We start from the raw sequence: 1,153,433 nt of genomic DNA, 5'->3' as shown, positions 1-1,153,433 counted from the left end.
GTCATAAAAAATGATATATGATGGGCAAATTTCAAGCTGTGGAAGCAGAGCTACTAGAACTACCACATCACTATTCTACAAAACTTTAGTCTCAGGCTGCCACAAGACTTTGAGACTTTTAGAACCTGTGGGCTTTATTAGCAGTAGTGGAGTATCTCTCCTTCCATTTTCCATGGATTCTTCCAAGATGCACCTAAGTGATTAGGCATCCTGGAGAAAAGCAAGAGGATCAGAGAAAGGAAATTTGCCCTCTAGAAGAAGGTGCAATGTAGCATCCATGACATTATGGATCTGTGGCATGAAACATGAAGGAACCTGGGGAACTGAGATGGTTCAAGGGAGATATAAAAGAACTAATGGGCTTGCAGGATATGAATTAGTTTTGAACTCCTGTAATACTTTACACCTAAAGAAATCACAGTGTTCAGAAACATCCATACATGTTCCCACATAGAAAACCTGTTAATATATGTTATCTGAGAAATAATTGGATCTGAGCAGGACATAACTAAAATCACACATTTATCTTAGAAACAAGTATCTGAATATCTTTTAATCCTTAAGGTATTTTTGGTCCCAAATCCTTTCCCCAAGGGATAGGCAATGTTTCATACTTGATTTTGTAAAGCAAATGAGAGAGGGGAAGATCACAGCCTTAAACAAGCTTGCTGAACTATACCTATTTGAAATTTAATTCGTAGTTTTAGAACTGACTTTCAGATTCATTAAGTCAGTGGAAAGTGACTGTTTTAAGAAGGTATGAATCATGCTTTACATTTACCTATCCATCTCTTAACTGTCGGCGGAGCCAAGATACTCCATCTGGTTTGGATGGGATGTCTGACTTTCAGACAAGCTAAAGTTAAGTGACATGACTCAAACCCATAGGTGATTTACTCTTGGCCATAAAGGAAGTCTGAAATTGAGCTCTGTCCCACAGGCATAAAAATGTTTCCTAAACATAAGATCATTTTTCTTCCTAACAGTGTAGGTGAGAAGACTCAATAAACTGTTATCTCTGGCACTACCTGAAGTTTGAGAGCTTAACCTGAAATTAACATCTATCTTACCATAAATGTTGCATAGGATTTTGCATGATTTTTTTTAAAAGACAAAAAAAAAGAAAGACCAATCATAGAAAGATGGAGCTGTACTCCCCAGAATCTGAGTCTTTTCTAGATTTTGCAGCTTCTTAAGAAGAAGGATCCTTAGGATGGATCCATTCTTTGAAGTTCCTAACAAAGTGTGATGGTAACTCTCCCAAAGCCTTTGTAGAGTACAGAATTCATGTTATATTTTGCACTACAAAGCTGAGAGAAACCACACACTGTATATTATATAACCTTCCCTGTGATTGCCTCATATATTTTTAGTCTCATGTAACCATACTGTTCATTATGCATTTGCTATACCTATGGAAAAAAAATTAAAAAAAGTTATCTTGGGCCAATTTTCTTCATGGGAATATACTTGAGACAAGTCACACACATGCAAGTCCCTTTCTTTTGTGGTGTAGTACATTGACTCCAAGGATTTGTACAAATCTACAGTGGAGAGAAACCTTCACCACATATTTAATAACTAGAACAAGGACGTGTATTCTAGATAATTAAACAGGGCATTGTGTACATTTTTGAGATATGTGATCTTTCTATGCAAAAACAAAAAACAAGAAAGCTTAGTTTGTTTTGCTGGCTTTTTAAAATATTTATTTTTCTACATATCAGCTACTTCTTTTTCTCTCCACTTCTACCTAAAAAATATGGAAAAATATTTTTCATTACCTTTCTGCAAGAAATTTCTTGCATATACTGTGTGCTTAAAAACAAACATTGTTTTTCCAGAATGGTCCATTTTTAAGCTTATATTAAATTAATCTTCAAAAGTAAATAAATCCTCTTCGTCAGATACAAGATCTTTAATGATGAAACTCGGAATGTGTTATAACTACTAAATTAATTCAAAGCAGAAAGAGTTATGCTATTTCAGCTATAACTATTGCAGTCTTTCCTGCTGTACAGCAATTAACAATTGACAAATCTTTCCTGAAGAAAGTTAAATGTCTTTATTTCTATCTTAGAGTCAAGGTGATAAGTCCAAAGATGCACAGCAATTTTTGCACAGTGAGGAAAAGTGCTAAAATATTATGGTCTCATGTCCTGGTTTTAATCACTAGACTATCCCTAAAAAGGAAACAGTTATAAGCAGTAATATTAATTCTTCCTTTTGACATACTTTGAAGATGGGAAAAAGGGGCCAGATCCAGAAGGCAGGGTCAATGGCAGCATTATGCAAAGGACAGTGGGTCACAGGCTCAAGACTCCTGTGGAGAGGGTGGTTCTATGCAGAGGTAGATGAGTGTCCAACTGGCTCTATCTGTGCCCCTGAGCTCAGATGTGCCAGAACTGATTGGTTTTACCAGCAACACAGCTCATATACTGTGGTAGCTGAAATTTTTAAGAAGCAAATGTGCTTTCAGCATCTTCATTTTTAATCCAAAGAGATTGTCATGAATTTTTCACTGTACTTTGCAAACTCCAGGAGGGAGGCGGGGAGGTGCTAGGAGTTCTTGGAACTCAGATATTATTGATCCTCAGATATTCAGCATATGTCTATAACTCTCACCTAGCATTTGTACATTCATTTTTGAACTGCATTTGCCTTAGAGGTGAACAAGAGAATTGTAACATACATCTGTCTGAAAGGTCAGTTTAACACTTTTGCCCTTGCTTAGACTTCAACTTTATGATGAATGAGCTTACCTGTAATCTAACAGTTCAGTGAAATTTATTGAAAAACAAGTCTGTATCAAAACCTGTCATGTGATCACCCCAGTGGATTTGAGCACTAATTGGATAAATCCCTTTGCAACTAAATCTGTTAGCATTACCTTATTGGTTTGATCCCTTTCATCACCAATATTGGCAGTGACTCTTCCTCACAGCTAAAGTAAACCAGAAACAATTGTGTTTACATCATCAAAGTATTTAAACATTAACCCATGCTTTAAAAAAAAACCCTTTTGCTTTGAAAATAATTTGTTTTACTCATTGATTAATATAATTTTCTTTACATCTTCGAAGTGATTCCAGCACCACTGCAGGTTACATTGTGAATGAGCAGTGGTGGATGTATTTGTCTGAAATGAGTCATCTGTCTTTGCCTTACACTGGCAGAAGGTCGTTCTGTCTTGACTTACTCTGTACTAGAGCTTACTCTTTCCCTTGATTCCTCAGTAGGAAAAGATGCATGATAAAAGTAAATCAGACCTACAAAGTAATGTCATCCTGTGGACAGAGAATCAGTTGTAGTGGGGTTTTGTGCTGCTTCTGCCCAGGTAGCTCTATCTATATGGTTTTCATTTAACATAGATATACTAGGAAAAAAAACCTGCTAGAACTCACTGGACCTTTCTCATTTCTCTCTTCTCAGAGAAAACCGGGATGTTTAAAAAAACCCATAATCTTTTAGTTCCAGGGAAAACCAAACCTCTGTCTTACACTGACAGCATTCATTAGGAGGAAACCATTAAATCTGTTGTGCTGCAAATGACTTTTCACTGTGTCCTTCTTAAGGATCCTGGTTGCGATCTTTTCTTTCCTCATTAAAACGATACCATCTCCTTTCCTAAGTGTGACATGTTTCAATCTTGCAAGTGTTGCTAATATTGATCTATTTCTGTCTTGGAGATAATAAGACTTTTGCATCCAATCCTGTGAGATTCTGAAAGCGTCCTGCAAAGTTTGATCTTCAGCTGGAGTTGAGTGAATTCTGTCTGTACTGCTGTTTCTCCCAAGTGGTTTTGTCAATTGCTGCTTTCAGACATTTTCAGTGCTTTTAAGAAGTGCCTTTAGTTTATTGGTACTTTTTTGCTAATTATATGACCAAGATGTACACCTTTGCTTTTAAAGCACATATATTGGCATCCTGTCAGGCAGCACATTGATATTTATACTTAAATTGTTTGGTTTAATGTATGACTTGGCCTTGCTTCCTGTTATCTAGAAGAAACATTGATTCTTTCTGAACCCCATTTTACTCTGCAGTCTTCAGATACAAGCTTGTTAACTGCCCCATATCTTAGATCAACAGCTTAGACAGAATTTGCCTAAGGGGAAAAAGGAGTGTATTACAATCCCCATGTCTTGAATTTTGTGCCTTTGTAGGTTACAGAAGCCTTGGTGGTAGTACTAGCTGTTTCTAATTGCTGTAAAGATAGCTTGGTTCACTGATTTATACTGAGTTGTATGAAGAAAAAAACAAAGCAAATCTCTGCATTACCTTGGGATCGATGTGAGTGAACTGCATGCCAGCAACTGGAGTCAGACCAGAGGTGTGAGCACCCCTGGCCTGTTGTGTCAGCTACTGGACAGAGTGGGGTCTTGCTGTCAGCTACGGAAGTGTGTGAGGGTCTTGGCCCCAGAAAATGAGACAGGACTGGTGTGAGTCCTGGAAACCACATTAGGAGAATGAGGCGAATGAGGGGCTCAGCACCGATGGCTGGAGCAGGATGATGTGTCACAGCCCATGTTCCTGGTGCCAGCTGTGGGGGAGGAAGTGTCTATATCTTCCCCAAAATGTGTGTGTGTGGGTGTGTGTGCGTGTCATTCACCAACAAAGTTCAGGCTGGACTAGCTGGCAAGTAGGTGACCCATGGTGCAGCTAAGAGGTCCTGGGATCCATGCAGGGGTGTCAGACCGATCAAGGGGACTTGCCGGTATTCAGGGGACCACAAATGTGCATGTGAACCTTCAGAGTGTCATGTGTGTGTGCCTTCACTAGTGAACTTCAGTCCTGATCAGCTGAAGAGGAGGAGGGAACGTGACTGTCTATATTTATGTTTTATGTGAGTCCTGTACGCAGGTGCTGTTGAAGGCAGCTCTGTAGCTGGTATCATTATTGTCCTCTGTGTGTGTATGTGTGTGTGTCTGGGATATACACTCAGCCTCACTACTGATTCAACCTGCAAATGGGAAAGCAGCAGCAATGTCCCTCAGCCTGGGCAGAGACGTTGAGTCCCTGGGTGCCCCATTGCTAATGCTGCTGTTAGCAATGAGCTGTGGAACTTTCTGAATTTGTGGACTTGTTTTGCATGTTTGAATTCCCCATTTTAGTGTCATTTTAATATTATATAAAAAATAGAGCCTGAAAGCTCAGATGATATACAAGGTCCTGTAAGTGTAGGTGCATATTTATATTATTCTGAACAGGTGCATGAATATCTATTATACTGTCATAAACTACAAGATATTAGCCAAAGATTGATTATTTTCCATGTTTCCACTCCTGTGATTTTTGGCAGATCCACCTTCTGACTGAATGGGATTGTTGAATGTCAAGGTTGTTAAATCAGTGGGACTATAAAATTGTCAGACTCTTAGCTGCACTTTAAAAATATACATATGATACATACTCACATTCAAGGGTGCATAGAGGTCTTGATTTTTAAGGGGTTTCTCTTGAATCATCATTATTTTAATGCTTTCTTGGGTATGGCAATTTATTTTTTAATACATTGATCCTAGCAAAGCATGCTAAGTTCTCTGTAGTTGTCAGATGATTGTCATTTCAAAGAAGGAGGGAATAGGCAAATTTTCTCTAAAAATGCCAGTTAATAAGAAGTTATTGTCTTTGTGTGAAAAGATATCTGTACAGAAAGGGATAAGCATGAAGGTGAAGGACAATAGGAAATCCCTGGCAGTTACTTCTCTGCTGTTCATTACCTGTTTCTACTCTGTCTTCTTCTACTCCTTGCAAGAATTAAATACCACTTATTATCTTCTAGTTTCTTTTCCTCAACTAGGATTTTCTACACATAAGCTTAATTAAAAGGTTATTAAAGTGAGATGAATGTATGAATATCAGATTCTGGCCATGTATGTCCAGTGGTATGTGTACTGTAAAGCACATTTCCAATACAGAAACAACGAACAAGGGTGAAACGTTTCATTGACAAGCATGAGACCATCATCAAACAAATATTTTAGTTATATTTATTATACTGTTTTGTTTTAGAAAAAAATAGATGGTTGCTACTAGAGGACAGGATAAAAAATTTACACTGACGCATCCATATTAAGAGTAATGTTAATTTAGGCAAAATGAATTTTACTTGTTAATTAAAAATAGACATTTTAAAGCTTAATCTTTATGCCTTTTTAAAGGTTAAATACTAAGGCTAGGGACTGGGACAGCCCAGTTTGTGCAAAATAACCACTGACGTTTCTATCTGTAGTTAATAGAAACAAACAATATATGTTACACATACAGTCCTGACCATGGATAATTTGGAGGGAATTCTCTGGGGACTTGGGAAAAGTCAGGATTTTCCTACACATAAATTGCAAGAGTCATGGGAAGAGGTCATCATCAGAAGGAAAACAGTCTCCCCCATTCTGAAAATATGTAGGAAATTTAAGTTCTGGCAGACCCAGAACTCTCTAGCTAGCAAAGTTAGGCACCTGCAGAGGCAGGCAATCCTGGAGAGCCAGCAGATTGTTCGATGGGGTTGCCAAAGTTCCAGGTTAAGTAGGATTTAGATTTCCTGGATCCTGTTCTACTTTACATCACCTTTTTTGCCTTTTTACTTTTTAGTTGAATTTCATAGATGGTCTTTAGAAGTCCTGTTCTGTGTCCAAACATGTAGATGCAACATCTACAGAATTTTGAACAGATTTAAATAGAGATATACAGTTGTTAAATGTCTTCAAGTTCCATGTCAATGTGATAATAATCTGATATAGTATTGAAAATTGGAAATATATATTAGAATTTAAAGCAGATAGATAGATAAAGAGTCAGAACATAGTAGCAAGGCAGCAAATATATTCTGAATGCTGGCTGGGAAGATTAAGCAGGAAGACTGGGGAAATTAATGGAAGTGAATAAAATAGTATGCTTCTAGATGTGAGAATCACAGAATCACAGAATCACTGAGGTTGGAAAAGATATGTAAGATCATCAAGTCCAACCATCAACCAACACCACCATGCCCATTAAGCCATGTCCCACAATGCCTCGTCCACACGTTCCATGAACACCTCCAGTGAGGGTAACTCCACCACCTCCCTGGGCAGCTTATTCCAGTATTTCACCACTCTCTCAGTAAAGAAATTCTTCCTAATATCCAGCCTGAACCTCCCCTGGCACAACTTGAGGCCATTTCCTCTTGTCCTGTCCCTAGTCACTTGGGAGAAGAGGCCAACACCCACCTCTCTACAACCCCCTTTCAGGTAATTGTAGAGAGCGATGAGGTCTCCCCTCAGCCTCCTCTTCTCCAGGCTGAACAACCCCAGTTCCCTCAGCCGCTCCTCATCAGACTTGTGCTCCAGACCCCTCACCAGCTTTGTTGCCCTTCCCTGGACACGCTCCAGCACCTCAATGCCCTTCTTGGAGTGAGGGGCCCAAAACCGAACACAGTATTTGAGGGGCAGCCTCACCAGCTCTGCATGGGGTTGTTGTGACACAAGTGCAGGACATGGCACTTGGCCTTGTTGAATATCATACAGTTGGCCTGGGCCCATTGATCCAGCCTGTCCAGATCCCTCTGTAGAGCCTCACTACCCTCCAGCAGATCAACACTCCCGCCCAACTTGGTGTCATCTGCAAGCTTACTGAGGGAACGTTCAATCCCCTCATCTAGAGCTCATCTAGAAAAATACTTATGGTGAGAGTACAAGAGAAACTATTTCTGAAATACCTCTGGGACTACAGACAAAGGGAGCATTAGCTGAGCAATATCCTAGCATTATGTTATGATGAAATACAATATTTAAGAGAGGTAAACTAAGTAATTAGCCTCATATAGCTAAGGTTAGAAAAGAGCTTCCAGTTTTCTTTTTGGCAAGAAAATCTCAAGAAAATGACTGCTGCTTCATTTCACACAGTCCTGTAATACATCTACCTTTAATTTTTATCTCAGTTTGCCAAAATTGTTATCGTTACAAGGAAACGTTCCAAAAGAGTTTGCATATACTTTATTTCAAAGCCTATCTTTGTATTATGGGATGACTTTATGCAAAATAGAATCAGTGAGCTTAAAGAACTAGAGCACAATGGCAGAACTCTCTACAAAATCTAAGTGCAGATTCCCTAGGTGAGCTGAGCATGATGGAGCCTTCCCCATTTCTACTTTCTGCACAACACACTTGGTTCTGGGACATGTGGCAAGACTGCAGTCATGTACTAAGAGAACTGAGTGTGTGATTCCATAAAATTACACTTATTTTCACAAGATTTGCATCAGTGAAAGCTAAGCTTAGTGGAAGGTTTTGTCATAAGGACTGGATTTCAAACATCAGGCTATGCAAGGACCTTGATTGCTTATTAGCTCTGTCAGTGGAAGGAGAAACCTTGTAGAGAGAACTGTCTTAAAAATAGCTGTGTCTGTCACTAGGCCTCCTAACTATGCTATAATATTGGGTCTGTAGTAACAAAGTTCTTTCTTTCTTTCTTTCTTTAAAACTTGATGGTGGTACAACGGAAACTGGAAGACTGGCATCATGGTTCTGAAAACCAGAATATCAAAACAATTCATGGTTCTACATGTCCAACAAGTAATGGGATCTTCCTCCAATGCATTGCTCAGGTGAGTTTGTGGAATGGTAACTAGGTATTGGCATAGAAGAGAAACATTCAACAACAGGCATTAGAAAGAAGCCAAAGCAGAGAAGGCAATGCCTTTCATAAGGATAAATGCATGAATTTATGACATTAGGATCACAAACTTTATGCAGTTGAGATACATGCCTGTTTCTAGGAGTTTAGGTTATTAATTTCTGCTAGCTAAAGGAAGAACATGCGCATTGACATTTAAAAAAAATGTCAGATCTTAGTGTTCTTATTATTCGTATTTATTGTTAAAAATATATTTTATGTTTTTTTGAAGGAGCCTGAAATATCCCTTATTGAGTAGCTAACTTGGTGAATTGGGCACAAAAAAAGATGCCTGTAAAAATGAGGAGGGTGGCAGTTCTCTTCTGAATAAATAGTTTCTTGTTTGTAAATGAGAAAATAAGCATTGCTTGCTGCCCAAAGGAAAGTTTGTAATACTAGGGAGATTAGAAATACCAGATGATGCATTTCTTGAAGTATCTGTGAAGAAGCACCTAAGCTGACTTTCTCTACCACAAAAACTTGATGAAAATTTGCTATGAGAGGTTGAGGCCTAAACTTCAAATTACAAATTTGGTTTATACTTTTTATAGCTCTCTCATATTTTGTAGCATAAACCTGTGGCTTGATCTTTGTTATTCCAGCAAACCTGATTTAAAATGACCTTGTTTGAAAAAGAGATTCAGGGCACTGATTTGATTTTGAGTACATGTTTTAATAAAACACAAAGTGAGCAGAGGTGAGACATAAGTTCTAAGGGAAAATTCTATTAAAGTAAAAGTAATAACCATATTCCTATTGACTTTAGTGATGTAGAATCAACTACAGTTGACTAAACTGATATTTGTTTTTATTTTTCAGCTATTTGTAGATTTAAAACAATCTTTTCAATCTGTAGCTGGAAATAAAAGAAGCATTAGTGACAAACTGCATACAGAATGAGGTGTTACTCTACAGAAGGAAGCTTGTCAACACTGTCTATGAAAGCAACGTAGGTCAAGTCATTCTCTCCCCTCGTTTCTTCCACAGGGAGGTACCTAACACTTTTACCCCGGGAAGTATTTCTGATTCACTGTTTACATTGCAGATAAAACAGGAAAATATTAAGAAAGAAGTTGAGGAATTAACTTTATTTATAAAATGTAACGAAAAAGGAGTTTGAGGGAAAAAGACATGATCTTGAGAAGACTCAAGAGATACAGTGTCCTCCATGTTGCACCAAAGATCTGTTGCTATAGATGCAGGGTAAGCAAAATGACCTTTGATGGAATGGAAGAGCAACAGTATCTGCAAGAATGAACCATCTTGCTAAGATGATTTGAGTTGGTAACTGCAGATGAATTTCTGGTCTAAGTAAAAAAACTACTGATTCAGTTGAGTCAGAATTTCAACCAATGTTATTCCACTCAAGTATTTGCAAATTTTCTTCTCAAACTGTCTCTCAGGCAGAGATACAATCTTAAACCTCTAGACTGAGCGATTTTTTTGGAATGAGGGACTGCTTTATTTTGAGGCTATGAAAATGGGGAAAGATATAACTGTCATTGGGTAATTATCAGTACAGTTACAGACTTTCTGTCACTGCAGACTCGGCTAGGTAGGACAGAAAGGTTTCAATTCCCTTTAAATTCCTTCTCAGCTGAGCAATTTTTCATGTACAGAGGTCTTGTAGGTGTGTTGTAACCTCATGTAATAAGGCATATTAGAGTTTTTTGTATGTTAACTAAAAAGAAAACCGCTAGATATTATTAATCTGTCAACACTTTTTGTCTGAGATTTAGAACTATCTTTTTGCCACTGCGCTACCAACTACTCAAATGAATAGATAAAATTGCTATGAGTTGTTCAAATACTCAAATTTGATTGACAAGACAGATTATCAGTGAGAGAAAATATTGTAAATACATAGAAATAGAATGGTTTATTACTTAACCATGTACAGTCATTTATTTGAGGCATAAAAATGTTAGTAGGACATGAAATGACAATAGCATTTTGAAGCAAGACATTTTCAAGAGGAGAGAAAACAAAAGGTGTCATCAAAAAAAGAGAAAGAAAACAATGACACATAGTATAAAATATGGAAAGAAAATTTTGAGAAACTGACAATAAGAAATAAATTGAGAAATATGATAAAGAGAGGAGATAAGGTGTAGGACTGCTCTGTATTTCACATTTACTGATTGCTTACATGTCAATAAAAGATAGGGTCTAAATTTCACATTTGGATTCCAAGTGATCCTATTTTTCCCCAACTCACAGCTGATCTATAACATCATATGGCTCATCTGATGTCTTTAAATGATATAAAAAAATAATTTTTGATAGTCTTCTTAATTTTTTCGCATAGTTTCAGCCCCTTGACCATTCTTTTCAGAGTTTCTTTAATTCAAGGCAACCATTAAAAAATGATAGTTACTGCCTTTAGCTGAGCATCTTTCATCCCAAATGACATTGAAGTGCTCTCCAAACTATGTTTACGGGGTTGAAATTACAGTACAGTTCAGCCTTCTGGAGTTGATTATGGGAATTCCCTCAAAGGTTTGGGTAAAGAGGAATACTGCATTTCCCTTCCAACCAACTATCCTCACCATTTGCTCACCTTTCCACTAATAGGCAATTTGGACCTGTGCCAGCCACAGTGCAATGGCATGTAGGAAGCCTTCCTGGAAATCATCTCTCAAGCCCTACACGATGAGCAGGGTAACTCTGCTAAGGCACTCTAGCTTCTGTGGGCAGAAGTCTTTATTGTGCCCAGACATGATGCTTAGTGCAGTTGATGTCCAGGCCAGCTGAAAGACTAGGTGCTTATTTGCACCTTGCTCAGTCATAAGGGCTTTGATTTTGAAGTTAAGATGGAGGGTTGAGTTTGTGCTTCTGATACCACAAAACAATTCACAAGAAAAGAAGTATAACTCCTGAAACGTGTTAGCTACTGTGTTACAACACAGCTGTACCATGAAGAAACTGCCCAAATAAATAGTAACTCCTCCCTCTTTTTTTCACCAGGACATTTATAGCTGATCTGCAAAACAATTAAAATGTGAGCTGACAATATCTGCTAATCACACTAAGACATTCAGTGTAGTATAAATGAGGGGTCACTGTAGAGAGTTGTGGAAAGGTAGCACAACCAATAAAATGACAGCTACAATTCAATATAAATAAATGTAATAAATGTGAAAAAATTACTAACTCTACTGCTATTATGTAAACAATGACGGCCAAGTCATATGCTAGGAATGATTAGAAAAGGAAAAGGAAACAAGACAAAATGATCACTATGTTGCTGTATAAATTCATTGAGGGATTGTACCTTCAACCCTCTGTCTAAATCAAAAAGGGCATAGAAGAAACAGAGAAGAGCAGGAAGAGCAACTGTAATTAAGGATGAACAGTCTTCAGTCTGCAGAAGAGAAAATGGAGAAGACCGTTGGTAGCAGTATTTAGAAACAGAAGGGGTTTGAGGCAATCAGCTTCAGCTTCTTGCAATCAGCTTCAGCTTCTTGCTGTCTTGTGCAGTACAGGATAAGGCACTCCAGTGAAACTAGCAGGTCACAGACAAAACACAAACTTCTTTCTACATAGTTAAATTGGAATTTCTTTGCCACAGGATGCAAAATAGAGTCTACATGTCAGTATGCCTTTAAAATCCTTTATCTCATGGATAGTCTCACGTATGATCAGCAATATAGAAAGAACTGAATACAATGAACTAAACATTAAGAAGGCAAAGGACAAATATTTTCTCAGACTAATACAGCAATTGGGTAGTGTCCATTTTATGGTGCTGCACCATAGTTCATCAAATTCCTCACAAACAAAACTTGTAGTTCCTGCCTAGTAAAAAATTGGTGGAACACACTAATCAACTAACAATAATTTCTTAAACTACAGTTTAGGGTTTTTCCCTCCAAAACTGGACAGACTATTGTAATAGTAATGTACATCTTTCAGATTTAAAAATTATCATCAAATACAAAACCATAAATTTCCTCCAAAATGTTAATAAAAATGCTGCAAATACCTACAAATCCTGTTAAAACTCATTTAAACTTTCATAAATGTTTTGGTGCTCCCTTGAAATGTATGACCCTGAGTTAGTTGTAGCAACAAATAACAAAGTACTGAACCAACTTCCAGCTTAAAACATCTTCAGAAGATACTTTCAGATTATATTTTTCATTAGGCTCATAAATATGCAGTGCATATGTGGCTAATTATGAATTAAAAAGGCGTATTTCTACATCAGCAATACTGAAACCATGTATAAGAGAAAAAGAAAAGAAAAATGTCTTCAACTGAGGAAACATAGGCAACTTCAATTATTAATTCAGTCCAGATTTTAGCCAGGGTATTGCATGAGTAGCAACTTTACGATTCTGTTACGACTTCTCATAACACCTAGCTACCTAAAAAAAATGGTGTTATTTAGATTTTGCTTAGATTTTAGACTAAACATATTTAGTCTAATGAATGTTAGCCATCATTGCCCCAGGGTTTTTACTTAATGGTCAATCTTCTGTAAAATTGACTTTGCAAAGACTAAAATGTTCAATTTTATTTGAATAATACTTGCTTTGAAGTCAAATAGGTGATTTTCCTGACTGCAATATTTGCTTATTTGTTTTAAAAAGTGGAATAAATGTGGATATTCATCCTAAACAACTATTTCATTAAGATTTTTAAAAAAAAAGAACAACAAAACCATTACTGAAAACATGCAAAGGTTTTCTTTCTTTTGACCACATTTCAGATAAAACTGGGGAAGATAAAAAAGTGGAAGAATATGTCTGGTATGTCTTTATATCATTACTTCATTTCACAGGGAGATACATGTTTTTATAAAGGTTTACTGGGTTTATATGGTGAGGTGCTGGCAGCAGGGGCTGCAGGGCGGCCTCTGTGAGGAGAGGCCGGGGCTGCCTCATGTTGGACACAACCGGTTCCAGCCGGCTCCAACCGACCCACTGCAGGGCACAGCTGCGCCCCTCAACCGTGATGGTGGCACCTTTGGGAAAACAGACTTAAGTAAGGGCAAAAATGCCTGACAGAGAGGAGGAGGGAACAAAAAGGAGTGAGAAACAGCCCCACAGACACCCAGGTCAGTGAAGAGGGGGAGAAGGTGCTCCAGGTGCCAGAGCAGAGATTCCGCTGCAGCCCGTGGTGAGGATCACAGTGAATCCATTTGTCCCTCTGTAGCCCACGGAGGACCATGCAGGAGCAGGCTCCTGGCAGGACCTGTGGCCTATGGGGGATCCATGCTGGAGCATTCTGTTCCTGAAGGACTGCACGCTGTGGGAGGGACCCGATGCTGGAGCAGGTGAACAGCGTGAGGAGGAAAGAGCAGCAGAGACAAAAGGTTATGGGCTGACTGCAATCCCCATTACCTGTGGTGCTCGGGGAAGGAGAAGGTGGAGGAGTTGGGAATGAAGGAATGAAGTTGAGCCTGGGAAGAAGCAGGTGGTGGGGGAAAGCTTTTTGTTTGGTTTTGTATTATTTTGTTTTCTTCTAGCTTTAGGTTGCTTATCATCTTACTCTATTTTTAATTGGCAATATATTAATTTTCCCCAGGTCAAGTCTGTTTTGTCCATGACAGTAATAGGTAAGTAATCTCCCTGTCTTCATCTTGACCCATGTGTTTTTCCATTTTATTTTCTCCCCCATCCTGTCGAGGAGGGAGAGTGATACAGTAGCTTGATGAGGGTCTGGCAGCCAGCCAAGGCCAACCCACCACAAAAGTGTAACCATAAATTGTAAACTTTAGCCTTTTTTCCCCAGGAAGATATGATTTGCAACAAATTTCTTTACTTCTAGAGAAAACGTACACAAACATGGGAGCAAATACAGTGTGATTTTCATTTCACTTTTCATAGGCTTATATTGAGTTTTCGCAAGAAACCTCTAGTAAAATATTTGGAGCATTGAGAATGTGTAAGAGTGAAATATCATTCTGGAAATAAGTGTGAGAATGCCAAGCTTTCCTGTATTCCCATTGTGTAAGCTGCCCGAGTGAGTTTTTCATTTAGTTCTTGCTATCTTGTGAAGATAGCTAAGAAGCATGCAAGTGTGTGGGTGCATACTGTATTGTAACAGGCCTGATTTATCTAAAACACTCGAGGGAGTATTAAGAGCTTTCGCTCTGCACCTTTTCAAAGAGATTTAATTAAAATGAAATATTGCATGGATGCTGAGGCAGGAGCCAGACTTGTCAACTACACAGTTCTGCATATTCAGCAATTAAATTTAGGCAAAGGGAACTTTTCTATTACTGATTACATATACTTGTATGATTTTTACCATGCCAGTAAAATAATAAAATAATTGTCTGAAGTAGCCTGAATGTCATTAACAATGCTACAACTATCAGCACAACAGAAAATGAAATACTGAAATTAAACATTTCTTTTTTATTACTATTGTTTTGCACATACAAATATTGGTATGAAAAGCAGCCAAGGCAATATATGTATTATAGCTATTCAAATATGGATTGCAAATAAATGTAGATATTATTAAGAAACTCTAAGATGGATTCTTTATTCATTGTGTTAGCCAGTATACAGTGGGCGTGAAGAATGTAGTGATTACAAAGCATGTACTTTTATTGCTATGAAATAAAATATAGCTGTTTTAAGCACAGTGAAATATTATAATGTTTCCCATTGTACATTATACATTACTTTTTCTATAGTAGTTATCTTGATTAAATAAGTGACTGGAAATAGAAAGGAAACGTATCCAACACTATCTTAAAATGTTCCTTACTGACAGCCATGCAAGATGACCTATGCTTTAACACCATGCCATTCAGCAGTCATTAAACGGTTGAGTGCAAAGTAGTAGTGTTTTAAATAGTAAAAAAATCTATAAATGTAAGGATGAGCTGAAAATTGGGCCAAGGAAAAGACTGCTCTGGGAGGTTAGAAAAGAATGATAGATTTTCCAGTACTAGTGTTTTAAAATGTGATATTTTATTGAATGGTGCCACTCACCCTAGTCAAAATGGTGCTTATTTTGGATCTAAGTAATACTAAGTCATCAGGCAGACCCTCCGCATATAGACAAAATTTACATAGCATTGTTAAACCTGTCAAATGAAATAATGTTTTTTCCTAGAGCTATGAAAAAATGTGTGTTGACAAAACTCATCTCTCAGAATTAGAATCATACCAGCCTTTCTTCATAATCCTAATAAAGGAATTTAGCCTGAACAGGAACAGGGCCATTATTTACCCAAAATGTGATATATTAATCTGGGAATGCTTTGGCTCTGTCACCCTCTCTGTATATTAAAAGGAAGGTATGGATATGGCACCTGGAAGTGCATACTCCAAGTTGCTTTAGCTAACAAGTACAGCAGCTCAGGACATGGTATCAAAGAATTCAGCAGATTAAAGAAACATAGTACTGTGAATACGTTCTCTGATTATTAGCGTAAAGTGAAGCCTATGACGCTGCACCTTCACTGCATTTATTATTTGTGACACTATGTTAAAGATGTGCGAAACTACAGGAGGCACCGCACAAGTACAAAAATATTTGTACAAAAAGAAATCAAATTTGTGAAATGTTTCCTTTATTTACAGGATGACCAAGAATTGTAGAGCATTGAATTTCAGAGGTAATTAAAAGAATACATTAGTGTAAAACATTCAGTACTAAGGTTTTTTCTACAAAGGTATAAATATGCAAAATTTCTCCTCTTGAAGCAAGTGACCGGTTTTGCATCATTACAAAGGCACTTAGAAATCCCTTTATAAATCAGTGAATCAAATCTCCAGTCTTTTTCCAGACAGTGTAAATATTTAATGTTCATAGAGATTTTGTTTGATTAAGTAACATAGGATTGGACCACATTTCATTGACTGTTTCATGCAAAGAGACGTTAAAGAGATGTTAAACACTAATACAAGCTGAAATCACTGAAGACTGAAGACATGACTCTGCAATTGACTGAAGAAATTAATCTATCTAATCTTAAGTGCAGATCAGCCATTTTATGGATTTAATAGTAATATTAAATTAACAACACACAAACCAAATTCAACACTAGTTTGCTGATAAACATGATTCATTTTCATGTATAGTGAGTAACATCTTCCATATTATTTATTGCAATTATTTTACATATTATTTTATAGCAGAAAGAAGTTTTAATAGAGACTTTTTCTGATCTACCATTAGCAGATTAATTTATTCACAGTACAGCACCCACTTTGTCAATCTTTGTTTTTGTTTCTAGTGATAAATTCTTTAGTTTAGGCAAATTATTGACACCATTCATGCTTGAAATCAGGGCATAAACTACATCTAGAGATCTTAAAGAACCATAATAAATCACTATATTATCTGTATAAATCTCCACTGATGATCTGATATGTAGCAATGGCAGGTCATTCATACAGATTAGAAATAAAAACTGAGTCCAGTCAAGGACTCATAAAATCCGTAATCATTATTTAGAGCATCAAAGTCATTATAGATTATAGCATTTCATCTACACATATTTAAATTACAGCATCAGTATCTAAAATGTAATAGTCAAAACAGAAGTAACTTCTTATACAAGGAGCTCATACCAACATTTTTGACTCTATGTTATTCAAATTTATTATTCATTATTTCTCTGATTAGAAAGAAAATGTGAAATGAATTGTTTGATGATGTACTTTTTTGGAAGTTCTTATACCTCTGGACAGGAGTGACTAAAATTGCTGCAGATGATATCTGTAAGAACCGATGAGAAAATGGAAAGCATTGCAAAGCACAAGGCATGGACAAGGAAGTGGGAGGAAAATCAGTGGATCAGTTTTTGCTCTGATTTATACCCTTTGCAAACACACAATGCTGGATTTCAATGCTTATAAATCATTAATAAATCATTATGTCTCTACCGGAACCAATGGAACGATCCATGTTTAGGCTATCAGAATCTCTGTCCAACATCTAGAAGTAGAGGGTGTCAAGAGCTAGCGGACAGAGATAAATTTGGCCCTGCCTGTTGTATTGAAGGCCTTGGATATTAATGAAAGTACCACCTGAAAAAAAAATACCTGTGTTTATTTTTATTCCTTTTCATTGATGACCATCAGTGAATGTAAATGAAAGGCCTGTCTTTTTTCTCCTAATCATTTAATATTACCTTATTTGTAAACTCTAGCTTAGTCACTTAAAGTAGAAATATAAAGTAATTGCTTAATACTATTTGCTCACAGACTATGCCAATTCTGCTCTGACAGCAGTCTTCTTCATTCAATATGTACCTGCCAATACATAATGTCACCCCCTTTCTTAAAAACTGGAAGGATTAAAAATAAAAGAGGAAAACAAGAAGTTATCACTACAGGGTGGTAGTTCATAGCTGTCCCCATCAATAAAAGACATTGTGTCTTAGGTTCATTGCCATTTTACATCTTTTCTGTTACTTTGCAACACAAACACCTCTCCCACCATAAAGATTAGAAATGTTTCTTTTCTTCTTTCTACATCTCTAGGGTGAAAATAAGGAAAATAGCATGTTTCCAGATTCTGACTGAGTAGCAATTTGTTCTGGAGAACTGTGATCAAGTTACAAACTAAAAATATGGCAGGGTTTTCTTTGCAGGATCTGGTAGTCCATGTAGAAAATGCTGGTGCTTTAGCACAGTGGCACTCTAAGGGAAGATGCCTGTACATGAAGTCTGAAGGACAACCTGTGATTTCTAAGGCAATTCAAATCCAGGGTTCAGAGGTGGCTCTAGGAGCAGTACACACTGAGAATTTTTAGTCTAGGTACAGTAACAAAGGAAGTTCATAGCCTCAGGGAAAGACACTGAGCCGATCAGGGGGGTAGTGCAAAAATCCTCATCTGCAGATTCCTGGCCTCATTTAGTTTTCTTTTTGTAAAACTTGATCAAAAGCCAGTCGGTAGCATTTTTTGTGACAATAATGTTGCATGTTCTGGTCCCCCCTCCTAGGGATCAGTATTTTATCCAGGGTGGATTAAAAGCCAAATAAACAAGCCGTGTTCATGGACTACTCCTTGTTTTGGAGTATTCAGACAAAAGGTCCACCCTGAATGGGAACAGCAAGAGAAAATACAGTTGGGTATTACAGATAGCAAAGGAGTAGTTATGTAAATGAAGCTGGCCAACCCTGACTAGTGGCTAAACTAAGATGACAGCAACATGACAAATGGCAGAATTGAAAAACTATGTGTAAAAAGAGGCATTACCTTACAGAACTGCTGACCAAGGTGGAATTTTCCAGGGCAACCACATTATGAATAACAAATAAGTGTAAAAAGTCAGAAAAAATGGGACCCCTGGGGAAACAGTAAATAGGACTAGCAGGCTTATTTTAGCGGGGATGACGGTGGTAAAGATGAAGAAACTGGACTGTGAAAAGAGCTGTAGAAGGGGTAGTAAATCATGTGATTGGGGCTGATCAAGAATACGTGTCACCCAGCCCAGTGCTTGATCACCACGGTTTGGAGCAGGACACTGGAACCACTCTTTCCACTCTACCTATGTCTGGCTTGCCTCCGTGACCAAGAGGGACACGGGGTGATTTTCCTTATCATCAGTGAGGGAATATCAGATCTCTTCCTGGGGATGCCTGGGGATGCCTGGAGGGTACCACTTACCAAGGCCTTTTCCTCTCCTTAGCACTCTTAACAGAGTGTTCCATTACAATGCTTTTTTACTTTTTTTTTTTTGTGACTCAATGGTTTAAATTGTAGAGGTGAAGAATGCCTCTCCCTCCAACATTCTCATGCTGCCTTTACTCTGGGGAGGGTGTTCATCCTCAATGCAAGAGCAGTACTTCAAACCTTTTAATATGGAGAAAACTAACTGCTAGGTTACAGGGTTTCTCTTCCAAAAGTCTCTGTATTTTGCCGTGAAAATGGCAGTGATCAATGAGCTGTGTATTCCATTTAAAGCCCTCCTTGATAGTTTCTAAATCATGATAGAGGTATTTGAAATAGGTTGTACTGTCTTGTCCTGTAATGTAGACTATGTTTACATTTGTTTTTAGTAAAGGTATTTTTCATTCTCAATCATATGAGAGGATCAAACCCACTCTTTTTGCTCTTGCAGATAAAACCCTACTGTTCAAGCAGAGGCGTTGAAGAGAAAATTCTGGGGGAAAGATAAAGCAAACTGTGTTTTTAAATGTGGTAATGATGTAGCAAAAGGAATTTAAGTGGTTGAATCCAACAGTTTAGCTTGGAATGTGTAAGGCCAATAGTTGAATGTTATCTTTTTCACCTGTCATTTTAAAATATGCTTGTTTGCACTCTGACATATTGTAGCACCTAAAAAAAACTGGGTATATTTTAGATTAACAGCATGCATCATTAATTTTGTTCTCTTTAGTTAATAGTTTTGAGAATTTTGCTGTATTAAAGAGCTTTAGCCCATCAAAAAGGTTTTCCTGAGCTTCTGTGACTCTACATCATAGCAAACACCAATGTCACACCAGTCCCCAGGGGATTCTCAGATGCATATACCCTAAACTTCCTCCCACAGAGATTTAAAGAATTACTGCTTAGTACTTACATTCAAGCTTTGTTCTCCATGTAAAATATTCAGCTCTGTACTACTCTGTGTGGCTGTACATCAGTTAATAGCCAGCGGGGCTAGGTTTTCAGATTAAATAGTATTAGCTCTGATTAAAAGAAGCAGTATCTAAAAGAAACAATTGCTATCAAAGTTGAGCTTCAAATAAACTTCTCTGTATAACTACCTGTTGTTCATACCATGATGATCATGTTTTATTTCTACAGTTCTCCATTATCAAGTGATAATAAACTCAAAAGCTATTAAAAAAAAAAAAAAAAGGGATTATTCCTTGTTGCACATCAGATAACAAAGACAGAGAGACTGTCATGGTTTAACCCCAGCCAGCAACTAAGCACCACACAGCTGCTCACTTATTCCCCCCAGGTGGGATGGGGGAGAGAATCAGAAGGGTAAAAAAGAGAAAACTCGTGGGTTGAGATAAAGACAGTTTAATAGGTAAAGCAAAAGCTGCACAAGCAAGCAAAGCAAAACAAGGAATTCATTCACCACTTCCCATCGGCAGGCAGGTGTTCAGCCATCTCCAGGAAAGCAGGGCTCCATCACGCATAAAGGTTACTTGGGAAGACAAATGCCATCATTCCAAACATCCCCCCTTCCTTCTTCTTCCCCCATATTTATATGCAGAGCATAACATCATATGGTATGGAATATCCCTTTGGTCAGTTGGGGTCAGCTGTCCCAGCTGTGTCCCCTCCCAACTTCTGGTGCACCCCCAGCCTACTCGCTGGTGGGGTGGTGTGAGAAGCAGAAAAGGCCTTGACCCTGTGTAAGCCCTGCTCAGTAGTAACTAAAACATCCCTGTGCTATCAACATTGTTTCCAGCACAAATCCAAAACATAGCCCAATACAGACTACTATGAAGAAAATTAACTCTATCCCAGCCAAACCCAGCACATTCTCCACCCCTTATTCCATACCACTTACATCATGCTCAAGTCCCACACTATCCAATATATCCTCATTAACCACCACCCTCCTTCCCATCCTTTGATACAACAAACAGATATCATTCCCTTATTCTATGGACCATGTCTGTAAAATGTCCACAAATGTCCACAAAATGTCCGCTGAGTTCATTTAGTCCATGACTTTGGGCTTCATCTGTTATGGTGGTCGCTCAGGACAGGAGCGGTTGTGTGCTTCATTGAGTTACTCAGCACCAAAGCCAGCTCTGGTTGGATTGCTGCTGCACTTGCACTGCTTCTTGTAAGGCTTGTTCTCCATTGGTTCAGGCAGTCCTGCTGTAGTAATTCCTATAACATGCAACTCCAGTCATGGGTTACAACAATTTAAAGGTGTTTCCATCACAGTCTCTAACCTGGTCCCTTCGGACCAGATCATAGGGTTTAACATGGCAATGAACTCCTCCCCTTGCTCCTAGCCTGTCTAGCGACAAGGGGTTTCTGCTATAGTAATTCCCATAACATGCAACTCAAATCCCGGGTTACAACAATTTAAAAGTATTTCCATTATAATCTCCACTCCCGGTCTCTTTGGACCAGACCATGGGGTTTAACATTGCAATGAACTCTTCCTGCTCCTGCTCTGGCTTGGACTTCTCCACAGACTGCAGTCCCTTAGGGGAGTACTTGCTCCAAGTGGAGCTTTATCTATAAGCCACAGTCTCTCCAGGGGTATACCTGCTTCAGTGTAGACTTATCCACAGCCACAGTCACTTTGAGGTGCACCTGTTCAGCATGGCCTTCTCCATGGGCCACAATGCCTTCAGAGATATACCTGCTCCAGCGTGGCCTTACCCACAGCCACAGTCTCTTCGGAAGTAAACCTGCTGCAACATGGCCTTACCCATAGCTGCATATCCCTTTGGTAAGTTGGGGTCAGCTGTCCCAGCTGTGTCCCCTCCCAACTTCTTGTGTACCCCCAGCTTGGGGTGGCAGTGCGGTGTGAGGAGCAGAAAAGGCCTTGACGCTGTGTAAGCTCTGCTCAGCCATAACAAAAACATTCCTGTATTAACAACACCGTTTTCAGCACCAATCTAAAACACAGCCCCACACTAGCTACTATGAAGAAAATCAACTCTATCCCAGCCAAAATCAGCACACTCTTTTATATTTTCCTAACAGTACTAATCACAGTAAAGGTCAGAATTTGCATGCAACGTGTTTATTCAGATCTGCTGTTCTCACCATTTCTTGACATACCCACATACATTCAGAGACTTTAAGAATAAGCTATTTGCTCACTAGGTTCACACATGGAGGCATGGCCAAATATCACAAGTAAAAGGTGGTAGACTTGAGTTTGCTAATTGTAGTTGGACTTTGGGATCTCGGTCTTCAAGAGTGACATTGCAAGCCAGAACAGATAGGGGATAGAGGATTAGGTTTGTTTTATGATTTAGGGTGGAAGGGATTTCTAAGGTCCTCCAATTCAAACACCTGCTGAAAGCAGGCCCAACTCTGAAGCTAGATCAGGCTGCTCCAGGCATGTCTTGCTGAGTTTTTAAAATCTCCAATGATGCGGATTCATAATCTTCATGGGAATATTTTTTCAATGCTTCTAGTGCTTATAACGATTAACACTTTCTTTTCTAATATCTTGCCAAAATTCTGTTGCAGCAGTTTGTGACTGTTCCTCTCAGCCTTTCAATGTGTGGCTGTGATCAAAGTCTAGCTCCATATTCTTTTCAGACCCTCTTAGGCCATTGAAGACAGCAATAAAACCCTCTCTTTTCCTTCTCTTCTCCAGGTGAACAGATACAGCTTCCTCAGCTTTTCCTTGTATGTTGGCTTTTGAGGGACACCACTTTTAACAGGCTTCCAAGTTACACTTATAACTGTGACTTCTATTCACAGGTCAAGCCAGATTTTCAATCACTTTTAAGACTGTCCATTCAGTCCATATCTTTCTAATTCAGCTACAAGGATGCCATGGGAGTTCAAGTATTCTACCCTGACCCAAAGATCCAGTCATCGTGAAAAGCACTCATGCTGATTAGGCACAATTCTACCCTCAGCACCTCAGTGATGGCTGTTCCCTGTCACCTTCTTGTTCTTTATGCATCTGGACATGTCTTCCAAGAGGATTCAATTCATAGACTTCCCTGTTACCAGGGTGAGGATGACCTACCTGCAGTTCCCCCAGCCTTCCTTCTTGCCCTTTGAAGATGGAAATGATATTTGCCTTTTCCCAGTCACCAGGAACCTCTTCATTAGGGACCTTCCCCAACTACTATCACTTTTCAAAAGTGATAGAGTGGCACTGCAATGACATTGGCTGTCCTGAATATTAACTAACTTTCCCCTTCCCCTCCCTTCCCTTCCCTTCCCTTCCCTTCCCTTCCCTTCCCTTCCCTTCCCTTCCCTTCCCTTCCCTTCCCTTCCCTTCCCTTCCCTTCCCTTCCCTTCCCTTCCCTTCCCTTCCCTTCCCTTCCCTTCCCTTCCCTTTCCCTCGTTTTCCTTCCCCTCGTTTTCCTTCCCCTCGTTTTCCTTCCCTTCCCCTCGTTTTCCTTCCCTTCCCTTCCCCTCGTTTCCCTTCCCCTTTTTTCCCTTCCCCTCGTTTCCCTTCCCTTCCCCTCATTTCCCCTCGTTTCCCTTCCCTTCCCCTCATTTCCCCTCATTTCCCTTCCCCTCATTTCCCTTCCCCTCGTTTCCTTCCTGCTTCTAGAGTCTTCTAAAACAGTGAAGAGGAGATTCAGTTTCATGCTTAAAAAGATGGAAAGAAACCACAGAATTTGCCAGCCTAGTTGCTGAAATATAGATTTTCTATTATCACCACAGATGTTAGATAAGTTTTCCACAACTGACCTCTTTTAACTCTGTACAATACAGATGGAAAACTCAAAGGTCAGCTACTTAGAAAATAAAAACATTTTTTCACTTGTACAAGGTACCTTTGCAGTCTATGTCATCATTAATTGTACCACGATTACCCTGAACAGATGTCTATTTTTATGTTCATATGTTTGAAGACCATAGAAACTATTCTTTCTAAAACATTGACCGCTGATATAATGATTCATTTCTGTCCAAAAATGTGTGCACTATAATGAGCTGCAGAACCAAGGCATGCAGTAGACCTGCATAATTGGATCTCTTCTTGATAATTTGGCATACAATACTAGTGACAAAAAATATGATCATAATTGTCTGGTTAACTGACATGCCGGACAACTGGTGAAATGGATGGATGCTTGTTCTAGAATAAATATTGTACATATCATAGTGTGAAAAAAATAGGTGATGAGATTTTTATTGTATTTTACACCAGCAGTTTCATACTGCAGTAATTCTACTGTACTGCATTGCATTTGTCTGAAAAAAACAACCTCAAATTGTTCCAGGACAATGGAAAGCAAGATTCAAAACCAGTGTGCAATGTGATGTATGCTGTCATCCACATATGAAAGCTTTCAATAGATTTCAGTTGACATAGTAAAACAATAACTTTTCTATTAATATTCTTCATATTCAACTCAAATGGTTATATTTTTTAACTGTCTTGTAAATTAATAAGCTAACATGAGAAAGACCAATCCTGTCTCTATTGATGTCAATGGAAAAAATTCACTTGGCTTCACTGTCAATGATCACACTTTACATGTATATGCTAATATGAAATAAATCAGCTGCACACTAGGTTGATAAACAAGAGAAGTATGACCAAGCACAGTGAACAGAGGCCACAAGCTCCATGTTCTGAAGCTTGTTCTTGACATTTTCCATGAGTTGGCAAACACAGGGTTACTTTTTTGGGGGGGAATATGTATTCATCAAAGAGATAATTCTCTCACTGAAAAACAGTACAACTTTTTTACAATACATTTTCTGAGAACAGAAGGCAAACATAAGTGAGTCCCAAGAGAAAAATCACAGTTCTTAATTAAACTCTTTTAAAAGTCCTCTGCATGTTGCAAATTCTAAGATTTTCTCAATAAGGTATGAATCAATTAGAAGGAAGACATAACTTGCCCAATTTTTTGTCTTTGAGAAATCAAATATGCAAGTATGAATGGTTTGGTAGATGGCTTTATGCAGAAAGTAGGCAGTTTATGGCTGGACCACAATCTGGAGACACTGCAGAAGTATGGGATTCCCAAGTGGACATGACTGGAGGATACATGCTCACAGCTTGCTTGCCTGTACTCTCTGAAGGATGACCAAGCCAGTGTAAGTGAAATCAGGTGCTTCGGACCAAATTTCTAGTTTACAGAGCAGAAAAGCCAGTACTTTACTCAGCAGCGAATTTTAAGACATGATGCTCCTTTCCTTTCCTGACTCACATGAGTATTCTAGATCAGGTAGCTGACAAAGAAGAATGTAGGGTTTATTGCATATGTGTTGTGCTTACTGGCAAGGTGTACTAAGCCCAGATTCAGTGCTTTGTTATCATGCTTCTGTTGAGAGCAACACATAATTTAGGCAATGTTTATTCGGATGAAATTTAACAAGTCCAAATGTCAGACTCTCCACCTAGGATGGGGTCATGCTGGGTACAAGTATAAATTGGGAGAGGGGTGTCTGGAGAGCCACTGGAGAGGGATCTGGGGGTTCTGGTCGACAGCAGGCTCAGTATGAGTCAGCAGTGTGCCCTGGCAGCCAAGAGGGCAAACCGCATCCTGGCGTGCATCAAACACAGCATAACCAGCCGGTCAAAAGAGGTGATTATCCCTCTATATTCAGCGTTGGTGCAGCCTCACCTTGAGTACTGTGTGCAGTTTCAGGCCCTACAATTCAAGAAGGATGTGAAGGTCCTTGAATGTGTCCAGAGGAGGGCAACAAAGCTGGTAAAAAGGCTGGAAGGAATGTCCTATGAGGAGTGGCTAGGGAATTTGGGTTTGTCTAGTTCGGAGAAAAGGAGGCTGAGGGGCAAACTCATTGCTCTCTACAGCTTCCTGTGGAGGGGAAGTGGAGAGGGAGGTGCTGATCTCTTCTCCCTGGTATCCAGTGATAGGACACGTGGGAATGGTTCAAAGCTACATCAGGGGAGGTTTAGACTGGACATTAGGAAGCATTTGTTTGTCAAGAGGGAGGTCAAACGCTGGAACAGGCTTCCTAGAAAGGTGGTAGATGCCCCAAGCCTGTCAGTTTTTAAGAGGCATTCAGACCATGCCCTTAATAACATACTTTAACTTTTGGTTGGCCCTGAATTGGTCAGGCAATTGGACTAGATGATCATTGTAGGTCCTTTGCAACTGAAAATATTCTATTCCATTCCATTCCATTCCATTCCATTCCATTCCATTCCATCCCATCCCATTCCATTCCATTCCATTCCATTCCATCCCATTCCATTCCATTCCATTCCATTCCATCCCATTCTCTAATTACATATGTGAAACCAAAAATGCAAGTGAGTTATGTCTGCTTCGGCAATGTCATTTGTCATCCTGTTGGATTTCAGGGAAGAAGTAACACTGTAGCTTCAGTAGTGTCTTCCATAACAGGAAAGCAATGACCAATTTCTCTGGACTCAGGCAAGTACTGCATATGCCATCAGGGGTGCTAAAACAAGCAAGTGTATACTCGGTCTTTCTGACTATTTTCTGTTAGTGAAGTGCCACACTATTAAGCAGGATATATATATCATTGCTTCTTCAAAACATTATTATAAGTCAGTATTTTTGGTGTACACTAAATAAAGCTGAATTGATGACATAAATACTTGTAGAACCTTGCTTTATTTGTATGAATAGACTATCACAGTTTGCAAAATACTGTCCAGATCATTCCATATATCTAACTGAAAAATATCTGTCTCTGTATAGAAGAGCCATAGCTAGTTTAAGACTTGGATATTACATTGCACTGAGAAGAAGAAGGAACTTTGTGGTGATGCTAATACTAATCCCAATTCTTAGTAGGTTTGTGCAGGGTAAGAAACTATGGTGAAATGATATGTGAAGCCAATGGAAGTTTGTTACAGAATTTGGTGCGGGCAGGGTTTCACCCTGATGTTTTAGATCTTTTAAGCACGTACACAAAATAAACTGCAGTAACTACACTAGCTGTTCAATGATGAGCAGCTAATCAATCAACTTTTAGATTTGAACAGATATTGCTAACTAACATATTTTTAAAAATCTAATATTTACATCACTAACCAAACTTACTCAGAAAAGCCAAAGAGTTCCAATGGCACTTTGTGCACCTTCTTTAAAAAAAAAAAAAAAAAAAAAAATCTGTCCCTAGAAAAAAGTCTTTAGCCAAATTCTGCTTCAATCCTTCATTTTCATTTTTAGCTTCTACTACATAAACTTCATCCCACTTGCTCCAGGCTCGGTGGGAATACCAGTGAGATAAACTGTGGGGTTTTTTGTTTATGTCTGTTTTACCACCTCTAAAATGTTGCTTTTGCTTCTGTAATATACAACAACAGGCTTCTCTCACCTAACATCTTCAAAGTGCTGTGATTACAGTAAGGAGTAGACTAGTGCCTCCTGTTCTGGTTGTGTAATGTTACTCAGAAGATGGAAATTCTTTCCTAAATGATATCTTCAGATGTGTAGAAGATGTGAACAGATCTACAGCTGATATAAAACCCAAGTGTAAACAATTTCTATCCCAAAAGGCATTTCTAAATAACCCCTAGTACAGAGGATTCTGACATGGGATACAGTCCCATACAGTGAGCTTATTTTGCAGAACAGAGCTTAACACATTTTGTAAGGTTGGTTAAGAGCTATTTTATTATCAGCACATTAGCCTGCTGATACTGCAGGTTGCTCAGCAAAGGGAGACTATCATGCTACAGTGAAGCCAAAGGCTGCTCCTTAGGACACATGTCTACCTCTATGGAAAAAACAGCAGAATGAAGGCTTTAGACCTTATTTCTGAATAAACTGGCAACTGCTCAGCAGAATTCTCTATACAGTGTAAATCTGTACCTTTGTTCTGCCTCATTCCTCACTGATCATAAAGGTGAATATATTCTTATACAGCAACAATGTGAGCTTTGCCTGCTCAAGAATGACCTCATAAAAAATGAAGAGGAATCCTTTATATTATGGACATTTTTAGGATGATACTACCTCTTTTAATAGACCACAGAGATATCTCTTAGGTCTACAATTTAATTTCCTTTAAATATAAAATTCTGATGTCATAAAATGTGGTGTGTATTGTTTAACAGGGTAATAATTTCTAACAAATTTCAGCAATTCTTTTAAAATAAATTATTAACATTTTAAAAAATAAAATTGGAATTAACTTTAATTTGAAGATTATGCTTGATATCAGTAAGTAGCAGGTTTTTCTGATCTGTCCAAATCTGTTTACACACAAAACATATTATTTTCTCTGCTGCTTCTAAGATGGGAACAAGCATTATAAATTCTACAACTTTTAAGAAATTTAGACAACTAGGATTTCAAGATATATTTTTAGACCTAATACAAGAATCCTGAAAACTGTGTGTACATTCTGTTAAATCTTTGAGTGTACAATGTTTCAGTTAAGAATCTATACTTCATCTGTTTTCATTTTCAGAAATGGTTGCCATTTCCCTTTTTTGGACAACCTAACTCAATAAGTTAATTTGCTTCAGTTAGCTGACGTTAAAATATAAAATCAGGCATTTGAAATCTAATGCATTTCACAGAATGAAGTTCCTTCTTGCTTATTCAGCTTACCATGATGCAATTTTATGAGCAAGAATTGAAGCAAAATCTTTCTTTTTATGTTAACATGCACTAAAGTACCATGTCACAAACATCAGCACATGCAAAATCAGATAGCTGTAAACTGAGGACTATGTAATGAAAAACTATTTACACTTTGTGAAAAAGTATTAGTATTTCATCATTATGAGGGTGACTCCAACATTCCTAACTTCATCATACTTATCACAAAAACAGCAATTATGCAATTCTTATTAATGTAACTAAAAGTAATTTCTATAGCTAAATATTTTGAGATCCTTGCAACTGGAGAATATTGAGGTAGCTATCTTATGGGGTCGTGCCTGATCATTTTCTTGTATCGACATCTGACAAATGAAATATCTCCTATAATACTAAAATGTTTTTGGCAAATGAATAATAATGATCAGTGACTTGTGTCTGCAAGATTAAATTATGGCTCACCTAAAGCTTACTTTTCAGTACTATGCAGTATATGAACTGGATAATCAATTGGAAATATATTTATTCTCATTTCCCATTAATTTGTGCATAGAATTATATCTCCTAAGTTTAGCAGTAGAGTTATCATCCATAAATAATAACACTTTGTCAATGTTTAAATAATTTGACTGTAGTATATTTTCTATATTTTCAGAGTTCCAGTGCTGCTTCATTACTGCCTTGAAAATCATCAAGCAAAGAATGGACTATTACACTTCCAAGTGGGTGGTAATTAAGAACCTTGGAAACATTTTGATATTTGCATGTATTTAAGGCATCAGTGACCACAGAGAAAATTGTGTCCTTTTCATCTAAGTCTCAGCCTAAAAAGATGATAATTTTAACTAAGAGCTTATATGTTGTTGGCAATACATGATACTCCAGTCCTGTCAAGGTGTATCATTTCAGCAATGGGCAAATCTTGGAACATAAGATCACCATTAAGTGATCCATGAGAATGTCAATGGGTGACATTGCAGTATGCGGTTCCTCCTTTTTCTGGCACCAGTTTGCCTGGTTTTGTATTTTGGTGATTTTTTAGAAATACAAAATGTTTTAGTAATTTTGTTCTCAGAAGCTACGCTAGAATTATTTTAATAGTCCTATCCGTTCACACGCTGTCTTACATCTGACAGTCCATTATAAGTACCTGAGAAACTTTTACTTCATAAACTATGGCTCATGACACTTACTTCTATCATTACTGAGCCATGCAAAATCATTTCTTTACTTATTCTCGGAAGTTCCTCTTTCTTTAGCAACATTGCCATCATAGTCACTGTCAGGGACACAGTCTATGGGGGATGCAATCAACCAACTAAAAGCATACAAATGATATTATATGCAACCTTTGATCGGGGTTCTTTCCCTGCTTCCCATCCTGTGTTTATTGTATTGAAAGGCTGTAGCCACTCTATCTTTTTTAGCATCTCATTAGTATACTGTAAAAATAGTCTCTGAATATTGAAGGAATGATCATAAAAACGAACTTAGCTTAAATTCTTTAAGACAAATTGGAGCTCTTCTGGAAATATATTTCAAAGTTGTATGTTTATTTCAATGATGGTTAAATTTTTTTCTGTGTGAAATTTTAGAGATATTTTATATATGTCAGTTATATATTTTTATTTTTAAAAGATTTTTCTTGAAATCGAGTGTACAGGACTCGATCAAGAAACTGGTAAGTAGGAAATAAGAACCTTCAGCAAAGAGACCACAGATTTACATGACAGGATTTGCAGTTTCTGTCTCAGTCATTCCCAGTTCTTTACTTGACTAACAAGTTTTCATGCAGAAGTTTCAGTGTATGATTCGATAAGTTTTGGGGGAATTTAAGGTTTTATTCATTTCAGGTCTCTTTTGAAATTCTCATCAAGTTACAGTACTAAAGTCAGTACTACAAACTCCAACTTCCACAATCTCATAGGATTACAAAAGGCACCTGTTGCACAGTATAATGGAATTCTGTGAGAAATGCAGCTCTCATCTATATATATGTTGTTGCATCTGGATGAATAGTTCTGGAGACCTGTGGTAAGTCCTTTCCACCCTGTGTCTGAAGAAGCTGATGAGATATTATTATTTAAAGCCAAACCTTACAGATGTATTTAACAAGTCTTTACGATAAAACGTATTAGTGTTCATAAAGGCCAAGCTTTTATTATTTACAAATATATAATTGGTCCCTAATAAGGGACCGCCGCTGTTCGGCATCTTTGTTGGCAACATGGACAGTGGGATTGAGTGCACCCTCAGCAAGTTTGTCGATGACACCAAGCTGTGTGGTACGGTCCACACACTGGAGGGAAGGGATGCCATCCAGAGGGACCTTTGCAGGCTTGAGAGGTGAGCCTGTGCAAACATCACGAAGTTCAACAAGGCCAAGTGCAAGGTCCTGCATGTGGGTCGGGGCAATCCCAAGCACAAATACAGGCTGGACAGAGAATGGATAGAGAGCAGCCCTGAAGAGAAGAACTTGGGGGTGTTGGTTGATGAGAAGTCCAGCGTGAGCCGGCAATGTGCACTTGCAGCCCAGAAAGCCAGCTGTATCCTGGGCTGCGTCAAAAGAAGCATGACCAGCAGGTCTCTACTCCACTCTCATGAGACCCCACCTGGAGTACTGTGTCCAGCTCTGAGGCCCCCAACATAAGAAGGACATGGACCTGTTGGAGCACATCCAGAGGAGGGCCACAGAGATGATTAGAGGGCTGGAACACCTCTTCTATGAAGACAGGCTGAGAGAGTTGAGGTTGTTCAGCCTGCAGAAAAGAAGGCTCTGGGGAGACCTTATTACAGCCTTCCAGTACCTGAAAGGAGCCTACAGGAAAGCTGGAGAGGGACTTTTTACAAGGACATGATTAGTGATAGGACAAGGGGTCATGGCTCTAAAGTGAAAGAGGGTAGATTTACATTAGAAATAAGGAAGAAATTCTTCACCATGAGGGTGGTGAGGCACTGGAACATGGTGCCCAGAGAAGTTGTGTATGCCCCAACCCTGGAAGTGTTCAAGGCCAGGTTGGATGGGTCTTTGAGCAACATGGTCTAGTGGAAGGTGTCCCTGCCCATGGCAGGGGGGTTGGAACTAGATGGTCTTTAAGGTCCCTTCCAACCCAAATGGTTCTATGATTCTATTGTTTCCAGATAACTGAGCAGCATGCTGGGATGTTCGGTATAAGCAGGTAGGATTATAGGTTGAAACAGAAACAAAAATAAAACAAAAGAAAACTTTTCCTGCAGGCCATGAAGTGTAAGTAGAGCTTCTGTATGGTCACCCCTTCAGTAGCAACTTTTTTTTCTCTGTGCAAAACAGATAATGCCTTTTATAGTGACATCTATTTCTCTGCCACCTTCTCCCTGAATATTTTTATCAATTTTTTTGCTCATCCTAAGAAGCCCCATGTCATCATGCTTTATTGTCGTTGTTATGCTTTTTAAAATGAATACACACTACAAAGCCAAAGAATAAACAGTTCTAGAAATTGCTGAAGAAAAAAATATACAAAGAAGGTCATTTTAGCACTATTGCTTTTTGTGAATAACGGGCAGCATGATGTTGCAAAGGTATCTGTTCAGTTAAAACCCTTGAGTCACATAAAATACCAACCATGACCATGATCAGGTCTCACCACCTGATGAAATATATATTCGGAAAACTTTATGAGTGAAGAAACTGTTCTGTTTCTAAAAAAATGAAATTTGTATTTGTATTTCTAATTTTCTAATGTTTTGTAAGTTTTAAAAGATAATCTTATAAATTTATACTATTTTAAACATAGTAGCTGTAATTCATATTTCATCTTGCCCTTGGAGTAATGTAGGCTTACTGATACTGATCCAGCAGTTAGATAAAACAAAAAAAAACTGTTATGGTGACTGTAATGTTATGGTGAAAGTGGCTTCTGTTGTAAATGTTAAGTGTTTTCTTTCAAAACCCCAATTTTCATGTCATTACAAAAAAACATGCAGATATTTTTCATCTCTCTTCAAAGGTAGGAATCATGGCAGCATCACCAGATGATGCATTTAGGCATCTTCTTTTTTAGGGCTGAGGAGATTTTTAGTTCAAGGGTTTCGTCTATTGATAAGAGAGCGTGGAAGGGAAATTGTGAGCAACAACAGGTCTTAGAATCTTGAAGCAAAACTGCTTCCTGGAAGCTCTACAACTGGTTCAGATTTCTGCTTATAACAAACTGTTCCACAGTCATATGTGGAACAAGCTGTGCTGATTTCTATTCCCAAGGGAGGCAGCTGTGACAGGTCATGGGCTCTGCTCTGAGAACAAGACTTTATAGAGCCATAGCACTCCCCCACCATTTTACTTTGTGCTGTACCTACCACCCACATATACTCAGAAGACATTATAAGATCAGTTTTTCTCATAAACTGATTTTGTCAGTGAATTTTGACCAGTGATCTCTGATATTTTCATGCACTGCTACCTCCAGCTCCTTTTCCTTGTACATCTACATTCATTGAAAAACGACCACAGTCAAATAGTTTTTACATTATTTGCATTTCTATTATTTTTCGATGCATTGTTTTGTCAGGAAAGAATAATACCATCTTAGGGCAACTGACACTGAAAAGATATACAATCATTCCTCAATTTACAAGGAGCCTATTTTATTAAAAGGTCATTATATCAATAAGCTGTGTATTCATGGTTTAACATATATTTTGTTTCTACTAAAATACCTGATTAGACAAATTAACTGCTGTTGGATAGAATGATCAGTTTTACACAGTAATAAAAAGAGATTAGTGAAATAGCCCTCTAGAAAGGAATGGGCTATAGAGGACCGTGAGTCCAAAACCCCATTCTACTGAAGTGAAAATACTGTTCGTGTTCTGATCAGTATAAAACAGCATGTTGTTTAACTGGTTTATTTTATTTTCATCCTAGACAGATTCTTGTACTTGAACCACATAACTTCCAATGAAATGATGGAATGATTGTTAATATCTGTATTAGTAGGGTGTGAACTTCATAAGAGTACAATCAAAGCAGTTTTAGCTTAAGAATAACCTTACTGTAATGCAGTAATTTGTCCTCCACTGCACCAGCCCAGAGAAAAATCTTCACTTCTTCTAACTGTGACAACTCCCAGTTGCAAACATCTGTTCTGAAAAGCTGCAGCACAAACAGAATGGTGACAGCAGATGAAGAAGTTGTAGTCTTCTTTGAAAGCCTTCAGAGACACTAAAAGAAATAGCAGAGAGAGACACAGAGCACATAAAATCAGCTATATTGGTTTAGGTCAAAGATACAAGTAGCCTTTCTGTATTAGCAGCTAAAAAATGACAAAGATAGGATACTAGATTCAGCATGTACAGTAGTTTTCATGCATAGTCATTCCACAACCATTTGTGTCTTGGAGGCTTTTTGAGCCATACATCACCTTTGTGTATCATTGGAGTTCTCTTCCTTAAACACATCTAGTCCATCCTTGAACTACTTTAAACTCTAGGCTTTCCAGAAAGTCAAAGCACTACAAATCATTACTGCATGTTGTAGAAGGAATCATTACTTTTTATTTTTTATTTTTAAATTATTTCTGATAATGTCATTTTATGCCCTTACTTTTTTGCACTTTGTTCACTCTTCTGCAACCCCCTTGACTTTGTAGACCTGTATCGTCTCTCCCTTGACTGCTTTTTTTCCAGACTGAATAGTCCTAGTTTATTTAGTTGTTTCTTGGATGCAAGAAGGTCCATCCTTGCGATTGATGTAGAGACCTTCTTGAACCTTACTTTTCAACCTGCCGTTACATCCTTGAAATAGGGAACCAATATTTAAGGAGCAGGTGAAACATAAATTTATTCAATGACATATTAATTTTCTATGTTTTGCATTTCATTTCTCTCCTAATAATCCCTGACATGCAATGTACATTTTCGTTTTACTCAATTTGTTTTCTCTAGGACCACTTGGAGAAAGGTTGACAAAGAATAAAGTTACTGAAAAGATACGGAAGAGAAGACAATGAGGTCTTTGTTGCCTAACAAAGGTATCTTTGGCTGGAAGACAGTGAGATGTAGAAATCTGGAATTTTTCGGTTTCCTGGCAGAAAAGGAACTGGTGGTTCTGAAGACATTAGATCATATTTGAACTTCCAGATTATGGGTTGCAACTGTGTTTCATATTGTTGTAGAAAGTACAAGTTGCTGCAGCATTTGAATGCAGAAAGAAAAAGACTGCTGTATCCGACCTGACCATGACAGTCCCATGGATCAGTTGTAGATAAGGACCCTTAATGTTTACACTATGCTGATATTGCTCCAGAAGCTGTCCTACACTAACAAATTATAAAGTAGTCTAGATACAATATTGAAAAGCTATTGTGTTCTAAGGAGTTCAAGCCTGTCAACAACCTGATATTATCCAGATGACATCAGACCTGAATCAGTAGTAATCCACTTTCTTAGAAAGGATGCTGCAGTATTGGTACCAGGTGTTTTGAAAAATGCCCCAACAACTCATTACAGTGACTAAGCTTCAACCGATATTTACAGGTGGTTTCCTCCGCTCTCCAGTAAAGAGAGTGCATGACTTAATAATCTTTTGATTAATAGATTATAAATGCTCTTTTCTTGCCCTAAAATTGTTCAGCTACTGTAAGCAAAATTTAAAATAGTGTCCCTGGAACGCATCGTCCCTGGAACACAGTGTTTTTAACTTTGTTGGTCTTGGAACAGTTGTCTGAAGCTTTCTGTATAGACGTATCTCCACTTGTATTATTCCTAAGGTAAGTTTCAGTAGATGTCCAAAAAGATATCTGAAAAATGCATGGATTGAGAAATGTGATGCATAAGACAATGCTAAAACAAGAGTTTAACTGGTTTACCATGCTGGTTCTGCTACCATAGCTTCTGCAGATTTGAAAACTCATCTTAAAATATGATCCGGCAGTGACTAATAACTTAGCCCTGACTGCTGGAGAATTCATATTATTTAAGGTCTTCTTGTCAGTGTATTACACATCAGTAGACCCAACAGAACTTGATTACAAGAAGTGTCTATACAAAGTTGACTGTGGAAGTACTTAGAAACTCATTCCCTGTGTTTCTGTAGGTACTTAACACCCAGTGACTGGGTCAAATGACACATGCACTGCTTTGGAACTCCTTTAATGCAGTCCCATATGGCCTGAGTGCAGCAATGTGCCTTTGTTCACTTGAAGTTATCTGCTACAATGGTCTGTTGGCAATAGGCAGTAAAAAGAAATGTCTAAAGGGATGTTTGCATACTTCAAAGAAGTACTAGAAGGTTTTAATCTTCTAAAGATTTGAAGTGTTATTGTTTCTTAAATTATTGCAAAAAATATGATTGCAGATATACTCATCAAAACATTTTGTTATGGCTTCTGCTTAAGTAAACTTTTTGGTATATATTACCTTCACGCTGCTTTTTTGAGGGGGATATTAGGGGAAACTCTTGGAAGGTCAGGCAGTGGGGATGTCTGACATGAGCCCGCCTGTGAAAGAAGGGACTGTCTTCCATGAGGGCACCATCTGTCAGGATTTGAGCTGTTGACAAATTCGTGTGAATGAGCTACAGTAAATTGAAATGCCACTGTCTCTCCCTATGAGCAATTTGACTTGATTAGCTGGAATACTGAACACAGGAGTCTCTGCTTCTTTCAGAGCCATGTGTGATAGGCTTCTCCCAGGTCAATCAGAAGGGCCCTGAGCCCTCTTTCTACATGGTAAATTGCTTTTTTGAGGGTAGTAATTAATAGTAATCACTTCAACAACAATGGAAAATGACTTTTTAAAGCTTGATTTGGTTAGAATGATGTTTTATTTAGCCTTATGAGGTTGGAAAACTGTCTATAATTTGATATGAAAATCAGGGTTCTTCTTTGGGGAAAGGGAGAAATAATTATTTTTTTTCAGACTACTACTTAGTATTTATCTCCTGCTGCTGTTTTGTATCTTGTTAAACTCCTGGGAAATTGATGTATGAGAAAATACTTTAGCATTTCACATTTAAACAAACATTACCTGACAGAACATTCAGGCATTATGCATTTGTAGGAAGTTTCCCCCTTCCTTATTTCTCAGTCTGCCCTGGGAGAAGATGTCAGTGTCTGTTAATAAAATAACCACACTAAGTAAAACACACAGTTGACACTGGCATCAGATTGGTTTTTTATTGGCACTACAGAGGTATCCTAGTATAACAGAAATATCTTATAATGATAAGGGTTATAGTACTGAAGTGCTCTAGTTTTCTTTTATCCTAGAGAGAATTTCTTCAGTGTTCCCTGTGAATGTAGAGACAATTGTTTATTCAAGGTCTCATAAACTACAAATTGCTGATCCAAACTAAGTAATTTGTGCTTTGGCTTTCCACAGGGAATTGTTCGGGAGCTTCACTGCCCCTGCCACCCCATTTCGAGGTATGAAAATCAGGGTTGTGTACAGAGTATCTAATACATACTTATCATCTGGATCCATACACGGATGATTTTGAGGAAATGTCTAGCTCTATAGATTGACCAGTGTTAGTAATCACAGCAACTTTTGGTGTAACCTTTTTACTAGTATTTTCACCATTATCTTCTAAACTAGCTCAAAAGATTCAGAACAAGGGGGATTCAGGCCCTTCAGCTAAGAAGTGAGGTCAACATGGAATTATGCGTGGTTAATACACCTTCCTAATTAGCTCAGCAGAGGATCTATTTTAAACTAGCACACTTCATCAAAAGGAAAGACAAGCTTGGTGGTTATGGTATTATAAACAGTGTACAGTCTTTAGCTGAGCCTGTTAGTGGCATGAAATAAAACTTCTGTTTTGCAAAAATATTAACCAACTAAGCCTCACAACCCTGTTATTTGACTTTGTTGGGAAATATATAAATTAACACAGTCAATAATCTAGAACAATTAAAATGATTTCTCTTACAAGCAACTGCCACAACTTAATACTATTTTGAAATAATCTATGAGACTGAAGTTGTGTGATGCTTTGCATAGTTTTGATTAAATTACACTAAGATACTGGAATCAACAGCTACTAGTATTTGCTGTAAAGTCCAACACTTTGTGAGAGACATTTATTCCCATAGTGGAAGAAGGTTCAATACTATGTAGCTGTGTAGTAATTGTGCTGTTCCCATTGCTATTAATGGACCACAACCTTGTACTTGCTCAGCTGTATAAGGCCTAAGGACTTGCCTAGCCTTGCCTAGACTTGTCTGGTCTTATTTTAGCTATTCTTAGCGGAAGCAGAAAATTGTGCAATAGTTAGGTGACTAGAGTTTAACTTGCTTTAACTAGCTTTATTTTAGCTTTATAAAACTAGATCGTTTTAGCCTGAAGAGATTATACCATACACCGCAAATGTCTAAAAAAGTCAAAGTTTTGAGCCTAACAACTGTTAGACACAGCCCTCAGAATATCCATCACAGTTCTTTTCTGAGCAGATGCCTTCAAGTCAACAAATATCTCTCTGTTCACAGGAATAACTGGTTTACAGGACAGTTTGCTAGGAAAGGTGCACAGCTGAAGCTGTTGTGATGGTGTAATTTTGCCAGAGCACATACGTTCACCAGACATGGTTGACAATGCTTAAAACCATAACTATTACTGAAATGAAATTGCAAAACTGTACAGCTTCTGTGTCCTTCCAAAAATACTGCAGAGTGGGAACAGTGGGTCTTTTGGGCAGATCTTCTGACTTTTTCTGATTCAATCCCTCCTCTTCCTCACCTGATCTTTGAGGAATTTTTTTTCCTGTCTTCTTGAGGCAGCTGCAAGTGGGTAAACATTGGAATTCTTTGGTACTGAAGAGAGAAATAGAAGAAGACAGGGTTCCTGGGGGAGAAGGGCAGGTGGCAATGGGCAAAGCTAGAGTTTACTTTAATAGATTTTCACATCCATGAAGTACTGAGCGGGAGAGAAGGAAATAATTGCATTTGCTCTGAGCAGATGGGTTAAATCACATTGCCTTGCTCCCACATTTCTCAGCTAGGAAAACAAAATCCTGGACAGCACTGATAGTCTTGTAGTGCCAATCCTAACCAAACCACACACTGAGGGATATTTGCTGCATGCACAGGAGTGTACTGCACCTAAAGCAAAATATGCAACCCCTCTACCCCAGGCACACACAACAATGAGTCTCTTCTGGTGAGATCTGAGAGGAAAGGCTGGTGATGTAGGACACCGGAGGCAGATTAAATGGCAGAGCAGGAAGGAGGCTATAAGTATATTCTGACCTCTTTTCTTACAGATTTTAAAAAATACTATTTTGAACAAGGTTATTTCAGATTTCATGAGATTTCTCTGCGCAGGTCTCCCCAAAGCACTGCATGAGAGCCAGTAATCCAGGGCTGACAGAGATGTGTTGGCAAGCAACCTGAGCTGGTAGACCAGAGGTTCTCATGCAGGCTCCTTCCTCTACCTTTGGATAGCTTTTACCCACATCAGGCAATCCTGTACCACTGCTGCAGCCTGAAAAATGAACACCTGCCTGCTCTCTGGCTGCAGAGGACTTGGGAGCAGCCAGCTGTCCCCTTTAGCTCTCATTAATTCTTGATTCTTAAGAAATTGATAAGGAGTATATATAAAACAGGTGTAGTATAGACTGTCCACCAAACGGTTGGGTTCTCAATGTCTGAGAACTTCACCTGCAGAGGAAGCTCCTCTATCTTTTAGTCTTCAGAGAGACAAATTAACTTTACATCCTTCATTCATTTTCTTCCTGCCTTTATTCCTTTAAGTGGCATACATCACAACCCTCATTTGGGACAGGTTACCTACAGCACAAGGGTACAGACTATTTGAACCCAGTCATAGTTATAGCAGGGCTTTAAGGATGTGCAGTAGCTCCAAAGTATATCCCAGGCCAGGTCATCAAATCTGCAGAAACCATCTCCTTTGGCAGGAGCAACTTACCAATTCTTTCAAATTATATTTCTGGCCCTAATAATGGAGAACCCTATATCCCATGATATGTTGATGGGGTCTTGTTTTGCAGAGAAGTGTTTTCTTAGACTTTTGTTCATTTTAAGAATTGATATTAATCAGTAATTGCTATTAATCACTACAATATGAACCTCTTCCTATTTCCTTCTATGTCTTGCCTTCTGAGAAAGAGGGGGAAAAAAAAAATAAAAATAAAAGCTTGCAGTAAAAATCTTTAGCATTTACCTTGATCCTTTCCTTCTGTCTTTGTAATGTAATGGACAGCACAGGAACTCTGGCACTAAAAGAGAGGTGATTTCTCCAGCTTTAGAAAGCTGAAATCAACTCTGGCCCAGTGTGATAACCAGGTAACTAAACCTTCCTCAACCTGAAGCTACAACATTGGGGGTTTTGCACAGTTCTCAACCTTACCTTTGGGAACTCTGTTTTACTCTTTGTACTTCTGTATGAGGCCCTTTGATCAAGGTATGCCATGATTCAAAGCTATCTATCCAGTGCACAGTAGGGCATCCTGGCAGCATTCCTGTATGCAACTGTATGGTGATACATCATTATGAGATACAGAACTACCCAAAACACCTCTTCTTGACACTGGTAAATTTATGGCTATGACTACATCTCCCTTTATGTTATTTAGTAAGGGAGCTGTGAAGGTAAAGCAGATTACAGGTAGAACAGGTATCATCACCTTTCTCATCAGACAAGTGACCCTGGGAGTACATGACTGGTGAACACTCTGTATAACTTCTGCATGCCAAGCATCTCAGAGGAGACCCTTATGTTAAGTGTATCTCAACTTGACTTTAAATTGTGACAGTAGGAGCTGTGAATTAAGCTTTTACTTGTTCCAGCTATTTCATTTCTGCACATAAGGAGAAGCTTTATAAACTGTCCTGAAAGAATTGACTAAACTGAAATGGGTAATGACAGTCAGGAACCTTGACACAGAATGTGAACCTAAGCTGGTAGTTTGGGTATGATCTTACCTAAGGATGTCCTCTTTACAGAATTCTTTAAAAAACAATGCTGTTTTCATGATCTTAAGCCCTGCTATTTTCATCTATAAAGTTTTTTGTGATGCAGAGAACCCAGCCCAGTAACTTTAGTTTCAACAAATCATTCTTGTCTTTTGTTTCCTGAGAACAGGGAGGAAAGGACTCCTATAGGGATCACAGCTTTAGGATGGTGAATATGACCGTCTATAAGTGGTCTCAACATATGGACCATGTGTATTGGGTTTGCATGGCAAGGTTTTGGTAGTGGTGGGGCTACAGGGGTGGCTTCTCTGAGAAGTTGCTAGAAGCTTCCCCTATGTCCGAAAGAGCCAATGCCAGCTGGCTCCAAGATGGACCTGCTGCTGGCCAAGGCCGAGCCCATCAGCGACAGAGGTAGTGCCTCTGGGATAACATATTTAAGAGGGGGAAAAACAACTGCGCAATGGCAGCCAGAGAAGGGAGGAGACACAATATGTGAGAGAAACAACTCTGCAGACACCAAGGGCAGTGAAGAAGGAGAGAGAGGAGGTGCTGCGGGCACTAGAGCAGAGATTCCCCTGCAGCCCGTGATGAAGACCATGGTGAGGCAGGCTGTCCCTCTGCAGCCCATGGAGGTCCACAGTGGAGCAGATATCCACCTGCAGTCCATGGAGGAGCCCATGACAGAGCAGGTGGATGCCTGAAGCAGGCTGTGACCCTGTGGGAAGCCTGCACTGGAGCGGGCTCCTGGCAGGACCTGTGGACCCATGGAGAGAGGACCCCACGCTGGAGCAGGTTTGCTTGCAGGACTTGTGTCCCCGTGGGGGTCCCACGCTGGAGCAGTCTGTTCCTGAAGGACTGCACCCCATGGAAAGGACCCATGCTGGAGCAGTTAGTGAAGAACTGCAGCCCGTGGGAAGGACTCACATTGGAGAAGTTCATGGAGGACTGTCTCCCATGGGAGGGACCCCACACTGGAGCAGGGGAAGACTGTGAGGAGTTCTCCCCCTGGGGAGGAAGGAGTGGCAGAGACAACGTGTAATGAACTGACTGCAACCACCATTGCTCCTCCCTCTGTGCCGCTCAGAGGGAGGAGGTAGAGAAAATCGGGAATGCAGTTGAACCTGGAAAGAAGGGAGGGGTGGGGGGAAGGTGTTCTGAAGATTTGGTTTTATTTCTCATTATCCTACTCTGATTTTGATTGGTAATAAATTAAACTAATTTCCCCAAGTCGAACCTGTTTTGCCTCTGGCGGTAATTGGTGAGTGATCTCCCTGTCCTTATCTCAACCCACGGGCCTTTCGTTATATTTTCTCTCCCCTGTCCAGCTGAGGAGGGGGAGTGACAGAGTGGCTTGGTGGGCACCTGGCATGCAACCAAGGTCAACCCACCACACCATGGTTTTGAACTTTGTTGTGGTATAGAAAGAAAACCTGTCAAAACCACTGAAACTACTTTTGAAAATGCAGCTTGGTTATGATAACAACTGGAAAACTCTTAAACTATCAAAGTTGGGGTTTTTATATGACAAGAAATGCATAGATGTACCCTGGATATGCTTTGAGTTTGATTTGAGTAAAGCCTAACAAAGGCTTTCCTTTCTCTTCTGGGAAGGAAACAAAGTATATCTATCAGCCACAGAAGTAACACAGCATTGACCTTTGATTTTGGCTGCTTCTTTCAGCAGCTGAGTCTCTTTCCCTGTTGCTAGAGTCCTTTCCCACATATCAATTACAAAAACTTCCTGCACTCCAACATGTTGTTAAATTGCCTAATGCTTTTCTGAGTAGCTGCCCAGTAGGGATACTTCTTTTGAACATCTTAGATCCTAAAGTTCTCTGAGTCATTCTCAAAATACAGCTGGAGGTGGTAGCCGTGCTATTGTCCTAAACAAAGTCATTGGAATAGAGTGCAACCCGAAATACATGTGCATGAACAAAAGAAGGTAAGGTGAAATTCTCCGGATGCTCATACAAGCTGTATTAGACTACAGGTATGCTGTGAATTATAATATTTACATAGGCATTGCATTAAATTTTAATGTTCAGCCTTCATAATTTTAAGTGTTTGCTTCTGCCATGCGGAAAACCAGTAAAGAGAAATATGAAAACACTTTAATTTTATTTAAAAGTGTCATCTTCCTCTTGCTGTGTATGTGGCAATAAACCAGAACTTACTCTCATGGCATTATCAGCCATAAGCATTACAAATTGACACATTTCCTAGTATGCTCGGCATTATAATGAACTTTAACATACTGCACATTGACATTCAACCACTATAAAAATACTTTCATTACAGGACATTTTGTTGTGCCTTCAGTCATGTAGAAATCTAACAAAGAACAATCTACACACTTAACTTTTATTTTTAAATGTCAGTTTCTATTCATAAACATCAATAAAAGTATTTGTCCTAATAGCATTTGGAGACAACAAAAAATAAGCCAATCTGTGCTTCAAGATGTTATCATCAAGAAATAATCACTTAAAGAACACACTGAACACACTATATACTGTAGGTTTGTTCTTTATTTTAAGAGATGCTTAGTGTAGTTTGAGCCCAAACTTTGTTGTTTCTCAAGACTCATAAAAATTGTTTATATATAAAAAATGTATTGCATTATTTAGGGTAATTGATCTTGCAAGGCTCCAAGCAGACCTCATGATCTTGGTCTTCTCTCCCCTCATCTAATAAAGAGTTCTGTTTCATCTTTCATGGTGGCATGGTAATTTCAGTTTTTATAAACTTTATGGTGGAAGAAGAGTTACGGAAAAAAACAGAGACTTCTTTGTTCTACCTAAATGTTGGATTTTATTCTACAGCCAGGTGTCTTCAACTGGTGTAGTGACAAGCTGAGCTGTGTAGGGAGTTTATGCCCTAACCACAAGAATTTTTTGAAACAATGGGTTGATGACTACATCTAAATTTGACACTTACTAATGTAATAGCTGTTGTTAAATTGAAAGGCATACTTTTTATTTATTTATTAGTTCATCCTCTAAAATAAACTTGAAGTTTATGCAAGGAAACGTAAAAGTAACCATTTTACATTGCCTTCTTGAGAACACTAACAACTGACAAGTACAATAAAATTCCCTGAAATAGAAGGGTTTTGCCTTTAAAAAAAAAGTTTTAATTACTACTTACAAACAAACACTGATTTCACAGGCATCTAGAGGGTTATTTCAAGAATATAGAACATGAAATTATTGTACTAGCATAATGTACAGTGAGAAACTGAACAAGATGTTAACCAGAAGACTGTCCTGTAATGAATCTGTGTAAAGAACCAGGTTCCTGTGGAGGGAATGGGCATGAAAGTAAGAACTGGGACAGTAGTTCAGTTGGGTAGGCCAGAAAGAACTGCTCTACCCATTGTGGGGGAAGTCCAGGTTTTGAACCCTGGGTCTAGATTCCTGTGTGAAGTCCTTGCTGGGTTCCTTAGACTGAGGTGTTGCAGTGCCTTACTTAGTTCTAAATGCCCAGCAAAGTACCTAAATCGATCACTTTTGAAAAATATTAAACAACTTTGCATGCTGAAAAGAGCTACAGAAATCTACCACAATAATGTATAACTTCAGAAAGAAAAAATACATCTATATTAATAAAATAGTTACAATGAAAGTCAGAAAGAAACTGGAGAGTTAATATGTCTAAGTTCTCTCAGGCAGGCAGTATAGAAAATTAAAAACCGTATGTGAGGCAAAGTCTCTATAGAATACCTATCTAAAAGGCTAAAAAGAGCTAGAAAACAGCTGAGTATAGGGGATTGTTATAAATTAAAAAAAAAAAAAAAAAAAGAAGTCATTCAAAAGACAAAAGTTAGGTCCAAATGAAGAAAGTAGGAGAAAAGAGGATATATGCTGGTGAGTTAAACATTGCAGATTTGAAAAAGTGCTTAGGAGTGACTTACTAACAACATTACAACTTCTAATAGAGTTTTTTTAAGCACAGTGAAGTTGGGAAGACTGCCAAAGAATTGACAGGGGTCCAAAGATGATGCAGGTGCTAAAGAAATACTTAAGGAATAAACAACCATAGTAGAACAGCTCAAAATGTATTGTATTTGTGTTCTCCTAATGCATATCCGTAATGGTTTTCCTTTTTTTTTTAATGAGGGAACAGTCTAAGGAACTGTCTCAAATTGAAGTGTCAGTAAATGGCTATTAAGATAAACCAATAAAGAAATTAATAAGAAATTGACATGAAGAGATGATATTCAGCCAGGAACTCTAAAGGTAATAAAATACGAAATTGCTAACTACCAGCTAAAATCAGAAGGATGGAAAGGATCAATTTTAAAATAGTCCAGGAGAGAACTAGAAAATAAACTGGTAAATCTGATTTAACTTCAAGCAAACTGTAAAGATTGGAACTGGCAGGGGGAAAAGAAAAAAGAGAGAAAGAGAGATGGAAAAGGAGGAAGAAGCAATGCAGATTCTATAGAGAACAGTATTTCCGTCCAAAATCAATACAGTACTGTAAAAAAGTCAATGGCTACTTTGGGAATTTTCCCAGACAGTGGAACTTGATTCTATTTACCAATAAACTGTTAGAATACTCTATGGCAGGCTTTTGACTCATGCCAACTATCACTGTCCTGCTTACAATTTAGGATCTAATGCAATCCACAGACCATTCTCGACATGCAGCCACCTGTTTTGGAGAATATGAAACATAGCCTGGGCCCTCCTGGTGAGTTCAAGTGCCAGAGAATAGTTGTAGGCATATTAAATGTGTTGGTATTAATGCATCTTTAGGGTTTGAGGGTAATAAAGATCCAATCGCTGGAATATACATGCATTTTCACGGTTTTAATAAGATCTGCCATCAAAGCTCCCTAAAGAAATGGAGCCATCTTAAGGGAATCCAAAAATGAAAATCTGTATATGAAGATAGTAGAAAAGATGGGAGAAGGGAACTACTTTTAGCTGTACATACATGATGACAGAATTTAATTTCACTGCAGCTGATGTAGGAAACATTTGATGTTGTTGGGGATAGTTTAATGGGAGAAAAAAAATTCCTAGGTCCTGAAAGCAGCAAAGAAGACAGGAAAACTGTTTGGTGTCACTGTAAAACATAGAAATCATAGAATCATTTAAACTGGAAAAGACCTTTAAGATCATCGAGTCAAACTTTGTGCTGAGCACAAAGGAACAATCACTTCCCTAGTCCTGCTGGCCACACTGTTTCTGATACAAGCCAGGATGCCATTGGCCTTCTTGGCCACCTGAGCACACTGCTGGCTCATCTTCAGCCACTTGTCGATCAACGCTCCCAGGTCCTTTTCCGACGGGCAACTTTCCAGCCACTCGACACCAAGCCTGTAGCGTTGCATGGGGTTGTTGTGACCCAAGTGCAGGACCCGTCACTTGGCCTTGTTGAACCTCATACAATTGGCCTCGGCCCATCGATCCAGCCTGTCCAGATCCCTCTGCAGAGCCTTCCTACCCTCCAGCAGATCAACACTCCTGCCCAACTTGGTGTCAGCTGCAAACGTACTGAGGGTGCACTCGATCCCCTCATCCAGATAATTGATAAAGGTATTAAACAAGACCAGCCCCAATACTGAGCCCTGGGGAACATCACTTGTGACTGACTGCCAACTGGATTTAACTCCATTCACCACAACCTTTTGGGCCTGGCCATCCAGCCAGTTTTTTACCCAGACAATATATAGAAGCATAGTTGTAAGTGTATAAATCTGTATAAATTTTATGGTTTTCCTGAATCCTGATAAAGATATGTGGTTTTCATCCGAGCACCTCAAAAAAGATAAAGTATAATTAGAAAAGGACAAGACGGATTGGTGTTTTCAGCCTGAAGAGGAGAAAATTGGCAAAGGGGTGCAACAGAGACATAATAAAATGAATGGAATACAGAAGGAATACCATTTCTTAGAACGCAACAACCTAATAATAGCAAAAGGTTTAATTTGCAGAAAAGGAATTGCTTTCTCACAACTCAGAATTAAACTGCAGAATTTCTTCACACAGAAAAATAACTAGAACAAATTTATAAATTTAAGAAGAGTTGAGACAAATTAGGATCATCAATGTGTATTAGAAGGGTTTTTGTCCAGGTGCAACCTCAAAGCAATCCCTAAAGTGGTAGCTACCAAAAACTAGGAAGTAAAATTGTCTTACATATGACCTTTTCCCTATGCTCTTACCCCTGGCATGCAACTATGGTTGGAAGAAAAATATCAGAGGAGACAGAGCTTTTTTCTGGGCCACCACGGTCTTTGCTAGTTGTGTAACAGTCTGGCTCCAAAGGAAAAATTCTAGGAATTTTATGCAAGCATTTTGTTATACTAGTAACACTAGTAACACTGGTATAGTTGCCAAGTCAGGTGTGGAGAAGTTAGGAAATAACAGATGTGAAACTAGAATAATTGTACATATGTTGAAAATCAGTGTCAAATTTCATATACATGAGGGACTGAATGAATTTTACACAGTCTTTTTAATTCTAGGAAATCTTAATGTTTTCGTGCTTGACTTCACATTATGAACTGTTTTCTATTATTTTCTACTATAGTTTTTTGGGTAAGAGATTAGATGCATTTTAACTTTGATTTTTGTTTCTAGAATGTTAAAATATTTGCTCATTATTTAATAGGAAATTTTACTTGTTTAATAAAAGATCTTTACTACTGCGTATAATCACAAGATTTAACAGTGAATGTGAAGTTTTCTTGTAGTATTTTGTGCATCACTGTTCCTCCTCAATTTTATTCAATTTCACGTCTCACAATTCAACCGTACTTCAAGTATTGATGCATAACACTCTTTTTCAGTTTCCATTATTCTGAGGCTTTAATAACAAGTATGTAACCATCTGTGCTTGAAGCTGAAGTGACAGTACCTCATTAATGTTTATTGAAGATGTCATATTGAAAACAGTAAATATAATTTTCTTCTTGATGATCTTTATAAGTGAAGTTAATGATAAAGGCCCATTGGCCTAATAACCTTGTTATGTGCATCAATGACGAGGTTTCTTTGGAGAAACACATTTCTCATCCAGAAATGTTGAACACTCTTCTACGTGTGATTATTAGTTTTTTCTCAGAGGATTAGCTCCTCTTACAGATTGCATTCAGTGTCATTGATATTTTTTTAGGTACAGCAGATAGATAAGGATTAGTAGTAGTTGGTACCATAGGTTTAATTTAACCAAGATATTATAACATGCTATGGTAGGATTCTGTCATGAAAGTGTCTTTAGAGGTTCCCTTCAGGACCTTTTCAAATCACTTTGCATTTCTGTGAGCAGATGGTAAGACAATAGTTTGGTCTCCACATGCACATACAGAGAAACAGCATATTAGTTAATTATATGTTTGTACGAAAAGTGATTATGAGTTCTCAGCATCGGTTCCAGGGACTGAAATATGTCATCAGATCTCCATGCCAGCTAAACAGAACAGACACTGAATCTTTTCAATGACCCTGGTCAAAAGCATTGAAAAAGAACTATTATTTCAGTATTCTATGATTAATTTGTAAAAAATGTATTGAAACACCAACAATCTTCAAACAAAAAACTTGCAAACTAAACATGGATTCAACATACTATTCATAGTGAAAACATCTTTGCACTGCTCTACAGTTTTGGTGGTTGTATTTTACAAGCTACCAGAAAATATTTTATAGATATGCCAGGATAATTCAGAATGAAATTAACTTAGTGATGCCCTGAATATTCTTTTACCCCATGATAGTAACAAGAGAAATGAGGCAAAATTAATAATTTTTCGTAATCACAGCCAGCAGGACTAAGGAAGTGATGGTTCTCCTGTACTCAGCACTGGTGAGGCCACACCTCGAATACTGTGTTCAGTTTTGGGCCCCTCACTACGAGAAGGACATTGAGGTCCTGGAGCGTGTCCAGAGAAGGGCGATGAAGCTGGTGAGGGGTCTGGAGCACAAGTCTTATGAGGAGCGGCTGAGGGAACTGGGGTTGTTTAGCCTGGAGAAGAGGAGGCTGAGGGGACACCTTATCACTCTACAACTACCTGAAAGGAGGTTGTAGCGAGGTGGGTGTGGGTCTCTTCTCCCAAGAAACAACAACAGGAAGAGAGGAAATGGCCACAAGTTGCACCAGGGGAGGTTTAGATTGGATATTAGGAAAAATTTCTTCACTGAAAGGGTTATGAATAATTGGAACAGGCTGCCCATGGAGGTGGTTGAGTCACCATCCCTGGATGTATTGAAAAGACGTGTGGGTGAGGTGCATAGGGACATGGTTTAGCGGTGGACTTGGCAGCATTAGGTTTACGGTTGGACTTGATAATCTTAAAGGCCTTTTTCAATCTAAATGATTCTACAATTCTATGATTCTGTAATTCTATGATTCTATAATTGGTTTTCTGTGACGTTAGCAACAGTCATACAAAATATGTCTAGCTTCTTTTCAAAAGTTACAAACATATCTTGTACTGACACAAAGCACAAGCACTAGATAATTGTTTATTTTAATGCTTTTTTAAATAAGAGATTTAATGTCTGACCCATGTAGCTAGTTAAATTCCCTTACTTTATTGATCTATCAGCCACTTTTTGTGTAGGTACACAGGAATATTTTAATCATTTTATCATTTCTGCCACCCTTCAGATGATTACTGAAAAGTTACAAACAGTCAGTGCTGGAGGTTAATAACCCCAGGATAGAAAAAAATTCATTTGCAACACTTACACAAGTTGTATTTTGTTTTCCTTTTTCCTTTTATCGATTTTCCAAACCCAAGGGCAATTTCTTTTACTTCCTTCCTTGTGCTTTCATCTTACTCCAACAATTACTTTCTTCCTTCACTACTACATCTTTAACTGTTCGGAGCATGGTGAATCTGTAATCCAATTCAATAGTGAGTCTTTATCTCAGAAATATTTTATTAGCGGTAGACCTTACATTATTTTGTCTAATTAGTTGGTGGTGGCACTCTTCCTCCAGCACGTAAGTTGCCTTCACTTCATCCTCCTGGAGGCAGCTTCTGACTTCTTTTATCCAGTATGCCACTGAAATAAAGGAAGAGTGGTTTCCAAAAATCACAGACAGAAGTGAGAAAAATGGAAACTAAATGGACTAAATGGTAATATCTCTCAGCCATGAAAGACAATGCAATATTTGTCAAAGGGCATATTTCACATCATTACCCTCATCTCACCATATCCATCTGTCACATGTTCCTCAAGAATTAGCTTTAAATCGTTCAGATATTAACAATTCAACTTAGTCTTTGATGATATGCAATGAAATTGTGTGAAACTATTTCACAGCTAAGAAACTTTGGCCCAATATCCTCTCTACTAATAACTTGTGGCTTCTGAAGTCATTGCATAAAGAGCATATTTGGCCCATTCTGGTTTTCTTCTCCTGGAGATGACACCTATAATTTTACTAGAATTCAATGAATCAAGCTAAGGAACCTACAAACTGCCTTGTTACAACAGCTCTCATAATGAGAATAGGAGCATATTTTGCAGTGATAAAAAAAGACAGACCAATTACAGTGAACCTTAACTGTTATAGGTAAATTACACACAACAGTTTTTATTAGTTCTAAAGTAATGATTGTTATCACCCTGTCCTTTTATTATCTCATGTCTGCTAAATGAGCATTCTTCAGTTGATTAACACCTCCCAACTTTCATAGACAACTATAATATTTAACATAACAGCAGTAACAGCAATTGTACTATAAATGCAAATCTAGTACTAATACAAGATGCTAAATTCTTTACTTATACAAAGTCTCAGCATTAAAAAGAGAGAATCAGAGGCTCACTCCATGGTATAACAAATTACTAGAGCAAATGTTATTTTATTGCTGATGTAATAATAAATTAAGCTTAGAAAGTATTTCATAGGTCACAACGTCCAACCTCTGCAAATGGAACAGTGTTCTCTACAAGAAATTGTCTTTTTTCCTGTCCAATTTAAATGACTTAAGTTCTTGAAAGATTTCCTTAGTTCCCACAGAAAGAGTTCCAAAGCATAGATGCCTGATCAAACAGCAAGGTAAACTGCATTCCCTACTCAAGTGTAGTTCAACCGGCAATAAGAAAATGTTCATTCTCCATTAAGGCTTCATTTGGCTCAGTTCAAAAAGTCCACTGTTAAGTACATAAATAGCAGGATCACAGAATCAAAGAATTGCTGAGGTTGGAAGGGGCCTCTGGACACCATGGAGTCCAGCTCCCTTGCTCAGAGCAGGACCAACTACAGCAGGTTGCCCAGGTCTGCGCCCTTTCAGGTTTTGACTATCTTGAGAGACGCAAACTCCACAACCTCTCTGGGCAATCTCTTCTAGAGTTTATTCTTACGTTCATATGAAATTTTCTGTTTTTTCAGTTTGTGTCCATTGCCTCTTGTCCTGTCAGTAAGCATCACTGAGAAGAATCTGGCTCCCGCATCTTCATTCCCTCCCATCAGATATTTATAAACATTGCTAAGATCTGCACCCCCCTGCCAGGCTCCTGAACCTTCTCTTCTCCAGACTGAACTGTCCCAGCTCTCTCTAACTCTCCTTCCATGAAAGGTGCTCCAGTCCCTTAATCATCTTTGTGGTCCTGCGCTGGAATCTCTCCAGTATGTCCATGACTCTCTTCTGCTGGAGAACCCAGAACTGGACACGCTCATTAGTGCTGAGCAGAGGCGAAGAATCATCTCCTTCAACCTGCTGGCAATGCTTTTCCTATTGCTGCCCAGGATGCTGTTGCCCTTCTTTGCTGTTGTGGTACCTTTCTGGTTCATGGTCAAATTGTTGTCCACCAGGACCACTAAATCCTTTTTGTAAAGCTGCTTTGCAGATGGTCAGCCTCCAGCATTCACTGGTGTGTGGTTTTATTCCTCTCCAGGTACAGGACTTGGCATTTCCCTTTATTCAATTTCATTAAGTTCCTCTTGGCCCATTTCTTCAGCCTGTTGAGGTCCTTCTGAACGGCAGCACAAGCCTTTGGTCTTTCAGCCACTCCTTGCCATTTTGTATCTTCTGCAAACTTGCTGAAGGTGAATAAAAAGGTAGATTTTCAAATATGAGGAACATTTAATGATTCAGCAAGGGCTTGCTGAAAGTTTACACTTGTTTTGATTTAAGTCTTAATGAGGTAGGCAAGATTTGAGCAAATCTGTTCCTGGGGGTCTTAGATCTTTGGATAGCTGTAATCCAAAAGATCCACTGCTTACCAAAGATCAGGATATTACTTTAGAAACCTGCTAATACAACTTCATGTGCACAAAGAAATTTCTCTCTTAAGTCCTAAAAGTAGGATTCAGTTTCCCAGACAAATATTCATCTCCCATTTTCAGATGTCCAGTTGTCCAACATGTTCTCATAGGGCTGGAAAATATGATACACAGTATCAGCTACAAGAGATCAGCACAATTCTAGAAAGGCAAAGAAAAATCAATTGGGACACTCTAGCATATCTAAATTGCCACTAAATACAAATACACAGGCAATTAAATCCCATTTCAGGCATCCAAAGTATCTCAGACTCTATGGTAGGTTACCTGGCATTTTCTCAAATCAGTCTTGAACTGGACTCCTAAGTTCTGCTTAACTGATTTGATGAATGCTGGTCTTGTGTTTTGGAATGGAATCTAAAGCCCCTAAGTTTCCTGTAGAAAAGATAAAATATATTTAGGAATCTCAACATGGAGTTTTATGAAACGCTTCAAGGAATATAGCCTCCATCTTGGAAAAAGAGCTCTGAGTTCTAATCTCCAAATGTCTTTAGGTAAGATGGAGTAGACAGAAACTTGTTGAGGTCTTCAGTTATTGAGTTATAGAGGCATGATCCCTTTTGTCGTTTGTCTCTTACTCAGTGAATCCCAAATTCTGTTCTGGGACCCTGGTGTAAGAGGAAAGTGATAAAATAGGTAAGCATTGAGTGCTCTGAATCAAATTTGTTTATATGGTTGTACATAAGACTTTCTTCTAGGAAGTTAAACATATAAACTGAACTTCCTTTATTGTAAGAAGGGCATTAAAGGCAAGTCTGCCTCATTCTCTGGATAAGTGTATGTAACTAGAAATGTAACGACTAGGGTTTTTGAAGGAGAGTGAGAGAGCTTTTCTTTGTATGGTAGGTTGTCCTTGGCTGGCCACCAGGTGCCCACCAAGCCATTCTATCACTCCTTCTCCATCAACAGGATGTGGGGAGAAAATAGAATGATAATAAGCTTGTGGGTTGAGATACCAATTACTGTCATGGGCAAAACAGATGGACAAAATAAACTTGACTTGGGAAAATGAATTTAATTTATTGCCAATTATTTGTAACCAGAGTAGGATAGTGATAAATAAGAACAAAACTAAAAACATCTTCCCCCCACCCCTCCCTTCTTCCCAGCTCAACTTCATTCCTAACTCTTCTACCTCCTCCCCCTGAGCAGCACAGATGGATGGGGAGCAGGGGTTGCGGTCAGTTCATAACACTTTGTTCCTTCTGCTCCTTCCTCCTCATGCTTTTCCCTTGCTCCCGCATGGGGTCTCTCCCACAGGATAGAGTCTTTCATGAAGTGCTCCAACATCGGTCCTTCTTCAAGAACTGCTCCAGCATGTGTCCTTTCCACAGGCTGCAGTCTTTCAGGAACAGACTGCTCTAGTGTGTGTCCCCCATGGGCCACAGGTCCTTCCAGCAAACCTGCTCCTGTGTAGGCTCCTCTCCATGGGCCACACTTCCTGCCAGGAGCCTGCTCTGGCACGGGTTCTCCACAGGGTCACAGCCTCCTCCACACGCACACACGTGCTCCAGCGTGGGGTCCTCCATGGGCTGCAGGTGGATATCTGCTCCACTGTGGAGCTCCACGGGCTGCAGGGGGACAACCTGCGTCACCATAGTTTTCACCACGGGCTGCAGGGGAATCTCTGCTCTGGCGCCTGGAGCACCTCCTCCCCCTCCTTCTTCACTGACCTTGGTGTCTGCAGAGTTGTTCCTCTCTCACATATTCTCACTCCTCTCTCCCAGCTGCTGTGCAGCGTATTTTACCCTTTCTTAAGTATGTTATCACAGAGACACTACCAATGTCAGTGATGGGCTCAGCTTTGTCCAGCAGTGAGTCCATCTTGGAGCCTGCTGGAACTGGCTTTGTCCAACACGGGGTCAGCTTCTGGTGTCTTCTCACAGAAGCTACCCCTGCAACCTGTACTGCTACCAAAACATTGTCATGTAAATCCAATACATTCTGTTTAATTAAGTGCCTATGTAGAAGTGAGTGCCTGCTTGTATATTAAAGATCTTAAAACACTCCAATTAAGAAAATAATAATAATTTTCATAGTATGGATCATATATTTAGCCTAACCTACACCCTCCTCTAATGCCCTTCTAGGAACAGAAATTCAGCTTTTGACATAATGTAGGCCACAAATGTATCTGATCTTACCAAAGTAATAGAATTTTGTTAGCACTGGCAAAGAAATGAATCAAGTGAGAAGAGTCCTATGATACAAGCGTGGACATTGTTCATAAATGAATACTTGCTCCTAGGGCAAATTATCTATTGATTCTCACAGGGAAACAAGCCATATTTGAAGACAAATGAGCCCCAGCATTCCTGTCTTATACAGGTTATCTCCTCTGTTCATACAGAGCCTGTTCTTCCTCCTACCTTCCTTGCAGGCTGCAGGACGTGGTCTGTCATATTTATTACACACCTCAACAATAAAGATGTTTGTTATTAAAGCAAACCATAAAGCAGATGTATGAAGCCTAGAGAGAGAGCAAGCACATTTTATGGCATTACTTTGAACACATTCTCTGCAAATGAATCAAGTTGGAAAGCCATTGGAATACTGTTCATACTAAGTCTCTAAACCAGCAACGTAAAAAAGCATCTTATTTTTATTTTAGTTGTAACAGCTTCAGCCTAATTCTGTTAACTTTGCTGTATTTCAGTATAACTAAATTAGAAGTTCATTTACATACATAATTAATTTATTTCTATTTGAATACTGGTCTTGTCGCATTATATATTAATGAAATAGTAATCTAAGGAGCAGCTTAAGGACTTTACCTACTATATACATTTCTTTCAGAGCAAAATAATCACCTTATTAATATTGTGTATGTATCAGGGCCACACATATACTTTGGTTTGAAATTTAGCCCTGGTAGTCTCCACACCTTGAGGGAAACCATGTTTGAGTGATAACTATAAGCAAAGTGTCAGGACAATTGCAAGCGCAAGTGCCACTGCAAATAAGTCTAGTTAAAATGTCTGAAGTTCTAATGTGGTTTTGCTTAGGTGATACATGTCTTCTATCTATACATCTTAAAAGAATATTTCTGAATTTTACTTGCATGAGGTCAACTGAAGAAATAAATTTCTGTCCCTGAGTTCAAAGTGATGGGATTTTAAATCTGAATATGGGAGTAGAGGGACCAGCAGTATAAAACATTGGGGGCAGAACACTTTTTGCCCCAGAAATGGACATGAAATCCTCAGGCCATTTACCAGTGTCTGGGATCAGAGATAAACAAAGCAGAAAGGTGAACAGAATGGATCCAGCTAACATCAGCTGTGCAGTTACTTTGTCAGTGATGTGGTGATGATAAAGAAATTACGCAGAAGTAAATTAAATAGAATTGGTCACCACTTGAACATAGCCACTGCTTGTGAAAGTAGTCAGGTGTGATTAGTGAGGCCATCAAAGAGGCAATTAAATGATCCAAATAGAGACTTGACTGGTCATTTACAATCAGGACAGCTTCAGTGATATTAAAACCCACCCAAATAAAAACCCTCATAAAATCAGAAGCCAAATTATGCAACCAGAGAAGATATAAAGCAAGAGATTTGATTAAAGCCATTTGCCTTATGTATGGTGATGGAAGTATTAAATGTACCTGGAGAGTTCACTCAGAATGGAAATTAACTGAGGCAGAGGAGGAAAAGGAAGAATTAATGCTCATATTTACAACCTTTTAGAGCTAAAAAGAGCAGTGGTTCTGCTTTTGTCATCTCTTATGTGCCGAAGAATGCCTCTCAAACCTGGGTCAGAGATCTCTTTAACAATATAGACAAGTTTTGCTTTAGAGATTCCAAGCAATATTGAAGCTACAATCTTCACTGATAAGCTGTATCAGCATTAATTATCATCACTACTAGGAATTTTTGTCTTACTTAAAGTTGAATTTTCTAAAATCCCTTTTCAACTACTGACTTTTTATTCCTTTCTCAGGAATGTCAAAAGCCTTCCTCTTTCCATCTCAACTTTTGCGCCATATTTAAGCACCCCCAGTCTTTGATCCAGTCAACTTCTTCAACCTTTTTTCTCATAAATTACTGTATTAGCTTATTAAGCTGTCGTGGTTTAAGCCCAGCTGGCAACTAAGCACCACACCGCCGCTCACTCACTCCCCCCAGGTGGGGTGGGGGAGAGAACCAGAAGAGTAAAAGTGAGAAAACTCGTGGGCTGAGATAAAAACAGTTTAATAGGTAGAGCAAAAAAAACACCGCGCGGAGAAGCAAAGCAAAAGAAGGAATTAATTCACCACTTCCCGTCGGCAGGCAGGTGTTCAGCTATCTGCAGGGAAGCAGGGCTCTATCACGCGTAGCAGTTGCTCGGGAAGACAAACGCCATTACTCCGAATGTCCCCACCTTCCTTCTTCCTCCCCCAGCTTTATATACTGAGCATGATGTCATATGGTCTGGAATACCCCTTTGGTCAGTTGGGGTCAGCTGTCCCGGCTGTGTCCCCTCCCAACTTCCCGTGCACCCCCAGCCCACTCACTGGTGGGGTGGGGTGAGGAGCAGAAAAGGCCTTGGTGCTGTGTGAGCCCTGCTCAGCAGTAACTAAAACATTCCTGCTTTATCAACATTGTTTCCAGCCCAAATCCAAAACACAGCCCCATACAATCCAAAACACAGCCCCATACTAGCTGCTATGAAGAAAGTTAACCCCATCCCAGCCAAAACCAGCACATAAGCTATACAGCCAAAGTCTTTCTCTCAGCTCTCTGGATCATTTTAGAATTATTTTGGATTTTTGCTAATGATTTGTTGAGGAGTAGATACCATAAAAGTACATGGTATTCCACCAAAAGACTTACTGACACTGTGGAGCAAGATAATTTCACTTTTGTAGGATTTTCTGTGCCAAATTTTACCGAGCATTGCACTAAGATTACATAGTGAGGCAGTAATCTAGCATAATCACTAAATCCTCCTTTGACTCACTCCTTTTGAAGGCTAAATATCCAGCTGTCTAAATAGACTCTTTCATTTGTTCCCAGCTAAAACTTAAGAGGGTACTTTTTAATCAAAAGGGAAGTAACCATTTCTTCAAGAGCTTTAAGCACTTTTGTAGCTCTGTGGCACCTCATTATTTATTGAACCTGCAATTTGTTATCTATGCATTTGACCATAATGATTTCAGTATCATTGTCTAGATTATTTATAAGAAAGATTTACTGAATATACTAGTGGGCATTTAACTGAAAGTACTTATCAATAGCTCCCTTGTAACACCTACAGCTTTAGATCCTTCAATAAGTCATTTTAAAGTTATATTATTTATACCCTCCTAATTTAAAATACTGTAAGTTTAAATCAAGTGCCGTTTTGTGCTAGGTCAGATACCCTAGAGATGCTGAAATATTCTACGTCACAATAGTAGCCTTTATTGACCAGATCTATAAGGCTTAGAAAATGGACAGCAAATATCTTGGATGATATTTAAACCTTTCAGAACTGGCACAGTAGATGGTAATTTTAATCTCTAAATATTTTTTGGCAGAGCCCAAAATTAATCATATCATGAAATTCCTTGGGCTTGACATCAGGCTAACCCCACTCTTTAATTAATGTTTACAATATCTTTTCAGTACTTGAAAAACTTGCTAGTGCCCTAATCCTTTGAAATTCTCCATTTTTCCAAGACTCATTAAAAGTAATAAAAATTATTTGAAAAATTTGCAGACTAAAGCTTTTAGGACTTTTGGGAGTACATTTTCTGGGATCACTAAGTTCTAAAATTATTGTAATGTGGTTGTGTTTGCTTACACTCTTTTTTTCAAGTTACAATACTTTGAGGCAGGCTTCCATGGTCCAGGAAGGAAAAGTTCAATATTTTCTAAAGCACCATGTCTTGATTATTTGATCCTCTATGATTTACACCTGGAAAAAATCTCAAAAAATCCAATGGTCTGGATAATCAAACATGAATTATTGTGGAACAGTATGGATTCCACATGTGATGAACTCAGAGAAAAAACAAACGAACCATCCTGTTCTTGTCTCATACTGCAAACTTACCACAGAACGCTCTCATTGTTGGAGACCTGTGATCTAAAATTACCTTTCATTAAAGAATATGTTTGCTTCTTATTCTGGAGCATTATGAATTACTGGTTTTGAGCTCTGGATTTTTTGGGTCCTTTTTCCAAAAGGCCCAACCTGAAGGCTATCTCTTGAAATTATGTCTTGTTTGAATTCAGAGCCCTCTTCTGCCATGATGCTTATCATAGGGAAAAGTAGGACAAGGGAGGGAAGAAGGGAACCAGTGTGGTGATCTACTTCATGGATTTGTCGTTTCGACTTATCTGTTGCCTTAAGCAGTATAACTACATAGACTGCACTTCCAGTTCCCTGTTTTTTTGTTTCAAGCTCATGTGCATTTCTGACGCCTGCCTGCATTCCAGAGGAAACAATGTACTGTAATCCAGTTGCTTTTTGCTTGTGAGAGAAGATACAGGGGAAGACAGGGAGAAAAGTGACTACAGGGGTATCACTTCAGGGTAGAGAGGCAAAAACAAAAGCAGAGTGTCCAGCTGCTGCAAGTATGTTCCTTGCTCTGATAACTTCACGTTTGAGCAAGCAATTCAAACAAGTTACTACACTTTAATGAATTGTATGAGCTGCAGTAGTCATCCATGCATGCTCCTATCTTTTCCTACTTGTGAAATAAAATGTATGAGCTTAGGCTACCCTCATTATATTTCAAAAGTTGTTAAAGGTTGAAATTAACTTATGCACTCTAGTTTATCAGGCCAGGAATATATGCATGATCAATGGATTGAGAACAATTCAGTCTTTGGAACACATGACCATGCTTTTCAAAAAAATAACATTTTTAAACAGTAGGGGAACATTTCACCACTTCAGAAGCATCTACTCTGTGGATACCACCATACTGTACCTAATGTGAAGACTTCAGATTTGCTATGAAGGAGAGGGTGTTGTACACATTTGGCATCCATTATATCTTTTGTCTACAACCTAAACTAAGGCTGCCAGACATCCCTTTTGCCCTTAAGACAGCAAACATTTTGAGTCCTCTTAGCAAGAACCTGAGGGCACCTTCAAGGAATAATCTCCAGACTATTTTCTCTTTTCCCTACTTGATGTCTCTGAAATGGCAAATAGAATAGCTGAAGGCTACATACAAATGTTGTTGCCTATAGACTGGGTACGTCGCAAATTCCCATTACCATCCAGGAATACCAGCAGATTTGCCCCAGAGCTAGCCTTTGGGGTGATTCAACAAGCAAACAAGGCAGCTGGGCAGCTCTGCTGGCCTTGAGGCTACCCTCAGGGCTGCTCTATAAAGTAACATAGACACAGCATCTGGGACTCTGCACGCGATCACTGAAGCAGCCTGCACTTTCAGAGCTGATGCTTCAGGCTCTTGGCACACCAGTTAATGTCTTGCTAAACAGTCAGGTCACACTTTCAAAGTCTTCCAAAACTGTATACTGATAAGCCTGTTCAGCTATGAGCTACAATGGAGATGTGAGTGGGTGCAAGTGGGATAGGATTGATGAGTATTTTGAAGAGGAAAAAAATAACTAATACAGTGACAGCATTTGGGAAACTTTGCCACAGAGTATAAGGCTGAATGAGAAATGGTCTGATCCCCTTGTCCTGTCCCAGTGCTATGTATGCCTGGCATTGTCTTTGATTCTAACTTGCACTTTTCTTGCATTCTTTTACTTCCTAACCAATTAGAAAATTATCTCCAGTTTATTCAAGTCTTAAATAGCACAACTAATGTCTCAATATTTTTCTTACATATATAACTTTAAGAAGATACAGAAGTGAAAAAAATAATTGTAGTTTTGCCCCAGTAGATACCGCTGTTTAACAGAATCTTCTCTAGTTGGTCTTATTTGCATGCAATATACGTAGAAGAAAAGTATGTAATGGATTTAATGGCTTTTTTCTTACTGGATATAATAGTTTATGGACTTATAAATAGAGCATCATTTGTTGGATAGTGCTGGAGAACAAGTTTATCAGCTCATTAAAATCTTGCCAATATAAACTGCAGTTAGTGAAAGAGAAGGCATTGTGTTATACACCTCGTCACTCAGCTAAAGTTTTCTATCTGTTTGCAATAATTTAAAATGCCGCATTGCAGAAATTTAATTAGTTTAATTGTAGTTCTTGGTGTTCTAGATGAGTTCAGGCTTGGATAGTATTCTGAATACTTAAAATTCTCCTGGAGTTTGTCTCATCACAAGTTGGATGGCATCAAGTTGCTGCTGAAAGCAAGAAGCAATAACAATCACAGAATCACAGAATCACAGAATCACTAAGGTTGGAAAAGATCTGTAAGATCATCAAGTCCAACCATAAACCAACAAACACCACCATGCCCACTAAACCGTGTCCCACAATTCTTCGTCCACAAGTTCCATGAACACCTCCAGTGATGGTGACTCCACCACTTCCCTGGGCAGTTTATTCCAGTGTCTCACTACTCCCTCAGTAAAGAAATTTTTTCCTAATATCCAGCCTGAACCTCCCCTGGCACAACCTGAAGCCATTTCCTCTTGTCCTGTGTGGAATAATTGCTGGAGGTAGTTTAGGAATTAAATTTATATTAAAAGTACAGCATTGAAGAAATCTTCAGGGTGGAGTGTGGCGAATATGCAAGGAATCCATCCCACAGAAGTTCCCTAGGCAACCTTAGATGTTGGCAACACCAGGGGAGCTTGGTGCGCTGACTCTAAGAGAAACTACACGGAGGGTGGAGCGGAGTGAAGACACCGCGGCCAGGCTCTGTAATAAGACGGGAACTGGAAGGTACTATGGAACTGACAAGCTGCATATTTACTACCCTGAGCTGCCTATTTACCACCCTGAGCCAACAGTCTGTTGTTTTTTGACAAAATACTATCCTTTGGGTGAACTTTGCTCATTATAATCTCATTATAATACCAAAAAACACACCTCCATCCCAAAGCTACCCACCTCCAAGGTGCGACCACCCCACAATGAGCTTGAGCTCTGGATTTTTCTTAGTCTATACCTTTAAAAGCAGAACGAGAAACTTTTACACCAATTACAATAGAGGTATGTATAACTAGAGTCACTCAAGCTCCACCTGTGAGGACAAATAATATAAAAATGGCTTAAGAGAGGAGGGATGCCGGGGAAGATACCATCACAGACCACCTTTGACACCTGGGATGAGTCGACGGGCTGAGCCTCTCTTCCCCTCCACAGGGACACCTTTGGGTAAGATTTGAACATTTGGTTATATCAAGTGCTTCCCCGGGAAACTTAGAAATCTCTATAGAGTTGCTTTATAACTTAACGCGTTTGTAGCCAGGCTATATTACTCATATTCTTGGTATTTGCACATGCTTTGCAAGGAGTAATTTCATCACCAGCAATCCAAAAGAACTTGTGTATCTGTTGCTTCAATAAACTGCACTATTCGTTAATCTAGCCGTGAGAGTTCTCATTTAATGCCACCAAATCCCTTAAGTGTGGCTGTGCTAGTTCATGGAACGCGACTAGACTGAAAGTGTACAGTGTTAGGAGTGTAACCGTAATCGTGAGAGTTCAATACATTGAATGTGACTGGACTTGTAACACAGAGAATTGGGCATCACTCAGAATCTAAGCCTAGCCGTCCCCAGCCCCTCTGATATCTGAGGACAAGCTGTATGCAAGGGGGTTTATTTTCTGCCAAATTGCCTTGCCCTTTAACGCGACATCCTGTCACTCGTCACTTGGGAGAAGAGGCCAACACCCACCTCTCCGCAACCTCCTTTCAGGTAATTGTAGAGAGCGATGAGGTCTCCCCTCAGCCTCCTCTTCTCCAGGCTGAACAACCCCAGCTCCCTCAGCCGCTCCTCATAAGACTTGTGTTCCAGACCCCTCACCAGCTTCGTCACCCTTCTCTGGACACACTCCAGCACCTCAATGTCCTTCTTGTAGTGAGGGGCCCAAAACTGAACACAGTATTCGAGGTGCGGCCTCACCAGCGATGAGTACAGGGGCACGATCACTTCCCTGGTCCTACTGGCCACACTATTTCTGATACAAGCCAGGATGCCATGGGCCTTCTTGGCCACCTGGGCACACTGCTGGCTCATCTTCAGCCGGCTGTCAATCAACACCCCCAGGTCCTTTTCTGCAGGGCAGCTTTCCAGCCACTCGTCCCCAAGCCTGTAGCGTTGCATGGGGTTGTTGTGACCAAAGTGCAGGACCCGGCACTTGGCCTTGTTGAACCTCATACAATTGGCCTCATCCCATTGATCCAGCCTGTCCAGATCCCTCTGCAGAGACTTCCTACCCTCCAGCAGATCAACACTCCCGCCCAACTTGGTGTTGTCCGCAAACTTGATGAGGGTGCACTCAATCCCCTCATCCAGATCATTGATAAAGATATTAAACAAGACCAGTCCCAAAACTGAGCCCTGGGGGACTCCACTTGTGACCGGCCGCCAACTGGATTTCACCCCATTTACCATGACTCTCTGGGCTCGGCCGTCCAGCCAGTTTTTAACCCAGCGAAGAGTGCACCTGTCTGAGCCACGAGTCACCAGCTTCTCCAGGAGAATACTGTGGGAGACAGTGATGTCTCCCACAGTGTGGGAGACAATGTTATGCAGTGGCATGTGATGGGGGATTTAAACAATCAAAGAAAAGTAACACCTACACACTTTAAACTAAAAATTCACATCGAGCAAATCTCAAAGCAGGCTTTCCTGAATAGCGTTTCCCATTAATCCATTATGAAGAGCCATAGAAGTGTATTAAGCTAAATCATTTCACAGATAATTATCCTGTTTAAACAAGACTATTGCTGAAAATCCATGGCAGGTATATAATATTAAAAATACAAACCCCCTTTGAATTCTGTGTTAGGGTTTATGAATTCATGAAACAAAGTAATTAAATTTTCAGGGCCTATTAGGCCATACAGAACCGTGAGACATCAAGGAAGGGACAACTTGGAAAACATCGGACCTCAACTTTTAAATATCTAACTTAATAGGAAAGAACATTACCTCCCCTTGCCTCACTTCACAACACCATATCTATACAAGATGTCACATAGCCTTATTCCAAATAGCTACTATTAATGGCTGGTTTCTTTCAATCTAAACACTGGATTCTGTTTGCTTGTGAATTCTAGTCTTTCTCACCTGTGAAGAAAAATGTATGTACATAGGAGCTTACTTCCATTTGTGAAGCCTGAAAGTCTTCTTTTCCTCTTGCAGATTCATTTACCACTGAATCTTGTTCCTAGTTATAGTAAAGAGCTAGACATAGTGATTGATTTTTTTTTCCATTTATATCCAATTAAAAACTTACTTTTGACTTATAGTTAACTACTCAGTTGCCATGCTTGTTACAATATGCACCCATGAGAATATGAGCAAATTTACAGGACACATATGACCTGTATTCAATACAAATTACACCATGGGTAAAGGACAGATTTTAACAAGCAACTTGCATGCATTATTCTCATGCAGGCTTGGCTGTGTTTTAGCATACATTTGTTTGGAGTTTCTGTTTTTAGCACTTGGAGATCACAATGTTCCTTCATTGTTTACCTAAAATGATGTGAATATATCAAGCACATTTGCAGCAATGCTTGTATACGTGAAGCTGTAACCCACAAAAATTTATGTCCTTTTGTTCCACTAACATTTTCTAAGAGTAAATGCATTTCCTTTCATCATCCGAAATGTTTCAATGAAGGTTTCACTCAAATCAAGTATTCAGAGAGGGAAGGTTTCAAGGTTTAAATGAATTTGTTTAAGCTGTGTTCTCACCTCTATTCCTTTTTTTATGGATATTCTGTCAGCTGAGTACACTACTAGAAGTGTTTGCTGAAGCAAAAAAAAAAAAAATTTTTGCAAATGTTAAAGAAAACACATAGAATGTGATTTCAAAATTAATAATGGCAAATACATGCACAGTAATTTGTTCATTGAATCAGAAAGAAAGATATCAAACACAAGCATCTTGTCCAACTAAAGAAGTTTGAACTTCAGCTAGAAAATACTTTCAGTAACTTAGTTATGTATAATGGATGTATAGAATTATGTTTAGGTCATTGAATTGTTTGTTAAAAGCTGTAGGCTTAATGCCCAGTTCACTATATGCTCTCATTTAATCTGATTTCACCATCTTTCCTCATTGTCATCAAGTCACTTGATTTCTCCTTCTCGTCTCACTGTACCACACCAAAAAACAGACTAATGTTTACTTTCTCATTTAACTAAAGCTGAGGTTTAAATGACCTCAGACAGAATCTTCTTTTGTTGTTGTTGCAGAAGAGTATTGTTTGACTGAGAGCTCTTTAAGACTTGAACTGACTTTCACTATTTGCTTATATAACTTCTCACAGACTGGTGCCCTAAATTTGATAACATATGGAAAATGGAAAAGTCAATATATTTTCTTGTTTAATTTTTTATGCTTATTGATAAGTTGAAAACCTATATATGTAATTTTTTTCTTGGGAAGTAGGAAAACTTGAGTCACCCTTGAGGAACTGAACTAAAATATCACTGTGATAACATGTGGGGCCAATTACTCCTGCTCCTCACACAGGTGGTCCTGGTCTCTAGTGAAAGTTTCATTTCAACCAAAGTGATATTTTTCCAGTGGAAAACTCACATTTTTTTCTTTTTTTTTTTTTTTTTTTTTTTTTTAAAGAAAGTTCCATGCAAATCTGTTTGCTCCTTTATGGGGCTACAAGTTACAACAATGAAGATATGAACTGGGATTTCTTATGGTGAGTAATTTCAAATATTAAATGCATTCAAACAGGGTTATGATCTGTGAGGAGTTAATAGAAAGCAATATATTGTCAGTTAGTTTGTTATATTTAGCTGTAATTAGTAAAATCTTTTCCTCCAGAACAAAAAAACAACTGGTATCCTACAGAAAACTAAGGACATAATTCCTTTTCCTAGGGGTATTTTATTCCATTTAAGAGCAAGCTAACTTTTTTAGTACTACAAAACCTAGAAAATTCTATTGCTATCAACTGTTAAGTTGATGTTGCCTACAGTGCAAGTAAGTCTAGCCTTTATTCAGAGAAAAATGCTTGGAGTTACATGTCAGGTTTTTAAGTTCATATGAAATAGACATTTGTTTTTTCTCACTGTCTCAAATAAAGCTAGTATAAATTAATATCATTCTAACCAATGAATGTGTTTCATTTTGACTCATGTGTCAAGATCTTTCTTCAAAAGGCTGATATCTGTCTTTTTGTAACAAAGTTAATATCAAAATGAGAAACAGAAGGAAATTGAAAAGAAGAGGTGAAAGGGACAGTAACATTTTTGAATAAGGAGCTAGATCTTTAAACGATTAGTGCTCTAAGTTCAGAAAGAAGTAGTGAGTGGATAGAAGAGATTATATGGACTTTTTAGTGCAGTTTGACAGGAAATTAAGCACCTTTATGTCTACTCATCTATCATGCATTCACCTTTATCTCATGACATGTCCTTAGTAAATGGTGACATTTGGAAACAGTTCAATTAAAGTCACTGTGTTCTGGGTAATGCTGCAATCTCTGTGTTTGAAATAAATAATGATTAAATTGCACTGCATGAATATCATTTCTCAAACAACAAGTAGTATTATAACAATGGGTATGTATAACAAAGTTGAATGAATACTGATTAGTCACTTATTTTACGATTGTTCTATGGGCAAAGGTTATTGTAATCTTACGATTCAAGACTCATAAAAATTATGTCTCTGTTAGAAAGAAGACTGGGAAGATTAAACTTTTCTGTTAGCTGAAATGTGTTGAGAGCTAAAAGAACAAAATGAACACATGCTGTTCTCGTAGCTTAATCTCATAGTTAAAGGCAGAATTTTCTTTTTTTTATTTTAGTGTTAATTTTTTAAAGGTCAAGTCTGTACTAGGGGAAAGTGTTCCACTCCCTTTTCCTCCTTTTTCCAAAACTGACCTGTGAAATATAATTAGAGCAATGCTGGGGGAGCAGGGAATTTTTAGATATTAGTATAAGTATGTACATTCTACTCCTCCACCAGATTTCCTTTCCTGTGATATAGGTAAGGTCTTGGCACCTGTTACACTCAATGAAGAGAAAACACAGAAAAGCATTATAGACAGTAGTTTGACTAAGGGAATGAAATGGAAATTAAAACATGAGACACATCAAAATAGAAGTCCAAGGAGACACAGCTATGGAATTTCTAGATAAAAGTATTTTAGTTTTCAGTTCTTTATAAAAGACTTGGAAAGCCTTCCCTAAGGGGGGGTGGGGGTGGGGGGTGGGGGAGAAAGAAAGTTTCTTTAAGATATTGAAAAGTGGGAAGTGACATTTTCTAAGTGGCTTACACTTTAAGAGTGTATGGAAATACATAAACAAGACTTTTTTTGCTTTTTAATGTTCTTCAGAGGACATATATCAAGATATTTTAGTAAAAGAGGAGTCCATACTATAGGATTCCTGGTGTGTTTATTACAGAATCTTTAGAACTTTCTCTGACGTGCTTGATTCTTGACAAAGCTTCTGGCCAGATCAGGAACACTGAATTAAGAGAGATTTTGAACCAAGCTATGTATTCAGTGAGGAAACAATACCGAAAAGATGGTTTCTTATTACAGTCTGTAAAACTACTTTTGCAAAGAAAGTTTTCAAAGAAGTTCCAGTTTTACAAGTATCACAGCTTTGTTATTTTCAGCTACAGTCAACTGTTCTCCATTTATGCAGAAGATAGATAGATAGAAATCTGGGTTGTTGGATATAAAGGTGATATTTCAGATTTGTGTATCATGTATTTATGGTCAGTGTTTTGGCTATCCAGTCTTCCCAGAACTCGATATAGATAGGCACAGTAACACTACAGGCATGCCAAGTGTCACATATTAAATATAAGACTCAGACCACCAGCTCATGACTCACACTGCCTTTCACAACAAAGGATATTCCTTACATGTTAATGCAGTTGTGCAGCACTCCTACACCTTCTTTCCTCATGGGAATTTGATTGAGCTGACAGCAATGGTCACCTGACTTGTCAGAGTGAACGGCAGGCACAGGAGTGTACACCCACCAGCACAGAGCATCTGCCAGGGCCCCAAGCTGGTCGTGTCCTTCTTATTGGCAGACATCCCAAGATCAGTTTTACATCTGCCTGTCCCTGCTCATGTGACACAGTGCCATATAAAGTAGAAATTTGTGTTATCTTCAGTTAGAGCTAGAACTGATCTCTGTGGGGCTCTACAGCAATAAGAAGTATCTTTACCAGATCTTTCGGTTTGGTTAGCAGAGGACGATCCTGCATAAGCAATCTGCCATTTTGCTCTGTTGTTGCACACTGTAAGGACCACTTATATTAAAATGTGTCTGCCAAACTGAATTCTTATTACCAGCCAAGAGTCAAAAGAGGAGTAAGAGCAGCTGATGAGGTATAAAGATCAACACAAATGTGATGTTAAAGCCTGTGCGCTCTAATGTGAGCACAATCAGTATTGAGTAGGTCCATGCTGACTGTGCGTATGTTGAGTGGAGATTTCAAGTTGAAGTGAGTACCAATCATTGTACAGTGGTATAACATTTTAACAGTAGAAAAAATACTCAGTAGAAAGTAGGTACTTCCATTGTTTCAATTACTTCAACACAGCACTCCATTGCTCCATATTGTTATTAACTGTTATTCATAACTTTATGTAAATATGCTACAAACTGTGTAAGTCCATCGTGCATTGGAAACAGTGATTATACCAATAATTAAAGCATAACTCTACATAAGACTTATATCTGATTGGTATGAACAAATGAAAACCACAGATCTCTGGAAAAGGTAAATAACCAGATATGTAGACCAAGACACAGTAAAGTAGACAAATCTCTGCCAATGAGAGATTGAAAGTGAGTGAGCTGACCATCACACCTCCTCCACTACAAAAAACAAGAGCTGTCCAGTGACATGTACTGACCACATCAATTCATCAACTGAGTGCATTGAATGCTGAGTGTAAGGGATTACACTCAAAAAATCTTGCTATGTTTTCTACATCTTTGTCATAGATATAGTAAAAAGTCCATACTTTGTGGCCAGCTTTTGCTCTGGTAGGATGATGATGCCCATTGTAACAGTTCTTATCAATACAGTAAATTATAAAAAATATTAACTAGTAAAAGGACAATCTGAAAATCTGAATCTTCCTGGTTTTGTGTATGTTTCCAATATGGGTTTCTTATTAAGCTGGTTTTGCCATTTGTTAAGGAATTAAATCTAAGAGAGACAGCAAGTATTTTTCCCTGTGTGGCGTGTTCATTCCTTTTTATGTCTCTATATACACACCTCAGATGATTATTTTTCAAGTGGACTGTTTTTGTGAAGATATATAAGTAGGAACTGATAGGATGTTGGTTTGGATAACTGCCCAAAAGGGAGAGAAATGAAAATTTAGTATGCCACAAAAATATGGATGAAGATAATATAGAGGGCACTTTTTAAACTTTCAGTCTAGAGGAAAGTATGTGGAAAATAAACTACAACAAAAATTGTGAGCAGATTTCTTACAGGAAAATTACAAACCATGGGTCTTCTTATTTTTTAGTATTAGTGTAACATTTTTCCTCCCTCACTCCTTCTCCCCTTATTCAGTTCTCATAACTTGCAGTGAGTTTAAATTTAGACTATCTTCTAAAGTCAGAGAAAGTGTCATTGCATTTGATCTACAAAGCATCCAGCATACTTCAGAATGCCGTATAAATAACATGGAGGTCTAATTCTGGGCTCAACCTCTTGAGAGGTGTCAGAAAGAGCAGAAAGATGACTTTAAAGTTATTTTTATGCTGCTGAGATTTTGCTTTGACTGAAAACAGATGAAGTGATTTAACTATTTTTTCTAATAAGCTGGATGTCTACAGGTTCGAAAGTTTATGGTAAATCTCCTTGCTATACTCTATATGAATGTGTGCTATAGAAAGAACTGTCCAAGTACAGTGTAGTTTCTGCCCTAGGTGAATCCTCTGCTGGGGTGTTAAAACATCTGTACTCCACTGGAAAGATTTACATGGGGAAGACTTTAAGAGGCCAGGTAGTCCTTTAAAGACCCAGAAGGGCAGCTGGCCCTGTTTGCCAAGACAAATAGGTGCCAGAGATGGAAAAGCTCATGGGAGCCTGTTTTCCAGCTGGCAGATTTAAAAGGCTCCCAGCTCAGAAAGAGGATTCATGCAGAGAGTAGCTTATTAGCTAGAGGACTGGAAAGACTAGCTGCCTGATTTGAAAGATTCTAGACATTGTTTTATTTTTCCTGTCTCTAGAATGGATGGGATTGCTCTCTTTGTTAGCTTGATGGCTAATGAAAGTCATGTGTGAATTCTGTAGCTGAATTGCTCTGGTACTCATATCGGGCTTTGACCAGTGAACAAACACTGCACCACAAAGTTTTGAATCAATATGTTTTAACTCAAAGAAGATTAGTCACAGAAGCTGGTTTTCTTGGTTTGCTACTCTCACAGAGTTTTCTTTACAGTCAACAGAGAACAAAGCCTCTTCCAGGCAGGTCTTAAAATATCAAAGTCAGGCTGGTGTAACCACCCCTGAAGGACTTTTCTTTCTAAAGGAGGTCATTAGATTACTTGTCACCTTCCGCAGAAGTATGTCCTTTTGGATACCTTTCTCTGTGTAAGCTGCTCTAGCATGTGATGCTAAATATTATGTCAATATTAAAATGGTCATTGAAGCAAAATTCTGTGTGCTAGACTTAAGCCTTCCAAACTGCTGTCTGTACCTTTGTGTTCAAATTCATAGAAAATCTTCAATTTTGTATAAAGAAAAATAGAATTTGGACAAATCAGCTGCATCCAGTGTAGGATAATGAATATGGAAAGGGGTCTCTACAGTCTATTTTAATACTCCATACAATCCACAAAAGAATTGTGTTGTCAGTTTTTTAGAGGCGGGGGAGTAGTACTCAAACTGTTGGTTTTATTTGAGTGTCGCAGTGATAATAGAAAACATCAAAACACTTATATTTTAAAAGAAACATATTTTGTTAAATGTCTTGTTTCTTTGTTGGTTCAATCATCCGGATGGATTCAACTGTATAAGGCTGTTAAATCTGAAAATGAAAGATGAGATGTGTTTCTTTCAGCTTACAAACATTTGTTATGACCCTTTTTGTAATAAACATTTCAAAGAAGAAAATACATTATCCCCTCTTTTGCTTTATGTGGCTACTTGAATAAATCTGTTACTTTCTTTAGTAAAAAGGTCTATACTAGGAATATGGCTATTTGCCATGCTGGATTGGACTACTAGCTGATTACTCTTATCATATTTACCTCCAACAGTAGACAATACTTAAAGGTTATGAGGAGTATGAAGACAGCGAAAGGGCCTGGAGAATCAGCAACATATTCTACATGACTTCATTCAATTTAACATAATTTCTTAGTTTCGAACTCTTCTCATCTATGAACAATCCACAGTCCCAAAGCCAGGTGCTATGACATTCATCTCTTTGTTTTTTGATAAATTCCCTTTCTGTGGATGCCTCACAATATTCCTATCATAAAGCCCTTCTCGTGAGACTAGTTCTTGTGTGCATGAATTGCTATTAATCCACTGTGATTTCAGCAGGCTTTTCCAGAGACCCATAAAAGTCAATGCATGATCATCTGAACTTCTACATATTTTTCGTACATTGGTATAATTGGTTTCAGTGGAATTCATTGCATCTGACCACTAAAAATCTATGGTGTAGGCCTCTATGCATACTTCACTCTACGCAAACTTCTCCATTAACAAACTGTGTTTGAATACATGAACTTCACTCTTTTCACCCAATTCAATAGGAATCTGCCAGAGACGTTAGTTCTGATGTGAAGTATGTCATCAGCATTGTCTTCTAGCATTTGAACCAAAGTTTTGTAAGAGGAAATACTGTCTAAGAGCCTTTTTGTTCTGATTGAACTATTCTCTTCTCAGATACCATCTGACAGACAGCAAACCCCTTCTGTTCCCTGAATTTGCTTTGGCAATATGCCTTTTGATTTTTTCCTTCATGGTCACACATATCTGGTACTTCCTATCTGTGTGGAGCTCAATTATCTCTCACCTGTTTCTCATTCTTTCTGCAAATGATTCTGTCTTTTGATCTTTCCTCCCTATGCTCTGATTCCTTATTGTCTCTGTTATCTCTTTTCTCCACTGGGCTTTTGTTGTTCTTTTCTTTTTCTTTTCTTTTTTCTTCCAGTCCTATCACTTCAGTCCAGCAAATTTGCTCTTGAACTGTTAGTCTTGTAACTATCTCTTAGTCTGCCATGCATTCATGGTCCATATCTAAGCCCAAAAGTCTGTGCTCTAGATATTTTTCTGCAGCCTCATATCCTGTATATTTTTAAATGTCAATGAGTTCCACAATCACTTTTAACTTCATCTTTACTTCCTGAATCTTTGCTTTGCTAAGCTCTGTCAGATGATACTAAAAATACAAGAAGCTTGTATGTTGTCTCTGAATAGAAACTCTCGTATCATGCTGATTTTTTTACATCAATTTATTTCTGTTGCTTTTTCTCCCTCCTTAGGTCACTGCCAGCATTGTCTGTGGACATCATCACCTTCCCTTTCTAGCAGTATCTTTGAAGAGGAAAGATAGCAATTTGAAAAACTATCCTCTAACTCCCTGTTTTAAGTACTTTTTTCACCACTTCACATACCTTTATAACTGCACTGTTGTACTAAAGCAGACATTTTCTTCTTAACTTGGCCGGTAGTCATTTGATGGTCCAAATTCTGAGCCAAATTATTTTTATGATGTGAAAAATTTTAATTGCTTGTATTCATATTACTCATTAAAATGACTGGTAACAGTAGCCAGACACTTAACCAAACTTCCTTAATGGAGCTGGTCAAGGAATCAACAAACATGTTTAGAATGAATTTGGAAATTAAAGGCACTCACCATTTTATCCAAACTTTTTGGATTGAAATATTTATGCAAATTCAAAGTAACTTTAAAAAAAAAAATCCTGAGGATTTCACTGTTCTTCACTTAAAGAGTTCTAATTGAATAATTTTGACATATAATTTGAGGTCAATGGGGCGCAATCACTGGAAGAGGTTTCACACACCAACTTTCAGGACTGCGCTCTTATTTTTCTATGTATCCAACTTAATTTAAACATCTTAGCAAAGCTTAATTTAACTTCAGAGCTTTAGCGATCATTTTTTTCATTTGATTTTCCTTCAAACATGGCAGATACCTATCAAAATAAATGAGTCCAGCAACCATCCATTTTTATCCACAATGCTAACTGATACATAGTCCGGTGGTGGAAAAGCTGGCATTCTCCACTGTGTTGTTTAAAATAGTTCTGTTAGTATTAGCAGTGCTGATTAAAGAGCAAACTTTCAACAATGGTCCCACAAAGCATCACAAAATGAAGTTCAATGCAAATGAAATCATTGTACATATATAAATATATGTATGTATACATGCCTATATATATTTTTACATATGCAAGAGGCAAATGTTTCTCTGTGGTGGGTTTTGATCAGCTGGATTTCATAGACTTTAAATAACACTTGGCATCCATTAAAATGTAAAATTAACGTAAGGCGTAAAAGAGGGGAAAAGTGAAATCACCTAAAATATTACACTTTCTGAGAATATTTATACATTGGGTTTTGAGATTTTATTGTATTTTTCCTCTCTTTCAAAAAAATCCATGTCTGGGATGTCATCCTTTTCAAAGAGAGGGAGTAGACTAATTGGGTGATAAAACCAGCTATGTACAAAGGGCCAGATCCCAAACCTGCCAAAATCAAAGTATATCTTTCCATTGATCTTCCACGTGCTGAAGCATTATCAGGTATCCACAGTACAGGAAGTGAGACAGCAGAATAAAAACAGAGAATGCTTTCTTTTTTTCTGTAACTTAAGTGCAACATGTGACATTTACAGGTGTAAAGCTTTTCTGGAGAGGGGAAGATAGTACTTAAGTTGTCAGAGCCACTTTAATCTCAGCTACTCTTCTCTCTTTTCCCTCACTATAGCTCTAAAGATATTAATAAAATCTGAGAAAAATGTCATGCATTTACGAAAAGAAAATAGTTCTGAGTGAAGACTATTTTCAGTAGGAATATAGTTATGAGGGATTATACTTTGCAATAACTCTCAGAAGCATTGGAATTCGAGCATGAGTTAGTTCAGGTAAGTTCTGCTTTTGAAAAGCTAATTTTGAAGCAAGTATCCTGTACATTACTAACACAATAAATTCTGGTACAATCAGTGGAGCAAGACTACTTCTTATCTTGTAATTAATTTGTTTTTACCTTTTCATTCCTTTTTATTCTGATGGAAAGTAAACCGAAACAGAAATCTGATTAACAGATGATTGTATATACAGAACTGTGTTTTACGTTTGATCTAATACTGTGAAGACCTATTAATTTCAGAAGCATTATACAAGGCTCTCACTCACCTCAGGATCTGATTTATACCTTCTCTACCCATCACTGTATGTCTTGCCTGCTGGTTAGAAACAAGGTAGAAATGTTTGGAACTGAAGACTTTTTGGCAATTAGAAGAACTTATTCTCAATAAACGGACTTAGCAGAATAGGTAAGCAGCTTTCTCTAAGGTGTTTATTTGGAAATGATTCCTTCACACCAGAAGAATATGTTAAGTGAGTAAGAAATCCTGTTTCAGACTGGTAAAAAATCCAGTGACACTGAATTCACACAAAGGGAGATTTCTTTTGGCATGAAAAACTGCAATAGTCTTACCTGTCCTCCCAAACACACGCTCTTATCTCCTGTGCAATTACAGTGAGCTTGGCCTGTTTGTTCAGTAGCAAGAGAGTCTCTTAGCTCATACTGAAGTGAAAGAGGACTGCCATCACAGTAAAGATAGACTCTGGTACTATAGAGAGATATAGTAGTCTCTGACAGTATGCCAAAGATCAGTGATATTCAAGTGCTAGTACTCATCTACTTGTTAAGTGGAGTTGTTAAAGTAAGTTGTTAAAACTTCAAAACTAGAAAAATTAAAAATCCCCAAATTAGTTAAAATTATGAGAAATAATAGCACTTCGTGCTGATATTCATCATGCTACTTTTCACAAACAGAATATTTAAGGTTTTTATTTGTCTGTGCAACTCCTCTGGCAGCATTTTTTTTCCAACACTTTCATGTCCATTGGTCTGTTCTGTTCTAAGAGCACATTTATACCAGCACAGAACAAAGTTGAGGACAAGAAGACACACCATAAGACCAATTCAAATGTCTTGACTACAACCAGGTGGTTTAGTACCTGTAATAAGAGTTTGACAACAGAGCTTTTGAGCATGGAAATAGAGCAAAAAAATTTATTACTATTTTACAGGCATGTTGTCAAGCAAAAAAAAAGATTTTTAAAATTGTTGCCTTTGTATCTAATTCAGCTGGACAGCCTCATCAGAATGTTATTAACTGTCCTAGACAAAGTCATCCCAAAATGCAAAGTTCCAACGTTCTGCCCGATTTGGAGCTAAAAAACCAGCCATATTCTCACATGATATTTGCTTAACATTTTTTCAAATGTTCTTTCTTCCACTGAGAGAGAAGGTCAGAGCTGAAACGTTGAGATGGATTTGTTAAAACATTTATGGAGGAAACCTTGGTCTTATGTAAGGTCAGACTCAGAACTTCATTTGCAGAATTCTAGTGAACTGAGGCAGGCAAAACTCTGGGTTTTGAAGGGAGGTCTATGAAAGGTCTTATTGTTGAGGTGCAACAGAACTTTAATCCTGCTTGATCTGGACAATGATTTTATTGTCCTGATATTAACTTTATAAACTATCAAATGAAAAAATTCCAGTGTTGTAATTAAGGAAATGGCACTGTAGCCCTACTAGCCTCACTATAGAAGAAAAGCAAGATTTGTAGACAAACTGACAGAAGATTAGTCTGAACAATGAAAACAGAATACTAAAATTTCAAACTACATAATAGGTCTTTAAATACTACTGCAGAAAATGTCACTTCTTTGTCATAGACTTCACTATAGGACAAATCACATCTACATCTAAAACTATGACATGCCTGGAAAAACGCTGTCTTTTCTGTGCTATAAGAAAACAATTCCACAGGATTAACTATGATTAAGAAGCGTATCAGTAAATCCGATTCAATCTTCAGTCTAATAGCGTATTTAAATTGTTTACTGGGAGAAGCCCAGGAGAGAAGATTAGGAAAAAAAAAAAGTTTAAACTTTTTAAACTTTGAAGTAGTAATTAAGTCAGTTTCCTACAGACCAGAGTATCATGAACCTGATTCTCACAGGATCTCTCAGTCAATTTAAAAATTTGTTTTCTGTATCATCTTACAGAAACGATGATCCTCCTGTCAGCATCTTGTTTTCATATCAGTGTCTGTGAAAAATAATTAATTAATATTTTCTTAGTGATGATTCCACACCACCTAACTGTAGGCTTTTACACTGTAGAGTAACTGTGGACTAATTTCCCTAAATTCCTATTGAAAAGGGAATCCTGCTACAAAGGAGTATTCTGAGGTCATAAATTAGGTTCCTCTGGGAGAGATTCTTTTATTCTGTTAGCTCTATAAGACAATAAACCTAGGCTAAGATGTGCTGTACCTAGTGGTAGGCAGTATAAATACCTCTCCTAACACTACGTGTACATAAAACCAGAACTGCCATAGGCCCTCCTGGACTGTCAAGTCCAGTTCTTTCCTGTCAGATGCAACCATACCATGCAATGCTTTTGATACAATGATCAGCTCTGTTTTGTAACTAATTTGCATTTTGACTGTTGCTTATAAAACCTCACTACTAAAATTGTTAAGAAACCTTTTTTCTTAGTGCCAGTACAAGTTTATGGTGGCAAAAATATGGAAAAAGTGAGTGGTAGACAATAAAAGAAAAATATACCTCATTTTAAAGATTCATTGAGAGAGTGTTGAGACATGTTGAAAGTAGAATACTAAAATTGTAGGGAAAGGTTCTCCTTCAGGTAATAAACTATTGACAGGAGGTAATATTTATTGAGCAATCTGAGAGAGCATTCTCCTTACCGGGATAGGACTTTTTTCAGCTAACTTTAGCCGTCTAAAAATTGGACATTTTGTCTAATCTAACCAGTATGTTCCTTGAGTGGCTACAAAAGTTAGGTACGCCAGAGTTAGGTTGCATTTTTGTCTTTCTTTTAAACATCTCCCTTAGAATAGGCTTATATGGAAAGTCGCTCTCTTTATAAAAGAGCATTGATGCCCCATGCCTGGAAACATTCAAGGTCAGGTTGGATGGGACTCTGAGCAACCTGATCTAGTTGAAGATGTCCCTGCTCATTGCAGGGGGGTTGGATTAGATGATCTTTAAAGGTCCCTTCCAACCCAAACTATTCTATGATTCTATGATATATCCCTCTATATAACAAATATACAGAGAGCCTAGTAGTCTCTCTAAGACTAGAAACCTACTTTCAAACAGTTGTATATAGACAAAATGAATCCCATCATCATATACAAGGTGGCTTGCGGTAGAGGGAGGAGAGGCAAATATAACACATCTATCAGTGGTAAAAAGATTTCTCGGCATGTACCACAACTTCTATCATCTGTTACATAGGTTCCCACAGAAAGCAGAAATTTGTTCCTAGATTCTGGAATTGAAATAATTACTCCATGAGACATATTTTAAATTAATTCCAATGTTTCCTTAGATGTCAAAACCACTAAAAGTTTATCAGCAAGTGTTCCTACATATAATTGAGTATTGCTCCAGCATACCAGAGCTGAAATTCCTCTCTTTAGATGTATATGCCGGTAACGTGTGAGAGAAATGCTTTATATACATGAAGATATGAGGTGTCAGGGCCCTGAGAGAATCAAGAGGCCCTGACCAGCCTCCCCCAGAGACCCCCACCCACATCCCTTCCCGGTGGGGTCTGCCAGCTCCCAGCTCACTTGCCCACAAGGGTCAGACCCTGTGCCCTACCCCCGGGGTCTTAAAATGCTTGTTTCTCTGAAATGCTCGGGTAAAACACTTTAAATGGATAAGTTCTGTGGCCAGACTGTGTTTATTTTTATAATGTTCATTTCCTTAGTCTACAGTAAAATGCAGCATTCCTGTAGTCACCAAGATGCTGTGAGATTTAAAACCCCCACGAGCGTCCCTCTACTCTGAACTCTGTTCTGCACCTGAATCCCTTGGACAGTAGCATAACATTTCACAGAAATGTTTTATTTATTTGCTTCTTAATATAGAAGTACTTAGTAACGTAAGGTAGATATAAATGCCTTTGTGATGAAAAGTCAGTAAAATGTCCCTGGCTGGTTAATAATGATTACAGTTGAAAAAAGAGGCTAAATTGGGGATAGTGTGGCAGGTGGTAAGGGCCTCAGGAGCTTCACCTTGCATCTGGCTACCATTTTGATTCTGCAATGGCATGTGAGTGAGAGTGTGTACTCCAGGGAACTCTCCGTAATGAAATAACCCTCTACAGAAATGAACGGAGTATAATGAGGCTAGCCCCTGGGAGCTAGCCTATTTGTGGCTGGCTGATAGTCTGGGAGTTCACTTGCCAAGATCATTTACCAGTTTTGGACCTCCATGATGCCCCCTAAATGGGGTTATGGAAGAATACCCTTCTGTATTGCATTTCCTTGCCTAAAGGCATTCCTGTCTCAGGGTACACAGATCTCTGCTTGCTTGTCAGTCAGTCCCTACTAGCTTCACTGAAGCCACAATATAAAAACAGTACATAGTGAAGCAGCATCAGACTCTGCATAAGCAGAAATGAGTGAATGCTTTAGCTGGTGTCAGACCATATGCACTTTGGTTTAAGATACATTAGTGATCGCAAAGAGTCCTGAAGTCTGCATCTATGTTAGTGAACAAAATATGATGATTCTTTGACACTAGAACACGGAGCAGCACATGGCCTATGCCTATATCATTAAAATCTCATTACCTACAGCACAGAAGAGTCATGTGCAAAATAACCTGATAAGTGGTAATTCCTGAACAGTGCTGAGGAACTGTTCAGAAACGTGCCAGTTGGCTTGAATCAAAGCTATGCTAGGGATCATCCTAAGAAAATCAAAATGGCCAATAAGCAGCCTGGTGGAAGAGGTTCTCCTAGTCAGGAACAAGATGCTAAGGTGGCTCCATTGGCTGCATCTTTCATTTACTATAGAGAGTGAGCTAGTGGTCAGGAGTCGATTAAAAGGAAGAGGGGCAAACTTGGCCCTCTGAAATGGCACATATCAACATACCCTAATTCATGGCCGTGGCCTGGAAAAGCAATTCTGCAGTGGTTCCTGTCCAATGATCCATGAGTATATGCTCATTTCTTAAGGTGGGCCATTGCACCAGTGCATGTGTGAAGTCTGTTTGCTGGCACGGGTACTGCCAGCATAACTGGGATGTTGTGACAGCTGCCAAGTATCAAGAAGTAACATCCACACCACTGCTGTGAGCTCAGGAGGTGCTATTATACCTATTGATGGGGCCAGTTAAATAGCAAAATGGTAAGTTTCCATGGGTTTTCCAGGTTATGAAGCAAACTGGGAATAAAGTTCCCTGCAGTTTTGTATAGTGGTCATCAAAATCCCATTTTTCATGAAGTGCAATATAAATATTTTCAAAACTGTTTATAAAGATATGTTTAAAATGCTTTATTTCTCATTTCTTCCATGTACAAGTAAGTTTTTGACTTCTAGTTTAAAAATTCAGAAATAGTCTTATTGATCTTTAAATATATTCCTTAAATTTTCTGACTTTTTAAACTTTTTTTTTTTTTTTTTTAATTAGCAGCATTAAACTGACCACTTTAAGTGGAACACTTTTCACCTTTCTCTCCAGTGAGGGTAAATAATACAGCAAGTAATTAAAACTGTGTTTCTACTGTATACTGTCCTTTGCAAACTCACTATGTGGGTTACTTCTACCAGTGACTGAGAAGGGATAAAGTTTTTTTGATTTTATGGAGGAAGTTAAAAATCCCATAGTTTATGTTGGGAAATTACAGTTACTTTGAAAGAAATAGAGATTAGCTTCCTTCTCTTTAAGAATGGGTAGTATGAACTGTTTATTAGAATCCAACCTTCATGTACATGGGTCTTCACTTATTACATTATTTCCAATAAAAATATGAATACTATACTATATATAGATTTCACATACTGAACAGTACTGAAATTTTAAGCAAGAATTAAAAATACACTATTTACACCCTTAGAAAAGAAAAATAAAACCAATTTGTCATCCTCTTAATTCACAGATTGTGTACCTGACTTCTAGCAAGACTGTTTAACAGCTTCTAATTTATTGTAAACATTACTTCTGAACTGATTTTATACTAGTTACTACACAAATATAAGTTAGGTTTAATTGAAAACAAAAGCAAATTCTATATGGAATTTGTTTTGTTTTTAACAAATGTCATTTTTTGCTGTCATTGAAGCAATAGTTCTCTTGCGCTAAAACTTCGCAGGTTGAATTTAGACTTAGTAAGATGTTAACATAAGGTTTAGTCCCCCACCCTTCTGAAATTAGTTACAAGGTTTCCAATGAATCCTGGGGTTTATGCTTCAGCCCTAAGTCTCACACAAGCATAAAATTATTTATCTTCTAGGATATGACCCCTGAATCTCTCAGTTTTCTTTCAACACAACAAGGAGGGGAACCTTATCACTTTGGTATCACTTCTTTAGTCCTGCTGGCCACACTGTTTCTGATACAAGCCAGGATGCCATTGGCCTTCTTGGCCACCTGGGCACACTGCTGGCTCATATTCAGCCACCTGTTGACCAACACTCCCAGGTCCTTTTCCGCCAGGCAGCTTTCCAGCCACTCGTCCCCAAGCCTGTAGTGTTGCATGGGGTTGTTGTGACCCAAGTGCAGGACCCGGCACTTGGCCTTGTTGAACCTCATACAATTGGCCTGGGCCCATCGATCCAGCTTCTCCAGATCCCTCTGCAGTGACTTCCTGCCCTCAAGTAGACCAACAAATCCGCCCAACTTGGTGTCATCTGCAAACTTACTGAGGGAGCACTCAATCCCCTCACCCAGATCATTGATAAAGATATTAAACAAGACCGGTCCCAGTACCAAGCCCTGGGGAACACCACTTGTCGCTGGCCGTCAACTGGATTTATCTCCATTTATCACAACCCTCTGGGCCCAGCCATCCTGCCAGTTTTTTACCCAGTGAAGTGTACGCCTGTCCAAGCCATGAGCAGTCAGTTTCTCCAGGAGAATGCTGTGGGAAATGGTGTCAAAGGCTTTGCTAAAGTTTGTGTAGACTATATCCACAGCCTTTCCCTTGTCCACTAGGCAGGTCACCTTGTCATAGAAGGGGATCAGGTTAGTCAGGCAGGAGTTGCCTTTCATAAACCCATGCTGACTGGGCCTGATTACCTGGCTGTCCTGCACATGCTGTATGATGGCACTCAGGATGATCTGCTCCATAATCAGACAGGCCTGTTGTTCCCCAGATCTTCCTTCTGGCCCTTCTTGAAGATGGGTGTCACATTTGCTAACCTCCAGTCCACTGGGACCTCCCCGGTTAGCCAGGACTGGTGGTAGATGATGGAAAGTGGCTTAGTGAGCACTTCTGCCAGGTCTCTCAGTACCCTTGGGTGGATGCCACCTGGTCCCATAGACTTGTGGGTGTCTAAGGGGTATAGCAGGTCGCTAACCATTTCCCCTTGGAGATCAACCATAATCAAACAAACCTTGAGCATAGAGCTAAGGCTGGGTTGAGTCACCTTTCCGCTATTCTGAAAACACTGACTATATTTAAAGCTGCTTCTTGTGTTTTTCATGAATGACTAGCTTGTCCTCCACCAGCTCCCTGTGTAATACTCAGAGGAATGCACAGCCTGAGAAATAGGAATGTAATTTGGATTGTGCTTGTGAACCAGACAACTGCAGTGCTGTGGTATAAATATCAATCATATTTTCTGCTTTGTGATCTCAGTATAAATTAATTTAATATTATTAAACAACAGAACATGGCTTATGTTCAAAATTCTTCCCTGTTCCACACTGTGTGAGGTGCTGCACAAGCACAGATGCAGACATTATTCCGGATCTGGACATCTTGTTTCACTGAGATAGACTTTTTAATTTATTTTTCTATAATGATGTAAATTCCATTATAGACAAAGCAAGTTATTCCATCAATTGGCAGTACATTTTTGTGAAATAGCAAATTGTCTTCTATTTGCTGCTGATTTTCCTGTATATTTTTAAGTGTTTTGGTCAGCATAAATTGAAAGGCATTTTCTCTGTACAAAACAGGTTCCTCAAAACTATGCCTATGCTCAGCTGTACCCTTTGGAACTTTTGAACACCTTCAGTGAATAAGTCCAGTATGTGCACAGAATTTTTGTAAGAAATTTTAAGAAATAATAAAGTGTAGTTTAAAGCTGACTAGAAACTTTCTGCCAAAACACAAATTTTCAAAAAATACTCATTAACCCTAAAATATATAAAGGTCACAAGAGAGAGCTTGGCAGAGACCTGAAAGAACTGGTCTAGACTTTGTTCTAGAGCCAAGGAACCTAAAATCTCCAGAGAAGCCTTGGGCCAAGAGTAAATCAGGCTGATAACATGAAAGCTGAGAAGTATCCAGTCCCAGGAGAGACTGGACCAGCTGCTCTTGCAGGACTTTGGGATCCTGGAAGTTGCGACTCCATGGGCTTGATAGCCAGCCTTTCTGCAGCCAACACTGACATTCAGAAATTCACAGGGAAATAAAAAAAAAATAAATATTGGTTTAGTTGATCAAGTTTGGTTTAAAGTCAATAACTGGAGGAGACAAATTTTTTTACTTTATTTTTCATGTTTCAATGTTATCTGCACATCATTTAACCTTACAACAAAAGGTCTACTTGATGGTAATATTTTATCTTGTGTGATGATACCTGCTAGAAATACTAACAAAAAATTAGTTCCTACTGTGCTGTTTTGCACAAACACAAGACACAGCTCATTTTCTTCACAACAGGCAGGTATAGTGGTCAGGAAGATAAAACACTCTAGGAAGTTATCTTACACTCACATTTTAGTAAGGAAGTGTGTGGAGTTAAGCTCAGTGAACGGAGTTACGCACAAGTCAGCAACTGACAGTTCACAGTCCTTTTTACATTATTATGTACAGCAACATGTGCGAAAGACTACTGGAAGTTTCTTATACTTCCTTGAGACTGCACTGAATCTCTAGCTGTCGATAGTAAGTACTAGCAAATGTGCTTGCAAAACTCTTGAGAATCAACATACAGGGTGTTGTGGTTTAGTCCCAGCCAGCAACTAAGCACCACAGCCGCTCGCTCACTCCCCCCAGGTGGGATGGGGGAGAGAATCGGAAGACTAAGAGTGAGAAAACTCATGGGCTGAGATAAAGACAGTTCAATAGGTAAAGCAAAAGCTGCGCAGGCAAGCAAAGCAAAACCAGGAATTCATTCACTACTTCCCATGGGCAGGCAGGTGTTCAGCCATCTCTAGGAAAGCAGGGCTCCATCATGCGTAACAGTTACTTGGGAAGACAAATGCCATTACTCCGAATGCCCCCCCCTTCCTTCTTCCTCCCGCAGCTTTATGTGCTGAGCATGATGTCATATGGTATGGAATATCCCTTTGGTCAGTTGGGGTCAGCTGTCCCGGCTGTGTCCCCTCCAAACTTCTTGTGCACGCCCAGCCTACTCGCTGGTGGGGTGGGGTGAGGAGCAGAAAAGGCCTTGACTCTCTGTAAGCACTGCTCAGCAGTAACTAAACCATCCCTGCTTTATCAACATTGTTTCCAGCACAAATCCAAAACTCAGCCCCATACTAGCTGCTATGAAGAAAGTTAACTCTATCCCAGCCAAACCCAGCCCATTCTCCACCCCTTATTCCATACTATTTACGTCATGCTCAGGTCTCACACTATCCAATACATTCTCATTACCTACCATCACCCTTCCCATTCTTTGGTATAGTACACAGGTATCATTCCCTTAGTCTATGGCTCACCCCTGTGAAATATCTGTAAAATGTCCATAAATATCCACAAATGTCCACAAAATGTCCACTGAGTTCATTTAGTCCATTACTTTGGGCTTCATCTGTTATGGTGGTCGCTCAGGACGGGAGAGGTGGTGTGCTTCATTGAGTTACTTGGCACCAAAGCCAGCTCTGGTTGGATTGCTGCTGCACTTGCACTGCTTCTTGTAAGGCTTGTCCTCCATTGGTTCAGGCAGTTCCTGCTATAGTAATTCCTGTAACATGCAACTCCAATCATGGGTTACAACAATTTAAAGGTGTTTCCATCACAGTCTCTAACCTGGTCCCTTCGGACCAGACCATAGGGTTTGACATTGCAATGAACTCCTCCCCTTGCTCCTAGCCTGGCTAGCAACAAGGGGTTTTTGTTACAGTAATTCCCATAACATGCGACTCAAATCCCAGATTTGTGACCAGACCACAGGGTTTAACATTGCAATGAACTCTTCCCCTTACCCCTGCTCTGGCTTGGACTTGTCCACAGACTGCAGTCCCTTAGGGTTGTACCTGCTCCAAGTGGAGCCTTATCTGTGCGCCACAGTCTCTTCAGGGGTATACCTGCTGCGGCAAAGAGTTATCCACAGCCACAGTCGCTTTTAGGTCCACCCTTTCCACCGTGGCCTTCTCCATGGGCCACAGTGCCTTCAGAGATATACCTGCTCCAGCGTGGCCTTACCCACAGCCACAGTCCCTTCAGAAGTAAACCTGCTCCAACATGGCCTTTCCCATGGCTGCAGTCTCTCCAGGGGTGTACCTGCTCTCTCGTGGGCTTATCCATGGCCTCACACTTTGAGGTACTCCAGCATGACCTCATGCACAGCCACAGATGCTTCCAGGTGTTCCTTCTCCTGCGTGGGCTTACCCTTGGGCCACAATCCCTTCAGAGGTACACCTGCTGCGGCATGGACATCACCACGGCCACAGATGCTTTGAGATGTACCTGCTCTGATGTGGACTTATTCACAGCCACAGATGCTTCGGGGTGTCCTGCTCCCATGTGGACTCATCCACAGATCACAGTCCCTTTGACTCGAATTCACACTGGAGTTCCAATCTGTCCAATACAGCAGCACAGAAACACCAGTGATGCCTTGGCCATCTGCCAGTCCAGGTACATGGCCATTGATTCTTATCAAAATGTTCCCAGGCACAGCAGAGTAAGATGATAAGCGATATGGCAGTACAGCAAGCAGTGAGAGCAGAAAGCAGCCACTAATGAGCACTACACTCTAATATACAGTAAGGCAAGCAAGTCCCATGGCAAGCACAGGAGCCTGCCGATTAATAGCTAAACAGCAATAACAGCTATAAATTCGATCTAGCACATTCCAATCAAACCTGTTGTTATCTTGAACCCTTCGAGCCCCACTTTGGGCCTTTGGGCGCCAAAAAGGACTGTCATGGTTTAAGCCCAGCTGGCAACTAAGCATCACACAGCTGTTCCCTCACTCCCCCCCTGCCCCAGTGGGATGGGGGAGAGAATCGGAAAAGTAAAAGTGAGAAAGCTCGTGGCTTGAGATAAGAACAGTTTAGTAAGTGAAAGGAAATAAAATAAAATAATAATAATAATAATAGTAATGAAAAGGAAAATAAGAACAGCAGCAACAAACAAGAAAGGCAAGTGATGCAAATGAAAACAATTGCTCACCACCCTCCGACCGATGCCCAGCCCAAGCAGCGGTCCCCCGGCCAGATTTCACCCTAGTTTATATACTGAGCACAATGTCATATGGTCTGGAATATCCCTTTGGTCAGTTGGGGTCAGCTGTCCCGGCTGTGTCCCCTCCAAACTTGTTGTGCACCCCCAGCCCACTCGCTGGTGGGGTGGTGTGAGAAGCAGAAAAGGCCTTGACTCTGTGTAAGCACTGCTCAGCAGTAACTAAAACATCCCTGCTTTATCAACACCGTTTTCAGCACAAATCCAAAACACAGCCCCATACTAGCTACTATGAAGAAAGTGAACTCTATCCCAGCCAAAACCAGCACACAGGGTTTTACAAGACTAGTGTACTTACTTCATAGTTTTTGAGTTTGTGAATAGCTTCACATTAACTTCTAGCAGGCATTTCTTGCTATGCATTAGTCACAAAAGCAGCTGCCAAACATTACATTAACTTGTAGTTAAAGAATACAAAATTATTGTAGAGGTATATCAGATAAAGCTGAATGGATAATTTGTATTGTGTCTATTTCCAGTTCTTAGTAGGCTAATATTTCTAGTAAAGTACAAAAGCATGTCAAAGCATAGATACTGTGTTCGTCCCATGAAAATTATTTTCAATGGTGGAATTTTGACACCTAATCTCTAACTACCAACTTTATTTCTAGATTTGTATACTTATTTTTGAACTGGATTGCTCTTTTTTTATGATCTGGTTCCTTACACTCTCTTATGCAGTCAGGAATTCAAAACAGGAAAATGCAAAATAAGATAAAAATGAACAAAAAGATTAAAAGGTAAGTGGGAACTCTTAGTAAAGTGTGTGTAATGGAGTCTGCCATGTAACCTTTCAATTCAATTTCAGTCTTGTGCTGTTTTATTCATATCATTGTTATTGATGTAAGACTATTAGGTTGCAATATGTGGTACGTGTACCAGTAAGAATATTTTGGAGTCCTCCACTTCCTCAAAACTGCTCACTGAACAGTATGTGTGGTTTATTGTGGAAACATCAGTAAAAGCACAGTTTCCCAGGTAGTAAAAACTGATGAAATCCAGTGAAGAGAAAGTAAACCATACCAACAAGTTGTCTGTTCAACGTCAGAGTTTTGCATTCACTGTCACAGATTTGCTCAGTAAAAAAGCAAGCACAGAGGTCAACTGAAACATCAGAGGGAAAACTGGGAATTCAAGAAGCTGCACAAAAAGAGGAACACTAAGAAAAATGTGAACATTCATTTTAGAAGTGTTTTCTGATTTTATGCTCAAGGGCAATTGCTTTTTATGTGTGTGCGTGTCTGTATGCACATGTGTGTATATGTGTGAGGATACTGCATCAGATCATCTGTCCCATTGTACTCGTGTTAGAACAAAGTGAGAAAGAAGCTATCACTTGAACATGTTCACAGCTGTTTTTCTTTGGCCTCTGTTCCAATCAACTCTGCAAGCTAAACAGTCAGGAGTTACGGTGTCTCTGAGTGGAAAACTGTGAAGGAAAGCACTGGGGTGTTCTCTTACTTGAAGATACTGGTTCCTGATCCAGGCAGACTCCTCCTTATCATGGTGTTCTGTTTCTTAGCTTTTCCTGCACACTGTATTGCGAACTTAGACATGTAATGCAGGGTATGCATTCCCATCCAGGTGATGGTCACCTAAAGTTACATGTTACAATGCTAAATTTTAACGAGCCCAAGTTCTGTACTGGAACAGGTCCCAAAGGATCTTGTGCTTGTTTGAAATTAAAAATGTTAAAAAAACTAATACATAGTAATTATTTTGTCTCCACATGCACTTATAGCAACCATTTTTGCATTATCTTTGTTAGTTATCAGAACTGTTTAACTGGTATAACTTCCAATCTGCAGATCAAAATATAGCTACATAAGTCATTCATTTAGTATTTATAGTGCTATATTTACGTAAATTCCAAATAACACTGAAATTAGAAAAATGTAAGGAGAGTCTTAATTTAAGTATACCCCCTTTTAAAGGGTGTTCTATATTTCCTCCAAGTTAAATATCTATTTTCCTTTTAAAAATTCCCCCAAATGACTTTCCTTGGTTCAGTATAGTTGGGAGATGCAGAATATGATTAAAAAAAATATAGATATAATTTATTTATCTTTTATGGTGTCAGTATGCTTTGGATAGATGGCTTGAGGAAAGTTGAGGGAGATGGAGGAAACAATTCTAACTCAATTAAGTTATTTATGCAGGCAATTATGATTTGGTCTTAAGTTTATACTTAACTTTCCTTAATCACTTTCTCAAATTTTGAGTTTTCTAAAAGGTGACACAAACTTCTACCCCTCCATCTCTGTTAAAAATTCATTTGATTGTTACACTACTTTTGTTCATAGCTAAACCCAATGATTGTCCTAAATTATATCCTGTTGTATGCTTCCTGCTTGCCTGCCTTTGTGTTGTACTGAAGGAAGTTTTGTCTGTGACTGTCAGTTTTGTTGATAAATTCTTCTTAAAGATTTTAGCTCCAAGGAGTAAAATGAACTAAAACAGCACAGGTATCACCATGGTCACTGTGATAAAGAAATATTCTGGAAATACCTTGAAACATCAAAGATGTGTAATCCAGACTTTTTTCCTAACATTATAAAGAAAATGCAGTACAAGAAGCTTTTTTCAAATTTTTTGTTGTATTTATAGCAATCTACATATGAATCTTCCCATTTGTTGATGAGTATTCTGAAAAATCAGCAGACTGAATTCTATACACTTTATTGCTCTATTAATGAAAAGCCTACAAATAAATTCATTGTTCCAATCACAATTATACTAGACCATTTAGAAGGAATGATTGCCTTTTTTTCCTGCAAAATAATGCAGCCACTTATGGAACTTAATAACTCATTGTGGGTTTTATTGTTCTTCTTGACATTTTACAGTAAAAATGGACGTTTAATTTAATGTAAATTTAAACGCTACTGACAAGTATGATTTCCAGGTTTCCCTTTCTCACTGAAAATATCTTTCTAATTAGTTTTTTTTCCTTGTGTCAGCTTTTGCTTTTCCTGAAGTCAGTCTTTCTTGTCTGATTTATGATCACGTTTTCAATATCTTTTTGCTCACTTTTTATGCTCACCTGTCATTGTTAGATCTCCCAGTGTAATGTTGTTTAAGCTTATGTGCTATAGGGTGTACACCCCTTACTTAAAATTAGAAAAAAAGAAAGAAGTTAAATTAGACTGGAAGGGTGTGGAAACATGGAACAGACCATACTTCCCAGCTGGCATCTCCTTCGATTCCAGTGCATGCATTAATTAACAAGGTGCAGACATACTCCCTGTATTGCAGCCTATACCATGTCATCCTGCGTTAGTACATAGTGGACCATCTTTTGTAATATTCTTTCCGTTGGTATAGAAAAATGTTCTGCCTCATTTGCAGGAGCAAATCTTATCCCTTAAACCACAGTTCATCCTGAAGTGAGAAGTAGCGCTTTTGCTTTAATGGATGTCACTGAAGTCCACAAAGAAGAAACTAATTTCTATCTTTGGAGACAGAACAGGAATACACATACAATGTTCGGCAACTCTAAGAGTTGGACATCTTAACCAGGACACTACAGAGCCCAAACTGCCACATAGATCTTCTAAGTTCATATTTCTTCAATGGCTGTTATGTAGACCCAGCTGTGAAGTAAACTTGCCTTATACTTGAAATGTGGACTCCTCTACTAATTAAAAAAAGATATATCTGAACCTGAAGATGTCCAACTTTACTGTTTTGCAACAAATCTGCTCCTTAATGTTAATTTGTGCTCAGAGGGAGTCTACTTGAAAGGTATGAAAGGTATGTGTATATGAACATATTTATTTTTGCATGCCCGGTTTCTGTGATCATGTGTGTTGGTAGGAGTATAAAGATGCAGTAATAAGCTTCTGAGCCACTGTGTGTTAGTGGAAAGGAAAATTACAAGTGAAACATCGCCCTGTTTGGCCTCCCACTCAAATTTGTATTTCTGTATCACTTATAATTTCATGTTAGTAACTATATCACTGTTTCTATCTTTGGGTTAAAAGGACTTTCCTAAATGGAGAGTACTAAATGGACTCTTAAAAGTCCTGAACAATTACAGTTAAAAAAAACCCCCCAACACCACTTTAACATCTGCCTTTTTTTTCTGCTGTGACAGATGGTAAACATTTCTGTTTGGACCAGAGAAATGTCGTGTTAAGGAGCATTTCCATTTAACTTTTATTTATGCTATTTGGAAACAAGCCCCAAGTGACCTAATCAGAAGATTTATACTGAAAAAGCATTACTCCCAACACTTACCAGTGCACAGGGCTGGGAAGAAAAGAATACGTTGGAATGATTATTTGTGAAGAGTAAGTGTTCGAAAAACACTCTGCAAGCTTTCCCACTCCTCCACCCCAAACCTTGCTAATTCAAAACCCTTACATTTTTTGCCAAACAGCAGTGTCAACAAAGAGCCTAATAACAGATAGAGTAAATTCCTTCCTTTTAAGGAATACTTTTAAGACAAATCAGTCTTTATCAGATACTGCATGCTGTCGGTCAGCTGTGAGCACGCTGAACTGCAGTCCATAAACACTCACAGCACTCCGCTGGTTTTGGTTGTGTGCTACACTGCAAACATCTGACAGGATGGCAAACTGAGTATGTTCAAACAAATCAGAAGGAATGTCTCAAAAACTGGCATGCACATTAAACCAAAACAGCTGGCTGTCCAAATTATTGCTAATTCACTTTTCACAATCACTCTCTTTTTTTGTCTAGTGAAACTTTCTTTACAATGTTTGTATAGAACCACAGGGGAGATACAGGAATTGTGTATTGGGGAAAATTCTATTACCATACCCAGTCCACCTCTATTATACTGTTCCCTATAAGAAAACTACAAAATATTTCCTGTTTTATAATTTTCTTCTCTTTTAGAGCAAGAATTAGATGCTTATGTGCAGAAAGAAGATTATAGTGTAAGTTTCATATTTTTTTTAAAAAAGATGTCTAAATCCTTCTGGTGACAAATGCTTTGCAATTCTGGAGGAAGAATTTTCAGTGCGAAAACATTATCATCCAGTTTTCTGATTACTTGAATTTCAGAGATGATGCTCTTGTAATCTATAAGCTTTATACTGAAAGCACCAGTAAGCGAGCTGGTTGCATAGGAACAGATAGAATGGCACCTGCCTGTCAGATAAGGATGAAAGGTAAGCTTGGCTACCACAGGGCACGAGGGATGCTTTGTAGCAGCCAGTTCAATGGCCTGTGTGTTAATGCAAAGACCAGTGACAAATGCCTGAGACTGAATAGCCTTTCCACAAAGCCATGCATGGAACTGTGTTTAGAGAAGATATCATCTCCAGTACGACTGGAGACTGTTCTTCCTGCAAATATTCTGCCCACGCGTCCCCCATTTTATTAACATAGCTGTTTAAGATTGCACACCTAGAAGACCTCTATTCTTTGGGACATCACTCTCAGAAGGGGAAGAAGGACACAACAAGGAAGCCTATTCCAAACTCATCCAGACTTCTTCCTTCCTTCCAGAAGGACAGCTAGGTAGGTGTACTCTGGAGTGCACCATTTTTAGAAAACAATCTTTCTCAGGAAAAAGAACAACAGAATAATGGAAGAAAAAAAATACATCACTGGTGATGCCGCTTCCAAATTAGTAAAATATATAAGCATGTGCTTGATATCATCTCTGTTCAGAAATTTGCCCTCACCTATATGCTTCCCCTGAAAGAAGTGTGGTTCTGTTTAATCATTCATCTGTGTTTTTTCCTAGTTAAGGGTGAATCACTGAACTGGCATTTCAGAGACAACACTATAAAGGAAGATGATTATCTGGAGAAAAAATGAGGACTCTAAAGAGCGAAACTATTCAAACATCTCTGCATAATGTCAGTGCAGAACATTACTGGGAAAATTCCTTACACTGGCCAAGACCCAATTCAGCATGACAAGCAATAAACCCTATACAATATTTGAGGTCTAACCTTCTGCTAAAGCCCCCCTCTAATTACCTAGATATGTCAGGTGGTAAGTCTTGCCACTCGGAATAAATCTGACATCAATAGATTTCTCCTCCTCATTTTTATTTTAATAAGTAAGCCATACAGCAGCTGTGAAGTTACTGATAATGAATGTTAGGAAATAGGATTACTCAACTGAGTTAAATCCTTCTGCCTTTTCATTATACGCTCTATAATACTTGAAACTCATGTCCTGAATAGATAGAGAACAAGTAACTGGAACTTACATATTTGGTCTTTATGTCTCTAGCTGAGTCACTAAACAATTCTCAGGCAGTATGTGCTTTCCAAGGACCATGTTCATGAGAAAACCTGGGATGACAACACTACCTAAATGTGCTTATCTGCGTTGCTGTGTTCAGAAACTCTCCAGCAGGTTGCGGGTGTTTGTGTGTGTGCATGTTTGTGTGTGCATGATTACTTTATTAAGAGTAGGCTGATCTTGTTTTGACGATGTAGGCTGTTTTTTAGAATCTAGTCACCAATAATTTGGCACCTAAAAATCCACGAGATATTTTCGGCTGGGTTCTGCTCAGTTAAGTTATCTTTTTATGAACAAAGAGATCAGAGAAACATGATACAAAGTTTGCAGTCCTATCGGCAACTAAAAATAGAGAAGACATACAACAAGTTATATTGGATTCAGTTTCATAACAATCCCTGTATTATTTATTTATTTATTATCAAGAATGCAGCTCAATCTGGTAAAAATTTCTGCCTTGATAAAGTGATCTTTGGTTTAGTATACCATGTTTTGATTAAAAGCTTGTAGAAAATTAACATCGCACATATTAAATGACTTAAAACCAGCTTATAGACTGATCATACAGGGTATTTTTAAGTGTATAGAGATAAGTAAGTGGGGCCGTTTCTACTGGGGTTCCACACACAGAACATTTTTATTGTCTATATTAGAGAATGTCACAAACCCTATGCCAGATATATTTGGAGTGGAATTGTAACTAATGAGGAGGGCAAGTGATTGGTTAGCTGAGTCACTCTGAAACAAATGGTCACAACCTACCAAAATGTATTTTAACACCCTTCAGTAAGGGTAATACCAAAGGGAACAAAGAACTAGATCTATACGTATAGGAGAAGAGACTACCTCAGAAAGCAGTGATTCAGAAAACGGCTTGAAATCATGACAGAACTTCCTTAAGATGACCTTTCAGTCTCATACTGGAGCAAAAGGGCTAATACTGTCCATGAATGCATAAAAGAAGACTGTCAACTTAAAATAGGGAATGGTTTTGACTTGTGAGAAATAGAAAGATCTCTGCAAGTATGTGTCTAGTTCCAGTGTCCGTATTCAGACACTGAAGATAGTTCAAAGAAGGGACATAAAAATGCTCTGGGAGTCAGAAAACCAGTCATTATTTGAGGCTTAAAGAGCTCAATCAACTCAGTTTATCTGCAAAGAAGGTTAAAAGGTGTTTTAATCAGAATACAGGTGCTCGTTCAAGTAAAAGAGATGTGATAGTGGGGTTGCTCAGTCTTGCAGACAAAGACATAAAAAGCTCAAACTCTTGGAAGCTGAACTTGGATGAATTCAAGCTTGGAAAACAAATGAATTTTAAAGCAGTAAGAGTAATTAGCATAAAAGCAGATGTGAGTGAGAGACACACCAGCACATGGACATTTTGAGTTACAGTCTAAAGGTTGTGCTTAAATCCATCCAGCTTCTAGAAAAACTGAGTAAGAGAACTGACTCATGACAGTGTTTTACCTTTCTGGGTTTCAAATCTAAGATACTTCAATACTACTTCAGGAAAGGGAAGGAAGTCTGTATTTTTTAAGAGACATAGGTCAAAAAATGCAGCATTTTGGAAACTGATTTCTTCAAAATATATCTAATTTTACCAAAAAAAAAAAAAAAGAAAAATTCTTTCCAATATTGATTCTGAGTCAAGGGAAAATATAGGTTGTTTGAAGTAAGAATATTCTCCTTGTACTTCAGTCACAGATCTCAGGGGAGAAGAAGAAGTGGCTATCCGCCTTCTCCAGTGCATTTTATCAACATCTAGAAATGTCAAGCTTACATTTAAGAATCTAGTTCACTATTTCTTTTCAATTCCACATTTCAGTCCTGGGAATTGGGAAGGCAACCTCCTAAACATGAAGTGAGTATGAACTGATGCTGTGTTCAGTCTGTTGAAAGTACCCAGGCAGCAGTAAGAGATGAAAGATCATTCTGTGGTGTTAACTTTTGCAATGTTTTCACTGGAAGACAACTTAAATATCACTGCTTTGCTTCAGAGGATGGTTTATATATCATTGTTACCAACAGAGTATTTTCCATGAAGAGTTTTACATAGGAGAAGCACACAGATAAATCTTCAGTCTGACACAGTGATTTGTAACTTTCCTTAAGCTTCATCTTTACTGGAATTTTTAGCACTGTTTTGCTTTATTTTATTTGCTATTTAACTCAAAAGGACTGATGTGAGAGTACCTACTTTGTTAGTAGACTTAGTTCACGCCAGATTTGAATGAATTCTCACAAGGAAGTAGTGATGCAATTGAGAGAAATATAGGTTAGTAGAATTCATGTAACTTGAGCATTGACCCATCTCCCATATATACAAAACAGATGTGTTTATCTGTTTTACTTTCTTTGCATTACAACCCAGTTTTTATGATATGGGACAAACGGTTTTGTTGTACAAACCAAATATGGGCAGAGGTCATTAGACTTTCCTTAGATATCTAGAAATTCTCTCAATATAAAGAAGTCATGTGTAGTAATGAATAATGGAAGGACAGAAGAAAGGGAAAAAGTAAACAACCTTTAGTAGCACATAGTTCCTATGTTCCTATCTGTCATTGTAAGAGAAAATGAACAGAAGACCAACTCTAGTCTCTCCAGTTTCTCAGGCAAAACTCAGCTTGAAAAAAGTAATTGTTCTACTTCTCTGACATCCCATCTCTGCAGAATCCTGAAGGCATTTAAATAGATGTGCTTTCTTGGAGAGTTTCTCACTGATGTGAAACACCATGTGTGAAATACCGTGTACTTAGCTGAACCCTGCTATGTATCTAATTCCCATGTGATTAATCACTACTACTGCCACAGTGATGCCACATAGACATTTCATTGTCAGACTGCTAAAAGAAGCTTCAAGACAACCTACCTAGCTATGCTGACTATCATCAGTCTCCAGAAAGACCTGTTTTGGTGAAGCATATTTGGAAACCTTGCTTGTTCTTCCTGTACAGAAGTTAAGCCACAATCTTTGTTCATGTACATCTTTTCTGCGGAAAAAACTAAGCAATTGTTGGGTTGGGTTTTTTTTTAGTTTAGGGTATAAAACAGCAAAGGCAAGGTAACATCAGTCAAAGATGACCACTACAGATGATGAAAATGCCCCACTAACTCAAAGAAAGAGTGAAAAACTTAAACACAACAGCACATGATAAAACTAAAATATACAGTAAAATAAATGATGTCCTGATTTCCAAGAAGTTTGATTTCCAATGCTGCTGTGGCTTTTGATTGACTGGCACAGGCTGGTGTCTAAGAAGATGGCAACTTTTCCCAGTGCTGAAGAATTTACCCTCTGTATGGATTCTGTTGTACTGAAGAGGGTACAAAATCTTCCTGTGATCTTTCTATCAGTCAGGGCTGCTGTTCTCTATCCCTCCATTCAGTTTGGTTGAAGTCTGAAAAAGTTTTTAATGGTTATTGTTGAAGCTTAGGACACATTAAAAGGGATGGTAAGAGAAAGAATTGGAACACAACAATATTTTCATTTTTTTTAGACACAATGTTGACAGGCAATCCAGGCAAAGTTTTTTGCTTCCCCCCCTCCTTCCCCAAACCAATAGTATTAGAAACTCTGTGAAGTATATATAACTTTGCTATTGATTTAATTTGTGAAATGTGAGAGTGACAGGAAGCTTTATAAAAAGCTAAGATAGATAATTGCTACCTTTCCTTTTGTTCTTAAAAGCTGACATATTCTCTGAGAAAACTTCCTTTACAGAGGATCGTTTTCCTTTTCCCCAACCACATTTAACAAACTCTTTACTGTATCATCAATTTATGGGTGCTTTACTCATGTAGCAAAATGACAGATTTGAAGCTTACAATAAAACTGTCCCCAGTTTTATTGCTGTACTGACTGTGTATTTCAGCTATGTCAGCTGCAGTAGGATGAATAATTATTTAAGAACTACTTACCTTATTTAGTTATGATAAACATCAGGTCTTTGTTGAATGTCTACAACAAAGATACTAGCAAGTAAAGTAAATTTACAGATACACCATTATTGAAACTAACTATTGCTCATCTGAAAATTAGTAACCTTTTCCAGCAACTGAGGATTATCTAAATAATCTTGCTGTTAATATTTATTGATTCAAATTAAACCCAGAACTAACAGTTAGATAGAAATTAAAGTTGGCTTCTCCACGCAACAGCAGACATCTCACCTATTGTAAGCTTAAAGTATTACAATTGTGATTTTGGAACTCTTCCAAAAGATAGTTAATTAACATTACGTCCATTTGCTTAATGTTGCTTTCTGTCTTATTGCTTGCTTATAGTGCTCTGCTCTAACTGCAAAAGTCTACTCTAACTGAACGTATTCAGCTTCTTTAGCATATGAATTCTTGCCAACTGTTTGCTTCAGCCATTTACTGCTCATTTTTTATATGGTGTGGCTAGTCACGTGAGTCACGTGATCATGTTTCTGCTTGGTAACTCAGTGAATTTTTCAGAACAGTGAATGATGAATTTTTGCTAAAGGAGTTTCATAAGGAAAAAATATTTTCCAAATGAAAGAATATTTTCAGAATCACCTGGGTACGTATCCAAGGAATTAAAGAACACGCCTAACAATCCCAGCAATATAATATATGCTAAGTTTTAATTCACAGTTACATATGCATACTATGATTAACTTATTCATACATCTTAAGCTTAGTAAATTCAACAATTTGTTTGTCAGTAAAAGATTAACCTGAAAAGCTTTTTAAATTCACACAGTGCTAGGTAAAATCCTTTATGCTTTGCCTAGAAACAGGATTTGGGAAATGCCTAGCTGAGATCCTCTTGTCTTTCTTTGCAGGTGCAAGAAGGTATTAAAGACTGAATGACATTCTTCTTTTTGTACTGCACTTGCCATTCTTTTATTTTCTCTTAACCATGAAAAGCAATTATGAGTTCCAAGTATTAAAACTGTGCAGATCTACAGTAATCACTGTCAGTGGGTCTAAGTTCTTTAGAAAGATCAGAGTGACAATATGCTATTTCCTGATTAAAAAAAATCATTCCTGCTTCCAGTGAAAATAAACACTGTGATAGTGCCAACTGTATATTGAAATATATATTCATAAAGGTAACATTTTAAAAGAGCTCAGACTGAGTGAAGAAAAACAGCATTTTTTTCCTGAAAATTCAAAGCCAATCACACACAAAGGAATGAGAAAGAATATAATACACTTTTAACTTCATGATTTTTTTTTACCTTGACATTGTGTATGCTAGAAATTATAATAGTGTGTTATGAAATATGTGCATACTTCTCCCCTTAAAAACATTCATTTTACTCCAATGTAGCTTCAAATGAATCCTTGGGAATTGAAATTGGCCTAATGGACCACTGAGCCTTTCAAAAATAATTGTAAAGTTAAAGGGTTTCAAAACACATTAACATGTTCTACTGCTGTTCTCAAATATTCAACAGGTTGATGCAAACTATTGTTGCAAGACAAATATTTATACATATGGATATCTTTTTTCAACAAATATGAGTCAAGATAAAAATTCATCTCTATCTGTGCAGCTATGTAATTGTGAAAAATAAGAGCAAAATTAGTGTCCAGTACCAAGATTCTGATTTGCTAGCATTTTACATCAGTTTTATATAGGTCCAAAAAATTGTGTCATAGTCAAAGAATTTTGGACCCGATGCCAAATTTAGTTGGTACATTTACCAACTAGAGAAGTGGAGGAAGGAAAAGAAGTTTCCTTAGAGATATGAGCTGGTCCAATATAGAACAAGATTTAAAAAGGTTATCTATGGTTACATTTCCCCCTTTTTTTTAAATGTGACTTTGTAAGGATTAGTTTTAGAATCTAAAGAAAATAAGGCTTATGCAGCCATAATTGTTATGTATTGGAACATAAAGACACATTCCTATCCATTTGCTCCCTTCCTTTTCTCTCCTTCAGATTTTGGAAGGATTTGTCAGAGGAGTACATCTAAAAAATATTAAATTTCCACAGAAAGCCTGTACAGGGACACAGTCATTGGTTTGACATACCAGCATCTAAGAGGTGAAGTGTTTTGTAGAGTTTACACAGAGGCCAAGAGCAGAGGTCAGACAGACAATCAGCACTTCTTATTAACTGACCAAATTAGTAGGTGCAAAACTGGCAGAATCCCAGAAAGGGGTGCAGAAGAAAGCTTGAAATGCTGTAATGGGAGAATATAGGAAACTTGATGCAGGAAAATGTAACATCACAGTTCAGATATGAAATGCACAGCCAAATGAAGCCATGCTTCATTATTGTTTCTATTAAAAAAATTTCTTCTTCAGTTTACAAGGCCTTTTCCCCCTGGAATACAGGAAAGTTATGTATGAGAAGCTTTTCTGTAAGCTATCAGTGTTTAGAAAAAGAGGTATCTTTCTGGATCTGTATAACATTGCTTATTCCTAAAACCACAATAACCTGTTTAACAGTTGGTTGTGACTTAATATTTGTAAAGAAATGTTTATATGAGGTTGGACTCGATGATCTTACAGGTCTTTTCCAACCGTACTGATTCTGTGATTCTGTGACTTGTTTAAAGTGGTGGTTTAGCCATACAGAGAGAAAGTATGAGGCAGCTAAATGTGAATGTGACTTGCATAGATTCTGTCCAAAGCTGAAATACTTTTCAGTAACAGCCAAAGAGCCCTCCTTGGAACTGCCCAGTAGCACAGTGAGTTAATAATTGGAAGGAATCAGGTTTGAGAGGAAAGATAATATGTTGATAAGAAAGTTCAGTGAGAATAGCTCTGCCTTAAGGAAGATTTCATGGCGATTTATCACCATAAATTTTTCTTTTCCACTTAGTGTCCTATCATTAGAAGAACATTCTGTTGAGGTGGAAGTGCAGCTCCCTGTTTGATGAATGTGTTTTTTGTAGAGTCATTTTTCTATTCAAGAGATTACTTGATCTCTCCTTTCCTGCTTGCCCATGCTCAAAAAAGCAGAAGAGCAATATGATTAATTAGGATTTAAATGTTGTCTGAAAAAAACACAGATTCTTTTTTTCACCATTTGGTATATGAAAAAGGCAAGACAATGCTGACCATATTGACTTCTTTATGTATGAAAGTAGAGTTCAGTTATTGTATTTAAGAGAAATATCTTTTTCAAAAACAACTTGTGTAGTCATTCTACTGACCTCGGTTTAGCCTGAAGGTTCAGGAGTTTGAGACTCCATATTCTATTGAGTAATATAATGAATAGCATGAGAGATATAGATGATCATTGAAAGGAGAACATTTCTTTCAGGCTTGATGAAAGAGGGCCTAGATTTAATCACTTAAGATGGCCACGCTGGATATGGGGCTTCTAAGCTTGAAGAAAAGATCACTTACAGATTAAAAAAATAATCTTTATTTCAAAAGGTCCTTATCTGTAGATATTAAGAGATCTGATGTGCTGAACAAGCTGTTAGAATGTCATACAATTGCATTCAGAATATTATTTTATGAAAGCAACCTGATTTATAATCCCTTTTCAGGTAAACCTGTAGTTAACTCTACAGATCTGGAAAAGAAGTTGACCTTTGGGCAGGGGCAATCTTTATCTGCTACTGTCTATTCCTTTGAATAGAAATTTTGTCCCCAAAATATTTCGTATGATTTTATAAGATTTGTTCTCAATTGATAAATCTGATGATAAAACACATCCTGCACTTTAAGAAAACAATCCTGAACTAACTGAAATCCAAGGCAAAACAAATTTGACCTCAAGAAGGGGGCATCAGTTCCTATGGCTGACATGTTATTGAGGTGTTTATGTAGGATGTTTGCACAGGTGCTCAGTGTTCAAACTCTCTTTACGTTAGGTAGAGACCTAGGAACTTAATTTGTCTAAACATTGTAATTCAAAGATATGTGAAATGCCCTAGGATATCTGAAATATTCACACAGGACTGGTGAAAGAAAGACAGGACCTACAGCAGGCCCACATCTTTATGGAAAGACATTTACAGGCCAGACCTATGTAGAGGCAACTGATTTGAGCCTACATATCCATTTACGGCAATGGGAACTTTGAGAGATTGCCCTGTAGGGTTAGCCAAATTTAGGTAATTAAATCTGGGGCTGAATCCTACTTTGCCTGTTCGCAGCAGCAGGAGATACATAAGTATTCAAATTTGGCTTCTCTTGAGCCAAGAAAAAATGAAGCACATACAAAACAGGTAAACACTAGCAAGATAAAGGTAAACTCAGTGCAGTTTAATTGATTGTTTTGATTTCAAAGAGACAAAGCCAGCACTGGATTTTCATTAAAATTTACAAATGAATGGCAAAGGTTACAAACAGTTCAGGGCAATAATACACCCTCATTACCAAATTCCTTTTATATGTTTAACCATATTCATTTAGCTTTCAGTTAAAAAGAACAGCAAGGTTCTCTTGAACCTGTCACTAGTAATTTATTAAGTTCATTTTATATTCATTTGTTTAGAGATCAAACATGAGGAAGAAAGGCTTAACAGTATTGAACACATTTAACAAAAAAAAAAGGAGGACTGAGTATTTAACTTTGCATCATGCTAAGTTACACGTTTTTAAGAGGAAGACAATAATTAAATTTAAGCAACTGGTCTGATCAAGGATAAATTCTCTCTGCCTCTTAAATGCCTCTGAAATCAATATGCCTATTTAGAGCAAGATAATAGTTCCTCAAAAAACATGGCATCGTCTTGGTGGTGGATTGAGTTTTCACCATGTGTGTGGTTTGAACAGTGAAAAGTTGAAATCAGTTCTGTTGAAAACTGATTTCCTACATGCAGGTAACACACATCAGTGAATCAGACATTGTGCATGCTGGAATCATCCCTTGGCTAAAGAAACACAAATCAGTGTCTAGAAATGTTGAGTCTCACAGCTGCTACCAAAGCACTTCTGTCTCTTACCAGAATTATTCTTCACTTCAGAGCAGCAGCTGGAAAAACTGCTAAACTACCATTTAAATACCAACAGCAAAATTTATGAAAATTCATGTAAAGATGTTCTTAATTTTACAAGGATTTGCGTGGTAATGAAAAATACATTTCTTGAAGAATTTAAAATTTTCATTACTATGAAAATATTTTCAGCTTAAAAAAAGTATAAACTTTTATTTGAAATGTTGCAAAATCTGGACATTGTATAAACTTTTTGTAAGAAAAAATATTTTTTTTTAATTTCCTCATATGCTCAGTTCCTCAGTGCTGCATCTGATAGTGACTCCTGGAGGGAAAATGAACTTGCAGCTACAAGGACCAATCCATCCAGCTGAAGCAGTTGATGATGCAAACACACCATTACAGGAACACGTCTGCAAACACTTCAATTTATCACTCGGATACTGCTGTTCATGGGTAGACTTTTATTTCTTTGGTTTGATCCTGGATATATGTTTCCTCGTTAAACTGGGACCATAGCAACAATGGGACATCAGAGCAGGTGTTGGCATTAAGAGATTATTTTGCCTGTTTGGGATATGTATACAGTTTTCACATGATGTTTCCTCTGAGACATTATGGAAATGCAATCCTCTCACCAATGACTGAACAACATTTTAAATCATATACTATTTATAAAATAAATAATTTAAATACATTACCTTTATTATTGTTCCGTCTTTACTACTGCATAGAATTAATTGTGCAATCAGTTAGAAAATAAGTAGGTATTCTGGTATAAATATATGGATATTATAAGACTAGCATAATAACAGGTCATTAAAAATACCCTTAATAATAGGCTGAAATAAAACTTGAGCATGTGGGAACCTTGTTAAAAAAAAACAAACTGGTTTTGGTTGGAGGCAAGATTTAGCATGGGGGCAAAACAGCCACTTCGTCACTAGCAAAAGTGGTCTTAGGCTATATGTAGGAAACTCAAAATATAGTTAAAAATTCATGCTATTAGGGAAAGAATATCTTTGAACTATCTGGAAAGAAAGCATTGCATTAATTTTTACAATAGATGCTTGTGTGTAGCTAGACTTTTCTCCTGCACAATGTAATATAACAGAGAAAGAGCAAAATTACCTTGGAGTCAGTCTCTAAAAGAAATTCCAGATCACTCGTACACGATTGCCTCGTGACACTTTGGATATGATTGTTAATCGACCAATACACATCTCACAGAATCACAGAATCACAGAACCACTAAGGTTGGAAAAGACCTGTAAGATCATCAAGTCCAACCATTGCCAAAAAAAGCAAAACAAAAAAGAAAACCCAAAAAACCCCACCCACGAAAACCACCACCAAAAAAAAAAAACCAAACCACAAAACCAAAAACCAACCAAACAAAAAAAACCAAACCAAAACAAAAAAAACCACAAAACCCACCCACACCACACAGCACCATGCCCATCAAGCCATGTCCCACAATGCCACATCCACACGCTCCTTGAATACCTCCAGGGAGGGTGACTCTACCACCTCCCTGGGCAGTCTATTCCACTGTGTTACCACTCTCTCAGTAAAGAACTTTTTCCTAATATCCAGCCTGAACCTCCCCTGGCACAACCTGAGGCCCTTTCCTCCTGTCCTGTCACTAGTCACTTGGGAGAAGAGACCAACACCCACCTCTCTGCAACCCCCTTTCAGGTAGTTGTAGAGAGCGATGAGGTCTCCCCTCAGCCTCCTCTTCTCCAGACTGAACAACCCCAGTTCCCTCAGCCGCTCATCAGAAGACTTGTGTTCCAGACCCCTCACCAGCTTCGTCGCCCTTCTCTGGACACGCTCCAGCACCTCAATGTCCTTCTTGTAGTGAGGGGCCCAAAACTGAACACAGTATTCGAGGTGTGGCCTCACCAGAGCCGAGTACAGAGGCATGATCACCTCCCTACTCCTGCTGGCCACACTGTTTCTGATACAGGCCAGGATGGCGTTGGCCTTCTTGGCCACCTGGGCACACTGCTGGCTCATCTTCAGCCGGCTGTCAATCAACACCCCCAGGTCCTTTTCTGCGGGGCAGCTTTCCAGCCACTCGTCCCCAAGCCTGTAGCGTTGCCTGGGGTTGTTGTGGCCAAAGTGTAGAACCCGGCACTTGGCCTTGTTGAACTTCATCCAATTGGCCTCATCCCATTGATCTAGCCTGTCCAGATCCCTCTGCAGAGCCTTCCTACCCTCCAGCAGATCAACACTCCCGCCCAACTTGGTGCCATCTGCAAACTTGCTGAGGGAACACTCTATCCCCTCATCCAGATCATCAATAAATATATTAAACAAGACCAGCCCCAAAACTGAGCCCTGGGGGACTCCACTTGTGACCGGCCGCCAACTGGATTTCACCCCATTCACCACAACTCTCTGGGCTCAGCCATCCAGCCAGTTTTTTACCCAGCGAAGAGTGTACCTGTCTAAACCACGGGCCGCCAGCTTCTCCAGAAGAATGCTGTGGGATACAGTGTCGAAGGCTTTACTGAAGTCCAGGTAGACAACATCAACAGCCTTTCCCTCATCCACTGGGTGGGTCACCTCTATCCCTTCTGAAACCTCCCCCTCCCATTATGTCAATACTGAGATTAACGTTAAATACCTAACCTTGCTATTTTTTTCTCTCTCCATCATCCCATGTATGAGAAAAGCAAAAAAGAAAACATCAGTTCTGGTTTCCACAATTCTGGGCAACAATTTTCAGGAGCACATCCTTGGGAGTGTGGCTTTATTTTAAAAAATAACGTGAGTCACCATGTTACTCTCTCAAATACGCTTTGTCTTTAGAATTATTCAGATATGTCCTTGTTCGAATGTATACCTGTGGCTTTTCTCTTTGTATTTCAGTGGGATTCATAGCTCACAGTACAGTCATATGTAGTGAAATGCTTTATTAGTGTCATAAATTTTACAAACAGGGAAAAACGCTTCAAAGAGCAACTGCTAACAGCACAGAAGTATAAAATCAATCTTATGTGCTCTTGCTGTTTATCTCGGTTTGAATTGCACTGTGACAGAAAAAAACACTCAGTGATTAATTTGAAAAGAATGAGACCTCCTGGGGAAATTATATTTTTACTCATCCAATGGAAAAATGTAGAAAAAAAAAAAAAAAGAATGTGGAAGTAAATACAAATGTAAAATTTATGGTCTTCAAAATATACAAAAATACAGTGTGCAATGTTGTGAAAGCATAGAACTATTTTTAAAAAGAGGTCATAAGTGCTTTCTTGCTTCATGAAAAATGAGCAAGGGATGCATCATTTCAAACAGCACATTCAAATAAAGGCTCAAGTTAAACACAGAGAGAGAGTGAAGAATATGCTGTTATTACAGATGTTATGAAATTCAGTGATTAGAAATAACATCAGCAACAACAGATTATAAACTCAAACCAACAGGAAGTAGTCACATAAGAACCTAGGTAAGATTAGGTAAAAATTTAAAATATAAAGAAATCTGAGATTCATATACGGTGTCTGAATGAAATGAGGAGCATGGTTACAGCTTCTCAGACTCTCATGTATAAAAGGAGTATAGAACTTGAAAGGTTAGAAAATCTTTTGTCAATTTTAAGGATGCTGCTGAAGTCAGTCAAATGATGTGTTCACCAGCATCTGATAAGGAAGATTAAAAGTTTCCGGGTAACAGCATTGGTATTTACAACTCTGGCTGATGTTGTAGCAGTGGTGGAATAGACACCTTCATATTCAGCAAGTTTTGTTTGACTTCTCACAGTACTTTTAGCAAAGTTCCTTCCACTTGAGGAGTTAATAGTTTTGGTTAATACTTCAGCACCTTCTGACCACACAGTAGTAAATAATTATCTTTGAAATATGACTTAACTCCCATAATAACATTTCCCATAGTGCACACTCACTCCCCTTCTGTATTTGCTGAATTGTCAATGGATAGTTAGTAAAATTTGGGGTTGCATTAATTTGTTTTCTTCATTTCAATAACTAAGCATTAATGATAGGGTAATGCTGAGAGATATTTTGGCTAAAATCTTCAAGACTATACTCGGTTTATAATAATTTGCTTCACCCAAGGAATTCTCTGTTTCTTTGACTGTGTTATTGTGTATTTTGGGAAGTTGTATTCATACAATTTAAGTTGTTCTCTCAGAAATAAATAAGACAGTTAAAAATGGGAATCCAGAACTCTGTTCAGTTTCAACCCTGCATTTTTCCAGTAGGATTTGGCCTGAACAGTTTAGCATCTGTTGATGATTTTTTGTTAATGATTTTATGTTATCTACGCTCAACTTCATTGCATAGGTAGTCTGGGTCATTGACACTTGACACTGGAATGCAGAATAGCTTAGCTCCTGATCAAGCATTCCTGCAACAAGCCGTGTTATTAGGTTGTCAGTAATTATGCACTCTCAATGTCGATTTTTCACTTGTGCTGAGGTGTTCTTCATTGCCATTGATGTGTGAAGTTTAGAAGTCTGTCAGTTCTTGAGTGAATTTGCTTTTGTCTTTACATTCAAAAAGTTAAGTTCTAGCCTAAATTAGACAGTGTACAGATGTCAAACTGTATACTCAGCATGTTAACCTTCTTTGAACATGAAATAAGGTGATTTCAAAAAAACAACCAACCAACTAACCAGCCAGCCAACAAACAGCAACAAAAAAAACCCCAGACCATTTGGATTCTGTCCTAGCGAAAATCTTGATTTAACTATACATTGAAAGGTAATTTCTGTTCAAAATATTGGCTAATTCATGCTGGCCTCAAAATCACTATCCCAATCTAGATAAGGTCTAAAGTCCTTCTGTCCTCACACCTCTGCACAAATAAAGGAATGAGATCCTCCCATTTTGTAGGGGAAGAAGAAAAATAGCTGGTTCTTCGCATTCCACCTCTTCCTTTTCTTTTTTTTTACCTCAAGAAAGAAAATTTCAGAAACCCAGCAAAGACAAACTCAAGCCTTTTGCCTTCTTAATTGGGGATAACTGAGGTAGGACAGCATATGGACTGCAGTACATAAAAAAATGAACAGTATTAAAATTATGTTGCCTGCTGCTAACCTGATGCCATTAGTGGCCAACCACTCTCTGCTTAATAAACGCATTTATTTGGAATTCATCCCTGTAGCATTAGGAAACCTTGACACCTTTTTCCAAAGCATTAACCAAGATAACAGGGACAGAAGTAGTACAGAATGTCATTAAAAAGAAGCATGGACATAGATGAATAAGTGATGACTTTACGTGGAACCTAATCTGCTGATTTTCCAAATGACATTTGGAAACTGTCATCCATTTCTTGTGTTACTTTTAGGTTGTGTACAAAACTGCTTTTAAATTATAAAATCACAGAGTCATTCTGGTTGGAAGGCAACACAGGAGGTCTCTAGTACAACCTCCTGATCAAAGCAGGATCAACATTCAATTCAGACCAGATTGCTTAGGACTTTCTCTAGTCAGGTTTTGAAAACCTCCAAGGACAGCTATCCCACAATCTCCCAGGGCACTCTGTCACAATGCTTAATTATCCCCATAGTGATTTTCTTTTTTTTTTTAATAGCTGGTTGCACCTTTGCTGTTGTAATTTATGACCAGTGTCTTGTTTCCCTGCTTCAGTAGGTCTGCGGTGTCTGGTCCTGTCTTCTTAATGACCTCCCCATACGTACTGGCAGACTGCTGTTACGTGTCCCTGAAGCTGCCTCTTTCCATGCTGAACGGGACCAGAATCTCAGCCTCTCCTCCCAGGGCAAGTGTTCCAGCTCCCAAACAGCTTAGAGCCCTCTACTGAAATTGCTCTAGTTTGTTGGTATCTTTCCTGAATTGTGGGGCCCAAAACTGGACACAGCATTCCAGATGCAAATGTCAAGTAAAGTGTCAAGTAATTAGTGCCAAGCCCATCCTGCTCCCACTGCCTCTATACTGACTCTTTGCATCAGACTTTGGTCACTTGTTTTCCTGAGCATCGGGGTGGACAGTATCTGTGCTTGGAGGAGGTTGCTCTTTAAGATCTGTCTGTTGTGTTGAGCTGCTTTGTCCCTCAGAGCTGCTGCCACATGACCACACCTGTCAGTTCCTTGAGGAAACTGAGGTCTGATGCCATCCTGGCAAGTAGAAGCTTCTCTCCAATTTTCCCAGTTTACCGTTTGGGAGATCTGTTAAATACTTATGTCAAAAAAGTGAGAGAATCTCTTTGTGAAAGTATTTAAAATATTTTTTGGCTTTAAAGAACTCTTCAGTCATGAGGCATTTAAATGGTGAGGTTTATTCTTCTGATCATCTAAGCTACTCATAGCTGGATATGCAGGAATGTGTATGCAACTGAGACCGATCTCCTCAGGCAATACAAGATAGTGTGGAGTTCATGACTGGCACAGCAAGATCCTCCTCTCAACTCCACTATGAAAATCAAACTCCATTCATGGGTCATTTAATATCTGTGTGCAGAGATAAATATATTTTAAGCATCACTGAGCCAAAATCTTAAGGAACAAAATTTCTTTTCCATTTCAGACAGTCTCAATCTCTTGAAACTTGCATTATGCACATTTTATTCTGGTTAATAATTGCAGCTGCAGGTCACAAACGATTAAAATAAGCCTCAGTAACTTCCAGTTCATTAAGGCAACCAAAGTACCAGAAAAATATTTGGCTTCTTCACAAGGCTTAGACAACCCTAAAATATTTTTTTGGCTTTGAACTCCAGTTAGTATTAAGAAACTGTAAAGCAACCCTGTGTTCATTACTGTGTTTTAAATAATAAAATATGCATATATGTATATACATATACACACACATTTACCTTGGTAACCCTCTTTTTAATGGAACAGCTGGTTAATTGGAAGACAAGTTTCCTTATAATCTTTCACTTGAATTTGGCTCAAAGCTTGAAGTAGGCTCTAAATTCTCTGATGTTATCTGGGCTATCACCAGGTACCTAAACTCACAAAATATTCTACTGCAAAGGAGAGGAAAAGGGAAGTAGAAATATAAAACTGAAAAACAAAGAAGTTTGCCTACAGAAAACTTATTATAGTTAGACCATATAGATATTGTAATGTTGGTTAAAAAAATCCTGTATCTGGCTAGAGTTAACATGGTAAGAGTTTGTAGAATCTTTTCATTCAAGAGAGTTAAACATTCTTTTTCAGAAGTATGAGCTGAGCTTTGAAATAAATGTAACATGCAGGTAAGCACAGAGCAATCCTCATGCTCCAAAGTCATTTTTGCAAGGAGAGGGAAACTTGCTAAGTTCTTTTCTAAATGCTAAAGCAATCTTTCTATGACATGATTAGAAAAATCCCCCTCTGTCACCCCTGGCTTCCTCATTTAAATAGCTTTTGCTTATAGGTGATATAGTCACCTATTAGAAAAAACTCTGATCCTGAAAAGTAGCTTTTTATCCACTGTTTGTCCATTCATGAACATTTCATTTGAAAGTAAATCATGTCATAAAGTTATATTTTCAACATACATGTTTAAATAAAATCAGGATTTTTATAACAGTGGTCTGTAATTCATTACCTCCATACCTGAGAAGAATTTAAGTAAAAGTGGCTATTCTATAGCAGGATGCTTCTGCTGGTCTATGTAAACCTATATAGTGGAATATGGTGGGTTTTTTGACAAAACACAGTGAAGTTTAACAAATGCCCAGGACAACTATAGAGTGCTGTGGTAATTTCAAACAAACATAACAGTATCTAAATGGCTAATGAAAATAACAAGACACATTTTAAATAAATATCTAATATAAAAGAATAAAAAATTAAGCTTATAAAGGGCCACTAAATCACAAGATGTTGAGAAATAACCCTTGAATTTGTTGTCATCTACTACATCATCTTTTCTTCTTTGTAGAAGAAGGGATCTCTTTTCAGCATTTAAGTAATCAAACTGCTGTAGGAAAAAAGGCAATAATATGATGTTGTATGCTATATTTTGCTCTATTGCTAGTTAATGCTGATCAGTATCCTTCATTAAGAAGTTTGCCACCTGTAATGGAAAGAACATAAACTGTTCTGAAATACTCATAGTAGTGTTAGAACTTGCAGTACTATGAAAATTAAGGTGATAGAACAAGCAACACTTTCTTTTTATGTCCCGTCAAAGATGAGTTTTCAAATTTAGAAATTATCTGATTACCATCAGAGGATCCCAGCACACACATACACAAGAAATCTGCTTTTTGGGTTTTGTACCATAGTGAAATACAGAACACTGATTTCAAGTTATGTTTTTCACTAGGCTTTTAAAATATTAGAAGAATGTTTCAATGCATTATTCTTTTCATTCTTATAATGAATATAAAAGTTGCTTCAGTTGCATGTTTTTCAGTAGTCTCTTCGTTGAACACATGGCTGTGTGAGTAGCTAGGTGCATCCACACTACAATAAAGCCTCTTTTAGGTGTAACTTTAGGCTTCCTAGGGTTTTCCTAGGATAGATGTCTGTGAAGAAAGCAGGGGGAACGATACTTTATCTCTCTGTTTATCTTCCTCTTTCATATTATAGATCTTATCACCTATTTTCTCACTTCTTTATCTTAAAAAATTTTCAGAAGTTTACAAGCCAAGTCTCTCTCTCTCCCTCTCTCTCTTTTTTTAAGAAATATTATGTAGCAATAGAAGCCTAAAAAAGCTATTTAACAGAGTGTTTCTGTACAACTGAATGACAAATTTCATCTCTTCCCACCAGCAGGGATGTTCAGCTTTGAGTGAATTTATTAAGTTAAATGCAATTTCCAGCTCTACTAACATTTCTCAAACTAGGCACGTTTATCAAATCTGGATCTCTGGACAGCTCACTAAGTACTTTGAATCAGACCTGGATCTGTTGGTTGAGGAAAGGACTAAGAGGTCTTTACCCTTCCCCATGCACCACCATCTGCTGCTTCCCTGCTGCAGCACTGTGAACTGACAGATTCTCCATATAGCGTGCGGCTGCTAGCCAACTCCTTAGCACTGTCTGCCATTGACAGAGTAACAGAAAAGATGTGGCACTGTGCAGCACACACTTCATCCCATTTGTAGCTCTGTCAGACAGTGGGATGGTTCAGATCTTTCATTCTGCTACATCCAGCCAGCATTGGTATTGAACACCTGGCAAGTGGAACACCTAACTACCTTTTTGTCCTCGATCTGTTTTGCTGTGCCTTTAAAGCACTCATTTTTAGTAATGACTTTGTGCATTTTTTGAATAGTTCTTTCTGCTTTCAGAACTATTTTCCTTTTTCCAAGACCCCCTTTTTCTCTCTAGATGAGAAATCAATTGTTCATCTTTTCTGGCTTTAATTTCTCCTTCAGGAAAATTAAGGAAGATGATTGCTAATAACATTTAATAATAAATAACAAAGAACTAATAATACTTGATTTTAAATAATAACACAGTATCTTCCAGTAACTTAAAACACACAGTTTAGCCAATGCGTATTTTCTTCAGTTGTGTTATGGAGTGAGGTTTCTGGTCTTCTCCTCTGTCTCCAATACAGTTCACTGTGAGCTACATGCATTGGTGCCTATATTCTTGTTTCCTAAATGATAAACAACCTTCTCATCCTGTAAGCTGCAGTTCTCATGCATATCTTCTCTGTGCCTCACCATCTCTGCCCTTACTACTCATGGCACTGGTAGTGGGGAAGGCAGTAGCAGCTGGCACTCACACATAGGCAGAATCCTACAGTTTGTGAGACCCTCTATTAGGGACCCTCTAATCTGATGGCAAGTGTATCATGGCTGATAGGCTAATTAAACTTGTTTTACTAGTCTGATCAGAGAAATTTTATTCTTTCATTTTTTCAAAAGTGGCTGATGCTAAACTATTTTTTTAACTGTTAGAGGAAATATGTGATCTCCTTTCTCTTCCCTTAAGTTTTATCACACATTTAAATAGGCTTCCAAACTCCTCCAATTTGAATTTTCAATCTGCCAATAAAAGTAGGATAAAAAATATAATATAGTTCTCAGTAGTGTTAATTTTTGTGGAATTAATTGTGCACCTCACAAAAATTCCAAAGCAGTGGGTTACATTTCCAAGAAGAGTCTAAATTTTCATGAAGGAAAAACATCTCTTCTTAAAGCAGGAAATAGGTTTTCAGTTATGGACGTTTCATTTTTGCAGCAATTTTAATATACAGTGAGGTTTGACAAAATAGTAAGATTAATAAAGCACCCTGCAATGTCTCTCAAGCTTTTTCTATTCTAAAGTAAAACAATTTCCTCAGAACTGTCATTGAACAACAAGAACGAGCTATGCTGCATGCAGCAGTAAGCGTGTATAGCAACCATCATTAACATTTCTTATGTGATTGTAAAATATTGTAAATTGTATATGTAAATATTAGTAAATTACATATGTAAATTGTATTTACTCTTAGAAGTAAACTTGTGGTATTTTACTTTACACTATATGGCATGTATTCTAGGTTTAATACTCACTTTATGCTACTCTATACCATGGCAACAACACTTTAGGAGAGATTTCTGACTTTATGTGACCTTGAGCTTAGATCAGAGGAAAATTAGAACCAGCATAAATATTATACAGCTGTTTTATCCATTTACTGGACAGAAGGAAAACAGATATTTACAAAGTGAGTACTGCTGAGGTCGAACAATGCCTTAATAAATCAATTCATCATTGCAGCTTGCTTACTTTTTTCTTACAAGTTTTCTTCCCAACCTTAGTCCAATATTCTTTCAGGTTTCCTAAAATGTTCCCATAACCATTAGCCTTTTTTTCCCTACCAATGCTTGACAGATTTCATGATTTACTACTGTTATTGTTTTTATCACAGATTGCTGTGCAATGACAAGCATCAGTCTAGAATGCAGCGTAAAGATTCATATTTTTACTTTTTTTAGAAACAAAGTGGAGAAAGAAAATTAAGGTTCCTTTTTGTCAGCAAGATCTGTTTATGGTTTGAACTTTGTACAGTCATCATGAACCTTAGCTTAAAAAATTATTCTGCCTGTTATCTCTTTCTCTAGATAAAATAAGATTATAAAATCTTAAATCTGGTGGGTTTGGTTTTCTTGTAGTAATTTAGCTAAGAACAAAAAAAACCCCTTAATTTTAATCTTCCCCCAAAATGATGAACAGGCCCAAGTTCAGTGTTCATTTCAGCTACACTGTAATTTCTTTTTATCTGTTGTAAAAGCTGAAAATATAAATATTGTCTGTCTCTTACAGGAAAGAATCTGGATAAACTAATTGCTTAACATATCCTAGAAATGTAACCCATACTTCATTTCCATGGTGACATTTATGATGCTAGCTTTGATCTCACTGCAGTACACCTCATGTTAAAAAGCAAAAATAAAATCATCCCAAACAAAAAAATCACCCATTAAAACAAAGGAGCAAAGCACTTACTGCATTAATTCAATTACATATAGAAGTAAGTTAAAAATACTTGAACACACTTCTTCAACAGGACCTGGATCACTGCACAAACAAGTCACAAGGAGGAGTAAATCTAACCTTATTTTAGAATTTACTGCATTTTTGAGAGATTTACTTACAGCCTCTCCCTCCACCCTTGCCCATGGCCCAGAACCCCATTTCAGCACAGCCTGGGGCCATCAGTCCCTGGTTGGGGGGGGATAGAGCAGGTCCTCCCTGTCCCACAACCCCCCTGGACCCCGCCAAGGAGGACCTGCCTTGCCCACCCCATGGGCAGCCCCAGCCCTGAGAATTCACTGATTATTTCAGGAGTATCTTTAAATATTGAAGACATTCAAATCTCATTATAGATTTAACTTCCACATACCAGAAGTCTTCAGCATGTGTATTTCTGCCTGACATATCAATACAATTAAACTGGGGACTTCTGACAGAAGCATGGTTGTAGGAGTTATATCAGGAGTCAGCAATGAGATGAAAAAGGGAGCGTAGAGCTCTTGTTAAAAGATGTGACCTTCTAATTGTGCAATCCTTTTGTCATAAGGACTAGATTTGGCAGTGCCCAAGGCTATCTAGGCAAGGAGGTCTTGTAAGATTTCCAGCATAAAATTTCCTAAGAGTAGAAAGATAATATACTTAATGTTATGTGGTGAAAAAAGCAATGTATTCCTTATGGCAAGCAGAAGAGCCAGGAGCGTTTCTATATGCTGCTTACTGCAACTGCATACAGACGATTTTCTGTGGTTTGTTCAGAGGTTGTGTAACCTGTAGCAGGGTACATTCTATCAAATTAAATACACAAAAGAAGAAAAGCAGGGTAAAGACAGTGTCACCCTCCTTTAGTCTTTCACCAAGCCAAATACAAGTCCAGAAATTATTTATATTCTTTCTTTTAATGTCTTTTCATTGCAAAGGTGTTCTTAGAAGCATGCATCAGGAATGACCATCAAGAATTATGCATCAGGATTAATGTGAGACTTGAGATGAACACGTGTGTACATGAAGCTTAACATCTGTATCCAGAGTATTCAGAAATTTCCTCATTAGGTAAATGAGACAGGTAGGCAAGAATGCTTCTTTCTCCAAATCTTTAATCTGATTTACAGGTGAAAGAATTAAAAAAAAAAAAGATCCAACTAGCTCTTTAAGTACTTCACCCCACTATAGATGAACCTATTAGTGACAAAAGGGTCTCCCTCCTGAATATGTCACACACACTTTCCTGCCTGAAAGTTTATTCTCTCTACATCCCTCCCCATAACCCTTGGTAAGAGGAAAACAAATTAAAAGACAACAAAGGCCAAGCTGCTGCTCCACACCCAATGGCTGTTTTCTGTGTTCACCTCATTACATGCTAGGAAGAGTGGTTTGGGCCCACCCCAGAAACACATGTTTGAAATAGGTGAAGACCAGAAGTATAGCACACAGTTTTCACACCGTATTCATAACTGAAAGGGAAGATAACTATAAATAAGAAAATTAATAAGCCCAAACCTTAAGAGGAAGCAAACAATTCAAAACTGAAACCCTGAACTACATTCAGAACTGGGAAGCAGTCTCCAGGTTTAATTAGGGATAAATCAAAGAAGAATCTGAACACTTGCACAGCTGTTCAAAATCCATATCCAAATGCTATGGTCAGTCCCAGTTGATTATTATATACAGTGGCTGGTCGGCCCAGCTTCCTGCAAACTTTATGAGGTAAAATTGGCCAGGACCATAGTCATTGCTGATCCCATCGCGTGAAAATGCCAAGAGCATAAATATCTTTATGGCCTTTTATTTGTAGTCTATAAAACCAAAAGAGCTTTATAACACATATGAAAATTAATTGCACAATTACCTTTCTCCTGGGTAGGTTCCAAAAAAACCCTCCAGTGAAAAAGATAAAACAACAACAACAAAACCCTAATGCCATTTAAATGCTTTTCTCTTATGTTTTGTATTGTCTTTCTGCTTGCCTCATAGCCAAGTAGGACGAAACCAAAAGATTTAGCAAAATCCTTCCTTTCAAATTCATGTTGCCAGTTGTCCCTTCTGAATCTCACCACTGAGATTACTCTGCCAACCTTATTTTTCTTGTGACAAAATTTACCTGAAGCCTTCAGCAAACAATACTAGGAATAAAGGCGTGGTCTAAATACTTTAGGTAATTCTTTTAAAAGTCATAAGTTTTAAAGGCTTATATTAGCTCTGGTTGTTTATTTCACCTTGAAAATGTCAGTATATCCTCAAAATTTAATTTTCTTTACCTATCAAATAAAAATAATAATAAAAAAACCCTTTTTCAGTGATACTGTGTCAGGGAGCAGCAAGGGAAAGCTGCTCCTTGCAGGCCTCCTACGAGAGCAAGGCTGGCAGGGGCAGTGCCTGCATCGACCAGGGTGCAGTTGCACAGCAAAGCACAGCGAAGCAGCAGAGCACAGCCAGCCTGGGGATCTCCTGGCAGGTCTGGGGTCACACTGGGAAGTCAAGTCCACAGGTCAAGCCCAGATCAGCAGGTACATGGCTAGGCACATGCATAGCTGTATCACAGCTGACACAAGGACTGGGATTCAAGGCAGCTCCTGAGCAAAGGTAGGGAGCCTGTGCCTCGTACAGCTCTTTCTCATAAGAGTGTGATCCAAGACCATGCAGCTGCATCATTTGTTTATCTATGACTTTGTTTCTCCAAGTCCGTCTTTTTTCAAAATCTCCACCTTCTGTAAATGTACTCAATAGAAGTTCATGTATATTGAATATTTTCAGTACCATAAATCATCACATGTCCACTTATTTTCAGTGGTTTCTCTAAATATGTTTGCTTTGGGGGAGATAGAGCTACTTTGGAACCATGTGTATCATTGGGTTCTCTATTATACTGGAAAAGTTGCTGAAAGATCTAGAAAGATTACATTGCATATCTGTTACTTGTTCTGACCTAACAGATTACATTTGAAATATAAACTGAATAATCTATTAATGTATTGACATTTGCAAGACAAATTTTATGGAAAGAAAGTCACACCCCACTGCAATAGTTTTACCTCATACTGAAGGAATTAAGTGCTTATTTTTCTTAGAAGTGTGCATGTTTACTTGTTCTCTATGGCTTTGTGTAACAGTTAAAAACAATGGCAAAATTATAAAACAAACCCAGCTGATTCTTATGGTTTAAAAACACTCAGTAATAAACTTATCAAAGATTAATGCCATCAATATAGTCACCAGAATTCCTGGAAACTTCATGAAACAGGTATGTACCAGAGCTAGTCTTAAGTTGGGGTCTTAAGGTTTACCTTTACTGCTAATATCAACAGCAACAGGACATTCATTAAACCTTTCACATAGTTATTCTTAGGTGCAGTGTAAACATCCTCCACCCAGTTGTGGCCAAAAGATGACCAAGAATTTAGAATGAGTAACAAATGGTATGGAAAATTATATGAACAATATTTTAATATGAATTAGTATGACATTTTTATATGTATGAAATATGTAAAATATTATGTGGTATATATAACATGAAACTCTCCATGAATACTGGAGAAACTGCTGGGGAGAGAAACTGAACTTTAAAAAAAATTTAGGAAGGGTCCTCTTAAAAGTATGCAAAATAATTATATGGAGAAGAAAAACTTGCTGTTCATCCCAGCTGCTTCAAACAGATATATGGATAGGAAAATTAGAAGTGTGTATTAATAAAGCACTTCTTCACATAGTAGATAACATTCATTTGTTTCATGGAGATATGCCATTTGAAATGGCTGAGCGCATCCTGCCTGACCTCTAGCTGTTTCTCCAGAAGAGTGCACCCCTTTTGTGGATCCCAGTCCCAAATGCTTGTCTTCAGTATACTAGGGTGTGTCACAGGTCACAGAAGGTGGTGACCAGGGGAAAGTCCAAAAAAAAAAGTATTGAAAGAACTGAAAATAATGAAGGAAAGCCAACTAAACTTCCTATTTCAGTCCTATTTCTTATTTTTAGACACAAGGTTATCGCTCAGAATTGTAGTAAATCTTTACTTATCAAAGTGCTGCTTATTTTTATACCTTCCCTTGAGGTGTTCAGTGCTTGTCTGCTTGTGTGTCAGAATACACAGCTAGATGGAGCTCATATCAGATCCAGTGCAAACATTTCCATATTCAGGTCCTGTTTTCTGTTTCCACTCCTTGAGATGCATTTTCTATTTCCTTAGGCTATGACTGCAAGCAAAAGATCTTATTTGCCATCAGGAAGGGAGTTAACAGAAACAGTTCTTCATCTTTCCGGATGACAGCAGAGAAGACTGGAGAAAAATTCTATGTGTGGGCTTGGAATCTGATACAGGCAGTATACCCCTACACTGAGTATCCAGCTGAAGAGTGACATTAATCATGTGCAGTCTTATCTAAACTCAGCAAAATCTCTGGGAAGTCTCTCGTGGATGTCAGTAGCTAAAACAAGATTTAGTCCAGTGGGAACAAAAAGTTGTATAGAATGACTTGGGGAAAATATTTTTTTTCAGCTTCTTTGTCTGTTACAATTGGCCACATGCTTTGAAATGATATACCAGCATAAACTTTGTTCTGTCTGGTGGGGAAAAACGGCGATAGATAAAGAATATAGTCAATCATTTTAAAATGCCATATTATGTTGCTCTAAGAATACCCTTTATGTTGAAATGTTGTCAATTCCAAGCCCAAAATACCCTGGAATTTGCATCAGAATTATGCTCTAAAATATTTTGTGGTTCATTGCCCTGTAATGTGGATAAACCGATGTCTCTAAAACCAAATCATGAGATGCCTTGTGGTGTTCTGCACCCTTATTTCCTCCAGCAAGGAGGAACGTGATAAGGATAAGTGAAAGGAAGTGATAATCCCATTGGACCTCAAGTAGACTTACATCCCATAGGTCTCATTAAATGATTTTTCTTTTATGCTATATTCAGATGCTGCTGAATTTGTTTTCCAAGGGAAGGGTCTCAGGTACCAACTGACTGGCTCTTTTCGTTTACAGAAATAATTTAATTAGCAGTATGGTGTCTCTGCATGATCTACTGTAATGGCCTGTAGATAATCAGAATGTAAGGGGTTATTTTGATATGTAACTTTTATTAGTTTCTTCCCATAAATATATTACATGAAGAGTGGAAAGGGACTAATGTGTGCACATTTAAAGATAACACATTTTCTATAATTCTCAAGTCTCCTTATTTTTTATTCTATACAATTCCATGAATGGTAATTGTAGTCGTAAGAAACTATATATATATATATATATATATATATATGCCACCTTTCAGGATCATCTAGGAGAACACCCTTTACTTTATTGAAGTACAAGAAATTAGCAAACCCTTGCTTTCAGAGTATGTCTTAATAGCAACATGAAGTATGAAAAAAGAATTTAGTTATGCAGTGCCCTATTTTTATATTGAGAGTTTAATAAAATCAGCTACTATGTATTTCAGTTCTGTTTTACTGTTTTGGAGTTTACAATCTGTAGTGACATTCTTATTCTGGATGTCTCACCATTTATAAACACTTTCTCTATTTGACTCTTCCAATCTGTGATCTGTAAAGTCTATCTGGATTCCACTAAAAGAAAGCAACGGGCTGTTTCTTGGCTTTCCTTGAACATAAGTTTGTACATTCAAACACTGGTATGAAAGAGCACACAGTGTCAAGGTAAATTACGTCAAAATAATTTAAAGTTTATTTATGTGAAACCACCATTTAGATGTGTAGATACTGGCATGAAATATTTTAGTTGTCATAGAGATATGAAATATTTTACCTATCAGTGATGTTGACTTTTACTTTAGGATACTATCAAACAGGAATGGTATTGTTGCATTATTTAACAAGTAACTATTCAATAACAGAAACTGAAGTTGTCCCTTTAGAGTTATTAAACAGCCTTTATTGAGTAGGACTGCATAGGTGGAATCCACTGGTAGACATGTGTACATGTGTATATACATGAGTAATACCAGTATCTTAGTCTGAACTACTCACTGAAGGTTTCCTTTAGAAGTAGCAGAGAGGTATGAACGTTTTACTGTGTACAATACATCTCATTATAAAACTGCAATTTAAAACTCTTCAGATGAATTACCAATACATTTTTATACTTCTTCAGAGACTATAAAGGATGAGTAGCTCAAATGTAGATAACTACTCCAGGTCAGAAATTGGTAAAAGGAATTGCATTCATGCTGGTTTACTGATTTGGGGCCCTTCTACAGCAGCTAAAGATATTGGCATGGAAAAATTAGGTTAAATGAACCCAAAAGCCACCCCTTATGCCTGATTTTCTATGTAAGTGCAGTCAGCTGGAGTTACTAAGATCACTTGTGCATAAAATTAGGGAGATGTTGAAGAAGTTAGTAGCCCAGTAGTGTACAATGTAGCATAAGATTCTTATATAAAGATGGAAAATACTAACTTTGTTGTATCAGGGTAAACAGTGTAAGTTTATTCCTAGCCAAATTCCTATTCACAAAAAGACAAAGATATGCTAGATGTTTTGTTTTGTTCTGGTTTTATGCACTGAATCACAAGGAACATGAGTTAGATACAGTTATGACAAAAGATTTAGTACCTTATTGCACCTCTCCCTGTACAGGTCATCCATTCTTAACTCAGTATTAATTCTGTCTTAAAACACGTCAGATGGAGTACATTTTCTGTCACATAGCATTAAATTCACAGGTGTTCAAATCCACAACAGATTCTGAAATCTAAAAATACTATGCATACTTTTTAAAAATCTGGTTTCCAGATTCTAAGAAAGTGATGTGTGGTGGGATTCAGTTTAAGATTCTGACGTCTAAACTTTCACATTTACATTTGAGTGTCTAGGGGTATGTTAGATGACATCACAGTCTAGAGTTTCCCACAATAGTCAGTGGAGATACACTCAGTAATGTCAGCGAAGCGTAGAGAAATGCTGAGTTGACTGGTCACTAGATGTTTTCTTTAGGATGAGGCAAATTTTCTTAGCTGTATTTATTGCATTGACTAAGAAGCAATTTGGTTGCCTGAGATAGATGTCTAGTGATATTTAAGATGACATGATGTATTCTTCCCAGTCTTCAGCTACTATATCAGAAAATCACAAGACTTGCTTTAGTCCTGTTTCCTACCTGCCAACTCCATGCAGATATCTCTGGAGGCCTATATTCATGAAATCAAGAAAAGTTCTAGATCTCCACTGACCACATTAGGAATTTAGACACTACCTTATATGTTGACACCTACAACACGATTAAGTTGCCTAGATAAAGGTAATTTACATTATCTAACACATCTTCAGATATCTGAGACATCTAACTATGGCTGGCAGATATGACAAAAGATCTACAGAAGACCTGTACTCTTCCGTAGTGGTTGATAGAGGTCAGATATGATGCCCTGAAAATTCTCAAGTGATATCTAGGCAACTTAGTCATGTTCTTCGGTTTAGATGTCTTAAATTTGTATCTCATTGTATCTGTATCTCATTGCATCTGTAGAGCAACTGTATTTCACCTGTAATGTCCAGTAAAGTTAGTCAGTCATTTCAAGATTGAGATGATATAAGATGGTACAAACTAAACCAGCATTGTTTCAGTTAAGAATCACACAAGTCTGGATAATATAGTAAGAGGAAGGAGGGAACACACTGCCCAAACAATTGTGACCAAGGATAAACTATAATTGAAAACACAACTTCAAATTTTGAAGGTTCACCAAACACAAATATGACCAATTAATATATAGGATCTGCAGTAATAGGATGAGGCCTTCTCCACTATTTTGTTATATCCTTAGCTTAACAGGTGTCAGTTGTCATTCCAGCCTGAGAGTCCTGTATGTCCACAATATGTAATACCACATATTAGAAAATGAGATATCATATAAAGAGTGATAAGATTGCCATGGTGATTGAATATGAAAAAATAGTTAATGAGGTATATAACTGGGCAAACTAAGGCATCTTAGGATGGGGACATGGAAGAAGAAGGAAAGGTAGATGGAAAAGAAGACCTACAATAATCTAACACTATCACCTACTCCATTCTGATACCATGGGCACCAGCTGAAACAGCAAAGGTACAAGTCTGGCTAGCTTTGTAGTAATTATCTGCACACATTATTCCACCCCATCACCTGTTTACAACAAAGCATGCTAAACCAGAATATCTGATATGCTATAATATTTTCCTCTCTCAAAAAACAGTGAATCAAGTTTTCTGAAAGTCAAGGCCATAACAGAGTCCGGGGGAGTACCAAGAAACATGCTACATCTTTGAGTATTTGCACCTACAACTTCACCTAGCCCATACCTCTCACAAAAAACAGGGCTGAAGTTTGTGTTTTTATTGATTTATGACTCAGAAATCTGAAGTTAAACAGAAAACACCATAGTATCCTAGAGGTGTGTATATTTACAAGTAAGCTAGTATGTAGGTGGTTACATAGCTTGCTTACTTTACTGCATAAGAGCTCAGCTGGTAAAATCCCACAAGCAATAGATTTCAGTAATATCAAAAACTTCTTCACAGGAAGAAGAACTGCAGCTTCTCAGGGAGTTACCTTCAAGTTACAGTACAAATTGACTGCTTGGTTACTCATACCCCTGGAAATTATAAAGTCAAACGAGAAATTGACACAGATGTGGAGCTAACAGTTAGTAGAGAAACAATGTATTAGAAGACTAAAGTTAATTCTCTTTAGAATTCAAGCAGGATAATTTGAAGCTTTTGCAGAATACATTAGAGGTAGATGAACTGTTCATAAATGCCTTTAAAGCAAAGGAGATTTTTAAAACAAAATAAGATGCATATGTTGTATAAAAACTATGCCAAACATTCTTGGTTATTCTGGCAATGAAGAGCTAGCCTTTCTCTCTAGGGTGGAAGTCATTCGTTCTGAGAAAAATCAAAGATTTTGTTCAAAAAATTTTCAAGAATTTATAGAGAAGAGATGAGGGAATACAAACAATAGCCAGATGCCAAGCCATATGCTAGACATACTCCCTGGAAGATCTCAATCCCATATACCCATCATATGTGAAAAGTATAACTGATCTGGAAGTTATAGAACTGATACTGTTAAAAAAAGAGGAAAAGACAGTTTTCAGTGTTGTTCTTAATATCAATTAACATTGAGGAAAAATTATATTCACGGAAAATCATACTATTCCTAATATATTGATATAATTTCTTTCCCATGTGTACTCCCTGCTGTATTGGCTAATTCATACATTTAACTTATGTTACCTCTTAATAAAATACAATATCTGTTATTTGATTCTGACAACCAGAAATCACTGACTCTGTTCAGGTTTATAACTGAAGAGCAGAATGCAGTCCATTGTTCTGATGCTGCTCACAATGAAGGTAACGAAAACTATTCCTAATTTTTTTATAATCTCAAAATATTAGGAAAAAATATTATATAGCAAGATAATACTATTTTTAAAGTTTTAGGAGTACATATTTGAAGAGTATCATGGCTATTATACATTTATAACTTTATACTAATCAATTCAAAACTACTTAGGCAAAATTCACACTCACTTATAATATTTAATTTGTATTTTTGTTGTTCCTGCCAGTGGAGCTCAGCTCCTCTCAGGTTTAAATGCATAAGCATTACAGTTCTAATCATGGGAAGCAGCAATTCTTGTTGAATAGTCTAGCTTATGGTTAGTAGTGCATTCACTGAAATTGTAGTTTTAGTCAATTCAAAATAATTTGCAAATGTGAATGAAATTCACAAAAAATTTTAGCTAAAAAAATAATTAAAATTCTGTTGCAAGTAGCTTATTTTTTCCCTTCCTTTTTCCCTTTTTTTTTTCTTTTTTTTTTTCTTTTTTTTTTTCTTCTTCCCCTCTGGAATCAAGGGAAACTGAGAAAATGAGAAGAGGTATTGCTTCTGTATCACACAGGTTACAGTATAAGCCACACTTAGGTAGCATGTAAGAGGCTAAAGGTCAAAACACTTATGTTGTTAGGAAATAACTAATTATCTCACTTCCCAAGAGAATTTCCTATGCTTCAGGATATGCAGAAGTTGTTTTCTTTCCTATCACAGCTGTTGGCTTCTATTTAAAATAATTAAATATTTTGTGGAGAAAGGATGAGAATCAAAATATGCCACTTATCAGCAGATTGCCATAACCACATGGTTATGGAAGAATTACCTTTCCTTCTTTCCAGTCTGGCAAAGATAAAGGTATTCTGAATTATTTAGTAGTATTTATTTAGCAAGGATTTTTTCCCCCTAGTATTTATTTAGTAAGCAACTAATAAAGTATTCCAACAGCTCTGACTGGTAATTCTCATCCCAGAACATTAGTCTTTGGCTTGTATACTTTTGTGACAAAAGACAATTCAATTCTATTTCCGCCCTAACTGATAGAAAATTGAGGCTCTTGACCCTGAATTTTTGTAAGAGCTTGTTTCAGTTCAGTTGTTCCCACTGCAGAGGAAACAGCTTTGTTTTTCATTTGAGGAAGCCAACAGGAAAAAATCAGTTCTCTGTGATAGTTCATTTCAAAGCAGAAGACAGAGAGGCGTTTACTACCTGCCCATCAATGTTAATTTCTATACAAGGTATCAGTGTCTTGCAAATTTTATAGAACTTTTTCCTAAATGCTGACTGACAGATGAATGTGGAACCCATTGAGAACTATTGGGATTCATGCTCCAAGCCTTAATGCAACCATGTTTGTATACCATCTTTAGACTGCAAGATTATATCCACATATTAGAGTTCCAAACAAGAGTTCAAGAATTTATAAATTATTTTGAGAAAGCTACATTCTCAAAGATACAATCTAAAATATTTTAAAAGGTCCCGATTTTCAATAAGTGATGAGAATTTTCTTCGACACTCCTCTGAGCATCCATCAGAAATCTCAGGCTGGCTCTTAGGTTTTTCACACACAGTACAGAAAACACAAGTAAATTGCTTATAAGAGATTAAGTTTTCAGCATTTTTTACAATTACAGATGACACTACAATTGCCAAAAAATGCTACAAGGAACACAGAACTGGACAGGATCTCCTGGGCCAGCCAGTCTCTTGCTCTTAGATGAAGTTATATCATTTTAATCCCCTGCATCAGTTTGTCACGATCCACTTAAAAATCAGCTAGTTTCCCCTCTTAAACTTTTTGGTTGAAAGGCTCTTCCAGTATTTCATGCTCTGACAGCTGTTAGTTTTCTTCTAAAAATACTTGCTTTGCCACAGATAAAGAGGGAACTATTAGTAAAAAGCACTGGGTATTGTGAATGACAAGAAAGCAACCCTCATTTGGCTGCTGATTTTCTTATCAGGTATGACAACTTCCAGCTTGTCTTACCTTAAAAGTTGCTTTTACTGTATCCCTTCAAAAGACCTAGAAATCTCATAGGTTTTTTTTCTGTGAATATTTGCAAGCAAAAGAAGATAAATTGGGTAACTAACTGAAGCATTTTCATAAAACTTACTGGGGGGAGGGGTTGTTGCTCTTTTTGATAATGTCTAATGTCATAATATTTGATAAAGAAAATGGATGACATTTGTATGTTAAGACATTGGAAAACATTTTAAATTAAAACTTCTATGTTTTCTGGATATAAGGTTGTGAAGGTTCTTTCCCTGTTACTACTCTTGTATTTAGATCTCCATCCTTGACAACAAAATAAGATTATTCCTTGGTGCTTAATAAAACAAACACAAAAAAAAGCTCTATAGATTCTGAGTCCAATAAAAATGCAAAGCAGGAACAACTTAGCGGATGGAGCAAGAAATGAATCCCTTAAAATAACTTACTTGGAGTTAAAGACTTAGAGCTATAGAAAGATTTTTCTTTAATAAATTATGTAAATTCAAGTTCAATTGTGTTAAGCCTGGACAAATGGAAAATTCATATGATATTAATCTTTTGAGAAAGTTATCTTTTACTCTGACATCAGTGAAAACTAGAAATTCACTAAGGCAAATGAGAGTATACACCTCTACTGTTGGTTTTACCAGGCAGAATGACCCTGTCACTGCTCTTCTTCAAGGTGAGGTGCTTTGGCAGATCGCAGCCCAGTGAGACAGGGAAGATTACACCAGGGTGGATCATGCCACAGGTTTTCAGGCCTGTTGTACTCAAATTTGGCTACTGAACCATAACAGCATGCAGAGACACCGCAAAAGGTAGTCTGTGACCAACAGTATTCCATCATTTACCAATTTTTAAAAGTTTTTAAATGTAAAAAACTGTTATATACTTTCATTTTTATGCCATTGAGAACTAGAGATTGAGTTTGCTGTATTATGTACTTGAGAAATTACAGAAATAAAAATGGAAAAATAAAAATAGTTTTAGCTTGGTTCTCACAACAGCTATGCCAGAGCTGGTGATGTAACAGAGGGGTGCCTACTTTAACATACACATAAGACATAATATGTACTTCTTTTCCTGTAGTGTTATTGTGATGTACTCATCCTATATGCATTAGGGCGAGAAAACATATATTACATTTTTATCGCACATGCTGCTTGAAAAGCTGCAAAAGGAAAATATGCCTTTTAATTTCCATAATAACAGTATAATATTGTCAGCATTGCTTTCTATTCATTTCCCTGTAAATCCTGGTATTGTCTTCTTTTTGACTGATGCTGTGTATTAAGCAGACATTTTCATTGCACTAACTAAATGACACTCATTTCTTTCTCCTCAGAGGTTACAATGCATTTATTTCAGCTTTTATTTTATTTATATATGGTCAGAATTTTTCTCATGAAACCACATATAATCAGAAAATTCCAATTCAGTCAGCCAAATTATAATCACAAACACTATCACTGACATCCATGGGAGTTAAGTAAATGCTTAATAAAAATAGTATTGTCTATATATTTAAGTTCCCTGCCAAAATAGGACTTCTGTAATGCGTCTTCTTTAAAATTAATATTCCTATATTTATTATTTGAAAAATGCAAAGGATCATCACATTAGAAGTTCCAATTTAATATTCAGTGAAAGAAGTAATATAATTTCCCTTAATTGTTTTTATCCTACATAGTTGTTGGGGTTTTTTCATACCTGAATCTTTCACATATATGTGTGTGTGTCTGTGTCTGTATATGTAATAGTTGTTCTCTTTTGACAACAGCTAAATTTATTAAATTCTATTAAGTCCAGTTGACCCACCTCCTACAGTTCTGAGTAGGAATATCACAGTTATGCCTTTGAAAGTAGATTTATTCCTATACTTCTGTGTTTTCTTTTTCCTCTTTTTGTATAGCACATAATTTCATAGAATCATAGAATAATAGAATCGTTTAGGTTAGAAAAGACTTTTAAGATCATCAAGTCCAACCGTTAACCTAACACTGCTAAGTCCACCACTAAACCATGTCCCTAAGCACCTCATCCACACGTCTTTTGAATATTTCCAGGGATGGTGACTCAACCACTTCCCTGGGCAGCCTGTTCAAATGTCTGCCAACTCTTTCAGTGAAGAAATTTTTCCTAATATCCAATTTAAACCTCCCCTGGCAAAACTTGAAGCCATTTCCTCTTGTCCTATGGTTTGAGTTGAAAGTAACCTTAAAGATCATCTAGTTCCAACCCCCCTGCCATGGGCAGGGACACCTTCCACTAGACCAGGTTGCTCAAAGACCCATCCAACCTGGCCTTGAACACTTCCAGGGTTGGGGCATACACAACTTCTCTGGGCACCATGTTCCAGTGCCTCACCACCCTCATGGTGAAGAATTTCTTCCTTATTTCTAATGTAAATCTACCCTCTTTCACTTTAGAGCCATGACCCCTTGTCCTATCACTAATCATGTCCTTGTAAAAAGTCCCTCTCCATCTTTCTTGTAGGCCCCTTTCAGGTACTGCAAGGCTGCTGTTGTAAGGTCTCCCCAGAGCCTTCTTTTCTACAGGCTGAACAACCTCAACTCTCTCAGCCTGTCTTCATAGGAGAGGTGCTCCAGCCCTCTGATCTTCTTTGTTGCCCTCCTCTGGATGTGCTCCAACAGGTCCATGTCCTTCTTATGTTGGGGGCCTCAGAGCTGGACACAGTACTCCAGGTGGGATCTCATGAGAGCAGAGTTGAGGGGGAGAATCACCCCCATCGACCTGCTGGCCACACTTTTGATGCAGCCCAGGATACAGTTGGCTTTCTCAGCTGCAGCCGCATATTGCTGGGTCATGTTGAACTTCTCATCAACCAACACCCCAAAGCCCTTCTCCTCAGGGCTGTTCTATCCATTCTCCACCCAGCCTGTATTTGTGCTTGGGATTGCAGAACCTTGCACTTGGCCTTGTTGAACTTCGTGAGTTCAGGCCCACCTGTCAAGCCTGTCAAGGTGCCTCTGGATGGCATCCCTTCCCTCCAGTGTGTCAACTACGCCACACAGCTTGGTGTTGTCAGCAAACTTGCTGAGGGTGCACTCAAGCCGCTATTTACATAAATATATCAACACCACGGTAACAGTAGGCATCACCCCACACCATTGGGCAAAGGTGATCTAAATCTAAACTAAATATCTAATGACCATCTGGTCATCCTCCAAGTGGATCAAGGAAGTGCAGAGAAAGCCTCTTAGGTCCTGAGGCTCTCACTGTTCGTACAAAGACTGTGGCCTGTTACTAGCAATTGCTAGGAGATATTTACTGGTTTATTAGGCTACAAATGCTTCTAGAGCTTTGTGATGTTATTATCAATTTCAAAGTTCCTTTTTCTTTGGAGCTGGGATGTCTTATGGGAATATGTTATGACATTTAGTTCTATTAGTAATCTCCTGATTATATCAATTTTGATTTTAGGATATCACAAAATAATTTTCTCATATTTTTCTTCCAGTTTCTATAACCTTCATACATAATTTGCCATAGTCCCTGAGCAGCTAATGCAGTTCCCTATAAAACTCACATTTAATTTTTGTTTCTACTTGGATTTAATAGTAAACCCATTACCAGTTCTAAGGTTCTTAAATATTATGCTGATTGCTTCCAATTGTAGTCCAAGGGACATATTTACATAGCAGGTGGAGAGATGCCTGTGCTTATTTCGTGTACTATGGCCAATAGCAAATTCAAGCTGACTCCTTAGGCTGTAAAAGCAATGCAAAGGTCTTACATCCTCCTTGGACATGATTACACTGTTGAAAGGTTCAAAGACCTCCCAGATAAAAGAGAAATTTGAAATAAGCCCAAGAGATGCAAGGAATCAGAATAAGCCTAGTACAATATGTAACTATAAAATGCACTGAGAAAAAAGATAGTATCACTGGAGTTTATGAAACCATTTTGAAATAAGTTCCTGAAGGAATATAAAAGTAAAAATATATTTCTAAGAAGTCTGTAAGACAGTACATTTCCGTTATACAAAAGATTAAAAAGCAAAAAATCAGAAAATTTTACTGGAAGCACATCCTTCTTTGAAAACATAAGTGATGCAGGTCTTTTTATTACCCAGTATAGTTTGTCACATCAGAAACACCAGGTTATGTTGTCAGGCATTTACTACTATGTCAACTTACACAATTTTTTTTTTGAATACATGAAAAATGTGATAGGAAGAGGAGAAAGGAGTTATTACAAGAGCTAAACATTGCTAAAAGCATCAGAAGCATGTTCATATAAACAATGATGATAAAATACTGTACTGCCCTTCTGCTGGTTTTGGCTGGGATGGGGTTAACTTTCTTCATAGCAGCTAGTATGGGGCTGTGTTTTGGATTGTATGGGGCTGTGTTTTGGATTTGGGCTGGAAACAATGTTGATAAAGCAGGAATGTTTTAGTTACTGCTGAGCAGGGCTCACACAGCACCAAGGCCTTTTCTGCTCCTCACCCCACCCCACCAGTGAGTGGGCTGGGGGTGCACGGGAAGTTGGGAGGGGACACAGCCGGGACAGCTGACCCCAACTGACCAAAGGGGTATTCCAGACCATATGACATCATGCTCAGTATATAAAGCCGGGGGAGGAAGAAGGAAGGTGGGGACATTCGGAGTAATGGCGTTTGTCTTCCCGAGCAACTGCTACGCGTGATAGAGCCCTGCTTCCCTGCAGATAGCTGAACACCTGCCTGCCGACGGGAAGTGGTGAATGAATTCCTTCTGTCGCTTTGCTTCTCCGCGCGGTGTTTGTTTGCTCTACCTATTAAACTGTTTTTATCTCAGCCCACGAGTTTTCTCACTTTTACTCTTCTGGTTCTCTCCCCCACCCCACCTGGGGGGAGTGAGTGAGCGGCTGTGTGGTGCTTAGTTGCCAGCTGGGCTTAAACCATGACACCCTTCAGACAAAAAATAGTACAGTGACATGCAACTTTTGACCACTGTGCCATCTTGAATACATTGGTTATAAATGCAATACTGTTCATGTTAAATGTGATTTCTGGTTAATTTTGTTGACGTTACCATTAGTGTGAAATGGATCAACAATCCATTAATAGGTATCATGGCAGGCATTGTACACCTTTGGCTGTACTAGACAATCAAAATTAATTAACATTGGAAAACATTTCCTTGGTGGATATGATGAAAAACAATAGGAAATTCAACACTGTCAAACTTCAAGGACAACACAAATTCCCCAGAAGAAAAAGGGAAAAGAAAAACATGGTAGAAACTGTTGTTAAAGATCTGCTGACTGTGCTCAAGAGAACCTCTTCAATGCCAGGTTTAAATAATCTAAATCAAGCTGGTTGCAGTTCTAAGGAGAGACAGCCAAATAGGTAAGCAGAAAAGAGGCTTTAGAGGCCATAAAAGATCTAATAAAATTCTGAATAGTTCTCAGATCAACAATTATGCTCCAGAGTTATATTAGGAATTTTTTTCTTTTTCTTTTTTATTTGGATCTGTAAGTCTTTATTTTTTTCTATGAATAGAGTTTTAATTTATAAATTTACTTTTCTGTATGTAGATCTTCCTTAACACACTTGCCGTGAGAAATAGAACTTGAACGTTTGATAGCCAAAAAGGTGGAATGATGGCAATACAACTTCTGCAGATCTCAGTGATGCTTTCGAAAACACAGTTGATGTTTTTTTGCTGTTGGGCCTCAGGATATTATTTCATGAAAGAGCTGGCATGCAAGTAGTAGGATTTAGGCTTAATTTCAGAGGTCCGAAACATAGGTATGAAAGCCTAAGCTAATTACTTCCACCTCCTACTCTAAACAATCGACAAAAGTAGACACCTATAGAGACTGATTCATCAAAATTAGACGAATATCAGAAGTTAAATGGATCACATTTGTAGGTGTTTCTTTCTCTCTCTTTAACAGGAAAAGGGAATCTGGGGATTTTTAGTTGCCTAAAATTAGACAAGTAAATTAATTCTATCAAAAGACTTCTTTCTGAAAGGCCAAAATCTAGATCTGATTTGTCTTGCATTTCAGGTTCAGTTGCACACCTTCAATGTTTATCTCCAAACACAAGACGCTTTCCTGAGTCACTGCTAATGACTAGTCTGTTTCCGGTTCCACATAGGAACACAAAAACATTTTTCTGCTAGCCTTTAGCTATACCAAAACTTAACGTTGCTGGAGTCCTTCGTATGGCCTGGAGGATTTGGGGACTCTGGCCACAGCCATACAGGTGAATTATCTTATCCTCTGAAAAAAGGTGGCCTACATCCAGGTTGCCTATTGAAATAAACCCAGTCATAGTTACTCCCAAGATACAACTGTGAATTTTCCGGATGGAGCATGTCCCCAGTCAACCATGCCAAGAAGCTTTTTTACAAGTCAGCAGGAGGCGTCTCTCTGGCCTTGTATCTTCCTTGGACTGCAGATATTGTAGCCTTGTCTCTGGTCCTCTCTCAGGTATCATCCCCTTTCTGCTTCTCTGTGGAGTCCCTGGATGGACCCTGGACATGGTTCATCTGTTGCTGTGGCTTTGGCTGTTAATGGACTCCATTACTGCCACAGGGTTCAGACCCTGTGGGACTGCACCTTTTGATGAGGGCACCACCTATGCTGGGGTCACCCTTTATTTGTGGCTTTTCACCGTGAGTGGAACAACCTTGTTCTTCCTGCTGCCTGACAATTGGTATCCGTATGAACCTAACTACTGTGAAAACGGATTAAATAGGTAAACTGGGAATGATTCTAAAATTATGAACTAGTGCTTTTAAGGAACAAGCCTTCTCCCTAGATAGTAATTCTCATGTGTGCCTACAGTGATTGTTTTCATTTTCTCTTTGCCCACACAACAAGAGTAGAAGACTCAAAGTGTATCAGTGATTTGATGAGTATGTAAACTGGTCAGGTTATGGGAATATAGAGCTGTTTTCCTTTTGCTTCAAGTGAATTCTTTCATAGATAACAAGGCTGCTTTGGTGCGAACATTAATGATTGAGAAACTTTTATATCCTTGAAGCTTGCTTATCTTTTCTGCTAAAATCAGTTCCAAAGTAAACATTAGTCTAGCTTTGCATTCCCATATATTTCTTACGATCACAGGAGGATGCACTGCTTTAAGTCAGAAGAGTGTTACTGCCAGCAGTGTCTCAAACATAAGGACCACCCGACATTCAAAGTTCCACAGATGATATTGATGCTTGCAGGGGAGGTAGTCTCAAGTGTTCAGTCTACATTCATCTTTTATGGTGAACAGCCTTCTTTTATTATGGCAAGTTCTCATCTTGTTTCAACAAGACATATATGTGAAAAGGGAACATGAATACGATAACATCATAATATCTTCAAAGAGGTGTTCCTTCAGCCCAAAAACTGGAAGCAAAACTGTTAGATGTAAATAAAAGAAACAAAAAAGAGAAGCCCTCCTATATTATACCATAATGAAACCTTAACCGTATGAGGTTTTCTTCCTTTGGCACTGTCACTCATAGACATTTCTAAAGATAGAACATTTCTAAAGATCAAGTTAATCAGAACAGAGAGAGTCTGTGGATGCTTTTAACCCTAATCCATCAGTTTGACAGCATTTAGCATGTCTGTCAATCACATTAATTCTGCGAAAGTCAGAATACAATGTTCTAGGGAAAAAAAAAAGTAGTGTAAAGAGTAACTTGACAATTAAAGTGTATAAGAAGCTTTGGCTCACCTGAACAATTAATATATATATTTATTTATATATGTTTATGTATTGATTAAGGGGGAAATTATTTGAATGTTATTTTTTTAAACTTTTGTGATAGATCCTTTTGTGTTATCTAAATCTTTTAAAGGTAAACTTTCTAAAGAACAATCTTACTTACCTACCTGAATTATAAGACTGGATTTCCAATACTGACCAGTGCTTTCATATGTAAATATCACCAAAAGACAAACTAACAACCTCTCTCTTGCAAAAGTCTACAAATACCAGAATTTGTGTTAAAACGTAAGTTAAAAACGTACATGTATAGTCACTGATAGCTCACCATGTGTAAGCATCTCAGTTTGAAAGAGGAAGACATGTAGAAAGTTTACTTTCCACAAGGCTTCTTTGGCTTCCAATGCACACACTTTAGTCTGTTGTTCTACTCAAACAATACTGTTTCATTTTTAGGGGATACACAAAACCCTTCTGTCCATAAGCTTTGAAACTGGGCTTGCTGTTCTGCAGTTGGGACAGTTGTACAATACTCCCAAATAATGAAGGATGCATTTAAATTAAGAGTTTATTTCTGATTGGTAAATTTGTGTTGCAGGACTTCTTTAACTAGTGTTTTAGTATTTTTAAAGTTGGTTTTGTATATAAGTCTGGTGCCATGGGTTATTTTCCTAATTTTGGCTATGCCATTATTCAAATCATAAGAAATAAAGGAAAAATCAGATAACAATTTTACATTATCTTAAAGGAGGGTTTTGTGAAAGCATCCTTATTGTGAGTGTAGGATAGAAAAATTTGCAAGATTCTAAAAGAGACAGCATACAAAATTTGAAAAACTCTTATCTAAAAAGTGCCTCTGTTTTAAGAAAGGTTCCTTACCTAAATAAAATAGTGTCACTACATGATTTGATTTAGCTATTGACTTGTGTTCTGGTCTCTGAGAAAAATGAGGGCTTTTTGTTTTCTGTTGTATTTGGATACAAAAAAGGAACATAATCTTGAAACTAATAGCAAATTATTTTTTCACTCAGACTTGAAAGACATGCTGATATTGTGAATATAATATTATTAAGATTCATTATGAAATTGCCATGACAATTAAAGTCAGCTGTGAAACACCAGTTAAGTAGTAAGTCTCTCATTTTAAAATAATATCATTAGTCCTTGTCATACAGAGAAATGTAATTAATGTAAATTGAATTTGCATATTTCCTGCTTCATTTCTTTTTTTCTTTAATCTTGTAATCACCACAAGTAATTTTTCAAAAAGGTGACCTTAATAAGTGATTAACATTTTTCTTAAACTCAGACTCACAATTGTTAGTTCATTATTAGTGTTACTGTAAACAAACAAAAACTCCATTTTAAAAAGGGATGCTTAAAAAGTAGAGAACATTAAAATAATGGTAAAAGGTGCATTATTTCATTTAGAAGGGTTGGGATAATAATAAACACATTAAAATATACATATGCAAATACAGCCACACAGTTCACACCTACTGTGAATCTCCTTAAATGGTTCTTATTGACCAACAATTACAATCATGTTGCCTTAGATATTTTTTCTAATCAGGCAGAAAACTCTGAGTCTGGGATTAATTATTTGTAATAGACATATCAGATAATTTATCTTCCTTCTTCTGTATGAATTATTCACAATCATATAATCATATTTCTCAAAAATAGTAATTATTCAAAGACTATTTTCTGCAGACACTGGTGAATAGCGTGTTCACAAAATATTTATTGAGAGTGTATTTTAAAGATAGAAACACAATTGTGTTCTAATTTCCATGGGTACAAATCCACAGAAATAAATCTTCTTACATCAGTGAGTAGAAGACCAAAGCAACTGAAGCAATTGGGACACACTTGGAATTCTCTGAAACACAAAGAATTTCCAGGGCCAGAGAAGCCCAGAACTGAAAATATAAATATTTAAGTTGCTGAATTCATTATTCATTTTATTTGAATGTTCTGTGATTGCTATAGAAAATTATTCTCATTGGCACATCTTCCTTCCAACAACTCATTTGCTAGAATATTCACAAAAAGGCTAACACAAAGCATTGAATACAAGTGAAAGGATTCATTTAAAAGTGAATATTCACAGGAAATTATTTGCCCAGCTGGCAGAAATAACTGTGGTAGCTAGAAGTAATTACTGGATATCTGAACTACTTAGTTTTAGCCATGACCCAAAAGCTTTTATGTGCAAAAGGGAATCATGGAGCTTGGGATATTTTGAATGAGCTTTTGATATTTCTTCAGTCATAGGTCCATGTGACATGTGGCTACATTGCTAAACTAAAAGAAAAATTCACTGTCTGGATCCAATTCTGGTCTGAGCTACATGAACATTGAATGTATCAGTGTAGTAGGTTATAATCACAAGTAGCTGCTAATGTTGATGTCACTACCAGGTATTGTATCTCTGTGAGAATTGAGCTCTTATTAATAAGCCTGAGAGTTTTGAAACCAAATACTGCAGTCAAAAATTTATACTTCAGTCATAGTTTTTTAAACTTGTGATGTGATGCATAATGGCAGTAATTTGCTAATCAGAAGTTAAGTTTAACAGCAAGCTTCATCATACTCATAGTCAGCATAGGTTACATGTTATTTTTGTCTTTCCAAAGTGTCATAAAAATTTTCTTGTTTTGTTGCTTTTTTTTCCCGAGACATCTAGGATGTTTCTTGTGATCATTCATGTTGTGGATTTGGAGTTTAACCTTCTAATGTTATATGATATTCTTATAACATTTCTCCCAAATTGCATGGTTATTCTAAGGTTGTTTTAATTTGTTCAGGCAGATTTCAATAATAAGCCTTATAATTATTCAGTATCAACATGAATTATGCAACAACATTATACTATTTATTAATGCAATTAGTTGGGAGTGTTAACAAGAAAGATAACTGAGAAAAAGTTTTTGAATAGACTGGCTTATGTTATTTTAATGGAAAAGTAATATGCAACTGCTTCCATGTTTTAGAATGAGACTTTAGAATCATGATAATACATTGAGCATATTAAATTAAGAAATGTAAGGTTTTCCTTTGTCTCATGTTCCTGTCTTTCAAAATGTCATTCTGTGATCATGTTAACATTATTTTACCATTTTACAGAACCTGTCTATCTACCTGAGAATGGGTTCTTGTCAGCCGGTATTACTGGTAGGTCATACTTAAAACAACAAAAAATTTAATTGGAGTAACATGACTTTTTTAAATTGATACTGAATTGCAGATGTCATACATAAAGGCTTCTACATATTTCTGGTAAGTGTATTATGAGAAAAAGAGAGACAAATTATGTTAACCAAGGTGAGTGCTAGAGAGATGTAAACTACTGCACTCTCACTACCTTAATGCTCTGGCTGACGCAAAGCTGCCTACTATGGAAATGAAGTTTCCCTTGGAATTGGAAATGCCATGACATGTTTCTCATGAGGTGGGGGAAAATAACCCAGACAATTTCTAACTACGAATGCTGTGAAATTTGCAGTTTCTTGGTGTGATTCCACACTGTGGAGCTGAGCTTTAAAGTTCTAATTCTATAGTATAATCTTATTTTTGTTCTCTGCCATGCCATAACTAAATGGCCCACTGGCCAGCTCATACCTTAAATACAGAACCTGTGACAGAGGTTCACTCACAGCTAAGGAAGAAGAGTCATAACACAAATTGTTATTAACACATCAGGTACTCTACTGTGACCATCCCACAGAATTCATAAAGGAATTATATCTCTCCAGTTTAACTAGCAGCAGGATCAGTCCTCAGTCTCTGTGAAATATGTCTGAGCATTTAGTAGACAACCTTACTGTTTATTCGAAGGCAGGCTTCTGCCTCAAAGCATTTGTTTTTAAGAATCGTAGTGGCAAACTATGAGAATTTACCGCATATATATTTTAGTGATATTCACAATTGAATGACTAATTTCTATACTTATTGAGCAAAATTTTTAGTTCTTTGAATAAGCACTGCCTCTACAGGGGACACTTTACTCTTTTAAAAGAATAGAAGTTCTTAACATTTTCATGTTACACTGTATAAGCTGTATTAAGAACTGTCATTGAAAAATGCTTCTTTTTGCAATGATCAGGTATCTCAGGTACAGATTCAGCTATATGTTCACTAATGAAACAGTTAACTAATGGCAATTTAGATTAATATGACAAGTCCTGGTCTGATAAAAAATGTTTTGGGAGAGGAAAGGGAAGGGAGAGGGAAGGGAGAGGGAAGGGAGAGGGAAGGGAGAGGGAAGGGAGAAGGAAGGGAGAAGGAAGGGAGAGGGAAGGGAGAGGGAAGGGAGAGGGAAGGGAGAGGGAAGGGAAGGGAAGGGAAGGGAAGGGAAGGGAAGGGAAGGGAAGGGAAGGGAAGGGAAGGGAAGGGAAGGGAAGGGAAGGGAAGGGAAGGGAAGGGAAGGGAAGGGAAGGGAAGGGAAGGGAAGGGAAGGGAAGGGAAGGGAAGGGAAGGGAAGGGAAGGGAAGGAGATCAGGTCATCCTGAATCCCCTTCTAGGATAGAAGAAATATTTAAATTGTGGTAGCACAGAACATGCTTATATTATTTTCATTTAAATTTGTGACAGAAAGAAGTGAGTAGCAAATATTCTCCAAAACTGTAGCATATTAAAAACAATACAGAACTGTAAAATCACAAGGTTTGCAGAACAACAACAATGCTTCAATATTCCAGACATTCAGTGAAGTATTTCATATACTTGGAATAAATTGATTCAGTTCATATTGTCTTGAACTCCTCATAGTTGAAGCCAAAGTGTCAAAAATCCAGTTCTTGCACAACTGATAATCTAGTTTTGCAGATTCATGTAAAAAGAATAAGGTTTTGCATACTTACCAGTCTTACTGCTTTTGACTGTGGGCTATGGCTTTTAGGACTGAAGTGCTGACCTATTAGTTTTTCAAATATTCATTTGATTTTCTGAAGATTAATCTGAAGATTATTTTGGCAGTTGGGGTACCAAAATCTCATGTTATTCACTCCCAGGCTTCCCCTCACCTTTACTTCTCTATGTCCCATCTTGTACATTTTGGTGCTTTTAAAGTGCCTTGCCCCTGCTGTGTGAAAAGCCAAACTGAAGTCAGAGAGACACCACCATCATGCTGTGCAAATACCATTTTACCTGGTAATCACTATCACTCCTTAGGCTCTGCCAGAACAGTTTTGTCTTCAATAGCCCCAGATAATAATTTACATTGCACTACAGCTATCAAATGTAGGTTGTCAGGGTCCTGTCACATTTTAGGATGGGTTGTCTGAGTTCCCAAACACATCAGAAGTCTTTCCTCAAGCAGATATTTACACCAGAAGTTACAAAAGGAACAGTAATAGCAATACAGTACATAAGACCCCAAACCATTCCACTCATAAGGATATATTGTTTTATTGCCAAACCAAAAAAAACCGCAGTAACAAAACTGTATCTGTTAGAGATGGAATCAGTAGGCTTTTATCCATCACTTCACTGGCCAGGTTTCCTGCTGCAAGGCCAGGGAGTTTCTCCAGCTTACAAAAGAGTCTAGTTCCCATTTTGTCTTCCCTCCACCTTTGTTTTATGTATCCATATTACGTTACCATTTAGATGAAATTGACTGTGATTAAATGTCCTGTCATACAATAACCTGAATAAACTGAGTATCTGTTTACTTCTTAACTTATTACCCAAGAAATTTTGCATCAGCCATGTCTTTGCCACATTTTTCATAGTATCAGTTATGCCTTTGCCTTACACTGTATCACACCAATTTGTGCACAGTATTGCATCCATGGTGATCAAACATCTGAGCATGATTTGAGCAATACATCTCTTTGCATTGCTACTGCAGAGTAAGAAGGAAAGAGAGAAAGTGCAATACATGTCCTAGTCATTTAAGCAAAATACATATATAAATAACATTATTTCAGCCACAGTCTGGCTGGAAGAAATTACTGTTTCCTTACAGCAGAAGAAGAAAGAAAGAGAAAGTAGGTTTATAGATACATGTCAAATCTCATACTCAATTTCAAATGTTAGCAGGTAGAAGTTTGAAGCTGAGGATTCTTGACTGAAAATTCAGGGATTCCTTCATCACTAGTTATAGGAGATTAATATTATTCTTTCTGCCCCTCCCTTGGAACAAGGTCTGTTGATGTAGGTACAGGTAAACTATTTTGTCTCCTACATACTATGTATGCAGTGATTTGTCATTCCTGATGGTTCATTTTATGGAAATTTTAGTGGATTCAATATAAAAAAAATATTTCCAAGAAACTCAGACATGATGTAGAAGAGCCACATATAAAAAGCTAGAGGGAGCTGAGTCTACAAAATGTACATTAAGATACCGTTTATCACTTCCCTTGTTCTTCATTTTGTATTATATCTGCTATGCTACAACTATATTACTATTCCAGGCTGTGGCCATGTTCCTGCATTCTTAATGATATATCAACATTTGTTTGCATTTTCAGGCAGTTATTTTTGGATGATTAATTTGGGTGTCAAAAACCAAACTGCTGTCTTCCAGATACTATTCTGATCAGATTAACTGTGCCATTATCCACAGGTATGAGGTATTTCAATTCTAGCCCATTGCTCAGTCTAGATAATTAATTTGTCACTACTTTAAGCAATTTATTACAATATAGTATGCAATTGTTTTATTATACATGAAAGCCTGTAACGGGCAGGTTCCCATCATTGGTTTGCAACTTGATTATGTGCATGACTGCCAAAAAAAAAAAAAAAAGCATGTCAGTAGGAAAAAGAAAAACAATGATTTATAGCATTTCTAGTTACTGGTTTTTATGTTTTCTCAGAATTACAATGTCCCCAGCTAATCCAACTTAGAGAGATTTGTTAATTCACCTCTGAGCAGGTAATTCTACATGATAATTGTGAACTTAATAAGTTAACATGTATTGATTAAATAAACAATTAATAATAGAATATTAAAAAACACATCTATTTGTATTGAGACCTCCTTCCTTCAGCTAATGGTTCATGAGACAAGAAAGAGACAAAAAGAAGGAAAAGGGTTTCATGACAGAAACTATTGTCTGAACATGCTGAATTCAAGAATTTAATATTGTCTTTTTCAGCAAGAATGTGGGCAAAGAAAGCTTTGGATCCTGTCACTGGCCCAAATGCACATTCAATTGCATTTGAATGTCATCTTCCTCAATTTCTTCGGCCTATGGTATTTTAGTATAATCAGGACATTTTTCTAGTTGACTTTCTGGAAGATCATTTTATAGCTGGCTATTTCAGAGGTGGTTTTCCTTCAGAGCAGATGCATGTTGTCATTGCTACAGTCAAAATGTTAGCCACTTCAATACTAATCTCTTTACTTTCTAAAGTTATGTTAAAGTGGTTTTTTTGGTTGGTTGGTTGGGTGAGTGGGTGGATGGGTTCTTTTGTGCAAGACTGCAAGTCATTTTTTATTCCAAGAAACATTAAAGAATGTTTTATTGTGCCTAGGAATTCAAAGAAAATCACTGTTTAATGGATTACATCAAATCCTATCACAAAGGCATATTTGTGTATGCTAGGCTGTTTCCTCTGTTTTCTGTCATTATCACCCACATAATGGGTGACATTCATTTATATCACTTCAGAGGTTGATCCCTGTCTTACATAATGGTCTCCAACACCTGCACAGCTTTTCAATAGGAGAAAACAACAAGGATAAAGTACTTGAAATGTGCACTACTTCAGTGACCTAAGTACTCCACTACATCTACTGGGAACAGATACATATGTTTTGAATGAATATTTGGTTAAAAAATATAATTCTGTGTACATATGCCACTGTGTATATATATGATATAGATAAACACACACAGTATTTGTCATAGCACCCACCTAGAACTGTGCACTTTTGATGACCTCCAGAGTCTTTTAAATCAGTAAGGAGTCATATAAAAGTGGAGAGAAGTAGCAAATCCATGAGAAAAGAGTGCAGTCTGAAAAGACAAAATCAAAAGAGTCCAGGAATGAAAGCAAGTTAAAACTACCATGAGACCAAACAAAGAAACAAAGTTAGTGCCACATCCACATTAGAACTAAGAGGAAGACTAAGACAGCTTAGTGTTATTATTTGTTCAAGGGAAAAATAAACGTAATGGATGGTGCAGGGACAGCTGAAGTGGTCAATGCTGTCTCACTTCACTCTTCCCAAAAAGAAAAAAAAAATATATTACTTGTGACCGGACTCCAAGGAAAATTAATTTTAACATGGAGGCAGGCTGTCACATTAAAGGGCTGAGCAGTTTGGCAGAAAATAAACCCCCTTGCGTTCCAGCTTGTCCTCAGATATCAGAGAAGCTGAGGGTGGCTAGGCTTAGATTCTGAGTGATGCCCAATTTTCTGTATTACAAGTCAGATTGTGTCGTATACATATATAGAATCCCCACAACTATGGATGCACTTGTAACCCCATACACTTTCAGTCTAGCTGCATTTCATGAACTAGCACAGCCACCCTTAAGGAGTTTGGTTGTGTTCAATGATAACTCTCACGGTTAGATTAATGAATAGTGTAGTTTATTAAAGCAACAGATGCATGAGTTCTTTTGGACTGCCGGTGATAGAACTACTGCCCACAAAGCATGTGCACATACCAAGAATATGAGTAATATAGCCTGGCTACAAACGTGCTAAATCACAAAACAACTCTATAGAGGTTTCTAAACCTCCCGGGGAAACCCTTGGTATAGCCAAGTGATTGAATCTTACCCTATTGGGCTGGGTTCAGCCTGTCGACTGATGCCAGATGTCAGAGCAGGTCTGCGATGGTATATTCCCTAACATCCCTCCTCTCTTAAGCCTTTTTATACTATTTTTACTTTACAGGTGGAGCTTGAGTGACTCTAGTCATATACTTCTTTGTTGTAATTGGTGTAGATCAGGCTCAGTAAGGGGTGGTTGCACCTTAGAGGTGGGTAGCTTTGGGATGGAGGTGTGTTTTTTAGTAATATAATAAGATTATAATGAGTTCTAAGTCACCTCCAGCAATAGTTCCACACAGGCATAGGCAGAACATGTAAAAAAATAGCTTTAAAAGTGTACATAGATCAGATGCATTCAAATCCACAGGCTCAGATAAAATTCTCCTGAAGTACTTAAGGAACTCGCTAATACAATCTTGTAATCATTAGTCATTCACTTTGACAAACTACTGAGCATGGGGAAAGTCCCAAGGTATTGAAGAAGGTCAAACAGTATTTATTCTGCAAAGGAGGGGGGGTGAAAGAAGAACTGGGAAGCAATAGATATCAGTCTGATTTCAGTACATGGAAAGAGTATGAATTTTTTTTAAACCAAACATTTTCTAAGCTCCCAGGAGATAATAAGATCTAAACCAAATACCCAGCATAGTTATGTGAATAACGATATAATTCCCTTCTTTATCAGAATGGCTGCTCTAGTGGACAATTGGAAATAGTACATGATTTATTGTCTTTTTTACATATAGGTCATATAGATACTCTCATAAGAAAATGAAGAAAATACAGTTCAAATGAAAATAACCTATTTCTGAAAAAAAGCAGGACTTTTTCTCAATTCTTTACTAAAAACAGGTTAATCCAAAAGGAATCTTATATGGGGCTGTTTCATTGTGGGTTTATTCCATACTTACACTGACTTAGGTAAGGGAATAAAGAGTATGTGCATGAAAATTTTGAGTCACCCCAAAATAGGAGAAATCGAAAATACCCTTGGGGTGAGGATCAGACTTCAGGATGATCTTTGCAAATTGGAGCTACAGCAAAAATCATCAGCAGGCAATTCAGTCAAGAAAAGTGTAAAGTACCATTCGCAGGAAGAAAAAAAATCAATCATCAATGAAACATAGAGACAAACTGGCTATAGGTAGTCATATGGCAGGCAATGGTTCTGTAGGACAAAGCTAATTGCAGTCAAGGCTATCATACAATTTCAGAATTATTATCTGAAAAGTATTCTCTATAAAACTCAAGAAATTATTCCCCTCAGTACAAGGAAAGCTTCATCTGCAGTAAAATATCCAGTTCTAGGAATGACACTGATGCAGAGAGACCAAAGACAGTATAAAGCTGAAAAAGATATTTAGAAGGTATGATCTAAGATTTGTTTTGTACAGATTTTTAAATTCTAAAATAGGAGACTGTGTAGAGAACTTGATAATCGCCTTTTGTTTTGTTATATGTTATGAACAAGATTATGATCAAGGGTTTTCCATGTCTCCTTGGGCAAGGACAAAAGGATAATCTCTTTGATTAAAAGTAAAAATATATTGCTGGATGTCACAAAAAACTTTCTAATACTGTGACAAGCACTGAAATTGTCAAACTAGGGGAAAATTTAGAAATTGACTTATTTGGAGAATTTTAGCAGATGTTTAAGGCATATAAGAACATAAGAATGGCTGAAACAGGTTACCTCACAGCTACAGCTATCCAGGACTTCAGGGGAGGCAGCATGACCAATTAGATTGGTTTTCATGGGGTGAATGGGGCAATGTTTTTATACTATCCTGGAGGGGTGGGGGGAAATGAGTGTATGGCAGTGGATATAAATGTTTCCCCTAGAATACACACTGACCCTCCAGTAATTTTTGACTCAGGGAATCATAAACCAGCACCATTTTGCTTGTGTTTAATAGTCTTGGATGGATTTTTCTTTGGATTTTTCTCGTGAACCCATTTAAAGTTTTTAGCTTGCACAACATCCAATGCAAACACTTTTCACAGCTTTATGTGAACTATCGCCTAATGATCATTTTAAGCCTCCCACCTGGCACCTCCATTTAATGCCTTTAGGTTCTTCTCCTGAAAAAGGCAGTGAACTATGTTTCCCTATTCACCTTCCCAATGCCACTCTCACTCCTCTCTAACATTTTCTCTCAGTCATCTCTTTAGCCTGAAAAGACCAGTCGTGTTGGATAAATGTTTGTTAGGGATAGCCTAAGTTACAGTGAAACCTCTCATGGGGCAGAGGGGTTAGAGTAGATGGATGAGCTGCTTGAAACCCTTTTAAACATCATGAAACAGATTGATGACCTGTATGATTTTCCTACTGTTGAACTTTCATGCATATTCTCCTTACCGCAATCCAAAAAATCTCTAACTGGGATGTAAATAATCTGTTTACTGGGATGTGATTAAGAAAACTAGAGTGTTACAGAGCAGCAAGATGGTGTAAATGGCACACAAATGCCTATATTTTAATCAAAAGCATAAAATATAACTGAAAATTAGATTTTTTTGGACAATCATCCAGTTTTCCATTCTGCAGAAAATAACCTTAGTTTGAGAAATGATTTTATAAGTTGGCAAAAAAATCCCATATCATTTAAAAAGTAATTTTTTGACAGATATTAAACATTCCCTTCTAATTTTTCCATCAATATTTTGTAAAAAAAAATTCTTTATCCTAAAAAACACTGAACTTCAAATAAAGCTTCTATTTCATCATGAAAAAAGAGTTATTACTAAATTTCAAGAAGTCCTTTATATTGCCACCTACAAGCGGAATGGAAGCAAAGGATCGGTTTCACGTATAAAAATAACTTATTCAGCCTGTATTTATTTCCTTCATGTGGGTTTGCAACAGCAATTATTATGCATCTGAGGCTGCATAGTCTTAACTGATTAACAAGATATATTACACTAGAACCCTCTTTTTGTCATTTTTCCATGTTCATTTAGTGCTAAACTGCAGGTTTTACACAAAATACATGCAATGAATTCTGACATATGTCATTATAATAACCTTTATTCAACTATATTAATGGATTTTGAACAGACTATTGCAATAGTAGAATGATCATACTATTTTTTTGTCTCAGGAAGTGCAGAAAAACCTAAAACATTAAAGTATGTGGCTAAGCAAGAAAAACCCTCTATTAATAATTTATCTAGGAAAGAGTTGGTCATAGCTGGCATAACATGGATTTGATAATAACATTTAGAGTGTCCAATTGGTCTTAAAAAATCCCATCACATTACATGTTTTTCTCTTGAAGAAAATAACGTCAATTATGGATCAGCCCCAGAGAGTCTTTCCCACACTCTGTGAACCTTTTCATTCCAGAAAACATAATGTCATCTCATTAGAGGCCTGATGTCGTCTTGTTAGAGGCCTTTGGTTGACAGACATGGAGAGATGTACAGAAGCAAAGCCTGTTAGTGCTACGTAATCAAGACTGGATTGTAGTGTTTTTCGTATGAGCTTTGAAGCCTTACGATTATCTATGGGCAAAGCTGCACTTAAAGAGAATGCTAAAGATAAACTGTTTTGATTATCATAGAGGACATTGTGGAGGTTATGGCAACATTGCAAATCAGGCTGTTGATGTTTCCACACAAAAACAGAAAAAATGAAAGAAATGTTCCCTTATAAAGAGATTTTTAAATAGTCATTCTCTTCTTAAAAAACAAAGATTAATTTCTGTAAAAACAAATACTCTTTAAACAGTCTTTAAAATTTTTACAGGTCCTTTACGTCCCTAGAGTTAAAATATCACAACTTCTCTCATTAACTCTTCAGCAGGTCTAGAGTATTGCTGTAATGACGCTGATGTGTCATTTATTTGTTAAATTTACTGCATTTTTTATTGCGCATATATGAGAGACATCGTAAGGCTTACACACAGGGCATAAACTTTGTTGCTGATAGCCTGAATTTGGTTTTACTAGGCCTATCCTTTTACTCTTTCCCTTTAGTAACATCTTGATAGTCTTCTAATGAAAAGACTTTTTAAAAAAACTACTTTAAAAGTATTCATGGCCACCTCATACTCATTAGATTTTTAGTAACACACCTATTTGCTAGTATATCAAATGATAATAAAAGTTAATTTACATGAATCTATAATAAGAATTATTTTTAAAATCCTGTTAGGAAAATGTGTGCAATAATTTTAATTCCTTTCATTGCTTTCATTATTTAAATTACACATATAAATGTTTGTTTTTATTGGAAAACTATATTCCTGCAAACTGAAAATCTAATTTTAAACACTTTTTTCTCTCACTCTTTCTGTTTTAAGAAATTCAGCTGGTTTGCCATTTATATTTTCATTTAAGAAATTTTGTTCTCATTTATTTTGTGTGAAATCTCAGCTTTGAAACAATGTAAATGAGATCAGAATGTGACCCACTGAAAATGGTTTGCCATCAAAGGATTCATACTTCAAGCCGTGTTATGTAGCTTTCCAAAAGTGACATCTGGCCTCTTGGCAGGTTCCTCAGGCAGCTGTGCTGGTGGCTCAGAAATTGCTGATGGGTCTGCCATATGCAGTACCTGCAGTTTGGCTGCTTCAGGCTTGCTCCAATTCATTGCCCTACTGAATAAAATTTGCTTTGAATTATCTTCTATCTGAAAGTATTGGCATACTATTCCTTTTTTTTTTTTTTTTATTTAGTCAGAGATGTGGTCAGAAAAGAGGGTTCCAACTTCTGCTACATTGGCTTAGCTAGAGACAACAACTCTGTGATCTAAGAATATCCCCATGCTGCCAGCTGCTATTACACAGATCTCCAGAACCTGACCAACACATCTGTACAACTTGCCTAGTGCTTTTGACTATCCAGATGAATCTGTTTCTCTGTACAGCCTGTATAGCTCTGGAGTGGCCTGGAATCAGCTAATTTTTTTTCCTATGATAGAACTTGGTGTACCTATTCATCATTTCATGAAATTTGAAAGTGATGAAAGTATGACAGTATTTATAAACATGGGTTGCATTCAGGTCTGTTTGGTATGTTAATAAGATGAAAAATGGGACAAAAGTTCCAAAGACTGACAGGCATGAGACCACAGAAAGAGCTTTGTGTTCCTTAACAGGATGCTTTAATCAAACAGTTTTTCTTCTTTGTTTGCACATCTTTAGACAGAAACATTATTTAACAGTTGTATTGCTTTAGCATCTAGATACCCATACTTATAATAAGGTATCAATTGTGCTAAACTCTGTACACTCATAGAAATTAGTAACAGCAGTGCCTGACAACAGTTTGCTGTATGTTAAGATCCTCTCCACTCCTGCTCCCCTTTAAGAACTAGATACTATGCCCAGATTAGCACAGCAGAGGTGCAGGAAGCAATATATAACTGCTTTGCAAGTGTTCTCAAAGTCAATAGTACAAATTCTGAAATAATCTTTCTAATCATTAAGTTCTTGAAAGATTTTAATCATTATTACATACCCAGCAGTAACTGTATTAAACTGTATTTGTGTATTAAACACAAAACCACAGAGAGATTGCTTTCAAAAATGATTTTAAAGTCAGCATGTACTCAGATACACACTTTTTATAAATATCCCTAGAGCAGAGTAGTTAAGCACACATTAGCTAGAAAATAGCAAAACTTAGATCATATATAATATATAAGCTCTGCCACTCTGAATGAGGATGACAGTACAGGCCAAGTAAGCCATGCAACATAATGCTTCCTGTGCATCCTGTGTGATGGATGGAGTGTGGTGGGTTGACCCTGGTTGGTAGCTAAGCCCCCACTCAGTCACTCACTCACTCTCCCCTAGTGAGATGGGGGGAGAATTGGAAAGACCAGAGCAAGAAAAACTCATCGGTTGAGATAAAGACAGTTTAATAAGTAAAGGGGAAAAAAAGAAAACAAGAGATAGAAAGACAATCACTCGATGCCTCCAACCAGCAGACTCATGTCCACCCAGTCTCTGAGCAATGGCTACTTTGGAAATGTTAGTACAAATTTACAATGGGCAAATCATGCCTGACCAGCCTGATTGCCTTGATTGGATTTAACAATTGGGAAAGGCAGAGGATATTTGACTCTCTTGATTTTAGAAAGGCTTTTCACATGATCTGCTTAAATTTTTGCATTCAGGTTGGAATGTTACAGTATAGATGGGTGGACAAGTAGATGGGTGAAAAACTGGTTAGGTGCTTGAACTCAGAAGTTATGGATTAATGAAGTCTAATCTACCCAAAGACAAGCAGTGTATTGCAAAGTCTGTCCTGGGACCTGTCCTGTTTAATGTCTTTGTCAATGATGTGGAGGAGGTAAGAGAGTGCACATTCGTCAGGTCTGCAGATGACAAAAAATTGTAGAGTGCAGTTCATATGCTTGAGGGCAGGGCTGATATTCAGAACTGGAGGAATTATCCAACAGAGACCCATTTTGAAAATCAGCAAAGACAAATTCAAAGTCCTACAGCCAATATGGACTAATCCCCCACAACAGTACAGGATGGGCACTTACTGACTGAGGAACAGCTCTTCTGAAAAGGACCTGGCGATCCTGGTGGGCAGCAAACTGAACGTGAGCCAGCAGTGTGCCCTGACAGCAGACTCCTGGGCTGTATGAAGGGGAGTAGAGCCAGTAGACTGGGGAAGATGGTTATCCCCTTTTATTCAGCACTTGTTAAACTGCTTCTAGAGTTCTACGCATAGTTTTGTGTTCCCCAGGACAAGAAACACATTGATAACCTGGAGTGAGTTCAGCAGAGGGCCTCCAAGCTAGTTGGGGCTGGAGCACCTGCCCTTTGAGGAGATGCTGAGGGAGCTGGGCTTGTTCAGCCTGGAAAAGAGGTGGCTTTGGGCTGTGACCTAGCAGCTGCCTCCCCAGTACCTATGGGGAGGTTAGCAAGAAGACTGGGGTTTGGTGCATGGAGGGATGATGAGAGGTAAGTGCCATATTTTGAAACAAGAGGTTCAGACTAGAGAAACAGTTTCCCCATGAGGACAGTCAGGCAGTGGAACAGGCTGCCTAGAGAAGTGTCCCTCAAGTCTCTGTCCTTGGAGATTGCCAAGACCTGACTAGATGAAACACTGAGCAACCTGGTAACTGACCCTGTTCTGAGCAGGAAGTTGGACTTGAGATCTCCTGAGGCCCTTTCCAGCCTGAATTATCTGATGAACTTCTTATTCTGTAGAGACTGTCACAACTCAAGGAGCCATTGAAAATTGCTGTGTAGAAAAGCAAAATGAGCAGCAAGAGCTCAGTGGATTGGAAGGGAGATACCTCTTCTTTTAACCTCTCTTACTTACCAAACCTGAATTTTCTCTTTAAAAACTTTTTTTTCCCCTAGTTTATGCAATAGTAAAATTTACCATTAGAGACTGAACACCCTTTTGATGGTTTTGGTGTGATCATTTCAAGAAATCACAGGCAGATCCACCTCAAGGAACTGAGTGCCACCAGATTCTACAACTTCTTAAGAGAGGTATAATGATTTATAATATTTTTCACTCCTGTATATTCATAAGGGTCAACTACAGGGGACTTGAGTCCTACTTTCTGCTCCTGCAATTGTGTGAGGGAATTATTACCAATAAAATGTTCCTTTAGAAAACTGTTATGACATTGCCTATGCCAGGAGTATAGTTAGAGGGGAGAACATGCTGTTTTCCTGAAACTGAGAGTGTAAGGTAGAAGTTTTCTTGTAGTTTCACTGCTTCAATACACACGCCCATTAGCTTACTAGTCTGGCCAGGAATGAAACTGTGCATCAGAGCTTGTTGTTTTCCTTCACATACCCAAGTACACCATTTGTCTTACCTTTCTCTTTTTGTGTAAGGTCCTCTGATTGTTTAAATTAACTTTGTCTATCTGCAGTGACGTATTATACATTTTCTTTTTACTGATAATGCAGCTTTCTTTTAGTACAATACAGGAGATGAAGAGAAGCTTAATACATGTATCAGTGGTACTATATAACCTGATTGCTTGAGATTACAGGGGAACTGGACCTAGCGAATCTGACAGACCCTGGCAGGATTATGCTCTGTGTTCTTGCTTCCTCACCTCAATGACATATACACTGCTTGCATGCCTAAAACATAGTCTTCCTTCCTTAAGCCAAAGGCAGCCTAAAGGACAAAGCTTTCTGCTGGTTATATAAGGCATATGTATTAAGTCTGTCTGAGATGGAGTTAATTTTCCCCATAGCAGCCCTCATAGTGCTGTGCTTTGTATTGGTAGCTAGAAAGGTGTTGATAACACACCAGTGTTTTGGCTACTGTTGAGCAGTGCTCATACAGCATCAAGGCTGTCTCCCCAACTTTCCCCCTTCAGCAGTAGGCTGGGAGTGGGCAAGATCTTGGGAGGGGACATAGCCAGGACAGCTGACACAAAGTGATCAAAGGGATATTCCATACAATATGACATCTGCTCAACAATAAAAGCTAAGAGAAAGGAGGAGGAGGAGGGGGAACATTCATTGTTTCGACGTTTGTCTTCTGGAGCAACGACTACGCATACTGAAGCCCTGCTTCCTGGGAAGTGGCTGGACATCACTTGCTGATGGGAAATAGGGAATAAATCTTTTGTTTTCTTTTGCTTCCGCACACAGCCTTTGTTTTTAACTTGACCCACGAATTTTTTCCATCTGATTTTCTTCCCCCACCCTGTCCTGCTAAGAAGGGGAGTGATAGAGTGGCTTGGCAGGCACCTGGCATCCAGCCAAGGTCAACCCACCACAAGGTAATAATATATATTATTTATCTACAAAACTCACTATTTTCTTTTATGTTACTCAGAGTTAGAATACAACTTATATGTTGTTGGCAAAATATATCCATTTTAAGTATGTATAGGTAAAATGCAAACTTTGGATAAACTTTCATATGACCACCTTTCCTATATGTTGTTTGCTCTGATATTGTGCAGCAGTATTCAGCATCTGAATATGTTATGCTTTTATCTAATAATCTGGAAAAATTATGAAAGAATACATTCTTTTGAATTATTTATTAATAATAATGGTTATGCAAAAAATTTGAATCTGAATTTGTATGCTCGTTAGTAATACATAGCACATGTAAGAGATTTTCCATCTGCATTTAACTGAACCTTGTCCTGTTCAAGATAACAGGTTTAGTTTTTGCTGGAGTTATCTTACATAATCTCAGTCATGTAATTAGGCATCTAGTCTAAGTAGTCAGAAAGGCTCAATCTGCAGTAACTGGAGAACAAGAGATAGGAATAAAATCAATTGTTAATTAATTTAATTATTTATCAGTTTGTGTAATGCATAAGATACATAACAAATAAAAATATACAACATGTTACATTTTATATAATGTGCATCTTGCATTGTACTTAATGTGTACATACAGTTGCATATGTACGTCTGGATATGCAGCAATATGGACAGGAAGAGACAGTGTGCCCTCTGGGACACCCTCACATTAACTCCGCATGGGACACCCTCACATTAACTCCCTCTCTGCAGTAAAGATGGCTTGGCCTCCTCAAGGGGACTGTCTCAGTGGCCATTGTCTCATTGACTATAGAGAAAGCCCATATGCCTAACTTGTGCAAGATGAACCTCAACATTAGTTTTCTGCTTATTCACATGCAGCATCTCTTTTCTAGGAGGCCTGCCTTAAAAGAGTGGATATTCACACTTCTGATACAAATGATCATTTGCTCTGCCCCTAACCTGATGCTAATCAAGGGGCACAACTGATTGTCTCAGTGTGAAGTGTAATATGTGACGGATATACAGAACTGTTCCTTCTTTAAATGATAAATTTCTGGTTTGCAAGCAACATCTCAGAAGCAAACATGACAGATGGTAATAAATGTAAGTAAACACTCTGAACCTGAAACCTCATTATTTTTAAACTAATCTAGCAATGGCATAGTGAAGAGCTGTTTTAAGGCACCTCTTAGAATATAGGAGAAATCCAAGTTTTTATTATAATTCTTTCTTAGCTAAGAACTTTTTGACTTTGTTACTGAGAATCTTTAGGTTTCATTCCTATCTGAAGAAACCACTGAGGAACCACTGTCTGTCAACAGAATTACGATGATGTGAACTGTCCAATGATCCTTCTGGATGCTAGTAAGCATCTATGTTTCAGGAAGAGTTTTCAATCACAGTAAACACCTAGCTCTTTGACCCAGAAGATTATTGCCAAAATTAAACAGTTTTCATGGAGAATTATCAATTGTTTTATTTGGTTCCATGGATCAGTTGCAGGCCTCTTACCATAACCCTGACTACTCAATAGCTTTTTCTTTCTGTCTATAACTTCTCAGAAGCAAATACTGATATCAGGTTAATATAACTGGTAAATACTGACAGCAAATAGCAAGCTGTTCTGGGGTCATATTTTATCAACCATGATCTAACCAACATATCCTAACCATAGCTATATACCCATCAGTAATATATGAAACTTTTCTATCAAACAGTGTTATCATTAACTAAGGACTCAGAGGATAAAATGGTAATGAATAATCCTTTATTGGCTTTTTACAGACTAGGCAAAAGAGACAGCTATATAAATACTGAAGACATAAAATAGTGGAATACCACTATAGGCCCACAACCCTGCCCATGAATACCACCCCTCATTAACTTTTACTTTCTTGTGAGGTTGGTTCAAGTCTCATAACAGACTTTAATTTCTCACTTGAAAAAAAATAGGATAAAGAAATCTTTAAAGAACTCACAAGGAAGCTACTCTGTCCTCCTGAGGCAACTCTGCAAGACAGCTTCCAATTCAAGAGATTAAATGAGAGGATGGGAATAGAGAAGGGCCTGAGCTTTAGCCAGTGCATTGTACCCACACTGCACCCTTAACATCGCATAGTGCCTCTCATTCAGCCTAGAGAGAAACATTTCACACCAGAGTCAGTGTCCTAGAAAAGATTATCAGATATCAGGCTTGTTATCTTAGATGGCTTTCTTTGACCAAGAGCTGCACTGTAATTCCCATATTAAGCAATCTTATGCATAATATATTCAGTCTTTACAAAATAGCTAAATGATGTTCCATCTCTTTGCAGATCTCCCATCTAGGATGTCTGAAACAGCGATGAGGCTAGCAATTTTCTCTAAGCTTACCGAGAAAGATCTGGGTTTTTTCCTTCAGTCTACTTGTACAGCTGTTGTCAATGCAATGGAGAAGTTATAGTCTGGCTACAGTGTTCTGTGATACTAAAATCCTATTTCAGGCCAGGTCCTAGTCATTGGCCTGGACATTTTCTTGCAGGCCTTCAGTTACTAGAAGAGCAGAAAGTATCTTTCAATACACGTTGAGGATGCTTAAATTCAGCTATGGCAATGCAATTAACTTCAATAAGTTATGGTGTTTCTTCCATACATAGCGTCATCTTGGAAGAAACTAACAGTGGGTAGATAACAGTCATCAAGCCTGGACATGGAAGAGAAGTAGTATGAATAGTACTCAGATACCCCAGAGCTGAAGAGGCATTGATTCTTCAGATAAGGCCTCGCCTTCCCTAGCACTACCTTAAATGAGAAAAGGAAACCATATTATCCAGAAACTATAAACTATGAATTCTTGGAGTGTATGCATGTGGCAAGCCCGTTTTTGTAAATATCTCCCATTCTTCTCACTAACACACCTGTTATCCAAAGTAAATCTTAGTCAGGATGTGCATGTGACTTTAATTTCTATAGTAGCTGAGTGCCCCTTTCCAGCCCAATTTCAGGAAAAGAAAAATACTGCAAAGTTTAGGCTCAGTGGAAAGGAGATAATAAAAAATAATGACTCATTAGATCAAAAAGCATGTTCCTAATGTCTATGAATGGATATAGAGAGAGGCCCAAGGAGACAGTGATACCATGAGATTCATTTCTGTAGCTTCCAATAACTTCCGAGAAATTAACATTCCTAAATATAGAAACATGAACATCAAAGAAGAATCTTTCATGCTTTCAACTGTGAGAAAAAAACCCCACAAGTATAAATAGACATCTGAGTGCCAGGAAAGAATGTACCAGCCTCCATGTTTGATACACAAGTGCTTTCAGATAGGTGCAAAATTCTATTTTTAATAAAGATGTTCATAATTACATTAATTCGGAGATTCACTTTCCAGGAGTTGTAAAGCTATTGCAACAACAATCTACTAGCTGAGCTCTGTTTGAAAACATTGTTGAGGTAGCCACTTTTAGCTTGATTTAAGGCTCTTTAATATAAGACTAGTTGTAGTATCCTCTACCGATCTGAACAAATACTCTCAGACAAATAGTCTAGTCATTGAAAAACTAGCAATTCAAATTGCTAATTCTAGCAAGAACTACAACACACAATTTACTATATATATGATGAAAAAATAATTATACACATGTGAACACCTGAAATCTTGGTTGGCAGCCAAAAAAGGCAGTAATTGAACTCCACTGAGCATTTACTCCAGACAGGGCACAGAAATATACAGCAGCAAAGCATCATAGTGCCAGATCACTTATTTTGCTTACCCAGTGGCTGCTCCAGTTGCTACAACCAGGAGACAGAGAGGATGCTCAATCTGTGCAGTAGGCATGTCTCCCTCAGGAACAATAAATCGGATCTACCCCTACAATTCTGCCCTCACAGCTGCATTGTCAGAAAGCCTTTGTCTCTGAAAGGATCTTCCAGTTCTTCCCCCACCTCACGTTTCTTCCCTTCTCCTTTCCTTCTCACTGCCCCAATAGGAGGAATATTTAGTCCCTGTGGGTAGCTCTGGGTCCCAGGATGGCAAATGTGGTTGCTGACCTGGAGAAGATGAGAGGCAAGAGGCACCCAAGAAAGTTGTCAGAAACCACTGTCTTTCCCCTGATCTCCAAATTTTCTGACCACAAGCCAGCAGAGAAAACCCTCCATGGATTTTAGTCTCTAGTCTGAAGAAGCATTTGAGTTCAAATCTCATCTTCTAGGCAGGTGCAACACTCATGACTTTTTACTCAGAAAGGAGTAGCAGCAAAACCAGTTCTTCTTCTTCTTCTAGATAATGGGATACTCTATACCAGTTATCACCTCTAAGGTGATTGATTCCTTGCTGTTCTTCTTCATAGACATGATTTCTAACGTGTAGTCCTGAATCAGGCATGTCAGTCCCAGAGAAGGATGTTACTGTTCTCTCTCTCATTCTCAAAGCACATCTCAGAAGATGTGTCTTTTCTGGATTGGTCTTCAGAGGCACCTTTCTCTCTTCATTTACTGCAGTCAGATGTATTTAAAATATTTTCATATTTTCAGTCTTTAGCATGTTTTTCTCCAAATCTTTTTTTTTTTTTTTTTTTTGCTGGTTTTATACTAGTTTGATGATTACCTATACTAGTTTGATGATTACCAAAGTACCTGCTCTATTGTGTTTTCTTCATTTTAGCACAACTTCGATTTGTTGAAGGACGTCTTTTTGCCTCTATTAACCTCTTTTACTGAGACATTTAATCATTCTTATTTGTCCCTTTTGGGGCCTTTTTCATTAGATGATTTTTGTTTGCTAATATTACTGTTATTTTAAACAGTCTCCAGTGGACGTATGTTGCCAAGTCAACTTACCCTTTACATTTCCTTTAAACTAGCATCCTCATTTTTGTGTAGTTCCCATTTTCTACAGTTCAAAGATATAACAAGTGTTGTTCCCTCCTATAAGGATTTTGAGATTTAAATACATCTGCATTAGGACCAACGGCATGGTTGATTCTCTTTTGGTTCTCTGAAATGTTCTGTGTGGAAATATTCTGTATTGGAGAAATGTATGTAAATTATTTGAAGCCTTTTAAAATGTAGGGTTTTAACAACAAGTCTTTTCTTATTATTTTAGACTTTATTGTTCCATTATTCCTGTTTAAACACAAGCATTTTACTGTGGTGCCTAGAGTACACTATGGTCTCCTCTGCAAGCCACAGTCTCCTCTGTGATCAATAGACACCAAGTGCCAACTTCTAAGGAAATTAACATCTTAAGCGGGCTGAATGCTCTTCTGAAGGTGGTAAGCCTTTTTTATTGACTGTGTAGGGACACTAGAAAGAGTATGTTCTTAATTTAGTCACTATGGTTAAGTATATGTAAGCTTATGTGGCATGAATCCAGGCCTAAGACCACAGATTTTAAATAGCAAATACAGATAGTGACTCCAGCTGCCAAAAGTATTTTATTCATTTTAGCCATTTTAAATGATTAGTTTGAACATATAACCTACCCAAATTACAAATAAGCTAGAATGTTATGTAAACTAGAATTCTGTACCATTAGTGTTAGTACTTCTACGGTCAGATGGTCAGTGTTTAGATGATACATATGAAATTTATCCAGTTACATTTAGCATCACTATCCTTTGTTGTAGTTATTTAAGATATACTATGACACAGTTCAAATAAGGTTCAAAATAAGGCAAGAATAACATCTCCTGAACCAACCCTGTATACAGCTTGAATGGATTTGTGGAACACTTTGCTCAGAAAAAAATAGTTTTACATTAAACAATATTGAACTAGTCAGGCATAAAATATTATAAAAAATGTAGCAGTTGTGATGGAATGGCAGAATGAACAATGAAGAATTTTCATACCCAAGGGAAGTTGCTGAAGGAAGTACATACTGTTGCACAAGCCCAACCTGCTGGTAATTATTGCATTTATTGCATTACTATTTGTAGTCCATTTGGAATTGATAACACAATGTTTCCAGTTATTGGGTTTTCTTTAGATTTATTTTCATACCTCTTTAGAGAAGCACAGGTAGAAAAAAAGATGCTAAAAATTTGCTATGGAAAGTCTAGCTCACAAAACATTTTGACACAAGACAAAATACTTCAGCAGGTTCAGATCCTATTTTGCAAAAAATAAAGAAGAAAGATTATATTCAGGTTGGCTTGATGTTGCAAAAGATAGATGGAGAGCAAGCTGGATGAATTTTCACTAAAAGGAAGGCCAAATAGAAGACTGCAATCTGTTTTAAACCATTTTGAACTTTCACAGGTCATTTATGGTTTGTCCTGATCAATCCAGAATGGAATAGCAGTGCACATACAGGGTCAGCACTGGTGCTTTCAAAATGTGTTCACTCCTGGCAGGTCCATGGTGGAAGTTACACACTGAGAAGCCACCAAGACAGCCCCAGACACAGCCCCGGTGTCAGGCTCTCAGCAGTTACCCCTCAATGCATGTGCAGTGCACGCTTAGTGCCAACAACAGATGTGGGCTTGCTTGCTAGCAAATACACAATGTACACCTGTGGTCCTGGGACCACACAGGAGCGCAGAAATTATACCCCAGTTCTTTCTTCTTCACAATCAGACTGACCACTAGCACAGATGTACGCACTGAGTCAACTGCAAGACTTTCTTCTTGCTGCACTGTGGTGAAGTATAAATACTAATGATCTATGAATTTATTGTTAATTTTTCAAATAGAGATATATGCATAATTTAACATTAAGGTCTTTGTCTAAATATTTAACATTGGTTTCTCTATCTTTTAACATTTTCTTTTGCTTTTGTTCTTGGAGCAAGTGGAGATCTCCAAAAAGAAAAAGAATTTTTTTATTTAGTCCTAAGTAGTTCATATTTCATTCTTCCAGAATAGTGACTTTATAATAGAGTAATCACAGTGTAAATGTCAACAGAGAGACTGTTTAAACATTTCAAGATGGAGGACGCATTTCAAGTTGGAGGACAAGGACAAAGTTGTACAATTACAAAAACATTTGCAAAGGTTCAACAAAAAATGCAGCACAGATAAAAAAACAGAGTAAAACATGCAAATACAAGTTAGAAGAAAAACTTAAAAACCCTTTTCCCATTCAAACAAGAAAAATAGGAATTGCTGTGCAAAGTAAGGCAAATGAAATACTAAAGCATGTCAAAAATTCTTTGAGAAGGAACCAAAAGCAAAAGGTAATGAAATACACTTTTAGAATGTAAAAAAAACTTTTACAAGTGTACATTTTTAAAATTAAATACACTTTTAGAATGAAACGGTCAAGGGTAAAAGGAGTTCCTAAGGAAAAGTCATCAATATGTCCTATATTTCTTCTTTTCTTGTCTGAAGCATTTGTAAATGGCCATTCTTCTATACAGAAAAATCAGACTAAATGGACCTTTAGCCAGGCCCATTGTGGCAGGTTTTGAATCTTAGAGCTAGATTATATCAATATGGGGCAAAGTTCTTAACACAGCCTGAAAAATCTGCACCAGAAGAAAAGCTACATCTCTATTTCTCATTTGACTCAATAAAAACAAAGCAAGCAGAGAGAAACCTCAGAATAGAGTATCTAAATGTTAATAAGCTTCATTTTAAAAAAAAAAAAAAAAGGCTAATCAGAGGGAGAAACAGTCAACTTGGAAGGCTGTGCATCCCACCACCCAGCAAACCAAAGCACCCTAAATCAAAGCAGTATCTCTGGCCTTGTAACATCTCAATAACTTTATTGAGAGAACAATAAATTGTGTTTATAGCACAGCAGAGCCAGCAAAACATTTTCTGGAATTCTTGAGTGAGGAACCAGCCTTTATCATCATACTGGTTTTATATCGATCTCCAAGACAAAAAGTGCATTTGCTTAAGAAATCAGTTTGCATGCATTATCATAAAAGCAATGCCTCTGCTCCCAGAATATGCTCATTTTGACTGAGTAGTTGAATGGCTCAGAGGGTTTTGAATACTTAATTAAATGAATATTTCATACAAATTCCCTGTGGTACAATAATTTTCCCTGTTAGCTACCAAATCTCCAAAGCGAATGCTCCGTTTTTACAGATGTGCAGAGCCGGTAAAATATGCTATGAACATGTTTTAAAAAATATTTAACTAATGCCTCTTTCAGGACTTCTCTTAATTATTTTTTCATACAAAATGCTTTTAAATAATCTAATTAAACATAATGTTTTGCAATTTGTGTATTTTTTCTGCTAAAACATACATTTTTGTGTAAGAATTCTGTTTTAAAATTTTACACCTATTGGAATTGTTCAGATATTCAATCCATTAAGTTCCCCACAGTTGGTATGGTAATCAATTTATTTTTTTAAGGAAGCAGTGAGTATAGTACAGTCTGGGCACTACGTGCCTTAAATTGGTGAAGAGTGCTGAGATTAATTCTATCTTATGTTGCAGAAAACATGATCTTCTATTCCTTTTGGTGCAGTTCTTATTGCAACAGTTAGCAGACTGTGTGTTAGACATTGCTCCTTTAAGCAAAAGTATATTTCTGAGTTTCTTTTTAGGGCCTTCATGCTCAGATACATGCATGTATACTTGTTTGTATGTTGACTGAAGCTATTGCTTAGCTCTTCTTCTGCCAAATAGGGGTAATATAGAACATCTTCGAAAAACAGCATCATCTTCCTGATATACTCTAACACCCACTGCTCTGTTTCAGGTTGTTCTTGTGAAAAGTTAAATGCCACATTTCAATTTTGTTCCTTAATTAGTTCTGGAAACAGCTAATGGCAGCACAATTCATTGCTACAAATAATGTATTCACATTTACACTAACAGAGACAAAATTGTTGAGGTTTACTGGATACCAGTATCCAGCTTACGTTCAGAATTGTTTTTCATGCGGATGTTGTGTTCCCTGGGAAAAGTGGGGAGACACATGAAGTTAATGTATGTATTTGCATGTTTGTATATCTGTATATATAAGTGTGTCTGATTGTGTAACTAATTTGCTTATACAAATCAAAGTTACCTTTTTTCTCACTTGAACATAAACTTTGTTTAAAGGGCATTCTATCTTTTAAACTTACAAATGTTCTTACATGCTATTAAGACACTTGAGTCGTAAAAACACAGAAATGAAAGTAATTGTCATTTTCATGCATCAGATAGCTTTAATCTGCTGGCTTAAGTTTTAAAATTTAAAGGAACTACAAAATAAAACTTCTGATCAGGTCAGAGTAATTGACAGGGAATGCAATACACTTAAACTAAAGATGTAAGTTGAAGCAAGATGCAAAACAACCACTTTCAATTAGGAACCTGAAGAAATGCAAGTGTATATAAAAAAAAAGGAAATTCCTGAAAAAGGAATTGAAATCTGCAGTCCAGCCAACAACTGAGTTCAAACTGTTGATGACATTATGTAGAGGCTGAAAATAATGACAACACTATAGAGCCTTCCCTGAATTCTTGTCACAAAAGGATTGCCTGATAAGGCTGGAGCAAGGAGATAAGTGCACAAAGCTGAATAAGACATGGTAGTGACTGAAAAGCAGAAACTAGAACTTAATAGTTAATGCCTGAGGGACAGTACAATGCTTATTTGGAATATTAATTATCTGAAAAGAAAGACTGAGTGAGTAAGCAGACACCCAAAATCAAGGAGCAACAAAGAAGAAAGCGAGAGAAGATAGTGATGCACTGGCCAGCTTTGTAGAAGAGGGTTCTCTGCGTAAGCAAGTTTCAAGACAGTAAACAAATATAATGTGTATGAAATACTGCTGTGCACTTTTTTCTCCCCTTCCTCTTGACTGTTTTACAGAATCACATTTAAGTGCCCAGCAAAGATTTTTTCATTGCATTCATTGTGTGTCACTAAGCCATTCCTTGTGTGGTACTAAGTGGCAGTAGGTATCAACACAAACCTCTACGTGGCAGAAGCAAGCAGCTGGGTCTTAATAGCAGCATATCAACAGCTGATCTGTAATGAGAAGTTCCCTAGAGTACCCACTTCCCAGCATTGTAAATGTAGCAATTTGCATGTTGCTCAATTAATATGTCATTCCTTATTTATGTTTGCAGTCTTTACATATTTTACATCCATGACTGATGATGTAGATACAACAGTACAATAAACACATTAGAAATACCAGATGGGTGGGTGGATGAGATTAGATTATCATTGCTGTCATCGCCATCACAGATCAACCAGATACAGTTTGATCAAACAAGAAGTCCACTTCCACTTAATTAGCATATCCTCACTGTACTGTGGTTTATTGGGATGTACTGTCCCCTGGCACAATTTATTAAGATGAAATGCTATGATGAAATGCCACGAGTGCAGGCTTCATCTGCTTTTCTTTTAGTATGCTTCCTGGGACAGTCAGCCAGACAACATTAGTATTTTTTGTTTGTCCCCAGACAGTCTGTGTCTCAATTGAAATCCATCAAACTCCTGATCTGTCCCAGTGATGGCTTCCATCAATACAAACCCCTTCCCAAAACAACCCAACCCCACCCCCCGCCCAGTCCAAACACTAATAGGCAACCAAACTCTAGCCTCACTTAAGACACTCAGAGATCTGACAGACCTCTCTTGGCCCATTAGAAGGAAGACTTCAACATTTAAGTTGTATAGTGTCTTTCTGGCAGGGATAATGACTCAAGCCTTGCACAATTATGCTAGGTAGCATGTTAAATCTTTTTTTGGGTCCTACAAAGAAGCCAGTAATTTCAGTACCTGTGCTTCTTGTTATACAGTAACTGTCTTCTGCTAGTTCCTACTGGATGACTAACCAGATCAAAGGAGAGCATGGTACTAACATGCAAAGCTGTGTATAAAAGACTCAATAAAATTATATCAGGTTCTAGCACTAGGGTATGCCATACTTGCTAGTGTTCTAAAAAATTGGCCATAATATACAACAGTTTCTCAGGATATGTCATATTTTTTTCCCCTGCAACCTGTTTTTTTTTTAACTCTGGGGCTAGTGGTATAAGCTAGGCATAAAGATTGCTTTAACAGAGATTTATGTGGTTTCTCTAATGCTGCAATCTTTGCTTCCATGGTTTCCTCTCTATCGCATCTTCCTGTTAGAAACCTGTCAACCCATCTCATTCATTTCATTCTCGCGTTCCCTGTGATGTGCTATGATCCTATGTATGTTTAATAAAATGGATGTATGGGAGTGAGATATCTCCTCAGAAGGGGTTGAAGAGAGCTTTTATATCAGGCAGAAGATTATTTCTGTCTGTCTCTGTGGTTACAAATGTATACCCTCAATTTTCTTCTAATGCATCTAGGTAATGTATCTGGTTCATACTAAATGATGCAGTAAATTTTTCTCAAATATTCTAGGAAACTTTCCTATTTTACCCCTTTCCCTTTCTATCATAAATATTGGTGTATCAACTGGTCTGAACCACAGACCTACCTTGAGCTAAAATTGTTAAGCCAAATAAGTCCATTTAATCGAGGATTTCTGCATTAAAAGGTATAAAAATTTTTGCTTTGTACTGGTTCTGTGTGTATTATAATGCATTTAATTCTATGTGTGCATTTGTGTAGATGTTGTTTAGCTGCATTTTAGAACTGTCTACCTCTTCACTAGACACCTATATATGACCCATTTTTCTGTTAGCAAATGCTGAGGTGAGGATTTGATTCTTTGAATATTGAGCATGTGCCAAGCCAGCAATTTAATGCTAGATGCAGCGGACTCAATCAGAGCATCAGCTGTATACTATTCAACTGATTAAGCAGGAGTTGTGCCGGTCTCACTAGAGAACAATGTGTGAAGAAAGGCAGCACTGTTATGTCCAGAGCAATGTGAAACACAGTGAAATGTACAGGGAACCATCATCAGAAAAAGGAATCATATTTTTAACATTCTGGGGAGAATACTTTCTTTTTTGATATAGTTCTAGAGTACTGAAGGTGTTGAGGCTCTAATAAAAAAGTAGATCTTTTAGGTTTTATAGGGAAGATGTAGTGCCAAAACATCTTCAATATTTACATCAGCAAAGCCAACAAGAGAGCTCTACTGAAAAAGTGATCCAGGTAACTTTTCCACTGTGCACAAAACTGTTCATAGGCTTAAAGAGATAGATGTATAACTACCATGTTAGTTATACATCAAGTGGGCTTTAATAAAATAAAAGTGGGCTATTATTTTATTAATGCCCACTGCTACAAGTGGGCATTAATAAAATAAATATCAACTCCTACAAAGAAAGGTAGGTTCCTGCTGCAGTTACAATACAAAAGGATATTTATACTTAATGAGCAAAGGTTCTTCTTCACCAACTCAGCATAATATGCCTTGGCTTTGCTAAGTACAGAAGTCTCCTAAAACTGCTGAGTTTGGTGATATGACACTCTGTTGTCGCTTAAGCCCAGCTGGCAACTAAGCACCACACAGCCGCTCGTTCACTCCCCCCAGGGTGGAATGGGGGAGAGAATCAGAAGAGTAAAAGTGAGAAAACTCATGGGTTGAGATAAAGACAGTTTAATAGGTAAAGCAAAAGCCATGCAGGCAAGCAAAGCAAAGCAAGGAATTAATTCACCACTTCCCATCGGCAGGCAGGTGTTCAGCCATCTCCAGGAAAGCAGGGCTCCATCACACGTAACGGTTACTTGGGAAGACAAACGCCATCACTCCGAATGTCCCCCCCTTCCTTCTTCTTCCCCCATATTTATATGCTGAGCATGACATCCTATGGTATGAATATCCCTTTGGTCAGTTGGGGTCAGCTGTCCCGGCTGTGTCCCCTCCAAACTTCTTGTGCACCCCCAGCCTACTCGCTGGTGGGGTGGTGTGAGGAGCAGAAAAGGCCTTGACTCTGTGTAATCCCTGCCTAGCAGTAACTAAAACATCCCTGTTTTATCAACACTGTTTCCAGCACAAATCCAAAACACAGCCCCATACTAGCTACTATGAAGAAAGTTAACTCTACCCCAGCCAAAACCAGCACACACTCCTTAGTACTGAAAGGGAATCCACGGAGCAGTTAGCAGTTCCACCTATACACTACATTGATGGCCATTGCCTAATCCAGGATACATGTTTATTCCCCTAACTGGATGCCCAAATACCAAAAACTAGAAGTAATGATATCTGATTTGTCTTCCTGTGAAATTCAAATACCCAATGGTTTGAGAAAAAGATGAGGATGAGAGCTAGAAAACTCAGTCTTCTATTTCTCCCTAATGCATTTTCATTCATAGTTGGGTATCCAGTCCTCTTTCTACTCACAGCAATTGGTAACTGTTGTGATACTGCTCATACTTTAATTAAGTTATTAGGAGAGCTTCAGGATTTTTCAATATAAATATTGATTAGAAGCTGAGATAACCGCATATTATAAGCTTTGGAGCCTTTCTATAACCTCTTCATTACTGAAAAACAAAAAATTATAGTACCAGCTACCACTCAAGACAATATATTATAGCTTTTCTATTCCTCTGCCTTTCCAAGTTAATGGTTCTGCTTTCATAGCATCTTTTGGTCAGTTGTGCAAATCCTTCTTTTTCTTAGATATTTCCATGGTGGTTTCTATGATAAATATGTGAAACTACCACAGTGAAGTCACTCTTTTCCTTGCTCTCTTTTCACAGATACCTTTTTTTTCTTCCCAAAAGCAGACAATAACCTGAGGAAAACTGATGCACTGACTTTATTGTGTCTCTTTTCTCATTCCAAAATTCAGAAAGTATGGAATAGCACTAGACTATGAATTGTCTTCCTTTTATGCTCTTTTTCAGTTACACATCTCCTTCAGATAAATCCTTTTCTTCGTGCCAAATACATACACGTGTATGAAATTTTTAACAGATTTGATAATGACCTTAATTTCAATTACATAAATAAATATATTAATGATAAGGCAGCAGATACTATCCTACCACTTGCTAACTCAGCATAGAAAAAATGCAATCATAGATAAGAAATCAAACTTTATCCTATCTGCAGCAGCACACTACACAAATGCTTATTAAATAAATAAATAACGCCTCTAACAAATAAGACTAGAAATAAGCTCTCTGAATTCCAAAAATGCTTTTCTGAAGTTATTAGAAGGTAATATATGGTGCATGCAGTCTATGCACGAATCTCCCCAAACTCCTGCTTTTTGAGTAAATCCTTCAACTAGATGATACAAGCTTGGCTTCAAACTGGAGACTCATAGGTTTTACTGGGAATAAAATCTACTAATTTTGAACATAAGATGATGAGAGCAATAACTCTAATTTAATTTACTTTGAACATTATAAATGGGCTGTTAGAACAGTACTGAAGTTTAAATCCAGCAATCTGTCACAAGGTTTACGGAGAATGATTATGGGGGTTATATTGCTTTTTTTTATACACACTGTGCTGAATTGTCGGATGTATCAAATTAATTTCTTTAGTTGTACCTCCCTTATTCTCATTTCATACTGGATTTATATGCTTTCACCTTACAAAAAGGTGAGCAGCTAAAAGCTCCTGCCCTTATTTGTTAGTTGCAGTCCAGAAAGATCCAAACCATTTTGAATTCTTACAGATTCTTTTGACATAAATGTCTTTAAACTGTCTTCAACATCACAACAAAAGAACAATGTAAGGAAATACATCAAAGCCCTTCTACTGCACTTTGTGCCCAGTTCATAGTGGTAGTGCACTAAGTCAGTAGATGGAGAACGGGGCTGTTCAACACAGGTAACGGCATTAGACTCAGATTATAGTTTTGCTATCCTGACCCCCAACATAAGTAAGTGATCACGCAACACAATTAGAAGTGGCAGGATGTTGTGGTTTAACCCCAGCTGGCAAATAAGCTCACTCACTCCCCCCTGCCCCAGCGGGACGGGGGAGAGAATTGGAAAAGCAAAAGTGAGAAACCTCATGGGCTGAGATAAGAACGGTTTAATAAATGAAATGAAATAAAATATAATAGTAATAATGATAATAATAATAAAAATTGTAATGAAAAGGAAAATAACAACAGCAACAACAACAAAATAAAACCCAAGAAAGACGAGTAATATAAATGAAAACAATTGCTCACCACCCTCCGACCGATGCCCAGCCTGTCCCCAAGCAGCGGTCCCCCGGCCAGCTTTCCCCCTAGTTTATATACTGAGCATGACATCATATAGTATGGAATATCCCTTTTGGTCGGTTGGGGTCAGCCCCTCCCAACTTCTTGTGCTCCCCCAGCCTACTCACTGGTGGGGTGGTGTGAGGAGCAGAAAAGGCCTTGACTCTGTGTAAGCACAGCTCAGCAACAACAAAAACATCCTGGTATTATCAGCACTGTTTTCACTACAAATTCAAAACTCAGCCCCATACTAGCTACTATGAAGAAAATTAACTATCCCAGCTGAAACCAGCCCATTCTCCACCCCTTATTCCATACCATTTATGTCATGCTCAGGTCTTACACTATCCAATACATTCTCATTACCTACCATCACCCTTCCCATTCTTTGGTATAGTACACAGGTATCATTCCCTTAGTCTATGGCTCACCCCTGTGAAATATCTGTAAAATGTCCATAAATATCCACAAATGTCCACAAAATGTCCACTGAGTTCATTTAGTCCATTACTTTGGGCTTCATCTGTTATGGTGGTCACTCAGAACAGGAGAGGTGTTGTATTGCATGGAGTTATTGGGCACCACAGCTAGCTCAGGTCAGGTCACTGCTGCACTTGCACTGCTTCTTGGAAGGCTTGTCGTCCATTGGTTCAGGTGGTTCCTGCTATAGTAAGTCCTATAACATGCAACTCAAATCATGGATTATTTTCACCCAGAATTAGATCATCTTGAGGTACGCACTGGACTCCCCCATCCTTCTGCATTACCCACCAAGTGCACCCAGGTCCTTGAGCAAAAACAACCCCGTGAACAGGTTTATCTTTTCCTGAGGAAGGAATAACCGAGACTGTTTTTCCCAACAAGTTCCTCATATGTACTACGGGGATCTTATCTCCTTCCACGGTGCGCAGGGGTTTTGATTGGGCAGGGCCAGATTGACTGGCAGAGCCTCCAGTGTTAACTAGCCAAGTGGCTTCTGCTAAATGTGTATCCCAATGCTTGAATGTCCCAGCACCCATTGCTTTCAGTGTAGTTTTTAACTGTCCATTGTATTGTTCAATTTTCCCAGAGTCTGGTGCATGGTAGGGGATGTGATACACCCAGTCAATGCCATGCTCCTTGGCCCAGGTGTTAATGAGATTGTTTCGGAAATGAGTCCCGTTGTCAGATTCAATCCTTTCAGGGGTGCCGTGTCACCATGAAACTTGCTTTTCAAGGCCCAAGATAGTGTTCCGGGCAGTGGCATGCGTCATGGGGTATGTTTCCAACCATCCAGTAGTTAATTCTACCATTGTAAGCACATGCTGCTTACTGTGGTGGGTTCGTGGTAATGTGATATAATCAACCTGCCAGGCTTCCCTGTATTGATATTTCAGCCATCTTCCTCCAGACCAAAAAGGCTTTAGCCACATAGCTTGTTTGATTATGGCACATGTTTGACATTCATGGATAACCTGTGCAATGGCATCAATAGTCAAGTCCACCCCTCGATCACGAGCCCATTTGTATGTTGCATCCCTTCCTAAATGTCCTGATGTGTCATGGGCCCATCGAGCTATAAATAGCTCACCCTCATGTTCCCAATCCAGATCCACCTGAGCCACTTCAATTCTAGCAGCCTGGTCCACCTGCTTGTTGTTTTGATGTTCTTCAGTGGCACAACTCTGGGTATGTGAGCATCTACATGACGTACTTTTACAACCAGGTTCTCTACCCGAGCAGCAATATCTTGCCGTAATTCAGCAGCCCAGATGGGCTTACCTCTGTACTGCCAGTTGGTCTGCTTTCGTTGCTGTAGCCACCCCCATAGAGCATTTGCCACCATCCATGCGTCAGTACAGAGATAAAGGACTGGCCATTTTTCTTGTTCAGCAATATCTAAAGCCAGCTGAATGGCCTTCACCTCTGCAGACTGACTCGATTCACCTTGTCCTTCAGCAGTTTCTGTGACTTGTCGCATAAGACTCCACACAGCAGCTTTCCACCTTCGATGTTTTCCCACAATACGACACGATCCATCTGTAAACAGGGCATATTGCTTCTCAGTCTCTGATAATTTATTATACAGAGGGGTCTCTTCAGCCTGAGTCACCTCCTCTTGTGACACTCCGAAGTTTCAGCCCTCTGGCCAGTCCATGATCACTTCCAAGATTCCTGGGTGGTCGGGGTTTCCCGTGCGAGCCCTTTTTGTTATCAGTGCAACCCACTTACTCCATGTATCATCAGCTGTGTGATGGGTAGTGGGGACATTCCCTTTGAACATTCAGCCGAGCACAGGCAATCGAGGTGCCAAAAGGAGCTGTTCTTCAGTACCAACTACTTCTGAAGCAGCTCGAATTCCTTCACATGCTTCTCATACTTCTTTTTCAGTTGGAGTTTAATAGGTTTCAGATCCCCTATATCCCCAGCTCCAAAACCATAGAGGTCAACCTCGAGATTCTCCAGGCACTTTCTGCCAGAGGGAATCGGAAAAGCAAAAGTGAGAAAGCTCATGGATTGAGATAAGAACAGTTTAATAAATGAAATAAAATAAAATAATAATAATAATGATGATAATAATAATAAAAATTGTAATGAAAAGAAAAATAACAGCAAAAAAAAATTAAATCCAAGAAAGACAAGTGATGCAAATGAAAACAATTGCTCACCACCCTCCAACCAATGCCCAGCCTGTCCCCAAGCAGCGGTTGGGGACAGGCTTTTTTAATGTCTGTAAGGCTCTTTGAAGGCAAGCGTCCACCACGGCTGTGTTATACTGATTGCAAGAGTCCTATTAAAGTACAGCCAGAGGTTGAAAATGGTTTGAGTGTTATTGGCTCTGGTCAAACAGTGCCATAATGCTGAGAAGAGAAATGTCTAATGTCTTTCAAATATTAGCCTGAAAGTAGTAACACTTCTGTTAACGTTATTAATTTTTACTAGTTAAGTGTGGGTTTTCCGCAACTCAGTACAGGTTTTTTGCATAGTGTTTAAAGTAAAGATCTGCCCGCAACTCCTCATGTAAAGAACTGATTTTTCAGGTTGGAATTATCTCCGATACTCTATAACCATATTCCTCTCATCCTCCCACTTTCCCAGCTTTTTCACCTGCAAGTAGAAGTCCATGATTCCCAGCAGCAGCACTTGGACAGCAAGCTGATTTAACAGTTTGCCACTACTGAAACCAGGAAATTTTATTCCTCATCCTCCTTTCCTCCTCCCTTTGCTTCTCTCTGTCCCACACTCTTCTCTTATTTTATGAGTCTGGCGCTTGTTAGACTCCTCTAAGAGGTAATCTAGTGAAAAAAGGGAAGAAGGGGAGTGGCCAGAGATGAATAAGTTCATGGAGGCTTCTAATTCTTTTCAAAGCTGATTTCAGGGAGCTGACAGGACAGTGTGAATGGGACCTGTTGGGGTGCAGGAAGGTAAGGCTTGTGAAGGGAGAAGATGCAAAATCTTCCCTTTGGTGGCAGAGTCATTAGGTTCTTTTGGCTGCTCATGGAAACACAGCTTTTGATTTCCATGACCTATTTCTGTGACCTACCACCACCCCCCTTCCTGTGAATGGGGAACTTTCTAAATATCTCTAAAACAGGCATGCATTTAGCCAGACTCTGAATGATAGTAAAAGTATGCTTATTCCAGCTTTCTAAATATGATAGAATAAACATATGGTCTTTCATAGAAATGTACAGGCACCTAAGTATACATTATTTTATGCTAGTATAAACACTCTGGCAAGCCACAGTTCTGGCTTTTAGGACCAAAAAAAGAACAATTATTCTTTTACCATATAGTTAGTTGTCTTTTGGAACCTACAAGTCACTGAAGTCAATGATAAGACTATATCAAACTCCTCTCCTCCATTTGGGAGTCTAGACATCAGATGTGTCATGACAGGTAGGTCAATCAACACAGAAGAATTCCACGTAGTATACTCAGGTAAGATGCCTAGTTTTTACAAAACTGATGTTATTATATATGGCTTCTCCAGCTTCTTCCTGTCTGTCTCAGATTCTCCATGTTCTTTCTGTTGACGTTGACACCTTCAGAAATTTCATAACATCAACTGGAATCCATAAGCAGAAAACTGACAGTTCCTCAAATTTCCAATCCTCACTCCAATTCTCCAAACTTTCACACTCTCACTAAGCACTACAGACTTTGGATCAGGCCAAGAAAATAATACACAATTGGAGTAAACATGAATGAGTGTCTAATGATGAAAGATAAAAATCTCTTAGTTGGAAAAGACCTTTACTAAAGGTTTATGCATGTGCCAATAACTTCAATAACTATTATTCTCTTTTATTTAAATTATTTTTCTTTCCTTGAATTTGTTTTGTTTCAGAGACTATATAAAAATAAATCTCTTGGCACCCAAGTGTCTTCATTGTGTGTGTATCCTTTCTTTCAGTTTAAGAACTATACAGCAAAGTGACTTTACATTAATTAGTATGTCTCATAAACCTCAAACGCTGCTGCATATAAATTAATACTAAACACACATGTTCAAAAAATAGTTTGAATAATATTGTCAAAGTTTTTAGCCGAAACATGGGCTAGAGGATATATTTAAAAAATACAAGATGCTGACAAATATAGTGGAAATCTGGAAGTTCCCAGTGATTACAGATTGAAGAAAAACTTTTTAGTGTGGACTTTAGGACAATAAACATTACGCAGCAGTAGAAACAAATATAACTGAAACATTAAAACAGAAGTGTTTTATGGTCTAAGAGGTATTTGAAAGTCATCTACACATGGTTTATTGACTCCTTCTGTATTTCTGAAAAGGTAAATAACTAGTTAAACATACTGGTAAATAAGACCAATAACTGGCAATTTATATAGTGGTTAGTAAGGTGATTAAAAATCTAGACTCCAAGCTTCAGTTCCTGGCTAGGTCACTGACTTTGTATGAGATGTTTTTTGCTTTAGTTCAGCTTATCTACCCCTAAAGCATTATAATAATAGTTCCTAGTGTATAGTGCTTCAGAGCATAGTTTGGGGAATTAACTAATTATGTGTGGTGTGTTACAATCCTTGAAAGTGTACAATATACTGTTAATGTGAAATATTATTATTTCACTGAATGATTGAATTAAGTGATGGCACAGCCATGGAAAGCTCTTCAAATCAATGTCTCCCCTGAGCAATTACATGGCAGCAGTGATCACAAATATCTTTTTTTCTATCTCCACTTGGCAAAATAATTATGCATTTTCCTTTCTCATGTCTATGCAAGCATTATGATTGAGAACTTTATTATTTCTGGAGTGGATGACTCCGATAGTCATTGGCTTAGGCTGACACACAACAGTCAAAGGCATGGTATAATAGGCAAAGTCATAAGTGCGGTGTTCAGCATGCAGGAGATGCAGGAGAACAGAGACTGGTTATGGGAACATTCAAATTTCCCACTGAACTACAGTCAAGAATATTAAGATAAAGTAAAAAAATGCAGATACCAGAATAGGTGAAAACTTTGGAAGTACTCTTGATTTCTCTTTGCTTGGAACACTGGTAATTTCCTAGTGCAGCTTTTTATACAGCAAATTCTGCCTACTTGACATTTTGTAAAAGATGGCTGTTGACGTAGACCTTTTTCAAAACCACAATACTTATCTTTTGGCCAATGAATGCTGTAACACTCCAAATAAATAAGAATACTCTAAATAAGCATCTTTAAAAAACCAGTATATTTGAAATGTATCTAAACTACACAGTGCAAGGGAGTGTTGAAATACCCCAGAGGTTAGCAGGTGCTTTGACTCTGGTATAGAATTAGCTCCGGACAGATTTGTTTGTGGAACAGAGACTTCGTTGAAGCTAAAACCCCACAAATAGCTCCTTATTACCCACAGAATTATTCTGATACTTCAGCTGTCTTTAACAAGGGAGTTTAGGTGACTCCATGAGGTAGCAATATGTGGTGTTGACAAGCACCTGGATGAAATCAATATTTGAGGTCTTATATTTTATATGTATATCAGGATGTATGATCTAGTAACATGTATGTAGATATTATGATATCCACATATTTAAATACTGTGATATGACGTTGACTACATTTTCACACGGTGTCCCTAATTGAAATTTTAGGCATGTAGACAGTCTGCTACTTCCAAATGTGCTTAATACTGTGGTATAATGCCTATTAATACAATCCTAATATTAACACTCTATAGCTGTTTGCTTATAATTTACAACGTTGTGATGTTATGCTAAATATAGCCCTTCATACTCTAATCAGGTAGATCACATCGTTTTTCAACACAGGTACCCTTTTATTAGTTCATCTCTTATTTTACTTAAAGAGGAGAAATAAAAAAGGGGCCAGAATCTCTGTTATTAATTTTCTGTGTAATCACAGCTTTGTACAGGCCAGTCTGAAGCCATATCGGCCAGATCCAAAAGAAGAAGTTTTGGGATAAACATGGGACTCCTACAAAACCCAAATAACTCCATTCACACTATGAGCCTGAGAACCTCACAGTCAGCTGCTGTGTGCCTCCAGATTCTGTTGTATTGCATCCCGAGGGGATTCAGTCATCCTCTTGTCTTTAGAGTTACTGCTCCGCCTTCTGAACTGTAGGCTATTCTTTCTGTCCTTCCAGTGCCATGTTGTTTGAAAGTGTTCAAGACTGCCAGTGGATAAAATGTTTTTCCAAAATAACAAGTAATGGAGTCAAGTTTGCTACTTTGCTCTTCTTTGCTGAATGGGATACAGGCTACTTTCAGCACACCAGCTAGAGCAGGAAGGACAAAGGGGGCTCCCAACCTTGCCCAGAAAAGCCTGGAAGAAAAGGCACAGCAGAACCAACGTGCAGATGCGCAGAAGTAGGGGTGCCGGAAGGGGTCAGTACCTGAGCATTCCTCAGCCGTCGACTGTTGCACCAATGGGTGCACAATTAGTCTAAGCATTTCAAGGAGAGTTATGGAGAGGGGGTTTGCTTCATTCCTTTACATTACAGCAGGAGTGCAGAGGCTGAGAAAAGGATGTTTGGTTCTTTCAAAAGGCAAGGATTGTGGAGCATTTTATGCATTCTTAATTATTGTAGCTCTAGGAGAAGCAATAGAAAAAACCAAAAATTTAAGTTCTCCCATTACACTTTAAATTCATCTCATTCAGGACACAAGCCAATGTCATACATTCTTGTTACTTCTTCTGTATCATTGTTGCAGTTACTTTACTTACAGGATTTTACTGAAATAAGAGTTAACGTGCACAGAATATATCAGTAGAGTGTGAGATGAGGTACGCAGACTATATTAAGATCTTTTTTCTAAAAGAAACCACTTCCCTGTCAACAAGGCTTTTATGTTTGCTTTATACTAGGGGGAGATAGGGAACAGAAAGTATTTGAAAATTAATTAAAAACAAGACATATTTCTATACAGGAAAAAAGTTCTGGCATTAAGTTTTATCCAAAAATCTATGAATTTGGCAGGGATTTTGTCATTGATTTCCCTGGTCATTGGTTCAGGCCCTGGATGAACAAACAACAGAATTAAAAAAATGGAGAGGAATCAATCTAAATGACAAGACTTAGAGTTCTAAATCTCTAAAAATCTCTAAATCTAAATGACAAGACTTACAGTTCTAACAATCTAATGTGGCTCCTGTTTCTTACAGTCATGTTTATCTGTAACACTGGTGTGAAACATAATTAAAAGAATGTTTTGATCTGTAAAGAAAAACAAAAGTTAGCTTACCACTTATTCAACTGCTTACTAAAAATATCAGAGAGAAGGGTTTTAGACAATTGATCATTAGAAAATTGGCTGTCAGTGCATACAATAATCTCTTTCAAGAAGAACAATGTACTTATTAAAAAGTGTAAATTGGTTCTACATCATACAATTTTATCCATGTTGGTTTTAAAATACTAATCATTCGTGGGCACTTTTCTAACAATTACAAAATTACCTTTACATCATATATCCAAGACTACAAAGACTCGTAAAAGAAACATTTAAAAATTTGTTTTTAAGTGAAAATATATATTGAACTTACAGAAGCAGTATTTCCTCCAAGATATAGAACTCATAACATGCATTAATCCTTTCTGTCTGTGGTTCCTGCCTTCTGAATTGCAAGATATTTATTTAATTATTCAAAATCTATATTAAAACAATTAACATGATCTGTATAAAATGGTAATCTCTTCCAGCGTAAACTGACTCCCTGGAGAAAAACAAGATTCCTCTTCAAAAGGCTGAAAGATGTAAAATAATAAAAATTCCCCATTCACATTTTCCCCCAGCCACATGGGTAGGAGAGGCAGAAGCCAGCACAGGTGAAGCCAGCACTTAGAAGTTGGAGACAGTCTCCAATAGCAGCTGAAACTAGCAGGAGCAGCAGGGATGAGCCAGGCTCATCTGGGATCCTACACTCCCTCCACAGCTGCCACCCACAAATGAAAACAGTAGCTTCCTGTTGACAACTGAATCTGCAAATGAGTTTTCTTCCCCTGCTTTCTTACCATTTACTACTTCCTCCCTCACCTCCTCGATTAGCCTCTCCCTTCCTTAGGATGGCCTTTGTGTTGCTCCCTACTGCATGCGTAATTAGTTGTGATTCATGAAGCATTCATAAGGTACTTCACTCTTACCCAAGAGATAAAACCACTTCTGAACTAGAGGTACAGTCTGGTCATGTATCTCTTTGTAAAGAAAAAAATAGCTTTTAATTGCAGCTGTAGTTAAGATCGACTGTGTTTATAGCCCTTTGACCCATTTGGGCCAATGCACAGATCTGAGATTGTGCTGAGCTGCCCACTCCATGGCACCTCCACTCTTTGGGGAAGTCTAGTCTTTCCAGTAGTAGTGCATCTGGTAAAACTGTACTGGTTATAGCTCTGCACAGTACCTATTCCAAGGGTAGATCTGCACTTCCCTGAGCAGACTAACTACTATGTGTCCTTGCAATTTCTGCTCTTCTCAGTGAAACTCCTTGTACCCACACACATCAGTTAAGGTCTGGTCACTATTCACCACATCATCTTGTCTTCCGTGTTTTGCCTTCTTTCTTTACATGCTAAATTTGAACTTCTTAGTATTATGTTTATGTGCATAATAACCAGCACAATAGGTGAGGTTTCTAAGCACTACCAGAATAAAAATGATAGTGAAAGGAATATTGTGCAATCCTGTACAGAAACCTTTAAGTTCTTTAAGATTAATGACCATTCGAAGACAGATGTCTGGTTCCCTTAGGCACATCTGGAAATCCTTGTCTTAAAGTATTTCTGGATCAAAGGACCTTGCCTGGCAAGCAGCTGAATGTACACCCTGAGCAGGCTATTGATAAGAAACTGGTAATTAAACAGTACAGGTGAAATAAAATGATTATGTAAAACATTTACTGGTTCATCAGACATTCAAACTAATGTGTACAATTTGCATTAAACCTCACACTTCTAATACTTTTAGCTTCAAATTCCAAGCTCATTTCACCTTAAAAGATTTGCTGGCAATAGTCCCACTTTGGTTTTAAGTTAATGTGCTTGTGTCAAAGGAATGAAAAAAAAAAGAAAGAGGAGGCAATCTGACAGGGCTTTACAGACTAGTTTTACACAGGAACTTAGCAAAGGACTGGATCGTGGTGCTTCTTCCTTAGAATTGCTAAGCAATCTCTCTTTTGGGGAATATTTTTGTGTGATGGCTGAGATAATGCAATAATTTTAACGGAAAAGATGCTCGAACCTCTCAGTCCTGTTGGCTGCTTCACAGCAGGGTTCAGACACTTGATTTTTTTCTTGATGATGTCTGAAGTTCTTTGTGACTTAAATCTTAAATTTTACATCTAAATTACGGAAGCATTTTAGACTGAGGAAGTCTCCTACTGTTCTTTGCTGAACGTACGTATGTGATGAAGAAGTTGATCTTTTAGAAAAAAAAAGGCTGGAACCCCTTCTTTTGTTAAGGTTATTGGTATCCAAACCCTGGTGAATAGTATAGCAACATTAAATGAAAGAAGCACATACAACTTGCTTCAGGAGGAAAGGACTGAACTGTGCCTAAAATCTATAATTAGATAAGAGAAAGTAAAGAAAAATATCGCTAATCTTTCTCAGGGTCCTGGCCAAAGCCATGGAAAAGCTGGAGTCATGGTTTGGCTTTATTTCAAAACCTATGAAGGTCAACATCACAATTCCATGACAAAGTGCAAAATTGACGCTCTTGCTTGTAGTACTATTTTTCTACAAGGTTGAACTTGAACCAGGTCCTGCTACTGCCAACACCATGACAGGGAGGAGTGTTCCAGAAGAATTTTTCTACATCAGCTCCTTGAGCTGCATGAAAGACATTGCACAGAGCTCATATTGCCATTTTGCTTCTTTGCACATCCAAATAGCCTAAAAGAAAGCGAGAAGAGAGACTGGACTAAGTAGTTTGATGCACAGAGACCAAATCCTGCAGGCAGTTGCCCATTTTTCCCCTCTAGCACTCCAAGAGGATTAAAAGGGGTGATGTTTGGAGGGAGTCTGGAGTTTCCCTCTTTTGGTATTCCTTTCTGATATTCTGCGATCCCACAGCTACGTCTATGCATCAGCTAAGGGATATCAGCTGCCTCAGTGAAAGCTATGTAAAATTATGGTCAACCAGAAAAAGAAATCCAAACTGGGACAGACATAAAGTATTAGGATGATCAGGGGACCAAAAAGTCCTCTGAGGTAAGACAAAATAATGGGTTTGTTTTGCTTAGCCATATATGGAGAGACATAAAGTATGTTATGCACACTACAGTACAATCACCATGTAAATTAAACAAGAGTGTGGAAAGCTGGGAACAGAATGACCATATGCAATTTAAAAGAAAGGTTCAAAACCTCAGAGGAAAGACGTTTTCTTCTGAAACAACCTGACAGTAGTAGCAATGGGAACAAAACAAAACCTGCTGGATTTTAAGGTGAAGTTAATGACTAGGCATTAAAATGCCTCTAATACTAGAAGACTGCTTTTGGCAATCCTAATCTAATCCTCTGCCTCATGTTCCATTGACCCAAAGGAAAAGGTCTTTTACAGAGACTGGAAGAGGCCATGGTACAAACAGCTGCTCTTACTGTAGTCAGAAGCCTACCTGGCACCATCACTGCCATGTAGAAGAGAAGTACTGGTGGCACTGGGGGACTGCTCAGACACCAGGTCAGGCGAGCTGAGCACATATGCTCAGATAATCAGTAATAATGGATACGGCTAAAGTGCCTCTCCCCCTCCCTCAATCAGAGTAATCTCTGTCTGGCAGCTTACAGGCTTCATGGTATTTTTAAGAAGCAACAAGCAATTCCAGTTACTTAACATTTCATCAAAGGAAGAGAGACATTTTTTAAGACATATACTTTTAAAGTACTGACTGTGTATAATTGTCCATACATCAGAGGTAGCAGCTTGTTAGCACAGCCAATGGCAGACTAATCATTTTCCCGTAGCAAGGAAAAACAAAAGCCCTTCAAACAGACTTTTCATGAGAAGACTTAATACAGCAGTCAATGAAGACGGAGGAAAATACAGTGGACAGACAATAACTTATAAGTGCATGCATGTGCAAACTGGAAGGCTTTTGCTTGCTCTAAAAATCTCTGAGCAAATGCACATTTCTACTGGATAGGAGGGATGAGCTTTAAGGGATAATCAGGCTTATATGAGATCCAGATTCCCAGTAAAATAGGTGATAGTGATTTCAGGCTACTGCAAAGCAGAAGGCTACAAGGGAAAGATTCCTTTTGTAGAAAACATGTATCTTAGTGTCTCTCCATAATCTTTCATTACTAGTCACTCTGAGCATTAGGTAATTAGGCAAGGTGGAACCAGTCTTACCCAATATGGATCAATCACATGAATTATTAAATAAAAGGGTATATAATTAATACATTTTTACCATGATGGACAATTTGCCCCTGTACTCGGCACTGGTGAGGTCACACTTCGGATACTGTGTTCCGTTTTGGGCCCCTCACTACAAGAAGGACATTGAGGTGCTGGAGCGTGTCCAGAGAAGGGCGACGAAGCTGGTGAGGGGTCTGGAGCACAAGTCTTATGAGGAGCGGCTGAGGGAACCGGGGTTGTTCAGTCTGGAGAAGAGGAGGCTGAGAGGAGACCTCATTGCTCTCTACAATTACCTGAAAAGGAGTTGCAGAGAGGTGGGTGTTGGTCTCTTCTCCCAAGTGACTAGCAACAGGACAAAAGGAAATGACCTCAAGTTGCACCAGGGGAGGTTCAGGCGGGATGTTAGGAAAAATTTCTTTACTGAGAGAGTGGTGAAGCACTGGAACAGGCTGCCCAGGGAGGTGGTGGAATCACCCTCCCTGGAGGTGTTCAAGGAACATGTGGACGTGGCACCGCGGGACATGTTTTAGTGGGCATGGTGGTGTTAGTTAATGGTTGGACTTGATGATCTTACAGGTCTTTTCCAACCGTGGTGATTCTGTGATTCTGTGAAAATGCATTTCCTGAAGCATCCTGGGCATTCAATAGTGTATTTTTCTATGCTGTTGTTCCTGTTGTGTTCTGAATACAGATGTTACAGGTTTTCAGTCCCAGGTGGAGGCAATTCCAGCTTCTAAATCAATATTTGCCTAGATTTCCCAGTCTTTACTCATTGTTCCCTTATTGTTCTCTGTTTTATACTGATAATTCCATTTTGAAACTTATCTTTGTCTGCATTTAATGTGCCTACACTGCAGGGAGTACTTATTTATCGTACAACTGGAATCAAAGTTTATAAGGATAAATGCCTGTAAGGGACATGCTAGGATGTAAATATTGACTGTCCTGTTACTTCGTGCCAAGCTTAGGAGCATTGTGTGCTGCCTCCCTTAGGTCCCTTAATGATCACTGTTCTAACAATGTGAAACTGCCTCCTAAATAGGCATAAAATGTTCCCACTTGGAGGCCTCTCTTTACGATCATTCAAATCAGTGCCAAAGTCTAATAGATTCAGTAGAATACAAACACACCTCTGAAATTTTTGTGAAGATTTAAACTGAAAATCAAAAATATCCAGTGTATGCAAACATGCATGAATTAAACCAGAAGAAAATATTTGCAGTTCTCAGAAAGATAACGAAGCCTAGACTCAGTCTTGTATTAGGGGCTAGGAAGGACTGTACAGCTTTAGACTTTGCCTTACAGCTGGGAGATATAAGCCATCCTTTGACTAAGTCTGTTGATTCTGACTGGTTCATGTGGAATAATTTTCAGTTAAGATTTTTCATCCTCATCCTAATGGGGCCACTTACCCTACTACGTGCTTTTACTGAAATACTAAACCAAACATTTGTTTTGAAAAATAATGTAACCTTTTGCAAAATTATTTTTTCTTAATAGAAAAAGAGATTAACTCAATGTTTCTAAAAACATATTCAGACATGATATAATCAAAGAAAGCCATTCAGAGTAAGAGTGGGAACCGGGATTGAAGGGTGGCCCATGACATACTGTACAAAAAAATGAAACACAAAACTTGATTTCAAGTTTCAATTTTCCTCACAATGCAAAATAATTAAGTCCTGCAAGACTTTCCAGGCTGTACTCTACTGGGTGTTGCCATCTGCCGCTTGCTGAAGTATTTTAATAGAAGTACTTCAGGAAAGATTTTTCAGTAAGTATTTTATTAAATTGTAACATGACGGCACCTGGACATATTCCCATCAGCAAAACTTTGTTTAGTTTATTAAAAAAAAATAGCGTGAAGCTTTGTTCTGCTAAAAGTCAAAAAATCGCTCTGAAGTTTACAGGAAGGACAGGAAGGACACGTAAAGGAACACATGAAAACAAAACATTTTGCTGCTGAAGAATGGCAGTCAGTAATTTCTTCTCCATGTGCAACAGGCTCTGCATGTTTGATTTGTTGTCCTGCCAGTGCATGCATTTGCACCTGCTCAAGGAGGATGTTAGACCATAGCCTTGCACAGGAAAGAATTTCTACAGGCAGAGTAGATGCTTGGCAATATCAGAAAAATGTCATCTTAGCCTTTCTCACATTGTGTACAACATTTCCATCTACTTCTGGGTCCCAAATCATGCCAATCCTTTGGGCACAATTGGTCTGTGTTTAGAGCAGTCCTTTTTTCAGTCTTCAGCATTTCCGTGTAAATACTTGCAAGTTTGCTTGGGGTTTTCTCAAGTCTCCACTGCTGAAGGTGGTTAATCCTACTGGTGCAAGTAGAGGAAACATGAGGGAGAGGAGAATAGAATATGGAGATCTGTATATATATCTAGGGGAGAAAGGATATTTTTTCAGGTGCAGGACAGCTTTTCTGCAACCTTGCTGCCAAGGCAAAATATCCATTGGAGCAAGACTATTTCCTGGTGGTTAGGACACTTATTTGGGGGTAAATAAACCTGTAGTCTAGTCTCAATTCAATGATTCATCCATGATGTCTGCATTTCATGTGAATTACATAAAATGCAAGATTAAACATCATGGACGTTAGAGCCAGAGGAGAATATATGCCACAAAATTATTATGTGTTGTGGGATAAAGGTGACATTTCTCTGCTTGGGTGGTTTTGGGCAAATCAAATACATATCCTCAGGTAAACAGCGAAAAATGGGTTTCTATGGAATTTAGATTCTTCAGGGAATATATGGCAGCTGTGCAGAATTTTTCACAATCACCTTTTCAAATTAGATACCTAATGCAGAAGTTAGGTAGAGCCTTATTTTGTCTCCATGCATGGATCACCCCTTTTCTCATCCTTTCTCTTTGGCACAGCTGTTTTTTTCCTTTCTCCAATGGCTGTTTTTCTACAGGACCTGGTTTAGAAGGAGAAAACAGATAGTAGCTCCACTCCTACCAGAAACTGCTGAGAATGGCTTCTGTGAGAACCACTGACTAGGGCTGTTCCATCCTTATGTTTGATGCTTATGAAAGATCCTTATTATCCATAGATATCCTGGTTTCCTGTCAAGAAACCATGAAACAAGGATTGTTCAGCATGACATGAGCAATTAGGCTTTCTCCCAGTGTATGACAGGAATCTCTGTTCTAAACCTAGATCTCTTAGAACGTGTATGAGAAAGCATAATTTTCTCACTAAGCCTATCTCCCTTTAAAAAAATACCCTAAACCATTCTATAATAATAAATTACATTCCTGGGGAAAAAAAAGGCTATCTGAAATGAAGCTGGACAAAAATAAATCTACTAATACGTAGTGTGTGCAGGGAGATGCAAGAAATAAATGTTATCTTGCTTCATTTGTGATAGGCAAACAAAACTAAGGTTAAATCAAACTGTCAAGAATTAAAATTAACCCTCCTAAAGGATGCTTGTATGCATCCTTTTTACTGTCAACATCTCAGCGGGATTTCACTTCTTCTGTGTAAGAAGAAAAAGAGAGGAACAAAACCAGCAAACCACCAATTTAACAATTGCTTTTATGTAAATATATCAGCATGTGCACTCATGCACAAGAACATACACACATTGAGTGATAACAGCATCTATGCCCATCACATAGACAAAGATGATGTCATTATTATCCATCTGCACTTAAAATGTGTTTTCCATTAATACATAGAAGCTCCCACAGGACTGATAGTTACTGTACAGCCCTTCCAACAACACTCTAATTGTTTCTAAAGTTTTATAAGAAGCCAGGCCTTGAAGGGAATTGTGTTCACAACTTCTGATTTCTGAAAATTCTTCCTATACTTAAGGCTATCTTGTGAACTTAAAAGAGGTAAAGATGTGTTTGGTTAAAGTAGTATTATTTACGCTCTTGTGTAAGCTTTATTTCTGAGTATCACCTTGTATACATCTGATAGGATTCTTTTTTTTAATCTTCAGTGGTGTTAAGGAGATTAATGAGGATTCAGGAAAAGATTGTTTAAATCCCAATGAATTTGACAGTAGCAAGCTGTAACATCCTACTGCTTCTTGATATTCAACACTTTTCCTTTCTATATTTCAAACCAACAATTATAGCTGGCAAAAAAAAAAGTAAACCAAAGTCAGGAGAGTTATTATACACATAAGTGTTGTACCATATTATGTCAGTTTGCATGGCAAAAATGAATACAGGAACTATCACAAAGTCAGGAGTAGGGCTCATTAAGTATTGCAAAATGTTATCTCTGAATGTTAATTGATAAACTAACCCACATAGTTTCATATCCTTTTCAAGTATGCTTCCTATTAATATTCCAGCAATGAAGTTTGCTGCAGGTTAGAAACTCTTTGTAGATCTGTGTATGTTTCCTATTCAAAGTCTGAATAAATAAATTGTCCTGGGCGAAATATTCATGGGAAGGCTTTCAGGATTCTGTTATAAAAATCAGAGTTTGTAATTCTGAACACTCACAGAGGAAATCTAGATCATGACTTCTATTGTTATGCCAATCACTCTATACCATTCAACGTATGTAAATATAATGAATAGACAGTGCTGAATTGCAAAAGCATAACATCCAGAAAAGTCACTAATGATGCATCCACCTACAGATTTTTTTTTTTTCCAGCTGAGGAACTGCAGCCATCACACAGGCTCTGAGTGAACCCCCATGACAGCACCCAAAAGCCTATCACCTGGACAAAGGAGACTTCGCTGCATGTCCCCAGCTGGAACTGACTACCTGAATCCATTAGGAGCTAGATAATAAGTTAATACCTAATTCAGAAGGCAGTAAATAGCCCCCCTTAGCAGGAACATGGTGCTTAGGCCTCCAACACCACGTAGAAGCTGCAGTCTGAGGAAAGGAATTGCCATATGCAGGAGCTGAGCTTGCAGCCGTGGTCACGGTGAGCCTCCCATTCCCAGGGGCCATCTGCATTGGCTGGTGTGAACTGCGTGAGCAGGGCTGAGCTGTGATTTGTGTGAGGTATGTGTTTGCAGGGCAGGCATCACTGTCCACCTGCTCTATTTGTCCTGCCAAGAAAATCAACTTTAGGTTGTGTGTCAGTGACTGCTGTGATTCTGCTTGAGCAGCCACCATGCCAATCTCTCCATGATATCCAGAAAACTATTTCATGGCTGAAGAGCAGGTAAAACAGAGACAAGATCTGCAACCTCTTTAGTCAGTGACTCAGTCCACAAAAGACTTAGGAGAGACTTTTTTGCCCCTGAGTCAACAGAGACCCGGAGCCAAGACGCTGGAAGAAAATCCCAGCCTATTGCTCGTAGGAGACTGAAACCAGAACTAAGGAGTCACAGGGAGCCTAATCCAACACTACAATAGATTACATGTTGCTTAACTGACAGTGTTTCCCTTAATTATTGTAGAAAATATGTAGCCTCAAACTTGCCATTTAGCACAAGGACTCAGGAAATCCAGTCTTAAAACCTTGCTCAACTACATGCTCTGCAAAGCTTTAGGAATTTCAGTTGAGGTAAATGCACAATCCAATGCAGGTGCCCAAACCCTGCCTGTCTTCCCCTGTAAGCCTATCAGTTCAAACCTTGATATCCTCCACAGCCCAGCTTAACTGGTGTGGACTTTGTCAGACTACACCTAGGTACTAACACAGTAGTTGTCCACATCTGAGCTGGTCATTCTCAGGCCCCTTTACAACCTCTGGAGAGAAGCAGAGTGAGTGTCTTTTGGTCCACTGAAACATCTTTTGGAAGTGTCTATTTCCCTCCAGTGACTACCATAGGATGTCTAACTAACTAGAGTCAATATGCCCTGGTAAGCAGCTAAGTTACAAGCACTAAAATCTCCTAATGTTTCTACTGGCCACTTTAAGTAGCTTTCTGTTCAACATGCATCTGTTGAAGGCATTATTCTCTAACTGCAAAGACAGGCAACAAAGATGCTGAACATAGGGCTGAGGATGACAAATTATCTCTGTGTCATAAAGGCAGGTGTTAAAACATTGCTGCTAAAATGCTTAGATCTGCCTCTGTCTCTATACTCCTCAGTTCCTGATCTGTAAAACAGTGACAATGCACTTCTCTACCCTTCAGGAAACTTGTGAGTATAAATATTGTAAAGAGAGCAAAAAAGCAAGAAAAACTCCACTGCTAAGTAGAGACAGAGATAGTAACAAGCCATTTTCTATTGATAACTCTGTCTGCTTTTCCTAAATTAAAAATAAAGCCCTTTCAATCTTCAGTAATTAGAATGGTCTTTAAAAGGATGACAAAACAAATAATTTTCTTTTTTGCTATATTTTCATTATAATAAGAGTTCAATCTGAAAAAGCAATTAAGTCCAGCTCCTCAGAGGTATTGAAATGGATAATTCATCCTGAAATCAGCCAGAGCTTCCTTTGTAGATCCAGGTCCAAAGTATTTTTAGACATGTTCAGGAGGAAAGCAACTTAATAATTAGTAATGCCTTACTTATCTAACTGAAATGCATTGAAAACAAGAAAAAATAAGCCATTTTGCAGTTTACCATTTTCCTGTGCATGATTAGATTCACTGATATGTTTGCAAACTATTCATATTTACCAAGTCCAAGTATAGCCATGCTTTCAAGGGTTGCTGCAACATCAGTTATGTAATGCTCCTAATACCTTCTCCAACACCTGTAATGGCAACGGAGAGACTGAGGGATTTGCCCAAGGTCACAGCACACACACACCATTCTACTTTGAGTTCTTACAGAACCAGATTTTTTCAAAAGGCAGAATGGTGCCATTTTCTTGAAATGCACATTATTTTCCCAATCTGGTAGCAATGTGTCAGAAATCATGATCAAATGGCCTCATTTTGCCTAATTTAAGAAACTGGCTAAAGGAAATGAAGGTGAAATGCTACCCAGGAACTGAGTAGCTACATGGCACTGTGGACACAGGAAGGGAGAAGACTCCCGGGGCCACAGAGATCAGGCCAGTAGCTACTGCCAGCAAGAGAGAAGGGAAAAACTTCGGAGAAGGGCAAGAGCATACCCCCACCAAAGAAGATCTCATCTCAGGCAACAGGAGGATAAGACCTACATCTGCATATGAGTCTATCTTAATGGAGAGAGTAACAGGATACACTCTGGTTTTTCCCCCTTGAATTTCCAGCACCCTTTCAGCAAAAGCATCTTAGATCTACAGGTTTTTGACACGTTATAGTCCTACCTACTCTCAATTGCTCTGTCTGTTTGTTAATTTCAAGTTCTAGGGGTGATTTCATCATCTGGCATTTATGTTTCCTTTTCAGAAGACTTCTGGAATATTTCCTCTCCTCTGGAGCTGCCAGCACAGCAGGCTTCAAGGAAAAAGGTGAGTGCCTCTGACCCTCTCCAGAGTAAGATCAAACACAGCTTGTCTAAGAAAAAAGCAAAGAGAAAACTTCAAGAGAGAAAGAAACAAGGCAAAATAAATTCTTAAAATTATTTGTATATTTTACAAACTTCACAGATCATTCAGAGGTTTCTACAGTCACAAGGAGCTCTGATTCTTCTGAAGCACTTTGGCAAGTTCTCTTAAATTTATGGTTTTTAATTTTGCAACAATTTTCTCCAGGATTTTCGTAAATTTACTGCCTTACAGATTTAAAAACCAAAAAGGGCTTTCTGTGCTTTTGAGGCCTTTCTCTCTTCTGTGTCTCAAAGAGAACCAGGAGTACCAATATTTTTCAAGTTTTTCTCAGAGGTTTCCTTTTCTTGACAGGGATAATAGATTGGCCTCACAGGTCAACTTCATTCCCACTCACAGTTTAGGAACCCTGAAGACTGAAGTTAATAAGAAAGAGAAAAACAGCGCTCTCTAATCCTGTGGTATCACACAGAAATCACAGTTTCATGTTCAGACATAACTAGGTCATTTTCTTCCAAAAGAAAGATAGGTTTAGCATACCATACTTTCCAAAATAAGTCCACTGCTTTATTCACTTGTAACTGCCTTTTTTGTTTTATTATTGGCAGTCACAAGGCCAAATGATTTCAAAAGCGACCAAGCACTGGTGTGTTAGGAGAAAACAGAGGATGGCCTCTTCATTTGGTCCAAATGCAAAAGGTCTGCTTTGAAATGACATTACTTTTACAACTTCTTCAATAAAGGAAATTGAAAGCAGCTTGTAATGTATCCATTACATTTACCAGCAATTCCTGTCCTAAATTACTTCCTTTCAATCTCAGTGAAGTCAGTTAAATTCTAACTCACAACATTAAGTCAGTTATAATGCTAACCTGAGACTTTTGCTTTCAATAGAGCAATTGATTCTGCAAAGCGCTGGAAAGCTCTCCAAAAACTCCTATGGTCTTTTCTGGCAGCTGTACCTACTGCAGTGAATGACTCTCGACTCTTGACATACTCTGTGTGTGTGTGTGTGTGTGTGTTAAATTCCCCTTTTCTTGAGGGGAAGCGAGTTGGGGGGGAGATACAGATCACAGTAATATTTACTGGAATATATTTTATTAGGCTGTCATTATTAAAGGAATCAAGCCAGTATTATTAAAAGCTGATAATTATTTGCACGGTACATTTGCTTATTCCCTTCCCCTGTTCTCACACACACAGGTACAGCTGTTTACTCACAGGGGAGAGCTGTAGTGGCGTGACAGTGGCTTCTAGGCAGGTGTGCAGAGAGTCCCACACAGGGTCCCTTGTTTCCTCCGCAGCACATGCAGTCCTGGTGCCTCTGACGGCACACAGCTGCCACTGCCACCTCGGATGTGGTCTGAGTTGCACAGCCCTTTGTTGGTGCCAGCATGTCCTGGTGGCCTTACACAAGCTCGGCAGACTCTGGGTCTTCTTTCATTTCTTGAAAATGCAACAGGATGAAAAACCTCCAGAGCTTGTCAGCATTTGGGAGACTTTCACACATTTCCTTTCAGTGCATACTTTTCCTCTCTTCAGCTTGTTCTATTCTCGCCCATGGGTGTAGGTAGGACCCATTCACACCTGCTTGTGCAGAAGGGGCCTTTATGAATGTGCGTTTGGGTCCTGACTTCAGTCTACTGTCCTCCCTTTAGCAGAACAATCCCATAAAAGAAGCTGTGTCTCTGGTGGACCCTGCTGACGTATTGAAACAGATAGCACACCTAACGGGGATTAAGTATACCTGGGGGCGGAGGCGGGGAGGTTGTGACTGCCAGACTCCTTACTTTATCCTTAATCACTTAGAATCATAGAATCATAGAATGGTTTGGGTTGGAAGGGACCTTAAAAGATCATCTAGTTTTAAAGATCATCTACATCATTTCAGATACTCACATCTGAAAGAAGAGTCAGTGAATAAACCACAAAATTTTGGTGGGAAGTATTGTATTGTAACAGACACAAAAATGTCTCATATTACATACAGAACCAATTCCACTGTTTGCGATTAAGAAAAACTGAGCCCAAGCCCCAGCTGGTGTTTGACACCGTTGCCAAAGTGGAGTATCTGGCCCATTGAAAAATAAATATCGCTGATAGGTCCCCATACAGTAATCTGAAATTATTGCCCTGAAAATTGTGAAGTTGATAATGTGAAATGAGCAAAAAATGCTTGGCTGAAACCAAAGCACAGAGTAGTTTCTTGGGAGAGGATGTGAAAAAGGGGGCCACAGCTCCGTTTATTAATCTGACTGTACCTAGCCACTTGGTACAGTCACAGCCAAGCTGCGTCCTCAGTCTTTTCCTTCTCTCTCCTCTTCCCATCCATGTAACTTGCAGTTTCATATCCAGAGAAGTGGATTGGAGAATGAGCAATGAAATGAGTAATGTAATTTGGTGCTTATTGTCACAGAAGAGACAGCATGGTGTTGGCTTCCTCCACGTCAACAGCAAACAAAATTCAATTACTGTTTGGATATGATCAATTATTGCTAGACTACCTGCCAAGTCTATTTGCTCTGTTGACATGAAAAAAGCAACTCCTCCGGAAAGGATGTCAAGTGTTCCTGTGGTAAAGAGCGAAGGCAGGGAGAGGAGAAACAGAACATTAAGAAGAGGTACTGAATGACAATAAGACCATTTTGGGCCATAGTTTTGCTGTGTAAAGCCCCTAAAGTGTGACAAGGGAAGTCGTGTCAGAGCAAATCCCAGATGGAGCTGAAAAGGGTATCAGCTGTGCTTTGCAGGCACTCCATGGCGCCCGGAGAAAAAAATACTTTGAAGCTGGTCAGTGGAAAAATCACTGTGATGCTCAGCGTAAAAATGTCACAGATATTCTATCACTACCACCACAACTTACACACACAACAAACTTTCTCTGACCCTTTTCAATTAAACCAGAGAAGAAAAGCCAACTGCCTGTGGGAAAAGGCATTCATGTGTACTGATGCTTTTTAGCATCTGACTATTTCTCTATTCAGTAGCACAGGGCTGCGAGCTTACTCTACTTACCTATGCAAATATCTTTAATCTTTGTTATTGACACAAAGTAGCAAATATCCAGTTATAGATGGTTATATTTTAGTAATCTTGCAAGTGGCGATTACCATGTAGCTTCTGAACTCTGGAAGTTTGAGGTAATGACTTTGTTATGGGAATGATGAATCAAGAAAATAGTGAGAGTCCAGACAAAGATGGGAAAATACAGGTGTCTGTCGCTTTCTTACTTTGAGAACAGGGAAGGGATTGGATTGTAGATTATTTTAAGGTGATAAAACCTGGAATACATGGCAAATCTATGTTTAGTCATGTCATTATATGCAAGCACCTCATACTAGAAGGTCTCAATTTTGAGAACTTTTTTTGAAAGCTACTGCAGTTGATACTGACCTGCGTTTTCTGTGTGCATACTGAGGATGGGCACATATGAAAATTGTAGGTATATAAGCATACTACTTTATCTGGCTTCAACCTATATGACATGTGAATTTTAGAAAGTGACAAGGGTTATAACTTAGAACCCAGGAAAAAAAAATTATTTACTGTAATGAAATCTGCAGAGAGAAATGCTAGAAAAATGAGCTGAAGGCATCATTAAGCACGTGGTAAATAAAAAGACAATTTAGCAAGCTCATTTATTTAACAAGTGGAAGTAGACCTACTGTTGCCTTCACTTTCTACTTCCCACTGGCCTCAAAGAGGATTTTCCTGAGTACTTAACCAATTACTTCTTTAAGGCAATTACTGGGAAGATACTGATGCAGCCAGACCTTGAACAGGCACTGATGCAGTGATATTAGGTCGCATGATCCATCAACTCCAGCTTTTCTCCTGCAAGCCAGGGACACCCTTCCCATCCTCCTGACTGCAGAAACAGGTTTGACACTCATGGGGTGGCCATAACAGCAGGTTGATTTATTTTCCTAATTTAGGCTGCAGTGGTCAAGTGCAGGGCTGCTCAGAAAGTGCCCTCAAACAGCACCAATTATGTGATGTGCAAACCTTATTCTCTCTTTTCCTGGTTTTTGGACCCTCCTTTTCACCATCTTTGTACTTCCCTTTTTCTTCTCCCAGTCCCAAAGAAACCACTCGCTGATGGTTAGTTTATCCCCATTGGTCCCAGTTTTGGTATGCCTGTTACCCAGGCAATCTCTGCCTTATGTGTTATCGCTGAGACCTTTACACTAGGTGCTGCTGGCCTTTGAGGATTTTAATCCCCAAAAGATCACTGGATCCCCATTATCTGTGAAGTTTGGCCATCTCTCCCATAACTCCCCCTTAAGCACCTGTGGACACAAACAGCCTCATGGCACTAACTGTAATTTTTTCAGCTCTTCACCATACTACTGCCACATCTAGCAGTTTCTCACGTTGTGTCAAGTGATTTTCTACACCCCATTCAGTTACCTCAGCCATTAGGCCCAGTCAGTGGCCTCATCATTTATATGCAGCCCTAATGTCTTCAAGCAGTAGGTAGAGAATTACCTGTGAACAATATATAGTCTATGTTGTGTTGTGTATATATACTACACAATGCATTTCTGTCTGCAGAGGATCTCAAACTCCTCCACTGTGTGGAGCAATTAACTCCAGTTTGTATCCCTGTTTTATGTTTTACTGCCATTAAACTTCTAGGTTGGGCTTTACATCAGCTAAAATAAAATACAGCATAAATCTGAATATAGGGGCTACTGAGAGTTTATTCAATTGTACTGAAGTATATCTTTGTCCACTGATGCTACTATTACTATGGTGCACAAGTTAATTGCATTCATGTAAGGTAATAAAGAAAACAAGCTAATGTTCTAACAAAGCAATTGCTTTTAAGGAAACATGTTTCAGAGAACCAGACTCCACTGCAAATCTTGTAAAAGTGAAATAATTCCATTTCTACTGCCTTGTCTTGCAAAAGAAAATGACAGTATACGACAATGTAATGCACTTACCAAAATCACAGAACAGCCATGCTGGGCCAGACTAAAAATCTGTTCAGCCCAGTTTTTTAATAGTAGACAAATGATGGCTGCTGTTGCAAAATAAGTAAGAAAACAGCACAAACAAATTACAATTCCAATGCACTGTCCTCATTTTCAGCAATTTAAAGCTTAGGGACTTCCTGGGTCCAAGTTTGTATCTTTGTTGCTGTGCATGTTTGTATCAACAGGCATTGATGGATTTTTTTTTCCCAATGAACTAGCTCTTTAGGGGGTGGAATCAAGTACTATCACCATTCCAGCCTATGCATAATATGATAATATGTTTCCAAACTTCTGCAGAGAATAAAGTGATCCTGAAATGATGATACTTAGTAAATAAATCAGGGAAAAAATGGTAAGAATCTTCTGCCTATAGTAAGTCATCTTAAAAGAAAAAGGCCTTAGAGCAATACCACCAGGAAAGGGGATTTTTTCAATTGCCTTTTTTTATTCCCAAATCTTTGTTTGCTGAATTTTTAGTTGTATAATTGATTACACATGATGTAATCTATCATTTTATGCTACTTACACAATATAACACAGGTCTCTTCATTATCTTTATTAATACAACATATTGTGACAGAAAGAAAAAAATTGATTCCTTTGAAGTTATATTAAAATTGTTACAGTGATGGTAGCAATTTCTCCCCCAAAACCCAAAGTATTGAGCATTATCACAAAATGAAAAATTCTTATCCCAGAGATTTTAGATTCTAAAATAAATACTCACATAAATAACAAAGGAGAAAACAGATCCTTGGATAGCATGGAAAAGAGCAATAGAAAATAAGAGAACAGTGGATAATGGGCCCCACCTTGATGACAGAGTTATAATGCCATGACTTACAGGTCAAAAGTCATTATATACACTCACCATCCCATCCCTCCACACACACAAGGATACAGAGAGAGAAGGATGATGAAATAATGTTATTAAGAATATAAGGGCAAACACTCAAATATGAAGATATTTAGAATGCTATGGTGAGTTTTAATTTACTTGAATGTCTTATTTTTCTAAAATAATAGACAAAAAAGTATCTGGAGATTAATCAGAGCTAAACAGGGAGATAAATGTGTATTTGTAGGATCCTTGCATGTTTATCACAAAATGATAGCTGTGCCGTTAGAGAGGCACAGTCCTGTAGCAATAGGAAGGATATCTCCACGATTAGGGCAGCTGAATAGTTCTTGCTAAACTTTTAACAGGTGGATAGTAATTATCAAGTCCTCTTTTCTGGAAGGTTGACTTGAAAATCGGATCCAAAGTGCTCAGCTCTCACAGCTATGACAAAATCAAAGGTAACCCTGCTTTACATGAAGAGCTCCAATGAGTCAGGTCCAATTTGACATCTGAGATGACTTCCTTAGAGAAGAGCTTCATGTTGCCCTGTGCACAATAGCAAAGCCGGTTAATTGAGGCCCCTGACCTACCCTCTCTCTGACTGTTTGAAACCTCCCCATAACACATTTTACTACACACTCAGTTAAGCTGATTCAACTGTGTATGTGGATTCATGCTGTGAGCCAGACCAATGAAATCATCACTATTAAAAAATAGTAATACATTTTTGGTGGATATTCAGCATTTTCTGTTTGTTCCTCAGCCTCCTAATTCCTGTCAGCTGGCTTACAGCACAGCTTCACAAGCAGCTGAGGGTGTGACAAATTCAAGTCAGGGCCTAGAACGACTGATCGCATCGGGAAGGGAGGAGAACTGGTGTCACAGTTTAGCCACGAGAGAAGCTGCGCAGCACGGCAACACCTCACAGCCCGCCTCTGGCAGGGCTGGTATCAACACTGAAGCCAGTTAGCCCTGCTGGGCTCCAAGCAGTCAAATGTGGAGCCAGGTCAGCCGCTTCTCCATTGCACCCACCAGTGCTCCCACTTCCAAGGAAACAGCGGAGGGGCACCTGCACGGAAAGCCCACATCGCTAGCACGTGTACTGTGGGGTTGGCTTTAATTGCTTTTGCTGTCTGCAAGAGCGGCTGTGCTGCTGAGCCTGAGCTAGCCTTGGAGGCAGCACCGGCTGCAGGGTGCTCTGCCAACCACAAAGTCCAGCTGGATGCATGCTGGCTCTGCATAGGGTCAGCTTACACATCTATACATCCATGCCATGCTTAATCTGCAACCCAGACAATCCATCTGTGGAGAACTGAGAGCTGACAGTTAACTCATTTTGGGTTTTTGAAGCATTTACTAAGACTGTACAGATGGATGCCATGAAAAACTCAAGAGGAAATTAATGGTTCTGTCTTCAGACCATAGTGTTTTACTGTCAATAAGATGTCCAAACATGGAGGTGAAAACACAGTGGTGGGTGCTTGCTTTTTTAGTTAGTACTCTATCCTGTACCTTGAATAAGGCAGGGGTCCTACAGAGAAAAAAAACAAAACCAAGAACAAATTATTAACTTTCCCATGGCATGGGAAGGAAACAAGGCAAATGAATATTTGCAGGCAACCTTAATTGCAGCATCCTCTAACTTTTAAGGTGTCACCATGGCAACCATGATGAAGTTCTTTACATATGCTGCTTCCTGGTTTTTATAGGTTTATATAGACAGCCGCAGATTCTGTCATAATCCTGTCATTGCGTGTGTAGCTACCAGGCTAAGAGTGCGTTATGGAAGAGAATTTTAAAGCATGGAAGATTGTAGAAGTAAATTAAAAGTTAAGAAAGAGTTTCAAAAACAATATGGAAAACAGAAATCTTTGTTTACAATGTGTGTGAAGAGGATGTTAGGGTATGTTGTGCTGGCTGAACATAGAACGAGCGAAACATTAAAAAAAAGTGTGTCTAAGCACACAAGGACAGAATTATATATGACCTTGAATAAACCATACAAGGGGGATTACGTAAGTTGTAATGACAGATAAAAAAAGATATTCACCCTGAAAGACATGTAGCCTACTAATAAGGAGATGGCAGAAAGGCAGGGTATGAGGACTTCATTAAAAATCTAAGGTTATAGGGAAAACATGAGAATGTTTTGAGGCAGAGACAGCAGGATTTGGCAATGGGTTACTTTTGAAGGAGACAAAAGTATACACCTGTGAGACAGTGACACCAGCGAAGGAGGACAGCAGAGTTGGAGAGGCTGGCACTTTCTAAACTAGCTTACTAGAAGTGAGCTACTATGCCTGTAAACAGCCTTTTAAATTAAAACAGCCTGATACTGGAAGGTAGTAAGCATTTGGCAATCCTACTGATTCTGAATGAATTAAGGGGTATCTGCAATTTCTGAATCTCAGTGTTAGGACAGGAACTCAGTAAAAAAATCAGTTGATATAGTCTTCAATGCAGTAGTCTGAAAGTCAAACAGTGAGCTAGAAAAGGAAACCAGAGTGTGGTTTGGAGACTTGCATTCAATAAAAACTAGAGGGAGAGGAATCAGTCTCCTGCATTGTGATTCCTGTGTCGGAATGAGTATATTACCCAAACAGTAAGAAGTACAAAAAATAGGGGTATGAGATACGAAAAGCCTAAGAAAAGGGGGAAGGAGGGCTTCCAATATGATGTAACAGCAAAGATCTGTCTGGGGTAAAGCTAAGCACTTTTTAGAAACTAAGATTTGAAGCTTTATGCTCTATTTATGGGAGGAAAAAAGAATTAAATCTTGCTTTCTCCATACCTTTAGTGAGTGTGCTAACTTCTAAAATAGTTCAAGTGTTAACACTACCATTTCTTTCAATCAATGTTTACAGAGGGAAGAAAATTTCCAACGTCTTCTGTTGGAAGGTTGTGCTGGTGGCTTGCTGCTGTGCTCTGCCCTGATCCCAGGTCAGCCCAGTTAAAAATCAAAGGATCATTAGCTCAGCATCAGAGGTCCAGAAAATGGCTAAGGCCCATGAATCCTGATCAAAGCAAATTTTTTTCCCGGTAGTTCAAAGTAGGACCCATACACCATCTGTAGCCTTCTCCTTTGTAGCTTATGTAGTTCCTTATTTTCACTACTGGCTTTTGCAAATGCTGCTCCTGGGTACCATAGTTTACCTGTGACTGACTGGTTCTTGTCAGGGCTTTTGAAGCCTTCCTCAGATTTACATATATTAATTCCTAATCCTCAGTCACATTTGCTTTGAGAAAATTATCTGTTTTACAACAGATTCTGTTATACAATAGGCAGCCAGCACTTCTCTTTCCAGTAACTATTTTCAGGACTGTATATGTATTTATATTTTCTATAGCTACAATAATAAGTTCATCAGCCGTTGTTCCAGATGTTAAAAGTGATGGGTTAGCATTACCAGGAGATACGTTATTCTTGCACTTAAGTATCCCTTCAACCAGCCAATGTAAAACACATATCCAGTGGCACCAAAGAATATCTTGCCAGTTATCAATAGGATTTTGCTTACAATCATGAGTGTTCATGGCCAACACCATGTGACTCCATTTGTTGATAATCTGGGATATTTTTTCTTTGATATCTGTTTTAAATCTGAAGTTAATTTAGTATTTTGCTTTGAAAAAAGATACAAGTTACCGAATGTGAAAATGAGATCAAATGGTACTGTTGCCTGAAATGATGAAGTATTGTACAAAGTACTTCAGAAAGGCCCCATGATATATTCTGGTCCCATGTACCTTCACCTTACCATCACCGGCACAAAAAGTCATCATATATGATGAGTCGTCATAGCTCTATGATCACAGAGAACATTTTCTACAGAGATTCAATAACCTCCCAAATTACATATTTCACAGAAGTAGGTCAAATTAAGCAGTGATTGAAGGCTAACATTTCTGCAAGTACTTAGCTATTCAGATTTTATCAAGGTAACACTGAAGAGAAGTGCTCTGCATATTAAGAACAGTTATCTTTTTGTAATAGAGATCTTAAACTGCTGTGGGTAATACAAAGGTCTTTTCTATTGTGACCTCTTTTTAAGTTTCCGCTCTTGCTCTCTTCAGTTGCTATTAACTCACGTTGTACAAGATCAGGGTAAGATCTAAGTCACTGAAGATGTTCATCAGTTCTGCATTAGGGTGAGAGGAAAATGGCAGGGGGACTGAACACAGAGATTCCTGTGCATGTGGAATCCTCTGCATGTCGCAGAAATGCACTGACATTACACAGCTAGGCCATATCAAAGGGTCTACTAGTGAGTGTCATTGGATAGCAGATTGGCATCTATTCTTTATTTCCTAGTTCTCTTAAGGGACTTAATTTTCAGACTTTTTTTCCTGGAGCACGACATCACGGGAACATATACTGTAGACTCATGTCTACCTTTAATATTGCCCTTTACATTATTCATTGGCCATTTCATTCCCGACTCACATTTTCTTCTAGAGCTAAACCAGTCAATAGTTACCACCTGGACCGCAGTGCTTATGCCAGTAGAAGCCTGTAGAGTAAATACAGTTAACAATAGACTTTGACTGGATACATCTGCCTTGGGAGGATGATGCTCCTGGCTCCAAACAGATGTCACTGACCAGCAGTGACAGCTCATGTCAGAAAAAGAATTTGGTGTCCCAAGAAGATACAGCTGCAGCCGCCATTACTTGACTCGGGCACGCGGGCACAGTAACTGCAGATGAAGTCTCCAGTGTGGAAGGCTATATACCAAAAAAACAAACAAAAATCCCTGTGAACTTCCCATAAGAATGCAGTACAAGGAGAAAGAGAGGGTTTATAATAGTACAGTAGAATGATCACACAGTAACAATATGGCACTGCTGCTCAACAGAAGAAGTAGAAATTACAGCACATTAGCCACTGAACCATTACCAGATTTTCTGTAGGCATGTTAGAGGTGGTCAAAAAGAGAATTCCCATTCTGTAGGAAATTTTGACATTTTGGAATCTGTTCTTATTTTGATTAAAATGAAAAATCCAAATGTCAACATTTTCTAAGATACAGTTCCAGGGAAACATTTCTTTGGAAATGTCAGAATTTCAGTACAAGTTTCTTGTTAACAATGTTGAATCATTAAACTACAAGAGATTATATGTATGTAGATGTATCTGTTATTACTTACGATACATGAAATAGTAAAAAATTATTCAGAACAGTCAAAATGAAACTCTGATTCATAGTATAAATGAAAGGTGATGAAATGGTAATGAAATAGTCTTATCATACTGATGTGAGAAGTCTTCCTGTGACACTACATCAACTAGTTTCAGTAATTATGTAGGAATAATTTGCCACATCCGTATGATGGTTAAAATTCGTAAGTCCATTTTATACAAACAAGGCCACAAGCACAGTGATTGCCTGATGTTATTTATTTATTGATAATTGTAAGGCATTCAGATAGTTTCATAGTCAATGTTTTATAAGGCACCCAGGTATGTTTTGCATTTAAAAAGACAGCAATTTGTCTATTGGCAGGTTCTCTCTTAGCAATGAAAATAAGTTTTGATTCCGGTACAATAACCTTAGAACTTAAGTGGAATTACTGTTAAATTAATTACAATTTTATTACAAAAGTGATTAAATTCTTGGTTTTATATGTTCTTGCATTTATATTTTCACAGTCGTGCTTACGGGAATTTAGCTATACAACTCCCATAACTGCACTGAAAATTTATTCCTTGGTGTATTATTTTGTAGTCTTCAATAAATAACAACCTTGAGGTTTATGGGCTAAGTATACTATTTTTTGTTTAACTATGTATCCAGGTTTTTTTGGCTGCTGGGAATTAATTTAAAAAAGAAACACTTCATAGACAATACTTCTCGTGCCCTGTAGCATGCTTAGATGTTGAAAGAGTCTTTTACTGTGGATTTCATTGCTTCAGTGGGTTTTAAAAAGCATTTATTAAATATAGTGTTTTGCTGAAGGAAAATCGCAAGATACAAGAGACAGAAATCTTGCTCTCCTAAAAGCTTATGCAGTGTAGTTTGTTAAGGTCCCCCAGTGCCCTCACCAGGGCTTACCCCTGATCTGATGAAGAGGTGAGGATCCCTTAGACTCCCAGAGGAACTGGTTTAGAGCAGAGCGTGTTTGTATGCGCGTGCACATGCAAGTGGGGGATATCATTTACTCTGTTGTTGGGTGCTGGGCAGTGCCCTCACTTGGTCTGTGCATGGCCAGCATCCCCCAGGCAAGCCTTCATGCAGTCTGTGAGACCTGGATGTAAGGTCTCAGGCACAATCCTTGGATATTACTGCCTCATGTGGACAGTCTGCAGTTTGTTCAAAAAAGATAAAATTATACTCGAGGACTCAGTTAAATTAGATACGGGAATTAATAAAATCATCAACACAGCAGCCTTCACAGTATTTGTTTTGTTAATAAATTCCATTTATTTTATTCTAGTCCTCTCATTTTGATCTACGGTATAGAACTGAATGCCATTTGTTAGGTCACACTTGTGGCCTCACCCATTTAATTTCCTGAATAAGCCACCAAATGAGATGCCTTGGGCCACTCACCCTGTCAGCTATTTTTACCAGCCTGTCTGGAGAGGCACACACACACACAGAGCACTTCCCAAATTAAGTTCCACTTGCAATTTCAGAAATTTTTTCTGAACCATAAAGGCTGTATGTGTAATTCAATTTTAAAAAGACTTCTGAACACTGATCTTGTTATGAGCATCCAAGATGCAGGCAATTGTCTGTTGTAACTACACCTTGAACCAGCTCTTCTTCCTTCGTACCTGTCTCACCTGCTTCTTGCTTGTAGTACCTCTTTGGATCTCTGAAGAGGGACACTGCTGTAAATATGTCACCAAATCCCCCTCCCCCTCTCCAGTGCGAAAGATGGGGAGATGCATCAAGCCATGCCTGCATCTGCTTGTGGCCTTTTCTCTCTCCCGTCTCTGCTCTGACCTCTCGGGGACCTCCATGTCCTTCAGCACTGGCAGTCTCATTTACATGCATGTTTCACAGCAGCTCTGTGTAACCCCTGTGTTTCCCTCAGTTCCAGGTCTCTAACGCGCACTTCCTTCAAGAGCAGAGCACAAACATTTACATCCAGGCTCTTGTCCTTCACGCAGGTTCAGGTATTCCTCATTAGAAACAGGCAGATAATAACACTCCCTCTGGTTCCCTGTCTTGCACAAAGACATGCGTACCTTCAGATTGTCATATGCCATTTGATGCAGTAAATTTTCTCCTCCGCTCTCTTGAAAACATATTTCCATTTATTATTTTAGTCAGTTATGTGACACATTTCCAGATTTTCTCAATCAAGACTTACCTTTGTGTGGAAATCCTGTCCTGACTGTTCCTACAACTAGTCCTGGATGGTTTATGATAAATTAACAACATAATATCAAACTAATCTTTCAGGTCAGTGTCTCCATTTTCCTTAAATCCTACTCAGTGCAGCCTGGATAATAAAATCAGTTTATGCTACTGCACAATTCAGAACTGCAACATTTAATAATCCCAAAAATTAATTTGACTATTATAATACTAGATATCAGCATCCTAAGTAATTACACGTGAATTTTTGAAGTATTATTTTTTCAGGCAACATAATTATTTGAAGCTTATTACATAGCACAGAAGATTTGCCTTTGTCAAATACATTTTTATTTGCTAGCTTTAACCAGTCTCAATAGATCTGATTGCTACCATGCAGAAAAGTAGAAAAAAGAAGATAAGTGAATGAATTTCCATTTCGTCCTAAGCTTGAAAATTCTTCAGGCAAAGCTGTTCAAAGTACAGATAAATTAAAATGTAATTTGCTCTTTTCTTCCACTTCAGAAATTAATGCCTGTGTTCTTTGTTTAGCCACTATTATTCATATAATGGCAAGTTCTAGGTCACTGCATACAGGCAGCTGATATTTAGCAACTGATCTTAGTGGGGCTTAATTGGTTGTCTTGTGAAAATTGCGTGTTTCCTAAATAAAGATCAAAATGCATTCCTACTAGCAAATCCTTATTTTCCAGAAAAACATCTATGAGGGAGCACTGCAACAAACAAATAAAATGAACACTGGTATTGTTTCTCAGTTTAATTTTTCTTCAGACATAATCCAATTTTTATTAAAATTTATGGAAATGGCTGCCATGGATTTCAGGGATAAGTGCATAAAAACTTGTTCCTTTATTTGGAATTTATGTGTCAGAATTCTTTTTACAGCATTTAGGTCCTCTATTGTAATGTGATTGCTTGAAGATTCCAGTCTAAAACTGGTATGACAAAACAAAACCAAAAAGTCTATACAAAGCATAGGGGTGGTTTAATTGCAAAAAGTCAGCATAAAAATCTTTAAACATTAATCTATCCTGACACCACCTTCTGGAATGCATCTGGAGAGTAGCTCCATAAGGTAGCCTTTTGGGGGGGGGCACAGGAGTATTATTCATTTCTCCACCTTCTCTTTTTTGTCCAAACCAAAATATTAGACATTTCTCCAACTTTATTTTAGAAATGTCTAATCATTATACCTAAACTGACTTCTTTTGTTTCTACTGAAAAGCTTTTCTTGCTAGCTCTTTTATTGAGAACTGCAGGTCAGGAACCTCACCCTGTATATCTTCTTCGGCTAAAACCATCTCTCATTCTATATAAAGGATTTTCTTAAGACCTGGAGCCTGAGTGACAGATCTAAGAGACAGCCTGGCCTGTCCATTCACAAAGATAAAACTCTCACTACCTTGCATCCCACCATCTGAAAGGATTTTATTCCAGGCTAGAAAAGACATTCCTCCCTACTAATAACCATAGAGATGATGGATTTTGTTTCTACTCCATCAAATTTTAATCATTATCCATCTTTTCCTCTATTTTACCTCTGTCTTCCCGTTCTGTACTGTGTTAAATGTATTTCCCTTCTCTGTATCCAGTCTGTATCCAGTCTTGCCAGTAATTTTTCCTTGACTGGACCAAAATTATATTCTCTGTCAGCCACCTGGGAAAATTTTCAAGCAAACACCTCTATGCTTGACACTCCCCTTTGCCGCTTAGGAGGAGCTACTTATACACAATTGTATTTGTCTTTATCCTCTTTTAGTAAACACCTTTTTTATTACATTGCCTGAGGAAAAAAAATCGGTAAAAGTCAGGCAACAGATATGGCGGCAGGACTGCCTGTCATATTGATGTACACGGTCTTTTTCTGGTGCTTGTACCTACCTGATGTTTCATCCCTTGCATTTAGAATACCGATTCTTTGCAGAAGAGACCTTTTGTTATTTTTGTTATTAGTTTCTAATACAGTGGCATGCTAGGCCGTGAGCAGGACTGATGCTAGTGTTGATAATTACAATAACAACATCAGCAGCTTATTCTGGGAAATGATCATGAACAGAATGCTCTTATGACTGAAGAACCGCAAAAATGAACTTTTTGCTCTTTTCCTTTACAGTGAACTCGGACCTGTCCCCAGTTTGCAACATATGCACCACAGAATTAGTTAAGATTCTGGTCCAGTGCAAGTATTACATGTTGCCTACAGTGACTTTATGAAAAATTTATCATTTAACTTTCTGTCATTTACATTAATGCAATGAAACCAGTATGAGTTACGTACAGTCTTCAGGCAGTCTCTTCTAAGTCACATTGAGTACAGTAACGAGACTTTGCAGCCAGTCACCTGTGCTGTGACTGAATGATGAGCTGGAGAGACTTTACACTACAAAGCAAACTAGAGCAAAGAATACATAGCTCCAGTGGATCAGTATGCCACAAGGAGCAGCCAATTAACTCTTTCAGTGTATGGCTGGAATTATTTCAGATGACTCTAAAGTAATGTGAACTGTGTCAATTGTCACATAACAAGGTGCAAGCATTACAGTGAAGTGCTTATTTACAATGTGTTACCACTTTTACTTATTTTTTTGGCATTGGTGCATCTGACTGTGAACAAAGTAAAAAGAATCAGGGAAATATGTAGTCTTAGGTTGCTTTCTGGGATTGTTACACCCAGGACAGGGAGAAGGCACTAGAGTCACAAGGCAGACTAAAACCATACAAACTTGAGGAAAATGTGGTTACTTAAGTACCAAGGTGCTTGAGGCAGGCAAAGATTTCGATATATAGGTGTGATCTAACTTCTAGAAATATAAAGGGCATTTTATCACCTAAAGCCCCCATTGAATATAGGCAAAATTCAAATTTTTAAAATGCTAATTTTAACCAGGAAGACCACCTTGTCACGGATGGAGTGATAGAGAGTGCACTTCACTTGCAAGGGACAAGCAACAATATATTTTACTGATAAGAAATATTGAGTTAACAAAATCTGATAGTAAATTCAACAGTGGTTTAACAGGATTCAATGGCAAGGTACACTTGAATTATTTACTGCATAGAGGACAGGGTCAGACAACATATTGTTGAGTCATGAGGTTCAGAAAGGACCCCCTTGCTTTCTAAACTCCTTCTCAGAGAGGGGTCTAGGTGCAGCTAGATCCAATCCTAGCCCCAGACTTGGTCAACAGTTTATGTTTGTAGGATTATATATGCACAATCAATTCTTTATATCATTTAGCTAAGATTTCAAAGTTTAGGATGCTATTAGTCACTTACCGAGAATCTGTTGCAGCAAGGAATTGCCTAACCTCGAGGAGTAACCTTGAGAGGCATCCCTACTCAAGGGGCAATCCTGGCATACAGCCCGCTGTCATTTCAGGAGAGGTCAGTGGGCCCTGGGCTGTCCACTATTTATAGAGTAAGATGATAGTCATACATGCATACCAGCAAAACATCTGGTCACTGCTCCAGACAGCCCTTGGCTACTGTTTTGCCGTCCATCTCCCCAAAGCCCAACTCATGCTGGATGCAGCCATCACAAGCCCCACTGGTGGGTATGGCTTAAGCGAGGTGGGCAGGGGGGAGCATGCTGCCACACACCTTTAACAAGCTACTCTTATTTCATGTTTAACCTTTGTTGAAGAATGCAAGCAGTGTGATAAACAGGCCATTTAAGGAGTAGGTTTTACTTTCAGTGAGATTTACAACATGTATTTTTCTCTATGTCCAATAGAATATACTTCAATTCCTTTTCTCAGTATAATGGGGAAAGTGAAACTTAAATCAATGTATGGGAGGACTTCCAAAACTCATTTTCTTACAGTGTCACAGGTGTCCATTGCTTAGTATAAGGTTTCTCAGCAGCAATTCCCCTATAGTCTTTAAAGGCAAGCTATAAAAAAGTATTCCAGTATCTACAGTATGTTTTAAGTAGAATTTAGAAAACTAAATCCAAAAGAAAGATCTGTAAGAACACTGATTAACCTAAGAACTGCTTAAATGTCCGGGAGCCCATACAGGATTCATGATCTAGATACCTAGACATCTGCAGTTTCCATAAGGGTTTGCTCTCACATAATTTGGACCCCCAGTGTCAGCATTTAAACCTCTTTATAATGAATGACCAAAAATACAGAAGGTACCATTCAGTTCTATTATTTTAGGCATTAACATTAAGATGAGCTCTATTATGCTATAGAAGTACCTAGGTCACTGACCATGAGAAGAGTCTACTTTGTATGCATATATATTTGCTCAGATGACTCAGACTCCGATGGGTCTACATTTTTATTAGGAAACTTAATTTGATGCCTATTGCATGTGCCCAGATTCACCTTCATGGAGTGGTTCAGCAGCTTTTGAGTGCCTTGCTTGTATATAAGGCTGTTTCTAATTCAGCACTAGACCTGGATCTCCTGAGGTGAGGAATCTAGTAGGCACAGTCTGAAACCATCTATACTACAGTGACAACAAAGAGCAGATTGCTGAGGATAGAAATCTGTGTTGGATCATGCAAATTCCAAGACATGAATGAGCTACATGAGAAAACTACTTTAGACTCTGAAGTTTTGTCAAATGTAAGAAAAGAATTTCCTGCTGGTTCAGTGGACTTCTTCAGCATGAGGACAGATGTAAACACCTTCTGGACCACTGCATTTGTTCTGAATAATCACATATTTCATGCTGACTTACGATTTCCATACCCAGAGCCTGGCATGAAGGAACAGTAACACGCAATACCTGTTGTGAAATTTACTGCTTAAGTCTCGGTGCTTAATGTTTGGTGAAGGGAGGGTTCATCTACTACAAACACACCCACTCATGTTCAGGATTACAGAACAGATGAAATTCTTTGAGAAAGACCCTCATGTGGAACTGACATAAGGCAGCACACTTTTTGGACCTATTAGAAAAAGAAAAATCTGTGGTGCCATGTGCCCATATGCCTATAAATATATGTTACATCTGTGTAGACTTATCTTTATTTTAAAAGTGTTTCTCTGACAGAATCATTCCTATTCTGATAAGCCCACCCTCTCTATTGAATCCCATAGTGGTAGTACTTGTCTGGCATAATGTTTTGAAACTGCAGATGCTCTAATAGCAAAAATACACTTCTGGGACACCAGAAAGCGGATACAAAGCCAAACATGAAGGGGTTTGTTTCCTTTCTAAAACTGAAATTGTCTCCTGTGAAAATTACAAGAATTTTAATATATTTGGAATGATTTTTTTCATATCTCAACAATCAAGAGATAATAGGACAGACACTACAACCGTAAAGCAAACAGTATGTATCTTATCTCTAGGAGTGCAAATATATGTAGTATTTACATTAACACTTTCTGAGGCAGCTTTTGCCTGAGGGAGGCTCTCAATTATTCTAGCTGTACCAGCTCCAAGGATCTAAACTAAAGCTAGAGATGGGGGAGCATGAAACAGAAATATGTACCACTTCTTCCTGTGCCCAACAATGGTAGTATGGTAATACTGGTAATATTGTTGAATCTAAACACTTGCCTGGCACCGCTATCTGTATACTATGAAATGACTATGTACAACAAAGATGCATTTCCCTTTATCATCACATTTCATCAGCACAAAGCAATATCAACAGATCATTCTGCCTAGGAAAATACTCCATCATTATCACTTACTGGCTTGAATTTTTTTTTGCATTTAGAGGCATGGGAAATAACCTGTTCATGCTCATTTTTCAAAAAACTGGGTCAAACATTTGGAGATGTATAGAGTATGTTTTTCACAGAAATAATTCACTGTATCTCATCTGTTGTTTTAAGATCTGATCATTCCCCTAGTGAATTAATGTTACTTTACGGGGGGAATCTCAAAGATAACATTCAGTATTTCCCTCAGAAACACCTACTCCTGTGCAGTTGAAATAAAAATTCCAGTGGGAAAAGGGATTCACAAATGAAGCCTCTTCATTACTCATCCAAAATATCAGATTGCTATTAAGCTATAGGGGAAAAGAATCCTGAAAAGGGAGACTTTGGAATCAAAAGTAAAGAATGGAGACTATGGACAAGGGCTGACCAAATCGTCTAAGATACTACTGCCTTCACTGTGCTTTGCAGACACAAAGTGGTCCATGGATCCATGTGTACTCATGAAGTTGCTCAGGAAGTGTTTAGGTTTGATAGTAGGCCACAGCCCAAAATTTCTGAGGAGGACAGTCCATGCTGTGGAGGCTTTGGATCATGTTATGAAAGTAAAATAGGAAAAAAAAACCCACAAAAAATGGAACAGACCAGGAGAAATACAAAATTGAGCTTAAGATTGACTGTGGAGGTGTAATGATTTGAGAAGAAGCGAAAATTAAAAAATTGCTCGATATTCTCCACTACAGCAAACTTGCAAGTGTCTTCCATCTACTACAAAATTCCTGAGAAAAACATATTGTTATAGCATATACTTATTGAGTTTCCCCTCCACACAGGTTTATGAGACTAAACCAGACCAACTTCTTAGTGGCACAGTGCACTGGCTAATGAAGGAATAATCTCATTAATCACTAGGGAAATACTCTTCAGCAAGATGATTTTCTAAATCATTCATTTAGGTGAAAGTACTGAAAACTTTAGATGGAAGAACTGTTAAGGCACTATCATGGTTTATCTGGGAATCTCACTAAAAAGTTGTCTACAAAAAGTATGGGGGGGTGAGGGGGAGTTAACTGTATTTGTGCCTTCTTTCATTTCTGTGGGATATTCAACAGATCTTAATGATTGTTAATTTTATCACCTCAGAATGGTCTGCATTAAGGGATTTGGTCTTGGTTTTGCCAGAGGAGCTGTTGACGCTCATGTCTCTGATACTTGCCTTTTGTTCTCACAGACAGAACAGCTATTTTCTGACTGGATTTTTTCACATTATGTTTAAATCACTTGGGCCTTGCGCATATATGGTCTCTGACATGGAGGTGGGCTGTGTGGTCCCTGTCATTAGTTTTCAACTGAAAGAAACAAATGAACTAGAGCAATGAATTCTGTAATAGGCTCTCTGACAGCTATAATCTAATTTCAGCATCTCACAGCCTTTGCATTTTACTCACAAGGTCCTGTTTGAATTCGCTAGTGAACAGTCATGCATTCAAGTCTAATTTGTTGTCTAAGGCATAGAATTTCTTTAAGGTCCTACTGAGATCATTTTCTATTACAGCAGACCTCAGAGGGTATATAAACTCTGGATGGGAAGCTTGCCTTAAGAACGACATTGTGCTTACGCCCACAGGAAACAAATATTGCAAGTTGTTCTCTGAACTGAATAACTAGGTTACAGTCCTAGTTTTCACTATAAAATCTTGACCTTTAGCGTTTAAAAATTTCTATTTTCTATGAATCTGTTCACTATATGCAAAGATTCGGCCTAGAGTCATCCTCTCCTTCAACAGTAATTTTCAAAAAAGCTCAGCAACAACAACCAGCAAGAAACATTCAAAAAACTGTATTATATTAAAAAGATTGAATTTAGTTCAGACTAGGAAGAGCTGGCTGATGCACAGTTTCAAATGTTTAACATTCTGAATCCTATAATAAATTTTGCTTTTTATATGTACCTGGAGTATATATGAATATGAACCTCTTGGATCATTCAGTCCAGCAATGTACTATTGCAGGCAATTAGGTCATGCCATATACTATAGTTATCTAAATGCAACATGACATTTCTGCATCCATTAGGGATGGAAAATCCAGGGGTTATTTTAGATTTGCCCATTAGGAAGTTTTCCTGGAATGGTAAATTGCAGCTCTGCTGTCCTCTGCTCGGAGGCCACTCGAAGCTGATCCGCTGATGCCCTGCAGTAAATGAGAGGCAGCTAATCCCTCGTCCACTAAATGAAAAGCTGCTTCACTTTGTCTTGATTCTGCTGAGAGAGTGAGCCTACATGTGGGCAGACACCATGACTGATTGAGTGACTGACCCCTTGTATATGTGGGGTGATGAAAGCCCAGTTACCTTCTGTGGAAGTAGAGCAAGTTAGCTTACATTTACCACTGGAAAGGAGAAGCTTCTTATCACAGTGAGAGTGTCCATGCTTTTACACCTCATTAACTTGGGACTATTCAAAGTAGCTTATTCTGAACTTATTTAAAATACTTTTACTAACCTGACCTTGTGAATGTTAGATTCGGGTCCTTTTCATTTGGGTTAAAAACAACGATTTGACATCTACCTTAAAATAATGATTTGTGTTCCTTTATAGGGAAGTCTTTTTAGAAACCAGCTCTCTGATGGTTAGATATTTGGTTTTGAATTTCCACTTAAATTTATTCATGATGAGTTATCCTTGTTTGTTCTTGGGCTAACATTTCCCTTCAGTTTACGTAACATTTATTCCCTAGTGCATTTACAGGTAGCGTTCTTGTCTCTTCACAGATTCTGTTTTGCTAGACAAGATGAAACTCATTTATCTCACCCCTGTGTGATAGATTCCCTTCTCTGATGCAGCTAGTAGCCTTTCTTCACATCTGCATTCCAAATTCATCTGCCTTGAACATGTGTATAATGTGTACATTATTACCAGTGAAGTTTCAATAGGGTCTTTTAAAAAGGAATTATTATGATCCTTGTGTGTAGGACTATCCCTCCTAAAGCACCTTCAGATAAATCAAATTTTTCAGTATCACAGTGTATTAGTTGTTCAGAAGTGTCTTGTGACTATCTAATGTACTTAGGTGATTGTCTGCTTGTGTTGCTTCTGCTTACTGATCTCACAGCTAAATGCAAAAAGTCATGGGTTTTAATTTTTCTTGTTGAATTTCTGCTAATTTCTATTAGCTCAAGAACATTTAACTTTTATCATACAACACCCCAGTCCTTCTATATTGACAACGTCCTTGAACTTGTGTTGTCATCAAATGTCAGTAATGCAAACCAGTTTTCATACCAACATCATGAGCTGAGGAATGCACTACTCACATCTCCCCACTTTAGATCCTCTTTTCATCACAACCAGCTACCTTCTTGTCTTTAACTACTTTCATACTTGTTCAGCATTTTTTCTGTCAACCACCACCATCTCTAATTTAACTGGTTTTCCACAAGACTGTACAAATTTTTATATATTTTTTTTATCCTGCAATACCAGCTGTTTTATCAAAGAAATATAGAAGACTAGCTTGGCACTCCTACCCTGGGAATCTAATTGCTCTTAACCCGCTTTCCATTGTGCAGTGGCTTTAGTAAATTCTTCCTTCAATACCTGTTCTGTAGCCTGGCACACTATGACATCAAACTAATGAAGCCATGCTCTTCATGGACATATCTGGTGAAAATAAGTTCGGGGTTTTTCCTGAAGACATAATTCCTGCCTTTTTTCCTATTTATGAATGATAAGAAAGTAGAATTTGGTCTTCCTTGGCTTTGCAAGAATATCATATTAAATGTCTCAAAAATGTTTAGGATCATTCTTTAGCTGAAAAGGCTCCTTTGTTGACATTTTGACAAAGATTTTATGTCAGACAAGGGTGTGTAGAGTACTAGAACTAAATAGATGTTAACTAAACTCCAAACAGTTTAGTCAATATGACTTTTCCTTTCTCAGTCATGCAGGACTCTTTTGTCTTGTGATTAGAAAGATAACTCAAAGACTTATGAGATCTGAATATATGACAAGAAAAGGTGCAATACAATTGACTACATCTGGGCTAAAGACCTATTTATAGTGTACCAAAAAAATCAACTTGTTTCTTTTTTATATCACCTGTAGTAATAAATCTGAACAGTACATAATGAGCTAATATTAGGTATCAACAAAAACATTCCCTCATAAATGCCCTATATGTTCAGGCAACACTGTGACAACATTCCATCCAAGTACTCTAAGATTCACTAGATCTTTTAAGCTTTGGAGATGCATTTGAGTTAACAGGTATATTTTAAATTAATAAGCTGTATTTTTAAAGTCAGGTAAATAAGTGCAAAGCGTTTGGATGGCCTGACTTCTTATCTAACAGAAACCAGATATTGTCAGTGGTCTAACTCCATTAGGTTATACTTGGTTTCTACACTTACACGCAGAATCAAAATCAGACTCATGCAAAGCTACTCCACCAGTGCTGAATGGCCCAGCTGGTTTTAAGGATAAAATGAAATCACAAGAGGTCAAGCAATCACTCAGTGTAAAGAAAAACGTAGAAGAGACTGGAAAAAAGCTAAAGATGAGGATCTGTGTTTTATCTTTCTACTGATTGGACATATTAAACATGAACTTAGTGTATGTGGTGAAGGCTATGGTAATATTACAGGTAAACACAGAAGAGGCAATTTTAAAGAGTGTTTTGAAAGAACAGGCTTAGTTTACAATATGCTATAATTCAAAGAAATCAAGTCACTTTGCAACTAATATAGAAAAACCTCTAATGGGGTCACTGCAACAAAACCATCATTTCTTTCGTCATATGAACCCCACAGAGTGTCACAAGAGATATTGGCCCCAGCCATCCTCTTCATTTAACTTGATTTACAGCAAGCACAGAATTCTAGTGCTGATCTGCTTGGCACAATCTATTCAGCCACAAGTGGAGGCTGCTTATTGCCTGCACACAGCTACTTTAGTATTACTGACATAGCAAATATAAAAAGGAAGAAAGATATGCCAGGAAAGCTGACGTATGCTTCAGTTGTCCCCAGAATATGGAGCAATGTTTCCGTATCAGTCAGAGATGCCCTATAAAGTGCAGAGCAGCCATGATCTTCCTCAGTCTACATTAGCAGGATGATGTTCTGTCTTGGCGCTGTCTTCCCATGTGGCATGTCCTGGTTTCACTCTGTGCCCCTTGGCTACACCATGTCAGAGACAATCTTTGGGGCAGATTCATACATCAAGAAAAAGGATCTTTATGAACTTCTCTTAGGTCTTTTCCCTTTATAAGTAAATGTCCACAAAATTTTGTAGGCCAAATAGCATACTTTATACGGTTGTCAACAGTATCCCAGAAAAAGCTATTGTCAGTCAAAGGAGTTTATTGTCCAAGTACCCAGTACAGATAAATACATGCTTCAATTTCTTCAAAATTATATATCAGAAAATACTTTCCAGAAGAATAAAAACATCATTCTCAAGGCAGATAGAAAAGAAATAAGATAATTTCCCTTCCATCAAATAATAAGAATGTAAAAATGCGTTAAAGTATTTATGTCTGGAAAGACATTTCAATATAAAAAATTTACCCATTTTGGAAAATCTATAGGCGTGGAATATATGAAACAGGAAAGAATTACACTGTCTTGAACATCGAATTTAACTTTCCATTAGCTTATGTTGATGATTAAATTATGCTGATGTGAGGGTTATTGTGCCCTTGAGCCAAAGTTTAACAGTCCACTTACAGTCTAGTAACAGAGATTTTAAGGAATGATGATTCTGTCATACTGCTGGTGTTATAATAGATATATTTGGATGGCTGTTCACATACAAATGTATTTAAATGAAATAAGCATCATATCAGTCATGATCTGCAACACATTTCTGATTTTTTCTGGTACTTATCTATTTAAACTACATCTAAATTACAAGTACTGTGAATATCAGCAGTTAAAGTAAAATTAGTTTAACAACAAAGGAGATAGATAGCAGAAATACTTTGTTACTTCACTGTGACCTACAACATCATTGCATTTTGTGGTATTATTGCCAGAACTTGCCTCCCCACTTTCACTTTATAGAGATTTCTGCATCATTCTTAAAATTCATTATACTGCAGAAGCACAGACCTTTGTTGAGAGGTGCACATACCATGTGCCTCAAAACATATACTTACTGACTGCATGGTCTATAAGGCCCTGAAATAAGGCGCCCAATGTTAATAATTGCCATAAAATAATAATTCCACTTTAATATTACAAGGCTTTTTAAAGTTTTTTTAACATCATAGATGTGAGGCACTTCATTCACTTCACTTAGTTTGACACTTTACCTGCTTGTATCCTTCCCTAGTGATGTTTCCTTAAGCAATTTTTTTCTGAAGTGAAGTAACAATGACTGAACTTCAAAACTATATCCAGTAGCAGGTATATGCCTTTTCTAAGGACATTTTCTGCTTTTTCCCATTTCCAAAATTGTGGGGGAAAAAAGTCTATCAAATCACAAAGACTTTATTACCAAAAGCTGTAGGTAAGTAAAAAAGATTCATTATCTAAGCTTCTGGAAAATCTGTCAGACTAAATGTAAGTGTTTCTGCTTAAGAAAAATCACAAAGTTTTTGGAGTAAGCCAAGCTGTTCTTCCTGTTAAGTGTAACATGATCTGCGCAACTCAGCAGGGAGAAAAGGGCCAAATACATATTCTAGGTGTGCTGAATGGCAAGGAATACACATGGAAAAACAGTATATGCAGGTGTCACTTGCAGTCCTCCCTGATCTGAGAATAAATAAATGTATGGAAGAGTAGCTGTGGGTCCCAAAACCCTGGAATTAGTTGAAACTACCACAGGAGCACAAGAACAAAATATCAGTCTGTCTCAATGTTCGCCCTCTGCCAGCGGCTAAAAGAGGATTCCTGGGGAAGAGTATAGGAAGCATGACCTGTACAAAGTGATCATTTCTAGAAAAGAGTAATTTAGTACCTTGAGCCAGAGGTTGTGGTTGAACCATAATGTTAAATGTTCTCCAATGGAGCTCAAGTTTATGAATTTCTTTTTGAACCCATTTATACTTTGACCTCCATGAGACCTGTGGCAATGAGATCCACAGTTTAATAATGGAGAAATAGTGACAAACTGTTCCCAGTTTACCTTCTCCACACAATATATGCTTTTATGAACTTCCATTGCCTTTCCCTTCAGCTGTCTCTTTCCAATTTGAAGACTCATACACTGCTTTGTCTTTCTTTACACTTCTGCTTTTACAGCACCCTGCGGCAATGAGTTCCACAGTTAAATAAATGAGGAAACAAAATAAAATAATTCCCATCTTTCTTCTCCACACTATTTACAATGGTACAAACCCTTATGTTATCTTTCTTTAAAATGTCTTTCCTAATCTGAAGAATTCTGGTCCATTTTATAGGTAAGCTTCACTTTTTAATAGGAGGTTGCTTCAAACCTTTAATAATCTTTGCTACACCTCTCTGTGACTTTGTTTCTTTTTGATAAAGGAAGACTAGAACTTGCAAAAGCTTTTAAGTTAAAAGCACGCCATGGATTCTTAGTGGCATAGTGATTGCTCTATTTGCTTTTCATTTCTGTTCAAATAATCCTAAACAGTCTACTTGCTTTTCTGAGCATTGTGGAGTATGTGATGAGCTTTTCAGAGAACTATTAATAAGATCTTTTTTCTGAGTGCTTTTAAGTAAGTTAAAGTCTGTCATTATGCATATATTTTCCCCATGTGCATTGCTTCTCACTTACCCACACTGAATTTCATTTGCCATTTTTTCACCTAATCATTCAGTATTGTGAGACTGTCCTGTCTCTCTAGGCAACCGCTTGTAGTTTCTTCTATAAGAATATTGTTTCAGAGGCAGATCAAATGGGTCAGTCATGCAGACCTGTTGTCATGTGAGAGAAGCTTGTTATTGTCTTTTCTGACCTGTATTCAAGAACCAATGATAAGGTACATACATTTATCCACTTTAGACCTTTATATGTGTCTTTATGGCCAGACTGATATAAAATACAGATTGATATAAAACATACATCTTTATTCGAATTACGCTTTATACTGAAATGTACACAATGACTTAACAAAGCCCGGGTGAGGACAGAGGATTTACTTCTCGCTAAGGCAAAAATTGTTTATTGGCTAGCAAAACAGACAAAATGACATCTGAGTTAACAAAGACACATTAGCATTTCCAAGGATGTGGATTAATCCACTTCTTTGGATTAAGAAACATGACAAGCTGTCTGTCTCTTGCGGAAGGAAGACATAAAAAAAGTTTTGGGGAAAGAGATTATACGTCTGGAACTTTGGAGGATTTCAAAGGAGAGATTTGCTATAAAAGCTAACATGCATCATCACCAAGACAGGGTGCTCTCTAATAATGCAAAATGAGGAGCATGATAAGCAAAAATAGAAAATCTCTGACAATCACCTTGTCTGGGCAACTTATCACAAAACACCTAAATATGAGAAAAAGGAAGAAAAAGATAGCTGTTTCTCACCTTAACATTAAAGCAAGTAGGTTAAGCATAGTTTTTCTTTCTTTCCCCCCTCTGTTTCTTTTGTAAACTTTTGTAGCTGTTTTGTCTCTTTTGCATGTTGTAAACAAAATCATTTATTCTGCATTTTACTTACAATGGTTTGAGTTAGATGTATGGTAGAGTGAAATACAACTGATAAGTAAGTAACAATAAGGCATTCCTCACACAAAAGTGAAATAAATCTATTAAACAAGCTTCCTAAGATGCCCATGACAGAACTCAGACTCACAGGATATTATTCTGAGTATCCAAAGCATAAAAGGGTGTGGCCATTTTCACCTACCTAAAGCAGATAGAGACGTGGCAACTGGGGTGAGGGGAGGGTGGTCAGCAGAGTGACTAGTATTTCCGTGGGAATCAGGATGGTTTTCTGTACTGGGGACTCTGACTGGACCCTGTAAATGCCTTGTAAGTTTTCTTCAGCTGCTTTTTATTATTGGGTATGAGAATTTTTCAATTCATCATTCTCCACCCTTGTGACTTTGTTTTAATAAGGTACTGAACAGCAGAGATCTAAGCACAAAATCTTGGGTATAACTTTTCTACCATTGAGAAAACTGTTCACCTATCCCCGCCTTATGTTTCTTATTCTTCAGTCATTTTCTAATCCTTGCAAGAGGACCTTCCTTCCCTTTTATGCTTTTTGGAGTTTGTTTAAACCCAAATTGAGTATCTCACATGCATCGATTGCCCACACACTCACTGGTTCCTTCACATACACCTGTGTAATGTACATCCAAGTCACCTGTCCCATAGTGTGGAACTTTTTTCCGTGTGTTTATTCATCCTGTTCTTTATTATAGTTTTTTAAAAAGCTGCCTGGTATGGAAATCTGGTCTATAATCCTAAATTAGTTCTCCAGACACTTTTCAAGTTTCAAATCCTATTTTTCTCCCTCCATTCCTTGAATCAGGTTAGCTATAGCAGTAGATTATACCCCAATTAGAAACTTATCAGTTTAATTTTTGAGTGTCTCATGAACTTTTGGGTAAATGTGATTAATTCCATCTTTCTCTATTTTTGTTTTCAGCAACTTTACAGAGTCTTAAATATCCAAGATAACAGTCACAATTCTGGTCAGAGTAGAGATCTAATGACCTTTCCTTTTGACTACATCTTTCAGGCTAGTTCCTGACTAGATACATTCAGTGACCGGAATATTTCTGTGCTGAACTTTAATATTTCATATTATACACCCCTTCATCGGAATAAAACAAAAATCTTTTCAAGTGAATTAAAATGTTGTCTTAATCTAAATTAAAGGAACTTCCTTTTCAAGCTAAGTTAAAGGACCCTCTTTTTCAAGCTAGGTGGGGAGTAAAAAGTAAAGCTAAATATCATGATCAATGAGCAGAGATTAATTAAATGCTTCACTAACTGTTTCTATATAGGAATCATTCAAAGTTGTTGAATCAAGCACTGGTGGCCACCTCAGCAACAAGCTTAGAGTGCCATTCTTTCATGTTCTAAAGCATCACCAAAAGATGATCAGTCAAAAATCTGAATTCACAAAAATATCAGCCTTCATTATGAAAGCCTAGCAAGCTCTATCTTTCACTATAGAAAGATATAGATGCTTCTGTATGGTGAGTCATTCTTTTTCTTGCTGTAGTAGGACTGTTTCCTGTGAGAGGACATTGTCCTCTAATTTCTGCATCTTTTAATTGACATCCTGAGGTGAGACAGTGGGGTTGTTTAGGAAACTCAGGGAAGGGGTCAAGTTTGCTCCAAGCCTGAACACTCAAGAACATTTTTGTTTCACCATGTCTCAATCTTCCTACACATCAGAGAAAACTTTGAAAATTTTTTATGACACAGTTACCAAAAAATAATGTGGTTTGGAGATGAGTATATAAGGGTGAGTCACCTTTCCTAAAATGGATGTCTCTGATGAATCAGGCTTTGGAGGACTGTATCTCTCCAGTGAGAGCTTCTTTCTCTTGAAGAAGTCCTCAACTGGCTTTGTCTAGTCACTGAACTTCTGACTAAAGCGGGATGAATGGAGTTCTACTCACATAGTGCTGATGGATAAAATGACCACTTTTTCACTTTAACTTATCTAAAGTATGCAGTGAGAGCATTCTCTTCTGGCCATACTTCTTCTCTTAACACCAAAAAAATCATTTAAACCTGGATGAGGTGAACTGTAGGTTGCATAGATGTCTCTCTATTGACTCAGAAAAAAACCCAACTTAACATATTCATGATGATTTGATGACACTTTTACAAAATTTATTCAAACAATAATCCTTTCACTGATTGCTAGCCATGGATAGTGGCATAAACTGGAACAGATTTTAGAATTAGTATAAAGAGAACATTTGTATATCAGCTTCTTGTCAGGTAAATGGGGAGAAGTAAAATGGCACGGCGAATTGGCAGAGAAACAGCCAGATTAACTGTGAAAATTAAAGCTTTGTAGAACAGTCCTTAGAAAAGAAATTATTTTCTCTTTTTGAATGAAAAATATTAATGGATCTCTAAGCATTTGAGTAAAATACAAATATAATGATTAACTATACAAAGCAACCCCCTAGATGAAAAGCATTTTAGCAGCCAGCCGAGACACTTATAAACAGAGGCATTATAACCACTGATGTACTGAAGAAAAAAATATTCAGTTTCCACTTTTAAGAAGGTTATATAATGGCATACAAAACTGGTTGATGTGGTGCACAGGAAGCAACATATCATCCTTCTAAGCAAAAGGATTTTTAAGCATGTTCATTTGTTATTTTACAACACAATACATCTGGAACCATTGCATTACTCAATAAAAATGAATTTTTACTGTAAGGCCTCATATAATTTTCTGGAAGTCCAAAATTATCTAAATAAATTATTTCTAGCTGATCTTTCTCTCATCTCAAAATTCAAAGTGTAATTTCTATACAAGTTACAAGTGGTATATTTTTTTCTTATGCGAAATAGCTAAAATAGAACAAATAGGTACCAATATAGATATGAGGTACGATTCATTGCTCTAATGTCAGTATGTAAAGATACAACTGGATCCAAACTAGTAACATGTGGTCAAGGAGACAAACAGGAATTATCAGGGAGCAATTCTCTTGGTTTAGGTGGGTATCTGACAAAGGGCAGCTCAATCTCACTTTCTGGTATCCATTTTTCTCCAACAATTATACTGGCAGTCTAAGGAAATTACCTGCATCTAGCTTTTAGATATCTGAATTTAGGTGAGATGAAGCATGTCTTTATTGACTGTTACACAAAGACATTGTAGTTAAATGAAGCGAACAGATGAAATTGGGTCAATGGGGACAGAGAAGATAACAAGAGTCTTTAATTCTTTGTAAGGTCATTTTACAAATAAAAGGAAACAAACAAAAAAAAAAGCCGCAATGACTATGCTCCTGTCATGGGGCCATGTTACCCTCTACACATTTTGCACCCACATGATGCCTGGTCTGCTTTGGTTTTACTGTTGTTGCACTACTACAAATGTGTGCTGCCCTTCCCTTTTCCCCATCAGCAGGTGAACAGTAACTATCTTCATGCAGAGATGGTGTATTGCGTGTATTGTACTGGGTACGTGTTGTTAGTATGGGCACACTGACTCCACTTCCAGGTCATGAGCAGGGAAGTAACAGTGCTTGCCTAAGGCAAAACATCTTCACTGCTTTGCTTCTTGGGGGAGAAAGCTATTTATCATTGCATCCACAGAACAGATTTCTGTAACATGGAGAATAGTACAAAGCAATTTCTTCAAGTCTCTTCTCATGTAATTGCATACTTCCCTTCTCTAAAGAAGAAATTGTGCATAAATAGATTCTACTGGTTTAGCAACTGATCTTCATTTTATCCAACACCATGCAAATCTCATCCTTCCAGCTGCAAAGCTATCCTTTTCTTTTGATCCTTGCACTTTGTCTTTGGTCACTTATCTCCAGATCCTTGCCCCCTCTGCCCTCCCAGGTTCCCTCAATCTCTTACCATTACAGCTACAAAGAGATAAAGACTGCAGCTGGAAAGGGGATAGGAACCCAGATTTATACTAAATGTTCAGTAGAACTGGTATTTAGGCAAAGAATTTGCCTGCAAGCCAGTAGGAAAATGAGGTGGATAAAATTGGTTTGATGTTATAAAGAAGTGAGTGACATTTTTATATTTCAATTAAGAGAGACTAGCAACTAGGAGAGGACAGGAATGCAAGAGCAGGGAGGAGAGAAAAAGAAACAAAATACAACAGTAGCTTGCAGGAAAATATGAATAAATAAGATTACTTTTTAGATTCTGTATTGTAAAGCAGGGGATTATAACAGGATGAATACAAGAATTTGAAGCTAACAGGAAACGTAAGCAGGACTTCAATTATAATATGTTTTAAATGACCCTTTTATCCTAGAGTCTGCAGCAGAGAATAATCTGTCAATCAACAAAGCTAATTTTAAAAGGACATTCTGGGTATTACTTTTATTTAATGTACCTTGTTTAATACCCTGGTTTTTCATCAGAAGTGATATCTCATGGGTCAGATTCCATTTCACTGCACATGCTGAGCAGTCATTCCTCACTCATTGAGTAGTCACACTGGTTTCAAGGAAACAACTTAGCAAGTAAGATGCTACTCAGTAAAGCTCAGACCTGACCAAATGTTTTGTGTCTGTCCATCCAGTGAAGGTCCTAAATGTAACACAGGAAAATATTTATGAATTATGCCCCAAAACCTGCCAGTACTCTATTTGGCTGTTTCATATGAAGAGGTGCTAGTGTGCTTTGAGGATAAACCATGGAGATCATGGACCAGATTATTTCTATCCGAATTTAGGCATGTACAGGAGATCATTGAGCAAAAAAACCTAACCAACCAGAGCTTCTACATTACTCATAGAGGGATGAAGGTTTCAAAAGGGGCTGATTCAGATCCAGTGTAGTTGGACCTCTCCATTTTTTCAGAGTGATAGTACAAGTTCCCAACTATGCTAAATAGTGTCTGTTAAATGTCCACAAAGGTACATTCTTTCTTTTTAGTATATTACGGTTCTGTGTTGTTTTTAATATAAACTTTTCTCAAGTATCTTTGACATTTTTAATATCATAAGCTAATGCTAAACTTTACCCATTAAGTATCCATAATATTAATGCCAAAATATTCCAGATGCCTAACTAGTTTGTTTTAAGAAGATCCAGTACATTTAATTGATGTTATCAGAATATTATTCACCCCGAAAGTATGAAGGAAAAAATTGCCTTCTAGAGGTGCCCATCACTCTCACTGCCTGAAGAATAAACTTAGAAGACCCATTTAAATTAAGCACCTAACCTGCTGAAGTTTATGTGTGCATTGAGTCTTGCAGTATGAGAGTTTTGAAGCATCCTACTTTGACAGCCATACAGAAGAAGCAACCGTATATAGCGTTTAATACTATCTGACAGATTTGTCAATGGACTTTCCTATGACACAGAAGCTTTGAAACTTGCATAATATGGAATGCACTTTTTGCAAGAATGGCCAACTTCTACTCTTCATTTCATCCTTTATTATCACTGTCGATGCAAAGGCAGATTCATTGATTAGTACTCTGACCAAAGAGTTACTGAAAGTGTTAACCTTGCACTTTAATTGATCTGGCTTTTGTCAGTCCTTCCTCTTTTCTGAAATGGATTTACATTCTGTAATTCTTATTGCAAGTCATATCTCCAAATGGTTTCTTGTGGTTGGAATCTTAAATTCAGGCATTCTGCTTTAGTCAGAAGATGTGTTAATTTTGACTCAAGTTAAAGTGAAATTATCAACATGTTTTCAATGTAAGTGCCACTAGCTAAACTGTAAACACCACAAACTTTTCTTTGTACCTTTATTGTACATATTAGGTGCAGAGACAGAAAGTAATCTTTATTTTGCAAGACTCAGAAATTTCACTGACATTTTATCTGAATACTTTCTGCAGCCATAATAGGCATTCTTATTAACAGTCTTTCTTTTTCAAATTATCTTTAATATTAGTGTCTGCAGGTGGAATGAATGGCAAATATGCAGATGCAGCTATTTATCATGCCCTACCACTATGTGTTTGAGAATTTCTCAGCTAGCAAACCAACATAGATGAAACTGTATAAAGCAAAGCGTATTTTTGAAGAAGATTTGACCTTGACACGTTGATTTCAGTCTCCTAAGGCAGTGAAACATAATACTGTTTTAATGGACTTAAATAAAAACATATGGTGGAGGTCAATATGTATAAAAGAATTTGTGATAACAGACTAATGGTGGCAATGTTTTTCAAGTTAACAACATTTCTTTCCCCAGCTGGTGTATTTTAATCCTTGTAATCTCCAGAGTCACGCATTGTGTCTGTGTGCCTGGCTTGTCCTCACAAGGTTTCTGTAGAAATCAGACAGTGTGAAGTACTAATGGCTTTCTGATTGGCTAGACTTCTTTGAAACTAACTTTTGAAGTAATATTGGAATCCAAAGTTCTTCCACCTCTGTAAGGTAGCATTAGTGCTTTTTGCTGGGTCACAAACATGTGATTATCTGAATATTTCTCAGTTCGTTTGTAAGCTCTTTGTGGCAGAATTGTCCTTCTTTGTGCATATCTGCACAAACAAGCAAATCATCACAGCCATTTGTTCATTTATTATGGAGGGTTTTTTTTCCCCACACTCTTTTCTGATTCCAAAGTGATGGCAATTGTTTTTGACACGGTGAAACATATTAGTTCAAGTAGCAGCAATAACAAAGGTGTTAAAAGTATTCTTCTGTATGCTCAAATGGGGGTAAGGCATAATGTTTTGCTACTCTGTAGGGAGTTATAACAAGCGTTTTAAATGTAAAGCTGCAGCGAGCAGTGTAGCAACTATCTGAAATCTGGAGAACAATAAAGTACTTGTAAACTCACTTGAATAAGTTCACAACCTAAAGGGAAATAGCAAAAGTGAGAAAAAATTTTGAAACATCACTCCAATTACTATAATTCCTAAATGTTCACAGATGTTACTTGTGTTTAGAAAGTCAGTTCACCTTACCCATGCCACCTAATACACTTTCTAGTCCTTTCCTTTTAGAATCAAATGAATGCAGACAAATGTTTGCAAACACTTGCGCAATTTGAAATGTAATTTGATACATCATGTTATAATCCTCTGGGAGAATTCAGTAATGGAAAAGTCCTACTACAGTGCATGATCTGACTGGTTTTCCCCTTTTAATCAATGTGTTTCCATCTGCATTCACATATAGGACAGGAAATAATTGTGTGGCACAAGCATGCAGAGAGTTTGTTAAAAGCGAATAAACTAATTGTTGTGGGTTAATTCCAGTAGGCAACTAAACACCACATTCTGCCCATGTCTTTCTTGAATTGTAGGGACCAGAACTGGACACAGTACTCCAGGCATGGCCTGATAAGTGCTGAGTAGAGTGGCATGATCACATCTATCTCTCTGCTATTAATGCCCCTGTGGATGCAGTCCAGGATCCAATTTGCCCTTGTTGTTGCAGCAGCGCACTGCTGACTCATAGAATCATAGAATCATTTAGGGTGGAAAAGACCTTTAAGATCGAGTCCAGCCATAAACCTAACACTGCGAAGTCCACCACTAAACCATGTCCCTAAACGCCTCATCCACACGTCTTTTGAATGAGGTGACTCAACCACCTCCCTGGGCAGCCTATTCCAATGTCTGACAACCCTTCCAGTGAAGATTTTCCCTAATATCCAATCTAAACCTCCCCTGGCGCAACTTGTGGCCATTTCCTCATGTTCAGCTTGTTCTCCACCAGGACGCCCAGGTCACTTTCAGCAAGGCTGCTCCCCAGCTACACAGATCTCAGCCTGTACTGGGCTCTTTGGTTATGTTGTCCCAGGTGCAGGACCTTGCACTTGTCTTTGATGAACTTCATGCAGTTCTTGCTTGCCCATTTCCAGCCTGTCTGGGTCTCTCTATAAGATGGCTCTCCCTTCTGACATGTCCACCTCACCATCCAGTTTAGTGTCATCAGCAAACTTGGTGAGGGTGCTTTCAATCCCATTGTGCAGATCATTTATAAAGATGTTGAACAACATAGGACCCAGTGTTGTTCCCTGGGGGAGCTCACTTGTGACAGGCTGACAACCTGAGTAAAAACCAGTGATCACCACCCTCTAAATGTGGCCTATTAGCCAATTTCCTACCCATCTCGCAGACCAACCACTCAATCTGTATCTTGCCAGGTTGTCTAGGAAGAGGCTGGGAAACAGTGTTGAATGCTTTGCTGAAGTCCAGGTGATCAATATCCACTGCTCTCCCCATGTTGACAGAAGATGTTATTTTGTTGTAGAAGGTGATCAGGTTAGTCAGACATGATTTGCCTTTTGTAAATCTGTGCTGGCTTTTCCCAATCACCTTCTTCATTTGGCTCCTAATAGTTTCTAAGAGGACTCATTCCATTACTTTCCCAGGGATCAAAGTAAGACTAATGGGCCTGTAGTTTACTCAGTCCTCTTTTGGGCCCTTCTTGTAGACGGGTATGACATTTGCCCTCTTCCAGTCATCAGGGATTATCCCCTGATGTCCACAAATTTTCAAAAATTAGAGACAGTGGAGAGTGGCCTTGCAACAATGTCAGCCACTTCTCTTAATACCCTGGGGTGGATTTCATCTGGGCTCGTAGATTTATGTGGGTTCAGCCCTTGCAAGAGGCCACAAACCAGTTATTCCTCCACTACTGCTAGGTCGACACATGAGTTATTGTTGCTACTTGATCCTGTGACCTGGGGTCCAGCTATGCCAGTAAAGGCAGAGGCAAAAAAGGTAATGAGAAACTCTGCCTTGTCAGCATTAGTAGTAACTAGTTTCCCTATGTCATGGGTCTATGTCTTTCCTGTGCTTCTGCTTACTGCTCATGTATCTCAAGAACCCTTTCTTGTTGTTCTTGACATCTTTGGGCAATTTCAGTTCTAGCTGAGCCTTAGCCTTCCTGACTGCATCTCTGCATGCCCTAGCAAGGTTTTTGTAGTTCTCAATGAGACTACAGAGGCACTACTGATTCTTAATACTTAACAATGAAGGCAAAGAATTACCTAGTCAGAAGTTGGTCCAGTGTCTCTAGCCAGCCTGTTATGTCATCTATGCAGATGACTGGTTGGAGAGTTCCTGAACCACTCATGGAATTAACAACTTAAAAGCATTTGATGTGTGTAGTTGATACCCAGCTATATCACAATCACAACTACAGAACAAACTTGATTTTCATACTTATCACTTAAATCCCACTGTGTCACACTTCTGTTATCCAAATTGTATACAAAATAATAGCTTTCATAGAAGCAGAGACTCATACAGGTTAGAAGGGACGTTTGAAGACTGTCCAGTCCAACCTCTTATTCAGAGCAGGTCCAGCTAGGGCAGAATGCTCAAGGCCTTATTCAATTCTGTTTTGACTGTCTCCAGGAATCAGAGAATCACAGAATCACAGAATCAGTAAGGTTGGAAAAGACCTGTAAGATCATCAAGTCATCAACCATCAACCCAACACCACCATGCCCATTAAACCATGTCCCACAATGCCACGTCCACACGTTCCTTGAACACCTCCAGAGATGGTGACTCCACCACTTCCCTGGGCAGCTTATTCCAGTGTTTCACCACTCTCTCAGTAAAGAATTTTTTTTCCGAATATCCAGCCTGAACTTCCCCTGGCACAACTTAAGGCCATTTCCTCTTGTCCTGTCGCTAGTCACTTGGGAGAAGAGACCAACACCCACCTCTCTGCAATCCCCTTTCAGGTAATTGTAGAGACCCTGCAACCATTTTGGCAAAACAATGTTTGACTTCCCTCATTATGAATATTTTTTTACTGATGTCTAATCAGAATTCCCTTTGCTGCAACATTTGACCATTACCTCTTTTCGTTATCACTTTGTACTTCTCAGAAGAGTCTGGCTTGTCTTCTCTGTATCTCCTACTATGTAGTCAAATGCAGCAATAAGATCATTCACTTAAGTTTTTCTTCTTAAAATGGAACAAACCCCCGAACCTTCTTGGTCGCCCTCCATGAGACTCATTGCAATGTCAAAGTCTTTCTTGTACTGAGAAACCCAAAACTGGACAAAGTATTCCAGATGCAATTGTGTAAGTGTTATAGTGATAGGAATAATCACTGCCCTTCTTCTGCTGGCTACTCTCTTGCCAATACAGACTAGTAGGCAGCTGGCCTTCTTCACCCCAGGGGCACGCTGCTGACTAATGTTGTTTGCTGTCTGCCAACACTTCACAGTGATTTCCTACACAGCTACCTTCTATCCCGTCAACTCCCAACTGCTAACAGGGTTATACCTCTCCAGGTGCAGGACTTGGCATTTGCCTTTGTTGAACTTTCTGAGATACCTGCCAGCCCATTTCTCCAGCCTATATAACTGTCTCAACACATAGTAGACCTGCTCTTCAGTGATATCATCTACAAACTTGTTAACATCCCATCCCATTGTCTAGGCCACTAACAAACATGTTAAATATCATCAAACACAATATCAATCCCTGAGGGATGCCACTCATCGTGACCAGACACCAGCTGGGCTTTGGATACCCTATCGCAATATTTTGATCCCAGAAGTCCAACCAGTTTTCCACCCAGTTATCCAGTCAATATTTCATCAATATGGCTCTAAGAATACTATGGGAGAACATGTTAAATGCCTTGCTAAAAACAAGGTAAACAGCACCCACTGCTCTTGCCCCTTGAAAAACCACAAATCCACAACGTCACAAAGAATTCTTCTGTTTATATCTTAGAACTCATTTTTCAGTGTTCTCCAAAATGATAGGCAAAATCTGATGAAAAGAAAACATTAATTTTCCTCCATTTCCAATCACTTTGTTTTAGTTAATTGCCTTTTTATGCATAGGCTCCTACTATGATATTGGCAATTATGTCATTAAAAAGATGTAAGTAAATTATAATATGTGAACTATTTATTTAAAGCTCTTAATAGAAAAATATTACCATTATTTTTACTAATTGTAAAACATGCAATTAGTCCTGTACAACTGATGAGTAATATGCCAAGAAAGATTAATGAATTTCAATATCTTGCAGTATTGAAACAGATGTGACATTACTATATTCAGCAAATTCAGTTAAATACTTGCTCCCATCTTGGAAATAGTTCACGCCAACCATTATTGTGTTATCACATTTTAATGAATAAAACAACTTTAGTTTCTCTGTCTCTGTGTGTGCAATAGCATATTCTCATCTTTTTGTTAAGTTTTTAATCAATAATATAAAGCTAGTTTTGAAAGTCTGGACTATTATTCACCCAACAGGGTTAAAATTCAAAAGCTTCCACTCTATCTCCATTGAGAGAAAAAGGTTTTTGTAAATAATCACCTTGGTAAAATTTTGTGTTATCTTGGACAGCCCAATGTCTTATAATTTCCATTGCCTAATGTAAGAAAAAACGCAGAGGTGTGTTTTGGAAAGCTAGCCAACCAGCCAGGCGACATTGGCAGTCAATAATGATGGCTGAGCTGATTTCATAGCTCTTTAAAATTTGGCTTTTGATAATTAGTCAAAGCAGCTGTAACCCTAAAGGTCTAAGTTTCAAGTGGAACCAGACACCCTTCGCTGGATAAGAGTAACTGGAAAAAAACCTGTTTGGGCTAGGGTAGAGAAGGCTCTTTCTAAAAAATGATAAGCTAGTGTTCTTCAGCTTAACCAACATGCTGCCGAAGGCGAAGATTAAGAAAATCTGAATGAGGAGGACGTGCTGCTGCTTTTGGTTATAATGAAAAATATTAACTACTATTACAATGAAAGGTATGAAATAACAGATTTCCTTATTCAAACTACTGTTTTGTAGGGACATTTTGCTACTAAACATTTCATGTGGAAATTTCCACATACCCAGATACTATTTTGACACGAACTGAAATAGATAGATGCTGACATACCCTTGATAATTACCTTGTATTTAAAATGTAATGGCTTGGTTTGCTTTGCAATAAAAAGCACCTTTTCTGTTACCCAGTCAGCTTCTAAATGGTACAAAATTTTAACAAATGGCCAATGGCCGCCTTTGTTAATTTCCCATAATTTGTTTTAATACCTGTAGCACTGTTGTCTGATAACTTCAGTAACATTACAGGCCACTGTAAAAGTTTTCCTTAAATATATTTTATATAGCATCCATTAAAAAATCTAGATAACAGTTATTTGAAACTCTGAAGATACATTCAACAACTGCTGCTTTTATTTTCCATTAACTTGTGTTGGCATGGGTATTTGTCCAGTTTTTCTGGTTCATAAATCACATCCAATGTACAAAATTTCTGTTTCATACAACGTCTCTAAAAACCTATAATATTTTTTTGATTGAAAATTTTGCCACTTTCTGAAAATTAGATTTTGGTAACAGCTCACTGCAGTGGGCAAATGTTTAGCACATTTACTATAGAGTTGCAAAATTTCTTTCACAGTAGATAAATTTGCTGTTACTGTTCTTTCCCTCCTTCACAGAATGAAAGCTATATTCCTTTGCAGCCATATAGAATTCCATATCTTTATATACAGGACACCTGTTGTTTGATTTAGAAGTTGATTTTCATCTCACAGCTACTTTGTATTTAATCTGCTGCACTTTACAGAGCTCTTTAAAAATGTGTTTCCAACCCATGTTATGTATTTTCAGGTGAAATTATTTTTCACGTACCAGCTATGTGAATTTGTAAAAGAGAGAGGGCTTTGTAATACCATCAATACATAAATACATAAATACATGTACATGATTTAGCTGTTCAGATTGCTTGAAAGGAACAGGCAAAAGCTATTGTTTGCTGGGCAAAGGTTGAGAGGTTAAAGTACATCATGTTTCATTGAGGAACCAAATGTGCTTGCAAACACATTTACACTGATGACAGAACCAGGTTTTGAGAATTTTTGTGTACACTTGAACTTTATGAGCTTGAAATTTCCTAGAGGAATTGAACTACAAAGGCCTGAAATATATTAACAGCAGTTTCCTTTTAGCTCTGCAGCGGTACTCAGTGAACACCAGAGGGGCAGGAGAGCAAGGGCAAAAAAGGGAAAAATTGTAAACAGAGTAAATTTCTGTTCTTACGTATTTGTTCACAATAATGTTATAGATTTGTATGGAGTAACTGTTTATGAGGTGGATACTGGTAAGCTCTTTTCAAAATTTCCTCCCCTTTCAGAATAGTTTTCCTAATATTTCTGCCTCCAAATTTTGTATATGTAGTTAAAAGAAAATATGCACACTCGCTCTTTATAAATGCACACACAGACACACACACTCACTCACAAACAGATAGAATACATGTATACGCACACGTGTGTGTGTGCAGAGAGGTAATCAGGGAGAGTCAGACAAAAATTATATTGAAATATAAGTGGAGTTAGTAAAACCACCTATTATCAGAATTGCTTAGCTTTCTGAAATATGATCAGAAACCAATGTACAGCTCTTAGCAGAGCCAAAATTTAACCTTCAAGGTGAATTTTTACAATGTGTCAGGGATCTTGCTTTTTTAAATTTTTTTTTTAAATTTTGATCATGAAACTGGACTTTTCAAAGAATCTAGGGAGAGTATGCATTTTTATACTGTAAAAAAATAATGAGAGTTTTACTCCAAACATGATTTTCTACCCAGTGTGAAGCAACAACTTGAAGGTGAAAGGATAGTTTTGTTATTAGGGATGTTTTGTCTTTTGTTTATTCCATGAAAATATTCTTCAAGCTGGTTAAACATTAGGACCTTACTACATACTACTTGACCATCCAGACTAGAAATCCAGTTTGGAAAAGTAGGGTAGCCTTCCTGATAGTTCTTTGTTTATTAGAAGGAAAAAAATGTAAAAATGTTTACAGAATATTCTGTCCACTATTTATTGTCTGCCATCCAACAGATCCAACTGTCTGTGACTTCAGAGTATCCATATTGTTAAAGAAAATGCACAAAATATGCATGCTTTTGTACCATCAGAAGGAATGATAACAGCACCGTCTGAGATACCAACTTAATTATCCTCCTAGATTTCTAACTATTTATGTTCCAAGAACTTGTATCTTTAGCTCCAAAACAGTTCCAATTTCTTCCCAGCTGGCAAGATTATCTGCTATGGGGAACTATAAAATTTACCCTTTATTCCTCCTTCCTGATGATTTTATTTCAGGAAAAAGAAGTAAAAAAGAAAAGAAGAGAAAAGAAAAACCTACAAAGAACAACTATTAATGAACATTGCACATCAAAGATTGAGAAGTTTGTATCAGTTTTGGACAGGACAGTATCTCAGACTGAGACATGTAAACCACTTAAAAAAGCGTTTTCCAGAAATACATGTAAATACACATCAATAATCTTTCTTTATTAATTATATTTGTTTAAAGATTATTATTTTTGTGGCTTTCCATTTCCACCAAAACAAGTGTTTGTAATGGATGGTTCCCAACAAAATACACCTATTTGGAGTCACCTGTACTTCTTACAAAAAAAATTACTAGATAAGGAAAAAATTATTCTCCCCAAGCAAATAAATTCAAAAGTCTACTGGTAAATGCTCATCATGCATCTCTTTTCCCAGATGGACTCTCCAGTTCCTTCTCTCTTTCCGGTGGCAGATTTCCATAAACTATGGCTTTAACTGTACTTGATTTTTATAGTCTTCTAGGAAATAGGATAACTTAATGACATTTAATTTGCCACTGTGGGGAACAGGAAGAAGGTGGATCCAGAAAATGAGATCTAAATTTAGATATCTCTGTTGGATGTCCTATAGAGACAACAGAGGTTTAAGATTCCATTATAATCAGTGATGAGCTAGTTAATACATTTAGTAGAACCTAGGGGTAGATTCAGTTCCTGGTGAAGTGTCTACAGGTGTGAAAAAATAAAGGCATTTAGTGCTTTCTGAGGTGCCCTAACATAACTGAGGCAACCACATAATTCTGCCAGTTACGGCAAAGGCTCTACAAGATACCTACATTCTTCTGGCACAGCAGCTGTCAGGCAGGCAGGGTGCCTTGAGGCATCATGAAGGAAGGCAGAGACCTGCATTTAGTCAGCTGAACCCAATCGCACTGACTGATGATCTATCCATTTTCTAGAGCCTCTGTTCAGGGGCCTAAACATAGGCTGTAGTGTCATTTGAGTGACTGCTGGCTATCTGCAGATGCTTCTGTACAGCAGAACAGGTTTCACAGAATCACAGAACATTTGAGGTTGGAAGGAACTTCTTGAGATTATCTGGTCCCGCTCCCTGTTCAAGCAGGGTCAGCTAAAGCAGGTTGCCCAGGACCACATCCAGTTGAGTTTTGAGTATCTCCACAGATGGAGACTCCACAGCCTCCTCAGGAGCTCTCTTCCAGTGTTTGACCAATCCCAAAAGAAAAATAATGTTTTCTTGTTTTCAGATGGAATTTCATGGTTTTCAGTTTGTGCCATTATCTCTTGTGCTGTTGGTGGGCTCTACTGAGACGAGTCTGGCTCCCTCTTCTTCATTCCCTCCCATCACATATCTATAGACGTTGACAAGATCCTTTCTCCCTCCCTGAGCCTTCTATTCCCAGGCTGAACAGTCCCAGCTCTCTCAGCATCTCCTTGTACTAAAGGTTCTCCAGTCCCTTGATCATCTTCTTGGCCCTGTGTTGCACTCACTTCAGCAAGTCCATACGTTTCTTTCACTGGGGAGCCCAGAACTGGAAACAGCAGTCCAGATGTAGCCAATGTAGAGACATTTCAGAGATGCACCCAAGCATGCTGATTCCCCAGAAGATGCTTGAAAGATTTCCCCATAAGTTTTGCCATAAGCCTTTGGGTCAATTCTGCCAACCCATCCAGATATCCTGCATGCCTTAGAGCATAGATTCATAGAATCATTTAGGTTGGAAAAGACCTTTAAGATCATCAAATCCAACTGTTAAGCTAACACTACCAAGTCCACCACTAAACCATGTCCCTAAGCACCATGTCTACATGTGTTTTAAATACCTCCAGGAATGGCGTCTCCACCACCTCCCTGGGCAGCCCGTTCCAGTGTCTGACAACCCTTTCGGTGAAGAAGTTTTTCCTAATATCCAATCTAAACCTCCCCTGGTGCAACTTGAGGCTGTTTCATCTTGTCCTATCACTTGTCGCTTGGCAGAAGAGACTGACACCCACCTTTCAGGTAGTTGTAGAGAGCAATAAGGTCTCCCCTGAGTCTCCTCTTCTCCAGGCTAAACAATCCCAGTTCCCTCAGCTGCTCCTCAGAAGGTTTGTGGTCTAGCCCCTTCACCAGCTTTGTCGCCCTTCTCTGGACATGCTACAGCACCTCAATGTCTTTCTTGGAGTGAGGGACCCAAAACTGAACACAGTATTCAAGGTACGGCCTCACCAGTGCCGAGTACAGGGGGACAATCACTTCCCTACTCCTGCTGGCCACACTATTTCTGATACAGGCCAGGATGCTGTTGGCCTTCTTGGCCACCTGGGCACACTGCTGGCTCATATTCAATGGGCTGTCAACAAACACCCCCAAGTTCTTTTCCACCAGGCAGCTTTTCAGCCACCCTTCCCCAAGCCTGTAATGGTGCATGGGGTTGTTGTGACCCAATTGCAGGACCGGCATTTGGCCTTGTTGAATGTCATACAATTGGCCTCAGCCCATCAATCCAACCTGTCTGTCCTCCCTCTGCAGAGCCTTGCTACCCTCAAGCAGATCAACTCTCCCACCCAACTTAGTGTCATCTGCAGACTTACTGAGGGTGCACTTGATCTTCTCATCCAGATCATTGATAAAGATGTTGAACAGAATGGGCCCCAATACTGTGCAATAATGGGCAAGCCACAGGTCTTCAGGTCAGATACTTCCCCAATGAGAAAACAATGTCAAATGCATACAGTTCGCGCCAGGAGTAAAGTAACTTGAAGTTTTTTCATGAAAGATGGTAAAAATGCAAAAAACAGATAGTCTAGCATCTCAGCGCTAAGCTCTTACACCTAAGTAACAACAATTTCAGATCTCTGATCACTAACACTGGAGTTGAGGCAGATGAGGTAGGATTCTGTTCTCTAAACACACGGCCATGTAAGATATCCTACCTGGCTTACGCTTGTGTCTCTAGAAGCACCGTCTGTCACCCATAAAACCATCTGCCAACCCAATGCGGTTCTTTCAGTTAACATGGGATCTTAAAAATGTCTCTGCTTAGCCAAATCAATTATGTCTCCCAGCTTGTATGTAGACCCCTTATTTCTTAATCTCCCTCTATGTTTAGTTTTGAAATCACCCTCACATAGGCATCTAAAGCCATTATATTCTTAAGAGATATCTACATGAAGCTTAAAGGAGATCTGTCCCACAATGGACAGTAGCTAAAGACAAGGTAAAATTTTCTGGAGTACCAAAAAAGGCACTAAATTCGTATCTGTGAGCAAATTAATTTTGCCCATGGGGATTATACCCCAGAAGATAATTCGTCTCACCTACATTAGTCTCCTGCTCTGAATATTCCCCTGGCAAAGCATGGAACTTCAATGATTATATATCTCCTCTGTTGACCACTGGGAGAGCTAAAGTTTTTCAGGTGGCTCTAACTAGATGCAGACGGTGTGAAGCCATCTTCAATAAATGGAATGCGTATTTTGGGCCAGCAACTATGTCATGCTAGGGCTCCACTGCATCACACTGGGGTTCAGAATAGTTCTCCAGTAGCAAATGCAGAGTTTCTCCTAGTTCTGTGTGTAGAAAACATGGTCACAGCAATGATATTGCAGGCTGATGTCGAAGTAACCATTACCAAACGTACAGGAGAAATACCCTGGAGGTACTAGTCCCATCCTCATTACTGTCTGTTTTGGTGATGTGGGAAGATATACAGCTAAGTTAAAACTCTTTTTATCTACTGTCATTTGTCTTCCTCAATAATCAACAGCATCAAATAAGCTCAGAGAACCTGAAATGATACATCATTTATATTAACTAACCAATGTTTTAGATCAGTCATACCAATTCCCACTGTTGCTACAACTGATATAATAGTCAGAGGTCTACTTTATATCAAGTCACATATTATTTGATAACTAGAGTTGTATAATAAACGATAGGAATATATCAGCCATTGCTACTGCAGTATTTTATCATCTGGATTTTTTGTTTTGATATTTTGTTTCTTCTTGCTATATTCCATCATTTACTCTATGGTAATATGTGGTTTATTGAGCTGATAGTGTTACTGATGCTTTGCTGCAAACCACAATTATCAATAAAAAGATATAAGGAGACAACTGAGACTTTGCCAAAGTCAGAAAATCTAGATGGCAAAATAAGCATTATATAGGAAGGATAAATTATTTGAAGTTGTTATACATATACACGTGCTGGAGTTTTCTACATGAAAGATAATACTGCAAAGAAAAGGTATATTATACTAACAACAGAGCTTTAAGGTAAGCTAAGAGTTATTCGGGAAAAAAAGAGGCCATAAAAATATTGATTGCTTTTCTAAACTTATTTTTATATGGATCCTCTTCAGTCTGCTTTATATTCAGTTATAGCACTTTGGAAAGATGGGAAGATACATGAAGAAATGCAATGCCATTGAAATTGAGCATCAGCAGTTAGAACACTGATTGGGGACTTAAGTTATCATCTATGGGATTGATTGAGTCACTAATTGTAGTATCATTAAGTGTAGGATGTGCTTCTAGAAGTACTGAAAATCCCCTCATGCCGGCTGTTGAAGAGACTTAGAAGTCTAGCAGTTACACTTGGCAATGCAATCTAAACATAAATTGAAGGACAAAAGGAAAGGTATCATTTTGAAAGGGTGAAAGGCAATATACTACTAGCTACAATGCCCTAGCAGGCACATTTGTGTGAGTTTTGTGGGGCTCTTGAGATGTGGACTAAAAATGCATCTAAGGAATATATTAAGTACATAGAAAAAATATTAAAGGAACTTTACTTAAATTCTTAATTAAATTCTGCTCAAGGTCATTCAAGGTGTATGCTGAGATATTCAACTGTCTCAGACTTCTTTGAACCCAGATCTTTGATTATTCTGTAAACACTTCTTTTACTATCAAAGTTATATTAGAAAGTAGAAAATCTAATGAAGAAATTTGTTTCTTTATATAGAATATTCTTCCCAGAGGGTCTGAGATTAAAGACAAATTGTGTGCCCTTTTTTTTGTCTGTAATACACTTTCCACAAAAACAATACATGCAATACATGCTTCAGTATCATTTGTAGGGTGTTTATGTGTAATATATTATATTGTTGCCAAATAATGCCTTAACATTTGAAAAGAGTAAGTGCTTTTCAAGTTCTTTGAGTTGCTGAATGTGTCTGAAGGACTGTTTGGGAAAATAGTCCCTCCTCATGCCATGCAGCAATAAAAGTCATTGAAGAAAAACAAACACATTGATGTTCTTATGAAATGAGAATGCTGTGTGATCCCCATGAGGAAGCAGTCTTGAAAATACATTCTGAATTATCCTACGTAGCATTCATACAGTTGCATAGTCCATCAACAGACTTTATCTAGGAAAGACAGGAGCTGTAGATATTAAAATTTAAAAGGCACATTTGCAGAGAATATGTAATGAGTTCAAGAAAGATGATTGCAGTCAACTATTGTAGAGAACATGTGTAATGAAAAAATCAGAACATATTTCAGGAAGAGATAGAAAGAGTAAAATCTTTATTAATACTCATAAAATCTAAGTGTCAGAAAGCAGCATAGAAATCAATGAGATTAAGCAAAAGTCAAAAGGCACATGTCAGGGATTTCAAATGCAGATACAAGAGCATAAATGGAAGAATGCACAGATTTTTAAAGCAAGCAGAGCAAGTGAAGCAAAAAGGTGTATAGTGTGAATAGTTGGCAGTTTTATGTTCACAAGAATAGGGAGAACAGAACTAGATACTGGTTTTCCCACACAGAAACCTTAGTAAGAACTTCTTATGTGGATTAACTTTTGGATAAGGGGTAGGAAGAACATGGAGGTAATTAGTAAAAAGACATATTTAAATAGAAAAAAATAGATCAATTAAATTTCTAAAATGAGAAGCAAATTTCTGCTGTAGACTGAATGTATTAAACTAGACCTTTAGTATGTCAATGTAGTTCCATTACCTACATTGTACCTAGGCCCTGATATGGAAATAATGTAGCTGGGGGAAAAAAGCGTCTCTTTCCCCACCAAGTGATGCACAACGCCTGCTATCCTGGCAGTAGAGGTATAGAATGACAGCTCCCTTTGCCTCTCTTGTATGTTCATATCTGTAAAGATATATTGCTTATATCTAAGGATCTACTCAAAAGAGCTGCATGTATCTTGAAAATAATGTGGTAGCATTAAAAGGAAGATAATTTCCTTTGCATGTGCAAAAAGATTTCGGGCAGAACATTAAAAAAAACCTCAAAAAATGATCAGGATGGTAATGTCAGGAAAACCAAATTCTTCCTTGTCCAGAATTGGCAAGAACAGACTAAATAACATCACCTTTAAGTTTCTTTACCTAACATAAAGCATAAAGAAACTCCGAATTTTCCCCCCCAAGAAAAAAGATTTGACAAATGGAAGAATTTCAGAGGGCCGAGGTTAATATAGGCAAATATAAATTTATTATAAAGAATCATATATTAAAAAAGAAAACAGCAAATTCATGAAAAGAATAAATAAGATGTTACAAAGCAATATCAGTGAATAATACTGCTTTTGACCAGGAAAATATGTCAAGGGCTCTGCCTAGTCATAAATACTTCAGCTACTTTCATCTTTGCATGAGGCTTGATATGGCAGAATGAGTGCATTGGCTGCATGCTGTTCGACAGTAACAACATAGGCAATCCATAACATTCACCCAGAGGACCTGGCAGACCATATATACAAGGGTAGATTTTAAATATGGACAGGCAAGCTGGGCCTTCCATTTTACTACGGATATTTGTGCAAGTGATAGACTGGGTCAGACCCTGTTCCAAATGAAATCAAAGGACAAAAGTCCCTAGTGTTTGATAGACATGAGATCAGGTTTGCTAATCAGAAGAGCCACAAAGATCAGCACATGAATCTTTTCTGTAGAAACTATTGATAAACAGGTGCAGTTTCCTGCACTGTTGGAAGATGGTGTCACACAAAATTCTCCAGTTCACAACTTCACCACCAAGACTGTTCTATGTCCGTATTATATTGGAGATATGATGCCAAGGAATGAAGGACATGATTCCTTCTTTCAAAACATATTTCCAAAAATATCAAGATAAATGCGTAAAGATGGCCTTCAGAGTTGCTTAGAAAGGGCACTGGAAAGTGATGATCAGCTTGAATTCAATCCAGTATCATATTGGCAGCATTATAGGGAATGCTACTCAGTAGATAGGCATAAATGATATCTACTGCAGGGATGCGCAAGCTGTAAATTCACACTTGTAAATCACTTCAGCATCTAGCATTGTTAAGACCAAGAGACAAAGTAAAACGTTGAGTTTCACTAAGTTCAGAGCTGCAGAAAAGGAAAGTTTAAAAAGGTGTGCTCTGACCCAAATAGTATTTTGATTTTAACATATTCTGAGTTTCTTGTTTCAGTGGGAGGTGAGATCCCTAATATCATAAGAAAGTAAGATCTTGGGAAACAAGTTGAACATGTGACTTGACTTGGTTTGAAGGAAATAGAATTCATATAGCCATTCTTAGAGATTAAAAGACTCATTGCCAAAATCTTGGTCCGTGGAGATAATCTTTAATAGAATGGAATTCTATTAGCTCTGAAACTTCTGCTCACTTTAGTAACAGCCTGTCATCAGCTTTCTCTTGGAGATTAAAAACAATGGAAAAAGCTCAGGCTTTGGTGCATGGCTTATAGGGGTAAAGGTTGCAGGCCTTCTCCACTTTTCTTTTTTTTTGGTGAATTTAATTCGTAATTGGAAGATAAATTCACTGATACGTTTTGGTTCTTTCATGCTTCTGCAGTGACACAAAGCAACTGTGAAACCATCTGCATTGACAAACAGCTGTAAACTTAGTTAAGTGGCGAGTTGTGGCAGGCTGGCCGCAGCTTTTGCACTGCTAAAGGACAGTGATAAACCTGACCTTGTGTTTCTAGTCATTGTGTCAGCCCCAGGAATTTTATAACAAAGGCTGAGGAGTATATATTGAACTATACCACAACCTCTGACATTATGGTAAATGTCAGAAATAAGAGAATCTGGAAAAAAAAAAATAATTTAATCAAGTGTTTCTGTAAAGCATAAAGAAATATTCTGTCTGGTTATTATGAAACATACACAGGCTTTCCTCCTTTCTTCTCCAGTTTTATCAGCACAGCTACCTGATGAGTTTCTGTTTCTTCAGAAGAATGTAAGTTAAGTGGTACAAAATACAGCCTATGAAACTGGTAATGGAGCCGATTCTTATCTCAATGTCTTTGACAGGAAAACTTACCAAGAATTTTAGAAAATTTTTCTATGAATCAATGGTACTTCATTAATAAATGGAGAACATGCTGTTCAATAGCAATTTGTAAAGTACCTTTTTCATTATGATTCTTTAAAATAAGATAACATTTATAAGCACTGCATTAATAATGATTCCTAGAAGTAGGCTTCTGAATAAATTATTTCTATTACAACATGTTGCAGAGAAAATGACTCTGAAATAATAAATCATTTAGGGGCAACCTTTAACAATGTGGTTGAAGTGATGACTTTTAAACAGCTTTCAATCAGGAAAATTTCCTTTGCAAGAGGAAATGCCATCTTTTGCAAAGATCCAACCTTTTTGTATAGGTTTCTGATGTATATTGTGGGTGTGCACAACTAACATTTGCATACACTCAAAGCTGGGAAAAAAGTGGTCTACACAGGATAACATGGCACCATGCCTGCACCAGCTGAGACCAGATGCAGTGCCACACTACTCCTGTATGAACAAATTTTTTCAACCTCAAATTCTATCAGGTCGAACTAATATGTGTCTGCTACATAGAGCAAAAATATGCTTTTTGTTAGACAGAAACCATTTCAGATATGCGACTACATATCCCTACTACATTTTTTTTTTATTTAAAAGCATACCCATTAATTAGTTTATGATTTAAAATCATTTAAAAACTTGGGGCCTTTTAAGAATTTTGGCATCTGTGTCAGTCTTTATTTTGTCCCAAATGATCATAGAAATGGAATAAAACAGATGTTTAGACTTTCTGTCATTAACATTCATTGAAATTTTGTGCATAAACTATATTTGAGGAAATTAGGATGTAATTTAGCTTCTCTCTAATTGCTGTGATTACACAAACTATAGACAGGTCAGGCTAACAGCACATGTAACTCATCAGTGTGACTACTGTGACAACAGAGATAGTAGCTAGTCACCCTTACCCTCTTTTAAAACTAATTTGCATGCAGTAATTCAATTTGCTTCAATGAACGACTGCTATTAATGTGCCAAGAATTCTGATTTGTAGGGTTTTTATTCAACTCTTGCTGCTTTTTAAAGGTTCTGTGGCCGATTGCTTTTTGGGCACTTGGGCATGAATAACACTTTATAGCACTACTGCCTTGTCAATACTGCTTAAATTACTCAACATCAGGGAAGGAACTGAAACAGGAGCACAGGGGAAATCCTTTGATGCAAGAGACAATAAACCTGCCTGCAGAGATACTAGAACTGTCTTTGCCCTCTTTTTAGACTATAGACTACTCTAAAAGCCAGGAGAAATAATATGAGGACAATAAAAATGAAAAATCAGATTAATCCTACTTGGGATTACAAACAGTAAAATAAATTGGTGGCCTTTTTTGCCAGTACCACAGGAATTAGTTAAGTGAGAACTTCCAGGTTATAACATGCTTGATTTCTTCTAAAGGTCATTAGGTTTGGGATAATCATAAGAGCTCCCCATTAAATTAGTGATGATTATTTCCATTCTAAACAAAAGTTTCATTAGGTTTTGTTTCTTGAATGATATAGAGTAACACAGTATATTAGATTCATCATGTTACATGATTTCCTATAATTTTGTGGTTTTTTCTCTAAATATTTATTTTATATAGAGACTTATTATGTATTATATATAGCCATTTATATTATGCATGGGTGAATCCATATACAATATTTATACACCAGGTGAATTCAAGCTGCAACCAAAGAAATAGTTTAAGATTTTTCTTCTATTCAATATATATATTTTCTTTGAGGAAATTTTTACATTTAATCACATTTTGAAAACTTAGAGTTAATGAAATAGCCATTTGGGAGACTCAGATGAAAAGGCTGATGATTATATAATTGTTACTGCTTGATAGTCCAGATGGTACTATTAATTATTATTAATCATATATATAGTACTATGAACATAAGTGCCATTGTATGAAAGATAAATTCTCTGTGCTGTGGAGATCATAATAACAAGGCATACAAAAGAAACAAAGACAAAGCATGGGACACATGGGAAACTGTAGAAAGAGAATAGTGATGAGATGTGTAGTATAGGGAAGATTGCCTAGAAAAAAGAGTTCTCCAAAAGGGTCTGAAGGAAGAGATGAAGGTATATGGTCTGTTCACAGGGCTGCCAGAGACCTCTTGGGTCAGCTTCCTGCAGACAAATCAAACATGAAATCACTTTCATAAACTCTCCAAGTTGTATCATTAAAGCATTTGGAGGTGAATTGCCCTCAGTACTTGTGCCTGGAAGACTGACCCAGAACTGTGCTCTGAGAGTTAGAACCCGTCTTCTCATTCCAGCTTCAACTTACTCATAGCCAGTTGGTAGCCACCCATTCCCATGCCAGCCTGATCTTTTATCTTAAAAAATAGTTCTCTCTCTGACATGCTTGCTCCCATGACATACTTACATACAGTAACAATATCTTCCCTCATGTTTCATTTTGCTGGATTAATCTCTTTTCCTGAGAGATATGCTCTTCATTCCCCTGAAAAACCTTTCATCCCTTCTCTGCAGCTGTTGTGATTTCAGTTTATCTTTCCTTAATATGTTGGCCAAAATGGAACATGATATTACGGTTGAGATCTCACCAGGGCCTTTAAAATGACAGAGAGGTCTCACCCTGTCAGTTCAGCTCCTGGGAGCACCTCTCTGGATACACTGTAGAATCACCACTGGATTTTCATGGTCATTTCTCTGTGATAGGAGATAGCCATTCTGTAATCTTGTAGTAGTACGAGGTAGTACAACTGGTCATTTCCCAGAGGAATTATCTCCTAGCAGAAATTCTTCTTGTTACTCCATACATTAGAATGCTTCAGCAAGTGGTCAAAATCAGCCAAAAAGAACACTGTCAGATGCCATTGATGCTATAGACCCCAAAAAAGCCCTAAGATCTGGCTGACTGCTCTATATACTGCACACAACTGCAAGAAGATGGATGATTCTGTTACCTCATCCAAAACCACCATCATGAAAGGGCAGTAGGAGCTCAGAACTAAATAGAAGAATCATCATATCCAAATTTCTGTTAGCATGATACTGTACTGATCTGGTTTTCCTGACTTTTTAGTGTTGAGATTTCATTGTTTGCTAGACTCCAAGCATTGCTTTCACCAACGTGAATCCTTCCTTTCCATTGAGGACTCATTATTTCCTCTCCTCTTTCTTAAGGAAATGTTTATTTCTTCCATTGGGTCTGCATGCATCCCTTCTTTACAAAGTTGTTGCTCCTGTTCCTTAAAGAACAGGCTTTCACGTCCCTTATCCAGTTCACTTCAATAACCAGTTTCCCTCAGTGTATCTAATAATCTCTGTTTAATATTGAATCTTAGTTACTGGCATTCTCCTCTGAGTCTTTCATTTGGTTTGCACTCAAATCCAAATCTCATTGCAGGTGCTTTATCACAGTGAAACTTCTATTAGATTTTTACACTGTTTCTTTCCACTGTTGGTTTCTCAGATTTCAAGCCTGTTACCTAAATCAGCTCTGCTGCCTCATCCGAGGGTGGCAATTAAAGTGCTTCCTGCACTCCCTCACACACTTAACTGCTTCTGTGCTACTCACAGCACAGGATCCCTAACAGTCTCTGTAAGCTGTGAACTACAGCCACGCTATTCTTACTAAACACAACCAAGTCCTTGGGTCTCACCCTTATAATGGAAGATACAGAAAAAGACTGGACACAGAAAGCAAAGGAGTTTACAAAGTTCACCACAGTTCCATGTCCACACATCAAGTTGTCAATGGCATCGCCACCTATAAGAAATAAAGAAATGAAACAAGATTGGGATGTGAAATTCTGTGTGGCTACAGAAGATATATCTAAGAGAACACCTAGAGAAATGAAATTGGAAACAATTTGAGGATCCCACACAGAATGTGGCTCTTTCACATAAAAGTAAAATTTAAATCGTCCTAAGAAGTAAAACGATATGGAATATGTCTGTTTATGACTATCAGTGACCTCTAGTTTACCACCTTGTTTAGGTTGTCATTACATACATATTTAAGAGTTGCTTACATGTGAAAATATGGAATCCTTCCATAAATAAATTGTTAACCCTTTAATGAGCTCTTGATTTAGGCAGAACATTGCAGGAATTCATTCCAACCAACCTCAGACTTGTAAGGCACATTTACACTTATTTATACAGCTGCATCTCTGGTTTATCAGAGCATTTCTCAAATATTAACAAACTAACCTTTTGCTACTTCACTGTAAAGACTCTCAGATCTCAGCCCAGTGTCCTAACCACAAAGCCTTCCATAAATCAGGTTGGATTATGAAGAGCTCTCTTAAGCCTTTGATTACAATTCAAACTAAATGGGTTATATAAAAAGCATAAAAAGTTTCAGCTAATTTAAATGTTTGATTCTTTGCTTTCTTGTTTCAGTTAAGGTCAAAACCAGAACCACCAAATTCCTGAAAGAAATATTGTGATTTTATTCACCATTTGATAAAATAAGTTCCTGACATGCTACTTACACAGTGTTCAGTGTTTCCTATTAGGAACAAGTTAGTGGTATATGCACATACTGTTACTGATTTTAAGGGTTAGCCCTTGCCATTAGATTTAGCTGTGACTTCCACTATGCCAGCCAAGGGTTATAGCTATACCTTTCAGAGACTTCTAACCGCTGTCTTTGAGACCTGTGTAGTAAGATGCGCTAAATTTCTGCTTTACAAACAGAAGAGTACTAAATATTGGCTACAAAAAACTGGTTTTGTTTTAAAAGTTTGAAATTTATATGGAAAAGTATTTCCTTTCCTTACCAAGCATAAATGCATGTGTGTATGTATATATCTATACACCTACTTTTGTATCTAGATCATACTGCCACCACTCTAGACAGTGGAGAAATTCAATTAAGCTTCCCTGTAAGGACCATTCAAAGGACACTACTAGGGAACCTGCTCCCTGAAGAATGCCTTAGTCTATCAGTTCTTGATTATCTTTAAGGGAAGAGATTTATTCTTCCAGGGAATTTGGGAAGAAGACAAGCTGATGGTTTAGGCCACTGCATACAGAAATTTGGTCTGCTTTTCATTTGTTTATTTTACCTTGTCATGTGTACTTCTTTCATAAGTAGCTTGTGTTTGATCCCTACTAAGACAAGCAGTAGCTAAAATACAAACACTTCTATGAATATTGTGCTTTCATTCATTTATGAAGATCAGGATTTGTTTGATTCTATATTCATGGTAGTAAGACAAATGTAGAGATTATGTTGTCTATGCTTCCTTCAAGGAGTAAAATGTCAGGTATTAGGATGGATCACTGGCAATAATCCTTCTGTAGCTAATACTAGCTTTTATGCAGAGTAGTCCCAGGAAGTAGCAAATACAACTGTTAAAGCAAATCAACATGCTTTTAGTTTTATGGCCCAGAAATCTACAACTTCTAAACTTTTTGTGTGTTTTAGCATTTGTGAAAATGTTAGTGCGATTTTCCTGGGCAGTTTGCCATGGAAGAGAAATATCATAGACATTACAGTTAAAATGTCGCCAATAATAAACTAAGAGCTTGGTACAGCTTAGCTCTTATGTTTAAGGGCCTTCCTGGTCTAGCAGCTAGTGACCTGTGTTTTCCATAGAAAGTAGAGGAAATGTTGCCGCTGTAAATAACATGGCTGTGAATCAATGCCAGCAAAATCTTTATCACATCAACTTGTATTTTCTTTCTCTGTTTTGAAATACATAATTACATTTGGGTGGATGCATACAGTCATGCAATTTTAAAACCTTATAAGAGATGTTTACACTCTCAATAAAGGCAAAAAGTGTGATATTAATTAAATATCTTGTTGCTATGTGACAAAAACATGACTGACTATTTTTACCATGGTGCTAATATATGTGTTGCAGCATTACAATGGCTTGCATATAGTTATCAGGTATTAATTGCAATCTGTGAAAAAGTAATTTTATTTTGTAGGAAAAAAGTCAGTGTATCATGTCACACTCTGTTTTAATTTCTGAAGTACATTGTTGCCACTAACTGGCAACAAGCTGAAGTAGAAGTTCAGTAGGAATTTTCTGTACCTCAAAAGAAGTGATGACCTTGCATTGTTCAACATCAAGTTATAAGGATTCAGCTATCCAGATGAACTGGAGATTTCAGCTTGGAGACATGTTCAGGAGTAGTCATACAAAATATATTGGTATTACAAGAAACTAGTATCAGTATGACTTTGTACTCAAAAATGAGTGCACAGTCCATGAACTTCACAGCCAGGCAAGGTACTATATGATCATAATAAAAAACTAATTACTTCTTCTAGAAATGGTGTGCTGCTATACATTTTTATAGTAGGATTTTAACAAAAAAAATACTGTACCTATTATACAGTACCATTCAGTATAAAAATTACTCTCAAAATTTGTAGCTATATTTTATCATCAATGGTTAAACATGAAACAAATGGATCTATTTTTTCCTCTGTAGAAATAGAACACAGTGTTTTCCACCACTTACTCTTTCCTCACCATCATTTTTCATGTAAGAGCTGCCATTTTTGAATCAAGCTTTGTAATAGAATGGGTTTACATTTGACATAAAAGTGTTTTTTGAGAAAAGGACAAAGCAGGTTAAAGCACAACTGTCATGAACTAACGTTGTTGTTGTAACGTAAACAAAAAAATATTCACATGCTAGCAAAATAGCACAGGTAAAATTTTGCATTTCAGTACTTTGTTCTTCATACATTCACAGACATAATAATTAAGCAAGGTTTTAGAGATATCTGGACTTTAACTTGAGGTCTGTGTTTGCCCAAACCACTGTATTACACAGGGATGCTACCCAATGTTTTCAGTAACTCCAGTCAAAGCAGCTGTGTATGAAATGTCACATTGCTTTGTGCATGCACAGATTAACAGCACATGTATCATCTGCATGTGGGCAGTAACCCTTTGTGGTGTGTTGATGCTGGCTTGATACCAGGTGCCCACCAAAAACACTCTATCACTCCCCCTCCTCAGCTGGACAGGGGAGAGAAAATATAATGAAAGGCTCGTGGGTCGAGATAAGGACAAGGACAGATCATTCACCAATTACCGTCACAGGCAAAATAGATTCTACTTGGGGAAGTAAATTAATTTGATTTATTACCAATCAAATCAGAGTAGGATAATGTGAAATAAAAACTAAATCTTAAACCTTCCCCCCATGCCTTCCTTCTTCCTGGGCTTAACTTCACTCCCAATTTGCTCCACCTCCTCCCCTGCAGCGGTGCAGAGGGATGGAGAAGGGGGATTGTGGTCAGTTCATCTCACGTTGTTTCTGCCGCTCCTTACTCCTCGGGGGGGGGAGGACTTCTCACACTCTTCCCCTGCTCCAGTGTGGGGTCCGTCCCATGGGACACAGTCTTCCACGAACTTCTCTGACATGGGTCCTTCCCAAGGGCTGCAGATCTTCACGAACTGTTCCAGCGTGGGTCCCTTCCATAGGGTGCAGTCCTTCAGGAACAGACTGCTCCAGCGTGGGTCTCCCACATGGTCACAAGTCCTGCCAGCAAACCTGCTCCAGCGTGGGCTCCTCTCTCCACAGGTCCACAGGTCCTGCCAGGAGCCTGCTCCAGCACGGGCTTCCCCCAGGGTCACAGCCTCCTTTGGGCGTCCACCTGCTCCAGCGTGGGGTCCTCCATGGGCTGCAGGGGCACAGCCTGCCTCACCATGGTCTTCACCACGGGCTGCAGGGGAATCTCTGCTCCTGTGCCTGTGTTACAGAGCTTCTTGAAACACAAGGTCAAAAATAAATGAAAAAGAATGGAAAGAATGTAAAGAAGATACTTTGTAACAAATGCACCTGATATTTAGACATATTAAAGATAAAACTGTTTCCACTAACTAAGAATAAGGATTAACACAAGGACTAATTCTAGGAAAATAGAGTGCCAAAATAGTGTCCTGAGGCTGACCTGCCTTATTATCATGTGAAAACCACACCGCCTAGCTAGAAAACGCCCCCAACTCAAATAAGCCCCCTACTCTCTGGACCTGTGTAGTGAATTAAAAGAGAACTGTATATTTAAGATGAAGTAAGAAAGGTACTAATCAATAGTTAGTTAAGGGGTGGGACCAGTAGGCATAACTAACTTTGTTAACTGTTTAAATACTTGTCATGATTTCAACCAGGTGTGCATGCTAGGAGGAGAAAACCCCCATGCACCCAGCGCTGTAATAAACCAATGTGGCTTTCTAACTATCATTTTGTTTGGAGAGTTTTCTTGGTTATGATTTTTGGTAACACCTGGAGCACCTCCTCCCTCTCCTTCTTCATTGACCTTGGTGTCTGCAGAGCTCTTTCTCTCACATAGTCTCACTTGTCTCTCCGGCTGCAGTTGCCGCTGTGCAGCAACTTTTTCCCTTTCTTAAATATGTTATCCCAGAGGTGCTACCACCATTGCTGCTGGGCTCGGCCTCGGCCAGTGGCGGGTCCCTCTTGGAGCCAGCTGGCGTTGGCTCTATCGGACATAGGAGAAGCTTCTCGCAGCTTCTCACAGAAGCCACCTCTGTAGCCCCCGGCTACCAAAACCTTGCCATGCAAACCCAATACACCCTTCTCTGTGTATTTCTCATGTTGGACAAAGGCCCCAGATTTAGCTATATAGGATGGGAAATACCATACCATTCAGGTTATTTAGCAATCATAGCACCAGCTGGGAATCTTAGGGATCTAGAACATCAAATTTGACCTATAGGTAGAACGTATTGTACTGAGTACCATAAAATGTCATGCTGAAATTCAGGCCTTTACGTTCAACTTAACCCATTTCCCTTTCTCAAATTTCTCCCTCCCTCAATGCATTTTTCAAATTTCGGTGTAAGAACCTTTACTGGAGGGAAAAAAAAGTGGCAAAGATGAAGCTGTGAGACAAATTAGCAGGTTCTATAATTTGCTGACCTAAAAGCAATTTTTATTTTTGATCATGCACTTGCACTTTGATGAGGTTCCTTGACATTATGCCTAAATATGGAAATCCAGCTTTTATGGTTTAAATTTTTGACTTTTTTTGCAGGCTTCCTGTGCAAATCATTGCATTTGAGTCATCTTCTGCCAAATCTTTAATATATATATTTGCAAGTTGGGACATTAAGGTTTGCACATTTTTACACAAGCAGATACTAAATATTGCAGATATGAATGTAGGAACCTAACATAAAACTTACATTTTATGCTTCTTGCTATTCTCTATTAGCTGTGATAGTTATTTTTCAGTGAAGAAATGTGTTGATTCAGAATTCCCATCTTTATCCAAATCATTTTCCTTCTAAATGAGATGCTTGTTTTAAATCACCTCTTTCCATCATCCGTCACCTCCCTGTTACTGTAAAACAAAAATAATACAAGTCTGGGGAAAAAACCAACCACGAATCCTTTGCACCACAGCCCTTCCAAGGAATACTAGAGAGAGACCAAAGAAATTTTGACAAGATTGTGTTCCAGGCTGCTTGATGCCCCATTTCAAACAGACAAAAATATGGGCCATTTCCAAACAAAACAGTAGCCCAAGTTTTTTACCTCCATTTAGGACTGCACTGTGGACCTATTTGTATGGAGGGGTGCAGCCTGATTCAAGATAACCCAGTAAACTGCCCATGAAACTGCTACACGGGAAGGTCCACGTTTGGCGGACATGAGCCAGCTCAGCCTCACGGTAGTGCAGCTACATGAGGTACACCACAGCCAATAAGCTCTCCTCAGAACAGTGTTTTCCTCATTCACTTAAGGGCCTTCTCAAGAAGAACAGCCCTTTCTCAATCTTTCCAATAACAATGTGTGTTCAAATTCATTTTTGGAGTAATATTTTTACTTTTGAAATTCCATTTTACAACAATGTCTTTACTGATGCAATTTCCAAGTTGGCAAGAAGAGAAAATGTTCCTTCCCTAGGAATTATTGTTCAGCTGATGTAATGGTATTACTTCACTGATTCAAAGAAACGGCATCAGTTTACAACAGTAATGCTCTACCTGGTATGGTCAGCCACTTCTGTCCATTTCATTTCTACTTTATTTTCATGCTTCTAATTGCAACTGATCAATGTGTCTTCATTATTTCTCCAGGTATTTCAAACTGTAAATTTCACTGGTCCCAAAACCTTTCTTTTAACTACAATTTGGCTGTATTCCTCTTTATTTTTAACCTATGCCTTTCAGTCTGATCATAATAATTCTTAAAATTAAATTTATTATTTTTATACCATGATGTTTTGTATAACTCTTTGGTCCAGTCTGATCTAGAGACAGCAAACATAGTTTCCAGCCAATTAAAACATATTTTTGTTGGCATCCCTTGTGTTTAATTATTTAATAAAAATGAAGGTTTTAGCATAACTTTGTGAGAATTATTCTCATTTTTTCTTGTGTCCCTGCAAGAGTTTGTACAAACCAGACCCTGCATAGTTTGTAACATTATTTGAAGTGGACAATGGCTAACATCTGCATTTTTACCTCATTTCCACTGAGAAATATCTTTTATCCCTCAAAAACAAATCGTAGATCATTAAACATAAAACTGACTCTTCAAAAAAGCCATGCACTTTCAAAATCAAGCTGCTAAAATGTTTCACCAGACAATATGACTCCTGTCCAACTTGCTTGAGTAATAATTATGCTAAGTACATTGCTACTCCTCCTCCACAAGGCTTCAAAGCCTCCTTCCATGAACCCCATGAGGGCAGTCTGGACCTTTTCCTTGTGGGTACCAAAGAACAAGGCCCTATTGTCTAATTCCTTGTGGGACAGAACTAGAACATTTTAATTCCTCAATTCTTTAGATATAAATTTATTACAAAGGGAACTGAACAAATCAAGGGACACCACGCTACCTAAAAATCCAGTTAATTTTAGTGTGGGCTTCTGTTTGGAGTAGTTTCCATCAAATCAATTCCATCTTCATTGTTAGTGATTTTCTTGTTGCATCTTCAGATCCAATTAAACCAATCATGCCTTTTCAATTAACTGCAATTACCTTAATTAGATGAGAATAACAACAAGGAAAAAAAGGAAAACAACTTCCAAAGTTAATCGAGTTAGTGTATCCTTATTTACAGACTGCAATCAAGCATGTTTCAGTCCGGTTTTCAACTTCAGCACAAACTGACCTCAAAGAGCTTTAAAAGAACAGTAGTAATAAACAGTCAGCTCAGCTTGGAGAGGGAAATCATGTTGGTATCATTAAACTTAGACATGGAACAGTGTTCCCTGACAGGTAGATGTAAAGCAGGTAACTTTCCTTACCCAGCCAGTGGCAAGAACCCAACCCCAGAGCTACTGTCTAGTCTCTGGAACCTGCTATTTATCCCTTTGGCAAAGATGAATGGTATATACAGGAGGATGCCTCATTCCATTTTAGGCTCAGGTTAAAGTTATGTAAATCCTTTGCAACTATGAGAATAAAACTTATTTTAAATGAAAACCAAGCCATCAGTCATACTCAAACCCTCCCAAATCTTGGTGGTTTACTCCAAGATTATAGCTTGCATCACACAACTCTGTCAAACCCACTCTGTGAACCTGCCACTTCCTTCCCACAGCATGCATGACTCTCTCATTCATATCCCAGTATTCTTTCATGTAAACTACTGTAATCTTCTCAGCTGTCTTTTCTTTCTGGTTTCTAAACACCTAAAGCACTGTTTTGGCTACTCTTGGCAGCAGCTTCCCATGGAATATATAATGTGTTTTCTATTGAGTTGCCTGCATCAAGTTCCCTGGAGAAAAAATTACCTCCTAAACCTCTTCCAGGAATGCTATTGATGACTCCTGTGTTTTGTCACAATAAAAAATTTTAACACAAAAAATATTTGCCACAGTAGAAGACAGAATTTTTCTTAGGGACCAATTTGAAAACTGTTGAACATGGTCCAAAATTAACCCATTATCCAAAACTGTGTTTTTCTTCCCATGGTAAGGTTTCCTTCTTCACATCAGTTCAAAATAAGAACAAGGCAATTTGAGGGAAAAAAACGCAACAAATGAAATTTTAATAAAACTTCTTTTCCCTGAAAAAAAAAAAAAAAATACCCATGTTAACCAATGGTAATTACCAAAGATAATTACAAAATATACTATGGTCATATAGACAGTACATAAACTCATACAAGACAAAAAAAATTCAGGCTTTCCAGCCCGTCTCTTAGTAGATCTATGTAGCATGTCTGAGATGTCAAGGTAAAATTCTGTATGTGAACTTTTACCACTAAGACAACACTTCTCTGCAGTTTGAGATAGCAGTAAGATGGGTGTAAATTTATATGAAAATTGAAAAGTTCTTTGATGGTGATGAAAATGATTCCGAAGAGAGAAACTGTAACAAAGATATCAGGGACAGACAAGTGCAGCTAATATAAAGGAAAACATTCACTGTTCTTCTTTAAAAGATAGGTAGTATATTTTAAGTGAGAAATATGGATTCTCTGAACAAGTCAAATATCGCTAACACTTAAGCTAGCATGTTAAAAATAATATTAAGTAAGCACAAACTGATGATTTTGTATAGAATTTGAGATTTCCACGTGTGGCTATAGATTTGTATTGTATGATTTTAATGTTTATTTTGAATATAGAATTGGAGTCTCTTCCCTTTACAGGTTTCACATTACTGTAAACTCACTGAGACAATGGAAAACAATGGGTACTCAGTAATTTTGGAAAACCTGATAGCTCTTTATTTAATAAATTTAGATAACTAGACAGGGAATTGGACATAATATTTACATTAACATATATTTTAGGAGTAATTTCCATAGAATGAAAATAATGTCATTTAAACTCAGTCTGAAAACGAATTTGTTTCTGCACCTAACATTATGTATGTTGTTTGCTGTTTGCTACTTGTATATAAGTTTACAGGAAAAGAAAGCACAGTTTATATTTTCTTAAATGGCCACCGATTTCTATGATATATTTTTAATGCAACACGAGTTAATAAAGCCTGAGACTTCATCACTGTCTTGGAGTGCTAGCGTTTCTTGTGAATAAACTCTGTATTCACTGACTGTGTGTTGATTCATTTTGAAGGGCAGTTCTGAAGTGCACAGCCTAGGTTACTTCTCAGTGGATACTAAACTGGAAGCTGTGCTCCTGAAATACATTAAATACTTTCAAACTCCCAATCGAAACATAAGCATCAGAAATAACAAATGTTTGCCTTCAGACAGCTTTGACTGAGAGGCAAGGTGTGCTGTTTTTGGCTGGGATAGTTAATTTCCTTCATAGTAGCTAGTATGGGGCTATGTTTTGGATTTGTGCTGAAAACAGTGCTGATAATACAGGGAGCAGTGCTTACACAGGGTCAAGGCCTTTTCTGCTTCTCACACCACCCCATCAGCGAGTAGGCTGGGGGTGCACAAGAAGTTGGGAGGGGACACAGCCGGGACAGCTGACCCCGACTGACCAAAGGGATATTCACAGAATCACAGAATCACTAAGGTTGGAAAAGATCTGTAAGATCATCAAGTCCAACCATAAACCAACAAACACCACCATGCCCATTAAACCATGTCCCACAATGCCTCGTCCACATGCTCCTTGAACACCCCCAGGGATGGTGACTCCACCACTTCCCTGGGCAGTATATTCCAGTGTCTCACCACTCTCTCAGTAAAGAACTTTTTCCTAATATCCAGCCTGAACCTCCCCTGGCGCAACTTGAGGCCATTTCCTCTAGTCCTGTCACTAGTCACTTGGGAGAAGAGACCAACATCCACCTCTCTGCAACCTCCTTTCAGGTAATTGTAGAGAGCGATGAGGTCTCCCCTCAGCCTCCTCTTCTCCAGACTGAACAACCCCAGTTCCCTCAGCCGCTGCTCATAAGACTTGTGCTCCAGACCCCTCACCAGCTTCGTCACCCTTCTCTGGACACACTCCAGCACCTCAGTGTCCTTCTTGTAGTGAGGGGCCCAAAACTGAACACAGTATTCGAGGTGCGGCCTCACCAGCGCCAAGTACAGGGGCACGGTCACACGATCCAGACCATATGACATCATGCTCAGAGATATAAAGCTGGGGGAAGAAGGCAGAAGGGGGGGAAGTTTGGAGTGATGGCATTTGTCTTCCCAAGTAACCTTTATGCGTGATGGAGCCCTGCTTTCCTGAAGATGGCTGAACACCTGCCTGCCGGTGGGAAGTAGTGAATGAATTCCTTGTTTTGCTTTGTGTGCATGGCTTTTGCTTTACTTGTTAAACTGTCTTTATCTCAACCCATGTGTTTTCTCACCCCTACCCTTCTGATTCTCTCCCCCATCCCACCAGGGGGGAGTGAGTGAGCAGCTGTGTGGGGCTGAGTTGACTGCTGAGGTTAAACCATGACACAAGGTGACAAAAAATATGACATACATGCAGTAGGGATGTTCATTTCCTGAGACCAATCTAAACCTAGGTTGGAGCACAACCCCCAAATCACATATGAAGCAGGTGTAAGAGGTGGGTCTCAACACCAATAAATTCAATATATGGATCCAGTGAACTGCACTGGATCACTAGCTAATGGAGATATAACCCAAGTTTTGGAGTATTTGGACTGATGAATTCGATATGGGATTGTCTCTTTCCCACATTAAGCTGAATAAAGAATGGCAAGTAGTGTGAAATGTAATCCAAAATAATACACAAAACCTGTAATGCATATTGGTGTGGCAATGATGAGGCATACTGACATCTGTGTGTATCACCTCCTTTTAGACTATCCATTTCTTTTTTTCCTGGAGAACATAAGCAATTTCCTTTGCCAGCACTGAAGCTGTCTGAAGTCAAACTGACAATGTTTCCCCACGTCTTTTCACCCAGGTTCATGTCCTTACAGCATGTTCTATTAGCCAGTATTGGGCAGATTTTATAGCACAGCTGGTAGGATAATAAAGCTGCAGAATTTTCAAAAGATTAATTTGTTACAGTTGAGATTAAAACAATTAGATTCATACTACTACCAGCCCAAGTAGTATGCTGCAAGCATGTAATTTCCCTCCATCAAACATAATTCTTTACAAAAGGTGGCTGCAGGATTGAAAATACATGGGTGCCTTTATGAACACTTATAAGTGAGGAGAAAGCCTATGAAAAATGCATTCTGTATTCCTGAAATACTTCCTTCATTTAAGTGTGTAGAGAAGTTTTGCCTGCCTTTCATTTTAAACATTTATAGCTCACTACCAATTTATAGCAATTTATATCCCAATACAAAGTACCAATTTTTTTAATAACTCAAATTAAATACAGTTACGTTCAGGAATTTCTTCCATATTAGCGTATGCTTTACTTGTACGCATTACTTGTAGAATGGGAAGAGAAGGACAAAAATCAGTCCCTAGCCTGATTTGAAGCAATCTGAAGCAATTTCAAGAAGCCTGTTCTTTGTAACTTTCTTAGAGCTAGGTTATTGGAATTGCTTTTATGCACTTATAATTCATTGAAGGAAGAAACTTTATTAACATTCCGCCGATTTTTACTTTTCTGTGTAGCTAGGACTCCTTACAAGAATGGCTAGGAACTGATTGAGCAACTCAGTGCTCCCACAACGTAAATATAGGTAAAAAGAAGATTTTGGGGAAAAAAATGGAAAAATTGATTTAGATACCTGTATTCTAGTGAAGGGAAGGAAAGGGTTTCTAGATACTTTCTGACCTACAAGGGTGGATGCTACAACCAATTTATTTTGCAAATGTTATTTTTTATTAGTTTTTCTTCATTTCAGGTTATTCTGTTAAACATAACAAAGAAGAATTAATAGCAGTAGCTAAAGTCACTGTAAAATTTATTCCCAAATCTCTGCCATGAGCATTCAACGCTGAATTGTTCTTAATTTTTATTTTAGTTCTTGGCTTCATCTGAGCGAAGATGAGTAAACTCTGCCAAATTTTATGTTAATATTGGATGGAAGGCAAACGTTCATGGGAAACTAAGTTGAGACTTCCAGATTTATTTCAATGAAGAATAAATTACATTTTCATTGTTTCCCCAGAGTAATGGTGCACTGCAAGAGTTCAGTCTATAATGTTTCTCTGTCTCTTTTATAAAATATAGCTCTTGATGGTGATACACTTTAATATAGAAGTGTAAAATATACCTTAGTGATGACTTGCACCATCAAAAACTGAGTAAAGAAATTTGGACTAAGATACATATCAAGTATGTATGCACGTTTATCTGACAGCATAGCTTATCACAAAGCTGTAGAAGGGAATTTGCTTTTCCAAGTTTCTTTACAGCCTCTGAGAAACGGGAATGTACCACGTTTGTTAGTTTGTTGATTGGTTGGCTGGTTTTGTCTAAATATGCTGCTTCCACAAATCTGTTTTGTGATGGTGCGTGCCTTGCACTGCATTAGTGGAACCTATTTTAAATCTACTAAAGGAGCTCAAAATCAAACTTTCACTTCTGTTATCCCATAAGCAACAGTATAACATCTCCTGACCTATGAATGCTACTTCCATAGCATCTATCTAAATTCTCAGATTAGCAGGCACCATAAAACAAATGCTCACTCCCCAAGTGCCCAACCAGCCCAAGCTGATTCCAAAAGTAGAGGTCAAAAAACCTTAGTAATTTTTTTCGTCTATCAAAGTAGAGGAACCCACATGGTGAGGCAAGTGTTTGAGCAAAACAAACAAGGAAAAATAGTTAAAGAAACCCAAGGCCATGCAAAAGACTTATCTACACTTTGTGTAGTACGGGTTTGTGTACTTTAGCTATTATTATTATATGAGCTATTATATCGCTATATTAGCTATTATATCGCTATATTAGCTATTACATAGCTATTATTATACTACACTTCACGTAGTTTTACATTTCCACATCCATTTAAGCTGACAGGAACAGACAGCTCAAAAAAGAGGGAGACACTATGACTTCAGATTAGAACATACATACATAAATGAAAACACACATCTCTCAAAGCTAATTAGCAGTGTGACTTCTCATTAGCATCACAGAAATCACAGGAGTGCCTCTCTCATGTGTATCTGCTTTAAAAGGCAACAAAGCCTCCCAGGTGCATAGGAGAATCTGGACAGAAAGAATCAGTAACTCAGAGATTTGGCAGAATTAGCTCCTTGAATCTGTAAAGCAATGAGTTATTGATCACTCAAAATTAATACCCTCCATTCTACTCCTCCTTAGTTACATCTGAAACAAAGAAGTCCAGTAGGTAACTTGGTGAAAGGAAAGGGCCAATGAGATCACTAATTCTAGTTTTTGGCTCAGTCAGACATGCTGTCTAAAAAATGTCCCTGCCTCTAGGTAGGTTTAATAATTCTAACATCTACATTTTTCTTTCTCTTTTCTTTCCCTGTGTAGATGAAATGCATGGACTCTTTTCCCTCAAGGACATGCATATCATAGTTTCCATGGCACTGTTTGTTTAAAGTATAAAATGCATTTGGCCACACTTCAAACAGTATGTCATGTATTTCACCTTTCAGCCATTCTGAAAAATGAAGTGCATGAGGTCTGGTAATGATGAGGATGGTTTTGTATATCCCTCATTCAGGTGAAAACTGAAAAGGTGAAATCAAGTGTGTAGAGATTAGGAAATGCTGCAGTGAGTAGATGTAATCAGGCTGACAAAATGTCACACCTCAGACCCGTTTTTGGGTCATTTAGAGATCAAAGAATGGCCCAGTGCAAGACATGAGAGATAATAAAATAAAATACTTTTACTAGTTTTGACTGAGTTGCAATAGCTAAAGATTAGAAATCAATTTTTCATTGTATTCTTTTTTCTTTTGATTCCAATATTTTCTTTCTCAGCGTCTGCCGTTTAATGCAGGCTGAGTGCCAAAACGGTCTTTGAAAGTCTGCTATGCCAGATGTCACCCTTTTGCCCTTTTGGTCTGTCTGCAGATTTTCTTTTAACAGCATTTGAAACTAAGTTAGTGAGCATATATTTTCCAGTAAAAGAGGCATTATGAATAACACCTTTTGTGTTTCTGAATAATATCCACAAAGTGCAGATTATACATAAACTGCATCAACTGTATCTTTAAAAAAAAGGCTATTCTTAACTCTCAGCTATGTGGAGTGTATCTTAATGATGTCATTTTTTAAAATATATATAAGAGCTCCAATGGAAGCTAATAAGAAGGGTTAATAAAACCCCACAGAGGTGCATGTGACAGCATTAATTTGACCTGTGCAGGGTAAAGATGAGCTATTTCATTTTACACATTTCTTGTAAGTTTCTGAACTTCTTGAACGCAAGAAGCATTCTATTATTTCCAAAGGAGAAAACTGTTCCTGTTTGAATTCCGTATGTAGGAATAGGACTGATGTTCTAAGGTTTTGTTCCTTAAACTGTGAATTTCTAGAAAGTAGAAGTGCTCATTGCTTCTCAAGTTATAGGCATGAATAAAAACATTTTTTTTCATTAAAAGAAAATGGGACACATATAAACTCTAATTTTCTCAGGCCTCTCCCATTCTTCAAGTACTAGATACTAATCAAACAGTTAAAGACTCTTTTAAAATAGGTGGGGTTCTCTTTGTAAAAGAGAGAACTTTAAAATTTTCTTTGAATTAAAAAAAAAAATCTCTAAATATTACTGTGTATCTGTTTACAGTGTAGACTCAGACTCACTTGGTCTGGCCACTGCAGATGACCATTATGTGTTGTCATGAGGAAATGTGTGGGGTGTTCTTGCTGTTTGGGCTTTTTTTTTCATTAAAGTTTGGGCAGAGGTTTACTGCTGTAGGTTACTCCTTCTTTAGGATTAACCATGCAACAAAATAAAAGAAATAATAAAAAAGCAAAAAAACCCTCGGTCAACATATTCATAGGCTGATTCACTAAGATGAAGGGACTGTAATTTGAATAAAAGATCCTGGTTATACATACAAATTGGTGGATGAGAGGCTGGGGAGCAGCCCTGTGGAAAGAGATCTGGGGGTTTGGGTTGACAGCGAGTTGAATGTGAGTCAACAGTGTGCCCTGGCAGACAAAAGGGCCAGCTGTGTCCTGGGGTGCATCAAGCACAGCATAGCTGGCCGGTTGAGGGAGGTGATTGTCCCACACCACACTGCACTAGTGCGGCCCTACCTCAAGTACTGCGTGCAGTTTTGGGCACCTCAATGTAAGAAGGGCATCAAATTATTAGAGCGTGTCCAGAGGAGGGCGACCAAGATGATGAAAGGTCTTGAGGGCAAGACTTATGAGGAGGGGCTGAGGTCACTTGGCTTGTTCAGCTTGGAGAAGAGAAGGCTGAGGGGTGACCTCATCACAGTCTACAACTGCCTCAAGGGGGGCAGCAGAAGGGGAGGTGCTGATCTCCTCTCTCTGGTGACCAGTGACAGGACATGAGGAAATGAAATGCAGCTGCTTCAGGAGAAGTTCAGATTGCACATTAGGAAAAGGTTCTTCCCTGAGAGGGTGGTCGGTGACTGGAACAGGCTGCCCAGGGAAGTGGTCACGGCACCAAGCCTGTCAGAGTTCAAGGAGCATCTGGACAAGGCTTTTAGTCATATGATTAGTTTTAGGTAGTCCTGTGAGGAGCAGGGAGTTGGACTCTATGATCCTTATGGGTCTCTTCCAACTCGAGATATTCTATGATTTTATGAAAATATTGAAATACTCAGTTAAGTTAAAGTTAAAGTATGGTGTTGTTCATACCAAGTCATGGAACCAGTGGTCTGAGCTAGCTGTCCAGACTCCCTTTACACTCAGTGGGGAGAAATAGGCACTCTAAGAGCATGCTTTATCTTACCTTAAAATCTCATTACAAAACAGAGCAGAAAAAATATTCACACACCTGTTCATGTCTATTGACTAAACCGAAACCTACACTGGCTAGTTCAGATGTAGTCATCTGCACAGTAAGGTCCAAAGCTGCATCTGAAGACATTCATTCCTACTGTGGGAATCCCACGAGCAAAGGAGCACAAATAAGCACCACCAAGTGACATATTCACCAATATCAGAATTGTGGTGCTGAGGAAATTCAACTGCCACACATGCATGTACCTGGGGAATTTAGGACACCACAGGGTTAACAGTAGTTTTGCACGTGTAAATTTCTGGGTAAGTGATGAAAAAAACAAATCACCATCTCTTCCTCTTTATGGAAACAATATCTATTACCCTTCATTGGCATAAAAAGGTGACTTTACACTGACTAATTTCAGATAGAAACATGTCTACAGGTGAAATGGATCCAAATCTTGATGTTCGAGATAAACACAATGAGCTACCTCAGGAAATCTTTCTGTATTGACAAAAGCAGGAACCTTATTCTACTGAAAATTAAGATGTGTGCTGTTCAACCTCTGTTAATGAAATAGGAACTGGTGCAGAATGATGTCCGACACAAGGCCATGCAGAGTGTACCTGTAAGGGTTCCATAAAGGCATGTGCAACTCTCATCTTATTGCTTCTGTTACTTTGATTTTTTTTTTTTTTATATTACATTTTGGTGGATTTAAGAGAGCAGTGACATATAGAATAGGTATGAAAAAATATATAATTTGCACAATGTTTGAAGACTGAGCCTACTTCAGGGAAATAAAGCCAAATTTAAGGTCTAAATAGATAGAATGCCAATATTTTTATGTAAAAGAAAAGGACACGTTATTAATGAAATTATCTGTAAAAGTCTCCTTTCTACAAACAACTATGATAAAAATTATCCTTAGACATGCAGTATCACTGACTTATGTAAATTTGTATTTATCTATACATCAGCACTCTTTTTTCATAGCCACATGCAATCTCCCTCATCTTGAAATTGTTCAAAAATGTTTGTGATAAGCTTTTGAAAATGTTCAGTGAACTCTGCTTTGAAAATAGATGTGATAATTAGCTCTTGGAATTCATGTTTTAAATCATGAAAAGCAGTTTAGTAGAGCAACAAGTAGTTGAAAATATTTTTTGAAAGGTCAGATCTTTTCTATGTCTGCTTTGTCTTTCTTTTTGTAAGGATACTCTAAAAAATGAAAGACATTAGAACACTATTTACCTTGCTAAGAATAAATGTCAAAGTCAAATCTAAAGGAAGACCACTAAACTTTTTACTGAAGGCCAGCTGCCAAAATGCAAATTAACACCTACAAAGAAATATTGCACAATTCCTTTTAATAGTAACAAGACAAATACGAACTTAAAGGTTGTTGCCATATGGAATGTTCATTACTATAAGCTGATATATGTTACATGGTGGGGCACCAAATTTTGATTTTGATCTTCACGACTGGAAAAGTTGTCCCTTTTCAACTTTTGGTGTTATTCATTTCTTTTAATACTTTGCTAGGTTTTAACACCAGTGCTTTGTTTTCTGTAAACCTGTCATATTCTAGACATTTTATGCTGGCCAGCTGCCAGAATGCAAATTAACACCTACAAAGAAATATTGAACAATTTCTCCTTCCCTTGTAATTTTGCATTATCACTATTGAACAATGTTGAATTTTCCTCTGCCCATTAAATTTCAGGTCATTATTCTAAAAGAGATTGGTTTTGACATAGTCCTTCCTACACCATCGTCTCCTTCAGGATCTTTTTCTGCATCAGCTGTAAGTGAAAACATATTCTTATGTCAGTTTAAGGATTAAGACTTTCACACATGTATAAAAATATTGTTCTGTTATAAACTCAGTAACAGATTTATAAACACTACCCTTTAATTACAACTAAAAAGAATTAAATCTGAACCCAATAATCTATGTTGGAAAATGTAGTCATTTCCAAAGTTTAGACTTTCTCCAGCAGGACAGTTTAATTAGTAGGTTTTTGTACGCAATAACAGCTAGTGAAGGAGGCTATCTTCAAAATGCTATCAAATTTCACGGTTCCAGTGTGTGCTTGTATGACATGCTCTACTACAGAATAGAAGATGGTTCCCTTGAATAATGACATCTCTTAATTCAGTATATTATTGCATTTCCAGAAAACTAGCAAAAAGAGAAAAGCATGAAGACTAACATTCTACTGCAGTTTAGCAGAAACATACTCATGTAAAGTTATGCAGCTAATCATTCCACACGTTACTGGGATGTGTCTGAAAATAAATTCAGTGATTATTTCATGGGATAATTTAATTGTTTTGACACTTTTTTCTTTTCAGTCACTAAAATTTAACTGCAAGTATTGAATTACCTTAACTTGCATTTTTGTCCTATAAGAAGAAAATCTAGCATAGTTTCTTTTGTTTTTTTTTTTCCTTTGTTGTTGTTTTAAAGCACCTGTGATATGAAATCCCTGGTAATAGGGAAGATCACACTAAACTTCCAAATACAGAGTAGCATCCTCATGAAGCCTACTTTATATCTTTTTAAAATTATTATTATTCTCAGTCAATAATATGGAATTTGTCAGTCAGTTAGAAGTTCTTTCTATCCAGTTCATACAAAAAAAGTCTGAGTATTTCCATCTTTTTTGGGGGGGGGGGGGGGGCAGTGGTGGTGGTGGATTGATGCTATATTTTTAAAATTCATTATTTTAATTACTAAAAAGCTTTAATTCCGAATTATTCTTTTAGACCCCTGAAGTCTAGATGCATTTCAAGGAAGCAGGTGTCAGAATTTGACTTACCTAAGACTCTATTTCAGGAACATACTCTTATTGTACCTACCAAAATAAAGGTGTATTGTCATACTGTTCTTCATTACTCATTATGCTATCATCTTTATTTAGAACATTAATAATTTTTAGCTGAAAATATTGTTTCAATTTTGGCAAACCGTAGCTGAAGTTTAATTAAGCTTTTGGCTCACCTATATTACAACACAAATAGAAAATAAAACACACATGCAAAAAAAACCCCTACAGCAGTTGTGTAGAAGAGAAGTGGGTTCCTTGGGAGATTTGGAGGAAAAGAAGCTTACTCCGCTTTTTGACTAGTTGATTACTTATTTAATATCCAGCTCCAGTACATTAAGTTTACAGTGTTAAGTTTCACAGTATAATGTCTTCAGTCACATACAATTTAAAAAAACAAAAACAAAACCAACTCTCTAAACTGACAAAAGTCAATAGGATTAATTAGAAGACCAGAAATGGCTAGTGTGTAATGTAATCAAGCTTTGGTTTACCAGGGAATTGTAAAGGGCTTACCTTAACACTATGCATATACACAAACCCATATTCAAACACACACAGTTGAAAGATACCAAAAATGCTCTTCTCCAAATAAAAATAACAGTTGAAAAAAAGGAAGTTTCATCATAACATGTGGGGGTTTTTTGCTACAGATGCAGCATTTAGGCTGAAGCTTGTCAGTGATCCACCTTCAGTATGAGAGTTTTCTAAGCTTAAGCCGTATGAGATGTCATACAGTGTTGCAGAAGCAATCTAAATTAGAACACAAGCCATCAGTACATTGACTGATTGGCAGTCTGCAAGTATGATAATCTCACCCCATAAGAAAGAGTTCCAAAGCTTCAACAATGTTAGTAAAAAATTAGCACTGTGAAACAGTGTTCAAAGCCAACTGCTTTTCTTTTGCATTCAGAGACACAACTTTTTTCTGTACAACCCTTTGTTTTCCTTATGGCTTTCTTTTTCTCTCTTTTTTCTCCTTTTTTCTTTTCTTTATAGCAAAAACTGGTAAAATGCCAGGCATCTAACTGGACAGTAAATACAAATAGTAAGAAGATAGCTCTTCTAGTATATCAACTAATATATTAAAACTTGGTTTAATAATATTTCCTAAAATTCTTTCAGATGCAATGACTAGCAGAATGCTAAAAATGAGATTAATTATTTAACAACTCAGTGGGAGTTCTTTGTTAATTAACTTCAGGACATCTACCAAAGTCTTAATTTTCAACCCGTACCCCCATAATCTCTATGTTTATTTGCATAAAATACTGCAAAGAAAAAAAGGTACCTCAAATAACAACCTTGCATTTGTTATTCAGGTTGTTATTGATGAAATCATGTTATGGAAAGTTATAATCACATCAGTGACTTTTGGCATCAGTGATATTCTCAAACTCCCTGCCTACTTTTGTAGATACCTACTCTTCCATTTGAAAATTCCCACAGAACTTACAGGTCTCACAAATGAACTCTACACCATCATCCCAACAGTACTCACCTGCTCAGCACTTGTCTTCTGCCTAATTTTGTATAGTATAACAAAGGGCTTCATTTACTCATACCACCTCCTGGCAGAAATCACTAGAAAAAATAGCTGGAAAAGGTGGTGTTGCCAGTGGTGCTTATGATGCTCCAGCCTCACTTAATCCATGAATTTAAAGGTTATAGCATTCATCAGGAATGTGGCCAAATCACCCCTGTTCAAAAGGAGTTTGAACCCCCACTTTAGGGAATGGCCTCATCAGCAACTGTGTGACGTGCACAAGCAGGACTCTGTCCTTCCTGTTGTGGGTGTTCCACTTTACAAGGAGGATACATCGAAATACAAGGAGACATCATAAAAGAATGATTTCATAGCCTGGTGGTAATAGCTTTGCTGGGAAGCGCAGACCTAAGTCAAAGTCACTGCTTTGGTGAATAAGGTGTATGTAATTCCAAATGGCCAGCTGGCTGCATTTCCCTATGCGCTAAAAGTATCTCGGCTTGAGTCACATCATTTTCCTTGTCACTTCCAACCAGTTAATTCCTCTCAACATAACAGTTGATGAGAATTTTCTACACTCACTGTAGACCTAAAGACCTGAATTTTTTATGCTCACTCTAAAGGAAACACAAATTCTTAACACTGATATTTTGGAAGGAGGCATAGCAACCATATTTAGCATTATGAATGTCAACATTGCCGACGTAATCTCCACTTAGTGAATCAGTCCTGAAGACATTACTGAGACAAAAATCGGGGCCAAGATGCATCATAGCAGACCCAGAGGGTGCTGCCTCTTTACATCTTTGATAATGACCCTGGAGATGACAGCAGTGGTGCAAAGCTGCACAGACTTCAGGGAGGGGAGTCTTGGAGGCTTTAAAGGACAAAAGAGCACAAACTATAGTAAATAAAATCATCAAATCTATCTCACTTAAGCTGAATGCCAGTTGTGGCTGTTGTTATTCTCCTACACTGAGCACCCATTCCATCTGAGAAAACACCTACTTCATATTTCTAATGCTCTTTCTTCTCCATGGCAGTTTTATGGGGAAACTGGGGTGATCCTGGAATCTGACTTATAAGCCTTTCAAAGTCTGATAGTCTTCATGGACAAACTTCCACACATGAGCGATGCCCCTCTCCTATGATTCTTTGCAAGTTTTATTTGTCCTCATGAAACTATTCAAGGCAAAATGTTCCATAGATCTAGAAACATTACATAGTTTGCAATGTGATTTTTCAGTATGTCTATTTAGAATACATTGAAAACTGGAAAATATTGTATACAATTCTTCAAATTTCATATCAGAATATAATGAACTTTTAAAAATCTTCACCAACAGCTTCCCTGAAACTCCAGAAATTGAAGAAAAACAGGAATTAAAGCCTTATCTCTTAATTTTAAATTGTGCACCAGCCAATTTTTTTTTCCAGAACAATCTTTTATTTTGAGCCAATTTTTTCTTCCAAAATGAATTTTAAAAAAAAATTTTAAAAAGCAATTTCCAAAAAATTACATTTTAATAAATCACTTCTTTGGTTTGGCACTTAGAACACTATAATATACAAAGGTAATGTTTTGATAGAGGATTTTCAAAATAATACTTGTATGGGATAAAAATGGTTAAATGAATTAAAAATATTTTCATTCATAAAATTTTGTATTGATTAAATATATGACACTAAAATATGAGTTTTACCTAGCAGAGATTTTAAAATACTGAGGTGTTCTCTTTATTGTACAAAGATAAATGTTTCTGATACATTTAGACTTTTAAAAATATTTTAGCTTCTACATTTTATGTTCAATATCACTAATATGATAGTGGTTTAATTGCTCATTACAAGCATTCATATATTCTTTTGGCAAATATTGACAATAGTTATACGAGAGATTAACAGAAATTTAAAGAGATACTACAATATTCATTGTACGCCTACCAGTCAATAAATCTGAGTGTCCCACTCTGAGCTTTATACCCTGCCATATATCCTGCCATAACACTGCCAAGGTCACCAAGCTTTGTGCTAGAGCTGACAGCTGGCTGGCAACTCCTTGCGAGGAGCGCAGGCTGTGAGTAAGAAGTTTCTTAGTAAACTTCAGAGACATGAAAGTTTCCGTGTTATAGACTAGCCAGGTTTTTGTGATAAATTACTGAAAAAAATACATTTAGTCATAGAAAAATATTTCCAACTAAGAAGGATTACTAAAGCATCCAGTGGCAAGAGCAAAGCCACCAGTGTAGTTCAGCTCATCCTAGATCAAACCAGGGAGCAGAAAAAATGACACACAATACAGAATGAAATCTTGGTGTAGGTACACTAGAAAACAACTTTGCCTATCTGTTCATAATAAATATGGATCTATACTTTCACGATGTTCTTGTCAGTAATCTGAACTCAGACTGCGTTCAGGCTGCCTGAAAGGCCTATATAGAAACTAATGTCAGGGCATGTTTTAGGAAGGAGCTAATAAAGTTGGGAATCCTCTGAAAGAGTTACAGCTGGGTTTTCTGCCTGACTTTGACTTTGCTGTTTGGTTAAATGAGCTTCACAGAAGCAGCTAAGCCAGGCTCAAAGTGATCGATGCAATCTTCAAGTGCAGATTACATGTCATGCCAGAAATTGTCTCTCCTCTCCTCTGGCATTACCAGTGAATTCAGCTCCAGACCAACACTGAAGTTTTGCCAACATGGTGTGCAGCTGGATTATTTTAGCAGTGAACAGGATCTGCAAGCAATTCTTGTGCTATGTTATAGCTAAAAGATGAAAAAGCAGCAGTATCTGTCGTCACTGAAGATGCAGAGGATTTCAGAGAGATGAATGTCAGGAATGAGTTAAGAAAATCCAAGATTTCCCTTGAGATATACTGCAGAAGACTGCAAGCTATTCAACTATAACTGTAATATGAGATCAAAGGTGAATTGGAGTCTAGCTGCGATGTATTTTCAACTACTTACTAACAATAACCAAGGAAATCAACCCAAATTTATTCAGAGCAAATGCCTTAATGACTTCATCAGAATTGGGTAGAAGAATGTGAAACTATAAACTTGTGGGTGTTAGACAATAAAAATAATTTGCAGTCTATTGGCAGCAGCTTGGAAATAACAATTTCTGCAATACCAAGTCATGTCAAATAATCTACCATCCATAAAAGACACAGCACTGAATGCAAATAAATGAGGAATGCTGAATCTGGGAACAATTAAACCTGTCAACTAAACCTCACACAGCAGACACGAAAGGTACAATGCTCTCCAATACAGAGCAAATGCTCTGTAGCTTTTAATGCGCTCCCTCCAGATGGATTTGGTCAATTAAGTAGAAGAAATGGTCAAAGGCTTTCACAAATTTGGTTGGTTCCTGGATTGCAGCCTCCCCAGTGAAAAGTTGAAATTGTCACTGTTTGCTACTTGTTCATCAGATAATCGAGCTCTGTAAAAGGGCCTCTGTCAATAAAACATGCTTAAAGCTGTCAGCAGTCCTGGGGTCTAGGACATGGAAGTGAAGAAAAAGCCAGTTCTGGGTGACCATTTCTAGAAGCCATGCCTCAGGATGTGGAGAGGATGACCACCAAAAGGACAGGAAAGGTTCACAAGGATTTAGCAAGCCTTGGTTAAAACCTTATTTAAGGTCCTGATGGATCTCCTATGGATGTCCATAACTGCACAGTAAAAAACCAGTTCTTTTTGAAGAAGGTGTTATTTTTGCTGTTACCAGCCTAAATGGACTGCTTATCAGCTCTAAGCTGTTTTTTGACGAGTAAAAATGTTTAGAAAGTTGTAAACTACAAAGAAAGTTTCTATTGGAAAAAGTGCTTCTGAAATGGTGTACCTGTAGCTTTTGAAAGTAATATGTTACCTGCTAGTTTATAATAGCAGGAGTCTAGAAATGACAACCCAGAGGAAACATCCCAAACCTAAAGTCTGATTTCGTGTTTTGCCTGACCCGACACAATGCTCCCCATGGGAACAAATGTGATTTGAAGACATGGAGGCTGGCTGAGAGCTGGGAAAGAAGTTATTCTCTCTGGCTTTGTATCTTTACATGAAGAATTCATTTCTAAAGAAGAATTGTATGAGGAAGTATCAAATCATGCCCTGCGTTTTCAGAATAAGCCACAGCACAGTTTAGAATGAAAAGTATAAAGTGGAAAAACACAGACAGTCTAACCTACCTTGGAGCTGTTTCCTTCCTAAAAAAATCCTACATGCATGAAAATGGGAGATTTTTTGGAAATTGTCATTTGCTCTTCCTTTGCCATGGCAAGAATAATGAGAAAATGAATAATCAAAGCCTGTCCTTGTCTAAGCCTATGATTGTCATTGTGAATGGGTACAACTCAAGCCTTTCTAACTACATTAGGCAGAAGAGCAACCTGAGGCAAGCAGATCTGGCTCTCCCAGCTTGTGCTGAGGGGAGGCTGCGACACTGAAGAAGCCAGATATACCAGCAGAAAGATGTGACCTTATTGGAATGGAGGTTAGTTGATTGTCTCTGTTAAGCCTGTTCAAAGCCATTTCCAATTACAATGTTTTAACCACTTTGTGTAATGAAAGAAATAACAAACACTTCTGCCTAGTCCCTGGATTGAATCAAGCCATTCTTCTGTGAGTCATTCAGATCTACAGAAGACCTTCATCTCATACACAAGAATATTATTAAAATTGCTTTCACATAGCCTTTTCATTTCTGGGAGTGGAGAATAGGGTAGGAAAACACTATGAGAAAGGCTGTCTTTTTGATCCTACCAGAGGAAGAAAGTATTCAAAAACAGGCAAACCCAGATCTCTGCTGAGTTTTCCTAGTTTTGTATATTACCATTGAACTCAGATTATCATATCCTGTGATGCAAAAGATACAGAATCCAATGAAATAAGCATGAAGGGGATTAACCAGATTGAATCTCACATGCATATGCTGTGATAATTTCTGCCTACTGAGCTTCCAAGTTAAGGAACAGTCAGCTGTCTGATGCCCTCAAGCAGGCTTGGCAATCATGGATCGTATATTAGGCTATGTTATGTAGATGAGAGTGGCAGGTTTCAAAGAAATGTCTGTGTGCTTAACTGCTACTAAAACTAGGATGAAATGCTTGCAATACAAATTAAATCACTAAAACTTTTGCGTTCCTTAAGGAAAGGTATGACCTGTAGAAAACTTATTTATTGTTTATAATTTTCAGTGAGCTTAGAACAATTCATTTTCCTCCATTGACAGCATTTGATATTTGTGGTTTCACATCATTCTGTTATGAAGTTGGATAGTACCTAAATGAGGTGATCTTTGAAATTTTCCTTCCATTTAAATAAAAGCACCTAAAGGATGTGAACTGATATGGGAGAATATTAATACCAGGAAATAGTAATATAAACCCTTGGGAGGCAAAACTGCTGACTGTCTTCCAGCTCAACACCTTGATCAGCCTGAATTGACGCTTTGAAGTTAACGCATCAGTCATGTTAAGTTTTAGTCAGATTTATGAATGCATGCTCTCTTTATTCCACAAGAATAAATTCCCTTTTCTCAACATTTTAGTTACAGAATTATTGTACAAGCTCTAAAACTTTGTTTCTATTTAGGAGAACCATGATAGCATTAAACATGGCATGAAAACATCATTTATAGTAGACTAAAAGGTATTAAATTACAGATGTGTTAGTGCCACTGAAACAACACAATAGAGCTTAGCAAAATGAACACAGTCATAACACACATCTTCCACAGTTTCCAGGTAGCAGAGAAAATAAATCTACTTTAGGACCCTTACTAAAGACTTATAATAAATAGGTAAATAAAATATGCAGCAGTAATTTTTTTTTCTGGAGGCAATCTCTCCTTGTATTCAAAGGGGACACTGCATAGGATGCTACAGTGAAGAAAGAGAAACATGACAGCTGGGGAAACAAGCCCTGAGAACCTCACATTATTAACACTTATGGCTAGGAAAAACATTTCTAAAAGACAGCTTTACTTAATCAGCTACCTGTGTATCTTTTCATGCTGTACATAACATTTCCATCAGAAAGATGTATCAATACAAGTCAGGAAAATGTCCTGAGAGTCCTCACAGATAACATTTCCTGACCAGCTCTAATCCTTTTCGTTCCATGCAGAATGAGTTCTCAGCGCCCTTAGGACCATTGCAAACGTTATACTGGGTACAATGGAAAGAGGTGATATGCAATTAGATATTTCAGTTAGATCATAATTTTTACAGTCTAAGTACTATCAGGAATAATTCTTTATTTAAATGATTCTCTTATTTACATCTATCTGATGAAATGCCCTCTGCTGATGATATTGTAACACATTCCCTTCCATATATTTACTTTATCCAAAGCATCCATGACTATCCTGTGAAAAGGGGAACCCTGCTGATCTTATTGATGCTGTATGTTTAATTTTATTATTTCTACTACTCAGACAAACTCTAACAGCCCTTCAGTTTCAACTGATACCTAAGTCAAGGCTCCACTCATGTTCACTAGCCCATACTCTAATAGCTGGGTTTTAATCCAAATTTTGCATTTATTAGCCATTTTTAATCCATAGGTATATTTTGCAATTTCTAAGCATAATAGAAGATCAAAGGCCTGGACAACCTGCCCTATGAAGAAAGACTGAAGGACTTAGGTCTCTTCTCCCTGGAGAAGAGAAGGCTTGGGGGGACCTCATCACAGTATTCCAGTACTTAAAGGGCAGCTAGAAAGAGGACATAGACTGTCTCTTCACAAGACCTACATGGAGAAGACAAGGGGTGATGGGTACAAGCTGTACCAGGAGAAGTTACATCTCAATATAAAAAAGATATTTTTTACAGTGAGAACAATCATTCCCTGGAACAGCCTCCCCAGGGACATGGTAGAGTCCCTGTCACTGGGGGTTTTCAAGATGAGATTGGACAGGGTACTAGATAATCTCATCTAGGCTCCCTTTCCCACAAAAGCTTGGACCAGATGATCTTTCAAGGTCCCTTCCAACCTGGGTTTTTCTATGATCCTGTGATTCTATGATCTTCAATAAAGGTTTAAAATGGAATGAGTTTTTGAAAACAAAGTAAGAGTAACAGACACATTATACTGAAATCACAGGCAAATATTATTGCTTTAATCTTCTTTGGTTAAAAAAAAACCAATGTATTTTGTTTGTGATATGGGAGGTCCCTTTCCTTTCATTAGTGTTTCACCACTAAATAACAGTATTAAGGGTGCCATTATATAGCACTGAATCACTTCAGAAAAAAACTCACAAGTATGGTAATTCCCAAATGTAACGGAGGTAACAGAATTTTTTCAAGCAATTCTATAAGGATAACAATTTAATTCATCATCTTCTTAGGTGACAATAAGTGGCAATTAATGCCATAATTTTTACCAACTGGTTTTAAACATATGCATAGACATTCTATTGCCAATTTCGAAAAAGCAACTTCATAGTTCACCCAAGATTTTCTGCCTGCTCCTCAAGAAAATGAATGTAATTTTCTTACATTTTGTGACTTGTAAAATCCATGTGATGGCCTTCCAAAAGCTTCCATCTGTTACTGATGGGAAGGTTTTTCGTATATATATATACACACACGAATATATATACATTAATCAGCAGATAATTTAATACAGAATTATATTAAATTTAAAGAGGAATAAGCTCAACAAGAACAAGAAAATAGATCTTGTCAGACACCTGTTATAAATGTCTGTAATTCTACGCTATAGGATAAACTGTAGAGGAGACCAGCTTCACCCAAAATAGGTGCACTACTGTAGGATTTATAAGTGACAGAGAGTGATGAAATATAGCACCTTTTCCCCAAACCAGCTGCAAAAGCACCTTATAAAAGATAAAAACATCTTCTGACTTTCGCAATTTAGGTTGCATTTTTTATAATTCTGATGAGTTATTTCGATGTGTTTGTATGACTCACCTTATAGTTTATGGAGTTCAGATACAATTTAAAAAAAAAAAAGTGCTTGTAAGACATTGGAGAAAATGAACTACAAAGGACATTTTGACAAGAACTTTGGGAGTTACTGCCTTTGGGACAGAACAAAAGAAGTTCCTGGGGATATTAACATTGGAATTAACAACATCATTTAGCAACATGGAAGTTATTAAGCAATCTTTCAGAAGCTTGGTTTCTTTCACTGGTGGCTGCATGAAAATCTGCAAACTAAGCTTAGCAAAGAGCAAAAAGAGAATAAAATTTAATTTGAGTGGATAGATCGCAATGAAAGCTGAAAGAAATCAGCATGGATTACATGGCTGTTAACACTGAATATTAACATCACCTTGTCTTTCAAAAGGAACATGACATAAACAACTTTGGGATAGATTAATATACTCACAAGGTATTTTCTTTATATCCTTGTGTTTCTAAACCTTCTATAATACTACATACTTTAGCAAAGGTGAAAAAGCAACCAAAATATAAGACAATCAGATTCTAGGGAGAGACTAGACTTTGTGTATGTCATTTCTATAAAATAGTATCCCATTGGATCATGAAAATGCTTCAAGAGATCTAATTTAGATGACACAGCTGGTTTCACATCAGCAAACAAGATATCAAGTAAAAAAAAAAGTTAACTCTATTGCTAACATAATTTGTTGAAACTATATAAACAGGATCTTGAACAATCATTTATCAGCATTTTTTCATTAGCCTAAACAGTAACAACAGCCTCAGACAATGTGTTTTAACAGACAGTCTTAGTACTCAGGTAATGTCACCAATTTCAAAGGTTAGCTATAATGAAGTAAAGATAAGAAGAGGGAAGCAGTTTAATAGATAAAAAGAGGGAAGCAATCTAATGCACACTGAATTTTAGAGATTACAAATCATAGCAAAAGGGGTTTTCTTTGTTCTTCGCTTAAGAGTTGTCAATCGACTACCAGGTCAGACTGCGTAAATGTGTACAGAATGGTAAGAATAAGGGAGCTATTGCAAGAGAGGGACAATGGACGTCTTAAGATATCATATTCAATAACACCTATGAACTCAGAAAGGACTGCAAAAACTGTACTTCCTTAAGAATCAGGTCCCATGGACCTGTGCATGTCCAGTTTCTTTAAATATTCCACAGCCTGAGCCTTTCTCTACCATGGGTAAGGCTTCTTTTCTCCAGACATTCCCTCTACTCTCAGGGGCCTGGTATTCCTGAAAACAAATCATGCTGGTAAAAACTGAGTAGAAGAAAGCACTGCGTACCTCATCCTTTTCCATGTCCTTTGTTCCCAGATCCTATTCAGCACTGCTCTCACATTTCCCCTAGTCTTCATTTTCTGCTTATACACCTGGAAAAACCTTTCTTATTTCTCTTCATGTCCCTCACCATATTCAACTCTAGATGAGCTTTGGCTTTCCTAACTCCATTCCTTCTCTCTTGGACAGTATCAATATACACCTGGGTTACCTGACCCTACTTCCACTTCTCGTGTGCTGCTACTTGATAGTAGGAGATATCAAGAAAAAAGTTTGGTCTAGGATTTCTAACTCCTAGGCAAAGACTAAAATATTCCCTCTAGTAAGGATTCACAACCTTGAGTCAGGAATCAAATAGGATGCTTATTCCATGAAATAAAATATGGTGTAAAGGCCCTTGAGCTAGTTCTAGTTAGGCTGGCATGAATATATGGTGGAGTGCAATGCCATGCAGAGATAACAGCTTGAGTCCCAAGAGCATCATAAACAATTAAAGCAGTAGCAAATGAAAGCTTGAAAACCCTGCTTCTAAATACAATTAAGTAGCTCAGGTGCCACATTGCCTTCATATGCATATATTGTTTCAACTTTAGGAGCTAGCTCCATTGGCACTAGCTTTGCACATATGCTATGTTTTGGTATAAATATAGTACAAGGCAATTACTTTTTTTTTTTTTTTTTTACAAAAAACAAAAGCAGAAGAAAAACACATCCATTTACCCAGTGCTTAGAGAACTATTTGGGAAAAACACAAGCTCAGAACTTCTGACTTAACTGATTTGGAATGAGAATTTGATCCCACATCCTTTTAGCATGCCCTAAATGGTAGATTAAAAAAGACAACAGGTTGGGGTTTTTTCTGAGTTTTTCAGGTATTGCTATGTCAGAAGAAAAGAATTAGCTCAAGCCTAGTTTTGAGGGTCTTCTGATAGCACATCAGATCACTTTAATCAGCTTGAAATCTGGCTGCTGAAACAGTGGTCCCATCCTAAAAATCCATGTTAAATTCCCTTTCCTGATGCCTCTGTTCTCCTGATATTTGTTGCCACAGCACTATGTGAGTGTCTGACCGAGAGAAAAATAGGATATTGCTTTTAGGGACAGCCCATTCCTTCATTAAGCTCAATGTCTAGGCATAGTTACAGTCACTGTAATCTGGCATTAAAACAATCCATCCTTCTGCCAAGTATAGACATACCCACGATGGTCTAATGTAGATGTTGCAGTCAAGATGAGGAGGAACTAATCAATGCTATCTAGGTGAGAAGTGCTGATGGTCTGAACATCTCCCAGGGAGACACCACAGTGTGTATATTCCTTTACCTTCCATGGGGTGTTCAGACTTTCAGCTGACTATCAGGAGTATCCAGAAAGAGGTCTACAGACTAGAATATATCCTGCCTCACAGTGAATGGAATAGAAAGCCACAGTTTCACCCATAGGAAAGGAATGGGAACTCAGGGAAACCACCATGGGCAGCTGCTCCTTAACTCACAGCAAGTCAGATTTACATAGAAAACTCACAAGCCTAAGCACTTCTTGTGCCTAGGACCAACATTCAAGGCCTTGGCAAAGCATCCTTTCCATATAATAATTTGATGGTTGCCCACACTCCTCTTTTGCATTGCTTCTATGTCATTTCTGCTGCTGCCCATTCACCTATGTATCATTAACCAGCTAGACATCTAGCTTAACTGAAATGCCCATCCATGGCCCAGGGTTTTTTTCTCCCTTCCTTTTTTAAGTTTGTAGGGTCTGATCTGATAATTCCACAAAATTTGTTATGGGGAGAAGGAAACTCATTCATATGCAAACTAAACACCATTGAGGGATTCAGCTGAAAGAGAAAGGCTTCCAACCTCCTCCAACAGGTATTTAGTACTCATATGTGAAGTAGAACTTCAACAGCCAAGATCCATATGAATATGCTTCAGCTACACAATACTCACTAGTTAGATGGAAAAGCCAGAGTCCAACCATTGCTACAAATCAAACAGAGCAGGGAGTTGCACTGGGTCTTCTGCATTTCATAGCACTCTAACTACAACGAAGAAAATATGGTTTGCAAATATATGCAGCTGCTAGTACTTTGTGTGAAAGATAAAATACAGCTTTTTAGAATAGTTTTGTAAGCACTTCTAATGCAAACACTCTCACTGGAATTTTTTACTGCTTTGCTCTCTGTGAACATTTGTTGGAGCACATATTTACCTCCCTAAATGATTGCAAATAAAAGTGGTGGTGAATACCACCTCCAGCAAAGCAAATTACCAGCTTGCATGTGGAAGAATCACTGTTGCTGTTGCATTTTCTAGCCCTCTTCCACGTCTGCTTTTAAAGACATCACTGTTCTCACTCTTCTAGTAATAAGAAATTATTATAGACGGTACACCATAGTGCAGGAGCACAGATAGAGTAGAACTGCTGGAGAGCAGAACTTATCAATAAGCAGCTGTGACTGTGCCGTTTACCTGTCTGCTTTTGAAGTCTGTTAATCTTTTCATGTAATGGGAAAAAATGTTAGCAAAGTACTGCTAGTGCATATACACAATTTCCTTCTCTTTCTCAGTCTCAATCAGTCACATACCCGTGCGCATGCACATGCATGCACACACACACACAGAGCATTTGTTTCTTTGTTCAACTTTGATTATGACAGTTCTCAGATTAAATTCTCCACAGTATTTTTCCAGTTAAGGGCTTTTCAGGAGGAATTTCATTTGTACAGGCTGAAAACTGTCAGAAACTGTGTCAGCTGACATCCACAGAATTTCCTGATCTTATATTATTCATTTTTAAACCATTATTGTGAAACCAGTTAAAGGGCTTTGAAATGGAAAATCCCAGTCTTTACAGTTCTTCACTGCTTTTTATCTAGTCATTTGTCTCATTGGCATTTTCTACTTAGAAATAAATGCTTTCATTAAGAGGGAATAGATTTTTTTAGCTGACTTGAATCTTTCAGATAGATATTTTAATGTACACCTTTATTCTAAGAAGTGAGTTTCTTAAATAACATCTATTTGCTCTCTGAAAGCATGCTAACAGTCTTATACAACACACTCCATTAGCATGGAAATGGATTTTTTGTGTGTAATTTACTTTTCTGCCACTGCATTACATTATAGTTGCAGTTATCAAAAAGAGACTGGAAAACTCTTGTTGTACTTTAAAGTGTGTAAGATTCCAGCTGCTTTTTATTGTACTTATAATGTGTGTTCTGATTAACAACATACTTTGTAATAAATGTAAGTGTATAAGTATAGCAATGCACAAATATATTGAAATTTTTCACATTTTAGAAACATTTTAAGAAATAAAAAGTCAAGATTTTGCAAGAAGCATGTGAATATATGAGCATATCTGACAAATTCATTAGCATAACATGTAAACATTAAGAATCAATATTCCACGAATGATGGTAGAGTAAAATAAGAGTAGGTAGGAATAAGAATATTATTGTGTTCACCTGGACCTATTTATTGCTAATATAAGTGTTTAAAAATATACATCATGGGAGACAATTGACAGTAAGGATATAGTTTCATGACCAAAGAAAGTTATTTCTCCTGTGACATTGCTGAAAATAATACCTAATGCAAATGTAACTTCATATAACACAATACTTGCTTCTAACCTTAGCAAAGAATCAAAGTAAACAAAAAAAATACAAATGTGCTGAGGAAAAAAGTACCGAGCAACTGGGCTCTTCTAGCACTGATTCTTGATACTATGATAAAATTCTGAATGCTAAAATTGACTCATAGCAGTTTTGGACATTCTAGAGCTTTCAGTACACAGCAGTATGCCAATTCAGTGTTTTTTGTGGCTATTTTTTGTGTCACAGAAATCAGATAAGTCTACCATGGCTTGATGACATCAAAGGAATTCCTACTTAACAAGTTATTCCAATTCAAGGCTAATACAATCAGCCTTGCTGGGATCTTATTGAGGCCCAGAAGTCATGGAGATAAACTGGACATATTCAGGAAGCCAGCCAGATCATGAATTTGTATGCAGAGCATTCATTATACCTCTAAACAAAAGAAAGCACATTGTTCTACTACCATAAAAAAAATAAAAAGGATAATTTTTTGTCCCCACAATGCTGGTTGAATCAGCTCAGCACCCTCTGCACATGAATTAGGCTGATTGCACCAGGCCCTCCATAGACAAAATGTGTGACTATACCAGGGTTCATGAGCAAAAAGAACCTGTTTTTCAGCTCTCGCATGATGGCAGCACTTCCTGGCACTGGAAGTTGCAAATGATGTTTGGTGACTTGCTTCCCAGTCTATACCGCCACATGGTGCAGGCTCTGCTCCAGGTGCTAAGTTTTGCATTTCTTCCTGCTGACTTGCCTGGTGCTGCTGTCAGCTGTCCTCAGGTTTATAGAGGCACCTCCAAACTGGAGTTATTCTCTATGTCAGTTTAGAACCACATACAAGCTTGCTGATGTTGCACTCGTCATCAGCCTGGTCATCAATGAAGTTGTTGAACAGTATGGGGCCCAGTACTGACCTCAAGGTACAATGCTCATTCACAGCTATCAGGTGGATGATTAGATCTTCTGAGACCTTTTGATCCTATGTACAATTTTCAAGCCACTTAATAGTTTATTCTTCTAGTCCAGTACATTGCTTCCAGCTTAGCCATTCCAACGCAGTTTCCATGCCACCCTCATATTGCTCTGTTAGATTTAGGCATCTCAATTGCATATCTACATGTGTAATCATTATTTTAAATTTTGCTACCTGAGTCAACTTGCTGTTTAGGACTTTCAAATTCCCATGTCACTTCTGTCTGACTCATAGTCATCTCCAATCCTTAAATTTGTGACAGTAAACTGAGGTTATGACATTTCCATGTGAAATACTGTTGAAATACCTGTAGAAAAAAGATTTCATCTGTATTCTGAGAGATTACCCTCACCAAAGAGCTATGGGTATAAACAGTTCACTGCTTTAACCTGCCTTGTACTGAGGGGGGCATACCTACCTCACTTCATGTAACAATTATGATAAATGATATTGCTTCTGAATTTTCCAGTAGCTAAGGCATTAGTTAGACATATGAGGATTAAAGTTTATGAGACACACCTACTACCTGCAGATGTGTGAAATAAATAAATACCTAAGGTAGACGAGACTTCCAAATACCTGGTCTGACTGAAAACAAACATTTCAGTGTTGGGGTTTCTTACAGTAAGCGAAGTCTCAAGAATTTCCCAACTCTTCACCTTTAAGGAGGACAAGGTACCGCATAATGTCTGCTGAGAGCTTTGCATAGGACTCTACATAAAAGCAGAGTCAGCCTCTGTCTGTATGAAATGTTCAGCAGCTGGTAGGAGGAAAGTGTTCCAGAATGGTCTGCTTTTGTTGACATTCCTGATATTTCTATTTCTGATACATATAAAGTTGCTGTGTATACATCATGTTCGTGCCACAAGCACTCTTAAGAGATGGAGCCAGAAGCACACTCTCAAGCTTCATATGCCAAGACGAGAAAAATCAACTCAATTCCCAACACCTTGTAAAGCTGCCAAGGTCAGGAAGACCTCAAGCTATATGCTGCTCTAAGTGACAGTTGCATACATTAAAGGTGTTTGTTATAGCAATGCATATTTTTCATTTTCTGCTCATAGAGAATAGATTGTTCATATAAACAGAAGGTGAAAAACATATTAAGTTAGCATTCCTATTGATCAATATTTTTCTTTGCTCCTTCTGCACCTTTAAAATTTAATTACCCTTGAGCTTGTTCACTTTCAACCATATGCAAACTAATGAGACAGAGGCTTTTCACCTGTGCTGATTTTTCTCATCACATAGCTCATTGGGAGCCTCTGCTCTAGGAGCCAGCAATTCACCCCCAGAGATACCTACTGCTGCCCCACCAGCACAGTCCCAGTCAGGATCCAGAGCAGACCCATGCCTGTGCCTCTCCACACAGGAGTGGGTTTGTGAGTGAGAAGCTCAGTAGGAGCTCTGGGAAGAGCCACCCCTTGTCCACCCCTTTTCTCTGAAGGCCAGACACTGGAGTGAAAAGCACATGCAAGAGGAATTAAAAACAATCTTTTGACTGCAGAATCAAAAGTCAGAATCTCTTTAGCCTTTTGGCATACTCTCCACACCATGTCCCAAAGATGGAGCGGCGCAGCCTGTTTAGAAAAGGGCTTCAAGCAGCCCCATAAAATTGAGGCACTTCACAACCCAACCTAAAGATAATGAGTCTTTTCTTTAATATAACCTTACAGGCTAACTAACACTGCCTTAGGCAGTCTGCAGTGATTAAAACACACCTTTATTGCTTCAGTGTAGGGCACTGTAGTAGTCTGCAAATTCTGATATGGCTTCAAAGACTTTTTTTGCTGTGTACTCCACTGACTGTAATTCCTGTGCTGTGCCTGACAAAGGCAAAAGGCCTCACCTTGCAGTTCGTGCCAGAGGTGGTTTTGTGTTTACAGCACAGTCTTGTGTATACAGCACAGTCTTGCCCAGGGACTGAGGAACCAGGCGGTGCTGACAGCAGCCCTCTGGCAATGGCAGGAAGTTTTACAGGAAGGAATGGAAGAAACCTCCAGCCTGGAAGTCGGTGACCTTAGCAGTGTTGTAGTGGTGATCGTCAGAGAGGATGGGGAGGCTCACACTTTGGAAGTGCTACTGTAGAAAGACATAGAGCAAGGAGAGAAAAACTAATTTGTAACATATGGACTTCATAAGTAGATGAAGACAATATCAGCAAAAAGAGTGCATTCTTTTGTGAAAGGCTTGAGGGCCAGGTCTCTCGCTTCTTTAAATCAGCACGTCTGCATAGATTTCAAGGGAACTACATTGATTTACCTCTGTTGGGTACCTAGTTATTTCTACAGTAGACGAAAGGCTTAATAAATATTACAGATTGTATTGTTACCCTGTATAAATTGTTACAGTTCCCTTGATATGAGTGGAACTACACTAGATTACAACAGACAAAGGTCAGGCTCAACTATACCAACTATACCAAAGAGCATTCGCTGAGTGCTTACTGAGCTTTTGTGGTTCAGCTTCCCTTCATAGGCACTCTCACTGCGTAAAGTGCTTTGATGGCTCCCTACATGAAAAGGGGCTAAGGTAGTCTGCAAAATGCATGTTAGGATCTTTATGGAAGTTTGCTGCAGAATAGATGTTGTTATTTACTCATGCAAATGTAAATGTATCTGTTCCATGTAGAACAACCTGATGAGTGAAGAAGATATTATTTGCATTTAGTTCATTGTGCCTGATGTAGAATTAAAAAAAAGAAAAAAGGTAACAGCCAGTTTGTCAAACTGAAATTTGGTTATGGATGTCAAAGTTTGTAAGCTACATCAGCTGCTCATTTTGAAAAAGCAGCAAAAGGCTATTTGCAGATGTGTCTGGGCCCAAATGTTCATCCCATGTGGCCTTATGTGAGCCTGAACTGTGCTGACACTATCACATTTCTCCATCTCACTTCACAGATACATCTGCAAGAGTTAGGAACATTTCTGTAAACTTATGAAAACTGTGTGTTCCGCCTTGAGATACTACTTGAGGAAGTCACTCATATATCGATTCCTGATGTTGCTGGTTTTAGCAAGATAAGACTTCTAATCCATCTGCTGAATGTTACTCTGCCAAAGATCAAACAGCTTTCATGCCCACCCCTCCCCAAATTAAAATAGCGAAAAAAAAGATTAGTGTGTTGATGGATTAAGGAAGCTCTATTTTCAGAAATAAGCAAGAAGCAATAGGATGTGCTGTTTTCTGGGTCATCGCCAACTTCTGAAGCTTTAAAGACCACTTCTGTCTACAAAGAACAGAATGGAAAAACCCCAAGTGTGTGGCATCAATACCTATAAAACCAGCAAAATTTCACTCAGATCAAATTAAGGGCTTTACACACCCTGGTCAGAGGTTCAGGCTGTTAGCCCACTACCCTTATCTTCCTCTGTTCTGAAAACAAGAGTGCTACTGTGAATTTGAAAATCCAGTTTGCTCTAACTAACAACTGTGAAAATCCAGAAAACTCTCTGATCACAGTGAGGTTGGGTCAGCCTGAAACTAGTATAAGTAAGCACAGTTTTGCTTGGTCTTTCAAAAGGCACTGAAGAAAGGAAGATATTTTAGAAGGGACAGTGGAACCTCAGGAGAAAGAAGGGAGAGAGAAAAGTGTTACTTGGGAGCCTGGGAAAGAGTAAGAAGACATCTTCAGCAAGAAATATAAGAAATTTTAAGTATCCAAGGTAGGGAAGAATGCTCATTGTCTTTGTCATATTTGTTAGTTTCCCCAGTGATTATGGAATGGAAATTAATGGTATCAGATTTCCTTGCCTAATGAAGTAGGCAGCTGAAATGACCTTGTACGATGAATTTGCAGTAACTGATATTTATATACATAATCCACTAATATGTGTTTTATGCACATACATTTCTTGTTTGCTAACACTTGTTGGACAGAAGTGAAATAAAAACTTTGGATGACTGGTGAAAATGAGAATTATACACAATATATAAAACAAAGAACTACAAAGCAGCTGGAGTTTCACATCTGTTCTAAAACATTAAAGACCTTTATCCTCCTTGGCCACAAGTACTTGCAACTATTAATATTTAGAGATATAAACTTTACCATTTAAATACAATTGACATAATTTATAGCAAAAATACATGTGCCCAGAAATACACACACACATTCATGCACAGACAAACACAAATGCACTAACAACAAATCAGGGCACTAAAAATTTTTTTAAAAACCCCATACCCCTGAGAATATTGCCTTTAGTCATTGTTGATGAAGGTTGCATATACATGGAAACAGGTGAATGACCAGACAAGTTGATAAGAACAATATGTATTAAATCATTAGAAGAGTTCCTATTGACTGCAAAGGTGTGGGGTGCATCCATACTGTGTGCACATCAGAAACCTAGCAAGGCCTTCCAAAACTTACAATTGGGTATTATTAACCCATTCTAGCCTTTCCCTGGCTTTGGTTTTTAACTTTTAAGAGATTCCTTTTTCAGTGTATCCACACCAAGACACAGTATTTTTGAAAGAAACTGGTCTTTTCTTGGTATCAAAGTCTGATCCATTGTAGAAATTCTGGTCTAAACAAAGATACTGCTGTAGATTTAGAGGAAAGACTAGCATTTCTGCTGTTTCTGAGGACCTCTCTATTATTAACGGGCTTTGACATCCATATTTTACCCTGGAGCAATAAGGAAATATTTCACAAAGATTGATACTGAGACAGTAAACTGAGCAGCTTGTTGAAAAAAAGGTCTGAGTGAAGTGAACACAGGCACCCTGATCATCTGTCCAGTGTCTAGTGCATTATCTGGGTGCTATAGCTTAGATTTCAGAATAGATTTGGCATCTGGATACTGACCAAACCTTAAGGAATTTCAGACCGAGATGGAGCTTTGATTGGTTTTTAAGACTGCAGTCTGAGAAATAGCACCTTTAGCCTCCAGGATCAGACATTGAAGAATAGGAAAGAAATGCATTTATTATATCTATGCTTTATTTCAAAGATATATCTTCCATTTTCTACAAGTTCTTCTGGGTATAAGAGAAACAGTAGTGAATGGGATATGTAAGCATAAGTAACTATGCGATTATACATTAATGCTTTAGAAAGACTGTAGGTAGTCTTTCTAAAGTAGAAAGTGATTGCATTAACAGCACCACTTAACCTGAACATGTTTCATTCTCCTACTTTAACCTTCAGTTGTGTAGATTCAATGTATCCAACTTTTTCAATGATGTCTGAGGTCCTACTATAGGTTTCTTGTAGACACTGGGGAAACTGTTATGACCCCTTTAAGTCATAAGATAATTTTCTTCAGACAAGATTATGCTGAACAAATTATTCTCTGTTTTAACATGAATAAGTTTAATAATTTCAGTGGTACTGCATGGAAACCAGAGTGTAGCTTTTATAATTTAAACTACTATTATAATTTCTTTAATATAAACTGAGATAAAAATCCAAGGAAAGGTGAAATCTTTACGTCTTTTGATTTTTATTTTTTTCCCCCTTGGTTCAAGCCTAGGGGAACCCTTCAGGCTGTAATTATTTTGTAGGGTACTTGAACATTTCTATTGCTTGAAAAGACAGCAACTCATCTTTCCTAACTATAGAAAGCAATGCTGCAGTTCGTATTAATTAAAGTCTGCTGTGGTTATGCATTTTATAATTAGTCTTATTATGGCTCATGGAGTTTAAATTTCCAGGTTTTGTTCTGCATCCAAATGTAAAAATCTCCCAAATAACAAAATACTCTAGCAAATTCTCTTCAGATACTAGCACCCGCTTGCTAAAGTTCACTAATATGAATTCTGCTTCAGGACTAAATCTGGTCTTTCCCACATTCATATTCAAAGCAAGTAGACAATAAACAAACAACAGACAATAAACCCTCTGGAGTAGTCAAGAGTGATCCAAGAGGGACTTGTGCCAAACATCCCATTTCATACTATTACAGGGGAAACAAACTTTCCCTTGTTATCAACAAATGAAAATCTGCACCAGCCTTCCAAAGCTCACTCATGGATTCTAGAATAAGAGTGAGTCCAGCTGGAAGGCACAGTAGCCTGTGGATGTGTCACAGGCAAAACCTGGGACAGCCTGAAGGTGTCTGTGAATTGTGTGCTTTCTGATTTTATTTTTTTATTGTGTTCTTATTTTCTTCTGCTCCGCACTGAAGATTTTTCAGCTCAGTGTATGAGCAGCAATATCTATGTTCCTCAAGGTCATTAGAATTACAGAAATTGTTGCCATCAAAGTTTGTCTTGAGATATAAGTTTACTTTACAAGCTTTAAGATTAGCTTTGAGATCATCTTCCTAATGTTTCAGCCAAAGCTCTGCACCTTTGTCTTTCTATCAAGCAACTGGGATGCTCCCCTCAGGCACATGAACTATATGACTTTGCTGTCTCATCTGAGATATGATAATTACAGTGTCAATGTCAGAGCTTTTACAGACCTGCAAAGCTTCAGTACTAGTTGCCATATTTTGCCACTTGACACTAGGTATTTGCTGAAAACAGCATAGGTGGAAATGAACGAGGCATTTACATAGCAATCTGTCCAAATCTTGAAGCCATAAAACTATGACAATAGCAGCATAATATTCCCATTCAAAAGCTAATTTTGAGTTCAGTCAGTGGCTGGCACCATAATTTACCAAAGTATTGCTAGCGATGCTGATACACTTTATATCATCAGCAATCAGCACATTTCATTACCAAGATAAGAAAACTTGTTGGCAGCCTGAGACACACATTATCAGTGGACCCTAAGGGGACTGTTAGAAAGCTACCCTGTCCTGTGGGTAGCATAAATTCCGGGCCTTGGGGTTTTTTGATAGACTGTGACATCACTGTGCTTTGTAGCAAAGCAATCAGTGGTCAATAGGATATCTGCAGGATAAGAGCCATTTTTTTGCATTTACATGTTTCAACAATATGCTGATAGCTGTCCTTAAATTTGTCCATCAACGCTGCATCATACACAGTGCCAATATGAAGTCAATTTAACTTATTTGAAAAAGAAATAAAGATTTCGGAAAACATCTTTGCTTAATAAGACGAAACCATCTTTCTCATGTAACGGAACCAGATATTGCTGATCTACTAATTAGGGCAGCCAAATGGACTGTCCACAAATCAGAACAATTCTTAGCATCAAAAGCTTTAGAAGGATCATGAAAATCACTTAAAAGTTTTGGATTTCCTCAAGGTGCTTCATTTGAAAGAGCCATGTAACAAAAAATGTCTGTCATGGCACTGTCAGAAAGGAATCCATGCTGACTTCTACACGTCTTTCAAATTCTCTGCAAATTCACTAGGCAAAACATTTAACAGAACTGGCATGCATCATTCCAGCAGCTGCTGAATTCTACCACTCATGTGAGACTGATAATCTCCCTCTTTCATAAGCCAACCAGCTGGATAGACTCTTTTTTAGAAAAGGTCAAGGAAGGGACAAAGTTGGCATCTGTTTATTCATGCTAAACTAGTCCAGTTTAATTTCTGTCAAAACAGTGACTTTATTTTGCTACCAGTGCTCCAAAATGTGCCATGAGCTGGTGTATGTACAGGGTCTAGACCCTTTGTTTAGAGTCACACTGCCCTTAGCCTTGAGTCATCTATTCTGTAGCATAAGATGCCATTAAACTAGCATATTTGTATATGGCATAAAAATGAATACAGATATGGATTAAAAGCTACGAGATCAATATGTTCAGATCCCCTCTAAAGTAAATGGATATTTGCAAAAGCTCTTGTTTGCAAGCCTTCTCTCTAATTAATAGATTTGGGGTCAGAAAATGAAGTAGACACTGAGCCTACAGAGTCATCTGACCTGGTGGAAATCTGTCCAGGTTGGGCTCTCTTCTGGCAAATTGCAAGCAAGCCATGGTATGACCACTTGCAGGGCACTGATTAACAAGACTCCTGTGGGAAGCCAACTATATATACTCAGTATTGATGCTCAGAACTACTATTTCTACAAGGAATAGGGAGAAGACAAGATCCCAGGTTGGGGTTTATAACAGCTAGAGTACTTAGTGGGAAACACACAAGACAGTAAATAGAAACCCCAGATCTTTTGTGCAGAACTTTGGCTCTTAGGCTTTTACTTCTGAATTGTATAAAACTGGGTTACAGAGTGTGGTACTCTCTTCATGGCTAAGGCAAGGAAAAAAGCATGAGAGAAAAACTTTGATGAATTTTACAAAATTTTACATCAAATGTTCACTAGATATAAATCTGAAATAATTTTCAGAGCAAATCACTAGTATTCCTGTTTTGGAACTGAGTCTTCCGCAGACAGTTTACAAAGTTTGTCTTCCTCTTGGTCCTGTCCAAAATTCTGACCCCATGAATTTTGTGTTCTTGGCTGGACAGTAGGCTAAAGAAAAAGGTTGTGCTCTTACTTCTAATGTCTTACAGTCTAGTACCAGTGCAACAGTCTGATGCAGAAAGAAGTCAGGTCACCCACTGCCATTTCCACTGAGCTTTCTGAGCTTTTCAGCTTTCTGAGCCAGGTGTTATATTTGTTATAATAAGTAGTACAGGTTTAGGTACCTAGGAAAATCATTGCTTGAAACATTAAGCAGCGAAGGTGTCTCAAACACCTGGGCATTTTGGGCATGGTTTTCCTGCATTGCTCTCTTGAACTCAGTTTCCCAATTTCCATCTATATGTCAGCTCCAAGATCCTCAACATTTTCTTGAATAAGTCTCCTGAGCTCCCTACTATCATGTTTATAAAAGATATCAGTAAGCATCTTTAAAAGATAGTTAGGCTTATGGTGATTGTATTCATCTAGAAATGAAGATATAAGTATCTTAAAATTAAAAGTTGAATGATCTGCTCACTGGAAAGTCAAGACTCACCTAAAAAGTCTCTGCAGCCTCATTTGAAAACCTTGTAAATTCAATCATATTAACTTCTTAAGCTCAGTATGAAAAATAAACTTGAAAATTGCAGACTTGTTTAGCCTACAGAAGAAAGAGAAGGCTGCCTGGGGAGACCTTATTGCAGCCTTTCAATACTTAAAGGGGGCTTATAAGAAAGATGGAGAGAAACTTTTTGCCAGGGCCTGTAGCGGTAGGACAAAGGGTAATGGTTTTAAATTTAAAAAAGGTAGATTTAGATTACATGTAAGGAAGACATTCTTTACTATGAGGGTGGTGAGGCACTGGAACAGGTTGCTCAGAGAAGTTGTAGGTACATCATCTTTGGAAGTGTTCAAGGCCAGGTTGGACGATGCTTTGAGCAGTCTGATCTAGTGGAATATGTCCCTGCCCATGGCAGGGAGGTTGGACTAGATGATCTTTAAAGGTGCCTTCCAGCCCAGACCATTCTATGATTCTATGATTCAGCTTTATCATACAGGATTCAAGCACTAGAACTAAAGGAATGACTTCCTGTTCTGCTGAAATAGGATAAAATGAGGGAGATCACCATGCCTTAATCACATTCTGAACATGTTTTTTCTCCCTGGGCATGAATGTCAATAGGAGTGTGGGCTTATGGTTTCTTGTGTTCTAAATAAAACTCCATTGTATAATGGAGTGGAGTGTTTTCAGGAAATTACCTAATAAAAAAAATACATTTCACTTTAAAATAAATATGTCATTAATAACATTTTTTGCCTTTTAATCTCACAGTGAGGCAAACATTGCAACACAATTAATGTAAAAATGTGGAAATTACAGGCTCACAGTTCTGTTTCTAAAAGCAGTGCCACTTCAATTTAAGGAGACAGCTATAGTGACACAATGTAGGAGGAAACAGGAGCTCTAACACACTTACTTGATGAGCAAAATTTATATTTATATATATCATTTCACTTTTATCTGACTAATAATAGACAGGGGCAAGAGAGGTTCAGTAAAGCAAAAACAATAACAGAAAAGTGCTATGCTTATTTTTCTTAATCTTCCCTACATTTTATATTTAATTGTGCTGGTCTATTCTTATATTAACTCACCATCCAACTCTGTAAATCCCAAATAAGCACTAGCAGCAGATGTTCAACATCTTGCAGGTCAAATTCCCAATATAGGAAGAAATATTGACAGCGTTTCAGTATTTTTTCATGTGTAACCCTATTAGACAAGTCCTGGAACAGAGGTGGAAAGAAACTGCACTCAAGTAATCCTCTTTCACAAATCAAAGCAAAACACTTCTACCTGACTTGGCTTCAGTGAATAAACTATGACTTGGGAACAGACTGTAGCTAGCAATCAAAGTACAGTGGAAACCCTTGCATTGATCATAACAGTTTCCTCTATTCAGAAATTTGTATAATTCTACTAACAAGAACACAGCTTGTCTATAAAGGGTAAACAGTGGTTACACACCTACAAATACCAACTCAAACACCATCTTGTAATGTCTCCCAGAACATGTATTTTCACAATGTTTCCTAAGAATGAGTTGGGTGAAGTGCAATTTCTTGGAAAATAACATGGATACACATTCTGAATACATCTGTTGATGTCTTTTGAGTTATAATACCAGTACCCTGACAAAATTTGGATATGGACGTTTAGGTGGTAGCAGCAAAATGAGCTCTGGAATAAAAGGATTCACAGATGTTTACAAATAATTTGGTTATTTTGCCTAATTGCTCTGTATCTGAGCTATTAGACTTCATACAGTCTAACTGGGAAAAAAAATTCCAGACACATTTCAAGGGAAAAGAAAAAGCCATGCATGTTTTATGTACTAGCATCCTTCCAGATAAATCTAAATACCAGCAGTCCCTTTACTCATACTAATAAAAGAATCATTTAAGCAAATACTGGTTAGTAGAGTCTGAGTGTGATTAAGAAAATATGTATTGATAAAAATTTATTTCCACATGCAGTTAATCAAGAGGTAGATCCATTTGTTTATGCAGATATATTGCCTGTTCATTAATCTCCAGCTCCACTTCTCTGAACTTTAGCCTGCAGGGTCTCTATATAGAAATCATTCTTGACATTGTGTTTGTGGGAAGTTCCTGTATAGAGTGGCCTCTTGGGCATAACTCTGCTTATGCACTATTTACCTGCAAATATTTGCATATCCCTAACTTAGCTAGGCTTTTTTTATTTTTCCTGAATGCTTATTTGATGGACATGATCATGAGTAATAAGATAATGGGGTTTTTTAATTTCAAGAATTATTTTTCATTAGCATTCTTAACCCATAAAATAGTTATTCCATATGTGAAGAGTTTCTTTATTATTGGTTTCTTTAAAAACACTAAAACATACAGGAACGCCATTGTTCAATCTACCAGATATCATTTCTCCACAGAGAGATTTTTAAACTAAATGCATAGGTTTTCAGTTATTCATTTTGACAATCCAGTGACATTTCAGTGACAAAGGAAGTTAACATCATGAATACCTTTTGTATGCCTCGCAATATTGTCCACCATCCGTAATAGAGCACTGAACATTGATTTTGAGCACTTGTAGCCCAGGGATACATATTTTTCAAAGAAACTACTTGGTCATGTTGAATAATTTCCATCCTACCTACACTATCTGATTTGCTTTAGAGGCACTTACATCTCTGTCAGTAAAACTGAGATTGATTAGGACTACAGCAAAGGGACACATAAGGCATGAAACCATGTAATATACTAAGTCTTAACCCTTTTATCCTTTAGATTGTTTTCTTTCACTTAATTTGTTTTCATCTAGATAAAAATCAAACTAATCCATACAAGACCTCTCTTAACCCCAAAGTCTCATCCTGCCCTCCAATTAATTCCTTCTTCAACAATTTATCCAGCTGACTTCTCAGTTAATTTAAACTTCTTGTTAGAGTTCAAATCTTTGGCATGTCCCATATTTCAACAATGTGTTTATAGACTGACTTACAGGTCAGTGTCCTATTTAACCACATTCTATTACCTTTCGATTCTGACCTAGTCACTGATTCAAACTCTGCTTTTCTGACCAGTCTGTTCTCTTACTCTCAGAATTTAAACCACTTTATGACATTCCAATTAGCCACTGTTTAATTCCAACTATTAAGGCAAAATCTGTCAAACAAGATCATTTACCTTTAAAAAAAACCACCCAAACCTGTTGCAGTTTTTGCACTTTTCTTGAATCATTTTGACAAGGTAAGGGCAAAAATTGTGACATTTTTTAAAAATAAAGATTCTTAAGTAGAAAGACACAGATTACCTTGTTTATGTAAGGTATTCATCAACAGATTTTTTTTCCCCCATCATGTTCCAGCTGTGCTCTAAATCTCAGCTTGCTTTGCTGCAGGTACCACATGGCTGATAACTTTGCAGCATTTGACTTTATGATATACTAATACTGAGGTGAACAATGTCGGGTTAGGTCCATCATGTAACTAGATAATTATGTTTTCTTACATGGATACACAAGAATTAAATTTAAAAATGCATTAATATCCAAAGGTACCAATATTGTGAGAGAAAAAAAAGGAAACAATGATTTATATATTTATTTTGTTAAGGAAGTTTATTTTTATTTTCAAAAAGTTGAATTGCGTAATAAAATTCTTGGAAAACTCAAAAATATGTTTTGAAGACTATGAGAAAAACAAACACTTATGGAAAAGGAAATAATCTGGGTGAGTAGCTAAGCAACAGAGTGAAAGCTAGGAATAGTGAGAATAAAATTTAAAAAAAGAGAGAGGATTTTTCACCAGTGCCAGTGAGAGGGAAAGTTTATCATGATCAAACTGATCAGTAGGGTGAAAATAAGAATTATGGACTGTGACTAATAAAGAAAAACTAGCGGAGAGATTACTAAAATAAAACAAGTAGAAACTAAATATGGGTTCAAAAGCCTTAAGTTATTGAAAAACATTTGCTGATTGAATTGCCTTATCATTTTGTTTTGTTTCCAAATATGGGATTGAATTATTTAAAATATGTATTCCAAATAATCATAGATGAACCAGTCATAACAAAAGTCACTCTCATGACACTCATACTTCTTGGCACACTTCCACAAACTCTTACCAATTTTCACAATAGCAACTTGTTCCACCTGAAGAAAAATGAGGTATTCCCACCTGAACTGAGAATCACTTCCAACCCTAACTGCTGTCTCAGCTCTGGTTCCCCAAGCTTAGTGAATGTGCCAGGTATTATTACCAGTTTAAATTTGTTTTGTGCAGTGTTGGCCTTGTTTGTTTGCATTTTTGGTTTCCATTCTTCAGGGAGCCACGGCTCTCCAATAACCCATTCTCAGTCAAGCATGCAGCCAGTTGAGCAAGAGTAGCTGAAGTCCAGCTTGGCTGAAGAGTTAGCTTCTGACTGAGCCCAAAGGCAAAAAGAAAGTATAGATAAAATAGAAGTGGGACTAGGCTATCCAGAAAAATTTTAAATGATTCTCCCTCTTCTTCCATGACTTTGGTGGGGTTTTTTTGGTCCTCCACTTATTACTTGTATCAATACTAATTAGCTGTGTTCTTCAGAGATTTCCCCATTATTGATTTATATGGGGGTTACATTGTGCAGCCTTCCTTTTTTCCTTTGCCTGGATAATCTCATACACAAATGAGTATTCACTTCAGTCTCTAAAAAGACAATTCACAGACCTACCTCTGTAGCCCAGATCTGTCTGCTTCTGTCCATATTAAATTTCTGTACTCTTCCTCTAGTTTTCTTTTGTGGGAGGTTATCTAAAATTGGCATAAACAAAATACTATATTTAGCTGGTTTCCCTCCAAGTTAATCCCATGATCTGCCTTCATATGGGCAACTGCAGCATTCTTTTTCTATGCTATCAAATAACGGCTATCTTTAAGTCTTAATTTTTTTTTTTTTTTTTTTAATGTCAAACCACTCTCTACTGGACCCTGAACCAGATCCCATGTCTTTACCAGTCTAGTTTAAATCAAACTATGTTAAATGCAGATGGTACATATGCTCAGTTAAATACAATTTCTCACATACCATAATTAATTTAACTCTTCTAATAATTGTTAACTAGAATGTTACCTGAAGTTAGCAAAAGCTGTTTCCCTGTGAATTGTGAGTGTGATAATCTTTGGAAAATCAGAGAACAGACCAAAAAAATTAAATCAAAACTAATTAACTTATTTAAATACAATTTTAAATATCCATTTATGCCATTTTCTTTTTTCTTCTTTTTGAATGATCCAAATTTTAAAATCTTAAAACCTGCATTTTCTCTTAACAAATATTTTTGTTTCAAGTCTTCAATGAAAAAATAACACCAGAACAGTTTTTCTAGCAACTGTTTTAGTCTCTGGGTTTGTTTGACCTGAGCAGAGGAAAGGCTTACATACTGTTCTCTAAGCCTGGGTATTAACCTATTCTTATTGATTTCATTTGATGAAAAGGTACTTCAGAATTGAAGGCCAAATACAAAAGTCCTTCTTATTAATTTAGTAGCTGCTCTGCACTGTGAGGTACCTTACATTTAGCATTACAATCATGCATGCTAGTGATAAAACTTTTTCATGATATTTATCTAAATACTCTTCTCTCAGATTCTATTTCAGTACCCAGAATTTGTTTTTCCTTTACAAGACAATCCTCTTGAAATGTCACATACCATAATGTAAAATTCATCTTAAATTCAAGCAAGATAGACTGAATATAAAGAAAATAATCTTAAAAACAATAGTAACATTGACTAACACACTTAGTCAAGATCAATACTGTAATACTGTGCCTGCTATTACAGACAGACAATCCTTCAGCTTTATATAATCCACTCTCTATTCTTCCTTTTTTTTGTTTGTAAGCTATTAGCATGGCAAAATTCCAGAAAGTCCATTTCTTGTTCCAGATGCTTCATGTCACTTTCTTTTCATACTTGATTTACATTTACAATACTTTCATCTGCTGTACAGGTTTCTCTGTTACTATCGTGAGCTACTATACCCACTGCTATCTCTTCCTATTACAACAGAGTTATCAAGATAGAATTTTATGTGAAATAAATTTTCCTCTCCAACATGCCTCAGTAATTTTCTCCCAGTTCATCCACTTCCCAAAACTAGCGTTTACTACACATGGAATATTTTGTCTCTTTCAAGTTAATCTGCCCAGGCATTTACCTGGATTATAAAGTTTTCTGAGGTCCACAGGAACAGGAGATACATTTACTCCTGAACTGTTGTACAATATGAGCAAATGAAAAGGAGATAAGAATCTGGATATCTCTTCATTACTCTCTTCTTTTTTCCTGCTGATTTCTCACATACTTCTTTTTCACAGTGGTGGGATTTAAAATTGCTTTTCTTTTATACATGAGATACGCTTCTGTCTTGAATAGTGATGGCCACAGTAGGAATATGAAAAATATGACAAATGAAATGAAGGACAAGGAACCTAATAACAAACAATGTATTTGATATGTCGATATACCACAGTCCACTACGTAACAAAGACAGAAACAGCATAGTAGAAGGTTAATGAGCTAGCAAGTGTATCTTGTATTGGCATTTCAAACAAAAGCATTAGTCTGAATCAAACCTTTCTTCTAAGGTTTTAAGCAAATAAATTTTAAATGCAGTTTTGTGTGAAAGCATTAATTCTTCCATACTGAACTATCTTTTTTTTTACAGGTTTCAGCAAGGGCTTGGATCTGGCCAATGAAATATTAATATACCTTATAAAAAGGTGGGTTTACAAGTAATTAAAATTAATACTTACATATAATTTCTCAAATGTATTTCAATGGGATTATATTAGATATAATATGTGGAACAGAATAGAAGACAATAATGTGTGTATAGATACATTGGTTAGCCAGGGACTTGCCAGAAACTTGAAAACCTGCTAATTTCAATGATATTCAATAGCATGCTTGCCAGTGGTGAAAACTGACACCACATACCCAGTCTAAAAATGCAGTAAACAGTTCAGTTGAAAAACTTGGTATGAAAAATCAGAAACAACAGCTATCAAATGTTGACTGAATGTTACAGAGTCAGACGTTAGTGTTTCACAGTCTTTTGAGCTTTTCTTTCCCGCTAGGCTCCTTGCAGATTGAAGATGATCTCTTCATTTCTAATTTACAATCTTTCCTCTCCATATTTTTAATTGGAATAAAACACTGCAATATTTTGTAGAAGAATAAACTTCAAGTATTTGTATATGATTACATTTATTTGTTAGAATTGTGTGTCTACTGTATTAATTATGTGATTAAAAAAGTAAGGTAGGTTTCAGTGGATAAAAAGAAACGCTATTTGTTAAATGACCCCCATCATTTTCTCACCTAAAAAATACACACAAAAATTAGGCGGTTTGTAACAGTTCATATATATATTCAGACTCTCACAGCTCATTCTGAAATATGTAGTTCTATATATTCCAGCACAAATCCTTGGGGAAAATTTAATTGCTCAAAGTCATTAAGGATTTGAAAATCTGACTCAAATTAAGTAACAAACCAGAACAAACTAAACAGAGGACAAGCTTTTTTACAAGAAACACATGTCTATAGTTTCCACAAAATTCGTATTTAAAATGCACTTTGCCAGGTAATATCCCAATGCTATATTGAGCATGGGAACTTTTTATATATAAATATTGTTTGTTAGACTTATGAGCTATGTGACTGTCACATGTTTACATAATTGATCACGCAAGCTCCGCTTGGGTTCCCAGTGACTATCTGCTATGTCTTTTCCTTCAACACAGTTATGTGGAGAAAGTTAAAAACGACAGCAGACAACACAGTTGCTTTAGGGTGAAAGGTTTGAGAAGTAACAGGATAAGTATGTCTTGAAATTAGAGATGAGCCTATAGAAGACTATTTTTTCTTACATTAACATTGTACTATATAATTTTCATTTCACTCATCACTTATATAGAAACAATGAAATAATATGTCAATAGAGTTAAAATGTTTAGATTTGAGTTTGGAAAATGGCTCATATTTTTCAAAATATACTTTAATAGATTTCATTACAATCACAAAGCTACAGTTCAAACTGCTTATCAGAGTTATTTCACATGAGCAGCCTAGGATAACATTATTTGTTTAACTGGTTTGCATTGCTTGTTTCTTCAGCTGGAATGATGAGATCAGGTCAGTGGGAAATATTATCGTCCATCCAATCACACAACTCTTTCAGTTGCTATTGCATTGAAATTGGGACTTTCTTGCCACCAAGGCTGCAACATCCAAATTTAAAATCATACCTAATGCAGATTGTTAAGTTGTTTTTGCAAATGTAAATGTGTATTCAACAAAGGTGGGACTAAGGTAACTATGTGATTTGTCCTGTCATTCACAAAGTGCCATGGCAAAGTTTAAATCAAGATTTAGCACCAATTTTAGGCTTTCTGTGCCCAGTGAACCCCTGTGAGCACACAGATTTGGTAGTGAAGACAGTAGCCAAAGCATAATTTTCAAAATCACTGCTAAATACAAAAGCCAAATAGTTGGAGGGAGCACGTGCAAAAAGCATAAAATTTTAACACTTTGCCTCTAGTTGATATGCTAGATATAGCTAATTATTGCCAGAGGTTACACACCAGTAAAATTACAGAAGAGATATGGTAAACAGAAAAGACAAAATGAGAACCTCTATGTGGATATTGAAGAGACAGCAGTAAGCGAAGGCAAGGGATGAGGCAGTCAAACAACTCCCCTCCTACACACAGCCTTCATCTCCTCCGGGAGGTAAGCTGTTCTGCTTCTGACATGTTATTATTTTTGCCAAGAAGTAAAATAAACTTTCTGTATATATCAACCCTCCAAGTGCGTCATATATTGCCCTTACATTGGTGGGGGTTCTTCTGCGCGAGGACAGGGGCATGGGGCCTCGGGGACTGCAGGTGGCCGAGCAGTCACTCATTCCCTGCGGGCCATGAACAAGCTTCAAGCAGAAGCAGTGAGGATTGATTTATGGGTTTTTGCAAGCAGCCATAGTTCCACTAAAGATTCCAGGAAGTTTAAAAGGTTTTTACATTTTCAAGATATTTCCATCAGACAAGATGCTCCCTCAGCAAGTTTGCAGATGACACCAAGTTAGGCGGGAGTGTTGATCTGCTTGAGGGAAGGAAGGTTCTGCAGAGGGATCTGAACAGGCTGGATCGATGGGCCGAGGCAAATCATATGAGATTCAATATGGCCAAGTGCCGGGTCCTGCACTTGGGTCACAACAACCCCACTCAACGCTACAGGCTTGGGGATGAGTGGCTGGAAAGCTGCCCTGCAGAAAAGGACCTGGGGGTGTTGGTTGACAGCCGGCTGAAGATGAGCCAGCAGTGTGCCCAAGTGGCCAAGAAGGCCAACGGTATCCTGGCTTGCATCAGAAATAGCGTGGCCAGCAGGAGTAGGGAGGTGATTGTGCCCCTGTACTCGGTGCTGGTGAGGCCGCACCTCGAATACTGTGTTCGGTTTTGGGCCCCTCACTACAAGAAGGACATTGAGGTGCTGGAGTGTGTCCAGAGAAGGGCTACAAAGCTGGTGAGGGGTCTGGAGCACAAACCTTCTGAGGAGCATCTGAGGGAACTGGAGTTGTTTAGCACAGAGAAAAAGAGGCTGAAGGGAGACCTTATCACTCCCTACAATTACCTGAAAGGAGGTTGTAGAGAGGTGGGTGCTGGTCTCTTCTCCAAAGTGACAAGTGGTAAGACAAGAAGAAATGGCCTCAAGTTGTGCCAGGGGAGGTTTAGGCTGGATATTAGGAAAAATTTCTTCACCGAAAGGGTTGTCAAGCATTGGAACAGGCTGCCCAAGGAAGTGGTGGAGTCACCATCCCTGGAGGTATTGAAAGGGCATGTAAGTGTGGTGCTTAGGGACATGGTTTAGTGATGGATTTGGCAGTGTTACGTTAAGGGTTGGTCTTTTCCAACCTATATGGTTCTATGATTCTATGATTCACCAGGCCATGCTTCAGATACTGCAGTTGTCTTGCCCCAAAAGATTGCAACATAACAGGAGAAGGTAGTCATGATGTTCAGTAGATAAGTAGAAATTATTTAGATGTTTTACCTAAATGTTACTGCATTTATTTATAGCACCTTTACTTTCTGATAATGTTAAACATGAGCTAGATACATGAAATTTCTTTTGAGTATCTCCCTGGGGGACATAGACATAGGATTTTCTAAATGAAACTCAGAAAAAACATGAATTCTTACTTGTTTTATATTTTTGTTGTTATGAAATAATGATTTCTTAAATATGCATAACAGAATTACTAACAATTCTGTAACACTGGAATCTTCTAAAACTAAATACTGAAAGTAGGTCAAAAGATGTGTCTGTGACTTGTCATAAATATCTACAGTTTCCTTATGTCAGAAAAAGAAAGCTTCTTTTCTGTCATTGCAGCTTTTTCTCTCTAAATAGAATACTAACTATCTGCATTAATTAAGGGAATTACCCTATTCTTGTTCAAGCATTGGCAGCTCTTGTAATACACTAAACCTTCGATGAGGCCCATCAGTTTTGATTGCAACGTAACAGTGTAGATTTTCCCTTGGTAACTAATTAGTTTTATTCATATAGACACCTTTCATCCATGCAGATAGAAACAAGTAAAACGTGTATTTGAACCCATTTGTAGGCTTAAGGGAAGATTATTGTAAATAAACACTACTCATCAGTTCAGTTTCTTCCATTTCCTTAACTGGCTGATGTTTAAAGAGCTGGAGCAGCATCAGTGCTGAACATGTGCTTTCTTAATTAATTACCTATAATTTTAAACTTTGCAGTCTACAATTAAGGAGTTTGAATCTATATGCTAATTTAAATTACATGTATTTTTATATTTCCATTCTGAAAGGGTGTGTTTATGTTTCAGACATACAGGCAGCACACGATAATTTTTAAAAAAATTATATAAAAAATCAGAAATGCCATGACACTGACATGTTTGATATTGCATTTACTTCAGGGACACCTCCCCAACAACCAGGGTAAGCCCTCCACCATGTAGCACTGAGGGGGAAAGAAGGACCCTGATCTGTTACTCAGGTACAGGCAATTCACCTGCCGGAATCTATGGGACGAACAGGTGTTGTATTTCACCAGCATTCACTGGAAAAATGCAGAATTGCTCCGTTGGCCAAGGCTCTCTTCCATCTCTATCTTGTATGAGTGCATGATGTGATAAATAGTGTATCTTTCTCCAATATACTTACTGATTTTTTTAAAGCAATATTACAAAGGCTTCCAAGCCATTACAGCTTTTACTTCAAGGCTGTTGCTGGCACTGCTGATGCGGGAAGCTGCAGAGACACTCGCTGTTTATGGGAATGGGTAGCGGAGGTCAGAGGACCTGAGGCAGCAGTGGGCAGGGGCTGCCTTTTATTAAAAACCCTTGCATTCCTCCTCTGCGCAGATACGTCCAGGCTAGAACTGTGGGTTTGGGGTTTTTTGTGGGCAAGGGTTTGTTTGTCGGTTTGTTTTTTTGTTTTGCTCTGTTTTGTTTTGGTTGTTTTTTTTCCCAAGGAAGAGAAAAGAGAAAAATAACCCCAAAGGGGGGAGGGTAAGACTCTTGGAGCAGATTAGCAAAATCTCTAAACACATAGATCAGAGAGTAGAAATGGCTTTGTCTTTGTAAACCTGAGGAAGGACTTTTTGAAAGGAAGTTGTGAAGGAAAAGTAAGGACAATGTCATTGAATCTCTGAGGAAATACTCATGGGAAAACAGTCCATACTGATTTTTAAAAGTGCAGAGATTAAGAAAATTCTCAGAAGAAAAAAAAGAGATACTTTTACTAAATAACATCTCAGAGCAGCAAGACACTGCAAGGACAAAAAAAGGTGGTACGAAGTCAGGATCAAATGCACAGGTCATCTAGACCAAGATCCAAGAGCGCTGTGAAAGCCATGAACAAAGTTTCTGCTATAATGCAAAAAGATGACTTCTTTTTTTTGGATGATACAGATTCACATCCTTTCTGTGGAGTAGATACTGGCTTTTCTGTGAACTGGACAAATAATCTAACAAAGGAAAACTGGAGTATGAGCAGGAAGCATGCAGAACAGCTGTGTTTAGCAACTAATTCCAGCAGATGGTGCAAAGAACAGAGAGGTGTCTACAGCCCAGAAAAGCAATGGCTACCAACTGCCTTATGTTATATCCATATAGGTAAATGAAGTGTGTCTAGGACCATTCATTCTCTGGCATTGATACCAATGGCATACATTCACACTATTAAGTAAGTTATTATTCTCCAAAGTAGGGCCACTGCATTCAAACCATCCATAATAATGGTCACAGGCCTGTGTAAACACCTGAACTCTGGGTGTTGCTTGAATAAGTACTAATTTTCCTGAGACAAAACTATGCTTGAGACTCTTCCTTGGCACTTTTAATTTACGAGGATTGACACAATCTTAGAGACTAACGTTCCTGCCTTTGGACAATTTGGACATTTCCTTGTTCAGTGCACTTCGGAAATCCCATTCTTCCACAGTCAATTCTTCTTCTCTTATTTGTTGTATAGGGAGCCTGGGTATTCAGATTGAAGTTGTTAATTTACTAAAGAAGTAGTGTAGGACCTGAAACCTTTTGTGAATGCAGCTTTTCGTACCTTAGATACCTACAGGATTAAGTAACATCTGTGTCTGTGTGTGTGTGTGTGTGTGTGTGTGTGTGTGTGTGTGAGAAAAGAGAGAGAGAGAAAGAGAGAGAAACAAATATGCAGCAGAGATTAGACTCACTGTGCCTAAATGATAGACTAAAGGACTTGTGCTGACTGCCAGATGCCCAAATCATTCGTTGGACTTATCCCAAAATGATTTAGGGTAAACAGTTCCATTTCCTTTCAATCAAGGTAATGCATTTCCTTCTGCATTTAAGTCTTTTTAGAAAATCTCATCAGAAGTTTTCAGTGTTTTTTAAAAACTTTCATCTGCCTGCCTCTGAGAAGGGTTTGTTCAAATACAGCTTATTCATAGAGAAAAGGTGGAGGAAATATTTTTTTTTTATCCTGTTAGAAAAAGAGCAAATGTGTTCAAACTTAGTATCACACCCTTGCAGTGATTTTTAGTAGTTGCTAGTGATTTGGCAAGTCAAGCATTTAATTTCTTATGCGTTAAAAGGAGAAAGTCCTGATTTTCAAAAGTATTGAAATGGTCAACCCCTGCAGAACAGGCCCTTTCATGCTTGGCACACAGTTATTGGGGACTCAATGTCAGATTTGGAATTGTGCCATAAGGCAATCCAAATAAGTTTAACCACCTGTAGAGAGAGAACAGAAACTCTTATTTTTGTTAAACTTGCTAGGTACTACTGGTTTTAGCACAGATTAAAAAAGACTTCATTTACTCACATAATTAATTTTGGATTTAGTTGCTAAGACCTAGAACAAATCTTTTGATTTTTTTTTCTGTGAACATTTAAGAAATAAGAAAATTACATATTGTCCTATTTGCTCACATAAAACTCCTACTAATTTCAAGAGTAGGCAACATGAACGGGATCTCTTAATGACAAGCTAACAATAATCCACAATAAAGTTAACACAAAGCACAAGTTGCCTGGACTGTGAACTTTTAAACTCACCTGTAGGATGATGTTATTCAGATGTTTTCCTTGTGCAAAGGTGATGTAATCAGCAGAATTCTGTATAATTTGGCCGATATATGTCAGTTAAAGCAAAATGTCTAAATCTTCTTTTCAACATTTCTGTGAAAAAATACTCCAACTGTACTCTCCAACTGTGAACAATCTATCAAGAAAGAAGTCAACACTTGGGGAAACTTGCAGCTACATAATTTTGTGGGATCAAAGGGAAGTTCAAGATTAATCTGTGTAATAAAATTCAAGCAGAACTAGGAGACAATTCAGCCTTGATTTCGACCTATCTAAATTTTCTGATGGCAATCTGCTGTGCAAAGTACTAGTTATATAACAAAATCAAGCCTCAGATTCATGGAACTTAACCAAGGCAACCAAAGGCTCTTTTAAAGTCACTGAAAAGAGACGGGCACCTTCAAAGAGTGACTCAAGCCACATAAGTCCTGCAGCACGCTCTGAAGGGACCTGTCTTCAAAAATCAATTAAGCAGGGCCCTGCGTATGAGTACAGCCTCAGTTAAATGCTCGAAGTTTGATAAGTGAATCTGAGCTTATAAATTCTATGGGGGACTTGGTATTCCTTCTTCATGAAGTAGCCCTAAAAAGTCCATTTAGATTCTGGATCCTACCGTAACCTGAGGTATTTTCTGCTTGTAGGGCAGAACCATTTCCAAAGGACAATTATTGTTATCTTTCAGGAGAGAAAACACACGGTTTTATAGTTAGAGGGTGTTAGTCTGCTGTTTACTCAATGCTTTATGTCAGCTAACACCTGATATGGATGATTAAAAAGAGCAAAGAAAAAAATTAGATATGAGAAATTAATTTTATCCCAACTGTTCTCCAAACTTTAGGCACAGAAGATATTTTTTATTATTATTATAACAGTGTAAGAAGATACTACCCTTAACACACATGGTTTTCATGAAGAAGTACTTGAAAGATCATGGCATGGCTTATTCATTTACCCTCTGTCCCTCTAGACCTCTGGCAGGAGGAGAAAACATCTTGCTAATTGCTGAAATAAAGTCCAAGGCATTTTGCTTAAAGCCTACAAGCAGAGGTTTCCATCTTAGTCATAATTTTTGTCAGTATTTGTTAGCTTCTCTCTTTCAAGCTTCACCTTGCTTCTACTTTTAGGTATAATTGTTCTTTTCCTTTGGAGATTTAACAACCTTCTTTTCACTGAAAATAAAGCCTTAAGAATCATCTGACCTCACTACTAAGCATTTGGTAATGCTATTATAGATTCTGCCACGCATTTACAGAAATGTATTTCCCATTGTGGATATTCTTTGAAAAGGTTTGTATATTATCTTGGTCACAAGTTAAAAGAATCTGTAGTTGAGAGCTCTGTGGCAAAAGATATTTCAGCTTTCCTCTAGCACTTTCTTCCTCACAGTTTTATGTCTTTCCCTGAATATGATTTCTATGTACAATATCAACTGCTCTCCCCTCATCTACCAAATCAGTCATTTCTTTGCAGAAGGTTATCCAGCTGGTGTCAGCTCTTCAGTCTGAGGAAAGCCTTGAGCCTGTACGTTGCATTTTTGTAGGTGAATATACTAACCATCCAGCTGTCATGTAGAAGATAGTCTCAGCACTTTTCTCTCAAGACATGTTTTAAAATAAAACACACCCCAGGACCAGGATACGGTCCCAGGCAATGGATTTCAGTAAGCAGCACTTCCTGGGACTGTTGTAGCCCCACAGAAGGTTGCGGGTCTGGTTTCAGTTTTGCCTTGATCAGCTTAAGAACAATGATTAAATACTGCCCTTCTTAGCCTGCCCCTGTTTTGACTCTGGCACTCCAGAGCATGAGTCTTCCTGTCCAGCTTTCAGGGAGTCTGGGTGTCATAGATGAGAGAGTCTTTTTCAGGGCCCAAGCATCCTAAACATTAAGGCTTTATGTATGCTGACCATAGTCACTAACTTTGCACACATATAGAAATCTGCCACCTGAATCTTTGTAATCTTTAACAGTGAGACTCATAAAGTGTAAAACATCATGATAATAATCATTAACATTGATAACAGTCTTAAGTACTTCTCAAAATGTTTAATGAGGGTGATCTTTTTTCCTCCTTAGGGTAAGAGAAATGAAAGAAAAACATTTCCATTTACCAGATTTTTCAGACAGGTACTGTGGGCCAAGCAACCCACAGACAGAAGCAGCCAACAAAGAAATAATTGCCCCCAACTCAACATAGGGGATAGCACAAGTAAACAGAACTTAAGGCTAAAAAATTCAAACTACTCAGCTGTTTGCTATTTACAAATTGAGACTTTTCAGATGTTGCTGTTGAAGTGAGCATTAAACATTTGTATAGAAAATTAGAACAATCAGTTACATCAGAAAGGATGTAAGATTAGTAAGGAATTTAAACTTTCATGCCTCAGGACATAATACTAACATTAACCGCCTGGGGTTGCAAAGTAATTTCCCTTATGGCAGGTTATTCCAAACTCTTCATTATAGAAAGTATAACTTACTGACCCTTGTCAGGAACAGGTTACTGGGCAAATGGACTACTCATCTGAACCCCTAAGATATTTCATGTCAGATTCAGAAACTATCCATTCATAATGAGGGAAGAATGCAGGAGAATAAAGGAAATGCATTTCTTTAATTATAGACTCATCAAAAGCAGGTTAAAAAGTTAAGTACTATAGCCTGATCTTAGATCCTGAGGCATCACAGTCCTACAGAAAACTCAGGACCATTTGTGTGATTAACCCTTGTAATCAAATGGATAAAACTATAAGGAGTGCTAAAAAAATGCTGTTATATGTTTCATTTATTAATTGAAATGTGTATAAGAAAAAATATGAGGGTGGTACATTTTAGCTCCCAAAGGATATAAAATTCAATTTTGACATTTAATAGGAGGATATGAGAAAAGGTTAGATGTTAAATAAAATGCTGAGACATTTGTGAGTGGGATGAGGAAGATAGTACATGATGTGGTGGGTTAATATAGTTCCAACAAGTTATCACAAATTAAACATTTTTTAAAATTAAAGATTTTGTCACTGTATGATCAGGATATCCTGATATTCAGATACAGCTGCTGTATTTTTAAATGTTCTACATCTTCAGGTTTTTAGTTACTAAATCACCCAAAGGTGAAACACTCATCCAGTAACACTCAATAAATTCCAATCAAGAAGATATTTGGATGGTGATATAGTCTGAGTATTGGCAATATTTTCTGTGTAATGTTCTGCTTAAAAGTCTCTTGAGGTGCAGTTACATAAACCAGCTTCTGGCTTATCTTTTATTTCACAAATTAAAAAACCAAACAAATAAACACACAGCATTCAGGGGCATAACAGATAATGCTAGAACTTCCACAATACACAGTATTTTTTTAATTAAAGAACACTGGAAAACACTAGATGAAATCTGGCACCAGATTTAATAATCTACGCATTTACTTCACACAAAGGAATTACTGAAAAGGAGTACAGATGCAGGGATGAGGACTTCAGCTCTGCTATCTCTGGGGTTCCTGGTCTATCCTCTAAGACACCGCCATGCAGTTTTCTTGCAGTCTTTGTCCTCCAGTTTTCTTCAAGAACTTTAATTTATTTCTGCACAAAAGCACAGCTTCAATAGGATGGTTATAAAGTGCTGCTACATGTTTTTTACACAAATCCAGTCTCTTTGGGTAAAATTTGATATTTACGGAAGAAGGACTTTTTCTACAGTATTTGCCATTAGTATGGCCTCATTACATTTTATGTGAGCCTATATTGCCACAGGAAACCTTAGCTCTAAAAAGACTCATCTTTCTCTCTCACCATACTATGGTGGAGGGCTAAACTGTCTACTTGGAATTTTGGTTTTCACAGATTTTTTTTTCATTTAGATTTGTATTTTATATCACAAGTAGATAATTTGTGCAATAATTGTGCAAGACAATGAATGACAGTGAGTGACAGACAGTCTTGCCACTAAGAAGGTAAACTGTGACCTAAGAAATCCTGTTTTTTTTCCAAACCTGTCATGGTTATCTCACATGACCTTGGACAAGAGGCTTAATAGGTGGTGATAAGAAGAATAGACCATGTTTGTGTGGGGAGGAAGAAAGCAACAATTTTCTTGATCATAATAGTAATGATAGTAAAATATTCCAAAGAGAGGGTATTATTCCATATTATAGCAAAATGCCAAAGGATCACCAAAGTTGCACAAGAGCATGCGGTTTCATCAGCTGCTAGACTCCTGAGCAGTACACCTACAGAACGATACCTCTGACAGCTATTTTACTTGTAATATGCTAGAAGTGTTCAGAGTTGCCTCTGATTTTAGTGTGGCAAACAAATCTAAATGAATGAAAAAGGTTTATGAAACCCAAAATTCAGCATAGTGAGAACTGATATCTGCCATCGCTTGATTTTATTATGTTACTTTGAGTTTGTATGTCTTAGATGCGATCTTTGATATCTGATAAGTGTGTTATTTCATTAGCGTTAATACTTGAGGAGGCAGGCAGTGTCAACTGTTTGTTTACTAAAGCACAATCTATTGCCTTGGCTTTGCTTTCTTTTCCTTGGATAGTTCTGCAGTGAATTATCAATTTTGTAATGGCTTCAGACCTGAACAGCTAGTGCTTTGCGCATGCCATGACAGACTGCTAGTCTTCATGTTGCATTATCTAGGTATGTTATCTTAAAGGATCAATAGATGAAAGAAATGAAACTCACCCCATCTTCTGCTACAGTGTTTCTTTTGTCACAGGGTGACAGTGCTACACTCTTCTGCTAGAGTGTTTCTTTGTCACAGGGAATCCTGAACACCTAATTAAGGAACCTCATATGCATTAGATGATCATTCATTCCTTGCACCAACCTTTTACTTTCTCAATTGGCGTTTTGGTTTTCTGTATGAAGGTGTGATGCTTAGACATTGCTGAGGTACATAGCTTTGCTCAGTCACTCTCTCAGATGCAATTGTTCATGCCTGCAAAGAGTACTAATTTCTGATCAGCTTGCAACATCTCTCCTTGCTTTACAAGTGCAGTCTGGCATCCAGAGACAGATGCAATTCTATGTCTTGGGCCATAGGAAGGGTATTTATGTGACTCATCATACATAAAAAAATCAAGTTTTAAAACATCCTGTCATCCTTTCACTTCTTAATGTCCTACTTCTCACTTGTGCTCATTCTTATTTAACTCCCATGAAACCAATTCCGTATTGCACTGCAGATGTGAGTCAGCACCAAAACTCCAGAAGGCCTATGGTTGAAGAGGAAGACGCTGACTTAGAAAGCTAATAATGATGGCTTGACTCCATGAGAATTTTGTCACTGATTTCATTACTGCCTGAACAGGCTTCTCATTATGTGTTTCACATCTGAAGGTTGAAAATCAACTATATCATTATATCAATAAAATAATAACACCTTTAAATATGTGGTCATGTGCTATTGCTGCTGCTTGGTCCTTTCTGCTTTGGCAATATGGGTCTGCTCTTCATGTTCTGGATACTGAATGATCTTACTCAAATGCTTATGATTTCATTGAGCTCTTTCCATGCACTAAGCTATGTGATGATGTAGCTTCTTTCACAGGAATCAGGTTCCTTAGATGCTTATTACAAGAAAGTGGTACATGACACTACTGTAATACTGTTAGGCTGGCATATAATGAAACTTGTAAGTCTAAAGGAAGTAGGTATTGATGTAACTGCCTGCATGCCCAGCATCAAAAGCACCACTAAGTTTACCTATCACAGAATACCTAATCAGGGAATTTATAAAATAGCTCATGTGGATCTCAAGGTCTAGTTAATCCATCCTACTGTCTCAAAGTCCTTTAAAACCTTTAAACAGTCCTTTAAAACCTTTAAAACCTTGCAATGAGAAATAATCTATTCCAATGCTTTATTATTTTTAAAATTAAAATGTTTCTTTCTCCATATCTAACTGAAAAGTCTTATTGTTGCATTGTAAGTCTGTTAGTTCTCCTCCTGTACATGATGGATTTGGAGAACCAATGATTCTCTTCCACTTCACAGCAACCTTTCATGATTTTGAAGACTGTGCCTCAGACTTTCCAGACTAAATGATAAACCCAAGTTATTCCAACATTACTCATAGGTTGTATTTTTCTGGTTTCTCTTCGTTTTTGTTGCTTCTCTCTAAAGACTCCAGTTGTTAATTTTTTTCTGAATCTGGTGCGTAAAATCATACTGTAGATGAATGAAGCAGAAATGTTGTTTCCTGTGTTTACAGTCTGTACTGTGATTTACAAAGTGTAGTATTGTCCTTATTCACAACAGTGTATTTGTTGATTCATGCTTAGCCACACGCAATCCACTATACCTCCAAATTTTCTTTTAACTTAATCCAGCATGTGTGTGGGTAATTATTCCACCAGACTCTCTGCTCATCATTGTTGACTTCGGATCACTACAGTCTAATACCATTCTTCAAAATGACAGCAGTCTTTACAACCATTGTAACATCTTCAAACTTAATAGGCATATTCTCTATTCTATCATTCCAGCATGTATATCATATATATCCATATAAATTCATAAATATTTATAAATAGACAGATAAATATTCCTTGAGGCATGTCACGGTTGAATACTTGGGACATTTACACTTTCATAGCTTGTGTAAGGTTATGTGATAAAGTGCTGGTCTCCACACAGACAAAGGAGCCCAGAGGAACAATGGCAGCTGGGGGAAGCCAAATAATACCATGACTTAGCTCCTCTGTGGCTATTACAGGAGCCAGCAGACTGTGAATGTCTCATCCTCACAGCCATGAAGAGGCACAGATGCGTGATGGTGGGGGCGACCTCAATAACCCATAAGCCCCACCGAGGACAGAAAACACCAGGAGTCAGTGGGCAGGCTCTCTGGGTTGCCTCACAGACTGGTGACACTGCCCAAGGCCTGTGGGGTGCAAGGAAGAGCATTTCAGTACTGTGCAAGACCAAAGTCAGGGAAACGAGGGTGGTTTGGGGAGGATTAGTGTGGAAAAGTAGAGAGAGAAGGGTATGAAAGGAGCCAGTCACACATAAACGGGTGCTGGTCTGTCGCTGCCTGAGCCTGATCAGTGCAGTCTGTCTCATCTTCTCATTAAACTCCATTTCTCGTGATTTTCCTGGATGAGGAGCTCCCTGGGCTGTGTGCATGTGTGGGGAGGGTCTGAGTGCCAGTGGTTGGGGTGGCCCAGGAGTGGGAGGCCCATGTTCCTGCAGTGCCAGTATGGGGTGCGATGAGGGTGCGCTGTCAGTGAATGACACTGGCCAGCACCAAGCCAGATCAGCCAGTGAGTGGGGCATATGTCCTGGAGGGTGGGGTGAGGGTGTCCCTAGAGGTAAGACCACAGATGGTTTTGGCTAACAGAGGCATCATGGGGTCCCATCCAGCTGCTGAAACTGCAGTTCGATTGGGAGACCCATTTGTGTGTGCATGGGGAGAGTGAGGATCCAGGCCCAGCTACTGGACAGACCTGGATGGACTGGGTGTCTAAGCCCAGTTACCGGAGGGATCCACCTGAGGGTGTCTGATGGCTTGTTTGTCCAGGTGCCAGCAAATGGGGAGACTAGGATTCTGTATAGTGGGCAAAATGGGTGTCTGATGTTGGAGGCATCCACGCTGTATATGTTTGTATATATTTCCCACTTACGTATTTTTACCCTGATCAGCCAGCGAGAGGAACAGGATGAGGTCACTGGTGCCACTAGTATTTATGTGAGTACCGAGTGGGTTTGTCTATGCTGATGTCTGTGGCCAGTCACATGTATTTGGATGTAACATACTGTGTGTGCATGTGTGCCCAGGGGGAATGCATGCTTGGCCTTGCTGCTGGATGGACCTGGGTACAGGGAGCTGCAGCAGCCTCACCTCTGTTGGGCTGCAAGATCTGGCACCCCCTCAGAGCTTGTATGCAGCCCTTGGTTCTACCTCATGTGTAATTTTATTCCCACACATCTCTGGATCTTTCTTTCCATTGGAAAATAAGGTCTGCAATCCTAAGGAACCTCAAAGAATCTTCTTGTAAATGTAGCTGATGCAGACGCATTTGGCTGTATCTTCAGACAACATGAATAGAAAAGTATAATTAAGATAATAACTGAGGAACAAATGCCTTTGTTTTTGTTGCTAACTCTCTGGCACTGGTTTTGCAGAATATGTACCAGTGAATCAGAACAGCCAACCAAATTTTCTAGCTTGTCAATGTATGTAAGAACTTCTGCCCGGCTGATTGATACTCAAGAGGAGGAGGAGGAGGGAGGGACTGAACTAGTGGAAAGAAGGGAAATGAAGACCTGAACAACTGAGAGAAATAAAGCTGATCTAATCTGGTTTTGTTCCGTTTCTTTTTATGTTTGTCTCTTTCTTTCTCCTTTCATGGATGTGTGTTTGTATCTTTGTCACCAAAATTAATTATGACTGCAGTAAATTTCTTGAACTCATTTCAGTTTTCTTAATTAATTTGAAAAGAAAAAAAGATTGCAAACTGCTGTTTTCAATCATCCTATGCCAATCAAAATAATAGTGAATTTACTGCAATTAACATGCAAACAAACTGCATTAGTTTTAACTAAGATGAGTTCAGAGACCTATGGAACAGCTTTTTGGAACAAAGACAGATCATGGCACACATAGACAGTAAAGTGTTCATAGAGTCTAACGACCTGGAGCATTTAGGAAGGTTAGACAGTAATAGAGAGTTTTCACAGTGATTGAACCGATCATCTAACTGATACACAAATGTGTGTCTTCAAAGAGCTATAGACTTATTTTCATCTTGTCTGAAGTTCTGATAATTGCACGATTTTAGCTGAAATGTTTAAACATCTTTTGTGTGATCTGTTAAATATTTAAAGCATTATCCTAGCTGAAGTAAAATTCAATAAATATGAAAATAATCTGGTTCACACTAATCTGCAGCTGGAAATGTGTCATTTTTCAAGTTATAATGTGTGCAGAAGTTTTACTGCATATTCACAGAGTGTATTTATAATATTAATTATATATTTATAGTATTAATTGTATAGTATTTATAATCTAATTACATAGTTTCAAAGAAATGTGGCAATCAGTACTAACAATGTTTTACTATACTTGAAAAATGAATGAAACATTGCCTTCAGATACTGCAATATAATTTGTATATTTTGACTGGATATCTACTTCAGCAAGATATACAAGGAACATTTATATAAAATACTCTTGAAAGAGAAATTAAAAATAATAATATGTACTCAGTTTAATAATAAACACAAGCGGCATTAAAAGAAAAAAATCTCATTAGCTTTCTGAAAAAAACTTATATATATGATTAACTTTTCAGCTATAGAAGTACTGATTCTTCAGTATTAGAAATTATAGGACAATCCAAAGCATATTACATGTTCGGGGTTTTTTTCATATGTAATCAATAATAATAAAGGTTCCGTTCAGTTACTAAAGAAACAAGCTGAATGTAAAAGATTAAAATAGTTTATTGAAGTTTTTAATAATTTCTTATCCAGGTTAGCACAGGTACAGACATAACAAGTCAAGCATTTTACTGCTCCCAGAAAAATTGAACATTCAAACCTACAACCAATTATTTCAAACCAAAATAATGCACAATGCAGTACTGTTTGAGATTTTAAAAAACCACCAAACAACAAAACAAACAAAACCAAAAAAAACACTTTACATTTAAGGTGGCATTTTATCATGAAGATGTTGCATGTATTTGCTGATATGGTATCTGATCTTAAAGCACACTTGGCAAAGCTCTTATGGGTGATGGTACAACCACTGCAACTCTTCCTGGTTAAACTTCACTTCAGTGTTTTTCCATCTGAACATTTAGATCACTCTTGCTCTCTCTGGAGTGGTTTGCGCTCTGGAGGTAGCATTGGCTGTAACTTCTGCCAGCGTTGCGGAGGCCAGAGGATATGAGTAGCTCGAGCATGTAGAAGTCCAAGAGAAACCTGTAACCAAAATATAAACCAGGGAGATTATTAAATACCGCAAATAAAATAAAATGTGGAAAGTACAAAGCACATGATGACTTGTTAGAGCAATGAGAGAATACAAAGCAGAGAACTTTGCGTGCATGAGGAGTGTCTCGTGCATGTATTGAGAGGTAAAGAAAAACTGCCTTAGTGAAAATTTCTTTTTTTTTTGATAAAACATTTCATGGAACAAAAAACAGCTTGCTGAAATGCACTGGCTGTAACAAACATGAACTAAGAATATTTTTTCAGGTTCAAGAAAAACATCTCATCAAAAGAGGTGAGGCATTCTGTAATCCAGTGAAAGCTTTTGGTTATTAGTTATTCTGGGTACAGCAGAACAAGGTTCAAGTATCTATTCTGAAAAAGTTAAACAGAATGCGTGTCTCGGATTTGAGATATGTAGGCTAACCACACCAAGATAGTGGCTTTCCTAAACATGCTGTGCTTTCTATTTATTATTGTCCTTCAAAATTCCATTTTGTCTCCAACCAAAAATGGAAATTACTGTGAATTGTAAATATTTCCCTGAGGATGAAAAAGTATTTCTGATAGAATTATTTGAAACACATCTACAGATCAAATATTTTTGACATTCTAGGACTAGTTAGACTTCAGTCATATGTTTTGTAAACATGTTTTACCATCTTATTATTTAATATTGTTTTACTTCACTAATATTTTACTTCAATAAATCAAAATAGAAGTCAATACTGATACTGCTTACAAATTAGTAACTTATAGGTGGCATAGTTTATAAAACTGAATTGCTTAGAAAACCTTAAGAAAATTACAAACGAGGTTCTTTTCAAATATGGTATGAAATGGCTAGACTAAGAATAATTGAGAATAGAACAGTCACATTTTCAGATTGAGATAATAAGACAGGCCTTTAATGTCCATACTTAACATTGAAATTAAGTAATTTAGCATGAAGTTAATCTCACTTAATTTGAAAAGCCTGCAGGATAGACTTCTGCATCTTAAATTATTTGTTTAGACTTCTTTTGGAGACAATAGCAAGTAATAGGCTTCCCACCAACTAGAAAGTAACCAGTGCAATAGAAAAGTTACAAACAGGACAAAAACATGGTTAGAAATACTGGAATACCTTTATATGCGAAAAGATGAAATAATTCAGACTCCTAAAGAGACAACAGGGTCAGAAGTCTATAAAATGGATAAAGAATGCATAGGCTTTATTTGCCTATTATGTCATCATTTCTCATAAGAATGAGGAAACATAAGATGACATTATCTTAAAGAATTTTTAAAGCCAGCAAAAAGGAAATGCTTCTTCAGAGTGTGCATGATTACATCATACTTGCATACATTACACAGGATACTGAAGACACCAAAAAAAAAAAAACCAAACTGGTTCAGAAAATAATAATAGAAGCAAAGTCCATCACACATAATTGAACACAAAGTAACAGTGTAGTCTCTATACTCCACATTGGGAAACACTGAGGGAAAAATTATATACTTGTTTTGCTCTTACACTCTAATGATCTGGTATTGGCTGTTGTCAGAGCCAGGACTTAAATGGATTTCTGGTTTGAACCCATACATTCCTGCTTAAATTTTTATGTAAACTTAGTTCTTCAGTTCCATTCCACTACTCATCACAAAAAAACCTGATTTCAGTAAGCAGGTAATTCAACATTTTATGCAAATAGACACCAAATAGGCCCCTAGGAATATCTTCAGCTAATTTTCTTGATTTAATTTCATAGGATTAATGTATATTCACCAGTCTCTCTCTACTACATAATCAAATCAGTGAAGATGAAGTGGTCTGTATCTAATTCCATATCTGGAGCTTGATGAAGCAGGTGCTGAATTACTTGAATATAATTTGGTTACTTAATAACCCACAATATCTAAAAGAATCTCAAGTAGATCACTGAAATTGCAGTCTAGCATCACATTTCACTTGCTTGATCCCTTGCAGGGATCACTTGTTTCCCTGATCCACTGCAGCTTTTTTCCTACATTTAAGCAAAGGACAGGCTGCTAAGTGACAACTCCGTTTTCATAGGATTTATCTACATTTTTTTAAGTCTTGACATACTTCTGTGTAGTTTGTTGGATGTTTATGGAATTCACAATATCCTTTATCTTAATTATCCCATAAAGTGGTCTGCAAATGTAATATTGCCATGGGGATTTGTTCCCTGAGTATACAGCATGATGGCACACACATTACAGGCTGGTGCCAAAACATAAAACCATACCAAACCCCACCACTGCATATAAAATGTGACAGCATTAGTAGAGAGAAAAATGTTAAAATACTCTTCTCAAACACAAATAACATCCCGTTTTCAAAGCTCTGTGTTTTTCTCAGTGCATGGCTTATTACTGATATCACTAGGAGGTCTGCACACAGACTGAGAATATAATAAATGAATCAAAACTTGTTTGAAGCTGAGGCTGGGATTAATTTTGCCCAGTGGATTACTTCTACTGAGTATCATCTGAATTGAAACTAATAAAGAAATATCCTTCCTATAAACCTGATTTACAGGACAACATGACTAGTGTTAAAAAGGAAAAGCGGGTATTGTTGGATGATGGAAGTCTTTACTAAATAACAAATTACACTGATGCTATAGGGCTTCTTTTATAATAACTTAAAGGCTCACTTTAAAAGCACCTTGATATTTGACTTCTGCAAACAACCTTAATAACTTTTATTGCCTATTATTATTCTGTAGTTACCACAGCAGCCATGAATTTCACTGAGGAAGAACAAAATTGTACGCAGAGAATAACCTGCCCTTGTTAATGGGTTTACCCTCATCAAGGTTAGATATGGACAAGGTGAACTGACAGCCTAAACTTTCTACAGCAACAGTGAAACGCTGAAATAATCTATTAAAAAAGAGACTAATCAATTCCGTTACAGACATTATTTATTCTCTTTACATAGGCAAATAAGTTCACTCCCTTGAAACACTGTCTTAACTGTAAGAAAAATCATTACTTTACAGGCACAAATTCTTTGAGGAAAATATTTCATTTACAGTCATGAGTAAGAGATGCCAGCAATTTAAATAGTTGATTTTTATTTCTACATTATGATCTATTTATTATTCTTGCTGTGGCAACAACAGACGCTATGTTGAATTGAATCCATATTATTCTCCCTAACCTGAGCTGTTTAGGCATTAATTCTTTTTTTAAAAAAATCTTTGAATATTTAATTGAACAACTGAGAAGTCATTCTGTTAACATAGCAGTTTTATCTGCAAAATAAGTTTTGAATGAATAATACTGTTTTGACACTGTTACTGTGATAAAAGCATATTTCCTCAGAGTCTGCTCGTTGTTAGTATGTTAATTGTATGGAGACTGATTAGTTTTGGCACTGCATTAGGGAAAGATAAGCCTAAGCCTGATAGTGCTATCTGCAGTGGTATTTACAACTATCTTGCTCATTCTGTCCTAACAGGTTGGGATAAATGCACCTTTATTAGTATAGAGACTTTTAGTACTGTCACTTCTCCTGGTTCCAAAATAAGTAATTTTAAAATACCCATTGATTTACAGACTGTAGTCTCCACCTCTTCTTGTCTGTTTGCCATTTGACACCTTCACTGTCTCTTACCATGATGCCTTTTCTAATCCCAAATCACAGTGGTAAAAGAAGCATTCAGACTGTGCAAGAATCCTGTATAGATGTAGCACGCAGTGGCGCACACCAAAATTTCTATGGAAATCCAGGTCTTCAGATTTCAAGAAAAGAAGAAGTCCAGGTAAGGATGCAACCCTAACAAGGCTATTCTCAACTTTCTCAGGATATGTAAAGTCTACTCAACCTGCTAAATTCAGCTACTGCTGCTCCTAGTTGTGAGTTCACTTTACATTAGATGCATTCCCCACAGATTTCTCTTCACTTCTTTTTTCCTTGAACCTTTGGTGATTTTGCTCTGGCTTAAACAGCCAAGATTTCAAATTCCATAACAACATTAAAGCAAGAAAGTACAGCACCACTGAATATAACCTGAAAAACAGCAATGCAGAACCAAAAAACCCAGGCCTTTACAATTTGCTAATTAGAAGTAATAATAAGACAAAGAGACAAAAAACAATGCAAGAATGCTTGTTCAGCTGTTATTGTAGCCCTGTAAGCCAGTATTGCCACTGCTAACAACAAGCTGTAGACCTTGTACTAGCTCTGCAAGGCCTCAAGGTTAGTTTCTCAGGCTTTGTCTGAACTTTCCTTGCTTTCCTGGGGTTTTAATTTAGCTTCTTCAGCTGCAAAATTTTCTCTAGTGATCAGGTGACTACTGCCTAATTTGTTACAGTTTTCCTTACATGCCTTATATTTGTTTACATTTTCATAATCTTGTGGTATAATCAAAGTTTTTACATACAAAGTAAAAAGTAATTATTCTGTGTAGAATGAAATATTTATGGCTTTAACATAATAATGTGGTTTACAAGACTATAGAAATGGGATAATAAAGACTGCAGGCCTATAAGCAACTTAGCAATGGTCTTTAAAAAAAAATAATGGCTGTGAAGTTGGACAAAAAGATTTTAAGGCTAACAAACAGAAAAAAAAATTAGGAAGAACAAGGAATGTACTAACTGCGTAAAACAAAATATATAATAAATACAGATAAAAAGTAATGTTGCCAATCAGTGAAGAAAGAACAAGGCAAAAAGCCATGTTAGAAAATGTACTAAATTAGTCCCAAATGGAACTGAGAGTAAGGAAGAAGAAACGATCAACATCACAGTCCTCCTAGTGAAGAATTCAGGGTGCTAACAACTCACTAAATCACCTTTTTCCCTTCTTTTTGAGGAGGATGAGTGCTGCCAACCTTAGGACCTAAAAGGGCAACATAAACACTGAGAAAAGGGTACATACTTGAAAGTGTTTGTGTGACATTTTTAAACTATACTTTTACTGAGACTTGTTGTGCATTAATTTGATAATTTGGAGTGTGACTGGTAATATCATCATAGCTGGACAAACCACACAGTCTAAGTAAAATACAGTAAAAAGTTACAACTTTAATGCAACTAACTGTGAATTGGTGGCTTTCTGTATCAGGTGTGTTCACCCTTTTGCTTATAACAAAGTTTTGACCATAACATTACATTATTGCTGGATTTCTAATTGAGACTACATGAACTCTTCTTAAGTGGTGCAAAATACAGAAAGATTATCTTTTTTCCCCTCACTCAGTATTTTTTTTCTTATTTTTCCTAAACAAAAATGGTGATTTTGATGAAATCTTAGTAAACACATTTTGGTTTCACTGTTTCTTCTGCTTCCAAAAAAAATACAGTCAAAATCAGAAAAAAGAAAATTTAATAGACTGTTTTATTGTTTTATTATAATGTATTTTGATTTGGGGGGATTGTGACTGAAATTTAACTTAGTTATTTCAATAAAACCATGAAATATACAGGAAACATTTGCATCTTTGTGACAAAAGGTCCTGTAATAATCTCATTATAAAGTATGAAATAACATAAGAAATCTAGGAATATCTAGATCAATCACAGCAGATAATAATAAGCAAAGGTAATAGGAAGATAATAATAAAGCACAACAATAACCCTTAACATTGGATCAACACAACGATCCTCTCTGAAGGTGTACTTGAATAAGTACTTGAACACAAATATACTTCTTCTGAAGAAGAAATATTAAAAAATACTATCTAAAGAATGATCTTGTTTCATCATGTTTAAGCCTAGAAAAAATTCAATATTAATTTGTATTTTGTCTCCTGGTCTCATTAATAGATGTTTAAATTGTGCAAATCCTCTAAAATACTACTGGAAGAGAACAATAATAGCTACTTAACAAATTAGAAACAGAACTAAATTACAAGTGCCACAGATTATAACCTGTGTACTTGAGAAATTTCATCAACAGCTAGAAAATCACTATTTTAAAGGCGTATATCAGCCTCTCATTTTGAAGAGTCACTTTTGCTTTAGTTTCTAAACCTGAGTTATATTCTAGCAATATTGCACAGGTGTTCCAAATGCCATGGCCAATGATAAATGTGCAAACACAAAAAATTAAAATTCTGTCAAGCAAAAATAACTAAAACAATACAAATAATCACAGTGTTTCAAATTATGCTTTCCTATTCTTTGAAGTAATACAGTCTCATTACATTTTTTTTTTGTTCATATGCAGATTAGTAAAGAAGCTTTATATACAGCCTTTCACATGCTCAGCACTACGGAATATCAGCTGCATTCAAAATTTTCTTCTCAAATTTTCTGTTTCGTAACATGAAGTCATTTGGGATGGTGGGGAGTAATTCTGTAGCAATAGAGGTCTATTCAGACTATATTTTGCTGACTGGATACTTGCTACTCCCCACAGAGGTTCTGAAAGTTGCCAATACATTAGGTAAAAAATCCTCTAATATGGAGAAATCCTGAGTGATTTATAGATGGCACCATTTGAGCAGACATACAGCTGGCACCATTTGAGCAGACATACAGCTTTAATGAATTTTTCCACATCAAGTAGTTCATAGCCCTGCTACCTATATCCTATTAGCCAATTAGCTGTAGTTCGACTATACTGAAATTCTGGAAGATTGGGAATGCCAAATTTTTGTGGAGGCTCAAAACTGTGTGTAAAGGGACCAGGCTAATGAGGAAGGAGAGAAAAAAGTTCTAGAATAGTTCAGCCCCCAAAATCTCAAGGAAAACCTCAGGATAGAAACGCTTAGGCAACTATGTAGTGTTCCAGCTATAATACTAACAAAAATATATAGCATGGGATAGCTATCTGTGTCAAATTAGATTGCTTGTCTTTAAGAAAGGTTGTTGCACTGGGTTATGATGTTAGATTGTAGGTGTAAAATGATCTCACAGAGAATTCTCCCAGTAAATTAGTCTCTTCAAAAAATCCATACTTTAATAGAAAGTAAACATGATTTCTATTACATTTCACTTTCTGTACATGGTTGAACTTTGAAACAACTACTGTCAAGTGCAGTAGCAGGAAAAAGGCTCAATAAAAATAAAATCCTGTGGATTACAGTAAAATCCCAGAGAAACCACTTCCTCTAGTAGAAGTATCTGGGATAATGAACAATAGCAGAAGAAACAAATATCCTTGACCGCCTTCTTTTATGAATGTAAGAATAACACAAAGATGAGAATCAATAAATTATTTTGTAAATAAAACCATACCACAACAGATGTTCTTTAACTTATATCAGCTTACTGAAGGTTGGCATAACAAGATGCTAACTAGCTCATGAATACAAATAAAGTGACAGATTCCTTTCAACTATGTAGCAAAATACTAGTGTCTTCATCATCCTTTCCTCTCGACCCTGAACAAATCAGACCTAATGGAACCATACAGATCTAGTGACAAAGAAAGGAACGCAGCCCATTAATTTTGTTAGTAAGTGTTCCATTATGGTTCCATTAGTTTGATAGCTGAAGCAGCAGATCCAGCTACAGATAAAATGTCCCATATGTGTTTTCTTTCACAGAGCTACAAACAGTAAAGGTCCTTATTAAAGTTACCAAATTCAGAAGCGTTCATTTAGATAGAAAATATATTACAAACAATCTGAAAATACATAAATGACAATTATTTTATTTTAAGAAAGTTTTAAACAGTGAAAATAAATAGACACTCAAATGGAATGCGTATATTCTACACATATATGCACAGACATAATCACAAAATAAGATGTAAAAGAGAGAAATATATTTCAAATGCAATGCATGATTCCCAGAATGAATAAAATTTGCATGTTAGCACACAGTAGTTGTCTGAAATGAGTGTAACAATTGCGACTGCTCCAATCCAACGTGGTTTTGCAATTTAAGCTGTTCATATCAGAAGAGGTGAACAGTCACTGCATTGCTTAGGTTATTGATTGAACTGAAAATATGTAATGTACTAAACATCAAAATAACTGGGTTGCATTCTCATTTCTTCTATCATGTCTATATGCCTATGTTAAACCTAAAGTTACAACAGAGGTAAAGGAAGGAAATGGCCACTGAAAATAGAGTATATTTGATATATGAGAGTTTACTACAGTTAGATGTGCAAAGACTAGTTAATGTTGAACCATAATTTACATTCATAAAAGTAATGCAGATTTAAAGCAGTTCAGTAAAAAGTAGTGTATTTTTTATTCAGTTCATGAAGAAATCAGCTGTCAATGCCATTGACTAAATGAAACACAGTAACAGGTTTGGTACAAGTATTTTATAAGCTGAAGCCTATCTCAATGTATTTTCTTGGAATTGTCAAGGACATATTATTGAAAGGGACACTATAGCTAATTAACTTCTTCACTCCTTCCCAGTTTCTTCTTCTGTGTTTTCTAAAAACACCTTTTTAAAATAGAGGTTAGCATATAACACAACACTACTACTTTTTTTTCTTCAGTAACTATAGCATTCTTAGAAATTATTCTTTCTTGCTTATGATTAACAGAACTATTATGTCTACAAAAAGATTTACAAACCAATCTATTATTTATTTTAGATTTCCAGTAATAAAAATGGTGAAAGAATTTGCTTAGTGTACAGCATGATGTGCTTTGCATGCTGCATATAAGTAAGTGTCATTTAATATTTAAAAGCTTTTTAATATTTCACTGGGTGATGCACAAAATTCCCAGACTAAATAGGATTGTCACTAAGTCATGCAACTCAACAGAAGAACAAAATGTACTAATAGCTTTCATGAAAGAGCCCTATATTAAAAAGCAGTAATACATTTGCAGTTCAATATTTTAAGAATTGATAAATCAAGTGGCAGGAAACAATTGTTAAAACACATTCATTATCCTCACCTAGAAAGCATTAGCTATATCCTAAATCTACGCACATCGGTTATGCAGGAATACATAAAAGCCTTCAATGTGAATTTCTGTTCAGCAACGTATTGTATCAGCGCCAACAGAGTCAGAAGAATGTCAGGCTTAGTGATATTTTTCAGCCTACTACACTCATATTGATTATGTGCATTGTCTTTCTTGACTGAATACTTAGGACACTATGCAGAAATGCTGTACATTACAAAGTGAGTTGATCTCCGTTTTTGTTTCATTGCATGTGATTAATTTAGAGTTTCATTCTAAAGCTTTGGCAAATGCAGTAGTACAGTGCAATGATACAAGGGAAGGAGTCACAGAGCAGCTCCGAGAGCTCACACACTACCCAGGGATTGCACTTGTCCTCTCACTACGCCGCTCCTCCACAAACCCAATTCATCCCAGTGGGCTGGTACTCAAGCAAATGGAACCATGCCCTCTGCTGCATCACCCCTTCTCTGCGGTGCTCTGTGCTTCCAGGAGAGCTGGACAGAGGCATCCCGGCACTGCTCTGGCCATGGAGATTTACTGTGATGCTCTGTGGAATACAGGGGAGAGCCCTGGTGTATTCCTGCTCTGCTTCCACTGCACACTCACAGATAAAGCAGGCCCTAATGACGAGTGGCTACTGTTGCAAAGCTGAGCAAACATGCTAAGAAGATAGATCAAATTTCACCAAATTTCTGGAAGTATGACTGTGCCAGGGATCATATGCATGCAAGCTGGGAGAGATGACATTTCAGACTTATTCAGGATAAAAAAAAGGAAAGAGGGAGTCCTACAGCCAGAAGGAAACAGTAGGCTTCAATTTCTAGATAGACTCAAATTCTTCTTCAAGACAAGTGATGTGAAAAACCCCTACATACTAGTTACCTCTTGCATCTAATTTAGGTAATTCATACTCTTTCCAAAAGCTCAGAAAAGTACCTCACCTCATAGGTCAAAAATTAGGGCTATTTATGAACTTAGAGAAATATTGACACTAAGGGGTATCATGGAGAATGCCCCATCCCACTGCTGCCTCATCTGCTCTGTTAGGAGCAGCTCCAGCCAGAGTGGCTCCAACAGCGAGCACTGTGATGGGACAGCATTGGGAGCAGCAGACCCCAGCTGTTTGGGGAAGTTCATTAACTTAGATTTTACTTGGCACATACCTGGCTGTCAGGCAAGATCACATTGCAGTAATTATCAAATGTTGAGGTAAAAAAAAAAAAAAGACAAAGTAAAGAAGGCCAGCAGTAGCCAGAAAAGTTAATTCAAGGGAATAGGTGAAAAAACACCTCTTAATTAAAACAAAATGGTACAACACCTTATGATATTGCAACTGTTACTGGGCAAAGCAAGCCTTTTCTAAAGCTAGGAGAACTGTTCAGAAATTTTCAGTGACAATAGCTTGTATGTTCAGCAAATAGATCTGTCAACCTACTCACAGATTCTCTATTTTTTTATCATACATTTCAACAATTTTAGTCTGATACAAATGAGCTTGTTGCAATACTGTTAATAAAATAGTTTTGATTTTCTCTTACCTTAAAAAGACAACTGTTCAATAGACTATTCCACTTAACTAAATATTTCAAAAACATCCTACTGTGAGTCTTGCTTATATTTTCTTCTAAAATGTCATACAGAAACAGTTTGACTTAAAGAAAACATGCTGTTGGCAATATCAGCTATGAAAAGCAATGGGGAGTAAATATCCAATGAGCAGATAGGATATCAAAATGTCATTAAATAGCTGCATGATATGTTATTAAAATTATAAAAGACTTTTTAATAGAGGTCTTTTTGTGAGGATGGCTAGAGCTCATATAAAATGGTAAATTTCATCAAGATAATTGTGTATACTAATCTTCCCAAGCTGATTTACCAGGAAAAAACCACATAAATATTCTAAATATATACAAAGATTTTTCTCCCCCTTATAGCTATAATAATAGCTATGAATTTAAGAATGCTTAAATACTTCATCTCTTGTCTTTATCTGATTTATTCTGTATTCTTGTTGAAACTATGGAGAAGAGATTAAATGTACTAAACCCAGCTTTTACTTTACTTGGAAAAAACTATCTCCAAAACATTCTTTTTTTCCCTAGTCAATCTTACTATTATTTAGCATTCTGTGTTTTTATGATACTGTGACATTTGTCAAAATAAAAGGCTTCTTGGTATAATTCAAATCATATAGCTATCCTTTCACTTTGTAACAGAAATTACAATTAAATAATTGACACTATATACTTATGAATATATTTTCCACATCCTACATAACTAATCCTCCTCCTATTCATATTTTTTTCTTTAGTTAGCTCCCGATCAGCTTAAGATAATGGCATGACCAGTTTTGCTGAGGAAAGAGACTTCACGAAAATAAATCAGAAGTAAAATAAGATTCATATCCTTAATCAAAGACTGTTGCAGTTCTTCTATGCAATCCTGAGTCTACAAGGCCAGATCTCACATGTGAGATGATTGTTTAATTCTTCACAGAGAACTGCCTCAGTGAGGAAGCATGCATGTTTATGGAGAAGGCAATTCTATAGAGAAGTGACATGATGGATCAAGTCTCCAGACCTGACCCATGTACCTGGTAGCCCACATAGAGCTGACTGATCCAGAGGAGGGGCAGGAGACCAGCAATCAGGGTGATGCAGCTCCACATCAGTATAGGGACATCAGAAAAACTAGGAAGGACAGGAAGAGGCCACATATGAGCTTCCTGACCATTACCTTAGAGGTCCAGTTAATTGGCCTAAACAGAGATACCTTCTGCCATTTAACATGCCCCAGGAAACCTCTACTGGCCACTGTGTCTCCTTATTCAGAAGGGTACAGTCTTCTTCAAAGTTCTGTGCTATATCTTCCAAAGGCACATAAATGTCCCAGATTCACCAGGACACAGGGAAAACAGTTTGTAGAGAGCCAGTTCTCCCATTGCACTCTTCAAGACCTTTGTTATTCTTCTTCGCATATATTCACCATTTTTTTCTGTTTTCCACTTGCTCTCTAGTATCCTCACATAACGAGACAGGATACTATAAACCAAATAGCAGTCACAGATTGCATACTTTCAAAATAGAAAGTTACCTTCCTCATTAGCCAAATACAGTAACTGGATTTAATACACTACTTTACCATCAAGAGCTATATTTATCTCAAGGAAATATTAAGACTTGCTTTTAAGCTATACAGCATGAGCAAGAAAGTAGTGGAAGACTAATGAATTCAATTGCCTGCATATTTAATAAAATAGTCTCTCATAGTCATAATCAAGCCATAGTTCAGCAAAGCATGTGCTGAACTTTAAATATTCAAGTAAAACACTTGAGCACATCATTAAAATTAAGTAATATAAAATAAAATGAATACAATTTCCAGTGAGCTGATGATCCAGATTTATTAACTCTTTAAATTACTCAATTTTTCAGATTATATGTAGCTATTAGGCTATTTTAGCAAGATATAACCACACAGGACTGCCAGGTCATCAGTACAGGAAAAGGATTAGTACATTTAGGATGTGAAAGATCTAAATGTTAAAATTTAACACCACTAAAACTAATTCATTACATGGAGCCTTTTCACTTCCAGTAAGAAAATCAATGAAAGTAAAGTTCCTTTTAAGTTCTTACTTTTATAATACAATCTTACTCAAAATATGCTGCAAATCCAACATTTATTTCGTACCTCAGTGTTTTGGGGGACAGAAATCACATTTTTGGTCAGCAGCAGACTGCATAACCATCACCATTGCTACAATGCCTGGAGATCCAAGTACTGTCTCTGAAATTAGCTGAGGAGACAGCAGCAGTGACATGTGCAGACAGCACAATCTGATACATTTTCATCAGTCTGCTCTGGAGAAAATATAATTTTGTATGTTTACTCAGTTGTTTTTTCTGCTTCAGGATCTTAGCACTCAAAGCTGATGAAAAAAGTGATCCATATTTTAATGAGACCATTACGAATAGTTCATCTTCTTACTTGCTTTAGAGTACTAAAATTCTGTCAGCTATAGGTAAAGGCTATGGAAATACGGCCATTGCAACTGCTTTGCAATGGAGGTCTGGCAACCTCCTTGTAGCATCTTTGTTCTCCCACTACCACACAGCTTAAGCAACCCAGTCTGAGCTTGGTAAGGACTATACATTCTTGTTTCCAAAATGATATTTTGTGTACTCTTGTTCAAGGAGTTTAATGCTTATTATTCTTGAATAGACAAAAGGCACCCCCAAACCTGCAAAGAAAGTCTTCCATGATTTGTTCCAAATTTCCCACAGTAACCTAAGTCCCCATACTGTCTGGAGCCACATACAGCTAGAGGTGAATCTGAAGCTGTCTTGTCCTCAGAATACTCACCATCTGGTGGTATGCACCATTTACCCATCTGAAGAATGACTCAAACTGCAGGCTGCCACACCGTGGCATGTTAGTAGGCATGAGAATGTGATTTTAACCATGAGTCAAACACATATCATGAGCCAAAATCACAATACTCTAAATGCAGCAAGTAAGAAGATGGAAGTTAGTATCTAATGCTAAGGAAAAGTGTGGTTCTTATGAAAAGTGAAAAAATTCAGGGCCAGATTCTCAAGAGAATTGGGAAAAAAAATAAGGAAGTTGTAGATATGTAGCTAGCACCAAAACTTCGGATGGGAGTTAAAGGGTGCTTGAACAACCTGCATCCTGAAATTAGAAGAAAGACTTCCTCCCCAAACTTCAGTAATGATATAAATTCAGTGAGCATTAGCTGCAAACAGAAAACATTCCCAATTAGTACTAACACATTAAGTAAGTGGGCAAGAGCTTCAAACTTCTACTGATAAAGAATGACTTTTAGCCTCCATTGCAACAGGAGAGTCCAATGCAGCACCTTCGATGTTCTACAGCAAGGCAGCTCTTTCTGCAATCAGAATACTTTTACATCACCTTTCTTCATAGATCTGCCAAATCTCTGCAGAAATTAATTCACAGCTGTTGCATAGCTCTCTAGTACACATTTGTGTAAGGAACTTTTTATATACAGATCATATCTGGATAGGATCCTGATGCTTTCCTCCCTGGTAAGTCTGGCTACAACTCCTGAATGACTTCTCCTCTGATGCTATTCTGGCAATCCTGTTACCCTTCCCATGCGTGCTTCCTAGTTGCTGGCTGGTAGCATTCCCCAGGCAGAAGATCCCACCAACCTTCCTTCACTGCTGGGCAGAGCAGCACCCAGCTCCAGTTCCCAGACTCTGCTGCCTAGCTCCATTATACAGGGGGAGGGGTATCCACTATAAATCTCCAAACACTCTTTTATGAGGAAGACTGGAGAGCAAGGCGTAGTCACAAGCAGAATTTGGATGACAAGGGATACAGAAATAATTTCCAAGACAGATTAATTTCCAAGTGCAGCTAGAAGGTGAATTCCCCAACAAAAAAGCTAAATTCTGTGGCATCTGAACAAATATTTAATTCTCTGGCCACAGAACACCACCCTAGATTAGACCTTGATTGAGATTAATGGGGCATGTCCTATCCCCCTTGTTACTTTCTTTAACCTCATCTAGATTCAGGAAAGCCATCTCACCTGTCTGACTGCAATGAAAGCAAATTGCTGTGGTCGTCTTTTCAATCATGGAGAGTAAGGCTTTTTAAACAAAACTTGAGATTCTCCTCAAAAGAGAGATGAAATAAACATGAAATTTTTAGAATATATATTGTATATGCTATAGAACTATTCAGAAAATATATCAGAAAATAGAAAATAATAAAAGTGGTTTATTCCCAGGGATAATATTTCAGCTGGCCTCAGTTATTAGCTTTAGTGCTTAAAGAAGCGCTAACGCTTCTTTGGTTTTCAAATGTTGATGCTATAATACATTCAATTTCTGTTAAGTAAAACTTACTCTTGCCTTGCCCCTATGACTCTATTTAAAGATCTTACTTCACTGTAGTATGGCATTACTATCAACACTTCTTAACCACTAATATTCTTTTCTGAAAATGCTGAACCAAGCCCTTGAGCTGATGAAAATATACGTACACTGAAATTGAGACTTTCTCTTAAAAGTCAACATCTGCTCAAAGCTATGGCAATCAAAAAAAAGTTCAGTCTCCCAATTACCGTTCTTTAGTACATTATACGTATTCATTTAAAGTAGTACAAAACACATATAAAATGTTCCTTTTGTTGAGTGTCATAGACATGAAGCTACTGAGAAAGAGATATCAGAATCTCTATTATGTCAAAGTGTATCTTACTTTAACTAAATTCATTGCTGCTACACAAACAAGGTTGAGCCTATCTGATGATTATCATTTGAGATTTCTTACTTAGAGCCATGTCAAAATTAAACCCTATTTAATGAGTTTTTTTGAAAGGGGTTTAAAATACCAAAATTCTGAAACATGCTCATTAGAATTATTTGTAAGCAATGAAAAATGATAGCTTATAAATAAGTTGTGATTGGATCCTAAAGCCATGTCAGAAATAGTGCTCAGATGACAGCTTGTCAGATAATTTTATGCTTGATACATGGGCCCTTTTCATCACTAAATAGTGGCATTTTTATTATTCTCCTGAAAAAAGAAAGTTAAAATTTCTGCCATCACAAGTACTTTTTCTTTCCTTTTCTCTCCTAGATTATGACACATTGACATCATCCACCTGAATGCTACAAAATCATTAATTACTCAGTTTGTGTCCCCCAACTTCTTCATTATCAAATGCCACTGTTACAATGTAAGGGAGCCATAAATTGAACAGAAAAGGTAACCAACAAGCTCATGAAGCCTCAATTTTTCTCTGTTTGACAGAGACACTAACATGATGAGCTACGGCATTTCTGTGTAAAATTCTCTTTGGATTTGGAGTGTGTCACATTGTATCAGTCAAGAGTCAACAAGTTTTTCATGACATCTCACCCACAGGGAAAGCTTGGGTGTTAGTTTTTGTATAGCTTTGCTATTTTAAGAGTATGGCAAGGATTACAGTAAGGGTTCTGAAAACTCCTCAGCCTTCAAAGTGTACTATAAAAACTGTCTTTAAAATACATATTCAGAAGTATGAAGTGCCCTTTATTTTTCATAAATAAGCCACTTGACGTGCAGAGTTTTTAAAAAATGTGCTTGCTAACAAAAACTTCAAAATTATTTTTGTTATTCTACAGAAAGTCAATTAGATGACAACAAAACAAATGAATATTAAATGTCAAAATAAAAATAAGAGTATCTTTGTTAAACAAACCAGGGACAGTGATAGAAAAACAAAAATTAAAACCTGGTAATTTTTTCATAATTTCTTGATTATGATTATAATGTTTAAGGCTTTTTAAGAAACTAATTCTTGCCATTGGTGTTTCCTAATGAAAACAAAGCTACCCAGAGCCAATAATATATATCTCTTGTTCTTTTTAAATTATGATACATGCTGCTTATAAAGAGCCACCTTGAGCTGTGAATTTCTTAATGTCTTAGTTTCAGATGTAATTTGAACATTTACTGGAGTCTGGAACCTTTCCTCAAACTGATTAGTAACTTATTTGAAAGTTAGTTGCAGTAAATTTGAGAAGACTGTTCCTGTAAACCAGTGCTATTCTTCATGTATAAGGACACCTGAATCTGATCCTAAGATTTATGTAATTTCCTCTATAAAATAAGAGATTTTTTTTTAAAAAAATCAACCCCAAAACAGATTTACGGAAGATTTTAAAATATGTATGACCTTAAAATATGTATATGTCAAACTTCACTTCTTGAATCTTACTGGTTTCAACTATTAATTTATAGAGCAGTATGAGCAGAAAAGCTTAACAGTATTATTATTCTGACATAAGTAGAAGACAGTCTAGTATTGCACTGCCTTTTGCTTTTGATCAGGACTATTATTTCCAATAGGCATAATATGTAACAATACCAGAACTTGTCATGACTTATCTGAGAAACAGAAGAGCTTGCAGCAAATACATGAGATTTATGAATGTCACTAGTACACAGGCACTGTTTTTCATGGTACTGACTGAAGTGCTAGGTAAACATACTACTATTCGTAGGAAAAAAAATAGGAGGAAAATATTTAGGAGAATTCTAGGTTTTCCAAGAAAAATAACAACAAAGTCCCTCAAATATTTTGATTTCTGTTACAGAAATTTGAATGCTACTAAAAATTCTTTTCAGCATTAAGAAATGTTGATGACCTGAGGAACTTGTTTCGAGAACTTGTTTATCTACCAGAACAAAGCCTTATGCAACCAAGGAGGAACATCCATTCCCTCAGAAATGTCTTGAATCTCCTGTCCATTTATGTAAGACAAAATATGAGTAGTGAGCAGCCAATTGCCTCACAGGCATTAGACTCAGACAGCTATTAGAATATAGTGCAGACTACTGTAAAATTTACAAGCCTGACACAGAGCTTATTAGATTTAAGGGATATAATTTCATTTGCTTCAATGGACACTGGATTTAACCCTATTGGTATGATCCAACATCTACTGAAGCATATGGAAAAGTACTCACAAAAGGAATCATATGCAGACCCTATTCAGAGCTGCTTGAGTGGATGAAGAGAGAGAGATTCAAAGATTCTTGTTACTATTATCCTTGGCTTATACTGTTATATTTTTTCCTAATTCAAGGATACTTAGTTTTACATAGGAGACGTTCACTGGCAATCGCCAGAGAACAATTTCTCTGTATTTGGAATACATGCTGCAATCTCACCTTCTTTAGAGAGACTGCCTACATGAACATCGCTCTGACCAAAAAAAGAGGTGCTTGCATGCTGGAGGGATAATAAATCAAGCACTTCAGGGTTTTTTATAGCCCCAAATTAACATAATTCAATTCCTGAAGTGAGACATAAGAAAAAGACTTATTTAACTTGGCAATTAATACTTTGTGCTGAAGTGCTCTGATGTCCAAAACGCAAATGTAAGACAGCAGTGATTACTGATCAAGGTATTAACATTACTTGGAGAACTTTAAAATATATATTAAATTTAGGAAATTAAAGTTAGAAAATTGAGTTTGAGAAAACCTCTAGGTATAAGACTTGAGGTTAAATGAAGACTGATTGAATTGTTTGTTTACTAGACCCTCTCTCAACATACTCTTGAACTCCTGTGAGAAATTCAGCAAGCTTGGATTCTCCCACCTAACTCAACAGCCTAAACTGAAAATCATGCTAAGCTTCATAGACAACCGGTGCAAAGAGAGGACTTTGACACAGTGATGTAGACCTGTAGTAAGCTGTATCAGTCTTCCTCATTTCTCTCCGTTGACTGTAGAGGGAGGCTAGGCAACTGTGCAATTAATTTGTGTGTCTCTGTTCAAAGCTTACAATTAGGTTAAAAGAATCTAGGCTTTTATATTGACTTAAAAATCATGTAATATGTTCTCTGTTAACATCCATCTGTTCAAAAGATATGTTTGAAATAAATGCAAGACATCATCTGACATTAAATTAGCTTCCTAAATGACTTGATACTAAATTTAGAGAGGACAATGGCAAAGCTCCCTTTGGACTTCACTGTCCCAGAACCAGTATACAGTAATATACTGCTATTCCCAGTTTCATGAATAATTTGTGGGGTTTTTTTTCCTCAGAAAGTTCTCAGAAGTCCTTCATTTTATACTGCAATGCTAAAGGAGAGCAGTAATAACTGCAGGTAGATTACTGAGCATAGGTTACGGGGTTTGAAATCTTAGTGACCTTGAGTAGAATCAGTTTCCAAATGCAATTCGTTAAATACCATTGTATTACATGACAGCTCTGGGAGTGAGGGAATATGAGAATAGTAAAGCTGAAGTCCCTTGGGGTAGTCAGAAAAAATGTAGCAGAACCTGTCTAAATAATACATTTGTTATATCTAGTTTTGTTGCTTCAAAATGCTTTGCTCAGGAAGCTGTTAAGCTCAGTGGAAGAAATTACCTCATCTCAGCCATCAAGAGGCATTGTTGTATACTGTCTCTGTTCTAACCATGACAACATACTGCCACCGGAAAATAAATAAAAGAAAAAAATCAGTGAAAAAAAGGTAGATTAAAAATATTAATTGCAGAATTAAAATACAACACATTAAAAACAAAGACTTCTTGGCTATCATTAAAGCACCCATTTTTCTCTTTTTTAAAAACTGTCAATATAACCTCAGTTCCCAGGTTTTCTTGTTTAGATTCCACTTCCAGTGCTGTACATATGCCATGTTTTCTCTATGGGACCACATCTGAAATGAGTCAGTCACTCTATACTACTCACAGTCAAAAGGACTTCATCTAAAAGTACTTTAAGATTGGATCTTTTGTGTGAAGCCTGAGCAATCTGCAGGCAGTGAAGACTAAAAATACATTGAGGATTCACTGCCACAGATACAATTGTGAGATGCAGAAATAATTGCTGGAAAATATCAGAAGCTGGTGTGCCAGGGAAAGTTTGGGTTTCACCTGCTTTTAGAGGATTTTATGTGTCCAGCCTAAATACTAATTTTATATACCAGGGTACATAGATAGTAAAAAAGTATCATACACAAAATTTATCAAGAACTGTTCCAACATTAGAAATGGCTGATATTTCATGAAAAAAAGCATGGCTAATAAAGATATATTTTTATCTCATTTTTAGATATGTGATAAAGTCACTGTCAACTTCCTAGTTGACAATGGAGCCTAGTTTTACTCCAGGTTAATTAACATGTAATGCCTGTAGTCATTTATAGTTGTAATTGTTGTGTATGGTTATATTAAGCTAATAGGGACTGTAAGTTCCATTTTTCACAATATTCGTTAGGTTTAAGTAAACTAGAGGTTTCTATTTTCAGTTTGAAATAGAAAAAAACAAGAAAAACTGAGAAAAAGGAAGTGGTTACACTTAAAGATTTATGCTGGAACTCTGTTTCTGCAGGTAGTGCATGAGTATTTTCTCTGAAATGAAGTGTCCTTGATATACTCTTCTTGCACTTCATACTATTCTATGAATTATAGAAGAATCCACAGTGGCTGTGTATGTTATATTGGAAGAGACACTACTGTCCTTAGAAGCAGACTGAAGTAAGGAAAACTGAATCATCTGATCAGTAGTCACTTGGTACCATCATAGACTTGCCCAAGGGAAAAAAGAAAGTTCAACTTGAAAATTATCTTGAGAAATAAGCCTTAAGAAAGAGGTGATAAGCCAGGTTAAAAAGGATCAGGACACTATTTCTGTGTCATTTTCTGTGGAAACATCAACTATGATCAAGCAGACCAACAACTGAGACTTTTACAGATAATTGGAACAAATGACGAAAATACAGTTCCTGGAATACTGTAGCCTTTCCAACTGAAGATCAAAGAAAGGCTGGTACCGGCATGTACTAAAAGTAGCTTCAGATTTTCAGGTGATTTACTATTTTTGACTAAATCATCAACATACCCTAAAATTCACCACCCCCCCAAAAAAAAAAAAAAAAAAAAAGACATTAAAGCCTGTAGAAAGGCTGGTACTGTCCAGAGGATCCTCAGAGTTCCTCAGCTGGGGAAGCCTCAACTTTCTGCAGAGTAGACCGCACAGCAAGGCAGCTATCATGTCTCATGTATCAGGGAGTTGTCTGTTTAACAGTGCTACTAATTTCTTCAAGGAGGCACTAATTTTAGGATAATTTGGAAATGCTCCTCCATATGCAAATTAAATTGCACTTCCTATTTCACAAATTCCAAGAACTAAGTAGAAGTCACTTTCACTCTTTCTCTTTCTGTTTAACGTTACTTTTGCTGCAAGAGGCATGTAATCAACAGCTTTCTTGTTGTGCCTGACCGTTTTTATTTTTGATCATTTTTAATACACTGTAATAATCAGTCTATAAAGACCAATTTCTTAGAGTAAAGATGACTGGCATCTCTAGAATCAACAAATCTCCACCTAACAAATTGCATGACTGCAAACTCTATCATTTCCTATGTACCTCCATGTCACCCACTTTCATGTTGTCCCAGCTTGTATCTTAATTGGGAACACAGCTTTGCTCTTGTACAGAGGAAAATGTAACAATAAATTCAGGAGCACTTGAATGCATGGATGATTGCATCCATAGTAAAAGAGAGCTGGATGTAATCTTCTGTCCAGGGAAAAACATGATTAAATGCCTTTAGCTATCATTTTTCCAAGAACAATCTTTGAAACTTTTGTGTCTCTCTGGACTAAGCAAATCTTCAGTTTCACAGAAATTCTGAATGTCCCTGGAGACCCTAATAAAATCATCATTTCTATTAAGCAAAGACAAGGCTAAAGTCCTTAAGATGTAAACGAAATTTAGGATTAAAAAAGAGAACCACTTGATACTCCTTTTATCTAATCTATTGGTTTTATCTAAGTAAGTCATTGAACTATGCAGCCTACCAAACCAATTTTAAGTTTTAAAAATAAAGCACTGTTTCAGTAGATTTGCTAGATTCAGATTCAACACTTTTATGGTAAGATGATGAAGAAGGTCTATGTGTAAAAAGAGGTTCCATTAGAAACATTTTCTTACAAACATTTAGTATATTACATCTCGCATGTCTATACCTAGAGGCAAGAAATAGTAGCTATTATACTGGCTAAGTCATAAAGTATTATGAAATGCACTATATTAAGAACTATAGCAAACATTAATATTTTCTTTTTTATTTTAAACTATTATGCAAAGTTAAAAGCTCTTTTTTTTTTCTAAACTGCAAGAGAGAATCCTTTCCCTTGTCAAAGCTAAGCTACTTTAAATAGTAATGTAATATTGAAATACTAATGCCAGTGTTGCTAGTTTATATGCAACTGGTGGCCATCTGATTGCTGATACGAAGCCAGTTGCAATATGCCTAACAAGGACTGATCAAATTTTACTACAGTTTCCTGAATTATTTTTATAGAAACTGCAGAAAAAATGTATTAAAGATGAATTTCCAGAATATCTGAAACACTAATAATATGTTTAAAAAAAAAGTCCCATGAAGTAGGTCCAGTACATCCAGCACCCTCTCATTTCACATTTAGAGCAGGGAGAGATCCAATCAAACTTGGTGGTCGGGAAGTGGATTTTGCAAGCATGTGGCCATGATGAAATCATGTGACTCTCAAGTGGCTACCATAACAGCTACTAATTGCCAATGTGGGATTTAATTAAATAGCTCAGGATTTTTTATTGACAGAAGCAAACCAGTATAAGTCAATACCAGATAATCAAAGTCAGCAAGAAAATGAGAAACTGATATTGTCCCCATTTAGTGGCCTCTAATATGTGTCTTGAAGTTTCTGTTCTCTAATAGAATAAAAAGAACATCTTTTTCTTTGCCTGAACCACTGAAAACTACAAACTAGAGCAAGCAAAAAAAGATCATGAAATAAAGAGAATACAGCAATATATTAAAGAAGATAATTTCTCAAGTAACAGTAAGCACTCTTATGCCTTTTACAACTCAAATCATTTTGAACAGAGTAATTTATGGCTGTGAAAGGGCAAGCACTTCCTTCATTCGTTTATTTGTTTTATTCCCCATAGGATACAGCAAATAAATAAAATTACATCTAAAAAGCCATTTTCAGTTGTTATCATTTACACCTTGAGGAAAAGAATCTTAAAATCCTATAACTTATGAGCAAACCCGCTTACTGTCATACATTCCTCTCTTTTCTCATTCTTCGTAATAAATTCAACAAATTTTTGTGATGTCACAGGTGTTCTAAAGAAAAGTAGTATTAACAGGCTTATTGTGACACATTTAGATTTTTAAGATTCTTTAATTCATTAAAGCTGGGGCATTTGGACAGCAATACAATAATTACTTCTCCTAGTTCGGGGAAATATTTCTTGTCCTGTTCAATTTGGAAATATTCGCGGTGCAGCCTCACCAGTGCCAAGTACAGGGGCACGATCACTTCCCTAGTCCTGCTGGCCACACTGTTTCTGATACAGGCCAGGATGCCATTGGCCTTCTTGGCCACCTGGGCACACTGCTGGCTCATATTCAGCCGGCTGTCAATCAACACCCCCAGGTCCTTTTCTGCAGGGCAGCTTTCCAGCCACTCTTCCCCAAGCCTGTAGCGTTGCATGGGGTTGTTGCGACCCAAGTGCAGGACCCGGCACTTGGCCTTGTTGAACCTCATATAGTTGGCCTGGGCCCATCTGTACAGCCTGTCCAGATCCCTCTGCAGAGCCTCCCTACCCTCCAGCAGATCAACACTCCCAACCAACTTGGTGTCATCTGCAAACTTGCTGAGGGAGCACTCAATCCCCTCATCCAGATCATCGATAAAGATATTAAACAAGACCGGTCCCAAAACTGAGCCCTGGGGGACTCCGCTTGTGACCGGCCGCCAACTGGATTTGACTCCATTCACCACAACTCTCTGGGCTCGGCTGTCCAGCCAGTTTTTTACCCAGCAAAGAGTGCACCTGTCTAAGCCACGAGTCGCCAGCTTCTCCAGGAGAATGCTGTGGGAGACAGTGTCAAGGTTTTACTGAAGTCCAGGTAGACAATGTCGACAGCCTTTCCCTCATCCACTGGGCAGGTCACCTGGTCATAGAAGGAGATCAGGTTGGTCAAGCAGGACCTCCCTTTCATGAACTCGTGCTGGCGGGGCCTGATCCCTTGGTTATCCTGCACGTGTCCTGTGAGCACCCTCAGGATGAACCTCTCCATAATCTTCCCCGGAACCGAGGTCAGGCTGACAGGCCTGTAGTTCCCCAGATCCTCCTTCCGCCCCTTCTTGTAAATGGGCGTCACGTTGGCAAGCCTCCAGTCATCCCTCTGTGTCAGTTTTCCCTGAAGCTGATTATTTTTCAGGTATTGTTCACCTACTCTGCTATATCAGGCTATTATAATTTACCATGTGTAGGCCAGTTCTTGAAGACCATTCAGAAGCTAAAACATGCAGAAACCATACCTGATCCTTACACACAGCAGCAGATTAATCTGAAGTAAGTACATGCTATTTTCATTCTGTGCTATCCTTGGGATCTTGTTCATCAGTGCAGTTAAGTGTGTGTTCGCATTCACAAACCTAGAAATGATCTTGGGATGCAACAATTTTAGCTGCCACCTCTCCCTACACTTCTCACAACTGTTGCAATTCATTGATGATTTTACCATCTGTCTCAAAACCTAAAATACTTGATTTAAATAGCCAGACAGGCAACTCCATTAGTACATGCAAAGGCATCTCTAGCACCATAAACACAAGCTTAAAATGTCCCACTGCCTTTGCAGTTCTATCTGCATTAACAATCATGAGATTAGAATGGGTTTAGCACCAGAATGGCTTAATCTAGGCCAATCAAAGGAACGTACTAAGGTGCAGGACCACTAAAGTATCATTTCTCTTAATAACTCTTTTTTGTACAAATTTTTAGTGGAACACTGAGCATTAAAGCATAGATAACTTTTATACATCATATTACCACATGATGAGCAGTTGTGATGTAGTGTGCCAAAAAAAGAGGGGTAATACTGTGTGGAAAATATAGCGTTTTTTAGTAATCTTGTTCTAACAGCAAGAAATGCAATCTAAACTCCTGCATCACAACTTGACAAAAATACATCCAATTCAATTTTAGAATAAATTGTTTCTGGAATAAGATTATCTGCCACATTTCAGCTCAGAAACATTTCTTGATATCCAAATTCCATCTTTTCACAAACAGGCATTCTGAGTAAGTTTGGCAGGCTTTTAATTACAGAAGCACAGATATGCTTCTAAAATAAAAGTTTTCAGTATTCAAACTTCGCAGGAACCACTTCATTTAAGACTCCGAGGGTGATATCAAATCTGAAATGACAGTTATGATTTTCAGATTTTCAGGCATATTTCCCTCTATAACGCATACATTCTTCACACTTTAAAAAAATGAATGCACAGTTACAGCTGCTGCCTACTGATCTGTGTGCAATGAGCAGCACATCAGCATATTCAGCTTATCGGAACTGTTTGCAAGAGCATGTTTGTCAAGCAAAACTATCTCAGAGCATTAGGGAACTGACGTCTCAGTTGGATTACTTCACTAACTCTTCTATAATAGCATAGAAGGGTTATTTTAACTGAGACTATGCAAATAAAAAAAATTCTCACAGACTGTTAAGTGACTCAGAAACCTCAACACTGTGAAACAAATCATTTCAGGCTTGAGGTTCAAAATGCAAATAAAATCTAGAGCTAGTCAGAATACAACAGCAGAAAGAAAATTATAAGCTTTGATGCTGGCCTGTTTCCAAAGTACAGGCCATATCTCAAACTATAAATGGGCATTTTAATGCAGAATAAATACAATATATTGCTAATAATTCCTATGTTTTTATAGTGATATTCCTCAGTGAGTCACAGCGAACTTCGTAAGATGGTATCATTATGCTCATGTTGTAGGTGTGGAAATGGGCACAACAGGGCTCTCCTGAGCTTTAAGCAAATGCATCTAATAATCAGAAAACACTGATTGTCATGTAGAGACCAGGTCTGTTCATTTGTCACACTAGCTTGGCTCCAGACAAAATTTTCTCCTCATATATGACTTTCAGCTTGAGGGCAGCTGGAGAACAAATTCATTAAAACAATGATCTCTCTGTTGGTCAACCTTTTAGACCTTTGATGCCTGAACCTAAAATCCAGTGCGCTAAGGGCTGTGCTTGCCTAAGGAAAAGACAGCTTTTCCTGAATTGCTTTGAAATGTCATGTAAGCACGGGCAAAAACAATAGACTGGTAATTTCACTTTTTACTATGCACTGTTAAAAGAACTTACAGAATTCCCATGGTCTGCATAAGAGCAGAACAAGTGACATATCTATGAAATGTTTTATATTAGGCTTGTCTAGCCCGTCCTGACTAAGCTCTGTCTAGCAGACCAATTCCATTCCTCAAATTCAGTAGTCAAGCAAGACTAAGAGACCTTGAGGAAACAAGACATCCAGAAAAATAAAAATAAATTATTGGAAGTAGAGAATCTAATACTCTTAGCAATTATATGATTATAAAATTCATCTTTGAACACTAGAATATTCCTAACACATTACAATGCATCATAAATATATTTGTATACAATGCATTATAAGTATACTTATATATAAATATATATAAGTAATATATAATCAGGTCTTTATCATAGAGCAAATCAATGACAGAAATCTTCTCAGAATGCTTTACTGAAAGCACAAAAGTGTGAATCCTTTTTCCAGTGGTGTTTGTGGAAAAACAGCAATTTCAGTAAGGCCAGAGTTTTGCCAAGGTTCAAAGGAGGCAATTGTTTTGACTGGACTGTGACCAAGTAAAGAGTCTTGCAAACTTGTATGGCACCAGCCAATTTTACAAGGGGTAAAGCAATTGACATTATCCATTTAAGGAATATAAAATGTGAGGACAAGGACCCATATGAGTTCACCTTTTTCTATGACTGCCAAGTTATTCTGATCAAAATACTTTCTTAAGTATTTGAAGCCCCTCAGCTGTGGCTCTGATTGGCCTTTACTTAGCACAAATTACTCCAACTGTTGTACTGCCATGTAGAAAAGATGGGCTCCAAATTAGTCTCTTCTGATATGAGATACCAGCAAAATCAATTGCTCAGTGCATTCATAATGACCTCCCACTCCTTTGAGCTTTAAAACTCCAAAACTGCCATGAACACCTGAAGGGTTTTTACATGCATAAGGAATGCATTCAACTACCCTATCACACACATACATAATTCATAGTTGAATTGGAGGATTGTATCATGCATATTATTAAGAAAATAATCTCAGAAATATTTCAAAGGGCCAGATTCCCTTCTCAGAATAGGCAGCAAAAATAAAGATAGCCAACAGAAAATGCTAAGTCCAGGAGCCCCTCTACCCCTGTAGTAATTAGAGACATATATATATGGGGAGAAACTCAGACAGTTGATGTCATAAATAAAGATACCTAGAAAGAGATGAAGAGAACCAAACAGACATGCCTTGTACATAGCCCCTGTATGTGATGACAGCACTAGCCTGAGAAGCAAGATGCCTTCATGCAGTCAGAGGAGATTCACGCTGTGTCAAGCACTTCTGGAGGCATTCCTTCTCCAAAGGGCTACAACTGCACTGTGCTAACCCACTGAAAGTGAGCATCACTGTAGAAAGACACAAAGATTCCCACAGCCACAGGAAGAAGGTCCTGTGAACCTGCCTCTGAAGAAGAGACATTAAGCTTGAGTTTGACTACACAAAGCAGAAATGTTGCAGAAAGCAGTAAGCAGCAGCCAAGATTATGCAGCATACCTGTGGGAGCTCTGAGTCACCAGGTTATGTACAGGCATGCAGATGGGAATATCCACATGCTCCCCCACCAGAAATTTCTGGAAGAAATCTGCTACAGCTATCTCTTATGTGGAGTCTGACCCTGTGGAACATGCCTACCAGATCATATTCTTCTGGGTGGTAGCACTGAACTTCCTAAAGGAGAGTACTCATAAGATCACTTACATATGGCACTGCAGGAAACTAGGGGCTTTTGGTGTCAGAAGGGGAGACTCCTTGAAAGCTTAGGGACTTTGAGAGTTAGGTAAGCACTAGCCCGTTGTTTTTATATTAAAATCTGAGTTTTAGATGCCTGAACATCGTTTAATTTCCTCCTTAGGGATCCTTTTTAGGATCTGTACCACAATGAGTAAATATATTTTGTGCTTGTTATGAATCTGATCAATACACAGTGATTTCATTTTCCCAATAAAATTATCAGCTGGGAAAAAAAAATGATTTTTTTCTAACTAAAACCAGGACACAACAGTGTGATTAGTGCAGATCCGCACCAATTTCAGTAGGTCTTACCATAGTGGCAGTTATCCTCCTGCTTAGAGTAAATCACAGGGCCAAGACCTAACAGTCTAAACAGCTTCACTGATTACACACACATTGCAAGCATAAGCACAAACAAAAAAGTGGGAGAAAACAAACTGCCTATTTTTTTTCCTACTAATCTTAAGCACAGACTAAGACTAGCATTTTGAGGGAGAGATTTCATTTCCAGACTATAGTGAGCTATTAATGAAGTTTCCATAATGATTTTAGGCAGCTCTTTTCCAATACACATCATATTATAATGTGGACAATAAATGCTTTTATTAACAAGCAGATGAGCCTGTCATTTCTATGCCAAGTAAGGCTTCTCTCATAATTAGAAATTGCACATTCCCTAGAAGCAAAATTCTTACTGAGTACACAGCTGCAGGGAGCCTCTGTTGCAGCTGCACCCTGCTTCCCTCAGAAGAGGTCCCCATGGTGTGGAAATTATTTCCAGCAGTGTTATAGAAATAAATACAGAGTAGATTTTAAATATATTTCTAGCTTTTATTTTGAAACAAGTTAGGTACTAAGACTGCAGTTACAAACAGATTCCACCCATCCCTTCTTCTTTGGCCCTAAGTTTAGGCCTAAATATGTGCAATTGAAACCTAAAGGGGCAATTGATGGAAAGAAACAAACAAACCATAAAACAATGAAAACATGTTTGAATTAAAGTGAATGCAAAGCACTTTCAAGGATAAGGATAAGTTTTGTAACAGATATCTCAGCATACGGCAATGGCATTATAACTAATGGAAGGACCTCAGGCAAAAGCAACCCTCCCTTCAGGAGGATTCTCCTGAACTTTCTGTCCTCCCACTCTACCAAACTTAGCAATAACTCTCTCCTAATGTCTGCTTAAACAAATTCCCTCCTATCTATGTTATCTAGCAAGAGCTAAAACAGCTTCTTTTTTTTTTTTTTCTTCTTTTTTCTTTTTTAAATAAAAATCTGCTCCTTAGCTGGTATGCGAAGGGGTCTTAATAGTCCACAACCATTGCAACAGTTTTTGGAGCAAATGGTCTATCTAAACTCTTCTAATACCCTTCAAGCCAGACAGTCCACCCTGGCTTTTAGCTAGAGATTTCTGCTTTTTGCATCCTATCATGTTTGCAGCTCTCCAACACCTTATCCAACTCCCACTCAGCCAAGTGGCAACAAAATGCTCAATGTTGAGACAATCTGGAGATTTTCCCTTGCTTGTCACAAAGTTTGTTGAATTTTAAAGTGTAAATCCTTCTTTTCAAACACTTGGAAAACTCGTCTGATTTGCTGCCCACTAGGGTCTATCTCATTATACACTGATGTCTATTTCTAGAACCTAATGTGAGCACATTTGCAAGGTACCATGAATCACACAGAATCTACAGCTATATTTTTCTATTCACCATTGTCAGCTTGAATTTTATATCAAGGAAGCATGCTGTGAATATGATCAAGAAGGTCATCTAATTTTAAGGCTATCAGAATTTGGGGTAGTGTGCACAGAAAAAGATGAAGACAGGCAAAGTAGTAGTTGAAAACTAGTAGTTTGTTTACCTAAATATTTAGCTCCCAAGTGCTTTTTTCAGCATGCACAGCATTGATTCATAATCTATGTTAAAGATAGTTTGTTCTTCTATATTACCTTCTCCAGAACATGTCATGCTGAAGAGTAGAGTAATCCCTTTAGTAACAGTAGACCAGGGTAGGCAAATTAAAAATTCTAAACTACCATGTACTCAATATCATCTCAAAAATTGCTCAGCTTTTTACATCCAAATCAATTTCTCTGTAACAAGTAATGCTGTCCCAAATACCAAGGTTATAATCTGCCTTCTGAATCTGTTGTGGCAACAACCACTTCTACCTGTACTGTCATCAGTGACTGCGAAAGAAAGTTACGCGAGTCTTCAGAAATACTCCTTTAGAGTTCAATTAGATAAAGGAAATATTTTCCTCTGAAAATGCTGAGAGCCTCAATTTTTTTGCAGTCACAGATGGCCAGTGAATAGAAATATCTGGGTGAAATATTACTATATTTTACTCTCATATTTAAAGTAGAGGTGTAGGTCTAAACAGTAATAATATCTCTATACTTTACTGAATATCATAATGAATGCCTATGACCAAATTACACCTACAAAGGTAGTTTATGAATATTATTTGTATTGACTAGGTTAAGATATCTGATTAAAAAATTGTAATTTTATTCAAATAGGTTATACGGACCTTTTTCTCTAACTCTTTATAGAGACAAAAAAAATTCCGTTAACTCATCCTACACTTTTGCAGACTCCAGTGGGTACACTTCCATTTTCAGTGCAGGTAGCTACATATTCAGGAGTAAGAATGAAAATTTAAGAAATGACTGAAAATTAAAACCTCTTTTTTTCAGTAGTATTAGAAAACAAACTTCCATCAAGGAAGGAAATTTGATTTACAGCTAGAACACAACAAACACATGGCAGTTGTAGGTTTTTACTCTATCCAAATAAAAGGCTGAAAAGCTGTCCATAACATAATTAATGGAGCTCAGCAGCAAGTCAGAATTCTGGCCTCCCTTTTGTGTTTATTGGTATTCTTGTCAGCATGTTAGTTAGATATATATAGTTGTTTCTGTGATATGCTGTCAGATTTGGACTGTATATATTGCTCCCAGTGGTTGTAGGCTCAGTTTGAGAACATATGCCTTCACAAACTGGGTTTCCTCTAAATAATAAAAATGAAGGGCATCCAGTAAACACTATTGCCATTATTTTATTACTTTTCCTGTAGCCCTAGTACTCATAACAGTTACTCAAACATTACTGTAAACACCTAAAGCAAAAGACAGAGAATTCCTGGTAGAAGAGATTCTTTTTTTTCAGGACACATGAAGGATTCAAGTATTAACAGATTCAATTATAAGGACCCTTTACATATATCCATCATCATTTTAGCCACCTTATATCCTGTCTTTCTTTTGGTTTCTATCAAGGACAGACTTGTGTCCTTTTCTCAGTGACAATTCTGCACTTTCTGACCTGCAGCACAGGCATGGAACATTTCCCGACTTTGCATTCTTTTGGATGGCTCACAACATCTGACCCACAGTCCTGAAAGTCTAGAACATACTAACATTGCATAAAAGGTGAAAAGAATTCTAAGAAACTACTGGAAAAATTCAAAAGCATTTAATGTTGATTTATGTAGCAAGTTCAATTCCGTCCTTTCAAGACCCTTTGTTTATCTTGCCTGTCTTTTATACTGAGAGACAGTCAGAGCAAGGAATATTTTATGACCTGGTTCAACAAGATATTTGAGAACATAAATTGTCACACTTGCATGAGGGGTTTTTTTCTATCATTTAATACTTTTTGAATCACAGTATATTTAAGTTTCTTCTACAGTGCTGGGAAAGCCACTGGAGTTTTCTGCAATAATAATAATGATTCAAAATTATAAAAGATCAGTCGTACTGAACTGGACATAGATTTATAACATAGTGTCCTTGCAAATACACACTTAAGATCACTATGTGGTACTAAAAAAATAAATAAAAATTACATACTGCCAAAATCAATTACCAATTAAACTGAATGAAGCATTCTGAAAAGTGTATTTAAAAATACACAAAATACATGTCAGATTTAGTAAGGAAAATAATTCTGAAAAGGAATTTTTTTTCCTCCTATCTCAAATATGAAGCAAAGTCACTTTGAGTCTCATACTTTCCAGGTCCATTTGCCATGGTGTTATACAATGGTAGTAGAATCATAGTATGTCTTTCCTACAATAAAGAACAATGCAAGAAAAGGAATCTAAAGCAGAAAATTTGAACAATTATGTGATCAAAGACTATTTCTTTTATTAGCTAAAACATATTTTATTTTATTCTACTTTTCCTTTTCAATTATTGGATATGAAGATTTTTTGCAACCATTTTAATCAACACTCTTATCCTACTTGATTGTATGCAATGGCGCAGCCATCCTGTGTGTATGTTAATATCTCCATGGTAACAGATTATAAAACATAAGCACAGGATTGTGATCACTATTTAGAAAAGAAGGTGGTTGAACATGAGGAAATTACACTCCCAAGTAATTTCATTTCCTTAGGATTTCAGCAACGACATTTAAGGACTGAAATGCGCTGTGGATCCCCAAGTTTCAATTAAAAACAAATATTAATGCAATTTATATAAATTTATACTATACAAATAAACCAGAAAATAAATTAGTATCTTCTTTCATCATAGTCATTATCCTGTCTTTAAGGTAAGAACAATCTTACTTTTGGTTCACTGTGAGCAAAATCATGCAAATAATGTCATATTCCCATTGAAGTCAACTTGTCTGTGTGACCATTTATGTTCTTAAGGGAAAGCACCTATTTCACAGGATCTATGCCTTTAAAGTGCGCTGCATATTGTATTTTTGATGTAAAGTATAGTCACACAAAAGGAAGCAGCAGAGGTACCTGAATCCACTTAGCTTTTTGGGAATGCATGAGCAAGGAAAAGGATCTGATCAGACATTTCCCTTAGTTACAGTTACGGGCTATTAATAGGAGGAGGCCAAGCGCAATATGACTTCAGCGAACTTTTAGCACAATGGCCTTTATGTATGTTACTTAGCTCTTTGGAGCATATTTAAGCAGGAAGAAAGAAAGGTGTCAAAGCTTTCTCTTCAATTCATTGCCTCTCATCTTCTTCTGTGAGGAAAGGACCTACCATCTTTTCCTAACTCTGGACTAAAAAACTGCTGATGTTTTGATCAGTGATATCTAGTCCCCTTGATCCTGCAGAGCACAGATTTCAAGAATTACAAAAGGAATTATTTAGATGAGTTCACAGGAGGAACCTATGCATTACGCCAGTTCAGTTGACTTTTAGGAAAAATGTATTTAGATATATAATTTACATTGAATGAAATAGTCCGAGTGAGAAGTTTAGACTAAATACCTAACTTTTAGATGCATATGGCCAGATGAGAGACTCTCTCATCAGAAGTCAATTCATACTATTCTAGAACGTGCCCAAGGTAAGGGGGATGATTTACCTTTAGGAGCCACCATTTCTCTTCACTGGCAGTAGACAGAGCCGACGCAACCAGCTCATTTTACAAAGCTTCAAGTTACATGACATAAATTCCAACCCCAATTGAACTGCAGTATTTTATTTATTTACAAATAGAAGGGACTAGCTTGCAGAAGATGCATTTCTCTCTTGGCACTTTGTGACTGAACGAGTTTTGTTCTAAATATCTGCTATTTTGTTCCTGCTCTATGTTTTCCCACAGACCCAGAAGTATATGATCATTGACCAAAGAGCAGACAGCCTACCTACATTACATTTTTATTGCTGTAGCCTGCTTGAATTAAAAGTATTTTGAAAGATGCACGGTTTCAAACGGTAGTTTATTCGCATTACTTGTGAAAGTCCTCCAGCTAAATTTCCACACAGCACGCTGATTATGCCCATGCAAGTGTGTCTGTGGAGCTTTTAAGCTTATTGAGACAAATAGTATAAGTAAGATACAGTGAGAGCTTCTTGTACTGTTTATAACTAGATTTCCATCTTGGCTTATTCTGAGCTCCATCAGTGAATGATCCTTTTAGCCATTGTGAATGATATGAATCATTCTAAACTCTATGTGTCAAAAGTTGAAGGGCATCACTGCAATGATTTAAAATCTCTAGTTACCAAAAAATATATAGTCTTTTAGTTAAATTTCTTGTAAAATTATAGGTATATTATCAGTTGTAATCTTAGAATTATGAATGCTTTGGGCTCAACAAACAGCAGAAACATTACCGCAGACTGCATTGTGTACATGTTGCATGTTCCATATTCTTCTCTCTAAAAAGCATTTCTGATCTAGGAAATAACCTGTCTGAAAGCAAAAAGATCCTTGGGAAAAATTCTATGGACTTCATTATGCCAGAGATAGACTAAATGATCCAATGACCCCTTCTAACCTCCATGGAACTTACAGAAACTACATGACCTTAATGAGTGAATGTGTACATATTTAATACACTTTAATAGATTCACAGATTTTAAAGATCATTATGATCACCTGCTATGACCATCTACAGTAACCACTTATCAAAACATAACTTAAAGAAGTATACAAAAATTCCATACTAAGAGACATTGATTTTAAGAGTGCAAGTGATAAGAATCCAGTACCATCAGGCAAGATGTCCTGGAGGTTACTGCCATTCATCATTATTAATTTTCTTTATTTTTTATATTCATTTGCTCAAATTCAGCTTCCAATCACTCGATCTCATTAAGCCATGTTTGTTAAACCCTTCCTTCTATCAAAAATCTGTAAGTAAAAATCTATTGTAAATAAAAACCTACCACATTCATACTGTTCAATGAGATCACAAACTAATATTTTGTTATTAGACAGTAATTCCTCCCACTACAAAGGAAATAAAAATCATGCCTAGTATTTTTACGAAAAATTCCATGTTAACATCATTCTTCTTAAAAACAAAGTTACAAATTCAACTCACTCTTCACCAGCTAGTTCTCTAGTGTTTCTATTTGCAATAGTTTATTCATTTACATAGGTGGGTTTTCTTTTCATTTGTTTTATACACTATGAACATGCATACAGACATATATATACATGCATACATATATATATTTGTATATATTCTGCTTGCAGTGTCTCTTTGCGCCCATTTAAAGATGTGCAAATAAATAAACCCAAAAAGGGGCTATACAATTACTTTTAGATGAAACTAAACTGCAAGATGTATCTAAAGTTCTCCAGCTGCAAATGGTCTGTGGGATCACACTAGAGATAATTCCAAGATAAAAAACACTGCAGTGTGTATCATGTGAGTAACAGGCCATTTAGGGCTTTCTGTATCACTGTTCAGATCAGCTCCTGTTGGTCCACACTACTTTCTAAAGTAGACATAGTCACTATTTCCACCGTAATTGACATTGTTTATAAACTTCTCAAAATCTACCTGAAGAACCTTTGGTTTCCAAAATTATTTGCATTATTTCTTCAGACATGCTGGGAGGCTTATTATGTTCAGCTGTCTTATTATGTTGGCTGTCTTAACTCTTACGTCTCTTACAGAGGAAAATTACCTTTGAAATTGTACTGATATCCTATGGCTCTAACCTATATTTCTTTTTGCAAGATCCATTGAAATACATTTTGTTAATATGCACATTTGTCAATTAGCCCATATTGCAACTTAATCCAATCTTGTCATCCTTTTCTTCCACCACTAGGATTACACTTTCACAGGTGAAGTGACAGGAAGACAGAGCAGAAAGACCTCAGCAACTCAGCATGGTTCTTGTAATATGTAAGATTTTGAAGCTGTAACAAAAAGTTCTTTCACTTTCAGGTCTTGTACAGCTGAGTACATAAAAGCATGTTTTTCCTGGAGGCTGTTGGTTGTTTTAAATATTTCAAAGGCCTTTACTTCTGTATTTTATCATTCACAACAGAAAACTATCCCACTTGACACATTATGTCAATTACCACCAAAAGGTGGGTTATGGCTCAAATTTGGGAATGAGCAGTACAAATATGGAAAGGTCACCACATCACTGATCAGGAAGAAACCAAAATTGTTGTTTCTTTGCCAGGCTTTTGAGGTCTGAAGTGACAGCAGTTTAAATTCAGGCTTACTTGTAAGGAAGTTTTGGTTTAGTTTTCCTCTTTATTTCTCATTCTTTTTATAACAACCACTTCCCACCTTTATATTATCAAAGCTGCCCGCACTTAAGGAAACTCACTGTCCTTCTGTCTTCAAATTCAAACTTCCCTCTGGACAGAACAATGCACTATAAAAAGAATCTGGCATTGCTTCCCTACTTTTTTTGCTTTGTTTTTAAAATAAAAAGCTTGATAGAATTGAAGTTTTCAAAGCTGGATGACATACTTTTTAAGTAAAACTTTATGCTTTGCTTTTGAAGCAAAAGCTATGCAGACTTCTAAGTGCAGAGGATCACATCACTAAAAAGTCTCATTGTACCGTCACTATCCGCAGCCATAGAAGAAATAGGTGATGCATCCAGATTGGCAAAAAGAGACAAACAAGAAAAAGAGACCGATAATGAAGAGAAAAGAACTGTTGATAAAATAAGAGCTTTTTATTGTCAGGAAAGTGGGAATGCTTATTAGTGCTATTCCTTTTCAAAGATGGTATGTGTAAGTGCAGATAAAGCTTCTGGCCACTGCTAATTAACAAAGAGAAGAAACAAAATATAATTTGCATCTGTAAACACAGGAACATAGAAATTGCCATGCAAAGTCAGTCTCGAGATCTGCTCAACTGTCTGTGAGGGTCTCTTAGATACTTCGAAGGAGGATGCTTACTGTGTACTGATCGGTAGCTGTACTGACTGCGGACCTCTGAGACCAGCTATGGATGAAGAAAAATCTATAATTAATATCTTTGTGCAGGTAGCTGCAATACAGAGTATCAAACCCTTTATTACGTGGCCTCACTTCCTAGCAGAAGCATTGGACACATACTTTTCCAGCATATCTGAGTGCAGCAGCTAACATGAGTTAGGTCTGGTTAGCATAGCTGTTAGCATAACCCCATGAACTTTAGCCAGCTTTTAGTTTCAATAAAAGTAGAAAGATTTAGGAAATGTTTTGTGTAAGTAGAAGCAGACAAAATATGATCAATCACCTGTCCCAAACAACAGCTTGCACCATGAATAGTTTTTGTGTGCTCAAGTAAGTAGATAGCCAAACTATGCCAACAATCTGCTGACCATCAAGAAGCGCAAAAGCACTAAAGAAACGCCCAGGCTGTGAACACCACCAGCAGTGACAGCAAATCAGAAAACAACAGCATGATTTGAACAGATAAATCACCAACAAGTTATTCTCTACTCAATCCTACAACTAAGAACACTTAGTTGGGCAATGTTGAGGTTAGACAAGAGTTTCCTGAAGGACTCCAGGGAGGGAAATCTCATGACCTTGCACCAGCACCTGACTGCTCTGCAGGACTGCAGCATGTCTCCTGTGGAACAGGGAAGTCGTGTACAAAACCACTATACAAACCTGGCCAACTTCTCTGCCTCACTGCACCACCTCCCTCATGGCACAAGGAAGTTGTGCAATTTGTGAAATTGCATATATCTTTGTTTAAAGTGCTGTGATATTCAAATCCATTTAGCCGCCACATTTTCATCTGGTCTTCAGCCATGACACCAAGATGGCAGATCAAAACATTTTCCTCCTAAACCTCCAAAATTCTTGTTTATTTTTCATAATTCTAGTAATAATGTATTAACAGGTGCATATTGCCTTGACTTTCAAAGGCATGTGTGCTCCTATATCACACGAATCTAAAGACCTTGTTATCATACACATACATATGTACATACACATTGATAGGAAACAGTGCCATCTTTTCTGATTTCCCTAATACTTCATGGGAGGGCACCTGCATTTATGTAAGTTCATTACTGAATGAACACATTCCTTCAAATGCAATAGGTCCCTCAAAGTAGTGTCACTTATTACTGCATATGCAAATACTCCTATGAATGTTAATGTTATTGAGGATAATTACATTTTTTTTTGTAATTCAAAACAACAGTGATAAAATAGTTAACAGGTGAATTAAGTTAATAATTGTTTCAAAAACAGTCTTGTGCTATCATAATACTCTGCTGCTTACACAATAGAGATAATCAAAATTCCAAGTGAAGGACTAAGTTAAAAAAGGGAGAGAAAATTTCTACCCAGTCTACTGATTACTACCCTGTCTTGTCGAAAAATTGGCAATACCTAGTATTTTATGCTAGATAGGCGACCAAAGTTTTCCAATTTGCATAATCTTTTGAAAAATCCAGCTGTATCCAGCTCAATCAACCTTTCACTTTAATAAAATATCTAATAAAATATTCAGTAAAAACAAATACTCTCAATTTCAGATAAATAGGTATGCATCTCTGTATACATCTATCTATGTAGGATGAGCTTGATTTCCATCAAGTGAAATCAACGCTGTATTGAAACAACCAATTAATTTTTAAGTAAGATGATTTAGGTTATGTCTGTTACTGGACCCAAAGATGCATCCCAGTTTAATTTCAGGTCCGGATGTACACCTGGTCATCTCCTGACTTCTTTGTAAAGTAAGATCTAACCAAACATCAATCTTCCCCCACCCTTGGGGGAGCTTTCCAAAGTAATCTTGTTGCAGCAGGAAATGGTTCTGAAAGTTTCTGATTGTACATATGTATCATTTTTAGAGTATACTGAGTTGCAATTTTAACATCTTCTATAACTAAAATGTTTCAATAGTTTCGGGGGTTTATTTTTCTTTTTTTCCTGAAGAATTACTTTCAGCACAGTGGGCTGAGATTTTTTCATTGATCAATCAGAATGGATAAGAACCAGGACCCACACTGCTGGAGGGCAACAGAACAGTGATTCAGAACACCTCACTGACCTCAGCCTAGAAAAAATTGTTTGGGAGCACAGGATGATAGAGGGTATTCTGAACATGGGGAGCTAACCCACAGCACTGCAACGCTTCATTAAAATACGTGCTTGGGGCCTCTGTATGTCCCAAATGAAAAGTTTAGTTTCCTATCAAATTAAATGTTTCATGTTGTCCTAAAGTACATTTCAGTATTTTTAATATAATAAAGACAAATATAAAAAATTAAATTAAATTCCCTTTTCCTACATAGTTTTTTGGTTCATCAGCTGAACCAAAGTCCTACAGCAAGTCCTACTTGCAAGTTCATTAAAAATATTGGATTGCATAAAATCTGTTATATTTTGTATAATCCCCAGCTGATTGGCATCATTTTAGGCAGACTAGTTTAAGTCTTTATTTATCAGTCCTTGAACAGCTATTCCATTATTTTGACTGGGATCAAAGTTAGGCTGATGGGACTAGGTTTAATGGAAGTAGCAAGGTACACTGGGTAGTGGTGTATTTGTTTTTTTAATTAAGTTTATTTTTTACTTGGTTTCATGCGAAAATGAATAAAAATAGATGAATATAGCATTTTTCAGTGAAACCGAGGATAAAATTGTAGACAACTCAGAAGTATTGGGAATAAAAAGGACAACATTTCTATGCAAGATTTGGTAGCCTATCATTGGGAATTTGGCAAAACTCTTAGCAAATCTGAGGACTTTATCAAACTGAGTAGGAAGCTTAGAGTTATGCTTAACAACTCTATTCATCCAACCTACATTTTATAGTTTAAAAGTTGGACTTAAATTACTGAGACACATATTCCTGGCTTCCTTTCTAGTTACTCAGCCCAACCAAAAGTTATTTTACCCTGAGATATGTCATTTCACTCCCAATATGAATTTTCATATAGAATGCCTCTCTTCCTCACTGATTGTACAGAACAGCCTTGAGTCACTAACTCAGACATACATCTCTAATTTTTAGATAAGATGAAACCTAACCTAGTAGCTTACTTTTTTTTTTTTTTTCTTTTCCCTAAACTAATTTATAACTTTAATTATTCAGGTCTAAAGAAAAAGAAGTATATTCAGGCCAGCATGCTTACAGTAGCCATGCATGATAACGGTGTCCAAAATTTTATCAGTTTACATATACTACTATTTGTGCAATAATTTTTTTGAAAATGCAGATTCCAAATACAATCTTTTAGTTATTGTTTGCAGTTTTGCATCTCTTTATGGACAACTGCAGACAATTTTATGTAACTGTATCATCTGTAACATTAGTAAGAATAAATCAGAAAGGTTCTGATTTTTCCACAGAAATGTATTTCATTTTATATTCCTAAGCCATTCAAGCAGTATATTTACTAACTTGACAGTTGAAGAAAAAAAATCATGCATCCCTAGAACTTCTATATGCATTTGGAGTATCAATGTGGGTGAAAATTCTTTGCATACTCTCATACATATTTCTTCAGTGTTTAAGTATTATTAAATTGTAAATGTAAAATATGTTCCTTACTAGGTCTTTCAAAAAATATAAAAGCTTACCCACTACATCAGACTACAAATTCTCAACATATTCATATTGATTTTTACCTTTGAGACATGTTTGAAAATAATGAAAAGAAGTACAAAACAAATTCAGTGCGTGAAAAGTGAAAAATGCAGTTCGTAGAGCAGATTGATTTGCTATATTGGAAATCAGGGTTCAAAACTGATTTGCCTGTACGTAAGACTATTTTTTTTCTTAATAATGTATGCTTAAAATAAAGTAAAAGGAGAAGACTAATAACAGCGGCTTTTACTTCAAGAACTATACTGTGGTATGTGTTACACAATCAAATCAGGGAGCAAGGGGGAGTAAAAACACTCCTTACACCACTCAGAAGTTCACTGAACCTTGTATATGGGCAGAGAGTTGTGTGTAATCAGTAACCTTGGAGGGTCATTTTCACATTAATGACAAGTAATAACAGGAAGTTTGTAGCTGTGTAATTGCAATCTCACAAAAATGAACTGTGGAGGCAAAGCTGAATGATGCCAGTAAACTCACCTCTCTGTGGGGTAGGTAAAAACTCGCCAATATGCACTTATAATCCAGTTTCCATAAGAATAATTCTTTTACATTTAATTAAGATACTGCTTTCAGTTCTTCCACCTTTTTCCTTCTTTGCTTCTTTTTCTCCTCCTGGCATTTTTTTCCTAAAATTGTTCTTTTTCTATATTCCACCTTCCTTTCATCTAACTTCTGCTTCTTTGTGTCTCAAATAAAAAAACCAGAAGAAGATCAAAGAAATCAAGAAAATTCTTGGTGAAGCTGGAAAAATTAATTTATAAGAGAGAGATTCAGTTTAAATAGCATACGACTATCAGGATGAGGAGGTAAGAGATAACAGTGTATGAATTTTTAAACAGGAAACGGTAAGGAATTAAGGACTAAGACCCAGCCAACAAATGGATATGTGAAGCATGACTACAGCTAGCACAGAGCTTAGGAAGACAATCTTTTTGGAGAACAGAATAAAGGGGATCTGGAAATTCAAATCCTGGGAAGCATGTTGGATTCAGACTGGTGAATTAGAAGCAAGCATGTGCAGGTGTTTTAGGCATCCATACTTGTTCTTGTATCCTGTAGAATGGAGTAATATCTCTGAATCCCACAATTTGATTAGAACAAAAGTAAATTGCACAGGTCTATGGCAAATTTTTGTAAATTTACTACCTTAAATTATGACACAAAATAGTTCACCAAGTACCTTTTATTTCATACACCTTTGACCACCATTTTTTCTTAGCTACTTTTCATAGCTACTAAATATGGTTATTTAGCTTTTCAATTATTTGTCTTTTAAACTTTTTATCATTGTCTTTCTTCTAGTCTAGCTGTTCCTCCCCTTCGACTCACAGACTGTGCTTACTCCACGCTTCCATTCAGGCCAGACTGTGTAAGCCACTATTCCCTCTTTCTGTCAGTTTACTATCTGTCAACAGCAAAAATCTCTCTGCCACCCCTTCCACCTAAGGCTGACTTTTTCCCACTCAGAGTTAAGAGAATGGAGGAGGTAGCTCTGAGCAAAATTGTGGAAAGCTTTGGCGTCACTGCCTTTTTTTGTCGTCATGCAAAAAGGTTGGCATGTATACGGGAAAAAATTGGCCATGATAATGAAAAATTCTTTATGACAGCAAAAGTGTTGGATTTGAAAAGATTTCAAAAAGAGATCATAGATGACTTTGAATCAAATTATTTTATAGCTTTCTTACTTGAAAAGTAATGTGTCAAATAATTTTCAAAGGACATAGCTTGAGTATCAATGAAAAGACAGTAGGACTCAGCCTACATTCATAAACATGACAATGATTTTGGGTTCTCCAGTTCTGAACTGCTCAACAATATACCCTAAAGGGAACTGCATTCAGGTAAACACTAAACATCCAGCCATTGAGCTACAATTCCGCTATATTCGTCAGCTGGGTTTTCAAAAACAGAAATACCAAAATGCAGTTACTTCCTGGAATGCAGTCTAAAGTTTACGTGAAAACACAAGATCTAATATCCTATATGCATATATGAGCTTTATTTGTCAAAATTTATTACATCATTACTATTATGTGTCAATATAACTCTTCTGAAAACAACTATTAAATAAATAAAGCATGTAATCAATTTTTCTTAAACTTTGTTAGGTTGTTGAGTGTATTTAACTATAAAGCTGATGAGTTATAATGAAACTGCAGGGCTGTTTTTAGTTCAACATTAATTGCCTGATAAGTATCTTGTAAGTTAAATTAGATCTCAATATTGGCTGATATGAGAAAATGGATCACAATAATAATAACAGGAAAGTCATTATGATAACATTAATTATTATAATCATCGTGTCTGTCAGTATTAAAATCATTCAATGGTATTGAAGTGCTACCATATTAAGGTCAGCTTTATTCTCTTGTGGAAGTCTTTGTAACATAAAATTTAAAGCGGTGGAAAGAAAGTAACAGTGAAAGAGCATGTCTCATGCACATAAAATGTTTTTCAACTAACAGGTAGCAAGCTGGATATAAAAAGTGATGAAAAAGATGCATATTTCCTGAGCATTTTAATACTTAGTTAATTACTCTGCAAAAGAAAATGTAACAGAAAAGCTCTTCCAAGCTGCAGTTGTCCTGTCCAAAGTCTCTGAGCTGCTCAGACTAATTTAAGTCTCATTATGCAACATATTTGTTTAGGAAATAAGAGTACTAAGGTGCTCTTTAAACTAATTGCTTTTACAGAACACAGAAATTTTCTCTGAGTAACATAATGAAGCTTTATGAGGTAAATCAGACTGAGACAGCAACAGAGAAAAAAAAAATCTAGTTACAAGAAATGTCAAAGGGAACTGTTTGAAGTGGTAGGCATGATCTAAACTACTCCAAATGGAAATGTTGCAGCACTACCTGAATGTCTAGAACAGGATAAACAGGATAAAAAACTTGACTATTACTATGGTTTTTGAGCCAAACTACCTTTTACCTGTTGTTGATACTATTTCTTTTTTTAAATAGGTCTCTAACAGGTCAATTTTATTTCAAGCAAATCTATAGAGAGCACAAAAACAATCTGGAACTAAAATTTCTTCCTTTTTTGTATGCTGGGTGCCATCTCAGAGTCAGTATCAGAATTCCTTCCAATCCTAGGCCCTTCATTTTGTAAGCAATGGAATCCACGCATTCCTCAAGTTTATTAGACCCATAGATGACAGAGGTATAATATTGATATTGGTCTCTTTCCCTTCAATATTAACTGATGGAGCTGATGGGTACAAAGCAGAGAGCATACTCTGTCCTTCCTGGGACTCCTCAAATACAACTGCAATGTGGAGCTCCACCAGTAAGGCAGAGGTGAGCCCCCATTGAGTATATTTATAGTAAAAATGTGATTCATTGTTTGAAAGAGAATTATTTTTAAAAAGGGTTTTTTTTTGCCACAACACCATCCAGTAACCCTTAGATACCCACAGTGCAGTACTGAATTAAACTTTTAGCATATAAATGCAGCATAATAACCAGTTATGCAATATTATGAAAAACAGCTACATAGTATATGAGTAAAGTATATACATTTTCACATTTCACACATGTTAACAGCACAACAAAAGGAAATTGTTTGAAAAATAATACTACAAATTAGCAAGATGTGAAGATTTCTCCTTTAAATCTCAACTTAAAGAAGCAGAAGATATTATTTTCTTATTTCAGTAAAAAAGGATACAGTATTCCTGCAAGATCTTTTGTTCTGAAATTATTCTGGTCCTTTATTGCTTTTAGTTAAACTCAGTGTTAAGTGCAATTTAAATATATGATGTTCCATTGTACTTGCATTACAGTGCACAAATATAAATAAAATTGCCACAAATTGGCGAACAATTAATGAGATTCGTTTCAGGGACATTTCATCACTAAATGCTATTTTCCTGCCAACCTAGACATGAGGTATTTAATTCTAAATGACACCACCTGCTCCTACCTATAAGTGAAATGAAAAAGCTGCCAAGGAGCATATTGGGAATTAACTTGCAGCCTTCCCTTTAATCAGGCATTCCTCCATAACATTGGAAGCCAGCAGTCTCATGGAATGAAAAATACCATTGTAGTATATGTCTGCAATTCAATTTTGAACTCTCATTGTGATGTCTGACTTAACACATTTTTTCTTTACTATTTTTCTTTAGCTGCCAGGTGGGTTACCAACTACTTGAAGCAAAGCCATACTAGATAAATGCCAACACCCCATTCTGACAAGGACAGTACAGTTAAACAAACATTTATAACTGAAAACATTTATAGCTGGTTTTAATTCCAAGGCCTACACTCAAACTTTCACTTTCAGAAATATGAGACTGCAAGGGCATCAATGAAAGAGGAAAGACATTTTAAGAGTTAAAAAAACATACAGTTCAAAAAATACATAGGAACTTGCTCATACAAATGACTTCTGCTTTGCACAGCAAATGTAGCTTTGGGCAACAATGTGTAAGGCTGGTTTAGGGTGACACCTTTGTTATCCTTGTGCTTGGATGTTCCCTTTTCCCCTAACAAACTGATACTAAAAAGGTAAAATGCAGTACACTGTCATACATTTTGTTCTATGTCCTTAATGTCACATTTGATAGGTAGTCAGACTAAGTTTTATCATCACATACTGAACAGCCTTAGCAAAAGAAAAAGTCATCCTACAAGCATTTTGCGTGATAGAATATAGCACGATAACAACCCTTGCACCTTATGATTACTGGCAAGAAAAGCCATAGTGATGTTTTGCAACAAGCCTTTTTATATCTGGCTTTCCTTGCTGAGGTGGCTACGAATACTTTAACAGTTACAACAAAGTCATTTGCACTGCTAAAGTTCCTCGTCCAAACAACTGCAAAAAGTTTAGCAGATGTGCTGCATGTTTAAACAGCACGTGTCCTAGGTTTCATGCCCAGTATTTACTCATGTACACAGTATGTGTTTCTGATAAACTCATAGCCCTTTATGTCATAAACATCGCGCTGTTCTGCACTGAAGTGAAAGGGAAGAAGGGCAAAAAGTATCACTCACTGAGGAATTAGAAGAATGGGAATACAACCTTCCTCTTTTCCTGAAACAAAACACAGTCTCCTCTGTGAAGGTTGGGTTTGCTCCCTACACATGCTGTGTTTTCAAATTCCTGCCATTAAAAGTGTGACCTGCTAGCTCAGCACAGTCTCCTGATAAATATTTGCTAAAGTCAATGGCTGTTTTCCCCAAGAGAATTAGTACTAGACAAAGTCAAAGAGTCTGAAACTTCACCGTTTAGATGCTGCGCAATCTTAACTTATGTGAACATTCCCTTAGTTAGACAGACTGCTCAGTTGGGTATATAGCAATGATCTTTTTTTTCCCAAAAATTAATAAAACACCAAATTCTGGATATCTCAGTGCTTATTCAGAAAATGTTACTCATAATAAAGTAATAGCAAAAGTGGGACAAACAATTTCACTTAGCAACTCCACTCCAAAACCACAGGATTTTTTTTTTTAATAGATATACAGGCATTCATAAATGTGACTTAAATGCGATGCATAGAGCTCTTCCAGCAGAACTCACAGTACTAACTCACTCACTTAAAGTCCCTCCAAGACATACAGAAGAGAGCTGGGTACCTAGGCTGTGATTCCCAAGGGTCAATGTGCTGAGCACGGAAGTCTAAATCACAAGCAAGAAAAGGAAAAGAAGGTACGGTGGGAGTTCTGCCTCCTGCATGAAATAGGACGTCCATTCCACCGTCGCACATCTAAGACTCCATGCCTGAATTCCCCTGATTTAAAGCTCAATTTTAAGCTGCTTCCCATACTTCAATGCCAACTTTAACTTTTCCGGCTGTGCAGAGGCCCACATTCAACAGGAGGGACCAGGCAGTGGGCACCTTTGCCCAGAGTAGCTGATAGCTCAGCAATTTAGACACTCAAAAGATGTGGAAGTGAAGTGTTTACATCCACTCAGGCTGAAGAGAGCCTTGAAACCATTAATAAGTGTTTATCCTAAGTTAGACATGTTGTGAGCATGTAGAATATCAGGAAAATCAGAAATTATTGAAGCACTAGATGAAGGGAGAACACCTCTATGTATCCAAGGAAGCTTTTGCATGAAGAAACAGGTACCCAGTAGTGTTTTAGGCATCCAAGCAGTTTAAAGAGGAGTCTCTTAAATCTTCCTCCTCCACTCTTATGGCATGTAAACACATTGACTGTCTGGTGGTGGCCAGCAAATACCCTCAGGAAAAGCCTAATGTTCACCATTGTGACACACAAACTGTAAATGATTTTTGCATTCAGCTTGTCCAGGGGACAGATGCTGCCATAAACAAATAAGCACTGAAGTGCTACTAAACTTGTAGAACATCTGGGATTAGGAATAATTCAGGAATTTGTACCAGTAAAGACATTTTATCATTAAGCAGAAGTTGCATGGTCTCTTGAGATGGTGCCAAGGAGAATCTCCATCCTTTACTGGATGCAGGAGGGAACATTGACACCAAGGATGAGGAAAAGGCTGAGGTACTTAATGCCTTCTTTGCCTCAGTCTTTAACAGCCACACCAGGTATCCTCAGGGTATTCAGTACCCTGAGCTGGAAGACAAGGATGGAGAGCAAAATAGACTCCCCATGATCCAGGAGGAAGCAGTTAACGACCTGCTATGCCACCTGGACACCCACAAGTCTATGGGGCCTGATGGCATCCACCCAAGGGTACTGAGGGAGCTGGCAGAGTTGCTTGCCAAGCTGCTCTCCATCATTTATCAACAGTCCTGGTTAACAGGGGAGGTCACGGATGACTGGAAGATTGCCAATGTGACGCCCATTTACAAGGGCCAGAAGGAGGATCCGGGGAACTACAGGCCTGTCAGCCTGACCTCGGTGCCACGGAAAATTATGGAGAGGTTCATCCTGAGGGTGCTCACAGGACACATGCAGGATAACCAAGGGATCAGGCCCCGCCAGCACGGGTTCATGAAAGGCAGGTCCTGCTTGACCAACCTGATCTCCTTCTATGACCAGGTGACCCGCCCAGTGGATGAGGGAAAGGCTGTTGACGTTGTCTACCTGGACTTCAGTAAAACCTTCGACACTGTCTCCCACAGTATTCTCCTGGAGAAGCTGGCGACTCGTGGCTTAGACAGGTGCACTCTTTGCTGAGTAAAAAACTGGGTGAATGGCCGAGCCCAGAGAGTTGTGGTGAATGGAGTGAAATCCAGTTGGTGGCCGGTCACAAGCGGAGTCCGCCAGGGCTCAGTTTTGGGACTGGTCTTGTTTAATATCTTTATCGATGATCTGGATGAGGGGATTGAGTGCTCCCTCAGCAAGTTTGCAGATGACACCAAGTTGGGCGGGAGTGTTCATCTGCTCAAGGGTAGGAAGGCTCTGCAGAGGGATCTGGACAGGCTGGATGGATGGGCCCTGGCCAAATGTATGAGGTTCAACAAGGCCAAGTGCCGGGTCCTGCACTTGGGTCACAACAACCCCATGCAATGCTACAGGCTTGGGGACGAGTGGCTGGAAAGCTGCCCTGCAGAAAAGGACCTGGGGGTGCTGGTAGGCAGCTGGCTGAATATGAGCCAGCAGTGTGCCCAGGTGGCCAAGAACGACAATGGTATTCTGGCCTGCTGTATCAGAAACAGTGTGGCCAGCAGGACTAGGGAAGTGATCGTGCTCCTATACTTGGCACTGGTGAGGCCGCACCTCGAATACTGTGTTCAGTTTTGGGCCCCTCACTACAAGAAGGACATTGAGGTGCTGGAGCATGTCCAGAGAAGGGCGACGAAGCTGGTGAGAGGTCTGGAGCACAAGCGTTATGAGGAGCAGCTGAGGGAACTGGGGTTGTTTAGCCTGGAGAAGAGGAGGCTGAGGGGAGACCTTATCGCTCTCTACAATTACCTGAAAGGGGGTTGCAGAGAGGTGGGTGTTGGCCTCTTCTCCGAAGTGACGAGTGACATGACAAGAGGAAATGGCTTCAAGTTGTGCCAGGGGAGGTTCAGGCTGGATATTAGGAAAAAGTTCTTTACTGGGAGAGTGGTGAGACACTGGAATAAGCTGCCCAGAGAAGTGGTGGAGTCACCCTCACTGGAGGTTTTCAAAGGACGTGTGGATGAGGCATTGTGGGACATGGTTTAATGGGCATGATGGTGTTAGTTCATGGTTGGACTTGATGATCTTGCAGGTCTTTTCTAACCTTATTGATTCTGTGATTGTCATACGCACTGACTATACCTCTCCCTTAATAATCACTGACAAAGCGTTCCAATGCTGGGGTATTACACAGAGTTCATCTAGACTAGCATGTGGCAAAAAAGCTCAGGGAAGTCAGATATTGAAATTACAGAAAAATGGTATTAGGTTTGAAGAAGTGGGGGAGTTGAAACTGGTAGCTAATAATTCAGGGTCGGGCATTTCTTATTTTTAGCCTACAGGCTGAAATTCTACTTTATGTCATGGAAAAGATGAATAGTTCCTTCAGGGGATACCTAAAATTGTTTACTGTTCTCATCACTTTGCCACAGTTAATACTCGCAGCACATAATATATTACCTAGCAGTCTAGAATTATTGCTTTGCAGCAATTTTGTAGTGCTTACTTCAAAAGAAAACATGATACATGCCACATAGAGGATGAATGATGGCAGCGACAAATAAAAGATATATTAGTGGTATTTTGAATTACGAAAAGTTGCAGTCTACTCTCTTTTGTCCTGCACCTGTCAATAATACATTGAGGCCCCTTTAGTAATTGTAATTTCTGACTACAGAAGGTATTTAAATGGACCCCTCACCACACTTTAAAGCATTTCAATATTTTAAATATTCTTATGCTGAGCATATGAACATATGAAAAATGGACATATAGACCCATTAACTGATCTTCAAAGGTCAAACAGAAAATCTGTAACAGACCAGGTCACTGAGTCCAGCTTTTCCAACTCCTATTTTGGAGCTTTCTTTCATCTACCTTTACTGTTTGTTACTTGTCTTATTTTCCCACTTTTTAGCTTTCAGTTTAGAATTTACCTTTCTCTGAAAGGAATTATAAAAAGATGCAATTATATGAATTGATTGCAACCAGCCACACAACTTAGAAATTCAAATACTGAAGTTGTTCTCCCAGTGAATTTCACATATTAGGAAGTACCTTCAACACTTAAGACTAAAACTCTATTTAAAAAAGAGGTGAAGTCTTTTAACTCTCTAAACTCTTTTTTTAAAAGAGCAGTCTAAAAGCAGCCAAAATTCATTGTCTTACCTAATTTGAATCTTCATCAACATGAAGGTTTGTGCAATTTTTGCTTTGTGCAGAATAATATTGCATGGAGTTTCATGTTGATATTAAGAAAAGAAAAGCAATTAATCATCCCCTGTATGAAATGTTCTGCAGTCACTGTCATATGCAATTTTATCAGCTGTACTGAAGCCAAAGTACATTCTGAATTTCACGCTTCAGGGCAGGAAATGGAGAACCTATATGGCTGTCTGGATTACAATGAGCTGTATTCTGATCCTTTGTGTTCCAGTAAAGGTTTTAAAACTAATACATATTAATATAATCCAATCGTTCCTGATTATCAACTTCATAGTTTATTGTAGTTTCAAACATGTGTGTTGATAAAGCACTGGAAAATCTGGGAGGGGATTTTCTGACAGCAGATATAGTTAGATTTCCTACCTTTCTGATACCTCTGATTTATAGGCTCAGTTTCCATTAGGAACAACATCTAGAAACTGCAAATAAGTAGGGTAGGATATTTTCAGACTTGACAGAAAAATCCATATAATGTCAGATAAACTACAGGCTGTGTTAAACAGTATCTGATCACCACTGTTTACATATCTTCTATCTTATATGTGTTATATAAAAATAAGCCTAAATAACATTTGAACAAGTCAAAAACACACAGATAAGTATAGCTAAAACACATGTTCAGGTGTCCTGTCTCATCTTTTCTAAGTAGAAGAACAGTTCATTGTATTAAGTCTTTTTTTTTTTTTTTTTTTTTTCCTGAAAGACATATACAGGCCTGTGAACAGAAATGGCCAGCTTTTTAAAATATCTATTAATTCATGAGCCTAAATGAAACATCAGCATCTAGGGTATTGCTATGAGTCTATTAAGTTCATTAACTAATTCACAGTTAGGAAACTCTAGTAGAAAGATGTGCTTGAAAACTCGGAGTTCAGAATTTACATAAAAATTATTGATTTTTTAGGAACTAAAGGCTTAAATTAGAGATAAAATGTTCAGGCAAATAAGGAGTCAAACCTTACCTTCATTCAAGTAATTTACACAAACTTAAAGCACTACACTTCCTGTCTTAAAGGAGTATTGAAAACATACTCTCCAGCCAAGAGAAGACAACAAAATACCCCTGAAACAGAGGTCATGGAGCTGTGAGTGAGAGGGCGTATTGGTTTGACAGCACCAAAAGGAGATTTTGACTACAGCTGTGATAAGACAGGCAGGCAGGAGAGACACCACAACTGGGACAGGTCTCCCAGGACTGTAATTACATCAAGGACCTCAAAGTAACTTGGAACCGGGGAATATGAAATGTCTTAGAACTTGTCATTTCCTAAAGCTTTGTGGTTTGTGTTGTGCCTTCTAGTTCTGCAGCGCAAATTTCTACCTGCCTGTTTCATGCAGGCAATTATACTGTATATGAATAAAGAAATTTTTTCTCCAGAGATGCACCATCCATATGCATGTATTTCACAGAGGCAACTTTAACCAAATATCTGATTATGAACTAAAACTCTTTTTGAAGTATGCTGGAAAGATATTCATATCTAGACTACATTCACAGCGAGAGGTTTTGCCCCAAAATGTTGGTCCTCGTTGACTACTTTGCTGTTGCTTTCCTAGTAGCCACAGTGCAACTACTGGTCCTTACAAAACACTAAAGACACTTCATGAATGTGGGCATTGTGAACACTTGGAAGTCCCAGGTTTTACAGTGGCAGAGCAGATCAGGGGACTGGACTTGGAGAAGACCATGACTTCTTTCTAGCCCATTTGCCACACTTTTCGTCAACAGAAGACAGGGTAGGAGGCCTGCAGATGATGTACATGAAGGTCTCATCCAAACATCCTGTTGGGATGTGGTTGGGCATGCACCCAACCATATGATCTGGAAATAGCTGGCGTCCCACATTCATTGACTGCCAGTATTCAGCCATTCTGTTGTCTAAACCTGTCCAGATTATATCTGTCTCACATGGTGCTTAAAATGCCAGTGGCATCAGGGGTGAGGTTATGCTGGTGCTAATTCTAGTGAGCTGCTTCAGAACTATGGACAATGTAAAACTGATAATGACTAAGAAAAAATAATAAAAATTTTCAGAGGAACCTAATAAAGGTAGGTGAACAAGAAGCATGACAACAGATAAAATTCAATTTTGACACAGGCATAATATTGCCTATTAGAAAGAACAATGTAAGCTACTCACATATAGTGCCTAGTTCTAGCAAATAAAATCACTCACAAAAACCCCAATACAATTGTAATGTAACAAAAAAATTTTAAAAATTGGCCTGCTGAACTCTTAGTACTGACAAGGACATAGAATCACAGAATCACTAAGGTTGGAAGAGAGCTGTAAGATCATCAAGTCCAACCATCAACCCAACACCACCATGCCCATTAAACCATGTCCCGCAATGCCATGTCCACACGTTCCTTGAACACCTCCAGGGAGGGTGACTCCACCAACTCCCTGGGCAGCCTGTTCCAAACAAGTCTATATGTCCTATGTTTAAGTCAATGTACTAAGAAACAAACTATATTTTTAATGTACTAGGTGAATGTATTTGATTTCAAAACCACTATACAGCAACAAGTACAAAAAGACACAATTTTACAGGTCTGTATCTAGACCACAACAAAATCTGTCCTTAGCTCAAGTATTAGCTAATCAATGTTGAAATGTTACCTGTGTAGGATATAAAATTAATTGCATTGCAAAAGGGTGAATTCTGCCTTATTTAGATGGTGTCATCTCCTGTCTGGTCTCCTTACCAAGTAGCCACCATTTCTATTTAAGTGCAATGATGTTATGAAAGACTTGGAAAGGGCCTAGTGCTTTCCGAAAAATAACAGTGATAATCTACTGGGAGGACTGCTGTTTTATTTGGTAATTCAGGTTAAAATGAAGATAAATACTTAATAACATACCTGCTGAGAATGAAAAATTGCTCATAGGATTGTTGTGAATGAGTGGTTTAGGCCGTTTAAAGAATCACTGTCAAGGGTATTGGCAAAAGTGATTTTAATAGGAGTTTATAAAAATGCGACTTAACAGAATTCGAGGGCAAGGTTCACTCTATTACTAAAACTTACAAAGGAAAATCAAATTAAAATCAAATCAGAATGATTTACTCAGAGAGAGAGAGAGCAGAGAAATAAAAGGGGTAAAGAGTAGGGAAGACCCTCCTATTGAGTCACGAGGTTCAGAGTAGACCCCCTTGCTTTCTGAACTCCTTCTCAGGGAGGAGTCTAGGTGCGGCTAGGTCCAGTCCTAGTCTCAGACTTGGACAACGGTTTATGTATAGTGAAAGAAATATAGAGAGTAGGGAGGCCCTCCCACTGAGTCACAAGATTCAGAGTAGACCCCCTTGCTTTCTAAATTCCTCCTCATAGAGGGGTCTAGGTGGGGCTGACCTCTTCTCTGAGAAGTTCAGAAAGCAAGGGGGTCTGCTCCGAACCTCTACTCAACAGGAGGATTTCTTTGTTCCTGGTACCCTCTCTTTTCCTTTAGACATGAACCATTGACAGAATCTGAGACTAAGTCTGGATTCAGCGCACCTAAACTGCACTTTGAGAAGTTTAGAAAGCAAGAGAGTCCATTCTGAACCTTGTGACTCAACGGGAACGTCTTCCTTGTTCTTTACCCCTTTATTTCTCTGCTCTCTCTGTATAAATAATTCTGATTTGATTCTAATTTTATTTTCTTTTGTATGTTTTAGTAAGTTTTAGTAAGTTATAGGGTGAATCTTGCCATTGAATTCTGTTAAGTTGCATTTTTATAAACTATTAAAATTGCTTTTGCCAGTACCCTTGATGGTGATTCTTCACGCGGCCTAAACCACTCATTTGCAACAAGGATTAATGAAATCACTTGTCAATTTTAAAGAAGAAAAAAAAAACAACACAAAAAGACAGGAAACCAGTAGTGTATAATTTTCATAATGCCTTTAAAACCTATTTCCTTTGTCTCATGGCTACTTCTGACTATGATTTAAAAAAAGCCTTCATGTCTTAAGCAAAACATTCTGAATACACATTACATGTTTTGGACATACATACTTTTATCAAATCTTATCTAAGCACCTTTTGTGCCTATGGGCTAGGTCTGAAATAAAGAAATGTTAAAGGATCTTTTTCTCATATACTGTTTTCAATTTGCTATAATTTTTTTTTTGTTTTCTAATGGAGAAAAAAATACTGGTAAAGTCCACAGGGCACTTTCCAAATCCAACCTACTACACTCCCAAATCCCCAGTGAAATTATACGGCTTCTGTGGATTACAGAGCAAGATACATCTTTCATCTAACAAATGTAAGCTTGCCAAATGTGTATTTATAAAATTTGAAGACATGCAGAGTTTTTGTGCAGTACTATAGATTATTTATAAATTTCATAATTTTTTTTCAATCTTAATCAGACTTCTAGGCTTTGGACTCTGTTTACGCATTTTTTCAAACTTTATTTTCCTTTTAATCTCTTTAATTGGGGCAATATTTGATTATTTCATACTCTTCCATACAGCTAGCTAGTGCTCACCCAGGAAAAAATATTTCGTTGACATATTTCTCATGAGCTATTATAGCAGCATAAGATGTCATGTCACTGTAATTGCTATTAAAACATAGAGAGTTTTTTTAGATACCTATCAAGTAGAGTGCACTCTAATAGAAAATAATGACAACAACAACAACAACAACAAAGATTTATTAAATTAAGCACAACTTATCGCTCAATATTGCAGGAGCATCTGTGTGTAGTGTTTTCCTGCAGCCATATAAATATAAGCAAAGAACCCTCAGTTGTGCCTGGACAATGTAACTATGGTAGAAAAATCTATTCCACTGTGTTCAGCAGGGTATATTGTAAGAAACAATTTGAGATAAGCAAATTTCCAGTTTTAGAGATTTGGATAGTCTCGGATGTGTATACAAGTTCAGTGCTTCCCTGAAACTTAACTGAATAAATGAGTCTATGGAATCTGGTTCTGGAGTGGAAATCTCACAAGGATACATAGCTTTTCAAAGCTGTAGCAGTTGGCTTCTTGCAGTACAGGTGTAAAAGCTGAGAATAGTCTCTCAAGAAGGACTTTTTAGAACTTTTTCTACTAGTTTCTACTGAGACTATGAATCAGAAAATGTAAAAAAATAATATGAATGCATCTGAACTTTTTTGGACTACACAGAAGATTCCTTGCAATTTTATTTTGTATCTGGGGAAAGTTTCATACACTTCCTGTTCTCACCACATTGGTATATACTTACAGAACTAAATTTCAGTTTTGGAATAAATTCTGACAAACAAACCTGAGTTTTTAGATCTATTGTACATTAGGAGTAGTGGTTAATAAATGTTTTTCATTTATTCAATGGTTAGTCTAAAAAAAAATCTCTTTCTATCTTGGTGATTTCTAACTTCTCACTTAATGCAAAAAGAATTATATATTGATAAGAATATGAAATGCCCTTGTGAAATTGAAAGATTAGAGCAAGTCCAGCCTGAGTATGACAGTATTGCCAACATTATGCCTAAAACTCATGATTCAGAGCCTAAAAATCAATTATTAGTTCTTATATAACATAGTGCTTTGTATTTGCCTTCTGGCTTTTGAACTGTATTTCCAACTCCTTCACTGTAATTATGAGTGCTATAGCTTTCTTCATGATAAATTTTATTGCACTTCTGTGAATCCCCTCTTATTTGTCAATATCTCTCTAGTAATATATAAACTGAAGTAAAGAAAATAGTACTAAAGTAATACAGATTAGAGTCTAGGATGTTGCATATAGTATATGTAGCCTCAAAATGAAAATTAGTCTGTGGTCATAAATTGGATACTGTATCCAACCAAAAACGCAGACCTATTTTATTTATCAACTTCACTTCCAATTATTTTCCTATAACTTCTATTTGATATATTTCTTTCTAACAATGTATACTACTGAATGATTATATATCCTCTTCTGCTTCCATTTTAAAGCTGAGTTTAATTCTGACTATTCTTCATCTACCTTTGCAGTTTGTCTTTGGTGATGCAACTTCGGGGAACCATGTATCATCTACAGTGTAACTGATATACTCTATAATTTCTCTCTCATACAATTAATGAAGAAAACAGAAATAGTTTGTGGGGTTTTTTTTTCAAGTCTTGTTTTCTTCAAAGTCTTGTTACCTTTTAGAAATGCAATAAAGAAATACGTGATAGAATCAAACCAGTTTTTAAATGAAAACTTTAATAAAATTATGTATTTAGTACTTCTCCTCTTGATATACATATGTAAAATATATACTATTTCCTTCCTTCTTAAATGAATCTGAATGTAAGTCAACATCAGTCATAAGCAAGATTTACCAAAACATTTCTCCACAGTGAACATTAACAGAGTCGCATTTATGGGCAGATAACAGAAGTAACACACTCATGATTGAGACTTTACATTATCACTACCTCTATATAAGCACATTTGAATTATTTGCAAACGAAACTGAATTAATGGAAGCTTATTTTTCCCTTTCAATTTCTATTTAATCCTTTATCATTCACTTAGTAGTTTTAAGTGGACTCTACATAGTACAGTGGTATCAGCAATGCAACCATTTAAATGAATCTTTCTAAATGCCCTGTAACTATGAACTATTTCCAGTTTTAAATTGCCATGTGTTCTCAGGATGTGCCTGTTATTATATTCAAGCACAGGTCTCTCTAGCAACCACTTCAAAGGTCAGTTCTCATGCCCATGGAAACAAATTAAATGAGAATGTTAAAATTAATTAACATGTATTAACTTTAACATGTAAGCCTACTGTTAAAAATCAGACTTGTTACATTTTCCATGCTTTTTGAAAATTATTATCTGTGAATCATATTTCTTTACAGATTTTCCCCTTATGACACTGATTTTTTTCCCCATATTTTGATATAATGCACTATTTTCTGTAAGCTAATACTTTGAGGTAACTATCAAAAATTGATGGGAATAAAATATCTGGAACATGAGAAGTTGTGTCACAGTGGGATTCATTGACTCAACAATGAAGCTTGGAAGAGAATGGGAGCACAGTATTCTTAATAGATGTTCTACATTTCTGAACTTCACTGTCCCTAGATATTTACTTAGGAATTAACCTGCCCAAGGTTAGAAACGTGTGAATGGTCCATATGCTGATTCAGATCTCATGTGAACAACGAAATCCAGGATCATGACTAGTCAGATACTAAAGCTTGTCTCATTGGTATGGATAGTAGGAAAGTTGTAGATTTTGCTCCCAAATCCATAGAAATGTTTACATTTATTGTAAAAATTGAGTTATAAGGAATGAAATAGAAGTAATGTGCCCATCAGATCAAAGTCTGACATTTCGATGATTGTACAGCACACTATCCCTCTATATTAGCCTGCTATGTTACTCATACAATTTAACATACAAGTACCTTGAATAGCTTGGCTTGCAGACAGACAAAAGAAATATGAACAGCGCAGAAGCAGAGAGCATCCCAGAGGGTGGAAAATAGACATGCAGAAAATGACTCATTAAAGGATGTCTGAGCCAACCTATTTTTCGCATGCATAGGGAAAAATAATAGTCAATTCCTTGGTCTATGCTAGGGGTGGAGAAAATGACAACTTCACGAATCACATGATTACAAAAATCAACTCTGACTATACCATAAATAACACTGGTGAATTAAAAATATTAACTCAGGACCATTAGTAAATTTTTTGTGTCAAGACTGCAATTAATGAAGTATGAACTAATTAGCCACCAAAGCAAAGTGATATAAATTTTGTTTAAAAATAGCCACTTTTTTCACTGAGAATATCTTGGACAATTTGCATCTTGGGAAACTTACATTGCTACCCTTGGACAGACTTTTCCTTTAAAATGTATGCACTTTTCTCTTCTGGGCATAAACAGAACTGTCATTGTCAGGCTAAAACATCTATCACCAGGTCAGGTGGGATGTAGAAGAGTTTCACTGGACTGAAATGTTTAAGACAACTTGAATTTTTAATTTCCTAATCAGCCCTCAGAATAAATAGATATTTTTTCCTTTTAAAATTATTTTAATTTTTGGTAGACTAATACCAATGACAAAATGAAAGCAGAACAACGGGGAAAACAAAAGCTTAAGAATATATAGGGTAAATATGGATTTTATGTTACCACCATCATCCTCTAGAAGGACATAAGAGGGGAGGTGGCTACATATTTTGAACCCAACAGTGCTGAGAGAATGAAAAAGAGTAACAAAGAGGGGACAATGATCCAGGCTACACCATGAGAAAGAATTACAGTTAGCCTAGATTAATATAGCATTCTATCTTTAAGAAATGTGCCGATGTCAGTCCCCAGTGGATGACTAAGAATATCCTAGATGAAAGAATATTCTTCCTGGACAATGGGACTAAGAAAAAAATCATTAAAAGACAAAATGGAACAGATCTAGGAAATTACCCCTGACCCTCTTTGGAATACAAAATTCACACCTTCAGTATTCTCTTTTGTGGTAAATGAGGTTTATCATTTCCCAACATAGACTCTGTTGGCTCTATATAAAATTACTTTGCCAATAACAAATCACAGATTGTTGCTAACATTTGTGTAGAAATGTTCTGGGTTGCTATGTACTCTTCAGTAATACAGAGTGAAAAGTATAAAATATCTTTGATATGCCATATTAGTTGTCTTAGTAAGTCCCTACCTACAGGGAGTAGATGATTGATTGCCCCCTTGCAAATTTATGAGATGTATTTGTAGGACCTTTGAAGTAGAGTTATGCAAAAGCACTAGGAGTACGACACAGGTTAGACACCTGACACTTTCAAGATGCGTGTATGTGGCTGCACATCATCTTGAATTAGGCTATCCTTATGGTATCTGCACATAATTCAGGCATTCTTGGCTTGTTTCAGAAATATCTATAAAAAGTATCCTTACTGATGTGGTGGTTGAGAAGAGAATCTCTTTCAGTGTCCTAAGTGGGATGGATATATTGGGATCAAATCCTCACACAGACAGATGCTAGAAGCAGCAGACAGATTTAAAACATGTTTGTTTTCTTCTCAGATAAAGCCAATAGTCCCAGGTGCATTTACCTCACTCTGGTGGCATCTGATCTTAGATCCCTTGCCAAAAACTGGAGAGAAGTGGTTTCTTAGCAGGCTCTTGCCGTCAGGGTATTGATCATACCTCCAGTTAAGCACCTGCCATGCTGGGGGAACTATTTTATGTAGTTCAGGTACGTCCTTGTAATTGTCACTGAGATAACAGAAAGAATGCAATGTGAAACTATATCAGTCTTCTTCCAAGACCTACATGTGATTCAGGTGGACATCGATTCCTTCATTCGTGGTGACAAAACTGCCATGCCACCATCCATAGGTATCCATCAGCTGGCTGCTTCTGTAAGTTGGCTGAACAACTTTAGGGTAGAATGCAAGTCCTGCAAATCAGGAGCCATAAAACTCTTGAGAACATTGTTGACAGATGCAACATTGAAGAAAATCACCATCATTTTGTAGCTGAAACAGATCTTTATTAAGATTCTTTCAGAGCTCCCCTTTTTCTTAAGAATAAAGAAATTGCTGAGAATAAAGAAACCTCTTCCCCTGAAGTTTAATAAAATCTCTTCTATCAAACCTAAAGTAAAAACAACATTCATATCTTTAAAAGGCTTTCATGAAAACAAAGATGATGTTAGATGTTGTTAGATAAAAAGTATAGCTGGGTTGCTATCATACATAACTTTGGCTGTTCCATCTAAGCACTGATTGAAATCTACTCAGCTCTTTTGACCCCTATTTCATTTCCTCAGTAAAGCCTCTTAAGCTCTACTTTCCTCAAGAAAAGGTGTTATAAGCTTCAATATGATGAAGGTCTGAAGGACTGGCCCATTGCTAGATGGACAGAGATTAAAACATGCAGAACAAAGCAGTAAGATCCATATTGAAAGGAGACTTTTAAGTAAAAGCATCCATTTCAAAGAGCTGGAACATTTGATTGTGACTGACATACAAAAAAGAAGTGGTGATTTTTTTTCTTTAATGCATTAAGGCTAAGCTTGAATGAACATTCGCAATGTGTGCAGGGAAATTAACATTACACTGCCACATACACAAATAAGAAACTAATGTTTCCATTACTGTATTGATAAATTGATCCAGTTTTAGAGGATCTTAACACCAGCTCTCGGACCAAGTTAAAACTTTAGTTTTCTTGAAATCAAAATAATTTTAATGATACTTCTTTTGAAGTTTTTACTTTTCAAGAAAATTTGTAGGATCTGACCATAAAATTACACTGCAATAAATCCTGAAAGAAACACATGACAGATTTTAAAACATTCAAATGAAGCACAGCCACTAGATATTTAACTATATTCCCACTGTTTATTTTAACAGAAGCACCTATTCCATAGGAAAGATTTGTTTACTAAAATGCAAACAACCCTCCCTGTGCCACCAATAGCTGTCTAAAAGTCTAATTTTCAATTTTTCATTTGATAAGACACAGCTGTACATTTTCACTTTAACAATTTACAACCTGTGCCTGTTCAGACACCTTAGAAGATCATATTCACCCTGGGAGTGCTCTCAGTCTGCAAGAAACCAGTCGTTCCAGTACAGTTCTTGTTCCTCTCCAAAGCAATAAATGCATGTGTTTTAATATTAGTAAAGTTATACTGCAGTAAATGATGTCTTTCAAAACTATTGGCTTTTACCTTAAAGGTTATGCTCACCTGTTTGCTTGATATCTTTTATATGAATAGTTCCATGCAGTCAGCACAGGATAGCTGAAATCCCAATAAACAAGGGTGGTGACCTTTCGTTACTTGTAAACATAAGGCAAACTCTATCAAATATTCAACAAATTCTCTTACAATAGCACCTGTGTTCTAAACCCAAGAGGGAATTTGAGAGCAAGCAGATGGATGAGGTACTCATATCAAAATACAATCCCAAGAAAGAGATCAGTGCAGAAATGCCAACTGAGATTTTATTTACTGTTCACTCAGTGAGAGGCACAGAGAATAGGAAATTGAAAATACAGATGTGATGGGAATTATACATGAAAGCATTCAATAAAATGCAATATGCAATGTACTCAATTCCACTTCTGTGTATGAGGTATCAGCAACCCCAGCTTTCTTAAGATACTCTGCCTATCAAGGATAGCTTATAGATTGGTTTCATCATCAGACCTCCTCTTTGAAAATATCTCCTTTTCAACAAAACAAGGTAGAATTGATATAGCTACATCTGCAGCAAATAGTATTTTCATTCTCTTTTGGTCTCCTGTCATTCTAAACCGTTCTAAATTGAAAGAAGTAAGAAACTTCCTCTACGGTTCCTTTTGAAGTTCCTGAATTTCACTGGGGACCTTCTGAACTAAAATGGGTATGGTTGCTTTTGTGTAGACTATTTACAGCCCTTTATCAAGACCAGAATTAAGAAAAAGCAACTGTTTAAAATACATTGTTTTACTGGAAAACCTCCTCCACCTTTGCACTTCAAGTCTTGCTCTGGATAGCTCTTATGCAGTAGATGTCTCAGGATTTTTTCACAGACAGCTGCAGAACACTGAATCCAGCAGCCACTGGCGCTAAAAACAACCTCATCAAATTTGGTAACAGTAAGAGTTTGTGCATACAAATATTAACATTCAGGTTTTGTCCTCAGAATTTAACTACATAAAAAATATGTACCTTGTGCTAAGGAAAAAAACCCAAAAACCTTTCCATCTATTAATTATACTTCTGTCCATGTCTGCTAATCAATGTCTTCAAAGAACAAGGGCAGATAAAAAAGGTTTTATAAGAAACGTCATTCAAGAAAAAAGAGGTTTGCAAACATAAATTTCAAAACATTAGAATGGCAGCTCCAAAGTGTTTTCATTTTCTTACCTCAATTAAAAAAATAATTTCATTTTCTTCTGAAGTATTATAGGCAAACTCACTTTTAGAACTTTAAGCTCAAGAGGCTACATGTGTTCCTGGCCTAACTCCAGTGATTACAATGAACCTTGTAATAGGAAAAATTTTTACGTAAGTAATTTTTGCTTTTGCATTTCTCTAGATACTTCTTAGAAAATATTTTGGTGAACTAGGATGCTTCTCCTATCTGAAAAAAAATGGGAGGTTGAAACCTTGTGGGAAAAAACTCAGAATAATTCATATAGTGCATATAAATAAATACTTTCTTAAAACAGGATCCAGAAGATCATCCAATGTTCTGTCTATTTTGTTCACTTAATGTGATGAAGAGCCTCTCTGAATTGGCAATTCTTAATTAACAGCTCATTCCTGAAGATATTTTCTACTTGAGAACCCTCACTAAGAACAGTGGAAAGACCTGAGATAATTTCAATAATTGTCCTGTAGCTTAATACTTGTGGAAAAAAAAAAACCCGACCAAAAAAACCCCCAAAAACGTGCTTTCTCACAACAACTCGAACTTTTCTGATAAATCTTGCTTATAATACTCCATTAGCATTAACACAGCATAAAGGGCAGTACATTTATAGTATCTGGGACTGATAAACACTCTTCAGTACTTTTGTAATGTGTAACAGATCTTTCATTTATTAGCAGAGATGCACTCAAGAAGACAGAAGATTAAAAGAGGATTAAAGCCAACACAGCACTTACATTCTTGAGCTCTTTCACTTAAACAAAGTGCAGATTTTATAATTTCTGCTTTTCTTAGCACTCCTCAAACCCTAAACCATTACAAAAAAAGAAAAAAGATAAATGCACAGATACATTGGATTTCCTGCTGAAGACCAAATGTAAAGGTAGTGTCACTGCAGCTGCAGTACAGATGTTGTTTTTTTACACTATTTCACTGAATACTAAACAGATACTCAAAATATTTGAAAGCATAGTAAAAAAACAACTGAGTCTAAAGCACTCTGCATTTATCAAGTAGACACATTCAGAATATCTGGATGCCTAACAGATTTTAAAAGATGAAAAAACAATAACTTTATACTCAGGAAAACACTGAAAATAATGATTTTGAAATTACATGTAATTACATATTTACATTGTTACTTTCATTAATGTAAAAGGCAAGAGTCTGATGGAAACCACTGGGGGAGAAAAGTGGAAAGAACACAATCACTTGTGTGTACTAGTAAAAAGATTTCCTAGACTGTGCAGAACAAAATGAAACAGGGATCCTACCTTTAAAAATGTGCAACACTTGTATTTACTAATAGGTCAGAAAGAAAAGAACTTACATTGAAATTCACAACTAGAACGAACAGACTTAACTTTTCTGAATAGTAATGATGATCTAGGACTGTGGTATCTCTTCCTCCAGTTAGCGTGAATACTTCCAAAATAGAAGTGGAAAGTTTGCAATGTAAGTGGCCTATCATTTGGACAGCAGTTACACATTGCGTTAGACTTACTCAGTTACAGACATTTAACATGGTATGATACTGGGACACTAAGGCAGCACATGGAGGCATCCGAAGGTGCAATGGGGTGCCTCATGTTCTTTTGACTTCTTATGAGCTTTTAAAGCTTTTAAAGTACAATGACATCAAATTATAAGCATTCACTTACAACAAAAACCTGATCCAAATTCCCCTTGGCCCACTGTGGCTGTCAAAGAATGGACTATGGAACCACAAGTTACTCAAAATTTCTCATTTGAACTCAGCACATACAACATGACAGAAATGCAGCAACAAAGTGTCTACTAACAAATGTGGTTCTATGCTTCTGGCATACATTAGACATGGTAGCTCAGGCATGACCATTAGTTATCTTGCAATGCTTTTCAACATTTCAAATTTAACTCTTTCTTGAACTTTACTTTTTAATGTTCAGAAGCAATCAACTCATATAGTATTTTACCAAATGTAAATTATTTCTCTTGAAGGAAAAAATATTTGCTGTCTTAATAAATTAGTGGATCATTAGTTATTGCTATAAATAGTTTTGGTTTTCCTTAATGCTACCTTGGTATAATTTCTTCAAGTAATACTTGTAATTACTATATTTGTGAACAATCTTCTGATGTATTCTTCCTTCTTTTGCCAGAGAAATTATGCATCTTATGTACATGGATTATCTTAAAGCATTTAGACTCTTTTAGCCACTGAGGTAAGGAAGCTTTAACTACTTTTGGGATTCTAACTCTCACAAGAAGTTACAACTCCAGAGCAGCTTGAATGGGGATAATTTCTTGTCAGGGGAATTAATGACCATCCCATTCTTGAACAGTGCTGGCATTTGGCTGGTGCTTTGATTGAAGACAAATTGCTTTTTTCTGCTTCTTGTTCTTAAAGGCTTTGCACAACTAACAGCCTTTCACTTGCAGCCAGTGTTTGGGGCACAGGAATGTCTGAAGATTATCACATCTGTGTTCCATATTATGTAAACAACTGCTAGAAAACTCACAGTGCCTCTGCTGTCTTCTTAAAAATACAGCTTTGAGCCTGCAGAGCAGGGCAGAAGATTTTTCCATGGGTATAAATTTATGAGGAAAAGAAAAATGTAAAATTTGTCAAATAAACTTGTAAATAATTTTCTGTTCTGAAACATGTTCATTTTGAGCTGTATTGATAAAATACAGAAGAATCTAAGGACAAGGAGCCAGCCTAAGTAAAAATGAAAAGCCTTGACTAAAAGGGAGTGTGCAGCCACTCTGTCCCTGAGCATATTAGGAATCAAACACTGACAAAGGGAAACCCTTTAACGCCTCTTACCCCCAGCATCAAGGCAGATTTAACCTACCTCAACCCTATACTAAACAGAATTTGTTTCCCTCTCCATTCTATTGCGGTTATGCTCACAGTTGCCCTGAACAAGGCTAAACCACGTTCACAGACGCTCTGTGCAAGAAGATTACCTGATGCCAGAGGGACTCGTGAGCTACCACAGACTATGAATGAAGCATCCTCTACAGCAAAGTTAACAGGCCCCAATCAAGGCTGACTTTCCTGTACAGGCAGAAAATGGCCTTCAAATGTACCCAAGGTCATGGGTGATGTTGCAGAGGCCTTTCTGTCTGAAACATCTTTCCAAAAGCAGTGCTCTGGCAGATCTCAGGTGTGCTCATGGTATATATTCCATCTGATAATAATACGTGTAGCCCTTTTACTCCTATTACTTCCATTCATACTGTATAAATAAGTAGGAAATATCCTCTAGGAAATAATTGTGTAATAAAAAGAGAAAGAATATCTGCAGTTGTTCTTTTTCCAATCCCTGAATTATTTTAAATTATCAGGACCTTTACATTGTACATATTTCCCTTTCACATTTCTGTTCAAACAATACTTTTCTTGAACGTAGAGCATCCTTACATACCATTAACAACTAGGAACAGGGAAAAATGAGCTTCACAGCATGACATAATAACTAAAGTTACTCACTTCAGATATGTGAATTGCATAGTCTCTCTAAAATACAGAGGAAAATAGTAGAAATTCTTCCTGGACATTCTACAAGTGCAGTAAGGCTCTATAAATACCAGTTGTCATTTTGCAAATACTGGCATGGCTTTAATGGCTAATAAAGAAAGTCACTGAACACCCTGGAACTTGAATCTAAAGGGTTTTGTTGCAAAGTATTCTTTTTTGTGAGAAATGTGGTAGAGGGTAATATATTCATAAATTAAACCAAGAGGTAACAAATTATAAGAAACAGCTTTTTGCAATTTCAGCGGAGTCCTGGCATGAATAGAAGGTTTTAAGCAGGGTTTTCACCTTTTACTACAACACTTGATCTTGTTCACTTTCTTCTGTGCAACTGCAATGTATGTATTTTTCTATTTGCTGTGGTATTTTTACTTGCTTTTACTACTTTTAAAAATTTAGAAGAGTAAGATTTACATATAAGCTACTTGAGCATTCTAACATGATTTGAGGGTAGTCTTAGCATTAACACTACTTTGAAGACCTACAAAGTGGTTGAAGGGTGTAAATGGTCCTTCACATACTCAGACTCAAAACAGTTGAAGAATTTCTTTACATCACCGTTTATTTGCAAAAAGAAATCTTCAAACACAGAAGACTTTCATTCATCATCTCATAGTTGTTATTTAAAGACAGATAGAAGCTACAAAAGTTATAGCATTAAAAACTAATCTGTATATTTAATTTTTTTCAGTTTCACTTTTTAGAATAATTAAGGAGACTTTAAGCAAAGCCCATATAATTATTCAATTAAGATCCTCAAAAGGCCCTTTATCCTCCCTAAACATCCAAGAAAATATAAAGAAGCACAATAAGTAGATTGCATCCTTGCTAGCTATTATGAGTTGTATTACACTAGACCTGGATTGAAGTCACCCACACTGAGCAATCATTTCCTCTCTATGCCCAAAACACAAGTGAAACCTGCAGGTTAACCCTGAGGTTTTAAATTCCAAATATACACATAAAATTATGTCACTTTAAACAACTATTCAATGTTTTTCCTCTCTCTATTCAGCTTAATTAATCTCTTACCTGCTCCAACAGAATAAAAAAAAAATGTGGGGAGATTTCCATGAAATAACTTATTTCAGCATTCTCCCGATATTTCACATCTGTCCATGTTTTCAAGGCAACTGCACTACAGGAGAAATATATAATCAAAGATCAGTTGGGGTAGAGACAGACTTATGCAGAAGCTGAAGCAAATTCTTAAAAATGAGCCCTTGATAATGTGATCAGGAGTGTCTGCATTGCATTAGCAATTCACATGTCTACCTGTACAGGTAAGCTGTGGCCTGATTGGATATTCCAATCATCCAGATCATTCAATTAATTCTTGGAGAGCAGTATACATCCCATTTTGTGTGTATGCTTAGGAGTTTTTTTCTATAGAAGACATGGGGGGAAGGAATCTGAACCTCACATTAGTATAATGCCAAGGTACAACCAAGGTATACTGCTTGACCTGAGAACTGGAAAGTAGTCCAGGGCTCCATTGTTTACCATGACTGAAGGCGTTTTTCAGGACTTTATGACATCTACTTTCAATGGGTAAAGGCTACAGTAATGACATTATCACCTTGTATAAAATCTCAAACTCTGAAGTCTTTTAGAATATCAGTGTTGAATGCATTTGCAGTTGTCATTGTTTCTCACAAAAAGCACTAGTAAATGGAAGTCCTAGTTGTTTTGAAACAGCTTGTCTTAAACTCTGCCTGCACTCACTTTTGAAGCCTGTCATGTTTGCATATCTTGCTAGAGAAGAAAAGGAAGGAAAATTCTATGCTTAGAAGTGATTTATTTTATATAATTATGAAAGAAGAACATCTACAGAATAAACATGAAGTCCAGCATCGACCATGATATAGGTGTAAGTTATCAATTAGAACATTCTGTTCCCTTTCAATTTTGATCACTAACTAACTAAAATTAAAGATAATAATATTTCTTGTGAATTCCTTCTAAGAGATAGTTTTCTGGTCAAATACAGGACTGGATTTCCTGAAGTTTAAGTAGGAGTCGGACAAATCCATATGAGGTCACAGCATCTCCAAGTCTCAAAGTAAGATGAGGGTAAGAAAGCTTTCCTGTTCCAAAACATTACTGTGAACCTACATCCTTGTTTGGAAAGTGATGGTAAAGAAGATAATGCCCTATGAGTATATATAATAAATTATTAAATATATAATAAATTATTTTTCTTTCCAGTTGAGGTTATTTTATAAATGTGTATGTAAGAATCCTAGTATTCCCTAGAATTTTAGAAAGTTACAAATTGTGGGTTGTTTCTACAACTGGAAAAGATCATTCAAAGAGCTCCAGTTAAAATGTTAGTGCAAATGTCTCTACTCTCTAATTATTATGTGAACTCTGGCAAACATTTCCTTTTCTACCCAAAGAATAAAACTCAATCCAATAAGATTTAAGAAAGACAAGCCCAATACTCTTATCACCTTGAACTAATGTGACATTTATCTAAAGCGTTTTTTATATGTCTACAGGAACAGTATTTTTAACTAAATTTTAACTTTTTTCTTTTTTTTATTTTTTTAATTAAGGGTTTCCTTACTATTGTTTTGGCTGACAATAAATGATCATTGCATTATACCTAGATTGCTGCACATTTGTAACCTCCCTCACCCTCCACCAAAACACAATGAGAAGAAAATGAAAAAGTTTTATTCTTCACTTTAGTAGTAGTCACACAAAGATAAGCCCATACATTTGTAATAAATTTCATAAATGCCTGTAAATAGACCTTTTTTAACACATCTATTGCTTCAAAAGTCATGCTTTCTATTTTAGGAGGAGAGGGGCTCAGTGCATTCTTTTCCATAACATACCTTGGTGATCTTTTCTTTCCCTCTTGTATTATCTCTGCTCATTGGACAAGAGTATGAATGACCCAGTGACGGAGTATAATAATTAGAGTATGGTATAAAAAGGCAAGCAGAACCCAGGGACACTCCACTTGTGCTGCTGCAAAAATACAACAAGCTTCTGGTGCAGCCCAACACCATCGGTCTTCCAGTCAATGCAAGAACTGATTCTTTCTCTTTGGCCACTAGATTAATTCATTTGTTCAAATATTACCAATTAACTTTGTGACATCCTCCATTACTTATATTTCCCTCCTATATTCACCTATTTTTTCTTCTTGCCTGTGCCTTGCTTTTCAGGTGCCCAGCAGTACTCAACACCCTTCTATGTTATCTGTTTTCCTCCTTCTGACATCTCCTGCTCACATTCTTTTTTTCTATGTTTGAATTTCCACTTCAAAAATGTACCCACATAGTACAAACAAAGGATACAAGCTATATTTTTACAGGCAGACTTTAAAAAAATAGAATGATAATAAGATTTAAAATAGTCAAACCATAGTGCCAATTGCAAGGCACTATCATTGCATATTTCATTCTCTTATCCACCCTGCATGAACTTACAGTGTTATACGCAAAATCAGACTGTCAGCTGTCCCTTGTTTGTCTAAGAAGTGTCCACTGACTATATCTAGCGCTGTATAAGTGCAAACAATTAAAAAGCTAGGATTTCTGCCTTGAAGATTGTATGGTGAGGAAAGAACAGAAATGAAAGCAAGATGAGGGGGAGAAGAAGGAAAAACAAGCATTAAAGACACAGGGAAAATATGAGACATGTTTTAGTGGCAGCTGAATAGTACTGGTAGTACTTTGAAACAAGAATAAATGGGGGAGTAAATAGACCTAGCTGGAAGTCTGCACTGGAAAGAAAGAGAAGGAAGTGGATTTTGCAGGAAGAGACTGATGATGTCCTAAGTGTTTTATGACTATGGACTATGAAGTTTAAAGAGGATTTTCTACAATAACATAACTCCCAGCTGGGCCAATTTTCTAAATTCATGAAGGACATTCCTGTCAGTTTGATTGTGTTGGTCTCAGTGAAAGCTTTTTTCATCAAAACATCCCCCACTTTACTACCCGCCCCCCCACCAGAAACCATGACCACTAAAAAAAGGCTATGAATATTTCAAAGAACTGAATGGCATGGATGGATTAATATTTTAATTCAAGTTATGCTTGCCTTTTATCGAGATGTAACTTTGAACACAACAAATTCTGTTTAAAGAACCAAAGGCTTTCATATTCTATATTTTGCATCCTTTTTAATTATTTATTTTAAGTTCTTTCTAAACACTGGAATGTTTATGGACGTAGCCAATGGCATGCCAAAAGCAGAGAACAGAACTAAGATTGTATCCAGTCTACTCCTCTGATAAATTTTCAATCTAAAACAAAGAAGAAATCTGTTTTCCATTGCCTACTGTAAACATTTGTGCCATAACTTTCTTTACTTCAATTGACAGATCCATAAAAAGAGCACCGTACAGTATTTACCAGAAAAAAATGTGAAGAAATATTTTCTGAGACCGGCAGCAGGCGGCAGCTGAATTATAGCAGTCTAGCCAGTGAATGCTACTGGGAGTGTTCACATGACTAGAATTCAGCAAGACTGAGTGATTCACTCACCTCCTTCTGTGACATGATCACATTTATTTCAAGGAATTCATTGATAATAAAGTGCAGACATGTCATCATAAAAAACCAAAACAAACTGAAAAGGCTACCAGCCAACAAAGACTCTGCACTTCAAATCAATTTGGACACAGAGCTAAAACCTCCTAAACTTAACTAAGGCAAAATTGAAGTATAGGGGCATGAATTTTGCATTTCTACCACGGAAAATTAATATTTCTGATAATAACCTTAGTAAGTCTATCAGTTTTTACTGGGTTCACTTCATTACATCATATTGGGTTCAGTTTGTTCAAGTCATTCATTGGTATCCTGGGCTGCATTAGACAAAGTATTGCCAGCAGGTTGAGGGGCATGATCCTTTTCCTCTACTCAGCACTGGTGAGACATGACTGGAGTGCTGGGCCCAGTCCTGGGCTCCTCAGTACAAGAGAGACATGGACATACTGGAGAGAGTCCAATGAAGGGCCACAAGGATGATTAAGGGACTAGAGCACCTCTCCTGTGAGGAATGGCTTAGGAGAGCTTGGACTGTTCAGCCTGGAGAAGAGAAGGCTCAGGGGGGATCTCATCAATGTATATAAATACCTGAAGGTAGGGTGCAAAGAGGACAGAGCCAGGCTCTTTTCAGTGGTACCCAGTGACAGGACCAGAGGCAATGGGCACAACCTGAAACACAGGAGGTTCTCGCTGAACATCAGGAAACACTTTTTCACTGTGAGGGTGACTGACCACTGGCACAGGTTGCCCAGGGAGGTTGTGGAGTCTCCATCCTTGGAGGTATTCAAAAGCCATTTGGACATGATCCTGGGCAACCAGCTCTAGGTGGCCCTGCTTCAGTAGGGGGGTTGGACCAGATGACTTCCAGAGGTTTATTCCAACCTCAGCCATTCTATGATTTTGGGATTACATCCTGTACCAGTGGTATCAACCTAATCCCACTTATCCAAAAATCATTTTGTATTTCCTATACTTTCTCACCCGTGCCTCTCTGTCCTGCTCTACATGGCTACACACACTCTTATATCAAATGCCCTCTCATAAGGCAATGCCCATAATGTAGTATCTACAGAAAATAGAGGGCTAGCATTCAACAGTTAACAAAGGTTAGTGAGCAAGGAAGCCAAGACTTTATATTTTGTTTCTTCAAGGAAAAAAAAAATAATCCTTCTCCTTCACCTTTTATTTTTCTTGTACTATCAATATGTGAGCCGCTCAAGGTGCAGAGGATATACCTTGAGGTTACATGTCTATTTTATTTGAACAATAGTTAGTATTTTGGCAACCTCCCATAATTTAGACACTACTATGTCAACGAGTTTACAATGAGAAAAAGTTCAGAATATGGTAAAAAAAAGCTATCAGCTGTCACCCTGGGTTTGGAGGGTTTTTTCTCATTTTAAAAAATATCACATTATGCTAGCAATATGAAATACATACTGTCTCATGCTAATGAGAGTTATGGTGAAATTGAGGCCTCACTAGTTATAATTTGGAAAGTAGAGCAAAGCAAAATAGTTCAGCTAACAATAGAATCTGTCTCAAACTTTTGGCCTATCTTTGAAGTTGAAACAATAATAAGCTTATGATAAAACAGCAACATTCTTGCAATATTCAGGATTGCTATTGAGGCAGGATATTCTAAAGTGGCTGTGGTAAACATTGCATCTCTGCCAGTCATTGATGTTCCAAAGATTTTCCCTTTGAAGATCACAGAATCACAGAATGTCTGAGGTTGGAAGGGACCTCTGGAGGTCATCTGGTCAAATCCTTCTTGCTCAGGCATGTCTACTTACAGCCAGTTGCCCAGGACCATGTCCAGATGGCTTTTGGATATTTCCAGGGATGGAGATTCCACAACCTCCCTGGGCAACCTCTTGTTCCCTGTAGAAGCACAACAACGAACCTCGTAAATTCCAAGACTTACTCAGTCTCTTCTCTCCCATGTTATATACTTTCCTCCTTTTCTTAAGTTGCAAGATTCTATTAAAAAATGTATATTTTCCTCTTTTTCAACCCAAATGCTTACTTGAGGTACAGGTAATGACTGGAGATAAATGTGAAGCAGCATAGACCTCAACAGAGCTGTGGAAATCTGTCAGCAAAGAAGTTTCTGATTGTACTTTTGAGAGCAAGAATTATACTATCACTACATTGTATTTCATTTCCTCCTCAACCTTTTTCAACTGTGAAGTCTGTGCTAGATACCACTTTTGTTGTTTAAAAATATATTTCCAAGCTAATTTGATATAGAAAAGCTCCTGTATTAAAGAACATATAGCACTGACTTCTTGTTTGCAACAGTGAATAATAGATATTTTTGCAGCAAAAAGTACTTTTAGGAAAAAAAGTAAGGAAAAAAAGATAAGCAATTTTATCTTACAATGGTAGATTTCCAAACAGTCATATATGCCTGTACACACTTAGCAACCTAAATTGTAACTGATTAATGAATCCTTCGTCTTTTCATGCTTCTTTGCATAGCAACAGAAACATAGATATTCTGGGTTTGCTAGTTGTGACTGTTCTGTTCCACAAAGTATAAAAAAAGGTCCATTTAAGACACCACTGTGGTTAGGCAGTCTGAGAAACAGGGTATTGGAACTTGCTACGTGGTACAAATTAGTGCAGTAAGGTGGGTAGCAATTTGGTTATGGTTTCTTCTGTCTTGTTTTTGTTTTGCTGAGGCCTCACAAGTCATCAGACTCACAGAATAAGATGTTTTGCATATATGGGCCCATGATGGACACATCTGCACATTGGCATATGCAGCAATATGCCCCAGTTATGCCAAACTGTATGACAGAAGAGGGTTTATGGCATTTGAGACTGTCAGGGAATATGCTATCACAAGATATACTCCCCACCTTCAATGCACCATTGCTGCCTTCTTTCTACCCTGGCATAGTCCTCTGGTGAAAACTACAGGCAGGTCCTACAATGGGAGAAATAGTATGCATCTCGTACATCAGTTGGCTTTAGAAATCAGGAAGACTTTTAAGATCCTCACTTTGTTTTGCTGGAAGTTGTTATTTAGAAGTAGAGGGAGTACTTTCTCCCATTGGGCTTTGTTCAAGCTGATTGTAAATTCCAGTGTCAACTTTTTAAATCCAAAGTTGCAATATAACCATTAATATCTGCTATTTGTGTGGAATACCTTGCAACTGGACTGTTCACAGAGTACAGTGCTGACAACATTTTCTATTAGAGCTCTTAATCATAAACTATTGTCTGAAGGTCAGACTACAAAAAATACAGTTATGTTTTCATGGCTTCCTATTCTGTTATAGTTCTTCCTGCACTAATCAGATATTTACTTCACTGCAGAACGCTGAAAGGTCATTTAGAATTAGTGCCGTACTTTGAAGTAGCTCCTCAGCTGCTTCAGTTTATGCAGAATTGGGCATGCTCTCAAGCAGTCACAGCCAGACTTGCCAGCTCTGTTTTCTCCCCCATCAAGAGCCCAATGCAAAGGGCCTTGCCACACCCTTTGGTGTGGAAAAACTTTGTGAGTATTGTTTAGATCCCAAAAGAAGGAGAGTAGAAAGCTTGGCTTAAATATCAGTTGGCCACAGCTGTTATCCATTTATTTCAACAAACTTAATTAAATAATTAATATTGTTGCTACTTGCATACAAATCTTTCTCACCATATTTAGAACAAACACAGGGTGCATTAGCTTTTCCCAGAGTCATTTGAAAATAGGTGAGCAATAACTGCATATGAAAGTGCTCTGACAGTGGAAAGACATTTGAGAAACACAAGGTTTGACATTAGGTTATCAGGTTTATCTTAAATAAACAGTTAAACTGCATTTAAAATTAAATACAAAATGTACAGAACATTTCAGTTTTGCTTGTGTTTTGTTAATTTAGAATAAATAAAGGAATACAATAAATTTCTAATATAATTGGAGTGCAGCCATCTCATTTATATTTCAGATGTAGCACATGAAGATATCAGGTAAAATGCAAAAACCCTGTATTTTCATCTGCATTCCAAGTATTTCCTCCATATTCATCAGAAACCTTTCTTGAATAGCCTGTACTTAAATGATAGACAAGTCTTTAATGTCAATGGGACATGTACATTAAAGTTGACTATGCAAGAGCAAATCATTAAAATCCCCAGGAAAGGGTCTGAGGGTGGCAGTCAATGACAAGTTAACACTGTAACACTTGCAAAACAGCAAATCTCATTCTTGTCTGTTTTAAAAATGGAATGGCGTGTGACACACAGAAGCCAGTAATTTTTCTCTATGCAGCACTCATGAGGCTTCCCCTGGAGAAGTGTGCACAGTTATGCGTGATACTAAGCAGCACATCAGTTGGGAAGGAAGTATAGAGTAGATGACCACAAATGATAATTTCTTTAGGACTTATGAGAAAGTCTTGAAGAAATTGTGTTTGTTTAATCTAGAAGAAAGAAATCTGAGGGAAACATAGCAACTGTCTTTTAGTAAGTAAAATCACACACAAAAAGGCAATGATTAACTGTCCTCCATCTCCACTAGAGGAAGGGCTAGGAGAAATCAGAAGACTGCAATGAAGAATATCTTGGTTTGTGAAGAAAAGCTAACTCTAAAAATAGTGAAAGGCTTGAAAAGACAAGGAAATCGTTAGATCTCCTTCACAGGTTAGACAGGTTTTCAAGGAGGTCTGGGTAGACTTGGTCCTGTCTCCATGCAGGCAGTGGCCTAGGTTGTCACTGAGCTTTCAAACAGCCCTGCATTTCTGTGCTTCTTTGATATCACAAATTCAAAGCAGAAATATAAACCTACATTTCAACTTTTTAAAGAGAACTACATATTGGTTGGTGGAAAAAAAAGGAACTTATCAGAAACAAAATAATATAAATGGGAACACAAACAGTAACTTCAGCTCAAAGAAGTAATAAACTTTGACTCACAAATATAAATTCTATTTTGCAGTATGCAATTTTATCTGTGGTATTTTCTAAAAGAACACATTATCCTTGTGTATTTTGGTTTGAAAAGAAAGAAAAATAAAAAATTATAGAGCAAATAAGCATTTCTGTAGAGTATTTACAAAAATAGCAAATGAACTGTTTTGCCTGAGAATCTCACCATGAAATCTCACAGCCCAAACTGAAACTCTACAGATACAGAACTATGTTAAAGCACTTGCTGTGAAATCCTCTGTAAATGAACCATACCGAAGATATTATGAGTACTTGCCCATCTATAATCCCAAAAGGATTGCAATTGAGGACATATGGAGAAATTGGTTATGCTGTATGTGCTAAATAGTCTTTTCAATGCTTTTCAAACCACTCTTTATGCACATTGTCCTATATCTTTGAATCAGTTGAATAGGGACTTGCTGGAGAAAACATTCCCACAATTAATTTCTTGTTTGTTTGGATATAATAGCGTGTCACAAAACACTCACTGAACATAATTAGCTCCTTTACACTACTAATCTAAACCTCTTTAGTTGAAAATACTGGCTTGCCAGATGGTGAGAAACAACATGATACCGCACCAACTGGCAAGTTTGAGTTGAGGTTCACAGGCCATGGCACAGCAATGGCTGTATATGATGGAAAGGATACAGGAAGCCCCCAAGACTGCCAGTTAGATGGCTTTTGATAAACAAGACACACAGTTCCTGCCTCTCTCACAGTAAAGAGTTACAACAACATGAGGAATGCAGTCGGTTAGGAGGCAAAAGCAAAGGCATCCCATAAAAGAAGAGGGTCAGGTTAGACTGTACTCAGCTCACAGAGGTGGTCATTAGGACACTATCACAGGTTGCTTATTCTTCTCTTTTGCTTTTCCCCACCCTTTCTTCTCTCCCTTCACGCCCCTCCCTGTCCTCTGCCCAGTCTACCACTCTGGTGCTACTATGGACAACCAAGAGAAGAACCACTACATAAAGAATTGTTCACCTAGACATACACAAAACAAAACAAAACACAACACAAAAAAATGGAAAGACACACATTTTCTGCTAGAGTAAACTAGCAGAGACCAACAGAAGAGAATGCATTGCACTGTCTATTTGTTAATCTTCAAGTTTCCACTATGCTTTTTCAACAAAGGAAAAACCTTTCTGTGAGCCATTTGGTTGTCATGCAGCCTCGTAGCTGAGGTTCTGTGCAGTGCTTAAGGGAAGGCAGCTTTAACTGGGGCAGGTGGGGGAACTAAACTATAACTGAAAATCATTATACTTGTTCTGCAAACTAAAACTCCTAGCCAAAGCAGGAAACTGAGCATATGATGTCTTAACCAGATTCTGCAGTCAGAAATTAGAAAATCTAAATCAGGAGAGCTGAGTCAGATTGAAATTTTCTTTGAAAATCCTTCTATCAATATTTTCTGTTTCTGTAAGTTGCATGTTATTTTTTAAGGCAGGTAGGAATAAAACTGCTTCTTTAAGAAAGATAAGACAGATCCATGAGGGAACGGAGAAACCAGCTGCTTCCAAAGGGCAGGTGAGGTGGAAGCCAAGGAAGGCAGCACTGTGGGCAGGGGGTCCTGGTGAGAGTGCTCCAGACCAGCAAGTGCACTCAGGAAACTGGCAAACACAGAAATATAAAAGCCAGCATAAGACCTACATATGCCACCTCCTTTAAACATAACTTTAATCACAGATGGAAACCAGCAAACATATTGTTCCAAGCCATTGTGAGTCCTTTAAAACAACTAGAAAAAGAGATCTCAAAGGGTTTCTTTTTATCAATATAATTTCAAAAAATAAGTTCAGAAAAATATACAGTGCAACAAGTTGCCAAAATTCTGAACAGAAAGTCAGCATGGCCCAGGCTTAATTCTGGTGTCCCCAAGAGTTGATGAAGTCTAGGTCTGCACTGCAGTCCATGCAGAGGCACCTTTGCGTCCTTGCCTACAGCTCCACTGCCCACCCACTGCAATGGTGGGGCACCTGTCAGAAACCTGGACCAAATAATGGCCTTACTATGTCTGTCTGTGAAGGGCCTATTACACCTGTGGTGCTATAATCCTAAGAATGATAACAACAATAATAATAATAATAAAAATACAGTTTTGGACAAGGCCAATCTTAATTTTACGTATCAGAAAACTCCAAAGCTCTTTCTAGAGCATTACATTTTGCTAGTAGACAGCAGTATTTCATCTGATTTTCACAGTGACATCATTAAACTCACTTCCACATTTAATCCTTTATCTTTTCCTACTATTTTGTATTCTATCACTGAAAATGGTTTTTCTCCAGCAAACCTGTGGTGAAGAAGAATGTAAATTCTGCAGCAGCAGTAGCAGCAGCAAGTAAATTAAAACATGGAAAGTTTTATGAATTAAATATGAAACCAGCTAATGCAATCAGTTCTGTACTATGTACATTATTTATTTTATTAAATTAATTTGACTCTAGCTCAGTTTCCAGGGTGCTAAGGTTTTCATATCAAAGACACAGCAGGGCACTGTAAGAGAAATGGAAGAGAAGCTGATGGCTTTGGAGCTAAGCAGAGTGCATTTTGGGATCTGAGAAAGGAGACTGCTTGGGATTTTGGCATACACACATTTTGGAAATTTTGGAACATTTGGTAAGCAGGATAATAGCTTACAGTGTTGACATTTAGTCTGTGAGCACTGGGCTACAAAAGTAACACCTCAGAGAAGAGGAGGAGCAATCCACACTTTCTCATGTCATGATTTCAGTCTTTCTGTGAACTAAGACATCACTGCAATGGTCACACGGCATCTCCATTTTGAAATCTCCTTTTGATGTATTATCCCCAAGGGATACTGTAACAGATGGCTATTCAACAAACATGCAGTCTTCCAACCCATAGGCCTTTATCCCCAGCTACACTTTAGAAACCAGTAAGGGAAAGTGTAAAAAATTACTGTCAGCCCTACACCAGCAAGGGTTTTAAAATTCTGCTCCTAAAATAATACAAATCCCCTTCAAATTATTTTTTAAAAGCATTCTACTCAGTACATACTCACCGCTCAAAATTATCTTGCAGCTGACATTTTTTCTCTTCTTTGGAGACTGGCTATTTCTAAAAAAGCTATTTATACAAGTAATCTGCTGACTTTCTATCCATCCTTCTCCCCCAAACACAAACTTTTCAAAATGTATTATATAGAAAATATGAAAGTCCCATTTCCTGTTAAATAATTGTTGCTAATACACTGTTCATATTTCTAATGGGACTATCACAGCATTTCTCCTTCCAAACAAAGAGGTCAGCTTCTTTAAGCAATTTTCAAGGAATTGTAATCAGGATAAAAGGTTTCCCAGCAGGAAACAGACTGGCACAGAAATATTTGAAAAAAAGTCCGCTGTGGGGAATAGAAGCTAAAGAATAGATGGCCACAAGTTAGTACATTTTTAATGTGTAATACGTATGAAGGTACTTATTTCTAAAGAATAAGGATCATTTTCTGTGACACAGCGTGTAGAGTATTTAAACACTCTTCAGAGAAATGCATCAATGACGTATGTTTTCTGGGATTCTGGATAGTTATTTATGGAGATTTGTATAAATTTATCCCAATATATGATACAGAAGTGCATTTCTTTTATGATCAATTAAACAGAAAGTTTCTTGAAGAGGACAATGACTTTATATTTTTACAGCACATAGTACAGCAATGACATAAACATACATTGCTCAATCTGACAGAATTAAAAGTGCGTGGATAAAGTGAAGGAGCTAGCTGTAAGATGTTTGTCAAGCATGAGAACAGCATCACACTGGAACTATGTCAGATTGTCTTGAAAACATGACTTGAAAGCTGTCTGAAAAATCACAGACAAACTGTATTAGTGTATGGCAGCATGTCCCAGTAGGGGAGGGTGCTAATGGAACCAGGAAAGGTTTCTGCGGGATGGTCCTCTGGCTCCTGCTGCTGGGAACCTCAGTGACGTTCTTGAGGAGAACTGAGGACCTCTGCTTTGTACAAACACTGACTGCCATTCTCTTTACACTCCTTCATTGTAATAACATCATCCGTAATTGCTTGTTTATATATCATTTATGTACTTTTATAATAATTCCTTAATAAATAATGGTAACAATAATTATCCAGTGAAAATAAATCATGTCCCCGATTAGAACATTCCTCCAAAATAATAGCCAAGATTCTAACCAAGGAGGAGCCCCTCAATTTACTGCTGAGAATATGGAAAATTATCAAACCTGAGATCAAAGGACATCTGATATTTTAAAAGGTCTGCCCTTCAAAAAGAAAAGGGGAAGCTGTCAGCCGCAACTGGCAGGCACAGGCTGAAAAAAAGCATCTGCATAGAGTGGAGAAATGGAAAGCACTTAAAAATTACTGAGAAATCCTAAGAACAGTTAGAGCAGGATTCATGCATATCTCTGTATTTTGGCTGCTGTGGTGCTAACAGTAAAAACTGACAAATTGTTACTAATAAAACCTAGTTAGTTAAGAAGAAGCTGCTTCTGTGTCCCCACAACTACTATCAGTCTGGTGCCAAATGACAAGGGTGAACTCAAGGGACTGAAAGATAATTTTGAGTCTATATCTCAGTTGGGGGATCTGGGCGCTTACTATTTCAAGGCAAGTCTAGGATACTCAAAAGCCCATTCTTATGGCTATGGGTCTATAGACCTCAAAGAAACTGTAACACTTCCCACACTGGATGATCAGGAGACCAGGAGTACTGGGATGCCCTGCATTCCAGCCACAACCTCAGGACACGGCACATCTAAAAACCCAAAGAGTCATGATTAAAATCAGCTCTCAAACTACTTTGTGCTTTTTGATTATAAAGAATTCTCAGGTGTGTTTGGTGTTTATAAAAGATGGCAGAGGCCTTGAACCAAAGTTTTGTGATCCAAACTACACATTGGTATTAGAATTCATGCCTAATATCAGTTATTGCATGTTTTATAAAGCATAGAAGATGTGTAGAGTTTATAAAAGATGCCATCATCTTAATTTTTTGTTTACTATTTCATTCTTTCCTAGTTAAAAAACCAGATGCTGGTTTTGTAACGCTGAGCATAAAATAACATAATTTGATCAGGAGTCTGAACAGACAAGGCAAAAATTTTGCCAGAGTGAAAAGAGAACCCAAGGCATAGGGTTAGGAGGCATAGCAGTACAGAGGAAGGAACAAAATAAAATACTGGAGGTGCACAACTCTGAAAAGCAGAGATAACTAGAGCTCAGAAGCATGCAGCAAGAGCAGAGATGGTACAGAGAATTTTGCGCTGAAAGATGAGGAGCTCTGACTTAGTGAAAGGAAAAAACACAGACAAATGGAGATCAAGAGTATTGATTCCATTTGATGCAGATTTCAGCTATTATTTTATAGTATTTGTTAAACCATAGCAGTATATTCTTTACTGGACTCAGGATAAGATTCCTGGCCTTTGACACTTACAATTATAGAAAAGGTTAACCGTGACTGAGACTGCAAACAATATTGACTGAATGAGTTCCGTTAAGTTTTGCAAGGGCAAATGGATAGTTCAGAGCCCTGCATAATGTAGCAAAATGGGCCAAATATAAGAAAATGTGAATCCAGCCTTAAAATTGCATCACATTTCCTCTGAAAAGCAAGATAAATACTTCCTGAGAATAACCAGGGAAGTGGTAATATGGGAAGGAATATAGAATTTGTTTCTGTTAGAAAATTATATTGAGTTTACCTGAAATGCGACAATGCCAATACAATTTTGCAATTTTCAGTGTACATAAATATCCCCCCCTTGCAGCACTTAACAGGGAGGGATCTTTCCTACTTAGCTTTAGTATAAGAACTGCTAGAAAACGGGCTGCAGGTGTAAACAGCTTGCCAGTGAAAAGGCTGATAGTGCCATAGAGACGGGATTCCTCTCATCTGATGGGAGCTGTCTAACCTATATTAGTCACTGAGTGTCTCCACTTCTGGAGGATGATTCACCCACCCATCTAAAATCCCTGTTTTTTGATGGGATGAATCACCTTCTAGAGGTGTCATAGGTGAAAAGGGGATCCTAGATGACTAGTTGAACTTAGTGCTCAACCTCTAAACAGCCAAAGTAATGTAAGATAGCCAAAGCAGAAGCCTGTGACACCTATACATTATAAATTATAAATTATAAATAATAAATTGGGGTATAATTAATATCGTTTGCCTTGAACCCAAAAGTAATCCAACTAAAATAGTGTAACCAGCAACAGTATGTAAGTCTTTTGTGACTCTGTGAATGCACAGCCAGACACAACGTGCATGCATTTTACATAAGTATATGAGCAATGTGACTACCAAAGGGCCAAACAGTGGACATAGGGCATAGAAGATACTCAAGTGATGCTAGACAGAACAAAATAAGAGCAAAGAACTGCAAATAGGAATCCTGCTGAATACACAAGAAAGACGAATGGCAAAATCAAAAGTAAGACAAGCATGATGGAATCTCCCTTTTGGGAGCAGGATAAATAGCATAAAAACATCAAGCACAAGGAGAAAAGATGGAGAAGAAGGAAGACAAGCCCACTAAGTAAGCGTAAGTTTAAATACTAACAGTTTTGTATACTTAGTGCTGATGATTAATAATGTGTAAAAATGAACAATTAGCATGAAGTGTGTTGTTAATTAATGAGTTTAGTAAAGTTTTGTTTTAAAGTTTAAAAATGACCTGATATGTCAGTCTTAAAAATACATTACAGAGATCTCTAATTCCCTGAAGAATATGGACATAGACATCTATATTTGAATCTGGATATATATTCAGTTGCAGCAGTAATACGCATTATGCTAGATGACTAACTAAACTAAATGCTCAAGTTCTTAACACCAAAAGTTGCATACAGGCTTACCTTACTGAAAGACTTGACATTTTTTTAAATATCAATATATCAGTATAAGTATTCAAAACACTTTCAAACTCACAGTCTAAGATATGACACCTTCCTTACCCTTGTAATTTTCATACATTAGGAGTGGTAGCAGTCAGATTAGATCTGTGTATAAAATTTCACTCTTCCAAAAGTAACCATAGAATCATAGCACATCCTCAGCTGGAAGGGACCCATGAGGATCATCGAGTCCAACTCCTGACTCCACACAGGGCAATCTCAAAGTTAAACCACATATCTAAGGGCATTGTCCAAACACTTCTTGATCACCAGCGGGATTGGGGCCATGACCACTTTCTTTGGGAGAGTGTTCCAGTGCTTGGCCACCCTCCTAGTGAAGAACTTTTTCCTAATACCCAATCTGAACTTCACCTGATGCAGCTTTAAGCCATTTCCTCACACCCTATCACTGAACACCAGAGAGAAGAGATCAGCACCTTCCTCCACTCCCCTTCATGAGGAAGGTGTAGACAGCAATGAGGTCACCCTTCAGTCTCCTCTTCTCTAAGACGAACGAACCAAATATATCCTCAGCTGCTCCTCATAAGTCATGTCCTCTAGTCTTTTCATCATCTTCGTTGCCCTCCTTTGGACACATTCTAATATTTTTATATCCTTCTTATATAGTGGAGCCCAAAACTGCACACAATACTCAAGGTGATACCGTACCAGTAACAGTGTAAACCAGACGCTGCATAAAATACCATTGATGTGAATTTGCAAATATAAAAAAATGTTAAGGTTGAAAAACATGACTAAAAATTATTCCTAAAAGTAGATAATTTTTACAAGGCTGTATCTCTCATAGACACTTTTTCCAATGTAAGCTATTGAGTCTTTTTATTCGTGTAAGAAAGAGGACAAATGTTTAGAAGCTTGCTAAACAGGATGGAGAAAATGAATGTAAGGTGTACTTCTCCTTGGAAACCTCATCTTACTCAAAGGTGTAAGCAAATCTGGACAAAACTGGTAAATTGCAAACATCTGCAAACTTAATTGAGTTTGGAAAAATCTCAAAAAAATCTCAGAAGGGATTCACACAGTCCTAAATAAAATGTCTTTTCTATCAGAAATTACTTATTCTGATATTTATAGCTAAAATATATGTAAATTAACAATATTATAATAAAATTTAAAATGCTGCTATAAGATCTTTCTTTTAAAACTTTTAGAAGACAAACAAAAAGCAAAAAATTGGATATGTAATGTGATATTTTACTAAAATATTACTACTACATATTTCCAAATAACAGAATTTTTGCAAAGCTTCTTAATATTTGTATCAAGCAACACTGCCTCTTTCATGTTTCCATTCTGCTAGGAAACTTACTTTTTAATTCTAAATTGCATTTAAATAGGAAACATTTTCTAATATATGCAAATCCAGCATTATCACACTGTGAGTTGTTAAATAATGTTTCAGTAGATCTTGTAAAACTGTAGCAATGGCAGCATAAACCTCTTCTATACAACTGAGATAAATAAATCTCTGGAGAAGGCAGAATATTCTTTTCTATTGCTGTAAATATGGAAGTGTATTAAACTTCTGAACTGAGATTTGTTTTAGGAAAATGCTAAGTGCCTACTTTCACTATCAGCTAAGATAAAGGTTTAGAATGAATCATGTGCACTTTAAACAGTACTGACAAGAACAATGTATTATTAAGCATTGAACTCTGCCATGGCAAATAATATTTATCTGACAAAATATAACTAGTGACTGACATTTTCTATATTAATGTCATGTTTCATCATTTTAGAAAATGTATTTTCTTAATTTCTACAGAGTGCCCAAGGTGTATGAAGTTTTAGCAGATGTGTGAACACACTCTCTGTTCTGAGTATCTCACAGACTGACTCACATTGCAGAATATAACACTTGGGGAGTCAAATATAAGTGATGCAAAAAAGGGGAAATTAAAAAGCAGTATAAATATGTGTAATGTAAAGTCATGATGTAAATCCAAAAAAGTGACTCTTAAGAGACAACTTAGTGGAACAAACTGAGAACCACAGGCAATATTTGAAAATTAGCTGACAAGCCCCCTGAACCTCTAACAGCCCAGACTGAATTCCTAATCTCAAGATTTGAGAACTGCTACTTCCATTCGAAAGAATAAGTGTTCCTCAAGGGACAGTTAGACAACAAAGTTCCCTTTTTTCCTGTGGTTCAAGAAATGTGACTGAAAACTGGCTGTGCTTCCATTTCAGCAATTCAAAGCACTGAAAGAAAAAAGATTCAGAAAGCTGCTTACTAATAAAAAAAGTCAGCTAATGCAATTCATATGATTTAACAGAGAACCTGAGATTGATCTCTGTTAAAAAGACAAGAAATATATGAAGTTCATTGTAAAAAATATATTTTCTTTTGTTCCTGGAAATAACGAAGGGAGAAAAAAGTGAAGGAAAGGACACAGAAACACAGGGAAGAAAGTAGAATGTGGGTTAGTTTTTTTATAAATGCAGAACTTAAGAGTTGGTCTTAGGTTCAGAGTTCACCAGACTTCAATATATGTCCTGATTTTCTTTGGAGGATTCATGAATGGAAAGAATCAGATATGAAGCATTACTGAAAGTTAGACCCCTTATTAAGTGCCTTCTTACAAATACAGGTTTAAATGCACATCTTACCTCACCTCTCCTTTATTTATAAAATATTTTTGTGCAATATTTTTTTAAAATGGCATTTTTGAGCTTTTGGGTAAGCATTCTCAAGCACTTTTGGTTTATGAAGATTTCCATCCCTGCTACAAAAATAGTACATATACATTTCAGATGAACTGCTGACCACAGTGTTTGCCTTGGGACAGTCTATTAGCCTGCACTTGAAAACAAACACTAGGAATTTGATAAACATGTCAGAAAAAACAAGAGTGAAATCGTTAAATATATAGATATCTATATATCTAGATTAATGCAGAGGAAAAGTACTAATTAGTTGTCAAGTGTCAGCTCCACAAATAGGTATAGAACACGCATTAGCAGTGCCAAATCTATATGGAGTCTATACTCCCTAGAGCATAAAGAAATTGCCACATTCAGTAATGGAAAAGAATTCAATATCCGCAGTGCTTTACTTCTTTGTCTTCTCTGCTGAGACGGTTGAGAGCGCAACACAATGCTAGTTTTATATTTTTGGTGATCTTGAAAGTTTTATATGGACTAAGTTGAGAGAGCAGGGGTTATTTAAACAAGAAAATATCTTCAGCATGAAACGTCTTGCAATCATATAATCTTTTACATCTTTTATACATGAGAAAAATGTTTTAAAACTTACTATGTCTCTCACATAGTTTTTGATGGTTTTGTCTGTTTGCTTGTTTTCCCACAGTGAAATCCCTTGCACACATTTTCACAATCCTTTCAACATACCTTCTATCATTACACTAGCTGAAATGTCTGTCTTTGTGCTGTTACTAAATATGCAGTCCTGAAGGGCTGCTGCAAGTGCCTACTCATACACACTGCAGTACATTGAACTCAGTCAGGATATTCTTTCAAGGGCTTTGAAATACCTTGAAATAGAGAAGGTATTATAGAAAAGCAAATTCTTTTCTATTTCATCCATGTAAACAGAAATCTATGGTGTCTTCTGCTATGAACTAACAAAGGCTGCTGGGTGTGACAGATGAAATGCCTTTCAGGAGACCCATCATGAGAGTGAATACTTTCAAATGTATCTAGGGTTGCTCAGATGCTCAGGAAAAAAGTGGCCATGAGTATTCATACAGCATATTTCAAAAAAAGAAGAAAGTTAGAATGAGTAAGACATCAAACTAGATGAGATTGCACATGGCCTGAAAGACACTTTTGTACTTAATATCAAACAATTCTGTAATCTTTACCTCAGTGTGTGACTAAGTGTGAAAGAGTGTATACTGATAGGACTGAATTAGGGGTAAAAATATAACAAAAAGCCATAAATAAACTGCAAAAATTTATATTGGATTTGTTTTTAATAATGACAAATAAACTTTTGAAAATAATTTAAAAAAGCTTTTATCGTAAGAGGCTATCAGTGAGTTTTATTCAGGTAGCTTAATATAAGTTGTTATTAGCAAATATATTTTTCCCTTTGTATAACTGGATTAGCAATGCCACACTAAGTGTATTTCTGGTTAATTACCCAGAACACAAAGGGACTTTTGGTTTACTGTTTCATGCTTGATATTGTACCTATAATCAACTAAAACAACAACTGCAAATGTATTTGCAATTTGCCCGCTGTTTTCATTTTTAGCTTGCAATGCACAGAGGCTGTGAATTGTAACGAACAGTTCAGAAACTATGAGCATTTCTGACGTACACAACTGGAAGGATGCTAGGGAATGTATTCCACTTGTGGTATGTAATCCTTTTTCTTACTGTAAAAACATTGTGAGTTTTAGAATTAGCCCTAAGGAGTGGGAGATATTCCTCACTGGCAAAGTGCTACCTCTGACTACGGTAGTTTAAAATTGGGTTCTTCCTATGCAAACAGGAAGATTAGTTCTTCATCTATGTATTTAGCATTTATGTGCCACAGATCAACATCAGAATAACAGAGGAAACCTTTAAATATCAAGCACGAACAAGATTCTTCTGGTGCGTGATTGTGTGACAAAGATAGGATCCCTTTCTCTGAAGACTCTGCCAGCCCTGGGCAGATGGAGCGCGGCAGGGGCTGGAGAAAGGCATGGCAGGGTGAGCTGTGTGCCATCCCTTGCTGGGGAGAGTCTGTGGTGCTATAAGCCTGCAGCATAGCGTCAACAGGAAAAACATGCTGGGGGATGAAGTCCTGACCTCACTGAACTCTCTGGCAAAACTCCCAGTTAGTCCCACAGAAACAAGATTTTTCCAAAGTTTTTACTTCTTTAACATACTGTAAAAACTGGACACAAGAGGAACCCATTCTAGCTTACAAAAGGATTTTTTTTTTCCTGACTTAGGGAATAAAGCTATTGCAAATATCCCAGACCTCAAAGGAGGTAATAAATTATTTTTAAAAGTGGAATATATCTTTATATCTATATAGGATAGAAAAATGCAATGCCAAATTCTCTAAGAGTTTGCCCAACGTCATTAGTACACTGTTGCTGAAAGTCCACTTAATGCTGGAGCTTAATTTGCACTTTTACTGAAATTTCAGGATGATGAAAATACTGTGAAAAAGACATATCTTTTGTCCAGTTCCAAATTTAATGGAAAGCAAATCCTGAGTTTTCCTTTGTTTGAAGATAAGTCATGAAATCTAAAGCTACCAGTCATTAATGCTATGTAACACTCATTCTGAAAAAAGTTTAAATTAGTCTCCAGAAAGCTGGCACCATTCCATTTTAAAGACACAATTTAATTTTTTATTTCAAAACCTATAAGCAGCATCTCTGTATTCTTTTTTCATATGAAACTTTGATAGTTTTACTCCCTTATGAATCTCATTTTAAAATACGTGCATTTAAATGACGATCGGGACTTTCTCTAGAGAGCTAGGAAGAAAGGCTTTAAAGTGGAATTCTGACAGAAGAATAAACTCAATTTTTTTTGTTCCAGATATCACTGATATCTCCTACTGTCTCTACTGGTAGACAGAACTATTTCTCCTTAGATTACACAGTGTTCTTTTCAGAAAAAGCACCTAGCCATTCTGACATAAAAAGTCTCGGAAGAGTAATCAAAACCCATTTTTATCATATGTGTCAATGCTTTGTTTCACCTAAAGGTGTTATACTGCTATTAGTTTTGTATCATTAGTGTTTGTTTCTGCAGCAAGACACTATCAAGAGCACAAGATCATAATGATCAATAATGAAACCATCATGTGCTACAGAAGGCAGCATATTATTAAGTCCTGTTAAAAAAGGAATTAAAGTTGAATTACACAGAGGAGTATAATGTTGATGTTTACTAAGTTTATTCTACTTAGATATTTCACAGAATCACAGAATCACAGAACCACTAAGGTTGGAAAAGACCTGTAAGATCATCAAGTCCAACCATCAACCAACAAACACCACCATGCCCATTAAACCATGTCCCACAATGCCTCGTCCACACGTTTCTTGAACACCTCCAGGGATGGTGACTCCACCACTTCCCTGGGCAGCTTATTCCAGTGTCTCACCACTCTCTCAGTAAAGAACTTTTTCCTAATATCCAGCCTGAACCTCCCCTGGCGCAACTTGAGGCCATTTCCTCTTGTCCTGTCGCTAGTCACTTGGGAGAAGAGGCCAACACCCACCACTCTGCAACCTCTTTTCAGGTAATTGTAGAGAGCGATGAGGTCTCCCCTCAGCCTCCTCTTCTCCAGACTGAACAACCCCAGTTCCCTCAGCCGCTCCTCAGAAGACTTGTGCTCCAGACCCCTCACCAGCTTCGTCGCCCTTCTCTGGACACGCTCCAGCACCTCAGTGTCCTTCTTGTAGTGAGGGGCCCAAAACTGAACACAGTATTCGAGGTGCGGCCTCACCAGCGATGAGTACAGGGGCACGATCACCTCCCTACTCCTGCTGGCCACACTATTTCTGATACAGGCCAGGATGCCATTGGCCTTCTTGGCCACTTGGGCACACTGCTGGCTCATCTTCAGCCAGCTGCCTACCAGCACCCCCAGGTCCTTTTCTGCTGGGCAGCTTTCCAACCACTCATCCCCAAGCCTGTAGCATTGCATGGGGTTGTTGTGACCCAAGTGCGGGACCCGGCACTTGGCCTTGTTGAACCTCATACAATCGGCCCTTGGCCCATCCATCCAGCCTGTCCAGATCCCTCTGCAGAGCATTCCGACCCTCAAGCAGATCAAAACTTCCACCCAACTTGGTGTCCTCTAGAGACTTGCTGAGGGAGCACTCGATCCCCTCATCCAGATCATCGATAAATACATTAAACAAGACCAGCCCCAAAACTGAGCCCTGGCGGACTCCGCTTGTGACCAGCCGCCAACTGGATTTCACCCCATTCACCACAACTCTCTGTGCTCGGCCATCCAGCCAGTTTTTTACCCAGCAAAGAATGCACCTGTCTAAGCCACGAGCCGCCAGCTTCTCCAGGAGAATACTAGGGGAGACAGTGTCGAGTTGGAAGAATTTGTTCACTGGGTTTTTTTAGATGGTAGGTGTACTAGTTCTTTAATTATGTATAATAAAGTCAAGTCAGATTTTCAACAGATCAGTCATCCCCTTTAAATCTTGGATTGTGCTAAAATACTATGTCTGCTAAGACCTCACATATTTTGACAAGAAAGACAAAAATTCAGATTTGCAAAAGTAGAAGAGTTTTTATGTCTTTCTTTCTGAGTTTATAAACAAGAGATGCTTTATAACTGGACCTACCTGCAGATAACAGTACTCAAGGAATATTTGCTGTTTGTTTAACAATTACTTCATAACTTATCATCTGTCTAGCTTATTTGAACTTTTCTGCCTCTGTAGAACTTATCACAGTAAAAGATTCAAAATTCCAATTATTTTCTGATTTTTTTATTTATGTTTTAATTCTTTTTTATTTTTTTGAAATCTTTGTGCAAAAACTCATTGAATAAGGTAAGTGGATGTGCTCTTTTCCTGTGTAACCCTGTTAATATATTAGATTTCTTCAGAATACCAAGATATCCTCTTAAGAAACATAGATTTATGCTAGTAGGATAAAAACTAGCTGTGGAGGTTAAGTTTGGTTTCACAGGATTTGTTTCTCAGGTTATAATTTCAAAGGCCCAATGTGCTGTTTGGGCCAGAGCTGGTTTTGATGGATAAAACCCTAATACCTTGAGACATAGCAAAAAGGGTAAAGCTAAGGTTATTGTGTTGTTCTGGTTCATGTAGTGTGAGATTCACTAAAATATCTGCAATTCAGGGGTAAAGTGAAGGCTCAGTTGGCAGTCAATAATTTGTTGGGTTTTTTTCTCTGTGAAGTCTGCAGCTTTTTCCTATATATAAGCAATTTATTGCAACGTTGTGAAGAACTAAGATTTCACACACTTAAAGACAACAAGTGATAAATTGAAATGACATGGTTTTGTTGCTAGTTTACTGTTGAAGTAATCCAAATATCTTTTTAGTTTTTGTTACTGTCAAATTCATTTCTGTAAAATGTGCCAGGAGAGAACTCTGAAAGCAAACCAGGGAAGGTAGATATACCACATTTTTCTTCTTTTTTAGCGCATGACTTACTTCACGCTGCTGCATTTCGTAAAGCTTCAAACTAAAACACAGATGTGAAACAAGGCCTACCATACAACCCACACTGCATGTAAATGCAAATATAAATGCTCAAGAGAATATCTTTATTATTTTCTTTTTTAAAGATACAGTTCAAACATGAGATGAATACAAGAACAGAAATGCAAGGTTTGCTTCTGTTATTATGTGAACCATACCTTATTCTACTTGATGAATTTATCTTAAAAATAATTTTTGATTTGGCATAATGAATAATGTTAGAATCTTCTTGAAATTAGTGCCTAGTTTTCTTAGCCACAGCAATCCTTTCTTTGCTACAACCAGGAAAGGAATTATAATTACTTTGGTTTTTATGGGTATGTGAGAACTTCAGTTTATCAGTTCAGTACCATCCTGGATGACTTCTTTGTCTTAATTCAAACAGAAGAAAACAATGACACTGTGATAAAGATAATGAGAATGATCCAGGAGAGTGAACGTAACCTCAAATGCTTAGTAAAGATGTCTGGGATAACAAAGCAACATTTTCCAGGTGCTAGTTTCCCCCCCAAAAAACAGCCTCAGAGGTCACACATACAGGCCCGCACAGAGTTAAAGATACTCCCTAGAGGAGGGTATATAGAAATACACTGGTAGGCCATTGGCAGCAATATCTGTGAAAGAGAAAGGTGGCCTAAAGGCATACAGATACCGCACAGTCTGCTTTGGCCTATGCGCAGTGGAAAGTCGCTAAAGTCTACTTTTGAACAAATTTTCAAGGGAAGACTGGATATTACATAAGGAAAGAGATATAAGCCTTATGGTACAAACTTCAAAAATTCACTCTGATACTACAAACATTTTAATAGCTATCAATAACGAGAAAGAGTAGAAATACTCTCTACATGACTCCATTCGATAAGTATAATCAGAACTTATATTAATTAGGGAGTGTTTTGAGTTATGAACTTATGCCTTCATTGAAACAAACAAAATTGTGAGGGCCTCCAAAATTACTCTGACAATAAGTAACAGCGGAAAATATATAAGAGCATATGCAGCATATTTGAGTACAGATCTCGTGTATATGAAGCAGTTTCTCAAGTCCTGTATTACAGGGCTTACCAGAAAACAATACATATCCGAGTGAAAACAATACATGGAGCTTGGCAAAGGGGAGTGTTTAATCTGTTTGCAGCTTGAGGATATGGAGAACACAGCAGCTGCAGCAATATCAGGAACTTTTTGGGGAACATGTATACTTTCACTCCAAAGTGCATGTCCATTTTGGTACAATTCAGTCTGGAAGACTTATGCAGGCATTTCTGGTTTATTCTGTATGTGGAAACCTACATTACCAATATTGTGAAGAACAGATTGAATTAGCAGCCCATGGTTATGACACCATTATAAGAGTCTGAAGAAAAAAGGAATTCTGGAATGTCTCTATCTAATCACTAAAATTGTAAAAACTATCCTTTGGTGTGTTCTTTCAACCTGCCAAAGTCTCTGAAATGTGAAGGTAGCTATTACAATAAGTGGAGCCATAACCTGCCAAGGAGCAGTCATGGAGAATTTTGTAGGCAGTTACTTCTTCTGATCCCGCTCCTTATTCAGTGTAATACACCTTGTTTTGGCCATAGTATTCCCTTGGCTTTCATTAGATATAGCATGTATATGGCCAAAATTCAATGTTGGATACCAGTTTCACATCTGTTACAGAGTAGTCCAAAAGTCTATTATTTTGGCATCTAAATTACACAAATCCTGGGATTTAATAAGTTGCAAATTAAACCTGGATTTTAATTTGTATAATAGGAAAATAAGTGAATATGATCAGGCATAATACAGAATTAAAAATCTTAAACTGCCAGCAAGTTAGTGGTTTTAGACTTTCTGTTATTTCTTTTGTGCATTTTTAGTGGGAGAAAGCTGAGCTTTTGGCTTTAAAACTTCTAACTGGCTTAACCACAAAAAGACCTGAGTCCCACTAAGGTGATCCAAAAGTAAAATTGGGAAAGCTTGTAGCTCTTCAGTTTCCTCTCTCGGCTGTGCACCAAGTCAAAGCTATGTTCTACAAACTATAACTCTGGCAACATTGACTAAAGGTTTTAATAAGCTCTAACAATGTGCAATATTAAATAAGCACCACTTAACATACACTAATCCAACAGCTGTAAAGCAGTGATTGCAGGGACCATTTACTATGCTTTTAAGAAACACAATGCAGTAACTCTTTAAGAAAATACCTCATAACTCATTTTACCATCATAAAATACTGAAAGGGTTGGGGTTTTTTTTGACTGATGCTGCACAGATTTTCATTACTACAATTGCATGACTTCCACCAGAAGTGTGTTATTTTGTGTTCTGCGAAATAAAATCTGCAGTAGATTTTTCTTTCTTTCTTCCCCTTTATTTCTGATTATTGATCCATTATTGATCCAAGATCCATGCTTGTAAAGTGCAAATTATTCATCATCTTCAGATTTCTGGCTTTGGTAGGAAAGAAATATCAGATCTCACTATCACGTCATGTTAACTACCACCTTGGTTCCCTTTCACCCTTGTATCAGCAACTGATATTGCACAAATATTAAGCTTACAAGTTAACATTTCCTAAAACTTGTAATCTGATCTTCCAGCTTCAAGAAGATATATTGCAAGGAAGAGACAGCATTGGTATAAGCTCTACTACATACATATTTCAGAACAGCATTCATTAAAATCATATTGGGATAGATGCACTAGGGGGAAAAAAGAAATTTTGCAATTAGAAAATGTGATATTGAGTTACAGATCTTGCAGCTTGCAGGCATTGTTATGTATCAGTGGTGTTCAAAGGTTTATACAGGACTTGCCCTCATGACGACAGAGAGCTGTTGGTCACCTGACGGGAAATTTCTGTTCTGCATCAAGTGCAGTTAAACATATTTTCAATAATTACATGAGAACAAATATTACAGTTACATAAATTGTACATAAGTGGAAGAGGAAGCAGTATATATTAACTAAACACACAGGAAGTACCATGGAGTTATTGCTGTTTCATTGCTACTAATACCAGTTTTCATACTGTATACAACTCTTTTCTAAATCTCAAGGTTTACAAGAGAAGAATTAAAAGAATTGTATTGATTCCTGGATCTGATGTTGAGTTGCAGTAGCTCTTAATTGAAACCTACGTAAGATTTCAAACCCCAATAGAAACTAATCTGCAGTGCCAAAATCTTCAGAGCAAGTAAATTAAAATAACTATACCCAACTTTAATTAGGTGACATTGTCTCAAATAACAAACAAGGGGAAAAGAATATATTTTACAAATTGTTTTGTAAACATATTTATTCCTCTGTTGGTTGGCATTATTCCTCTCAGCAAATGTAACATTCTATGGGATTTACCTCTCAAGAATTATTCTTACTTGTCTCTCCTGCACTGAAAGGGAGAACAAATAACTTTAAAATTCTGCTATCAGTCTGAAAATTCCTCTGGCAACACCATGATTATGTTAATCAGAAAACTATTTCTATATTTTTGTAGTTTGAATTCTTTAAAAAATCATAAATAAATCTGTCCATTCTATGCTATTTTTATAAAAATACATACAGTTTGGAAAATACTTTAAGAGCTTTGGTAACAGTCAGGAATACAATTATTAAAAAAAAAGGTATGACTATTTAAAAATTTAAGATATTACTGAAATAGCTGTCATCCTAACGAACCACTAAAATCGGTAAAATGATTCAGTTTAAAGTGGGGTGCTTTATTCATTAAGTCTTTCAAAATAAGAGAAAGGAAACAAAGAAAACAAAAAGGAGCAGTCTGAATCATGCAGTCCCTTGACTTTATTAAGAAGTACTTGTAGACATAAAACTATATATATACATATATATACATTAGCAAGATCAGGATCCTAGTGATTTAGTTCTGATTAAGTATTCCTATTTGTTCCATAACACACCTATGGAATTTGAAGCGATGCTTCAAAAAAAAATTAAATGCTGTTAATTTATTAATAAAGTATTTGAGGAAAATCTTTCTTCTCTGCCCAGGCTGAATTTTAAACATGGCCAAGTTAGGAAGATTCATGCTACCTAGTATACTTTCCAAACTCTTCCTTTTAGAACAGAGGAAATAGAGATAAAGGTTTGCAAAAAATGCTTGCACAATCTGAAATGAAATTTGATACACTTTGTAATCCTCTGACAGAATGCAACAGTAGAAAAGTGGTACTAGCATAGATAAATTTACCATTTTTTCACTCTTGATAAATGTGGCTCCATCAGTGTTAACAAGTAGGACAGTAAACTGACAAAAGTTTGCTGTCCAATGTCCTAAATAGGACAGTTTACTGACAAAATGAAAATTGCTTTCATAGATGCACAGAATCATATAGGTTGGGAGGGATATCTGGAGTTCATCTGCTCCAACCTCCTGCTTGGAGCAAGGCCAGCTGAACAGGTTGCTCAGGGCCTTGTTTAGTCAGAGTGTTTTACTGTCTCTAAGAATGGAGATCTTAGAAACTTTCTGGGTAAACAAGGCATGACTTCCCCAAAAATGAAGACACAATTTAAAAATATCCAAATATCTATTCAGAATTTCGCATGTTGTGACTTGTGCCTATTGTTTCTTGTCCTACTACTCTGCATCTCTGAGAAGAGTCTTGCGCAGCCTTCCCTGTAGGCTGCACTGTAGCTGAGGACAGCCATGAGCTCTCCTCGCAGCCTTCTCTGCTCAAGGCTGAACAAGCCCCGTTCTTGAAGCCTCTCCTCTACCTTGTGTGCTACAGCTCCATCGCAGGGGCCTTTCACGGGTCTCATTTCCCTACATGACTGCAACTCTTGTTCAGGGAAGCCCCAAACCACAGTACTCCTAACCACACAGACACCAAGTGGATGGAAAAAATCCCTTCCCTCAAACAATTTATAGATGTATTGGTAGTTCTATTAATATTACTCATCATATTTCAATAATGTCTTGCTCCTAAAATAAATAAATATGCACTTGTAAATAAATAAATATGCACTTGTAAATAAATAAATATGCACTGGTTTGCACATTCACTGTCATATAAATATACATTTCTAACCTCCTAATATGATGTGGAATGGTGTAAACAAGGTGCTATAGTAAAATAATCTTATTTTAGGATTGGGAGATTTAATGAGATAAGCACTTACTACACAAAAGCATTTACCTTATCCAAAAATGGAATCAGGTAGATAATAATTTCCTATAATTCTACAAACTAAAAGTTAGAACTTTATTTTAGTAATCAGTGACTGAGCTTTGACAATGTTCCGTGTCCAAGGAAGTAAAACCAGAAAGAAACAAAAACATTCAAAGGATTTTTAAATGACATCCTGGCAAATCTTAATATGAATGCCAGCATGAATCAAAATTCCCTATATAGTTAAACCATAGAAAAATCAGCAAAGATTCCTTTGTGCCTCATTTCCATAAAAACAAGTAGTTTATGAGATCCTATATAGAGAATATAATGCTATACATTCTACATAGTAGTTATTGAATATAAGGGTATTTCAAGCTGTAACTTGAGAGAAATAGAATTGTAAGGAAACTAATGAAGAGGTAAACAAGGTTCGGCAAATAATTATATTTGAATGCAGAGGTGTTCACATTAGTTAATTACAAATGATGGTATGAATCTGACAGCTCTCTTATCTCTTCTAATATTTCATTAAATCAATTTAAAATTGTTTCAACAGGTTTTTTTTTTCTTGGTTTATTTCACAGAATCACAGAATCACTAAGGTTGGAAAAGACCTGTAAGATCATCAAGTCCAACCATCAACTAACACCACCATGCCCAATAAACCATGTCCCACATGTTCCTTGAACACCTTCAGGGAGGGTGACTCAACCACTTCCCTGGGCAGCTTATTCCAGTGTCTCACCACTCTCTCAGTAAAGAAATTCTTCCTAATATCAAGTCTAAACCTCCCCTGGTGCAACTTGAGGCCATTTCCTCTTGTCCTGTCACTCGTCACTTCGGAGAAGAGGCCAACACCCCCCTCACTGCAACCTCCTTTCAGGTAGTCGTAGAGAGCAATGTAAGTAATGTCAAAACTAGATGTAGGCTCTTCACCCTACCATTCTTTCCAACGTGGTTGGAAAATCCTTTAAAGGTACTTGCATTCAGAAATATTCACCAAATATTTGGATTAATAATTCATTGTGCTTGGGGTTATATCATAAATCTTGTTCCATAAGCAGGATGACTGAAGCTTTTTGAATAGAACAATGCTAAATAACATTAACACTTCCAAGTACAGTACTAAAGAAAATTAGCTAAAATGCATAAAATGTTTAAGATTTGACATGACTAAGGCAAAACCCCAAACTTTATGCTCTTTACAAGTTCTCATGAGCATTCCATTGCCAAGAAATAGAGTAGACTTAATTGAGAGCTTTTAGTCACATATATTCAAAAAACTTTCTATTCTGGATGTACTTAGAGAATATATCACATTTAGTATCCTATTTACATTAATTGAATAACAAAAAGAAGAAAAAGCTTTCTGAGCATATTGTCAGGAATGCTTCAGGCAAGTAGATATGGTACAGAGAGAAAGTCCTGTCTGTATTGCTGATAGCCAGGCGGCTTGAAAGATTAACTTTTATACATTGGTTTAGACTACAATCAGGCTTAATATTTTACTTTCCAAGAGAATTAGGACAGCCATAGAGGACTTTTTGATTCCCTGTACTGCAAATTTAGTTAGTCATGATAATGACAGTGAAGCCACACAATCTTATTATCGAGGCTTCCCTTCAGCAGCTCCGGCAGTGAATTGTCATTCTCAATAGACAAGCCACCATTCCAATTTGCAGCTCACATATAATATTCTCTCAAAAGGGACAAGCATATTTACCCTTTGAGGTTTATTTATCATCAGTCATAACACATAATGTCCTATCCGTTTTATTCATCATAGACTTTTAAAAGTCCAAGCTGTGCATGCATGCTATTTACTACTTGCAACTTCATGCTCCATATGCAAAGCCTTTTTTCTGATTGTAAACAAATTTACCTATTTCTTTTTTGCCAGTGGCCAGGGATAAATGTTATGAAATGTCATTGATTGCATATTTGCATTACACATCCTGTTTAAACACAGTTTCATTTCTTCTTTAATACCCAAGAGAAAAAGTAGAAATGTCACAGATCCCATAAGAGTCATGCTACTCTCCAAGGTTTCAGTTATACAGTGAAGTGAAGGTGCAAGTACTTGTGAAAGTGGTAACAAAAAGACAGCAGAAGAAGCTGCAACACCAGCTAGGAAATTGATGCAGACAAGTCCCCAGTACGTTATTCCCAGCCTTCACTGACTACTTTGCCATCACTGTTACCCGCACCTACATTAACTTTATGAGTGTAATCACAGGTAGGTGTTTTCTTGCTAAAATCACGTTTTGTTTTGCAATGCTTGACCTTCTCCTTTTGACTTCAGTCTAAATGAAGAAAAATAGGGTTTAGGACCCTGCTATTTGAAACCGTTTGTCTTAAGCCTCTCCAAATGGTGGGTTGGAGTATGAGGACACAAATGGGGTCACCGGGTATTTTGAGACCTGGCAGAATTCTCTGTGGGAAGAGTGTGCGCTGCCTACCTGCATACCTTACTGTGCAATTTTAACATGGTGCTGTTCAGTGCAGTGCTGTGAGCTGTTGAACTCTTCCCACCTTTTGCCCTAAAGGCTGCTCCATTTCAGGAGATATGTGATTCTTGCACTAGTTTATAGCTCATAAATGAAAGCTTCAGCAGATGGCAAGATCATCACCAAGATGATGTGCACTTTTAGGACACATGGCATTCTTTCTTTGCTATTATGTAAGTAATTCAGAACTGTGGAAAGATATCTGCTTCTTCCTTCAACTGTCCTCTGAACCCCTTATAGAAGAAGGCAGCATATGAAGCAGGGCTACTCTCACAGGCTGCAGATCTCTTGGTTCAAATATTTCCTTTACTAGCAGTCATGCACTGCACTCCACTAAAAGTGCCTTATTTCAGTTCACCTTACTGTCTAACGAACTTTTAATATTTTCTGGGTTTGACTACTTATAGTCACTAACAGTAGTTACAGAGAGAAATACTGCATTGGTTTAAGAAAATAATTATAATAGGCAACACTCCATCACTGTTAATAATAGAATTTGCCCACTGAGGGTTAACAGTTAAACCATTTCTGTCTTATATCTGAAAGAGATGATGATAGCCTTTGAAAAGCAAATTAAAATAACTAACAAACTCAGCATTTTCACTTATTTTGAATGTCATTCTGGTCTATAGAGTTTTGTAGTTACAGTCTATGGATTTGTGCTGCTGAAAGAAAAAATAGTTAAACAGACAAGAATGTTTTTCAGACAGTTTATTGCATGAACTTACAGTACAGAATTGCTTATATGGATAATCATAAATATGGCCTCTACAGTAATGCTGACTAAAACCAATTTACTCATTTGAAGCTTATGAATGTAAAACTTCCGTTAAAGAAAAAGCCAGGCTCAGGTTCAATGGGATTTAGTTTTGAGAGTAAACACATTAAAAGACAGATGCATTTTTAGCAAAAGGACTGGGATAGGGACCTGGCTGAGCCAAAAAGATGTTTTATGACAAGGTACACAACCTACCTGTGTCTCAGGTTTCCCAGGAAGATAAGGAGGATAATAGCCTTTTCGCCTTTACACTGGATTGTGAAGCTTAATTCATAAAGAGTCTTATCCAAAGCCATTAAAGCCAATAGAAATCTCTCATTGACTTTAATAAGCTTTTGTTCAGGTCCTTTACAAGACAGCTGAAAGACTGCCATTGACTTCAAGCCCTAATTTTGTAAAGCTCTTTCATATCCTCAGCTCGAGGCATTTGGAAACATAGAAATGTAGTAATAAGACTACTACATTTACCAAACTAATCCCCATAAGATAAAATTGAACTTTTCTTTTTTTTCCCAATTGTGAGAGCGCTATTCACTGCATGTGTGTACACCCAGGAATATATATATATATCAGTTATTATATGAACTTATTAATAACTGTTTCTCAGATACACTTACATGTTGGTTGCAAATCATCTCTGCACTGCTGGATGCCAACTCTACGCATTTGATCTGGATGAAGTACAGTTTATAATGACTTTTCCCTTGATTTAGCCAGAGTGTCAGATCCAGAATATAAATTATCACTTTGTTTTTATGCTGGTATTATCCTGGCTGTGCAAGCAAAGACAATAACTGATCTGGCATAAAGTTAACCATAAAGTTAACCTTTTAAAATCTTTATGAAATTTGAAGCAGCAGAGGAGTTTAATACTTGATCAATTCTTTATAATGTCTTGTGCATTTCTGATCTAAGAAAGGAGAAGCATTGTCAGGAAGAGTAATGTTAGATTTCCTACGCTGTTGAACTACAACCTCATAGTAAAAAGGCCCCCCAAAATAGGAAAATTACCAGAATTGAAAACAAAAAGGAGAAACTTCAAAAGGTGGTATCATAATTATATAAGCTATTCATTATTACATTCCTGTAGTATGGCAATTAAGGAATGCTAAGCTAATGTCATAAAAGCTTGACTTCATTCTATAAGAATTTGAAAACAGTACCAGCTAAGTGAGTAGAAATTGCTATTCTAGTCCAGGTAATTGAAATAAATTTCCAATGATATGTAATTTTTTTACCCCCTTAAATAATAGTAAAAACATGCAAGTTCTCTGAATGTTTATTGGCTTCTATTCAAAACAGCTATTTTCAGCATTATGAATGACTGACATGACATATTTCCAAACCTGAAACACAGCAGTATCAAAGCAATAGTATTATATAACACCTGACATTCTGTATTGCACAAAGCATTATTTTTTAAAGACAACATACTATAAACATGCACTACTTAACTGAGTCCAATATTCTGGAAAGTTAATTAATATTTAAGTTTCGATCATATAGTTAACAGCATTTCTAATTCAGTCCTACCCACAGATGTCCTGCTATTTTTGTAGTATCTGTTAAGGTATTAATTTTATTCAAAGACACGACTAAGCAGAAAGGAAGTATTAAACCTTTACAAATCTTAGTTAAAACATTTTCATTTTATTTATACACTTCAGGAAAACGTCTCTATGTCTTAACATTCCAATTTTAGTCCTATAGAAACCATGCAATAATGAAATAAGATCATTTATTTTATAAAATTTTATGAACTAAGTAAAGATAATTTAATCAGCCAAGGTTTTACATGTTAGAATTTCATATCTCTCCAAAGGTGCATCTAATTTAGAACTTGACTGGTATCAGGGTTTTTGCTTTATCAGCCTAACCCATTAGGCCATTACACATATTGTTATTCTCCAAGAGAAAAAATTATTCTAACATCTGTTCTCAATCTGTCTTTCCATAATTTCCTTTTATGCCCCATGTAACTCATTAAGCTCATCTACAAAACATTGCTTTGTCTCACTGTCTACACTATATGCACCTTTCTACTAGAAGATTGCATAAAAAATGAAAAAATGGTAGTCTACAACATAATCCACTTTAAAAATGCACTACTTTTACTGAATCTTTTGATCCAAGAAAATATATCTGTTTTTTCAAGTCAGAATTGTGACACACGTAACATTTAACCTTAATCTCTTAAGTGACCTATATTCTAACAAAATGAGAAAAATGGGTTGATGTCTTACCATTGTGCAGTCTGTTCCTTATGACTGCTGCAGTCTTATGAGAGAAGAAGTGCTTAAGTTAAGAAGACTATACCTTCTGAATGGATTGAAGAGTGTGATTTTATTATTTTAATTCATTTGTGCAAGTGATCTCAAGAGTATAGCAGACATAGGAGTAGAAAATGTCCCAGTAACCTAAAATCTAAAATATGTGTAGAATGGAAAAGAACGTGGAGTCTGGCATGTCCTTCTAAACACACTTTCTGTTTTCTCCTACAGATTAAAATTTTCAGTATTTTATTATTCTCAATCTAGTTTCCAGCCCTGTGATCTCTTCTGCCCCCTTTTGCATGTATTCAACAGTTGCTGCTCTAATTTAATTTTAGAGGAAAATACCTATTTACAGCTGACTTGCCTATAATGTATTCAACAACACAGTACAAAGGTCATTCTTCCTGCAGAAAGCTAAAGAATTCACTGTCAAAAACTGTCTTACTAGCTCTTGAAAGGTGCCACTGCAGTACGAAAAGTGACATCCTATCTCATGTTAGCTAGCAGCTGATGACTAATGTGAGGTCAAAGCCTGGTGAAGGCAATTTTCTAATATTTCTAAACACCAGTGAATTGAGTAAAAATTTGAAGGTATTTAGATTTACCCCAACATGCTATCTTGTATGAAAGCTGCATGGTGCCTATCTTGAGGATTTTACCTTGTATTAATTTCTGTGTGAAGTGCTGTAAATCTGAAACCAATGCCCAACTGCTAAAGTTTCCTCATGCTCTGAGTCTACATTGTCAATATATTTGTAAGTGAAAAAAAGATTAGTGGCTTTATCACTACGATTTCTCTTGGGAAGAGACCGAGACAGAAAAGGAAAGGCCTGCTAAGGGACAAAAGAGATACCTGCACAGGATAGAATGAATTGAAAACTAAAACTAGATGTCAGAAATCTTAGAAGATAGTAGCAGAAAAATTATAATAAATAATAGGAAGAAATGCAAGCACAAAAAAAGTGAGACAAAGCAAAGGAGAGGCAATGGCATCAAATACTCCAAACCAGACAGTAGGCCTATTTTGCATTTTTTCCTGAGAACAAATTATTTCAAGTTAATAATTGGGCTAAACTTCCAGAAGCCAGACAAACTCATAAGGTCCTTGCTGTCGTTAATTCAATCAGATTCAGTGGGGCAACCTCTGTATGAAATAGGTATGAAATGTGTAAGGGTGGAAAAATCCAGCCTTGACAACTTCCTCCTGATAACCAGTGGTTTTCTTATAATAGTAGAAGAGAATTCTATCTTAAAGACACATGTCAAAAAACTGCATATGGAATAGGACAAAAAGGATTTGTATTTCCACGGCAGGACGCACAGCTTACACAACTATTTCCTGAATGCTAGATTAAGTTGAAACAAGAACAGGAATCTACACAAAGTGTAACAAAACCAAAACCAAACCAAAACTGGAGTGCAGAGAATGCATTTACTGTCTTCCTGATAAACAGATGGACACTTTTGCCAGTCAGGTTACGTTTTGTCTTTATTCAATATGAAAATGGCCCTATACAAGGAAAACTTAAATATTTATTTTTGGGAAAGATTTGAATTGTCTCTACCATTGTCCACAGACCAATTTAGCAGTTAAGACTTCCTAAGCACAGTTACAGTTTCCTATTTCTTTACCCCAGCACTGGCGCTAAAGCAACACTGAGCTTCTGGGAGGGAACCATTCCAAATTACATCAGCTGGCAACATGTCCTCAGGGAGCATCTGTCAGCTACAGGGAGCTGGCTCGCCCTCTGGCTACTCCTTCAGTACATCCCTCCAAATTTAAAATCCCCACCACTTCTCCTTCCATGTGGGGGAATTAAAGGGAGTCTTTATTCTTTTTATAATAGTTAAGAGCAAACTCATTCTCCACTGACCAAGATATTTTATAAAATCTAATAATTCTCACAAAAACAATAAGAATACAATCACAATCAATACATACTTGGTGTGTTGCACAAATGACGCGGGAGACATGCACTGCTTTTCAGCTGCAAAGTGTAAATGATACAGAGAATTGACTTACCGGCCCAAAAGCATTGCTGTCAAAGCTGTGCCCACGGTGATCACCTTCCACCCAAATATGCCCGTGTGGAACTTTCACATACTTCTTTTTGTATCCGATGGTTCTAAAAGAAATTACAAAAAATGTCTAATCAGTTAAAAAAATTATGTTTTGTTAGGAAAATTCACATATTTATTGCCTTGGAATTTGACCTTGCATACAATCCAACACTTGCATAAAAAACCCATGCTGAAGTCCTTTAGACTTCAAGAGTGCTACTCAAGTGAAAATATACATAACTGGCTCATTTTGTATGAGCTAGTTGCACTATCAGGGCATGTCTACCACGTTGTTTTGGCAGAAATCACATCACATCACAACAAGGAACAAGAGACTTTTCAGTTAAATATGATTAAGGGATTCTTATTTCCATCTCTGTAGTAACAATTCTTTGAACCATCAGATTTTATCTCAGGTAAATGCCAGTGGACACATGTTGCATCCACATAAAGATATTGTATTGAGAATGCTTTTCTTCTGGGGTAGCTTTAGGTACTCATCACAAATAGTCTGGCATATCTGAACTGACCTCAGATTCGGAGCTTGGATTCCTGTAATGCTTATGTCCTGGGGGTAAGATTTCTTCAGCTGTAACAAGCTAAACAGGATAAACTTAAAGGAAACCCCTAAGAGAAGGCCAAGTTCTGCAAAAAATGACATTGATGATTCAAACCATTCTCCACAGAAATTCATACTGAAGCTGTGCCTCAGCATGCCCTGATATTACACAAATGACAAACTACAGATGAGTCCTAAAGAAGAGGTGCAGAGTATGCAAAATTCCTGTATTTAGTTCCTGAGTAGCTGTCATTTTCACAATTCCAGACTGCCTTCTACCATACGCTTTTGCTCTCTTTCAGATGGGATCTGTTATTTTGCAATCATTCATGCAGGGAGGTGATTTTATTATGCACACCAAATATTATTACCATGACGAAGCATTTACAAACAGGACTAGAGATAGTGATACCTCTTATTTTGTTTTGGAAAACCAAGTCTGTCCACAGACAGAAACAGACTTTTGATCTATCTTATTGCCTCCAGCTGCTCATCACTTTTCACCGTCTGGAAGATATGCCCCCAAAGCAGGAGGCAGAAGGAGCACATTCTAATACTAAAGAAAATCAACTGAAGAGAGGAAATCACCTTCACCAGGAGATTCAGCTGAACTGTGCAACAGCACTGATCAGGGATGGTCACAAGCCAAAATGGGAAAACTCTTTTTGGTGAGGTTTGTTTGACTTGCGGGTGTGGGGATGAGGATGTTACAAGGACAAGCTGATTAATAACCTGGAGACCATGAAATGTTAGATGAATAAGGAATCCTCAAAAGTGCATTTTATTAACTTTATTTCACTTTATTAGTCAAATAAAAATAATAATTTACTTCGCAAGTCACAAAATCCAACCAGTGCTTTTTCAAACAGCTTTTTCTGGCATCTAAGAGGATGAGTGTGCCAGAACTATATTCTAATAGAAGTTCTACCTGTGCTTTCATTGAAAGCTGAAAAAATAATAGCCTGTTTGCAGAAAAACAAGACTGATTTTCATCTTTCTTTAGAATAGTTTCATATTACACAGTATTCAAAACTGAGTTCCTAAACCATTCAAAACAAAAATGCAAAACTATCCTGAGTTGGTAATTATATGATTTCTTAAACACAAAGAGTTATTCTGTAATAAATTAATTATTCTAAAAGAGCAATTTATTACTATGCAATTCCTTCCTTTTTTTTTTTTTTTTTTTAAGAAATATGGAATACAGTCTGGACAATAAAATTATTTATGTTTTGAGATCAATAATGCTTTGTATCTCTGGTAATTTCTTTTATAAAGTACCATATGAGACTATATTTTAGTAGAAACATGTTTTAAGATATAGGTTGAGAGAAGTTGGCCATTAATTTTGTTCTGTCTGATTAGACACTCTGAAAAGTATTAAATTAATATCTTCCATCACTGATAAAGGCAAACAATAGCCCCCAAAATATTTAATTTTCTCTTCCATTCATCTTCTTGAATATAGAAGAGTAGATTGTGATAAAGTTTTGTACCTTTACAGACTTCAGGCACAAGACTGAATTTCACCCAGAAAAGTGAAAGGATCTGAAAGTTAATTCTGCTGACATTTTTACCTCATAAATGTCAGGAAAATAATCTGGCAAATGCCAGTCAGTGACTTCATCTCATAATCTCCTACCCCCAAATAATGTCCTCCATTATTGTGGTTAGGAAATTACTAACAGGAAGGAAAAAAAAGAAAAAAAAATCTTTTGCAATAAGTACTTGGAAACAAAAATTTAAAGAATTTGGTCTGCATGGATAGGTCTTGCAAAGATTTGCAGAGACCCTGTGAAAATAGAAGGGCTTAATAGAGGAGTATAGCATGTTCTTTAAGGCCAAAGGCAAAAAGAAAAAATTACAGAGAGGGGTGACAATCATTGGTTCTTTTTATTATTTCTACAACATAGGAAAATACACATTTCTTTTCTACTCTTGAAATAACCATCATAAACCAGAAAAAATTGCTACAATTATTAAAAAAACTCTTACAGTGATTAAAGAGGAATTATGTACAAATTGTCATATTGAGAAAAGCAGATGATTGTACACAAGAAGTTTTGACTTAGAGGAAGTAGAATTAAAATTGGTGATGTTAATAAATGTATTAAGGGAATAGGGGAGAGAAAAAGAAATGGAAAAGAAACAGAAGCAGCAGTTCTAATTATCTATGTTAGTAGATAGGACTGATACTGCATGGATAAATCCCTCTGTAAGCTCAGCAGATAAACGTAAAACCTGCTATTTCATGTGTGGGGTATATAATTAATCAGATTTTTCCCACATGTAGGTCCAATAGAAAAAAACTCAAGATATATCGTAAACAATAAGTACCTGTGTAGCTATGAACAAAAGAGAGGCAAGAAAATCTTTTTTCCTAAGACAATTCCTTCAAAATGTTAGTGTAGCATTTGCATAGGGCAGTTATCTAGGGACTTTGCATCCACTTCAGCAATTCTCTTGCAAAAACTGTCCTGTGGAACGCAGACTGAAATTTGAGAACAAAGTTTTACTTGAGCTTTTCACTGCATGAATTAGTAACAAACTGCAGCAATAAGCTCATGTTACAGTAAATTGGATCATCCATTACTTAATATTGGTTTTAATTTTCAAGATAATTTCATTGTTGAATTACTCCACAACAGATCAATAAACCATTCATGGAAGCAAACCAGGCTACAGGCTTCAGAAAGCCATACTGGGTTAATGACATTAGGTTATTTTTAATTACTATTGCAAAGACTATGTTGACTTCTTTTAAGAACAAAAAAACTCCAAACTTGTTTCCTCTCCTGTGAAGAAAGCACAAATTGTTTCATAATCAAAATTAGTCAGTTAGTAACACTGCGCCTCTCTCACATGAATCTTGCAGATATTAAACACTTTAATCTCTAGCCTAAATTGCAAAGAGGAGACCACGTGTGTGCTACATTGGCAATGTGGCTTTTGCTCTAAATGTACAAACTACCATTCATTCTTTTCACTAGCTAACCATTTTAGCTAGACAAAACTATTGCCCATCTTTTTGTGTAATTCTACAAGGACAAATTACTAACACAAATTGTACAACATCATTTCTGAGAAGAAGAAGTGTTGACTCAACCCCTTTTCTTAAGGATAGCTTTGCAGGCAACTGGCATCCACTTTTCACATTCAGGCCCATGTAAATATATAACAATTATAATGATAAATACTTCTGTGAAAGATTAATACAATATAAAGTGAAAAATTACTTCGGAATGCTTCTAGCACTCTTCAGCAACAACAACAACAACAAAACCTAAAAACCTCAAGCCAAATTTCAGTTAAAAGCATAATTATCTCATCAGAAATTTTACATCAACTCCTTGTGACAGGCCTTTACTACAAAGGAAATGCAGTCAATAATGTACTGTATATTTTGAAAGTAATGTAAAAACCTATTTTTCTCTCTTAGTTGAGTATTCTCAGACTCATTTCTCTGAGTTTGCCTGTAATCTTGACCTCTGTTAGCTCTCACACATGAAGGTTTTAATTAAATTTAGAAGATGTCTGAATGAATTCTTAGGAGAACACTTGGTGTAAGTAATAATTAATTTAGTATTTGTTAATTTCATATCTAGTTCATTAGCATGAGTTATAATTACTGAACAATCTTTTAAATTTCAGAAAGCCTCTACTAATAAAGAGTAGTCTTTCACTTTCTGAAACCTACTCTCTTTGAATTAAAAATAAATAAAGACTGTTTAAAACCTCTTACCCTTCCCATTTTAAAGGTTTGCTTTAGGAATAGCACAGGCAAAGACTTTAAAACACCCAGATTTTGACACATAGTATTCAAGCATCTGTTAAAAACCATACTGGTGTGTGCCAAGAAAATTTCAGGTTTTAACAAAGTCTTTGACAGGTTAGTAAAAACCACCTATGCTATTGTCACTCAAACTGTAGATAAACTCTCACTGGCTTAAGAACGGTGTCTACGAGAGTTGCAGTAATTTTCTTGATCAGAATGTGATGGAATTACATTCATCTTTTTAGTAATTTTTACAGAAATTAGTCTGAAATTCTGATTTTTTTTTCTTACATCTGAGGTACATTTTGAACCTCTGCAAAGGTTTTTTTCTCCATGATTTAATAGTTAACAGATGTACTTATATCTATCCTTGGCTGAGAAATAATTTCAATCCTGACAGTCAAAAATGAGCTCTATATGGTATTCTAACCACCTGCTCACAAGCAAGAAAAATCTGCTTTTTTAGGATGTGGTACCAGTGCCAAAGCAAGCAACTTGGCTCAGCAAAGTTGGATGAGGAACAATTGCCTTCAGTTTGATTTGACCTTGAGAAATCAGAAGGTCTCAGCAATCTGCATACCTCTGAATGTCATCAGGGAGCAGACATTGTAGATTATTTCCTCTGTTTGCACAGGAGATAATAAACAAATACAAACTTTTTTGTAAAATAGGTAGTCTCTATCATACTTAAGAGTAACTTCTTCCAAAAAACATAAATTGCTGTACATGGAATTTTTCCACATATATCCATCTTCAACAAATTCACAGAATAAAAAAAAGTAAGATATTAAATTTCAGGTGACATCGCGATCTCAAGACATGAACCTTATTGTAATACATCATGCAATTGTATTAGTATCACCACAGGGAATCTTCCACATGGCACTAAACACCTTCCAGCCCCTAAGAAATCCCCTTTTTCTCTTCCAACACAGACACACAGCCATCTGTGTCTTTTTACTTTAACCCTTCCCTTACATATACTATATTCCTTTGATCACAAACTGTTATTTAAATCAGCTGCATTTAGAAGACAGGGTTATGTATGTGAAGCAACTAAATATTTTTTTCTGAAAGTCAGGTTAACAGACTATGCATGACAGTATGTCAATAGGTTAGGGAATATTCTCAGGTTGTGTGCAGCTATTAACTTTCGCGTCAGAGCTGAAATGCGTTTTCCTTAAAAGCTGCAGATCAGCCAGTTATTGAGAGGCCTGACTTTAAAACATGCATCCAAGCTGAGAACTGGGAAAGTGCTGAGGGAGACCTCGTGCTTGAGGTACTGCTTCTGGAGCATTGGCAGATCTGATCTATTGAGAAGGGAACCCCCAAAAGAAGACACTCCAGAATGACAGAAATCACAGAATCTGAAACAAGAGACTCTGATTTGGTGAGATTAGAAGCAGACATTAAGGAGGCAGAGATTTCTTTTGCCTATAACTGGGCAAATTTTTAAGTGTCTAAACCCTGCAGGTTTCACTTTTCACAATGAAAGATTTTGAAGTTTCAGGAAGACTGAAGACTAATTTACTGGTTTCCTCATTTGGAACAGAAGTATGATAAAACCACAACCTTTTGTAATAAATAAGCTAAACAGTTAAAGCAAGCATGATGCCAAACTGCCAATGGTATCTTTTTCCCAGCTAAAGCATTTCTACCAAAGTGATGCACCAGTGCAGGTTCCTATGACTCAGCAGTGCTGAGAATAAGTAGAAATATGATATGGAAAGTACGGGAGACGTTTATAGTTCTGTTTTATTAATTAGATAATTTCTCACAAAGCATGTCATTCTAAACAAAATTATTATTTAGCCATTACTTGCTTCACCAGCTTCTTCAAAATAGCAGTTAATCAATTTTAAAACACACAGCATTCAGGAAAGTTACTGCATTTCAACTTAAATTAAATAGCAGACTAATCAGATACTGATATTTACACTTTTTGCCAATTACCTGTTGTGTGAAAGTTAGTTAAATTTTCAAATGCATGCGTCATGTATTGCACTAGATAGATAGCTTTTAAACTATATTTCTACCAGATAGCTATACCACACTGAGTGAGGTATACAAACACGATTATATCATTATTTTGCAGGACAATGCAATGCAGCCAATGACAGCATAGCATTTTGAAACCAGAAGAAATGTAGTCATGCAAAATTTTGAATTACTAATGCAGCTGTCCTTTATATGGGTTGATAGAACCTAGATCTCATTTTCACTAGGGCTTTCTTTATACTACATTGACAGAGCAATGAGAAGTGGGAATATTAATTCTAAGGCCAGAAGATACCAATGTGATGACCCAGTTTGAAATATGGACAAGTACACCCCCAGACTTTCAGGCAGTAATTCATGCAATGATTATTGAATAATTCATTATTAATTGATATCTTAAGCATGCACTGTTAAGTGAATTTAAAATTTCCATTAAATTATGTCAAGATGTGCTTTATAAATGATACTTGCATTACAAAATGTTTTACATTTTTATTATGTATTATAATTAGTACATATTGCTAGTTTCACAGACATATGACTATATGAAAAGAACTTCATCTGAGTAAACATATAAGCCTAAATTAAGTGTTCTAAACCATTGCTATGTAAAAAGCACTCTGCGTTTATAAAAAATGGGAATTAAGATAACTTTGATGCACATATGTCAGTGATAGGGAGAAATTATTTTTAATGCCACATTACAAACAGGTACAGAAGCTACTCTTCAAAGTTTAGCATAGTAGATTTATATTGGCAAAGACTTATCTCTCCCCCACCAAAAGGGAAAGTTAGGAAAATATGAAAATATATTCTGTACATCCACTTGTGTATTAATAACTTTTTTGGTTTATATATGACCTGATGAAACACTTATCCTCTGCAAGCTTTATTCTGACCTATCTACTTTTTTACCTATCCATTTTATATATACAGTTAAATAGATGTATGAAAGTACATGACGCACATCACATATACTTCAAAATAAAATCAAGTTTCTTAAGCCATATCACTTTAAATTCTGACCCCTGACCCCATATATTCTTTCTCAATGCACTCCACTGCTTCGTTTAAAATTTGTCTGATTATTATGAACACTAGTTTGGTCATCTCACTTTTTCTTAAGGCACAGAAAACTCCCACCTAATTAAACTACAACAAATAGATTAAACATGTCTGAATGCCAACTAGCTATAGAAATAAAAATTGAATTAGAAAAACTTTTTAACGCTTTATACGATATAGTTGATAGTTCATACAACAATATTTTTAAGTCAACACTAATTACAGTTAATCAAGTCCAAACAACATCATATTATTTATATTTGTTTCATTTCTCAGTATATTGCAGCATTGTTGTTACCGTATTTGGATGAAAGTACTGCAAGTAACACAGATGAATATAAAAGATTGCCTACCAAGCCTTCCATTTTATTAAAGAGATTCATCAGATTTTGCCCTCAAGTCCTTGTGTAACAGGTTTTTTTCTTTTGTAAAATAACTGGTCTTTTGTTACTCCTAAATATATAAATTAAAATATGCCAACAATGTTAAAGGTCTTCCTACAAAATTTCTTCCACTTATTCTAGCAGTCTAATGAAATAAATGTACTATTGTGCATATTTATCTAAAATGATAAAATGATTGAAAGGACAAAGAACAAGCCAGTTCATCCACTAGAGATATTAGCCTTATTTCAAGCCTGAATTTTGCTTGGTAACACCCCATTTTGTACCAGACAGGGCACTGTAACAGAGAAGGGACTAGAAATAATTTTAAGAGAAAATATGAGAAATAAATGCTTATGTGAATCACAGAATTTATGGGTTCATTGCTATGAGCAAAGGTATGCTTGACAGATCAGTTTCCCAGCAAAGGATGGTAATCATACTTCTGAATCTAGATATATTTGACCAAAACACACCAAAGACTTCAAGTGCAAAAAAGGAGGAATCATTGCCTCTAACTGTGTTAATATCACATAATTTCCCAGATAATTGCTCAAATCTCTGTTCAAGGCTGATTTCAACACAGTTAATTTTTCTATTCTGTTTATTTCTTCCTTTCTTTCCTGAATTTTCAAAATATCCTCAAAACACTCCCAAGCTTTTTAATGACTAAGCAGCTATGGAGTTGCTGTTGCTCTATATAATCAATGTACCTGATACGATATACCCTTTTTCTCAGTGCCCTTCTCTTTCATGTATCTGTTTCTGGACAAGTTTTTCATGATTTCCATGATTCACTAAGAGTTTTTCCCAAAGCTATAATTTAATTTAATCTTTAACCATAATTATATGCAGTGATACATTTGCAGATTGTATTTTATGTTCCTTACATATTCTACTCTATACTTTAAAGACATGTTGCATATCTAGGGCCTAGGTTTTGCCCCTTTTTTGATACTTTTACCTATGTGCATATATCCGCATCACAAAGGATTTTTACACATGTGCTGGCAAGCACTCTGTAAGATGAGTTAAAAAAGCTACAGCTACTAGAAGTTATTTTCTAGGTCTTGTGATCTGTAGAGCTGCAGCAGCAGTATCAAGCAGCAATACTAGGGGATTATAAGGATGTAATTTCTCCTCGGGTAAAATTTCTTCGTATTCATTTGCAGTCACTTTTTATGATTCCTATTTTCAGCCTCACATTGCCTTTCTGTATTTTTTTCAACTTATCCTACCTTCCTTCAGAAACTATGTAAAAGACCACTGCAGATCATGCACGTAACACTTAGCAGCACAGGAATTTCCCTCTGCTCCTGAGAGTTTTACTTACGTAGTCAGGAGGCATGTGGCATTTAATATTGCTCGTCCTTGCAAAGCAGAACTCGTCTTGCTCCTGTTGCTAAGAATGATTAACTAACAATAACTTCCCTCCCACAAGTGACTTTATCCCTTTTTCCTGTAACATCTGTGCGTGGTTTCATTCTTGGGCCTTCTACACTATTCCCTTCATATCGTGTGCCACTTTCTTTTCCCTGTCTGTGTTTCACCTGTTCTAGCACTAACAGCATTCTCATTTTATGATCCTTTCCATGGCAACTCTCCTCAACTCTTTTAGGAAAATGCAATTTTGGTGATTTTTTTAATGAAACTATGGTTGATTTCTGCTAACCTGTATTTGAAATCACACAGATAAGTTCAGAATCTGGTCTTTCTTTTTTTTCCAAATTGATTAAACCTGTAGCAAAATACTGCTGAACAGTATTTTGAAACTGTGAAACTGTGGAACACCTGTTCAAGGACCATATTCCTTTCAAGGTCCATATATAACTGGTATTACTGCCTCTAACTGTATTGAGAGTATTTTTATCTAAAACAAGTGTTAGAAAATTCTAAATTTGATATCAATATGTATTTTGTAATTTGTTCAACATTCAGTATTATCTAAACATAACTGCATATATATGTATGTGAATAAATATTCCTACACACTTTTACACAAATCTGTCACTCCCATTTGAGATACTGAAACTACTTCATTCTTTTGCTCAGCACATTCTCTTAATTGGAAGAACCATAATTATTTTCACGATAAATTAAAACAAAAACAAAACAGTAACTTTGTGTTGAAATAAAGAGCAACTTTTCATCTGCTGCATCCACTTCATTTAAATGGTTAACCAGCTTACTGATTCAGCAAAAATAAAACACACAATATCTCATTTTTCTCTGCTATCATCTTTCACTTGTGAATCTGATTCCAACTGCCATCACTGTGCCCTTTCAAGTTAAGATTATGAAAATTATTCAGTTTGCCTCTTTTGATAAAAGTCCCATTAACCAAATGAGTGTATCATTTCATTACCTTCTCACATTACTAAATTATATTGATAATTAACATGACAGGTTTTTGCTAATATAATTAACAACTATTAACAATATCATATTAAATCATATATTAGATGGGAATCATTTGTTAGATTCATTATCATTAGCTTCATAATTTTACCAAGGTAAAAACTTACTCATTATTTTAGGTCATCTAAAATTACCCAACCATCGTTGTCAAATTGGAAATTTTATACCTGTAAGAACAGGACCAAAATGTTACTGCTATCAAAAAGATTAATTCTTGCACCCCACACCCTCTTTTTATTAATATTGAATCAACTGGGAAATTCGCTGGGTAAAATTTTATCTTTAGACACATTTGAAGGAACTGAAGACAATTATTTGGAAGTGAACAGTTAAGATTTACAGTGCTGTAAACAAGGCCAAGATTTCACCTGATACCTACTTAATAGTTTAGGCTTAATGACATACTGCAGCTATACTTTCCTTTTTCCCTCTTTCAGTAACAGATGTCAAAGTTTTCCTTTCAGTAATGCCTATGCTAACCTAAGAAAAGAGATGGTCCAACTTTTTTCAAGATTAAAAGTTGTGTAACTTAAAAGTTGACTCAGCAATTAATCTCCAGCCTGCAGAATCTGCAACTATTAAATAAAGGTCTCTGTAAACCTCTTCTTCCTTGAACTCACTTTTTCTCCTCGCCCAACTCCTCTCTTTTAGCAGTTCTTCTGCCATTCCTTCTGCCACAGAAATTGTCAAGGGAGAGGAGGCTGTATCCTGACCTTTGGTTACCTACCCTGTGTGTTTTCTCAGCCTCAGGGTGGAGGTTGCTGGCCTTGACAGCCTTCCAGCAAATGTGCTCTGTTAGAGGAGGAGGAGAAGGGGAGGAGAGAAAAATGTTTGAAAACTCTTTGTATCCCAGAGGGGAAAATCATGGCATCTACGACCCTGGAGAACCCCGTTGGCCTATTCCTCTTCTGAGGAAATGCTGAATGGAGAATAACTCTCTTTTTTTCAAAAAGTGGTGATAGAGGCAGGCACAGCAGCAGTGCCTCTTCATCACTGCTAGAGGTTACTGGGCTAGAGGTTAAAGCTCCTGTATTCTGATTTCTGGATCCTCCTCAGCTTAAGGCTGGTTGAATCCCAAATACTAGGCATAGGCAGAAGATGAAGAGAAACATCAAGCCCAACTGTTGAGGCCAGACCATTGTGCAGCCAGGGAAAACTATGCAATCAAGGAGAAAAAGTCTTGCTTGCACAGAGGTGTCATTCCAGACTTCTGGTGTAGGTATCCATTTTATAATATGGTATTACTGCATTAAAACACAGGCAGGCCCTTCTGGGTGATCACAAATCAGGCCCGTTCCCCTCCCAGGGAAGGGTGCACTAACAACTGGGCTAGAAAGTCTCTTTGTTGCCTGCTCTCTTTTTGAATCTCTTTCAATTAAATTTTAACCAGCTCTTTCAATCCTCGACTTACCTCCTGGTGAAATGGTGGGGCACAGAGTCACCATGAACATGCTTACAGTTTGGTAATTATGGCATTCTCGAGCAATAAGAAAGAGGGGGGTCAAACCCCACTCAGACTTTACAAGATGTTAGTTGTGCTCTTGATTGCACCTAATTTGGTGTTTAGGCATTGTCTACTAAACTACCTGGCACTTCTATTCATGTGTAGCTGCTTATAATAAAGTACCAAGGAACTGGTGGAGTACCAGACCTCTGTCTGGGACACAAGTGGGACTGATGGCACCAAGTATGCATTCAGCTGAGATTCACGTGGTCTGGATTGTACTGAGCCCATGGAGCCTGAAATAGGGCACTGTGCTATACAAACGAAACTACTGTTGAAGCACTGTATATAGAGAGAGTAACATTCAGCACAATCTAACCAGTCCTGCCAAGACTGACAACATATTTGCTCACTGATGTAAAAGGACCTTTCAAAATTACTTGTTTTTAAGTTTTATACTCTGCAAAGACTCCAGAACAACTTACTCAGGACTGAGAGAAAGTAAGATCCATGACTCTGTAGAGCCTATTTAACAAATAGAGAAGAGACATTCTGCAGAGTTTCTCATGTCAGAATGGCATTTGCAACTGCTAAAAGAAGTTTTATCAAATCACAAAGAACAATAACCCATCTGGTTTTTTGGAACCTTGTAAGAAGATCAGCATTGTGAATAGCTGTCTCAGTTAAAATCAGATTCTTGTAGACCTGTGACTGCTAAAAGATTCTGGCAATATCTCCGCCTAGCTCCAACTGTAAGAAATAATTCCCCACCCACCCACCTCTCACACAGAAGCTAATTGTTGTACCTTCTTTATTGCTTAGCACTAACTAAAGGCATTAAAATTTCCTAATCTGCTTTAGGCAGCATATACAAAATGTGGAACCTTAAGTTAATAAATGCTTTCAAGATGTGGGGTTTTTTCTTCTATTTATGGAAAGGGGAGAGTTGTTGTTCTCTCTACAATGTAAGCCTGAAACTTTACATGTTTTCTTCTATTAATGTTTGTTAGGAAAAAAAATAAAAAGATGGCTTTTATTGCTTTTCCTTTAAAAGTGTATTTACTTTTTTAAAGGACACTACTATCGAAAAGATAATTTAGAAGCTTGCAAGTAAGCCATAAAAAATATTAACTCTGTGTTATTAAATAAACGTATATTTTTGATACAAGTTATGATTATGAGTTTTGAAACTCCCAAATATTTAAATTGTTTTATCTCAAATATGTAAGAAAACTTACATAATAGTAATAAAGATGTGTTAGAAATCAGAATGATACTTTCTGCTCAGAAAAAATCTGAAATAACTGACGTAAAATCAAGAAAAAAGAGTTACACAGTCAAAATAGACTTTATAAATGTAATGTGATGTCATAATTTGGGAAATATAATATGAAAATTCACATAACATTCATCAAAAGCTTTCCTGAAATTTCAAAAATAGACTAAATGCAAGAAAGAAGTGGGTTAGTTTGTTTGTTTGTTTGTTTTCAATATTTGTCTCCTGCAACAATAGTTGTTATCATAAAAGCTTGGTTTGGATTTAAACTTGCCTGGTTATAACCTGAAAATCTTGCTCCAAAAAATCTATAAAACAACAGATTTCATATGGCTTCTGTTAAAAGATATGAGCACATATATGTAGATCAGACTGTAGAAGACACCTACTTTTGAACTGGTGATGCTCTTTCAGACTGAACTTTCAAATTACAGTTTTGCAAGACTCTTCATCCTTTGAGGTTTCCCATCTCTTGTATATATACAATGAAATTCAACCTTGGTTTATATATCAACCTTACTTTGAAGGATATTTATATTCCTGGAAAGTTAAAGTGACCTGTAATATGATCTGCAATTGCCAACAAATATTTTTTAAAAGAAATTTTAAAATGGGCCAAGGGCCAATTGTATGAGGTTCAACAAGGCCAAGTGCCAGGTCCTGCACTTGGGTCACAACAACCCCATGCAACGCTACAGGCTTGGGAATGAGTGGCTGGAAAGCTGCCCCGCAGAAAAGGACCTGGGGGTGTTGATTGACAGCTGGCTGAAGATGAGCCAGCAGTGTGCCCAGGTGGCCAAGAAGGCCAATGGCATCCTGGCCTGTATGAGAAAAGTGTGGCCAGCAGGACAAGGGAAGTGATTGTGCCCCTGTACTTGGTGCTGGTGAGGCCGCACCTCGAATACTGTGTTCAGTTTTGGGCCCCTCACTACAAGAAGGACATTGAGGTGCTGGAGCGTGTCCAGAGAAGGGCGACGAAGCTGGTGAGGGGTCTGGAACACAAGTCTTCTGAGGAGCGGCTGAGGGAACTGGGGTTGTTCAGTCTGGAGAAGAGGAGGCTGAGGGGAGACCTCATCGCTCTCTACAATTACCTGAAAGGAGGTTGCAGAAAGGTGGGTGCTGGTCTCTTCTCCCAAGTGACAAGTGATAGGGCAAGAGGAAATGGCCTCAAGTTGCTCCAGGAGAGGTTTAGATTGGATATGAGGAAGAATTTCTTTACGGAGAGAGTGGTGAAGCACTGGAACGGGCTGCCCAGGGAGGTGGTGGAGTCACCATCACTGGAGGTGTTCAAAGAACGTGTGGACATGGCACTTCGGGACATGGCTTAGTGGGCATGGTGGTGCTGGGTTGATGGTTGGACTTGATGGTCTTACAGGTCTTTTCCAACCTTAAGGATTCTGTGAATTTCCAGGTGTTAATTTTTTTCAGCATTGTCAGCATGTAACATAGTATAAATTACTATTACTGAAATGCCTTGAAACATGGTGAAGGTAGTGCCAATCAATATGCAAATAAAAACCAAAATATAATAAAACAGTTGTAATACAGACTTCTCTGAAGCAGCATTTAAATAATTCCAAAACAAAGTTTCAAGAGAAAAAAATGTCACTTTCAGGAGCCCTTATCATGGAACACTTTTCAAAAATTGCATTTTGGTTTGTAAAATATTTCAGTTATTTTTTTTCTGACCAGCCCTATAAAATCATGTGATTGGCGAGAGGTTTCATTTTTTATTTTTATTTTTATTTTATTTTTATTTTTATTATTATGAAAAGTATATATTACTTTTATAAAATATGAAGAGTGTTTAGCATCTTCTCCATCACAGCTACATTAACTGAATTTAATAAAAAAATCCTGAACTGCATGTTACGAGAAAATTTAAGTAACCAGGAATGAGTTACTACTGCCTGTCCATAATAAACATCTGCTGATAATGTGTAATTATTACTGGACTAAATATTATAAAGTAATGCACTTAATTCTCATTCACTGGCTAGGTCCATCCTGTCTTCAGCTGACCATGCTATCTGACATGAATCCCTGTGTCCATATGGACACCTGATGGTGCCTCAGGTTCTCACTGAAAATGCCCACAGAGCATGTGGCAGACTAACCTTGATTGCCTGGACATCTTACCTGCCCTTGGGTAGGGAGCCTCCAGATCTCCCAAGAAGGATCCCACTACCACATGTCAATAAGCCAAAGTTGGGTAATAACAACTGTCTGGGTCCTTGTATGCCCATCTTGCTCACAGTGCATCAGATGTGTACCTGGGTCCACCCAGGAAGAAGTGAGGCATCATATTTTCTTTCCCTTTTGTCCCCAAACCTCACTGCAGTGTCACACCAGAAGTAATTTTGGTCTAGAATAAAAACCTATGACTTCCCACAAATTGAAGCGTTGAAAGATTAATGTATTCAAGAATTATCCAAGTTGGATTCAAAGTGTGTTTATTCAAGACGTTTTGTTCAAAAGTTCAAGCAAGGCAAGGTGGACGAAAGAGAAGGAGTTTTGCTTGAAATGAAAGTCTGTCAATCTATTTGTGTCTGATACGCACTGCTCCAAAGAGATCCCTGAAATAATTTCAAGTAGTAGACATAAATTACTGAGTAAAAAGACTGAAATAATACCAGTAACTTTAGTTTTCAAATTTTTAAAAAAGGTATCTCTAAGCACTTTTTTATAACTAAAGTCACAGATGCCTAATTCCACAATTTCTTCACAATTCTAATTAAACTCATTAATTAAATGATGTTGGTGCCTTCATGCCTGACAGTTAGTACAAGCAAAGAATGTAGAGATCATAGCACACAACAGCTGGTTTTAATTTCTAGCCAACTGTCTAAATATTAATGCAAGATTCAGGTTCTTCCTCCTATTTTTAATCTTAGCTGAAACAGAAAAATGAGAGAGAAAAAACTCTCTTTTTCATATTTCAAGGTATTATAACTTAAATACAGGTGTGTGCATGAACATCTGAAAATATACATGTTTATTCAGACGGCTAGCATAGCCACCTTCAGCAATCTATGTGCTGAATAATTTTTCTAATATTTCCTTCCACTGAAGAAAATTTTTGTCTCGCATTACAATCCTGTAAAGCACTCAGCAAGTGAGTAATCAGCCAGAGTGACTGGTGGTTTCTGTCTCTTACTGCAACTATATGATTACTTTAAGGGAAAAAAAAGTGATAAGCATAAATGAAACAAATATTCAAGTATTTTTATTCTTAAAAGGAGACATTTTCTAGAAGGTTTCTATGAAGGATTATTATTACTGAAATAAACAATTATAATTTGAAGTAAGCATCATGCAAATGCGTTTCTTGATACTAGATTCCTATCTAAACATAGATACTAATATTTCTCGGTGTTTAAGTTTAAGATAACATTACAGTATATCCAAAAAGCATACACATCATTAGTCATTTATGAAGAGTATAAGAAATGCTTTATTTCTGGGTCTGAGCAGCAGTCCATGCAGCTCCATAGTCTGTCTCCAAACAATTGCAAAAGCAGACAATGCCCAGGAAAAGCATGTTACCCTGACTACTTTCCGTGAGCATCGAGATATACTGTACCAGAGGTGTTTGATTGTACATAGCTGTCTAGTTCTTTTAGTATCCATTTATTGATCTGTTATCCATGAATTTGTCTAACCCATTTTTGAGTCTGCTAATACTGTCTGCCTCCACAGTCTCCTGGGGCAACAAATTCCAGAAGTTCACTATCTGCTCTGTAAAGAAGTACTTTCTTTTGTCTGTTATAAACCAATCTCCCACTAGCCTCATCAAGTGCCCCCAGCTTCGGTATTGTGAGATTTGGTGAAAAATTCAGCTCATGCACTGCCTTCACAATTTTGTAAACCTTAGGTATTTCTCCCCTCAGCTTCTGCAAACTGAAGATTTGTGTTTTCCGTTGCCAATGTCAAGCAACTGTGACATCAACATTGTTTTTGTTGTTTTTCTCTTTAGCCTCTCTCTATGAACGTCTTTAAAATCGTGTCTCAAGAAGCAAGAATTGACAGTATCCTTTAGGGGTTTTATATTCCTAGCCTGTTAAGGCAGACCTGTATTTGCTGAATATTTTGTTAGGTTTTCAGCTTTTAGGTGGAAACCTAATAAACAGAAATGCTTAATTTAGGAATACTCTAATACTTTTCAGAGCAGCCTACTATGTGCCACATGAGTCTGTCTTCAAACATTTTTTCTGAAAGAGCTCAATTACACACAGTCCAGTATAGGACAATAGTAAAGAAGTGTTTCATGGAGCCTAAAAAGATTTAGAAAGCTGATCTTTGCTCTTAGGAGTAAACATTAATAATAGTTTCTTTTTTTTCTCATAACACTGGAATTTCATGTTGCTTTGTTAATAGGAAAACCCTGCAAAGCAGTAAAAATTTCAAACCAAAGATCCTCAAGGAAATAATCTGGATCACTTACAAAAGGAAAGGGCATTGTCCTCATTAATACTTCCACAGCATTCGATAATCTCACAGCACTGAGTCAACTGATGTCTCATTAAACTGGTGTATTTCTCCCATTCTCCTTCTCCCTAAGTATGTCTTTACATTTACTGTTTCTAAACCAAGAAAATGCTCATTCAATATTAATTCTTGAAAAAGCCTTCAGAATTATTCTTTGACCATTTTCAATACCAACAGAGAACCTAATCCTGTGTCTGGTCATAGCAGCAACTTGCTTGTCATTGCCTTGTATGTTAGCAGGAAAACAAGTATGCTGAACATTTTATTGAGTCTTGTATTGTTGAGAAGTACTTGGCAAGTAGGGGAATTTTTTTATTTCTTTTTTGAGCCACAAAGTGCTACACAGGAAGTATTTCTGATTTTGCTTTATATAATCTTGCAATTTGAGAGTAAGAAAAAATAGAGTTATTTTTGTATAACAACGGAGAATCCCAGCATGTTGGTATTTCTGGAAAGAAAAGTGCTATCAGCGTGATCAAATGGTTCTAAAGTAGTGAGAGTACAGTGGCAGGAAGCTACAGAAAAGACTTCTAATCATAATAGCCTGAAACAGACACAAAACTCCAAATTCTTATTTACAAACCACAGAAAAGATGAAAAAAAATCAGTCAAAATCAAAACTGTTTCTACTTATCATAGCCAGAAGAAATGCATAAAAACACATCAAAGTATATGTTCCTAAAGATATTTTGAAATTATGCATATCAGGCTTTAGTGAAGTGTAAACAGTCAGTCATCACCAAAAGCTGAATCTGAGGTACATGAAACAAGAAAAAAGGATCAACGTGGAATGTACCGCTCCTTGAACATTAGTTTGAACATTGACATTACCTTTTGTCAATATACATTTTAAAAATTAAATTTTATAGGCATCCTGCAAAACAAAAAGATCAAGAATAAGACTTCCAGTCTAATGACTTGTATAATTAATCCATTTAAAGATTACGCATTTCAATTTTAGATTATTAAGATCAGATTCCATAGGTTGCTGACTCAATCCAGTGGAAAATGTTTTCATGTCCCCACAGAAAGTCTACTATTTCAATTGCCTTTCATTTGCCTAAGGATGAAACAGATGTCTTTCACCACTCTGAGAGGAGAATGTTACCTGTGAATAACATCCATAATTAAAATTTCACCAAAACCAATATATATTTTTAACAGCAAATCATGTAGAAACTCTGCATTTTCTTATTTAAAAAAAAAAATAAATCCAAAAATAGCCTGAGTACTCCCAGTGATTTCAGAGGGGGAAGGAAATGGAGACCCGTTCAGTCTGAATAGTCTGAACTCCAAATGGATATTTTGTTGAATAAAAAAATTGTTTGAGACAAGAAAAAATATTTCTCCCTGATAGGTTTTATAGGATCATTCAGGGAGAGACTTTGAACTTTTTTTTGGCTAGCATTATGCCAGCCAACCATGATCAAGTAGAAAAAAGTGACATTACAAAAAGGACTCAGATGACCTGAACCAGTTCTTGGGTTCAGAGAAAATGTCCATCAGCCACAAACACCTACCAGGTTAAGGTGATAGACAAGAATAAACATATTAGCCATAGAGGGAGATGGCTAAAACTAGTTTTGATATAGCAGTGAGTTCAGTAAGTCACAGCTGCCCAGTATACTATGGTAGGTACTTCCCCTGGCACTTTTGTTGGGAAGTATTTGAAAGGGCTTTGATGTGAAATGGGAAAATCACTTCGAAGTTTGGGTTATTCAATGTGTTCCACATGCGGCAAGACTGAGAATGCTTGTTCACTTTACACAGTGAAGCGGTCCTAACCAAAATGTGGGTCCTCGTATGCTTGTCATTTTGTTCTCGAAACAATATAATTATAATATAACCTCTGCGTAGAAGACTTTGCTATCCATATAGAGAAAATGGCAAAAGTTAAGGAAGAATGAGCACTGTTGTCCATGTTTAATAGACTGATCTGAAACAAAGGATGATTGGTTTGTGCAAGGCTGTTCAACAGAACTCAGATTTCAAGTGCCAGACAAGACCATATCTTCCTTATTTGACCACTTGCATGGCTTTATTTATAGTTTTTAATTGTAATTTTTCTCTTGAGTTTTTCCATCAGTAGCTGTTACTATAATACGTTAAGAGGAAAAAATTTGTATACACTGTTCTAATAACTTAGCTGTACAATACCCATTCCCATCTGTTCATGTTTGTTCTTCAACACTGGAAAAAATCAGTTTGGTCAGAACCAGGGGCAATGAGACATGAACAGAAAAACAGAAATACTAATATTATTGTTAATATTAACATATTCCCACAGGCTTCTTTCTTCAAGGCCATAGATGAGTTGGATTTGCAGGGGGTTTGCCCTCAGGAACAAAGGTACATCACAACAGAACAGGAAGTAGGAGAATAATAATGTGGTTTTGGTACCACACACACGGAGCCAGTCACAAGTATCAGCAGCAAAAGCTTGTATCTTGGATGTTGGCCTTTGCTCTCTTCATTGCCCAGACAGAGATGCATTATGGCCACTGGAAACATACCTGTATTAGGACAAAGTACTGGCATATACCAGAGGAGCGATCAAGTGTCTGCATATGTTGCTGGAGGATAGGGCTGGGATGGCAAGACTCCTATCTCAGTTGCTGTTCAAAAAGCACATACCTCTACTCCCCAACAGTGCAAGGGGAGCCAAGGGAGCCAACCTTCCCTGCCTTTCTTTCAGTTGAGCTGCTCCAGCACAACTCCCCATCAGTCATAATCTGTCACTTCCCCTGAGCATTAAGACTGTAATTAATTCCTCATGCTTAGCTATGCAAGAACATATAATCCCCAGTGAGTCGTTCTCCCTGTCATAGCAGAGAATCTTTACAAGAGAAAGAGAAATAATCTGACAGACATGTGACAGCTCAAGAAACCCTGTAAACATTTGCTTCAAAGCAGAAAAAAGCACACATGAATTTCTTTAGATGACAGCTTTAGAGATCTATTATATTGCACTGGCCTTTGAGAGAGAGCAAATAGGGAAGTGTTACACAGGAAAGTGAAACAGAGTTGCCATCAGGTAATTTGCCAGCTTTTCCTCGTATTCAAGGAATTAGTTAATACCTATTTTAGGACAGGGACAATCATACTTCTCTATCTCCTACTGGAAAAATTCCTAAGACATAAAAGCATGTTAAGTGCTTTTCTCCTGCAGTGCATGCCCAGCTCATTCTTCAGCTTCTCACCTGATGTGTTGCAAGAAGAACGTCACCATGGAAAGGCAGTATAAAGCAATAATCAGCAATACACTTGGTATGTCTGAAATAATCCTCATATCTAAAAAGCTCCCTGCCTGTGGAAATACTACAGCACTTGCTGTACAGATAAAAAACAAAGTATGAGCAACATCAAAAGTATCTAACAGCAGAGTTACTGAGGAGGAAGAAGGAAGCAGGATTTCTACCCCAACCTTTTCCACTGCTAGTGCAAAGGAACTTTGCAGTTATACCAATAACTGCTTAAAAACAGCTGTTGGGAAACCTGGAAATAAAACAGATTAAATTCCCAGCAGTCAAACTAGGCATTTCTATTTCACACCTTTGTTGCTTTTCAGGAATGCTTTAGTTCATTCTTTTTTTTTTTCCTTTTTTTCCTCCAGGCCTTTATACTTCCTTTCATACGCTTCTCCCTTTCTTTTACACTTCCTTAAGGGAAAGGCTAATAAATGTTAGACCTGTTCCACAATGGCTTTTAGGTTTCTCAGCAATCCTAAGAAATACTTTCGGAGACAGCATGCATCTAATAAGGGTTGACTGGGGTCAGTCTGATAAATTCTTAGTGCCCACTGAGATCAAACACACCACAAAGACTTGAGCACTCTTTCACTGTGATATAGCCCTTATATAGAGCCATACTCTTAAGCTCCATCTCATCTCTTCTTTCTTCATGGAATGTCATTTACTCACAAGAGCCAGCAAAAGATTCCTTCATACCTCAGAGATGTAGCCATTCCATTGGGTTGCAAAGATTTGCTTTGTGAAAAGCACATTAAAGCATGTTCTTTATCTGCAAATTCCTCTGTCAGCACAGCTATTTGCTGCTGTGCATACCTGCTTCTCTAGAATGACAACCTTGCAGATAATAAATATAGTGGCTCTGAGAGGACAGTAGCAGAGGCATCAACAGCTAAAAGGCAGGTGATAAGCCATTAAATTGGAGTATGGAATGAAGACTACACATTGCTTTAGCTTTGCAAGAAATATGACATTAAAAGAACAGGAAAATAATTTCCTCCATAACAACTGGGAAGCATTTGGGAACTATTTACCTCCATTCCTTACAAGACAAGCAATCAAACAAGCAAACCATGCTCTGCTGTATACTGCTGCTACAGGAATCCCAATAGGTGCATTCCTACGAACCAGGGTGGTATTACAGCAAACCCTGTATGAACAAATTTGGAGTTTGAGAATACTGAATTCAGTGAGAGTTTTCTTCTCTTATCAAATGTCTAGCAGATCACAGTGTTTCCTGTACATTTTTGGAAGTCCAGAAATGGGTTCTTGAGGACTTGGTTGGACCTACTAACCTGCTAGAAGCAGGAGTCGCAGAGCTAAAGAAGAATTTCTCATTAGTCCTTGTGTGTTCTCTGCACAGCTAATATTTCACCAAAAAAAATCAGACATATTTGACTAGTCTGATTATTAATAGCTAATACATCTTCAGTGAGAAAACCTCAAGAAAAGTCTGATTTTCATATTTCATCATCTCTCATATCAGGTCTACATTTTTATGCTTGTTTTATGCGTATAGTTAATCAAAGGGTTGTAAGAGAGAAATGACAGAAAAAGGTAAAAAGATAAACTGAAGAAACAGGAAGAATATAAACAGGACACTCACTTGTTCAACTAGGTATTTTATTTATTTTCAGTATTGTTAGTACATGCTCAGCAATGTACAAATATGAAGACAATATCTTTACCACAAAGGGCTTAAATCTTGTACAATAATACAACTTCTTTGCAAAACTGAATGGCTCAGAATAGACAATCTTCTTATTTCTAAATCACTGGTTTATATTCCTCCTGACTTTACAGATTTAAATCTGGCCTACTATCTGGTCAGAAAATAAAAACATTCTTCAGATTAATGTCTTATCTTCAGGGCACTAATGGTCATGGGATATGGGATATAAAAAGTAAACAAGATAGTGTTTACTCAACCTTAAGAAAAATGTTTAAAAAATACTTAAAGATTTAAATACACCAAAATAAAGAAATTCAGTTATAGACCACATAGCTCCTTCTTCTCATACATTACATATCAAATACTTTTTTATTACATTACATGCTTTTAAAGGACTGACACCTTATTAGAAACATGCAACATGGCACAGTTATTGTTGCTATGGGAACTACAATATTAAACTTTCTGATCTATGTACACACATTCTTAGATATAATGCTGCTTTCATGTAATATTTTGTAATAAATTTTCTCTTTCCCCACCCGTCTTCTATGGACTACTTCCTCGCAAGAGGTAGATTACTTTTCCTGGGTGAACTTTTGCCCTTTTTTAAGTCAATGGGAGTTCTACTGTCAGCTTCAGTGGGAGCCATCATTTCATTCCAAATGATGAACCAAATACAGTTTCTTAGGAACATGCCCTGAAGATCTGATTCTGATCTCACTTATGCTGAACAGAAAAGGGGAGAGATAGAGAAGCAGAAAAAGCATGAATGCAAGAAATCAAGACAAAGCAAGAAAGCAAGAGAAAGACACAATGCAAGAAATCAAGAAACCAAGCAAGTCTTCTGTTCCATTTCAGATTTATATGCTTTATATGATTTCTTTGGCAATTTTCCAATCATTCAGCTTAACGATATAAATCCAAATGTAATACAATCAGGATAGTTCTTATGTCTTGAGAACTAACTGGTCTGGTTTCCGTCAAAGACCCCTTGTCTGTTCTTTTTAAAACTTAAGGCAGACATTTATTAAAGTTCTAAATATAAGTTCAGATGTGATGTGATAGCTAGGCATATTTAGAGGAAATAGAGTCCAAAGAGAGACATTTGATGGCAAACATTTTGACATAAAAATTTATGGGCCTGTCTGCTTTACTTTGCTATTAACAGACTCTGACATGGAATTTCTCTACTTTAATTGAGGAAAACTCCCTTTCCTCTCTCCACCCAGCGGAACGAGGTGACTTAAGGGATAGGGGACAATGGCAACAAATTCCTGCCCGGCACAGCAGGTGAGCCACCTCCTCTGTTAATACCCCACCTTCTCAGGTCCTCTTGCATAATAGGTATGAGGCTCTGCAAGTGGAACCGAACAATGATGAGGATGACGGTCCACCTAGCTTGGAGGTGTCACCAAGGTTAAGCCAGCCTATGCCCTGAGTAAAAACGGCTTCCACAAAGAAAAAAAGATGGGTCGTTGTCATATGGGACTGTCTCCTGAGGGGAACAGAAGGCCCAATATGCAGACCAGACCCACTTCTTAGGGAAGTCTGCTGCTTCCCTGGGGCCCATCTTAAAGACGTGACAAGAAAACTTCCTACCCTGTTACAGCCCTCAGATTCTTATTCATGATTGATTCTTCAGGTAGGCAGCAATGATGTTGCACCAAGAAGCAAGAGGGCGATGAAGACAGACTTCAGGGCCTTGGGACGACTCGTTGGGAGGTTGGGTCTCTTCTCCCAAGTAACAAGCAATAGGACAAGAGGAAAGTGCTTCAAGTTGCACCAGGGGAGTTTTACACTGGATATTAGGAAAAACTTCTTCACTGAAGGGGTTGTCAGACATTGAAACAGGATGCCTAGGAAGGTGGTTGAGTCACCATCCCTTGAGGGACATCTTTTAGTGGTGGACATAGCAGTGTTAGGTTAACAGTTGGACTTGATCTTACAGGTCTTTTCCAACCTAAACAATTCTATGATTCTACGATTTTAAGGGGCTTAGTCACCTTCCAATTATCTGTGAGTGCTGTACAAATGGCGATGCACTCAAGCTTCATGAAGGTCTGCTCAGGTCTGATAGGAATTCTCTATCTAGCCCTATAAATTTGTGTGTGTTCACATACATTCCTACATATGCACTCCTGTGTGATGCACAAAAATTATGTATTCCCTGGCTATACCAGTCCCAAATAAGCCCAACTAACAGATAGTTCCGTACACAATACGTAAGGAGATAGAGGTCTCAGAATTTAGTATGATTTTTAAATAACAGAGAATTTTTTAACATGAATGAATAAGAATATTAGATATGTAAACTCCTGTGAGTGACTCTCAGAAGACTTGACTATGTACACTTCATAATCAGTAAGAGCGCTAGATATTCATTACTTTTGAAAAGTGAAGACTATGTCAATCTCCAAATGTCAGGCTTCTTTTTCATATATTTGTTTTTTATATATGTTTTAAGAGGAGGAAGATGAGTGTTGGGGTTAAAGTAATGGATAAATGAGAATGATAACAATCCTACCCTCTCTCAGCCTTATCTGACATCATACATAAGAAATAGTCTTTCAGTAAACACCCTCCTGGAAGACTGATGTGCCTGCAAAACACACAGTGGAGCAAAGGACCTTATGTGGTAAACTCTTTGGTGAACTCTCCAACATAATTGAGCAGTATCTGGTGAAAAATATATTTTTAATATTCCTAGAACAATCAGTGAAATGCATATAGTAAAGGAATAAGAATAAAACCAGAATGGTTTTAAGGAAATAAGTTTAAACATGAAATGGGTTTTATTCTTCCATAATGTTTACAATACATAAAGCCTTTAGAAAACAAAAAGCAGATTAGAAATACTGAAAAGTTAAAAATTAGCCCTGTTGTAAAATCGATAATGAAAGCCAACTCTTTTTTTTTTACTTTATGCCTCCTGACAATAATACAAACCTTTCAACCATCCACTCCTTTTACACATAACTCACTAACATTTAAACTGCTTGAAAAGAATAGATAAACACATCAAAGGATCAAAAAACTGACAAGACTACATTATCTAATGTATGTCATACTGGTATTTTAAAATCTCAGCATCTGTAGTTTTCTATTGTACACTCAATAAACTGATCAAACACAGCTCTTCGCACAATTCCAACTGGCTCTTTTGTTAGATCACACTGCTTTTCCTTTCTAGATAAACCCAGATGATTCTTTATTAAAATTCTTTAAAACTTACTTTTAAAACTTAAGTATTTTAACCGTCTTTTTTTTTGTTATTCACTTAAACATTTACTCCTAATGTATGGTAACAGATTCTTTCTTCATTTGCCTGACCTCTCACACAAACTGACTTTTGTGCCTACTGTCTGAAACTAAATGTCCATATCATATGGTTTTCTTTTCATTATATGCATATGATATTTAATGCATCTCTAGGTCAACATTCTAAGAACTAATAAAGATACAGTATACAAAAGTGAGATACACTTACATATAAGCAAATTACAGCATACCAGCATCTCACTGTCCTGGTGTTATGTCCTGATACGTTAAGTTCATTCTCACCATTACTCTTCAGAACCATTAAATGTTAGATTTTTCTTTCCTTTCTTTGTGTATGAGTTTGGGCCCCCCGCCTCATCTCATCACTGTTACAGACACATACACACGCAACTTCCTCAGACCTAAACTCCACCTTGTTACACAATCTGTGCTTATCCATCCATACCACCAATGTCCTTGTATTTGATACATCAGCAAAGCAAACGCTGAGCTGCCTCACACCAGCCAGCATCACAGACCCTGTGCTGAACTTATTTGCTGAGCTTTGACCCTGCACCTATTTTGTTCCTCATCCTCTGGGCTCAAAGTCCTCCTACCAGATAGTAAGACAAAAGGGAACAGACAAAAGATTTTTAATGGTACTTCCTGAGTCACTTCAGCCACCCAGATCACACTCTGTGTACTCCAAATTCCTGCCTAGGTCTTCTCCTCCCTTTGCTGGAAGGGAGCCTGGGTTCTACAGCAAGGATAACTGGGTTGGTTCTTAAACCCACTTTATGAGCCACTGGGTTGATGCCCATAGTACAGCTTTCAGTAGAAATGTATTTGTGCATAATTTGTGTCTGAATTAGAAAGTTTTAAGAATTAGAAAGTCAATGTTTAATTATGTAACACTGTTCAGGGATTTGTATACAATGCTTAGAAATTCTGCAGGTATCCAGACTACTATTTTGTGCATACGACTAAAGTTTGCTGAAAGAAAGTGAACTGGTGATACCTGTCTCCATTCAAGGTTTTTCAAAATAATGACCTCCTCTGAGTTTATATTTTGTCTTGGAAAACTGGGAGATAAGCGGCGTAGGCTGGCTGCAGATGTACATCTCCACTGATACAATTTATTCTATTACAGTCGAACTCATCTTGTCACATTGCACCAATATCTCTGATTTTTGCAGCACATGCCTGGCTCTTTCTCAGATACTATTGCACTTCATATGCCAGCAAATTTTGTAACAACTGACTGAAAGGGGAATGGTATATATTTGGCATACACAAAATGTATGTTAACTCATTTACTTTTCATTACACCAAGGTGCTTGAGATACATTTCATTTAATCAAAATCCATAATCATTACATTTTAAAAATTTGTTCAGTATTTTTTCAGGGTTATTTCCTTTATTATGTTCATAGTATTAGTAGCAGCATCAATTGCTAGCCAGCAGATCAAATACTAACAGAATCTTTTCCCATTGCTGTGTATTTGATAAAGATTATAGCCTTGTAATAAATACATTTTAAAACTTTTAAATTATTTTAAAAGGCTTATGTAAATATTCTCCCCGAAAAACCTTTATTATTGCAGAGATTATTATTAGGCAACATTTTACAGGAAGGGACATCACCCTCACAATGATTAGATTCCACTGTGATTAGTTTTAACTTATTGTACTATGAAATTAAATAAGGCTGTATTTTAAATAGCTGTATGAAAGAGGAATTTTCCTTCTAAGATTATAAATGATGATATCTTTTACCAATTATCTGCTCAGGCCCACAGTCAATGACCCTTAAACCCAAGATTTTCTATCCACTGTATGTTAAAATAAAATTTATGCATTTTACAGTTCTTGTTCTCTATGATGTTAAAAGCAGCAATCAAGATTGGAGTCCTATTGTTACATACTGTATAAACCCATTAACTGGGATTCCACTTAGCTAAGTTTAAAGGTTACAAACCTATTCTAAACTCATTACTATCAAAGCAGACACATTCAGATGAATTATCATTCATTGCATCATCTGTCTTAACAATCTATTTTATGCAACATAATTTTACATATCAAAAATACGAGGTAGAGTTGTGATTTTTAGAAGCAAGTCTCAATAGGAAGGGTAACTGGAACGAGAAATTTTAACTCCTTAATCAATGGCTGTGACAGGAACAGGGTATCTCACACACATTCTACCAATGTCTCAGCATATCTTTTTTTGTTGTATAGAAGAAATTAGGAAGGGAGCACAACGCTGTTCATTTAATTCTACCTTGTAAGGAATAACTCATGGTAAAATTGAAAATGAAACGTGTCTCTACAAAAGTAATAAAAAAAATAACAGAACATGCTTTAAAGATCAGTGGAAAGCATCACCTTTTTACAGAAAGTGGAAACAAAGGTGTAGAAAAAAATAATAATTTCAAAGGAATAGCACAAATTTGTAGGCTTAAAATCAGTAAGGGTAAAGAATGAAATGAGTTGAAAGAAGAAAGGATCTTAAAAGGCAAAACCAAACAGTTCAATTAAAAAAAAAGGGAAAAGAAAGCTAAGGGAAGTGTACTTCAGTTACTTAACAGTCATACTTATGGTTTTTTGTCATAGGGCAGAGAAAAGGTTGAAGGGCTCAAAACCTTATTTACATTCACAAAAAATAATTCATCACCAAACAATTAATTAAAGGAATTTTAATGATGGGCTAGGATGGCAAAGTAGAATACGGAGAGAACATGTTGTATAAGATATAGACTCTGGATGTATGCAAAAAGGTAATTTAGAATGAAGCTCCCTTAGACTAAATACAACAGTCCATGAAACAGCAGTGATTATCTTCATGAACTCATGCAGGGCAGATGATATCTCAGAAGCCTAGGAAAAGTCAGCACAACACCTATGTTTATATCAGATAAAAAGGAGGATCCAGTGATTATTGAGCAGTTGGTCTAATTTCTGCAGCCAAAACAATGCCAGAGGAAATTGTGATAGATTCGATTTGAAACCATCTATACAATGATGAAATGATAAACATGCAGCTGGGATCTTAAAGAGTAAACTGTGTTAAATTGATCCTTCTTTTTTTTTTTTTTGACAAAACAGTGGACCTACCAGACCTGAGAAAAGCAATAGAAGTGTTATATCTTAATTTTACTGCGGCTTTTGATGCACACCCAAAAACAGTCTCATAATGCTCAACTAGGAAGTACAGTCTACATCAATGTTGTCTGACTGGCATCCCATGAGTCAGATGCATTCTTCCAAAGCAATGTATCCATTCATCAGCAGGGTTTCTAAGGAATGTGTGACTTTTGGGTTTTGGGGTGTTTTTTTGCAGATACGGGAAAAAATCTGCCACGAGTGGCAGGAATGCAGCAGTGCTGACTATAAAGCACCAAGTTAAGAAGAGTAGGGATAGGTCACAGGTTATTACAGCATGCCATATCATGCCATACCCTTTTCTAGACTGTGAGAGGCACGAAAAATGCGGCTGCACTGGGATTACTAACCCTTCCAGATGACCAAAGAGCACAGTTTATATTCTCTGGGGTGGATCTGCAGAAATTAGCCTCCACTGGAGAAGCTTAGTGCCAACTGGACGATGACTAAGTTGTAGGCAGACTCAGAGATATTGTGCAGTTGAATAAAGCTCCCAAATGCATTCCATAGTATCTGGATTATCTGTTTTTCCAGTATCTTTGCTAATTCAGCTAATGAAATGTAATCTTTAGAGTTATGCTTATCCCACAGAAAAACTGGATGTGTAAAAGACTCTAAGTGCAGGATTAGTTCTTCTTAGCACTTTTACTATGGAAACAGGAGATGGAATTGAGAGTACTGTAATGATATTTGCCGAGAAAACAAAATTGTTGTGGGTTGTAAACACTTTGAAGAGAAGTATCAGAATTTTAAATTGTTCTGTTATATTTTAAAGATGGTCTAAAAAACACCACCATGAGATTGACTGAAGATGTGTCTTTAGGAAGGAGTAACTGAATAACATTTCTGCAACCATTTTGCAGTAAAGATTTTGGTCATTATAGCTGATCACAAACAAAATAAGAGATGATGTGGATGGAAAAAAAAGACAAGTGTGTTTGAGAGATGTAACACAGAGATGTATTAAGAGATGTGTTGCATATAAAACATGAAGGAAATGGACAATTCATTTGTTCTTCTATCAGTTGCTGAGGTCCCAGCTGGAGTATTACATTGAAACTAAGAAAAAGAGAAATCTACAGGAAAGAATTCAGGAAAGAGCAAACAACTGCTACTAGGTTTCAAAAACAGATGTAGATACCAGTTCAGGTAAAGCAATGCTTCCGGAAGAGGAAAAAAAACCCAAACCTAATTTTGTACACATGGGGATGGACTCTGATCTAACTGTTACTACACAGTAAAGGTATAATTGGGAAAATTATTGGTAGTTTGAACAAAGGTCAGCTCAATGTCTATTAGCAGTCAAATCCAATGTCGCTTATTGTAAGGAATAGAGGAGAAAAACCAGAAATAATCATTCTGTTATCATATAAAACTGTGGTGTATCTCCTCTTGAATACTGTGTGCAGTTTTAATACAGATGCCTAATACGATGAATATTGATAGAGGTCGAAAACGGTACAGTAAAACTGACAAAGGTTTAGAGAAAAACAATACATTTGTTAAGCAGACTTGAATTATTCAGCCTGGGAAAGAGATAACTGGGCAGAAGAGAGTGATGAAGAATTTAAAAAATTGTAAACAGCACGGAGAGGGTAGATAGGGAAGTACTTTTCCAATAGAGAATGTAAGGAACATCAAATAAAAGGTGATTGGTAAATTCAAATCTGACTGGTTCTTTAAACAGTGCACAGGAAAGCTTCAGAACTGCTTGCACAGGGTGTTGTGGATGCTACAAGTTCAAAGGGTTTGAAAAGTGATCAAATTTATAGAAGAAAAATCTAGTGAAAAGTTTATTCAAAGACATCATCAGCCTCAAGACGTTTCTCAAAGCTAGGAGAATATACTGGAGGAGTGTCCCTATGCATCTGCCTTCTCTTCAGATTGCCCTCTGATGTGGTAGGGTAATCCTGTGACAAATAACATCTGTCAGGAAAAATACAAGGCTCTTAGCTCTTTTAGTCTAGAAAAATTAGACTAAGTGCAAGAAGCAGCACATAGAAACTGCAGCACTGTATGAAGTTCTTTAGAAGGAACAATGATCAATTTTTTCAGTAAGTTTAGAAGCAAAAGAAAATAATTGCTTAATTGTCAATAACATAATTTACTATTATGAATTGTTATAAAAAATATTCTGGCTACATAGATAGCAAAGCACTGGAATAGTCTTTCTAGGGAGGTTGTAGATAGCTTTTGGCAAGGTTTAGAAGAATAAGAGAGATAAACATTTGTTAGAATATAATTGATCCTTTTTCTTTGCAGGAAAACTGATCAGACGATTCTCCCAGCTTCATTTCTATTTTATGACTACAATTTCCATCAGAGTAGATGAAAAAATTAAAGATTTATTTCAATAAAAGGTGCACCCTTAATTAAAAAACACTTGAAAGTTAATTAAATTAACTAAGTAAAGGTTTGAGACAACACATATGGTGCTTCATTCTTTCAAAGGATGTAATGAACAGAACTGAAGGTGTTATAAGAAAAATGTTCTGGCACTTTTTTATCATTTAAAATCTATTCGACAGGAAGAGAAAGGAAGCCTGAGTGATGGAGTCCTACACTTGGGTCACAACAACCCCATGCAACACTACAGGATTGCAGAAGAGTATCTGGAAAGCTGTCCAGCAGAAAAGGACCTGAGGGTGTTGTTGGACAGCCAGCTGAATATGAGGCTACAGTGTGACCAGGTGACCAACGGCATCCTGGACTGTATCAAAAATAGTGTGGCCTGCAGGACAAGGGAAGTGATCGTGCCCCTGTACTGGGCGCTGGTGAGGCCGCACCTCAAATACTGTGTTCAGTTTTGGGCCCCTCACTCCAAGAAAGACATTGAGTTGCTGGAGGGTGTCCAGGGAAGGGTGACAAAGCTGGTGAGGGGTCTGGAGCACAAGTCTGATGAGGAGCGGCTGAGGGAGCTGGGGTTGTTCAGTCTGGAGAAGAGGAGGCTGAGGGGAGACCTCATCGCTCTCTACAATTACCTGAAAGGAGGTTGCAGAGAGGTGGGTGTTGGCCTCTTCTCCCAAGTGACGAGTGATAGGACAAGAGGAAATGTCCTCAAGCTGCACCAGGGGAGGTTTAGACTGGATATTAGGAAAAACAACTTCACCAAAAGGGTTGTCAGACAGGCTGCCCATGGAGGTGGTTGAGTCACCATCCCTGGAGGTATTTAAAAGACTTGTGGATGAGGCATTTAGGGACATGGTTAGTTGTGGACTTAGCAGTGTTAGGTTAACGGTTGGACTTGATGATCTTAAAGGTTTTTTCCAACCTAAATGATTCTGTGATTCTATGGAAAATTAGATCTGAGCATTGAACTGAGCCTCAGTCGATGAGTATTAGCAGAAGGTAACCTCTCGAACAAAGAGAGAATAAGCCCATATATAAACTCCTGTTACCTTGTACAAAGTCAGTTTTTTTGGATAAATATAGCATACTTTAAACTCCTGAACTACCCAGGCAATGCTTTTCAGTTGAAAAGAACTCCAAACAACACCAAAAAATCAAACGAGAAAGCATTTTTCAGCGTTATCAAATCTAAATTTTTAATGAGAGAAAACAAAGAAATGCTAGTTTTGTTCATCAAGATGCCAAGTTAAAAACGTTCCATTTTGTTAAGAATAAAGCTTCAAAACACAAGGCAATGTGATGTCCCTCCAGAAGAAGCATTGTTCTCTTTTCAGGGTGGGAATAGATGCACTTCCAACAACTTCCTCCTGTCACCTGATTGTTATCAGGTTTGTTCATTAACTGAATCCCTCTTTATTTTCCCTCTTAATCTCACTTTGTCTTCTCTCTACGGAGTGGGATGAGGGATAAGGATCTGATTTCCTCTGGTGACTGCTGCTGTAGCAGACTAGTGAAGCATGATGCTACGTTATGTTAAATCACTACTTTTATCCTGTTTATCCTTGGGTAACTGTTTTCAAAAAGGATGCAGTGCAAAGGGAAAAAAAAAGTACAAAATTACGTTTTACAAAGAGCAATTCTCTTTCTCATAATCTGTGGGCTGGTCTTAGAGTTTCCAAATCACTAACTTAAAAGTAGAAATTGGTGAGAGCTAAAACACATACACACACACAAAGATAACTGAGTAGATTAACCAATGAAATCTAGGTCGGGCTTAATAACCTCCAAATTGCAGCTGAAACAATGAATATTAATCTAGCCAACCATGAGAGATGCCTTCATGAAGCCAAAATAATTTAGTTTTTTTAGAAGAAAATTCATTACAACATACTGATGTGATTTTTCCCTGTACAAATATGCTTTACTATTTCTAGCAAACTCATCACGGATAATTAACAGTGGACCACCAGCAGCAATATTTGTAAATACTAAAATAATCTATCAAGAAGGCCTAAGTTAGGTATTTTTTCTAGCACAGATTTTTACCAAAAGATGGGGAAAGGAGGAATGAAAGAAAAGAAGGTAATTGTTTTCCCTCTAAAATGTAATTGGAAGATGACTTGTAGTAAATTGAGAGTTAAAGAGAATTATCTTCTCAAAGTACTATTGAGTAAAATTTTCCAAAGAAAACAGTAATTTAAAAAAGGTCTTGGTTAACCATTTTCTAAATTCAATACATTTTAATCATGGTTTATTTATCCTGTGAAGACAATAGATTTATTTTATGGAATATATGTGTGTATACAATACTTCATTAAAAAAAAAAAGTAATATGTAGCACTAAGCAGCATTGAACTTGTTCTGAGAGGAGAATTGGCTTGATAATCTGTGGTTTACACAGTTCAGTCATAACCATGTTATGAAATTTGTTGGAAAAGGACACAAAAAGATGATGACTAGTCTCCTCTGTGCTGGCACCTTGTATAATACAATAAATATTCAACAAATGTAATACCTGATAAGAAGTTAACATTGCTTTGAACAGTAATTTCTTAAACCCAGATACCTGAGCCTTAAGTGGGGGGGGGGGGGGGGGGGGGCAGTGTCCCCTCCCCAACTCTAGGATTTCTACTCTGGATTTCATGCCCCAATGGACTGTGCCCAGTCCTTGCACCTTATAATTTTTGTAGACATATCATAGAATTGTTTATTCCCACAGGATACCGTGGCTGCTCCACAAATATTTCTCTGCTGATGGGGATGGGCAACCTGCTATAGCTGACCCTGCTTGGGCAGGGAAGCTGGACTCAATGCTCTCCAGCAGTCCCTTCCAACCTCACCCATCATTGTGATTCTGTGATAATCCAGATCTATGAGCTCATGAATGGGCTCAGAAGAGATTTATTAAAAATATTCAGATTTGAAAAAATGTCCCAAAAATGACCAGACAGAAGACATGCTATTGTTCTAACCCTATTTCTTCTTCTCCTCTCCTAGCAATTTCAGGAAATGGAAATTATATTAACCAAAACAGAAACAACAAAAAAGCCACTGTTCAAAATGGATTAAAGCCTCATTAAGTAGCAACCGGGACTGATGTTTTCAGTCAGTATGATTTATGAATTTTGTTTGCTTTGTGCTGTATACCAGCAAACAAAAGAACTGCTCTGGAACCGTTCCCTGGGGGGAAAAATGTATGCAGAATGAGTTCAATTTTAAGATTCTCAGGCTGCATTTAACAACAAAACTATGTAAAAATATTAGTTAATTTTCATTGCATCTTAATTGAAATAGCATGATGCAATTATTCATACTTACTGAAGTGTGTATGTTCTGCCCAGCATTATCTTTACTAATTTTTGATGTCTTGCCAGACTGATAGATTTGAAAGGAAGGAATTTCCAGAAAGCTTGTTAACTAAACAAGTGGTTTCATAAAAAAGTCTGGCTTTTACATATAGGAATCTGGATCAGATCTATCTGGTGCCTAGTATTCCAGCACTGCCTGTGAATTGATAAAGGTAATGCTAGCTCTCTAAATATTTTTATGCTTTTTATATAGAAAGTGTTCTTATGTCATCCATAGACCAACTTTAAAATCAAAATAATGTCCTCAGCTTCTCTCCTAAATGTAATGCTAAAATAAACACAATGTTAAATGAGTACTTGTCTTCATTTTAAAACAATGAAAATACCACCTACTGTACAAGGAATCAATACTGTGTATCTTAACAGAAATAATTCAAACGTGTGCATATGCAGTATCTTAGAATTGTGTACTTTGACTTGAAGACTACAAGTATCTTCTGTTAATGTGAACATAAGCAAATAGACAGTATTCACTTTTGGAAGACTGGTCAAAGAAATGGCTTTCAAAAGGGATATTTGCTTTTTGGAATCCATTTTATCTGGCCATTAATATACAGCAATTCTGCTTAAAAAAATCCCTGAAGCTACCTTTAATTCTGATTGTTCTGACAACTCTGATATTCTTTACAAGACATATGGTCTTTGTGTCTTATAAGCCAACAATTAAATAAAAAAATAATGGTATTGTTATCATCTCATGCAAAATGTATCTAGTCATTTGAAAAAGGTCTAAGAAACTGGTGACATGATTCATATACATATGCTAGTGACATGATTCATTTCATTCTACCTTTTTCAATTAGGCTGGATCTACATTATTTCTGAGAGATAATTGTCTATTCCCTTTCTTAACAACCTCTAAGTATTCCTGTTATGGGAAGTTTAAACTTCTTTCTTTAAACAATTACCTTGAAAGATTGTATGAGGTTGGAAACAGGTTTAAACAGGTAGCTGAAAGACTAATTATAAAGGGACTAACTAGGTAGCTGCTAGACATTATACAAGAAATCACAGTTTGGATTCTGTAGTTTATAGTGAGGAAAACTTTTTTTTGTTAAGAAATGCTGGAATAATAAACAGATCTTTTGTACAGTGTTTGATTGACAGCTTTTCTGTGAAGTAGAAGAATGTCCCTTAAATTAATACAAAGATTTCATATTTTGCATATGTAAATATCATGATTATATGTCTAATTAGGCATGCAGCCAAGCTTTTAAACTATAACAGGTGATACCTAACAACAAGAGAATACTTGCATACTTAAATAACAGCCTAGAGAGAACTGGATGAGCCAGAGGCACCAGCATCTATTTAAATATGTTATGCCATTTTCAACATAATTAGTTATCTAATTGCAAACCCAAACGTAGTCAATGCATTTGCACATGTAATTAATTACAGTTTGTTTAAAGCACTTCATTTGTAGTGATTTATTCTTCATTTCCTGCAAATCACATTACCAAAGGATAGATTTGATTTTCAAAAACAACAGAAACAAATACATAAAATGAAGAAAGGCATTAAATAAAAGAAAACACTATAGGGTAATATACCATTAGTGCTATCTAGAATTTCAGAAACACATCTTTTTTTTTCTGAAACTACTTTAACTATTTCAAACTACAATATATCTAAATTCTAACAGTTATATGTTAAAAGAATCTTTAAGCTTTCCATATAAACAGAGCGTCAATTATATAGGTCAGATTCATGTAAATGTGCAGGCAGGTAATTGTGACCAAATAAAGCCCTTATTTATTGGTATTTATTATTTGTGTCATACTAGCATCTAGAATCGCTACCAACAGATCTGAAATTACTATGACAGCTTTTCTATCATTATGTCCCAAGAGGTTTACAATCAAAGTATAAAAGTTGCACTGAATGGAAATCAGTATACAGGCATACAAAGAAACAAGAAGATCACTACAGAGAACAATACAAAAGCATCTTCTGTAAAGTTGCAAATATAAAGATCATCATAAGTGTCTAAACAAATGGATTTACAGACGTTACTGGTTTTCTTTTTTTTTGGGGGGGGAGGGGGAACATCAAAGAAACTAGACAGTATTTACTTGAATTATTAAATTAGTCGTCAGAATAAGTTCTTCCTCAGGCTGAGAAGAGGCAGAAGCCAAGTTCTGTGTACTACAAGACAATGTAGAAAATAATAAAGGGCTGAAAATGAAGAAAGAACTGAGTCTTGAGAATGATAATCTGCAACTTGTGCATGACAAGATGATTTACGGGTGGCCCCAAAGAAACAGAGGTAACAAGATAAACCTATGTGCAAGGAGAGTCCCAAAGTCCCCTCTCTAACACCTCCACCCCCCAAAAAAAAAGTGTATTTGCATTTGTAAAAACCAGAGAAGTCAGAGCTACAGTAATCAAGTCTAAAGATACTCAGCCTTTACTAGACTTTTATTTCTGAAGAGAAACAGAACCCACACATGCGTTTTAGAGCTATGATATATTCTTTATGATGAGAGCCTACAAGGCATAATTGCAGCCTGATATGAGGACTGACAAAATCATGCAGTGGATTTTGGCACATTGACCCAAGTGAGATGAAACATGAGCAGAGACAGCGTGACACACACTGAGAAAGGAAACAGCGAGACCACCCTGGATGTAGGGCAAGTAAGAACCCTGGAATGGGAGTTGCTGATTGCACATTCACAGGAAGGTGTCAAGGAGGCAGAACAAGATTTTATTTTTGACAGCTGGAAGCAGATCTGTAGTAGAGATAACTCCATCTTGCAGTTACATGAATGACCTCACCTAAGGTAAACTTAATGATGGTGACAGCACAATATATATCCAGAACCCTGGATATGTGTTCAAGAAAATAACTTACCCAGAGTATCAGGTCACAACTTAAACCTGATTCAGTGATGGGGGAAAAAAATAACAAAACCAAAAAAAAACTTGGGTTTTAGACTAGACATAAGCTTTGAATGCAAGGAAGAAAATAAACTTTAGCTGATAGATCAAGGAAGATAAGAACAGAATAACAGTCTTGAAATTTGGCTAGGAAGACTTTGGTGAGAAAAGTTTCAGGGACAATCAGGGCAAATCAAACTGGAGAGTGCCTATGACAGAAGAGTAGGCCAGAAGCATGAGACACTGATCATTAAAAAAAAACCCAAACACAAACGTTCAGTTATTTTACAGATGGCAAAAGAGATTAAGCTAAATGTGACACATGCTAAAAAGACAATTGGGATGAAGGACAAGTGTCTCTAAGACAGACAAGAACAATGAGCCAGAGTGAGGGTAAAGAGCCACATAAACAGGATTAAAAATTCAGAAGACTAAATAAAAGAGGATGAAGAATAAAAATTCATGAAAGAGCAGAGAGGACAGAGAAAAAAAGTTGACAAAAAACTGTTGCAACTGTGACTAGAGGAAGAGGGAGAAAAAGTTTTAGTAGAAGAATAGGAAGTAATAAGAGGAAGGGAAGAGGTAAAAAGGAGGAAACCAGGAATCACTTTTATCCCATAGAAATCACTGTATTTGCATAAAAACTAATGGAATTAAGAGAAGAAGAGTCATGTACATGTATAGAATTTACAGAAATGCTTATATTTTATTTGGTGAAATCAAGAAAAATCTTGAAATGCAGTTGTCTTCTGACGGTTTATCATTGTCTTTTTTAAAAGTGGTGTAGAGATTGGGGGGAGTGTAGAGCTGCTAGGAGTTACTAACAGCATGAAAGAAGGGATGTTACTAGACAGAGAGATGTGATGCAATTGCATACTCAATTAGGCCTTCTGTTCAATGCACACCGTGCCCTTTCTCATTAACACTAATACTTATTACAATGATTGTTATCCAGAAGGAATTTTCTCTGGGCTCCTCCTCCAACAGCATCCAGGACAAAGGAAGAACAGGGGCAGTGCCTGAGGAAAAAACTGGCATGCAAAATCTCTAGGGAAACAAACAGAAAGCAAGAGATAAGCAGGTTGAGAAAATGTTCAAATAGCTTAAATTTTTCTCTTCTCTCGCTTGCCTGGAGAAGTGCTTTTCACGTATGCATGTAAAAGCACTGAAACTCTTCTAAATAGCTGTGCTCCCTCCTCCTTCCAGGTGGGAAGAGAAAATAAAATTTATTGGCTGCAGCAGACTTTAATTCTGGTCTATCTCATCATTTTGACTGTAGTAGTTGCTGCAGCTTTGTCTCCAATGAGACTGGTCTCCTTTTAAACACTCCTTAAAATGTCAGTGATGGAAGTAGAGAGCCCTGCTCTTCCAGCCATGGGTACCACCAGGCAACTGTGGACACAATTTTATGTACATATATACACACATATATAAAATAATATATATAATTATACTCATATAAAAGCATATGTAATAATACTATATATATTATATATTTTATACATACTGAATGTATGTCTCTGTGTATATACATATACTTTTATACAGCAAAATCTCCATATGTTTTGAGGACAAAATAAAAAAGGGGATTTGGAATTTAAGTTAGTAACTTGCTTCCCAAGATTATATCTAGACCCTCTTCAAATGGTTATCTCTGCGTTGCCAACTGCAATCACTGAAGACTGATGAAAATTACTTGAAAATCATGACATTTTGAAAGGCTGTGATTGTGGAAAGAAATTACTTAATAGTTGAGCCTTCTGTTTTCACTTTACCTTACTATGGGAGCTTATAACTTATGCAGCTCTGGATCTCCAAGTTTCAGTTTCCCTTGTGGTACACAGCATTTTAAGTTCTGGGCCTCTAACAAGCCCATTAGTCTATTAAAATTATGAGATTCAGCCTAGTGCCAAACTGTATGTCTCAGGAACACCTCCTGGCTTCCGGATCACCCCTGGTCCATCCTAGTCCTATGTTAGTACAAGACCCACTAGTACATCCTATTCTCTCCTTTCCTTCTTCCCTTTGAAAGGAAAAAAAAGCATACAGAGGCTAGAAAGGATGCACAGCATGAGCTATGCAGAAGCAAAGACAAAGGGTGTTTTACGGTACATACATGCCATGTAGATTAGACACCATTTCTTTTCTAACTCTACATACATTTCCAGAGCTCTGATGATTTTAATGGAGTCATGAGTTTCCTCCTAAAGAAGAATTTTTAGGTCAAGTCATCTTGAACATACAGTCACAAGCCACACACCCAAATTTTGTTGTCTCAGCCAAAAATGACATAGGATGGGACTAATCTCTCCACATTAAATATCTATGCTAGGGGCATTCACACTTAATCTAACAAAAAAAAGTCTAATGAAATTTAACCATCTCTTCCGAAGTTTGTTTAACGTGTTATTAAAATCCTCCAGTGGCAGAAATACCACAACTTTCTTGCATAAAACAATATGTAGTACATAACAATCCTTTAGTTACCAAATTATTCCTAATATTTAATGCATAACTCTTAACAGTTTAATCCAATCACTTCTTCTAATCTTGTATGTCTTCTAAAGCTATGGGGAGTAGTTAATCATATCAATCATGTAGCAAACTTTCACATATTGAAACTTGTTATCAGATTTCCTCTATCAATCATATCTTCTAAATATTGCTGTTCCTTCAGCCTTTCCTCATCTATCTACTTTGCGTGCACCTTTTAGGTGCACTCAGAAATCAAGCTGCTGTTCTTGCTGAGGCTTCTCCATTTCTGTACTGAACAGAATAATTATCTACTATGTCCTAAAATGATGTTTCTTTTAAGTAATTAAATTCAGTTTCTGTAAAATTACCATATTCCTGCTTGCTATGCATTTTATGTTGCACTAATTCCCCCCACTTCAATCTCTTTTCTCTTATAACAACTCCCAGCCAATTATCTCATACCTTGCAATTTTCATGACAAATGTGATGACAAGAACGATGCCTCTCTGTGAAGCAAAAAGCACATGACAAACTACCTTATCATCTCTGACAGACTACCTATATTGATGCAACAGTACAGGAAAGACATAGTCTACTCTGAATTTTTATTTCTTTATTTGTTTGTTTGAAGAAAAGCTGGAGTTTTTGACTGGATATTTTTTCAAGGAGGTTCCTTGGAGAAAAGATTTGCCCTATTCCATTCTACAGACTGCAAAAAAAAAAAAAAAAATCCTACTTTTTTATTGTCAGATACTATTATATTTTGTTTTGTTTTGAATAGCAACTCATTGGGATTATATTGAACTTAGCATCTCCAATTCCGAGAGGATTACTAGTAACATACATGCACTGCAAGGAAAAAAAGCTCTAGCTTATACAGATGTCAGTGCTGTACATTCATCAGCTTACTGCCAAGAAGTCCCCCAGTTTGGGGATTAAATCTACTTAACGTTCCCAGTGCAAAATCTTGCATTTGGATCTTTCATTTAGACAAACAATGCGTGAAATCACATAAAGATTGGTAGTTCCCTATTGAACTTACATCTGGAAAGACTGATTTACATTGATTTTATCAACAAATATATGGAATATATCAGAGTCATACAAAGTAAGATTGATTATCTAGTTCTTAACAGGATACAAGTGGTTGAGAGATGTGTGGAACTAAAAACTTCTCCAGTACATTTGGTCAAATATGCTGTTATACTTATTGTCATAGGCTATAGCATATTAGACATTAATAACGACATTAATTCACTTCTAGAAGTCAGTAGATGCTGGTGGAAAAGCAATCTCAAACAGATATTACTACTAGCCTCTTAAACATGTGTTTTATCTCCCAGTACAATGCAGTATAAATCTCAGAAAAAAGCATAGCTCTAAATGAAGTGAAATAAACATAAATTAACTACTTAACATGTACTTCCCCCAGGCTAGAAACTCTAGAACTCTCTGGTTTAATTTATTTTTGTGCAGTTCCACTATATTAAAATAGACAAGATATGTAAAAAAATTACTTAACTTGAATATTATATTGGAGGAGTCACTGATGTATTTGCAAATTTGTTACCAGGGTTTTCAAGATTACTGCTCAATATTTTTTTAAAGCAATGACCACAGAAAATAGAAGGTGTTAGAAGACCAGCTATGAATTATTTACAGCTATATTAACTGTATATTGTACAATCCTATATTCAGTAACATATCAAAATCCTGAAACTTCTGTTACATAATATCTATATAAATCAAAGTATGTTGTCAAGACTCAAGAGAAAATTGTATTTGCTATTGTTTCTGCTACAGACATTGCCCAGAAGATGTAATACAGTAGTTGTGGAGATGCTCCATACTGTGACAAATCTCCAGAGCCTCTTCCAAAGAAGAGCAGAAAAATGACATCTGCACCTATTATTTTTAGTGAGCTGTGGAAATGTGTCAGGTTTTCAGTCCCTCATATTGTCATTGTTGTTGAGTTTTTCCATTTTCAAAAGGACAAAATTACAAGTACTATTCCTGGGAGCAGAGAAGAAACTGTGTTTGCAACAGGACTGAGACAACAGTGCGATTGTTACTATTAAAAAAGCTTAGAGAAAAGGTTATTAATTTGGTGACTTAATAAGAGCTTTCCTAATTTTCTAGCAGCCAATGTTCTCAGTAATTCTCATTAGTTTTAGTGTACATTAAATATTGCAACTTAACAATAATTTCCTGGTATTTATGTCTATATACATCTGGCGTTCTTTAATTTTTGGTGATGGGTCCCCTTCTTCCTTCTGACAGTCTGAATGTCTGGGTTACAACACAGCCAGACAGAGCTTGATAATAACACATTTCTTAACTGGATTTTGTGTGTATGAAATCAGCTGGTTTTAAACTTACCCAAGGCCTTGATCTGCTGTAGCCAATAATGTGATACTAATGGGATTCTGATATTACGCTGACGTGAGTGTGATTTGGTAACTCATGTAGTCAAGACTTAAAGAAACTTTAAATATCCAAAGATGAGTATAATCAGATCACAGCTGAGATGGAGTGTAGATACATCTGTGTGAAACTGAAGCTCCATTCTGTTTTGCAAACATGATTTCTTTTGTGGAGCTGAAATCTGAACCACAGGTTTTATTTTGGAATTTGAGATTCACACTGTACTGCATCTTCCATTGGGGACTACAGACTCCATTTGGTAATAAGATCTTTATACCTAACTTAATTATAGTATCTGAAAAGCTGACAGGGAATAAACATGACTAATGATTCTGATTATCTCTCAACTGCTGACCTATCCAACAATCTCACTGCACAGAACCTTGCAGGGTGATCACAATTGATGATGTTTACATGTCTGGCATTAGAAATAACTACTGTAGCAAATCATACTTGTATCTGTGCAATACTTTAGAATTGAGGTAAAAACTGAAAATAAAATAGCTATGTTCAATTTAACCTGAATTTTAGGGGCAATTTCTGGGAAATTTCTCATTTTCAAATTAAGTGAAACATTTCATTCTTTCTGCAGATCTACAGGGATGCAAATCCTGTTTTCGGAGATGTCCTGTTCATGGCAATATCTTTGTTGTATAACATTACCAAACAAAGCCCAACAAGAGGGAAAGCAAAACAATTTAAGCTGTTCAACTCAATCTGTTTTCAAATTTCCATTTATTGCTAGCCACTGTGACTGTCAGATGGAGAGTTTCAGGTACTTCAGAACACCAGCTTAGGAATCTTTCCTTGTTTTAAAACACATGAAGTTTATTCCTCCAATCTGGTTCTATTTAATCTAAGCAGAATTTGTCTCCAGTGAGTAACGGATGTTTTGAATTTCTTGCAATTAAAGTCAGTGTGTTTAAGCATATATTATATACTTAATTTATACTTAGACGGAAAGCTTCAGTTGCCTGTAAAATGACAACACAGAATCTAGGTTTGAATAGCTGAATCATGATTCATTTCAATCCATTTTTCAGTTCTGTTCCCAGCAGACCTATCTTATACCTCCTGATTCTTGACAAATCTGTCGGGGTGTTTTTTCTCATTTGTGTATACTTATACATAAAAATACATTTATATGAGTAGATATATGTATATATATGTATTCTATATCCAAATTGAAAATCCATGTACACTATATAAAATATTTAGAAGGGCTTATAAATTTAGCAAAAACAGGGCCTTGTCACTGTCTGTCCTTACTGTAGACTGTCACAGCCAGTCCTCTATACATATTTCTTCTCCAGAACAAAGCAGCTTTCCCAGCATCATATGTTAAATAATGTCTACAAGACAATTACAATGGAAGCTGGTCACATACCTTAACATTAGGGATACCCTTCTATTATTGACAATTCTTCAAATATCAACCAATGAGGACACTTGGGAGACAAGTTAAATGCTGTTAAAGGTATACTCCTTACACTCCAAAGATGTACACCATCCTTAAGCTAACTTCACGGACATATAAGAAAATTCAAAGAACAATTTCTATATAGTAAATGACTCAAAGATTTAAGCCCAAAAGGTTGCTGGATGCTTGCCAAAACTTCACCATGATATTTTTAATTGCTTCTCATGAACCATCTAATTTGTTATGAAGAGTGACTCGTGTGCCTACACATAAGTGACTGGTGCTATTTTAGGTAGTCTACTGAGACATCCTCATGACAAGGGCAGCTATAACACAATGTTCAAGAGAACTGTGCCTTTCTGAAACTGTAGCTTATAAGACCAGACTAGATAACTAGGACATCTAAAATGCCACTAGTCAGGTATATTTAAGCAACTGAATCCCACCTCTAAAGCCTGTAAAACTTTCAGGGTTCCTTTGGAAATTAAAGGTTGTACAGAAAGACTTTTTAATTAATCTCTCAACTTTCAATGGCTTATTATAGAAGACCTTGGATTCAAAAACTTCAAATACGAATTACATGCTTTTCTTTCAGCACTGAATATACAACATGGAAAGTTCTCATAGAAGGAAACACTTTATTTCAACACCTAAAGAAGTAGCCAGTAAGAGAAGAAGGAAGAAACATCCTTCAGCGACATATACTAATCTCGTGCTCTTGTCCTGGCAACAAGTCAGCATCTATCAGTTAAGTATGGCAGAACAGAATTGAGCAGCTAAAAGATGAAACTTGCCAGAAACTTCTTAAACTCTGGTAAAAGACAACTGTGGGCCAAAGAGTAGTTGTCCAGCGTATCTTGTCATGTTCAACATGATCTTCACATGTCTGTGTATGAAGGGATAGTGTATACAGGTCTGTAAATATTTCTAAAAGAGTCCTCAAAATCTGTTATGTACATCAAAGGATACACAGGGACAGAACCCAGTTACCTGTGCAGAGGCTTTTACAGATTGACTTTAGCACTGGTATAAAGATGTATAGAGGATACGTGAGCACAGGGGGTGAGGGCAGGGCAGTGAGAACAGAAACATAATTTCCTAAAACATTCCCTAAAAATTCAAAGAAAAGAAGGGGGGCTATAGGATGAGTTACACTACACTGCACTACACTAGCTGATTAACTGTTGATGCAGGTATTTCTACTGTAAATGGTTAGTTCTGTTCATGCAGAATTTTTAAGTCTTCACACTAAAGAATGAGTCTCAAATTACCTATGAAATGGTCTGGCTTTTCTTTTTCATCATCATTGTAAAAATTCACATTATCCACAGATAAATGAAAGGTACAGATGTTGCCCTGTGCTTTAAGGTTTGTAACATTAGGGGCTTTCCCTTTACTGCCCTGTAACCTTTCACTTGTAGCACTGAAGTCTGTTTTTGACTTTGTAGTCTTTCACTGACATACCCCAAGGCTGCTGTGGCAATACTTTTACCTTGTACTCCCAAATGCTCTTTTCCTCATGGTCTTGCATCATCGAATTGCAAAACTTGAATATGTCTCTGATGTTGGGTTTCTCATGAGAATGGATTATGACTGATGTTTAAGTCACCCTTTCTCCTCCCGCCCTTCTTTCACCTCTCACTTCGTAGCTTTTGTTTTATAACTTTATGGTCAGGAATATGTAGAGCTTAGTAGATAACATTAGTAGATAATTATTATTTAAATATCCCAGAAGAAATATCCAGAAATACACATGCACATAACTTCACAACCAGTTAAATGAGTGCAACATCTGCACCTGATCAATGTGCTGCAGTCAGCACCATCAGCACTAATGTGTGAGAGAAACCAGCAGGGAGACCAAGCTGGTCCTGCTGTAACTGTATAGTCACTGTGGGAAGTGTTCAGGGGAATACCTGTGGCACTGGAGAAAATGATGGGAAGAAGAGTCTTGCCTGGAAATACCCCAGTCTTCTCCTTTCCAGTTGGCCAGTTGTGTAGCTTTCTCTTCTCTTTCTTTCTCTCAAACTCTTATTTTTTTTTTTTTTTTAATTTTCAAAGAAAGCTTTTTTTTCATTAAGAGTATGTATACCATCAGCTATGGACCTCACAGGTAAGCCTGTCTGATTAGCCTTTGAGCAAAACAGAGAATACTCCAGATTTTAAGAAGCCTTCTACAAAAGTCAATAGACATGTATGTAGCATTCCTGATATATCTGCTATTTTTGCCCATGTTTGGGTAATCTCAAGCATGAATGATAGAAAGAAGATTAAGGATGCTACTAATTGTAAGAGTGAAACAGTTTAAGTCTATGTGCCCTAGCCAGAAGGAAAGTAATTATGAAAAATTCAATGTTAACTATACTTTTATATTCTCTGAAAAAGGAGTATTTGAATTGACAAAGGGAAACAGTTTGGTTAAAAAGTCCTGGGGCATTTGTTATTTCTTAAAAAATTGACCCAAATTTTCAGATTCTATGTAGTAGAGATCCCAAAAGAACATATCTGAAGCTGATCTAACTGAACCTGTTCAAACATCATCAATATCTCCCAGCAGAAGGCAAGAATTAGGGATCTCTCAGTAATCTGTCAGGAAATTAAAGCTTTAGAGAAATACAGAAACTCAGTCAATGAAGCAAAATCCTAACAGGTTTATCACATCTCTCAAATAATTCAAAATGTTCAAGATTTTTTAGATACATATTTTGAGGAAACATAGATGTGCAAACGAACACTGCAGCCAAACATCAGAAAGTGTTTTCAACTTAGCTATCTAAATCTGATGTGAAAACATGTAGTTGAATTTTGTCTTCATATGGAAGGAAATGTAGCAGTTCACTAATTCGCTTAATTGTCTTCCATATATATGATGAAATTTAGCCCTCTTCTATCCCATGTGAGAGAGCTCTTGATGGAGACCAGCAAAGGTTCCATATTAACCTGTCTCCTTGCAAAGAAACTAGAATTAACATCAGCTGAATAAAACTTACAGGACTGAAAAATATTCTGGTACCTAAAAATTCCTTATGTCATTTTTGCGCTTTTCTTTTCATAAATTGGGCTCAAACAGTTAATTGTGCTGAAATAAACATTAGCATAATGCCTAAGGATACAATTTTTTACCTGGCTATGGAGTGTTGGCAGCATAGATGCTGAACCTAAACTGTAGAATAACTCATTAGGAAATATGCAATAGCTGTGGCAAGATTTACTACAAATATGCTTGAAGTGTTTTTAAAAATTAATATTATGCTGCTATGCTTGGCTTAATTAGCTTTCTTCTTCATTTACAAAGCATATCTGTCTGGTTTATGAACTTAGTCTCTATTCCCCATTCTTGAAAACCTGTTTAATTAAAGTTTTAACTACTGCATAAGCTTTAGAAACAGTAGAATGACTTTTATTACTAGAACTCTAAATCGTTCTTTTAAATATGATCATACCTACATATATTATATCGGAAATATGACAAGACATGCTCCATAATACTCCTGAATAGACACACAATACTGCTACTTTTAATTATACTTGCCATCCATTTCCACTATGTTGCATGCAGGCAGTTTTGTGTTTTCTGCACTGAAAGTTGCACTAGCAGTGGAACTGTGATTAATTTAGCCAATCACCAAGTTAGTCCCCTGAAATCCATTAAAGGTCACCTTTCTTTTTTAGGTATGTACCTTTTTCTAATCTGTTCATTGATTTCCTCATCCATTATTCTATTCTATCTCTTAGAGGTCTATCACTTATTAGACTCCCACCTCTACTAGTAGGGCACTATGCTTTGGTTTTCAATTATAGCAAATCCTATCACAATCTTTTTCAGCATTTGTCACTTGCTCCCCTTCATGCTATAATAAATGATTAAATACTAATTTATTTTTGCTATGTATACAAAATTGAAACCTAGTCATTAGAAATGCTATCTGGGATATACCTGAAGTTCTAGAAATACATGACATACGGTTTATCATAATATATTTTTGGCTGCATATTAAAAAGCTTGTGGCATAATGGTCAGGAAGCAGAAATTATTTGTGCAATCACTGTCAACAGGCTACACTAAAGCAGAATATATTTTTGGTTCCCCTATGCACAGATGCTGGAGACCCTGCTTAATGACTTGTTACCCATTATACCCAAAATATACTACAGTTTCATCACACAATTTACTTCACAGAAGCAGAATGTCAACAATAGTCAGTTCTATAATAATGAAAAAAGATAATAGTCATTTTCCCTCCTATTCTCATTTGAATCTCATAACCACTGTGGTGATCAATTTCAAAACCTTATTAGTTCTGCTACTGTGAACTACTCAGGCCCTCATTTCAAGATCAGTTTGCAGTGCAAAACTATGGAGGCAATCTTTTTAAATGACCAATTTACAATTAATATTTCTGCCAACATATATTTTCAAGCTTTACATAATAGCAAACACAATAATTTCAAAATTTTCAAATTAAACATGGGCAGTTATTGCTTATGGCTGACAAACAGTGCTATAAAATACACACTGGGACTAAAGAACTTTGTCAGGCTGTAAATCTAATGAGGAAAAGCAGCAAAAAATAGGAAACTTTACACTATTTTTCTAAATTAATTAAAAAAAAAGAGATAAAGCATCGTAAGTTCATCCTGTGTAGAATTATGTATCCATTACTCCACTCAATGGAAAAATAGGAAATTATAGAATCAACTATAAATCTTTGACGAGGTGACATTTTTTGTATTCTTTACATATGTTCTTATCCCAAAAAGTGTTTTAACCAGATTTGTATTTAGGCTAAACTGGTCTATTTCCCTTAACAGAGCTAAGATGGTTCATACCAGCTGAGACTCTGATCCTATGAGAGTATGTTCAGATGATCACAAATGGCAGTGTCAATGCATTTTAAGAAGTTACTGTGCTTCCGCTGGAGCTGGTAAGCAGACATGTGGTCCCTGTCAGCTCACTGCAATGCCAAGTACATGGTGTTCATTTAAGCTACCTTCAGCAGTTCCAAAAGGGAGCCCAGGTGAAAGCATTGGAAACATAAGCATTTAGGCAGAACACTTTGGAGGCGAGCTATGCTTTTTTTCGTATACAGCATCAAAAGTTATGCAACTGCTGTTGTTTCCCTACACGAGTGCAGTTGGAAATTAATCCTTTTTTTTAGACTGGAGTAGTATCATGCCCATGGTCAGCTTAAATAAATCATATGAAGGAGCAGTATCTCCAGCTGTGGGGCATGGAAGGAAGGAGGGAAGAGTGTGTGTGCATGTGTAGAAAAGGAAGGAGAGCAGAGAAAAGCAATATGTTTACAAACAACCAATTCAGTCACTTGCAGTTACTTGACCATTACTTGATTTGAAATGAACAGAAAGCCTGCTTAATACTTCATTCAAAGGAGACAAAGGAATTCAGTAAAAAAAAAAAAAAAGGGAAAAAAGTCCTCAGATAAGGCTGCAGATAATGTAACAACCCCATACTGAGTCTAGTTCACAAGATAGTTTCCTACTCATTATTGGTAGGTGGATACAACCCTCTCACCGTGTCACTGACTGAGTTCAGCATCCTAAATATATTCAAGTAAGATAGAGGACTTTTGCACTGCTGTAAAATGAAATAACCAGTAAGATTTATTTACATTATTAGGGTAGACTCTTCTGTTTCAGCATGTTTTTTTTTAATTTGCAAACATAATGATATCCCTGATCCTAATACTGCTCAAGCTAATAGAAATTGTCCTTTCGATTTACAGGAGGAAAGTGCATAGAATTACTGGGTTCTGAATCTGCTTTGCCTTCCAGTACTTCTAGAAGAATCTGCTGCTGACAAACATGAACTTATTGTTCATTTTCTGAGATGAGGAACCCAGGAAGTTCAGTTAATGGCTGTCCCACACACTTATATGAGCATAAGCCTACACCACCATCTTTCATCCTGACTTCCTCTTCTATAAAATGGGTTTAATACTATTATTTCCTTCCTCCTATCCCCATCTTGTTTTTGTCATGCTAAGCTTTTAATGTGATATGTATAGATGAGCATCAGAGCTGACATGGAGCTCAACTTCTACCCAGAAACTACTTAAGCAGCCATCTAAACATTGAGAAGATGAAGTCCTAAACTGCTCAGGACAAAGACCATTTTTATTAAACGCATCCTTTATTCTGATTCCTAAGTATGGATTTCAGTGCCAAATTTCAGACCACCAATGACATTTGTATCCATGCTTAGAAAGCAAAAAGAAAATAATTTGTGAAAATTAAAATACATGAAAGTATTTTATTAACTATTGGATTTTTTTTATGTTAGTGCATTCTATTCGCTTGCTGCACACTTTTTCTAAAATCCTCATAAAGACAACCTATTGAGCTTCCCATTGAGATGATTGTACAGTATGCATGTCTTTTCTAACCATCTGATGTCTTGGCAGCAAATCAACTTTCAGTGAAACAGAAATCAAATGTGTTTCTTTAAAGAAAAATGCCTACAAAAGATATTGTCTCTTAAATGAGATGAATACACTGCATTTGTTTAAGCTTCTAACAAAGATAACACTCCTCTAAATGTGGCGTAACACATTTGAAAATTAGTATCAGATATCATAGAATAATAGGATAGTTTAGGTTGGAAGGGCCCTCAGGAGGTCTCTAGTCCAACCTTCTGCTCAAACCTCCAAGGATGGAGACCACAGTTTCTCTGGCAACTGCCCCACAGCCTGACTATCCTCATGGAGAAAATTCTTCTTCTATCCAGTCTGAACCTCTCTTGTTTCTAGTTATGCCTACTGCATCACTATGCCTGGCTCCATCTTCTTGCTAACCTCCTCACAGGTACTGGGGGTTGCTGTTAGGTGACCTCAAAGCCTACTCTTCTCCAAGCTGAACAAGTCCCATTTCCCCAGCCTCTCCTGACAGGGCAAGTGCTGCAGTCCCTGACCAGCTTGAGGGTTTGGGACTCTCTGTTGAACTTGTTCCAAATTATCGATGTCTTTCCTGCCCAAAACTGGACACAGATGTCTATGTGTGGTCTATGACACAACGGTATTTTTCTTTTCCTAAAACAGCATTTGTGTGTATCACAGGCCTGTTCATAATGTTTGTGTTTAAAACTTACCAAAGGCCTCGACATTCTAGGAAATAATTTCTTAGAAAATAAAGACCTGCCTATTAGTAGTATTATCCATTCTTACATTAGTCTCTACTTGGTTTCCAGCACATGGAAGCCAGTCAGGAGAAGCAAACTGGTGACCATAACTCTGGATTTTTGCACTGCAGAGAATTTCATAATTGACCAATGGTGGGATAAACCTGCAAAAGTTACACGCTCTCAGATGCTGGTGTAAGTACAGTCCAGACAGGCCATAATACTTCAACAGTATTTTTCCCAGCTCCTCTCCCAGATTTCTGTTCTCCATCCTTGTAGTTTTCAATGATAAAGACATAATTGCTTGTCTGCCTCTTTTCTCTTAATTCTATAATATATAGTAGCACAAGATAGAATGGTACTTCACACAGCTACAGCTAATGCTGGCAATTAGTGTCTACAGATATGCTTCCTGCATATACTGGAGTATACTTCACAATAACCATGGGCTGCGTAACTACAGGGATTTATTGAAAGCCATGAGAAATGCTACTCCAAGGTGCCTACAGAGCATTTAAAAAACTTCCCACTGTTTATTACTCTGGCAGATTGAAATAGTCTTTGAACACTACTGAGACTCGTTATGCACAGTGTTCACAGATATGCCATCTTAAAAGAGATGCTGGTTTTTGTGTTTTAGAGTGCTGCTTCTCTAATTAAACAAAAAAAAAAAAAAAAAACAAAAAAAAAGAAGAAAAAAAGGAAGAAATAATAAAAAACCCCTTTCTCTCTCCTATAGATGCATCTGTCATTTGTGTCTTGGTTCAGATGCACACTAATAGAGACTAGCTGAGTACGTATTGCAATTGCAACTGCATACTCAATTTTTGGAACTTTTGGGTTTAGTCTGAATAGAAACACTGTGAAAACTAGTGTTATTGATGGTCTCTCTTTTATTGTCTCTTAGTGTCATCCAGATCAAAATTCCTGACTTCAGGGGTAATAGGATATGTTGTTTCTTTTTTTATAAACTAATACTGCAAATTCTGTACAATCCCAGACCATCATATTACATTGTCTTTTTCCTTTAATATTAAGAGCTCCAGAGGTCACACTGGGTCCACATTGTAACTCCACTGTTTTCAGTGAATTTTGACAAATGAAACCAACTGAAATATCAGAGAAATGGTATTGATGATACACACAATCTTTTAGCGATCTTACTGCTGCTATCTGTATTCTTAAGAAGAAAGTATGTCTTTAAAATGTTATGGATATTAAAGGAACAAAGACCTTAATGCATGGAGCAATGAGTAAATACTGCTATAATATTAACGCTCACACTTTCCAATGCGAAAAAAAAAAATTGTCTGGAAAACTATGTCTTTTCATTTTTTGCATTTTCATATTTTTTGCCTTTGTGAAAAATGAATTTATTCGTATTTTCTGAAAACAAAAGATAGCACATTTGTACATTTTTTTCCTGAAATTCAACTTCCTATTTTGATTCTTTTTGTCTCTTCATGCACCTTCCCCAAATATTAGGCAACTAAAATCTAATGCAATGCAAAAACATTTATCCATGTTTTATAATGAGTACAAAGAATGCCAAATTTTAGAACTCCAGCTTTGCAGACCTTCATTACTGGGCCTAAAGATCTATAGAACCTTAGAAATTCATTAAGGATACAGAAAATCTTCATCCCAGATTGTTTGTCAGATTGTTTTAATAGCTTAAAGACGCTGTACCAATATACATTCCCATCATTTGCATTTACAGAAAAGAAGTCCAGTCATGCAAGGACTCTGCATATGGAAATGGAATCAAAATCAATGGAAACTCTATTTAGGAGACTTGCAAGGATACGATCAATGCTGAAGAGTCATGACAGAGCAGTATAGCTGGAACCTAACAAAAGCATTCATTGGCTTAAAAAAATATCATCAGTAGCTAATAATAAGTAGGGAAAAATAAACTGCATATTGCTATGAGATATGCATTCTGTGCACATGGCCACAAAATAAAAATATTTCAGAAGACAAAAAGTTTTTCATCTAAGGGGTAGTTTGACTGCTACTACATCCTTTAGACACATAAAGTACTAGGACAGAACAATATGAAGACTGCAATTAGTTAGTCAAAAGGAAAGATGTTCCAAAATTTGTAATCTCTGCGGACAGTGCTGTGTCTCTGTAGAGAACAATCAGTTCTCATTTCTGTCGATCACACTAGCACTCTTGTCAATGTGGATCCCCACACTCATAGATCTCTACTCACAACCCAAAGACAAAGACAATGGACTTTGAGGAAGAAGGGAATAGGATACAGCCATAAACATAGCCTGTGTATCATGATCAACTGTGATTCCTAGTCTTCTGATGTCTTTCACTGATATTCCATTTTTCTATGCTAATTTTGAGCCCCTGCTAGTATCTTACCAGTATCTTATCTTATCATCACCAGTACCTCAGAACAGTTACCAGAGGTCTTTGTGTGTATATTGGGGTGATGGGGGGGTGGGGGTGGAGAGGGAACAAGAAGACTCTTACTACAGCACTAAGGAACATAAAACTATTTCTGTGTGATTAAATGGCAAAGGTCTGCATGCAATTCCTGCCACGTGGTTGCCCCAAAGGTCTTAGGTACAGATACATTCTTGTGCCACAGCACTGGCAAAGTCTGAGTTTTTCTGAAGGCTATTCTGCTTCCTAGAGGCATGCAGTAATTTTGTGGTGTAATCTAACACAAGTTGCTACCAAGTAGTAGGGTCTCTGCATGAAGACAGCTGTTTTGTTGCACAACCATTCTTGGCCCTCAGTGAAAACAAATAGCAGCCACAACTATCTGATGAAATTGAGCTACTTCAGTGAAAAAAATAGTAAGAAAACTTATTGATTGTCTTTTTCATACTGAAGGGATACTGGACACCACTGACTCTCTGAGAAAGAAAAAGCAACCAAACACCTGCACGGAGCAGTGAACGGTTTGTTTGGAGCTGAAAGGGTTCTTCAACAAGTAGACAAAATGACCAAATTTTGGTTATATTTTAAGGCAGTATGGGATCTTTGACTGGAAGAAATATAACAACCTGCATGAACTCGACAACAGGAGTACATGAAATTATACTGTGATTGCTGCATTTAATAGCTGCTGATGGGCTTTATTTCTATTAATTCTCCACTCCTCTTTCAAACCCCTTTAAATCTCTGTCCTTCCTTACATTCTGTGGCAATAGTTTCTTCAATTTAATGATGGACCCTGTAGCAAAAGTTGAAAAGTTACTGAAGCTTGCTTTAGACCTACAGCCTAATAATATAATGATCTATCTCTGCATTGTCATGCTTTGAGAAACAAGGAGTATTTCCTTATTCACATCTTCAGAGCAGTCGTGCAAGATGCAACACTTAAATGCAACATCATTTTGCTGAACCATTCAGTCCTCAGAACACTGACTCCTAAATAGCCTAACAATATCCCTGGACAAAACTTTTTAAAATTACTCTTCCTAGGGGCTCATAAATCATTCTTAAATCAGGTACAGTATTAAGAAGCAAACAATCATATGAAAGAAACAGAATTGGCACACCAAGCTCCTGCAGACCTGTGCAACTGTGACAGACAGAAGGAAAACAAATTAGTTCAGCAAGTTACTGAACAGACTTAATTTTAAATGTTACTAGTTTAATTCCAATTTTGGTTTACTTCACATAAACCTTCATTTATTTTTGTTACTGAAAACATACCATAACTCATCTGTGATAGATTACTATAGATTTTTGAATTTCCACTAGCGCACTTAAGATAAATGAGTTATAATAAGTTTAATTTCAAGTTATTCAAAGTGTTTTATAATACCAACATTATTTTTTAACAAATTAGATTATATTGATTTTTTAAAGAAGGCCTCCTTTAGAAGAATTATCATTTAAACAGTCTTCAGGAACCATTGTAATAATTTCCTACTTAAAGTTAATTCTCCTGTGAATCCATGGAAGACAAAACCAAACCTGATCTATGGGAGATAGACTTGGCAATATTGTCTACATACAAGCTGATCTACAGATTCATTCTCAAGGGCTAAATGGTGATTTTCTGTATATTCTTTAAATGCTTTTGAGGAGGAAGTCCTACTAGCTTATCGAAGTTAAATTATCTGTTATAGGTTTGTGGCATGTCCTACATGCTTCCAGGGATTTGCAAGACACTACCAAACTCACTTCACCTGCACAACCAACTAGACTGGAAACAAGAACAGAAAATTGAAATGCCAAAATTTTTATTCAGTGAGTTTGTAGCGTTTTTCAATCCCTCAAAGCATATTTCAAAAGGTGAAGTACTATGTAGTACATAATATCTGACTACCTGAAAAATACAAAATGAAAGGTTGAAATGGACCCATTATAGATCTCTCACTTACATTCCTTTTCAAAAACTAAAAGTCAGTCATTATTATTTTCAAAATGTCACAATTTTTATCTTCTTTAATGCTTTTAGAAATGAAGAACTGAAAAACAAGATTTTTCTGCTGTGGAGTCATAATACCTGAAGTCAAGTCAAAATATAAGGAACCTTTCCTATGGTACTAACGGCTCTGTCTGTTTGATCTTTTATTGCTTTCAGTAATTAACAAACAGTAAAATGCTAACTAACTTATTTTCAATGATAACATGAGAAAACACAGCATTCTTTTGACAAAATATCCCTAATCATGCACCAAATAGAACAAATAAAGATAATTCATTCATTTATGAAAGCATAACTACAGACTCACAGACCATATTGTCTATCACCTATTTCATGGAACACTAAATACAAATATGTTCCAACTCACAATTATTTGCAAATGTTTCTTCACAATGGAAGACTGGAAGACTCACCATTGAAAGCATGTCTTAATTAATTCTGTTACATGACACCAAGCAAAATTTGCAGAGCAACGGATAGACTTTGTACATTGCACTGAGCTTCCAGATAAAATGTTCAACACAACACAACTCTCTGTATAACCACCACCTCTCTGTAAAACAATTGTACCCACAAACAGCCCCATAAGTGCTAGAACCCCGCCATATCTAACTGATGATTCCCACTTTTCTGTACCCTGGAACTGAAATAACTTCTCTGCAGTGGGACTGGATGTTTTCTCAGCAAGAAGCAATTCTGATTGATCAACAGAGCAGAAAAAAGGCTTAAAGAAGTAGGTTTTTTAGCATACAGGCATATATACTCCGCTTCAAAGACTTGATACTAGGAATGAAGATGTTCAAATGTTCCTTTAAGGCCATTAGTTTTTCATCACGTTTCACCCATACCAAAAAAGAGTCAGAACAATAGGGAAGAGTCCCATACTTCCAGATACATTCTTGTACATGATCCATGTTACTTTCAATTTCATTCAGAGCATCATTGTATGCTGATCAGGAGTAATTCAATATATAAAAATATATAGACATAAAATCTTAAGATATCAAAATGAATTCTTTTTGGTTTGTAATAAAGACTGTCTTCAGACATCAAATATGAGTCGGAATCTTCTATTTATGTTTTCTACACATGCTTTCAGTTACCAGTTGTCTGTTTCAGTCACAAATATCCTAGTCACATACCTGCTTGCAGTATCATTGCAAAAATAATACATATTTTAGAAAAATCTTGCCAGCTTTGCTCTTTATCTTATTATCTAAGCTTTTGCTTTAGCCTAGTGCTACGAAAAGTGGGAAGTATTACATTTCCTACACACACACAATTAAGGGACAATAATATGTAATAAGAATCTTAACAAGTTATGAGAGTCCAATAATTTATTCTTTAGCTAAAAACTAGTTTCTACAGTTAAAACAAAAGGCTCTGGGACAGTTTTCATGCGTTCAAATAGAAAAAATGCACATACGAGTTACTGAGATTAATTTTTCTATTAATAATTTCATCTAACCTGTTTTACCAAAGACAAATGAGGATCATTGTACAGTCTTCTGTACCCGTGAGTGATTCACTAACCTACAGGCTCATCAGTATTCTGCAGACACTCTCACAGCTATTATGCCCCACACCTTTGTCCATTTGGCCAAGAACACCCACAGAAGTTAATGAAAAGTTCAGACTCTTAAGGCATTTGAATGTACAGCATAATTAATTTCCTACAGCTGGAATTTGTTATTAAGTATCTTTTGTATTATCAAAAACTACATTCACTTTCAAAAATTCAGACAAATATGTTAATAATATAGAAAAGTGAAAAGTAACGCTTGAAGTTGCCTTATATTGCTATCTGTTTTTGACATTTCTAGAGAAATGAATGAGGAATACTGAATCATAAATACCAGCCTTATCACTTATATGAATTACAGCACTAATATCAACTACTTCAAGGAATAAGTACCTTCTCAAGGACATAGATCTATAAAAGGTATCACTCTGCAGCACACACTACTCCTATGTTTTTAGTTCTTTAAACAGATAGCTAGTTTTAGCTGTAGATGTCCATAATTTTTGGACATCAAATTATGTTCTTGGTGTCTGTTATTTCAGATATTTTCTTCAACAGAAATGTCAGAATTTTTTTTCATTTCTCAAACTGAGATGACTCAGAATTTTTCAATAAAACAGAAATTATACCAACTGCAAGAGGGAAAAAAAAAAAGACACAAACTTATTCCATAGAGCCCAAAAGCCCACCAGTGCTGCTATTAACTAGGGCTCACTGAGACCGCACTCAAATCCTTGATTTGAATTGCAGCTGCCAAGTACTTCTTAGGTATTCACTACACCAGAGCAAGAATCATTATTTAAATGAATTGAGTCTTAGTCTGCCATATTGTCTGAGAGCTCTCAGGGTCATTCATGTCACAGTGGGGGAAACTAGGGATTTACCCTCCCAGTTCTATGCCAGTTCTGTTCTGTACCTGGGAAAAAGAAATCCTTTCAAACAAGCACTTTCATCAAAATAATACTGTTCCCACAAAAACTTTTGATTTACATCTATTAGCAATTTATTTCAAACTAGCCCCAGTAGGAAAGTCTATCTGTCAGAGTAAACCAAGTCTTGAAGTACTCTAGAGTCTACTCTGGCTACAGTTTCTTTTCTGATAGAATAATTTACTCCAAATAAGTTCCACCATATTCCCTATAGATTCCTATATGCTACAGTGAAGGCAGTCATCTATGAGGGTTCTTTGTCTCAAAAATAAAATAAAATAAATTTAAAAAACCCCAAAAAACTGAAACAAATAATAATAATAAAAAAAAAACTAAAAAACCCCTATTTTTATTTGCCAACCACAGTATGAAACAGCAGCTGGACTCTCTAAATGAAAAATCACAGCCCTATAATCTTACCAAAAATATGCTGTACAATTACCTGCCTTGATTCGTGACAGAGATATTCTAAGAAACAAGCATTATTTGCACCCATGTACCTTTCATGAGAGAGTGAGCAGTTTTGTGTAGCATTTCTCCTCTCATTAAAAAGGAGACAGGTACAATGTTGACATCCCTGTTAAGAATAGATAGAAAGAAAATACTAGAAAGTTCTCGTTGTCTAGGATACTGATTTAAAATCCACTGAAAAGCTGCACTATTCCTATAAAGACATAGAGACTAAGGCTTAAAATACTTACTTAATAATGTCCCCTTCAAGAGCAATCACTCGTTTAATGATCTTCTGCTCAGGGTTTCTAGGAGACCTGAGACAGGGGATAAGGTTATACAGTCAGTAATGTTCCCGTTGTTTTAAGAAAATGAAAAGAAATTCCACAAAGAAATAGACACTATTAAAGTCATTAGGAGATTCCATGTTACTCTTGATATAGCATCAATCATGGTGTTCCACCCTGACATGAAGCTACTTTAATCATTCTCATTGCAAACAATCATTGAAAAGCAGATGCTGAAAAATTACCTGCTTACAAACACCACAATAATCAGCAAACATACCTTTTATCATGAAAAACACACTCCACAACATTCAAAGTAGAATGTCCACTACCAATAAAGAGGGTACCTTTTCAAATAGATTAGTGTGTTAAAACCTGAATTCTCCATCAAACTTTAACATCATATTGTGTTTAAACACTCATGTCATTCACTCACTTTGGGAAGAAAAATCTCCTTACGTTATATGAGTAACTATCACTAGTTTAGGTAAACCTTGCCTAGGGAATTGTGGAAGTATGAAAAAAGTTGTAAAATTTTCTGAAAGTTTCAGCTTTATCCAAAGCTTCTTACCGCAATACCATGTTTTCACTTCAAGTTATTTTCCTATAAGGATGTTTTATTGAATGGATTCTGGTCATGTGTTACATAGTATTATGAGAAAGCAAAGCTGAACTTGCATGCCTAGCCTGAATACTTCAATTTCCTGGATGCATGTTAATAGATAGGACTATTAGTAGTGTTATTCTACCACAGTTTTGAAAGGTTAATGTAGACATATGTGCACCATAAAATTTCCTTCTTTTCTACGTACTTTACCTCTTTTTTTTTTCATTCTTAGTTTTTAATTATTTAGCTATGCAAACTTAGTAGAGTGTTTTCATTCTTTTAATTTGCTGCTTTTATACAGGAAAGCCACTGAAGGAACAAATGGTTTTGATTTTCTGCTGATGCTTGGGTTCTGTATATTAGACTCCAAGTATAGCCTGCTAGACATGCAATCGCAAGAGCTTTATATTACAGTTTTCATGCCTGAAAACATTGGCCATAGCATCCTTACAACAGACCAGTACCTTTGAGCTCATCTCTGGTCAACTGGTAGTACACTAACATTACATTTCCTTAAAATGCAAAGCTGAGCTGAGTCTGAATGAAAAACTTGTCCGCACTGCTGCATGGCTAAAGGCATTTTCACTTTCAGTTCCAAAAGTTAAAAACAAAAATAGTTTCAGGTTTATTTAATTTTTTTAATATGAAACCAAAAAAATATTCCAAACATTTTAAAAGTAGTTTGTTTTTTTGTGTGTCAATATATTTTAAATATAATTATATTTCAACGCAATGAAACAAAATTCAAGAAGCATAATTCTGAATTTCAAAATATCAAATAGTTTCACTTTACAGTTTACCAAGCCTGAACATCCTATTTCACAAAGCAGCGTGGAGCAGTGAACTTGAATACTGACAATACTTTGATTCCCTAGTTATCACAGGAATTTTCACATCATTATATCATTTACAGTAATATTTTACTTAGCATTAATTTTACCCAAGGAGTTATATATTCCAGTTCAGTTTTGTCTTTCATGTTCTTTATCAGGCTGAGAATACACTTTTTTATAAAATTTTACATGTCAGTCTTGGGAGGAATTAATCAAGTTTTAGATGCTCATATGATTCAAGTGTCTGGATTATCCACAGCACTTTCTAATGCTGCTCCCTAGCAGGCTTCAATGCACACTCACTTGAGGATTGACCACCTCTCTTTCTCAATCAGAGCACAGTCTAAGAAAAAACATTGCATCTTTATTATTACAAGCTAGTATAAATTAAAAACATTTGCAAAAATTACTTTACTGTTAATTGTTTTCATTTTTAATTCATTTAGGCTCAGATTTTAATATTTTCATGTAAGATTTAAGTAATGGAAATAATATGTAATGTATGGGATGAACTGTGAATTTCTCAAAGACTAAATGAAAATTGTGTTCTGGTTTAACACCTTACTTTCAAAGGTTCTCTGAAAATCCCCATGTAAGCATTTTTACTTGATTGGTATGTATATATGTAATATAATTACTGACCCCTCCCTTAATTTGCCTTCCTTGGGCAAAAAATTGTAATGACCTTGAATAAACATCACTCTAAATCTGAGATATGAGTATTTGTTCTAAAAGTGGTTCCTTTTGTGCCAGTAATGACATATTTAACCAAAACACATAATTTATCAGAAAGACTTCAAGGAATTTCTTGTAGTGATTATAAATCAGGAATATTTTCAGTATTTGAAGCCAGGATAGTTTAAAAATAAACTTTATACTAACTTTCTGATTATAATTCATAAAAATGGCAAAGGACTGGTAAGACGGAGCAGCAGGCTCAAACTGGCCAATAACATGGGCACTTTTAAAACAGGGATTTTCAAGAGACAATCAGAATATTTCTTTCAAGAGCCAGGGTGATTGAATAGGAAGTAAGAGATTAGTTCTGAAATGATGAATATTGATGCCTTCCTGACAGGTGTTTAGAGTAACACTGGGATTTCATTGATTATGGAAATCACAAAACCACACAGATATAGGCAATTTCTGTCTTTGAAATTTCACAGCAGGTATAGAACAAATTAAACAATGAAGAAGAAAAAAACCCCCAAAATATTGTAAACACCAATTGTTTAGTACGTCTCTCTCACTGATATCAGTGAGGTAACAAACAATAATCTTTGAAAAAGGGATTTGTTCAAAACAGAAAGAAATAGAAAAACTAAAGAAACTGTTGATTTAACTGTTTGAACCTCTCCTAAATTACACTGTGGTTTTTTCATTCTTCTAATATGAAAGATCATATTAAGGCATATTCCTTTTAAGTGATATTGTGTGGAAAAATATGAGATTTCTTACACACAATGAATGTCTTTTGTCTCCCAAAGATGTCATTCAGAAAATATAAAGATCATTAATATGAATTAATAACAACCATCCATATATTTACCAGCCAGATCTACATCTGATGTTTCACAGAGCAGTCACCATTCCTTGACGATTTTCTAAATCAGCCTCTCAAAAAGTTAAGATTACATTTTCCTCAGTAAAAATATTTCCTCATCTACATATAACCATTTTTCACTATGCATGAATTAGAAACATCAGTTCAAGTAGAAACAGTCAGAATGACTATGAAAATCTCAAGCACATTACAAATATTACTGCATAAGTAGCAGCTAGCAACACATCAGGAATGCACTAGGAAAAACATGTCTGGAAAATAAATCCACTTTTTAAATGCAGATTGAATTCTACTCCACTCATAGTCACTTTTCCTTTTTCCATGAAGAAAAGTGGAAAACAGGCAAGTCTAGCAGTGTGTCCCTCAAGCCACCAAGTTTGAGGAAAACTCATTGTTACCAATTTCTCTTTAAACAGTAGTATTCTTTGTTCAAGCACCTCAGGAGAATGACCATTATATAATACAAAAAGAAAGCAATGGCCTGTGTAGCATCCAAGATTGATAAATATTTGTTATTTTATCTGTCAAAACAATTCTTTGAACTTCACCTACAGATCACCTGATGGCTGGCTGAAAATAATAGAACAAAAAAGCAACATCCTCTTTGTCTGAAATACCTTCTGATAATGACATTTCACTCTGCCTTAGCAACAATTTTGAATTTGTTCCAAACTTTAAGCTTATATACAGTGCAATGCAGAAATCCCAGCTTCATGCACAAAGACATGAATCATGACATCAAAATCCAGATTCAGACTTTTAAGATAAACAATTTACCAAGGGAAAATCAGACATTTGGTATATATTTGTTTGTGGTTTTCCAGATGCAGCCTTAGCAACTCAGCACAAGCAACTTGCCACAGTTAGCTTCTGGTAATAATCCTAACTCCTTCTCCTAAACCTGTATGTTTGTCTTATTCTGTATTGACTTTCAGCTCTATAGTCCTCATCCACACAGAGCTTTCATTAAAAACTAATGAGCAATTCCACCACAGTAAAAGAAGAAGAACAAATGCCCGTATCATCAGGACATCATTAACTTTGGATTAAAGCGTCTCACGTTTGGTCATTTGTTTGAGAAGGAATTGAGAGAGTTAGGTCAAGCAGAGGTGAAGGTAGATCACCCCAGTGATTAGGGCAGATTCAAATTCCTTACTCACCCCCAGCAAGTACTTCAAAATACAATATTCTAACCTCCAGCCTATGCCCTACTGTGTGTCAGGTCTCCCTTTATCTATCCAATTGATACTGCTGGAAAAAAAAATGCAGACTACATAGGAACCTTCCTCTCCTTACACACATTTAGTTATAAAGTTAAAAGATACGCTTTAGCAGAAGGGCTGTAGAGTTCAATTTCCTTTTTTAAAAAAATGCTTTTCAGAGCTGAAGACACACTGCATGTCATGATGGACAGAAAATATTGAGAGGATAAAGACTGGCCAGATAGCTTCAGCTGGGTTTTATCAGTGATGCATGCCTAAAACCACAGTCTGAAATAAACTAATAATTGACAAGTTCATAAGAAGAGTTAGTTTCTTGAGGAGGCATAGAATAATACTTGAAATCCTATTTCAAAGTAACACTTTGTTCTATTTCAGGAGAGCACTGACAACCTTTTCTAGTTATTACCTCAATATCGTTTCTCCAATAAAAATGAAACATTTGTTTATGTTTTTATTTTTAATTATATGCTCTTACAAATACCATACATATATACGTACACACACACATATTTATATACACACACATAAATTTATACAACATCCGTTCTATGTTCAACCCTGTGTTGAACAGTATGGGATTGCAGTACTACAAAATATGTTTGCCAGGAAAGACAGGAGGAACATGACAGCCAGCAGGAAAAGCCACTGTTTAGCAAGCAATTGTCAGATAAAAATGCTGACAATTCTCTGAAGGCTTTCTCCTTTCCTGATTGAGCAAATGAGTACTTCAGTCACAATGTTGCTCCTAAACTTTTCCCTTTCCATCATTTCGATTATTTATTTACTCTAATGGATATTGCTTAGCATAATTTTAAACAAATGCTCCATAAGCTATCTAACATTTGATCAATCACGAAAGTTTCATAATATTTCCAATTTTTATATGTTTTATTTGACCCTTCTTTCATTCTTTGAGTTGTCTAACTATATTCTTCTCAAGAGTGCCCACAGCAAATCATGCTTAAGAGCTTGAAACTGAAGTTTCGACAGGCTTTTCTAAAGAGAGAGTGCTTTTTAGGCCACATCCTAAGATCCCAACAAGATACGTGAAGGAAGACGGTTGATTCATTTCTATTCTCTATTCTCCGAAGGGATACATTAACATGTATCCCCAAATGCTATGTGATATCATTCCCTGCTGAGCATGCAGTCTCTGTAATAAACAAAGTAACCTACTAATCCTGGATAATGATCAAACAAAATGTTTGATGCTCAGACATACAGCACCACCAAAAAGCAATTCTATTTTTCAACAGATATTATCACAATAGCTATCACAAAAAGAAGAAAGAAATTAGACTTGAATAACAGTAAAGTCCAACTAAATAAATGCTACAACGTACAATAATTTTTGTTTTCTTTTTCCTTGAATGAGCACAAAGATTTCCTGGGTTCCTGCGTTAGAAAAAGAAGATAAGACCTTATACTGTGAACTCATAATGAATAAGCAGCTAATATGTTTCAAACAGATAGCTTGAATTAGATACTTTGATTATCTACATACGCTTAATGTTACTCATTCATTATCCCAGTCACCTGCATGGGTTTTCTGCTCACTTTTGAAAATTTTGATACTAACTGAGCATTTTCTAGAACAGGACAAATAACAGGTATTTATTAAAAGTTGCAATGAAAAGTACCTGAAGTTTGCACTGTTTATACGTATGTATCTATATATGTACATATATATGTATATTACTGTCAGCACATGGCTTCACTTTTTATGAGACAGAAACAAGATGTTTAGGCAGCAGCTGAAAGTTTGCCTTTGGATTATTCTCAGTTTACTTCAGATTGAGATTTATGTGGTTTGATGGTCACCTACATGGAGGCAGCTGAAACAATGAACACTGTGTTCTTATAGCATGAACAAACTGAAATAATGAAGGCCATCTTCTTCACAAACATTATTTCTGTATTTATTTATGTTGTTAATGCCAGATACAGCAACGGATTTAACTCCATAAGTCAAGCTAAGGGGGAGCTTTTGAGATCTTAGTCTAACACTGTAATTCAAAGCCATTCACTCAGTGACCTCTTCATTTCCCAAAACTATTTCTTGTATGATCAAAAATTCCAACGGAGTTATGTTTTACACTTCTGCGAATTTCCAGAATTGCTGCAGGATGAAAAATTAGTTGTTTATCTCCTTCTTGAGCCTTTTGGGGATCCAGAAAATAGCCAGAGCAGTAACTAAAATGTAGATGGAGCCCAGAATTCTACAGTAGGAACTATGTAGCAATACCCTTCCCATTTTCATCCCTCCCAGTACTATAGCTAATCTTTCTTCTCTACCAGTACTATAGCTATGATAAAACAGATCCAACATATCCAACTATAAATGTTGTATAAGAACGCAAATTTACTTAATATATGCACATATTTTCTAAACCAAAACACTTTTAATCCATCCATTTCATTTTTTTCCCAGTCCATAACTTTTATCAGCTAAATTCCATACTTCTTTACGCACATAATGAATTTCATAATAAACATAATATTTAACTTGTTGTAAATTTCTGTTATATAGAACTTCTGCATTAAATGTATCCAGTAACCAGGTCCAATATCTGTGTTCAGTTTGGACCCACCAGTACTAGAAAGATATTAACAACTGGAAAAAGTGGCAGACCACCAAAATAATTATAACAGAACAGTAATGTAACAGCAGTAGCTAAGGAAATAGGGTTTGTGCAGATCAGAGATGAGATAAAGGGTTTAATTGCTATTGTCATCTATCTAACTGGTGATTAGGGATTCAGACTTTTCAGAGAGGTGCACAGCAGAAGGAAGGAAGGGAACAGCATGTGTTGCAGTAAGGGAAATTCCAGCTGGATAGCAGAAAAATTTTCAAACTGTGTGAGGTTAAGCAGTCATGCAGCTTGCCCAGAAAGGCTGGGAATCACAGATACTTAGAGCTTGACTGGACCCCAGAGAGGCTGGAAATCACAGAGACACTCAGAGCTTGACTGGACAAGGCTGTGAGAAGCCTGACCCAACTTCAGAGTTGACCCTGCCTTGAGTGGCTGGTAGGACCAGATGTGCCTTACAACATAAACTATTTTTCACTTCTAACTATGTACAGCCTTTAATCTTATTAAAACATATGAAAATCATGATGCTGATACCTTAAAAACCAACATATTTTATAAGGGATGCAGGGTCTGATGCCAGAAGAGACCATACTGATCACCTTAATTAACTCCTGTAGCCCACAGATTTTCATTTTTTTTCTTTTCTGTCTTTTTGGATAGTACCTAATTCTATTATAAAGCATTTTTAGGGAAGGTTATGATATCTCATATCAAACATTTTGAGTGAAAATGAGTCTAACATCCAGAGAAATTACTCCAAAGTTTAATTATCCTTGCTATTAGAAAACTGCATCTGCATTCAAAGTTGAATTTAACCAATGACTGGAGGCTTGCCAAGGTGATGCCCATTTACAAGAAAGGCTGGAAGGAGGATCTGGGGAACTACAGGCCTGTCAGCCTGACCTCAGTGCCGGGGAAGATTATGGAGAGGTTCATCCTGAGGGCGCTCACAAGGCACATGCAGGACACCCAAGGGATCAGGCCCAGCCAGCACAGGTTCATGAAAGGCAGGTCCTGCTTGACCAACCTGATCTCCTTCTATGACCAGGTGACTCACCGAGTGGATGAGGGAAAGGCTGTTGACGTTGTCTACCTGGACTTCAGTAAAACCTTCGACACTGTCTCCCACAGTATTCTCCTGGAGAAGCTGGCGACTCATGGCTTAGACAGGTGCACTCTTTGCTGGGTAAAAAACTGGGTGAATGGCCGAGCCCAGAGAGTTGTGGTGAATGGAGCGAAATCCAGTTGGTGGCCGGTCACAAGCGGAGTCCGCCAGGGCTCAGTTTTGGGACTGGTCTTGTTTAATATATTTATCGATGATCTGGATGAGGGGATTGAGTGCTCCCTCAGCAAGTTTGCAGATGACACCAAGTTGGGCGGGAGTGTTCATCTGCTCAAGGGTAGGAAGGCTCTGCAGAGGGATCTGGACAGGCTGGATGGATGGGCTGAGGCCAACTGTATGAGGTTCAACAAGGCCAAGTGCCATGTCCTGCACTTGGGTCACAACAACCCCAGGCAACACTACAGGCTTGGGGAGGAGTGGCTGGAAAGCTGCCCTGCAGAAAAGGACCTGGGGGGTGCTGCTTGACAGGTAGCTGAATATGAGCCAGCAGTGTGCCCAGGTGGCCACGAAGGCCTATGGCATCCTGGCCTGTATCAGAAACAGTGTGGCCAGCAGGAGTAGGGAGGTGATTGTGCCCCTGTACTCGGTGTTGGTGAGGCCGCACCTCGAATACTGTGTTCAGCTTTGGGCTCCTCACTACAAAAATCTATTCAGGTTGTACTTAATAATAAATTAAGTAGAGTAACCTGGTAGTATTATGCTGGCTCAATGCAAAATCTCTTTCCTATTTCCCAATTTTCCATTTATTTTGTATATTCAGGGAAAAAGCTTGTCCTTTTCATCCTAGGAGCTGATGTCGAAAGTACACAAAAAGTGACATCTAAACCCTTCTCTGAGTAAACTGCTTGCTAAAACAGTTAACCAATAAAGTTTTGATTACTACTTGCACTTCACATTCTGTAAAACATGTTTTTGGACAGTAACCATGTGATTCAGGTCATGCTTTAATGACATGGTCACCTTATTATTTATTGCTCTGTCTGTCTCTGTATTGTTTGCAAGCTTAACCAATGATTGACAATTGACAAAACCAGTACCTAGCTTTGGATGACAAAGCAATCTGCTGGAAATATTAACATTCATAGATGTCTCTCCAACCATATTCACATCTTCACAGTTGAACTGAACCTGTTTATAATTTGTCTAACGTGGCCCACGTTAATGCTATAAAAGGCAAGTTTCTAGAGCAGGATATTATGTGACAGCAAAAAGAATTCTTGAAGAAACCAAATATACTGTATTATGGCCTTTATCAAAATTATATTTATCTTGTTGTTTCGTAATTTTGTTGATAAAACATACCAGGTTTGCCTGACAAAACCTATTTCTGAATTGATCGACTTTAACCATATTTTAACTTCTACTGATAGAATGAGAAATAAACCATGTGAGCAATTTGCTGAGATAAGACGTTCCTAAGGCCTTTCTCTTTGTTTTAAATACTGGAAATTTATTGCCCGTCTTGAAGTCATTTGCATTTTCTCCTTTGTCTTTCTTCCCCTTCAACTGCTAAAGAGGCATTTTCTAAACGGTATTCTATACTACAAAAACTGTTTGAGTCTGTGCTCACTTGTCAGCAGCAATGTTTGACCCAGTTTTGACCTTAAATAGTGTTACAACTTTAAAGGAAGTGATACAGATTAGCAATTTTTTCAAACAGAAATATCATGCAGAAATTGTACGTAATTTTGACAATGTTAGCAGATGAGAGCAATGGAAAACATTCTTCAATTGCTCCTGGATTCCCTCTGGGCTAAGTTTGAGCAAGCAGGCCCCAGTCCTAATAAATACTGGTTTAGTGAACCATTTTGAACATTTACCATTTTTCATCCATAATTTACAAAATAAGTACTTCAAGACAGCAGTTGCACCAACTGGTTAGGCATAAGTTCCAGTGATGCTTGATTTGCTCAGCAGCTCCAGTGGAAAAAATGTACAAAGATATAATTAAAAATATGAGGAAAACTGTACTTCTAATAACATCCTGTAATTCTTAATTTAACTCCACATTACGTTAGCATTTCTTAGTCAAACCTCTGTTAAAAAGCAAAATCACTCACTGCCAAAATACTATTTTGTTTTTACTGAAAGTAGTGTTTTATAATAATTACAGATTGCAAGCACACACTGTTGGAAAGGTAGTATTTTATTTTTATTAAATTTTAAACTATTTCCACATAACCTAAAACAACGCTTCCCTGAAACTTCATGGGGAATTCTAAGCAATCTCCAAACAAAAATAACCATCTGAATATATCACCTGCATAAAGCCTCAGTAAAGGAGTCTTACACTTTGCCATATAGACATGGAATAATTAGAACATGTAAACAATTCTCTCAAGCTCTTCAATTCTTGGATATCCATGCTTGTTCCTTCCCTCCCTTTCTCATGAGTCCCCATTCCTTAGCCCCTCTCTACATTCTGATTTAGTCAAGTTTTCAAACAGAGCAGGAATATATCTCACCAAGGATAATACAGTCAGAAAAAAAATAGCTTCCATGGTAATTACCCATCCATAACGTATCTCCTGGTACCAGACACTATTTAGCAAAGATCTCCTACACTAAGATGAAGAAGGAGTTGGAGGGGAAAGAATAAAGTTCCACATACTTTCAAAGCAACTGGGCTTTCCCTGGTACATCTACAGAATGCTATATAGTTGCAGCCTCATTGTTAGATGAGATATCAGTAGTAGCAGATTTTCAGCATTTTTCATAAATGTTGAAAAGTTATTGCAAATAATTTGGATCTTTGTCAGTGGATAACTATGGACTCTCCCCAGTGTAAACTAGACGAATAATTCCTACAGGACAAAATTAAGCAAGCCTTTCTACCATTTGGAACCAGCAATCAAAATTGTGCATCTGAAAAACTTTCAGAATTACATACAAGACAAAGTCAAAAAAAAGACAGAAAGAAAAAAATCAAATACATCTCCATTAGAAATTACCATTTAAAAATTTCAGCCAGTTAGCTAAAGTGAGGCAAGGAAAAAAAAAATTTTTAAAAAAAAGAGGAAAATTGAAAACTAATTAAAATGTTTCACTGCAATAAAACTAATTGGTACTGCAAAACTCTATGGCAAGTCACTCTGAAAAAACTCAAAATACTATAGTAACTTGGAAGCATAGCTACTATTTTGAAGTAAAATCTCATTTAATTGGTTCTCAACCTTCCAATCTAACCGCTTTGAGGTTAAACGACTCAGCTGCTTGTAATTCAGACTGTGTAATCACAATAGCTATGTGTACTTGACCTTCTTCTTGTTAACAGAGAGACTCAATTAATTACTTGCTGTTTTATCCGGCCATTTCACCTTATCCTCACCTTTTCCAAAAGGGTTGAAAAGCTCTATAGCTTAATCTTTGACTTTGAAAGCATACATGGAAATATTTATCTATGAAATAGGAAGTTAGCATGATCTAGGAATGAGAGTATCTGGGCTTCTATGCTTAAGTCAACAACAGTAATATATTCACTGTTTCATTAACCATTATGCTGTAGCATAGGAACCATATTTCATCTTTACTATAGCTGCCCAAATATTCTACTCTGTAATGGAAACAAAATATGACTTACTTCTGTTGCAACAGACAACAGAGCGAAAGGCACAGAAAACTGCAAAATGTAATCAAACGCTTGAAAATAATTCTCAGGTTGCCATTTGGATACTAGATAGAAATAAGCTATTTAATCTATACATAATCTATTAGTATGATTTTTTAAATTATGCATATTTTTAAAGAATCTTACATACCTTCTTTGATTCTGGGATTAGACCTGTGTTCAGTGGCAACTCTTCTAAGCATACAAAATTAAATAATCAGTTGCTGTCTTAAGATGCTAATTGCAACTACACACTACACATTGTGCGGCAGTTTAAAATTATTCCTTTCTGATGGGGTTCCAGAAAATTTTTCCAGTTATGTAACACCACCATAATTATTGAAAAAGTACTGGATGCATATTTACATGTTAAAAACAACAGTGACTCCAGAACCAAGACATTATCTCAAAAGAAATTTAGATGTTAAGAAGCCTGGGTCTCACATTGTCTCTACTGGAGATCAAGTTTAGCATCTCAGATAGGATTAACACAATAGTTAGGAAACAAAATTGTGATTCTGAAGAATCTGAACTTTTTGTCTATCTTTGAAATCACCTAAACTCCATAGGTACACTCTTTTTAAATTTTTTCTAAATGCTACTTCAAGCATCTGTTGAGAAAATCTCTTTCTTGGTATTTCTGAGTAGCTTGATACTCTCTCAGATTTAACCTCTACTACAGTCAAGAAACTAAGCCTTCCAGACGAGTTAAGTCTGTTATAGTCAATGCACAGAAGGTCACAGAGAATTAAAGTGGGATGAATCACCTTTTGGAGGAGAATCTCTCCCCTCATCGACTACACAGGAAGCCAGACGTCAGCTTAGTCTAGCCATCTTAATATTAAATGATTACAGAGAAACTGCTTGAAAATACTGTTTCATATATCTTGTAAGTGTCTGTAACAGATTTTTTTTTAAATAACACAGGAAAGCAAATAAAGTACTAATGGTGACGAAACAGGAAGAGCAATCACAACATAATGTATACTTTTAAAATAGTTGTAATACATTTTTTTAGTAAAAAATAATTTATTTTAAGAACAGAGACATTATGTCAATGTAAATTCACAGAAAAAAAAAAATGCAAAAACCACACCAAACCAACCAATAATTTAAAAGATCTCTACAGAGGCCAACAGCAGTCTGGACTTTGGAATTATTTGTACTTATTTTTGTAAAATAGTGCCACATGCAATATAAGTACTTTTTCCATATTTATGACATAGGAAATTAAAGTCAATTATCTTTCAACTAATAAAAGGTAAAGACAGAGGCTTAACTGAGAAATAATTTTTAATCTCTATTCATGGCTATTAAAAAAACTGTCCATAGGACATAATCCTAAAGTTCTCTATGTGTTCAGTAAGCACATAAAAAAATAAATTATTCCCAGACTATATAACAGTAAATTCACTGGAATTTGTATACAGTTATATGATAAAATAACATTTCAGAAATAGAGAGTGATGCTGAGAATAACTTATTTATGTAATTGAAAACTTAGTATTTGTTATAATAGAGTATAGAAAAAACTGAGAATTAACATTAGCAAAACAAAAAAATGGGAAAGTCACCTACATATTTTAAACCAACAGTTACAAAATGCCATTTGCAAGAGTTACAAGACATACTTAAATAAAAAGAATAATAAGAAGACAATTGGACACAGCTAAAAACTCTCACAATAAAAAGAAACCAACCGAAGTTTGGGGGTTTTTTTCTTCACAACTTCTGCTTTTAGCTTAGATAGCATTTGGGGAAAAATGCCCACAATTAACTGCAGGTGCCCACCCTGCAGATGAAGTCAGGTTGAATTAACCATAGATTGGCTACTGTGACAGAAATCCTTGTATTAGTAGGAGTTACGACCTGCTTATGAGGATTTGGCAAAGAGCAGCAGAGAAATTTAATAGGGAGTATTTTTCCACATGATATTCTTTCTCAAAACCCAATCTTCTATGTCAGCAGGTTGTCATGCACTTTGCTCCATTTGATACTAATTTCATTATCCTCTACTTGTGTGCTTTCACAGATAGCAGAAGGGACCCTGCACTATAACTGAGGATATTGCTCTAAGAGACTTTGATCACTTAAGCAGGCATGAAAGAACTTTGAGGAGATTGTCAAGAATAAAATGGTGTCCTGTGTTGGTTTTTCCTGTGAGATTTTTAGGATTCTGAACTGCAAGACACTTCCTCTCTTGTATGATGACAAACATACCTGTTTATAAAAAAAACAGGGAAGATGAAATAAACCGGAAGTGTCACCAACAGTGAACAGCACGAATAAGTAAAATATCTATACTTACAGATGATTTTCCCTTCACACAAAGCAGTTTATAAGCTTTTCAGATAGTGTTCCCCTTCTCTGTGAAGGCCAATCTGCTCTCCCTCTCTTCCCCAAGTGTACACACAGCCCTAGGGTTTGGTCTGCACACTTGCTTCCAGGCTCTTCCCACGCTAGAGTCCGCTCTGGTTATTCCACCCAAAATGAATTCTTCAGTCTCAGGCAGCAGCAAAACCAGCCCTAGCCCCAACCAGCCTGTCAAACCTAATCCTGTGTGACAGTTTCCCCCCAGAAGGTCCCTGTCACCTTTTTCTCCAAGTAAATGATATGCTGCTCAGCATATTGCTAGGAAAGGGAGAGATTGGCAGAAGAGGCAAGAAGGGAGGGGGAAAGGATGAATGAAACTTTACAGACATTTTTCACACACCCTGATGATGCATTCCTCACTCTCCTCCCTCTATCCATCAGGCAAAAGTTCAAACAAGTTAAATATAATTTTTGTATCTCTTTTATTTTTTTCAGAGTGGATCCATGTTAGAATTCTAGTTTTACTAAATCTCAAAATGTTTGTGCCAGTACTACATTTCTTTTAAAGCATCGATCCATTGTTTCATTTTTAAAAACCTTTCCTTTTTTTGAAAATTTTCTGGAAAAAAAAAAGAAAGTCCTCTCACAGAAAACGGTCAGAAGGACAGGAAAAAGAAAATGCAAGCCAGACGGACTGATGATAGAGGCTTGTGTCAGAAACTAATATGAAAGACAGCAATTCTTTATTTTTTAGTGGCTGAGAATGTTTGCAGTATTAGCAGCATGAAAACCTGGAAGGAAGAAATGAAAGATATGGTGTGGGATTAACGAAACTTTTTAGAAATTCTACTGGCTCTACTATCGAATCTTTTAAATATGTGGTTGACATATTATTCTGTATATTTTGGACAGTACCTACAGATTCTGAAATGTGTTGACACTGACTATGCATTGGGCCTTGTTGACACAGCAGATCAATTAGAAGCAAAGAAACATTAACTCAGCTAATCCAAACTTGGCATTATTGTCTTTGCCATTCTAAACATAAGCCTTTATATTTTCATATAAATATGAAGTGCATAGCCAAAACAGGTTTGAAACACAAACTTTAATGCAGCTGGGTTTCAGAGAAGCCCTTTCATGCCCTTACCTTAAGAAAGCAAGAATAACACTGCAAATTACTGGGGTTATGAAGAGATGAATATCAAGAGCAAAAATTGTGGGAAATCACATAGATCTTTGCAACACTGGTGCCTACTGCATCACAAGTTTAATCATTTAGAACAATCTAAACTTTTCATTTTGAATCTCTGAGTAATATTCTACTATCCGTTTATGATAGGTATTTGTTGCATACAAAGATCATAAAATATATACTGGAATATATTTAAACTGTATGGCACAGTGTTTTGAAATTCTAACTGTATACTTCTGGCTCAAAATCTAAAGATAGCTTTTGTGTATATGCTCCAAATGATGCATCACTACAGAAATGGTTACTAACAGTTCCTTAAAACTCAAGCTGGTGATATGTTTAGTAAGTGGTACAGTAGCAGGGCTGTTGGAGCCATAATGGTGCAAGAATAAACTTACTTCTCTGAAAGAAACTGTACAAGAGTATAAAAAGGTGTCTATGAGTTTTGGTTAAAGGATTGTATAGTTCAGGAAATTCAGGATTAGGCTATGTTTCTTTTTAACAGAGAAACAGCAATACTAAGACTTAGCACTTACGTAACTCTCTGTACATTCAAAGCACTAAGTGACAATACTACTAACATTTGTGATTTATACTCGTCTCTGTTATTCAAGTCTGCTGCGCAGACAGTATGCAATGGGACTAGTCTTTACAAATGGATAATTGGAACATAATCAAAATGTTATTTAAAAAAAAATAGTTGTCACATTTGGAACAGAAGATATTTCCCTGCATTAAGTTGTGATCAGTTCAAGTTGGCAAGATGAGTCACCAGCAGCAAAACAACTAGCAACAGGCAAGGACTGTTCAGCAGGCAAGGATGTTTGTGATATAAATCTGTCACATAGGAACAAACTGGGAATCCCTCAAATTCCTGCCTGTTTATCAGCTCCTAAGAGGAAAAAACGAAAGCTGTTCTTCCTTTAGATTTTCACAAGTGTTGTCTTTGCTAGGATTAGGCAGTATTAACTCTTTGTATGCTGTGCATAGCAAGTACCACTGACCCCGCACCCACCTCCAAGAGGCATCCCAACTCATTCACAGGGGCAAGGAAGGTCTGCACTGCTGGTACACTTACAGATGTCTCTCCACAAAGTGAAAGACCTGACAACTTCACAGCTGGGTTAGTCCAGCCAACACATTCAACTATCTGAAATAATAAATATTGTTTTGAACTTTCTTTTTTATACGTTTATTTCATAAAGAAAGTATGGGGAATGATACATAAAAGGAATAGTTGAAATACGTCCCCAATATCATTATATGTTGTCTTCAACTGAGAGAGGAATGTACATTACACAATATTTTATACAGACTTCTTTAACCCATTGATAATTAGTTTATATATTAACTGTGACTGCAACAAAATCACTGCTGGTTGAAAAACCTTGGAGAACGCTGTGGCTAATTTGCTCTCTTTTTCAGTTCCTATGTTTTATAAAGATAACTGTTCATCATTTCAGGAAGGATTTTCTTCATGTGGTCTCTACCATGAAAAAAATATAGCCTGCATATCTCTCCTGAATCTGAAGGCAAGAATCTAAAGTAGATTCAAGGCTAGGCATCTCAGAGAAACTTGGCACAGTCTGGACTGAACTTCTGTAATGCAAGCAAGTTTTTAGTGGCTAAACTTCCATATTATGAAAATACATATGCCATTGTCCTGGCACAATTGCGTGAATTCATAGGTTATTCACCAGAGTTTGTTCTTCGTTTATTTGTTTGATATACTTTAGGGTCAATGAGAAAGGGAAATAATCTTGAGTCTGACTTCTTACACATGCCAAGGTTTGTATATACATGCTAGCAATGCCGTCATCACCAGAAGTTACTTCTTATAGCACTACAAAACTGCAAGATATGTTAACTGGTTGATGGTAATTATCCTCATGATTGCTACTAGTCAGCACCTAATATAAGACAATTAAAGTTACTCTAACTTCCATTAAAAGAAGGATCAAATAATTTTTTCTCTGTCAGGAGCTAAAAAGGAAAACATGGTCAGCTGCCATGAAACAACCAAGTTTGGTAATGAACCTGTAGGCCTGAGAGTTCAGGTCATAACTTTTCACTCAGTTAACTTGATATTGAGCCTAATAACTTGTATTTGATTAAAACACAACTTAGCATCTTACCTTCATTTGAAGATTCTAATGTGGCATTTTTTTTCAACTGGTTAGTCACAATTATCCTTAAAGTGTGAATATTATTTTCACCTTTGAAGTTGTCCAACATCCTTTAAATTTTTCCTCAAGACCCACCAAATTTGATACCCAGAATAGGGCCAAATGGAAAAATTTCCTCCACCCGTGTTAACGCATGACAAATTGCGGGTAGAACTGTGGAAGAACTTCCCCCTCTCAAGATGTGAATGACAAACACTTAAATTCATTTTACATCCTGAGAGTCGTTAGCCAATCCAAAGACAGATGCAAGATCTTTTTTGTTTTATACACTTACATACTGCTGTCATCATGACTACTTTCTGAATAACTTGATGCTGTCTGTTAGAAAAAAATTAAACAAGGGAAAAAAATCTTGCACTCTCCTCACATCATCTCCAGTAGCCATTCTCCATTTCTTTAAACTTCCTCCCCTCTTCTGCTCCACTAGCTTACATTTGCTGGCCTAAATCTTGGGTGAACTGGAAGAAGTGGTTGTTTTAGCCAGAGGAAGACCTGACTTCAAAAAAAGAAAAAAATGTGTAAAAAAAATCGCAGTGTAACCTAAAGAAGTGGTATAACTATTGTTTGTGTTAGTGAGAGTGTGAAATTAGGAAATTAATAACACATTTCTCTCTTACTGACTTTCTTGTTTTGATGCATTGAAATGGTTAACTTGCTGAATTTATAACATAGGAGTCTATGTAGAAAATCTTAAAAAGATCAGCTAGACTAGCGGGAAGCTTGTTTAACAGCATATGACCTAAATAAACAATACAGCTTATAAAGTAAAAAAGCATAAACTAAGAACTATGAATTCATTTGAACAGTCACAAGAAAGGAAATACATCATAAAAAAGATTTTTCAGGCCCCTAATAGCTCAGCGCTGGTCCATCCAGCTGACAGCTGGCTGAGTAAATAAATTTCTACAACAACCTTGGTTGGCAGATCTCAGATCACACTTGTTCTTTTAAATATATTCTCAACTTTGACAAGGTTGTCTGTAGTCCGGTCTTTGCAAAAGTCAATAGAGTTGTAACTATACTCATAAAAGTAAAAAAATATTTCACAGCTCATGGAAGATCCCAACCTACATTCATAAAATGCTAAACATAAATAAGTAGAAAGTATATGGATTACATTTAGCAGTACTTGCAACACTGTTCACTCAAGAACAATTTTGTAAGCTACAGGAACAGCTCATAAACATATTATGAACACAAATGTTTTTTTTCTTTTCTTAAAATATTAATGACATTAAGAGATTGGTTTTGGAGATAAGGTGGAAAGAGAGAATAAAAACTTCTATAAACTAGAATTTTTACTGCCAAGTTCATTGATGAATAAATGAGTTTTAGATTGCTGGCAGCAGTTCAATGAGACATCACGTACCTTCCAGAAAAATTTTAGACTGAGAGTATCTTAATGAGACAGATGCAGTCTTCTCCATGACTGCTGAATCACAATTTCATCATTCATGTAGTGGAGCAGAAAATGTAAGAATGAAATTAGAAAGACCTTCTCCATTTCAATACAACAAGCCCTAAAAAGCATAATAAATTTTAGAAAGAAAATTAACTATATAAAAACTAGTGCATACTGTGTATTTAATGCTTTTTATTATGAGTGGAAATGCAGCCCTGTACTCAGCTGATCAGTCTATAATCACACATAATTCAGAAAGTACTAACATAGTTCAAATGAAATTTCACAAAATGAGCGGTGGTACTGGACACTCAACTTAAGACTCCTGAGGGCCTCATTATTTCCTTGGTTAACAGCCCCTTTTCTACTTAGTTCAAAGTGGGTACAAAAGTCCTTAGGTATATGTAGAGAAAAAATGAGCTTGTCAACTGATACTTATGTGAAAGACCCTTAACAGTGAACTATACATAAGCTGAAGGTGCTTAGAATCACAGAATCATAGAATCATTTAGACTGGAAAATACCTTTAAGATCAAGTCCAACCGTAAACCTAACACTGCCAAGTCCACCACTAAACCATGTCCCTAAGGGCCTCATCCACACGTCTTTTAAATACCTCCAGGGATGGTGACTCAACCACCTCCTTGGGCAGCATGTTCCAATGCTTGACAACCGTCTCGGTGAAGAAGCTTTTCCTAATATCCAGCCTAAACCTCCCTGGCACAACTTGAGGCCATTTCCTCTTGTCCTGTCACTTGTCACTTGGGAGAAGAGGCAAACACCCACCTCGCTATGACCTCCTATCAGGTAGTTGTAGAGAGTGATAAGGTCTCCCCTGAGCCTCCTCTTCTCCAGGCTATACAACCCCAGCTCCCTCAGCCACTCCTCATAAGACTTGTGCTCCAGACCCCTCACCAGCTTCATCGCCCTTCTCTGGACACGCTCCAGCACCTCAATGTCCTTCTTGTAGTGAGGGGCCCAAAACTGAACACAGGATTCGAGGTGCGGCCTCACCAGCGCCCAGTACAGGGGGACAATCACTTCCCTAGTCCTGCTGGCCACACTATTTCTGATACAAGCCAGGATGTCCTTGGCCTTCTTGGCCACCTGGGCAGACTGTTGGCTAATACTCAGCCGGCTGTCGATCAACACCCCCAGGTCCTCTTCTGCCAGGCAGCTTTCCAGCCACTTGTCCCCAAGCCTGTAGTGTAGCATTGCATGGGGCTGCCCCAACCACATCCCTGGCCTGGTCCCACACTGCTTTTCATAGAATATAAAATAGCTCAAGTTGGAAAGGACCCATAAGGATCATCAAGTCCAACTCCCTGCTCCTCACAGGACTACCTAAAACTAATCACATGACTAAAAGCCTTGTCCAGTTGCTCCTTGAACTCTGACAGGCTTGGTGCCATGACCACTTCCCTGGGCAGCCTGTTCCAGTCACCGACTACCCTCTCAGGGAAGAACCTTTTCCTAATGTGCAATCTGAACTTCTCCTGAAGCAGCTGCATTCCATTTCCTCGTGTCCTGTCACTGGTCACCAGAGAGAGGAGATCAGCACCTCCCCTTCTGCTGCCCCCCTTGAGGCAGTTGTAGACTGTGATGAGGTCACCCCTCAGCCTTCTCTTCTCCAAGCTGAACAAGCCAAGTGACCTCAGCCCCTCCTCATAAGTCTTGCCCTCAAGACCTTTCACCATCTTGGTCACCCTCCTCTGGACACCCTCTAATAGTTTGATGCCCTTCTTATATAGAGGCACCCAAAATTGCACACAGCATTTGAGGTGGGGCTGCGCCAGTGCAGTGTAGTGTGGGACAATCACCTCCCTCAGTCGGCCAGCTATGCTGTGCTTGATACACCCCAGGACACAGTTGGCCCTTTTGGCTGCCAGGGCACTGTTGACTCATGTTCAACTCACCATCAACCCAAACCCCCAGATCTCTTTCCACGGGGCTGCTCTCCAGCCTCTCGTCCCCCAGGTTGTAAGTATAACCAGGACTACGCTGTCCCAGGTGGAGAATGCGGCACTTGCTCTTGTTCTCTTGTTGAGCAAGCAACAACTTGCTCTTGTTGCTCTTAGCAACTTTCATATGGTTGGTGATTGCCCAGCTCTCTAGTCTATTCAGACCTCTCTGTCTTTACCCTCGAAAGGGTCCACAGCTCCTCCATGTTGCAGCACTACATATTCCCATACAAGGAACACATATGTTTGAGGGGACAGAGCAGGGTCTCACATATTCTTTTAAAAGGACTATTTATGACACAAAATATTTTTTCCAGGGGCTGCAGGCCTGTCCCCCAGGGGGTGAGGAACTGCCCTGCTACCTCCCTGTCCCCAGCGCCCTGCGCCCCTTCTCTTCTCGCCTGCTGCTGTTACTCCCTGAGGGTTTTCAGTTGCAACTCTTTAAGCAGTCTGGCCACCCACTAAGCCAGAATACCTTTGTCTTAATTCATATACCACTAAAACACTACAAGGACCTGATTAGCATTGACAAAGTGGCTTCAACATAACTAAAATAAATTTTTAATTACTTTAATTAAACAAATGCAAATTCCCAAATGTAGATGAGTTTAAACTAGTTTAACAAAGCTCTAGTTCATTTCCGTGCATGTTCTTGATTCTTCTCTGTGTCACAGAAACAGGTATCCCTTGAGGATGGCAAATAAATGAAAGCTTCTGGGTGTTGAGTAAAACAATTGCATCTGCCAGCTGGTAAGACCGTTCCAAAAACTAGATGAGCAGCTCAGGGCAAGAAAGGAAATTGCTACTTTGAGAAGGAAAGTGGAAGCTTCAGAGGTTTTGACACCTGTGCCAGACAATGAGCAACCACGTACTAAAAGCTGTACAATCTAGCCCATCAGTGGGCAGGAGACTAAGCTTCACTAAACTGTGGTATGGAACGGATGGATGAACAGAAGGACTGAAGGACAGAAACTGTTTTATCTTACAGAAACTGGCAATGCTAGCGTGGCTGGACGATTACAAATGGGGTGGTTTAAGAAGTCACCAAAATTCAGGGAGAATGTACCAGCTTTGGTTGGAAGTCAGTAATTAATGGCATTCACAAACCCAGTCACAAAAATGTTGGTGGGTTTTTTTGGTTTATTTTGGGCTTTCTTTTTTAATTACCAGTGAAAGCAGTAACTTCTGTAGAGTAACTTTTTTAATTGCTATAACTGAGTTCCTTGAAACTTCTTGACTGCACTGAGACAAACACAGTCCTTGGTTAAATCAGTTTAAGCAAATTTGAGGTTTGGTTTACTCTAGTTGGTGTGCAAAGTTAAAAGTTAACAACTTTACTAAAAAACAGAGCATAACCTACCAAGTGTAGTTTCCTATTTGACCATCATGAGGCATGACAATTATGGTAACAGCAGGGGAAGGAATGGGTCCTGATAGCCTCCTGCATCAATGCCTCTGTGTTCATCACCATTTCTGTAGAGCTTAACAACACTTTGTCTCAGATCACCAATCCACTTACTCACCCAGCTACATTCTTGCTATTTTCAAGTACTCTGCTTCATTAAACCTTAAAAGGACGCTGCAGGACACAGTTGGGAAATGGTTATGCACTTTTTTCCTCTCTGTAATTAATACAAGGAAGTCTTTAGAGTCTTACTCTCACACTTCCAAAGTAGTTTCTTTTTTCTTACAGTTTACTTTTTTCTATGAGGAAGGGCAATTCTTGCTTTCTCTAATTTGGTAGAGATTTGGTCTGAGACCTCTCTCTGCCCTTAAATGTGGGAGTGGGGATATTTTTACACTATTTACTGTAGCAATAAATGGCCTGTGTGGCCACAGGTGATTTAGCAGATTACACAAGGCAATGAGACAGTACTAAATAGATTTTCTCACTTTTAATAATACTCACTGAAGTCAAATTCTGTAGGAATAAACAGATTTGACTGATAATGTATATACAATATCCTACTGCACAAACCTATTGTTTGCACACATAACTGCATATTGGATTTTTTGACAGTTGAAAAATCACATAAAGTTATTTACTGTTTTCAAGTTTTTGTAAAGTAGAGAATATCAAGCTACATTTAAAAACTTAAAGAAACAAAGTAATCACATCATTAAAGCTTACAAATAAATTATCTAGTAAAAGTGAGGGTCAGCATAATAGTAGGTTTCATTGAATTGGAAATTTCAGAGATCTCTGCAATGAACTGCTATTTACATATGAGCTCACTTGTCAAAGTGACTCGCTAGGTATTATAGACCAAGTACACTTTTCACAATGTATTCAACTGTGCAAGTGCTAATAATTCTGTCTCTCTTCCAGTAAAGGTATAATCACATAAAATAGGCCCACTGACATCTAGGGCTGAGGAATGACCTCTGTATTTATGAAATTATCTGCCCAGCCCCATTCCCTTTGCACAAAAGGCAGCAGAAATGATTCTGTCCTGTCAGTTGTCTCTCTGGGAATTTCCCATATGACTCCCAAAGCAAGCATAAAGCTAGAGTACCAGCATACCAACCCACTCCTCCTCTGGAGCGAGGAAAAGAGCTGAAATGCAGTATGTTCTGCTTCTCCTCAGGTGGAAGGCAATCCCGACAGGCCTCCTATCCATTAGTACACACATGCCATCTCCAAAGATGGGCAAAAAGTAGGGAGGATGTTAGCAGGAGCTACATCTTCTCTTCATCAACTAGAAGTTCATGTACATGGAATATGACCAAGTATTTTATAACTTCTAAAATAAAAACAGTGGAAGAAAGGTTCTATTGTTTCTTGTTCTTATTTTATTCCTGACAAAATATATTATTCAAAACCTATCTACTTATTTACCCACAGAGTTTTCTGACACTAACATCTGCTGACTACTATCTCCCAAAAAACTCAGTTGTGATTCCTTTCAGAAGCCTGTCTGTTAATTCCCGCATCATCTTCTTCAGAACTCCAAGCTATTTGGTAACATTTGATATCAAGCATTTTAGGAAGAGCTCCACAAGAATTAATTGCAACTGAAAATGAGCATGTGGTTTCTAAATAAAATTCCTGTTAAATAATAACAGCTTGACTGCATTTAGTAAAGGGATTGAGTATGTGAAAATACTGAATTCTAACCAAGTGAATCTTTAAAGTGCAAGGGTGAAATGACGTCTAAAGGAAGTCATACTACCTAACCTTGCTTGAATCATTTAAGACTGTCCTTTCTCACTGGGGCTTATTACAAGGCTTCTGATGAAAATATTTTCTTTTGCAATGTAATTTTTGTTTCCTTAGTTTCACTGCATTTAATAACTTTTTTTCCCACACACCAGCAACTGCCTGTACTTTTCCCTCTTCCAAAGATGCTACTTATTGAGAACTTGCATTCAAATCAGTTTGTTTCTAATTTTGAGGTACAGTGGGATTCTGCTAGGTAGAATGTGAAATAAAAGGACATGCTAGAAACTGACAGATGCAAAAAAAATTATTTTGTAATATTGAAAATATTTGAAATTGAATTCGCAACTTTAAAAGATTTTCAACAGCATATGAGATCACCAGAATGCACAGACAAACCTAATTAGCAATGATACGAAGAAAAATGAACAAGTCTTTTGTTTTGTTAATTATAAAGGGATCGAGAAGACTGGCAGTGGGAATTAAGCCTCTATTCCGGAGAAATTAGCTGCTTTTAACATGAAATTACACAGGCCCGTGAACCATGTGAACTCCTCAACTCCAAATAAGCAGGTTTCTACCGTTTAATGCTAAAAGTCAAGGTCAATTTGCTTGCTTCTACAAAAAATCAAATCAATATGGTATTCTTTTCCAGGATACACAAAGCTAATACAAACTAAGTTACAGTACTCCGTTTAGCTCCCATAGAAATAAATAGTAGAAAAACTTCCCCTGATGAAGCTAAGCCAAGATCAAGCCTGTAATTCTCACTTGAAATTCTTGCGACTAGAACAAGGAAACATGTAAATAACTATTGAACTATAGTCTATAACTTTGTCTTCAAATGCAGCTTGAGATTTAAAGTTTAACCAACTAACTCATGAATTTTAAAGAGTATGGTATAGGGTTTTTTTCCTAGGATGTTTACCTTTCCATTCAGAAACTGAAAGGCCATTTTCAAGATAAATTTTGATGAAAATAAATCATATGAGTCCTGAAGCAGACTTCTTTGAAAGGAAATAAAGATACTTTTAATTGCTACCTTTTCCAAAGAAGAGAGTTTTAGACCTCCTGGGGCTCTACCTGAACAATCCACAGACAAGCAAATGACACTTGATTAATTTTGGCAACAGAATGGGAATACAGCAATATGTTACAGCATTTGAAACCACATACTTGCTAGTTAGTAATAAGCAGGGGAATTATTCCTTCACTATTATTTTAAGTATGACACAGATGTTTTATTGTCATCCAACAACATATCACAGGAAAGCATCTTTAAGGCAACCAGCCACCACCAATGCCTTTAAGAATGAAATTTGAATAAAACAAATATATTATTTTCCTGTGAAAATAACTTCTGTCATTACACATTTTAGTTGATTGTATTTCTAAATGTCTTGGCAAGAATTTCATAGTATAGAGCAGATTCATTAGGCAGCTTTAATAAGATCATTCAAGCATTTGTTCATATAAAAAACTCATCCAAAAGCACCAAAATTCTAAGTCAATATCATGATACTTATGATTAGGGCATACATTCAGGCATACTACTATTTTTTGTATTTATTCAGATTGCCAACTTCACAGTGAATATATTAGTTTTGTCCTTGTATGTATGTCACTTGCATTCACTCCCTGGAGTTAAACTAATTTGGCTAACATCCAGCTACAAATCACTTAGTTAAAATTATCATTCCCTTGGAGAATATTCATTGGATCAGAAAGGAAATATAAAATGAAAGATGATTATAAGCAACTTGTCGCTACTTGAGCTTTAACCTAACCTTATTATCCACAAATGACTGGTTATTTTCCATTCATGGGCAATAATCTCTGCACTATTAGTAACTAATATATAAATAAACATTCTATGTAAACCAAATGAATACTGACTGATACTTTGCAGGCCACACCCACTAATAGCTGTGAGTGAATTTTCAAAATTAATTTAGTGAAAATTCATTGAATTAATATTAAAAACAATAAAAAAACCCAGTTGAAAACACTGTGACTAGCAAGAAAAAAGTGAGGAGGAAGAAACAGTCTCTTGTAAAACTTTCAAGGAAAACAAAAAAAATTTAGCAAATACTTTGTCAATTAAATGCATAATCTATGTAATAGCAACTGAAGAAAACAACAGTAAGCTCTGTTAGTCTACTCTGTCCTTAATTCAAACTGTTGAAGTGTCTTCATGTCTGAACTTACTAAATCATATCTTCTGTTCTGCTCAGAAAGGACAAGTATTAATGACATTCAGGCAGGGGAGTACAAGAAATTTAGCTTTATATTTGTCCTTTGGATGCCCCTGAGAGTGGGTACATTGCAGAGGAAACGTGCTAGAATTCTGAATACAAGAATGTCAAATATATTGTCTATTTCAGATAAAATTGCATGAATGGGTGGGATGGAATACCACCACCACTACTGGTAAGACATTTGATTCTTGCAACGTATTAATGTGAGGCTTCTTCAGATACAGGCCTAAAACCATCTCCTAGACAATACATCCCAATGAAGATGACTGTTACCAATTTTTTTATAATTTTAGCTATATTTAAACTTCTTAAACAAAGAATTCAGAAACAATCTTTATCCTGAAAGAAATCTGGTTACTTTTATATGCAGCACTATTTTGGTGAAAGACATTTAAGGACTGCTATGAAAAATAGCTACAACTAAGAAAGAGTGCCAGTATACATTTCACCAACTTTAAGAAATCATGTTTAGCACACAAAAACTCTATAGATATTCCTTTATTGGTTATAGTTACTATTTGGGGGTTGTTGGCTGTGTTGGGCATTTTTACTTTTTATTATTTTAGTAACAGTATACATTTCTGAAGGACTGAGGAAAATATATGACTCCTTTTCTCCAGTTTACACATCTAATTTCTGATATTGGATTTAATGTAGTCTCTGTACTGATCATACTGGTGATTTTGGATTAAAGACTTAAAGGTAACAAATAAGGAAAACAATTCTAAATCTTTCACCACAGGGTGGATAATATTTCTGGATAAATTTCTAAAGGCTTGTATTTAATATAGTGAAATTAAGCGAAAAAATGAAATGGCGGTATCTATGCACAGCATCAACATCTTCATCAAAACAAGCAAGTGATGACTCAAGGATTAACTCCCTCACAGTTTAAATTAATTTTATCAAGTAATTACATTTAGATACTATTCTTCCCCTTCCCTTTCTCAGCATCTCTATCTCTTTTCTTTGCAAAATAAGAGGAAAAGGTTAAGTCCTAAACACCAGCTCCATAAGTGTTGTGAGCTATTCTGCAAAGCATTAGATTTGTCATTTCAAAACACTAACATTTTAATTAGAAAATCAGACAGCCCATACTTGTAATATTGTGATGTTCAAGGGAACAAAGATGTTGTCCAAATTTGTTCTGTCATAAGCATGTCTAACAATGAAAATCTACTTGAATTAAGACTCAGTATTTATCATTATTATAGTTTTGCAAAGGAAGAATTATTGTGACTCTTCTCATTTTTCTTTCCTCATTTATTATTTTTTCTTTCATTTGTGATTCTTTAGTGATTTTCATCATTAATACCATCCCTCCATATTAGCTATTACAATGTCATTTATTACCTGATCTGCTCACCACAGTAAGTAAATACATCATTTCACAATGGCAGCATTTACCTACTCCAATTCTGATACAGGCTTATCATTTAATACTACATATTTCATATGCTAGAACTGTCAAATTACAGGGCACTCAGAAGTGGAAATCACACAGTTTACAAAGTGACTCTAGCAGCACTATTTACGCTGTAGCCTTCATAAGGAGAGCCCAATGTACTAAAATATATCTATTTATAACAATTTTTTGTTTTTAACATTTGCTAAGTATAACTCTGACTGTCATTTAGAGATGATTACAGGTTTAAATATAGTTTTGTTAACTTCTCTGATGGTTAATTAAAGAAATGGAGTTGGTCACATCTCATTTGGGTTCAATCAGTTTGGCTTCATGTGTTACTGAGTCTTCAGTCTATTTATTTACATAGAAATTGCATTTTATTCCAGTATCTAAAATCTTCTTGTCTAACTCTTCCATTCTAACTTCTTATGTGAATGAAGAGGTATCTCATGTGGATACCGCCAACTGTCTTTTCCATGCCACCTGCAGGGCTAGGAGCTAGCCTGAGCGCCCATTTAAATCGCTGTCAGAGGTGGGCCAGAAGTTGGATTATGCTGATTTATAACACAAAAAAAAAACATTTGTTTACATAGTTCAATGGAAATCCCACATTCTACTTAAATGCTTACCTTTCTGTTGATCAGAATTAAATTATTCTGCTTGCACTGCTAACAAAATTAAGATGGAGCAGAATCTTCCATCTTCTTATTCTCCACCATAACCTGATTGCTACATATTTTTCAGGATATATATTTTTTAAAAGGATGAAAAATGAAAGATGGGAGCATTCATAAATACTTTGGCACACAAACATGTTATAGCTCTTGCTCTTGCAGGGTTTTGCAAAGGTTTCATGAATTAATACAAAAGAATAACAATTAATACTGACCAAAGGTAAAAATGCAATTATACAACCAGGAATACTGCAATTAGGTTTACTTAAAATGAAGCAAACACTATACTTTATTTTCAGTTTTGGAAAACTTTATTCAGAAGGACTTGACTTCTTAATGAATTTGCCCAAACTAGTTTGAAGTAATATCTACTATATTTAGCAAAACCAACTTATTTCCAGGGCTCAAAATAAAGGCAGTGTTTATTGCATTTCAAGAGTTTTCATAGGGCAGTGGAAAAGGCTGACATAATTGAAACCAATCAATGCATAGCTCTCAACTTACATGTTTTTCATACTTACGTTATTATGTTCATCATGTATGAAAATGTGATGAAATATCACTGCTTTCTGGAAACTTCTAAATATCTACAGGTTTATTGGTAAACAATAGAAAATATAACCAGTCAGCAATAGCATTCATCACACTCCTTTGCTGAGGCTCACTTTGCTCTCACTTTCACCTTTATACTCTCCTTTCTCCCCACTCACCACATTTCTCCTGAAAATACCTTCACATGTCCATGGTTTCCACCACTTTTCCTGATCCTCTTCATCCTGATCCATTCTCTTAATCTTCTTTCAGAACACAGCTAGACCTCTTACTCTCCTTCAAACTCCAGTAATATCTCCTCCAAACATGCCTTTCTGCTCCAAAACTTTTCCTGATACACTAAGTCTATTCTTGACAATACCTCTGCTCTGGCTGTGCCATCTGACAGCTATCCAAACTCTCTGTGTGCCTCATCCTTTCCAAATTCTTGCCTGTTCCAGAGACACGGACCTTTCAATGTGATATAACCTCTTTACTTGCCTTAGTTTATAGAGGCCTCCCTGCTGAAACAGACCATGAGGAAGATCTTTAGAGCTTCTCCTCCTCCAAATCAGCTCTTGCCTCCATTATGTCTTCTTCTGGAACTGCACAGCAAACAGTGACTTCCCTTCTTTTCCTCTCTATCTCTGCGATGTACTTTTGTTCAACTGCTGGCTATCAGCTCCTTCCTGGTTTCAATTCTTCTTTCTACATGTTTTTCTTCTCATGTCTTTGCTTTAATTTCTATGTTAATGAATCATCTTCTCCCTAACCTCCTCATGTATTTGTCATTTCCTTGCTGATCCACTTCATCTCTTCTCCAAATCCCCCACTTCCCAGGAAAATGTTCAACAGACTTGATCTTCTCAAAACACTGTTTCTTCTCCAGTTATTATTGCTGTGCCGTTTGCTTGCTTCAACACAACATTGTATGGCCCTTACATTACCTTCTTCACCCCAAATAGGATAAAGTTTGGGTCTCTCTCTTTTTCAAAAATCTTCTCCTCCTTTTAAGAGATTTTTTTTTTCTCTTCTTTATTTCTGTTATCTCTGGAAGTTCACACATTTAAAACTCCCAACTGCACACTCAGCATCTCATGTCTCATTTGTTGCAACCTCTGTTTCTCTGCCCTTAGCAAATGCATTCTTGTTCCATTTATACCCACTCAGAATGCTGCTACAAAAATGATTCTCCTAATTTGTCACTTAAATCACGTCAATAGTGCCTCTGCTGTATCACATCAAGCAAGCTATTAGTCTACATTTTATAGGTCCCCAAAACAGATACAAGAACCATATATTTTCCTTTTAGCATGTATGTACTATTAAAGGGGAATGGCTGGAGAGCAGGGGAAAAAATCTGCTGGGTTTTGTGGTCCTGGTCACTGCACACTGACTCAGTTTGTACTCCCTGAAAGGAGAATATTTTCCTTCTCTAAAAACAACTGGGTATGGCAGGAGAGAGAAACTTCTGGAGTGCTGGATGGGGTCCTTCCTGCAGCAGGTCTCTCTTACACACAGACCTCAGATGATATCAAAAATAGCAGATGAAACCTTTAAAGATACAGAAGGTACATGCAAGTCATTTGTGAAACCTTGGGGCTTAGTTGGGGCAGCAACCGGGGTGGGGGAACAGATGGGGAGAGGGAGAGGAGCATGTGCTGCAGACTATTTTAAGGAGCCTGTGTGAGTTGATGGTGAAATGTAGGCCTATTTTCAATAGACCAGAAGAACTATTCCAGGGTCTACACTTCATCAGAAAATTGTAAAAGGCTTTTAAATTTTTAAAAAGCAGGAAATCACTGAGCTAACCAATTGCAAGATGACTACTATGGGTTCCAGGACATGTGTGACCAGGACACATCTAGTGGCCTGGTTGCAGTTACTTAACAGTCTAACAGGGTCCAAATGAATGGTAGAAGGTAAATAGCATTGTTCAGTGAAAGTCAGGCAACCAGCAAAAATAACTTAAGGAAAATATATTTTACATACATATAGGACTCTCAGTGCAAACTGAAAATTACGTGGTTGGTGAGCAATGCAACAGGCACTGAAGAGAAATTAAAAATAAATCCTCAACTTATGCACTGTGTCACTGCTTTAAGGCAACACTTATTTTTAAAACATATTCTTTTACTTGCATAGGAAATTAAGAAATAAAATCTCTGTATCCTTATGCCCTTTATTAAACCAACCTAACCATAGGCTGATGGGCAATTTACCTCTAATTGGACAGGAACAGATTTAACCATACCATCATGTCTCTAGTTTCTGTAGATGAGTATTCAAGACATTTTCCAAAGATGTGAGTAGCAAAAAGAGAGAGGAACTATATGTATTTTTGATGAAGACTAGATCCAGTACAGCATAAAATATCTGAATTCATATAAAACCGAAAGCCTACTACAAAATCATACAATTACTGTTCCTGAGTTTATTAACAGTCTCTTTCATCAGAACAAAAAATCTTACAGGTGCACTCTTGAGGATTTTTCAATAGAAAAATTACTACTCTTAAAAGTCCATGCTGTTAAAAAAGATGTCCTTAATAATATTATACAAGTTATAAATTTTTTTAATTTTAAAAACTCATCAGTAACCACTGGTTTGTCTGCACTTAAAGACGCACAGGCTTTTTTATTACAGTTTATGAATTAGACATGTTTACTGTATTGTCCTACAAAACACAGCAAAGAAATGAAATTCGTACTTTCACACCTATGCAGGATAAACATACATCCCAAAAGTACAAACAGGAGAAGAATAAAATGTAGCATAATTGTCTGTCAAGGTGACTACAAGGCATCACCATGATGCAGCTGTGAAAGAGACCAGTGTAACCTATTTGCAGTAAAGAACAGAAAGTATCACTTCAATACCACATACAGACACAGCCATCCATTCTGAGGCAATTCAGAACACGCGACAAGGAGAGGTAATAGTGAGACCAGAAGTCACACTCTATTCCACAAAAATGACTAACAGAATTTGGTTTGTCTGACAAAGCAAAGACAGAAGACTATACGATATTTGTCCATACATACTGGGGGGTAGAAATTGGGGCAAAAAATGGAAAGAAGTGTTTATTGCTCTTTTTAAATACTGTGAGGACAGAAAATGTTGACACAGGACCGATGACCATAAAGTTATCATGAATAAACTTAGGCTGGGATTAAACAAATGCTATAATGATTCCCAAAGAAGACCCCCCCAAATACGCAAAGGTAAAAAAAGACCAACCATTTACAGGATAAAACCTGAGAATTTTTTTAAGTATGTGATGTTAATGCAGGAGATAGCTGGAGACAGATTTTCATGAAGCAAAGGGTCTATTTTAGCCTCCTTTTCCCAAATGTGTGGGGAGAGAACTTTGTCCTATTACCCTAGAAATGCCAGTACATTACTGATCAACATACTTTGTGATAGTACCAAATTGCATTCATTCTCATCACTTCCTTAGAAATGCAGACACTATGTTATTTGATGAGCACAATTTCATCTTCCCTAAATGTTCTATTCAGACAGGAACTTAAGGAAGAATATCCAGTTATTTCATCAAATAGTAGTTCATCTGCTGGATTCTCAGATAAGTGAAAATCAGCTGAAATATTCTCCATTTTAAGAAGTGGAAGCAAGTTTTATACAGCTGGCATCTCACGTAGCAAACACAAATAATGAACTAGATACAACTGTCACTCCTGAGTCACCACTGTACACTTCCCACATATTTTTAGACACTACTGATATACGATACGGTAGACCAACATACTGCAAGTCACACAGAGGCAGCTGTAGTATCTTCCTGTAATCTAATCACATTGGCAAACTGCAAAACCTTTATCAATGTTGATGAGCAATTATACTTGTCTGCCCAGTGAAATCAATCTTCCCTGAGAATGAACACTCACCAGTAGCATAAGCGCTATACAGCTGAACGTGGCCCTGCAACTGCAGTATAAATCTGTCATGTGCTTTTGAGCAAACAGCAATATAACGTAATTCTGTAATCATTTTCATCAAACTTTTCATGTTTTTTCCTCCTTTTTTTATTTTTAAATTAAAAACAACTAGAGAAAAAATGAAAAACATATGGTGTGTGACAACAGTGGTGCTCTTCTGGTCTTGACTTTGGTCTCTTTAGACTTTGGAGAAAAAAATAGTATATAGTAATATATATTGTGAAAACAGATTGTTAACCCACTACTTTCATTATTGAACATTTCCTCTCCCAAGCAGTCATTTTTAAATATGTGAGAGCATCCTTGGGAGTTTACCAAGGGAAGTCATGATTCCTACTTGTTTCTTGGCAAGTAAGCATTTATGATTAATATGGCCCTACTAAAGGAAACCAATAACATTGTTTAAACTAATGCTTTTTGGGAGCCTAACAGAGGTAATTTCTACACAAAAAATGACCTTAATGTTAACAGTTTGTTTTTACTGATACTGTCTTCAGTGTGATTTGACTGGATATTGAAGTTCTTACTTTTCAATATTTATGCTGAAATGTCCATATTTCATCATCTGCCATTTCAGTTTTCAATCTGAAGGAAATGCACATGAATTATACAAATGTAATATAAGTAGACATCCATCTCACAACACAAATTGTTTATTTTAAATAATGTCACCTAGTGATATGCCCACACTTGTCAGTGTGGCTCTTTTTTACCAGCTTCAACCCTACCCCAGCCACCTCTTGATTACATCCTTGCTCTTTTCCTACAGTATATACCCTGATTAACACCATTTTATTTCCAGGATTAGGAACATGTATCATATGTTGTATGGGGTCATGTATAAAAGGTAACTGGTGTTACAAGAGGTCAGCTAATTTAATTCAGTCTATCACAAATGAATGTGACATGCAACACTGACAGTAATTTTATTCCCTGGCAACAGTCACACAAGGGTTACAAGAGCTTAAATCCCACAACGACAGTGGGATGACACACAAACACAATGTCTGCTATTATGGTCACTTTGGAAAGTTATTACTAACTGAAAGATGTCTGCTGATAGAATAAGGGAGTAAAGTTGGTATTTACACTTATGGTTCCTCTACAAGTTCTTATAACAAAGCAGTATTTGGTGCTCTTTGCTCTATCAGAGTGGCTACCAAGAAAGTACTTGCAAAACCTAAACTGCCCTCAAGGATGAACCCAACTGATCAAGGCCAACATACACACAATCCAGCATTAGTGATGCTGTGAATAGAGTAATACAGCCTCCAGTGATGTTAATATTCTTTTACAAATATTGCATTTACATACACACAGAAATCATGAAAAAATGCATGTATAGATAAAGTGCACAGTATGAGTTGGTCCTTTCAACTAGACTAATACAACAAATTGAAAGCCTAGCCAACCTCAACATATGAAACTGACTACAATTATTACAAGACTACTCTGCATCAGAATATAAAATAACGGACAACCTTTCCCACTTAGAGATTTAATTTATTTTTACGCTTGTCAGATCCAAGTTTGATCAAAATTGCTGCAAACAAAAGACTAGTAAATCCATGGTCCATTGGACAGTTATTGAAATGTCAATTTATTTCACTTGCTTAATTCTATTAATTATATTCACAATACTAATGAGGAACACTAAGCTCTTTTCTTGGGATAACTCTTTATGTAGTTCTAAGTGAATACCTCATTTAAACTTATTTAAATTTTCCTAGATTTTAAAGAAAGGGCAATAAAAACCTAAAACTTGACACAACCACATGTTAACTACTCTTCCCAAAGCTTTAGGAAATACGGATAAATCATGATATTACCCCATAGCATCATTATAGCACTACAATAATTTTAGTACCTTGAGGTATTAAGGTAAAAATAACATATTCCAGTGGTGACAGCTTTTGAGTTGTTTCTAGAATGATTTCTCTATTTATAATCAGATCTTGTAGAGGACTTGCAGGACTTTTTATTTGACATGATAAGGTCAATATCTAACTATACTTAAATCAATGGTTCTCTGTCACATTCCCCTTTTCTCTAAACATTCAGGAAGTCATGGGTCCAACTAGCTCTCTGATATAAGAGGTCAACCTATCTGCTTTTATAACCTACAGAGATTTCTAAGTGGGCCTTTAGATGCCAATTAGCAAAAAAAGCAGCTTGCTGGTGCTCTCTGGTCAGCTCTTAACAGACTTCCTTTGCTAAGAGAAAGGGAGAAATTATACCGGTCTCATCTCTCTGGAAGATACCTCTGGCCTAGGTGAATTCTGAGCTGCCCTCTTTGGGCAGCTTTAATCTGTGCTGTGCAAAACCACAGAGTGAGCTGAGATATATACCCCACTATTACCAAAAATGTTCAGTAAATGTGTGCATGCTGTATTACGTTATATATATGTATACATTACATTAATTTTAAGAAATATATAGATACAGAGATAATGACTATTGCACTTCCAAGTTTCTGTGTGATTTCCTTGTGAGATGGCAAACTTGTATATGAAAGCAGAAGCTGCTCAGGCTTATGTAAAGCTCCTATTAAATCTTGAAGTCTAAACTGAGTGGCTTGCATATAAAAGAAAATACATAATACTCTAAGCTTAAAGATGCTTTCAGAGTCTCACATGACGGAAGGGAAAAGGGGGGGGAAAAAGGGAAAAGGGGGGGGAAAAAAGGGAAAAGGGGGGGAAGGGAAAAGGAGGGGGAAAAAGGAAAAGGGGGGGGGAAGGGAAAAGGGGGGGGGAAGGGAAAAGGGGGGGGGGAAGGGAAAAGAGGGGGGGGAAGGGAAAAGAGGGGGGGGAAGGGAAAAGAGGGGGGGGAAGGGAAAAGGGAAGAAAATTAGGAATTTGTTGCAGACATGTAAACAGACTACCAGCTGAAAAGCTAATGATTCATGAAGACCAGCTCATGAAAGTGTTGAGCCAAACAAGAGATGACAACTAACTTCAAACCTCACAAGGCCAAAACTGGTGGGCTTTTTTCCTCTCATCTTAGTTATGAATAAGAGTTAAGTTTTAATATCCTAATAATAATTTATAATAAAAGCATCATAGTTGGTGACTGAATGTTTTGCTCGATTTTAATTGCAGTGTTCCCAGATGTATCAAAGACTTCGTAGGACTAAAATAAAAGAAATATTATTCATCAGAGAGCTTGAAAATAAATAAGATTTGTTTTCTATCACTTCTGTAGTTTATCATTTTGTTATCTTTAAACTACCCATATATTGTCACTTCTTTAGTATTATTCTAAAGAGAAAATAATTTGACTCTCTTTACTCTGACATACCCTTCCTATATTTTCTCTATTTGAATGACACAACCAGTTAGCCACTCTTGTATTGTCTATGTAAAATGAAATTACTCCCACAATCCATTTGTTTTGTATAATGTACAGTTGTTAGTCCTTATTTGTAACTTTTGCCAGTACTCTGTAAACCATTCAACACAGAAAACAAAGGCTTTTCTTTGCTTGAAGGTCTTGTAGTCTCAGAAGAAACTAGGATGATTTGACTATGAAGGCCATGAAAGGAAAACTGAAAAATTATTAATACCACCACCACCTCAACACAGACACACAAACACATTTCTTGTGGACATTGCAAAACCAAATTTTTTTAGTGCCACTGACACAGAAAAAGGACAGACTGACTTTTATTTAAACATACCACTGGGAAAATGCTTTCTGCCTCAGGTGGAGTAGCTACGCCTACTCCAATACAGGATTCCAGACAATGCTGGAAGAAGGAATTGAGGGCATCTTGGAGCATATGAATCCGCTTTCTTTTTTCCTAAAATCAGGCAGGGAAACAATCTTTTCAGCCTAAACTACAGATGTAGATCCATATGTATCTTCTTTTCAGTATTTGGAGAGTTTATTATCTGGTGTATTAGCACACGCAAAGACAGGCATATTTGGCATGCTCATTATGCCTTCTGGTATTCTGATCAAGACTGACAGGTCCTGATCACCAGGTCTAGAGCAGGAGAGGTGCCCTCTGCAAGGGTCCTGAAGTTCTGGTCTCCTGCTCATCTACAGCTGGTGACATGCAGATGTCCCCTCTGGCACAGGCACCCAGGTTTCCTTTCCAGGGAAATTAGGACATACCTAAAATAGAATGGGGATGTGGCTGGGGTGTGTGCCTGTGTTTCACAGTTGGAGATAGTCCCCATGACTCTAAGAACAAGATTGGACCAAGCAGAACAATGCGTTGAAAGAAGAATAGGTTGTGACTACGCAAATAGTAAGCTGTTGAGTCAGCAAGAAATCATTGTTGAAGGATGATTTTGGCCCTGAGAAAAATTGTTCTTATTGGCATAGGAGAGAAACTGTGGCAAATGAAACGGTAAAAATATTTCACTAGCAAGAAGAAAATATTTCCATGCGGTGAGGGCTTCTAAAGATGGGTTTGCTTGCATTGTAACCTTGAAGGCACCAAATGCATTTATTTTAAGGCAGTAATGAAAACATTTATTTCAGTGCACTGAAAGAGCAATCTCATACTATTACTATACTGTAGTAAAGTTTAATCCATACAATCCTCAGCTGTGGCAGTTCCCATAATACATAGAAGTATGTTAACAATGCCTGGAAAACAGCAGGGAAGCAGCTAGTCAAAATAAAGCATGTCAGTTCTGCAGTTTACATACAAACATGATTGAATTTCTTTTCCTATGTTATTATAACTGCTCTGCTACAGCAATTGCTCGGCAATGACAACATGGGCAAGAAAAATGAAAAGAAAATTAAATAAAAGCAGGATGACCTGGTAACAGGAAACATAAACCTCCTTCTCCTTTTGACTAAAAGATGATATTTAATCAACAACTGTGTGCTTTGAATTTGAGTCAAACTACCTCGAAAGGCCCTTGACCAAAGACAATTACAGTCAGTGAATGGCAGTTATTTTATGCAGTTTAGTATTTTCAAATTTGAATCACTCTTTTCTATTCATCCAGAGTCCAATAATTCTATATTAAAATAAAATGCTAATAATATCATGCTAAGCACACTGGCTTAAGGCCAGAGAAGTTCAAGAGTAAGAAATGTTCCTGCTTCCTATTTACCTGGCACTTAAGTTTAAAGCTCTGCATTGTGCATGCTATTCACCTCAGATGATAACATATTACAGCTGCACACTAAACTAACAGTTCTGTTCTGAGTTTCCATTAAAATTCTCTACGAAGAGGTTCAAAATTCTCCCATGAAAATATATTCCTGGGAGGCATTAGGTCTCATCTTAAGAATGGCTATTTTGATTTTTTCACAGGAAGTATCTCAGAACAAATTTTAAAAATCATCTCTGAAAACACAGAGTGAACTAAGCATCAATTTGAAGAAGGTCAGTCTGACAAAGGAGCACTCAGTGGGGTGCAGAACCTTCCCTCACTCCAAGGACTCGCTGGGAGGTGCCTGGAGTCCCTGACAGCAGCGGCAGCCTTGGCTCCTGCCCAGTGCAGTCACAGAGCCCCGATAACACGTCTGCATGGCAGTACAGATGGATCCCCTTCAAGCATATGTCCCTAATGTGAAAGGCTGCAGTCCTCTTATACTCTAACATAAGCTTTCCACATCCTGTTCCGTTCTACAAAGAGGAACCAGATTTATTTTGCTTCCTTCTGCCATATGTGCTTCTGTAGAGAAAAGAGGATTTGTCCTAGTAAATGAGCACATCGTACAAGAGGAAAAATATTAGTCTCATTTCTCTCTCTCTCTCATGCACAGACTTGACAGAGAAAAAAAATCATTAAATACCAAGTGTTTAATGTGGACTCAGGCTTCTCATATTTTCTTTAATACGTATTCATACTCAAACTTTCCAAGCATTTAATACAATCAATAGAATTTTGTAATGTTTTTTGTCAATTTTCTAGACATCTTAAACAACATAGTGAAGGAAAAGCAAAATATTTCTGATCCATGTTTCAAAGCCATGTTCTTGCAGCTTTTTCTCCAAGGTACCAGCTGAAGCCACGTTGTCATTTTTCTTTAAAGTTTATCAAGCATTGCACGTCTCCCTTTGGAACTTAAACATCGTTGGAGGATAAGTAATTACAGAAAATGGCTCCAACTGCTGCTATAATGAACAAAATTTTCCTAGTCAGAATAATGTTTTCAAGTCTGTATTGGTAAATAGTTGCATGTGAACTGCTGCTATGGTGAAGCATCTTTGAGACAAGTGATTTTGATAGATTCTCGTAACAATCCCCCCCCAATAATCTGTATGTAAACTCAGTTCCTACTTTCTTGTGGAAAGGGTAGGCTACAATCTGAGGAAACTGAAATGCACAAAATTATCTTTGCATTCTCTTCATCTGCCCATGCTTGAAGGCAGTTTTAATTTTATATTACAAGAGTACCCAAAGTCACAATTGGTGTCAAAGAGCACTTTCTAGTCTTCTTCATGGTACTGCTTTCTCATTAAATCAAAAATAGTGACAATGTCAGGGCAACAGGTTGGCTTTATAGCATGGCAAAATCACTTCTTGACCTAAAAGAAGTCTGCTTGGACTGATTAAACTAGCTTTAAGGCCAGATTGTACAGGTGTTTGGCACAAAACAGCTACTCCACAGGATCTAGCTAAGAAGGCTTCTGTGGGAGAAAGAACAGAAGGTAGTTACCAGATTGATGACAGAATAGAAAAATGTCTCCCATGGATAAAAGTCTAATGAAATTTTGGCTGTGCACTATTCAGAGAGGAGCGTGCATGTTTCTGCGTTTGAAACGCCAAGCATCTAACCAGCGTCCAGAACTATCTTTTGTGCAGTTTCTCTGACTGCCAAATCTGACACAGTTTGTTTCACAAGTACAGGAGCTAGAATGTGAAACATCAATTACCAGAACAGGAAGATACCCTTGGGAGTAGTTATTAAATATGCATGTATATTCATGAATACTTCACACTTCTCCACTGACCACACCACATGAACATTCACTAAAATATGTAAGAGTTCATGAAAACTGCATGAATGACAATGAACATCAAATGAGACATTTTGTATCACTTTTTGATATGTGACATCTAGACCTTCAGGGATACTATCTCACTGTCAGATTCTTCAATATCTAGCTTAGAAGCTCTGAACTACCCTCTGCAGGAATCTGCATTGTGCCTTAACAGGCTGTAGAGACAACATGCAACACCTAAGTTACAAGCTTGTAATAGGTTAACATAAACACGCGTCAATCTACATACACCAGCAAAAGTTATCATCCTTGTAATCAACATTCAGGCAATCATGTCTCAAAAAATTTCCCATTCTTTCCCATGCTTTTTCAAAGAATATTCTCAATAAATCCTCGGCAAAACTCAACTTTCCCACTTTTCAAAATGTAAGTAAGGCTCCACTATTAGCAATAACATGGCATTTCCACCCTGTTATAGCATATACATGGAGTATTTATCACAGAATCACAGAATCACTAAGGTTGGAAAAGACCTGTAAGATCATCAAGTCCAACCACTACAAAAAAAAAAAAAACACACAACAAACCACCAAAAAAAACCCACCAACCAAAGCAAAACAAAAACCCACACCACACAACACCATGCCCATCAAGCCACATCCCACAAAATTTATGAATAACTCAGCCTCTTCCTTGCTGCCAACTTTGCAGACTGCTCTTAGAGTTCCTCTCTCAACCTAGCGCTCCCTCCTCTTAGGATACTGAAAGGCACCAAATCAAAAAACAGTTCTAAAAGAGAGTTCTTAGACATGACCAGTAAAACAACTTGAAGTGACTCAATAAAATGTCTCTTTGCAGGGTACCATTTGGAAATACAGGTCTCCTTAACTGGTCTACTTTTATGTCCATTCTGAGACCTGAAATTATTTTCTTGTTACACTGATCTTTCCTCCATCTGCCCTCTCAAAATTATTTTTCAGGCCTTCTACACCCAATGCGCTTCTTAGAGGAATATAATTGACTTGTCCATAACTTCCCAAATGTACATACAAAATTGCATTGCAGTATCTATAGACAAATCACACAAATTAGGCAACTGACCACATTGTAAATTCATTTGCTATAGATCAGTTGCAATAGATTCAAATGTGTACATGGAGAAACTTGCACTGATCTAACTAAATTGATTTAAGTATCAATGTAATTTAGATAAGTGTCACTTCTTTTTGAGGAAGGGCCTTAAATAGGTATTTCTTCCCATTCAATGTAGGCATTCTCTGGATGTAACATATGACTTTCCTGTTTGTAGCAGCACAGATATCTTTTACATAGGTTTGATTTAACTCCATCGAAGTGGGTGAAAGCTCTCCACTGACTCGGAATAGCTTTGAATAAGCTCTGTGGTGGTAGATAGGCCTTTATGAGCTAAATAAAAAAATATTACATTCCAAAGTTATTTATCTGTCTGATGTACAATACTGTTCTTGGTCTCTCATCTCAAATAAATCCCAATTATATTTCTTTCCTCTTCCTATGCCTGTTTGAAACAAACAACTTAAATCCTTTTTTTCTTGGCATTTAAAAGCTTATTTTCTACTCCCTACTCACTTGTTGTGCTATGTCTAACACTGTATGCTATTAAAAATAGCTGTATTTAATTCTCAAAACAAAGTTTCTTTTCTTCTCTATTATTACATAGGAAAGTAATGTTGACAGATGGATCAAACTGTTTGCCCTCAAATGTCATTATGAGTGGATAATGAAGAAAAAAATGTGCAACTTAGATTAGATTACTGGGCTGAAAGCAGGCTATTCTAGTAGCAATTACAGAAAACTTACTTATTTACATATAAATAGCTAAGAAATTTCAACAGAAAATGTACCTTAAGACATAAAATAAGAAGTTCAGTAAAACAAGGCTTAGATGCATCCCAGTGCTTGGTGAGGTGATTACAACCACTATGCATCTAACAAACAAAAGATAGATAGAAAGCCATTATAAAGCCTTTATTGGAAGAGAAGGAACCATGGATTTTTTTAAAAAGTACTCCCACAACAATCAGAGCTCCAATATCATGAATGCCTGACTTCCCATTCAACTATTTTTGGAAAGGTTCAGTTCTAATATCAGCCAATCATGCTTATATAGAGAACAATATTGAGAATATAGTTTGAACACACTGTAACTCTACTTCTGCCTAGGAATACCTTAATTATAACCCAGGGCTCAGTCAGCTGGATACCTATGACTTAAGTCAGTGGTCCCTAACTTTTTGCAGATTCGCTTGAGAAAGATGGCAACAATCTGAATCTCTCCAAGTTCAGCTTCTTTGCCCTGTCTTGAGACTGTTGCTGCTGCTGCCTTGGTTCCTGTCCACCCCAGCCCGAGGAGTACAATGCAGAGACCCAGGTAGATCCAGCAGTATTTATACATGTGGATTTCATGCTGTTTTATGTATTTATTCCATGCCATTGAGATGATGTCACCAATTACGAACTACTGAGCTAAGCTGTATGTACTGTATGTAAATGCTAAACGTATTTAACAATGCCATGTGAGGGAGGACAAGGAGACGATATCTTGCTCTACACATGACATGACTCAAAGATACTCATTTCAATCAGAAATAAAACTATAATTCCGCCATTATGGTATTTCTGTTTGCCTGTTTTGTTTTAATTTTATTAAAACTGGACTAATTTTTCAAGACAGAAATTGTATTATGATTTTTGCTTTGTTTAGTAAATCCTGAGATTTGTGGTTTAAGAAATAATACTTCCTTCCTTTAAGAAATAGCCCTGAGACAAGGAAAAAAGCATTTTGGGCATATGTTCTGTGAACACCCAGATTGAACATTTCCCCTCAAAGCCAGCAAGAAAGATATTTTCAAGGTGAGTGAATTTGGAGAAAACATATCATATCCTGTTCTCCAGTTTCATACAGTTCATAATTCTACCATGGCTTTTAGTGGAATAACATCACTCCATATTCTTCCTGAAGCCACTGTGGTAGAAATAGGAAAACAGAAAAAAAATTGAAAGGTCCTGTAACATCCCACTATGTCTGGATGTCTTTAACTCATTTCTGGAATGCATAAAATAGCAACAACTCTTATGGACATGTTATTTTCAGTGACATCTTGCTGGCAAAGAAAATTAGTCCTATTGGCAATAGTGAATAATGTCATAAAAAAATGATATTATTTAGCAGCAAGGGTTTGACCAACAATTGTCTCTGCTAAATCATCCGCTCACTTACTGATCAAGACCACTCAGTTGTCAGAGACACAGGTGGGGTTTGCAGACAACCCAGACTGCAGACGTGACCAGATGCCAACTCATATCTGTTGTTTAATTACTTTGAACAAGAGTCTCTAAAGGATGCTGAATTCTGTCATCAAGAACAGGGTGACCTGTCTTTGCAAGGCATAAATACACTTAACAGTGACTTGATACAACAATTTGAAAATGAATAACAACAGAAAAGGTCACAAATGTAAAGGAGCGGAATACAAGGAAGGAAAAGAAAGCCTGAATCCCTTGAAAGGAAAGATTTCAGCAACTAAACTGCCTAAAAAGAAAGTCAGATAAGAAAAAGAAAAAATATTTTCTGTAAATGTAAGGTATTTTTATTCACTGTAACTGAACCCTAGGGAGATATGTCCAGATGAGCTTCGCAGAGTGTCAGGCTAGATATGCTATGCAAACCACTTCTTTTCTTCTAATCTTGAGCAGCTTCTGTTAATAAATCCTGGTTTTAATTAGACCACTTGAGTCTCAGACTTTTATAAGGAAAATTTCATACAGGTTGTCCCAGAGAGACAAAACTTCCAATCACTAAAAGGTAGTGGAAGAAAGCTGGCCAACAGGGATTCCCAGTCAAAGAGGACAATTTTGCACTTCTTTTAGAGAGGTATATTACTACTTCAGGCCCAAGGTCATAGGCATTCTTCTTCCACTGACCAAGAACAAGAAGCAAATTCAAAAGAAACAGCAAAGAACAAAACATCTATGCCCTTTTTTCCTTTCTCAAACTTTAAACACTTGGGCAGACAAAGGAATGGTGAGTACTTGCACTACTACCAAATGACAAAATCCGAAATAAGAGATTGTAATTTCAGAGACTAGAATTGCAAAGATTTTCAAATGCAACTTCTGATTTTATCAGCCTTAGTTTTTTTTGTCCCAATATGAAATGAATTAAAGGAATCAGCTTTTTCGAAAGCATTGAGAATGCTTATTTAGATTGCATTAACAGTGTCAGTTCAAATAACAGACCTACAACAAATAGGAAAAGTACAGACATCTGCAGTCAATAGAATGGTTAAAGACATCTGCTTTAATAACTAATGAAATCTAAAGCAAAAAAATTTCAAAGGTCAGGGATTTTAAAACTTTCACAAAATGTGTGATGAGTAGCTAGAATGCTGATGAAAATGTTCTGTACAACCACTCTCTAAGCTCCTGTAATCTTCTTTCCTGCACAATGGTACAAGCAATCCCAAAGGAAAAAAAATAATTTTTAATATTATTTGATAAAAAATTACTGAATGCAACTCTTGAAGTACGTCTTGTAAACACAAAAAAATACTTTGCCAGCTATAATACAAGACTTATTTCTAATATTATAATAGTTGCTTTCTAGTCACTCCCTACTTTGCCTACAAATCTGAAATAACAAACACTAGCAGCAAGTAATATTACAGCAAGCAAACTGTGACAATATTTTTAGGACCTATTTTGTCTGCAAATTTCACAAACTAGCTGATGTATCAGCATAGAGGCATTGCAGCTGTCACCACCTTTGAATCTGCTTAATAATTATCCTCTAAAGAATACACAAATATACCAACACCAGTAATTAACCATAAAATCCTCATGCAAAGAGAGCATTTCAAACTGCATCCACAGTATTCTGCAAGTAACTACTGACTGAATCAAGACTCTTCCAAAAGGAAAAAAAGCATTAAATACTTATCTCCAATTTCTCATATGCATCTCATTCTCTTAGGAAGTCTTCCTCAGTTTTTTTTTCCTTTTTAAAGCTCATAAGATCATGTGTATCAGTAATATAACTCTTTCTTTTTCACAGTTGAGGAATTTTTTTTTCCTTTACTTTTGAACTGCACCTGTTATTTGACACACTGCTGTGGCAAAAGCTGTGCAGAGAAAGGTTGTGAAAGGCATGCCCAACATGAAAGACAAAGAATGGTCTAAAATGGGAAGTCAATGACAATAGTCTGACTCAGTAAAAAATAACTTTGGGTTGAGGCGGGAAAGGATGGAGGAAAATCAAAGCTTTTCATGTATTTTTCTCTTGACCTGAGAAAGAACAGGTGGAACACTTAAAGAATCTTATTATAGCTAATGAAGACCTTTATGAAGACTCTCAGGTTCAACTGAAATAGCAATCTGCTTGAAAAAAAAGCATTTGTCCCCCTTTTTTTCCCCATTCTATACATACTCTGTGGATCTGCAGACTGTTTCTTCTGTACCTGTTTAACCAGGAAAGAATTATATGTAAAATACATTCAGCAAGTGATAATGAAGAAACTGAAAACAAAAAGTAGGGTATGATGTTACAGAGATATCATATCACAACTTTAGATCAGGAAATGACTGAAAGTCATTGACATGCCCATGATATTTCGGCAAATTTCAACATTTCAAAGGGAATTATGTAGAAAAGTTTAAATTATCTTACCTGAGAGTTTCACGCCCTAGCCCAACTTTTTTTTAATTCAGTAACATATGTGAGAGAGAGTCCACGTGCAATGAATACATGGCTTAAAAAAACACTGACACAGTAAATGTCACTATTCAAATAATAATGCCTCCAGCTACTCAGGCAATACACCTCTAAAATAGAAGTATGAATCATATTGTGAAAACACCTGGATTCACAGGTAAGGCTACTATTTTGAAGTTATGATTTTTCACCCATATGAACATTATTTGTCATGAAAATAAACCAGATTTCAGTGTCTTTATTTTCACATTTGAACACATATGATAGTTATGTTTTTTATATATTTATCATGCATTTGATTATTTTTTTTGATACCATGAGGCTTACCACACAATATGATCCTACTGAAGACTTGCACTGTATTAAATCAGCTACTTCATTACTTTTAGAGACCAAAACCACTTTATTTTTCTATTTGTACTGCAACATCAATCATTTAAAGTGTATTTTCAATTGTGTTCATATTATGAGACATACAAAGCACATGAGGAAATATATTGTAAATAAATTATTATTGCATTACTAGATAGCAATAAAGGCTGAAGGCAAGGAATAATAAAACCAAAGCACATTACTCTCTAACGGTGAGACTGCAGCAAACAGCAAACTGCTTAATCTATAGAGACAGGACAAATGTCAAAGTAAATTCCTGAGCAGGACTATGCAGCTCCAGGGAAAGATAATGGCATACTGCGCTCTTCAGCTTCTAGGTCACAGCCTGGCACCAGGCTCAGGTCATTCCTCTTTTATGCAATGATCCACTGCTTGCATATGCAGATGTCAGAGTTGTTGGTTAAAGGCACATGAGGAACGCTGGTAATAAAACTCGCAACTTTCATTTCTCACAGCATCGTCAGTAACTCACAGTGCAAGCCAAATGGTTTCTATCATGTTTGAAAACCAACCACTAGCTAATGGTACAAGCACAAACTACAAATGCTTGAGCAGGTATGAAACTGCTACTGAAGAGGAATGTAGATTTGCCCAGGACATCTGATGGCTGTCTAGTGGCCCATGTGAAATGGCACACTTTTTCCTGGTTCCCGGTGGACAGATAAGAATTAATACCCATGGAAATCAGTAACCTTGGCAGTAAAGCCAAAGACAGAATTTTTCATTCTTTTTCTCATAGCAGTTAAGAGTTGAGACATGTTACTGGAGTACAGGCTAGACAACACTATTGCGATATCTTGATTTCAGTGTCAATCAGTGGATGTGATTACAAGCACACTACCTTCACATTCAAATTAGAGGGGGGAAGCTGCTCATTTTCACTGCTGCTAGAGTACAACTCAGTATGGAGAATTTTCACAAAAGTGTCTACTGATTTCAACACTAAAGTATGCTCCTGAGAGGCACTAGAAAAAAGTGTTTATCTGCTAGTGAAACCTATATAAGGTGTTATATACACCCAAGAGAATAACTTTTTCACAACTATCAAAATTCTTGAAAGAGCATTTCTGGCAGTTTCTAAACACAGTTATACTGGCCAGAGTTTCATAAAATAGGATTCATGATCCAGCACACACCTGACAGCTGTTGTTACCACCACTGCTGCTAAGACTGTTAACTGCTGTCATTTTCAATGGCAGTAAATCCCTAATTAGGAGAATCCTTGATAGGAAACTCTATGGGCCTGCTCTCAGGGTACAGCAATACACTTTGAACAAATCTTGATAATAAAAATTAAAAAAAATAAATTAACATAAGCACTGGTGAGATGAAGTAGCTGAAGATTTTTGCCAACCAGCAGCTAGCCAAACCAAGCAAAGCACAAGGTTTGGTGGAAAGGCCATATGCTAACTAACAGGAAAGATGTTGGGAAAGGAATACAGGAAAAGGCATAATGGCCAGCAAAGTCTTCAAAATCATTGGTGGCTTTTGAAAAATACTACTATGTATTTTTTAAAGATTATATTGTATCACATATATTTTGGTTCTACAGTTGCATAAGAGCTAGAAAAAGGAACCGGAAGAAGGACTCCTCTAGACTAGATATTAACCCCAAGGAACAAGCTGGTTGAGAATGTGATGGTGGGAGAAAGGCAACTTGGGTGAGGCTGATGATTAATTTACAGACTTCATATTCCTTTAAAAGGGGAGAGCTAACCAGCAAAATAAAACAATGAACTTCAGGAAGGCAAACAAATTTGGATGAATCAGTGGAAAGACAGAAAAAAAGAAGCTAAGAAGAGAGAGTGAAAAAGTAATTCTTTTCGAATGGAGAGAAAGGCTGGAATTCCACTAAATCAGACCTTTCATTGATCTTATTCAAGAATAAAGTAGGACAAGTAGAAAAGAACATAAAGTGACAAAATAAGAAAAGCCAACACACATTATGGAATACAAATAAGAAAAAGAAACAAGATTAACATGTCAAAAAACCTGTAAATATATTAGCAGTGAGAGGAAGACAAAGAAAATAGTTGACCTGCCATTCAATAGAGAGGAAAGGCTATTGACAGACAGAGTACTGAGAAAGGGCCAAAGTATTTAATAACCTTTTCCACCAGTTGTCACTAAAACAGTCAATTGCAAGCAAATGGCCAAGCCAGTTTCTGCCAAAGACAAAAGAGAGCTCAACTCTTAAGACAAGTCAAGTTGATCTGAAGATGTGGGCTAGAATCATGACTGTCTTGACAATCTTTGCAATCATTCAACCTCCTAAGAAAGCAAGGTTAGGGATATAAAGGCCATTGGTAAATCTGAAAGTGAGAATTGAGTGAGAAGTGCAGTTGCGATTCGAATGTGAACACTTGGGGAGACTTTTTTTTTTTTTTTGCTTTATGTAGTAGGGTACAAACAATCTTTAATAAATCAGTGTCCAATTCAAGAATAAGGCAATGAAGAAGAGTTGAGCCATTCTAAAACTTCAGTGAGGAGCATCTGTTCACAAGAAACATCTTTGCTATTACAGAAGCTGTCAACTGAGCTGAATCAGATTAATCTTACCCATAATTTTAAAAAACATTTTAAAAATGGTTGTTTCTTCTCATCAGAATCCAGTAGATGCTATAATGAAAGAAAAAATATTATTTATCTCCCTCAAATCCACAGTGTAAGCAGAAAAATTCTTTATGAAACAATCATTCAGATTCACTATTCAATTTTTATCATCATTTCTCTTCCTTGTTCCTTCCTGGTTCTTTATCACAGGTTGTCTATATAAAAATTATTGGTGATAACACAACTGACATAGTCAAGGCAAAATGAAATCATTCTTAAGATACCCAGGATCATGGGATCCACTAAATAAACAGTAGTCCAAGTAGAGGTCTAAATCTCCACTTCTTTTTACTCTTCAGAGTAAAAAGTGAAAAAAATATCACTGGGAGAAGACACGAGACAAAACACTTTAGAGGTAAATACTCTCAACTAAACATGAGTTCAGACCTGATTCTTAAATCTGACTGAACAATAGAGCTTAAGGACTCTAACTCCAAGACAACAAGAGCTCAGTCTCCTCAGGAAGGAGCTGCAAACATGAACACTGCGCATTTTGCAGGGAATTCTTAAATATAAAATGCCTTTATGTTATAATGTCATAATCAGAGATCTATCATGTTGGCAGCTGCATACTTTTTGTTTGTTTAGTGAAAGAAATTACACTATAAATATCGGCCCCCAATTTTAAATTATTAAAACCAATAAATTTTAAATCAGGAGAAACAGAATATTTCTTCGTACATTTTATAAAGAATAAAGATCAAAAAGAAACTCACGATTAATTTACAATTTTTATAAATGAACAGTCTGCATTATACATTACTGATATCACCTTCAAATAAGAAATACACTGTGTGGGTTTTGCAGTTAGAAAGAAACACCTACTTCTAAATTTTACTTGTGTGACACAGTGTTTTGCGGTAGAAAAAGTATGCCTGTAGACTAAGTAAAAGGGACCATTAATAAGTACTTGCAGGTAGAAAGCAGATATTTAGCTTTCAGCTAATAACACTGTTGTCTAGGTTGAGTCAGACTGAAAGTTATTTTTTTTAACATTGGAAAATTTAATTAATGTTTTGCAGTCATTACACTGTTCTCCTCTAAGTTGATTTTCTTGATCAAGCTGTTAATTGCTTTAAAAGAGTAAGATATCCTCAACTACTACACACAGCACAGAACATTAATCATATTCCTGACTTTTTCAAATCTGGGTGGGTCTGTTTTGTTTTGTAAATATGTGCTGTATCATACGTATGTGCTTCAGATTGATTTAGAATATCACCAGAAGGATACTGAAAAATCACGGAAGAAAGAAAAGGAAAACTGTATGAAATTGGGGAATCATAAGATGTAATTGAGGCCAGAAGCAGAAGCCATTAATTTCACAAGAGAGCTTTGGATGGTATAAAAACCCACTTCAGATGCATTAGTTGGATATCATTTTCCGTTTCAGTAAGAGTAAGATCAAATCAAGGCAGCCTCACAGTAAAAGGAATCCTACAGTTACACTCTGCAAAGAGGGGTCATTTTAATTTCAGGGTCTTTTATTACACAGCAAGATAACTGATTGAACTGTGAAATAACATTTACAGCATAAATAAATTCTGATGTCCTCTCTTTAATGCATTTAGAAACTCCTGAAGTATTTTTGGGTTTGTGTTTGCAGGATTTATGATGACTCTTCAATTACATTTGCATAACTTCAAAATATTTATATGAACACTGTGCTATTGCTAAATCTTCTACCACTGCTAAATTTTGCACTAATTATCAAATTAATTTTTTTAAGGGCTGTGATGATGTTTCAAGGGTTCAAAGCTCTTGACAAAGAATGAACTTGTTTGCTATGAACCCATTACTTTTTTCTTCTCTCTGGAAGCCTTTTTCTAGAACAAAATACTGTAATTCAAAGCAAGAAAGTAGAAAATGATGGGCATTTCTATTATAGTAAAAATTACTCTAAACATAAAACTATACTTCTTACAGCCTTCAGAGAATCAACTGTCAACAAAAAGACAGCTTGATACCTGCAGAAGACTAGTGCTTCCGAAAACCAGACAAGTAGCTTTGACTTAACGTGCAAATGGTACTGATACATCTACAAAGGTGGTTTCAGTAAGCACAGATGTTTTAGTGTTTATAATGTGCAAAGATTCTGAAGAGCTCAAACATACTAAGCTGATCTGTTTTTTGAAGGCATATTGGCATATTCCTTTAACAGAAGATGGTACTGCTTCACTCTAATTTTCAGAGTTCCCTGGGCTCCCAGAGTTCCAAATTAAACTAATGGACTGTAAATGTTTCAAGGGCAACAGGTACTTGTACTATTTCTATTATAAATATATAAAAAAGCATTTTTTAAAATAACAAATGCAAGAGCCTGCTTAAAGTGATGAAGAAAGACAATACCACCAGGAAACATTCAGGCCTTAAATGACAAATAATCAGCATCATCTGTGCTTTCTCCTCCTTACAGGCTGGTTGAAATCCTATTCCCCTCAGTTATAAATCCATTGGCTATTAGCTATCTGTATGATTAACCAAGGCCTAAGTTTTTTATAAAATATTTTCTTTAGATAGATACCCTAAAAATAAAATGACAAACCAAGTCTCATCTAGTGTAAATCTGAGCACCTCTGTGATGCAGCTGAATTGCAAGGTCTGTATTAATCTACAGCAGTGGAGATCTAGCTTAAGTAGTACAGTTTTACTAAAATAGTTGAATTATATATATACTTTCTTTTTTTTCTAAAATAGTATCATTTTATGCAGCTGTATAAAGGGTTAACGAGGTTGGCTAAATTGTAAATTAACACACAGCTTGTAAATTAATTAAATTTTACATTAACACACAGCTTCAATTCAACTAAACTAGCATTCATTCAGAGAAAATCTGAAGTGTGTGTTAATATTCTCATTCTGGCTAAATTGTGTATTACGTCCAGGCTTTTTTATGAAATTTTTGGGAAGATGAAGTGATATTTGTTGACACTCAAGGAAAATGAAACTGAATCACTTGTATCCCAAGAGTCTTGAGTTCCTGCCTATAAATTTGTAATTCACCTGAAGACAATATACAGCTTTTTGGAATGGAAAAACTCCCAAATTTGTCTGATGAAGATAATGATAGAAATCATGTGTACTATAATGGCTTAACATCAGTGAGGCTCCATCCCTCTCCAGCTGCAACCCAACTAGTCTGCATTAGAATACTGATTCCAGTTATTTTTGGCAGGTATTACACTTCTTAGAAACTTCACTGAAAATCTCAATGCATAAAACATACTTTATTGTTTTTATTTTAAGGTCTTAGCCAAGTACACAGAACACCTCTCACAAAAGATTATCTATTAATGCATGAATATGTGCTGAGACACTACGCTGTATGTCAGCAGCTTAACAGTTCTGAATGTACTTAGCAAGAAACATCTTGACACTTTTATTTACATGCTACCAAAAATACCTTCAGGAAAATACATAAACATTAAACAAAATGCAAATTTGGCATCTGTCAGTTCAAACTTACCCACTGCAACTTTGAGTCACACAAGTTGGCTGAACTGAATATTCTGAATCCAAGTAACCTCATCTTTAGTCAAAGACTCAGTCACTCCTCACCCTCAGTGCCAAATCACCACTGACTAAGGGACAGATTTGTCTATCAGAAGAATAGCAGATTGTAGGAAAGAGTTTAAATACATTTTGCTGTTACCATAAGTACTTAAAACTAGCAGAACAAGGAATACATTTATTTTGCCGTTGAGAAGGAATATTTCTGGACTACAGCAGTCAATTACTATCCAGGTGAGAGAAGTAAAAGTAAAATACTGTGAACACGAGAGTTAGTAGATATATTATTTTTAGTTTTGCAAAGAAGACCAAAGAGGCACTTCAGAACTTTTGGTGCAGGCATAACATTGCAGTATGTGTATCAGCTATTGTGTTTCAATCACAAGACTAGCAATAATGGTAAACATGTTTAGATTTTAATTAAACTTTCCACAGACTTGAGCATATATCACTAACAGTATTTTAATTTCTTAAGTCCCATAATATTTATACATCTTCACCACTCTTCCTTTAAGCCATAAAGAACTATGCATAATCAGTGCTTTTCCCCCAAGGAAAGAATTATATGTATTATAAAGAACTTTGATTATATTCCATATATAATTACTATCTACACTTCAAGATTATTGTGGCCAGTGTGAATCAAATTATTAGCATACTCTAGCTCTGAGGTCTTTATTATCTTCAAACACATTACCCAACTTTGAAATAAGAATTCGTGTTTCCTGCTTTAATGCAACTTGTTTTCTACATGTGTCTGTAGTGATGCTTATATGTCTTCATTTGAAATAGTCCAATTATATTTAATGTTACCCTAAAGACTCTTTAAATTTTCAGTTCTCTATGTGATGATTAACTTTTTCACTGGGTTATAATACTTTTCCAATGTTTTCACCATAGATTTTTAAGTGAAAATTCTACTCTAGTCCAGTTTTAATTTGTATGTAGAAATCATTACTCCTTCAAAAACACCCAAATATCAGAAAGAACTGTTTATATTTTTTAATTATGTTTTTAATAGAATGCATCCATTATCTTAAAAAACTCCCCCTTATCAGGAGCATTAAATTCTTCTTTTTTAATGTTTTGATCTCAGGATCACGTAGGTATGCATGCCAGAAATTAATCTTGATTTATGCTCTGTAATTATCAAAGTCATTTAACTTTGCTCTAGGAGAAAACATGGCAATTCCCAGTAAAGTTTTCCCTACTGCCCCTTTAAGCCTGGGGGGCAATCCAAAGGCAGCACTGGCAAGAACAGCTACGTGTGCTAATATGGAACTACTGGTAGTCAAACAAATTTTTTAATCAGCATAGCTGCATTTACAATTCTTAACATTCAGGGGCTGAGATGTGTTGTCCACTTGTTCAACCACTTATGCTTAAGAGTAATGTAACTAAGCCCAAACTTAAAAGAAGCAAGTCATCAATGACAGAACACAGTCACTAATCATAAGAGAACATGATAATCTCCTCTGCTATTCTATTTATGCAGAAGAAGAAAGGATAAAATTCAGTGGTAACCTTTTCATTTGTAGTTCCTAGTCTACTGTTAATTACTACTTCTGTTAATTAAGCTGTAGTAAGCGAGCAAAATTAAACAATTTTTTAAAAAAACAGATACATTCTTAAACTTAGAGATCCAGGTTTAACAGTGCCTTTGCGATTTCTCAAAGAAGATTTGATTAGATATTGTTGCTGAATTAAGGAGCACCACCTGCCAAACAAACCCAATTTTTAGTAAGTGTTAGTTCTAGATGAAACTCTACAGTGGACACAGAATCAACTCTGTTGACCAGCTTAGAGAAATACACTCTGAAGTTCAGAAGCTGAACCTAACACAGTTACTCATATACAATTCTATTAGGAGCGAAAGGCATCTAAAATTTCCCAATGTGATTCTTCTTCCATTTTCTAAGGCAGTCACTCACTGACCAGCCATTCCAAAATACATCATGAAGCCATTCTCTACAAAGATTGAATTATTTGATCGAATGGCTAAACCAAATTACATGGCAAACATAGTTCAAGTATACTTTTGTTGCAACTACCTGTACTCTGACTTGAAGCTTTATTTTTCCCTCTCACCTATAATGTACCAGATAGCACAGCTGGATACTTAAGATCTAAAAAGAAAACCAAAACGCAACTGTTGAACTGATTTGTCAGGGTAAACACAACAAAGAAGAATACTGCTCCTACTGCAAGTAACTATGAAGACAAGCTTTCAAAAAGGAGGAAGAGATGTCTGCTGCAAACACATTTTTGCATCTTTCCCAGATATAAAGAAGGTACTATATTATGCTGTTAGGCAAACATCTTACTAGATCTCAACAATAGCTAGTGGGCCCCAATGTACCCAAATACTTGCCTTACATCAACAACTTATTGACCTACTGAAGTCAATTAAAATTCTCATGTGCTTAAGGGTAGATAAATTGGTTTAATCTCTTACTGAATCATAACTTTAATTAAGATATTCTTTATACAATCCCCTTAGTGTCTTGTTGCATGTGCAGTCCCAGTGACTTCCATTAGCTCATGTTAAAATATCTGTACAAAAACCACAGGAAAATTCTTCCTAAGGATCTAACTCCATTTAATGCAAAGCAATGCATTCTGTACACAAATTGTTTTTTCCTATTCCCCATCTTATAACCTTTGCCTCTGTGTAAGGAGGCAACAGTGGTTTTCACTGTTGAGAAAGTACTAGCATACTGGGTGCATATTTGATTAATGCACATTAAATGAATGCTGTCTTTTTTCTACATTACTTCCTTTTCCCAGTACACCCTTTTAGAGTAGTGTCTCTAGAACAGGTCTTTTTGAAAAGAGGTCTTAAAATCTGAATAGAAAAAATAGAATCATACATATTACAGATAAAAAATGCCTAGTAGGCTAACTATTCTGTCTCTGCACTAGAGCAAGATTGTTGTATTTTACCAGTGAAGTTTTTAACGTGCTAAGCAACAGGACTTTTACCATTCCTCTTGGGAGATTATTTCCACTTAATATATATTTCTGAAGAAGCTTTTTCCAAGATTATACCTACATTTTCTGTCTTTTAATGTCACTGTATAATGTCCTATATGAGAACACCCTACATATTCCTTCCTCTCTTCAGCCTTTAGATATACAAAATATTTCACAGGTCATCTTCCTCAACCTGCTCCTAATCTCCTAGCTGATGTATAAACATTCACTTTATTAAAAAAATAGAGAGAGATCATATATAAATATAATTTGAACATATGTATAATTTGAACATACATAATTTGAACATTATATATACACACACATTTATAAACATACACACATAAACATATGTATGTATAATATAAACATGTATTTAATGTTCCCATCTTAAAACAAAACTTCCATCATCCTCACATTTGTTCATCATCGAATCATCTCAGCAACCTTTTGGGATATTGATTTATGTATGTTTGGATGCCATTGCATCTACAGTCTGATACAAAATGTCTTGATTTCTACCCCGCAACAGTGAAAATTTATGTCTTGTAGATGTACATAACAATGCAGCATCTACAAAATACTAAATTATAAACTGTCTCCATTATAAGTTAGTCTAGAATCATAACAGATTTTGCCACAAAAGACAACTTTTTCTTTTATTCTCATTATGGAATGAGTGTAATCTCACTCTTAAATGTTAATAGCATCATTAAAAAAAAAAAAGAAAGATTCCACAACTTAATGAATTTAGACCTTAATGAATTTAGACTTTTGTTACTGACTCCTGTGCTATCACATAAGTTAATTCAGGAAATATAGTCTAGCTTAAACCACTCAGTAACTGAAAGCTATTAAGAATGGGTTAGGCAGAAAACTGTCATCTCTAATTTAGATAAAGCTGATTCTACATTGATAAGAGGTAGCTATATTAGAAACAACTTCAGGGGTCAGGTAGTCCTGTTTTCTACGGTTCATTTAATGAAATTATAACAAGTGTAGCAATTAATCCTAAACCATTAAAAAGTTGATGACTTAGTCTCATTAAGTATCAGCAAGTATATACATGCTAATCTAAAGAATAAATACAGAATTACTAGACATACAGACCCAGAAATCAAGATCCACATTTCCCACGTACAAAGTGATACCTGGTATTACACAGGAATATTTGCTTTGGAAATAACAGAAGGACAAACTTTTTATGCAGTTTTTACGTATTCTTACTACTTCTCTTGGCCCGAACAACACAATCTTTAGCAGACATAAAACACATGGTTTACTCAAATATGACACTTACCATACATTCATCCACTATATGACTGATCTTATGTCTAATTAAATATTTCTGGATTTCAAGCAATGAGGAAAGTGAATAATTACATTTTCAAAATCTATGGAGGCTTAAAACACTTAACTTCTACTTTATAATGTCACATTTGGTATCCAAAACCTAAAGTCTTTACAGCTTCTGATGTAAAGTGATCTAAAGGCATTTCAATTTTAGAGTGAAATGAGATGTCATCTGTGGCTCTTTAGTATCAGCAAGAATCAATGAAGTGGCAATTTGCAGTAATAGGCAAAACCTAAATATGGCACACCTGGGAAAGAAGCAGCTCCAAGGACTACAGCACACCCAGCCCAACTGTCTTTATTCCAGCAGAGGCTGCATTAAGTCAACCTTTCTCACTCAGTTAAAGTTTTAACATGCAATAAAATTAACGTTCCTCTATATATTGATTTTTCACTTCATAAAAATGTAACACTCTGCAAAAGAAAATTTCATCTCATTGCAAGTTTTTGTATTTGTTTCTTTCTTTGGCCTGATTTCAACTGGCAGCCGAAGTGCCCCGTCCCCAAGGCTGTCCCAATGCCACTGATCCCTCTGTCCAGGTAAAGTAACATATTGCAACTGCCGTGTTATTGTCACATGCAAAACCCAACAGCGAAACTCCTACTTTAGCGACGTGAAGTCAGTCTGAATGAATGTTTAACAAAATACAACAGATATCTTCACTGGGGTACAGTAAAACAGCTTTAAGCCTGGGATTCCCCACTCCGGTTTAACACCAATGAATTTCAATTACCTACAGAAAAGGAAGAAAACATAACTTACCCAGACAGAAGAGCTAGTTCTTGTCAGTTTTCTGCCTTTTGAACAATACTGAATTATTGTATGTGTTTTGGAGAATTTTGTAATGTAAAACAGGATAAGACAGTAAAAATAGGGTATTAAGCCTGGAGCATCAGCAAAGAGATCAAATAATTACAATAAACTCAGAAATGCTGCCTTGAGATGAAAGATATCCCACCATTAAACATAAGTAGTGAGATCATTCTTAGAAAGATTCCTTCAAGGGAGGGTATATCTAAGAACAAAATAAAATCTAGTGACCTCTGTGTCTATTGTAAGAGACATGGAGGATTATCTACTCCACTTTAGTATTTTCAAATACAAACTAACAGCTGCTTTGTAACGAAACTCGGGCACGATATAAAAACTTTAAAAAATATATAGTTGGTTTGAATTTTATCATATTTGCCGAATTACCCAAAGGAAGCATTAAAAATTTTTTCCTCTGTCTTTCTTAATCTTTTATATAATTATTTTTATGGTATAAATATTCTGTCTTAAGAAATCCATATTATCATTTCTATTACCATCATTGCAAAACTTTTTTTTTTTGAGAGTTTGCTTGGCTTCTACAGAGTTTCTGTGGCCTAGTTTTTCCATTTGAATCTCAGTGAAAGGTGAACCTTAGAACTAAATTGTTTACATTTAATATTTTCCTTCCTCTGTATAATTGTTTATAAGAATTCATTTAGCATTGATTTTAACATAAGCTAGACCAGTAATAATATAATTAGGAATGTTTAAAATTATACACAACTTAGGAAACAATTTGCAGAAAAGTAAAACAGGAAGAAAAGATTATTTCTATGTTACAGATTAAAAATTTAAATGTTTAAATTGATTAAGACATGAACAATAGCTGTCACATCACACAGTGTGCATAAGAACATTTGACCAATGCTCTAAGTCTGCTGAGCATGGTAGCAATAATGCAGGTGGTCACTGAAGTCTTATTCCCAATAGCTCAGCCTCTGTTACTACCACCACTGGAAATACGAAATCGAAATAGTAGGACAAGACCTGTAAACAAGTTGACAAGGCTTTTCACCACTTCCATAAAGCTAAGTATGCTTCTCAGTGGTACATCCGTATTTGTCAGTGTTATTTTTTTCAGTCACCACAGAACAAACTTTATAGTTTTATGGTCATAGTAATGTGGCATTGTGTTTTGCAATTCAATTCCTTAGCACTATCTGAACTGAAATCTTTCTTTCTTCATTTAGTATAAAATTATTTTGTCAGAAGCTTCTTCTCATCAGCCTGTTGTTTAATTGCTTTTGTCTTTAGCAACCAGAGCATTCACAGTTTTTTAATTATTTGTTTGGGTAGGCCCTAAATCACTGCAACAGACGTGGACAGGACAACCATCATTTCCTTCCATGGTAAAGAAGAACTGACTGCGGCTAAACACTGTAATCTGTAGAATTTACATAAACAGATTAATTAGCTTTCCTTTGTTTCTCTCCAAAACCATATTAAAATACCAGACACAGCTGCCTCTATGAGAGATTAAATTTATGTCCTTTCTAATTCATGATGTCACACCAGTCACAAGCAATTTCCAGTAGTTTTACTTTCCAAAGAAAGACAACTAATGAAAACATTGCTATAAAATTTTACATGTGTAAGTTGTGCAGACATTCTACAAAAAATTCAGTATTCATTTGAGACCCCTTTCTCACACCACTGGGCAAAGATATATATAGGCCAGCATTCCTGAAGCTAAATCAAGCTTCACTTCCAATAAAATAGGCAGCTGTTATGACACAAGCTGAGAGCTTCAGCTTTTATTTCTATTAGAATATTGCTTTCTCACATATACATGGCAGAATTATTTGACAGAGTGTAACACTTAAGGTAAGGATGAGCCAAAACATTGGGGGTTTGCTTTTTCTGATAGGGGTGATTGGTACTAGCAGAACACTTTATGGCAGTGTATCATATGCAAAGTACCATATGAATTTATGGAATAAAGTAAATGGGTTGATGTGATGGCCTTTCTGGTGTTTTACATGAGTCTGAGAATGAAAATGTCCTCAGTCTGAAGAGTAATAGTAACATTAGAAGAGTAAAAATGAGTAAAATTAGAAGACCCTGTGCTAGGAAATATTGATACAAGGAAGGCAAAGGACTGCAGCAGCCAGATGATGGAAAACTGTGCGTGTCTGGGAGCAGAATGAAAGGAGGAATGAGGAAAAGAGATTTACAGTAGTAAGCAGCTCTGAAGACTGTCTTGTAATATACACAAATTGTGGCTCCTGCATGAGTCCCACTTTTTGACTCTCGAACATGTAGATTGGTTTTGTGGACTGTTTCTGACAAATAAGGACAAAATTCAATTATTTTATTGTTAGTGTTATGATTTCTGGCACATCACAGTCCATAAGCTTATACTTACAACGCTTCAACAGATGAGAACTAAAGGAAAATGACAGAGACCACGTAGAAAGTCCATCATCAAGCAACTGAACCCACATATCCTAGTGAAGTCCATATCTATTAGATTGTCTTGAAATGAATATATTTACTCCCTATCTAATGTTAATGAGAACATTGCAGTTAGAATTAAATGCCACTTACACATCGTACAGCATTCTTGACCACAGTTAGAAAATTTAAAAGGTAAGAAAGCCATACTATTGTGAACACTCACTTTTTCGCCTATTCCAGTATAATACTATTTTTTAAGAGAAACAAGCCAGAGAATGTTCACAAATGAGAAAGAGAATTAAAACAAATTATTATTAACGAACTACTAATTAATCTGCATTTTTGGCATAACATAGCTTTAGCTTTTTAATCTAATGAACCAAAATCTCTTTAACAATCAATAGTGACAGGCCCAGTACTGACAACACTTACAAAACAAAGGATGAAGACTACACAAATATTATTCAGATCAAATTTTTCCCAAGACCAGGCCTTAATCTCTGTCCACAGAGAGTTATATTTGCACTTCTGTGCTCATAAACAAATGCTTAAAATGCATACAAAGGGTTTATTATACTACACACAAACGTTATAGTGGATATTATGTTTCATTCCCACTATGGAATTGTGAGTCAGACCTCACGCTGGAATGGACCCACCTCTCTGTCTAACCTCCGGAGACACAATATTGGCCAGCTTTGATGTTTAATTAAACAATTAGCACAGAAGTTTTGAATGCTTATCATAAACTAATGCTCATCATAAACTAACTTCATTGTGCTGCCAAAATACATTTTAAATACAGAAAGACAGCTCCAATAAAATATTAATTTTACAAATTTAAATGCACTGTAGCAAGGGGGAAAAATTTAAACAGCCTTGGTCACCCAGCGACATTATAACTACGGACTTTAAAGATATTTTAAATTACTAGCTAGACGACTACTACTTTGTAACCATAGAGGTCCAAAATGAGGACTGGGGCCCCTGAACTAAACAGAGAAAGCATGCAGTGCTCTAAACAGGAGCTGAGTTAAAGGAGCTGCTTTGTAAAAGACTCCTAACTGCATGCTAGATTTCTAACAGTAACTGCATTAAGCAAACTGATCAACTGCAGTGAAGGCAGATGAATGCAAGAGTAGACTATTGCTCATGACACGAAATGCTGGCAACCTGCTCTAACTGGCCGTGCTTCAGCAAAGCATTTAAGCATATGCTAAAGGGCTCTCTTGGCTAGGAATACGTTCTTGAATTGAACCTAAGTGCTTTGTGGAGTTAGGGCCAGATAAAAACATGCATTATTTCTTTTTGTGCACAAAAATGTTCAAATACAGAGTGCTTAGAGAGCTGATGCATTCAAGTTCTTTATCATTTAAGAGAAAAAAAACAGGATGTACTTAGCAACTATAGGAATTCATGATTTTCACATGCATTGACAGTCACCTGAAGTTAACTATGAACTTACTTAGTACAGACTGTTCTCTGCAAGTCTGGACTGATGAAGATGCAATGATGCATGTTGGAATGAGTGTGTATTTATAAAAATTAATGTGAGAAGCATATTTTTATCATAAATAAAACCTTACAGTATGTAGAGTTTGGTGGAAACTTTGAAATGCAGAAAGCCACACAAAGGCATCTTTGCCTTTTTAAGGAAGTTTTTAGAGGAATTTATGTATTTCATATACATGTTCTTTATGCTGGTCTCTTCTTTGAAAGCAACAGTCCACATACCCATCTTAGGGAGGAAGCCATTCAGTGGTCACTACTGTCTCATCTTTCTTCTAATAGAAAAATGCCAACATCTCTATCACCAATGCAAAAATATTCAGTAATAAACCCTAGAAAAGACTTATTTTTGTGTGTAGAGGTGTAATCAATTTTAAAAAGCAGAAGATATCAAAGGGAACATGCATTTCCATCTATTTTTTAGTGTATAACTTAATTACTAATTGAAAACAACTATATTGTTTATCTTCTCAGTTGTATAGATGCTATGAGCTACTGAACAAATTGAATCTTTTTATTTGTTTACAGCCCTTAAAGAAGACTACATTTCTCATTATACATACTCTCACAGAGCCTGACTTTTTGTGCTTTGAAGGATTAAGAGAGGAATTACAGTAATATACAACTTTCACTCAGAAAATCTGCCTTTCATGTCTTAGGAAATAAACCTCAGCCTCACTAAACATAATAATAAGAAGTATAATCAATTGCCTTCCTCTAAGGAAACAGACATGTTCCTAGTTCCTCCCACTTTACCTCTACGCCCCAGCATTTCTGGTACTGGGGGGAAAAAAGATTAAAAATTTTTAATTTAGAAAGAAAGAGCCTTTTGATTTCTAAGTCTAGTTTCCAGCTTTTACAATTATGTATTTTGTATATTCCATGTGACAAAATGGTCAAGTTGCTTCCCAGTACTAGGACAAGAACCAACCCAGCACACTTACTGACTAATCTAGAATCTCGCTCCCAGATGGTTATTGTCTCTCATTTCTCAAAATAAGTCATCACTGCCAGCATATACACATTTGTCCTTCTGCTAACATTGTTCTACAGCTTAAACAGACATTCTTGCTCTGGCAGTGCTTTTCTCTTTGAGGAGAACGAAAAAACAGTACAATTTCTTTATTCTGCAAGGACAAAGAACGAGAATTTTTGATAATAACTGTGTAAGACAGAGTCTCTGTTTCACCAACTTCAGCTACCCATCTTGCACCTCTTCCTTTTAGACTTCATGTTTCAATCGTAAGTGACCAAAACTGCAAACAGAATTCCAGATGAGATCCCACTAGTACTGTGTACATTGCCTTTAAAATTTTCTTTTCACTCCTAAAAATGCTGTAATACATCCTGATATATCTTTACACTTGTCTTTTTTCATTGCCATGTCACATTTATGGCTTTAGTCACCCTGAGACTAATAAAACCAGATCTCTCTCTTCCTCTGACACTTTCAATTATAACTCCCAGCTTATAACAGAAAAATCTTATTAGTTCCTAATTAGACTTTGTACTACACAATTTTGTTTCACTCACCCTTGCTTCTCTGACTTTTGTGATCTGACTTTCCCATCTTCTTCTATCATCCAGTTTCCCAGCCTTTATTTTTATAGTCAGAGAAATAGCTCCTATTTCCTCCAAGTTAAGCCACAGTTCAATACGAATTTCTTTCAGCAGTAGCACTGATCTGAAGTAAACTAATCCAAGAAGGGGAAAAAATGCGCTTTTTTCAGCCATATCAGCTCCCCTATCCAGTTTATCATACAAGTTCTGCCAACAGTAAACATCAGGTTGAAAACAAGCCCAGGAAAGGAGGACGTGCTTCTTTCAACAGCGATGTAATCTGCAGACACGTCAGCCTGCTCCAGAGGCATTACTCTGTAGTTCTTCACTAGCCTCAGCCTGTCTAGCAGCTGATTGCCACGATCTTCTCTTCGCTATTAGCCTGTATCTTTTCCTGGCTTCAGCACTTGTTGGATCCATCAGTCATTGCATTGCTTCAGGATGCTAAGAGAGCAGACCACCATTCGCCTGTTGCCAGTATCAAATATCAGCATGCTGACAGGGCTGAGCAAAGGGTCAGAGGAGAAGGAGAGCCCATAGAGGGGCTGGGGAATGCTGTTGCTGATGGCAGAAGGCTGGAATGACTGCAGCCAGCAGGTTAATCTGCAAAGGTCGTTTTACAGCCCGGTACAAAACTGGTAAGAGCTTGCTGCACTCAGAGGACCAGATCTTTTTCTCCTTGTCCCTTTCTCTACTATTACTGTTCCTCTTCCCTGCTCCTAGCCATGCACTCCTACTCTGGGCATTATTCAGTCCCTTTGTGAACTGCTTGAACCCACTTCCGAGCAAACAACTCCCTGAAACACACTGAGTGACTGTATGGACGTATGCTGTGTGACGGGAACACTCAGCAAGGAGGAGAGAGGCATGAGGGCAGAACCATGCAGCTCTTTTGCATCACTTCTCCTTTTCAGCTGTTTTATCTATAGGCTTTTAATACAAACTAATAATTAGTAGTATTAATAACAAATAACTAAGCAATGTATATGAGTTGCTGACTATAAACCAAGTGGAATGCTTCTCAGTGTTAAAAACAATATGCCAATTTAAATGTTTGAAAGGTATTTAGAAGTTGGGAAGATTTCAATCGTTAACTCAGCCAGATTCCACAATGTGGTAACTTTGATTTCCCAGTGGGTCAATTAGAAAAGTTTGGGGAAAATTACGCCTTTTCTTCAGAAGAAGCCCAAATGAGAAGAATAAATATACTGGGACACCACCCTGCAGCATTGAAATAGACATTCATCGTCTTGTATTAGAGTGCAGGCACACTTGCTGATATAGAAATATATCACTAAATAAGGTGTCTTGTCCAAATATTTATGACTTAATTACTTATTTGTATAAAGACAAACTTCTGCTTTAAAAAGCAATGAAACTTTAATGAGGACAGAAGGCAGTAGAGTGAGAAGACTTGTGAAATGCACTCTATGTTTATCTCCAGGGTAGCAGCTGAGAAAATGTCCCACAGTTATTACATGAGAATGGAGAACAGGTTCTGACACAATTAACTGTTTGGCCATATAGAAAGTTATTAAAAAAATTAAGTGGTGTTTTCTTGAAGGCCAGAATTTGTACACCTTGCAAACTCCGCTCCAATCAGCACTTCTTCAACACTGATAAACACACGAAGAAGAGTAGTTGCAATTAACTTTTCTTTTCAAAATATGTATTAGAAGTACCAAAACATATCCTTAGCCTGCACATAAATTTTCTTTATTTGGAAGAAATTAAAAGAACAGACAATATGTGCCAAATACTAATACAGGAGCAGACAACAGATTAATCAGTAATAAAGGGGAAGGTAAGGGACGGAACTTCTAAAAGTAACAAAGTTAGTTTAGGCAACCTGGCAGACACATTTTTTTGTGCTCTTAACCAAGTCTTCTGTTACATGCAAAGTGGTGTTGTTTTGAATTTGTGAAATGGATTCCAGGATTAAGACTTAACAAATTTATCACCTACTGAGCCACCTAACATCCTTATGAAAAGATATATTTTTATTTCTACTTTAATGGCAGCATTCTACTTTTGTGGAGCTTACGCCTACAATTGCTACTGCAGGTAATTATGCAAATAGCAATCAAGGGAAATTTTGCCAAAGAAAATGTTTTTGTTGTTCCATTGCCATTTAAAATATTTTCATTTAAATTTTGCTAATTTAAAACTCCAGTTAAGTATTGCAACTTTTCTGTTCTATTCCGAGCTGCTTTCTGCTCATGGTTACTTAATTGTTTTAAGAAAACAAACAAAATCATTTTATTCACCTAAAAAAAACCATTATGGGGAGGAGATGAAGCAAGCAAAATTTCAGACCTGAAGTTTAAGTGCTGACAATGTATAAATGCTAACTGAAGACAAAAGTCAATTAAAACATCCTAAAATTCTCAGCTAGGATAACTTGATGTGCCTCAGCACGCTTGTCATCTTTTACATTCCCTAACCACTCACCTGCTTTACGTATTCTCAGCAGTGCTATCCATTGTTCACCCTAGTTGTGAACTCCAAGTGGTGTCAGAAAGAAGAAAAGTTTTGCTATCCTATTTATTTGTCCATTGTTCTAGGAAAATAAGCACAAGGCTGTTCTCTAATATAATGGCACACTTCAAGCATTTGATTCTGTAAATTCCAAATTATTTGTCTATACTGAATGTGTACCTGGTTTAGAAATCAGATTCTCTTTTATATATATATATCTTACTCAATTAGCATTCTCAGCTCATACTGTAGCTCCGCCTTTAACTTCTTTTTAAAAGAAATTTGATAAGTTGCACATTAAGAATTCTGGACTAAACTCTAGCATGAGCTAGAAAATGTATCACATAATTTTGTTGCCTTTCTCTATCTTGCCATTTTTTACTAGATTTTTCACATTTTTGTAAATAATTCAGACATTAGTATGTAACTTACCCCTTGGAACACTTTATCACAACCTATGTCAATGTAAATTAAATCTTGCTACAAAGTCAATTTTTAAAGGCATCAGAAATATAGTACTAAAACCAATGCTGTACGTCACATGTTGACATGTTAACCAAAAGACACTTCTAGGATTAGAAATAAAAATAAATATCTGATATGTAGTGACTATTATGACATTATAAAATATTGCAATTTTACATAAAAGATTTACATAAAAGACTTTATCTACTTAAAGATTTTGTGTCATATCCGTCAGTATACAATATACAATGGTATGCAGCCTACTTGAATACATTGTCCTTCTAGTCGTACTTTGGGTCTCTCACTTTTAACTGTATTAGTTTAACAAGACATTCATTAGACCTTCAGTAAATTCTTGACTGCAGGTAGCATTTACTTTTTGTGCACAAGGTATAGAGCAACAAAGAGAGATAGGGAGATAAGTTATATAAATCTCTTTGAAGCAAAGCAATGTGCATTGTAAGAAATCTTCAGAATAGTACTGGAAATAACATTTTCTACAAATGTTTAGCCACATTTATTTAATTGTTTGGGCAAAATTTTGTAATGCATATTAAAAAATATGGCTATGTTTCAAATAGATGAACAAAACAGAAAAGACATAAAAAGACTACTCTCATAATCCATCTCATAATGCAGAAAACTTGAGAGTCAGGAACAGGACAATATAGTATAAAATTTTACATAAGGAAATGAACTGCAATAAAAAACGTAAGTAAAATGAGGACAGTTTCAAAACTGTCTACGTTAGGTGAGGGTAGATTTTTCTTCACTGCATTAAAAATTACAGAAAGGTTTAACTGACCAGATTGGCAAAGAATGTTACCCCAAATCACCCTTTTTCAATAAATGTCCCAAGTCTGAAGAATAGCCTTTTCACCACAATGAATATAGCATCTCAGTGTTCTGACATAAAAGTAAGGTTAGAAATGGAAAGACAGATAGAACATATCTGCCCCAAACAAATTCTGTCAAAAGGAATTTTGTATTTTGAAAGAAAATTCACAAAAGAAAAGAAAAAGAAAAGAAAAAACCTGTAATTGCTGGAAGAGATATCTTATAAACAAGGTGAAGGCTATAAAAAATTACATGAAATGAACTAAACATGGATTTTAAATACATAAGCTGGTTAATGCTAATGGTCATAAGCCTGATACTTAAGCTACTCAGTTTTATGCAAAGGTGTCATATTTGTGCTCTACTCGTAGTATAGTGTCTTCTGTTCTAGAATATATTTCACAGAATCACAGAATCACAGAATCACTAAGGTTGGAAAGACCTGTAAGATCATCAAGTCCAACCATAAAAAAACAAAAAACAAAAAACAACAAAAAAGCACACCCACACACACCCACAAAAAACCAAAACCACCCGCAAACCACAAAACACACCACAACCCACACCAAAAAACCCACCCACACCACACAGCACCATGCCCATCAAGCCACATCCCACAATGCCACATCCACACGCTCCTTGAATACCTCCAGAGAGGGTGACTCTACCACCTCCCTGGGCAGCCTGTTCCAATGTTTCACTACTCTCTCAGTAAAGAACTTTTTCCTAATATCCAGCCTGAACCTCCCCTGGCGCAACTTGAGGCCATTTCCTCTAGTCCTGTCACTAGTCACTTGGGAGAAGAGACCAACACCCACCTCTCTGCAATGCCCTTTCAGGTAATTGTAGAGAGCGATGAGGTCTCCCCTCAGCCTCCTCTTCTCCAGGCTGAACAACTTGTGCTCCAGACCCCTCACCAGCTTCGTTGCCCTTCTCTGGACACGCTCCAGCACCTCAATGTCCTTCTTGGAGTGAGGGGCCCAAAACTGAACACAGTATTCGAGGTGTGGCCTCACCAGAGCCGAGTACAGGGGCACGATCACCTCCCTGCTCCTGCTGGCCACAGTATTTCTGATACAGGCCAGGATGCCATTGGCCTTCTTGGCCACCTGGGCACACTGCTGGCTCATATTCAGCCGGCTGTCAATCAACACACCCAGGTCCTTTTCTGCGGGGCAGCTTTCCAGCCACTCGTCCCCAAGCCTGTAGCGTTGCCTGGGGTTGTTGTGGCCAAAGTGTAGAACCCGGCACTTGGCCTTGTTGAACCTCATACAATTGGCCTCAGCCCATCAATCCAGCCTGTCCAGATCTTTCTACAGAGCCTTCCTACCCTCGAGCAGATCAACACTCCCGCCCAACTTGTTGTCATCTCCAAACTTGCTGAGGGTGCACTCTATCCCCTCATCCAGGCCATCGATAAAGATATTAAACAAGACCGGCCCCAAAACTGAGCCCTGGGGGACTCCTCTTGTGACTGGCCACCAACTGGATTTCACCCCGTTCACCACAACTCTCTGGGCTCGGCCATCCAGCCAGTTTTTAACCCAGCGAAGAGTGCACCTATCTACGCCATGAGTCGCCAGCTTCTCCAGGAGAATACTGTGGGAGACAGTGTCGAAGGCTTTGCTGAAGTCCAGGTAGACAACATCAACAGCCTTCCCCTCATCCACTGGGTGGGTCACCTGGTCATAGAAGGAGATCAGGTTGGTCAAGCAGGACCTGCCTTTCATGAACCTGTGCTGCCTGGGCCTGATCCCTCGGTTGTCCTGCATGTGCCTTGTGAGCGCCCTCAGGATGAACCTCTCCATAATCTTCCCTGGCACCGAGGTCAGGCTGACAGGCCTGTAGTTCCCCGGATCCTCCTTCCGGCCCTTCTTGTAGATGGGCGTCACATTGGCAATCTTCCAGTCATCCGTGACCTCCCCTGTTAACCAGGACTGTTGATAAATGATGGAGAGTGGTTTGGCAAGCTCCTCTGCCAGCTCCCTCAGCACCCTTGGGTGGATGCCATCAGGCCCCATAGACTTATGAGTGTCCAGGTGGCATAGCAGGTCGTTAACTGCTTCCTCCTGGATCATGGGGAGCCTATTTTGCTCTCCCTCCCTGTCTTCCAGCTCAGGGAGATGAAATTTTAAAACAAATCTGAAAACATCATTATTATCCAACAATGTAAGCAGCACTACAGATGGTCTGAAATCCTAAACTTAAAGCAAAGCAAGTATTTAATCAGCCAATTTTTAAAATAAAAATATTCAGAATCAAGAGAAATAATCATCCAACATGCAATACAACATAATTTTATTTCTTTTGCCCAGTAGGCCAGTGGCTCTTTTCATAATCTGATAAGTGAACAGCAACATTAAACAGCTGAAAAATTTGTGAGTTTATATGCCTAGGAAAAAGTAGTTCATACCACATTGGAGCTTAATTCGAAGCGTCTTATACAATGTAGAAAGCCACGTTTTAAACTCAGAGCCGTACTGCTGGATAAGTATGGTCTTCCTCTCAAGCTAATTAGAATTAGGCTAATTAAGTGTTTTCCAAACCCTCTTTTGAATGTAAGGTTGTACCTTCACATGGTGTTGCACTGTGTGGTATGCATTTACTACTGCTTGGAACCAACTTGGAGACCTGCCTTTTAGGGAATGAAGACATGCTATAATATGCATACATCTACAATTTACCTATATTAATTTATAAATATATGTATTATACTATATAAAATTTGTTTACATATATATATATAAAAATGTGAGGATGACTAACGAAGTCTAGTATCTGACTCAAGTTCCGAAGTCACTGGAAATAAGCTCGTATGATAACAAGGTACACCATGGAAGCAGAAAACAGTAAATAGCAGAATATTTTAGCTGTTAGGAACTAAATTCTTAAGGTGGAATAAATGCAGATGGCTGAAAGATTTGAAACTAGAGTCAGGCCAAAGGTTCATCTGATGTCTTTTGTCCAACACAGGCTAAAAGCAGATGGAAGATGGAATCATCCCATCTGCAGATACACTTGTGTTATCTAAAACCAAATTCACTAGAAATGCATATGCGCACACACACATGCATGCACACACACAAAAAGCAGGACAGAGGGGGATGCAAAAACAGCATTATGGAAAATTCCATCCAGGAACATATACAGAAAATTAGCTGTTAATCAGCTTCATATCTCAAAAATAACTACTTTCCTCTCTTTCTCTTTCTGGAATAGCTTTGTCTAATATTGCTAAAACCAAGACGTGAAATTGTGATCACACCAAAATCAGTAATTCACAAAACTCTCTTCAGCAAAACCAGCACTTTACCTGGGTTTTCACTTATATATGTTGCTCACTATTACTTATTTTAGCTTACAGGTAATTTGGTTTCCAAGTGTATAAAAGTAGAGCTTACAATATGTCTTGAAAAAGTGACTATGGCATATGCAGTAATCGCTACCATGAAAGCCACCATTTCACATTTTTCATGACTTCAAGAAAACCAGTAGTAAATTTCTCTTTATAAAACTTTAATTCTGAACCCCATAATGTAAAATAATTTTTTATGACATCTATCTCATTCCCTACAAGTATGTTTGGCGATGATTTGTCAATGACAGTGAGAATGTTTCCATGCTTCCTTGAGATGTTATCAATAAATTACTGGAAATTAGCTACCAAATACGCCCCATGTTGCTGTTGCTAAATACATTTCCACAAGCTCTTTAGAGAGCCAGTGCATTATCCCACTGAACTACTGAAATACAGAATTATGTGGTATTAAAGGTGAGGTATGTGTTTATAAAGCCTATTGAATGCTTTCAAAAATAAAGACCTATAGCCTTTCATTATTTAAAAGCAGTTTCTCTCTTTCTTTAAACCCTTTAAAAAGCCTATGAAGATTTTAATATTCACAGGATTTACACACAGGTGAAATAATAGAAGTATGGTTCTCAGAACGAAAAGATTTGCCATGTATTACAGAGCTTTCCAATACTGGAGCTCTTGTGAAAGGGTTGATTAATCATACTATTTAAAGGTTGTGACACATTTATGCTCAAACTAATACAGGCAAAGCTAGTAATTCACAGTTACAAACCTGTGCAAGAGACAGCTTGCGTGTTGGGACAATTGGGTTTAAATTCTGGACCTTTTTGGACCCTGCCTGTTGCTTTGTGTTGAAGCCAGTTAATTAGCACATCTTAACTCTTTAGTGATTTGTGTGTTAAGAAAAAAAAAAAAAAGGCTTAATTTGTTGTTATTTAGATTTGTACTGAAAAGCCTTTGTCATTCAGGTTGACTCAGATGAACCATAAAAACTGTAAAGAATAAGGATAATAATTCATATTGTACTTCTCCTTAGCCAAGATCATAAAATTTTAGACTCACTTCAAAAAAAAAAAAGCAATCTGCAGAGCATTTTTTAAAACATAGAAATAGGTGTTGACCATAAATACACTGAAGATGTCAGCCTAATTTATAAATAAATATTTAAATGGGCTTTAGTAAATTCTGAACATAGATCTTCAAGCTTCATAGAGCCAAAATTTATTCAAGGCAGAGCAGGATGAAAATCTGCATAGAGAGACACTGGATATTTGATGCCATCAATACCCTAGAACCCTTGGAGTACAGTTGTGCTGATCATGGGCAAGGAAAAGGTCATACTGGCATATGCCAAGTAAAAGCTTCTCTCACCAGTTGATCCAAACCAGGATACTGACCTTTCAATTTATTTGCCTTACAAGCTCTCAAAGCATTTACCCATAAAATATATGCCTTGCTGCATCTCTTTCTGCCCCTCCCTTCCACCAAAAAGAAGAAAAATGAACTGCTCCCATGATTTCACCTTCCCACATTTCAAATTGAGAAATGGGGTTGCAGCAGCTGACTCCAGGAGTATTGCAATGAAGGGGACAGATGTTGATCAGGCAGCACTTACTCTATGCATAAGTGATCCTTCTGCCTGCCCCATACACAGTCTGTATTGGAAAGAAGGGAAACTCACATAATCAGTATCTATGAACCAGGTCTTGGGCTGACAGCGGTGTCCTGGGGTCAGACTGGCCATGTGTTGAGCCCTACTAAAGCAGACACTTCAGAGGGGTCTTTAAACCAAGAATACAGAATTCCTTCTGCAACAGCCAAAGGAAGGAATAGAACCCACACAAGCAGCGAGGGCCAAGCCTCCATCTGACATCCTTGAAAGTGTCTTATGCATAAGACAGCTTGAAGAGGAAGCAGAGGACTGAAATCTCCATCCCTCTGGACAGAAGCTAGCAAGGACAAAGACCTGAGCAGTCAGCAGGGAAGACTTCTGACAAAAGAAAGGTGAACTGCTTTTTTTCAAAATTAGGAGCGAGGTGGGAGAAAGCAATTGCATGTTCCTTGCACAAAGAAGAGGGGAAAGACAGGACGCAGGGATGATGAATCAGTGGAAAGTGAGATTCAAAGCCTAAGGTAATTTATAGTTAGCTCAGTTTAGAATATTCAATTAAAGGCTTTGAAATGCAGTGTAGACAGCACTGAAGAGTTTGGCTTCTCTCCAAAAGTAGCTGCACTCACACCCAGGACTGGGATGGTCTCAGGAGGGGTTAGTGGAATTAATGGAATTACTAGAATCTACTCTCCTGGTCAAAAGTTAGTGCTCCTGCCTGACACACCAAATTATTCACCATTGAGGTTACTCTTGAGGCACATTTGTAAATGACAATATTGAGTCTCCGTTATGCTCAGTTCAATATTCTCCATTTGACATAACAGCAGCCATGATAAAAATATGTGGCCTGAGAGTACAGTTAGGAAAATATGAGAATGAATCAGCAGTTTGATTTCTCCCGTTTAGACCCGTGCATTTTAACTTGTTGGGTTTCCAGTTTGAATGTTATTACTACTTCATTAAGGCCATAACTATCTGTGTTCCGGTTCCTGAAAGCCTATTTGGCATAACATTTGAATTAGCAGTAATGAGAAAAATACGCTCTTCCATCATCAGGTTTGTTACCTTGATGAATATCTCTCTGTAGAAAAATATGAAATGAGTTAACGTACCTGCCTATTAAAGCCATTTCAGGAGATGGCTGAACATATAGGTGGCCTATTAGCTAAAGAGAAATTCAACTTAAGGTCCAAGGAAGAAATAGAGATTTATCTATAAAGTGGATTTATGACAGCTATTTCTTACAGCTACTAATAGAAAAAGTAGATGTCAGCAAAATTAAGAGTGCTAAAAGATCACACTAAAAAAAAGTTAGGCCATTTTGGGGCATTTGGATTTTGCATATAAGATGATAGGGAGACTTATATGCATTTTTTGTGCATATAAGCCTTTTTGTGACTTCCTTGTAGCTGAACTTAGATTATCCATCACAGTAACCGAAAAAAACCCAGCAGAAGATACTGTTGTGTGTTGTGAACACACAACAACAGACTGAGGTTTCTATTTAGTGATCAAAGTCGCAGATGAGAACAAAACTTTGGGTAAAATCTAAGACCTCTGGATGACAATTTGTTTTAAAGAATATTATAAAGGGGATTACTGTTTCCAGAACTATCTAGAGAAGTGGAAATCAAAGACTATATAATATGGATATTAGTTTCCTTTTTTCTTCTGAACTGTTTGCAGTGTGACTCAACTATTAGCATGTATAGACAGCTAAACCACTATTTTATAATGGTAAATAAATGTAAATTACTGAACTTATATTTGCTTTATTTATACTTGCTGGGGTAAATATTGAGAAAAGCTGTTTTATCGCTGAAAAATTAGTATTCCCACCAGTTGGGGACTTAGAAATTCCCACGCTTGCAAATATTCAAGAGTATCAAAAACAGTTTAATAGAATTTAGAACATAGAGATTGTCACTGGATTTATACAAAAATCTGCTAAGTAGGGTTTTTCTTTGATAAGCAAAAAGGACTGGAAAGATCTTCCTAAAATGTTAAGTCTAGCTCCTTCTTCTGTAGGCATGAAGTCAGCTATTTGTAAACAAACCTCTTTTATAAATATACCAATCAGTATCTTTAAAGAGGTTGGGGGTTTTTGTCCCAGGATGTAATGACTCAAACATGAAGGAAAAAACCCAACAACCTTTTCTAATTTCCAGACTTAAATTTAATCACACATTCTGTTCTTCTGCTGGCTTTACCTCATTGTGTACCAGCAGGATGTATTTATCAGCAGGAATCTTGTTTTCTCCCTGACTCTCCTACAGTACACAAGGCAAAGTTTTATAAACCTCTCTGTGTTGTGGGCTCCACTGTCATCTGAATAGTATTTAATTGGATGTGTTCCAGTTTGAGTTCACTTTTTTTTCAAGCACAAAATCACAACTGAATTAATTATTCTAAACGAGGTGTCCAAAGTGCTACTAATTCCTTACTGATACTGGAATGACTTTCCTGGTGCATCCTAGGACCATATTTGCTTTTATTCACAGCTGTGTCATGCTGTCAGCTCATACTTCTTGGTTGACCCGTAATACAGGGGTACGTTCTCCTCAGTTTTTTCTAAGTAATAAGTCCACAACTTACAGCAGAATTGCATGTTATTGGCTCCAAATGACCTTTCATATTAGACTACTTAGAGTGTAATCCCGTTTCTATTACATTTCAAACAGCCTTTCTGAATGATATTCCTATGTTCCTCTGAGCTGCTTATAGTGGGAAAACTTCCCTCCTTCTCCTGTTCTCCCTGTCCCTTGCCTCCTCCTCACAGTGATGACATCATAAAATTTACTTGATACTAAACTATTATTTATATTATCTACTGCATTTTATATTATATTTTTTACCCAAATATTTAAATTAAGTTATTAAAAATTGTTGGTTCCTCTTCTCTGGTAAGTAGAATTACAAATTCAATTATTAACTCTTAATTGTCTCTCCGTATCAAATGGTCCTGGTCGTCACCAGGTAAATTGACACTCTTGTATCAAAACAGATGTTAGTTTTTTCTGAGAGTACCTTTCCCAGTTATTTTATAAAAAAATATTGATTTCCTCTCTTTTGTGATAATACTGATGGGAGATGGAGGCTGAATGCACTCTTTGGAAACATACCAGTTACATTGTAAAGGAAATTGTCAGTATTAACAAACACTGAAGATCTTATTTCTTGCTGCAAGCATAAATTTAAGGATAATGAATAGCAATGCTTTTAGTGTACCTTGAGACATGTTGTGAATCCTTGCAATAAGACAGTAGAAAGCAAACTTAACTAGTACAGGATTGAAACAACACAAATATTTTGGAATATTAAAAATTGATATCTCTTAGCTAAGACAAATGAGTTCTGGTATCTCTATGTAATCTAATGACATTTATTTTATTTTAGCCAAAAGTATCCAACTAAGTCAAGCCAAGGACATGTCAGCTTTACCACAGCTGTCATTCTGCCTCTCATTTAACAGTCAAGGAGTTAAAGACGACAATCCATATGGGACTGGCTGCTCATTAATTGTGCACACAAACACACACTTAAATCCCTTCAAACCATATTAGCTTTAAAAGTAATCTCTTGTCACCCAAAATGGTACATGAGGTATGCAACGTATATTAAGAAAAATTATTCATCAGATATATCAGGTATCAACGGCTGATGACTTAAGGCTTTTCATTTCAAAATAAATTGGCATTAACACACACACAGAATACAGAAGGTATTTATATTTTCAAAGGAAATTAACTTTCTGTAGTACTGGTTTTGTTGTTCCATGACCCTACAAAGTCATGGGGTTTGTAGGCCTTAGAAATGGGAATTTCCATCTTTCTTTGTCTTCGGTTTTCTATCCTGTTCGACAGAAACACTAACTGATAAACTAATTCATATATTGGACATACTGAATAAGAACACCTACTGGCCACATACTTAATTTCCCTACAGCTCTCTGGCAGTCTGTTAGATTTGTACATCTCTCTGACACTTCCAGCTTATTTGTGAACAATTCTGATCTTTAAGGAATAGTTTGGAATTAGTTGCAAGTTATTTAAATACTTACACTTTAAAAACATATTCCCGCAAACCAGATTTGTCTGGCTGTACTAAGGCAACTTTTGTTTCTGAGCATACCAGTTGAGCATACACAATTGCTAGTAGAGGGGGTTTTAATTCAATTGTTAATATAAGTGTTTGGTCAGCACAGAATACATGTGCTATTCATGTGGGAAAATGTGCTGGCCCCAATATAATGTAAGTATGTTTGTGTGTGTATTTGTAGTCATGTCATAAACTTAAGCTAGGAATTTTGCCAAAACGGACTCACTTTCCAAGCAAAGGTTTGGTCAACTGTTGAATACATAGCCATCCTTGCAGCCTGGTTTTTGCCATTATCATTGGATAGGTACTTTTTTCTACTTCAATCTAATAATGAAAATCAACTCTCATTTGATACTACCTAAATGGTACACCAGACTTCTCAAGTGTCCTTACAATAGAGGCATGCAAAGTGCAGGACAAAACAACATCTGCTTTCCGTTTTAATTATTAATACTTCCATTTTGGTTTTAGTAGGAACAAAACAATCAAAATGCATATCTATATACATCTCTCAAATATAAACAGATGTGTACACTTCCATAAGCATGTTATACAATACTCTTAGATTGTATTCCTTAAGATGCAGTGATTTTAAGACTCTTTTGTTTCCTCTGCCTCTTTCTCAGTGTCATAATGAAATCCTCAGTGTTTGAGCACCAGACTTCAAATGAGAGATCTATTCAAAACATGCACAGACAAAATAAGTGGTTTCCTTAGTAATGGGAACTATGTGAAAGCCTCTGAAACAGCTCCTCCTCCAGTAAGTCATTATGTGCGTGATCCTTTCTACCCCCAGCTTATTAATGTAAAGATAACTTTACATTTAAAGAAAAATACCTAACGTGCACGCAGATTTTTTGGCAGTCAAATTACAGAGGAGCAAGGAAACATTTACTGCGTTCCTAATGAAATAGTTTGGGTTTTAATCAGTAAGGATGTTGTATGTTCCAGTGACCTTTTATCTAATTTTCTAGATCTGCAAGTTGAAAAAAATGAAATTGTGTAACTAAACACTAAGATCTTCCCTTTGGTACCCCTTACACTCCAATAGTTTAGTATATTTGACTTAAACTATCATTAAGTAACCATATTCTGACATATCCATGCTGTTCCTTGTCACCACCAAGATAGCTTCATAACAATTACCCATGACCACAGTTTGAGAATGCTATTGATGGCATGGGAAAATTGCTATGACACTTCTCTTAATCTCAGAGTAGAAGTAACTAAAAGCAAAATGACATTCTAGTTCTAGTATTTAGCTTAGTAACTCTGTACAGATTTTTTAATTGGCAATATAACTCTTGTGCAAATAGTTATGAGAAGCAAATCATCTAGAATTACTATTGTTGTCCATCCATTTTTAATATTAAACCACAATAAAATGTAACAAAATAGTTTTTGTTTCGTTTCATCAAAAAAAGGAAGAAATTCCAGTCTGAAGTTCTGTCCTTGAGAAACACAGTGACGTTTGCCATACATACTTAAAAAAATAAATGTGACATTATCAGGGAAAGTGGCTAAATTAAAATAATTGATTAGTGGGGGAAGGAGGTTCCCTCTCTCTGATCGTGTACACCACACAGTGTTAACAGAAAAAGGGTAAACCTGTTTTAGATAAAAATTCATTTAATTCTCCATAGAAAGGAAAACAGATATGAGCGAAGAAATGGAGAAAGTCCTCTCTATAAGAACAGAAAGTTCAAGATTTACTGCCACCCATAACAATTATAGCAAGTCACAATCAGGATGAAAATTCTAGGCCCTATATTCAAATTATTACTGCCACCATTTTCTTCAGCAACCTCAGATACAGATTAACTCAAAGAGCCATGACACTAAAAGGTATATCCCATGCGCATAGCAGGTCCCATGAGCAACAAGCAGATCCTTATGAAATCAAGAAGAGCATCTCAGTCTTAAAGATCTACCATTGAGTAGATCCCAATAAATTATACCAATTACTATACGTTACAAAAACTGAGATGTCACCACAAGTAAGACATAAACATACTGAGATTAAATCGATTTTAAAATGAAAGACATACACTGAGCTTGAAAACCTCTTTACAGATCCCATATTTCCTCTACCTTATCCAGCTGCACATAAGGATTCTCTAGCTGCTTTTCAATACTCCGTCTTCATTAAGTTTCCCACGCAGCATAGCGAGGTTGTGTTGCTATGTATGACTCACTTCCAGCCTTCAGCAGATGCTGGTATGCCAGAGATTTTTGCCTATTATAATAGAGCCAGGGCTGAAAATTAGAAGAACTCAGATATCACTCTCAGTTAGACCCAATAGGTATAAACCATGTTAGGATTTCTCAGACCTCAGGCCATTCCTGAGGAAGGCTGACTGTAGCTCTGGGACCTATAATGAGGGAAGAGACTATAGCACTTGCCTGGGATCTTGTCCTTTCTGTTTCATAGAACACAGTTGCTACATGAATAGGTGAATTTGCTGGAATATGCAAAGTCCCTTTGATCACCAAGATAAGCATCAGATCATCACCACTGCTTTCATTCATCCCCATCACACATGATTGAATCCACCTGTACTATATGACTCTTACTACACAGGTCCAGATTTTGCTAAGTCATATAGCACCTACTACCTATGTAGTTGTTAATGAAGTAATTGGTGCTTTGTGGACATGTGAACTTTTCTTTATATGAAATTGTTTACAGGTTCATGGCCTAGATTTGTTTCCATCTGCTTTATCTCTATCCTATCAACACTAACTCTGAGATCTGATAAAAGAAAGCTGGTAGCAGGTTAACTAATCTGGGCATCACACTTTTCATTATGAAGTACGACTGTATTTAGAAACTTGAACTCATTGTTGGCAACAACCCTTTCGCTCATGAGTTGGCAAGCCTCATCGAGAGGGCTTTAAACTAGATTTGAAGGGCTACCTAGAGATGAGCCTAGGGGTGGTGTGCGGATGTTGGAGGCAAAATCGATAGCCCAGCTCAAGTGCATCTACTCCAATGCACGCAGCATGGGCGGCAAACAGGAGGAGCTAGAAGCCGTTGTGCAGCAGGACAGCTATGACGTAGTCGCCATCGCAGAAATATGGTGGGACGACTCGCATGGCTGGAGTGCTGCAATGGAGGGCTATAAACTCTTCAGAAGGGATAGACAAGGAACGAGAGGCGGTGGGGTGGCTCACTAGAGAGTGTTTTCCTTGTATAGAGCTCAACGATTGTGATGACAAGGTTGAATGCTTATGGGTAAGGATGAGGGGGAAGGCTAATAAGGCGGCTATCCTGCTGGGGGTCTGTGATAGACCACCCAACCAGGATGAAGAAGCCGATGATGCGTTCTACAAGCGATTGGCAGAAGTCTCACAGTTGCAAGCCCTTGTTCTTGTTGGGGACTTCAACTTATCGGATGTCTGCTGGAAATATAACACAGCCGAGAGGAAACAGTCCCAGAGGTTCCTGGAGTGTGTGGAAGATAACTTCCTGACACAGCTGGTAAGGGAGCCTACCAGCGGAGGTGCCCTGCTTGACCTGCTGTTTACGAACAGAGAGGGTCTGGTGGGAGAAGTGAAGGTCAGAGGCCGTCTTGGGCTTAGCGACCATGAAATGATAGAATTCTCAATTCTTGGCCAAGTAAGGAGGGGGGTCAGCAACACCACTACGATGGACTTCCAGAGGGCAGACTTTGGCCTGTTCAGGACAATGGTTGAGAGGGTCCCTTGGGAGATGGTCCTGAAAGGCAAAGGGGTCCAGGAAGGCTGAGCCTTCTTCAAGAAGGAAATCTTGAAGGTGCAGGAGCAGGCAGTCCCCATGTGCTGTAAGAGCAGGCGGGGAAGACGACTGGCCTGGCTGAACAAGGAGCTTTTGCTGAGACTCCGGGAAAAAAAGAGAACTTATCACCTCTGGAAGAAGGGGCAGGCAAGTGAAGAAGAGTACAAGGATCTCGTTAGGTCATGCAGGGAGGGACTTAGAAAGGCAAAAGCCCAGCTAGAGCTCAATCTGGCCACGGTCGTAAGGGATAACAAAAAATGTTTTTACAAATACATTAACAAGAAAAAGAGAACCAAGGACAATCTCCATTCTTACTGGATGGGGGGGAAACATTGTCACAAAGGATGAGGAAAAGGCTGAGGTACTTAATGCCTTCTTTGCCTCAGTCTTTAATAGCCAGACCAGGTATCCTCAGGGTATTCAGCTCCCTGAGCTGGAAGACAAGGATGGAGAGCAAAATAGACTCCCCGTGATCCAGGAGGAAGCAGTTAATGACCTGCTATGCCACCTGGACACTCATAAGTCTATGGGGCCTGATGGCATCCACCCAAGGGTACTGAGGGAGCTGGCAGAGGAGCTTGCCAAGCCACTCTCCATCATTTATCAACAGTCCTGGTTAACGGGGGAGGTCCAGGACGACTGGAGGCTTGCCAATGTGACGCCCATCTACAAGAAGGGCCAGAAGGAGGATCCGGGGAACTACAGGCCTGTCAGCCTGACCTCGGTGCCAGGGAAGATTATGGAGCAGATCATCTTGAGGGTGCTCAGAGGGCACGTGCAGGACAACCGAGGGATCAGGCCCAGGCAGCACGGGTTCATGAAAGGCAGGTCCTGCTTGACCAACCTGATCTCCTTCTATGACCAGGTGACCTGCCTAGTGGATGAGGGAAAGGCTGTGGATGTTGTCTGCCTGGACTTCAGTAAAGCCTTCAACACAGTCTCTCACTCTATACGGAGAAGCTGGCGGCTCATGGCTTAGACAGGTGCACTCTTCACTGGGTTAAAAAACTGGCTGGACAGCAGAGCCCAGAGAGTCGTGGTGAATGGAGTGAAATCCAGTTGGTGGTCGGTTACAAGTGGAGTCCCCCAGGGCTCAGTTTTGGGGCTGGTCTTGTTTAATATATTTATTGATGATCTGGATGAGGGGATCGAGTGCTCCCTCAGCAAGTTTGCAGATGACACCAAGCTGAGCGGGAGTGTTGATCTGCTCAAGGGTAGGAAGGCTCTGCAGAGGGATCTGGACAGGCTGGATCAATGGGCCAAGCACCAATTGGATGAGGTTCAACAAGGCCAAGTGCCGGGTCCTGCACTTGGGTCACAACAACCCCATGCAATGCTACAGGCTTGGGGACGAGTGGCTGGAAAGCTGCCCTGCAGAAAAGGACCTGGGGGTGTTGATTGACAGCCGGCTGAAGATGAGCCAGCAGTGTGCCCAGGTGGCCAAAAAGGCCAACAGCATCCTGGCCTGTATCAGAAATAGTGTGGCCAGCAGGAGTAGGAAGGCGATCGTGGCCCTGTACTTGCCACTGGTGAGGCTGCACCTCGAATACTGTGTTCAGTTTTGGGCCCCTCATTATAAGAAACATATTGAGGTGCTGGAGCATGTCCAGAGAAGGGCGACAAAGCTGGTGAGGGGTCTGGAGCACAAGTCTTATGAGGAGCGGCTGAGGGAACTGGGGTTGTTCAGCCTGGAGAAGAGGAGGCTGAGGGGAGACCTTATCGCTCTCTACAACTACCTGAAAGGGGGTTGCAGCGAGGTGGGTGTTGGCCTCTTCTCCCAAGTGACAAGTGACAGAACAAGAGGAAATGTCTTCAAGGTGAACCACGGGAGGTTTAGACTGGATATTAGGAAAAATTTCTTTACTGAGAGAGTGGTGAGACACTGAAATAAGCTGCCCAGGGAAGTGTTGGAGTCACCATCCCTGGAGGTGTTCAAGGAATGTGTGGACGAGGCATTGTGGGACATGGTTTAATGGGCATGGTGGTGTTAGCTGATGGTTGGACTTGATGATCTTACAGGTCTTTTCCAACCTTAGTGATTCTGTGATTCTGTGATTCTGTGATCTTCAAAAAAGAAAGAAGAACTAGAGCTAGAAATGTTGCTTTTGTTTATCATTGAAAAAATGATTCCATTTCAGAGGGATACACATTAATAAAAGTTACTTCTTGTCTGTATAGAAGCATAGCCCTTAGGAAAATGTCAATAGTTTATTGCCATGGTACCTAAAAATACGCATGACAGTGTCAGGTTGACGACATTGCACTGAAAATGCTGGCAGAACAGGGTTACATGACGTGGTGGCACTTTTTTCTCTCTTCCATGCAAATCACTTAATGACAAATGCCTATAATTAATAAGCTAATTAATAACTGATAAAGCCACAAGAGAGATTTCCTTGAATCTGAGCAACTCTGGACTTTCATTCAGAAAGGAATACCTCCCCACACCTCACATGGAAGATATACTAAGGCTATGCTTTGCAGAACTGGTGAGAATTAATCTGTCAAACACCAGCTCCTTTCTTTTTTACTCTAATGGCTACAAGAAGAAAGTGTGAAGAACCGCCACTCAGCTCTCTTGCTTGTAGTTACGGTGCCTCAGAAACCAAGACAGTGGCACATGTAGTCATAAGGGATAAAGCTATTCAAAAACTGTCTGCTCTTTTACACTTCAACATAATCTGTATGGATACGCAATAAGAAAGAATTTTTTTAATTGCTAATTTCTGATATAAAGTGTGTCATCTTAGAATTTAGATCAAATACTTGTAGGTATTTTACTTTAACTGCATGGTATTTATTCCACTTTTTAACTATACTTGCTGCATTCTAAACACAGCTGTGTTCTCAGAGCCTAAAAATACTAGAAACGGTTACCGTTCACTCCCTGAACCACAACAAGCCTACAGGATATTAAAGTCCTAGGATGCTCCACCTTTCTATATAATGAAAAAAGGAAAAACTTTTCAAATCCTTTTCCAATTTTGAGAAAACCACTCTATTTTAATAACTAAGCTTTTTATGCATCGTATTAATTGTCCACTACAAACAAATAATTACTTAGTTTATTTTCATGTGCACTCCATAATCAGATAAAATGCATGCTAAATAAATACCTGGAGTTAGCCTACATTACTTTCATCATGTCTCTATCAGTCTGAGATATTTTTTTTCTACCCTGTAACCTAATAAGCTATATATATAAAATTCTGGTGAAATAGATTACATTGCTATTTTAAAAACACCAAACACCATAGTGAAATCAGCAGGAAAATAACTTAATGAACCTTAATCATCATAATTGTATCAGTTATAAAAGATTTTTTTCTCCTGCAGATAGTTTGGAAAAAAAATATTCTTTAGCATTAGCTAAATTAAAAAATTCAATTATTTCACTTTTTTATGAAACAGAACTTTATTATGATATAATAACATTTTAACTAATATATAAATGTATGCCTATCAAGGAGGTACTTTAATTGCATATATAGTCTGTCATAAGAACTCACTTTCTTTATGCAAGCATACTTTAGCTGATTTAATTATTTAGCCCCCTAATTACACAGTCCATACCAATCAAAAAAAATGAAGCACTTCTACAATCTTGATTTCACATGTCAAATCATTGAATATATTTTTGCATCACTCTCATGTTAACTAGAAAGAGAGGTTTTGAATGAACCACGAGTACGTGAGGTTAGGGGCATAACCCAAGAAAGCTTTCATGTAGGGCAATGGTAGTTCCTACCTATTCCCTTTTCCACAGATCTTCTGTTTCTCCATTACTTAGGATAAGAGTAATAGCAAGAGTAACAGCAGTATTTAGTTGGCCTTAACAGAACGTTTTCCTATTTTTAATTTTGCCCAAACTTTTTGAAATTTTCTTCTTTCTTACTCCACCCACAGTCCCACCCCTGTAGCACATGTTTACATCTTTTGTTTGGGATAGGTGTGACTAACTGCATGGCTGGGATCAGGAAGGATTACCATTTTTCCTGTGGGGGCTAGCAAGGCAAGAAGTCTTACTTTTCTGGCTTTTGGTTCTGCTTCCTTAACACATCCTGAGCACTGTCCCATAAGACACGGGCTGTTATGTTGTGCAGCAGGGAAGGCTCATAGGTTCACCTTGGGAAGCTTACAATGGTTTATATTTGCAGCTCATGGTGGTGAACATTAAGTACTACCAGAGGCTCCAAGAGCCACCTCGTGGGGGCAAAGAAGAGACAAGATTTCACCAATGAGCCCTGAGCCTACAGAGAGGTGACATGGCATAGAATCATAGAATCATTTAGGTTGGAAAAGACCTTTAAGATCGTCAAGTCCAACCATAAACCTAACACTACCAAGTCCACCAGTAAACCATGTCCCTAAGGGCCTCACCAACACCTCTTTTAAATACCTCCAGGGATGGTGACTCAGTCACCTCCCTGGGCAGCATGTTCCAATGCTTGACAACCATCTCGGTGAACAAGTTTTTCCTAATATCCAGTCTAAACCTCCCCTGGCACAACTTGAGGCCATTTCCTCTTGTCCTATCACTTCTCACTTGGGAGAAGAGACCAGCACCCACCTCACTATGACCTCCTTTCAGGTAGTTGTAGCGAGTGATAAGGTCTCCCCTCAGCCTCCTCTTCTCCAGGCTAAATAACCCCAACTCTCTCAACCGCTCCTCATAAGACTTGTGCTCTAAACCCCATAAAAGCTTCATCATCCTTCTCTGGACACGCTCCAGCACCTCAATGTCTTTCTTGGAGTGAGGGGGCCCAAACCTGAACACAGTATTCAAGGAGCGGCCTCACCAGTGCCGAGTACAGGTGGACAATCGCTTCCCTACTCCTGCTAGCCTCACTGTTTCTGATACAAGCCAGGATGCCCTTGGCCTTCTTGGCCACCTGGGCACACTGCTGGCTCATATTCAGCCGGCTGTCAATCAACACCCCCAGGTCCTTTTCTGCTGGACAGCTTTCCAGCCACTTGTCCCCAAGCCTGTATTATTGCATGTAGCGTTGCTGTGACCTAAGTGCAGGACCCAGCCCTTAGCCTTGTTGAACCACGTACAATTGGCCTCAGCCCATCCATCCATTCTGTCCAGATCCCTCTGCAGAGCCTTCCTACCCTCCAGCAGACCCCCGCCCAACTTGGTGTTGTCTGCAAACTTACTGAGGGTGCACTGGATCCCCTCATCCAGATAATTGGTAAAGATATTAAACAAAATTGGCCCCAATACTGAGCTCTGGGGAACACCACTTGTTACCGGCCACCAACTGGATTTCACTCCATTCACCACAACCCTTTGGGCCCAGACATCCAGCCAGTTTTTTTACCAAGTGAAGAGTGCACTCATCCAAGCCATGAGCAGTCAGTTTCTCCAGGAGAATGCTGTGGGAAATGGCGTCAAAGGCTTATAAAGTCTAGGTAGACTACATCCACAGCCTTTCCCTCATCCACTAAGCGGGTCACCTTGTCATAGAAGGAGATCAGGTTAGTCAGGCAGGACCTGCTTTTCATAAACCCATGCTGACTGGGCCTGATTGCCTGGCTGTCCCGTACGTGCTGTGTGATGGCACTCAAGATGATCTGCTCCATAATCTGACAGGCCTGTAGTTCCCTGGATCCTCCTTCCGGCCCTTCTTATAGATGGGTGTTACATTTGCTAACCTCCAGTCCACTGGGACCTCCCCCGTTAGCCAGGACTGATGGTAGATGATGGAAAGTGGCTTAGTGAGCACTTCCACCAGCTCCCTCAGTACCCTTGGGTGGATCCCATCCGGTCCCATAGACTTGTGGGTGTCTAAGTGGTGTGGCAGGTCACTAACCATTTCCCCTTGGATTGTGGGGGCTTCATTCTGCTCCCCATCCCTATCTTCCAGCTCAGGGGGCTGGGTGCCCAGAGAACAACTGGTCTTACTATTAAAGACTGAGGCAAAGAAGGCATTAAGTACCTCAGCTCTTTCCTTGTTCTTTCTCACTATGTTTCCTGCCGCATCCAGTAAAGGATGAAGATTCTCCTTAGGCCTCCTCTTGTCACTAATATATTTATAAAAACATTTTTTGTGGTCTTTTAAGGCTGTCGCCAGGATAAGTTCTAGTTGGGCTTTGGCCTTTCTAATTTCCTCCCTGCAAAACCTCACAACATGCTTGTAGTCCTCCTGAGTTGCCTGCCCCTTCTTCCAGAGGTCATAAACTCTCTTCTTTTCCCTGAGTTCCACCCAAAGCTTTCTCTACAGCCAGGCCGGTCTTCTTCCCCAGTGGCTCATTTTCCAGCGCATGGGGACAGCCTGCTCCTGTGCTTTTAAGACTTCCTTCTTGAAGAGTGTCCAGCCTTCCTGGACTCCTTTGCCCCTCAGGACTGCCTCCCAAGGGACTTTGGCACCCAGGTCCTAAACAGGCCAAAGTCAGCCCTCTGGAAGTACAAAGTAGCAGTTCTGCTGACCCCCCTCCTTACTTCTCTGACAATCAAAAACTCTTCTCATTTCGTGATCACTGTGCCCAAGACGGCCTCCCACCGTTGCATCCCCCACAAGGCCTTCTCTGTTCACAAACAACAGGTCCAGCGGGGCACCTTCCCTAGTTGGCTCACTCACCAGCTGTGTCAGGAAGTTATCATCGTCCACACACTCCAGGAACCTCCTAAACTGTTTCCTCTCTGCCGTATTGCATTTCCAGCAGGCATCTGGTAAGTTGAAGTCCCCCATGAGAACAAGGGCTAGAGATCGTGAGACTTCTCCCAGCTGCTTATAGGATATTTCCTCTGTTTCCTCATCCTGGTTGGGTGGTCTATAACAGACTCCCACCATGATATCTGCCTTGTTGGCCTTCCCCATGATTCTTACCCACAGACACTCAACCCTACCATCATCACCATTGTTAACCTCTAGACAGTCAAAACACTCCTTGACATACAGGGCTACCCCACCGCCTCTCCTTCCTTGCCTGTCCCTTCTGAAGAGTTTGTAGTCATCCAGTGGAGCACTCCAGTTGTGCGAGTTGTCCCACCATGTTTCCATGATGGCCACTATATCATAGGTTTCCTGCTGGACAATGGCTTCCAGCTCCTCCTGTTTGTTGCCCGTGCTGTGTGCATTGGTATAGCTGCACTTTAGTTGGTCTATTGATCCTGCCACCATTTTGGGAGAAGAAGCCCTAATTCCTATGTGACTGATCTCAGGCGCTTCCCTGGTTTCTAGCCTGTCAACAGCCCCTACATCTTTGCTGCCATGTGGGTCCCCATCCCCTACCTCCACTGAGATGGCAGTGCAAAGTTCCTTGCCAGCTCACCTCCCGTCAAACACTTGTGTGTCACCCCAGGCTTATCATCAGTGAGCCTGGTTTTATCCCTTTCCCCCTTCAAATCTAGTTTAAAGCTCTTTCAATGAACTCTGCTAACTCCTGCACCAGGATTCTTTTCCCCCTCAGAGACAGGTGTTCCCTGCCTGTGGCCAGCAGGCCTGGTGCTGTAGAGAGCAAGCCATGATCAAAGAACCCAAATTTCTGGTGGTGACACCAGTCTCAGAGCCAGGTATTGATCAGCTGGCTCTTCCTGTTACTTCCCTCGTCATTCCCTGCCAGTGGAAGGATGGAGAACACCACATCTGTCTGGCCTGAGGTGTTCCCTGTCCCAGACCCAGGACAGAAGACCTGAAAGGTAACCAAAGATGGGTGGGCCCCAACTGTTTTTGTTATACCTCTTTAACTCACATTAGGACAAAATGTAATGCCCATAATAAGAGAATGGGAGAAAATGGAAGGGCCACTTGGCCTTCCTTCCACCCTAGAGTATTTCATGTATTTGCAGTCTGTCACTTAAATGCCGTTATTTCATCTATGTGGCAGTCCTACTCAGTTGTATGAAAACTGAACAGCAGACATCTTTAAAAAAATTAAAATGTTGCTCCCTGTATTTAGTTTAAATGCAGGATTCATAAATTTGCGAAGGGAAAAAAACCTGCTTTATTACAGCCACAACAATGTAAGTACCAGTGAGTCAAACAGGACTGGTTTTGCAAAATTTGTCCTAACAAATTATAACAAACTGAAATTTATTCAAGAAGTTGACATTACTTTCATTCACTTTTCATAATAAGTGATTTTATGAAGTGTAAAATAATTTACTTACAGAATAAAATCAAAAATAATGCAGTCCACAACCTCAGACTCAAAGCGAATCAAAATGATATATAGTATTCATAAAACAGTAACCATTTTATAATAGAATTCTGGTGCTATCACTGTTGCAAAAAGTAAATTAATTTACATTGTTCGCTAATTTTCAGAAATTTTTTGTACTATTATTAACAGGACTGTGAGCCTTTCTTCAAAAAAAACTAAGAGTGTGAAATCAGAACCACATTTCACTTTAATCCACTAGAGGGTGGCCTGCCTTAGTCAGGGCTGTAGTACTGAATTCATGGAAGACTTCCCAACATTTTCTTTATTTTGACCTGTTGATAACCAACTCTTTGTGTTTCGCTAGCTTCTGTTGCAAAGTAATTTCTTTTATATAAAACAGTATGTATGATTAAAAAAAACTTTTCCTAACCTCTATCTCATTTATTGTTCTGCATATCTAAAAGAAAGGATGATATAGTTCAGTGTCTACTTCCATTAAATTGAAAAAAAAATCGAGAATTATTTTTCAACTTTTAAAACCTTCATAGTTTGCATGTCCTTTGTTCACAGATACAGAACACATAGAAAAAAAAATTCTTCATCAAACAGTATGGCACAAAGGGAGAATGGAAAAAGAAAGGAGAAGGAAGGAAGGGAAGGAAAAATCTGTGCAGCCTGTTGTTTATATAATTAGATGGCCATAAGGGAGAGTCAAATAGGCAGAGATTGAAAGAAACTGACTTTATGTAACTAAATCCTTCATCAGTTCATTCTAAATTTTGTTTCTCAGAAAGATGTTTTACTGCTCTTACTTTTTACTGATAAACGTATATAATAAAATTTAATATTGTATAAAATTTGGAAAAGGAAGAGTATGAAAAATCCTTTACTTTCTTAAACTAAAAAAAAAGCAGCAAAACTGGGGGGCGGGAAGCATTTTTCCTGAATGGTTTCAACATGCAGTATCCTATGAACTACTGCAGCCTTTGCAGAACTTCAGTGATCTCTAATCAGTTGTTCTCAACACAGATAATATCCTTATATAGCTTGGGGAAAAAAAAAAAAAAAAAAAAAGGATTTAAACCTCCCGAGCTGCTCTGTACAAACACAAAGCATGCCCTGTAACTCCCACAAATCAGAAGAGATCTCTGGAAGCGTGCAAAGGCTTGTTTCGTGTATCCGTACCCGAAGCAGCAGTGTCACGTAACAGACAGCTTCCCACAGCCAACCAGGCTGGCGCAGCCACGCGTACTACGCGGTATCTGGGCACGCCGAAGCATTGGCTCCTCTCTGGGGAGTGGAAGGGACTCAGTTATTAATGACCGCTGAGCAGGCAGCACCATGTCAGTGTGACAACCGAGCGGGTGAAAGATGCACCACTAACCACCATGGAAAAAAGGCGAAATAAGAAGAGCTAGCAAGCATCTCTCCCTCTCCCCCCTCCTCTCTCTCCACTGGATTGCGAGCCTCAGCCAGCCAGGCAGCAACAGCGCTCTGGCAAACGTAAGGGATCTCAGCAGGCAGCACAGAGTGTCTCTCATGTTGTAGGATATCAATAGATACATCTTTATATTATATACCATTAGACACACAAACGCACACCGACTCACACACACATACATGTATGCACACCTATTCAGACTCTGGCTTTCATACAAGTATGTGGCTACTTGAACTAAGGAATCAAAATTACCGAGATGCAAGAACTCCTACAGCTCTGAAACTACTCTTATTATAGGGTAAGTTCCTCTTTATTTTCCATTTTATCCTGACTTTTATCTTAACATGCAAACTCTTTCCCTCCCCTTTCTTGTTTTCGTAAAGTTATTTTATTAGCATATTTTCACATTTTACTTTCTGAATGGAAATGCAAATGTAATTTGCTTTTTGTGCCACAGATAATCTAAACATGCTTGCAAGAGTATCAGATTTGTGCATTTGTTAGCTTGAAAGAACACCAAAGGACAAAAAATTATAAAGGGAGAATGTTTCCCCTGATGTTTCAGATGCAAAATCAAATTACATAGTTGCTCTGTGTTTCGAAACCAATAAAACAAGATACAGGACAACCTCCTTTCTTCTCCCCAGTGCTAGAATTAAGGGAAATGCTGTTTATGTCAGGACCACTGAGCAGAGAGGCTGAATGAGCATATCACAAACAGTTATTGAATTTCTGCCAGGCTACATCCTAAGGATTGTGGCAAATGACTTTGCTTAAAAACATCCCCTTTCCAGTCAGAAGGGACAGTGTGAATGTCTGATTACTGATGCAGCTGGAACGGATGCATTAGGTAAAAAGGATCACATTAAGCAGAAGAGTTCTAATCTTCTTTGGTAATTAACAGGATTGCAGCAGGGTACCTCTAAAGTATATTTTCATGTAAGGAGAATGTTCAAATCCATCACTACAAAAGCTTTGCCTGGTTTAGTATAGGCAGGCTCAGAACTGTTTGTCTTTGCTTTCCATGTCTTTGTTTTCACATGTCTAGTTGGAGTTTTTGCCCAGCACTGCTGTTCGGAAAGAGAAGAACCCAACATAGAGGAAAGAAGGGGGCAGTAAATGCAGGGGGCTAGAGAAAAGACAGTAATTTTCTATTTAACCAATTGAATCAATGTAAAATTCCATGCTAGCACTACTCTCACCTAATGTGTTTGTGTTTATGCATGTGTGTTGTTTTTTTCATGCAGTATAAGAGTACCTCAGTATCCCCTCAGATGAAAACACATTCAGTAAAGTCCATCAGCATGGATCTGTGATTCATGCATCAGTGAAAGCCAGAGAGAGATTTTACTTTACACAATGAAAAAGACAGGTTAGCTATATAACGCGTGCTTCAAAGTGAAAAAATACAACCTAAATATTCCTGCATGCTTTTGTTTGCTTTTTAGAATACTATGCCTTTAATAAAGACATCTCAATATTTAGATTATTTCTCCTACCCCTTTTTCTCCCCCCACCCCCTCAATCCTGTACATCTTGGAGAACATCATAAAGAATCTATTCCTTTGTAGCAATGCAATTATTTGCTTGTAATTTTTAGAGTTACTGTGTTTCGAAAAACAAACATTGTGAAACAACCATCAACAGATAGCCAATGGCTGTAAGCTTGCCACCTTTCCATAAATGTCAGGAAATGGGTAGCTTAACAATATGTATGGTAAGAAGTCAATTAATTCAGGTGACCTTTGTAAATGGTGACAATAAAGCAGCTCTGACAATATGCCACAGCATTCGATATTCCCTCTGGAAAATGAATGAGCTTAAGAAGAGGTTTCCTTTTCAGAGTACAAAATGAAAGGTACTGAAGCATTAGCTCCTGCTATTGGCAAGCTTGCTTCCTCTATTTCAGATGGTGTATGAAATCTGCTTAAAGCAAGCTGGCTTATTTTATTATGTGAACCACAGTCTCTGGTTCAATTAATTAAATATCCTGTTTTCACCCACATTGCACATGCATTTTAGTTGTTAAAACAAGAATTTCAAGCTACTGGCTTGGATTTTTACAGAATGTGCTACACAATAAGGAGAGAAAACCTGATTCTGATCTCTTCATGCTATATGCAAAGGACTACTCAGATGAAACTTTTTCTATTATATACCATGGTATACACTCAGCTTTTCTGAATCTTTATCCTCACTCATTTTTAATGTAAAAATTAAGTAAATATGAGTAACTTTACACTAATGCATATTGGGTTTTGCCACATACATAGACTACAATGCGCTACTTTAAAATATTATATAGATATGCCAAAGAGTTTCAGAAAAATGTGGTCATTCCAATTATACATGTTCAGAGAAAATATGCTGTAGATGCATCGTCTAAGTACACAGCACAGACGTTCTTAACTAGCAAACCAGTCAAAATGCATGGTGACTGTATTTTGGTTAATACTCCCTCAAAGCTCCTGCAATAATGTTGTAGTGTCAGACAATGACTGGCTGATGTTGTTATGGCAACCCCAAAGTACCGCCTTTCAGGGTGGTAGATCTGAGCATGACATCACAGCATGCCTGTTGGGAGTACCCAGAAGGAGGTGAGTATTTGCCTTTTGCACCCAAATTAGACCAGATCAACTAGGTAACGTTGCTACCTCTAATGTAGATCAAAAATATCATGTTTGTTAACTGATCAAGAATGAGCAGCTTATAAAAATACTCATGTCCTGCAGATCACTTGTGATCACTTGTCCCTTGACACTAGAGGACAGAAGTAAGTGTTTGCAAGTGAGAGCAAATAATTTAGCAGTGTTGGGGCCACTTTCTTTGACTCTTACCCCTAATCTTTATTATATTAATAATGATTCTACAAGCAAGCCAAAAGCTTTACTGCTTGGTGACAACAACTCTAACTTTAAATGGCTGGTGTTTAGTTAATAGCTAAATTTTAGAACATCTAAAGCAATAGAAGAAGATAAGCAATAGAAAACAAAGAGTTTTTCAAGACAAGCTTTATCTTACTTCTGAAAGAAAAGCCACCACAGAGAAACGATTAAACTTTTTTGAACTATAGGTATATGGTTTTAGTGAGTTGTGGTACATCAACATTTTAGTTAATCCATATATCCTTCCTTCACATAGCACCATTAAAAGCTGAAGGAAAACTCTTGAAAGAGATACTGTCAGCAACTATCTTAGTGAACCCTTCCACTGTAAATTCCACAAACTCTACTTAATATCAACTAGCAAAAACTGACAATGAAAAACTAATTTCACATGCGGCACTCAAGGAAATACTTTCTGAAGACCAAAAAATGGACAGCTTCTAAATCACAAATATTGAAATTTTTTTAAACAGAACAAGTTTTCAAGCCCTCATACTACTTTAACAAGAATATTAATTCTCATTCTAACAATACAGCAAGCAATTAAAATCCTTTACTTTACTGAAGGGAAAATGCCAGTAGAATTTGAGAAGAAACAGTAGTGACAGATGTCATTAGAAAGGTCATTAAACACATTAGTATTAAGAGAAAAACCAATACTTCTCATTACAACTGTAATGTAACTGTAAAAACAAATTACTGTGCCTTTTACTTATTCAGCTGACCAGTCCACAAACTGTTAAATGCTGTTACTGTGAAACAACATTGTTCATAAAGAACTTTCCTTAATATCCTTGATGCCAAAAACTTTACTTAAACAAACAGTATGATCTTCAGTGTTATACACAAAATCTATAAATGATGTCATCAATGTTTCCGCAATAAATTCATATCCTCAGCTGACCTGAACCAATAAAGTTTTATTACCACAGCACAAGGAACTATACTCATCTGTGCCAGAGAAATATCCAATATGGATGTCAATAAGATTATTCCACTTTGGGTTCTTTGTGGAGTAGCTGAGTGTGCCACCTGGTGAGAAAAAGCATTTTCATGAGGGCAAAATACAAACTACTTTCACAGTTTTGCTTGATCCAATTACCCTGCCCCGACAGGATTTCCTATTCTTTATACATGGAAGATGGTGCTGTATAATAAATGAACCATAATAAAAAGAATAGCAAAGAAATAAAAAAGGTAGTCAACATGTGCACATTTTCTCTCTTTATTTAAAGACATATTCTAGTCATACGAGCCAAAGGAAATACCATTTGAAAAATAGGATTGTATTTATCATGCTCATTAACTTCTATTTTATGATTTCTTAGCTTTACTTCACAAACTGCTTGGAAGAACAAGCTACAGATATGCTCTCACCCCTAGCATTCCCAAACCTGCTTACTGGTTTTCTGCAAAGCACAAACAAATGTAAAGAAATTAAAATGAAGAGAAACTTTAATTTCATAAACACAAATGTATACAGCGTATCCTTGAAACAATTATGCTTCATTTAGAAATATTTCTTCTTCATGAAAGATTTATCTCAATAAAACTCACCCTCCTTCAGCTTGCCTATTTGCTGTAACTGCTTGGCCACAAACAGTAATGCTCTGATTTAAAGGAAATAAGAAATAACATCTCTGTATTCCCATTATTTCTATTCTGCAGCTTTATTTCTGAAATTCATTAAAATATCTGCGCCAAATTTAATGGTAGCTTAACTCTACTGACCTCTGAATTAGAGCAGAAAAGAATTTTTGCCCCTTTTCTGTTCTTAACTCCCACAATCTCAGTCAAACTGGGAAATGCTTTTTGACAACATGGGCACAAAAGAAATCATTTAGCAGTTCCCTTTCCTGCATAAGCATCTGTATTTAGAGGTAAACACTGAAAAGCTGAATAAAATGCTACAGGGAATATTTTTTCAAAATATCTACTGATTATTAGTATTACACTAAGAGTCTTTTACCAGAGGGTTCTTGTCATGCAAATAACAACCACTCTGCCAGGAAATACTTTAAAGTCTCTAAAACATTTGGTATAAGAAAGGTATAAATCTTAAGTTTAGCTGTACCAAAAATTCCCTAGACATCCAGCTACCAGTATAAAAAAAAAAAAGAAAAAGAAAAAAAAAGGAAAAAAAAAAAGATTGTTTATATAATTCTCTGTCTAGGGACCAGACAATTTCAGAAATTACCTGTTGAATAAATTACAGAATAATAAACCAGAATAAACATCAGGTAATAGAACACACAATGAGGAGCAAAGTTGTGCACTGAGACATTTTTAAAATCACCATAGAATAGCCATCGTCCTGGATGAGAGAAGATGACTCCCCTAATAGTCTTTACAAAGGCAATGTGATGATCAGACATTACTAGACCTCTTCTGGTGTGGTCTTGAGAGGTTAGAGGAAGACATGTCTGACAATAAGGTTGGTTAACTTTGTCATCATGGTGCTAAAACAAAAAGTCATCCTCATTCCAGACAGCAACATCGAGAAATATATTCCTGATTTGGGAGGCACTTATTTAAGCGCAAATGTTTAACTTGTTCCCTGAATAAGGATAAACATAAATGTCTCCTGCTTTACAATAGTGGCACACCTCTGCTGAAAATGGAGCCATATACATGTCACTATTTATATCATATTTATGTGATTTATTCTGTACCTAAAGTCCTAATAAAATTGTTCATCTTGACAGGAATAATTTTTATGTGGAAACAGAGACTTTTCTCAAAGATTTTAGCAAGTGTCACGGTAGCTGTAAATCGAAGGACTAGAGGCATTTGTTTCTTCATCCCAAACTCATCCCTGTTGCCAAGTTCTCTCAAGTCCCTGAACTTCCTCTCCCCTCTGGAAAGCAGCTTTCTCTAGAGGTCACGTCAAGCCTCAGCAATTTTTGCAGATGACACTTAACAGTGAGCTAATTCACAGTGTTTCCACCAAAGTGCAGAATTACCTGCGGAGTTGCCCACACCAGCTGGCTCCATATTGCAGGCCACAGAAGGAGCAGAGAGGCAGAAGAGCCTGCTCCAGCCAAGGCTCACGTGGGGCTACGCCTTCCAGAAAAAACCTCTTCCCTGTGTAACAACAGCTCCAAAACCACTGCACAATAGAAAACTGCTCTTTTTCATGTGTTCCATACAGAAATCAGGCAGTGCTTTAAAGTTCTTTCTCCCTCCCCACTGCAAAAGTATGTTTCAGAAACAATACAATGAATTTTAAAAGTACAATATTTCCTCTTATCAAATTCTAAACCAATAAAAACAGCCTTTCAGTATGAAAAATAAAATTACAGTCAAGTGGTGCTTCATTACCACTGTAGCTTGAGGGACGTTATCTGCACAACTTCCAATTAATACAAGTTTGTAACAACACAGAGCTACTTAGGTTATCCTCTAAGCATAACACTGCAAGTTTATCCTATACGTATTCATTGTATTACACATTTTTGAATATACAGTTCTTTTTACACAGCACGCACCATGTTAACTTTGAAAAAAGACAGCTGAGACTGTACAGCAGATATTTCATGACACTCCCAGAATACAGTAATTTCACTACTTACTTCATTTTAATTTGTTTGGCCAGTTACTTGCTGGGAAGCTCAAATATAAGGCTAAAACTCTACAGCACTTGAGAGAAATGGTATGATTAATAACCATTATAACAGTTTATAGAGGTATCCTTATGATGTGAGAAAAGACAAAATTAGGTAATTGCAAATATAATGATCTGTAAAGCCAGAAATGTTTGTCTGAACACCAATTTTACCCAGCACGTATAATTCAGGTAACACATTCTTCTGAATGTTGCTTTGATAGAGATTATCCAGTCATCAATATTGTGTCAGACAAACAAATTTTTGGTCATTTCATTCAGTATATTACTCTGGGGTTAGACTCTAAACTCCAAAAACACATAAGGAAAAGTACTCTGCCCTCCAAGAGCAGCAGCTGAGCTCCCAAACCCTATCTTTCCTGGGCAGAAAGAACAGCCAGCGAATCTGTGGAACTGCACAGCAATAATCCTGCTTTTTTCACTTCCACAGACCCAAGAATAATTTGCGTGTTTGGGCACACATAATACAAACCCTATACTCACTCTGATAGGAAGCAATCCCCTTAGATATTAGTTCATAGAGTAATTTTAATGTGATGAACTTACCTCTGTATTTCAGTGGTGTTATCTGTAAAATAGTATATTTTCATACCTAAACTTGCTATAAAGAACCCATGGTTCAGAACAAGCCATAGTACGCTTGGACCATATATCCTCACCACTGCTCTATTTCAGCAGCAGTCAGGAGAGCCAATGCATTTGTTTTCACACTGGTACAGATGCTTCCATGCCTTCAAAGCATAATAAAAACCAAATACCAGTTTTCATTCTGTAACAGGTACACTTTCATTTTATAACACACATTCTGTTACTGCTAACCTCAAAAAAACCCCAAACCACAAAAAAAAAAAGGTGCAAAGGGTATATTAAAACAAAGTTAAGATATAAACAAAAGAAAATCTGTTTAACTACAACTCACCCAATATCTATAATTTTGCTTCATTTGCCACAGATACTAAAGCATAAATTGCCCTCCCTTGTACCTCTAAAGCTGGTGATACTGTATACTGCTGGTGATTTCTGATGTGTTCGGATACCTCAGTAAAACTAGGCTGGATCAAAATCATTGTGGGAGCCTCAACTGAAATTGTTATCTTTTATTCCTTCTTGATTTTTTGCTAATTGTGTTTGTTTCCACTTTCCCATTAACATTGTTTTAAGAGTTCTGTGTAAAAGTAATTGTAGGAGAACTATCAGCTAAAAACAAACAAATGAAACTATTACCATTAAAATTTCCATACTAGATAGAACAATCCAGAAACCTTTCACAGATGGTCCTTAGAATTGCCATCTTTGAGTGTAATTTTACTTCCATTTGTGGTAAATGGGAAAATTCCCATTGATGTCAACAGATGCCGAAGGGATTCGTAAATGCTTTTTCTCTTTGCTTTTTGGTGTTTTCATCATTTTTCTATCTGGAAATACAAAATTCATCATGTTGCATCATTTCCATTCATGCCACAAGGTAAAAGACAAAAATAACTCCTTGAGAACTTTTCTTCTCGTTTAGAATAATCCTAATTATTATACATGTTATGGCACAGCCTTTTTGTCTAAAACATCTAGATGGAGATCCAAAACTTTCTGAAAAACAAGCTCTTCGATAAAAGCAAATCTACTTAGCCAGTTACAAAAAAACTTGAAATCACAGTCCATATTGCCTAGAAAAATTGTCTAGGTAGTTTTTCAAGTACTACACTCTGAGAGACACTGGAAACAAACCAAATTTTCAACTTCTGGTCAAATGGAGTTTAATTAAACAGAATTATACCAAACATTTGGCAACTGTTGTGCATTCTGGTTTCCCTGTGTGAGGAAACAGTAATATTCAGAAACAATGAATAGCGTATCATCAGTCTTGATGAGGAGAAGCAAACCTCTTCAACTTTTGTATGCACCTTACCTTGAAATATAAGTTATAGACATTAAAATGATGTTTCAAAACAGAAACACATGGTCCTTACTGTAACTTTTTCCTTCTATTTATATTTCACTTGTCTGTAGTAAACATTTTTCCATGAAGGACATCAGTGTTTACATTGCCATTTTATCACCTGAGAGTAAATGGAATAAGATTATGCATATAAGAGCTGCCATAATTAATTTACTCATTTAAAAAATCAACCAAAAAAACCCCCCAACCCCTAAATTTATTTTGTATCTCTATGGCTGCTTGACAAATGAATGAGGAAAGTAAAAAGTTTTGTTCAATCAGTATGGACATCAAAGATGTATTCTTATTCCTGCCATTAGCAGCAGTAAGAGCTTAACTTAATTCTCCCAAACATTCACAGGAGGGACTTACTATAAAACTTTGGCTTTTTACTATTTAGTATAATGGTTAACTTGCAACTTAGAATTTATTGCAAAACTGTTCATGATTTGTGTCCTATTTTCTCCAGTTCTATTCTAGACCCATGTACCTTGCTCTTGTCCATTAATGAGTTATATCTCTTGGAAAAGAAAAGAATATACTGTGATCCTCATACTCAGATCTTCACATGTTTGCTGCATAAATTCATCCTCTCCAGCCTATCAAAAAGATGTCTAACACTAGAGTTTGGCTATTCTTAAAGAATGCTCCATTCACCTAGAGTTAGCATGTCTCAATAATTCTTGTTCTGTTCATGATCATTACTGCCACACTAGGGAATAAAAATGAAAATGGGAAAAAATAAAAATAAAACAAAAACCAGAATTATTTCATTTACATATTTTGACCCGTGCTCTCAAGCTTCGAGCCCAGATGTCACTGATCTTATGGCGAGAATACAGTATTTTTTACTAAATTTTTAAAAAATATATTTGAAAGAAATAGGCAAACTTTAATGTCTACATTAAAGGACATTAAGGACATTTTCAGTGTTAATTACAGTAGTGCTAGACTCTTTGCCGCTCCATTTTAATGATGGAAGTTATAGTACTTATTCCTGTATGTCATTCTATGATTTGGTATAATTTCTAACATTTACACCCATTACTAATCCTGTTCACAGTCACATTTAGAAGCTGCTGTAGAAAGGATTGTATTATTTATATGGTTCACCAATTAAAAGTGTGTGATTTCATTGGAGAAGTATTGATTCAAATAGAACAGAATGCATTCTGTTGTAACTATGTCTTTCCCTTAAGGGTTTTGAAAATGGAAGTCAGAGAAAGGGGTTTCAATTTATATTTAGGTATTTACATAAAAGAACTTCCTCTAATACAGTTTACATTTTAAAGTTGCTGATTGCCAGTGTTCCCACTGCCTTCAGAGGCTTCTCAATGCAATCCAGATCCAGGTGCCTTTTTTAGGCATTTAAATATTGCCTTCAGTAGTTATCATTTAACAATAAATTATAACTAGAATAGAGAAGTAAAATTACATGTAATTTCAAAGATTTAACTGCTGAAATGTTCAATTGCCCATACATTGTCCAAATTCTCAAGTACATTTAGGGTCCTTAGTCACCATCTCAGTTGAAATAAGGTATATAGAACTTGGAGCATACTTGGAGTTGGCATACTTGGACTTATGCCAACACAGGTCCTGGCCTTCTGTTCCAAACTGAAATACTTTTTGCTCTTTTAAGGGTTGGAAAACCCATGAAATTTCTGGTTTTCAAGTGTTATTCTTCATCACTGCTCTGACGGTCTCTGAGGTTTACCAAAAGTTCACAGAAAGCAACAAAAAATCTTTGCATTTACCTCAAGCGAATGTGGATTAAGTCTTTGTAGTCTTTACTTCATTGTAAATTTGTTTTATGTACCAGTTCTTCAAATAATGTCTTGTGTTTGTACATCATCATATCAGCCCTAGCAACAGCACAGAGACATAGAAAACACTACAAAAAAATGAAGACAAATTGACAAAAGGTTTATATAAACACACACCATACATGCCTGACACGAATATGGCACAGAAACGATAATAGTTATGTTGAGATTGTAGACTATCTATCTACAGCTACTCAATGGTAAGCGTATAAAAGTTGTGGTATAAATCCACTACACTGCTATTTAATCTCTCATGTAGAGGTTAGCCAAACTTTCAAAAAGTCTGAGTAAATTTTGTAGAAGTCATCTACTCCATCATTAATTGAAATGTAAATATTTTAATGGAAGCGATAAAGAGTAATCAATACTCAGGGCTCAGGAAAACATTAAATTCCATTAAAAATAAATTTGCATTAGCATTGCTTAAAAATAAATTTTACTTGGCACGTCGAAGTACAGTATTGAATCCACATGGACCAAAATTAACTGTGATCTACGTGAAATGGGAAGGTCAAAGGATAAGATTAATAAATCCTGCACAGCAACTAGTAAGAAATGCCAAAGTTTGGTTTTACCTTCCATAAACTGGTCTGACATAACAGCTGACTTTGCTTTGAGCAGCACGTTAGACTAGAGACTTCCTGAGGTCCCTTCCAACTTGACTATCACATGATGCTATCTTCTCAGCAGAGGGGCTCACTCCTTTGCCAGCATTGACTTAGGTAACGATCTACAGGACCACTGTCCTCATCAGAGCCTGCTTAGATGTCTTAGTATGACTGCACCAGATAAGAGCAATTACAATGCTATCAGAGGTGAAAGGCACTGTCCAGTCTGTCTGCTATATGTTTTGAGTTTGGTTTCTGAGTCAGTGGTATGGAGTTAAAAATTTTGAGAAGGCAGGCAGTCTGATAGACTGCTAACAGCTATAAAGGAAATAAAACTCCATTTAGTCATGAGGCAATATTTGCTTTGTTGTTACCTACCAAGAGAAGGGTAGTTTGACCACATCCCAGCAGGATAATAAAAATTGTTTAAATGCCCTATCTTGTTTAAAATTTTTAAAATAACACACTATATTTATTCAGATAACAGAAAACAACTCTTTTCTAGAGAGAGAATTGTTCTAGAGAACAATTCCCTGAAACATTACCATCTTAATTTATAATCTGTATATTTCTGCTCAGCCAGATGTTCAGTATATTCCACAGATCTGGGGCTGAATATACTGCAGTTTTATACACAGTCTTGAAAATACAGCATTAGCAATCATGAATTAGAATGAGCATAATGACCACTTCATATTAAGCTCTAAACTTTGGCTTTCACTTCGTGTAGTGAATATACTTAAACTGGTTCATTCTTTATATGATATAAACCTGCAACGAGTTTCATGAGAAGTGATTCTGCTGAGAAATCTTGCCAGTTTGGAGCTACTATTTGTGCTGAGTTTCTCATAGTTATCTGCAATATCAAGAGTCATCCAGTAATTACTTCTACCAGAGTAATTTAAGAAACATGAACCGGTCAATTAGAGTTGCCTAAAATTTAGAGTCCCTTATATAGATGATTAAATGAACACCATTTTTAGTCCTAATCTTTGAAAAAAGACAGCAACATGCAAAGGATGACAAACTAGAACCATGCTATAATACTATATGTAACTTGACTGAAGCCATGGAGTGTAAATCAGGGCAGAAGTAAGGTGCAGCACTAAATTCCAGCATTTGATCTAATGTTATCGGTGGACAACATAAGACAGCCTTTTCAGTTCTAAGTTCTGAACATGCATAAAATCATTGTCATGAGATTTACTTACTAAATTTAGAGGGAGGGTCAGGAAGCTTTAAATTATTTTTCTCATACTAGAAACCATCTTGTGCTGACAGTTTGCATTTCTGTTCTTTAGCATGAGTAAAAGCTATAATTTGATAATGTTTTTTAAGAAAAATGTTCCTGAAAAACATAAATCATATTGCTGATATTAATCATTGATATTATATCAACTCTCTAAAACAATATTCCGACAACAGCATACTCTAAACTCAAAAGCATGAAGTACAAAGAAGTTTTAGAAATACAAAGCATTTCACAAAAATAATACCAACATAGTATTATAGACTATTGCTTAGCAATAGTCTATAGCAATCTTTACATTTGCCTGACAAAGTCTTCTTGTTGCCATTCACAGGGGTTAAGTATTTGAATGTAATTCAAATCAAAATGTTAATGATACCTTATAAAATTATTTCTTCTTATAACAAGGCTGCGTTTCTCATCATGCAACAATTTGCAGAATTCATTAACAAATATTTTCCAAAACAAGCACAAAAAAGTTTGCCTTAATAAGAACTTCTGTTCAGGCCCTAAATTGGACTCTTGTGTGAACAATGAAATCTCATCTTTCTAAATGCCTGCAGACACTCATATTCAGGATAGATGCTTAATGGAATTTGACCAATTACAGGAAGTCAGATTTAAGTGCACAAAACAACTTTTAAAATTCAATTTCATTTCTGCTTACATGACCTGATAATCAGACCCAGTGAACATGATTAGCACTTACAGCAACCACAGCTATATCTTATTGACAGTAACTATAGATAGTTTGACAGGGCAAAAAACAGTTTAAGTTTCGTAGCTGAATGCTTAAATGACTTCCTGAGCCATGTGAAATACAAGTGTATGGAGAGATTCAAGGTAAAAGCTGAAGCAGATCTAATGAATTGTTATGTAAATACTCCAGAGGAAAAACAAAAAAACCCAAATTGAGAATATGAGACTGTGTATGATACTGCTTTCCACACTGCCAATTTGCATGTGTTTTATTCTTGGACTTTTTCTGCAAAATGCAAAAAATGGTTCCCCTAGCAACGGCCACATGTTACTCAGTTTATTTCTGAGATTCAGAGCAGCCTATAACAGAATAATACCGTGCACTTTTAACAGGATATCTCAGCACCACAGAGAACTGGGAACTAAGTGTCACAGTATGTACACATATTTACTCAAAGTTTTAAGAAGGCATATTAAAGAAAGAGTAGTTGTATATATTTTGCATGTATCTTTTTGCAATCTTATTTTCTTTATTACTTTATGCATAAATTAAAAACAGATTGAGAGCTGTATGGAGAAAAATGTATACTCTGTCCAACCTGACAGTTGCTTTCTGCAGTCTCATTTTATTACAGTTCTAGTAGAGTTCTATACCAAACAAGTAAAACTTTCAAAACTTCTTTAATGATGTAGGAGATACCAGCTTCCAAAGCATAATCATAAGGCAGATCTCCAATTCCCATCATCTGTCAAAGGTTAAGGTTTAGTTCAAAGTAAGAATTAAAGCATTTCACAGTTTGTCATTAATTATCTGCCCTCCTTCCCCAAATAAAGTGAACTCTTTGTTACATGTCTAGGTCCTACATAATTTATGAGGAGATGTCTTGCAACAGTAGTACAAAACAATCAGCATGCCAAAAGGGAGCCAACTGAAGTTAACCATTAATGTACACACCTTAAGGAAAACTCTGTCATTCTTTTGCATTTTGAAGGCTGGAAAGAGGCCTGAGATCTGCAGCCCAGGTCCTAGAGACAGAGCTTTTTCCAAGCAGTCAGCACAGGAATCAAGCCAGGACTCGTAATTTATAGTTTATAGGTCAAGATAGGAATCTTAAGCCTTTTTTCACATCTCCCAGTGCATTTTTTTTCTGTTTTTTACATGAAAATGTTTTTGGATAGAATAGAGGAAAAGACTTGGTTAAATCCTGACTCCTCATTCCAAATACATGATTGTACCCATTCAGATAATAAAAATATTTCTAAATTTGTACTTGAAACAGAATAATAAAAATTAAATAGTCTTTGGATTTAAATAGCATTTGTATGTTTGAACATTCTTCGCACTAGCTATTTTCACAAGCTCTAACCAGTAAATGCTGCTCTGCCTACTTTACTTGTCTCTGCTGATTTCTTCTATGTCATCATGTACCTTAGGAAAGAATACAAAAGCTGAGGAACAGCTCAACAGAAGAAAACAGAAGCTCAGATACTTTTTTTCTGCAGTTACCAGAGATGGAGTTTTTGTAAAACTTAGGAATAATGGCATTTGGCTAAAAGTGCAAATTATAGTATTAGATTGACAAGAAAAACAGCAGCCTTGTAGAAGTCCTGAACAGGTCAGAAGTTTCGACTAGGTCTAGTAGCATAGGAACCTCTTGGATTGGGAGGGTAAACTAATAGAGGCTAATTCTGTATTTAGGCTTTGGGAAGAATTCAAGCTAAAAGTGCCTCAGACATTAATGAAGGCTTATGAGATGTCTGTGAATGGGACTAAGAGTAACATATTAATTTCATATATACCACATACACCTACGCATGTTGGGCCGTCCAAATACCAAAAGCACATGCTTCCCTTTGGAAGCACATACACTTCAAAAAATTATTACAGATATATAAAAATAAACACAATAAATCCAGGTGCAATGCTATGCTAGCCCAGAACACATACACTAATAAGTGATTAGATTTTTACAATTTAAAATAATTTACCTTTAGTAATATATAAAATAAATTATTCTTTTGATGTTCAGTTTAATCAAACTACAGAAAAAGAATCACAGGGAACATATAAACAGACTTTCTTTTGCATTCCCTTGGGGCACAATATAGAGTAGTCAATTGCAAATTAATTGGGGAAAATTTGTTTTGCATAGCATAGAAAGGCAAAACATTAATTCAGAATCATTTGCTTATTGGCATTTCTAATATCTTATGCATGTATTCAGCCTAGTTTTTTAGAGTGAGATGCAAAAGAATTACTAAGGATGTAAATACCAATAAACAATAATCTACATCTCTATTGAACAAGTAAAATCAGAGTCAAAATACTAGATAATCTTTAATTTCTACCAAGGAATATTTAGAGTATTATTTGATTGTATCAAATCCTTCATCAAGTAATGAGAATTTATAATTATTTTATTACATTTAGGTACACTCAGTACAGATATGAAAAGCCACTCATGACAGCACAGAGGTTGCATGTTGTACAATCTATCTGTATGCAAGCATTCAAGTCAGTGCATATGTTACTTTAGTTCTTATACAAACTTAATACCTGCTCTAAGTACACTTTCAAAAGAAACCAATACTGGTTTTTAATGGTATAAATATATATATAAATTGTTCTCTTTATTTTTAAACAAAATCCTGCTTATGGTCTTGTATTGGTATAGATAGATAAACAGATAAAATACATTTATGAAATATATGAGATAGAGAAACAGAGAGAGAAAGACATTTTTTTAGAAGCCACTATGGTTAAAGTCCCCAAACACATGTCTTCAAGGGAAAGCAAAAGCACATAAAGTAATAAAAGAAAAATCTGTATAAAAATAACAAGCATTTTGCATTTTAATGGCCTCAAGAAAACTAATTTTAATTGGTGACTTACTGAATGTGAGATTGAATAAATGCCATTCTTGCTCTGACTAAATGTCAAGGCCATAGACGTGTTGTTTCAAAGTGAGTGAGCAATAATTTGATGTGTATAATGAACCTTCCAGACGATTTATCTGTGCAATACTTCTCTTATCAATGAAACTTCATGATCTCGTGTCTTAAACTGTAGCTTCTTTATTATGATATGTTTTGATTTAATAAAATTCCATTTTTATTTTTAACAATAGAAGCAAACTGATGCAAACCTAGCCTGATTGTGACTAGATCTCTGTCAGTAGGCAGAGAGGAAGGAGCAGTCAGATATCTTATTGCTTATACAGAAAAAAGTGGCTTGTGATGATTTTTGCTTTTCATATCATAAATGAGATTTGAGAACTGCATATTCAAGTTCCTGTCCTCAAATCCACAATTTCCACAGCCAGAGGCATTCTAGGTCAACGTGGTTGTCTGAGAAAGATAAGTTTTTTGTGACTCTCTACAAGTCTAAGCTCCAGAGGCACTCTAGGTCCATGTGGTTATCTTAGAAAATGAAGCTCATCACCACAGTATTCTATAATCTATGCCTAACCAGACACAATTGAGCCCTTAGGAATTACTAGACTTTTCTAAGTGGCATAAAAAGCATCTCTCAGCAGAAAAAAAGCCACTGTGCACTGGACCACTCTGTTCAAGTTCCTTGCACATAAGAATTCAGGAAATAGTTTAGAAGTATTTCTAGAAGTATTTCTAGTATTTTTAGAAATTATGTCTATAACATAGGAAGATAAACCTGGGGAAAGAAATGCAAAAAATACTTGCAAAGGTTACTGAGACATTCTGAATGATATTTTAGGACAATATTTGCATCCTTTTTTTGATTTTCAAATTTGTTTGTATGAATAAATCTGTGTTCATACAAAAAGCTGTGCAAAATGAATTTTGGATCTCTTGAAATTGTTGAGCTGCAAAGCAAATTTTGGTTTTGATTCAACAAAGTTCATAAGCAATAGTTTATGAAAAGTGAGTCATTCACTTAGAAATTAGCTCCAACAGAAAGTATTACACAGAGTAAACAGTAAACTCAGAATATCAAACAACATATATGAATTATTGTATTTATTCAAATTGCTTAAATGCAAAAAAAAAATTAAAAAGAACATGAAGTTAAATTCTGTAATCTGGAACTGGTAAGTGAAATCTTGTACCTATGACAGCACACTGCAGAAAGTAGGAAACATTGATAACCCAAAGAGACATGGAGCTTAGGCTAGAATAGGAGATCTTTCAGATTATGTGTGATAAAAGCTGAGCTCTTGCAGCAGGCTGATAGCATGGTAATTGCTGGTTTCACTTGTCTCTTCTGGGCCTAGAAAGGACTGAGAAGTCTAATTCTTACCACATGGGTCCCCAAACAGCCATTAGATAGATAACCTTAGCCTGAGCAACAAAAAAGCCCTCAAAGGACAAAGCAGTGAAATTTCTTTTTTTTTCCCTGAGAAGTGCTGGAATTCACCGAGTAGAGCAGAAGTAGAATTAAGTTAACATAACTAAGTTTTACTTGCAACTCAGTTAACTTCCAAAGATGGTGAGCAAGAGAATGACAAAGTAGAAAGAAAAAAAAAAATTCCTTTCTCTTTCCCCTCATCTTACTCTCTCCTGTCTGCCTCTAGCAGACAAAAACTGTTATAACTGTTTGTACCTATAGCTTTCAGAATAAATCAACATTTTAATTTATTATAGTGTTATCACTTCAAATTGTGCTCAGAATTCTAGCCATCGAGGAGGAAGTTAGCAAATCCCTTATAATTCCACAGCTAGTTTACAAAGCTAAACTGCAACTGAGATGACCAAATTAAAAAAAAAAAAGAAAAATCATAGTCATGCTGAAGAGTTAGATAACTTTTCTTACCAAATACTTCTCTTTTAAACTCTGAAGCTGACTGGTAGGAAGAATATGAATGCTGCATATCAGCATCCCCCAAATCAGAACATGCAAGGCTGGGAGATATGGATGGAGCCATCTTAAATTTATTTTAAATCAATAAGTATTCTGAATATTTTCCAGTCACAAAATTAAATGAGACCACAATTAACCTCAGCTGGATTCTAACACATGTCCAAACTGTAGAATACTCTATCCGTAACCTTCTTTCCTATGGCCAATCTCTGCAATTATATTTTTAAGTCTACTGACAACGTCTATTTTATGAAGAAATAGATGTGGTATTGCAGCAAGTGTCATTGCCCCCATTAATATTGTCACATCAGACAGAAGTCACTGAAATCTGATGATAATAATTTTGAACACAAAAAAAGATATTTATTAAAGAATGTACTACAACAACTGTTGCTTTAAAAATATGTTGCCTGATAGAGCTAAATAATTACCTGCATTTGTCTGGTACCTATTTGTAAAATCCTTCTAACCCTGCAACATTATAATGTGCAGAATGGAAGCCTAACACTTCTAAACATTAAAATATCAAACTAGTATGTGTAGTCTCTGGAATTAAGGATTTTTTCCAGTGAAACAAATTCTGTTTCATGCTTCTTAGCTACTGTTATTTTTAAAAGAGAAAGCAATTAAAACCATCATGAAAAATTCTTCAGGAGTGATTCTTGTAACAAAAATATGATAGACTCAGTAGCAGTAAGATAGGAATGAGCCTGTTCCAAAACAATTTGCCTAAACTAATTACCAAACTAATGAAGGCTAATAATTTCAAACCTTAATAACAACTTGAAAAATACACTATTTCACAATTAAGCAAATGAAGCAGAAAGATTTTTATTACTAGAATGTGCAGATTTATCTTTCCATTAGATTTCAGGGATCACAGTTGTATATAATCTACCATTTTATCTATACAGTAAAGCAAAATAAATCAAAACAAACCTTCTCATTCACCAAAAATAGTGGGTTGTAAGGTTCTTTTACGTTCTGTAACAAGTTCAGAGAAGAGAAATGTTGCCTCTCTCTTATGAACAGTTCTAGAAATTGAGTCCATATATAGGGAAGAAGTATTTGGGGGCATCAATTGGAGCCTTTCTGCTTTAACAGAATGGAATTCTTGCTTTGATACAGTCACAAAGGGGAGGTTCTATAGCAATTCCTGAAAGAATTCAAACCCTGAAAGGTTAGACTAGGGAATATCTGTTTTCTGTGTCGGTAAGACTCTATAAACCACAAGGACATTAAAACGGACATCCTGGCTGTAAAGAGAACTCATCTCAATAATTCTTCAGTATTTTGTTCCAAGATAGGCTTTTATTAACTAACTAAAAATGTTTTAAATATTTTAAAAGTTGACCCTTGAATAATAATTATTTGTAGAAAAAGAGCAACTAAACAGCAAGTTTATTTGTAACTTATCAATTATCACTCAATTCTAATATTTAGCAGCAATATGGGAAATATAATGAAAGTAAACCCCAATTTTCAAGCCAAACATTTTTATGGCGTTTAGGGTATTTTCCTTAGTGCTTGTAATGAAAGTCTTGGTCAATCCTAAAATCCTGCTCCTTAAGGACTGCCAAACAAAGCTATTTCATCTCATAACTGCTATAAGTTTCTACTCATTAATTCTATAATTTTCAAATGCTACCTCATCTTCCCTGGATGTGGCTCACATTATCACCTGTGAATGACAGGAGACAGAAAAGAGCATTCTATCACCTTCAGGGAAATGTTTTCAGGACTTTTCAAGTTCTCAGCCATTCAAATGTGTTGCTTTGCCCAGTCATTTAATTCCAGAATAATCTCAACCTTTAACTAACTGAAAGTTACCAGATGGCACTGAAGATTCAGAATTGGAATTTCAGGAATACAGCATGATGGTTCTCCGCAACCAGTAGTGGAAACTGAAACTGATTGGTCAGGGTTTGAAAATATAGGACTTAGAATGCTCACACTGTTCTGCACTCCCTCTTCCAAACAATAAATGTTAAATCTGAGATTACTTTCAAAATTTGCATTTTCCACATACAATAGGTAAGGACATACAATGGTAAGGACAGTTTAAAGCATACTAACACAAGCTTAACTGGTATGGATTTTGAACTTCAAATGCTTTCCATGCTTTGTTTTCTTTGTATTAAGAATGTTAAAGCAATTTAAGATGACATTTCCATTCTCATTAACAGAGGACACAGAGTCATTTGCAAGGAGACAGACAGGTGGTTTATAACTTCCATCATTATAATATTGAACAAGGTGACAACTATTGCCTGTAGGAAGGATAATGATACTACAAGAGAACTTAAACTACGTATTCAGTTCACATTTATGAGAACTGGCAGAAAAAGCCACACACCAAAGCTAAATTATCCTCATTTACCTGTTTAAATTGTGGTTAACCAAATTAATCCCCAATGCACGTTTATTGGCATTGATTAGTGTATTGCATCAGCTAACTCTATCAAGTGAATTGGCTATTGGTCTTCAAAAGTATCTGCATTACCTATTAGACACTACTGCAAGAAAGCAGACCTACTGACATTTTTAGAGAATCACCTTGTCACCTGAATCTCTTTTTTGAGATGGTGGATCAAATGCTCTTGAGACACTGTCTGCCTGGTTTTAACACACTAGTTGAGGAAGGACCAGTTAAGAGCTAAATCAACCTTTCCAAATGTCAGAGAGTTGATATGTGTCCTCTGCTTTAATCTCTTCCATGGTATGTGTGTAATTTTCATCTCTGAACTACAGCAACATGTATAGCTTTAAATACTGCAAATTACATGGATGACTTTGAAGAAACTCAGGCAACTTTAGCATCCCAACTGCTTTTGCCTCTTGTGGAGAACAGTGGAAAATTCTCAAACCCCAAGAGCAATTTCTGAGGAGGTTATTGAAATACCCATATCCCTCAAAAAAAAAAAAAAAAAAAAAAAAAAGATGTCATTATATCCTTCTGTTTCTAATTTCTTCTATTACTTTATGGGATGTACTCTAGAACTTATGGTATGTATCCAGAGATCTCCTTATTTTCTTCAAATGCTTCACAAGCACTTACACAGGACACAAAGTGTTCTTCTGTTATGTTTGCCTGTTATGTTTTTTCCATACATACTCCTAGTTAACTAGGTAGAACAGTTTATCAATTCAATGAAGACCAGCAGCAATATGATGGAATTATTTCTGAGAATATTTTTAAGAAATGGAATAACACATTTGCAATTAAATCTGCATATGGCCCTTCTTAGTTGACACATTTTATTAGAATTATCATGTACATACATGGAGAGAAACAACTCTAGGTTTTTCAATATATATAACTATTCCTCATGTACCTGTAAATGATATATCACTGTACTTAAAATTTGTACAAACAACTAACAGCTATTTCTCCCCTGTTGTCAACAAATCTAAAATTGTTTTACAGTGGAAGCAGCATTCTTTTTCCTAGTTTCCTTTCACAAAGATTTATTATCATTTTCCTCATACTAACTGATTCCACCCTAATTCCAATTTATTTTACTGAACCTGAGTGACCAGAACCATATACAGCATTTCATGAAAGTTCTTACCTCTAGCTGATAAACGAAACTAATGGGTTTTGGCATTCTAGTGCCAGTGGTCCTCCTATGAGTAAACAAGCATACCATGTCTTTCTCCTTACTTCTGATATTCCCTCTGATGTCTTCCAACTTTGAAGCAGAAATTACCACTAGACCCTGAGAGCGTAATTCGTCATTTCACACTATTGAAATGTCACACTATTTAAATACCTATCTTTCTGTACTTATTCAACTTGTTTTACTGCTGGAAAAAGGAACCATGCCGTTGTCTGAAAGCAGAAAGGCTGAAGTCAGACTTAAAAATAAATGTCTTAAAAGAAAAAAGCAGGTTGGTATGACTTAACATTATCATTATTACAAAACTATGCCTAATCCATCTTTGGAAGGACAAACTGGAAGGACAATTTGAAATGGTTCATCTATCCCACTTCAACACCAGTGATGAACAAAACTATTCATTCTATCATTCCATAATCACCACTAATAGGATCTTTTCAGTATCTTAATTCAAACTTAACTTTTGTTCAGTTTGAAGAGCCAGTTTCCCATAGCAAGATGCATTTCATTGCACAAATACATCTGTGCAGCTCTAACATTCTTATCGTAATATTTGAGGTAGTGCTCCTACATGTCTTTACATATGCACCTACAGCAGATATGTCTATGCCTAGTCTTCGAATGGTAAGTAGGAATCACAACAGAATGCAAGAGAAATTATGCTTGTCAAGTGAAATCCAGCATAAGCTTTGAGTACAGTGATCACAATCTGGTTGATTGACGTGAATACTTGAACAATAAATACTGGTCAAAATTCTCTGGGAGATCAGAATGTTAATTTTAACACTGCTGTCAGATTTGGCATCCTAAATGCAGAAAGGTGATGTAAAAGGATGATAAATGCTGGAGAGCTAAGAAAGAAATACAAAATCAAGATGTGGTTGTCATGTAAGTTTCATAATCGAAACAATTCTGTTCAGTGACATGCTAATAAGCCAAATCATCTAACATTAAGGGATTGAGTGAATTTTTCACTTCAGACAAAATACAAAAAATTCTTTTAAAATAATAGGAAACACTAGAAGGATTGTACATTGGGAAAAAATGGAGTGGGGAAGGTGGCTATGAATCTATACATGCTGGAGAGGTACAACTGTTTAAATAAATTTGAAGGGAAAAGAAAAAAACTTGAAAGGGGATTCAGTTACTGTTCCAGGAACTATATGATTATTTAGCTGTAGTGCCACACACAGTAGAAGGGATACTGTACTTAACTGTAAGTGTTGTTATTTATTTTTCTTGTATTTACCCTCTTTCTTCTGGTCTTATTTTAAAAAGCAAATCATAAAGAGAAAATAAGATCAGCATTTTAATGTATTCACTTCTGGGGAAATAAGAAATGAACCATGATAATCCTATAGTGTGGATTAGAGTTGACAAATGGGTCATAAAAGCACAAAAAGCAATAATTTCAGGTCTGAAAACAATGTTACTTTTGCAAACCATATAAAAAACTTAACATGTAATGTTATTAATCAGATGCTCAGCTGAGCAAAAACCATAATTAAAACTAAATACAAATCAAAGTACTTTCTGCAATCAGAAATGACAGTATCTCTATGAGCTGGTAATTTATGAGCATGCATAAATCACCCCAACTGATATAAAACACAGCAGAAAACAACTTTTATTTCCTAATCTTTACAATAATATTCTGTTTTACGCATTGTCAATTTTTGCATCCTGAAATTGTTTTTTCATCAATCCATTTCTCTACACTGCCTCAAGCAAGATTAAAAAAAAATATCCATTTCTGTTGAACAATACATTGTGAACCTGATTCCCTAGGTGGCTCAGAATGAAAGTAATCACCAAATATATTCACAATTATAAAGTTAAAGCAATTCAACCTAATCTGGTAGGAAAATTCATGACATAGAAATATTATCTCATCCACTACTGGCACCTCAAACATAAATTGTTTCTGTTTTTTGGTAAGGAATTTCTACTTACTATAATGACAAGCAATAAATTTTTTCCCTTTATGGATCTCAAACCACATTCCATGTAACATAAGTACACATCAAGTACTGGCTGGGATTATAGCAGGATGTTCCTCATATAACTGCATTTATTAAGCTCTTTTATGTCTTTAGGTTATTATAGTTGACAATTAATACAGTGCACACTGGTCATGATTTTTTTTTAGTTATTATAAGGGCATTTACCTTGACATGACCCCTTCCCAAAACAAATCATTAATATACCAAAAACGAAAAGGTGAATTCACTAAACATTAGGAGTCTGCCATTAAAGACTGATGATTTAAATGAACTTATCTTTCAAGCCTAAATCTTTGTTATTGAAAAATTATAGAATAGAAATTGTAACAACTCCTAAAATTATCATGTTTGTTATTATGCTGATTTTATTACAGTGACCCTTTTCCCATAATAAATTTAAAAGATAAATTAATACATTCCCAAAGAAAATATTACGTGCTAAGTATAGCCATTATCTTTCTCTGTCTTTATTACAACTACCTGAACACACCTATTTCTATGTTTTAGGCGTGTTTAATATTTACATTTCAAGAGCCATAAAGAAAAAAAATAATCACAAAATGCAGACTTTGCCAATAGCTCTACTGGATTTTGGCTACGCTTCTTTACTAGTCAAATGTACTATAGACCCCCAGAATCAGTATGGTAGCTTTCTAGAAAATCAAGCCAAAATTGGTCTCACTCATCTTTAGTTCTGGCCATCTGCTTGAAGCATCTGGTAACTGGGTACATTCACCCACATCCAGAACGTGACTGCTCTCTTGCCAACTATGTGCCTAAGTAACTGCCAATATGTTCTCCACTACTAACATGACAACTGTCAAAAAGAAGTTGAACATGTACGAATAAATCTAAATTAAACTAACACATTACTTTCCCAAGTTACAGCAATATTTTTTTTTACATAATTGCTTGATAATGGCAATGATAAATAAGTCACTTTAAATAAGTGAAACCTTTCGAAGGCTAAGAACTACAACAAGGATATCAAAGATCTAAGTACTTTCTAAAGTTATTTTAACATTTAATCCTTGCTATTTTCTCTGACAACTAGAAAATATGTATGTGCAGTTATTATTTAAGAAAAATTGAAAACAAATAATACTAGCAATTAGTTAAATTTTTAGATAAAATCATCAGAATTATACATTCAATATCTGATTTAAGAAGAAGAAATAAGATATATCAGTTCAGATTCTTTTCAAAGTTTCTTTTACAGTTAATCCAAGTATATAAAATTATTAGATGTAGCCTAACTGCCATACATTAAAAATATTGTGAGAGGATTTAGAATGCTATATTAGAAATTAGTAGATAAACGACAGATTAGAACACAAACGGTAAAGAAATGCGCAACTTCCATTGAAATTCATTCTCTTGTCATGTAAATATAATTTTCTAACATCTCTGCTCACTCAGAAAGAATACCTAGAAATTATTTTGTGCACTTCGTATTAGGAGAAGAACTAAAAAACATGAGGTAACTGTAATTACTGAAATTATTAATTCCTCTACCAAGTACTATCAAACAAACTTTTCGTCTTCTTCCGATACATTTGTGAAAAGGTCAGATGTATTCAATGGCTAGGAGTGTACAATTAAAAGTTAAAAGCACATGAGAGAGGGATCTACAGACAGAAAATCTAAAATCAAAGCCTGGAAAAGTATTCCAGAATCATGATAGTAAACTATTAGACTACAGTTAGAGGAAAAGAATAAACCCAAGGATATTTGGAGATTGTCATAGTGACTTCTTTTTTTTTTCTTGCCCTGTCTGAATCATCAGTTGTCCCTCTTCTTGTATTTAAATTTTAAGCTCCATGGAGTAAAGCTCACAGTTTTGTTTCGCAGCAAGTTAGCACACAAGACGGCATGGTCTTTATCCACCACCATGACTCCAGTGCCCAATGCTGCTGTTGCCACCAAATTAATAATAGTAATAAAATTATATACTATTTCTATTAAGCACTGTGATTATGATTGACAAACACCTCACTTCACATGCAGGTGGTCCCATAGTTATCTGCCATTCCATGGTCAGTCACGGTAATTCAGTTTAAAATAGGTTAGGAAATAAGTGCTGTTTCTTTTCCATCCTCCCATTTTTAAAAGAAGGTTTTACCAAATGTTCATTTAAGTCCATTGAAAAGGTATTCTAAAATAGCATATGTAATAAATTATCACCTAGCATATGTAAATATTCCTTTGGATTCCATTTTACTTTTTTGATTTCATCACATCTATTTTAAATACTGTATTTTCAAAGCTTTATGATTTATTATATTGCAAGGTTTTCCAAAATACTGTAATGTAATTTTTGATTGATACAAGAAATAGAACTACAGTAAGTTCTTAATGAAATGTACATGGTGATAATTCCTCTAATATCTGTTAAATTGCATTGATAGTGTAAACAAGAGCACAAGGATAGTAGACCAGGCTCAATTAGTGAATGAGAAAGGGTAAATCTCATGTAAACTAGCTGATCATAATGTTTTTCTGAATCTACCTTTATTTGTAAATTAAAGTAACCTCAAAGCACATGATGCCCATGGATATAAAGATATAAAATCTTGTCATTCTTATCTTGTAAAGGTCTAAGGTGTAAGAATTTGTCCTTTTTTACAGTCATATTAAACATTTTAAGCTTGTGGCTTTCACTCAGGCAAATTTATTCCAAATAAGGAAAAAAAATGAAAAGGAGGTATAACAAGTTCACAAAATAAATATAAACACATATGCTGAAATAATTGTTCAGACACTGCAGATTGCTTCTAGGGTTAAATACAAGTAGCTTTGCCATTTCCTTCACATCTTGCACTTATGCTACTCAGGGCCAGCCTGAAGTTCTAAAAATCAATCATTAGAAAAGAAGTAAAGGAGATTTCCAAGATTAGTCAACATCCCAACAGGAAGCCATAGTCAAATTTTTCAAACATGTCCAGATATTTCAGATGCTCACTTTTGCAGTTTTCAACGTAAGACTTTTAAAATCCAACTGTCTTCTGATACTGTCAGCCGCCCAAGTTGAACACCTCAGAATTGAGATTGTCAGAAACACACTAATTTCCAAAAATCCTCATTAATGTTTTAATGTGAGACTGTATGTTAGCTATATGTAAGAATATAAACCAGTAAGAGTATATTATAGCAAACTGTTAATTTGTATTTGTAAGGAGAAACAGGATTCTGTATAAAATTCTTTGCTCCAGAGAGTGGAAAGGAAGCAAGACTACCAGAAATTCTTTCCATTTTTACAAAGCCTATATAATTTCCAGCAACTGTATTGGACCAGCTAGCAGAGCTTAATTCTAGAAATGTTTTATTTCAAGACTGGTTCTGTTACAAAAATCTATTATATTATCTTTTTGTGCTTTAACCTAAACTTGTACTCCTGCCTCAGTCACAAACTTCCTGTACATATTTCAACAAAAACATCCTAGTCAAATTTTTATAGAGAAAAAACCTCAGATTTTTGTGCCAATTATTGAAATATGACAAATAAAGAAGTTGTTGCCTCTTTTTATTAATGGTGCTATAATAAAAAATTCCCCAAGGAAACAATTTTTTTAAATTTTGATGATACAACAAACATGGAAGAATTGCCTTATAAAATTGTCAGAAAGATACTAAATGTTCAAACTTAAGTCTGTATATTTCCATAACTAACACTTTAAAAAAACCCCAAAAAACCCTCAGTGCTGTAACTACAATCAGGTGAGGTATGAAATGTCCCATGCCCAATGTTTAGTTAGTGACATTTCCAGATTTCTGTCCCTGGAACTGCTCAAAGTGGTTATAATGACAAGAATTGAGAAGTGGCTCTTTCAGTTGATGTGTTTGAAAGGTAGCTTTGTACGAACAGCTGTGTTTTCAAAATGCTTGCCACCTCTAAATTGGTCCTTGTGAAGTGAACTGTTTGCCTTATTGCCAGCAGGGCACATTGCAGTATAGCTGCTGCATTTTTAGTTTTTATCACTGTCTTTCTAACTGCTGAAGTGGAAAAGAAAGATTGCCAAAACCTGACGTGTTTCTTTTCCTTTCTGCCCACTCTGACTTGGTTCTTAGCTGTCTGTTGCTCCAGTGATGAGAAACGTTGCTCAGTTTATTCATTCACTGAACGTCTTTTCCAGCTCAAATAATGGTGATACCCTCTTGTAAACCAAGGCTCCAGCTGTCAATAGCAGTAAATGAAACAAACCTAATTAAGACATACCAATCATTGTCTACACAAGAGATAATTAAGCTGCAAAAAGTCACACACATCAGGGTGCATTTCTCTAAAAGCAAGAGATAATACCTTAAAAGCAAGAGGCACACCATATTTAGTAAGACAGTAAGTATGGATTGCAATAGAGATGGACTAATCTGTCCACAAAGATTTAAACAGTTTTAGGACAGAAGTTCTAGTACAGGAAAACAATAATAAAAATACTGAATATCACTACTAATAAGTAATACTAACTTTTTAGATGCAGACTCTATTTAGACTTTTTAATTGCAGACATTAGGAAGCAAACCATACCATCTTATCTTGATGAGGAAATGTATGTACAATCAGAGTGCACATAAAGCTTTATAAATGCAGCTGGGTAAAGAATTACATCAAAGACTCCAAAACTTCGATGAACCACTCCTGCTGTTGCTTGTGTGAAAACACTTATCCCACAGCTCAGCTTACTGGTGATAATTTGCTGCTGAGCCTCATCTGTACAAGCTTTTCTATTGTGCCCTATAGTAGGTACAAGTTTTAAGAATCAAAAATCTTGAGAGGTCACCAAAATCCACTAATACAAGTGCTATAATAAAAGTAGTATTTTTGCTTAACAGATAATGCTGATATAATTGCATTACTTGAATTAACTTTTTTTTTTTAAAGAAAATATCTATTTTTGCACAGAAACCTCTGTGTTTGTAACTCTCAGATACTTGAAATACTACTCAAAGAAACAGGATGAATAACCTTCAGGCTCTCTTTGTCCTTCTTATTAGTACCTTTAAAACTGGACATTTGAAATGCAAAACTTTCACATAAAACTCCAGATGGTACAAAGCACTTAGCTTTAAAGCACTGGAACCATTAATAAAAGTTCTGAAAATCACTGCTAGTAAGAGTATTTCCATTTAATCTTTATCTAGTGTTATCAGTACGTATTTCCTATTATCAGTACATTAATGACGAAAAGGAATCAATGCATTCCCAAAGTTCAAAGTACCAAAAAGTTAAATGTTTATTTTCCAATACAAACACATTTATCTCTGTGACGCTACATTCTTCAAGGAAATTGAACTTCAATTACAGTTTATAGTGTTGAGTGTAAGACATCAATTTACATGAGGTTTATTTTGTTACAGTAAACTGCAGCTCACTTCTCAGTTTAAGATGGTTAGAAATTAATTACATACACACAGACACACACACAGTTAGTAAAACCAGTTGGCATAAGCAAAGTCATACTGCCTAACTTGATTCTGGGTTTAGATCTATTCAAGTGGGACCAGAAAACTTAACATCAGTAATCCATGTTTTCTTACCTTCTCTGTCAACACTGTATATCAGAGTCACACAGTAACACTAGCATAAACAAAAAGACTAACAAAAACGTTTTTACACTCAAATGATTCTATACAATTTTTGCTCTTCATTTCACTACTTCACTTTTTTGTGTCCTATGTCATATGAGGCGTACTAAGTCATATTAGTTTTAGGTTGTCCTGTGGGGAGCAGGGATTTGGACTCGATGATCCTTATGGGTCCCTTCCAACTTGAGATATTCTATTCTATGATCTCATAAGCCACCATGGATATCCACACTACTCCAGAAACATTCTTTTTTCCCACACTTTGAATGATAGTTAATACCACATCATTTTCATGTAAAATAATACATACATATGACATTATTTAAACCAAAAATCTTTCTGAAGTGAAACAATGTATTTTGGAATGATGACTCTGCAGGCTAGGAGAGAGTGTGAAAATTATTCTACAATCTGTTATTCAAGGCACTCAGCCCCAGTGAATATTTTATACAAGGCAGAATTTAACTGGAGAAAAGAAAGATTTATGCTAGAACACCATATGAGCTTGAGCTGGTGGCTTATTAGCTGGAGCATTCACCAGAAAGAGAAAAGACATCAGATTAAATAATAAAGAAGAAGGATCTCAACCTGGATCTCCAACCTCTTCTTTTTTGTTCCCTTGTGTGGAAAGCCCACTGTAATATATATGACATGAAAATGTCCACTGGTGCGCTTGTTTTTGGCTTGAGAATCCCATAGAAGCTGAAGTATATACTCAGGAGGAGTATAAACGCAAATCCAGGAGGATGTTGGCTCTGTGTACATGAAAATGTAGCAGTTTATGTGCTTTAACTGGTGCAGCCTTTCAGGTACCTGGGACACACATGAAAAGTCCATTTGTTCCACATCCTGTCTTTGACAGTGGCCAATAGCAAATGTTCAGGAGGAGCAGAAAACCAGGTCAGCTACGAAGTTACACTTCCCGAGAATACTTTCCCAGTACCTCTACTGAGCAGAAGTCACCTAAGGGATCAAAATGCTGAGATCTGATAGCTGCAGTAGCAGTCCATTGAATCTTAATTAATTTACTTTTCAGGTAAGACTTCCAATGACCTTTCAATTATTAGAAGCTTACATTTTGTATTTGCCACACTTACAGATAAATTTTTAATATACAATCCAGAGAAAATTCCAGATGTCAATGGAACATGTGCTTTAGAAAGTGCATCAAGAACTTGACTCAAAAAATTCCCACCCACACCCATCCTCTCTTCTCCCTACATAGTAAATTACATCTGTGCATTTTCTACCGAAATCTTTGGTAAATGGGATGGTACTCCATATAGGCATATCACCTTGCCTCCTGGTGGCAAAATTAAGAGCAAGTTATAGGCATTAACTGTCCAAGGCAAACCTTTATTTTTATGCAAGCCTGAAGTTCATCTCATTTCCCAGCACAAAGGAACAGATTACATTTTCACTATTTCAGTCAGTCACCATGTCTTAGCATTTCAGTATAAACTAGGCCATTTGCATAAAAACATATTATTAAGCCTCAAAACAGCAGAATGTTTTCTGTATGTTTATCTCACACATTGTCTGTTCACTTTATTAATACACTTGCATGTTAAAATAAAATATTAAATGTCCTTAAATGTACATAACACAGACAGCAGCCTCAAGGACTTGCCAAATGTACTTCAAATTGGCCCAATGCTCATGTCGCTCAACATGGTCCAACACCTTTCCTCTGAGCTGATATGGAATGCCTACGTGGTCAATATGCCCAATCCTCCTGAGCCTGGAAAGGAAACCTAAAATCCAAATCCTTGACACTTGACTTTTGTAATCCTGTCTATCTATACCAGCAAGACCTCAAAAGTTATTTATCAATGTCAACAAAGCATTGATCTTATCTTACAGTTTGTAAACAATGTCACTGTGAATTTTAACACTAGAGGCAAGGGGAGAAAGGGCATAAATGCATATCATACAACAGTCTTCTGAGACAAAGTCTGTTTAAAGTCAGTGTAAAGTCTATATTTTGAAGTAAATGAAGGAGTTAATATGTACTACTTCATATATGAAAACACAGGAGCTTTTGAATTATATGGCTTGAAACACAATGTACACTCAAAGTAGGATTTTTTTTTTCTCCGGAAAAAACAGGTACATACCAAAAATATGGAGGGGACACATTTGATGCTTCAGGATGATAAGGCTTCAGTCTTTACTATAATTTTGGACATGAAGACTTCATAGCAAATTTCAGATTCTTGCAGAGCCACAGACCAAAGAAGCAATTGCTAGTGCAGTCTTTTTTCCTTCTTATCACTCTAAAGACACTTTTCTGTTATTATTTCTTACAATTGAAATTACTGAAGCCAAAATAAGCAAGCCAGTAATTAGCCTGAATTTGCCAAGATGACAAGTTATTTTATTATGAGGTACATATTTCTTTCTAATTATCACTTTAAAGAAAAAAAGTTTTCTTCCTAAACATCAGCTACAAAAAGAATTAGAAAGTGATAAAACCTGTGGATTATCAATTTTGTATATTTCTGTATAAATATCTCACAGGCTTGCCTAAGAATGTCATCATTAGGAATGCGTATTAATCCAACCATTCCTTTTTCCTTTGATTACACATTAATTATGTTCTTTATATTTATAAACTTCATGTTCAAAAGTTAAATATTCATGCTCTGTAGGATTTTGCTCAGTGTTTACATTTTCAAAGCCAACAGAACTCAGTCTGCTTCTAGTGATAACTGAAAGAAAAAAGAAAATATTTTAAAGGAGCATAAAATATGTAGAAAAATCTCACTGATATATTTTGCTTTGTACTTTGTGGATCTTCATCTTTCTGTAGCGCAATGCTTCATTGGATGTATGACAAGCTAAAAGTCTAAAGATTTATTACTATATTAACTTCATTTATGCTATCTGGATACCACAACAATACTCTAGGCACCACAGTAATTTTCTTTTCTTACTTGCAATAATTAACATTAGAGAGCAAAAGATGGCTAAATTAATTTATAACTTTATAGTTTCTTATACTAATTATTTCCTCCTCTTATATTTTAGGTCATCCTGTCATTCCTGCAAACACTAATCAATCATGGGATTTGAAGTTAATACTACTAAATAAATGAATTGCTTAATCTCCTATGACCATCTATACATACTTCATCTTCACAAAGCTTATCAATTTTATGTCATCAAGGACAGAGTGACCTTCATCTCCACAAAATGCCTCTTACTACTGGACAAGCTGGTTGCGAATTTATCACTTATCCTCAGGAAGAAAGTCCTTTGCCATCATCATTTGACAAATGCAAGTGTGTGTTTTATCAATTGACGAGGTCATACTAAATTCCAAACCCATAACTTTGGAATACTAAAGGGTCTGTTACTTTTCTGAACATTTGAGCTAAGATGAAGGACATGCAACTCAAAATTAATTTTCTACTTGGCCTAGTTATCACTGCACTAGTACAAGCTGTAGAAAAAAAAGCAGACTGCCCAGAGTCATGTATATGTGAGATCAGACCATGGTTCACCCCCAGGTCTGTGTATATGGAGGCTCCAACAGTGGACTGTAATGATTTAGGCCTTTTTAATTTTCCAGCTAGACTGCCTGCTGACACACAGGTTCTACTTCTACAGACTAATAATATTGCAAAAATTGAACATTCAGTAGACTTCCCAGTGAATTTAACTGGTCTAGATTTATCTCAGAACAATTTATCCTCAGTGACCAGTATTAATCTTAGAAAGATACCACAGTTGCTTTCAGTGTACCTTGAAGAAAACAAACTTATTGAACTCCCTGAAGAATGTCTCTCTGGACTCCACAGTTTACAAGAGCTTTATGTTAATCATAACCTGCTTTCTGTGATTGCACCGGGAGCTTTCATAGGCCTCAATAATCTTCTCAGACTTCACCTCAATTCAAATGGTCTGCAAATGATCAACAGGAAGTGGTTTGAAGCTACTCCTAATCTTGAAATTCTCATGATTGGAGAAAACCCAATAATCAGAATCGAAGATATGAACTTTAAGCCGCTTATCAATCTGCGCAGCCTAGTTTTAGCAGGCATAAATCTCACAGAAATACCAGATAATGCTTTGGTTGGCCTTGACAATTTAGAAAGCATCTCCCTTTATGACAACAGATTTGTTAGAGTGCCCCACATTGCTCTTCAAAAGGCTACAAATCTTAAATTTCTGGATCTAAATAAGAATCCCATTAACAGAATACGAAGAGGAGATTTTAGCAATATGCTGCACCTGAAAGAGTTAGGAATTAATAACATGCCTGAACTGATTTCTATAGATAGTCTTGCTGTTGATAATCTGCCAGATTTAAGAAAAATAGAAGCTACCAATAACCCCAGATTGTCATACATTCATCCAAATGCATTCTACAGACTTCCCAAGCTGGAATCACTCATGCTCAACAGCAACGCGCTGAGTGCCCTGTACCGCAGTACAATAGAATCCTTGCCTAACCTCAAAGAAGTTAGTATACACAGCAATCCCATTAGATGTGATTGTGTCATCCGCTGGATTAACATGAATAAAACCAACATTCGCTTCATGGAGCCGGAGTCCCTGTTTTGTGTAGACCCGCCTGAATTCCAAGGCCAGAATGTGAGACAGATACACTTCCGGGAAATGATGGAAATCTGTCTCCCCCTGATTGCTCCTGAAAGTTTTCCATCTACTCTGGATTTAAAAACTGGCAGCCATATTTCCTTACACTGCAGAGCAACAGCAGAACCAGAACCTGAAATCTACTGGATAACACCATCAGGACACAAACTTTTGCCTAATACTATTTCTAATAAATACTACATTCATTCTGAAGGAACATTAGACATAAGTGATGTAACACAAAAAGAAAGTGGCTTATACACATGCATAGCAACAAATTTAGTTGGGGCAGACCTGAAGTCAGTCATGATTAAAGTAGACGGCTCTTTCCCTCAGGACAGCAATGGATCTTTGAATATTAAAATAAAAGATATAAAATCTAATTCTGTTTTGGTTTCATGGAAAGCAAGTTCTAAAATTCTGAAGTCCAGTGTTAGATGGACAGCCTTTCTGAAAGCTGAAAACTCTCAGGCTGCACAGAGCGCTCGAATACCATCTGATATAAAGGTATACAATCTTACACATCTAAATCCATCAACTGAATACAAAATTTGTATAGATATTCCTACTATCTATTCACAAGACAAGAAACAATGTGTCAACGTAACCACAAAAGGACTGGACTTGGCAGTGAAAGGCTATGAAAAGAACAACATAATGGGATTCCTTGCCTGTTTTGGTGCTCTTCTGGGAATCACCTCTGTGATATATCTCTACAACTGCATCTCACGAGGGATGAACTATGATGTTGGACACAGCTATCTAAAGAATTACCTGAAGAAACAATCCTTTTCACTCAATGAGTTTTATCCTCCTCTAATCAGTCTTTGGGACATGGGCAAAGAAAAAAGCACACAAATGGAAGTAAAAGCAACTGTAATAGGTGTACCAACCAATATGTCATAAATATGTCAGTATATCACTTAATTTCTGAAATAAAAAGCACATGACTGCATTTGTGCTGAATAAAAAGGCAAGACGAAAAACTATTTCTTTCAGGAACTAGATGCCTGGACTTTGCTGCTGCCAACAAATGGGAATATGTACTGACTCAGCATAAGAGAATAATTTTAACTAACTGGCTTCTAAGGGTATTCTACCAACCAAATAAAATTAACTTAATTTTCTAGAACTTTCATGGGACTTTTAAGTCTGGAATACAGTGCAAGTAGCCAAGAACATTTTCTGTATTTTTTTTTAATTATTATATAAAAGTAGTGGAACTGAGCAATACCTCCTCCTGTGCTGTATTACACACACTAGCCACGAGTTTTTGCAGTGAACAGATATACTAGGATTGACACATGGTGTAATGAAATGGACAAATTCTGTAGAGTAGACACAGTGAGTATGTGAATTTTTTTTATGAGGAAAATACATTTTTGATTAAAATCAAAATAGTTTTTGGCTTGTTTCTTTCTAAAAAAAAAAAAACATTCTGGGAGCTCTTGTCTGACAATAAACAAACTCATTCTAATGTCTGATAAAATATCTCCTTATGTATTCTCCTGCTAAAATGCCAATCTGAGCACATAGGCTATTCTTGCTGGTTTTAGGCTGTATAACTGCAATAAACCACACAATAAATATTTTTATAAAGTTCTTACACATAATAATAACAATCATATTTTAGACATTGCTTGTTGTGGGAGGAAGAAGAGAGAAGGAGGACGGGAAGGAGACATAAGACTGATAGGGAAATAGATCGTTAGCTACTGATAACTGAGCTGCTTTGGTATTTTCCCAGAAGCCTGAAAACAAAATGCAATGTTTAGACTCAGATAATACAAATCCAATGTTTTGTCTTCAGTCAAAAGGCTAATTTAGTTATTAGTAATCTCTAAACTTTAGGCTGGCCATACAGGGAATTCAGATAGCTTGAACAGTTTAAATGATATTAGCGTTTTCTTTCTGGACCTGCACGCTTCTGTTCAGCTATAACAACAACTGACTAGTTTATAAAACTCCTCAGCTTTCACAATGTAACAAGTAATAAATGTCTGACAGAAAAATTATTAGTAGAAATGAAATGAAACAAAACAAAAAGAGAACAATGAATACCTGACTACTCATATTGAAGCTAAAGTTCTTGTGGGAGTAGGACTGGGCCTATAAGCAGCAAATGTGCACAAGAAGCTGCTGATCAGAATGTTGTTTACAAGCTAAACCCAATTCTGTTAGGATGGAAAAAGTGACTACTCCTAAGCCCAGTAGAGAAAAGACATTTCACCATTAAGATACCTGATGAAAAGATGTGGTAACTCCTGACAAAGAAAGTTACAGCAAAATTTTTATGTTATTTTGGTTCACCTATGTGAAAACAAATAGGAAAAATGAAGGGGAAAAAAAAAGTTATCTCTGAATATTGTGCTTAAGGAAGTAAATATTCACAGAATGCATAGGTAGCTTGAATTACAAAGTAAAAATAGGAGTAAAACATTTCTTGTAAGTCTTTAGCAGACTTTAACATTTTTAAAATTCTATAATAATATCATTTTCTCTTACTAGACTTGGTTGAAGTAAATATTTCTTTGGAATCACTGACAGAATTTTTGTAGGTAGAAGAGTTAATTCGTGTGTTTAGAAATTAACAGAAGAGTTACTACTTGTATTTAGACATTAACTTTTCCACTTCTTTATAGTTTGCTGCATACTTTCAAATATTACTGGTCTATAAACACTTATAATATGGACAAATAATTTCATTTTACCTAGTACTAATGAATAACTTGCTTTCACATTAAAGATGTCCTTTTTCTAGTTAAATCCCAGGATTTTTAAATTATGCAATTTTCAAAGTTGTTAAAGGCACAAAGAAGGACGTGGTACTAATTTTAAACTACCAAAACTTAGGATATTCACAGAGTGGTTGTATTTCCCTGAAGAAGAAAGTTTACAAATGATGAATCACTATCGCACTGAAATTTAGCAGATAAATGCTGCGATAGCGTAACATATTTCAGTACCACGGACAGCTCCTGGAGAGGAGCTGTTCCTCGAGAAAAGGCAGCTAAAATGGGACCCATCACCAAGCAGATATTGTACTTGCCAGCAAGAACTTGTCGGTATATCTTGTATGTTTACCTTTGGAATCAAGCTACATTTAGCACGTACAACTCTTAGAGCTTAGAAATGAGAATCTCATTTTTTCAGGCAAACAAACCTCTGCACAACATTATAAAACAGAACACAAATACAAGTCTAATGGCAACCACTGATAAGATGACTGTTTCCCCCCCCCCCCAGAATAAGTACAAGCTTCATTTAACTTATTTAAACATCTCATTAAAAGTTTTTGTTGGCAGATAAAATGCATTTTTATATAGAAGAATTTTCACACTAAAATTCTGAAAGCTAAACGGTAACTAGATATATCTCACAAATACTTGAGTCTTTCTTTATGAAATGAAAATATACCTTACATTTTAAGAAGAAATGAATAATCCTGTTTCTATTTGTTAGCATGTAAATTATTTCCCTTATATCCCAAAACCAAGAGAAATATAATTGCATTTTCTTAAAGTAGCTTTGCAATCCTCCTCTCACATGACCTTGAGGAAGCTATTTTACAACTTTATACCTTCCTTTCTCTGAAAGTATCCCTGAAAGAATATGCTGAGCTTTTGTTTTCATCATACCAAGATGCATCTTCTGTAATTAACCATCATTAAGTAATATTCTTTATGTGTGCAAACATGCTTTCACTGCTATCAGTCAAAAGTGAAGCTTTAAGAAATACTAGGAAAATGTCCATAAGAACAGGGTCAACAATGCCTCTACAATAGGTTACAAGATCACAGAAATTTTAGTGACTCATAGAATAAAACATTTCAGATTTGGTAGAGGTGCTTAACTGATGCGGTACAAAGAAGGAACACAACTGCAATAATGAGAACAAGGATATCCCTTCAAAGAGTTCTCACTCTTACCAAAGGATCTGCAGAAATAAATGCTTGCAGAATTAGATTAAAAATTTAAAAATACATACTTAAAAGCATATTCAAGTTAATATCAATATCCATTTATTCATGAACTTATATGTCAACAGTACTACAATTCTTCTGTATTCTACTGAGGTTTTAAATACCATTAAATTGAAATTTTACATGTTTCTAACAGAAAAGTAAGTTTAGTGATATTTTTTGATCGAATTCTATTTACTGTAAAAACATGTTAAAGGCAAAAAGCATGTTGGAGGTGAGTCTGTTTAAACCCATTTAAATTAGATTTCAAAGTGCCTTTTGATTAATGAATGGTTGTTTGATCCTTTTATTACATACATTTTTGTGCGTGTGTGTGAAGTACTTCTGTTCTATTAGCAACATGTTAGCCTGTCTGCAGACCTTTATTTCATTATTATCTGTATTGCATTACTTTATCTACTATACAGAAGTAGTATCTTATAGAACACATGACAATGCTTTGAATGGCAGTACTGTTAACCACCTATTATCCATATAAACATAATATCTTTAATATCTACATAGAAATATCTCCATGATATCAGCCTAACAAATCTCTAAAAAGATTCATTATTTCTCTATGACCAAAGACATTCTTCATGTTGAAATCCCCACAGAAGCAACAGGTGAGTAGTGGGATTCTTGTGTAGCTGTGCGTAAAAATGGATAGCTGTTCCTTCCACAGATATACTACTATATAAACCTGAGGGTCCTTAGGAAGTAATAAATCCACCTTTTAGCTTTAACAGCTTAGTGTATATTTAACTTACATCACTTCACAGACATATACCAAAAAATCTAACAACATTTTTTTCAGCAAAGTAGACTTCAAAGTATACTTGAAAAAAGTATATGAAGAACTTCCTAACAGAGGCACAGTATACTTTTTAATAATCTCTTCATTTACAGGAAGGTTGTTTTCTCCACATAAGGCACAGGGCTAAAATTTTTCTGTCTTTTATTAATTGGGGTGTTTACTCTCTTTAATGAGGGTAGGAACTGACAACAAGCTATATTTAATTTCCTCAGAAACAGAGAAAAGCATTGTTACATACCTGTGTTTCCATTTATTTAATAGTTTTCTCTCATGAAGCCAATGCATTAAAATCAGTATTTACTAATTATTCAAACCAGAAAATAGTAGCTCAAAAATAGATTAACTTTATCTTGGCATTTGACAGCAAACCTCATTCTGAAACATGCTATTAATGAAAGAGAAGAGGCAAACATGAGTATTTGAAATGTCTGGCTAGGCAATACCCAAAACATAAGACTGAAAAGACTTTTTAATTCAATTTTTTTAATTCAGTTACCTTACTTCTTTCTATCAGCTACAAGACTAAGAAGTAGTGTTTTATTAATAAAAAAGATTAAGCATTTAATTCTTGCTAAAACATTTACAAAAATCAATTCCAATATTCCATCAGCTAACATAGCCAAATGCTAACTTATATATGTACATTTAAGTTTCTGTTTTATCTACAATTATTTGAAATCATAACTCCAAATAGTAGCTAAAAAACTTAGATAAAAGATCACAGAATAAATGTTTATATACATCCTAAGAGGAAATTTCCATTTCCAAAATTCACTAACAAAATTCATTCTGCTTGTGTAACCTTAAGCAGTGACCTCAAGATAACTTACAAAAGAAATGGAGATTCTTCCCTCAATCTTGTGCTAGCCAGTAATAAAAGAGATACAATGATCAACAATAATCTTATATTCTTTGTTACCTGAAACCAGAAGAGGCATTTCAGAAAAAGGTGCCTATATAGTCTAGAAAAGAAGTTCACATATCAAACAATACCAGAAGAATTGATGTTTTAGAAAGAAAAAAAATTAACAGTATCACTTTCTCAGACTTAAGGAAGAAAACAATTCTTATTAATGAACTGAATGGAGTAAAACCAGAGTAGAGGTACGGCACTGACAAGACAAGAAACTTTACACAGCAGAAAGCGTACACTAAGTATGAAAACTACAGAAGACATTTTGAAGGATATGGTTACATGGAATAAAGAAGATGGCCTTTGAACACAAACCACTAGAGACAAACCAAGACCAACAATTCACCTAATGCTAAAGATTAGAAAATGTGCATGGAAACAGACTAACAACTGCATGCAGTTTTTGTAGAGATAAGAAACAAGATGACTAGAAACATAACCAGAATAAAAAATTACTGGTGTTGCCCATTTAAAATAATGAGATTTCATAGAATCATAGAATCATTTAGGTTGGAAAAGACCTTTAAGATCATCAAGTCCAACCAAAAACCTAATACTACCAAGTCCACCACTAAACCATGTCCCTAAGGGCCTCATCCACACGTCTTTTGTCTTTTAAATATGTCCAGGGATGGTGACTCAGTCACCTCCCTGGGCAGCATGTTCCAATGCTTGATAACCATCTCGGTGAAGAAGTTTTTCCTAATATCCAGTCTAAACCTCCCCTGGCGCAACTTGAGGCCATTTCCTCTTGTCCTATCACTTGTCACTTGGGAGAAGAGACCAGCACCCACCTTGCTACAACCTCCTATCAGGTAGTTGTAGAGAGTGATAAGGTCTCCCCTGAGCCTCCTCTTCTCCAGGCTATAGGACCCCAGCTCCCTCAGCCGCTCCTCATAAGACTTGTGCTCCAGACACTTTACCAGCTTCGTCACCCTTCTCTGGACATGCTCCAGAAACTCAATGTCCTTGTTGTAGTGAGGGGCTCAAAACTGAACACAGTATTCAAGGAGCGGCCTCACCGGCACCGAGTGCAGGGGGCAATCACTTCCCTAGTCCTGCTGGCCACACTGTTTCTGATACAAACCAGGATGCCCTTGGCCTTCTTGGCCACCTGGGCACACTGATGGCTTATATGCAGCCGGCTGTCAATCAACACCCCCAGGTCCTTTTCCACCAGGCAGCTTTCCAGCCACTCGTCCCCAAGCCTGTAGCGTTGCATGGGGTTGTTGTGACTCAAGTGCAGGATGCAGCAGTTGGCCTTGCTGAACCGCATACAATTGGCCTCAGCCCATCCACCCAGTCTGTCCAGATCCCTCTGCAGAGCCTTCCTACCCTCGAGCAGATCAACACTCCCACCCCAACTTGGTGTCATCTGCAAACTTTCTGAGGGTGCACTCAATCCCTTCATCCAGATCATTGATAAGGTATTAGACAAAACTGGCCCCACTACTGATCCCTGGGGAATACCACTTGTGACCGGCCACCAACTGGATTTAACTCTATTCACTACAACTCTTAGGACTCAGCCATCCAGCCAGTTTTTTACCAAGTGAAGAGTGCTCCTGTCCAAGCCGTGAGCAGTCAGTTTCTCCAGGAGAATGCTGTGGGAAATGGTGTCAAAGGCTTTACTAAAGTCTAGGTAGACTACATCCACAGCCTTTCCCTCATCCACTAAGCGGGTCACCTTGTCATAGAAGGAGACCATCTTAGTCAGGCAGGACCTGCCTTTCATAAACCCATGCTGACTGGGCCTGATTGCCTGGTTGCTCTGTGCATACCGCGTGATGGAACTCAGGATGATCTGCTCCATAACCTTCCCCAGCACCAAGGTCGGGCTGACAGACCTGTAGTTCCCCGAATCCTCCTTCCGGCCCTTCTTGAAGATGGGTGTCACATTTGCTAACCTCCAGTCCACTGGGACCTCCCCAGTTAGCCAGGACTGATGGTAGATGATGGAAAGTGGCTTAGTGAGCACTTCTGCCAGCTCCCTCAGTACCCTTGGGTGGATCTCATCCGGTCCCATAGACTTGTGGGTGTCTAAGTGGTGTAGCAGGTCACTAACCATTTCCCCTTGGATTGTGGGGGCTTCATTCTGCTCCCCATCCCTATCTTCCAGCTCAGGGGGCTGGGTACCCAGAGAACAACTGGTCTTACTATTAAAGACTGAGGCAAAGAAGGCATTAAGTACCTCAGCCTTTTCCTCATCCTTTCTCACTATGTTTCCCCTTGCATCCAGTAAAGGATGAAGCTTCATCACAACATAGCTTACAGAAAGACATCTTGAGTAAAATTGTTGGGGAAGTGATAGATACAATGATCTTTTTAGAGCATCTTTGAGTCCCACAACCAATAGTAGAAAGATGCTGGAATAAACTGATAGGTAGGAAAAAAAAAAATAAAAATGTATCTTTCTGGAATATTGGTTGACCTTCCAAACCAATTGTTTTGGTAGGTCAGTTGGTTGACATACCAAATGTGTCATTTGAACAGCTTCCAGTTTAATACCCTTGGAAATAATTGGAACCAATCTTCTCAGGAAAAAGCTAAATAGTTACTCAGGGAAAATGCTAAGCCACAACAGAGAAAGAGAAGGATTATCAAAACAAGAGAAAGATTATCTAAATATTCAGTAAACATAAAATCAAGTCACTGAGAAGAGAAATTAACCTAGATAACAAAGTTTGTGAAGAAAAAAAAACTCAAACAACCATACTTCATTTACCCAAATGACAACTCTAGAAGTCGGATATTAAACAAGAGAATTGCAATTACTCATTTATATGGATAAATTCAACTTGAGTTATTACTGAGACTTGGCAAGATTTGCATGATTGGAATGTTAACATACACGACCATAACCCATCTAGTGAGAACTGTGCTTTGAAACTGAGAACTGAGCTATTCTGAAGGAGTTGAGTCCTCTTCAAGTGTTTGTATCATAGGACAGTGTGAAAATAATATAATGTATCACACTAAATTCTGCCCATGATTGTCTGCCCTTCAGTATTCTGAGATAAAATGTACAAACATCATTTATAAATAGCATAAGCATACAGTAGAACTGGTAATGAATAATGAAAACTGACACTATGGTATGTGACTGAATATGATTACGTTATTGTTCTGGTTACATTAAGTAGTGTTTCATTTCTACAGCCAGGGTTTTCAAGAAGACATATAAGGTTAAGCCAATTGGACAACACATTTAAAAGACTTGTTATTTTGAACACTCGGGAAAAGCTTTAAATAAAAGTAGTGTATGTCTACCTACTTGCCTACAGTATTCTCAGAGATATAAAGCCGCAGTTATATTGAGGTGCCTTCCCATTTCCAATTTTAAAAAATGAAGTAGACTGATCTTCAAAGAAGCCAACTGTAAAAGAAAGACTGCAAATGATCATAAATCTGGACTATTTTTTTCAAATAATGGACAAAAGACTTTTGCCTTTGGCTGCTTAAGAAATTATGATCAATTGTCAGAGCTACCAAGCATGAATGAAACAAAACCTATGACTGTGTAATTTCTATTTCTAGGAATTACAACTACAAAAATTAATTTTTACATTTAATTGATGCCAAGAAAAGAATATCAATATCTTTCTTCATAAAAAAGGAAAGTATATTCACCTACGAAAATTCTATACACTTTACAGATAGTTACACTATTTATTATTTGGCTAAACATTTAAATAACTTGTCAACTGATGATTAATGACATAAACAAAGCTATAACAAGACAAAAAATCCAGTTTCATTTTGAAAGCTTTTGGGTGCGTCCCTCCTGACTTACAGTTTTTGCTCAAAGGACACATGTCCTCCTATCTCTTGTAGGTCTTGTCAACCCTGTATGAATATCTCTGGTATCCCAGGGCATCAAAAAACAACTCTAGATGCTTATGTTTAGGAACATAGCTATGAAAAAACAATCACATACAAAAAGAAATTCCATTATATTTCAAAGAAAATTGGCTAGTTGATGGCAACTGATTTTTATCTAAAATGTTATTTTACAGTTAATGAAGCTCATTCCTATTTATAAAAAAAGGGGCGGGGTGAGGGGGTGTTGTGGTTTAACCCCAGCCAGCAATTAAGCACCACAGAGCTGCTTGCTCACTCCCTACCCCACCTCAGTGGGATGGGGGAGAGAGTGGAGAAAAAGTGAAACTCGTGGGTTGAGATAAAAACAGTTTAATAGGACAGAAAAGGAAGAAAACAATAATAACAATGATAAAGGAATATACAGAACAAGTGATGCACAATGCAATTGCTCACCACCCGCTGACCGATACCCAGACCATTTCTGAGCAGTGGCCATGCCCCTCCTCCCCCCGCCACCCCCAGGTTTTTTTCAGCATGGTGTCATATTGTATAAAATATCCCTTTGGCCAGTTTGGGTCAGCTGTCCCGGCTGTGTCGCCTCCCAGCTTCTTGTGCACCTGGCAGGGCAGTGTGAGAAGCTGAAAAGTCCTTGACTTAGTGTAAGCATTGATCAGCAACAATTAAAACATTAGCGTGTTATCAACATGATTCTCATCCTAAATCCAAAACACAGTACTATACCAGTTACTAGGAAGAAAATTAGCTCCATCCCAGCCAAAACCAGGATGGGGGGAGAAAGTTTCAGTGTTCTTGAAACATTAAAATGGTTTTATATGGTTTCTTTAGGCATTTTATAAGAAAACCTTTTGTTTTCGTTTGCCAAATTACTGTGACAGAAAAAATACAGGTATTTACACAACATGAATTAATAAAAAACCTGAAATGAAATACTGATATGAAATGCTGACATTCTTGTAGAACATTCGATATTCATTGAACCAACAATTTCAGATTTTTAAAAGTTCCATTGGAAAATGTTTAATTCTTTCTAAAGCTCATCCCACAAAGACATTTAAGTATAATGCTCAACCCACAAAGACATTCAAGACCATAAATCAACAGTCTTCAAAGCAATTGAATCTTTTATTAAGTCATTCCTCCCTTCAGGTGAAGGTGAAAACTACAAATTAAATTCCTCTGGCAGCTAAAAAATGCTTTTTACAAATCTCTCTCACTTGCTTATTTCTTTTTTTTTGTCTCTCAGCTTCAGGTTTTTTTAGACATGTTTTCCCAAGGTCCTTTTCTTTGCCTTGATGCAAATGCTCTGTTCTTCTCCCTTCCATGATCCCTGTTAGTCCTTTGCTTATTTCCTGCTACTATTGTTGCCAGACTGTCACATCATTTCCAACACTGCCAGTAAGGACAGATGTTGTCTGACTTAATAAAAAAATTATCAAGCAAACATCATATTTGGAGGCAAAATATTTGAATAGCAAAATAGAAATATTAAAGAAAGACCTGGAATTCTTAAAGAAAGCCTAGGTGCAAAACTAATCAGCTAATGTAATGAAGTATCTTGCAAGGAAACAAAGCATAAAAATGTAATGACATTCAGATGAAAATAATAGCAATAATATGGGAGTAAGGTAAAGCTGAAAGGGCAGGCAATTTGGGCAGATGGTCTATTCCTGATCCTAAAATAGCTGATGTTCTTTTTAACATTACAGTTTAGAAGAGTGGAAAACAACTCCATCTGCCTTACCCTGACGTAGCTATTGTTTGTTATTTGTGTTGTTGACAATTTCACGCTGTGCTCCGAATAGCCATGATGCTTTTGGGAATCACAAAGCTACATGCTGTATGTATTCAGGTGTGGAGAGCAATTTTGAATAAATGGCCAAAAGAACAAGATATTAAATAACATAATAATTGTAGCTTCTTGATCCAAGACCATTTACATTCATATTTCTACAAAATATATCCCCCAAATACAGAAATTTGGATTTCCCCCACAAGTTGAATACATTGATTCTCTCCCACCCATTCAAAGTATACAGTCATGTAACACATCAATCACAGAACAGTATTTCCTTCAGTAGGAATTCTCTACTAAAAAAGAGAAAGGAAAGTAAGGAAAGTATATGGAAAAATACTTCCGTACTGAAATATCTTCTTAGAAGAATGTAACAGCATGGTAAATAATCATATTCTTCCTTCCAAGAATCATGCATTAAAGAGACTACCAAGATCTATGGATTATTGAGTTCTAAGCACTACTTTGAATACAGGACTGTTCTCATTGCGTGTCCTGGCATCAGCTCAAGTGAAAACAAGTGCTGAGGACACATGAGACAAAACTACTTTCCAAACCATCACCATGAAATATACAGGTTGATTCCTTTTGACAGTCCAACCCAACTTTACTCTTTATCTCCATACGTCATGAAGATTTACACTCTTTCCCAAGACCAATGCAAGGATAGGATCCCTCCATGACATTTGGCATAATATATCACCTTGAGACTGCCTGTCACTACTTGCACAGTGTGGATTTGATCAGACAATGTTGTTGCTAGCCAAATAGACAGCTCTCAGGTTCACACAGATAAGGAAGCAAACATGAAGAGTCTCATGTTAATAACAAACTATTCATAGGTGTTCCCTTCAGTTCAGACTATTGCTGCAGATTAAAAAGCAAATGAGATTTGGACTCCTATGGGAAGAAGTACTTATTTCACTCTCCAGCACTTAAGATGACCTGAGAGCTAGGTGCCAAAGCAAGGGCCGGTAGGGCAATAAAAGTCTCTTTTATCAATAGAAGACAGAAGACAAGGAAGAAATCAAGATGCAAAAATGAACCTATTTGTCTTCTTTTTTAAGGACTAAACTCACTAAATATGGTTTCTAGTGACATCACAACAGTGAAAGAATTACCTTGTTCATCTTTTTAAGCCTACCAATTACACCATCTGGATCACTACACCTTGAAGGATAGATAAATAAATGAGAAGATTATCTCTGCAAGACAAAAAAAAAGACTGAGGCATGCCTGAACTGAGGTGTGCAACAGCATGGGCAACACAAAACTAAGTAGAAAATGAATGCTGCTTTTCAAGCTAACTGAATAATTAGGAAACACAAAAACAAATCTCAAAGATTTCCTGATAGTTAATTAGCTGTGCTTCAGAACTTCAACAGAGAAGAAGGAACATGCTCCTTTTTAAAGTAAAATAAACACAGGCTTTGCACTGGTCAAAGACAGACAAACTTCAAAGAGAAACATCTAATACTTATTTTGAAAAAGCAGTGATGATAGTATTCATCTATACACATTTATTCCAGTCCAGACCTAGATTCTATAAAGAAAGCATTATAGCATTCATATACTACACTTTACAGGTCAAAGGGTTTACAGTTTTGACATTTAGCATGTGGGCACAAGTCAGATTCCTTGAGATGGCTGTTGGGAATAACATTTGAGGGCAGAATCTTGTCAGAAATTCTTACTTTTTTGTATGAAATTGTGCTCTGTGCTGTTAACATTTATAATGTCCTTTTGTTTCTGTCTTTAGCATGAATTTCAGCTAAACTTAAAAACATGCAACTTAATAGTTTATGGCACCAAAGAAACTGGGTTACTGTCTGAAGACTACTAAAGACAGTTAAAAGACAATGCTTTGACATAATGGTGGAATGATTTTATAGGACATAGAACCCTATGATGAAAATCACCTATTCCTATATATTCTAACATTTAAATGGAAGATAAAAGGGCTGCAAATAGAATTAGAATTATCACTTTTAAATTAAGTGCAAAGTGTGCAATTATGCAAAATAAAAACCATTTAGTTAGTCTCGCTATAGTAAAGCAACTACCATCATTAAACTACAGGTAATCAGCTATGCCTTTCTTTACATATCAGGTATAAAAAGATTAAATTAAATCAAACTGTTAGTATCAATTATACTATTTTTGATTAATTTAAACTTACCTTAACATTTACTATAAAATGTGATAGTTAAAGATACATTATTTAGGTAGCTATTTTGAAAATGCATTATTGTCTCGTTAGTCAGACTGTTGTGTAAAAGGCAATACAATGATAGCTTCTGAAAAAAATTAAGTTATATATATCCATTTTATATTACTTTGACTTAACATGCTAAAAAGTGGTCATATGCATTTTACCAATTCACCACTGGGTTTGTGCTTTGCAAAAACTAAAGTGTTTAAAAACCTTAAGTGTTAAAAGTCTTACATAATTTATTTCATAAATGCTCCACCGGTATTTATGAGAAGTACATGCCCATTTTTAGCAAACTAAGTGCTATATTGAATATTCAAGTGTCACACAGTATATTCCAAAATGTGAAACAATGCTTTCTTCTCCTAAAATACCTGCTTGCACAAGTTTGCTTATCTATAACTAAATTATATAACACATGCATACCACTACTTCAATTCCATTTCTTCTATTGCCATGTAAAAGGATTGCAAGCATTAATCTAGGATGAAATGTATCCCCATGACTTCCAGACACTTAAGTTGAAAGTCCAGAATAGCACTTTCCACTGTCACAACACTTATAAATGTATATTTACACTATCATATCCAAATCACCCTGTTGCCTTTCAGGCTGTTACGAGTCCAATTCAAAATTCCTTCCTTTTCTTCCTTCCAGGAACTTCAACCTCTCTCTCATCCTTCACATTTCTTCCATTAATTTAGCATTAATCTACTGTTTGCTTTTACAGTAAATCACACCAGCATGGGCATGCAGCCCTCCTTTTTAACTACATTCTACTTTATTAATGCTTCATTTTTTCCCAGTCTCCTATGAAATGTATTTGCAGAGTATCCTCCTCTATGCTATTTGTTATGATTTCTGCACAATTACATAAAAAAAACCCCAAACTCACAAAAAAGCTGAATTGTTCTGTGGACTTGAGTGCAAATTTAAAGTGTAGCCAGAGGAAAATTGCAACCCTAAAAACTGTGCAGTCCAACCCCCAACCTACTTCAACAGTCAGCTTTTCTTAAATGACATTATGTTTGTTAACTAAAGCTCACATTCTCCCCTTGGTCTTAGAAAAGCTGATTAAATTGGAAGATGTCCACTACTGCTAGAGTAAATTTAAGTTATTTCTAGCTTGTGTAATGTCTGGATTATTAGAAAGAGAAAACAGAAAGAGAATAATCTTATTATTCATCCAGGCTTTCAAAAGCATATTACAATTGATAAGCATGTATCAACAAACACATTACACCAAAGCACATACACCAAAGAGAAAAGCCTCTTGCTGCCCTGAACATCGGTTAACTAAATAGTTTAGAATAAAAGAAACAAAAATATATTGTCAAAGAGTTGTGGGTTTTTTCTCCCACATCCAGAGGTAGATAAGTGCCCACCAGTACTTCCTCATACAGCAAAAGCATTTAGGTGTGTAACTTCCACTGAATTTAACAGATAGTAGACTCTGACCTGTTCCGGTGTTTTGGACATTACAAAGCATGCCCCTAGATGGTCAAAAGCCTGGCCCCGTGGACCTATCCATCTGACTCACAGCCCTCAAAAATTTGCATATGCATGGCTCTACTAAAGACAGTATAAAAGCAATGTACATAATTGAAAACATTACACATCTTTTTAATTAAGACAAAACAGGAAATGAACAATATTATTTATTTAAAATGCTTAGAATAGAATACTTTGTGGAGAGCATCTGTTTCAGGATTAAATAATTCAATATCCATCAAAGAAATATTAGCTAGTCTAGAATTTTAAGTACCAGCAAAGGAATGTTCTGTATGTTCAGATATTATCTAATTACAAACGAAAGTAATATGCCATACAATATATTCTAAATTACTTTAAGATACCACAAATAATATGGGTTTCCCTCAGATTCTTGCTTGTCCTGACCTAAAAAGTTTGCAAGAGCCTACTCCCGCTATTCATCTCTATCAATTATCTTCCTACTGGATTTCTTAGGCTTCAGCTTGTCTTCCTCCTCCTTTTGTCTCCTTCATTTGAAAATTTCTTTTTGCTTCAATTATCTTACACATGAAAGTTCCCTGTCTTTGTACGTCACGCAACATCATTCTCCCACTATCAGCACCTCTCCGTTCAACATTCTGGCACAGAACTCTACTTTTCCCTTCCCAAAATTAATTTTCCATCCCATGGGATGTATATAAAATAATCTAAATTCTTCTTGATAGAACCCTTACATTAAATATGCCAAACTGTATGTTTAATGACATGACTTTCCAGTGAGTAGGGGTTTACTTTAATCATGAATGTGGAAACTACCTCTTAAATATTCTGAAAATAGAGAGAAAGTCTAAGGAAGGAAAAAACATTTAAAACAAAAAATGGTAGATTACAAACCTTATCATATGTTGCTAACAAATCACGTGCAGACCATCTAAGTACTACAAATAAAAGTGAGGAAAAATCAGAAACTGTAGATACTCAATAGTAGGTAAGTCAATGGTAAAAAATAAAAAAATGTAACATTGGATGATAGAAATATTTTAGAACAAGCCAGAAAAGAAGAGAGCTGGAAAAATGTGGCCAAAGAGACAAAACTGCTGAAAGATCAAGTCTGCAACAGCATCAAATCAATAAATACGAGAAAAAATAAGTTGAATGAACAAAAAGGTGCTACAAGTATTTTTAATGATGGTGAAGGAGAAAAGTATGGTAGAGGAAAGGTATAGGAAAGACTGTTGAAGAAGAACAAGTTAAGACACTGAGTCTAACAGCCTATCCTGGTAACACAAGAATTAAATGTAGCGAGAGACAAGTCAGTAGTTGGAAGAAAATTTTGGACAAGCAGAAGTGACAGCATTATCAAAAACATTAAAATTAATGATAAAGAGATGAAGGAACAGCCAGGGAAAACAAGTGACGATACAGTGAAATTCGCATATACAGCTGGGCTTTTTCAGCCTGGAAAAAAGATTGGGAGGAATAAGTAGCAGCTTTTCAGTTTCTAGAAGGTGGCTACTAAGAAGACAGAGCCAGGCACCTTACTGAGGTGCGCAGCAGAAAAATGAGCGACAACAACCATGTATTCAAATTGGGGGGGGAGGGGCTTTAACTAGATATACAGGAAAAAAAATTAATTATGAGGAAAATAATCTTGGGAACAAGTCATACAGACATGTTATGAAATTTCCATTCCGGGAGGCTTTCAAGACCTAGCTGGACAAAATCATAAGCAACATGATCTGATTCATAGTTGACCCTGTTTTGAGTAGGAGGTTGAACTAGATGACTTATGTTCCAACCTGAATAATTCTGCACAGGAACTATATCCCCAGATATTATACATGTGAGGTAACCTGCTCAGAGAAGCAGAAATATTTCAGCTGAAATGACCCCAAAGTTTTGATCAGGAACATCCTCCTTTTCCTTTTGAAATGATTCAAAGAGTTCTTCTTGCAGAGATGCTATAGTTTAGATAGGTTGTTAGGCCTTTTAAATTTCTGAATTTTAAAACTGTATTCATAATGCAGACAGATATGTCCATACTTTTTTCAATATGTGGTCATACTTTATTTCAAATATACTTAGTCTACTTTTTTGGATGAAATTCTTAGGAATGTCTTACACGCATTTTCTCATATTCTACCATTTTCATTATGAAGCTCCTTCTATATGTCTAAATGGCATGATTTTGCATAAATGAAGAGCAACAGAATGTGAAACTGGATATAAGAATTTTTCCTTCTTTTTTTCCAATGCAGGCATGAGTAACTAGCTATAACTAGCAACCATTTTTCTGGAATATAAAAAATTTAGAATAAATCCATCAACATGAAAAAAAGATTCAAATTGCCTTCCTCCTTCCAAAAAAAGTATGAAACTTTGATGATCCAGAAAATCTTTCCTCTTGTACTGCTAATTATTTTGAAATTTCATTTCTCTGAGGCATGGTTTTGTTCTATACCTTCAGTCCTTCCTTCTTAACATTTCACTCTGTCTTCAAGCTTGAAATTTCAGTTTGATAAAGGATAATTCTCTTATAAGTAAGGTAATGTCCCAGACTGTATACCTGAACATGCAGTTTCACCACTATGATGACAGTGCTGTGAAATTTAAGAACTTGGAAAAGCACAGACTACTTTACAACCTAAAAATATTTCCAAAGTGGTCCAGAGGTAAAATTCAGCACAAACAATACCTTGCTCAGAGGTTTAGATAGCCCACTGGAAATGCTGTAATTAACAACAGTAAAATGGACTAGTGGAAAGAGTAGTTGGAAAAAGAAAAAAAAAGGGAACCAAACAAGAACAAAAAATGGAGACAGAATCCACCTATTCCTTCAGGAAAATTGCTAAAAATATACATGGAAAATGCAGCAGAAATCAAGATGTTCAGTCACAAGGGAGAAAGCTGATAATAAGTAGAGGTTATAAATGGATACCATTGGTTAGTGGGAATAAGGAACACATTAGAAAATAAATTTTCTGGTAAGTGAAGCTACAGATATATTAAGTTCTGACTATTAAGCAAGCAAGTATATACATAGGAAAACAATGATAGTTATATTCAAATCACAAGCTTGCCTAGGTTGGTATCCTGTCTCTGACAATGTTCAACAGAAGATGCCTAGTGAAGAGCACAGGACCAGGGTGACTTTCCAGGACACTTTCCCCTAATACACCCTACCATCTCCTCAAATTCCCAGACTTCGGGGACTTCCTCACCCACGAGAACTTTCATGTTTAACAGCCTTTCATGGACTTTTCTGTCATGAATTCATCTGAGCAGTTTTTTAATCTATGTAAGTGTTTAGCATTCAAAGAATCCTCCTGGTGTGCCAGTGAGTTTTAATGATGTTTTAACAATATGCTAAGGAGACGTATTTTTTTAGAGCCAGATACAATTACATTTATTTTTTAGTAAACGCCAAGGGGTCAAAACGTTTTTCTTCTTAACTAAAGAGTCAACTTTCTCAAATATTTGGTAAAACTTATGTTAGAATTCTAATGTAGCCAACAGCCTAATAAGGATAGGTGGAGGAACCCTAATAAACTAACCTGTGAAAACAAAGCACACTAAATCAACGCTTTTGGGACCATTACAGAATGTTGTACCTGGTCTGAAACCCACCAAGGTAAATCAAGGAAAAAAACTGTCTCCCTAAACACTTTGCCATCTAAAGGTGATTGTTACCTAAAAAGGTGTAAAGATATATTCTGGGAGAGAAAGGAAAAAGAATTTGTGGATTGTGTAAAATTTATTACAGGATGTTTTAAGCAGAAGGAGGAGAGGCAGGAGGAAAGAATCAAGGTGGATTTGGTATGATTTGGTGGCTGAAAAATTGAAATTGGACATGAACAGTCAATGTGTGCTTGCAGCCCCGAAAGCCAATCGTATCCTGGGCTGCATCAAAAGAAGCGTGACCAGCAGGTCAAGGGAGGTGATTCTGCCCCTCTACTCCGCTCTGGTGAGACCCCACCTGGAGTATTGCATCCAGCTCTGGGGCCCACAGCACAAGACAGACAAGGACCTGCTTGAGCAGGTGTAGAGGAGGGTCATGAAAACGATCAGAGGGATGGAACACCTCTCCTATGAAGAAAGGCTGAGAGACTTGGGGTTGTTCAGCCTGGAGGAGAGAAGGCTTCAGGGAGACCTTACTGCAGCCTTTCTATATATAAAGGGGGCTTATAAGAAAGAGGGAGATAAACTTTTTAGCAGGGCCTGTTGTGATAGGACAAAGGGTAATGGTTTTAAACTAAAAGAGGGTAGATTTAGGCTAGATATAAGGAAGAAATTCTTTACAATAAGGGTGATGAGACACTGGAACAGGCTGCCCAGATTCCCCATCATTGGAAGGGGTCAAGGTCAGGTTGGACAGGGCTTTGCGCAACCTTATCTAGTGAAAGAAGTCCCTGCCCATGGCAGGGGGTTGGACTAGGTGATCTTTAAAGGTCCCTTCTGACCCAAACCATTCTGTGATTCTACGTAAGGAAAACATAAGGAAAAAGAGGGCGACTCACATGTAAGCCAGTGGCTGGTCAGTACGTCTGTCTGGCCAAGTGTTGTACCTGATCACCACAGTCTGTCCTATCTCATTAAACTCTAGTCCTAAGTATTTTCTCTGTCAGTATGCTTTCCAGTCTCCGTGTGTATGTGCCTGATCTGCTAGAGAACATCAGGCTGAACTGGAACCTCTGTTGGATGAGATTTCTCAGTGTCAATCACTCACCAGGGACTGCAGGTCTGCGGGGCCCACAGCTCTGGGTGCCAGTAACTGTAGGAAACTGGGGCCTGGTGCACAGTTCTGGGTGGAACAATTGAATGTCTAAAACCTATGTGTTTGGGTGGGTTTGGATATGAGCAATAGCAAACTCCAATCCTGATCAGTTGGATGGGGGAACAAGATCAGGCTATCCATGCTGTTCACCTTTGTGTGCTTATGCTGGTGCTGGTAAAGAAACTGTTTTCTGTCTGCATTGATCTGCGTGGCCAGCCAAGTGTGTGTACTGCACGGTGTGTGCATCTGCCTATGCAGGATGTGTGCTTAGCCTCGCCACTGGCTGGACCTCTGGACACAGAACCACAGCAACCACATTTATCGCACCAGGACAGGAGGCCCACCCTGGGTCTCACAATGCACCAAAGTTGGCTCTAGCAGACTACAAAAAAACTTCCCTGCATCCTGAACTTCATAGGATCCAGTATCTCTAACACAATTTCTAAGGTTACCCTATCAATAAAAGTATTTATCATAAGTAGCAATATCTGCGGTGATGACTGGTTTAATCTCACAATCACTACATATGTAAATAAGTGTGCTTTTCTGGTTTAAAAAAGAGCTTCTAGTTTAAAAATATTTCATTACAGAACTTTCCCAAACTATTTTCACATTCACATTTTCTTTCCCCTTTACAGCATAAAATAAACTCTCACTGCAACATCACCACCACAGGCAATAAGAATTGATCAGGGGTAGGCTTATTGGTTCCGACATATGCTGACAAACACTTTGACTAGTTTTCTCCAAGACTTCAAACACATACCACTGAAATCATTTGCTTTTTGTCCACAGGCAAAAGAATTTCCTGTTACTAAAGGGAAAAACCTTTGCGTCTACCTTTGAGAACCTAATAACTAACCATTCAAATTGACAGCACCAACCAGGATCAAAATCTTAATGTGTCCTGAGGAACACATTTAGGTGAGCCACACCTTAATTAGTCATGCTATCTTTGGTGAGAGAACATTCAAAAAAAAGCAACTGCTTTTATTTTACCTCCTGATATTATTGTGCTCTTTAATTTAAAACATTAATTAATTACATCAATTCGAGTTTGGTATTCTTCTCTCACAAAAAGCCAGTTTAGTAATAGCTTCTTTGACTACTAGCTCTTAACTTCTGTCATGTGGCCGATGTCCACGATCTTGACGTTCTCTCTTAAACACTTGCCAAATTTTAACCCAGTTACAGACAGTCTAAGCTCTACCTTTATCCCCGTTCCTGATATTTTCTTAGCTTCCCTCAGAAACTGAATGGAAAATACTGGATTCAGAGACTTAAGTTGTATTTAGAGCATCTGTTTCTTAAAGTCTTAAGTCTTAGGTCTCCATTAACCCTTGTTCCTCAAACTAACAAGTCAATCATGCTACAGCAGCAGTAATACGTTTCTTTTGTCAAGTTGCTGATGATGGGAGAACTTCTAATATTTAAGTTCATATTTGTTCAAAATTTTCTACTTGTGTAGTCTCCTCCATAGAACCTACTTTTTAATTCCATACTGAAGTATCAGACAGGTAAGCAACGAGGAAATCTCCATTCTCTTTGCAGCTTCAGGTTCTTCCTGCTCCATGCTAGTCAGACCAGCAAATGCAACTTATTTAATGTAATTTCAAACTAATCATGCATTTAACTGCATCATTACCTTGATGCCTTTCCTTGATTCAGATTTCACATTCATCTCAACTGCAAACAAGCCACCATTTCTTCTTTTGACAGCAGCCCTGTGGAGAAGGATGTGGGGGTACTTCCAGATGAAAAGCTGGACACAAGCTGGCAATGTGCGCTCACCACCCATATCCCGGGCTGCATCAAAAGAAGTGTGGCCAGCAGGTCAAGGGAGGTGATTCTGCCCCTCTACTCCGCTCTGGTGAGACCCCACCTGGAGTACTGCATCCAGCTCTGGGGCCCGCAGCACAAGAAGGACATGAACCTGCTTGAGCAGGTGTAGAGGAGGGTCATGAAAACAATCAGAGGGATGGAACACCTCTCCTATGAAGAAAGGCTGAGAGACTTGGGGTTGTTCAGCCTGGAGAAGAGAAGGCTTCAGGGAGACCTTACTGCAGCATTTCTATATGTAAAGGGGGCTTATAAGAAAGATGGGGACAAACCTTTTAGCAGGGCCTGTTGTGATAGGACAAAGGGTAATGGTTTTAAACTAAAAGAGGGTAGATTTAGGTTAGCTATAAGTAAGAATTTTTTGCAGTGTGGGTGGTAAAACACTGGAACAGGTTGCCCCTAGAGGTGGTAGATGCCCCATCCCTGGAAACATTCAAGGTCGGGCTGGACAGGGCTCTGAGCAACCTGATCTAGTTGAAGATATCCCTGCTCATTTGAGGGTCATTGGACTAGATGATTTTTAAAGGCCCCTTTCAATGCAAGCTCTTCTATGATTCTATGATTCTTTTTTTTTCCTAATACTGTGAAGCTTGAAACTTTGATATTGTAGCCAAAATAATATCTATAAAAAGTACTGACTAAACTCTTCACATTATTCTACGAAACATGAAAGCTCTTAAAGATTTTTCATAGTTCTTAACAATTTATTTAAACACAGTAAGGCAAAATATTTAGTAATTTCTAATATTTTATTCTATTTACTTCACCTTTATAGAGATTTCATACTTCAATTGATTTGGAGATACTGGTAAAAAAATCCTCTTCTGCTGTTACGATGGTCAAGTTTCACTTATAAAATATTTTCCTGTTAAAACAGCCACTTTAATGTGAACTTATATATAAATTCTAATAGTGTATGGTGCAATGAACGCACAAGTTTCCAATCCAGTCTACAATACTGTAAAATCAATTGTTCTCTGAACGACTGCTCATATCCATTTAGCATGAATTACTGCTTTATAACGTACATGGATATTTTTCCCTTGTGTGCAACCCAATATACTGCATCTAGTTAGAAAAAGGAGAGAAGGATTCATATTTTCTACTGTTTATGCAAATTTTGTGTACTAGAAATCTCATTTTTCTAATTGTCTCAAGATGTTATACTGAACAATTCCCCCTGATTTTTATGAGCTACTAGTTAGCTCATACACCCTTGCTTTCTTCCTTATATTTAAAAACAAAGGATTCCCAGTAATTTCATAGTAGAATGAGTCATTCATAATCTCTACCCTGCTTATTACATACAAAAAAATATAGATGCATATGTCCTGTAGCATACATTATTGTTACTTATAATAACCAGCAACTACTACAAATGGCAGAAATTACAAGGTTGATTCCCGCCTTAAAAACAACAAAATCAGCATTTAGATTACTGTTACATTGTTAATTCATATGAGGACATGTTTGCAATTTTCTAATCTTGAAATAATTGACTTTAAGACTAGATACTAGAATAAAATTTAGCACATATTTAGGCATGTAAGTGCCTATAAACTCAGCCCCAGAGTACTGTGGTGGTTGCATCATTTGCTCTATCAACTTCTGTTCAGAGTCGAAATCAAGCACCACTACATTCAATATGAGATATTCAAGTGTTCAAAAGATTCTGAGTTCATAAATGCACATGTAGTGTCATCAATGGAAAACCTTAATAAATACATTTCTCATTCCCAAAAATCACAAAATGCTCTATTTCACACACACCAAAAAACTCTGATTTACTTTAGATCAAAGCTTCTTATGAACTATATGCGACTTGGAAAAGCATTCTGGGTAATATGCAATTACTTATTCCACACGTCTTGCTAGATTCAACATGAACATTGAAGAAATAATAGCTCTTATATTTACAGACAGTTAAGCGACCATGAAACACCTTTATTTTCCCTAGATATCAATATCATAGCATGACATAAAATTTCTGTATAAGTAAAGGACAAAAAGCAGGAAAGAAAAAAATATCCATATTAGAAATTAATTAACTGCAATTACATTAGAGAATGTAGATTTTTTTTCTAGATTAGAGAGTTTGAAAATGTTAGTAATATGGCTAGCAACAATATTTATAAAATTAACTGCCTTAATTACTAGTCTAAAATGGAATGCTCAAAAAAAGCCTTATCTTCTATAGCCCCTAAAAGGATGCTACAAAAATTGAACTAGCCTTTGGAAACTATATCACTGAAATTTAACTCCAGAAAGATATTAATTCAGTGGTATCAGTTTAGCTATCAATATGCAAGCTAAACAACAAGACACATTAAAAAAACTAAATCCACGAAAGAAAAAATTTCATGAAATTTTTTAAGGCTTAGAATTAAAATTAATTTAAGCCAGAGGCAGACCTTATTTTGGAAAGAGTGAGGTTCAAACCCAGCGAGTTTTATAAATCTCCCTAAATCTTTTCTCTGTTGTTCTGATATAGTGACATGCAATGGTTGCATAACACAACAGAGGTTTAGGAGAGCAGTATGCAAAAAACCCGGTGTCTATTATTATCAAGGTGACACAAAAAGATGATAATATTTGTTTGCTCTTGGGGATGGGTCTTAATTATCCCTCTGCACCTTTAGCATGTGTTTCATTTATTTCTATTCACAAAATGACTACTTTATTGCAGAATCACTATACAGGCACTACTCTTATCACGAAACCAGTTTACTACCTTTTGTATAACAAGGAAAATTAATTTCCTGTTAATCAGAGTTTATCTTTTATTTTAAATCACTTTGTTAAAGAAAATCTTTCAAACACTTGCTAAGGACTTTATATTAATAAACAGCACAAGTATTACCCAGCAGATGCGCTGAGAAAACATCCCCATATTTACCACCTAGTATACATTTAATTTATTCTTGCTTTCCTCTGATGATTGGCATTTATGCCCTATCAGATGTATTTTTATTAATTCTCTCTATGTATGTTTAAGTACACATAGACTCTGACGCAGCTTCAATTTGACAAGGGAGCTACACAGGCATAACATGTCTACTAAAGGCCCCTTACTTTACAGTTGACAGTATATCTGCACTTCATGCAATTTGTCCTAGAAAAGAAGGCAGAAAGTATAAGCAAATAAAGACAGTATTCTACATCTGAATAATTCGCCTCAGTATTAGTGATGCCCTGTGTTCCAGAAGCTAAGTATACATACTGTGAAAAGAAAGACAAATTTAATCCCTACGGTGTTTGTAATTTTGTAGCTTTTGAACTTCGTAAAGGTATCTTTGCACTTGTGTTTCCAGAAGCAGCAATCGGCACAATTCAATTACCTTCCTTGTACCAATCATTATTTTTTACACTTCTCCAGGGAACATTTTTATTCATCTACTGACCAAATGAAACAGTTGCAGTTTTTAAACGTTCTCTTCTCAAGAAAGTCTCTCCCTGTATTTGTCGTTCTAATTGACTATATGGTAATAGTAAATTTAATTAATTCACTTAGGAACTCTTAGGGTAACTCAGCTTACTACTTCTTCTGATCATCTGTTACTGATGAATTTTACATTCCATTAGACTGCCTATTCACCTTCGTTGTTTTTCTGGAGTTCCTCAGTCTTCCATGGTACTACCTCATTCAAATAATCTGATATTACCTATGAAATTTGTCTCCTCTTCAATAGCACCATTCCTAAGCAGCCCAAACAGTAGAACACCATATTAATTTACTAAATTTCCATACTAAAAAAGGACCCCTCAACTTTACGCCTTCATTTATCTGATCTCTCCAGATTCCATATTAGAATTACTACCACAGTATCTGAGTAGCACCTGTACAAAATCAATAGCAATAAGGCAATTTTAATGGAGTCTGTCACATTTACTTGAGAATACTTAAGGTGTCACTTAGTTTTGAGAAAGTTTTACTACAGGGATGAGTCTGTTATTTTTCTCAAATAATGTCAAAATGTAGATCTACTCTGTCTCTTCTGGAAGATTAAAATCTGCATTATTCCATTTTTCTTAATTTGTAGTAATCTCATAATCTTCAAAATTTCATCATGTTTTATTACTTGAAATGTGTGTATTCATGCAATTTGTGCTGGCCTGCTAGCTGCATCTAGCGAAAGGCCAAATCTTGTTTTTCTGCTCCAGCTACAATTATAGTTATTGAAAGAATTTTTTTTTTTTTTTTTAACAAGGAAGAAAAGGGATTTAGAGTATCAAAAGAAGAAAAGTTTTTGACAAAGAAACAAGGAATTATAACAGAAACTATTCTGCAACAGTAAGTACAATGAAATTAGTACTCTGATCATAAAATAAAGCCATCACTATTGTTCTGTTCTGTCACTACTCTGCACAGCAATTCATAATACAAAATAAGATGCAGTATGTCATATACCAATGTCATGATTAGAGCAATAAATTTTAGAACTGCAAATGATATCTCTTTTATTGTATAGAACAGCTAAATGAGAAAAAGCATCTGATGAAGGAAATAAATCATGTGTGAAATTCTTGTGAGAAAACAATCTACTTGCTTCCGTAATGTATGTTATTACTAAGCAGCCTAACCAATTACAGAAGCAAAAGGTGACCCCGGTTTACAGCTGTCACATTTTGATTAAGCCAAAATATGAGAAAAATCCCTTCTAGGTGCTATTAAATCTCAACTGTAGTAGGTATTTTCTAGCTTAATTTCCTGCAAACTTTTCTTGAATTACCCATTATTATTATGGGCTCATATATGGTCAAATTAATCTCAATATAAATGTTTTAATTCAATCACTAAAATAGATGTTGCCTCAGTGGAAAAAAAGTAAGAATTTGTTCTTTTTATCTAAATTTACTGGAAATGAATCATGGAATAATTTTTATTGATAGGGACCTGTGGAGATCATCCCGCTCAAATCATTGCTGATTTCATAGTTTGATCAGGCTGCTCGTGGGCTTCCCTAGAGAAACTCTGAAAAATTTATGAATTTTTTGTATCACACGTCTTCTTTGTATCCTTTATTCTAATTTTTAAATTATTCAGGCTACCTTGGACCATCAGTCATAAGACTTTCCTGTATCATACCAGTGCACAACTTGCTTTTTTCATATATATTGTTCTGAAGGAAACAATTGTAAATACACTAAACTGTTAGTCACACTAATTTATTCTTCTGTGCATGGGAAAAAGAGCCTCCTTCTGTTTGAAAGTACCGGAAAATTCAGAATTCAGCTTACATTTTACAAAGTGTATTGCTAGTTGCCAATTTTTATAGAAAGCAAAAAAGAATTCTTCTCCATGATACTGAAATTATAAAAATACCACAGAGCATTGCCTAGCTTTAAAAAAACAGCTGTGGATTTATTTATTTAGGTCATCAAGCGGTGAACAATAAATAGCAAAGTGGTTATTTTTATAACACATTTCACAATATCTCAGGGAAAGTTTTCTCTCCAAAAAGCCATTTTAGCTAAATAGATTCAGCTCCGGTAGGGGTATTTTTGTTACTGAATTAGGTAACCCTTGTCAGATAGTAGTAACTAAAACACTAAATCCAACATAATGTTTACGTGTTCCACTTTCGCTTCATGAGTGAAGACAAGCCAGTAGTAACAAAAAAGGAAATGTTGGGGGGGGAATAAAACAAGCTAAATCTAAGGCATAACTTCCACATTTATAATGCCCAGGATCCAAAAATGTTGGGAATAACTCTTAAAAGACAAGACCTTCTCAAGCATAGTCAGTTCTCAATCATCCATGGGGAAAAAACAAATAACCTGGATAATCTATAATCTAATCTGGATAATCTGCTGAGGTTTCCCAATTATTTGTTCTGCCTTCCTCACAAGGAAATCTACGCATTGAAGAGGGCAATGAACACAACCTGCAGCAAGGATGCTATAGGATACACAAAAGACATTTTGCCTTTTGACTCCATGCCAAATGAAAGCAGCTCATTTTCAGACCCAAGCAGAACTTTGAAGTATTATGGACACGTTTTTGCAGCACTGCATATAAGATAATATTGCCCTGTAGTCCTGAGTTGTTTGTACATGGAATGAGCTTGGTGATTATCTTACAACAGTACTAACAGATTTTCAAAATGACATTAAGTTACTGACACAATCTAGTCTAATCTCCTACAAATCACACAACTTCAGTCCCCGAACTCAATTTACTGTTCATATAGTTCAAACATAGCATATAGTTCAAACAGTTTAACTTTTTTAATTAAAAAATTAAAATATGGAGAACCTTCTGTTGCGATGTTGTAATGCAGAGTCAAAAGGCCACAATAAAAAAAGGGGTTGCATTTTTAGTTTAACTGCTTGATGTGTATGTTATGAAGAAAAAACTAATGCAAATTACCTCCAAACAATGTCTGCCACTAACTGTGACTTTAAACTCAGCAAAACCTCTCATTGAATAAATTTTAAAAAATAAGACAGCATATCTTTTGAAGGAAACAAACTGTGATTTATATCTAGGAGGGAGATTTAGAAAAAAGACTAACCAAAACCTAATTTAGATTTCAACTGTCTTAAAGTATTACCTCCTCATATATAAAGAATTGATTTTTGTTTTAATTTATATCTAAGACATCCCCTAAGACACCACATAAAATGTTGAAAGACATTTTTCCTTTTTTTAATTTAGTGGGCAAGCTCATAGAAAACCCTTATTAGATAGCAGTTTTCTTGAAAGACTGACAAACAGAATCAAGGACATCTATTATCAGCAGAAATTCCTTTGCTTATTTCTGCAAGGCATTTTTTCTTTTGTCTCACTCGTTTTACTTTCAAATGCTCTTTTCATTCAAGACAACTTCATTAAACAAAAACTTGGGGGGAGAATAAAAAGAAAAAACATTCAGACTTTAAGATAATAAAAACAACAGAATTTTACCTTGCTACCCTTATAGTAAGAAATTTTTTATCTATATCTAAAAAGCAAGTGAAAGGAAAAGTAGGAAGGAGCTATTTCTGCTCAAATACTACGCCGTTTCAGGATTCTGTCAGAAACAATGCTTTCATTTTTCCTCTACCTGAACTGTTGGTCTTCCTCTTCAGTATTCCACATACTTAGCTGTAAGTCTAAATTCCCTATGGGTCCATTAAATATGTTGCTAGGCAAACAGTCCAGTAGCAACTGTAAAACAGGAGGTTTGGATGGAAGCCAGTTTTATAGGTCACTACACTGTAAACCTTCACATCATTAGAGAAGAAACTAGTCTTGCTAACTGCAACTATTAGGAGTGGTATTCTTTCATTTCTCTGAAAAGATTGAACGTCATTCATACTACACTAAGTTTTTATTAATGGGTATTTCTAAATCAAAGGCATCAATAAGTATAGTATTTTTCCATATACTAGAAGAGTACAATTCTCTACTCATTGAAAGTTTCAATAATATCTAAAAAGTGCTTAGAAACAATACAGTCATAGCCATGTTAAACATGTACAATTACCATGCAACAGACTTCTAGCTTACTAACTTGAAGATAACATATAACATAACAGAGGACTTACCCTAAGTAAGCAGTATATATTGTGTTTTCTCTCTCTTCTTTATTTTAATGACAATAAATCAAAGCAGACCTATTCACACAAAACTACCCAGCTACCACATTATCTGATTCAGGAACGTGCCATCTCTTAGACTGAAGTATCGTTTTTTTGCTGTAATGTATCATTGCCTTGAATCTGAGCACATAAACTCTTCATAGTGATCCTTATATTAATTCAGACACAGAACACTATCTGAAAATAGCAAACTGCAGAGTCCTGCTGATGTGGCCACACTGCATTACCATGTGGAAGAACTGCTGCTCCAATTAATAAGCTCAGAAATAAATAAATATGGTCCCAGAAATGAGAAGATTTCAGTATCATTGTTCTTACAGGCTGGAAATGCAGCAGTGAAAGAAAGCAGTATGCAAAATTGAAAAATCAAGGCAGATCCACAAGAATATGTATGGCTTAGAAATGTATATGTTAAGGTTTCTTTAGTTACTAGTTTGACATTGGAGCATTTCTGAGCTGAAGAAACAATGTGAAGCAGAGCAAAAAAACTCATTTCCTCTGTGAAGTTTATACATTTAGGGGAAAAAAATATGTGTTAAAATATATATTATTAGAACTGTATCGTCACAAAAGAAAAGCCATTCAGAAAGCAATGCACTCATGATATCAACTAGTTCTCTGAGTTTCTCTGTCCTTGTTTGTTCATTAATAGTAACGTTTTAACTCTTATGCTAGTAGAAGTGCACCAATAATCTCCAACCTTCATGTTTTCAGGTACAAGAAAAAGAAGAACAGTTTTGGATACAAGTAATAGGAATGCATAAGCTGAAAGATCACCACTGTCAAAGGTACAGAGATTTAAGCAATGACAGTAATGCCAGGGATTTCTCATCACTATCATGCACAGGAAAAATAGTGGCAACATTTTTCCCAATTAAGCCCTAGATAATCTTTTGTACCCCCTAATTTATTGGTCCATGTACGATTTTTTCAGTCTTAACACGATACTATATATATATTTACTTCTCCAGAAGTGCAAAAAAATTTCAAGCAAAGAAATTGATTTTTATAACATCACTATAATCTTCAAAGAAGGCTTAGAATTTGTCTACTTATCCTGTCAATTCTTGAGGAAAAATATCATCAGACAAAGCTATCAGCATTATTTAAATCTCTGATATATATATATGTATGTTTGGGCTGGCACAGACAAGATGGTAACACGCTACTAACTTTACAAACAACAGCCTCCTTGTGTTATTTGGGCTTTTTTTGAAGCAGGATTAGCAGACTTCTCACTGATTCTACTCAAGCAAATTCTTAAATCCATCTAATCTATGTACATAAACAAAGATGCCAGAAGGACTCATTAAAGAATCGCCTTTTACAAAGCCCTGAGTGCTTAAAAAAGCCTGCTGGTACTAACATCATGTTTTTCAACTGCTCTTAAAAACTTGGCGTTATAATTCACATTCAAAAGACAAAGATTAGGTACCAGATACTAGTAAACCTTATGTTAACATAAGCCTCAGAACTACTAGCAAATTGTTAAACTGAAGGACAAAGCCTGGTGCCTGACATTTGCTAGTTTTATGGGAATCCTGTTAAGAAACTTGATTTACATATTGTGATGAAAAAGCAACATGGCATTTGTCTCTTAATGTGCACTTAACAAACACAGCCATCAGACTGTTAGTGGCGCATTGCTTTTTTTTCCTGACCATGGCCCAGGATCATCATTTCACCTCAGTCTAGGACAATCAGTCCCTGCCCCAGCGATGCTGGGGGCAGATGTCCCTAGCCCTCTCGCATGGATGGACTTTGGACCCCCACTGTAGCCTGTCTCCAGCCCTGCCTCTGGTCCCATCAGCTTTTGCTGCTGATGGGACTCCTGTGATGGCCCCTGGCCCTGGCTCATCGCTTGCTGTGTGGGGGGCTGTCGGTGGACCCCAATACCAGATCCTGGCTCTGCTCCCATGTTTGCACCCCTCAGTGAGGGCACAGGGTCCCCTTGGCTCGTCCCCCTCGCAGACCTGCCCTGCTCTTGCTGCTGCCTAACAGCAGATACTGGAACATGCTTGTGTTAATTCATGACTTTACATGAATAATGAAGGCTTTGCTCTTAAGCCTGGACATGGGTAGATCTTCCCTAGTCACAGTGGAAGCTTAGAAAGTTCATATGCAAACAGGTGCCCATCTTGAACTGAACCAGATGCTATTTTCTTATTCATGCATTTAGGCACCGAAATACCTTCTTAAACCTGGCCATCAACTATTTGCTAATTCATGTTTTTTAACTGACTAAATAATATTAAACACTCCATTTGGCTGAGTTTTCCCAGTAATTTTTTTTAAGTTCACAGAGACGCTTTCCTGTTTCATTAATATTCTTGTCTCCATTGTTGCTGCATCAAAAAAACCACAAACAAAATTTCATAAACATGAATTCATGAACAGAAGTTAGAAGGTGTAAGGAGGCACTCAATTTTGTCAGAACTTGAACTGCCTGAGAAATCTGTGAAGTATGGCCTCATTGAAAATCATACCAATAACTAAGGAATTAAATAACTCATTTCTGCAGATATGCAGTCTACTTTTTTTGGTACGCACTTAATATGCATAGACAAAACCCATATAATGAATTTTTTGCAAGTGATTTTCTGCTGTCAGTGCATCACAGAGATGCCTAAAGTAGTTCTAAATGGGCTAGCTTGTTTGCTGAGATAGCATAGTCATGTTAGCACAGACACTGCATAAATGTACTCAGACCATTAGTTGCAATACAGTTTTGAAGATAGTGGTATATTTAGAAATTAATTTTGATAAGCTATATGAACCTAAAAAATCTCAGTTGCCTCAAAAAGGCAATCACATTTTGGAACACAACAGGACAGGAAGGAATATGATTTGGACTTGTGTAAAGAAATAACCATGTCTTCGCTAGACAAAAAGAATAATAAGAAAAACATACTTTAAGAAAGCATAATAGATGGGAACCTTTGCATACTGCAACAGTAAATGGAGTACACTGCTACTGTCTAGCATATTCTGCCTAAATTAATAGAATTTAGAGGAAAAACAGCTTTCTAACAACAAATAGTCAAACACACTCACCTAATCAATATCAGAAGTAATGAATTTACCACACACCTCATATTTCTAAAATGGTCTGTATGAAAGTTTAGAATTATTACACACTTTAAATCAAACCACAACCTAGTATTTAAAAAAAAAAAAAATTAGATAATAGATGAGAAGACTGAAGATGCATTAAAACAAAAACAATGCACTCAAAATATTCAAACCAAACACAACAGTGTATACTACACAGTTACATTAATAGCCCTATCTTTTTAAATAATTCCATAAAGATGTTACAAAGACATTTAATAGAAATTTAAAGAAAACCAATCCTATTCTACACACACTTTTGTTGGAAGTTAAGAACTACATTAACATTGTGTTTCATGTTCTAAAAAATATAACAGTCTCTCTTCCTTAATTGCATTTTTACATATTTCCTCCGTCAATCACAAACAAATCAAGAAAAACCACAAATTTGTTTACTGTGTCTGCCCACCAAAAAAAGTAAATTTCACTACATACACACTACTTACTGCTGATTACACAGTTAAATTTTATCTTGCTCCTCTTCATAACAGGCCAAATTAAAATCTTAATTTCACAAATGTTGGCCATGTGGTAATACAAGGGGATAAGCCCATCACTAAGTGCTTTTACTTATACATGCAGCTCTGAAAATCACAGAGATTAAGCTGAGTTAAAAAGTGGAGACTTGTAGCCATGTTTTCTAAGTTTCAAATCTGCGCATAAATGAGATTTTAAAAAAATTATGTTTCCTACATGAAACAATAAAGTTGGCATACCAGAGAGAAGTTATTTTTAATCTGTGGTTGTTTTCATTTTGGGGCATATTTGGTGTTTTGTTTTATTTTTTCAAAGACAATTTTTATGTTTACCAATTTCCATATTTAGTAAAATGAAAACATGGCGAACATATTTATTTGTAAAGCCTTGAGGTCATCCTGACTTTGCCAGCTGCAAAAGAAACTTAATCCAAGCAAAAACTGAAGCGCTTTTAAATGTAAAATGTGCTTGCTTTCACATGAGCAAGCAGCCCGCAGGTAAAAAATGCCTGCCACAGACTCAGAAGATAATGGTGGGATTTCAAGCTCTCTTTTCAGAATATTTGTAACTAAATTTGTTGATCAGAAGTCCACTGAATATCATAATGAACTATATTATAACATGCAGTGGGCACAGATGTGAGATCTGACAACAGGATGCCATTTTCCTGCTTACATTTTTTTTAAATTAAAAAATGTAACCATTTCCTCTCACAGTTAATGTTATGTCGGATAATTTATATTTCGTGAAAATGCAGAAAAAGAAGGGGGGGGGGAATGTCAGAATACTGCTATCACATTTCCTAAAGGATGTTTTTGGCCTGAAAACATTAAGATATTTTACAAGGGTTGCCACCATCACTGTGAGCATTGTTGGCTTGGGCTGAGCATTTCTGAAACTGAAAGCTGTTACCATGTAGATTTTCACCTACATAAAATTTGACTGAGTGCCACCATCAATGAGGATAAAGTGTAGATAAAAGCCTACAAAACTTCTAACTTAATTGAGAATATCCAAAAGCACCTAATCCTCTAGCAACAGACGGAGGCAGAGAGGTAGCAGAGACAATATACAGCCATTAGACACTGACAGGCTTTCCTTGTTTTCTGTGCTCAAGACCCGAACATCACATGATATTGCATCTCCAGTCCTGCATCACTGAAAGACTTCAGTCTATAAAAATATAAGTATAATTTTTATGCCATTAAAAGCCCTTTAAACCTGTCAGCAGAGCACAGACATTTAGTGTACACATACTTTAGGCTTCACAGTTTTGAACTATCTGAGGGGCTTGGGGTTTTTTCTTGAGCTCCAGCAAGAAGGTACTCTAAGGTTTTCTTAGGCATTTACTACTCTTGTCCGAACTTAAGACTTCTTCATTTGTTAATTTATATTTTAACATCTATATAGTTGGTTGAATAAAACAAGAGCCATTGATATTTATGGTCCCATATTATTTTTGTTCATTGATAATGAGACAGATACCAGGAACTAGTAGATATGGTTGCAAATCAGAAATGTTCCAAAATTAATTCATTTCATAAGTCCTGTTAAATGCAATTGCTAGAATTACTTCAGCCTTCTGTTATTTAGCAGATGTTAAAAAATTCAAGAAACCCTAATCACTGACTGAAAATTTAATGAGTAGTAATTAATGATTACTAAATCCAAGAATGTATACAGTTCCTTTAAAATTATCTAGATAAAGAAAGAAAACACACATTCAAAGATGTAGTCCATAAGTAAACTGCCAAAAAATATTTAAGAATGTTTTTAAATTCATTAACAGTTTGAAATATATGCCTTCATTTCTGGATACCGACTTTTCTCCTACTCATTTGCTCCACCTAGTCAAACCTAATGCTGGGAAATAGATCACTCTGTAATGATACACCCAGGTAGAAACACACTACTTGGATGAGTGTGTGTTTCACTACACTAAATTCAGGGTTAGTTACATATGACTGAGGCACGAATTCCACAAAAGATGAATTTTTTCTCGCCATTGATGAGAAGGAGGGTAGCACATAATTTTATTCAGGATCCTTTCTATGCACTTACACTATTCAAGCAGTATATTTAATTCTTGCATGGTTGAGAAAGACAGAGACATACAGATGGAAACTAAGCAGCTAGACAGTAATAGTAAAATATCAAAGGTACACTCAGGTTAGATCACAGTCTTCTATAGATCTTTACATTCTATATGATACGTAAGAAGAAAAAGCTCTCTACTAGGTTAACATTTTCATTGACATCAGTGGAATAGCATTTCATCCTGAAAAATTAATATTAGAGGAATATACAGTTCCCTGGTTAGGTAGTCCAAGTTCTATACACAGATCAATTTCCCCTTGGCTACCATTCCCTGTTAGTCATGCCTCCTAGACGAGACATCAGTAAAAATGTCAGAAACATTTCAACTACTCTGCCAAAATAATTCAAAACTGGATCTCTCTTCCCCAACCTGTCCCATTCTTCACACTCTCCAGCCTCACTCTTCCCAGCCCTAACAGGCCTCAGCCTCCAAATCCAGGCAATCCACACCAAATAAATTTACATCTGTATTTAAAAAGCTGATTTCACACAAACCTCAGATGATATGAAAAATGAACTGTTTAACCTTTTGGTAGTAGGTATTGGCAGCACAGTAAGAAAGTTTATTCTGCCTGACATATGCTTACTATGACTTTACCAGAAATCAATTTTCAAGCAAGACTTCAAAAAAATGTTGCTACATAGGCATGCATAAGGGAAAATTGCTATCAGTTGCATAGTGTAGTCTTATTCTGTTCACTCACTAAGATTTTTTTCTGTGGTTACACTCAGCAGGAATCCAACTGATTTTGTAGGAATCTGGATATTGAGAAAATTGATATGAAGACAGATAGGAGTTCAGATTACAAAGTTCAAATTTTTTCAAAAAATTATTAAACATACTGAGTATTTCTGCATTAGAGACTACAAAATTGATTCTGATCTAAATCTAGGTATAGAAAAATTAAAATAGGAATATGTCTAGTCAGAGTGAAATTTGTCTGATTTAAGGTATCAGAAAATAAATGTGGCCAGCAGGACTAAGGAAGTGATCGTGCCCCTGTACTCGGCGCTGGTGAGGCCGCACCTCGAAGACTATGTTCAGTTTTGGGCCCCTCACTACAAGAAGGACATTGAGGTGCTGGAGCGTGTCCAGAGAAGGGTGATGAAGCTGGTGAGGGGTCTGGAGCACAAGTCTTCTGAGGAGCGGCTGAGGGAGCTGGGGTTGTTTAGTCTGGAGAAGAGGAGGCTCAGGGGAGGCCTTATCACTCTCTACAAGTACCTGAAAGGGGGTTGCAGAGAGGTGGGTGTTGGTCTCTTCTCCCAAGTGACAAGTGATAGGACAAGAGGAAATGGCCTCAAGTTGTGCCAGGGGAGGTTCAGGCTGGATATTAGGAAAAATTTCTTTACCGAGAGAGTGGTCAGGCATTGGAACAGGCTGCCCAGGGAGGTGGTGGAGTCACCATCCCTGGAGGTATTTAAAAGACTTGTGGATGAGGCCCTTAGGGACATGGTTTAGTGGTGGACTTAGCAGTGTTAAGTTAATGGTTGGACTTGATGATCTTACAGGTCTTTTCCAACCTTAATGATTCTGTGATTCTCCTAGTGTTTGCAATCCAATCCTTGCATGACAAGGAAAAAGGACTATGAAATTAAAGCTTCATAGCCAGGAAAAAGAAACTCCAGTATTCGGTTTTATTTTCCAATCCGAAATAAATAGGAATAAGAAAAATCAATAAATAATTAATAAAGAACATAATATATCTTTGGCTTTTAAAACTATTTTATCTCTGATGCTTTAATTTTCTTCTTAAAACTGAAGAACAACAAAAATATTTTCATGTTATCTTGTGAGATACTATCTACTGTATCAAGTGCTGCAATACACCTGACAGAAATGAGACTCCTGGGTCACCAGTAAAGAGAAAATTTGCAGTATGTGCTATCTATAAAAGTGTAACTAAAGAGAATATTTTATACAGTCAGAAATAACTTCTCAACATTTTGCACTCAAGCAAAACAGTCTAAGCCTATATTTTCTAACCTTATAATGATTCTTGACCAGTGCAGGTAATTTTATTGAAGTACATCAAAGCTACTGTATTAAGTCACTTTAGTAGAAGTAGGAAAGACCACAATCTGAGTAACAGTTAAGGGTAGCAAATTAAGCATATTTTTATTAGGTTACCTCTTCTTGTATTCTTTTATAGGGCACTATAACATTAAAATAAAATAGGAAACCGAAAGAGTCCCTAAATTAAATTTTCTCATGACACCCCTTCTACTACTGTCATTCAATATTCCCTCCCTGTGACTGAGAGAATTAGCAGAATTGAGGGTTTTTTTAATACTAGCCCATATAAATTATTAACATAAGTGATATAAACTATTCTCACTCTTTTCTATACAGTGCTCTAATATAATTCTCATTACTCTGTTTGATTAAAGACAAATACTTGAAAAGAAACTGAAACCACCACCTGAAAAAAAAAATTGTATTTGAGATGCAGCATACCTGGTAAAGCTGCCTATTCCACCTCTGCATCAGTAAAAAGCTGTTCTCTTCTTAAAGACTTCTCTTTCTTTTTAATGAGGCCTTCTAGTCTGAAGTACCCTCGAGAACAAAAGGCACAAGTGAAGATCCCTAGAATAAACTACTTTCTCCAAATTCTCTCAAGTCCTCTCATGATTTCTGTCCTGACTCAGTTATCATTCTATTAATACTAAAATGTATCTCAACTTCCAATGAGAGAATTTTTGAAGCAACTTTTATAATAAAGCAGGATAGATTTTGGAAAGTGTATACTATCAGGTTCCCAAAAGCAGAAAACAGCTGTGAAGTAGCTCTGCATGTCAAGAATAAATTTCAGATGAACTTCAGTAGTTCTTTCACGGCAGATAGGAAGATAAAGCCCAACAGTCCTTCCTGCCGTTGGTCAAGAATTTTAGCTTTATAATTAATACCAAGCAAAATTAGCTAAGTCAGATAGCAAAAGATGAGGAACCTAAGATTTCTTTATTGTGTTTCAAATATATCTTGGGAATCATACTTGCAACTTCTTTTCTAACCTGACTAGACTAACTGGAAGTCAGATGACAAGACATCTATATGAATATCACTAATATTATTTAATCTAAAGAAAAATGGTACCTTAAAATGTATTACTTCAACAATAGCAGGAACTGACTTGTTAGCAAGGGAAAAAGGATAACATTAAATATTCAATGATGATCATGATCTCTCCGAATTTTTTTTCTAGCAACTGCCATTCTTTGGGAGAAGGAGAACCCAAATATCAAAACACTGTGAAGCACACTTGCTAAATACAGTTAAGTCCTCCTCATGAAGAACTTTTGGGATTTCAAAGATCTTCCTGGAAAAAAAATTCAAAGCAAAGTATTAACATAGTTAAAGTGGAGTTATTGGAGAAAGGTTTATTCAGCCAAGAGCAGGCAATTTTTCAGTATGTGTTTCACATTTATAGAATACAGAATTTAAATAAATAAATATTTTAAGGTGTCGGTTCCTTTGAACTAACATATGTATCTGTTCCTTTCCACTGAAGAGTATAACCTTCTTTAGAAAGAAACTGCTTTTGTTTAGAACTCAGCAAAAAGGAATTTTGCTTCAAGGCTGGGATATTAGGCATCAGCACAATATTAATATCAATACAAATAATACAGGCTGATCCATCAGCCGTCCAATATGTCTTGATTTTGGTGGATTGTGGAAAGAAAATATAGGATACACAGGTGCTTTGCAGATTAGCTAATATAAAAACCAGATAATTGTCCATTCAGAGTTAATATCTCTATTTACAGCATTGATAATTCAATATTCATTTTATTATGTATAGTCCAATTTTTAGAAGACAAATTCTTTAAACTAAATAATGAAATAAGAACCTCAGCTTTAACTCAAAAAAAAATCCATTCCTCCTCATTCAAAAAAAAAAAAAAAAAAAAAAAAAATTTTGAGAAAAGAGAGCATCCGGTAGCCTTCCGGAAGTTAATTTCATGGTTCTCCAGGAGCATTCTTGTGATTTTTGAATGGTTGAGGCATACGGTATTCTCTCAGTCAGCAGAAAGGCATAACAGATTTTGATTTATGGCTTGTTATTACTGGTTGTATAGACTCTAACAAATAGAAAATGAAATAATCACCTGCATAAACACTTACACTGTATATATGTTTAATCTCTGTATGTTAGAGAGCTGCTAAAGACAAAACACAGTCTAATAATCCAAAGCATTAAAACTCCCTAAAATCCTTTTTAAAAAGGGCAATTGATGATTTCTTATCATCAAATTATCATCGTTTTTCTGAGCAGGCAGTGAGTTGCCCAGTGGTCACAGGGACAGAGTGAAGCACCCTTATGTCCCCGTCTAATCAATGTCCCTACATTGTTCAAAGGCACAAGGTACAAACATCTGACATTTGCAGAAGCTGGGATAAGGGCAAGCGCAGCTGGCTTGCTGCTGGGGCGGTGAGTTCACTTAAAAGAGCCTATCATGCCAACAGGTAGGGGAGGGAGGACAGAGAACAGCAGCTGTTCTGCTTCAGCAAAATTTTACTGTTCATTAGAAGAAGGCAAAATAGAGCATTTTATCTTTCCTCTCAAGGGGGCAAGATTCAATTTTTCCAACACTGCTGAGTAGCACTAAGATGTGACACACCTAAACTAATAAAGCCAAGAAAACTGTTGCATTTTTAAAACACACATTATCTTGGCTAATATTCTATTCAGTGATACTTTGTATCACTGTATAATTACAAACCTATAAAATCTCCATTAAATTCACACCAGTAAACATTTCTTTGATTTGAGTGAAATAAAGCATTTTGATGTATGCTACTCTCAGCATTTATCATAGGTATTTGAATATATTCAGTAGACCAGATTATAAAAAAATTTTAATTCCACAAGAATCAAAGTAACAGAGCACTTAATTGCCTCCAACCAATAAAGGAAAAATGATGGCAGAATGAATTAAAAATATATTAAACAAATGTATTTTAGGTGGCAGCACCTCAAATTCATTTTAGTGCATATTTCCTGGGGTTTTATGAGATTGCTAGTTTTACATCAGATATGGGATGTAAAGAGATAAACTACAGTCATTGCCTTATGGAGTTCAATATAGCCTAGAAGGTAAAACCAGCAAAAAACCACCTAAAAATATATCATATACTTTTTGGACGAGATTAGAATTTTTCTTCAGAATTACTTTCCATTTTTTCTCTAACCACAAAAATTTTGATTTTAAAAAAGTCTTCTCTAGATGAGAGGCACCGAAATGTCTGTTTCTTAAAGCACTGAATACTTCAAATATTCCTGTAAAGTCCTAATAAATGACAGGGATCATTTGTGAGTGTCACATCTTTTTCAGTCTCTTCTGCTTTAGAGACCTTGGAACCTGATCTTTTAATCACTGTATGCCAAAAAAAGGCCCTATGGCAGGCATAATGATCCACCCAGACTGCAGCTAGCTGTAAATTAGTTAAGAACAAAGAGGAGTGGAGGAGTTAGGAAACCTGCCTCAGTATTTTTGTGAGGTTTGTACTTTTCTTGAACGATGCAGACAGATGTTCTAATTTCCCAGAGGATGTCATGTCCACGGACGCATCTTCATTGCATCACAGTCACAAGCTAAAAAGTTTCAAAAGTTCTGGCAGATCTTTGTCTTATATGGTCTCTCCATTAAAATATTCAAGACATACAAGATGGAACATTAAGAGTTATTCCAAAAGTAATACCTGGAATCAAAAGGCTCTTCACATACATCTTCACGCTATCAACAACAGATGGCAACTTCTAGCTTTCAAACTCTCCTTTATATTAAAATCGAAGAAGTATTTTCCTTTTTTTTTAAGCCACATAAAATGATGTTTAAAAACCAGAGCAAAAATCATATGTGAGAATATTATAAATGTATAAACATACATAATTATTTACAGAAATACACATTCAATAAATAAAGGAACTGTAACTTTACTTGGTAACAATATATCTGCAAAATCATGATTTAGTAGCTCAGCAAAAATACTGGACACTGAATACTCAACCTTCACATGGAAATATTCACAAACAATTTGATTGTGTTGTTTTATTAAATACATGTAGGGAAAAAAATAAATTAAACAACTGATGTATGTCACAATCGGGAAAAAAGGCCACGTTTGAAAGAAACACAAGTATTCCTGAACTATTCATGCAGACATCATTAGAATTTAAAACACAAAATACCAACATGCAAACAAAGAAAGCATGAACGAGCCCCAAAAGTGCAGGAAAACAAACTCATCCATCTTGTTTAAGACCTTAGATTTAAGCTAAGGGGAGTCAACGCAAGACTTTCCAGCTTTCTTGAGAAGAAATACGACCACCTCCAAGCACACAGCAGTCTGTCCCCTTCCTTCCCTCCCTTCTCTTCTCTCACAAAAAAAAAAAAATCCTACCCAAAAAGTCCAAATACATTCTAGTGGTAAACCCTTTTAAAAGATAAGATTATGTCTGAAATCAGTGTATGCTATGCTGCAGAGGTTTTCAGCAGCCTATGTAAAAAGTTTTGGCTGGTGTAGTGGCATGACAGCTACAGGCTCAGCTGCCAGCTACAACTTCCTAGTTCATGAATGGATCCATTGGGTGTCGATCACAGAAGACTGATGCTTTCAGTGTAATGTGTAGCCAAATATTGCTGTACTGCTGCTGGCTATTTTATAGAGCAACACTTCTAGCACAAGAAGGCCATTTTGCTCTTCCAGCCAAACATCAAGGAATGCAATTACAAGACAGAAAGGGGCAGACACTATATAGTAGACAGCAATCCAAAGCAATATGGTATTTAATGAAGAATATGGTCTCCTTGCCCTTTACTGTATATGTATTGAACCACTGAATTGCAGGGTATCTTCTGCTTCTAATTGACAGGAGAAGGAAGGAACTCCTTTTTTTGAGTGTAAAAACATGTTTCCTTCTTGTTCTCAAAAATAATAATTTTTAATTAAGACAATTTAAATTTACAAAATCAACCTCAAATATCAACAAGAAGTAGTAGCATTAGATTTGGATTAATACCTTCATAAAAACATCTATAATTAATACTATAGCTGAAAAAATAACTGCTATAAAATATATATATTCATTGTACACATATAATTTAGTTTTCTAAGTGTAAACATTGCAACAAGATATTTTACCACTGATTGCTGCTTTAATAATATACCAAACACCAGCTTGAAAATTAAACATTCACAAGAATACAATTAAAATGAAACCCCCACTCCCAAAATAAAAAAAAACCCTGTGAGAAATAAATGAATCAAAGAAGTATTCCTGCTGCCTTTGTCCAGTTCTTTTTTCCCATATGGTATCTTATTTGTCATATGGAGGCTGCAAAAATACCCTTTTAGAGAATAAATTAGAAAAATGAAGCATAAACAATAAAGCCTGCTCAGCAGTCATGTTTTCCAGTGCTCTGTAGGGTAGCTGCAGGAATTTTCCATGCTGTGAGTGTTAATGAGACCCTCCATAGGCACCGTTAATGCATAAAAGCAATCACCTATAACTCACCTTTTCAAAGCTGTACTTCTTGAATTTAGTAACTGGAAGCAAAATAGGAGGCATCATGCAAATACCATCCTCATTTACTGATACGCAACCATTAGCCAACAGAAAAGTTACCGCAATATATAAGTGCTTCAGTAATCAAGCACAGAGTTCAGAAGCACTTGGAAAACATGTACAGTTTTGAAGACTACAAAACTGTCCCTAAACATATGGTTTTCCTGATGGAAGAACACATACTTATAGGAATTAGTAATTAGCTAAAACCGGCTGGATTCAAGATACTTAGGCACTTAGAACAGAATGGGTATCTGACCAAACTCTATAATGACAGTAATCTGGCATGAAGAAAACTCAGACAAATTTTATACAGTTTATTTCCAAGTTGTGGTTTATCTTTTATAACAACTATTTAAATGAAAGGGAGGAAAAATACAAATTTTCCACATGGATGCCATGGAAGTTCTGACTAACAGTTACCAACATGAGGCAATTGTCACTAACCAGTACCTCACACAAAAATGTTTCCAAATCAGGTGCTGGACTTCAGCCAAAGAAAGCTCCACCAACCTGTGAAGGACCTCAACCTTTTGGTAGGAAGTCCTTCATCTCTATTCCATTTCTGAACTGCCAACCCCCTGGGCAAAGGCATTTGTGGAGTCTGTCAGTCCCTAATGCTTGACAACTTTTAAAGTGAAAGAATATTAGTTCATTCTGCCAAAATGCACAGCACAGGATATTACTTGCTATATTCAGTGACAGCAACATGAAACAATAACATGCCCGATAGCTATCTGGCACTCTGGTCTGGGTTCAGAGTGATTTCTCTGCTCCAGTTACTGGCAAGTTTCGACATAATTTGAACAGATACCCAGAAATGAGATGCATTTTTTTTAAACAAGACCCACCTCTTCCACAAAATGGACACTGAGTTGTGGTAAAAGCTTGCTTTAGGTCACCCTTTCTCAGCTGCATTTCTGCTTCTGATGACGTAAATTAACCCTTTGGTTTCCCACAGTTCTCATTACCAATAACTGATTCAGGCAGGACATCCTATATCAACACAGTCCTTTTTGGCACAGTACTATCCATTGCCAGGTAAAGATACTTTCTTGAATAGTACTACCTGCTGGATGAGCCTAAGCATGTAATTTGGGCTGCAGTTCTAAACTGAACATACCAAATATATATCAAAGATATCCCTCAACGCCAGCTTTGCCAGAGGTTAGTTCTGGCCCTTCCCTACCCTTTTTCTGGCTTTGATACCCATCAGGCCCATCACTGAGTAATTTCAGCATGCTAAGTTATCAAAGGCACTTTTATTTTGGTGGCCAGGTTAGCTTCCTGATGCCTTAGTGTGCTGCAACAGCTCAATCAGCATCTGGTGGGAACTGAAGCATTTGAAAGAAAGAGGGTAGTAAGTGAACAGGGTGAAAGAGGAAGGCAGCCAGCAGTTAAACGGACTGGGATGCTACCACACTTATTGACACAACGAAATGCACCTCCTGAGTGAAAAATCGCTGCGGCTCCACATGAGATTTTCATCCTTAAAACCGAAATAAAATATGATTTCAGAAATACACATTATGGAAACACATAACTGAAAATCAGAAATGCACCTCAACAGCTCTTCATAGAACCAAAATATGATGATGGACAAACTTGAGAATGGTAATTTATTTGAGATAAATGATCTATAAATGTGACTTGCTAGAATGGGAGGCACCATGACAGCAGCCATTTTCATCTAAGACTAAAATGTCTTTTGCTTCCAATTTTAGCCTGGAATATCACCAGCAAGGAGTCACATACTGATATTTGGTAGTTTCAATGAGTGGTTCACATAAATGAAACATCATTTCCTCTCATCTGGATTCCATCAAATAACTTCGAAAAAAAGTAAATTCCATCACTGTTCATGTTCCCAAACAGCAGTAGCTGAAGTGCAGTTTTCAAGCAGAAGGCTTTATACACTTCCCAGTGGCATGTTAAACCACTGTGTCAATTACTATTGTAATCTACATCATCTACTACATCTCCCTCACCTTCTTTTTCTTTTTTTTTGCTCTCTCCCTCTCTATTTTTAATGAAAAAGTGAAATACTGCTAGTGTCTGCCAGACAGGAAATTAGCTCAACATTAAGGACAAGTAAAATTGCACTAACACTCACTAAAAAGAGCATAGCTATTTTCTGAGGTTTTATTATTGCTTTTCTACTCTGCTGCATAGACATTTGACTAAACCAATAAATAAGCAAAGTTCAAAACGGCCTGATCCAGAGCACAGCAAAGTCAAGGGAAAATGTCTCAACATATTTAAATTTAGATGTCTGCCACAAACTCCCATCTCAAAGCAACTTTGGACTACTGTCAACGTCAGTGGTATAACTGTTATTACCATGAGAAGCTCATTACTACAGGATGTTTTACAGACCAAAAGTCTGAAGAGGTACAAAAGGGGTCACCAGAATTAATAGAGGGTGGATATTAAATTAGATCGCATTAAACAAAACAATACAAATGCAGCTTGTGGCTCAGACAGTCTCTGAATTCCTATCTGTTGGAAGTGAGATTCACCAGGGGAGGAAACACATGATTATTCTTCCATATGTTATAGTTTGGGCAGATTGATGGGAGTTTGTTTTGTTTTTAAATACTGTTTATGTCTTCATTCTGTCAAGAAAATTCCTTACTTCTCAAAACCCACTTACTGCAGGGAGAAAAAAAAAGTAACTGAGACTGACAAAAATAAACGTAAACCCCATAAAATGAAACATTTGTGATGCTTTCTTTTTTAGTTATGTTGGTTTTTCATTGATTGTTAGTGATATGGCACAAATAAATGGGGCATTCTGCTAGTAGTAGACTTTATTTCCCTTGTAACAGATTCAGTAAATAATGTTCCACATATTGTGACACCAAAAGCACTGGTGCTCTTCATCTGTTCTAACATTGTTTCACAGAATTACACTCAAACATCAGAGGTTGTTTTTCTTGACCCAAATTTTGCACAGATATAAACTGCTATGGCAGATTAACCTCAACATGTCAAGTTATATACATGAATCATTAGGTTTTATTTAGTGGACATTTCTAAGTATCAGCTTTCAGGGAGGTCTGTGTTGATGTTTTGTTTCCCTGTAATTACCCATTGAATTTATTTGAACTCATTTATTGCTAATTTGTCAAAATAAAGAATGACACTAGAATCAGCAACTTCATGCTAAATTGTACATCAATTTAACGCCTACGAATGCTGACCATGGAACCATATTTCTTGTATTCCAAGAAACCATATTGGGATGAGTTTCTCAGGACTTCAGTCTTAAAAGGATCATCGATAGCAATATATGTTTATCTCCCTTCATTTACAGGTATATAATATAAAGTTTATAGATCAGAGATTAATTTTCACTTAAATTATGGAGAAAGAAAATTAGTAAGGATCAGAGGGGATGATTCAGAATTTTCTTTATCCCAGAGAGCCATGTAGTAGTTGAAACCAAGCATGGTATGAATGAAGCACCTACTCGCAAGGACTCACTGTACATGGGAAGAGTAATATTGAAACCCTGTTTATTCTGTTTTGCCTAACCTAGGCATGTAGATTTTTTTTCTCTATTTAAAAATAATTATCCAGTATAAACTGGTTTTATGAGTTTATGAGTTCTGTTCTTTTTCAGGAGCTCCCTGTAAAGAGAAGGTCAAGGCAGATTGACTTCAAAGCCCTGGCGTTCTCAGGGAACTGCGAGAGCTTGCTAGAATTCTGCTATCAAATCTCATTTCATTAACATTTCAAGATTATACATTTTTTAGATTTACAATTTATAGATTTACACAATTTATGGAGAGGTGCTTTAGATAGAGATTTAGAAAATGTATAAAGATAATTCTATACATCTATAAAATTTACAGACAAATCTTCTTGATGTAAATGAGAAAAGAGTCTTTTTATTTATTTGCTACGTAACACTTATGCCAGCTATACTTAAGAGGGAGAACAAATTTCAGTTTATACTAAATTATCTCTGTGCAGAATTTGCCTAGTCGGGATTATGTCTATATCTGACTTAATGGATCAATGCTAAATAACAAGAAAAGAAAATACACAGTCATCCAAATTTCTATTATATTCAAATGAGATATTATCAAAAAGTTATGATTATGATTAAGATTATGATTACTCTTTCTAGACAAGATATCACTCAGACGGAGAAGTACTAACACAAATGCCACCTGAAAGCTAAACAGAGGGGCAACAATAGTCTACACGTACGACCCAAAAATACATAGCAAACATACAGCCTCTAAAAATGACAAACGTATAGAGACTGAGCTATATCTGGTGTTCTTTGAATAACTAGAACAAAGTATGAGTGCATGTCAGCTTTCTAGCTCTAGAGGAAGAGTTTAAATACTGAAGGAATCTTCAAAGTGAATCTGAATCTACAAGGGCATAATGTGGGAAAATAGGTTAAGATCAGGCAGTATTACTATTTTAGGCAGAAAGGAAATCTAAGAATATGCGTACATGTGAATCCCAACAGAGAGACAGCAATGTCAAACAATAAAATAAAGAGACCAAACACACAGACAGAATAAATGTTTTTGCCAATATGTGAAATGACTGAGAACTACAATGATCAAAAAAGCTCTAGAAAAAATACTCCCGTAAAAGAAAAAACTACACCACAAGTTAAAAGGACAAATAATCTAATAGTATTTTTCCATCATTTCCATTAATGATAGAAAGTGCTAAAAAGGGAACAATTTACCTATCACACTGGGGTTTTGTGAACAATGCTTAATGTTCATGCAGTGCTCCAAAGCCAAAACACATTGCTTAGACACTCAAACTGTTCTTATAATGCTTCTAACAGACTAAAGTAACAAAATGGTTTTGAAGGCTCTCAAGTCAGATGACAAGACCTCCTAGTTTTGGGGTCAGTTTCAGAGTCCAATCATGTATTTATTTGTAGGTTTTAGTACTAGTTTATGTGCAAACATAGAATCATAGAATAGTGTGGGTTGGAAGGGACCTTTAAAGACAATCTAGTCCAACCCCCCTGCAATGAGCAGAGACATAAAATCATAGAACCATAGAATCATTTAGGTTGGAAAAAGCCTTCAAGATCATCAAGTCCAACCATTAACCTAATACTGCTAAGTCCACCACTAAACCATGTCCCTAAGGGCCTCACCAACACCTCTTTTAAATACCTCCAGGGATGGTGACTCAACCACCTCCCTGGGCAGCCTGTTCCAATGCTTGACAATCCTTTCAGTAAAGAAATTTTTCCCAATATCCAATCTAAACCTCCCCTGGTGCAGCTTGAGGACATTTCCTCTTGTCCTATCACTTGTCAGTTGGGAGAAGAAACCAGCACTGATCTTGCTACAACCTCCTTTCAGGTAGTTGTAGAGAGCAAAAAGGTCCCCCCTGAGCCTCCTCTTCTCCAAGCTAAACAACCCCAGCTCTGTCAACCTCTCCTCATAAGGTCTCCAGACCCCTCACCAGCTTTGTCGCCCTTCTCTGGACATGCTCCAGAAACTCAATGTCTTTCTTGGAGTGAGGGGCCCAAAACTGAACACAGGATTCGAGGTACGGCCTCACCAGTGGCAAGTACAGGGGGACAATCACTTCCCTAGTCCTGCTGGCCACACTGTTTCTGATACAAGCCAGGATGCCGTTGGCCTTCTTGGCCACCTGGGCACACTGCTGGCTCATATTCAGCCGGCTGTTGACCAACACCCCCAGGTCCTTTTCTGCCGGACAGCTTTCCAGCCACTCATCCCCAAGCCTGTAGTGTTGCATGGGGTTGTTGTGACTCAAGTGCAGGACCGTCACTTGGCCTTATTGAACCGCATACAATTGGCCTGGGCCTATCCATCCAGCCTGTCCAGATCCCTCTGCAGAGCCTTCCTACCCTCGAGCAGATCAACACTCCCGCCCAACTTGGTGTCATCTGCAAACTTACTGAGGGTGCACTCAATCCCCTCATCCAGATCATTGGTAAAGATATTAAAAAGAACTGGCCCCAACACTGAGTCCTAGGGAACATTGCTTGTGCCCAGCCACCAACTGGATTTAACTCCATTCACCACAACCCTTTGGGGCCAGACATCCAGCCAGTTTTTTACCCAGCAAAAAGTGTACCTGTCCAAGCCATGAGCAGCCAGTTTCTCCAGGAGAATGCTGTGGGAAATGGTGTCAAAGGCTTTAATAAAGTCAAGGTAGGCTATAGACACAGCCTTTCCCTCATCCACTAAGCGGGTCACCTTGTCATAGAAGGAGACCAGGTTAGTCAGGCAGGACCTGCCTTTCATAAACCCATGCTGACTGGGCCTGATTGCCTGCTTGTCCCGTACATGCTGTGTGATGGCACTCAGGATGATCTGCTCCACAATCTTCCCCAGCACCGAGGTCAGGCTGATAAGTCTGGAGTTCCCCGGATCCTCCTTCCGGCCCTTCTTGTAGATAGGCATCACATTTGCTAACCTCCAGTCCACTGGGACCTCCCCGGTTAGCCAGGACTGATGGTAGAAGACGGAAAGTGGCTTGGTGAGCACTTCCACCAGCTCCCTCAGTACCCTTGGGTGGATCTCATCCGGTCCCATAGACTTGTGGGTGTCTAAGTGGTGTGGCAGGTCACTAACCATTTCCCCTTGGATTGTGGGGGCTTCATTCTGCTCCCCATCCCTATCTTCCAGCTCAGGGGGCTGGGTGCCCAGAGAACAACTGGTCTTACTATTAAAGACTGAGGCAAAGAAGGCATTAAGTACCTCAGCCTTTTCCTTGTTCTTTCTCACTATGTTTCCTGCCACATCCAGTAAAGGATGAAGATACTCCTTAGGCCTCCTTTTGTCACTAATATATTTATAAAAACATTTTTTGTTGTCTTTTACGGCTGCCGCCAGGTTAAGTTCTAGTTGGGCTTTGGCCTTTCTAATTTCCTCCCTGCAAAACCTCACAACATGCTTGTAGTCCTCCTGAGTTGCCTGCCCCTTCTTCCAGAGGTCATAAACTCTCTTCTTTTTCCTGAGTTCCACCCAAAGCTTTCTCTACAGCCAGGCCGGTCTTCTTCCCCAGTGGCTCATTTTCCAGCGCATGGGGGCAGCCTGCTCCTGCACCTTTAAGATTTCCTTCTTGAAGAGTGTCCAGCCTTCCTGGACTCCTTTGCCCTTCAGGACTGCCTCCCTAAGGGAGTCTGTCCTCCAGGCTCCTAAACAACTACCTCTGGTTGCTCAGAGCCCTGTCCAGCCTGACCTTGAATGTTTCCAGGGATGAGGCATCTACCACCTCTAGGGGCAACCTGTTCCAGTGTTTTACCACCCACACTGCAAAAAATTTCTTACTTATAGCTAACCTAAATCTACCCTCTTTTAGTTTAAAACCATTACCCTTTGTCCTATCACAACAGGCCCTGCTAAAAGGTTTGTCCCCATCTTCCTTATAAGCCCCCTTTACATATAGAAATGCTGCAGTAAGGTCTCCCTGAAGCCTTCTCTTCTCCAGGCTGAACAACCCCAAGTCTCTCAGCCTTTCTTCATAGGAGAGGTGTTCCATCCCTCTGATCGTTTTCATGACCCTCCTCTACACCCGCTTGAGCAGGTCCATGTCCTTCTTGTGCTGCGGGCCCCAGAGCTGGATGCAGTACTCCAGGTGGGGTCTCACCAGAGCGGAGTAGAGGGGCAGAATCACCTCCCTTGACCTGCTGGTCACGCTTCTTTTGATGCAGCCCAGGATACGGTTGGCCTTCTGGGCTGCAAGCACACATTGCCAGCTTGTGTTCAGCTTTTCATCAGGAAGTACCCCCACATCCTTCTCCGCAGGGCTGCTCAATACACAATCTACTCATCCTGTTCTGTTTCCATCCCTCTTTTCCTTTTATTTCCCTAACAGTTCTTTAATTCTGCTGATTTGGGGCCCAGATCTAACAACGTAACTTACCACACAATTACATCATTTTTCCTATCTGTCCACCAGCCTCCTCTCCAATTTGTAACAAAATAAAATCTCGGATTTACCAATCTCATTGTAGTTTAGTTTAAGAAAGTAAGGATAGTCCACCTAAACCAGTATCCTGTCTAACAATGGCCAAAAATGGATGTTTAGGGAATAGCATAATAACAGGGTAGCTGTGTATTCAAACCACTGTAGAAAACATTTCTAGCTTTGAGCAATTTTCAGTCCAGACAATCTTGAGCCAAAAGTGATATCTTAACATCTTGGATTTTCTTCATGAAGTAAAAAAGGAATTAACTCTGGTATGATTGCATTGCCTATCTCCACAGATCCACCCCTTTCAACATTTTCTTTTAATTCGTTGAACAATTTTCACCTAATTTAGCAGAGGAGTATGAAGCATCAATGTATTAAGCTTCATAGTGTTAAGTTTTTGCAAATGTAAGGAAAATCAACAGTGGGGGAAAGGACACACTTAAATGAATGACTTTCATGGGAAAAGACCATAAAGTGACCATAATCATTCTCTGTTCTACATGGCCCGTGCTGTGGCCAGATGAGCCATGGCATAGTTCTGCCCCTTCCACAACCCTAGGTAGGAATTCACAACACAGCGGTGGGTATTATACAATGCGTTAGATGGAAACTAGAAGTACTATGGGGTGACAAAGCAGTGGCAACCTGGGGAAGACATGGAGTTATTGCTGTGGTAGACAGTAGAGGAAAGAACTGAGCATACTGCAGTGGGAAGGATAATGCGGGGAAACAGGGAGGAAGCTGGGATGTCTAGAGCGATATCGTAACTTTGCAGGAAACCTGGCTTCTAGCTCTGCGTGACACCTGAGCACAACAAAGACAAAGGTCTTCTACTCAGTCTACAGTGGAAAAAGTAGAAGACATCAGTGTTGAAAGGAGAAGGGAAAGAAATAAAAATAAAATGTAGTAGTGGCATAATGGAGAAGGCAAGCAGTCTGTACAGTAAGACAGTTCCAGAGATACATTTCTGTACTATTTGAACAAAAAACCTGCAAATTTAGGTGGATGGAAGAGAAAAGTACTTAAAAGCCAAATTCTTCATGTTAAGATTTTCTGTCTGTTGCGAGGCTTTAGCGCTACTTTGCGACAATTTTTAGAACAACAACAAAAACTAAAATACCAACTAAAATAACAATCCTTCTTCACATTTTGTTGCTCGACAGCTGCCTGTACAAATGGCTTCCCCAGCATAAAACATAACTATAAATCAACAGCTTAGATGATGATAAAAGCTAAAATACCTCTCAGGATCAACTTCCAAATTGCTATCAGAATTTATCAGAAAAAAATAATTTCTACTGAAAAGTAATTTTTAACATTTCATAATTTGTTTTCATTCAAACAGGAAAGAATAACAATTCTCACAGAAAAGAAATTCCAAAATTATTTCAGTTAGAAATCTAAAGACTTAACCATTTTGAATCATTCTGATAAAGCAATAAAATTAGCCCAGAATGGTATAGGATTGGAAAATTTATTCTAATCTGAAATTGCTATCTTTTGATATGTTACATTTTTCATTTTTTTAACCCTTCTCTTAGGTTTTAGAAAATAACCTCAGATCTGTATGCCATGAGGGCTACACAGGAAGTTCTAAGAGGCTGAAGATACTCTATGCCAATAGTTTTTTCATGAATAAACAGTTCTTTCATTGAATAGAGGTGTTAACTCTTTGCATTATGAACACAGTACAAAAATTCACATTTGTACAAATATGTACAAAAGTTTGTACTTTCTTTCACACATATGCTGCACTTGTCAAGCTTTCTTACTGCAGATGTTTGCAAATATGCCAGTCGTCTCCTGAACCACTGCTTATCACAGGTAAACAACATGTTTGGGCAGAGGAAGATTACTCAGTCTTGTTGCCTAACTGGCTTCCCTGCCTGCTCCTGAAAACTCTGTGTGGCTCCTACATATTTCTAGACCACGCTGGAACATATTTATTGCCAGCTTTCAGTACTACAGAGAACCTGGAAAGCACAAGCTTGAAGTGGAGGCAAGAAACATTGTACACTGTAAAAGGTAGAATTTTGATAGAAACTCCTTGATGGGCATTGCCTATCAAATGCCTGAAAGGTTTGCAGCTGAAATAAGAGAGCACAGACCCTCTGCCTTGACACACAAAATGCTATGCATGTTGCAGTGCTTCTTCTGGAGCATTCAGAAAAACAGGCTAAGAAATGGACAACCAGTTACTAGAAAAAGCATCTTGGAGGAAAAGATATGCATCCTGTCTCTCAAGACATTGAGAATCATACTTAGCTATCATTATCATAGGAGGTCTTGTCCCTTAGATGTGGACAGATTCCTGATATCATACAATACTTACTAGCCTTTTAAACTCCACTAATACCTAAGTTACTCCTCCTTATATTATTTTTCACAGATGTAGATACTATACATAGCCCTGTCATTACTTTTGTTGCAGTTCCTTAGCCAACAATTGATTCCAGACCTCATAACCCAAACTGCTCAATACGATTTTTTAATTTTATCCATTGTTTTCAGCCTCCTATTTCACTTCATGCCAGTCTGTTTTAACCTTTAGATCCTAAAGAGAACAAATCAAGTAGTAAGCCCCAAGTCACTGCACTGTTCTTTTTAACACATAATTGTGTGCATCTCTTCAAATTATGCCAGTTTTCTGCCTTTAGCAGCATATATGCAAAAGCCAAGAAGGCCAGAATTTTGAGAGTACAATCTGACTCACCCTTAAAGATGCTTAATTTTCAGAAAGGGCTACTTCTATACTGAATCACCTCCATAATCATTTATCTCTTGAAAAAATTGTCACAAATTTCTCACTTCACAAATAACACTCTTAAAATGATTTCCAAGGTTTTTCTCATGTATATAGAACTTTAAAACAATGTGAAAAGGTTGTCTTTCTCATTTTTCTTGAGTTTTTGTGCTGTTTTATATGACAATATTAATCTACATATATGAAAACATATAAAAATAATAACAGATAAACTAAAAGTTATACTTATTTTGCTTTTAACTTCTGATAAACTATATTTCAACATATTCACAATGTTATACTCAATTTACTAAAGGAAGTTAGCTGTTTTTACAAAGCTGTGTGTTCCAATAAGAAGTGACTCAAATTTGGAACATCAGCTAAAGAAAATAGTAGAGAATTTCACTATATATAATCACCGATTTCATGTTGAAGAAGCTAATATTATACAGTAGGAAATGAAATCTAAGAGAACACTTCAGTCACAAATTTGTTGAGGTTCAATAGGTACAGGTGAAATTTTAGATAACTTCCTTTTCTCTTTAATGAACCGTGAGTATTTGTGTACTGAAATTATCTAAACATAAATTTTCTTTTATCTGAAAGAGGCTATTTTCCTAGCCAGTGCTTGTTAAAACAAATCAGTATTTAATATTTGTCATATGTTAGAATATTTTTAAACTTACTTGGGTAAATAATTCAAAGTTTTACTCTTTACATTTACGGTGATGTACATATCAAAGGTGCTTTCATTACAACTGCTTGTTTGAGCTTATTTACTGTGATTTTAAGTGATACAGACAGGAGGAACTGAAATCTCATTATTACCTAGGGAATATCTGATATGTTTTGGAACGCTGCCTGTATTTCATTTGACGGCTGCTATGCTCATCTTGTACAAACTGGGCTGACAGAAAGCCAGCTGATTCTGAGGACTAATTTCATGACAACATCAAGTTTCTATAAATGTTAAAAGACATGGCAGACAGTTTCTAAGAACTTCTGATGACAGAAAATTAGTACTATACTAATTAATGAAAATAGACTCAACAATTTACCAAATTTTTGATCAGATTTTCTTCACCTTTGGTCACATGAAAATGCACCTTTACATTACTTAATCCATTATTTAATTGGTTTTAAATTATAGTTCTGTGGTTTTTTATGTTTGCTGGTTTACGTCATGTTGAACTGAAAAAAAAGCAATTTTATTCAAAACCAGCATGTAGAATATATCCAGTTATTTGCTAAATTTCATAATGAACAGCAAAGCAATTCAATATAGGCTAATTAATAGTCCAAGCTTCCAGTTTCTGTGTAATTGCTGCACATTTGTGACACACAGTTTTCTTTGGATTTTTGTTCCTACATAGCTCTTTATAGACAATAAGAGTCTTTAAAAGAATGTGCTTGTTGTAAGCCTTATAGTCAAATACCAAAACCAAAGAATAAGGTCCCAATGTACCACAACTGGTGATGCAGTTCTACTCACTTTCTTAACTGCAGTTCTTAACTTTCAGTGCTTTCCTCTCCTTCAAACCAAGCAAAAAGTTTGTCCTCTAGACATCATTCTTCTTCCTTTCATACCAGTATAGGGCTGTTTGTACACAGTGGTTGACTACTTCTTTATCTGTTCCATCTAAATCAGTCTCCTCCTTCCCATCACTATGCTGTGTTTTCTTTCTTTCCTTGTCTGTCATTATAACTTCATTATAGCTCAGTCAAGGTATGTGGATACTCAAAGGGTTAAAAATATTCAATGGATTAGTTCAGCTAGCGATATTAATGACTAGAGGCACCACTGCTGTACTTACCAATTATTGTGATGATATAATGCAGTTCATTAAACATAGACAAAAAAATACTGTTGTGGATTTGATATATACAAAATATTTTCACATTTGCAACCAGTTTCACCTTTTTTAATTTGACCTGACATTTATCTGTTAGATAGATATAAAAATGGTTTCAGTAAAAATATATTTGGAAACTACAAATTTTTATTAATATTAAAACCCCTTACATTAAATTTGAACTAGCCTTGGTGGTGATTTTTGCAAGGCTGATACATTATAAAAAAGAAAATATCTAGCATGGATTATGAAGCAACATGGATATCAGATGTGAACTGCATTATATGTGACCCAGAGACTTAGTAAACAATGTGCTAAGATATTACTTCCAAAAAGCCAGTGCTTTCTCATTCATTAATCAAGAGACAAACGTAATTCTGTGCCAATACAGAGACAGAATGATGTTATGAAAAGAAGGTGCCCATGCTAAACTGGGAGTCGTGATCTTACGACATAAAACCCCATCCATTAGGATTCACATTAAAACCATCGATCTAATTTCAGGAGACCTCACCTTAGACATAAACCCCATTGCAAGACATAAAATGTCACTGGTTTATATTCTAAGTAATCCAGCTCCATCAGGAAACTGGATAGTAGTTTTAATAAAATGGGACTCATAAGTTTTATTGCTTTTATAATGAATGCTTTTCAGTTTTATCGGCTCTTGGAAGGAGTAATTTAGCTTCTCTATTTAAACATGACTTTTTATCCTTCACAACTTACAGGTTTCAATGTTACGTTTCTAACATCATAAATATAAATGCAGATACTGAGGTTTTAGTAAAGGTATGAAATTCTTTTCACCGATATATGCAGTATATGATTTTGAAATTCATAGGAAAAGGAAAAAAGATTTAATCACTTTTCTAGACTGATACAGCTAACACCATTTTTGAGAATATAAGAATATAAGCTTTACAAAGCGGTTATCAGTGATCACAGTGAGTTAGGTAATATATACTGTTATACATCGATTTCAGTGCTTCTCTTGCTCTTCAAATTTTCCTGGAAAAAGCATTCTAATATATTTCCCACATATTAATACCATAGCCCTTACTGACATGAGTGAGAGCTTTACCATCAATTTCTCAGATCACAAAATGGAAAGATGGGACATCAACATTTTTCTGTAAAGTGAACCAGGAGACTGATACTGATTTCAAGGGGGAAAAAAAAAGGAATTTCTGTTCTGTTCTTTTTTTCTTTCACCGTGGTTTAAATAGTTAAGAATCAGAAATTTAAAAATACTGCTTCTGAAATGCTGTCTAATTTTTTTCTAGAGTTTTGGACTAGACAGCGAGACATGCTCTGATATCATAAAAGTGTGTTTTGTTCTTCTCTGATTTTATTTGTTACAGAGGAAATGGGAAAAGAACAATATATTTGTACAGTCTGTTTTCAAAATTGTGAGAAGTCTTAAATAAGTAGTGAAATTCTGGCATCACCAGACATGTCCTAGTAAACAATTGAGTGAAATACACTGGCAACCTGAAATTCTACTAATTAATTTATAGAAGGCAAAGCTGTCAAAGCTGTCAGGTATAGTCTCCTGGTATAAAAAACATTAAAATTTATTCTTTCCCTTGCTCTTTCCTGTATATCTGAGTGACACAATGTCAGTAAAGTGTTTATAATAAGCTGAAGAAATGTTTACAAATGGCTTAAGCTTTAGCTTCAAAAAACTAAACAAAAATTTCTTTTTTTCATTTTATTATAACTAAAGAGGACATGACACAAAGCAACAGCAATTTTCAACAACTGCATGCATCCTGCAATTTTTGCAACACTGAGGTGGCAACAGACTGGCTAGTTAAAGACATAAATTAGAGCAGCATTCACAACTACACAAGTTGTAACAGGAGTTGGCAATGGAAGGTGATGCATCGATGCCTGCCATCTCTGAAATAATGGTGAGCAGCTGCATGTGCAACTTCCATACAACACACGAGAATACTCTGGCATTCATGTATGACATGAGAGCAGAGAGTCGTTTATAAAGCACTCATTAGCTGGTTATGGAATTTCTAAGATTATAGAGTGAAAAAGTACATAAGAAAATTATTAAAATAAAAATTTAGTAAAGCTTCACTCTGTTGGACTTCATGAGGAAATCCTGAATTTCATACTTACTTTGGTTTTTTAATTGTAGTTGGCTGTCACTGAAATTTGGAGGTTGCTAATATGTTATCATTACTCAAATAATTAAGCTTGGGAGCAATAGATTTTTTTAATTAGCTATCTCAAAGCAAGTACCATTATAATCATCTAATTATCCTTTGAGGCAGCTTTATGCATAAATGCTTTAAACATTCATTGACTTACTACTGGGGGCTGTGCCTCAGTTTATATACTCTACAAGAAAATAAAATCAGTGTTATGTTCTGAAGAACATGCACAAACAGAAAATGTCAGAATGCCAAAAGCTGTAATTTTAAGTCTATGTTTTTCTTCCAAGACTTTCTAAGGCTTAAAGAAATAAACCAACCTGTCCATTTAAATTAAATATATTAAAAAAAAATATCTTTGGTTTTCTGTTTGATTTATGTCATTTACACTGTCTACACCTGCTTCTTCCCCATAAGCCTGGAATAATGCCACTTCTCAAATGCCTGAGCTATACAACTGTTAATGAGTAGCCTTTAAAATTTTCATCTACATCTGTCTTATATTTAATAAACTAGTCTTTCGGCAAAACTACAGAAGAAGCCTCTTAGCTATTTTTAAGAATAGTTGGCGTATCTCCTCAGCAAAAAGAACGTTGGACTGCGGCATAAGAAAGCACAACCTAGCTAGGGGGGGTATCAACAGTGAAAATGAGGAAGCACACATTAGCAGCAAGCCTGCTGCAGACTTGGTACATGTTGAGGATGCTGGCCAATAACAAAGCATGTGCCAGCATGTTTCTATTAATACTGCTACTTTCAGCAAATCTAGGAAAAGCTGAAAGGAATCTATTCACTGGTGCGACAATCAGACCTTCATGTTGCTATATACATGCCCTAAGAGGGCAAGTTTTACTCAGTCTCATTTCACTTGTTGAAGGCTTAATGTCTTAGGTATGTAACATGGTAATATGCAGCTGGTACCTGTTTCAAATTAATAAACAAATTAACCCAAATAAGTATTTTAGTGCTCAGTTTGTATTTTTAAAGACTACATCCAATAATATCTTTATGAATCTAAAATTTGACCTAGCATGATCATTTTTTTATATTAAATATAATGTTCTTCATCTTTGTACTTCTTTCACACATTTTAAAAACTCCTGGAATTTAGATACCAATAGATGTTAGAATCATTTAAATATTCTGTTTTAAGATTAACTATTAGGATCCACTATCACTGTTTTTGATTAAAATGTCATCTAAATATGAGAATTAGCTTTGGTTTAAAAAATACTTTCTTCCTAGCTGGTCAGTAAAACAAGGCAAATCTTCCTAAATAACAGATATATTAGGATGTATATTTTCTTGTTCTCAGATCATCCTCATTATACCAGAATTCAACTTTACTCACAAAATTTGGGTTTTTTTTTTTATCTCTTTACTTTTCACCTACTAATAAGTATTTCTTTCCCACTCCTACAATTTTGACAGAATTCATTCAGACTTCTGAAATCCACATTCTTTTGCAACCAAACTACCTCAACTGCATTTTCTATAACTACCACTCTTATGTCTTAATGCTAAGAGTATATCTTTAGAACAATATAGGGTACCAGATACACCTCACAACTACAACATTCTGTTAATCAAAACTAGATTAACTGCTTTTTCTTACTGGCTCTTCTATCTATTAGAAGGCCCTCCCCAGTAAAAGTCTGGTCCAAAAGATAGTTTCTGAAAATCTCAGCACTATCAGGTTTGGGAGACCATAAGCAAAAATTAGTGTCTTATCTGCTATCCTTCTGAAATTTAACTCCGAGGACAGAAAAATAATCCTAGTTTTATTAGTTCACATATAATAGTTCTAGGAATAAAAGAGACAGGATTGTGATTTGCAAAGAGAGCTTATAATACAGCTAATATAAAAAGTCCATTAAAATATGTCTTTACTATAAATGTCTTTTCTGCCTAATAGAATTTTATTCATTACATATATTCTACATAAAGGAAGGCGAACACTTCACTGTAATCAAAGAACATCTCAAATAAAAAAAAGGCCTATCAGAAAAAAGTTACTCAGAAGAGAGATCATTCAACTTCAAAATGCTTAATTTAAACATCTGATACCCAACCATTTAAATAAGAAATTTGAAACTACATATGGAGTCCATCAAGTAATGCAGCTTTCTGGTTTATTATTTTTATAGAGAAAAATATATTTTTTACTTAACAGAGACCAATCTTCTGCCATTATTCTTTATATCAAGTCTTTAAAATATTGATAAACAAGTGTACAGAAATTGCATTTGAGAGGCAAGTAAAGCACGTCAAAAACTACAAAAGAGACTTATTAAATGTGATTCTTGCATGATAATTATGTATTTTCTGTATTAAGTTACAGCAATAAGATAGTCAAACATGCACAGCATTTCAAAGTATTAGATCGATGAAAATATTTCCTCACCAATTTACCACAGCGCCAGAAAAACTGATCTGGATACTATTCCATGAACATACAAGTCTTCTCTTGACTCAATTTGAAAATATCTTAAAAAAAGTAGTTTGGATGTAGCAGGAACATGTTGTTGACACATTCTATCTCTGCATTTTCAAATAGAATAACAAAACAAAATCAATAATAAACTGCATTTTGTTCACGAGCCCAGGTTGTGGGCAATATCGCTGGGAAAAATAAGAGGAGAGAAATAATTCATATCCAACTAAATTTCATTCTAAAAGATTTGTAAAAACAAAATAATGATCAAAATCATATACCAGCATCTGCAGCTGAATTTCTTTTTTACTTCAACTATATTCAGGTGATATTTACTTCAGATATGTAAGCAAACCAAGTATTCTTAAACTTTTGGTCTCCATAGTATCATCTCTTAATGAAATAAATGTCCAAAATCAAACATTTGTCAATGTTCTGTCACTTCTCTATTTTAATAAAGAATTTTTAAAAATCCAATATTCTGTCATATGCTTTAATTACCAAGCAGAGACGGAAAAGCTTATATGCACATCCATTAACTTTCAATCCATAGAACTATCAAAGTACTTCATGAAAATAAATGTATTTCTCATGAGAGAAACACAGATCTGTTGAGGCTGTGTCTGTAAGGCTTCTATGCTTTACTGCATTTCCTAAATTTTGAAAAACAATAGAGGGCCGATTCTTCCATCAACACGTGTATAGATATCAGAACTTGAAAAGTCATGCCCTTTTGAAAACAAAATACAAAAGTTTTTCTTCAACATCTTACAGCAATTTTACAAAAACACTGCATCTCTACTCAGCTAGACTTCTAATACTCATCTCAACCCATGAATAAGGACAAATATATAATTAAATAATTTCATTTAGGAGTTAAAGTCTGCTACACACAAATGCCTGGCCAAGGTGCATGGAACAGGAAATAAGAGTCTTTTTTTGGCTGTATGAGATATGGATGAAAGATTAGACGTGTCTATTTTCACTTAATTTTCTAGGTAGCTGTCATATATAGAGAGACAGAATGTGTCTTGAAGACTAAGAAATATCTTTTTTAATTCTTACTTTTAAATATGTATTTAAAACATATATGAATACAGAAAAATATTTTCCTGAATTATTTTTTTAAAACTAATTGTACAATGTCCATATGATGCATACTTAAGAGATTATTTTGTTGCTAAAGGTCAAATACAGGTAAATGAAACAGCTGGAGAGAACAGAAATGCCGTAGTTTATCATGGGTTTGCCTGGACTGAAGAGCTTCCTGTGACTGAAAGCTAGCTCTTTTTACAGTTAAGTGTGGCTTTCTTCTTGATTGATTGAACTGGGAAAGACAATACAATGGAGAGGGTTTAAAACCACCTGCCTTAGACATCTATTCCAGGATGGGACAAACTGCCATTTGGGTGAGTCCTTCCTCTTTGTAAAGCAAACCTGGATGATGACCTTGGACTACTTTGGTCACAAATATGTATTTATCTAGGTAAGGAATACATATGTCAGAATTATTTGGCTACTAATTAAAAACACTATTTTTGTTAAAATGCAAAAACAAGCATCAGGGCCCTGAGCAGACCCACAAGCTCTGCTACCTCTTTCCCCCTCCTATGGGTTTGGCTGCACAGAAGCATGTCCATGTCCATGGCCCACTCTGATGGAGTGCAGCTGTGTCACTGCTGGTCCTGCAGCTGTGGGAAGCCTTGTGGGGTCCCCCTTTGTCCGCTGTTGCAAGTGGCTGGCTGCAGCTCAGCCTTGTGCCTCATGGCTACTGACTCGCCCAGCCCCATGGGGCTCCCTTCGGACTGCTGAAGTGGCCTCCTTTTATCTTTAATCAACACAATAGTTGTTACTGCTCACATGCTTACATTTACGCATATGTTAAGAATTATACTGGATATGCACTCTCTGACCAAGTTCAAGCAAGGTTTGAGGTTGTAGCATAACCTACAACTCACTAAACTGCAAAACAAACATTGATTTGGGGTTTAAAATACTTTTATCAATTCTCCTCCTTTAATCATTTTCAGCGTTAAGAATTTCATACAAACCTGCCATTGTACTTCAGTGATTTGCTCCATTTTCATTAAATCCATATGAATCATCCAATTACCCTACTCCCTACTATTAGTCAAAGTAGTCCCAACTAATTGACAGCTTTTTTCCAGGCTGTATGTGCTTCTGGAAGCTTTACATCTCATGAAGTGGAGGTTGTCCTTATCTGCCTCACTGAGATTATCTACAAGCTGTGGGCTATCTGTGTCACCAGCGTACCACAGGTTAACAATGAGGATCACCACTAACACTCTCCTGATGGATTGTCGTGATGGATCATTTGGGACCTCTTTGAAACAGCCAAGGGCAAGCTGACAGATAAAAATCAGCAGCAATTGATTTCCAGCAGAATCTTGAAAATCGGAGACATACATCTCACTTGTCTCTTCAGATACACAGAATATGTTTCTCCTAGCCTGCACTGCAAAAGAAAATACCCATGAAGAACTGGTGGATTCACTCAATACTTAAAGAACCATGAACTGCTATATTTTATCTTTGAAAACAATAGCATGCTGTGTTACCAGCTCTTTCAACCCACCAGTATGTACCCAAACTACTTTAATTGAAGGTGGTAACACATTAAAGGTTTGACCTTTGGAAAATGAGCATTTCAAGTTACTTGGGAATTATTCACACTAACTACTTTATATGCTTCACTTGCCTATGTAACCCAGGCTTCCTCTATAGCCATCAAAGCACAGTTGCTTCTGTCTTTAAGAAGTACAATCACATTTATTATCAAGCCAAATGTATTTGACCCTTATATGGGTATTGAGGGATAACAGGAAGAACTTTAGAAGTGAACACAATGGCCAAATGGTATTCCCTTGAAGACAGTAGTGTTACAGCAGAAGATGGCAAACTTGCAGTAGCATCTCCTCACACAGTGACAAGTAGCATGGCAAGACAGAAGACATACACTTCATAAAGAAGTATTCTGCAAAAAATAGTCTTTAGAAACTGAGATGCTAGAGAATGTTCCCAATAAGATGTTGCCTATCACATGCTTCATTGGCATAATTTAAACATTAACAATCCGACTGTTAATTCTATCAAAACCAGAAAGACTGAAGGCAAAGAAATATTAAGCCCTGCCTACGCACTTGCAATTTCTCTAAGCAATCCACACCATTTTACAGCTTGTTTCATAGTAACTGTAGGAGTCTAACAAGCAATCACTCTTCTATGGCATTAAAACATCTTCTCTAGTAACTGTTGAGGCTGTTAAAAATACTAATAATACCCACTCAGCAGAGAAGACGCAACCTACTTGTAAAGCTTAGAAAGGAGTTCACTCCTGTTCTTCAAAACTAAGTGATGATAACACAGACAAGAAAGAAGTTTCTTGCTTTTTTCTATCTTGAAATGTATACTCTAAATTCATGTTACGTTTCCCAACATGCAAAAAGGAAACGAAGTTATTAAAAAAGAAAAATGTCTATGAAAACTCAAGATAAAAATCTGGAATTGGAACTCTTAAAGATATGTTTTATATAAAGTTATATTCTTCCAAAATAATAATTCATAAAGAAAAAAAATTCTTCAAGACGTAGACATTTCATTATCTTTGTATCTGAATATGTACTACTTCTGCAATAGCTGTTTCAGTACGTGACATTCTTCTCTTATTTCAGTTTAAATCCTAAAGTTTATAAAAATAAAATAAAAATAAATTCAGAAATCCATGTGAGTACAGGCACAAACATAAAATATATTTTCTTCTGTTGTTTTCTGTTTAATAACAACTTCAATAATATCGTCAAAAGACATGAATTCAACTAATTGTGCATGCATGACATTCACACAGTATAATACTTTCTGTTAGAAACAGAAACCACACATGATCACGTAACAGCTCTAGATGAAAAAAAAGTAAGCCAAACTGGTCCCCCATGGAGGGCAGAAATAAGCACTAACTGAAGTTACACAAGATAAGGAGCAATATGTGGAGGCTCCTCCAGAAACCTGAATAGAGAGGTTCCTAACATGAATATATTATTGGTGCAAACTTTAAGCTTTATAACTATGGGATCCCGGAGATTACTTTAGGTAAATATACAGCATCATGGGATTCGATGGAGATAAGAAATAGTCAACATGCTACTAAGAGGCGTCCTAGATCAATTTCTACTGTGCTTGTAGAAGTCTAACAGTTATGACCCTTAACTAAGGGAATTAAGCAAAAGGCTCTTCATAACATTCAGCACATTTGACTAATGTCACCAGGTTAGGTGCCTAATTCCAAAATAGGTATAAAAGGCTTTAATTGGCCAAGTGAGAGCATAAGCTTTAATTCAAAGACATACCCAAAGTTAAATCCCTATACAAATACATATTTGCAGAAACTCCTGCTTGCTATGCCCAGTAAAATATGCCACAACTGTTGTGACAGGTCTGTGTTATATACCCAGGTAGCCTCCAAAAGGCCCAACAGCTGAAGCCCTTTCAGTGCTGATGTTGAGTTTAACTGATGAGCAAAAGTCAGTGTATTGAGAGGTTTGGTTACTAGGGCAGTGAGAAGCCTTCATAATGGTGATTTCTAACAGCGGAAACTGTCCAGGACTGACTGGCTTTGTAACTGGGTTTATGAAATTAGATGGATGATGAGGTTTCCATAATTGTGGCCCCACTGTGGATATTAAACAATTTAAAAAATCTGAGTTTAAATTTGTACTAAAGCAAAGAATGCAGATCACTATGTAAAGAACATTGTTTATACAACATAAACATTCCTAAGATATAATGTAATACACTACATTACAGTTCAAGAATGTATTTATGCCAATAAATAAATATGGGAATGCTATTAATGTCAACATAAGCCTATTCACTAACACATATTCAGTGTGAGATATCAACAAAATTATTGCTACTATTTCCACATTTCTTAACTCAGCTGCATTGAGAAGAAAAATCCTACCATTAAAAGAAGATTACTGCTGAATGGATCACAGGTCTCTACCCTTCATATTCTTACAAAATTATTAGAATACTGAATCTCCATAATAAAGTATATCGACACAATATGAAGCTTTCATCTATCAAGTCACTATTCATTTCAACACCCTGTAGGAGCCTAGGAAAAAACAGAAAAACTAAAATGATGTGAAAAGCACAGAGGATTTTGAAAAGATGTTTTAAGTTAGCTAATATAAAATGGCCAGAGAACTATATAGCAAAAAGTTAAGGTGGCCAGCCAACATGCAAGTCATACTCCATGGTACAAGGAAAATATAATTCTAAAGAAATCACTCTAAAAATCTTCATAATTAAATTTTGCATTTATTAATTTTCCTTGATAAATGAATTCTACATCTTACCTGTACAGTAAGAAGTTTACATTTGTAGAATGTTCCAATAAACCTAAACTTCTGTCAATAAAACATTACATGGCTAGAAAACAACAAAAGAAAAACTCAACCAGAAATAAATCTCCTTGTAACGTGTTGCTCCTTTTGGGGTAGTTGGTCATTAATCTTTTAAAGATCTTTGTGTTCAAGGAGTTTACAGCAAAAAGTGAAACTGATACCACTTTTTATAGAGAAGAGGATTAAAATATTACTGAATATACAGTTTACACAGACATTCTCTAAAGAACAGAAGGAGATGCAGGTATGAATTGCATTCTAGAATAGTGTCAGGAAAAGATGAACAGGCACCAGACAGAAACACAAAAATAATGACATGAGATCAGAAAATCCTGGTCCTTAATAGGGCAATATTTACATTACATTAGTTTCATGTGACAGAGGTAAAGAAATGCAGGCAAAGTAATCTTGGACTACTATGGACCTGCCCAGTGGATGAGGAAAGGCTGTCGATGTTGTCTACTTGGACTTTAGTAAAGCCTTCGACACTGTCTCCCACAGTACTCTCCTGGAGAAGCTGACGACTCGTGGCTTAGACAGGTGCACTCTTCACTGGGTTAAAAACTGGCTGGATGGCCGAGCACAGAGAGTCGTGGTGAATGGAGCAAAATCCAGCTGGCGGCCGGTCACAAGCGGAGACCCTCAGGGCTCAGTTTTGGGACCGGTCTTGTTTAATATATTTATCAATGATCTGGATGAGGGGACTGAGTGCTCCCTTAGCAAGTTTGCAGACGACACCAAGTTGGGTGGGAGTGTTGATCTGCTTGAGGGTAGGAAGGCTCTGCAGAGGGATCTGGACAGGCTGGATCGATGGGCTGAGGCCAATTGTATGAGGTTCAACAAGGCCAAGTGCCGGGTTCTACACTTTGGTCACAACAACCCCATGCAACGCTACAGGCTTGGGGACGAGTGGCTGGAAAGCTGCCCTGCAGAAAAGGACCTGGGGGTGTTGATTGACAGCCGGCTGAATATGAGCCAGCAGCGTGCCCAGGTGGCCAAGAAGGCCAATGGCATCCCGGCCTGTATCAGAAATAGTGTGGCCAGCAGGAGTAGGGAGGTGATCGTGCCCCTGTACTCGGCACTGGTGAGGCCGCACCTCGAATACTGTGTTCAGTTTTGGGCCCCTCACTACAAGAAAGACATTGAGGTGCTGGAGCATGTCCAGAGAAGGACGACGAAGCTGGTGAGGGGTCTGGAACACAAGTCTTCTGAGGAGCGGCTGAGGGAACTGGGGTTGTTCAGCCTGGAGAAGAGGAGGCTGAAGGGAGACCTTATCGCTCTCTACAACTACCTGAAAGGGGGTTGCAGAGAGGTGGGTGTTGGTCTCTTCTCCCAAGTGACTAGCAACAGGACAAGAGGTAACGGCCTCAAGTTGCACCAGTGGAGGTTTAGGCTGGATATTAGGAAAAATTTCTTTACGGAGAGAGTGGTGAAACATTGGAACAGGCTGCCCAGGGAGGTGGTGGAGCCACCATCACTGGAGGCATTCAAGGAATTTGTGCACGTGGCATTGCAGGGCATGGTTTAATGGGCATGGTGCTGTTGGGTTGATGGTTGGACTTGATCTTACAGGTGTTTCCCAACCTTAGTGATTCTGTGATTCTGTGAAGAAATGTTAGAACACATAAAGCATAATTGCTGAAGCTACTTGTTCTGCTCAAAACAGTTGAGAACTTTTAGCAAACTCTTGCAAGACATCCAGGCAATTTTAGGGGAAAATATCACATTCTCACAATGATGACATGATGAGTACCAACAAAAGAATTTTACGAGTTTTCCTGTGAATAAATTAAATAACGTATCTTATGATTTGACTCATAAGGCAATCTTCCTTTCTCACTCATTAAATAGGTGAAACTGAAAGAGGTGATTCCAGGTCTTAATTTTTTTCTGAAAATAAGGTATTTATCTGTTTCCAGGTACTTTCCAAAAGAGAGACATATGATAACAGAGAGCAATAACCACACCAGAGCCCCATATCACAACAGGAGAAATGAGTATGCCACTGTCCTTTTTTTAACCTCATGAAATCTGAAAAAAATATAATAACATGAATCTATCTGAGAAAAGACAGTAAGCTTTTCACATCAATTGAGTCAAAGGCCTATTAAAATTAAGCTCTTAGTCAGCTGTCACTATCCAGGTGAGGAAATTGAAGCAAAATATTAGTTGTCTATGGATCTTCATAACAACATTAAAGGAGAAAGGAAAACCAACACTCAGAACTTGCTGACCGCAAGCTGTACTCCTCCAGAGCATTCTGCCCATCTCATCTTACCACACGGAATAGTCAAAGACCTTTACTGTATATTAAAATATATTTAAAAATTATGCACCTAAGAAAGGAAGTCTGATGACTAAATATTATGGATATTTAGTATCTATGATATTCAGTACAAAGTAATTAATCGTCATTACCTTCAATGAGCACCATAAGAATCATAGGCTGCATGAAGAAAATAGGAGTATATAATGTTCAAAACAAATTTCTGGTTTCTTTTTAATATACAGAACAATTAGTTATAACCACATATAACAACTTTGCAAGGTAGTACTACTAATAAAATTAAAATAATGTCTGCAATGTGTAATTGAAATAGGAAAAAAGCCCCTTTTGCATGATATGAATAACACAGCAATCCCTTTTTAGAAGTTCACACTGAATTTTTTAAAACCATCCTGCTTCTTTTTTCACAATAATAGAAAGATTTTTCTCTATGTAATGTATTTACCTAATTAACAACATGTACTGCCGAGCATTTTGTGAGCCTATGAAAAAACCACTACACAATTCCTCTGAAATCCTCCACCTTGGATTCTATATTTTCTATTTAAATTTAACATCACACTGTGAGCAAAACCTACGGCTGCTTGCCAATTACACTAAAGCACCCTGACTGGAACCCATCATTACTTTAAGTCCACTTTTCAGGGAGAATAATTCCATCATTTTATATTTTGTAGAGCTCTGGATCAATTCAAACATGTAATAAGAACAGTTTTAAAAGGCATTCTTCCTTCAATTAGGAAGAATGAAACTTTATTTACAATGCTTCTTACACTACCTCTGAAGAAATAGAACTACGTGTGAACTTGAGTTAGATAAAAAAGGAAGTCTCACCTGTTTCCTCTCATGTTCCAAACTAGAAGACACAAGCTTTAATAAGGGAGCCATAAATACAGCAAAGTTATTGGTACTCTGCTACAAAAAATATTTTTTCTTCTGATAGGATGATGATGATAAAGCAAAGCTTGGTCCTCAACCCCTGTTCTCCTCACTTTGCAGTGACTGTGAACACTTTCCTCCACTTACACAGCTTATGAAGCTATCTACTGATGACTCAAAAACCTGCCTGTCACACCAACTTACCTCCTATGCCTGGTTAATATCTCTTCTTAGGCATGCCACTGTCACTTTAAACAAATGATTCTCCCATCTTTGTTTTCAAACTTTCTGCCCCTTTTTCCATCACTATTACAACTATTATTCTCTTAATCTTTCAAGAATATGCGCTATACTTTTTTCCTTGTTCCTTCTTCTCTATCCCCTCATCAGTTATCCAAAATACCTTTATAGTACCTATCATTTTATTTCCATACGCGTTTCAGCAAGCACTGTCATTCAGCAACTCATCACTTCTATTAATAGGGTCTTGTTCTGGCCCTGAGCTATTCTCTCACCAATCCTTTCTGTCTCAGTGACAATTTTTGTGCAACAGCATTGTTGTTAAACCACGTGGCTTTGACTATCTCTGCTGAGTCCTTCTTTGCTGCCTTTTAAAAATTTAAATTTATATCACTGTCCCAAAATTTTTGAAAACACCATGTTGAGCCCAATTCCTCCCCATCCAATTCACCACAGCTTGGCCACATATCCTTTAAATCCCTTTTGTTAAGCTCCTCCATCAAAGGCCTCTTCTTTGCCTTCAAGTTGCTCTTTTGTTAATATCTACCTTCAGCCTATATACAAAACAGCCAGCTGGTTCATTCTGTTAAGTATATGCACTTATATCCAACTCTACTTATTCACACCCTTGTGCAACCTGACACAGCTGGTGAGGTGGTTTATATCAGAAATGCAACCTGAGCTATACAAAGTGCAACGTGGCAGAAAAAAGAAAAATTATTTTATATACTGTTTTTTTAGCTCATTTACAGTACATTCATACTATTTGTAGTGATGAGAGTATTTGTCCACTCTTGCACCCATGTTCACATGTTCATATATGATGCATGATAGAATTGCACTACTTCTAAACTACTGAAATACTATATTACAAACTAGGTGCAGCTGATATGTCACGTCTGTGATCACTGGCTAATGTGGGAAAAGTACCATTTCATCTATCTAGCTGCCACTCTCCCTGTTACATCTGGTACTCATCCTCAGCTTATCAATTGGATTTATATTAACGGCTTGCTTGGTTATTTTTTTCCTGCAGTGAAGAGATGATATTGTCAATTAAAAGCCCACACTTGCATCTCTTCCACAACACATCACACACCTGATCAGATTTGAGACAGAGAGAAACTGCGCCTCATTAGTTTTCTAAATAAGCCCCATATACATTGTATGCATCAAAAATCCACTCATTCATCAGTAACTGATTCTGCTGTTCTCTCATTTTGGTATTTTACGTCAGAATTAGACAGTATACTATCCTTCACTATCCTTCTATATATTGGGGGTTTTTTTCAGAAAAGAAATAGATCAAATGCAAAGGCATTCAAAATATCAACATGCCATCTATCAAATGTGCACAATTCCCTACTTATATATAAAGATTTAAAGCTTGCTACATTGTGGGAATCGTTCAGTTCAATTTTTATCATTGGGATAGTCATGTAATCCCATCTAAATGAAGTATCATTCAGACTGCTCAGCATGATTGGTCGTGTGCAGAAATGGCTAGATCAGAACTATCACACTTTTGCAGATGTTGCTCAACCCATTCCACAACCTGCAGAAGGTAGCTTGGGAAAAGGCAGAGATTACATTATCACTCTGCCACCTTCCCAGCCATCTCAGACACAGAGCTAAGGAGTTTTGGTTTGCTTTTGAAAAAGAAAAGGAAAAGGGTACACTGAAATGGAAAGCAAACTTCTATAACAAAGCAAAAGAAATAACTGTAACATTTAGAAATGAAAATGTAAAGGACATTTCCTGCAGCTGATAAAGACATGCTGTTAAATTTTTAAGTGGCCTACTGCTGAATGTGAAATATGTGTATTAGATGACCTGGTCATGGCAAATGCTCTTAACCAATCTATGAAATGGCTTTTCTATCCAGATCATGAAGAAATATGTGCCGAAAGAGCTGTGTATCATAGAGTTGAAAAAGAAAAAATTGGGACAAAGAAGGAAAAAAAATCCTAGAAAATGGACTAGTAGTTTCTTTTACCATAAACTTTGCTGAATATGCTTTAGGGAAATAGAGATGGCTACAGCACAGGAGAACAAGGACAGTGCATGCTGCTCAGTGATCATTCAGCTGAGCAATAACACAGTTCCCTTAAGAATCTATGAGTTTAACGTACAGCTGAAGTACATCTGCAAGGAGAGAAATCCAATCTCCTCAGCGATTATTTATGACAAAGTGCACCTAACGGAGGCCCAATTTGTTTGTGGAATTGCAGTCATTCCATTTCAACTACACAACAAATGAATCTGCCTTGCAGAGGACTGGTTCAGGGTATAAAAGAAAACAAGGGAGAGAACAGATACAACACTTCATTTACACACCGATTTACAGGCTCATTTACAGAAATGATTGATAAAGCAGTTTTTTGGAAGTAGAGAACTATCTGAAACACAAGGCCACTGAATCACATCTAAAATGTTTCCTCTGCAGAGTGAGCACTTCTTATTTTGGATTTATTAATGTATAGTCATTGGCTTAAAATTCATACTTTGTCTCATTATTTTACCGTTTTCCAATTTACTTTATGTGGTTAAATTGCAAGTTTTGTCAAACTAAGAAAACTAACATAATTCTTGTTTTATATAAAAGTAAAACACACTCTAAGATTAAATTTTAAAAAGGAAAAAAAAGTCAGGGCACTGTGTGGGCTAGCAGCTCCCCATGGGCAGAGGCACCGGGAGCGGTGGGGGCTCCCCAGGGCACAACCTTGTAGCCAGGGCTCTTCCCACTGCCCCCAGCAAGGGAGCAGGGCAGCTGGGGGGCAGCTGGGGGCAGCCCCAGGCAACGGGCACCTCTGTGGGAAGGTGCTTTTTTAATTAATCATATTTAAATTTTATTATATATGCTATTTGATAGCACTCTCTTCGAAAGAGTTCACATTTTACATTGGATTTGCTGTGAAAACATTGAAATCACATAACATCAGCTAACATATCAATCAATACTTTTATCACTTGGCTTCATTTCATTCAAAATTAAGTTTAAGTACGTTCACTGAAAATTAAGAACAGAAAAGGAATTTTGGTCACCAATTACAATTTTGGGTCAATTTCTGCTCCTTTTCTCATCCTTATCATCCACAGCAAGACTTTTCATTTCTCCACACCAAAGCTTATATGAGCATTACCCCAGTCACCAAAAATGACCACACATCAGATGATAGTAAACAAAAATATTCAGGGACAGACTGAGCAACATTACAAGAGAGGCACTGATGCAGTCTTGAAATTAGAGTAGGAAAAACCTGAAATTGTTCAGAAATGGCAATCAGTGGGTCCAGAAAAACCCGACAGGTCCATAGAAGAGGGGTAGAGAAAATAGTCAATGTTCACCAATTAGAAGCAAAGCTATAATTTTACATGCATCTAAAATGAATTCTCAAATTCCAGGACTTAAAAACTACCAAAAATGGCAAAGCAGCAATGCACGTAACATCTGCTGCTCAAAAGAAGTACTGAAAAAATACTTCTTAAATGAAAAAATGTACTGAAAATACAACTCAATATATATTTCCAAGCAGAATAGGCAACAGTTATGGCAAACATTCAAACAGAAGAAAGGCAAAAGGTCAAAAACAGAGAATGAGACAGTTTAGAGAATCTGTATTTGAAATGGGATAAATTAGCACCTACTGAAGAGTAGTGCAGAATGATTTACAAAAAAAATATACAAAAAACCCAGTAATCAGACTCTGCTTGTCCAAAAGCTGAACATGAAAAGAACCTCTCTCAAGCACAAAAAAATGGTTTTACCTCTCCTGCTGAATGAAAGCAAAAATATAAAGGAGAGAGAGGTTTCTCTCAGCTTCTCAAATGTATTATATAACAGAAGTAGAAGAGGTATATGGTATTTTTAATTGAGAACCTCCAAACTTTAAAAGACATACAATGATAACTCCACTTTGGCAAAAAAGAAGGGAATCTTCTGTGCTAACAATGCAACAATGAAAGTGGAAAGCTGTATGGAAAGAACGCAGAGTTAAATGAAGCCAAAGTAGAGAGACAGGACTCCCAAGATTGACCTGAATATGAGAATCATATATCTACATTTGTAACTAGCTCCCCAGTATCTTATTTTTGATATTGTGATGCTTATCAAAATATCTGCTTTGTACACGCAAATAAAATTAATATTACTAACACCACTAAATATAAAACAGTGGAAACGTAAGTAAAAATGGAGCAGCTTATGTCAGAAAAGGTAAAGGACCAAAGAACCTGTCCATCAATTTAAGTAACAATATGAAAGATGGTGTAACTTAATACTTCCTTGTTTCGCCAATTATGCAAAACTTTTTGACTGTGTGATTATGAAATATTGTGAGAAGTAATGTGTGAAATGGGATTTCCTAGACACACCATAGACTGATAAGCAATATATGCTAGCTGTAGGGAAAATATCAATAGATGTGACAGGACACTTTACACTGAGGAATATATTTGCCAAAGATGTGTACAATTGCAATTGGTTTAAATATATATGTCTACTTAATAATGTGAGACTCACTGGAGGATTTTGGTCAAAGAATGAAACTTAGAGTTGTCATATAATCAAATTACAGTGTATAAATTACATGAACACAGAAGAAATTAAATGTTACCAAGTAAAAACTAACAATAAAATAAAAACCATGAGCGATTAACAATGAACATAGCTCCAATATAATGCCGTTACCAACCCATTAAGGGAGGAGCATTAACAACAGGTGATAAATTTGGAATATTTTGGATCTGTCATAAATCCTAAGGAAAGGTGTAAATTTGAATGCTGCATACTGTCCTGAGCAGGAGGCTGGATGACTCTGTATAAATTCTTTACATGTTTCTGTAAAAAGCTCTGTGAAGCTCACTGTCTGTGAGCTTAAGTTGGGAAACTATTAGTTTCTTTTGAAGCTGACAGTGTTCTTCTGAGTAACTTCTAATTTTGAATACAGGTTTGAAAATGTCATTGATGGGGAAGAGGCTTTCAGGATTTGATGCTATCAAAGACTACTATAGATATCTCAGCACATAAAGAGAATCTCTTCATGTTTATTTCTGAATATTGCTGTAATCACACTTTACAGAACTTACACTGAAAAGGAATTCATACTTGTTGAGAAATGGCAGTTCTTGGAGGTTTTCTTCTTTGGCTTCAGAAAAGGTAAATAAAAGCATTTTGAGACTTTGTGTTCATAGTATACATGACATCTAGCTCAATGGCAGAAAATGAAGAGCAATTCTGAGCGGCATTAGTTGTCATCCTACAACATCTGTAACTATCTGATTCAAAAAGTCACATGCAAATGTTATGATCTGCACTAAGCAGCAGTATATTCATTTAGAAGCATGTAAAACTCTTAGCCAAGAAAATAATTTGTACTATCAGAAAAGCAGAAATATTGCCTTAATAATGTGAAGAAAATAGTAAGGCCCTTGATAAAACCCTATGAATTTATATTTTACTTCCAATAATGCAAGGTAATCACGTTACCTGACTTTATATGTTTTTGTCCTGCTATTTCCACTCCTATACTCTAACCAAATATTACACTTGAATTTTTTTTAACCTATTATGTATCATTAGTGCATGTATTTCAAAGGGATCAGACCTGCTGTCTCTCCTGGTGAATGCTGAAAATGTAAATGCTTAAGAGACTCCTATCAGAAATGCCAGTTCTTTGAAGATCTGCTACTAACAGACTTTCTACATGTCCTCTTATATTCTCCTTTTCTTCTTCCTTCCCCTTCCAAGGCTTCTTTTCATCTTACATTGCCTCTAAATTAAGGATGAATTTTGTTTTTTATTTTTTATACTAAGCATCACGGCCAAGTTGTTTATGAGACCAACTTGCTTTGGAAAATACAAGACATAAATATGTTTCCATCACTAACTCACTGATATTTTTTATCGGACAGCATAAGTTTGCCCAGTAATAACACTTTTGAAAGTATGGGAGCAGTCCAGGCATCTTGACAGCCCTTTGAGGAACAAACTAGAAAAGAATGTGCCTAAACAGGATAGGAAGCAAAACAGTCAGTAAATTTACTCACTGTACTGGGTGGTATAGGATTTATCCACTCTACATTTATGCCAAAAAAGGGCTTACCCACTTTTGGTTTTGAGTGTAGGGTTCAACTGACATAGGCAACTCTTTGCAGTATAGTGGTTCTGGTGAGAGTTATTTCCGTTTTAATTTTATTGGCTAAACTATGACAATTTCTTATTCATGACTCATCTTTCCTGAGTAAAAAAAAAAAAAATAAAAATTGGATGTAGTCTGGGATATATTTGCCAAAATAGATCAAAATCTAATGGCTACTTAAAATAAAATTAGCTAATAACTTCATTGTGAAGCTGCACATTTGGCATCTTTAGGAAAGTATATCCTATACTTCTAAAGAAATTCAGCCGACTACCCTGGTAAATATATGCAGCGCTGCTTTGTATTTTTCTGGCCCTAATGCTGTTAACTTCACATTGTTCAAGTTCAGTGTCATCATAATTCAAATTTGCAGTAGCAAGTATCTTCAAAATGGGGTAACTCTACAAAGAATCTATTACCTCTCCATTGCAATTACAAGTAATTCCAAAACCTGCCCATTGAAACAGAGTTTTATATATAGTTATAACCTGAGATATCTACAGTAATTTAATTTCCATGCAAGACCATATAGAGCTTACTGTCTTTATATCAATATAGTGTTGGATTATACCAGGAAAATTATGTCTGAGGAAGCCATGATGGTGTCCCTACATACCCCTAGTGTAGTTATGCCTTTCCAGGACCAGCTTTGGCTTTACAACTCCCTTAAAAATCTAAAACATGCTAATGAATGAAAACTAAATAGGATCATGCCTATATCAATAACAGAAAGTGAATTTAACAATTAGCATCCTGGATGTTTTAAAATACTATTTTGCAAAAAGTACTTCATTATCAACACATGCTTGCAAGCACATGCACAGAATTCATGAACATATAAAAATTTTTTGAAACAAAGAATAGCAAAATTACATACTGTTTTGCTGTTGCTTAACCCTGTTTACAGATTTATCCATATCAGGACACTGTTTCAAAAAAGCTCTATTTTGTAACATGTAGGAACTTCATGTATATTGTTTTGAAATTTCCTATTACACACATTGATTTTAACACATACTATGACCAAGATGCTCTCAATGATTCAGTCTTAGAGGTATGCAGGTTCTTAAAGTTTGCAGGATCTGAGCTGTTTGGTCTTGAAAAAGTCTTACAGAATATGACTGATTTAGCACACGTTTTCCTTCAGTTGTTAAGAAGTTATATATTATTTGCTTGCCCCACCACCAATCAAATTTACCTTTCAAGTAATGAAAATTCCAAAAATGAGGATTTTTACCTCTGCTAGTAACTTGTCCTTTTGCCTGAGGTCTACATTAGAGGAGTAAAAGGTTTTCCCAAATGTCCTTTTATAAGATCTCTGAATGCATCCTCCCCAGGAATGTACATTTCCTCCAATTATTTCCTGCCTCTACAGTCACTCTATTCTGCTTTTGATCCATGTTTATCTAACTCAGAACAGCCGTTCACTCCACTTGTCATTTACTCTTCACCAGGATTCTTAGCTCTTTGGCTGCATTTATGACACACCTTATTCATTGTCCTTTGCACTTGTTCTTTCCTGGTGTCTCACGTGTCAGTTCTGAGGTATTTCCCAAGAGACCATCTCAAGCCGTAAGCTGTGCAGACTGTAGTCAGTCTCTAGACTGCTAATCCCAAGATTCGTTTTAGTTTTGTTAGCACCCATACAGCTGACATAATATCACAGAAGAATGTGAAGGATATCACAGATAAAACTTCTGTGAAATAAAAATTTACATTATACAACATCTTTCAGAGACCCTAACTTAAAAAAACATGAAAGACCATAGCTTTAACAAAAAACCACAATTAACCCCTACAAAGAGCTTTTTTTAGTATTTCTTCATATTCAAAGTACAGCAGTAATTAACAGATCTGGAATAATTTACAGAGATATGACCAAATATACTTGCTTGCCAGATTTGTATCTCCTGCCTCTCTGTAACTGTCTTTAACAATAAAGCTATCTTTTCTTGTAGGATTGTTATTTCAGATCAATAACAAATATTTTTAACCTGAAATAATATTTAACGAAGAGTGGGGTTTTTTAAAGGTTAATTCTAAATCTTTTCTCTTTAGTTCATTTTTGGTTAGTTTGTATTCATTACTGCAGAACTAAATGCATGTACAGATGAAATGTACTACAGGACAGCATTAAGCAGGATATTGTTGAATCAGTATTTCACTGGACTTTGTGACAGACTGCTTTAACGTCTTTTCAGGTTACAGCATTTAAAGGGCTCATAACATTCAACTACAGGATATAAAATATTCTTTTTGGAAACCACAACTTAAAAGACTTTTAATCATTTGATTTTCTTCTTGATATATAGTCAGTTTTAACTACTCTTACTAATCGTCTCTTCTATGCAGTTTGAGTAAGGAAATACACAGCAAAAACTACATGAAAAAGCTGTTTCACAGAAGACAAAATTCTCTGAAGCAACAGTTATAAAAACAACTTATTGTATGCAAAGTAAAACAAATCTGTCTTCATGGAGGGCTGTCAGAATACACAATAACTTACTGATTAGATAACTGATGAGTCTAACATATTGACATTTTGTATCAACCACGCAAATCACTTACCGTGCTCATCTAGAAATTGGCTAGTTCTGTATCAATGAAGAGTTCGCATCTCATCTGGTGTTTTCTAAATTGGTTGCGGATTCTTCAAATAAGAACATACATCTTCCATTCAATGAAAAGTAAAAATAATCTAAGAGGTATTTTTTTCAACAGTTTTGTAAAAGAAGTATGCTCCAATTATCTACACACATACGAAAGTTTAAAGTTATTCAATACATCTGCCTTTCCTAAGACTACTTCTTCCCTAAACAGTTCCCTAGTCAGCTCGTCTTGTGTACAAGAACTGATAAAAGTAGCTACAGTGTAAGAAAATGGCTTCCTTCTGGCCAAAACTGTAGCCCCACATTGTAAAGCAGGCATCAATGAATGAGGAGAGAGCTGAGTGATCTGAGTACTAAAACACGTCTATGGCTATGAGTATGGCTCTTCTGACAAACTCAGGACAACCAGAACACTGTTAACCTGGTCTGCTTAACCCAGGAGAAGATAAAAGTTCTCTAGAATAAAAAGGAGACAGAGCAGACACAGCCCATCCTGCATTAAGCAAGCCTCTGATTAGGAGGATGTTTGACAGCTATTGAACAACTGCAGGAAGTATCTCTGGCAAGCACGTCTCAACAAGTCTTTGAGAGGATGTTGTGCTACCACCTAAAAGCATAAGTTATTCACTGCTTTTACAGCCTTGAGGATAAAAAATTGCATTTTTTTTTTAATTTAACTTTCCTCTATATCCTCTGAATCATCAGCATTTGGTACTTAAATAGCAATTAATGAAACAAATGCTAACAATAACACTAAGCTTCATGCTTCCAGCAAAGCTGTGAGAGATATTTTTCCTTTTTATTTTCTCACAAGGCATTAAGATAGCCTATTTGTAGTCAGATGTACAAAGCTTATTCCAAATGAGTATGAGTATGTACTGGTGAAAATTACAGAACAGAATGCATAGACAACAAAGTTGATTTTAAATATTAAAATATATGAGTTATTGATATATAGAGTACTTTGCGTTTTCTTGGAACTTGTTTGCAATTAGCCTACGAACTCTCAAAATAAAAATCAAAGACTTCAATGATTTAGAATGAGAAATTGCCTAAAACATTGATCAAGAGTCCTTTAAGTGGAAAAATGTAAGATTGGCAATTATTCCTCCAAGAATTTCAAAGTTCAAATCTTCAAAGAGAAAAAAATAATCTTTAAATGATAAAACCTTACATTTTGAACTTACAGTAAATCTGTGCTTTCATTTGGCAAGATCTGGGCTGCACTTCGTTTCTTGTTCGTTCAAGTATAAGGCTGTGCATAAACATAAAATACTGTCTTTCTTGAAGAATTCCCATAATTTATTTTTAAATTCTGAATCCAGAATACCTTCTTCTACTCAGCATCTTATCAAAGTATTGAAATATGGGATACAGAGTTCACAGATAGCTGAAGAGTACCAAGGATGAGAACACAAGATGGAGAATGTAAAGTACTGAAATCTATGACCAGATCTAATGGTCAGAAAGGCCTACAAAAAGGTAAACTGCCAGTCACAAAATTTGAGTGTTCAATAAAATAAGAACTAAACAAAGAGGAAAAAGTGACAGAGTACACTAGAAAATTGTACCATCTATCAAGAATATGGTTGAAACACAACACTGAATCTGAGCAGATGAGAACTGAAAGCAAAGATCGGACCACATCAAAAAAGAGCGTCACATTTACAGAACAGACAGTACAGTGATCAGGAAAGTATTTTGGATAAGGTGACTATTGGTTACACTCTTTGTTTTTAATTCTAAAATAATTCTATCTGGTTGGCAAGTCCATAGAATAACATTCCCTAATCCATTTGAAGTAAGTAATTTATTGACTAACTCCACATGTCTACCCACATTTCTACCTATGTTTTCAGCATTTTTTCATTAGTGCTAACTCCTCTGCTTTTAGTGATTATACTTTTTTCAGGTAATAGATGCAGAGAAGTTACTATAAAAGTTTCCATAGACTAAATAAAGGTTTAAAAACTCTGCTCATGATTACATTTGCATGATCTAACAAACCAAACTAACACCCCCTGAGATGTGCATTTTTTCACTGAACAGAAAAAAAGTAAAAGGAATTTGTTCACTATAATAACTATTAAATTATTTTTAAGTAAAAAATCCTAAAAAAGGCACATCATTCTGCAAACTAGACTGATTTAAGTCATGTATAAATTACATATTGCCATTTTCACAGTGTCTTGCTAAATATGATAACGCCAATTTAAATAACCCAGTGCCTTTATTGGAACAGTCACCTACACAATAGTTCAGGAAGCACGGCTTTCAAATTGCGCAGAAATATTCAATTTTAATACAATCACAATCTTTTGTCCAACAAAAGCTTGTTCTTTTGGGATTTTACTGAAGCAATTCTTTAGTTATTCTACGAGACAAATTCTTTCAAGTTTTCTATCTCCTTTTCACCCCACTGATTTACTTCTTCCTAAATTAAAACCTCATTATGTCTTTTTTTTATACCAGTTTAAATATTTCCATAAAACACTGAATGAGTACAGTGAGAAAAAAAATGCATGAATACTGATTTTTTTAAGATCATCTTCCTGCTAATGAAACCTCCTTTTTTCTAACATTTTAAAAGTGCTTCAAATTTTTAAAAGAATGTGGATAAATGGATCACTTCAGCTGTAATATGCATCAAATCCAAAAAAACTGAACAGAAGCATCCTTTAGAAATCTGGAACACAAACTACTACTCATTTGTTTTCCCCTCCACTTTGTAGGGAGGATTACATAATTTTTACAGTAAAAAAACCCCAAACCTGAAGAAGAACACTAGATAGCTAAAACTTCAGTTTCTTAAAAATTCTTCAATTGCTCATAGGCTCTTTATAAACTTAAAAAAAACCCCACAAGCAAAAAAAAAAAAAAAAAAAACAAACCACCACCACCCAACAAAAAAACCCCAAAATAAGACACGCAAAGCAAAACAAATTCAATTGTGTTTCTTGTCAATTTGCATGACTTGTTTTCCTTGGTTTTTCTTCTGCCAGTTTAAAAACCTTGAAACCTGCATGGCCTACTTTCACTGCCATTTCAGGCAGGATTCACGTCATGTACTTTGGAGATGTCTGTATCTCAGCTAGTCCCCTTATGCTCTATAATGAACAGAGAGAAAATGGTCACTTTTAGGACCCAATTTGTGTAACTTATTTTAGATGTCTGTTTCAAAACGAGATGGTTTACTCACCTGGGAGTGCCCTTTTCTCTCCGCTGACCGCAAGAGAAGTCTAAACAATAAGCTTAGATTTAGACACCTCCATTTGTCCAGATGAATCCCAGGCTTCCAGTCCTTCCAGATACAATCTCTAATTCACAAGCCCAATGGGCTTTTTTTAAAAAAAATCCTGTATAACAGAACCCCGTTTCCTGACAGAGTTCTACTGTGCTACTCCTTGAGCTGGTCACTGTGGTAATTTGCTTCTAAACTCTGTAAAATACGATATTATTCCAACAGTGGCATGGTTTGCTTTGTCTTGTCCGTATGTTTTCGTTTCTGATATTACAGCATTGTATAGCTTAACTTTCACCAAAATTCGGACAGACCTAGGGCTAGCACTTTCCCTCCCTTATTTTTTTTGGTTTCCAGAATTTGTACAGATTTTGGTATACTATTGATTTGGTGCCTTTTTTGACACCCTCTTTAAAGGGCAACGCATTTGGTTTTATTTCCCACTTAGTTAGTTCCATCCTCTGAGCTATATTGTACTTTTAGGATAATTTTAGTATTTTCAGCTGTAGGAATGTCATTGTGAACCACGTTCTCTTCTGTACCTCACAGCTTTCTTACAGGTCCTCACTTTAAAAACTTTCTTGCAATCTTCTTGATATTAAGTGTCAACAGCTTCATTTCCTTACAGTTTAGATGGGGTCACTCGCTCTTACATAGGTGCCCTTTATTTGGAACAGTCCTTCACATGTTTCCTCCACGAAATGTTAAAAACCTTTATAAGTCACAAGCTTGTGAGTTTAAACATTGGGTTGATGAGCAGAGCTAACAGCCAAAACCAATAGCTTTATATTTCTTTCCAAATTTCTAGCCTATTTTGGTTTTGGACAGGCTGCTTTTGGACTCATTTACACTAAAATAGTTATTTAATCCCCAGAGCAGCATTTGCTAATCCCCTTGCAGGACATAGAAGGTTATCTACTGTCCCTCAAAGGACTGTCAGACTGTTACCAACAAGCATTTCAAATTAAAATTGCTGCTATTTTGCAATTAACAAACAGAAATAAGTCACTGATATAGCTAAATCCCAGGAACCAGCGATGGTGTTCAAGTACACCACAGCTCTTGTTTTCTAAACAACTCTTTGACAACACTGGACTCAAAAACCAGTTTTAAAGCAAACAACTATTTCTTCCAAGGGCTAGGAACAAAAATAGAATAACTTTTCTTGCTTGATTCCCAATAGAAACAGCATAGCTATTATTGTTTAAAGTATTAATGCTTCACAGACATTAAAGACACCAAGTTCTCCCCATCAATATGTAAAGCACTTGCACTCTCATTTGCAGCTTTGCCTGCTTGACATCTAGTTTCAAACACCAAAAACACAAAACCAAGGGACAAAATTGTTCTTCATTCATTTGCGCTGATACTCTAAATTTGAGGTGCATCAGAAATAAATGTGCCATTCTTCCAGTTTATTTCAATCTGATCACACTAGGGAAAATGTGCTTGGTTTTTAGCGTCCTAATAATTCTCAGAAGAATCAAATATCTCTCCAAATGAATTGCTAGCAACAAAACTGACTATGCAACATTAAAAAACATTGCTGACCGCATACGAAAACTTTATAAGGAAGCTCACGAACAAAGACAGTAACCTTGATATTTTTCATTTAGTTGCTTTGAGAAATCCCTTTTGGAAGATCAGACAGTTAGTATTTAAAATTATATTATCTGCACACTAAGAAATATATAGTAAACCAACTGTACTTATTTCAGCCAAGTTGTATAGAGCAAATGATCCGATAGTTTCTTTCTACACTTATGCCGTTGTATTTCAAGCCTAATTCATCTACGTTCATTCTAGTGTTACACCTTTCTTGAGTATAAAGTGACAATAAGTGACAAGGAAGGGACATTATTTTTTTCCTGAGTAAGCTCCCTATCATGAAGTTTCCTGGAGACAACCCTGAGATTCTCTGGAAAAAAAGCTCACCTTCACTGTAGAGACACTCAACACTACAGACCCAGAATGTACATAATCCTTGCATGCAGAAGTGAGCCTAATGGAATGACTATGATGACCTATTCATGGCTGTAGAGTTTCAGCAGCTTTAACTCCCTTTATTACCCATCTCTAATCCTTTGATTTATACATAAAACTTTTGGGGTTTCTTCCAACCAGAGGATAGATAGAAGAACTTGGCTATTTATACAGTGATAGTTCCTCTGTCATACACAATCTTGAAACAAGAGAATTAAAGCCCATGAGCAAGGGTGCCAGGTATTCTGGGGTTCCAGGGGAAGTTTGAGAGCTGTCTCAAACTTACCTCCCTTGTAACCTAGGAAAAGCCTTTTTCTTTTTTTTTCTGTGCCTCAGCACCACTTATGCAAAAACAGACAGTGCTTCCTTGTCTGAAAAAGTTGTTTGGAAAACATTCACAGATTTTAGTGAATTTAAACTTGTTTTACTGTAATGATGTTGGTTATATGTGCATTTAGATGGAAAGCAAGGTGAAACAGGTACATCCAAAATTAACCATGCTTACTGATAGATGACTATGGAAATGATGAGACAGAAAAAGAGAATGTGGGCCCTACTGCATCCATTAGCCAAAACCTTGGTAAATTACAGACATCAAAATAAAGCTAGCATTGGAAGCTCTAACTTCCCACTTATCCATTGGCAGTCATGGAAAAAAGTGCATATCCAATACTCCCTGTGCTCACCTCAAAGGCTGCCATCCCTTCTTGAGAAGCTAATGGAGGTTACCTGAATTTTTTTTTCCAGAGCTGCCAGAGATCTTTCAGAAACTCGCAGTACATGTAAAAGTATTCAAGGAACATCATACTGTTTCTTTATTTTCCAAGGAACAGAGACTTGCCCATGGCCATACAGTCCTGCTAAGTATCTTCTAAAAAGGAGACTTATGGTCCAAACACTGCTGAGATGGCAGTATTTTGAGAAAGCACCAAAAGCTCACTTTTATGTAAGTCATGCAACTGTCCAGTGAGCAAAATATGTAAAATGCTGTTGCTGGAGAACAATCTCTCTTCTAATTTAACACTGAAAAGGCCTTCAAGAGAATCTAAAGACTATGTGGTGTCTTATGTTACATTAACTGATGCCTCTTGATCTTAGCAAAACCTGTTGTGATGCGTGATTACAATTTGGTCATGCATTTTAGGCTCACCTTCCTGACTTAATTTAGATTCTATGAGTTAATACATGACGTTCTATTCTCTAGTTCAATTTCTTTACACCCCTTCATAATTTAGTTGCTTCATATGCTGTGGAAAATTCAACAGGATGGAAAAAACATCATGAATATTTCTAGGCTACAGTGCAATGTGCCTAATGAGAAACTTAAATTTCAGTTTCTCAAAAACTAACATATGTAGTACTAAAAGTCCTTGTCAGTGTGTAACTAAACTTGTACTCTGCTCACTTATAGGACTTCCTAATTAGTCATTAGTCACATTGACAGAATGCATCCACTGTCTCGCAGAATCAAATATGACACAGCAAAATATTTGGCTTGTGTTGCTAACTATGTATTATTTTTGACATACTGAATATTCCAGGAACACAGCCACCAGAGACCAAGAGATTCTGGTCTAATTTGAAATTGTCTGGCAAGATGGAAAACTTTAGAATTAATCTTTTTATTGTCTCACATCCAGATGAACAGATAAAAACGTACAGCAATGTCGAGTTCAGACTATTCACAATTAGAAATAGGATTTCTACCCATTATTTCTTTTCTTTGGATAGTAAATAGCATAATGAAGAAATTAGCATGGATGCTTATGTCTGGCATCTAGCAGGGCTGAGTAATTTGGGGAATGCAGGAAAGTGGAGACTGGCTGATGGGTTTAATTTGGACTTGTTTTTACACTAATTTAAACTAAATTTAGCTAAATTGTTTTGACACAAAAATCTGAATGTTTCATTTTCAAAACGTTTAGTTTTTTCAGAACCTCTTACTGTTTTGGTATAAACTGTTACACAAATAAAGATTCACACATAATATAATTTTCTTAAAAGATGCAATTCTAATGAATAAACTATTTGCCTGTTAGTGAACTTTGTTTTGAAGCAATATGATTTACAGCCTAAGATTGTGAAGTTCTGAATAATTTAGGTATGTGACAGAAACCAACATTACAGCAAAAGGTGGCCAAGAAGCTCCTTGCCATGAGATGTAAATCATACTACTGTACTTACAACTGTCTCCCCAGTACTGGCAATATTTTGCTGTGTCATGTAATTTCAGTGTTCCATGTACATTTGGGTCTTTCATACAACTGTATTAGGCACAAGAGAGGTAACAATCTTTGCAAAACATGTAGTCCTTGTATTTTTTGTAGACAACAAAGACTGTCCTACTCCCAAAACTTTCCCTTAACTTCCAACAGACTTCTCCTAAAAACCTGTGTCAGGCATTTAAAATAAGCTTTTGCTCCCTTTAGATTACCTAATTTGTACAGTTTGCTAACAGCCTAAACCTGAAGATTTCCTGGCAGGTCTCACTCCCTTCACACAGCTTGACTAGCATAAGAAGGCATCTTCAGCATCTAGTTTCCCTAGATGCTTATGGAAAATTGTAAGAACAGGGGAAACATAAGTCATGCTGATATGCTTTTGGCCACTGGTCTAACCCAACATGAGCATTTTCACGTTTTACTAGATCCTTTTGAAATACAGTACCTAAAACAGCAGGCAGTCATCAAGATGCAGGAAAACCATGGATTTATACAATCTTATAATTATATTCTCTGTTTTGTTCTCCGTTCTTCTGCTGAGAATTCATAGAACTTGCTTTGCTTTTTTGTCTGCTGTTGAGCATCTACTTTTCAAAGAACTACATGTCATAATCCCAGGCTTTCATTACCATGTGATAATGGACAACTCATACCCCATAATTTTATATATGGAGCTAAGATTCTTTTTTCCACCCATGTACACCACCTTACATTTAACTATAAAGATTTTAATTTGCTATTTTATTTGCCAGACACTCAACTCAGTAAAGTCCCCTGGCAAATTTTCATTGTTGGTGTTACCTTAACTACCCTGAATAAGTTAGTAAGTTAACCGCAAATGGACTCATATCACTGCTTAATTTTTTTCCCATATTCTTTATGAACATATTCAAAAGCCTATGTTCACTAAAGGTCTTGCAACTTCACTGGAAACCACCCTTCACTGACCAAAGCATCATGCATTTTAATCAAGTATTTATCCTTGCAAACCTTTCCACTTACACAATAACTATTTAGTTTCCTTTATAGCCTTTGATAAAGGACCAGAGTGAACACCTTTTAGAAATCCCAGTCAAATGTATTTATTAACAAGATCCACATAATAACTGATTCTCTCAAAGCAGCACCGTATATCAGAAAGGCAAGATTTCCTTTCACAACAGCTATGCTTGCTCTTCCAAAAGAATATCATATTAATCCATTTATTCATTAATTCTATTATATATTCAGTTCTCACTAATTTGGCAATGTCTGCACTTCTCCTGGTCGCTTCTGAAACTCTTTTTTTTAATTGCAATCACATTTGCTACTTCCAGACCTCAAATTCTAAAGAAGTTTTAAGCAAAAATAATCTTCACTGAAGGCTATCAGAAAAAAGAGTTCAAATGCACTCACATGGTAATAGGAAAAGTTTTTGTTTTGCAATCATCAATTACACAAAATGACAGAGGCGATTGAATGTTTTCCTTGGAATAACAGAAACAGCACAGAAATATCCAAAAGTGTTTTATTTTCACACTCAATTTCCTCAGTCTGTATTTCTGCATAAAGATTATGTCAGACATTTGTAACAATTGCATAAATGCTCTGCATTAACGAGCAGACATTTCAGTCATTTATAGAGCTGCTAATATTTTAGCCTATAAAATCATTATGTATATTAAACTAATTTCCACAGCAGCCATTCGACTTCAAACAGCTGCACAAACCAGGATTTCTCCTTTTCTAAAGAAATCTGCATAATATTGCATTTTGTATCACAGTTACACAGCACCAGTATTGCCCTTTACTGGAACAAAACAGACCTTCAAGCCGTGGTCCATATTTTAGGCGCTGCTGTGATGCTCACCTTACCATCTGTTCACATTAATCTCACGAACAAATCTGCTCAAAATCATGACAAATACAGTCAGTTTTACAGTAAAAAATTACTCGTAATTAGGGGCAGAAAGAAGCACTTGATCACTAGAAATGGTGCAGTTCTGTATACATCTAGAGTCAGTCACCTTTAAGCTTGTATTACCATCATTGAGAGTCTTTCTTCTTTTGAAAACACCCACTTAACAAAGTGGACAAGATAATCATGCTACTCCATTAGCTCAGTGGCTATTCTGACCAAGTTCCCCTACAGAGGCAGGTCCAGTCTTGGCCTCTCTGTATCCTTCTCCTTTGCATCACCCACTGCAGCAGACTAGCAGAACAAGCTACATCTTTGGAAGGAATATTAAAATGCTATTACTTAATGGATCCAGTTGAAATAAACGTAAGGAATCTGGTGGTTTCTCAACACCAGAACAATGGAGAAAGAAAAAGGAATTTGAGCAGCAGGGAAGAGAGGAAGCGAGAGGAAAAAAAAAAAAAAAAAAGGGCTCCTGTGCTCCCAGCCCTTTAGAAGCCACAGCTCCTCTTGCCCCCAAACACCCTCAAATTATCCTTCCTAGCTCTCTCTTTCTCCTGTCCAGAATCCACTCTGTAATTGTTATGAAACTGAATTTTATCTCTCAAAAGTCTTGACTCCCTTCTAATTATATGTATTCTGAGGTTATAAAAATTGGGGTTACAGATGAAAAAATTGAGATAAATAGCTAATTTGTTGAATATACAGAAGTTGAAAGATAAGCAGGAACCAAAAAGCTGAGTAAAAGATGACTCATTCTTCATGTAACAGTTATCAAAGTTATTAGTCTGCTATCTGTTAAAAATAAAAAGTACAGTAATTTTTAATTGAAGAGCAAGACATATGGTAGAAAAATATGACTAAGCAGAGACCTATATATGGGCATAAGCATGTGTTAAACATTGGTTATATTTGGCAGAAGCACAGATTTCAGCACCTCACACTTAGCCAGATGGATGAACGCAAGCAGGTGCAGGTTAGAAAGCAGGACAATACAAAGCCAAAGTCACATTCAGAGATTATACAAATACAAATAGGCACGATGGAAATTCTGTGTCTTTAGATGAAAAAGCAGCTCTCAATGTTTACTAAAATTTCTGATATTTGGTATTGCTTCTGATGGATTCTCAAAACTGTGTACCACCATAATTTTCTAATTACAAAACAACAGAATGCTAAGCATACCTGACAGGAAAATTACTTTCTAAAATAGAATGTATAGATACAAAGGGGCTAAATCTACATATAAAATCATGATTAGAAATAATGCTTAAATCATAATACATGTGTAGGTTATCTTATTCTTTAGAATAGTAATTTATCTTACCCTCAGTGCAAACAGTATGTCCAGCTTGTAATTTTTGAAGATATGTATTGGTAATCAAATGCAGATACCCAGAGAATTCATCTATTCTCTTTAAAAACCTAGGTAGACAGTATGCGTGTTTCCCCATTAAAAAAAAAAAAAAAAAGCAAACCAAAACCACCACACCAAACAATCTTAGCACCTTTACTTGCTGCTCTGTGTGATTTAACAAAGACTTTCTGGAGACATGTCCTCATTTTCTGGGCATCCATTGGAGAAAAGCAACCAGCTCTTGAAATTCAAAGTTATGAAAAAGCTTCTTAAGAAGTAGAAAGCAAATAAATGGCTCCTCCACAAACTTATAGTTACTTTCACACAACACAGCAAACACATGCAATACAACGCATAATAAGATGTAAAGGATAAGGACTCACTCATTCTATTAGGTACCATAATAAAACAAATAATTCAAAACCAATAATCGGCTTATTGGAAATACAGCTACTAAAATGGATTTCATCATCAGAAACTGTTTGGATTATTATTTGGATTATTATTGAGTTACTGGAGCGTGTCCAGAGAAGGGCAATGAAGCTGGTGAGGGGTCTGGAGCACAAGTCTTATGAGGAGCGGCTGAGGGAACTGGGGTTGTTCAGTCTGGAGAAGAGGACGCTGAGGGGAGACCTTATCGCTCTCTACAATTAACTGAAAGGAGGTTGCAGAGAGGTGGGTGTTGGCCTCTTCTCCCAAGTGACAAGTGATAGGACAAGAGGAAATGGCCTCAAGTTGCGCCAGGGGAGGTGTAGACTGGATATTAGGAAAAATTTCTTTACTGAGAGAGTGGTGAAGCACTGGCACAGGCTGCCCAGGGAGGTGGTGGAGTCACCATCACTGGAGGTGTTCAAAAAACGTGTAGACATGGCATTGTGGGACATGGTTTAATGGGCATGGTGGTATTAGTTAATGGTTGGACTTGATGATCTTACAGGTCTTTTCCAACCTTAATGATTCTGTGATTAACCTAAATTAAAGTAATGGGAAGATGAAGATAATGTTAACATAATTAGTTGTTTTCCTTAAATGGAAATCTACTATTTATTTCAGTCATGGGATCAGATATTAGTGTTTCATACTAAAATTAATTTGATGGAGACAAAAAAAGCAGGAACAATTTTTAAGAATGGAAAATAACCCTAAAACACAGAGCACTTTTTTCCGACCCAGATGTTAAACTGCTGCACCTATGGTGGCCTATATTCAGTGCTGATTTTTTTTTTTATATTCTACTGTTGCTGTGATGATATTTTCTGCCTATATATTGCACGTACTTTTGACAACTGTCTTTCAAAATTCAGGTTTGGTTTTTGGCCTTATAAAGTGATAAACATTTGTCAATAAAAAATGTACAGAAAAGAGATGCATTAAAACCATCAACCAAACATTATTCTTCCTATTATACTCATGCCATTTTGTTTCAAACCTCTGTTAATCACTGAATTGCCAAATGGTAAGAAGATGGATGCTTAATCATTGACTAACTCCCTCAATCCACTCATACAGGTGTGTAATTAATGCCAATTATGCTTTTTGTAACATAAAGATTTGTCCTGCTGGAACCAACAAGCTATAAATTCATTCTATGCACAAGATTAACCAACTAGTAATTGTAGATTTAGCCAATTTTAAATCCTTTTCAAGGCACCACGTACTGTATAGATCTATGTATAACTTATGCAGTAGGATTCCTCTATTTGGCAGAAGCCCTACTACAGTCAGACCACTTTGATTAGTTTTAAGGCAGGATACAGTACAATATTCCATCTTGCTTTTAATGTTAAAGATGAATTTGAGATTATTTTACATACCTACAAATGTGCAACAGATTATTCAATTAATAGCTCAACTATGCAGCTCACCAAGAAAATCTGGAGATGATGATGACTGGCAAGCAGACACTTTGGACTGCTAGCACCTAGGTTAATAATTTAGTTTTGGAAAAGATAACATTATTTATAACACTACTAATCAAGACACACTACAACAGAAAAAAGAAGCCTCTGTTTCAATAATTTACTTTTGGACTATGACAAGACATGTTACATGAACAAGTCATAAATGAAGAAGATAAAACCACAGTAAATTAAGCAAATTCTGTGTAGTAAAAAGATCATTGTACTTGGTATGCGTTATTATTTTTCTTGAGATCTTGTGTAAAGAGACAAGATTTGAACTCTGATTGTTACTTGGGAAGAAACTAGAAGTGCCTGTCACCTTCACATTTCATCCTGTTCTTGGAAAAGGAAAAAAGGGAAAAAAGGGAGCTAAATCTAGTAAATAGGGAAGAGTTTCTTATCCAACACCTCAATACATTTTGACAGCAAACTGCACATTTGCCATTATGAACAGAGCACATGTTAAGACAAAAATCATCCTAATAGTTATTAGTTGGGAAAGGGTATAAAGTGCTGACATCTTAAAATATTGCACTTGTGCTTTACAGATACAGTTTAAATTGCATCAGTGCCAGGTGGAAAAATAAGCAATCACAAACACTGAGTTTATGTTCATCTATTTCTCTTTCTCAATTAACAGTACTAGCCCATACTACAACAGGTTCAAAAATTTTATTTGTAAAACAAGAAAGTCTTAGATTTCGTAGCACAGCTATACAGCCACACCAAAAATCATGACGTATTTCCAGCAGGTTTTTAAGGTACCTTACTGTCCTGAACAGAGCTCTCTAACCCATGCTCATGAAATGAATGCTGCATAACATATTTCTAAACTGGGCCTATACCTATTTCAGGGGCCTCAAATAGATTAATAGACAAGGCCACATTAAAACTACTTCCACATCATCTATCTTTATCCATTTGGCCAGCAAACTCAAATGCAATTCAGAAGGATGACGACTCAAAATATTTCATTTAGAAATAGTACTCCCTCCAAACCATTTTAGAAAGTAATCTATACAACAAAATAAAGGTCAAGCGCCAATTCATAATACATGCAATTTATAATGTAATACTTTAAAAGAAGAGTCTAAAATAGACTTGATTTATTTGTGATAGCTTTTCTCAATATGTCAAATTGCATGAATAGAAGGATAATTATAATGAGCAGGAACAGGTTCCAAAAGGGTCACTGTGCAAAGCCCTCTACAATGGCAGGTCTGTCTTTGCCCAGGGAGCTTACAATGCAAATGCTATCATTCTTTGCGAATGAAATATAGAGAAGAAGGGGAAAAAGAAAAGGAAAAAAAAGAAAGTATTTGGATTGCTAGGAAGAACTCTCAGCTAAAGATGCTTTAAATATCCTGTGGTAGTTTCCAGAAATGCTAAGCTCAAATTGATTCAGTGTAGCACCTGTCAGTGAAGGTATTTCACTCCTAATTCAGTCTATAAAACAGACTACAATGATTCAAATATTTAGTTTTGTGTCCCAAACTATGTCCACACCTATGTGTGGTTGACAGCTTTTTACTCTTCAAGACTGGCAAGCAGCATACGAGTGCTTAACTGAAGTTATCAATCTAGATTTGACACTGTCTCTTTTAAATGTCCTGCTCCAAACCAGTAAGAGAATTTATCTGAAGTGATAAAACAGTACCATTTGCTGCTGCAAAGGGACTACAATTAGCCTGTAAATTGTTTTAATTTGTTTGATTAGCCTCAACAAAAAGCAGGTCATCTGAAATATTTCTTCCCTGCTTTGATACCTAAATTACTTTCTCCTTAGGATCATTACAGACAGCATGTACAGTGACACCTATTGCCTAATTGTAAGATCCAGCTTTTGTAGCCTCCGCTATTCAGACTAGAATTTTCCATGCTGGGTGTCTATTAAAAGCTGATTTTTTTTTTTTAAAGTTTCCAATTAAAATTGCTCAACTATTACTGGAAACCAGGTAGAGATAGAATACATTATTCTGACAATACTATGAAGTTCTTATAATGATTTCATTGAGACATTTTAATGACCCTTTCTTTTGAACTAGGATCTTCAAATCTGTCCAGAGATTAAATTTCTATGAAGTTATAGTTTCTTCTGAGCCCACAAAAACCTATTTAAATCCTGCAAAGTGGCAAATCTTTGAAGACCGCTTTTTGCTTGTACTCTGTTGAGGTCACTTACTTTACCCTATGACAATCTTGTTTATACTGAGCATATTCTTTCCTGCCATAGAGCCAGCACAGTTCATCTACCCCCAAAGGAAAACTGGACATGTTTATCAGCTTGACTCAGTCTCCTAATTAAACTAATCATGCCAGAAACTGAACTTCTAGTCCTTGATTCAACATTTTCTGTGAATCCAACACTGAAGACTAGGTGTGTCATGCTAGGCAATTAGTATCATGATCTGCTTCAGGGCTATCAAGCATGCAAGCTTCTTTCTGCAATTGCTCCCCATGCCTGGTATTAGATGATGCAGGGGTTCAGCATAACCAAAACCAAGCAGAATGTCTCTCCTGTGCTTTCAACAGCTCTACCAAAGGCATCTAGGGAAGTCAGAGAAAATAACACTAGCTGGTCTTGCTGGGAGCTGAAAACAAAAGCAGATAATAACCTAGGGCAAAAGAGGGTAGACAACAGAAAAACAGGATGAGACAGACACACAGAAAATTGTCTTTGCAACTCTATATATAACTTTTCGGAACGCAACTTGTGTTTGCCGATTACAAAAACTAGTCTTATGTCACCAATTACCAGCAAAAGCCACTAGCAAAGTTGGTGTCTCATCCCCCTGTGCTGTTGCTTATATAAAGCCTAACACTAGCTTGCTATTACTAAATAGCTCGATACTCTTTCAACCCAATAAAAGACAGTAACTAAAACACAGGCTTGTATTTGCATGTACTTCCTATTTTTCCATAATTCTTTCATACACAATAACTTTTTTTTTCATGAAAAAAGTCAACTAGTTTCATTTCAATGGTTATTTTGCTCTCCTTGTTGATGAACTGTGGTCTGTAGAATAAAAAAAAAAATAAAGAGACACATTACTGTACCTCCCTATTATTTCAAACACTAATGTAGATTTAACTGATTAGCCCATTTGTTTAGACAATTATGGTATTAAAATAATTCCTTTAAAAGAATGTATTTTTCATGTGTGCCTTAAATAATGAAAGCATTGTTATTCTGAGTCTCTTTCTTAACCATGTTCAGTTTATTTTAATCTTAGATACCACCCGATTTTGTTGAAATGTCAGTTTCTGGATCAGACTTCATCTTTCTTTCTTCCCCAGACCAATCTGAAGCTTATCTCTTTCCAAAAGACCTTATATCTTTCCATCACTTCAGAGGTTCCTGCTTATTGAAAAATGCACTCTCCCAGTAGTTTCATTCTGTTTTGAGGGAGTTTCCCCACATCTCTAACCATTTCCCTTAACATTCATTCCTAGGCTATTATTCAGACTTACATTTTCAGGTTGTATTTGTACAGGATGATGGCATGTCAAGATTAATCCAGAGCTGTAATACACACCATCTGTAAAGGATTTCGTTATCTTTTGAAAAGATCGCACTTTCTGTCTCGCAGGTTTGATTGATGGGAGGTTGTTTCCTTTTACAAGGAAAACAGTAATCAAATCTCAGACTAGGAACAACCACTGATTATATCAGAGGCACTTCATTTGGCGGTGTTCCAGAAACCTGAGATGAAAATTAATTTATGCTGGGCAATACTGCAATCGTGTGATCAAATCAGAGCATTTCAGTGTTTTCACTGTTCCATCAAGAAATAATTGAAAGGCACCTACTTTTACTGGTACCATATCATATTGTAATCAACAAAAAGAAAAATAGAACAGATAGCTTCTGGAGCTTACAGGATCTTTATCACCGGAAGTTTTTTGAGGACAGGTTAAACCATTCCTGGCAATGTGTTAATTCTACTTGAACAAACATCTGAGTGACAGAAGAGTGAGAGGCTATCATTGTAGACAGGAAGTCAAAATCCAGCACCCAGAAGTACATGCCTCTGCAACACCACTAATATGTGTGTGTGTGGGGGGTGTATTTATGTGTGGGTGTGTGTATGTGCTTAATCCACATGACTGACTGAAGTCTAGAAACACCCGGAGAACAAGGAGTTCTCCTTTCCCTGCTCATCCCACTGGACACAAAGCTGCAGACTCCTTGCCCTTCCTTCTGCAGGCAGGAGTCTTGCACTGAGCACCCAACGGCCCAGTTTCACAGGTTAGACAAAGGATTCTTCTCCCCAGAATAGTGGTTAGAGCACGGGGGTGAACTACACAAAGCCACTTTGGCTAAATAAAGCGGAGTTTGCCTCCCGGGCAAGTGTGCTAACTAAGAAGCTACTACACTGAAGCAGGTATTACCTAATCCTCCAGCTACTGTCATGGATTTCAGGATCTTTGCAAAGTAAAGTTATATCATCAGTTATAGTGATCTCCACATGAAGTAAACGTGCTCAACATTTCAAATACTTTATAAGCCTTCTGTAATTTCATGCCACTCTCTTTCTAAAGCCTCTGCCTTTCTAATAATAAGTTAATTTTTTAAATTACTTTTAGAGTCACCTAACACTCATGCTACAGCTGTTGCTTCTTTTGGGGAAAAAAAAGAAGAGATCTCCTTATTGTCAGTGCTGCTGCCCCAGTTTTGATTTGTTTTAGTATTCCTCATTGCTCACCATCAGTAAGTGTTAGACTTTTTTTTTTTTTTTTTAGAACTGGAGATTGGCTCACAGAAGCATATGAGAAAAAACTGCAACAAGATGAATTCAGCTATACAACACAGTGTAATTATATAGCTAGCTAGTTTTATGTACTAGTTCCCATTCCTGATGCTGGTCTGATTGCTCTTGTGACTCAACCATATTTTGTTTGAGTGGTTGTAATTTTAGGTCTTAGAGACATTTCTAATAATTTTTTAGGATGTCTTGCCTTGCAGCTATCCGGAGGAAATTCTATTGCAATCATGCCACTCAATTCACTAAGTCAGTCTTGCTAGAGTACTTCACAACCGCCCCAATTTAAGCAGCTGAAATGGTGTTGTGTCTTCTGCAAAATTTTCTACCTCTCCATTCATCCTCCATTTTCTAGCTGCGAATACCACATTAAGTAATTCGAGTCTTAGCAAAGAGCTGAAGTACATTGCACTATTAATATAAAACTTAAACATACCTTCTTACTGCCTACTTTCCCTCTGCCAGAGACTGTTCATTTGAGAAACCTTGCTTCTCCTCTAACATCTTTGGTTCTACCTAGGCTTTTCTACAGAAAAGCTGGAAAAATATTAAAGAAAAGTAACAGACATCCTTTATATAAATTTTTTCATTGCCTTTCCAGTTAATTTTGGAACAGATTAAATATTTTCTTTCTGATATTTCTTCCACATACTGTAGCAGTAAATATGAGAAATACTATTGACAGCTTAATTACTACAGAACAGCTTGATTTTTCTTGGAATAGCTGTTAAGATAAGCCTTTCTCATCACAGCCTTTCTCACCACTCAAGACTCCTTATCACAAAAAATTCTTCTGCTTAGACTGTTTCTACAATGCTAAGAAATAGTACGCAAGTTTAAAACTGGGAAAAAAGTTCAAGAGAAGTCCTGAAGTTTCAGAATCTTCCTGAAGTTCCAGAATTTAAGGAAAGAGTGAATAATTTTAACAATGCTTTGTAAACTATAGAAATGTATATTTAACTCTCCCCAGGACAAAGACTGTAGTCTTATCAGGGATATTACGTAAATATCATTCATTGTTAATATATTCTTTACTATTCAATACACTTAAGTAAACTTCTAAATTTTCACAACTGAAAACAGAATCTGATAAACATAATAATATGCATTGCTGCCTTTATAGAGTTTACTCTCTATAACAGATTAATGCCAGTAAAGTCAAAAGTCATGGTGTGGTTATAGCTGTGAGGATTTAAGGATATAAGTCAGTCAGGGTTTGGAGGGAGAAGTACTATCCTTCATTAAATAAAATCAGACAGCTGGGCTGCTTGCATTTAAGATCTGGGTTTGTGTGCCCAAAAGCTTGCCTTTTTTTCCTAACTGACAAAAATTATTACCCCTGTCTATAAGTCTTGCCTTCCTCATAGGTAAAAAAAGATCAAAACAAGACCTGGAGCACCGTTTTGAAGAAGAGTTTAGTTTTGGACACCTCAGCAAACTAGTAGCACACAGCTGAATGTGTTTCCTGGCCGTTGCCTAGAAGGAATAAAATAGTACTCCTTGTTAAATGAATATTGAAAATCAGGAAAAAGCAGTCCCTTCGATGTCTTTTTTACAAATCATGATGGAAGTAGAAAATCTTTCAACATTTCACCACATAAACTTACAAAATAATTACCTTTTAAAAATATTATTGATATACTAGGTGTTTTACAGGCTGAAAAAGACCTCTGGAAACTGCCATACTAATAAGAGACAGTTTTCAGAGTGGAAGAAAGAAGAATACAAAGGTATGTTAACTCAGACGTGCAAATGGACTTAAAATTTATACCCACAGGTCACAATTTAGTAAATTATTCATGTGCATCAGAAAATTTACAGTAGGGATCTGAAAGCACAGAACAAAAATGTTTTGCAGATAGGCTGAAAAAGGTACGTACAAGGGACTAGGAGGGAAGATACGAAACATTAGGACTAATAAATGCTAACTTTGAGAACGAATGCCTGGAAAATGATGGCACTCAGAAGAGCTAGTACTAAGGGCTGCTTGCCTTTGCTAAAAAATAAGCTATGAAACAAAATGGAGAACATGTAACTGAAATAAAGAAACTGGTATGAAATATTTTTGCAGGCATAGAAGGAAAATAGAACAAAATCAGTTAAAAATTGTCTGAAGCAATGTTTTTCAGATACAATATACCCATCGCACTTTACCACTTGGTATAATTTACTGTTGCAAAAATTACATTTTTAAAGTAATTATTTTGTAATTTCATGTATTTTGAATCCCTGTGGGGTTTCTTATTTCTTACAGGAAAAAGTGTACTAAACTATAAAAAAACATTGTTATGGGTGCTTAGCTCTAGTGCCAAGTAAATAGATGTGTAAAACCTGACAAAACTGTTTTACAGATCTGGTTTCTACAGTGTTGTAAGCAGTCATATCCCTTTATAGCACGTAGAGTAAGAATGGGCTCTAGTGACATACAAAAGAAACTCCTACTTTGATTACACTGTTATTAATTATACAATACAATAGCTCCTCTGAGATCAATAGAATCATTATAGCTTGGTGAAAGATTTGAGTATCTTTTACTACTGAGATGCACTGCAGAAGTGTAATAATTAAATTAACAAATTAGAAGGACTGACAAGCACTTAGCATGCTCTATCTTTATGGATAAGAGTGAATGAAATTATAAGATTAAAAAGTAATTTCCCTTTTTAATCCGAGACCTTCTGTCATATGTGGAAACAACATCCTACATGTTTGAAAATTCAGTCCTGAATTGAGCAAGTCATGATGTTGCAGTTTTTCCTGTTGTTGTAAAAAGGTAACAACAAGGTAATTACTACCTGCCGACTTACCCTATTTTGCTACTGTCTATACCTTATTGCAGACACAGTTTACTGCACGTTGTTGTCAAAAGCTAAATCACTTTTTCATAACTATAATTCTTGGGGTTTTTTAAAATAATGTGATCCTAAAATATTGTACATTAATATTGCTGAAAATAAATTCCTTCTTGAAAATACTGTGTTTGACTGCAACGCTTTTTTGTGTAGCTTCATTTTGTAGTTACACATTTGTTTTGGCCATACATATGTGGTTTTTAACTTCTTTGTTTCTTCTCCTGTTTTCATAAATGATTAAAATGCAGTACTGGTGAACCATATTCAATTTTGCATTTAAGAGTTCAATTAATCAGGAAATTTCAACTTTTATTCATGTGCTCTAAAATGACAAGATGCAAAGTGTTAACGATATTTTTTTTAGAGAATCGAAATCAAGAAAAACCCTAAGAACTCAGAAATACGCTATTTGACAACTTGTTTTATAATCTTTCCTATCCCTTCTGCCAAGTTTTCTGGGACACATTCTCATCCCCAGTCTATGAATATAGAGCAAGTATAGCACTCACATAGCAACTAGCTTCTTGGTTATGTAACACGGTGCGACATTTTAAATAAAAGCAGAAGTATGCACAGCAAGATGAACGTGCAGTGGGAACACCTCAAGAAGCAAAAGCAGAATCTATTCAGTAGTGAATGGAGGGATGTGTGATGATCAAGCCTTTGATTCAGATCACAGAGAAACAACTGAGCTCACTTAAGATTGTGCATGAGAAAAGTTAAGTTGATGACAGTAATTTGATGGAGATGGAACATATTTACTCTTACCTTTTAGAAGTTAAAAACCACTCACATAGTTGGGGCATGACTGATGGAGTTAGGGGAAATATATGTCATGTTCTCATATTTCTCCTTTGTGCCTGTTTCTGTCTTCAAAGATCTGTTCCTGACCCCTCATATACAGAGCATGAATAATTTCCAGGGCCAGGGAATAACTTATGAAACATCTTTCTGTCAAAAAAACAAACGATAACTGTGTGGTGGTTTGTCTCCCTCACAGCTATAATGAGAACACAAAGACCTCTGATTCCAGAGAGTTAGTCTTGGACCCGGTTCAGCAGCCTTTTCCCTCGTACCTCCACCTTGCATCGGACAAACATGAACTTCCTGTCTGTTCTGAAGCTGGGAAAAGCAGAATGTTTTCTTCCTTCTCTTTCCTATATTTTCCAGGGCAGAATACTGTGGCTTTTGCAACAGCAGTTATGGGCAAGATGCTGATAACTGTTTGCCTCCATTTTTAATACTCTTTCCCAGTGAACAGGTCCAGTGTACATTACCATTGTCATAGTTATATTTCTAATATTTGTAATTCTAATTACCATTGTCATAGAAATAGTTCTAATATTTTTAATTCTAATTTAATTTCCCAGTTACTAAAGACCTTTGCAGAGAGACAACAGTGACATCAGCTCTTATATCAGTGCCTATTTAGTAGATATTCTTTGCCAGAATAAAGAAAATATTACATAAGCAAAAGAAGTTATTTCTTAAGTAGCACTTGTTGAACAAGGAGTTCTACTCACCAGGAAGCAAGTAAGTGGACTTTTCAATTTTTAATTAGAAGTAAAGGAACTTCATTCTTAGCTGTGCATCTAATATGCTGTGTAATTGTTTATGATGTTAAATTACTCAAAAACTTATCATCATTCAAGTAAAATTCCATTATTGCAATCAGTTCTCCCAGAAAGAAGAAATAAAGTTCCAAAACTAGAACTTCTGCCCTATTGGCTCCTAACTTTGAGACAGTACTTCATTTCACAAATGAAGAGAAAACAGCTACAGAACAAATAGAGCCTTCATCTTTTTAGGGTGTAGAACATAGAAATCCACTAGGATTGATCACAGCTATTTCATTGAATCATGTTTTAAATTAAAAAGAAAGATCTGAATGAAAGTATAGGTTATTCTTCTATCTCAAAAAACTTCCCTATTTCAAGAGTTACTAGCATTATAGGATACTGATTAAAAAAGCATCAATAAAGGTAATAAATGAGGAATCATCCAGTCCTGGTTTTGAATAACCTTCAAATATTGACCTAATAGAAAAGGGTGAAGTTAAATCTGCATGAAGGGTTTGATGTTTTGAAATGGACAAGATGAAGTGTCATGTTGCGATCTACATACATGGACATGAAGGATGTAAATGTATGGAGGCTATACCAGTTTGCTGCTCATTATAATTCTTGAAATGATGAAGTTGTATTTCAGGTAGCAAAACAGAGCAAAGGAAAAGGCTGCCCACCACCCTATACGCATTTTCATACCTACATTGCTCTTTTCTACCAACTTCAATGAATTTCGGCAGCAGTTACTGTAAATTATATCCTTATTATCCAAACCAAACAAAGCCAGCTTAAGGTGTTTCCCCTTTTACAAGGGCATTCCTTACTTTGATATCTACGTGATTAGCATGACCATTTCTGTATTTCAGTATCTCTGCAAAACACATGCTGCATATAAAAAGTCATCTGGAATATTTGAAGATAACAATCTCTCATATTTCAGTCTGAATTATTTCAGGTAACAGGTACTATATTTTGGTATCAGTATTATTTAGAGATTTAGACTAAAACTAAAAAAACATTTTGCAGAAAAGCCTAAAAAATTATTTAATGCAGCGGGACCAGATTAACACAGAAACTGCCCTTACCTTCTTCAGTCTTCCAAAAAAAACAACAAACACCCCACAGTTCATGTGACAAAGCAGCTGGATAAACGCAGATTTAGCTGTCAGGTAGAAATCTGGATATGACTGACCTCAAAACAAGAAGTTGAAAGTTACTCTTCAACAAAGTTTTCCATCACAACTGATTCATTTTAAGAAGTGAAAAAGCAGCAATTTCTTGTGATTATATAGATGCATACTGTTAATTTTCTCCCCACTACTTTTAGAAAGAATGTGAACAAAGTCAGACTCTTCTTTGTGAGCAGATAAAGACATCTTTTCTTTTTAGTTTTTACAGACTTCAGCTAAATTTGAGATTGCCATTAACCCCAAGAAACTGGACTGATGCTTCTATACTGCTAACAACTGTTCACTGATTTAAGACTTCTACGATATTCAGTTAAACTGAAGTGTAGGAATACATCACATTGTTAGTCTTTCTTACATGTTAATTCTAAGAGCTTTGTTTGATTGATATAAGATGAAGACTGGGAAAGATATCACTGCATGTTAAAATGTATTAGGAAGGAAGATATTAGGAAAGAAGAACTATTTCAGCTGAAAGACAGTAGTAACAGCAGAACAAATAAATACAAACTTAAATAAACACACTATGTATGTATGTATAATAATCAATTGATCATCAATAAATTTAGGCTAAAATTATAGTATCTGGTCCTGCAAGAAGAGATTCTGGAATAATCTTCCAATTAAACCACTGGGTACACAAAGTTATAAAAAAATACTATAATGTATGACAGTTTCTAATGGGAACTGGCTGAAGAGATGCAGGAATTATTAATTTATTCTTTCCTCTCTTACTAACTATATATTCTACAGCAGAAAACTAAGAGAAAACTCCCTGAATTCTAAATCTTATCAAGATAAGTCAAGAGCTCATATTTTGAATTATTAAAAAATTAAAAGATTAATAGTACTTTTTAATAAAGCTAACATTCAAGGAGGAAAAAAGTCTTCAAAATACATTGGAAATGTTGGCTATAAATTGACTAGTCTCTAAATTAAAGGAACATCAAAGAAAATTCCAAGTGAAATCAGAGACCCAGCTTCACTACAGGAAGAATTTCTTTCCTGGAGGAAACAGAGTCAACAGAAAAAAAATACACCTTACAGAAGAAGTGCACGTAGAAATAAGCTGTGTTTATTTAATTGAGGAAGTGCATATCCATCCTTAGACTGACACCAAGTTTATGAGACTCAAAATGTAAAAATGTTTTAAAATGTTAGAACTAAGATAAATAGCATAAATTACTCCAGCTTAAAACCTCAAGGAAATATGTCAGTCTGAAAGGTTTCATTTGTATTTGTGGAATAAAATATTTCAATATAATTTTTTTTAAAAATTTAGTTTAAAATGTTAAGTAATAGCAAAAATCAATTTCAAGGTCCTATACCCAGGCAACTCTTATTCTGGCTACTGACTACAAGAATATTTTTTAAATTATCACAGCATCTTAATCAGTAAATTGGTGTAGGGCAGCATGCAGACTTGATATCTCTTTTCTAAGTTCGACAGTCTAAATAGGATCACATAAAAAAATCTGCTTCTGATATCAAGAACAATTTACACACAAGTGAACCAGTTAGTATGATGTTTTATACTATCTAATGTGGTACTACTGCCATTCCAAGGCCTCATATAAATAAATTTCTGAAACATACCTCATAGGACAGTGAATGCCCTCTCTGGAGCCAGAAAAATTACTTACATTTAGGTTCTAAATTCTTGACTGCTGTTTTACATTCAACAGAATACTTCTACAAATTTAGACAAAAAGGAAAGCAAATGGATTATAGGTTAAAATTTCTGTAAATCCATATTTAATTCCTTTTAGTATCCAATTATCAACTTTTCTATATTTACAGTCACTTTCTATTTGAAGATATATTTTTCTAGAATCTAATTACGCTTTTGGCAGGAACATTGCCCAGAGCATTCTGGAGTTCTGCAGATTCTTAACACCAGAACTCCTGGCAGAATCTCTATATAGCAGATAAAATTCTAGTAGAAAAGGCAAGAAAGAAAAAGCAGTAAAAATGAAAAATCTCCCCTCATCTTTTTCATAACCAATGTTCTTTAAGCTTACTTTGTCCCGTTTGGCCAAAAGTGAAAGGCTATAACAGGGCTCAAAGGCACAATTTCAGCTGGGTACACTTCTCATTGGAAGCAATCTTAAGTTTCAGCAGCCAATTGTTTCAATTATTTTCTTCATACAATAAGGAGGATCCTTTGAGAGAAAAAAATATTTAAAAATCATTTAAAAGTTTTAGTATTTCATTACTTATGTATATAAATTCTATGAGAATGAAACTTTAGTTATAACCTCCTTTTCCCCAAACTCAACTCCAACACATGGAAATCTAACAAGCGTTATAGGAAATTAAACACTAGAGGCAGGAAATAGAAAAGTTTATGTTAAACTGCGATGAAACGCAAAGGATTTGTTAAAGAACATATGAAAAGAATTTGAAATATTCTCTCTTGATATCACTTCCCCTGTACAAAAGAAATGGTATTATGAATCACCAGCATGGAGAATGAGTGAATGAATGAAATACTTCTGATTTCTCCCAACTAATCTTCTTATAACATCATCCCACAGAAAGGGAAAATTACTTAGTATTCATGAGAAAAGATCATCATAAACACTGTACATCCTATGATAATATAACTTCACAAAAGAACTTTACAAAGCCAATATAAGTTTTTCAACAATAATAAAAAGTATTCTTAAGAATACTTCATTTCTGCAAATTGTTTAGCAGGGACTATGGAACATCATTCCAGAGAAAGCCTAATTCTTAAACAGAATAAGAAAGAATAAGGGACTTAAGAGGTCTCCAAATTCATCCTCATGCTCCAAAGCAGATGCATCTTTAACTACAGCATTCTTGACAGATGCTTTCTGGTCTCTTCTTATGCACCACCAGTCAGAAGATCTACAACTTCCTTAGGCGATATAAACCAGTGCTTTTACTTTACTGTCAAAAATGGTCGCCTCGTGTTGTTAGTTTTCCTCCCTAATATCCAACCTAAAAATCCCTCACTCTTACCTAAAAATACAGTTTGAAAAGCAAGCCAGCATTCCACAACTGGGATCATTATGCTTGAGGTAATTGATTATAAATGGGTGTATTGTTAATTTTACAGCTGACTCTAGGAGTTCTAGCTGCAAATTATCCTAGATGGTAACTCCAAAGTTCTTTGTGAGATTTTCTTAAATTTAGCACCAAAATATTAAAGGAAAATATCATAAATTATTTACTAGTTATACTATTCGCTGTATTTAATATATATAATATGTACTTTATATATTATATATTATTTCTATTTATATAATTATATCTATAAACATTAAACTTCTAAAGAAAGTACAGTTAAAAGAAAGAACAGTTAACCTCTTGAAAGGGAGGGGAAAAAAATATCAGAACTTATTTGTTTGAGTGTCCAAATTACGTGTTCTGTGGCTCAGGAACATATAAAAGAATAGTTTTTTCAAAATTACAATGCACTTAAAGAAATTTAACACAGTTACCACAGAGAAAGTTATACTGGGTGCAAGGAAAAGATTCATATAATGTAATTATTCCTAGAAACATCGTGGCCATTTTGGGCACCAGCACAGGATTGAATTCAAAGCTTGTGGAGGTCACAGGAGCTCATATGAAAGAATATAATACGATCCCTTACGAGGGCAAGGAACAGGCTGAAAAGATGAAGTCCTGTTCAGATCTAAGTTTCTCTGACACAAAGGAGGAGTAAAGCAAAGCAGAGATCCTACTAAAGACACTCAATGAAAAAAGAGGTTTAGATGTCAAAAGGAGTACGTTTGCTGTTTAATGTTACTATATTCAAAGAATGAAGTCTTGGATTACAGAATGTGCAAATAAATGTGATGGCACACAAGACATGCACAACTAATTTGATCAATTCCTCTACCTTGTTGAAATAAGCCAAAAAGGCTTTGAGCATCATCTCATATCTGTAGGAGAACAATACATTCAAATGATCTAAAAACCTTGTAAAAATAAGAGTTTTTTCTCAAAAGCTTTTGAACAAGCTTTAAATACCACAAAATACTTTTTAATGAATGGCCCTTCCTGCTGGATTCAGTTGGATGAGCATTTATTGAAGCAGTAATTGTCACCATTACTTTCAGGTCTCCATCAGTTCTCATAAATGTCCGTATGTTCTTTGGTTAAAAAGTGCAGCTTAATGACATAGGAAAGTGCAAGCCATTTTATCATCCTTCCTTAACCTTTTGAAAAATAAATTATTTTTTTATGAGAAACAATCACTGTAAATAAAGTAAAAAACAATTCTATCATAATATGGTGTCATTTTGCATTAAATCTTGATGCAATTGCTTAACTTCAAAATTATTTAAATCTATCCTTTTTTTTTTTCTCCTGACCTAAGTGTTTAGTATCTATAGAAGGGCAGAGACACAGACCAACTTTGCAAATAGCTATATATGCTTAAGACGTGACTACCAACCAGGTGGTTTATACATCCCTCTCAGCTGAGCCACGTTTCTACAGTACAACCTCTACTTTCAACATATTTATGCTAGTATAAAATTCTTTGTGCTACAGGGATTTATCGTCCCTTTAAACACCTACCCTTATGTAAAGAATTTTAACCAATATAACTGAATCCACACTAGAGGGTGCTACTATTTTAATTGTAAAAGTTTTTTACAGTTTATATTCCAGTTTCAGAGCAGTACATTTATAATGTTTCAGAAATGCTTTGCTCCTATCTGGGACAACAGATTGCTAACAAATGAGAATTAAACTTATGATCACACACGCTTTTGCGCTGAAGTTCCAAGTTTTGTCATGTGTTGCCCTAGCCAACAGTACATAAAATAAACGAAATCTACTACCAACCTCACGCAGTACGCTGGAACCTGTACTTAATGCTTCAATTGAAGTATTTTATCTTCAAAGCAACAAAGCTTGTAATAAACACTTGAGAGCCTTTTTTCCCTATCCACCTCACTGTAGACCACCAGACTCATCACTGGTACAAATCAAGTCTTGTTCCAAATCTAGAAGTTGTTTCTTTTTTGCTATCATAATTGCACATCAGTGCTTGTATTACACATTTGAATAAATTAGGTAAGAAGAGGATGAAGAATTTTTAGCATCAGAAAAAAAAATTTATAAAATGAATACTGATAGACTTGAAACTGCCCAAAATTGTACCAACTCTTCCAAAACAAAAATATGTACTTTTCCCATGTTGCATTTTTTTGGTGAAATGGGAATAATTAACCTCTACTAAATAAAAATGTGAGGTTTGAATCTTCAGTAGCTTCTGCGAAAAAGTAATCAGTATCTTAAACACATCTCTCTACCCCTTTATAAACAGATTATAAGTGTTATGGAGTGTCAAATATGGTTCCTCTCACAAGGAAAAGGGATTACCTAAACAAATAGGTAAAATGTTATCAATTAATGTTAATTCATTTACTATGCATTATATTGCTAACACATATAAACTGTACCACCCAAGGCATTCTCTCTTTCCTGCAAGAGTAATGTTAGATATCATAAAAGTTGCTTAATTCGTATTTGCATTACACAACAATTGCATGACTAAGGTGAGAATAACATTATAAATGTACCATTTCATCACTGAAATCTTTTCCTCAGAATCTACTTTTAATGCAATAGGAAAAATTACAACTTTCAAAACTTGCTCTGTTTATGAGCAAAAACATTTGTGACTGCTATTTATTTTCTTCTACTCTGTTTTACCTAAATTTGCCTTAACTTTTCCCCCAAACACCTGAAACTTCTATATGCACAAACTTTTATCAAGTTTGATTAATTCAGACAGCCTTCTGTGGACAAGTACTCTTGCTCATTTTATTTGATTTGTTTGCACAGTTTTATGTATACTGATATCATCTGGGAAAAGAAGGGGAAGTTTCCAAACATTTGATATAGAAACAACTAGTATGGATAAGTTAATCATTTTGCAGCTGTAAATACAGATTTTTGGTACAGTTTGTGTCTCACCATTGAAGTATATAATGTAATTTTTATACAAGAAGAAAGATATGCTCTGTTCAGAAGTGTAGGCAATTACAGCTAGTGAAAGATGCAACAATCAGCTAGCAACCATCTCACTCGAATATATACAGGCTGGCACTGTAAACAACTACATGAAGCTGAGAGTATGCCTTCTGGGTAGCCAGGAATGGGCAATACCTGTAAACAATTAGCAAAGGTAGGAGCTACAATAGACAGTAGATAGTCTTTGCTTCCAAAACACATCCTGATGCATTACATTTAGCAACTTTGTTAAAGCACTTTGGTTTCTATCAGTATTACAGCATTATGCAATAGTCACACTGAAGTTTGTCTAATATACCCCCTTACCCTTGTCAAAAACCTTAGCTTTTCATGTATTTTTATTTCAACCTAGACATGAAAATTATCTAATATTTCATTTTTGAAGTTCTAAAGTCTAAGTCAATACTAAAATATAGCACAGAATAACGCAAATTATATGTAGTAAAAAGAAATGAGAAATTAAGTCTTCTGAGATTCCAGGGGGAGAAGTTTATCGCCAGAATTAAAAGAAAGAAAAGAAAAAGGCCAAGCATGATATTTTTTATACAAAACAATACACAGATAGAGACATTGTAGCATCTTCCTTGAAAACACTGATGCTAAGCACATTCTCACTTTACCCCTACTTACCCTATCGACAGTAGACGTTTTGTGGAATGTTTCTCCCACAAAGGCTCACAAATATATGCGAGCAGGACATTTCTACGATCTAGGGTTACACGTCAGTAAGTATTTGACTAGTAATGTAATGCTCATACTGTCATTAAGGAAAGAAAGAAATACTAATTTCAAAGTTATCTGATATTTAGGTAGCATTTAAATGAACAGTATCTATTAGCTTTTTAACATCTTAGAAGTTGTTGAGATTTTCTAGATATCTTGTATGTGACTTTACCCACCACTTAGTGCAGTACTAGAGCTTCTGAAAACAGTATTTCCACCACCCACACTGTATTCTGTTCTACACTGCCACTCAGTCAGAGGAGAAGCTAAGACAACTAATATAAGAGAAATCTTTTGATAAGAGACCTGAGTTCTGGAGGAGGTTACTACAGCTGTGTTGACACAGGCTATCTTCTGAAGAGAAGCAGCTTGCTAGCGCATCCTGCCACGGCATGTTCTTTGGCCACGCTTGTAGGATCCATTAAAAAAAAAAAAGGAAACATTCAATATCAAAGTAGGGACTATGGTATAGAATGAAAGCATACGAAATCCAGTGAAAATTACATTTCCATCTCTGTAATCTAAAATAGGTATATCTTGTACACACAGAAATGTGTGTTTCACATTAGTATCCAACTCCACAAAGCTAGCTTTACTTTCTATTTATTGGTATTGTCATAATATGAAAAATAAATACCATTTGTTAGGAAAGCAGCCGCTACACAAAATTAACAGACATATTCTGCTTCAGGGCATGAATACAAGAAAATTGTCAGACATTAATAATGTAGACAGAGCATTTTCCTGGGAAAATGAGGATCCAATGGAACAACAGATAAATCATACCCAACCGCTCACTGTTTGTTGTATTCACAATCTGTTGTATTTTATTGAATATGACTAGTACAAGTCTGTTACAGCCATAAAAAAACATTAGTGAAAATTAATATGTAAATTACTGTAGTGCTTGTGTGGGATGCCATTTCATTAATTTGAATTCACTGACATGACTGTTTAATCTAAATTTATGAGTTTTTCAACTGCTTCTCTATGGAGAATTCTGCATTTATTGAATTTTGCATCAGAAGTATAATATTTGCATGGCAGTAATGTACATGAATGGCTTGGAATTTAATATATATATAAAATATATACCAGGCATTTTGCCTGTGAGAAAACATAACCTACAGTGCAAAAAATGCATGTAGATATTTCCTTTTAAAACATTTTTAGACAGCAATGAAAACAAATTATTGGAAAAGGGAACAAAAGCAGGTTTTTAAGTTCTCAGTAAAGTAAATATTGCTCATTATTTTGTTGAAACAAATGAAACTCTTCTTGTTAATATAAGGGGTTTATGATGCATAGAACTTCTTGTGTCACCCATCAGAGTTTAAGAAGAAAAAAGCACAGTCTCAAAAGCACCTAAATTTGAACAAGAAGCTTTATCAATGTATAGGGCATCTTGAAGGTTAAAGCTTCAATATCAAGTTTTGGAAAAAGCCAGCAAGAAAAGAAATGATAAAATTCCTTATGATTCAACACTTCTCTTGAACTAACATCTGGACACAAAGATAGTAAATGCTTTGCATAATCTTGGCTTTAATATCCTCTAGTTTCCTAGATGTAAAATGGGATACTCAAATAACATACTATCAAAATGTTTCTGAAGCAAATACTGCAAATACAATGTTCGCTTTCTGAAGAAAACACAGTAAATGCTACAGAAAAGAAATAAAACTTACTAAAAATACAACAAAATATTTACTCACTTATGAAGATCTAAGTTTAGAAGTGTGAAAATTTCAGGGTTAAAAAATATTTCTATGATCAAAAGTTTTATTTTCACTTACTGACAGCATTGTAAAGTGTTCTTTTCCTACTGTGATTCTAAATGTTTTCACATCACCTATTTGCCAGTAGGACATGCTACTGGGTTGATTATTCTGCAAACATGCAATTCTGTTCAGCATCAGGATTGTTTTATCACTATGCCCCACTGAAGTATTTATCTAGGAGTGTCTATGGTGCAGTTTTACCCCTAGACACTTCAGTCTTTTTCACATTGAGACTTGTATCCATAAACAAAATGGTTTTTTATGTGTCATCTAGCCTTTGAATGTAGAAACCCACTTTGAAATAGGGCTTTTGGGGGTGAGGAAAGGGAGGATTTGTTATTAGATTTGTTTAACCATGACACAATGAGGAATATATTCCCAGCCAGCAGCGAATGTTTCGCACTTGTCAAATCCTCCTGTCAGCATCCCCTGAAGTGCTACTGACTACCAGGAACACCTGTCTGCTCCAAGGTCACTCAGATTCAATGTCACCTTGCAGTGAACATGCTCACACACAATTAGGATTTCAGTATCATCCTGCAGGGAATTCTGATCTCTGTCATTTTACTTATAATTGATTACTAGGTAATTATACTTTGTGAATTGATACAATCTTCCAAATCAGAACCTTGAATTAGTTTGTCTGGATGGCAAAGAAGCATGCATAGACATTACACAAAGAACCATATGCAGACACAAGTGTCTGTTAGATGCAATGGCTACAGTTCATTTATTTATATCAATTATATGGAGATAGCATTTTCATACATTTCATTCCACTGATTTCCTACTAAAGGATTTTTTTTTTTTTTAAATTGAGTTAGATATATGTTTTATAGTTAAAACATCATCTGTTTTCTGCCTCCTAAAGTATTTCCACCTACTTGCAACTTAGGAAGCTACCTATTTAATGGTAAATACTGCAGAGTCTTAAAAAAAATGCTGCATTTCCTAATATTGAATACATATATAAATTAAACAACCATTACTTGTCCAGAGATCTGCTTTCAGGTGTAAATAATAAGAGTAGGTAAGAAACAGAATCATACAATCGTTTAGGTTGGAAAAGAACTTTAAGATCATCAAGTTCAACCACTAACCTAACACTGCTAAGTCTACCACTAAACCACATCCCTAAGCACCTCACCCACAATTCTTTTAAATACCTCCAGGGATGGTGACTCAACCACCTTCCTAGGCATCCTGTTCCAATGTCTGACAACCCTTTCAGTGAAGAAGTTTTTCCTAATATCCAATCTAAACCTCCCCTGGTGCAACTTGAGGCCATTTCCTCTTGTCCTATCACTTGTCACTTGGGAGAAAAGACCAGCACCCACCTCTCTACAACCCCCTTTCAGGTAGCTGTAGAGAGCAAGAGGGTCTCCCCTCAGCCTCCTCCAGACTAAACAACCCCAGTTCTCTCAACCGCTCCTCATAAGGCTTGTGCTCCAGACCCCTCACCAGCTTTGTTGCCGTTTTCTGGACATGCTCCAGCAACATGCTCCAACAGGAGTCTGTTTTGACTTGATCTTGGCATTAAAATGAATTCTGAATAACTGTAACTTTTATTACAATCCTATCCTCTGGTTGTTCCAAGATTGAAACTTTCTCTTCATGTCTGTAACTATCATTTTCTATCCTAAGTTTTGCAAAACATAGCAAGCAATTGTCAGGAGACACACATTCCTCAGTGGCACTCAACCTGCTTACCAGCCACCTCTTCCTACACTCAAGTCTTCCAGAGAAACATTTCCTTTCTGCTATCTCATGTTAAACTGTTCTTTCCTCCTATCCACAAATTGAATAACAGATCTCATAGGTCACAAAAGCAAAGGGGAATGATTCAACTCTTCAAATGACCAGAGGAATATCAATGCCATTACTGTCACTCATGGAAAAATTCCATTTGTCATTGCAGAAATCAGTGCAGAAGTTTTAAAGACCCACTCCTCAAGGATCTTGTGAAACTATCTTCTCTGAATTTCTGTAAGCATTGCCTGGTTCTGCATATGCAAAGACAAGTATTTTTCTACTGAAAAATGACAAGGCTTTCTACTGGAAAAGATATAAACACATGCATCCTCATCTCAATCAAAATACAGCTAAAAAAATACCTCAAACATAAAAATCTGCTAAACCTTCCCCATGAATTGTCTGGACTTTTGACTGTTTTCATGGCATTGGCTAGCAGTTCATTAACTCTAGGCTGTTTAACTACTGATAGTCAATACCAATCAGAGTTATTAAGAGTGCAGATATTGAAAGTCATTACAGAGGACCAATTATGGTGGGTATTGGCTGCTGTGACTCCAAGATTCTTTCCAGGTAGACCTCTGGAAGTGGCATCTGAAGTCTTGCTGCCATGGCTGGCTGTCTTAAGTCTCCAGCACCAACCTAACAGGGATACCTAGTTAGTTATTTCAGTACAAAGTGGTCAAGTAAAGGGATGTTTAATGTTGGCTCTTTCTCAAGTACCCTTATAATCCTCATTCTGTAGTCACCACCCAATTTTGTTCTTGGCAATCTGTATATACTTTGCACTTAAAGTATCGCAGCTTGTTAAAGTTTCCATTATAATTGTCTAAAATGTACTTCAAAAGTTGTTCTTGTTCCCAGAAAGTAAAGGGATGAGGAAAGAAAACAAAAATCAATCTCAGGAATTACTTATTTTTCCCCATCTCTCACGGTTTTGTTCCCTCTCAGTTGGCATCTTATAATGTGAAGAGCTGAACAGCTAATCTTTCAGATACACGAGTCCATAGCTGATCCCTTTCCTCCTAAGCTTGTCTTTTGTCTGCTGATTTAATAATCACAGGCAAGGACTTTATAGATTTTCTTCAGAGGAAGAAAAGTTGTGGTGATGGCTGGTTTTGCTCGTGTCTTCATCACTCATTCTTCTCCTGAAGTCAACAGAAATATGTGATATTATAATTATAAACTGCAGCAACAACCAATTGACCCCACCTGCTACCAGGTCTTAACAGAGACTCTGCATCCTGCTTCACATTATTGACAATGACATCAAATCCCGTCCTTACCAGCTCCTAGAAAAACTGTACAATCTGTACTGTCACTCACAGACCTATCATATTTAAAAACCACAAGGAAGGAAATCCTACCACATTTGTATTACATGCAAGTGAACACTCTCACTGAAGAATCAGTAGAATTAACAGAAACCATCATGAAGCATCCAATTGCTCAATAGTTTAGTTTTCTGGGAAACACAACAGATTTCTTACACACACACAAAAAAAAAAGTAAAACCAACACCATTTTAGCCAATGTCACAACAGCAAATCATGGTCTGTCTTCAGCAAGAAGAAGGCCAATGCTCAGATTTCTTGCCTAAACATAAATTGATTCCATTCTCATCCACAACTACTTCACCTGCCAGTACTGACTGATCTACAGCATGCCAAGTTACAAATGAGACACTAAATGTAGCACCATTTTATTATTCACACAAAATACACAGACAACATTCTTATCTCTGGAATCTCTCAAATTTCTTTGAGAAGATTCAATAACCACTACTTCTCCATCAAATTGAATCTCAGATACACCTACAGCAGTACCAGTTTCTTAGCCACCATACTCACACAAAAAAGAAAACCTACAAACTACTATACATAAAAAAAAGTGCAAACTATCATATCCATCATTATAAAATCAGGTGCTTCTTGAAACACCCCAAGAAAGCTATAAAATACACTAAGCCCTCAGACAGCACTGTGTATCATACTCTCACGATGCCCAGCTCAGCAATCTCAGACCCTTAACTAAACAAACACACCATACTAGAGAAATCCATCAATTTTTTCACTGAGTCTTCTAAACCTCTCAGTTCTGACTCTGAGGAAGACTCAGAAAACCCAGGTAGTTCTGAGAGCTAAACCAAAAACTCCAAAGGATGCTAAAAAACACAACAGGGAACATTCGGATTCTGATGCTTTATAATTCTCACTCATCCCTAACACAATGCTTCATATTCATCTCTATCTCCCTGCCTGAAAGGACTTAATGGCTCTATCGTCTCTTCTCCGGATAATATCCTTTCTCCTTCCTCCACCTCTGCTCCACAGATATCCCCTACTTTTTCTTTCAGATGATGCAGCTCAGTAAACAGATCAAAATTGTAACAACTTAACAGTTGCCCTTCAAGACCTCTCCTGCTATTTCAGATTTAAAGTGGCTCACGTGCTCAAAAGGAGGTCTATTTTCCAGTTACTGCAATTCGTCTAGGACATTACCACCTCCTTACAAAACCTGTAAAGCTTTTATTCTTAGAAAATCATGGTCATAATGCTATGAGTGCATTAAAGTATTTGTTGTTAGCATAAAGGCTTTTAGTGCTAATGTCTAGGGAGATAAATAAAACAAAACCATGTAGGGCTTCAAGAAGCCTGATTACAATGTTCTTTTGTCTACAGCAGAAAAAGTATTTCTACACTGCACATAAAATTAAGATAATTATCTAGTAGTTTAATTTAAGGAATAGCATACATACCTCTTACTGCAGTAACAAGAGCAATTACTTTTGTGGTAAGTTAAATATTAGTTTTGGAATGTTTTCAAACTAAGCATAATAATGTTTTAGCAGCAGTTTACACTATACAAAATTCAAGTAGTGCCCTTTTATGCATCTGCAGATTTAATTTTTAACACGCTATAGAAGTGATGTTAACCAGCAGTTAACAGGTGGTACACTATACTAAACATTATATTACCACCTATGCAATTATTAGGTATAATTTATGTATGCATTTAAATTACATGGTATCGAGGTATAAAGCAATCTACATAGTGAGTCAGTTAGAGGGAGAACTGCTTTTCTGAATTGTGATCTCTTACTGGTTTCTATACTTGTTTTCATTAAGCCAAAGTTACTGTAAGTATGGTAACAAACTACTGAGATTACCTTAATAATATTTGTGAGTTTGCATAAGAGTATTAAACTTACATTGTATTTATTTTATTATGCAAGCAAACAATGTTTCTTATACTTTAATAATTGTCATTTGATTATTTACAAGGACAGAACAAATTTTAAAACAAGTTTTCTAAACTGTTCTGGTTTTACGAAAGAGATCACCACCATATGAGAAACTCCAAAGTATACAGGCAATACTAGTTGAGTTGAATACTACCATGAGACATCTGACGTACATACCAACCACATCCTTTGAAATATTGCTTCCCCCCCCCAAAAAAAAACCAGCAACATTAATTCAGTCACATGACAACAGATCTGTCTGTACAAAGTGTTTGTATGCTACACACAAAGTATAGCACTATGAAGTGCTACAAAGATTTTATTTAAATACACAAAACCTACACAAAGTTAAAAAATGTAGCTTTATCCATGTAATACTAAAAATAAAATTTATTTAATTCCTCAGATAAACTGTTTACTACTTAATCCAGAATATTTAAAAAAAAAAAAAAAAGCAGCTTTGGTTATTTCAGATATCTTAGTAATCAGTTACTACTCAGTATCATTTCCCCATTTTAGTTTCTACATTTTGGACATAACAATTATTTGCAGACTCATGTTTGGCATATTGTTCAAAACCTTAATCTTGGAGAGCTATAGTAAATTAAAGTTTGAATGGGAGGAATCAGATTTATCTTATTGCTCATTTAATTAAAAAATGAAAAAATACTGAAGTTATTGTTTTCAAAGTCCTTGTTATACCTTCCAGAATTCTTCACAGGCCATTAAGTCCATAATGTGGATTATTGCCTTTGGGTATTAAGAACAAACTATTAAAAAAATGCTATTTTATTTACAAAGCTAAAACCTACACTAATTTTCCTCAATGAAGATTTCACAAGATTTTCGTATGTCATTTTAATATTTCTTAAGTACCTAGATTATCCTGATAAACCTAACAGCCCAGAGACAGCCATCACACTCCAGTACTTCAACAATCCATGATATGAGACATACTGATTCAATGGAATACAACTCATTATGATCTGTTAAATTCAACAGCGGGAAAATCCACACACACAGAGAAATATAGTATGAATGCTTTAAAAAGAAAGACAATGTTGATACACGGTTTCTCAAAGGAAAGTGACAAAGAGATTATTTGGAAATGGAGCTACTCTGTTAAATGAGGCTTTCCAAAGCAAAAGTAAAAATGTTCATTTGTTAAAATACTTGGAAAAAACTACTGGGGGGAGGGGAGAGGGTTGGAATGGTTTTGTACAATTTTTGAAAATCTAATTGTTCCCACACATGTTTACGTTCTGCTTAGTCTCACAGTATATTCTACGCAAAACAGGAACCCATCCAGGAGATGGGCTGGCCAGTCTCAAACGTTACCAAGTGCGTAACTGCAAATACCTTACACACTGTGTACCTAGATCAAAGAGGCCAGGGTTGGTAACTTGTACTACAGATTACTACACCACAACTCATCTCATTCTTGGAAAATTGAAGGTGTTTCATTAAAACAATTTAGTATATGGATTTTTTGGAAGATATGACTTTTAGATTGTTTGGTTTTACTATTATAAATTTACAGAATATATGCAAGGTAATTTTTAATGACAACAGGTGGATAAAGACTGGACCTAAGCCCATCAAAGTTGTCACAGCAGAGGTATATATTATAAATTGTAGCTTCTGGAAGCATCACATCATCCTGTACTGCAACAGAGACTCACAGCTGCAAAGGGCAGTTAAGGCTCCATCATTCTCCAACAATCCTCTACTTGCTCTCTTCAAATTACACACATTGTCTACCCAGATCATACCCCACACAGCCTTCACACGGCCTTTTCTTCTCTGTAAATAAGTAGCAGCTGCTTTGCATATATCAAAATAGTTTCTTGGCAGAGATTACAATACCAGGATCTATCCAAGGCTATGGTAACAGGGATCCTGAAAAGCCAAATGAATTCACAGGATATAAAAATTTTTATCTGAAATTCAGCTTTTAACCATTAGATGTATGTTGAATAATTAAATCCAGCAACATTTAGTTCTTAGTCACAATACATTTACAGAGTAAAAAAACAATCTGCTCTTCCAAGAGAAATACTCTTCCAGCAGCATTATTTTAAAATTGCCAGGAAAAAAGCTGATTTCTCTAAAAATTTCTAACCATATTTTATACATTACTCAAGACTATTTAAACCCATGTAACAATGCACATTTTAGTTAGATTACAGATTAAGAAACCCCTCTATCGGGGACCATACACTTCTAATGGGCCTTTTGTTTTAAGGTAGCCTACAAATTAAAGAACAATTTCAATGAATTTTATTAATTATTTATGGCATTACCACATTACAAGATATTATGCATTTTCAAACAAAGGTCTACAATGCTTTTCTAAGTATGTGGATAAAGAAACAATTTTTCTCAGTAAATACAGTAGTTAAACATAAAACACATGCAGTTTTCAACAGGAATAAAAGTAAGATACTGTATCATTCTTAAGTGTATTTTCTCCAGCATCTGAAAATATCCCAAGTGAATGTAGCAGACATTTTGAAGTACTGATCAAGCCCCAAGACAAAAACTGTTGGAATTTCTCATTTGTCAGTCACTTCATTTAAGTACCTCAACACAAGTATATCTAAAACAAGGTATACCTAAAATAAAACCTCTTATGTTATTTTAAAATATATTTATATTTAAAATGCCATAAAATATGTTTAAATTTCTTTTTTTCCCCAATGTGTTACATTCATTATGAAAAGATTCTTATTTCTAATAGAGAGAAATAAACTAAAAAAAAAGATTAGAGGAAACTACAGGACAATTTCTTTAAAGATTAGGAACATTCAGATAATTTTTTTTGCATAATATTTAATATGTTCGCCTCTTTCAGATAACTCCTGGTTAAAGCAAGAGAAAGAAAATGAAGGAACTATTATTTGAAAGGCTTTTCAGACAGAACTTCATCTTCTTGAACAGAGAGGACAAAAGGATCTTTTTTGCTCTAATCAGAGGCAGCACTAACCCTGTCTAGCTAGTGAGAATCTCAACAGTGTGTATAACTTATGATATTTTACCTGTGAGTTTCTGACTCTAAATGCAATTTAAAGAGAACATTCAGCAAATTAAAAAGGAAATTCATATTCAGGAATATAGTTCAAAGAGCACTACCTACTGTATCAGCAATTTGAACAAGAGAAAGTGAGCATTTTCGGACACAGTTAACATCATTCTCAATATACCTGGAAGCAATAAACCAAATCTACAGCTTATATGAATCAGTACAGCTGCATTACTTTCAGTGATAACAGGCCAATTTGCATGACCTGAAAATCTGGCAGAAATCTGTTAAGAGTTTTTCAAGCTTCAGTTTTTGACATAACCAGCTCTCAGAAGAGGTGACATATGAGTTGACTCAAACATTGCATTTGTAATGGTAGACGTCCATTAAAAGCATACAGATCTGAAAAATTAGTTCAAGTGCAAGGGTTCTAAAATCCACGGCTTAAAGATAATACACTAACTACTTATAAAATATAAAAACACCAAAATGGAACAGTGTAAACAAAAAATTGCATTTTTTTAAACTAACAGCAATTTCTACATACATAACTTCCTATTTCCTTGTGGACTCACAGGGAGAGAAAGTTTAAGTAAGAACCTGGGAGACAAGGCACCTCATTGATTTTAAGTCCAACATTTGAACATTTCTGTTGTTCACAAAGCCTTGCAGGCACCTCAGTTCACTCAGTGCCTAAGATTATGTTGCTAAAGTTTGCAGAAGAAAAGAAACCTTTATCCAAGAATATGCTATGGCACCTCAGTCACAGCATACTCCTGTGTATCAAATCTCCTCTGTCAGAGAAAACGTGAGCCGCAGCTCCACACAAGGCAGGGGGCCATTGGTGAAAGAGGAAAGCAATACTGCTTCACTCCCTCTTTACTCATCCTTCTTCCATTTTTGAAAGGTGGACTTTTCTTTAAAAAAATGAAAAGTTTAAGGCCAAATGTTAGGATCTTGAAAAGACACAGATGCTACCTTGCTGTTTAGACTAGATGCCCAAACTCCCAGGAGTTAAAGGCTTATGCCATTACTGACCAATTTAAATCCTTGCCTAGCTGCTGTGCCAGAAATTCTTATCTCAATCCTGGCCCTTCTTCATATACACTGTATATAAAAATTGGATATTTAATTTTGCTTGGCAAAGGGTATCTAAAGATTATAATTTAAATGCATAATATAATGCTTCAACCATTGTCTGAATCGAAGTTTAATCTTGCAAAGATCTGAATATAGGCTTGAACATTCTGGAATATATTCTTTTTTTTCACTGACATGCTCCCCTGGCCTTTTTAAAAAACTGTATCTGAAATTTTCTATTGAAATGGAATTTAATCACAATGCACATTTATATGCCTTACACTGCTGACCTAAGATTATTAACCTAAAATATTAATCAGAAAGCAATACCTCATAGTTCTCCTGACATGTCAGAGTCCCAGACTGAGCCTCCTATCTTAAGCAGGAATTAGAAAATTGCTGAAGCATTTACATGTCTCAAAAGTAATTCAAAACTGAAGGACAAGGCAAAGGCTTCCCAACACCTCAACCCATCCCTGAAAACCCCAAGCAAACAAAAAGTCTAAAGAAAACTACAAGCCATATTGCATGTATCTATGACCTGTTTCTTGAATTGGTACAGGTAAATTAGAAGTATATTGCTTCTTGGGCTAGACAACAGATGGATTTTGGACAGAATTACTGTGTGTGTCTGTGGGTGGCTTCTATATAATACTGAAAGGCCAGAACAAGATGTATAGCTTAGGAACAGTTACACACATCACTTCCCCATTAAACAGTGGAGAAATTACTGCAACAAATTCCCACATAACTGTTTCATATGCAACTTCAACATGCCCTTCAATTTGCTTTACTTATATACTTATCCAAGATGAACTCTCCACAATGAAAAAAAATGGTGTGCAAAACACTGATTCTGCCTGACAGATTCAGACATGTCCCGAGTGGTAGTGTATGCTATACCTCAACTAGACAGCAAAATGAAGTTTAGAAATTACCCAGAGTTCTGTATTTTACAAACAGATAGAAATCCGAGATCATTATCAAAGGGAGCCAGCAGTTAAAAATTTCCTTAATTTCCTGTGGCAATAAGGCACATTACATTTTTAGTGCCTGTTTTAATCAACAGAAACCTCAATTTTTTCTAATAATTTGATGTGCATAATTTGGTTTATGTCCTGCTTATAGGGCAGCACAAATCCAGTCAAAACTATAACCCGGGAGTCACTTTAAATAGAATCACAGGAAGAATTCCGCGTGTTTGTCAGAAATAGAACATACTGACTCACATCCAGTCTCTAGTAAAGGTTTAGCTATGACTTATTTCATTTTCTGTGATTTCCATTTCTTTATACTCATAAGATAATGAAGACAGTGCATTTATAAAAGGACTAATGTACTGGTTCGATCTGAAATCTTTCAGCCTCACACCCTTCAGGCTATGCAGTAAGCCCTTAAAAAAAATCAGCGTTCATTATCACTCCTTACTGGAAAGCAAAGCAGCAGAAGAAGATAAAAGATATCACCATGCCAGGAGCAATAGTAAACAAGTATCACCTCCTCAGAAGTTCTCCTGAGTCCACGTTCTTAATTCTTTCCTTCTTCATTATATGTAAGAAGTTCTCAGTAATGAGCAAACACTGGCTGCAAAATTAGCCTGACTGAATAACTGAAATTTTCTTTTGTGTACCTACTTACTGTTTTAATTGTTAGAAGCATACTTGAATAACAGTGTATTTAGGATCCATCATAGTTTCTTGTTCGCCACAATGAATTTCTAAAAAATAGTATCAGCTAATGTGAATTTAAAACTGGAGGGGAAAAAAAAAAAAATGTTCTTTAATGGTGTGATCTTTCTGAACAAATACTCAAAGCTCTCACAATTAGACTAGTCCCCAAATATACAGAGAATATTCTGAAAATGTTCTTAAACTGTCACACACAAAATGGCATATTCTTTAGAAGTCTACATTTTAATGTTATCAGTAAACAAAAATATTTAGAGCATCTGTTTGCATGTAACTTTACTCTATACATATAAATCCATAATTCCTATTTAAAAAAATAAATTAATATAAACTTCAACAGAATAGAGATGTTTATACTATAGCTACTCTGGCTTCATGGATGTTTTGTAAACAGCAATTTCTAAACCACACAGGGATTTACCCCAACTGACCTTACGCATCTGAAGTCAATACATGGTTTGTGCTAGAGATCTAAATCCCCTCTTCAGTCAGTGAAGAAAAAAATACTTTCGAAATGATTCATGCAGCTTTACTTAGCAATCTTACAGGGTGATGAATTAACCCCTGAAAGTGGTATTTCCTCTCTGTTGAGTATTATAGGAGACTAGATGACTACTTCTAGAGCTCTAGATGACCCTAGATGACTATGTCCAGAGCTACTTAAGATGGATCCCATCTTTAATGATCTGAATGTTATTGCCTCTAATACATCAGCTAAGAAAAACTTCTGATTATTTTAATACTGATTGCCACTGGCAAAACTTGCTCTGAAAAGGCTCAGTAAATAAAATAATATAGAATGATTCATCTGGTGCTCCAATAATGCCTGGAAACACAGAACTTACTTATGTTGTAAGAAATATGTTTATGTCTTTGTTTCTTTTGGACCATACTTTAAAGATCTTTGATACCTACAGTCTCTTCTTCGGTATGGTATTGCACGAGTGTTGAAGTATAAACTGTCTTTTACAAAGAGTGGGTGCCTACCATCAGAGATCAGAATTGCTGCCTTCCATTTCAGTAGAGATACTATTCCTCTCTGCAATGGGAAAAACAAATTCCTCTCTGCAATGGGAAAACCAAAGTATTTGGGGCAAAGAGTTTTACAAGCTGAACATGAGTCAGCACTGTAATGTTGTTTTAAAAAAGAAATATGTTTGAACCCTTAACAGGGATATTTTGGGACATACTGGGGAAAACCAACAAGATCTTGGGATCTAATTGCTCACAGAGCTGACAGACATCATAAAAGAGTAAACCATGTGAAATGTCAAGGAAGATAGTGGTAATCAAAGAAAGAAGTGAAAAAAACCTCTCCAGAAAGTACTACATTGTAACATACTCATTAGACTTCCTGCCATGCTTGTTAGAATAACGATGCCATCCTTGTTTAAAGTAAGTAGTATATTACTAGCAAAACTTATTCCTATTAGCGGTAAACCTGGATATGGCCATCAATTATTTGTCTTGTCAATGGCAATGCACAATCTCTTTTTAGATTACGTATAATGCATGGAGCAATTTTTCCACTGTATTAGGTACTAGTAAGTTCTTGGGTGAAATATTGTGTCTTATTTTGGACAGTAGAATTCCGAAAATATTTGGACAAACTGCAGAGAATCCAGAAGTGCAGAGCAGAGCAGTAAGAACAATCAGAGGTATATAAATATGATCTGCAGGAAAAATACAGAATTAGTTGATTTTGTTTAATATAACAAGATTATTGAAGTGAAGACTTAAAGTCTTGAAGTATTCAAATAAACACAAAGGTACTGTTAAGAGGAGGGTAATAAACAGTTCATTTCCATTGCAGATGGGATAAAAAGCAATGGGCTGAAATGGCACCAGTGGACATTAAGACAAGAAATGAGAAAAAAATATTTATATTTCTAATGATAAGTAAGGTTTGAAACAGCATGCCTAGGAAGCTAAGGAATCATCAAAACAACATGTTTTTCAAAGTAATTTAAAACAGTAGTTTACAAACCAGCATAAGCACTGGCCAGGTCAGATCACCTTATATCATCACATCACATCATTACCTTGTATCACTTGCTGCTTCCTCCACCCGGTGAGAAATTCCTGCTTCTATTTCACCAATTTCATTCCAGATCCATTCTCCTGATATTGTGTAAGGCACCATAGTTTCTAGAGCCCACTCTGTCCCTAGTTTCTTGGCTTTTTTCTTCTCCCATCTCATATAAAAAGAATTAGTGTCCATTATGCCTCAGCAGTGTGCACAGCTCAATATATACAGCATACTTTGGACTTGGTGAAGCACACCTCACAGTTTCAGTACCCCTTAATTATATGTTCTCTCACAGTCTCTCCAGACATATTTTGCTACAAATCTATGAATGCAGTTCCAACAGTGGGATGACCTTTTTTTCCAAAGCCTCCTTGTGGCTGGAAGTTGAAAGAAACAGATTTTCCTCAAACATGCATCAATATATCTGATTGATGGCAGCTGATCTACTGAGTTCTATATCCAAACCTTCTGTACAAAATCTGAAAGCATCTGTAATATGTCATACAAAATTGCAGGCCTCTTCAGGTCATCAGTATACAAGTCTGTTTAGATTTCCAAGCCTTTTAGTAACTGCCACTGCTTCCTATATTTGAGTTAATTAAATTAATTCTTTCATATTAAGATCAGGAAGCCTTCATAGTCATTCTTTATCTTCATTATGTGCTTGTCTTCACTGATGCATATCCTTAATTGTGAAGCAACTGATTATATGAAGCAAATAACCTAACTCCAGAAACATCTAGGTAGCCATATTTATAGCTTATCTTGAGACTGTTTATTTGGGCAATTTCATTACTCAACCACTTGCAGATGTAATTCTTTCCAAATTACACACAATGCTAGTAACAGTCGTTCAGATAAGAATCAGACTTGGAGTTTTAGTAAGACATTCTTCTAGGTATTACAAGAAACACATAAAATGTTTTAACTGTGAAAAAAGTAATCCTTCTTTGGAAAATACAGACCTAGGGAAGTGACCAATGATTAGAATTAAGCTTTTCCTTTTTCCAGCAGGGAACAGAAGCTCTAACCATGAAGTTAATTAGAGTCAGAAGTATCCTCCTATTCTTGACTATGGTCTCAAATAAAAACACATGGACAATTTCTGAAAGAAATACTTCTAGAATGTTGCCTCAAACACTTCCAAGCTGAGGAGTGCCTACAACCCCCAAACTGAGTAGATCATCAACTTCCAAGCTACTATAAAAAAGACCATCTCTGTTTATGTTGGATCCAACAACAACTTTTCATTGGATTTCAGAAAAAAGATGCATGCTTTCTGAATCCTAAATACCACCAGATGGAAGACAAGCACACTGCAAGTGAAGAATTATGGCATTACTAGACATGTGTAAAGCCTGGTTTGTTAAATATGTTTTGCCCTTAACTTCTTAAGCACCTAAGATCATTGCATATAGTTTCCTGAATTTAGTGCTTAATCCTGCTTCAGGATTTTTGGCCACCAAACTGTTTCTTGAATTTGGCTCTTATCTCTTAGCCCCAATAGAATACCAGTGCAAAAGGCCACGTGTTGCACTTTTTTTTTTAGCAGAATGAAGGTATCAAGTATCAGCATATTATTAAAACCTCAAATAATTCCTGTCTCTTTCACTTCTGTGTTTATTGTTCACAAATGGAAGCATACATTTAAAATCCATAAAATTCTAAGACTTAATTGGATTAAATCTGAAAGGGCATATTGATAATTTATGCAAACATATATTATAGAAATGCTGCTATTTTCCCAAAACCAAGCATACTGAAAAGAGACTGTTGCAATTAGACAAATAATCCCATTCATCTTATAATGCACCAATACAATTTGTTATTATTCTCAAGTAATGTCCAAAGTTATTTAGCATTATTTTTATGGAAAATTTCAATTGCAAGAAATATATACAACCACTGTACATTAATCAGTTCAACATTTGCTAAAATCTAACAGTGCACTTTTGAGTTGGATTAGCACTAAATATAAAAACACTATGGTATAAATTTGTGAAATTAATCTAAGGTATCATGTAGTTGCCAAGCTGAAGGACATCTTGTGGGATTGGTCAAGTAAAATCTTACCAGATAGCTAGGAAGATTTGCCACCCTTATCCATTCTTAGCAGGTGATGATGATGACGACAAAACACGTAATCTTACTAATTTGTCATAAATGTAAAAATGCTTCTTTCCTGAAAACTGGATTATTGTGTGCTATATATTCACAAGATTGCCTACTTCTTCTTATTGCAGATTGAGCTCTACATAATGCTACTCATGTGGTACTCATAGCTCAAATATGAAAGAAAATAAGACTTCTGCTTCAGAGAACTCATACAGAGGTTCTATCACTGCATCTCATTTCTGTAGTGTACTGGGATGATATTGAGTAACTAATTCATTTTCTTGGAGATTCCTTGAAGTCCAGAAGTGGTAACAGTTCATGGAGTAATCAGTCCTCAAATTCAAAACTTCCTGCACCCAGAGTCAGAAACTCAAGAATTTCTTGTATCTTTCAAGAGTCCTACTTTGTTCTAGTTCAATAATGATAAAACTGCTTATATCCCCTGCACTTGTGCAACTGCCTTCAATGCGAACAGTTTACAGTGTGTTAAGCGCTTACAGGCAGTTTAGCAAACAGAATCTAAGACCTGATGATGGGTAACTGCAGACTAGCAGCTAAACTACAAACTGAGATTTAAAACACAACCAAAGAAGTTGCTCTTTGTGGACACAATTCAACCAGTGGATTGGGAAAGGAGAGAAAATGTCATCCCCCTGCTGAAGTCAAGTCACAGAAGCCTGCACTTTTTTGTACAGACATCAGGCTGTGTGTTCAATCCAGTTGAAAACAAAAATGTGATTTTTTTCAACTTCTTGTCTCTATTTAAAATTAAGAAACATAAAGAGACATATGTGATACAGTTATATTAACACAGATACACTAAAGCACAGACGTTTGATACTTTCCACAATTAATACTTTATGGTACCTTTTATAAAAGAGAATAGATAGACTCCAATTCACTACTTAAAAAAAAAAAAAATCAGCACACACCAGCAGCACATTTACATTTCAAATTAGGAAGTGAACATAAGCCCTTTTCTGACCCTTTTCATTTGCATTTCCTCTAACAGGAGCCAGTTGTCTTGCCATGCTCCAACCAACCAGAGAGAAACAAAATACTGAATAGCAGCAACAACACAGATTTTTTTAAAATCCTGATTAGAAGTAGAAACTCAATTCCACAGACAAGTTGTGCAAGGATACACTGCCTAACAGCAAAACCAGAGAAGAAATTTTCATATATAGAACGTAACTGTTTCAGTGCATCAGTTGTCCAGCATGTTTAAAATATACAAAAGAGAAATAAAAGCTTTTTTGCAACTAAGCAAAATGAGGAAGGTATGACTCTTCAAACAACCATTTTACACCATTTTTCTCTTAAATACTTTAAAACATAAGAATGGCCATACTGAACCTGATGAAAGATCTCATCTAGCTTGGTATCCCATCTCTGACAGCAGTTAGAAAAAGAGCTGCCTTCAAAAATGTTTAAGACAGGGGAAGTCTATATCATGCTTCCCTCCCCCTTGACCCCATATTCTCCCAGCCTCCAACTATTTTTTCTCAATGAATTTCAGAGTCAGGTGTTGTTTTCCTAAAACTCCATTCAACCTGTAAAACATAAACCAAGTGTGGTGTTTCATCACATTGATGTCTTGTCATACTAACTTCATCCTCAATCTCAGAAGATGGAACACTCTCACTGTTTTAAGCCAACCAACCAGCCAAAGGAAAAGAAAAGCCATTTAGTGGTGGGTTTTTTGTATACCCACAACCGCAATTTTCATGTAATCAGAGAGGATTTCAGTTCTCAGAATTAACAGCTTTATTTAGCATTAACTTGACAGAAAATTAGCAGTTTCCATCTGAAAATAAAACCTGAAGCAGTTGTATTTTTCAATAGGTGATCAGAATAAATACAAAAATTAAGGATCAGTCAGGATTTAATCATCTCCTTTGCACAGCTAACAGTAATTGTAACCATAACATAAATTGTGTATACAGGCACATAAAGAAAGCACTGATGAGATCCACTATTAGAGTAAAGTATTTTGGTTGCACTTCATTTAAAGTCAAGTCCAGACTGAAGCACGTTTCAGCCTATACAGGTTCATTTTATATCTGGACATCAGAAGCATATTCTGTGGTCCACTGCTCTGCAATAAACAGATGTTTGAATACACCCTATGCTACAGATAACATTAAATTTGTCTCCTAGGATTTACAGAACATTGGTTCCTAATGAGCAAGTTTAATCCTATGGCAAAATACAGAATGTGTGAGATAACACACATAGAAAATAATGAAAAAGACTATGATTTTCCATGCATTTTTAACTATACTTAACATTTACTACAGACTAAAACTATACGAAGAAGCAAGAATTACACAGTAAGTGTGCCTCACTGTTATGCATTGTAGAGCACTAGTTATGTATAAAGGAAAAAATGAAGTATGTTGGATACTCTAAAATTGTGATTTTCTTCACAGAAAAAAACCATTTTAAATTCTACATGAAATTCACTTTATGGTCATAAAGCTAAAATTAAATATAGGTAAGAGCATCAGGAATAAGAAAATCAAGCTTTTCAGGAAGAATAGATGAGAACAGGGTGCTGTTAGACTGTGTATTGTAAGAAAATAAGCGAATCTCTGAGCTTGGAGTAATGTTCACAGCCCATCTGAGCCACTGGCAAGACACAGCAGAGTTTAATCTGGCCTTCCTCAACATCCTGCTCAAGCAGTCCCTTAGGCTTTTTCCAGTGTGCAAAATCAGGGATATAACCAGAAGTGATTTTTTGTGTGTTTTTGCATGTGTCTTAAAATAGTATTTGAAGAGTTTTATGGGTTTTCCACAATAGTGTGAATGCCAGTTTTAGTTTTTGTTTATCTAAAGTAGAATTAGTGCAGGAATGTAATGTTATTCTTTAAGATCTATAAACAAATGTTTTCAAAACCATGTCACTAAATACATGGCTTAAGGAGTGTTTCATATTATTCTAGACTGCAGCCAACAGGTATGTATGACGGAGAATAATATATATATATATATACACACAGAGTGCACCACAGATCCAGAAAACATACCTAGCATCCAATATCGTAAAAATAACACTTTTTCAGCTTTGGGCTTCCAGATAAAAATGTCGTTTACAGAACCTAGAAATTCTCATTTGTTAAATGGGTTTATGAAATTCAAATATTAAAGCCAGTGATTTCCATACATATAGAATGAAAGCATATTAAGTCTAATATATAGTTATGTCAACAATATTTTAACTGTCTTTGATTCATTCAATATTTTATTACACTTTTTGCTATATAGTCTAAGCGAGTGAAGAATGACAACTCTACCTCATATTTGTCAGAACTGTATCATACATCCATTATACACCACTTCATACTTTGCAGGTTTATGTCTTTTGAGAAAGCTGTTACACAGCTCCTCCGTATATTCCATTTGATTTATTAATATAAATCAGAATGTGATTAGACCACCACATCTCAGGGAAATAATATTGAGGTACATTAGCACTAGTTTCATTTCAATAAAATGAAAGTTGACATGACAGCTTTCCTTCTGTCACGTCAAAAAATGTCTTTCGTATCTGCACATATTACTGTTTTATGCTCTCACCTACTACATCTGTAAAACAATTTCTGTATCACTTTTCTTCATGGATCCAAGCCTTTGCAACTGTGATTAATGTGAATGCAGCATGCAAGGCTGACTACAGTCATTTGTGTGCCAGTATCATAGCTGGTATACTGCTCTGTATTCTAGATCTCCAAGGATACTGTGATTAGATTTCAGTTCAGAGAATCTGTTGTTAAAATCTAAACTTATTTAGCATTTCTTCACCTAGATAATATTCAGAAACTTCACAATATCCTCAACAATGAGGACTACTGTAACATAATTATCCTACAATGGGAGTTTAGGAAGCAATGTCATTGCATTGTTATAATTAAGTTGTAAACTAGAGTGCAGGATTTCAGTGGGGAACTAAAACTGAAAACGAGGACACTTGCCTAGTTATTTCTGTTTAACTACAATTCAAAATTCATATCAAGGCCCCCCTGATGGGGAAAGAATATTCCAATATTCAGTCTATTCAGAAAAGTCCTAATAACCATCTGTAGGGAAAAAAGCTCTTTTGCCTTCAGATTTGCCATTATAGACTGCAGTCAATTCTAGATAGGAAAACAAGATACTTCATTTAGTTGGGAAATACTTCTAGTGGATTGCCAAATTAATATTCATTGCTACCTGATTTCACACCTTACTGTTCTGAACTCATAACCATAATTTTACAACATGTGAAAGCAAGAGGAAATATGCAGTACAGAACACTGAAAGGGACTGCATGGACTGTGGCCAAACAGAATCACTATAGGACATCACAGAGTTAATCATATGGGAAGAACAGTTAAAAAAAAAAAAGCACGGTTACATCATTTAAATGTGACGGACTGAAAACATTTTAAAATATATCAAGATGACTATAGCAAACAGGTAAGGGATAACTTATAACAGCTGGGGCTGCTGAGAAGCATTCTTTTTGTAGGTGTGTTTAATGTGTCTGTAGATAACAAAACCCCTTGTTTCTACTATATTTTCTGATTCGAGTAATTTCCTGATGCAGTTCAGTAGCCTGTCTATTGCCTCCTGAAATGGAGCTTTAGATGATAGATTAGTTCTGAGAAAGAGCAAAAGAATATTTATACACTGGCAAAAGTAATTAGATAAAATGGCAGTTCTGAGAGGTGTGTGCCTGTTCGTTGTTACTCCTCTTATGTAGATGTCTTTCTGTATCCAAGCTATCTCCTGGCTCTCTGGTAAGTATTCAGGACAAAATTGTTTTAACTATTTCCATGGAACAAGGCAACTGAAAATCAGATATGGACCATTTCACCCACCCACCCTCTTTGTCACCTCAAGGTTGCACTGTCTGTATTCTAGAGCCATGAAGAATTTGCAGCTAACTTACAGACTACAGAACACACATTAAATGCTATTAACTGATTTTCTGATTAAGGGTAAACTATTACTTTAAACTGATGGTTAAATTTGTCCTTCTGAACTGCTTTTAACTAAACCTCTAGGGCTTTTATGAGATTTTGGTCCAACCAGAACCATCTCCTGCAACTGTCCTATCGAATGGGACCTTTAACCCTCGTCTGACAAGAAATCCCAATCATGGGCATTTCTGACTTGTTACCAACTTTCCAAAGTACTCAAAAGGCTGCTAACAGTTCAAGATATTAATTTAAACAAAAAAGCAGAAGAGGAAAAAAAAAATAAATTAATTGCAAGTACTATAATGGTAAGTAACATGACTTCTCTGGATTGGAAGAAAGGGGTTTTTTGTGTTACTGAAATGGTTAAGTAGAAAATTTCTTGGATTAAACACTGTGCTTCTGTTTAGGTAGGCTACTCGTTTCTAGCTTTCCAAGGGCACATCTTTTATACAGATTGTCCTTTAGTTATCAAAAAGATTGGACAATTAAAAGTTAAATTGATGATTTATTTGCTATTCAACTCCTTCCAAGGCTTTCTGTTTGTTTGATTGGTTTTTAACAAGTGTTAATTACTTTTCTCCTGATTGAGTCACTTCCCACTTTGTTCCTGGCTTCCTTAGCCTAGCCTAGTGCAGCCTATCCTTGCCTAGCCTTAGTAACTAGAAATCACTTACCCTGATCTGGTACTTCATCCAGGACACGAACCCAATATGTATTTCTCATAGAAAAATGGTAAGAAAATCATTAGGTGTAAGTATACTTGAGTTTAAACTCTGTATACAAACATTTTTATGGTACAGGTCTTATGGTAGAAATATCAGGTTAAGAGCAGTTTCGTATACATTCATATTTGCATTATCTCTTGTAGCCTTCCAAGCCGTAAAACTCAAGGTATTTTAGAATCGTAGAACGATACCAGTTGGAAGGGACATCAGGAGGTCTCTGCTCAAAGTAGGCTCAGCCAGAAAGGTCAGGTTGTTCAGGGCTTTATCCAGTGGGGAACTTCCAAGGATGGAGACTGCACAACGTCTTTGGGCAACATATTCCAATGCTCAGCTGTCCTACTGATGAAATACGTTTCTTGTTTCTGTATTTCCAGGTCAGCATAGCCCGTTTCACTTCTCTCAGGAAAAGCTAGTTGTCTTAGTTCTAATGAATCTGAGATACCCTTCATAAATCCTCAGTTCCTGAAGATCACTCTCAGTCACGTGTATAAATTAATCTCCCAAATTTGCAGCAGTTGATTATCTTGGCAGAGCCTCCTACTAAGCCTACCCTGAGGTAGAACATAATACAGCGTCTGTGCCTTCTGAGCTTTACCTAAGGCTCCTACTAGCTCCTTGCATTTGCTGTTGATTTATTTTGCAGATACCCCATATAGCTTTTTGAGAAAGAAACAATTAATAACTCAGCAGCATTAAGAAAAAGAACAAAAACAACAACAGAAAAGTAACAACAGAAAATCCAACCTCAATTTACCCTACTAGAAAATTCTCACAATAGTAATTGTGACTACTGCAAAAAGGGTTTTATTCTTAGCTACCTTAAGAGAGATCCATCTTCGTATAGTACTTCTATAACTTTTGATGCTTTTCTATAATTGAACTATGGCAAGTTTAAAAAAGAAAGGTCTGGAAGCATAATACTTTCAACAGTCTTCACTTTTGAACTGCTACTGCAAACTCAGCTAATGTGAATGATTAAGCACACTAGTGTGAAAAGATGCTTTTTGAATAAGAGGGCTAAATTAACTGAATTTTGGTATAGAACCTAAAGATAATATGATATGTACTTGAATAAACCTATTTTCAAATATTCTGCATTGAAGTAAGGGATAAAATAACATCTTAATAAAGCATAAGATGTCCATCTAGCAAATAACAGAAATGGAAAACATACAAAATATAGCACGTCATGCATTTGTTAAAATAATGTGAAAAGACACTAGAAAATTGCTAAATTCAGAGGCTTAGCGGGTATTACCTTGATAGAACACTGAAAATTACTAAAAATGTTTAAAATTTGTGAAAAACTGATCTGTGACAAATAAGAACTCTGTCCTGCACAGAGACCACTTGGGGCAGTTTCTTTGAAGAAGCTCCGACACTGGTTTACAGTATCTTTAATGAATTCTTCCATTCATTCCAGCAAAAACTGACACAGCACAAAGCATCATTTCCTAGTAACCAACAATACAGAACTATCTATCCATAACTGACAGTGAAATTCAGTCAACCATATCTAATTGTGATGACCATAAATGCCATTAAAAGCTTGCTAATTCATGTAGCTTCTAACCATGTTTAATTGCAACATTAAAACAGTAAAATGCATTCAGTTTGGATTGCAGAACATGAAAAAAACAACTTGCCTGTTTAAGCCCATTTTCTCAAAACATGTTTTTCAACTTCACTTTATCTGTGAGAGAGTTAAACTGTTTGGTACCAGAGGCTCATTTGTATACTTGCACTACAGAATTTAAATCAATTAGCATAATCAAGTCCTACCAAGTGTTTGCCACCAAGATGAATTATGTCTTTTCTTTTAGTTTACCCTTGAGCTATCGTGATGAATTGGCTAAACACAGTAGTGCTAGAAAAAATTTAGAGTTCTCACAGAGAACCTTAAACTATTCCACTGAACTACGAATGACCATAAATGCAACTTATAAAGCCCTCATACTTCTGCATAGCAACCATTTTATTAAGACTGATTTAGTGTCAATATGTATCTTAAATGTAAAAACACTTGTATATTTCATGTGAAGAGTGTCTTATAGGTAGCATTAAATAGTTGTGCCATGTCTAGCCCAAATCCTTTCTCAGACTGTGATTAGTACCAGGCATTCAGAAAAAAAAGTGTGAGGAATCTCAGATGAATTCTATTTGCTTATCACTATAGTAGGTTTCATCACTTCATAGTATTTTGAATCTTAACACATTCTTCGTTTTATTTCAGTGCTGTTTGTCCTAATGTTTTTATATATGGCTCCCAAATATATGTATGCTAATAAAGACACGTAGTCTATCCTAACTGTTGTAATAAAAGGAATGAAAAATTTAAGTTAGTATTATTATACTCACCGTCATCAACAGTTTCATACAGGGTATTCTAACAACATGTTTTTTGAGAGAGATGAAATGCATGAGATACTTGGCCCCTTCTTGTATACCCAGATTATTTAAATAACGTATTCTGCCTTTTTTTTCCACCAGATAACATGATTTTTCAACTCTTATTTTTCCAGATGTCTTTAAATTTCAAAGCAAGATAGTCACTTTACCTGTTACTTTCCCATTACCATGACACAGAGAGCAGAAATGTTCCTAATGAAAATGAGTAGTATCCACTGCAGATTGTAAAAAGCACGTAAAATGTCCTCTCTTTCCCAAAGAAAATACCATGGCCACTAGGAATTTATGCTGATTGTTATTGGCCATGAGACAGGGTGATTAGTCATGATCCAAGAAAAAGAGAAGCTAAGTGCATGGGCTTTTCAGTTCATGAATGTAAAAAAAAAATTTTTATCTTCATGAAAGACTGAAAAAAACCTTAAAGTGACAACAAGGCAAAAAATATTATTGCCAAAAAAATAAAAGCAGGTTTCTAACAAGGGAAGTTTCAAAAACTGAATGCAACATGATATTAAAGTGGAAATCAAATTCAGTAAGTCTAAAGAAAAAACTATACTGAGAGCAGAAACCTTGACATTTCAGTTGGAGACATACATTTCAACAGATCAAAATGTTCTTATAAATTGAAGATAAAACAGCAAATTAAATAAAACAGCTGGAAGAAATCCATAAGATAGTAAAGTTCAAAATGTCAGAAATAGAGTTTCCCACTTTCCTGAAATGAATAGTTTACAGAAAGCATTAAAGATTCTGTATTGATTTTCTTAGTGCACTTTTCATTTCTATGTTAATAATAGGGGAAAAATGAATATTTTTACAGCTCATTCTATCCTTAATTTTTTAATATTCTGTAAATCATAGAAACTCAAAGAGGAAAGGTTTTCTAATTGAGAAATACAGTAAACTGATGTTTTTAAAGGAAAAAACTTTCAAAAACTTTATTGGAAACCTAAATCAAGGTGGAAATTTTTAGCTACTGAGTCACATGAATGATGTCTAATCTGTAGAATGTATTGTCTTGAAGAAAGGTTAAATACTAATCCAAGTTAATTGGATGGGAAAACAAGAATGAGCAACATTTTCTGGAAGATAATTAATTGCATTTCTTATAACCAATATCAACAAATCTTGAGCAAGAAATCCAGTTATCAACCATACCAAAACCTTTTGTCATTAGACTTATGTGTAACCAATGCCTAGCAGAGCTATGGCTTAAAATTCAAATCGAAAAGAATACATCAGGCTGAAGATTTCACTACAAAATTAAAATAATTTCCCATTGTGTTCAAAAAGCCTATACAGAAATGCATGTGCTTATATTGCATAGCATGCACACAGGAAACTCCATACTCTCCACAAGTACTGCACCTCCTACATCCCCCCCCCCCGGCACACTTATATGCATAAGTCAAGTGCCAAATGTCTAGTCCATTTGAAACGCAGCAGACTTGTACTATGATTTCAATGACAGACTAAACTAACATTACCCAGCACTACATCAAATGAAGAAAGTATTGTCCTCACCCCACAGCTCCTTGCCTTCACCTTCTTCTCCTCCAACACCCCATGCCAACTATGACAGAGTATTTGTAGAGCACCCTAAAGACCCAAATCATGGAACTGATCTGGTTTACAGTGTTCTCAGAAAACAAACAAACAACACCAAAAAAAAACCCCAAATAAACAGAACAAAATATTCCAAATGGCTGCCAGTTATCCAGTTCATCAGTATGACTGGACGGTTACATGTACAGTAAGCCAAGCAAGGAGGATGCCCCTTGCAGTTGCAATGTTGACTGACTGGGAAATGGCAATGTTATAAGTATGTAGACAGCTCCCACACATGAAACAGTGCTGACACTTCTGGAAAGTGCTGATCTACTGCACAGGTATGACATGACTGTGTATCATGTGCTACCAGTCCCTGCTTCACTCACCACATCCTACATAAATACAGAAAGTTTTTAAAAGTCTAGTCTGCAAACTGTTGCAGATGTGTAAGGGAAAACCAGATATACAAGAGTCTAAACAGACTAAAAGAGAAAGAAAAATTGATTCTGAATAAAAACATTTGAAGGTGTTTGAATTTTTGAGAGATTTTAACTGAAAAAATGTTTTAGATAGTTTTGAAAAAAACATTACATCCATTTTTAGACAAGAAAATGCTAGTAAAAATGCAAATTAAGGAAGCTGGTTTTAATGATATTGTAAATATATGACTTTCAAAAATGGTATGGATCCCTTGCAGAAAAAGTGAGAAAACTGAAAGTTGTGTAGAAGTTTTCTCCACCCTCAACATATCAAAGCAAGAAAAAATGGTGACCTTTTCACTAAGAGTTAGTCCATTCAAATTAAAATCCTGGAACACTGTTTTAAACACAAAGATTTTAGAAGCACATCCCAGAGAACCACATAATTCAACCATCATTCAACAGTCCTTTTATTTGATATAATTCCCATTCCTGTGCACTTCACATTCTGAAGCAATATTCCTTTCATTGATGTTGAGCTCAACAGATATAAATGAAAATTGTTTGACTAAGTAACCACATATGTTCTCTCTTTAACTTCTTGACTGGACATTCTGGATTACAACTGCGTAAACAGAAACTGTTATAGAAAACTCAAAACAATCCCTCTTGAAACTAAGCTGTCAAAATACATTTTTTAAGCTAGCTACTTTCAAAATACCCCAATAAGAGTAGAAGGTTCAATGTCCTCTCAAACACAAATTCAATTACATACCTACATGGCTTTTCAACAAAAGAATAATGACGTTTGGCACAGGCCTTTTTTGAGAGAAAGACTAAGACACTTCAGTTCTGAGTTCAGAAAGTCAAATTCAGATGTTTACATGTAAGCATCCATCTATTTTCTAGCCTCTACTGATGGTCGTGACTAGACCTCCGCTGCACATCACAGGACTTTAAACACCTAACTTCCTAGATACCTACAAGTAGGTGCTTACATTTAACCATCAATCTCCCAACAGAATTCTAACCTTTAACTACCGAGCAAAACCAGGTTTTACTTAAGCTATAAATAGTTGGCAGCAGAGAATAGACTTTTTTTAAAAGCTAAAAAATATGCAATAACAAAACCTTGCAGCTATATTTTCTACTGTATTCTGGCACCAGTGGTAACTCTGAGATAAAATCCTTAAAAGGAAGATACTTGAGGATTTCTTTGAAGTTACCCTAGGAATTTCATAAGATGTACAAAACGGACTACCACCAGAAAAGTCTCATTTGTCTAACCACATTTATTAGTTCTCTTGACTCTCATTGTCACTGTTATAGTACAACAGCTACTTCAGTGAGTTCATCTGCATGATTAAATCAACACAGCATGGAAATTAGAGAGGCCTAGAGACCACTTCCTGAAGCAACATGCATAACAATTTTATTTTAGCAGCAGATACAATTAACAATATTGCAAGAATAAGTATCCAGAATATAAAGAAAAAAACCCCTGCAATTATAGAAGCTGACATTTGTCTCATAGTGACACAGATGACTATGTTAAAAGAACACATCTGAGGAAGGCTTCATATGAAGGTTGGCCACTTCTACCTACTTTTGTACACTACTTTGCCTAAATAGACTTATATTTCGTCTTCTGAAAAACCACCTGCATTTCTCCCCTATATTCCTGCATCCTATACCTCCTAAATTCAATTATCACCTTAAATTTGTGTCACTTTAAAAGAATGTTGCCAATGAAAGTATAAAAACACTGTAATGCATCTTGTGGTATCTTTGCGATATACCCAGCTCAGAAAGCTCATGCATGACTTCTCTAAAGCCTATGCTTGCTTTCTCATGAAGAATTTATACTCTAAAAATATCCTCTAAGATCTCTTGCTCTATTAATACATGTTTCCACTTCTTACAAGAAAATAAGAGAACTGTTTTGCTAACTAGGAGCTCTGTCTTACTTTCAGACCAAGGATATTTTTAGGTTTTTCACCCAACAATCTTACTTGCACAAATATGCAAGTTTAATGTTGACAGTATCCAAAGTGCTGGGTCAACTCCCAAAAAGGCTGTAAGAAGTTTCTCTTAACGTTAATAGAAGACAATAAAAAGTTTAAAAAGCTGGCAGATCGGGTCAAAATTAATGCAGACATCAATATGAGATATTTATAGCATTCTTATACAGACAAGCCAACAGCCAAACTATTGAACTAATAAGGAAGGAAAAAAATTTGATATTTTAAAGTGTGCAGTTCATATAAACTTTCGGACAGTAGACTGCATATATCCCAGCACTAGTCTCTCCTACACTGGTTCTTCTCGACCTCCATGATTCTTATCAATACATAGGAGTAACAACATACAGCATGAAGGCTTGAACAATAAAAGGAAGGTGAGTGGGCTCTGGAGAACTTTTTGGATATCATGGACAGCCTGAAAATAAGATCTGATGGTCATTAATTATAGTGATTTTAATCCCACAGAAAGAGAAGGTATTTTCTAAGAAACAAAGGTCATAATATTATGAAAAAATAGATAGCACCCTCCCTCACACTTGAACAGGTACAGTTGTAGATTGCTTCATAACCGTCCAGCTTTCAACCTGCAAATGATGGCAGAAGCCTAACGGGCTTTCTGTTCGTTTTTTGGACCAAGCACATAGTCCCCATCAGCCCTTTTCCTTAGGAAATAACTGACTCTGCAGTCCTCAGAGGAAGAAACAACCGAAAAAGTCTGCCTTAGCAGATTCCTGTTAAAGGGTTCTTGAAAAGAAAGACAGCAAAGACAGAAGATACAACAAACTCCTAGGTTGGCTGCTGTAACAGCTCAACATGGAAAATTCCAATGAGGGAGTGAAGAGGGAAGCTGAAGGATAGAAGAAAAAAACTTACATCTTCCATATTACTCAGAAATCTAGTTGTTAGAAATTAATTAAAGCCTTTTTCTAGCAACTGCTAATCTTTTATAAAATTGGTACTCTTTATTTCCTTTCTCTGTCTTTGTGTACATATGTGTATGTGTGTGTGTGTGGGGGGGGTGTATATATCTATCTATATCTATCTCCCAATGGGGGCTTAGAGGCTGGAAAGTCTGAGCAGGAGCACCCCTCCTCCCCAAGCCCCTTTTAAATGAGGCATAAGATCTGGACATTTATACACACTTGCTGAAAAGGGAGGAGAAAACTCACAAAAGACAAGCATTACCTTTGGAAGTATAAAAATGTTTGGAAGCTGCAATCTGATAATCAAACACTGATTGAATTAATAAGCATCCAACCATGGCTGTCACATCAGCAGAACAGTCCGACTGCCCCAAGATAGTCAGGTTTTTGGTCAGAACAACAGGCAAAGAGAGTTTGGTAGTCAAACTGTCTTTCTTATCCTACCCAGGAGTGCAGCAGAAGACCACAGTCCCCTTCCTCTTACATTCCCTGACAGCAGAACTGAGATACTCATCTCTGAATCCACCACTATCATAAATGATTTTCAAATAAGGGTAAGAGCAGAAGAACAACTGCTGGAGCGAGATTCTGATAACAACGATTTATTGTTGTCAGTGTGAAAATACACAGAAAGGAGTACTCTGAATAAAACAAACTGAACCAATATGTCTGGTTTAATTGGCAAGACCTTGTAAAATGGAATATGCAGACAGCCCAATGCCATTTTAAGGTTTAAGAGGTTCAATGTAATAGGAGTTCTGATGCCACACACATGAAGTACTGATATATATAACTTAAACTTTAAGCCAAAAAAAAAAAAAAGATTATTTAAAACTATGGTAGCTTCAAGAAAATTGAACAGAAGAGTACTGTTTTAGTGAACTAAGCTGAAGTTACAAACTTGTAAATGAACAAAATTAGTAGCTCTTTAAAGTATGAGGAAATAATGTGTATTCATTTCTAAATAATAAGCAATGCTTTACTAAGTAAAATATCTAATCTACTGTAAAGATTTCTATGCTTATTATTTTCAGCAATCCTACCTAATACTGTTTTATTCTGCACACTTTGAAGGTTAACACTTACCTTTCCCATAAAGCTACTCATTTCACACTACGCTACAAATACTACTGGATTTCATGGACCTTAATAGCCAGTCCTAATATAAAAATAACAGAAGGACATGCACAAGATTGAAGGGAGACAGTCAGGCAATACAGAACTGACACATCGTGTTCTAAACTGTGACTTACAAATCGAAATGAAGACTTAACTACTTGAATACTTTTGCAAATGTAAGTGATTTGCCCAAAGTTCCTAACTCCTTTGTTAAAGAATAATGGAAAATAAAGACAAAGAATATGAACAGAAATCTGTGGGCAAAAGATGAGTGAAAGACACTTATTTGAACGATGAGGTGTGGGGATTTCCAGCAGGGGAGAGGAAGAATTGCACACTAGGCTAGTATCAGGATTAAAGGGAAAATTATCAATGGACCTAAATCTGAATTAAAGCATGGAATTGAAAGAATTATTGATAAAAATTCAGAATAGGCAGAAGCATGCAACATGTATGCCCCTCTGCAGAACAGCTATTGATGCATAACTGTCTAGATGCAAGATAGCTGAAGTAATCTAAAATATTTATTACCTAACATTTAAAACAGAAGTTATTTTGCTTCTTGTAGTTCTCATGTCATTGAAAAATGAGCCACTGTGCTTTGCAAGCTTTAGGAATCTAAACTGGGGATAATCACAGAGGTAAGAAAAAACAAAATCAGCTCGTGTCACAGATGGTGACACAGGAGTGATTAAAAGCAACACTTCAAAAACCCTCTAGCCACTTACGCAAAACACTTTTTTTTAAATTATGTGAATAACTAAATTGGAGAAATACATATGATCTTCAGCAACTAAGCACATGAAATTGAGGCGTCAGTGAGGAGAATGCTTGAAAACAAATTCAAACCCAAGAAACACGATTACAAACCATGAAAACAAACCACAAAAATACCTCCAGACATAAAATCTAAGACAAGTTTTAAGAATCTAGATGTAGTCAAAAGACTGAAAATGGATGCCACTTGCAGAGTATTCTGCTCTTTCCGATGGTCTTTCTGAAACTGTCTGAAAACATGAAGCAGGAAACACAGAAAGCATGCAGGATTTCTGACCCTAAATCCACACAGTGGGACCAACATAAGAAGATACTAGTGAAACACTGAAGACAGTATGCTAAGTAAAATACAGTAAAGGGAATGACAGGTTTCATCTGCTCAAATTCCAGGCACTGGATAGATGTTACTAAAAAATGAGTGTCATACGGTTTTCAAGTGTGGGACACTCTGCAGACAAAAATTATTTAATATTCTATGAAATAATTTGAGGTGTCATATACCTGATGAGTAAAGGGTAAGATAACGATTTCCAGGGCATAAAATTTTATTAGTCCACTTCAGCGTTCCTCATTCAAATGAGCTTTTTGAAAAGTACATGCATATAACAAATCTAGACAGAGAGCCATGTATACTTTCCTCCCACCTGTTTAATACTCCTCTGTATAAAGCAAAGGCATAGTCTTACATACCAATTACCAAGTCTTCGCTACATACACCAAACACTAAGCAATGAAAGCCTTAACAGAAACTCTGCATTTGACTTACTCACAACATATCACCAAGAAACAATCTGTGTAATGGGAGGATTGTAGTCATTGCCTCCTCCCATCAATATAAGTTCCATTCTCATGCAGCTCCACTACCCTTTTTCCACTCTTTTTATTTTGCCTTCTCACCTTCTATTTTTATTGTCCATCTGCTTCTTCTTTCCCTTGCATAACTCCCCATCTTACTCCTTAGCAGTAACATGTGGGGCAGAAACAGATCTTCTTATAGGCCACTATGAAGATATTAAGCCATTCCAGCACACAACAGCAATCAATACTGCGGTAGAAGCAGAATACTGCACAAAATACAAAGACTAGTGAACACAGAAATATTGATAGAAACCAGCACAACAATGAACCTCCCGCAGCCTTGTTTCATTTTGCCCATTTTTATTATTATATTATTTAGATTTATTGGGAATATAAAGTCTGCAGATACCAACAGACTGACTATTAATGCTGCAAAATTATTAATGGATCAATTTTTATGGAAACGCATGAATTCTCTCATTCCTTGATCTTCCCAGCTGTTACATAAGGAAGCAAAATATCAACTATCTGGAAGAGGAAAATGGATGGCGGGGGCAATACATAAAAATATAAGCTTGAAATAAAACAAGAAAAAAAAATCATCTGACTCTGCTCCTTTCCCTCACTTCTTTGCCCTATGATTCTATAGATTGAATAGACCTGACCCATTGCACAAAACCCAAACCAATGTATCAACAAAACCAAACAAACAAAGATTGTGCACTATGAAACAGAAAGGAATTTTTGCTAACCTGTTAACCCAATCAGATAGTACTTAAACAGGCTAAATATTTAATCATTGAAGAAAATAACACAGAAATAGATGATCTGTATACTATTACAGTTTTTTGTAAACTGGTATGTAGCTCAAGTCTGTGCAAATATAATAGACAGTAAAATTGATCACACAAGATCAAAAAGTTCTGTTGCAGTAATACTGCCAGATTCAACTATTTCCGTGATTCACTCACAGCAAATTTTGTCTTCAACACTAACTAAAAACACCATAAACTGGTATGTGGTTACTTACTTTCTTTAAAATTCTCATCCCTGCTCTTAAACATAAAATGAGGGCTTAAAACATTTCTGATTCTATTCTCCTTCTAATAATCCCTCATTAGCTTTAATTACTTACATTCTACATAGTAATATTATTCCTGCAAACAGTCAAGCCTACTTAAAATTACTGTTCTAGAAATAACCTAAGGAAATCTATACTACTGCCCAATTTTTCAATATGTGAAAAAGTATTTCTTTTTTATCATTTATTTGTTCCATATACTTGTGCTGTAAGTCAGTGGAAACAGAAGATGCTAATGTACTACTTCTCCAGTATTGTTGATTCATAGTTAGCATTCTGTTTGCCACAGCGGAATCTGCTCCTTTTACAGGCTGAAAGGTTTTTGCTGTATTTTCCTCTCTCTTTCAAGAATCTCTGCTCATGTGAAGCTACGATCCAGGAGAGATGCTCATTTTCCTTTACCACACACCAGCAATTGAAGTGTTCCTTCCTTGTGTGCCTTATTATGTATAGAAATCAACAAGTCCCTTCAAGTTAATACGTTACACTTACCTCTTGGTGAAGTCTTCTAAAATGCCTAATCTGTTTTACATATGATTGTCTTTGTCGGATTTGCATACAACTACCTACATACAGCTCACTCCTATTTTCAGACTGATAGTAGAATTCATTATTTTGTTAACAAAAACTTACACACAGTGCAATCATTATCCCTCAGAATAACTTACAGTTATTCACTGTAAGTATGTTTGCTCGCATGGGACCCTACATGTCAAATTCATCATGCTTAACTTCAGCTATCTAAAACATAGGTTTGTCTAATCTAATCACCTCGATCCTCCATCCAATTCATTGGGACAGACAAGCACGAAAAGAAGACAATTCATCCCATCTATATCAGATGTCTTTTAAAATGGGATAAACTGCTCTCTCGGGTTGCCTGCTTGGCCGGTTAATTATAAAGGAAGTCTAGGTGACTAAGTTTTATTATAATTCTCATTTTTAGACAGATACATTTAAGAAAGATATAATCCGACCATTATACGGCAATGGAAGGAGCATTTCTGACACTATAGTTACATCACCTCCTCAGAATGACACAGGCGAAGCAGACAAAAGGTATTTGCTGTCAGCAGAGCCAAATTCAGACTAAGAGTTGTCTGCACAGCACCTTTAGCTGGTTTGCTGTCCTCCTACCATGACCCAGCACAGCTATGCTGGCAAAACTCCATACAAAAAGCTTGGCCTGGAATGCAAGTATAAGAAAGCTGAGTCAATAAATTAATAAACATATTAGTTGAATATTATAAAAGTTCACTGCTAAGTATGATTACTGAGAAAGAAAAGTATCCTGCTGGATATTAGTGCTTATTCTGCCCATTCATAGTTTATAATCTTCTTTAAATGAGAACCAGAAGTACAGTTCACAGCAAACATTAAAAAGTATTCTAATAAATACACTGAAATACAGAGCAGTGTGAGCTGGAACATCATCCCCCAGGTCTGGGTAGTGTGGTGGGATGGTAGCAAAAACCAGCACAAGCAAATTTTCTTATGAATTTAAACAACTCGCTTTGTAAAGCCAGACCTTTGATTCTGAAGTCAAAACAAGGAAAAGAGATTTCCATGTTGGCTTAACCACCTGTTTGTGTTTTCACATGTTAGAAGTTTGGCCTTGCCAAATTTACTTAGAACAAAAATCATAACAGGTATATTCAGGCCTTTTAAAAAGAAACTAACCTGTCCAAACCAAAATAGCAAGAACAACAAAAGCTTTATTTAAAGCTGATACTTATCAGGCAAACACAGCATGAAAAGACAGTAATAAACTTATGCTCTGCTATGCCTACTGGACTCAAATACTGCTTTTTCTTGCCTTCTCTCAAGTCTGTGATCAAAAGACAGAACACTCTTGGCAATAATATATTTAAGATGAAAGAACAAAAGAAGCCTTGTCACCATCACTGGAGGTGTTCAAGGAACATGTGGACGAGGCATTGTGGGACATGGTTTAATGGGTATGGTGGTGTTCGTTGATGGTTGCACTTGATGATCTTACAGGTCTTTTCCAACCCTAGTGATTCTGTGAAAAGAAAATTGTTGCTGTATAGTCAGTATCATAATTTTTATTAAAACTTTTCTTTTTAAGGTTTATATGCTTCTGACTGGAAAATAAAGGTCCCAAAGAAAGTAAAGTATTTTGGAAAGGAATTCAGAATGAAAATACAGCTATAACGACCAAATGCAACACTCAAGCTGTGTTAGTGCCATACTGTATCAAGTCTTCAAAAAGCTTGCTTTGCTCTCCTCACATTAAGATGACAAACTACTGAGTGTTTAACTTTCCATGCCTCTTCTAAACATTTTATTTATTTTTTACAGGAACACTCTTTTTCTGCTGTGTTTTTGAACTTCTGTTTTCTGCTGTTTACAAACACTTATAAATAGTTTGAGTTAGAGGAATTAGAAACATTTCCAACATGTATGCAATTTCCAGAAAGACAGCACTGGTTCATACACAATGGTTTAGATAATTTGTTTTAGACAGAGCTGTTTCTCACACCTCATATATAAATCAAGCACAGCTTTAAGTTATACAAAATCTAGAATGGATTTATTAACCTTGTTTTGATAACTAACTTTCTTAAAGCAGGCCTAAAAAAGCCCATACTACTAAGAACTTAATTAAAATATGTATACTGAAAATTCACATTTTTCTCAGTAGAAATTATAATAGCTTGTTCTTTCTGTGGCCAAAGAATTTATACAATTCCTGCTTTGGTACCATTAGGAGTTATATACATGCCTCAAATATTAATGAAGATTAAAAACTTTCCTTCTTTTTCTGTCAGCTACACTAATATATCTTAGATTTATGAATAATGTAAGATGAAGCGAATAAAATATTAAAAGAGTTTCCTCCATAATAGTGACAAAAGCTGTAGGTTGAGTTGAGATTAAGACGCATCAAGACATGTAAAACATTTGAACAGGGATTGGTGTTAATATATAAATGTATTCTTCACATCTAATATGAAATACTTTAAGCCAATTAAGCAGCACAGACCTGGCTAATGTATGTAGTTGATTTTTAAATTTGTATGATATTTATCTGAATTACTGTAGCTTTCCACAGTTATGCAGTTGAACACAAGTAGTTTTGTACATTTGCAGTCACCATTCAGCCTAAATATTTTGGTTTTCACTTCATTTTACTACACTGCTCCAGGCAAGCAGATTTCCATTAAGCAACAAAGATTATGTGGTTTAAAAATTATTTCTAAAAGAAGCAAAGAATTCGAGACGACATCTGCAATGTTTCTATTGGAAAATAATTTTAACCACGAAATGTGACAATGAAGATTCATCCTGCCCCATTATTGAGTAGTAACAGAAACCTATCAACCAGCAATCAACATGCACTTGTGCCCTGTTTCAACTCTCCAGGTTAACTAAAAGGAATTACCAGCATTAACAAGAGCAGGACTTAAGTCTCTATTGTCAAAAATCATTTTTGATCTTAGGTAATGATGCAGTTCTTCTGGATGGAAGAGCAAGGCAATGAGTTAAGATCAAAGAAAATTAGGTCTGGAAGAGAGGGAGATGATCCAGTTGAGCCTTCTTGCATTGAGATGGAACCAATTACACTTGATTTATTCCTGGCAGAACATTGTCCAATTTGTTCTTTACATCAAGAATTCTGTTTCCTCCTCATCTTCTTTTTTTCCTAGACTAATTAAACTCAGGTTTTCTGTTTTCCCTTGCAAGGCTTTTTTTTTTAAATATAAACCTTTTTTTTTTTTGTTCCTCCAGAATCTCTCCAGTCTGCCAATGTTACGTAGTATGAGTTTTCCATATTCTCATTGGAACATGTGCAAGGATGACAAAAAAGCAAATCAATCCTCCATGACTTGAAAACACTTAAGTAGTTATAGGAGGCCACTTGGTTTCTTCTAAATTTCATTTTCACAGAATGACAGAATTGTTGGAGGGGACCTCTGGAGGTAATCTGGTCCAAACCCCCCTGCTCAAGCAGGGCCAACTACAGCCAGTTGCCCAGGACCATGTCCAAATGGCTTTTTGTCATTCAGAATTATCTTCTCCATTACTTCACCTGTTTTTTTACATTCACACATTTTTTTCAATTTCAATGTAAATAATAAATCAATTCTTTCTAAATCAGCACAATGACATCCTAAACCTGATTTTTATGACACTTATGGGCAAAACTACAGAATTGATTTCTTCACTGCTACAGCAAAGGTAAATTCAATATATTCAGGCTAGCTGGTTGATAGACCTGAGATCTTAAAAACACATCAATACAATGGTGTGGATTTGTATTTCTATTTTGCAGGGTTTGCTACTGACAGATTTATGTCTATCCCTCACTGTATAAAGAAATAGATCACATTACTGTGATAGTGCAGTAATATTATGCCCCAGTTTCACTTTAATTTACACTATTGCTTAAGAAATGGCTAATAAAGCAGTTTTCAATATGGGAACTAAACTAGTACAATATACATTACACAATAACGGATAGCAAATCACCACCAGGGGAAAAAAAAGTATGGCAAATGATACCATTGTAATTTATTAAATTTTCAAAACTCCAGCAGAATATTTTTATAGGAAGCTTTTATGAACACAAACTCCCCAGTCAGCTCAAGTAACTTACCATACTACCACAAAAAAGAGGTTTGGATCTTGAAGAAAAATGCCTTTTAACTCTTTAACAAGGTATGCAGCCCTCCTTCTTTGGGTCACTTTGTTCAAGTACCATTAGCCGTGGGCAAAAAGTCACTGCAAGCAGAATAAACCTTAAAACACCATTAAAATACAACACTTAACAATAAATATGATACTTAAAAATATTTATTGGCTAATGCACACAAAATATACCTACAATTTCATGAGGTGACTAAGCGTTAGTATTATCACCTCCCAGGCAAGAAACACAGAGCCTCTTCCCCTTAACTGCTATCATTCATGCTGGAAAGGTCCATCCTTCACTGCTACCTGGAAATGATCCTTAATGGTGCTCACTTCACATCTCTTGCTGACTCCATTTCTGCCTTTAGGTTCATATACCTTTTCATGCTGGTGTTTTCCAACTCAAGTTATTGCTGATTCCCATCTCAACAATATAACCCACATCTCTCATTTCATCTTCCTTATCTTGCATTATTCTACTCTGTAGACATTTTCTCAGCTCTCTCAACTTAGCAGTCTCCTCAGAAACCTAAGCCATGGTTATACATGCCGTATCAGGGATGGGGCTTGGATCCTTGATCATGGCTGAATATGAAGGGAGAGGGGAAGAGGGGAGAGTGTTTTGGCCAGTTGTTTTTTCTTCATGTAGAACATGCCTCTGTATCCACTCTTCTGTTTCTATAAATAGGATGGGAGTAAATTTTGGACCTGTTGCCAAGGAGCGCGCTCCAAGTGTCTAACACCCAGAAGAAATGCTGTACCTAGAAAACCTGAAACCCCATCTGCTCAGAAGTATGAATGAAGGCAGGTACCAGCACAGCTCAGCAAGCCCAGCACTTCATCCTTCAAGCAAAACTCAAGGGATGCAAGTGATTTAAGGACACATATTGATGAAAATGAAGACTTTGAACACGTTCCCTACACACAGATAAACATCCTGGTATCATAATGCATCCTGAACAGTAATTTCAGGCTAAAATGTATAAACAACAAAGAATTGGACAAATCAGAGTAAACATACCAAAAACTTCTGAAAAGTCAGCTAAACTGCCTCTTCATGCAGAATGCTAATTAAAATTCCTTTAAACTATGAAAGGGTTCCTTGTTCATTTAATGAAATATTTTAAAAGTTATTACATGACAAACATTTAAGTATATTTAAGGAAAAGCATGGTGAAAGCATATGCTTCTATTGAACCATGTCATAACATTTGCTCATATTAGCACTAAGAATCATCATCAGCTGCCTGATTGACACATATGCTTAATTTCAGAGAGAGTCTTGGTAATTTTTTTTGTGGCATTAAATTGTTACCTTATGATCTACAGTGTGATTATTTAACGCTTACCTAGCCTCACATTTTATTATGCTTTCCCCAACAAGTATTCTAGCTTCACAACACTTGGGAAAAACAGGATTTACATACCTAACTCACAAAATTCTACTATATTTCAAAAGAAAACGCACTCATGATGCTAATACTTCCATTTAAATCAGGGGGCTATTAAAGAAACCTGTTGGACAAAAACCTATGGGAGCCAAAATGAATTCGTGGTTGCTGGTAGAATTTAACAGGGACACACACAAAATTCCAGAAAGAAGTGACAAAGGCAACTAGAATGCTACAGAAAGTACATGGTTTTGTTCCTTGTCTGCAGGGTGTTACACTCTTTTTTTTAATAACTGCTTCTTCACTTGAGATAGATAGAAAATTGAAATACTTAGAATGCTTTCTATTCATATTGCGAACGAAATCTTACTGACTCACTTCATCAAAAAAAAATTCAATACCTTTTCTCGTAATTGAGTTAGTGCCTGAGCTTAAATAGTCATTTTGCTGGTATAGCAAAATAAGGATAGGAGATGTGATATTTTACAATTCTACCAACAGCGCGATAGCCTTCTACTACCCTTTATAAATATATCATAGGGAGTGTAACGATGTAAGAATGACCTAATCTGTTAGACAAGTTAGCCCCTTGGTTTCTGGTGTATGTTTGCAGCTAAGGAATGAACATGTGTCAGGCTCAGCCTAGATATTTTTGTGCACTCCTTCCGAATGATGTACGGACCTCATGAAGTTCAACAAGGCCAAGTGCAAAGTCCTGCACATGGGTCGAGGAAACCCCAAACATGGATATAAGCTGGGCAATGAGTGGATTGAGAGCAGCCCTGAGAAGGACTTTGGGGTGTTGCTGGATGAAAAGCTGGACATGAGCCAGCAATGTACGCTCACAGCCCGGAAAGCCAACCCTATCCTGGGCTGCATCAAAAGAAGTGTGACCAGCAGGTTGAGGGAGGTGATTCTCCCCCTCTACTCTGCTCTCATGAGATCCCACCTGGAGTACTGCATTCAGCTCTGGGGCCCCCAACATAAGAAGGACATGGACCTGTTGGAGTCCAGAGGAGGGCCACGAAGACGATCAGGGGGCTGGAGCACCTTCCCCTATGAGGACAGGCTGAGAGAGTTGGGGTTGTTTAGCCTGGAGAAGAGAAGGCTTCCGAGAGACCTTATAGTGGCCTTCCAATACTTAAAGGGGGCTTATAGGAAGGATGGGGACAGACTCTTTATCAGGGAGTATAGTGATAGAACAAGGGGTAACAGTTTTAAACTGAAAGAGGGTAGATGTAGATTAGATATTAGAAAGAAATTCTTAATTTCTTATGAGATTTAAATTAAATTAAATTAATTAAATTCTTAATTTCTTGTGAGAGGGGTGAGACACTGGAACAGGTTGCCCAGAGAAGTTGTGGATGGCCCCTCTCTGGAAGTCTTCAAAGCCAGCTTGGACAGGACCTTGAGCAACGTGGTCTAGTGGAAGGTGTCCCTGCCCATGGCAGGGGGTTGGAATTAGATGATCTTTAAGGTCCCTTCCAACCCAAACCATTCTATGATTCTATGACAGGATTATATGCCAAAGAAATTAAATTAGAATCCTGTTAGAAAAAATAAAAATAGCTAAGAGTTAACCATTGTTCAAATAAGGGTTTTTTCCCCTTTTTTAGATTTGAGTTTACTGAAATGTAATTTCTTTAACCGCTGTTCAGCTAGACAGTTAAGCATTAACAGAAGACTTGCCATCATTACCATTGGAAACAGATGTTTATATGCCTTTTTTAAACATAAGCATGGTAAGCCAATAAAGAGGAGTTAAGTGTGTTGATATTCAGCAGCATAATGGCTACCTTTAAGGTGCCTCAGTCAGAGAACAGAATCCAAAGTACAAAGGCAGAAATACAAAGTCAGGCAAAGAAATTCCTTTCATATTAATTTTCATAAATAAAAGCAGGTGTTTTACAAAGACAGTCCAAAAATCTGCATTTCTTATTTGTTACAATGACAAAGCAAAAATGGAAAATAACCAATTAATTGGATAATTAGGTGCTCTCCTGGAACACTTTATCTTCAATAGCTACTGAATATTTTACCAATATATAAGTCAGTGTTTATGAGTATAAGAGAGAAAGGTTATGGTTTCAGTGATAGTAATCAAATCTAGAAATCTGATCTGCCTTTTGCCTGTGATAAACTATTATTTTAATAATTTCTAGAAGTAAGGAAGTACAGGAGGACAAAAAGCAAACTCAAATTGAGAAATCAATTATGAGTCTTCAAATTTTTCTTTAATAATCATAATGTTTATCCGCATAGGTGTTTTTCCAGTTTCCCAATTTAATGGAACAGAATAAGCTGTAAACTGACAAAGGTATTTCTTAATTGCCAGAAGAAACAAAAAAGTTTCAGTCTTAATTATCACAATATTTGCAAACTTCTGATAACTTTCATAATTTTCAGTTTGTTATGATTTCTGTCCCAAAATTCCGTTTGTACTGAAATATTCCATCTAACTTCTCTGTCATGGGGCAAACTTTAAAAAAGGAAGGAAAGCATCAAAAAACTAAATTTACTAACCTTTCAGTTCCAAGGCTATATGCAAAAACAAAGCTTGAATAAGAGAAATCATCAGATAGTCCATTCAGTAATTCCATGCACATGTAATCTAACCACTGAACAGAATCTGGCTGTATATTTGTTTTTAAAATTTCAGTGAAAACTACAAACAAGTCAAGTTCACAGAACACACATACTAGATCTGGAATATTGACTACTATATCAGATCAGTCCTAAGTCTGTTTTCCTCATTTTGAAATGAAAGTATCATCACCTTGATTTGGTTCTATTTTATAGATGGACAAAGACCTCAGATTTCCATATGTTTCATGCATTAGTAATAAACAGCAAGTCACTCTTGTGACCAGACAACGTAACTAGTAGAAAAAGGATAGAGGTGTGATATTTTGAAATACGGAAAACTTGACTTTCAGGAAAATGCTATTAAGACTGTGGAAGCAACCAACCGTTGACAAATTGTTAAAACTCAGGCAACAACCTCGAAACCAATCTGCCAGGTATGGCATTTGTCAGAAAGGCTGAAGCTTTGTACTGATGAGACCCCTTAGTCACAATACACCTCAGGAATTAGACAGATACTGGGAGAGTTAATGTTATCTGCCAACAGCTTTCAAAATGAATGCCAGCAAGTGAAACATATATAGATTTTTTTAAAGCAAATTGCAGCTGACTTGGTTTAAAATGTGCATCACCTTAGTATTAAAATAATAATATGAAATAAATACAAAAATATAAACACCCCCCAAAAAAACCCCCTGTGAACTCCACAGGTAAAAATGTCCCATGTATGCCACTCCTCATGGCCTATTTTACATTAAGAGACAAATTAAGTGTATGTGCCTGCAAACTGCTACAATAAAGTAAGTTTCTACATACAATGAGATTTCCACAGATAGTATTAATCAGCAAAATTCAAGACTGCCCCTCATAGCACAAAGTAGTTTGAAGACAGTTACAACAGCAATCACACTGAAAAGGCTTTCTTTCAAGCATTTTTTGATATCACTACAAAATGCACACATTTTGTTTCTTTACAATAAAAGGAGGAAACTACAGGATATTCTAGTATGCAAAGCTGCATAGTGGTAAGTATGACTTTTTAAGAAGCTGCCCCAAATTAAAAAAAGAAAAACATTTTGTGTGGTTGGTAACAAACTTAGGTTAGAAATGCATTGATAATTTTACAGCATTTCATGGTATTATGTCGCACTACTAATGGTTTTTACAGATATATACACACACACACACATATATGTACACATACGCATCACACATGCTGCTTTTTCTTGCGACTGGGTGAAAAAAAGCTATGAAACTTGTAGGGGGGAAGGATGACAAATATTGAGTTGCTTGAAGCTGTCTCAGACTGAAAAAGATAGACAGCTGAACACAGTGTAGTTCATTGAAAAAGTTTGATTTTTTTTTTCCTGATGAATAGTACCTACAGACACAAAAGCCTTTAAGAAGAAAAGAACAACTATTACTTATAAAGTGTATTTCAAAGTTGCACAACACTTCTCAAAGCTATACGAGATACAGAATCAAAAGTTACATCAAGACCAAAATCCTCAGGTTTTCTTCTAGGCCCATGATAATGCACGCTAACTGCACTCTAAAGCGATTTAGTATATCCATTTGGATTTTCTTGCCCAGAGCAAGACATTGCCCAGACAGTCATTTTCCCCCTCTGGTGTCACTCCTGTAACAAAACAGGAGGCAAAATGTACCAAGTTGCAACTTCAGTAATTTACCAAAAACAGAGAGGAGTCCTATGTCATCCCCATGATGCTGGGGCCTAAAGGAAGAAAACAAGACAGTTTTTTCCATAATGCAAATGTAATTTTCCAACACTTGTCGCTACCACTCCCTATCCTGAGAACTCCAGGTGTCATGCAATAGTGCAAAAGCTACCTGACACACCACTGCCTTGAAGGAACAGTCTTTTTTCAGTTACAGTGGCAAACGATGATACTTTTGTGATGCAGTAGGTAGTGCATAAAATCCTAGGCTACACCAAGCAAAATGAGGGGGTTTTTCTAGGTTTTGCTGATCTTGCTTACAGCTTAAAATGTCAGCCTTCAGATTTCACAACATTATACAAAATGAATTCTACACCTTCTCCTAATGTAGTCCTCAGCATTTTCTCCAAAGAGAACGGAACCAATCAAGCCATGAAATCATGCTACTTTCTACAGTAGTTCCATCTGAAGGGGGGAAAAAAAGAAAACCACAAACCAAAAATACAACAAAAAACCTTCTAACAGTCATGCAAACATGCATCCTAATGCAATTATTTGATTGTCTTCCTCATGCCAGAAGAAAAAACTAATTTACTCGAAGTTATATAAAGAATACAGTGTTCTACTCACATTAAAACCAGCAAAGATCCTTACAGATACTGATTAATGGCTTTTAAGTAGAACAGACCGCTGTTCTCAATTTAGAAAAACAAATGACACTAACCACACTATTAATCACTACATACTGATTACCAGTCTTTTAAGTCTTCCTTAAACACATTTTTCAGTTTAGCTTTTTGCCAGGTCATCTGCAGGCATCGAATTTGGAAAAAAATGGTTTTAAAAATCTTCTGCGAAGACTTGGAAATTTAAGCAAAGAATAACAAAGAAAATAAACAAACAACCACAAGTATCTCCAAGTCAAAGCAACAGTTATCCTCTATTTGACTTTACTGAGTTTAGGTTAATGACTTGTAACCTAGTCATCTACAGAGGACAGCTATATTAACTGCACTATAAAATTTATTAAGCTACTGTATTATAGCTGCAAGTCTTACTATAATAATGTTAACTGAAATTTTTCTAGCTCTGAAAAAGAACACGAAAGTCAATAATGATCATGAAATTTTTCTTGATTCTCACAAGGAGCACTGTCTGTCACAGTATTCTTGTATCCATGTCAGGACATTGCAGTCTGGATGGGTGGAAAACCAAACAGATTTAAAAAAAAAATGCTTGGATGATCAGGTTCAGAGGGTAATCGTTCACGGGTGGTACTCTGCCTGGAGGCCATTAACAAGTGAAGTACTGCAAGTGTCTATCCGTCCTGTTCAACTTCTTTATCAGTGACCTGGAGGTGACAGAGCGCATTCTTATCAGCTTTGCAGATGACACCAAATCATTGGGATCAGTTGATACACTCACAGACAGGGAATCTAAAAATTCTGTCTCCAGTTTTGAGCTCCCAAGAAAAGGAAAGACATTGATAAAGTAGAGCATGTTCAGCAGAGGGCCACTAGCCCTGTGAGGAGAAGCTAAGGGAAGAGGCTTGCTCAGCCTGGAGAAGACAGCTCTAAGTGGACTCAGCAGGCATACCAATACCTACAAGCTTATCAAGAAGACACAGCCAGGCTCTTCACACTGGTACATGGTGAGTGGACAAGAGACAATGGGCATAAGTTGAAACAAGACAGGTTCAGACTGGATATAAGTGGAAACTTTTTCCCAGTGCGGACAGACAGGCAACGGAAGAGGCTGCCCAGAGAGGTTACACAGTCTCCATCTTTGGACATCTTCAAGAACCAACTGGATAAAGCCCAGCAGAACCTGGGCATCACAGTTGACCCTGCTTTGAGTAAGAGGTTGGACCTCCTGATGTCCCTTCCAACCTGAATTGGAAGGGATCATATGTTCTATGTCTTCCAGTTTAGTGAACATATGAAGACATGGATACTTGCCTTAAAATGTCTAACTTTTTTAGGTTTCTTATACATAGGCAGGCTTATGTCCAGAGTATGGAGTGTTTTGAGTAATTTCCACTAACTATAGTAAAAGGGATGGTCAAAGAAATGGCTACTCTCCCCAGTTCTCTGCCTTGACCTCACCCCTAGTACAAGTCAAAGCTGTCTGCAGAATTGCTCTTTACTTTCAACAGCTGGACAGGCTGTCTGAAATATATGGCAAGTAACTCTCAAGGCATCATTCTCTAGACATAAAAGGCAGATCCATCCTTTTAAGCCAGTATCTCAAAAGAAGAAAGATAAAGAACCCAGTCTAAAAAATTTGCATCTGTGGGGAATTCATTCAGAGTAGGCATACCACCAAGAATGCTGATAAAATTCTCATGTAAATTCACTGTGCAGTCTGAACAATACAAAGAAAGCATTTCCCTCCCTCCCTCTTCTTTCCTCAACTGGTGTTAGCTTTTAACCCATCATTAACCATCTAACCCAAAAAAACCATACAAAACAGCTTTTAAAGTTTAGCATGAAGTAGTTTATGATATCTTGACATGCTATGGTGCCACTAAAAGCTTCACAGGCAGATAAAAGCTATGAAGTCAAAGTCTAAAAAGCCCTGAACGATCCCTAACAAAAAAATGTAAAATTAATATGAAAGATGCATTATCAATATAACCTCTCAGTGGAGAATGCCAGAAAGAATTCTACTTATTCAAGGTCACAATCGTACAGATTAGAGATGTGAATTGGAAAATGACCCAGTATACTATAAAGTCTTTCTTCCTGATGCAAAAAAAAATATTCTGTATCATATATTACCCAGTGTTTTATCCTAGCTAGTTAAAAGTAGATTAACTGTTTTCTTAGTGTATTTCCTGCCACTAAGGTGAGGATTCCCAATTCAAGAGTCATGGCTCAACAGCATCACAGACAAGTTTCAGAGGGTCACAATCACTCTGCTGTGTTAAGTGAAAAAAGTCCTACTGTAAGCAGAGAAGAATATCTACAGGGAAAAAAATCTTGGTATCGAAAAGATGAAAAAGATATGCTGGCATACAATTGTGCTTGCAGAAACTCATAGCATTTTCACAATAAGTGATTTGTTAATTGGGTTAACTTCTGTATTAGTCCCAAACGAATTTTAATTTTCAAGTAGCCAAGATGATGTTAGAGGGTTTCTATAATGGAGGACAGACCAAAGACAGCAACCCTGCTTTCAGACTCATAAACTGAATAGTACGTTTCACAAGTCTACAAAATAAAAATTAACATTTTTATAAACTTCAGCGTGCGAGGAATACAGAGCACTTGCTAACGAGCCGTTAGGTGCAGCACTGCTACTGGGCAGTGTTATAAATAAATTAAAAGCCTATTTTATTGGTTAATTATCATCTCTCATCTACAGTGCTCTATTTTTGACTATTTGATGGAAACAGAATGCATGCCGTATGTCAGCAAGATACAACAAATACCAGTACCATCCCTTAGAGCTTTCCCATAAAAAAAAAATCACTCACACAATAGCTCTGGATAGCTTATCTTTGGCTATTTCTCCTCCTGCATTTAGTGTCCCTATGTCTGAACTGAACTAAGCTGTATCCATTACTAGTACTTTAAGTCCCATTTTTTGTTATGCAAAATACAACAATCTACGGCAGTTGTGAAGTTTGGTGTCAGAAGTAAGGACACCAATCCCAATTCTCTCCTGAGAGTTAAACATGCAATGACAGTGAAAAGTCTCTAGAAAGTCTGCCTATTTCCATCTATTAGAATTTAAATGCTAGAAAATCACCTGATTTGTGTTAAGCTGTTTCTGTACTAGAAGTGCCTTCCCTTCCAAAACACTGAATTCCCACATTTGTGCTGGAACATAATATAAGGCTGCAACTTACAACTCCCTAAGGGGAACACGTCAATTGGCATTTTAAAAATGAATTCAGTGACCTACAATAATACAAGTTTCTTATGCACAATATTTGTCAGTAGGCAACATGGGAAGTTCAGAATTCATTTAGAGAGCCCAAGCTTTATAAAGGCAAGCAAGAATATTCTTGAACTGCTTCTTCTAACTTGGTAAGTGTCTTATGGCGAATGTCTGTAATATAAGAACAAGGAAAAACTCAATATATGAAAGGGATCTGCATGCAACATGGTTAATATTTAAAACAGAAAGGAAAAAGGAATAAAAATTCCTGGCAGTATATGCCCATCCACCTACATTATTGAGCTGGTGACACATTCAGAGCTTGTGGAAATTTTGCAAGTCTTCTCGAAGCTATAGAATGGTAGGTTGCATACGTGCTTGCACAGCTCATTTTTAGCCACTATAAAGAAAATTTGCAACCGTAAGCGGGTCTTTGGGGATAGAAGGCCCCATCTAAAAAGGCTTAGTATCTAATTATATCAGCACTCCCTCCTTCTGGTCTTAGATTTCACTGAAATGTCAGAGTAGCACTTCACTGAATGGCTTGTGTAAATGAACCAAGCATGAAGAGTTGCCTATCATTTCCCAGGGTTTGCTGTAGTAAGTACAAGTTATCTTTAGAAACAGCTTTTTTAAAGTTATTCCCACTGTTTCATGAAGCACATTATACCGTGCACGAGTTTGGTTTATCAATAATAGAGAGTTAAAATGGGATGGAGTTATCAAAATTAGGGTTTAGGTATAAATGTATATGAAAACTGAACATGTTCTAAGAAAGGATGAGATACTCAAACAATTATAATACATTCAAATACTCGAATATCCAATATACTCAACATTTATGATGAAACTAGAACATTATAGTCACATGAAGACAGAAGCAGAATAGTCACTACTGAAACCTTAAGGAAAAAAGTTTCAACTTTCAACTTCAAAATCCTGCTTATAAAGCTAGTCCCAAACATTTAAATGACACTGGCAAGAACCAATGCTTTTTGTTATGAAAACATAATAGCTTATATCTGAACTATCTAAGTAAAATGAAGTACCTATAGAAGCAACCTGCAAGAAGTGATTATTGTTCCATGAAAGGATGATACAGTACATATTGTCAGCTTCCCTATTTTACCATAGAGCTTGAGGCAGCAAACAGTTCAGAAAGTGCTTCCTATGCAATTGCCATCTGTCCTTCTAGGATAGTCTTCATTTCCAAACAGTACTAAAAATGTTTGAAATTATGGATAGGAGTTATTTTCAATGCCTACACAGCATTTATTAATTCTCCATACTTATCACTGGGCTTATCACATAGCTCCTTGAGGAAGAAAGTGTTAAGTACAAAGCTTCCCCACTCAAATACTATTCTCCACTTTTTTCTGGAATATACATATATTTTTAAATCAAGGAGCCTTTGCCATCCTACACCATATCTCTGCATAACACCAATTTTCATTTGGTCAAATATATAACATCTGATGGATATTCTGAAAATTAAGATTCCCAGTCACATTAAAATATTTTAATTGAATACATTATTTCAAATACAGCAAAATGGCCACTACCACAGAACAAAGAACTTAAGGAAAAATCTAATTATATAATAAGAGAAAAAGAATACAAAAGGATTGATTTCCTACCTAAGACTATCTTTTTTTTTTTTTTTTAAATATGTTCTTTATAATAGTCAGGTTCTGGCTGTACAGTCCATTTCACTCACGGAGAGTTGTATTCTATCAGCCATACCTACAGTTCCAGCATAATTACTGTCACTTTTTATAGAGACACATCAATGTAAGCATCTTCAGAAATATGTACCAATCCTTCTTGAGCAACTAGCTGGGAAAATTAGGATATGGTGGTCAGGTGCAGCATCTCCCTCTCAAACAGGGGGCTTGAACTTCAATAACACTTGCAATTTTAATACTTCTTCTATTCTACTCTTAAACAAACAAACAAACATACATCACAGTGCTACATAATACCAAACTGGAACTCACACAAGACTATGTGATCTTCATTACTGGAGATATTCAAAATGTCTGGTTATATCCCTGCACAACCTGATCTAATATTAGCTCTGCTTTAAGCAGCCATTTGGACCACAAAACTCCGAAGTTGTAAGTTCATAACTCCATAGTTAGGAACTAAATTATTTTATGATTATCAGAAAAGGAAGCCAGACCCCTAAGAATGAGAGAGAGGGAGAAATGGTAGTGCAGGAACTAAAGAACACTAACAAGCCAAAACTATTGTTACATTGATGAGTGGTAGGAAGAAAATCAGATAAATATCTGGCATCTGTATAGGAAAAGCTGGAATCCCCCTAAAGTAAAAAATAAATTTCCCTGATAACTACTTTTTTATTTTTGCTGAACCTGTACCTACAAGCCCTAAACTAAAACTGCAATAATACTGAAACCCTAAAAGAGACGCTTTTGAAAGACTGAAAAATGAAACTGTAAAAAGTGAAAGAAATCCTTGAAGAATCTTTTATTCATTTTAAATAAGTCAGACTTATAATTAAGACACTTGGCAGATTTCATTATAACAGATCAGATACTAATTCAGTTCAGATATCCAAAGCGTCGAGGTGAAGGGTGAGGGGCCAGGAACTAACAAAAGATTCAACTTCACACTTGGAAAAGAGTGATATGTGATATGGCAGGCAGAAATCACTGAGGCCAAAAAGAAAACGCCCAGAAGAAAAAAAAAAACAAACACAAATATACTTACTTTGGCTACAGAAGAAAATAAAAAATGGAAGAATACCAAGTAAAAACTTAGGAGAACCCTCACAAAGGAAATACTGCTAGAAATAGCAGAAGACAAGAAGCATATAGGATGTAGGGCCATGCATAGTATTTGCAAAACAATGTACAACTGCAGGTGACGCAGTCAAGAGCTGCCAACTCAGAGTAAGCAAAAAAAAGTCACATCTAGCAAGCATACATATGTACAGTGCATCAAAAAAACAGTAGATATAGCACTGCAAATCTGATTAGAGGTGATGCCTGCAAGATCCAACTTGGAAACAGATACTTCTTAGAAATAAAAGAAAGCTCTTGTGAATTTAGAGCTGAATCTAGACAATCTCAGGTGACTGTTATTTCTGGAAAATGCTTTAAAAACATAACTAGAATCAAAGCACTGATATAGAAGACAACTAAAATTAAAAGCTTAGAATAAAGGATTAAGGATTATATGACTCCAAACTACAGTGGCTAAAACAGAACTTGGTAAGCTTTTTTTTTTTTTTTAACTGTCATGATGAACAGAGATAATACAATCTTTCAGAAATTCTAAAGCTTTAAATCTTGTTCAGTAAATACCAGTACAGAAAAATTTAAAAGTAAAAAATTGTGTTGACATATCAAGATTCTAGTGACCCTTTATTTTTAAAATATGTTTTCTCAAAACTGGCATTATACCCTCTACTACTTCCATCTCTGGAAGAGAAGGGTAAATTGGGATGAAATGTATCAAGATGAGTTGAACGGTATGAGAAGCTCCAGAAAAATTCTGTCTTCTCTTTCCAGGGGAGTAACGTAGTATTTCAACCAATGTATAGCATGCAAGTAAGACTAAAGACTGCAACCTGCACCTCCACTGTCCATCTCATTAAACCTAAGCTGGGTTGTCCTGATATATGCCCTTGCTCTGGGAAATGGAGAGCTGAGAAAGGCCTGAGCAATACATCACAACAGCTGCACCACAGATAGTGCCTTCTTCTTGCAGATCAGGCTCACAGGCTAGCACAAGGAGCAGTCAGGGTACAAGGAACAAGGCTGTCAACAAAGGAGGAGGAAAACACTTTAGCAATTTCTATAAGGAACCAGTAAAAAAAGAGGAAGGTTCTTCCTTCTGCATGTCAGGTGCCAGAGACAAAACTATTTATCTGCCCACAGAAACAAAGCACTGGCTAGGAAAAAGGCCAAGAACTGGAAGCCCCTGCTGAACACAGATACATGATTAGGGGAAGGAAAAAAAGTGGATTGACTGGAGAGGATCACAGGGAGGTGGATTACCTGGAGTATGAGATATAAAGGTTACTGTGAGGAAGAGGAAAAACAGTAGATTGGTTTCAGAGCAAGACATCCATAAACAAGGCAGGAGAACTAGTTCAAAATCTCTGAACTTCTGATGGGTGTTTCAAGAAAGCCTAATGAGTTGGACCCCACAGGAAGGAAATGGACCCCACAGTAAAGTGGGAGAGTATCCAATTCATTGATCTTGAGTATGTTTAATCATGTGCCAGGGAGCTTTGGCCGTGCTACCAAATGTGCATAGTCCCAGGGAAACTTAACTGATAGAAATTAAATACCAAGGAAATTTATATACCACCATATACAACAGAAATAATCAAATCCATTGGCAGTTCTAAATGATCCACTGGCAACCTAAATGATTCTATGACTCTAGATATCTCTCTGTTAACATGACAGCTCCAGTAGCACTGCGTAACCCTTTAATATCATACCGATTTCTCAACAAAGGACTTCGGTTTTTAACCTCCATTGATTCTACCAACTTACATGAACAGCAATGTGATTTCACTTTTCACTGATTTACTCTCTGCATTATGATAGTTTATTATTCTACAGGTTTTATTTCAAGACATAAGGATACTGCCAAATAAAAGGTAATATGCAAAATTTAAGAAGTCCTTGACAGTTTTGAAGACTAATTTGCATAAAAGTAGGAAAAGAGTAGCATCACCTTAAATCTCACCAACTTGGATATTCTCTTCCAACAAAGCATTTATTTTTCATTTGATTTGGTGATTCTCATAATTTATTTTTTTCCTATAGAAATGAGATTGGGGATGACTAAAGCTACTGCGTATGATGTTTGATACTATGAGCTTCTACACTTGCAATTGTTTCCCAACTGAAATGCATTTCTTCCAGCTTTATCAAACCTTCCAATGCAGAAGTATGAAAGTTGAATCTTCCATCCTTCTCAAAGCTCAAATTCTTGGAGATACTGTAAATCCTGGTTCACATAATGGTAACAGACATCTGAATCAAAGAATTACACTTCATTTCAGTGCCATCATGTAAAGGTGTCACATGATGAAAGAAATAATGGGGCTACGTTTACAGGTGGGGTTCCTTTGAATGCTGTGTTTAGAAGCATATTTGAGCCACTGCATAATGCCGTCTGTCCTCCTTTGCAAATCCTCCTATCAACCACTGGTTGGTGGACCAGAGCCAACTCATCCTTCATACAAATCAAATTGGATGGCATGGCAAGAAAAATGCTCTGGAAAAGCTTAAAATATCAGCACAGCAGTAGGCAAGTATGGAGAGGACCAGATTAGAGTATCTAAAGTATTCAGCATACACTCCCAAATCTATGCAGAGTTTTAGCCTGGCTATCACCCAGACAGAATTCTTTGGTGAATTTGGTGACTTCTCTGGGGCACAAACCTCATCTTCTGAATGTCTGTAAAACACTACAACCCCTACAGTAAACTGTAAAAAATTATGCTATTCATCAGAAGAAAGATGTTTCTTTCTTCAGCAGTTACTACTTATCTTCAGAAAATTCATTACATACACATACGCACACATTTCTGATACCATCCTAAAAATTTGTTTAGTGGAGTTCTGCAGCCACTATCTGCAGCCATTATCTTGAGTAATTTTAAAAGCTATCAGGAAGGAGGTTCTTCCCCAAGAACAGCAAATCCAAATTATGACACATATTTTCTAGCACTTGCTGGAAAAACAATGGGCATGCAGCTTTAACCATGAGGCTAAAATAACATAAGAAGGCAACTGCTTCCTTTACTTCAGAGTAAATACACAATTTCAGCCACACATGTATACAGTAACAAACCAAATAAATGAGAAATTCACATGGAAAATAAAAACTAGATGGATGGGGTGTTTCTTCTAGACAGCAACACAGCTTTCATGCAAAATGAGACTACAATTTGGGAAATAATATTTAGAGAAAAATGTTTCCTTTATCCTCAAGAAGGATACACAGTATTTCACGTCAACCAAAATTTGAAATAGTAATAGTAAATCGTTCCAAAGAAAAAAAACATGGCTTGAAATCCTCCAGGATAAATCTCTCTCTGATGAGGAATGATCCAAGTTCATTAAACTTTACACAGTGCATTCTTCACTGCAAAAACAACACAGAGAAAGAGGAGAGAAAAAAAGAGAAAAAGAGAGTTCATGAGGGAGAGAGGGGGGAAAGGGGAGACTGAGTTTTTTTTTAATTCTGAACCAGGATGTAATTCGAAATATGAATTAAGTCAAAATAACACAGCAAAGTTTTCCTTATTCTGCCAGCAGAGGTAGTTTCTTTCCTCCGTTACTTGTTATATTAGTATCATGAAAATGCTAAAACAGCAGCTGCTTTTCACAGGGTGGAAGTGAAATTAAGCAGACTTGCTTGGCAGCTTGGCTGCTGATTAGAAAAAAACTGCTTCAGTTCATAAAAGATTTTGCTCTGCGTCTTAGTGAATCAGCCTCATCCCAAATTTCACGAAGGCCCTTGCTGGCACATAGCTGATAAGCAATCACCACTTGATTTTTTTTTTCCCCATAAAGTGTTTTTTTTTTTAATAGGAGCATATGAGACCACTAACATGCAATACTCACCTCAGTACTTAATACAAGCTAAAAGTATATTTTGATAGTATGGTATATTGTCAGAATAGAGATGTAGCCACAGCAGTCAAAGGTATGTTAGCAGAAATGTTTCTGTCAATCGAAATTCAAATGGTAAAAAGATTGTAGATACTGTTTTCATTCAGAAGGTATCTTTCCATATCTGCATGCAAATCTATAATTCTAAAAGTCTTTTTTTGTATATGCAATATTTACAACATATAGCTGCTTTCATATAGAGACTCCAGTTTCCATTTATTATACTTTAAAACAAAATGTGTCTTATTTAGCAGGAAATCAATTCTCGCCCTTAATTCTATCAGAGTATGAGTTGTCTGCCTAGAAAGCAATACATCAACTGTAAATTTATGGCTCAATATGGATACCAGCCCACAGCTAAAAATTTGCAGACCTGTATAACCAAGCACATTAAATAGTCCTCCTGGGTAATGTATAACCAGAAGTAACTCTCATAATTCAGCACACACTATGGGAAGAGCTATTACAACCACGTCTGTTCACCTTTTTTGGTCCAATCCATTTTCAAAAGAAGCTGTGCATATTGTCAACATAATGAATGAAATCACAAGACTCCTCATAAATTTTAAATGTCCTAAGGGGTTTCTTCACCTTCATGTGAAATCCAAGTACTGTATGCTTAAACTGGTGGGTTTTTAAAATTAAATTATGCATTTTGATGAATGTGCCCTTTTATTGGCTACATCAGCATTCTGTAAAATGCCTGAAAGTGAAAACATTCAGCAATATTATAGCTGTGTTTTCTTAGCTTTGTCCTGGTTTACTGCATAATCCCTTCAACTGCACTGGTTTTCATTGCAGTGGAAACTCTTCCCATATATCTTCCATCATGCCTTAGAGATTCTATTATTTATTTTAGTATGAAGAACACTATAAAAAGAAAATATTTTTTAAAATGTACCACGAAATTCCTTAAGGAAGGGGTTTTTATATCATTCTAAGAAAACAATCTCTGAATTCTAGTAATAGAGAAAAAAACATCACTTCATTGTAAATACAGGATAAGAATACCACATGTCTGTAACACAGAATATATTTTATTCTTCATAAAGCATATGATCCCTAGAATAATCCTTTTATAGAGGGAAGCTTTGCTGGGTTATTTTTATAACTGAACTAGAAAGCAACCAAGTGACTACACCAGTGTTGGTCAGAGTCTGGTATATTTAGCAAAACAAAATCTTCGTTCCTATTGTACAGCAGCCTTCCATATTGTGATGACATTCTTTCATCACTAAAAGGAAAATATTTGAGTGGCTGCGAATTTCTAAAGTTAAACCAGTAACTGTAAAAAAGGAATCCATTGTGTGATGAAAAGTACAAAAAAATATTTTCTTAAGCTTAAAGACTACCATTTTCTTCAATACACCTTGCTCCTCTCCCTGAACCATTACTGTTTCCACTAATTTTAACACGCAGCAGAAGGGTATCACAGCAGGATTTTGTAAACAACAAATAAAAGTATTAGATACATTATGAATCATTAGTATGAGAAATAAAAAAGAGCAGCACAGGTGTGGAGTTCTTTGAGTTTTTTGTTCTGTCATTTGGGAAAAAGTATTTTTTGTATGATTCATAATAAACTTTGAAGTTTGATAGCAGAATTTGAAACCATCATAAAAAACCTACATAAAACCAATTCATCTGGCTACAGGCACATTTCTTACTATAATAAAGCAGTGAAGTTTAATTTTGAAAGTACATGAACCTTTCCCCTGCTTTCTTATTTCGCATAGATTTCACAATGATGATCTCCACAGATGCAAGTTGGGGTAATAAAAAAATGGCAGAAGTAACTAAAATTCAAATAAAAATACTTCATCCTAAGAGCACCAACACTAAATAATCACGGAGATGAAGAAAAATTATCATGGCATTCATTTTCCTTTTCCAGAAGTACTTCTTCAAATACATCTTGACATCACTAAGATATAAATGTAATACTAGATACAAACCATGTAGCTTGGAGCTAATGATAATAGAAGACACAATGTTAATGTCAGAACTCAACATCTGGTCCCTGGATACCTTCCTACAGTACATAAAGTACAGAAACTGGAGATCATCTTTGACTATTTCTCATTTTGCTACAATTATCTATGCAAAGGAAGGTGAAGTTTGAGCAAGAAATACACATTCTTCACATAACTGGCAACTTCTTATGTTTGAGAAAAGTGAATCTGAAGAGATTCTTTAATTCTAGCCGATGCTCTGAAGACTGCTCAGACTCCCATACATCCCAACCTGTATTCTACATAAAGAGCTACTGAGCTATGCAACACTGGCACAATTTTCAGCTAAATCTGAAATCCAAATTTGAAGCCTAATACTCAGATGCATGGATTTCTGATATTCCCTGGATGAAGAACAAAAAATACCTGATAATTTTTGCAGTTTGTTGCCACAGGAAGTTGTAGAGAGAGGTAACATTTAGCAGTTTATGGATCAAGATGTCCCTGATTTTGTTTAGTTTTAAAAAGATGCTAGACAGATTCAGGGACTGTATCAATGGAAAGAAACATATCCAACGGCTGTCAATGCTAAGGAACTACAAAGGAAATTGACTACAGATGGGAAAACCACATGACACTTGCCACCTTCTTTTGCCAGCTTTGGAAACAGATGCTGGATCAAAAGTTTTCTTTGTCAGAGATTTCCAGTAAGTAGCCTTAGATTTCATTGGACTTATAACCTCCACCTCTCATTTCTGACTGTCCATCTTATTTTGGCAATTGCTGTGCCAGAAACTTAATTTATAAATCTGTGGTTTAAAAGATCTCCCAGCTACCCTTCTACTAGAGCCCTCACCGAAGGACTTAATTTCAAGATTTTACTTTGGCTTGCAATAAGTTGGGGCTAGGCCAGCTTTCACATATTTGCTCCTAGTTGAAGGTACTGCTCCTTTTAAACCTTCCACGCTTAACAAGAATCAAAAGTATTTTGTGTTTTAAAAGTGTTACGAATTTTGACTTAAATTTTATAATCTCATTCTAGTGCAGAATAACATGAAACACAAACTTTTTTCTACGTGATGAATGCTATTTCTTTGTAATGTTGTTTCTTCAAGTAAAATCTCTGTCAGGTACTTTTAAGATGCATACAACACAATGTCCTTGCAACCATTTACCATATTTAACGGAACACAAGCCCTTATGTAACACTGATGTCTCCATAAATTCGTATGAGTAACTTCATTAAGTTTTTTCAACTTTCTTGCATCAACTGACATTCAATTCCTTATGCTCACTTCACAGGTCTATACTGCCCTTTCCAATAGCCTACGCTATTTAAATGTCCAAAAGCACTAGCTTAAAAATCCCAGAGATTATTATTGCCTGTCATTTTCAGTAAAGCTTATCAATTAGGAAAGAGTTGTAATACAGTGCTTAGTAGACTTACAACCAGGTTGGTTATTAATGGGGACAGGTAGCCTGAAAAAGGAAAGGAACAGGAAGAAACCTGGAAAGAAGAAGAAATGAAAAGGCATTATCTGCTCTGACAGATTCAGAGATAATTGATTATCCTAATAACCTCACTCACTTCTGAAAGTGTTCCATACAACATGTTAAATGCAGGTATCGATAAAGGAGCTAAGGGTCGGAAGTTCCCATTATAGTCAATACCATCAACGGAGCCTGGATTTTGATGTCCCGCTCCTAATGTGTCTCTCTGAGTAGAGCTGAATCTCTCTCTGTTATACTAATACACCCAGTGTTAATGCAGTGTACTATTATTCAAAGACGGAGTTTGGGATTGTACAGTGGCTGAAGCCCCTGTACAAAACACTATACGCTGTTTCAAAGTGCATGAGCCTGAACAGTAAGTATTTAGTTAAATATATATGTATTTAAATGAAAATATTCTTTCAATTCATCACCTGTGCGAGAACTTCAGCATTCTCTTTTAAACCCTCATCATAAAATACCGCTTGAAAATCCTCTTAGATCAATATGGTAAGAATCTAATTAAATCAACTTACTGAACTGTATCCATAAACAGTGGTTTTAATTCTGTCAACTTAGTATCACTAATGCCATCCATAAATTTTGTAATGTTTACAAAGAAACCATGAAAAAGTCACAGTTTCGCTACATAATAAGTTATGCTCTCTTGTGTGACTTTAATGGGCTCAGTTAGGATAACAGCAGCCAGCCAATTTAAACTTTTCAGGCTTCATTTTGTCAGCAACTGTGATCCAAGGGGTCATTCATAAAATTATGACCCTTTTTCTTCTATGGGGTTTATGAGACAGGGAGGAAGGAAGGAAAAAAAGAAAATAAAGAAGATATTGATGTAAATACAAGAACAGTAAGGAAGATCCCCAATATTATTTAATTAACTGCAAGTATAGCTCATTAACAGATGCTTTATCACAACAGGATGAAAATTTGAGTAACATTGAAGACCCTTGTTGGTCAGCTATTACAATCTTACAAAAGGAGGCTCCAAGATACGTACAGTGAAGAGTAAGAGATGTTACCCTGAAATTTAAGATATAACATTGAAAATATTTTTTCTGACCATAAGTCAATTGCATGTAAATAATCGTTAAATTGTATGGTGAAACAAATTCAAATAATTTCATTACTATTTGGTCACCTAGTTTAGGGACAGCAGTGGAAAATTCATATAGAAATACGGTTTTAGTCTAAATTAAAATCCATGGCATTTGGCCCGTCATTTAAAACAAAATGTCTAAGGGTAATTGATAAAAACTCATTTCTGGACGTCCTCATTTTTCTCCGTTGACTACAGAGAAATTCTGGTGAGTAGGCTTGATTTATGATATCTAACTATTAAAACAATAGAGATAATTGGAGTAAGTTTAACGCAGAAACCACCCTTGAGGCAACAAAGAAATCTAAATGGAGTTTCTTGAACAATGACACTCTTGTCCAAAATCAGCATCCTTAGGCATGACAAAATATAAATAAGAATAAAATAATAGTCTAGCGGCTTCATCCTTAAGGTTTCATTAGAGACTCTTCAAATTTAAAAAAAACAAGTCAAAAGATGCTATGAAGAGAGGAAATAGATTTGCTTGCTGGCCAGACTTTAACAGATGAACTAGTCTGTTGCAAGCACTGAAAAAGTAAAGTATTAATGTAACCTGTTTGTTTAAGGAAGTCTGCAATGATAAAATAAACCAAAACAAAATGAAACCAAATCAGAAGTAAAATGAAGATGCCACAACTCCTTGTCTAGAATCTCTACTGAATAGAGACTCCACCAAAATGCAGCGAGGATCAACAAAGACAGAACAATCTCACGAGGTGTTGATCATGTAACTTTGTTCTCCATCACAGGCCTGTTCTCAGCTTCCTTGTTTTCTGATATTTCTGTATGTGTTTATTGGGAAGTCAATCATGCCACTTTCAACCAGTCCTAAGATGTACACACTCAAATGGAGTGGGGGTTGAAAAGCAGTTCATTGTCCAGTAACACACCATCTGTGGCTTGGGAAGGACCTTGGATACAGAGGCAGTCTAAGCACCAAAAACCATTAACTGAAGACAAACCTAAATATGTGTTTCTTTAGCATCCCTCTATATAAATCTCATAATCACATTGGTTGCAGTGCTACAAATTCGCTTCAGCTTATTAGTACCCTCCTGAATATAACAATCCAAAGACAGCCAGAAAACAACTTTAGAAAGAGATCTCACTTTCCTGTAAATACACAAGTCAGAAAGATTTTTTTTTTAAATGGGTCCTAAATTGAAAAAAACTTCACATATATTTCCTATTCCTCACTAAGACACTGCATAATCCCCCTATCTGACTGGAAGCTTACCATTCTGTGGGGAGGACCTTCAGCTGCTGCACGCACACCCTATACAACCTGATGAACAGGGAATTTGTTTTCAAATACAACACTGTCATTCTAGGATCTAAAAATTTTATATACAACATAGACCATAAACACATCTATAAATCAACACATTAAAAGAGTATAAATACCATTTTTTAATCTTTGATTTTTATTTTTTTTTTAATAAACTGTAAAATAAATACATTTAACATTTTCCCTTTTACTGTTTTTTAAGTCTTCTGATTTTCTGAACTGGTTTAAAATATATATTGGATTTGGACCCTAAGGAGAAAAAGTTCAGAGTAATCTTCTGGGCTGCGGGTTGGAAGAGCAAGAAGGGGATTACAGTCTCTTTTCTCACAGGCAATATGAACCTCATACGCTCTAAGGAATTACAACAACAGAGATTCCAAATCCTTTCACAGCCTGGGTTCTCAGCAGCACCAACCATTGCTTTTGTTCCAAGTCACCCACAGAAAGGAGAAAATGGCTGACTTTCACAAAGAGCATACACATTTAAGAACTTTTGCAATGGGTGTGAGTGATACGCTGCAGTCATTCTGCTACTGCATGCCAACTGTTTCAAAGTATGAACTCTGTGTGTCCGTAATTAGTACCTCCCAAAGGGATTATGCAATCTGAAATTAGTCTATAAATATTACATATGCATAATAAGTGTTATTAAATTATTATGCAAGCCTCTTATTTGCCAGCATGTACATCATAGATACTTTTTTTTAATTATAATCTCACCAATTTACATTTGTTACTAATTCTGCTATTAGAGTTCACAAATTCCTAGTGTGGCTAATTTTCTTCCTAAGTTAAATATCATTTTGAATATCAGCTATTCAGACTAGTCCACATTTGTTCCCCTTTTGTACTTGGACCAAACTTCCGTAGAAATGTCCAAAATCAGTTTATTCTTAGAAAACACATAGGAGACCTATCAGGAATATATGAATACAGGAATCATAAACCTGCTCTCTTCTGTTCTGTTCAAAGTGTACGTGTAAAAAAAAAGTTATTCATGAGATAACATTAAAAATTGTACAACTTTTATCTTCATGAGGATGAAGCTGATGACAAAAGCAGTATTGTCGTGTTTTGTTTGTTCACTTTGTCAACTGCAAGTATGAGAGAGGCAAAGAGAAAAATAGCAGAGAATCTTTACTGAGCCCATTCCAGTATCAGTCACATTACTATTAATATATCCTAAAGCAGGAGTATAACTGGTAGATTAGAGATACCAAAATGGATTATTTCTAGCCTGAAGTAACGCTTTGTGCTAATAAGACCAAATGCTCTGTACATGTTGTCTGAACACCAGGGGCTGACAAGTTTGCTAGCCCTGCCGCTACCATCTAGGGAATGTACTTGTTGCTGAGATGTAATATCTCATGAGCTTTAGCAAACAGAATACAGCTGCACACAGGAACTGAAACAAGTCACACAGCAAAGCTAAATGTAGTTGCTAGCAGAATTTTCTAGAATAGCCCAGGAGGGCTTTTACAAATCAGGACATGAAGAGTCCCTTAAAATTTAAATTTCCCTTGGCAGTTAACTGCTGCTGCATTAGCAAATCTTGTGAACTGAAAAACCCTGCTGAGTTGCCTTGCATATAGTTATAACACTGCTGAAATCCTAAACACAACTGTTCGTGTCTTTGCAACTCCAAGTCTTTTCAAATGTGTCAATACATTCACATAACAGGCTAGAGAGATATAATATATTATACCTGATCACTAACCACAGGTAAAAGCTGATTGAAACATACATAAAAACAAACACACACGAAAAACCTGTTAAGTGTTACAAAGGAGAAAAGTGGAAACTATTTAGAATTAGACAGCTGGACTAACGGTGGCAGATTTTAGAAAAGTGGGAGACAACAGCTAAGCTGCAGAGCACAGTCCTCCAGTTTTAAGGTAACACAACACAGAATCAACTATCACACTGTCTAAATACTTACATAAACCTCAACCCACTTTATGCATTCACAAACTAATCTCTTCAACATCAGTAATGGCCACAGGATTACAAATGAGAATTTACCAGAAGAATTGCAAGGACAGCTACTCAAACTCTTATCAAAGGTGACCACTGAGATAATTCCTCAAAAAGAAGAGATGAAAGGGGAAATAAAGAGGAGGAAACATTCTGTATGAACATGCTCAGCTGTTTCAATTATCAAAACTAAGAAGCATATATTATTCAGATTATTCATATATTATTCAGATATTAAGATGCACTTCTTTTTTGCTAAATTTGGGTTCAGACATTCAGAAGTCCTTTGTTTTGCTTAATCGGGTTAAACAATGTCAGCTAACACATCTTCACAACATCATAAATTTCTCCCAGTAAAGATTCATCCTAACATCACACCTTCTCATCACTGTCAGTTTTAAGCAGTAGTACTGCAGTCCTGCTGATGCACAAAAAGCACTGTCTGACCACAGGAAAACATAAGGTTTCATGCAGTAAGGGTGACAAGTGTTAAGTCAACTTATTTAAAAAAATCTAGCTAACATTCAATATTACAGTCCAGATATCATGGGATAACGTAAAGATCAAACATTACCTTAGAAGGTCACAAGAGGCCCATGAAAGATTATTGTTCTTACAATTTCCTGGCTTTGCAAGGTATTTTAAACATATTACAATAAACATATGTCAACTGTACCAACAGTCCCCTTCAATTCTCAAAGGTGTGCATGCTGTTCCTATGAAGTGGTGGTTATATTGACCTACAACAATCTATATTCTTCACAAGTTTTACAAAGAAATCACAGCTCACAGTGAGGAAAATGTAGTTAACAACAGTCAGCATTTCACGTTCTATGGAAACTATTCCTACTTTAATCAGAGATCTGAAACCATCTCAACATAAGTTGTTTGGAACAATGAAGCTAAGTCTCTAATTCTGTCTCATGGATTCAGCTAAGTTATTATCAATTAAGGATACAGAATATAATTTATAATTAAGTTTTCTCCTTTCATGTTAAACAGATAAGCCTTTGAATTCAAGGCAAGTCCAAACTAATACAAATCTGCTGTAGAAAAAAATACTACTGTCAGTGTCCTATAGCACTGAGGAACACACTGTGCATGATCACGCATTTAAGTATCTTCCAACAGTATCTCTTTACTAAGGTCAAACTCAGTACCAGTTTAAAAATAGACTGTTCTGAGGGCGAAGGAGACCTTATGCAGACGCAAACATCACAGCAGGCCTTCTGGGTGTACAGGATGCTATTATCTTTTGCTTGCTGACAATATACCTCCCTTTATATGGCAAGACCACACTTCTCTCATTACAGTTGCCCTAGTTCTTGAAACATCAAAGTTATTGTTCTGAGAATGCCACTAATTTGTCCCTTAAAGCAAACATATAAACCAACACATAACACAAGAAATATGATAACTAGGTATCTCTTTTTTGCCTTAAGAGATACACTATTAATTACTGAAACCCTAAATGGCATTATGCTATGGATCTTGGTTTTAAGTGAACTATACTTTTAAGTTTTTACTTCTACCTTTTTCCCTAGTTCAAACTTCTGTTTACCTACTACTTTTTTACATTTCACAAAGGTAGCCATGAAAGAAGATACCTACACTACCAGGGAAAAATTGAGCTGAGTGGCTAGAGAGTAGCAGGCTAGATCATTCTGCTCCATATTGGCAGAGGAGACAGATCAAGTTCAAATCAATTTAAGTTCTATTTATGAAATAAAAAGATTCTTGTAGATTCTTCCTACATCAAGTCACTAAGTTACAGCCATGACACTAAAATTTGTCAGTAACTCCTCTTTCTGCTTTCAGTGTTCTATCACATTAAATTTTCTGCCTTCATTTTAGGTGTCTTTTATACTTTATTCCTGACACATTTCTCTGATTTACAGTCAAAATGTTGACCCTGTCCCTTATGAATGAATCTGGTCAGACTTAATTGAAAATTTAACAAGTGAGCAAACAATTACTTGTGTACTTTTCCAGGCTCCTCTTCTCACTTGGGAACTGCTCTCCACATACATTTACAAAGCAGTTCCCTTTACTATAGTATGTTAAACATGACCCAACGTTCAGCCATCTGCATGCCGACTGCCACCCACCCCACTGATTGTTTCACCATACACATCTGCCTGAATCTACTCATTGTTTCTCATTTAGAGAATTTACAATCTAGTTATAAAACCCAAATGCAATCTTACCATTCTCTGTACGTTCAGCTATTAACACAACAGGTTTTCAATGCATGACTGGGTTTTTTAGAAGCTGCTAGAAGACAAATACTACAATCACATCTACAGAATGAGAGGTTCTTAGAAACTCCACTTCTGTGCTACAGAACAAATTAAAAACATCATAACGCGTATTGTAACCACTAACTGGTAATGTTGAATTCTAACTATAAAGGATATAGCAATTATGTCTCATATCTTAAAAGTTCCATTGCTGAGATTCCATTTGATGTAGACAAACAGAATAATTCAGGTTGCAAGGGACTTCTGGGAGTCATCTACTTCATCTGCTGGCCAAAACAGACACAACTTCAAATGTAGATCAGGGTGCTCGGGCTTCTGCTAATCAGGTTTTAATACCTCCAGGGATGGAGGTTTCATAGTCTCTCTTGCTGTTCTAATTGTGCATTTTTTTTCCCCTTATATCTGGTCAGAATGCCCCTTGCTGCAATTGTGACCATTGTCTCTCATCCTTTTGCTGTGCACCTCTGAGATGAGTTTGACTCCATTTCTCTGTAGCTAATCAACAGATAGACAGTTGACAACAGCAGTAAGGTCCCCTCTCAGCTGAGCAAATATATATGCATGTATTTAAAGATAAATTTTGTTCAATTGCACTTTCCAGGAGCAGCTGATTGCACACAAAAAACGGATGTTACATTCATGAATACAGCCTAATATAATTTCCCTAGAAAATACAGTGATGATAAGGTTAATTATAATTTTAAACCTGATAATTTGCCATTCCCTTGTTTTGCCTTTGCTAACAGGCTGAAAAAACAGTAAACAAGGCCAAGACTCTGCTTATTACATGCAAAAATATTCATGTCTACAATATACTCAGCATAGGTCAAGACACATGTTTTTTCTTTCAACATCACCAATTAGATTGGGAATAAGTATTTTTGATGTGTAAGCAGAATTCACTTTGTCAGCATATGTATAGTTCATAGAAAGATTCCTAGAAGTAACATTCTGTAGTTAATATTTATGTTTGCTCATAATATAACTGACTAAACTGACTTAGGGGAAGTTATTACTAAAAGATATGAAGTCAGCTATGGCAGTATTTAAACCATAATTTGCCCAAGAACACACTGTATGAAATATCCAGTATAATAAAATATCACCTCAGTATTTCCCAGATTGTACACAAAATAAAAGCAGCCTAACAGCACAATGCGCTAAAATGTATTTAGATATCTTGTTGTGCAGTCAAAAAATACAGAACCTATTTCTATTTTCTATTTTTATTCTAAACCAATTGTTTAATAGCTCATGTCCAGGACTTTAAGGAAAAAAAAAAAAAAAAAAAATAATCAAGCTTCATTGCCTAAGAAAAATTACTGCATTCTAGATTTCAAGGATTGCTGAATCATATTACAACACCCTACATACATTTCTCTGGTAAAGCTTTCATACTATTGCAGACAACAGAAATTAGCATTGGAATACACTGATCTCCAGAGTTGTTCTACAAAAAAGACTTTTCATTACTCCCTCTCTTTCTAAGTATAGAACAACTTCTTCATAATAGAAGTTGATACAACATCTTTAGAGCCAAAATGTGTATTACTTTTCAATCATTCACAATTCAAGTAAAGCAATATGAAAGGTAAGATCTTAATCTAGCGAGAAGTTTATCTTAAACTGAATCTAGTATTTCATCAGTTCATCACTCTGAATTTCATGAGTTCAGTGGAACCTAAGTTTAAGTACTCTGATACATATCTTCCTTAGGAATCATAGTTGGTGCATTGGCTTCCTCACAGGTCCTTTACCTTCAAGGGAAGGAAATTACTTTACTTTCAGCACACTATCAGTTTATTTTCAGTTTAACAATCCTCTAAAGCTTCAAGCTATCTGTTCAGCAGATTGAGTACACATTCAAAAATTATGGTCCATCTATATTTATCATAATCAAAAATACATATAACCATATGAATACGCATGACTTTTTCTACCCTATACCATCACAGATGTTCAGTCTGAATTTACTTAAGAAGAAGGTGTCTAATCTGAATACCCTATAGAGAATGAGCATTGGAATTCCCCATTAGTTGCTGAAACAATCGTATTTCCTGCCTCTTGAGCAATGAGATTGTGTAGACCATTTCACTGACTTGTAAAGCCTTTCCTAGCTCTAGGTACCTACAAGCAAAGCCAGTCATAAATAACCAGTAATTACTTCTCAGCAGTTGGAAATGTACTGAGAAAAAATATTTCAAATATTCCCCTATTAGAGTTGTCAAATTTTCTTAAGGTTAAAGACAAAAAAAATTGGGAAAAATATACTGTTACCTTTCTTTACATACATCACAGCAGGCATTTATATCACCAGATTGTGCTGAAAGGAAAGCAAGTTCCTAGCATCTAAATTATAAATATTTCAAAAGGTAAAAGTGACATTTTTCTAAACCAAGGCAGGTTTCAAGCTCCTTTTGCTCAACATGACCTTCGCAGGGCAGTCAGCCATCACACCGTAAGGCAAAGAGTTACAGGATCACAGACAGCTTTCCAGCCAATCAAATCATGGCTGTAATTTCTGCAATATTTCAAGCAGCTGTGCACTTAGGCCCAGGATCTCCAACATACTATGATTGCCCATCATCAAGAACAGTAGAAAAAACTATTCTATGCTGTTCCCTTTTCTATTGAATAGAGGCAAGTAAAAGTTATTTCATTTGATGGAATACATTTTTCCCCCCCTTCTTGTCCTCATATGCCTGATAACTAAAAAGTGAACTAAAAATAAATTAATCAAATGAATGAATAAATAAATAAATTTTGTTTTGAGATTGAAAATTACGATTAACAGTCCTCCTTCAGCAGAACATAGGTCCTCTTTATGGATTAATTAGCTGCCAACACCTTATGTGATCATCTTACCATTTAAAGTTCATCACAGAACCAGTTTTTCTCTCATCTTTCTGGTTTTCCAAAGAATCAGACATTTATATATATGGACAAACCTTCAAATGTAACTTCTTTTTATTATTCACATCCTTCTCTGGCTGAGCTGCAACATAACCATAACTCACAATTATGCCAGTGTAAATACAAATGGGCCAGGAAGAAAAATACTTAAAACAAGGAGTACTGATCAGTAGATGATCCTGTATAAAACAGCTTTAATCTTGATACTATTGAATTGGTACTGAGGTTGGTAAGATCACAATTTCCCTCTACTTTCACTAGACTATTTCTTCGTGAAATTTTATGGTACTTATCTCAGCAGTAAATTCAACCAAATATCACAGACTGTGCATCTGATTTTAATTATTTTTCTCAAGTCCCCCAATGCTGCATTTTAAATGAAAAGCAAAGGCTATAAGCAGCAAAAAAATCCCAGAAACAAAACCAACAGCAAAAGATGCAGTAATAGTGATTTATAGTTTTTCCAAGTTGTACCCTTCAGCCACTATAAGAGCAATACCTCAGATGAGAACTGATGGAATTATCTTATGAATAGTCATTAAGATTAAACTATGTTCTAACTAATAGGAATTCACATTTTAACAGAATTTCTGACAACTACACTGATGTCCATAAATTTATTCAAGAGGTGCTAACTAGAATGAAAATCCTGATTCAGGTAATGGTCTTCTGTTATTAGATCTCAACATTTGCTTTTAGAGCCAAAATTACTGATCTTATAGCAAGGTTCCAGATCCACTTATATCCTATCAAGTACCTGATGCAGATTTAATAATTTTATCTGACATACGTTGCTGTACAGAACAACAATTTTTTCTTTTTTAATTACCAATTGGCCACATGTTAGCTTAATGTATGTAAGCTTAATGTTCGCTTTTGTCCGCTCAGATTAACTTGGTAATCAATGAAATGTTTTTTAGTAAACTTGCAATGTAGTATTCTAATGGATACTCTAATAAATATTCAACAAGCAACAATTTGTTTCTTAATTTAATAGCAAGCCTGATAAAATAAAAATCTACTACAATATGATATTCTCACTGCGACCACTTATAACAATACAGTACTCTTCCTGATCAACTAACAAATGGCCTAGGCCACCTAACTGATTTCCACACCATTAATTTTTTAGAAAAGAAAATATATTTATTTTTAATTCTCCAAACTGCAATTTGACCACTGAAGAATCTGTAAACCATACCATTCATATATGTTACTTTTTTGCCTAAAGATTCTAGCCAGACTCACTCCAGCAATGATTCTTGCAATCAAATCTTGTAAACTTCCTACTCATATCCATAGACTTTAAATTAAATAACCATAACTTTAACTACGACAACTTCTTTCCTCCAAAACTGCTCAGTTTCCACAGTATTACAGTAATTGCCTACTTAAACCCATCCTGAGCACTTCATAATAAAACCGGGGATCATATACAGTATCTGAAAACTTTCTTTAAAAAATGGATTTTACTTACTTCATAAATACAAGATGCAAGTCTTTCTTTCATCAACAGTATTAACACACTCATATATAGCATGATATCTACTCTAAGACTAGATTGTAACACAGATAACAAAAGTAGAAATACATATTTGATTTTTATCAGGGTTTTTTTTCCCAGCTAAAAGAACAGAATAGGAAAAGATTTTCTGAGGTCACTGAGGCACAGAAAGTAAAGTGATTATTTAGCTTCTATGTCAGCACAACCTCTTTTGCAGTGTCCTACCTGCCAGAAGACAGATGACTTGGTACAGGGACCTCAGTACAAACAAAAATAGAGTAGAAATTGGAAAACTTAAGAAGGTCAGGCAGAGGTATTCGTAAAATGTTGTACAGTACTTTAGTAAAGAAGCTTTCTTAAAAATAATGCAAGAACCATTAAATATCTATTCATGTAACATCTATCAGAATTTAGTAGGAAGTCTTTTTGTAATTACAAGTACTGATTCCAATTCAAGGCAGTTCCTTCAATGAGTACTTTCTTACTGATTTTTATTTTACTAGGCTAGTCTTATTAATGAAATTCCAATTAGTGACGTTTTATGAATAGTATGTATTCACTTTGCACCGTTTGTGAATTCTTTTGTTTCCATCAACTGAAGAGGATGGCATTTCTTCAAAATTGGGATTATTGAGATTTGTGTGAATAGGCTGAAACTTGCTGAACCATCACGTAAGATCATCACCGCAACTATCTTTTCCAATTCTCATTTCTGAACAGATGTCAGTGAGGGATATAGCAGCAGAGACAACCTCACACGCAGTACCTTGATTCTTACTCCAAAGTGTTGATTTGCAGTGGATTTTTCAGAGCTCAAACACATATAACCTTACACAAAAATACTCTGCAGTGACCAAAAGTAAGGGAGTTTGCTGCATGGCCTGAACATAGTCTTACAGTCAGAGGAAGCAGTGACAAAAGCTACTTAATAGCCTTCATCAGGACAGGAGATAGGAAGTAAGCTTTTTTTTTTAAATGTCAAGGAATTTTCCATGTAAAAAGTTGGGTTCATACTTAAAGCGATTATGCTTTTATATAAGAACTCTCAAGAAGCTGACAAAATATACAACATTTATTTCCTTATTATTATAGCTGACCTTTAAAAATACGTTTTTAAATATACTGCCCATTTTCATTTAGCTGTTATAGTTCAAAACGTTAGAAGCATGTTACCATTCAGAATGTACAGAACAAACACTGGCTCTTAATCCTTCTCCATATTACATTAGCATAGCTATTTTTATTTAACCCATAAACACATGTTCTAAATTAGAAATGGTGGGACATCTGGCAACCTACCCAGCAATTAGGTTCCTGCTCTCAGTCACACCTTGGAGAAGGTGTTCTCTCTATTACAGAAGTAACATAACCTCCAAAGGCTAAAATTAGTATCTGTGAATATTTACAACCCTGAAATTTCATCATTCAAAATCTAACAACCATATTCATACTGCAGTCATTAACTCCTTTGTTAAAAACGTATTAGCCAAATAAAGAACAAGACAATGTCCAAACTTTTATTTATCTAAAAGAACTTTTTAAATGTCTGAATTAATACTGTTGCGTCTTCTTTTCAAAAACTTACTTAAATTTTGCCATATAGATAAAATACCCGTTCTGCATACACATGCTGATTTTGCAATCTTCTACATGTTGCAACAACTTTTTTCTACATTAAGACAGGAATTTTGGAATAAAAAGAGGCCAAGATTTTACATTCAGGATATATGGTTTTCAGCAGAAACAAGCAAAATGAATTCTAGAGCTCACTCTTTGGCAACAGCTTTTTACAACACCACCTGCATTTGTACACAGTAGAAACCAAATTACATATAGGTAAATTGGCAAAAATGTCCATTAATACGTAATAGAAGAGCACTATCTCCATTAGTACCAGGAAGTGCAGTGGCAGCATATATTCCCAAGGACCTGCATAAGCTGTACAGCCCACATTATGATGCACACTGCTACAGCTACAATGCTGTCGACGTTCAAACTGTACAGAGTAAAACCAGCTGGGAGAAGCCTGCTCATCCTATAACTCATTCTGCAATATCTGATCGAGTTCTACATAACTGCTGGGATCTACCTGAGCAGAACTCTCATAAAACAAAATTCCTGTTTCACCACTGAAGTTATTGAAAGATCAAGGTCCACCCGGCAAAAATATGCATTCATTTATCTTTTAAAGATGACCTCATGTGACACATGACTATGTTCTCTCTTTGAAGATCAATAAATGCATTTCCAAAACAAAGAAAATAACACACTTTTTTTTGCATCTGTTTAAGAGATGCAAAGGTAGTATTCTGGAACATGTAATAATGGAAATTATTTAATTTCTTGAAAAAATACTCCTGTTTTTATTTTTAATTTATTAAGTTCCAGTAATATAGCAGTATCTAAATTAAGCAGTCAAGCAAGTGAGCAAATTAAGGATGATGTTAATTTATTTTAAGTCTGAATCAGCTTAAAATTGTGAGTTCAAAAGTTCTAACATGTAACATTGAGCTCTCTTAATTCTGGTATCAACAAGGATGAATTCAAGCTAAAAGGAAAAACGTTAACTTAAAACATCTTCTAAAAAGCTGAAGTGATTTAACTATTTGTAAAACACTAAACTACAAGTAAACAAATCATTCTTTGCTACCAACTTATTCTCTCTATTGGTTTTATCTGACTCCAATTTTATACTTTTGAGGACTAATACCATTCTAAATATTATGTCTAAAACCAGGTATATGCACATGTGTGCACACACAGTGGCTAATTTCAGAGCTGTGGTTCTGATGCAAAGTTACATCTACATCAGATGCAGAGACAGGGATGACAGAGACACATGACACATGTTTCCATAAACATGCAGTCTTCATTTAATACCTTAACCAGGCATAAACACCAAGTGCTTGGGGACAGGGTGCTCATTTGTAATCAAAGTCAGCAAGTACAAAAATACATATGTTCATCAAGAACTAGAATGGATGAGAGAAGAAAAACTTTTGGATCTGTAAGCAGTATCAAAGCATAATCACAGGCTGACTGATCTTCTCTTGGGGCGTTCAGGGCCACCTAGACTAACTCATCTCTTTGCTCCAAGGTTTGGCTGTTGGCCATCTACTTACACTGGACTTTGCCAGCTGGGATCTCAACAATCCTTTTTAAGAGTTGTGATAGAAACAGCACCCATCCAGAATGACAGAATTTCTGATGGTATGAAGAAAGCAAAGAGCTTGGATGGCCCTGGTCAAGCTGCCATGAAGGAGTATTTTACCTCAGCTTTTCCTCTGCAAAATACCACCGTCCCACAACCTCGTAGCTATTTTCTATTATGACTTGGCAAAGAGGAGACAGTGGATAAATGTTAAGCAGCCAAGTAGGATATGGAAGAAGGTTTACATATCCATCTGCCTATCTCAGTCACACCAACACTTTCTCATCTGAATTTCTGACAGGAACAGAAAAAGCAGCAGCTGATGGGAGACTAGCCTTCCCTGTTCATGCCTTGCCTAAATCAGCCAAATCCTCTGAGGACCACCGAGTAAAATTCATGCATATACATAGGATATCTAGTCACTAGTGAATTACAGAAATCATAGGTAAACAATCAAAATTAAAAGGATAAAAATATTAATCCGTTTACACAATAAAAGCCTCATGTACCAAAAGTTAAGTCTCAAACAACTCACGTGGGTACAAAATCACATCCAGATACTATATCCTGCAAGTCTTTACAACACAATTAAAAACTTCACATTACAATAAGCTAGTAGGCCAAAGCTGCTTCTAACAAACCCGTATCATTAAGTACTTAAAAGTTGTTACTGAAATATAAAACATCCTTCAATATTTTCATATCAAAACTATTCCATAGATTATTTTTACATTGTTTAACTTCCTTTGTACCGTCCTTAAAGTGCTTTTTGAATTCTCTAGTCTGATTTTTCACTGTACTTCCCCAAAGATTAAAAACCTCAGTACAGTGCATAAATACAATGTGACTTCTTCCATGTGGGTGTACATAAGCTCCACCAATAATAGACGAAATTTTCAAAACATACAAAAAACCCACAGCATCTAAAATATTAGTTATCATGCCCAAACATAAAGCAAAGTGAAAGCAATCAAGGCAGATGGCTCAGATGGTACCACAAACCTTCAAGAAGTATAGTAAGAATGAAACTATGCATTCTGTTTTCTGATCAGACAACATGCTCATCTTCTGTTCAATCTATTAATTACTAATCAGTTACATTCACTGTTTTAAACAATCACCAGAGCATGACTTGGGCAGAGGGATGCACACACAGGCAGAATCAAATTTTAAAAGCAGTCATTAAGTGACCTGAAACTGGAGTCCTTTTGCAACATTAGGTGTTGCAAACATGAATAAATTCATATTTGTAGCTAGACCATTTACAGAAAATCTTACATGCCAGACAATAAGACAGACCATAAAATAAGTTTTTTAAGTTTCTAACAAAAGAAGACTACACGAGTTTGCTTTAAGAGCTGGTAGTGAAAATTGTCATACAAATTACCACTACAATGAAGAGGTAGGCAAAAAAATGGGACAATTAGAAGAGATATATGACAAAAAGGAAGCCTGATAATACAGCTTCCAAAGACAGTTCTGTTAAAATCTACATATTGTGCATTTCACTTACAAAACTAAAACCTTAGGCTTAAACTATCCAAGCATGTAGTATGAGTATGTATTATATCATTGTGTCAGTTATGCACACTTTGACATTCCATTTCTATATTACATTAAGGCTGAAAAGAGTTTCTGTCCTCTGTTAGTCTTGAATATTTTCAACAGCAAAACACTGCCACCTTTTGGCTTGATACATAGACCTCCCCATTATAATCGTAAAACTGTTTTGGTTTTTTGCTACATTTGTCCTTTATGGAAACGATTGAATTCTTGTGATCTTATTTAAAATTTTATTCAGTAACCAGATTTCTCCAGGAAAAAAAACGAAGTTAGTATTAATTGGTAAAGAAACACTATTTTTCTCACAAATACGAATGCATAGCCGAACAATTTAAAAAGTATACTCCATTAAGCCACATAATGTTTTCTCTATTTTCTCTTTTTATTTCACAGCTCTTTTTTCTTCACAGTTTTGGTACACATATATACTGTATCACATAAGATTTTACACTGCATTCCTTTCAAGCAAAAACTTGGTAATGCATTCTTTGAACATCTCAGTTTTGAAAACTGATTACAGGAATAACAATAATGCATTATTAAAAAATGTATGTTCCTTGTTTATATATATACTTACAGTATTCTAGATTAAATATTAAATACTGATGGTTCAACAGTTATACAAGTATGTACTGAAATGTATGCAAAATTACTTACACCAATGAGACAATGTCCCCACGTTGTACATCATAATTTCGAATGCTCCAGTGGTTTAAGAGCACTATATCAGATGCTTGTCTTCCCCCAGGATTCAAAGAAGGCTGAGAGAGGGGGAAAAAAAAACAGCTTTAGATCTACATTTCCTTTATGAATCTTCCACCTAACTCTAATTCCATCAACAGTGAAATCCATTAAAATAAAAAAAAAAAAAAGTACTCACTTACTATAAAAGTACCAAGAATCTGTTGCATTCTGGGAAATATATTTCTTTATTAAATGCTACGTTAAATGTCGTTAATTTATGGTAACCTGCAGTTCACATCTTTCAACGCACTACTGCATGCAAATCAAATTACACAGGAAACATACTTATGACAAGCCTGATGAAAAGAAGTGATTGCCTTTACTGCATATCATTTAATATTAAAAACAAAGGAGAACCAAGAACACTAATTTCCAGAAAAAGCAAACTTTCTGCAGGCATCTCACTGCTTATACAAGCATAATGCACTAAAAATGAAATACATACTTGTAACAATACCAATCTCAGCACTCTTTGCAAAGGGAAAAAACAAACCCTACACCTACAGCACATACTGACACTGCCAGTACGTGTGGGCCTTCCATAACAGGATACAAAGAAGCATGAACTCTGACAGAACCCTACAGTGAAATGAGACTGTTCACTAACCTCAACATTAAGAAAAACAAGTAAATAATTAGTACAGAATATTACGAGGTACATAGAAACATACACAACTATTTTGTGTGATGTGGTACAAAACCAGGGTACCTGGTTAATGCTGGCTCCAAGGAGGGAAGTAGCCCATCACAGTACTGTCTTCATTGTTTTTTGCAGGTGTTATTTCAATACAAATACTCCTCTTATTAGACAGAACGAGTAACCCAGACTAAAGTCTTTTGATAGCTTATTTCTCAATAAGCTTTTTCAGACTCTTCAAATACAATTACGGTATCTCCAAGTTGGCCAGCAGATGACCTCTAATTTAGACTCTAGAGTTAGGTGACATATGTAATAAAGCAGAGAACTGAGACTAGGCAGCCCCTCATTTATCGGTATGATAGCTGCAATATTTGCTAAAATTAGGTTTTTTGTAGAAGATGTTTTCAGTGTTCACCTTACAGTATAACTTGGCCCTCCACATGTACCACCACACATTCACCTCTGAGATTCCCCTCCCCAGACTGATTTTACCTTTGATGAGCAAACCAATCCCGGTATAGGACTGAAATTAACGGTTCTCAACACAAGTAATTAGACAGTATTAAATTTCATTGTATTTTTATTCAGCAAAACTACGCTCCCAAACCAGGATGGATACTCAGTATTTAACTTTAAAAGCTATTTAGAAGTGCTGATTTCTCTTTACTACAGTTTCCTCAATCATCTTTTCTTTGCTAGCCAGATCAGTTGATAAAGACCTTTTTCAAATGGGACTTGTGAAAAAATGGCTTTTTAATGTGCAAGAAAAAGTAATATGCTGGGGTCCTGAGTAAGTGTAATTCACATGAACAGTGCGGAATACGATAGTTCAAAAGAATAAATAGGGGTGGGGAGGGAAATAACACAATATGTTTAGATAAACAGCAAACAAGGCCAGTTACATTTTGAGCTGTGGAATTTAGGGCAAATTTTTAGTCAAGTAAGTCTGGGGATCAAAGCAGATCACATTAAAATCCACAGAAATACGGTCCAAGTCTAAGCTGTAAGTACATCAACACTCATCATTATTCTATTTACTAGAGTCTATGCATTGCAAGAGCCAGATAAATGAAAACTAGCAGCTAATGAGCAGATATTTGATAATTATTTTTTTACTCAGGATTTTCCAGAATCGTTTTCCACCTTCATAGCATCTTCCACCAAAGGATAGTATCTTTATGTACAAATTCTTTACATACAAATTCATAAACAATTCAGTGTCATACTTACTTTACCAAATGCAGGCACATACGGGCCAGAAGCTAAGAATGGTACTAGACATTAGGCAAAGAAGCAGATCTTACAAAATGGGAATCATACATATGGTATATTCTCACAAAGTAAACTGCTTGGTACTCAAAAGTTATCTACCTTGATGGGTTGAAAGAGGTGGTCAAAACAAATGGAAATTTTAAACCCATTGCTCTAAGACAGAATGTATTTCATAGCTGATACTTAGAAAAGATTTACATGAGTGTTCACAAACTTTTCCTCACAACTAAATCTGTATCAACTTCATCTTACAGAGAAATACACCAGGTAGTTACAATATTGCCCTAGTTGCATTATCCCAGTTGACTCCTACTGTTTTCTGTATTTAAACAAAGGAAATACTTTAGAGTTTAAATACATTTAGATATTGCATAATCTTTTTAACTTAAAGCACTCTAAATGTAATACCATATTGCTTGCTATTTTTAACAATACATTGCTTATGTGGTTTTGACATACAGAGTGGATATCCAACTCATTACACATTAGAATTATGTTTGAGAGAAATATGACAATGTAGAATAATTTTTTTCTTTCCCACAAAACAGCCTGACATATTCAAAATGCACAGACAAAAATACTATTTTTGTAGAAGAAATGTAAGGAAAACTAGAAGGAGACAATTTTTATTTTACATCAACAATTACATTTTTCCATTTAAAAAAAAATCATCTAAATCCTTCGGCAAGTCTTTCTCTAACATAAATAATGTATATTGTGGTTCCAACAACAAAAAGTATAGAAAGAATTTAATGCAATGTGTTCAGAGACAACTTATTCCCCATGACATTTTTACTAGTAGTAAGGTCTCAGGTCTAGCAAAACAAAAATACAGCTTCTGAAAAAGTAGTCAACAAATAGGCTCACAAGGGCTCTTTATTTTTACAAGAAACAAAATAATACAGGGGCTTCTTCCTTCCTCTAGCTTGAAACATTGTAACTTGTTTGCCCAAGTTCTTGGCGTAATAGCCTGCTACAAATGAGAGACACAGGTCTTAATTTAGAACTGTGGTGCAGAAGTCATAAAACATTCACTCTTTCCAATTACTAACTGTGCTAAAAGCATGCAAATTAAGATCCCCAGCCATATGATGAAGCCTCACGGGACATGAGGTTCTGTAAGTAGGAGAGTAAAAGCATACTCTTTTACTATAAATAATTATTAACTTGATAGTTGTTACGCTGCTAGTGAATACCAGAAGGTCACAACTTATTTGCTTATAGCTTGGGAAACAGAAAGAATATTCACATGAGCTCACAGACTTAGGCACAGTAATCCTAATAATAAAGTTAAGAGAAACTGCCACAAAATAATTACAACTGCTATTATACATAATGGAATAGAACACTCGATAATGTTTGCTGCTGAAACAAGTGTGCTTCAGAGATCACTGGTCAGGCTACTTGCTATAATCCTTGCTATTGAACAGAACTTGCATATAAAGTTGCACATATGCTGTCATCTTCCATCTCACTTGAAAACAGTCCATTTGATTTAATGAATTTACAAATTTATATATCCATGGGGGGTTCCCTTTTCCACATCATTATGTATGAAGAGTTCGTAATACCAGACAAGCAATGAAAGTCAATAGAAAAAAACCATAAATTATCAAGATGCAAAAAAATGTCCATATGATAGCAAACATGTTAAAGTATACATCCAGCATTACAAGAGGAGTCACAAAAAAATCCACCACAGCCAATTAAGAAATCATATTACCAGTTATTTGTGTCACTTACATCCAATGTTGTAAACAGATTACAACTCACCTGAAACCCACTGTTAACAAAATGCTAGATGAGCACATCATTCTCTAAAATCCTAAGCAACAAAACACACCTCATGTGAGGATTCAAAAAACAGTAATTTTGGAAAGAAAAAAGAAGGTAATGAATCAATTAAAAAGATGTTAAAGTTATAAACTGCAATAGTTCACTGTTATTCCCTATAGGTTAGAGTCAATACTCATATACACTGAAGTCAGCACAAGTGAAAGAATTATGACAGGTGGCTGAAAGCACTGTAGGAACACAAAATCAGCTTGAGACAATGAAATGCATAAAGTCTGTCTTAATTGACTGGGAATAAATCAGAAAATTTGTATTTTCATTAGAACCTTTACGCAGCGTGCTTGCCAGAGTGTCAAAAAGTATTACCATCATCAGTAACTATGAAGCAGCAGTAAGGCTGGTCCAACACAAAAACAGAAAGGGGGGAGGGAGAGAGAATGCAACAGGGAGCAAGAGTAGGAGAGCAAGCACGACACAGAGAGATTTATTCCCTGCTTCTTGTCAGAACTTTTAATTTCAGGTTTGTGCTGGTTTTGGCTGGGATAGAGTTAATTTTCTTCATAGTAGCTAGTATGGGGCTATGTTTTGGATTTGTGCTGAAAACACTGTTGATAATACAGGGATGTTTTTGTTATTGCTGAGCAGTGCTTACACAGAGTCAAGGCCTTTGCAGAGAGTAGGCTGGGGGTGCACAAGAAGTTGGGAGGGGACACAGCCGGGACAGCTGACCCCAACTAACCAAAGGGATATTCCATACCGTAGGACGTCATGCTCAGCATATAAAGCTGGGGGAAGAAGAAGGAAGGGGGGGACATTCAGAGGGATGGTGTTTGTCTTCCCAAGTAATCATTACACATGATGGAGCCCTGCTTTCCTGGAGGTGGCTGAATACCTGCCTGCCGATGGGAAGTAGTGAATGAATTCCTGGTTTTGCTTTGCTTGCCTGCACGGCTTTTCCTTTACCTATTAAACTGTCTTTATCTCAACCCACGAGTTTTCTCACTTTTACTCTTCCGATTCTCTCCCCCATCCCACGGGGAGGGAGGGAGTGAGCGGCTGTGTGGTGCTTAGTTGCCAGCTGGGGTTAAACCACAACAAGGCTCAGCAGGAGCCACAATGATGAGTGCACAAAGCAAGTTAGATGTTTTAAAAGTCTATTACAAACAAATTCTTGGGAATCTTACCATGATATCTTCAAATTGAGACAATAAGGTATCATTGGAAGCATGCAATTGTTGGATATGCGAGTGCATGCTAACTGAACTTCACTCTCCCTCATACCCAGAGCTTTCAGATACATTCAACATAGATCACTCTCCAGAGACCACAGTAAATAGGCGAACTGCAACGGATGATCAGTACTCCTTCAAGCTACTCTACAAGAGATGGATATATTCCTTATAATTATGTCCCTGTCAGACTTACTTAGGTGCCTAATAAATCTTGGCAAGAAAATTAGTATCTTATTAAAAGCACTAAGAAGATTTTTTTGTAGTCTGAAAAACATCCATAGGCATAGAAGTTTGTTTTAAACTTCTACTTCAATGCTACAGTCCAGAATAAAACCAGAAGGAGAATTTGACAGACACTGAGATGCCAGTAAAATTAGAAATGTCAGCTTTCAAGCTATCCACACTTCAGTCAACAGAGGGACTGTTTAGTCAATGGACACATCAAGGGAAGAGCTTAGATTTTAATCACCCACTGAGTATACATTGCTTTCCCTAGCCACTAGAAAGACTGCATATCCTTCTTTGTCAGGTTGAATAAATCTGAGCAAATAACTGTAGTGTTTTTCGAATCTTCCATGGATAAACCACAGTTAACTATATGCCCTTCAAGTGAGTACAGAAACAACACTCCAGAACAATACCAGAGCACTCCCTAACACTTGAGACTTTGACTTCAAAGGAAACATAAAACTGAGGTCTTGACCAGCGGGGCTTAATAGACTTGTAGAGTAGGGAAATCTAGAAAATTTCTTTCCACCTACTGAGGTAAAAACTCTCCAAACAAGAATGGATGTCAAACAGAACATTATGTCAGAGACAGAAAAGACCGAACAATGAAAGGCTATAAAATCAATCCCTCGAAAATTAAATGCTCAGGTCATGCTCGCTAGTAGCAAAAAAACCCCAAAACAAAACAAACACCAAAACCATAAAATTCAAGATAAATCTGTATCCTGAATGCTGCATGTGGGTCTAGATCCCAACAGAGGCAAAAAATGGGAAGATGGAAAATGGGTGAGCTGTATTTGTCTGGCTGATTTTGTATTTATATAGATGCTGTGTTATATATTTGAATTTCTCCTGTTTGAAGACAGTAAAAAGAGAATGAAACTGTTTTTCCCAGTTTCCCACTCCTCTCCTCCTTTCCAAAGCAAATTTCTGGCTCTGCAACGGTAAGCCCTGAGATTCTCCTACCTTTGATCGGTCATCAATGATATTCAGAATAACATTCATGAAAAGGGCAAAGGTTAACTTAGGTTACACCTAACTTCTGGTCTTGGATTCTAGAATTAATGAAGTATGATGGTTTTACTTTGGTCCCTGTTCTTGAGGGGAGAGTTGCCTTCTAGACCAGCTGAGGTTTCTTGACAGAGGTTAAACACCAGACTACAGACTGCCACAAAAGGCACAATGCCACCTTGCCATTCCCTCCTCCCCACCCCATGCTTTTCTATAGCATTAAACACAAATCAGCCAAGCCCAGGTTCTAGCCCAAGTTTTGTCTGCATGAATGCTGCAAAATTCAACCTCCAGCAGCTGGTCTTGACTGCTGTGAAACCTCTCTTCAAGGTTCTGAGCTTACTCAGATAATCAGAAAAGAGGGCTTGGCATCCAAGAATCAAATCCTTAGTCTCTGCTAATTGGAATGTTGCAACACTGGATCAAAATAACTTATAGTTTTCAGTGATGATGCACAGCAATAGGGAGTGCATATGATTTAAAATGCAAAGTAACAATACAAAAATTGGCTAACTACATAACAACATATATTTTTCAAGTCCCAGTAACAGAGGAAAAAAAGTAGCTGTTCACTATCATGAGTATTTATCTTCTACATGTTACATAGCCTATTTATATTTATTTGCTTACACTGTATAAACATTCAGTACAACCAAAGTAAAAACAATGAACTGATAGTTATGTCCTGATCAGCATAGGTAGCAATATTAGGTTCATGCCATTTTCAGTATTCTTCACTGAAATGGTGCCATACTTCTTCATTAGTAAGAACAGCTATAGCAAGAACCAGTTTTGCCTTACAATCACTTTAATACAGCTACTAAAAATTAATAAAGCCTCTTTGTGAGTCATCAATTCAATCCCTAGAGACAAAAGGTAGTGCTCAAAAAAGAAATCTTTATTTCTAAATGACTAGGAAGTTATCAAAAAAATACATCTTTATCACTACTTTATATATTTTCCTTTTACTGAGACAGAATTTTGGCAAATTTTGTTCTCAAAAGCTTTTTTTTTTTTTCACATCATAAAGGTATTTGTTTAACAAAGTCAAAATTAAACTGTTCCATACTACAATGTGGTCATTTAATAACAATTGAGAAAAAGATTTTTTTCCACCTTGCTATTGTCAGTGGACAGTCAAGTTTTTAATTTCCTGACACACAAAAGATATTTCCAACAATACCTGCATTGATGCTCCTTCCACTCTTGCTACACAGGCAACTCTATCCAGGAAAGTCACCGTTACCGGAACAGCAACAAAGAAACCTTTACAAAAGGCTTTAATGTATCTCCTCCCCAAACCTTGAGCCTGTGCCATAATCTGAAAAATATGAAGAAAATGGGAAAAAAAAAGTTGTTATAAAACAAATTTTAAGTAACAACAACATAGCAGCAATCCAATAAGGTGCATTTAAGAATAAATTAATTATATTATCTGTCTCCCAATATCCACAGTGAAAAAAAAAATGTGTACATGAGAATGAAAAAGAACAGAAATCTTCTCAGAATTTAAGTCTACCCTACAGAAGAGAGTTTGATACCTGACATTTACCCTTTAACTAATTTGACCATTTCTTGTGAACCTGTGCTAGCAGAACTTGATACTACTTGATAAAAATGACTCAGTGATAACAGTTCAGGCAAGCAAGAAGCAAACTGATAAAACCAGACAAAATCTAATTATGTATTTCTGAAAAAAACACATCAACTAGATTGAAATAACCAATTACAGAGCATTCACTTGGAGTTTACAACCAAAATCTGGTCACCAGCAGTGTTCCTCAGCATTCAATTCTAGAGCCAGTTCTGTTCAATATATTTATCAATGATCTGGATGCAGGACTTGAATGCACCTTTAGCAAGTTTGCTGATGATACCAAACTGGGAAGCACTTTTGACTCTCTCAAGGCACAGGAGGCCTTGCAGAGGGATCTAGACAGACTGGAGTATTGGGCAATGATTAATGGGATGAAATTTAACAAGTTGAAATGCCAGATTCACACCTAGGACAGAGTAACGCCAGGCACAAGTATAGATTGGGAGAGCAGTGGCTGGAGAGCAGCCCCACAGAAAGGGATCTGGGGGTGCTGGTCGACAGCCGGCTGAAGATGAGTCAGCAGTGTGCCCTGGCAGCCAAGAGGGCAAACCGCATCCTGGGGTGCATCAAACTCAGCATAACCAGCTGGTCAAAAGAGGTGATGATCCCTCTGTATTCAGTGTTGGTGCAGCCTCACCTTGCGTACTGTGTGCAGTTCTGGGCCCCACCATTTAAGAAGGATGTGAAGGTCCTTGAATGCATCCAGAGGAGGACAATAAAACTCATAAAAGGGCTGGAAGGAATGTCCTATGAGGAGCGACTGAGGACACTGGGCTTGTCTAGTTTGGAGAAAAGGAGGCTGAGGGGCAAACTCATTGCTCTCTACAGCTTCACAGCTTCCTGTGGAAAGGAAGCAGAGAGGGAGGTGCTGCTCTCTTCTGCCTGGTATTCTATGACAGGATGCGTGGGAATGGTTCAGGGCTGCGCCAAGGGAGGTTTAGACTGGACATTAGGAAGCATTTCTTTACTGCAAGGATGGTCAAACACTGGAACAGGCTTCCTAGAAAGATGGTTGATGCCCCAAGACAGTCAGTGTTTAAGAGGCATTTGGATAATAACATGCTTTAACTTTTGGTCAGCCCTGAATTGGTCAGGCAGTTGGAATATCTGATCATTGTAGGTGCCTTCCAACTTAAAATATTCTATTCTGTTCTAAAATTCTGTAAATATTTTTCTCTCCATACACTGGTAATTATTAATTTGTGACCCTAAAAGATGGATTGTGTTATGTAAGGAAAGGCTAACCATTTGCAACCCATTACCATTTCTTTATTAAATATTTTCACACATAAAAATTCACAAATGCATCATTCCCACACTTGTGGTAACTGCGAACATGTAAAATCAATTCAAATTTTCATGCATATCATAGGGACACATAGTAACACAATGGCTCCTTGTTCACTACTACATCAGAAAGTTAAAAGCATATTGGCAGGCTGGGCAGCTAAGTAATGACACATGAGACTATTCCACTCCAACTCACCATTTATTATGCTATCTCCCATCCATTTATTTAGCCCTGAACCACTGAACATTCTTGAAAAATACCTACAAAGTACACTGAAACACAAGTTGTTTGATCATATTAGTTATACCTCTGAAAAGCAAGCTGAGCACCTAGGTACTGCTGCAAAGGTACAAGACTATTTTATGTAACTGCAGTTTCATTATAAAAAATGCTGTCCTTCACCTATTGGAAAATCCAATTTAAACTGTTGTTTCCACCTAATGAATCCCTGGTAGACCCTGCACAAGATCAGTTTGTGGAGTCCCTGCTCCCTCTATCACATCCTAACTCCAACAGGCAGTAATAGAGGCAAAAACAGACTGTGCCCTGAACTTTCAAGTCTTTCAGTGTGTTTCTATTCAAGAATTCAGAATTATTTTTCAGCTGAAATAATGGAAAACATAAATACATGCAGTTTTGTTCAATGCTCTTACAGAGTATTTAGAATTTCACTACTGTGAAATAATTTTTTCTCTGTTGCATTTTCAGAAATAGGGAACTGATGAACTACTTGTATGCAAAATACAAATTTAAATCACTCTGATGAAATAGTACTGAAAGCAGTATTTCTGTCACAGATATGGCTACTTAATTCCATAAAGGAGAGGAAACACAGTTCTACAAAGCAAGCCATCAGCATATTCTTCACTAAAATTCTTTATAGATATTAATAGCGTTGCAATGACAAGATCTGAATTCTAAAAGACCGGAACATCTTTACTACTACCTGTGATATTCACCTTCACAAGGTTTTAAATCTCTTTTACTTATTTTCGTTAAGTGGAAATACTCCACCATCATCTGTTACTCTTGCTCATAACACAAGTTTAACTAGTAAAAAGACTAAATGTACTTAATGCTTGTAATTCAATTATTATTTTCTTTCTGCACATTTAATTAAAAGATTTTCAATTTGCATCAACAGCTTTCACAGAGAATCTGAAATAGGTTGTGAAAAAGAACAAAAACCTCATCAATGCAAGACAAACGTTAAAAAGCCTTACTTCCAGCTTACCATTTAAGAACTCCTTATTGGAACCAATCCACCAAAAGAGACAATTGCCTCAATTGGCACAGATTTACCTTTTATTCCACATAAAAATAGAATATCTAAAAATCATGTTTTTGTTTACCATTTAACAAACTGTACCATTTTATACACCTTAACACCCTTCTCTCAACCCACTGATTCCAAACTTTGCCTCTCAAGTTTTCTGGCTGGGATTCTACTCTTCTGCTATGAGGTCTGGCATATCTCAGACCTCCTCCACTCTAACAGCAATGTCAGCCTCAAAACACAATTTTGAGACCTTGCCCACAAACATACCCACCATGTTCTCTACAGTCACTCTTTGAGCTGGAAGCCATTGCCTGACAGATGCATCATAATATGACTGACGTAGGAATTTTTTTAAAAACTTTAAGAAATCAGACAAATTTACTTACTCTTTAAATTCCTCAGAGTCAAACCTATTTTTCACTAATAATGAAGCATGAAAGCTCACCCCATCCCTTGTACTAAATCCACTGACAGATCTTGTTATAAACTTCTTGGAAAAGCCCCATGCTGGTATCTACAGAAAAATCTAGTATCTGAAGAAAAGTTAATTGGTCAGACAATCCACAGGAGACCAACCATATGCTCCTGGAACTACAAGCTAATTAATAGTGTCACAGAATCTAGCAGCCAGGTTAAAACAGCTAAGACAAAATGCTACATTCTCAGTACATCACTTGGTCAAGGCAATACTGAGAATATTAAGCGGCTGTGGACAAAGCTGGGAGTTCAGGTCCTACTTCTGTGGTTTTGGACACATGCAGTATTACAAGGTACAGTATAAATAAAGAAGAGGGGGAAAACACCAACAGCACCCCTACAAGCAAGCAATTTGCAAAGTCACCTAAGCCAACAACAGCTGTTGTGCTGAAGGACTTCTCTACTTGCCCTGAATTTTCCTTCCTTCCTTCCTTCCTTCACTGGGCAACTGATCAAATCACTGGTTTTATCTTCCATCCACACCAAGAAGAATCCTTCATTTCCAATCACATGCTACATTCTGAAAGTTTCCTAGTTCCCCACTTCCCACAGTAAGGGACAACTTTTCCCCAGGACACAAACTAAGCAGGCCTGTAGATTATTCTACTGTAGAAGCCCTTCTTCCCAAAAGATAGTAAACATATGTGCACACATTTTAAACAGTTTGAGAGGAACTACTTAGTAACTACTTAATTCCTTCCATATAACAAAACATTATTAACACAAGGGTAAGAAGTTACTACATGTCAGTATCTCACTGAACAGTGTGTACATTTTTGCCAGGTCTGTTCCATAAGTTTTCCCCTCCAAAAAACACAGAAAATCATTTACCATAGGATAAGTATATGCACACGCAGAGTTGCCATGCAACTGCTGACACAATAGTTCATCATCCAGCCGCCAGTAGATGGAAGGTTACCCATCACTCTTTCAGTAACAGGGGCTTGAAGTTGTCTTGCATTGCCACAGGGGAAGAGCTTGAACATAGGCAGCAGAAAGACAGTTTGCAGCATTATCTTCTACCAGTAACTGTACACATGAATGGATAATTCTCAGCTGATAAATACCATTTGATTAAGATGTGCAGTGTTTTCTGTTCTTATACTTAGGTGCTCTTAGGAGAAAAGAAGGGAAGAAAGTAATGATAAGCATTTACTGCATTTACTGGCTTGCCAACGTGACGCCCATCTACAAGAAGGGTCGGAAGGAGGATCCGGGGAACTACAGGCCTGTCAGCCTGACCTCGGTGCCGGGGAAGGTTATGGAGAGGCTCATCTTGAGGGCGCTCACGGGACACGTGCAGGTTACCCAAGGGATCAGGCCAAGCCAGCACGGGTTCATGAAAGGCAGGTCCTGCTTGACCAACCTGATCTCCTTCTATGACCAGGTGACCCACCCAGTGGATGAGGGGAAGGCTGTTGATGTTGTCTACCTGGACTTCAGCAAAGCCTTTGACACTGTTCCCCACAGTATTCTCCTAGAGAAGCTGGCGGCCTGTGGTTTAGACAGGTACACTCTTCGCTGGGTAAAAAACTGGCTGGATGGCCGAGCCCAGAGGGTTGTGGTGAATGGGGTGAAATCCAGCTGGCGGCCGGTCACAAGCGGAGTCCCCCAGGGCTCGGTTTTGGGACCGGTCTTGTTTAATATCTTCATTGATGATCTGGATGAGGGGATAGAGTGCTCCCTCAGCAAGTTTGCAGATGACACCAAGTTGGGAGGGAGTGTTGATCTGCTTGAGGGTAGGAAGGCTCTGCAGAGGGATCTGGACAGGCTGGATCGATGGGCCGAGGCCAACCGGATGAAGTTCAATAAGGCCAAGTGCCGGGTTCTACACTTCGGCCACAACAACCCCAGGCAACGCTACAGGCTTGGGGATAAGTGGCTGGAAAGTTCCCCTGCAGAAAAGGACCTGGGGGTGTTGATCGACACCCGGCTGAATATGAGCCAGCAGTGTGCCCAGGTGGCCAAGAAGGCCAACGGCATCCTGGCTTGCATCAGAAATGGTGTGGCCAGCAGGAGCAGGGAGGTGATCATGCCTCTGTACTCGGCTCTGGTGAGGCCGCACCTCGAATACTGTGTTCAGTTTTGGGCCCCTCACTACAAGAAGGACATCGAGGTGCTGGAGCGTGTCCAGAGAAGAGCGACGAAGCTGGTGAGGGGTCTGGAACACAAGTCTTATGAGGAGCGGCTGAGCGAGCTGGGGTTGTTCAGCCTGGAGAAGAGGAGGCTGAGGGGAGACCTTATCGCTCTCTACAACTACCTGAAAGGGGGTTGCAGAGAGGTGGGTGTTGGTCTCTTCTCCCAAGTGACTAGTGACAGGACTAGAGGAAATGGCCTCAAGTTGCGACAGGGGAGGTTCAGGCTAGACATTAGGAAAAAGTTCTTCACTGAGAGAGTGGTGAAACACTGGAATAGGCTGCCCAGGGAGGTGGTAGAGTCACCCTCCCTGGAGGTATTCAAGGAGCGTGTGGATGTGGCATTGTGGGATGTAGCTTGATGGACATGGTGCTGTGTGGTGTTGGGTGGGTTGTGGCTTGTTATTTTGTTATTGTTGTTGTGTGGCGTGGGTTTAGTGGTTGTGTTGTGGGTTTTTTTTTGTTTTTTTTTTTGTGGATTTTTGATGTTGTGTGGTTTTTTGGTTTTTTTTTTTTTTTTTTTTTTTTTTTTTTTTCCCCCCCCCCCAGGTTGGACTCGATGATCTTACAGGTCTTTTCCAACCGTACTGATTCTGTGATTCTGTGCAGTCACAAGAAAGAATTTAGGCTAGTAAAGGGTAGACACAACAAAGATCCCTAGCATTTTTTAAAAAAACCAAATAATTTTCTGGTTGGAGTATTTGTTTAAAAATAAAGAAAACATTAGATAGTTATCACTCCTGGAGATAATATTCTGCTCTTAGACGTTATATTTTATAACCTCAATATGCTCTAGTTAACTATTTTCTTAGAAAACATATTCAGTTTGAGAAAATTTGTGAAAACTACTGAAGGAAATATTGCCAGAACTTTCTAATATTTCAATTTGATACATTTTTCTCTATAATATAGAGAAATTTTAAATTTATAACAGACTTTTTTCTAGTTTACATTTATTTTATATTTATGTTATAGATATATATCTATTATTTTATATTTTTCTGTATCAAATTAATGAATGGGTTCATTTAAAAAATGCATAAATCTCATACGTGCCTGTCATTTATGTAGAAAAATTTTGATGTCCAATGTTCAAAGTGAATTACAAATTTTAGCAAGGTTGAAATTAAGTATTTCCAAGTCTCTAATCTACTTTATTTTTAGAATCTAAGATTACAAAGTTACTTCTAAGGCTCCTTTAACTTACATTTTACTTATTTTTCAAAGAAGAATACCCTCCAGAACAGATAGTCAGCTTTTTAACAGCTTTAAATCTAACTATATAGAATTTGAAGAAGTGTTGGACAGTAACAACCAACAAAAATGCTAAGGACGAGAAGCTAATTATTTCACAGGTATATAAAGATATGCTAACAAGTTTAAAAGACATAACACGATTTCCTAATATATAAACAATAAAACATGGTAATCATACATGCTACTTAAAAATTGTAAATTCATCCAAGTGATAAAAAAAATTGTAAATTCATCCAAGCGATAAATCAGTAACAGTTGGTTCCAGTGCTTTCTAAAAATAAGATCTCTGTGAAGTATCAATGTTTAACGATACTGAGTGGAACTCTCTGGTATATAAAACTTTCTAAAGTATTTGTAGATTTTAAGAGCATCACATGTCCAGAGTAAAATTCTGAAATCCGGTGCTATGCCTGTTTTATGCTGACAGCTAAATATACACCAGGTTTAAATGTATGTCAGTGATGCAAGCAAAGGACTCTTTGCTGAAAAAAATAATTTCACCACCACATATTTCTGGATGTCTGCCCAGTCAGTGACACCTTGAATAAAATCAACAAATCACAACACTTAAAAGATGGCGCAACAAAATCAAACGTAACACATAGTAAAAATAATTTAGAGATGCACACACTTATCAGCATTTATAAATTATCCTTGGTTTAGGAAAAAAAACCCCACAGAATAATTCGGTAGAACTGACAAACTTCAAAGCAACAACCTTGAAAACTTGTTTGAAATGGCAACATGGACAAGAAAAATCCAAGATCAAAAATGCTAGCATACAGCAGGTCAAAGCATTAAGACTTTCACATTGTGCAGCTCAGAAATTAAGGCAGATGGAGCACAGCATTATCTGGACTGAAGTATCTGGTGCACAAAAGGTCCAGGGATTATAATGAGCCTCTCGTGGGTACTACAACATATGGAGCAGAGATGCTATTTAGATAGCTCTCTATGTATAAAATGTTTATTTTTTCTTACACTTGCCTGCACATTAGAAGACACTGTTTATCAAACAGCCTGCAGAAACTCATCAAGTAACATACAGAAAGCCCCAGGTTACAATATATTTGCAAATCTAGGTACTTAAAAATTACCCACAGAAGTATGATAGGAAAAATAGCTGTAAAAACAAGGCATTAGCAGTCATCCACAAAGGAAATAAAATGGCCCCTGATGTGCTTCTACAAGAAGGCATGTGAGGGAACAGGAAGGAGGGAATTACAACCTATATGCAAAACAACTACCCAGCTAAGACTGCTATATTAGTTTGAAATGACCTATTTGATCTAGTTCAGAAATTAGTAACTATACTATATACAGTTCCATAATCCATTGAAATAACCAACTTCTCTGTGAATCGCAATATGCATTTTTCTATAAATCAATAGCATCACACTAGAATTCAGGTATATGTGGTTTGAAAACAAGGAAGAGTTTTGTAACAGAAAATACCAAAACACATTAATGAGCCCAATTCTGTTGCATCCTACAAAACATAAAATTGAGCACAAAAGCTTTTGTTTTAACTAAGACTAGTACAACTTGAAGACAAGGTTATACCTGGTCTAACAAGCGTGATGAACAGGATGCTGCTCAGTATAAGGATTTGTGTGATCTTTTTAACATACGACTTTTCAACAACCTTTCATGATACAGGCCAGAGCAAACCACTGCCATGCAGCCTGACCCTCATTTCCACTTCAGCTATACATTTCAATAACTTTTACATTACAGTAATTTTTTGTTAGGGTGCACCTATACAGACTTTTTAGTAGGCTAATTTAATTCATATTAATTTATCCAAGCACAGGCTGATGCACATAAATATGATGGTGATGATGTAAGTTTTCATTTAAAAATACTGTCTAGTTCCAGAAGGAGTTCTCATCTACCCTTCATTAAACACAAGTCCATCCTGGTATTATTCCACTATAGGGGTGAAATTTCTATTCCAGTAATGTATTTACACCCTACACACAGGTTTTCCTCACAATATTCGTCCATCGTATTAATCTCCCTGTATGCCCTGGCACACAGTCATTAAAGAATACCACTCTATTACAAGTTTGGACATGCCACAGATCATGGAAATGACTATTTTATTACTGAAGCAGCAAATCCTCACCTCATCAGCATTTTCAGTAGCTACGCATGTACGCTCTACTGTTCTGTTTCTCCTAGGTTAGTCATTTTGTCCTGATACCTAGATGTTTTACTTGATCCAAATATAAAGCAGCATATTTTGTTAGCCTCAACTCCATTATACACCATTTTCTCATGCCCTACTTTGAATTAAAAGAATTAAGATTTCCATGTAATAGGTCCCATCGCTATGAAATACGCAGAAGTTTTTCCAGTATACCACAATACAGAACAACAATAAAAAACCAGTTTTGTAATCTTCTCAGAGCTATAACATACCTAGAAGTTCCCAAAAGCAGACAAAAATAGATCAACACAGTGAACCTTCAGCTTACAACCACATCAAAACAAAAACAAGCTTAAACCACAAAAATCAGCAACCGAACAAAATTATTACTGGAGAAAAATATCAGTTTAATGTGGAACTGATTCTTCTTTTAAGCTAGTATTACTACATCCCATCACTGGGATCTAACCCATGTACAAAGGCTCAATCCACATGTTGGTTGTGACTGGAAAGAAATTCATGTTGCTTATACCAATTAATTTCATGTCTCAAGGACATCTTACCCTCACGGACAATTGTGTATTTCCAAACAAAGCACTTCACTCTCAAAATACAAAGCAAAAGCAGAAGAAAATGTAACTGTAGATGAAAGTTACTCTCAGCAGTTAAAGTAACAACTACTTCAGAATGGAGAGTAATCAGTCATCCCTCAGTTCTGACAAGTTATTCAGGATTTTGTTTCACGCACGTAAACAACCAAGAAAAAGAACTCTAATACGATCACTTTTCTATGGGTATTGCAATACAAAAAAAGATCAGTAATTGTCATAAATTAAATCTTTTCAGAACAGTTAGACTTTAGATGTAATGCAACGTCTTCAAGTATTATCCCACAGGTGACTGGCAGAGTACCAGTTGTTCTCACAGAAAAGATACAGAAACATGAGGAGAAACAATTATCATATCTTCAAAGAAACTAATAATCATTCACATATATTGTACATAAAAGTATTAAATGACATCAATTTTGGAACACACTTAAGTGAACAACATAACACGTATTTAGCGTCTTGCAACTGAAAGTTCTGTCGTGCCTTGCAGCTTAAAGATTCAATGCATGCAAAGCAAGTTAATTTTATAAATTGATTTGAAGCGCCCTTTGCAGACAACTACCAGCTGCTATCACAAGTTGGTCTCAAGTAGACTGCATAAATGAGGTGTTGCTTCCAAACTCACTAAATTTGTAAATTGTATTTACAGTAAACAAGACCATAGCCTTTGATTTTTAATTCATTCGTACATTTATCTAGTCAACTCTCTGGATTCTTTCAAGCACCATGAAACTGTCAAGTTAGTTGTGGTTATCAAGAATCAATCTTAGGCAAAAACAACAACAAAAAAGGAAATACTCAGTTTTAACCAAAATATATAACATTAAGTATTCACGTAACATTGAATAAGCAGCCTAAGAATAACACCATTTAACTCAAAACATGAATATTGTCAGAAACAAACTCTTCTAGAAGTTTTTGCATTTGGATTAAGAACAAGTAAGTTTAGTACAGAACAGCGAAGTCTCTTCTAGCCTAATGGGAAATCAAATGAGTAAATATAAGAAACAAGCTTCTAGCTACAAATCTTTCAAGAACGCAAGTATGCACCGAGTATATAAGGACAGAATAATAACTGACAATAGTATTTATTATGGTTTGAATAAATAATTCCAAAAGACAGACTAGAGAGAATGTATATAATATTTGAAAGGTATTTTCCATTTTCAATGTACTTTACAAAAGTAACTAGTTCTCCCCCAACTACTGTAAAGAAGGCTTTAAGCATACTTGCTCAAAACAGGGCAGAATTAGAACTGGCTCCCCAACATAATATTCCCATGAAACCTAGCAGTAGGACCTGATGAACCAACTGCTTACTATCTACTGTCTGTGGCATATTAATAAACTGAATGTACAAACCAAACATGCAAAATTGTGCCTTTGAAAATAACTTCCTTTAACAACTCAGGTTTTATCCCTGGACATTAGAGGTCACTGTGGGACCTTCTAAGAGCATACCTAGCGTACTCCGTAATAACCGTTCACCACCATATTGATTTTGAGATAACTTCAACTGCCATTTAAATTTCTCAGGTCTGAAGAATAAACATAACAACTAAACCCAAATATTCTTGAGGTATACATATACTGAAAAATGAACAGTACAAGCATCCATAGCTACATTAGAAAAGCAAAAAGTTATTTTAGAATTTGCAGATTAATTTCTGGCATAAACTGGTAACTTTTTGACAAAGCAAAAAACAGATTATCCAGGAGGCCATTCCCCCTGGTATCTAACACTCTAAATAATAGTTCAGGAACACACCAGTTAAAAGTACAAAATCCCTTTGATAGAGAGAGCAGCACACTATTTATACAAGTCAATATCTGGTTTCTCCAGCAGTTCAGGACTTGCAGCGTACATGCCAGGTAATCACAGATATTTTCCCTTAATATATGAACAGAATCGTATTTCTCAATTTTAAAGACTAAATAATTTCAGTTGAAAAACAAACAAAAGACTTCTGTAAAATTACAAATGTTCATTCTGCACTGAGTGATACTGGTTTTAGATTTATAACCTAAAACTCTAGGTTTCAGCTTGTCCAAGTTTTATAATATATATGACATGAACATTAAAATACACATTTTTCAGCTGATCTTGCTTCTGGAATTTCAATGACTCATTTCCAAGCGTGAAAATGAATTTATTTTTAACAGAAAGAATTCTAATGCATAGGAACTAGGATTTATTTATTCTTGCCAAGACTTCAATGAGGATGAGAAACCGCTGGAATTTTTGTATCAATTAATAGAAAAAAAATGTATGTTTTGGCCACTAATTAGAACTGCAACTAAATTTAATTGGTCCAGAAGGATCTTAAAATCATGAAGTGCAGATCATGTGGAATACAGAGTCATTTTTTCAAAATGATAATGTATTGTTGAACCAAAAGCAAAGCACCAGGATCCAGGTATTCCAGATGTAGTTGGACTCTGTGGCACACTGGTCAACTTACAAAGATCTCAATATAAAATTCCAACTGTGACTGTGAAACCATCTGAATCTTAAAATTATTGTTCAGCATGATACAAATATTATTCTCATGGATCTGGATACCACCCACTACTATACCATGTGTATAGTTATTTCCCATCAACTTCAGGAGCAAATTTATTTCGGCATCCAAATACAAGTTACGCATAAGGATCCGTAATTTTAAAAGTAAAAGAAATGAAAGACGACTAAAAATCTCCCGATCACAGTAATTAAAAATGTTACGTTTTTTACAAAATGCATGTGGATTCAGTTACAAAGCCGCACATTGGAAAAACCAAGTCTAATTCTAAAGTCTTCTAGAGAAATTATTTCATTTAACCTGAAAATCCCTGAGAGGTTTTGTCTTCCAAGCATATTCTGTTGACAAATAATTGCTATTTTCCTCCTAACTGAACAATGAACAAGTATGTGTGACGTATGCTTTTTGGGGAGAAAAGGGAAATAACTTCCTTGTACCAGCACACTGTTATCTAGAGAGAGGTAAAGCAGCTTTCCTAGATCACCTCTCTCCTTTTTTGGTATCTCAATGTACTCAATTAATTGCAGTTCAACAGAACAGCAATGATATGATACACAAAAAAAAAAAAATCACAATGGAATACTAGCTAATTAAAAGATACTACGAGGTTAGAGTCTACTTGGTGTTCAGCTGCAGTTCTTCTATCTAAGCTTTTCATTGACTTCCAAAAAAATTACTTTTCCTTAAAAAAAGGACAGAACACCACAGAGATGTCTAGGAACTGGCTGAATCTCTTCAGCTTCAAGCATTGTGGCCTTTATACAAAGAAGTATTAAACTAAGAGAACAGATTGAAGGACAAGTACCAGACATGGAAAAACAGCCACTTTAAAGTAAGTTATATCATTATAATCCAAAATAATAATTTATATCTCTCACATGTCCGGGATGTAGGGTAACAGGAAAGCCACTCCATAAGGGTACTAGAGAACTGCCATTAACTGTAGTCCTCATAGGACAATTACAAGACCTTATAGAAATTTAACAAAGCATGAGGATGTTAAATAAGAATTGCATCCAGTCCAGGACCAAGAATAGTGCATAGCAGAAGTCCCACTTGCAGACAAAATGCCAGTGAATCGGGGAGCACAACCACGAAGTCGTGTTCAAGCCTCTGCTCCCTCCTACACAAGCAAACGCTGTTCATATTGCTTCACTTCTACCCTGCAGCATGGCAACGAGTTCCTCCCCTTCATCACCACTGGAAGTGAGAACATACCGAGAACAACAGTGCTTCACACTATTAGCTTTGCCACTTCTTTATAATCCAATCCCTTCCCACTGCCAATTAGTATCTCGGTAATTTAAAGGAGGAAGGGAAAAGGAAGGAATCCTACACGGAACAGCGTGCAGGATTCTACACGAGGCCGCGGCACGGCAGGGCCTTAGGAGCGTGTGGGGGACACGCGGCCGCCCGCGGCTGCAGGCGCAGTGCCCAGCGGGGCCGCGCCTGCCCACCGCTCGGGGTGCCGCCCGCTGCCGCTGAGCTCCTATCATTACGCCACACTTCCGCGAGCCCCGCTGCGAGAGTTTCGTCAGACACCGGGCGGGTCCTGAGGCCACCCCGCCCGCCTCGGCCCCGAGACGGGAGCGGCCCTGCAACCAGCGGGGAGGCGAGTGCCGGGGCGGGGTCCCCTGCTGCCCTTCCCGGCGGACAGCCCGCGCCTCTTCCCTCGCCCCCCGTGCCCTCCCCGCCAGCAGCGCCGCTTCCCCGCCCACACGAGGCGACTCTCAGGGCCGCCGCCCCCCGCCTCTCCCAGCCGGGACCCTCCCCAGAGGGACGCCACCCGCCCCGCCCGGCCCAACGGCCGCCGGCAGCTCGCGCGGGCGGAGGGAGGGGCGGGGCAGAGGGGCGGCACCGAGTGCCTGGCGCGAGCTGGGGGGGGGGGAAGGGAGGGCTCGCGATCCGGCCTGCCGCGCGGCGTATGTGGCCGCCCCCGGCCCCTCGCCTCACGCCCGTCCCCGCTCCCTCCTCCACCACGAGACGTCGCCCCCCTTTCCCCCGCCACTCCCTCGCCCCGCCACGCGCTCCCCGCCCCGACTCTCCGCGCTCTGAGCCCGCCCGGCTTCCGTCGCTCCACCCGCCTCCCGGCCGCCAGCCGCTCCTGCCCACTTACCCCTTCCTCCCTTCAGCGGGGGGCGGGCCGGCAGCGCGTCCGCCGCGCGCGAGCCGCTCGCGGTCACGTGGCCTAGCCGCTGCGGCGGCACTGGGCGCGGCGTGAGGAGGCTGAGGGCCCCGTCGGGGCAGGGCCGCCGCGGTCCCCCGGAACGGCGGCCCGGCACCGGCCCTGGCGCGGCGGCTGGACTGCGACCGTGCGGCAAAGCTCCTGGCGCGGTGTGAGGGATGCTCGGCTGCAGGGGCTTGCACCCGGCGTTTAGTTCTGGCGTGCTTGTTCCGGTGCTCTGCAGTCGGTATGGCCTGACTGGCTTACCTTCTGTCAGAGCAGACTAGGCCCGTTACAAAAAATAATGATGTGCTTGGTCTGGTCTTCTTTAAGTCTCTGCGTTTGCAGTTCCTATAGGAGTCCCGGAAAACTTGAAGCCGTTGGAGTGCAGCAGCCGTGGTTTCCTTCAGTGGTGATGGAGATCCGAACACACAAGGACTCCATTGTTGTGGCCATGTTCTGCAATCGGATAAAAAGAAACTGGTTTGAATAGTCATGTGTAATATTGGTGTTTTTACATAATATTTCAGTGTAAATCAATTGTGTAAGCTGCATACATTGTAATCTATGTAGAAATATGCAGGTTTTTTTGTTTAGCTGATGAGTTTCCTAGTGCATACCAGATTTCATTTGGACTGGTGGCAACCATGTCTGCTGTGCATCAAAACTGGCTGCATTGTACTTCCAATCCTATGTTCCAAGAATGGAGGCTGACTTTTCCTGTCTAGTGCAAGTGGATGCATTAGGGTTTGTCATTTCACAGGCAAGAGTGGTTGTTTTTATCTGCTGCCATAACAAGTGGAGGCGCCAGCATGAAGCAGGAGGTTTTTCGAGATAGTTCATATGCCTCAAGAATCGATGGGCAAGTTCATGGCCAAGAAATCTGTTAAGTGTTATCATGCACATAGAAACTACCTCTGGCTCAGGGGGTCCCTAATGTGGATCCTGGGAGATAGTACTACTAGTCTGGCCACTGTCAGAAACTGCTTAAGATGACACCCCTGTCTGACTCTGTGCAGTAAGTTATTTGTAATTTATTATTAAAGTGTTATTTTTAAGTTCAAATATAAAATTGTTTATAATTGAAATTATCTTGACTTCAAAGCTCAGCTATGAAAGTATGAATGCATAGTTGTCTGTAGTCTGACCACACCTTTTTACAGAGGTAAAATATTCTTTCCACAGTTTTTGAGATAGGAATCAACTATCTTAGAAGGCAATACCAAAGAGTACTTATTAATGAACTGAATTGGAAGACACACTCTTAAGACCATTTTTTAGTACAAGGTTCTTGAATTATGTATACATAATCTATAATATTTCTTGTTACATGCTCTTCCAAACACAACATGCCCAGCCTTTTGTCAAATCTGAACCTTGCAGCAATGCTTACAGCTTTTAATGCTTGAAACAACATTTTCACAAAAAATACAATTGGCTTTAGTGTGATTTTGTTTGCTGAAATAACAATGCGATGCCAACATATTTGTTACCTAGTATAAAGCAGTGATTGTTACCCTGTTGCATTTTTTGTTTTCCCTTTTTCATGTTTTTAAATAAGCACTACCTTTACAATCAAATAATTCTTACTAACTTTTTGTTGCTGATTACCCTTTGCTTAATGCATTATTTCTTTAACACATTTGAGTTGTGTGCTCGCTGTAAGAGTCTACAATAAGCCTTTCAGTGCATTGTGCAGGAATAAATACAATATTCAGCCACTGGTATACACCTTTTTCATTTTCATCACCCACAATGTAAAAATTTTATCTGGGAAATCTTCACAGAATGTTCAAAAACATTGCTTCAAAACACAATATTATATTTTCATTTGTAACTTTAGAGAAACATCTTATGGGAATGTGCCTCCATGTTTCCGTGCATTCAGAGCTGACGGTATGAAATATTTCCCACTGAAACTCTTCTCTGATTAAAGACTTTTGCTGTAAACTCTCAAGATCAAATGATGGCTTATCAGCAATTTTTTTCATCTTGAAATTATGTGTGTGCTAAACAACTAGCAGGAAATACCCATTTTTATTCTTCATTTATTTGTAAATAAAATTATATTTGTCAAAGCCAATACTAAAGTTACCAGCTGCAAATGATGCATTACCAAGGTTCACATAATTTTATTTTTCTTCTATTTTTTGTAAGTATTCCTACTCCAGTTACATTGCTACCTAGAAGTAGAGAATAGTTTATTTTGCTTTCAGCTCTAACAAATAGCTACTGAAAATGTTTTGCTGTTTCCATGCTTTGGTGCATCAGTGGCTGAAATAAAGAAAAAGCATGCCCTTTTCACCCACCCCTTCAATTGCTTTTCAGCTGAGAGTACCATTAAAGCATCCTTGGCAAGCCATAAAACTTTTCATAGAATCATAGAGTGGTTTGGGTTGGAAGGGACCTTAAAGATCATCTAGTTCTAACCCCTCTGCCTTGGGCAGGGACACCTTCCACTAGACCAGATTGCTCAAACCCCCATCCAGCCTGGCCTTGAACACTTCCAGGGTTGGGGCATCCACAACTTCTCTGGGCAGCCTGTTCCTGTGCCTCACCACCCTCATGGTGAAGAATTTCTTCCTTGTATCTAATCTAAATCTACCCTCTTTCAGCTTAAAAGAAAGCCATTACACCTTGTCCTATCACTACATGCCGTTGTAAAAACTCCCTCTCCAGCTTTCTTGTAGGCCCCCTTCAGGTACTGGAAGGCTGTAATAAGGTCTCCTCGGAGCCTTCTTTTCTGCAGGCTGAACAACCCGAACTGTCTCAGCCTGTCCTCATAGGAGAGGTGCTCCAGCCCTCTGATGATCTTCGTGACCCTCCTCTGGACTCAGTCCAACAGGTCCATGTCCTACTTATGTTGGGGGCCCCAGAGCTGAATGCAGTACTCCAGGTGGAGTCTCAGGAAAGCAGAGTAGAGGGGGAGAATCACCTCCCTCAACCTGCTGGCCACACTTCTTTTGATGCAGCCCAGGATAGGGTTGGCTTTCCGGGCTGTGAGCGTACATTGCTGGCTCATGAGCTTTTCCCCAGGTCTTCCTTTTTAAAAAAGTGTGTTATGTTTTCCCTTTTCTCGTCAGTGGGAACTTCACTGGACTGCCATGACTTCTCAAATATGATGGATAGTGGCTTAGCAACTTCATCCGCCAGTTCTCTCAGGACCTGCGGATGCATCTCATCAGATCCCATGGTCTTGTTCACCTTCAGGTTCCTTAGACAGTCTTGAACCTGATCTTCACCACAGTGGTTCGTCATTCTCCCAGTCCCTGCCTTTGCATTCTGTGACTTGGGCGGTGTGGCTTGAGCACTTGCCGACGAAGCCTGAGGCAAAAAAGTCCTGGGTACCTCAGCCTTCTCCATATCCCAGGTAACCAGGTCTCCCGTTTCCTTCTGGAGACGGCCCACATTTTCCCTAGTCTTCCTTTTGTCACCGACGTAATGTGGTACTTTTGCACCATAGTATCCATTTAAAAGACCCTCAGCAGGCTGTGGCAAGCTTTATGCTAAAAACACATTTAATTCAGTTTCCCCTAGCTTAATTTCATTTTGTGTTTTAAGAGCATGGGAAACCTATAGGAGATATCTAAGACCCACTTTGCGTTAAAATCAAGTACCATACATTTGCAGATATAATTATCTGTAGGGTATTTAAGGCCTGTTTATCTTCCTCCATATAGTAAAGTAATGAATGTTTGAGTGGTGTTGAGTGTACTGTTCTGAAGAGGTGTGTGTTGGAGGAGAATATTGGGCTAGGTCCGACAGCCTGAGAGTGCAGAAAAGGTGCTGTGAAAAAAGGGCATGAGCACTGGAGGCACAAGATGAAGAAGCCTGATTGCTTAAATGGGTATTGCGGATGAATGCTTCATATCCTCCAGCTGTGGCTTGAAGGACCTGTGGCCCAAGAGCAGCAATGAATGGTGTGGCACAAAAGAGGGCAATAAATCTTAAACCTGCTATTGTTCTGGAAAAAAAGTGATCACAGCATCTTCAGTATTACTATATTATTACATATCTACAATTTACCACATGACTAGGCACCTAACCCCTGCTAGCTTTTGGGCTCCGATAATGGCTTGTGATAAAGGATTATACACTCCTTTTTGTGGGTTTTTCCCAAATGCAAGTTTATATTCACTGGGAGTTATCTACTCACATATATATAATGTAGCTATCTATATATGAACTATTTGTCTAAATTTCCTGTATATCAAGGAGGTGACGTAGGGCCATTTTAGGACAGGATTAATCTCATTCACAGGTGAATGTTGCAAAGAAATCAGATAAATCATATTTTAGAAGAGCCTGTTTCTCCTCAGTTGCTACTGAGTGCATCTTGATGACTCACTCAGGTGTAAACACATACAGGGTGCTCACCATGGGAGTAGAAGCATCCCACCCTGCCTGTGCCAGAGTTCCCAGGGCCCCAGCTGGAGGCTGGTACCAAATACTGGTGGGAGTGTTGTCCCAAAACTTGGGTTCGTTACCCGATGTATATTGCCCAGTTTACACACAGAGTCGAGGTATTTTCCTTTATTACGTAAATGTGCAGATACGGGTGCCTGGTCCAAACCAGCACACCTCCTTGTCTTAATCACACAGCTTATGTCACATAATTAATTAGCATACTTAGTAATGATTGGTTGTAAAAATTGCTGACTCTATTCTAAACAACATAACACATCTGTGTATGCTCTAACTCATTTACATATAATATACATAAAAGTGGGCTAGGATATTTCTATTCTAATTAGCTAAGTTCACCTCAGGATACTATTTTGGCACTCTGTTTTATTTTCCTAGAATTCGTCTTTGTGTTAATCCTTATTGTTAGTTAGTGGAGACAGTTTTCAATATGACTAAAAACCAGGTGTATTCATTACAAAATATCTTCTTTCCATTCTTTCCATTCTTTTCACTTATTTTTCAACCTTGTGTTTCGAGATGTTCTATAAGAGGAGCATGGGCCAAAACTCCCTGACTGATGTTAGTACCTATGCACTTACCTGTGGTTCAGTGCACTTCACTTCTTACACAGAAAAAGAAAAAAACTGGTTGGGTTGATTATGACACTGTATGGAAGTTACCATATAAAGATCTTTGGACAAACATTTCCATTCCTTGGTTTTGATACTCTTTTGACCATCACATATGGTTTACGTTATGCCTCATACATATTGAAACACAACCTGGTCAGAATAAAGTAGATTTTGCTTCCAGTTGGTCAGGCAGGCAGCGGAGCATAAAACTGTAGTGACCTCTCCATCGGGAAAAAAGAGAAGAATTGAAACACAAGAAAATTATTCCTGAAGTCCTATCATTGGTCGGTGAAGCTGGCATAATCTTTGAAGTGCAGAAAATATATAAATAAATTACAAGAGTCAATTTAATTGTGCGGGCTTTCCTTAAGGAACAGTTATTACCCTCAAATTCTTGTCATAGGAAAAAAGGAAGCAAACATGATTTGTAAAGTCAAGAGTCTGTTGTCAGTGTAGGTAAAATCTTGACAGGCTAATGAAAGAATTAGCAGTCCAGATCTAATAATTACAGAAAAAGAAAACAGTACTATTACAGGAAAAAAAAAATCAATAATAATACAGTTAAAATTCTTATACAAACCCACCAAACTAACATCCACCTCTCTGTCTCTGGTGTTATGCTCACCCTTCTGTTGCCTACATGGGTGCTAAGGTGGGTTGGTTCAGTGTGGTGGGAATTTTTTGTTCTCTTTGTTATCCCTAGAACTGGCTTTTCCAAACTCCCACATCTGTGTATTTTTAACTGACCGCCAGCGACTTGTTTACAGCCATTAAGATTCCAGTGTTATCTTGCGCCTCCCTCCACTCCTGTCATACCGTGACTGTAATCCCCTGCATTGCATTATTGTGGAAGAGGGCATAAACATTTCATTGTAACAACTAACTTCTTATTACCACTTATTACCACATACTATGGTTGTATCACACAATTATATAAAATTACACAAAAGTAAAATATAGAATCATAGAGTCATAGAGTATCTTGAGTTGTAAGGGACCCATAAGGATCATGGAGTCCAACTCCCTGCAACTCACAGGACTACCTAAAACTAAACCATATGACTAAGAGTGTCGTCCAGACGCCTCATGAACTCTGACAGGCTTGGTGCTGTGACCACTTCCCTGGGGACCCTGTTCCAGTAACTGACCACCCTCTCAGTGAAGAGCCTTTTCCTAATGCCCAATCTGAACTTCCCCTGACGCAGCTTCATTCCATTTCCTCCTGTCCTATCGCTGGTCACCAGGGAGAGATCAGCATATTAGACAATTATCACCTGATCATTAGAAAATTGTTGTTACAGGTAAACAAGGTAAAAGAGTTGCAGGCATGCTAAAGCAAGCTCGACAAAGCCCGACAAGTCCTCAGGCTTTGCAGAGTCAGTATGAAGCTCATGTTCTGCTACTAGCCATAGCAATACCGTATTTACTGAGCTACCGGGCTACATAGGTCCTAAATATTCAGAAATGTGAAAGTTACTCCGCCTAATACTGCTTATTACTCGATAGTCTTCAAGATATTTAACCAACAGTAACTAACTTTGCATTCAGTTCTTATGTGTAATGTGTAAACCCTTATCTTTCTTTTAAGTGAGGAGTAGAGATTACACAGGTTATTAACAATAAACAAATGTAGAGTGATCATTGTAGATTAGTGGTTATTAAATGTTTAGCATAAAGCAGCCAACAGTTACTTTGCTGTTACATACAATGCATTCTTTCAGCACTGTCAGATTTAAAGGGTTAAATTTACCTGAGTGGAGTCAGTATTTCTGTGCTGTCCTTTGTCATTACAGAAGCTTATTTCTGACTCATTTCTCCTGTACATGCATTTTAAAGGTGTGTAATTAACTGGTTGCAAGTTGTTAGGCAGTTGATGAAGTGTGAACTGGGCACTGATTTGTTTTCTTTATTTACATATTTCCCATAATACTCTGACCAGAGCAGGATGTTGAGGCTCTTTTACCCTTTATATTATTCCTTGCTTGTTTCATCCGATTAAGTGATTTGTGAAGCCATTTGCAATTCCTCAAATTCTATTAAAAATTAGTGTCCAGGGAAGTCTTAATTAAAAAAAAAAAAAAAAAGTGTTAAAACATGAACACAAGCAGCACTCCTGTCACTAACGCAAATAACCAGGTTTATCTGAACTGCAGCAGTACATCTGACCACTCTTAGCTTGTTGTTTAAAAGTATGCTGGTCTTGAACACCAAGACAGTTTAGGAACTTTCTGTTGTTCATTACTCAGTCCTCCCCCACCTATCTGCTTTCGACTAGAGAGAATGATAATTGTGTGGGGCAACCAACCCTTCAACCAAGCGGCAGAGAGAGAGACATTTTAAGAGAGCTTCATCACCTGAGAAACTGTGGTCTCACAAAGGCCACGCTTGAGTATCTACCTGTCAAAGGTCTACCCTCGAGAGTTCGTAGCCACCTTTATTTTAGCATTGTTTCTAGCAAGCATAATAAATAGCTTGCACCCTAAAAAGGCCATCTTCTTATGCATGCACATTCCTTGCTTTTACTTGTTCTAGTTCTTCTGCTGAGAGTTGTTCCCTCTGGGTTCGTTGACCAACATAGTTTGCAACACTGTTTGCATCCAGATTGCCTCGAGGTTGCCCCACACACTTTTTGTCTGCCATGAAATGACTTCTGGTGATACTTCTTCTGAGTCTAGTCACTGGTCCCACCGGCCAGCTGACCTAATAGGAAATAGGAGTGCCACGAGTCCTTCTTAACCCGTTGTGCTGGTGCCTCCTATCAGAAAGTATTATAATTTATTTTATACTTAAGTCTGTATTATTTTTACTGTCATCATTTCCTCAAATGCTAACTTACACTATGCAATGAAAAAAACAAACCCAAGCCCTTCCTATCACATTTTCCTCAGAAAAATGTCAGTGTCCAGTCACCCTGGTTGTATCTACCCTGCCACTATAGCTGGAGGAGGGGGAGTGGGAGAGCAGCTTGGTGGGCGTCTGGCAGCCAGCCAAGGTTAACCCACCATGGTCCCACTGGTAGCCCCGGTGAGGGGACTATGGGATTGAGTGCTCTGGTTTTGTCCACACGGTAGGCTCCTGGTGCACCACCCAGCTGCCCATGCCCACACTACAAGGATGCAGTATCCCCAGGTGTGAAACCTAGCCTCCATGCCCTTTGATACCTTGCAACAAGGGTCTCCTAGACCTCTTGTTGTGCCCCACTGCCTTCTTTAGGTTCAGACCCAAGCACCAACTTGTAGCCCTTCATAGGGGAGTGTGCCTACAGCCTTCAACAGGTGTTGAAGCACTGCTACAGCATGATGTGGTAGACTGGTCCTCTGGGACTCGGGAAAGGCAAAGGAGGGATTTGGGAGCTTCACTAACAGCCAGGTTGGAATCAGACACCAGGCTCCTTTCAGAAGCTATCCTTCCCCTGCTAGCACCAGCCACAGACCTGTGCAAGCCACAGTGATACAGGCAGAGTCTGACAAGTTGGGTGAGGATCTCTAAACAAGTATATGCCTGCTGAATCTCAGCAGTTTGGTGTACATCTCAGTAATATCCATGTCAACCTTCAGGTGAGAGAGAAGCCGCTAGTAAGCTACTTCATGGCTGATGGCAGAAGTTGGTATCTGCACTAGTGATGGAAAGGCATAGACACAGACTTGCTTTCTGGAAGGTGGCCATTCCACATTCACACAGATGTGCAGCATAGCTGCTTAAAAAAAAAGCAGCTTCTGCAATTTCTGTAACATTCATGTAAAACCATGAACTAGCTAGTTTATGCCAAAAAGGCTCACTGTGGTCAAGATGACACAGCATGCTCAGCTAGCTTAGCAGTGTAGGCAGAGCACACGTTCTTTCCCTGCGTTTACTGAGGGGGCATTAATGACTGTTACAATCAGCATTCTTGAGTCTTGCTGATCGCTGTGGGTGATTCATGCCTGCTGAGAGGTCACAGTAACTCTGGGAGCGCCAGCCATAGTTTCACAGTACCCGTTAACTTTGTTTCAGCCTGTTAATGTTTACCTCGTGGGGGAAGCAGGCACTCTCTTTAGCCCGCACAGTATTGATGGGTCCAGAGTGAGGACTGATGCATTGTTAGTTCTGTGCTGCAGGAACGTGTCTTCTCGAGGAGAGAGATGGATGTGACACGATGTGCGTGTACATAGACAGAGTTGCCTTCTCCTCCCTCCCTCCCAGGTCAGTGACTGCTGCCACATCTCTCCTGGAACCAATTTCTTTTTTTTCTCTCTCCCACCTGTCTTCAGTCGTTCAGACAAATTTCTCCACCCTTTCTTCTTACAGCAGACATCTCCCTCTGTTGCCGTAACAACAGGAGCAGCTCGGCTGCGCAAGGCAGCCAGGGCTGAAGTTTTTCCTTCCTCCTCACACTGAAAACAGTCCTGCACACTTTGCACCTATAGTCTTTACCATCAGCTTAAAATGCTGATGGCAAAATGCATCAGTCTGAACTATATCACGTGGTCCTGTCCCGCTAGAAGGCCCATACTCAGAGATATGAGCTGCCTTGTACATTCACACTAACATGTACACTGCTATCTCTGCTCAGTCTTTTTTCCAGTACTCAGACCACAGCAATGGTGATGAAAAAAGGACAGAAGAGAGAGCTGATACTATGCGTAGTACCTAGTATAAAGGAAGGGGGAACAGTTGTCCATGTACTAAGCCTCAAAAGTTGCTCAATGGCTGCTAATCATGGATTTCCCAGCTTTCCTTCCCATGCATCTCTCCTGAGTTCCAAGCTAGATTTTACTGCATGCCCTGAATTCTTGCATCTTTTCTATGCATGTGACTTGAAGATGCTTTCTATCTTATGAGAGGTTCTCAGCTTGCTACAAGTTGAACAAATGTCACTGGCCCATGTTTTCATATTTAGGGATGAGACACAAGCAGGCGGTACTTGAATCTCTCAGGGTTTGCTAATAGGAAAGGGAATAATAGGACCACAAACCTCCTGATGACTTTTTTCTAGAGAAAAGATCTATATTGCAATATATATCTTGCAAGCTAAAGTCTTCAGAGCCACCAGCTAGAAAATGTTTACAGATAGGCACCTTCTGTTCACTGGTGCAAACACAGGTTAAGAACAAGCACACATTCCTGACACACAGACTCTTTTGCTTAGCATGGACATTTGCAGTCCCACAGAGTCTCTTCAGACCACACATGTCTAGAACTCCTCCATGGAGCATGGACAGCTGCAAAATACTTGGGGCCATAATCTGGGCTAGATTTATAACAACAACATATGACCATAAAAATATGCATAGTGAAGATTTGCTGGGTCTAATTGCCTTAAAATTCTTGGCCTGGAGTTCAGACCTGAGCTGTTGACCTCTGCCCTCAGTAAAATGTGTTATCACAGACTGAAAAAGACCATTCTGTAAAACGGTAACTCTAAAGAAGAAAATTAAACCAAAAAGGCAGCCCTGTGTACCTTCCTTATGCAGAATCTTGCTTGTTGGCCACTTGACGCACAGGTCTTTCACTTCACCACCCTCACTGACTGCTGCCAGAGCAGCTGCCTTTGACTGGGGAAATGGCTACTGATAAGGGTATTGCAGATGATTCCCGCAGACTAGACTTAGCAAAGTTATTCTTCTGAGAAGATTCCCTTCTAAAGTAAGGAGTCTATATAGGGAATCTGTATATTGCAAGAGCTGATACCTGTGCTGTACATGTCAAGCCTATCCTGGGAGAGAGTCAGGTCCAGTGACTAGTCAGCCTGAACTGTTTTGATGAGCAACATGAATAACTGTGGCTTGAAAGGGTTGACCTCCTTGCTGTTATGGAGTAGAACTCATATAAATCACAAAGGACAGCAGATCAAACATCAGGAAGAGTTATGAGTCTTGTGTTTTGGGATATGGAAGTGGGGGACAGGCTTGAGCAAGCTGCTGTTGTTCTTTGGTGTAGATGATCCTGTGAGGAAAGAATGGGATAAAGCTGATGTAGCTTGTGTGCTCTGGTTGGATGGAGGGTCATGGCAGGCAGTTGCTGGGTGCATCTGGTGTGTTTGCAAGGTCCAAGGTTGCTAGTGCAGTGCTGAAGGCCACATTATGTTGCTGCTGTTCTAGCTAGCCCATTAGGTTTGGTGAAGGTACTAACATAAGGTTGGAAACACGGAGTATGCTTGATTTCCGTTATGGAGTAAGCGCGTCAAAGCCATCTATGTTACCCCATCTGGAAATACCCTCCCAGCCACCACTGAAACTGAGAAGATCCAAAAATAGATGTACCAGCTCTCTGCACCTGCTCTCTGTGATAGTTCCAGTGTCAACACCTAGAGCAGGTCATCTGAGAAGTGCAAATCCCCCTCCTTCATCAGCCAGAATTTGGGATGCAGCTGCTCTTGGGGAAAGGCAGCCCAGTGTTTCGTGGAGAGCCTGGCCAGTGGTAGTGATATGCTTGGGCTAAGAGGCAGTCCACAAACATGCAGCTGTGCCAGAGGTTTCAGAGCCAAAATCACTGATGATCTCCTCAAGGCCCAAAGCCTGAATGTCCTCCTTTTCCTCTCTGTTTTCTTCTCCTGGAAAACAAATTCCTATTAGTTCGCTTCATTATCAAAATCTTCTTGGAAAACCTCATTTGCAAAGCAGGAGTGCCTCTGTCATCATCACAAGTGGATGGCACGGGCATCCTTAATTTCCTTTCTTTTAATGCAGAACAAGTTGCCAGTTTATCTGTGAACATCCTGGGCCATCCAACCAGGGATTTCCTCATAAAGCTGCAGGATTCAGAAGAAGGTCCTAGTGAGGTTGGATGCTTCATATGGGACATCTGTATAGAGAGGAAGGAGTAAGCTTCCTGACAGGATCAGGTGGAGCCCTAGCTTACCTGCCTTAGCTGTTATAGTGGACTGGGCATAGGACCACTAATGTAGTTAAATATGAGGCACCGTGCATATTGCTTGTGCCACAGTTAATGAAGATTGATGCCATGTATGATAATCCAAGGATAACGGAAGAACATGGAAGCCCAAGTCAAGTTGCACAGACATTCAGGAGCTGTATTGGCAGAGTCAAGCAGATCCAGGGGACCCTGCAGGTTGATCCAGCCAACTGTATAGTAAGGAGGTATCCTACAGGGCTGAATACTTCCAGGTTTCCATCCTTTCCCTTGCAGCTGCCAGTCAGGATGCCGCAGGAGGTGCTCCAAAAGCTGATCAGTGTCAGAAGGCCAGGAACTGGCCTCAAGGATGCACTAGAAGTGGTGGAGGGGCAGCCACTACCAAAAATTGTAATAGTTTTATTATTTACATTGTTTGTGTATAAACAAATAGTTTGTATACAAGCAAATAGTCACAAAATGCAGTTTTTCTCAGTAATCATACCAAGCAAGCCAAAGCCAAATCTTTCCCTCAGCGCTAGTCTTCTGTCTCTACAGTTTTTTTGGGTTTTTTTTTAAACAAATTTGTAGGTGATACTGGCCTTCAGGGTCCTCAAGCCAACACACAAATGGTTCATACCAATCAAAAAAACCCAACCCCAACACCCCACAAAAACCCCAGGTGAAGGGACATTGTTTGACTCATCATCAGGATTTTAAATGTTTGCAAGATTTGATTTCATCCTGTCAAATTTTCCATTCTGGTCTATGAGAAGTGACATTTTTCCCCCTGAAAAACCCTACCCTTAACTATACTGCATTAAGTAAAATCAGCATGAGCAGTTTTAAATGAGAGAGTGGGAGCTGAAATGGAAGTAGGGGAGCAGGCTGAGAGCTACTGAGACAGAAACAGCAGCAGAGGCATGAAGAAATTAAACCAAGGCGTGCATGGCGAAGTGTATTGAAATGGCAAATAGGAATCTGGAGGAATTGGTAGGGGACAAGCGGGGGACAAGCAAGCAGAAATATACTAGAGAGTGTGGGTGAATATGAAAGACAAATGGCAGAAACAAAGAGCCATTTATAATAGGCAGGAACAATTAAGCTGTGTAATTACAAAATCCTGCTGCGACTGAACTCCTGTGCAATTACTGAATGGACATGTACCCCGAGCGCGGCACTTTGAAGAGGATGGCAACAGTTTCTCTCTCTTTTGTTTCCAATTCACCACCCCCACCTCAGTCAGCAGCAGCATGTGTGATATCATTGTTTTCTGCGTGAGCAGCAGCACGGCTGGCCATGGACAGTCACAGCAGCACCATGTCGGTTAATCAAAACCTTCCTGCGAGCAAACACAAGGCTGGAGGGGCAGTTACAATTAGTTCTTAGTCACCAGCGTGGCACTGGCAGTGGCGGCATCAAATCGTTCTTAAAAGGTTTTCTTTACTAATGCTACGTGGAACTTCATTTATTTTTTCTATTTACTGTTAATCTAGAAAACATATTACATTCTTTACTAATATATTTAAAACAAGTACGTGACACAATGTTACAGAGGAACAGTGGGTGTCACTGTTAAGAGCAACGGGAATCTCCGTTTGCCTCTATTTAGTGTTTATTTGGGGAGCCTTATTACAGGTTGTCAGGTCACCATGTTCTAAGCACATCTTGTTTGCTGAATCGATTTTTACTTCTAATTGTATAGCCTAGGCTGAGTTAAAATGTTTTTTAAATTAGATCAGCACCTTCTGAATCCAAAAATCTGCAAAGAACAGCTAGCTGCACGCTTTTAGAGCTCCATTTGTAAACCTCCCATGGGAAAAATCCCTTCCAAACACATGAAGTTAGAGCCATTAAAGGACTAAGGCATCAGATGCAGAATTGAGACACAAATCCAGAGTTATGGTCCAAACCCTACTGCTCAGCTGTTGTATAACCTTGTGGATAATTCCTCATTTGACCTGCAAGTTCTTTGTGAAATCCTGCTTTCCTGCAAGCATACAGCTGCAGTTGCACATGCCTAAATCAAGGCACCGAACAGAGTAGTCTTTTAAATCTTATGTGAATTATCAGAGCATGACTTACACATACCCCAAAGGATCTGGATTCTCAAAATATCTAAATATGGCTACTTATTTTTAAATAGCAGCGTTTAGTATACAAGCAGAATGGAGTTAGACAAGTCTGCTGGGAAGCAGAAGAGCTTGATCCCAGTTTGCTGCCCACCTTTCTTTCGGTTTTGGTTTCTGGAGCTCAGGAGTTCCCAGGGCTGATCCATACGTCACAGACTGAATGTGCTGTCTGGCCCCATACACAAGAGAGGACAGTGAGTGCTGTTTGAGATGTAAAAGAAAATGGTGACTTACACCCAAAATTTGTACAGCTTCTACTTCATTCGGAGTGCTCAGTGCCTGTTCTAAAATTGCCTGCTAGACCTCAAGGACTGCAGACAAAATGAGTAGTTTCCAAAACCTGATCAGGTTGGCATACAGTTTAGCCACTTAACCACCTGCCACTGTAAAACTAATCCTGTGGTACTTTGTAGGAGGCAATTCTCATCTTTGTAGCCTAAACTCATACCTCTGAGGCACATTGTATGTTTGTTGGAAAGAAATTTTGAGTGCTTAGAGTTATGCTGAGTGGGTTTTGGTCTCTTCTTGCTGTTTGCTCCTTCAGTATCTTTACAGATATATAAAATAATAGTAACATTACTGGATGTAAATTACCTGGCCATTCATCTGTCTGACCACTTTTGTCCTCCCAACACACTTTTGTCCTCCTTTTGTTCATCCATTCTGCATGGATTGAGTACTCTGGACAGGCAAACACACTCCTTTGTGCCATCCCTATCCATGCTAGAGGACAGTAACAGCCAAAAGAGACATGATGGAGTTAAGACTTTGGCTCACTTTTCACTCTCTGGCTGCTGGTCACATCTGCATATTGAACTGCATTCTTTCATAAACTCACCAGTAATCCATGCTGTATGTAGTTTCTAAGGGCACATAAACTAGTCAGATCTAATGCAGCCATCTATTACTACGCCATTCAGCTTTGAAGCCACTTAAGATGTGACACAAGATCTTTCTTTCAATACTGAGAAGGCATCTCTGGTTTTCATTTCATTCTTGACCATTTTTAAACACTTTCTCAACTAATTTTTCAGGCTCTAATCCTTACAGTTCTGCATGAACCGCTGAAGCTGAATCTCACAACAACCTTGTCAGGAGCTAGAAATATGAAATTTAGTGGTAGAAATCAGTGGAAATTATTCTAAAGCTTTTCCTAGACTTCAGTTACACATATGCATATATCCTCTTGCCCAGACAAATGAAGGCATTACACTGCAGGTTTTTGGGTCTCTTATTAAAATGAACCTCAATGACAGCATTCACTTAAAAACAGTCATGTTTTTAATTTGCTTGTATTTGTATGTTCACAGGTAAGCTTACAGGGCTCATTTTCTTCCTCAAAGCTCTTCTCAGACCTCCAGGAAAGTTCATAGACAATGAAACTTAAGGCTTAGCAAAAAATAATTTGGAACTTCATGATCAAAAGATATGCATCTGAAGATAATGTTTGCAGATAAGCATCTTTTAGAAAATTGTGTGAAAATGTGTTCAATTATGGCCAGGTGAATTCTTCAGCAAACTGGTCTGTAAGAATATTTGTATCCCTTGCAGGGAAGCAGATGTTGTAACATACTCTGGGTTTATATACTTAGGGCTAGCTCTAATGCCAACTGTAAGTACCTAACCTTTATGCTTCTGCCTTTCTCTTTCTCCTTCCCACCCCCAGGAATGCATTGCCCTGAGGGAAGCACCCAGGGGCAGCTGGTCCTCAGGGTGGCCAGCCAAAAAGCTGCCTGGTAATAAAAATGCAGGGACAGCTATGGTTGGAGCTCCGCCATTGCTAAGACTTTCGTCCTGCAGTATATTCAGGTGAGAGAATCCTAAGTGCTGTCCCAAAACCTGCGCTGAGGACAGGCATCTGCATTAGCTCTGTTAAAGAGCTCAGTCGTGTGTTGTGGTACTTTGCCGCTGCTGGTAATACATGCAATGTCTTATTCACCAAAATGTTTACCCAGGGAGCTAAACAAGTTGTGAGAGCTGCTCTCTGACTCTGCTTGAGTAGGTGACTATTAAGTGAGAAATGAAATTAGCTAGGCAGACTGGAGGCAGGCATGTAATCACGGTTTCCTGCTCCGCACAGAAGCGCATGACCAGAGTCACACTGTGTTTGACAGTACAGCAAATTGCTGATTATTTCACCCAGACTGAAAGAGCTTTACCAGGAGAGCCTTAATGGGGGCTGGTAGCCTGTTAAGGAGAGCACTTTCGTGCGCTGGGGAAGCTGTAGGTGACAAAGCGCTGCAGAGTATTTTCCAATGGGGAGCAACTAACATATCATATGTACAGCAACTAACTACTGAGACAGAACAAGGCACGCGACAAAGAACAAAATCACCTCTTCATTCCGGTGGGCTTGATATTCATCTGGGTTTAATTTGGGAATTTGGGTCCCAGGCTTGCCAACTAATACTTAACATAATTAAACTATATGACATATAACATTAATACATGCATACTAACATTAACATAATTATTTTTTCATAATATTTAACATGAAATTTGGGAAGAGACTACCAATATACTACATATTTGCCCCAAGCTGTGGTATGGTCTCCACAGCTGCAGCCACCCTGTGGTGGTCTCCATGGTGGTCAAAGATTTATCTGGAAAACAGGTATGCATCCGCCACATACTGGCTGAATGCTTTAATCGTGGGACTATAGTGTAAAAGAAGAGGTGCTGCCTCTTCTGATCATATTTTCTTGGTGTCTCCCTTTCTAGGAAGAAGGCCATGGGAACTTCTATCCGGTTGAGCACTGCAGCCTTGCATGTGAGCTAAATGCTCAGCTACTCAGCGTAGTTATGATATAGGCATGCCTTGATTGTGGCTGTTTGCCAACCTAGAGAATGCTAAATGCAAAGACACATATTCAGACAGACTTTTAAGTATCAGCAAAGAAGAGTGTGTGAGGTCAGGCTTTGTCCTCTTGGATCTTATATATGAAGACTTTGGATGACTGCATCCGCCAGTTGTCACTTTGATACCTATATCCCTTTGAACATATTTCATTCGATGCATTGTATGTATTCAGTTAAATTCAATAGCTCTCTCCAGGTTAGACTCTGTTCCGTTGCAAGTTACATTGCTGTAAATCCAAAGTAACTTCACTGAATCTACTTGTTAAACCTTTTTTTTTAATCAGATCTGGATGACTGACTTCAGTTTTGTAACTAAGCGATAGCATGAACTATTTCTCCTAAAAAGAAAGAGGTAGTTTGTATTAAGAATTCATCATTTTACTTTTTTCCCAGGTGCCTGAGACCTATGATTTAAGAACAAAGGGAAAGAACAACCTCTGAAACATTAAATGTGAACCTTCAAGCTTTTACCATACAGTAAAATATTTATTCTTAATAAAGAATAGTGCATCTATTGTGACTTAAACTAATTCACAAACACTAAGCAAGTGAAAAGCCTGGAAAAACATCAAATAACATATATTCCATGAATACTAGCCCAGTTTTGTCAAAGTATCATTAATATTTTGTGCAGTTAGTATAATGGTGGCAAACCCTCTTTATAAGTCTTGTTTGAAAAGTGAGGCAAGAACATCCACTTGTTTTGTATCAGTTATAAAGCACACTTTCATATGATGCACAGAGATTATAGCATGAAGTAAGGTCAAATATCAGGTAACATTGCTGTATTTTCTGGGGAGCACTGTGAATCATACGCCCTAAGCCCCACTACAGCTTTGATTAGGGGGCTTAAGGAAACCATAACCCATCAGCTCCACCAGGGCAAATTCTCTGTGTGTGAGGACAAAATATAAATCACGATAATAATTTTAAAATGTTTTTGTTCAGGGTTCAGAGTATGTGGGTTTGAGGTTTGGGGGTTTTTTGTTGTTTTGTTTGAGGTGGGCTTTTTCATTCCTTTCTATGTAGTTTGCTGTGAAATCAGCATGGAAGGTGAACAGTTTTCTGAATTTATGACTGGAGACATAAAGGGAAAACTATTTTCATTTTTTATTTGGCTCTTGCAAATTGGGAATAAGTACTATGAAATCTGTGGAACAGCATCTGGATGAGGCTGTAATCCAAACTTTTGTTTTTAAAAAGTTACTCTGATAACCATTTAATGGTTTAAAACATGATTTTTCCAGCAATGTTTTATGTAATACTTCATAAGTAATTATTGAATCTGGAAGATTTAGTACACTAGCTGTGCTTTTAGACATCTACATTTACTTCAGGTTTTACATTTGACAGATTTTGTCAAAAGACAAAAAAAAAGGAAGATTGTAGCATGCCGCAACGCTATCTTTTTTTTTTGGCAGCTTAGAAAGAATATGAATTCTTTTATTTTGCATTTTTATTAATTGCATGCTGTATATCAAAAAGGATTTTTGAAGTTCTAATGTGTAGCATCACTTTATTTCAGAAGACATTACAGAAATAAAACACAACTACATTGTAATTGCTATTTTATTGCTTCAATTCTCCACCACATCAGAGGATTTCAAGATTAGTCTGTTGGAGATGATTGCCTCTGAACTATCTGATTGTAAATGGTTTAAAGAGCTTCCACTTTCACCCTGAGTATGTACCAGATCACATATATATTTTTCATACTCCTATTAGATACAATGATCTTAGAGGAAGGAACTTGAAAAAAATGATGTGGGTTGCAATCTTCCTAAAGGAAAAATATTTTAGTGAGCCAGCCTTGACATTTAAATACTTTTGTTCCAATTGTATGAAGAATTCCAATTATGCACAGAACTGAGAGGCTAATTCCAATTGCATAATGCATAATCCTACAAAAAAACTCTTCATAATAAACCACTAAATTTAAAACAGTCTTTAGTCTGAAGAGACAAACCAACACAAAAAGTGAGAATATACACACTGGAAAACTGTTGTTACTTAAATAATGTTATGATGTCATTAAAATAATAGTAAACTGTTCTTCGACACATCCTCTTAACACCTTCATTATCCACCACCAGTTTCTGCTATTTATTCCACACACATTTCGAAAAAATCACAAACTAGCTTCCCATCATGACCTGTTTGTGCAAAAATGTATCCCTTTTGAACAACTCAAAATCTTTTTGACCTGAACGTTACCTGCAACATTTTTCTTTGGGTGCTGAGAGCTCGTACAGCACTGTACAGAAATTAATAACCTGATCACCCAGGACCAGCCTGCCCTGTGGAGTCAGTATTTCAGTACTTCTGATCTGTTGTTTATTCACCTATTTTCTGGCTCTACTATGCCATGATTTCCCACTGGAAAGCATGCTTAAGGATGGGAGCCTGCCCTTTTGCTTGCACTGAGCAATTCTGACTATGCTGTGCTGAAGCATCATTTAATAGGCACTTACTCAAATGCAGGCAAAGCAAGTAAGGCAGATCACTCACTCTTCCCTTGACTGCTGTATGACCTTGTCAATACATTGCTCTCCAGGCAGGGTGCACAGCATAAGACATCTACAGAAGACCCAAGGAGGAGCCACAGCAATTTGTCTGCTTCAGATAAAAATAAAACCAACTGTAGCAATACCCTTTGCAAAGTGCTGCTGACTGCACCACAGCCAGACTGAGGATTCAGCAGTGAGATTAAAAACCTGTCATTCTCTGTCATTATTAATTAATTTATTTTTAGTGCTGCTAAATATGTTGAGCAAGGACAGTATGGCACAATGCTTTCTTGCCCGTGAGATCCTGCCTCACTGCAAGCACTTGCACACATTTCAGAGGACCAGTTTTAATCTGGCCCCTCAAAATAAAGACGTGGAGCCAGGCAAAGCTAGTCTGCTGGGGGAGCGCGGTGTTCCTTCGGGAGTGCAGCACGGATAAGTCCATATAAGGTTAATTTAGTGTTTGAAATTCGTCAATATTATGTCAACAATAAATTCATAATATGGTTTAAACAAAGTCCCTTTTTTATTGTGGGAAGTAGATTCCCGTCTATTGCCTTTTTCTTTAGAGACCAAGGTAGAAATAGGGGATAAACTTACGGTTTTCAGACCAAATTCAGGTTAATCTAGCTGCAGTATTTATTCATTTATGTATAATCAGTGTTTTGAAAAAAAAGGAGTTACAGCCCTGTGTTCCACAACACACAAATTGTCAAAGAAAGACCAAAACAGCAAACTAGCCAGATGTTTTGGCAGCCCACTAAACCTTCACAAAACAGCTTTCCATTCTGACAACAGCAGCCACAGCTTTGGTTCCTTTCGTCACCCAACCAAAGCAGCTCATCTCAGCAATTGCATTTACTAATTAGTTTGAGTTATGTGATCATAGCTGAGATTTTGGCAGCCTGTTCTCTAACAGATTTATTAATGATGATCAATTATGACCAGGTGGAATTTCTGACAGATTATTTTTTTTATTGTTACCTGACAATATATGGGAAGGCTTCAATTAGGTAAATGCAGTTAACGAGCTGACCCTGCCATCTGCCGTCATTTCTGCTGCTGCTTCTGCAGTTTAGTACCTGCTCAGAGTCTCCCAGGTCACTCCCTTTCCTTCAGCTCAGTGCGGAATACAAATCTCCCTAATGAGCCAACGCAGTATTGAAGACCTGTCATTCAAGCTGTGCCTGGTTCCGTCTAGCACAACTGCTGAAAGCTTCACTTGCAAGATGGGCTGGTGATGTCTTCAATAAAAATAGCACTGAACCAGAAAAAGCTCACTAAGAGGATTTGCAAAATCTGCTAAGTTTCCCAGTTCTCAAGCTAAATAAATGTATCAATAAATGATAAATAGCAATTTTGTTTTACAATTTGACATTTTAACTGTTTCTATGTTCTTTACAGCGCTGCAGCTCATTGCAAGTAAGACAACTGTGTGTAATACCATGACAGCTAGTTGTGATACTCAGCATAACAGCACAAGTACATCACTGCTGCAGCAGTAAGGACACCAAATAAGAGAGGGCAGCATGCTGTGGTGCACATCCCTGTCCATACCTCACCACATCTGAAGCAGGTGCAGAAGCACACTTTCCACAGCAAGATGGAGCTCATCCATTTTTGGTCCTTGCCTGTGGGCGTGAGGGGCCAGCAGCAAGCGGCCAGGCTGTGGAGCTCCTCCAAGCGCTCCTGCTGCTTTGCCAGAGCTGTGTGGGAACTTGCTTAATCCAGGTTGGTTGAGCTGGCTCTGGAAGCCCTGCTTTCCCCACGTGTCAGCTCCTTCGCCCTGCTAACTCTGCTCTCTTCACCCATGCCAGCCACGTAGCCTCCAGGGAGATCAGCGGGTATGGCCAGCACAGGTACACTGTAGGATTTGCTCTGAAAAAGGAAACTGTTGCCAAGGTGATACTTTTTCTGTCTAACCCCTCTTGTGAGTACAAGACACTTCACAGAGAAATCGATAGAAGAGAAACATGGACATACTGCAGAAAGTTCAATGAAGGGCCATGAAGATGATGAAGAGACTGGAGCATCTCTCCTGTGAGGAATGGCTAGGAGAGCTTGGACTGTTCAGCCTGGAGAAGAGAAGGCTCAGAGGGGATCTCATCAGTGTATATAAAAACCTCAAGGGAGGGTGCAAAGAGGACAGAGCCAGGCTCTTTTCAGTGGTGCCCAGTGACAGGGCCAGAGGCAATGGGCACAACCTGAAACACAGGAGGTTCTCGCTGAACATCAGGAAACACTTTCACTGTGAGGATGACTGAGCACTGGCACAGGTTGCCCAAGGAGGCTGTGGAATCTTCCTCCTTGGAGATACTCAAAAGCCATCTGGGCACGGTCGTGGGCAGCTGGCTCAAGGCGTCCCGGTGTCAGCAGGAGGGTTGGAGCAGATGACCTCCAGAGGTCCCTTCCAACCTCAGCCATTCTGTGCTTCTGTGAAATGATTCTTTGTGCCTTCAGCCAGGCAGATTTGGGCATGGGGGAAAAGAGGAGCAGAAACTAAATACATCTCCTAAGGAATGTGTGAACCTCTGTCTCTCAGTGGCTATCCTTTCCCATTCAGATACTTAAGGAAGTGTTACAGCAAACATTGGAGGTGCTTGCAGGCTTGGCTTCATTCACAAACACAATCCTCTCTCTGAAGTGCTGTTGACTCTTTTCTAGGATTGGGAAGCTATTTTTAATCTACATTCAAGCAAGCAGTAAATTCACAATTCAGAGCTGATCTTTAGCCTTTAAAGGTTTGGGATCAAGGGCCAGCTAGAGCACTTCTCTGAACATGACCATCTCTGAGCTAAGAGATCACATAGCACTGACCACAATCTTTTGTCCTCTTCTTCTGTCCTATGCTTTCTCTGCACAGGATTGAGAAGAAACTCCACCATCTTCTTTAGGTACAAGAAGAATAACGTCATTCAAACCTACATGACACCAGAGAAAACTACCCCCCAGCATTATCTCACACAGAAGGGAAAAACTCGGTAAAGTATGTGGTAAAAATCCAGCACTTCTCAAAAAAAGTAGCAAATATTCCAGAAGTCAAAATAGAACTTCATGACCTGAAAAATAATTTTCTCTCTTTTTCTCCCTGCTTGCTCCCCTATAGACCCTGTCTGCATGTTCAAAGTAGCAGGTTATGACTTGCTTTGATTTTGCTTGCTTATCATCATGCAGCTCAGGTTTTATAGCTATAAAAACTCCACTGAATTATAGCTTTAGGGTTATTGACAGGATGTGCTTCAGTTCTGAGACAGAACTTGGAGGGAGGACTGCAGATGCGGGAAGACTCTCCGTGGCAACATAAAAAGCCTCTGTCCACCGTGCACAATCTTCCTTTCCTGCACTTAATGGCCTGAGAAGAGCGCAGCACAGTAACATTTGTTGCTTCACCTCCTAATGCAGTAGTTGAAAAACAAAAATAGCTGAGTTTATTGATGTGTTTTGTTCATTGTAAAGTGTATTGTGGTCAGTGTTAGACTTTTATTTTCTGCAGGTGGGACTAAATTCATTAGGTATCAGCTACTTTCGCCCAACTCCTCTTGGACACGTGCCAGTTTCTAACAACGTCGATATGAACCTTTGCATTCATTTTACTGGGTGTTGTATCACATCCTTGCATTTACCGCAGCACCGTATTTACAAAGGTCAACTGAATGTCTCAAAACCAAGCACAGCGGTTAGGCCACAGCAGAGTGGCTGCTCCAGAGAGCTCACCTGCAGCAAGACCCCCTCTTGCAACAGATGGCAAAAATGAGACTGGCAGAGGAGCTCAAAAAGTGCAGGCAGCCGGCTCTACCAGAGCATATTCAGAGCATAAGGACAAATCATTGCACAAGATACATCCCTTGAACAGCAGCCGCCCCAAGGACCCAGAGCAATGGTCTCTCAAGTCATCTTAGGCTTAAAGTGTAGATTCAACATTTCTCTGCTCCGTGTACAGGAGTAGTTTGTTTCCCCTTATCTCATGTGCAACAATTCTCTTAAAAAAAAGTGTGTCTACCTATCTTTTCTGTGAAAAAAGGAGGATCAGGAAACAAGGCAAAGGATTTCCATTTACAGGGTATGCTGGGACTGAGTTTCACTCTTTGGCAAAGCTTAGTCCCTGCAGGATATTACCTACACCCCACCTCCTGATTTTAGTGAATTAATTTAGTCCTTGAGCCATCACTATGTCTGTGAACACAAACACCTACAGGTGCTCTACAGGTAGACATCCCCCCCAGCTTTTCTTCTGAAGGCCCTTGTGATCCTCCCGCTGGGAGCGGACGCATGCCTGTGCTGAGTCCCCTTCGGGCTGCGCTTCTGAAATATTCCCCATGGGAAAGGCTGAAGCAGCTCCTCACTGATGGCCTTTCTTTTGAAAAGCAAGAGGAAACACTTCAAGGGAAGTCAGTGAGGTCAAGGAAAACCAGCAGCGACAGCAGTCTGTCACAAATAAGCAAGAATGTAATGCAGAGAATCCCTCTGCAAAATAATTTCTAATGAAATGGAACAAATTGAAATACACTAGTGGATCTAATACCAATAGCAAATCAATGTTGTAAAACAACAAAAATTTCAGCAGCTCATGAGCTATCAGAGCAGCTATTTCCTATGAAATTTGGACATGGATTTGCTCCTTAAAATACTGAGATGTTCGTTGCAAAATACACTATCAATTATGCACCATGGGGAAAGAAAAAAACTGTCAGGCAAAACCATATTTTAATATGTTGCAAGGCTTTAGGATTTAGAAACTCTTTGCCTTTGTGATTCAGAGCAGTCAGACTTCTCTGTCCTTTGGCATCTTTTCTTTGGTAAGCCATAGTAAAAGAGAAAAAAAAACCCAAACTTCCCTTCTGCCCTCTTCAGCTCAACCAGCAGTTAAGCTTCAATTTCAGCCAATATTTCAATTTCTCCCACTGTTATTTTTCCTGTGTGGGTGAAAACACATTTGGATTAATTATCTAGCCATCAAGGCTTTCGCCTAGTTTTTCTTTGCCACCCCCCCCTTTTCTTTTTCAGTTGTTCACCTTTTCCCTTCTTCTAACACAATCTTCCTGAAATAAATACAAACCCAACAGCAGCCAATTAGAGAGAAGCTATGAACTGTATCCTTAACACAAGTTCTCACCTGGGTGAGTTTGCCCAGCCATGCCTGGGAGGCTCATGTCATAGGCTCTGTCCCCACTGAAGTCTGCAAAGCCATCAGCCTGTCATTACAAGCACACTGAGTTCCCTACTGAACAATCTAATTTAAACAAATACATAATGTTCTTTCTTCAGCAGTCTTATTTTACTACCCAGGAAGAGTCACTCCATCCAGATGCTTAGTGCACGTCAGGTATGCGGCTCTAAACCTTTCATATTTCTAAAACATGTATTTTTGTCATTTAATCATAAGATTTTTTGTTAGTGTTATCTAAAGCAACTAATCATCCTAGTTTCCTATATGAACTATATGTCAAAAGCTGAATTAAAATGACAGGGAGAAGATGAAGACAAATTAAATTAATATGGAAAGGGATTTCTCCTACAGAATCTGGTTCAAGGTCAGCATCTCAAGAGCTCCAGTGGTGAACATCCTTTGACACTGTCCCAGCAGATGGGGCTTTGCCCTTCGGCGAGCATATGTCAGGCTCTACCTGTATCATCAGAGCGTTGCGGGCTACTAACGGAGTTCTGGAGCAAAGAGCTGTGTCTGTCAGCACCCGGGGTTACTGATACAATGCTGCCTCACTGACCACAGTTACACTCAAAACAAGATACTTTTCATCATTTATACCTCAGGCATTGATTCCTGCCTATTGGTATCTTTCTGCTCAGTCGCTGTGCTTTTTGCAGATGCTGTTGGACAATCTGTGAACAAGAAGAATGGTCAGGCAGGAGGGCAGGGTACTACTTCCATACAGAATATTTACACATAGCTACACCCCATTGCATGCGAACGGGACCATATCTGCACTACCCTGAAACCTTTACTATCAAGGGGTAACTTCAGCTCTGTGCTTCTTTCAGGACACAGGCTATTGGCTATGATCTGACTTGAGACATCATGATAATTGAATTCACTTACACTACAACAGAGGTATTAGCCCATCATGAGAACCACTCTGAATCACGTCATTTCAAAGCCAGCCAGCTGAGTTGCAGTTGCTTCTGTGGCATCCCAGAGGTACCAGCATCTCAAATGCAGTATTCGAATACAAGATCGTCCTACCTATTACACATGCGTTGGCTAACATTCAAGCTATTGAGCAGTGACAGCAACTTGTTCTCGCAGGTCCTCTTAAGTGAGTTTCTGAATTACTCACTGTCATCCAGAAAGTGATAAAACTACATTTATGAGTAATACATAAAATTCAAACAAGACCTTTATTTACATTAGGTTTTCAAGCGCTGGATGTTGCAACACACATAACAAAATTTCATACTACATCTTTTATAGGAAAACAGGTTGAAAAGCTGATCTACAGAATCAATTTGTCAAAACTGGCTAAGCAGAAAATGGGTCAGCTTGGTTTTAGAGTATTCTGTCAATTTTACACCGTCTGCTATCGTTCAGAGTATTCCTGATGTCATGGTTATAAAAACAGAGCACTCATGCAGGTTAATTTACAGTGACCTCTCCTACTAAATTTTACATTCTTCACTTGTTCTGAAGAGCAAGTCAATACTCTCCACATTGTCTCATAAAGCAATTATGGATCCAAATAGGGAGAAAACTAGATCCCATCAGCGGATTTTTAACAGAAAGAAAACTGGGTTTAGCAAGACAAGGAATCAGAACTTCAATTCCATGACAAACTGAATTATCATCTCTCATTCTGTAGAAAACAATTTGTGTTGTAAAGATTAATCAAGTCCTTTTATTCCATATTAACATTATGCAGCAACCAATACGAGCGTCTAGGTAAACAGAAACTTCATGAAATGTTTTGCTGCAAAGCTGACTTCGGTAATGCACACAAATGATAAAAGTCATCAACTCTGCTTACTGCCAGAAATAAAAAAAATGGCTTCAGGAGCAAATAATACTGATTCATATTGTGCTCAAGCACTAGTCAACAAAATCTTTTAAACTACACAGGGGTGAAAAAAAAATAAAATCAAAGCAGCTTTGTTATCTTACTTGTGACACCTTATTTAAATCTCAGGCATTACCTCTTTATATCAGCATAAATATGTAGCCTTCTAGACCTTTTATGATGTGGTTACAGACACAAAAATGTTATAGTAGAAAGCAAGAACTAGTTCAAGGAATTTCAGACTTTGAAATCAGCAAGATACAAAGCTAAAATTCACATGTTCCTTTTCAAGTTATGAATACTTTCACTAAAACATAAATATTTTAACATATATTAATTCTTTCTGACATTCAAAACTGTAAAGTCAATATGGCAGAATTATTGTTAAAAGCACATATTTACAAATATTCTTTTTTCCATACATAAAGTATTTGGCATAATTATAACAATCTTACTGCATACACAACTGCTTGCTTCTTTTTCACATAATGGTACACTCCTTATTAAAATTTACCAATTATGTACAAAAATACTTGAACATTTATTATAGAAAACCTCTATAACTGCCGTCAACAGCTTGTAACTGCTGAAGGTTTAATTGAGAGAATATAAAAAGTGGTCACTTTCTTCCAGTTAAACTATCAACAAATCAAACACACAGCTAAAATCAACATGAGCTTCCCAACAAAAGAGGGAGAATATTTTTAACAGCATGATTTAAAATGCAGTTCACACATCTGTTCCCAAGCACATGTTAAACAGTCAGTAAAAGAAAACGGATACAAAAAATACATACAGAAGGTGCTTTTTTTTGTTTTCCCCTCCACATTCCTACGGCTTGGCATTAGCTTTCCAGAGCTCTTCAGAAGCCAGTCACTAAAATAGAACCTAAGGCCAAACACCATTCTCTTACAATAAAGATGATGGTGATGAACTCAAGCTAAAAAGCAAATCCAAAACCTGACTCCACTGGTATGTACACGTCCAAAGAGCTGTTCAGAGTTTTTGCTAGGTTTTTACAGAATTATTAATGACCTTTACAATTAGCTTTTGAAATTTATTGATCGATATCCAGTAATCTGTATTTTTAAAAATTTGTTCATTTACTGTATTGCCTTGGTGCTAGTCAGTACTGATTCCTGTACACAAGTCAAATGAACAATCCATTTGTACCTATTTCATACACAGATTGTATTTTAGGGTGAACTTTCAAAAACAGCAGAGAATCTCCACTAGCAAACTGCTAGCTTTTTAAAAAACAAAACCAAAACAACAACAACAACAACAAATTAACTGGAAGAATAAAAGTAAATTGCACCTCAAAAAGAAAAGGATGCATCAGGTACAGTAATACACTAATGGCACAAAACCTTGTCAAGATTCACCAGAACGGTGCTGTACACTGAATGAAATGCAGGTATTTTTCCATCTCAAAAATAACATAAACCAAGTGTGTGTTTCAAAAGTTCCAAACCACATTCTTGCAACAGTTCTCTGCAGTATAACTTGCATTATATCTCCATTTTTCCAAAGACATTTGAAATGACCAACCTGTTCATCGGAAAAGAGAAACAACTTTCAGCCTACTTGCAGAAACATCCTAGTCTACAGACTACTTTGTTAGAAAGCGTGCATTTATCTCTAGTAGTAAAGATCTAGTCAGTATATTCTGTATTTTGTAAGAAGCATTCGGCTAAATCAGATGAGAGTTGTAGGGTTTTAGATTTAATTTTTTAAATAAAAACAAAGTACAAATAAAAGCGTTTATCAGTATTCGCCACCATTAAATTAAAAAAAAAATCCTCTTATTCATGCTTCCTATAATATCTGGCAACCTAAAATTAGTAATTTCATTTCAAATGTGCAACATAATATTAATAAGCATTTCAAAATTACTCAAAAGAAAAAGTGGGCAAAATATTAAAGTGCCTAACTAAACGCGTTTTACCATTTTTAAAAAATATTATTTCTTAAACGGTAAAGAATTGGTTGCAATTAAATATAAAAGTGGCTTCTCATAGCTGAGAGACTTTGCGGGGCAGAGGCCTGGGCCGGGGAACCTGCTCAGTCCTCCTGCTGCTGTTGTCCAGGTTGTTTGGCCGGACCAGCTGTGGCTTGGGCGGCAGTGCCGGCGGGTCCGCAGTGGGTGGGATGGAGAGGCTGTGAGGTAGAGGAACAGGGCGTTTCAAAGTCCGCTCATACACGCTGTAAGGCGGCGGGGTTTTACTTTCTTTTCTCACAGGCTCCTCAGAAACGCTGTAGCTTGGGACAGTCACTGTCGGTTCGCTGCCTTGGCTTTCAAAGCCTGACGTCTCTGATGTGCTACATCGGCTGAGCGAAGAGATGCCGCTGCTGTAACTCCCCGACAGCACCGGGGAGTTGGATATGAGCCCCGAGGAATGATACTCCACTGGAGATGGTGTGAATGATTGCACAGACCCCTGCTCGAAAGAAAGGGCAGAAGAAGAATTTACCTGCAGTAAACGAGGGAGAGCATTTCTGTGCTCAGACTGAAAACACACAGAAATACAGCACATAGATTCTGAGGCTTGATAAACGTAAATGGTTGTGTCCCTGTTTAATTAAGACCCAGCAAGAAACCAACAAAAAGCTCGCTTCAAGAGTGCCTAGGTACACCTTAAACAGTGCTTACACCAGTAATTCATGTAAGTGGAAATAAAACTGTATGTAAATGTTATCTTACTATCATAATACCCTGGAAAAATCTGGAAGCCTTTAAAATGAAGCCTCAGTTTTCCTAGCTCTAAGTGAAATGCATAGCCCGGCGCAGGGCATACCTAGGGGCGTCCTGCCCCCTAACGCCAAAGCAGAGGACTTGCATCCCAGTCACTGCTGCTACTTCAGTCTCTCATGGTCCAAATTCATTTTCCAAAGCTTGTCCTCACAGTTTTAGTGCACCGTCATGCAACGAAAAGTGCATTTACATCGTGGCATCATTTCCGAGTGTGTCATAATGCCAACGTCAGAGGTGAAGGGCAGAGCAGATGCCAAGCTAATAGCCGCTGCTGGGCACCGGACCCGTTCAGCCTGCAGCTCGTCTTGCCATTCAGGGGCAGCAGCCAGAAGGCAGGAGGTGAGGCATCCCTGCTGCTGCAGACGGCATTTTGAACGGCAGTTGCTCCACCCTTCCTCTCCCCCATGACCCAGGCGTTCCTTGGACTCATCGTGCCCCTTGCATGAAACACAAGACAGCACTGCAGGCCCCAGGGATGAGGGTCCAACAGAGGGCAAAGGTTGCAAATCGCTGCACCAGCAGCCTCACAGGTCTGTGGGAGAAGGTGGAGGACAGGGAGCTGAGGACCCAAGCGGCAACAACAGTGCTGATGAAGAATAAAAGGCAGGGACAGTAAAGCCCTGCCTAAAAAAATTGAGCAGTCCTATTCTAGTGAAGCAACTTCAGCTGAAAAACTGTAAAAAGTTAGACCATACTTTGCAAGTTTGAAAGTTTTTGCAACATATCTAATTTTGACTAGAGCCATCTGAGACAATCTAAACTTAATGGCCTCAAGCACAGGCTAAAAAAGGGATGGAGAAATCACATCAAAGACAGATATCTCACCCCAATTCTTGTTAGACTGGTTGGCACTCAGCTGCTCAGCTTGAGGTTAGAGTGTGAGCCATGCAACAAAGGGTGGAGAGGGGAGGAAAAGGAGAGGGATATGGGTATATAGAGCTGGCTGCACTGACTTTATGCTGTTGAGATAATCTTAGTTATCCATCTAGGACTGGATCCACAGTGCACTGAAATCAATGGAAAAAAAAAAAATCTTCATTTACATTAGTGGGTTTTGTACTAAGATGGCCTTCTCTGGCAGCATGTAACAGTTGGAGCAAAGGCTAAAATTTGAGCCCTCTATGTGGCTAGGGAAAAGCAGAGTAAGTGTTGAAGACATTTCAGACATCATGAGGAGCCTGTTTAACTAATTGTTTCAGGTTCCATCCCTCTGTGTGCGAGGAGGCTGCAGCTGCACTCCTACCCCCACAAATGTCCAGGGTCAAGGTTTTCCAATAAATGATGTAATCGGTTCAAGTTCCAAGGACGCCTGACACTTGGACAAAATGACCATAGATAAGATTTAGGACCTTTGCTTTTGTCATTCAGGACAAGAGCAAATATGTGTAAACCCTGCCTGCTTCAATTTAGGAGCTGAGCAGGGGTAAGCACTTGGTTCCTGACAGCTGTGCAGGCTGCTTTTACCAGTAGTGAGTAACAGTCTAGACACCAAAACAGTCTGGAAATTCACGGATGCTCGAAGTGAGATCCAGTAATTCTCAGAAGTATTCTGGGCTAGCATTCCTCCCCCAAGTGGCAATCCAGACTTTAGCTGTAAAATGCTTAAATTCTGTCCAGGCCTTTAGAAGAAAATGTTAGGACGAGCTTGAAACACCCCTAAGAATCATCAGTACCGAGCCCATTCAGGAAAAAAGGAAGAGTCGCTCACCTTTTGTACAACATCCTAATGCTCTGAAGAGCTTCCTAATAAGCAGCTAGTGTGAAACCTGTGACAGGTGCTCACTTCAGCAGAGGGTATACTATGGTAATAGGACTACAGGGCACTCTGATGGCCAGCACAATTGCTCTGTGTTGAACCTGGACCACTGTGCCAGCATAAGTGGAAATGTTACAGGCTCATGGGATGACAAATGTGAGAATGACTGTGGACTTGTGATTAAGGACCTCAGTGGGAAAGGAGGCATTTTGGGATGCCACTTTCCCCCTCCTCAGGAGATGTGTACCTCTGCAGCATTAGTTAGGCATTGGGTAGCTGAGGGACCACTTTGGCAGGGCTGCCTCCCTCTGCCCTCGCACCTGAGTGCCTAAAGCACCAGTCATGCTCCTTTATTTGCTCTCCTTCCAGGTTGTTGACCCTCATATTTCTAACTGCAGAATTCTCTCTGCTTCAGTGAGACTAATGTTGTGTAGTCTCTCAATACCGGGGTTTGTCTGGAACATGCAGGCTGCATGTTCATGTCCTCCAGTGCTGTGGGAGACACAGATTTCCTGGTCAAGTTTTCCAGCCAATAAGCTGTTATGCAACAAGTAGGTACTGACACATTCAAATATCTTGAAATAGAAATGAAACCTGCTCAGTTTAGCCTGGATCCCCAATTGCTATTGGTGTTTAACTGCGAGAGAAGAACCAATGCTTATTCACAGCCTGGGCTTAATGTTTCCTACCGGCAGGCTTCAGACTACTTCCAACTTCTTACACAACCTCCCTGGATCGTTCTGCAGAGGAAATGAATATTAAAATGACTGAAGCAATGATTGTTCTCTAACACACCCTCTAATCCAACAGCTCTGGATGCTGGAGGAGTAAGGAATGGGTTGCACAACAGGTTCTCCTTAGCTGGCATCTCCCCTTTTGCCACTGTTGAAGACAGAATTCTGGACTAGGTGGACCACTGGGCACATCTTACATATATTTCTTAGACTCCCTTCTGTCCACTGACTCAGGTGAGCTTGATTATCCATGTAGGTGAAAAACCTAATATTGAGAGGCTAAAGAGTCTGAAGATTAGGTTTCTTGCCTGCAGTTTTGAAAATCTTCAGAGCCGTAGTAATTGTTATGGCTTCTTACTCTTGTGAATGGTTTTTGTATAGGCATATGATAATAAAAGGAGAACATAATATAATCCCAAATAATGTATATTAAATATATACTATCTACCCCACAACACATACAACCTGTCCCACAAAGGCAATTCACTGCAATAAGACAGTACCTTCATTGGTGATCTGCCAGCAGGAGAAGGGGAAACAGAGGCTATGTGTCTTGCTGGTGATGCTGTAAAGTCAGAAAGATTTCAGTGCACTCTTGGCATTACAATTTTTACTAAGAAATCTTTTTAGCTGGATAGGAGATCATTCTATACACAAGCATTATCTCTGGTTCCCTCTAGGTACTTGCCCGATGGCTGCAAATAGTTTTAGAGATTTTGTTTATTTTACTTTGTTCTCAGGATTATCTTGCAGTACAACCAATGAAGTATAAGAAATTTCTGCATCCATCTTCTCTGACAAATTTTATGTCACTGTAAATTGGTTTACATCCTACCAAATGATAACAGGATTAAAAAAAAGTCAGTATACTAAGTTTCCCCTCCTCTTTTTCTTCTTCTCTTAAGAAACATATTATGTATTTGTATGTCAAATAAGAAAAAAGACAATACATAATGTACTTATATCAAACATTTACCTGTAAATATACTGCAAACATGCCTGGACATACTTTGAGGCTTAAGTCTAAACCACAAAAAGCATCTTCACTCCCTTGAGAACAATTATATTTATAGTATCACTTAAGCAGCCTTTCCTTTAAATGGAAATTAATCTTTTGAAAGGCAAATTGGTTATAGTAACAGAACTCATGTACTTCCGTTACTGCTGTGCATTTTCTGGCCCGTAAGATTCTTTGTGGTTGATGATAATTTCTGATTGTTAAACTCCAATTACCATAAGATCAAAAGATTAAATTTGATCCTCCTCTCTAGTACCAGCGTGAACTGTCTGAAACTACTCAGTCATTAAGTGAAGGGGCGGAGTACTGGAAACAGAATGCTGGAGAGAACATTAATGAGATGAAAATACCTGCAGAGGGAGTTCTACAGCCTTCCATGTAAGTAATCAAATAATAAATAAACCTGCCCAAGAAGTTAAACAGAGTGGAAAGAATCTAAGCCCTCAAGTAAATAATTTTTTTACCGGAGCTTAGCCTGAAATGTCCATTAACTCACCAGTCTGTGCAGGTCTTGGTGGTACAGGAGGAGATATAAGCTTTCCACTTTCTGATGTGTTTCTGGCTTCCTTCCCACTGTCCAGGCTCCAGCTGCTGGGAGTGGTGTTTACAGCTGGAAGAGAATGAAAAAGCCGATACAGGTGTCAACACTTCCAGCTCTCTGACTTGCCTTTACCCACAAGGGTAAAAATACACAGAGTGACAACATTAAAAAAAACTTCACAAGCATGCCTGAAAAGCTCTCATGATTACATCAGCATTTGAAAAGCTCTTAAATAATGGCTGTCAATCTTCTGGTTGCCTGATGTATGCATCTGGCCCTCAGGTCAGTTTGCGACTGTATAGCAGTCGGGACCATCAACAACAGCAGCAGCTGAGTTAGCACTCTGGTGCACTGCAAATCCAGCCACAAAGGGAGATAAGCTTGAAGCCTGTTAATATAATCGGTTTATCTTTGCACCAGACTCCTATTTAAAGGTTTCTAGGCAGAGGGGCACAGACTATTCATAAACCGTTTCCATTAACTCATTTTATATACAGAAGGGACTAGAGAAAGGAACTCGCCAAATTCCAATCAACTGCTCTCAGAAAGCTTTCAGTGCTAACAGTCTTTTGTTGCCTGCATAGGCTACGAATTCAGAACTGAAAGAAGGTGGAAAGAAGGGCACAAAATGGAGGGAATAAAAATGGAAAGAAATGAAGAAGTCTGGGGGAAAAAAAAATCAAATGAAAAAATTATTGTGGACTAAGAAAATTTATATACACTGTTTGTAGCCATGGTCAAGGATCTCTGCTTGATCACATAAACTGACTATCACCTTAACATGTATAAAATTGGCTGTTTTATTTGTTTGTGTGACTTTTAGCAAATTCTATGACTTTATAATTGAATGATCCCACAGGGCCTGGAACAGCTTCCTTAATAAAACTGGATTATCTCATGTTATCAAGAAGCCACCAATAATGGCAAGAAAGATAGACAGAAAGACAGAGCATTTAACATGGACAGAACAAAAGCTAACTTAAAACCCACAATTTTTCTTACATGTCCTGTAAAAAAGTGGAAAAAAAATTGCTTCAAACCTCTCCCTTCACCCCAAAAAAACCCCACCAACCCCCCCCCCCAAAAAAAAAAAAAACCAACCCCACCTTCAAAGTCTCAAACCTCTCGCCCTGCCATGACAATTTCCTTCTTGTCTGCTTATTTCACAGTTGTGAGTAGAGAACCACATGCAAGGACTCTGCGCTCATTTACAAAGATGAAGTGAAAAGCAAAGTATTGCTGCTAACTGATGGTATCAATTATTGCTATTATAGTAGCAACACCAAGGGCTCTCAGAAGGACTATATCCCAACCACATCAGAATCCCACTATACCAGTATATACCAGACTTAATACAAAAACTACAGTACAAATAATATTTGTTCCATATCTGTAACAATATTGTTACAGTATAATTGTACATTAGTTGACCCTGGGAACAGTGCACAGAATAATCTATTTTCTAGAGGATCATTTTGCTTTTTTATTGCCAAAATGTACAATACATTTTTTGCTTTTTATTGTAGGCTGTCACCTAGCAGTATGGTTTTGCCCTCATCCTAAAAATTACTTGGCACCAGACCTGGGTACTTCAAATGCCTGAATCTCTTGACAAGCCATTTTTTCTTTTAAGTCATCCAAGCAGTCAGTTCTTTGGACTGCTATAGTCTCCAGGAGAGAATATTTTATTTTAACAACCCTGTAATGCACTTGGCTACATAGGCCAGTGGAAAAGTTTTGCTGTTTCCATGTTAAATTATTTCATATGTTTTTCAGCCCTGTGAAAAATTCCACACTTGAGCTTTCATAAAAACTTGGACACAAGAATACTTATAAAAATCAGCTCTTATTGATGAAAATCTGATTCCTGGTCAGTTCTTGTTACAGTCTATTCTTAAAATATTTATTTTCAATAAACCTGTTTTACTGTATCCTTTATTCAGGGTACGACAAAGGGCAGCGCATAATGAAATGATGGAGCATATTATGGATGTGGATCACATAATGAAATCTTGGCACAGTAACTGTGTCAACAATATTGAATTTCCCCGAGCACAAAATCATAAAAGGCAATATTTTGTCTATGGAAATTCATAGATTTCTCATTTACTCTAATCAAAACCAAACCAAAACAAACAAGCAAAAAAACCCCCAAAAAACCCCAAACCACAATGAGCTTTTCCATCAAAGTGTAACCAAAAGCACAGTAACTTATATTTGGTAAAAAGGACTTGCAGGTACCAAGCCTCAGGACTCTATCCACCTCCTTAGCTTCTCTCTGCCCCAGTCTCCAGAAATTCATCTCTAGTATTCATCACCCCATTATGTCTCTCTTGAGAAGCAAAAAGGACAACTCTCACAGGCAGCCTGCTGTAACCTGCTGCTCCATCACCGCTTCCTGCAAACTTCGGTGCCCTTCCGAGTGCAACACTCAGTTCAAACAAACACCATGTTCCCCCCTTTTTGGCAAAGTATTTTGAAACTTAGAGTGTTAGCATAATTTAGTTAGTCAGAATGTTTTGAAACTTGGAGATGACAACATACGCTCAAAAAAATTAGCATTCTACAGGAATATGACAGATTAATTATATTTTCATTGCTTCCAAGATTGGTATGGTGCAGCATTTCCACTCACCTTTGTCGGGGCCGGGCAGATTGGAATCACTTCGTGGGAAAGCACCGTCTCCAATATGATTAAACAGCATTCTCTGTAAATTGAGAACAGCATGATTTATGGCATAGCTGCTGTTGTATTTCAGTAGCCTTTAAGAAAACAAATATCTTTGTTATTATCCCCACCACAGAGGTCTACTTTGGAGGTAGAGTGATAAACATCACATAAGGACATAAATAGTTTAATAAAAATATGTGTATACAAATAGGGAGTAGACTAGTTTTCTGAAAACTGTACATACATATAATCAGAGGGAGGATTATTATGTACTGAGTTCTGACAGTTTCCAGCTCCCTAAAAAAGAAAATAAGGCTCATTCCTCAAGTGGTATCTTGATAGATTACTAAACAAGTGCAGGGATAGATTTGCAATAATTTCATTGCAGAATCGGTATCTGAACAAAGTGTAACGTTTGACAGTGTTCAACTTATGGCTGTTATCTTAGAAGAGTATTATGTATTATTTCCGACCCTGACTTTTTTTTGATAGCAGCATTCTTACTTCTCTTGTGGATAAGAGCTGACCCATAAAGTGTGTTTGTCTTTCCTTTTCTGGATATTCTTTTTTTTTTTTTTTTTTTAAATCACAGTAGATTTATGAAACAATTTTAAAATTCCACTAGTTATTTCTTTTGGCAGCGTTCAAAATAATCTGTGGGTCACTAGTTTATGTTGATAACAGATGTAAGCAGCATACAGTTAATCCTACAAGTAATTCAGATGTACTTTGCAAAAGAAATAGAACGGATAAAGGAAGAAAAAAAAAAGTAAAGTTTCTTTTTTAAAGAAAGATTAGACAATCAATGAAATCCAAATCAAATCAAATCTCATTCTTGCATCTCCTTCCAGTGTTCACAGAGGACCATGCCGAGCCAGCGAGGCACTATGCTGTGGTTCCGCAAGATGGCAAACCCAGCTGCAAAGTAATCATCATTGATCAAACATGTTGCAGCTGCATGTTACAAAGTGAGGAATAAATATTTGGCCAATTCAGCTTGACTTAAAACATCTCACAGAGAGAATGCTTTGGTAAACTTTGAGCTACACTAGGTTTGCCCGTCTCTGCTGTACTAGAGTCATACTGGATCAGGTAATATCTGTTTTCCTGGAGTTACCATTAAACTGAGGTGGTGTAACTACATGCGTACTCTAATGTGACAGAAGACGTGATCATACATTCCTGCCTGGTCTGGATTGAATGTTCACTGCCTAGTGAGTCTCCAGTGCACTAGGATCTGGTGGGCAAGTGTTGAAGTCTGTTTTCTGTTGTGAAGGTAAAGAGCAAAGGCTGAAAAAGCAACTGAAATTGGAGATAAAGAGACAAAAGCTGAATGAAATACAGATAAATGAGGACATACTAAAATAATGAAATATAAAACCATATGGAAGAACAAGAGCAATCACAGGATGTTTAATGAGATGCAAAAAAACCCAAAAATGGGAAACCCAAAAAGCTCCCTTAGGAAGAATAATAGTGCAAAAATCTAAGGAAGCTTGTTGACCAGTCAATGACAGCAGGCATTCTTCTTCAGAGTATGGGAAGAGCTGGAGAGACACTGTACAATCACTCAGCCAGAGATCAAAAAAGCACAAATGGATGTTGACTGAAAATAGCTGTACATAAAATAATCTTGAGCATCAATTTCAATGAGGGGAAGCGGATGCAGTAGTGCTGTGGTCTTGTTCTATGAAGTCCATCAAACTTCCTTACATGAAGTAGCTATGGCCTGAAAGGACTTGAAATGCAGGAATTTGCCTGTGTATCTCATTTTTCCTGGTTGAAAAACTGTTGTGAAAATTGCATTCATTAATCCATAACAAAGACGTTCACAAATAGATGGTCCTTTCCTCATTAACTTAGTGTGAGGCTCCAACCAAGACTGTTGAAGTTAATTGGTGTTAGAATAAAAATAGAAAGGACAAGGAACAGTTTGAGCATCTAAATTCTAATGAGAGTTGCAGGTATCTCCAAAATATCTCCTTACAATTGTCCTGAGGATTTCTTTTCCCCTTCTTAATCAGAAGGCAGAGAATCAGAATTTTGTTTCTGATCACAGTCTGGTTTTACTGCTTGGGGAATAGAGCACCAGAGAAAGAAATTGCACCTTTCCCCAGAAAGACATATCCTCATTTATGGTTATGAGGGCAGAAAGAAACTGTCAGACCGTCTCACCTTTGAAATATACTTCACTGTACAAGCAAGTTAATTTTCTACTTACCCTCTCTTGGGACACTGAGGGTAGAGACAGATTGGGAGATTTTCCTGCCGGGCGAGTCTCAGAGAGAGTGGAGACTGGGCCTACGAGCTCCTCAGCCTCCCTTATTGAATCTCGGGTAGAGTGGGGGATAGAAGTCGCATTCCACTTGGCAAAGCAAGAGTTTGCAGTCTGGGAGCAAAAATGGGATAATTTTTTTTCCTTTGCGGCAAACTGTAAAACCGCTTTATTTAAAGAACATCTCCTGGTCTTTCCTGTATGTTGGTTTGGCTCCACTACCACTGAGAAAGAGCCCAGTAGATATATCAGTAAGTGGTTCCTGAGAACTGCCCATAAGTCTGGCTAAGCCTCAGTATTACTTCTTAAGCCCTCAGGTAACAGCATGAGGACTTAAATAGAAAAGAGGAAAAAATTAAGTCAAGAGCCAATTCAATAACTGAAGAAGCAAGGGACAGGAATACAACTAATGAGAAACCAACAAATCATTTCTAAAATACAGGATCCTGGATTACACCACGTGGGTTTTGTTTTTGGTTGTTTTTTTTTTTTTTTTTTTAATCAGAGGCAAAATTTCTGGTAGAAACGAGTGTTGAGACCAGGGCCTTTCACACTGTATTTATGGTCTAGTCTTTCTCAGCTTCAGCAAGACATGCATTGTGTGATGGCACGAGTTAAAACAGCAACTGTGTTAAAGGAAAACACTTTAGGAAAGTAGGTCCATTAAGAAGAAAAGATGAAATAAGGATTTAAAATTGGCCAGCTGACTAAGCTCATTTTGCATTTCAGATAACTCAAAAGATACACATTTCATACAGACCTATGTAACAGTAATTTTAAGGTAAGAACTCAACTCATTCTTTTCTCTGGAGTAACAAAATTTCCATCTTTTTTTTCTGAAACTACATTGAAAAATAGGATTTGCCACATGGAGTGGGTTATTATCTCACAGTGGCTGGGATTAGCTATTTCGGAAGAAACAAAGGGGAGGTCAACATGGACAACTGCCGTGATAACAGTTTTTCTTTCTTTCTTCTTCCCTAGATTGAACAAATGCTGCTGTTTCACAAAACTAGGCTGTGTCATCTGATAAGTCTTTGCATCTCTCTCTCACTGTAGTGAGTAAATATCAAAACCAGATCTAAACTTAGACAAAGCAAGCAGAAACACAATCAAGCACCATGTATTCTATTCACATCCCTTTCATGTAAAATATTTTAGAGTATTTGCTTAGAAAAAAAAAAAAAGCCCCTTGAAAATTAACAGCAATCACCAGACAATGAATCTGCCCAAAGTTCAATAAGTGCCTTTATCATCTTCTTAGCCACTTCTGTTCTGAGGCCTCCCAACAAGCTTCCTACCTGCGAGGTTTCTGAAGGGGTAGGGTAGACGGCGCTGCAGGGCCTCTCTCTGGGGGACAGGCAAGAGTTTTCTCGGGAATGCTTATGTTTGTCAGACAACAGAGGAGAGGCTAGAATATAAACGTGTCAAATGATTTAATTCATGTAGTGAAACTCACTAGACATTTCAATTCTACGCTTACGACAAAGAAATCCTCTGTCCCCAAAAATTCACATTCCTCAAACAATTGGCTACATTTGATGTCTGACCAGTGATATCATGCAGAAATTCAGCTGTGTAATGTATCGTTATTTAATTTGGTTTACCACAGGAAACAAGCACTGACCTCTGGCACTGGATGGAGCAGAACTGGTCACATTAGGTGAAGCAGAATGAGTAGAACTCAGGCTTGAGGTAGACGGACTAGGCTGCGTATAGAAGAGATGCTGTTGTTACTATATCACATTTACTGGTTTGGAAAACAAAAGTTTATAACATACGTTTCACTAAAACAAAGAACTTGTCATTTGTTAGACTAGTTTCTCAGTATTTCAAAATAGCAAACCAGTATAAAGAGCATTAATGTAAAATAGTAAAATAGAAATGTAATTAATATAGTAAAATAATTACATCACAACTGTGACAACTGGACAGAAAAGTCTATGTAAGGTCAGATGACTTCGCATTATACTGCATTGCTGCTTATTACTTTTGTAAAAAATTCATGCTTTAAGTTAAACAAGAAGGAACAGTTACATAAAAATTGTTCTTTCTAAGTCAAGGAGGTTAACAGCCCATTTAAAGATTTGTTTTTTAAAAGAAGTATCATCAATAACTTTGAGATTTCTGAATTAAATAATAGAAGTTTAAATTTAGTAAATAGCCTTGTAAGAAATATTCTGTTTAGTTTGAAGAATGACAATAATTCGTACCTGCATGTTAAAAACTTCATCAGAGCTTTCTGATTGCCCAGTGATATTGCTGACTTCAGCAGAAGCTTGGGATGACAGTGATGAGGATGAATACCGATTGACAGCTGGGTAACTCAAGGGACTATTACAAGAATATTGAAATACAAAATGGTTAACTCTAGTTGCCAGTCATAATTTTTCATGTGACAACAGCACATGTTTATATCTCCACAGTTTAATTTGGATTTATTAGGAGAGGGAGAGAGGGGGACAGAGAGAGAGAGAGAGAAAGAGAGAGAGAGATAGAGAGACGAGGAAGCATGCACACAATGGAAGTATCTTATGGGTCATTTTCTGTGAGTAAAAGAAATCTCTATCAATTTCTAGTAATTTAACTTGCCTGCGTCGTGATATTACCCTGGCACCATCAGGGCTCATAGAAACAGGTACGGAATTTCGGCATACACGAGGACTTCCATTTGGGAAATGAACCGGGCTAGCTTGTACACAGGCAGAAAATTCCTGGTGAGTTGTTAGAAGAAGATTAATTAAAATTAACAGTATCACTAAGCATTTTGTAAGATACAGATAGTCATTTGAATAGTTAAATCTGCATTTTGGATCAGCTTCCTCATTAGTAAAAAAAAATATTTTAACTTTTCACTGATGATACTTTCCCTTTTGTAAAATGTGACTATTTTTCTCTGCACTGTACAGAAAGTTTATTAACTTTCTCTTTGCTTTGTGGTACTGTAAGAATGCTACAAGTTGTAATGTGGACAAACAACCAAAAGATGTCACTATTTGTTGCTTAGGAAAATTAAACCTTACTGCAGCTAAATGGTCTCCTGGTTTATCCATGCACCTGCTCACATACCTGTATTCCCAAGCTTGACTTCATCACAAAGAACTGATCCACCAGCTTTTTGTGCAACGGCCTCATGTCCTGCGGCACCACCTTCTCATGCACCGCCAAGCCAAATTCTAGAATCTGGGCCTGCAGAAGAGACAGGAGGAAAGAGGGGAAAAATATATTTTTGATCCATTTTCTTTAAAGTTTCATCATCAATTAGGATACTAATCAAAAAAATCCAACAAAACGCGCATTGTATTAAAAGCATCTATCTAAATCCCTGACAGACCTGTAATCAAACAAGGCCTAAGACCAAAACCTGTAATACATAAGAGGATTTATGCCTCTTCCCATTTTACTATTCAACTTTCCCAAAGATTTGGCCAATGTGAATTCAACTCTAATATAAAAAAACACTATGGATAACATAGTGAAAAATCTGCCTAAATGGCAACTTTACAAAGGACCAGTTCTAAACCCTAAATAAAAGCCATTTTCTACAAGAACAGTTATAAAAAGCATGAAACAATAGCAATGGCCACACCCACCAGAGACCCTGTAATACATTTTCAATGAAGTCCATCGTTCCCTATCCTATTCCAACTCCCTAGAGACCTCAGTAAGTGGTGGCTTTATGTATATTGTTGACACAAGGCATGACAGGCTGCAGAGTAACATTGCTAAAACTCTAGCCTTGCTCAAATTTGGTCACAGGCATTTAAAATACTGAATTGGTTACATGAGGAATCAGATAAATTCAAATTTAAAAACAAAATAGCTACACTATGCTGTAATATCTTTGGATGAGAGCTACTAGCTGACGTTTTCAGGCAGCCTGCGAGTGGGCACGCAGCTGCGCAAGCTTCACTGACCTGAGGTCAGGACTGCAGCACATCCATCTGCACACAGAGCCATCCCGCCCCTTCTGAATGCCCTGCATTTTCTGTTAAATCATGTGTGGGTGCCAGACAGGGTTTCACTGCTATTACTTGGAATTCACATTTTTGTCATAGGAAGTTACTAACTCCAGTTTTAAACTGTAAGGGTTAACGAGATTAACTATAGCTTGAAAAAACGAAACTGCAATGTAAATTACTATACATTATCTAAATGAAATTGAAGTGAGCTTAGTGAAGCTATTCTGATTTATACTGTCTGAGGATCTCTCCCTTCGGCTGATCTGACCAAAAGATACCACAATGCTGATGAAAAATGGAATTTCTGTCTTGCCAAATTCCAATACTCTGACCTCTTTATCCCAAGCTGGCAATAAAGTTTGAAATTTCAACATGCTACACAGAACAGAGATAGGTTAAGGTCAGTTAAAAAAAGCTGAAATACTTCGTAAGATCGTTTGACCAAAATAATTTACTTCAGCATTTCCAAATGGAGACACTTCATATTTGAGGCTGGTAGGTCGTTGTCTTATAAATAATGAAGAAATAATACAAAAATCACATAATGCATAGAATACTCACCTGTTTAATTTAATCACTTGGTGTTTATTTTACTGCCTACCTACTTTGGCAATTATTATTAGATATCTTCCACTGTAATAACATTTTTTGGGTTACTTTGCTCTTACGCTGAACCTTGTAGTGAAAATGTTTGTTCTGTAGTATTGGTAAAATACATCATACAAATATTTGCTGAAGCCATCAAATGTTTCAATGAGATAATGTTTCTTCTGTAGTAGTGGTAAAATGTGCAAATATTTACATATGAGCATCACAAGACAAAAACTTGCCTCTCATTCAACCTTTAATTTAGAATAGTTTGAAGTGATTAAAATGACGATGAAAAGGACTAGGGAAAAAATACTAACGTGACGCAGAAAGCTGCTTGTATAAGAAGTTGCTGTCTACTTGGATTCTACTTGAAGACCACTGAGCAAATATTAACCTCTGAAATTTTATATTTTATTTTGGGACACTTCTAGCTAGAACACCTGAGCAGGCCACCCTGTCAGTCTTTTCCCCACTTTACCTGCTCAAGCATCAGCTCTCTCAAGCGTGTGATCTTCTCTCCATCCTCTGGATGGTTCAAAATGTATTCTTTGACAAAGAATGCCTAAGCAGAATAAAATCACAGAGTAACATAAATTGATTAAATCACATCATTTTTAAACAAGTTTCTAGATGACATTTTTGAAACAAAAGTTCCTTTCTACTGCAACAGAGGATAATAATTAATTATTCACATATGTATTGGTGGAGACTATGAGCAAAAAACATGCAGCCACTCTTGAGTGGAATTTACCAGTTGTTCAATATCCAGAACAGATCCTGAATCAGATTTGGAAACCTGCAAATCAGAGTTGAAACCAAACACAGGTCACCTGAACTAAGTATCTCTTCCCCATTAATTGTGACACAGGAGTTTCAAATAATTAGAGTTAAATTTTCCTGTCTTTTCACACTAGGAGCTTCATTATCCTTTAAATATAAAGATATCTTAAGAACAGTGTGGAATTGTATGCCATTATATGTGTTGGAGCTGTGACATTATCTTCTTATTCACTCTTAATATAAATAATATTTTAAAAAACTCACAATGACATTGATGTCAAAAAGCCACACTTTTCACTTCAGGAGCATCTAACCAACATCCAGGTGTGTTCATGAGCTTACATGACTTTCCACCGCACCTCCAATGCTCAAATTGTACCAGCTATAGCACCCCAAAGTCATTTTACCCACCAGCAATGGCCTGGACATAGCACTCCCCTGTTTGTTCACAATTGCATCTTTCTTAACATGGCACCTATCCTACCCTGCAAGGGGATTATATTGAATTTGCAACAATCCTTGACGCTGCTCAGTTGAGAGATTTCTACACCTTCTCAAAAATGCATTTGTCACAAAAAGTGTCTGGATGCATACCTATACATACACATGGCTTTCTATCCATAGAGTTGAGAGGATAATAGTGGCTGCTCTGTGCTGTGTTTTCCTTTTGCACCTGTCTTAGCATTTCCATCGCATACTTCTTACAAGGTTCTCCATCCAACTTTAGCTGTTAAAATCTTTGCTATGCAGAATCATTAGTAAATATGGGGAGCAGTGGAGCTGGAGATAAATATACTCCTTCCTCTGATTCAGTTCCAAAATTTCATGCTGTGACAACCTGTAACAAGGAAGTGCTGAGACCTGTCTAGAAAATGCTGATACTCTAATGAAGAATATTTATTTCACATGTTCCTTTCACTGCAGATAAATAGACTTAAGAATTCATGTTTAAACTGTTAAAAGGAACCCTCTGATACTTGCTAAAATCCCAAACTTCTGCCAGCTGATGTTTTTTTCCCCCTCAGCTACAAGCTTAATGTTATTTCAATATCAAGCAGGTGGTGTCCCAGTGGTTTTGGGCTAAGATTTATACAGATCTGTAATATGAGTCAGAGATGTAATAATCTTAACTTCAAACAAAATCACCAGTATTTTAGGGAAAAAAAAAAAAAAATCAGAATTTTACTAAATCTGGTGGTTTCCAGTGATTAATCATGAAAGCGCCTCTACTCTTCTTGCACATGTAAAGAAGCTAAAAGAAATATAAGTTATAGTAGAAATTGCAGTTTGAGAGGTGTTAGTGGGCACAAAACACACTCTTCCAGCAGTGTTCAGAAAAATTTCAAAAAAATCAGTGGTTCAGCTACAGCCATTTTTTAGCACGCAGGAAGGTGTTGCATAATAACTATTACTTCGTGGGTTTTCCTGGAATCTGTTCCTGTATTTAAACCAGTGAATGTGTAGCTTTAACACCTGCAGTACTGGCCAAAGTGCTGAATAATTAGAGATGGCTGCTTATTATCACATCAGGAGAAAAAAGAAGGAAAAAAAAATAAAAAGGAGGGCAGAATCAAGAAGGCAGCAGCTGGCCAAAGGACATATTTGCTGGGTCTTACACTTAAAGCTTGGAAGTTGCCCAAAGGAAAGGAGAATAAATGTAAAGACATGGTCATGCTTACCTCAAGACCACATGCTGCAAGACTGAAGTTGAGTTTTGAGCTTCATACAAGACAGAAGACAAAAGCAAGTGAAACAGATAGGCAGAGAAAAGCATTTACAGAGGAAAGGAAAAGGAGGAAGGTAGAAAAGAGAAGAAGTGACAAAACAGCAGGAAGACATATAAAAACAAAAAGAGGGACATGCAAAGAGAATGTGGGTGAAACAGGAAAAAAAACCCCAAATCTCACAACTATTGCTATCTAGTTTTGGTGTTTACAACACAAATTGGTGAAAAATCCTATTTTAGATATATAGCAAGAGACAGAAGAAGAGGACAGAAGGGAATCGAAACATGAACACTGCCTAGGAGATCAAGAATTGCAGCTAAGAACAACAATAAGAAAGGAGCAAGCTAGAACCTTTAATATGCTCGTGAAGAATCGAAAACTATGCAGAGACACTGAGCTAGCTCTGACACTGCTAATTCAAAGCAGACACAGCTCTGACATGACTGTGTTTCTCAAGGGATTCTCTTTGTGGCGCTTTACTATACTAAACAGTTTTGTTGCTGTTGTTTAAAGGCAGCTGGGAAACATCAAACGTGGTACTGCTTTGCTTTAGTCTCACAATTTTCATAACATTGCAGTTTTGATGACAGATTCTAACACTATAGTGGACTCAATTTCTTGTAGTTTAATTTAGATACAGTTTTATCAAATTTAATACTGTTGAGTGAACACCAAATCCTGCAGCCTTTGAGGCAAGTGGACAGAATGTTATTCAACTTGACATTTTCAATGGAAAAGGAACAACCAGCAGACTCAAGTATTTCATAAGACTATTAGGAGAAAGAGGAAGATCAAGCTAAGCTGAAAAAAAAAAAAATCCTTCCTTTCTTTCTACTGCAGTTTCAAAATTCCACAGAACTTTGTGGAAATACAGCATCCCAAATATTTAAGGTTCTCCTAAGGTGATTCAGAGATGATAATAATGAGGAATAACTTTCAGGAACAAATCCAGCGTTAGACGTTTCTCAATTATATGTATTATTTCTTATTAAATTTTTCCAGAAAACAACTTTCCTTAAAAACTTGGAGAAAAGAAAGAAGAAGGATCTAGAAAAATATGATTCTTCAGGATAATAAACTTCTTGTTAAGAATTTTATATGTGTGTGTATATATACGTATGTGTATATATATGTGCGTGTGTGTCTTAAAATTAGCATGTCAGCACACTGAAGTAAATTTGCTGGTCGACCAGAAGTAGTCAGAAGGGGAGGGAATATGTTATAATAATATAGTCACAATTAACTGTTTCTTTAAAAATCCCCGAACAAACCACTAAAGAATGCAAGGCTAATGTGAATCAACTCAATACTGGAGTAAGTTTATGGGACTATCTGCAGCAAAATGGTTGTTACCATAAAGGTATACATATTTAACATCACCTCATCCAAAACTACAATTTGGTATAATTAAAACTATTATTGATACAGTACATCCTGTCCTCAATTCATAGACAGGAGCTGCATCTGTACAGAGAAAGAAATCAGTAAGAAACTGTATTATAACAGATTTTTAATAAACAGAAAATAAATTGCTTACCTCTTGGTATCTAGCAACTCCACCATTAACTGCTGCATCAATGACCCCATTTAGACACATCGTGAGAGGGTTAATATTTTGCATCTGTCGAGTTTGACACTGACTAATGAGTGTTCTCAGCTGTTGGTTCTTATTTTCTAAGACCTCAATAGCATTCTCAAGGGGACTCATTTCCACCTGAAAGAGGAGTGAGGAACGTTGCAAACATACATAATCTTCGGTTGCAAGATGAAACATATCAAAGGTAATTTTTGATTTCTTGAAAGAAAACAATGTTATTCTATGTTCTAGAGTATTAGGGCAGAAAAAGTTCTTCTCACCTGGGCTACACTCTCTGAGCGTACACTCTGAGCACAGAGAGAATTAATTTTATGACGTAATCAAGGACGAAAATAAACAACCCTCCCTCTCTTGTAGATTCATTATCTGACCTTAGGAGATACTCAGCCCTTGCTGCAAAATGCTCACACACTTCAGCCTGCGGCAGAACTGTTGGAATTCAGGGCCTAACTGTCCTTGGTAACTTGACCTAAACTGGGCTCGAGGTCAGGGGGAGCTTCACCATAGTTAAGGGCACAGAGCAGAGCTTAAGTATGGGTGAGCTAGTTCCCCTACCCACAATGAAGTCAACAACTAGACATTATGGATGAGGAGTTTGTAAGCTTTGAGCTAAGATGATAATCAAGATATAGTCAAGAGCAGTCCTTAAGCAGGGTGTGCCTGTCCTCTCTAGAGGGTGTGGAAGCTTTTCTCACAGGTAGCATGAACTGCAGGAAAAGCGAAAAGCTAAGCGATGGGAAGAGTACAGGCCTGTAGTTGCCATAATTTACCAAAACATACAAGCACAGATCTGAGTCATGATCTAGTACATACCCAGGAAAAGTGACTATAATGGTAACACGATAGTAAACTGAGGATCTTCATATTAGGGCTCATATTAACCTAGTAAGGACTCAGTAGGAATCAACTAACAAAATTTCTCCTGACACACACAATTTTTTGATTTTTACTAAATTCCATTTTTGGTTTTCTACAGGAGAATATGAGGCCAGTGAACGAATGACATTTTGTTGCTATTATAAAAGAAAAACACAATAGATTTTTAGAGAAAATCAGTTGTACAATGGTATCCCTATGTTTAATGGGACTACTGTAAGACTGGCTTTGACAGGAAGGAAAATAGTTACGGATGTTATACTCCTGGGCTCAACAATTGACCAATTATTTAGAGATCTTTATATGAGAGGCACTCCTCCGAATACGTTTGAAATGTATTTAAGGATTTTCTAAGAAATAGAAGAACAAGGAAGGAGAAGAAATTACAATGTGTCAGTAACAGATTGCTACATTAGACCCTATTCCTACAGGTTCTGTGTAGGCATGCTTCCCTGCCCGTGCTGAGATCTGGGAACTTCAACAGAGCTCTAGGCAGACACGGAGATATACCCACATGGTGTTTATTATAGTACAGGAACTTGGATAATGTTTACTTTTCAATAATACTGAAAGATAAGTTAAGCTGTAGATATTCTAAGTATTAAACTTTACATCGTGCTGAGTTTTAAGAAAGTAATTTGCTGACATTAAATGTTGCCTTTGGCTACCCATTATCATTCTCAACTTTTTTTTCCTCAACTGTTTAAATGAATCATAAGGGTGGTGCTTTTCAAGATAAGAGAAACCAGACAACTCAAAATACTTTGTAAATAATTTTGTTGTTGCCAGCTTAAAAACTTGCTCAAAGAAATTAGAGATGGGTAATAAATCAAAGTAGTTCATCGAATAAGGTATGGATAAGGAAGTAAACCAACCCACAATATGTATTGCAATCAGTCTCATACTCACTACTTCACGTTTTTCCACTTCAAACCAACGAGATATTCCAGGTAAACTCTGCACCAAGATCAGTGTGGTTCTCTCCACCCATAGACTCTACAATACACAAAACCAAGTTATTTCCTGAATTTGCCTCTATATTTTTCTTAATTATTCCCAGTTTTCTTTATGAATACCTTCATTTAAGTAACAGTATACATTAAAAAAAAGTATTAACATCCAAATTTCTAACTGAAATGTCTATCCCAGAAGCCCATGGCATTCACTTTTCTCCTTACTTTCTAGGACCTACTACTAAGCATTAATTTCTGCTGATTCTTCGCTCTTAAACATGGTATTATGCTTTACTATATGTTGTCCCCTAATCTCCAAAAGTCACTCACAACTAAATTAGCATTTTATTATCTCCTTTCTGAGATAACATCTGAGAAGAGAGACAGTTCAGAAGCAGAACAAGTTCCAGACCACACAGAGTGACCAGCTCTGCTCTGTGAAGTCCTATTTGAGATTCCACAATGCATGGCTGATGGGATACTCAAATGAACTACTGTTAAGCACTTTGTGCAAGAGTTTGTAAAATGACAAATCAACACATAGCATAGCGCTTACACAAAATATATACAAGAAGTACAATTAAAATAAAGCCCTAAGCTTTAATTAGAGAGCAATAGTGACTTAATTTAGCTAATGTATTACCCTTACAGTTCTTTCCTCTAACTTTATAATGAAATTATTATGGGATAATTCTTTTGTGTGTCTCTTTGTGTGTTGTTCTATGAATACCAAAATATATTCTGCATCAGGATGTGTTTCTAGTGGGTCAGAATTAAAATTACACCAGAAAAATGCAAGATGAATTTTCAGTGTGATATTTTTATTAGGAGGAACAGAAGTCATTTACATATTAGGGAAAGAACTATTGCTGTTCTCTGAGGCAATCTCTAAGTTCAGAAGTAGCTTTTAGTCTTGATAACACAGGAACAGAACATTATGCTGCAGTTCAGTCAAAACTGTCTCTCCCTTGCTCTAGGGAGAGGTAACTTTTGGCAATCCTATCCATACCCCAGATTACTTACTTAATGTTTTCCCATTTGCCTTATAAACTTCTCTGGAGGCTGCTCCGCTGTCTCCAGTTCTGCCTTCTATATATCATGGATGCAAAACCAAATGGGTACTTTTTTCTCTCCTATTCCCATATACAACAAGACCTTCCCATCTCCCATATATTTTTCATATTATTTTAATGAAAATGAGAAATGAAATAGTCAAACTTGTGCTATCGTCTCCTCTAGAGAATGCTATATCACACTTGGTTGAATAACACAACTGTAGGTGATGTTTCAATAATACAACTATTGTGGACGTTACAAATTAATCCATAGGTCCAGTAGCTCAGGAAAGGGCATGGTACTTTACCTTGAATTCATTTTCCTTGTCCTTAGTCCCTTTGTGAAATGGCCTGTCATATCGGAATCGCCATATGTGATTTACTTTGTAAAAGCTCTTGATGTTATCGGGAATGCCATCTCTCTGCAGGACTTCCTGGTTCTCTGGAATTGGTGTCACTGCATAAATCTGCAAATCTATATGTAAATAGTTAAGGCTATCCCACTTCATTCAAATTAGCAAAGCATATTGACTCCTGAAGCATGACAGAAAAAAAAAATTCTTTAAAAACTGTGTATCATGAAATGCTTCTAGACTCTTAATAGCTTGGGAAAGGAACCTGAGAGATTTTTTAATGTTTTGGCATTTCTTTGTGCTGTTTTGTTGAAAAATTCATATTTATTTTTGAAATAGAGCTACTTACATGGAACAGTACATGCAGTAAAGGGATTTAGTTAAATATATTCTTACACACAATATGTCATGCCACGCTAACATTGTGTTGTATTGAAAGAACTTGAATTACTGTAACTTGAACTGATACACCATTATCGCAGCGGTGATAGTTCTACAAGTATTTTGGCTAAAGTAAGAATCTTAATAACCTGTCAAGGAATTTTTAAATAAAACCAACAATTACACAAAAACCATCCAAACATAACAGAGCGACTGGGACAAATTGCAGGGGAATTCTCACCTACCATTTATTTCAGTGGAGGCACATTGTGATTGAAATTGGCTATAGGTGTACCTGCATTTTTTAAAAGCATGAAAGACGTAACTGCAGTGTATGGGTTTGTGATTATGTGGATACACTGTGCTTCTGCCTGAAAGATGGTCTCATCTGGCTGATTAGCATGTTGCATAGCAATGGCATGTGGGAACTCATTCAACATTCGCTGCTGGAAGGCCTCCAACCTTTCATAGTCATGTCCTCGGCAAACAAATTCCTTATTCTGAGCAAAGTAAGAAAAAAAAACAAGAGCAAGTTATGTGAAAGTAATTGGGTATCATTAGATAGATCCAAACACATGCTCTTAAATACAGACTTTCCAGGCAATTTTTACATCCTTTTAAGAAGGAAAAAATAAGAAACAAAAGTCAAGAATGAAAATCAGAAATCTAGAAAGAACAGGTTACTTGGAAGAAGGAAATTTTACCATATAAAGTATATTTTATTCAAAAGTCTGGAAAAATTGAACAATTATACTTAAAGTTTTAATAAAAATCTGAAGGGAGAAATTGTTCTTGTTGGATTAAAGTATGTAACTAACATAACATATCAGATTGTATAAAATATATAACAAAAATATAATGCAACAGACAGTTAAAACAATGAAATGGGCTACTAGGAAACTTTGCCTTGAAGTTATACAATCCTGAAGAAAAACAATGCATAAGAAAATGGTAGAATGCATTCAGTTTGCCTTATCCTCTAAATGCTTATGAATTATCAGCCTGGTAAATTAAAATTATCCATTTTTTGCAATATGAAGTAAAAGAATACTCCTGGCTCCAACATAATTTCTTTTACCTGGATGCCCGCTATGAAGTTGCACTATTATTTTCATGAGATTGTACAACATCAATACAGACACAACACACAACCTATATTAAGCACGAGATGCCTAGATCTGGAGTACCCGTTGGAACTAGTCACTGACCATGGTGGTGCTGAGGGCTTCCTGTAGCTGTGGACAGTACTTTTTGGTTTGATTCTCTTTGCACATGTTTGAAATAAGGAAATATCTTAACCATTTTTCTAAAAACTGTTAAATTAATTTCCTTTTAAAATCTGTCTTAGAAAATTCTAAAAAGTCATTACTAATGTGTTCCTCTTGAAGCAGACTTAGATAGAAACAGCTGTTGTCTTTATAGTATCTTGACAACAGAGACAGGAAGCATTGAATTCTGAGAGCCTGGACCTTCACGGGAATTGCTACAAGAAATCAACTGTAATAGTGTTACTGTGCAACTACAAATTAAAATGTGAAAGCTTCATTCTGAAGCTTTATTCTTTTTTCCTTCTATAGCAAACACAGCCAGGCTGTTTCAAAGAGTTACAAACTGTTTTGCCATAAAAAAAATTAAATCAAATGTAGTAAGTTTTGAGGTGTTCCTTGTTGGTGCTGCAAGCATAAATCTGTGCTATGTACATTTAACTTGGAAAACGCATAAATACTTCCTGGGCAGATGCATAAGCAGTGAAAGACCTACAGGTCTGAAAGTACTGCACAATTGTGCAACATTGCCCAGTACTTTTACTTCATTTGTTGACGTATTTTTAGTAATCTAAACATTATATTCTTTCTAGTTAACATTTTCAAATTGGTTTATACAGTTGTTATATTCAGATGACTACTAGGTAACATCAAAAACTACGTGCCCATCAGATTCTTTTTCTGCATTGCTTTTAAAGGGGAGAGTTTCATGCTATATTTACCATTTGGCATTTGTCATTTTCCTTACCACAAAAGTAAAGAAAACTTAGGCTTTTTAGGCCTCCACCATACAGAGGAGGTTCCTTTATCACTTATTTGAATTACCATAGGAAGAGGACCTTGGATTACAACTGCAGCGGCTCCATGAATAAGATGGGTTCTGTTCTCTTCCCAAGGTGACAGTCAATGCAGCTAAATTGCTGCAGACTGTGGAAGAGGAGAACAGGGTAAACACGACTAACATTTTCAAGGGCACTTCAGTAACTTCAGAATCCAAGAGCAATGGCCAAGGGTAACTTTATCTATCTTGTCAGTCTTAGTACATTGATAATCAATGAAACTCAGCATGTTGAATTTCTAAGTAATTTAAAAAAAAAAAAAGTAACTTGGGAATGTAATTACTTAAATGCTAAATTACTCATGTCCCACTGCCAAGGGATACCTCTTCTGACAGCGTTCTGAGTGACCACCAGCAGAAGCAGAACAGGATAAATGGAACAAACTATCATGAAAAGATGATGTTAGCTTGTGGAATAGTATAGGTGCATGTTTTCCAACATAAACATGAATATTATATGAATGGGAACATGAAATGCTGGAAACCTAGCATTTGTCTTTCCATTAGACAGGACCTTTTCTTAACCATGAAAATATGAGGATATTTCATTAATTACCACAAAGAATTCCCTGTTTCTCATAGGATAAGAACTTGTATATGGTATGATCAAATTCTCACACAGAGAATGTGATTATGAATGACAGCACGAATTCCAGAATTAGTCCATTCTGTTTATTTTCAATTCACTTACTCTCAAGAAGAATGGGAACTTTTTCCCATAAAATCCAACTCTGAAAAATTCTGGCTCCAAACGCTGTTGATCCATAATTTTATCATACAAAGATGCTTCCATCATCTGGGTAAGATTGATAAGAAATGCAATTAGTCTTTTTTGAAAACATATTTTTACCTTAAGCTATCACAAAAGGGAGGGTCTTCCAGCACACTGCTTTGGAGTACTGGAATTGCGATGCACTTCTGAGTAACAAGGACATCTAGAAGTCTCTGAATGCATCAGATTAAATAATTATACCTCTTAATGACCTGAAAATTTCCAAGAATTAAACAAAAATTGCTTTTAAATATGAAGTACCTATATTAAAGGGGTAAAATATTAGATTAATGACAACATGCATAGTTTTTTAATGAAAAATGGAGGTAATAGAAACAGTTTGAAACATATGACCCAGTAATCTGCTAATCATCCAAACACATGGCAGTAATGTGATCAGTTTAGTCAGCAAAGTCCAGTTCAAGAGTTGTGTCCAAATCATACCAGATTCCAATGATTTAAGCATCTAATGTGCCTTTAAAAAATCTCACAACATCAATTAACATCATTTTTGATCAATATATCCTGCTTTTATTTCACTCAAAACACTGACAGAAAGTGATTTTAATGTTTAAGTCCCCTTTTTCTGATGATATTTCAGCAGAGCATTCTCTGTTAATAAGTTTGTAATACTGTGAAAAAAGAACAGTATTAGCCCTATTTTAGGTAAAGCAGACAGCTATTTAATGTGTATATGTTATCAATAGCTGCCTAGTTATATTGCTGTGAGAGATTCCCGCACCTCCATTTTTGGATTGACACAGGTGGCACAGATATAATAGAAGGATATTTCCTAATTCAAACACGAACCACATTAAATACAATTAATTAAACATGCATAAACTAATTATTTTATTCACATGATGATAGTCAGTTTGCTTTTGCTTATAGGATTCTGCCACTGGGATAGCTAAATATATACGGAAAAAGCAGATTACAGGGAGTACTGCCACATAGCTCTGTGTTGAGAATTTTGCAGGACAATGTTAAGCAGCTCTGGACTAAGTATACTTCAGTCAGTCATAGCAGCAAGCATCCTAGACATACAGAATATTTAAAAAGGAAGCTGTAATATAAAATTGAATCCATCAGAAGCAAACAAGAAACGGGAAGACTAAGTAATCTTTAAAATACAGTATCAGAAAGAATGAACAATGCTTAGAGTTCTAGGAAAAATGAGAGAGAAAGCAGGAAGACTGTGTCAGGAAAGATTCATTTTGGCTATATGATATTAAACAGACCATATTTTTAAGAAGTAAACAAAAAAAATTGCAAAGGTGTACAGTGCTTATTGCAAGATGTTTGCTCACAGTTACAACTGCAAAGATATATTGCTGCTCCTAGGAAATGACTGCATAGAGCACATCTCCTGGATAAACCATAGGAAACCAATGAAAGTGAATTTATAATGTATTTTTTCTGCATAAGCATGCACACAAAAGGGGTGCTGTACAGGTACAAACGTTGCAAGATCATTTATTTTCCCATTTTTCTTCAAAAAGCTCACACTCCTTTTTTATAATCTTTATTATAGAAAGAAAACACAAGATAAAAAAGAAAGTTTGCAAACCAAACCTAAGGACAGTTCTGTGGCAAATTTAATTTTCTAGGTAGTATTTTAAAACCCAAACTAAAAAGCTTTTGCATCTGTGATTGATGAAAAGTACTCAGGTACATTACCCTCATCTTGCTGAGGTTTCTGTAGTCATAGTAGCTCTCATACTGTTCTGCAATTTTCCTGCATAAGATAATGCCATTTTCCCAACACTGCAAGCAAGTAAAAGATGTTCAGTAATTTCAAAGCAACTTTTTGACAATTCGTGTTTTATTACTGGTCTGTTCTTTCTATACTAAGTCATACTTCCAGTAACTGAAAATACTTGAACATATTGTCCATTAGACATACTGATAGCTGCTGAGTAATACTGATGAATTTTTTGAAGGATCAAAAAAATATTTAGAGACTTATTTAATAAATGATTCTTACAGGACCATCACTGCACAAGACACAAGTCATTGCAAGAGTTATACACATCTCTTGATACTACATACGAGATTGATTCAACAGAGGATGATTTACACATTTTAAATTCGTATTCTTAACATATCCTTAACAGATTGGAAAATATTTTATTGCACTATATAATTTAAACTCTATAAGCTGATTACAGAGTTTTCTGAAAAAACTGATGATTAACATCAGTTTCATTACATTTACAAGGCTTACATGGATATTGCACTATCTACACAAAACTGTAATGAATTGCTTGTTTATCACAAGACAAATCATCATACAAAGGTTATATGAAATTTTAGACTACAGGATAATTACTCTCACTTAATTCAGAATCAGCATTCTCAGTGATGACAATGAACTGTGATCCCTAAAACCCACTCCTTTTTAGAGATTCTGCAATTGCTGTTCTAAAAGACACTAAATGATTTAGAAGGTGTAAACATAGTCCTTATAATCCAAGACCCCTGAAATTTTTTCCTCACTTGGTCACTAACTGAATTTCATAAGCTTTATGTGGCTCATTTTCACCACCTTTAAAATGGGGAGAAATTATACTATCTTTTATAAAGTACTTTGACAGTTACAAAGCAAATTGTTACACAAGTGCAAATTATTCTCATGTGTAAGTGTGGAATTTCTAGGATACAAACACAGGATTGGAAGAAACCTACTCGGTCACTAAGTAACTGCTTAATCAGGCATTAACAAACACTTCCCCTCTATATGAGAAAAGACTGCAACCCTGGAAGTAATGTCCTAAAATGAATAAACGATCCTTTCCAGATCCACTCAGTAAAATAGGACTATTTTACCTTTCCTCTATCAAAGTTTTGAATAATGGTCAGATGGAGACACTCTTTACGTTGCCACTCTGTTTGCATGGGATAGTTGAGAAATTCTCTCAGTGGCCGATCAGACCACTCCAACAGCTCATCGTACAGCAGGAGCGTGTAGGCAGCCTCTACAAGACAAATTATAGCACGGTACTTATGAACACCAAACAAACAAAACAGCCAAAAAAAATACAGAGAAATGTGAATGGTCCTTATAAGATGCACCTTTTTAATGGGTAACTGATTTATTTCAAGTATAAGACAGATGGTAGCACTGGTTTTGGCCAGAGTTACTATCTACAGTTACAATAAATTCAGCTTACAATTTTCACACACTATTTAGAGTGGAGTCACCGGGACAGCTTTCCTGGAGTCTGACAATAGAAAGGGGACAGAGAAATAAAAAAAACAATTTCCTGCTTAACCCTAGTCTTCCCTACTGCTTAGGAGAAACTCTGAATGGCTCTGCTGTCTGAGCAAAGGAACAAGGGCCAGACAATGAGGAACATCAATAAAGAAAGAGGAAAGAAGGTAGATAGGACTGTGAACACAGTCTAAATACATCGGGGCTGTGAGGGAAATGGAGAGGCAGATGTGTGCTTAATAGACTCCAATCTTTCCATAATAGAAATAAATCCCTCATAGCTGAGCCTTAACACTCTACCATAACAAATAATTTATAAGTGCACAGAGAAAGTTGCGGGGGGGTGTGTGTGTGTGTGTTATTTATTTATTTTTAGGTTTGGAAGGATCAAACCTATTGTTGCCCTCTGGTCAGAGAACTGTGTAGTAATCTTTAGATCATGGCTGGTAGAAATTATCTGGGAATAACAAAATTATTATTATTATTTTTACTTTGATTTAAAGAATATCTCCGAAATGGTACACTAAAGCTAATACTAAACTAATCTCTCTATTGCAAATTCAGACTTTGGCCAATTACGAAACACCAGAATTAATACTGGTTATGTCACAATTCAATTTGGCTAACTGTGCATATACAATGTTTCTATAAATATATTAGTGACAAAAGGAGGGCTAAGGAGAATCTTCATCCTTTACTGGATGCGGGGGGAAACACAGTGACAAAGAATGAGGAAAAGGCTGAGGTACTGAATACCTTTTTTGCCTCAGTCTTTAATAGTAAGACCAGTTGTTCTCTGGGTACCCAGCCACCTGAGCTGGAAGATAGGGATGGGGAGCAGAATGAAGGCCCCACAATCCAAGGGGAAATGATTAGTGACCTGCTACACCACTTAGACACCCACAAGTCTATGGGGCCGGATGGGATCCACCCAAGGGTACTGAAGGAGCTGGCAGGAGTGCTCACTAAGCCACTTCCCATCATCTACCATCAGTCCTGGCTAACCGGGGAGGTCCCAGTGGACTGGAGGTTAGCAAATGTGATGCCCATCATCAAGAAGGGCCGGAACGAGGATCCGGGGAACTACAGGCCTGTCAGCCCGACCTTGGTGCTGGGGAAGATTATGGAGCAGATCATCTTGAGTGCCATCACACAGCATGTACAGGACAGCCAGGTGATCAGGCCCAGTCAGCATGGGTTCATGAAAGGCAGTTCCTGCTTGACTAACCTGATCTCCTTCTATGACAAGGTGACCCACTTAGTGGACGAGGGAAAGGCTATCGATGTAGTCCATCTAGACTTTATTAAAGCCTTTGACACCATTTCCCACAGCATTCTCCTGGAGAAACTGACTGCTCATGGCTTGGACAGGAGCACTCTTCACTTGGTAAAAAAACTGGCTGGATCGATGGGCCGAGGCCAACTGTATGCGGTTCAACAAGGCTAAAGGCCGGAGTCCTACACTTGGGTCACAACAACCCTATGCAGTGCTACAGGCTTGGGGAAGAGTGACTGGAAAGTTGCCCTGCAGAAAAGGACCTGGGGGTATTGATCAACAGCCAGCTGAAGATGAGCCAGTAGTGTGCCCAGGTGGCTAAGACGGCCAACGGTATCCTGGCCTGTATCAGAAATAGTGTGGCCAGCAGGAGTAGGGCGGTGATCGTGCCCCTGTACTCAGCACTGGTGAGGCCACACATTGAATCCTGTGTTCAGTTTTGGGCCCCTCACTACAAGAAGGACATTGAGGTGCTGGAGCATGTCCAGAGAAGGGCAACGAAGCTGGTGAGGGGTCTGGAGCACAAGTCTTATGAGGAGCGGCTGAGGGAACTGGGGTTGTTCAGTCTGGAGAAGAGGAGGCTGAGGGGAGACCTTATCGCTCTCTACAATTACCTGACAGGAGGCTGTTGATGAGGTGGGTGCTGTTCTCTTCTCTCAAGTGACAGGACAAGAGGAAATGGCCTCAAGTTGCGCTAGGGGAGGTTTCAGTTGGATATTAGGAAAAATTTCTTCACCCAGATGGGTTGTCAGACATTGGAACAGGCTGCCCAGGGAGGTGGTTCAGTCACCATCCCTGGAGGTATTTAAAAGATGTGTTCGTGAGGCACTTAGGGAAATGGTTTTGTGGTGGACTTAGCAGTGTTAGGTTTACAGTTGGACTTGATGATCTTAAAAGGTCCTTTCCGACCTTAATGATTCTATGATTATTGTTTTTTAAGCTAGTGTTCATAGTCTATTTTTCCACTCACAGGACCACTTTGCATCAGTCAGTACAAAGATGAGCCACGTTCTGGAGACGTATTGCACTGGAGAAATTAGTTGCCTAACGGACTTATTGTATTGTGGGTTTTATACGTTGTACATAAGGCAGAAAGTAACTATAAAGTACTAAAGTACTTTTTATGCCAAGATAAGGTTGTCCCAGACAACCATATCCTACTTCTGCCTCTGCCATATGAGTTCCCATAAGACAGGTGACTTAAACCAAACTGTACAGTTTTTTCTTACAGTAGTGTTTCTCTTATGCGTCCAGTTTAAGAACCTGTGGATGAAAAACCATCACTGCAGCAGATGTTTGTGGGAGAGTGTGCTTTGAATCCAAGTGTTCTAAAATGCTAAGCATGATGCAAATGATCCTGCACTGCAATACATATGTGCAAGGGAGACAGCTGAAGTTACACAGACAATCTTAATTCTGGCATCACACAGCTTTCAGGCTGCTTGACTGGTAACATCCTTTGTCATAGTTTCAAGCTACAGTTTGATACTCAAAATATGCAGCACATTTATATACCAATTTAAAAAAATCCATGAAGTTGATAACAACAAATCATTCAAAATCATAAGGAAGCAAAAGATAGCAGAGCATAAATACATGTCAGGATAGCTCATTATGACCCTTCCCTTCTAACTTGGCATGCAAGTCCTTCGTTTTAACAGATTTTTGTCTGCCATATCAATACTTTCTTTTTATTTATCATAAATGTATATAGAAGGTTTCTAAAATAACAATGGCCATACTGGATGAAAGGTGTGAAGAGTCCCTCTACCCAGTATCCTACGTCTGCCAGTGGCCAGCATAAGAAATAATATATTGGTACCTTTGGGAAAAGTCTGTAAGTAACGGCTGTGCACCAAAGCAGTAAGGAGAGATAAACAGGGTTGACTTACAATGTGGGAAATTCAATTTATACTGGAAAGATTCAAAAACCTAAACATTTCTAAGATGGATAGATACAAGAACAATCTCATTACACTTCTCAGGTGACTGAGGGGGCGCAAAAGGAACCAGTGCATTTATATGCTTCACCCTCAAAAGAGCTATATTTATAGCCGTAGCTGAGTGCTGGGTAAAGAAAGATTTGAAACTACGTTTATATTAAAAAGGACTTTTTTTTTTTTCCCAGAGTATTATTAGAAACAGTCCTGTATATCATACTACGAAAGGAGAGAAAAAATATTTTACGGGCAAGCTGGCTTCATCCCTATAATGAAACTATGCAGTTAGAGAACTAATGGTGCAACATGGAGGAATGCCGCTGAAGTAGCAAACTTCTTTTCCTACTCCCATGTACTTTAGACCAGTTGATTTACAAAAGGTCTATGTGTTGTCACTGATTGATAAGGCAATGCAATGGACTACATAAGTCTGTTTTCTAGTCTCTATCCCAATGCCATGGGTGTGAGACGATCCTTCCTTAAGGCTCACATGGGGGAAAAAAAAATAATAAAAAAATCAGTCGTGGCAAAGAATGCAAAAATCACACATGTTAATAATAAATCCACAGGAAATACAACAAAGTCCTGGAGATAAATTTTGATCAAAACACTGTTTAAAATAAGAATGGATGGCAAAACAATTAAAAAACATTAGATTCATATCACTGCTGAAGGTAAACTGGACACATATTAGCAGCCAATGCATAAAGGGTACTCAACATTACTTAAAGAGTTACTAAGATCTGTTATGTAAATTCAGGAAATTAACAGTTTGGCATAAAAGCCAGCTGTGGCAAAGATACTGCCTGATAATCAAAACTTTCTTGTGGCTCACTGCTGCTGGGTCACATGAGGAAATTAAAATCTCTCCTTAATATATCCCGCTATCTAGTCTACACTTGAAACCCATGAACTGCAAAGGGACTGTGGAAATTGCAAGCAAAGCATCTTTCCTATGGATAACAAAAAAGCATGAGAAAATTTGCTGTGGCAGTAGGTACCTGTAGCCTGTTTACTAGTGATCCCCAGCCAACTAATCTGCTTTTAAGAAGAAAAAAATTCTGGAGAGATTCTGAACACATGCAGTTGCAATTGCATACACTGGGGAAAAGATGGAGGTATTATAAGTTCAGTTAAATATTTTGGCAACGAAAGATTGTATAATTTAAAGAGATACTGATTTTATCTTCTCCAGCAATTACTGATGGCACGTAGTTACCCAAATGAAGTGCACTTTATGTTGTGTAAACAACAACCATGTACCTTATTTTCTTATTTCTTAATTTAAAAGGTAATGGCCAGCCCTGGCACTAAATTCGCATTGAGAAATCCTGGACAAATGTGATATGTGAAGATTCAGAAAGACATCAGCAAAGTGCTATACTTGTTACAGGTTTTAGGGTCCCTGTCTCATCATTAATAAGTGATATGGGTCTTCCTTTCTTTTCTTTTTTTAACCTAAAAGTTAGCCGTGTAGAAACACCACACTAAACAGCTAACCAGCAGCATTACAAAAAAGTATATAGGCTCAGATACTACCAAATGGACTCATAAAAAACTTCCTGAAAACTTTACTCCTCTTGGGTGAAGAATGACCATATCACACGTTTATTGCTAGTGTGTATCAATAGTAGTCATTTACATTCAACGTGGCACAGCAAGTAGTAGAGTTGTGGGGCTGAAAAAAAAGCCATATTTTGAGAAAGATTAATTGCACAAGGAAACTCAGCTGTTGCTTGGGTCGGTATGCTCTGCACTGCTTACAGGTTTGCAAAAGACTGCAAATCATGGACCAGTCCTAAATATCTTTCTCTAGTTTGTACTCAATTACCTGTGAAGTTTTGTGCTTTCAGATGTAGGTCATACAGCTTATGAATATAGCGAATATACATCTCTTCCTTGTTCAATTCAGTCTTGTAAAAATTCTGCAATAAAATTGGATTTTGTAATGAAATGTAGTTAATAAATATATGATAGCGGTTACAAACAAAAGACTTCAAACATAATGCTGTAGAAATACATGCATAGATTTGTAAGTGTCACATGTACAAAGTCATTACACAGAACTACAGTAATACAGTAAGAAATAGTAAATAGAATAGTAAATTTTCAGTAGACAAGTCAACATGCTCCAGAATGTTTTTTTATTTAAATTCTCATAGAACGTAAGAGGAAGAACCTGATAGAAATGAAATCTGACTGTTCTTTCTTTATAAATACTAATCCATCCAAAAAGTGCACACATATATCCATACTTAGGCCATTTAACATCTTGCTGAAAGCTGTATGTTGATTTTAAAATATTGACAGTACTCTGACTTCTGTATTCATTTTTTAACAAAATATCTACTGCCTGGTATGTCTACTCTTCCCTCTGTCACAGCAAAATGCCAGAAGGACTTTCGTAGCTTCACAAAGAACTATTCAGTGTTGTAAACAGCGCAATCCTGAATGAAAAATGTGATTTCTTCAGCCCTAACTGATGCTGGGAACTGGTAACTCATGCATAGATATGGCATTGCATGACTGAAATATAATAAGTTGCACTCTAAAGTGATATCCAGGACAAAATTTCTAGAAGTGGCTAAAGATTTCTGGATGTATAACTGCTATTTGTTGTTACATGGATAAAATATGGAATGCAACATCAAAACTCTTAGTTCAAAAGATTCATAATTTATTTGCAAGCCCTAAAACAAAGTATGAAAAAGTTAAAGGGAGAGGACCACAACCCTATAGCACTGTTCACAAGTATTGCCATACTCACTATGGACATGCAGCTATATTCCCCCTGCTAGCCATACTTAACGTTCAGGATAATCTGCTTTGGTTAATAAAAATTTACAGGATAGAAGCATCTAGCACTGGTCATCATTACCAATCAACAATTTCTGTTCTATTATTCAAATCACTTACTATTTTGAACTCTAAGCAAGTGGCCAAAATTTTTCCCCTATTGCACAGTATTCTTATTCTGTGCCACTGTTTCCTAAATTGAGTTATTATCAAAGAGAAAGGTGGGAGGAACATTATGAAAATATCAAAATAAAAACTTTATAGAGAAAGTATTTTTTTAACTACTTGAGAAAATGACTACATATCAATAGCTCTGTAATGACATGGCCCCTTTAGGCCACCATTTGCCTTTATAATCCAAAGATTTCTCTTTTCCTCCCTCAAGGTGTAGATCAGGAACAGATGCTTCTCTTGAGAAGAGAAAATGAAAAAATATCTGTTTGTATGTTCATATTTACCTGTCTGAAAAAAAGCATAATCTACAATATACATAAGACAAAATACAGCACTGAACTGCCGTACTAGACTTCTTGGCTCTTACCCCTAAGCACTAAAGGCTCCAGTACTTGTCAGAAGTCTAAACTATACAAATCGACTGGTTCTTCTCTGAAGATCAGTTCTGACAATGTCCAGTTGGTCTGTAAGGCAGACCACAGCAAAACAACCCAGTCACAACTAAGGAAATACATTGTGCTAATAAAGGTGTGCTACTTCTGTAATTGAAATTTCCTTTTCAAAATTTAGCATTCATTGTTTCTCTGGTGTGCAAATAGTATTAAAATTTGCCTGAAAATTATTAGGATATGAAATCTGCCTTAGCCTGTACAAGTCATTGAAAATCCCATTAAAAAGTATTATGGTATTTTGGGGTTTATAAATATTTGAATTTTCTTTTTGTGCAAATCTTGGATGATTTGCTAATAATAGTTTAAAAACACCTTAGTGATAGGATGAAAATAATCCAGGTGCTTTACAGAATTCAGATCATTCCAGATACTCTGACAGAAAGCCAGCTGCTCTACGGCTACGTAGTAAACATCGTCCCTATTTAGAGAGCACTATTTTTCTACTGAAGAAATTCTTTATTCTCTTATGTATAACTGCTACTTAGAAGTGATACCAAATTGTTTCACTGACGTCAGAAATGCAGAATTACAAGTCAGCTTATTCTGTTTTTCTCCCTGGCTAAAAATATAGCTTTCCAAAACATTCACCATGAAAATGGAAAGTTTCCAAGGTTAACGGAAGTGAACAAACTTGTCAGTGGAAACTGGCCTAGAACCAAAATGCATCTTGTAAACAAAAATGAAATCTTTTTCGTACTACGAATCTGCACTGTTGGTTTGTTGTAATGATGATAACATGACAAGAGGAGGTCTTGAGCAGCATTTCTGTCTCTTCCATTGGGAAGAGAATAGATAGCCTGCAGTCTTCAGAAGATATCTCATATTATACGTCATAAAAACTAACTTGTGTCAGTTATTGGGGAAGAAAGGAAACAGGAGAAATCATGTAAGTTTTGTTGTGTTGGGGGAAGGAGGAAAGGCTTGTTTGTTTCTATGAACTCAGAGACCAATTAAACTTGGAATATACTTTGGCGAAGTTTATCCAATAGGAAGAGACTGAAAACTGAATAAAGCAGTATTGGAGATCTCTCAGAGCCCAACTATAAAATTGCCAAGGAAGACTAACTCCCCACTGTATCAATTTCACCCTGAAAAAAAAAAAAACAGTCATCCTAAGTGCAGTATTATTCTGTGAACTTCCACTCAAACTGCATCAAGAAGCAAAGTACCTCCTATTCAAATGTGTGGCTGTATACTAGAAAATGCTCTACTGAAATCAAAAAGGGAAAGAAAAAGTATCATACAAACCAAAAGGCTAACAGTGCAGCCAATCTTTTTGCCATCCACTTCTCCCATTTTCATGCAGTCCCTAAAACACAAAGTAATGAAAGTTAAAAGGAATGACGTTTTTCCTTTTATAGTGAAGCACACTTCAGAAAACAGACATATTTGGCTCGGCAGGCTGACTGAAATGATATAACCCAAAGCCATTTGGGTGACCCAGGTGTGTAAGGGATTTCATGCCTCCTTTTCTAGGATATGGAATACCTCAATTGTCAAGAAAGTCAATGTTTTTTCTGGCTCTGTCATTGATTTGCTAGGTGACTGCTGAAGATAATTTGGTTTCTTTATACCTTGTGCTCAAATCATGCCAGCAGAAGCCAGCATGGCTGCCAGAAGAGGCATTCCAACTCCCTTCCTGCTCTCAGAAACTCATTCCCAGTCCTGCACTGCTGCCTGCACAAAACTCAGGAAGAGATACAGGTTAGGCAGCATCTTTTGCTGTGTTAGTTTTAGCCCACGTCAGTTAGAAAACCAAAGTGCAGCACAAACACTGGTGTTGGCACAAGGAAGAGGGTGATGTGAATGAGGGAATGAGCAGGGATGAGTCTGCTTTCTTCAGAGACAGTGTACATCTAAATTTGTGATGGAATTACAGCATTAGTTCCTCCTCTGTGAAAAAACAGAATGACACTGACCTCCTATGTAAAATACTCAAATATCCACCAAATTTTCCTCTGTACCATTTTATAATTAGTATCATTTATTGTTTGGGGAGGCAACAGATCTGACTCCCAAGTCAAAAGTTAAAATGGAACCACACAGAGTTTGATTATCACAAAGGGAAAAATAGTGTCACTATAAACATACTGGAGTAAAAAAATAACAGGCAGACATCACCATTCACTGAAAGGAATTTAATGTAATTTTAAAACATTCTTGCATACATGAGCTAAAAAATCATCCCAAATACTCTCATAACAACCAGTATGCAAAATTGTTTTGAAAGATGTTGGATTGAGAGCCCTGGAGGTTGTAATCCAACCAATCCCTGAAGAGGAATAGCACTGCCAGGCTTCTAGAAATTAAGAGTTCAGTCTCTTTGTTGACAAAATAGCTTTACTTTCAAACTATCAGTGAGGATAGCAAGTGGAGTACCAGGTCTTACCATGTGTCCCCCATGGAACTGGGGGAAAAAAACCTAACACTTAAGCTCTACAAAGTGCTACAACGGATGGCAATAAGGAGGACTAAGCTGAAATCTGAAGTTTCTACATGGACTACAGAAGTGACTGAGAAAATCCCTTAGTCTCCCACTCCTAAATGGGAGTATACATCTCTTATTTCCCTCTCCTTTGTTTATGTGGTACAGTCAGATGTGAGCTTCTCACCCAGAGATCGTATCTTTGTATACATACTTACTGTGCTTGATGATGCTACAACTAAGCATGATTGACATAGCAATAAGAATTTTAAATATTCTGTAAAACAACTGTCAGGTGATTAGTATTGAGCTCTGTGTCTTTAGACAAACTTGAGTCACTACCCTACTACTAAAAGTTCCTATATTTCTTGATAGGAAACTTGTGCAAGCCACTGGATTTTCTTACCACGGGGAGGCTACTTGGTTGGTTTTCAGCCAGCTTGTCTCATTTTCCTGTTGACTAAGCAGCTGCTGTCAGAGATGCTGAGCACGTACAGTTGATGTGTCCATGTGCAGTCACTGTTTGCGCAAGATCACCATATTTGCCTCCTACTTATAAATTGTGATGATCACTCACCTGTAGTCCAGTAATCTCTCCATGAGGCGAGTCACAGTCGCGATTAACGAAACACCACTTTCTCTCCATGTTTCCCGCTCAATTTTCTTCAGTAGACTGAAAAAAAAAAGAAGTCAGAACAATTTCACCATTTATTTTTAACTGTCACTATGACAACCACTTTGCTTTTACCAGTACCTTAATACCTTAGCAACATCTTTGATAGTTAGGTTTTCTTTTACAAACACCCTCCCAAGAAGCACAATTTGCAAACAATGTCTTACCTAGGATAAGGACCAAAAAGTGGAATTCTAGTCCAGGAAGCATTGACAAAACAAATGATTTTTATATTAGCTGCATCAGGTTAAAATACATTAAATACCTAATTTTCAGAATATATTAATATCCCAAAGACTTAACAGAAGTCTTACATAAAATTCATATATTAATTTCATGCTGATATGTCAGAATATGGGGTGTTTAAAGAGGTACCTAGAAAAGAATATTTATAAACTCCTCCTCAATCGGACCTCAACTTTTTTAACAAAGATTTTTCCTCCTCTCCTCTCTAGTATTTCAATGCACGTGAAATTTAAGAATGGGGAAGGGATTTTAGTACGTTGATTCACTCTCTTCACTTAATATTTCCTTCTGAGAACATACTATCATGCACATGTAAAGTTCCATTAGCTTAAATTCTCATAAGATTCTTTATTATAACCTGTTGCGTTGAGTTCTTACACTAAAGTAAACGCAGATTACACATTGAGGTGAAAAGATTTCAAAATGGTGCTGTAAGTGGAGCTGTCAGTAAAAGTATACTTAATATTTCTTTCTGTTACAGGCCTCTGATTTTCACTACTTAAGTTTATCAAATATTAATCATTTGGGCATGAATTTACAACATTTCCTCTCTGAGCATGAACAAGGAAATATTTATCTACAGAGCTGTGTTACTTTCACGCTTTGGTGCAGGACCTCAGATGGATGGCATGTCCACAGAGATATTTTAGTAGTCTCCCTGAAAATGCACTCAGGTATGGTTTACTTAGAATTCTCTGAAAATTGCCACATCCATATACTCAAAGCTTTTTAGAGAGTTGTTAATAGCATCTCCGAACCTTCTGTCTGCGGTGGGCAAGCTGTCAGCTCCACTGACCTTCATCTATACTGAGCATGTTCAGTCCCATAAAACTCCTACGTCCAAATTTCACCAAACATATAACAGCGCCCAATAACTCCTACATGCCAACTGCGCTAGCTATACACTCCAGCTCTGTTCAGCTCCTTACATACAGGGGGATGTCACAGATGCAATTCTCCAAACTAATTCAACCTAAATGAAGCTGTGCTCTGCTGGAAGCAAGGAGGAAACATTGATCTTCATTCTGCACCCTTATATCGATCTTGGACTCACTTCTCTTTAGGAGGCAATCAAATTCCCTCACATTCAGAGACTGGCTACCTGTCATTGGTAGCAGAGACGGATGACAAGGCCATCCTTAACCAGAAGAGGCTGAAGCACTAATCTGGCATCTCTGCTTTCCATACAGAATACACAGGCTCACTTAATTCGCTTTTAAACCCCTTATGTTCCTTTCAATACAAGTTTTTGTGTCTAACAAGAAATAAGAGTAGAGCCTGTTACATTATTAAGCACTGATTACTGCACTGATTTTTCCTTTCTGTTGCCTTTCAATTCTGTGTTAAACAGGAACATTTCAACCTAAATTCAGCAAAATAATTACCTACAGTTCCTGCAGAAAAACAGCAGAAGTCTGACTTCTCTTTTAAAACAGGGTTTTCATCTGTATTTGACTTATGCATGTTCTTTGTAAATGTATTGGCATATTCGTTATAAATATACAATTTCTACAAATGCATTGTGTAGATACATTCAAAGTACTTATTCAAACTGACATCAATGTCATCAGTTGAACAATTTTATGACTTGCCTTCTGATGCATGCCTCCCCTGCTCCACCATACATCTTTCACCACAATGCACAGAACAAACACTCAGAATGAAAGAGCTACTCAAATATATGCCTTGGCTTCCTCATGACTATATCTAGATAGAATTAAATTCCAGTTACTTACGGGTCCCAAAGCATAGCCAAGATTCTGTGTTCTACAAAGCACTAAGGGCAATAAACAACACAGAAAAACAATGAAAACGCTTCTGCCTTATCCATACTACTATAGCCTAAACACCTGGGCTCACCTGAAGAGTTGTGGGGTTTTGGTGTTTTTTTTTTGTTATTGTTGTTTTCTGGGTTTTTTTAAATCTTGGATTCCCAAGAATAAGAGAGTGGAGTGGGGACCCAGATGATCAGAGCTCTCCAGGGATGAACACCAGGCTTAGAACCATGTTCAGGCTAGCTCAGTCATGAAGTAAGTGGATTTTATATGCCTAAGCCATAGAGTTATTCAGACTACTAACCCACAGGCATCTAATCCTAGAGGTGCCTTAAAACATCTGGATGTCTATTTTGGAATACAAAGTGCTCTATGTACCTCACTATAGCCAGGGGTTCCCTCATCTAGTCAGATGGGTCAAAGTAAAACTTTGCTGCAAAAGTTCAGAGATCAGTGAGGAGCTACCCGAACCCCCACAAAAATATTCAGAAAGGCTCTGAAAGACTCAGTCCAGGCAGAGTCTAATGGACTGGGCAGTGCTGAATTCAGTCATGCAACTGGGGGAAGAAATTAAGAAGACTGAAGACAGCATGGGAGAGGTAGCAGTCATCACTCTTTATATAATAGCTTCATGGCTAGAGAAATCACCCACAAACTGGTAGAGCTTGGTATTAAATGCTGGCTCAGCTTGAACGTCAGCTCCAATTTCTTCAAAGAGAAGCCTTCTTGTCAGGCCCCCAGTGGAGCTCACCAGCCCAGGCTTTGTCTTTCGATATTGTGGCCACCTAACCTCCAAACCCGAAATGGCTTGGGTTAGGCCAAACTGGAATACAGCTACAGAAGTAATAAACTGGCAGCATCCATCGGATTCAGAACAAAAGAGCTACTTAAGTAAAACCCTTGGCTTCCAAGGATTTTGTTCTAATCACCAACTCTTTAATAAAGTGAAATCATTCTTTTCCCTGTGCTAATTAACTCAGGAATTCAATTGCAGTGTTACAGTGTAAATGTAGATCAGGACACCTTTCCTACCACGATTACACTGAGTAGCAATTACAACATCTAGTTTCTCATGATAGCAAAATGTCACTACTCCATGCTTTGCAGCTCTTCAAATGACATCAGGAGCTAATCACTGAGTGGTCACACTCAAGTCCCTAGACAGACATTGATTCAAAACAAACAGCAGTCATCTTCCCCCTACTTTCACTATGTCTTTTCATTTGATAAAGATAATTCCATTATAAGCAGTGAATTCTAAGCACATAATATTTTAGATACAGAGATGCATATAAATTGTCCTTGAAAATAGATGATGTTCAAAGGAAAGATGCAGCGATTGTCTCTGGAAAAAAAACAGTCAACGCGGAAGTTGAGAGATTTAAGTTCATTTTCCGATTCAGACAAAATAAACAAAAAGCATGACAAAACCTGAAAGTGCCACACCCACTGCAGTTACTACACTGTATCCAAAGTAGGTGTGTGCATTCCCTTGGCTCCCAACTGTACCTATCAAAACCAAGCATGCCGAACCTTCAGAAAGATCAAGTAATATTGCAGCATTTGCTTTCATTAAAGACTACAAAAACACTGTTTGCTGCAAAACTATATTACTGTTTCACAGTCCTTGGTTACATACCACATCTCTGTCACTTCAGCCTAAACAAGTCTGTTTTCTTCCACTATCTAAAGACACTCTGATATTGTTTAGTTTAAATTACCCATGGAAGACATAAAAAAAAGAAATCTCAGGTTAACTGACCCCATCGCTTGCATTCAGCTCCCTAAACTGTCCTGATTTTAATAATTTTCCTTCACATACCCTAGAACACTATGTCATCCTCCATTTTAGATTAGTATCTTCTGCAAGCTCTGCTCTTGAGAGGTGTTAATGTATGAAGTCAAATTAAACTCAGATAAAAAACTAATGATGAATACTATTTTTTCTTAAGCTGGAAGTGAACTTCAGCAGTTACTCTGAAATTTCCCAAAGAGTTTAGTGTTAACTTCTGTTATACCAGAACAGAAACAACTGATGCTGAGACACTTTGTAATTTAAATTACTATGACTATGTCTTCAGCATTTAGATTTATAAAAGGCTCTCAGCATTTTTCACTGTATCTTGGTTAACAACCCCCAGTTTAAATCTAACTCAAAACTGTAAAAAAAAATTAGGAACTATATTTCATACCAACATGCTTTCTCACATAATTTTAAGTTATTTCAGTGACAGACATCCTGATATATTTTACACATGAGAATACTTTTATACTTCATTTTATAATTACAGCTTTTTCCTTAACGACTTAATTTTGAAGTTAGAATACTGTGTTACTAAAATATTGAAGTCATCTTACCTTTTATTATCTTTACTCAGATTACAAAAAATTTCATTAATAATTACAAGTAAGTTGTGCTTTAGCATACTGTACTGTTGTTTACCATTATTCATCCATTTCTGTAATATTCTACCTAATCTCAGTACCCACTTTGGCTTTTGTAAATGATAAATATTTAGGAACTCTGTTTTTTTCAACTCAGTACAATTGCATGTTATTATATGTTTGCTATTCACAGATATTGAGATCTGAATGTTGTTGTTTAAGCAAAGACAACAGAGCTAAAACTAATACTTAAAGAAGAAAAGAATGGTTAAGCAGCCATATAAACAGAAAAAGATCCTGTGTTTAATAGTACTGAAGAATACACAGATTGAAATCCTGAAGAGGAACAATACATCTCCTACTAAACACACAAGAAATAAGTGAAATCTTCCACTTAGGTGGAATTGAGTTCTGAGGAACAACAGAGACAAAGTTCAGTTAGCTATTTTGTACCTGTACTCTGTGAGTACTCTGTACTCATTTATTTCAGTCAATGGGAAAACTTATGGGCAACCTTAGGGACTTCAGCATTATTATTAGCTTTTCCTATTAGATTTCAGTGATATGTCTTTTATTAAAATATACTAAAAGCTTAACAAGCAATTTATAAAAGAAAATAATAAGAAATAATCTTATCAGAATAAATAAAATTGTATACATCAATCAGGAAATCAACAAGTGACATTACTCAGATGAGTACAAGTTTCTGGCAATAATAAAACAGCTTTTTGTTGAATTCTCATGCCTTGTTTTCAAAATACTCTGTTCGAGCTCTACCTGCACCCTATGCAATATGAAGCATTTCTTGCTTTTCTGATTTTAAAATTAGTAGGTAGTGAAAGAGAATGTTCTGTGATATAACAGATTTAGCCTTTCCCAATTATAGGTGTATGCATGAAGTACAGCCAGACTTTAGAGATGCCATACAACACCATAAAATATTTTATTCCTTAGATTTTCAGAAAAGAAAAAAAAAAAGAAAAAAGAGATTCACAACTGTTGTAAGCATTGCTTCTCTACAATGACATTAGCATCTGATACAACCAACTGAACCTCAAGGAATTAACGTAAGATAAACATATTACTCACATACTGTTGAAGAGCTCTCGGTATGTTTCGTCACCTTTACCTTCCGACATTAGGCTGTCCAGTTTGTCAATCAGTTTTGCTTCCACCTGCAACATATAAGTGTGGTGTAAACAGCTTCTGTTTCCTTTAATGAGGGCAGAGAAAATTGAGGGAAGATTTGTTTTTATGTAAGGGACTTTGCTAAATGCATATCTTAGAATTATTGGTCAATCATGTAAATCTGATGATAAGTCACTTCATCTCTTTGAAGCTGTTATGATTCCCAAGGTTTGTAGGGTTTTCTTTTTTGGTGTGGGTTTTTTTTTTTTTTTTTTTGAGGGAGGGAGCTAATTTAAATTGAGCAACGTGACTTTAAAACTACAGGCTGAGTAGCATTTGCTGCTGCTAAGGCAGCTATCTATTTATGGAGTCAGACAAAAAAGCACACAGCCCAAATAAATTGCCTGAATTCTCACTGCAGGGCTGAAAGCACAAGCCATTTTCTTAGACTTCAATAAAAATATCATTTTTTCTGACCTGCACCCCACTCTTTATAAATTAATTTTTATAAATGTCTGTACTGTTCAGAGCACTTGGGGGCTCAGACTTACTTTCCCAACCTTCCGTACATGCCAATGTATTTGGTTAGAAATCCAATTTGCTGGATTTACGTATTAGATATCAAAGAAACTTTCAGAACATATCTGGTGGCTAATGACTCCTTCAATGCATATTTTTAAGTGTATTGATTATAAAAAATATAGAAGTGAGGCTACACTCTGTGTTAATATTTCAAATCTCCTTTTTAGCAGTAATATATTAGCAACCACAAATCTAGGGGAGAAACCAAGCTGTTGTCAAGATATTTTATTAGAGAATAAATCTATTACAATTTGCATTTAAACCCAAGCTGAAAACACAGAGAAGTAGAACAAGTGGATTTTTTCCTTCTCACTCCTTGTTAACATTTCTGTGGTGATTTTTAACAATAAGCTTATATATTGATAGTGAAAAGCTACCTACTTACATCACATGCACTCCTCCCTTCTTAATAGTTTGTTTTGTGTTTCAGATACAGCTCCCACCCTGACTATTATGATTGCCTGGGAGTAATTCAAATACTTCTGCTTTCCTTGATTTGAAGCAGCAGGAAGGAGGGCACTGAGAAATGGTTTGAGGCAGTCTGAAAGAACTGAGTGGGAGCTGCGGGAGCAGATGGCACACTTGGTCGTTCCTAGCCCGTTAAGAAGGTGTGTGAGCAGCAAGAATACTTGGATCCTCACAGAAGAACATTCCTCAGAAGGACCATCTGATCTTTTTTCATACTAACTGGAAGGGAAGCTGGTTGAAGCCTATCTAACCAGTAGTCTGTACTGCTTGCTGTAAAGCAGAGATGAAAAAAACCACCACAACAAAATCCACCTTGTTGAAGACAGCTCAGGTTTTGTTCTTCACTTCAGCAAGCCGTGGATTTTATCCCTCATCTTACGTTACTAACATGATAGTGTTAATTGGAGAATCTTACTACCCCTGCAGAGAGTAAAAAGGGAAAACCCTGGTAATCCCTCTCCAACAGGTATGATGTTGAGGCTACCTTCTCCACCCTGAACCACTAATGGTTGGGACCAGCACTCTCTGAAGTGCTTGAATTTCAGTCCTGTTTTATAAACAGCTTCACATACAGTACCTGTTTAAAGTTGCCACTTCGCCTTTGCTCCCAGTCCATCATGTCATGGAAAATGGGAATCATTACATTCCTCAGGTCTGGCTGAGGGATCAAGGTCACTTCCAGGAAGGGGCCAATCAATGCTGGAATAAAGTGAAGCTTGTGTTCCCCTAAAATGAAAACGAACATAACTTGAGTGTGAACTGGGTGTCCTGTGAGCTATCAAGCAATCCAAATACTATCTGAAGAATTCAAAAATAGCACTCTAAATGTCTACAGATTTTTTTATCTCATGTCCATCACAGCATGGGCTATTTAAGCCCAGAAAGTGCAGAGAAAAGCTGTAAACAATAGAAGAATATAAGGCCAACATAATTTTATCAGATTTTATTATGCAATAATGAGTTCAGAAGTGACAGTAGGTTATCTGTATCCCAAGTTAGTCTTCCAGAAGGAGAACAAAGAGAGACAAAGCCTTCTCTGAGCATTTCATTTATTTTTCACAGGAATGGTTTGGTTTCTGAGCTCTATATTCTTGTGTTTACAAAATGGTTAACTGTCTGATATTACATGCTCATCAAAAAAGAGGTAAATACTTTGACTTTTACCTATCTTTAGTTTTGTGAGTACAGAAATGGAAGTATATGTTTTGACTGCAGGAAAGCAAAGATGTGACTCAGCTGTTCTCAAAACAACTCACTTTAAAATCAGTGCTAAAACAACTTCTATTAACTCACCATATTCTACATAGAAGAAACTACAAAACTAAGTTCTTGTCAGGAAAGCTAGAAATGGCATACAGTAAAGATTGACCATTTAGTTTCAGTTCTCCAGGTGTAAGACTTCTGATTATGAATCATGATGCACTGACTTTCCAAGCTGGGAATTAATTTCCATCCCAGCCTACCTTTGGATATTCCAGTGGGCAGTAACCCCTGCCTGCTGCTCTGTTTGGTGTTTGTGTTTGTGCAAAGGAAATCCAGAATTCCCTCTGCTGGAAACATCCTGGGATGCATATCCATATGAAAGCAAGGTGACTGTACAAGAATCAAGGCTTATGATGACTCTTATTTCTAAGGGAACTGTAAAATGCTGACTAGCATAACACAAATTATACGAAAAATTCTGACTACTGTATTTAATTGGACACATTACCAGATGAACTCCATATTGTACCCCACAGAACTCGCCCCTGTTGAAAGGCATCATGATTCCCTCCTTGCCTGCATACTGGGTTTCTGTTCAGCAGAGAACAATGTGAGTAGGGAGATGACGCACACTAAGGTCTTATCCTAGCATGCAGGAAGGAGATGGGACCCAGGAGTGGTTCCTTGATATACCAGTTTAGAAATACCCATTATGTATCTAAATAAATTAGAGGGATGCCTTAGAGTGAGTAAGCAATACTAAATACTGTAAATAAGTAAAATATGCTACACAATAAACGTTGACAAGATATTAATAAGCAATATTTCTTATTTTGAACATCTCTCTCTAGTCCTGGCTGATCAGAAAGACCAGTTTTTTTACAACTACGTATCTTGCTGGGGAAAAGATTTATAGAATTGAGATGACAGTATCTCAGTAACCACTGATGGTTTTCACATCTTTAGTGAGCCCTTTAATGAAGTGAACTATTGAATTATTGAAATATAAAGATGACCAACATAGTGTCCAAATCATCTACTCAGTTTTGATTTTCTTCCCAAACAACATTTAATTGCATTTCTCTGAGTCTCATACTTTCAAACAGTTTGCACAGTTATTGCTTATAAATATAAAAATGTTCCTAAGTTTATATCCAAGCACATATTTTTCTCGTGTGGTCCAATGTGTCATTTATACATCAGTCACTGATTCGTTTATACCTTTATATTTTAGTGCAGCTAGGACTTAGGGGAAGATTTGATGCAAATCCAGCCTCTCGAGAGAGCTTCAGAATTAAGATATATGCCTGTTCCTTAAACCGTTTGGCAACAGAACTAAAATTGTAAACATAAGTATATTTCCAGGCATAATAATTGTGCCCAAAAAGAGCAGTACTTTCTTTTCTAATTTTCTGTGATGGTATTCTTTCAGTTCTCTTTGAAGAAATAGGGATAGGTCAGATACAGTACCAAAGCTTAGAAAGCTGAATTTAGCTATAAAAAAGGGAACTATAGATGACTAGGGTTTTCCTAAACTTGAATCAAGCCTTCATGTTAACTTAATTATCAACAATTCCTCTATCACTGTCAAGTGTATCTAGTAGGTGAAGAAATAATAATTGTTTTTCATTTTATGAGCTACTGATGATGTGTTTAATTACTTACCTAAATTCTGCCACATGCTGAAGATTTCACATCCCATTGTTACCCGCATGTCACCATATCTGCAATGTATTAAAAAATAAAGCAAAACAGTGAAAGATCATTTAAGAAAGTCAAGTTCATATGCTATTCTGTGACATTGTTAAATGAAATGTCTCATTTGTAGGCCATAAAAAACTACTTTAAAAGTGGTAATTTCCTCCAAGCTTTTGCTCTTTCCATTGTACCCAGCTAAAACTGGATTCCTAAACCCAGGTTTATTTGCAATATTGTCAAAAGTATCGGTTCTTTCTAAATGCTATACATCAGTAACACAGTTGTGAAGCAAAAGCTATTTTTTGCAATAACATGCTGTAGTTGTCTCTCTGAGAAGAAATAGTTTTGTCTGGCTTAAAGAAATACAATTAATTCGTACAGACAACAGTGCAGTGCCTGGCAGAAACACCTGAACCACTGTGAATCAACTTATGCATGTACTGGAAATTAGTGTTGGCACTGCTACAGGACGGCTATTTTGCTCCCAATATCTGAACCAATCTGAGCACTTCTACGAAGGCTGCTATCAGCTCTGAAGACCTATACAAAGGGCCAGAGCCAACTCCCATTCTAGTCAGTGGAAATACTGTTACCATTATCTTTTTGGTAGGCCTTTTTGCAACCTCCCATGCCTTGCATTTTGAGAAGTGTTTGATCTATTACAGATTTCTAGAAGCTGACAGAAGTACTTACTTTTCTAAAACCTTTTTCTTCTTGGAAGGTGTGAACATCTCCAGTTGCAGACATAACTGGTTTATAAAAATGACAGCAAGAAAAAAGTAGGAATCCCATATCTATAATAAGCATATGGCATTTGGTTATTTCATTTTCTCAGTACCACCATTTTATGACCACTCAAGATGCAAATTTTCAAATCACATCACTTGTTTCAGTCTCAACTAATAAATTACTCAAACTGTTTTTGACTAAATTCCTTTGCAACCAAATATACTTTTCACCAACCCCAAAATGTTCAGCAGAAATACATCTATTTTACATATTCTACATCTCTTAAATGTAAAGGTTTCAGAGTTGCAGATAATTTTTTTTCATCCCTCCAAACCAGAAAACCTTACCTTCTAAATTTGGAAACATTTTTTTTGTATATTTAAATAAAGGCATAACTTTTTGTAGTCTTCTAAGTCCAAAAGCCAAAAAATTCTGACACCTCAAAAGCTATCACATAACAGAATTGTCATTCTCTGGCCCATCCTACTGTATAATATTATTTGCAAGTCTCACTTGCTGCAGGCTTCCCTGGACAAAACCGAAGCCAGGTTTTGTTAACGTATTGCAAATATACAGAAGTTTTGTGCACATGCTTTATGAATCAGATGTTGAATCTTCTACGTACAAGATTTAAAGATAAATTTAAAATACATTAAAATATTAATTATTATAACCCAATTATAGATGCTCCATGGCAGGAGGAAAAAAAATGTGTAGGGGGAGCCCTTGCTAAGCAAGTTGAAGGAACATAGATGCCTTGTCTGCAGGTAATTCTTTATCAGCTTTAGCCTCTGAACTTGTGGAACTTCATAAAGGATAGGCTTCCTCATGTCCAGTTATGTCAAGTAGACAAATCTGCATTCCCTCCAACCTCTCCAACAGGAGTCTGGATTTTCAGAGAAGCATCCACAACTCCGCTGGAAGTCAACAGGAGCTTGCTGTCTTCTCTAGGAAGAAAATTCTGCACTTCTTGATGAAGCAATTGGACTAATGTCTCTTGGCTGGGCAGAATATTCATTTGGGTTTCCATGGGAATGGGTCTTTCCAGATGCGTTCCTAGGTCTTCTCATGTGAATCCTAAAATCATTATTCTGTAATTCACATTTATCATAGGTGCCATATCTAGTGAGGTACTCACTAACATCTTTAACTACATTCACCATGCAGTGTCATAATTTTCTAATTTTAATTATGCAACATATTAATTGGTCTTGAGAGAAATTACAGAAATGCAAACTCATATTTTTGATAAATTTGCATCGATTCAAAAATGGAATAATTTTCCTTTCTGTGATAACTCCAAAATAACAGAAAAATAATAAAATTAGTTACTAGAACCAAAAAAATTGCTATGCAAAAATCCTGTATAAGTAGTCTAACATTGAGGCTGAAATAACAAAATGAAAAATAAGAAGAAATTAAAAAAACCCACAGCACTCCTGATTTTTAAGACAGTCCTGTATTTAAGAAAGAACTTAATCTCCGAGTACTTGAAATTGCTGATTTAGTATATGTTCTAGCTGTTTAGATGCTGGAGCTAAGTTTAATAACAAACAACCAAGCCACAGGATGATGTAGCAGCTATCACATCAATCTTATGTTAGACACATTTACTCTACCTTGTAATCAAAGTTTTCATTTAAGAAGTTTTTACGAAGGGCATCCGAAAGGTACAAGACTGTAGTAATGATCACACTGGGAAGAAAAGAATGAAAAAGGCAGTAGTTTTCATTAAGTGGAAATTCATATTTAATACTCAGAGCCAGACAATTTTCCAGTGAAGAAAGAGATGTAGCATGTATGGTGGCATTAAATACTACTTTTTAAACATATACAAATATCTGACTACTAACAGCACCTACTGACAGAAAACATTCACATTAAGAAAAAATAATAAAAATAGGTGTGATGTAAGAATTTGTGCTGAAAACAGATGTTCTGTATAGAAGAATAGAATTGATCAAAAAGACAAACCATAAATTTTGTTCTGCAAATTATACTGATATCAGATTTAATACACACTTTGTACTGCTAGCACTGATACATACAGTTGGGCAATTTCCTTTCAGCTTTCTTGGTACTAAAAGTATGTGTGTATAGATTATAAATATAAAATATCTAGCCAATATACAATATTGACAGTCCTATGGACAAAGAGTCTGTTTAATGACAGCAGATAAATGCAAAATTGCTCGAGTTCTGCTGCATCTAAAGATCTCATTTCTGTATGTTGCAAACGGTCATACGTTGTCCCACATTGACACCTGCCTGAATTACATAATCTATCTTAGATAAATATATATGACCAAAATCCTTTCACAGTGGTTGTCACCAGGGTTCAGTGACAGCCTTGTTCGTTGTAGCAACCAAATTTGGTAATCTACAGAAACAGAACATCCTTAAAGATTATTTAAATATAATTCATTTCAATGATTCAACCCTTAAGCTAACCTCTGAAGCACTTGTGTCTATCAACATATTTAGTCAAAACAAAAATCCATATAAACCATTAAATTCTTTTTGAAAGTAATCAGTAGTGGAGGCTTACGGGGGAGGAAAAAAGATAAACATAGAACGATCTTTTCACTGTTACACTCATGTATTTCACAACAATCAAGTGTTTAAAGACCTTCTGAGAAAAAAAGTTATATCTACACATTTCATTTAATTGCTATCTATCTACTATTAATACATCTAGTACTTCTTTCAACATGGTTCTTGACCTGTACGCTGTTACAATGCTAAAATTTGTTTCCCTTTCCATGCTTTGGACTTCAATTTTTACTATTTTTGCAATGTTTTCAAGACAAAATATGTTTTATTAAATATAATAACAGCAATATATATTTTTAAAGGTATATTATTTTTCATCTGCACAACACTGAAGAATTACACATTAACCAACCCACCTAGGAGATAAATAATTTTTTTCTTCTGGCACTTTTGACAGATTTCAAGTTTATAAATGCAAAATGGCTACGTATCATTTAGCTTATTACTAGTTCAAATGTTTACTTCCATTTCTCTACTTTTAAAATGCCTGCCCCTGCCAAACTTTACCTTCTGGTTTGATGTGTCTGAAAACCTGTAACAGCCAAGACTGAGATTGTTTTTAGAACACTGCTTGATTTTCAAGTTTCATTTGTTATAGTTCTATTGCTCAAATATAATTTTCATACATATTATTTTCTCAACAATTATATTGTAGCTTTTCTATCAAAGTAGCATTCCATGTTTAGCACTTATCTGTACAATTTACCCCACTTTTTCACTGACGGGGAGTTACAGTGTGTGTACAGCACTCCCTGTTGCAGCATGGAAGACAAAGTGAAACATTAACAATCTGTAATATAAGCAAAGCTAAGAATCAAGGCATGGATAAGAAAGAAGAGTCCTGTCGTTATTGTGCATGATTTAATTTACAGCCCATATGTTTCACAAAAATGGAAATAGTTTGCATATTTCAGGAAGATGTTCTGATAGAAAAGGTCAGTTCATCAGAACTATTGCTACGTAAAATTTCAACCTAAGTCCAAAGTAATAAATCTAAGAAAAATTGTATGCAAGAGAAAATTCCACAAGATCTCAAGAACTGCAACCATATCGCCAAGTTTACATTATATAGTTCTATTTATGTCTGAGACAATTCCTTTCTTCCCACATTCCTCCCGTGGCAGGTGAAACTGAAGAGAAAGATCTGCTTATATTCTTATGAGAAGGTGATTAGAGTAGAAATCTTAAATGCAGTTTTTAGATTTTTTTTTCCAGATTTTTCCTAAGATAACAGAATAACTGCAATGCAGGAATTTCTTGCTATAGGCAACATAGCTCAGGTTTGATTTATTTGGTAAGTAAAAGATATCATGTGGATTAGTTGATAAAATGTGGGTCTGTAGATTGAGAGTGTATACGTTGTAGATAAAAAAACTCAAAACATCAGACTGAACATAGAAAGATTAAGCGGTTGGTTTTGACCCACAATCTGTCATTCTGAATCCACAACAAACTAAAATCAGATAGAACAGAAAAGATTGCTGAGGTTGGGGGTTCTCTTTCCTCTTTTCCTACAAATAATGTAGGTTCTACAAAAAAAACCAAAAATGCACAAAGCAGAGACAGCAGCCAGAGGACAGATGGACAGCTGCCTGATCTGGTACAATACTCACATTCCAAGTTGCTTCCCAGCCAACGATTTCAAAACAACAACATTTATTTAAAAATCCATTTAAGTATCAAACTAGAAAACACTGAGTTTGTGACAAGACTTGCTTTTCTTCCTCTTACCACCTGCCTGCCACTGACTGTTTTACAAGAGAAAAACCTCTGGGTTTAGCTACTAAATTATTCTGGGTTCATATACAGAATAGTAACCCAAGGTCTGGTCCAGCCATTTTTGCCAGAGTGGCTTTTCCATCAAATTTTCACAGAAAACCTTTCTGCAATAACCTGTTTGAAAAATCCGAAGCAGCCCCCAGAAGTTCAACAATTGGTTTGCTGCCTGGACTGTGCTCCAGCAACCTGGCTTTTTCCTGGGCAGTCAACAGTAGAAAATGAAAGCTTTCTTTTCCATTCTGATATGGGACAAATATGTAACATTAGCTTCTCATGTCATCCTTTGCCATCTCAGAGTGAAATCTTTCCAAGCATGGAGGTGTTTGAACAAAAAGTTTCTTTCATATTTCATAAATAAATTAAATGAACGTAGAGTCACATTTATGTGTATATATCTATTGTTATATGTATATAAACTTTCTCATACATGCATACCTCAGTGTATAGATATGCTTTTTGTGGCAGACTGAATGTCAGGTTCAGTTGTTAGCAACATTTTGTATTACATAAAAGCAAGGACATTGGTAGCAACACTGGTATTACATAAAAGCAAGAATTTTTGTTCATTGTAGGAGTCTCAGACTCCCACACCATGGGAGCTAACAGGATTCTTCAAAGCAGCCATAATGATGAAACTAATGCTAATTCAATAACTCCCTGTACTGCATATTCTGTTTGAGTTACTTTTTAAAAAATAATGTCTTTCAGTCATTACTGAGTTAGATAACCAAAAGGATTCTTTGTTTAAAGTCCCTATGCCCCACTGTCGGTAGATACATTTGGAATTTTAGTATAAGCAATACACTATAGTAAATCTTACTTTACAGATCAATTATTTTACTATAAATATGAATACTCACACATCCATTTTGTATGCTTATAAAATTCAAATTGAGAATTGGACGATCTAGGATCTCTACCATTCAACAAAATGCTGAAAGGATATACATAGTTAATCATACAGAGATCTTTAAATGGAAAGCTTCTTGCATACCAAGAGCAGGGGAAAATGAGTTAATTGTTCAACAATACATAGGCATAGTATGTTATAAATATCAAACCTTTGCTCAGCAAGTAATGGAAACTCACTTTGATCTCCAAAAGCCTCCTCAGTTCTTAAAGAAACATGACATACCTGGAGTTAGGCTGAGTCTGTTAAATGCTCTCAGAAGATGCCAGTCAATTAAAGCATTAGGTAAGTGATTCTTTTCCTAATGTTAGGGCAACTTAAGTAAGTAACCATTACACAGTGATTTCCAGTCAAGAGAGACATTATGAAGGTGTTATCCAGAAGCTTCAATTTTAGTCTGGCATATTTTATTACAGAATTTTGGATTCTTCTCTGGCGCTAAGCAACTGATTCAGACATCTTCCTACATAATGTGGTGTTCATTCGCAGTTACAAATAGAAGCTTTACTTAGAGGGCCAGCAAGCTAGCTTACTACCTAGTTGATGTAGAAAGTAAGTCTATCCCTATAATGAAAGAAATGAAAACTATATTTTCCATAGTATATCTAAAAACATATTTTGTCACTCTGTAGTAAAAACCATGTTAGAAATATTAGATAACCATAAATAATTATTTTGCTTTGATGAATGTATGCTGATTAGCTCACTACAGATATTACATGGTTATGCAGTTTTAAACAGTTAATGTCTGTCTCATTGCTCAACGGCTAAAAGCTAATAAACGTCAAGGATTTTTTGCACATTCTTCTTCTTTCATCACAGAACACAATTTGAAAAATATTTATTTCTCTGCTTTAGTGCTAAGTCTGCCTTCTTAAATGTTAGTTTACTTCTCAAATTTTGGAAGTCACTTGGTAGTTTCATAACGCTAGCCATTAATACGTTTTTGTGATGGGCATCTGGACATTCAGAATTATAGATCATGCATGTGTCATCGTGAAATATCTTAATTTCTGGATAGTTAGATTTGTCTTCTTGAGCTCACAGTATCTTCTGGGGTTTTTTTATCCCAGCCAGCATCCAAGAATCAGATGCTACACAATTGCTGAAAATACTGCAACAAGACAGGAAAAAATCTAGAAGCCAGGGGGCAGCAATATTTTTATATATAAATATTGTATGTTGAAAGAATTACGGCATTTTAAGACCTAAAAATCTTTCAGGTAATTGAAGTTCTGCATATATAAATAAGAAAAAGCTTATTACCTGATTATATCCTTGCTAGGACTTATTTCTTCCCTAGGTTCAGACATGCTAAATCTCTCTTCCTGTAAATACCAGACAGTTTGAATTTTTATATCATTCTAGGGACAGAAGAGAGAAAAGACAGCGCTGCTGGTGATGTGACTGCAGTGATGGGTGAAGCTCCCAAGACATACGCTGCCTTCAGATTAGCTACCGTTTTCCGGGCTGAAGCCCAGACAGCTGAGAAGGCAGCCATCTAGCACAGGAAACATGACAGTTATTTTATTCCTGGGAAGCAGGAGTTAGAAATGATCCAGACTGTTAATGGATGACTTGATTACACTCTTAAAAAGATGGGCTAGACCTTCTAGTTTTTCCTTTTAGACGTGAATGGACCAAGGAGTCCAAGAAGTTTTGCCTTCAATCCCGAAGAGCCTCAGATCACTGGAAGCACTCTGGCTCATCAAGTGATGCTCAAGAAGAACAGCTCACAGCTGCTTCGGTCTGTGGTGCAGGCAGGGCCCCAGTTTCTCATCCTGCCTCTAAGCTCTGCCCTTTGCACTTAAAGATTCTGGCTTGGGACAGTTCTAGCAAAGCTACTACTCTGTGGCTTTGTGCTTTTGAACACCCCGGGGAAGCTGAAGGAAGGCAGTCACTGCAATGGCAGTGGGGGACGCAAGTGAACGGAAGGAGCTCCTGTTCAGAAACAGCTCCAGAAAAACTAGTGCTCTGCAGCTGAGGAGAAAATAGAAATGGATTTTCCTTTCTGCTGCCTCAAAAAGGAACAGAAACTTCGCCATAGATATATAACATTGGAACAACGAGTCTTCAGTTCACACCACACATTTAAGTACACCTGGGCAACCCTCTGTTTCGTAGCAAAGCAGCATTTCCTCCACAAAGGAACGCATGCCTAGCAAAGCACTTACTGAATGCTGAATTGGTAAAGATGTGTTTACATCCCATTTGCTGGCAGTAACGCTTATGCAATTGTGCGTTACGGAGTTCAGTTACCCAATCTGTTTGGCTTCTCATGGCCAACTCCCACCAGCAGTTATTGTCAACTTCGGCCTATCTTCTTTGCCTGACAGAACTGGACATAGAGTCACCTCCTAGATGGTCAGAAACAACACGACATGGATTAATAAAAGGAGATGTGTGATGCTAACCAAAATACTGGTGCAAATAATTTTTCCTTTTGCGGAACTTAATATCATCATCTTTAGCATATCTGAACACCACCAGCCCGAGAAACATGTGCCAAGGTCGTTCCTCAATCTTAGTTTTGTACATGTCAGCTGTTGCAAAGCCATCTGCCAAGCCAGCTGTTTCTGGAATATATAACAATTTCTTAGATTATATATTTAGTCTAAAAGTTCCTATGTTTTTTCCCCCCCTTTCCTGTGTTTCTCAGTTTATTTCTTAAGTATGATTACCAGATGCAGGCTGGTATCAGCCGTATCATACACGGAAACAAATGATCATATCCATTCTTTGATTATGAACAATTTTTTTTTTTTCTGGAATTCAAACTTGGCAAGATTAGCAACGCTAAGTGAGGTAATAAAAATGAGCAAAAAATGTTATTTTTTTCAAGTCATGACAAAGTTTGAACAAATACTATGATGCTTGCATATCCACACACACATATAACAAATATGTATCACGAACACAAGTTTTGCCAAATTTAATTGTAACAATAATATTGTTACTAATAGTCTGTACAGCACCATGAATTTAAATTATCCTTGGAGCCAGCAGGCACAACACAGACTAAAAACCAATTTCCATCAGGCATGGCAATACGTACCATGAAAGCTTAAGACAATCCTGAATTCTGGATTCCTAGGTCTGCCCAAGACAACCCCCCTCCTCTGCCAACACTAGTGTTTGTATAATTGGGTTGACTGTTCAGCTGGCTTATCTGATCTAAAGCTAAGTCTACAAAAAAGGATAGCTGGTGATAGAGTTGAAATAAAATTCAATAGTTTCAGACCCGTTGCAATGACTTCTCAGAAATGCTGGGAACCTTTTTCTCTAAAAATAAGGCCTGAGCACAGAAAGAACAGCTCAAAGGCAGGTTACATCTCAAAGTGTCACTAGGCAATGCTTAGAGGGCTACGTTACTGTTGCCTGTGATCATTTCCTGATCTGCGATTTTTAATTTGTGATTTTTCTGACAAGCACTAAATTAACAAACGTGCAAAAACATCGTTAATGATATTACATCAGATAATTTCTTCCTGAGAGGAAACAGATCTTTACCAACTCAGCATTTCAACAAACAGATTTTAAATGAAGTTCTGTTGAGACTTGTCGTTTGCTACTTGGATAACAAAGCTGTTGATACTTAGCATCACCATTCTGTAAAAGTGTTTCTGAGTTCCCAGTTATATGTGCTTACTAAAATTCAGAATAGAAAGAGGTACAGATTATATTATGAATTTGATGTGTAAAATAAGTCCAGAGATTTTAAATCTGAAATTCAAAAATGAAAAACTGCAGCCAGCATTATAAAAGATACTTTGGATTTTTATTACATACATCATATAACTTTATCTATAACATGATTTTTCACATACTACTCATATTTTTTATTAACATTAAAATTGCCTTACTTGTTTGCAACCAAACGCATCACTGTCCAGTCTTTTGGAAACATCTCTGGTCGTATTAGTATCCGAAATACAGTGAAAATCTGCAGCAGAAAATCCTTTGGAAGGAAAAGAAGCAGTCATATGTCTTTGCTGCTTTAAAAAGAGTGGTGAGCTTTAAAAATATTTTAATCAGAGACAAAAAAATTATTATAGAAATAGCAGAATTGCATTTATTTTCAACATAGATACACCTCTGAATGTTTTTTCATTTTTTTGATTCCCCAAGAAAGCTTCAAATAGTGTTTTAATTCATTTTTCTTAAAAGGAGGAAAATAATTTAATGTGCCATTTGATTGACAGCAATGCATATGAGAAATGTCAAAGATGCATTTGGTTTCCACCCATACACTTCCACAAATGCGATCCCAACAACAATTTGCAAATCAAAAAAGCACTTTACAACCACTACAGAGTTCTGAATATCTCTTTAATCATGCCAGGTTTTCATCACTTTCAAGATTTATTCTAAAAGTGTTATTATTTGGTGGGAAAGAGAGAGAGTATAAGGACAATTTTATCATTGGGTTTGCAAAGACCAGTGAATTCAATAGCAGCGTCCAGGCCCCTGAACTGTTATCGCAGCTGTCTGTCTGTATGCAGGTCACTTAACCATTCCGCATCATTTGCTGAATCTACAAAAATAGTGAACACATGTGAGCTACTCTGAATGTAGAAAGCACTGCTTAAGAGCTTTTAGCATTATCATCCCCTATGTCATTTAACTCACTAATAAATAACCAAATTAAACTACTCCTCCTAGCACACATTTTTTCAGATTTTCTTTTCACAAATAAAACTACCAACAAGGGTAATATTTCTAATGGCCCATCTTGATTGTGTATAGTACTGACAGTATTTTTTTAGTACGCAAAATGGAGCTTTTGACATCGTTAAGAGCATGAGGCAAGTGATATAACACGCCTAACAGAATCAGTGTGGTACCTGACCTTAAAATGTTTTGTATTGATTCTGCCCACATCACTTGTAGAGAGTTAGCCCAAAACACAGATGAGATGAAGATACAACCAAAGGATACCAAATAATTTTGAACACCAAACTATATTCTAAAGTGCATTTACCAAAGTGTAGATGACAGGCATTGCACAACAGATGTCTTTCATGAGAGAATTACTGTAAAGGGGGACGAATGCCGGAGCTGGGAAAGGCAGCTGAGATCCCTGCACCCACCCACCAGAGAAGTTTACATAAAAGAGACAACCTGTTTTCTGAGCGAGATGCCAAAAAATTCTGTGTATTAAAGAGCATAAATGATACTCATTGCAGATAACACACTGTTGAATGCAGGTGACTAGCTTTACAGATAAAGAAGTAGCTCCACAAGCAACACATTTATTCCAGACTGCTTTCCTATAGCTTTGCACATTGTAGTAAAATTTCCACACTTCTGCCTGCTCCTTTTTTTCGTTAGGGGTTACCTCCCTTCCCTGTGATGTAATCCCTGCAGCTCTGTGCCATAATCCCAACAATATGGCAATGCCTCAAATGCTGCTGTATGTCACCTCACAATAATGTCCCAAATTCTTCCATATCCCATTTTTGTCCCGCCTGTTGTCCAGGCACAATACATGCTGCTGGTGTTAGGGAGCTAGCTGACTGGCTGCTGAACTGAAGAGACCAAATGACTCCTGTTGGGAAACCAAGACATGGTTTAAGGACTTAAAATCCAAGGGTTGCCTACATTAGGTGTAAACTTAGTGCCTTCGAGACCCACGGGCCACTGCCAAAGCCTGCTGAAATTCATCAGCTTGTTCAGAAGTCATTAAGAAAAGAATGACAGACAGAGAGGAAGATCATATATACTTAATTTCTTTAGGTAACTAGGCTAAAACCAGAAGAAATCTTTTATTCCAAGCAAACTTTAAAACAAATCAAATGTAGACACCAGCATTAAATTTTGAATCATTAACACCAAGCTAATTATTTCTAATTTTAACACCAAAAAATAGAAAATTGTGTCATCAATTTAGTGATAAGTGATATTAGATATAAAATGTGGATTTGAAAAGCCCAAGTAAGACTGAAGATCTCTTTGTTACAGTACATGTTAAAAACATAAACAAAACGCAGTACAATGCAAAGCTGAAATGTAACTGGAAGAAACAGACAACTTACAAAAACTTTAGAAAAACTAGTCAGTTGTAAGATTTTCAAGATACAGCTATTAAGCTTCTATTAACAGAATTAATCTGTAGCTAACATTTATTTTTCATGATTCAGTTTTTCTATATTTGGTAATACATTTCCCTAGGAATCCATTATAAGCATGAAAATAACCAAAGGATAAAATGCCTGTTGACTAGTCTGATACTTTGCCATTAATGTGCTGGTATCCTTCCTGCGTCAGCACTGCTCATTGCTATTCAGTGCCAGTGTTCACTCCCAAGGGACCCACCTCCATGTAGCAATTCCATAAAATGTTTTGATCAGCATTACAGTGCCTGGCATTTTGCATGATGCAATTGCTCATTTTTGTTTCATGGTCCAAACATCACAAGACATTATTATGAAGTACCATTCATGGAAGATCAATTTTGTAACTATATTTTGAACTGTTTCCTTTGCACTAAACTATTGTCTTTCATAGTTGTATCTGCTCTGCTGAACACATCATAATGGTTTAGTAACAGATTTTAACGTTTAAAAAACATTTTTGCCGGCAGTATAAGTGAACTAACATTTGGTTGGTTGAGTACAGATATAATTAATGTTTCATATGCCTTCTATCTTAAGGGACAGCAAGGAAATAATTTTGTCCTTTTACATACTCTAAATACCATCTCATAATATTCCTACCTAGTGTACAGAAGCTCTAGTACTATCTTACACCACTTAAATAATATCACAATATCACAGTTCAGTTTCCTCTAGCAGCAATACTTGCTTGATGAAATCATCGAACTGTGATTTAAGTGAGAAGCATGGCCTTCTGAAAGACTGAAAACCATCTATTCATTTAATCAAAAACTGCCTTGGAATTTCTTTCACATTTCCCTGTATGCATGTAAAATCCTCTGTAAAGCAGATCAGACTCTTCACTGGATCTCTCAGGGTGCATCTATACTGGCATTTTAGTTTGAGTCAACAGTCCACTGAAGCTAATTGCTTGATCATCCACTGCTTTGGTTCGCACTGCAGAGTTATCAAGCTGGTTGGTATCAAGTCTTGGTAGAGCATCCTAGAGCTTTTTTGCAGAGTGTCAAGATGCCCATAAGAAAGAGCATGGTTTGACAGTGAGCTATCTCTGCCCGGACAACAAATTCATCTGATGGCCAACTCCTTTCCCAGATGTTCTTTCCTTCACCGCTTCCTCAATCTACACCCAAAAATTTGTTTCAGAGCTACCCTTCTGCCCCAGCACTCATCCTTTCAGAAGTCCCATACATGAGCAGATGTCCCCACATAGCAGGGGAAGGATGGTGGCTAGAACTGAGCTTCTGCACCGGGGACACTCCCCATGTCTCTAGACCTCACACAGCCTGTGTCCAAGGGGTCAATGAGAGAACAGTAGAATGAATTGCACTTGGTGGTAGGGTTCAGCACCCACCTTACCCTGCTCAGGCTCCTTTAGCTGGAAGAGAGGGATCAGAGAACTAGTAAGGTTTACATCCACCCCTATGAAATATTATCTTTTCCTTCATCAGATCCCTCCTGTATATCTATTCGGCCACATTATGTAGGGTACACTGCCAATGGATAAAAGCTAGGCCTTCTGGCAGGTGCTTATCTGTTTGTTTCGTTTTCTTTTAACCTATGAAAAACCCCACAGGTACCAAACAAAACAACCTTGCTGTGGTCAAAGCTGCATTGTGCTAACACATACTGTTTTTCTCATTCACTTTCCCACTTCTTTCCTCCTATTTATAACTTCCACTGTTACCTTTTGTCATAAATTATATCTGAGCTTTTTTTGCAGCAGCAAATATCCGCCTACAAGGGCGCCTCTGTTCTATAAATTGCTATAAAATATATTTACTAGAAGAAAATGGTATTTTGTGGTAAGCAAAAGGAGCATATCTTTAAAATAATAATGAAAGATAAAAGGAAGCATTTAAAATTACTGCCTCATTAAATTCAATGTTTCAAAAAGTGAGTGAAGTATAGTCTCTGGTGCTACCACTCAGCCATGAATCCCCTGTCATTTCTTTCTTACTTCATTTGCATGTTTTCAAATATAAAATGCTTTTTCTATCTTCTACTTTGTGTGGAAAAAAACTTGACTCTCTTAAAGAACTGACTAACATAAAAATAGTCACCACGTGGATTACTTAAACTAAATATATTTACAAAATAGAGGAAATGTTCACATAAAACCCCACTTGTTTAAAGCATCACTCAGATGTGTGTCATATAAAAATGTGTACATGTCATTCCTTCGAAGTCTCCATTTTGCTATACTGTGATTAACAAGTTGGAAACAGTCTTCAATAATTTTGGTATAGACTGTTAAAAAAAAATAATAAGAACTGCAAATATATTTCAATAGAATGAATGACAACCTTCATTCCCTTTTTACAAGTACTTGCATGAGTGTATTTTTGTTTGGAGAAGTGGTTTGGTGGGGATATTTTTTTAATAGTATCACAAATGTTGTGCAAACATGCACTCATGCAAGCACTTGACATAGTCACCTTGAGACTTAGTCTGGAAGAAACAAGAAATACCTTGTGATATCACTGCCTAATCATTCAGTATAGATGGTTAATTATAAGCAGAGGTAGTCAAAGCAAAAAAGCACAGCAGATAGCAATTCAAAGGGCTGGGTTACACTCAGATAAGTCCAAAACTCCATATCAGATTTGTAACTTGTAATGTGGCTTAGGGAAGACCCAATCCACTTCAACATCACTGACCAGGGGGCAAAAAGAGGATTCAAAAATACAGCAAGCTGATGGTAGTTACCACTGAAGCGTAAATCCCAAAGTATGTACTAGCTACAAGACTAACTATGACTACTAGTTCAGCCTCTAAAAGCATCTCAGACCATGAAAAGTCTTATCACAGATATTTACACCTTCTCAATCTTCATTTACTCATACTGGTGTCATTTCCTAAGAAGCATATCTTAGAGCAGTATAAAATACCAAGGAAGTTCCACACTTGGCAAACAAAGAAGAAAAATAACAGAGGTAAGTGGCAAGATGGTTTAGATAACTTAAATCATGCACAATCATCTCATGATTAACAGCAGTGTCAGCCTCACACACTAGCTCTCATCTTGCCCTCTCACTCAGTTATACACATTTCAGTGATATTTGATATTTCCAAGTGAGGGAAAAACCCAATATATTATTTAAGATTCAGAAGAGAAGGAATGCTGCAGTAATTATGATCAACCTACTGCCACTGAATCACTGGTGGAGCTGATGCTGATTTGATGAGATCTGAATGGAAATAACAAACTCTGGACTTGAGTTCTTAAGACCTCTATTTTGATAGCTGATAGCACTGGCTACAGCTGCTTTCCGTATGTCTCTGTATAATAGTAGGGTATGTGCGTGGGGGGAATATAAATGTGTCAAATCAAACACCATTCAAGCATTAATTCTAGAGATTTTTCATGTTCTAGAAGCAAGAAAGTCTGAATAAATTCAAAACTGTATTTCATAGAAACATTAAGCAGAAATCAGGCTTGAAACCTCTATGAAATATAAAAATCTAAACCTAGGAATATAGACCTTCTCAGAACTCAAACAAAAGGTAAAAATATATTTTCAGTAAAAAATGCCTAGGTTCCATAACATATACCTAAAATTGCCTAAGGATAGCGACTATGCTAGGTGAAAACAGATGCTGTAATACTAGTATAAAAATTGTCCACCCTATATAACTCCTAGGTAGTATCCTTGATTCATGATAGAGAGAACTTCTCAGCAGCATTTTCTATCTTTCAAGCTCAATATCACCTAACTACAAAGAAAAGGCACCACAAATGGTATGATCTCTTCAGAACAGCTCTAAACAGCTATCAGGAATTTGAGGAAATCTGAAACGGCACCATGACTAGACTCCCCTTTTCAGGCTAGTATTTAAGTTTATCAAATGATAATTTAAGAGTAACATCTAAAAATATACTAACACACTAGGTCATTATTACTGTCCTGTCTAGGATCACTGGCTGAGTAATAGGCATAAGTGATCACTGAAGATTCCTTGTGTGGATCAAATTTGGTACTATGTAAGTTTCTGAGGGTCTAGCAGAGTGGAAGTCTTAATGTATATCTTTATACAGGAAATCTTAACTTTTGAAACATTTTTAAAAAATCCATCCTCCTCCTCCAAAAAAGGAATTAAAAATGCTATATCTCCGTGAACCTGGTAACTCCATCAATGAAACTGGTAGAAGCTGCCCTGCAAGAGTCCTGCAGCTACTCTCTTCCATGATCAAACTGGGCAGATAGACATTACAAGTCTGACAGGTCCTCCTGACAGGACTGGCTGCACAGTTAAGAAAAATGGAGAGTTAGCTGAATATACATTTCTCAAGCTATGTGTTTGCCATTGTTGTATATAATTTAATGAATGAATGAATAAATAATACATATAATAAAACAAAAAAAAGCATCTGCCTGGCAGGAAGAATCGAACAGAACTTTGTAACCTTAGATTGACACCATCTTTAAAACAGGCTTTGAGGCTAAGTTTATGGCTTTAAAACTATTACATAATCCCCCCCATCCCTATTCTATCTGCTGCCATTGTAGAAGCAACAGAATCCTAGCCCCACCATAAAGTGGACCTAAGTACACATGAAAGCCTGTGCAAAAGTTAGCTAATCTAAAAAACAGATTGCATTTAAATACTGAAGTGTTTCATCAAAGCACAGGAATATCTTAAAGGGAGATAAATCAAAAAGAAAAATAAAAAGAGACCTGAACAAGTGGAAAGACAATTCTGTTACTTACCCTCAGACCTTCCTTTGTGTTGAAGCTATCAAGAAGCTGTTGGTAATGTCTATCAGTCATTTGTCGCAAGAGTGACAACAAACAGGAGACAAATTCCCCCTGTTCAGATAAGCCAATAATAGAAATATTATAGATTATAATGTTTTCTGTATTTGAGCCTCAACTGTCATATTATAAGCACTTAAAAATAATCAACTTCTCTTGCATTTGTTAATCTAAAATTAGGAAACATTGTTCCTTAGACTCCATATTTTGTGAAAATACATTAATTTAGCTACGAACATCCTTTCCATTTAAAGAATTATTTTTCCCCAAATGCAGTTTACTTGTTTAGCAAAACCTATTTGAAACAGTTCCAGAAGGTCTAAACCAGTAAAAGTTTGATTAGTGATTTGTTTCCCTTGTATCTGTTTTTAAACAGATTATTTAGATTGCTAAAATTACAACCTCTTAGTCAACTCAGTTTTGAAACAAATATAAACAAAAATATTTTGCAACAATTCTGGGAAGAATGCTATTGTTTTCCTTTAGGGAAGAAATTAATGGAGTTAGCTGGGAATTTTTTCAAAACATTTTTCCATCATAAAAAAAAAACGTATTTGTCAAAAAGAAAACTCACTTATAGGATTGAACAAATTTTGAAAATGTTTTGATCAGAAGTTTCCTTGGACCTACAGAGGAATTCCTCATTAAAACATGTATCTAGAAGTTGAGCTTAATCACAGGATAAGACCACTCTCTCCCACAGTGCCAATTCCTGGATTCACACTCCACAGTCCAGAAAAGGGACACTTCAAGGCGCAGCTGAGGGACTTACTGGACTACTACACAGATTCCCTGCTGCCTCTACTGATGCACATTCACCAGGCTGTCCTTCCAACAGCATGGGATTCAGGAGCAAGAGAGCAGAAAACAGCACTGGGTATCTCCAGTGAACGATCAAATAACCAAGAAATTATGGGAAGGAATAGGTTCTCCCTCTCCCATTTTCCTGTCTACTTGTTCACTTTTGAACTGGGAAGAAACACTAAATGGTATCAATCTGGTTCAACTGCAGAACAGATAATGACAGGAAAGAGTGAAAGGTCTGGATTGCATACCAGTGCTTAAAAAGAACAATCCTGAAATCTTACAAGCTTGTTAAAAAGTGGGAAATACACTTCTGGCCTCTCTACCAGGAATGGGGAATGAGACTGGGAGAACAGACAGGTATGATAACAGTACTTTAAAGTGGTGTCTTTCATTAGTTTGTCAAGTCAAATTTTGGGAAGATTTTTCCCCCATCTTTCATTAAAAACAGAAAATAAGATCAAAAAGGAGTATGTTTTCACCGGAACGGCTATTCTGGATTTTACATTGGAAGGCCTAAATCACTTGTATACTTGTATGTACCTTGTATACTTGGTGGTGTGTGAGGTGATGGCTTTCACTGCCAACATGGTGATAAAATAATAATTGTCTTGCCCACAATAAGATTCTACACTGAAATAATGATCCCAAATTAATTACGTCCCTGCAAAACCATTGCTTTTTACAGTGAACACAGCATTCTCAAAACGACATCCTAAGGCTACAAAGTCTCTTAATCTTCATGCTCTGGGCATAACCATCAAGGTTACAGCTGCTATCTTGTAAATATCTGAAAATTTATTTCCAACCCTATCAGGTTCTCTTCAGAAAACAAAAAGACTTCAGTCTTTTATCATTATTTTGCAATATTTTCAATTTAATTTTATCTAGCCTCAATATGATTTTATCATGCCATTTAGTAGAATGTAGGTTCATCTAAATAGGCATAATTTTTGGAGACTTTTATTCCAGTTATAAAATCTGAGACCACTCAGATTTGGCTAATTAGCCAACATAAGCAGAGTAAATAAATAAGGGTGTAAGCTTATGTGATTGCTAGCTTGAGTGACAAAATTTGAGTATGAACCTCTTGAATACTACCCTTCTTGCTTAAGTATTTTAAGCAGTCCTTTTTAGTCACCTTCCTCCTATGTTCCCACATTTACTTCGACTTATAGTAGTATATTAAAAATCACTATTATAGAAAGCCGTACTATTATAGTTGACAGACAGATTAGCTTTAAAAGGGTACCAGCTTTAGCTAATTGTTAACTGACTTCTAAATTTGAGCTTTTGATTCAAATGTAGGTAGCTATACAGGCAGCTGGTTTTTAAAATAATAATGAACATTCAACTGCATTTGTTGAACTCAACACAAAAATGTATAAGATTTCTGCCAGTGTTGGCCACAGACTAACTCGTCAGGGTACATGCGAATCATGCACAAAAGCAAACTCCCCACACATAACGACCTTGATAAAAACCATTTAGGATCCAATTCTAGTGTCATAAGTCAAGCCAAGCATCATATCCAATTCACTTAGGTAGAATCCTGAAGTAATTTTTTGTATCTTATTTAAGGAGCACAATTATTAAAATACACAGATCTCACAATTAAATTGCAATTCATTTAGCTTCTGAGGAACTGAACTTCCAAATTCTGAACTCAATAAAGGTTCACTGTAACTGGATTGCTTTCTGCTAACTCTTTATATGCAAATGCCTTTTTCTGAAGGAAATCTAAAGGTCTAAATCACTGACGTCCTAAAGGAGAAGTTTCACTTTCACTATTGCATTAAATTCAGTGTTTGTTAGTGCAACAACTGTAACACGGACACCCTGAAGACATGTTTTATTTGTGCTCAGTTTAAAGCATCACGTCCATTTGGCAGGTTACCACCTAACAAGATTCTTCACTGCAAACTGAAATGGTACCAAGGTATCAAAACTGCATGAGATGAAAGAAACGGTGCAGTTGTGGCAGCACATAGCCCGATGCTGCCTGATTTTATGCTGCTTCTTTATGCTGAAAAACAGTGGCACGTGGGCCTAGAAGATCACACTGAGATGAGTTTGGGACTACTTCCACAAGGAAGGCTGTATCTGATGCAGAAGTATGACAAAATTTTATCCAGGGTGCTGCCATAATACATCTCACAATATTTTATGATACATGGAGCTTGAAATAATGGTAATATACTGAAACAGACTCTACTGCTGTACTCACATTGAGTACTTTATCATACTTGCTCTACAAATAGTTCCAAGAATCTGGCTCCGTGTGTTGCCATAAGCCCATACTGCATGATGTTTCTACATAAATGTATATAATTGCCTTATGCTGTGCTGTGAGTCACTTCCACATTAAGCATTCTTTGAGATGCCTGTGGTGACAATGACATGGCTTTTCTGATGCATAAAAAGAAAATTTTGCAACTTGAAAGCACTTTCAGAGTCTAATTTTTTGATGGTGTGAAAGAATTAGGCTGTCATGGTGTTTTATGAACACTTAATCTGCAAGCAAGTGGATATCTCAAAAGAAACAAATAAGCTCAGGGCTTTGCTACACTAACAGTCTAATACTACAACCCTTACTTCAGCTGAGATTTTCTTCTAATAGTCTGAGATGCCACACAGTGTACATTTGTAATTTTGTAACTTAAAGAAAAAAAAACAAAAAAAAATTCTTAGATGTATAGTCCTGCTGAATCACAGTGATTAAAGCATGGTGTTATCTTACTACAGAGCTTGGTCAGCTCCATAAAACACTCCACATAACATTTGTTCTCTGTGGAATAAAGTAAAACAAACAAACAAAAAACTCAGTAACACATTTCTTCTACAACTATTAAATGCTTTTTGAAATGTTTGATCTCAGAGGAAATTCTGGTTTGAAAAGCAACCATCTATTCATTAACGAAAACCTCGACAGTGTAAAAATTGGGCAATTAATTAAATGTATAATGAGATGGTAAATCACACAGCATAGTATGTTCTCTGCACAAAATGTCACCCCCTCACCTCATATTGGATCATATCTCTTGCTATATTAGAACTGATTTGCCCTTCAAAAGCAAACTGGGAACCTTGCTGAAAACAAAGCAAAATAACACTTCATTTTGTTTTGTCAATGCTCATCATAGGCTTTCCTGTAAATGCCTACATTTCAACCTTCCAGTTTGCATGAGTTGCTACAGCAGGTTGACCAAAATATCATTGGTTAATCTTCTAAATCCATCATCTTTGCTCTGCTTCGTGTGATAGAAATGAAGCTCAAATGCTCAGCCCAGAGAACAACAAAATGCCTTTCAATTAATAAATGTGGATTTGCACAAGTTAGCAACACAGATTCTGCAGGAATTTTTAGAGCTGCTTCATCATGTAAAACTGTATGCATTTTAGGAAGTGAAATGTTATTGATTGATACTCTTCCATTTTCAGGAATTCAAACTTAAAGAAAGTTTCAGAAAGCTATTACATTTGTCAACAAAAGAAATGTAATGAAATAATTATTGACCTGAAACAGCCTCAAAAGAAATTTTATCATTTGGGGTTTTTTTCTGGGTCACAATTTATAAATAAATTTAATGAAAAAAATTACTTTTTCCACTGAAAATGAAATGCAAGAAAGTTTTCTTTGTTCTCCTCATTCTCTGTTTTATACACAAAATCTTGACATTGTGAATTACAATCTAAAGACAATATTGTCACAAGTCTAGTTGTCCAACCAGTGACAGTTGTGAGCTATTTCATTATAAAAAACTTACAGTCACATCTTGAAACTGGAGGCGCATAGCGGAGCCTGATGGTTGTGGTCGGCTGGTGATCTCTAGTATGGTCCTTAACAGAATATCTAGCAGGCTGTTTACAATCACATCAATTTCTTCCAGTACAGATTTTTCCTTAAATAACAAATAAAACATTTAAGATTTTAAAATAGAAAGATGACCACAGGCATAGTTCCTTCAATGTCATTTTAGAAACAAAGGAACATTACATTCGAGAAACAAGGACTATTCTCTAATTAAGATATTGTTTATCCTAACAGTTTTCAATTAATTACATTGCACTCAAATATAGATGACAATTACAGGGATGACTTTGAATATGTAAGTGTTCATCAAATTAGCATAGCTCTATTTTCAAGTAATGTTTAGAAGAAAGCATTAAATAATATACGAGAACTTTTCAGGCAAGATTATTATAGGTAACGCCCATGTATTTTCTGGGGAAATTGCCAAAAGAGGCTTAAATTCCAAAAAGTAGAATTCTGTTTTCACACTTTGAAACTATCACCAGAAACAAGCAGATGGTGCTCAACCTTCAAGACCTGCTTCAGCAGTAATGACCAGCTACATTGCTTCCCATCAACTGAGTAGCACAAACAAATTAGTCATTTATGTAAGCCTACAACTGCTTGTATGCAACATCAATACAAAGGAACCGAAGTGTTCACTGCCAAAAGAGACCATGAATACCTTAATTACATGCATGAAAACACTTGATGAAGTCAAGTTGTAGTTACTTTTCCCTTTTAATTCAGATAGAAATGTTTTCCCTGCTTCAACACTGTTTTCTGTCTCCACTGCAGCAGACCACACGATCTTAATCTGAGCGATTTTATCCACAATTTAAGATGACATTTCTTCACAGAAAGAAACACTTCATAATCAAATGCACACAACCAAACTAAAACTCAGCTGACAAACAGATCATTCAACTTTGCTGACATCAAGGTGTAGGAGTGATTTTTTTTTTAATTTTATTTTTGCTTCTTACACACCCAAAGAATATGATTTGTAACAAAACTCAAAACTTCTGATTGGATTCAAGATGCGTCTAGCGTCATGGCCATGTTCTCTGTCACTTCGTCTAGTATCAAACAACTGTTAACTTTGCTACTTATGAAGGCAGACAATATACAGTGTATTTAGGAACTGTATCAACCGTGGGGACTCATGTACAAACTACTATTAGAATGGCCAACTATCTTAGTTTTCAAAGCTGCCTGACTGCAAATTCACTTGTTCCCTCAACCTCTAAATTATTTTGATTACTATGGAAGTAATGAAGTTCTGAACTGATCCACAAAAACCATATGAAAGTCACCAAGTTGTTAACACACTCAGTGACTCAAAGACTACTAAAAATAGTAGCTGCATATCCTGAACATTGGGGAGAGTTTTATGTAGACATCCACTTGTTATTGTGTACATCTCTGGCTTGATGACTCCAAATGAAAGGTCTCCTGAAATTAAGACCAGACACAAGCCTTTCTCCTGATCCAAAACCACAGCTATGCTTTATCATCTATCACTTTAACTTGTGATGAGGTATTATACTAATCCAGGAGCAGCTGCAATGAAAATGTTTTTACAGTGCCAAAGTTGTAAGCCCCATCCATATCAAATCACTGATGGAGCAACTTTAATTGCTGACAGTGGTATGAAATGAAAAAACACATAAAACTGTTCTCACTAATGCATTACAATGTAATGTATGCTGGCCTTGATATGCATGTACTGCGCTAAATACAGGCAATGTTTGTTTTTAATTGTATTATATCCCTTTGCCTGTCTGAACTTTCCATCATCTTCATATTTGCAATACACCTACCTAAGCTAGCTCTCATATGCAGCTTTCACAGATGAATTTAGAAACACAAACATCAGAAACTGACCACAAAGTTTATCAACTAACAATCAAGTGCAGCCCCCCTTGCAATACTCATATCAATCTATTTACCTGTATCACTCCTGTGTCCCCTATGACTAAACTGCCCACAATAGAAAATGCCTCTAAAAGAAAGTGGACATTTCTTTCTGTCCAACACAACACTCAAAAAGAGTCAAAGCTTGGCAGAACACTGTGCGCTACAATTAAAATACTCTTGCATGGGAAGAAAAGGCTCATGAGAAATCAAAATGACATGTTTATGTAGAATCATTACACAGAGAACTCTTTAAAATGGATTTGGTCAAGGTCCCGTTTGTGTCATTAAATGTCATTGAGCCATATAAAGAAGTTTAACACCTTGTGGATGTGACATGGTGTTTACTTACTGAGCTGTTCTTCTTGATGAGGCAAAATATGTTGCTAAGGATACGTGCACACATTATAAGGTCCTTCTGCTCTTGTAAATGCATGTGGAGATGATGTAAAACTACCGGAAGAAGAATATATCGAGAATCTGGAAAAAATGAAAAATTTTATGAGTAGGAGCTTCTCATAGAATCATTTAATTTTGATACAGACATAAAATGTGTCTTCAGTCCAAAACAGTATTTCTGATAAGCAGAAGCTTTTACTTGCTTTAACCAACATTTTTGATAAGCAGAAGCTTTTAATTCATAATCATAATATCCTAAAGCAAATATTTGAAGAATAAACAATATACTGAAAGTCAGCATGTCATATCATGGCTGGAGAAAAACACCACTGTGTGGAATATACTATATATAACAGAAAATTCTAAGTATTTATTGAACTGTCATGCAAAAAAAATCTTAGCACAGTAATACTTGTATTCAAAATATTGTGAAATTATGCTCTAGTGTTCCCTGCCATGTGACAGGATCCCTTTGCAAGCCAAGGTCACAATAGACTTCGTCTTGAACTTATGTTATTCTACAAATGAATTCTACTTCACAGACAAGCAGTACTTTCAGATTTCTTTCAGGTTTTTCACTTTTCCAGATTCCTCACTCCTACTGAGTATGAGCAATTTAGACTACTGGTATCTACATAAAATGATTTGCCTTTCCTCTATTTAATTTTCTAAACACAGCTCTTTGGTGCTATTTTCAGTCCTGAATTTTCTCAAAATTGTGCAAGAACTTCATTAACATGCTACTTTTTCTTGCTTCTTTTCCTTATAATTAAAGACAATGTTAAATGGGAAGAGCCCTAATACTTACACTTGTGATAACACATTAAATACCTATTTACAACTTGATAAATGGAATGGGTGTTACATGTTTTCATTTTGTTGTTGATTTGAGATCTTTTCCATAATTGAGAAATAATGTTCTCATAGAAATGTACTTGAATCATTTCCTCTGTTAAAATTTTAATGATGATTATATGCTACATTACATTATATGCTACATATATGCTACTCAGTTCCTTTGTTCATTAATGTAATTATTTCCTAAAAATTGAGTTTTTCTAGCTAGAAAATTACTCCTTTAAAATCATTTTGCCAACAGGTACTGTTTGTGGATTAGTCTTTCTATAAACACTTTTTTCCCCCTCAAATATTACTTCTATTTTTCCAGGAGGGAGAAAAAAGATAGATTTATTCTGAGATTATTTTTTTTTAATGCCTCTTTCATTCACTGAAATACAGCACTAATCTTGTTTTTCTCTATTATTCCCTTGTTTTCATTGTCTAGTTATCTGTATAACACAAGACAAATCATATGGACAAGTTGATTTGTACACACTATTTAAGTATATTCTTGTTTTCAAAAAAAAGCTTGCCTACTCTTCTTAAATGGGTGTTTCATGCTTATAATTTATTCAGGTGTTCTGCTACATCTTCCTACTGAAGAAAAATATAAACAAAGACTGTATGGCAATAGGCAAAAGGTCATCAATGAATATAAAACCAGTGGTACTAGAACCCAAAATTGGGAAACAAATAGCCTCTATCCAGCGACTGCTTACTTCTGCAAGCACCTCAGTAGGTTTTCATCAGGACCAGCCTTGAGAGTTCATATCTGCCAGTAGCACTGCAGCTGGGCAGAAGCATCTCAACCAAACCAACAAGGCATTTTCTTTTTGCCTACCTAACAAACAGAAGCTCAGCAAAGTGTTGCCCCAGGTAGTCTGAGATGTCAAGTGTGCACAGCTGCCACTGACCCATCTGCTGCAAGGTCTATAGGGTCAAAAGGAAAGCGAGCAGGAAGATGGCTAATGTCCAGACCTGTGCTTAGGAAAGTGCCAGCTTCTGATCCCCACCACTAAATCTGCTTATTGATTACTGATAGAGGAAAAACCAGAGCTAATGCCTTCAGCTGAAGCAAAAAAGCAGGACTCTCCTTTCCTATACAAAAGACCTAACCTCTAGGTTACAGGGGACGGCTCCTTTTCCCTGCTTTCCACTAGGCTTTGCACATACTGAATTCTTGACTATCTGGTAACCCATCTTCAAGAGAAAAGATGAAGGGTTCACTGTGTAAACCAGCCCGTGGCTCTGCGGTTGGGGTACTTTCCTGGCAGGCAGGTGATAAGAAGCTGAATCCAGGCTGACAGAACACTGAACCTGGTCTTCCATTCCCATGCAAATGCTCAAATCACAACTCAACTCCACAACTGTCACAGTGCAGTTATAGTAGCTCTTTCACACGTTACTGGTGTGAGCCTTATCCTTTGGGCCGTAGGTCCTCTGAGGACAGCAGGTCCTCTCTTGCAGCTACGACTCAAATCCCACAGCCCAGAAGGTCAGGAGAAAACAGGAGCAGCCCTGCGCCAAGGTGGTTCTTCTTAGTTAACTCTAAGCAGCTTCCTGATGAGCACACACAGGATTGGTACCTTTTCTGAGGTGCCTACTACTCTGTGCACTGCTTACATGTAAGCACAGCATTATGAACTCCATTTTGAAGACCAGAGAATCTACGTGTAGCAACACTTGACTTGTAAATAGCCAACTCGAACATACACTATGGCCTGAAGTATCTCAGGCAAAACTGGGCATCCTTATTCAACGGTTTCAAGTATCCCATTTTTACAGAAGCTCATAAAATGATCAGGATCTTTGTTTTACCAAGACCAAACAGATTAGCAAAAAGCATCTTACAATGACTTGCAACTATACATGGGAGGGAACAGTGCCAGTTACTGAATTAACCACCACATATAACATAGCTTTATATTCCTCGTAAGCCCATAATCTAAATACTTCTCTGTCTTGACCTGTTTAGGCGGAAAGATGTAGTGGTATGACGAAACAGGAGAGCTGCCATATTCACCTCTGAGGCAAGCCAAGGACTATGTGAGAAAGTTTGGAGAACGTAGCGTACAACATTTGTCTCAGGTTACTCTTTTCCTTAAAAATTGTCAGCTGCAATGTCAGCTGCTGTATATACAAAAATTAATGAGTGCAAGGAATGATGCAATAATCAGAACTCTTAGCCATCAGTCACTGTCCTAATTTTTCTTCTGTGCAGGAAGCCAAATTAGCTGACTGTTTAAAATGCTAATGCTTGCCCTTTACAAATATTACACAGAAAGAGAGGAAAAAAATCATGACATAGAACTTTTTGAGCACACGCTTGGCATAATGAGAAAGAGAGACTACTCTGGGCAATCCTTGTGACTTTCCTATGCAAGCTACATTAATGTTTTATATTTAACCCACAGCACAGCTTTCCCCCTTGCTTTTCAGTTAGCGGTAAAGCACCTTCACAGACATACAAAACTTTCTTTATTCTAGTGTACTTTAAAGATTAATTTCAGAAAGATGATATTCATTTCAGTGACTATATCTGAACAGATGGTCAAAACTTCAGCCTGCTTGGAAAAAGAATTAGTGTAATTGAACACTTCAAACAAGCAAACAGCATTCCCCTTGAACAGTAAGAAGCAGGGAAGTTGCTCTTGCTTTTGACAGTTTCACTTGGACCTATTCAATTTACGCCTCTGTTTGCAAGAACCACTGGACTTGAGGGTGGTGGGAGAAGAAAATGCTTAAGCAAAACAAACAGTTATCACTGCAGTTTCAAAACCAAACACGTATGCCTGCTCTGTGACTGCACAGACATGTCACTGTTCTCAGAACAGTCAGTTTCAAAACTTTTATGAGGAGCTGTTTTCAGTCGAAAGAAAAAAATTTGCCTATAGTGCAGAAGGAAAACACAGGCATGGCTGAGAAAGTCCTCCCTTGGCCTAAAAAAGAGCCACAGATGCGAAGCATCATTTGCAAAGCTTTTGCCAAATATTTTCTGCTCTCCACTACAGAAGTGCTAATAAAGGTTGAATTTTTGTACGCAATATACATACATACATCCCCCCACAGGTGTGTATAGAAGCACACATGCAAACAACTCCAAAGAATAGTATACTGCTGTGGAAGACAAGTTAAGAAATACTAATTAATCTGAAAAAAATCCTGGAGTACTTGAAAGCAGTACTATGGATCAACGTGTAAAACCTTTACGTTTTGAAAAAATTGTCTTTTTTTTCCAAATCTGTGTTAATATGTAAAGTTTAATGCATTTTAACTAAATTTAATTCAGGATTTGTATCAACAATTTCAATAATGATAGGCTTTTTCATTTTTATAGCAATCAATTAGCTTGCAGTGAATACTGAGATATCTTACAAGTCTTATTAAAGACAAGTTTTGAGCCTTTTGAAAAAATGATGGAATAAGAGGGAAATCATAACACCTGGCTTCTAGAACTAAACCTCCTTATCAGTTAACGGTATCTTTTCCTGAACTTGCTAACAACTTTTTTTTTTTCATTCCCATAGGAAGTCTAACATGTAACAATGTCCTTTCTGCGAGGCAGTTCAAAGATACTAAATTATTCTCAACTGATTGTGTCAGATATTCATCTCTGAATGACTACTGAAACATAGTTTCCTACATGTACATTCTCCTGTGATATACAGGATGCAATTCTTAGATGAGCTCATTCACAAAGACAGAATGAGGGAAGCAGTCGATCTCAGAAAGAAAACAAATAGAAAATTATCACTTTTCTAATCTATTAATAGTGGGTTTCAGTGTAAAATAAGGAAAAAAAATAAAAACAGATAAGAAATAAGTTATACATAAAATAAATACATAGAACTTTACATATGAAATAAATAAAAAGAGCACATGAAGATGTCTTTAAAACATCAACTCAGGATTTTTCCTAGCTTCATAATATATATCATACATAGATATGGTATATGATATCTATAGTGTAAATGGTTAGAGAATTAAACCCCTCCTCTGTTTTGAGCACTGACTAAAAGGAAAAGTCCTACCCAGTTGCTCTTGCGCAGAGGTCCAAATCCTCATATACTGGGAAGACACAAAGTTTCTTGCCTTGTAAGAACATTCTCCGTGTGGTAAAGAGCTGCACCACAGATTATAACTGGGCTAAGATACAGGCTTTATCAGTATGGGATTTTCTTTTTTTAGGACTTTAGCTACCAATGTAATCTCTCTTCTGGTAATCGACGTGTTTGATTGGTGGTGATTCCAAGAAAACTCATTCTCTTTTGAGAAAGAAACCTAGACGTTCCACTTGGACACCTCACGTTTTCATAGCTATTGAATTTGTGAGCTCAAAGTAGTGTCCTTCGAGAAAAAAAATTATTGGTGTTCTGCTAATTCCTGTGTAACCATGTCAAGAAGGACATGGTTCAAGATGTGTTTCTCTTTTACTGGCCGTAACTCTTCCCAGCAAAACAGATTTAACTCTTCCCCAAAGCAAGCTATAGTAATATTTAATGCATGAAAAGACAACAAACGAGTGCTAGACTACTGATGTACCTGTATTGGGTTTGCGTGGCAGCGCTTTGGTATCAGGGGGGGCTACAGGGGTGGCTTCTGTGAGAAGCTGCTAGAAGCTTCTCCTATGTCTGATAGAGCCAATGCCAGCCGGCTCCAAGACGGATCTGCCACTGGCTAAGGCTGAGCTAATCAGCAACAGTGGTAGCGCCTCTGTGATAACATATTTAAGAAGGGGGGAAAAACCAGGAAGCGGCAGCCGGGGAAGAGAGGAGTGAGAATATGTGAGAGAAACAACTCTGCAGACACCAAGGTCAGTGAAGAAGGAGGGGGAGGAGAGGCTCCAGGCGCCGGAGCAGAGATTCCCCTGCAGCCCGTGGTGAAGACCATGGTGAAGCAGGTTGTCCCCCTGCAGCCCATGGAGGTCCACGGTGGAGCAGATATCCACCTGCAGCCCGTGGAGGACCCCACGCTGGAGCAGGTGGATGCCCGAAGGAGGCTGTGATCCTGTGAGAAGCCCATGCTGGAGCAGGCTCCTGGCAGGACCTGTGGAGCCGTGGACAGAGGAGCCCACGCTGGAGCAGGTTTGCTGGCAGGACTTGCAATCCCACGGGGGACCCACGCTGGAGCAGTCTGTTCCTGAAGGACTGCACCCCATGGAACGGACCCATGCTGGAGCAGTTCGTGAAGAACTGCAGCCCATGGGAAGAACCCACGTTGGAGAAGTTCGTGGAGAACTGTCTCCTGTGGGAGGGACCCCACGCTGGAGCAGGGGAAGAGTGTGAGGAGGAAGGAGCGGCAGAAACATGTGATGAACTGACCGCAACCCCCATTCCCCATCCCCCTGCGCCGCTCGGGGGGGGGAAGAGGTTCGGGAGTGAAGTTGAGCCCGGTAAGAAGGGAGGGGTGGGGGGAAAGGTGTTGTTTTTTTAAGATCTGGTTTTACTTCTCATTATCCTACTCTGATTTTGATTGGTAATAAATTAAACTAATTTCCCCAAGTCAAGTCTGTTTTGCCCATGATGGTAGTTGGTGAGTGATCTCCCTATGTCCTTATCTCGACCTACGAGCCTTTTCCTCATATTTTCTCTCCCCTGTCCAGCTGAGGAAGGGGAGTGAGTGAGCAGCTGTGTGGTGATTAGTCCGGCTGGGCTTAAACCACGACAGTATCGAAATTACAAAGGTAGAAAATCTTCTGGGTACAGACTTATGTAGGTCATCAATTTGGCCATTCTACAAGTATCAATAGGGATGCATCCAAAGAGTTACACCCAAAATACCAGGAGACTGGAAGAAAGGCCAAGAGAAAAAAAAAAATACTGTTAGTCTTTATCAGCAGGAAAACTGTCATCTGTTTCTTTTTAGACACAGAATCACAGAATCACAGAATCAGTACGGTTGGAAAAGACCTGTAAGATCATCGAGTCCAACCTGGGGAAAAAAAAAACCCAATGTAGTGTACTACAAAGATGCAGAAGTAAATATGTAAAAAAAAGAACCCCTTAACACCCAATAACTTTTCACAGGAGCTATGCAGATAACTGCTGTTGACACTTTTTAACATCTCTGTAGTTGTTACCTATAGGAAGAGCTGAAGTTTAAAAATCACAGAAACAGAAAAAGGTTCTAAGCAAGCTATGCAAAAGCCTCAATACAGAGCCATTTCAGACATCCTACCCACACATGCTAAGAAAATACAATATATATCCTGCATTCCCTAGAGAGGCAGGTAGAGAGAGACCAGATGCACCGAATACATCTGAAATTGTGCTAAACACCTGTGCTTGGGCACCTTAAATCAACCCCTGCATGTCTGATGTTTCTATTTTCAACAATACACCAAATACATCTCCCAGTTTGAGCAAAACCATAGCTTTAGCGTCAGCTGATTTCTGCAGCAGTGGGAGCTAATGTGTTAGTTTTTCAGGCCCTTGCAGCACAAAATGTGTAAAACTCCCACGCTAAACTACTCTCACTTGTTTCCGAGCAAGCTCCAGATAACAGAAAATGTTATCTAAGAAGTGTCCTCCTCATTTTTAGACGTTTGAATAGTTATTTCCTGCATTCCACCTAGTTCCAATGCCTTAGCTACCACCGCAGCCTGCAGCATTCATCATCTTCATCTGGGAGACAGAAATCAATTATTTTCACAGCAGCAAGCCTCAACTTCACATTAGGATGTACAGTTTACTCTGCACATTAACATAGTCCAGTGCAATATTTATTTTCCCAAGAGGTTTTTAAAAGGACTTTCTTCTAGGGATTGACTGAGGGAAAGTCTACTTATATTTTTATATTTTAAAGAGATAAGACATTAGGGGCAAATAGACCAAGATGCTGATCTCCACATGACCCTTCATCTTGACGATGACTGAAATTATACTGTACAAGTGTTTGCCTGAGCTTCCTATCATGGACATTGGGAGATTATATTACTGCCTGATGTCTTTCACATCGGTTTCCCTGTGGTCTAAGACATTTATATTCTATTTGTGTATAACCCGCACTCCATGTAACATGGAATTTTCCTTGCTTTTATAGCCAAACCAACTCATATGACTTCTTAATAATGAAACTAGATTTGAATAAAAAACTAACATTTTACAAAAGGAAGCAAACAAAAAAACCTGTCATATGACTGAAAGTAGATTTACAGTTCCAAGTAAGTCCCCAAGAGTCCCTTACATGGCATTAAATAACTCTCTTTAATTACATTCAATCATTCATTTTGATCTTCTGGTTAGGGTGACCTAACTGAGATAATGGGAGGAAGATGGAAATGATGCTACCTGGTCCCTAAGTAGTTTGGAAAATGAAAAACGTAAGCTAAGAGCGTCCTCCTTAAGATTGCTCCAGGAATACGTCATCATCTACCCAGAGTATCAAAGGTCTGATCAGTCAGCTGTAGGGAGAGATAAATGTTTTGGAAGGGACCACCATGGAGCCTTACAAGGCAAAAGGTAAGCTGTTTTTGCAACCAGAATGAAGAAAAGTAGCCAGGATCCAATACTTCTCACCCATTTCTTTGAGCTCATACTTTTAAAGTACAATCACTGAAAGCATTGAAAAAAAAATGTTCCTTTATTTTGCAGCATCTCAAAATGCTTACGCATATCCTGGTGGGTTTTTCAGCGCCTTCAGCATTGTAGTGTGTTTATCTTGAATGTCTTAGATGGTAAAAGTTACTGTTTCTACTGAACTCCACCAGCCAATTCCCAAACATCGCTCAAGAGGGCTTTTGGTGAGTAAATTATCACTTATTATAATTCTTTAAATCTCTTCTATTTTAATGCTTTTATTTCAAAATTAGTTCATCTCAAATTTCATATTTGGTCACTTCTATGGGTTTCACTTAGAATAGAAAAAAAAGAATGTCAGGCTCACCACCACACAGCAGTTTTTTTCTTCCGCATAGCAAATAACTATGCTGTTATGTATTTTATGCACCAACTATCACTTGCACTTGTGAGCCTTGATATGCTACATTAAGAAATGGAGGATCGAAAGTGCTGAACTGGCGAGAGTTACACAAATAAGACTTAATGGATAAGTGACAATCTGTTTGCTGAACTGCCCCCAAAGGAGAAAAAAAAAAAAAAAAATCAATTTAGTAAAGCTGTGTCCTTTACTATTACTTAAAAAGTATAAGGCAAACTTCCTTCACAGATGTATTGCCAGCAGTAGATCAGAACAAAACTATATTTTAAGAGTCTTTGTCTTTAAATTACAAACCACTAAATTTAACCAACTGTATTCTTGTAAATTAGCAGCTTGTACAGAGCAGTGCTTCAGAAATTGTTCCTTAGGAAGGACGACTCTGAGCAGCACTATTCCCTTCAGCACCTGCTGGCCCATGTACCAAGCCCACAGTTTGAGTTCTTTATCTGCAGGCAGCCCAGGGTAACCTTACCTGGGTTAGTGTACAGGTGACTTTCTACAGTTTTTCCAATACTCTGCAGTTTAACAGCTTGAAGGGACTCATCCCCATGCATGACTGTTGGCAAGCTGCCCAGAGCATCGTGAACCAAATTTGCCACTTCTCTTACATCAAAGAGCTTCAAAAGTTCAGAGTAGACCGATGGGAATGAGCTGAGAAACACAGCCTATAGGAAAAGGGCAAAAATGGACAGTCAAATATTGCAGTATAATTTTGACATCTATAAAACTTAAATAACTATAGAAATTTAAGTAACTGTAGAAAAATGCCTGGTTTTATATTTCGGGGTAGTTAATAGCTTTAAAAATGGTCCTATTTTCAGAAGAAATATCCTCACATTCATTAACAGGCTTACACTTGGGACTATTTCCCTTTAAGCATTATCTAATGACTGTTCATTTCTCCCAGGACAAAGTGAAAGTAAAAAGTTCAACTTAGAACAAAAATATTTATACTTTACAGATTCTTCATGATCTATGTGTGAGAGAAAATTTTTAAAAGGATAACAGAAACCAGCTGATATCAGAACAAAAAAATTTGAGTGGAGTTGGTTTGCTTTGTTTTAAGATAAGTAATATAACAGCCTCCATATCTTCCATTTTTCAAATAATGAACATTTTTAATTTGGAGTGAGACAGCACTGGCAGTCTTGGTTCACTTCAAAAATCCTAAAATAGGGTTAGAAATTCATTGGTGAGTATAATGAATATGGAAACAAAACACTGGAAAAGAAAGGAGGGCAATGCCAGAGAAAGGAAGCTAGAACTGACATTCACGTCTTCCCCTCAAATCCTGTTGATTGAGAAGAGCTACTCATACCTCAGACCTTCTTCACACTGATGTCAGAACAAATGACATACAAGCTTAAAGATACTGAAGAAGACTTCCAAATATGGTTGTTTATATAATTTTGCTATTATCTTTTCACTCCACCTGCTTACATGATATGAGAAGGAAGAACCACCTCTCTAGTCTGTCCTCTCTGATTTGCCGTTTTGTTGGAAGAACAATTTTCTACAGAACTTAAGAAATTAATAATTCTTAACAGGTCTTAAACACGTTTTGTTAGAGAAACGGGGGAAGAGTATGGTGTATCTATGAGCTGCAGAAGCTGATAAATCTATGACACTTAATGTAGAGAGCTGTCTCTTGTGTGTTTTGCCTCTGTGCTTTAACACTAGTCAATTAGAAGTCTCAGTTGAAATAAAGATACCAGCTGAGCATTAAAACATACAGTTCAGCAAGACTTAAAAGTTTTATGTAAAGCATGAAAACTCTGAGAGACTTTTGTATGGCTCAAATTCTTCAGTTCCAACGTGGTTAAACTAAGCTGTAAATTGCCCAAACCAGAGAAATTACTTCATTTGTATCCAGCTATATAATTATTATAATATAATTCAAAATTCAATATTAGATTTAGGATTATCTTTGCAAAGCATATTTAGAAGTTGCTGGTATGAAAATTTCACACTATAGGACAAAAGGTATGAGGATAAGCTGAAAATGCCATTTTGCTCCAGCAAAACTGCATTTTCTTTCCTGGAAATATAGGTAAGGACAGGCATACATTTTCTGTATTGGATGTAAAAAGTGGCAATAAGCAAGGCATGCTTTAAAACTTACTTGTAGTTGGGATAAAGCACTAGCTCCTTTGCTCTCTTGGGAAAGGAAGAAGCGTACTGACATAAGAAGCTCTTGAATACAGCAGCGAAATTCCTCCTCATTTTGTCCACCAGTGGCAATAGAGAATAACCTTCGAGACTGAACTATATATTTAAAGATATATTCCTGTGCCTACAAATGTCAAAATCAGAGATAGCTCATAAACGTGAACCAGCTAATCTTTAAATAGAACACAAGCAATGATTATATTGTTCAAATAATGACAAGGATCTGAAACAGGACACCATATTATTTAATTTGATAAATCTTTCTATAGAAACACTAACAACATTTCAAAAGCACATACTCAGAAATGCACTTCTCTTGCCTTTCATAATCTCTACAAACCAGGGAACACTTGGTTTTTTAACAAATGGAAAACTGCAAAATTGTAATACTACCCCCACACACTGTCCCTTGCATGTCTTTGGCTACAAAAACACGTATTGCATAAACATACAAGGCCAATATAAGAAATAGGCTCAAACTTTTGAGCTGTTCTTAGAATTTATCTTCCTGTTAGAAGTTGTTTTCCTGTGAACTGTTAACCAGATAAGACAAAAAAAAAAGCTTAAATTAAGTTGCAAAACTGTTGGAAAGTAAATTAAAAATACAGCCCTTTCTTATTAGCAAGACATCTAAATTAAGAGCAGCATAGAAAAGCACAGAAGGGCACCACATTGATATTTTATTTCCAGACTGTAGCACCTGTCCCAAATGGAATTATTGTGTTGTACAACTCAGCCTGACTCCACGCTGTGCTTTGTTGATGGTACAAAACAGGACAACAACAGCAACCAAAACCACCATTTTCAGTAGAATTCCCCAGTGTCAGCTGTGAATCATTAAGTCAGCATGCATGTCTGCCATTTAGATTCAGTTATGCAACAGACGTTAGTACTACCAATACAATCTACATTTGCTTTCTTAGCTCTAACTCTTATTCATGTATATCCTCATTCAGTACAGAACATAGAGCTCCAGAATCTAGTGGTAGTAAGCTCCATCGATCAACTTACTGATAAAAGAGAACGATGAATAAACTGACCGCACTGAAAGAGTCTGCAACTCCCTAGAATTAGTACTACCACTCCATCATTTACACATACTCTGCTTCATCTTCTGAGTTAAACCTGTTGGTAAAGTATGAATACATCATTCAAATATATAATTGCCTTCGATGATTTTTATTACCTTTAGTACTTCCTGTATGTGCTCGTGCAGCTCCACTTCGGTGACTCGATCAATATGCCACTTCAGTACTTTTATAAGATCTCTAGAATACCACATCAGAAAGTATTATAACACAGAAGTGGGAGAAGGGTTAACTTTGCATTTAAAATGCAAACGAATATCTGTTACACGAGAAACACTGACAAAATAAAAAATATATTATTAGATTTTGCTAATCACTACAGGCCCAATATTGCACTTAGTTTTCAGTCTGCTGAAAGCCACCTAGTAGATCTCTAATGAACAGGAAATAATACCAGCATTACATATGCAGTAGAATGATTTTGACAGGGATACATAAGCTCAGTTAGATCAGAAGAGTACCTGCCAGCATGGACTATCGCTGCGATTCCATGAATCGATTTGCAGTCTCATTAAACTGCATTGGTTTTAATGGAAGTCTAGGGAGCAAATAAATACAGAGTGCAGCAGAGTAAGTGATGCTTATTAGTGCACTGCTTTACACAGACAGTGAACACAGTTGCAGCAGGATGATGTTAAGGCTCCTATGTTTTTCAAAGTAATTCAAATAAAGAAATCCACTGAAGAAAAGGATTTAAAAATGAAGCCAATGTTAGTGCATTAGGAAGTAAACTTTCAGGTAACTGAAAGTTGCTTTTCTCTTTTTTGATGGCCTAAATCTGGGCATTCATACAAGCATTGCATTTTATTTCTAATGATACCATTTAATTTAACCTAATGATTGATTCTGCTTAGTTTACCAATAACTGTCAGATAGAAAAAGTACAGACTTCACCTGTATGCAAGTGCTCCTGCAAAATGACTTTCAATGTAAGTGTCCATAACTGGCTTAAAGTGGTGAAACTTGCTGTCCTGCAGCAAATTTATTATGTGAACCTAAATGTGAGGAGAAAAAGAAAAGAAAAAGCTTTTTTTTTCCTCCCTTAGTTCTTATATAGTGTTAAGCATCATCACAAAATGAAACTTACCAAACAATCAAATACTTTTGAACCATATTTTTGAGAGTTTTCATCTAAAATCCCAAATAAAGTGTCTAGTGTATCTTGAAGAAACTGATTGGAGAGAATAAGAGACAGTTTGTTATTAAATAGATATTTTTGTGACACACAAATACATTATTTCCCTCATATTATCTAAAAGGATAGAATGGTATGTACCTTCACTATTTCTGAACCATCAATTTCTTTTAATTTTGAGAGGCAACCTGCAATTTTGTCTGGGTGGGTTCTCCATTTCAGAAGGTCAAGCATATCTCCTGCAAAAACAAAATGCAAGATTAAAGCTGGAAGCAAAGCAGCATTTCAGATTTTAAGTTCGACTATTACAGTCTGCTCAGCAAAACTTGGTTTCATTAAAACAAAAGAAAACATCTCAAGATTTGCCCAAAAACAAATTCTCATTCCATCCCACAATTGCTCTACCAATAGAAACATAAGAATGTGGTACTGGGCCACTAAAATCAGTCTTCTGTGGCAAATATATGATGCAATCTTGTTCAGATATTTGTCAACTACCATCTTAAGAAAAGGAATTATTTTGCTGCCTCTTGTCCCATTGAAGGATGCCTTCCAGAGCCGTCATCTGACGGCTAGAAATGGTCTCCTAATTACTAGTAGTTTGTATATATTTAAAATACCCATCTTCCTATGTCTTTTTAGAGAACAAACACAATGCCTCTAAGATCCTGCTTTATTAATAAGCAACACAATCTTTTCTGGAAAATAAACTCTACTGAGCTAAAACATACCTGAGTGTCTTTGCACTTCCTCCAGTTTTAATTCATTCTCCTTCAGCTTTCTTGACCAAAATGGTAACTATGTTACAGACAAGATTATATCGCTGTTTTATGTATCATTATCAAGCTCATATGTCTGTTGTAAACACCTGACACTTATGTTCTAGAATTTGGGGGTTTTTTTAGGTACATCATATTGGTGACACAAATAGGTCCTTCTCCTGTTTAATACTGTTCAGCTGCCTGACTACAAAACAATCCCCAAGAGTCGCCATTAGGGCAAGATCCTGCCTTTTGTACCATTAGATTTGATCTAATTTCTACTCTTTCTTTCAAACCAGAGTTACCTTGTTTTGCCTGTATCAGGTTTTGATTTTGTCCCTCTACACTGATGAAACCTTTCAACTACATATTAGCAGCAAGTTTCATTAACAGGCTCTCTGGAGTCTCAGGTTTTAGTGAAGCAACTCCCATCCCCACCCCTTCCACCCCTCCAAACAAGAGATCAATCCCAGGCCTAATTCTTCAGATCTAGTAGTATTTTCCTTCCACTCAGGAAGGAAATTCCTTCCATTACCGTGCAAACTGCTAGTACCTTTTTAGCCCTTATTTACCAGTTCTTAAATTCTTATTCTAATATCTGTATCTTTTCTAATTTCCCATGTGGTGTGTTATTGAAGTCCAGATGGTTTAGATCTGCTATGTTTCCTCTGAAGAATAATAATTAAAAAAACTTTGAAAAGAAAGATTAAGAAGTTTATTCTGGCATGATAGGTCTTTGATAAACTCATCTTACAGCACATTCCATTTAGCTACATGTGCATTTTTTCATCCATGATTTCTTGTAAATACTTGCATAGAATTCATAGGAGAGTGATGGCCCAGTTAACATATCTGCTTTTCCACCTGTCTTAAATGTAGGTATTACATTTATTACTCTTAGGTCATGTGTTATTGCTTTCAGCTTCAAATACGTACTAAAAAAACCACCTGGCTATGAGATTGGGAATTTCATGTCCCATATCATTCAATATCCTAAAATACAGTTTTGCAAGCTTGACTTGGCTTTTCAGCAGTTTTCACTTGATCCTAATCGTTGCTGAACTCTGACACGTTGCTGTTATTTTTCTCCCTCCTGTGCAGGTTCTCTGCTTATTCCTCATGTTTTCTGCCTGTGACTCACTCGCTCGTGTCTGCAGCACTCCTTTCAACTTGTATTCAGAGCACAAAGTTCCACATATTTTTGAACCACTGAATTAAATAAATCCCAAAGCTCCTTTACATTGACGTTTACTGCTTCCATCTTTCACTAACCAGCTTTTCAGAATTTCTCAAAGCCTGGCCGTTTGAAGCAGAAAACCATAACCACCATCCAATCATAGAATCCTTCCATCAGTTTAAGATGAACCACTGGTCTAGTTGATCCCTGTCCAGCAATGTCTTAGAAGGATCCATTTCTTCTGAAATGTTCTCAGTACTTATCAAACTAAGTAGCTAATAGCAAGTGTTCCTCTTGGTTCAGCAACTATTTGGGTGCTTGCTACCACAGACTGTTTTCACACTCAAGTAACATTTGAGCCACACCCAGCTTTGTTTTGCTCCAGGAAAGCTCCTTTCTCCCACAAGAAGAAATGAAGTAATATTTCTGTCTTTAATAACATTAAATAAATCTCCACCTATATTCAAATCTTGCCAGAGGTGCTAACAGCAAACACCCTACATGCTATTCCACTAATATTTTGCTGCCTTAATTGATTTTGGTGAGCGCGAATTGTTTTTATGCATTTATTGTTTTTATGCATTTATTGATTTTGGTGAGCATGAATTGTTTTTATGCATTTATTGTTCTTACGCATTTATAAGTTTCTTTTTTGTTTTGCAAGACCCTGTGCTAGTATGGAATGATTTGGATTAAAAGAGATCCTTGAGTTGCACTAAGAGTGCTGAAGAGCCCCACATGTGCATCAGAGACACATCCCAAAGATCAAGGACATACGATATGTCTTATTATTCCTTCTGTCAGGACTTTTCAAGAAACAAGCATTACAAATCCAGTGAACTGCATTTGTCTGTTGGATAATTAAATGGACTTCTACACTTCACTCTGTTTAAGCCTCAACTTAAGTTGAAGAGTAACAAGACTAGCTAAAGCTGTCAGTTCATAGCAGGAAAAATATTTCTTTACAGGTTTGCTGGAGGAACTTGGTGGGAAGATAGTTAACACTCAATATTAGGGATTTGTTGGGGAATTAAAAAAGAAAGAGAAAGCAAATGTCAGACACTCACTTCAAAGCACTTATTTCAAGGAAAATGCTAAGGAAGAAAGACATTGCTGAGATAACATTAGCAAATAGCCCAAGCATAAATGACATGAATAGAAAATCTGACATGTGAATCACAAGGGGAAGGGATAGCAATATGTCATGTAAATAGAGAAATGAGAATATAAAATTGTCCCCCATAATAGGCCCACTAGGAAAGCATACTTTTGAAAAGGGGAAAAAGTCAATGCTGCTGATAAATTTTGCTGAAGAAGAAAAACATTTCCAATGCCTTCTCTTATTCATGATCAGATTTGTACATTAAAAATAGGCTACACCTGACCTACCATTTCTACCAAACAAACCACTTCCCTTTTCAAAGTCCGTAATTAAAATCCAAAGTGCTAGGTTTAGGAAAAGGTTTAGAATCATGTGTATAAGGAAGTGGTTTGGGATGATCTTCCCATCCTTCCTATAAATCCTGAGACATCAGAAATTGGCCTGGTGTAGCACTACTGCACTTCTTAAAGGAAAAAGCCAAATTCCAGAACTGGTGGTCTGCATTCATCTTCCAATAGGCTGCTTCTGTGGTTTCAATCGCTCCCTCCAAACTGGGGTTACTCTGGAAAGCTGCCCTGTTACTTTTGTTTTATTAAATCACCAGTTTGGCTTTTTTTAAATGCAGGTAGATGGATTACACCTCTGCCTTGCAATAGACATGCTGTATAGTATGTTGCTCTGCTGATGAATAGCTGCTTATTGGGGATGTGCCCATCAGTGCTGAGAAATGAGTGGATGCCAACTTGCTAAAATAGTCTGACTTGCTGGATGGATCCTGAGTCTCTGGCAGGCACAGAGTCCTCCTATATGTCAAAAACTAAATAAGACTGTATTGATAACTACTCAGTAGAAAAATACTATGGTCTCTCTTGCTCTTTTGGGTTTTTTTAGGATGATGAAATGTAACTATCCTGCTAGCAATATAATATATAAAAACTGGTATACTTTTTTGTTAACATTAACTGATTAACTACCCAGGATCAGAAGTCAAGCTAAGGAAAAGCCGACTGGCAGATAGATTAGGTAAGGACGCATTCTTATGAGATATGTTGATGAACGCACAGACTCCCCCAGTTAGAAGGTCTCTGAAAATTGTTTGAAAACAATCCTAAAAACCCCTCCAAAGTACCCAGGGTAAGGAAGTTATGGATCCCAACAACTGGGACTCAGCCTCCTTTCCCCAGTCCCCATAATTTTAATATGCATGAGAGCTGATGGCATGTGGGAACAATCGGTGAGAGAATGACAGCTGAGTAAAATTTCCCAGCAAGCTAGTAAAGCTGTGCCCTAATTCAGTCACACCCATAACAAGTCTGGGTTTGAGGTCCTCCCCCACCCCATGGCCAGACCAATAGCATAATTTTCAATTCATTTCCAGGCTGGACATTGTTGTTTGTAGACACAGGCAGATCTCTGAGAACTTCAGAAAAATCTCCAGACTTAAAAACAGATTAAAAAATAATCAGCAATTTTCAAAGATACTAATACAAATGTTTACTAAAAAAATAAATACACAGATCTTTTTACTCTTGTATTTTGTAATAAATATGCTACATTCTCTCAGGGATAACTGAAGTAAAGCTCACATGACCAAATATCCACATGCTTTGCTCTAAGTTCATTTTCTGAGCATGCAATAGGTTTTGGCAAATTTTTGTTTAAAAGAATGGGGATTTGGAAACTCACCAAGATGAACTTCCCAAAGAAGATCCTTGGAGAAAATATGAGCCTGTCTATTGAAAATATTTCCACCCTCTGAAGTACTGCTGAAATAATTGTTAACTCTTTCAGAGCTGAAAAGGGGATCAATATTATTCAGATATTCTACACCCTCTTACTCAGAATATGGTTAAAAAAAAGGAAATTGTATGCCCTATGTCACACATCTACTTACATTAAGTACAAAATAACTCCTGTACCGTGAACATAAATTAGTATTATAACCCCAGACAATAGCGCAACTATTTATTAGTGAGACACTTAAGTTCCGGGCAGCACTTTCATGCATGTGTAAGTACCAGTAGATTCATGTGATTTCCTAAATCAAGGCCTTTAACTGAAGCAAATTTAGTCTCTTGATTGCCTATTAGCAACCTTTGGGAAAATCTTTTGTTGGCTAACTTTTATTACTTTGAAGCTAATTGCTATGAGAATACAGAATGGATGTGCACAGTGAAACAGACCACTTACTACTTGCACATAGTTCTATTTTGGACACTTGCTACTAAATGGTGAAAATTAAGACAATTACTTCAATTTAAAAAGCTGCTCTAGTTGTTGCTAAACACCTATAATCAATTTGCAAGCAATTAGCAATTTTATCATCAAACATGTAAGAAGGGTAAAGACACAGTCATTCACACACAAGAGAGAGCTAAGCAAGATCTTAAAACTGTGATAAACAGCTCAGAAAAAGTAATACAAAACTGTGGGGATATCAAAGAATGGTCAGAAACACATTACCAAGCAGATACACAATATTTAGAAATTTGTGGAAAACTGTTTCAGTTACAAACTGTAGTTAATATGGCAAATAAACAAGAATCTTAAGACTCTTATACAAAGCAATGGTAAAGAGCGCAAACACATGTATTTCTATCTGCTGCTCTTATATCCAGTGTATAAGATTGTGTTAAGCAGTAGTAAATGCTTGTTGACTTTAAGGCAGAGAATTGATACAACAAAAAAGCAATATGTGCCTAATTAAAACCAAATTGCCACAGCTTAAAGACTACAATAAGTATTTCATAAAAACTCTACAACAAACAGATTAAGAGGTTTTGTAAAGCAGCTGGGTTTTGATAGTTGATTCCAAGAGTGCTGCATTTGATTCCAATATCATGTTAATCTAAAAAGAATTCTTCAACTACTTAAAATCACTGGTTTATTATGTTGCATTGATTTCCATCTGGATATAAAAAGTTATGAAGAAAACCAGTTTGTAAAACGGATAGAACATAAGCTATTTCTGAGTACATCCATGCTTGCTTGGCACAGAAAAGGCTAGCTATCACACTCATTTGAATTCATCATGTTTTAAACAATCAACATATCCTACCATTTTGTGTGAGTTTAGTGGAGCAGAGAAAGGATGTAATCCAGAAGGACTCTTTAGTGGTTTTTACTGCTTGGCTGTTGTTTCCTAGGAAAATTCCCTTTGAAAAGGGGAGTTTGAGGTAGCGACCAGAATCCTGAAGGTTTGTGTTTTCTTCACACTGTGAAAACAAAACAGTTAAAATAACTGTACTGCATAAAAACAAAGGACCAAATCCCTAAATTATATGAATTATTATTGTTTCTCTGCCAGAAATTGAAGAATTTTCACTATGCCTGTTGCAACTTTGTTTTTGGATTATAGCTTCATATCTGACATTGACATCTAACAAATTTGCACAGATTATGTCAAATTAATAGCTACGAATTTTGGAGTTAAAATCTAAAACTTATCTGGGAGCTTATCAAATCCTCTGAGCAAAGAGATAACTGTTAAATGTGGAAACAAAAATTCCACAAAACTGAACTATCTCTAAAAATTATAACATTGAGTAGATCTGCATAAATGAGACTGCTTGATTTTCCAACTTCAGCAATTCAGTAAGAGTGTATCGTGAGGTTCACGTTGTGTGTTTTAATTGAATTTAACTTTGCGAAATCCATTATAAATACAATGTAATATAATAGTAAGACTTAGTAAAACCAGTGCACTGAAATACATACCTAGATTAAATTGCAGTTTGTAACAGGAAGCTTAGTATTAAACAATCAGCAATGGATATTTTAACGATGACAAGATTATCACTCATTTGGTAATGAACACAGACTTTCTCAACCTAATGTTTCTGGGCATTTAAAGTATGTTCCACAGGAATCATTACAGCTAATGATTACTAATTCAAATTACCTTGTGTACAATGAGTTCATGGGTGCCATCTGGCAGAGTCCTCCCATTTTCCTGCATCAGGGGCACGAAAGAAAAGCCAAACAACTTCTTCTCACCCTTCTCTTTTGCTGAAATACATATGTAAATAGCAGCACTTGAAGTTAATATTAGACATTTTAAACAAAATAAATAGGTATAATACAACATAAGAAAGTATACTGGAAGCTATTTGCAGCTAGTGAGACTAAGACTATCTTAAATTTCTTTTCAGATTTGCCCATTATCTCCTGTAATGGTTTCTTTTATCTCACTGTAAATCAGAAAGCAGTATTCTGGAATGATTTTGTATTTATTAAAAACAAATTATGGAAGCTACCAAATATGCAGTCCTAGCAATATATAGAATGCCAGGAAATGCAAATGAATGTGAACTAGACAGTCCAACATGAAGAGAAAAGGGTTTTTTTGGTGACAATTATCCCATATAGTAGCTTCTACCTACTGGTCTTCATTTTAGGTCAGCCTCAGGCTACACTGCACTGCTATTTTCAAGTCAGTCATCTGCCTCTATAGATATGACTGAAGATGTCACTGTTCCTTACATGAATGTTAGACAGCAGATAACATTTTCAAACTTGGATGCCTAAGCTCAAATTCTAAAACTCATCTATCACCTAAATATAAAGCATACTACAAAACACTAAGATGGCACAGATTTTACTGAGGCCAATGAGTAGCTTATAAAAGCAGCTTATAAAGGAAATCTTAAGAAATCAACTCAAATTTCTTCCTATGTTATGTACCCAAGTTTATGTACCCAAAATGTAAATAGTTTATATACCCAAAGTTTATGTACCCAAAATGTAAATATATTTAAACTTACTGCGTGTGCCACTATCCACAAAGGCAATACAAATAATCAAATCTTGCTATATCTACATCACCAAAAAGAGCCAGACAACACCAGCAGTTTAAAAGATGTACAATTTTATCCACCTTTCTTTACAAGCTTGAGAGCAGTCAGGACCATAGCTATGAAACCTGTCTCACATACCTTGGTATGCAGAACGTGGACCCAGACCTCAATTTTTACCTCAAAATCATCTCTAAAATTGTTCAGAATGTTCAGAGAATTTTCGAATTTTATAAGTAAAAAAAAGAAAGCAATACAAAAGTAATGTTAACTGACCATGACGTATCTATGTACATTTCCCATTGGTTGGATTGCTAAACACGTACAAAGGAACAGGTATAATTTTGCATAACTCACCAGGTAAATTCTAAATTTGCATTTTGAGTTCACCTGAAATTCTGTTTACATTTGCAGCTGCAATGTTGTCTCTTTCTATTTAATAAAACTAGACTGGTTTCTCCTGGTATTTAGGTTTACACCAAAGCACTGAGTTCCACCAAGTAGAGCTGCAAGCCTGGGAAACTGTGTCATGAAAGCGTTACAGAGAGAGTTCATGCAGCTGTCTTTTTCCTGAGGTATTACGGAAACTCATGTGCTGACTGCAGCTGTAACGGAGAGGACTAGCAGAAGTCGTGCACAGCGCTTACTGGAACAGTGCCGGAATTCACAGCGGATGTGGGCTCCTCTGAATTTATCCACGGGAATGGGAAGTTTCAGCAGCTCAGCCCATCTGGGACCATTGTTATGATAAAGCACAAAGGAATGGTACTCGCTGGCTGGTGGTTCTCCAGAGCCGAATGAGATGAAATCCTGATGAAGAAAAAGCATTGATTAGAGATTAAAGGCAGATTAGTTCACTGGTAAGAGGTCATCAAGGACTGTTCTTACAAGGAAGACTATTTAGTATTTACATTTATATCATGAATGCCACACATATTATAATGCTCAACATCTTTAAACCCACAAAAATAGCAGCACTTTGTTAATATTTGCTGATTAGAAAAAATGGCAAGAATCATCCACACCGATGAGAATCGAAGTATTATATAGGGGGACCTGGCTGATTAGGAAGGCTTAAGAACAAATGTGATGTGGAGTCCCATGACACAGCGTGGTCCATCCAGTGTTACGCCCAAACAACAAACAAGAACTTAACTGAGACAAAAACAGCCCAGGCTTAAGATCTTTAGTCCTCTGAAATAAGCCTGTAACCCTGCTGTTAGCAGCGATATGTCCCAGCATGAAAAAAGAAAAAAATCTGGATTCCCCGATTAGGAAGAAGCAAACTATTGCTTGCCTTTGCAATACCCATGATAGTCTCTCCATAGCAAAGTAGGCAAATGGATTTGTCTAAGTTCTGACTTGGGGATACCTATTAATTCTCTGTGGGAAAGGTAAGCTGTAGCTTTTCTCAGCAATTGTAAGGGATCCCCTTTGCATCTCAATAGCCTTTATTTTTTTAAGAGTATATATATAAAAAAGAAATATACACACACACATAAGTATATAAAAACATACATACATTGCATGCCATGCATTTATATGCACAATCTCACTTCACACATACGCACACACACACATACAATTTGCAAAAGACTATTTGTGTCAGCCTTTCTTCATTTTGTCAGCCCACAGAGCTCAACATCATGCAGAACATGTGAAAAAAGTACTTTCAAATAAAAGGAAAAAAAATGATGCCAAATATGCATGAAAAGGTTGAAGGTGAACAGAAATTTTTTGGTACAGAAAAAATCTGAGTAACAGTCATCTACTAATGATTAAAATATAAACCAGTGCCTGTTTGTAAGCTGTCACCAGCAGCATGCAATCACATCTGAAGAAAGAAAATTAGTTTATTCTTTTATTGATAGACAGTAGTGATTTTTTTGCAGCAAGGATCTCTGATTTATTAAATTTAGACAAAACATTGAAAATGATCAAAACACGTTCTGTGTAACATAAGGAAATGCATACCTACTAAGAAGAATTATTATGAAATAAAACGTTCTCCAAAACTTGATCTTGCTTCAACATTTTCCAGCATCTTAATGGAATAATTAGTTATTTGGTTGGCAATTATAGGTGTTTATCTGAATCAAGTAATTGATCACAGAAATAAAGCAAACTTGCATTTTATAAAGGTTTTAAGCAAAGCAGAAATACTTTGAATATCTAAAGACAACAAAAGATAAACATGACCTTTCCAAAGAAATTTTGTACTCTTCAAACAATGCCACAGATGATTTAAATCTGAAAAAGTGTACCAAAATTAACTGCAGGAAGGAAAAACAAAAAACAAAGATACCTTTAAAATTTGACCACTGCTATCCACGACGTGCATTGTCACTTCCACATTTCTGGCTACACTTTTCCCTCCTTTCTCAAATTCTCCTCTTTCTACAGTGATATATAAATCATTCCTCATTTCACCTATTAGGAAAAAACCAAATAAAACACAAAGTGTGCCCAAGTCAGTTCAACTTGCTTACTTTTTGCTTTTAGTACTTTAGTAGACTTTTATCTTCTCTTCCAAAGGATAGTATACTGATATATTGTGGGTGTGATTTCTGGATTTTAAATAATAATTTTTTTCATAAACCAACAGAACCAACAAAGCTTCATCCCTCTACAAGCACCAGATACTATCTGCCATACTAAACCAATTCTAGGGGCTTTTACTTATCTGTTAACTCTTTTTGGTCTTTACAGTGGCATCTCCAGCTATATGGAAGCTGGTGTCTAGCTTCACCTCATTTAATTCCTCTTGTGATCTAAGGCAATATTAATGTTGTTTTTTTAAAATTTGTAATCTTTACATTTATCTGTTTAATATCTACTTGAAGAACTGATGACAACTTTTTTACACTTAATCCTAATAGAAAACGTATGCTTTGAAGAAGCAAAAACCAAGAGGTTGGTGTTCTTCCCATTAGAAGGGCAGGCTTCCCAGATTGCTAGCATTCAAATCTGTCTTTCTGATCTAAAAGATCTCAACATATTTTACATTGACAGGGTGTTCTGAAGTTTTCTAGCAAAAAGTTAGCTTAGTTAGCGTATTTTTTGCTTGTTGGAAAGGCTTCTGAGAAATTAAAATCTTCATCAACACATTCAAACTACAAATCGAATACAGGCACAACTTAAGTGTTACATAGTATGTACAAGTTATTAAATACTCCCAGCATGTTTAAACTGAAATTCTCTGCCCATTCATACATTAACATGCTAACTATTCTGTCAGACTGTAACGAGATCTTCTGGATGAGATCAATGGTTATTTTATTTTAGTTTCAGTTGACACAAACCACAAAGTTTATAGTTGATGAAAGGAAGAAAGATTGTTTGGCAGTTGGCAGGGTGGGGTGGAGAAGCAGTACTGGTGGTGACTGGAGTGGCATGGCAGGGAAGCCCCTGTTCTCTCTGAAGACACTATATCTATTTTTAAAAAGTGGAAACTAATCTAGCTCTGGACAAACATTACTAGAAATTGGAAGCAATTAGACTTTCCTTGTGAAACATTAGCAAAATGAAGGATGAAGAGCATCATAATTAGGAGCATCTTCTAAAATTCCGATTTCTAGATTCGGTAGAAAAAGAAATTGAGACTATATGCTTTCATCTAGTGAAATGCACGTTTAGCATAATGGGAATATCCTCTTTTAATAAAGCAGATTTTCACTGAGCACTAGTGAAAAAAAATCAAGTGTGACAGTTTTGTGTATTTATAGGTGTACCACTTAGAAGTCAAACATGAGATATATATATTTTAATTAATTTTACCCACAGTACAAGTATCTCACTGATAAATAATTAGTGCATCTTCTATTTCCAGCTTCATTTTCATGTGCAGCAGAATTTGACCTGCTTGAACTTTCCAGGATACTCTCAGGTTTTACATTTCTTGTATTTATTTTATCACATGCAACTCTCCAGTGATTTTTAAGTGCGAGAAACAATGATCTTGCTAGTCTAATATTTTTATAACATTATTCCATCATTGTATGTAAACTAATCAAATGATTCCTCCAAAGCACCATCTAAACCATTGCCAAATGAAAAAAAAAAAATGGTAAAAGAGGAAACTTCTATATTATGAAGCCCTCAAGAACCACGCCCACAAAAAAAAAGGGGGGGAAAATCTGCTATTGCATTACCTTATTATCAATTAACTTCTGAAACAACTATGGACAGAGGCTAGAGTACAGCTAGACAGAATGAACAGAAATGAATACCAGGACCAGATGGCATTCACTTAAGAGTTTTGTGTGAAGTCAAGGATGAAGGAGCTGAATTACTAATAAGTATGTGCAATCACTGAATCAGTCTCTGGTTCCCCGTGGGAACCAGGTTCAAAATAAGCAAAAGGTGGTGGTTATTCAGGTAATGGACAGCAAGACTTGTAAAAAGAAAAAAAAACACAAAAGCAACCCCAAAACAAAAAACAAACACAAACCGAAACATTTCCAAAGGATGTTGTGAATGCAAAAAATGTATAAGGGTCCAAGGGAAGAACGGAGAAGTCGTGGAAGGAAGATCTGCTAAAGCATATGAAACAGATGATCACAAGCAGCTCAGGAAATCCCCTGAGCTGAAAATAGCTGGAGGCTGGGAGAGCATTGGGGTAATTACCATACATGCATATATGCATGCTCAGTTCTTACTCTTCCTTAGGTGTCTGTTTATAACACTTGACCAGATGGGCCCTTGATCTGAATCAGTAAAGCTATTTATGCAGGTCATAAAATTACCCTTAAAGCTGCTAGATTCTGATTACTTCCACATTGGAGTGATATTTTATTATCCAAGTTTTAGAAGCTAGTACAGTATGGTTACCAAAGAGCATACAATATATTGAGTCCTTGCTTAGCATATGTTTATACTGGGATCAGTTCTCATTAGCACTGCCAGTTGGTCACTTTCAAGAGTCTTACATTCAGAAAAAATGACAACACAATAATCAAAAAGAGAAGCTTTGTTATATAACTGATTTTAGCACATAACTTGTAGTTGCAGCAATTTCTCTAAATATTAACATGAATTCTACATGCATTTGTGCTGCATTCAGTCATTATTTTATTTATCAGCAAGGAATTATTTCAATTTTCCATGGCTTTTTCACAGAAACATAACCAAATGACTATTTCCACCACAAATTTCATAACCTAGCCCAGATGAAACTCAGTGAAAACCATATTTTTTCCTTTTTAAATAAACTGTACAGGATTTAAATGAAAATCATACTGGAACAGGTAGCCCAGAGAAGCTGTGGATGTCCTATCATTGGAAGTGTTCAAGGTCAGCTTGGATGTGGCTATGAGCAACCTGATCTAGTGAAAGATGACCCTACCTATAGGGGGGCAAGGATGATGATCTTGATCTGTAAAGATGATATTTAAAGGTACCTTCCAACCCAAACCATTCTATGATTCTATGCAAAAATAAGAAAGCATTTCTAAAAGAAATAATTAGAGCTTCACAGAAGTTAAGCAGGCTTTCCAAAATAGTGTCTGCTTTTTAAGGTTTTCAAAAAATTCCAAACCCATTGAGTTTCTTCTGGCAATTAAAATGGTGAAATCAAATCCCAGGGAAAAAAAAGACACAGGAGTAGGATGTACTTTCACAAATACTGTCCTGTTTTACTCTTACAGAACTTTGGCAGAGTTTGTAATCAGTGTCATGAGATGATAGTTTAGCAGAATTCTGTCCTGATCTACATCCATTCAGGAAGCTCTACTCTGTTTTCAATGTCTCAGAGCAAATCAAGACACATGGGTCATGCTATTGAAAGAAAATGCCAGATTTTCTCCATTATCATGCAAGGAAAATTAAATCCAAGAGGGGACCTAGCCTCTCACACTATAGGAGGAATAACGATGTTTTATATGGAAATGGATAGAAAAGCTGAAGGGAGATAACTGAAATAGACTGGAAAATTAATCAAAAAGAATGTAAACTATGCTCTATATATCAAGGGTACAGTCTGCATCAGGCAGATATAACAGCAGCTTCTTTTTCTCAAAGTATATGGCATGTCTGACTTTTTATAATCTTCAAAAAAATGTAGGTTTTGGTTTAAATTTGGCATTGTGTCTGGATTTGTACTTACACATATTTCACTTTTGGTTTAAAAAAGATCACTACTTGCAACCAAAATGTATGAAAACCAACTATATCAAACTTGTACAGTTCAGATAAGCGTACTGGAATGTTAAGAACTTAAAGCCACGCTCCTGACAAATCTTGACACAATATTTGTATGAACATATTATGAGTAAAAACTCACGAGATCAAAAAGTCAGTGGGGTTGTAAAAATCAAGCACAAAGCCTTATCAGAAAATAGCTGACTCTAAAAAAGAAAATGGATTTGGAAAGTAAACTTCACTCTGGAAAGGAAAAAGGAAAGAAAATTATAATAAAAACTTAGACAAATATGTTTGGATCCAAATTTTAAAAATTATTTCACTCTCAAAATATTGCTCTGGAGATATCTTAATCACTTTTACTTCCTCAATATAGAAACGCCATTGCTTCAATCTTCCTTAACGGGAATTCTCTCTCCAAAACCTGAGATTATCTGTGTAAAACTAAGTTAGAGCATTCTTTTGTAGCCCCTCTTCCAATAAAAGCAATTCCAACTTCCTCCAAAAAGTATTCAAACATCAGCAAATTGTTGAATTTATCTATATTCCTTTAACTGATCTTTTTAATTTATGGCAACTGCAATTACACAATTGATTACAAGAATATACACCATTTTTCTATGGGATCTTTGCCTTAACCAGTATACCAGACAGATAATTCTGACAGATTAAATCATCTTGTTTTCACTAAAAGGGGCAATTACAGTCATAAGTAGAACTGAAAGGGAAAGTGCTGCTGAACATCTGAGTTCTGAGGTAGACTTCAGTGAGTACAAATAGTATCTCAGCCGAAGTATCTGCATGACTCAAATAAATCTCTCCTAGGTGTATGTGTACTGAGATTTTTACAGTCTTATACTTGATCAAATGCAAGGATTTTACACAGAAACAAGAGAGGCACATCTTCTATAGTACAGTACATCAGATTTTAATTACTGGTTAAAAAAATGCCTATAGGATTGAATCTCAATCAGATATGATGAGACTTTAAACATGATGAAAAAAGCAATAGATTATTTCAGCTTATATCCATGCTGAGAAATACAGAGTCCTCTTCTCTAGGTCTGTTTCAGTGAAATCATCCAATAGTTATTTTCAGCATGAAGTCTGGAACAGGAATAAGCAACTGAAAACAATATAAAAAATGAGGCTCAACTTTAAGGTGACAAACCTACCTCTACCTCTAATGAAGTTGTGTGGTATGAAAGATCTAGATCATTTGAAAGCATTTCTTCAGAAGAAAGGGCAGCTCATTTTTGCCTTTTTTTATGGAGCATCTCCATCCCCCAACTCTTGTTGTGACAGTTTCTTTAAGCTTTCTGAATTCACTGGGGCTTATGGACTGTGCAATGAACATGTGGATATCAACATACAGTTAGTAAGACTGTTAACCTTTATAGGGTTAAACCCCGTTATAAGTCAGCTTTGTCTAGGACTGACATACAGTTTTCTGCTTAAAAAGACTGTAGAATGGTGAACTGCACACACTAAGACCATTAAAAACATGTTTTGTGAAGCTAAACCACCTAGGTCTCCTTAGATGTGAAGGGCACTTCTAGACATGTGGCTTATGGGCTTAGTCAACAGAAGCTGGAGAAAAGCAAATTAAAGAAGCCATGTGTTGCATTTCTGTGTTGTCTGAACCATTTCGCTGCTTAAAAAGCTGCTTATCTTGGCACAGCTACTTTCTAGCCACTATCCCAATAAAAAATGAGGTTAACATGTTACAACCAGCCATAGGTAAGGCAGAAGGTTGTTGTACATTGGATGTGACATGACAAACAACAAAGCAGGAAAAAAAAAAGGTTGGTGTTGGCCCCCATGAAAAGCAGAAAGTTGCAAGCTGTCTCTTGGAAAAACAGAAGAACTGTGAGGATCAAAGTGTGTATCCAGGGAAGCTGTTTGTTCTTACTTCAGACAATAATGCAATGTGTTGAAAAATGGTATGGATATATTCTGTCTGTAATTACAGAAGTGACCCATTAAGCCCAACACTTTGGCACTACTTAGTTAGCGCCCTATTATTTCACCTATTTGGCTAATCAAAGCCAGATTTTTAAATATTAAAAGCTACAGATTGAAGCACTCCTACAAGAGCTTCTACTATGAAGTGAGTGCTAGAGCTATATGGAAATTGAAGTTCCATACTATTTAACAAGAAAACATACAGCTGCAGTGATATGGACTTAACTTTCCCATGCAGCACAAGTGTTAAGTGTATATTCTGCCGGGACATTTACTCTAGTAAGTGAATTTAATTGTATGTGAAAGGTGCTGAATTGAAATGTCTGGGTTGCTAAATCAAAATGTGTAGAGCATAGCATTGGCACTACCTGCCTCTTCATACAGTACGGCCAATACATTTCAGCTTTGACCTGGCAACAATATCTTGAAAGCACTATTTATAGGCTGAGAGAGGAAAAACTCCAAACCCTTCTTGCCCCAGATGTCGGTGCTAACCAGGCACATTACAGCTCAAGGTTTCTGACCTAAGAAGAAACAGAAGCTTCATGACTTCAATCCAACTAGCAATGAAGTATCCAAGGGCTGAAGGGGAGTGGAGGACAGAGACCTGATCAGCATCAATTACATGAAAGAGGCAATTACAAGGAGCAGGAGGAAAGACAAATTAAAGCAAAACAACCACAAGACAGACTGCTGGAGGACATGCTTAGCTAATGGAGGTCAGCCTTTCTGAATCTGCCAACTATAAAATACAAATTTTAAATAACCAGTAAAGGGAAAAGAGCCAAGAGTAATTTGCAGGTTGGAGATAACAATGGGTGCTCAGGGGTTGTATTATCTCTACTCCGCAGTTTCATTATGGGATGGCTCTGCACACTCCCTTACCTTCACAGATAGGAGGCTGCATCATCACTATTCAGGACCTGTGTACAACCACTGGTCTGCTGCTGCTCACAGGGTGTACCCCCAACTACGGGACCTACATGCAAGCTGCCTCCAGCTCACGGAGGCTTGAATGCTCCCACTGAACCTCAGGTGACAGGAACAACACAGGTAATCACTAGTAAGGAGAAGGTCAGATCAGGAGAAGCGTCAGAACGTTTGTATGAATGTATTGTTTGCTCTTTTATTTTTCTAGAAACATTCGTACCTAACCTAATTGTCAAAGTAATGATCCTTCATCACAAAACTGTTTTTAAACTTACACCGAGGAACATGTGAGGTACAATTGCAACACAGATATTACAACAGCAAGACTTTTCTCATATTCCAACCACATTTAGAACTGTAGAATTTCTTGCAGCATATTAATATGGAACAAGGTTTTCAAGCTGAAGATAGCTGTCAAAGATCAAAGGTAGCTGTCTTTGTTAGAAAGAAAAGAGAGTTTAGTTTGCCAGCTATCCTCAAAAAGCTTTCTAGTGAAATAAATTCCAATTTGATTATTTAGTACTGTAGCAAAACAGTGTGATTGTATTTGAACAAGATAGTTATAGCTTTCAGCGTGCAAATCTAAACTGTCCTGACAGCAGCCACTAATTTAAAAATCATTACACAGAACTCACTAGGAGCTTTTGTTAGGAACTGCTTTCCTGAAAGCTTTGCTCAGAATTATAGGTCCTTTAGAACCATGAATTGAAAAGGAGCAGAAAACATTATTTTATTTAGAGAAACTTCCTGTTCATTTACACCCCTGTAAAATACAAGCTAATGAATTGCTTTGTTTTATACTCTAAACATGACTTGAACAACTCTTAAAACCATTTCGGTTGTAGGGATAGAAAATCTCTGGATGTGGCACAGACAAAATGGTATTATCCAGGGTGTAAATCTTGTGGATGCAAAATGTTTTAAAGAAAAGCTCCTTGGAATACTTTGTAGAATGGGACAAGAGCTGTGCAGCTACTGTCAGTGGAAGGATCTCAAAATCACCTCCTAAATCTCTCCAAATTCACCAGGATACGACAGGCTTTCTGGGCTGCGAGTGCACGTTGCTGGCTCATGTCTAGTTTTTCATCCACCATTATCCACAGGTCCTTCTTTGCAGGGCTGCTCTCAATCCCTTCATCCCCCAGCCTGTATCAATACTGGGGATTGCCCCGACTGAGGTGCAGGACCTTGCACTTGGCCTTGTTGAACCTCATGAGGTTCACATGGGCTTACTTCTCAAGCTTGTCCAGGTCCCTCTGAATGGCATCCCATCCCTCAGGCTTGTCAACCACATCACTCAGCTTGGTGTAGTCTGCAAATCTGCTGAGGGTACACTCGATCCCACTATGTCACTGATGAAGATATTAAACAGTACTGGTCCCAGTACAGACCCCTGAGGGACACCACTTGTCACTGACCTCGATCCAGCCATTGACACTGAGCTGTTGACCACTACTCTCTGGATGCAACCACCCAACCAACTCCTTATCCACTGAACAGTCCATCCATCAAATCCATACCTCTCCAATTTAGAGAGAAGGATGTTGTGGGGGACCATGTTAAAGGCCTTACAGTAGTCCAGATAGATGACACTGATAGCTCTTCCCTTGTCCACTGATGTAGTCACTCCATCGTAGAAGGCCACGAGGTTGGTCAGGCAAGACTTGCCCTTAGTGAAGCCATGCTGGCAGTGTTGAATTACCTTCCTCTCCTCCATGTGCCTTAGCATAGCTTTTAGGAGAATCTGTTCCATGATCTTTCCAGGCATAGAGGCGAGGCTGACAGGTCGGTAGTTCCCAGGGTCCTCCTTTCTACTGTTTTTTAAAACGGGTGCAATGTTTCCCTTTTTCCAGTCACCAGGGACCTCACCTGACTGCCATGACTCTTCAAATATCACGGAGAGTGGCGTGGCAACTACAGGTGGTAGTTGACTACTCAGGTGGTCTCAAACCCGGTCTTCTCTTACAGTGGGAGGGACTTTGCTCCCCCAGTCCCTGCCTTGAGGTCCATCCACTTGAGAGGTGTGGGAAGAGAGATTGACAGTGAAGACTAAGGCAAAAAAGTTGTTGAGTACCTCAGCCTCATCTGTTGTTACCAGTTTGCCAGTTGCATTCATCGGGGCGGGGGACACACTTTCCTTGACCTTTCTTTTCTGGCTGAGATACCTATATGTGCTGGTTTTGGCTGGGGTAGAGTTAATTTTCTTCACAGTAGCTAGTATGGGGCTGTGTTTTGGATTTGTGCTGGAAACAGTGTTGATAAAGCAGGGATGTTTTAGTTACTGCTGAGCAGTGCTTACAGAGTCAAGGCCTTTTCTGCTTCTCACACCGCCCCACCAGCGGTTGGGCTGGGGGTGCACAAAAAGTTGGGAGGGGACACAGCCGGGACAGCTGACCCCAACTGACCAAAGGGATATTCCATACCATATGACATCATGCTCAGCCTATAAAGTTGGGGGAAGAAGAAGGAAGGGGGGGAACATTCAGAGTAATGTCGTTTGTCTTCCCAAGTAACCATTACGCGTGATGGAGCCCTGCTTTCCTGTAGATAGCTGAAGACCTGCTTGCCAATGGGAAGAGGTGAATGAATTCCTTGTTTTGCTTTGCTTGCCTGCGCGGCTTTTGCTTTACCTATTAAACTGTCTTTATCTCAACCCACGAGTTTTCTCACTCTTACTCTTCCGATTCTCTCCCCAATCCCACCTCGGGGGAGTGAGTGAGCAGCTGTGTGGTGCTTAGTTGCCAGCTGGGCTTAAACCACGATACTATAGAAGCTCTTATTATTATTGTTGCGACCCTTGCCAAGTTCAGCTCCAGCTGTGCCTTGGCCTTCCTGACCCCATCCCCTACACAAGCGGGTAACGTCCCTATACTCTTGCCAGGATACCTGTCCCTGCTTCCACTGCCTGTGCATTTCCTTCTTGCCCTTTAGTTTGACCAGCACGTCTTTTTTCAGCCATGTTGGTCTCTTGCCTTCCCTTCCTGATTTCTTATACCTGATCCAGAGTTGTATTTAATTAAAAAAAAATCAATCAAAAAAATTCAAGTTGAGCAATCTGGCATCATTCGTGAAAATCACAGTAGAGAAGGATGTTATCTGAGAGAAGGGTATCCTTAAGGAGATCAGCTGAGAAAGGTACAGGCACACTGCATTTCACAAAGAATTTCATCACTGTAGGAAGTGAAATCCCATTATTGAAACAATTTCTTTTTTGTTTTGCATTGTAGAAGATACCAAAAGAGTGCCTGGCTGCTTATCAGCGAATGCCCTTTGTCAAGGGCAAATCTCCCTCACATGCTTGAAGCTGCCAGTAGACATGTGTCAGATCTAAAGACCACGACAACCACCAGTCAGCTGTCTGTTCAGTGCTTTCTCCCCATATAACAATACCTTGACTTCTCCCTTATTGTGGCAAAGAACAACTTTGCTACTTGCAAGAAGCTTTTACATAGACTCACAATAATTACTATTTATGAGTAATATTCACGCATGACTCAAGAATGAGAAAATGTTGTACTCTGTGCTTAAATATATACACACAAAGAAAAGGTCTGAGATTGGGACCCTCTGGGTGATACTTGACAAAAACTTATTTGGGGTGGGGTGTGTGTCTGCATTTAAGTACATGACAGGGGATGGCCAGAAACAAGTAAGACCATTTCTATTATTTCTATACTGCTAGCTAGTTTTTATATTATCACTGATATTCTTGTTTATATAAACCAAACATTAAAACAACTGTGCATGTGTTAGAATTTCAGGAGCATTGGTGACTTTGGTAACACTACTGCCTTTTAACTATTGGATTAAGTAAGCTTTGGTATTTAAATCAAAGGCAAAGATGAATAAACAGATTCCTTTTCTCAGTTACCCTACTGTCTTTTTTCAACAGAATATTATCCGCATTTTCAGTTTTATTACAGAAACTCTCATCAAGCCCTAAGAAAAACTCATCAGAAAACAGCTGATTAAGCAAATGAAATGCCCTTTATGAGGGATTCTCAAACTGTAATACTTTCAGATTTCAAATGGATTATAGATCTACCACATAAGATCCAATTGCTCTGTGACTTTTTTTCTTTGCTCTTCCTTTTAACAATGAGATGTAAAACAAGTTGCTTTGAACAAGCGGGGAATAAAAGACTTAAAAGCTTTTTAACAGAAACTTTGACCTGTTGATTTTGTGTAGCTACAATATAAAGAAAATATTTCCAACAGAATTTTGAAAGACCATTTATTTTTACAGAGCTAAAGCATTCACTTGTTAGTTTGCTAGTGCTCCTTAACTAGTTTATTGAAGAAAGACTTCTAAGCCATAACTATCCTTGTATACACTTCCCATACATCACTACTACTTATTCTATGCTCAAAAGAAAGACAGCTTACTATTCCAAATACTATAAACTGCAGAAGACCCTTTCCCCTGTTCTCTACTTACAGAGATTTTAAATCAAGAGAAGTCCAATTAAATTCTGGTCTTTCTTCCCTTCCCATAGTTCTCTTCTATTTTTCCTTCAGTTCATAATGAACCAAAAAAATAAGACAGAGGCGATGGGAAGGAGAAGGAAAACAATATAGAAGTTCCTTGCACTTGTCTAACCAAGTGTGTAGTCATGTTTTCTCCAGTGACTTGTAGAAATAATAATTCCTTTGGTAGATAGGAACAAAGCTTTAAATAGTATTAAAACAGGATTTGGAAAGCAGAGGATATACCCCACAGAGTACTACAGTTTTGTGAAAGGTCAAAATTCAGGGTGTCTTTACTCCACAATATTGCTTAAACATATTTTGTGTAACTAATACATATCCAGGCAATATCACCTTCAGTAATTAAAAATACGTATTTCTGGCTTCTTGGAAATCAGAACAGCAAACAGTGGCAGGTGTTAAATTTAGGCTGTTTGTACTCCATACAGGATGAAGAAGATTGGAAAAATTCATACCACTGCTCATGGGAGAAAAATGCTTAAGTGTGTCAGACATATATTTCTTTTCCTAGAATCAACAGCTCTTTGCTAAGTCCAAGCTCACTGACAGATACAGACACTTACCATGATGAAGAGAACAGATTCCATAGCTTTCTTTACATTTCTGCTCTCCAGACTCTTATTCTAAGCTTTGAAAGAGGGAATATGTTTCTAGTCAAAATCACACCATTGAAAAATGCGTGTTATGCCACGGAGAGCATTTTGTGAGATCATTTGTATAAGAAGACAAAGATTCTAGTTCTAGTTTCATTTTAAAAGCTTCTGAAAATGGAAAGTAAGAAAGATTGGAGAGCATGTACTTGCACATGAAAAGAATAAAAGACCTTTTAATAATCCAGATGAAGGAGTAATGAGTATATTCAGTAGCTTTCAAAGACAGGATTCTGATGAGATTTAACTGGACAGCTAAAGGACATGTAATGAAGTTAAAAGTTGACAAATGCAAAGCAAAACAGATGCGATGGTAAAAAAACTAAGTTATTTTTCCTAAAATAAGCATATGAAAGCTTAATGTGGGAAACTTAAAAGCCCTGCGACATCCTGGGCAGCTCCTTCTATCTGCTGAATGTGCAGAAATTGTAAAAAAAAGACAGAACATTGAGAAACAAAAGGAGGCTTTTATTGTTTGACAAATGTAAGTGCAGGGTAGGCGTGCGGGCAGGGCGCAGTCCTGCCCTCCTGGCTCTGAAGGCTCTCCTAACGAGTGGTCATTGCCCCCCCAGAAGAGGCCCAGCCATGGTCTCCACTCGGCCGACAGCCATCGCCAGAAGGAATGTGGCGACCCAGACGGAGCTCCCGCCCAGGCACGTGGCTGTCCAGGCCTCTGGCTGCCAGGAGTGCCTGAGCCTGTTGCTGGCGCCGGAGGACCAGAGAGACAACGCCTGTGTGCGGTGCGACCAGGTGAACGATCTGCTCAGCCTGGTGGCAGAGCTGAAGGAGGAGGTGGAGAGGCTGAGGAGTATCAGGGAGTGCGAGAGGGAGATAGACTGGTGGAGCCATGCCCTACCGTCCCTGAGGCAAAGGCAGAGGATGGAAGCTCCACGAGAAGCAGAGGCCCTCTTACCCTCTTGCCACCAGGCAGAAGGAGGGGACCTAGGAGGCGAAGGGGAATGGAAAAAGGTCCCTGCTCGGGGCCGCAGGCGAATCCCCTCCCGGCCTCCCTCACCCTCACCTTCTCAGCTGCCCCTACATAACAGATATGGGGCTCTGGAACTTGAGGGCCAGGCTAACGAGGACGTGGACGAAAGTCCATCTGCGGGGCTGCCTAGGGCGAGACAGCCTGCCCCACGCATCACAACCACCTCTACCAAGGCAAAAAGGAGGGTGGTTGTTGTAGGTGATTCCCTCCTGAGGGGAACAGAGGGCCCAATATGCCGGCCTGACCCGACCCACAGGGAAGTCTGCTGCCTCCCTGGGGCCCGGGTGAGAGAGGTCACGAGGAAACTCCCCAGTCTGGTACGGCCCACCGATTACTACCCGCTGGTAGTTTTGCAGGTTGGCAGCGAGGAGATAGAGCAAAGAAGCGTGAAAGAGATGAAGAAGGACTTTAAGGCACTGGGGAGACTGATTGAGGGATCGGGTGCGCAGGTGGTGTTTTCTGCAATCCCTTCAGTGGCGGGGAGGAACGCTGAAAGGAATAAGAAAGCAAACATGGTCAACGCGTGGCTCAGAGACTGGTGCCACCAGAGGAATTTTGGATTCTTTGACCATGGGGTGGTCTCCATGGCACCGGGCCTGCTGAGTGCAGACGGTGTTCAGCTGTCCCCAAGAGGGAAAAGGATCCTTGCCTGTAAGTTGGCAAACCTCATCAGGAGGGCTTTAAACTAGACTCGAAGGGGGAAGGGGATGAAGCCAGGCTACCCAGAGGTGAGCCTAGGGGTGACATGCCATTGTCGGGGGCAAGACCGATAGCCCAGCTCAAGTGCATCTACTCCAATGCACGCAGCATGGGCGGCAAACAGGAGGAGCTGGAAGCCATCGTGCGGCGGGGCAGCTATGACGTGGTCGCCATCACAGAAACACGGTGGGACGACTCGCATGGCTGGAGTGCTGCGATGGAGGGCTATAAGCTCTTCAGGAGGGATAGGCAAGGAAGGAGAGGCGGTGGGGTGGCTCTGTACGTCAAGGAGTGCTTTGATTGTATAGAGCTGGATGATTGTCACGACGGGGTTGAATGCTTATGGGTAAGGATGAGGGGGAAGGCAAACAAGGCGGATATCCTGCTGGGGGTCTGTTATAGACCACCCGACCAGGGCGTAGAGGCCGATGAAGCGTTCTACAAGCGACTGGCAGAAGTCTCACAGTCGCAAGCCCTTGTTCTTGTGGGGGACTTCAACTTACCGGATGGCTGCTGGAAGTACAACACAGCTAAGAGGAAACAGTCCCAGAGGTTCCTGGAGTGTGTGGAAGATAACTTCCTCACGCAGCTGGTAAGCGAGCCTACAAGGGAAGGTGCCCTGCTTGACCTGCTGTTTACAAACAGTGAGGGTCTGGTGGGAGAAGTGAAGGTCGGAGGCCGTCTTGGGCTTAGCGACCATGAAATGATAGAGTTTTCAATTTTTAGCCAAGTAAGGAGGGGGGTCAGCAATACCGCTACCATGGACTTCCGGAGGGCAGACTTTGCCCTGTTCAGGACACTGGTTGGGAGGGTCCCTTGGGAGACGGTCCTAAAGGGCAAAGGGGCCCAGGAAGGCTGGACCTTCTTCAAGAAGGAAATCTTGAAGGTGTAGGAGCAGGCAGTCCCCATGTGCCGTAAGAAGAGCCGGCGGGGAAGATGGCCGGCCTGGCTGAACAAGGAGCTTATGCTGAGGCTCGGGGAAAAAAAGAAAACTTACCACCTCTGGAAAAAGGGGCAGGCAAGTGAAAAAGAATACAAGGACCTCGTTAGGTCATGCAGGGAGGGAATTAGGAAGGCGAAAGCCCAGCTAGAGGTCAACCTGGCCACGGTCGTGAGGGACAACAAAAAAAGCTTCTATAAATACATTAACAAAAAAAAGAGAGCCAAGGAGAATCTCCATCCTCTACTGGATGCGGCGGGGAACATTGTCACGAAGGATGAGGAAAAGGCTGAGATACTTAATGCCTTCTTCGCCTCAGTCTTTAACAGCCACACCAGGTATCCTCAGGGTATCCGTCTCCCTGAGCTGGATGACAGGGATGGAGAGCTAAATAGGCTCCCCATGATCCAGGAGGAAGCAGTTAACGACCTGCTATGCCACCTGGACACTCATAAGTCTATGGGGCCTGATGGCATCCACCCAAGGGTGCTGAGGGAGCTGGCGGAGGAGCTTGCCAAGCCGCTCTCCATCATTTATCAACAGTCCTGGTCAACGGGGTAGGTCCCGGATGACTGGAGGCTTGCCAACGTGACGCCCATCTACAAGAAGGGTCGGAAGGAGGATCCGGGGAACTACAGGCCTGTCGGCCTGACCTCGGTGCCGGGGAAGGTTATGGAGAGGCTCATCTTGAGGGCGCTCGCGGGACACGTGCAGGATAACCAAGGGATCAGGCCCAGCCAGCACAGGTTCATGAAAGGCAGGTCCTGCTTGACCAACCTGATCTCCTTCTATGACCAGGTGACACGCCTAGTGGATGAGGGGAAGGCTGTGGATGTTGTCTACCTGGACTTCAGCAAAGCCTTTGACACTGTTCCCCACAGTATTCTCCTAGAGAAGCTGGCGGCCCGTGGTTTAGACAGGTACACTCTTTGCTGGGTAAAAAACTGGCTGGATGGCCGAGCCCAGAGAGTTGTAGTGAATGGGGTGAAATCCAGCTGGCGGCCGGTCACAAGCGGAGTCCCCCAGGGCTCAGTTTTGGGACCGGTCTTGTTTAATGTCTTTATTGATGATCTGGATGAGGGGATAGAGTGCACCCTCAGTAAGTTTGCAGATGACACCAAGTTGGGCGGGAGTGTTGATCTGCTTGAGGGTAGGAAGGCTCTGCAGAGGGATCTGGACAGGCTGGATTGATGGGCTGAGGCCAACCGGATGAAGTTCAATAAGGCCAAGTGCCGGGTTCTACACTTTGGCCACAACAACCCCAGGCAACGCTACAGGCTTGGGGATGAGTGGCTGGAAAGCTCCCCCGCAGAAAAGGACCTGGGGGTGTTGATCGACACCCGGATGAATATGAGCCAGCAGTGTGCCCAGGTGGCCAAGAAGGCCAACGGCATCCTGGCCTGTATCAGAAACAGTGTGGCCAGCAGGAGTAGGGAAGTGATCGTGCCCCTGTACTCAGCGCTGGTGAGGCCGCACCTCGAATCCTGTGTTCAGTTTTGGGCCCCTCACTACAAGAAGGACATTGAGGTGCTGGAGTGTGTCCAGAGAAGGGCGACAAAGCTGGTGAGGGGTCTGGAACACAAGTCTTATGAGGAGCGGCTGAGGGAGCTGGGGTTGTTTAGCCTGGAGAAGAGGAGGCTGAGGGGAGACCTTATCGCTCTCTACAACTACCTGAAAGGGGGTTGCAGAGAGGTGGGTGCTGGTCTCTTCTCCCAAGTGACTAGTGACAGGACTAGAGGAAATGGCCTCAAGTTGTGCTAGGGGAGGTTCAGGCTGGATATTAGGAAAAAGTTCCTTACTGAGAGAGTAGTGAAACATTGGAATAGGCTGCCCAGGGAGGTGGTAGAGTCACCCTCCCTGGAGGTATTCAAGGAGCGTGTGGATGTGGCATTGTGGGATGTAGCTTGATGGGCATGGAGCTGTGTGGTGTTGGGTAGGTTGGTTTTTGGTGTGTTGTGGTTTGTTGTTGTTGTGTGGTGTGGTTTGGTTTGGGTTTTTTTTGGTTTTGGTTTTTTTTTTTTTTTGGTTGGACCTGATGATCTTACAGGTCTTTTCCAACCTTAGTGATTCTGTGAAAGTATTAAAATTCCATTACAGAAATTTATATGGCAGCTTCAGTAGAGTCTTTAGCTATGTTATTTGTGAAATGGTATCACAGGATTAGAAGAGGACTAAAAAATTCAGAGTGAAGGACTACAAGCAAAGAACTTTGCCGTCAGGACTGACTAGCTTAGCTATAGATACCAGCATTATAGACCATCTAAGCTTATGTACAAAGAAAACAATGGTCAATGTAATACCATTATACTGACTTGTCAATTCTTTATCGTCTTCTAATATCATAGGAGTTTAATAATTTGGATGGACAGGAAGAAACAAACTCTAATCTTAACTCAGAGCAAGTGGTGGTCAGGTCTTAGCAGTGGTAATCCCACCAGTTCAGACCATAAGCTGAAACCGGGAGTCTATAGCTAATCGATATCCATCTATGAAAATCTGTTGAGATGTCAACCAACAGCCCACTTGTTTATACACTGCAGTATATTTTATGGACTAAGACATCTGGAGGTGAGGTGCTGTCCTGTGTAAGATAGAGAGCCCTTCAAAATTTTACCTATAACTGTTTTAAATACGAATTATCTTTGATATTATAGACAAAGCTGCACAGAGTAAGTTTGTAGGTAAAGTTCCAGGGAGTAAGGGTTGGACCTAACTGAACTGCTTAGTGAAAAAAGGATCCTACAGACAGACATAAGTTTATTTTTCTTTATGTGCTAGTGTCTCATGCTGAATGGATTTTGGCTTTGAATGTACCCAAAAGTCAAAACAACTACTACCAGTAATAGACTTAGCACTATTAAGAACAGTGTAGCTTAAATGAAGTAAAGCAGATGCAGTTCTGGTTTGATAAGCAGAAGAAAGGAAGATATGCAACTATATGGATGCTTACCACACAATAGTTTAGAGTCTGTTTATTACTGGCAGTCCTAGCAGGGAATTATGGCTCCTCCAGTAAGTCCTCATTTAGACAAACAGCTGTGCTAGGGTTTATTCCAATTCTAAAAAACCCCAGACAACACACACTAATGATCAAGCTTTTTTATGGAATTAGATATCTTCCACAAAGATTCGAAAGAATATGTACATGCATATGTGCTCGAACACATGAGCATATGCAGCACTCAAGTTATGCACTGATACAGATGCTATAAGTCAAATTTGGAAACAGATTTTTTAAGAGTGCATTACATAAACCAGCGAAAAAGCTGGTAAAAGTATGTACAGAAAAATACAAAAGGGCTTCCATATTCCAACACCTATTATGTATGTTAATCTAACTTAAAGTACTGCTCAAAATGTATAGTATGTTCATAAATATTAAATGCTAAATTTTATATACTAAGTAATGATGTGGTTGCCTGTCCTTTCAGGAAATGGTGAACACAGAAATTCAGGGTGTAAGCACACTTGTCCTTCGATGCTGTACAAAGCTTTCCGAGAATACTGGCTTGTACATCTGCAGACTGCCACACTAGGATGCTGGAAAGGAGTTTATAGTGGTTGAATAGGCTGCCCTTAAATCCCAGTTAAACCTAGAAAATGCATGTTGATTAGACTCACAGGATCATGTTTTCACTGTCTTTCCTTCTTCTGTCAGCTAGAATACAATGAGTTACTTATTTCACAGCCTTTTTGAATCATATATGCCTTTTTCTAGCCATCTACTTCATTTCCTAAAACACTTGGCGTTCTTCATTAAAAAATTCCCCGGGTCCTGGAAAGACCATATTGTGGCTTCACCCTGTCAGGCTCCAGTGACATAAAAAGCATTACTCTATAAAAACATGCATTATTATGGTCAACACAATTCTGGTTTGGCATGTATGCTGAACCTAGTTGCTTTGAACGGTAAAACCTCCAAAGAGAAAAGGATTGATATGACGAAAAATGAAGGTCAGAGAGAGTTTAAATACACCAGAATAGGAGAGAGACTTAAAATATGGCATTTATAAAAAGAGATACTGTAGTTTAGCAGCATGAAGTATTTCTTATTGAATAATTCAAGAGAGTCTGGTTCAGAACCCTAACCTAAGTGCTAATTAGCCCCAGCAACATACTTACTTTCAGCAAAAATATAAAATAAGATCTAATTAATGACCATTTCCAGTGGCAAAAGACAAACTTCTCTAATTTATCTCTGAAAAAAGACACTAGAAGAGAAACAAAATGAAAGGGGAGCTTTAAAAGAAAAAAGCATTTCAAAGGCTAGGTTCCTGCGGGCATTTCAGTGCCTAGGGCATACTGCTCTGTTTAGCCCTTGGAACTTGTCAGTGCGAGAGTGAGATGATTATTTCTCTTTAGGAGAAATCCCTTCTATGCCAGTAAACACAGAATAAAAGTTGTACATTTTCTAAACTGAGGTATGCATACATTTGGACTGAGAAAGCAGCACACCAGAACCCATATATTATTTTTTAAAATAAAAAAGGGACAAACTGAGCCCGCACAATTCTTTGAAACGAAGTTGAGAAACTCCTCCAGCAGCTGATTTAACAATACTCTGCTATAACATGTTTTTTGCAGTTTAGTACATCACATTATTTCACAACTGGAAAGTGAAGGGATACGAGAGCTATTTATAGAACTTAGAAAATTTGATAACACAGAGCATAAGGTCACTAAATCATAAATAAATGGAGAAAAGTTTCTTAATGGCAATTATAGTGTGCTCAGTAAAACTGCTTCCACTGTTATCAGCCATATTATCTACAATACTCATTTGATTCAAATTACAAATCCAATAGTAATACAACAAATAAACCCTAGCTAATAAGCCATAAGAATTCAACTGAATGCTTCCATTAAACATACATATATAATCTAACTTTAAATTAAATGGCACCTGACTGATGCATTTTATTGTTCTAAATATTGCAGTCACACCAGCAGAGTATTTTCATAACAATGCTAAAACTGTTTTATTAACTTGTGTTCTGTGCATGTTTTAAGCGATTAGGATTAGTAGTACCGATCAAGGATGTAGAAGGACAGATGTTAAACTGGCGGTAAGAACACAAGAGTGAATTCTCAGTTGTCAAGTTTCAGGCAGAAATTCAAGAGAAACACGTGCCCATAGCCAAAGCTGAGTCTCATTACTGAGTTTTAAATGCCTATTTAAGATCTCCTTGATTAGTGAAGTATTGAAGCTTATTTATTCTTGCCTCAGAACCTTAGCTTACTCTGATTTAGGTATAGAGGAATGCAAAGATAGATCTTCATAAGGAGAAGGTAGTCTCTGTTAAAAAAACTGCAAGTCATGAAGATGATTTACATTTGAGAGAGTCAAGGTATTGTGTGTGGACTCAGCTGAAACAAAGATGTGAGCTCCTCCCCGTAACATTTCTCAGCAACAACACACCACCATAACAATGCCAAACTAGTCTGCCTGCATGTATGCTTTTCCTTTAAAGAGACATTTACCTTACAATTTCCAGCAACTCAGACTCTAAAAATTTTATTTCAGGGACGGAACTACAGATATTACTGCAATCTTCCTGTATTTGCTTCTTCACATTCATATTGACACAATCTTTCTACCTTCCTTAGCATCTGTTTAAGTATTCACATATTTTGTCATACAATATAATCAAAATAAATACACCCCTATTATTATCCATTTCCAGTATCTTCATTTCCAGTATTTGAGACACAAACCTGGTGAAACTAGAAGCCATGCAGTGTCAGTGAAATTCTGTGAACCCTTATTTGGAAAGCTACCAACTCCTAAGAACATAATGTTCTGCTGATTATCTCTTTCTCTGGACAGAGCTCAGCAGTCTTGCATTCAGTCATCTTCACTTCTGTAAAGTGGGGTTCCATCTCTCAAAAAAGGCTGCTATGGTTGTATGACCTTTTGACATTGACATAGTAACAATACAATGTATAATGCAATGGGGCCACTGGGACACAGTTTTCTTCTAACTATCTGAAAAAATCCCTGACATAAAAGTCTCCGGAAATGTTTATCAAGTTTCAGAATACAGTACTTATTTGGAAAGGAGCTGAAAATGAAGTAATTTTTCATTAGTTCTTTCTTCTACTGCTTATTGAGGGTCTTCTTTTTAACTTACCAGGCATTATAATATTGGAAAAACCTAGTTTCCTTGTTATGGATACTCCATGGGTAAACATGGATGTATACTCTCTCCTAATTTGTTCTATGTCTCCATGAAGCAACTGAAGAGAAACTGCCAGACCTGAAAATGAAGAGAAAAAACAGGGAAAAATAAGACTTTCAAACAGATTATGGTCATCACTACTTCCTAAACATTATATAAACTTGGAAGTATATATGCATTCCTGAGAACTCAGAAAATCAGAGGAAGTTCAATAATATCAAGCCAACCCACCTCAATTTTTTTATGTATTTGGGAAAGGTACCAACATCCAGAAATCAATAAAGACCTGAAAACAACTACCCATGAAAAAGCATGAGCAAATTATTACTCATGAACTACGATGACATGTTGGATCAAAATTATGTCAATAGGGATGGACTGAGGCGTTAACTGGAAAAAGAATTAGAAAAATGTCAATTTAGAGAAATGTCAATCAGTAATATTTGCTACCATTTCAATTTTTCACTTCAACACAAGGCTGCCTTCATTGGTATGCAAGAAAAGATGCAAACACAATGGACCCTATCTATGGGAGAAATGTGGAATACTCATTACAATGCATCACTTAACCTGATACAAAGTTATACAACTTACTAATCCAAAATCTGAAGAAACAAACTCTAATAAACCAATATAACATAATTGATATTTTTTACTTAGGCGCAGCAATTTCATAATGACTGAAATTACAACTTTTTTTCAATATTCATTAGATTTAATCTATCATGATCTTTCCTATGTTTGCTACAAGACATGCAAAACGCAAGGGTGGCCATATAATCATTTTCCAATAATTATTCCTCTAGAAGCAAGGAAGAATAACTTCATCTGCTGTATCTGCAGTATACAAATAAATTGCAAACAGTATACTTCATTACAGCTGAGATTAACAAAAACAACATGCATGCCTTTTTTGTTATTTCATGTATAATCACTGAGGCAAGTGTCAGGATGATACAGCTTGTAAAGATTAATCTTTCCTGACCTTCAACATTACTACAGCATATCACGTGTCAACATACAGATCAAGGAGAAGATAAGAGCAAACTCTTCATATACACTGAACAACTGGAGATAAACAGACAACTCAGAAGAGTCATAATTAACTTTAGATTAAGCTTAAGTAAGTAACATGTACACACAGACTGAACAACAAGGTCATCAGTCCTTTGGGCTTTGGAAGAAATTTCCCCTACAACCACGTTACTATTTAACTGAATAAATTTACTTGAAGTTTGATGGTTCTTAAATCAGAGCTTGAAAAATCTGTACTACGTACTGCCAGTCCAGGCTACTGCACTAAAGAGATCAGAGATCTAATTAGCATGACAACTTTTTATCTTTTTCCTCCTATCTACACTTACATTTCATTATTTTGGCAACTCCAGAGAATGTGATACTCTGACCAGACTTCCATTCTCTTATGAAAAACAGCTCACCTACATATCTCCAACTGAGTACTTAAACAAATTTCCCAAGGAAAAACGTTCAAGTGAAGCCTATTCTGTTTTAAGGACTGTATTTAATGCCATGAACATTAATCACTTTGGTAACGGGAATTTGTTCTGTGGTTATCCAGTTAACAACTTTTAGGAAGTAGTGACAATTATTATCGGTGTAAACAAGAAAACCAACCACACTGTGGCCAGCTGATGGTACACGAGGTTGGTAAGAAGTCATACAGGCAACATTCAGACTCTGTTAGAGCAGGTGAAAAGTTTTTCTTTGCTCAATGGGAAGAGCTAGGCTGGGCATAGCTCACTTACAAATATGGATATTTAGCCCACCTCTAATCTTGTTTGTTTTGTATTTTAAGAAATTGTTATAAGTACATAAGTATATGCTTACCCCTATATGCCCCCATTGCACTGTTTCCTTGGAAACCTAAAAAAATATTTGCCATTGCTCCAGATCACATCAACCACAACAGCGTTAATCAGATACTGTACACTGCCTGGTGTTGAGTAAAGTTATTGTGTTTTCTAAACAGAAAGTTGAAGACCTCAAATCAAATTAGTACTACAGTTTTCTTTGGCACAAATTTCACAGATTTCCTTGAAGAAATTTATTTAGCTCAAAAATGAGATAAATGTCAAAAAAATCAATGACAAAATAGTTTTAACTTGAGAAATAAGCTGCCTGTCAAGGATTTGAAGTACTTCCTCATGCAAGGCGAGAAAGGTATTAGAGCTCTGCATTTCACGGCGTTCATTGTTAGAAAATAAAGAGTCATCTTTTTATATCCAAAAGCATGAAGAAGATGTCTCAGTGAACTCACTTAAAACATGATTTAGTCATTTTACCTGTAGTTTAAATACATCTTTGGACTATAAATGGTATGCATCCCCCAACTCTTCAAAATAATGAAGAACACTGGATTAAAGATAGCATAGTTTAAAAATGTTATACAGTGTAAACAGTACAATAGGAAAGAGTGAAACTAAACCAGAATGGAAACAGAGCAAAGATGCCCAGGGAAGGAAGTCTGAAGAACCTCCAAAACCCAAGGTTTCAAGTTGACAATCTTGCCTCTGAAGATCCAGCTGCCAAATGAAAAGGGAATTGACAAAAAGGGAAGCAGAAGATCTGATAAATGTGGTAAAAATGCTAAAGCTAGGAGCATAAGGACTTTATATAATCAATGAAAAGAAAGTGATCCCCAGGTAAGTGTTCTGATTGCTCTCTCGAAGACTCACTAATTTTGCAAGGAAACTAGGCCCCCCTGCATTAAAGACGTAAAATCTGAAGATGCATGCTGTTACTAAGACATGACACCCAAGTTACAGAATAGGTCACTTGAATTCCCACTGATTTGCTACATTCAGGATCTTGTGATGGGCAAAAGGAACACACTGTATATGAGAAGCCAACAACTTATTTTTAGTCCTAATTAAATTATAACAGTCTAATCGAAGAGTTATTATTAGTCCATTTACAATGATACTAACACACTCCAAACAAAATACTGTCAAAATGACATACATACACACAATCTTTCTAGTACCTGCTCCTTGTTCACCCTTCCACTGTCCCTCTGGGGTCTTAAGGTCAATGGTTTCAACCTGGGAAGGTGGTGTATGGTGACCGAGTTATCAGCATCCCAAGTTCTTTGCCATGAGGAGTGGGATGTTGCCTTTTTCTTCCTCCTCTCTCTCTAGGCTCCTCTTAGACTAATTTTTGTTTGTTAATGTGCTTTACACTTTGTTATTTCTTCACTGGTCTGTAAGTCCACATTACATCTACATTCATCATATATGATGTGTTTTATAGACGCCACATATCTGTTCTTTGTTCTCTTTGTTTTTTTCTGGTTTTATTCTGCTCTCAAGGTCACACTATTTGATGACCAGTAATTGGCCACTGGTGAGCTGTTCATAGGTTTGGGGCATCTAGTAACATCCCATGCCAGTACTTTCAAGGCCTCAGTTATGGTCACGTGTCTTTACTCTTCCATGTTCCATTTTAGTCTAACGTTATAGATAGCTAACTCTACACAGTGTAACTACATATTATAACTATCTATCTACAAAACAGGTATACCAAAGTGGGTTACACCACACAATTGTACAAAGCTACTCAAGAGCTAAAATAAAGTAGATATAATTTATTATTTTGTCATTAGTTAAATACTTTTACAAATTGGAACAAATCTCCAGGCAGGCTAAGACAAGTCCAGCCGGTCAAAGCCAGATAGGTAACAAGAACTGTGTTGTCAGCTAAACAAAGCCTGTGGCCCGTTACAAGCCACAACAATCTTGTATTTTTGTAGACCATAAATACAATACACTTGCCAAAGAAACTAGACACCCATCACGACTGGGGAACCATGCATGTGAAATGAAAAGTCATGGGATACTTGAAAAAGATGGAATAATCCACATTTTACAAGGGACTAAATTTTGTATCCTTATTATAAATCAAGTTACCTGACTACCAATTAGAGTTAACTAACATCATTTAAAACACACTGACATGTCACAGAGCAATTCAGCTTTTCAGAGGGTTGCACACTCAAGTGAAGCAAAGAGGGGCTCCCTCAGACACACTGCAAAACAAAGTGGAATGAAGAAGAACCAACTAGTTGAAAGATACCACTTTTCTCACCAAAATGTAACCAGAATTTTACATACCTTAGTGGCCAGAAAGCCACTGAACTCAATTTACAAGTGATTAAAGCTATCTCTATGGAGAAGAAAGGAAGGGGTGGAGAGGAAACATTACTGCTCCTAGAAAGGAAGGTTTAATCACCAAACAGTAATGAGACAGGGTCAAGGTGGAGCAGGCTTCCAAAGAATTTGGTCAGCAGCCAGTCTGGGAGAGATGGAGAAGACATTCAAGGAAAAGTAATGCAATCAAAAGAATGCAGAGATATTCTTTCTGTATATGGAGATAGAAAGTTTATTCATTAACATTTCTTCTATGGAAACATGAATGCCTTTTCTGTCATATAACACAGGTAATATCCTTGGGTTTTAATTTATTCCACTCTGATGGTGTATGTCAACATCAGTTCTTTCTCATCTCATTTCATGCACTAGACAATAAAATTACCAGCTTTAGAAAAAATCAGAGCATTCCTGCTGGAACAGCTGTGCACATACAAAGCAAAATAGAAAACTGCAGCATGCCACCATACACTGCATCTGACTGTGGCTGATAAGATCATTACACCATCTATGAGACCTAGAATCTATCTAAAACTTCATAACTATAAATTTTCCATTTCTAAAACATTAGGAGCTAAAACATAACAACGACAATGATTATCCAGTCTCTGAAGGTCTGGCACATTTTCTTTAATTAGGTACATAGTGCAGCTTTGTCCCCTCAGAAAAAAATTCAATTACCTCCCTAGTGGTAATTAAAACCTCTTGGGTTAGCTATTATTCTTTATTTACTCCAGTTTTGAAAATATTACTACAAAACTCTGTGTGGTACTGCAAACAGACCTGCTTTTATTTCTTTTGCAAGCACATGAAATTTCTCACAATTAACTTGCACCATAGTTCACCACAGATTATTTTTATCATTCAGATGAAAGAGAATACAGAAAATTGACACGTTGCTGAATAAGCATTCCAGATTTTTGTCAGATCTGTCATGTTACCTTAAAACAGCTTTTATACTGCATTATTGATTTCTGCATTTAGTTATGACAAAAGGCAACTGTTCATTATGCTTACAGACCACTTATTTGCATTTGAGCTTCTGGGGGGAGGGGAAAGCATTTACATTCAGCTTCTATCTACTGGCAGCAGAGAATCCTAGATCATATTAAGAAGAAAATGCCTAGCAGCTGCTCAGGAAGCTGATAGAAAAAAAAAAACTTGGACAGAACGCTATTCAGCACTGTTTGTATTTTAAGAAAGGTAATAAAATAAGGCATCTATCCAAATAAAGCTGCATAAGGGTGTTAAAAGTACTCTGAAAGCATACAGGTGTTCCCATTTCTGGCAGTATTTAAAGTGTCAAAATCACCACTGCAAAGGTAAAACTAGCAGATTGCCACATTGTTATTGGCACACAAATGATTTATTGATTTAATATGACCTGGGAAAAATAATTGTGTAAATCTGATGCAACTTGGCCGTAGCAAAACCTATATAATAAATCCCACAAATAACACTCTGGAAACAGAGAGAAGAAAAAGGAGAGGTAGATTCAATTCTCACTGGCCTTGTTGAAGCCTTGATTGTGATTACTTTGAATTATCAAAGAAAACTCCAAGATCTTTCTCTTTTCTGCAGCTTTAAATTCTGGTTTTTAGCTCAGTAAAAAAGAATGCAGAAAAACAGCCTTTGCAAAATATTGACAACTTTCTTGGAGCTCATGAATTAAATGAGCTCTTGTACCTAAGGCTTTTGTCAGAAATTCCCCCAAGTGTGGAAAGTTGGGGTTTTTTTTCCTTGTTCACATGGAACATAAACACTTAAATGCAAATGGCATTATATTATCACAAGAAAACTGGCTTGGAATTTCTCTGCAGGGGAGATGGTAGAGCCTTAAGTATTTCTTGCCAGAATCACCACAGGATGAAGGTTAAAGGACTGGAAGGCTAAGTGACTATTATAAGCATCTAGTCTAACCTCCTTATACAGACAATAAAGATCTTGGCAATAATTTCTCCAATTCTTACTGTAGTATGCCCATTGATGCCCTTTTCTATTAACAACACAGACAGCATGTCAATACCCATTTCCACACTACATTGTTATACTGCAAAGGCAAATCATCTTGCTCAAAAATTTTTAATATGATACTTTTCCATATTGTTTCGTTAACTAGACTATTTGGCAGTGCACAAAATAAACAACTTTACAATTATAAGTGTTTTTATATTGCTTCTAGTGCAAATAACAGACAAAAGGTTCCAGGGAAACACCTGTTATTACCTCCTTCATGAAGTACAGCTCTACCATGCAAACAGCTTTCACACCATTGTAACAGAAATTTAGCTACTTGCATCCCAATTATGTGTCTTATTTTAAATAAAGAAACAGTCAACATTTAACTGTGACCTAAAGAAAATGTTAAAAAACATATGTCCACCACCATAAAAGCCCAGGTAACATTTCTAATGAATTTGTAAATATAACCCTTGAACGAGCTAAAATCATGCATCTATATGTTCTGTAATTTATCATTTGAAGTAGTTTTAAGACTTTTTATTCTTTCAGTAGATAAAGTAAAGGAAGTCAACAACACTATTTAATAGAAACAAGCAGAATTTTTGGAAAAGGCTTATAAAAACCTCACTGCTAAGACATAACCTAACTCCAAGATAGAAATATGAGCCAGCTATTCTCATTACATAGCCTTAGGTAGGAATTTCAGGGTTTGAATTGGGTGCCGTTTCAATCACATGCTTAACTGCAGTACTGAGATGAACAGCAAGTCATTAGCTTCTACTGGATATAAGATGCCCCTGACAGTATCACAATGGCACATTTTTCACTCTTCTCTAAAAACAAGTCTTTTAGAAACACCCAAGAGCACAGTATGAATTTAACTTTATTAGAGCCCTCATCTCCAGCACAGTCTACAGGTCATGCTATATGAAGGACACTTCCAGATAACTACACCAAAAATCTACCTTGAACTTGATTTTTGAAGTCCTTATGGTAAAGCCAGAACTTTCACAGACAGCAACACAAGCTTGAACTGCTGTAAGAAAGTACAAAATTACATCTGACTGGACTGTAAGTCTGCCACCTTCAAGGATTAATATCTTTTCCCCAAACTACCATAATTAATATTACATGCTAGATTAGGCTACAAATTTTAAAGATTTGGTTACTCCTGAATTTGGGAAAAGGGTTTAACATTAGATTGCTGAACAATATCACCCACCCTGTAAAAAGTACTTGAAAAAGTGAAGTTTTACAAATCCTTGTCTAAAAACCTGCTCTAAACCTGGCTTTTTTATATGTCAAAGTTGTCATTCAGGGCCAAATTATCTTGAACAACAATTTATGTGCAAAATTCTCTATATATTTAATGTTTCAGCTTTAGCATTTGTTGAGAACAAAAAGGAATGTCTTAATTCACTGTATACTTAGTGAAGCACATATGAGCACTATTCTTATTTTAAACGTATTTCAAATAGCAGCCTTCAGTGACAACTAATTCTTAAACACATTAAAACGGAATACACAATCTCCTTGTCACAATACGTTACAAAGATTAAACCTGACAGATTAATAAAATGTCACAGAACTAGAGTAATTAAACAAATGCACTTGCTGTTTAAATGTTAGTGATGTGTAGATACAACATACATTTCAGAGCACCACTGACACATCTGTGAACCCTGCTGAGAACAGACAAACACCAGAGATCTTCTCTTCTTAGCTGAGCACAGATGCAGGAGGTAGTTTGATGTGATTAATCATGTGCCCAGGAGTTACCCAAAAGTTACACACTTTGTTCTGTTCTATCTTCTCTTCAAGTATGTTAGCACTCCTCCTCTCATTCCTCCTCATCTTCCACGAGCCGCTGCTCCATTCATGTCACCACTGTGAGCCTACACCGCCTTTTTTTGGCCCACAGCTAGAGTTGCTCCCAGCAAGGAATTCACATCTTGTTTCCCACCCATCATTTCTCACACTGATTCACAGGAAGAAGTTCTCCTTGCAACAACTCCGAGTGGGGTAACACTGAACTGCTGAGGTAGTGTCATGCAGTCACACTGCTTGTTGTACCTAGAAAATACTGTAAGTTACCACAACTCTTTTTCCTAGAAATACTGCGCTCTGTAAACTTATACTGAGCTACCAATTCCCTGCTGTATTTGATCTCTTGTTGCTTTTCATCACACAAAGTGTGGAAAAATTATGCTCCTCAGTTATATCATGTCATGGGGCCTCTGCAGTTTCTCCGCTGCAAGGTAAATAATGACTCTAACAGGATTCCCCCTCTGAATGAAGGAATTTGTAAGCCAAAGCTTACTTTTGTGAAATAGGAGATGAAACAGCCGAAGTATATGGCTTTCCACCTCTTGTTTTAATTTCTCAGTGTTTGATGGTAACTATAGAGAAAAGATATTATTAGAGTGCGAAGAGGCTGTTGAATGCAGGTAAATAGGTGTGGGAAGACATATACTGCCCCAAAGTATGTACCACTGTTTCTGTCCAACTGCCTCCATTGCCATACCTGTCTCAGAACTTGCATCTTGTCAGATGAGTTCATGCATTGGGCTGGTCTATCTCATGCCTTCTCTGACCGAGTCTTATACAACCACTGAGCTAGACCGAGATTTTGTACCAATTGACATGTATGCTGGGCAAAAATCCCACATATAAAGTAACAATAGTTCCCTAAAACTAAGGATGTTTGCTTTATGAAACTTACTTTGGCCTGGTTTAATTAAAATGATAGCAGTGTAATGAAATTTGCCTTTGAATGAGCACCCTCACTGAACTTCAAAAAAGTTAGATCCCACTTTGAAGTTGGTTTCTCTTTGAACTGGCGATGGACCACATAACCTCCTGAGGACCCTTCCAACCTAACTTACTATATGATTTGATGAAAAGCTTTTATCCCTAAGATGACAGTTTGTCCTTCCTCATGATGGGATTCTTAGCAAACATTGGTCAACAATATGGGCTTCGAGTCCTCCATGCTTCAATCAGTGAATTATGCAGTTGCCCATTTATTGACCAGTCTCCTTTTGTCAGGCAGCATCACTTTGGATGACCCCCCGCCTGCAGATTTTTGCACAGGTACATGAAAAGAAGGTTGAATTTATTACAGACAGTAAACTATTTGAAAAACCTACTTGTGCATCTTTCTCTTTTGAAGAAAGAAATTAACAGTTTCTGGTTGACGGACTTAAGACAATCTTTTACAAATCAAACCACACCCTGGATCTGTCTTAAATACAGCCTCCCAATTCAGGTCTTGCCTCCACCATATTTAAAAATTCATGCTCCTGCCAACTACCAGACACAATATAGTAATTTCTGATTTTTTTCTTTTTATGACCTAAACTGTATGCAAAAGGATATGATTTATGTAGATTTTTCAAGAGCTGTATTTGGCTCCCTATGCAACAGCTAAGAAATTAACACTGACACCATATTAAAAAAAAAAGGAATACGGCTCGAGTCAAGAGTGGCAAGAGAAATCCCACCATTTTGAATGTGTTTCCTCTAAAGCTTAAGGCCCTCCCATCAATTAAAGTTAATGTATAATTAACAGTGTTTCCAGTGGAGTTGCAATGTAGGTTTGGTATTGCTACCACAGAATACATCACACTGCATTCAGTAAACATACAATTAGGTTACATCACTCTTGTCTAGTTCATCAGAGCATTCCAAGATAATGGCACAGAAAAGACCTTCCCACTACATTCGCTATTTTTGTGCAATCCACGCAAGAGTCTAAAGCTTGGATGTGGATCCAGACTAAAACTAAGCTATCCATTCTTTTGTCTCAAAGGAGGGCAAAGAAAGAGGAAGTTGTAGTGCATTTTTCATCAATTTTTTAATATGCTTTTTATAAGATAACTCATTGAGGAGAATGTTCATATGTAACACGAGACCAAGGTTTAAATCTCTCCTGTATAGGACATGAATACAGATCACAGTTAGGAAAATCATGTGCTTCTTGGCAGCCTTTAGATCCACTTTCACTTTCCCCATGGCATAATGAATATTTTCTGATTGTATACAAAGTTGAATAGTTGCTGCAGGGAAGTCTGAGAAGCCAAGTGATTAGCGTGCTCATCTGGGACACGTGAGACAGACTGAAAATTCTTTTCCAAATCAGAGTGTGAACGAAGACATTTTCTGTCTTTGAAGAATGTCTCAAACACTGGAGTAAGTAATTTCTAGTGTAAACCCATATTTATAAATATATTTATATATTCCCTGAAACAGCATGGGCACAAGAGTCACAGCAGTCATCTCCACCATTTTTTTTCAGCCTCATGCTCAGGAGCTAAATCTAGCCCACCCCTATCCTGATGGTGCAAGTGTCCTGGGTACACCCAGCTACCCACCTGTTGTCAACTTCAAGCAGTAGCAGAAATGAAAGCTACCTTAGCTTTAGGCACCTACAGGAAGATCTTGTGCCTAAGGAGGTACTCTGAAGATGCTGATGGTGTTTAAGTAGGGATTACAGTAAGAACCATCACTGTTTAACTGTGTAACTTGCTCATTCCTAAGTGGGTGATTTTTGTGGACAAGAACCCTCTACCTTCAAAGCCTAAAGGACTGCTCCAAACACTAGACATAAAAGACTGCTCCAATTACTAGACATTCCTTCCATCATCATATACTGTATTAAAAAAATTACATTTCAATTTTTGAAAGTCTAAAGAATCGGAGGGGAAAAAAAAAGTAGCATCATAGGCAAGAATATAAAGTTGCACATGATAAATTCATACAAAAAATCAGAAGAAAAAAGAAAACCATGATTCTGCATAATTACGTACAATTGGAGTTGCATTCTCTGATTTTTATTTATTTATTTTTGTATAAAACTGTGTTTAATGACAACCAGATTTGGCCTTGTTCTCTTGCCCCTTGTCCTAAAATGCACTTGAAACCATTTTAAAAATCAACAGGTTCACTCATGGCACAGTAATTCTGTAGGCAAATGAAGCAGCTATTATATGATCAATAACAGTTTACAAGGCAATTTGTGCATTAGTGCCTGCTTTATTAAAGAGAAAAGCAGCCCGCATCCAATACAATTTGTTTATTGTAGTCCCAAGAAAGGTCGAGAGTATAGTTTCACGGTCTCACCCAAAGAATAAGATCTGCAACTATGACCCACACTGCAAACCCTAAAAAGGGATTTTGACATTTGACAGAAGCCCAAGCTTTGATATGAAAGCAATGACTTTGGCTAGGCTTCACTATCTAAAACATACTATAAGGGGCTAAAGGAGGATTTTATACGGTTTGAGATAAGCCAGTAACTGTTTTCTATTTCTGTGGTATACATTTCACTGATCTCTGGTCCTTCAGGAATAGAAATGTGTTATTTTCCTTGTAAGACTGACGTAAGTAGGTGCAATCTTTATGCAGGAGTATTCATTTTTCCACAGATTTTTGCATTTTAAAACTAAGTAACTAGCTTCTAATTCTAAGAAAAAATAATATAGGAAAAAGTTTTTATAGCCAGCTCCACTCCAGATATTACTGAAACCTGGTTTGCTTAACAATTAAGAAATCATCTAGATCTAATAGTACTTATTCTACAAATACTACAAACTCAATGTAAGAAATAACAATGCTACTAAACGCAGCAAAGGCTGTACAATTTGACCTTTGCATTAATGGTTTGAGCTCCTACACTAGGCAACCAGGTATCTTCCAGTAAACAGATACCTGACACCAGCTACAAAGACTAGTGGTGAATGGGAATTTGATCCACTACCTGCTACTCTAGCCTTTGTTATGCTGGAAATTCATGCAGAAAACACATGCCAGTTCCCACTTCAGCAAATGATGCTAAATTATCCCTGAGACTGAGTCCTTCCATTCCTGTATCCACAGAGAAGAGGAAAGGGGATGAACATCTGTCCCCTGCTCCTTTCTGGGCTGTATTAAGAAGTGACAGTCGTTTGTCTTTATTTGATCTTTTTTAGACACAAGCTGAGAATAAGATGCAAGAGGACTCTGTACTTAAGAATTGTCACGAGTTGAAGTAGAAAAGGTACTTTTTTGGGGAGTAGGGGTTTGAATGCTAAATATAAATGCTATATTCTAGCAAGATGTGTTTTACATGCAAGACGCTGAAAGTATGTTTTGAGTTCCTTTTCCGTTTTCCCCAGAAAACTGGAAGAACATTTTTTTCCTGAAGAGTATTATGAATTATCTGATAAACTATTTCAGCAGTGGAACATAACAATTTGTGGAAACTCAAGACTTTGTGTGAAAATCTCCTGAGCTGAAAGAAACCGTACAGGACAGAATCTGAAAAGGGAACAAGCCTAGAGGATAGACAATAGTCTGAAGCATCTTTGCTGTTGTTTGTTTACTATGTTTCCTTTCTTAAGTCTTAGAAAGACTAAAAACATGATTTTAAAAAAGGGCAAGTGCGATATAAACCAAAAATTCAAGTTTTCTTATATTTGGTTCATACCTACAACATGCCTCTTGTAATGCCAAGATTTTCTCCTTTTTTGACAACTATAAGGTGGGCAGACAAGGCTAATGAGGCTTCAAAACCAGCCATTCAACACCATTAGAGAAAAAGACAGCAAAGGAAAAACACAAACTAGTGTAACAACAATAGTTTCCATGAGGTGTCAGCAGAAGTATCTCAACGTATTGCTAAAGCCTTGCAAAGGCTTTTTCAGGCTGCTAAGCAGTTGCAGAGGAACAAATTTCATATGTGCAATATAATTTATCTTTTGGTTGCTCAGTACTTAAAGTGGCATTACTGCTCACTTCCTCTTTCCCTCTCAACCTTCACATGCGCTACTGGAATTCTGTGCTGCTCTTCTGTCTGCCTCACTCCCCCTGACAACACATTTCAAAATGTAACTGATCTTCAATGTGCTAGCTTTAGTTTTCAGCCCCCTGTAACCTGGAAAAAAATTCATGTCCCACATGTCTTTCATGTTGAATATTCACAAAATTAAGAGTATTCAAATTTACCCAATGTCTCCTAAGGCAACTGGGTATTTAACTGTGAACTCTTATTTCATGAGAACGGAATAAGACAAGCGATGTATCACAGAGTAAGCAGGTATTGCATGGACAGTCAGAATGACCAAGAGTACGTTGTTCTTCATGAATATGGTTAACATATTTAAGAAGCCCAACATTATACTCACTCAGTAATGTGCTCTTGTATTTTCACTACATGATTTTTATATTTATTGTCCAATAAGATGCATAATATTCTAAACCTAAAACATATATACTAGACTCTATATAAGAAAATAATAGTATTAGAAATGGTTAAATATATAACTTCAGTCTTGATAAGTAACACTAAAGGTTGTTGAACGTACATTTTCAATATAATCTTTATACTTGAAATCAAGTTAAAGGAGCATGAAGTCTGCTACATGAAAGGGATTACAATTACAGAACAACCTGGAAAATGAGGTCATATAAGATTTTTCTATAGTCATATTTCAACTAATTAACATTTCACAGGGACAAAAAAATACTTGAATACAAGGACAATAGACTCATAAGCTTCCATTTCAGGTTCCATTTCAAGTTTGACTGCAACCCTGGATGACAGCATTCAGAAAAAGTTAACAAGTTGGTATTAAAAAAAACCCCCAAAAAAGCAAATCCAACATCTCCTATGGGCTAAATCACCATTTCATAATAACAAAGGTCAGTTGTCTCCCATTTCTTAAGTCTCACACCCAAATTTATTTTGATGACAGTTACAGTGACATATAGTTAACTATGGAGGACTATTGCTAAGTTCTTAAATATCAACTCTGCATCTTGTTCAGCTGGCCAATAGGAATGCAGAGCGCACTGGTAGTTCCCATTTAATTTTTTTCTGAAGTTTAATTAATATACAATGTCAATGGCAAATTTTATATCCCTGATGAAAAAGTGAAGCAGAAATGTCAAGCAACACCAATCAGTAATTTTATCAGCTCTACATGTGAACTGAACTCTACAGCAAACTAGCTCCTCAGCACAGAATAAAATTACATAGCTCCTTGAAAAAAATTCAGTGACTTTTTCTACATATGCACATGAATGGCAATACCATACAATTTCACCTAACAGGAGTATTTTTGTCTATGTGAAAAAATATTTCTTTCCTAGACATTAGTCCTTCTAAAATAGAGCCACTTCATTTGCAAACTAAGAAAACCCTAAGAATGCCAACAGAAATGTGGCAACTTACCTGCATTTGAGCCTGTCAAGTTGTAACGTGCATTCAGCTTTTTAATGATATTTTCATGGATCTGATACCAGTCACTCTCTGTGTTGCACCTAGAAAAGTTATAACTTTCTTAACTCTGAAACAGGAACACAAGTTTTCCAGACCAGCTTCACCACATACCTCTAAACAAATCCTCTTTTGTTCACAAAACTAATAACATAAGAGATAATAAAACCCCATGAAACTGCCTGTCTCAATGGAAAGGGTGACAATGCTCTTACCATTTGAGAAAGGCACCATGGAAATACCTGCTTTGTGTGGCAAAGGGTGGGAGAAAGATATGAGCAATTATACTCAGGAACTTAGCTGTGACCAAGTTGATCATCTGTGTAGGTCTATCCTTTAGTGACAAACCACACAGAAATCTATCTTCCGACATTCAAGAGAAGACACAGGACTTAGAGTTGGTCTTAGCAGACAGAAAAATCTGTGATGTACACTTCAAAATTATTTAAAACAGGATGTGATCTTTTGGAGCTAGTCAGTGAAACAGCAAATTACATTTCAGTATACATTTAGAAAATAGCTGCTTTTCCATAAGGAAAAACTGGCCATGTTCTAATGATCACTTTTCATGGTTTAGACTGGAGTTAGTCTTAGCATCAAATCATGGTTTTGAGCAATGTTTCTTTCATTGTTTTTGTTATTCTAAAACAAATAGGCAAGATTTATTTTAAAAATAGAATATAATAGGCAGACAAATCTAACAATTTGTTAACCAACAGCAACCGCTTATTTGACTTCAACATCCTGGGAGTCTAAATAAGAGCCAGCCCACATGTCTACTGTCACACCAAATACCTCTTCTGCAGCACTGATTCCAACAGCTCTAATTCAGCACAGAGAGGTACAGAGGAGAGGAGAAAGGCTGCCTGAAATACTTCCACACCTTCAAGATCTGAGTGCTAACCCTGGGAGGGGCAGAACTTCCTCATGTGCACAACCATATGTGTCCCGGGTTTGTGTACTTAGAATAGACCACTCCACAAAACAGTTCTTGCTATAATGTCCAAGATCAGCAGGAAATTACATGCACTGTATTGCTACAACTAGAAAATTGAACTTTCTTCTAATTACTGTCAGCCAAAATTCACTATTTAATCAACGATTCATTTTAAAATCTATTTTCGATTTTTCATTCTCCAGCACTAACTGCCTTTTACGCTTTTGTCATTCCTGTTATATAATTGCTTCATCTCACAAAAAGATACTCTGCTTGCTTTTTTCTGTAGTTATAAAGTACTTCTACTAGCTGCCTAGGCAGCACAAGACGTTTAAACAAGTCCTAAAAGCACTTCATGTTGCCATAAAAAGAGAGCTCCACAAGCTCTTACAAGGATGTGAAAAATGCTGAAACATACACAAAGATCTAAAAGGATATAACCTTTATTTTTAATATTATCCCACTTTATAAACACACCTGTAGAACTAGCCAAAATTTCCAAACTGTGAAAAAAAAAAGAAATTAGCTACTAGACTTTCTTGGAACAGGAATGAGCTAAAGCTTTTCACTTGCACTGCATTTAACCCCACTGCTTCTGATGCAGACTGATTCTAAGGTACTTCTAAAAATTAAGAAAAAAGCATTCCTTACATGTATACTTTTAAGACGAGGTCATCCTTTGAATCTCCTGCCAGCAAATCTGCAATACTGAGGACTGCACAGCCAAAGGGCCGTCTATATTGTACGTTGCAAGCATTTTTCTTTTCTCCAGCTCCCATTCGTCCTGCCAAACAAAATACATATTTGATACATAATCCATGGAACCGTCTCTCTCAAAACCACAGAAGGGAGGCAGAGAACAATCCAGCTCAGTATGGTGACAGGTCTGAGTAGATGATGCCAAGTGTAGTCATTGCAAATCTGGTCCATCTTTATACCACATTAGGATAACAAATGGTACAGGAAGCCCACTAAATATGTGGTGATCGTGGAAAGTCTCAGACCAGAGGTACTGCTCATCCTCTTATAACCTCCACTTAAACAACACTTTATGATACCCAGTGATAGCACACTCATGACACCACCAAATTAAATTTGGAGTTCAGACATGACAGAGTGTTCAACGTTTGCTGTCCAATAAGAATTATTTTACTGTGGTTGTTGCTACTCGAGATTTATACAAGAGGTGTTGTGATTGAGCCATTACAATTTAGTAACCAAATGCTGCTTCCGAATACGCAACTGCCTAGCAAGGGGATAATCGACCAGCTGCAGAAAAATCAAGTAGAGATGAAAGACAGGGAGGAAAGATGACAAAGGGCAGAAGAACAATTTACAATAAGGAAAGAAAGAAGGCAGCCAAAGAAAACAGATTTGAAACAAAATATTTTTCCTAACCTTTTCTATTTGATTTAAATACAATTGATCAATCTTCTCACTGTAGTCCTGGCATTTGAAACTGCCCTCTTTCTAACCATTTTATTCAATTGTGCACTGGCAGCTATGTATCTTTTCCACCAAATTTTAATCTCTGACAAGAAAAGCCTATGGTTGCAGTCGCTGCAGGGCAATGGCTCCTCCAAATATTCCTATTCATCACAGCAGCTAGAAGAGTAATTGTTCATTTTCACACCATGCAGCATATAAATCTTATTTTAACTTTTTAATATTTCAGGGGTTCATTTATAAACTAGATTGAGAATATATTTGAAAACCATACAACAGGAAAAATTCTACTCCTTATTCTTCCTTAAAGCATTTATTCTTACTAAATATACTTGCATTACATCAGAGTTTGCCATACCTTTTCCCAATCCTTGCCAATAAAACCAAAACACAGGATTTTGATATTCTGATGAAACACTAAACCAGCATGAAAATGCAAGGAAAAATTATTCCTCAAAGCTGTAGAATAGTGTTTACTTTGTAACAAGTTGTTTCTGAACTCAGCACAAGTTAGAACCAAACTCTCTTTCAAAAATAGGAAGAAAAGTTATATTTAGTACTGCACTGATGCAACTACAGACACAGTTTACAAATAAAACAATATATATCCAAGAGGTTAGAAGCAGACCCAATGATTATTGTTTCATATCAGTACAGCCCAGAGGATAACTCCTTAAAATAAATACCTAACACAAATGTACATGTTTCTTCTCTTCCACTTTGTTCTAGGGGACTTGGTATCTGTTTATAGCATCAGGGATTACAATTATAAGGAGACTTCCTCCACTTTTTTCCCCTCTCCCCCTTTTTAAAGGGGTCAGGGAGAAGACAAAATTAATCTGAACAGTTTCAGATGTACATCAGATATTATATACTAATTAGGTACATTAAATTTCCAGGCAAGTCCTTCTGTGAACACAGGATGCTTGAAATTACGCTCTTTGGAACAAGAATGGACTCCCCAATGACAACTCCATCATCTTATGACAATTCATATTTGACACTTTAATTTTGCTTTGTGATAGTAACATAGTAACAAAATATCCTGCATCTAAACTCAGTCAGCAGTACACTTGAAAAACAACACAAAACAATGCTGAGAAATCCAAAGCAATTTTTCCATCAAAACCCAGGCATTTTCTCTTCCAAAAGTTTATTCAAAGGACTAGCTAATCTAACAAATCCCAAAGCTGACCCCAAGCTGTTTTCTTTTATTTACTATCATATGTCTAACAAATGTAAGGTTTCTACTCACAGATGATTATACCTACCTATTCGGATAATGTGCACAGTGATATAGATGTCCTTCCTGAGTTCACTGCTACCCAAATCCTGCGCAAGATCAGAACCTCATTATTTCTGACGCCTGATTAAAATGTGACATTTAAAGAGATCTTTACACACTGCTTTCACTGCCGGTGAAAGTGATAAATGAACAGTGAGTTCATTTATACAGCATTAACAAATTATCCCTTTAACACTTTAAATTGGTGGTCATGCAGTCAAAACGACTGTCCTAAAATATCCTGGGCTAGAATATGCTGTAATGCAGCAAAATCAGTGGGAGGACACAAGAGACTCGCTGTGTGCCTTGAACAGCAGCAATGCATTTGTGCAACTCCTAATATTCTGAAAGTGCAGAGAGTGCTGCATAAACTGTCCTTTGGGTGTAAAATGCACAAGGAGGAAAACTAACTGGTCCTTGTTGCAGGGAGAAAGACTGGTACATATGCCCATGTGGAAGTTTAGATGTCCACGTACTGCCAGAAAACACACAACTTGGGAGTTCGGCAATACACATCAACCAGCCTTTAGAGTTGATGTTCATAACAATGTAAAAGTTTAGGGACCAGTTTCGATTCAACCATAGAACAACAATTTAATCCAACTTCTATTTTCAACACCCAGCACAACAAAGATTGAAAATAGGGAGAACTCACCACAAAGAGAGAACAGTGTCTTTCAGGCTTTTCTGGACATTTTGGCAAACCATTTCTATTCAGTCTTAAAAAAAATCTTTCACTGTAAGAAAACAAATATGACAGATATGTTGAACAACACTACAGCAAAGTAGATCTCATTTTGATCTTATTTCCAGATGTAGCCTTCCTCAAGGTATAACAGAATGAAATAATTCATTTCTAAAATTCTCAGCTGTATGAATAAAAAAAGGGAGAGACTAGTGAAGGGTGGTGATTTACTTAATCATCTAAAAAAATTACTAAAAACTGAATATAAAAATAGAAAAATGATCATAATTTGCAAGAATGATATTGTATATCCTAGTACACAGAGAAACACAAGCAATAAAATCCATTTATCCTAGAACTGAAATTAGATGTGTAGTATAATGGTATTGATTCTTGCTAACCAAATGTCAACATTGTCATGCTCATATTCAACCAATATTCTTTTTCATAGATAGGAAGATGATCCTAGGGAACATTTTTCCTTCTTAACTCTATCAAAATCTCTCACTAGAGTACACTGATTTTAGCAGTCTTGTACGAGTCTTGGAAGTTCCAGCAGAGCAAATTTCATTTTTGGAATTCTGTTTTGCAGCCTGCTGCGGGGTGTTACATGCTGCAGCTGATAGAAGTACTAATACCGCTAGCAGGGATCTGCAGAGAATTCTTATTTCAGAATAGAAGAGGGCGTAAGACCTCACTGAAAGAGAAATTACTTTTTGAAACATTCCTATTTGATAGTAGGTCCATTATGGATAATCTCTGAGAAAACTTGGCAATTCATGCATAGGAAGTTAATGAAAAACCAAACTTCCCATGCTTTGGATAATTTTCTCCAAGATACAGCCTCATAGGAACTGTAACAATCATATTTCTGCAGTGAGAGATGTGGAAGATGGGAAAAGCAAAGAAGTCAGAAGTGTTATATATGTTTCTCTTCACCCTCTCACCCCCAGCCGGCCAGAAATTTGAGTCTGGATGCTCTGTAATGCTCAAATCAGAAACAAAATTTCCCAAGTGCAACTAGGTTTTTCTCAGCTATATCGACCTTTTCTGCTTACCCCAGAGGCTAAACATGGTTTACCACTGCTCTGTACCATCCACAGTTTTTCAAAATACAGCTGGAAAATCACTAGGAATATGCTGGATAAGATCCAACTCTACAGAGACTAATTAAATCTTTATTGTACCAGCATTTGCCTTGTAGAAAATCTGGATCGATGATTCACAAAATCAGTCATTCACATTGAAAGGGACCTCAAAAGGCCTCTAAGTCCAACCTCCTGCTCAAAGCAGGGTCAGCTATAAGGTCAGATTAGCTTGCTCAGAGCTTTAGCCAGTCAGGTCTTGAAAACCTTCACTTACAGAGACCGCACAGCCACTCTGGAAAACCCATTCCAGTGTCTGACTGTCCTCAATTTTTTCCTTATATCCAGATGGACTTTCTCTTGTTTCAATTTTTATCCCTTGTCTCTCATTATCCCACCATGCCTCGCTGATCTTGTACGTACAGGCAGGTGACTTAGGCTCCCCTTGAAACAGCTTCTTCTCCAGCCTGAGTGAGCCTCACTGCCTCAGCCTGCCCTCCCAGGGCAGGAGCTCCTGCCCACAACCAATGTGAGGCCTTCTGCTGAACTCACTTCAGTTCATTAATATCGGTCTTGTACTGGAGGACCCAAAACTGGTCTGGTCTAACCAACGCTGAGCAGAAGGGGATGATCGCTTCCCTTAAGCAACTAGCGATGTTCTTGTTGACACAGCCCAGGATGCCGTTACACTCAAGAGCACATTTCTTAAAAAACTCCAGACTCCAGACATAGGTCTTATGTGTCAGCTATCCAAGCTGAACCTACAAACACTTAGACCTTTTCATTGTGATTATTTGAAAACCTTTGTGCAATCCTTGGCTATGCAGCTTTTTTTAATCAGACAGCATAAAAGGCAGAACCTAAGAATAGTAGAATTGAACTCAAATAACTCAAAGTGCATGAAAATCTTATATTCTCAGAAACATTCATGTTTTATGATACAGCCAACTTCTGCAGCTTAGGTCTCCATGGAAACTTTAAAATTGAGTTTTAAAGACAAACTGTTTATGTGAGTATATTTTTACGGAGAAACATGTTGGTATTTTGCTGTTGGTTTAAAAATGGTTTTCAAAATAATTCTGCCATTTCATTTATATTTAGCTCATTTGCAATATTGGAAAATACAGTAAAAAAGTGCAGAGCTTTGTTTAATAGTTCTCACACAAAGTTATTGTACATTGGGCAAGAATTATTATTTATACTACCAAAGCAGCTAAAGCTTTAGGACCCCATTATGTTGGGCACCATGCAAAACTGAATACAAAGAAAAAAGTCTCTGTTCCAGCAGTAACAACAGAGCTTCTGTGCACTGAAGCCTGCAGTGCATTGGTATGCATCAATATAAATTTGACCAATACAAGGTGATTCTGAATTTCCCCACCTTATCTTCAGTCTGTAGAACTACTTTAAAGTATTACATATGTACACACCACATTTCACTGCATTTTTTGTCTTTAAAGCAACCACTAGACATGTTAGTTCAAAGAAAAATACCATTCAACAAGAAACTGTCTTGCTGTGGATAACCTATCTTCATAGTTTACCTATGAACTGGCAAATACTGAATTTAACTGGGAGTATATTCTGTATTTATTGAAGCTTACGTTCTGCAGAAACAAAGGCACATCTTTTGAAAGCTTCCTACTCACTATCCACTATGATATGAAATTTTCAAGCTCTGCTTGTACTCACAGACCATGAGGTTATGATTCACAACACAATTAAAAGCCAAGGACTTCTGTCATGCCACAAAGAAATGCACTGATGGCAACAGACATGTAATGGTTATGCAGATGTAATTTCCACATTTGAATTTGAAATTTTGTTTGACTGAAGCATAGGACCCAGTGGCGATGAAAAAAGCAAACTGAAAACAACAAATAAAAAAAATAAAAGTCTTAATCCTTGTTCAGCACTTTGATACATTTTTTTGCTTGAAACATATCACAGCACCAATTACAGCTCAGATTAAAATGGTTATCTTTGAACATTACCAGGGAGCAAATGCAAGCAGTCAGACTTGTAAGATTATGAGAAAAAAAAAATGGCAATGTTATATCTAAGTACAGAGAGCATGTGCATTTATATACCATTTCAAAGAATTTCTATAGAGACAAGCAGGTTAGAAAATGGTTGAGGAAAGCAAACAGCCGTTCTAAAACAAAATAAAGACAGAATTCCCAAGATGTGAAAGCTTGGCTTCAAACACCAGCAAAAACTCCACAGGGTTAAATCTAGGGCTAGTATCTTAACTGCACAGCAGTTCTCAGCAGTCAGTTGCGCATACATATATACAGCAAGTACGCACAGCAGTACCTCAAAGCAGAAATACCTTTCCTTTGTATTAAGATGATTTGATTCTAGTTTAGACTGCAATGAATTTTTTATGAGCACCAATCTTGCCACTTAAACATGCCGTACACATTTAAACTCTGCTGTCTTCCCACTAAAAATAAGGAAATAACTAATGCTGGCGAGATTAATTTAAGAAGGTCAGCAAGGGATTTTTGTACTGTAACTTCCCATGTATTAGTGAAGTAGCAATGTGTTCCAAATCTGCAGGCTTAACGCATGCATTTGAAAGAAACACGGCCACAAACTGTTCTGTTTTCCTAAGTGACCCCTATTTCCTTAGCTTTAGCAGGAAAATGTTACCAGTCACATGTTAGCAGTCTAGACAGATTGCTTGTTCTATGATTTATAAGAACCAGCCGGATTTATACCACATGGCATATTCTTGTGGTAAAGCTATGTCACCAAATAGTCATAGTTCTCGGTATAGCTTCACTTTTAGACATCTTTATAAATGATATCTATTTAAATATAGGATACAGTAATTTCTAAAGCAAATAGTGAGACACAATAAGAGAATACTGCCACATAATTCACCAGCTCAAGCGTATCACATTCCAGAACACTGTTAATGGACGTTCATTAAGAACTTGAATCTGAATTGACTTCATTTACAGATAAAGGTTCATTGACTTCATAAAACCAAGATCAGATGCAAAATGTTACCCTCATACCTAGTGGTGAAATGCAGAGAAATATGGTACAACATGTCATATGTTACTGAAGTAGAGATAATAAAGCCTTAAAAGTATACTCTTAATCAGAGAATAACCGAATGATAAATGTGCCAACATGAGTTAGCAGTACAAGCTGTTCCACAGTAAGTCAGCCTCTGTATTTTAACTCTGTTATGCACTTACAAAAACCATATCCAAATTTCTAACTGTAAAATAAGTAGCAATGAGCAACGCTGGAAAGAAAAGGAACAATGAGTACTGTAAAAATAACATTCCAGCCAATTTCAGATAAAGATCAAAGCATTAATACTAACAAAAATAAATCAAACAAAATGATATTATGACATTATATTGAAACTTATCTTCATGTCTCCTAGCCATGCTGACAACATGGGGGAAGGTGAAGGAAAATATTTTCAAGTATTTTTGGAGCCCAGTTTTTATGAACACACCCTACATTATTTTAGATATTTGCACCTGTATTTTAACTGAAAGGTGGCATTACACATTTCTTGAAAAGAGTAACAATTTACTTAGGAAACAGTAAATTTAAATTCTTTTTCATGAGGTACCACAGGAGCCAAAAGATGACAATACAGTTTTAAAAGACAGATAGCATGCTGAAGTCTGTCAGAGGTATTTACAACTAAAGAAACAACATACACCAGAAGCTGGAGCTCTCAGTAATAGTGAGCTTAGTCTGTCACCACAGATAAACATTTTGCAGCACAGCATTATCAGTGCAGAGACCTACAGATCCTTTAAGCTGAATTACAGTCTTGATTATTATCCTAGTCAATGACTGAGGTAACAGCATGGATACAAGCAGATTTGCTGTATCTTTCCCCAAAGATGGAAATTAAACTTGAAGAGAGCAGGAGGAATTGGTAAAAGCGAAGGGAAACAAAAGCATTTAAGAAAATCCTCTCCCTCTAACAACGCCTGAGCTCCTATGTATTCATCACCATTTGGGGGTTCACAAATGGCAAGTCTGTATTCTTTTATGCCGACCCTGAGATGCCTTTTGCGGGTAGCCAGTGCGACTGCAACGTCTTCTCGATAAGATGATCTGTAAACCTGCCAGAATACCACCAGTGTTGAATATATCTCATCATTACCTATATCTGTCACAAATATGCCATGGCTGGTGCACATGCCCCTATTCTAACACTGCATTCATTTCTGCATGTAACTAATTATTTAAGCTCCATCAGCTACAAGACAGGTCACCCCTTGCAGTGCTTTCATTATTGCAATTAAAAACTATTATTTCTCCTGTTACTTTTCAGTTTTTACAATACAAACAATAAGAGGGTCATTTGTTAATGCATATGAGAGACCTAATGGATAGCACAGGTTCCTCTTGCTTGGCTTGGTTTGTCTGCTTTAAAAAAGCATTTATCTACACAAGATCAGATCAAAGATCTATATAAGCTAGCACCCTTACTCCAACCACAGCAAGTAGAAGATATTTGACAAAGAATCTTTAAACAGTAGATAGGTAGGTACATTTGTTTCATTGAATATGGGTATTCATGAGAGGAACTGAGATACATCATGAAATACAACTAATTTCTAACACACCCTCACACCTGGGAAGAACAGATTTGTACTTGTTGATTTGAGGGCATATGAAAGATATGATTAAAAAAGGCTCTGTCTCCCCATAAAATACAAAACCAAACCCTTTCAAAAGCATTTTCTTGCTAAGCTAAACTTGTGCCTTTTTTTAGAAACTCATTCCTACCATATCTACCTCATTTTACTTATCCACAAATGCAGTTATTCAGCTGCAAATTCACATGCAGCAGCTCCCATACAACTGCTGAATAGGACAGTCTGGGCAGTCAGGCCAATGCAAGTGGGCTTGCTGAAATGTCAACGCCACAAAAAATACTTGGAACACTACCCTGAAGTAAAATGTTATTCTCTTGCAATTAAAGAACGGTAAGTATTTAAAGAGCATTTTATCAAAAAATGTCTCATTAATGACAGCAAATTACACAGCATTGCACAAAGTCAGATTAAATGAATCATTTGTAAAAAGAAGTATTATTAAAACATCTAGAACCTCTTAAAGCCAGGACAAAACCTTTTGATCACCTGGCAATGATGCGTAATATAAATCTGTAGAAAAGACATTTATTACAGAAACTACCACAAGGCCAAAACATTTTGAGGACGCAGCTGTGCCAAACATTCCTTTCACACACATTCCTCCTGCTTCATAAATCATATCTGCTTATACTATTGCTGTTGATAAGTATGTAAAACTGAGCTACCAAAAGAATTACTTACTTGTGAGGGATAAGTAAAATACATTTTTGCTATCAATATCTGAAAGCTAAAAAAGATAATTAAATATTAATAGGTACAAGGGAGAAAGAGAACAGACCTATAGAAATCTTTGTAAGACACCAACCCACTGATTTTGAAATTTCCCATTGGCCATGGCATGTTCCTGTGAAGAGTTTCTAAATCCAGAACAGAGTCTTCAGGTCAAAACCAGACTCAGGGAAAGAAAAAAAAAATCCTCTTCACACAATAAGGTAAGTAGCCTGAATACTCATGGGGTACCTATGAGGCTCAAGTTCCAATGTCTGATTAGTGTATGTTCAATACTTCATGGATCAGGCTATTAGTTACAGTGAGTGTGTCTTTTAGCCTATTTAGGAACTGTTTTGCTTTGTAAAACAACAAATGAAAATGTAATTAATAGGACATACTGACTGGGCCAGCACTTCAGTGTTCTTACCTCTGATGTGGAGGAACTCCACAGCAGACAGTTCAAGTCAGTATTCTCAAGCAAAAAATATTATTCACTTGAGGCACATCTTCACATTTCCAGTCTGACTGGGACCAAGAAACAACTTTATTGCTAATCTCCTCTGACAACTCCTACTCCAGAATTTCTCCTCGTCTAGGATCCAAGCAGGAGAAGCCCTATGACTTTTACTACTTCACTGCTCCTGCCAAGAAACGGCTGAGTGACTATGTATGTCCTGACCATATTCCTGCACGTAGAAATCTTTCTGCTCACAACGAATACTGGAAAAAATGAGGCCCATTTTCTGAAGGGAAGCTTTTGAAGTTTCTGGAACTTCAGGCTTCTCTTTTAAGCTGCTTTTTATAAACCTGTATTTACTTCAATTACAATCACATCAAATATATTCTTGTCCACAAGGGTAAATTAACAGGTATGTTGTCTTAAACAAAGCCAATAATGAAATAATTAAGCCTGCTTATATATTGAGTGTGTATATGTATATATATAAATATAAAGGATGACAAAATTTTTTTAACAATTAGCAACCACATTCACAAATGTACATACCAGGTTACGAATCTAAAGAGGTATTTTTATTCCAAATGCATAAAGGATTGTTAATAGAGCAGTGGCTGCTCTCTTGACAAAGCAACCTTTACGTTTCCTTCGAGGTGTTTCAACCCTCCTGCTAAAATCAGGGCTACCTCATGAATGAGTAGGAAGTAAACAAAAGCAGGCTGGTTTTGTTTTATCTTGTTTCTGAAGAGGGACAAAACAGAGTAATAAGTGACTAAACTAGAATGAAGGACTCTTAAGAGTCTGCTAGCCAGAAAAGCCAAGATGCTTCATCTGTCCAGCATCTATGAGGTATAGATATATATGCATTGATTTTGTGTAATTTGCTGTAGCACAGTTTTAATACTGTGGAAGAGGAGACATTTTTGTGCACACCGCACAAGAAATTGAAAATAACACTGAGCTACCATATGCTGTGATCCAGTAAAAGTGCAGATTATGCTTTTGTGGAAATACTATAAAGGAAAAGTAGCCCTGAGCTAGTTCATTGCTTCTGGTTCCCATGGGTTGCTCCCTCTCACCAGAAACCCTGCTAGCCCCTTTAGCTCGAATCCCTGCCCTGCCTAGCAGACACTTTGCATGGAGAAAGACAGGATTCCAAGACTACTTCAAGACAAAAAACATCCATGGATAATGTGGAGGTATCTGAGTAATAATTTCCAAGGAACATTATTAATGAAGTCAAGGTTATACACATTAAAAAAAAAAAAGTACTTTAAGGGGAAAAGGCAGAGTAGCCTATCACCTAATGATAGATTAGAAATTATAAGGAGCACCTAGATTGTATGTAGCATTTGGTATAGCATTGTACTGAGCACGCTTTCATGTACACACATTTTTTCTTTACAGAAATTCTGTGTTGCTGAAAAACTACAAAGTCCAGTCTGAACTCTACCTCTTTAGTCAGTGTTCACTCCTCCTAGAAATTCTGTGCATTTGGGATAAGGTAACCTAGTCTGAGATACATTTAAAGCATATCCTTAAACAACTGGGAAAAAAACCCCACACTTTTTTTTCCCAGAATGATATTAATTCTCATAGCTAATGGTAGAAACAAACCCCTCTCTTTATTAATAAAACCTCTGAATTTCCCTGACATTCAGAAACACAAGACTTAAATATCAAACAATTAGCTATGGTACATACAGGAGCAGAAAATCTGAATAAATGCACACTAATGTGCGTGCATGTATGCACATATATAAAAATTCTTTCTCCCTCTCTCTCTCCAGCTTTTTGTATTTGAAATACATTGCACCATCTAAAATTATTTCCAAATCTGGTTCTAAAGTGCCTTCCCAACCCTTTCCCAAACCTAATTTGTTCTCTTCTCTGATGTTAGAACAAAATAAAGAATCAAGTGTCTGGAAAGAACATGGAAAGGAACAATAGACACACACATTGTATGCAACAAAAAAAGTCCAAAATAACATTTCTAGCATGAAGCACTTGCATGATAAGCATGCTATGAAAAGAACCATGGAGAAGTTGAAATTAATTTGCAGGTGGGTCAAGAAGTTTCAGTTCAGAACAACTTGATAAACTTCTACGATGAAATGACTGACCTGGTAGATGAAGGGAGAGCAGCGGATAGTGTCTACCTGAACTTCAGTAAGGCCTTTGACACTGTCGCCCGTAAGTTCCTCCAAGAAAAGCTGTTGATGTATGGGCTGGACGAGTAGACAGCAAGGTGGCATGAAAACTGGCTGAATGGCTAGGCCCAGAGAGTGGTGGTCAGTGGCACAAAGTCTAGTTGGAGGCCAGTAACTAGTGGTGTACCCCAGGGGTCGATACTACGTACAATCCTGTTCAACATGGGCAGAGGGTACTCTCAGCAAGTTTGCTGATGACACAGAGCTGGGAGGAATGCCTGGCACACCAGAGGGTCACGCTGCCATCCAGAGGGACTTCAGCAGGCTGGACAAATGGGCTGACAGGAACCTCCTGAGGTTCAACCAGGGGAAGTGCAAAGTCCTACACCTGGGGAGGAACAATCCCATGCACCAGTACACCTGGGGGGACCACCTCACTGGAAAGCAGCTTGGCAGAAAAGGACCTGGGGGTCCTGGTGGACACCAAGTTGAACATGAGCCAGCAACGTGCCCTTGTGGCAAAGGAGGCCAATGATATCCTGGGCCGCATCAGACAAATTATTGCCAGCAGGTTGAAGGTGGTGAACATTCCCCCTCTACTCAGTGCTGGTTACGCCACACCTGGAGTACCGTGTCCCATTCTGGGCTCCTCAGTACAAGAGACATGAACACACCAGAGAGAGTTCAAGAAGGGCCGTGAAGATGATTAAGGGACTGGAGGGAAAGGCTGAGAATGCTGGGACTGTTTAGCCTAGAGAAGAGAAGGCTCAGAGGGGATCTTAGTAATATATATATATATATATTAAATACCTGAAGGGAAGGTGCAAAGAGGACAGAGCCAGGCTCTTTTCAGTGGTGCCCAGTGACAGGACAAGAGGCAATGGACACAAACTGAAGCTCAGGAGGTTCCCTCTGAGCATAAGGAAACAATTTCTTTACTGTGAGGGTGTCTGAGCACTGGCACAGGTTGACCAGGGAGGTTGTAGAGTCTCCATCCTTGGAGACATTTAAAAGCCATCTGGACATGGTCCTAGGCAGCCAGCTCTAAGGGGGTTAGATCAGATGACTACTGGAGTTCCCTTCCAACCTCAACCATTCCATAATTTTGTGATTACGTGTAAGTACCACATAAAAGCGCACAGATAGACAGCTGGGTCATTTGGGTCTTTACAGAAATACAGTTCTTCACACATTCTTCTCCATCTTCCACCTCTGCAGATTAATAACTGCCATGCTACAACGCTTTACAACACTTGTCTTTACTTGCCCTGAAGTTCCAAATGACTATAATTAACAAACTGTTCCTCACAACAACATGCAATATATTCTCCGTTAGCCCGAGGGCCATCCATACAGCATTGTTCTCTTGTACTTTTTAACAACTTCTGTAGCCTTGCACTGAGTATGCACCCTACAGCTTCACAAATATATTTATTCTCCATCTCCTTTGTGGTCTAGTGGTCAACATCGTTTAGAACCAACAAAGAATTTAACTATTCTAGTCTCCTGCATTTAGAGCACTGATGTCTGGAGCACTGATCCTAAGTAAACTAGATATTGAAACTCAAGTGTAACCCACTTACATGCTTAAAGTAACATTGAATCTTTGAGCTCTTGCTCAAGAGAAGCCACAGGGATATCTTCGAAGAAAGACATCTTAGGTTCTCAGTAGTGAGCCTTCTGGGTAATGAAAATGTATTATCAGCTTGATTCAAGAGGTATCCAAGCCCTTCCTTGCTGTTGTTCTGACTGTTAACAATTAACAATAGTCAGTTGTGTAAACTTTAGTTAGAGGGATGATTGAAAGTCGGATTCTTTGAGCTGTGCTAGAACAGAGCAGATGTCAGGTTTGAAGATGTTGAGACAGGTTGTAAAAAAATGCTTTTAAACATTCTTTTACTATACCAAAATCCTTTAAGATTTTCACAGAATAAGGGGGAGGGGATTATTTGTTTATTAAAGAGAGAAAGACTGACATTATGGCTTTTTTCTGGGGAAAAAAAAATCAAAAACTAAATTAGAACACAAAGCAATAAATATTTTGACCAACAAAATGCAGATTTCAGCTTTTGGCAAGTGATTTAACTGATTTAAAGTAATAGCAAAACTGAAAGAAAAAAGGCATAAAAAGATTGATGATGTATATGAATGTCACCAAAAAGGTGAGGTTAGTACAGCAAAGGAAGGGTAAGCTTATTCTTTGATACAGTCTGGAGTTTACATAATCATTAAGCATATAATCAAAAGCTCACAAAATAGAAAATGCAGTTTGCTTTCATTGGCCTTGGATAAACAGCCTATTCCTCTTTGTGCTGCTTAAGAATCTGTGCTCATTTGAGGGCAATATGATAGTTACAAACAAGGTTGTCCAAGGTGATAGGAAAAGGAGGATTAGCATGCCAACTTATCTCTGCTCCTCACACAGATGGGGCCACAGGCATCAATCATTTGTGATAAGACATTTATATCATATTGACACAGACACAAAGTATATATCAATGAAAGAAAATCTTACCGCACTCCATCTTTCTGAAGTGCTGCCTTGAAATTGTCCTATTAATAGCATTGCTATTTGGAAAAAAATATAATATTAAGAAAATGGTTTAGAAAAGACACTGCTACACAATCACTGTGCGTCACATTGCAGATTTAAGAAAAATATATTCTACAGCAGTATGTTGGCATAACAGAGAAGCGCAAACTCTACATAAATCTAAGGTCAGCAAAGCAACTGGGACTTCGGGCATCAATGCCAAGAGCAGGGTCTGCAGTCTGAATTGAACAAATATGGGCAGCAGGCTTAATACCCTCCATTCCCTTTTTCACAATACACTGCCCAGTGTTTTTGGTGTTTTCAAAATTCTCTTTAAAAAAACAGGCAAGATCTCTGGATAGCATTGTGCTACAAATATAAACACCATCTTACAGTATCTACACTGGAAAGGTAGGTATTTCAGAGGACATTGGGATATTTGATTTTTTGAACACAGTCATTTGGTAAATATTTTCTTTGGGGTTTTGGTTTTTTGGTTTGGTTTTTTGTAACAGCAGAATATTATTGTGGCAAGAAATAAAGTTAACAGAGTCTCAGTGAATAATGCACATTGTCTGGAAAACAGCCAAGCTGTTACTTTGTCCCTTGCAACTTGTTAAACTGATTCTATTAAAAGCTGATAAGTGAGATCTTTCCAGGACCTGATTTAAAAAAAGGTCAATATATTTTTGATTAAAGGATTGGTGTTCTTAGAGCTCCAGTGTAAGTGGGCCCTCCGGCTACACTGAGGTCATCACTGCTGCAACAAACTGCTGTATTGGGTAAATGGTATGAGTACATGTGGGGGAAAAACATGTGCTATCATCAGATATCTTTTATTGCTCCCAAAATCTGCCACTACAAAACTGACAACTGTGTAATGTGTTGAAGTACATACTGTTGGCTTTGTAAGTGTGATCTAACTGCAGGAAAAGAGGTTCATTTCATTAACTTTTGTGTTGGTAAGAGCAGATAACCCCAAAGCAAACAATCATCACTACACTCTTCAGTATTCTAAGTGCTGGGAATCTAAGCATCTTCATATTCCAACTTTACAGAACAGAAGCTACTGATAATTTCTTACGAATAGAAAAACCTCAAAAACTTCACAAATACCGAATGATCACACATTACAACAGATTTATAAAGCAGATAAAGAGCATCCAAACACAGGATCGTTGCACTCTGCTTGAAATGTTGAAAACACACATTTCCAGTCTTCCTTTGGAGCTCTAACAGTGTCCTATCTTTTACCTAAAGTTTCAACTTAGTTATTTTCTCATAAGTGCATCTCACATTAAATCGACTGCATTCAGGTTTCTATAATCCCTTTTAACTCTGAAATTGTTTTTGTAAGGGCTAAAAAAAAAATCAGTTAACTCCCAAAGTAAAAAATTACATGAGTACAGCTGAGTTACTCCATGTTTTACAGGATTTTCCCCCTATTCAAACTATGATCCTGTAATAACCATCTTGTATACGCTATTTTACAACCTACATGATTGTGCTAGTTTGAATCAGGTATTCGCTTTTGAGGAAAATCTTCTGATCATCTCCACGTTTTGATTCACAACCCAGAACAGTCTAAGCTAGTGAACTGGATGTCTTCTGCATAAAACTAAACTGGAGCATATGCTCTTGCCACTCAGTCCACACAACCACAGTTAGTCCAAAGTAAAATCCTTAAAACATTTACACATGTTAGCATTTGGCTTAGCACAAACTGCTGCTCTACAAATCCACTTCTACTGACTGGCTCTACTTGCTGAAGTAGACAGCAGTCTTAGACTTTCAAACTGTTCATCTAGTTATAACAAAATTAGATGACGTACAAACAAACCATCAAAGCCCAGTACTAAATGGGTGAGTTCTGATTTTGTTTTTCTCAAGTATTTGTGGAGCATGCCAGATTCAAGGAACAGATTTTATAAAAGCATTTCTTAACAACACTAAGTACCGTCTGGACTCTCAATAGATCTAGATAGAGTATGTTTGAGATAATACACTTTAGAAACAGACTAAGATGTTGTACAACTCTAAGTAGCCAAGAAAAGCTCAGCAGTGGCCAGGAAAACAGGACTGAACTGATAGACAAAAAAGTCTCGAGAGAAGATGCAATCATGGACCTCTTTCATTTTCCAAATACAGTAACAACACTACTCTATAACTGTGTATGCTAAAAATTTTGCCAGTATATTAGGATTCTAATAGTATAATTAGTTCTGCAAATAAAGTGTCATCAAGATAGCCTTTTACTTTCTTAAAGAACAAAAAACTGAAGAATACACAAACAGGGCTTTTGACCTTAACAGAAATAAAAGAGGAATAGGAATGTATGTAAGGTTAGAAGACGTAATAGCGCACAAAACAAAGAATTTTACTGGGACAAGCTGTATGGCTGTACCATGTTAAAGCAGTGCCGTTCACACACTTGCTCTATCCCACTCAGGGACTGTTACTGTTCTAAGAAAGAAAACTGTAAAGCAGAAAGAAGGGAAGGCAAATGGAACAAGATACAAGACCACACCATGGAAAACTCTAGGAATCATCAGGGGCTGACTTCAGCTATTTATTGTTAATTTAAGTGATAGCAAAAATTATTCCTAGCAGCTAGAAAATATGTATATATACACATATGCATACACAGTCAAGTGAAATTAGTATGCACCAATTAAGTAGAAAATGAATGACTTGCAACTGTAGTCTTAATGCATCAAGTGCATAAGCATGTCATCACTGAGATTTAAATACTTGACTATCAAGAGCAAACATCTACAGTTTTTTTGCTTCCACAGAGGAAGTAGAATATTCATGTCCAAAAAAAGCCTTTTAAAGTGTGAAGACACACATTAGACAATTATATCAATATAGAAACAGTCTGCAGATTAATATTTATTATTACTGTTTTGTTAACAACAATAATAAATTCATAAATAAACCTGTATTTTGTTATCACATTTACCTTAATACAACAGAACTAATGCTATTGTGGTCACCCACACAATTAGAAACGGTTATTTTTAATAGCAATTTCCAGCAACAAAAAAAGCCTGGAGAAAAGTACAGTCCCATACTGTCCCAAACAAATGGCAAGTGATCACAAAAGAGTATTTATCTCTAGCTTAAAGTTGACAGAAAAAATCCCTGTTGCCGAAAGTGGGCACTGATCACACCAAGTTAGGGGCAAATGATGCATCACAGCTGCTACCGATCTAGAGCAATCTTTAGTTAGGAAGTCTGAAGGTCAAAAAGAACCCCACACATCACACTGATTCTTTTGTCACAATCTGACATCAGATTTCTTCTCTGGGCAAGTCACTAATTCATTTCAACATCACAGTTTCTCACATCTCACCTAAAAAACATTCTCTAATTCTTGGTACATGTTGGGAAAATGATGAGCATTTATCCATGCTTTTAAGATGAGAAATTATTTAATTGAGAATAATCTAGTAATAAATTTACCTAATTTCCCTTTTATTCAAAGCACTAAAGGAATGCTAAGACACATTATCAAAACCACAATAATAGTTTAATGGTTTTATGGCTTTAATTTCCATCTCTTACTTAATTTTAAAAGGTGCTATCCTAGAAATGCACTGGTAGGTCACACAATGAGAGCACCAATTTATACTTTAAATTAGAAGAATATTTCTTAAACATGTACATTGCCTACCACACCATAGTGACAAAAGAGGCACACAGACCATGCTTTAACAAAGAATTTCAATATATACTGAAGAAACAGTAGTAAATTCGTACATACATGTATCACCTATTTTTGATCCATCTACTCTAAATCCTTTGCAAATATTTTAAGAGCAAATTTAGCATGCTTTTCCTTATGGATTCCACTCCGAGGGGCTAATGTCAAGAAGTCAGATAACTAATACTGAGTATCTATATCCTTCATGAATTCAGCATCAACTCTTTCTGAACTTGAAGGCTCAAACGTTATGGAGATCTAAAGTAGTGAAACAGAAAACAAAAAAGAAATAGGATGGATTCAGCTCAAAATTACTTCAGGGTATGCTGAGCAACTCTGTAATCAATACAGTCTATGGATTTTAAAGACCTATCCAACATGCCCTAAAGAAGACGCAGACATTTCATCAGCTGAATTGCTTTCTAGGTTTCACTGACTATAACCAGGTCTCTGTAGACTGTAACAGGAGCCTAGAGATGCGATTCACACAAAGATCTTAAGTTTACAGAATCACAGAATCACAGAATCACTACGGTTCGAAAAGACCTGTAAGATCATCAAGTCCCACCTGGGGAAAAAAAAAAAAAAAAAAAAAAAAACACCACAAAAAAACAACAAAAAACCAAAAAAAAAAAAACCACAAACAACCCATGCAAGCCAACCACCACACAACAACAACAAACCACAACACACCAAAAACCAACCCACCCAACACCACACAGCACCATGTCCATCAAGCTACATCCCACAATGCCACATCCACACGCTCCTTGAATACCTCCAGGGAGGGTGACTCTACCACCTCCCTGGGCAGCCTATTCCAATGTTTCACTACTCTCTCGGTAAAGAACTTTTTCCTAATATCTAGCCTGAACCTCCCCTGGCGCAACTTGAGGCCATTTCCTCTAGTCCTGTCACTAGTCACTTGGGAGAAGAGACCAACACCCACCTCTCTGCAACCCCCCTTCAGGTAGTTGTAGAGAGCGATAAGGTCTCCCCTCAGCCGCCTCTTCTCCAGGCTAAACAACCCCAGCTCCCTCAGCCGCTCCTCATAAGACTTGTGTTCCAGACCCCTCACCAGCTTTGTCGCCCTTCTCTGGACACGCTCCAGCACCTCAATGTCTTTCTTGTAGTGAGGGGCCCAAAACTGAACACAGGATTCGAGGTGCGGCCTCACCAGCGCCGAGTACAGAGAGGCATGATCACCTCCCTGCTCCTGCTGGCCACACCATTTCTGATACAAGCCAGGATGCCGTTGGCCTTCTTGGCCACCTGGGCACACTGCTGGCTCATATTCAGCCGGGTGTCGATCAACACCCCCAGGTCCTTTTCTGCGGGGGAGCTTTCCAGCCACTCGTCCCCAAGCCTGTAGCGTTGCCTGGGGTTGTTGTGGCCAAAGTGTAGAACCCGGCACTTGGCCTTATTGAACTTCATCCGGTTGGCCTCAGCCCATCGATCCAGCCTGTCCAGATCCCTCTGCAGAGCCTTCCGACCCTCAAGCAGATCAACACTCCCTCCCAACTTGGTGTCATCTGCAAACTTGCTGAGGGTGCACTCTATCCCCTCATCCAGATCATCAATGAAGACATTAAACAAGACCGGTCCCAAAACTGAGCCCTGGGGGACTCCGCTTGTGACCGGCCGCCAGCTGGATTTCACCCCATTCACTACAACTCTCTGGGCTCGGCCATCCAGCCAGTTTTTTACCCAGCGAAGAGTGTACCTGTCTAAACCACGGGCCGCCAGCTTCTCTAGGAGAATACTGTGGGGAACAGTGTCAAAGGCTTTGCTGAAGTCCAGGTAGACAACATCAACAGCCTTCCCCTCATCCACTAGGCGGGTCACCTGGTCATAGAAGGAGATCAGGTTGGTCAAGCAGGACCTGCCTTTCATGAACCCGTGCTGGCTTGGCCTGATCCCTTGGTTATCCTGCACGTGTCCCGTGAGCGCCCTCAAGATGAGCCTCTCCATAACCTTCCCCGGCACCGAGGTCAGGCTGACAGGCCTGTAGTTCCCCGGATCCTCCTTCCGACCCTTCTTGTAGATGGGCATCACGTTGGCAAGCCTCCAGTCATCCGGGACCTCCCCCGTTGACCAGGACTGTTGATAAATGATGGAGAGCGGCTTGGCAAGCTCCTCCGCCAGCTCCCTCAGCACCCTTGGGTGGATGCCATCAGGCCCCATAAACTTATGAGTGTCCAGGTGGCATAGCAGGTCGTTAACTGCTTCCTCCTGGATCATGGGGAGCCTATTTTGCTCTCCATCCCTGTCATCCAGCTCAGGGGGACGGATACCCTGAGGATACCTGGTGTGGCTGTTAAAGACTGAGGCGAAGAAGGCATTAAGTATCTCAGCCTTTTCCTCATCCTTCGTGACAATGTTTAGATGTCTTTGGAGCTGGATTCCAATCCTAAAGTCCATTTGTTCATCCTGAAACCTTCTAAAATTAAACAAAAAGGAAATGCAAAGCATTGGCATATGTCTTAATATTGGCATCTTACTCATGACTACAGAAAGATACCTCCATCTACTCAGATTCCAGAGCCTGATGGCATCGTCCCCCTGCTCCCTAAAGATATACTTGCATGTTCTTTCATGACCGATTCTTTTCTAATGATGTACAAGTAATTAGAGAAGGAAAAGGTGGTGAAGAGGAGCAAATGCTAAATTTAAATATAAAGCACACAGTGACCAGTTTGGATTATTTTTTTTTTTTTTTAAATAAAGAGGACTAAGAGTGTAGCGTAGGTGAAGAGATATATATTAATGGGTTGGGTTTTTCTTTAAGAAAACAAAGACCCATGCTCAGTTTCTCACTCTGCCTTTAACTATTCAACTTATATTTCCTATCTTCCAGGGAGTCTAGACTGTCTCTTAAGCTACAGCAATCATCGTTTAGATATTGTGTGAAGTGTAAAGGGAATTGCAATTACTACTATTATCCTTTTCCTCCTCTGGTTGGCTTTACAAAGACGAACAGTGGCTAATATTGCATCATGTTAGAATCCAGCCCTGCCAAGAATACTTACTGAACTTAGTTCCTGTGGCAAAACACATGGGTCATGAGAATTAGGGAAAAGTTGTGTGCTGACATTCAGGATCATAGTTTTCAATTTGATATCTAAACTTCTTTCTAGTTTGTACACCTATACTCTTTTAATCTGTTCTTAGCATGTAATGATGTTATATTTTCTTATTAGACACTCAATTCCAGTCCCACTAAGTCAAATGCATAAACTGTTAACACACTGCTTTCTGCTTATAACTTGGTTTGTCTCAGTTGCTATGGCATGCTTTTTTCAGAGAGAATCTGTAACTATAGCAACAACAAAAAGTTTCATTACCTTTCATTGTTCAATGACTATATTCTAAGTCTGATCAGTTCTTAATGTTGCCTGAAAAAACTACAACTTTACAATAGCTTAAGGACAACCTTATTCTTGTACTTTAATATAAAGATCAGCTATTAAACCATACCTTCCCTATGTTACCAAGTACGTTCTTTTTTCCTTGTTTTTCCAAAGCACAGACTTTTTTACACGGTAACATGCTATCCGCATTAATAACTCAGATATTTTCAAAATAAAGGAAGAGAAAAATCAAACCATTTCAAAGTATTTGACACAACAGTTCATCAGAAAAAAATCAATAATTGCAAATTTGCCAAGTCACTGTCACAAAATCAAATTGTTTTACTCATGTTAGTAAAAATTACATCCTCTTATCAGTAATGTGTAAATACTCAAAATTTAATGAAAACATTCTGTATAAACTCTGCAACAATATACAGATAGTTTTATACTAATATATTAAAAATAATCTCACTAAGAAAAATGCCACAAAATGTCATTTATATGCTGTGGTTCCTTGCAGGCCAGCAACACGAAGAAGCCAGGTGAGCTGTGAGCTCGAACATGTTATATTTCTTTCTGAATGTTGCTAACTGTTTTGGATCAGAGCATCCTACCCAGAAGCTGCTTGTTCTTGCACTAGGCTGGAGCTGGACTAGGAAAGGAGCTGCTATACACAAGCTTCCTAAAACCTTACTATTCCTTTTTGTAGACACTTGCCCCACCTCAGTATCTACAACTGCAATTCAGTTTAACCATGATACTTGAAGAAATGTTTCTGTTCAAACAGCTGAATGTATGAAACAAGTAACTTAAAAGAGAAAAAGGCTGTGAAAAAAAGATATTCAATCAATCAAAAAAAAAATCATCAGATAATGTTGCTTCTAGTCCTCTAACAATCTTTTAAAGCTGCTATTTCAATTGCATAAACTTGAGGTTACAAAAAATTAAATAGATATATGGAGGGATCTTACATTTGCAGGTCTACCTGATAAGCTAAGTTAGTCTTAAGAAAAAAAAACAGAACAGAAATGATATCATTAAATCTCAATTTTGCTATTTTTGTTCTCTCCAAATGAACTCTTTGTTTAAAAGGTTACAGAGTAGAAAAGTCTGTGTAGAGTCTGTGTATCCACAACTCCATTATTGGCAGCAGGCTTCAGCATCATTGCAGGGTGTGAACTGCAGTAGCTGGGGAGCACAGACCCTGTCTCCTCTCATATATCATTCTTCTGAGGGAGGTTATTAATTTCACGCATGCATCAGCCAGGGCCTGAAGACCTCTGAAATATCCCACCCATTTGTACTGAATAAAAATTATACATCATACCATACTGTTCCGCATTAAGATCAACTAGCTTTGGCTTAAATCTGTGATAACCTGGTTATGTTGCTTCCAGGTCTAGCCCAGAAAGACCATCTAAATCTCCAGTTTGGACACCTCTGCATTCCAGAGTTCATTCTGTGATACAGATATACCTTGCATTTAATTTGTTCTTGTGAAAACTCTCTCGGTTTCAGCTTTTTCAATGTGTTGAGAAGTTTGTTTGTTTCTTGGGAGGGTTTTTTGTTGTGGTTTTGTTGTTGGGGGGTTGTATGTTTATTTGCTATCTGAAAACAAACTACCTTCACAAAGTTCATCTTGCCATTCCCCTTATGCCCTAAAAGGCAGTTTGAATTCATGACAACACGCTTCTTCAAGGTTTGCCAGTAATGGGATGAGGAAGTTCACACATAATAAAGCAGCTGCAAACAGACACTGGAGTCAGGAATCAATAACTAAAGGTCAAATCACAGCAAGCATGTGACAAACAGCTCTAGAATTTGTGCTTTCATGTGGACATGAAATCCAATCCATTTGCTTTCATACCACCACTACTGCCATAACCTTGTTTTCAGCAATCCATAACACCCAAATTGGTTTCTGTCAAGGTCTGAAGCTCTTTCCTAAATCTATCACCTGCTGTGGCACTCACTGGAGTGAACACAAAAGATGTGCCCTGATGCACATGTAATTCTCAGAAACTACAGTAAACTGCATTTGGTGACTAACGTCCAAAGTGCAGGTCAGAATGAAGTGTCAGTATTTAGCAGCTGTATTAGCATTATAATAGTTGCTTATATATGCTTTCATTAACAATCAATTTACTTGGCATAATCTTCCCTCAAAGCACTGTTTAGTTTTCTTGCCCAACTACAAAGCACAGACATAATTTTGTCAAGTTCAGCCCAAATTCCACATGGTTCCCCAAATTCCTATTGCCATATGTAAGACGACAACTAGTACACAGTCATGGCTTTGCACACGTTTTGAGTAACACTTTTTGCCCTTTTAACAGGCTTAGAGCAGTAGCATATGTTTATTTTCGTGTTTTTGTGAGCTGTCTTATCTAAAGTGTTTTTCATTTTGACATCTAGTCTTTCATTTGTCTAGTGGCCAGTCTTAAAGCAGGTGATATTTTTTGCCTCCAGAACATGTTCTTTCGATCTTGAGGAGAGCAGAGAAGGATACAGTGGCCAGCAACCAGCAGCAAATTATGAATGGGAGCCTTTTGACGAGAAGGTGATCCGCCACCACCACTGCACAAGCATTTAGCGGTTCAGTCTTCCTGGCATATTTCTCAAACAGAACTTATAAGGCTCTTGCACTAACTCTGCTCTCCTACTGTGCTCATATTTATTAAGTGCATCGTGGTTCTGCTACTGTTCACTTCCATTGTCTCTCTCTTGGCCAGAAATGTACTGGGAGTAGAAATAACTACTGAATATTTAAAAATGAAAAGGTTATCAGGGCTCGCACAGAATTTAAGCTCTAGAGCAAAGAGAAAAAGAATGATTCCCGGATCAGCTCCCAGCTGAAAAAAAAGGCCAAACAAACCCTAAGTGTATGTGAGATTGGGTTTGTCTGTTTCACTGAAGAACAGGCACTTCCTCATTGAAGTACAGGCTCTTTTTACAAAAAGACTCTTAATTCACTGACTAAGGGCAGCCCTCCAGTCTCACCTACCTAGGAGAATTAACCTTATAAGTATTACAGAGCAAGCAACAGTTCTAAGTTTTGCATGTGCACTGATTAGGGGAAAGGAAAATAGAGAAACTGAAAAATGACCTTTAGATCACACAACTAATATTCACTCTGTATGCATACAGGTATATATGTTCCTACACAAACAAAACCAACTGAAAACTGAAATAGGTAAACTAGATGGAGAAATATACATTATTTAAACCTAAAATGATACTACAAACTATTAAATGTAGAAACTGAATTTCAAAAGGAAGCAAAAAAATCATCCTGAACCAAGACTATCTTCTGCTTGTTTCCAAATGAAATTTGTTACCTGGATCAAAACATACAGTGTATATTGACAAAATATATGTAAAATCAGTATTCCAGTGAAAAATCATGTGGTACCTGATGGGGCGATTTTCTTTACTATCAAAGAGTGAGAAGATTACTTCCAGTTCCTCTCCCAGATTGGAGCACATAAGACTCTTCATCTGAACAAAAAGATGGTGGCTGCTAGCTGGTACTGGTGTGTCTTTTTTTCGATGGCGGTGCTCCATCTAAAAATATCACAAACAGAGCAGCCAGTTTGAATTAATCATAAAAATCTCAAAACAAAAAGAGGTAAAAAAAGTAATACTGAACTACTTTCCTTAATCCCAGTTTTTAAATTTTTAATTCAGTATTAACTTGTAATATGTGGGGTGTTTTTAATCTGAGAAGGAGAACACAAGGAAGTGACTTTCCCAGTATTGCACAGTAACCTCTAGGAGTTTATCTTTTTTCTACTCCTAAAATTCTAAGCCACTTTAAAGCTTTGTGCTGTAACAATATAGTATTTCATAGCTGGTTTAAACAGTTAATGACCTGATATTCAAGTACCCAAACACACAAAAAATGCTTTTGCAGAAGACTAAATACCAGTATTTTAAAATGGGGGGGAAAAAAAAAAAAAAATCACACCCATATTTTATAATCTTTGGCAGACTGCTATATAGAAGCTACTAAATTCTCTTGATTTGACTTCACAGCTTGTACCTTCACCATTTTAATCACCCATTAAGGGTAGGACAATATTAAGTTTTACTATTTCTCTCTTACATTGTACCAAAAATAATTTTAAACAGCAATATTTCTAAGTTACTTAGCCTTCAAACTAAGGTTATCTTGGACTTTTTTTTTTCCCCCCTCTTTATTTTTGAAAGTGCACTCCGTGAGTTCCATCATTAGTTTTCTGGGTTATTTTTCCATTGGATGTTTCTTCTTACAATTAATGGCTCTTCACTGTATTTCATCTAGTGCTTCAACAGGATTCCACAAAATTACATATGACTTTGAAACTACCCAAAAGTATATTGATTCTAGCATGAAGAAATTACTATTAGGCTTGACATTATAAGTTATCAACATAAGCAGTTAAAAATTATCAAAAATATGTTATAATTTCAGCTCTACAGCAAATTGTTGCAATTACATTTCTGCTTTATTCTATATTTAAATACGAAAGTTAACATTAATAAAATTTAGTTTAAATAAAGGCGTAGTCTTAAGCAAGTAAGGCTCAGAAATGTGTAACTGTAACAGCTGCAGTACTTATACATGAGCCAAAGCCCAGATAAATGAAATGACAAGTTTTCTTAGACCTTACTGGAGATTAAATCAGAAGCATCAGTGCTAGTTTTAGTAAACCAAGATGGGCTTGCATACCCCAAAGGAGAGCTTTTCTATGCAGTTTAACTGCTATTTACATTAATGTATTAGAAAAGACCAGTAGTCCAGTATGATTAATTGTGACAATACTTGTAACGTGAGTATATTATTATATTTCCTCAAATCTTATCTAACAGGACTCATAAGGCCAGTTAAAGCTGTAATGAAAAAAGTCTCATAGCTTTTATTGATTAAATTCATGTTAGCCGTCACAATTTTAATGATATATCAGAAAACGAAACTTTTCACAAATAACATGTAAAATGAGTATGTGTGCATGAGCATGTGTGCACACACAAATTTGATATCAAATCAAAGCATCTCATACACATGTAGAGACGACATAACTCTCCAAAAGAAAACTTCTTTCCTCATAGTAAAACTCATTACATTATGAAATGCCAGTTTATTTGATCAAAAAAAGTACTTTTGGTTAAGTAGAAGAAAGCTGCCATCAAAACATCAGTATGTAATTTGATAGCAAAAGTACTGATTATTATATTCACATACCAGCCTGTAGAGCTCCGTAATGCTGATGTCTTCAGGATCCACCATAGCATATTCTTTTCTCGGAACTAAGTCAAGTCCCAGTTGTCTGTATGAGAAATGGAGTAACAGTAAGTAGTTTCTACATACAAAGGAGATAAATTAACTCATTGCTTCTATTTACATTTAGCAGAAACATTCCAACAAACAATGTACATGTTAATTTGTACTCTACAGTTGGTTTTGTTTTAATGTATTTTGGCTGTATTCACCGTTCACAGATGATTCCTCCCCTTTCTTCACTTTGTAACATTGATAGAATATGTTTTTCCACAATTTTTAAATCTGTTTCACATTGTGGACAATGTACAAGGGATATTGTCCTTCGTACTATTGTGGACGTTGCACAAAGTGAATCGCACTAGTATTGTCAATTTGAATGACAACCGTGGGAAGGAAGATAAAAAGAAAATCCATCAAATGTCAAAACATCAGCTTATTTTTAATTTGGACTGGATGGCATCAAAAGCTGCTTGGCTGTATGCCCTGAACAAAATAATAAAATGAACTTGAATCAACAGGAATAAAACTTATTTTCAGCACAGCAGCAAGCAATAAAGATTAAGAACACATATGGGGCAGTCATGCTGAATTTAGAAAAACTTGAAAGATTAGAAAGTTTTTTTAAAACGTTTTTAAAAAGTAGGAACTGATCACTTCAAAAACCATCACAATTCCATCCAGTTAGCACAAAATTCTAAGCAGTTAATCATAAACAGTTAATCACAATTCTTCCAGTATGTTAGGTATTTAGGCTTTCAGATAGCAGTAGTTCTAGAAAGCCCTGAAATTCAGTTAATTCTACTATTGAACATTGCTGCATTTAGTCAGAGTTTAACTGAATAAATATAGGCTAAGAAAAAGACTCTGGAAACAGCACCCAAATGCCAAAAGATATTTTAACCTTTTACTCGCTTTTTAAAAAAAAAACAGTAAGATAATACAATTTGTGTTAGCTCTTATTAGTTATTCAGATAAAAGAAAGATGCAGAGCATAATAGCAAGACGTATATTAGAAATGCCCAAGTAGGAACTGAATTGTGCGACACAAGTCAAAAAGGAAGCAATGTCAGCCAATATCAGCTAAGAAAATAGAGCTATGCGTCACATAGGAATCTGGTCAGGTGTGTTTTAAAAAGACGTAAAAGGATGCTGCAGCTATCCCAATGCAATTCCTTGTAGGCTGTACCACTGCTATGTACAATAAACTGAGAGAAAAAAGCAAAATAAAATAACAAGTCATTTTTCACTGTTAAAACATAGCGGACAGAAAAACAATGAAGGAGAAAGTCCATTTAAAAAAAAAGGTAACACACATCAGAAATTTGTTCCTTATTTCAACATTCTACAATGAGCCTAAAGCTGTGGCGTTATAATTAGATCACACTACTTTCATTTATATATTTACTCACTCATTGCCCCAATCCAGACGAGCAGTAATGTGTCGCTTGACATCCTTCATTCGATCATGGGTGAGATGGCCGACAAGGACCTGCCTTCGCAGGTCTAGGATTTCATTCATTATGTGCCACAGTCGGTGAAAGAGATCCCCCTCATTCCTCTGTGAGATAAAAATATAATTGCCTCTACATCACCTGTATATGCTGGCAATCCTAATAAATACAGCTATGGTGGGGAAATCAGGAAAACGCCTTCCTTATTCCCCTACTCAGTAATGATCTTTTTTCTCCCTATCATACCATAACTATTTTACCTGCATGCATAAGTGTGTGTGTGTGCATATAAAATAATTTAAGAGCTTACCACAGACCCTGTCCTTGCACCACACTGACTGAAAAATTTCACTCCAACTCCTTATGCCTCATGTTAACACAGTCTTATGCGATAGGTATGGCAAAAATTCAACAAAAAAATTGTTTCATGCCCTAGCACTGTTTTAGTCCAAAAGCATGTTCATTTGTGTTGCTGTCTCATCAAAACTGAATATGTGATCATGTAATTCAAGACTATTTGAACTCATACACATAAGGGGATCAAAAGGTAATAGCTCCTAGCATTCAAACTCTGAACCACAGAGTGTTATGTTCTTTTAACTTTTTCTTGCATGGATGTAACTGTACATACTGTCTAACCGTAAATAAATAGTATCACCTAGACAGAATCTTGTCCAGACAGTTGTTCTTAATCTAACTGTGAAGTAGGAGAAATTATGTGAAAATGATTGCATTTTAAATCACATCCTCCTACTCTAATTATATATCAGTTAAGAACTTCTGTTTGGGAGGAAACTGTTATGGGAAATTGTTTATGTCCTTTTAACTCTTCCTTCACCAATTCTAAGTGGTTTTACTTGATATAGTTTTTTCTGAGAAACTTCAGTTTGAGGAAATTATTGCAACCTCCATTTAAGTGATGCATCATACAAAATTGAAAACACATTCCTATTCAGATTTGTTTTGCTAATTCTTGCCAAAAAACCTTAAGCCCATTTCCCTTTTCCTTCTTCCTATGAACAAATGGCATGAAAACAAAGTTCTGCTGCATAATTGCTATGAAAAGCTAAAAATCACTTAGAAGCACCATTACTCTCCATCAATAACTTTAATATTCCAAAGGCTCTGACAAACTGCCATTTGATAAATCCACTCTTTTCATTTCACATTCATTCACTTCATAAGCTCACTAAAATGGGCATTAATTTATTGTTTGTCTTGACTTTCTGTCTGGAAAAAAGAAAGCCAATATATTTTGAACACTAATAAAAACAGCCATGAAGAAAAAAGTTGCCATAAAAGAAACAACTTCAGTAAGAACAGCAGGAATATATGAACTTTATAAGTAAAAGAAAACAAAAAAGGTCATACCAATAGCCCTTGAATTAGGAGCAAGAGACAAAAAAGACTTTATAGGAATTTTATAGAGAACTAGGCTGACAGTATGTTTTCACAGTTTTCCATCAGACACTAGTGTATAAAGATCTAATTTCTACAGTTAAAAAACCAAATCCAATAAACACTAATTCAAGTGCCATCTTTGTTTTCGGTATCCGATGATAAGTTCTACGGAAAAACATTCATGTGAATACAAGAGGCATGCTAATGTTTAACAATACCATGAAGCTCAAAATAACATTTTCAGGTATCCTTTCTTTTCCAAAGCTTTAGAATTTGTCTATGAGTTGCTTGTATCTCAAAGTACTGAGCGGATCTGCAAGCAACTGTGCTTGCTTTGTAGATTTAGGTCTCTACACCAAGGGATCATATTTTTGCTCCTTTTGTTGCAGGAAAAGCCAATGTAGTAATATACTTGCTAACATGGAAGCACACAAAGCAATCATACTTAGAAATGCTTCAGACATTCGAGAAAACTGCTTCCCATTATAATCTAGAGAAATTTCTAACAAGCATTGAAGAAACAGTTTCTTGTTTCTCAAGAAACAGTTCATACTGCTTAATTAGAATTTCACTGTCAAGTTTAAAGTGATACTGTATTTCCAACGGAAAGGAATACTTGATTTTGTAGGTTCCTGTATAAAAGCTTTCACTAAGCAAATTAGCAACTGCCCCAATTGCAGGTTTCAGAAAGGTCACCTGGTCACAGGCTCTCTGAACACAATCCATACAATCATCTCAAGAAGGTAGCAGACTGGCTACTTCTGTACCATCCTGACTTGTTGGAGGTCTATTGGCAACACTCATTGCTGTTCTTTATGTAGCAGAAGCAGCCCCTGTATCAGCAGAAGGTAGCTAATTTTCTCACAATTCAAGTCATAATTATCAACTCAGCAATGAGTTAAGATGAGGGATTGGAGAGTATGCAGGTGCAAGTGAACAGGTTTTGATTACATTTGACATGTGCACATGCTGTCACGTCTAAACCATGGTTTGGTTTTAATGTAGTAGATTAGAAGGTCAGATGTTAAAAATGGAAGACATTCATGATACAAATCACAGTTTAAAACTAAAATACTTTAGTTTAAAGACACAACTCTACAGACAAGAGAAAGTACAAAAAGTTCAGTTAACAGAGGAAATAGAAGTAGGCATGGAAAAAGGAAATTATAGCAATTGTTATGGCTTAGATTATGATGTGCAAAAAAATATGTAAAAAAGATGCAGAATGGTCAGCAAAGGCTAAATTTCAGTCAGAAAAGAGAGATATTGAACAGGTTTCTTTCTGTGCGTTGTAAGTACACTAAAACAAAAAAATTTCTACCTATGGTGGTAGCCAATTAAAAGAAGGAAATAGTAGGATTTCTTACAGTGGAAAAATAAGTCACTGGTCTGAAACCTCTCAAAAGAATGGGAGATTGCAGCGGTTTCATACGATATGTTGGAGTGAAAAACAGTCTAGGGAGCTTGTATCCAAGATCCTATTGATAGTGCACAATATTTAAAGTAGAATAATCCCACATCTGTATGATATATATAATGGAGTAAGAGCTGCTTAAATGACTGGTGACTCAACACAAGACTATGAATAGGAAATCATCAGGTGGCTGAGTTTGGAAGTTTTCTCTATGCAAACATAAGTTTGCCTACTCTAATTAAAAAAAACTCACAAACATTTTTATTGATATAACCTTTGTTTCAGTTGAATTTTAAGGGAGGTAATTACAGATTTGGAGAGGCCACATTTACAGGGTGAGCACAATAGAGTGATGGAATGATAAATGGAAATTCTAGAAATAGCACACATCACAGGTGTTCTTTGAGAAAGAAAAAATAGTTGCTTATTGCTACTTCGTGTTTGGTGCTCACACAACTGCTACTGGAATACTATGTCCAGTTCTTAGTCCAGAAATGCAACAGAAAATACAACATGGGTTCACAGAAAAGAAATGGTTAAGGCTAAAAAACATGATTTAAAGTGCAATTTGAGAAGATTAATCTGCTAAGATAGTTAAACAGAAAGCTAAGGCTGTAAGTATCAAAGTGGAAAAATTTCATAGAGGGGCATTCTGTAGGAAGTTGTAATAGAATTACTAAGTTTGGTATGAATGAAAAATGAAAATGTATACATAAGTACAAGAAGAAATGACAGAACAAGGAAAGGTAGACACCAATAGCCATAGAACACCATAAATGCGATTTCGTTCAAACAAGGAGAGAAACAAACTGACCTGAAGATGTCAGGGAGAGGGAGAAAAAGACCAGAGCCACAAAATATCCAGTTAAGGAAAACAAGAGAACTGTGAAACATGGGGCTTTTACTTAAGACTTATGAAGTGTGAGATAAGCAAGAAGTTCAAAACCAGAATCCACTTCTGTAATGTGCAGTAGGTAAATCCAAAATCAGTTCACTATTGCTAATCAAGAACCACCTCCAGCCTCCCTCAGCAATGAGGACTCAACAGCTGGCACCCCTTGATTTCTGTGTCATATACAAGAGATCCTGGTCAAATAACATGGACACATCTCAGCGCTTGTGAGTGTGTGGATATGATAGGAAATAAAAATCTATGAGAAAATGAGTATAAATCAAACCAACTGGCTGAGAGATTTTCAATAATATATTAGATTTCTATACTTCAATAAAATAACAATATTGTTTGTTACACTTATTTCCAACACTTAATTTTGCAGACAAAGGAATCCTTAGATGCAATGGCTACACAAAGCTGGACAAGACTCAATCAAGAAGTTGCTAAATTTTAGGACCAGTAGTAGTCAATGATTGGAACAAATTAAGAGATATATTTAGTCCACAATTGGAACAATTAAAACCAAAACAGAATGGGTTTTTTCTTAAACATATACTTAAACTAAACTAGAGCATCTAAACAACAATGTGTCTTTTGAATTGGCATTACATCAAAACAACATTATTCAGGGTACTTGCCACATAGAGTTGTTTCCACATTGTTCCCCAGTCTCTTAAAGTTGATGTCATTTCTGTAATAACAGAATCTTCCGTTGGAATAACCATTTCAAATTGTCTGTAACATGCAGAAGAACACATGATATTACACAAGCATCGCAAATCCCATTAGAGTTACCAATATAAAGACCTACTCCTGCCAACAGCGATGTCTATCAACTTACAAGGGAGCTCCTTCAGCCCATGACACTTATTTGTACATTTCATTTAATCCCCATGGAAAGTCTTGCTCCTAGAGAAGTCAATGCAGGGTTTTTTTACTATGAGATAAGCATGTCAAAAACTACTTTCACAGCAGAGTGATTCTCACAGTTTCCAAGGCCATCTTGCTGCTTTAGCTTAGACTCCAAACCAGTGATTGTTGCCACTCTTTTTTACATCTCTTTTTATAGGAATAAAACAGAAAATGCCATTCCTTCAACTGAAAGAGGATATAAAAACTCAAAAGAAAACTATTACAGTGTGAGCGAGTTCTTGCCTATTTGATGCTGGCCAAGAAAAAGCTGGGTTGGCTTGGGCAAGACCAAACTCTCCACCACACCATCAAACTACCACTTCGTTCTCACACACAGTACGTTTCAAAAGTTTGCATTCATGCCTGGATTACTTTTCTCATGATATCATTTCTCTCTTATCAAGTTAACAGAATAATGTAAGAGTCCCCAGCCGTGATCCGTTGTAGGGCCCATGGCCTGAATGGGAAACACAGACTAACGAAGAAAATAGAGGCAACAAAGATTGTACTCCCTGCAAGTACTGTCATGGTGTCTGCTAACAAGAATTATTCCATCTTTAAGCTTTCTTTTATCGTGATGGTTTACAACAATTTTATTTCACTCAACCTTCAGTTTTATCTACAACCCCTTTTAAAGGAGAAAAGATCCTAGGGCATGACGAAGCACATGTGGCTTGAACTCCATAGCAAACAGACTGTTTAACGGTAATATGAAGCCATTTTCACCTGTGGGAATGAGACTTTTTTTAATATGATTACAGTTTTCATGATTATTTTTGCCCATCATGAATCACAGACCTTCTACTCACTCATTCATGCTCCCAAAATAAAGGTCACCTACACCTGATGTTTAGGCATCCATCTATTATGATGAGAAATCTCTCTGCTTGAATATGTTTCAAACTGTTATGTATCAGTTCTCTATTAATAAATCTAAATAAATGATACAATGTGAATGCTCTCAAATTAAGTAAAACTTTGGAAAAAACTGTGTTGAACTAAGATCACTGACAAATAAAAAATTTTTAGAAGTGATACTGTCCAGGTAATATTACATCTAGAAAAAATAAAAATAAGTGTTTCTTTCAGTCAGAAGATTTGAGGTCCAAAACAAAATTTTTAAACTCATTTTAACCAATTGTTCCGGTTTTTATTAGCTCTTCTAAAAATGAAAAGAGATCAGTTGCTGTCAAGAATAAATCTTGGCTCTTCATCACCTGAAGACAAGATGTAAAGGAAAACACACCTCTATTCATTTACAGTTTTAGTGAAATCTTTTGCCATTGAACTGATACATTATTTTACTTTTTTCTGCAAAATGCCAGCTGTCTGCCATGGTACAGCTGCTGTCCTCAAAGAAAACAACTAATCTTAAACAGCAGGTTAATAGCCAGCTTCTGTACAGAATAACTTATCCTAATTAAGGCAATACCTTTTTCAAGCCAAACCTAACAACAGAAAGTGAAAGCACTTTTTGTCTTTTCTCTAGACAATACAGACTGATATTCCCAGTTGTGCTCCATGTCTTTTCAGAATACGTCACTCCAATTTTATGACCATGCAGGAGTATCAGGTTAGCTAAGGACAATTATTTCAAGTCCTGTGGCAGCAAGCTGAAGTTAAGATTCTATAACAACAAAATCACCACTTGAGCTTATAAGCAAGAGATCTTTGATACAAGGAACTGACCATGTTTAAATATTTGAATCTAGAACATTTCACCTACCCTTTGTTCTTAACACATGCATTTTTCAAGTGAATGTAGTTGGATGGAAATATGCCCTGAAAAATAAAATAGTTTAGGTAAAACCAAAAAAATCTCCCCTTATGTGAGTTTGGAGTACCACTTAGTACCATTTAATATGCAAATACATGCTGAATTAAAAGTCCTCCAAATAATTACCAAACATGCACAGAAAAAGAATGCAACATACACTCAATATAGATCTAAAGGAAACTAAAATGCCATATTCAGAGTTTTAATCCTTCAATACTTCAGAAAATTAGAAGATAAACACGTGTAGAACATGTAGAAGATCGCTTGAGAGCTCACTTATCCTAGATCCTTTTATTAATTATTCCCACCTTGACAAGAAACAGACCAATGGAGGGGTAACGTCTTATCAACGGTGTCTTAAAAATAGTACCTTCAGATAGGGATTTCCAAAATAAAGCAAAATAAAGTTAACAAAGTTCAATAAAAATAAAGTTATGTTAATAAAGAAAGTCAAAGTTTTAGTTGGTGGCTACTATGCCCTGCAGTGCACAGGGAAGTTGTGGTAGATGCCTACCAAAAAGCCTCAGTGTCCTGACAGGAGTGGTCCTTTTCCAGTTCTTTAGGGGCTCTCCACTGTTCTTTTGAATGGACAGCATTGCTGCAACAGTCAAACTGCTCTTACAGCACACTAACCTTCATAAATCAGAACAATAAGCGAAACGAAGCAACTCAGCTTCAAGCTTCTGGCTGGGAATGTAATACACTACAGCTCATTACATAATGCAGTGAGGCAAAACACATACATGTTCTCTTTATAATAAGCACTGCTGCATACAGCTTTCCTTTGTGATGATGGTGCCCCATTTTCTTTTAAAACAGACGTTAGACCTTCAACAAAAATGCATCTACTATGTAAAGGCAACTGCCCTTGTGAATGCTCCGACTCCTCAGTAATGTGAAGTAGTTCAGGAGAGCACCTCCCAAGGATAGTAAGATGTACAGCCTTGCACTTCTAACAACGTGCCAGAAAACAGGATGGCTGCATATGCACGCTTACTGCAGACCAGCTGCCACAGATAATTTCTGAGTGTCAAAGCTGACAGAATAACAAGGGAAGAATCTTGACAGAGCAATACCAATAACAAGTGGAGTTACAAGGTGCTCTTATTATTTTACTTTTGGAAATACTCCCTTCAAAAATCCAATTCAGAAAATTATTTGCATTCACACTAGGAAAGCAGAAAATATATATCTCTTTTCTTCACACATCAAGTCATGTTTAGAAAACCTATTCATAACTTCTATCAACACATTTGACAGACCACAAAGCAAGACTGACAGCAAGCATGTGGTGAGAACTGTAATAAAAGACACAGAAGATGCAACAACAAATCCTGACTGCTCATGTCTTATAAATCAAATTGCAATATATAAATGAGGTCAAAGTAGTAAACATCAGATTAGACTCTGTGGCTAAATTTATTGTTCACATTGACCTTCCATATAAAGCAAAGGAAATTTATGTGAGCAGAGACTGCAGGCCTAGGCACAACAGGCCAATGACTTATGATATGAGCGCCTAGAAACTTTTGAAATTAATGTATATGTGTCCTATTTCACAGCTGAAGTGGGTTGGAAATGAAGAGAGAAAAAAGAGCAAAGCTTACAATGTGGGTTAAAAGAGCTGATTTAAGATCTTTCTTCAATGGCTTTAATAAGACTAAAAAGTCTAGTACTGTGTTGAGAAAAAAAAAATCTTGAAATGGTTTCCCATATGAAAAAAAATCTTTATGGTCAGAGGCAAGTCAACCGGAGAGATTAAGAAAACAGACAAATAAGATAGGTAAAACTTAAACATACTCAACATGAACAAACACTGAAATATGAATTTCATAATATTTCATGTCTGAATGCAGAAAAAAATTAAATCAGTGAAGTCTGGTTTAGAGCACTATCAGCTATATTACTATGGAAATCAAAGACTACACACCAAAGAAAAATAAAATGAACCATATATTTTACATGACTACATATCTTTTATTCAGTTGATACTCTGCATGTGGCTCCTATAAACTAGCTGTCTCCACTGGCTGCTCTAAATTAATTCCTAACATCAAGAAAAATAGGCACATTGTAAACGACTTTTCCAACAGTATTTACAATTTGTATTCTCAGTAGTCTTTTCCCTTCAACTTAGCTTCCTTTGAGTTCACAACCTAAAAATCAGAAACATGAGAAAATTCACCAGAGCCTCGGATTTGTAAAGTATATCATCCTAATACGCAGAAGCATTTCAGAAGTGTAATCCGTGTCCAAATCTAATTAAAGCAATATCAATAATAAAACTAGAGCTTAGTGTTAAGTATAAGAGTAATATCATATACTTATGTGGAGAATATAAACTTTAAAAAGCAAATACACATTTTTGCCAAAGAATGCAAAACTGTAATTGACCTTTACCTTAACATTGGGGTTTTTTAAGGCAAATCCTCTGTACCATCCTGTGAAGAAAGAACATTTTGCTGTTTAAAGTATGCAAATCATTTCCATATATAAAACAGATTTCATCTTTCCCTTTGGACAGATATGACTACATTCATTAAAAGGACTTTCCATACAATGAAAGGTATTTTGTTTAAACCAACTCATATTCAGATTACTTAATTCACACAATTTTAGGAATTACTCTGTAACCCTGTATCCCCAAAAGTTTTCTAAAAATGTAACCCAGGTATACTTTGCACTAGGCACTACACCAGGCAAAAGGGAAATGGTTTCATATTCACTGTAAACACTTATAAATAATTTTTTACTTCATGTTCTAAAGCTATCAACCATATAACTATACAAAATTCATAATAATCTGATTCAAAAGAACAGATTCTACACCTTCTGTAAGAAAATTTCTTACAAGATTAACAGTATATAAACCTGATATGAAACAAAAAAATACCTATATAATCCTAAATGATCAAAAAATCATATTGACAAACAAGCCTTAGGCAACATATTAAGGAGGCAGATTATAAAAAAAAGCAACTTTCTTTCTCTTACACTAGTAATGGACATTTCCTAAAATCATATTAGTATTCTCCACCTCAGAACAGAGGCAGAAGAGAATGTTTACACTGCTTTAAGATTTAAACTTATGACTTTGAATTAATTTGAAAGGGTCTTGATGGCAGCCAGACTTTCCTTGGAAATTCTAAGAAAGCAGAAGAATCACAACGAGAACTCCTTGCTGTTTTAACTGTTATCCTCTATGAATGTTTATTAAATAGACAGATTAAATAAAAAGAAAGAACTGCAAATTAATTATTATAGGGATTAGAGCTCATTGGAATTGTGAAAAAAATTAAGAGACCAGAATGTGTTATATTACTGACTTCAAAAATGTGTTAAATTAAGAAAATAAATGAATAGTAATGGGGTTCAAATCAACAGTATAAAAAACTTATCACTGGAATTCCAAACTGTGAACTCACCGTCACATTTCTCTAATATTTGAACAGTGTCTCCAATCTCCAGTGATAGGCCATGTGGGACTGTCCCTCGAAAACCAGCTATTACTGAAAAAGATAATAAGTTTCATTTATTTACAACATTAAAATATAAATTATTATTCCTCTTGTTAACAAAAATAGTATATTAACAGGAGAAGTTAAATATTAAAACAAACAGGCTTACTGAAATTTAACAAGCTGTAGAAAGAACCAGAGGTTAAGCCACTTTTATAAGCAGAAAATTTAAAACGCAGGACTTGGAAAAAACCCGAAACATACACAGACCTACTATACATGAATGGAAAGCTTGTACTGGAGAACATTGTTAGCTAGGCCATAACTACCCTGGAGGACAGAAACTGTTTTATTCCAAATGCTCACACTAACACATATCAGACCTCAGAAGTTTGCAAGCTGAAAGTGCCAACATTTTTGTTGCCATCTATACAACCCACATGCCACAAAAGGAAAACCTTATTTCACATTCGCTTAACGGATGCTATAGACCCAACGCTCCATATAATCCCAAACTGTGAGGAAATAGTTAGCGGGGGGAGACTAGCAAAGCCTGCTGTTCACCAAAATACATTAAGCGCACAGTCTCCTCTGCAGCTTCCCCAAAGCCAGTGAAGCCCAGGTCAAGAGCTACAGAAATGGGCTTCCCTTGCTCAGAAACAAACGCCTCAGAAACAAAACATCCACCAGAGCAATGATGTTCCCAAACACTCACAATGGTCAAATTTTAAGTCTTATCTTGTTAGTGCTAAAAAATAGCCAGCTTTTTTTTTTCCTCTCAGAACCAAAATATAATACTCAAAAGCCACTCAAAATGCTCATACCTACAAATGTTAAAAATCCATTCACATGCTAGATAGCAATTCAGCTATTCAACCCTATGCTTACTGTATTTGAAAACCTGAATTAAAATATTGCCTAACTGAGGCCATGGGACCAAGCAAAACTGATTTTGAGTCTCTGTATTGTAATATTCTTTCAGAGTTAATTTTGAAGTTGAAGAGGAAAACAGCCTTCTACCAATATCAGCAGGGCACGATGCACAAAATTACTTAATGGCCTAGATGCAGCCTTGCTGCTATCAAATATCTCTCCATCTAGACAGGAAAACCCAGATCTCACAGCAAAATAAAAAAAACGACCAACTTAGAGGCTTAGGAACAAATCTTCACATGTAAAAGCCAAAAGGAAACCCCCATGGGTGCAGATATGCATATAAAGTAGCTACTCTTCCACCGAAGAACCTGCGAGATTTTGAGTCACAAAAATCCGTTTTAGTGGCTCTTGCCTGCTGTCGGAGGTCTCCCCCGCCACAGCCAGAGCCTACGCTCAAACACAGTATAACCTGTCATCCACTGCCTGTGCTTGTCACATTGTTCAAAGGCAGCAGGAGAGATTAGCTGTCAGCAGCCACGAAAACTGAAAATTCATTTGTGAGTCTTTGCCAGAAAGTTCCAGATTTTAAGAGTGAACCAACAGGATATGGTTTATACTATGGTATCTTTCTTCAGAATCCAAAGGCTTCAAAGCTCACTGAATTCAATCATCACTTCGATCATCTCTAAATCATCACTGGGCGTGACCCATGGTCTTTATTTATCCCTTTGAAAAAAGCCTGTGGGATTATGTGCCTGGTCGGTCCCTAAGAGTTTGATATAAAATGGGACCTGTATTTGTAGAATTGAGCCTCTTTTTTTTCCCCAAGGCATGCATATTGAATCAATATCTATTCAGTTTGGTGCTCTTCCTACTCTCCAAGGTATTTATGTAGAAATAAAATACCCTGAGATAAGCACACTGAAATAAAGAGGGCTACTCTGGTTCCTCCACCATGATCAAGCACACCATTTATAAAGAGGGTTAGTTGCAAGATAGCATTTTTACATTGAAAAAGTTTGTCCAAGAGTTGAAAAATGGTATTTTTTTCAATTAAGTCTTATACAAAGGTCTAAAAATGAAAACAGTTTGTTAGCTATGAGGAGATTAAAATAAAAACAAACCTTCCCCCCAAATATCAATACAAGGTTTATCTAAATTCCTTTGTAGCACTGGAATGACAGATGTCATTCTGGTCACCTTTCTGCCTTGCAAGAAATGAAAGTGTATTTTGAAGCCTTCCAAAATAGCACACACATACAGACACAAAAAAAATAATCAAAGAATTAATAGAACTAGCATGCAAAACCGAATCAAACCCTTGTGTGTTATTACACTTGTGAGATGTCTTACTTTTAAACTCCATGTGATAAAGAGAACAACAGTAATTTTCTCCTTAAGAGCCGATATATCCTGTCACATTGTTATGATCCGACTTTGCTGTGACATTCAGATTTTATTATTTAGTTACTAGATCTGTTAAAGAAGTTTTTTTTTTTCCCAGAGAAGTTTTTAAAAAAAACTTTTAGGATAAAAAAAGATTGAAATCTGGCACAGTGTAGAAAATAACCAGAATTCATTTTAGAACACGTATAGAAGAAAAAAAAATATATATACCTTGAAATATCTTCTAGAAGGATGGCCTGCAGAGTACAGGAAAAAAAGAATGAAACGAGGGCATCACCTGTACCAGTGAGCCAGCACATTCACCCGATTAACTTGCAGAACTCTGGCTAGATTCTTGCAGAGGTCTTGCATTGAGGTCAAGCTCAAAAGAGGCAGCCCGTGGTCTTTAGCAATGCCACTCAAAACAAAAGGAAGTGCACTGCAAAGCAGCAGAGAATTTAATGCAAAGCACAGGAATCCACAGATTAATTTATCACACAAATGTTTACTCAGCTAATTTTCTACTAATCAAGTCATGTTACAGAACTGGAACTGAGACAGAGGGTGGCTATTCATGTCTTTTTAGTTTACCTGTGGGCTATATACATAAGACGACTACAGGGAGGATAATGATGAAGTTGTGGAAGGAGGTAGTTACAGCTCCACCAGAGAAGATCCCAGGGTTCAGCGAGCTAGGACACAGGGTTTTTAACCAAGCGATGATAGAAATTTGATGTACTGAACCTCTTGCCCTTTCCTCCAATGACCACAATATTCTGCAACACTTTGCAGCTGTTCCTTAATTCTTTCTCCTAGTAGTAGTAAATATATAATTAATCACTCTGCAGTGACTGTGGCTTAAGGTATTCTCAACCTAACTTGAGAGCAGTATACATTTATCATACTCACAGAACTGGACTTTTTATATATACAGCATTCAGCTAGCCCTGTGCATCAAATATGCACTATTTTCATCCTTATAACAACAGTAGCTGGTGTGGTTATCACCTTCTCTCACTTCCATTAGAACTGGGTAGCATAGACCTTAGAAAAGGAGGACAGACAGGAGAAGAGAAATCCACTCTGAATATAGCTCACCTACCAACATCTGCAGTCTTTGCAGATGTGCTGTCCACATGGACATCCCCAGGAAGCTAAGTATCAAAAGCACTTACATCTAGATACATTTTTTCATCATTGCAACACCTGAAGGTCATATAAATGTCTTGTTTGTGTTTCAAGCACAGGTATAAGTGATTGATGCCCTCCCCAGTCACCTCTGAGCCACAGGAGAAATGTGAAACTCCACAATAAAAGTTTGTAGGAGGATATATTCTCAAAAGTGGTTTAAAAACTGAGTTCAAATACAGCAGCTGTCTGGCTTTATTAAATATTTTCTTGCTGCCAAAGGGTACTCAGAGGATAAGAGCAACACAGGACACAAAAAACTAATCCATACAGAAGGTGAAATCATATGGTGAGAACTACAGTGACATGCAATATTAAAGCAGCTTTGGGTTTAATGCCAAGCTTAAAATTTCTAGGGTATTACAGGTGCAGTGAATCCCAAGCTATGAAACAACCCATTTCCATGAGAACTATGGAGAGGTAACCAGAAAGAGAAGAACCTGTATGAGATAACCAGTTAAGTTACCTGACTGTGATTAACTGCTAAAACTAATCAAAAGTGCTAATATTTTCTTAATATCCTTCTTCTATATTTCAACAGAACAGAGTCAGTTCAATCAAGAATATGACAGAAGACCTTACAAGACAGCCTTTCTATGTGTTCCACAGTTTTTCACTACAAGGACCTGTGTGAATAATTGGAAAGAGGCTTCCAATCCTTAACTTCATATCAGACCACCATTGCAATTAGGAAAAAGAGGAAAGAGAAGGAATAATCTGAAGGAGCTCTTATGTTCAGCTTCTCAAAAGAAACTTCATCTTTCTGTTCTCATCCAAATCACTGCCTGTCTGTGCTCACTGTTGGACAGTTTTACTTATGCAAGCGCCTGGCCTATAAAAAGATCATCCAAGAAAGAACAAGGTCTTAATTAAAGCCTAAACTAAGGTTTTTGGTGCAGGAACTCACCTTCTCCGCATCTACAGCACAGGTGGCATTGCTGTTCTAAAAAGTAAAACATGTGAGTTACCATTATAAAGATGCATTTGAGACTCACCAAGAGCATGCCTGGTTTCATGGCTGGCTTGACTTTTTGTTTGTAAGATGAAAATGTCTCCCCACAAAGGATGCAGTGTGACATGGCGCTCAAGATTAAAGTTAAAATTAAGCTCAACACTATGAAAGCAGACACACAGCGCACTGTAGTTCCTGAGTAGCAGGATGTACACCCCCATGTATAAAGGAATCAACAGCAGTAGAAGCAACATCTACAGCAACTACTAATACCTCAAAAATGAGCATTTGTACTACAATAGCAGAATCAGGTTTCACATAATAAAAAAGTCCTTCAACTGAAGAAAGGTGGGGGGAAGTATGCATGCTAAATGTTGGAGTAAAAAATAGACTCCAGTTCAACGCTCTAAGTCATGATGCCCCAACTATCAGAGACAGCATATGAAACATACAGAAATGTGGTAAAACCACACTGGAAAATAAGAGATTTGGAGAGTAGGAACCCTGTGTCAGAGGGGCTGGTTTTGGCAGGGAGCAAGATGCTCTAATAGAAAAGGAATTGCGTAGCTACTAAGAGGGGTGGGTGGCCCACTTCAAAGTTCTGCTCGGGATTACAGTCTTAAAATTTTTACGCCTGAAATAACTGGAGATCTGCACATATGAACTAATGAAGCAGATATTGTTGTTCCTTTCCCCCTAACAGATGGCCAGAAGCTATTATTGATTCCAGGTATTATGTGCTATAATTGAAATCAGATCCTCCTGGTGGCAAAAGTAATTTTTAAAGTTTTTATTCTGGACTTAAAGTGCCGTTCTTTCACCAGATTGAGAGTTTCAGTTACAACCATCTCAAGGGGTTTCTTTTCTATTCAACAGTTGGAAAAAAAGTATCAGAAAAGCTGTAATAAATGAAACTGGGGAGCTTCTAATGTTAAAAAGACAGCTTTGAGTTTAGTTACAATGATAATTTACTGTTGCATATTTTCTTTATGATGGAATTTGAGTTTGTTTATATGCAGTTTTTTAGCTGCTGAGTAATGATGTATATACATTACCTTTGAGGAAGGCTCTGATGCAGTGGTCTTTATTGCAGAAATGTAAAAAACTGTCCTTTGATATGTACTTATGGATAGTAAGTATAACCGATACCTAGCACTGTAAGCAGCTGCAGAAAATGCAACATTAGAGAGAGCACATCATCAGGACAGCCATTTAAAAAAAAAAAAAAAAAAAATCAGGCCAACGACTCTATCCAGGATACTGTTTGCAAACTCATTTCTGAAACCACTGACCACTGGCAAGCAATACAAGCATCCAGAGGTACAGGTCTCAGTATTTTGTGGCATAGGGATCTCCTGAACCAGACATGGTATTCCTGTGTTCAGCAACTATTAATGGATTTTTCTACTATGAATTTGCCTAACGAGGCTTTACATGCATCATAATGTCAGCATCCACAAACTCACAGTAAGTTTCCCAGTTTAAATACGCTTCATGGAAAAAAAGTCTTCATTTTATTTTACAGTGCCATTTAAAAATTTCGTTTCAGGTCCCCTTATTCTTGTGGGAAAGTTTGAATAAGCAATCTCTTGTCTTTCTCTCTGCACTTTAGCTGTACCTTTTCCAGGATGAAGCTTTTTCTCCTCAAAAGAAGCTGAAGAACCTTTTTAGATTTCTAAATAGGTAGAATTTTTACAAGCATAAACACACACAGGCATACAACTTTGCTAATGCAGAATGGCGAAAGCTTACTGTAAAAGGCCATCACGTGCACTGAGCTTTGTCTCCATATGAATTGATCTGGACAGAGTGGCATGATAGCATAGCTACACGCTCAAGCTTCTAATACACGAGTTAATTCGGGCATCTGTTCAGTAATGCATTGTGCTGCCTACAGATACCCTAGGAGGCTTGTTGCAAACCAAAAACAAACTAATGAAGACAGTGACAGAAAAGCGGGGTGGGGGGGAGACACGACGGGCATGGTGGGCATGGGGTGGGATCAATCTAATATCCTTTCAATAAACACAATATATATATGAATGTTAGTTTCAGTAACAGATGTAATCCTTAAGTCTCTTGAAGATTACTGAGGATAAACACTCTCAAATTTATATTGACATGAAAGAATGTGTGTGTATGTATCTGTACACCACCATTAAAAGGATCAAATGCATAGCTCAGATGATGCCAGTCCAGGACTCCTGAGCCACATGTGGCTTTTGAACATCTGAAGTGCTGCTCACGTGCAGCAGTCAATTGTTCTTAAGAGATGAGTGCTCGCATGGAATTTTCCTAATAAGAACATTTATTGAACAGCTATTCATGAAAATACCTCAAGGCACTTCAAAAATCAAAAAAGTTTGTATCAATGTTCAAGCTTTGAAAATACTATATAAAGTGGAATACTTACATACAACTGCTCTTCACTTCTCCGAAAAACAAAACACAACCATCTGGAATTCCTACTGCTAATAGCACCAGCTGACTATACAGATAAGGCAAATGCCAAGTCTGAAATACACAAAGGACACAGAGCTGCAGCAGAACGTATTCCCTCCTGTGCTGGTCTCAACATTTGAATTCAACAAGGTAATCACTTTCAAATCCCCGATTACAAAGCCGCCAAAAAGCATAGGACTATTCTGACATAGATAATCAGTTTAGTGTGACTGTCTGAACATTTGTCCAGCTCTCCTCATCCTGCATCTCAGCTACAGGCAGGAACCTTAGCATCTCTTTGATAATAGCTTGATCAAGTTCCCTGAACGCCTGCAAACATTTTTGTTAACTCCTTCCTTTAGGTACCCTAGCTATTAAGCACTATATCTTAGGAAAGAGCACTAAATTAACAAGTGATGACTTCCTAGAGCACCTACTTGCTGTTGAGAATGGCCACCAGCCTAGAACACCAAAACTGGAATAATTCAGCATGTACCACCAGGGTCTGTGTCCTAGCAGGTATGAGATTTCACTGATTGTTTTTCTTCTATCAAATAGCCAGTTAAGCCCTTCATATTTCTTGAACTCCTGTTGTACTCTTATTATGTCTACATCTGTCCCTGCTAAGAGCAATTTCTTGATTTGTGTCAGTTCTGGAACCAGGAATTTAAAAGTAAAAAGAAAATAAAACAAACAGGCCTTTATAAGTCTAGAAAACCTAGTACACCTTAGAGTCTATGAACAGATGATACAGCTCCTCCCTATGAATTTGCTCAGGAATCTCCTTCTCTACAGGCAAGAAATGTCAATGTAAAACCTGTCAAAGGCATCATGGTAGAAGGCAAGGTGGACTCAATACAACCAGGTATAGACTTCATGGATTCAAGCAGTTCAACCAGCTGGTCTCACTTACAATTCTCTAATGTAGAGCTACAGGTGCAGTATCAATACACTAAGACTGCCATCGTGAACAGGAAGTGTGGATTAAGTGTCATTTTCCTTCATTACTTGGAAACAGCAACAGCTTAAAAATCCAGCTAGTAGAAAGGAGTAAGTGGAAAAAAGTAGACTATGTTAAGATGAAATTACCTATGAAAACAACCCTCTTTAGTTGAAAATAACTATGTTATTCACTATGACTTTTATTAAGACTAAGTATTTCCAAAGTTCTAAGCATTTTCAAACTTTAAGTAATTGCCTTTATTTTTAATAGTATGATCGAGGAAAAGAGTTATTGTTATTTAACTTTAACTTGAAAAAAACCTTCATGTTTCATTCATAGCCTTTGGGGAATCAAAATTTCTGATTAAAATCAAATAAACCACCAGGGTTTTTTGTAACTTCCTCTAAATGTCAGGTATAGTAAAGAGGGAGGTTAACGTATTCACAGCAGAAGCTCATCATCTGAGGTCCGTCAAACAGTCTGAGCCAACTAGGGAAGGCGCCCCACTGAACCTGTTGTTTGTGAAGAGAGAAGGCCTTGTGGGGGATGCAATGGTGGGAGGCCGTCTTGGGCACAGTGATCATGAAATGATAGAGTTTTTGATTGTCAGAGGAGTAAGGAGGGGGGTCAGCAGAACTGCTACCTTGGACTTCTGGAGGGCTGACTTCGGTCTGTTTAGGACCAGGGTGCCAAAGTCCCTTGGGAGGCAGTCCTGAAGGGCAAAGGAGTCTAGGAAGGCTGGACACTCTTCAAGAAGGAAGTCTTAAAAGCACAGGAGGAGGCTGTCCCCATGTGCCAGAAGACGAGCCAGTGGGGAAGAAGACTGGCCTGGCTGTAGAGAAAGCTTTGGGTGGAACTCAGGAAAAAGAAGAGAGTTTATGACCTCTGGAAGAAGGGGCAGACAACTCAGGAGGACTACAAGGATGTCGTGAGGTTTTGCAGAAAGGAAATTAGAAGAGCCAAAGCCCAACTAGAACTTAACATGGCGACAGCCGTAAAAGACCCCAAAAAATGTTTCTATAAATACATCAGCAACAAAAAGAGGGCTAAGGAGAATCTTCATCCTTTACTGGACATGGGGAGGGGAAACATGCTGACAAAGAACAAGGAAAAGGCTGAGGTACTTAATGCCTTCTTTGCCTCAGTCTTTAATAGTAAGACCAGTTATCCTCCAGGCACCCAGCCACCTGAGCTGGAAGATAGGGATGGGGAGCAGAATGAAGCCCCCACAATCCAAGGGGAAATGGTTAGTGACCTCTACACCACTTAGACACCCACAAGTCTATGGGACCTGATGGGATCCACCCAAGGGTACTGAGGGAGCTGGCAGGAGCGCTCACCAAGCCACCTTCCATCATCTACCATCAGTCCCGGCTAACCGGGGAGGTCCCAGTGGACTGGAGGTTAGCAAATGTGACGCCCATCTACAAGAAGGGCCGGAAGGAGGATCTGGGGAACTACACGCCTGTCACCCCGACCTCAGTGCTGGGGAAGATTATGGAGCAGATCATGTTGGGTGCCATCACACAGCACATGCAGGACAAGCAGGCAATCAGGCCCAGTCAGCATGGGTTTATGAAAGGCAGTTCCTGCCTGACTAACCTGATCGCCTTCTATGACAAGGTGACCCGCTTAGTGGATGCGGGAAAGGCTGTGGATATAGTCTACCTAGACTTTAATAAAGCCTTTGACACCGTTTCCCACAGCATTCAGTCACAAGCAGTGTGACCCAGGGCTCGGTTTTGGGGCTGGTCTTGTTTAATATCTTTACCAGTTCTGGATGAGGGGATCAAGTGCACCCTCAGCAAGTCTGTACATGACACCAAGTTGGGTGGGAGTGTTGATCTGCTGGAGGGTAGGGAGGCTCTGCAGAGGGATCCAGACAGTCTGGATCAATGGGCCAAGGCCAATTGTATGAGGTTCAACAAGGCCAAGTCCCGAGTCCTGCACTTGGGTCACAACAACCCCATGCAACGCTACAGGCTTGGGGATGAGTGGCTGGAAAGCTGCCCAGTGGAAAAGGACCTGGGGGTGTTGATTGACAGCCGGCTGAAGATGAGCCAGCAGTGTGCCCAGGTGGCCAAGAAGGCCAACGGCATCCTGGCCTGTATCAGAAATAGTGTGGCCAGCAGGAGTAGGGAAGTGATTGTGCCCCTGTACTTGGCACTGGTGAGGCCACACCTCGAATCCTGTGTTCAGTTTTGGGCCCCTCACTACAAGAAAGACATTGAGGTGCTGGAGCAAGTCCAGAGAAGGGCAATGAAGCTGGTGAAGGGTCTGGAGCACAAGTCTTCTGAGGAGCGGTTGAGGGAACTGGGACTGTTCAGCCTGGAGAAGAGGAGGCTCAGGGAAGAGCTCTCTACAGCTCTCTTATTGCTCTATACCACTACCTGAAAGGAGGCCGTAGTGAGGTGGGTGTTGGTCTCTTCTCCCAAGTGACAAGTGGTAGGACAAGAGGAAATGGCCTCAAGTTGCACCAGGGGAGGTTTAGATTGGATATTAGGAAAAACGTCTTTACTGAAAGGGTTGTCAGACACTGGAACAGGCTGCCCAGGGAGGCGGTTGAGTCACCATCCCTGAAGGTATTCAAAAGACAGTGTGGATGAGGCACTTAGGGACATGGTGTACTGGTGGACTTGGCAGTGTCAGGTTAACGGTTGGTCTTGATGATCTGAAAGGTCTTTTCCAACCTAAATGATTCTAAAGCCAACAAAGCCCTGTGATCACAGATACCGGATCTCATAACAACTCTTCAGTGCATTTTGGACCTCATTAAGACATGAGGTGGTGCTCGCCAAAACCTCCAAAAAGTTAAATTTAGGAGATGCAAAGTTCTACATTATTTCAAATACATATCCATGGTGATACTTTTGTATATGCCGGACTGTTCGTTTGCTACCTGTCATATCCCTACACAGTCAGAAGAAATTGAACTGGAAAACTAGATGCCTCACATAATTATAGACACAGGAGATATCTCCCAGAAAACACTTAACTTTTTCAGAATAGTACGAAGGTGATTATTTTAAAGTAGGCCTTGAATAGATGAGTATGTCCTTAGAATTTCATGCTGATTTAATGTGAGAACAATGGATATGGTCCGAAATCTAATGACCTCACATTTCCCCATTCTCCCTTTTCCCTGCCAAAACAACATGCTGCTCCAAACTTCAGGGGCATAATTTCACAGCCTTTAACAAACTGCAAGTAGCACCATGCAAACCCAGGCTCAGAAGAGCTGTAGTCTTGTGAACTGTAAAGAAAACAAGACCGCTGTGCAAGCTGCAGCATTACTCTTCACCAGCTATCAGAGTCACCCAAGGGCAACACAGACAACATACAGTAGCTGAGAAACTCCATGTGTTTGGTATCAAAGAGTTTGGCAAATGAGGCTGGTTTCTCCGTAATATTTTACTGTTTACTCCCATTCAAGTAATAAATTGCATTCAAGGAAGCCAAGAAAAGCAGAGCACAAGTTTTCTTCACTAATACAAAAGAGACAGAGCACCCATCTTCTACAGTAAAATTTTTCTAACAGACAGGTCCATCAAATGACCTTAAGGATGAAACACTGTGTAGTTTTATTCTATTTCCTTTGGAAATAGAATACAGTTTAACTCTGTACTTGACCTACCATCGGTGGAAGACAAGAAAAAAAACATCACTGGAAAACCAGTGGAACTCAAACACATACACAAAAAAAACCAGAAAAAAAAAAATCAACACATCCTGCAATTTTCAATGCCATTACTTTTCAGCTTGCCTGGTATCATTATGTTTCAGATGAGTTTTAGTCTCCTGGTAATCTGTAGTTCCCTCACATTCATCCATTTAATTATAAATTAATTTTAAGTATTTTCATTTTACCACTAACAGTTCTGTTTATTTTTAGTTTAACCTACCTGCAATGTTCTCTCTAGCATTTTATAACTCTAGAAATTATTCTGCTTTTGTAAGCTATGAGCCTTAACTACATTGCTACTTACGATGCATATTTATGAATTGTAAATTTTTTGCTGCACATCAGAAGTCATTGGAATATGTTTTTAATCATGAGTGGTCATTTCTTCAGTAAGGAAACATAAATCCTACCAACTTATGCAATAAGCAAGCTGTGCAATTTAGCTAACATTAAAAAAACCTAACTGAGCTTCTGTAGCCTGTCCTACAGGTCAGCTAATTCTCTGTAGATACGAACTCAGTATCAGAAAACCTCTTGAAAGACAAGACAGTTGGGCAAGGTGTGGAATTAAGTGCAACTAAGGAAGATAATGATTACAAATTACTTACAAGTACCCTGGCACGTGTTTTTTTTCTTAAATGAAGCAGAACTTTCTTGATCTAGTGTAATTGAGAGGCATTTCAAATACACTGGAATACAGCTGTCAGGACTACTAAAGCAAAACTACTTTCTCCTGTGAAAATCCTCAGAGGCTGTTGAACGCAAGTTTAAAAATCCCACTCTGGCTTTAAGCTGGTTTATTACGTTTAATGGTTGGAAATAACCACTGCACTTTTCAGCCTGATTTCAATAGTTGAGCCAGCAGAATTCAGTGTATTTAGCCCTGCAGAGTTTCATCACTAATCCATAATCTCCATAAAGTTAAAACTTCAGGGATATTTAACGTAATCCCACAAGTATCTTAAAATGTATGACCAAAAAGAAATGTAACAAGCGCATACACTTTTTTCCTAATCAAAGCTCTGAAAAAAAAAAAACCAAAAACAACTACTTGGACGTATACTTTTAACAGTATCTCTGTGGTGTTACGGTGCACTTTCGGAAGTGCAACTGTAGGATCCTCTTGAAAAATCAGAACCTTCACATTCTGCTCATCCTTGCTTAGGAGCTATGCCTGTTACTCAAAAATCAAGGGTGAAGAGAGTTTAGGTTCAGGTGGCAGCTGTTTATAAAAGCGCACAAGAGCATGAGAAAAATGTATCTGAAAAGTATATGCAACCAATTAGGATAATGAAGATTGCTGACAAGGGGACAATTGTTCTGTTTGATGTGATGGAGGGATGGAAGCGTATGAGCAAATGGGCCTCTTTAACTGTTTGTATTACGATGCATTGCTGCATCTGAACATTTATCTTGTACGAGTACTTCAAGAGACAAAATTATTCTTTTGGTTTTTAACACATTGGGAGAGTCCCTAAAAATAATTGCCATTGTAACAGTTTTCTCCTTACCCTTTCCTCTAGATTTGGCACAGAAGCCTAGGAATATATTTGGGATACCACAGGTCCAGGAAAGCATGGAAACAAGTCTGAAAAATTAGTACTGGGAGACACACATTATCATACTGCACCATGAAATACTTCCTGAGTGAAACTAGTCAAGGTCTTGACAAGCAACTGGGTAGTCCCAGGCAAACTGGACACAGGTGCTTCTTTTCTGTTAGTATTAAGGAGTTTTCCCACCCTTCTCCAGGTGAAAGAACTTACAGGACTCTTTCCTGAAACTCTTAAAAACCCCCAAGAAGCAAAAACTCCGTTTTGTAAATAAGAAAAGTGAGCAGAGACAGGTAAAAAGACTTGTGTCATCCCAGTGTCTGCCAGAAGGTTAGGAACAAAACTGAAATAAGCTGACTCAAATCAAGCAGATTTGCAGTCTATCCACTTGGCCACTGTCCACACTGTTAAGCCACCTTATGTACTTGTTTTGCACTGAATCAAGGTACAACACTCACAGACTTAAAGGAAAAAAAGCTGCCAAACTTCACTTTAAAGGGGCATGGACAAGGCAGGGAATGAAGGAAAATGAAAGTCAAGGCAAAACCAGCAGCAAAGCAGAGCAGAGTCTCCTCCCAGGAGGCTGCTGCCCCAGAAGGGACCACTCCCAGGGAGGGACAGCAAACAAACAGCAACTCCCAGGGCTAGACTTGGCCACAGCACCACAAAATTCATCAAAAGGGCCATCATGTCACATCACACACAACTGATAATAATTATTACGCTAATTTAAAATTATAGGTTTTCTTAAAAACTTCCCCCCCCTCCCTACAATTAATAGCCTCCTGGGGATCCAGATAGAATAACAGAGGCCTCACAGGATTTATACAGCATCTGAGGTAAAGAGAGGACAAAGTTGTAATTTCCTCCCATGCTTGAAAAGCCCTTCTGAAACAAGAATATGAAACTCATGCAGAAGACACCTTGCAAAAAGAGAGACTAGAAATAAGTAAATTTTATGCAAATGAACATTTACTAAGTGATAAACCACAGTGATCATACCTTTGATTGTTATGCATGTCGTTAAACAAATTATTTGGTCAGGTAGTGGAGTATGAACGGACATTTTCCATTGCACAGCCATTAAAAATTTTATATTTAATATCTGCCTTCAGAAATTGGTTCCAAATTTATTGGGCTTTTTGCATTGTGTTTGAACACCCTTAGAAAGGGCATATTAATTTTGAAACTAGTTGGCAGGAATAAATCACTCAGCTTTTACCATTGTCAATTACAAAAACCAAAATAATAGTCACATATGTGACTGTACCATGAAGTATCTTGTCAGTGTCCTGCAGTTAATGCACAAACTTGCACTGTCCACAGAGAAAGTGAAGACAAATTGTTGCAAATTACCCTGGGAATTCCTTATATGAGGTTTTCCTCTCTGCTATGATCACTAACATCTCAGAAGAAAATTTATTCCTTAAATAAATGTTGATAAAAATAATTTATCACAATTAAATACACAGTTTTCTTCTTTCAAAGACCAAGTCGCAGCTGTACGATGCTGCAGGAAGAAAGCAGTATTGCCCAAGAGCAATGATGGTGCTGAGGAATCCACTAGGCAAAAAAAACAAGTGAAGAAACCACGGTTCCCACCAATATAGCCTAAGAAAAAACTTCTTTCAGAGTCTGGCAGTAACGATACCCATAGAAGCAGGAGCAAGACACACCAAGCAGATAAGTCAAACTTTTTATCTGCCTCAAGAGGACCACCTCTACCCTACCCCGCACTCCATCTCAAAGGTCAGTGCTTCAGATAATGGCTGTAGCTGCCACCATGACAATAAACAAGCAAACAAAAAACTACAGTTAAAGTATAAGCAAAACTCTGCTTAATCAGTCAGTTTGTGGCAAGTGGCACATGAAAACCAAGGCATAATATGTTCAAAGCTCCAAAGCATATAGGAAACCAATTGCTGCAGTACTTGAAGTTCTACCACTACCAAAACCCATGGTGAAGCCCCCGCTTGCACAAAATTCTCTTCCACGTTTTTGGAATAAACGGAACAAGCACCAGAACAGGTCTGGTTAGAGAAAGACAGGAAGGCTTATCAGAGGCATGCATAGTCTTCCACTGTAGTAAAGAACTGAGCTTGGAAAAGAGATCTAACTGACAAGATTTTACAGAGGTATGCAAATCACAAACGATATGGGAAAATGCACATGGAATTATTATCCCCTTCTCCTCAAAGCATAACTCCAAGGAATGAATTGTCCAGCAGCAGGTTTGAAATGAACCAAATAATATTTTCATAAAGGTACAATCAAGTTATGGAACATCATTGTCACGGAACACTGTGAAAGTCAAGAATAGAAGTTTTAAAAAGGTGTTACAGACACAGGAGGACTTAAGTTCAACAGTCCTAATGCACCCTTCAGCTTTGGGAGCCTCTAAAAACTATGGTTAAATCTATACTTGCCTCATTTCTTACACACTTTCCCAATAGGGGATTAATGGACAGGTAAGAGACATCTGTGGCTTGATCCAGCTTGACAGTTGTTCAGTTCCTGTACTCCACCAAGCAGTTTCTGGTATCAAGTTCAGCTTAAGTAGCAATATACAGGTGTTGAAAATTAGTAAATTAGATGATTAGTAGACTGCAAGGATGTTTTTAAAATTGAGCAAAACAAGCCCTTGGGACTGATAAGATGAACATCATGTGGCATGTCTACTATACGGAAACATTTTTTTAAACAAAAGACTTTCAAAACCACAGAAAAAAAAAAAATCAGCTGCTGAGAGCCAAGCCAAATGCTGGATCTGAAGATGGCTACGCACAAATGTATGTTAAAAACAACAGTAACTTTCCTTAGACTTATCTGGCTTTAAAACAACTGTATAATTTAGTACTTCTGCATTATTCCCTTCCCCTCTTCCAAAAAATCATTTGCCTGAGACCTCTGAATTTAAGCAGTTCAGATACCAACTCAAATATAGAATCACTGGGAGCGCCACACTTGAATAAACACTGTTTTGGATTTGATTCAGCAGCAGTTTTTGATCCATATCATAATCCTTCTAAGTAAAACTATTACAGGTGTGTAAATAATTGATAACACACCTAGCCTGTAATGGGTTTATTCTTCCTAACAGCAAATTGAAGAGACCAAATCAAAGAAAAATGACATTTTATAGAGTAGCAAAGTATTTGCAACTCAATACACAGTTAAACTTGGAGAGGAAGAAGAAAGTAAGAGGCACACCAAGGCTTGCAACATTGCTTCTAACTTTCTTCAACAATTTAAATATAGTGTATTCAACTCACTTATAAAAAATATGCAGTTTATTAACTCTAAAATCACCATCCCAATTAAAAGGAATCCCTTTTCCACTTCACTGGGATTATCTGAAAGGTCAGCCAACAATCACTGCTGGGCTCACATTGAAATTCATTAGTTCCAACCAGCAGCAATGTTAATGGATATGATAATTACACTCATTGGTGGCTTGGTTACTTATGCCAGAAAGAGATACCATTATGTGACCAACATAATCCTACCTAATCCTTGAAGGCTTGCATGTAAACCACTGAAGTGTCACAGAAAGGAAATCATATATGAGCAAAATCAGTGAAGTAAAGTGTTACGACTTTTCATACTTGTTTTCTAAAACATATGGAAATTAGACAATTTTAAGCTTTCTGTCTCCAAAAGAATTGGAGATGTCAACCGAGCTGAAACAGTATATTCTTGCTCAAGTACATCTTGTGGAATTTGCAGCCTTTATATTTCAGCTGGATTAGACATGAGAAGAGACAAACTATGAATTTTATTTGGAAATACCCCTACGAACACTTCACCTTTTCTGAAAAAATTTCGTGTACTGATTATGAAATTAGAAGTGTTTATCTTTATCTGCCCTATCACTTCTAATTCACTGTTTTAAATCCTTCCCCTCCTTTTTTTCTTTTTAAGGACTGAAACAACCACCACCATTGGCCCATAGCAAGCAACAGCCAGTAAAAGGAGTGATCAAATAGTGATGGATGAAGTTTAACTGAAGAGATCTTTAATTTGTGCCTTTGTAGAAGCAGCACAGTAGTACCCAGGACATAGAAAGGGCCTGACAGTAAGTGTGGAGATCGGTCTCCATTACAAATACTAAACTGATTAATGGAATTATTGTAACGTAGGGCAAGTACATGCCAAATCAAGGCTAAAATATCACCTTAAAGATTCAACCTTGCAACTTGCTTTGACCAGGTAGGCTTTTGAGCTATGAATGTACTCCATCAGGACTAGGGATTTACATAAAATATTCAGGGTTGACCTGGTTTCATCAATGTTAACCCTATTTAAAACTTGTACGGCTAGGACTGGGAAGCAGAATTAGGTGACAGGACAATGGTGTTCTGGCTTTTATGTTTTAAGGTATGTTTTTTTCCCCCTTTAATAATTCTTAAACTATATTTAATTTATTCCAAAATTATTGAAAAAGGGAAGGGTCTCTGGTTTTAGCAACACAAAAGCTAACCAAGTATAGCAGAGCAAAAACTGGGGCAATTCAGACAGATGTATTTTATCTCATTCTTCCTGAATTTAGGGTAGTCCTGAATGAGAAAGACGCCTTCCAGTTTTGACTCCTCCCTTATTAAAAAACACTCTTTCCATCTTTGGAAGCATATCTTTCGCAATTTAGAACTTCGTATTTAATTCTAATTTTTCAGCTATAAAATTATTAATGCACAGGAACTTATAATTTATGCTTTTCAAATCTATGGATTATTCATAAACTACAGCACAGGACCCATGTAGAATTACATATGCCGATTTCTAGTGAAGTAGCTGGAAGCAGCAGCACAAGTGGCAAAATAGCCACTACTAGAATCATAGAATCACTTAGGTTGGAAAGGACCCTTAAGATCATCAAGTCCAACCATAAAATATACTACACTATACCCATATATACTATACTCGTTTCTCAGCAGACTAATTAACTCATGCCTACTTATCACAGAAAGGTATCTAATCTTAATTTTGGTATCCTAGAGAGGTCTTTCAGAGTCACTTTGTTACCTCCGCAAGACACTACATTCTGCAATACAGCCACAAATACCCAAATGTCAGAGTGGCTATGGTCCATGTATATAGCTTTTGCTCTTCTCATATTTCTAGTATAATTAAGATGGGAAAAGCAAAGACACTACCAGGCTTTGTCATAGCTGTGGTGACAAAAAGAATACTCTGGCAATGACTTACAAAATTTTGGCACAGAACAAATTTCCTGTTGTGTTTGCCCTGGAATTCATAAAATAAAGCTGACTGCTGGAATGGCCGGTGTGAACCTGCAGCTGCAATGTCTTGCCTGATATAACTTAGAAACTTAAAACCATGAAAACAAGACAGTATTCTCTAACATAACAGAAAAAAAAAGACACCCAGCAACAACCCATAAACAAAAAAACCCCAACAAACATCAGAGAAAAAAACAAGAATCAGTAGAGGAAAATGAATCAAGGACTTAATCAAAGGCTTATGATGAGAAACTGTGTATTATTCCCAGTAAAACAAAAGTGGTTATGTAAATACAAGTGCTAAAACTACTGTAGCCTGCAACATAGAATTCACCGGAATTCTTAATCTCATCATAAGACTCTAAAGTAGGTCACAGCAAGCTTAATAAAATTTGACAGAAAGCAAAGACTAAGGAGTAATAGTATGCAAATCACCTTCCTTGCAAAGTTGATACTACTTCCCTCCGCCCTTGATTTTGACCAAGCCTCAACTACAAAAGGACCCACTGTCTCTGAAACAGAGTAATATTTATGTACACACCTTTAAAAATTAGTATTAATGACAAACCATGTGCTTTTAGACCACTTCTAATTGATCTAGAATTCTTTCAGTATTTATTTTTTCCTTAAGTAGTGATTTCCAGCTGCTCGGTATTATCTTAAATGCTATGATTAGAAGGTATTAGACTGAATACATTATATAGAAATCCTCGTTCAAAATATACACATATTTATAAACTTTTTTAAAAATTACAGTCTCAGAACTCGGGCTTAATGGAGAATTTAACTTTTGCACAGAAGTATTTTAGAGCAAATGTCAATTAGATTATGTACTTGTGAAAGGTAAAGAAGAAAACACCACAGTTATTTCTTTGTGAGCAACATTTCTATGTAAAATTTATGTAACCACGTTTATCTTAATGTTCAGCACATCCTGAAAATTATGTTTATTGGTAAAACAAAGAAAAAATGACCCAAGAATGATAGAAGTCTACAGAGTGTCTGGCTTCCTTACATTACAAACTGTAATCATGACTTTCAGTACTTAATATGCTTAACACTTAGTAAGTCAAATAATTAAGTGAAAGTTGTCTCTTCACTATATTCAATGAGTTAACTTGGACATTTAGGATATTAGAACTTCAAAACAGTTTTGTTTTGTCCAAGGGAAGACCAACACTTGGGGATAAAATTCTTCATAATAAGTAAAACTCTTGTAAGCAGCCCTCAAATCACATTCTTAAATGAGAGGTATATTCTGATAGACAGTTATTGTATCTAGAGATTTTGTTTCCAGCTCAACGTTTCAGATTTCACCCTGGGAATAAAGCATTGTACTCGTGATGTCATCAGTTAAAAGCAAGATGCTACTGCACCAATGCTGCACTCAACATAGCTAGATTATTTCCTGGGTATAACAATCTAGAATAAGACTAACATGCTAACTCCTGCCAAGCAGCTTTTCTTTTTTCTTTTATTTCTTTACACCCTTTTTTAAAAACAACATTTTCAGACTTAAATACTGTACACTTGTGGAGCTATGATACAAAAAGGAAAACCAAAAATGGTTATGTTATGGAAAACTATACTGGATATAATACAGTGACTAGGTGAAACCATGCTCCTTAAAATTTGTGGTTTGTTCTCTACATTTTAAGAGTGACAGTACTGGACTCACCTTTATTGTCAATATACAGTCATGTTTTCAGATGTCTGCTTTGTAATCAAGGTAGCTGTACATAAGGCAATCTTCCAAACCCAAATCTTCCTTAAGGTGCCAGAACAGAACTTCCTAACGCTGTTTAATGAGGCTTTAAATATTCAGTAAATCAAGTGCAACAGTTTAGAGTATCTGTCTGTCCATGCCCAGGTTATATCCCAAGTGCTTTCTCCATTGCTAAGAGGTTGGTGATGTGTGTTAGCCAACTGGCCTTTGGCTGGGGAATGGGAATTAAGGATCATTAAACTTTAATGACTTCTATCTGTGGAAACCAGACCAAGTTTGTTGTGAAGGGAAAAAACACCATGACAGAATAATTGACAGAAATTATTAATGCAGATTCTTGCAAATCTTAGTCTCAGGTGGGTGAAGGTAGAGAGATTTTGAAGAAGCAGCAAAAGGAAGTGGAATAATTGAGCAATCTGAGCAAGATGCAGAAAGGTTCTGCAGGAGAAAGAAAGATGGGAGTTTATTCCCATACCCGGGAGCAACTAGGAGGAGGACAAAGGGATTGTGTCAATGATTCAAAGTCGAAGCATTGTGAGGTAGGGGAAAATATAAGAATGAGCCTTTCAAAGACTCAAATGTAAGCAAAAGAAAGCAAGCACCAGAGAAGTTAGGAAACTGAGGCAGGGAGGAAATGTAGAAACTTTTTATCCATGAGGAATGGAGCAATTAGGTGGAGAAATCTTTTGGAAACATACATATTTTAAAATATTTTTAATATCCATTTAACATAACATTTACCTAGGCAGGTAACTGTAAACACTCAGTGCCAACAAGGTCAGAATAGCATCATTTCAAGACAGAGTTCTGAGATCGCAAGTCGTTCCGCCAAATCGGAGATGGCTCCAGGATCCCACTTTCATGAAAGGATAGCATACAGATAACCCTCACTACGCAAGTGCAGCTGAAACACAAGATGAGCCTACCATAACCTAAGAAACTGAGACACATTGTCATACTGAAGTGACGCCCAATAATGCTAACACAAGCCTAACAGCTCTCACTGGATTTTGATATTTATCCAGAGAGAAGTTTAACTGCTGGGATAAAGGAAACTACAAAGATCTTTTAAGTCTTAAAAGAAAGAAGAGGTGCTGAATTTGGAAATGCTGAAAAAAGCATCCTGTTGTTGGCTTCTCAGACTCCTTTCTTTAAAGGACATCAGCAAGTGTTAATGTTTTGATTTTTTTATGATGTAGTCATTTGTTCTCCGAGGTCTACAATCAGAAGAGTCATTCCATGTAAGCCATTAAACAAGTAGCAGATTGCTATGATTTCTGGATTACATTGACCATTTAAAAGGTGAATGCCCTTTCTGACTAGCCATCAGTATCCTTTCCTATTTCAGAGTATTATTTATGCCTCTTATTTAGGCACAGGCCAAAAAAAGACAGTCAGCATTTCATATTTGACAGTTAATGACTTCAGTATGAAGTGACTCGATACTAATTACTGTGCATGGAAATGTCAGTATTGTGATTGATCACAAAAAAAGCACTGCAATAAACAAAAAATTGGTGATGGAGGGACAGCACTAATGTTTGCAACTGCTGATAGTCAATGAACTGCCTAGTTTACAGTTGTACAAAGCCAAAATTTAATAGGAAACAACACAGTAGCCTACAGGATCTGTATTTACACAGATAGATGAATTAAGAAGATTAATTAATATTCTGATGTGTCAGAGAAAGTAAAGTGTCAGGACAAGAGCAGGGTAGGAAAAAAAATTTAAAAGGTAAGAACTAATCTTTCTAGAAAAAACTAATTAGCAGCCAATTTATCATATTGCACCTACCAACCGATGTAACATCCTGAGGGGGTTTCTGACAAGCTAGGAGGGGAAAATTAAATAAATGCTCTAAACCAGATCTAGGGCGGTATTCTAGGTCAGTATGCCGAGAGAAGCAGTACTGCAGAGGGATAGGCAGCAGCAGCACTGCAATCTCACAGCTGCCAATGGGTGATGCTATGGGCACAAATCCCACAAAGGAAGCGAGACAGGAAACCAGCTCTTTCAGCACACTGACCTCAGTGGCAGAACAACCCATCCTGTCTTCTGGGATTCCCTCAAGCTGACCACGAGGCATTAGATTCCCCCATAGACTCATTTTCCCAACCATGGCTGTTATACAACTGTTATTTTGCAGGAAAACTTGCATAATCACAGAGATACTGTGATAAGCATGGACTTTTATTCTTCAACTTGAAGAAAAGTTGTAGCTGAGATTCTCTTCCCCATGAGCAGGAAAGTGCTTGTTAACTTCTGTGAAGTACTGGTTTTTTAGCATATCAGTGCCAACAGCCCCAAGGTGGGACAAAGCTCCACTTTGATTACTTGAGCCCACCATTATGAACCTCCTGCTCTCATCCTCAGCAGTTATCAGGCTCCTCTGTTCTGTTCTAACACTAGTGGTGGGACTTGGCCATCTCCCTTCAGTTACAAAAACAAGGCAAATCAAATACTCTGGGAAAGACAGTGAAGGTAACTGTAGTGTAACTGGCTGTTACATAGTTTTAGGATACATGGAGGGGAAAAAAAAACTAACAAAAAAAAACCAGCAACCCACACTCCCAAAATTTGCATTAGTATCTCAGTCCCAAAAGATGACAATGTGTGTCTTCAATTACCTCCTCCATACCCTTTTCAAAGTATGTGTTAAATAAGTTTGTCACGTTACACTACATTTTAAACTCTAGATGACTGAATCAATTATGCTGCCATAAATATAACTGTCAAAGTTAGCTAGGCAATCCCAAACTGTTTTTTTTCCAAACTAAAAAAATTGCAATTTAGCCTAGGGATCAGGCTAGACATGCCTGAGTAAATTACAAGTATCTGTAGCCCAGAATAAACATTCCCGCAACATCCAAACTAGCAATTACAAAATAATTAACTACTTCATTTTAAGGGACAAACATCAAATAGTATCTACAAAGGTATTTATTACTGCAACAAGCCTTCAGTTAAGACAAGCCCAAAGAAATGGTTCTAATGTCTAGAAGACACTAGTCAACAGCACAATATGCATAGCACAGGAGTCAAAAGAGTGTTTCATTTTGTTTATAAAAATATATCTGAACAACTCTAAAAGTTCAGGAAGGAAAAAGAGGGTTCTGAATCAATCTCAGGAGTGGCTGCTCATTCACTTAAATGGAGCTCAAAGTGTTTGCTTGTCCAGAAATCCAGTGTTTGAACAGCTAGTCGAAAACGTGACTCTCCAAAATCACTGGTTTTTTCATTCATCTGACAGACCTGCAAGAAAGCATCATTCTTAGTTACTATACCTGGAACAAAAGGCATGGTCACTACTGGTGGAATTCATGTCCACAGTCAAAGCAGCCTGTGTGAGATCGAACTACTAAAAATAGCAAATGAATAAAGCATTTAATATTTTTAAATCAGTTTACCAGTATTTTTTGCTGTAATGACTATCACATGAAATTTAAAAAGCTTCTTTTAATTCTTCCTTGCTAAATTGACTGGGGTACTCATGGCAAGTTCCGACTTCAAATACCTTATATACCCTGTAGTTACTAGCAAACTAAGGTGCAGCTTTTGAGGTAACAATCCATTTGTTGCTCTTGGGACCAAAGAAATGGGGAATTCCTCACTTAACTACCTTATTCATGAAACACAAAGTTCCTCCACTGCATAACAAAGGACCGAAAAATCAAAGATGGATAGAAACCTGAATTATTTCACTGTACCATTCTTCTCAGGTCTCAAAATCCCCAAGAAAATAGACAGAAATTTGAGATCTGGCACAAGAACACCATTTAGAGCCACTAAGAAGCATCACAGTTGCTTAAAAATAGGCAACTGTGATGTATCCTGTAAACCACACACTTCATTATACATGCTATACATCTCCATTATAGCAAGACCTACACAAACACCTATCAAACATACCTTCAGCAACAGTCAAGAGAAAAACTGGGAGGTACAAGCAGAGTTCAACAAGTGGAAGACGAGTCTGTGCAATTAATATTAACAATTAACAAAGGAACAAAAGCAGACATTACCTATTCAAAACCCAAAAGTACAAGGAAGTACAAAGGGACTTTCTTCACTTCTTAAATTTTATTAAACGCTTCTGCAAACAGCAATGAGGATAATCATATTAACTTGAGCATCGGAAATCACCATACACACGATCTGTTGCAAAACTAGAAATACAGAGAAGCAAATTTTTATCTGCAGCTTAAACATATAAGTATTGGCCTAGAACAAAAGATTCATTTTTTAAACAGCTTGACAACACCTCTGTGACCTATTATTTTATTAAGTAGGTCTTGCATTGATAAGGACAGGGTTGCATGCATGTTTTCCACTTACCATTCTGGCTTTCTGATGGCAAATTTTCCCTATTCTAGCATTCAGTACTTTTTACTTCTGAAGTCTGTTGAACCTTGTTCCCTTCTGTACCCTCTTCTAACCCCGTAACGTTATCCCTGAGATGTTTTGAGAATAAATTTGGGTCTGAAAATTGTGAGAAAAGGAACAATATACGTATTTCATATGCTAAGCATCAATAAAGCTGAAGATATCTGCCTCATACTCCACTGCAAAACTGCTCAGCTCAGGTGACTGGTGAATTTAAAAATTTTCCAAGTTACTTCCAAAATTGTCTTCATGGCAAGGAAAAGTTTTATTTTCTTTTTTTCATTTCTAACTACTAAGCAAGACATCCAAATGCATCAGAACTAGATGTTATTAAGAAATGGCAGCATTTATACAGCTTCCAGCTGAGAATAACAAGCATTTTTACAAAGAGCTCTCATCCACTTTCTATAGGTCACATCTTACCAAAAAAGCACATTCATTCCTAAAAATGACCTTTGCTCAGGATAAAAAGATTGAAAACAGCTATTCTTTATGCTGACAGATTTGTAGGAAAGAAAAAAGTAGAAAAGAAAAATTTATATTAATATAGCAAGTGTATTCATAATTTACTACACCATGACAAGGACTTCAGATAACTTAACTACATTTGCCTTTTACAAAACCAGACACAATTATCTCCTCAGTGTATTAAACTGTATTAAATCACCTGTGAGCTGATTTGTTATGAAAGACTTAAAATCTTTTTAATTTATTGAACTACTTGATACAAGAAATTCAAGTTATTCTTGGAGGTGAATGAGATTGCATGAACTGTTTTCCAATTTTTTTGTTAGATTTCTGGATAATCTCCAGGTTTTTAAGTTAGACAACAGGATCAGCAAGCATCTTATCTAAAGTACCATCTATACATTTGAGTAATGAAGCTGCCTTTCAGTTCCCAGTTAGTTCTTGTCTTTTCTGTCATTCCATATTGTCCCACTAATAAATCTGTAAACAACTGTTTTAACTTGATTTCTGACCCAGAACAGATTAGCTTGCTTCAATTTTACCTGTGACATTAGAATGGAACGGTACTCTGAAGGCAACTCACCATTTCAATGGATATATTTTCCACAATCTTCCTGTTTTCAAAACAGCTGAAGAACCCTATTTTGCTTTAAATTCCTCTTTTGAATAGGATATGCTGTCATTAAACTGCCAAAATCTGCTAATATCATTTTCCCAGCCTCCAAATGAAGAATCTGTAAGTCAGGAAAGTATATAAGGTGTTTCTTTCCTTAATATAACTGACTAGTGCAAGTTAATTTATGTGTTCTCTGCCCGGCTCTACCAGTCTGAGACTCTGGTAGTAGTACTTCACTGTGTTTTTATTAATGTGAACAGCAGTGAGCCACGACCATGTTGGGCCATATCACCTTACTTGTACAGCCTTCCACTACATCATGAACGAAAGCATGTATTAACACTGATTGCAGCATTGTTCCCTTGAGAAATCAACTTATTGACTTTATGTCTAGAGGAACTCTGTCTTTATACCATACAGTCTGTTTTTAAATTCATTAGACTTTAGACATAAAATCCATGGTCACTTTTTTCAAGGCAGATCCTAAACTTTTAATATTCAAATAACCTACTGAATTCCATGAATCATCTTTTGAAACCTCCTTCTGCATACTTCAGTATTTTTCATTAGACTGATTCCTAATTTTACAGCTCTTATTCTAACAAAAAACAGTATCTTTGTTAATAATTTCATAAAATATCCTCTAGGTGCAAAACTGAGGTTCAGGTCTGGGATATTACAAGAAAAAAAAATGTTTTAACCAAAACTTAACTTATAAAAAAAAAAAAACTTTAATCTACTAAAATTACCAAAAAAAAAAAAAATCAGAAATATCTGTATGCATGTTGGTACAGTTTTCCTACTGAAGCAGTTTGTAGAATATAATATTTTAACATTTCTGAAAAAACATTCTTTACATCATAGCTCCTGGTAGCATAATCTTCCAAATACACTTTTAACACATATTATGCTATCCTTAAACAGAAAAGGAAAACTGCAAAATAACCGTAGCATATTCCTTTGCTTACCATCCGTACCACGCTTTGAGTGTCAAGGACACAGTAAGTTTTTAAGTATAATGCTACCGGTAAAACATTCTTTGCCTTAGTTTCCTTCTGTGGTTGCTTTTATCATCATCTTTACAAACTTTTAATGAGAAGTGCTTGTGGGACATTCAAAGGAGATGGATACATATATCACATCAGTGACACCAGGACAGGTAGTAGAGCTCAGGTTAAAATAGAGGCAAAAGAGAAGAGTAAGAGGGAAAAGGTTACAAATGAGAAGAATGGAGGTGGGAAATGTAAGTAAGACAGATTCCTTCTTCCTCCTACTTTTGAAGTCCTAAACTTTATATCTGGCTTCTGAGGGGATATAAGGAAAAACTTTGTCACCATGAGGCAGTCCAGCAGTGCTCAGGAAGGTTGTGCAGTCTTCCTAACAGTAAGTTTTCAAGGCTACCAACTGAATAAAGTGCTGAGTAACCTGGTCTCGTCTCACAACTAACCCTCATTCAAGCAGAAAGTTGGACTAGAGACTTTCTGAGGTCCCTTCCACCCTGAATATGCTGTGATTTATTCCGAGTTCTCGAGCTGAGTTTGTGACTACTGTTCTGAACCATGCATGAAAAGAAAGGATTAAAAAAAACCCCAAAACTATCAAGTAAATTCTGAAGAGCCCTTTTACTATGTTTACAGTCTTCCAGCCTGTTGTCATGTTCAGAAGCAACGTTAAGGGTAATCTGTTTGATCTTCAAAAGGAGGAAGAAAAATTATTATTCAGTATTCCTATGAAATTGTTTCCTTTAAAAGCTATGTAATTGTACATTTTGTACCCAGCTCAGATGAAACTACGGTGAATACAACTTCTATTTAAATGAAGACAGACCTGTCTAAGTAAAGTCTGAAGCTCCTGCATTCTTCAGAGCAGGCAGAGCTTTGCCTGAATCCTGCTCTCAGAGAGAGAAAGGGGGATTTCTGATGAACCACTAGAATTAACAGCACTCCCATGTCTTGCTCAAGTACCTCTACCTGGGTTGTAGACCCTACTGTTGGTGGCAGTATTGGTATCCAAAATGACAAGGATGTAACAGTCTAACTACTGAAAGCTACCTAGGAAATCATGAAGATATGCCCACAACAACCCCCCCGAAAGTAAAAATCAAAATATAAATGGTAGAAAGTTATTCTGAGGAGAAAAAAGTTCAAGATAAAATACAAGCTATATGTATCTGCATATTCCTGCACATACTGCAATAAACAATAGACATACATTACACATATCAAAGTAGGAAGACTTAATCAAAATCTATGTAATTACAATGAAAGAATAAATGATGACAACTACATTTGTCATCTGAAACACAGTAGGATAGACTGCAGGAAAAAGCAAATAATGAGTGTCTCCAGAAAATCTTTAAGTTGTATTTCAAGATAAAGATAAGTAGAAGTAAAAGTTTCTAGAAAGTGTGGCTATGCTCTGCATTAGTGCAAAACAAGCATAAGCACAGCCTTATTGTGGAAAAAACAGCCCCTAAAAAACAGAGAAGTGGATAAAATCATTGCTGAATTAAAAATAGAAGACAATGACAAACTCCAACAAGCAGCATGCAGCACAGCTAAAACCAGGCATCTGGACTCCAGATTTCAGCCTTGCATGACAACCAAACAGAAGCACCTTTCACCTCATTTTATCATAGCTAAAAGTGCACTCTCTCCCCTCTAAGACTAGAAATTAAAATAAAAGTAATAAAAGGAGAGACTGCACCTATTACCTTAAGGGGAAGATGGGAGAAAATGCATGAAAAGAATGCCTATCCCTTAAAAACCATCAACAGAACTAAAATATCAAACATATACAATGAGTGGAAGGCAGAAGGTCCTCCACTTTTGCTTTTATCAGATACATGTAAATATTTGTATCATTCTGGCAATGGGCTGAGTCTAGGAAGTTCAGAGATTAAGGCAACAAACCCATTCACTAGGAGACTGACAAAAATAGGCCATTAAGTAATAAGTTTCATTCAAATTAAATTTCCTTTAAAAAAAAACCAAACCCACAAACATAAAAAAAGAGAAAAACCACCCCAAATCCCAACAACCCCCCCACCATCACATAATTCGCAAGTTGTATCTATGAAAAGGGAGGAACACAAAAAAAAAAATACAAAAATCACAGGATGGTAACAAGATGTTTCCCATAGAAATGGACACTGAGGAGCTGAACCTTTTTGTTAGCATACAATGAACTGTACATTTTGAAATCCCTAATTATACAGTTCTACAAAGACTGAGCTGTTACACAAACCAGCAGTCAAGTCAGGGGCAAAAAAAAGCAAGTCTTGCTTTCTCTTCTACCCAAATTATTCCTCTGTGAAAAATTAACATTCTAGGTCTGCATTTTAAGTGAACAATAGTTAGAAATAAAAGCTATCTATTGAGTCATTAGTGAATTCCTCTACCAATGCAAAATTACATCTTGCAGTACACAACAGTGTTTTATTCAGTCTAGTTAAGATAGCAGTCAATAGCACTTTCCAGTGATGATCGATCACATATATCCCACTGCAAAGAGCTGTGCTGTTTAGTCCAAATACTCTGTATTTAATTTCTAGCCATCAGTGGCAGGGAAAAACTCTCAGCAGTGAGTTTTGTTCTTTATAGCACCTTAGATACTTCCTCTTGCTTCATGCTGCCAGCCATCTTTTCAGTGACCTCCACAGTCTCTCAGGTGAAATTCTCTCTCCCCAGTTTTTTCCTCTCACCCAATGTATCTTGAGAGAGGGCTGATAAAAGCTGTACAGCTCATGCAGCACTTTCCACTACAGAAGCTCTATCTAATATTGAGTCAATACACACCATCCAAAGCAAGAGACAATTCTAGAGACCATCATTTCACGAGACTCAGGAGTCTTGGAAAGGCTGGTAACACTAGTCATAAGCAATCACAGGGAGACTAATAGGATGAGAAACTGAAATAAAAAATAGCTCAGGAGCCCCCAGAAACAAGAAAGAAGAGACTAGGGGACAAAAAAAAAATTGGGTTTACAGGGAGAGTTCAGAACAAATCCTGAAAACGCTCGTGTAGAGTACATATAGCTCAGCTAAATCCTACTTAAACCTTCTCCATACCTTCAACTCCAAGGCTTTCATTATCTGTGCATCAAAACTTACGTGGCTGTGCTGGGTTTTCACCAGACTATTCTTTACCATAAATCAAAGGTATCTGTCAACCCACAAGCTCCAGACCTGCAGCAGACTCTGCCTTCAACCCATCTAACAGCGAAGGTGAGCCTCAATTTTAACTTGCATTTTTAGTGCTGTAACATTACTTCTTTCAACTGAACGTTTATTGCAGGTCCACACACGTTAGTGTGTTGTGAGCAACAGTGTTTACCTCAGTTGGGTGCTTGGTGGCACCTCCTGGGCAAATAGATTTCAGAGGTGACTGCCACAGCACAAACTCCCTGCAGCGCCTAGTGCTTAGCAGAACCATAAAAAAATAAACCAGACAACAAAAACCCAAATTGTCAACTTGCTCAAAAAGCACCTATGCCCTTGGGATCAAGGTGAGGCACAAGCAGAGTAAAAGACTTGTCCCATCCCTATCTTACATTAAACAATAAACCTACTTTACTATGATTAACCTTCAGAACAAAACCACGCAGTTTAAACAAGATATGCAAACTATGAGCCATTATGGAATTTGCATAAAATCTGAAGGAGAAAAGCTATGAAACACTTGGCACTTATGCTTTAATCCTCATGCTGTCTCCCCTGGTAGGCAGAGAGAAGGCCCTCTCCAAATAATCACAAAGCTCAGCATTATTAATGGCCACCCACCTTAGAGACACTTGTGTGGAGAGGGTTTCCATAGCTAACATTAATATCTATGCAGCAAATCATTTTTATTTCATTTTTCTAGTGCAGTAAACCCCAATGCCTCAATTACAATTGCTTCACAATACTGCAAGTCATACATTCCCAGACATTATCTCATAGAAAAGAAATAAAAAAGGAAAGACAAGAGAGTGTAGGAGAGGAAAGAGATTACTTACTGCAGTTACATATTTCTGTGTGCTGTTACAGCATTTAGCTGAGTGCAACCTGCATCTTTAACTGCTAATATAACACCAATACTGAAAGTCATAAAAGTACTTCTGTTCCTCCCAGTCCTGTCTGAACAACCACCACAAGCCAAACACATTTCTAGCATTAGAGACATTTATTTTTGGACTACCTAGTCTACCTGGCCCAAAGTAAAAAGCATTCTTACCTCTAACTTTACTTCCTCATGTGGACACACCTGATGGAGAAAGTTTTCCCTGAGACGGAATAAAGTCTACAAAAAAAATTCCCTAATGTGGTAAGTCAAAGAAAAATAAATCACTCTGAACAGAGTCCCTTTCTATCCCCATGACATTAAAACTTTAGTAACACAGCTTTCTTCCATGTTTAAGGGAGTGTGTGTGTCACTAAAATTCTGCGTTTTCAGCCATTAAACATATGCAGATCAAGTAAGCTCTTCGCATTCCCAGGGAGCTTTCCCATGTCAGACGAGCCTAGCACAAAGGCTTGTATTACACAGAGCATATTTACTTGCCCTGTGCATAATGAAACAAAATTTTCAGTTATTTAAATCTCCAGCAAATAGGAATGGATAGAGACTCACACAATACGTAGGACAACAATAAACAGATAAATTGGCATAGCGTTTTAAAAGGATGCATTGATTAGCAAGATCAAAATACAAAAAAACTTTAGTTCATATTAAAAAATTAAGTAGAAGCATTCAATGGAAGGATCAGAGGACACAATTTAAAAACTGTGACTCATATTGCTGAATGCGTATGCTTCTAATTTTGAAAATAATGAAATGCAAATAGAATTCTTTCTAGTAAACATTAGATTGTTTCCTGCAGTTGAAGAATGGAAATCAAAATGAGTATGGGAAATCTAGTACTGAAATATAAGGCTACTGCTTTATTTCTCAAAGTATTGAACAAATCTTTGAGACCTCAGGTACTTTTCTGGTTTGATAAATGGGCCTTGTACACTGCACATACATTTGATTTTGCTGAATGTGAAATTTCTCAGGGAAGTGGCAGTGAATGCAGTCAATAACTCAGTGCAAGAAATTATATGCACAACTGAACTCTGTCCCACTTTCCAGCTGAATTAGGTTAGCTCAGCTGTCAGCCAAACAACCAGGCCCTTTCAGGGAGACTGCCTGGCACACAAAATGGTCCTCACCTGTCTTCAGCACATAACAGCCAAGCCAAAATTCCATAATTTAAAGAAATTACTTACACAAAAACAATATTTTTAACACTATGGCTGACAGTACTACCATTTTATTAAATATTTGAAAAGCATTTTTAAGCATCCTCCTAACCAACAGTAGTAACATGTAATGCCAGTGAGAAAGACAGATTTGCACAAAATGCATTTATTAATACATCATTTAAATAAATAGATTTCAGACACAAAGAGAGAAATTATTTATTTTAAAATCTATAAATCTAGTTGTATTAGCAGAAGGCTTTTACTACAGTAGAAAGCTGTAGACTCTTGGAATGCTGATGAAGTGTTACACACCATAAGGCACTGGCGATACCAGACAGGTACAGCATTACCTGCAGGTTGTGTCAGCGTTACTGCACCATCTTCTATCAATCTTCAAATCACACCACGACTGAAATACAATTTACAATTCTGCTCTGTTTTTATCAATATGCATCTGTTTTTATCAATCTCTAAAGGCAGGAATAAGACATGAAGCACTTCATGTTGCACAACATTTGAGTCGGTCTAATAACAGAAATCAGTTTACTAATCCTAGGAAAATGGAAACAGCTGCAGTATAGACAGCACATCTCTGCTATTTCCTACTACACGGTAGAGCCCTATGGAAGATTTTAGTCAATACAGTGCTGTTTCAGACCCTGAATAGCTGAAAAAAAAATATCACTTGGGTTAAGCCTAATCATTTATTTCAAATCCTGTCCTTCAATGCAGAAACATATAAGCTTAAAATTAACTAATTAGTGTTACACTAGGTTTGAAAGGCTTTAGGCAGTCACTTCTCTATTTAATAATCCAAATAGTTGCATATACTTTCTTTTCAACAATGCATGGCATAGGAAAGATAAGACTAGCAAAATACCTGATCCAAGCAGAAAGCTAAAAATGTTTGCTACACCACTTTTTAATGTCAGATGCACATAGCATGAGTCTTACTATTCGCAATTATCTATTCCACATCACCACTAGAGTTTTGACTATGAGGAGCATATAACATTCATAAAGTGTTTTCCAAGTGAAAGACGTTACATAAGCAATGAAGCTTGCCTGAGCATAATATCACAATTCATGGCATATTTAATAATTTAAAGGATTTGATACATCAAGAGTAAAACTAACACAGTAATTTATTTTCAAGTAACAAATTAATCTAAATATTTGACAACAGTTTATAAGCAAGGCTTATGGAGCTCTCGCACACAGAGTAACCATCTCTCAGTTTCATATCAGTCATTCACAAACTGTGGTCTGCATACCAGTGGTGGAACAGGACACCATAAATAGTGGTGTTCCCAAATCAGTGTCACAAAAAAGATTTTCATTAGTCAATGAGAAATTGGGGGCTGATAGTAGTTTATAAGCCAAAAAAATGTTGATAACAGTTAATCTACATGCTGTTCCACCTGCTTATGCACTTATTTCCATATCTTTCCTTTTGTTATACACCAATATTTTCAACAAAGAATGGGACATCTAAAGCAAGTTCTGATTTCTACTAAGTTCTGATCTATCAGGCTTTAATACTTAGGCTTTCCTTTAAAAGTTTCAAAGCAGCACTCAGAATTCTCTGATTGGTCTTGTAAATCTTGAGAATTTTTTAAAGTGTACCCATTACAATTTAAAATTACTACACAGTCAAACACCAGAAGACAAATATGTACAGAGCAAACGAAACATGTTAGTGGAAACTTAAAATAGTAATTTTTTTAATGTTTTTACATGTTTATTGTAACAGTAAGTTTTGAGTGAATTGCAACTGATGCTTTCAAAAGCATAGGTATGCATCAGTATAATGATCGTCTTCCTTCATAGAGACATGTCCCTACAAAAACCTCCTTTTGTGATTTCCCAGTGCCTAATCTGTAAAGAATGGTGATGAGCTCCCTCCAGCCACTAGACCAGAAACTTGGAGCCTACCAATACACCTGCACCAGTAGAGGCTGGGGGCTAACTGGTTAGAAAGTAGCTTTCCAGAGGAGAACCTGAAGGTCCTAGTGAACACCAAGTTGAACGTGAGTCAGCAACGTGCCCTTACTGCAAGGAAGGCTAATAGTATCCTGGGCTGAATTAGGAAGAGCACTGCCAGCAGGTCAAGGGAGGTGAGACACATCTGGAGTACCAGGGCAAGGAGAGGAGAGATTTCAGTTAGAAAAGACCTACAATGATCATCTAGTCCAACTGCCTCTGGGCTTCTCCAGAGAGATATGGACCTATTGGAGTGAATCCAGCAGAGGATCCTGAAGATAAAGGGCTTGGAGCACCTGATATACATGGAGAGGCAGAAAGAGCTGGCACTGTTTAGCCTAGAAAGGGCAATGCTCAGAGAGGGATCTTACCAATGTGTACAAATACCCAGTCTTGCAGTAGCGCATAAAGACAACAGAACCAGACTCTTAGTGGTTCTCAGTAACATACAATGGGCACAAACTGAAATACATACGGAAACACCTCACTGTGAGATTAGCTAAACACTGGAATAGGCTGCTCAGAGAGGTTATGTAGTCTCCATGCTTTGAAACTCTCAAAGCCCAACAGGCCACAGCCCTGAGAAACATGCTATAGTCGACCCTGCATTGAGCAGAGGGATTGGACTAGATGATTTCCAGATGTGCCTTCCAGCCTCTGCTTCCCTGTGATTCTGTGATCTTTGAAGAAAGCACAACTAGAAGTCAGAAAGCTGTACGTTTCTGTACAGATGGGCTCCTTTTACCAAATTGTATACCCATTCAAAAACAGACAGAAAACCCGATAAGTATGAGTGAGTTTGCTATGAGAGGAATGAATAATACACATTGAAAGGAAATGGCAGACCACAATTTTATTTAATCACAGCATCATAAGAATCCAGGTCAAAGCTACAGCATTCCTAGCATAGTGTCTCCTAAGGATAGGGAGATCCAGTCAGAGACCTGGCCACGGAAAGACAATCCCTGCCTGCTGACATTAACCTTAAGGACTAACCACACTAGAACATACAGCTATCACAGGTACAAGATAGAAATAAACCCAACTTTTAATAAAGGATACTTTTGAGACAAACAAAACAGCCGCCCAGTCTCGATTTTGGTTATCAGGAAAATTTCTTAACCAAATGAAGCACATAATTAACGAACCTACAGAATAAGCATGCATTCAGCTACACCGTGCAAAAGAAGTGAGACAATCTTGCAAGATCTCATCATACCTCGTCAGGACAAAAGAAATCTGAAGCATAAGTTGGAAGGATGCTTTTCAAGGGATGGCCACTACCGGGCACACTAATCAGTGCTCCTGGTTCTGGTGATGATACCAAAAACCTACATTCTCTCCTTCCCCTACTCCTTTTGTACAGTTACACTTAGTAAGCAGTGTTGCTCCTCTGCTAAGTGTTTCAAAAAGACAGAAAGCCAAGTCAGAAGTGTCAAGGGAATATTCCTGCTGACTGTGGACAGGATATCATGGAGGCTTTCTCAAACCTACTACACTTTAAGCATCCACCTATTGTTTTCGGAAGCTTTTCACAGAAAGCTGTCTTTTTCTCTCTCTTACCACATTAAGGCAGAAAGGCAAAGGGGAACAAAAGCAAGTAATCTGAATAAATAACCAGAAATTGCTGGGAGATTAATCATTTTTTATCAAGTTAACTTCAAACGCATTTGTTAAATGCATCCATTACTGCAGTGTGATGCACCTGCATTTTGAAATGGTCTTTTTAGCACCAGCCTCCACTGCCTAGTAATGTGAGCAATAGCAATTCTTATTCAGCTTAAGACATTAGATGCTCCCCATACAGCTAATGACATTAACGTAGTTTTCAGAACTCTTGAAGATCTTCCTAACAGTAAAAAAGGAAGTTAACAGTAAAAAAGGTTGCTTGTCTTACATCAAACTTTTAATGGTAAAGCAGTCTAATTTAAAGCAATCAGATTCGACAATCAGTGAATTCTGAGAACAAAGCATATATGCTTTCAGACAGTGTTAAAGACTACTACCATACTGAAAATGAGCATACTGTAAGACTCCTGTACTCCCTTTACATACATATTTGACAAATATTAAAAGAGCATCGGGTGTCCTACAAACATTTCTATACATTCATTATAACTTTTTTAAAATACAAGAGCAAATCATTTCAGTCATGGCCTAAATATTATACATTCCTTCTGTTTTCTCAAACTGCTACCCATTTAAATTCCGTCAGTGTTTAAGTCATCCGCACAAGAAACACAAAATTTAAGAAAACCCCCCCTTCTGTTGCAACACTGGTTAAAACAACACTGTGTTCTCCTACCTTCCTTTATCCAAATTCCTGCTGGCAGTAAAAGACAGTAAGGTTTACACAAAGAACTATAGAATCATTCAAATTGGAAAGGACTTTTCAGATCAAGTCTAACTGTTAACCTGACACTGCCAAGTCTACCAATAAACCATGTCCCTAAGGTCCTCATCCATACTGTCTTTTAAATACCTCCCGGGGTGGTGACTCAACCACCTCCCTGGGCAGCCTGTTCCAGTGTCTGACAACCCTTTCAGTGAAGAAATTTTCCTAATGTCCAATCTAAACCTCCCCTGGTGTAACCTGTGGCCATTTCCTCTTGTCCTATGACTAGTCACTTGGGAGAAGAGACCAACACCCAACTCTCCACAACCTCCTGTCAGGTCTCCACTGAGCCTCTTTTTCTCCAGGCTAAACAACCCCAGCTCTCTCAACCACACCTCACAAAACTTGTGCTCCAGACCCCTCACCAGCTTCACTGCCCTTCTCTGGACACGCTCCAGCACCTCAATGTCTTCCTTGGAGCGAGGGGCCCAAAACTGAACACAGTATTTGAGGTGTGGCCTCACCAATGCCGAGTACAGGGGCACAATCACTTCCCTACTCCTGCTGGCCACAGTATTTATGATACAAGCCAGGATGCCATTGGCCTTCTTGGCCACCTGGGCACACTGCTGGCTCATATTCAGCCGGCTGTCAACCAACACCCCCAGGTCCTTTTCCACTGGGCAGCTTTCCAGCCACTCATCCCCAAGCCTGTAGTATTGCATGGAGTTGTTTTGACCCAAGTGCAGGACCCGGCACTTCGCCTTGTTGAACCTCATACAATTGGCCTTGGCCCATTGATCCAGCCTGTCCAGATCCCTCTGAGGATTCCTTCCTTCCTACCCTCTAGCAGACCAACACAAACTTTCTGAGGGTGCACTTGATCCCCTCATCCAGATAACTGATAAAGTTATCAAACAGAACTGGCCCCAACACGGAGCCCTGGAGAAAACCACTTGTGACCGGCCATCAACTGGATTTCACTCCATTCACCACAACCCTTTGGGCCCAGACATCTAGCCAATTTTTTTACCAGGTGAAGAGTGCACCCGTCCAAGCCATGAGCAGTCAGTTTCTCCAGGAGAATGCTGTGGGAAATGGCATCAAAGGCTTTACTAAAGTCTAGGTAGACTATATCCACAGCCTTTCCCGCATCCACTAAGCGGGTCACCTTGTCATAGAAGGCGATCAGGTTAGTCAGGCAGGAACTGCCTTTCATAAACCCATGCTGACTGGGCCTGATTGCCTGCTTGTCCTGCATGTGCTGTGTGATGGCACCCAACATGATCTGCTCCATAATCTTCCCCAGCACTGAGGTCGGGGTGACAGGCGTGTAGTTCCCCAGATCCTCCTTCCGGCCCTTCTTGTAGATGGGCGTCACATTTGCTAACCTCCAGTCCACTGGGACCTCCCCGGTTAGCCAGGACTGATGGTAGAAGACGGAAAGTGGCTTGGTGAGCACTTCCACCAGCTCCCTCAGTACCCTTGGGTGGATCCCATCAGGTCCCATAGACTTGTGGGTGTCTAAGTGGTGTAGAGGTCACTAACCATTTCCCCTTGGATTGTGGGGGCTTCATTCTGCTCCCCATCCCTATCTTCCAGCTCAGGTGGCTGGGTGCCTGGAGAACAACTGGTCTTACTATTAAAGACTGAGGCAAAGAAGGCATTAAGTACCTCAGCCTTTTCCTTGTTCTTTGTCAGCATGTTTCCCCTCCCCATGTCCAGTAAAGGATGAAGATTCTCCTTAGCCCTCTTTTTGTTGCTGATGTATTTATAGAAACATTTTTTGGGGTCTTTTACGGCTGTCGCCATGTTAAGTTCTAGTTGGGCTTTGGCTCTTCTAATTTCCTTTCTGCAAAACCTCACGACATCCTTGTAGTCCTCCTGAGTTGCCTGCCCCTTCTTCCAGAGGTCATAAACTCTCTTCTTTTTCCTGAGTTCCATCCAAAGCTCTCTGTTCAGCCAAGTTGGTCTTCTTCCCCGCATATGAAGATACCACAGCTTAAAAGAGTGATTTTTTTCATCTCTTGAACTGCCTACACCTTACTGCTTCTTCATCCATACCAAAAGGCCGCTGGCACTCTGATCTGCTGTCTCTGGCCAGGGAGGTATATAGGAACCACTCGCCTCGAGGCTAGTATTCTTATTACAGCAACCTTTCTCAATAGCTCACCAAGACTTCATGGAAGAGGCTCCCTGCTCCCTCCTAATAATCAATTCCTGTTCATCAACTCTATACCAGAAGTCTCAGTAAATTCCTTTAACTTCCTGTTTCAGAGTGCAAAGAGAAGGTAGCATTTTATCAGAATCAAAGAAAAACTATTGTATGCAAGAGTTGGAAGACATGCTCAGAACTCCATTATATTAAATACCACATGTAACCTAGCTGATAATACATTAGAAAGTAATTGGAATTTTCAAATGCAAAACAATAGTAATCTTTTGATACAAGTAGGAAGTGGAAATATCAGCTGCAACTCTCTTGGTAGCCATCATTTAATCCTGTACCTAAATATCTCAGACTGTTCGCATTCTTACTGCTGAGAGTTCATTTAAGAAAAATAATAGAAAAAAATTCTAAGATTTCTAGGGGCCTGAAACTAAACCTGTCAACAGGATGCACAAACAGCTGAGCTACAGTTCAATTACATGGATTTTTCAGCTCAGTTACTAAGACAGTTATGATAGTTTTTTGCCACATAAGACAAGGGAGGAGTTGGTTGGAAGAGTTGGGCAGAGGAGATAACATACTTTTAAAAAACAGCAAACTGCATTTAATTTTTGCTATCCCCTGATTGTCAGGGATTTCACAGAAACCTGCATGAATGCTATAGACGTTATGACCATAACTTTAATGTAGTATCAGAAAAGGGTAGAAAGGATAAAAAGACTTGCACACATTTTGCAGTGCTATCCTCCCATTCATTTTTTCCACATCAATCAGTTGCTGTCCTTTTCAACAGAACACTAAGCTAGTTCAAACATCCCATTCACTTACTATTCAATAGAAGTAACATACTCCATAGTTCACTACCATTGATCTGTTGTAGATTAAATTAACAGCCATCATGCAATTAATGGAAAAGCTGATATATTAACACTGGAGCAGAGAGCAATGATGGCTTCCAATTGGACCTTTGATATAATCCAACAGTTCTAGGAAGTAGAGTAATTTGTTGTAGAATTAGTGTGCCTTCGCTAGCCTTGAGAGCCAGCAGTGCAGTTTTATGAGAGATGTTTTACAAGCAGCAGAGAGCTCTGTTTACATTAATAATTTACTTCTACCATATTACAGTACGTGATGCTTTCAAGTCACATTTGAAACAAAAAGCATCCAAGTTTGCCATTCTGAGAACTAAGCCAAGAGCAGCAAGTTGGCTTTGCATAATTCTGCTGACTTCTCATTTTGATTTATCTGTTCTGCATGGAAATATGTAAAGCAGGGTATGCACTTCACATCTTTGATCTTCTCACAGTGTTAATTACTCCCATGTGCTGGCAGTGAGAGTGGCTGCAGCAACTAAATGATGCTAACAGTGGTGGTAGCAGCTGTGGTCGTAGCAGCAGTCCCCTTTTCTTATTTTCCTCTTCTCCTTCCAGAAAGGAGCCAGGTAGTGGGAGGGAAAAGCCCTTCACTCCCACTTCAAACAGTAGGTTGAAGATCCCATTGTTATTGCTTTTTGTCCCCAGAGGATTCCACAGCAAGGGTGGCTCCAGACCCTATCCTCTAAAATTAAAAGCTCTACTGGGAAGGCAAAGTGGGACACAATTCACTGAGCCAGAGAGTAAATGTATGCAAAATAGAGGATGTAGTGAATACATGCAAACAAATGGAAGGAGGGAAAATGAGGGCAGTGGAGTCAGAGAATTTTTGGTGGGTGTGGTTTGCTGTGTTGTTTTCATTGAAGTAAAACAAGAACCCACAAATACAACAAAAAGGGACACTGAGTATTCCTGACAGCACCCACCAGTTTCTGAAGAAACACTGCAAGCTATTGCAGGCTTACAAAGTATATCCTACCCAGAGGCCTAATTAGTGATTAGACACCAGTCACGGGCCATGTGGTTACTGTGAGGTCCCTTTTCAAGTTTCCTCCTCCATCCGCAGAAGTCTGGCTCAGCTGACAAAAAAATCCATAGTGTTTTGGAGTGTCAAATATTAGGCAAATGCAAGAGTCCTGGGAGAGAGAAGGGGCTCACTTGAGGAGGTTGTGTAATTTACAGGACAAGGTCCCCACAGCACCTGATTTTTGTAGCCTCAGGTATGAACTGAGGTACCCCAGGGACAGCAGAACGTCCTCTCTTCCCACTGACAGTGATCAGACTGGTTGGGGAGCAAAGGCATCCTGATTTCCTCCTACCTTTACCCCACAACTCCAGGAACATTTCAATCCGTAATCCATCTTTTACTCACAAACCATACTATTAAATTTAATAACTCAAGTGAGAAATACCAAATTATTAAACATTTACACCTCAGGCAAAGAAAAGATGTAGAATACTTTATGGAAAGTAATTCTAAAAATAGAAGACGAGAAGGCCATTGGAAAGTATGTCTATTATGCCCAATTACAATCAATGGATGATTTCCACAAACCAAATCTGTGATGAGTAGCTAAGCATTACTTGGATGATTACTGTATTGCAAATGTTACTTCAGTTTCTTTAAAGCACTAATGACTTCGGGGTTGGGGGGGGGGCGGGTTTGAGATTTTTTTTTTTTATTTGTTTTTTAAAATTTAGTTTAGCTATAGAAGAGTGTCCAGTCTTTACAGCTGCTATGTTACTGGAAATGTACTCTAGCATTCAACAATATAACTTCTTCTACCACAGCAGGAAGTACCCAAGAGGAAGAAAGAAGCCTGTCCTCAAGTCTGACTAGAGAGCATGGGGTACTGTAAGAACTCAGCTGACTTCAGCTTAACTGAAGTGAATTACTTGTTGAAATGATTCACAGATTCCATAACACAGCAGTATCCATTCTCTGCAACTGATCTCACTTCCGATATATCTCTCAATTGCTTAGCATCTAAAGACTGAAAAATTAATGCAATTAGATTTAATTTTTCTTTGAGGATTTCTGGGTTTTTCAGCCTGATGCTAAAGGAATCCCCTATCTACACTGCTCTGCAAACGCATATTGACTGGAAAGCCTCATAAGCTGAGGGCTCTCTACCAGCTGTACTAAGGACAGGGATACTGAGCATTACTTTTTTAATAATGCAGTAGGAAGGGCAGCAAGTACACCTTCTGCCTTATTTCCATTTTCTCTAATTGCTTGTTAGAGGCATATTTTAAAATATCTTGCAGAATATAGTCATTAGGTGATATTTATGGCTATTTTCCACATGGCATTTGCAGGGCTATACCAGATTTTTTTCCTCTTTAAAACACTGAGCAAGGATTAAAAACATCAGGAAAGTTTTGCTTTCACATATTTAACTGCAAGCAGAACAAGTGAAACAATCACACCCAGTATGAGAAAGATTTTATATACGTATACATACACATAAATAACAAAGTAGAATCAAAATAGAAGTAAACACATGAATACAGAGTTCTCAGGTTACATATGAAAATATATTGAAATGTGTGTGTACCCAGTCTCTAAGTGCTGAAGTATCATTATTGGAATATTACTTCAGAAGTGATTATTCCCTAAACACTCCAGTTAGAAGGTGAAATAAATTTCAAGGATTTTACACAACACCTCTAGCCTCATGACCAATAAAAAGTGGCAAAGCAGTTCATGTTAATGGATTCTTAATTAGTCTGGGATGCACAAAAGAAATTTAACATAAGAGTAACTTCTAATTCTAAACTTTAAAACACCAGAGAGCTTCTCAAACACAACTGCAGCAATGTCTGTTCCAGTGTCACAGTAAATATGAAAGCTGGAGATTGAAAGGTGTAATTGTGGAGTGATTTTTTCTGCAGAAAAGGAAAACTAACTTCAGAAAACATAACACAGGCCCCATTTTATAAGCGAAATGTAAAAATAAACCCATTCATTTTGCAAGTATTTGCAACAAATTATATGAAATCAGATTTATGCATGTATTAATGTTTAAAACCATAGAGAAAAATGAACCCAAAACCTTTAAGTTTGTCCAGAAAAATGATCCACCTATAGTAAATGGAGAACAGTAGATCCCCATAAGCCAGCCAAATACAAGCACCAAGTGTCTGAATATGACTGCAGCCATGAGCTGTGGAGTAAACCAGAACTGACCTGCTTCTCATCGGAACAGGCCAGAGGCAGAAGTACTATCACATACCATGTTTCAGCCTGGGACAGATAGGAGCACGTTCTCATACCTATTCATTTGATGACTTGTGGCATCTGAGCATGTAACATAAGAATTTGAAATAAAAGTTTAGGATAGTATGCAAGCATATCCATGACAAATTTTAGTACACCAAAACATCACACAAAAACAAGCCTCCTCCACATACTGTACCATAGTCTTCAGAAGGGTACACACTCAGCTACAAATCTAAACTATAGAAATCTTTTAACACTCTAGGAGAGAATCTTCTATGGTAGTAAGCATGACCTTTTATATACCATGATCCCAGCTTTAGCCTCCATCATGACAAAAACAGAGTACTAGCTACACTGTCCTTGAGATCAGTGACTACTAATAACTAAGGGAGGTCTTGTTGGTTGGACACAGGGATCTGAGCTCATCAGTTTTGCTACACGCAGTCTGGCTCTGAGGCACATGGGAGAACGAAGCAACATTTCTTCTCTAGGAATGAGACAAGAAAGAACACAAGTCAGCAAGATGCAGAACATTTTCTGGTAAGCCTTACTGAGAGGAACTGACAGGGACTGAAAAATGCTGTGCTGCTCTAAAAGCCAAGGAGAGAGCATAGCAGTTGTGTGCAGGCTAACCTACTGCACCTGCATAGCTCAGGGTTGCAGCTCCCTCCACAACAGTACATAAAAAAATAAATCAGAGTAATGCTGGGCTTCAAATTAGACTGGTAACCTACGGAAGCAAACAAAATTCATATGAAAGCCTTTAAAGAAGTCGGGGGTACTAGTTTAATTAAAAGTGGTTTTTTAAAGACTAATTCAAACAATGCAATAGAATTATTTTTACTAGTGTATTAGCAGAAATACCCTTTCCCCACATGTGCATTTTTCTTCCTTTATATCTACATACCAAAAACAAAGATTTAGCATGTTGAATCAGTTAGAATGGTCTTCAAAGCAGGGGCAGAAACTAAGTTACAGGCAGCTGTAATTAAGTCTTAACAATTTTGGTGATGTTCAAACATGAATAAATTCAGCTCTTTCCCATGAGCTGTTTAAATTACATATGTGCATGTTTGTGTTTAAGGCAGCCCCATCAAAGTTATGAAATCCAGTTTCAAATAAAGGTTTTGTCTAGTATTTAAAGATGTTTTGGTAGATCCTCAGGACAGTTTAATCCTTATAATCCCAGCTAAACACAAGTTTACTTATTGCTGGCAACCAAGAAAACTTAGTTTAAATGAACATGTACTTAGGCTGCTCATTGTACCCAATGAAGCTGACTTGAAGCTAGCCATCCACACAAGATCGCTAGAACAGCAATGCAGCCACTAGCAAGTTTAAAGCTGAGATTCCACCTCTCAATTGAAATTTTGCCAAGTTCATTTTGTACTAAAATTGTAAGCACCTTATTCAGTTTACAAATCTGGAAGTGTTATATCAAGCATTAATGGAGTTCATAAAGGCAGGGTGGGCACGGAGGTGGAGAAGAAATAAGTTCTGCATACTTCATGAGAAGTGAATTTGAAGGATTTCTGGAAGTAACAGAAAGGGACAACTCAAAAGATGAAAACAGTAAAAGCCCAGGGCAGAGCAAAACTGAAGGGGAACACAGAGAGCACAGAAAGTAGTAGAGACTGGTACGCGTAAACAACTTCAAAAACTTTTAAAGTGCTTTGAACCGAATGTCATCACAAAATGCAGACTCTGACATTATTTAAGGAGAACTAATAATTTTTCCTCAGACTGATATAACTGAAGAGAGGAAACAATAGTCTCAATTCTCATTAACACCAGCAGGCTTTGAACAGCTGAAGAAATACAGAGAGCTATGTTGAAAATTGCTGATGCAATTCTAAAGATAATTTCAATCAAAGGTATGGGCAGATATTAAAAGCATTCTATGATAAAATTTAAAAGGCTGAAATGAAAAGAGAGACCTAATTCCTCTAAAATTTTTCTTTTAGTAACCCAGAAACGCATTCTCTACTGCTAGCTCAACATCCTTTAAACAATACTCATTGTTTTAACTTCAAAGTTTATCAACACGTGACCATCAACATTATATGACAAATACTAGTCCCAATCATGCTGTTTAATCACCATTCACCTGAAAAACATGTGACATCAAGACATTTACATCAGCGTTAACAGGAACAAGGGATCAGGACCCCAACAATCCTTTTTCTTATACATTCAAGAGTTCAGATTTGTAAAATTAAGCTATCATGTGCTTTCAAAGAAACACCTAAAAGCAGATTTGTCATATTTAAACTATCATGGCCAGATCTCAAAATAAGCAATTGCAATGGTGGCTCATAAGTCTTCAGCACATAAGAAACATAACCAGAAAAAAATCCACAGCTTTAGAGCAGTCGCTTTTGAAACTGTATTTATACCAAATAATTTTGTTAGTGTTGAAGCTCCCCGAGACTGAATTAAAGCAGTAAAACCCATACAATTCTAGGAACGGGTAAGATATCAGATCAGATGTCCATATTGATTAACACTGATTATACAAGTCATCTAGTCATGGATGCAAAATAGAACAGTGCATTTCTTCCTTCTACAACCCATTTAGCCTAGATCCTTCTATTTGGTTTGTGCTGTCGGACTTGCTAGAACTTCCCATAGACTAGAAAACATAATGGGAGTGTGCTGAGTGCACAATTAAAATATTGAGAGATTTTATTATACGTTGTTTTTACTGAAACCTTTCAATCTTCAAAGATTTCCAAGCTGCATTAAGTACAAATTCAGATATAAAAACTACCATAAAAACGTGAACAAATAAAATCTTAAGTGCCTATTTACCTAGGGAAACACTGAAATAATTTAACATGAATTTCATGAACATGAAGCACATGCTAAGTACATCAGCTAATACAGATAACACTGCCTTTGCTCTTCACATGAATACAACAAATCACTACAGCAAGTCTTCTAATTATAATACCAAATTCAACAGGATTTTCGCATCAGCAGCATGTGAAAGATAGTTAAAGCACACAATCTGATGTTTTTAAAGTGTATTTCATCTAGAAGGAACACTATTGTTTTGCTTCTTATTCATCTTCACAGTAGTGAAGTTCACAATAGGTACCACAGACTAGAATAACAATTCTACAAGCAAATGAGATCCAGATGACTTTCGCAAAATGTTTCATAGCGGTTTATAATATATGCTGTAAGATTTGTTTTTATCTGCATCATCACACACAGGAAAAAACCCAGCTACAGCTACAATCATGGAAAACAAAGCCAATTCTTAAAAGAATTAACATACTTTACATGGTATTTTTGTACTCCTTCCCCCAATATATAAATAATGGCAATACAGTCATATATTTTACTGCCAACAAGACAGTAGCATAAATGTTATCATAAAAACGTTGGAATTACACCCAAGACACTACCTCAACTGCTTATTCATTTCTAACAAAGAATTGATGATGGCAGAGACTAGTCTTCCAGCTCTCATAATTGGGAAAGGGAAAACATGCAAATACATATTGATGAGACTGTAATTTCTCTTAGAAGAAACTGAAAAGCCTGTTTAGACTTAGAACAGTAGCTAAAGACTAGATAGTATTCAAAAAGATTACTATAATGGAAGAAGTGGCTTTATAGAGGCTGATTGCATTCAAGAAGCTTCTTACGTCTAAAAATAGACTTTTTAGTGTCAGAAGTATACCTTCAAAACATGCAGAAGTAGCTGGCAAGGGAGAAAAACTGACCACATCTAGTACAGCTCTGTCATAGGTACTTGAATCTATGCAACAGCCATCTCTCACAAAAAGGCTTTTTGCAGGTAACATAAAACAGAACCCCAGACCAGTAGTTTTCCATGTCATCTACAGTGTTTCCAAGGTTGAAATTGCTGCTTTTTCTCCCCCATTCACTTGCATTTGTGGTTTTTGTTCCATGTCAAAATTCAGCAAAGCCCTTAAGTGTACAAGTACTATTTAAGTGTTGTGCTGAATCATCTCTAAAAGCTGCAATTAAGGATGAAAGGACAGGGGTACAGTCCACAACTTGCATAACTAACCATAAAAACCAGACATCCTTAGATGTTGAGATCTGATGGAATACAATCAAGGCTGTAGGGAAGTAGAATTCAGTCTCAAAACATGGGTGCTTTTGATAGTCTACAAAATGAAATACTTGGTGAACCAAGCAAGCAGTAGGATGGGACAATGTGGAAAGAACAGGCATGGAAAAGAAAAAAAAAAAAGCAGTGAACAATGAGTTATTGAAGTAGGTAGGAAGTCCTGAAGAGAACTGTCTTGCAATGGTAGCGATTGGGAAGGAGCAGGGATAAAAGAAAAGAGGTAGAACCAGTGACAGTTTCTTACAGGTCTTTTGGTTTTGTTTGGCTTATTCTGTTTTTTTATTTTAAATACAAACCATCAAGGAAAGATTTAAAAAAAAAAACAATTTAAACTTATTGCCTTAGTTGTGTATTTGGATGGCTATATAATCATTGAGGTTTCAGTTGCATACTTCTGTAGTATTTCTATTGTATTTTCCCCCCTTAATATTTCTGTTACTCTAAAACTCTAAGGCACCAGACAGAGGAGAGTCTTAGCATGCTGGGTACTGTACAAATAAGTGATGAAAGTTGTTACCCACAATACTTTACAAGGTAAACAAAGGGTAAAGAATAGGGAAGACATTGTTCACAGTAAGGTTCACACCAGCACCAGCTGAACTAGAATGCAGGTCTTCTGATTCTTGGCCACATGTCTTATTTAAAGCATGAACAACTCTACTTCTCTCCATCATCAACACTAACATTCTTCCTGCAAATCAGACATTTAAAATTTATCTGTTCTAGAAACATATACAAGGCTAGTATTCTCATAATCCTAATATTGAGCTGTTTTTACATTTTACTTGAAATGAGAGCATCTTAATTATAATTGAATATTTACATGCATTTCAGTATGCAAATAGTCCTACTACATGTGCCTTGAATACCACACATGAATGTTTTAAAAGAGCTAATCTGAATAACTATCACAAGATACCTACTGGTAGCAGTTCAACCAACCATAATACAAATCATGGCAAATGGCAGGACACAGGTGTTAAAGATTTAATTTTTATCTTGCTCTGAATTCAGCACAGAAGTTTCCTGTTTTAAATTCCAGCTCAAATTCCATGGACATAGTGGGAAGCTGTAACAAATTCATGTGGCAGAACAGCCATTTACAGAAATTACAGAAAACATTTCTAATAATCTCAAATTCTAAGACAAGCGTGTACAGTTCTTTTAAAGCAAAAACATTAGTAAGCAAGTCAAAAAATAAGGCTGAACAATTTAGGATCCATCATGCAGATCTAAATAGCAAGCCGAGACATTTGATTTCAACTTTTTCTTCTTAAATTTTGGAAGAAAGCTGATGAAAAGCCTAGAGAACTTGTCAAAAACACAATCAACTTTCAAGCACCCATGATAAGTTTTCCTGTTATAAAGCAATAATGGCAAGGGAGACAGACAAGAATGATCACAGGCCTGGTTGAACAGCTGTATCACTTCCAGTACCAGCATGGATCTGAAAAAGTTACTACCCACTTCATCTATGAAGCTGAGCTAGTTTTATGCAGAACCAGCTCAGACATATTCAGACCATAATCCTTGAATTGCGACCACTGTGGACTGATTACATGCTGCAGAATCCCCCAGTTCTCATGTTCTATCTGAGCACAGCCAAGGCTCGTGAACTCCAAGGCACACAAGTTTCAATACAGCTTTGTGCTGCATCCCCCAGATCTGTGTATTCTGGGAAGGTTTATTTGCCAGGGCACTGTGCCAGGACCCTACTGGCCCTGTACACTTGCTGCACCCATGCAGAACCTGAGCACTGCAACAATGCTTGTTTGGTTTTAGAGTCATTTCAGGTCCTGCATGTCTAATGCTTAGCTGAAGTCAATAAATCCTGCTAAAAACAAGGCAACTATTGCAGAGTCACTGAAATGTTCTGTACTACGTTCCTAGCATTCCCTATGTTCGTCTTTTCTTTGGGGTATACACATTTTACTCACTCCATTTAAAATGAACAGTTACAGAAATATTTTCCAGTCTAGAGTCTTTACTTAAGGGGGAACAGTACTATTTCAATACAAGATACAGGGTTAGTCTCCTGAAGGTGTCACCTTTCAGCTGAAGTCACAACTAATTAGCCCAAGCCATTTCACAGCCTGCTTTCAACTTCTAACAATTACTACTGTTCAGCAACCTCCTTGTTCTTACGAGCTGGAGAGCAGAAATCTTCACATGGTCACAGACTACATCACACTACCTGCCTGAACACAAAAAAAAAAAAAAAAAAAATCAAGTGAAGGAAGAAGTTTAAAGAGCAGACTAACATATTAACAAGTTGGGTTTGGGGTTTTTTTATTATTTACAAATGCTGTCAATAACTTCATCTGACAATGAGAAGATGCGTGTCTTAATTAAGACAAGACCGAGATCCATATTAGAGGTTTCAGCTAGAAAGAGAAACTTAATACTGTTTAATTTTCCATATCCAATATATTACATGTATAAGAACTTTCTTTTTCAAGCTTTTCCTATCAGCTGTAGACATGAATACATAAAGGAATTAGTGTCCAAAGGGCCTAGGCAGAATTAGGTTCCATTAGTCTGTATCTATATAAGCATACCACAACATCTGCTCCAGATTTACACATCAGCAGAGCAAGAAGATGATTATGCAAATAATGAGAATGTACGTAATACATACGCATTCAGGCAACTGGAGGGAAATTTCTCCAATAACTTTTGCTTTTCCATTAAAACAGTCTACTTCGCTAGAAAGAGATACGTAGCTGCAGACTATTTAGGAAAAGCTGGGTAAGAGTTTGGAGATGTTTACATCTATATGACATTGAGTATATGGTCATAAATATGTCACGCTTGTTCCAGGTCTCTAAAATTATTACTTATTAAATCATATTAAGCAAGTTTTTTCATAAAAGTTGAAAAAGCTAGATGAGAAACTCTAAGCAGACTGAGTTTTAAATTCCATATACACACACTGACAGGCTCAATACTCAGATTTCACTATCCCTTAATTCAGAGTTGCCTGGTCTACCCAACAAGGTGTCCTGAAAAGCCCTGACACGAAGTCTACCATGTAGGATTTGTCAAACAGTGTTTTAACATACCAAAGCCAGTTGCTTATTGTGGGGGTTTTTTCCAAGTAATTTGACAGTAGCTTTTCTGAGACAGCCGACAAACCCCGTATTGCACTGGGTGTCTGTGGCGAGGTGCGGGCAGTGGGGGCTGCAGAGCGGCCTCTGTGAGGAGAGGCCGGGGCTGCCCCATGCCGGACACAGCCGGTTCCAACTGACCCACAGCAGGGCACAGCTGAGCCCCTCGGCCAAGACAGTGATACCTCAGGGAAAAGAGATTTAGGAAAGGGCTAAAAATGCCTGACAGAGAGGAGGTAACAAAAAGGAGTGAGAAACAGCCCTGCCAGGTCAGCGAAGGAGGGAGAGGAGGTGCTCCAGGCACTGGAGCAGACATTCCCCTGCAGCCCATGCAGAAGACCATGGCAATGGAGGTTGTCCCCCTGCAGCCCATGGAGGACCCCCCACTGGAGCAGGTGGATATGTCTTGAAGACAGATGCTGCCCATGGACAGCCCACACAGGAGCAGGTTTTCTGTGGCCTGTGAGAAGGACCCACACTGGAGCAGTTCATGAAGGACTGTACCCCGTGGAGGACTCACACTGGAGCAGAGGAAAAAGCATAAGGAGGAAGGAGCAGCAGAGAGGAGCTGACCACAAACCCCTATTTCACTGCACTGCTTGGGCGGGTAGAAGAGTTGGGAATGAAGCTGAGCCCAGGAAGAAAAGTGATGGCTGGCAGGAGGTGGTTCAGCTTTTGTCTGTTTCTCACCATCCTGCTCTGTTTTTAATTGGCAATAAATTAATTTTCTCCAAGTAAAACCTATTTTGCCTGTCACAGTAATTGCTAAGTGAACTCTGTTTTTATCTCCATCCACAGGCTTTTCCATCTTCCCTTCTCCCCAAGTCCTGCTGAGGGAAGGGGAATGAGAGCAACTGGGTGGGCATCTGGCAACCAGCCAAGGTGAATCCACCACACCAAGATATATGCTTATCCTTAGTACTAGTTTTCTTGAATCATAATACTTCTATGACCCACCTGAACCAGTTATGAGTTGCTTCCATCTGCTATATAAATAGAACAACTAAGATTTTGTTTATATCTTCCCACTGCAGAGAATAACAAAGAATAGCAATTTTTAATTGTAACAGACATCTAATTTTTAAATAATGCAATAGAAAGCATTATTTAGGGTTACATGCTAAATTTTTACTTCATGGAAATTACTCAAAGCACCCATCATTTAACTTTTTATGGATCTTATGTGTATTCCTACTATACTTGGAGGAGCCACTTACTTTAAATTTATCTGTTCTTGAATTTCTCCTCCAGTATGAAAATTATGTTGAACAGTCAGTTTAGACAAGTTAGCCATGCCTAAATAGTCATTTAACTCCTTTTAGCTCAAACTGGTACAGAACTTCATGATAAGCACCAAATCTTTTATTTCACACAAGTCTAGTCAGAGACCTGTTTCATCTCTAATTACCATTTTTAATGTCTCAGTAATCCTTTACACCAAGTGCTTTCTGGCTTTTACCCTGCAGTAATCTGGCCAGCATTTTCCTCTGAGCAGCCCTTGTGCTTCTGGATGCACAAGACAACCATATTTCCACTCAAACAGAAGAGACAGGGAGGACATCCTAGACAGCTTCTAGGTGTATGTGCATGCGCACACACACACACACATCAAGCCACAGAAAACACTTATGCGGAATGTTGCTGTAGTTAGAAAAGCCAAACTGCAGAAGGGGAATGAACTTATGTCTACATAACGTGTGGAATTTGCACCAGAAAAGGTGTGCACCCACACTGTTTCCATCATTTAATAAATTTCTGCTTTGAAGCCAAATATCCTTCCAATGCATTCCTAATATTTTATTCCTTAATCTAGGCAGGACAGCAGGAATAGGAAGATCTTTTCAAAGCTTCAATTAATAGATAGAAATTTATTTACAGTTTAATGTAAGAGGTATGTTATTTTTTCATAATGTTAATAACGTGTCAAAGTGGAAGAAGCACTTTTGGACAACATGTATCAAGCTTGTAACAACATTTAGCTCAGATTTACAACAGAGTAGGAGTTTTCTACCAATAGCTGTTTGCATTTCAAAACAACTACTTTAGGCTTAATAAGAGCTTCTGGTGAGGGTCAAAATCATTGCTCATTGAAGAAGTGGATTCAAAGCAATAATGTATTATGGCAATTCCTTAATAACCTTTTAGAAGTAGCTGCGCATATGTATATTCCTGTTACACACACACTCCCCCAAGCAGACAAAGATGATCAGCATGAGATCCTGCAATGTATTCTAAATCAAGATTCTAGAAGGGTAGTGAAAACTTCTGAAAAACAGACAATTGCAATAATCATTCTGCATAGGAATTATTGTTGCCTGGTTGCTCTTTTTTTGTTCCTCCTTTTCAACCACAACAGTTTTTATTTAGAATATCTTCCACTTAGAAATTATAGTTACATCAAGTGTGCAGTAGTGTGGGACCTGTATACTAATTTTTTTTCAAATGAAACCTTAAGCTAAGGGAAGCCTTTCTGGTGTTTGTCAGCCTTAAGAAGTTTCTCTTAATTTCTAGAGCATACCTGATGACTTCTGACATTTCTTTGGAAAAAACATGGAAGTTCCTCATAGTTCTCATTCCGCACTTTGGTGGTTGTAAATAACTAAGAAGCTAACACCAGTAGTTTGTGATTTTTTCTTTCCAAAACCTTTATTCAATTCTCTTCCCACATTGGATGAAGTGTCCTTCCTTTGCATTTTGATTTAGCTGAAGTGTTGTTAGAAACACTTGACTTCAAGCCAAAGTTCTATCTATACCTCATCAATTCTTTGAATGAAATTTCTTAGTTCTTCTCAAGAGCACTTTTTATTAATATATTAATCTCCAACTCTCATGTCTCCAGTTAGCCACATTAGAGATTAACTCAATTCTCATTTGCCAATAATTAGTTCGGCCTTTCCCCCATTGCTCAATTTGCAGAAACTGTTTGGTCCAAAAAGGACTGTAATTTCTAAAATACTTGAGATGCAATTACTACCCAAGGAGAAAAAATAAAATTCAGTTTCAGCAACTGAAACCAAGTATGTCAGAGAACATCCAACCAGATTTCTCAGATTGTGTCAATATGTTTCCCCTTGCGCAATGTTCAGAGCTGCTTTGAACTGCACACATTTGACTGCTCAGCAATTGGCACATCACCCAAGGCCACTGACACTCAAATACACAGCTCAAACGCATCTCAAAACACAGAAAAAGTGTTTTACAAGACTGGTACATTCTACACAGACAGACAGTAAGTGCACAGACATTCTGTATTTTAAGCCTCACTACCATTCATTTGGTGAGTACTGGGACCATTTTGATAACAGTAACTCCATGTAAGCGAGAAAATAATGTTTAAGGGGCAGAGGGGAAGTACCGTAGGCATAATGAACATGAACAACCTTGGTATTTCCTGTGCTTCCAGGTGGACTCTGCATGGAAGGAGTAAGTAACTGCATTTTTCAGAGATTTTCTTCAGATTCTAACCACTGACTCAAGCTGTCAAGTGGCTCTAAGCAAGTGAGTGGTTTTGTGCTTATGTACATGCTCTTTACATCTTGCCTTGTTCCTTTTTCATATGCACAATTATTCTGTATTTGTATAATCATGGAAGCCTTATTGTAAAAAGCAACCCTGGTAGTGGTAGAATAAGTTCTGTCCCAACAGCTTTAGCTTTTCCAGATCTCAGAGGCTGTTTTCTGCAGGAAACAAAATGAAGACAGTAATAAAATAAAGAATTAAGACAATCCACTTGCTTTCTACTTCCCCCCTGTTAAGGTTATTTTTCACAGCTCTAAAAAACAAAGGACTTCAATGCATAAACACTGTTACAGGTTTCAAAAGGGATAGGCTACATTCCCGAAGAATGCAAGAGAAAAGTGGTTTCTAAAAATACTTCTCTGGTTTCAAAATATGGCATGATGGAAAAAGAGGAACCAGCACTGTCAGTGTCACTCCCTGTGAGGGAGTAGGAACACAGAAGAAATATTTCACAACCATTAGAGAAGCTCATTATAGCTGGGGATTGAGCTGTATCCCCAACTTCTCCTCTGCTCTCTTTTGTGGAACTGCATTGAAACAGCCCGATAGTTGCATTCCCTACAGCATCAAATTCACATTTCACCTTATTTCAGACTAGATCTCTGCACTATGACATCCCATTTCTTAGCATCCTGTCACGATTACAGGGCAAATGATAACTTAGAAGGCCTTGCAATCTCACATACTATGATAGGGTTCCGTTATGCCTACCTCTCTCCTCCTGAGGTGAGCTGCTCACCTTTATAATTCAGCATAGGCCCAGGACAGCAAAACTACTTACTAAACATATTAACATACAGGCCCATGTACTGGTGCAAAGAACATCACTGCTACTCAAGAGGCCATTAACAATTTCTGTTTGCAAGATACTCTTCTTCCAGGGCTTGCAATTACTGTGTTGCTAAAGTGACCCTAAACAGCTGCTTCCAGATAAAATTTCCATACATTCACACAAGCATAGCGCCAGCAGAAAGGAAGGGTCACAAGAGACCTATAACATGTCTGCCTCTCTCCATAGCTATGGCTGTAACTATAGGCTAGAGGAGCCTAAGCCAGGTAGCTAACAAACACAGGCGGACATGCTGTGGACACGGCTGTGCCTGCATGGTGGATGCATCTTGCAGAGCCCCTGCCTTTATTGTATGCACTGTCTCATGCTCTGCTGACTCCCAAGTACTGCAGCATCTGCAGTTCCTTTGCTTAAGTACATGTGTTGCCGTCTCAGAATACCTTTTCCAGGCAGCAATTTTGAATAGCTTAATATTCTTCTTGATCCCAGACTTTGGCTTTGGGAAAATAAAACTACATGACTGCCTAGAAGTCATTTCCCCATGAATAGCTTACCCATAGTTTCCTGGAAGGCACTCTAGACAAACGGTATTTTTTAAATATTTTTTCTGTTTTCTTGAGTATCTCTTTTTATTTTGTTTTACATATGCAGCCAGTCAGAATGCAATTAAGGAGTTAAACTAAGGTACACTGGATATCTCCCTCCCTCTCGTCTCTAAATATTTTCTGAATATAGAAGTAATACCCATTTCTTCCCTGTTTATGGATTGCCTTTTGGAAGCAAGAAGCTTGCTTTTGTATGTAAATTCTGTTTCTGAACTTTTAACCCAATTTAAGATCTATACTCTCTCAATACATACCTTCTCAAACATTTGAAATAGAGAATAGCAGGTCCAATCCATGATCAGACAAAGATTACCCACATGAGTAGCTTAAAGTTTCCCAATACATGTGGAAACATGCATGTAAGTCCCTTTTCCTAACTCTATCCATGCCTAATCCTACAACCATAAGTAAATTTTGTCCTCAACAGTGAATTTACACAAAAGCCAAACGAAATCCCACACTTCTCAAAGCTTTTCTCCTCCAGTAAAGGATTATTCCCCCCAAGCAGCCCCCACTAAGTTATGTGTGGCAAAGTAACTACTGTCCCCCACAAAGTGGTAACAGAAGGCAACTAAGTCATGAGAATTTGAGATACCTAACAAACATCCACTGAAATACTGCCTTAAGTTAGTCAGTCATGGAATAAGATTCATATATGCTAACCCATGTGCAGGAAAAAAAGGCAAATTTTCAGCCAACCCTATAGTCACACAGCTCAGACAGCCACTGTCAAAGTAATAGTTTGTCTAGAGAACTGAAGTAGTAATTGAAATAGCACAGTAAGTAGTTGCTCCAGAGGAACCACCATATTCAACATTAGCCATTGCCTAGGACTGATCCAAGTGCTCTTTTTCTAGTTGTCAACAGCTGTTTGAAGAAGCAGAATAAAGTTTATGCTTCTTTAACCCTTCTACTGAAGTAAAGTCATGAAATAAAGAAAACAGTTAGAGCATGCTGTGATCTTTAGGTATGACTGATTTTACCTTGAGGGCAGAAGAACAATTGCACACATGTGATTTAGTATCTAAATACAGGAAACCTCATTCCTCTGTCCTGGAAAAATCTTTATCTTGCCAGAGGGTGAGAGAAACAGTGGTAAAGTATCTGGAAGTAAGAGAATCCATCTACAGAAAGGTACTCCATCTCATAACAGCAACGGGTTTTGTCAGTGAATTATGAACAAGGCAGAAGAGAAAATTTCCCTGGGGAAAATAACTCCTTGCAAAAGTTATCTTAGAAATATCAGAAAAGGGAAAAAATGTTCTCTTGAGGACTGACAATATGGAGACCATAGCTTCTTAATTTTTGCCAAAGCAAATTTTAGATTAGAGCAGTAGAAATGCATCCTAATGAAGGGATACTAGAAGGAGTTGTTCCTCCTGAAAAATAAGAGTCCCTAAACAGGCAACATGGTAGAGATACACACTATAATGAACAGCACAGAGAAAGTAGGTCAGGAACATCTATTCAGCTTCTCATGAAATTACAAGTAGACACAACTGAAAGGCTACTGAATTAAAACTGGTAACAAAACTTTCCATTTAGAAATTCTTGTACATACAAGTAATTGCTGTGTCTAATTACAGCAAGAAACAGAAGGCAAGTGCTTAGTAAAACTGCCAGAAAGAACTGTCTATTTGCAAGGGTACCCAACACCATTAGAAGCAATATTTAGAACATGAACTATTTTAAAAGGGCACAAGCTCTAGGTGATACCCATTACTCTGTAATCAAGAGGAGCCCTTCCCCATTGGCAGGTTCTGTGGTTCCCAAGAAGCTCTTTTCACACCTCCCACTGAAGCACAAACCCCAGCCTCTTGGAAATGAATCACTCCTCCAATTAAAAATGTGGTTTCCGTATTCTTACAAGAAAGGGTACATGATCCATCTGTAAGAGATAATTTTCCATTTTACAATTTTGTTGTGCAAGAAAAAAGCTCATTTGTTTTTAAGCATGGCTGAAATACTGGTAGTTCTATTCCAGCCCAATTTACAGTTATTAACACTATTATCAGTAATGCAAAACTTTGTCACATGCATATTTTACCTCAACTTCTCAATTCCCATTTGTCAGCACACCTAGGTAGAGAATTCAATTTTAATTTGTGGCTACTGTGAAAGAAAAAACTAATAATTATCTAATTAGAGATTATTAAATTGGGGTGGTGGGTTGGGGTGTTATGTGTCACAACCAAAGCCAGTAACTGGCCATTCTATTTATCTTCATTTAATAGAAGATGTACAAATAGATAGGTATGGCAATCTAACTTGCAATGTAGTGTAATTAATAGTCTTCTGAACTTTCAGGGAAGAAAAAAAAAAGAGTAAACGCAGTTGTACAAGTCAATCCTCCTAAACTTTCAGCCTCATACTCCTGATGTTTTGGACAAATGCAAGCATTTAGTGTTTTCTACACGTTTACATTTAGAAGTGAAACAGTCTCCCCATAAAATACTGATGGATGATTAATTTCCCAAACTCCTGCTAAATCCTGCTTGATCCTTCCCCATTTTGGTTGGTTTAAAGCAATTTACTACAGTTCCAATACCCAAACCCTTAGCCCAGGAATAGCTCAAAGGAGTTTAAAACTGACCAGAGAAAATGCTTTACTTACCTGCAGGAAGTTAGTAGTAAGGGATTGTGGCAAATTAATAGTCAAGTTAAGCTCCTTGTATCAAACAATAAACTGAACAACAATTGAAAGATATTCAACTGAGCAGCAATGTTGTAAAAAACAAGATAAATTACTTCAGGAGAGTTACATGCTGAGATTCCTTTATTATACATTACATTAATTTTTAAACAGTTATTTTGAAATAATGTAATTCTGTATTTTATTAAGTGACACAACTTGGTGTTCACTGGCAAAATTTGAGATAAACCCCCAGAATACTACCTCCTCAATACATTTTACCATACATTTACTGCAGTCCAGTTTGCATTAGCCACTGTTCTCATGGTTATCAGTCCCATCAGAATTCATAAGTTTCTCCTTTCCTATCTTTCCCCCACACCATGAATAATACAATCTATCTATTCCACAGAGTTTATACCTTATATTTTTATTGCCTGGCTTGGTTTTTGTCACCTTGCAAAGTGTTTTTGTATGGTTGTGTTTAAAACATTAAACATGCCTAATGTGACAAGAAATAATGCACACTAGAAGAGCTGCATTCAAAAACAGACATCCAGGAAAAACTGTAGAGGAAGTAAAAAGAAGTTCTGCTCTCACTCAAAAGTTTCATCCTTGTGAATGCTCTGTACTTTGGACAGCATAGTAGTATAAATAGTCCCCTAGTTCCCAGGCCACCTAATCATTCAGAGAATTTGCTAGCTTGGGACATGTCATTGGGAATGTCTCATTATTGCAGAATTCAGAGTTTGAATTCACTCAGTTTGCCATGGGGACTCCATATAGTTGGTAGAAAATTAGAACAATAAGGCCTCTAAAACAACTGACCACTGCTATTTGGGGGACCTGAAATTCTCTAGCTTGTTTGCAGGAGGGAGGAATCTCTTTAGGGTTTGGTGGGGTTTTTTTGAGAGCATTTTGATAACCCTGCATAGAGATCCTGGAATTAAGTCTCACTCAACAGGACAGTAGGGCCCCTAAACCACATGAAAGCACAACAGAAAGCAGTTCTTCAAAAACACACACACTACTACCCACCAACTCTGCATTTGGCCTATTCCACCTTGTTCTATGCAAAACACAGAAGCAGCAGGGATATGCCACTGCTAGAACAGCATGCAAAGAAAGGCACAGCAGGATGTAACTTCTATGGTTGTAGACTGGATTTTGGCATTTTATACTTTCCTGAAAATGCATGGAATGGAGTCTATCTTACCACCTGTGAGTCAGGTTTCCTTTCTAATGAAAACAAACAGGCTCTTCTATAAAGTGGTCTGCTTCATCTCCAAGTAAACATCCCAATGTCCTGCCTGCACTTGTCTTTAGTGATGTGTTTCTCAAGGTAATTTGTTCATGCATCAAAGCCTTTAGATTATTTTTTCCTTAAGCTGTACATTAAATCAAGACTGAGTGCCCACATACTCCCTAGCAAGCTTAGTCACAGCTCAGGCAAGAGAGAAACAGGCTCAACTCCTCCAGGGAACTGAAAGCAGCAGCCATAGTAATTCTGTAGAGTTACTATAGAGTAGGACATTCAGCTGCTCAGCCTCTGAGTTGTTGTCAGCAATTAAAGGCATTTAGCAATTCCCATGCTGGAATAATATTTTTAACTTGCAAGTGCAGTTATTTTATTGTGCTTTTTTCTGAACTGGAAAAAAGTGACACACTTGTATTTGAGAACCTGTATTCAAGATGACAACAAGCTTTAAGTAATCCATCTCAACTTTCTTCTGTTTATGGTCTTTGATTCCTTGTGTGCAGAGTGTGTGAATACAAAAGTAAGCATACAACTACTTTAAGTGATTGCTTAATGGTGGATACATTTGAAATAAATATTGAGCTTCAGAATAAGCTTAATGAAAAGGAAATAGAGGGAAGTTTCATCCAGGAAAGTTGTACAGAAACAAAGTCAAAAAAGCAGTGGATGAGATGATGTGTTCAAAGAGCTCTAGTCTGCTAAGTCACTTTCATTTTTTAATTAAGTTGGGCAGCTTTTCAGAAGTGTATCCCAATTCATATACTTAGAATGAAATCAGGTATTTAAATCTTTCCTTTTAGTATTTCTTTCCATTCTTGGTATCATTTTTCTTTGGATTATGACATGGCAAAAGATTCAGTGTTTTCTTCAACTCTTACTGAATGTCCTAGAAACTGCTTGGTGATAAAACCTGAAAATATCTTCTTTCGAAGAACAACATCTGCCATAGCATTTCTTAAAAAAATCACCAAGGGATAATATTTCCCTTCATATACATGCTCAACTCATTATCACCACTGGACATTGTTTGATGAGGACAATAGATAAGACTTCTCTATGAATTGTAGTAATTGTGTGTGTGTGTTTATGGCATGGTCTTAATTTTCTACAGCAATTCAGTATATGTTATAAACCTAAGTAAGCATTTAAAGGGTAAGTTCAGCATTTGAAACCAAATCCTTCCTAGGAGAAAGACATGTCTCATTTTCAAAGGAGAAAAAAATGTAAATGGCTAGGTATGTACCCTTTATTTGTAAGCAAGTAGCACATGAAGATTCTTTAAAGTACAAAGCACAGGAAAATAATGCAATGTGCTTTTTCCTAATCTGATTAAAAATTTAAGTATGGAAGCTATAGTAGGAATTCTGCTGATATCAACCTACTGACATCCTGACCTATGTAAGTCACTAGAAAAACTAAAATTCTCCTGAATATAATAAATTTCTTACAGAAATAAGGAAATGGCTCCCAACACAGCTAACTAAAGGTCAATTTAATTGTGAGATTTCCCTTACTGTTCTTGTTCTTATCACTTGACAATTATTGCTGCTCTACTTCAGACATGAATAGTTCATGTATCAGTCCACTTAAATTAATCAAAACCTTTGACTTTTGAGTGTTATAAAATAATGATTTGAGAATTGGTTTGTTCCAAAAATAAAACCAGGCCCAATAAAAAACAGGGGAAGTTTGATAGTTTAGGTATCATCACCTGAAGTTATATAGTCTTTAAAATAATCTCTCATTCCATCCTTTATTTCATTCTGCTTTTCCTAGCAGAAGCAGGCTTAGAGAATGGAGGATACACCTTTGAACTGTACATTTATAACTTCTACACGCGACTCCTATCTAATGAAATTTTTAAACATTTATAGCACATCATACAACAATGAACTATTCTCCTCTCCCTCCTTGCTTTCTTCAGGCACAAGTGCCTGATTTCATAGTCTGCATGAAATGTGTTTAACACGAATAAACATTCAGTCACCTTTCAGTCAGACTTAGTGAACAATCCTCAATCTTTTTGCTGAAATAGCTGTTTTGCCTTAGCAGAGCCAAGGCAAGTGAGTATTGCCCAACCTTCCTCCATGTGAGGAGGTATGGATCTGTCACTCAGCCAAATCACGGATACTATTAGTTAGATCAAATTCAGAGGCATATGTTCCCCCCAACTCCACTTCTTGTTGAAGACTCAGGAAAGAGAGAGAAAAGAAAAAGCTATGAGCAATGAGAAAATGGCCTACTTCTTCCTCGCATTTAGGGTACCACAGAAAAATGGAGGTTAGCAGTGGAGTAGAGACTTTGTGACTAGGTCAGGCAGAATGTATTCAGCCAATAAATTTAAGTGTGTTTTACCTGTGATGTAAGTAGCTACATGAAGAATTCCTCCCCCCCCCCCCCCAGTTCAAACATGAATGAAACAGCTTCAAATAAGGAAAATCCCTAGTTTTATGCAAAGAAGCATCAATGTCTATGCTCAATCCTTTGAAAAAATATAAAGCATTAGGGCCATAAATTTTTATCACAAAAGGATGTTTACTACAGGAGAAGCTCAAGCTAATGGAACTGTGCCCATATATAGCAGCCAAGAGGTTGACCCCAATTAACCCTACTACTTCAAAATAAGTCTTTAGAAAAAAGAATTACCATGTAAATACAATGACATCTTGTTATCAACATACAGCTGGGATCTACCCATGGCAATCATTTCAATATTATAGACTCCCTAGGTAAACATTAATATGCTGTATTTTATGCAGTGATCTGCACTCTCTGTAAGTACTTTTGACAGATGACAGCTCCTCCCTGTGAGCCAGGCTCCACAGCATCACAAGAAATCTCCTCCTGTTGTTCTGAGCAAATAATTCAATTTCTTAGCAAAAGTTAAATTAAAGCCTTACACTGGAGTGACTGTAGTATACTTAAAGGAGGTCTGTACTGGAAGTTATTCACTCTTTTTTACTCCTTCCATTATGCCTAAGTACCTCATGCTCCAAGATTAAAAAACAAAGCCTTTGATTTAGCAGTTCATCTCTAGAGAGTTACAAACAGTCTTGGGAATACAGCATATTTTACCAAATCTAATTTGCTTTTTAATTAATTATGATGCCAACAACTTATCACATTTCATTTTTTTCTTGGAAGCATGTTTTTTCCAGCTATTCCAAAAACCAGAGCACACCATGGATGTGAGTGCATACAGTTAAAAACACTTAATACCAGGATAAACTCATTTTTGCTTCTATATTGTAAAAATGGAAAAGAACAGAACTAACAGGGACCAAACACTGTGTACTATTGATTGTTTAGCAAGCACAGCTACTTCCATACACAATTACATTTCAAAACTTTGTTCTACACATTATTTACAGGATGTCATGGTTGAAATAAAGAGCAACTCGAAAACTCCCTTTTACACAAAAATATACAAATTGAGAGTTAAATTTATTACTTTCCTCTGAACTTTACTAGAAATAAAGATATTTAAGTATTTTAAAGGAGTTAAAAAATACATACATTACATGTCAATTGTCTGAAGTATCAAATATTTCACAAGTCTAAGAATATAATTTTCTTTGTAGAATTAACAAATGAGCATACAAAGAGGTTCAGTGATTTACTGCATGTCATAAAACAAAAGTGAAGAGATAAAATAGAACACAGTTTCCTTATTCCTCTCAGCCCAGGCTCTGTATATTATTGCATAATTACTATGGCTAAAACAATACTGCAAGAGATTTGTGACTGACAACAGCCGGAAGGTAATTAAAGGACATAAATGAACAATGCAAATCCCCCAGTTGAAGTCCTTAAAATACATTTTTTAATCCCTAAAGAAATTTATTTGGCTTTTGTTAAAATTAAAAAGGCAACTAGAGTTTTTGCCTCCATTAAATCTTGAAACAAGAAGGACATTAAGGTTTAAAAATTAATCATACATTATCTGATCCTGCATTTGGTCTACAGTTATCAGGAGCCCCGGAACAACTGTAAGTATCTCCCCCAAATCAGTCCTGTACAAACATTTTCTGTTTGTGAAAGGGGAAGGTTTCAAACCATTCCAAAACCTGTATGTTAAATATTGTATAGACACTTAGACACATGCACACTAACCCCATTCCTTCCTGAGCCATTGTTTCAACTACAATGATGTCTGACAAGATCCTGCCCAAGTCTTTTCTTCAGATCTGTCCTTTAAGAGCTCTGGGAATAGATGTTTAGAGAAGTCATGCTCTTCTTAGCCCATCACCCAGCACAGATGCAAGGATTCTAGAAGGAACAAGTTGGTCAGGGCACTCCTGAGAGGCAACTAACATCAGCTAAAGCAGAATTGAAGAAAGCATTTGTCCCACTGCTTCTTCTGCACTGCAATTCCTGGGCTGCAGTATCTATTCAAGACATCATGGTAAGAATAAAGAGATACTCCCTCCCCCCAACATGAAAAATTAAAAAAAGAAATCATTGTTTATAGTTATGGAAAATGCTCGTTCCCTTCTGCATTTGATGCTATGAAGGAGAGCTTCTTTACTGTACTAACATTATATTTTCTGATGGCACACTCAGCAAATAGAAGTGCAATGAAATTTGTCAGTGACTGAGGTAAGAAATTTGGTCTTTATTTCCTTTTATGTCATCAAGGATACTAGATGTTCAGTGATGCATGTGTCACCTTCCAAGGACACACTCAAAGCCTGAGGAGAAGACTGTGTTGTGAGAGGTAAACTTAGTACCCCTGTGTGCCTGACAACCAGCTCTTAGGACCAAGCTCAGACAAATGTGACTTCAGAGAGGTTCTGTATCTCCGCTGTGGAAGATGTCACCATGTGCCACAGAGCAGTACTTACAGTTTGGCAAACTCAACTACAATTGTAAAAAGACATTCATTTCTGTGAATATTGCACAATTACCTAAATCTTTCTGTTGTGCCTCACATGTCCCTTCCACTTAGTTATAAAATCCAGTAGCTCATTACTATGGCAAAGTTAAAATGCCTGACCTGAAACATTTTAAACTAAAGGTTCCTAGTTTAGCAAGTTGTCCTTAGTTTTATTCCTACAAATTCAGTTAAGAGACACACAAACCCCCTCAGACAAACAAAGCCCATAACATGAAAGAACCCAAGGAAATTCACTGAATACTCTACTGAACATGGTAAAGTCTCATTCAAAAGGACTAGAGCTTTTCTTCTGTCATTCATCTCTGTAACTTTGGGAAAGGCAGGTAGTCAAAGCCACCAGAGCAGAAACCCTTGTTCTATTTGACAGGTACAACAGAAATCCAATGTTAAAACATCATTACACAAACTCTCTCATTGTAAAGATTTACACAAAAAGTGCTTAAGCAGGAGGTTTAAGTTTACCTTCACAAGTTTATTTACCATTACTTTTGCTGCAGTTGAACCAGTTCAAGTGTGTACATAAGACACATCCATTTCTAAAACAATACAGTGGAAAGTTAGTTTCCATGGCAACCTGACAATTGTGGGACACATTGGTGGGTTTTATTTGTTTTTAACAGATGGGAAGAAATATCATAATGCTGTCCCCAAGCTTAAGTTTCATTTCAGAGTTGCTTATATTAAGCCTTAAGGCAGAAATTTGTGGTAGAACTTCTTGTAATTTTATCTTTTAATTGAACAGTGTAAGGCTTGCTACAATCAGATAAGCTTAATCACATAAGATCAGACTAAGCAGAGGACTAATGATACAGCTACAGCAGATCACTCCATAGTTACTTTTAATGAAATGTCTTTAAAAAATATTAGGGAATAATTAAAGATGTTCCAAAGCTTCAAAGTTCAGCTTGAAATATATCATTAAAGCATTTCACAATTAATAAAATATATTTCTTTTCAATTAGCATAGGATTAGTTGTTTAACTTAACAGAAGATTTCTTAGCTTCAAGCGCGGAAACCTAGGAAGAGATTTATGGTCTACATAGTACAGATTCTGAAGAAAACCTGGTCAGAGCAACACTTCAGAGTTACAAGTTAAACACACATCTGTACAAACACATACCTACACGATACCTTCTACAATGAAATGACTGACCTGGTAGATGAAGGGAGAGCAGCGGATAGTGTCTACCTGAACTTCAGTAAGGCCTTCGACACTGTCGCCCGTAAGTTCCTCCAAGAAAAGCTGTTGATGTATGGGCTGGATGAGTAGACAGCAAGGTGGCATGAAAACTGGCTGAATGGCTAGGCCCAGAGAGTGGTGGTCAGTGGCACAAAGTCAAGTTGGAGGCCAGTAACTAGTGGTGTACCCCAGGGGTCGATACTACGTACAATCCTGTTCAACATGGGCAGAGGGTACTCTCAGCAAGTTTGCTGATAACACAGAGCTGGGAGGAATGCCTGGCACACCAGAGGGTCACGCTGCCATCCAGAGGGACTTCAGCAGGCTGGACAAATGGGCTGACAGGAACCTCCTGAGGTTCAACCAGGGGAAGTGCAAAGTCCTACACCTGGGGAGGAACAATCCCATGCACCAGTACACCTGGGGGGACCACCTCACTGGAAAGCAGCTTGGCAGAAAAGGACCTGGGGGTCCTGGTGGACACCAGGTTGAACATGAGCTAGCAACGTGCCCTTGTGGCAAAGGAGGCCAATGATATCCTGGGCCGCATCAGACAAATTATTGCCAGCAGGTTGAAGGTGGTGAACATTCCCCCGCTACTCAGTGCTGGTTACGCCACACCTGGAGTACCGTGTCCCATTCTGGGCTCCTCAGTACAAGAGACATGAACATACTGGAGAGGGTCCTACAAAGGATCACAAAGATGATGGGACTGTAGTGAAGAGCTAAAGAAAACTTGCAGCAAAAAAATATTGGCAAGCAAGGTGCAGTAACTGCATGTTTTAACATCCTTGCATTATGAAATGCTTGTCAATATTCACTGAGCATAAAGCTTTATATGACATGTAGTAAAGGAAAGAAAATAAGTCCAACCTATGCTTGCACTTCTTTGCAGAAAGTGGCAGAGAAAAAATTAAGACAATAGACCTAGTCATGTCTCTTAAAGGATATCCTATATATTTGGCTAGGGTAAGTGGTTACTTTAAACATGTAAGTTCTACTATGGCTCTGGAAAAGAAGAAAGCACACATCACTTACCTTCTAGAGTAGTTCAAAAATTTAGGACAGCATCCATGTTTCATGAAGAAAAGTTATAGATCGTGACATTGAGTACTATCTACTGTAAAAGAACAATTGTTCTCTGCAAAGAATTTGTAAAAAAAAGAGACTGGCATTTATTCCTCCATAAAATAAAGGCACTCTCATATCTTACAGAAATATTGGCACAGAAGATCTCTAACAGGGCTCATCTCTATCAGAGTTCCTGTTCTTAAAGTACAAAGATTCTACTTCATTTTGTCAATCATTTGAATCATCATAGGCACAAACAAGTCCAGTACAAGAAAAATGACAGTACTATATGTACACTGACACAGCAAGAAATGCTAGATCCATTGGGGGAAGAAAAAAAAAAAATCACTAAAACTGGTTTTGAAAACTAGCACATAGCAGTTTATTCTGTGCATAGAGAGAAATGCAGGCACGGCTTAATTTAAGAAATCTCAAACCTCTTTTTCCAGGAGTTTTAGAAGCAGTCACTAAAATTAACTGAAAATCCACAGTGTTTTCCTGCGCCTTTGTAGCTCTCAGTAATTATATCTTTTCACTAGCCTGCTTTTATGAGTTACAGTGTTTTTGATTAACATTACATTCATTAATAGCAAAAAAGCAATTTATGCAGGAAAGAAATTGTCTGCTGATTACCAGAGAAGCTGCCAATCATAACTTATAATACCTTATCAAAATGACTTGTTAAAACAATATATCTACTTGAAGTAACACTAGTAAAGTTTTTCCAAAGATCCAGCTTTTATAATACACTTATTTCTATGAATTATTAAAAATAAATATCAACTTTTTTATTTTAATAAAGTTAGACATTTGTTTTTACAGTAAAAAGCCAAGTTCTCCCCTCTTTCTCCGGTCTAGGTAACGTCAAGTATCTTCAATAGCATTACTTCAGATACACAAGTCATTAATAAAGAACAAAATGCACTCCATTATGTCCACTTCCGATTTACTTTAGACTAGCTGAAAATTATAACAGTGTTTTGCATTATATGAAACATGGAAAGGTGACCACTTCATATCAGAGTGAGATGGCCCATGGTAAGTCTTGATTCCTCATATGCCAGTCTGCCATGAGACTTGACCAGGGCACTCTAACCTACTAAATTCCCACCTACCCCAGTACAGCAATGTTCCAACACTTACACTGCATTACACTCACACTCCTCAGCCTATAATCATGTTTATTAGATTATATAGTCAAGTATGCAGTGGAGGTTAATTTAGAATTAATTACATGTAGCTTATATAAGTGCTTTGACAGCATATTCAAAGCATTCTCAAGTTCAAGTCTTAGGTTCTCTCGCATCATGACTCAGATTTTTTATTTTTCTAAACTTTCTTGGCAGTTACCTGTTGCAGCCTCAGGCCAGGCTATCCACAGCATTTGTCAATGGACAGAATCGAGGTAGCTCTCAAAGTATGCTTCACACCAATCTGCTAATGTTTTGTGAATGCAAGTACAAGAAACTTGTATGTAAAATCTGTGGCCAGTTTAAGGCATATATGTTGGGTATGGATGAGGGTAGAGGTCTCTAGATTACAATAGAGACCAGTATTTCTATTGCAATAGAACCTAAAGGCCTCAGGACTCCAGCATGCTAGAAACTAAATATATTTAATGATAGCTTTTAAGCCACTGCTACTGATATCTTCTGGGAACTCTAGAAATTATTATATGAAAATAATATTCTGTATTTGAGTTAATGATTTCAAGCCTTCCCCATACTTTTTGAATCAAAAGGTATTTCAAATGCTTTTCTTGGTGCAAGCAGGTATTAGGAAGAACTGCCTTTGCAGCAGCTTTCCATCACCTTCCAAGCTGGTACTGAGAGGGGCCTGAGGGAAGGCAGGCACACATATACCTCAGCACTTGCCAGGCAAGACAGAACAGTAGCAAGAGGAGTATGTCTCCATCAGACATGAGCTCTTGTACACGCACCAGAGTGGTGAGAGCATGTGAACAAAAAAACAAACACATTAGCACAAGGAGTCCTGGACAGGCATCGGCCTGTTAATCATCAGTCTGTTTTCACTTCCCCTCCTGCAGCTCCTGCCTGAAATGCTTCCACTTTCACAACTCCAAGCTTTGACTTCCCCAAATCAGTCCCATTGTCTTCTTGCCACTAACTCTCTCTGCAGTGACCTGCTGCAAGGCATGCAAGAAGACCTTGAAGAGGAGAGCTGGAAACAAGGACATTTATTGAGGATGAACTGAGGAAGAGGGCTGAGCACACCTGCTCAGCTCAGGCTGCAAAGGGCAACGGCAATGGCAACCCAGGACATCAGCAGTATACAAAGTGCCTGCACGGAGAACAAACCAGAACACCTGCATTCCCAGTCAGTGCCAGCTGGGCAGACTGGATGTTACTTCCTTCTGTGAAAAGGGGCAATAACATCTCATTTTCACTGTCCAGTACTTTGACATAGTAGCAGCCTCTATTAGCTAAACCATAGGCAACAGGTGATGCTTGTACACAGTATCTTCCTACACTTCCTACTTTGACAACTGCCAGAGGCAGAGCTCCCCTATACCCCTTCTTCACAAATCCTGCTTCCATTGCCTCCAAGTCTCCTCTTCTCAAATACTTCCCTTGACAGTTTCAAGCTCCCACTCCTAAATGGCTGCTCTCTGGCTTCATCTTAACAAATTCAGGATTTTTTTCCACCACTTTTCCCTTCTCGTCTGTTCCCACTTTGCACATAGTTTGGAGACAGAGTACAACTAACAAGTCATGGATGTAGCTAATGAGGAAGTTTCAATGGAGGTGAAACACCTGAACTTGAGTAGTGGTAGACTTCAAGGTCTCCTTTTATTTGATACATCAGCATCAGAAATAACGGTTAAGTATAAGAAATAACTGTTGAGTGTTGCTCAAAACCAAACCTTTTGTCTTCCTATAATTATAGGGAACATCTCTAATTTTCAAGTCAACTAGGAGAGCTAACAGGTTGTCAATATAAACCCTGAAGGACAGAGAATCCCAGTGTTATCTGGAACATAGGATACTGTTGACACCCTAACAAACATGAGGAAAATGACCAATTTAAAAAAGGAATTTGAATATTTAAGGCAAACTATTAATCTTACAAAAGTAGCTGTTTCTACAGAAGATATGTACATACTAGAATCCAAAAAGTAAGTTTTCCAGACTTACTGTGCCAAATCTAGAAATAAATGAAAGTATTGTCAAAAATAGTATTCTGATCTTGCTGAAAATGTTAATCCCAATCCTGCATTACAGATACTACTGAAATCTTCATGTCAAGTAGAAATGTCAATAGGAAATAAAAGCATTTCAGAAATAACTTAGGATAACTGGACGTTTTTGAAGAAACTTCAATTTTACCTTGCCCATTTCCCCTTCTGTTCTGCTTGCTGCTCTCTCCCAGCAGCTGACAAGCTTCTAGTCTTATTGACAGAGTTTGGTTTTGTTTAGGTACTTCAGATCCATCTGTCAAAGTCTGCTTTTGATAACAAGGCTTTTCTGGTTCCAAACCTTAAAGAAGCTTAAATACTGACAAAAAATAAACTACTACTTTTTTTGCAAAAAGTATTTTCAAACACCTCTCATCAGTCTCCACCCACCCCCCCCCCCCAACAAATTGTTGGCCCTTCACACTGAATACAATTTGTCACAGCCAACTAATGCAATGAAGATTTATTCATGCACTTAAGACACTACTGAGCACAACAGCTTGAGAACGAAGACCACTCTCTCCAGACTACACAAAAATTATCAATAGCTTATGTATGGCACATTCACATCATGCATAATGTGGCGTAACAAAGTCAACTGTCAAACCTTTAAGCAGAATAAGTCTAAGTCTTTCTCCAGTGGCAATGTCTGGAGAATAGCAAAGAGAATATTGATCCTGTTTCTTCTTTCAATAATCTAACAAGGTAGGGCAAACAAATGGTCCGTTCAACCCAACTGTTACTACACACCTAACTGCGTTTGACATTGATAGCATCTCTTGTCCAGATGCCTAAGACTGAAAAGGTTAAAAGAAAATACGACAAAGCTATGCATTGCATCACAGAAATTCTGGTTTTCTGCATTTGTTTTGAGAAATAAGGCCCTAGATTTTAGCCACAAAAAACATAACTGGACTTTATGTTGATTACTTACAAACTGGAAACAAAATACTGATTGTTCCTCATAACTTTAAACTCTTCTAGCAGACACTTACCAAAAATCTATCCAGTCTAAAGGCCAGATATCCTGGGCACACAGCCAGTTAAAAAAGAAAGTAACTAAATTAATCTCTGGAGATCTTGGATGTTCTAACAACTCTCTCTTTAGGGTATATCAAGAAAAGCTGTTATTTATTATCTTAATCCAGATACTACTACTTCAAACTTGCAGTGGCACATTGCTGGCATATAGCAATCCACTACTTGGTGACACAGTCTGTCAACCATTGCACAAAAAAAATAATCTCCATTTGACACTAAAAACAGCTGACAGCTTGTTATTTGCACAAGACACTAATAGCAAACAGTTCAAAGAGGTAATGTTTTCTCCAACTGAGCTTTATAATATACAATTGTTATACAATATTTTGCCACTTGGGAAGTAGAAACTTTATAAACAGGACACAACACCAGAAATCTTCCTCTGTATCAGATGACACTAAGCCAGACTTCTTCCCCCCCTCAGTAACTCTGAATGCTCACAAGTAACTAACTTCAGAAAGAAAATTGTTTCCATGTGCATTGTTTAATTTCATTGTCTTTCTAATATCCTGAAAGCAGAATACTATACACTAATTGGCAGAAGTTGGACTGTTTTGTATTTTGTTTCAGGAATTGTTTTGTGGGTTTAAGAACAAAGATTTATCATCTTGTGTTGTAGGCTTGCTCTGTGGTAGATTCTTTCACAAAGCAGGGGAGGAAAAGAAAGAAATGAATGAAGGAACACTGGCTCTAAAGTACATCTTCAGTACCCAATAGATGAAAATCTAAAGAGAACATAAATATTTTCTGTAGAAAGCTTAAGAGTAGGAGCTCAAGTATTCCACTTCTGTTAAATAAGTTATCAAAACTAGTAACCTATTCTTAAAGAATTTTTAGTGTTTCTGTTGAAGCCTCTATAGCATGACAGCATAGAGGAAGTTAAGTTTTTTGACAACTTACACTGTCTCACCTTTAACTGGGAGCCTCGTGACAATCCTCTAGGATGTTGAGGGAAACTTTGGGATTTCCAGACACTACAGGAACAAGCCAACAAACTTTAAGCCCCACACCTACATGGACCTCATGAGGACTCCCTACATATCTCACAGTGGAGTCTGCCCAACCACATCATGATGCCAGATCCTATCACCCTAACACAACAAATACTTTTTCAAATGCTGGAACATGCAGGCATTCAACCCTCTTTATAGACTCTGTGCCTCACAGGCCAAAGTTCCCACTTCAGCATTGCCACATCACTGTAATCTGTCTAACAAGCAATAGCACCAGCTAACAATACTGCACTTGTCCAGCTAATATTGCAAGTATGTGCATAGCTGACTATATTTAGTTTAAATTCATAGTCAGTTCCTGCTCAGCCTACTTTCTTCTCCTGCCCAAACAACCAGCAGAAGATAGTCCAGGTAGTCAAGCCACCTCCTGAAAGATGCCATTTCTTACTGTATTACAGAATGCAATGGAAGCAAACACCAAATTAAAAACTATTTTTCTTCAACCATCTACACAGCTTCTGCAGCATTCCATCCTATTCACTCAGGTAGACCAAGCCTGTGAGAACACCAAATGCACACATTAGTCTCCAGAGATGGACAGGTGGTGAAAGCTGAAAAGCTGAGACCCTCTTTTATTATGAGGTGATGGTGAGTAACACTCAGCAACGCTTACTGTATATGGATGGCAGTGCCAGGTACAGATGCATTCTGAGCAGCATGGTACCACCAGGCATTTGCGGAGACACAATGTGGCTTCACACAACTGATGCTATGAGCACTCACTGCAACATGAGTACTGTCAGGATAGGCTCGAAGTGTGCCATGGCCTCATGGACTCAGTGTTTCAGCTAGGTATGGCTTCTCCAGGGCAGACTTCAAATGCAATGGAAGAAAGCAGGAGAGACATAACTTTTTTGTCCACATGATTAATGCCTTTTTTAAAGTACAGGATAAAAACAATCCATTGGCATTTGTACTGATACCAGAAGTAATTTAAGGTTTTTCTTTCTATCTTAAAAATTTAGTGCCTTAATATCCATGTGCACCCAAATCACTGCATCATGGTTGTATCTGCTGACAACAAATGGGACAGAAGCTTTAGAAACTGATAGCAGTGTTTAACACAGTGAGAAGTCACAGAACAGCCAACTCTTTTCTTTAGTTTTCATCAACAAACCACAGACATAACTCTTGAACTATCTCAGCTATGTCAGACAATACAAGCACACAAGCTTTCAGTCAGCAACAGCCTGCTTTTCAGCATGCTGCTTGACAAACCAGGCACTGAGGTCATGTAATTTGGAGATAGTCAATGAGCAGATCAGTAGTAGATGTGGCAATGTAACTCATTACTGGAGACTCCCCATTCAGCACTCCAACCACGTCACGCTATTAAGGGATTCATACTCAAGGGCACTTACCATTATGTCTCCAAATCTGATCTGTGATCCGTGTTTCCTTTTTCCTCAATTTTTCATGTTGCCGTTGTGTCTTACAATCTAAAGTGTATGAGCTGGGTTGGACAAAGCAAGCATGGAGGTGCAGAAGCTGTCATCCTCTCTTCTTTTCCAATAAACCTGTGCTTGAATGGCTAATGAAAATTCAAATGACTGCAAGAACAGCAAAGACCCCCAAGTGGTCTACAGCATTGGCCTTACCCACATGATTTAATTTCTTTTTTACAAAAGGCAATGCTGAGATGCCAGAAAATGAACAAAACCTACATTTGCAAAGGGAATGGAAAAACAGAAGCAGGTGGTCAAGTAGCTAAGCTGGCAGAGTATTTGGACAGTAGCCGAATGGCCTGAATTCAGTCTTTAGTAAGGTCACCAGTGTCTCCCACAACACATACAGCTGTATTACTTGAAAACTTAAATCATTTTTGTGATAAGAAAACAGAAAAGCACTTTCAAATACACTTCTAAGATTACAGAAATTAACTATAGAAGAAAATAGGCATTTAAAACATTAAGATTATCCATTGTGATTCATTACTAAACAGGCCACTTCACAAATGTTAAGGCGTTCATTGTACTTCTACTGAGCAGAGTTTATGATAATATGTGTTCAACTCCTATCACTCTCTGCACAGCCCTTTGTGATGGTATTTTGAGCAGTACTGGTATACATGTACTCTCTCACACACACACTCACCCTGTTTTCTAACTAAAAGTGCCTGCCAACAGCCCCAGAACACTCGCTCTAAGCAGCAGCCTCAAAAAAGTCTGTAGTGTGTAATCAAGCTTAGTTCAACAAAAATCACTCATTCACTTTCTACACTTCTGAACAAATACATACTCTTTATTTTATTTAATAAATGATATTTTTGGTACACAAATTCCACTAGTCTCTACATTTCACTGAGGTGAAATGAGGTGGCACAGACAATACAGGGAATGCTAATGTTTTGTACAGCTAACAAAGCATTTCTTTTAAAGCCAGGTGAACATGTCATTTAATCAAGATTAGCTTTGCCACTTAAAAGTTCACTTACAAATGAAATTCAAACTTGATTCCCATAAGCAACAGGACACTGACAGAATCCACTAGCTTGGTGAAGCAGCATTAACAATAACATCTTAACAGATACAGACAAGATCTGCAGTATCTACATGTTTCAAAAATCAACCACCATCTCTGTCATCTGTAGATCACATAAGCAACTGAATCCTCAAGTTGAAGCTAAATATTGCCCATTCCTAGCTAATGCACTAGCACCTCAATGACTAGAGCCCATAACACAGGGCACAGCATTATCCCGTGAGCTCTCAATTGAAGCTCTCTTCTTTGGTCACAATTAAACATTGAGCCAAAAGTTTCCAGGCAGCCTTCTGGAAGTGAGAATTTTATATCTTCAGGAACAGCTCAGAGAGCAGTAAGCCCTTACTTAGCACCACAGGACAAGGACTTTTGATTAGCCCAAAGCTCATTAGCAACATTCAAGAATCTCTCAGTCGTTATCTAGCAGACTAAAACCCGCATGACCTACAAAGATAAACACAACTGATTATGGAAAGCTGAAACCTGGAGGTCCTTACCTAAAAGTACAAAAAATCTTGACATAGTCTTGTTTCTCAAGTGTGCTTTAACAACATCCATTTAGCACCACAAGTATAACCACATACATATAACAAGTATATTGTTATAGATCCTTTCCAAACCATAATCTCTGACCGCACATTGCCCAGAAATGACTGCCCAGAAGATCTGCTCCCCCACCATCTTTATTCTGCAAGTTTTGCAGCAAACCTTAATTACAACTTCCCTACTGGACAGGCAGGCAGCAGATGCCACAAAAAGGCCATCAGTGGAGCATAAAGCTTCTCGCACTTTCAGATATTTGTGCCTTTCACTACAGTCATAACTCCTCCTTGCTCTCTGTGCCTGACTATCAGCTTTTCCTTCTGTCAGTTCAGTAGTAAATCCTTTTGCAAGTCCCACTTCATGACCTGTTAAAATCACATGGCAATTCTGACCTCTCTGCCCCTGCCTGTCACTTAATTTAGGCTCCATAATCCCTCATCCAGTCTCTTCCCAAGCCCAGTACTGACCATCCTCTATTGGGTTGTGCCTAGGAATTTCGACTTGGCAATCTGTCCAAGTGTCCCTTCATTTCCAACTGAAGCTGCTGCAACAACCTGCAAGCTTCTGTATTTTCAAAGAAAAAGCCCCTCCAAAAAAGTACAATAAAAATAGATGCTTAACATAAGTACTTTCAATTCAGTTAGCTTCATGATTAATAGCAATTCACCTTTGCAAGATTAACAAAGCAAATCGTTTCTGGGTAAAAACAGTTTGCAAGTAACCACAAAACAACTGGCATTAAGATCTTTGTATATATCTCCACACAAGCATACAGATAAATTTTTTCATATTATCAGAAAAATAAACTAATTTAGTCTGAAATTAATGTTGTACAGAAAGGATCATGTTATGTGGGAAAAGCACATGGGTAATTTCAGTAGGAGGAAGGGTAGAAGTTCTGGTTCTAAGTCACTGTTGCAGGAGATGTTAGAAGAGCCAAGTGCCAAAAAAGCCTGCCAAGTGCTATTCACCCCCCCCACACACAAGTGTATAACGCTGACTCGAGGAGAGCTTGATAGGAGATTACAAAGCAAATTATATGAAATCCTGCTCCATCTATAAGCTTGGACAATTTGAGGTATTTAAATCAGGTATGCTGTATCATTTGTGCTGTAACATTTTACATTAGCAGTGTCAGTGTTTCAGTGTGACATCTGAAGCCACAACATTCCTCTCTCCTCCCTGGGGCCTGCACAGCATACCACAGGCTGCAGGAATGCCTTCACACGTTCATTAAGTCAACGTCCATACAGAACACAAATCTCTTTTTAGCTAGTATGTAATAACTAATACTAGGAAAAAGTCCAAGAATTTTATGGCTGAACCATGCACTGATGAATTTCTGGAGCTGAAGTCCTTTACAGAGGAAGAAAAATGACATGATGAAATTACCCAGCATCCAACCTTTGAAACTAAAGAGAAGCAAAGCCAGACCTGCCCAAACAGCTTTCCTGTTAAATATAGGTCTGAGGAGACCAAGCTATTCTTTTCCAAATCATTTATGTATTTTATCACTAAGTTGTCTTCTATCTACACTTCCATACAAAGTTATCCCCCATAAAGCACTTCCTTTTGCAAATTGGTATTGTAGATTTGTAAAAAACCCCAAAAAACACAAAAACCAAGTAGCATGTATACAGATGTGAAGGCTAAGGGTTATCTAAGCTATCTTTGCAAAAAGCAACAGTAATACTGATGCCTGATAACAACTATCTGCCCCTAAATTTTAAAGGTACTTCAAGGAATCAAGACTTCAGGGGAAAAAGTAAATATTGACATTTTCAGACAAGTTACATATTAAGATCATGCTATGGAACTCTTCGTAAAACAGAATCCTGGATATGAGCCATTCCAATGATTCAGACATCCGATAGCTCTTTTTCGTCCCCTTTACCTTCCAGTTCATTGTGGTAGGGCTGAACAGCAGGGACACACAAATCTGAAACCTTGTGTGAAAACTAGTTGAAAACACACTCAGCAACTGAAAGTGTCACAAGCAAGGCAACTGCCAACTTGAAGAAAACTTGGAAAAAATGCATACACAGGTTATGTATCACATTCTAGTTCCTATTCTCATACATTTCTGTACATCAAGCACCCCCACCACACACTCCCAGGGAGTGTTTTAGTTAAAAAAATGCTTTGAACACAGTAAAAGTCAGTTCACAACTACTCTAATTATAAGGGGGGGAAACACCTAAGAAAATGCCTCCAATATGATGAATATTATATATGGGATGCCCTAGCTTTATTGCTACCATACCAGAGGAGTTGCAAGGATGATGTTTCACATTTAACAGACATTGAAAAGTCTGGTATCCCCATATATCATAAGCAAATCAAACAATTTCTCCTATGCTAAAGGTGCTTGTTATATGTCCAAAACTTACTTTGGTACAAAACAAATATTGCGTCATTAACAAAAGAGTACTTTCTCTAAGCTTGAGTCCCAGTTTCTGGATCTAAACAAATGACAGATGGAAGTCAGACAAAGGAGCTGGGGAACAAAAGCCAGAACGGGGGGGGGGAACACGATTGTGGCAGTGCAGGATGCCCAGGCACTCCACTGACTGTTTCCAGAAGGGCTAGCACAGAAACATCGACAGCAAAGGAGAAAATGGGACAAGACTAGTAGAGATAGTTGGAAGGAACAACTGCCAAGGCTTTTTCCTCAGAATTATCCCCAGAACTATCCTGACTGAAGAGGCAAAGGCAATGCTTAAAAGCCTTCATGTTATGAGAAGCAGCAGTTCCTGTTAATCTGAGGGTACTCAAATTCTCATATCAACCACATTATTTCATGTTATCATTATAAATTTTGTATTTTGATTACACCAGGTAGAAGTGTTTGTTTTTCTTTCCATATTACTATATTGAAAGGACTCAAAGTTTACCTGTTTAAGTTCTGGATGCAGCAATGAGACACAGACATCCCAAAAGGATGTTAGAAATACTACATCTGTGCTCATTTTACTTTAGTTACTTACATCTCACTGAACTCCTGCTCTACATTTACCAGTTCTTGGTTCTGTCATTGTTGTACCTTTTTCAAAAAGTTTTGCTCCATGGCAAAATTAGACAAATTTTACATCCACATAGCTGAAGTTGCACCTTTAGAGGTTTTTGCTTCTAATCTTGTGACATTAAGTATTTTACAGCCTGCTCGGAGCTGACAAGAATCAATCCCAACTTAAAGTCCAAAATGTGTGCTTGGACAGTTCTGCTGGTTGCATGTGGAGACAAAGTTTGAGATAACGAGGACTGGCAATTGCCTACTAAGCAGCCTCTAGAATAGGAAAGCACTTACTGCTATGCTAGTCAAAGTGCTCAAATTAAGACTGTGTCTGAACAGCACTAGCAAGTAGGAATAACCTAAAATTTGTAAAAGAGTTTTAGAACTAACAGTGGGTTCAGTAAACAGCACACTCAAATCCAGACCAAACAGCTGGATGAGAAGACATACAATTAAACTATCTACTTCCCCTTGTTATTTGCTCCTACCCCACAAAAACAGCCATATACTCTTGACAGGCAAACTAAACTTCTCATCAGGCTGTAGCTTTCTATTATTACACCTCATCTGATGTGCCTGCAGGTTTGAGGGAGCAAGGCAGCTTCCTTTGTACCAGGGCTAGCAGCTGCGCAGCAGCAAGGCAGGCAGCCCTCACAAGTCAAGGAAGCCAGTGCCTTCAGAGACACAACCCAGCGGGCTCACCCTGCAGCCAGGTCCCATTCGACGCAGAAAAGCCCCGCCGCTCGGCAGCGTCAGTACAGGACAAGGAAGCACTGGTACACTGAGGCTGCAAGACCCAAGAGCACTGGGGTCCTGCCATCTTTTGTACTCCCAGCTGCACCCTCCCTCGCCTCCCCCACCCTGGCACACATACTTTGGCAGACAATCCGAGGCCAGCTAGAGGTGCTGATCCAGTAGAAATCCCTCCTTGCCAAAAAAGTGATTAGTTTTCCACCAGATCAGCTCTTCTCAACTGTTCAACACAGAAGCTGTTATAAGGGAGCGGGGCAGGGGGTGGGGGGAGCACATGACCAGAGCTGGGCAAGCAGAGCTTGCCTGGCCACTGTCATGCTGGTCCTCAGACAATTACATTCCACTCAAAGTTTCCACACACACTCAAGACAATATGCTATTCTGAGTTTCCAGTATTAATTTAAAATACGGTACTGTAGCTGTGCATATTCCTAGCCTACACAAACCCCGTATTTTTACATAAAACCTGCTATTTGTAGTCTGCAGAATGCTTTTGAGGTTTTGCAAGAGGTATGTAAAAACATAAATGGCATTTTACAGATGTCATTAAAATGCTAAGCTTACAACAGTTCTGCCAACAATAAATCCACTTCACAGATTAACTTGCTAGTTTAAAAGAGTCCATTCAACACTTATCAGCTAGAATAAGCCTATTCTGGACCTTTGCTTCTCTAAAAGTGAGGACATCCCTATCAGTCCAGTCCCTTTCTACTTGGTCATTATTTTGCTGAGGAACCCACAAAGAGAGGCAAAGCACACTGATAAAGACCACAGATTTCTCAGCAGTACAACCACATTTACACCTCAGTTATGATGCTGTTAACTGGCTGCTCAAGACAACAGCTAGAGGCAATATTTATCAATATAAAGTCAAACAGATCCTTGTAAGAATCTTCATGAAAACTTATGCGATTTCTTAATGATACAGTTGCACTTTTTCTGTTTACTCTGTTACATTTTTCTGATTACATTGGAAAAGAGGGAACCACTTAATTTGTGCCTGTTTAATATGACAGCTGACCTCTGTACTTTATCCCAGCCATCTTTAAAACTGGTGTTATTTAATATACCTATTAAATACACATTTTTAGAGGCATTGCTATTCAAACCCCAGCCTATACAGTAGAACAGAGTCTTTGCAGAAGTGAAACAAAGAAACAATTTCCTTTGCATGCAAAGACATTAAAACCCAACAATTTTCAGTCTTAAGGACTTCCCACTGAATTTTCCAAATGAAAGCAAGTATGACCACACTTAAGCTTGAAGATACAAAAGCAGTTGATGTGGTCTAACACTGAACAACAGACAGGTAGCAGCAGCAAGACTGACACCACTCATCCTTCATGCTGCCAGGAAGCCAAGGCTTTTCACCAAGGGAACAAGTTTTAAATACTATTCTTAAACCACATTACAATTGGTCAGGTTGAGATAAAGCTACTATTTATGTCTTAAAAAATTGAAAAAACAAGACAATGCTGTTTTCTAGAAGCAACCACTAACAGTAGATTAAAAACTCCATAGTCACCTGCAGAGTAAGTAATTTCCATATTACCCTATCTCTGAAGTTGGAGAGCCTATTACTTCAGATTCTTCTGAATATTATTTCCATGTTATGTCTCCAGATGCCACCTCCAAAGAATACTACACTCTAAAACCAACAGTTGCCTCAGATGCAAGAATAACTCACACTTTCCTGGAAAAATACATATTATAGATGCTGAAAACAGGTAAAATAGCACATTTACTATGCTTTTACAATTAATTGGTGGAAAGAAATTGTTCAAGGTCTTTGGATAATTAAATCATTATGAAAAGCCTAACTTGTATGCAGAAAAGAAAACAGACAGTCTTTTGTCTTCCAATCTGATTTGCAAAAAAGAAGAAAAACAGTTTAAGTTATTGAATTTAGCTTTCCAGTTATGCGAGCTACTGGAGAATCTAACTTGAGATGCTTACTATTATCACTGACATATTTTCCCAAGACAGATATAATGGCAAAATATGTGCAGGCAGATATCTCCACCCTTACTTTACCTATTTAACCCAGCAAGCAATAGGAATAAGCCCATTTGTTCAACGCAGCTGAGCACTCAGAACTACATCTGGTCCAGTGAGAAGAATTTTAGCTTTTGGGTCTTGTTATTCCATGCGGAAGAAATGATATCATGAAGTAATATAATTTCAGCTTGAGTTATAGTTAGGTATTCAATTTTTTCTGATATGGGTGGGTTGAGGAAAAGAAGTAAGTATAGCTACAGTAATGAACTCTGTACAGACCTGACATGTGCTCTCTTACACTGAAATAGAAGAGCAGGGATCTTCTGTTTTCCATCTTAGGATTTCCTCTTTTTTTGTCTGAAGCTTTACAGACCAAAGAAAGGAAGGAAGCTGGGGGTGGGGGGGGGAGGTAGAGGAATAGGGAAGAGACAGATAAGTGAAGAATGTTTAAGAAGTTTCCACTATTAACCACGAATAACACAACAGCTCTGCCAGCTGTTGTCCACTAAATTGTTTCAAAACTATGTGCTCAGATTTCTTCTTTATCATAGTAAGAGGGGAGACAATGTTAACACCAGAAGGAGCAATTCTGAATCCCATGCAAAGGCAGAAACTGCAAGTCAAGCTCTATATCCTCACTATACTAACAGACCTAGTACAGATGTTAGGAAAGAAACCATGCAGCCTAGAAAAAAGGTGTATTCCTTCAAGGTACAAAATATTAGCCAACTTTATTCCTTACAGAAACTACCACTATCACTTAAAAAAGAATTAGTATTTACAACCTGTGAGCCATCTCTATACTGCTTAGTTTCAGGGAGTATACCTTGCAGTTGTACCTATGGAATCAGAGGCAACATTATGAACTGCTGATGGCATTTAATTTTCCTAATGCTACTCTTTCCCCAAAAAAATAAGACAGTACTCTTAAAATCAGACAGCCATCTTTATACAGGGCTTTTCCTCAGAAAAATAACTTTCTGTATTTTATGGGTAACATTATCTACAAGAGCATGAGTGCCAGTTCATGTAAGTACAACTATTTCATACTTACATAGTCTATGACATATCTACAGCTTGATTAAGGATCAAGCTGTTACCCACTGCTGTTTGTATAATACAATAATGAAATAATACAATTTTTGCAGCTAACTTCCATTTAACTTATGTAACAAAACAAAGCATCAGAATTACTAGTTCCCCCTTTCCAACATCTCATACATGCTTAGCTCACTACATTACTCTGGAGAAAAGTTAAAAATAAGGCTTCATGGAGTAATCATTTGCTTTCTGCACTGCAACCTGTAATTTCAAAGAGTTAAAAAAAGAAACATCCTATTATATGTGGTCAATGATGTATGACAGTAAAAGAAAATGCTTTGTTTTAAAAATAACCAAACAGAATTCAGTACCTTCTATTACAGAAAAGCCCCTATTGTGCAAGTTGGTGCTCACTTCTTATCCCCAGCATATATAGATTCCCATACACTCAATGCAAATTATTCATGAAAATGTGTCAGTGCACACCTTTATAGTTGAGAACTCATTTTGCATTTCTAAATAAAACTCAGAAATCATTAAATGAGTGCAAACAACAATAAAAATTAAATCAAGAAATCCCAAGTAATGGATTTGAAAGGGCACTCCATTCCTTCTCTGCTGCAGAAAGAACTGAACAAGCTCATCATTTAGGTACTGATCACTTAAGATCAGCCACCACCTGCTTCCAGAGCCCTGAAGGGACACACACACACCCCCCTGAAATCCAGTAACACAGAAAGCCAGACTAAAATAAATTTAAGTTTTCCTCAAATGCCTTATCGCAAGTTCTGCTAACTAACAACCCCATTTGGGGGTTTATTACCTCATCTACTATATGTGTTTTTCTACACACAAACTATCAAGAAAACAAAACTCAATGTACTACAGAGCTGAGTAAACAGACTTTATCCACTTTCAGTTGTAACAATTTCAGCTGTTACTATTAACAAAGTAGATAAATAATTGCACATGAATCTGAAAAAATAAATGGACTTGGTTCCTTAACTGGAGAAAGATGAAAGGTGCAATCAGTATCAGCAGGGGTTTTTTCCCTTATATTAGCTCTCCTTTGAGAGTACATTTATTTGCCTCATCCCATAATAAGACTGTTTTTTTTAATCCTGAAAAACTGATTTGATTTTATCTTATTTTCTTACTCAAAACAAGAAAACCCAGCAAGCACAATGCATTACATATTGCAAAATCCAAGCCTCTTTCTTTGTCCCTGTAGCACAGGTAACTTTCAGAGCCGCACTGTTTGCAGCTCTCCTATCCACCCTTCAGCATCTGGAAATTAGATGAGCATTATTTTCAAACGAAATATTTCAGATGCTCAAGAATGCAAAGTTGACAAGTTATCATATCATCTTTAAACTACATAACTGTGAACATGCATTCTGAATAACTAGAAACATGCATTATGAAGTGAAACAGAAAATAGCTATCACTTCAGTCTCTTGTCATTGTAGAGATCCAAAAAATACATTCCTTTAAACATATAAAGGCAAACTAATGGGAAATCATTATGGCACCCAAGTGTCTTTAGTTGTTCATCATGCATTGCTTCTCTTAACAAGCTGTGCTTCTGTTAGCAAGTGCAGTTCCTAAACTGCATCTCACAAAGCTGTCAGACAAGGTGCTTCCAACAGGCTTATGTGAGAAAATTGCCAGCCAGCATGACTGACAAATGAGAGAAGCAGTATGGAAAAGAGGTGCTGCTCACTAAGGACACATAAGCGAAGTAATCTGCTGATGAATACAGGATGGGAGAATGACTGTCTAGACAACAGTATTCCAGAAAAGGATCTGAAGGATTGATTAGCGGTTCCTGACGGAAGAGGAGCCAATGTGATGCTATTGCAAAAGGAACAAACATCACACCAGGAATGACAAGCAGACACATTGCCTAAAGCACACACTAAAAGATTCTCCTGCTTTACCTGATAAAGCTTTTCTGTCCAGTTTAGAAAATAGATCAATTGGTCAAAAGTAAGAACAACATCATCTACAAGGAAAGGATTAAATAACTGGAGCTACTTCATACAAGGAAAAGGAGAGACAGTCTTGGCAAGTCTTCATATACACTTAACGATACACACAAGAGGAAAACTACCCCAGTGCTGAACACTTTCTCATAGTAAGATTGCTAAGCACCGACTACAGAAGTTGCAGATGCTCCATTATCAGCATTTTAAAGAACATGCTGGCAAACATCCTTCAGAAATGACAGAGTTGACTTGGCCTTGAGAAAGTAGTACAAATTAAATCTCTCAAAACTCTTTCTAAACATTTTTCCTATGTTTCTCTTATTCACCTCCAAAACAAAATCAATCCTTTGTATTACATAACGTTAGAGACATTTACAACAAGTTAAATGCATGTAACTAATAAATAAAAAGGGACATCTCCCTCCAGGTTAGTCTCCTGGCTTCCAAATCACTGGGAGAAGGGACAGTGGTCACCTCAAAGGCATTCTGCCCAGCTTTTATGAAAAGGACAAAGAGCAAGAAAATGAGGAAAAGCAAAAAAGGTTACTTAATGATGTACACAGCACAGGAAAAACCACAAAAGAAACTCCAGACTGAAAGTGAAGCAAAATCTTCACATTTCAACCCTTCTGTGCAGAACCAGAAACAGGCTTGAAAGGGGTTTGAGGGGTTACCTAGTTTGTTCCCCTGTACCTTCACAGAAACAGCTACAAATCCAGCAGCAAAAAAAACACCGAAAAAACACCCACACACAACACTCAGTCTCTCAAAACTAAGAAATAAAGCAACACATCTCCCAGGAGTGCAAATTCTCTGCTCCAAGTGCCTTGTCTCAGTTGCTGTATACATTCAAGTGTCACAAATGATCCAAGCAGTCAAAATGCTCTCCTCAGGATTTTCCCTGATCCCAAGACTCAAATTACAGAGAACTTCATAGAACAAAACCCTACATGGTGAATTACACTCAAAAATTAACTGGAAACTATGTCATACAGTAGATAACACGTTCACCTTGAGCAAGGTTGTAAATGTGAAACCCTATTTTTATTCTGAAGTTTCACTTCTGGGCTGCAGGTTAGGGAAGCAGAGAGATGTGTCAAAGGCAGACACTCTTGCAGCTTTGCAAGAAGTTGCCAATATCTGTGTGGTAGGAGTAAAATAACCAATTATAGCTTCCTTGACAGAGAAGTTAGTGACTCCATCACGCGCTATCTGAGTTCCCAGAAGCAATCACAGATTACGTTAGCCTATGCTAGATAACAAAAAGCATTCTCCCTTTCAGCAGGTAGACCACATTCTCACCTTCACTCCTTATGTTATTTAATTCACTATTTTTCCATCATCTTTTGGCTAAATCTGACCCAGCCAGTAGCTACACAAGTCCAGCACTGAGAATGGGGGCTAAGAACTCTCAATACAGTGAAAGAGGAAGAAAAACAGCATCATCAGTATAGAGCTAAACATGAAATAACATCAGCCTTCAAAAAGCTTCCCCAGTAGCTCCAGATATGCCGTGAATAGGAAAGATGACATCTCTGAAGGGCACTATGTAAGAAGATGTTAATGAACCAACCAGCTCTGGGTTGGCCTTCGGAGATGATAAAGGCATTCAAAGCATCACATCCATACTAAAGACTGGTAGTAGGCAGCTGCGAAAAAATCCATTTTAAAATCTCGATTTAGTCTTATTTTAAGGCAATTTCACCACTTTATCAATATTTGTTTAAGATAAGGCTAGTCTTACAACCAAAATGACTTCAAAATCTGAACTCTCATATTCTGCTCTCCAAAAGAATATAGTCAGTGGGTTTTTTGTCCAAAAGCTACAAGATGAGATAATTCCATTTTTGAAAGATACTTGAAGTTACTGCTTATATAGAAGACCAAGCAAATATCATCTTTATCTGAATGACATCCTAAACTGATGTAAAAGCCTCCATGACAATGTGTCATGTGTCAAAAATCTTTCTATAGCAAAGACCCACACATTTTCCATCTCAAATAGCTAGAACTCAGGGAGTATTTCATAAAATGAGAATAGGCTCCCATCACCCCAGTCAAGTGAAGAGAGCGCTGGTATCCCGCCAACTTCACTCTCAGTACCCCACAGTGCCTCACCTTCACCTACTTGCAGGTGACTAGCCCCACAAACAGTCACAAGCTGTAACAAGAAAACAAAGATCATCCTCCAACTGTTCATTAGCCAAATGGGGTTCATGAGCCCCAAAATGCACCATGTTTTTCCCCTGCCTCATCCCTAAGCAGTTTTAGGGCAGCTTGACAGAACTTTTGGATATAGATCACTGTTAGTAGTCATATTAGCGTGAAGCAAAAATACAAATTGAATTCCACATAGAAATGTGAGGCAAGATCAACATAGGAGAAAGGAAGAAATAAGATTGAAGGCTTCATTTGTACTATTTGGGGACAGATGAAGAGAAACTGATGAAGTGTTTGTGTTAAACAAAACACATTATTTCAGAAGTCTAGCACAGTTATTGACAGAGATACAATGTGACATTAACCACATAATAGTCTTTGTCCTTTTGTTGTTGAGCTTAACAAACCAAGCTCATTTACAGTAAAGTTAGCTTGCAATCAAAAAAGCAATTACAACATGAAGATAAAGATGTCTTAGCTATCTTTCAAGAGGATTGCTAGCAAGACTAGTCTGGCTGCAACTCAGAAGAACAAGGCACAAGCCAATTGATTTGGCTTTTGCCTGTGAGCTAGTCAATACTGCTCCTGTGATCAACTAATACACCCCTGTCTTTTTCCTCCTATAAGCCTCAGCTTACAGCCCAAAGTCATTTGATCCTTCCGTTTCTCTGTCTATAAAATAGGAGATGGCCACACTTCATACCCCCTTGGGAAGGCAGATTTATAGCTTGGCCACACTAAAAATACCAAGCACTATTTAAACTTGTCTGAGTTAAATTGGTATACTTTGCTGCATGGAATGATTTCAGGATCTGGAATACTATTCTGCTTAAAAATTAGATGATGCATTTGGCAGCTGTTTTTGATTATTCTCCTCAATTAATCTTTCCATCCTAATCCAAAAAATGCCTTCCTGAGAAATGCTGAGAAGCTTTGTGCTCAGTAGAAAAAGGTGAATCACCTACATTCCAGTAACTGCATCCTTACAGATTCAGGTAAATCTGCAGATCCGGTAAGACAAAAAGAAAAACGCATCTTCTATATTCAGGGTGTCTAACAGAACTTGTATCTTTACTCCAAACAGCAGCTGCAAGATAATTATGTAGTCCTGTGATTTATTTATTACAGCTAAAAGTTGCCAGTTTGCACCAACTTGTAAGAGTGACCTTTGAAAGCTACACTTACCAGTTCTGCTGTCTGCAGAGCATCCACAGTTACGCAGCCTTAAATGACTCATTTTAACAAAGGGTTTGGTTATTGTTCTAAACAATATTGTTCTGTTAGGTTCTAAATTCACATAGAACAGCACACAACATTTATGTAAGCCAGCTTCATTTGACATCTACCAGATTTAAATACCATTAACAGTAAAAAAAAAATCTTCTCTCCTACCCTTACATCAGCATACTTTGTGCTATATACTCCCCATAACTGACCACTTTGTGCGATGCCATCACTAGTTTGACACAACAGCTCAAGGTGTGATTCAAAAAAATATGGCATTTCAAAGTGAAATACAGAAGTTTAAGCTTCTGTTCTGAAAATAAAGATACCAAAACCCAGACAAAGAAAACTTTCTCAGAACCAGAAACATTCCAGTGCTTACTTCATCTTTAGCATCCTGCAGGATAATACATAACTGACAAAGTCTATAGCCTTTAGAAATAAACTCATAACTGCAGTACAAAGGGTGTCACATAAGTGTAATATTATTCATTATGGCAGCATGTCTATATACTAGGAAATGAACTGGCAGCATGTCTACCTACTAGTAAACGAACTCAGAGTAAAGCAACCTGCTCACTAAGAAGTGATTAGGTATTATTGGTGATTAGCAGGCAGAATTTTAAAGATTTGAAGAGAAGTTTGTTACTCATATTAACTACCCCTCAAAGTGGGAATCAGTCAGGCTGTGCACACGAGCAACAGCCACCTGGTTACCAGCAACCCTTCAGTGCAACCAGGTGGCTCTTGCCTGTTTTTTCATCCATTTTGGCATGTCACAGTAGAAATGTGCAGCACACAGCATGTGCTGCAAAATTCAGATTGAAAAATGCAGATGAGGTCTGATGTTGATGCAGGCCCTGAGCTCTTTATACAAAGGATACATATGCTTGGTGCAACTAATCGGGATTCTCAAAGGGGTTTTATAATGCACCCATTTTACCAGGGCAGATAACAGATAAATATATCAGTATTAAAAAAACTGTTTGGAAACATAATAATCCCATCACTAAAAAAGAAAATATACAAGCAGGTCTGCTGTGGTGCAAAATGCAAGTTGAATCTATGAAATTCACTTTACAGGAAGTTTAAAGAATTATACGTGAAGATACAATGCTTTCTCCTGCCTCCCCTACCACTGCTATAGAGCACAATAGCTTATACGATAATTGGGTGTGAAGATTTTGCAGACAGCACTCATCTTGCAGGTGAGTTAACAGATAGCATAAAGCACAGTCCAAAAGAAAAATTGAATTACTTTAGGTTAGTATTTCAACATTTTGCAAGGGTCATATGAACTACAATATCATCCCCATCCTAGGGGTATAGGGGACCCAAATCAAACAGTAGCTTTTTGTTACAATCTTGAATAGCCTTTGGAAGGCAAATCACAGAAAACCATGGAATTTAAATAAGAATAAGCATCTTCCCCTTTATTTGTGCAAATATAATATAGTCACGAGATCTTTGTAGCGAACTACACTTTCTGGTTGATGCAAAGGAAGACACTATAGGGAAATCGCAACTGTATCTCTTTAGCAGGCATAAGATTTCAGTGACACCAGCCCTGGTAAGTGAGGAAGAGCTAGACAGTGATCCACCTGTAAGTACCTGAAAAGGTTTACTAAACATAGAAAATATTATTTAAGGGATATCACTTAGTTGTTTAGCAACCAGGGAGTAGTTATTCAAGTAAGGGGAACAGTGTTTGGTTGCTTGTTTTCAGTATTAGAAAAGATATTCCACAGTGATTTTTAGCTCATAAATAAGGAAAAAAATGCTTCAGTTGTGAAATACCATACTATACTCAAAAATAAAAACAACAAATAGACCAAGAGGAGGGCTGCAGCTTGAAATACTTGACTGCTAATATCCAACGTGCCATTCCAGGGAGTCCCAGAGTGGTTTTTAAGCCTCTGCCCATCCCCGTAAAAGAAGGCGGGTGGCAGGACTAATCAACATCTTGCAACCCAGCTGTGACCTGGCAAATAAAGAAGTCAAGAAAATAAATCCCATCGATGATCTCTGTAATGTAACGTTCGGAGGACGGCAACATCTGGGACCAACTCCAAATGGGACGGAGCGGCACCGCACTAATTGCTCGCCAGAGCACTGCCACACACAAACACACAAAAACAAAGGAGGGCTCCGCGCTCCTCCTGCTTTTTCCGTAATATACACAACTCCTCCGCGTCCAAACGCGACGTAAACAGACGGAAAGCTGCTTACTACGCTAGTAGGTCTGTATAACAGTTCAGCTGCATCTGTGTCAGAGGGGGCTATTGTCCGGGACAAGCCACCAGAGCTCACAGTGTTGGCGGTTGTAATGGGTGATGTCAAAAAAAAAATTACAGTGAGGCTCCCTGATCACTTCGTAAGTCAAATCAACGGGCTTCAGAGCCCTGCACCGGGCAGAGCTGAATAAATAGGCAAGGAAGCGCGACTCCCACAAGCGACACTTTGTCTTGTTTCCACTGAAGCAGCGACAAAACCCCCGACGCGCGAACAATGCCCGCGGCCCCGCTCCTGCGCCCGCTCCTCCCCGGGGCGCCGCCGCCGGAGACCGTCTCCCCGTCGGGTCGCCGCTCCCAGCGATATTTTTTAAGGCTGCTTTGTTCCCCGTGAAACACCAGCCTTTCCACCCGGCGCTGGCGGGGAGAAGCTGGGCACCCGCCTCAGCGGCGGGGGACGGGCCCCATCCCCGGGCAGCGACGGGAGGCGCCGGAGCCGCGGCTCAAGCGTCGGCCGCCCTTTGTTGCGCCCCCGGGGAAGGCACCGCTCCCCCCCGCCCCGGCGGGACCTCCGACCCTCGCCGCGCGGAGGGGGCGACGCGGCCGCTCGCACAGGCAGGGAGGGCGCTGCCTGCGCTCCCGCGGGGGCGGCGGCGGCAGCCCACGCCGGACCGGCGGGGCGAGCCCGCGGCACGGCGGGATGCGCTCCCCGCCGGCAGCGCCGCTCCTCGCCCCCCGCGCTGACCTGCTCGCTCTCACTCACCCACGCCGTACTTCTCGTGCTCCGTGGGCATCCACATGCTCGCGGCGTGCGTGAGACCGCCCCCCCGCCGGCCGGCAGCCCCTCCGCTGGGAGCAGCGGTGGCCGGCGACCGCGTCCACTGCCCGGCTGCTCCCGCCGCGCCTCAGCCGCGGCTGCTTAGCCCCGGCGGCGAAGGCATTGTTCTGCCGGGCGGGCGGGCGGACTGACTGAAGCGCGCTCGCCACCAGCCACTTATATGCCCCGTCCCGCTGCACGCCGGGGAACGTAGTGCCTCGGCGCGGCCGCGCCCCTCGTCGCCCGCGGTCGGGGGAGAAACTACGAGCCCCGGCTGGCCCCGCGCTGCCCGCCGGGGCGGGGTGGGGCGGAGCTCGGCTCCCGGAGGCCGCCTCACGCCGGGGCGGGAGGAGCGGCGCGGCGGCGGCATGGCAGCGTCCCGCGGGGCTGACGGGCCGCCGGCGCGGGGAGGTGAGTGCGCTGCGGGGAGGCGCGGAGGGACCCCCCACTCCCTTTTCCCGGCGGCTCCGCGGCCCCTGGCTCCGCGCTGGCGGAGCGGGGGGACCGCCCTCCCGGGCGGTGGGACGGGGCCGGCTCCGCGGGGCACCGGGGGTGGGGAGCGGGGGACACGTGTGGGACAGCCGGGAGCCGTCAGGGCCCGGCGCGGTGGGGGCCCCGCCGGTCGCCCGTCGGAGCGGGCTCTTCCGGGGAGAGCTCCGGGCAGCCCCGTCCCCGCCTCCCGGTGGTTACAAGGGACGTAAGTCGTTCTTCTGGTCCAGCTGGTGCCATTCCTCTTAGCAAAGCCCCGAGTTCGGCACGTGAAGCTGTGGGGACAAGGAGAGGTCTCAACAGTGGGTTGTGCTGGCGAGGGAATTGGTGCCGGCAGTGTGCCGGAGAGGTGGGACATGGGACTGATAGTCTGGGTGGCTTTTTGACTTCTCGCATAAATCATTAACGCAGCACACACATGCACAGAGATGGAGAAAAGCAGATGGTGTACAGCGAGGAGCGCAAAATGGATTACCGGGGTGACAGCCAGGGATAAGTCAGGCACCGTAAGCAGCAGGAGCAGCAAGGTTTCATCCTTGTTGAGAGGCCTGCGTGTCTATGCCCTTCTAGAAACAGCTTAGCTGGAGCTCACCGTAGGTAAACTGCAAGAAGTCCTCAGACTGAACTGATCCTTGTGAGAGGAACCCGGGCGTTGTGAGGCAGGAGCAAGAGCATGGGTTACAGCTTCTGGTCCTGTGGGAAGGCACAGACAGAAAAAGGGGGGGAAACTCCGGTGGTACGATGCTGCACTGCAGGCCTCACCAGGTACAGGTTGTCTCTAAGATGAGTACATCTGGTTTTAAAAAAAGTGTTCTTCAATCAAATCATTACGCTGAACTGGTAACTAGAAATTTTATGAGATGATTCAGTTTGAGCTGAACAAAAAAATAGAGTTTAATGTTTTCACATTTAAGAGAGGAAAAAGTGGCTTAATTTTTTTCAGTTCAGTTTGGTTTTTGGCCTCTACTGTCAAGTTATGCTGAATTTTTAAGTCGCCAATGGTGTGAAGGACACAACGGAAGGAAGTCATGTTTAAGCAGGCAGTTTCAAACCCAGAGTCAGAGCGCACTTATTCCGTGTTTATCCTTCTAGTTGTCAAACTTCGGTAGTGAGTGATCTTTTAAGTGACCTTTGTGTTGTTTCTCTAGTATGTACCCTGCTTATGTTCATAAAAGCAATATCACTTTATGCTAGTAGCTAAAGCGGTACTCTTATTTTATTTATGTGTTGCAGTGTGTTGGTGTGAGCCTCTCCTACATGAAAAACCAGACCCCTCTAGAGTACTTCCACAGTGGTGTAATTGCACCCAGAGGCAAAGCTGTGCCGTTTTAACTGTTGAAAAGGATGTGCACTTTTTTCTGTGCAAGACTTCTGTGTGAAACCATATATAGGTCTGCATAGTACTAGAGATTATGAGGCTACCCTAAGGTTTTTTCAGGTAACTCTTGTAAAGACATTGGCACCAGTACAAAAAAAGTTTATTCCACTGGAATTCAGAGGCCTACGCTGTTCTCCTATTAGTGAGCTCAAACACTCATTGAAAGGATTAGTGAACTTTCAGAGTCTTTGCTCCCAAACTCCCTTTGCATCCCCTGTCAGATCCTTTGGAGTCTATAGGTGACGAAATGTGTAAAAGTCGTTATGGAAAATCAAAATAATAGGTGGCAGGCTAAATTAACTTCCACCTCAGCCTATAGACTTCCACATACATACAAGCTATCACTGTCTCCATAAGAGAGGGCTGCCAACATGCTGACTGGGAGTCATGAAATTCTGCCAAAGCCTTTTAACTGCTGTCTGTCATGTTAACCATGACTGACTTCAGGCTCAGAGCCCGTCTTTCTTCTTCCCTTGAACAAAGACAAGACTACCCAACAGCTGAAATAGCCTTTTCAAAATTATTAATTTAGAGCCCAGTCGTTTAAGGTAAACAGATCTTGTACTATAAATCATGTTGTCTGTGGGCAAAGAAAATACTTCACCCTAATATTATAATTTCCCTGTCTCTGAGCAAAATCCTAATTTTTTCAGATGTTTCATTTCTACAGGGCTATTCACTCTAGCAACATCTTGTACTTGCATGTGCACCTGAGAAGGTGTCACTTATTTGGAGACAGTATGTAGGAAAATTAAATAAAATACTTTTCCTTGTCTCTCTGTTTCAATATTTACAGGGAAGCTTGTGCTTGTATATTCTAATCCAGGACTGTGTTACTTTTTGGTTAGCTCCCTCCAGTAGCCTTCACCGAGTGGCTTGTAATAAACATATCACTGTCCACAGTACAATTTGTTCAGTCCACATTAATTATGCTACATATCAACATTTCTTAAAGCATCTGTCAATGGATTTTAAAATGAGGTTTCTTCTGGAAGTGTGTCTTTCATAGTTTCATCGGCCCTCTGACAGTTACGGTTTCCTATTCAGGGTCTTAATGTGCTCAAATGCTTTTTAATACCATGTTGCTGGAGCATACCATGCCAGAGCACAACATGTTATTCTAATTCCTTCCACGTCTTATCTCTTGTGTCCCATTTTTAAAGGAATTCGGTTTACTGTGGAAAACTAAAGTTTGACTGGTCTTGCACAAGTCTACCTTTTTTCGTTGCTACCTGGAGGATACTTTAGTGAAAGTTGTTTTGTTCCTGATACTGTAAGCATCACTTCTTTAGCTCAGCTCTGAGTTCCCTCTGTTAAGGATGCTGTGAGAGTGCTCAACCCAGTGCACTCTGGGATCCAGTGGTTCCTCTTTCCTGGTCACTGAAAGCCAGCCCCGTGTGCTCTCAGACCCCATGTTCGCAGGCGGCTTGAATATCAGTGAGGGCTCTAAGTCTGTCTAATATTCCTGGACCTTGGGCCCCTTACCCAGCCACTGGCTCAGACACCGAGTCTTTCCAGGTGAGGGTCTCTTCCTGCTCATCGACTGGTCCAACTTGACGATCGCTACCTGATGCATAACCAAATCTGTTATTTCTGATGCTCGTACCTGACCCATCTCAGCCTCACACGGTATCACTGATACAGTTACCTTGGCCCTGTGTGCCTTGCAAGATTTCACTCCCCAAAAGGTCCCAACACCACCCCCCGCAAGCCTTTGTGAAGCGCAACTGCATCTCACAAAACCCCCCTCTTACCTACCTGAAAGCCGGCCCTTCCTCACCGTGCCCTTGGCAACTTTTTCCAGCTTCCAGTTTTAGCTTCCAGTTAATTTTCTTCATAAACTTCCTGATTCTCCCCATCTGCTTATATATCAGCAAAAAAAGGGCTTCGTCTGCCTTGTCTCTTCACTTCTGAAAGGCAGGTCCTGCGTGACCAACCTGATCTCCTTCTATGACAAGGTGACCTGCCTAGTGGATGAGGGAAAGGCTGTGGGTGTGGTCTACCTGGACTTCAGTAAAGCCTTTGACACCTTTTCCCAAAGCATTTTCCTGGAGAAACTGACTGCTCCTGGCTTGGATGGGTGTACTCTTTGCTGGGTAAAAAAATTGGCTGGATGGCCAGGCCCAAAGAGTTGTGGTGAATGGAGTGAAATCCAGTTGGCGGCCAGTCACAAGTGGTGTTCCCCAGGGCTCAGTGTTGGGGCCTGTTCTGTTTGATATCTTTATCTATAATCAGGACAAGGGGATCGAGTGCATCCTCAGTAAGTTTGCAGATGACATGAAGTTGGTCAGGTGTGTTGGTCTGCTGGAGGGTAGGAAGGAAGGAATCCTCAGAGGGATCTGGACAGGCTGGATCAATGGGCCAAGGCCAATTGTATGAGGTTCAACAAGGCCAAGTCCCGAGTCCTTGGGTTACAACACTTCGGTCACAACAACCCCACTCAACGCTACAGGCCTGGGGACAAGTGGCTGGAAAGCTGCCCAGTGGAAAAGGACCTGGGGGTGTTGGTTGACAGCCGGCTGAGTATGAGCCAGCAGTGTGCCCAGGTGGCCAAGAAGGCCAATGGCATCCTGGCTTGTATCAGAAATAGTGTGGCCAGCAGGAGTAGGGAAGTGATCGTGGCCCTGTACTCGGCACTGGTGAGGCCACACCTCAAATACTGTGTTCAGTTTTGGGCCCCTCACTACAAGAAAGACATTGAGTTGCTGGAGTGTGTCCAGAGAAGGGCAGTGAAGCTGGTGAGGGGTCTGGAGCACAAGTCTTCTGAGGAGCAGTTGAGAGAGCTGGGGTTGTTCAGCCTGGAGAAAAGGAGGCTCAGGGGGGACCTTACTGCTCTGTGTAACTACCTGACAGGAGGTTGTAGAGAGGTGGGTGTCGGTCTCTTCTCCAGAATAACAAGTGATAGGATGCGATAGGATGAGAGGAAATGGCCTCAAGTTGCGCCAGGGGAGGTTTAGATTGGATATTAGGAAAAATTTCTTCACCGAAAGGGTTGTCAAGCACTGGAACATGCTGCCCATGGAAGTGATTGAGTTACAATCCCTGGAGGTATTTAAAACACAGTGTGGATGAGGCACTTAGGGACATGGTTTAGTGGTGGACTTAGCAGTGCTAGGTTAATGGTTGGACTCGATGATCTTAAAGGTCTTTTCCAACCTAAATGATTCTGTGATTCTATTCTATCATTCTGCACCAACCACTTTTGTCCTTCATGGATCTCCAGCCTTTCACACTGTCCTCTCAGCTGGTTTGAGCCTTCTTTTCATTTCTCACTCATTGCCTTTGTTCCTCAGGAGTTGTCTGCTTCTAGAAGGCCCCTCTGATTTTCTAACGACAATTCCTCAGCCTGTCACTCTACAACATTAATTTGGTCCCTCCTGCCCCTCTCCCACACCCAGCTCAGTTATTCCTTCCAAACTGCCAGCCTCCCTGCCCACAGGGGATATCTCACCAGCTGTCATCCACAAACTGCTTCCGGATCCTGTTTTTACCCCTGCTGATCCATTCTTCTTTTTATTTATTTATTAATTTATTAATGCATTTCCACCTCTAATTCCCATGTATCATCCCCTCTCACTTTACCACTCCTGGCTCTCCACAAGGGCGATCTCTCATCATAGTTCCTGCACTTTCTTCCCTAGGATTAAACCGCATTAGGCCCGATGGAGTCACAGCAATATGAAAGGTTGTGAGGCAAAGCATTGCAAAGCACCACTGCCATGTGAGGTACCTAGCTCTCAGCACTGTCGTAATCTCTGCCCTTAAGTGGGAGCAAATTAGGAGTCAGAAAGATGAAGTTTCTCTGTAGCTCTCCTGCCTACTGAGCTTGGTAGCTAATAGTCCACCCAAAAACTTTCCAGCAGTCGGGGAACCAAGGGACTTCTTGGCTCCCATGTGCTAAAACACAGGTGGGATTTGGCCTCCATGTTGCTGCTTCACTTCTGTTTTGGAAGCTGGGAATTGAGGAAGGGAGTTGATGAGTGTTTCCCTTTTTCCACTCTGAAGTTATGTCCCTAGGTTATTTGTAACTTCTGACGATAGCATTGTAATGGCAGCTTCCTTCACATTTGCTACTCCAAGCTATGTTAGAAGGTATGGTGCTGCAGGGCACCTTAGGTAAAGCTCATGCGTGCATCAGGGTGGCCCTGCTCAAGGAGCAATTAAAGGGATTCCCCAGTAGTGGCACCTGACCACGTACGGCTCTTCCAGAAAGGGAAAGCGCTTCTCTTACTCCCTTTCTAGTCCCATTTCCCTGGGAGAGCCAAGCTGTAAGGGAAATGGCAACAGCAGCAATATATGTGGCTGTGCTCTGCCCTAAAGCCAGTTCTCAAGATAAGGAGGGTGGTACTTTTGAGTCCCATTTGGGATGGCGAAGACTGATCAGGATTGAAGTGCACTAGTGAAAACAGACACCCTCACTGTCAGATTCAGAAGCACACCCGCACTCATGGATCCCTTGAATATCGCCATGACCTTTAAACCCGTCCGATATCTGTGCCTGGGCCCTCTTACCCAGAATGCAGGTTTCCTCCTATTTGCTAGCAAATCCGACTTAGTGTTGGCTATCAAAATGGATACACGCACTCACACTTGTCTCATGTGTACCCCACAGTCATGGATCCCTCAAATATTAGCAGAGTCTCTAAGCTCTTTGGCTGGACTACCTTGCCAGGCATAGACTCTGCCCATGGCTGGAGCCCAGGCTCTTTGCCCAGCCACTGACTCAGACCTCGAGTCTTTCCAGATACAGGTCTTGTTCTACTCACTGGCTACTCCAGTTTGAACCTTGCTAGCAAATTACACATACACGCACAATGCATACAGGGTTAAATTCACTAGGAAAACGTAGACACACCATGGTCCCTCTAGTTGCTGGTTCCTGGACCTGCAGACCTTGTGACCTGCAGCTGCTGGCTCTTAGGCCTTGCAGCTGTATCACATGTAGAATAGAGGGTGAATTACACAAAAAAAAGTATTAAAGGAAAGGATTTAGTAAGAAGAAAGGATAGACCTTGGTGATCAGGTGCAGGGTTTGACCAGAGAAGCATACCCACCAGCAGCCTGTTTAAATGCAACTGGCCCCTTTTTATTCATTTTCCGATGTTTGTTCCCCCCCATCCTTCCCTTTCTTCCTCTGGCCCCTCCTCTGAATTTCCCATAATAAGATAAACATAATCCCACAAGCCTCTTCTGATACCCCATAGCAAGTTTCACACAATTCCATGCCCTCAAATGTACCATAATACATATGATAATCACATCTCCCCTTCCTTATCAGTGACAAAGTTTAGGCTGAACCTGTTCAAGGCTGTGTCTGAGTAGTTCCTTTAATGGTATTAGTTCCTGTAGTGACCAAAGACAACTTACAGTCTCAGTTATCACCTGCTCATTAATGTTTCTGTGTGTTTGTGTGTAATCTGTGCCTTTCCTTGTTATTTGTTAATTCTTTTATACTGAATAATCCTCAACCACATAAAGTAATGAACCAGATGCCATCCCATCCCCCACATTCTTATAATACCCCTGCTACGCAGATCATCCCCAAGTGAGCAGGTTACCTCCTTCCTCTTCAAACATCCACAGCGTGCGTGGTTGCGAATAGGGAGCTGCTGGCTGCACAGTGCCATAGGTGAAAACCCCAGCAAGGTGATAGAGCAGCCGTTGCCCCAAGGATGCAGCTGCCACTTCTTGTCTATTTGTTCATCAGAGTTCCTTCGGACATCAGCCTGACGGGCTCACCCAGCCCACCCTTATCTGCCCATTTCTGTTTGATGGTTTTAGAGGTTGGTATCCTGCTCGGTACCCTTCCTTAAAACCCCAGCTAGTTCCAAATGTTCACACACGTGGTTGCATCCTCAGTTGTTCCCCCACAGGGGGCTTCCACATGTCTAGAGTACCACCGGTGATCCGTTTCTTGCATTAAATCTATGCATTCAATGGAGGATTTCAAGACCTGGGGGTCCTATCGTACCATAGATTTTGGAGAGAGGAAGAAGAGATTCCTTCTACCAGTAGGCATTATAAGCTTCATAAAGGATCTTGGTTTGACAGAGGTTAATCATTGTGAACTGAACAACTAGCAATTATACCTGGAGGATAAGTTCACTAATTAATTCTGTAAGTGCAACACAGTTTATTTTAATATGATTACAAGAATGAATCTCCTAAAACAGTGTTATTTAAAAATGTTTTAAGAACATTTGTTATGATTTTTAATTAAAAATGCAATCTCATAGTCATTTTGAAAGGTTACCTGATAAGCATGTGGATCTTATGGAGGGCTGGAAATTACTAAGTTACGGTTGGTAAAATAACCTTTTATGTGCTTCTGTGTTTGAAGAGTGAAAAGGCAAAATCCTTTCACGTAATATTACAGTAAGATTTTAGTGTTTTTAGCCTTCCACAGCATGTTTCTTAAAAAAAAAAAAAACCAAAAACTGATGATGGGAGAATATACAAGTGAAACTAAGTATTTCATTAAATGGATGGTAATGGATTAATAAAATAAGTAATGGATTGTATTGCTTGGTAATACAGATCTGAACTGTCTGTGATCCTACCATAATTTTACAAATAATTGTGTTACAAGAGTGCACTGTATCTTATCTGAAGACAGAGGAGTGTCCCCCACACCTCGTCCTGAATATGTAGCTGCTGTTAGCACAAGACACGGGATATGTTGTATTCTCCAAAAATACCCAATAAAGGTTTGCTGTTTGTTTTTCTCTGAATTCAGAAAACTTTTATAGCTTAAAAAGAGAAGTTGGATGGCCTTTGTCTTTGTTAAATATAATTTAACTGTCTACTAGTGGACATAGAGCTGCATTTAATTCCAATAATCTAAGCCAATTCTTGCCTGAACAGTAGCAGGTAAAGGCTTTGATACATGAACAAGCTGCCAAGTATCAGCTGCTCTATATACTAACTGGAGCTCTTTGAGAAGTAAGCTGCTTTAAGGTACCTGGTGAGCATGTGCCTGTGGTCCATAGAATAGGTTAAACATGAGAACTTGTTTGCGTGTTAAAGCCTTTTAAGTTGTTTGAAATCTCTGCTCAGGCCTTCTGTTACCTGCAGTGGAGCAACAGTGAATGGTGGTTCATCAATCTACAAATTTATGAAATCTTTTTAACTGTCTCAGTTAGCAAATACCTGCCTCTTACCTGAAAGGCTTTCTCATCACCTGAACAAATAATAGATACGGACATGCTTTATTTAGACGTAGAGGTGCGGACCAGGGAGGTATTCCAAGTTTTTTGAATGTTCTAAGTGTGACACAGATGTCAGGATAGTTTGTTACGCTTATTGAAACACCCTGTTCACTGGTTTGGTTTGGTTTGGTTTGGTTTGGTTTGGTTTTACTAGGGAACACCGGTTTTCTGGAAGAGCACCAAAACTGTAAGTCCTTGTAGCCAGTGATGTCTGCCATAAGGTGTGCCTGTCATATAAACAGGTCATAGAGTTCTCCCTTTGAGACTTTAGCCAGCTTTATTGATGAAGGGATACAGGGCTTAAACTGGGACATGGTTGTGATAAGAGTGGACAGTAGGAAAGGAAGAAAAGGACTTAAATATTATGAAATTACAAGCATTAAGTATTTTAACCTCAGTATAGATGAAATTCTTGTCTGTCCAAACAGCCTTCATTACCTTTCCCAGCCCTGTGTGCTTCCTTCCACCGTGTCCTGTCTTACACCACCTGTTAGAACTCTGCATCTTCATGTGAACATCTGCATCCTAAAAGTGCAACTGCTCCCAGACTCTCTCTGAGGCTTCTGCTTCACGTTGTTATCCACAAACTCTATCAGGCTGAAGCCAGGAGAAAAGCCTGAAAGCATTTGAGTGTCTTTCTATGGACCTTTTAAAATAGCTTTGAATATTGCATCAATAAAAGCCCCGCACAATGTGGGAAAGATCATAGCATTGAAGAACTGGGAGGGAAAAATGGGAATAGTTTTGTGCAACTTCAAAGTAGGTCTGTGCTTGTGAAGAGCTGGGCACATCATCCTGACCGGTGTCTCACTGAAGCCAGGGGAATGTGTGTGTGTGTGAAAGTGCGGATTCTTTGCAGAATTGTTGTCTCGACTCATCAGTAATTAATTACAGTCACTTGAGAGGAAAAAACTAGTGTCCAGTGACCTGATAATTGTTGAATTAAACAATGTATTGATCAGCACCATTAAAACCGCATAACCAGACTGAAACTGTGCTGCTTAGCTTGTGATATAATGCGCAAATTTTGGAAAGATGCCAAACTGCTAAACAGTAGGGTTAGGTAATTTGGAGGTGTGCAAGCAGTTTTCCTCAGTTAAGAATATGTGAGATACTGCATAAGAGTACAAATGTAAGGCATGTGGCTATTTATGCAGTACAGTTTCATGTTAGGGAGCCTCTCTGCCCCACTTGGTAGGGTAGTAGATTTATGCCCTGTAGTATATGCAATAACACTTTTTTTCTGTACAAAAGTGGAGTGCTCAAACTACTTCATACAGAAATAGTACCCGTATTTGATACTTTGATTATGGTATGGAGCCAGGAGTGCTGAACTGGAGTCTTTATTGATTTTTCAAAACATGCTACATATTATGGCAGTCAAATTGTAATTATGAAGTACATGAAAAGGGCATTGTGTTTTGCTTGAGTTTATTCTCTGATTATAAAGGATTTTATATCATCAGTGTACAGTAGTAACTGTCAACTTACAATGTTTTGGCACTATAGGGAACGGTATAGTTGCAAGTCTGATGTCTGATGGTTAATATCAAGGCATGGTTCACCAGCAGGTAATTCCATGTTCACTGCTTGTTTGCCACTCTATCCTAATATTGTGCTATAGTAGACCTGTAAATGAGAAAATGTAGTAGATGTTTTCTCAGTGGCTTCAGTGGTCCAAAACTCTCAAACAGATACCTGTCTGTTCTTAGTAATATATTTCAACTGGGTTTCTCGAACTTGCCTTTTGATTTTTTTGCCTTGTGTTTTCACTGGACCTTCTCTTCCAAATAGTCTGTTTTCCACTTTTTGTATTTTTCTCTGATTTTTATGACTGACAGACAGTGACCAGGGTGAAATGGCCCAGCTGCTTCTATTTGATTCTTGCTCATTGAGATGTTATCCTCCCATGTCATCAGTGGCTCCATCCCCAAGGAGTAGCTGCTCCTGTTTCTTGCCCTGTGTAGTACAGAATCATAGAATCGTTTAGATTGGAAAAGACCTTTAAGATCATCGAGTCCAACCATTAACCTGGCACTGCTAAGTCCACCACTAAACCATATCCCTAAATGCCACATCCACACGTCTTTTAAATATCTCCAGCGATGGTGACTCAACCACCTCCCTGGGCAGCCTGTTCCAATGTCTGACAACCCTTTCAGTGAAGAAGTGTTTCCTAATATCCAATCTAAACCTCCCCTGGCGCAACTTGAGGCCATTTCCTCTCATCCTATTGCATCCTATCACTTGTTACTCTGGAGAAGAGACCGACACCCACCTCTCTACAACCTCCTGTCAGGTAGTTACACAGAGCAATAAGGTCCCCCCTGAGCCTCCTTTTCTCCAGGCTGAACAACCCCAGCTCTCTCAACTGCTCCTCAGAAGACTTGTGCTCCAGACCCCTCACCAGCTTCACTGCCCTTCTCTGGACACGCTCCAGCACCTCAATGTCTTCCTTGTAGTGAGGGGCCCAAAACTGAACACAGTATTTGAGGTGCGGCCTCACCAGTGCTGAGTACAGGGCCACGATCACTTCCCTGGTCCTGCTGGCCACACTGTTTCTGATACAGGCCAGGATGCCATTGGCCTTCTTGGCCACCTGGGCACACTGCTGGCTCATCTTCAGCCGGCTGTCAATCAACACCCCCAGGTCCTTTTCTGCTGGGCAGCTTTCCAGCCACTCATCCCCAAGCCTGTAGCATTGCATGGGGTTGTTGTGGCCTAACTGCAGGACCTGGCACTTGGCCTTGTTGAACCTCATAAAATTGGCCTTGGCCCATTGATCCAGCCTGTCCAGATCCCTCTGAGGATTCCTTCCTACCCTCGAGCAGATCAACACTTCCACCCAACTGGGTGTCATCTGCAAACTTACTGAGGGTGCACTCGATTGCCTCATCCAGATCATTGCAGCAGTAACAGGTTAACAGCTTTCTCTTTATCGCTCTGGTATAGAAGCTTTATAACTGGATATACCATCTGTTTCAACCTCAAAAGCTGTTATGGTATGGCATGGCTCTGTTCACGTTAATAAATAATAAGGCACAGTAGATAAAGAAAATGCAGTACCCCTTGGTTTAGATCCAGATGTCTCTGCTAGGGGTTGGGATGCATTTCATACGTATCTGGACTCCATGCGAATCTCGTTCACATGCACCAAAACTGCTCTCTAAACCCAGCCAATGTGCAAAGCAGCTGGAGGATGATCAGAGACTGCAGGACTTGTGGGTCAGAGCTGTGCTGAGATGTGCAAGAAGAGGGACTGGGCTGCTGGGTAGCACAGGGAAGCATGGCACAGCATCCCACGATTCCGGACCGCTGCTAAAGTTTGTAGCATGTGCCCCGGGTCAGCCCTGGCAGTCCTGCGGTGGGAGTGCACAAGACTCACAATGTGAAAACAGGAATGGTTATGGAACAAATGCATGCAGTAATAAGTGATACTGCTGTCACTGGAGCATTTTGCTAGCATTTGTCTTGACCAGTGTGCCAGCACTGAATTTTATTATGACTCAGTAATGCATGAATAAATGAGATAGAGCTTTTTCTCTGAAGGCTGGTATGTAACAGAAAACATCCTGCCTTAGGTTTTAATTTGATTTTGTCTTATACAGGATGAAAACATGCAGCCTGTGTTATTACTGTACTAATTTAATGTTCAGGAGTCTGCATGTATTTATACAGTTAGCAAAATATTGCCTGAAAAACATAAACAGCTTGTACCACTGATTCTAACATTCTAATTCTGTTTCTTGAGGAAATTAACTTCAATTATTTTATCATCCATGTCCATGAGCTACATTAGCAGTATCAGTTAGTAAGTGTGTTATCATACTTAAGAAGTCAAGGTCTGTGTCATATGTTTAATGAATGTGTGAAAGACAAGAGCAGTAAGTCCAGTATCATAAAAATACTTACTTCCAACTGTGGGACAAAGTCAGAATATTTGATATAGCCTGTTGTGAGATGTCCCTTTGATCTTTAAGACATTAGTATTTGAGCTCTGACTTGAAAATACTTTCTTCTGAAATTAATTTTCAAAAATTTATTTAGAAAGAGTATAAATAGTGGATTATTTGAAATACAGTCTGAGCTTTGTTTTCCTGAGCCAAGATATCAATTAGGCTGAACTATGTTGATCCACATCACTGCACACTATAATGAACTGTCCTTTTCAGCCATTGTTTTTTCCAGTTTGAATACCAATTTATGGAGGTTTGATTCTAAAAGTAGAAACAACTTCTTTTGCTACTTTCCATCTGGAAAAGCTCCAGTTCACTGAGAAAGCAGCAACAGACCACAGAGCTTCTAACACCATGGGCCTCTTCCTCGTACTGATTCTTCATTAAGTACAAAATTCGGTTAAATGATTCAGCCTTGAACTATGAAGTATGAGTATGAGGAAGCTCCATCAGAATATCTGAGAGATTTCAACCTGTTCTGTCAGTGTGAAACCCACATACATCAGTTTCCCAGCTGCACTTTGAGATTCGTTCTAATTTATGTGAGTCTGAAAAAAATTAAAGTGACAGTTAAAATGAAAATTTCACACTATTTTAATTGTTCTTCTCAAATAGTTGCTTTTTTCAATGAATGTCTACCAGTGGAAAAGAGTTAGAAACCCTGTGATGCAAATGTTTTAGTCAGGAGCATGGTAAAAATTCCTGTCATAATGACATGGGGATGTCTCATAGGAATGGCTAAAGCAGGCTTTAGGTTTTTAAAGGAAAATCACACTGCCTTTCCTTTAGCTACAGAATGTAAAGCAATCATTTAAAAAGACCACTAGGCAATCCTTTTAACATCAAGAGGATAAACATACTTGGGAATTGAATCCTGTTAGAGGAAAATGACAGGTGACAAAAGAAAAGATAAGGAAAATCCTTGTCATAAAGAATTATTGATCTCTACTAAATAATGATAACAAGTAGAGAGTACACTAATTAACACGTTTTATGTAGCAATGCTGGCATAAAAGATACTAGGCTTAATACATTAGTTGTTAAAGACACTGCAAAGATAAATTGTAGCAATGAAGAAGTATTACCATCTTTATTAAACACACTGTTAAGACCTCTTCTTTGTGGAAGAGCTAAGGTCACAATCACAGTAAATGGAAACTAAGACATGCCTATTTCCAGCTTGCTAATGTTTGCAGAGGAGTCAGCGGAACAGTGGCAGTTGTAACATACACAGGTACTAAATTCGCATGCACGTCTTTACTTGTGACACCTTCCAGTCCATATTTTTAAAAGTTTTAAAATTACAGCCTTGATCAGCTTGGCACAAAATTGTGCTCTTTTTTTTAAAGTAGTGAGTTTTCATGTGAAAATAGCAGAAATTTAGGCTTTATACCTCAACTTTAAAACAGCATTATTTATGCTTTATTATGACGCCTTTGATATGCTTTTGTATTAAATAGCAAGTTAAACAGAAAAAAGCTACTAATTTTTATTAATTAGATTTGGTTGTTAAGTATACAAGAAGAATCTAAATGATCACTTCTGTCCTTCCATTTCAAATTCTTGTGTTGGATACTTTCTTCCTCTTCTTTGTAACTAAACATTCTGAGTTTCAGGCTACATAATTACCTTGTTAATCTTTCCGGATAATAGGGTAAGGTTTAATCATTGCTTCTTAATCCCTGATTTTAGTACACGGATCTCAGCTCTCCATGTCTACCATGTCCTGTGATCACACTAAACAAGAAAAGGTCGGTATTGTTTACTTCAAAAACATCTATTTTGTTGAAGTGCCCTATTATTCTGGAGATCAGTAGAATAATACATACAAAACTAAGTGACTCATAAATATCAATTTTCAAAATTAAACATTTAAGTACAGAGAAGATGTCAGGGAGGACCACTGAGTATTGAGTACCACTTCAGAGTCATCTTGATTTGCTTTATTGCTTTTCTATTAAAAAAGAAGTGTAGACAGATGTAGTTCTTCACAGATGTTCTTTAAGACAGCCTCCATGTATTTATGATCTACAGCTCTCATCTTGCAAATACATTGTGAATAACAAGTCAAATAGACTGCTGAACTGAATAATATTGTTCACATAAGTAAAATGTTTGCCCAAATAAATGTTTGTAGAACTAACCACGGAGATTGCAAGGAAAACTGCATCCAAAGCCAAAATTCAGGAAAGGAAAAGCTTTGGGGAGATCGTATGACAAAGGTAAAGATAAACAAGTGTTCTTGGAAGGAGAGAGCTGGAGGATGAAGGGAAACTGACGGCTGGTGGCGTAATTCATACACATGCCACGTCTGTACTGAGGAGGTTTGGGTAGCAGGCAGGGAATGGAGGGAGGGGTAGAAGGAAATTAGAATTAAGTTTTATGGAAAATTGCATGAACTAATTAAACTGAACTTGGTTTCCTGATTGCTGTCACACCCATGAGGAGATTTGAGTGCTGAAGGTGTTCAGAGGAGGAAGACTCTGTTAAGGGCATGCTGCAGGAGTGGCCAGAGTGGGGTTAGAAAGGGAGCTATAGCCACAGGTGTGGAAGGCAGGCTTGCTGAAACTCAAGAATGTGTTTTGGCCATGGGAGTAATGAAAAAACTGCATACCCGCTGCAGTGCAGCTCGTAGGGAATAGACACAGTCTGTCCTGCAAGCCCAGAGCAGCACCCGCAGGGGAGGGAAGCATCACAAGAAAATCCTAAGGCACCTCCAAAGGAATCAGTAAGAAATTATTGACTGGCAAACGTGGATGAGAGTGGATGTATTAAGACTCAGGAGATATTTTGAAGATGTTGCTGAAATCAAGGAAGTACCTGCTGTAGGTAGAGTCCAAACTACAGCCTTCACTGTGTAATGAAACAGCAAAGCAGCAGTTCTGCTATTAATCATTACATGGGTTGTCACTTGTGGGAATTACTATTGCTGCACATTTTTCAATTCCAGCTTTTGGACAGGGAAGGTGGGGAACAAATGGGTAAACATCCATTCTTTTGGTAATTAGGGTAAGACATGTTTTCCTAGCTTTGCTAAGAGTAGGAATTGGCTTTGTGTTTTGACTATGACACATACTCCTGCGATACTGCCATTTCACCCTTTAGGTATTCTGTAAACAGAAATTGTACTAATTTTGTTTAACAAGTCATAAGAAACCAGAGTAGCTCTAAAGGGTGTAATAAAATTATTCAAAATTTCATTCTGACTTAGGTAAATATCATTTCATGTTTGTGACTGGTGGGCTGACCCTGGCTGGATGCCAGGTGCCCACCAAAGCTGCTCTATCACTCCTCCTCCTCAGCTGGACAGAGGAGAGAAAATATAACGAAGGGTTCATGGATCAAGATAAGGACAGGGGGATCACTCAACAATTACCATCATGGGCAAAACAGACTCAACTTGGGGAAAATTAATTTGATTTATTACCAATCAAATCAGAGTAGAGTAATGAGAAATAAAACCAAATCTTAAAAACACCTTCCCCTCACTCCTCCCTTCTTCCCGGGCTCAACTTCACTCCCGATTTTCTCTGCCTCCTCCCCTCCAGTGGTGCAGGGGGACTGGGAATGGGGGTTGTGGTCAGTTCATCACACGTTTCTCCTGCTCCTTCCTCCTCAGGGGAGAGGACTCCTCACAGTCTTCCCCTGCTCCAGTGTGGGGTCCCTCCCATGGGAGACAGTCCTCCACGAACTTCTCCAACGTGAGTCCTTCCCACAGGCTGCAGTTCTTCACTAATTGCTCCAGCATGGGTCCTTTCCATGGGGTGCAGTCCTTCAGGAACAGACTGCTCCAGAGTGGGTCCCCCACGGGGACACAAGTTCTGCCAGCAAACCTGCTCCAGCGTGGGCTCCCCTCTCCACAGGGCCACAGGTCCTGCCAGGAGCCCGCTCCAGCACAGGCTTCCCACAGATTCACAGTCTCTCCTTTGGGTATCCACCTGCTCCAGTGTGGGGTCCTCCATGGGCTGCAGGTGGATATCTGCTCCACCGTGGACCTCCATGGGCTGCAGGGGACAGCCTGCCTCACCATGGTCTTCACCACGGGCTGCAGGGGAATCTGCTCCGGTGCCTGGAGCACCTCCTCCCCTCCTTCTTCACTGACCTTGGTGTCTGTAGAGTTGTTCTTCTCACATATTCTCACTCTTCTCTTCCCTGGCTGCCGTTGCACAGGTGTTTTTCCCCTTCTTAAATATGTTATCCCAGAGGCGCTACCTCTGGTCGTGATGGGCTCAGCCTTGGCCAGCAGCGGGTCCGTCTTGCAGCTGGCTGGCATTGGCTCTATCGGACATGGGGGAAACTTCTAGCAGCTTCTCAGAGAAGCCACCCCTGTAGACCCCCCTGCTACCAAAACCTTGCCACACAAACCCAATACAGATATCAAACCCTGCGTTTAGCTATGCTAATGTGAGTCCATGCCATTTATCCAGAAATTAGGTATTATGTGGCTCTGAGCTTGTGCAGAACCTGTCTGTAGTTTGTTAAATATTTATAAATTGCATATTAACATCAGCACTTAAATATTGTTATGAATACTTATTAGGGTCACTTTCACCAGTGTGTGTGTCCCCCTCTGAATGTGCGAACAGTGGTTTTGCTCGTCTTCTTTATTTTTATTGATGTAGGGTTTTGTCTTTCTGGGCTTAAGCAGAAAGATGACAAGCAGTGGCATATACCTGCTGGTGAACTGGGCAATAATGTAGTCTGTTATTTAAACATGATCTTATTGGCAAGCACATTGGTTTTGTTTTATGAAAATTCCAACACTTCACATTTTCATTAATCACTTTCCCACTCCTTCTATTCACTTGTATTCTGATGCCTCTGCTCTGGTACCCATAGCAACACTTGTTAATGCTAATGAAACTGCAACATCCTAAGCTCCCCGACAGAGCAGCCCTGTTAAATATGGCTGTTAAGCACAGTTGTTATTTCTGTTAGTTCCAGCTCCCAGCAGACACCTGCTCTATGGAAACTCTGCCCTGAGATATTAGGATTTGGTAACTCACAGCTTTTCTTAAAACTGTCATTTGACTGGAGTAAAATTCTCATATTCCCAGACAGTGGATGCTACAGAATATGTATGGTTTCTGTAAAACTGACAAGGTTTAGCTTTAGGATTAAGTACTCCCTTGAAGTGCTTATTTGCATTCAGTGAAAAACTGGGCAGGGTTGAGACTGGCTGATCTTGGGGGAAGCTACAGGATGTGTTGTCTGCTAGAGCACATGGACATTTTAACTAAACATCATTCATAGTGTGTTAACAAGCAGAAGTAATAGCTAAATAATTCCTCATGAACTCAGACTCAATGATAATTCAACTTAATAGAAGTACTTGAGTGCTTTAATATATAGATCTAGGAAATTGTTACGTACATTGATTCTTCTTTCACTAAGGAACATATTTGCATGTAGTATTGCTGAGGATGATGACAGGGTGTTTTATTTCCATTGTTCTCAGTTTTGTTTTTGAATACTGTTTATTTGGCAAGTCATTAGTCATCCATCTTTCATACTCCAGAAAACAAAGGAAAAATCCTGTAATCAGTATAAAATCTCTTCCAAGAATATGACCACAAATTAGGGAATGCTGCTGTGCCAACAAATAGATACTGCAGTGCCAAGGCTGCAGAACAGGGAAGCTGTCATGTGTGCATTTCAAGTGTCAAGCCGGTGCTTCTCGATACTCTTTTTCATTATAGCTCAAAAAAACTTGAATACTAGACAAACCTTTAAGACTACTCATTTCCTGAACAATTTTAAATACAGCACTGTTTTGTGCAGAATTACTTATAGGAATCTGGCTTGGTTCCCTAAAGTACATAGCTGGGTGTTTGGTCATTTTGATAACTAAATGGTTTTGCCATGTAATCAGTGTGAGCTTGGGGGAGGGTGCTCAGCCTTTCTGTTTTCCAGTCGGCATCTGTTACGCTGTTGGTGTGGAGTGCCAGGTTTGCTAGGTGTCTTTTGTTTTCCTGTCATTCTTTCTCCCCTTTGTTCTCCACACATCTAAAAACCTCAGTCTTTTACTCATTGTTTAGACTCCTTTATTTGCCTGTATATCTTTGTTGTGTTCATTTTTGGGTTAGGATCATTTCAAGTTCTTGTGCTAATCTCCTCATAATATTAACCAGCTGTATTAATGAGATAATAAACCAGACTTGTTGGTAATGAATTGATTCATTCAACTACTGGATTTAATTAGAAAGACACTTAACATTCCAGCAGATGTTCTTATTTTGTTTCATTATCCTTGTGTTACCAACAGTGGGCTTATAAATATATACTCTGCATGTCTCTATTTACATAATGCACTCTTAAACTTAAAGCCTTGTTGTTGTGCCACAAACTGCAAAAAATTACAGGAAACCTGTAAGTTTGTGTCTTAAGCCAATTTGTATGAATTCCTCTTTCATCATTTCATTTCTCAGACTACGTGCAGTCTCGAATTTTCAGAGTATTCTTCATGTGGTAATAAAATGCTTAATCTTTTTTAAATTAGTCATATTACTTCTTCCCTAGTTAAAAACCCTCGTCTTTCGACTTATATTATCTCCTTTCCTTCTGGTCTTGTGACTCTCATTCCTTTTTATCTGGTGGCAAAGCTTCAAAAAGAAGGGTACAAGTGCCCCTCTCCTCAACATTCCCTGGAGACTGATTTTTGGAGTTCCTTGCTCAGCTTGCTGTTTGCCTGCTGGAGGGGTCTGCCTCTTCCTGAGCTCTGGTGCTCAAGTCACGGCTGCAGGTTGCACCCCAGGGCCAAGCCACGTGAGTTAGGAGTTGTAACAGTGAAGTTATTTCGTTGATAATGAAGACCAGTACCTCCACTTTCTGGTTAGAGAACGTAATTTATGCAGCAGTGTTCAACTTGTCCCCAGATCTAGTCAGAGCACATAGTTCAGATGTGCAACCAAGAAGAATTGAGCACAACAGCTCTTACTGCATTTAGTGTGTTACGTATGCCTATGCTGACAACAGTAGGTTTTGCGAACTGAAGCCAGTCCTGGATGTCCTTGTTAGGAAGTACAGTGATAAAATCTTGGTGTTTTCTTTTTCTTTGTGTGTAATGCTTTTGAAGGAACCTTACACACTTTATAAGGCATGCTTATGGTAAAATTACATGAAACAGCTGAGGCTGTTAAGCTGAGAAGAGAGGAGGAAGCTGAGATGAGAAGAGGAAGGTCCTGTTTCATCTTGCTGCTTCTCACTGTGCACTCTTTAGTTTGCTTTTGCACTTGGTGGACTTTTCTGTGAGCATTTTGACACTATTGAGCAAAAAGAAAGAAGTGAGTAGTTCTGTCTGGTTAAAGAGCTGAATCGACTCATCAAAGGATTTGGCAAACACAGGAGCCAGCACAAGCAGAAGGGCAATAGTAGATGGCTAGGTGTGGTAGGATAAGGTGGAGAAAGACAGGATAACAAGACATCACTTCACTCCTTGGTGGCAGCAAGCTGTTACACTGGCTACACCAGTGTAACACCATCGCTGAGAACTTTGCCATTCACAACTCACCTTCAAATGCTGAATCTTTCCTTCCTTCTCTTTATAATACTCACATCTATTGTATTGGCCATAAAATGACACGGCATATTGCTTTGTGATAATTGCATGTGTGATTGTGCAGGTAGAATACATTGCCTGTACTGCTATAGTCTGTATTATAACTGTGTGGGTGTAACGTTTACTTAATGTGCAAACTAACGTTACTTTTGAGTTGAGAACAATTGTATTTGAAACTAAAAATGTTCCAGTAAGGAAAATTAATCCATTTTGAGCCCATTGCTTCATTAGCTGTGAAGATTAACTAGTCTGTATTGTAACAAAACTTCAAATAAAAGAAAGCCATATAATTTCTTTAATAGGCAGCCTTTTTGTCATTTTCTTTTATCACTCTTGTAATTGTGTGTAGAGTTCCGGTGCAGGGATCAGGATTCCATTGCACTAGGTATCCTATGGGTGCTTATAACAAAAAATAGTGCTTATTCTAGTTTTGAAAGTAATTTGTGTAATCCAAATCATTTTCTATACCATCTCGTTGTCAAATGTCTTCAAAATATTAATTTTATTTTCCCCTGAAGAACTGGGTATACTTCTTAGTCTTTGTTTTCAAAGAATGTATTCCTCTAGTCTCTTCTTTCTACTAATCTATATTTTTTAGCTCTGAAATAGCTGTAAAAGACCACAATTTTGTCTGTCCTGTTAAAGGTTGAACAACATGGTGTCAACTGTCAATTCTGTGAATGAGACAGGGATTTTCCTAGTTCCTGAGTTCAGTGGGCTTTCTCTGAAGCCTTTGGGATATCTGTTTGCATAACAGTCTTGCTGTTTTTCCATTAGGCGGAGGAGCAAAACTCAGTGGTGACAGGATGATTTGGCAGATACTTAATAGATGGATTTTATAGGGCTCTGTTCTCACAGGGAGCTAGGTCCTGTGCTGTTCACCACAGACACAAATAGGAAGGGGGTTAGGTGATAAATTTTGCTGTTAATACACATTTTTTTTCCCAAATGGTAAGCAGGGGGGCCAACTGAAGCATTGCAGAAGAATATCATGGTATTTGAGCGAACTGGACAAAAAAAGTGCTATTCAGTGTTAACAAATGCAGAGTAACACATATGGGAGTAAACACAAAGAATATATCCACTGTCTAGTACACTAACACCTGATTCACAACTTCTCTGAGACTTCTAAATCACTGAAGATAATTCAGTGTTTAATTCAGCGACCCTAAAAGCAAGCAAAATGCTAGGAATAAAAAAGAAATAGAGAAGAGATGGAGGAAAAACTGCACTGATTTAGAAATCCATTTTCTTCCACACTTGGGGCGTTTTCAAATCACCCCCCCACCTCAGCACATGAAGAAGGGTGGAGTAGACCTAGCCAAGAGCTGAAGAAGGGCAACAAGAAATGAAGGACTGTTACGAGAACATGAAATGTTGCTACAGGTTTTTGTAGGTGTTAAAGACCAACAATTTCAAACAGTGCTGAAACAAATCCATGGAAAAAAGAAAGCCATAAAATGCTGTTAAACTGAGGTACGTGTACAGCCTGTGATTTAAACTCTCCTCTCTCAGATTTCTGGAGGGCTATGCTATTTGTCTGATTACTGTTTGTTTACCCTGTTTTTATATACTTCCCTAGGTAATTGCTTCTTGCCACTGTCAGCCAGGGCACTTGCACTAGATGGATGTTTAATCTGACCCTATAAAGTCATTCTTAATTTTAAGACAAAAACTTGCTGCTTTTCCCTCATTTTCAAGTGCCTCTGCATGTGGGAGTCCTGATGGAGTCCGAGAACTTGATCTGAGTGGTTTTATTTCCCTGTTAGCCCTTAGCTGTGCTTTAGTTAACAGCTTTTCTTCAGTACCTGTGGCCACTCTGCTCCAAATATAGCATCAAAATTAGCTCCTTTTGCAGAGATTTCAATAATATGTTTAGCTTTATTTGTACTATTTTGATGTTTGTGTTATGTATTAGTCCATTAAGTGCTACGCTAAAGGCTGTGCATCTTTGTTCAGCTCGTGCATTTATTCTCTTGTTCAGTGTTTTCTGCAGCAGATGAGTACAACAATATTTTCGTGGATTCTTTTTTCCCTCACCTCTTCCTTTAAGTGCCTTTGAAATAAATTGCATAAGCTTCTACAATTGTCACACTGGTCCAGCAGTCTATATTTAAGTTCTTCTCTTTTAGTATTAGCTACTCTCTTTGGGCAGCAAAAAAATCTTCACCCCAGTTTGTTCCTTTGTTCCTTTCAGCAACTTTCAGCAACTCACCACTACAATTAAAGATTAACAGCTCTGTTATTCCAACCCAAACAATTGCTATTCCCGAGTACTCATGCTAAATAACTGTATCGGCTCCTTGTCTATGTTGAGTAGCAGTTCCTGCCACACACACCTATCTTTTGAAAGTCAGTTTGTTGAGGCAGATAGGTACTTGTTTATTTCGACTTCTAAATGTTTAAATAGGTCATTGCAAGAGACCTAAACCAAAAATGAACAAAAAGCAGTGTAGCTGCTTACTGGGCACAGCTGAACTGGCTGACAGAGTATCTTCTTAGTTCTCTTGGCATCAGTGAGAGTCAGCAATTGCAAAGGAAATTAAGTTGCTCTACTTTTCTCAGTAAACATGTTTTAATGATTCTTCGGGCTACAAACTAATACTGACTGTAAGAATGCACAAACCTAGAGTCTTACAGGTAATGTCAGTTTTGCTTGGGAGAGCTGACCCTTTCGTGAGAATTGCTCTAGCATTTAGTGTAGCAGCTGCTGTTCTTAAAAGTAGGGAAAAATGGAACAATTTGTACAATGCCAGTTTAATAAAGAAATGTCTGGGGGAAGGGAATGGGCTGAAGTGAAGGTAAAATTATGAGAGGAAAAATGTTAGATTGTCAACAGCAGTTGTATTGCTCCACGTAATGCCATGCTCTGTGTGCTGCCATCTCTTCGCGCTGCTTAGTTTTATGGTATAAACCGAATCCAGTGTAACCTGACCATCAGACTTCAGCCAAGTCACTGCCTTTGCAGGAAGTTTTATTTTTCAAATGCCCTAAGTAGAAGCCTCAACAGTTGTGCAGGGCAGATGTGTTATTCCAGGAGCAGCATGGAACTGATGAAGCTGTACTTCCTATGATTTTATGGAACTGATAAAGCCGTATTTCCTATGGTTTTGTACCCTTTCCCACCTGTGGATCCCAGTAGCTCCAGCTTACCCTCTGTCCCCTGCAGGACCCTCATGGGGCAGCCATTGGCACACGCTGTGCCTGCTCTGGAGCACTACACGTCCACGATGGCTGGCCGGCTGCTGCTGAACAGCATGTGTGACGGATGGCAGAGTCCTGTTGCCCTCTCCGTGCCTCTTCTTTTACCTGAAATTTATCACAGAACTTTCAGGAATTTCCCAGGTCCATCTCTGAAACTGCAGCCCTTCTTTGGATATTTCAAAGTCTTGGCAGAGGATGGGGAGGGCACTGCTTCATTAGCTTATCTTCCTAGGAAAAAAACCTAAATGGGTATGATTTTTAAAACTATTTTTCAAATTCTCCATGTGGACAAGTTATCAAATTATCACATTCGGTGTGCTTGCCAATATATAATACATACATGTGAATTTTGTAGGGTGAAAATTGTCATACATTGATTCTTCTACCTATCTGATAAATATTGTTAATTAAACTTTCTTTAACCTTACACATTTTAAAATGCCTGTATGACAAAATAATAGGTCTGCGAGAAGGCCTTTTTCTTAATTCTTTAGATATCTTCAGAAACCAAAACCCAGGAGGTTCTGTCTGAACATCAGGAAACACCTTTTTCACTGTGAGGGTGACTGAGCACAGGTTGCCCAAGGAGGCTGTGGAGTCTCCATCCTTGGAGATATTCAGAAGCCATCTGGACACGGTCCTGGGCAGCTGACTTTAGGTGGCCCTGCTTGAGCAGGGGGATTAGGCCAGATGAGCTCTAGAGTTCCCTTCCAACCTCAGCCATTCTGTGATTCTGTGAAATTTCATTTCTTTTCAGAGGTGTTCACATCCTTCGTGTGGGAATCCAGAGGCGTGGAGTTTATTCTGCTGCTGGACAAATTAACTTCATATAACAAGAATCAAGGAGACCCATGATGTTTTCTTTTCAGTTTTCATCCTCAGAGTGCAGGAAATATTGGGGAGCTTTTTCTATTTGCTTTTACTGTCCTTTTGCTATCCAAAATTGATGTAGCTAAAATTGAAGATACATACTGAAATTGGCATTTGCTTCCAAGATAAATCCTTACCAAAAACTGAGATATAATTTGTTTGGAAAATGAACACCACAGTTTATTTCTGGACAACTGGAATTTGGTTAGGCTCATGGGGTCAGCTGTTGAAATCTGTTGGTCACACAGTGTTTCTTAATGAATTACGCTAATTTATACCAGTGGAAGAGATTATGAATTTACACTGCTATTGTTTAAATGTGGGGGACACACATATACCCTGGGTCACTCTGCTTGTTTGCAATATTACTGCAATACTGTGCAGTCCACCCACTTGTTGAACTACAAATAGCAGCAAACCTGGAGAACATCAGCCGGCAACTCACCTCTGTGTGCTGACATTTGAGCAACCTATGTCTGACTGCTGCAGTATAGTACAAACGGAGGCCATTGACCTTCCACATGGAGTATGGCTGGCCCTTCCTCAACATTTGTACAGTTAGAAAGTGTTTCAGTGGCCATAAGCTTCCATGTGGCAGTAATCTTTATAAAGAACGGTCTTTTCCTTTGTCACAGAACAGTAAGTGAGATGCTTATGGGAAAAAAAGGCAAGACAAATGCATACAGACGTTCAAGAGTCAATCAGAAAATGATAGAAGTATTGTGCAATAAAAAAAAGTATAATTAGGAGAAATCAACATGCAAAACAGTTTGTGCTATACAGTCTAAAGCCTCCTGATAGTATAAGGAATGTGACAAAGAGAGTAGCTTCATTCATGTCAACAGGTAGACTAGGTAGTGAAAGGATGAAAAATAGGTTTCTCATCATAAAACTTCCTTTAGTAATAAGCAGAGCACTTGTGTCTGTTTGACTTGGTGTCAGCTGGGAGTTTCAGTTGGAGCAGATATTTGAGAACTGTCCTGTGCTAACGTCCCACCGTCATTCTTGGAAATAACGCAGTCAAATCATTTTCCAGCACCTTGTTCCCGGAGTGATCCATGCAACAAAACTGGGACCCGACAAAACAGGTTTTACATGTACTGCCTAAAAGTACTCCAAGTGATGTAGATTTATTTGCTTACTCAGAATTAATTATTCTTTTTATTTATTTTAGATACAGAGTGTATTTTGGAGCCTCTGTCTCTGCCAGAAAGTCCAAGTGGTGGTGCTGCTGTAGAAAGTTCTCCCTATGTGCCTTGTATTTTCTGCAAAGAATGCTATGTCTTAGCAGAACAAAACCAGCTCCTGAAGCACATGATTATTGAACACAAGCTCGTCATAGCAGATGTGAAACTGGTTGCAGATTTTAGAAGGTAAGGGTAATATTGTTTAAAATGAGTCTGTATGTGTGCAGATATTATAGAAAACTTCAGAAAACTAGATATCATGTTTTTAAAATACTTTTAAAAGTAGTAGGGTGTTGTGGGAGGATTTGTATTACTTTTTTTGTGAGCTTTTTGTTGCTGGATTCTAAGGTTGTTTTCCCAGTCCTCTCCCACTCCCCAGCCCCTAGATGCTGCTGGGACCAGGGGACTCGATATTAGAACAGAGGGCAACTCCTGTGTTAGACGTTCTTTGACATATCCTAGGGACTTCTCAGGTCCTGTCACTAATCAACAAGTTGTGTACAAGCTAGAAAGCTGTTTATTTCATAAAGCACGTTCTAGACAATCGATTCTCCTAATTTTGGAGTTTATTCTTATAAGACAAGACCATTTCTACCACTGTGCAGGGTCCTAAAGCTGCGTATTGTATGCAGAAGCTGCTTAGTAAAGGATCTCTGACATTCTGGGATGAAATTCATTTGCTCTGTTTTAAGGATGCCAGTATTTCCCCATAGAAATCCCATTTAATCCTTAACTATACTTTACAGTACTGTGATCTACATACAACTGTGACTCCTTCTACAGCTGTGTCATTGATCATCTCAGCAGGGTCACATTTGGCTTTCTCTCTCTTAACTTCCTCCAGTAGCTGGCATGGCCCCAGCTGGCTTGTAACTTCAGAGACTAGGCACTTGCTTGGCATTTTGCTTTCACACACAGCAATGTATGGGCCAGGCGGTAGACTAGACAGTACCTGCCAGTTTGTAGATAGTTCTGTTGCAGTGTTTAAATGTTAGCTGTATAATTTCTCAACTAAAAGGAGTTTTCTGGTAGGTCTCCTGTGATTAGTTACTCAGACAAAGCCAATAACTTGTGTCTGTCAAGATGAGAAAAAAATGAAATATTAAGATGAAGTTTAGGAAGAGAAATGTAAGCCATATAAATCCTTATTTAGATGTTTGAGCTTAACGTTGCTTAAAATTGAAAACTGATACTTGTTTTTGTTTGGTTTTATGCTGAAAGCAGACAGAACAAGAATGCAATGTTTCTGGAGATAATGCTAGCTTCCTCAAATAAATAAAGGGATCAGAGCTGCTCAGTCATGGACCGCCAGTTTAAGTGTGCTTGAGGGGGATTATTCTGCATTAATAGAAATGTATTTTAAAATCACCTTTTCAAGAAAATGTCTATTTAGATTCGTTTTGCTGCTAATGCAATTGGAAGGTAGCCAAATCTTACAGAAAGTGGCCCCAGGATGTGAAATGATGGAGTTATTACTCTGAAGTGTGCCTTCTCTTATTTGCTGTACTGAATATCAGTAAAATGGTCTAATACTATGCAAAAAAAAAGGAAGTATAATCTGAGGTGTTAAACTGAAGTGTGGAAAATACAGGGAAACAACTATGAAAACATAGTATTTTTTTTATACTTAGCAATGAGTTGCAATCAGTCTTAGGAATACATTTCTTGACACAACTACAAGTAGAGAATCCAGAGGTGTTCAAGGAACATGTGGACATGGCATTGTGGGACATGGTTTAGTGGGCATGGTAGTGTTGGGTTGATGGTTGGACTTGATGATCTTACAGGTCTTTTCCAACCTTAGTGATTCTGTGATTCTGTGATTCAGAGAAGAACAATGCTAATGGAAAACTTCTTTTATTTTTTTTTTTTTTAACTTGGAAGAATAAAGGTAAGTTGGCATTAGGCAAGGGGAAGAGATAAGGGGAATAATCTTCCACTGCATGACTGGACATGATCACTCATGGACACTGATCACTCACTCGCTCTCCCTGAGAGTATGACATTGGCTTTATTTGATCATTGATTATTTGGGTTAAGTCTTATGATATGAAATCTCTTAAGAGTAAGCTTCATGGCACAAACAGTTATGGTTAGGTGAGTTTGTCTGAACAGTGTTCATTTATTTCAGTGCAGGGGACAGACTAAATGATGTCTTGAAATCCCTTCATTTGCACATTTATATCCTAAAAGCTTGAGGATTACTTATTCTGGAAGACTTGCTGTTCTATGTAGCAGCAACACTGCTTCATTGTGCATTATAAACAGTAGGCAGGGGACAACAAAATGCTCACCTCTCACTGACATCTAATGATGTCTCTGAATGAGCTTCAGCCATGCATGCTGGCTTCACTGTGCTTAGCTGTCTGCTGTACCGGAGGTTAATCGTCTCCGTGTCAAAGTTAGCAGGAACAAATATGTGCTGATTCCTTGGCTGCTGCAGTTAAAGTCCTCATATAGTAAGACAGATGGTAAATAGAGGTAATATGAACCATCATGGGATGTGATAGCTGTAGTAAGTAAACTTTTAGATTGCGCAAGTATTAAAAGCTACAACTATTTAGAAATGTCCTCATAATAATGATATCTGGTTTTTTATGATTCTTTTCCAAATTTGATGACATGTCAATAGGAAGCTGTGATTGAATAGTTAACCTTACCGACTTTCATACGATTTATATCTTGCACATGAGTCATAAATATAAATATAAGCATGCAGTTAAGCATTTCCACATTATTTTTTTGTAGTAAGATTCTGCATAATTAGCACAAGGATTGCTTGGTTCCCTTCATCATGTAATTGAAGGTGATGATTTCTTCTTGGTTAGACAGTAGCTTCTAGTTCAGTGGGAACCTAATCTCAGTTGGGGTCTGTTAATGCTGCTGTAGTACAATGATAGTACAAGAATGTTTCTAAACAACTGTAGTTGATGGGTTAAACCTTCAAGATGTGTATAGGGCTTTCCTTATTCTGTCTGCTATCGCACCCCCAGGTGTTTGGGGACTTAATTTTTCTGTCTTTTTAGCTGTCTGCCAAGCTACAGCTTTCACTGTAACTCCACAGGAGACCTGCCAAAACCTCACTTTTGACAAGTTGGTGTTTATACTGAGTTTCAGATTCCTGCCTCTGTCTTGCAGAACACAGACCACAATGTTTTGGGAATTTGAGAGTACTCTGTAGTATATCTTTTCAGTAAAGATGCATCTGAGAGGCACTTCTGTCTGAAGATGTGAACAGGTCACAGTCTTTATGTAAAGCTTAATGCAAGTTTGTCTTATTGATTTCTTCACTTTGACAGGATGGTTAAACCCAGTTTTAATGAAGCTGAATTAATTTAATGAATTGGAAAACTAGATTAAATGAAGAAAAAACAGAGACAAGAATTAAAAAAACCCACAAAACACTCTTAAGAATTTAGAGGATGGAAAAAGCAAGAGCCGATTAACTGTTTATTAGACTTTTTTTGATGTTTCCTTTTTCACTAATAATCTCCCCTTTATTTTTAAAGTTACATCTTGTACTGGAAGAAAAGGTTTGCAGAACAGCCCATCACAGACTTTTGTAGTGTGATAAGAACAAATTCAGAAGCTCCATTAGGTAAGTATGCTGCTTGCTTACCCTCTGTTGGCCAGGTCATGTGATAATTTCTGGCATATATTACTGTTTTGATCAGCCAAGTGTGAAGTAATCTGACACTAGGTCAGAAAACCACATAAGTAATGTTTAACTCTTAACCACATATTTAAACTTACCTTTTCCAAGGACTGCAACATGTGCTTCAGCACTGTGCTGAGTGAGGATGAGCTCAATATATGCTTCAACGCCAAATTAGGGCCAGTTGCAAATCAAGGCCTAGAAGCAGTGCAGCTTACATCGTGGCTGTGGAAGCTTTGGTGCCCACTACATAAATAATTGGTGACAGTCCTTCCAGAAACATGGAGAAACATTCCCAGTGAGCTGTCTTTTCCAACTTCACCCTGTCCACTACCCCCACTGATGCCACTAATGCTTCCTGGGCATCAGGGCCACAGTTGCCCTTCCTTTGCCCTGACACAGTGCTTACTGCCCCAAGAGTATTAGGAGACAATATCTTCACGGTAGGGGCACAAAGACTGCCATCTTCTGGGCTCCAACACAAGACCAAAGACCATACTTCATGGTTCTGCTGTACAGCGGGACACTCCATCATCACTGGTTGGCACAGTGGGACATTCCGTCATAAGGACAGTGATGACTGTGCAAAGGAAGTGTTTTTCTCAAGAAATAGCCGATGCATTTCTTTGGCTTCCCCTTTTCTAACAGAAAAATGTAGTTTACCTAAAAGCAGATAAGAGAACATTAGGTCTTTCCTGCATCTTTAATTCTCCATTGAGAGCTTAAAAGAAAGGAAGAAATGCATGCAGCCAGTGTCAGACATGTGTGAAAGGTGAAAACTGAGTACAAAATGGATGAAAATAAATTGGTTTAATTTTTCAAATTTATTTTAAGAAAAATAGTCCTAGAAAACACTCCAAAGACCATAACTGAATTTCTCTTACATATGTATGGTTTTGCTTCTGAAATTTTAACACTTACCACTCTGTTTGAAAATTGCAAATCAAGTGCCTGAATGCCAGAGCTTGACAGAATTATAAAACATCAACAGCCCTTCCAGAGGACAATGGGAGTATCTCATTGTTTGTTTATTAACAAATTTGTTAATTTTAATGGCTATCTCCTTCAAATATGATAGCTCAGAAATCAGGGGGTTTCTCTTCTTCACACCTCCTTCTGTATGAAAAGATGGAAAAGGCTGAAATCTAGCAAGTTTAAAATTGTAGAAGACTTAATAATGGTCACTTCAGTTCACGAACCACATAGCCCTTTGATTAATAAATAACTTTCAAATGCAAAATATTTTTGTAAGTGTTTTTATATTTTCTTACATGCTGAGTAATTTTAAGGTAATTCATTTGAAAGATTTGTTTTATTATTAAATTGGATATGAACATAAATAGTAAAAAGGTTAGTAAACATAAAATGTGGATAAAACATATAAGTAGAAATGTAAATTAGGCAAGTCTCAATGTGTGTTACTAAACAGTAGTGGTGCATATCTGCAGATGGAACAAGATCTGATGGTAAAAGGTAATATGATCGGTCAGAGTAAGGGGAGGGTATAATAAATGGTGATAACTACTGAAAACTGAAAATTACTTAGGGAAATAACTGAAAATCCCACATGAAAGATAAAATTAAAGGTGATTTCATGTTTCTTTCATGCTGACTTTATACTGTAACCAATATAAATGATTAAAATTGCTTTATGTCTCCAGAAGAACCATCTTAAAAATTAATAAACCTGGTAGCGGGGAAAACCTATGCAAGACTTTTGTCTTTGTACTACAATATAAATGCTGTAAAGGTCTTATAAATATGTATATACAAATATTTAAGCATGTTTCATTAAGTTATGAAATTAAAATAACCGGCTTTTATAGATTAAAAAGCACATTCTCACATTCTTAACACATTCCAAAGGTTTAGCAAATTATGTGCCAGAAATATTCAAAGCAGCTGCAACTTCCCATCCCTTACCCACTCTTCTTAATCTCTTAACAGAAGAACAGGACAATTATTTTCTTCTATGTGATGCTTTACCAGAAGACAGATTACTTAGAGAACAGCTTCAGCAAAAGAGACTGGTAAGAAATTACTGTTGTTTCATTTTTTGAGGTAAACAGTTCTGTAGTGTAACATACAGTAACTTAGTGGGCATTTTAAAGTGAAAGCATTTTTTGCTAGATTGCAAAATTCTGATTTTTTATATTTTTTTAAGCTGATTTCCCTAGCTGCTGCACAAACATACACAAACTCCTTGTTTATAGATTTTTCCTTGGAATAAATTTACAGGTTGTCTGTCAGTGTTCCACAGAAGTGGAAATTACACCCAGAGCACTGAAAAAGGCTGAGTGTGCTCAACATTTTTCTTCTTGGAAGAATCTGCAATGCATTGACACACTGTCTTTTGTATAATATTATACATGTAGGGAAATTGGCAAAATAAAACTCAGTTTGTGATATTGTGAAAAGGGAAGGTGATACTTACTTACAAAATCTGCAAGCAAGTTGCTTTTGTGCGTTCACACTCTCACCCAGATTTCATTAGTTCACACTCACATACTCACAAGCACCACGGTGCCTGAGTGGAGGAAGTCTGACCAGTATTGCTTCTGTGAGATGCAAAGGAGAAGAAATGCCAGCTATTGAGTCCTCATGAACCATTCTGGTTCTTATTGCTTGGTGATGGCAACTAGTACTTTGGACAGACCTCTCATGTCTTTTAGGAGTTGTCAGTTCTGAATGGGTGGTCCTTCACATTAAGCTTTTGCTGACTTCAGCTTCCATGACTCTTAGTCCAGGTTGCTGATCACTGGGGCCTTTCTGTTGTTTTCTTGTTTGAAATACACATCTGTAGTCTGTTTTTGCTGTTGAGCTAATTTAAAAATTAATGTTATGTGATACATAGCAGCCTTGTTGCCAGTCTCCTCATGTTAGGATGCAGGTTCTTCCGCTGGCAAGTCATATATTTTGTGAGGTGTTAGAGTGCAGGCCTTATATGCTCTTTACATAAATACGTTCCTCAGTTTACTCCTGGCAGCTATGTCCTGGGAATTGTCAACACAGGCCTTTTAACCCGTTGTTACGCTGTTTCTTCTGATATGTTTCTATTACAAGTCTGTACGTACACAGCATGCAACTAAAGACACTTTAAATCATAAGCATTCAGCATGAAGGAGACGCTTACAAAAACCAAATTCTAATCCCCAGGAAAATTGGAATGGGCAGGCAAAATCCATTTGGTTCAACTACCTTGTGAGTGGTGTTTCAGTTTGCTGGCTAAAGTAATGTTCTGCAGCTCACGGCACATGACTAGCGAATGCCCAGAACCTGTGGAGTATGTGCAAGTCTTACACAGCTCTCCATAGGATCCCAGCTCCTTCAAAGGAGAATTACGGTAGTTCTGCCATTGAGGATTTCCCATGGAGTTGGAGTTGCCTCAGCTGAAATCGTCATTCCTGTGTAGGTGCATTGGATTGGCTGCACTCAGAAAAAAGCAGCTGATGCACTTATGCCTAGCATGCTTCTCTTCCAATTCACTGTAAGAGAAGCTATCCTAGATCAGTAAAAAAGGTTTGTCTAGATCAGTATCTTATCCTTGACAGCGGCGTCTGTGGTGTTTGCCTGCTTCTGATCTGGTGGTGATTCTTTCTCAAAATATTCTCCTAGTCTCCACCAATTGACAGCTCAAGAATTTCCTATTTCAGCAACATTGTATCTGTGTTTATTAACACAATAAATTTTTCTTTCATGAACCTCCAACTCTGAACCCACACAAACTTCCAGTATCCACAGCTTCCTGCAGCAGTGAGTTGCACAGGTTAACTACACACAGGGAGAGAACCATCTATTTGGTCCTTTTGAACCTCTCACCTCACACCTGGCTGGTTTTTGTACCAGAAAAGGTAGTGAACAATTCGTCCTTAATCTTATCCAAACCATTCATGATTTGTCTCTTGATTTATCTACCTTACATTATGTCTTTCATTAGTTATGTCCTGAAGTGCACCCTCATGGCAAAGAAGGCCAACAGCATCCTGGACTGTATTAAGAAGAGTGATGCCAGCAGGTCAAGGGATGTGATCCTTCCCATCTACTCAGCACTAGTGAGACCATATCTGGAGTGCTGGTTCCAATGCTGGGCTCCCCAGTACAAGAAAGATATCGACTTACTTGAGCAAGTCCAGCACAGGGTCACAAAGATGATAAAGGGACTGCAACATCCTTCATACAAGGAAAGGCTGAGAGAGGTTGGACTGTTAAGCCTGGAAGACAGGACTCAGGGGGGATCTTATCAATGTGTATAAATACTTGATGGGAATGAGGAAAAGAGAGTCAGATTCTTCTCAGTAGTGCCCACCAACAGGACAAGAGGCAATGGGCATGAATTAAAAATCGAGAAATTCCCTCTGAAAACAAGAAAACACTTTTTTACTGTGCGGGTGGTCAAACACTAGAACAAGTTGTCCAGAGAGGTTGTAGAATCTTCATCTGTGGAGATATTCAAAACACAACTAGACACAGTCCTGGGTAACCAGCTCTAGGGGACCCTGCTTGGGCGTGGGGGTTGGACTAGTTGCTCTCAAGAGGTCCTTTGCAACCTCAGTGATTCAGTGATTTGAGGTTGAGGATGCTGTCTATTTGGAGGTTCTTCGCTGTGCATCATTGTTGCACTTCTTTGTACCTTTTCCAGTTTCCTATAATCCTTTTGAAGTTATGAAAGACATCTTGAATATTGCATGTGGGCATGCAGTGTCATAATGATGTTCATTTCCCAAGCATATATGATGTTGTTTGTGGTTTTGAGGAAGGAAGGAGGGTCATGACCAAGCATGCAGCTAATGTTTTCATAGAACTGTCTGTTGTAATAGTAACTCCTGGCTGCTACACATTGGACTGTACTTTTCTTAAAGGGCATTTATTTCTGCTTTTGTGGTGTTTTGTGCTATGCAGTCCTATTCCAACTAGGCCTTCTCTCCGTTACCAGTGTCAAGGGAGTGCGGAGTCTTCTGGCAGGTGAGACATCTCATCTCCTCTGCAAATAGACATTTCCTCAAATTCGGAAAAGAGTGCAGGGTTTAGCCCAAAGCAAGTGCTGGTTTTGTTTACAGAGAAATTAAGCTAGAAAAGAAAGAGGTATGCATTCTTATTACGGTATGAAATAGCCTTTGCTATTAACACTGTTTTAAATATCAGAATTGTATCTTCAGTTTTTACAGCAGGATTTTGTGAAATCAAGCTGCAGCTGTAGCTGGGGCTAATGGAGTCACCACTTTAGTTACAGCAATAAAGTCTGTTTATTTTTTCATTTCCTTTTTCTGCAATCTGAGTGTTGACTTGCAAGTTAAATAGTTATTTTGCTTTGCAAAGTCTTTTACCTCCAGACAAGTCCAGCAATTAAGAGTGAGCTGGCAAATGGGCTCATGTGAGTTGCACAGAATAAAGACCAGAACTTTACAACTTTTGGTAATGTTTCTGCAGCCTTTGAATCCTAACTGCTATATCCAACAGCAAGCCTAAACAAGGAAAAATGTTGTCTTTGAAATGTGCTAGCTGAAGAATTTCATTTTGCAGTTTTGAAACTTCAGTTTAGGATATTTCAGGCTGTATTGCAGCAGGGGAGCTAGCCAAGGTGGATGTCGTGCAGAGACATTATGGTGACTGTGATGTATTGAGAGAGGCCAAGGAACGAGCCTGAACTAGGTTAGAGAGCACAATTTGCTGAAATAGCTGACAAGGCTATGTAATACAAAACAGATACGGTCTTTTGGAAAAACACACTCTTGACAAAGAATTCGTAGTTGTGAAGCAGTACCAGGCAAGGAAGTCCTGGCGGCAAAACTCAAGATACTAGGAGGGGCCGTATAAGTATAAGGCACTTGGGCTTATCTTTTAAGATTTTTCTAAAAAAGGTAAAAACCCTAAACCTATTTTTTGAAAATACACACTTCCTACCACAGCATTGACCTTGTCTTGCTGTCATGTTTACAGCTATTCTCCTGTCATGTGACTGGCAGTTTTAGGTGAAGAAGCTATTCTTCCTCCCAGTAAATAGACCCTGAAGAGGAGTCTTCACCAAAACTGGAAGAGGGACTCAGCTATACCAGCTTCCCAGGATGAGCTGTTTGTATGATTCCCGGTTTGTCACAAGCTTAAGCTGAGACAAGGTTCAAAAAGTTGAAGCTATGCACTGGAAGGGATTGAGATGCTAGCCTGATTTAGCGTAATGCAACATCAGAAGTGCTTACAGCGTAGCTAATAGTGTCAGCATGTTAATACCTACATCTGAAATTCTATAGGTCCTTCTTTGCTATGTTCGGTATTTAATTGCTTTTCTCAAGCACTCTGGTACCTTGCCCATCCTCCATGGGTTTTTGAAGACTTGCCACACTAATGGTCAGAAATCTTTTTATCTAATTCTGTAATGACTCTTGGGTAAATTCTGTCAGAGTTGAATGCGTATAACGTCCAACTTTTAACCCTTTCTTACCCTTTTCTGGTCTCAGTTCTTTGTTTCTTTTGTTTTAAATGCATTTCATTAATGGTTGTGACATAATTAACCTTTCCTGAAAAGACTGAAGCCCTGAATATTGCAAGCATTTCTCTTTTGTTTGTGTTTGGTCTCTTCCTACGTTAAGTAATGGATCTCTACTTTGCCATTTATTTCTAATGTATTTGGCATTGGGGGGGAGGTTGGTTTTTATTGTTTCATTTTACCGTGTTAGCCTGTCTCCATCTTCTTTTGGTTGTCTTAGTTCAGACAAGCTTCACCTTTCTGTTGCTTCAGCTTGGCAGCCTGTGGTACATGTCTAATGCAATTTCAACCCTCTTTTTATTTTCATACAACTTTGCACAGTTACTTAGTTTTCATCATATCGTGAAACTCTTCCTCCCTTTTTTAATTGACTCAGCTTCCTGAACAAGCTGTAAGAATGTCTTCTACATCAGTGTCACAGTTACTTTCAAAGCCTGAGTCATCTGACCTGTCAGTGATTACAGCCTCTTCAAGTGTAGGTTCTAGCTTGTATCGCTTCAGTAGCTGAGTCAACTCAAGAAGAGGAGTGACAGGGAAGAGAGGAAGAACCTAAGAGCAAGTGGGACAGACAGCTAGGGGAACAATCCCTTATGGCCATCCCAGTTAGTCATTCCCACTGTTCACTTTGAACTTAAGCTCTGCAGACTAGGCTGGAATCAAGGATAAGGTACAGAAAAAAACATTTTCCCTATTCCTAAGAGGCAATTTGCCATGCAAAATAATAGTCAGAAGAATGCACCTCAGAGGTTTTACAATAAATTTATAACAGTTGTATTACAATCCTGAGACTTTTGCCAATTCATTATAATGCCAGTTAAGTTACAGTTTGGTCTTTGTACTCATTCAGTCTGACTAGGATCTGTGGTTCAGCAGGTTGTCCAGCTTGTTCTCCTTCTTACATCCTTTCCCCCTCACCCACCACCATTTTCTTCCCAACTTCCTGTTTTTCCAGTCAGTCACAACTCTTATTTCTCTATGCGTTTTTTGTTGCTGTCCTTTCAAACCTAGTTTAAAGTCTCCCCACTTAGTTGACAAGCTGATGTCCTAAGATGCTCTTTCTCATCTTTGTCAGGGGGCTTATTGGTAGCCTTTGTTTCCCCAGCCGTATGATAATATTCTTAAATGCTCCCTATTTTGTCACTGTTTCTATAGCTATATATGCCTCTCCAGTAGATGTTCATCTATGCCTGTACCTTGAACTCAACTGAAAAGATTCAGGAAAACGCTACCCATTCCTTTTCCTACTTCATTCTTGTTCACAGTGTTTTGTGGTAACGTCTTATCTGAGTATCTAGTAAAAAGTCAGGAACGCCCACTTGGGATATCAGCCTGTGCCAGATGAAGTGGAGTACTCTCAGTTTCATCTCCAGATAGGCAGCGTCTCTTGGAAGATAGTAGGTCACTGCCCCGTTGCTTTCATCTCTTCTGTGTCACAAAAGTGGGTCTCTCATCCTTCATTCCTTAATGACTAGTCTTTGACATGCCAGTCTGTCTGTCTAGCCAGTGGGGCTCTGTTTGTGACATTCCTTAACTATGTATGAATTTTCACATTCACTGGATGAGAGGGAGAAGTGCACAAAGTAGTCATCAAACACATGTATGTTGATGGTGTGACAGCTGGCTTCGAAAGTGTTGAGTGTTCTCCAGACTGGACATCCTATCCTGACAATTTTGTGGTATTCCCATGCATGTTACAGCTAAGCTGTTTCCTGAAGGGCTTCTCCAGCAGGCATCTCTGATAATATTAAAGAAAAGGCACTCTTCTTGAAATAACATTGGAGAGGACATGATAATGATTACAGAGTTGGAAGATTCTTTTTTTCTGTACTCAAGAGGCAAGAGAGTACTGTTTGAAGTGGGAGAACTGAATACAGTGATCAATAAGGAGAGAAACTGAATATAGAAGTTAGGAGACAAGATATTGATACACAGCTAAGATTGAAGGTCTTTAGAGAGACATGAAATTTCTGACACCATGATTCTTTGTAAATATTTTTCCTATTTAGCAGCTACAAGTACAATCAGCCAATCTTTGAGGAAACTGTAGGCACAAAACCAAATGTAATTCTCTTACTCCAAGAGTAGTTTATCCTAATGGTGTATATAATTGTCAAATAATGTGCTTGGCAAGTTTTTAGAGACTGTAGCGCATCTCAAGTGTCACCAGCCCTGGTCTTTGTCTCATTGTACCGTGCTGGTTTGTTTTATTGCCAGTAAAGTGTATAAGCAGCTTCTTGTTGTGATCTGCCAGCATGAGTTTTTTGTTTTGTTTTGTTTTTAAACCAGAATCTGTTTCACTTGCTTCCTTTGGCCTACAGCAATAGCTAGTTTCTGTGAGCACTCAGCAGGGATATGTAACTTCTATTTAAATTGGAAGAAACTACAAGTAAAGATACACACTGTGTTTGAGAGATCACCTAGGAGAGCTTGGTAAAACACATATTCTTATTATGGAGTCTCTATCTTATATTATTTAGATCCAAGTTCACACCCACATTGCTATCTCTGGTAGTACCTCATTTCTCAGGCAGACACTGATTTCAGTAGTATTAATGACTTCATTATTGTAACAGGAGTGTGGCCTGTGATCATGCACTCTTCACAACAGTGTGACTGAGAGCTCAGATGTTTTGAGTCCTTCACCCTGTAACATTCATGAAGTTACCTCTTCAAAGGAACATCTTTAGGCAAACTACCTCCCCAGAGGATATAGCACCATTTATAAAAAGCTTTCATTAGAACTTCTCTTAAGTGATCATTTGTATAACGTGCTGTCTTCCTAGTCTCTTGCCTAGAGAGGATGGGAGTGAAGGACCAGAACTGGCAGGACAGATGCTAACAAGAACTCCAAATTACAATATGCTCTTGCCCCAATGCACCCCAGTACTGAAATACTTAGACTACTTGTATGCTTAAGTCTTTGGACAAGAAACTTTGGACTTTGCCTTGTGAGGGCTTATAGCAGTAATTTTTTTTTTTTTTTTGGTCCTGAACATAAAAAAGAAGACACATACTGCTGTTGGCTCAATTTTACAGACTGAACTGCAGAATCCAGTCCTACAATGCACAAATGGGTTCCTGGACTGAGGAATGATAAATTCAGGTCTCATTGCAGTCAAAGTCACCGCATGATCTTGATTCAAACTGCAGTGTGATCTGCCTCTATCTTGGAGCTAGAGAAGTACTTTCTGCCTTAATTTGGTATGTATCAGAAGTGCTGTGATTATAAAGAGACAGGGTTTAGAGAAAGAAGTGATATACTTTTGTTGGACCAACTGATGTAGTTGTTAAAAACAGGCAAAATTTTGACCACCAATTCTTTCTTCAGGTTGGAATCAAAAGCAGCAAAACTTGTGCTGAGTACTGTTTGTGAATGTTTGTTCTACGTCAGTGATCCAAGCCATGAATTTAAATAGCTACGTAAATTATTTATGAGGGCCTTGTTAAAAAGCAATGATCTGACAGCAATAAAGAAAGACAATTTAGCAGCTGGGATACAGTGTCTGTTGGAGGGAAGGGTAACAGGAATTACAATACCAGAAAAGTCTAATGTGCCATAAAACCAACTGTCCTGCATCCATAGCTTTTGGCGTTCAATGGAGTTAGTTTTTAGTCTTACCTTTTGAAGGCATTTTGTGTGTCTTGAACATCTCTTGAACTATAGACCAGAGATGAAGTAATTGTTTAGGGAAAAGTGCTTACCAGCTGCAAGTATGCATTTTTCGTGTTTTACTGATTATCACTGTGAATTCTTGCTGATGCATAGTGTTTAAGCACTTCTGGAAAAAAACAGGTAATTTCTTCCAAAATATTGCTTCCAAGGAGAGGAACAGGCACATGTTTTTCAGGCTCATTTTAAATTACCATATCCTAGGAGGAAGTCTGAACTCCTCACAACCTCAAACTGAGCATCATGAATGTGCAGGGCATTTTTCTAGACTCAAAATTACAAATTGTCATTGAAATGATCAAATTTCTTTTGTATTAGTAGTTTAGTGTGCTGGTGTATTTAAAGATGATCATCCTGGTATAAACACTTTCACATCCTTACCATGTTTTTTTGGTTTATTAGTTAAAACACAGAATAGATAGTATTTTGTAATTTGGTTGGATTTTTTTATGGTAGATCACCCATAGAGTAGAAAATGTACAACTAAAAGCTATAGAAGAGGTTTTATCCAGACAGAAAAAAGGGGAATTGGATTAAAACTGAATTTGATTTTATTGCCTACATTAAGTACTCCTGCAAAGCAACTACATTTTAATTGCATGTAAGTATGTTCAATAATATCCAGCTTCCATTTGCCATGTTTGAAGGTGATCAACCACTTATGTCCTGTAGAATTTTCCTAAAGCTATTCCATGGGAGGCTGCTAACTGCCGCAGTCGTATCTACTGCTTATTTGAGCTAGGCTCTGTCTAAAAATGTGCTTCCAAGAACTTGTCATATAGCAGTATTTATTTTTGACAGTGCCTTGTTGATCGCATAAGCTTCATGTGGCTTGTGGGGACAAAGAGTTTAGACTAAAAGCCTCTGTAATTTAAGTTCTACTTTGTATCAGTGGCGATATCTGTTCTGTCAATGGTTGTTTCACAACTAGTTTGACAAACTTCAGTAAAGTAATGGATTTTGGAGGGGGCTGGGTAGCAAATCATAGAATATGGCATAAATAATGGAGGACAAATAGCTGTCAGAACATCTCACAGAAGATAAAGAGATGGGGGTTAGGAATCATTCAACAAACTGTATCAATATTGTAAACTATTTTCCTGATATCAAGCTGTGGCATTTGACTCACTTTTGTAGTGTTTTGGATTACCTTTTCTGTCTGTGCTCAATTCTTTTATTCATTATGGAAAAAGAAAACTAACATATGTGTATTTTGTGATCTGTTTACTTTTTCCTCAAGTGACTTCACCCTCTCATTCTCTGACACTTTGATACGACACAGTATCCTAAAAAAGTTTTGGAAAATATTCATGGCTGAAATGTTTTTGCTAATAGCCCCAACAATTCCAATGGGTTGCAAACTGGTGCAGGTATTAAAGTAAATTACTCAGTTCCTGCCTCATAACTTCAGTTTAAACTTGACTTTCATTACCAGCTGAAAGTTTCCACTCAGAAAAAGCTCAGAAGTTTTATGCAAGTTACTGTAATTGCTGTTCTCCTTTCAGAGTCCCAGCAATGGAGCAGAGGTAGAAGGGTGTTTGGGGAGTGTCTGTAGGGAAGAAGAGCAGACCTCTTGCTTTTGCTGAACTTGACTTGAACCAGTGCTTTTAATTCCTCACCTGTGCAAGTACCAGATTTGCTTGCTGGACTTGAACCAGTGCTTTTAATTCCTCACCTGTGCAAGTACCAGATTTGCTTGCTGGCTCAGAAAGTTCCCTCTAGCAACGAACGATGCCAACATTTGATGAAAGTAGTGTCTACCTTGGAAAATATTTTTTAAACTCCGTTGAGTAAATTGATAAAGCAAAGATGCTGGGTTAGTCAAAGCTTCCCAGCTGCCGAGCATGCTGGTGTAGGGGCAAACGGGAAGAGTGAGAGAGCAGACTAGCAGGAGCACATTCTGTATGCTTCTCCTTACCCCCCAGGCATAACTGGGAGTAGCAGCACACCAGGGCTGCAGTAAGCAATTTGTATGAAATGGGAATCTGGAGTTAGGCAGCCAAATATTGCAGAACATTTTTTTTCCCTCTTAGTAGAGTACAATGAGGAAGCTACGTTGGAAGCTATGTTAATTGGAGGGTGGGGCTGTTTAAACCCTTGTTATCTTAATGTTTGAATTGTACGTGGTATCTTTTGATTTTCTTTTAGATTGTTTCTAGTGCGTTTTACAAAGTATATAAACTGCACGCAGATGCTTTCCAATTCAAATCCAAACTGCATCAGACATGCTGCTGAGTGGAGAGAGGTGACAGCTACAAGTACCAGAGAAAGCCCTGGTTCTCACTGATGTGCTGTGGGGTGTTCACTGCCCTTGTGGAGCAGACAGATATCCTTACTTAATTGTGTCTCTGCTGAAGAGCTCTCACAAGATGTGTTATGCTCTATTTATCTCTTTCAGTAGTCAGCCCTGAAAAACAGGGATTTCTATTTCTGTTATTAGACGTTTTGCATAACACAGCAGGATATGAGCAGGTATGGCTTGGAGTTTGAGCAGGCGCTGCTGAGCCTGACTCCAACAGAAAATGTACACTTTGTAGTACAAAAGCGAACAAAAAAGCCCCACGATATGCATTTTCAGGGTAACAGACTCTTAGCTGATGTGCAACAGCTACAGCTCCCAAATTGTGTGGTTGAATATGGGCTCTAAAATGGGCTAAGGCACAGTGCACTCGTCCCCCACAGCAGCCGCTGGCCCTAGGCCAAATGTAACTCAGGTGTGGCACGTTCCTGCGCTCTCCAGCAGGCCTTCTTTTCATCCCACTGCTCCTTGCTGGATACAGCATGCTGCTCTTGTGGAAAAGAAACAAACAAGACATTTATTTGCCCAATATCAGCCTCCTGTCATCTCTCAGTGGGCAACAGGATGTGCTGTGGTAGGCCCACACCCGCCCACCGATGCTGCAGGACACATTTGGGCCTGTAATGACGATACCTCAAGCCTTCCTCTTATTTATTTGCGGGGGGCGGGGGGTGTTTCCTTTCTTTTTTCCTTTACTTTTCTCTCTTTTCTGCTTTCTATGGATCTTACCCAACAGGCATAGCTGAATGTGAGTTTAGATGTAGACTGTGGGCAAGTTTGGCCCTTAATCCACACAAAAATGGTACTAAAGAGGTAGGTGAGAAACACAAAGCTCCACTGTTGCAGGCTTTAAGGAGATAAAGAGATTGAGAAAATCCCCTAACAAATTCAGTCAGGATCTCAAATGTCAGAAAGCAGGCAGTAGCACCTCTGTGTTGCACAGAAAATAAATCCCTTACTAGTTATCAGTACTTAAAACACAAGTACAGAGTAGTGTACTGCCAGGCTGAAAATATGCTAAGTTTTAATCCAAACACCGATTCTCCCATGTCGCAGATGATTATGGCCTTTCCATCTGAAGTGTGTAGTAACTCCACAGCATAACTACATTGCTGCTGTTACAGCACCAGAGAAAATCACCTGCTGCATGATTTTGTTGTTGTTAGGAAAATTGTGGTCAAGTGTTACAAAGTGTCTAGCCTAGCCTGTTGCTCTACATCAAACAGGACCAGTGGTAAAGGCGATCAGCTTTCCCTTTTCCCTGAGTTTATTACGCACCATAGCTTGTTGCAGAAACTGCCAGGGCTCTCGTCATCGTTCCATATTATGAAAAAGTCCTCTAGATTGCCTGCGATTAGCCATGTAAAATTGAGTTTATCATTCTACTGGGAGTTATGTTGTTACCCATAAACTTGCCCTCTGATACCAGAAGTAAATCTGAACCTAAGTAGAAACAATAAACTGGTATGTTATATATAGAATCATTTAAATAGCTGCGTAAAATCTCACTGTGTTTGTTTCTTGCGCCTTGTATAATGCTAGCAGAATTTTGATGGAACTTGACTGGAGCACATTCTACCTTTGAAAAAACTTGTAATTTTTGTGGCAACCCACCCTCAAAAAATACTAACATCTGGTTTGTGTCAGCAGCACATTTTAATTTTGTATGTTCATTGTTACCAGTCAAGGATAAAGCAGTATAATAAGCTGATGTGATGGAATGATGGTTATTTTTTATCTGAATAACTGTATCTGTTTCTTTTCATAGAAAGAAATACTAGAACAGCAACACCGAGAGAGATACGACATAACTTTTCATAGTATGTGTATGTTCTGTGATCAAGAATTCACAGGAAACAGGTTTGTTTATTGACTTGTTTGCTTTTGTTTCATTTTTTCATATCTGCTCAGCATCTTTGTTTATGGTTTTAATGTCATCAAATCAGTTACTGCCTAATGGTAGGACTCAGAAGATAGAATTCATTTTAAGGTGTAGTTTAAGTATTTCTTTCAACTACAGTGCCATTTTAAATAGACCCCCTCCCACTTCTCAATCCTTTAATTACTCCAGTACGACTTTTTATTCTACACAGTAAGGTGGAGTTGGGAACTGAACCATTTTAAAGAGACATAGTTTTTCAGCAGTTGTTTTAGTGGCAAAGAGAGCTGTTTAAGCCAGTATGGCTGTTAAAAAAATATTTCTATCCAGTTACACATTTTCCTGTTTAAGACTCACCAAACCAGTGTGAATTTGAAGATTGAATGAAAAAGAGGGGAGGAAAATTAGGGTGAGAATGGAGTGCTTTGCATCAGTCAAGTGCGAGCAAGAGTTGCATCCAAGTGCTTGCTCTGATGAAAACTTGGTTTTATACAGTACTTCTGTTTCAGCTGGAGAGACTGAGTCTTATCCCTGAATGTCTGTTTGCATGGGTAGTTCTGGTACTCTGGAGAGGAAGAAGAACCTGGGGTCATGTCCCTGCAGGTCATCCCAACGTTGTATGAGTGTCCTATTCTCTTTACTGCCTGGTGTAGTGAAGTTCACATCATTCAGCCCCCAATAACTTCATCCTCTGCTTACTCTTGGGTCTCACAAAATACGTGATTTGAAAATCATGCCGGGACTGTGGTAAAAGCAAGGCTCAGCAGTGTTACCACTTGGATGTTTCTTTAGTCCCCAAATGCAGAAGTTGAGGCACCTAAGAAACTAACCAGTACACCTTTATTAGAAAAATAACTTACCTGAACATCCATTATGTCTGTTCATATGTATTTTTGAGTGCTGTTTGCATTCTAGTGCCGTGTGTAGCAATATTGATGTAAAAGCATATCACACCCTAGAATTTCTGCTTTCAGCATAGAGAAAACTGACAAATGGCTTTTTAGAATGTTTCTCGAGATGGTTCTTTGAAACATGTGATTTGCTTATTCAAGTTAATAAATGAGCTTTGCTAACAGTAAGGGTCAAAATAAACTATATTGTAATTTTTGTTTAAAGGATTATATTTAATGCATGCGGATTAAGCAGTTGAAATGTTACTGAATGTTCAGCAGAGCTGAAATTGAAAATTTCCTTTTTCAATAAAGTTGTGTTCTTTTTTTACTAGCACTGGCAGCAACACTATTGTTGTTTATTTAATGTTGGCTTTTATATATTTTTAGAGTAATTGGTTTATTTCAAGCCATTAATTGAATAATTCTCATATGTATTCAAAAATATGTAATGTTCTTTTTGAATGTCTTTTGTAGATCTGTCCTTCTCAATCATATGGCAAGAGAGCATGCTTTTAACATTGGGCTGCCAGATAACATTGTGAATTGCTATGAGTTTTTGGCAGTATTACAGGAGAAGCTCGACAAGTAAGTAGTTTTTAGTTTGCTTTTTTTAATGGACTTAGGTCATATTTCTTTTAATTCAATGTTCATGGTTAGTTAAGAAGAAACAAAGAGAGAATATAAGTTTATTTTGAGTGCTCTTAGAAGTCTTTTTGTTGACTCATTGAAAGTTAATTCATAACAATTCGTAGTATGTGTTTGCTGGAAAGATGCAGTCACGTGCAGTGCTTCAGTTGTTATGCATTGCACAGTTTCCATTGACACCAATAATAGCACATTGCTTTTTCTCATAACTGTTAGAGTTAATGTTCTTCTTTCTCATCATAACAATCTTTTTGCTAACCATCTCTTTAATCACTGAATGCAGCATTCTTATGCCAATCTTCGTTTGCCTTTCTATATATCGATAACATGGGATGTTTGGTCTCTCCCTTCTCAACTGCTTACAGAGTACATCTCAGAGCAGAAGGGGAAAGCCAATGTATATGGTGCCTCAGAAACATGTAAACCTGAGATGGCTGAAGAAGTTAAAAAGGGAATTTGGGAGAAGAACTTGGGTAGCAAAGATCAAGAAACTCTTCACTTTGAGTTTCCTTTGCAAGTATCTCAGTGCCCTTTATGGATTTCATAAATGGGACAATATGAAGTATGGTGCAAATATAAATTGGGCTCTAGCAGAAAATGTACTTCCTTAAGAGTGAAACTGTAGCTTTAACAAGTTTATTACATTTTAATACAATCTGTAATCAAAGACTGTAGGAGAAATTTGCCTAAACCTTAGGCTTAGATATGAAAAGCCACAGAACACTGGGATTTGTGTAAATTGGGATATGGAAATTATATTAAATATCCTTCTAAGTAAACTTAGGATCCATTGGTTTGCACATCTAAAAAAAAAAAAAAAAAAAAGAGAGATGCAAAGGATGGGAAAGCCAACAGTGCTCTCTAATTCTCTCATTTAGTCTTTGGCCTGACAAAGACTGTGCAGTCACAATAGATACAGGTTAACTTATTCCAGAAATGAAGATGTATTAAGAATGCCTTTTATGTTATCATAGGTGTTGCCTAATGCACTGAGGTACCTTGCTTACTGATAAACTGCAGCTTCAGTACTTATCAGTAGGACCTGAGGGTTTCATTTAGATGGAGGTTTCTCAAAGCCAATCCTCTCTGTAGTTAATACACATGCTGAAATTGCTTCAAAAGCAGTGAAAGGCCACTCCTACTGCTAAGAAAAGACTTAATAGCTATGCTAGTAGAATAGTACCTGAAAATATTGAGAAGAGAAAAACCTTGTTTCAGGCAAATAGCATGTCTACATTGTGTATGCTTAGGAAAAGCATTATGTACTCTTCCTGGGAATGCCTTTCACAAGTAGAGCAAACACTTTGCTGTTAACAGGTTGAGCAAAGCAGATGTTAAAATTCATAGACATATTCTGCCATCGGACCTGTGATTCACCAACAAGGCAATATTTAGATTTTGAGGCTGCAAGCACAAGGAGAACTCAAAACTTCCTTAACAGTAAGCCTAAATGTTACAGCAGTTCTTGGAAGGTAAAAAGATACTGAGAATCCTGAACGGCTGCTTCACACGCGAGAGCTGAGGGGAATCTGGAAGCACCTTTGCTGAATGAGTATGAGGGATTCAGGGTGTAGATACAGACCTCCTAGGCACAATATTAATGGGTTTCGTGGGGGCAAATGCCTGAGTAAGAAAATAATTTTTTGCTTCAACATCTATATCTTAAACCCTGGGGAAATCACAGAAAGGCCTGACCCAGACACAGTTAAAATTCCTTCTGACTGTACAATCAAGCATGCTTTCATTTGTGAGTAAAGGGAAAAAAAAGTGATCATTCTAATTCAGAGCCACTGCATTTTTTTAGAATCATTCAAATTGGAAAGGACCTTTAAGATTATCAAGTCCATCCGTTAACCTAACACTCCTAAGTCCACCACTAAACCCTAAGCACCTCATCCACACGTCTTTTAAATACGTCGAGGAATGGTGGCACAACCGCTTCCATGGGCAGCCTGTTCCAATGTCTGACAACCCTTTCAGTGAAGAATTTTTTCCTAATATCCAATCTAAACCTCCCCTGGTACAACTTGTGACTATTTCCTCTTGTCCTGTCACTAGTCACTTGGGAGAAGAGACCAACACCCACCACTCTGCAACCCCCCTTCAGGTAATTGTAGAGAGCGATAAGGTCTCCCCTCAACCTCCTCTTCTCCAGGCTGAACAACCCCAGTTCCCTCAGCCGCTCCTCAAAAGACTTGTGCTCCAGACTCCTCACCAGCTTCGTCGCCCTTCTCTGGACGCGCTCCAGCACCTCAATGTCTTCCTTGTAGTGAGGGGCCCAAAACTGAACACAGGATTCGAGGTGCGGCCTCACCAGTGCCGAGTACAGGGGCACGATCACCTCCCTACTCCTGCTGGCCACACTGTTTCTGATACAAGCCAGGATGCCGTTGGCCGTCTTAGCCACCTGGGCACACTGCTGGCTCATATTCAGCCGGCTGTCAATCAACACCCCCAGGTCCTTTTCCGCTGGGCAGCTTTCCAGCCACTCGTCCCCAAGCCTGTAGCATTGCATGGGGTTGTTGTGACCCAAGTACAGGACCCGGCACTTGACCTTATTGAACTTCATCCGGTTGGCCTCAGCCCATCGATCCAGCCTGTCCAGATCCCTCTGCAGAGCCTTCCTACCCTTGAGCAGATCAACACTCCCACCCAACTTGGTGTCATCTGCAAACTTGCTGAGGGTGCACTGGATCCCCTCATCCAGATAATTGGTAAAGATACTAAACAAAACTGGCCCCAAAACTGAGCCCTGGGGGACTCCGCTTGTGACCGGCCGCCAGCTGTATTTAACTCCATTCACCAGAACCCTTTGGGCCCAGACATCCTGCCAGTTTGTTACCCAGCGAAGAGTATGCCCGTCCAAATCATGAGCGGACATTTTCTCCAGGAGAATGCTGTGGGAAACGGTGTCAAAGGCTTTACTAAAGTCTAGGTAGACTATATCCACAGCCTTTCCCTCGTCCACTAAGCGGGTCACCTTGTCACAGAAGGAGGTCGGGTTAGTCAGGCAGGACCTGCCTTTCATAAACCCATGCTGACTGGGCCTGATCGCCTGCTTGTCCTGTACGTGCCACGTGATGGCACTCAAGATGATCTGCTCCATAATCTTCGGTGTTTTATATCTGTGCTTTTTGTATCTTAAAGTGCTGTTGTTTATCCCTCCCATCAAATTTTTTTTCCTGCTTTCCAGCATCTCCAATACAAAGATAAAATGCCACAGTTACAAAGTTTTTATTTCATGTAAAATTATTTTCTAGGGGTTTTCCCTACCCTCATGCAAAGGTAATTTTTCAAACGGCCCAAGAAACTGTCTCCATCTTGGTAGGATATGTAAGCCATCACATATAAGAAAAATGTTTTAGCACCTTGGCTAAGTAGAGGCTCAAGACCTACATCCATTAAACAAGGATGTTCCTGTAAGCTCAGGGCTCTGCTATATCTGTGCCAGAAAAAAATGACCATCATCTGTTTCAGGTAGAATCGCCCATTTAGGCTGCAATGCAGATTACTGTCCTCATCCACTGTCTGAGTCAAGAGACTTGACTTAATGCTTTATAGGCCCAACTTTCAGGTGTCAGTTGGTACTACAGTGGCGTGAACAATTATTTTATAGTGCTCGTAATAGAGAATTTAAGACAGCGCATGTACTTCAATTGCTCTGGAAGACATACTGTGGTAAAATTCTCAGTTGTTAATGAATGTGTGTGTATATATAATAATTCATGTCTATGTATAGAATGTGTATATACATATGTATATATATACATATACCTTAATTACTATATATACACGCACATGTGTGTGTGTGTATATGAATTTATTTACTAAATTTGGTTTCTCAGGATTTCAAAACCGATTAATCACCCCAGCAAACTTTCATTTAGCCTCCGTGTTGAGTTAGAAGTATAAAACTTTCTGTTTAGCTAATTTAGATTGTTTTTAATGATATGTAGCACATTCTGAGTTTGGAGTTTTCCACTATGAATTGCAAAGAAACAGTTATTGATGGATTTTATGCCAGTATAAGGGTATGCTGAGTTAAGAATTCACATGTTGACCAATCAGCGGCCCTCCCATGCCCTTGGTAGGACAATTTTGGGTAATCAGACTTTACTTCCACTTTGCATGTGGGGCAAACAGTAAACTTTTTTATTAACTGTGTTTTTATTTTATGTCTTTTTTATCATCTCTGTTTGATTGATTCTACTGTGATCTAAGATTATCCTGTACTTTTTTTTTTTTTAAATAAACTTTCTTTTTCATTTAGCTTGCTTTCACACGCTTAGGATTAATCTTACTGTATGTATCTCCAGCTAATTTAAGAATATTATCTTGTACTATTTTTGTTTTAATATGTTGACCTGTTCACCTTTTTACCTTAGTTTGCAGTGTTTATACTGTGAAAAAGTCTTCAGAGACAAAAACACACTTAAAGATCACATGAGAAAGAAGCAGCATCGCAGAATCAATGCCAAAAACAAAGAATATGACAAATTTTATATCATTAATTACTTGGTAAGTGGTTCTATGAATAATTAGTAAATTGACTAAAGACATACAGACAATATCTTGTTACCAGTGAGTAATTCCAAACCAGCAATTAGTACAAAGGTCAAAAATCAAGTGAAGGACTCTTAAGAAATATGCTCATTTATGGTGTGATATTCTGGATAGTTGTTAAACTAAGGGATAGTAAACATTTGTTGTTGAGAATTGATTTTGAGAGATGCAGGAATGCAGCTTGAAGAGACGCTAATCATCATGTCATTAGTGCTTAGTCTCTGCTTTAATAACCAGAAGGGAAAATGAGATAGAGTAATGAGGTAAATGGAGGTCTCACTTGAACACTATTGGCTTTGAGCTTGTTTTCTACAAACCTTAAGCTGGAATTGCTGTTCGGAGTATAAATTAAATGCAAAGAGGAGGAAAATGGAAGATACGTAGATAAAACAAGAAGTAAGTGTTCGTTTTTAGCCTCCAGGTAGGTGTATGTTGCTAGGTATTAATATTTTTTATCTCAGACCTTTGGGAGTGTGTATGCATGTGTGTGTAACGCTTTCACTTGCTGTCTTCAACTCATGAATATAGGAGCTGCTTCAAAAGCTGCCACATTCTATGCCAGAAATAACTATATTTCACCTGAACCAGTCTTTGTGCCTTCTGCATGTGTTAATATCTAGGTTATAAATAGGCATCCTTGGCTGTTTTACCTACTCTTTAATTTCTCTCCCTGGGTTTTATTCTAATACTAAGAACAAAAAGTTCTATGTTTAATGCTCTGCCAAGTCCCTTCTACCCAAGATAGAGTGAATTCCCTCTGTGATTCTGTATACTTCCCTTCCAAAGATCAATGATCTGAGGCCTATTTTTTCTTTTCTAGATATTCAAATATCACTGCTTTAGAAACGGACCTATACTTACTGCACAGTGGGGAAAAGTTGTTAAGTTCTGCTGGGTAGATGTTCTCAGCTTCTCAACAGAACTGAGTATTCACTTCTTGCTTTCAAGTTAACAGACTTGAATTTAATGTTGTAATTGTTTTAAACGGTTTTAATAGTTCCATTCTTCTCTATTAGTCCTGCAGGTAATCTTATGTTTTCAGAACTTGGCATCCTCTTTAAATTACCTTCTGTCTCTAATTTGCATTCTTTGTTCAGATTTTAATCTGTCCCAGCTTTGATCAGGAAATTGAGCTAGATGACTGCCCAGAAGCACAGAGAACCATGTGATACTCCTTCAGAAATTTGAGAGGCATGCAGGGAGGTCTAACATCAGTGCAGTCACAGTGGCACTGTCATGTTAATAAACAGACTATGCCAAAGTAAATACAACAGCAAGACTAATACTCGTATACCTAAGCTCTTTTCCCGCTCTCTCCAGTTGCTCCAAAACTGGTGGCCTTGTCCATGCTGTCTACTGAGAATGATCTGTGGCCTGTACACATCTGAACTATGTCCAGGCATTGTCTGGGTAGTAGGGCTTGCGTGGCCAAGGAGCATGCAAACTATTAAACAGTATGCGCAATCACAGGACAGTGTTCAAGTCAGGGCCTTGGTCCCCTTTAGTTATTGCTGGTATTCCGGGCAGGACTTTGCAGAGGAACTTCTTATGCCAGCCTGAACCAATTCAGGTATTGATCACTTAGCAGCATCACTTAGAGATGTATTTTTCAGGTCCTTGCTATTACAGAGGATGGTAAATGTAATTCAAATGAGATATGACAAACCACCAAAATGTTTAAAATTGGGCAGGGGGATCTGCATGTGCAAGGTTTGTACCGGTGCTTTTTCTGGGACGTGTTTTGAATGATCACAAGTCTTTGTCTGGCCCCATATGCTCTGCTACAGCCATGTTTTCTTTCCAAACATTTTCAGTTGTCTTTCAGTACGTTCTACCCTGTGGACTGTTTCTACTCAGTCTTTCTGATCCCTCAAACTGTAACCATATCAGAACTTCTGACATTTCTTCTTTTAAACAAAGGATTTTTTTGAAATAAAGGATTGAAAAAAGACTAAAAACTGTGTCTTAAATACTTATAAAATAGTTTGTTATAAAATGTGTATTTGCGCACTAATTTTGTATGAGACTACATTTTTCATTAACAAAAATTTTTTAGAATAGTCCCTACATAGTAGAAAGTCTTAGCTTTCAAAATAGCCTTTGGTAAACCCTTTATTTTTGCACAAAGGAGAGAAAGATTAAAGGGAGGAACTTTAATTTGTTCACTGGGGGTTCGGTAGATTGGCCTTTACATATAAGGCAAAATAACTTCATTCTCTACTGCACATATGTAGTCTACGGTAGATTATATTAATGCGATAGGATTCTTTTTTTTGAGCTGAGTCTATATTCAGTGAATTCTAGATGTTATGCAAGGTCTGCTTAGTGTAATGACTTGATGTAGTGATTTTGCTTTCTCTCCTCCAGCACTTCACAATTTACTAGGGGATTTTTTTTTTTAATGTGTATTATCAAGCTTTACTGACTTCTCAATGAGTCTTAAAGATCTGTGCTTTGCATTGCTCTAAATGTCCAAGGGAATTATACAATTTCACGGACATGGATTAGATATCTTATCTGAAATGACAGATGTACTGTTTCAAAATTTACTGCTGAATTCATCTTGACCTAAAGATGTAGGCGTACAATTTATCTATTTTTTGTATGTTTTCACAGAAAAGTTTGAGTTTTGAGAATGTAACAAAGATCTTCCTATATGCCAGTTTGATCATGTTTGTTTTCATCATAAAGAGACTATAAGACTAAGTAGGTCTCTAATGATGAACATCAATATTATCACAGTCTTACCCACTTTACTTTTAGGATGCGCACCATAAAGCTTTTCTGTCAGCAACTGGATCTTAAGCTATTTAAATGGATAGTTCTTTAGTACAACCATCTTACAGACATTATTGTCCTTTTTTTATCATTTTCCATTACATATTATCTTCACCAAGTGCTGTGTAAAATAGTGTTATTAAGCTGGAACTGGCAGCTTCCTTTATTTTGTGGCTTTTGTACTGAGAGGTTTTAAGGGCTTTTTGTTCAGATGTCCTGAGAATGTCTGCTGAATTGCCTCATGATCTTCTGGCCAGTTCTTACTTGTGTTTTTAAGCTGATGGCAGAGCTCCCTTTGATTTCTTTTAGAGTAGTAGGCTTGCCTGATTTCTTCCTTTCCCTCCATTCTGCATTTGGCTTCACTTGTGTTTTTAGTGCAGTTGTGAGAATCTGTTTTCATAACATAAGTTGCATTTTATGTCTGTGTGTTAGTAATTCCCTCCCCTAAACTTCCAATTTCTCATAGCAATGTGTAATATAAGTGCAAATTCCTTTGCAAAAATTTTGGTATTCTGAGACTTTCTATGACTTCTGTCACAACCTACAAGCTGCTTTGATTTGTCTACACCCATATTATTGACATGTTCTGTTGCTCACAGGTTAGTATTAAGGTAAGAGTATTACACATGATCTTTAGAAGGAGTGGAAGCTTCATAAGCAAGTATCAAAAGTTTACTATTAGATAGTTACATTAAATTGGAGTGGGAGTTTTGCAACTATGCAAATGACTTGGAAGGCAGCAGGGTCACTTCCCCAGTGGATTTGGAGGTCTTTTATCAGCATTGTATAAGTATGAAAGATGATACCAATACTATTTGGAAAGGCTTGAAGTATAAATTGGAAAAGACCAACTGATAGTAGAGGGTGAAGAGCTGAGCAACAATGTATCCAAGATACATATGTAGGTTACTTTTTTTTTTCCCCTCCAGAAAAACTTCCAACCTAATTTTCTTGTTTCTGTGCCTGTGTTAGCCTGTGGCTCCATGACTCAGCTTGCACAAAGAGTCAAGTAAAAACAGGGAGGAAAAAACTTTTCAGTCTGTGGTGCGTACTGCAGGCCATAAAAGAGCAGAAGACAGTATTAAAACTCTCTTATTCCCAGCCCAAGGAACACAGGCGGATCCAGACTGACAGGACCTTTCTGTGTTCACCTGATTGTTACCAGCAGCACTTTAAGTATAGAGTATGCTTTCTAGTAAGCACAGATGTTTATTGTCAAATTGACTAATGACATGTATCTGTAGTAATGTAATGTCACTTTAATGAATGTGCTTATGACTAAGCTAGACAGCTGAAAATGGTACCTGTTACTTACTAGAAAACTTGCTTCATAAAGCCTTTACTTTTCCTCAAAGATAAACAGATGTTTTCTCCTTATTGCCAAGCCCTGAATCATTGTTATTATCTGTTGGGGGCTGGGGGGGGGATGTTTTGTTATGTTATTTATAATTAGCCTGTTTTGATTTATCACAGAATCACTAAGGTTGGAAAAGACCTGTAAGATCATCAAGTCCAACCATCAACCCAACACCACCATGCCCGCTAAACCATGTCCCACAATGCCACGTCCACACGTTCCTTGAACACCTCCCGTGAGGGTGACTCCACCACTTCCCTGGGCAGCCTGTTCCAATGCTTCACCACTGTCTCAGTAAAGAAATTTTTCCTGATAGCCAGCCTAAAGCTCCCCTGGCACAACTTGAGGTCATTTCCTCTTGTCCTGTCGCTAGTCACTTGGGAGAAGAGACCAACACCCACCTCGCTGCAACCCCCTTTCAGGTAGTTGTAGAGAGTGATGAGGTCTCCCTTCAGCCTCCTCTTCTCCAGGCTGAACAACCCCAGTTCCCTCAGCCGCTCCTCATAAGACTTGTGCTCCAGACCCCTCACCAGCTTCATCACCCTTCTCTGGACGCGCTCCAGCACTTCAATGTCCTTCTTGGAGTGAGGGGCCCAAAACTGAACACAGGATTCGAGGTGCGGCCTCACCAGTGCCGAGTACAGGGGCACAATCACTTCCCTGCTCCTGCTGGCCACACTGTTTCTGATACAAGCCAGGATGCTGTTGGCCTTCTTGGCCACCTGGGCACACTGCTGGCTCATCTTCAGCCAGCTGTCAATCAACATCCCCAGGTCCTTTTCTGCCAGACGGCTTTCCAGCCACTCTTCTCCAAGCCTGTAGCATTGCATGGGGTTGTTGTAACCGAAGTGCAGAACCCGGCATTTAAGCAGGGTATATTTTGTAAAATAGTAAAGGAAAATCCCTTCATCAGTTGATGATAGTTCAAGACTTAATAAAATTCCTGAAGTGGGGGAACACTTCACATTAAAATGCATCCAATGTCTATTAACTAATGCTGGTGTAAGACCATCTCTTCTATGTGATAAAGCATCTTGAGTTCTGCAGCAATGTAAAACAATTCAGATAATCACAGTAAGGCAGGTGAGAAGGGCGGGAGGAAATTTGCAGGGGAAAGCAGCATCTGTTTGGAGTTTCTGAACTCCACGGGCCTGGAACTACGTTTGCATGTAGTTCAGTAAGTGCTCTTTTGGGAAAACTGCTTGAGATACCAGCTGCTGTTTCTAGTTTCTCCCATCTCAGCACTTCTTCTCAAATTGGGGTATGTTGTCTCAGTGAAGCACACAGACCTTCTCCCTGTAGAACCCTTAAAACTGTGCTCAAGTAGAGAAGATAAATTGTCTGTGAGCCAATACATCTCTGCATTTAGACTTCATTTTGGAAGAAAAAATCAAACCACACACATTTGGATGCTCTCCTCACTCTTCTATAGGATCCTCCTCTCTGTGAGGTACACAGGAAGTATTTTTAAGAAAAAGTTGGTTTTCCTTGGATATATAGCAAGGCCTACAGTTTTTTAATTATGCATTTTCTACTGTTTGAACTATTAACAATGTCAAGTCTAGTTTTTCCTCTGGTTTTGTTAAGAATTTCTTGGGAGTCTCTAGAGATGATTGCTGGGAGCTCTTGCATCTTGGATAAAAGAGCAAGGGAAGTTGAATACTTAACAAAGGCACCCTTGGTCCCAGATGCCCATCAAGCTGTAGAATTGAAAAAGGGGTTTTAAAAAAAGAAGAATTAAAAAAACTGAAAGAGCTTAAAGAATGTTTCAAAGAACTCTTTCCCACTCAATTGCTCAGCTTCAGTCTCGGCACTTTCATCAGTGTCCCTAGTTATCCATTCGCCATGCAATTTTCCAGTGATACAAGACCTGATTAGCTTTTTCCTTTATCCTTTTTTTTCCTCCTCTGAATATAAATAGATGAGGGAAACAGAGACCTCTTACAAGATCCTTTTCTGCCTTCTTCGCAGAAACACCATAAAGAAACAGCAACAATAACAAAGCTTGTGCATGGGTTTCCTCTTTCACCTTTAATTAAAAGGTGAAGCTCAACCTTGGCTGCTGTTTTGAACAAACTCTTTTGTGCACATATACTTCAAGCTGGTAACGGGAAAAATTGTGAGCATTCGTCTTCATTTTGCAGTGGTTGTGAGCCACTGTCCTCTCATTAAGGTGTTAACATTAGCAGCCAGAGGAAACTAGTGTGCAGCTGGGAGAACATGTGGTAAGAGGTGTTAATGGCTTCATGTTATCTCACAGTAATGGTGACATTAATGAGTCTCCTCTGTAACTCAGAGAGTTTACACACTACCATGTAGCATCACTGAATTAATTACTGAATTTTCATTCTGTAATATATGATGACATTATGTTTAGAGCTGTCTAGAGACATTTGTTTACCATTTAACTGATAGACACTAACAGCTTTGAAAATTCTCATTAAATTGTTAAATGATGGATATCTTTTCCTTCTTTTTCCAAACAACCACAAAGGCCATAATAACACTTATTACTAAGGATGTTATTAAATATACTTATCAGAAGGAATATTTGAATGACATAAACGAAAGAATCATCTTTTTATTAGCTGTCTTTTTTTAATAGAGACAAGATTGTCAACTGTGATCTTTGTGAATCCTTCACAGCTGTCAAAAGTATGAGTTCAAAAATACTATTTTGATTACTGGTTAGTTTGCTCTGGTTTATTTTTAAAGGCAGGAAGAACCAGAGGAAAGAAAAACACTAGCTAAAGATCACTGCTGGTATTTCAGTAGAGTGCTGCAGCTTTTTATTGCCTGTTATTTATATCACAGTCATGCTGAGAGTGCTTGCCATTGTGCTGAATGCTGCACAAATATATTGTGATATACTTTGTGCTGAAGGTCTTTAAGATATAAATAAACAACACAAAAAGTAAAAGGAAGAACAGAACACCGTGAATAGATGTGCTTCCATTCACGTCTGAGAAGAGGATGGAAGAGAAACTGGAGTCTAGCTCAAAGATCTATGCCCTGGCTCATACTACCTTTCTGGAGAGCTCTCTAGCTAGGTTTACACTATGTGTTTTTACTGACATAACCTTGTACAAGGTACAAGTGCTGACTGGTGTAGCTATGGCAACTAAAGTCTCAGGTGTGATAGCTGCATGGTTTAAGCAGCATATGCTGCATGAAGGGCAAGGTAGGCAGACTGGCTTAAGCAAGTGTGATGGCAAACTTGAGACATTGTAACATACCCACCTCGAGAATATCTTCGTAGTGTCACAACACTCTAGTTTTACACAGAGCTTGGATGCTCTTCTTGAGAGCTCTGTGCCAAATCATCTTCTTCCCAGACATGGGGTTGGGAATGCCCCATTAGAAGACAAAACAAATTGTTATTTTAAAAATTATTGCTAAAATAGTGTTGTATGGCTACCTTTAACGCACAGAAATACCAAAGTGATCCAAAATAGGATGTTGATTGTGACTTCCCAGGTGTTCATTCAGTTTATATATAAAATGTAATGTGAATCACAAAATTTTTTTTTCTTTTCTTTTTTCTCCCCAGGAATTTGGAAAGTCCTGGGAGGAAGTGCAGTCAGAGGACGATCGGGAATTACTAGATAACCTAGAAGAGTAAGAGTTACTTATGTGCCCATTATAAAGACTTGCAAGACCATTATTGAAAGCCAGTCAAAGCCAGTCAAACCAACTCCAAATTGTTCTCATCAAGACACTTCTCCACAACGAGGGCTGTAAATTTCATATTTCAATCACAAGCCTATTTTTCATTTGCATATAGCCCAAAGGAGCCTTTTGGGTTTGTAATGATGTAGGCAAAACATTTTTTCCTTTTGTACTAAAAAACAGTTGAATTGATTTTGTTCAAATTTAAAAATCAAAAGTAAGCATCAAAAATGTCAGCATGAGAAAGAAATGGTATGGAAAAGTCTGATAAAAAGGCAACAACTGGGGATTAAAGGAGGATTTTGAAGGAAGCTTCTCAGTGGTGCTGACTGAGTGTGACATCTGCCTTTCCTCTGTGGTCTAGGCCCTCAGATCACTGCAGAGGTGATTTCCTTGGCTGTAGAGAATTGAATAAGCAGGAAGTAATTTGTGGGTATCAAGGCCCCTGACCTTCCTGGTTCTGTCTGTGACTTGAGCTTAATATTACTTGGTTATACCTGATTGCAATAATACTTCTATCTCTCAGCAGTATTGTGGATCTAAATGAATGTGTTGGTAAAGTATTTATTCTCTGTGTGCATGTCTAAATGTAGCATGAATGTCTCTTTCAGGAATAATAATATTTGATAAGTAAATAACACTTAGAGTGAACTCTGCCTTATGATTATGTCTTTGGCTGGTGTATTGGAAGATTGGAAAGGTATAAAAGAATTTTAGAAGACCTTATAAAAATAAACACTGAATGCAATATTTGATGACTTGCCAAACTGGATGGAAACTGAAGTTAGGATCCTTTTTCTTAGTGCAGGCAAATTCAAGTAGGACTTACTGCCTGTCTGCACAGGAACTGCAGAATCAGAATCACAGAATCACTACGGTTGGAAAAGACCTGTGAGATCATCAAGTCCAACCATCAACCAACACCACCATGCCCATTAAACCATGTCCCACAATGCCATGTCCACACGTTCCTTGAACACCTCCAGTGAGGGTGACTCCACCACTTACCTGGGCAGCTTATTCCAGTGTTTCACCATTCTCTCAGTAAAGAAATTTTTCCTGATAGCCAGCCTAAAGCTCCCCTGGTGCAACGTGAGGCTGTTTCCTCTTGTCCTGTCGCTAGTCACTTGGGAGAAGAGGCCAACACCCACCTCTCTGCAACCCCTTTTCAGGTAATTGTAGAGAGCGATAAGGTCTCCCCTCAGCGTCCTCTTCTCCAGACTGAACAACCCCAGTTCCCTCAGCCGCTCCTCATAAGACTTGTGTTACCCAACAGTAACTGCTCAATTATTTTTGAATCTGTAATTTTTTAGACTGTAAACCAGATTCTAATGATATATCCAGCTATAAATCCACACTGTCTCTTCCAACCCTTTAAAGTATTCTGTTTCTCTGGATTTATTTCTGGTGCTGTGATTGCAGAATCTGAGGTACCCTTTCACAATTAAATGAATCTTTTTGACTCTTAATCATAAGAGACTGGTCTGACTGGGAAGAGCATCCTGTGTGTGCAGTTTGCCTGTTCTGTGAACAACAAGCAGACACCACAGAAAAACTGTATCTTCACATGCAGGTAACGCTTGTTTTAAATATCAGTTCTTTCATCACTTTGGAATTAAAAAGTAGGATTGTAGCATCTTTATTAAGATCAAATCAGCTGCTGCGTTAGAATGCCCTCTTTAGCGCAGAACTACAGTACATCTCCAGCATCTGTTCTCTAAAATATGCAGTGGAGTCAACTTTTATATTGAGAGTATGACTAGCTATTACTTGTGAGGGTGCAGACTGGTACAGACAACAAAGAGGTAGCATCTTTAATATTATAACGACTTGATGATTTCACACATTCGATGGTTAGCATCTGTCATTCAGTTCTAAAAAATTATTTAGCAGAAGCATTGCAGTTTAACAGAATATGAAAGTTTCTGATGAAAAAATACTTTTGGGGGTTTGTTCATGTATTAGTGTTTCCATGTCTGTACACATACGTCCGTGTCAGTCTATCAAAAGCTGAGCTGTCTTTAACTTAGAATAGTAGAAGTAGTGGAAATATGATATTTTATTCTTTCCCTTTTTTTTCCTCTAGAAATCACATGGATTTGACTTTCCTAAAATAAAGTCAGAGCATGGTGAGTAAGGGATGCTATAATTGTCAGCATTTGCCACCAGTGTGGAGAAAACCACATCATAAGAATACTGGAAAACAACTGTATCAATTTGATTTTTGTTCAGACATTTAACTTTTCCATTATGGAAACAGTTTCTGCCAGCTTACAAAAGAACGCCAAGAACACTTTATTTTTCTGGAACTGTTGTTAGTGCCAAACATGTGTGCTATTTTCTTTTAAACTATTGGATTCTTTTGCAGAGTACCTTCTACAAATATCTACACTATATGCTATATGTCCCAGGTCTGGCTGCCGGAGTCCTGGAAGAATTATCATTATTATTATTGATGTTGTTGTTGTCATTGTCATTGTCGTTGTCATTATGCCTGTTAAGACTTGTTTGCAACTTAGAAGGCTATGCTCTAAGCTGTGTTTGGCCAACATTTACTTTCTGCTGTAGACTGAGAGGAAGCAAGGTGTTTACAATTTTTACATTAAAAGAAAGGCTAGTTTCCCTGCAGCTGGGAAAAAGCATTTGTTCAGTTGATTTGCTAAGTTATAGCATTCAGGCAGTGCTGGTCTTCAGTAAACCCTTATCAATATTTATGCTTAATCCAAGAAAGCATTTGTAAATTAAGTCTCATGTTCCTCAAATGCTTGTTCGCTACCATCTCTCCCAGGTCTGAACTTCTATCAGCAAGTAAAGCTAGTGAACTTCATCAGAAGAGAAATCCATCATTGTCGTTGTTACAACTGCCAGGAGAAATTTCAGTCTAAAGGAGGATTGATAAGTCATATGGAAGAGACCAAACACATTACATTCCTGCCAGCCAAGTCTACATGGGATCAGCCACAGTAAGGGCACATGTTTCTTCCAGCATTTGCACTGTTACTTGATAATGTCTGTACTGGTTTTTGCCAGTGCAACAGTGCCCTAAGCTCCCCAGTTCTACTGGCCCAGATAAAATAATAAGTGGTCTCAAAACTACTCAGAATTATAAATCCCTGTACTGTCTGAAGCTAAAATTAACATGTGATACTGCCCTTCTAGTTGCATCCAGGATGCACTATCCCCATAGATTGTGTCTGCACTGTCAAGTTAGTATGCTAGAGAAGTTTACCGTTGCAAAACTGTCTTTTGCTTGTATTTGCAGTTGTGCAGTGAACGGTGAAAGGCATACGTGGTGCAGTCAAAGCACTTTCCCTCCTGGCAGAACCAAGGTTGAATCTGTGCACCAAAGTGACATCTTGAATGCTCCACTTGTAGGCATGAGATTCTTCCAGCCATTAGCTCTCTACACAGATGCAGATCATGCCTGGGGTGGACATCTGGCACATATTTCATTGCTAGTAGAGATATGCTCTGGGCATATAGTTCTAGAACCAAACCAAACCACTTCTTTTGCATGTCTAATATAGATACATGCGTAATGTCTACCTAACTTTAGGCATCAAAACAAGTTGGTTGTTTATCCTTAGTTTTCTCTGTAGCAAATAGAGAGAGAGCATAACGTAACACTGATTCAGATTGTAAGTGGGCTGAATAGGTCTGGGGGATGATGCCATAGGTGGTAAAGCACAGGGAGTGTTCTAACTCAAACATCTCAGTTCAGCATTTGTTGTGAGACAAATCTGGATCTGTGGCCTCAGTTGTGACAACATACAGGTGAAGAAATAGGGGGAAGGACTTGTCTGTTGCCAACTGTTCTGTATGACTTTTCTAAGATGTACATGCCAGTTGATTTTTCGTGTGTGCTGTTTACTGTCATTCCAGACAACCAGACTTTCTCATTTTTCCTTTTTTAAAATCTAATCTTATAAAATATGCTCTGCCTCTTTCAAACAAAATATGTGACTATCTAGTGATTATGCCTTGTTGCTTTCAGGTATTATTTTCCTACCTATGAAAATGATACACTCCTGTGTACGCTGTCAGACAGTGAAGATCTGATAACTGAGGATCAAAGTGAAGATGTCCCTGTTGTAAGCGAAGATATATCCAATCTAAAAGCTCTCAAACAAAGCAGTGTTTTAAACCAGCTCCTGTATGAAGAGAACAAGAGTCAGGAGAACTTTTGACCTTGAATTACAGTTGCTGACCTTTGCATGTTTTTTCTGCAAGACAAAAAAAAATACATTCTTTCACTAATACTGGAATACAGTTTAACTCTTAAATGTTATCACTGGGCAAATATTATATGAAAGTGAATGCTAAATAAAATTTAAGTGTAAACTTTTTTGGTTTATCTTCCTTTAAGTTCTAGCTTTATTTTAAACTTAAATGCTGGATTTTCTGCTGGCCCTCCAAATTCTTTTAGTATTATTTACAAATAGGATTTTTCATCTTTTTTAATTTTTTCTGAATAAATCAGAATCGGAGTTCTATTTTAAGGCCATCTTGTGAAAGGCACAAACAATTGAGACAATGTGTCTTGATATATGAGCCAATGAGTGAATCTTCTGTGTGTTATTGCTGTTAGAGAGCATACAGAAAAGAGCCTGAATTTAATTCTTGGTCTGTTACGTAAAGCAAATTTTGCTATTTTTAACCTTAGACCTTCTTCAGAGTGAAAACAGATCTGTATATCTCTATTATTCATGATCAATATATAAGATATATGGTGCCTGTTCTGAAAACTGGCTCAGAAACATCAGTAAAGCTCTTCCTGGTCCATGGGTGTATGACTGCATGGCAAGCTGCCAATCCGAAGCCTAAAAAAAGCATAGGAACAACTGCAGTCTTGGTTGCATGAAAGATCCAAAGAATTTAAAGTAGACTTCTTGTATGGTCATGAACTGAGATGCAAAAGAAATTATTTAGGGGGTTGCAGACACATAAATCCAAATTAAATCCTCAAAATCTCAACTCAGCTGTCCATTAAAGTTACCATATTTCATTTAATATTGAACTTTAAAGCTCCTAAAGTAACGGAAGGTCTCCAGCATGTCCAGAAAGCACCTCAGTCTTGGTAGGGCAAAGCAGCTCAGAACATAGGTCCTGCTAGGATAATCCAAACTAGGTATTCCTGCCTCTCTTTCTCCTCTGAAATCTTAAGAAGTAGTTCCAGAGTTCAGGTTTGGCTTTCCATAATATGTATAACCACTTTCATAACTGGCAGCACATTCGTTTTCTTCTCTAGGTCAGTTTTAGAGCACTTGCTCAATGTATGGGAGTCTTGGCTCAGTGCCCTTCGCTGCCTGAGAAGATTCAAAGCCATAGCTTTGCCTTTGCACAGCTGTCTTTACCTGAAATAGATTGCTGTCAATAAGAGTTGTTGTTTGTCATTATACAGTGATTGAGAACTATATTGGGAGCAGGGGCTAAATTTCAAATCTTTACCTGTGTTCTGCTAAGCTTTCATATCCAGCCTAATTCACCCTGAAATATATTTGTATCAGTTTCTTTTCATTTGCATTGAACTTGCTTTCTCCTGGCATTATCCATTACCCACTAGCACCTCTCTTTGCTTCTCCTTTCTTATTTTCTCTTGGGCCGAGGTGCTCTGGAGATAAGTTAGAAAAAGAGGATGTTGAAAGTGTACTGAGGAAGACAGATCAGCCACTTAACTGCACGATGAAACAGAGACAGAAGCACTATCTCTGTCAAGAGGAAATGGGATAGAAGGGGCAGGTGTAGTCATATGTCTGCATTGACTTTGATTAAACTGGTACAAAAATATAGGAGGAACAACCCCAATATTTTTGAACTAGAACACCTGACCATCTTAAATAAGCTATAATCGGTATTTCTTGCATTTGTAAATTTCTTAATTTCACACAGTAATTGCAATGGCTGTTGCTGTTGATTATTTTTTTCCCTCTTAAGTAATTTTCCTCCCAAGCAGTTAGTTTCTTCCTAAATTAGAAATTGATTCCAGTCTTTGCTTTGCAGTCAAATTCTTAGCTGAGGTGGAAGTAAGAGTTTATGGGGAGTACATTAATGATAAGTGTGTTGAGCAATGGAAAAAATCAGCAAGAGAACTATGGCTAAATCAGCAGCACATCAATGATGTGTTTTATGGCAGGCTCATCTCAGAAGGGCATATTAAAGGAAAGATAAAATTTTATTGATATATCATAAAGTGAAATTGCAAAATGTTTCCTAATGATGAGGAATGTGATGCTGAGTCACTGAAATCCCTACAAAATTAAATCAAGAACGTTAATATCAGCAATATGGAATGACTGCTGTTCCTGGTTCTAACAGAAATTTGAAATAGCAATTTATCAGTGTAGAATTAAGAGAATATCTTAAGAGAAACTGTATAACATGGTTGGTTGGTAGTCTTTTGTGAGTAAAGAGGAAAAGGTACTTAGGAAAAATTTATTAGCACTGTTTGACTGTTCACTGAAAATACAAGGAACACGAGGAGTCAGATTAGGGTTGACCTTGTTACTTCAAATATGAACAGCAAACCACAAAGTAGGTTTAAAGTCTCCATAGGTTCACAGAAAGAGTTGAGTACAGTTTCTAGAGTAAAAACTGCGCATCTTCATTTAGCACAATGATGCTCCTAATCGACATTTTGCTGGAGCATACTGTATTTGTTTGTATAATGGCCACAATTTTCCCTAGGCATTCTTGTACTGTACCTAAAGCAAAGCCAACATCAGTGTCTGTTTTAAAACTGAAGTTATTTTTTTGTCACTAGTAGGGGACACAATTATGACCGCATACAGTATATAGGCTCAGCTATTATATGAGCAAATATGTTCTTCTAACAAAAGAGCATTTTTGGAAGCATTACAACAAAAATAGTGTTGTCATGAGTCACAGAATGGACAGACTTGGGGTTGGCAAGTGCTCTTGAGAGAGTCAGATCAGGAGAATGAGTGGTGCTAATTGGTATGAAAAAAGCCACACTAGTTTAAGTCCAATGCATATTTCTTACCATAATATTTCCTCTTAGCCTAGATCTTGACTTCTTATACACACTTACTTTGCTTTATCTAAAGCTGTCCCCTTGTTCAGAAGGACCTGGGTAAAAGGAGGAAAAAGGCTTGTGTCCTGGCGACCGGAAATTCCTCCTGCCCTTTTTACAAATACCTTAATTATGTCTTTGATACTCCTCCACACACAATTTATTCTGACAATTCTGTGTAGACTTAATCTGACTGAACAAGTTAATGAGCATTGACTTTCATTTAAGACACTCACTGTTCTCAGTTTCTGTATTACATTTGTCAGGCATGCTGTGAGAGAACTCTCAGTGGCTGCTCTTGGCTGGCTAACTGGTAACCGATGTGCGAAACACCAAAGTATGTCTCTGAAAAGTCTCTCTGCTATTGTCATCTCTCAGTGCCATTGCTGCTTCTGAATTCTGGTTAGATCTCTACCAGTGAGTGGGGTGTTAGGTACAGTAGCTCTCTCTTTCTCCCATTTTACGGAGTGGTTGACCTAAGTCTGACACAAGAAACCGAACTATGAACAGAAGTACAGTCACTTTCTTCTAAGGTTACCAGTCTCCATGCTCAAATTCAAGTCCAGAGTGGACACTGGACATAGTTCTTGGCAACATCTACCATTCACTGCCATTGAACAGCAGGAATTTCACAGGTTTGCTTATGACTTGGTGCTGTATTAAATGATCTTGCATTATTTTCATTTTACTTATATGTATACAAAGGCAAAAGAGAATCAAAGGTCCGTGGGGAAAAGCTGTATTTCACAGAGGCAACATGAAAAATACTTTGTTGTCCCCAGGAGTTTTTGTTAAGTCATAATGCTTTCTGGGCCTTACTTACAATAGAATGACTGAAGTGTCTATGGTCAAATTGTGCCCTCATCTATCTCTGCCAGATACATCAAACTTGGTTAGGTGACAAGTGTCACATGGAACAGATGATTTGTAACCCTGGAATGAATTACTGCTTCCATGTAAAAGTCATTAGAATCAGCTGCTGTAGAAAAATTACAGGCAACAGTGGTTGCATGAAGAACCTAGTTCATGTAAAATTAATTCCTTTTCTCCATGAACACTGAATGTGCTGTTCTCCCCGATGTTTGGGGGGGTTTTGTATTGGAAGTTTTCTGCTTCTAAGTCACACTTAATTTGACTTCTTCCACCAGTGAAAATTTTAGTTGCTTCTTGAATTTGATTTCACAGCTTTTCCCAGACTCTTGCTCATGAAGATACAGATAAGGTAACTATTCTAGAAATTACCATGTAACCCCTTAGTTGAACTCATATTTGGCATTTTACAGCCCTGGTAAATTCACTCTCTCCATAGGTAGAGCGGGGGGATTTAGGATATTTACAACTAAAAATACATCAGTCATCTTTGCATTAATTTAGATAGAAATAAAGGCATTTTGCTTCCACAAATGTTCCTTGGAACACAGTTCTTCCCATCTGGTTTACCATCCTGAAACTGAGAAGCTGCCTGTGCGTAGATTACATATGAGACTAATGTCTAAGCTTCCGTTATAATCAATAAATGTAGCATATGGATCCTAGAGTCATTCAGCTCACCCTAAGGTAAACACCTAAAACTTTGTTCAGTTCCTTGCCCATAGACATCTAGTGTCATCTGAGATGCTTGAAAATATTGTGGTCTCCAGCTGCTGCTCCTGAAGGATGCTGATCTCTCAGAGGTCTTGTGTCAGTTCTGTCAACTGCATATGAGCATTTCCGATACCATGGAGCATCTCAGATGGCATTAAGGCATATCTAAGTCAAAGCAGCTAAATCCAGCACCTTTGGCTGGTAGCTTTATCTTTTATCTTTTAGGCTGCAATAACTATAATGGAAACTTGGGCATCTAGGTCACACCTGTTCACCTGCATCTGGACTCCTAAATTTAGTTACATTAATTTAGAGCTGAGTTCTACCCTACTATTATGGAATTCATTTGATCTGAAGGTAGATAGCTACATGGATCAGATGATTTGCCTTCTGGAATGGAGAATTAGCTTTGGTAGCTACATTGGAAATATCTAAAACTAGTCATTTAGCCCCTCCTGCTCTGTTCTCACAACAGCTTTGGGTACAGGAGGACAATTGGTTACCTTTTGGCACATATGGTCACAGGTTAAATTATAATCATGGACCTAAGTGTAGTAACCAGTAAAGTGTAGCAGAAGTACCCCACAAAACAAACATTATATATGTGCTTCCCTGATTCAAGGAATCTCAATTATAATCTGCTGTTGAGTAGATGCATATTAAACAGGAGTAGTCAAGAAGCTGGACAAGTTCGGCAGGTAGGTTGTGATGTCTTTGTTCTTCCTGCGCATGAACTATTGTTGTGTCTGTATTTTTGTCTGGGAAGACCCTCCTGAGACTGAATATAGGTGAAAAAAATGGTAATAGAAGTCCATAGACCACATTGAGGAATATGGCTAAAGCTTAACTATCCCACTCCTACCTTTCTAACCACATCCCAGGTTTTTCATTCATATCTCAAAATTTTTTTTTGCTTATAAGCATTTTGGGTCAAGAACTATCTTTTTTAAAATTTTATTTCGAGCGTTTAGCATGCATGGCTTTTAACTAGATTGAGACCAGCAGGCACTATTACAATGCAAAGTAATGACATTGTAATGACATTCCCAAAAAAAGAGATATGGTTCATGGTGATTAATTTAACCTGGCTCTTGACATAAATTATAACAGTCTTTGTACCAACTCATCACAGAAGAAAGCATTAGATAGCACTTAAAATGGCATGTATCTCCTCGGGGTGCCTTTGCAAAGGAAAGAGTTTGTAGCTCTGCATGAAACTAGGACTGAAGAGACCCTAACGAAATGCGTCCCTTCCTCTGGCAGCTCGTACCTTTCAGTATCAGCATAAACCAGGAAACCAGAACACCACAAGGACTTAGGTGTGAATTCAAACTAGAGGGGCTGCTGCTAGGTATGAAGCCTAAACCAGATATTAGTCATTGCTAAGTATTATTTTAAAATCTACAGGCTGGTGGTGGTTTTAACAAATTCTGTATCTGACTATATTGCTAAGAAAGTACAAGGAGTACAAGCAACCTTATCGCATCACAGGAAGGAAAAACACGTTGCTCTTTATCTGCACTTACTGCTCCAGCGTGCCCATGTGCAGTCAGGCTCTTATCACTCCTGCGGCATTTCTTTCGCGAGTATCCCAGCTGGTATCATTACTCAGGTAAGAGGCATTCCAGAAACCCCTGCTCTTCCCTTTGGCACCATGGGGAGCCCGGGAAGTGCCAGTGACAGCTCTCTTAGTGATACTGCTAAGCACCTGAACACTGGTAAGCTGCAAATGTGATTCTTTAGTATAAACAAATGCTTCAAAATTTCAGACTCGGGGTGGGGGTGGGGGAGTGTCGTGTAATGCATTTTTGTATCACATCACATGAGGATGTAGTGAAATCCCTCAGAATAATTACAGGCAGACTTTTGGCATCGCCTCCAGCCACACCTTCATTGGGTGTTAGAAGACTTATTTTTTATTTCTATGCTCTCTGGAAATATCAGAACAATATAGAAATAAATAATGCAGGAATTGCTGATTGCTCATTAGAGAGTCTGTCTTTGTAAACTGCTTGTCACAGCTTTGCAGAGCTAAGCACTGCTTTAACCTTTAGGTGGTTTTAGCTTTAAACTTCCAATTGTATTGTGGTCGGTTTGATACTTTCTGATGCATATCCGTCTTCACACCATTTACAGAAATATTGGTGTGAATCTTCACAAATATTTGACCTGTTTTAATAAATTCTCTGATATTTTTGTTTGAGTCTAGATGAAGTAAAGAGCAAATAAGCAAGGATGGAGCTTAGCATTTGTGAAGAAGGATCATGAATGTGTGACAATGCTGGCCTTCTGTATTTTTACAGACAGTGACTTAACATGCATCCTAACAAATATTGTTACTTCCCTGTGCCTCAGTTTCCTAAACAGCAAGATTGTGATTATATGATAATAACTGCCAGGAAAAAAAAGGTACATATGAAGTAGGATTCCAATGTATGCATGCAGCTTATCTGCATTAGTCAGGTTTTCATATTTAAAATACTTAGTTTAAAAGGTGACTAGATCACAGTCAAAATAGTTACTCATTCAAGAAGAAAAAGCGTAATTTTGGGGGTACGTTCCCATATGGAAACAAAAGTTAAACATTTTGAAAATGATATCTTTTAAAAAGCGTTAACTTCTGAATCAGATTTTCAGAATATGTCTAATTTGCCATCTCTTGAGGTTTTTAAGTAGAGAATGAATATTATGTAGAAGATCCTGTACTTTCATTCACATTACAGATCTTCCAAGTGTTCAGTTGCATACTAAGAAAGACCGAGTTTCTGTAAGAAAAATATCACTGCATAATTTAGAGTAGCCATGGTCCACACAGATTAGAGAAGATGTTCATGCTAGTCTCCTCTCACCTTAAAAATATAAACCCATGAGTTTGCTGAGATAGATTAAAAAAAAATCGCAAAATATTGTGCATCCTTTAATTCATTTCATTGTTCCTTTGCTTTGTAAACAGTCTCTATGTAAAATCCTAGCTCTCTAAGAACTTTTCAAGTGCAGGTTTAATATTTTCCTCATAAAGTATATACCTGTGAAGTAGATAAGTTTTCTCAAGATTCCCTTAAACTTATTATTGCATGTACCTTGCCTTTACTTCAGCATAGGAAAGTTTCTGAGTAAGACAGGACTTTTTTTCTCTATTATAGCTGGGACTTGGATGAGATTCTCTTCTCAAAAGTTACTGTAAGGATACCTTTGTTCATATTCTCATCTTAACCAGAGGCCTGAGTTTTCCAACTTGCATTTAGCCACTCAGACAAACAGGCTACATTTCAGGTAAGCAATCTGTGAAAGGACTGAACACTTAGTAATGCTGATACTGCTTCTGTAGACATAAAGTATGAAGAAAAATCTTAGTGCCTGATCCTTAATCTCTTTCTCTTTTTTTTTGCACAGAAAACAATGGGGATCCATTAAAGAATCTTTAATGAAAGAACCCCCGATATCCTCTGTATGACCCCCGTTATATTTGGGCTGGAAAAAAAATCTTTTGGAGTTTCTCACCGAACAGCTGCTAACAACTGCGGCAGTCCCAGAGTGCTCTCAATGACTCTTCACCCTCTAAGTGTCGTAGAGAGGCAGGTGAAAACAGCACCTCCAGCTCTCAGCACGATGCTGGGATCCATGCTGCAATCGAACAGCATGGACAATTTCCCCATTGATGCTGGACTGTCCCCAGTGACCTTTAAAGATCAAGGAGATGGAGTTCCTGCTGCTTCCTAGCAGACTCTGGTGCCACTGGGAAAGTTGTCTAATTGCCTCTAATTGCCCCTAGTGACTGGTTTGAAACCAGTTAGATAGGATTCCAATCAATACCTAAAATGAACGTGAGCATCCTGCCAAGCAAGGATTTTCTGCTATTTAGTCTTGTTTCCATCTGAAAAAAAGAATTCCTTAACGTGTTTGACAGTGTTTATCCACTAAATTTCTTTTGGGCTTTGTGCTGATGAAAAATAGCACAGTCGTAGACTCCGCCCTCTCTCGTTCCCACTGGTTTATTCCTCTTCTTTTTCCCTGCCATTATCCCTCCCATTACCCCTGGCCACCTTCCACTCCTCAGTCAGGTCTACCTTGCAGGCTCACAAGAGTCATCTACAGAGTAAGCTCAGACTCTGCTTCTTCTCCCATGGGAAGAGAAAGCCCAATAAGACTGTAGCAGCAGCTGAAAACTGACCTGAAAAGAAATAAAGGCCTCTGGGGCTAAGAAAAGGGAATCTGTAAAAATGATGCCCCAAGTACTACCTTAAAATGAAAGAGAAAATTGGATAATAAGCTGTGCAGAAATCACAGGAGGGACAGGGGACTCTCTCGGAACATCGAGCAGGAACTTACACTGACTTCCAGAGTGACAGCAATGGCTGGAAGGAAAAAAAATTAGAAAGATGACAAGACTACTACCAAACATTTTCTAGTACAATAAAAATATTAAGCTCAAAACATCAGGGCATCATTGGCCAAAAATAGAGCTGAGAAAACCAAAGCATCAAACTGTCATCTAAGTGGAAGCGGCAGTTGCGTATGAAGCTATGTAACTGAGTGAGGTATCAGTGTATCATCTGGAAGCTAGACTAAATATTATTTCAAGTAGCTAAGGATTTAATAGAGCTTAGTACATGTGTAGGATGTCTCCCATGCAGACTTAGGGCTTTGCAGAGGCAGGGGAAGCTAGTAAGTCCTCTTAAATGTTGTTGGTGGGCTCTGGTCATGAAGTAAAAGGCAAGAACACATTTTCTGCATGTACGTGGGATGTTCCACGTAGAAATCAGTAGTTATGGGATCTTGCAAAAGGGCTTTTATAAATCAATAATGATAAAGTATGTACTGAGCTATTGGACATCATAACAATATTTGAGCATAATATAAACAGATGACTGGTGTCATCTGTTGTACAGGCTGTGAATTAACGTTCTGGTGGGTACAAAATAGTAAAAGGAATCTGGATTTTTGTCTAATTTCAAAGAACCAATTAGTATTTTGTCCTTTTAGTTACAGAGTTTTTATGTCTGCCTGTGAAAAGGCTATATCCATCCAAAAGATTTGATCTTTTCCTCCAGGTGTTTAGAGTGGTCACTGCTTGCTCTTCTATTTTGTAACATGTTTAACTCCGTGCCCCTCCAAATTTAGAGAGCAATTGAAACGGCCTTAGCTTAGACACATGGTGATAAGGCAGCCATCTGTTTAAAAAGTGGTCCAATAAATCTCATTTTCAGTCATTGACTTAAAATACCCTGTAGCTTTAGCTCCTTTCATTCTATTAATTTGCTTTATTAATGATTTTTAACTTACATTATTTTTGTCTCATGGTACATGGAAAATAGGAGGCTCAGAGTCTGTAAGCTGAAATTAGAAAAAAGGCAGAAACCATGTAATGGTGGTACACTTTGAGGTGCAGGATTTCCAAAAATGTCAAAGGCATTTTTTTCCCCAGAATGCAATAATAAACAAATAAATGTATTTTTTCCCCAGAATAATCAGAAATCTTGCAAAAATCTGAAATACTTTTTTTTTTTCATTTCTTTTCTGAAATTAAACTTAATTTTTCAGGAATAGGAGACATTGAGAATGCTTAGCACACAGAAAGTATTAGAAGGCGTATTTACAAAGTAGGGGTAACTTGTTTACACTTGAATACCAAGGAAAAGACAGAACGGCAGAGGTAGAACTACTGCCCTAATGAATCATTCCTAGAGATTTTCCTTCCTCTCCCACCCTCAGATGAATCCTAATGTCTCAAACCTCCTGGAAGGTTTCAAGGATCCTTGGTTCCCCCTGATTTCAATGGGAGTTGCCAGGAGTAGGCAGCTTACAGATTCAGTCACCAAATGAATTCACTCCTGTTGCTGACTGCTGCAACCAGTAACTGCAGTAAGTCACGCTATAATATATTTTTCTAGTGAGCAGCACTTGTTTTTATGACAAAGAGCCATCCATGTAAGTGCTTGCAAAGACAGCAGAGAAGGGAAAGACACCTCTTCATTTTCTCCCCTCCCTTCTTCAGCATCTGGGTGACACCACTTCTCCCATCCTCCAGCTGTCCTGCAGCCAACTGCACTTTAATCTCACAGCAACTTTCCCTGGGTGAAATTCTCTTTTTCCCGTGGTGGTGGAAGGTTATGGCCTCCCGATCATCTAAGGAGAGCCAAAAGGGTGAGAAACCCTCCTGACCCCTCCTTCCAAGAGTATATGGTTTATATTCACCCTTCACTTTGCAGCGGAGCATGGAATTTTATCCCTGCCTCAGCAGGTCACTTAGGGAGTTGCAGGCAGATGGTTCACTGCCAGGCCCCAATTTCCTTAATCCCTCCTCCCCTTGAGGGCAATAGCTAATACGCCAGCTTAGAACACAACTGGAGCGCTACTTACTGAATTTCCTTTGCCCATAGCCTGCTGATATGGAAGTTCATACACGGACACAAATTAATTTCAGGGAAATCTCTGAATTTCTTGGCTAAATCCAAGCAAGGACTTGGGCGCTTTAAAATTGAGTTAAGTAGAATTGTCCCAGTTGCCACGACTGGTTTTTCACCCCAATGACTGCTTGTCTGTGGATTTTACACTGTTCTCCGAAGCAGAGATCGCCCCTCTGGGCTGACCGCCCTCAGCATGGAGCTGTAGACCTGTGCTTGTTTTGGAGCCGTGTTCTTGCACTGGCTTTCCTCTCCTGTGGCAAAACATTGATGAGACTGAAAAATGTTTAAGATGAGTCTGCCTGGGCAGGAGATACTTGAAACCGTTTTAGGCAGAGAAAGAGACAGGACCAGATCCCCACTCCTGCGCAGCTGTACTAACTAAGTGCTTACATGGCAATTCTGCCCACAGCATGCAAGAAAGCAGTGAACACCTTTCAGTAATTTAAAACCAGATGAACACAACCTCCAGGGGAGACCGTGGGCTGTGTATCTTACCTAGAAGAAATTTCTGCAGCCTTCATTCAGGCAATTACATGCTAGCAAGCAAAGGGCTTTTGGACAGAAACTTCCTCATCCTTTTCTGCTGGCTCCCTGATTCCTGTGCTGACTGGTCTGGGCTTCATTTTGGGATGCTTGTCCCTGGGGACTAGAGAGGGAACACAAGTACCAACTCAGGGCTGTGTATTTCATGGCAAAGGCAGGTACGTAAGAGTTGCTACCCAGTATCTGAGCTACTCCTAAAGGCACCAGCAGCTCCTACACATGCGTAGAGCCAGATCCTGAGGAGAGGAAGGGTATGTGAGCATAGAGAAACTGTGGCACCAAGCAGTGACCAGAGCTGACTTGCTTTCGCACTAGCTTGGTTACGGCACTACACTACTACGGTGTGATAACAGGACACAATCTGGGGCTCAAGGCAGCTCTCTCATGTCAATACTGTTTACCTTCCTCAAGTCTTGCAGGTAATTGCTACAAAAGTAAAAAGCACACGTGCCATAACAACTGCCACAAGTCTGCCATTATTCGATTAACAAACTGCAGAGGTCTCTCCTGTCCTTTTCTACACAGTGTTTCTGTTTCTGTTTGAAATTGGTTTTGTCACCGGTGACAGATGGCAAACTACCTTGCCTTTAGAAAGTTGACCGCTTTAGGCTCTGCATCCATTACTGTCATTTAACACACTGGAAGAAATGTAGAAACAAGTGCTGCTTCCACACGGCTACACACTTCCCATGAAAAAATCGGATGTGATGTTTTGACAGCGAACATTGCTTAGCATGCAAGGCTTCTGAAATTAGCCACTTAATATGCTGGACTCAGTGGACAAACTACAAATAGCTGCCTGCTTTCTCAAAACATTGAATAATTTAAGTTCACAAATTCGCTTTCACTAATCTTTAGAGAGGATAAAAATGAGTTTGTGTCCTTTGGGGGGAAAAAAGAGTTCCACCTGAGATAGGCAAAACCACCATCACTGAAGTAGAAAGACTGAAGTGTGGCAACTTCCTGGGATTACACAGGAGTAGCACAGAGCAGGAATATTCAACCCTATTATTTCAGGAGGCATAGACCCCTTAGGAGCTTGTGGCACATGCAGAGTCACACACAGAGGATACAAATTTGCTTTTCTTGGTCACTTTGGAAGCAGCCTCCAGAGCACCTTGTTGGAAACCACAGATTTAGGACTTCCAGAAGAAAGGAAACGACTAAGTCTGTCCCACTTTGTAGTTAGTGGGAGTGAGCAGGGTTTATGAAAGGATACATTCTGTCATGTGAAAGTTATGTATAAACTACAATAGGTAGATGGCTGACCTCAATGTCTGACCTGAAAGGACAGAAAGCGCTGTGGGGCTGAAAGCCCCTGTACCCAGCTGTGCAGTGCTTCATGTTACCATTCCTGCTGCATGGCCTTCTTTTTTTTTAATGAAGTAAACATTCATAGAGGTATCAATCTGGGTCACTGAACTCAAATCATTCCTCAAGCAGTTCAGTCCAGTAATATTAAAGAAGAGCTCAAGTGATTTTGAATTGTTGATAGGGCTGATGATCTTTTATTCATTATTTTCTGTGCATTATTGATTGTATCTTTTGCTCCTTTGCTCAAAGGGATTTCAATTGCATCCAGGAACTGAAAGTTTGTACCATCTGACAGTTGGTCTGGAGGCATCTCCTGGCCTCCAGGAGATTAATTTCAGAACCCTAATCACTGTGCGCATTCGCTGGTTTTCTGAGATCGGCCAACATCCGAAAGGTAAGCTGTGGAATCTGAACTACCCCCTACCCCAGCGGTTTCTTCAGACAACAACGAGTGCAGAGAGAGCATGTAGGTGTTCATCCCAAGTGCAGGCTTATTGGGGGGAGGCATTTAGAGCTTGTGCCATCAGCCAAGCTGCTTTTACTGTCAAGTATTTTTATATTTTGTAATTAATTTCCAGGGAATAAATTCTTGTCTCTCTGACCCTATCCAAAATGTTTTCTTAAACAAAATCAGTTGATTTGGAGGTTTGAGAGTGCTTTTAACAAATATTTGTACTTTTACTCACATTAGTAAGTCAAGCACATACATTATTATCTGCTGGTAGTTCTTTTTCCTTCAACATCCTCATGGACCACTCATCTCATTTTCGTGAGGACACATGTCAGACAGTCTCTCTCTGACTTACTTGAGCATAATGCAATTTAATGCAGGTCATGCAATCTAAGAAGAGCACACAAGGCCAAGCAGCTGCATTTGCTGTTCTACCTAATACTGACAAGGCCTCTTAAGATAAGGGAATTGAAAATTTCTCATGATATTTGTGCCTTTTCACTAGAAAGGCAGTTTATTCCAGCCTCAGAAGCTTGCCACCCACAACATCTGAGTTAGCACTTGGGGTTTTGTAGTGAAAAGAGTGGGGAGAAAAAAGACAGCATAAATGCAGTTGCTTTGGATAAAACTGCCAGCAGAAGGGCAAAAGCAGCCTAGCACAATGTTATAGAGTAACACTGTTGTCTTTGCTGGCCAAATTACAGAAAAATGCTAAAATGGAGTTACTGGGCCAGCACAGTGTCTTCATTTATCAATATGACTTCCCTTCCTCCATTGAGACAATTTGGAAAACAGGCTTTCTTGCAGAGCAAATTTTGAGAGTTTCAAATATACTAAATCTATTTATCAGCCTAATCTATTGATATCTTTTTAAAGAGCCTCTTTGTATAAATGGTGGTCAGACATCTCTTTTAATTCAAAGAGGATTATCCTATCCTAATCAGGTTTTCCATATGTACAACTTGGCGAGTATTTTATGTTGAGGGATAAATTAACCAACAAATAGAGAAAGTAATAAGTTCTCTCCTCTAGAGAGCTCACTGAGTGTATCTCAAGTGTTGGAAAAGAAGATTAATGATAGCCTTTTTTTTCTACTCTTGAAGGTGAAAAAGCTGAATTTATTTATAGGGCTGTTTGTTTATGAAGAAAGAAGTCTTGGAGGAAAGACTACATTAAAAAAAGAAAAGGGCTTTTTTTCTAGTTGTTTCTGCATATTAACTTCCCAATATTGTTTTTTCTTTTGCAAGCATCCTGTGACTCATGTCAATGTTCTTCATCCCACACTGATAAGCACCTCCATACCCTGAAGAGTTCTGTTGTGGGTTCCATGTCCTTAAGGAAGAAACAGGATCTCTGGAGCCCAGAGCCCAAAAGTGCCCTGTGTGTATGAGCAGTGACTGCCCAGATTCCCTGTTTCGGGTACAGAAGGATGTAAGTCAGATGGAGGTGTTAAAAACTGGATAGAAACTCTGTTTGCATTTGATTCCTATATCCTTCCTTTATAGGTTATTTTCTTGGACTAGGTAGGACTACTGTTTAATGATTCAGTAGGCTCTCATTAAAAAATATGTTGAAGGCTTGATGTTACATTAGCCAATACAAACAACATTATTTCATTCTTGCTACTGCTTCCCTCTCCTTCTCCCCTGTCGCATCTTAATTCTGTTTAGGTCCCGGGTTCTGAGTGTCAGGAATACATCCATATGTATTTGCAGAGCGCCAAAATATCATGAGTACCTTTTCTGCTTTGACTTAGGTTCTGGCGTAATATGAAAAATTAATGATAATATTAGCTCCCAGCTCCTTCTTTCAGGCATTGGGTAGGTGCATTCTCTCATCCTCCATGAGCAGTTATTATCAATTTATAATTAGGCTCAGCTACTTCACTGTAGGATTCTATACAGTTTTCCAGCTGGCATATAAATGATACTTTCTTAATAGTCTCAGAAACCACATCTTTCCCTCCCTGAAGTATTTCATCAATGTATTACCCTCATGTTTTCTAGGACAGCCCAATTCTACACTTCTATGTTTACAGAAGTTGTTGGATTCACCTAGAGCAGGGACTTGAAGGATAATTGCAATGTGACGGTCTAACAATTACATGCTGAAGTCTTAAAATTGGTAAAAATTCTAATGCAAACCTATGCCCTTGTAAGGAAAGTTGCTCTCCAGAATTACCTGGAAGTCATTAAGGCACTTGTTGTTAAGCCTGTTAATCAAACAGGGAGGCCAGCACTACTCTCCTCACAATTTCCAGCACTCACACTTGGGTGAACCTGAGTGGTGAGCCAGCTGTGCTAATTGTGATGATGAAAGGCATTTTCAAGCATTATGCTGCGTGTTTTAGATCTTTGAATTAAATATGCTAAAATACTCAAATATAGTGGCAGTAAAGCAATATATACCATAGGTATATGGTAACCATCTTTGGGCAAGAGGGAAAGATACTGTGCACTATCATGCAAGAATCCCAGGTGTACCTTATAGGATCAGGCAGCACCTGCATGCCATTTTTGCTCACTATGTATCTGTTTGCAGCAATTGTTTTTAGGATATTATACTGAAAAGCTTTTCCTATTATTTCCAACACAATTCCTTCGCATTCACACGGGACCACGCTCTGCCATTGCTACTAACTGGATGCTGAATAGTATCTCCCTTTTCCAAATAGAGGTATTGCTCAACAGGAGCAAAGAAATTTGAATGCAAACCCACAGTTACACAGTGGGAATGAGGAATTATTTCTTACTATCTCTCCACAATTTTGACTTCAGTGAAACACATGGAGTCTTATATGTAACTTCCATTATCGGTGCAGGGAAAGTCTTTGCTGCTTTTCAATAATTGTGCTGTTCTGCTAGGAGAGCTGTGAAAACATGGCTGTATTTGTAGGCTTTTTAGGCAAATGTTTTCTCTGACTTGCCCCGGGTCTGCTTTGAGTTTAATTTGGAAACATTTCCAGCTGAAAACTAATGAGAGTACATGTCTCTGGCATGAGGCAATTCTGTAGAGAAACACAAGGCTGCCTCCACATAAGAGCTATAGGGTACGGTATTATGCCTTGTAGACATTCCTCAAGCTGTACCAATTTTTGCACAGTGCCTGCATATTACAAAGATTGTGCGTATTGTAACTCGGTTAGCAGTTAAAGAGATTTCCGTGTTAGTGAGAGGACAATGTAAAGTCTGCTAAATGTTTGTGCCAACCGAACACCCTTGCTTTAAATCTTTGTTCACATTAAGATGGTGTGCTAGGGCCATTCCAAAAATAACCCATCTGCTCTCACTGCCTACAGACAGGGAGGCAGAGGTTAAACCTTAACTCGCCAAGTCCTTTTTAAAAATCAGTCATATACTAATCTCATTGAGCAGCTTGCTATGATTGGAGACATAGTCATTAATACACAGACATGAGAAAATTCCCTGACATCTGCCCAGGGCTGCACTCAAAAGCTCGTGTAAAACAGCAGGGCTCCGTTAAATGCTCGATTACTGTGAATACCCTGAAAATCTGGCATTTCCAGAGATCAGACATACAAGTTAGGTGCACCACACAGCCTTCTGCAGACTGCTGTTTTGCAAATCAGGCTCTACAAGGCCAGAAGCAAGTCAGGAAAATAAGTGAGGCAAGGGGCAGCCTGGATGACTGCTTGTGAAACCCTTCTGTTGGAAACAGGCTCTGTGCCAGCTTTTCCTTTTCTATGATGTTTTCCTTTCAGGTTTGGGTCCACTGTCTACCGCTGCCTCTTTTGAAGGTTTCTTTTCCTTTGAACATTGCGTTCTTGCTTTGCAGGGAAGCAGAGCCATGGGAGCACCAGCAAAAAAAGCATTTGTATCTCCAGCATCCAGAGTTCTGGCCTCTCACTTCATTTGCTTCGGGCTCTTCACACATATTCAAACCCCTTACAAGCCCAGTCATTGCTGGCAGCAGTGGGTTTGCCAGTTCCCAGTTTCTTTGAGCATTAGAGGTATTACTAGGGCATCACCTACTTCTGCAAGAGAAGGAAATTACTTGGAAACCTATGTAGCAATTGCAACCTAATTTGCTTAAAAAGATGGAGAGGCTATTTTTTTTCCTTAAAAAAATAGGATCCCAGCTTGATAATGCCTAAGAAACATCTGAAACTCTTGCTGAGCTGGTTGAAATACATAAGCCTAAATTAGATTCTCTGCAGGTGGTTACAGAAACTTGAATCTGGAATATTGATCAGTTAAGAAGCATGGCTGTTGAAAAAATGTGGTGACGTGTAGCCGTATTTCACAGTCTAACCTTGCCCATGCGTGCTTCAGGTAACAGACCGGAGCAGACAAGTGCCTGCATTAGTGTTAGAAGGACACACATTTTTTTCTGGAACATAATCAATCTTTTTCCTGAAACCCACATGCCCCATTTGGAGGGCTATGTCATGTCTTAGGTTACACATCCACACCAGGAAAAGAAAAGGGAATGAAAACCTTTCCTAAGCCAAATCCCTCCCTGGAGTGCATCAGACCATCACACCAGCTGTCCCCACCCGCGCCGCTGGCCAGCCCGGCCAGGTCTGCCTGGCGCTGCCGCCCATCACCAGCAACTTTCTGCCCCTTGCACCGTCCCAGTCTCTGGCAGGGGCATCTCCATGTGGTGCACACAAAGCCTTGCCCAGGGCTGTCTCACAGCCAAGCCTAACCTTGAGTTTTCCCTTTGTTTTCTCTGGGGGGAAGATGAGCGTGGTGCTTCCCAGCTAGCACAGTGGAAGATGCACCATCTGCTATCAGTTCCTCTGGAGCAGTGGCTGTGTGCTAAGTTGCTTGTGTTTTCAGGCATCTGATGTTTAAATAAGACGACTATACACCTTTCATAGCAGGAAGCAAGTGTATTTCTTTGAGATGAGTGTGTATTACGTTGCACATTTCAGAAGTTGAGTGGAAGATATTGTAACTGCCATGAGATGGGTGGTGGGTGCAGAACCAAGATCTCCCAACAGAGCCAACATTCTCAGAAGTTTCCCAGTGTGCCGTGGCTCCGTACTGATGGCACGAATATCTGCTGCCAGGAAGAGTCCAGCAAGTCTGTGCTACTTCTCTGAAATTCCCAAGTGCAGTGTAAACTCCTTGTGAAACAGGGAATTGCTACTTTTTCACTTTCAGAGAGGAATCAAAGCACAGAGAACCCAAGGAAAGAATCACAAGGGGTGACTGAGCGTGCATCTGCCTTTTCGGTATTTAAACTCATCACTTAACTCCTCAAACTCACCTTTCGGGAGCCATTTAATCCCAGAGACAGCTGAGAACTGGCAACTGGTTTACTTACTGAAATGCACTGCTCTTTGAAAAAAGAAAGGTACTTCACAAGAGAAAGACAAAGTAGTTTATGGAAAATTAAAGTGTTGTCAAAATAAAATCTTTCTCTGTAGAACCTTTGGGTCTAAACCAGTCTGCTTTTTTCAGCAGAGGAATATAGTGCTGGAAAGTTTGTGAACAGCTCTTTTAAAATAGCGAAGGGGATGAGTCTAACAGAGCGCATGCCT

The 1,153,433-nt window shown here is 37.5% G+C and overlaps 4 protein-coding genes across 5 annotated transcripts; 2 read left to right on the top strand and 2 right to left on the bottom strand.

The window, feature by feature from the left end:
- Positions 1-301,257: 301,257 nt before the first annotated feature.
- Positions 301,258-786,514, bottom strand: IMMP2L (inner mitochondrial membrane peptidase subunit 2). 2 transcript variants are annotated; one of them, XM_059816789.1, is made up of 6 exons: positions 786,485-786,514; positions 772,231-772,368; positions 764,784-764,887; positions 461,664-461,729; positions 403,262-403,364; positions 301,258-301,751 (listed from the first exon to the last, which is right to left on the bottom strand). In XM_059816789.1, exons 2-6 carry the CDS (start codon positions 772,363-772,365, stop codon positions 301,632-301,634), a joined length of 528 nt encoding a protein of 175 aa, XP_059672772.1. In that variant the 5' UTR covers positions 772,366-772,368; positions 786,485-786,514; the 3' UTR covers positions 301,258-301,631. The 2 variants fall into 2 exon arrangements, with proteins under 2 accessions (XP_059672772.1, XP_059672773.1); XM_059816790.1 differs by lacking the exon at positions 461,664-461,729.
- LRRN3 (leucine rich repeat neuronal 3) lies at positions 582,444-584,570 on the top strand. The gene has a single exon (XM_009820760.2). The coding sequence runs from the start codon at positions 582,444-582,446 to the stop codon at positions 584,568-584,570; it is 2,127 nt and encodes a 708-aa protein (XP_009819062.2).
- Positions 786,515-814,922: 28,408 nt separating the features above from the next.
- DOCK4 (dedicator of cytokinesis 4) lies at positions 814,923-1,039,461 on the bottom strand. The gene is given in 54 exon segments (XM_059817216.1): positions 814,923-815,348; positions 818,656-818,717; positions 819,667-819,780; positions 822,347-822,419; positions 824,604-824,771; positions 825,959-826,068; positions 826,285-826,366; positions 826,871-826,991; positions 827,250-827,371; positions 827,727-827,846; positions 829,689-829,772; positions 833,255-833,431; positions 835,100-835,186; positions 836,507-836,673; positions 837,291-837,432; positions 839,727-839,831; positions 841,488-841,574; positions 842,637-842,785; positions 848,069-848,162; positions 850,908-850,968; positions 852,662-852,757; positions 852,925-852,951; positions 858,253-858,338; positions 859,919-860,067; positions 862,210-862,268; positions 862,936-863,036; positions 864,591-864,666; positions 872,077-872,171; positions 879,039-879,137; positions 883,655-883,789; positions 885,950-886,077; positions 895,247-895,439; positions 896,897-897,067; positions 898,130-898,211; positions 898,926-899,026; positions 899,119-899,202; positions 899,308-899,405; positions 905,265-905,421; positions 906,108-906,214; positions 907,647-907,809; positions 909,305-909,429; positions 929,929-930,054; positions 944,317-944,405; positions 945,950-946,082; positions 948,016-948,076; positions 948,685-948,766; positions 970,768-970,919; positions 972,580-972,664; positions 974,028-974,176; positions 978,418-978,514; positions 980,418-980,473; positions 982,869-982,909; positions 983,894-983,977; positions 1,039,302-1,039,461. Coding segments are annotated over 54 exon segments (6,198 nt in total).
- Positions 1,039,462-1,073,224: 33,763 nt separating this feature from the next.
- On the top strand, positions 1,073,225-1,134,939 carry ZNF277 (zinc finger protein 277). Its single transcript, XM_059816114.1, has 12 exons — positions 1,073,225-1,073,267; positions 1,098,694-1,098,892; positions 1,102,216-1,102,304; positions 1,104,309-1,104,391; positions 1,116,580-1,116,671; positions 1,118,058-1,118,168; positions 1,122,614-1,122,746; positions 1,130,477-1,130,544; positions 1,132,072-1,132,168; positions 1,132,682-1,132,724; positions 1,133,384-1,133,558; positions 1,134,590-1,134,939. The coding sequence occupies exons 1-12, from the start codon at positions 1,073,225-1,073,227 to the stop codon at positions 1,134,780-1,134,782; spliced, it is 1,326 nt and encodes a 441-aa protein (XP_059672097.1). The 3' UTR covers positions 1,134,783-1,134,939.
- Positions 1,134,940-1,153,433: the final 18,494 nt, after the last annotated feature.

This window comes from Gavia stellata, chromosome 4 (assembly GCF_030936135.1).
Source record: "Gavia stellata isolate bGavSte3 chromosome 4, bGavSte3.hap2, whole genome shotgun sequence".
NCBI lineage: Eukaryota > Metazoa > Chordata > Aves > Gaviiformes > Gaviidae > Gavia > Gavia stellata.
This window is presented reverse-complemented; position numbering and strand designations above follow the sequence as displayed.

Coding starts and splice junctions, on each gene's coding strand:
- IMMP2L (XM_059816789.1), bottom strand. CDS start 772,365: ATGGCACAGGCTCAAGGTTTGGGGAGGAGATACATTAAAGCCTTTTGT. Junction 764,888..772,230: donor TGGAAGGAGCATCAATGCAG/GTATTGTTGGAA, acceptor CCCCTCTCTCAG/CCTTCTTTGAATCCTGGGGG. Junction 403,365..461,663: donor CTTGAAGGGGACATTATTAA/GTAAGTATTTTA, acceptor AATTTCTTTTAG/AACCATCGGATACAAAAAGA.
- LRRN3 (XM_009820760.2), top strand. CDS start 582,444: ATGAAGGACATGCAACTCAAAATTAATTTTCTACTTGGCCTAGTTATC.
- ZNF277 (XM_059816114.1), top strand. CDS start 1,073,225: ATGGCAGCGTCCCGCGGGGCTGACGGGCCGCCGGCGCGGGGAG. Junction 1,116,672..1,118,057: donor CAAGAATTCACAGGAAACAG/GTTTGTTTATTG, acceptor TGTCTTTTGTAG/ATCTGTCCTTCTCAATCATA. Junction 1,132,725..1,133,383: donor TAAAATAAAGTCAGAGCATG/GTGAGTAAGGGA, acceptor CATCTCTCCCAG/GTCTGAACTTCTATCAGCAA.